Source organism: Bos indicus x Bos taurus, chromosome 1 (assembly GCF_003369695.1).
Source record: "Bos indicus x Bos taurus breed Angus x Brahman F1 hybrid chromosome 1, Bos_hybrid_MaternalHap_v2.0, whole genome shotgun sequence".
NCBI classification, from domain to species: Eukaryota; Metazoa; Chordata; class Mammalia; order Artiodactyla; family Bovidae; genus Bos; species Bos indicus x Bos taurus.
Window position 1 is genome coordinate 74,226,247 of NC_040076.1, and position 1,153,433 is coordinate 75,379,679.

At 39.1% G+C, this 1,153,433-nt stretch overlaps 2 protein-coding genes across 5 annotated transcripts; both read left to right on the forward strand.

Moving 5' to 3' along the window:
• The first annotated feature begins 3,101 nt into the window (after window positions 1–3,101).
• Window positions 3,102–126,792, forward strand: MB21D2 (Mab-21 domain containing 2). 2 transcript variants are annotated; one of them, XM_027538343.1, is made up of 3 exons: window positions 4,196–4,282; window positions 7,407–7,551; window positions 123,739–126,792. In XM_027538343.1, the coding sequence occupies exon 3, from the start codon at window positions 123,741–123,743 to the stop codon at window positions 125,001–125,003; it is 1,263 nt and encodes a 420-aa protein (XP_027394144.1). In that variant the 5' UTR covers window positions 4,196–4,282; window positions 7,407–7,551; window positions 123,739–123,740; the 3' UTR covers window positions 125,004–126,792. The 2 variants fall into 2 exon arrangements, with proteins under 2 accessions (XP_027394141.1, XP_027394144.1); XM_027538340.1 differs by lacking the exon at window positions 7,407–7,551 and having other exon boundaries at window positions 3,102–4,282.
• Window positions 126,793–190,703: 63,911 nt separating this feature from the next.
• Window positions 190,704–811,305, forward strand: FGF12 (fibroblast growth factor 12). 3 transcript variants are annotated; one of them, XM_027538353.1, is made up of 6 exons: window positions 190,704–190,930; window positions 191,084–191,226; window positions 567,177–567,287; window positions 603,487–603,590; window positions 783,637–783,835; window positions 806,626–811,305. In XM_027538353.1, the coding sequence occupies exons 2-6, from the start codon at window positions 191,214–191,216 to the stop codon at window positions 806,742–806,744; spliced, it is 546 nt and encodes a 181-aa protein (XP_027394154.1). In that variant the 5' UTR covers window positions 190,704–190,930; window positions 191,084–191,213; the 3' UTR covers window positions 806,745–811,305. The 3 variants fall into 3 exon arrangements, with proteins under 3 accessions (XP_027394154.1, XP_027394149.1, XP_027394145.1); XM_027538348.1 differs by lacking the exons at window positions 190,704–190,930; window positions 191,084–191,226 and adding an exon at window positions 391,558–392,226; XM_027538344.1 differs by lacking the exons at window positions 190,704–190,930; window positions 191,084–191,226 and adding an exon at window positions 519,367–520,229.
• The last annotated feature ends 342,128 nt before the right edge of the window (window positions 811,306–1,153,433 follow it).

Genomic DNA, 1,153,433 nt, shown 5'->3' on the forward strand with positions numbered 1-1,153,433 from the left:
TTCTTAACCACTGAGCCACCTGGGAAGCCCAAAGGAATGACCTGTCTTAGTGCTTATTTAGATGGTAGTCTCTATTGATCTTTCCTGAGTCATCTGAAACACTCTAGAAACCTGCGCTTTTATTACAAGTCTAAGATACTCTTTGTTGTTGTTGTTAGTGCTCAGTCCTGTCTGACTCTTTGCAAGTCCATTAACTGTTGCCTGCCAGGCCCCTCTGTCCATGGGGTTTCCCAGGTAAGAATACTGGAGTGGGCTGCCATTTCCCTTTCCAGGGGATCTTCCTGACCCAGGCATCAAATCCAAGTCTCCTTCATTGCAGGCAGATTCTTTAACGTCTAAGCCACCAGTGGATCTCCCAAGACACTCTTAAATATCTTCTATGATTATTCTGTTTCTCTTCACCTTCCTCTCCATTTCCATTCCTTCTCTTAGGCCATATAACACACAGGGAAAAATAAAAGGCTACACAAATAGAAGCAGAAATACCTACATTTATAATAACTCAAGTGATTGTTGGGAAACCATAGATAGCTTTTGTTGTTGTATGTGCGTGTCTGACTGACTGCGACACTGTAGACTGTGGCTCGCCGAGCTCCTCTGTCTGTGGAATTTTCCAGGCAAGCATACTGTAGTGGGTCGCCATTTCCTACTCCAGGGGATCTTCCTAACCCAGGGATTGAACCTGTGTCTCTTGCATCTCCTGCACTGGCAGATGGATTCTTTACCATTGCACCAGTGGGAAAGCCCATAGATAGTTTACACTGAGATATTTTATCTTAGCATGCAAATCATCTAAATGTTGACTTCCTGGTCTTTGAGAGATGATATTAATTTGTTCATTCATGCTACTGCTGCTGCTAAGTCGCTTCAGTCGTGTCCGACTCTGTGCGACCGCATAGACGGCAGCCCATGAGGCTCCCCTGTCCCTGGGATTCTCCAGGCAAGAACACTGGAGTGGGTTGTCATTTCCTTCTCCAATGCATGAAAGTGAAAAGTGAAAGTGAAGTTGCTCAGTCGTGTCCGACTCTTCGCGACCCCATGGACTGTGGCCCACCAGGCTCCTCCGTCCGTGAGATTTTCCAGGCAAGAGTGCTGGAGTGGGGTGCCATTGCCTTCTCCGGTTCATTCATTACACACATTAATTAAAGTCATAAGGTGAGCCAAGAAATGTATTAAATGTGGTGTTTAGGAAGGTAAAGAGACAGCACTTACCTTGAGGAGCTCAGTCTACAGGAACTCAGAGGTTTAAGTTTCCCAAAAGACCAGTTCAGGAAATTATGATCTGATCCTCTCCCTGTTTTGCCAGTTGGACAAAGGATGTTTGTATCATCATATTGTAGCTGTATAAGAGCATTTAAAAGGTATTTAGTTAACTGTTCAGGACATTATTCAAATACACAGACTCACTGAAGGTCAATAACTCATAGAATTCTGATCTGGCTGATGGAAAGTGAGCAGATAGTGTTGAAGAACAGAGAGACCATTTGTTGACTTCCTTATTCAAAACATCCAAGACTCATGGCTGAGTCACAAGGCATAATTCCTACTACCTGTTTTATCTCTATGACTGTAAGTATCACAAGGAGGAGCATTGGATCATTCACACTTTGGGAAATTAACAAAGAAAGAGTGTTTTAAATTTTTGCCTGAATTCTTTCAAACTCTATTAGGTTGGAGGTTGTTGCTTGAATGGGTGAACTAGTATCATTCTGATCCATGAAATGATTGTGCCTCAACCAGCTGTCTTACTGACGGCTATCATTGATCCTGAGAGAAGAACTGATAGATAGGAGTGGATCGATTTGTATCGTGGTTCCAACCGCTTACATAGTTTATTCCACTGCACAAATAATGGCAATACTCTCACAGGTGAGAAATCAGGGCAGCACAGCAGACCTGCAAAAGCCAGGGTTTTAAGTAACTCCCTCATCAGCGCACCAGCATTCAGCTGGACATGTATATTCCCTCTTTAATATTAGCTGGGTGAGAAAGTTTGTTTCAAAGAGAAGAAAACCCAAAAAGAAATTAACTGGTTATGCCAAAGTTCTTCATTCAACACCTGATGCAATAAACACTGAGGACCTTTGTGCAGGGACCAATCTGAAGATGAGTAAGATGCAGTCATCCTAGGGAAGTTCATAGTTTGAAACTTGCATTAACAATGATAAAAGTAGGTCAAAATTCATCAGCGGCATATGAAAGTTTCTGAAAGGGTGCAGTGGAGGTTCTAAGGAGAAAGATGTTGCCACCAGCTTGGGGGAGGGTCTTAGGGAAAGCTTACAGAAAAAAGCATAGAAGGAATTGACTCAGTCATTTAATTTGTAAAGAAAAAAAGAAATTACCAATTCACTTAACAAAAACTTTTTTACCCTTCTCCTCCATGGTTTGTTGTTGTCCTTGTTTTGGTTGCTAAAAGTTGTGTCTGACTCTTTTGCAATCCCATGGACTGTAGCCCTGGCCAGGCTCCTCTGTCCATGGGGTTTCCCAGACAAAAATACTGGAGTGGGTTGCCATTTCCTTCTCCAGGGGATCTTCCAGACCCAGGGATTGTAGTAGCTAACATTTAATTCAGCACTTATTGTGTCAGGTATTTCACTAAGTGCTTGGCCCACTTTATTTCATGTAATCTTCAAAACAACCTATGAGATAGGAATTATCACCTCTATTTTATAGGAAAAGACAGAGCCTGAATTAACAGAAGAGTTTGTATTCTTGGCTATGAGAACCCAGGTAAGAAAAAGCTCTTATATCCAGCCTATGGGATAGAGACAAGTTGGATTTTGGAGAACTAGCAAGGAAGATAACCCTTTTCTAAGATCGCAGAGTTGGACACCGCTTAGCAACTGAACAACAACGAGTAGGAGGCCTCCTAATTGTCGGAGTCAAAAAGCTCATAAACGGTAAAAACATCTGAAGGACCTTGGACTTAGGTAGAATCTGCCTTGTTGAGTATGACTCCATCTCAGGAACCTTGTCTTTTGTCTTATCACTGTCCACGGAGATTCTAGCACTCTGCCTGGCAAATAGTAGAAGCTCAAATTTTATCTGTTTGAGAATTTTCACCACGTCATTGAACATTCACTGGAACGTGGGGCAATTAATTATGTTCCCCTTCCTCACGCCTACACTTCGGTTTTCCTATCTTAATATTGGAACGGGCTGAACATCATTAAGACACTATATTAAGTTTAATAAGATGTTATCCAGGAAAATTTGATTACCTAGGGCAAAAGTAGGAATACTATAGTGGCTAATGGGAATGTCTGTACGGGACAGGGAGGACACTCTTTTTTATACGTTTAATCCTAATATTTTTGGCAGTCTGTGCAGAAGAGGGCAGAAGGTTGGTTTTTACATTCCTTAAGGCGGGCTCCTTCACCATCAAAAGGCGCTGGAATTCTTGAGACGGAAACCTTGCATAGGGATGCCCTCGCCCAGGACACCGCCCTTAAAATCAGACAGAGGAAGGCTTCTTTCTCCTTGAAGGCGCTTGGCAATCCCTGCCCCCTAAGGGAGTGGAGGCAAAGAAAGAATACATCTACATCTCTCACGTCTGCCCGACTACAGATTGGCAAGTGGTATGGAGCGCAGACCTCTGTCATTTATTTTCTTTCCACTGGGTGCGCTGTCCCTTTAAATGGGGGACGCTGGCGCTGGCTCCGTAACACCGGAGCCGGCAGCTTGTTGATTTCAGAGCTGGTGAATTTCACATTGTTTCCACTTCACTTTCCTCGCCCGGGGGAGGCTTAGGTTGGCTCCACAACCGCTGTAGTCGGGGCCAGCGAGGGCCAGGGGAGGGCAGGGACCTACTGCATCTGGGCCGGCTTGGGGCCGCAGGAAAGGGTGTCGGGGCCACACACGCACTCTCGCTGCAGTCCAGATCCTCCTGAAGCCCGTACGCCCGGAGCGCACCCAGCCGGGACCGCCCGCCTAGACGCCGGCCCGCCAGCCCGCCCACGGGCCGGGGTCACAGCCAAGGAGCCGACGAGGGGAGGAGGCCCAGGGGGGCTGGGTGGGGGGGCGGGGGTGGGTGCTGCCGCCGCCGCGGAGCTGCTACTCGGCGCGTTTTGTATGAAGATGGCGGCTCCCACCGCCAGCAAGGCAGCCTCCCTGGGCTGTAACAACAAGCCTGCGTTCCCGGAGCTGGATTTCAGGTCGGGAGCTCGGGTGGAGGAATTGAACAAACTCATCCAAGAATTTACGAAGCACGACCAGCGGGAATATGACGACCAGAGAGCACTGGAGATTCACACAGCTAAGGATTTCATCTTTTCCATGCTGGGTAAGGAGGAAAAAGAGAGGGGTGTGTGTGTGAGAGAGTGATGGGAAGCAGGGTAAAGAACCCATTCCCCCTTCTCGTGCGCTCTTTCCTTATTTTCTTCCCGGAGCCAGGTGCCTGGGGTATAACCCATCTCAGTTCTGCCTTTTCCATTCTTTCTCCGCCGCAACCTGAGCCGCCTTCCCTTCCCTCCTAACTATACTTTGCCCCGGGTCCCTTTTCCGCACCGCCCCCGACTACTGACTCTTTTGTTAATTTCTCGCCGACTGGGGGTGGTAGGCAGGTGAAGCGTTGGTGGTGAAACGGCTCACTGTTGAGGGGAAACCTCTGGAAGCCGTGCGGTCCAGATGAGAACCCGCGGCGCCTTCAATGAAGGGATTTGTCTCCGGAGGCACGGACGTGCTCCTTCCCTGCGCCGAGTCTCAGGTCCTGTCTGGAGCTCGGGGAGCGGAGACAGCTTGGGGCTCTGGCTCGGCTCCCGAGCGACAAGTTGCGAGCAGTCTTGCGGCGCGGCGCTGTCACGCCGAGCCCCCGGTGGCCAAACTTGTTGGGTGTTCCCTAGTAACCCGCTCGAGTAGGCTGGGCGCCCGGAGTTCCTGCAACTTTGATTTGCAAATAGATTTCCCATTGAAGCGGTTCAAAGCATTTCCGGTGCTTCTCCAGGGTTCTTGCTAAGCTTGGAATTCCTAATTCCCAGCTCGAAAATGACCGCGCTTAGACCTCTGACCCCGAGGATCGCCAGCCCCTTGCTCTTTGTTTTCTGTCTGTTCGCTGGCCGAGAGAGGTGTCCTGGGTTTCGAACCTCGGCGACGTTTGGATTAGAATAAAGCTCCTCTCCCATCCCCCAGCCTGGCACCTACAGGTCCTTAACAGATTGTTGAATGTTGTGTATAGGAAAATAATTGAGCCGGGCAGGGCGATCGAATAACCCCCTAGTATCCTGTAGTTCGGGGTATTGCTGTGAGAGCCCGCTGGTGGGAGCCTCCCACGTAGCTTGCGGCTCACCGAGGCAACTCTGGCTGCTATGCAGTACGTGGCCTGGGGGTTAACACTCCACCGAACTGGGACTCCAGTGTAGCGCTGCCTGCCTCGTGTCTCTGTGAGCTAGACAAACACATTCTTGGGCAGTTTACCAGGTAGTGGAAAATTTCATTGAAAAGGTCTTTGACTGCAGAGGAAGACTTGAGTTTTTCCCTTCGTCCTGCCATCTATTGGATTTCATCCGGCTGCCTCCTCTCGTTGCTAGTTCTATCAGAGTGTACCTTCCGTCTCGGTTTGCGTCCTCCCCACAGCCCAAGAAGTGGGTAATACAAGTTGAACGTGTGGCCGCGGAGGGTAGTAACGTTTTGGGAAGTTGTATGAAGCACATTAAAACTTGGGGCTGGATTTTACCTTTTGCTCCATTCTCCCCAAGTGTTCCTAGATTGTGTATGAGGTTGGAAAGCACTCTGTTGAGATATTCGACGATTCAGCTAGTATTTAGACAAATGTGGGGTGTGTATATGTGTGTGCGTGTGTTTAAATTACTCCCTAATCTTCTGGTGGGATGGGATTCCAGAGGGAAACTTTACAAGCTTACAAAGCTTTCAGATCTGAAAACCAGCACGGTGCTTGTCAGAAGGGTGAGGATACACAGAGAATGCTCAGGGCAGTTATTTAAGTTGTTTAATCATTGCCTCTCTCTTCAGCGTGTCTAATGGAAATTGCCCGTTGTGTTTTTACAGCCCCCAAATCAATTCCGATGTCTCCTGCTCTAGGTCATTCACTAGGAAAAGGTGCTTGGTCACCATCAGTCAGGGATACTCAAGGAGCAGAAAAGGGGAGGCTATGGGAAGGGGTTAAGTTTAAACGCCCAGCTCATTAGGAACTTCTGTGTTAACCCCACAGCTGATACACTGATTTCACAAATTTACCCAGATATGAATGGCAAATGAATTATTGCTTAATTCATTTTGTGTTGAATGTCATGAGTGTGTTGACAGGTAAACGAAATTCCCTTTTATTCCTTTTTACCCACTTGATCTTGCAAGAGCGGTCTTTTTCGCCCCCTGGGAATCTGATGTTTCCACCTGCAGGAGAGAAAAATTCAGGAGAATATCATTTAAGCCTCTTACCCCTCTGGACACTAGAAGGCAGATGGCGAAATGAGCCTGCCTGTGTGCGGTGCTGCATTCATTTGTGTGTTGCTTGCTTTCCTTTAATGAGGTGCTGGCTGCTCTAGACAAGTGAAGGTTTGGCGACAGCAAGGGTCCCCGTGTGGATTTACTTTTTCTAAAGCGGATTTTCGCTGGGCTTAAAAAAACAAAATCTCTTTTTGTGCACTTTGTTTCACTTGCCACAGCTCAGAGTCTTTAATGAATATGCGAATGAGGTGTCTTAATAACCCTCAGCTTGTTAAGGTGTTACAGGGGTGGGACCAGGCCCTTATTTCTGTGAGTTGGGGTGAGGGGAGATGTGGGGTTGCGTCCTCCTGGCTTTGTTCTGCCTCTGTTGGAGCAGCACCTGAGGATTGTCAGCAGCTTAAAAACATGATCCCCTCACACAGAATGAAATGACAGGGGAATTTGGTGCAAACCTCTTTAATGGAACTGTGGATAACACTACCTCTCTTTTAGGCTATTGGCAGGAGCCAGCCACTCTCTGTTTGAGACTTTTAGCCTGGAATAAGCACCCCCAGCTTCCAAGATCCTTTTTGTTTTATCTAGATTGGAGCTAACTTTATGCAGAAGAGCAAAGTGGTGATATAGACTGTTGTCATAAACAGTGACCTGTCAGTACCAGGAAACTCCACTGCCCTACCAAAGTGGAGGTCTGCATATGCTATGGAATAGGTCTGAGCCCACTACTGGGCACACAGTGGCTTTGTGGTCTGTCCTAACATTCTCTGTCCGGAGATTCTGATTCCTTTGGAAGTAGGTGTTTGTGGGAGTCATCTAGATTCGCTTTTTATTTCTCTACACCTTGGTCTTTTTGGAGAATGATTGCTGTTATTATCTAGTTAATATTTGAGAGCCCAGATTGTGGGAGAGGCAGTGCATAATAAACGCCATTTATCAAAATTCAGGGAAATTGCCAGAGTTCATTAATGTTTTAATAATATTTGGTGTTTGCATAATATCTCTGCCAGCTCTTTTGTTATCTTCATTCCCCTGCTGAAGTTGGATGAAGACTGGTTGTATCCCTATTGAACAGATGCAGAACAGGGGTTACGCAGAAGCTAGAAGAACCAGGAAGAAACAAGCAGTCCATATACTTCCCCTTCAGTACAAATGGTCAGTACCATGGTGTGGTCATTAGAGGAGTCATCACTTACTGACTGCCTTCTTGGTGCCTGGAATTTCACATAACTTTAGAAGTAGGTATTGCTTTCCTGTTATCCAGATAAAGATATTGAAATTTACTAGGATTAAGAATCATCCAGGGTTCCATGGCTAATAAGTGGAAGAGGTTGCTAAATCTCACATTGGCCTGATTCTAGGTCTTTTTTTTTTTTTTTAATAAAGAGTTGATGCATTAAATCCAAAGGAGGGACTTTGTTTAAAAACAAAGTATTCCCTCTTCTTTCAGAAATTTGTTTCTGATTTCAGCTGTAAGTATTAGGGTAATCCAGGCAGCATCTGAGGTGAGTCCTGGAGCAATCTGAATTTGAATATTTTATTCCATAAAAGGATCATTTGTTTTGAATTTCAGGTTGAGAAAATGATGGTCCTTATAATAAATGTTAAAACCTATAGTTCCTGTCTTAGTTTGCCTCCTGCTGGCTAAGTGGTCTTAGTTTTTTCGTCTATTAAACACAAATAATAATAATTTTGTTTATTAAACATGGATAGTAATATTTTCATCTATTAAACATGGATATAGTAATGCATGGTTTCAGAATTGTTATGGTTGCATATGTAGTTACTTTGTAAACCAAAAAGGAAGGTATACACGATTTTATTATTTATTTTTAAGAAATTGGCATTTTTAGAAAATCTAGTGAACTTAACACTAGGATTATCTCTGCAGCTTCCTATCAGAAAGACTACAGAGTATATTTAGAGGTGACTTAGGAGAAGAAAGGCTCTGGCTGTAGAGGGCATGATTAATTCCAACTCACATTACCATTTGTTAAGTTCATACTGTATGCTGGCCCTTGTGCTAGCTACTTTGCATAAATCTATTAATGTAATTTTTTTCCCAGAGACTTTATAAGGATAAATATCATCATGCCTCTTTTAGAGGTGAAGTAAATGGTATTATCCCCTTTTAAAGATGAAACACTGAGGCTCAAAGAGGTCAAGTACTTATGCCAAGACCGTACAGAGGTTGCGTTTGAACCTGTAAAAGGATGTCTGACCCGAAAGCTCATGTTCCTTCCACTGTGTGGGCAGTCTGTTTGTGTCATTTCTGGACCAGACAACCAAAGAGGCCCCACTCCCTGGGGAGTGCTGTACCACTCAGTGCCCTGCTTAGCCTGCAGGAGCAGAGATGGTCTCTTTTGTCCTGTCTCTCTTCTTTTCTCAAAGCTTTCTATTTTGTATTGGGGTATTAACAATGCCGATTAACAATGTTGTGGTGGTTTCAGGTGAACAGCAAAGGGACTCAGCCATACATATACAGGTCTTTCTTACATTCATGCATTCAACAAGTAATTACTGAATGTCATACTGTTTGCCAAACAGTATGTAGGGTCATAAGAGTAAAATAGTGAGCAAAAACTTGAATTCATGTGGGAGACCCCTCCCTCTTCCGCTTGCCCATCAACTCCAAAAAGAGAATGGTTTGCTCACTCTTGTCTCCTTTCAGACATGTGTTTGAGTGTTTCTGAGTGCTGTCAGATCTACCATATTTTTAGGCACTTTTTGTGTCTACGGAGTAGGCCATTTTGAAGCCTTGTCTTTCGGGTGTTTGAGTGTTACTTTTCCTTAATGAATTCATCCAGCCATCTTTACTGAGGGGATTTATTGTGAATCGTTGCTAAGTCTTGGTAACTTCCTTTGCGTTCTAGTCACTGATGTGTGGTGGTATCTGTATAACAGACAAAGTCATCTTTGAAGTCTGTTCCAGCTCTGAAAACATTATGCATCTGGGGCAGGGAAGTCCCTCTACATTTATTTTTGCTTCTAGTTTGAGTTGGTTTCCATTCTCCCTCCACTGTTCTAGGCAGTCACTGCCCTTCATGACAGAAGAGCCCTGGTCTTTCCATGAGGCCTTGTCGTGCCAGCCATTGGGTGATGCGTTGCTTGTGATTAGACTGGGCCCCTTTTGTATTCACAGAAATAGTGGACTCTTATGTCAAACCAGGAACTTGTCATTGAATGTTAGCTCTTTAGACTCTCCTGGAGCTTTTTAACAGTTGGGAATCTCTGATCCCCTTTCAGACCTATTGAATCTGAATCACTAGAGATCCCCAGACTGGCTGCTCAGCACTCCAACATCCTGTCCCATGTTCAGTTCAGCCTGATACTGTGCATTTCTGGTTCAGTAGAGCTGTACATACACACAGTGAGCTGATCCTAGTTGACTTTTGAGACTAGAACTGGGCTGCTGAGCCTAACGAGCAGTTACATCTGCTGCTTCTGGAAGATAATGCTGGAATCCTTCCTCCGGGACAGAGACAGGGAGGCATAGTGATTGAGATGAGAATGTTTCTTTTATGTCAGAGGTTGTCATAGGGTTTCACATTATTGGATAGTTTCCATCAACAGCATAACCCTTTGAAGTAAAGAAGTATGGGGAACTCTAGAATTGGAAAAATTCAGGAATTTGTCCAAGTTTACCAGCAACTAAGTGACATAGCTGGGACTTAACCAAGGTCAGGCTGTTGCAAAAGCCCTTGCTTTCAACAGTGATACTATTCTGCCTTCTCAAGGGACAGGAGAACTGGACTCTAGTCTCAGTTTCTCCAGTTACTTTCTCTGTGACTTTGGGCAAGTTTCTGAATCTCAGTTTCTAAATAGTTAAGTTGGGGCAAATAATTATGCCTACCTCCTGTGTTCAGGTGCATTCAGTGCTAAAGCTGAAGATACAAAAGAAGGATGTTTCTGAGTGCTAGTACCAGCTCTGTTTTATACTGTGTGGAATGTGAGCTACCCTAAATCACCTAATATTTTGGGGTATTTTCGGGCCCATTTTCCAATTACAGAAAATACAAAGATAAAAGTAAAATCACCTCTGAATTCTAATTATTATTAATATTTGATGCACAATTTTTTCTGGGCATCGATGTTTATAAAACATGCTTACAGTCACTCATACTTGCATACAGTTTTTCATACATAATCCTATTGCATATATATGTACATTTCTTAGTAAACTTACCAACATGCTGTCATCTACTCCACTTTTAGAAAGAAACTATATATAACCTGTGGAAAGATGTTTTCTAGCCTCTTTCACTCATTTTTTATTTAAAAAAGATACTGTTTTGGAAATTACAGGACATTTTGTAATATAACGATCGAGGGATGAAGAACCTTCTTGTTGGTGAGATTTGAGGGTTTGGCCTGCCTTACCTGAATAACTCTTTTGTTTGGGCCGTTTTCTCTATCTGAATTTGTTAACTTGGGTCCTTGGAAACAATAACTTTGAATCTCTGAACTTGAAAAGGGAAAAATTACATCTTTATTTTTATTGACTGCTAAAAGATGCTTGCTCCTTGGAAGAAAAGCTATACCAAACCTAGACAGCATATTAAAAAGAAGAGACATCATTTTTCTAACAGTGGTCCATATAGTCAAAGCTATGGTTTTTCCAGTAGTCGTGGCTAGATGTAAGAGTTGGACCATAAAGAAAGCTGAGTGCCGAAGAATTGATGCTTTTGAACTGTGGTGTTGGAGAAGACTCTTGCGAGTCCCTTGGAGTGCGATCAAACCAGTCAATCCTAAAGGAAATCAAACCTGAGTATTCATTGGAAGGACTGATGCTAAAGCTCCAATACTTTTGGCCACCTGATGGAAAGAACTGACTCATTAGAAGAGACCCTGATGCTGGGAAAGATTGAAGGCAGGAGGAGAAGGGGACAACAGAGGATGAGATGGTTGAATGGCATCACTGACTCAGTGGACATGAGTTTGAGCAAGTTCTGGGAGTTGGTGAAGAACAGGGAAGCCTGGCGTGCTACAGTCTATGGGGTGGCAAAGAGTTGGACATGACTGAGTGACTAAACAACAACTGCAGTATTTCATTTCCTTTCATTATAAAAGTAGGTAACAGACCATAGTAGTATTGGCAGTATCTCTGTATTTTGCTTTTGTTGCCAAAAGAAATCACAGACATTGTCATTTCATATTACAGACGTTACAGATGTCTCAAAAAACATTCATCGCTGCTTTGAAATTATGGTAGATGTTAGACTTGCTGCTAGATTTTATTGACCGCATTAATAAAGAATCACATATGGTACTCTATCACATATTTGTCTTTTTTAAAGTAAGTTTTGTATTTTAATACCAATTACTTGAAGTCCTGTGTGACTTTATCGTTCATTTAAATATACTCTTTTTTTTTGTAGGGCTTCCTAAAAGCCTATTCACAGATGCAGTTAAGAATCTCAGCTTCTAAAGAAATCTTATCTCTGTTTTGTTTTCTTCTCCCAGCTCAAATACCACTTGACTCATGAAGCTTTCCTGTATTTCTCCCAGGAGGAAAAAAATTTCCTTTTCCTCTGTGTTCTTCTAACACCTGGTCGCCTTTTATAGCCCTTGGTGCACTATTCCCCATGCTATAGGCTGAATATTACCTGCTCACTTATCTTTGCAGCACTGAGTGGAGTTATGTAAACAGTAGGTGCTAACAGAGTTTAATGACTTGATGCATTTTCAAAGAGCCCTTCTATGCAAAGCTTCTTATTTCAGGCAACCCTGGGAAAACCCAATTTTTCAGGATTCTTGCCTGGAAAATCTCATGGACAGAGGAGCCTGGCAGGCTGCAGTCCATGGGGTCGCAAAAGAGTCAGACACAACTTAACAACTAAACAGCAATTTAAGGCACGGGCGCTTTCTGACATTGTCTCTTTATAATTGCCACCTCTCATTAAGCCATATTATGACATCTTCTCTGGAGTCAAGGATGGAAATCTTGATCTGGTCTCTGTTTATGGTAGGGAAGTTTCTTTGTAGATTTTAATAATTTATCCTTGAGACTTAGGGCGCTTTAAGAGATGTCTCAAGTAATTGCTGTAGCTTGTTGTCTGAGAGCAGCAAATGATGACTTGTGGGAACGTGCCCTTTCTTGTAGATCCAGGTTTTTCTTCTTGGGCATCTGGGGTACTTGTGAACCTCCTGCATGCCCATGCCTGGGGCTTTAAAAGATGCACAGAAAGCATAAGTCATCTTTCCCATGAAGGTGTTCCTTGTGCTTATCAGTCAGCCTCCAGGTGTTTGGATGCCTATTCTGGAATCGTAATTGCAGCAATTATTTATGATTATAAACTACTATAATTTGCCATCAGTAATTTATCTTTGTGCAGTGCTTTGTAAATCACAGTACATTTTTGTGGATTACAACATGCATTAGCATCTGGTATGGTGTGGCTTTCTTCTTTGGACCAGCCTCTGAGAAAGATTGTGTAGGAACTAGTAACCTCCAATTACAGATGGGAATACTGAGATGCTGGAAGGTTAGTATGACTCAGTTGGAAGTTACAGAATAGGACTCCACCCAGATCTCCAGTGTTTTCTGCTCCAGCACACAGCCTGCCAAGAACCTGTGGCTTTTCTCCCCAGACATCTTTCATGGCTGCTGAGGTGAGTCTGTGTCCCCAGACCAGGCAAGGGTAGCAACTTTCATCCCTCTCCAGGTTTTCTGCTCTCTACTGGCCCAGGGGTACATAGTGGGCGAGGGTACCATGGCTCAGTACATACCCTGTAGATGTGCATTCTTCATGTCTGGTTGTTAGGCTTGCTCATCTGGTTCTGAGGGTCTGTGACAGCATTTACAGTGGACCTGGTTGACTACTTGCAGCTGAGTGATCTCTTTAAGGACAGTTCATAATTATGCCATTATGTCAGGCCCTGTCTCCAGGAAACAGCTATCTATGTTTCATGCACTTAAGTGCCTTTTCATGAATTCCCTTTGCATGAGATAAAGAGACAGATTACTAGGGACAGTGCTGCTATGAATAAAGCTGGCTTGGGGAGCCGTTATTCAATTTGTTTATTTTTTTATATATTTTTTTCTCAACATAAGAAGACATGATTACTACTTGTGAGTTGTCAGTAGTGAGAGTTGGTATAAATATTATTTAGGTTTCTGTTCTGAGTATTTAAATATCTACAATGTGCATAGAATTAAGCATTCATTCATTAATTCATAAATTCACTCAACATATGTTTGAGTGCCTGTCATGAACTAATGTGATTACTATGGTACAACTATTGTATCATAAGAGAGCAAAGTGGTGAATAAGAGAAGCAAGTCTCTCATAAGTGTTCGTGGGACTTATGTTCTCTGGGGAATTCAGCAAGATATAAACACACAAGTAGGGATGTGTGCAACAAAACAAAACAAAACAAAAACCACAGATTATCATGATGGATGGTAACTAGGTAGGATGGAGTGAAGAGTCGTAGAGAAGGTTTCTCTGGAGTAGACAGATTTGAACTGAAAGGATAAGAAGGACCTGGTCATCTGAGGACAGATGAAAGAGTACTCGGGTAGATGGAACAACATGTACAAAGGCCCTGGGGTGGGTACATTTGAGCACTTTCAAGGGTGCTTAAATTACAGCAAGTCTGATTTGGCCTCTACAAGGTAAAGTGGTCTGTGTTCAGATTAAGCCCATGGTAGATGGAATGAACTGCCTGCCTTGGAATGGAGCAAGTTTCCTGCAAGTGGAGGTTTCCCAAATGGGGCCGTCCTTTGTCTAGGCTCTTATTGGTAGCATTCCGGGACTGGAGGAGAGGGGAGACAGTGTAGAAAAGTTGCGTTCAGTTCAATTCAGTTCAGTTCAGTCACTCAGTCATGTCCGACTCTTTGCGACCCCATGAAGCGCAGCACGGTAGGCCTCCCTGTCCATCACCATCTCCCGGAGTTCACTCAAACTCACGTCCATCGAGTCGGTGATGCCATCCAGCCATCTCATCCTCTGTCCTCCCCTTCTCCTCTTGCCCCCAATCCCTCCCAGCATCAGACTCTTTTCCAATGAGTCAACTCTTCGCATGAGGTGGCCAAAGTACTGGAGTTTCAGCTTTAGCATCAGTCCTTCCAAAGAAATCCCAGGGCTGATCTCCTTCAGAATGGACTGGTTGGATCTCCTTGCAGTTCAAGGGACTCTCAAGAGTCTTCTCCAACACCACAGTTCAAAAGCATCAATTCTTTGGCGCTCAGCCTTCTTCACAGTCCAACTCTCGCATGCATACATGACCACAGGAAAAACCACAGCCTTGACTAGACGGACCTTTGTTGGCAAAGTAATGTCTCTGCTTTTGAATATGCTATCTAGGTTGGTCATAACTTTTCTTCCAAGGAGTAAGTGTTTTTAAATGTCATGGCTGCAATCACAATCTGCAGTGATTTTGGAGCCCCCCAAAATAAAGTCTGACACTGTTTCCACTGTTCCCCATCTATTTCCCATGAAGTGATGGGACCAGGTGCCATGATCTTTGTTTTCTGAATGTTGAGCTTGAAGCCAACTTTTTCACTCTCCTGTTTCACTTTCATCAAGAGGCTTTTTAGTTCCTCTTCACTATCTGCCATAAGGGTGGTGTCATCTGCATATCTAATGTTAATGATATTTCTCCTGGCAATCATGATTCCAGCTTGTGTTTCTTCCAGTCCAGCGTTTCTCATGATGTGCTCTGCATATAAGTTAAATAAGCAGGGTGACAATATACAGCCTTGATGTACTCCTTTTCCTGTTTGGAACCTGTCTGTTGTTCCATGTCCAGTTCTAACTGTTGCTTCCTGACCTGCATATAGGTTTCTCAAGAGGCAGATCAGGTGGTCTGGTATTCCTGTCTCTTCAAGAATTTTCCACAGTTTATTGTGATCCACACAGTCAAAGTTGCATTATAGGTCTTCAAAAGGCCCTTTATAGCCATGTGATTCTCTGATTTCACCTCTGATAGCCCTAAGTCAGCAACAGTGAATTCTGTATTAGATGATTTATGGGTCAAACTGCAGTTTTCATGGGAAGATAATAAGCTTTTATTTTTTCACCTGGACTTCCACAGTCTACAGAATACTTTCATAGGCATAATCTAGTTTTGACTCCTTACAACAACCCTCAAAAGTAGGTATTATTATTGTCTGTATTTTAGCATAGGAAGAGACCGATAATCAGGAGAAGTAACGCACTTAGGGTCACTGAATAGTTGAGGTGGAAATCAAAATGAAGTCCTTTGACGTTCACCTCAAATTCTGTGTATTAAGCTGATTCTAGAAACCTCCCTTATCCCACGCCATGCCAGGATATGGAAGAAGGAGGATTTCTGGTCCAGAGAGAGGCACTGAGGACCAGTAGGAAGAACCAAGCCAATAGACTGCAGGTCTGCACTTGCCCATTGCTGGTATGCAACTTGGAAGCACTTTTCTAGCCTGCTTCAAGATCAGCCTTTTAGCAGCTGCAGCTGTTCATAATAACAGCTGCTTATGCGAATGGTGATGTGATTAATAAAGAAAATCAACAGTTTGTTCTTTCAACTGTGCCCTTGGTGTGTGCAGCCTGCTTTCATGCAGGCTGTGTTTCTGATCTGGAACAACACAGTCCCACTGGCATATGGTCATCCAGGGGCTCCTAGCCCCTGGAGAAAGGGTTGTCTCTCTGTATCCTAGCTGGGGAGCCAAAGGCCCATCAGGGACTGGGCGGTAAGGAAAGTAGTGGGCAGTGTGGTGAGTGCCAGGTGGTTCTTGATTTCAGAGTCAGGGATGCTGGGGAGTAAGGGGCTGCACTGGTGAAGGAGATCACCTCTCACCTCCCTTGTAGGTCAGACAGAACACCATGGCTGCCAGTTTATCACCTCTGATTTGCAATCTGTGGCCTAGAGAAGGGTCAGTGTTCATCCATTACATACAGCTAGTCTGGGGGCAGAATCATGGTTAGAACCCAGGATTCTCGTCTACCTGCTCTCTGTGTGTGTTTGTGTTACTTCTAGGATACTGTTTCCAAGTAAATTTTCCCTTGGAATCAGAAAACTATAATTGAAAATAATAGCCACACTCCAATATGAATAGTTCGTAGTGCTTTATACTTTATGTCTATTACCTAAATTAATGCTAACAACACCCCATGAGGAAGGTGTTATTTCTTCTTTACTGATGAGCTATCCAAAACACAGAGAGGTTAAGTAATTTGCCCAAAGTCACAGAGCTAGTGGTAGACTGGGAATGTGAACCCAGGAAATCTAGCTTCAGACAGAAAATTAGCAGGTAACTTTGGATCTTCTTTTTTAACCTCATTAAGAAAAACTTCTCCTGTAAAGTGGAAATCGTTGATGGAATACAATTTCAGTGCTGTTAGGAAACTTGGAAATTAGGTGGCCTGAGTTCCTCCCCCCTCCATTTTACAGAAATGGAAACTGAGACGCAGAATGGAAAGGGACCTTGATCTTCTTGACTCTGGTTTTGCTTTTGGGCAGAGTGCAGGTGAGGTAAAACGTCCAGCAAGTGGCTGCTTCCTGAGAAAGGTGTTTGCACCTAAGACTCGCCTCAGCAGTGTCTGCTCCCTGGGGAGCACCTCTCAGGGATTAAAGTCACTTTGAGAAGCTGTACTTGTAGGTAGGGAATGTTTCCCTGCTACACAGCTGCCTTGTAGTTTGAAGGTTTTGAGTTGCTATCAGATGAAGAATGCTAAAGAAATAACCCGGTGGGTACAGTGCGTTTCTGGGGTGTCATGTTCTCTTTGTGTCTTTGTTCCTAGTCTGTTTCCCACCCCACCCCACCCCCGCCCCCTGCCACCAGGATGCGTGTCCTTTTCTCACATCTCTGCTGTCTGTACAGTTTGAGTATCACAGTGAATATTTTCATCTCTAAACAGTCTGTTATCTACAGTAAGGAAGGGTGCTGGCTGAGTAGTCTGTGAGATACAGGGTCCAGCTCTCTGGGCTGTTAAGACTCCTGGTGATCTTCTCTGCTGCTGGTCTGAGAGCTCAGAACCTTAGGAGGATTTAGAGAGTTGTAATAGGATTCAGAGAATTACAGAGGAGTTAAGCTAGTGGGGATCTTCCTGAGATTAGTTCATCCACCTCATCACGCTGCTGGTGGGGAAATTTAACCCTGTGGTGGACAGTGACTTGCTCGAGGTCACACTGGCCACGACAGTGATAATGATTATACTGGGAAACTCTTCCCTGCTGTTTATTGAGCATTGTTGCAAGTGCTTTGTAATCATTAACACATTTAATCCCAACAACCACTCTGTAATGGGGCTGCTGCTACCATCCTCACTTTCCTGATAAATTACAGTAGTTAAGTTACCTGCTCAAGCTGGTGAGAGGCTAGATTCAAACCTAAGCAGTTGGGCTTTTAACCCCTTATGCCTTCCGTAACATGAGTGTCATCACCGTGCTAGGTTCTGTGCTGGTTGCTGGTGTAAAACGTTGTGTTGTTGTGCTCAGTTCCTCAGTCATATCTGACCCTTTGCGACCCCATGGATTGTAGCCGGCCAGGCACCTCTGTCCGTGGGATTTTACAGGCAGGATTACTGGAGTGGGTTGCCATTCTCTTCAAGGGATTTTCCTGATCCAGGTATCAAACCTGATTGGCAGATGGATTATTTACCACTGCATCACCTAGGAAGCTCTGGCATAAAACATGAGGTGGTGTTAATTGTTGATGGAGATGATGGAAGACAGGGAGTGGTGGGCAGAGTAGAGAAGAGGTTGGTGTGATTTTCCAGTGCAAGCCAGTTGCTAATATGATTCTTCCGGCTTCTGGTCCAGAGCCTTTTTATTCTATCATTTGGCCTTTCTTGGCAGCCTCAGGGCAAACATTCTTATAGTGCTTGTGGTTTATGTTTATTGAAAGTGATTTGTGTGAAATATCATCTTATCCATGTGGTCTCCTCATTTTGAAAGAAAGAAGGTGTGTCTCAGCTAATTGATTGATTTAAGGCTGGGTAAAGGTCAACTGGGCCCTTGATGCTAAGTAAATTAGGGCAAGTCTTATGAGGGCACAGGCTCTGCAACCCCCCTTTCCCCCCATGTCATTCCAGATTTAGAACATTTAATTAGGACAGTTAAGGTTATCACTGGGAGGGGAGAATGGGGAGCTGATCTTTTTTTCAGTGAAAGACAGATGTCAAAAGTACTCTTAGGACATTTACTAAGAAATCAAAATTTATAAACTGAACTGGGTTTTAAGTGAGCTGAGGGACCTTTCTATTTAGTGGGGTAAGTGACTACTTTTCAAAAGTGAATGATTCTTTAATAAAAACCCTGTCCTGTTTCCCTGCTCTGTCAGGGCACATGTTTGTACACTGTCTCGACTTAAACCACTGAAGCACACTGGCATCATGCTATAAAAAAAACCAGTCACTGGGATGAGGTCACTTCTTGAAAATCTCATGCTCACGATGCATAGGATTAGAACTGGAAGTCTTATCCCCTAACTACTTACTCATGATTTTCCTGGAATAAAATCTCAGGGGAATGGCCGTGTAGAAAGTCATGGGAGAGAATTTTATAATCTCTGGTTCTCGGGGAAGAGGATGGGTAGGAAATGATCTTTCTGAGTGTCATTTAAGACCAGCCTACTTCTGTTTCTGTCTACTGGGTCCCATCCTCTCTGCCAGCCCAGCCCTCTTCCTGGGGGATGATTTCTGCTCGTTTCATCTGCAGTTTCTCCTTCGTTACCAATTCCTTCCTAAACATGCACCCAGGCATTCTCCATACATCCCTTCAAAAGAGATCTTAGAGAATTTCTGTGCAGCAAGTCCTCTGTGGGCAGCAGGAATTTAGTGAAGAACAAATCTTCATGTTATTGGGTTACAAGTCTTAGAAGGAGATGGACAGTGAAAAAATAAGGTAGATTAATGCCCTGAAGGAAATACCAACCAGCCCTGAAGGAAATGCCAACCAGCCCTGAAGGAAATACCAACCAAAAGGGAACAACATGGTGTTGTGGTTTGTCTTTCCTTCTCCAGCTTGACCTTGTCAATCAGTCTCTCCTAAACTCTCCTCCCTTGGCTTCCATGGCAACGTTTTCTTGCTGGTTTTCTCCTTTTTCCTCCATCTCCATGTGAGGGATGGACTTGTATTTCTTTGTCCAGCCCTTGATGATGCTTCTGCCCCTTCTCTGCTCATACTTTTTCTGATTCTCTTGTTGAGTCATTTCCCATCTCTCTTGCTGCCTCCTGAGCCTGTGCCCCAGCCTGGATTTGACTGACTTTTGGACAGTTCCACTCAGTTAACCCAAAGGTGCCATGAACTGATTGTCCAACGTGAATCTATGCTCCTCCTTAATCAACCACGGCATCTTTCACCAGAGTCATAAGACGAATTTGAAAGTCACCCTGAGCCCCTCTCTCATGTTCCTACCCCAAAGCTGAAAAGGAACTGAGGTCTGTCCATTCTGCCTCCTCCATTAGACTCTGTTTTCTTCTTTCCATTCCCACGGTCACCACCTTAGTTCAGGCCGTTACTGTCTGTTTCCTGGGTTACTGCAGGAATCTCCCTGGGTTTTCTGCTTTGACTCTCACATCCCTTAAATCCATTCTCCACACTAAGTCACCTTTTAAATAGGCCTAAGCCCTCGGGGACAACCCATGATTCTTCACGTGAAGTTCAGACTCCTTAGCATATTTTACGGCGGGTTGGGGACCCAGCTCCTGCTTACATCTCTGGTGTCCCCTCCTGCCACCCCTTCAGTTTCGCTGTATATTTCTTGTACACCTGCTTTGAGAGAGGGGTGCCATGTAAGGTACTGACATGCAGTCTCTCGTAAAGTAAAAACCTAAACATTGTGAACAGGAGTAGAAGGCCTCTGTGTCTGTCTCTTTCCGCCTTTTTAAGACCCACCTCAGACCTCAGATGCCCGCTCACTCTTGGTTTCAGCCCCTCTGGCCTTTCAGTTCTTTAGAAATACCACATCCCCACCACGAAGGCCCTCCCTGAAATGCCCCATCCCTCCTCCACTCGCCCATGCAGCCAACACTGTCGCTTCTACTTCCCTAGATGATCTCAGTTTAATCAAACATTACTTCTCCAGGAGGCCCTTCAGGCTAGCCCAGGACAGGTCATATTCTCCTGAACCTGCACCCTAGCTTCACAGGTGTCTTAATTGCACTGATCCATCATGAGTTTGTATTATTGGTGTCTGACATTTCCTGTTGTCACTAAAGCTCAATGATAGCTTGTCTTGGACCTTTGATTATTTTTCTTTTTCTACTTGCCTGAAATGTAATTGTTGAATAAACATTGTTAGTATGAATGGCTACTTCACTTTTGTTCTTGAACTTGAGCAGTTAGATAGAAAACAGGTAACAATAGCCATTGAGATGACCTTATGTATGCTAAGTTTTAAGGATATATACCTTGGTGTGTTCAAGGGACTTATCTTCTTAGATGCCCACCTCTTTGCAGCTTACAGCCATGGAATTAAAATGTGCACGCTTTAGATATTATCTAGTTCAATATTTTCCAACCTTTTCTAAACACGAGGGTCTTTAATTAAAAACTGATGAGGATTCAAATGGTAGTGGTTATGTTTTTACAGTCAGTTTATTGGAGAAAAATGAGTAGTTATAGAAAGCTCCTATGAATTTAGCTCACCATGTAAATTACTTTGAGTTTTTTCCATAATAGCATCTATGTATACTTGAAAAATAGTAGTACGTATGCTTGAGGGAGAGTGCTTGGTGAGCACATGGATTTATGGCACCAATAACCGCATGCCTTCCTGACTCTTTAGTCAGGAACCAACCACACGGTCTGGCCTTTTACTATGCAAATTTGCATCAGATTTAGAACTGGTTTCCCGTGGGCTTGGTTTCTTCTATATGTATTTGATTCGACCAACATGGTATTTTTAAATAGAACAAACATTTAAAAGTTGGCAGGTGTTTCACAAGACTAGATTTCCAATTTGAAAAATGAGGACTATACCTTATTTCCTGTTCATAGTCACCTGGTACTGAGCAGCGGCTGTGTCCTTTAGAAGTGCCCCCCCTTTTCTGGTTTGTCACAGTTCTCACTCTGTGTTGCTGTATAGCAAGTTCCTAGTAGAATGGAAACGAGAAACCCAGTGATTTTAACAATATGTGACTGAAGCCACCTCCAGCTCTAAAGCGGCTTGTGAGCTGAAAGAGCCCTGGGTCCAGAGTCAGGAAACCTGTATCCTTGGCTCCTCACTGTTAACTGACTAGCTTAGTGACCTTGAACAAACTGGATAACTTCTCTAAACGTCAGTTTTGTCATTTGTCATTTTTAGAGTAAATACCTCTGAAGCCTCACAGAGTTGTTGTTCCTTCCAGAAGGAAGATTGTTTAGTCTAGTGGAACATGTTTGTTATTAACTCCCCTGTCCTCTCTTTCCTTGTCTTGTTTCTCTTTCTCTGTTATGGAGGAATCTATCATTTATTGTTATACCTTGATGTTCAGTGTAGAAATATGAGAAGAGCTATTGATTTCCTGGACCCTTGCTTACCCAGTCACGTCTGGAGGCAGCTTTAATCCTTGCATCTCATGTCCTCTGCTCCTGTTGGAGGTCCCATGGCCGTAGGCAAGCTTCTGCAGTGATACCCAAGAAACCCCAAAGTTGAATTCCTAATATCAAACGATTGGAGCTGCCTGATTGCCTGTGGAGATGCTCAGTAACTAGCCAGCCATAGTATTGCTCACATTTATGAAATGCTAACAGGATACCAGGCTAGCATGGAGGATTTAGTTTTTAGCAGCAATATCTTTGTATCCAGATTTGTGGATCAAACAAATTTTATTGTTTGAGAAGAACCTTACCAGTTATTTTTGTCATTCTGGATCTGGAAGGCAGGGTAGGCATCAATGCCACAGAAGAGGGAATAAACAGGAGGTCAGTCTCTGAGATTACAAGCACCAAGGTGGACACCGGAGAACAAAAATGTAGACTTTGGACTCAGGCAGATCTGAATCAGTTACTGGGTCATGTGACCTTGACTGTGTCTTGTGTCACAACTGTCCTTTCTGATCGTTTGTTCATGAAGCATGGATAAAAGAATATTTCATCTTTTAATTTGATACTGTTTTAATTTTTAAAGATTTTGAAGAGAATGCCAACTTCATAGGGTTTTTTTTTTAAGGATCAAATTAGTGCATGTTTAATATGTTAAATGAGGAACTCAGTACATGGAACTGCCCTTTTCTTCTAGCTTTTGGCTGAAAAATCTTTTTTACTTCCTCTAAATGGGATTAATAGGTCAGCATGTGAACAGAGAATCATAACATAAGTTGTCTGAATGCAGGTCTAGTGTGATTCTTTCGACAAACATTTTGATTGAACATTTTCTTGAGTAGGTACAGTGGGGCTCCTATTGATTTTTTTTTTTTAACTTTTATAAATAAAAGGCTAGGTTTTCCAGGAAACTAAAAGAAATTTCTTCTGCCTTTGTTTCTCAGAAATTTCCAAAAGTGTAGGACCAATCAGCATGATTCTTAATTCATCAGTCTGTGAACCCAGCCCAAGTGGCCTTCAGAAGGGGAACAGAGCAACCTCCCCAATAATGATGGGCTACATGGATCAGAAACCTCTTGGCTCGGCTGGATTAAAGTAACTAAAATAAAGCTGAAGTTTTAAATCTGATGCTTATAACTAATAGTTTTCATTTAGGGAAATAGTTTTGGGGAGACCTGACTTGGAGATAGTTGTGGTATGTATTTAGGTATAGGAGAATATGGAACATTCTCTTAAGAGTCTGCATATGGAGTTTAAGGTTACACTAATCCTTTTGAGAATTCAGAGTGGTACTGGAGATTGGGCACCTGCTGGTGAAGTGAAGAAGGTGGGCGCTGAACCGGAAGTAAAAGTATTAGGAAAAGACTTTCACTCCTACACGTCCCTTGAGATGTAGGGGCCAGGAAGAGATTTCCTAGCAGGTCCTCCCACTCCTTCCACTTCTCTTCATTTCTTGCCTCTGTAGGAAATCCCTGTGACTGGCTCCACACAATCCTCTGTGCGGAGAGGATTGATGATCAACTTGGAGTTGATGATGAATTGGATGCCAAGATTCTTGAAGAGGCTAAAAAGGGCTTGAGAATATGCTCCAAGATGAGGAGCTTTTTTTTTTTGGCCAATCCTTATCTTTCTTCTCAATCTTACTGTTTTTGTGTCGTGATTAGATGAGAAGAAGCCTAAAGGAGCCTTCCCTTTGAGAGATGGCATGGGGCCTCTCTAGTCAGATGCTTATTCCTGCTGCTCAGGTGGGAGGTGGAGGGATGGAGTGTGGGAGGAAGGAGTGTGAATGCAGGGATGGAGCTTCATCTCCTGTTTGAGGAATTTTTCTCAGGAAAAAAATTAGTCTGTACATTATGGATCATGGGCAGCAAGTTTGTAAGATTCCTGTGTGTGCGTCTGTGCTCACTGGCTTAGCTTGTTTCCAACTCTCTGTGACCCCATGGACTGTAGCCCACTAGGCTCCTCTGTCCATGGAATTTCTCAGGCAAGAATACTGGAGTGGGTTGCCATTTTATACCCCAGGGGATCTTCCCGACCCAGGAGTCTAACCCACATCTCTTGCATCTCGCATCTCCTGCATTCTCAGGCGGATTCTTTACTGCTGTGCCTCTTGGGGAGCCTCTTAAAGGATTCCAGCAGCTTGTGATGAGAGGTTGAGATCTCCAAGACAGAAAAGGCTCTGTTATTTGTCTTCAGGGGAACCAGATAGAGGGCTGATCAGAAAGCTGGGTGACAGTATGCTGGACTCCAAAAGCAGTTGAGGAAAGTAGAGCCTGGGTGTGGGAGATCCTGGGCTGGCTCTGAGAGATGGCCAGCAGAGCCTGCCTCAACAAGGCTCAGATTGTTTAGGATATTCCTCAGGTGTTCCAGGAAAAGGAATATCGTTTTGTATCACGGACATTGGCTGCCTCATTCCGTTACTCACTATGTGTCTTCATCTTCAGCAAGTCACTTCCTCTCTCCAGCCCCAACTTTCTCCAGCTGTCAAATGAAGAAATTGGGATACCCTAGTATATGATGCTAGAATTCCTTAAGTGGAATCATCCCTCTCTTAATTGATACCAAAATTTCTGTCAAAAAGCTGTATGTTTAAAGTTTCTGGGATAGACATGGAGACCTGCTGCAGTGGCTGGTTTGGGGACAATTATTTAGTTTTCGAGGGAGTGTCTGGAGAGTGGTTTCTGTTCTCATTTGAGGGAGTCCTGGTATTATGTCACAAGACACACAGATAAGCTCAGATCTCCTGTGGCTCTCAGAAGAGTGACTCAGAGCTTCCAGGGGAGTTCGGTCCCTGTCAGGGTTCGGTCACCTGGCCCCTGCTTCTGGCAGTGGGTGCAGAAGCTCAGGGCTTTGTCCTGAGCAGACCCTGCCTTCACTGTGGAAGGCCCTTTGAAGGCTGTTTACACTGAAGGTGACGGCCACATATTTTCCTGCAAGTTAAGTAGCATACCAAATGGGAAATTCATCTTAATTGTCTTTTAAATGCTTTCTGCTCACTTGCCAAGGTTCTAAGTAATATAATTTCAAAGGTTTAGAGGTGTCTAATACAATTTTCTCCCCTCTGTACATAATTCTGCGTCCATTGTGTAGCTCTATTAGAAGCATTAGGGTAATTATAGTTACTTTTTGCTTTTCAATTTCTGTAATATTAGCCCCAAGTCTGCCTGTACTGGCTGTATTAATAAGCAATGACTGAAAATTAAAAGAATTCGGCAGACTCCTATATTAAGATTTTGTAGGCCTTTCTGCCTAGGATTAGATATGGGGATGTGTTTGGGTTAGGAATTCAGAGACCCAGTTTCTAAATCTTCATCTGTAAAATGGGGACAAAAGTATTTGAACTCCCACCCGCTGGGGGATGTGAGGACCAGGGAGCTTGTTGGGGGTGAAGGTACTTTGGAAGCTGATGATGATAAGCAGGGGGTTGTCTGAGCAACAGGGAACCACTTTCTCATGTGCTTCTGGGTGGTCTTATGCATGTATTTTGTGAAATAGAGATTTTGTATTTAATATTTGGGCTAATAATTGGAATATTTGACACACAGTAGTGTACAAAGTGCTTCTATCCCCAAATCTTGTGAGGTAAGTAGTTTTGTTTTTTCCCCTCCTGCCAAATAAGGAATTAAGGTGTAGATGGGTTAAATAACACTTCCTTGGTGGCTCAGCCGGTTAAGTAATATGCCTACAATCAGATTAAGCCACTGAAAAGTATTTGCTAAAATTTTTGCCTTGTGTTTGCAGCTTTTGGAGCTTTCCTTTTCTCATGTAGCACATTTTTACTTTGGGAAGGGCCTCCCATCACCTCTATAACAATAAGCATAGCTGACATTTTTTTGAGGCTTGGTCTTTGCTAGCACACTTTCTAGATGGGGAAAGTGAGACACAGGGATTAAGTAGCTTGGCAGAGGTTACACAGCTTGTGTGGAAGACGAGTTCAAACTTTTTCTGTACTATTACTAGTACTTCTACCAAAGACATTAACTTTTCTTGTTAACACCTGTCACTGCCGCTCTCTCACAGTTGATTTTTTTTTTTTTTTTCCAAAATCCCTCTTTTGCTTTTTCTCTTACTGATTTGGAAACAGGAAAAGTCAGTGCTTCTTGTGAAGCTTTTCCAACTCTCCTGTTACATTTGTTATTCTAATCCAGGCGGTATATGTCAGCTGTCTGCAGCCTGAATTTTGCTTGGAGACCTATTGTGTCTGGCTCTGATTATATTAGGGACAAACACACATTTGAATTAGATGACAACAACGAAAACCTAAGGTCACTGTTGTTGTTGTTCAGTTACTAAGTTGTGTCTGACTCTTTTGCGACCCCATGGACTATAGCCCTCGAGGCCCCTCTGTCCATGGGATTTTCCAGGCAAGAATACTGGAGTAGGTTGCCATTTCCTCCTCCCGGGGATCTTCCTGACCCAGGGATTGAACTCGCGTATCCTGAATTGGCAGGGGATTCTCTACCATTGAGCCCCAAGGGAAGCCCTAAGATGACTAAACAAAGTATAGATTTATTATTTCTCATGTAAAACTGTGGCAATATGGGGTCTGGTTATCCACACATCAGCATCAAGCTACTCTCTGTAACCTGGAAATGATCTTCGTTTTTTTCCTCCCTGTCGCCTTTTTCTGCTGCTGCTGCTGCTAAGTCGCTTGAGTCCTGTCCGACTCTGTGCGACCCCATGGACAGCAGCCCACCAGGCTCCTCTGTCCACGGGCTTCTCTATCCCCCATCTAATGACCAGACTGAGATCCCTAGGAGTATATACTTTATGTAGGATAAAAAAAAATAAGTAAATTCTGGCATAAAGATGAAATTGAGTATATGTATGTTGAATTGAATTAAAGTGGGTGGCTTAAGTAATGGCCCTAGTTTGGATAAAGGACATTTGCTGTTTGTGAGGTGACTGTGTTCCTGGTACTTTTTGTGCACCTGGGCAGATAGGGTAGGACTCCGTCCTTCTCCTTGAAGGTCTGTGGATCATCAAAAGTTTTAAAAGGTGATGTGGCTCAGTGGGTTAAGAATCCACCTACAGTGCTCGAGACACAGGAGATGTCAGTTCAAACCTTGGGTCGGAAAGATTCTCTGGAGGAGGAAATGACAACCCACTCCAGTATTCTTGTCTTAAAAATCACATGGACAGAGGAGACTGATGGACTACAGTCCAAAGGGTTGCAAAGAGTCAGACAGGGCTGAGTAACTAAGCACAGCACACTCTGAGCTACTCTTAATGAAATTTACTTGATTGTACTGCCCTGCATTTTGGAAATATAAGGACACTATTTTCTTTAAAAATAAATAGTAGACTTGGTGAATTAAATGAAATAATGTATGTGAAAGCACTTTTTGTATTGTTGGGTATGGAGCCAATAAGTTATTGGAGATGTTTTGAGAGCATTATCCCGTTATTACCATTTCAGGCTTAAGACAGACTTGAAAATCTTTGCTCTGTGCCACTTTGTGCTTGGCTTGACGTGTCCACACATGTATATAAATGTGGCTAATGTTATCTCACTGCCACCCTGTGCCTAGCAAAGAGAAGGCACTCAGTATTTCGCTGGACAAGTGAATGAATAAATAAACATGGTGACTTTTGAGACGTTACTGAATTAATGCATAATATTACTGAGGCATGAAGCATCAAGCAGAGTGTCAGCATGTATTATCTTAAGGTTTTTAGTGTAGGCTGCTTTTTAAACCTTTGTCCTGCATACTGGCTGGGAAGTGACCTGAGATCTTGGATGAAGGAAGCTGAGGGCTGGCACATATGCAGGCAGGCAGGTGACAGGAAGCACAGAGGCCCAGCTGCGTGGGAGACATCAGGTGGAGAGAAGCAAATTCAGTACTAGTGCCAGAGTTGCCCTGATCCTCAGATCCCTGTCTTCTCCTGTCCAGAGCATGCTGCAGACAAATAATTAGGCATGGGCAAGATGAGTTCAGATGATGAAATTCTGGACCTGGAGATGAAAGCTATTGGAAATCAGATGTCAGATCTGAAGGACCTTTAGCAATCAGCATGCCGACACTTTCTTTTTATGAAAGAGATATGGAAAGATCAAAGAGCAAGGACTTGGGAGTTGGGTAGCTCCTTGGTTTAAATCCCTGTTTTGCCTTTTCCTATCTAAAATATTGGCATGAGTCTTAACTTCCTTGACCCTCATGGCAATTCACTGGGCATTTGTGAGGTTGAATTAAGTATAAAACATTCTTAGCCCAGTGCCTTATGTGCAGTTGGTACCTAAGACAAATGGCCACCATCCTTATTATGGAAAAGAAATAGAAGCCTGGAGAGAGAGAATAGTTGGTCAAAGGTACCAGCCATTGAGGATGGGAGGGTGGAGCTGGTGCTGACATCTCCTGGTGTGGGAGTGTGGTGGGAGAGGACAGGGCGAAGGGGAGGGGGAAGAGATATGGACTTCTTATGTCCAAGATTGAGTTGCCTTTTTTCGGGAGGGGGCTAAGACAGAAAGTTTAGAAATATCAAAGGTAGGACCTTACTTACCTATTTGAAATAAAATGGCTCAGCCAATTAATTTGAGCAGGAAGCTTCTAGTGGAACTTTCTAGGAGTCTGAAGATGATGTGTGTTTTGTATTCTAAATAAATCTTTGGTTTCATCTTCCCCTGGATGGTGTTCTTTTCCTTCGAGATAAGCTGTTAAAAAATGATGAGAAAATGACCTGTAAAAGTATAACAACTTTGAATATGTCACCATCATTTTTTCTCCCCTGAAGACAGTCTTTGATTTTATATCATTAATATGTTAAAATCACCATTCTTTCTCCCTTTCCCCATTGGTCTGCCTGGATCTGATAGACACCTCTGTGAGAGGACTGTAGATTCTGTAACATAACCACCTGCCAGGGGAGATGTGAGAGCGGCCATTATGACTTCATGCCGTTTCTCATGTCATATATTGTTTTTGCTGAAATTCAGGTATTTCAGAGATTTTTACAAGATAGCACAATCACTTGGCTCCATGGCTTTCAGAATTTATGGAGTTTGTACCTGTGCAGTCAGGAAGAGGCATGGTTTGCCAACTGTTAACATTATAGGTAAGGTCTTTTCTTCAATCATTTCTTATAAAACAGACTTTTTCAATACCTAGAGAATTACCTTGTAGGAAGCTCAGGTTTACCTTTTGTCACAGTGCCCCATCAGGCATTTAAAAGCTAAGCCTGCCACCCTCTGAAACCCAGGCTTTCTTTAAAGGACAAATAGAAACTCTTTGTCTATCCGGTATCCTGAATTTTTAGGATTCACTCAAATTATAATTTTCCAGTAGAGTTGAAAACAGTAGGAAAAATTTTCGTAGTCCTTCCATTTCTGATGGGGATTTCCCCTGGCAACTGTGGTCTGTGAAAATAGACTAGCTAACACAATTATGAGGTTTTCTGTTTGTTTGCACATACTTTACCATTAACAGACAACTTTGATGTATTTGGTCTTCATACAGAAGAATTCTTGGTGGCTCAGTTGGTAAAGAATCTGCCTGCAGTATGGGAGACCTGGGTTCGATCCCTGGGTTGGGAAGATCCTCTGGAGAAGGAAATGGTCACCCACTCCACTGCCTGAAAAATTCCATGGACAGTGGAGCCTGGAGGGCTATAGACCATGGGGTCTCAGGAATCTGACCTAACTTAGCAACTAAACCACTCTCCTATAATTGAGGCAGGGACATTCTCAGTTACTTATTCCAAGGAGGTGTTTTTTCAGGACCACTAAAGAATGACAAGAAAAAGATTGCTCTGGTTTCCATGTATTCTGGGAATAAAAAAAAGTAAAAAGATTTGTTTTCATGACTATGTGATGTTTCAGAAATAACATTAGATAATTTATTTCTTGAAACCTATCCTTTACAGAGAATACATTTCTGAACTTTGAATTCTTTTGAGTATTTTGACTAAGCCACACTTTTTATTGTTTTGTTACACTGAGTGTCCACTCTGCATATAGGTGTTCAGGACCTGAAGCCTTTCTAAGAAAGGTTTTGGACTTGATTTACACATTGGTAGAATTATTTCTCATTGTGAATGGAAACTTTTACTTACCATCATGTTTTGCTGTAGCACATTTTGCAGACAACTCATAAAACACTTTTTAGTCTTTGTATTCTTGATTCACGGTGTTTTGCTTCTCTGTGACTTATTTTGGGTGTCAGTTTTGGCTTGGGCTCAAGCCACCCTGAAACAAGTGTCTAGAAACTGGTTTTGGACCTGTTTCTTTAACATCCTATGATGCATTCTTGGGGCAGAACAGGTGGTGCCTGGGCAGGTGTCTTGTCCTTTCGCTCCAGGCTATAGTCTCATGGAAATATTTCTGGGACTAGGCACAGTGAGACGTCTTACAAAGAATAACACATATTAAGTAAAAATTAAGGCTTAAGTACGGAAGTATAGATTCAGGGCCAAGGAATGTCTCGGAATAACCAGTTCATTAATTCTCTTCCCCAGGGAGCTCCATCTGTCTGGGTTTCTGCATGCCAGCCATTCCAAGCTACTCCCTGCTTCAGATTCTCACATGCCTCCGTTCATATTTTTCCTCTTTCATGTATTATATGTATACCTATTTTTCAAGATCCAGCCTGAAAACCATCTTAATGGAGACTGCCTTAATCCTTTTGTCAGAAGGATTCCCTCTGCCTTCTCTAAACAGAATTATAGGATGTGTGTGTCAGGGTGGTGGTGATGAATAAATATATTTTAATGTTTCTGCTGGTGACTTTCCACTGGTCTGTTTGTTGAGGCAGGGCCGGTGTGGTTTCTTTCATACCCCTCCCATGGCTGTCCCTGCCTGGCCTGTGTGAATAGTAAGGGAGGGGCGTGTTCTGAGTCATTCCTCTACACTTTGGATATAGCTTGAATCTGGACTTGAAAGGGCAGAGGGCTAGTGCCTTCTGTGCAACATCACTCACTGCTGAGAGAAGCAAGAATGAACCTTTTGGGAAGAATATTTGCCAAGAAGGGAGGGATTTAGAAGGTTGTAATTAGATTGCAAAAGACAATGAGTGAGGACAATAATTCATATAAACTGCTTAGTGCCTGCCTAGCATTTAGCAAGCTCTCAGGGAACTGTGAGCTCATACGGTAAGGGCTTAATCACATATCATACTGGCTAAAGGAGGGAATCCTTGATTATAAATTATAATCCCTGCCCTCTGGGCATGCCTAGTCTAACAGATAATAGAGTAGTCTCTGAGGACCAAAGACTTTGTCTACCTGATGACCATAAAACATTAGCTGAACTAATTGGATTTTGTGATAGGATTTTTTACAGGTAGAAATTGCCTTTTTTTTTTTTGGTTCCTCAGAGATTTGATGGTTGTTATGTAATTGCATACTTAAGTGGATTTTGTTTCTTTTATCAAATGGAATTACTAGTTTCCAAGATATTTTGCTCTTTTAACCTCACAGCTTGTTAATGATTTCCAAGTCTTGCCTTGGCCTCTGAGCTTTGACTTCTAGACACGTTTCTTGGTTTAGTCATTACTCAATAGATTTAAAAGCAGAAATCTATCAGGGTGAGATTTTTTCATTGTTAGTTAATGAGTTTGAGTATACAAGACTAGCCCTGAAAAAACAAACTTGAGTCCTGGGATTCTTCTGTTTTTGTCCTGTGGTCCGTTTTGGTGGTTACCCCTGAGTGCGTAGTGGTACCTGGTCCTGGGGTGCAAAGGGTGGGAGAGCTTTCTTCAGATCATGGCTGCAGTATTGGCGTTCTTCTAGTCCCCAGAGAAGCAATCTAAATAAAGCTTTGCTGACTTCTCTTGCAAAGGCTTGACCCTGGGACCAGTAGCATCACATGGGAACATGTTAGAAATGCAGAATTTCAGACCCTACCTTAGTCCTGCTGAACAGAGACCACATTTTAGCAAGGTCCCAAGGTGAAGCATATATACATGCATTCAACTTTGAGAAGCACTGTCCATTCTAGAACTACAACAGGTGAAATAGGTCTCAGAACTATTAGCACTTCAAAAAGTACACTGCTTTTTATTTCTACTTAAAAACAAAACAACTGGTTAAGAAAACTTGGGGGGGTAGGGTGGGGGTGGGCTAAACCCCTGTTACAATTCTTTTTTTTATATTTTGGAGGACTGCAAACTTATAAAAGCAGGGAGACTAGTAAAATGAATCCCTATTTACCTATCACCTCACTTTAATTGTTATCAACTCAGCTGATGTTTTTCATCAGTAACTCCCCACCCCACCTTGAATTATTTTAAAGCAAATCCCAGACATATAATTTTCCCCTACAGATTGCTTTTTCCTTTTTCAAAATTAATGGCAAAATATATAAAAAATAAAATGTGCCAACTTAACCATTCACAGTTCAATGGGGTCATGTCCCACGTTCATGTTTCTGTGCAGCCAATCTCGAGAACTTTTCATCTTGCAAAACAAACTTTGCAAATATTAAACAACGTGTTTTTCTTTTTTAACGTAACCACAGTACCATCACACCTCAAAAGATGTTAAAGTTAATTCTAGAATTCTAATGTTAATTAGAATTAATAGAATGTTAATTAACCTAATGTTAGAATTAATAGCATCAAATACCCCAATGCTGTTCAGGTTTCCCAGAGTGTAGTTTAACTTAAGGAAACCAAGGCATTCAGTTTGGCATCTTCTCTACTGAAGTTGGTGGCAGAGTTTGTTCAGGGAAGAATCTAGAGACAATAATGAGAATGGAGCTGTTTTCCTTTCCCAAACTGCAGCCTTTGGTGTGAAAACTTTGTAATTGCCAATCTCATTCTACTTTCAGATATCAAGAATTTTGCGGTAAAAAAATAAAAGCATGGAACTTTTGAGTAGGAAGAATTAAGTCAGAGTTAATCATTGCTTCATAGAATTGGGTAAAATATTTATCCTTTCACCATTTCAGGCACAAGATTTCTCTGAAAATTAAATTCAGTTTGAATGTGCTATGTATGCTTAGTCGCTCAGTTGTGTCTGATTCTTTGCGACCCCATGGACTGTAGCCCACCAGACTCCTCTGTCCGTGGGGATTCTCCAGGCAAGAGTGCAGGAGTGGGTTGCCATGCCCTCCTTCAAGGGATCTTCCCAACCCAGGGATCAAACCCATGTCTCCCACATTACAGGAGGATTCTTTACGATCTGAGCCACCAGGGAAGCCCAAATTTGAACGCTGTATAGCAGTTAGAATGAATGAACTAGTCATATTTTCAACATGTGTGACAGCATGCTCAGCCGTGTCCAACTCTTTGTAACCCCATGAACTGTAGCCTGCTAGGCTCCTCTGTCCATGGAATTTTCTAGCCAAGAATACTGGAACAGGTTGCTGTTTCCTACTCCAGGGGATCTTTCCGACCTAGGGATTGAACCCAAGTCTTGTGAGTCTCCTACATTTGCAGGTGGATTCTGTACCACTGTGCCAGCTGGGAAGCCCATTTTCAACATGAGTCAGTGTCAAAAGCATAAAGTTTAGAAAAGAACATTGCAGAATGGTTTGTATAACAACACTGTTTATTTAATGTTAAACACACAAAAAAACCCAATACTGTTCATTGTTTATGACTACACATGGAGTAAAAGTATGAACACGTGCTTGAGAGAGACACGTGCAACATTTCAGGGTAGGAATCAGCACTTTAAGTACAACGGAATCATTGTATCTATTTCTTATTTAAAAATCTAAAGGAAATGAGGCAACGTTTTAAGATTTGCTTGAGGGATACATGAGTGTTCATGGTATTATCTCTATTATGTATGTTTGGAAATATTGTACAAGAAAGACTTTTTAAAAAACTGGTCAATTTATGCACACATGTTTTGTAAACTTGAATACTCAAACAATGTTAGTGTGATTTATTGATGCTCCCAGCTTATCACAAAAATTTGAATGCTGTGTACAAAAATTATGCAAATAATTTAACTGAGGGGGTTCAAGACTTCAGGGAAAAAAATCAAAAGGAACCAATTGTGAAGTGTGTGGGATTGTCCCAAATTTCAGCTGGTCTTCTGTACCCTGCCAGCTTTATCTACATAGATTCTGGTGACTTTCCGAAGAGTTAAGAGTCAGCCAGAGCCATTTCTGATGTTATTGGAATTTATAGCTCTGCTGCTTCTGAGGAAGCTTTGAGGTGGCAGAGTCCCAGCTCTGTTGTGGCCTTGAAAGCATCTTATACTCCCAGAGCCTGCACATTGAGCTTAACTTTCATCTGTTGCTGTCCCAGCCCCAGACAGCGCTACTGCGGAGTCCTCCGAGACAGATGGTGCTTTTAAAGATCACTGAGTAAGGGGCTTCTCAGAGGACTGTTTCATGTTTAATCACCTTTCTCTTTGGAATGGCCTTCCTCACGTCCGGGTTTTCCTGTTGTATGAGTGGAGACCACTGATCTCTGGTCTCATTATAATAATCCTTGCCCAGAGGATGTGATAAAGGTCACAAACTTGATATTTATTCATGAGCAGAGTATAGCACTGAAACTGATGGCTGTGGATGTTCTTTCTGGCAACGAAGAGGACTTGGGCTTTTAAACCAAAATATGTTTGCTAGGGGTGGGAACAGACATGTTGTTAATTAAGCCACATTGACAAAAATGATAGACTATGTCTTGCCAAGAGTTTCAGAAATGTACTATTTCTGCAGGTTGTCTAGCGTCAAGATTCCTTCGTTGTGGATGTTTTATTGTTAGTAATTAAATGGAACTCACAACTGTAGGCACATTGGTACCTGATGACAGCCGGAAGGCCTCTCTCCGATCTAATGTAACCTCTGCTGCTATGATTTTATTTCCCTCACAGAAACGATTTTTATCCTCTTAATCGTATTTATTGCTCTTATCTCAACTCTCAAATATCTCTAATCTTCCAGAGACATATATAATTATCTTGTAAGGCTCTGAATCGTGCCAGTTGTAGCAGAAGAATTGCATTGCTTCCTGGCTCTCGAATGTCACTCAGTCTTCTGTATCAGATTTTACCTCTTTGGAGTCAGAATGATATGCTGTCCTTTTCCATCTCTAAGTGATTCATGGATTTGTCTTCTCATTTAGATATTCATCAGGTATTTTTTGAGTTCTTCTTCTTTCCAGGGTGCTCTGGTAGATGCTGTGGGAGAGATAGTTATGGGAAGGGGAGAAATGGACATATACACATATGTGCTGAGAAAAAGAGATTCTCAGTGCAACCTCAGAATGCTGCTTTTACATCAGTCAGGATGGAACAATGGCTGGTTTTGAAACAAATTCATGTACCTCTACTCTCTACTCACTTCAACCCCCAGCACTGCTATAGTTCACTTTTTCAATTGCAGATAGTTAAAGGGCGAGAGGGTTAGTGCAAAATCACGGAATGATTTACTTCTGTGTTTCAGTGGTGTTTGAAGTTAAGGAATAATTCATTTAGGATGTATACAATAGCAACTGAGGAACTGCAGTACCAGTTCATGTTAACATCATTGTGTAGACACAGTGGACCCTAACTTTGAAAGGTAAGGGAGTGTCTCATCTGGTGTGTCTGATGATATTCCTATGCTAAGAGCTTTGGACCTGGTTTCTCATGTGTATGAACCTGTGTCCTCATGCGTCTCCATGGTTTTGACTCATGTCAAGCTCCTTTGCTGTGATAAGGAGTCTCAGATGTCCAGAGACACCCATACAAATAGACCAAGCCTGAGAGGATCGTGAGATTTCATCCAGATTTGATTATTGATGAAAGCCCCTCCTGTCTGTGTCTCCCACATTGAGATGGTCCTAAAGGGGAATGAAGATAGCTGAAACAGAGGTGAATTAACTTTCAAGTCATGGAACTGTTTAATAATCATATAGCTTTGGAGCTAGAAACTGGCATTCAGAGAGAAGTGGCTTTCCTGATATTACAGTGATATCCCTGAGACTGAAATTTTAGTCTTCTGACCCTTCCCACTGTAACAAGGTGCACTGCTCTGTAGTGTTCCTAGGTGTCTTCTAATGGACTGTTTCCTTTGCCCCCTTCTTTTAGGAATGCCAAGGGTATATGTCTTTGACAATAACTACTAAACCTATCTGACCTAAGCTAGAAGCAATCTCTTTAATTCCATGTACTTGTCATCTCTTTTTACCTATCTCTGCTAGTACCCATTCTATCCTAAAACAGAAATGTTTATGTGAACACGTTTTACTTTCTTACTAGATTAGAAACTAGATCTTCTTTCTTGCATTTCTTTTGTCAGTGTCTATATTTTTTAAAGTTATAAGCAGGTATATCATACAGATATAAAATGAGCATGTCAAAGAAGTATTTAACTCATAAATGAGGGAACCAGTCTGAAGATAAAGCTGGAACAAAGAGCAACTACACTAGAACAGGGTAGTTCTAGGCACTGAAGAATATTAACTAGGCTAGATGCAAAACTCGTTTACATCCTATCGGGCAATAAAACGGTAACATTTGGGACTCTTTTCTACCAATCAGAAATCATATGCATCTATAATGATAAAAATCTACAAGTTAATGTGTAACTTCACAAAGCCTGAACCCAAATCAGACACAGCAAATCAAACGCAGTTATAGCTCAGTAGAGAAATCAAATAATCCTTGAGTGTGCCTGTTAGGTATATTCCAGTGTGGGATTGAAAGAATATGCTGCCCTCCTTTTGCATTACTTCTAAGCATGGCATACTGTATGCCAATATTCAGTGTTGTTACACTTAGCCTGGGAGTATATGCATTCATTCATTTGTTCATTTATTTAATAATTATTGAATGCCAGTTTTGTGCTGAGATGGTAGGGTAGGCCTTAGAGATGTATATTGATAACTTAGTGAGACAGATGATTCTTGCTCTCAGAAACCTCAGAGGCTACTCCAATAACATCCTTAAAGGGAGGCAGGGAGTTCTTTTCAGAAGTCAGTAGCAATGGGAATGATCGTTTTTGGCTTCTACTGCCTTTGGGTCTCAGTTCTTATAAGACTAAGATAAAGGGCAAATACCACAGAGAATGACAACCGGAGCCCAGTACTTTTGGGGACAAGAGCAGATAACATTCTTTCTGTTCATATTGCATTTATGCCTTTCAAGTGATAAAGTTTCACAAGATCAAGATTTTGTCATCTGACTGGGAGGACTCCCACTGGCCTGACCTGCCAGGTTTCTCCAGGAGCCTCCCTCTTTGCTTCCACAGGTACACATCTGCTTTTCCCCAGTTGAACCTACTGGAGAGCCTGCTTTTTCCCAGCAGGGTTTTGGTAACTGATAGCGCAGACTTCATGGCTGTCAGTACAGATTTCTTACAACAAAGAAAAACATTTATTTAGGGTATTGGGGGTGTGCATGAGAAGGGATGGCACTTTAATTTCTCATTTCCAAGAACAGTAGAGTGGAGGAGTGGCTGACATTTGTCTTCTCACCATAAAACACTGGCCTGCAAGGACCTCTACAGAGATCTTCCAGCTCCCTGCACCCTAGCTTTCAGGTGGGGAAACCAACGTACAGAGCAGCCAGAAATTAGCCCTTGTTCCCCTGGTGAGTCACTTCCAGATCTGAGACTTTTCTTTAGTCTTAGGTTCCTTCCTTGGTTATGGTGGTACTCACTTGGATTCATGGGTGGAATACAGAGGACCAGAAATGAGGCTTTTGTTTTGAGTTTGCATCTTTTTTTACAAAGACAGATGTTTGTCACAGAAAATTCATTTCATACTGAAAGATGTTAAGAAGAAAACAAAAAGCCTCTGAAATCCCAGCACCCAGAGAGAATTATAACATCCAGGCAATCCTTTATATAATTATATACATTTTTGTCTATCTTAGTATACAGATCCCTGGAGAAGGAAATGACAACACACTCTAGTATTCTTGCCTGGAGAATTCCATGGACAGAGGAGCCTGGCAGGCTACAGTCCATGGGGTCGCAAAGAGTTGAGCATGACTGAACAATTATCACTCACTCATTAGTATACAGATACAGATATATATATAACTCCATAATTTTTAGTAAATGGGAAGAGCACCTTTTTCTTGCAATTAATTTTTCTTTAATCTGAAAAATGATTATTATTTTAAATACAAATGGAAATATTCTCCTATTGGTTTGTATTTTATTCCTATTAATATATGCCCAGTAATATAAATTATATTTTTAATATTCTTAAATTTAATGATCAGTGTCAAGGCAGCTTGTCTTTGATGAGGTGGCAGTGCTAACTGCAGAGGTGAATCACTCAGGTCCACTTTGAGGGATGGGCTGGATGACAGCTGCACAGATCATGGTCTGCAGAGGGCCTCGTGCCAGCTGTCAGCTCTGTGACAGTCTCCTTGGGCTGGCCTGCACAGAGAGCTGTTCACCCTAGGACATGCCCTTCCTGGGCACCTGCACAGGGGTGATGAATCTGGTGATATCAGACAACATGGAGTATGAAGGCTCCCCGGACTCTAGAGTGTCCACTGAGAGGTTGCTTTGCCACCTCGTCTTCTGCCCAGTCCTGGCTCCTCTTCCTCCCCTTACAGGTTGTTGTGCTCAGTCGTATCCAGCCCTTTGCGACCCCATGGACTGTAGCCACCAGGCTCCTCTATCCATGGAACTTTCCAGGCAAGAATACTAGAGTGGGTTGCCGCTTCCTACTCCATCTTCACTATCTAGGGATGCATCTCCTGCATTGGCAGGCAGGTTCTTTATCACTCATACCACCTGAGAAGCCCCCACACTTTGTAAAGGTTGAGCCCTGATAAACATCTTGAACCTCAAACTCTGTCTCAGTTTCTGCTTATGGAGAACAGCTTGCAGCTGTTAATATGGTCATTGTAGTATCCAGTGATACAGCAGGAATGACCGCTGCAGCCCCTCCTGGAGCCGGTGGAATCCTCGGGAGCTCAGGATCTCCACATCCACGGCTCCTCTTAGAGTGAGCTCACCCTCTCCACCCCTCCCCTGAGGTTTGGTATTTGAAGACGTTGGCGTAGGGCAAGCTCCCTTCTCTGTGGGTTTGAGAGCTAACTTAGAGGCTTTCTTGCTCTGAGATAGTCTCTGCAATATTCTCTATTTTAATTGCTGATGACAGTATTCAGTTAAAGATTCATCTGCTTTGGGAGAAATTTCTCTAGAATGGTTGAAAGCTTCTGCCTAAGAGTTGATTAAGAAAGGTTGTTGTTATTCTTTTTGTTTCTCTCCAGCAGACACCCCTTTCTTTGGCTCGTCCCCTTCTTCCAACCTGCTGCACCACGATTGGTTTCCTGTCTTCAGGTTTCTTATTTGCATAATCTCTCTATTCATTCTTTAATTTCCAGCAGAAATTATAGTCTCACTTAATCAACTGGAAAGGAATACAGAGATGGGAGATGGAGGAAGCAGTGAATGCCTTTCTCAGGCCTTTGGGGGTTTGTTCCCGTCACTGCCTTTGCTCAGCTTTGTCGTCTTGGTTAGCTTTGAGAGCGTCCATGGGCCCCACCCCTCCATCTTCTCCAGGTCCTGTTGGAGACTTTCATTTCAGGGCTGTTAGTGCTGCCAGCCCTTGTGCTGGTGGTGTCTGGCTTAAAAAGAGCCACATGTCTCTGTGATCCTTTGGAGCCTCTCTCTCTTTTTTAAGTACTATCGAGGACAGAGAATCATTCTGAATCTCTCCCTTCCTGACCCCCAAGATGCAGTTTATTTTGGTGCTTTTAACCTTCAGCCTTAGCTAGCAACTGCTGTGTGCATTTTGGAATCTATGAATTTTGGGGAGATGAGGAATGCTTGCTGACAGTTTGGTCATTGCTTCTTTAATAACTATTCTGTCTCTCTCTCTTTTTTTTTTTCCCAGAGCAGGGTGGGGGTGAGGGTGTCCTTTAGAATTTTGCTGACAAAGTGATCCTGTTCTTTGTCACAAAATGCCCACCACATGATCAGCATGCATGTAGCTTGGGCTGAAGAGTGGAATTGGGATTCTCACAGTAAGGTCTGCAAGGCATAGTTCATATAAATGCAGACATTCAAAAACCTCACTAGCTTAATGGGTGCTTTTTAAGGCCATAAAAAAGTTAGTTTTTCATGAAAGGGCAGATTAGACCAGAAGATGCTGCTGAATAAGTCTTTATTCTAGAGAAGGTAATAAGCAAGGACCTGGTATCAAAGAAGTTGTTAAGCTTTTTATTTCTCATCCAATTTTCTCTGTAGGGGGAGAAAGGTCTATAAAGGCACTCATCTGTGTCCACCTTTTTAATAACTTAGTCCTGCCACTGAATTTGCCTGGGGGAAGAGAACTTATAAGTAGATAATGCAGCATAGAGTCAAAAGGGCTTTTAAAGTCTTTTAGTTCATGTTCTCCATTTTGGATGTTGAGAGATGGGAAAAAGGGGATGGTAAACATTTGGTTGGAGACAGTGCCCACCTAATTGCATGTTTTTTCTCCAGCATCATGCTACCTTTCAGTAGTTTTTTTTTTTCCTTTTCAATAGTAGGTTTGTGTGAAAGGAATGTTATGATTTATAGGGGAACCTTGAATTCTCAACAACTGGTATTTTTGGTCCTTCCAAGTTTTTATAACAAAAACGCTCATCAGAATTTAAATATGGAAACCTCTCGAGAGAGAGATTGTGAAATCTATGCATCAGTCTGTAATGTTTACTTGCATATGAGTAGCCTTGTGTCACTCAGCTGTCACTTATTCTTGTTAGTAAAGATGCATTGAGTAGGATTTTTAGCTAGATTGGATGACCAAACATTTGAATAACTACCAATAAATGTTGTAAAATATGTATGTACAATATGTAACTACAAATAGACAGTATATGTTTGAGTAATTACAGATGAACAGTGTGGACCATGAGAAGATCTCTGTATGAAGCATTATGGGATGCTGCTGCTGCTGCTGCTAAGTCGATTCAGTGGTGTCCAACTCTGTGCAGTCCCATAGACGGCAGCCTACCAGGCTCCCCCGTCCCTGGGATTCTCCAGGCAAGAACACTGGAGTGGGTTGCCATTTCCTTCTGCAATGCATGAAAGTGAAAACTGAGAGTGAAGTCGCTCAGTCGTGTCCGACTCCTAGTGACCCCATGGACTGTAGCCTACCAGGCTCCTCTGCCCATGGGACTTGCCAGGCAAGAGTACTGGAGTGGGGTGCCACTGCCTTCTCCGATTATGGAATAATGGTGGGGTAAACTCTACCTTTGTCACTGACACGGATGGCCAAGGAGGCCTTTGCAGATGAGTTTGTGTTTGAGATGGACAGAGCTCAGAGTCGAAAACTGGGAATGGCCTTGAAGAAAGGTTCACATACACATGATGTGTTTGGTGGAGGGTAAATAGTTCGAAATGGTTCTGAACACTCAGAATATTATCAGACTTCTTTACTTTGAAAACCTAATTTCAGATTAAAAAAAAAATTGTGACCTAGATAGTTATGGGTATTACTTTGAAGATGGGCTTGGAATCATCTAGAATGATTCCAAGCCCATCATTGGAAGCTGATGGGCTTCCAACACAAAATAAGAGATGTGGTAATCTCTAAGAATTCACTCCATCTCCTAAGTTAGAGCTCTAAGAAAATATGAATGTGCAGCCAAAGCCTTTATGGAATCTGTGGGTCCTGGCTAACATGAATCCTGTGTGGTACAGGGTCTTAGAGTTGCTGAAAAATCAGTTGCTTTTTACCCCCTCACTTCTTTCTTCTCCCTCTGTCTCTTTCATGCATTCATCCATAAACATGTATTAATTACTACGGGCAGACATAGTTCTTGATTCTGAAAAGAAGTGATGACCAAGCATCTCCCCTCAAGTTTCACTCAGAAAATGGACTATTCTAATTCTGAATAAAGCATCAGGTGCTACAAGAGCAACATAGGAAGAGCACCTATCCCAGATTTGGAGGCCTAAGGAAGTTTATGGAGAAAGCGGAGCCAGAGGGACCAAGAGTAGAAAGTAGCCAGACCAACAAGTAGGAAACTGGGGAAAGGAAGAGCATGCTAACCAGAGGGTGTATTAGGTTTAGAGGCCATGAGCCCAAGGAAAACATGGCCTCTGGGGGAGCCCAGAGAGCTTAGTATGATTGACAATGGAGGGAAAGGAGGAAATGGCCAGAAGCGCGGCTGAAAATCAACAGGAGTGGATAATCAACAGCCTGTGAATTGACCTCAAAATATAGGTCATTATCCTCTAGATATAGGGCAATAAAAGGGTTTTAAGCAGAGGCATGAATTATACTTTAGAAAAACCACTGTGATGACCACGTTGCTAACACTGTGAATAGACTAACTGAAGGAGACTGGCTAGCTGTGTGTTGCAGTGGGCCAGGAGAAATGGCAGGAACCTGAGCTGGAGCAGCAGCAATTATGGTGGAAACTGGAAAGGATCAAGAGACAGCTGGAAGTGAAAGTCATCAGTTGAGGGGGCTGGATGTGGGTGCTAAGGGAGAGCGCAGAAATCTAAGATGATGGTCACGTTGCTCTCTTGGGCACAGAACACAGTGGAGGCATTCACAGCGGAGGACAGGCAAGGTTGAGAGTGAGAGAGAGAGAGCTCAGCGTTGGTCCTGTTGAGTTTGGTAGTGCCTTGGGACCATTCTAGAAATTGTGTTGACATTCCACTTTGCCATCCAGTGTCCTAACATTGCAGGTAGTGAGTGTAGAAAGACTGCAGGTGGAGTGAGTGCAGAATGTCAGAACTGCAGGGTCTCCCAAGTTTGGCACGTATCTTTGATTTTCCTCACGAGGAAAGTGGAGTCTAGAGAGGTGGAACAGCTTGCTGAGGGTCATACAGCTAATTACTGACTGATCTGGGCCTAGTATCTAAGTCTCCAGCATCAGTCTAGAAGTGTTGCCACTCTAGCTGTAGAATCTGAAAAATGTATAGAAGTGAATAAATGTATGTAGCCTGTTGTCCTCTGTTTGGGATGAACTGCTGGCAGGAAAAATGTGGGTCATAAATCCATGTGGGGACTGTGCCCATTGCATCTCATTTGATTCCATCTGCCTTGTCTTAACATGATTATGGCAACTTTGTTAGGCAAGTGGTTGCTTAACACAGTGAAAAGTCTTAATTACTCTTTAATAGCTGTGTGCAGAGGGAAAGTCAACTTTAATGTTTAATCATTTGGTTGTCTCTTGAGAAAGTTTATTTTGGTCTTCTCTTTGTGTACCCATTAAATATATAAATGCATTTTTTTTACACTTCTGTTTTCATTCCAGATTTCAGTGACACAAAAATATTTTCTTTTTAAAGTATTATGCTGTATAAATATTGAGAATTTAATGAAAAATTAAAAATTAAAATCCACCCACAGCTTTTCCGTAATAACAACAAAAATCAAGCTTCGTGTTCTTTTACTTCTTTTCTCTCTGCATCCATACGGTAATCTTAATTTATATTCAGCTTTCTAAATTTTTTATTCCATCGAGTATTTTTCATTCCTTTATTCATTCATCCATCCATTCCTTTGGCATATGTCTGAGTACCTTGTAAATGCGGGGTCCTGTGCATGGTATTAGGGGATACAGCAGTGTCAGTCCTCATGAAGCTGGCACTCTGAGAATAGGGGAATGGTTGGTGGGTAACATATTAATAGGTAAGTAAACCTAATAGACAGAGAAGGCAATGGCACCCCACTCCAGTACTCTTGCCTGGAAAATCCCATGGGTGGAGGAGCCTGGTAGGCTGCAGTCCATGGGTCGAGAAAGAGTCGGACACGACTGAGCGACTTCACTTTCACTTTTCACTTTCACGCATTGGAGAAGGAAATGGCAACCCACTCCAGTGTTCCAGCCTGGAGAATCCCAGGGATGGGGGAGCCTGGTGGGCTGCTGTCTGTGGGGTCGCACAGAGTCGGACACGACTGAAGCAACGCAACAGCAGCTTAGCAAACCTAATAGAAGAAGAACCTTGCAATTGCATTATTAAAATGGTGCAGCCTGTTACCATGTTGTAGATGTTACGTAACTACTTTCTTATTGTTCAACATGTCCATCAGGGTCTCAGGAGGAAAGAGGTGGCACACACAAAGTAGGGAGAATGGAGGAGCATTTCCTAGAGAGAAGTTTACACAAATGTGGTCAGTAGGTAGGAAACCACAGGACGGAGGAGTTCTCTGGGGCTGGGGACCATTAAGCACATGTTTGCCTGGAGGGGCCATAGATGTTTTCAGAGTAAATGTTTTATAAGCATCTTCCAGTGTTGTGTTTAGTGCTTAAGAAGGGAGGGAATGTTCTAGGCGAGTGACCTGCCTCCGTTGAGTGAAGCTCACGGAGCAGGACAGCGGACCAGAGAGGGGTAAGGGAGGGATAACGGGGGAGAAACACCAAGAGGTTGCTTGGTTTCTGTAGCTGTGCAGTTGGCTGAGTGTTGGGAATGGGGTGATGGGAGGAGAAGGGAGGGAAGACTAGGCTGAACTCAGTGGTTCCTTCAGGCAGAGCTTTTCAGTTTGGGACAGTGAATGGGGAAGGGGGAATGGGCAGGGAGGCCTCCTGGGACTGGGACTTCTGTCCCTGGAAGCCTCTTCCCCTTCAGTCCAATGTCATACTCACTCTTCTATGTGCTATAACATGGTGAAGTGAGGAAGTGTCCGGGGCCCCTTCCAGTTATCAAGTACTGTCACTTTAGAAATTTTCCCTGAAGTCTCTGAAGCTATACCCTTGAGTGCTGGTAACCATTACTCAACTCTAAAGTAATCATATCAATAGTAACTTCTTGTACAGTGGCCTGTCTGTTGTCAAGGTGCCGGGAGGCAGATGGTGCCAGGGGAATGGGCTTCCTTTTGGGGAGATTGGGGAATGAAGCACATAAGCATTCACCCCTCTGACTGGTGTGTACGGCAGGAGTGGTGGGTGCTTCCTTGGGGTAGGTATCTTCTAAACTGGTAAATTTCATGTTTAGTACCTTGCTGAGCACTGCCACTTTGGGGATCTGTTGGGCTTGGGGAGCTAATCACTTAGGCTGAGCCGCATGAGGAAAAGGCAATAGAGATCAGAATCCAATGGCATGTTTAATAACTATGCACATGTGTGTTCACGAGTGCATCTTGAAGTTTCTGATAGTGTAAAACTTTGGCCATGGCCTCTGTTTTCAAAGACATAGTGTGAAGTCTTTAATGCTATCAAGTTACTGGTTTTTCGATTGTTTTATTCTGTTTGGCTCATCTGATGGAGGGACAGGGGCTTGTCCACACACGAGGCTGAAAAGAACCTGGAAACTGATTCTTTGCCTCAGTTTTCACCATCCTTTGACCCTTGGTTCTCTTCTCTGTGTTGAAATGTTCGGCCCTAAAGTTAGAGCTTTGTTCTTTTGATCCGGGGGCCTCCAGAGTGGTGCAGAAGGTCAGCAGTGAGCTTCTCTTTCCCTTGGGATCCATTTTGTTTTTTGTTTTTTTGTCTTTTTACCTTTATTATTGCTCAAATCCTTTTTGGAAACAGGTGATGGGTTGAGCAGTAAATGAATAAATGTTTCTTTATCTAAATCTAAACAGCCAAATAGCAAGGCAAGAATTGCTTCCACACTTCAGTAGTATGAGTCGCAAACTTGGATCATGATTATAAAAAAAGTAGATGAAATGTCTAGGCTATGTCACAAGATTAGTTCAGGTCTCTGTTTTTCTTTAGAACTCAGTACTGTATGTCTCTGTTTAGTACCCACAAGTATTTCTAGTTAATAAAATGCCTTTTGAACCATCCAGGAGAGTCTAACTGATTGCTCTTGCTTTCCCCATAAAGCTTTGCCCCCATCATGTCACTCCTCTACTTGAAACCTTCCATGCCTTCCACTGTCTCGAAATTCTAAGAGTCATCCCTTCAACGTGTAGGGACCTCCTGGCCTCTGCCCACTCCCCCAACATCATGTCATGCCTCCACTCTCTTCATGTTCTCTGCTCTGGGTTCTTTCAAGGTCCTTTAACTGGACTCACTTTCTCTTGACTTCAGACCTTGGAATGTGCTCTCTCTGCCCTCTCCCTCCCCTGTTCTTCAGGTCTTTCAGTGGGCCCATAGATGAGGCTACACTTTTTCTGTTCTCTTCCTACATCTCTACCTGTACCTTCTCCATAGAAGGTACTCCCCGTGAGGACAGGTTCTGTGTTGTTCTTGGCACCATTGTATCCCAAACTTCCTGCATGGTACCTGGCAAACAGCACATGCTCTGGAAAGATTTGTTGAGAAAAAAGAAGTATGTGTTTTATAGTAGTCTGGTTTTTCTGACATTATTAATCCATATTTAACAAGTTACATCAACTCCTCGATAACCATGATTTTTGACAAGTTACTATCCTTCTTTTTCCAGAGAACCTGGACACCTTCAGTCTACAAATAGTTGTGACTTTTCATGCCAGGGGACTGTCACGATGGGTGGGGTGGGCAGAAGGTGGATTGTGTGTGGAGGTGAATGACAGCCTTACCTTCATGAACATGCTCACCTTTCATATGAATTAAAGCATTATAATTGGAAATTCTTTTTTGTATAATCTCCATTGATGTCCTCATAATAACCTCTTCAAGTTATTTATCCACATCTCACAGCTAAGAGTTGTTCCTGGTAACTGAGTAGTGTCTGATTGAGAAGTTGTACTGGATATTTGCTCTGGGGATGAAGATGACCAATTATGCCGCATCGATTAGAAGACAGCTGTGTGGAGTTATGTAGAAAGAGACCATTCTCAATTTGGAAGTAATATATTTAACCTAAAAGGGCATGTGATGAGAAGCTATATTTGGACCTGCCTGTTTCGATGTTGTTTTGTGTAAATACAAGGGTAGCGTGGTCAGAACACCCCCTGATCCAGTGCCTTCTCTCATTGCCCTCACTGTGCTGTGATGTTCTGGTTTATTTACCCATTATACAGATAAGAAGTTGAGTCAGAGGATGTCATTTCCGAGAGCAACTCATCTGGGGAAAGGAGTTGAGGTTCAGATCCGGACTTCCTGACTCATGTTGGGGAAATCCTCTCTGGGCACTGAGAGTGATTGCGTGATTTGGGGATCATTGTATGCCTTAGCAGTTCTGGACCAAGATCATCAGTATTTGGTTGTATAACGTATTTCATGATGATTGTTATTGGCCTCTTTCAGCAAGTCATTCTGACAAATCTCAGGTCCTTGTTCCACTCAAGCATCATCCATAAAGTACTATTGCAGTGCAGTTTATTTTCTTCTGGGAATGGCTTTGCACGCCTCTAATTGAATGTGAGTGCTGCAGCCGCCCCATTTCCTACCGTTCAATCCCCTTTCCTTTCTCAGTTCGGCAGACTGTAGACCGTGCTGGTAGCTGCCCAGAGAGCAGCGGTGTTTTCCATTATTCATGATGTTAGCAGCAGGTCGCTGCTTTGGCCTGTGCAGGCTGGAATAGACTCATTCATGGTGGCGGGAGCAGCTACTCTTTCTTTCTGTGGAACTTGCCATCACCCCAAGTATAAGCTGAGGTCAAGGACTCTTAGGGTGGGGTTTGCAGAGTAAAGAGTCTTATCTGGATAATTGGCAGCCTTTTCTCTCCTTTGACACAGCCACTGTGATTAGAGGCTGGGTGGTGCCAGCCGTGTACGATGTTGTGCTTGAGGTTTATTTTAGTGGTATGGGAAACAGGATTCGAGCATCAGACCTCAGCTAGAGCCAGCTTTCAGAGGCTGGATCATTTCATTCACTGCATCTGTCTCTTTCACCACCCAGTCCTGCCACATTATTCTTCCTCCTCTTGTTTCATAACTAAATATGGTGCATTTATTTTAATAGCTAGTCTGGCCTGTTTAATCAGTATAGTGTTTTATTAGATGGATGCATTTTCAGTTATTAGCATAGTCTCCAAACTTTCTATTTCATTGTCTCTGTCATTTCCCACTATGTTCTCTATGGTAGTTTATCTGCTGGGATACCTTCAGTTTTTCATGATTATGTAGTAGAAGAACTCAGTCATTTCTGACTCTTTGCGACCCCAAGACCTGTAGCCTGCCAGGCTTCACTGTCCATGGGATTTTCCAGGCACAAATACTGGAGTGGGTTGCTGTTTCCTATTCCAGGGAATCTTCCCGAACCCGAGCCTCTTGCATCTCCTGCATTGGCAGATGGATTCTTTACCACTAGTGCCACCTGGGAAGCCCTTCCATGACTGTATGTGGTAGCAGATAGCATGGAAATGTTGCCTTCACAGACTCCTAGGAATGTTCCTCCTAGGATTATCCTTTTGGATTATCTTCTTCTAAGAAAGAAAGAATTCTTCCTTCCCTCGATGTAGCTCGGTCCAATCTTGTCATTTGAAAGACCAGAAAGTGAAACCCTCATGTGTTTTAAAGTGTTGCCTGTATGTCTCCCTGCACTTTGTCCACACTCAAGATGATTATCTTTTTTGCTGCTGATGCCTGACTGGCTAAGAAAGCAAGGGCCAGTGATAACTGTTTCTGTATTAACTGGCAGTTAGGAATTTCAGCAGCAGCAAAGTGTCAGAAAACTTAGCATCAACGTGTTTATCAAAATATGAATTTATTGACCTGCATCACTGACAAGTCCAAGGGAAGATTTGCTCTACCTGCCTCTTCTCTATTTCAGGTTCGTTGGGTAAAATCTTGGCCTCTTCTCCAGCATACCTGGCAAGAGTCTGTTTATGTCTCATTGGCTCTGAGTAAATAAGTTGCCTACCCCTGAAGCAACCACTGTGACCAGGAGAGGTGATCAGGCCAGTGGGCAAAGATAGGGGTGAATCTCTTCTTTTTATGTGGACTGAGAGCGGGGAGGAGGTGATTCCTCAAATGAAAACCTTATTTCTGGGCAATGGGGAGTATAGACAGAGACAGTGAACACAAAGATCCACTCAACCCTTTTGACTTCTGGGTTTGCCTGCCCTAGTGAGGATGGATTAAGGAAGTGGAGGACTGCCAAGATGCATGAAGTTCACAGAATCAGAGTTGTTTGAGCTAGCAGGGCTTTTATAGGTCCCCATTTCCGGTACTGATCACTGCATTAAAAACTACCCTAAAATCTAATAGTTTAAAATAACAATTTATTGTATTTCGTGACCCTGTGAGTCAGGAATTCAGTGTACAGAGAAAATGTGAAAGTCGCTCCGTCATGTCCAACTCTTTGCAACTACGCATAGTCCATGGAATTCTCTAGGCCCGAATACTGGAGTGGGTAGCCATTCCTTTCTCCAGGGGTTCTTCCCAACCTAGGAATCAAACCGGGGTCTCCTGCATTGCAGGTGGATTCTTTACCAGCTGAGCCACCAAGGAAGCCCAAGAATACTGGAGTGGGTAGCCTTTCCTTACCCAGGGGATCTTCCCAACCCAGGAATCGAACCGGGATTTCCTGCATTGCAGGCAGATTCTTTACCAGCTGAGCTACCAGGGAAGCCCAGCCATGCCCACTGGTTTCTGTATCTCAGTTGTGAGCTGGCCAGAAACTTCTTTCCCTCACTTCTCCAATCTTTCCTGACCACCTTTAGCCTTTCTCTTGACTAGCTTGGCCAGTGTCATAGCATGGTAGCCTCCGTGTAAGTCAGACTTCTTATGTGAAAGGTGAAGGCTTCTAAAGTGAATGTGCCAAGAGACTGGAAGTGGAAGCTGCCAGCTTCCTCAGGCCTGGGCCTGAAAACCCACAAAGCATCCTCCCATGGGTTGATCAGGTGGTCACAGAGTCCACCCAGATTCCAGAGGAGAGGGGTCTCTTCCATTCACAGATAAAACACCTGAGGCCCCTAAAGAAGCGACCTCATTTCTCAAGAGCCCTCCTTTCAGAAATAGCATGGAAACAACCAGGCTTAAGTCCACGCGCTCTCCAGCCAGAGTGCCTGCCCTCACAACCTTTTGCAGCCTCTTCTTGTGTTCTGTATCCATGAGCCAGGAGGCCCAGAGTAAGGGAAGCCAGGACAAGGGGTTTCCTCTCTGCAAATAAGATGCTGACAAAGTACTGCTCATCAGGCTTGGAGACCACTGTGTACCAGCCTTAGGCCACGTGGCGCTGCTGGGACTCTGTCCTCAGCCAAGAGCAGGAGCGTGAGCCCATAAGCCCATTTGAATTGTGCTGCCAAAGATTCCTCTGCTTGTTGCATTTTTCTTCCCCAGAAGGGTTGCATGGAAAGGACTGAGGGTTCCACAGCTTGGGTTATCCGAACTGCCTTTTCCTCGCTTTACCCCAGTGTTCTATTTAGCTGCTAAGTCATGATTGACTCTTTTTGCCACCCCATAGATTGTAGCCTGCCAGGCTCCTCTGTCCATGGGACTTCCCAGGCAAGAATACTGGAGTGGGTTGCCATTTCCTTCTCCAGGGGATGTTCCCAACCCAGGGATCAAAACTGCATGTCCTGCATTAGCAGGTGGATCCTTTACCACTGAGCCATCAGGGAAGTCCCATCCCAGTTTTCCTCCCACTAATTAGTGAGCCACTGACATATTCCTATTTTAAAGTCACTCATTTCATAACCTAATTTTCAGTATTTTCTGGGCTTATTATCTCCTTTTAACCCCTGGCTTCATGTCCTCTGGTGTGCATGTGCTCGGGAGAGGAGACGAGAGGGAAGGGAAAGACTTTCTCCAGTCCCTCCTACCTCCCCCCTTCTCTTCTGGGAGGAGGGAAAATTGACAGCCTTTCTGCACACAGGGTGAGACACCTATTTCTAGGCATGTGGGGCCAGAGAAGAGAGACAGAAAGCATGCTTAGTGTTTCAGTAATTTCCCAGGAAACCAGTGGACTCCTCTCAAGACAAGAACTTTCTTCTCTCCTGAGTCATCTTATACCTGTTATGAGGACAGATTGTTTTTTATATCTTTATATTTCATGTGATCACCCAAGTGCCTCAAAAGCAGGTGCTGCCTTCATGGAAATGCAAGACAATTAAGTTAGTTTAGAATTCATTGACAACCTGGGGCATCTGGAAAAGAATTGTAATTCAGAATCATGATCGTGTGTGTGTGTGTGTGTGTGTGTGTGTGTGTGTGCTTTTTGCATGTGTGCTGAGACGCACTGTGTCTTTTAATGTTATAGATGAGGCAAAAATCCCTGAAATACACATACTGGACTGGGGTAGGATGAGATGAGATTAATTAAATGTAAACTTCATTCGTTTCCTTGCATCAATTCCCTTTTTAATCAGAGAGACATCTTATAACCAGAAGATGCGATCTATTGATGTTCTTTTTGTTTTTTAATCCTCAGAGAGGGACAATGCCAGTAGTATTTTTAGTTCTTTCAGGAAAAATGTGATTCTGGCTTATACTTGTATGTTGCAGCTTTACTCCCTATTTAAAATTAGCAGTTGGTTTTCTTAACTTGAGCATGTGGGAGAAGTTCTGAGCCCTGAAGATGAACAATAGTTTAATATAACGATATTTAAGGACTAGTTCATGGGCACAAGGGTCAATGACTGTGTTCTCAGTTTCTGATGAGTTGATTCCATCATTACCACTGGCATCAGCAACTTCCTTGCTTTTTAAAGGAGGCAGATATTGTTATTTAGTGGACACAGAAATCATATATTGAACATAGAAGAATGGTGAGAGGTCAGGGAGGAGTTGGAGGGTTTGCTGGACCAGATCTGCTCCTTGAGCTGCACTGAAGCTACATATCCCACATCTTCATTGCTATTTGACCCTCAACTCATTTCTTAAGATGCTTGCATTCAGAATGTGGAGATGTGGTTATTTTGATAGCATGTATGAAATCTCTCTCACATACTTACGGGATGAAGGAAAGCAGAACTTAGTCTTTTTGCCCTTCCAATAGACTCTTCCTGTAAGTTGAGTGGTTTCCATTTACTTCCACAGAACCATTTTACCATCCTCCGCATCCTTTTACATGCTTCAAAAGACAGATACACAAAGCTATGGAGACAGGAGCACCCTGGGGTCAAGAGACTGAGGTCTAACGTTGGGGCAGCTTTAACTTGCAGTTCACCTAACCCCTGGGCCACCTCCTAACCTCATAGATGCTTCTGGGCTTCCATGATTTTTATCAGAATAAAAGAGAATGTTGTGGAAGGAGGAACGCTCTCTATCCCAGAGGTTATATAATTAGTTCTGAGAATGCTCACAGCTGTCATGTGTGACACACTGACATCCTCTTATGCTCTTCCACTGTTGGGAAGCAGCTGTTAGTTTCGTTTTGTTTCTGTCTCTCCCGTCTCCATATGCCAGAGTAGGGAAAAGTAAATGGATTAAAAATCTGTTGGGATGGGGGAAACCATCTGATGCATCTTCTGTCTGTCTTTTCACCCATGAGTATTTTAAATGTTGATATCCCCTAAAGAACTGAAAGATGATCTATAACCGGGGAGGTGGAAGGAATCCGGCATTCCAGTTACTCTAAAGTGAAACAATGAAAATGATGTAGTGCTCTGGGTATGGGGGAATAATGGAATAGGACTGTCAAAAATTGGAGTCACGGTTGTCCAAGCACTTGTGAGGTTTCCTGGACTATTTCCTATACAGATTAAGATGCTTCTTTATCACTCTTGAATTTTTTTTTTATCCCTTCTTAGGTTGCTCAGCCAGTAAAGAATCTGCCTACAATACAGGAGACCTGGCCTCAATCCCTGGTTTGGGATGATCCCTTGGAGAAGGGAGTGGCAACGTACTCCAGTATTCTTGCCTGGATAATTCCATAGACAGGAGCCTAGCAGCTACAGTTCATGGGGGTCACAAAGAGTCGGACAACACTAAGTGACTAACACACACGCACATGCCCTAATCTACCCATATCTGAAGGAGTTATTCCAAGGCCTGTGTATGGGGCTGTCATGTCTAGAAAGCTTCCTTATCTGGTTTACCTGGAAAACACCTACTTTTTAAAGATCTAGTGCAGATGTAACCTTTGCAAAAAAAAAAAAAGTCTTCCCTGCCACCCACAGCCATGGATGACCATTCTCCTCCTTTCCTTACCTCCATATTTGTACATGTCTTGTTAGCAGCCGTCACTGATGTAAAGGCATCTGTCAGGTTATGATAGAAGGTGGATAGCGACCTCTCCGAGGGTGGGAATCGTGTCTCCTTCATCCTCGTGTCCTCAGGATTTAGCAGAATTTTTGTCATGTATTAAGCACTCCGTGAATGAGTTGGGGGGAGGGGGGGAAGCTAAGCCAGTTTCTTGCCATTCAGTTTGATTCAAAAATTACTATTATGCCATCAAAACTTTCACTTGGAAGACAACTCTAAGTTCCTAAGACATGGATAGAATGTCCCCAGGTCGGGGATTGTTCGGTTTATCAGTTCCCTAGCACGGCAGTAACAGATGGTTGCAAATCGGGTGGCTTCACACAGATGTGTTCCCTCACAGCTCTGGGGGCTAGAATTCTGACATCACTGAGTTGGCAAGGCCGTGCTTCCCCTGAAGGCCCTACGGAAATATCTTGTCCTAGCCTCTTCCTAGCTGCTGGTGGCTGCTGGCCGTCCTTGGTGCCCCTTGTCACATAGCTGTATGACTTCAGTGTCTGCTTCCATGTTAATATGGCTCTCTTCTCTCTTTGTGTCTGTATCTAGGTGTCCAGCTTTCCATCATCTTTAAAGGATACGGGTACTTGGCTTTATGGCCCATTCTAATGTAGTAGGACCTCATCTTCACTTGATTTCATCTGCAGTTGATCTCAGAGAGGCAGCAGTGAGCAGTGGCGTGAAGCAAGATCTTAGTTCCCTGCCCAGGAACTGAACCTGTGTGGCCTGGATGAAAACCAGGAATCCTCACCACCAGGCCAGCAAGGGCTAAAGACTAGAAGCAAATTTTCCCTGTTTTTTAGTTCTCATTGAAAAATGCATTTCTCAAGGAGGCAAAAACTGTAAAAAGAGATACAAAGTTTATTATTAGAGACACAGCACAAGTGGGAGAGACAGTTTAAAGACAGAAGCAAGGTAGAGATGCACACCCTAAGAGAAAGGGTGTGGGCGTCCTTCCTAATGAGGACTAGCATAGTAAAGAGTGGTTAAATCATTTATATAGGGCAGTTTTCCCATGTATTTGTTTGTGTTGTATTAGTCGCTCAACCATGTCTGACTCTTTACAGACCCACGGCTTATAGCCTGCCAGGCTCCTCTGTCCATGGAATTCTCCATCAGGAATACTAGAGTGGGTAACCATTCCCTTCTCCATGGGAGCTTCCTGACCCAGGATTGGAACTTGAGTTTCCTACATTGCAGGCAGATTATTTATTGTCTGAGCCACCTAGGAAGCCCTAAAATGTTGTATATCCATGAATGTGTGAGTGCGTGCCAAGTTGCTTTAGTTGTGTCTGACTCTTTGTGACCCTATGGACTATAGCCCACCAGGCTCTTCTGTCCATGGGATTCTCTAGGCAAGAATACTGGAGTGGGTTGCCATGGCATCCTCCAGGGATCTTCCAGACCCGGGGATCGAACCTGAGTCTCTTATGTGCCCTGCATTGGCAGGCAAGTTCTTTACCACTAGCACCACCTGGGAAGCCCCATTTGAATTATCTGACTTCTTTTTCCACACCTGACCTACCCTAGGACTCTCCCCAATTTGAGTATGCACCTTTTTCTGAGATGGATTCCAGCCCAGAGGCCTAAGAGGGGCCTTGGCATTTCATATTATGGGATGTTGCCCCCCTCCTTTTGACCTCAAGGAGTCTTTCTGTTCCCTTGCCCCAAGGAAGGGAAATATATGACCTCTTGATCTTTTACTCAAACAGGGTTTATCCCCTCTCTGTTTCTGCCAAGACTATTATCTTAAAGGAGACAAAGCCTGGCTATTTATCTTGTTTCTGTTGTTATTTCTATTTTGAAGTGCAAACAGGAGGCTGGCTGTAAATATCTAACCTGGAACCCACCTATCTCTTATCTCAGTTCAGTTCAGTTCAGTCTCTCAGTTGTGTCCGACTCTTTACAACCCCATGAATCGCAGCACGCCAGGCCTCCCTATCCATCACCAACTCCCAGAGTTCACTCAAACTCATGTCTATCAAGTCGGTGATGCCATCCAGCCATCTCATTCTCTGTCGTCCCCTTCTCCTCCTGCCCCCAATTCCTCGCAGCATCAGAGTCTTTTCCAGTGAGTCAACTCTTCACATGAGGTGGCCAAAGTACTGGAGTTTCAGCTTTAGCATCAGTCCTTCCAAAGAACACCCAGGACTGGTCTCCTTTAGAATGGACTGGTTGGATCTCCTTGCAGTCCAAGGGACTCTCAAGAGTCTTCTCCAATACCACAATTCAAAAGCATCAATTCTTTGGCACTCAGCTTTCTTCACAGTCCAACTCTCACATCCATACATGACCACAGGAAAAACCATAGCCTTGACTAGACGGACCTTTGTTGACAAAGTAATGTCTTTGCTTTTGAATATGCTATCTAGGTTGGTCATAACTTTCCTTTCAAGGAGTAAGCGTCTTTTACTTTCATGGCTGCAGTCACCATCTGCAGTGATTTTGGAGCCAAAAAAATAAAGTCTGACACTATTTCCACTGTTTCCCCATCTATTTGCCATGAAGTGATGGGACCAGATGCCATGATCTTTGTTTTCTGAATGTTGAGCTTTAAGCCAACTTTTTCACTCTCCTCTTTCACTTTCATCAAGAGGCTTTTTAGTTCCTCTTCACTTTCTACCATAAGGGTGGTATCATCTGCATATCTGAGGTTATTGATATTTCTCCCGGCAATCTTGGTTCCAGCTTGTGCTTCTTCCAGCCCAGCATTTCTCATGATGTACTCTGCATATAAATTAAATAAGCAGGGTGACAATATGCAACCTTGACGTACTCCTTTTCCTATTTGGAACCAGTCTGTTGTTCCATGTCCAGTTCTAACTGTTGCTTACTGGCCTGCATATAGGTTTCTCAAGAGGCAGGTCAGGTGGTCTGTTTATCTGTTATCTCAGGAAATGCAAACAGGAGGCTAGTTGTCAAGTGTCAGCCTGAAACCCATTTTTTTTTGCCCTAAGAAATGTGAACATGAGGCCTGTTGTAAATGCCTAGGCTGGAGCCCATCTATATCCTGCCTCACAATGAGCCTATCCTAGTCCAAATAAGGGCACATTCACAGACAGGTAAGGGAGTTGGGGAGTTAGGACTTGATTTTTTTTTTTTTTTTTTTTGCAAGACACCGTTCAATGCAAATTACACTTTGATCCCTTTAATCATGGAATTTTTTTTCTTTGGCTGGGCTTGGTCTTCATTACTTTGTGCAGGCTTTTTTCTCTAGTTGTGATGAGCAGGGCCTGCTCCTCATTGTGGTTCATGGACTTCTCATTGCAGTGGCTTCTCTCCTTGTGGAGCAGGGGGCCAAGGGCACGCAGGCTTCAGTAATTGTGGCGCAGGGACTTATTTGCCCCTCAGCTTATTCATGGAAGGTTGACTCCTTAACTCCTCAGCCTCTCCTTCGGATGGTTTTTTAGTCCCTGCTTCAGTGCCTCTAGCACTGGGGAGTTCCTTGCTCACAGGCATATTTTCTGTCTTTGGGAGGCAGCTTTTGGGGAACTTTTTCTTTAATTGGGCCCCACTGTACTTCCTGCCATCTTTATTATTCAACAATCAGGGTGTATATGGAATAATATGCTTCCTCCTCTGGGGGGAGGAGGGAGAGCTTTCAGGCATTGAAGATGGTTTTCCCGGCCTCCACGACCCCCTCCCAGTTTCTTCAAGTCTTCTCCAGGTTTGTTTTCATTACCAAACTTCCTCCACACTAATGGAACTTCCTGTTTGGCGGTGCATTGGGCGAAATGAAATGAGACTTCCAGGGGTCGTATAGTCACAAATCAAAGCAGACACGTCTATTTCCAGGGAATCCACTTCTACAGATGCAACTTCACACATTTTAGTGGACAGCACACACCCTTGAAACCTTTAATTTATTCTTGGTTGCATATGGTGCTGCTAAACTCTGTTCTTCTCGTTTAGTATTTTGGCCCCTAGAGCAGGGTCTGGCCCTGGTGTGATTATACTCTTCTCTGTTGCACTTGGCCTGTGGCCCCAGCCTGTGGAAACAGCTGAATCACAGAGCTGTGATTGTACATTGGCTGATGATGGACTGTGATGGGGGAGGGTAGAAGGAGGGGCTGTCACTAGAAAAGGGTCTTTTGTTAGAGGTCATGCTACTGCTTATGTGTCCCCAGACAGCTGATCAGAACAGGACCCAGATATGATTTGGGGCTTTAAGGGTTTTCTACTGCTTCTTGGATTTGCTGCTGAGGTGGAGAGCACATTTTGTACCATTAGGTGGGAGGGTTCCTACCATACTTGGGTGCTATTTGGAGGTAAGTCAACTCTGGTGGCCCCAATGCTTTCTGTTTGAACAAATTTACACAGATAAATAAATGAGGGCTTAGATGGTCAGAACCAGAAAGGGCTTGGAGGTAATAACCTGAGTTTAGAGTTTGGATAAGAATGTGAGACTGGAAATGAGACAGATTTCACACTCTTGGTTCAGTTAGTAGACATCTGATCCTATCCAAAGTGTTCATAAGACATTTGGTCCATGCTGAAAGGTTTTTTGATATTTGGTCATATTTGGTACTATCCAAAATGTCCCTAGATGGAGACAGTTGCGCAACACCAAAGTGTTCTGATATTTGATCCTGTCCGAAACCATTTGGCGTGGAGCTAAGGTGCTTGTGGACGTTTCGCATAGGACCAGCTTTCAAGGATCTTTTGGCGTGGACCTGATGGCTTATGGATGTTTTGGACAGAACCAAATGTCTGACGAGGCCTCCTTTTTCGTCTTGTGAGTTTGGCAAAATTATTTTGTTAAGTGGGGTTAATAGCAGTATCAACTCAGAAAAAAAGTGAAAGTGTAGTCACTCAGTTGTGCCTGACTCTTTGTGATCCTTTCGACTGTATATAGCCACCAGGCTCCTTCGTCCATGGGATTTTCCAGGCAAGAATCCTGGAATGGTTGTTACAATTCAGTGAGCTAGTAGTATCCATTTAATTCATACTTGGATGCAGCCAGGAAGGGAAGCTGAGGCCCACGGAAGTCGGATGATTTGCCCAAGGTCACTTAGTGTGTGTTGCCCCCAAAACAGGAACAAAATTTATAGCCTTTCAGTTTTTAATTTAAGGAACGTTCCTCTAAACTACCCCAGCACTTCAGAACTCATCAGCTTCCATTATTTATTTACCAGTCTGCTTCTGTGTAGAGAATAAAGAAAGAGAAATAAAATTGGTGTTTAAAACCTTCCTCACCAGAACATTGATTGTACCCTCTCTGTCGTGTCTGTGAATTTATTCCAGATGGGGCTAGCTCTTTTGTGGAAATGGCCACCCTCTGAATCAGGGGTGTAAATGAAGACATTGCTGCGAACCTTGGTTGCGTCGCCTGTTTGTCCTGGGTGGTGCTGGCAGCACTGGCCCTGGGAGGACAGACAGACAGGGCAGGACAACAACCCACTCTGCAGCAGCCCGCACTCTGAAGCCATGTTCTCTCCATTTAATATGCAATGTGGATTGTATTTTCTCTCAGCTTCCTGTGAATTGGAGAGGTGCATTGTGCCAGCTTTCCTAAATTGCCACAATCAATATTCTACTGCCTTTATTTTATATGCATGCTAATGACTTTTCTCCCATTCAAATGTACTTGTTTTCCAAATCAGTCTTCACAACGTTAAAAAATAAATAACTAGGGAAAAAGAAGCCAAAAAAGAAAAAAAAAAGCCCTCAATATCACCATGAGTTTCTGCCTGGAGTCTGTGGCAAGGGTCTGAATGGGGGTGGAGAGCCCTCAGGAGAGCCCCTGGCGGGCCTTTCTGGGCTGGCCAAGGCAGAGTGAAGAGCCAGGCCGGGTTTGGGCTCAGGGAAGCACGTGGCCTTCTGAACAACAGCTTGAAGGCCTGTGCTGCGTTCACTGGCTTCAGGCATCATTCTCCCCTGCTGTCCTCCCCGTCTCCCCAGCTGAATTGCTTTCTAACAACGCCTGTGTGGCTTCCCTGGTAACTCAGATGGTAAAGAATCTGCCTGCAATGCAGGAGACCCAGGTTTGATCCCTGGGTTGGGACAATTCCCTGGAGAAGGAAATGGCAACCCACTCCAGTATTCTTGCCTGAAAAATCCCATGGGCAGAGGAGACTGGTGGGCTACAGTCTGTGGGGTCACAAAGAGTCGGACATGACTGAGCAACTAATGTCATGTCATGTGTGAGTTTGGGGCTACCAAAATGGCCTCCTGAAGTTTGGTGGTAGCCTTCCAGCTCTATTTATACAGAATTATGTGTTAACACTTTCCTAGACATTTGGGATTTATTCTCACATTATCTGCTTTAGTTTCCTTTATTTATCTTTCATTTAGGACAAGGAACTGGTAGGATTCTGCTTCCTGCACCCATGGTGTCTACTCTAGCCCCTACTCACATCAGCATCATTTTTTTTTTCCTGAGTACCATCCATCATTTCAGGATGAGGTCAAATGATATTTTCTTTATGAAGCCTCTGATTTCTGTTTTAATTCATTGTTTTCAATAAACATTTCTTGGAGTGTGTACCATGCGATTGGTGCTGTGGATGAAACACTGAGGAAAACAGACAAAGATCACTGCCCGTGGTCCTTCGTCCTACTCAGGAGAGAAAGAGAAAAAGTGTATGCATAAGGTGTCGGTGGAAGGAATGATGCAAATGCTGAAACTCCAGTACTTTGGCCACCTCATGTGAAGAGTTGACTCATTGGAAAAGACTCTGATGCTGGGAGGGATTGGGGGCAAGAGGAGAAGGGGATGACGGAGGATGAGATGGCTGGATGGCATCACTGACTCGATGGACATGAGTCTCAGTGAACTCTGGGAGTTGGTGATGGACAGGGAGGCCTGGCGTGCTACGATTCATGGGGTCGCAAAGAGTCGGACACGATTGAGCGACTGATCTGATCTGATCTGATAGGGTGTCAGATGGAGCAGGGAAGGGGTTATTGTTTAATCGAATGGTCCAGGAGGGAGGCCTCTCTGGGGGCGATACTTGAGTAGGGATCTGAAGTTGGAAACACTGCCTTCTTCTCTGACCTTCTTCAGCAACCCTCTTTGCTCCATTGCAGCAAGAACCATTGTGGCAGTGGGGGGAGGAGGGAGAAACAAAGATAAACGAGAGAGCATGTGTATGCACATGTCTGTGTATGCACACACTCACCACTCTGTCTAGCATCTTGTCTCATGTTGCTTAATAAGTGACTTTGGAGTGAAGATTGGGAACAGGCTTGTTTTACTGCTGTGCCCAGCGAGGTGAGGCAAGACCTATTCTCTATTGTGCATTGTTGTTCAGCAGGGAATCAGGGACCCCTCTGGGTCCATGGCCTTTGGTGGTGGTGCTGCCGTGTGAGCCCACTACCCAACAGCCCCTTCCAAAGACTTCGTTTACTCACCCTTAAAATAAGGGGGTTGAATAATTGACTCTTTAAGCTCTCCTGGCTCCAAAGTCCCTCTGTTTTGTGTTGTGAAATCCTGGGTCAAGTGTCCTCCTGTACAGAGTGCTCTGCTGCAGAGTCCAGCTCACAGATTGCTCCCCTGCCTGTACTGTGGTCTGTGTTCTGTAAGAGCACCAGCAGGCGTATCATCTTTGGCACTGTGTATCCTGGAAGCGTGTCTTCTCCAACTAGATTGTGAATACTTACAGACAGGTCCAGGGACCCATCTTGTGCCCTGTAGAACCTGCAGGTGAGTGAAAGTCACTCAGTCATGTCCAGCTCTTTACTGGAGTGGGTAGACTTTCCCTTCTCCAGGGGATCTTCGCAAGCCAGGGATCGAACCCAGGTCTTCCGCATTGTGGGCAGATTCTTCACCAGCCAAGCCACAAGGGAAGCCCAAGAATACTGGAGTGGGTAGCCTATCCATTCTCCAGCGGATCTTCCTGACCCAGGAATCGAACCAGGGTCTCCTTCATTGCAGGTGGATTCTTTCCCAACTGAGCTATCAGGGAAGCCCTGAAGGAGATGATGGTAAATTGAGGGTTAGCTGATTCATAGCCTCATCCATTGATCTCCATTATTTATTGAGTTCCTGGAAAGTCTGTTAAGACTCTGTGTTAGATCTTGGAAATACTTTTTCATGAATCCTCTAGAAGTTCGCAATATAGCAGATGAATAATGTAATTGTAAAGCACTTGGTTGTTTTTGCAGTGCTTTCACATCTACTTTACCCTCTTGATTTTTAGATATCCCTGTGATTGAGATGGGGCTTCCCAGATGGCTCAGGAGTAAAAGAATCCCCCTGCCAATGCAGGAGATGCAGGTTCGATCCCTGGGTCTGGAAGATTCCCTGGAGAAGCAAATGGAAATCCAGTCTAGTATTCTTGCCTGGAAAATCCCATAAACAGAGAAGCCTGGGGGGCTGCAGTCCATGGGGTTGCAAGAGTCAGACACGACTTAGCAACTAAACAAAACAACGATTGAGGTAGGACTTACATTATATTTTGTGCCCTTTAAATTATAGAAGTGTAATAATATGACTTGGGAAAAAGGAAAAGAGTGAGCAATTTAAATGGTGCTGGTAACTTGGAGTTTGGAGTCCTACCAGGAAATAGTGTCCTTAGGGGCAGGAGATGGCTGATGGAGACACAAGTCTGCTCTAGCCTTTGGTCTCAGATCCCATGTGTATCATGCTATATGCATTAAAACATGTGGACCCCACTGTTCAGGTGAGTGTAGGAATATCCAAAGCTGCTTTTTCTCAGTTTTAATTTTTTTTTTACTTGAAGTATAGTTGGTTTACAATGTTGTGTTAATTTCTGCTGTACAGCAAAATGATTCAGTTATACATATATCTATATATATACACACACTCACACACATTCTTTTTAAAATATTCTTTTCTTTGATAAGCCCTGATAGCTCGGTTGATAAAAGAGTCCGCCTGCAAAGCAGAAGAGCCCAGTTTGATTCCTGGGTCAGGAAGATCTGCTGGAGAAGGAATAGGCTACCCACTCCAGCTGGTAAAGAATCTGCCTGCAATGCAGGAGACCTGGGTTCAGTCCCTGAATTTGGAAGATCCCCTGGAGAAGGGAAAGGCTACCCGTCCCAGTATCCTGGCCTGAAGAATTCTATGGACTGTATAGTCCATGGGGTCACAGAGTTGGACATGACTGAGCAACTTTGACTTATCATAGGATATTGAATATAGTCCTCTGTGCTATACAGTAGGACTTTATTGTTTATCCATTCTAGATATAAAAGTGACATCTGTAAACCCCAGCCTCCCACTCTCTCTCTCCTCCAGCCCCCGCCCCCTGGTAGCCACCAATCTCTTCTCTATGTCTGTGACTCTGTTCCTGTTTCATAGGGAGGCTCATTTGTGTCACATTTTAGATTCCACACATAGTGATATCATATGGTATTTGTCTTTCTCTTTCTGACGTAAGTTACTGTGATCATCTCTGGTTGCATTCATGTTCCTGGAAATGGCGTTCCATTCTCTCTCTCTCTCTCTCTTCCACAGCTGAGTAGTAGTCCGCTATGTATATATATATGTACCGCATCTTTACCCATTCATCTGTTGATGGACATTTAGCCTGTGGCTATTGTGAATAGTGCTGCTATGAACATAGGGGTGCACGTATTTCTTTGGATTATAGGTTTGTCTGCATACACGCAGGGCTCTTTTGAGCAGATTTGATTTTTGCCCATTGACTTAGGAACTGACATCCTGATGTGATCCATTCCCACCTTTTTCCATGTCATTGGTGAGGAAACTGTCTCAGAGGGAGGAATTTCCGTCCTCACTGCATGAGGGGCAGAGTGAGAACTGATCTCATGCCCTCCTAACTGCAGCCAGGACTTTTTCCTCCTTAGCCTCCTTTCTGTGTTTTCTCAGAGATTATCACCATTTGGACTAGCAATGCCTATGGGAGGAAAGGAGCCCAGAAGCTGGGCAAGATGTGCAGGCTAGATGGGTTAATCAAAGAGTAGTTTTCCTTTGAGTCTTCAGCCAGTTCTGGGCTGCCTCAGGCTCCTTCTGGCCTGAGCTGGAGACGCCTGTTAAGAAATCTGTAGCTGCTTCTCCTCTGGCATCTAATGAATTCCAACTCACTTTGAATGCTCCCTTGGCTCGGCTGCAGTTCTTTAAAGCCCATCTTCCACATGGAATTGGCAGGTTCATTTCATTGTTTGCGAGCCAGATAAAAATGCTTTGTTCTTTGCTCCTACGTTATGCCATTTCAGAATATTTCTTCTCCCACAAATTGCTGAGACTGTTCAATTTGGGCTTTCAATTGCTTCTCTCTGAGCAGATCTTTCAATTTATAATATATTCCAAGGCCTGTTCTTTTTGATTACATATTTAGGATATCAGTTAGATTTCTTTATTTATTCATATTTCTTTTTGCCTTTCCCTTTTCTTCCTTTTTATCTCTTCTATTGTGAAGAGTGTGCAGTCATGGTAGCTGTAATGAAATGCAAATACTTCTTTTTCATGTCTGCCTGCTGTAGGATATTATTTTTTAATTTATATTTATTTAATGTTTTTTCCTTGTGTGTTAGGGTGGTGGTAATAATGATGATGATGCCATCATTATTTTTTCTTCTTTAATCAGTTCCCCCATTTAGATTCAAAATAGGGAGCAAGTTATTAGTGGACTAGAGAAAAATCTAGGAAACCATGATCTAGACTTTGTGCCAAGTGCAATGCTGGGGCAGGGGTAGAGCTGTGAAAAAGGTAAACTGAGTCTCTTCCTTCATGGTGCTTAGAGTCTGGATTCCACCGTGTTTCCTTATTTCTCCTGTGAGATAGGCATTGAGATTCTCGTTGAACCCGTGATGTAACTGAGATGTAGAGAGCTCAAGAGATCTGCTCTAGCTCACACAGTTAAACAGTATGGGTGCCCTGTCCTTTCAGACTCTTTGAGACCCTATGGACTGGGGCCCCCGGGCTTCTCCATCCATGGGATTTTCTCAGCAAGACTACTGGAGTGGGTTGCCATGCCTTCCTCAAGGGAATCTTTCCCACTCAGGGATCGAACCCATGTCTCCTGCATTGCAGGTGGATTCTTTACTACTGAGCCACTGGGGAGGTATGGGAGCTGAGTGTTAAAGCCAAGTGCGGAGACTCCAGGGCTGTGCTAAAGAAAGATATCCTCTGTCTGACCCTCTCGAACCTGCCCTCTGATAAGACCGTCTGGCAGCCCCTCCTGGGGGCAGCCCCTCCAGGGGCAATCAGAGGCTCTCCTCATTTCCTTTATTCTGAGTATAATCTCTGACGTCGTTGTCTTGCTTTACAACTTCTCCAAAGCTCCATTTTCTATCCATTAAATGGAAGAGAGTGGGGAAGGCGGGGAGGGCAGGATTCAGGGTGATAATGGGAAAAAAGAGCTGAAAGAAATCAGAGATGATGAGGTGGTTTAAAAGCACTTTTAAGAATCTGGATTTCTGAGTGCTCTTGAAAATAGAAACAGGCAAACCCAGAGTAATTTGGAAGTGGGCTAAGATTGCTGCAGACAGAGAAAATGGGTATCTTGATTAAAGTGACCTGGAAAGACTGTCCTGAGAGTCTGAGGTGGGGAGTTAATTCTGAAAGTTCTAAGGCACATTCTGAGGATTCAGTGTGACTGGGCTTCACCTGTTTCTTTATCCAGCTTCCAATTATGTCAGCCATACTAACACATTATCTTTGTTCTAATTGTTTTAAGTGACCTATATGAAGAGCTTTTGGATTCTGGGAGCTATAAGAAAGAACATTTTTTTTTTCTTCATCATAAAATGAAAACACTAATTCCTTTTCTTATTTGAGACTATAGTTCATTTTCCCTTCCTCTGAGTTTCCCCTCCTTAAAAAATTTCTGCAGGGAAAATGATCTCTAGAACATGTATTAATATGTGGAGCTGGTGGCAAGGATGGTTCAGCTGAGTGCTAGAACATATTCAAGAATTCTTTTCTGCCTGCCAGTTCCAGGAAAGAAACAGTTACTTTGAAATATGTGCCTGTTTGTTTCCTATGGCATTCTCTCTCCTTACAACTCTCCTTTCCAGTTCATTTATTTTTGTAGCCATTACATCGATGAAAAGGAGGCAGTATAAATAGGTCTGCATGTTGGAAATTGATGCTGGGCATACTGATTGAAGACTCTGATTATGAACCCAACTGAAAGAATGTGATAGACCCCCTTTTTTTTTTTATCCTGAACTGATGTGACCCAGTTCTGCTGTTTGATCATTTCCCCTGTTGGCAGAACCTCCCTTTGACCCTCAGCTACAGTGAGTGAGTGTATGCTGGCGTTGCTCCAGCTGCCTGGGGGACCAAACTTGGCCCAAGTTGGCCAGTCATTCCTTGCAGCTGCTTAGTTGTTCTAGTCTTTGTTGAGCTTTCCTAGAAAATTTTGGCTCCATGTTTGTCATTGGTTACTTAGTGTATTTGGTGTTTAGTTTGTCTTGCTTTTTATAGGGGACTTTGAGGGATACCATAATAAGACTTGGGCATAGTTCTGGAGGCTCATAGGGGAGGGAGGGGCGGGATGATACCTCCCTTTTTAAGTATGCAATTTAGTGGTTTTAGTCTGCTTAGAGAGTTGTGCAATGATCACCACTGTCTAATTCTAGAGCATTTTCATCACCTCAAAAAGAAAGTCCATAGCCAGGGGCAGTCATTTTCCTTCCCCTTCTTCCACAGCAACCCTTGGCAACCACTAATCTACTTTCTGAATATAGGTTCGCCTATTCTAGACATCACCTATAAGTAGAATCATATAATATGTGGCCTTTTGTTTCTGGATTCTTTGATTTAGCAGGTTTTCAAGATTCATCCATTTTGTAGCATGTATCAAAACTTCATTCCTCTTTATAGCCAAATAATACTCCATTGTGTAGATATATATTCCATTTTATTTATGGGAGTAATGTCTTGAGTATTTGCTTGGGGGTGTTTCTGTATTCATTGTTCATGAGCTTTACCTTCTTCAATCCATTTGTCTTCACTCTTAACTTAAACCTTGTAATTGGCACAGCTAGTCATTGGCAGAGAAGACTTGGTTTAACTACAGTCTGCGCTTTTAACCCTCACCTCTATTATTAGTCAAAGGACATAAAACATTTAAAAGAGATTATAAACACGGAAGAAGGTTACAAAGGTCTTAAATAAACTGCTGTGTGGGTCGGTAGCTCAGGGTTGGGATGGCTTGTGGTTTGGGGATGGCTGATGCTATGTGTGATACACTGTGAATCGTTCTTATGTGCCGTTTTGATTATGGTGCACAATGGATTTAGGTCAGAAAAGTGATCAAGGCTATGTGGAGATGGGTGGGACTCCTGGTTCATTGCCAGGTTTGGTCTTGGCTGACTCAGACAGTGGGCAGGGCTGAACCTGAGGGTTGCAGACAGTCTGTGCATGTTCGTGGGGCTGGGGCGGGCCCAGACTTGGTGGCAAGCAGCACTTTTCTGCTGACATGTAGAGGAGTACATGCAGGACGCAGGGTGGTGCGCGGCTCACCGCACACGTGATGAGTGATGCAGGGAATGAGACACCAAGGCTGGGTGCTAGATGGAAGAGCCTTGAATCTCACATTGAAGAGGCCATCCAGCAGGGTGTCTTGGAAAGTGTTGAACCCTGCAGTGGTGAGATGCATAGTTTTGGGGGGAGTATATATCTTGTCCAATATCTCTCCATATTTCTGTTACTGTTCTTGAGTTTTTGTCCAGCATCTGCCTGGGGTCCTTCCCAGGGGTCCCATTGACCTAAGGAACCTCTGACTTAGCAGAGCCCCAGGGAGTTGTTCTGTGATAAAGCACTTCGGTCTCTGGCAATTCAGTTATTCATTCAACACATATGTGATGGGCCCTACTAGGCATCAGGAAGTGTTGCAGGCGTGTGAGATGCACACTACTGAACAAAAGGGGGAAGGACCCCCACTCTCTTGGAATTTAAGCATTCCAACAGGGGAAAACGAAAAAAAAAACTGCACTAAATAACTGATATGATAATGAATTATCACTGTGTTTTTTACTTACTACAGTATATGTCATGAAAAAAAAGTAAAGCAGGGTGAAAGGCAATGGGTGTGCATGCTGAGTTGCTTCAGTCATCTTCAACTCTTTGTGACCCCATGGACTGTAGCCCACCAGGCTCCTCTGTCCATGGGGATTCTCCAGGCCACAGTATTGGAGTGGGTTGCCATGCCCTCCTCCAGGGGATCTTCCCAACAGGGATCCAACCTGCGTCTCTTATGTCTCCTGCTTTGTCAGGTGGGTTCTTCACCACTAGCGCCACTTAGCAATGGGAAGAGGTTGAAATTTTAAACAGAGTAAGATTGTGATGTTAAAGCACAAACTTGCAGATGCCCTGTGAGAACACTGTGGAAGAATTTTACAGTCAGGGCAGAATTCTCAGGGTGTTTAAGGAACAGCAAGGAGGCATGTGTAGCTGGTGTGAATACAGCAGAGGAAAGTGGTAGGAAAGCGAGGCTTGTCACCCCTCTGGTCATTGGGAGGATGGCCTTTTAGGACTGAACAAGGGAGATGTATTTGCACACGTGCTTTAAAATGATCTCTCTGGCTGGATCATTGAGAATCTTATGATGATATTGCATCTGTAATATGTGAAGTATACTTTTTCCTGTAGGCAGATTAACTACTCAAGAAATAAAAAGATCATGCCTTTGGTGGATCCAGAACTTGGGAAATTCTGGAGTTTTCTGTTAAGCTCCCAGGAGCCCTCTGAATACATTTGCTTTTCCTTGTCTGTGGCCAGTGAGAGCTTCAAGGGGAAATAACACTTTCTATAGCAGAAGCTTATCCAGTGCCATGGTCATGGGGATGGATTTTCTTACTGCTGGCTGTGCGCGGACAGGCTTTGGATTTTGTTCTAGGAGAATTTAGCAATTAGTATAGAGTTGTTTGTATACAGTAAGTGTATACTTTAAGAAATATGCATACATTATGAAGCTCCTGGATAGTAGTATATTAAACTGTTGCTGCTGCTAAGTCACTTCAGTCGTGTCCGACTCTGTGTGACCCCATAGACGTCAGCCCACTAGGCTCCCCCGCCCCTGGGATTCTCCAGGCAAGAACACTGGAGTGGGTTGCCATTTCCTTCTCCAATGCAAGAAAGTGAAAAGTGAAAGTGAAGTCGCTCAGTAGTGTCTCTTAGCGACCCCATGGACTGCAGCCTACCAGGCTTCTCCATCCATGGGATTCTCCAGGCAAGAGTACTGGAGTGGGATGCCATTGCCTTCTCCCATTAAACTGTTAGAAGTTGGTTAATCCCATTTCACGGGGCTTCCTGGGGGGCTCAGCAGTAAAGAATCTCCCTGCCAATGCAGGAGACACGAGTCTGATCCCTGGGTTAGGAAGACCCCCTGGAGTAGGAAATAGCAACCCATTCAGTGTTCTTGCCTGCAAAATCCTATGGACAGAGGAATCTGGTGGGCTACAATTCATGAGGTCACTAAGAGTCAGACACAATTTAGCGACTCAACAACAAATCCCATTTCACAGGATTTTCTTCAGATTAGAAATATGACCTCAGAAGTGTACCTTCAGTCTGCAGACTAGTAGGTCTGTCACACAGTCTCAACTTTAAGAGGGAAGTGGGTCAGACAAGTCACATTATCTCTTCTATAAATGGACAGCCTCCTGTGACATAAATGTACAATATTAAAGTAGTGATGTCACTTAAAAATCTGACTTGATGTTAGGACTTCTCTGGGGCAGAATTTTTTTGAAGACACCACCAGTGTTTGAAATTCATTATAATTGTTGTATTCCCTTCTCTTCTCCCTGTTAGGGATTTGTAGGATAACTCTGGCAAAATGTCAATGCAAATGTTTGTAGAGGTAGGTGAATGAATGAGGAAGCAGAACAGGCATTTAACTGGCAGGTGGGAAGGAAAATGTCGGTTTCTGTGGATTCAGCAGGTTCTTTGCAGTGTATTTTCCTTTGACTTATTCCAAATTTGCCTCCATGAACCAACCCATAGGAAATATTTGAATAACTTAAAAATATGTGTATAATGCCGGTTGTGTGACCAGATGGACAAGCATTTCTTGGCTGAGGCGTGTAAACAAGCTGCCACTAATGTTAATGTCACAGCTGTAGACATAAATATATTTTGGTTGCTTATATTTTATTTTTGAGAGTGTACAGTACTTTGAAGTTAAGCCCAAATGGAGTTTCTATTTGTATCTGGTTGATGGAATTTTCATTTGTTTGTCAATTTTGCCTGCTCTTATTCAGCTAGAATATTTTCGCCCCATGTAAAATGGATGCAACTGTTCACATTTTTCAGATACTTTCCAAATCATTTCCTTCTCTAGGTCCCCGGAGGAATGTGCTCCACAAACAGCTTTAGAATGTTGTAGTTCAGTGAAAAGTAAGTTGTCGACTAGGTTGATCTGGTTATTGAGTTTATAAACAGTCTGAGCAACTGATTTAGTGCTGTGTTGAAGTGGGAATTGTGTGTCCTGCAAGAACTCTGATTTGGGGTGTTATGGTGCTCCATTGTCATATAACCTGGGAGTGAAGGAAGATGAAGTACCTACTGTGTTTCAGGAAACATCTTGTCATGTGCTAGCTCGTTGAATTCTAGCTCTTCATGCAAGTTATTATTATTTCTGCTTCATAACAAGTAAAATAACCCTTTGAGAGGCACCATTCCCATGATGCCTAACTGCTCATGGCAGAGCCAGGATTTGGAACCAGTTCTTTCTCTTTCTTTGGCTGCTCTGGATCTCCATTGTTGCACACAGGCTTTCTCTAGTTGCAGTGAGCAGCGACTTCTCTTGTTGCGGAGTGTGGGCTCTAGGGCGCATGAGCTCAGTAGTTGTGGCACCTGAGCCCAGCTGCCCCATGTGTGTGCAGCCTTCCCTGACCGAGGATGGAACCCATGTCCCCTGCATTGGCAGGCAGATTCTCAACCACTGGACCAGGAGGGAAATCCTCCTGGAACCAATTCTAATCTACTCAGAAGCCCCTGTTCTTTTTACTGTCTTTGTTTGATTTTAGGGAGCGAGCAATTTGATGAATGTCGAGCATGTCCCAAAAGATTGAGTCTGACACATCTAGTGTTTCTTAATTTCTGGATAATTATTAAATGGAGAACCCATACCTTTACCTGATGATGAGTTTATTTTCAACCCTTAATCAGCAAAGTAATAATATTGGGTCTCCAACATTCAGTCATCTGCATCTTGTTTTAACAAGTGACTGTGCGTTGGGACTAATCAAGCCTTAGGTTCCTTCCAGCTCTGTGACCCCGAGACCGTGAAGACTCAGGAGTGGCTCCTCCCAGGGTATTCCCAGAGATCTGCCTTCATGTGGGCCGTTTTCCCCACAGCTGGGCTCTGGTTGCTACTTCCAAATAATGCAGTTCAGGAAACCCTGAAATCAGGTCACCTGGGAGAGCTTAAATTAATTGGCATTTAGCAAAACTGGTTGCAGAAATCAAGGTCCCATGCACACAGCTGCCTGTATCATACTCACTCTTGCATCTTGATACAGATACAGAGTGGGTAAGGCAGAGCAGAAACGGTAAGTGGTCCTCGCTTCGTTATTCTAAGCTCTTTCCTCCCCATGTTCTGAACACAGCTTAGCCAAACAGTAGCTGTTTGTCTGACTTTAAATGAAACCGCACAGCTTTCTTGTTCAGAATATTTTGGGTATGTTTCCAACAGAAGGAGGTTTGTCTGAGATCTCCAGTCTCCCTGTTCCATAAGAGGTGATGCTCCAAGTGGGGTGAGTAACATTAGCAGTAGCACCATGTTGTCATTGACCCCATGGTGTGGATTTGTGTCTGTGCACTTGAGCACATTGATCCAAGTGTGTGGTGTGTGGCATGGTGGGAGGAAAAAGGAGCAGGAGACCAGGTAATTAGATATAAAAATAAAACAAACAAGGTAGTGAAACAGCTAACATCACAGGATCGTTATGAAGATTTACTGAAGTAATATATATGAAATATTCTGAGCCTGGCATCTGTGTATGTATGTGCTTGGTCACTCAGTCGTGTCTGACTCTTTGCAACTCTTTGCACTGCAGCTCTCCAGGCTCCTCTGTCCATGGGGATTCTCTAGGTAGAAATACTGGAATGGGTTGCCATGTCCTCCTCCAGGGGATCCTCCCAACCCAGGGATCGAACACAGGTCTCCCACATTGCAGGTGAATTCTTTACTGTCTGAACCACCAGGGAAGCCCTAGCATCTAGTGCTCAGTAAATACTGTTTTCTGTATCATTCCTTTTGCTTGTATTACTCTTATGTGTATATCAAATGCAAAGGTAGAAAGGCTTATTATGTGTTACTAAGGTATGCTGTATGAGTTTTACAACAGTTATCACTCTTAGAATTAGGGTCTGACTGGAGTCTAAACCAGACAGGTGAGAAAGCTGCACATCCAGTCAGAATTTTATGACGGTTTGGCTAAAGGCATTCTTTTAGACAAGTGAGTGTGGACTCTGGTGTGTGCTGCTTGTTCCAAGACTCTGGTGGAGGGGAGAGGGAGTGGGCTGGAGTGGAATTTGACACGTGAGACTGTCCTGGCCTTCCCTTCGGAGTGCTTTGGTGGGGATGGAGCACAGGTTATCAGCCTGTCGGGGTGCAGAAATTAACTGCTGAGATGCAAAGTATGGCCTAAGGAGGCCAAAACATCCCTCACCTCTGCAACCCTTCTGTCAGGTGTGGGGATTTATGATTGGAGCATAGATCAGGATGCTCAGAAGTCAGGAGAGGGAGAGGAAACATCTCTGTTGGCAGTTGTGGTTAAGATATAACGTGGTCTCCATCACAAAGGTCACCATTGACTCTGTCCTGGGACATGAGAGCCAAGGCGTTAGGGATGCTGTAATGTTCTTCCCAAGACTAGTAACTGATGAAGTGGTTGGAGTTGCTGTTTCCCTGGCTTTTAATTACATGGTGGAAAAAAACTTACTCGGTAAATTGTGCCATTTGAAGAATACTTGCCCATCACCCTATAATCCTTCTCTTAAAGCTCTATAGGTTTCTCATCACTTAGTCTGTAACTTCTGAGCTTCCCAAGGAAGTGGGATGATGAATACATGTGTTTCTTTTAGTTTTGAATCTGATTTACTTAGCAGCAAATCTTCGGTGAGTAGAGGATCACCCTTATTTAAGAAGCAGTTAATCACCCATTGATAAAGTTCCAAATGGGAACAAAGGGCCAGAGCGTTATTCTTGTTGGCCTCTCCTCTGGAGGAAATGAGGAAGGAGGCTGCCAACTGCCTGGCTGAGGGATGGGAGGCCTGGAAGTGGACTTTCCCTGGCAGATCAAAGTGGGGCTCTTTGCTTATTCAGACTTCTCTTTTTTAGGCAAAACATGGCCATGTGTGAATGGGGTCCTTGTGAAGGAAGAGGCTGGAATGGGGCCCTGGGGGTTAATGCAGGGAAGTGGGGTTGAAGCATTCATTGCATCTCCCGCTGGATCCCCAGCTTGTCAGAACATGAGAACTTAGTGATAGAGGCACTTAAACCTCCACCCTGTCTCCCTTGGGGGTCTTGCTGGCTCCGCTTTCCAGAGGGGAGAGATGACAGGAAAGAGGTCTGCTGGGGAACAGAAGCAGGTTTGCCTCCCTTCCCTGTGTTTCCAGACTGTATTGACACTTGGCATTATGCTAGCAGGTGGTGTATCTGCTGATTTGCTGTCAGTCTTTGAAAGGGCAGGAAGGAGCAAGGCGAGTAGCACTGCGGTGCGGGGGGCAGGTGCAGGGTGGTTAGGGGGGAGAGTACATGGAGACTGCCAAAGGTTTTAGGAAAAGGATGCTCATGCGTCTGAAGTAACCACACAAATGAGGGATCCAACTCACGACATATAGGGAGAGTTCACATGAGCGCTAACTAGCCTTCAGGGGTGACAAAAATGGTCTACACTCATTCCCTCCATAGGTGAAATAAAAACAAACTTGAATGTTGATGGGCATCCAGGCCCCCTCATCGCAGAGGCCGGCATGAGGTAAGCGAGAGGGTCTGACCTTTGTAGCCACCCTGAGGAAGACCCCATCCAGGTGGTTTCAGAGTAGGTTTCTGCCCAAGGGAGGCAGAGTTGGAAGGAACAAAATAGCAGAAATCATAACCCGGATGACACAAGAACGTATTTCAGCAGCAGCAGAGGAAGTAAGCAAAAGTGTCAGAGGAGAGCGGTGACTTCAGAGCTGCGGGGGGTGGGACAGGAGCCCTGGCCCAGATCTGGACACTTGGGACCCTGTCTGCAGAGGGGGAGTCAGGTCCAGGAGGCCCCTGGTCTGACTGTACTTGGAGGGAGGCCCTGGCTGCCCACATCTAAGGCTAGTTGCTATAAGCCCTCCTCCACCCCACCCTCCAGGCTTCTTGACAAGTGGACAAAGTAGAGGGTATTTATTTCTGTGTAACGAATGAGGAAACCAAGGCTTAGAAAAGTGACATCACCTGCAGGCTGGGCAACAGGTCAGCGGCAGAGCCGCGATGGGAATACAGGCATTCCCTTCCAATGTCCAGAGCTCTTTCTTCCCTGACCGAGCTCAAGTTGTTTATATGTATGTACTGAACACATACTCTTTGACAAATTTCACTGTTTCCCAAACAGAGAGCTGTTTCTATTTCTGTGGCTCTATCAACTTCAGTTTTCGTGAGCAAGCATCCCTACCTCTGTTGGTTTTGAGACAAGGAGGACGCTTGGCATCTCTTTAGTCCCAGGCAGCACGGTGTTAGCAGGGCTGGCCCCTGAGCAGTGATGACAGTCCTGTGTCATCACAGCGGTCAGAGAAGCACAGCTCACTGAAGCTGGGTTTTTAGCACCTTGGCTCCCTGGAAGGCTAATGGGCATTCTGCTGGGACATGTTGAAGGCAGGAAGGAGCTTGCTTTCAGTCCTTGTCTTTTGAAGCTCCCCTGCGAGGGCAGCCGTAGTGACAGATGATTCTTTAGCAAGATACAGACAGCGCTGATGAAGCCTCTCCCTGTCTGGGGTTGAGTCGAGTTACTCCCTTAGTAAAAGCATCTGTGTCTTCCCATTGTCTATGAGATAAAGTTCACGTGTCTCTAGGAATTCCAAGGCTCTGCCATTTTGGCTCAGCCTGTCTGTGCACCTGGCTTTTCAGTAATTTCACTCGCAGGCCTCCCTAGAGCCAGCCTGCATCCTGGCCTCCCAGGCTTTCTGAGTGGCCTCTGCCTCCCCTGTCAGGACCCTGACCATCTTTGGAACATTTCCTTCTCTTGTAAGTCTGCTCCCACTCTCCCTTGATGGTCAGCCTTTGGTAAGTCAGCTCTGACCATTTTCTGTCTGCATTCAACTGCCCCAATCCCTGCTTCCATTCGCTCACGTGCTCCTCTCTACTCCACAGGACCTGGCAATGTGCCGGGTGTCACGGAGATGCTCCAGTGTGCAAAATTGAAGGGCTCAAGTTTTGTTTCTGGGTGGAAGTGAGTGTCAGAGCACAGCGCATTCCCTGGAGGCTCTTGGGAAGACTCTTCCTTCATCTTCTTACTCCTCTCCACCCTGGGGTGGAAGGATATGAGAAGACTGCTGGGCCAGGGGTTAGAGAAACCAAGATGTCTTGCCGATTGACATGTGATGGGCTAGTAGCTTTATGTCTCTGAGCCTGTTTCCCTGGCTGTCAAATGGGCGTGGGCCCGATGGCCTCCCACACGTCGTAAGCCAGATGGGCACTAGCCTCCTAGGTGTGGGGAGGGATAGCCGTGTGTGCTCCTCCCACTCTTAACAGTGTGTCCTCTCTCTCCCCCGGTCCCTGGAGAGTCTGAGTCAAAGACAGTCGGCCAGCGGGTGGGGCCCCTTTGTCAGCCATCTTGCTCTAGTTTCACCAGAATGGCCCTCATTGCTCCCAGTGTGTGCAGCGCCTTCAGCAGCCTCTGAGTAACGGAGCAGTGTCACCTCTCAGAGAACCCCAATGATCCCACAGCGTCAGGGTTGTTTGAATCTCCATTGGCATTTTGGTGATTTTTCTCCTGTAGCATAGATGACTGGGTGAGATTGATAATACTAATATTGTTTCTCAGGGCTTTCCTCCTCAGACCTGTCTCTGGCGTGAAGGATGGCTTTTGAATTTTCTTTGTGTCACCTCCACAGTGTCCTCTTTTATTAGTATTTGACTGTATTAGGGATAACAGTGCCATTTGGAGTCCGTTCTTGCATTTGAGGTGATTTAAGAGGAAACAAAGCTTACACATTTCACTCTAACTTTGTGTCTAAAGCACCTCCAATATTTATGGCCTCAATTTCGTAGTGCAGTGTATCGAATGCCAGAGCAGCACATGATATGCATGAAAGGTGAGGCTTTGATTGAAGTATGTGTCCCATGGGAGTTATGTCTGCAGGCATGTGACTGACTCTGCACACAGATTACAAGACCACGTGAAGCTCAGACACCTCAGGCTCTGGTAGGTGGCCACACTGCATGGTGGACCATGTTCACGACGTGTTTCTCATTCATCTCTTCCCCGCTCTTATTCAGCTGCACTCTGGGTCAGCTCCTTATTTCCTCCCCTGGGTCATTACAAAAGGCTCCTGCTTGACTTTCTTGCCTCTAGTTTTGTGTAGCTAATCCATCTTCTACATGCCCGCCAGTGGGAATTCTCAGTCCTAGCTACTGCCTGGGTATCTCAAGGATCCACTGTTGTGGTTCAGTTGCTCAGTCGTGTCCGACTCTTTGCAACCACATTAACTGCAGCACACCAGGCTTCCCTGTCCTTCACTGTCTCCCTGAGTCTGCTCAAATTCATGTCCATTGAGTTGGTGATGCCATCTAACCATCTCATCCTCTATTGCCCCCTTCTCCTCTTGCCCTCAGTCTTTCCCAGCATCAGGGTCTTTTTCCAATGAGTTGGCTGTTTGCATCAGGTGGCCGAAGTATTGGAGCTTTAGCTTCAGCAGTGTCCTTCCAGTGAATTTTCAGGGTTGATTTCCTTTGGGATTGACTGAACGGTTTGATCTCCTTGCAGTCCAAGGAACTTTCAAGAGTCTTCTCTAGCACCACAGTTTGAAAGCATCAGTTCTTCAGTGCTCAGCCTTCTTTATGGTCCAACTTACCCTTCATGTCCTGGATTGGAAGTTGCAGATGTGGTGGCTGGCATTCTGTCTCTCTCATCACTGCCCGTTGAACCTGTCTGGTGATTTCCTTCCCCTCTGCCTGGTTCACTTATGTCCATAACCAAGTACTACTCTCTCACCTGTCAAACTCATCCTTCCATCCAAATTTAATTCTTTGACAAACAGATTTCAACCTTCAAGGATTTTTTCCTCTTCTAAACCTTGAAGCTCTATGTGTAACCTAATGTAGTAGTTACTTATTGCAGTGTAACAGATTTCTCCACAATTTAAAACAACAGACATCTATTATCTCCCACAATTTCAGAAGGTTGAGCATCCGGGAGTGGCGTAGGCAGGTGGTTCTGACTCAGGGTGTCTCGACCAGGGCTGTAGTCATTTGAAGGCTTGGTCGAGGCTGGAGGATCTATTTCTAAGCTCACTTATGATGCTTTTGGCCAGACACCTGAGTTCTTCTCCACTTGGGCCTTTCCAGAGGGCTGGGTGATGATGCCAGTTGGCTTTCCCAGATTGAATGATCAGAGAGAGGGAGAGAAGGAGAGAGAAAAAGACAAATACCAATTTAGATGGCAACTGAAATGCATTTTGTTTCCTAATCTTGGAAGTGAAAACCGTCATTTTTGTTGGTCACGCTGGCCAAGCATGGTGCATTGTGAGAAATGACCACTAAGCGATGTGGCTGCCAGAAGGTGAGGTCATCAGGAGCCACCTGGAGTCTGGTTACTGTACTTCTGTTGTCTTTTTTCATTCAGTGGATCAGAAGCTGGTCTCACTCATTGTTGTGGCTCCATTACTTCATTCAAAGTGATTTTCATGGAGACATTTATTTTATCTTCACAACAACCTGTTGGGCTTAAAAAAAAAAAAGAATGCAAAAAACTAAGGCAGAGCGGGTTTAAGTACCTAAATCAATCAGCTGCCATAGAACAGAGCCTGTGAATTCAGCCCTAGGTCTTTCTGATCTAAAAAGTATGTTCTTTGGTGGAAATGAAGAAGAGCAACTTAGTAGTGCCAAATGACTGCAAAACATGTGTGTATCTAACAATCCAAATTGTATGTGAAAGTTTCTAAGAGGTTGAGCTAGTCAACTGAAGTCTCATCTTCTAGCCCTTCATTTATTCAACAATTGCTTCATCAAAGCCTCTGATATCTGGCTGTTCTACTGGACAAGGCTGCTTCAGAGGTCCCAAACCAGTGCCTTCTTTCTGCAGGGTGTTTCTTGGTTGGTCGTTTGGGGGATGCAGCCTCTCACCTCCCACAAGGAACTTCTGACCATGAAACCTCGCCCATCTGTTTCAAACAGGGAAGGCTCATCTCCAGGGAAGGCTCTTGAGAATAGACTCTGGATTTTCTAGGTTTGTTGAAATTGGGCTGTAATATATTAAATGGGAATAACTCCTGGTCAGTTGCCCCAGATATTCTGACTTAGCCTCACAGGAAGAGTCGGGTGGGGCGGGGCGAGGGGCGGGGGGCGGGTGGTGGTTGTGGGGAGGGGAGAAAAGAACAAAAAAGCAAAAGTCCTCACTGTACCCTCAAACATAAAGTTATAGTGGTTGAATTAAAAGAGCTTTGATTTTCTTTTTCATTTTGAACAAACTCTGTCCCCCTTAGTTGACTTTGAAAATGTGGGGTGAGTATAAGTGTTTCTAATTTCAGCCCTTCTCTCTCTATTCTCTGCAAAAAGGGAGCATGGCAGGTGGCTTTCTAAGACTTGAACACCTCCAGTTTTTGTGTTCCCTCTCATGAGAATCTTTTATGTCTGCAGGAGATCTTTTCACCTATTCTTGTAATTCTCCTTGAATTTTTGACTTATTAATGAAAGATACATTGAAAAAATACTTTTGATTTAGGTATGTCCTCCATGCCTCAATGCTTGGAAAAGTTTTGAGTATTGTTTTTCAGGCTCTTTTCTTGTCTCTGCATCTCTGCATGGGTATGCATTTCATTTTTTTTTTTTTTCCTGTCATGGCCACGGGATCGTTTAATATTACATGCCTCACCACAATGAGTTTCCCTCAAACTGTGGAATTTCTTGGATCTCTTTAAAGTGTCTGAAAACCCTGGGGAGGAGGAGAAAGGAATTTGAAAAGGAATTGGGAATGAGCTTTCTCAGATGCCTGCATACTCCTTAGTGGTCATAAGGTTGTTTGCTGTGTAGACTGACATTTTCTTTGGCAGCTGTACTCTGAATCAGATTCTTCAGAGCTCCAAGGAAGTTCCAATTCCAATCACAGCAGAATTCTGTCGCACTGTTTTGTTTTTATTTTTGCATATATCAGGTCTAGATAAATAATATTTAAATATATGTATATAGACATCCCCATGGGCACAAAATATCTCCAGGATGTCCATACTTATTTGCAGTTCTTCCTGTTCCTGCCTTCAGTATGAGTGGGCATTTACAAATTCAGGGGCACAACTGTTAAGTCCTCGAGATGAGTTACCTGATCAGGTAGCACTAAGCAGTTTAAATACATTTTGCAGGGCCTGTGTGGACACAGTTTCTATAAACAGTACAGGTACAACCAGAAAGAAAACAGAGTTCAGAGCAGTGACATGAGTGTCCTGGGGGTGGGATTTCCATACAGAGTACTAAGGGGCTAGTTTGTTTCTAGAAGGAAAGTATACAAATAGAGAGAGGACACATGCAAAAGGAGTCAAGGTGACCTGAATAGACTGGCCTCGTCACCTTCTACTCTGCGTGCCTTTGCTTATAAGAAACATGCTAGTAATCAACTACGATTATGTCTAGCACTTTGCTGTTTGTCCAGCTCTGTCTTGGAGTTTATCTTCTTTGTAAATTTGTAGAATTTTTGCCTCCAACTCCATCCCCTCACCACCAGTAGTAAACATTTATTTTCTTTCTTTCTTTTTTTTTTAAATTTTATTTTATTTTTAAACTTTACAATATTGTATTAGTTTTGCTAAATATCGAAATGAATCCACCACAGGTATACCCGCGTTCCCCATCCTGAACCCTCCTCCCTCCTCCCTCCCCTACCCTCCCTCTGGGTCGTCCAGTGCACCAGCCCCAAGCATCCAGTACCGTGCATCGAACCTGGACTGGCGACTCGTTTCATACACGGTATTATACATGTTTCAACGCTATTCTCCCAAATCTCCCCACCCTCTCCCTCTCCCACAGAGTCCATAAGACTGATCTATACATCGGTGTCTCTTTTGCAGTCTCGCACACAGGGTTATTGTTACCATCTTTCTAAATTCCATATATATGCGTTAGTATACAGAAGGTAGTAGCTCAGTCGCTAAGTGAGGTCCACAGCTAAAACTGAGGACGTTGGGTCTCACGGTGAAGCATTTTTGACTTCTGATTTAACATTTATGTGCCTCTGCCCCTCACCTAACTGGCTGTTCCCTAGCTTGACTTCATAAAAGAATAATAATTGGGCACTCTGGTCTTTTCTTCTGCCCCTGCTCTCAGAATTCCTTGAGGGCAGGCTCAAGACCAGAGATACTTTAGAGTTGTTAGTTTCTGTTCCATTCTCAGAGTATGACAGGTAATGGATATTGCAGTGGCTTAAAATTCTTCGACTCTCCCTTTAAAAGAAGAGGCCTGTTCTGTTCTCCTTGAATGTGGCTTCGACTTAGTGACTTATTTCTAATGAATAAAGAAAAGTGAAAGTGATAATGTGTAACTTCAGGAACTACATCATTAAAGGCACTATGGCTTCCTCCTTTACGTCTCTGTTGGGTTACTTGCTCCATGGGAAGAGATACCCGTAGGATGTCCTATGTAGAAGCCTAGGTGGGGAGGAACTAAGGTCTTTGCCAGCAGTCAGTGAGAAATGGAGGCCTCTGGTCAACTATCTGGAAGTGGCTTGTTCAGCCCCTGTCAAGCCTTCAGATGACTGCAGCCCCAGCCAGTGTCTTAACTGCAGCCTGGTAAAAAAAAAACCTTGAGCCAGAAATACTCAACCCCACCACACCTGAGTTCCCAACTTACAGAAATTGAGAGATAAGAAATGCCACTGAGTTTTGGGATGTTCTGTTATCTCACAGTGCATGCTCGTCGCTTCAGTCATGCCCAACTCTTCATGACTCTTAAGGACTGTAGCCCAACAGGCTCCCCTGTCCAGGGATTCTCCGGGCAAGAACACTGGAGTGAGCTGCCATGCCCTCCTCCAGGGGATCTTCCTGACCCAGGGATCAAACTCGTACATCTCCTGCACTGGCAGGTGTGTTCTTTACCGTGAGCACCAGCTGGGAATAAAGTGAATACAGAACTGGATGGCTGGTGCCTCAATGACAGGAATGATGATTTGTAGACACCAGCTGCTTCTCAGTAGTTTTCTTGAAACTCTAAAAAGAAGTACAGCAGTTTTGAGTGTTTCCAAATTACGTACTCACCTGTTGTTGTTTAGTTACTAAGCTGTGTCTGCCTCTTTTGTGACTCCATGGACTGTAGCCCACCAGGCTCCTCTGTCCATGGGATTTCCTAGGCAACAATACTGAAGTGCGTTGCCACGCCCTCCTCCATAGGATCTTCTGACCCAGGAATCAAACTTACTTCTGCGTCTCCTGCATTGGCAGGTGGATTCCCTACCACTGAGCCACCTGGGAAGCCCATACTCACTTGGGGATCACCTTAAAAGTCACAGTCCAAGGTCCCACCTGTGAAATAGAACATCCTAAGGATGAGGTTTTGAAGTTTGAATTAAAAAAAAAAAAAAAAAACCTTTTGAGATGATTCAGATGCAGACCGCCTAAGCATATCTATTTAGGAACCAGTGAATTATTAATAGAACCATTCTCTTTCCTTAAGCCGGTTTTGATCATTAAGGTGTGATATGGATACTTTCATTTGAGGTCTCTTTCAGGGCCTCACATCTGTGGTAGGGAGCATGCAGCTAGATCCCTCCCTGAGCCCCATCTCAGGCTTGGCAGGGAATCTAGGGGTCAGGGGACTGCCTGTTCACGACTTGTGTGTGACCAGGAGAGGAAAATGAAGATAGGCTCCAATGCAGATGTTGAGTCCCATGCCTAGTTTTAGCCTGAAAAACAGGCAGGCTTATGTTTGAGTGTGTCTCAGCAGGCCCCTTTAGGAAAGAACAGAGCAGAGGGGAGAGCCAGTAGCTGTGGTGAGCACTCCCTGGAGGAAAGTTCTTGGCTTTCTGGAGGGGAGGAAGCCCTAATATCTCTTCTGGATACAAACGGCATGTTTTAAACATGGGGTTTCATTCAGTGAAATATCGTAATCTTAATTTATAATTGGTTATTCAAGCTTATTATGAGGGTGCCCTGAGTATGAGTTCTTTGATGCCTGTGCCAAGTTTCAATGCTTTATTGTTAGGATACGTGCCGGGGACCAGCCCCGGCTGAACCAGGGTATTCGAAGGAGAGACGGCGTAGGCGAAGATCAGGAAACAATTGCTTAATTAAACGTTAATTAAGGATATAAAGAGTAATAGAATGAGGATAGCTCAGTAGGAAAATTCAGTGGAGAAAAGAGGCTGAGATAAGGATAGCTCAGTGAGGAAATTCAGTGTAGAAAAGAGGCTGAATAATTCAGCCAGAAGGTAAGAGAAAGAACGACATGGTGAGACCAAGTTTCGGTGAACAAGGCCCGCACTTTATTTTTCAAAGTAGTTTTTATACCTTAAGTTATGCACAGAGGATAATGCGGGAAGGGGTAGAGTCTTGCAGCAAACCAGGCTTTCTTCCTGCAAACTTATCATATGCAAAAGCTTAGGTGATTTGCATCATCTTCTGGCCCGGAGGCCTGTTAACATTTTAAGACCTTTTCTTCAGAAAACTTATTTTCTCTAAAGGTGATTGATTGGTCAGGAGCCACCCTCCAAAAGCATTAGATAAAGTTGCATTCCTACAGAGCAAAGGTGTGGTGGGCTACAACAAGAAAAAGAATTAACTCAAGGGTCCCAGGTTACAAACATTAAAGCTACTATTTACACCAATTATATTAATCAATACACTGCCAGGGACACAGCAGGTAAGGGATATGGAGACTTAGCAGCAAACATTGGCCCAACAAGTGAAAATCCCTTCACCAATACAATTTCTAATCAATCTTTTAACTACTCAAAAGAATCTGTGTTTAGACAGTTTAGAACATCTCCTGCCTCTCACAGTTGGGAGGCTCTGAACAATCACACGTTGCCGGAAAAACCTATTCAGGCAGGCTAGAGGATTTCCAAAGGAGTTTGTAGGTTAAACACTGTCACACCCAGGAATTATTAACTGGAGCTGTAAGCTAACTTTTTTCAGAGAGGTAGTGGGGGACAGCCCCCCGTAAAGTCAGAGGTGTAGGTGAAAGCACAAAGCAGAAAGTAGGCAGACTCTGGTTTTGGGGGTATATGCTCGAGAATTTCCAGGGGGACTCCTGAAGCTCGATCCCGCCTTTGCGTATGCCGAGCCTCCTTCCTCATGACCTTTGTCATGGGCGGAGTTCCTCACGCTGGCTACCGGCAGTGATAGAATTCCAGTTGAGCTATTCCAGATCCTGAAAAGTGCTGCACTCAATATGCAATATGCACTCAATATGCAATATGCCGGCTCCCGGCAGATACGTATTATTTTTAAGGAAAGAAGTCCAGGTTGTTGACCTTACCCATTTCCCTTCATAAGCTCTGCTCTAGTGTCCCTTCTGGCACTAAGTACTTGTGTGACCTTGGGATGTTAACTTTGCTGCTTTAGAACTCGTTTTTCATTGGAGAAAAAAATACAAGAAGATTCAGGTTCTCATCTAAAAGGTGGATCAGTTCAGCATTGTATTAGTTGACTGGAGCTACTGTAACAAAATACCACAGACTGGGTGGCTTCAACCACAGACATTTGTTTCCTCACAGTCCTGGAGGCTGGAAGTCCAAGATGTCAGCATATTTGGTTTCTCCTGAGACCTTCTCATGTGTCCTCACATGGGCTTTCTTCTGAGTCTCTGTGTGTCCAATTTCCTGTTCTCCTAAGGAACTGGTCGGATGGGATTAGAACCCACCCTAATCACTACTTTAAAGGCCCTGTTTTCAAATACAGTCACATTGGAGATACTGGGGGTTAGAGCTTCAAACTGTCAATTTGAGGGGCACACAGTTCAGCCCATAACACGTATCCACATTACCTTTGGGTGTTAGAAGCCCACTGTGAAGCAATGGCCTGAGGGCAGGGGGTGCAGGGCACCCATGGGCAGCTATAGCAGAAGCAGAACAGACAGTAAGCTCCCTCAAGATATCTGATCCTTTCTCTGCTTTCCCAGAAACAAGCTCTGAGATTTTCTATGTGTCTTAGTACAGTCAGAGTTAACGGATGCTAGTGATGAACGAGACCTTTGAGTAATGCCCCTTCTTTAATAATAGAGGAGGCTGAGGTCCAGGGAAGGATTGTGCTATGTTTATAATTGGTTCTCTTGATTTATAACCCAGTTCTATCTACTCAAAGCCAAATCACAGCATCTAAGCATCTCTGACATCACTGTTGCCTCACTCCAACACCTCTGAGATACCCCGACTTAGGCGTGGTAGGACATTTTTTCAAGCTCCAAGAAGGAGAAGATATAATGGTGCTTCACAGGCAGTGTGCTAAGAACATTCCCCAAATAGTGACATCCTGTAATCAAAAGCTTTTTGTCCAAGGGAGGGCTTTTCTTAGCACTTTGTTCTTGGTCTTCCAAAGAAGCGCGGGTTTCTCACCATGAGTTGTAGGATCAAGGCTAGTAAACCCTCAGACTGACAAAAGTTTTGTTATATTTAAACAGGTGGAAAAGAGAGAGAAACAGTAGTGAGCCATTTACTTTTTAGGTTTAATTTCAGAGTTAGAATTGGAAACGATCTTTGATACCAAATTGAACAGTTTTAGACCCAACAGATTGTTAAAATGTTCTAAACAATGACATCAAATTGTCATCATTTCTTTTTGAAATCTGTAAGTGAATTGTGGGTCAAAGAAGGGACCTGGCCCTTTCTCTGGATTAAGTGGAATAACATTTGCAAATATTGCTACATGCTTTTATGAAACTTTTTAAAGATAACAGAGGCAAATTGAGTAAGAATAATCCTCTCAAGTATCCCCTACCTGAAAACAGTTATCTGCATAACAGTTGCAGAAAACAGTTGCCTACATGATTCAGAAATTTCAGGCTATGCTGTGAAATTCTGTGAGCAGCACATAGTGGTCCCAGTTTGTCTTGCTGCTGCTGCTAAGTCGCTTCAGTCGTGTCCGACTCTGTGTGACCCTATAGGTGGCAGCCCACCAGGCTCCCCCGTCCCTGGGATTCTCCAGGCAAGAACACTGGAGTGGGTTGCCGTTTCCTTCTCCAATGCGTGAAAGTGAAGTCGCTTAGTCGTGTCCAACTCTTTGCGACCCCATGGACTGCAGCCTACCAGGCTCCTCTGTCCGTGGGGTTTTCCAGGCAAGAGTACTGGAGTGAGGTGCCATCGCCTTCTCTGCCCAGTTTGTCTTAGTCTCATGCTAAAATAATAAACATTTCCTTGTTGAACCCATTGAAAGAGGAAGTCTGCCCCAATTTTTCCCAGAGTCTGAAACAGGGCCATCTGAGTTTAAGCATTGATTATATGTTATTTATAGAGTGAATTATCCCAATGCAAAAATAGAGATATCTTTAAATATTATATAGGAGTGATTTGCTGCTTTTATTTTATCTCTGCTATTCATGAGACAGAATATTTGTACCACTGACCAACTCCTTATTTTTGGAGAGTTTTAAAATAATGTGTTCATTCAACAAATAATCAGTTGAGTGAGGCTTCCTGCACTAGGAGTATAGAAGTGAATGACAGCAACATGTATATGTTTCTACTCTCAGGGAGTTTAGTGAGAAAACTGGACCTTCATGAAATAGTTTCATTTTTGAAAATACAGTTGCAAGCTGGGATACATTCTCTATAAGGAATATGAATCAAGGAGATGTGGGAGCAGGTAATGAAGGAGCCTGCCCCAGGCTGGAAGGTTTCTCCCAGAGAACTCGATTCTGAGTTGAGAAACAAGGGAAATGATTAACTAAATTGAAAGGTCCAAGAAGTGTTAACGTAAGAGAAGGATCTGACAGAGAAGTCAGAGGTTGTATAAGAGGTCAAGTCAAGGAGAATCAGTGGGTGGGGAAAGAGAGAATTTGGATTTTTGTGTGTCTTGCTTCCCTTTTTAGTGTAACTTTGGGAAAGATCAGTTCTTTGGGCTTGATGTTCTTACTTGCATAATGACTGAATTTCAATCAGAGAATCTGAGGGCCCACAGAGTTCCTAAGCTAAATTCTTTCACTCATACAAACTGACCAAGCACTTGCTGTATACCGACTCCATGTTGATTATGAAAATCCTTGCCCTGAGTTGTCTTACTCTGTAAGCTTGGGGAAGAGGAGAAACAATTTCCGTGTTCTATGTTGGTATCCCATCTGTCAGAAAATGACCTTTACACAGCAGGGTTCTAGTGACTTAATTATTGTTTATGAGATATTTAGAAGTTCAGGTCAAGGATGAAATTCTGTTGCAGAAGTGAAAACACATGAGTAAGATGAAGTGGAAGGTGGTGTTTTTTGGTTCTTACAGGAAAAGATTTGAATGACCTGAGTCAGCTGCCATAGTTGGGTCAGATGGTCAGAAAATGATGTTATGCACCAGAGAGAGACAAGAAGAAGCTTTTGAGAAGCTGCTCTAAAATTATTTTCTGTTTATTCTCATAAGTATTTGGCTTGAACAGAAATCGACTTTCCTCGCCAAGATGTGTTTAGCGTTCCTATATTTTAAAAGCTGGCCAAGGGATTGGCATGAGAGGAGACAACCCACGTAAGTTGGCGAAGAGTTTTTGGAAGCTGGTTGGTGGTTGTTTAGTCTTAACATGATTAGAAACAGAACAAAACAAAAACAAATAGTATTGATTTTTAAAATCTGTTTCTTGCTTTCTTCCAAAAAGATTTGAAAATCTTAAGAAAATGCACTTGACTATAACATGACCATTAAAATACACAACAAAGCCAAAACCTCACAAGCTTTGTACAGCAGCAACTATCAAAAATATTAATTATTGTTAATATTGTTTTCATTCGGGGGCATGAATTTTAGGTGAAAGATTCCTGGTAGTCTAAGCAAAAAAGGAAAACATGGTTGCTTAGTAATTTTGCTGAGTAATTGAAAAAAAAAAAAGGAAAAAAAGGAAACAGGTCACAAACTACTATGTATAAACTAAGCTACAAGGATATATTGTACAGTGCAGGGAATGTAGATAATATTTTATAATAAGTACAAGTAGAATATAGGGCTTCCCCCGTGGCTCAGCAGTGAAGACTCCGCTTGCAGTGCAGGAGCCGCTGGTTCTCTCCCTGCATCAGGAAGATCCCTGGAGGAGGAAATGGCAACCCACTCCAGTATTCTTGCTGGGAGAATCCTATGGACCTAGGAGGATCGCAAAGAGTTGTAAACAACTGAAGCAACTTAGCACCGTATGCACATAAATGGAGTATAACCTATAAAAATTGTGAATCACTGTTATACATCTGAAACTTACATAATATTATACATCAACTATACCTCAGTTAAAAAAAAAAAAAAGAAACCAGTCAGCCTGTCAGGAGATACATTCTTTAATATATTTCCTCTAATATGCAAATTTTTACACTATAAGCATTGAATAGTATACATTTCCATGACTTCAGTAAGTTTTCCAACAATGGCAAACTCCTTGGTAAGATAGTTTTTCTTTTTTTTGATCTTCAATAAACCCTTATGCTAAGTCAAAGGCATTTTTTTTTTTTTTGCGAGGGGACGTAGCTAAGGCATTCCAGACTTGTACTTTACTAGTAAGTGGATGGATGGATATTATCTCGTTTTGATCAGTGTTTTAAATCTTGTGTGTTCATAAGAACTGCCTGGGGCCCTTGCTAAAATGTAGATTCCAATGCCCACCCCAGATTTATTGAATCAAAGTCTCTAGCAAAGGGCCTGGGTGTATATTTAACAAATGCAATAAGTCGTTTCTTATGCTCCAGCAAGTTTAGGGAGCACTGCCATAGATGGTTTTCCTTGACTGTTTTTCCCTCTCAGTTGGGCTTTGTAGAAGTCATTTTGAGCATAAATTGTGATAGGAGCCTGAGGCAAGAGCATTAAAAATGAACTGATGAAGCCCAGCAGAGCCCATTTAATTCGCTGGTCTGGAATCGTAGCGTCAGTTCCCTTTCTCAAGCAAGGGTGCTTCAGAATGCTGCCCGTCAGTTCCCTCTGCATCTGTTGTACTGTTGATTCTCCTACCATCTCCACGCGGTGAGCAGAACAAACATCATCCTGTATTCCATTGACTTTAAGATGCACATCTTCCCACAATTTTAGTCTTTAAAGTTTGTAGGCATCTGAGAACCAGTGATGTATGAATTTTATGATACCCTTTTCTTAGTGATTTATAATGGTAATGGTGCATCTGTATATTCAGAGGGGTTGGAGATTGGATGAACTGTTTGTTCCTTTCATAGATGAGGCCTCAGAGGCATGAAGAAGGTGAAGAGGTGATGGAAAGCCACTCCTAGTTGGGGGAGTCTAGTCTCAGACCCAGCCCTCTCCAGCCCTCTGTCCTCATTCTAGTTATTTGTTACTGAATAATCAATACCCGAAAACTCAGTGGGTTCATATCATATGCATGCTCAGTCGTGTCTGACTCTTTGTGACCCCATGGACTGTAGCCTGTCAGGCTCCTCTGGCCATGGGATTGTCCAGGCAAGAATACTGGATTGAGTTGCCATTTCCTTCTCCAGGGGATCTTCCCCACCCAGGGATTGAACCCTTGTTTCCCGCATTGGCAGGCAGATTCTTTACCATTGCACCACCTGGGAAGCCCTCAGTGGGTTAAAAGAGCATTAAACATTGATTTGCTCATAAAGTTTCTTGGAATCAGGTGTTTGGGAGTGGCTTAACTGGGTGGTTCTGGCTTGCGGTCTTTCATGAAGTAGCGTGTAAGGTGTTGACTGGATCGGTAGTCACCTGAAACCTTGGCTGGGCTTGGAGGTTACACCTGTGAGCTGACTTGTTCACATGACTGGCAGATGGTGCTGGGAGGCCCCAATGTATCTCCATGTCGGCCTCTCCGCAAGCTCTTGAAAGAGTCCCCAGTATAGTGGTGCCCCCCACCCCCATCACCAGCAAGTGTGGACCAAGCCAGGAAAGTGCTGTAGTGCCTATTATGACCTTGCCCTATAAGCCTCATGCTGTCACTTCTACACATTCGATTTGCTGTAGACGACCCTGATTCAGTGTGGGCAGGAACTACACAGGGTGTGAATATCAGAAGGGGAAGATCATCGGAGCTGGCTGTTTCATTCACACCACACTGCCATTCCAACATAATTTTGTCCCAATTCGCTTGACTATCCTATATACTATGGTCAGATTCTTAAAATGGAATGAAAACTCTGGGATTTATATCCCATTCTAGCACTTCTGAAATTTTAATGTGCCTGCACACTCCTGGGGTCCCCTGACTCAGTAGGCCTAGTGTCCAGCCAGAGAGTGCCTTCTAACGAGCTCCCATGATGCCTTAGGCTCCTGGTTCATGAAGGACTTTCTTAGTAGGAAAGTGAACTGAGCCCCCGCAGGCCTCCTACAGGGCTGCTCAGCAACCACAGCTCCTTTCTCTCAAAGGGACTTGCCTCTCCTCTAATTTTGGCTGAGAGACTAATGGTTTTGGGGAAGGGACTATGGAAACCCAGCTCTTTACTACGTTGGTTAAAGGAAAGAGAGGCATGAGGCTGTTAAGAGCCCAGGCGTCATTAGGCAGGCAGCTTGCTGGGCGCTCAAAACATCCAGACAATTAGTTTGCAGGGCATGGGGGGGTGGGATGGAACACAAACAGTGCTTAAAATGAAACGTGTCAATGCATTATTCAGAGCTCAGATGTCCATCAGTGGATTCCCCATCCGCCCTGCTTGCCTCTCTTCTCTCCCTCTTTAAAACACACACATTAGCATTCAGAAAAACTCTAGACCCTACAGTATATTTCCCTGAATAAAATGAAAATTAGAGTTGAAGCAGTCCCATCAGTGCTGCCACACTTTAAGCTGCTTGGCTGAGATCTAGAAAGCTCTGCCTCTTTGCCCACGGCAAGACTTTTGTCCTGTGTCTTCCTACACATCAGTTAAGAGGAATGTGTTAGACTGTAAGCTCAACAAGAGAGGACCTGTGTTTCCTTTGTTCGTTTCTCACTATGTGTGTATGTGGCTCTCTGTGTATATGTTTAACACACATGTATATACTGTATAAATAAGGAGAGGTATGAATGCAGCAACCTAATATGTGGAGAGGGAACTCTGTGACCCTTTTAAATCTTATCCGGAAAACATGGTGAGGTCTCTGCAGTGAAAAACAGAACACTCCTTTTTCACATTTCTAATTGTTGTTGGGAACCTTTGGAAGGAGGTCCAGTTTATCACCTCCCATTTCTTTATCAGCCATGCCAGTTTATAACTTTCGAAGGTAAACATTGCTATTTACTGGACACTTACTGTGTGTTGAGCACATATCATAACATCACTTAATCTTCCAACAACCTTCATGGAAGGTAATGATCACCAGAGGAAGTCAAGCCTGTGGGAGGTGAAAGCCTTTACCTTACACAGCCCGCAGGTGTGTTTTGCAGTTTTGCAAGCCTTTCTAGACTGATTTTTGCAGTTTTGTTTCCAGTTTTGCAGGCCTTTCTAGACTGATTTCAGCCTAAAGCAAGTGTTCAGTGTTCACTGTCACAGAACAAGATGTCTAGAGAAGGGAGAAGAGAATGACAGCACTGCCAAAGCTGGAAAGGGCTCCCAGCATCGAGTCCATGCACTTAACTTCGCATCTGTCCTTGGTGCTGTGAAGGCAACCGAGATTCATTTCATGGGACCTCTGCTCCAAAAGACTCAATGCATTCATGGGACATTGACAGGCATCACAGTCATTATCTGAGGCTACCCATTAAATAGCAACCAGTCCATATATGGCTGGTGCAAATGCAGAATGGCACAGCCACTGGGAAAACAGTGAGACACAGTATTAGAAAGTTAAACACACACGCCCCACACTTAACAAATGGCTCAGCTATCATACTCCCATTAAGCAGGTATTTATCTAAGAGAAATGGAATTTATTTTCACACAAAGGCCTACAGTTTTATTCACAGTAGCAAAAAAGTAGACACACCCAAACTGAGCATCAAACTGGTGAGTAGATGGACAAAGTGTATCACATCCATACAGGGAAATACTGCTCAACAATAAGAAGTCAGCTATTGATTTGATGAGTTCAACAGCATGAATGAATATTCCATGCTATTAATAAGTGAAAGAACCTAGCCATAGAAGGCTCCATACTTTTTCACCTGTGTGCTTTTCAGAAAATGATAAAACTATAGGGATAGAAAGCAGATCAGAGATTGCCTGGGGCTTGGGAAGGGGACTGACTGCAAAAGGACAAGAGGACATTTTGGGGGATGATGGAAATCTTTCTGTGTCTTAATTGTGGCTCTAGTTATAAAACTGTACTTCTGTCAGGCTCATCAAACTGTATCTTTCAAAGGGGTGGATTTGATTGTATATAAGTCTTACCTCAGTAGATAGGACTTTAAAAAATACATCAGCTGGTCCGAAGTCCCCATTTTCCAGATGGGGAAGCAGGCCCCAGATGAGGGAGTGAATTGCTATAGTGGTTGTGAGTTGGCAATACAGGTTTCTCAGCCCCAGTCCTCAGGCAAAAATATGCTGGAACCCTGGCCTCCTGTCTCAGTCCAGGGTGCATTCCAGGGAGAACTAAATGTTGATCCTCAACTCTGAAGACAACTCCATGGGTGGCTTTTTAAAACTCACACTCTATTGTGCTGCTCAGCAGACTGTTGACCTGCAGTTTGGCTGGAGGACTCCTCATTAGAGAGTGAATTAGCATTCGGCCAAAACCAAAGCACAGAAAGCTCCAATGACGAACTTCTATGTACATATTCCATTGACTGTTGGGAAGAAAAGCCTCAGTGTAGGACCATTAATTTATTTGGAAGGGTGCCTGGCAGGACTTTGTCGTCCAGTCTAGAAAGAACAAATCATCCCAGAGATTCACACCAACATCTTGTTGTAGAAAGCTGGTGAGATTTGGAGTGAGCCAGTCCTGGTTTGAGTACCCAAATCTCTTCCTAACTTCATGCCCTTGAGTTACTACTTCTCTGTCTACAAAACAGTGATCCTAGTACCTACCTCTCAGGGTTTCTGCACAGTGTAGGTAGGAGATTGGGAACTAAAGTACCTTGCCCAGCTGTGATAGGCTTCAGTGTGGCAGCCGTGGGTTTGTGTGTGACACACATTAACAGTCATGACACCCGTTGTGGAAATGATCAAACCCGGGGTATTGCTGTGTCAGCCATTGTACCGCCTGGCCAGAACCACTGGGCTATGTGTAGACTTCAGTAAACCTTGTGGACCTGAATCCAGCCCTATTTATAAAATAATTGATGGCAGCATTTGGAAGGGAGTGGAATTTTGCTTCTTAATTTGAGAGAAAGCCGCCTTACTTGAACTTTTTTGCTTTTTAAGAAGGGACGGGAAAGGACTGGAAACAATGGGCCCTGAATCAGCGCCAAACTCCCAGTTGGAGGGAAGATATTTTTTCCCAGTCTTATCATCACTTATCATCACTATTATCCAGGAAAAAAAGAAAATACACCAACAACAGAAAAGACCCTGAACTGTTTAGGGCCCAGTGAGACTCTCCTTCCTGGGCTTCCCAGGTAGCACAGTGGTAAAGAATCTGCCTGTCAATGCAGGAAATGCAAAAGACGTGGGTTCAACCCCTGAGTCAGAAAGATCCCCTGGAGTAGGAAATGGCACCCCACTCCAGGATTCTTGCCCGGGACATCCCATGGACACAGGGACCCGGCAGTCTACAGTCCATGGGGTCACAAAGAGTCGGACACGGCCGAGTGAGCAGACTCTCCCTTCTACCCCTCAGCAGGGCGGATCTTTGGGGATGTTCCCAAATCCTTTTGCCTTCTGAGATTTGAGATTCTGGTTTAACACTAACAGAAATAAGGTCAACGAGGCTTAGGGTTGATTTTATTAAACTTTACTTGTTTTTCCTCTTTTGCAGTTGTAATAATATACCAAGTGTTTCTCATCTTCACTTAAACATCTCATTCAGTCACACAGCCAGATTTACGAAACACCGACTGGTTTTAATAGCCCAAGACAGCTAGCAAAACACCAACTGGCAAGCTTACCAATAGTGCTGGTTTCTATACTAGTAGTCAAGTGGTAGTCAAAGTCACTCAGTCGTGTCCGACTCTTGCTACCCTAGGTATGTTTAAGTCCCTTCCATTATATACTTCATGTGTGTGGACTGAATTTTCCTTTCGTAACCATTGTCTTCCAGTATGAAGTGGTCGATTACAGATTCTAGTACATTCTGTCAAGCACCATAAGACAATGGTTTAGGTGCCAGAGATTTCTCTGCGGCTTAGGGCAGAATTATCCTCTTAGGTAGTTAGGAGCCTGAGGACTAGAAAAACTGACGTCAAGGCTAGTGGTCGAAGTGGAACAGTCTCCTAACACCAGCTGAGAGCTGTTTCCACTAGCCCACACCATGCTCCCTTTGTGTAGATTATTTAATAAATTCATTTCACAACCCGTAAAGCACAGTAGGAAACAATGCAATTACTGAACCATAGGAGCACAGCTGCCAGCATCTTGTTGATTCAGAATTGTCCAAACACTTCCATGTGGGGGCGGGAACCAGCAATTTGCTGGTTCAACAGTTGACATTGATAAATTGGAGTTTCATTTCCTCAGCCTTCTGTTGGAGGTGCTAATGAGCATTGAAAAGCTGGAGAAACACAGGCACTAGAGGAAGGGAGAATCTTGCCTGATCTACATACTAAGTAATTGAGCCTGAATGAGGGAGACTTGACACTGCCAGGTAATAAATGGACACTTTTGAATGCACTGATGAGAAGCCAAATAAAATTAGTGCTGTGAACATTTTGATTATTTAAATTCTGCTTGCAGATTGTGTGGGCTGGTATCTTGGTTTATTAGATTGTTTACTTCTCCTAATATTTTTTCACATGTTTTCTGAAATATTCACTTGTATTTCATGCAGTATTATGCCAGGATTACTTGGCTTCTGGAAAATGAGGGGGTTGGGCCAGATGATCTCTGAGGTCTCTTCTACGCTGTGTTTTTACTTGCCTGGCAAGAGAATTTGTCTAAAATGAATTGCATTCCCCCCACACACATTCATCCAAGCCTCTGTTCCCCCCATTCATTGTTTCCATTCATTCAATAGGCAGTTGGATGTTCGCTCTGGCCAGTTACTGTGCTGGGCACTAGAAATAAAGAAGGGAATGGGCCAGAACACCACCAGCCCCCTACCCTTAGGAGCTGACATTCTAATTGGGAGCTGGATAAGTAAGCAGAGTGTATTCAGGGATAAGCTTGGGGCAGCACATGGTAGTAACTAGAGGGAATCAAGGAAGGCTGCTCAGAGGATGTAATATTTTAAGTTGCTCCTTGAAACAAGGTGAAGATTGGGAGGAAGAATGTTTGGATGGACTTTCCTCTGTGTACCTCCCAGGGCTTTCTGCCCTGAAAGTTATTAGGCTATCTGCGAGATGTCCTTCTAGTAGAAATATCTTTGTTATGCTTTAACATAGGAGTCAGTGATTACTTCCGTGACTGTTACACTTTCTCAACCTTTTAAATTCTGGTTTCCCAGGTGATTTAGTGATTAAGAACCTACCAATGCAGGAGACCCAGGTTTGGTACCTGGGTCAGGAAGATCCCCTGGAGGAGGGCATGGCCACCCACTCCACTCTTCTTACTGGCATAATCCTATGGACAGAGGAGCCTGGCAGGCTATATAGTCCATGAGGTTGCAGAGAGTCAGATGCAACTGAGCATCTTTTAATGTTACTTTCCTTTAAAAGCAGAAATGGATTTTAATAAAATGGGTTGGCAAAAGTATTGAACTTTTGAAATTAACCTTTTATGTACAGATATGTGAATCTTGAAGTCCAAACCAGCCATGGGTAACCTTTTTCTGTCCCTTCAACTCTCAGCCAGAAGAGTACTCTTTATCTTGGAGAGATGCATTTTGTTAAGCTGTGATTATACCCACTTAGGAATCCTCCAGCTACAAGTCATTTTAGAGATTATCAGACATTTATTATCAGACTCAATGTTTTTAAAGCAGATTGGGATTCATTTTTGTATGGCATTAATTAAAATTAAACCTTTTCTAAACAATTTCTTTGCAGGTAATCTTGATTTTTTTTTTTTTAAATTGAATGTGTCTGGTTACATCTGCCTATAAGTAGAGAACTCAGGATATTCAGTGTGAAAGTAATGTTTTAAAAATGCCAGTTTAACTTTTGAATACTAGAGTGGCTTCTAAGTGTATCAAAAGTGACTTTTATCATATTGTAACCTTCTATCATATCTGTTTAGGAGAAACTAGAGAAACTGCATGCTAACTGATTATTGGTATTAGTGCAATGATTAGGCTGTCCTGTAAAGGATTTAGGCTTGTGCATTTATAGCCCTTCTCAGCACTTCTGTGTGGTCGAACTTGACTCTTATACCAGCATGTCAGTGCTGGTCTAAGAAATAGGAGACCTTGATCTGGTTGAAGCGCTGACACTCACTAGCTTTGTGGATTTTAACCATAGGCAGCATAGCTTTGGCTTTCTCATCTCTTAAGTGTTGTCATCTGGAAAATGAAGTGGTGAGACTAGACGCTCTAAGGACCCTGGAACTTTTGTGATGGATGAACGTGAGTAATGAATGCTTCCTTCTCGTTTGCACACAGAGAAGCAAAACCATGAAAGATAAAATGGTCTGCCAGTGGCTGCAGGGAGTATCACCAGCTCGATGAGAATAGGTCAGGCTCTCTCCTTTTCTGGTCCTCTTCATCCTTTTGGATCTCATGCTCCCTCCTGGTTACTTGATATTGGACTTTACACTTAACAAAACCAGTGATTTACATTTGCTCTTGTGTCTGTTGAATAACTTCTAGGTAGATGTTTAAAAAGCACAGAAGTAATAAAGTTAGTTGGCAAGATCTAGTTTTAATAATGAATTCTGTCTCATCATGCCTATAAAAATTGGGGCCTGAAATGAACTAATATTACTTTTTTTATTGCATCTTATTTTGAGGAGAAATGGATAATTAAAGTGAAACAGTAGGAGTCACTCTCCAGGGTTCACAGGCTCTCCTCTTCAACCACATTCAGAAACAACTTCTGTAGGAGTGAAGAATCTAAGCAGATTCCCTCACTCCCCATTTTCCTTTGCGTTGATTCTATTAAGTTTGCTTGTGCTCATGTAATTAGCTTCTATATAACTTACTGGGAATAATGTCTCTTGGTAGCCTCACATTTAGGAATATGATGAATCTGTTTGTTTGCAATCAGATCACATATTTCCTTCTGAAAAAAAAACAAAAAAAAACAATGCTTTGGTTGACCGGTGCCATTTTAACTCAGTCATCAGCTGAGCCCTAAAACTTGTCTTCCTTGCCTGAGCTGTGGGTAGGAGTTAGTGTAGGAGGAAGGAAGAGGAGCAGTTTTGAAACTGGTGCATCATTTCCTCGACCTGGCCTTGGGAGGTCTCAGGGCCTTTCAGCACAAACCACAGTATATACTCTGATTCAGATCTCCCGTTCCAGCCAGGCAGGTGGTCTCCACTGCCTGGGAATGTCTCACTTCTATTGAACACTTTTATATATTAAGGAAGAAATGGTAATTAGCACCTTAATGTCCAAGAAGCAATTTCCATGTTCTCTTTTTAATTGTGAAAATGAACTTAATGGGTAGAATTTCAGGAAAGAGGAGAGGGAAAAGAGAAAATCCAGGCCTGAATATCTGTCTCTAGTTTCAGTTCTCCCGGGCTGCCCCTAGACTCCCCAGCTTCTTTCATTTCTGTACCCCCTTGTGTTTGAAAACCTTAGTTCCCTTGTCATATCCCTGGAGTTGTGAGAAGGAGCTTAAGAAAAGGGGGAAATGGGATATGGTTAGTTGTTCCCACTGACATGTATGAGATGTTTGTAAGTCAGCTGTCTTCCTCTTTTTACAAAATATTTATTATATATATGAATTTGGTGGCACCACTTAGCATGCAGGGATCCCATGCCCCCTGACAAGGAATGAACCTATGCCCCGTGCCTCAGTGGAAGCACAGAGTTCTAACTGCTGGACTGCCAGAGAATTCCCAGGTCAACTCTCTTCTGAATCAGACACCTGGGTTCAAAGATCAGATCCACAGACCATGTGACCTTGGGCAATTATTTAACCTCACAAGTTTCCATTTCTTCATAACCACTCAGTGGCAGCATAAAAATGAATGATAATACATTAAGAATCCTTGGCTCAAAGTAGATGCTCACTAAATGAGCTCTGTTATTAAAAGGCCAGGAGTGGTTGGATGCAGGCATTAGCAGTATCTTGAAGACCGCAGCATCAAGGAGAGTTTTCACATCAGTGACGGGGACGTTGTTATTTGAAGGGGGCATCATGGCACACTCCTCAGTGTGTGTGTGTTTTAAGTAGATTTCTGGGAATGGAGAACAGGTGGCAAGGCTGCAGCATAGGTACCCCAGGGGTGTTACCTGCAGGCGTGCGCGGTTGAGGCCAGCTGAGCTGCCCCACAGAGGAAGAGGATGGGCCTTTGCAGGCAGGAGGGCAGGATGCTGGGGAAGCTTTCAGAGCCCGGTTGAGCAGCCACCAAGGCCTGCGTGCTTTCATCTGCAGTCACTTGCCATCTGTCTGAGGCGAGAATCAATATCAGGGGAAGGTGACAAATCAGTCATTGCCCTGAGACTGGCTGTAAATCCGGCACCCATTCTTTTCTTTCTAACCACTTGAAAGAAACTTCCCCGCACATCCTTTCCCTGAAACTTGGAGCTTCACCACTGGACTTGGAGTTGTGTTACTGCTTAGTCGCTAAGTCTCTCTGCAACCCCATGGACTGTAGCCCACCAGGCCCCTCTGTCTATGGGATTCTCCAGGCAAGAATACTGGAGGGGGATCTTCTCGACCTAGGGATCAAACCTGAGTCTCCTGCACTGGCAGGTGGACTGTTTACCACTGAGCCACCAGAAAAGCCCACTGGACTTGGAGAGGTCCTTGAAAAGATCTGAAACAAACTTCTATGTTTTAGGCATTGTTGTCTTGGGGGGGATTAAAGATAGATGTGTTCTGTTCCATTCTGCTTCAGTCACATCAGTTCTCATCATGTCTTCGCTTTCTTTTTTCCCATCTGCTCCTTAGTATTAATGAGTTTTCGAGAAACAGCCCATCCCAAAGGCTCTGTTTGCCTCTGTGTATGTCCTCAGGGCCTGCGCTGTATACCCAGTGGCACCCATTAGCCTTCCATCCATTGTGTCCATTTGCTACAAACTTACTCTTAAAACCTCTCCTCCTCCTTTCCCTCAGCTCAGACACAATCACTCCTTTTAGTCAGGAAGAACATTAAAGAACAGCCTGTCTGACTGCTCTCTTGGGGGCTGTGAGTCGGCCTCTCTTAGGGAGCACCAGGGCTGGGCCTGGGTGTCCTGCTTGGACTCCCTCAGAATGGGCCCCAGGGCTTCAGATCCCGGCTTCTCCCCAGGGTGCTGACGTGAGCACCCGTGTTCCAGGCTCCTGCCCTACTGCCAGCCCCCAGCCTGCCTGGAACACCTGGAAATGGGGAGCGAGAGTCAAATGAGCGAGCAAAGTTGGCATAAAGTGAAGTCTTTCTGGAGCTTTGCATTGATTCGAGCAGGGAATTTGAGGGACCCCCCCTGCCCCCACCCCGCAACAGCGTTCTGTGTAGACTAGATCTTTTGTAAGCAACTGATTTACTTGCCTGCTGAAGGCCAGCCTCAGGCAGAATTGAGAAATAGCCAGCTTGATAGGATGCAATGATTTTCAATGCTTTTTGTTTCTCCCTTTTAAAACTGTAGGACTCTTACTTCCCATAGAAGCATCAGAGGAAGCCCAGTATGTAAAGCACGTAAGTGGTTCAAGTGGGGCTGGGAAGCCCAGGGACTGCCCATCCCTCGCACAGGCAGTGTCTCCTTACGCGCCTGCCCACCCTCCACTCACTATGAGCAGCTGGAGGCGCGCCGTTTGCCACTCTTGCCGTGAAAAGCCCATACGTGGGGCTCAGGCAACTTTGTGTTAGTCACTACAGCACACCATTAAGCCCTGAACCTGACTTTCTGTTTGCGATTTGAGGGAAGAATGTCAGACTGAAAGATTTTGTGTAGAAGTACATGTGTCTGGTTTATAGCAGACCCTCCTAACATTGATCCCCACTTCTCTTTTTATCTCCTTGTCTCTTCACACTTTCTATGCCTTTGCCTTGAGGTGTCCTCTCCCTATTCAGAAATCTGGGGATCTCTGGCACCAGGCGTCTTCAGACATGCTCAGCTCTCCAGGAAAAGCGTGAGTCACTCGTGTTCTAGTGTCAGTGCAGGTCAGCTCTGTGGTCCTCAAGAGTATCTTCATGCCCAGGTTCCAGCAGAAGAGTGCCACCCCACCTCTCTGATTAGCAGGTCGTCCGCAGCTGGCCTGAACCATTGACACCCAAGGGACTTGTACTGAAGGACTTGGTAAAACATTCCTATCCTCCGACCAGCCGACTGAACTTCTGTCCCTGGTTGAGTAATACTCTAGGCATTTACGTAACCATACAGTGTACACAGTCCGTGAAATCCTCATGTTCTCTGAAGTTGCGTTCTGAAAACAGCAGGGTTTATAGGGAAAACAAGGTTAGGAGCAGATCACCCCAAACCTATTTTACCTTGTAACCAAGAAGTTAATGAAAGCTCTAGCAATACTAAGAAAGAAAAAACAAAAAAAACTCTAGTATACGAGTTTAACCTTTGGAAAAAAGTTGAAGGTGGCTTTATGAAAAGGGTTTTAGAAAAAAGGATAAATGTTGAATTTTGTAGACAAAGATAAAATGTACTAACATCATAGAAAACAATAAAAAGAAAAGTATTTCCATGACAGATCACATGTCAATTTGAGTCCAGAAGAATTTGAGCGCCATTAGCTCCGTGGATTGATGCCGTCTGCTGTGTTTGAGCATGTTTTGTTTGGCTGTTCCTTGGTTCTGCAAAATATTAAATGTTCTTGGAAAATTGCATGTGAACTAACACTACCTTTATTGTGCTGACACAATTTCACTATTTGCCAATTGTGTATGAGCTGTTTTATCTCACAGTGAGACATTCTGTATCAGGCTGGACTATTTCTAGATGTCAGTAGGCTAAACACAGGACTCAGGTGGACATGAGTGAGTCCTCAAAAAACTTATTGTCTTATGTGAAATTTGGGAATGATGACTGTGGTATGAGGCACCACATAAATCTCATAAAACAGAGTAATCAAAAGATTGTACAAAGAAAGAAAGGAAATCATATGTGTGACTGTGAAGGTTAGGAGGCAAAAACTTTTAGATGGAGTTGGTGACATTTCTGTAGGCAAGGATGTTGTCGTTGTTCAGTTGCTAAGTCGTGTTCGACTCTTTGCGACCCCATGGACTGCAGCACGCCAGGTTTACCTGTCCTTCACTGTCTCTTGGAGTTTGCTCAAACTCATGTCCATTGAGTTGGTGATGCCATCCAACTGTCTCATCCTCTGTTGCTCCTTTCTCCTCCTGCCCAGTATTAGGGTCTTTTCCAGTGAGTTGGCTCTTTGCATCAGGTGGCCAAAGTATTGGAGCTTCAGCATCAGTCCTTCCAATGAATATTCAGGGTTGATTTCCATTAAGATTGACTGGTTTGATCACCTTGCTATCCAAGGGACTCTAAAGAGTCTTCTCCAGCACACAGTTTGAAAGCATCAACTCTTTGGTGCTCAGCCTTCTTTATGGTCCAACTCTCACATGCCTACATGACTACTGGAAAAACCATAGCTTTGACTGTATGGATCCAAGGCAAGGATGGCAGGCCCTAAAGAGAGAATGAATAAAGGTTTGGGAGCTGGAAAACAAGGACATATGTAGCAGACCGGTAGAGGTTGAGGGGTCCACTTTAGGGCTGGAACCACTGAGCATAAGAGAGAAGTAGGATGGAGGTTGGCCTCAGAATGTGGGGGGCCTTGGCTGCAGGGATGGTTGTCACCCTCTAGGGTTTTGAGCATGTGAGTGGTCAGAGCTACCCTGGAAGGAGCTCCTTTTAGCTGCATATGCTGAGAGATGATGGAGAGGAGTGGAGTCCAATTAAGAGGTATTACCATTGTCCTTGTGAGAGACATGAGAGCCTGAGCTCATGGGATGTATGGGGAGAGCATGATACAGCATACATTTTAGAGCCAGAATCTTAAGCATTTGTCAACTGAATGGATGGCATAGGGCTCTGGTGGTCTAATGACAGAGGTACTGTTTGCAGTAATGATGGCCAGTGCGGAGCTTGGTTTTGGAATGTTTGAGAGCTCATGCTGAGAGCTAGCAGGGCTGTGGCACCCTTAGGTTCTGGGACTGATCTATACTGAATTGTGGGCGATGCTTATATGTGGCCCTCAGGTTACTGCTGGCTAGATCCGTGCAGACGGAATAAAAGAGCTTGCCCTCAGCTCTGGGAGGGGAGATGCTGTTCCCTAGATTGAGACCTACCTACCTGCTCCCAGCCTCAGTCCCTGCTCAAGTTCTCATCTAGGACCATAGCATTTTTACATTCAAAAAGACCTTAGAAATCATCTTATCTCTATACCTTTTGTTGGATGGTAAACTATGACCCAAAAGGTCAAGTGTGTGTCCAGGGTAAGTCAGAGGCAGAACCCAGACTAAAACCTAGGACTCTCACTTTCCAATCTTTTAAAGAAATCTTTAATGGCTGTGTATTAGAGTTCTCCAAGAAACAGAACCAGCAGGATATAAAACCAGATTTATTATTAGGAATTGGCTCCTGTAATTATGGAGGCTGAGAATTCTTTCTGTCTGCTGACTGCAAGCTGGACACCAGGAAAGCTGGAGCTGTAACTCAGTCTGAGTCTGAAGGCCTGGAACTAGGGGAGAGCCAATGGAGTAAATTTCAGCCTGAGGATGGGAGAAGGCAAGACAGTATATCCTGGCTCAAGAAGTGAGGCAGGTAAAAGGGCTGGCTTCTTCCTTCCTTCACCTTTTTGTTCTATTCAGGCCCTGAACAGATTGGATGCTGCCCACCCACATTGGGGAGGGCCATCTGCTTTACTGAGACTATCAGTTCAAATGCTGATCTCTTCCGGAAATACCTTCAGATCAGATCAGATCAGTCGCTCAGTCGTGTCTGACTCTTTGCGACCCCATGAATCACAGCACGCCAGGCCTCCCTGTCCATCACCAACTCCCGGAGTTCACTCAGACTCACGTCCATCGAGTCAGTGATGCCATCCAGCCATCTCATCCTCTGTCGTTCCCTTCTCCTCTTGCCCCCAATCCCTCCCAGCATCAGAGTCTTTTCCAATGAGTTAACTCTTCGCATGAGGTGGCCAAAGTACTGGAGTTTCAGCTTTAGCATCATTCCTTCCAAAGAAATCCCAGGGCTGATCTCCTTTAGAATGGACTGGCTGGATCTCCTTGCAGTCCAAGGGACTCTCAAGAGTCTTCTCCAACACCACAGTTCAAAAGCATCAATTCTTCGGCACTCAGTCTTCTTCACAGTCCAGCTCTCACATCCATACATGACCACAGGAAAAACCATAGCCCTGACTAGACGGACCTTTGTTAGCAAAGTAATGTCTCTGCTTTTGAATATGCTATCTAGGTTGGTCATAACTTTCCTTCCAAGGAGTAAGCGTCTTTTAATTTGATGGCTGCAGTCACCATCTGCAGTGATTTTTGGAGCCCCCAAAAATAAAGTCTGACAGTGTTTCCACTGTTTCCCCATCTATTTCCCATAAAGTGGTGGGACCGGATGCCATGATCTTCGTTTTCTGAATGTTGAGCTTTAAGCCAACTTTTTCACTCTCCTCTTTCACTTTCATCAAGAGGCTTTTTAGTTCCTCTTCACTTTCTGCCATAAGGGTGGTGTCATCTGCATATCTGAGGTTATTAATATTTCTCCTGGCAATCTTGATTCCAGCTTGTGTTTCTTCCAGCCCAGCGTTTCTCATGATGTACTCTGCATGTAAGTTAAATAAACAGGGTGACAATATACAGCCTTGTATATTGTACTCGTACTCCTTTTCCTATTTGGAACCAGTCTTTTGTTCCATGTCCAGTTCTAACTGTTGCTTCCTGACCCGCATACAAATTTCTCAAGAGGCAGATTAGGTGGTCTGGTATTCCCATCTCTTTCAGAATTTTCCACAGTTTATTGTGATCCACACAGTCAAAAGCTTTGGCATAGTCAATAAAGCAGAAATAGATGTTTTTCTGGAACTCTCTTGCTTTTTCCATGATCCAGTGGATGTTGGCAATTTGATCTCTGGTCCCTCTGCCTTTTCTAAAACCAGCTTGAACATCTGGAAGTTCACGGTTCACATATTGCTGAAGCCTGGCTTGGAGAATTTTGAGCATTACTTTGCTAGTGTGTGAGATGAGTGCAATTGTGTGGTAGTTTGAGCATTCTTTGGGATTGCCTTTCTTTGGGATTGGAATGAAAACTGACCTTTTCCAGTCCTGTGGCCACTGCTGAGTTTTCCAAATTTGCTGGCATATTAAGTGCAGCACTTTCACAGCATCATCTTTCAGGATTTGGAATAGCTCAACTGGAATTCCATCACCTCCACTAGCTTTGTTCATAGTGATGCTTTCTAAGGCCCACTTGACTTCACATTCCAGGATGTCTGGCTCTAGGTCAGTGATCACACCATCGTGATTATCTGGGTCGTGAAGATCTTTTTTTTACAGTTCTTCTGTGTATTCTTGCCATCTCTTCTTAATATCTACTGCTTCAGTTAGGTCCATACCATTTCTGTCCTTTATCGAGCCCGTGTTTGCATGAAATGTTCCTTTGGTATCTCTGATTTTCTTGAAGAGATCCCTAGTCTTTCCCATTCTATTGTTTTCCTCTATTTCTTTGCATTGATTGCTGAAGAAGGCTTTCTTATCTCTCCTTGCTATTCTTTGGAACTCTGCATTCAGATGTTTATATCTTTCCTTTTCTCCTTTGCTTTTCACTTCTCTTCTTTTCACAGCTATATGTAAGGCCTCCCCAGACAGCCATTTTGCTTTTTTGCTTTTCTTTTCCATGGGGATGGTCTTGATCCCTGTCTCCTGTACAATGTCACGAACCTCATTCCATAACTCATCAGGCATTCTATCTATCAGATCTAGGTCCTTAAATCTATTTCTCACTTCCACTGTATAATCATAAGGGATTTGATTTAGATCATACCTGAATGGTCTAGTGGTTTTCCCTTGCAGACCCCCTAATCTGGGCATTCCCTGATGCAGTCAGGTTGGAGTGCCTGCGTGCTAAGTCATGTCCCACTCTTTTGCAACCACAGGGACTGTAGCCTACCAGGTTCCTCTGCCCATGGGATTTTCCAGGCAAGAATACTGGAGTGAGTTGCTGTTTCCTCCTCCAGGGGATCTTCCCAGGGATTGAACCCATGCTTCTTATGTCTCCTGTGTTGGCAGGTGGGTTCTTTACCATTAGAGCCACCTGGGAAGTCAGGTTGTCATCTCAGATGAACTCATAGGCTGTTTGAATTGTTGATCCCTGATGTTGTTCTTCCAGAGTGGTTTCCAATTTTCAAAGTTTGAATTTACTCATTTCTTCTTTTGACCTTCATTTAATCTCATTGGTAGAGAGACATGGTTCCTCTTTCCAGGTAAGCAAACTGGACGTGACCAGTACTGAACCTTCCTCCCCACACAGTGAGTTAAGGGAAGATCAGGACTAGTGCCTCGGTTTCTTAAACTGATTCCATGTTCTTTCTCGCACTTGGATTGTAAATTTTGTGGTTCTGCTAAACCAGGTCTGAAAGTGTGATCCGGGACCAGCAGCATCAGCATCACCTGGGAATGGTTAGAAATGCACCTTCTGGGGTCCGCACCAGCACCACTGACTCAGAAACCATGGTGGCCGAGGCCCAACAGTCTGTTTTAGTGAATTTCTCCAGATAATTTTTCTGCGTGGTCATTAGAGCACCACTGTGGTTATAAGACAGAATCTGTTCAGGATCAAGGATTTCACTACATTTTGTTCATATACCAAATTCACAGAGAACAAAAAAGACAGTATTAAACGAAACGGACCATAAAAATCAGTGGGTGTGTGCTTGGTTGCTCAGTTGCGTCTGACTCTTTGCAACTCTTTGGACTGTAGCACACTAGGCTCCCTCTATCCATGGGATTTTTCGGCCAAGAATACTAGACTGGGTTGCCATTTTCTCCTCCAGGGTATCTTCCCGACCCAGAGATCAAACCCACATTTCCTGTGTCTCCCTCATTGCAGGTGGATTCTTTACCCACAGAGCCATCAGTACACCTGTCTTTCTCTGTTTCTCTCATTTCCCTCCACCTGTCACTCCTATCAACCAGGTACATTGCACTAACTTTTCATTAAAAATGCTTCTCTGTCCCTTAAAAGTTGGCAGAGTTGTTATGAGCTTTGATTCATTCAACCCACATTACATGACAAACATGGGGAAACAAAAATAAAAAGAAAAGAGAGAGAGAGATGGTTGAATAAATAGGCAAATACTGGAACATTTCCTAAAAAAAAAAAATCACATGCCCAAATGGCAAGTTAAAAGTCAGTAATGTTAATTGACCCAGAGAAGTGTGAACAGAATTTAAAAAGAAAATTACAATTTCTCAGCATCTGCAAAGTTCCAGAACCTGTATTGGGAGCTTTATGTAACTATTGCAGGCAAGTCTTATAATAACCTTGTGAAAGAGGGGATATTATCTTCATTTTTTTTTTTTTAGTGAGGAAACTAAAATCTCGAGAAGTTCCATACTTATCCAGACGTCACAAAACTAGGGTTCACATTCAAGTTTTTCTATATCCTAAACTCGTCATCTCTCCATCACATCATCCACCCTATCTCTTAAGGTATCTCTCTCTTCCGTATACCCTGTTGATCTTAAAGCTATGGAAATTTATCAGTGGTTGTATGACATTCCACCATTTCAAAAGAGTTGCCGCAAGCAGCACGTGGACACTGGGGAGTCATCAGTAAGGAACACTGTTTCTGAAACCCAGATCCATCTGGGACTCACTCTGGAAGCATATCAGTACAACCAGGAATTAATTTTTAAAATGTATATCCAACCTTCAGGCCTTTCTCCTATCTATCCTTCTTCGGCTTGTAGCCTGGCCAACAACCTTAAAGAAAAATTAGGAAGACGTGCCCTCTAGTGGAAACATGGAGAATGTCCTCTGGTTTTGCTGGGTGGTTTCTCCCCAAACCGCCTCTTCCCCCTTGTAAAATGGAATTATGGAGCTATTCATCTGAAAGGTGAACGTCTCGTGACAAGACTTGGATCAGTGCACACGTGTCCTTTTTGTAACGACCTTAAAATGAGATTTCTGCATCTCACAGTCACATCACACTTGTGTTTTAATGACCTCTTTAAGGACCTTTCTCAAGCTGGCATCATCTTTTAAAAGAATGCTTGTCATTTAGTCTTTTCCCCACTTCATTGAAACCTGATTTCACTGAATTTTTGGAAGGAACACAGTAGGACTATGGGTGTCTATATTAAATCTCATCGCACCTGAATTCACCTCCTGGTCAGTAAGTTGATAGCTTTGGAAACTGTACACTTCTGTCTAAATGGCGTGATTTTGATTTCATGGACTGAGCGGTCATTGTGCCCATCGCCACAGGTGTGTTGCTCGGCTGCCAGTCAGCCCCATAGTGGATGCTCACGGACCCACATACGGACTCCCGAGTGAGGGTGAGTGCGTACAGAGCACTTTCAGGATTTCCACTGATTATACAATTGGGTTCCTCAAGTTTAAGATTAAATAGAAGACAGAAATCAGCCACTGTCTGATGGGTAGAGAGTGATAGAAGGCATTGAAAATAATTGGCAGGAATCTAGCAAAAGTATCCTTTTCATTCAGAGCAAATTGAATAACTTGGAGGGTGGAGATGTAAATGAGTCCCCCAGTTGTGAGGCATGAGAGATGTCCTGACCTCAGTTACTGTCCTGTTTCTAAAAGTCCCACCAAAGTTAAATCTTTCCTGATTTGAAGGATGGTAGTCTTAAGCTCTTCAAGGTTTGAGTGAATCACAGGTCCAGTGAACCCCTTCCTCTAACCTGCCAGCTCTGCCTTTCTTGAGTCCATGTAATTAAACTTTCTGCTTTGAAATTGAGGGAGGGAGCAGACAGTCTCCATTTTTTAAAAGCATTTTTTTAAATTGCTGGTTTAAAACACACACATCTCCTTAGAGAGTATGTTTCAGTCCTTCTGGGGTGGGGCATGGAGACCAGGATTTTCCCATGCAGGGCTAGTGGCTCCGGAATGGTGTGGAGAGGGCCCTGGGCTGAGGGTCAGGACCGAGGGCTCAGCTGGCACCTCTGTCGGCTGCTGTGCTGCGTCACCCTTGCCCAGGGCTTCAGCAACATGCTGTGTCCCATGACAGTCGCGCTGCAGACCTTGGATAAGTTCTGAGCTCAGTAATCTGTGCTTCATTCTTACTCTTTGTGCGCGGCACACATACAATTTCAACTTCATCCCCTGGAGTCCACGAGTTACCAAGTTGGCGTCTGGTTCAAAGGACATCCTTCAACAGTGTAAAGTTTTTTTTTTTTAAAGAAAACACAAACCAAGCCCTTTTATATGTCTCTTAGTCACCACTATAGTTTACAATCTCTGAAGCTAGAATATTGAATTTCCCTTTTCATCCTCATACCACTGACTCTTGGTGCTTTTTGATGGTTGGAGGAAAAGTAGGAGAAAGAAGTCATCTTTCAAAGTATCACTTTGACTTGTCAGCATGAAGAGACTCTCTTTTTGACTGTTTTTAACTCTTTTTTTTTTTTATTTTGCCGCCCTGGACTTTAAAACACCACAACAATTTGACCGTCTTTTAAATGAACTACTCATGCTTTTAAACTGCAAATTTCCACCTCTGCACGGGGCTTTTTGGCTAGATGTTTTTCAAGTGTAACTTCTCTTGATGTGAACATTTTCAAGCTCAAACAATAAAGTATGTTTTTATCTAGACACTGGAAGTATTATCAGGGAGAAAATTGTGGCTCAGATTCTGCTCTTTATTAGGCTGTCAGGACTTTTTTCCACATCTGTTTTCCTTGGAAACATGTATTTAATTCCCTATGTGTGTGCATTAAATCACTTCAGCTGTGTCCGACTCTAAGTAATCCTGTGGACTGTAGCCCATCAGGCTCCTCTATCCATGGAATTCTCCAGGCAAGAATACTGAAGTGGGTTGGCATTTCCTACTCCATGGGGTCTTCCCAACCCAGGAATCAAACCTGCATCTCTTAAAAATCCTGCATTCGCAGGAGGGTTCTCTACCAATTCCCTAGTCCTTCCTTAAATTGTAGGTATGGATGTGCAAGTGTTAGTCACTCAGTCGTGTCTGACTTTTTGTGACCGCATGGACTGGGGATTGTAGCCTACCAGGCTCCTCTGTCCATGGAATTCTCCAGGCAAGAATACTGGAGTGTGTAGCCATGCCCTTCTCCAGGGGATCTTCCTAACACAGGGATTGAATGCAGGTCTTCGGCATTGCAGGCAGATTCTTTAGGGTCTGAGCCACGGGGAAGCCCCAGGTATGGGTGTAGTTGTACTAATCTGAACTTTTGTATGGAGTGTTCCAGCTTTGTACAGTGGAGAAAATTTAAGACTTGTTAATTGAGATGTTATTTTTTTGAAGTGGCAGATTTTTAGAATGTTAAGTACTTTGTTGTTTGGAAACTTTATTGAGGGTATTAGTTCAATGAAATAACTTTTTTTTTTCCAAGTTAAATGAAGATAAAGACAATATAGACAAGGGATCATCACTAATAATAGGCATTATAACAACATAGAAAAAAATTAAGTAGTAATTTTAGGTATCTCATTACTTGAAACATAAAGACAAGTTATTTTCTATAACGAATGTGTTTTTGTTTATACCTGGAAAGATGGACATTTTGTCAGTAACCCAGTCAGTCTAGGCGTAGCTTGGGCTTCTAGATTTACCATCTGTAGATTGCCTCTGGCAAAGCAAGCATTACATTTTCAGCCCTTTCTTTCTTTTTCTGCTCACTCAGTTCAGTTCAGTTCAGTCACTCAGTCGTGTCTGACTCTTTGCGACCCCATGAATCGCAACACGCCAGGCCTCCCTGTCCAACACCAACTCCCGGAGTTCACTCAAATTCACGTCCATCGAGTCAGTGATGCCATCCAGCCATCTCATCCTCTTCATCCCCTTCTCCTCCTGCCCCCAATCCCTCCCAGTATCAGAGTCTTTTCCAGTGAGTCAACTCTTCGCATGAGGTGGCCAAAGTATTGGAGTTTCAGCTTTAGCATCATTCCTTCCAATGAACACCCAGGACTGATCTTCTTTAGGATGGACTGGTTGGATCTCCTTGCAGTCCAAGGAACTCTCAAGAGTCTTCTCCAGCACCACAGTTCAAAAGCGTCAATTCTTCAGCGCTCAGCTTTCTTCACAGTCCAACTCTCACATCCATACATGACCTCTGCTCACTCTGCAACAAGCAAATTGATAACTTGGTAAAGAACCCGAATAACATACCCTTCTATCTTTCAAATAATTATATGTGGTCAGACTAATTTTTAATCTTGTTTTGGCCGAAGAACTCTGTGGATATTTTGCATACTTATTTTGACTGGTCATTTAGCCACCATGCACCTGCTTCCATACCTGTACAATGAGAACTTAAGTCTTCTTCACAGAACTACTGCTGAGAACAAATGAGAAAAGAATTGTGACCGTTCTCTAGGAACTGCAAAGCACTGTAAATGTAAGACAGCATTTATTTGGATTCGGTGGCTCAGTGGTAAAGAATCATTGCTTGCCAATGCAGGAGACACAGGTTTGATCCCTGGGTGTTAAAGATTTCTTGGAGAAGGCAGTGGCAGTCACTCTGGTATTCTTGCCTGGAAGATCCCATGAACAGAGGAGCCTGGCGGGCTACAGTCCATGGGATCGCAAAGAGTCAGACACGACTGAGCGACTGAGCACACAAATGGACTGAAGCCAGGTTTAGAAAAATCAGTTCCATATTGGGCTCCTGAAATTTTTGAGTGTGCTTGTTTGTTTGTAGTCAGAATGAAACAGTTTTACATGAAGAGCAGTGCCTTAAACTTCATAATGTCAAAAACTCCCCTCTGCCTTCTGTCTCCCTTATTCCTAGCCCCTGAAGCTTTATACATGGTTTCTTTCTTTATTTCATCTCAGCTGCAACCAGTGAGAGCTGAAACTGTACTTTGCAACAAGGTCTTCAGTGTACTCTTAAGAATCAGTTGACAGCCATATTGCCTGCCCAGACAAAGCATCTTTCAGTCGAGACTGTCAGCTCCTGAATAACCAGATTTCCTTTGGGAGGCCGAAAGACAGAAGTTTTGAGTGGCTGAGGGCAAATAGGTCTTAGGGTGGTGCATTATTATAGTCTTATCAAGTCTTGTTGTTTAGTCACTAAGTCGTGTCCGACTCTGTATCCCCATGGAATGTGGCCTGCCAAACTCCTTCTCTGTCCATGGGATTTCCCAGGCCAGAATACTGGAGTGGGTTGCTGTTTCCTTCTTCAGGGGATCTTCCTGACTCAGGGATTGAATCTGAGTCTCCTGCATTGGCAGGCAGATTCTTTTTCACTGAGCCACCAGGGAAACTCATATCAAGTCTTAGTCCCTTGCTTAACTCTGTCTCCCCAGAGCTTTCATTGAGGAGTTTATGACTGTGTGTGTGTGTGTGTTAGTAGCTCAGCTGTGTCTGACTCTTTGCAGCCCCATGGACTGTAGCCCGCCAGGCTCCTCTGTCCATGGGCTTCTCCAGGCAAGAATTCTGGAGTAGATTGCCATTCCCTTCTCCAGGGAATCTTCCTGACCCAGGAACTGAACCGGGGTCTCCCAATTTGGAGGCAGATTCTTTACTATCTGGGCCACCAGGGACTTTGGTTCCAGAAACTCTTAGCAAATGAACAGAGTATTGGTGCCATCTCCTGGCAGTTGTTGGAAATTGCTTTGTATGAGACCATTTATTTACCTGGTCTGTTCTTGGGCATCAAAGGAAAGATGCACTGTTACAATCTTTTTTAAAAAATCAGGTGTTAAATTATGGTCTTAAGTCACACTTTATTTCTTTTAGCTTTTCTTTTAGTCTTCAACTAAGATCATTAGCTGAAAATTGGTGCTTTGGAGAGTGTCCTAGGGTTAAATTATTCTCAGAGAACAAGAGGAGATGCCTTTAGGTTGCCATATAGCTTATGGTCAGCTTATTCACAAGCTCCTAGTTTCTTACTTTCTTCTCTTTAGAGTATGTAATAGGAGTCCCTTGGTTGCAGATATAGTAGCTCTGGAGTCTCTCTTCATGTCAGGAAAAGTGTCAGATTGACATTTCTATTCAAGTATATGTGCTAAATTGCTTCAGTCATGTCTGACTCTTTGCAACTCTATGTACTGTTGCCCACCAGGCTCCTCTGTCCATGGTTTTCCCAGGCAAGAATACTGGACTGGGTTGCCATCTCCTTCTCCAGGGGATCTTCTCAACCCAGGGATCAAACCCACGTCTCTTATGTCTCCTGCATTGTCAGGCGGGTTCTCCTTCACAACTGTCGCCACCTGGGAAGCCCCTCCAAGTATATCAATCTGAAAATTTTCACCCTGAAGGATTCCAGTAAACTCTCAATGTAGTGGCTTACTTGCGAGATGATAGTAAGAAGCATGAGAGAGCAAGGAGAGCCGTTGAGACAAAGGGATAAAAGCCAGTTAAGGGGCTGTTGGTGAGCAGATTCATCCCGTGGGACCCTCTGGGAAGCTGTGTAGCACTCATCTTAGAATTGTCCCACCACAGTCTGGGGAAGTTGGGGCATTTGTCTGCTGATTGCTGCCTGCCGCTGGTGTCTGCGGGAACTCCCCTGTGCCTCCCAGTGGTGCCGAGCAGAGATGACCCTCTGGCCGAGGAGCAGAACCACTGACCTTGAGGAGGGCAGCTGCCATCTTGTAGGAAATCGCCTACCATGGCTGCAGGATAGGGATGGCATCAACAAGCTGTCCTACACACACACACACACACACACGGATATGCACACATACTAGGAAAAAGGGTAAAATCGGTGAAGTTAATAATAATAATAATAATAATAATAATAAGTAGTAGTAGTAGTTATTTTAAATCTTCTTTAGATGTGAAAATGGTTACAGTTCTAAGAAGATTTTGTCAGACAAATATCTCGAAGTGTTGATGAATGAAATGAATATATCTCGGCTTTACTTTAAAGAATTACAGCCAAAAAATATAGGGATAAATGAAACAAAGAATGGCAAAAGTAATTGTTGAAACTGAGTAGTAGGTCCATGGCGATTCATTATACTATTATCTCTGTAATTCACTATGTTTGAAAATTTCCAAAGTAAATAAAATTTAAGCAGGAGTTATGCTAGCCAGTGACAGATTTTAAATCCTTTTGCTGGATCTTGTTTATATAAATTGCAGTCGTTTTTGAGCTAACATAGCAATTCTAAGTGTATAGTGTAGACCATAGCTAGTAGAAGGTGAAGGTGTTAGTTGCTTGGTCGTTTCCAACTCTTTGTGACCCCATGGATTGTAGCCCACTAGGCTCCTCCATGGGATTTCCCAAGCAAGAATACCAGAGTAGGTTGCCATTCCCTTCTCTAGGGGATCTTCCCAACCCAGGGATTGAACCCGGGTCTTCTGCATTGCAGACAGATTCTTTACTGTCTAAGCCACTAGTAGAGCCTCTTTTTAATCAACAGTGATGCATTGGCTGCTGGGTCACAAGGGGAATATCTCTTGCTGCACTCAAGGATAACACTTGGGTTGTTTTCATTTTTTTTTTTTCCCCCAATGAAAAGGCACAGAATTCTTCATGCTTATTTCCCCATGGTTCAGCATATCTGAGCTGAATTCTGCACGGAGGAAGAACGTAATGGTGGTAGATACTATTATCCACAAAGGGGGGAAAAAAAAAACTATCTTGTTTCAGAACTCAGTAAGAACTTCTGGCTTAGTGGTTAGTATGTCCTTTGGTAATAATGCTCTTGACCACTCTCTGTCTCTTTAATCTGGTAGCAAAAACTTGGGGGATATGACTTTAAAATTCAGGCTTTGCTATTTGATTAAAGTAAGCAAATTAAGCTATGCACTTGAATATATAGGAACATTTTCAGAGATTGTCTTGAGGGGTGAAAGAATCTCAAGGATGCCTTGGGAATTAAAACACTTGTGGCATGCTCGTTTAGAATTGTCAAAGCGTTAGGTCTGCAGCACACATGTGCATGCTCACATTGCTGTGTGTCACAGCACTAAATGTTCACTTAAAAAAGTCATTTGTAATCATGTCTTTCCTATAATCCTTGACCCATTTTGCTCATAATACTTCATTCCCCAGGGGTGGCTAAAATAAGCTTTTAATCTGCTTTAAAAATCATTTCCTCAAAAATAGAATTTATTTTTGGAGAGAGAAAGAAGCTTCCACTAACTGTTTCTTGTAATGTTTTAAAGGTCCATAGATATTAAATATTTACTCTCTCAAGAGAGCCCATTTAATTGGAAAGCATCATGGGATAGTGAAAAGAGTATGATAACAACCTGAATTTTCATCCCTGCTCAGTTTTTATGGCAATGGACAGTTCATTCAAGTGTTAGTTATCTTGATTTCCTCATCTGTAAAATGGGGACAAGATGACCTACTTGAAAGCGCCAAGAAGACAGAAGAAAATGACACGCGTGAGACGTTCAGTCTGTGCCTTAATGCGTAGCAGAGCCAACCAGTGTCTGTGCCCCTCTCAGAGAGCCCTCTACATGAGATGTGCATATTCTGAGAACGTGCTTTGTAAAGTCAGTCCTTCTTTTGCTGTGATGTGTTATTGCTAGTATGGAGATCTCTTTTTAAAATTGGCACGTTGGTTGGAGGGTGGGACAGCAGCTGGGCTGCAGATTAGAAATGACAGAGTAAAACAGGTGAGAGAGAAGAGCCTCCTGTGTTAGAACACAGGATTCGCCTGGATTTCTTCTCGTGCCTATTATGGAGCCCACATTGGATGGTCATATGTGGCTACACGAGTCTGTGTTACAGTTGTCTGCCTTCAGCAGTAGACTTTGGTGATGGGCAGCCACCTCGGCAGACATCTGTACTCAGGCTGTATCACGTGTTAGTATTTTTAGTCTTCACCCCTGCTGAAGATGCTGATTGGTTATTTCTTGGAACAGGAAGTTCACTCTCACTGTAGGCAGCCTTGTTAGGAAATTCTACCAGATAGATGAGTTTTCCATTTATAGATTAGACTGATTTTTTTCCCCATATATACTCCACTTAGTGGAATTATAAAGGTAAAGTTCATTTCTCCTTTACCAGGACAACTCATCACATATTTAAAGGTATATCTCATGGTCTTCTTGAATTTTCCGTTCTCCAGGATAAGCAATTTGCCCTTCTCCTCCTCCACTGTGTTTTGGCTAGGACCTTTATTCGCTTCTTTCAAAGTTATTATCTCAGCTTGTAATTATATGTTCATTAGAGTGTGTGATTATGTGATTAGTGTGGGAGTTGTTTGTGGTGCTTATCAGATATTTCTGTCTCTCTGCTTTCCTTGAATGAGGTAGAACTGCAGTTTCTTCCCTGGGGTTGGGTGGGACTAGTTTTGGCCAGCGATGTGTGAATGCAAGTGATAGATGTCATTCCCAGGCCAAAGCATGTAGCTGCCGAAAAGAGATCTCCCAGGGCTTCCTTTTCCTCCAGTAGAGAGTCTGTGAGGTTCTAGATGAGGGTTACTCTATCCGTCTGGATCCTGGATGAAGGAAAGAAGAGCCCCAGCCAGCAACCCCTGCTGGTCACGTGGCATGAATGAAAAATAAGACTTTGCGGTTTGACATCTGAGTTTTAGGTTCATCATAATCTCGTCTCTCCTGATCGAAGCAATTGTATCTGGCTTTCTCACTCCATGATAAGGATCATGCAATGGGGACTGTGGGTTTCTCTTGAGTTTTCAGTATCTGACAGAGTACTAGCCCAGAGGAGGCACCAATACCTATGGGTCACATGCATGATCTTCACATTCAAATCTGAGTTTTGAATGAATGGATCACATTCAAATCTGAGTTTTGAATCCTACTTCCATCCTTGCAATTTACTGGACTTGGCTTCCTTCATTATTCCTCCTCTAAAATAAGAGACTCTACCCCTGCCTATCAAACCCAGCTTTCCAGGTTCAGGGTCACAAAGTAGTTTGCATATACATCCCCAAATGAGGAAGGAATACAGGACAGACTCAGCTGCCACAGGCAGAGACAAAAGAGGATTTATTGTTGTCATTGCTCAGTCCCTGAGTTGTGTCCAACCCTTTGTGAGCCCATGGACTGCAGCATGCCAGGCTTCCCTGTCTTTCACCATCTCCTGGAGCTTGTTGAAACTCATGTCCATTGAGTCTGATGCCATCCAACCATCTCTGTTGTCCCCTTCTCCTCCTGCCTTCAATATATGAGGAAGGATACATTTAACTTAATCCTGAACATCTCCTCATGCCAAGAGTTGACTCATTGGAAAAGACTGATGCTGGGAGGGATTGCGGGCAGGAGGAGAAGGGGACGACAGAGGATGAGATGGCTGGATGGCATCACTGACTCGATGGATGTGAGTCTGAGTGAACTCCGGGAGTTAGTGATGGACAGGGAGGCCTGGTGTGCTGCAATTCATGGGGTCGCAAAGAGTCGGACACGACTGAGCAACTGAACTGAACTGAACATCTCCATTAGAAGTTTCTTGCTTCTTCTGAAGATCAGGAGAGAGGCAGTCTGGTCATTGCTGATATATTTCTGTATCCTTGTGTAGCTTTATGATACCATATTGGCATCACTCTTGCTTTTCACTTGCTTCTGTTTTTACCTTTCAAGAATGAGCCTCCTTAAATGATCACTCCTTTTGTAAATTAAAACCTAGCTTTCCTGCCCTGTTGTAGCTGTGGGAAGCTGCTAGGTGGCGCTAATGAGATGCTGTCCTTTGAGTCTTGCCAGTAAGCCTTGCTTGGTAGAAACTATGAGGTTTTTTACCTATCCCAAGAAGTTAAAAGGAGGAAAAGGGCAAGACTTATTAGATGGGAAAAATATATTGATAATGTGGGCACATCTCCAGAAGCCTCTGTTTATTGATTGCCACTTAAGAACCAGACCATACACTAAGTAATTTGGTGTGTATTTTCTTTTTGTATCCTCCTGGCCACCAAACAAGCTCTTGGTTGCTGTTCTCCCATTTCGCAGAAGGGAACTGAGGCCCAGAGTGTTTGATTAGGTTGGTCCTCGATGACTAGTACTTGAACCAGGTCTAACCCATGTTCATTCTGTTCAGAGTAGCTTAGTAAACTTTGCCAAAATCCATCAACTTTTAGAACTTGAATTTTAATTTTTAAGAAAGACTAGAGAGGCTTTTACTTTTTTCCCCAACCTAATCTTTGATTTTATAGAGATGTGCTGATAATATTTCCTAGTACATTATATGGCAAATACCATGATTCTTAAGTTGTGGTTGATGAAATAGTCAAGTTGACTGAACCAAACAGTACACCCAATACAGAGTTGCCCACCCATCCCAAAGTCTGTATTAGCCCCTGCAGTAATAAAACCCTGACAGCAGGAGCTCATAGACGAGTGAGTGGGAGAGCATCTTTCATTTACTGACCCTCTTTGCCAATTACTGTGCCAAATGCATTATGTTGTTGTCTTGTTAAGGAGGGACAGTAAGTCATGAATGCAGCCACTATGATGATAGGTATAGAAAGTGCTAAGGTAAGAATTCAAATCAAGGTCCTATAGGGGTGTGTAGATTGTTCATTTTACAGGACATTTGTTCTGACGAAACAACAAAAGGCTGGAATCCCGCTCACCCTCACATGCCAGTCTGTGTGCCATGCTGCCCCATGGCAGCCTCCAGAGGAGGCATCCCTGGACCAGCTTCAGTCTAGGTACAGGGAGGAAAGGATGCTCCACTCACGTCCCTTCATCTAACATGCTTTGTAGGCCTTCACGTGCTCAGAGCCTTGAGATAGATTATCAGCTCTGTGGGATAGGCGTTGTTTGGCTAATCCAGTTTTATAGGTAGTGGAGAAAGGGAAGAATTTATGGGGAGAATAAACTACATACTACGTGCTTGCATGTGTGCTAAGTTGCTTTGGTCATGCCTGACTCTTTACGACCCTAGGGACCGTAGCCCACCAGGCTCCTCTGTCCATGGGATTCTCCAGGCAAGAATAATGGAATAGGTTGCCATGACCTCCTCCAGGGGATCTTCCGGATCCAGGGATCGAACCTATGTCTCTTACGTCTCCCACATTGACAGGTGGGCTCTTTACCACTAGCGCCACCTGGGGAGCCCACTATGTGCTTAGATATTTCATATCAACCCTAGAAGTGCAGTTTTCTTTGTTTCATTTTGAATAGGTGAGGAATTGGAAACTCAGAGAATTTAAATAATTTGTCAGTCTTACTTAAGTAGTAAATGACAAACCCAGGATTCAAACTCAAGCCTATCTTGCTCTAATTCCAATGTTTTCACAGACATTAGCTTAAGATGGGAAAAGATCAAGGAAGACTTCTTTGAGGAGGCATCTTTCAAATCAGTCCTATTACTATATATATTTAGTCAATAGGTTATTACCATCCATGATTTAATCAGTTCTCTAAAAGGTTTAAAGAAAATCACATGCAGTTGGGGACTTTGCTGGCAGTCAGTGGTTAAGACTCTGTACTTCCAATATATCGGGTGTGAGTTCAATTCCTGGTCAGGGAACCAAGATCCCACCTTTTTAGCCACACAACATGGCTAAAAACAGATAAAAATAAAAATTGTATGCAGTTGTCCCAGAGTTATGCTAAATAAAACAGACTCTCTGACTTATATTAATAAAACATGTAGTTGTTACTATTAGTGGTCACTCAGCAGATTATTGACAACTGGGAAGCCCCGTTGGTGTCTCACTTCTGTATTTCCTGTGTTTCATAGGGTATTTATTTGGGAAAAATGAGTAGCTTCTTGTAAGACAAATCAGGTGCATTCTTCCTTCTGATAAATGCGGATTATCAGGCATGATCTGTTGCCTGTCAAGGTCACACTAAAGCTTTGAGCAGCAGAAGTGCAAAGCTGGCATTTTGCCTTGAGACCTGTGCTGCTTCCCTTCCCAGCCAGTTTGCATTCATGTCGAGTCGAGTATTGTCATAGGGAGAATGGTGTGCGTGTGCCACTCTGACCTTCACAACCACTGTGGGAATAAGACAGTCCTGTTATCCTGTCCCTTGGGCTTTGTGACCTTGAATGAATGATTTCTCCTCTCTGAACTAAAGTGTTTCACATATAAAGTGAGGGACACCATATAGATCATTTCTATCTGTGAATAAAGAAAATGCAAAAACTTTCCTCAAATTGAAGTCATTAAAAATCCCAAAGATTGGTGACTTTTTAAGAGGGTGGCCATGCCCACTTCTCAGAATGCAGCTCAGACAATCAAGCCTGACAAAAATATTTCAAGCATAAATTATTATGTTCTTACAAGAAGGTTTTATATTGTTTATTAACAGCTAAGGAGACTGCTCCCCTAGAGAATGTATCATAGTCATAAAAGGACTTTGTCAAATTTATCCCATTCTGTACCTTTCCTACTATTAAGGATCAGTGCCATAAAGACACTGTTATTGATATTTCACATAAGTTGAGGTGAAAAGGTAATAGTTTTTTTATGAAACAATGAATATTATTGAGATATTCAGGTCTTTTTTATCTACATAGAAATCTTTTTTATATACATAATCAAAGATATATAGAGAGGTAAAAGGTATTCTGTAGCTTTAATTGCAAGACATAAAAGTTTTACCTCTTTGATAGATCTTTATCCCCTCACCATAGTCAGGAATTCTTTTTTTTTAAAGGAATCTGTACAAGTACTGGGCTTCCCTGGTGGCTCAGACGGTAAAGCATCTGTCTGCAATGCAGGAGACCCGGGTTTGATCCCTGGGTCGGGAAGATCCCCTGGAGAAGGAAATGGCAGCCCACTCCAGTACTCTTGCCTAGAAAATCTCACGGACAGAGGAGCCTGATAAGCTACAGTCCATGGGGTCGCAAAGAGTCGGACACGACTGAGTGATGTCACTTTCATTTTCACATACAAGTACTAATTTCATGCATCTGCTTACTGGTTGGGTTCTCATATATGCACACCAGTGAAGCTGTGAAGGTGGAAGAAGACAAATGACACTTAGTTCTTGTGTTCTGGTGTCAGCCATCCAGTATTATATGTTTGTGATAGACGTTAATAATTTGAATTCAACAGAATGTGGAAAAGTTTTATTCGCTGGAATATAAGGGAGTCTAAGGCAGAGTTCCATTTTTCACTTGATGTTGTAAAGCAAAGAACTTGATGTTCTTTTTGTTTCACTTGATGTTGTAAAGCAAAGAACTTAGGAGGATAACAGGAACTCAGTCCTTAAACTTTGAGACCCAGTACGGTAATATTAAGGTCCTCTTAAGTAGAAACTATGAAAGAAGTTGAAATCAATTACGGAAAGGGAGGCTGGGAGGCAGTTTTACTTTGTTTTTAAGAGCAAACATATGCCAATGCTTCCCTGAAAGGAAGAGACCCACCCAGGGGAATAAGCTCTTTCTCCATCCCTCTTTTTCTCTGCTGCTAACGAGCTCAGTGGTATGTGTTCAATCTGTCTTTTGTTCTCACTCACGGTTTTGGATCATTTACTAATAGCTACACAGTCAGAGACACTTGATATCACAAAAATATCCTGTAATTATACAAAAATCCTTGGATCAGTTCAGAGATGGCATTTGTTGAAACTAATGCCTACAGCCAAAGTGTACAGTAGAATTTTTTTTTTCCCTCTCAGCCCCTGGCTGTGTTTTCGTTGCCTGGCAACCCATCTGGGATGATAGCTGATGTCAGCTGATTTTCACTTATACTTAGCCCAGGAAAGTTTTCAAGGAGGGCATTTGAGTTTGTATAGTGCTGGGGAAGGCTCCAATTTGTGCTACCAAATAATTTGTACAAGTGCGGACTAATGGGCTCAGGCAGGCTAAATGTAAATGTGGAGGTCTCGGGGGATCAGCTTCCAGAACAGTGTGGCCTTTGGGACTTTGTTTCTAACTCCTAAGAGCTTAGCAAATGAGCTTCAGCTATATTCTCGCTACTGCTCAAGTTCTCACTTCCCTTTTTAAAGAAATAAGAAATGTTCAACATTATTCTAACTCCTGAATATTCAAATTTAGGCAAATACATTATATGGCTATTCTGAAAGAAGGGTCAACATTTTAGGTACATAAGCAACAATTGGGAGGAAAAAGGAATATTCTAGTGTACACACTAACAAGCTGGCTTAAAACTCAACATTCAAAAAACGAAGATTATGGCATCTGGTCCCATCACTTCATGGCAAATAGATGGGGAAACAATGGAAACAGGGACAGACTTTATTGTCTTGGGCTCCAGAATCACTGGTGACTTGGTGGATGGTGACTGTAGCCATGAAATTAAAAGATGCTTGCTCCTTGGAAGAACAGAAATGACAAACCTGGACAGCGTATTAAAAAGCAGAGACAATACTTTGCCTACAAAGGTCTGTATTGTCAAAGCTATGGTTTCTCCAATAGTCATATATGGATGTGAGGGCTGAATAATAAAAAAGGCTGAGCACCAAAAAACTGATGCTTTTGAACTGTGGTGCTGGAGAAGACTCTTGAGAGTACCTTGGACAGCAAGGAGATCAAACCAGTCAATCCTAAAGGAAATCAACCCTGAATATTCATTGGAAGGACTGGTGCTGAAGCTGAAACTCCAATACTTTGGCCACCTGATGTGAAGAGCCAACTCATTGGTAAAGAGCCTGATGCTGGGAAAGATTGAAGGCAGATGATAGTGAATGAGAGGACTGGATGGCATCATAAACTCAATGGACATGAGTTTGAGCAAAGTCCAGGAGATGGTGAAGGGCAGGGAAGCCTGGTGTGCAGCAGTCCATGGGGTCGCCAAGAGTTGGAGACAACTGAGTGACTAAACACCACCACCACTAATAAGTGAAAATGTGTTAAAACTTCTTTAATCCAGCAGAGGGCAGAAGGGAATTTTAGCTTGTTTTCCTCACCTGTAACTATTGGAACAAAATTGTGGCAGTGCAAGTAAAGTTCAGTGACGGGTTTGTAAACAAATTATCCCCAGCGCATTACTGCACATGTTATTCTGGTTGTGTAGACAGATCCTCATCAGTGCGCTCAGAGCCAGCTGGATCCTGCCTAGGACAAAAGGATGTATAGAATTTTGTGCAGTGTCCATATAACAGTGCTACTAATCAATTCAGATCTTCTTACTAATTGCTGTAACCATGCGGGACCCCATGGGGCCTTCCCCCGTATCCTCACCTTTATCTCCTTTCTAAAGTACCTAGATAATAGTACTTGATATACATTTGCAAATGTATAAAACCTCTCCCCCTCCAACAAATGGAAAGTGTTAACCACTTAATCACCAGGAACACACAAGCCCCAAGGCCTTTTGGAACCGAAGGACTGATAAAGTCAACCCTTGTAACACCACCCTGTTCCCTCATCATCAGCCAATCAGAGAATTGTACACAAGCTGATCACATAACCTGCGACACCCCCCTCCAACCCCCCAACCCCTGTCCTTCACCTGCCTCATAAACATGCTTTGCTGAAAACTTTCAGGGAGCTTCTGGCTTCTTACGGCATAGGCCACCTTGTTTCTCTGCAGGACCCTGAAGTAAACCTCTCTCCTCCAGACTCCGACATTGCAGTTTCTTTGGCTTCATTGTGCTTCAGGCTCATGAGCTTGCATTAACATTACAACCCAGCATGTCAAGGTTTTCCACATGTATATTTGTGGCACTCCAAATGCTAGAGTGAAACAATATATGAAATAATGAGTAAATTATTTCAATATCAAATGTTTCTTTTTAATTTTTTTTAAATTGGAGGATAATTGCTTTACAGTGTTGAAATGTTTCTTTTTGAAAGTATCTGTACCTCCATGTGAGTCTGTAAAATAGTAAAAATGATTTTCAGCACCCTGCCTGGAATTCTGAAAGTTCAATCCTATCTTTTTAGAGCTACTGCTAAAACTTGGGGTGGTAGTAGTTATTACTTTGTCAAGGTGAGATTAATACTGAAATATGATAAGTGAGGTAACCATCTTTGTCTTGGTGTTTATGATAACTTTCAACTCTGGTGGCTGTCTGACTTTTAAAAACCACTTTTAAAAGGAAAAAAAATTGTTCAGTGCTGATTTGTAGTGAAGGCTGCTTGGGTTAGTATGTAGTGTTTTAGATTGGGTTCCTCATGAAGTAGCCCCTGAGATGGAGTTAGAATATTTATAAAGAAGCACCCTGGGGACCTGCACCTGTGGAAGGGAGGGGAAAGAAGCAGGATCAGGTGGAGGGTGAAGTCAGGTGTCCTTGCTGGTACAGTGACAGCCTCAATTGATCCCACTGGGAACTCTGGATTCCAGTAACTTGTCAGAGTATCCTGTACTGGGGCACTTCCATACTGACTGTTTACAGTATGTGTACCTGTCACCCTAACCCCAACCACAGGAGGTGATCTTGGTTGAGGTGGCTCTTTGCAGTAAGACTGCACTGACTTTAGGGACTGCACTGACAGCCCCAGCACCTGAGACAAGAAATCCTTTATTGAAGAGGGATCCTGTTGCCATATCACAGCACAGAGTGTGTGCACAGTCTAAAAAAGTCAGGTACACTGAAGTCTCTCTGATGAATTGTTGCCTCTTTAATGTTGGATAATTTATTGACTGCTTTAAAAAGAAAGTGATCCTTACTACTTGTTGTTTGGAAAATAGGATTTTAAAGATGAAAAGAGCACAGTTTTATAAACAAATGTCAAATTCTGAAATACAGTGATAACAGACACATATACATAGTTTATTTGCGTTGGGATTGCCTTATGAATAAAAAACTGCCAATTAAAAGTAACTGCAATGACTAATGGAATGATAGTGGGAAGTCATTCTTTTTGATCTTTCAGGAAAAGATATTAAATAAGTCATGGAGTGATGCTGATAGTTTGTCAGATAATGAAGCACGGCTAAATACATAATAAAAAGACAGGAGTCAGGGAAAGTACACTTCTGTTAATATGTTATTCGTGGAACAGTCATTTCTGTCTTGCCTTTGGATAAGTACTTCATATCTAAGCCTACTAATTTCCTCAGTTTTCTCCTTTGTCATTCAGTCACAGCTTCAGTTGTGTGCCCACTGAGTGCAGACCTCTATTCCTGCTTAATACATATTTGAGACATGGTTCTTACTCTCAAAGAACTCATAATATCATCCCCTAAAATCACATTTGTTGTTTCACTGCCTATCTCATTAGAAAAATATACAATTTGGGAAGATATTAAATTCATGGTGCAGGAGATAAGTTTTTAAATTAATTTTTTCTTAAAAGTCCCAGTGTTTTCATTGGCAATAAACATTTCAGTTGTTTTTGTGAAGACAGCCTCAGTTTGTTCAGTTTTTGAGAAAATGTCTATCGTATCAGTTCAGTTCAGTTGCCCAGTCATGTCCGACTCTTTGTGACCCCATGAATCGCAGCACACCAGGCCTCCCTATCCATCACCAGCTCCCGGAGTTCATTCAGACTCACGTCCATCGAGTCAGTGGTGCCATCCAGCCATCTCATCCTCTGTTGTCCCCTTCTCCTCCTGCCCCCAATCCCTCCCAGCATCAGAGTCTTTTCCAATGAGTCAACTCTTCGCATGAGGTGGCCAAAGTACTGGAGTTTCAGCTTTAGCATCATTCCTTCCAAAGAAATCCCAGGGCTGATCTCCTTCAGAATGGACTGGTTGGATCTCCTTGCAGTCCAAGGGACTCTCAAGAGTCTTCTCCAACACCACAGTTCAAAAGCATCAATTTTTTGGCGCTCAGCCTTCTTCACAGTCCAACTCTCACATTCATACATGACCACAGGAAAAACCATAGCCTTGACTAGACGGACCTTTGTTGGCAAAGTGCTGTCTGCTTTTCAGTATGCTATCTAGGTTGGTCATAACTTTTCTTCCGAGGAGTAAGCGTACTAAAGTCTAAATACCCATAGTTTATCTGTAGGTCTTTAAAAGTGATGTTCCATGAATAAAGCAGCTAATTTAACCTCCAACTCAAACATGAGGGCTTTTCTTGAAGCACTTTTGTATCGGTATTTAGTATGAGACAGGAGTGTTTGCAATTTCATCATACAGAAAGGTGATTTGAAATTTGGGACTGAAGAAAACGAATCCAATTTCCTTTTCTATTAAGGCTTTTAAGTGAAACTGGCTTATTAATTTTTTAATGCTAGTGCATGCCAACAATAAAGAATCCAGTGACTGTTGATACGGTTTGTGCCACTGTCTCGACTAATGCTAAGGCACCAGCAATTTTGCCCTCCTTTTCCTTTGTACCATCAAGTGTCAGCTCAAGTGTCCACACATTGAAAAAGGTCAATAACATACTGGTATTATTTTGAAGAGTCATGACCTCACTGCCCCCTGGAAGTATCCCACTTTCAGTGTCCACAGCTCCTCTTGCATAGAGGAATGTTTCAGCAGGAAGGTCTGGGGAAGGGTGACTGCTTTGGCAAGAAATGAAAGAGCCAGGCTTTATGTGATGACAGCAGAGATGGAGAACAGGGAGGGAATGAGAAATGTTGCAGAGGTTATACAGATAAGATTTGGCATTAGAAAGGCAAGTACGAGTTGAAATTTACTGAGGTTTTCAGCCTGAGTGACTGAATGGGATGGCAATGCCAGTAACCAAGGTGATGACTAGGGAAGAGGAGCCCCGGGTTATGATGGGAAATGATATTGCTTGCACTATGAGAGAAGAATCTGCATAATTCTCCCATCTTTTGGAAAAGGATGGGTTCTAGTACCGATAAAAATGAACAAAGCACTCTTGGCTGGGCCCGTGTAGCAGCCTAAGATGTGCTTTGTATTGATAACAAATGATGGCTCTTGGAACCCCAGCGTATTCTGTGTTGATGAATAAGACTCTTGTGTCTGTGCTTCCTATCAGCCTGTTTTCTCTTTCTGTTTCTAGGAATGGTGCAAAAGCTGGACCAAAAACTGCCAGTGGCCAATGAGTACCTGCTGCTTTCTGGAGGAGTCCGAGAAGGTGTGGTAGACCTGGACTTAGATGAGCTTAATGTCTATGCCCGAGGGACGGACTATGATATGGACTTCACTCTCCTGGTGCCAGCCCTTAAGCTGCATGACCGTAATCAGCCTGTGACACTGGATATGCGCCACTCAGCCTTATGTCACTCTTGGCTGAGCCTTCGGCTCTTCGACGAGGGGACGATCAGTAAATGGAAAGACTGCTGCACCATTGTAGATCACATCAACGGTGCCACCAACTACTTTTTCTCTCCAACCAAAGTGGCTGACTGGTTCTATGACTCCATCAGCATCGTCCTCTCAGAGATACAGAAGAAACCCCAGAGAGGGATGCCAAAGGTGGAAAAAGTGGAAAAGAATGGGACCATCATCTCCATCATTCTGGGTGTGGGGAGCAGTCGCATGTTGTATGATATTGTCCCAGTGGTCTCCTTCAAAGGTTGGCCGGCAGTGGCCCAGAGCTGGCTCATGGAGAACCACTTTTGGGATGGGAAGATCACTGAGGAAGAAGTCATCAGTGGGTTTTACCTGGTGCCAGCTTGCTCCTACAAGGGAAAGAAAGACAATGAGTGGCGGCTGTCCTTTGCCAGGAGTGAGGTGCAGTTGAAGAAGTGTATCTCCAGCAGCCTCATGCAGGCCTACCAGGCCTGCAAAGCCATCATCATTAAACTCCTGTCCCGGCCCAAGGCTATCAGCCCCTACCACCTGCGGAGCATGATGCTCTGGGCCTGCGACAGACTTCCGGCCAACTACTTGGCCCAAGAAGACTATGCAGCCCACTTTTTGCTGGGCCTCATTGATGACCTGCAGCACTGTCTGGTCAACAAGATGTGTCCCAATTACTTCATCCCTCAGTGCAACATGCTGGAGCACCTGTCTGAGGAGACAGTCATGCTCCACGCGCGGAAGCTCTCCTCGGTCCGCTCAGACCCAGCAGAGCACTTGCGCACAGCCATCGAGCACGTCAAGGCAGCCAACCGGCTGACGCTGGAGCTCCAGAGGCGAGGGAGCACCACCAGCATCCCCTCCCCGCAGTCCGATGGAGGGGACCCCAACCAGCCTGATGACCGTCTGGCCAAAAAACTGCAGCAGCTAGTGACTGAGAATCCGGGGAAGTCCATCTCTGTCTTCATTAACCCTGATGATGTCACAAGGCCCCATTTCAGAATTGATGACAAATTTTTCTGAGCATTTTTGCTGCCTTTTTTTGTTTTGCTCTGGTTCTAAAACTCTCATAATACGTAGTGTGGTTTGTGATGCTGTCTTTCAGGGGTTTTTTTTGTTTGTTTTTTGTTTTTTTTTACATATCCAGCCTGGATTGGATCTGTTAAGAACACATCTTAAGTTTCCTGGTTCTGCAGGATGGTGCAGACTCTGAAACAGTATATTACTATTTCATATTCTGCCTCTGATTTTGCTGTTTACTTTTTGTAGTTATTGTTTTGTTTTGGTGTTTGTTTTTTTTTTAAGGAGAACTTGAGCCATAGATGAAATGCCCATGAATTATCTCCCTTCTTTCTGTTTTATACTTTGTGCAGAATTGCTGATGGGAGTGGGGAATCTCTCTTCCTGAAACTTCAGGATTCTATGTTTTATTTTGCTTTTCTTTGTGTTTATTTTTTTTTAATGAGTGTTCATCACTACAGATATTTGAAAATCATCTGAATCTGGAAACTACCTGGTACGTTAGCTGGATTTGTCGATACTTTTTTCGACCAGTGGCCAGGGTAATTTCTCCCTCTCTGCCAAACAGTGTAGACTTTGAAAGTGATAATGCTACAAATTATGTTTGGAGCAACTTCATTGAATGTAATTGTCCTCAAATCAGAACTTTGGATGGTTTGGAAGGGTGTCTTTGACAACTTTCCAAGTAGAATTAAGGTTTCCAAATGGTAGTTTTAGTGTGTGTAATTATTTGAAGCCTTATTTAAATCCTGTTAATGAACATACCATTACAATTGTTATTTGCACTAATGAAATCTTTGCCATTGTCGGAGTTCCAATGCGTGTGTTTCAGTATAAATTGACATCTACTGTTGAAATGCTGTCATTTCTTCATTTAGCTCATTCTCTTAATCAATAGAATGATTCTTTGTGTTTGTTTAGTTCTCCTTTATGTGGGTTCCTATTTTGTCCTCTTTGAATTTCCTGGTTCCTGTCTTACTGAGAGAAGTTTTTCAAGTTTTATACCTGCTGAGTGACTTTATCTGAAGCTGGGGAAAATGTATGATTGATAAAGTAGTTGTCTTTGTATGTATAGTTGATCCTTGAACAACACAGGTTTAAACTGCGTGGATTCACTTATATGCAGATTTTTTTTCACTAAATGTGTTAGTTGAATGTATGGGTTTGGAACCATGAATAGAAGGTCCACTATAAAGTTATATATGGATATTCAACCTCACAAGGTCAGTGTTCCTAACCCCCACATTATTCAAGGGTCAACCATATTTCTTTTGACATTATAGGGTTAAGCTTTTTTGTAGAGTCTCTTTGGTTCTTCTGAGAGTTTTGAGAAAAACTAGAAGGAAAAATGAATATTAATCCCCAAATAGAAGATACCATGCCAATTCAAAAGCAGATTTTGCCATAGAGCAGGAACCAGGAAATAACTGAGTGGAAGCCTTGGTGTAGAGGTGTCCTGTCTTTAAGAATGAAAGTACTTGCCAGGTTTAGGTGCTGCAAGGCACCGGTTCCTTGTTTTGGTATGGACTCATTTCAAACTGTAGTGTTTGGGAGGCCAGGGGCCTGCCCATCTCTCAAAGGATTACTGTGCTGTCTACTGTTGGAAAGGTCAAGCAACACTTTGATCTTGAATGTCCAGTCTCACGGGGTAGATTTTGGCCAATTGAAATCAGGCATATGCAGTCTTGGTTTTTGCATGGGAATTATTGTAATGCTTATGAATGAAAATGAAATCATTCAACCATCTTAAATCAAACAAAAGTAATAATAAAAGAAACATACTGGCCTTGGAGTTTTGTTGTTATTTGTTAGTTTGTAATCTGGAAACTTTTCTTATTAGTAATACCAGTAGTAATTTTCAGTAGATATAGTCCTGGGCTTGCTGTTGTCTTTCAGGCCAGATGTCTCTATGTAGTGAAAATCCAATGTCCAGTCTTCCCTGTCTCCAATTTTCTTGCTGGTATCTACCTATCATCCACATAATCTATGTCCTTCTCAGGAAATAACTTCATCCCCAGCTCTGGACATGCACCCTGATTGATGTAGGCCAATCAAGATAGCCATTTCCCTGATCACAGTCATTAGTTACGGATTGGGCATACAGTGCCATCTGTTCCATTCAGGGACATGCTTGCGATTCTAGTTTTGGATGCTGGGACAGCAACATGCACCCTGGATGTGGAAGAGGAAGCACTTGGCTTTGCTATCAGTGAGTGCCATGAACCTAGGGCTCTTCAGTCAGACATTCTTAAAGGTGAGTAGAAACGAGAGGTAGTCTGGTACCTTTTCTTGTCTGAAACATAAGCAAATCACTGACTTCTGTCCTGAAGCCCTGAAGACTGGTTAAAATAATCTCTGTTTCAAGTACGGTATAAAATGCCTTAAGGCAGAGGTTATCAATGTAGTATTACTTACATCTGCTTCTTTAGGTTGTGGGAATTTATGAGCTATAACTCAACAGGATTTAAATTCTCTGATGGGACCTGTTTTCACATATCTGAAGAATAGATTATTTTGGACTCGATGGCTTTCTTAGCTGAAGTGGAAGTAAGATGCAAGTAACGATTGGTTTCAGAGTGGATGGAGCCAAACAGGACCAGTCATTTAAAAAATAAAAACATCCCTGAAATTCCTGTACAGAGTTATTTCCGGGAAAATGAGAGGCAGGTATATGTGGCTAATTTTACTTTCCAGTGCAGTTGCTTCTGGGGCCAGTTGAAGAGCCCCTATGACTGACCAACGCCTTGTCAACCACGCACACACTTGACAGCACAAAAGGAACTGGATGTTTCTTTAAGGTGTTTTGTAACACTTACTGGGAGGATTAAGCCCATTGTCTGGGCACAGGTGAGTATTGATTATTTGATATCAGATCATTACCTTGCTGAGAAAAATTTCCTGACTTGAAGTTCAGCCTTGGACAGGATGGCCTGGCTGGGAAAGTGAGGCTGTGCTTGGCAGCAGCTGCTGGGTCAGGGGGCTTCAGGGCCGCTGCTTCAGAGCTTGGCGGTTGTCCTCGGGAAGGCACTGAACTCCATCTGATAAGCTTAATCTCCAGAACCTCTTCCTTTGAGTCACCCAAGGGACTACTTGTGTGGCTATTCTACTTCCCATCTGGTCAGTATTTGGGGTTGAGGAAAGGCTCCCCATGTTCTAATCTGCAGGTAAACCTTTTTACCATTAAATGGAGCTCTTACTACTACTTGGACTAAAGGAAGGGGATGGACATCATTTCCTCTTCCTGTTATGTTATTAATATCATATAAATACATATGTATTAATAGTTTCAAACTGATTTAATCCAGTTAGTTATTGGTCCTCTCTGAGAAAAATAGCCAGTTTAGAAAATGTACCTCTTAGGCTGTAATTTCCTCAAATAGGTAAAAAATGTTGTTTAGATTAATATTCTCCAATGGAGAACTAGTTGCAACATGTCCTAAGTTCTACCTTCTGTTAATTAATTGCAAAAATCTTTTTTCACTTTTTACAGAAAACATACATTATACATGGAAGAAATCAAGCTATAAAAAATTTAACTAATTTTGTTTCTTTCTGTATGCCCATTTTATAATGATAGCCTATTAGCAGTGAGTTCAAAAGTAGCATGTTTGATAAACTACAACTTTGCCATATGGCACTTAATTTTTATAATGTTGTATGACCCTTGCTAAGTTTGAAAGTGAAAATGAAAGTGTTGGTCACTCAGTGGTGTCTGACTCTTTGCAATCCTATGAACTGTAGCCCACCAGACTCCTCTGGCCATAGAATTCTTCAGGCAAGAATACTAGAGTTGGTTGCCATTTCATTCTCTAGGGGATCTTCCTGACCCAAGGATAGAACCCGGGTCTCCTGCATTGCAGGTAGATTCTTTACCATCTAAGTCACTAGTTTTGAACCCACAGTCGGGTCCTGACATTCATCAAACTCTAGAGAGACTATATACCTTTTGGTGTCTGTGTGGTTTGGGATAATGAGGAAATTTCAGAAAACTCAAATGTTAGTATGTTCAGTTCAGTCACTCAGTCGTGTCTGACTCTTTGCAACCCCATGAATCGCAGCACGCCAGGCCTCCCTGTCCATCACCAACTCCCGGAGTTCACCCAAACTCATGTGCATCGAGTTGGTGATGCCATCCAGCTATCTCATCCTCTGTCGTCCCCTTCTCTTCCTGCCCCCAATCCCTCCCAGCATCAGGGTCTTTTCCAATAAGTCAACTCTTCACATGAGGTGGCCAAAGTATTGGAGTTTCAGCCTCAGCGTCAGTCCTTCCAATGAACACCCAGGACTAGTCTCCTTTAGGATGGACTGGTTGGATCTCCTTTCAGTCCAAGGGACTCTCAAGAGTCTTCTCCAACACCACAATTCGTCTCCCATATTAAACAATTATTGCTCAAAGACCTTTAAAGACACATTGAGCCTTAATTTGGCATAGCAGGTGGGATAAAAATATTTGCATTTTAGACCACATTCCGTCTCTTTTTTAGGATGAATGGATTTGTAATGTGACTTGGGAAAGGTGGGCACATTGATACATTTTTCTTCTGTCATCTTCTGTTCCAACAGTTTATCACAGAAGCTTAAGGTGGCTAAGTGTGAGTAGAAGCATAAACTTTACATCCTTATCCATAAAATGCAGAATTGAGGTTGTTCCCTTCTTTTCTGGCTTTCACAATCTAAGATTGGCTGTTTCCAAAATAATCTGAATTTCAGATTTATAAATCCACCTATTTACACACAGAGTATTCTTTTCTACAGAATATAATTTAAAAGATCTTATTAATTGCACCAACATCTATGGAGGCAGAGCAAACATTTATTGAATACTTAGTGCAGATCTTACTGGATGCTTTCACTCATGGACCTGTTTTCATCTCACAATAACTCTAAACATTTAGGGAAACCAAGATTCAGAAATTAGATAACTCATTCAAAGTTCCATAGACACTTAAGTAGTAGGGCAGAGCCAACATCTGAAACCGTTTGTTTTCAAAATTAAGAACTTGTCATTATGGTGCCACCCTACCTCTAATATTAGTATCTATTCTTATTATTTAGAATAGATTCTATTCTGTGCATTTACACAGGACCTAAATTTGGATAAAAGGTAAACATAAATTACAAAACCTTGGGCAAACTCTTCTTTGAAGCTTTTCATCAGCAGAGTAGATGGATCATTTAGAGAAAGTTAATTTTCTGTCACAGAAAAATCCTGGGAGAAGAGAGATGACCATGTGGGAAAAATTCTGGTTGGGGTGGGGAATGGACCACATATGAAGTAGCAGTATCACCTGTGACGTATTCCTACTAATAGTGAATTTGAAGATTTTCTTTACAACTTCATAGGGAATTCAGAAACTAAACGAACAACTTAAGGGCCAGACAAATCCAGGTTGCTAAGTGGCAGGTTTAACAGGCGAGAGAACTTACATCTGAGGCTAGATTTCTCTTGGTGGTTGCAGAAAGAGGAGATCTCATACCTACCCCCACAGATTCTCCGTTTCCATAGAGGCCGTCACAGGGTTTAGTCAATATTGAGTCCAGATGGTCTCAGCAACACTAGACTCTCAGGCTGCGTCCTTGAAATGGCTCCTAGTGTGGGAATGGTGGGTAGACCATACATGTCAAGGACAAGAGGAAGGATGAGGAGCCTCTGCCAGGGTCCGACTCTAGGGTCAGCTAGAGGTTACACCCTCTTGATAATTTCCTCCAATAAACACATCAGATCTTCTATGGTGATTGGCAGGTACTTTCCATAATGCTCATTGAAATTCACCAAGTGACTGTCCTCTTCCCTTTTCTGGGTCTTGTTTGCTCTTATCATAAATTGAGGAGTGAGATTTGTGACCTTGAGGACCTCTCAATGAAGAGCTATTGGTTGGAGAGGGAGAATAAACACAAAGATAGGAACTAGATGGGAGGGAAGATTAATTGATGACAATTTATGACTGGTAAGTAGGATTTGTAGACCCCAGCAAAGGCTGCAGATGAACTGAGGTGTATGGAAATTTGGGGCAGTACTCCAAGAGGCTAGATTAATGCAAAAACATTGCTTTTACTTATCTCATATTCTTCTTCCTCTCCCTGCTCTTCTCTTAAAAATTTCACTCCAGGGATGGTGAATTGTTCAGAAAGTTCCCCAAGACCAGTCCTGTGGTCAAAGGCACAAATCTGTGCCATCCACACAGCTGTGTTTGCTGCATTTTATAAAGCTATTGCTTACAGAAGATCTTACTGGAAAACTGAAACCTTTTTTGCTCTCAAGTTGTTAAACATAGCATTGACCTTAGCTAACTCACACTTTGGTTTTGTTCAGCTTTTTTATATAAGAATTCTAAGAGTAAGAAAGCCTTTTGGGGGTTTGTGTGACATGAAGGTAGATTGGGTATATAATCTGCTTAAATTTGATCTCTTGAGTATATGTGTTCACCTTCTGGTGGAAACTTTGGGGGGCAGTGTCTTCCATTATAATCCTGTGATTCTAACACAATCACAGTATAACTCCAGCTTCACACTGAACTTCCAGTCGTTTTGTGGTTTTCTAGGCGGATGATGTGGGAAAGAACCATAATAAAATGTTGCCCTAATGGTCTGGGAGCGAGTGACAAGAATGAAGACAGAACACAAAATCTGGTGCAATGGGGTCAGGGGGCCTGTAGCCTCTATTGGGCTGAGGTGCAGAGTCCACTCTTGAGTCCAGCTTTTATTCCTAATTGCAGACTATGAGGCTTTCTCAGATTATCTTTCTCAAGACAGAAGCTGTGTTAATCACATACCCCTAAATGTTATGGACTACACTGACATAATCCAGATCTCCTTGTGTTTACTCCAGACTGTTCCCTTCTGGGCTAGTCTCGGGAACAATTAGCAAGTGCCTAGGCAGCGTTCATGCCTGATGCTGACCTGGCATTCCAATTCCATGCTTTTATGATCGCAGTCATACTCCCTTCTGGGTCTGGCCTTGGGGTTTGTAACAAGATTATTCTTAAGAAAAACATGAAAGATAATCATTAACATAATTTCTTAACATATGCTGATTTTCTAGGGGCTATTTCTGTGAAATTTCTCAAGGCTGTAAAAGTACGTTACTAGGAATTCCCACTACAATAAAAGTCTGACAGAGAGCCCAGGAATGGTTTCCTTAGCCACACAGAAAAGGTCCTGGCCTGCATCTCTGACCTTTGACCTTGACTGCTTCATTTTCCCTATATTCTATGCCCAGACTCAGCTTTCTTTAGATTGTTTTTAATTTGTTTATTTTAAAATTTCATTTATTAATATCCATTTGTTTATTTTTGGCTGTGCTGGGTCTTCGTTGCTGTGCGTGGCCTTTCTCTAGTGGCGAGTGGGGGCAACTCCCGAGCTGCGGTGCACCTGGTTCTCTTGTGGAACATAGGCTCCGGCGTGCTCGGCCTTCAGGAGTTTTGGCACGCGGGTTTTGCTGCCCCAGGGCATGTAGGATCTTCCTGGACCAGGGATCAAAGCATGTCCCGTGCACTGGCCAGCAGCTTTCATACCACGGGATCACCAGAGAAGTCTTTAGATTGTTTTTAACACCAGCTACATAGGGTACCGAATGGTTCCCGGTCATTACATGAAATTGCCTGTGTTCTATCTCCCTCTTTTACGTATCCTGCAATCTTCTGATAAATACAAAACTTCATGCTTCAGCCTCTCCTTGTGAGATTCTCTTAGACATCCCTTTTCTACTTTCCCATTATTTGTTAGAGAATCACTAACTTCTAAGTATTCTCACCAGCTGACCAAAAATATTTTGACAATCTTTCTGAACTATGTATTATGAAAATTATAGGTATTAGGGAGGTTAAAAATAAATTTACAGACTATGCTTTTTCAGGCTACACATTGTCCTAATTTCAGAATTCCATTATGCAACAACATTCTCCCCATTAATAATTATTTATTTACACAGAAGTGCAAGTGAAGGACTTAACCAAATTGTTAATTTTGTTTATTTATTTTTGTCTGTGCTGAGTCTTCATTTTTATGCAGGCCTTTCTATAGTTGTGGAGAGCAGGGGCAACTCTTCCTTGTGGTTCACAGGCTTCTCTCTTTTTTTTAATAACAGTTTTATTGAGTTATAATTCACATACTGTACAATTTGCTCATTTAAAGTGTAAAATTCGGTGGCTTTTAGTATATTTACTGACTCTCACAGTCATCTCTACAATCAGTTTTAGAACAGTTTTATCACCATAAAAGAAAACCCACGCCTCTTAAGAGTTAATCCCTATTTCCTTCCAGCCCTCCCAGCCACAGGCAACCTCAAATCTTCTTTGTCTCTATATATTTGTTTTCTCTGGACAATTCATATAAATGGAGTCATATAATCAGGCTTCTCTTGTGGATCATGGTCCCTAGGGTACTCGAGCTTCAGAAGTTGCAACACATGGGCTCCATAGTTCGGGCACACAGGTTTAATTGCTCTGCAGCATGTGGGATCTTCACCTATCGGGGATTGAACCCATGTCTCCTAACTGGCAGACAAATTCTTTACCACTGAGCCACCAAGGAAGCCCTAAAAAATTTTTTTCCTGTCTAAATTGATCTCACAGAAGTACCTGTCTCACTAGAAAGAACGATTCATAAAGAAATGTCTCTATGGCTAGTTGATCCACAGATTTTGTCCAGGTTTTAAATTCCCATGTGAAGAGGGATCTCATGGTTGTTAGATGATGAATGTGGTGGTGGACGGGCATCAGCCCTAGATTCTCATATATAAAAACACACAAATATATTAGCATAGTAAAATATTAAGTAGCTGTTTAGTCACTAAGTCTTGTCTGACTCATGTGACCCCATGAACTGTAGCCCACCAAGCTCCTCTGTCTGTGGGATTTCTCAGGCAAGAATACTGGAGTGGGTTGCCATTTCGTACTCCAAGGGATCTTCCCAACCCAGGGATCGAACCTGTGTCTCCTGCATTGGCAGGCAGATTCTTTACCACTGAGCCATCAGGGAAGCCTGTGTCTTTTAGGGTGCTTAATGAATGCAGCTTCATTTAGTAATCTGCCTCTATCTAGCCTTCTGACTTTAGTTACTTTCTCTTTCAGCTTCAATTTTCTTTTTTGTTCAGTTCAGTTCAGTTCAGTCGCTCAGTCATATCCGATTCTTTGCAACCCCATGAATCGCAGCACACCAGGCCTACATGTCCATCACCAACTCCTGGAGTTCACTCAGACTCACGTCCATCAAGTCAGTGATGCCATCCAGCCATCTCATCCTCTGTGGTCCCCTTCTCCTCCTGCCCCCAATCCCTCCCAGCGTCAGAGTCTTTTCCAATGAGTCAACTCTTCGCATGAGGTGGCCAAAGTACTGGAGTTTCAGCTTTAGCATCATTCCTTCCAAAGAAATCCCAGGGCTGATCTCCTTCAGAATGGACTGGTTGGATCTCCTTGCAGTCCAAGAGACTCTCAAGAGTCTTCTCCAACACCACAGTTCAAAAGCATCAATACTTCGGCACTCAACTTTCTTCACAGTCCAACTCTCACATCCATACATGACCACTGGAAAAACCATAGCCTTGACTAGACGGACTTTTGTTGTCAAAGTAATGTCTCTGCTTTTTAATATGCTATCTAGGTTGGTCATAACTTTTCTTCCAAGGAGTAAGTGTCTTTTAATTTCATGGCTGCAGTCACCATCTGCAGTGATTTTGGAGCCCAGAAAAATAAAGTCTGACACTGTTTCCTCATATATTTCCCAAGAAGTGATGGGACCAGATGCCATGATCTTAGTTTTCTGAATGTTGATCTTTAAGCCAACTTTTTCACTCTCCTCTTTCACTTTCATCAAGAGGCTTTTTAATTCCTCTTCACTTTCTGCCATAAGGGTGGTGTCATTTGCATATCTGAGGTTATTGATATTTCTCCCAGCAATCTTGATTCCAGCTTGTGCTTTTTCCAGCCCAGCATTTCTCCTGATGTACTCTGCATATAAGTTAAATAAGCAGGGTGACAATATACAGCCTTGACGTACTCCTTTTCCTATTTGGAACCAGTCCATTGTTCCATGTCCAGTTCTAACTGTTGCTTCCTGACCTGCATATAGGTTTCTCAAGAGGCAGGTCAGGTGGTCTGGTATTCCCATCTCTTGAAGAATTTGCCACAGTTTATTGTGATCCACACAGTCAAAGGCTTTGGCATAGTCAATAAAGCAGAAATAGATGTTTTTCTGGAAATCTCTTGCTGTTTCCATGATCCAGCGGATGTTGGCAATTTGATCTCTGGTTCCCCTGCCTTTTCTAAAACCAGCTTGAACATCTGGAAGTCCACGGTTCACATATTGCTGAAGCCTGGCTTGGAGAATTTTGAGCACTACTTTACTAGCGTGTGAGATGAGTGCAATTGTGCAGTAGTTTGAGCATTCTTTGGCATTGCCTTTCTTTGGGATTGGAATGAAAACTGTGGCCACTGCTGAGTTTTCCAAATTTGCTGGCATATTGAGTGAAGCACTTTCACAGCATCATCTTTCAGGATTTGGAATAGCTCAACTGGAATTCCATCACCTCCACTAGCTTTGTTCATAGTGATGCTTTCTAAGGCCCACTTGACTTCACATTCCAGGATGTCTGGCTCTAGGTCAGTGATCACACCATCGTGATTATCTGGGTCATGAAGATCTTTTTGTACAGTTCTTCTGTGTATCCTGCCACCTCTTCTTAATATCTACTGCTTCAGTTAGGTCCATACCATTTCTGTCCTTTATCGAGCCCATCTTTGCATGAAATGTTCCCTTGGTATCTCTAATTTTCTTGAAGAGATCTCTAGTCTTTCCCATTCTGTTGTTTTCCTCTATTTCTTTGCATTGATGGCTGAGGAAGGCTTTCTTACCTCTTCTTTTCTTTGGAACTCTGCATTCATATGCTTATATCTTTCCTTTGCTCCTTTGCTTTCGCTTCTCTTCTTTTCACAGCTATTTGTAAGGCCTCCTCAGACAGCCATTTTGCTTTTTTGCATTTCTTTTCCATGGGGATGGTCTTGATCCCTGTCTCCTATACAATGTTACAACCCTCCATCCATAGTTCATCAGGCACTCTTATCTATCAGATCTAATCCTTAAATCTATTTCTCACTTCCACTGTATAATCATAAGGTATTTTATTTAGGTCATACCTGAATGGTCTAGTGGTTTTCCCTACTTTCTTCAATTTAAGTCTGAATTTGGCAATAAGGAGTTCATGATCTGAGCCATAGTCAGCTCCTGGTCTTGTTTTTGTTGACTGTATAGAGCTTTTCCATCATTGGCTGCAAAGAATATAATCAATCTGATTTTGGTGTTCACCATCTGGTGATGTCCATGTGTAGAGTCTTCTCTTGTGTTTTTGGAAGAGGGTGTTTGCTATGACCAGTGCAATTTCTTGGCAAAATTCTATTAGCCTTTGCCCTGCTTCATTCCATATTCCAAGGCCAAATTTGCCTGTTACTCCAGGTGTTTCTTGACTTCCTACTTTTGCATTCTAGTCCCCCATAATGAAAAGGACATCTTTTTTGGGTGTTAGTTCTAAAAGGTCTTGTAGGTCTTCATAGAACTGTTCAACTTCAGCTTCTTCAGCATTACTGGTTGGGGCATAGACTTGGAGTACTGTGATATTGAATGGTTTGCCTTGGAAACAAACAGATCATTCTGTCGTTTTTGAGATTGCATCCAAGTACTGCATTTCGGACACTTTTGTTGACCATGATGGCTACTCCATTTCTTCTACTGCAGATTCCTGCCCTCAGTAGTAGATATAATGGTCATCTGAGTTAAATTCACCCATTCCAGTCCATTTTAGTTCGCTGATTCCTAGAATGTCGACATTCACTCTTGCCATCTCCTGTTTGACCACTTCCAATTTGCCTTGATTCATGGACCTGACATTTCAGGTTCCTATGCAATATTGCTCTTTACAGCATCAGACCTTGCTTCTATCACCAGTCACATCCACAACTGGGTATTGTTTTTGCTTTGGCTCCATCCCTTCATTCTTTCTGGAGTTATTTCTCCACTGATCTCCAGTAGCATATTGGGCCTCTACTGACCTGGGGAGTTCCTCTTTCAGTATCCTACCATTTTGCCTTTTCATACTGTTCATGGGGTTCTCAAGGCAAGAATACTGAAGTGGTTTGCCATTCCCTTCTCCAGCGGACCACATTCTGTCATACCTCTCCACCATGACCCACCGATCTTGGGTGGCCCCACAGGCATGGCTTAGTTTCATTGAGTTAGACAAGGCTGTGGTCCTAGTGTGATTAGATTGACTGGTTTTCTGTGATTATGGTTTCAGTGTGTCTGCCCTCTGATGCCCTCTTGCAACACCTACTGTCGTACTTGTTTTTTGTTACTTGAGTGTAATTTGAGTGGGTTGGTTTTTTCAGTGTTAACCTTAGGGATGGACTGGCAGTCAGCCTCTGGATCCCTTGCATTGACTCAATGAAGCATCTCTTATTTTATTTGCCTTACGTATTAGAATTTCCTATAGAAATTACTTGAAGGAAAGTTGCCACTGTCTTGAATATTAAGAAGCATGTGATGTGACTGTCTCTAAAGTTTCATCAAGATTATTGAAAGGTCAGTTGTTACAGAAAGCAAGTGTTAAACCGGTAGTGTTGGGGGAGTGCAGGAAGAATGCACTTTCATTAATGAAATAAGTAATATTTCAGTACTTACTTATCCATTCAACAAACAATTATTGAGCACCTCAAAGAGAGAGGAGAACCAGTTTTTAGCTTCATGAACTTTTTAGTTTAATGAAATGGGAGTGAATGGAAGGGGAGAACATCAACCCTAGATTTGCAGATATAAAATATAAATCAGGTGAAAACTTAATAATTTAGAAGATGAAAAATATTGAAAACTCTTTTCATATATCTCAGCCCAACATTGGCACAGTAAATTACAGTTTCTCAGCCATGGTACTATTGACATTTCGAGTCAGATAATCCTTTGTTGTGGACAGCTGCCCTGTGCATTGTAGGGTGCCTGACAGCCTCCTTTTGCTCTGTTCACTATATGTCAGTAGCATCCTGCTCCTTCTAGTTCTCAGAAACAAAAACTTCAGATAGTACTGAGATCCCTGGGGAGCAAAACTGCCTCTAGTTGAAAACCATTGCAGGAAACAATTCTACCTTACATTTTATTTTCTGGGAATAGAGGAGATTTCAGGTTTCTCCCTATGACTAGCCAAAAGTAAGGAAATGCCTAGGAAATATTGGTTGAATTAAATTTGTAAGAGCAGAGTGTGGATGAGTCTTGCCATAGTCCTTCATTTATTATTTTTATGTTTGTAACTAAAAAATACCTACTCAAGTAGTTTGTCAGCTAACATTTTCCAATGTTTCAAGTATTGCGAACCATGGCTGCAGATTGCACTCTAAGATGTAACTTTTTACCTCAAGAAGTTTATGTCATACACAGGGAGACACTGGTTGTGTTAGAGGAAATAGAATAAGCAGGAAAAGATGTATACAGAAAGGGTCAAATAAAAGACCAGATAATAGTTATTACAGGAGTTGAGTTTAGGGAGAAATTTTGGGCTGAAATGTTTAGGGAAGGCTTTGAAGATTAAGAAGATTTATAAAATTATGAGGATGGTTGGGAAATTGTTGTAGAATGAGGGAGTTATGGAGGGGCCACGTATGGGAAGAAAAGATAATAAACGTAGTTCCAGTCTTTCATACACAGTTCAGTTCAGTCTCTCCGTTGTGTCCAACTGCGACCCCGTGAGCCGCAGCACGCCAGGCCTGCCTGTCCATCACCAACTCCCGGAGTTTACTCAAACTCATGTCCATCGAGTCAGTGATGCCATCCAGCCAGCTCATCCTCTGTCATCCCCTTCTCCTCCTGCCTTCAATCTTTCCCAGCATTGGGGTCTTCTCTAGTGAGTCAGTTCTTCACAAGAGGTTGCCAAAGTATTTGAGTTTCAGCTTTAGCATCAGTCCTTCTGATGAATATTCGGGACTGATTTCCTTTAGGATGGACTGGTTGGATCTCCTTGCTGTGGGACTCTCAAGAGTTTTCTCCAACACCACAGTTCAAAGGCATCAATTCTTTGGTGCTCAACTTTCTCTATAGTCCAACTCTCACATGCATACATGACAACTGGAAAAACCATAGTTTTGACTAGACGGACCTTTATTGGCAAAGTAATGTCTCTACTTTTTAATATGCTATCTAGGTTGATCATAGCTTTTCTTCCAAGGAGTAAGCGTCTTTTTTTTTTTTTTTTTCATGGCTGCAGTCACCATCTGCAGTGATTTTAGAACCCCCCAAAATAAAGTCTCTCACTGTTTCCACTGTTTCCCCATCTATTTGCCATGAAGTAATGGGACCAGATGCCATGATTTTAGTTTCCTGAATGTTGAGTTTTAAGCCAACTTTTTCACACTCCTCTTTTACTTTCATTAAGAGACTCTTTAGTTCTCTTCACTTTGTGCCATAAGGGTGGTGTCATCTGCATATCTGAGGTAATAGATATTTCTCCCAGCAATCTTGATTCCAGCTTGTGCTTCATACAGTCCAGCATTTTGCATGATGTACTCTGCATATAAGTTAAATAAGCAGGGTGACAATATGCAGCCTTGACATACTCCTTTCCCAATTTGGAACCAGTCTGTTGTTCCATTTCCAGTTCTAACTGTTGCTTCTTGACCTGCATACATATTTCTCAGTGGCCAGTCCTGTGGCCACTGCTGAGTTTTCCAAATTTGCTGGCATATTGAGTGCAGCACTTTCACAGCATCATCTTTTAGGATTTGAAATTGCTCAACTGGAATTCCATCACCTCCACTAGCTTTGTTCGTAGTGATGTCTCCTAAGGCCCACTTGACTTCACATTCCAGGATGTCTCCCTTTAGGTGAATGATCACATCATCGTGATTATCTGGGTCATGAAGATCTCTTCTGTATAGTTCTGTGTATTCTTGCCATCTCTTCTTAATATCTTCTGCTTCTGTTAGGTCCATACCATTTCTGTCCTTTATTGTGCCCATCTTTGCATGAAATGTTCCCTTGGTATCTCTAATTTTCTTGAAGAGATCTCTAGTCTTTCCCATTCTATTGTTTTCCTCTATTTCTTTGCACTGATTGATGAGGAAGGCTTTCTTATCTCTCCTTGCTGTTCCTTGGAACTCTACATTCTAATGGGTATACCTTTCCTTTTCTCCTTTGCCAGAAGTCTGGAAAATGCTTCTGGAACTGTAGTTTGAACTTAGGGAATATGTCTGCTACAGATTTGTGTGGAAGTAGAATATCATTTTATGTTTTATCTTTGGCCAACATGGGAAGTGAATAAAGTAGTTTGAAGGTACGTGAGACTCAAACATTAGTTGTCACTGAAATGACTTTAGTATTGAATAAGCTTCATGTATTAGTGCTGTTTTGCCCTGTTATTTTTGGTTCAATTCATGAAGAAACATTACCAAATTTGTAGTAACAGCATATTTCCAAAGTCAAACTTTAGACTCTGTTTTGCTGTCCCACTGCTTTCTGGGATCTGCTTCTTTAGAGACTTTGCTCTTTGAATTTTCATTGTCCTTGCTCTGCTCGATTTGGTGTGTTTATAATATTTTTCTCTCAAGATAGGGCTTTATCCTTCAGGAAAATAATTCTTGGTTGTTATTTCTGATGAAATTTTCAAGGGCCCAGACAGCCTTAGCACTTTTTCATCCACATGACTCTTGCTGCTGTTGTTGTGGTTACCAGAACTTTGACCTTGTGAAAGCCTATGCTTGTTGCTATTTCTCAGAACAGTCCATACTAGTTTTTCATCAGGATGGTATTTCTCTTCTTATGAATGAGCACTTGTTGATAATTTTTTAGTTTTGATATCTTTTAGGGTATAGTAGTTAACTTCCATGACACAGCAGTTATTTCATACAGGCTCTACTGCTATTGATGGCTTGGTCACAAATACTGTTGGAGGGATCTTGCTGAAAATATTGTCCATGTCTTTTCCCTTCCTATAATGGTGGGTGGGTGTGGTTTTTTTTCAGGAAGTTTTCATAAAAATTACATCATGAGGTCCCAACCCACAGCAAGTACCTTGGTTTTTGAATGAGGTAAATTCTTGGGCAAGTTGTTTGTAATAGGGAAGTGTGGAAAACCCAGGAATTCTCTGTGTCACAGAATGAAGCCTGCATGAAACAGGGTTTGTTGTTGTATGGGGTTGAGTCCTGTTCGTTTTGGCTGAGAAAGATTAGCAACTGCTGAGCTTCTTCCTCATCACAGATTCTTTCCAACCCTGTACATTGTAGCAAGTGTTGGCTATTGGAAGCTTCTTTTCTTCTATCTCTTTCCTCATTTGTCCTTACTTCCTTTGCTTCTCTGTGATATTAAAGGAGATTCAGTGAGGCTCTGAGGGCTACCCAGGGGGTGCTCATGGTAAAGAGTCCACCTGCCAATGCAGGAGACCAGATTTGATCCCAGGGGCAGCAAGGTCCCCGGAAGTAGGAAATGGCAACCCACTCAGGTATTCTTCCCTGGAAAATTCCATGGGCAGAGGAGTGTGGCGAGCTACAAAGAATTGGACAGGACTAAACACATAATCTTCCCTTTCCCAATGAGGCTCTCAGATTCTGCTTCCTCCTCTCCACACTCAAGCTCATTGATTTTGTCCCCTTTCGTGTCCCTCATAGTTTAGAATCAGCTGCTCCCACTTGAGCTCTGTAGTGAGTATGCTCCCTCTGCTTCCTCCCTTCCTTGGTCCAATCTCCACCATTCCTGGCAGGAATTCTTCAAAAATATGTGACTTGGGGCATCGGTGTTTCCTAGTTTTGTCTCAAAAAGGACTTTTTTTTTCCTCACTTCAGTTGTTGCTTTCAATTGTTTGCTTTAGACACTGATGTATAGAACAGTCTTATGGACTCTGTTGCAGAGGGAGAGGGTGGGAGGATTTTAGAGAATGGCATTGAAACATGTATAATATCATGTATGAAACGAGTCGCCAGTCCAGGTTCAATGCACGATACTGGATGCTTGGGGCTGGTGCACTGGGATGACCCAGAGGGATGGTATGGGGAGGGAGGAGGGAGGAGGGTTCAGGATGGGGAACACATGTATACCTGTGGTGGATTCATTTTGATATTTGGCAAAACTAATACAATTTGTAAAGTTTAAAAAAAAAAAAAACGTTTGTGAAGATATCTTTACCTCACCATTTTACAGCTCTTTAGCTATTATTGTTTCTTCATATAGAGAAGTATTGAATTTTTCTTTACCTGAAATCTACTTATCTTTTCACTTATGATTACTAATGTTAAAGTTATTCTTAGAAAGGCATTTTATTGTAAGAATGCTCACATATATTTTCTTTTTATGTTTTATTTTATACATTTTTTGAAGACTTACTTCTGTAATTCTACTGGAGTTTTTGTATATGGCTGTCTTGAATGTTTAATTTACTATATTCATGAAAAGTTAGTCTGTTTACCTCCTACCATTGTTTATATCTGTCTTTTTCTCATTGTTATATCACAAAAGGTATTAAAGTCTGAAGTAGACCTTTTGGAGCTCAGTGTACCATTCTATTCCACTTATCTGTCATTCTGTTTCAGATCCACAGTGTCTTAATTATTGGATCTTGAATATATGTTTTATTTTATGAAGTAGTAAGTTTATTTTTCTTTTTTTTTCCAAAATTTGTCCCAGCCTTTTCAGTTATTTTTGAGGCAGTCTGTTACATTGATTAGTATTTTACACCCTTTTAGAAATATGGAATTTATTTCCGTTATGTCAGTACATCAGTAAAGTTTTCTGATTTTCTTCAGAGATCCCCATTCCTGAAAATGTGATTTCCACTCTTATTCCATTATATAGTTTGTTGATAGTGACTACAGTGATAGAGAAAAATTTAATATCAAGTTAAGACTGGCCCTGTGAAATTGATTAGAAAGATTGCCATTAAAAATCCATTTAGAGTGTTTAAATATTAATAATGATCTATTCCTTGAATATTTAAAGAAAATCCATTAAAATCAACCAGGACTGATGCCATGTTGTGGGAGGGCTACATTTGCATTTTTAAAGTTTTTAATAGATTTAGTGGGCATAAGAGAGACAAAACCATCCACTTAATTCAGTCATTTAATAAACATCATATGCCAGACATTGTGCAGTGCTGGGGATATTAAAGTAAGACATATTCTTTGCTTCCTAGTTTCTCAAGAATTTATTTTAACTGAACAAACTGACAGATACTCAGATATTAATGGCTAAATTGGCAAAACAATCTGAGTTTTTCTTTTGACAAGTTTTCTCAATGTTATCACTTCTTAAACGAATTCTGGAAGGTTGACCGCTGTACTCTTCAGATGAGTCATTGATTAGCTATCTGACCCCCACTATAACTTTTAGAGCAGCATTTGTCAGTCTTATCTCTATCCAACGCAGTACACCCAAGGGATATTATGCAATACTACTGATGCCAGTGATTCATCGTTTTAGTTTGAATTGTTTGAAAAAACCCCATGTTGATTTCCACCACTCACTCCACATATGTAAAAATCACCTTAGAGCTTATAAAACTCACATGTGTTTATGCTTTTGTTACATATCAAATGAATTTGCAATTATTTTTTCATTTGCTTCTCAGAACATCCTGGGGGTGAGTTAGGGTGAAGATTATTTCCTTCATTTTACAATTGACAAAAATGAGGCTTAAAGTGAATGGTTTTTTCCTAGGCTACACAGCTAGTCAAAGGTGGCTAAAAGGCATAGTTGGAGGAGGTCCTCAAAAGGAAGTAACCTCTAGTTGGCCGGTGAGCTTGACCCAGGCATTTGGAGGCTCCTCAATTCCTCCCTTGCCCTTGAAATATACGTTTGGCTCACCATTCCCACAGTGGCAGTCATTTGCCAAGGATGCAGCCTTGAGAAAGCAAGGCTTGGGATTATGGTATTGGCATCGTCTGTGCTGAATACATCACAACTCCATTAAGGCCTCTGCATGGACTTTTAAGACTGTGGTGGGCAGGTGTGGAGATCGACTCATCTTGATAAGCCTCCTAAGTTAAAACTGCCACCCTGTCTGGAGTGGCCTGCCTCTTCTTCCTCTCTTTGCCGGCCTTCTGTGTGTGGGGACCACTCTGTGAACCAAAAGGCATGGATCCAATCTCATCACTGCAAATGTCTATGAAGAAAGTAGTTTTAAATTTGCATAGTTTTTACTATAGAGGGTGATGATCTGATTGTTTGGGTCTAAATTCTGTAGTGACTAAATTTTCTTTTGGGTTATCCTGTCACTGAGTAGTTCTTACTCTGTGCTCCTACCCTTCCTTTTTCAGTGAGGAGCTGGAAAGGGCCATTGTGTCACCTTCCAACTCAGTATGTGGGTCCTGACAAAATTATAGGAGATGCTTCTTCATGAAGACGTTTTGTTCTGTTTTGCTAACCTTCCAGCTTTGTCCACTTTTATCCCAATTTACTTGGAATTTTTTTTTCCCGGTGAAGAGAAAAACAGGCTGTGTAATGAGAATAATAAGGAGATATAATTTTCTATCACTGATATTATTGAGATAAAATTTTCTGTCCTATTTTGTATTTTATAGTGAAAGGGGAACTTTAAAAATATTTCCTGCCTTTGGGATTAGAGTTTTTAACTGAGTGAGATGATATTTCCAAGAGTAAGCATGTAATTATAGACAGATAGTGAAACTAGTTTTTTTCAGCCTTTTTATGAAATGTAATACCCATTAGAAACATGCATAAAATATACAACTTAACTTTAACAAAGTTTTTGAAATTGAACATCTATTTAAATGCCACCCAGATCAAGAAATGTGGCTTCCCAGGGGCTCCGTGGTAAAGAATTTGTCTGCCAATTCAGGAGACTATCCGTGGGTTGGGAAGATCGGTTGGAGGAAGAAATGGCCACCCACTCCAGTATTCTTGTCTGGAAAATTCCATGGACAGAGGAGACTGGTGGGCTACAGTCCATGGGATCGCAGAGTTGGACACAGTGAGTGATTGAGTACACAGATCAAGAAATAGAACATTGTCTGTACCCTGGAAACCTATCTGTGCTTCTTCCCAATTACAACCCCCTTTGCCCTAACAAATGTAACATTGCTGAATGTTATAATCTCTTCTTTACCTTTCTTTGTAGCATTTCTGTATGCTGCTTCACCTTTAGATAATATAGTTTAGTTTGACTGTGTTTTTGAATTTTGTATAAATGGAATCATTCTTTTGTACCAATTTCTTCTACTTCCCTTTGAGTTTGTGAGAATTGTCTGTTTCAGAAAGTTGTTTGTTAATTTCCAGTGCTATCTGATATTCCATTACACAAATACACCACTATTTACTCAACTATATATTATTGGAGAATACACATCCGTCTAGTCAAGGCTATGGTTTTTCTAGTGGTCATGTATGGATGTGAGAGTTGGACTGTGAAGATAGCTGAGCGCCGAAGAATTGATGCTTTTGAACTGTGGTGTTGGAGAAGACTCTTGAGAGTCCCTTCGACTGCAAGGAGATCCAACCAGTCCATTCTGAAGGAGATCAGCCCTGGGATTTCTTTGGAAGGAATGATGCTAAAGCTGAAACTCCAGTACTTTGGCCACCTCATGTGAAGAGTTGACTCATTGGAAAAGACTGTGATGCTGGGAGGGATTGGGGGCAGGAGGAGAAGGGGACGACAGAGGATGAGATGGCTGGATGGCATCACTGACTCAATGGATGTGAGTCTGAGTGAACTCTGAGAGATGGTGATGGACAGGGAGGCCTGGTGTGCTGCGATTCATGGGGTTACAAAGAGTCAGACATGAATGAGTGACTGAACTGAACTGAACTGAACTGATGCATGTATTCTTAGTAACTCAGTCATATCCAACTCTTTGAGACCCTATGGACTGTAGCCCACCAGGCTCCTCTGTCCATGGGATTTCCCTGGGCAAGAATACTGGAGTGTGTTGCCAGTTCCTTCTCCAGGGGATCATCCTGACCCAAGGATTGAACTGGAGTCTCCTGCAGCTCCTGCATTAGCAGGCACATTCTTCACCAGTAAGCCACCTGGGAAGCCCTGGTGAACATGAGACCATAGGTAATTATTAGCTAAATTGTTTCACCTGTAACATGGCGCCTTCACAGTCAAGGTTGTTTTTACAGTTGCTACAAAAAAACTTGCATGTACTCCAAGCTGCCCATACTCTAAACAATAAGATGCTTGCTGGAGAGATGTTTTCCAGGAACCTGGAGTCAGCTGAGGCTAGTTTGGAGCTGAACTGGTTAAAACTGGATAGGATCACTGACCCTCCAATTGGGTATGCGCGTAAGGGTCCTCGTGGCCTTGGAAGGCCTATAGCTTAGTTACACCTGCGCAAAATGACTATTATCACATCTTTCCCCAATCACCTGCCCTGAGTCACACCCTGCACGCTCCCCATGCCTCTGAACATCCTGCTTCTTTATCCCATAAATACCCCGAGTTCCTTACTGGTCCTTAAGGGATGCTGATCTGAGACTTGCCTCCTTGCTTGGTGTCTTAGTGTTTTGGCTTGCTGCATGTCAGGTAAGATGAACTTATTTTGATAACAAATATTTGACTTCTTTCTAGTTTTTCAGTTATTATAAATAATACTATTACAAACATTCTTCTCCATGCCTCCTCATACTCATATGCACACATATTTTTGCACATAAATCCTGGAGTAGAATTGTTTTAAGTATTTCAAATATCTTCTCCTTCTCTGTGACATGTGTTTTTATCCTCTTAATATCTTTTGATAAGTAGTTCTTAATTTTATTGTAACATAAAGCTTATCAAACTTTTCATCATGTACAAAAATCTCTTTGACCTGATGGTTAAAGCTATTTTCCTATATTATCTTCTAAATGGTTTATAGTCTTTTTACATTTATGTTTGTAATCCATCTGGTAACATTAGAGTTTCCAAATTTTGCCTGGTTTTAACAGCTTTTAAAGGTTAGGAGTAAAGCTCCTGTGTACATTTTATACATGTTCCACTTGCAGGTGTGTGTATACTACACACACGCACAGACACACACCCACACACATACACACCTGGAGGAGGAAATGGCAACCCACTCCATTATTCCTGCTTGAAAAACCCCATGGACAGAGGAGCCTGGTGGGTTACAGTACATAGGGTCACAAAGAGTCGAACTTGACTGAGCGGCTGAGGGTGTGTATGTGTATGCCTGAGTCTATTCTACACATAGTAGTAGAATTTCTGATTCAGATGGTTAGATAATTCCAAATAATTATCTAAAGGGTTGGCCAATTTATACTTCCATGGCAATGTGTGAAATTTCCAGTTTTTTCACATCTTTGCCAACATATGATATTGCTAATATATTTATTTGTGGTCATTTTAGTGTATATTGATTGGTATCTTATTGCCATTTAAGTTTGCATTTTCTATTAAAAATGTAGAATAATTTTTCTTATGCTGATTGTATATTTGTATATCTTCTTAGGTAAACTGCCTATATAACTTATTTGTCCCTTATTGAAACTGTTTTGTCTTTGGGTTTTTCCTTATTAATATATGAATTCCCTATATATTTCAGAAGTGAGTCCTTTACCATATAAATGTCAACATTTTTCTCAGTATATATCTTGTCTTTTCACTCTCCTAATAATGTCTTCGATATACAGATGCGTAATTGTAACAAAACTGGTTCCAAATAGGGAAAGGAGTACGTCAAGATTGTATATTGTTACCCTGCTTATTTAACTTATATGCAGAGTATATCATGCGAAATGCCAGGCTGGATGAAGCACAAGCTGGAATCAAGATTGCTGGGAGAAATATTAATAACCTCAGATATGCAGATGACACCACCCTTATGGCAGAAAACGAAGAAGAACTAAAGAGCCTCTTGATGAAAGTGAAAGAGGAGAGTGAAAAAGTTGGCTTAAAGCTCAACATTCAGAAAACTAATATCGTGGCATCCGGTCCCATCACTTCATGGCAAATGGATGGGCAAACAATGGAAACAGTGGATGACTATTTTTTGGGGCCCCTAAATCACTGCAGGTAGTGATTGCAGCCGTGAAATTAAAAGCCGCTTGCTCCTTGGAAGAAAAGCTATGACCAACCTGCACAGCATATTAAAAAGCAGACATTACTTTGCCGACAAAGGTCCATCTAGGCAAAGTTATGGTTTTTCCAGTAGTCATGTATGGATGTGAGAGTTAGACTATAAAGAAAGCTGAGTGCCGAAGAATTGATGCTTTTGAACTGTGGTGTTGGAGAAGACTCTTGAGAGTCCCTTGGACTGCAAGGAGATCCAACCAGTCCATCCTAAAGGAAATCAGTCCTGAATATTCATTGGAAAGACTGATGCTGAAGCTGAAACTCCAATACTTTGGCCACATCATGCGAAAATTGACTCACTAGAAAAGACCCTGATGCTGGGAAAGATTGAAGGCAGGAGGAGAAGGGGATGACAGAGGATGAGATGGTTGGATGACATCACTGACTTGATGGACATGAGTTTGAGCAAGCTCTGGGAGTTGATGGTGGACAGGGAAGCCTGGCGTGCTGCAGTCCATGGGGTCACAAAGAGTTGGACACGACTGAACAACTGAACCGAATTGTAACAAAGTCCAATTTCTCTAGTTCTTTTCTTTTATGATTATAAAGATATCTTTCCCTACCTCAAATGTCATAAAGATATTCTCATTTCTTTTAAAAGTTTTATTGTTTCATCTTTGCCATTCAGATTTATGCTATATTTCAAATTACAACTTGCATCTGAGGTAGTGGGTTAAGATATATTTTTTTTTCCATGTGACTATCCAGTTGACCCAGTACCATTTTTTTAAAAGCTCATTCAATCTCTGGTGAACTGCAAAGGTACCTTTGTTGAAAACCAAGTGATTTTACAGAAACACACACATATTTCTAGATACCTTTTTCTGTTTTATGGTTGATTTCTCCTTTCTATGTTGAATGCTGTTACCTTTATTGTTCTCATCAATAAGGTAAAATTAATTTTTGTAGCAGCCAACTGAAAACCTTATTCATTGGCCAAGAACTCGAGAAAGGGGAGCTCACTCTCTGAAGGCACTTTTCCCCAGATTACAAGTGGGGGCCAAGCTTTTTATAGGCAAGGGTTTAGGAGGTTATACGGAGTGAGGGTGTATTGTCATCCTGATTCATTGAAATGGGTGACAGTTTCCCAAAGTGCAGTTCACACTTGTCTTCTGCCCTTGTATGGTCCTTCAGCATCTGAGTTGGAAGTGGGTTTGACACCCATGGTGCAGGCAGTGGAGATCTTATTACAATGAGATGGTAATAAGCTGTAGAACAACTCTTGTTCCAGTTTTAAAGTTCAGCCAGTTTGTGCCAGTTTCTTGTGGTTAAGGCCTCTTGCTCCTGTTATATAAACACAGAAGATACAGTCAGTTTTGATTCTCCAGGTTTGCCCGGAGGGAGGTTTTTATTAGAATGAGGGGCTGGGGTGCGTGTGCTTCAGCAAGGGCACCTTGCTGAAGACAGGTGCTCCTGTACCATGCAGAGTTTAGGTACAGAGTAAGACAGTGCCACACTTTGTGAATTGCTGTGGCTTTAAAGTAAGTCCTGAAGCCTGGAAATGTAAGACTTTTAAATTTGTTGGTCTTCAAAGCCTATTCTAGGTTTTATGCATTTCCATGTAAAGTTGAAAATCTACAACTTGCTGGGATTGATTGCGATGGTGGTGAATCTGCAAATTAGTTTGTGGAGAAGAATATTTAGTAATTTAGGAAGAAGATGCAATTTAAAATATTGCATCTTTCAATCTTTAAATATGGTTTATCTCTGCATTATAAGGTTGTCTTTAATTTCTCTCAATCATATTTGACAGTTTTAATTACAGAGCTTGCACATATTTTAATTAGATTTATTCCTAGACAATAGACTTTTTGATGCTATTGTAAAAGATATTGTTTTAAAAGTATAATTGTTCAGTTGTTTTCTTATGCTTTTAGTTTAATTCTTTGGGCACCTTGTAATATAATGCTACTCTGAGAAGATTTTATCTTTTCTAATCTTTGCTAGCTTCAGTTCGCTTTTGTCTCACAGTCTCACTGTTTCTTTGTTTATTTTTACTCTGGATTTTTAAATTGTGGAGTTTAAATGCTCTTACATATCTTCAAAATTTTCTTTCATTGTTTTGAATTCATATTGGTGTATTTGGGTACAGTTTTCTTTACATTGATTGTTGTTTCATGGACTTTCATTAGCTAAATATTTTCATTCTTAAATCCTGTTTGATTCTTGCAGTCACTTTGATGTAGCCTGCCAAATTCTGTTCATTGTTAAATGTCTTAGATTGTCCTTGCTTAGCTTTGGTGTTGCTGTGAAGAAGGTGTATGAGGTGTTTTGGTTCTTTCTGTGTTATCTATGTACGTTTCAAGTGTACTCTTCTGTCAGTTCAGTGACATATAGTTTCATTAATGGATGATGTCCTTTGGGGAGGCAAGAGATGGGTTTGTCATGACTTATGATTTTGTGATATCCTCATTTTAGTAGAAAAAGGTCCATAATCTTGGATTTGACCAATGATCTCAGAATATGTTTTTCCTGTACGTGGATATGCTTCTTTACTGACTGCCACATACACTAATTGCAAAGTTAGATGTCAGGGAATGTTTAACAGGAGGATTCCTACATGCTGTTTCTCATAAATCCTCTGTTCCTTGTCAGTTTCTGGCAACAGAAACGAGTGGAACGGCATGCCACTCCCAGGACTGAGGTCATAGGATGAGACAGGCTTGAATCTCCTTCAGTGAGTATTCTCCTTACGACAAAACTGCTTAGTCTCGATCTTCTTTCTTGAGATATGGATTGTCTCCTGACTTTGTGACCACTATTAATCCCTTTCCCTTGGTAATGGTTGCTGTACATTTGGTTTTCTGATCTTTATCACCGTAAAAGAAATTTCTTGTACAACAACCTATATATACTCACAGAAAGATCATTAAAGCACCCTTCCTCCACCAGAGGCTTGGGTCCCTATGTCTTTCTTTGTCTCTCTCTCCCCCCCTCTCCAGCTAATTCTCTGGAGCATAAAAACCTGCTGAACTCATTCTCCTGCCCGGGCTTCCAAGACCCTCTCGAGAGGGCGCCCTGTGCCTTCGTGAGTGGTGCAAGCCCTGTTCAAGGGTTTTATTGGTTCTCTGCATAAACCAGGGAATATTAGCTTCTTTCTCTCTTTCACTTTTTATCGACTCCAGACTGCCAGGTTCTGGTCCATTAAAGGACTGCAACAGTTAGATAATGTTAAATTTAGGAATAACATTTTTCCCAGTTTAGAACTTAAAACATTACAAGAATCTATTCTAATTTCTCTTCAGGCTTTATTGTGAATCTCTGCTGCTGCTGCTGCTAAGTCACTTCACTCGTGTCCGACTCTGCACAACCCCATAGACGGCAGCCCACCAGGCTCCCCTGTCCCTGGGATTCTCCAGGCAAGAACACTGGAGTAGGTTGCCATTTCCTTCTCCAATGCATGAAAGTGAAAAGTGAAAGTGAAGTCACTCAGTCGTGTCCAACTTGTAGCGACACCATGGACTTCAGCCCACCAGGCTCCTCTGTCCATAGGATTTTCCAGGCAAGAGTACTGGAGTGGGTTGCCATTGCCTTCTCCATGTGAATCTCTAGTGATGTATAAATGTCTTCACCCTCCACTCCATCTATATTCAATTCTTTTGTTTCTGTTCTTTCTGTGATGATTATTGGAATGCATGTACTTAAAGTTCCTTGTCTTCTCTAAGATAGAAAATATTTTGCATTTCTGTACAAGAGGTTACTTTCACTAATGACTTTCAGAGCACTTTATAGGCATTGTATGGGAGATAGTTTAATTAGAAAGGATACCCAACAATTAAGATTCTTTCCACATAACTTTAATTTTGCTTTTCTATTGGCTAATAGGAATAGAAGGTGAAACTAAAGGGAAGGCCAAAAGAGTAAACCTAGTGTTTCATCATTTATGCTTCTTCTGGAATCAAACATTTTGGAGAAATTATTTGAAAGTGTTGAAGATTAACCAGAAAGAAAATGTCCAGATAGTGAGGAAGCCCAACTGACATTGATGTATCCCAATACCATTGCCAGTGTCTGAGAGGCTAAGAGATTAGCTCCGAATTATGGAAAACAGTTTCAACCCTGAGGCTCAGTTAGTATTGTATCTACTACTTGCAGTTGTTCACAGAGATAAACATTTTTTCTTGTAGGTCCATCAATAGCTTGGATAAAGTTCATCTTAATCAGGTTCATCTTCAGTAGACCAAAGCCTGTCTATGATGGCCGTGTTCCCCTAGGGGGCAGCAGAGTAGCAGTTGCCATCTACTTGGCAGTTACTGGCGGAGTCTGGAGGAGTCCTGGGATCCAGCCTGCAAGAAAGTCCAGAAGACAAGAGTAGAAAAGTGTCAGGATGTCAGGATCAAGAAAATATATACAAGTATGCTCTAGAGGCAGAAGTGTAACTGATCTAGAAATGGGAGGTTGGTTTCTAGCCGTTAAATAGAGAAGGTAATGTGTACATTCTCAGCCCATGTACAAGCCCTTGAGGGATGCAATGAGTTCTCCACTCAGTGTGGCACTAAGACACATAAAGCAAGTTATTAAAGTACAATGTGTTGAGTGCCTTGAAGAAATACCCAAAGTACTGTAGGATTTCAAGAACAATGAGTACAGGGAAAGAAGGGTGGTGAGGAGGGCTTTACTTCACATGTGGGTGACTTTGTTTCCAGGTCTTGGAGAATGAGTAGTAAAAAAAGAGCAGGGAGCTATTAAAGTATATATTGTATGTGTGGGCAGTGGTGAGCTATTAGGTTGAGCTGTAATCTAACATCCTATGGACTTAGGAAAGATGAGATGGTCAACTTTGCCATCTGTGCATCTGCCCTTGAGAGCATATCGTCTCTGTTAATGTACTCTGAAGATAAGATTCAAAAACCCTATTTCATAGATCTTTGGGGTTCTTAAGAGAATGAAGCCTAACTTGGTTTGTAGGAAATTGGGCAGGTTTTATTACTTGGTTGAAGCCCAAAAGCCCCAAGAGAAATAAGCCACATGAGCCCTCCCTTGGCTACAATATTTCAAGGCTAGGGCACAGGGGTGGGGAGGAGGGACTTCACCAGGGAAGATAGAGTAGGTCAACTTGATATTCAGTCTTCTGTCCATTGTTCCCCTTGCAGATTCTCTTTGAGAGGGCTAGACATCATGAAATTATAGGGCTGAAGTACTAAAGGATCCAGGTTTTGAAGATGTCTTGACACTTGGGTATTTCCCCTCACTTAGTATCAATATATAAGTCATGTCCAGAGAAATATAGGCCTTAGATATCAACTATTGGAGAGGTAACACACATCCTGGGAAAAGCAAGTGTGGGTTGTCACTGGTTAGCTGGTTTGATATTTGATATGATGTGGGGTAGGGGTGATGGCCTTCCCAGGCAGTGCTAGTAGTAAAGAACCCACCTGCTGATGCAGGAGACATAAGAGATGTGGGTTCGATCCCTGAGTTGGGAAGATCCCCTGGATGGGGGCATGGCAACCCACTCCAGTATTCTTGCCTAGAGAATCCCATGGACAGAGAAGCCTGGAGGGCTACAGTCCTTGAGTCTCAAAGAGTAGGACACAACTGAAGTGACTTGGCACACATGGGGTAGGGGGTGGTGCCATTGCTCTAGTGTAGAGTTAAGATTCCAGACTCCCAGTGCCTAAGTGAAGGCTCCTAGAACCTCTCCTCAACTCCACTTGCAACCTATTTAGATTATTTTAGTGTCTGGACAGAATGAGCACTTGGTCAGTAGTTGTCAAATGAACAGATAGATGAAGTCATCAGTCAGCTGGACTACATGAAAACAGACATTTTGTGAGAGTTCCTAGTCCAGAATTTGCTGCTCTCTAGCTCTTGCCTAAGAAAATTGGAGAACACTGAAACCTGTGAAAGAAAGTCATGGAGACATACTAGTTGGTCGCTAAAGCAGAACTTCCCAACTAGTGTACTGGGAAGAGCTTCATGGGTGAGCAGTGAGAAATGGATCAGCTTATAGTTGATGAGGCTCTGCCACATCTAAGGCCCTTTGGCCAGTTCCTCAGGACAAAACAGCCTCCTCAGAGACTCCTCAGAGGGTAGGGTGGTTGGACAAGAATTGAAGGGTGTGCCCCATGGCAACTCATAAACTCAAAGAATGAAAGTTGGCATTCCCTGTTCTGATAAGAGGCCCCAAGTGTCCAGGAGGTGCTCTCCCACTTAGATTTCCGTCTCAGCTGCCAAGTACCGAGTGTGGGGCTGACCATTTTGGAAGAGAGACATGCGATGAGACAGAAGTTCCTATTCCATTTGATCAGAAAACATTGCTGATGTAGCTCAAGGTGCAGCAGGTAAGGGTTTGTGGAGGACTGACTGTAAGCTCCTGGTGATAACACTTTTCAAATCTGTCTTTATTAATAGAGGAGGCTTTTGTCAATTTTGTGGCCAAAGTACCCTTCAAGTGGAGTCAGAACTAGCTCCAGGGGACTGTTCTAACAATATATGTACCATCTGCAAGTTAAAGCATCGTCACTGTTTTGAAATATTTGATATGAAAAAATTTCATTGCATTCAAACCCCACTTAAAAGTCACATGAAAAAACCACCATTACATCTGTTAATGGAAGTTAAGGAAGAGTTGTTTTTAAAATGTAATTTCCACAGTTTTAAATATTTAGATGATAGTAAAAAAGTGGCCCTAAATTTTTTATCATCTACTTTTGTGAATTGTTTCTCATCGATGATGTCTATAGACAATTTGAAGAGCTCATCATTAAGAAGTCTTGTCAGGAATCAGCCATTTCAAGAACAAGACCTGAAATAAAAATTTTATTGACAAATTTTGTCTTTAACAAATTTCAACTTTTCAAATTTTTGAATTATTTTATTCGTACATTTTATCAAATCTGATGATTAATATTTCCCCTAATGTGATTTTATTTATCTTATATATTTTAAAAATCTAACAGTTTTTTTAACCAAATCCTCTAAAGAATCTCTAAAATAACTCAGTTTTCTTTAGTGTGCCATACAAATATTATCACCTAGTCTGAGTACCAAGATGTGCACAACCACCCCTCCACACACACAAAAAAGGATGAAAACATGATCTAAGTCTCTGAGAATAATTGGGACAATTATCTTGAATTTTTTTTCATCCCCTTGAGAATTGCCTTTAGGTAGGTCTTATGATTTAATTCTTTATACTTGGTTTATATCAAAGATCAGAAAATTGCTGCATTTTAGTGTTTTAGATACTGCTTATTAAGTTACCCAGATGCATGTGATAGGAATCTTTTTGAATATCATTCTCCTCATGGACCAGCATGATCTGATATACACATGTTTTATCATTGCTTGAGACTGTGCAACCTACTGGATTTCCTTTCTACATGGCTTCCAGGATAGTAATTCTCGACTGCAGCAACAGTTACTGTTAAGACATAACAGAACTATTGCAGTGTGATATTAAAATAGAATAAATTATGCAAACAGGCAAGAGTTACAATCCCCTTTCATTGTAAAGAACTTGATGTTATCTGAAGATAAACAGCTTAATCACCCAGTTTTTTTGCAATTTTTTACTGTAGTATTAATCACTCAAATTGATCTAGATAACAGATTTTCTTTCCTGTTTTTTCCTCCCAACATTTTAAATAACATCTTTGCTGATGTGTACACATCATTCTTGCCTGATATAATTCTCAATAGAAATACACACCACTCCTCAATGTATGTAAAAGTCAGGCAACTTAGGATCTGTGCAACTCAACTGCTGCTGATGATCTATGAAGACTGAAATGATCTGAAATATTGTGATCTCCTTTAGCATCATTTCTTCTCTAAGAAGGAATACGATCAAGCCCTGGGAAGTAAAGACATCAAAAGTTGTGTCTCTGATGCACATAGGAAAGCATTTAAAAATGATTTTTATAAGTGTGAATCAAGTTACCTATCTGAGATGTACTAAAGGCATCACACTGTCACGTTGTCTCTTCCACAGTGTCCTTTATTATGGGAACATCACAATATTTTCCTGTATCTGTGAGCCAGCTTTGTCTTTTCTCTGTTGTTCACAGAACCACTGGTTCCTCATGTCTTTCCCCTTCTAAATTGTGTCCAGTATACCTGTCCTTTTTCTGTGTGTAATATTTATGAAGAGTTCTTAATTTTTGAGGAGGGATAGAAATCATCAGTTGTTCTTACATAGGTATATTTCTCCAGAAAAGGCAATGGCACCCCACTCCAGTACTCTTGCCTGGAAAATCCCATGGACAGAGGAGCCTGGTAGGCTGCAGTCCATGGGGTCATGAAGAGTCGGATACGACTGAGCGACTTCACTTTCACTTTTCACTTTCATGCATAGAAGGAAATGGCAACCCACTCCAGTGTTCTTGCCTGGAGAATCCCAGGGACGGGGGAGCCTGGTGGGCTGCTGTCCATTAGGTCGCACAGAGTCGGACACGACTGAAACGACTTAGCAGCAGCAGCAGCAGGTATATTTCTCAGGATTATATTTGTTTCCAATAAGTGCACTAGTGTTTCCTTCTACTAATCTAAATTAAATAAGCTATATTTTATTTTCCTGAGCTCTTCTGTCAGATTACATTCTCTTTGAGGGCAAAGCTTGTATCTCTTAAACATCTAGCAACAAATTAACCTGCTGCTGCTAAGTCACTTCAGTCGTGTCTGACTCTGTGCGACCCCGTAGACGGCAGCCCACCAGGCTCCCCCATCCCTGGGATTCTCCAGGCAAGAACACTGGAGTGGGTTGCCATTTCCTTCTCCAATGCAGGAAAGTGAAAAGTGAAAGTGAAGTCACTCAGTCGTATTCGACTCTTCGCAACCCACCAGGCTCCTCCGCCCATGGGATTTTCCAGGCAAGAGTACTGGAGTGGGGTGCCATTGCCTTCTCCAACAAATTAACCTAGTGTATTCTAATAAATACAATAGTTTCCTGCCCCTTTTAGCTCTGTTGTCCCTAAGGAAACATTATTTTAAAGGAGTTTGGGCAGGTCCGAGCTCACTGGTCTGGGAGTCAGAAGAACACTGAATTCTCAAGTCTGACATCCCAAATCTAACTTTGAGCCAATTTGTCCTGATTTTTAGCATTTTTTTTTTCATTTTCCAGTATTGTTTTTCTTTTGTCTGTAAAACTAAGGGATTTGGGCTAGGCATTCTCTAAAATTTATATTATTCTGTGATTCTAAATAAACTATATAGTGTTGTGGAAGTACATTATTATAGATCTTAAATATATTTCAGTTATCCTGGATTAAGATGAAAATTGAAGCCTAAGACTGTAAGTTGTTGTTGTTTTTTTTTAAAACATGAAACCTGAGGGCCTGATAAGCTGTTGACACTATTGCTTTTGAGAAGGGAAGATGGAGTAATTACTGACTCATGTTTAAATAGACAAAGGAAAAGGTTGGTAAATGTTTCTGTATCCTCATTTATCACAAAATTAGAGTAAATCTGTACTTACCTGTGTTTAGTTATTAAAAAAACAATGGAGTTTATGTCTCAGGTTACTAAAAGGGTGAGGGAAACTTTCTTACAACATTACAATTTTTAATCATTCCAAAGGCAGTTGGCTTATACGTTTGAGATTATATTTATTATAATTAAGTTCATTTGATAAAAATGTTATATAAAACTGTATTTATTTAAAATAATGAACTATCATGGGAGATTATACATGCTAAAAACTGTGATAATTAACCTGCTATGACCTCACCAATTTTCCTTAATTAACTAGTACCAAAAGTGTATTTTTAGAATGAGAACAAAACTTAGATGCTATTCCCAATAAATAGTTATAAGTAAAATAAATATCTTTAACAGATCAACTTTAAAACATTAGGTAGAATATTGTTACAGTTGTTACTAAGAAATCTAATAGTCATCTCAACCTATTGTTGAAAATGGAACAAACTAATACTCCTTTTTTTTTTTTTTACTAAAAGTCTCGGATTTGATCACATATGATGTGGAGCACCTTTTCACATGCTATTTGTCATTTGTATATCTTAGTTGGTGTCTATTAAGGTCTTTGGTCCATTTTTAATTGGTTGGTTTGTTTCCTTATTGTTGAGTTTTAAAGTTCTTTGTGTATTTTGGATAAGAGTCCTTTATCAGATATGACTTTTTGCAAATATGTTCTCCTAGTTTCTAGTTTTTCTCTTCATTCTCTTGACAGTGTCTTACACAGAGCAGAAAAATTTGATTTTAACGAAATGCAGCTCATCAATTCTTTCATTGATAGTACTTTTGGGGTCATACTTAAAAAGTCATCATAAATTCAAGGCTATCTAGATTTTCTCCTGTTACTATCATCTGGGATTTTTATGTTTTGCCTTTAGCATTTAGGTCTGTGATCCATTTTGAGTTATTTTTTATGAAGGGTGTAACGTCTGTGTCTAGATTCATTTTTTTTGCATGTGGTTGTTCAGTTGTTCCAACATCATTTTTTGAAAGGCTATCTTTATCCATTGTATTGCCTTTATTCTTGTCAAAGATCAGTTGACTCTCTCTTTTTGGGTCTATTCCTAAGCACTCTATTCTGTGCCGCTGAACTTTTTGTCTGATGCAAATTAAAGCAACAATAAGATACCGCTATACACCTATTAAAATGCCCCAGATCCAAAACACTGACAGCACCAAATACTGGCAAAGATGTGGAACGACAGGAATTCTCCTTCACTACTGGTGGGAAGGCAAAATGGTATGGCTATCTTGGAAAATGGTTAGGTGGCTTCTTGCAAAATAAAAATACCATATGGTATAGCAACAGTACTATTGTATTTACTCAAAGGAGCTGAAAACTAATATTCACACAAAACCCGTGCATGGATATTTGTGGTAGTTTTGTTCATAATGGCCAAAATTTGGAAGCTACCAAGATGTATTTCTATAGGTGATTGGATAAACAAGCTGTGGTACATCCAGATAATGGAATATTATTCAGTACTAAAAGAAAGGAACTGTCAAGCCATAAACAGACATAGAGGAAACTTAAACGCATTTACTAAGTGAAACAAGCCAAGCTGAAAGTGCTATATACTGTATAATTCTAACTAAGTCATGTTGGAAAAGGCAAAACCATGGAGACAGTAAAAACTGTGGAGACAGTGGTTGCCAGTGGTTGGTGGGGAGGGAGGAATAAATAAATAGAGCACAGGATTTTTATAGTAGTACAGATACTGTCATGGTAGATATGTGTTGTTATACGTTTATTCAGAGCTGTAGAATGTATACTACCAAGAGTGAACCCTATTGTTACCTATGGATTTTGGGTAGAAATGGTGCCTTTGTGTAGATTCAATGACTGTAACAGAGGTACCGCTGAAGTGGGGGAAGTTGATAATGGGAGAGGCTACGTATGTCTGTGTGGAGGGGACAGGGAATATATGGATATCTCTGTATCTTATTTTTAATTTCACTCTGAACCAAAACTACACTCAAAAAGTTTAGAAAAAACTCTAACACCCAGAATATCTTTAAAGAATTTATTACATTTCTAGAAAAGTCAAACAAATCAAAACAACTGTTTATACAAACCTCCTTCCTCTACGCTCAACTCCTAGGAAAACAATATCGATGTGACTCTTGGCACAAGAGAAACAGTGTTGGTCTCCTTGTCTCCTCTTCAGGCCACGTTGGGTGCTGGTTGGTAGCTACTCTAAGCCCCACAAATCAGGAAAATGGTTAAGTATTACTGGACAGCTTGGGTTGCTCTGGGTCTGGAAACAGAACATTCCCTCCTGTTGTCATGGGCTTGTATTTTAACTCCAGCTGGGTGGTGGATAACAAGCTGAAAAAGGAATAGAAATCTTAGGTAAACTGTGACTGAGTATATGAAATGTACAGCTAGTAATGATGTTTTTTGAGAATAAACATAATTATATGCCACTTCACTTGAACCAAAGGTATTAAAGATGAATTCATATACAAAATTATATTTTCTCACACTAATTTATAGTGTCAATCACTATCAACTAAAAATGTATTGCCATCTAAAGTAGGGCTTTTGATAGACTGACTTAATATTTTTTGTTCAAGAAGTTTAAATAGACTGCACTCTCCATCGCACATTGGCATGTACAATATGAGTAGAAATGTGCTTGGGGTTCCCAGGTGTTGCTAGTGGTAAATAACCCACCTGCCAATGGAAAAGACATAAGGGATGCTGGTTTGATCCCTGGGTTGGGAAAATCCCCTGGAGAAGGAAATGGCAACCAACCTCAGTATTCTTGCCTGGAGAATTCCATGGACAGAGGAGCCTGACGGGCTACAGTCCATAGGGCCACAAAGAGTTGGACACAACTTAGCATGCATGCACATGTTGCTTGGGTTGAACTTCCACTCAAGTCATTAATTTTCCCACTGCAGCAAATCTCAAGCTCCCTGTTATCTTTCAGGTATTCTAGACACATCAGAAAATAATTTTCCCCTCGATTTGAAATACCAGCATTGTACTCATGGAACCCAGAACTTTATTTTTGGAGTAGAAACCTTTCAGTGAGGTTCCAAAGGCTCTTTTCTGTAATCTCCCCTTTTCTCATCAACTTCCTTTTTAAGAGAATCACTACATTAATAACTCATGACCCTAACCATTGACCCCAGTTATTTGGCTGAGCATATATAACACAAGCCAAGTTCGAATCACCTCTCTGAGACTTTTGATCATCAGGCTAAGAGAAGGGTCAGTGACTCTCTATGGGCTAAAAGGTTAGGGTGTTGAACATCATTGATGTTGGAAGACATGTTTTCCAAATGTGGGGAAGGGTGAACTATCGCAAGAGAATAATGAAACCATTTTTAGAGAGAAGCAGTGAAGGGAGTGGGGAGGGCATTCTGAGGAGTCTCACGTACCTGATTCCAGGTGTGCCTGAAGCCAGTTGAGGCTTTGCTGTTGAGTTATTTTACAAGGTACTTATGTATTCCCCCAGTATATTCTCATTTTGCTTCAGACTGCTGGGATTTTGTCACTTATGCCAAAAAGGATCCAACACACACAGCTTCTTTTATTGTCCTGTGTTCTGATTATCAACAGTGCCTAATGAAGCTGCACTGAAATTCCATATTCTAGAAAATTATATAAGATCTGTGGTCTCTTCAGGATGGACTTGAGTTTGAAGCTGAAAATTATGGAAACTGGTCTACCAATAGCTTTCTATTTATCAGTTCAAAATCCGGATATTGAGTTAACTTGGAATAGTGGATATGAATATTCAAGGCATGAGAATAAGTATGGATGTGAGTCTGTGTGTCATATAGAGTTGCATATTGCTTTATGGGTGAGAAAAATTAGGGAAAAATACCCTAGAGGTGGAAGTTCTCTTAGAGATCATTTAATGCATGCTTATCTTTCTCAGATGCATAAACTGAGATAAGAATGGGGAATTGATTTATAGTACTTAGCAATGTGACTGTGTTTTTTAATTTCTAAATCAGTGTTCTCTATGGAATTATTCGCAGACCTGGGTTCAATCTCTGGGTTAGAAAGATCCCCTGAAGGAGGGCATGGAAATTCACTCCAGTATTCTTGCCTGGAGAATCCCCAAATACAGAGGAGCCTGGTGGGCTGCAGTCCATGGGGCTGCAAAGGGTGGGACACGACCGAGTAACTAAGCACACACACACAGAAGAAAACAGACTTGCTATTGAAGTTTTCTCTCTTGGTCTCAGTTTGTTGTTTTTTTTTAACTGGTTTATATCAGATAATTACTAAGATTCACTCTGACTCTAATATTCTATGGTTCAATGATTTTATGCTGTATAAAATCATTATAGTGTTTATATCATGTCAGAGGACTTTGATTTTGTTTGAAAATCTGCATTAAAATGCTACCTCTAAAAGAGAAAAGACTGAGAGAGAGGAGTAGAGGTAGGCCATGAGACCAAAAGTGTCACAAGTTAAGATAAAAATTGATATATTTGTTGCTAATTTACAAGTTGAATCTTTATTGGCTTTTAAGAATCATCTTGCATTTTATATCTGGCTTATAAACAGATTTTGCCATTTACTTTTTTACATTTAGTCTAAACAGTGTTTTCCAATTAAAAATATATCAGAATGAGGTTCAGAGAATAATTCAGTATAGAACACTTACAGCTTCAGTCTTGAGGATGAAATGTGCTATATTTTAGCTATAATGATACTATTGAATTAGTAGTCATATCTTAAAGTGACTTATAGGGAAACTATTAGCAGTAATGTGTTTCTGGGTAGAAATTTCCATGACATTTTAAGAAAGACAAATTTAAGCACACTGATTTTATTGAGAAATTGGTTTGAATCTAGGTTCTACCACTTATTATCTGGGTGTCCTTGGGCAAGTTATCCAAACCTTTCTAAGACTGAGATTCCTTTTGTGTAAACTGAAGATACTACTCACACTTAATTCAAAGGATCGTTGTCAGTATTAAATGAGATCCTGTGGGTCAAGTGGAGAAGGAAATGGCAACCCACTCCAGTATTCTTGCCTGGAAAATGCCATGGATGGAGGAGCCTGGTTGGCTACTGTCCATGGGGTCGCAAAAAGTTGGACACGACTAAGCGACTTCACTTCTTCTTTGTGGGTCAAGAGCTTAGCATGTATTGTTTAGCACGTCGTGGGTTTTCGGAGTTGCTCCTAGAAGTAGACTCTACCGAAGTATGATATTCAAACTGTAGATAACTTTGATAAAAGGGAAAATTTTCAAACAAGGTACACTCTGTGTTTCTGTTTGCATTCCCATAAATAAAGTGACCTCATTAAATCAGGGACATAAGTCTTTAATACTTAATCGGAAGGTATCAATCCAAACATATATTTTTAAAGATTGTTAAAACTTGTACTTCATATTTATAGAGTTTTTTGTTGCCTCTTCCCTGGTGGCTCAGAGGTTAAAGCATCTGCCTGCAAGGTGGGAGACCTGGGTTCGATCCCTGGGTTGGGAAGTTCCCCTAGAGAAGGAAATGGCAACCCACTCCAGTTTTCTTGCCTGGAGAATCCCATGGACAGAGGAGCCTGGTGGGCTACAGTCCACAGGTTGCAAAGAGTCAGGCACGACTGAGCGACCTTACTTACTTACTTACTTACTTACTTATGCTTATAAAGGAGTGTGTATAAATTTTTGAATTTTTTCTGTCCACCAAATAACCATACAGTTATTTGCACTGTTTAGATAAACCGATTTAGAGAGTTGATGTTTACACAGCTAGTCGGTATTGGTACTGTCACCAGGGATCAGATCTTCTGACTACTTCTGGCACAGTGCTCTGATTAATGAATGTTCATTAAGCATTTATTAGGAACAAAGCACCATGATGAGCACTGAGAGAGAGATATTGGAGGGTACACCCATTGCTCTGTTTACCCAGCACTGCTCCCTCCAACTGTCCTTTATAGGAACTTCCCAATTTTCTAAGAACTGTGGCCACCATCAGTCTTGAGCCATAGGGTGACTGAGAGCTTCCATGTCAACCTCATGCCAGCCATAGTAAGCAGGCAAAGAAACCACCTGATAGAAAAACACTTGATTCAGAAATCCTTTAATTAGGAGAGAGAGAAAGGGAGAGGGAGGGAGAGAGGGGAGGGGGAGAGGGAGAGAGAGTTATCTGGGTGTATGGTCTATTAAATGCAGCACTTTGGAAATGATGGCAGTTAACATTCTGTCGCTGAGAAGAGGAAGAAGGCTATCTGAGGTGAGACAGAAAAACCAAGTAGATGTTCAGATGCCAGTCATGATGTGAGACAGAGTTCTGACTTTCTAGTTGTTCTCGAGCCCAGCTGCATTTTTTTCTTGGTGTTTCATGATCCACTCCAGTGTCCTTACGATAAATCCTCCCTTTTTTTTGGTTAAACTGGTTAGAATTTTTGTTATATGCAACAAAGATTGAGAATTAACACTAATATCAGAATTAAAGACATGAGTTCTCTGCTCCTGTGACCAAGAAACCAACATTACTACTTCCACATGACTCATATTAGGCTAGTTACTTAGGAAGTACTGGGGAGCTTATTAAAATGCAGATTCTAAGGCACACTTTACAAATTCTGGTTCAGGATATCTGCAATTTGGCCTGGAAATCTGTATTTCAAACAAAATTTTCAAGTGATTCTGATTCACAACCAGAATGGGAAACCTCTGGCAGAAATACTTTTGTAAAAGTTTGAGGGACATGGCAATATAACTCAAAGATGGCGTGGCTCATGTCAGTGATAACACATCAGCTGTATTGCAGTTTGAATACTGATTAGAGGGTAAAATTAAGCTTTTCCTCTTATAGGATTGCTGTTGCTTTAATGTGTTAGGATAAGGAGAAGAGAAAAGGCAGTGCAGTCAGACTTGGGGATAAAGGGTTTGGTGGAAAAGAGGGAAGAACTGAATGCCAGAATGGAAGATCTTACTTAGGAAAGGAGGAAGAAATGATAGCTGGGCAGAGGAAGTGGCCACTTGCCTGCCTGACTCGTAAGGGCAATAGTCACAGCATTAGGCATCTCTGGCCAGAAACAAGACGGGGAAAGTAAAGCAGAACAAAAACTCTTCTGGTGGAAGAAGTCATGTCCATGTCTTTGTATCTCCTTTCTAGACCTGCCCTCTGACGGGAAGGTAGTTCATAGATGCAGAGGTTATTTCCCTTAGCTTTGCCTCCTTACCTCATAGGCTTTTGCCAGATGGGGGAATTTGGGAAGAACTACTTCCTGCCCCCAAATTGACCCTGCCATAATTTACATTTATCTCAGCATCTTTTCAGAAATGCAGGTCATCAGCAATTCTTGGGGCAGCTATAACCACAGTCAAGCTTACAAGGACACTCATGACGTGTTTTTTCCATTTGAGCAACACAAACAGCTCCATGGATCCTGCTAACATGCTAGAGGGAAGTGTGAGAACAAAACGGCCTTAGGGTTGGAGTGAGGAGAAGGGATGGCATAATGATTCTTGTGTTGTTTCCTGACTGCCAAAAAAGCAATTCTGGGAAATGCAAACTGAGTGTGGTTAAATTCTCAGTATCTTAGAGAATCATTGCAGGAGGAAATTTAGAGATTATCTAGTCTGTAACTCTCTGAGTCCCAGAGAAAGGAAGTGACCTGTCTAGAGTCATCTAGCTGGTGGGAAAGCCAGATCTAGAATTTAGATCTTCCAACACTGAGCTCAATGTTCAACAAACGCTCTACAAATAGTAAGGCCTTGTACGGTATACCCCAAACAAAATTACTAGGAGTTAAAACTCATGACTGTATATAGCGTAAGAAGATAGTATGAGAAGCAGAGTTATAGCAATGATTTTATTAGTCACTTCAGGCTACCATAACAAAAGACCACGGTCTGAGTAGCTTAAACAATAGAAATGTATTCCTCTCATTTCTGGAAGCTGGGAACTCTAAGATCTAGGTGCCAGTGAATCTGGTTCCTGGACATAACTCGGTCTGTAGAAGAGTCATTTTTGGAGTAGACCCCTGTCTCTGTCTTTCTTTCTGTCCTATGGTCACATTGATAATTTACCTGAAGGCAGGCACTTGGTCCCTCTGCTAACACCAAAGATGCCGCTCTTGAAAACAGGGGCAAAAGTTATTGACCAATAATGACACCTTACCTTACACCTATTTTGTTTTCTGTGGTATTTCCTTATGAAGAAAGCAAAGGTCCATAGGAAAAATCAGTCTAGTACAAGACCACTAACACTGATAATTCTCTTAGAGAGACAAATAGAAGCATCAGTGTTAGTTGACTTAAACTGAGAGGTTGTACAAACAGAGAAACTGCACAGATACACATTGCTTATCTGCAATTCCCAAGTCCAGAAAGTTTGGACATCTGACCGTGTTTCTGTAAGTGTGCAGCAAGTTCATTTAGTAGCAAAACCTGACTTATCTAAAAGCAAGGCTGTTTATACTCCTTCTTTTGCCCACTTATTAAGAACATTTCAATATTTTGTTGAAGAAATAGTAAAGCATTTGATTATGAGATCCTTCCCCAGATCCTGCAGAGATTTGTGTAGTATATAATAAAAAGGTCCTGAACTATCTTTCTAAACCCAAATAAGAACAAGTTCTTGAAACACATGTGGCCACCAAGGTTTTGGACTGGGAAATTAGAGTTTATACTAAAGAGAACCTTCTATTTCATGGACTGAAATGACATGTGATATCATAGATGGGGAGGCTGGGGGAGGAGTAAGATTAAGCAGAGGTGATTGTCTGCCCAGAGTTCCCAGGAAATGAACTTTTGCCAAAATCATCAGAATGGGTATGAATGAGAAGGTGACTGAGTTGAGCAAAATTGGCCATCCTGTGTCTGCCTGACTCAAATTACTGTGACTGGGGTCATGAGACTCTTCAAATGAAATGTTTAGTTCAAATATATGGATGTGTATTGTGCAGGTTCCTGAGGAGGAGAGCCCTTGTGATTTTGAAGCAGCAAAAAGAATGTTGCTGTTTCAGGAATTTGGCAATGCCGTCTGACCTGGAAGGTTGACCCACGGGGAGAAGCTGACTTTCTGCTATTTCCTTCTTATTCATCTCTTCTTGTTGGGACTTTGCCCAATCACTTGATCCGTGTGCTTCATTTTTTCATTTAAGTGTACATCGTGTGAATAGCTTCCCTTACTCTGTTCTGGATCAACACATAAAATATCACTGAAAAAATACTTTAAGTCCCATACAGGCCTTGTTTGGAAGGTTACTTGATAGCATAAGACTTTGGTTTTAGTACAGTGACCTCAGGGTTGGGAGTCATGCCTCTAGTTTCAGACTTGATATTAACTTCGAGTGTGACTTGAGCATGTCACTTCCCCTTTCTCTAGACTTGCTTCCTTATTTAGAAAACAAAAGGCTTGGAATTGATGGTCTTTGAGGTCTCTTTTATGGTTAATACTGAACCTATAAATGACAAGATGAATCATGATAATTATAACAGGACTCCAGTTTGCTTAGCAATGGATAGCTTATAGACAACTTTCGTATCTGTTAAACCATTAGATACTTAAGACAAACCTATACTGTATGCTGGTCAGCTAGATATTATTGTCCTCTCAAGGCTATGGTTTTTCCAGTGGTCACGTATGGATGTGAGAGTTGGACTGTGAAGAAAGCTGAGCGCCGAAAATTGATGCTTTTGAACTGTGGTGTTGGAGAAGACTCTTGAGAGTCCCTTGGACTGCAAGGAGATCCAACCAGTCCATTCTAAAGGAGATCAGCCCTGGGTGTTCTTTGGAAGGACTGATGCTAAAGCTGAAACTCCAATACTTTGGCCACCTCATGCAAAGAGTTGACTCATTGGAAAAGACTCTGATGCTGGGAGGGATTGGGGACAGGAGGAGAAGGGGATGACAGAGGATAAAATGGCTGGATGGCATCACCAACTCGATGCACATGAGTTTGAGTGAACTCTGGGAGTTGGTGATAGACAGGGAGGCCTGGCGTGCTGCGATTCATGGGGTCTCAAAGAGTCAGACACGACTGAGCGACTGACTGAACTAAAGAAGTTCAGAGAGGAGAGACGTTGGTTGACCAAGGTCACAGAACAAACTAGAGTCTATAAAGAAGGACCAGACCAGGTTTTCTGACTCCCTAACTGTCTCACCTGTACTCTTTCCACTCTGCCTCATTCCTTGACTGGTTTCAGGGTTGTCTTGCTTTCCACAGCATCATGAAAGTACATGTACACTTGTGTGCTCCAAGAAAAGAGCATTACTTATGGCCAGTTGTAGGTGGACAAATTACTTATGCCTTGGGTCAGACAGCAAAAGTTGCTGATGCCAGGTTCAGAGAGGGGACTAGGGTAGTTACAGGAAATGTGAAGCCACCTGTGTGTGTGACAGGGCCAATGAAATGCTCCAGCCAAGCACACTGGAAGAAGTAGGAGGAGGTGAGGAAGCTTAGCATGGGATGATGTGCCACAGTCAAGTGGAGACAGCTGAAGCATTCCCTGAGAAAACACACTTGTGACCTGTCTCACATCCAAACATTTTCCAAAGCCTAGTGTGTGGGCCTAGGTTGAGTAGCATTTTCTACCTTTTGACAGTGTGATGTTTGGGGAGAAAATACCCAGAAGTGTTTTAGCTTTTGTTAGTCAAGACATTGGTTTTCCTTGTTGTTAACAGCTGAGAAGATATTAGCAGATGCAGTTTCAGAAATGTATGAGAGAAAAGGACAAAAAGAGGAGAGCCAGATCTCTCTGGGCCTTGGTTTCCTCATCTGCAAATGAACCTGGCATTCAAGGCCCTCTGCCACCTGGCTCCAGCCTTCTGTAGCGCCACCCCTCTGCATACAGACATCCTTTGGTATGTATGCAGGGAATCAGTTCCAGGACCCCCTGTGATATCAAAATCTGCTTATGCTCAAGTCTCTTATATAAAAGCTACCGTATTTGAAGATAACCTATGAATATCCTCCCATGTATTTTAAATCACCTCTAGGTTACTTATAATAACTAATACAGTGTAAATGCTGTGTACATAATTGCCAGTGTGGCAAATTCAAGTTTTTCCATTTAGAACTTTAGGGACTTTTAAAATATTTTTGTTCTGTGGTTGGTTAGATGTGGAACCTGTGGGTATGGTGGCTGACTGTACTCTAAAAATCCCCACTTCTCTCTCCTGCCCACAAGGCAATCTGACTCTGCTTTTGCATCTCTAAGCCCCTCTCTCCTTGATCTGTTCTCAGTGGTGTAATTAATTCTCTGTATTTCTGATGCCATGAAGCTTTCCCTGAATGTCCTAACTGGAAGCAGTCACTTGTTTTGACTTGCAGATGCTGCTTATCAATTTCTACTTTGTTTGTTTCATATCCTGTGTTCTTGCCCAGCTGGGATCCTTGATGGCAAACACATCACTATGTACTATGCCCTCCCCAGAACTGTGTATTTACTTCACAGTCATGTAGGATCATAATAGATATATGAATGAAGGGATAAACGAGCTCTGAGATCTCTTATAACCCCAAATCACTATGATTTAAAAGCAACATAATACCTGTTAAGAAACCAGATTAATAAAAAATCCATTTTCAAAGCAGGATACTTTTTTACAAAGTTATCATTGAGACTTGTCCAGTCAAAAACTAAACTGTCTTGGCTGAATTATTCTTGTTTCTTTAAAAAGAAATAAATTCAAAGGTAGGTTCCATGTGGTACCAGAAGTACTGCCTGGGGAGGGTTAATGTTGAGATCCTGTTTTTTTTCTTACTAGCTGGTGTGATAAGTCACGTCCCTTTTCTGAGCCCAATTTCTTCAACCTAAAGATGATGAGATCAGTTCCACAGAGTTGTTTGGAGGGGTCAATGTGATAATGGATGTGAAAATGCTTTGTGAATTGAAAAGAACTCCAACTAAAAGGGGTTATCATTATCATTATTTCAGAAGTCATTTACATGGGATATAAATGCAATCTCTAGAGCTCCTTTGAGCCTCTAAGTGTACAGACTGTATTTATAAGTTTATATCATACCCAATATGGGGTTGAACAGCAGCCAACTCGTGTTAACAGCCCTGAGTCCTAATTTACAGAGTACCTTTCCTCTGAGCTCAAGAGCTGTTAAAAGCTGGACCCATCGATCCTCAATCAATTTCCAGTCAATCATTAATTCAACAAATGTTTACTGTATGCCTACTAAGTGTCAGGCAGTATTTTTGATGGTGGTTTGCTGATATTGTTAAGGTCCTGTTCCTTTAGGGGAAACTGCAGATCCATGGAAGAAAAGGGACTGTACATGCCACATGCACAGGCAGGGTGCAGCTCAGAAATTAGGGTAGGTAGTGGCCACACTGTGTTACGAATAATCATTTCAGGAACTGAAGCCAGGCACCTTTGGTTTGAGTCATGCGTCTTCATCTACTGCAAACTGTGCCTCTGCCTCATTTGTCGATAATAAGAGATGATGCCAGTGACTGAAAGGCACATTGTGTGACCCGAGTTACATGCCTTAGGTTTCTGAGTTGCTTTGGTCAGCTCAGTTTCAGACATTTTGGAAAGGAAAGTTTGAAAGTAGCCTATTGATTGAGAGACATGTGAGTCTGTCTCAGAGCTGACTCCTACAGAGCCCTGCACCTGGGTGAGATACATTTCACATCGTTGCAATTTCACTTTTATCCTTCAGAGAAAATAGGCTCTTTCTTCCAAGTGGAAGATTTTTGAGATGCTGGGATAAAAGCTCCCCTTTCATGTACAGGTGACTCAGAGAGCAGGGAGTCAGCAAAGATGTGGTCATCCAGCCCAAGATGTTACAAAGGAGCATGAGGCATGTTTCCCATTTGCAGCCTCGTAGGTGCTCAGAGACATTTCCTACCAACAGTTCTGAGCGAGCATCCACAGCTTTAGCCAGAATACAGAAATGACATAGATCATTTGTACCATTTCCAAAGGTATGATTGTTAGAGTGAATATGACACATTTGCTGAGGGGTTAAGGACCTAGAGAAAGACACAGAGATGACAAGACTCTCTCCTTCCAAAAACTTGCTATGGGCTGATCAGGAACATACAAAAATATTTAGAAGGGGCCACTCATTCAACACATAGCTCTTGACAGGATTTGTTTACCTGAATCATAACTCTTCAAAGAGAATAAAGAGAATTTGGTTGAACCAGGAAAGTTTTTCTCTTTTATTTCTAAGTTGTGGTATTTCCGATACCTTTGTAGGTTAACAGAAAAATTTGGGCAAAAAAAGATTTTTCAACTTGATATAAACTTTCTGTTCTGAAAGATGAATAAATTCTACAAATCTGCTGTACAACATAGTACATACATTATATATTATTTATAATAATATTATGTCATGGAGTTAAGCATTTGTTAACAGGGTAGAACTTACGTTAAGCATTCTCTTCATGAAAAAGTGAAAGTGAGTCAGTTGTGTCTGAGTCTTGGACATCTTCCCCAGCCAGGGATCGAACCCTGGTCTCTGCATTGCAGGTGAATTCTTTACCATCTGAGCCACCAGAGAAGTCCAGTATTTCTATATCCACACACAAAGATAAAACAACCTGCTACCATCAATGATAAAAATAAAGGGACACAAAGAAACTTTTGGAGATAATGGATATGTTTATTACCTTGATTGTGGTGATGGTTTAAAGGCTGTGTGCATACGTCCAAACAGATCAAATCATGAACATTAATTATGTAAAGTTTTTGTGTGTGTATCAATTATACTTCAATAAAGTATATCTTTTTTTGTTGTTTACCAAAAAGACTGAGTGGGAAGAGCACATTCCAGAGGTGAACGCTGTTCTAGGGACAGGAAAGCAGAAGCTGCTCCTGGGCACCTAGAGCAGTTCTGTTGGAGGACAGCAGAGTGGAGTGGAGTAGGCAAGTGCAGTTGGAAAAGGTTCTTTGGTATCACCTTGACAGCCAGCTTTATTTACTTCTGCCTAACTGGAGGCACAATATTGTGGAAGTGCTACTGGGAAGAATTTAATGATTGCTCATGTACAACCTAAATCCTTGATGTGTAGTTACTATTTCACAATTCATCCAGTCTGTTATATGCCATAGATAGCTTTGCACAACTGGAAATCTGACTTCTTCTCAATTAAAGAATGATATAGAAATTCTTGATGAATAAGGACTCAGATCTATCACGATGGTTTTTCCAACCACTGCTTTGATTGAGACGTGGTGTGAATACCACAAATACTTTGCTTGCTTTTGGCAAAATGGCCCTAGAAATTCAATAACCATAATAGATCTTTGGTTTTATTGATAAATGATACATTGGCTTGGATGAGACAAAAAAGAAAATTCTCATCTTTATTTTGACTATTCATTTGAGTTATAGAATCGCCTTTCTCCTTGGTTTGGTGATGGTGGTTTAGCTGCTAAATTGTGTCCAACTCTTGCAACCCCATGAACGATAGCCTGCCAGGCTCCTCTGTCCATGGGATTCTCCAGGCAAGAATACTGGAGTGGGTTGCCATTTCCTTCTCCAGGGGATCTTCCCAACCCAGGGATTGAAGCTGGGTCTCCAGCACTGCAGGCAGATTCTTTACTGGCTGAGCTATGAAGCACTTCTCCTTGGTTTAAACGTAGGTAAATATGTAGGTATATATTTTAGAAGTAGTTTCTTCTTGTTCTTCACTTACCTGGAAAGATTACAATAAGTGCAATATTGTCAGTGATTCAGCCGTCAGTATGCTTGCCTGGTTTTCTAGTTTTTGTCAAAGTAATATATTTAGTTTAAGTATTTCTGTTTCAAATTCTTTAAGTTTATCAAATAAATACCTATAAGAGAGTGTTTTTATGCCTCCACTCTTTCTGAAATACCCAGAGCCCCAAATTAGTGATAGAGGAGTGTAGAAAAGTGGATTGGACCTGACCCCAGGATGCAGGTGGAATAAATTCTACAGAGACTATGCCACTTACCAGTTTTGTGATATTGGACAAATCACATACCTGCTATGCGCCTTGATTTTCCTTCAGGAAATTTCCTTTCCTGCCTTCAACTAATATTTTTTGGTGTCTGTTAGATGTGATGATGCACTGCACTAGATATTGTATGTGTGATTCTGTGGTGCTTTCCCTCTGAAAAGCTTAAATTCTGAAAGGGGATACTTAAGGTCACCCTGCAGTGTTAGCCATGGAGGACACAGGTGTGGGGCTCTATGAGAGCTCAGTGACGAGCATCAAATAACGCTGGAGGATAAGAGGAAAGCTTCCTGGAGGAGCTGATGCCTGTGTTGGATTTTGAGTGAAAGTGAAGTGAAAGTGAAAGTTGCTCAGTCGTGTCCGACTCTTTTCAACCCCAGGGACTATATAGTCCATGGAATTCTCCAGGCCAGGATACTGGAGTGGGTAGCCTTTCCCTTCTCCAGGGGATCTTCCCAACCCAGGGATCGAACTCAGGTCTCCCACATTGCAGGCATATTCTTTACCAGCTGAGCCAGAAAGAAAAGGGAGTCTGGAGTCTTCACAGGCAGGAAGGGCAATACAGATGCATGCACAGAGGCAGGGAACAGTATGTGAACTTGGGGCAACAACGGGAGGCACACGGCTGGAGAGAAGGATAAGCATGGGGAGAGCTGGGGTGTGGGCTGGAAATGTAGTGGTGAAGGTTCTTTTAGGCTAAGCTGAGAATAAATCATAATAATAGTACTGTAATATTATATAATAATAATACATAAATAATATATCATAAAATAAACTGCTGTTAATAATAACTACCTTTTGTTGACAGAATTGAAAATAGAAGTTAAGCATATCTTTAGATTTTAAAGATTGCCAAAATTAGTATTGCAGAGTGCCTCACTTTTTACCAAACAGTTATTTCTAATACATGTCACACCATTTCATGAATGTAAACAAGGATTAAAAAGATCTGCTGGCTTAACTGAACCTATTAATGATATCAAGCGCTGCGGAAGTAGGGAAATGATGTGTTCTTCCACGATGTAAAATTTTACAACTATTCATTTAAATATCCACCAGAGTGGTTTGATAAACTAGTTCAAATATTAGCATATTCTTGAGAATAATAAGAGTTCAACCACTTGGTAGTATTTATCCTACTTTAGTTCTCCTGAGCACAGACATTCAGGGTTATTTTTCATTTCTTGGCACAATTTTATGAGCATTCAAATTAAAACAATTTCTCATGTTTATTGTAGCAGTAACATATTAAACACTAAAAGGAGCAAATGTTTAAGTGAGAAAGAGCAGTGGGAGAGAAATGTTGAAATCCAGTTCACCAGTGATTACCAAGTTCAACCACATGTGAGGTTTAACCGCTCTAGCTAGCTTTATTGACTTATAAACTTGTGAATCTTAGGAATAATCATTCACAAACTTGAAGAGTTGTAAGCACTGGAAATAATATATACAAAACACATAGTGCATGGAGTGAGTGGCTAATAAGTTGGACTATCGCTATTCAGGCTCTGTGCCGAGTGTTCCCTTCATTCCCCTGTGCAGAGGACAGATGGGAGAGTCAATGGGGTTTCTGTGGGAGCAGACGCCCTGGGAGACATCGAGATGGAAGGGCTGCTATCCCAAAGGTTGTTCCAGAGCTCAGAGTTAAGGAAGAGACAGAAAAGCACAGCTGGAAGGTCCAGAAGTTGGAATCTTGGCATCATACTGATTAGGGAGGTTAGGTAAAAGCAAGTCAGCTACAAAGGTGGTGGTCAAGGAGACGGAGAATCCCAGATCAAATTGCTGAGTGGATGAGGTCAAAGGGAAAAGATCCAAATTTGCATGTGGCCCATATTTCTTTTGTGCAGTCTCAATAACTTGGAAAGTCAAGGTGGGACCCTCAAAGGAGCCACAAAAGAAGGGGTAGGTCTGGAAGAAAACAAGGTACAAGATTCAGCCTTTGCAAACAGAGAGCTAGTTTGGTAGTACAAGTATGGGAACAGTCAGTGGAGAGATGTCCAGGATTTTAGTAGAGGTAAATAAGTTACACCACAAGGCACTTCCATGCAAGCAACTCCTCTTTTCCAACACTGTTACAACTACCTGAAATGGCAAAAGCCATTGGCACAGAAATTAAAACTGCCCCCTCGGAACTGGTAATGATTGTGTCCCTGGTGGGAATCTTGGAGGTGTTAAGGCCCCCTCATCGGTTTAGCACGGTTTTCGTCCTCATCCAGTCCCCACTCCAGGAACATCACACTATTTGCTACACCTCAAACCTACCCTACACTCTCTCTCCACTTAAGAGTTTAATGCTGAAACTTCTGTTAGAAATGGCTTTCTCTTTTTCACTGGAAAGGCTTTTTTATCTTTCAAGGTTTCTTGCCCCTTCTCTGACTGGTAAAGAAATGTGCTGTCTTCTTAAACTCCTATAGCCCTAGTTTATCCAAACACTATGGTGGAAGATGTCTACCCAGTATATGTCTGTGAGGCATGTGCAAAGGCCAAGATTTAAATTCCGGAAGTGACTGATTGGATTTCTAAGTCTAGAGCTAACTTGCTGTGTATTTTGAGCAAGTAATATAACTTCTTAGAGTCTCAATTTCTTAGTTTTCTTATGCAGATCTAATAAGATACTGTATACAAAGCACAGAAATCGTATGGACCTAACAGCAGCAGAAGATATTAAGAAGTGGCAAGAATACACAGAACTGTACAAAAAAGATCTTCATGGCCAAGATAATCACAATGGTGTGATCATTCACCTAGAGCCAGACAGACATCCTGGAATGTGAAGTCAAGTGGGCCTTAGAAAGCATCACTACGAACAAAGCTAGTGGAGGTGATGGAATTCCAGTTGAGCTATTCCAAATCCTGAAAGATGATGCTGTGAAAGTGCTGCACTCGATATGCCAGCAAATTTGGAAAACTCAGCAGTGGCCACAGGACTGGAAAAGGTCAGTTTTCATTCCAATCCCAAAGAAAGGCAATGCCAAAGAATGCTCAAACTACCACACAATCGCGCTCATCTCACACGCTAATAAAGTAATGCTCAAAATTCTCCAAGCCAGGCTTCAGCAATATGTGAACTGTGAACTTCCTGATGTTCACACTGGTTTTAGAAAAGGCAGAGGAACCAGAGATCAAATTGCCAGCATGCGCTGGATCATCAAAAAAGCAAGAGAGTTCCAGAAAAACATCTATTTCTGCTTTATTGACTATGCCAAAGCCTTTGACTGTGTGGATCACAATAAACTGTGGCAAATTCTGAAAGAGATGGGAATATCAGACTACCTGACCTGCCTCTTGAGAAACCTATATGCAGGTCAGGAAGCAACAGTTAGAACTGGACATGGAACAACAGACTGGTTCCAAATAGGAAAAGGAGTACATCAAGGCTGTATATTGTCACCCTGCTTATTTCACTTATATGCAGAGTACATCATGAGAAACACTGGGCTGGAAGAAGCATAAGCTGGAATCAAGATTGCCGGGAGAAATATCAATGACCTCAGATATGCAGATGACACCACCCTTATGGCAGAAAGTGAAGAGGAACTAAAAAGCCTCTTGATGAAGGTGAAAGAGGATAGTAAAAAAATTGGCTTAAAGCTCAACATTCAGAAAACTAAGATCATGGCATCTGGTCCCATCACTTCATGGGAAATTGATGGGGAAACAGTGTCAGACTTTATTTTTTGGGGCTCCAAAATCACTGCAGATGGCGACTGCAGCCATGAAATTAAAAGATGCTTACTCCTTGGAAGGAAAGTTATGACTAACCTAGATAGCATATTCAAAAGCAGAGACATTACTTTGCCAACAAAGATCCGTCTAGTCAAGGCTATGGTTTTTCCAGTGGTCATGTATGGATGTGAGAGTTGGACTGTTAAGAAAGCTGAGCACCAAAGAATTGATGCTTTTGAACTGTGGTGTTGGAGAAGACTCTTGAGAGTCCTTTGGACTACAAGGAGATCCAATCAGTCCATCCTAAAGGAGATGAGTCCTAGGTGTTCATTGGAAGGACTGATACTGAAGCTGAAACTCTAATACTTTGGCCACCTCATGCGAAGTGTCGACTCATTGGAAAAGACCTTGATGCTGGGAGGGATTGGGGGCAGGAGGAGAAAGGGACGACAGAGGATGAGATGGCTTGATGGTATCACCGACTTGATGGACATGGGTTTGGGTAAACTCCGGGAGTTGGTGATGGACAGGGAGGTCTGGCATGCTGCAATTCATGGGGTCGCAAAGAATCAGACACAACTGAGCAACTGAACTGAACTAAGAAAGCACTCAGCATGATGTTAATCTGATTAATATGTTAAATTCAATGTATGATATTCACAATATACATGAATATAAATATAAGCTAGTCAAGCACCTTATACTGGGTTTTTAGAGGTCTGAGAAAGTTGTTTTGTTTCCTACATTACCATACTATCTTTAAAAAAATTCTATGATGCTACATAGGAACAAATCTTTTATTTTTTTTTGCATTGATTTCTCTTCTGAATTCTGATTTGCAGTGTGTCAAAAAGATGGATGAACTATTGCTTTTTTTGGATCTTAGTTCCCCCAAACAGGGACTGAACCTGGGCCCTTGGCAGGGAAAGCATAAAGTCCTATCTACTGTTTCCTGTTCTTCATTTTCTTTCAGCTCGATAGCTTTCAGACTCCTGTTGTCCCTCATTTAAGGCCTTAGTGACACCTGTTACATGATCTCCACCCTTGAAAAAATTTATATATTTTTAAAAATCTCAAGTGTAACAGGGCACCATTCCATTAGTGATTCTCCCATCTCTATCTGTTCAGTTCAGCCACTTAGTTGTGTCCAAATCTTTGTGACCCCATGGACTACAGCATGCCAGGCTTCCCTGTCCATCACCAACTCCCAGAGCTTGCTCAAACTCATGTCCATCAAGTCGGTGATGCCATCCAGCCATCTCATGCTTTGTCATTCCCTTGTCATCCTGCCTTCAATCTTTCCCAGCATCAAGGTCTTTTTCAATGAGTCAGTTCTTTGCAACAGATTGCCAAAGTATTGGAGTTTCAGCTTCAGCATCAGTCCTTTCAATGAATATTCAGGACTAATTTCCTTTAGGATTGATTGGTTTAATCTCCTTGCAGTCCAAGGGACTCTCAAGAGTCTTCTCCAGCACCACAGTTCAAAAGCATCAATTCTTCAGTGTTCAGCTTTCTTTATTGTCCAACTCTCACCTCCATACATGACTACTGGAAAAGCATAGCTTTGACTAGATGGACCTTTGTTGGCAAAGTAATGTCTCTGCTTTTTAATATGCTGTCTAGGTTGGTCATAGCTTTCCTCCAAGGAGTTAGCATCTTTTAATTTCATGGCTGCAGTCACCACCTGCAGTGATTTTAGAGCCCCCAGAAATAAAGTCTGTCACTGTTTCCATTGTTTCCCCATCTATTTGCCATAAAGTGATGGGACCAGATGCCTTGATTTAGTTTCTGTCTGCTTTCTATACTTAAAAGACATTAATCTTTTGGCACTCTTATCCAGAACAAATAATGCTGAATGTAATAGTAGCAAATGATTTGGCATGTGCATCAACATGGAAATAGTGTTTATAAATGCACCGTAATGTATCTTGCAAGAATACATCATCTTTTTAAATGTACTTCTCAAACATATGTACATTCAGTTTAAATGCGCTTCTCAAACATATGTACATTCAGTCGAGAAAATGCCGCATCCATTATTATTAATAGAAAGGTGAAGTGGCTTTTTGTATTCTGGGTGGATTCTTGATACATGTTGCTAATTTAGCCTTGGAAGCTAATATCTCACTTAAGGGGGAAAAGAAAAACCCTCTCTTCTGGGAGAAAAACAAGAATCAAGGTACTTTCAGTTCCCTGCTTAAAAGAAGAAATAATACCTGAGACAAAACTAAAGGAAGAGGGTAACAAGATCAAAGAGTACCATTCAGTTACATTCAGGACTTGAAACAACAAAATCAAAATCTGTGGAATATTTGTCATTCAAGCGTTACTTTGCCCAAATCATGCTTCCTGCTCTTGACTGAGTTAGGATGTTGCTTCTGCTCATGGAGGTCTATGGAGCCAAGCCCAAAGATTTTTAATGAGGACTGCGTGTGCGTGGTAGCGGGAGGAAATGTGGGCAGTTAGGGAGGTGTGACACCCCAAGACCAGAGGGATACAAAATAAAGAGTAAGGAAAGTTCAAATCTCAGAAGACAAAAGTGAAGACCTTTGTTTCTGGAGATTCAGAGAGAACAAGAATAAAGCAGGTTGATGAGCAACACCGTGGCACCCAATAGAAGGCCCAATTAGCATAAACATTGATATTCAAAGCTCATTTTTATTTGTTACTGAGCGGTAATGAATGAACAAGTCAACTGAAAGGAAAGTTCCAGAAACAATCTGGATCATCATTCATTTAATTGCCCACTGCTGCTCCTGCTAAGTCACTTCAGTCATGTCCGACTCTGTGCGACCTCATAGACGGCAGCCCAACAGGCGCCCACATCCCTGGGATTTTCCAGGCAAGAACACTGGAGTGGGTTGCCATTTCCTTCTCCAATACATGAAAGTGAAAAGTGTAAGTGAAGTCGCTCAGTTGTGTCTCTAACTCTTAGCGACCCCATGGACTGCAGCCTACCAGGCTTCTCTATCCATGGGATTTTCCAGGCGAGAGTACTGGAGTGGGGTGCCATTGCCTTCTCTGTTAATTGCCCACTAATGGACTCATTAATGAGTCCAGGATATGATTACTCTATGCCTGCTATATGCTGGACACTGCTCTGTGATAGGAAGACTGAACCTTTCTGGAGACAGATATATAGGTAAATGATAGGTATGAATGAAAATATAGGAACTAATATGGCGATTCAGAGACATTTTTTCAGGAAAATTTTAATTGGATTTTGGAGTATAAGTACATTTCCCAGCCTGAGAAAGAATGAGAGCAAAGTCTCTAGGACCATAGGTCTATGAAACTTGAGTTTTGTTCTCTTTTAGTTATTACAGCCTTGAGTCATCTGCCAGCTTGGGTGGTTGTGATGTGGGCGGTGAAAAAGAAAGAAGAGGGGAGAAAGGGGCAGTAAGCCCAGTGTAAAAGGAAACAATTTTGATGGGATTTGTAACTCTTTGTTCAGTAGTTAAATGGCATTAGTAGGAAAGAGACCATTCTTTCATCTTTTTAATCTATTTTGGTACTCAAGTACTTTGTATTTCATTCACATGAAAAATGGGCCAGTGGTAAGGAGACAGTAAGTTAATGGTTAAAACGACTGACTTTGGATTCAAGGAACTTCAAGTTCAGACACAAAAGTCTTCCCCTCTGTGGGCCTCAGGCCTTTCATATTTAAATTAAATGACTTGGGCTAGAGGAGCACTAGCAGCCCTATGAGCTCTGACATTGACGCCAAGAGCAGTGACATCCTGTGTGATAGCCAAGGGCCAGCGTGCTCTCTGATAAGGAGTGCTACTGTGGTCCATATGCAGTGTTAGGGGTCACACAGACTGTTCTATCCAAGTCCTTTCTTTCACAGAGGAAGATACCAGAATTAAGTCTCAACCCTCCCCAATAGCCTCTTTATCAGTTCAGTTCAGTCGCTCAGTCGTGTCCGACTCTTTGCGACCCCAGGAATCACAGCAAGCCAGGCCTCCCTGTCCATCACGAACTCCCGGAGTTCACTCAGACTCAGCGTCCATCCAGTCAGTGATGCCATCCAGCCATCTCATCCTCTGTTGTCCCCTTCTCCTCTTGCCCCCAATCCCTCCCAGCATCAGAGTCTTTTCCAATGAGTCAACTCTTCGCATGAGGTGGCCAAAGTACTGGAGTTTCAGCTTTAGCATCAGTCCTTCCAATGAACACCCAGGACTGATCTCCTTCAGAATGGACTGGTTGGATCTCCTTGCAGTCCAAGGGACTCTCAAGAGTCTTCTCCAACACCACAGTTCAAAAGCATCAATTCTGCGGTGCTCAACTTTCTTCACAGTCCAACTCTCACATCCATACATGACCACCGGAAAAACCATAGCCTTGACTAGATAGACCTTTGTTGGCAAAGTAATGTCTCTGCTTTTCAATATGCTATCTAGGTTGGTCATAACTTTCCTTCCAAGGAGTAAGCGTCTTTTACTTTCATGGCTGCAGTCACCATCTGCAGTGATTTTGGAGCCCAAAAAAATAAAGTCTGACACTGTTTCCACTGATTCCCCATCTATTTCCCATGAAGTGATGGAACCAGATGCCATGATCTTCGTTTTCTGAATGTTGAGCTTTAAGCCAACTTTTTCACTCTCCTCTTTCACTTTCATCAAGAGGCTTTTTAGTTCCTCTTCACTTTCTGCCATAAGGGTGGTGTCATCTGCATATCTGAGGTTATTGATATTTCTCCTGGCAATCTTTATAACAGGTATTAATTATTAACAGCTTGCAATTCTCCAGAGAGAACGAAATAATGTTTATTGGGTGAATTTGGAAGGGTTTTGCTAGTCATAATATATAGGCATAAATGAAAAGCATGTGAAAAGCAATAGATATTTTAAATTGAGACAGACATTAAGTGACTGACAGAGGGCCGGTAAGCCTGTCATAGTCTTGCAACAGCAAGGCCTTGAAATTTCATGAGAACCCCCTGTGCAGAGTGACAGGCTTGGTTCTGTTTATGTCTACAACCCTTATCAGTGCTTCCTTAACATGTAGTCCAATAGAATCATCTCAGTGGGATAAAATGATTAAAGAGGAAAAAAAGGCAATGAAAAAAATCTGGAAAGTGCTTTTCTGAAAGATAGCAAATATAAAAATCCATTCATTTCTTTTGTTTGTGGTAAATTGTAGGGTGTCAGTATTATCAGCAATTGGTCATGAATCTCCAAGTCCCTGTTAATGATGCCCTTGGGTTAATACACCTGTGGAAACTATTATGCTATTATATTCTTTGGTTCTTATTTAATTTCAGTTGGCTGAAATTACTCATTAATCTTTTCTTCCCTTTCTCATAGTGGGTTTTTGGCAATAGTAATATGGCTAATTGCTTCATTTCTGCATTTTGCTTTGCCTGGGTAGCTGTAGCCGCTGAGTGAATTGGGATTTGAATATAAACATAAAGCAGAAAGATGTTCATCAAGTAAGAGAACTCATATTGAAAGAAATCTTTGTTGTTCTTGACTCAAATGATCCACTTGTGCTACATCCATTAAGCATTATGCAGAATACATTATGGAAGTTGTTTATTGCTGGTAACATGTTAGAGATAGTTACCGTTCTTCAGCCCTTCAATGAGAACTTCTTCAGTGAAATGAATAGAGTTCTGATAAAGTTTGCAGTACAATACAAAAGGGCAGTCCTCTAACACAAAGTATGCATATCATTTAGAGAAGACCGTGATGAAGTGAGGTATCAGCAGACTTCTAATCTTGTTTGTAATTCACCACTTGACTTGGGAAAAGTTGTTTTTTTCCCCTACTCTGTGCCTCAACTCACTTTTTCCTCCCTAAATGTTGAATCATCATTGTTTATTTTTATCAATAATTTTAATGGCTACTGGTATATTCAGGGTTCTAGCCATATTTGAATAACTTCAAATAATAGTTTTCTAGGATATTTATTCCAGGGAACGCAATGGCACCCCACTCCAGTACTTTTGCCTGGAGAATCCCATGGACGGAGGAGCCTGGTAGGCTCCAGTCCTTGGGGTCGCTGGAGTCGGACACGACTGAAGTGACTTAAAAGTAGCAGGATATTTATTCACTTAACTTTTAAAATGTCTTATCATTAATTATTCATAATACTTTCTTATTATATTTATAACTTTATAAATAAATCTTTAAAAATACTTCTAATACTTATTATTTGCATTCTTCAGTTTTTATTTTGAGCATTGAGACATAAAATTATCTATTTATTAGTTTTCCCACTGGTATTTTTTATTTCTTTTAAACTTTTGATTTTGTGTAATGGTATAGCTGATGGACAGACAGTGTTGTAGTTTCAGGTAAACAGCAGAGGGACTCAGCCATACATGTGCATGTATCTGTTCTCCCCAAACTCTCTTCCCATCCAGGCTGCCATGTAACACTGAGCAGAGCTGCTTGTGCTATGCAGTAGGTCCTTGTCTTCAACTCACTTGACTTTTATGTAATACATGTTTGAACTATAAGATTTATGAAGCTTTTATATTTGTGAAACTATGATGTGAACACTTAGAGTCCACGGAATACATACCCTGAAGCCTAGATGAGTACCTGGCATTTAGAAAGCTTTCCCTAAATATTTATTCAATGCATTAACTACAGGCTTTGGTTATATTCATTGGCTTTTTAGTAATGCTTATTCAAGTGCTCTTTTTAACCAGAAATATTATTGGCAATTCATGTATTTGGAATTTTGAGGAAAAGTATACAGGATGAGGAAATGGCTTTATTGAAAATGTCTACATTTCTTTGAGGCAGTATTTTTCTGGTACGTCTTTAAAACTTGACATACATTTGGTCTACTCTGGTCACCAGAACTCAAGCATTGTGCTGGTCTTCAATATGATCACAACCTGATTCAAGAAGTAACTTTTACATGTCATTTTGCCATGTTATTTCCTATCCCCAAAGTGAAAAGGAGCTATCAATTGAAAAGTGTTATTTCCAAGTATATTCTGTTTCAACAAATTTCAACCTGTGTCTACTTGAGACCTAAACATTAATGAGATTGATACATCCCATTTTAAGTGGGAATTATACCAGTATAATGGACTTCCCAGGTGGCTCAGTGGTAAAGAATCCATCGGCTAAGCAGGAGACTCATGTTCGATCTCTTGGGTCAGGAAGATCCCTTGGAGAAGGAAATGGCAACCTACTCCAGTATTCTTGCCTGGGAAATCCCATGGACAGAGGAGTCTTGCAGGCTGCAGTCCACGGGGTCTCTAAAGAATCTGACAAGACTTAGTAACCAAAACAACAATGCCACTATAACAAATGGGCCTTGAAATGGTCAGTTGATGGCTTGTATATAAACCTCTAATATTGTCAAGTGAACAAAGTCCTTAACAAGAAATGTCAAAATGTTTGTCATGTGTCAAATGTCAAAAATGTTTGTCATGTGTCAAAAATGTGAAGTCACTCAGCCGTGTCTGACTCTTAGTGACCCCATGGACTGCAGCCTACCAGGCTCCTCTGTCCATGGGATTTTCCAGGTGAGAGTACTGGAGTGGGTTGCCATTGCCTTCTCCGATTTTCTTCTTAGGGAGACTGTAATTTTTAAATTTTTTAAAATTATAGTATTGTTGTTGTGCCCATCTCTGATATACACCAAAGTGACTCAGGTATATATATTGTCACTCAGTTGCTAAGTCGTGTCCAACTCTTTGTGACCCCATGGACTATAGCATACCAGGCTTCCCTGTCCTCACTATCTCCTGGCATTTTCTCAAACTCATGTCCCTTGAGTCAGTTATACCATCTAACCATCTCATCCTCTGCCGTCGTCTTTCCTTTTGCCTTTAATCTTTGCCAGCCTCAGATATACTTTCTTTTTTTATATTCTTTTCTTTTACGGTTTATCACAGGATATTCAATATAGTTACCTGTGCTATACATTAGGACCTTGTTAATCAGTTCTAAGTGTAAGAGTTTGCATCTGCCAACTCCAGACCCCCAGTCCATCCTTCTCCCTCCCCTGCTCCCCCTTGGCAACCACAAGTCTGTTTCTGTTTTGTAGATAGGTTCGTTTGTATCATATTTTAGATTCCACATGTATGTGACATCATCTGGCATTTGTCTTTCTCTTTATGACTTATTCACTTAGTATGATAATGTCTAGCGGCATCCATGTTACTGCAAATGGGATTATTTCACTCTTTTTTATGGCTGAGTAGTATTTCATTGCATACATATACCACATCTTTATCCAGTCATCTTTTGATGGACATTTAAGTAGTTTCCATGTTTTGCCTGTTGTGAACAGTGCTGCTACGAACATAAGGATTGCTGTTGTTCAGTCACTCAGTCATGCCTGACTCTTTGCAACCCCACAGACTGCAGGATGCCAGGCTTTCCTGTCCTTCACCATCTCCTGGAACTTGCTCAAACTCATGTCCATTGAGTCAGTGATGGCATCCAACCATCTCATCCTCTGTTGTCCCCTTCTTCTCCTGCCTTTAATCTTTCCCAGCATCAGGGTCTTATCTAATGAGTCAGCTCTTTGCATCAGGTGGCCAAAGTATTGGAGCTTCAGCATCAGTACTTCTAATGATATTCAGGATTGACTTCCTTTAGGATTGACTGGTTTGATCTCCTTGCAGTCCAAGGGACTCTCAAGAGTCTTCTCCAACACCACAGCTCAAAAATATCAATTCTTTGGTGTCCAGCCTTCATTATGGTTCAACTCTCACATCCATACATGACTACTAGAAGGAAAAGAACATAAGGAATATATGTATTTTTTGAATTATAGTTTTATCTGGATATATTCCCAGGAGTGGGATTGCTGGCTCATGTGATAATTCTATTTTTAGTTTTCTGAGGAAACTCTATACTGTTTTCCATAGGGACTGTACCAACTTACATTCCAACCAGCAGTGTAGGGAGAGTAGGGAGACTGTAATTTTACCTTTATCCAAGAAAGAGAACGAAAAGTTTGCACAGTAGGCAAGCAAGTTATGTTTGCTCTTTGAGGGACAGTACCCCATCTCTATAGCATTGTCATTCTCATATGGCTTTGTCACACTGACGTATCACCTTTCTGCCCTTTGAAATTTTTCTCATTTACTTTATTATTCCTTCCTCTATAGCTAAATTCTTCCAGCCTCCTAGACTCTATGTGAAAGCATGGCTCTACTATTAGCCAGCTTAAGAGTTACTTGAATCTAGTCCTTATTAATTATGGTCTTTGTCCAAGAACAAACACTGAGCACATTTGTTAACTGCCTGTGATCATCCTTCTGGTCGTGCAGGTAACTTATGACCCTGTTTATGCCATTAGGATTGCTGACTGGTGTATCATGTTTGCCAAATGAACTGGCTTTGTGGCGAAGGAGAAAGCTTTATTTCATCAAACTCTGATTTTCTCAATCAGGTATTAAATAAAACCTTCTAAGTTCCACACACTGTGCTAGATGCTGAAGATATAGTGAACATGTGGACAAGGTTTTTGTCTACTGAGGGAGATATCCTCAGTAGAGACTGTGAGGTGTTCCATCTTACAGTGACGATTCACTTACAATCATGAGTTGATCTTAGTATCATCAGCAAAAAGAGTTTTAAATGGTCAATTGTAATTTTTAAAATTTTTGAGACAGAGCATCTTTTATAAAAGATGAATAGTAAGAAAATAATTAGATGAAAAGGTCACAGATTCCTCCTAGTTTATATTCACCACTTCTAGAAGACCACAGTAAATGTGCAGGAAAAAAAATCTTTGTAGACGGATAATTAATTTGACATATTAACAGAGCTCTTTAAATTGTTAATTATAATTCAATACACTGATGTCAATTAATCCCAATAGTGTATACTGTATATTCTCTACATTCTAGTAGAGAATAGAAAAGCTAAAGAAAGTGAATATGCCCAGATAACCAATCAATTACATAGGTTAACCAGAATTAAGCTGGAGCTTCAGTGTTGCTAGTGCTACTCTTATTCAATTTTGTAATATAAATTCTATGCTTGTATGATTTATCATTCAAACTAGGGAAGTTTTTGACAGTGAAATTGGGTACCCCAAATACAAGGGATTTAGTCCCATCTAATTCTTGGCATCTTGAAGTAGCAAATTAACAGACTACTAGTCTAATTTCCCTTTTCCAAATTCATCATCAAGCAAGTTCATCAAAACCAGTGAAATGATTTCTTATTAACACTTTCATGAAGAAATTCTGCCCTCAGATTCTCTCCCATTCAGGGTGGTGGTGGATAGACCCTTTTCTTTTTTTATATAAATGGGGATGACCTTGAAGGATTCCACCCTCTAAATGCCAAAGAATGCTCAAACTACCACACAATTGCACTCATCTCACACGCTAGTAAAGTAATGCTCAAAATTCTCCAAGCCAGGCTGCAGCAATATGTGAACCGTGAACTTCCTGATGTTCAAGCTGGTTTTAGAAAAGGCAGAGGAACCAGAGATCAAATTGCCAACATGCGCTGGATCATCAAAAAAGCAAGAGAGTTCCAGAAAAACATCTATTTCTGCTTTGTTGACTATGCCAAAGCCTTTGACTGTGTGGATCACAATAAACTGTGGAAAATTCTAAAAGAGATGGGAATACCAGACCACCTGACCTGCCTCTTGAGAAACTTGTATGCAGGTCAGGAAGCAACAGTTAGAACTGGACATGGAATGACAGACTGGTTCCAAATAGGAAAAGGAGTATGTCAAGGCTGTATATTGTCACCCTGCTTATTTAACTTCTATGCAGAATACATCATGAGAAAGGCTGGGCTGGAAGAAGCACAAGCTGGAATCAAGATTGCCGGGAGAAACATCAATAACTCAGATATGCAGATGACACCACCTTTATGGCAGAAAGTGAAGAAGAACTAAAAAGCTTCTTGATGAAAGTGAAAGTAGAGAGTGAAAAAGTTGGCTTAGAGCTCAACATTCAGAAAACTAAGATCATGGCATCCGGTCCCATCACTTCATGGCAAATAGATAGGGAAACAGTGTCAGACTTTATTTTTCTGGGCTCCAAAATCACTACAGATGGTGATTGCAGCCATGAAATTAAAAGATGCTTACTCCTTTGAAGGAAAGTTATGACCAACCTAGATAGCATATTCAAAAGCAGAGACATTACTTTGCCAACAAAGGTTCGTCTAGTCAAGGCTATGGTTTTTCCAGTGGTCATGTATGGATGTGAGAGTTGGACTGTGAAGAAGGCTGAGCACCGAAGAATTGATGCTTTTGAACTGTGGTGTTGGAGAAGACTCTTGAGAGTCCCTTGGACTGCAAGGAGATCCAACCAGTCTATTCTGAAGGAGATCAGCCCTGGGATTTCTTTGGAAGAAATGATGCTGAAGCTGAAACTCCAGTACTTTGGCCACCTCATGCGAAGAGTTGACTCATTGGAAAAGACTCTGATGCTGGGAGGGATTGGGGACAGGAGGAGAAGGGGACGACAGAGGATGAGATGGCTGGATGGCATCACTGACTCGATGGACGTGAGTCTGAGTGAACTCTGGGAGTTGGTGATGGACAGGGAGGCCTGGCGTGCTGTGATTCATGGGGTCGCAAAGAGTCGTATACGACTCAGTGACTGAACTGATCTGATCTGATATTCAAGATACTCTATACAAAGATGAATCAGGAGCCTCCTTTTTAAGTAAGGATGAGTAACAGGAATGAGATATACACATAATTATAATACAAGATAGAAAGTAACAAGTGACATATGAGAGGTAAATGTAGAACAACATTGCTTTACCTATTAGAGAATTTTTCAGATATAAAGGATCAGGGAAGACTGTAGGAGTGAGAGAATTTTAGCTGAATCTTGAAGAAAATATAAGATTTGAACATGTAGATATTTGTGTTAGTGGTGTAATGAGGTGAAGCTATTCCAAAAATGACTGTGTAAGTAAAGTTACGGAAAAGGAGAATCTTGAGGTTTACTTAGGATAATGGTAAGTTAACTTATATGGCAAATTAACATATGGCAAGTTAACTTATATGCAGAGTACATCATGAGAAATGCTGGGCTGGAAGAAGCATAAGCTGGAATCAAGATTGCTGGGAGAAATATCAATAACCTCAGATATGCAGATAACACCATCCTATGGCAGAAAGTGAAGAGGAACTAAAGAGCCTCTTGATGAAAGTGAAAGAGGAGAGTGAAAAAGTTGGCTTAAAGCTCAACATTCAGAAAACTAAGATCATGGCATCTGGTCCCATCACTTCATGGCAAATAGATGGGGAAACAGTGGAAACAGGGGCAGAGTTTATTTTTTGGGGCTCCAAAATCACTGCAGATGGTGACTGCAGTCATGAAATTAAAAGACGCTTACTCCTTGGAAGGAAAGTTATGACCAACCTAGACAGCATACTAAAAAGCAGAGTCATTACTTTGTCAATAAAGGTCTGTCTAGTCAAGACTATGGTTTCTTCAGTAGTCATGTATGGATGTGAGAGTTGGACTGTGAAGAAAGCTGAGCGCTGAAGAATTGATGCTTTTGAACTGTGGTGTTGGAGAAGACTCTTGAAAGTCCCTTAGACTGCAAGGAGATCCAACCAGTCCATCCTAAAGGAGATCAGACCTGGGTGTTCATTGGAAGGACTGATGTTGAAGCTGAAACGTCAATACTTTGGCCACCTGATGCAAAGAGCTGACTCATTTGAAGAGACCCTGATGCTGGGAGAGATTGAGGGCAGGAGGAGAAGGGGATGACAGAGGATGAGATGGCTGGATGGCATCACCAACTCAATGGACATGGGTTTGGGTGAACCCTGGGGGTTGGTGATGGACAGGGAAGCCTGGCATGCTGCGGTTCATGGGGTCGCCAAAGCCGGACATGACTGAGTGACTGAAGTGACCTGAACTGAATGGCAAGTGTTGTGTAGGAGTTAATCTTGGAGAAGACCTGAAAGGTAGTTTGGATCCAGATAACAGAAAGGTCTTGAATGTCACACCATGGATTTTGCATTTTGAAGCATTTGAGTTTTTGAAATTATGAGTAAAAATAATGAAAATTTATGAAATCAGAAGTTCTCCCCATTCCATTCACTGTAGATAGTGGGGACGTGGTTATGTAAGAAATCATCTTGGAGTTGCTACCAGGACTCTTAGGTTTTGAGTCTGGTTCTGCTCCACTACATGAGTCTTGTCAAGTTCCCTCCTTGCCTCTCCATTTGTAAAATAATAAATATTACAGGTATGCATAGATGGACTCTAAAGGTATCTCCTTTTCTAAAAGTTCTGAGAGGAAAAGAGCATGTAATGGGTGCAGTGTTAGGGGCAGGAATTATTTATCCCAAAGACACTATTATTCTTAAGGATCTACTTTTCTATTATTCTTAAGGATCTACTGTCACTATAGCCTACTTCAAAAATCTATCAAAATGTAAAGAAATACTGAGTTTTGTGATTCCCCATCCCCCAAATATTTTCTTGGGCATGCAATAGGAGAGCCTACAGCTTGGTAGATCCTAGGTTGTAACCTGTAATCCCATACTTAAGTGTTTTGATTCTCCAGTGCTGAATGGAGGCAGGCTTTGCTGAGCCATGGCAGTTATCAACAGGTCTCCTCCACAAGGATGTCCATGTCTGGCTGAGCCTTCATGATTAATATTTGTAATCATGGCCCTAAGGCACTGGAGAAATCTTAGGATGCCCTCTGAATCACCAGAGGAAGATAGAATTATAGTCTAACTCAGGTTTCTTGTTGGCAGTATATTTTATTGTATTTCAATGTTTTGAAAATTGGGATTAGAAGTTTACTGTGGAGGGATCTTTGTGTAACCTGGGGTATGGGATTAACCTGCATAGCTCCTCCCTTAGCCATTCTAGATACTAGTTTTCTAGGTTTATTTTCACGTCTGAGAATAAGACTATTATTCTCAAAGAGAGACTTATCTCTCAGCAGAATCTGGACTATTGAAAAAGAAAAAGGTAGTAAATATTTCCCTATTACACAGGTTGCAGATAAACTAAGCATAGTGTGGGCTTTTAACATATTCTATGAAAAGAGTGCTATAAAGTATTTTTGGCTTTGAAACCTTCTCTAGTACCTTATACAAGAAAAATATTTTTCTTCTTCATCTTTATAAAAATGATTATGTACACAGCTTTAAAGTACTTCTTATCAATAAAGGGCCTCTCTACCTTTGGGGACTCTGCATCTTGGTAGACTGTTGGAAAGAAGCTAAAAAACACGCCAGGATGTCCTCAGTGGCTTTGTTCGGAGAATTTAGAAGCCCTGTAGCCTGTTCATGGACAGTTTTCAGTTGGAGGCCAAAGGGATATCAGGGAGGCAAGAAAATTCAGTCTGAGTAGCAAAGCAGCAGGAGAATATTAATCTTTGGTAGGTCCAGGGCTACTCCCACTCTATCCCGGAAGAAAAAACAAAACAGATATGGAAATACAAACAGACCCGTAAAGTCAGTGGGGGAAGTGGTTCGGAGGCATACACCTGGAAAGTTACTGCAGCAACTAGGAAGAGAACCCCAAATTGTGACCATCACATGGGATTCGCAAATACACTCCTCTTTTCTCCTGTCTGCTTCTGAATAAAACCATACCCAGCTTGGAGACCCCAGTTTCCTCTAAGGCTTCCGTAATCCCATTTGGAAAATCGTATTGGATTGATACACAATCCCAATCCAATCCATTTGCTAGTTTGCAAAGGAAAATCCGGTCCGGCGTTTATTTTTAGCAGCGCTTCCAGTGACCGAACGCCAGAGCTCTTCAGCGGGGATAACTAAGGACCGTATTGGGGAGAGAAGCAAAGAAGGGCGGGGGAGCGGGAGGCGGCGAAAAGGAGGGGAGGTGGGGGGGACGCCCTGCGCATGCGTGCCAGCGCCCATGCAAATCTGCTGTACATCCAGAGAGCAAAGTGGGATGATCTGTCACTACACCTGCAGCACCACGTTCCGAGGACAGCTCCTGCTTGCTGCTTCCAGACCCAGGTAAAAAGGCAAACAAACAAACTGAGCGGGCACCGTGCATGCATATGAATACCAGGTCGCAACCTATCCCCTGTAGAGGCAATCTGCTGCTGCTGCTAAGTGTCCTTTGGTGGCTGATTGCAGTTTCAAGGTTTAAGAAATCCCATCTTTCAGGAAGCCTGAGGGGAAGAAAGGAAGTACGGGCGAAATCATCAGATTGGCTTCCCGGGTTTGGGAATCTGAAGCGGGCCCGCATCTTCCGGCCAACTTCCATTGAACTTCCCAGCACTCGAAAGGGACCGAAATGGAGAGCAAAGGTATGTGGCTGTCCCCATCGGGGGACTTCCCGCGGCATGTGCGTGTGGCCAGGGCAGTCCTCAGCGAGGGGACTGCAGTGCTTGGGGAGCGAGCATCATACTAGGTCGACAGGAGGAGATGCTATGTCCGTTGCAGCACCAGGGAAGTGTGGCAGGAAGGCGACTTCTTTTTAACTCCCACAGCTTGGAAGACAGTGTTTAATACTCCATCAGTTGCGTAGTGAAGTGTGATGAGTTTTTTTTTCTTTTCTTTTTAGGTAGGGGGGTGGGAAGAGTCTTTAGATGGTGGGGGAGGCGAGATGTGTTGATAAAGCAATTTCTTTTCTGTAGAATGGATGGGTTCACATAAATATATTTCATTTACCTTAGGATTGCTGACAGGCACGTTTGTATCTGATATCCAATAATGCATTGCTATAGAAAAAAAAATGTTTGGATTTCTCCACCCCCACCCCACGAAGATGGTATTTCTGGGTGTGTATGACCACATCCCACTGCATTTTGAATATATATCAGCAGAGAAATTGGGTCTATTTGAAACTGTGCGTTAGAACTGACCTCTAAGGAGAACAGTGTATCGGAGTACTGCTTGGCTCCAGGCATGATGCATATACTAGTTCTGGATATGTATATATTAATATTTTCCTCATAAGCAAATCTGCATAATGTATACACACTAATTGGTACATGAACTGTAAAAATCAACTTCTGATAGCATATTTAACTCACATAAGCAAAATGACTATTAAAATTGTAGGATTGGATAGCCTTTGGGTTTAACTCCATCTATGCAGGTCTCTTCCTCTTCCTCCTCCTCCTCCTCCTCTTTAAAACGCCCACTAGCTTGCAAGAGTCTTGAGTGATGTGGTCAGATATCCAGTAGGAACACTGGATGTATTTAATCGTGGTGAAATCAGAAAAAATGATGTCAACTTTTATGAAACTATATTCATTACCCAGAACTCGAGAAGCTATATTTGAAACAAGGTTTTATTTTTAAACCAAGAATGTCAGTCATTGTGGTAATGTGCTCAGGATCAGGGAGTGGTGGTGGGTTACCTATTTCTGGGCTGATTAGTAAAACTCAAGTGTCAAGTGATAGCAGGTACATGTTCAAAAAAGTATTTAATTATAAGAGTTAAGTATTTCAACTTAGGTAAGCATTTCCAGTGTGAAAATAACTGAATCAACATAGATTCAGACAAGCTGACAAATTTTAATTGGGATAATTTATTCCTATGATTTGCTGATGGGCATTTCCATGACTAACAATGATGTACATATAGAAGAGACCCCATATCAATAAATATACATGAGGCATATATGTATTAACTTTACTGTAGAATCCATTTTAAAACTAGAAGTCAAAAATTCATAGATGTCTGTAATATTCCAGTTGATTAAGTATTTCTAGAACATGAAATTAACAACAGAGTATCATTTTACTAAGAAGCTTTTTTTTTTTTTTTTTAAGAGAACACCTGCTATTTGAATATTAAACTTGGTTATCTGGCAAACGTTCTTTGTAACATTTTGCTTTCAATTTATACATGAATTCCTGGCCCATGATAAAAAGAAAATGTATCTCTTAGCAATAATTTTTTATTTCCCCTCTTTGCCCATAAAATTTGCTACATGTCACACAAAGTTCTAGGTGGTTTATATCTCATACTGATAACAGTAGCATTCTAGTTATTCTGCCAGGCTTGGGATTTCAGAAAGGAAAATCTCAGAAGTGTATCTGAGAAGAATCATGCTAGAAGTTCTAAAAAATCTGTAGCAGTGATACAGGCGTGAATCACAGCACTGACTCCAAGGCAATGAATAATCTTGTCCCAAGCCAATATTGTGGTCATTTTGCAGAGGTACCAGAATTGCTTCAGGCAAAAGACATGGTGAAAGTCCTCATACACATTGGTTCATGGACTTTTGCAAAACTGAATTAGCCAGATAGTGATCATATAAAGAGTGGTGAATTACACGTTGACCTCACTTTCTGAGTTGACGCCAATGGCACAGCTAAAAATGGTAGCTAACTTGATATTTTATTATAGAAGAAAATGTGTATTAAGAGAAGTATATCCATATCCCATTTGAACTGTACCTTAAGTATTGATACTTTATGCTGCCATGTACAAATTTCTTCCCCTAATAGATTCAAGTTTAGTTTCAGGAAGACATTTTCAAATGTAAACATATATACTTATTTTTTTCTACTAGATACTCTTTCAATGCTCAAAGTACTATTACATGATTCAGTTGAGCGTTCAAGAGTTCTTCATCCTAGAAAAAAAGCTAATGGCCCACTCAGTTTTTAATCTTGTTGCCAGCATTTGACAACCTTCACCTTACCTCCAGCATTTCAAAACCATTCTTAGAGCACTCGTCCAGAGTCTTCAGCAAGTTAAGCATCAGTTATTTACAAATAAGATCAATTTTTTTGCTTCCTTACTTATTGTTTTGCATCACTTCTTGTTATCAGGACGAGGAGGAGAGGTGAATGAATCAGTTGATCCAGCAGTCAATTTCTGGTGTAATTTCAGTGATCCTTATATACCATGGTAATTAATGGTGCTTCAGAGATTTGGATTGGTGCACAATCTGAACAACTTTGACAGAATTTGTGCCTTGGGGTGGTTCACAGACTTTGATGTACATTAGAATCATCTAGTATGCTTTTTAGACCTCCTCATGCCTGGTCAATTACTTCATCAATTGCATCAGAATTTTAAGGTAGGAGACAGGCATAGATTTTTTTTTTAAAGATCTCAGATGCAACAGTGTTCAAGAATCACTCATTTAGACTTTTGATAATCAAAATGTGGCTTGATTTAGAATCTTGATCTTTACTGTAGGCTCACTGAATCAAAGAAAATTCACAGATTATTTGTACGCCCATAAAAGTTTGAGAAACATTGATTTACTGTGAGGAAAGAGGTTCTCTTCCTCTCTTCCCCACTTCCTCCCCGCCCCCCAATCTTCTGTATTTTTTCCCATCCTGCCTGTATCACATAGTTTCTTTGTCCAGCTAGGTTTGCAAGCTTGGGCTTATCAGAAACACCTGTGAAGGTTTTGAAGGCTAAAGATGCTTAGGCCACACCTTTAGACATTCTGGTTTAATTGATTCTATTGTAGAACCTGGGCATAGGTATTTTTTAAAAGCTCCTCAAGTGTTGCAAATTGATAGTCAAAGTTAAACATTGGTCTAAGACCTTGCTAGTCAAAATGTAGTCCATAGACAATCAGTATTAACATCACCTGAAAATTTGCTAGAAATGCAGAATCTTGGGCCCTACTCCAGACTTACTGAGCCAAATGTTCATTTCAACCAAATGTGCTTGTCATTTGTACGCATATTAAAGTTTAAGAAGCACTGGTTTAGACCTTAGGGGACTGATAGTATGTATGAATGACACCACTCTGGGCATCTGAGTATAGAAGATGGGATATCATCTTATTAATCAATATGGAAGCATCCGATATGTGATGATGTTGTAAGTTTTTGGTTGCTTTGGGAAAGAATGGAAATGAAATACCAAAGAAATTGCTTGCCTCATAGTATTATCAGAAAATGGATTCATTTAAAATACCTTCTCTGTTCTTCCTCTAGGCATTTAATTTCAACCCCTTAATTATCTTTAAATGCTTTTTCTATAGGTTCATTTTTGAACTCCTTAAAATGTCCGGGTGTTAACCCGTGGTAGTGTGACATTGGACTGCTTAAATCAAAGCACATCTGCGAGTGAATATAGCTTACCTCCATCCATTCTTTTAAGATCCATTTGCTGTGCCTCTTGTTCCACAAGACCTTCCCTGACCTCCCTTGCATCTAATTAATATTTACTGGTGTATTTTTAAGTGATCTAAGTCCCTGTTTGTCCCTCTTATACTGCATTTCTTACAATCAACATTATAATTTTTATGTTCTTTATTTAAATAAGCATTTATTGAGCATCTGCTATGTTCCCAAAGTGCTTAGTTCTGAGAATGTAAAAGAAAACTTAGATGTAGTCTCTGATCTTAAAGATCTCACTCTCAAATCTTCACTCATAGATTAACTTTTTTTGTGGGCATAATATGAAGTTCTAAGAGTCCTCCAGCTGCATAGGTGCCTGGATCAGATAAAACATTTTCATTTACATAGTAGGGATTCAGATTATATATGTTAAATTGCATAGCCTTCATTAGTTTATCATGCCATGTTCACACATTCAGGAGATTATAAATTGGGAGAGGTGAAAGAAGTGGGCTTCCTAGGTGATGCTAGTGGTAAAAGAACCTGCCTGCCAATGCAGGAGATGCAAGAGACACAGGTTCAACCCTTGGGTCAGGAAGATTCCCTGGAGGAGGGCAACCCCCTCCAGTATTCTTGTCTGGAGAATTCCATGGACAGAGGAGCCCGGCGAGCTATGGTTGCACAGACTCAGACATGACTGAAATGACTTAGTATGCATGCATGCCTAGAATAATCATTTCTCTGAAATCAGAATGGTTAACTCTGCAAGAGGAAAGGGAAATGTCTATGCAGTAACTCGTTTATCAGAACCAGAAAGTGATTTTTTAAAAAGCTGCTTTGTGGTTAAAAAGCAAACAACTAAAGCTCCAAGACCATTGTAGGATGAGTACGATATAACACAGTAAAAACAGAACAGGCACTGAGCATTGGAGATCCCTGTTCTTATCCCAGCTTTAATGGTATAATCTTGGACAAGTTACTTTTCCTGTCTGAGTCTTCAGTTCAGTTCAGTCGCTCAGTCATGTCCGACTCTTTGTGACCCCATGAATCGCAGCACGCCAGGCCTCCCTGTCCATCACCAACTCCCAGAGTTCACTCAGACTCACGTCCATCGACTCAGTGATGCCATCCAGCCATCTCATCCTCTGTCATCCCCTTCTCCTCTTGCCCCCAATCCCTCCCAGCATCAGAGTCTTTTCCAATGAGTCAACTCTTCGCATGAGGTGGCCAAAGTACTGGAGTTTCAGCTTCAGCATCAGTCCTTCCAATGAACACCCAGGACTGATCTCCTTTAGGATGGACTGGTTGGCTCTCCTTGCAGTCCAAGGGACTCTCAAGAGTCTTCTCCAACACCACAGTTTAAAAGCATCAATTGTTCGGTGCTCAGCTTTCTTCACAGTCCAACTCTCACATCCATACATGACTACTGGAAAAACCATAGCCTTGACTAGACAGACCTTTGTTGGCAAAGTAATGTCTCTGCTTTTGAATATGCTATCTAGGTTGGTCATAACTTCTCTCCCAAGGAGTAAGTGTCTTTTAATTTCATGGCTACAGTCACCATCTGCAGTGATTTTGGAGCCCCCAAAATAAAGTCTGACACCGTTTTCATTGTTTCCCCATCTATTTGCCATGAAGTTATGGGACCAGATGCCATGATCTTCGTTTTCTAAATGTTGAGCTTTAAGCCAACTTTTTCACTCTCCACTTTCACCTTCATCAAGAGGCTTTTTAGTTCCTCTTCACTTTCTGCCATAAAAGTGGTGTCATCTGCGTATCTGAGGTCATTGATATTTCTCCCGGCAATCTTGATTCCAGCTTGTGCTTCTTCCAGCCCAGGGTTTCTCATGATGTACTCGGCATGTAAGTTAAACAAGCAGGGTGACAATATACAGCCTTGACGTACTCCTTTTCCTATTTGGAGCCAGTCTGTTCCATGTCCAGTTCTAACTGTTGCTTCCTGACCTGCATATAGGCCTGCAAAGACTTAAAGATTCTTAAATATCAGAGGGAGTTCATTTCGTTTAATTCAAAATATTTAATGAGTTTCCACATTACTTGAGGCTTATTGTTAAATGCAGGGGATGGAGATAATGAATAGTGCATTGGGGTTGCCCTCCAGAAGCTTTTAGTCTGAGGATAAATGAACAGGTCAAGAGCTATTGATTTCTAGCATTGTATGTGTCTTCTTCCTTCATCTCTCAGAGTTCTAGTCAGTTACCCAGGTGGCTAGAATATAAAGTCATAATGATTAATGACCTCTACAGAGGCACTTAATATTCCACAGCAATAATGTCTGCCTTTTGTTCCACTTTTGGTTTCTTTTTTTTTTTTTTTCACTTTTGGTTTCTTTAAACAGAATTTTTGTGTGGGAGAACATTTGAACTCTTGCTGAATACTACTCTAAAAGCTGTTCCAACTAACTAGCTACCTGGCTAGTAACCTATTGTCTGAGTTGGGTGTTAATGATGAGGCTTGTTAACATTAGAAATAAACCTGGGGGTGACCCGTTTGTTATCTCCAGTCATTCCCTTATGCTTGTCCTTTTATCCCATTAAGCTTCTGACCCTATTAGGTGTGGTGTTTTGTGCCTACTGAATGACTAATAGTTATGTTACTTTGAATTTGTTAATATTGGGCTCTTGATTTGTCATATTAACAGCCGTAAATAACACTCATGAGACATTCTGTGTTTTTTCCAAAGGGCTTGTTAATATATGTCATCTCCTTTAAAAACTTGTGACTAGATATATTAACTTCATTTTGTAGATAACAAAACTGAGGTTCAAGACTAAGTAACTTGGGCAATGCATCTTTATTTTCCTGTAAAACAAGACTTATTGTGCCTACGCCAAGCCCCATACCATAATATCATAATTATGAAATTAAATTCAAACCAATAAAGCATTTAGTGTTTAGAATCAGAGTTTTCATTATCGTTAGCTGTGTTGTCTTTCATTATTATTAGCTGTGTTTTCTTTTCATTAGGATCTCATCCTAAAGGGGAAAAATTAATCCTTTGTCATTTTTGTAGTTTTAGCAGCAAGCATACTTGCAGCTACAAATTATCTTCATTGACTTTTGAAAAGGCTTTAATTTACCAATAAGTATTTCTTTTGTTATTATTCCATATTTTTTTTTTTTTGCAGTAACTCCTCAAAAACGTGAATTTATATTTGTTGCTCAGACATAGTTTCAAGTCAGTTATATAACATCTTGTGGGTTTGGGAATGGAAGTGCATTGGGTCAAATATCATACCTTGTGTTAGTCACTCGGTCGTGTCTGACTCTTTGTGACCCCCATGGACTGCAGCCCACCAGGTTTCTCTGTCCACGGAATTCTCCAGGCAAGAATACTGGAGTGGGTTGCCATTTCCTTCTCCAGGGGATCTTCCCAACCTAGGAACTGAACCCGGGTTTCCCACATTGCAGGCAGACTCTACCGACTGAGCCACCCGAAGTACCTATTATACCTTGACTGGATTTAAAACATTGATTGTGTAAAATCTGGCTGGTAACAGGATTTTCAGTCAGGGGTGCACATCTGAATCATAGGGCACCCTGTGGTACCTGGGGCTCAGATATTTAAGAAGCACCTCATGTGATTAGGATGTGCACTCTCAATTAGGAATCAATAGATAAGCTACAGGTGAGTCGGAGAAGGCAATGGCGACCCACTCCAGTACTCCTGCCTGGAAAATCCCATGGACGGAGGAGCCTGGTAGGCTGCAGTCCATGGGGTCGCTAAGAGTCGGACACGACTGAGCAACTTCATTTTCACTTTTTACTTTCATGCATTGGAGAAGGAAATGGCAACCCACTCTAGTGTTCTTGCCTGGAGAATCCCAGGGACGGGGGAGCCTGGTGGGCTGCTGTCTATGGGGTCACGCAGAGTTGGACACGACTGAAGCGACTCAGCAGCAGCAGCAGCAGCAACAGGTGAGTAATGTAAAATTGTAACATGTACGTGTGTCCTTGTCAGAAATACTACAGGACTCCTACAGCCAGGACCTTCCTTTTTATTATCACCCTGTGTAGTGTTAAGAGAACATATGTGTATAAGAGAGAAACCAATTCTTGTCCTACAGGCTTGGGTTAGAAAACAGACATGTAAATAGATGGCATGTGTCTGAAACCAAGAAGACACATCACTTCTCCCAGTGTCTTTGTCCTCATCAGCATCCTTGCATGCAGAACATGATGGATTTTGTTCTAGTATGGATGTCTACAGTTCTAATTTTAGTTTGCTATTCTCTCCAGTTACTTTTTGAAACAGTGTCCATCTCCCTGTCTTTGGGAACGTGGGACTCCCACCCAGGGAGGCCATGGTATTTTGCTGCTGTGATGCAACTGATGGTACATTGGCAGAAGTCCCAAGGGACACCTGTTGCCTCTCAACAGAGCTTTTCTTTTTTTACTTTTTAAAAAGCATATACTCTGCCTGGCTTTTTATCTGAAACAAATCCCACCACCAGTGATTCAGAGAGTACAGATAATTGAAAGTGAGCTTTAAACATTGTTGGACAAAAAGGAAGGGGAAATTGCTATTCTGTGGTCAGTCTTGTTTCCCTACTATTTGTGGACTGGCCATTAGCCTGACATGCAGTTGAAAGGGACTAGACTACAGGAAAAAATCTAGAAGCTTTCAGAGGCCATTGAGAAGATAACACATCAAGATTTCCTTAACGAGCAGGAAGCAGCAATACCAATCTGCTAATAGCATGTCTTTTAGTCCCCATTCATTCCTACAACTATCACCCATGTGAAACAATCGGGTTTTTCTCAATTCCTCAAACACTGATACCAAATATGTCCAGCAAACCTCATTGCAATAAAAATTAGAAATTCCTTTTTAACTTTTTGAAGGCAAAAAATGTAGATGATTCTGATTTTTTTTAATTTATTAATTTTAATTAGAGGCTAATTACTTTACAATATTGTATTGGTTTTGCCATACATCAACATGAATCCGCTACGGGTGTACACATGTTCCCAATCCTGAACCCCCCCCCCACCTCCCTCCAACATGTATAATATCATATAAGAAACGAATCGCCAGTCCAGGTTTGATGCAGGATACAGGATGCTTGGGGCTGGTGCACTGGGATGATTCTGATTTAAAAAAAAAAAATGTTGAGGTGTTTTTGTCCTTAGTCTCATTCACGTGCTAGATTGGGTTTAGATGCTCTACAAATTAGAGAATTTCACAGGGCTTATTACATGATCATTCTAATTGTTAAAAATCTGGAAAGTTTAAAATTAGGTTATTTAAGCAGTTTTTGTTTTTTACAGAGGCACTTCTTTCATTTCCAGATATTTTTAACATTTCGAGCACTACTTAAAATTGCATTTGATTTACTCTTTTTTTTCTTTTCTGGGATTTAAAAGAGAAATATTTGCTATGTGTCAGGAAAAAAGGTTGTCATGTAAAACATGCTGTATTTGCAAGCCTACAAATAGTTCAGAATAAGAGGACATGGACTTTGCATCAGCATAAAAAGAAAACCAATAATACAAGTATAGCAATATCCACAATGATACTGAGGTAAGGGAGACAACCAAGGCAATTTTCAAGCAAAATGATTGATTGATTGATTTAATAAGCAGTATTTATTGAGTGCCTACTATGTATTAGATTATCTAAGGGTAAGCTTTTTAAACTGGTGGGATTATGAAACTGTATGCTAGGGTGATTCGTTGAGGCATAGAAAATATGATGCATGTTCTGATAAAATAAAACTAATATTCGACCAGATGCTAGAAAACCTGGGTTCTAGTTTTAGTCTCTCTAATTCAATGGAGGAACTTTAGGAAAAATCTTTCTCCTCTCTGGACCTCAGTATCCTAAACCTTTTTCTTTTTTTAAAGAATGTATATAACTTTATTTGCCTATTTATTTCTACTTTCTTATTATGAAGAAACTGCTTTTTCAGCTTGTTTGTATTCTTCCTTTACTTGATCCCTTTTAGACTTGGTGTCTATAGAAAATAAAACAGGGTGATCATAATTACCACATTAATTCTTAAGGAGCTCCTGATAGGTTTGAACTAGTGTTTTCAGGCTGTGAGTTGTATGGATGAATTTGTTGGGCACACAGCTTGGTTGAGCAACTGAATTAGGAAGAGTAATTAATTTGGTCCCACGTACACACAAGTGAAGTGAAGTGAAAGTCACTCAGTCGTGTCTGACTCTTTGAGACCCCATGGACTATATAGTCCATGAAATTCTCCAGGCCAGAATACTGGAGTGGGTGCCTTTCACTTCTCAGGGGACCTTCCCAACCCAGGAATCAAGCCCAGGTCTCCTGCATCGCAGGTGGATTCTTTCCCACCTGAGCTACCAGGGAAGCCCATGTGCACACAAAGGTGAGAGAAAACGGATACTTGGCTGGAGTTTGTAGATTGCATGATAGTAACCACATACAGGCCCAAGTATGTCTGAACCAATGCATGGTTGCAGTAGAGATCTTGGGTTGAGTCTGGAACCTTGGACTTGAATTTGGCTTCCTGACCCAACTCCTTGTGTGAGTTTGAACTGGTCATTTCCTTTCTCTATCATTCTTTCTTCTTCTGTGAAACAAGGATGGATCAGAGGCAAGGTTCTTTATCTATGGGATTGTAAGAACCAGCATTTTTGAGTGATGTAGGGACAACAGTGATTATGTTTTATTTAAGGATTTATGGTTGTTTTCCTTGGTCTTTACTATGTCTTTAGTTAACTTAGTGGCATTTTTGCTCGTCAGATTGCACATTATGTTTTTGTAATTTTTTTTCACCTATCTCATGTGTCTTTACAAATAAGAGTAGTTTATTTATATATTAGTCTTATGTGAGGTTGATTTGGTGGATATAGTTTTCTCTGCTCTCCCAGCTGTAACCAGCACTTCTCCCATAAAAAAACAAAGACAAACACAATAATGCCAAGGAGTCCAAATGTTGAGTGTTTTACTAACATTATAGAAAGGATATTTGATTTTTTTTAGTTTTCAATCATTTGTGACATTAAAAAATAATTACACTCAGTCCTTCATTGTCTTCAAACAATTTACATTCATTTTCTCTCTTCTGATGTTTGATTGGCAACTGATCATTTTAGATAGAAGAAGACATCTTTTACTTCCAGATAAAAGTTATCCAAAGTCTGAGTTTCATAATTAGTAAGCTGAATTTCTTGGTTGTGCAGAGAATAAAATTTAGTGATGGAATGAAATATTTAACAGCCATTAATATGTTTATGAACATGAATTGTCAGAAATCCTTGTGATATGATGGTAATTATAAAAAATAGTGATACAGGTATATGCACCAATTACAATAATGTGAAATTTGTATGTCCATGGACATAGATGGTAATATATAAAAAATGGTAACATTTGGGTAATGATGATTGGATTGTAAGGACTTTTTCCTTTTTCAAATCTTTCATCAGTATTTTTTTTTCAATAAAGCATAAAATAGTCTTCCCAGGTGGCTCAGTGGTAAAGAACTCCACCTGCCAATGCAGCAGGCACTAGAGATGCAGGTTCAATCCCTGGGTTGGGAAGATCCCTTGGAGAAGGAAATGGCAATCCACTCCAGTATTCTTGTGGGAAATTCCATGGACAGAGGAGCCTGGGGAGCTACAGACAATGGGGTTGCTAAGGGTCAGACATGACTTAGTGACTAAAAAACGACACACTAGATTTTGGGCTCAGTTATAAACTTTTTAAGCAGGTCTACCTAAGACTGAACTAAGCAAAAATCTTTATGCTTGATGGTTCATGTTTTATTCATGTGAGACATTGAAAGGACATTTGAGGAGATAACAGTCTTTTTAAATTGTGCTTATGTATCTTTTACTATGTATTGGGTACTGTGCTTTACATGTAATGACTCATTTAATCCTCATAACAATCCAATGAGGCAGGGGCTATTATTATCCCTATTTTAGGGAGTAAAAACCCCAGCATAGAGACATTGAGAAACTTGACTAAGTCACATAGCTAGTGCAGAGCAGACAGGCTTCAGAGTCTGTGAGCTTAACCACAATTCAAAATCTAAGATATATTTTGCTCTGGTAAGTCAACTAGCCTTCCTTTGTTCATGAAAACTAGTCCAGCTGTGTACATGCAATATCATGTGTGCAGCTTATAGCCTTCTGGAGGGTGATCTCTGAAGGCTCAGGCTCACCCAAGCCCCGGGCCAATGAGCGCAAACTTGGGGAAGCGTGAGGAGTTCTACCTGCTGTTAGGTGGCTGTGAGAGAGCACCAGTGCTCACATGCCAGAGTAAGTAAGCAGGGGGTGCCTTCCTTCTCTCCCCTTACCTGGAACAGCTGTCCTGCTCATCTGGGAAGCTCAGTGGTATGGTAGAAAGATGACAGGACTTAAAATCAGCCACACAACTAACAACTTGTTAGTCCCTATGACTTGGGCGAGATACATCTGTGTCTTTGCTTCCTTATTGTACAATTCATCTTTCAAGAGGAATGAGGCAAATAATATACATTAGGGTGTATTAATGTATTACATTAAAGTATATACATTAATATTAGTGTGTGGTGGTGGTTTAGTCACTAAGGTGTGTCTGACTCTGTGACCCCATGGACTGTAGCCCACCAGGCTTCTCTGTCCATGGGATTCTCCAGGCAAGAATACTGGAGTGGGTTGCCATTTCCTTCTCCAGGAGATCTTCCTGACCCAAAGCAGACTCTTTACCACAGAGTCACCAGGGAAGGCCCATATATTAATGTGTAGTAATATATAGTAAATACATTTTATGTTTACATAACAAACCAAGCATAACATCAGTACTTAGTATTAACATCCGTTGCTGTTGTGATTATTTTCTGACTCTTAGGCTTTCTACTTCCTCTTTTCCTGTTTGGAGCTGTATTCTTGTCTTAAACTCCTCACTGTCATGTTAGCCCTTTGCCTAGAACCAAGTGCTACTTTCAGTATCCTTCACTCTACCACATGTGAACATTCCCGATGCAGGACAAGATTCCCGTCTGATGCTGGCCGCTGCCACTTATTCTCACAAACAGATTCTTCCCTTCCCCATTATTGTCCATCCTCCCTACTTTGACACAGGTTGTGATTGGCCTAGAGTCCATTTCTTTCATATTTTCTTTAGACTGCTGACCCTTGCTTCCTCATTAGTATTCCCTTCATTCTGCCTAGTTCTAATTCCCTCAGGGATTCTCCTCTGGTTGGAACCAGCAGAATGCCACACAGATGTGGTATACGGTTTAAAAGGATAGTTTTTAAGACCTACTGGTTTAAGTCATGCTATAAAAATTAAAGGGTAATGGCAGAAATGAAAGCGATTCCCTGATCTTTTTGATCAAAATTTTACTTGCCAGTTATCCAGCCTAAAATGAAGTTGAGTTTCCTCAGAAGAGGAAGGATGTGATAGGAATTTTGACCTTGTTGGGTAGGTCCAGGGAACACTCCATTGTTCAGGGCAGAATAGCAAGAACAGCTTTCTTCCCAGTTGCATTCAGTCAGGGGTTTTCAAGCTTAAGTATGGATCATAATAACTTGTAGACTTGTTATAACACAACAGATTTCTGGATCTCCTATAGTTTCTGATTCAGTGGGCCTTGGATGGTCCTGAGACTTACATTCTCAAACAGGTTCCCAGGAAATGCTGATGTTGCTAATTAAGGGATCACACTTTGAGAACCCCTGGTGTAGACAATGTAGTCTAAGATTCTCTTTTACTTATATCTAGAAATAAATGTACGTTTTGCTGGTCATTGAGGAATACCAGAACAAGGAATCATGGGGTAGCATTCTCATGAAAGAACTCCATAGCTTAGAAGAATAAATAAGATCGTATCACCCCAGTGTTACCCATGACCACATTCCAGTTAGTTAATTAACACAAATATGTTATTAATAGTGTATACAAATAATGCATGTTTGGATTTATCTTGCCAGACACACTGCTTGTCATCAAGATTAGAAATGAGACAAAAAAAAAAACAACACAGTTTCTGACCTCACAAAGATCTCACTAAGACTAAGTTTTGAAGATAGACACCAACAGAAGCCTAGGAAGAGCTGACAGCTGGTAATGCATGTGAAAATTTAGATTAAATTTTAAATTTACTTTTAATATCATATCTTCTGTGCGTTTTACTCTGGCTAGGTGTTATAGACCAGGAACCAATGAATAATACAAGATTTATCCCTTCTGCCATTATACCAGCTACAGAAATATAATCCATGGGAATACAGAGAAAGGAATTGGCGTTTGAGCTTGGTCATGCAGAAGGGATGGAACTGAAACACTGGAACAGTATTCCAAGCTGATGGAATAGCATAAAGAAAGGAACAGCATTGTTAACATACAGGTAATAACTAGGAAGGATTACATGTTTAGATAATTCATTCATCTAACAAATATTTAATAAGCTGGGCACTGTTCTAGGTACTGAATATAGTAGTGAGAAGACAAAGTCCCTGCCCTCATGAAGCGGGTAGGGTTGGGAACAGGATACCATGAATGAAGAATATTGATAATAGAATGAAGAGTTAGAAGAAAATTATGGCAGCATATTACAAATTATATAATGTAGATAATGATAACTTACATTTCAAAATTATTAACTAGTATCAATTATCTTTCAAAAAGTAGGTTCCAGGGCTTTTGGAGTACAATCCCATTTGCAAAGCTTCAGTTATTCCCTAACTTTTCAGGAAAACATCCATTGAGCAAAGCAAGGTATACCTGTAAGCACACTGCCATGGCCAGAAGAAATGCTGTGATCCACTACTTCACTCTGTGACCTTTGCCAGCCTTTACTGCTGACACACTTTTCTTATTTAATGAAAGAGTGAATTTCATTTCTATTCAGTTTTTGGCTCTCAATTCCCTGAAATGTTTGCATTGAAACTTATAGATTGGGATTGTAGCAGGAAGGTCCAAAAATACTTTTGAAATGTGTCAGGCTCAAAAATTGCTCTCCAGTGATCTATAAATTATCAACTCTCAGAATTACAAATGATAAGACAAACTCTATAGAGGTACTAATATCCCTGCACTTTGCAACTATGCTATGTGAAGTTCTTCAAATTCTCCTTAAATCTATGAAGACTCATATACTTCAGCATAAGAAATATGCTTGTTTTCAACTTTACCATCCCTCTTTCAGTGGTATATTTTGATATTTTGGCTATTTCTCTTTAGAGAAGATAGAGGAATTAGAGCAGTTTTTGAGCCCAATTCTGGTTTTGATTTTTGTCTATTTCCTTGTGGAAGATATTGGGCAAGGTTCATAGTCATCCTAACTCTAGATTTTTTTTTTACATGATGGAGATAATAACAGTATTTATTCATAGAGTTGTTCTGAGGATTAAATAAGATAATATATGAAAGTGTTTACCACACTGCCTGACATATAGTAGCACTCAACAAAATGTATCTATCTTTAAATATCTCAAAACTGCCTCATTATAATCTCAGGTACAAACTCTTTAGCCATAGCTTTTGCTGAGTCTGATGGATTCAGGTTTACTTAAAGGTTTAAATGAATTCCAAGCATAATACTTTCAGTCTGAGCCTTTAGTGATAACTCAATATAGAACTATAAAATATGGTAGCCCCACAAAGATACTGCTTTTGGATCAAAGTCTTAAAACTGTTTCAGGAAGACACTTCCTGCCAAACTGAGCATAATCAGTTTGAACATAATCATAATCAGTGGTTGAAATCTAGAATACTGCCTTGTATAGAGAAGTCTCAGCCTGGCCGATGAAAGATTTATGACCAAGATTTTGAAAATGAAGGTCAGCAGATGATTTTCCTCTCATAGCCATAAGGAATGGTTAGACAGATGGCAAGGACAGCCTTGTCTTTTCTCTGAGCAACCTCTTTTGATCTCTACTGACCATCAAATCATGCATGTGTTAGTAAAGATGCAAGGGTGTAGGGGAACACGATGCCACTTCTTGTGCTACTCATTCCTTTAGAAATGCTTCTGCAGTAAGAGAGGTGCACCAAAGCTCCCTCATGAATAAAATTTGAGGTGATTTCTTCCTTTTCTTTTTACACTTGCCATTTTTGTCCTGGTAATAGGAAGTGTATTATCAAAGATGGCAAATTCTGATCCCCTCCCACAACATTTTTTCCCCTCTCCAGAGATAATCACTCTCAATTCTTTTTGCTATTTACCTCTGTATTCTAAATAACAGTCTTTTCTTACTGCCTTTCAATTTCTCAGCTCTAGTTTTGATGTTTCATTGTAGAAATGAACTTTCCCTTTCTCTCTCATCATCACATTCTCACCGCAACAGGCATTACTTCTATCCTGCCATCTTCCTAGGGCTGTCATTATTATTTTGGTTAGATCAGTATTTAGTAGTTACGTTGTTCTGACTGTGTAAATACTTTCCATGACTAAGTCAAGTGAAACTATGATTACTCTTCCTTTCTCTGAAGATTTTTCCCCCTCTGTGGTTGATAGTGGTCTTGTTTTTTGTTTGTTCAGCTTTCTATGTTCTCTTCATTATCAAATCTCTACTGGTGTTCTGAATCTCATCTCCAGGCATTCAGAGGCAGAGGTATTTATCAAGTTCCCCTTTTAGGGGGTAAGTTCATCTTGGAATAATCTCTCAGAACCTTCTGGCTTGGTTCTGTATGTCTGCTTTTCCTTTTATGCCCCATATACTGGTTCCATCCAGGGAATCTTCCTTTCAATCACTGCTGGTCTCTGCTTGTATCTCTTACTTTCTTGTATCCTCTGCATTCTTTTGTCTTAGTTAACTTATTTTGGTGGAATCAATTTTCCAGCAATTTCCTGGCAAAAAAAGATACCTAGTATTTAAATTATCTGGGTTTTTGCATGTCTGAAAACTCATTTGTTCTTTCCTCATATCTGGACAATAATTTGGCTAGGCATAGAATTTAGGTTGAAAATAATTTTCCTTCAGAATTTAAATGGCACCATTCTAATGTCATCTCCCTTCAAGTTTTGTTCTGGTCTTGTGATGTTCTGATTCCTTATTTTTTGCACATGCCTTACTCTTTCCAAGAGTTCTAAAAATTTCCTGAGATTTGCTTTCTTGTGGTCTCATTTTCTCCTATTTTACTAGGTACTTAGTGGCTTTCATGAGGAAACTTGTACTCCAGAAAAGTTTTCTAAAATGTTTCCCTTGATGAATTCTTTGTTTTGTTGTTGTTGCTGTTTGGTTCTGACTTTTTGGAATTCTTGTTACTTATTGATATCCTGTATTTTAATGTTTTTATTTTAATGCGTTTTCATTCCTGTTTTCATCTCTTCTGCATTTCCCCATTTTCTAGGTGATAGGTACTAGTTTGTCTTCTAATCTTCTTGTTTTTAAGTCTGATATCAGACTTGTAGTTTCTAAGGTTCTTGTTTTCCTTTGAATATTTGATTTTATATTATGCTGCCTCGTTTCACAGGGACAATATTTCTAATACCTTGTTAGAATATTAATAATATAATTAATATTATATTGATATTAATAAGTTTTCTATCTTCTTCCATAGCCTTTACTTCCAGTTGGCTTTTAAAAAATTATTATTGTTTTGATTTTGGTATTTCATGTTAGAGATTTTGTATAGATGTTTTTATGTTCATTGTTCATATTTATGAGCATGCTAGAAAGGTGACTGGAAGTTCTGTTCATGTGGGTGGGGCTTATTGATAATGATCTTAGTTATATGGTCATCTTTGTGGACTTTTCACTCTGGAACTCCTGATGTCAGTATCTTTAGGTCTTGTTTCTTATTATTTATAAATTCCTCAAAGAAGACTTTCTCCTGCCTGGATGGAAAGGACATGGCTGCCAGGCTTCCTTGGGTCTCAGCAATCAGCATGTAAATGTTCACTTAATCTCTCAGTTTTCAATGTGGTACCCACTCTGCCCACTGTACAGAAAGCCTCTCTTCTATCCTCTACAAAGAACAAATCTTGAGTCTTCTACTGCGATTGGGGACAGCAGTTGTCTAGATGGTCAAAGTTTAAGAGAGGGTTTGAGGTTGTAATATCTTCTTAAAAACAAACTGTCCACCAATTCTGTGTATTTTATCCTTTTTCTAGATAAGATTGGTGCTACCCACTGCCTAAACTTTTGAAGATTCTGCATTTCAAGTTAAGTCATTTATTATTTTCCACACCGCGGACTTAGAATTCAGTTTTCTCAGGTCTGCTAAATCCTTTATAGCTTCACCAGATGGTTTCTCATTTCTCAAATTTGATGGTTGACATACACCCCTTTATTGTACTTCTAGTTGGTAAAGAATCCACCTGCAATGAAAGAGACCCTGGTTCAATTCCTGGGTCAGGAAGATCCACTGGAGAAGGGATAGGCTAACAACTCCAGTATTCTTGGGCTTCTCTTGTGGCTCAGCTGGTAAAGCATCCACCTGCAATGTGGGAGACCTGGGTTTGATCCCTAGGTTGGAAAGATCCCCTGGAGAAGGAAAAGGCTACCCACTCTAGTATTCTGGCCTGGAGAATCCCATGGACTGTATAGTCCATGGGGTCACAAAGAGTGGGACACAACGGAGTTACTTTCACTTTCAGTGGTGTTTTAAGTAGAATGAAAGTAAAAGCCTATGTTCTACTTTATTATCTTTACTTAGAAGTCTTTACTTTCAAAAGATACTAAATAATCTTATGGAAAGATAATCTCAACTCAGAAGCCCTGGAGATAGCTTTTCGTGGGATTCTCAGCAGTGGCCTCACTGATTTCCTCTGTTTATCCAGCATAGTTAGGATTTCAGACATCAGGGTCATTAAAGTGGTCTTCCCTTGAGAAAACACTGTGTAAATACCTTAAGAGTTACAAAGTTAAGAGAACTACCAAGATCATTCCAGACATTTTTTTTTTACATTGCTCTGACAGATTAATTTATTCATTATTCCACTACCTAGGCATTCACTGGGCACTTAACCTGAGTCATGCATTGTTGGCATTGGCAAAACATTGAGTAAGACACAGTTCTGACCTTATGAACCTTCAACACTAGCATGGAAGACTGACAGTACTGCTTAAAATGCAATATGGTGAATGCCATAACGGAGATATTAACAAGTGCTAGAGGTTCTGCGGGTTGGGAGATTAAGTCTACCTTTAGATTCTTGCCGGGAAATGCATCTCTGCTCTCTCAGTGCAATAACATCCCAGAAAAAAATGGTCTTTCCAATTCATAACCAGGAAAGTTACTAACTTCCCAGCACTATGATAGCATCTTTATGGTCAGAAGAGATTTTAGATTTTAGACCTTCTTCATTTCAGCTGGAAAAACCAAGACCCAGGGAAAAAATAAATCGATCCTTGTACAGTAAGGGATGAAAAGCAGTTTATTGAATTCTATACTGTTTTCTATCTACTAAAGCATATTAAGCCCCCACCTTAAAGCCCAGTTATCCAGAAATATGATTACAGATTTTAATCAATGGCTCTGAGTCTCAGAGATCTGGAAGTACCCGTTTTGAAAAGCCCTGAGTATTTCTTTAAAAACAGTAATTCAAATGAATGATCTATTCTATGCTTTAAATATGGGAACAGAACTCCAAACTCTCATGTAATATCAGGAAAAGAGAATAATTTGAAGTTTTCATGATTTATTTTGAAAGCAGTGCCAGTTCTTAAACTGGAACAATAGGTCTCTTTTTATTTGCACAGGTTAATATTGACTGAATTTAAATTCATTCATCAAATTCAGGAGACAGCTTCCTAGATCCAGCTTTGATTCTACTATTTTACAAAATATTTTTCATATTTTCCCATGTTTGCATTGTCTTGAAAGCACACAACAGATGTACAAACAAAGAATTTAAACATTTTGGGAGAGGCAGGGAATGTCGTCTTCAATGAACATTTAAGAATATAATGTGTTCTGTTAAATTCTGTTAATTAACTATTAGCAAATGGTATATTATGGGGAAGCTAGGAACTATTAAAAAAAACATATTGTTCAATAGTTATTTATCAGTAATGTAACAGTAGTAATAATTATATTAGTCATTAAAAGCAAAACAAAACGACTTGAAAGAGATCTTATATATCTTCCCCAAGTACATTAACTTTTTACATACACAAATAATTAGATTGTAATTTTCTTAAGAAAAATTGTCTTGGTTCTCTGCTGAGAAGAGTCTTTCCCTCCTCTGGCCCTCTGACTCCTGGTAGTGTTTCTTTCTTCACTGCAGTATATATAGTTCCTTTGTTGCCCGTCAGGCTTGTCTTCTAGGGTATGAACATCATGAAGGCAAAGATTATGTTCTCTTTGTCATCCCAGGGACTTGGCCATATTAAGGTCATTTCTGTTAAGAATAGAAAGTTCATTAAGTGAATAAAATATAAGTTGCTTGATTTTATAATAATATTTTCTTGTTTGGTTTTCATAGCACTTTCCATTATATCCTTGGCTATAAAGTAGCTAAAGACTTGGGGTTGACACTCATGTAGTACACAGCCTCCACTTCCCTTCCCTTCCTGTTTGAACAGCACTCAGATCTCACCCCAGCTCAAATGTAGCTCTCTAAATGATGGAGCATATTCACTGTGGACTTAACTTCTTGTTGTCCATGGAAGAGAACTACTGATCTTCCTCCCTATGAAATCTGGTTAGGTGTAAAAACTTCCTCCTCCTCCTTGTTGGAAGCAATTTCTCTCCTGTTTTTGAAAATGAGCAACAAAGCAGCCTCTTTTCTGTTGTTCTCATCCTGTCCCATGGGGAACGGCATGTGCTTCATCATCAGCTGTACTTGTGCCTTGTCCCCAGTCTGCTGGTTTTCTCTTCCCTCCTATGAGAGCCTGGATGTGCCGCTCCTGTCTGCTCCTGGGAAGACTGCTCTGCATGCCTCACACTCTGATTCTTGTCTTTACTACAACCTGACCCCAGTGACTCTGAGGGACAGACTGTGCTGCTCAGGAGCTTCGGAGAGTGCCAGTACAACAGGGGTGGCATTTCCAGAGTCATGCCTATCATATCTTTTATTTTTCAAGAGACCCTGGGGTTTCTACATTTTGGGGTTGGTGGTAGAGGTGTTTTAGTTTCCTTTTAATTTCCTCCGCTCAAAAATAGAGGTTGAATAAAAAGGAAAAAGTAGTAACATTTGCAGAGATGTGGATTGACCTAGAGACTGTCATACAGAATGAAGTAAGTCAGAAAGAGAAAAACAAATGTTGTGTATTAATGCTTATACATGGAATCTAGAAAAGTGGTACAGATGAACTTATTTACAAGGCAGAAATAGAGACCAGATGCAGAGGACAAACACGTGAACATCAAGGGAGGAAATGAATTGGGAGATTGGGATTGACATATATACACTACTATGTATAAAATAGGTATCTAATGAGGACTTACCGTATGGCACAGGGAACTCTATTCAGTGCTCTGTGGTGACCTAAATGGGAAAGAAATCTAAAAAAGCGGGGATATATGTATACATATGACTGATTCATCTTGCTGTGCAGCAGAAACTAACACAACATTATAAAGCAACTATACTCCAATAAAAGTTAATTTAAAAAATAGTTTTTAAAAGTGAGGGCTGAAATAAGTACATAATGAAGACCTTTCTTGTCACTGATGTCTTAATCACTCTGCTGGTTGTGCATTTCAGGGCTGTCCTGTTCTTGTTCTCAATTTATCTATTACTTTTGCATAGTCTATTCATCTGGTTAGTGTTAAAGTTCTTTCAAAATTAGCCTTTCTATTTATGAACCTTTCACAAAGTTACTGGGGCAGTCCCCTTAGAATTTTGGATAATTTGGATAAAATTAATAGGATACAAATTAGGGCTATGGTAGAATAATTTTTTCTTTGTATTTCTGAAACAGAGGTTGCTGTGGATTTATGTACATGGACTTAAATTTCTCATAAGAAAGTCTGGGCTCAAATTTGGCTCATGACCTTGGGTGTATCAGTTTACCTGTCTAGGCCTGAGTTGATTATAAATGGAGGTCAGTTGTCTATTCTCTGGAGTTTTGAGAAGGAATCAAACAGATAAAGTGTATGCAAAGAGCTTTGTAAACTATATGGTACTGTTTAAAAGCAAATTGTTATTAATAGATGTCTGACTATTCCCAATTGTTTCTGCTTGGTCAGTTAGTTCTGGATGAACAAATCGGAGAGGACAGGAAGGAAGGAAACAACACTGGGCTAGGAGTCGGGTGATCTGGAGTCTGTCCTGGTGCTGCTCAGGACTCACTGACTTGACGTGACCTTGGCAAAGTCACTCTACCTCCTGCATTTCTGTTGCGTCAATGGTAATATGAGGTGGGTTAAAGAAATGATGATATAGAGACTGTCATCCACCCAAAAAAAAAAAAAAAAAAACTATGGTTCTTTTTATTTTGAGTATAGCTGATAAGAGATTATTATTTATTTAAGAGTGTCATTATGTTTAGCTTACTGAAATGGAAATTTTACCAATTATGAACCATATATATATATGTGTGTGTGTGTGTGTGTGTGTGTGTGTATATACACACACATTTGATTTTGTGTTTTTTTTTTTCGTGATGGAAATTTATGTTCTTCATATGAACGTTATAGGGAAAATTGCAGCATCCTCTTAAGGACAATCACTCCTAATATTGCTTCCAAATTCTTTCACGTCCATGTAGCTTTGATTTCTTATAACATGCATTTTTTTTCATTAACACTACTCCAATCATACTTTATATATTTGATTGAAATTTGTTTTTAGTTTTATGTAGTTTTAAAAGGTTACTTTCCTTTTACAGTTATTACAAAATATTGGCTATACTCCCTGTGTTGTACAGGACATCCTAGATAATCCTGAGCTGCACAGTATACCCAGTAGTTTGTGCTCACTCCCTCATCCCTTATATTGCCCCTTTCCCAAATAATATATCTTGAATGCATGATTTTAAGCAATTATTTTAAGGAACGCTCCAAGGCTTAATTCTTCAAGCACTGAAACTGACCTAAGGGAATCTCCTATCTTCTGAATTTTTCAGTTTTCCTTAGGAGGAATGTATATATTTAAAGAGGAGGCGAAGTACTAAAAACAGATGAGATTCTGTATGAGAAATTTTGTCAATGACACCTAAAGCACATTTTGTTATATATTCTCTAGTAATTTTAATTCTTTCTTTCTTCAAAAAATTATTGAGTAATTGTTACAAATCTTACACTATGCTAAGCCATGTAGATGCTCAAATTAGTTAGCTAATCCCTAATCAAAGGGATAGTTGGTATAGTGTAGAAAAGAGCATGGATGAAAATTTATAAGAGAGGTGAAACAAATTTCCAACAGTACAGGATGAGGAGAGATTAATTTTGCTGAGGAGGAGGGAAGTTAAAAAATATAGCATCTTTAAAGTGCTTTATAGATTATAAATGTTTTCCCATTTACTAACCTGTTTAAATACAGCACAGACTCTTGACAGGTTAAGAACAAAATATCGTCTTTGGGAAATCAGTATGAAATCCTTGAAACTCCTAAAGCCCAAGCAATGTAGAGAAAATACCAATAAGATATGTTGTTTGTTTGTTTGTTTGTTTTAAGGTAGTACCCTAGTGCTCAAATTTCTCACAATTTTGCCCTAAGTGACATGGACTAATTTTTATATTTGAGCATGAATATCCCTCTATTAACTATAAGAAATGCCCCAACTTGTATAATGTAGGCATTTAATTCCATGTATATTTTCAAGGTGAATTTAACTATTACTTATAGCTCATTGGTTTGTGATCACAAAGCTAGAAGAAAACCTCAATTCAATTACGTAACTTGATAGATAATGAATACAATATGCCTTATGTAAAAAAAAAAAAAAAGTTGTTTTCACAAAAGAAGTATCTTGCTCAAGTACAAAATCAGGACTATAACTGTGGTCTCCTGGATGAGATTTTTGCCACCACGTCACAGCCAAAATCTGTTTAAAGACTGCAGCAAGTAGACTGTCATTTGATACTGAAGATTCTCTCATCTCCCTTTTGCTGTTCACACAGTATTTTTCCATGAATGCCTTTTAATATAATCAATGCTGTGTCCAAAGTTGCTAGAAGTGTACATTGCATTGTGGCATTTTTAATAATGTATCTACTCCAGTATGGTAAGTGGCTTTCACTCATAAAATAAGGAAATACGTGCTGAGAAGTCACTGCTTTGTCACTGCCTCAATTTTTAGTGACAAATCGTTTAAAGAGGAAACACATCTTTTTATTATGATACTACAGGGTTTTATTTAAGTTTGTTTTATTGCAAAATAAAATTCTAATTTTATTTTATCTGAGCACATTAAATATAGCAAATCTTAAATTTCAGTAACTGTGGATACAATTTATTTAAAGATGCATAATTTTTCTGGGTATGTGAATGTGATCTTTGGTTATAGTCTATATTAGTTGGATGTTTTTAAAGCACTGTGTCCATTTTCGGACTCTGCAATTTAGAAGAACCTAGTAAAACTAGAGCATGCGTGTGAAATGAGCACTTTAATGACAGGTTAAGGAATTAAAGTTGCTTAACCTGAAAAACAGGGAGCTCAGGAAACGTGCTAATTACAACCCTCAGGCTTTGAAGAGCTTTTGTGAAGAGCACTGTAGTCTCCCCTTCCCGCACAGAAAGGAGAGCTCTTGTTAGTGTTGGTAGGGCAGGGATTCAGCAGGAGGAACTCTTGCTGAATTTTAATTTGTCTTTTAAGACAGGAATTGATGACCATCGGGTTTTTATGTTATCTCTACTTATGTCTGAATAAAATGATCTCACAAGTTATCTCTAAGTTCTGTTGTTACCTTTGGGGCAGAGAGATTCAAACAGATTTCTTTTGCAATGAAAATGGTTCAGTACAATGAAATGACTGACTTAGAAGACCTGGGAACTGTTTCACCAGCCCCTCATCCTACAGCTGAGGAACTGGAAGCTGAGTGGTAGAGAGAGAATTTGCAAGAAGGGCTATTGACTCTTCTGGAATAGCTTTTCCATCTTTCTGCCCTACTTCTGAGTGCTTGACTTCATGATCAAATGTGCAGTGGATTTCATTGGTCACTACACAAAATTAAATTAATGCTTGGGTGGAAGATCAAGCTCAGAATAAATTGGGAAATGTACCTCTTTCAAAGTATTGCAGATGATGACTTATTCTGTTAGATTACTGGTTTTCTGCCAGTATGGCCAAGGACAAATAGATTTGTTGATTATAGATGATTAGCAGTTAGAAATTATGAAATTTTTGTTATGTGTTAGATCATTGTGCTCTTCTCACATGAGCTAGAAATAAATATGTAGGAGTGGGTGTCTCATACCCCATCACAACTGAACATTATTACTTGGAATTTTTCATACCCAGCAGTTATGTTAGTGTCTCAGCAAGTATTGCTTTCTGAGAGCCATGATCACCACTAACTGCCTCCTTTTCTGTGATTTCAGATTGTGTAGAAAAGGAAAGGGCAGAGAGGTCCAGACAGATTTCCTTGTTGTGATTAACATGAAGTATAACAAGATGCTAGATTTGCAAATGGCCTGGTTGCTGTTTTGCCCAGCCTTTCATCAGATAGATGTAAAACCTCAATCCAAATGAAAAAGATACAGCTGGTATTTGGTGGTACGTATGGAAAGGGAGGCCTGGCATGCTGCGATTCATGGGGTTGCTGCGATTCATGGGGTTGTAAAGAGTCAGACACGACTGAGCGACTGAACTGAACTGAAGAATTAGGAACCAGAAATGAGAAGAGAGAAAACATTTGAAAGTTACAAATGCGTTATGGGTCCTCCTTGGGAAATAGTGATGGCAGTTTTTTTAAGGACTTAAAATTAGCATACACATCTTTAGACAGGATGAGAGAAGGCATCTCATCACACATAATTCTCTTAATAGCATTAGCGTAAAGAGTTTTTCTGAAAGAGACAAAGGAACTAGTGTTTAAAAAACAGAAGAACAATATGATGAGCGCTTGGAGAGGCTGAGGGGCTGTTGACAATTCAGGTTTCTCACCAGGGTTACGTGGTTTCTCTTTGAAAAAATAGACATGATCATCACCTTTTGGGAGACGATGATAAAAACAGTAAGCTCTCTGTTGCTATTTGATCATCTTTGACAGGTATCTAACCCTTTCAAATCTCCAGAGAAGCAAAGGTAAATTATGGAACTGGCAGGATTCTGGGAGTTCATCATTCCTGCTTAATGTAGGAATCTAATCAATCTTTTTGGATTAATATTTAAATTTTCATTACATTTTTGTCTTTTTTCTTCTTGCTCTTGGTAGTAAGTAAGTTATACTGGAGCCAGAATCTATGTTTAGCACCTTTATGGCCTTCAAGTCTCAAGAATACTGTCTTATACACAGTTAATACTCTGTAAATCTTTTTGTTGTCATTGCTGCGTATGAAGCCTTGCTATTTGTACTTTTAGTATTATATCATGTTGCTGTTTGGAAGAGACTTAAGAATCTTGTGTAATTCCTACATTTTATATTAGAGACTAAGGCTAGGAGAGAAGCCTATGTGAATTTATATACCTACATAGCTGCAGACCATAAACAGAATTTAGATTTACCCACTCTTTTTTTTTAACCTCCCAGTCCAGAACACTAAATTTTTAAATAAACAATTTTGTTAGAAACATTCACATAGCTGTGATGAGCAACATTGCCTGAAATTCAAGACTTTAATGGCTCTATTATTAATTAATTAGTTACTTGATTAAAAGGTTTATTTATTCAGCCTTTAATATTTCTGAGACCTCTTGTGTACTAAGCACTGGTCTACATAAGCAAATGCAGAAATGTTTCTTCTTCTACATGAAGAAAATCAACAAAATATTCTCAGTTCATGGAATTTGTCTTCTACTATAGGGGAGAAACAACCAAAGAAGTAAAACATTTTGTATATGTCAGATAGTATAAGGTGCCATGAAAAAAAAATGAGCTGGGAAGGTGAGAAGGGCATTTTAGGAGGCATTGAGAGATTCATTTAGAATTTTACTTAGGTGGGTCATGGAAGGCCTCACTGAAGAGGTGATATTTGGGCAAGGATCTGGACCAGGTAAGGGATTAAGCCATGAGTAAGCAAGGACCTGATCATTTGCAGGAACAGCATTTCAGGTGGAGGGAACAGCCAGTGCAGATGCTCTGAGGTAGGAGTATGCCCAGCAGGTATGCTGAGCAGCACGGAGGCTGTGAAGTCAGTCAGGAGAGAATGCTGGAGATGAGGGTTCATGAGGCCACTGTACCTCTCTATCCTCTGGCCCCGTTTTTCCTGCTGGCGGTTACCATCACAGACAGATCTCAGGGCTCAGATGTGCAAAAGGACAGCCCTGGGACTATTCAGCCCTACCTTCTGCCTAACCTAGAATGCTTCTTACCAAAGCCAGCTCCTTCAGACTACCAATACCTGAGTCTGCCAGGTTAACAATGAATACTCTGGAATTCTGAGCTGGGGCTGGGAGTTGACCTGCTCGTGAATGCCCTTGTATACCAGAAATTTGGGATGGTACAGATAATTTCCCAGGAGAAAATGTGAATACCTCTTCTGATGTTGCAAGAGCCTCGTATTACTGATAGGAAGACAGAAGCGCAACGGGTTTGCAAGAGGTGGCATTCTCTTGATCCTATTGGCGAGTCTGGTGGAGACCTCTGAAAAACTGCTGGGGAGCCAGATCAAGTTTTATTTTTAAAGGAGCTGTATGTTTTTCCACAAGATTCCTCAGAGCCCCTGCAAGTAACCTTTGGGGATTCACTGCATTGCTAAATCTGCATTAGCCCATTGCCTTCTGGAAAAAGCTAATCCTACTGCTTCTGTCAGCAGGAGAAATCAGCCCTTGGGCTGGAACCAGCTGTCCTGAGAACAAAGTGAGAGGTGGGGGAGAGTTTCAGATCTTCAGGGTAGGGTGAGGTATGCAAGTACCCCTAGGAAATGCTGTAACGAGAAATGTAGACCTAGAAAAAGCACTTGTTTCTATTATTGCTAATCCTAATAGCTTTCTTTAATATATTAGTTACATGTATAATGCATTTTCCTATCCCTTACCTCATTGTCTCCTCTGCAATCCTATATGGCCCTATCGTTGAAATGATGTGTGTAAACCAGCAGCTCTGCATCACCCAGAAGCTTATTAGAAATGCCTCATCTAGATCTAGTAGGCTAGAATTTGCATTTACGAAGCCTCAAGCCTTTAAAATTTAAGAAGCTTTGCAATTGGTCCATGGGGCAATCATTTCTCCCTGTTACAGTAAGGAAGTGGAGGAGCAGCATGGTTGGGTGACTGAGGCAGGGTCAGTCACGTTAGTAATAGTGAAGGGGGGTGGGTCGTTCCCAGGCTTTGTGTCTCCTGGATCAGCAGTCTCTTGGCTCCACTCACTTCCTTCCTTTCCATTGACCCTTTGTAGCTTATCTGCAATGTACTAGCTTCAAAGGAAAAGCAACCCCTCTTCTCTGAAGCTGGGCTGTCACCTTCTCTTATTCTGTCCACCAGCTGCCCTGGGCCCTCCCTCATCTGCTTGCTGGTTCTGGAAATGTAAACACCCTGAAAAGCTCTGCAGCATTGCTCGCAAGGAGCCAATAACGAGTGAATCTGATAAGAATTGCTGGCATCAGTCTCTCGCACTAGGTTTCTCTGCAAAATCTTTTTAGCTTCTTTGAAAGAGAGGGGTGCAGATTCAGATCAAGGCAAGCAAGGGAATACAGCTAGGACATGCTAATGGGTACGAATGGGTTCCCTCCCCACCTTGCTCATGATTATGGGATGGCAGATGACGTCTGGCTCAGTACCACCCAAAAAGGTGTATGAAGTTGTCATGTCTGCAGAGAGCTTCCCAGCCCACCATTCACCAATGCTTACTGCAACCTTGAAACTCAAATTTCCATTTTAAGGCTGTAAAACTGGGCCTAGATGTCACTGACATGACACACAGAACGTGAGTGCTTCATCTTTTGCTGACAAATCAACCCAACAGGTAGGCGAAACTGAGTCTATTGGTAAACAGCACTTCATCTGCAGGAATCATGCTTTGGGAGAGGAAAAGTTCTAACAGAATTTTAAAGAATGTGATTCATAGTTCCTGAGCTATAGTTCTTAAAGTAACGAAAGCTCACTAATCACACAGTGAATCTTCATATTTTATTAGTCAGTTCAGCGAAAAATTTTCTATTTAGTGTGAACCTACTATGGGCATGATGGTCACCCTAGCAGGTGGGAGGAGGGGCTCAGTGATGAATGAGATTCTCTGTAGGAGCCTGTGGGTTAATAGACTGTATGCATGTGGCAAGAATACACAGAAGAACTGTACAAAAAAGATCTTCACGACCCAGATAATCACGATGGTGTGATCACTGACCTAGAGCCAGACATCCTGGAATGTGAAGTCAAGTGGGCCTTAGAAAGCATCACTACGAACAAAGCTAGTGGAGGTGATGGAATTCCAGTTGAGCTATTTCAAGTCCTGAAAGATGATGCTGTGAAAGTGTTGCACTCAATATGCCAGCAAATTTGGAAAACTCAGCAGTGGCCACAGGACTGGAAAAGGTCAGTTTTCATTCCAATCCCAAAGAAAGGCAATGCCAAAGAATGCTCAAACTACCGCACAATTGCACTCATCTCACACGCTAGTAAAGTAATGCTCAAAATTCTCCAAGCCAGGCTTCAGCAATATGTGAACCGTGAACTTCCTGATGTTCAAGCTGGTTTTAGAAAAGGCAGAGGAACCAGAGATCAAATTGCCAACATGCGCTGGATCATCAAAAAAGCAAGAGAGTTCCAGAAAAACATCTATTTCTGCTTTATTGACTATGCCAAAGCCTTTGACTGTGTGGATCACAATAAACTGTGGAAAATTCTAAAAGAGATGGGAATACCAGACCACCTGATCTGCTTCTTCAGAAATTTGTATGCAGGTCAGGAAGCAACAGTTAGAACTGGACATGGAACAACAGACTGGTTCCAAATAGGAAAAGGAGTATGTCAAGGCTGCATATTGTCACCCTGCTTATTTAACTTTTATGCAGAGTACATCATGAGAAAGGCTGGGCTGGAAGAAACACAAGCTGGAATCAAGATTGCCAGGAGAAATATCAATAACCTCAGATATGCAGATGACACCACCCTTATGGCAGAAAGTGAAGAGGAACTAAAAAGCCTCTTGATGAAGGTGAAAGTGGAGAGTGAAAAATTTGGCTTAAAGCTCAACATTTAGAAAACGAAGATCATGGCATCTGGTCCCATCACTTCATGGGAAATAGATGGGGAAACAGTGGAAATAGTGTCAGACTTTATTTTTTTGGGCTCCAAAATCACTGCAGATGGTGACTGCAGCCATGAAATTAAAAGATGCTTACTCCTTGGAAGGAAAGTTATGACCAACCTAGATAGCATATTCAAAAGCAGAGACATTACTTTGCCAACAAAGGTTTGTCTAATCAAGGCTATGGTTTTTCCAGTGGTCATGTATGGATGTGAGAGTTGGACTGTGAAGAAAGCTGAGCACCAAAGAATTGATGTTTTTGAACTGTGGTGTTGGAGAAGACTCTTGAGAGTCCCTTGGACTGCAAGGAGATCCAACCAGTCCATTCTGAAGGAGATCAGCCCTGGGATTTCTTTGGAGGGAATGATGCTAAAGCTGAAACTCCAGTACTTTGTCCACCTCATGCGAAGAGTTGACTCATTGGAAAAGACTCTGATGCCAGGAGGGATTGGGGGCAGGAGGAGAAGGGGACGACAGAGGATGAGATGGCTGGATGGCATCACTGACTCAATGGACGTGAGTCTGGGTGAACTCCGGGAGTTGGTGATGGACATGTAGTCCTGGAGTGCTGTGATTCATGGGGTTGCAAAGAGTCGGACACGACTGAGCGACTGAACTGAACTGAACTGATGTGTTCAGGGCAAACTATGATGGGTGACAAAGGGACACGCCTCCTTCCACCCTAAGGATGAAGGCTCAACCTGGGAGGTGGCATTTGAGTCCTTTCATGACAGATGGGCAGCCTATGGACCTTCAGAGTCTCCAGAGGAGGGGCCTTAAGGGGGGGGGGCAGTCTATGCAAAGACACAGATGAAAGTGCTTGGTTTATACCTGGAGCAGTAAATGAACAATGCATTGACTGTGACTTGTAACCTATGAACTCAGAGCCAAAAGAAATATGTTTTCATTTTCTTTCAGTTGTGTCATTGTCATTGTTGTTGTTTGGCCACTAGTCATATCCGACCTCTTTACCATCCCATGGCTGGCCAGGCTGTTCTATCCATGGAATTGTCCAGGCAAGCATATTGGAGTGGGTTGCCATTTCCTTCTCCAGGGAATCTTCCCATTCCAGGGATCAAACCTGTGTCCCCTGCTTGGAGGAGGTATCTTTATCACTGAGCCACCAAGGAAGACCTTCCTTCAATGAAATCAACCTAAATCTGAGTTTCTTTCCCTCTCCCTGGTGATAAATTAATTACTGGGCCTTATTCCCTTCCTACCAGGTAGAGTCCAGGTCCTACCAGGGTCTTATGAATCTCAGAGCATTTATAGTTATTAGCCACTGCCCTGGAGTGTGTGCCATGCCTGAGATGTGAGCATCTTGACTGCTACCGAGAACTCTTCTTTGCCTGGGTTGCACTCCCCAGGCAGCCATGCCACCATCATTCACCTACTTTGCCTCTGCCCTCTCCTGGATAGGTTCTTAATCCAAAGGGAAATTTTACCCCCACCTAGATGTTCTTAAGTGGAGAAGGCAATGGCACCCCACTCCAGTACCCTTGCCTGGAAAATCCACGGACGGAGGAGCCTGGTAGTCTGCAGTCCATGGGGTCGCTAAGAGTCAGACACGACTGAGCGACTTCACTTTCACTTTTCACTTTCATGCCTTGGAGAAGGAAATGGCAACCCACTCCAGTGTTCTTGCCTGGAGAATCCCAGGGATGGGGGAGCCTGGTGGGCTGCTGTCTATGGGGTCGCACAGAGTCGGACACGACTGAAGCGACTTAGCAGCAGCAGCAGCAGCAGATGTTCTTAAGAGCCCCTTTCATAGTCTCCTCAGTGACTCCATTCTTTTCCAAGAGCTCTGGTCTTCAGATAGACCAGAGCTGTCTTCCTTACTGGAAAAATCCCTGAGTTGAGGAAACGCTACCTTAGGTGACCTACTTCAAGCAGCAAAGGCAAAGGAGAACAAATGGGAGTGAACATTTTAACAAACAGCGGCACCACCTGCCGAGTTTCTGGATACGAGGCATGAGGCGGGCAAAGGAGAGTGGTGGGTGCTCACCCTGGGTGCTTTGTTGGGGCGGTGGGAAGAGGGAGCAGTGGGGGCCTCTTCCACTGACTCCTCTGGTTTCCTGACTGAGGTCATAAGGGCCTGCGTTTTGGTCTGAATCTCAGCTTTCTAAACAGTTTTGTCACATGTGAACTTGCCTCTAGTGCGCATTCAGAACAAGAGTCGGCTCACCCTCCATTCTAAGCTGGGCAACTTTCACCCCAGATCCCGTCACCGTCTGTGTCTTTGCTGCATCAGCACCATGCTCCAAGGTCTCTGGTGTTTTCATCCCCATTCGCACCGGCTTAGCTTATCAACCTGCTCAAGTCTATCCTATTTAGAAGTGCAGCAGCGGCAGCAGCACATGAAAAGTCCTCTTTACCTGCCATCACTTTCCAATTCCTTTCTTAACTCTCTCCTTCACTAAATCCCTGATCATGCCTGAGAAACCGCTAGGGCAGCTCCAGTCTTGGAAAGACAGATGGGCTCTGCGACTTACTGTAAATTCTCGGAAAATACACCATAAGCCGTCTGAAGTCTCAAGTTCATAATTTCTAAAACGATAACAGTGAGGCCAACTTTGAAGTGCTCTTGTCGGGGTTCAATACAAAAGTAGGTAAATTACTTAACACAGCCCTTGTATATAGTAGACACTAAAGATATGGCACTATTATTATCATCCAGACATACTGTACCCTTGGCCTGAAAACCTATTCTCTCCTTCTCACATTCATCCAATTTACCTGGCAGATTTCTGCTTATTCTTTAATACTCTGTTCTGGTATCTGCTCCCATTTTATTCCCCCTTTCCCCTCAGCCCAATATAGTCCCAGTATCCTCTCATGGTAACTAAGACATTGTCTGAAGTTTGTTAAATATCTGCCTCCTCCTCAACACAACTCTGGGAGCTCCTTGAGAACAGCACCTCTTGTCTCCATGTCCTTGTTTGGGCCCTGACATGTTGTCAACACTCAAATACTTACTGAATTTAATTTCATTTCGCAGAGTTTTTCATAGTGCTTATTATGTGTTAGGCACTTTTCGTGTGTTAAGTTGCTTCAGTCATGTCTGACACTTTGCAACCCTGTGGACTCTTCTGTCTTTGTGACCGGCCAAGCTCTTCTGTCCAAGGGATTCTCCAGCCAAGAATACTGGAATGGATTGCCGTTCCCTTCTCCAGGAGATCTTCCCTACCCGGGGACTGAACCTACGTCTCTGATGTCTCCTGCATTGGCAGGCAGATTCTTTACCTTGCAAAATGTTGAATAAATAAAGGAAATGAGTTCTTTGATTCATGTTGAAAGTGGTATAAAAAGGTATGTTATGACACTGATGAAAAAGAGATCAATATGATCATAACACTGAATAAAAATTTGCTTATTGTCAAAATGTCAAAATACTTTTTTTCCCCTGATTTTGAATTACTGCAAGAAGAAACTACTATTCTTATTTTCTTTTCCATTAGAGGAAAGCAAAAAATGGAAAAGAGTTTAATTTCAGTCACCTCTGGAGTGTGGTCCCACAGTCTTTTTCCTACAAGCATCCGTTTTACTTTTGAGCAGCTGTTTAGAACAGATGAACTTCCTAAAATGGCCCTGGAGAGAAAAAAGCAAACGGGCAGCTGCTTGACCTTTTTCCAAACGAAAAAACAAACCCTGATCAGTTGGTCTTGATTGACACGTGCAGAGTCGAGGAGTCTTTGATCAGTTTTTGTACCAAATTACCCGTGTTGATTACTCACTGCTTGCTAATGTTATACCACAGATCTTCTGGTGGGTCTGATGTAGGTTTCCATTTTAGCTCCAGAAACGCAGTCAGCTGTGGACTGCAGCTGGGCCAGTGGTGACCTATAGGGAGACGAAGAGAAAGTGTTCCTTAGTTTTTCTATGGATCAGTTGTTTAGGGATTACCTGAAAGAGTTGAATTAGGCAGGTTTATAGGACCCACCCTGAACCTACTGGTTCAGGATCCGATCCCGGATGTTGTGTTGAGAGCCAATACCCCTAATGTAACTTGTAGAACAACACAATTTGAGTACTACTGTCTGAGCTTGGGCTGCCTTAACAATATTCCATAGATTGTTGTCGTTTTTCAGTCACTCAGTTGTGTCCAACTCTTTGCAAAACCATAGACTGCAGCATACCTGAAAGACAGGCTTCCCTGTCTTTCACCATCTCCCACAGTCCACTCAAACTCATGTCCATTGAATCAGTGATGGCATCCAACCATCTCATACCCCCTTCTCCTCCTGCCTTCAATCTTTCCCAGTGTCAGGGTCTTTTCTAATGAGTCGGGTCTTTGCATCAGGTGGCCAAAGTATTGGAGCTTCAGCATCAGTCCTTCCAATGAATATTCAGGACTGATTTCCTTTAGGATTGACTGGTTTGCTCTCTTTGCAGTCTAAAGGACTCTCAAGAGTTTTCTCCAACACCACAGTTCAAAAGCATCAGTTCTTTGCCACTCAGCCTTCTTTATGGTCCAACTCTCACATCCATACATAACTACTGGAAAAACCATAGCTTTGACTAGACGGACCTTTGTCAGCAAAGTAATGTCTCTGCTTTTTAATATGCTGTATAGGTTTGTCATAGCTTTTCTTCCCAGGAGCAAGTGTCTTTTAATTTCATGGCTGCATGTGAATTCTGGGAGGGGCACAAGCATTCAGACCATTCAACCACTGAGGTAGCAGTATGATATTTTACTATGTCATAGAAGGTGGAAATAGCTCTAGAACTTAATTTGACATTTCCAAAAGAAAGATTCTCCTTTTTCTTTCTTGCTGGATATGATCAATTCCTTGATGTTTAGACCTGCACAGGAGCTTAGAGACTGAGTTTACATTAGAACAAACTTATTCTTAAATATATTTTGGCTCAGTTGTGCTGGTGATTTCAATTCTGTTCTCTATGCCTGTAGGAAGGAAAAAAGAAATGAATTTTCTGGATGATCAGCATTTGAATTGCTTGAGAATGATAAAAATGAGCCCCACAGAGTAGTAAAGAGTTGATATATGAGGCAGGGCTGTAGTCACCACCTGAGTGATGGCAGCTGCCCCCCAGAAATTTTCTTTCAAACTTTGTAACAGCTGCTTAATATAGCAGGGAAGTGTTTCTTTTTAAAGCCCTGTTAGGAGGTGCCGGTGCAGATGAGCGTGTCCTCTCTGACATCTCAGAATGGTTTTTCATGTCATTCGTCACACCGGCATAAGAATCATGATTTTAAAGCGATGGCAGCTGCAGATCTCTTGAAATCACCTATCACTCCAGCTACTGCCAGAGCACACCAGCAACTATAAGCCAGAGAACTCTTACAGATGTTTAGAATCCAATCCTTTGCCTAAGGACATGTATGATCAATCTGTAACTATTGTCCAGTAGATATATCAGAGTGCAATTCTGACACTCTTACCACCTCAGTTTATCTTGCTTGAGGATATAATCTAATCCTTGTATTCAATTGCCTCCTGAACTCCAATGACTTGTATGTCTCCAGGTGGGAACAGTCTCATGAACTTCAGGCCCAAACACCTTCAGCTCTACAGGCCTGGATTGAACACTTAATCCTCTCCTGCCTTACTCCCCTTTCCCTGTTTTTTTTCAACTTGCCAAATGGCACCACAATCTCCCAGGTCCTGACAGCAGAAACTGAGAGTTCTCCTGCGGATCCCCTCTCCTCACTCAGTTAGACTCCATGTACCCATTTGTCATCTCTAGTGTAGATGATGATGTCCCTCTGGTTCTACTGTCTCAGTTCCGACACTCATCACTTCTTGTCTGCAGTGATGGATGGCCCTGCTCCTGCTGGCGGTACCTCTTCTCCCCTCTGCCATTTACAATAAAGCACGGATTATATGCTCTGTATTATATTGAGCCAGGTGGCTTGCGGTCAGGACCTGTACTGAATGAATGTGATGTTTACAGGCCATCCCTGAGCTGACTACAATACTGAACATCAGAACAACTTGAGGACTTGGTTAGCTGAGTCTAGCGTGTGTGCTAAGTCGCTTCAGTTGTGTCCAAATCTGTGCGGCCCTGTGGACAGTAGTCTGCCAGGCTCCTCTGTCCATGGGATTCTCCAGACAAGAATACTGGAGTGGGTTGCCATGCCTTCCTCCAGGAGATCTTCCCAACCCAGGGATGGAAGCCTTGTCTCTTACGTCTCCTGCATTGGCAGGCAGGTTGGTTCTTTACCACTAGTGCCACCTGGGAAGCCCTAGCGGAGTCCAGCACCAGGCCCTTATTAAATATCTTTATATTATTTAGCCTAATTTAGGGCAGATTCCAAATCTCCCCATTCTGTAATCCTGGCAGCTCATGAACTGAAACCTTAATTGTAAGGTCATTTTTACTTATTATTATGGGTCTAGCACTAAACTACTTGGCAAATAGAATGTGCTTTGTTTTAGTATGCTTAAATAAATAGTAATTTTTTTGTGAACTGAATCAATGCAAGAAGGTACTTCTTTGTATACTTGAGAGTGAGAGACCCTCAGATCAAATAGAAAAGAATCCATTCATTCATAAATATACATGCTACAGTTAAAGAGAAGAAGCAGGTCACCTGAGCTTTTCTGTCTGGGCTGTTCTAATGCCTCTCACGTCCCTTCCTGGGTATCCCACTGCGCATTTCCTGATCTCTGTTGCTGAGTTTTCTGTCTGCACCAGAGCTCATCTCACCATCTAACCTCTTTGGCTCTGACCATGTAATGACCCAAATAACCCCTGCAATAGCATCTTCATTTTAATGATTTCTTCATTCCCTTTCCTGCCATCACCTCCCAACCAGAGGTCACCACCTCCTACGTTACCACCCTAGCCTATTTGGGTGTATGGTCCCTCAAGCTCCTTTTACCTCATCAACCTGGGCCCTGGGCAGAGTCTCCTGTCTCCTTTGCACCATCTGCTTCTGGAGCAGGCATCACCCTCTTGGTCCTGTTTGGCACCTGGCTATGGCACGAGCCTTCTAAGTGCTCCACTTGGTCTCACTCTTTGTTAGAAAGGTTTTAAGCAGTGACCGTTACTTTCAGATTTTGCCAAGGGCCCTCCAAAGTCCCTCCCCTGCTTCTGCCTTTTGAAAACTGCTTTCTTAGCATTGAGGGAATAGGACTTATGAGACCAGCTATTTTTTTCTATTAATGGAAGAAGCCCACAGTCTGGAAATCTTTTGCCAACCCAGGAGCAAAAGAGGTTTGTTTTGTTATTTTCATCTTTTACTAGCACTCATTCCTCTGGTGGCAGAGAGGATGAGAGAGAGAATTTTATATTCTCCAGCTCAGGAAGAATTACACTCTCCTGTACTGCAGCTCAGAACAACCTCTCAGGCTCCAAGCTGAAGCCCCACTGCCTGTTCAGCTGGATCCCCGATATTGAACAAGTACGTGGAGAAATGGCACACAGCAGCTGTCATGGTTTAAAATCTGTAGAACAATAAGGTGTTTGGCCATTAGGCCTGATCCCTGGGTGTGCTGGTAGTATTGGGCTGAGAGCTGGGCTTCCTCATGTGAGAAGCTTTATGCAAATCTCCTTATGATCTGAAGATGGTGCTGAACTGTTTATCTTCTGCTGATCTTCCCAGCCCCACCATGCACATCTCACACTGCAGCCTTACCCAGCTGCTCACATTACCCCTGCAAGTCTGACCTTGCATGCTTCCTTTATTCCTCCCGACCCTTATTTCACTAGGATGTTGCTGCTTTTTCTACTTCTTTCTTTTGTGTTTAAAATACTTACTACTCTCCCAAACAGGAATCTAGAGTAGCATAGTAGCTGTAGCAAGTGTGCTCAGTAATGTCTGAGTCTTTGTGACCCCATGGACTGTAGCCCGCCAGGCTCCTCAGAGCAGTGCTTCTCAAAGGTGGTCCCCGGTCCTGCAACCTTAGCCTTACCTGGGACCTTATTAGGAGTACAGACCTCCGGCCCCAACCTAGACCTCCTGTATTGGAAACTCTGGGGTGGGGCCCAGCAGTCTGTGTTTGAGTGAGCCCTCAGTTCTGAAACATACTTGAGTTTGAGAACCATTGCTTTAAAATGAATTCCACATCCTCCTCTTCCCCTAGGGGGCACTGTCAAAGGTTCTGTTATAGTGGATATAAATCAAGCTGGCTTACAGGAAGGCCCTAGAATTCTGGATTTAGCCCAGCTGATAGAGCATTTGGTGTTAATCTGGCTATATGTAAAAACTCAAATGTGGGTGGTTTAATGAGTGATTTTGAAAGGACCAAGAATGTCATAAATCCCCCTTCGCATCCCTGTGGCCTGGTGTCCACACTCACTTTCGGGAGTTTGGGGGACATAGGCCATTGCTAGTTTTCAGCACTTTGAGTTTCCGGGAAATGTGAACACATGCAGAAATGTATGTATGATCCATTTCTCATCAATTTGGCTTTCTGCTGCTGAAGTCACTTTACCTATTAAGTAACTTGCCATCAGCAAATGAAAGCGGTAGCTTGTAAGTTTCCAAAAGATGAAACCTTGTACCATGATGGATAAGAGTATTATTTATTGGCAATGAGACGCTCTGATCTTTTGCAAACATGCCATCGTCTGCTTTGCACTCAGTATTATCTATTTTTATTTCCTGTATGGATGTCTAGAAATTCTTTATATGAGAAATAATTGCTGGTAAAATAGACCATTTTAACAAAGTAACTGTATTTCTTTTTACCAAAAAATGCTATTTTTATATGATGTAAACAATTGTTAGGTGGCAGATTTTTAAGGAAGTTTATTGTATTTAAGAGTCTGTATCCCTTTGTGTGAGAGGAACCCAGAGAGGGTTCGCATTTGCTTTAAAGCATAAACCCCTCACCCATTCACAGCTCTTGCTACTCTTATTTTGTCTTAGAAAGAGATGTCAATGTAGACATTTTTCAGGGTTAATAAAATTAACTTTTCACAAAGTTTTTTTTTTTTTTTTTTTACAAATGCAGCTATAAGGTTATATTTGAAAATAACCCTCTTAAAACCAGCCAACATCCTTACAACAAATTTTTGCTGCCATATTCACTAGAATTACCAAAAAAACCCCATAGTTTCATCTTTGTTCGTCTGCGGGGATGTGCCCTGAGACCAGATCCCCCATCCCCTCACCCCCACTGTCCCTTTAAAGAAATGTGTATTTTTATCTAGAATGATCTTTAATTAGCGTCTGCATATTTTCCAAAAGTGCTAGAGACATTATATGTACGCCGTTACGGAAGTATTATGAGGCCTATGTATTCTGCTGTTTACTATTGCATTAATCTGCACAAAGTTTATGCATTTTTTTAATGCGTTTGTCACTTCTTTCTAAGTCAGGCTTTCTCGTGAGCTAACATTTCCTCAGTGGTTTCTGTCTCCTCCCTCCCTCCCTCCTTTTCGTCTTTTTTTCCTTCTCTTTCCCTTTCTTTTTCAGAAACCACCTTATCAATTTCTAAGCATTTTGAATTCCTAAAATGTGAACTGTTGAGTGGTCTGCCATTTGGCCCTAAAACAACTCTGGGCTCTCATGGCCTGTTTTTATCTGTACCATATGATTTTATTTCATCAGAACTTCATGTATTTGGACAGTAATAAACAACACAGAATCTAAAATAAATAAACCATGGAACTGACCCTGTTTTCATTTGCTTCATAAATGGTTATGGAGGAATCCTTAGTAAATGGAAGGGAATATGGTAGGCTTTGAGGAAATTTCAGGTGTGACTCAGACATGAATTTTGCACATCTATGAACTGTGGGGAAAGGAGGGAGGTTTAAGAACAGCTACCAACTACAGGGCAAGAATTGGCAAATGGTCTAAGAGGAACTTTCTGGAGGGAGAGAATGTTTCTTGGTTAGAGCATAGGGACATGGATGGGTTTGAATCATTTAAGGATGATCATTAAATTCAGGGGATGAGAGAACAAGGCTTAGAGAGGAATAGTCCCTGACCTTGAAAAGTTCCCAATGGGAGGGAGGGGGCAGGAGGGAGAGGAGACAAATACAATAACCACAGTGGCTACCAGTGCAGAGTATGAGCTCTGCCGCCAGCCTGGCCTCGCATTCTGCACCTGCCCTTTACTCGCCATCTGAGCGACTTCCCTAACCCTTCTGTCTCTGCCTCAGTTCCCTCATCTGTAAAGGGGAACAATAAGAGCCTCTCCTACCCAAGTTTGGGAGGATTAAGCACACAGTAATAGATGAAAAGCATTTGGAACACTTAGCCTGGCACATAGTAAGGGCCTCTGTAGGGGTTATTTATTTTGTCTTTAAGTATTGTGATGGTAACTTGCATGACACACCCAGAAGTGGGTGTTCTATAATGTAAATGTTCTGATGATGTTTTGCTCGTGGTGGACTAGTTCTAGGAAGCATTTAGACAGTGAGCCACAGGCTCAGTGGAATGACTTTGTATTGGTCAAGAATACGGTGCCAGGACTTATTTGATCAGAAAATGATTCCAGTGTTTACTCTTTTGACTAATGGATTCTCAATCAGTCTGTTTCAAACTTATAAGCTAGTATTGCCTAATTTAGAACAACCAATGCCAGGCAGCCCACCCATGGTACTGCCTTTGTGTAAGATAAAAACATGCTAGAAGGTGTCTTCTGCATCACCCAAAGGCAGAGAGTAAAACAGAGTAAAAAACAGAGAGTAAGGGTCACATTTCATCCCCATTAGTACCAAGGCATTCTGCTCATGCATAGACCAAATGGCTTTTTTCTCCCCAATTTCCAAATTTAGAGTTTCCTATTCTTTGGAGTCATTTGTATCTTCCTGTTAGAAGAAAAAGAAAAGCAATATACTAAATTAACTAGCAAAATGACTAGAAATTATTATTCATTGGAGCAATTGGAAATACAGTTCAAAGGAAACTCTCTCTGTGTATAGGTATCAAATGCCCAGGCATCACTGCATGGGGTAGAGTTTGCCTGCTACAACCTCCAGGGTTTCTCTCTGGTCCAGCCTTGTGCAGAGGTGAGATAAGGGATGGAGAGGGGGACTGAAGTCCTCTTAGCCTTTCACTTCACAAAGTATTATAGATGCTGAGCTCAGGTTTGCCTCTGGAATTAGGTTTAGTCAACCCTCCAAATCAGGCAAATAGCCAATAGATAATCAGCCAAAAGAGTGCTGATTATCTGGAGGGTTATAGTTTGAAAGGTAAGAAGGAGTAGAGGCCATACTTGGAATGCCATTTTTGTGCGTATGTTGGTGGTAATGAGCTATTCATTCTACACCAAGTTATGCCATCTCTGTGATGTATGTTTGGGCTGGGGTCAGGAAGACAGCCTGTCACTGTGGAGTGAGCAAATCCAGATTGTGGACCATGAGCTTATCAGACACTGTGTGTCTACCCAAACATTGTATTAGCTTGTGAGGGCTACTGTAACAAAACATAATAACCTGAGTGGCTTAATCAACAGACATGTACTCTTTAGCAGTTCTGGAGATGAGAAGTCCAAGATCAAGGTGTCAGCAAGGTTGGTCCCTTCCGAGGGCTGTGGAAGAAAATCTGCTCTGTGACCCCCCCCAGCTCCTGATGGCCTGTTGGTGATCTCTGCTGTTCCTTGGAGGGTAGAGGCCCCACCCTGCCTTCACCTTCACATGGCGTTCTCCCTGCACATGTCTATCTCCAGATTTCCCCCAAATGTATTGGGTTACAGCTCATCCTCATGACCTCATTTAGCTCAGCTACCTTTGTAAAGACCCTATCTGTAAAATACGGTTATATTTTAAGATACTAGGGGTCAGGGCTGCAGCATATGAATTTGGGGGAATGCTCAGTGCAACCCACACACTCACATATAATCCCTGATAGCTCAGACAGTAATGGAGAAGGAAATGGCAACCCACTCCAATACTCTTGCCTGGAAAATCCCATGACAGAGGAGCCTGGTGGGCTGCTGTCTCTGGGGTTGTACAGAGTTGGACACGACTGAAGTGACTTAGCAGCAGCAACTCAGATGGTGAAGAATCTGCCTGCGATGCAGAAAATACAGGAGACCCAGGTTCAATCCCTGGGTTGAAAAGGTCCTCGGGAGAAGGAAATGGCAACCTACTCCAGTATTCTTGTCTGGTAAATTGCATGGACAGAGGAGCCTGTAGGGCTATAGTCCATGGGGTTGCAACAGTCAGACACGGCTTAGCAACTAACACTTTCACATATAATGAATCCACTGTAATTCAGTCCCATATACCATTGCTTGAAGAGAGCTGTGAACCATGAAATGGGAAACCTATGGGGTGATGCCAACTCTACCTGCAAGTTGCAATTTACTCAGACACATAGACTCTGAGGCCTCTTCTCCTATATAAATAGGGGATTTGGTGGTGTTCTCTTGTATTTCTTTTATCTAGGACTAGTTTGTACATCCTTCTCTGAAGTTCTCCCAATCGGTCAAGGAAGTCTTATGTTGGTTAATAGCATCATACTTAGCCTCTTGGCTTCTAGTGATGTGAGCTGGGCCAAGGACTCCCCCAACAGATGATTCCAAGCACTTATCCCAACAGGGGAGAAAGAACTGATTTATGCTTTTAACTGTCAAGAAGACTCATACAGCCTTCTGGTTATGTTTAACGGGTTCCTATCATTGCCCTCATCCTCTACATTCTCCATATGAACAGGCTTTGTCGAAAGTGTAACCCTCCAGTCAATTGCCTGAAGTGAGGTCTTAGATTTAGGACTCTCTTGGAGGATGGACAGCACCGGATGTCACCTGTCAGCACAACCGATGCAAATGATAAGCCACACCACACAGATCTGAGTTGTTTCCCCTGATCTGCTGAGCCTTTTGTGAGTACCTGTGAAGTACACTTGGGGAAGGTTGAATTTCAAGCATCTTAGTAACCTATTTTATAGACACACATGACATTTAGATTCTTAATTTGTTTTTGAATGTTTTGTATGTATGTGTATATTTTATCAGAGCATACATTTTCAAATATCATAAACTTACTGTCTATGTATATTGGGCAAGATGCTTCACCTCTCTGAGCTTCAGATTCCTCATCTATAAAGCAGGCACAAAAATCTCCATTCTGTCCCCTTCTTAGGATTATGAAAATGGATCTGCTGAAATGGTGGATAATGACCAAAGATGAAGACAGGGACCATCTGTCCATGTTTATATCTATTGTCTTGGGTGGCAATTAATAGCATCTCCTTGTACTCCCAAAAATGTTTGTTTACATAATGAATTATATGATCATCTTATAAAATAATAAATGTGAAGATTCTTCATCATTCATGTCACTATACAAATGATCTTAAATTCTGGTTCTTAAATAATCTCACTTAAAATATTTTTTAGGAATCTGTTGACTTCTGCCCAAATTCAATGCTGAATTTTCCTCTGCTCAAGCCCCTTCACGAAAATGCATGTATTCTTAGCTTAAAATTTCCCAATTTTGCTATTCAGGGGGACACTGCTTTGGGAAAGATCCCCAGTGTTCTCCTTATTTGTTGATAGCAATAAATCCTTCCCTCTAAAAAAATTTTTTTAAAGAATAATTTTCCTTTTACTTACTTCATAGATTCAGAACAATCTACTTGCTATGAGCTCAGTAGACCAGACCTATTCATGTAATTGATGTCAGGGGCCCTGGTGCACCTCAGGTGGACCCCACTGCTGCTTTGCCCCAGGACTGTCCCAGGCTCTGCCAGCACTCAGGCTGTCCATAGGCTTCAGTCACTCCACTGATTTTCCCCTACTGCTTACTCTACCCCTGGGATACAGGATAATACTAACTTTCCTGGTTTACCCATTTCTTTCTGCTCCTGAAGACATGTACTTAAGCCCTGTCCATTCTGAGGATAAAACCACTGAACACACTGGTAGACAGATGGCCATGTAAAGAATAAAAACATGGGGAGGCTGCAGAGTTTAAGAAAGGATACAGTGTTCTTACAAAGTCTTTGGTCTATGTTTCTCTACTCTCTTGTGTTGACAGTAACTGCAAACCCCAGTGGGCTACTATCCTCCACATTTATGCCTAAGGCTGGGACATACCACAGCTCTTTTTTCCTTAGATTCCATTTTTTCCTTTTGGAAAAAGCATGCCCACCTCAATATCCTGTCTCTCAACCAATGCTAAATAACAGGTTGTAGTCTTTTCTTTAAAGAGCATTTGCGTCTCAGAAGATTTATAGACTGGAGAACATTCATTTAATGAGGGCTTTTATTCCTCTAATTATATGGGGCTTCCTGGGTAGCTCAGATGGTAAAGGAGACCTGGGTTCAATCCCTGGGTCAGGAAGATCCCCTGGAGAAGGAAATGGCAACCCACTCCAGTATTCTTGTCTGGAGAATTCCATGGACCGAGGAGCCTAAAGAGTCGGACATGACTGAGTGACTTCACTTTCACTTTATTACTATTATTATTAAAATTTTTGGTAGTGGAAAGCAACTTAGGGATCACAAAATCTACTGCACCTCCTTCCCCTTCGTACAGTTGAAGCAAGTGGGAGCTTGGAGATGAGTAACTATCCTTTAATCACAGAGAAGCCTCATTCTGGGTCTTTAAGCTCAAGATTTCATTTCAATAAACCATCACATTTTGTATCATTTTGTTCTTGTAAGATGTGTTAGATGTGTTTGCCAATGAATAATGAAATTCTAGATGGATTATATAGTTTCTAAAAGTATATCACAAACGCTTAGTCTCTTGCTTCTGTGGGTTGTAGTGGCCAGATTTTGGCATCAACACTTTTGATCTTCATGAGGTTTTGATTATTTAGAAAGCAACTAACCAGAGTTTACAGCATGTAATAATTTATCATGTAATTGTCATGTAATAATTATGGCATGTAGTCATTTGTCATGAGGACAATAACTGCCACTTGGGTTGTTCTAGCGATTAAATGAGATAGGGCATGAAAAATCCTGAGCATGAGTGTGAATTACTTGGGCTGCAAAGCTGGTTGTAGGAGTGATTTCTTAGTGAGAGAGCCAAGTCTCAGAACCCCCAGCACTGACTTTTGAACTAGTTGGATTCAAGGACTGGGTGATTGTGAAAGGTCTCTGAATGCAGTCTTCATGATTGCAGAAGGCCTACTGTGCTTCTGTATACAAAATAGCATTCTTTGCCTTTTTCTTGCTAACACACTAGGCCTCTTTGTGGCTGTCCTCTTTGTGGGGCTCCTCCCCTAGGCAACCTGCTGGTGTGACCATGTTACCTGCAGAAAGTAAATCAGTGATGAGAATACCTCCCCATGCTTAGGAGATTCAGGGAGGCGAATCACCCATAGTTACTCATTTCATGGACAAAACCACCCTTCTAATTCTCAATTTCTACCAAGGCCTGGTTTCAGACATCCCCTTCTCCTAGCCAGAGCCCTCAACTTGAAGTGGTTATTCCCCTGAAGCCAAGCAACTGCATCTCTCATATGCATGCAGATCTCTTACTGCCTTTTACATTGTGCTATAGCCTATCTCCCCACTTTTTTTCCTCTCTATCTCCCAGTATGCCTGGAGCAGAATCTGACACATAGTAATAGCTCTTGAAATGGGCACTGAAATTGAGTCGAGCAGGGGAAAGAAGATTAGGGAATTCAATGGGTCAGGGCCAGATCTTTACTTCTTATGGAATACTTCCAACTCTTTTTAGTGCCAATGGTTCTAAACTTCATCATTGTACCTGGGCTGCATATTTCTATGGCACTGATAGATTCCTTGGCAGCAACTTGGCGGCAGGGAAGCTCAGAAACATTTATGGAAATATAAGTGAATTGATTAATAAAGGAGGCAAAAAGAAGCCCACACAGATTTCCCCTCCCATGCTCTGTTACTTTTAAACAGAAACAAATCCTAGTGTTTGTGTTATCACTTCAACAGTTTGGTAAATAACAGAGTCTTCTCACTAATCTGTCCTCTTGTGCTTGCGGTGGTCAAATGTGATGATTAGTCATGGATAAAAACTCTATGCATCTTTCCAAACTGCTTTGGCAATATGTATGCGGGAATTTGAGGTAAATAGAGGTGAATGGATGGGTATCCATGTAGAGTAATGATTTTAATATGTGTTCACTCACTGGGAATTTTCAAGTTCACTCACACAAAATTAAAAAAAAAATTCTGACACTGTAGTGATTTTAATTTTAATTTTATTTTTCAGCAGCAGGAGAACCTTATTTTTCAAAGCTTTTGTTAAAAGATCCAGAACAGTCCTCAAAATAGGTGGACAGGGAGGTATGTGCTGGAGAGGTTGGTTTCTTTTTGTTATCTCCCACCCCATCCTGGACCCTTCTTACAACTCTAGAGCTCTATGGAACACAGAGAACTTCCACATTATTTCCCATCTTTATCACTCAGGCAATTTACTGGAAGTCAAGAAAGAACAGTTCTAGTTCTGCCTTAACCATTAACTTGCTATAACCTTGAGTAAGCCAAACTCTTTCCCTGGGTCTCAAGTTTCTTCACTGATGAGATAAAGGAATTTGTCTATATGAGCTCCTTGGTAGGGTAAACTAAGGAGTGATAGTTTCATTTTAGTCAGTTTTATAATGAAAAGCTATTTAGTCCTTTAAAATTAACTTAAAATTACATGATTTTAGCACTGGGTATGGGCTTGGTCAGCTTCAGTTTTCTTATATGATCTCCAAATTTTCTTTTTTGTGGGCAGGATGCATTGTGGTATGCCTCCATTTCACAATAGGCTTCAGCTTCTCACCTCGCCAGAGGACTGTTTCCAGTCCATATGAGCTTTCCCATTCATTACCTCCTGTGATCTTTATGGAAAATGTGTGAGGTAGCAAGGAGGGCACTGCATGTCCATTTTACAGGAGGGAAAGTGTTAAAATCACCCACCTGGCCCAAAGTCACACAGCTGGTTAGTAATGATGGTTATTCCCACCTATTCATCTGATGCTTTTCTACTGTTTATTGGGTATTTTGACCTCTTAGGAAACTGGTAGTTAGAGAACATAACTAATCCATGGAATTTCCATCAAAAGTCTCATGAACTTTTTGTCTTTAAAAATTGGTTTCTATACATGTATCCAGCTGTTTACCTGAAACTGTCATGACATTGTTAGTCAGCTATCAGTTCAGTTCAGTCGCTTAGTCGTGTCCAACTCTTTGTGACCCCGTGAATCACAGCATGCCAGGCCTCCCTGTCCATCACCAACTCCTGGAGTTCACTCAGACTCACGTCCATCAAGTCAGTGATGCCATCCAGCCATCTCATCCTCTGTCATCCCCTTCTCCTCCTGCCCCCAATCCCTCCCAGCATAAGGGTCTTTCCCAATGAGTCAGCTCTTCGCATCAGGTGGCCAAAGTATTGGAATTTCAGCTTCAACATCAGTCCTTCCAATGAACACCCAGGACTGATCTCCTTTAGGATGGACTGGTTGGATCTCCTTGCAGTCCAAGGGACTCTCAAGAGTCTTCTCCAAATATTATGTATTTGACACTGCTCAGCCCAGGTTGTCCTCTCATTTTACTCATCCTCTCTCTACTTGGCAAACTTCTACACATCTTCAGAACTCAGTCACCTCTGTGATGCCTCATGGAGAACTGAACTAAACTATCATTTTGGCTCCTATTGTGCTTTGTATATTGGAGAAGGAAATGGCAACCCACTCCAGTGTTCTTGCCTGGAGAATCCCAAGGACAGGGGAGCCTGGTGGGCTGCAGTCTATGGGGTCGCACAGAGTCAGACACGACTGAAGCGACTTAGCAGCAGCAGCAGCAGCAGTGCTTTGTATGGACTTCCCTGTTGGCTCAGAGGTAAAGAATCTGCCCATAATACGGGAGACCTGGGTTCGATATATCCGCATGAGCACTTGTAAAAATAACCGTGCTCTAGACTGCAGACTCCTTGAAGGTAAGAAATTCAATATACATTAATGTCATGCTTTAGCAGTTGTGAGTCAGAGAACTGCACAATCAATAAAGCTCTGCCCAGGAATACAAGACCATTTACTGTACTTGTAGTATTTTTAGAAAGGGTGATCTGCCTGTAGATGTATCCCAATGTTTTATCCTTTCTGTTACATCATGTCCTAGATCATTCTTCATTTCAGCAGACTATGCTGAACCTCTTGACAGTTGCTGTTGGTTTAAGTTAACCTTCATAGAACTGCAGAAAGTGGCAGCTAGTAGATTAGATCGGTAAACCAGTCATGTGTGCTTGTCATTTACATTGTTCATTAAGCTTCCTTTAGCAGACATAAAATGAAGAAAGACCTAGGTATGGGCCATGCTTTTTGCTCAGTTTAGGTTATTTTGGATCATCTCAGTTCAGTTCAGTCACTCAGTCGTGTCTGACTCTTTGCGACCCTATGGACTGCAGCACGTCAGGTCTCCCTGTCCATCACCAACTCCCGGAGTTTACTCAAACTCAAGTCCATTGAGTCGGTGATGCCATCCAACCATCTCATCCTCTGTTGTCCCCTTCTCCTCCTGCCCTCAATCTTTCCCAGCATCAGGGTCTTTTCTAATGAGTCGGTTCTTTGCATCAGGTGGCCAAAGTATTGGAGTTTTAGCTCAGTTTGTTAAAAAAATAACAAACCAAAAAACAAGAGGAGAGGATGAAAATTGCCAGTATAAAAAACTGAAAATAATTCTATGACTTCTAAAGCATTGTTGTTAGTGAATATTATTCAATGAATCTATACAAACCTACCTACCTTCCATAGCAAATGAAGATATGATTGCTATTCAATGTTGAAACCCATACTGTGGATTTCTGCTTTTCCAATAGGTGTTTTACTCTGAATTCAGTCCCTCCATAAACCTTGTACATTTAGCTGAGATAACTTGTTCTGGTACTTTCCAGAAAAAAGGTCTCAAGTCACCTCCTTTAAATGCCCAACCCCATCCATCTCTAAGGGCATCCACATCTGTTTAGCATTTGGGACACTTGCTGGAATTCTGTTCATTTCTGCTGGTTTGCATGTTTGATGTGTTTGCCTTCTGTCTTGTTTTCATGCTTATTCAATCAGCTTTTTCACACTCAATCAGCATGAGAGCTATAATGTGTCTATCTGTCTTCTCTTATTCTCAAACTAAATTATGTCCTCTATCCTTTCTCTGCAGTTATTCTTTAACTAATCAAGATTTATAATCTGATATTAAGTACTGTATGTATTCGATTTGTTCTTAACTCCTTGCTTGACTGTGAGGTTCAGGTGAGGAGGGCCCATGTCTTTTCTAGTCACAGCTATTAGCCCAGTGCCAAGATAACATTTGTTAAATAATGTTTATTAAATACATGTATTACAGAAAATTCAAATGCACATAAAGAATAGAGGGGGAAATTACCTAATGTGTAGTAAGTTTCAAATAACCACTGAAGCATTTTTATCATGTATACAAATTATACATGTATATTTAAAAATGGGATCGATCATACACTATATACTACTTAACATTTTATGCATCATATCATGACCTTGCCATTATGTCAGCATGTTGTTCAGTCGCTAAGTCAGGTCTGACTCTTTGCAACCCCATGGACTGCAGCACACAGTCTCGAGTCGGACAGGATCCATATGCCACCATCTCTCAAAATTTTTAGACTCAGGAGAGCTACACATTTTAAAATTATGAGGATTCCAGTGAACTTTTGTTTGAGTTATCTATTGAAATTTACCTTATTAGAAATTAAAACAGAAATTTGAAAATAGTAAGTAATCCATTAAAATAAGGAGGCCTGGCACGCTGCGGTTCATGGGGTTGCAAAGAGTCGGACGCGACTGAGTGACTGAACTGAACTGAATATAAGTATATGATTCTAAGTTAGTTTAAGCAATTTATTTTTCTTAAAATAACTATGTTTTTCAAAAAATATTAGTGTGAAAAACAGCATTGTTTTATGTTCTTGCAAATCTCTTAATGTCTGGCTTAATGGATGACAGCTGGGTTCTCATATCTGCTTCTGCATTCAATCTGTGGCAAATACTTTTGGTCAAGATATATTTAGAAAATCCAGCCTCATACAGATGTATAGTTGGAAATGGAGGTATATTTCACTAGTTCTTTCAAGTAATTGTGGATATTCTTTTCTGATACTGTACCAGAACTCAAAATGTTATTTTTTTAAACTCTTGTACGTTGGTCTGTCTTCTTCTTTGAATGGATCTCTTGCCCCAGTGCATTATGTTTCAAGTTACTTAATGGTCACATTGATCATCTGGAAAATATTGGTTCACTGGGTTATGCAGATCTTCCGGATGTCGACGTAGTTCATTATGCAGTGTCATCACATGTCATGCGCCTCTAGAAAACATATTATCATAAGAGATTGATAATAAAAATGGCAAATAACACTTTAATGTTATTGCAGAAATAGTTTTGATTTTGTAGACACCCTGAAAAGATTCCACAGGCCTCTGGGATTCTCTAGACCATATTTTAAGAGTTACAGAAATCTGTCAATCAGACTTATGCCGGTGTTCAATCTGGAAAATTCTCAGTGATTGCAACATTGCTTCTATTCTATCAGTTTTGGCAATACCTATTGTACATGTGTATTAGTTGCTCAGTCGTGTCCACCTCTTTGTGACCCCACAGAGTTTAGCCTGCCAGGCTTCTCTGTCCATGGGATTCTCCAGGCAGGAATACTGGAGTGGATTGCCATTCCCTTCTTCAGGGGATCTTCCCAACCCATGGATTGAACCCGGGTCTCATGCATTGCAGGCGGATTCTTTAACATCTGACCCACTAGGGAAGCTTCCATCTATTATGCATAATAAAGGATGTTCATCTGTTTTGTATTTTCTATTATAGTAATTCTAATGTCCATTTCACCAATGCTAAATTTTACTGTAACTTGTATACTGTTTAAGCTTATCTACTGAAATTTTTATTTCATTTTAAAGATTTCATCTTTTTATCTTATTTGCCTATTCTTGTTTCCAAACTGCCTGTTCTTATTTTATGTCGGTTTTATATCATGATTTTCATCTCGAAGATCTTAATACTATGTTTAAAAACTCTTAATCAGATTCAACGATTTTTTCTATTTTATTGGTATGAAATATCCTGCTTGTTGGGTCAGATTATTTTATACCATAATTGCTGGGCTTCATCATGTGTCTTAAAATTCTTATTTGAAATATTTTCTTCTTTCTGGGAATTTCTCCCCAATTTGGGGAGTTTCTCTCTACTTCCATAGGGGAGTTTTGCATTTGGATCTGGGTTCTACAAAATGCACAGTTCCAAATCAGGTTTTATGATAGAAATTCAGTTTGAGTTTCCCCTTTGGGGATAGTAAATTCCAAGTTTTGCATCCTTATGTTACATAGACCCGTATCCCACTTTTGCAGGGTATTTCTGCCTCTTTGTGTAGAGTGGCCCTAGGAAAATGAGAAAACTTTTGCCATTATCTTTTTGTGAGTGGGCAGTACAGTTCCAGATTCTGGATTAATTTGAAGTGCCCATCTCTGCCCTCCTACCATGCAGTAGTCGTATTTATTCCCCATTGCATGTTCCCATTAAGAATCCTGATCCAGTGTATCTGTATCTGTTCTCAGTGGCCTTAAAATAGTGCTTTGTCCCTATTTACCACCGTGGGTTGCCTCTTTATTTCTGCCATGCAGGTTTTTCCCATTGTTCTTTAACAGTATTCTGTTTCAATTATACATAATTTATGTTCTCATTTCTTTTTGTTATTTTATCAGTTATTTCTAATTTCAGAGTGGAAGAGGGAATTTTTGGTATGTACTTAACTTGCTGTCTTGATACATTTATTAATTATATAGGAATCTACCAACACTTATTAAAGCAGTTATCCATTTTGGGACATTTAGGTTGTTTCTAGTTTCTTCTTATTACAGATATCACAATGATAAACATTTTTATAACTAAATATTTACATGTATCCATTATTATATCCCTAGATTACCTTTTTCAGAAATGAAACTGATGATTTTTATCTTTTCATTGTACATGTCTGATAAAGTCTTTCTTCCAGATTTCCATTGGCTTTTAGAGCCTTCAGGATAAAGCCCTAACAACATAATGTGGGGTGTCAGATATGTGTCAATATCTTACTCCTACTTCCCTTTTGTGGAGAAGGAAATGGCAACCCACTCCAGTATTCTTGTCTGGAGAATCCTATGGACAGAGGAGCCTGGCAGGCTACAGTCCATGGGGCTGCAAGAGTCAGGCACAACTTAGCAACTAAACCAACCACCACCACTTCCCTTTTGAGCTTCCTATTCTACCCCTCTCCTCCATTTGCCGCACTTGCAATTCCGCATATGCACTGTGCTCTTTTATTTACCTGTGTCTTTTTCTGTGCTATTTCTTCTATCAGGGACACTTTCTCCCCATCTCTTTGCACACTGAAGTGCTACTCATCCTTTAAAACACTGCTCGGGTGAGCCCTCTGCTGTGAAGTTCTCGGTGACCTTTACAGAAAACATTTCTTTCTTCTAGGCTGTTATACTTCCTTTGTTAAAGCATTTACTACAATTGTTTACATGCTTGTCTCCACCACGAGTTCGGGAAATCCTCGAATACTGTTTGAACTCCAGCACTTAGCACGGTGCATGACACATAGACGGTACTTGCTCAATGTATAATTGATGAATGAATATTATATAACGTGGTGAGTAATATCATTGAATCACATAATTTTTTTTTGCTTCCCCTAACCACATAATAAACTTGTTTTTGGTCAGAATATCATGATATTTTCTATCTAGTTTATCATAGTCTTTTCATCTCTCATCTACTAAAGCAATATCAATCATATTCTTAACATGCTCTAAATAATTATTGTTTGATTACTAGGCTATATTACAGAATCAGTGAGGCTGAAAAACAATTTATTGTGGGTTCTTCTGCAGGTTATTACACACCAGGCCATTAGGACGTTTGCACTCAACACGCAGCTTCAACAGGCTTTTTCCCTTTTTCAAAGTTTTCAGGTTAAACAAGCTTCAAGAGCTCCAAGAGAGCTTTCAGCTGTCTAATTTATCTTCTTACTCACAATTACAATCCTACTGTAAAAGTTAAACTATAGACCCTGTTCTATGAAAAATGAGTGAGTACCATGTTTCATAAAAGCACTTGCTTGTGGTATATTTTTGGAGTGCCAGAAGAGTAGTCATAACACTTGTATTTGTGTTTCAACTTGCATCTGGAGAAATGACTTATGCAATTTCTGGGAAGAAAGCTTGTAAATTCTTCTTGAAATATTCTGACTACAAATGAGCACACATCTATATTTCTGGTGAATTTGGAAATGATAGCAAAAATGATAAACTCTTTGTTGCTTTCTAGAGTAAGTTCAGAGGGTGAAAACAAATTCTTAGCAAATCTGAATGAAACTGAGTAGAAAAGATTTATAAAACTCAAGATAGCATCCTTGATTGATTACAGAATAGGAAGATATTATAAAATGACACAGCACCCCTTTTCCTTCATATTTATTTTATTGTCAAACTGACAGATATAGGTGTAGCCCATCAGGATCCTCTGTCCATGGAATTTTCCAGGCAAGAATACTGGAGTGAGTTGCCATTTCCCACTCCAGGCAATTGTCCGGACACAGGTATCTAACTCGCATCTCTTGTGTCTCCTGCTTGGCAGGAGGATTCTTTACCACTGCACCAGCTGGAAAGCCCTATTTCTAACAATCTCTTTATCTTTCATTTCATAACTAGCTTGTATTGGTTTTGTTGAAGATTATTTCTTAGTGGTATTAAATGATGTATGAACTCAGCTGAAAACAAAGAAACAGGTCCTTTGGTTTTCAATTCAATTTCACCATTACTGATTACATTTTCTTTGTGAAAGTCCTTCATCCATAATTAATTGAACTGAGTACATGAACCAGAAATGATGTTTAAGGTGCTGGTCCCACCTATTTGAGACTTTAGACAAACTGCACACATTTATTGATTTTAGATTTATCATCCTAGTGATAGCATAGCAACCTGTTCTCTTGGTTTTGGCTTATCTCTGGCTCAGTGTTCATTTCCTTACCTGTTCCCATGATTGTTCCAGGAACCATGACTTTAATCAATGACTTTTTTTCAAACTTAGTCACTTTCAAAATCCTATAAAAAGGCATTGTTTTTAATTCATTCTTTCACTCTTCCCTACCATCTTAGTTCTAACATACATTTAGGAAATATTTTGAAACTGGCTGGATTTCAGTGAAAAGCTCAAGCTTTTTAATGCAAAAATCATAATTATGATTACCTTTAAATCAACTATGGTCCTGATTTCCTCGATTTTCAGGACTAATGTATTAGAAATCTCACTGAATTCTGGGTGAATTTTCTGGATAATTTGGTTTGCTTCTTTATGCTTTTCTTTGTATTCTAGTTCTTTTATACTAGCAGGTATTACTCAGCTGTAGAAAAACCAAATGTTACTGAAAATTTAGAAAGCAGACATCACTTAGATTTGTACTGGATTCCATATTCCCTGCAGAAGAAATAATAATGGACAATCAAATTGATGTGGAGTTGGCTTTTTGGTAATTTTAAACATCTTTTGTATAAATTAAGGAACTAATGCTGGTGGTAATGTTAGTGCTGTGATCTAACTTAGAATCTATGTGGTCCTTCAATCTATGGGGAGTGGTTTTAAACACCTGGCAAGTACCTGGCTTACTTAAAACAGGAAGTGCTCACAATGCTGCTCAGTTGCTACTATTTGTCTAATTCAAACAGGGACAGTTTCATTGGGTTATAAGATCTCTTCATCTTATTATAAAGATGTCTTTTAAAATATCTCATGATGGGTTTATTTGGTTGGCAAAAATGAAATGTTTAAGTATGCTACAGTGAGGAGGAATTGGTTAACTTCAAATTCCATCCACTTCCTTTACCATACACCTTAAGAAAAGCTGAGGCAGGTAGTGTGTTGGAGAGCAGGTCAGTGTCCAGGTCAGTAGAGCCTGGATCTGCTCATTCACTCCTTAGAGCATGAATTAGAGCAATTCATTTGGCTTCTTTGACCCTCAGGAGCCTCCTGTATAACATGAGAGAATTATTGCCTACCAGTTTACCTAATAGGGTTATATAAAGCAAGCGAAAACACTAGGTTAATTGCAAAGCACAGAACAAATGGATATTGTTATGATTATTGTAGTATCTACATGTATAGGCAAAAGTGAAATCCTTGGAAACATGCTGGAAGATTTTATTTTCTTTAGCATCGCTTCTGCCAAAAATATTTATTGATTTCAGCTGGAAGAAAACCATTCTGAGAAGGAAAATGATGCTGAATAGGAGTCAGATCAGATCAGATCAGATCAGTCGCTCAGTCGTGTCCGACTCTTTGGGACCCCATGAATCGCAGCACACCAGGCCTCCCTGTCCATCACCAACTCCTGGAGTTCACTCAGACTCATGTCCATCGAGTCAGTGATGCCATCCAGCCATCTCATCCTCTGTCGTCCCCTTATCCTCAGAACTTGTTTAATATTCTGACAGTTTAAACATGTTTCTTTATGCTTCACAATAATAATTTAGTTTCTAAGTGACTTCTCTGACATGCTGCTGCTGCTAAGTCGCATCAGTCATGTCCCCCATAGACAGCAGCCCACCAGGCTCCCCCATCCCTGGGATTCTCCAGGCAAGAACACTGGAGTGGGTTGCCATTTCCTTCTCCAATGCATGAAAGGGAAAAGTGAAAGTGAAGTCGCTCTGTCATGTATGACTCTCAGCGACCCCATGGACTGCAGCCTACCAGGCTCCTCCATCCATGGGATTTTCCAGGCAAGAGTACTGGAGTGGGGTGCCATGAAAACCCATTAAATCAGGAAAGCTATAAATTGCTGAAAGGCTACCCACCCCCAAGGAAATGACCAGGAAGGGGCAAATGGGATTGGACCAGTGTATTTGGCTGAGGGGACTCGACCACCTAAGGCTTCATAGACCCCAAAGGAGGCTAGTTGTGTGGGGTGTGGAAAACCAGAGGACTAGCTACCAACCAGCCGTGGACCTCATCTATTGAGAGTCTACTGTATACTACACTCTGTGGTAGGTGCTTTGGCTGAAGTATTACATTTCATTTGACCTTCAGAACAACTCTTTTGCAAGAGTACTTTTATATCATTACTGCATTTAGGAAAACTGACATTCCCGGAACTTCAATTATGCTCAACTCTTCCAATTTTAAATCCAATTTTCTTTTCATTTTGCAGACCCTTCCCTCACTCCCACCACAAATAACTATGTGGTTAACTATGAATTTACAAAGAATAGCCACACAAATTACCTTACTTGATTGATACTTCCTCTGTACCCAGCTTTTCCAAGGCATGCTGGTGTGTTATTTCTTGCTGAGTTTGGTGGCATGACTGAAAAGAGCACAGCATGAAAACCAGAACTCTGCCCTGGTCTCCTTTATCAACCGACTTTGTTACCTTAAGACCTGAAAAAGAAAGGTGTGGCCACTAATTTAGTTAGGACTTCCCTGATGGCTCAGATGGTAATCTGCCTATAGTGCAGGAGACCCAGTTCAATACCTGGATCAGGAAGATCCCCTGGAGAAGGACATGACAACCCACTTCAGTATTCTTGCCTGGAGAATTTCATGGACAGAGGAGCCTGGCGGGCTATCCTGGATGGGGTCACACAGAGTTAGAAGAATCTGGAATTTAGAAGTTAGGTTTCCTAAGAAGCAGGTCTCCCAAGCATCTTTTTTTTTTTATTTTTAAACTTTACATAATTTTATTAGTTTTGCCAAACATCAAAATGAATCCACCACAGGTATACATGTGTTCCCCATCCTGAACCCTCCTTCCTCCTCCCTCCCCATACCATCCCTCTGGGTCGTCCCAGTGCACTAGCCCCAAGCATCCAGTATCGTGCATTGAACCTGGACTGGCAACTCATTTCTTACATGATATTTTACATGTTTCAATGTCATTCTCCCAAATCTTCCCACCCTCTCCCTCTCCCACAGAGTCCATAAGACTGTTCTATACATCAGTGTCTCTTTTGCTGTCTTGTACACCGGGTTATTGTTACCATCTTTCTAAATTCCATATATATGCGTTAGTATACTGTATTGGTGTTTTTCCTTCTGGCTTACTTCACTCTGTATAATAGGCTCCAGTTTCATCCACCTCATTAGAACTGATTCAAATGTATTCTTTTTAATGGCTGAGTAATACTCCATTGTGTATATGTACTACAGCTTTCTTATCCATTCATCTGTTGATGAGCATCTAGGTTGCTTCCATGTCCTGGCTATTATAAACAGTGCTGCGATGAACATTGGGGTACACGTGTCTCTTTCCCTTCTGGTTTCCTCAGTGTGTATGCCCAGCAGTGGGATTGCTGGATCATAAGGCAGTTCTATTTCCAGTTTTTTAAGGAATCTCCACACTGTTCTCCATAGTGGCTGTACTAGTTTGCATTCCCACCAACAGTGTAAGAGGGTTCCCTTTTCTCCACACCCTCTCCAGCATTTATTATTTGTAGACTTTTGGATCGCAGCCATTCTGACTGGTGTGAAATGGTACCTCATAGTGGTTTTGATTTGCATTTCTCTGATAATGAGTGATGTTGAGCATCTTTTCATGTGTTTGTTAGCCATCTGTATGTCTTCTTTGGAGAAATGTCTATTTAGTTCTTTGGCCCATTTTTTGATTGGGTCATTTATTTTTCTGGAGTTGAGCTGTAGGAGTTGCTTGTATATTTTTGAGATTAGTTGTTTGTCAGTTGCTTCATTTGCTATTATTTTCTCCCATTCTGAAGGCTGTCTTTTCACCTTGCTAATAGTTTCCTTTGATGTGCAGAAGCTTTTAAGGTTAATTAGGTCCCATTTGTTTATTTTTGCTTTTATTTCCAATATTCTGGGAGGTGGGTCATAGAGGATCCTGCTGTGATGTATGTCAGAGAGTGTTTTGCCTATGTTCTCCTCTAGGAGTTTTATAGTTTCTGGTCTTACATTTAGATCTTTAATCCATTTTGAGTTTATTTTTGTGTATGGTGTTAGAAAGTGGTCTAGTTTCATTCTTTTACAAGTGGTTGACCAGATTTCCCAGCACCACTTGTTAAAGAGATTGTCTTTAATCCATTGTATATTCTTGCCTCCTTTGTCAAAGATAAGGTGTCCATATGTGCGTGGATTTATCTCTGGGCTTTCTATTTTATTCCATTGATCTATATTTCTGTCTTTGTGCCAGTACCATACTGTCTTGCATCTTTGGAGATAAAACAGATAAGTACATTTGTTGAGGTCATTATTTAATTAAAAACTATAATTGTGGTTTAATTACAGGGAGAAGATAGGACTTTGAAATGGGGAAGGGGAAAATGTTGGTAGAGAAAGATTTACTGTAAAGGTTTGATTCTAGTCTATAATGAAAATGATACTCAGTAATCAGGGGGAATCAGCTGCTTCGAGTTTGCATTATTTGTAGAAGTCCCAGTTTTAGGCATTGGGACCTGCACAAATTCAAGAGAGACTGGGCTCTCTTTAAGAGAATCTGAGCACACCCAGTGCTCCTCTTTGTGGAGGATGCAGGTCAGCCTGCTCTAGAAGGTGAAAGCCTGTAGAATGTCAGCTTGTCTCATGGAAAAGGAATATGCTGGAGACTTACTCTAACCTAGGTTGCTTTCAGGTACACCTATGGGAAAGACCATCTTAGAGTGTTAATTAATGTGGTGGCTAATGTACTTATTAAAATTATTGGAAGCTATTCATTTGGATTTTGCAGTGATTCAGATTTATGAAAATGAATTTGTAATAAAAATGAATGACAGAAATAAGCTAACGAAGGGAATGCTTAGCCTGCTTAGGCAAACCTGCCTTTCTAGCAAGACTAGGATCTCGCCCTCCAGAGGATGAAGGTCACATGTCTTTGGGGATATTTTATTAAAAGTTAGTCATGGTTCTCTTTTGAAATCAGTTGCTGTTACTCCAGGGAGGATGAACTTAGGCTGCATCCCTCTTTCTCTGATCTTTCCTTTCCTTCCCTTCTGCCCTTCCTATTGTATTCACCCTGCTGAATAAAGGCTATGGGATACAGAGTGAGAAATGAGAAAGTCCACTCAGACTGAGGCAGATGCAGGAGGAGATCAGTGAAAGGAAATTTTCTCTAGGGAAGGGGATGTGTTGAGGGGAGAAAACTTCTTGAAGTAGCATTGTTATGGCAAGCTTGATGCTAAGTAACTCACCAGCATTTATATGGCCTGTAAGTGGTAAAGCTATGATTGAGCAGGATCCTTCTGGCCCGAAGGCAGAGAACCCAAGGAATCATCAGGGCTGGCTCTCGTTGATTTTGGGTAGCAGAAGGCTCACCTTCAAAATGCCATTATTTTCACTATTTTCTTTGGCATATTGATTATATTTTGTCTGGAACATGGTAATCTCAGACTCTGGTCTTCTACTCAGTAATTATTTCCTTTATTTCTTGCTTGTTACTTCTATTCCATTAGGTAAGACTTATTCCTTGGGGATAAAAATTCCTGATACAAATCAATCTATAGTTTTTGTTGTATACATGATCTTGCCTTTCAAAAATTTTCAGTTTCTGATTTGGGAGGGAAATTCTTTATATCAATGACAATTGTTTTTGCACTACCAAGTTTGTTCTTTTCTCAAAGTGGAATTAATTTGACTCTTGATACCTTGCTATTCTTGGCTAGGTTCCCTAATAATTTCAGACTGAATATAAATTCTTCTTTAGTATCATCATTCACCTCTTACCCTAACAAGTCTACTATTTCATTTATTTACTTGAAAGAACACAGATGTTTCCCAAGTTTTCTTGTATCTTTCAAATGTTAAATATTTTTTAAAATGGCTTTTAACACCTTCAGAGCAATTTTCGCTCATTCACATATTATAGCCTGGGTCCCACTTGTACTGTCCCTTCCAAATCTTCCTTGATCATGGATCTGAGCATGGAGTCTTCCAAAAGCTAGACTTCTGTGTTTTCCCTTATTCATCAATGATTTCCATGCGAATGTAATACATTCCATCTCTCAGGCATTAAGCTGGTGGCTTATTTGATGTGCAGAGACTTTCACTAATTTTTAGACGATCACTTGGTAGGGCTCTGCTCAAATAAGAAGGTATCTTCTGCTTCCAATGCCTGTATATTAGGATTCTCCAGAAAAATGAAACCAATAGGATATTTTTTGGCTCACGTGATTATGGAGGCCCATAGGTTCCCAAAGGAACCTGGATAATTGCTGCTGTTTCCAAGCTAGAGAACCAGGAATGCTGGTGGTTTGACTAGATCTGAGTCTAAGACGTGAGACCCAGAAATGCCAATACCCAACATCTGAAGGCAGAAGAAGATGGAGGGTCTCAGCTCAGAGAAATATCAAATGTGCTTTTCTTTCACCTTGTTGCTCAATTTAGGCCCTCTAGAGACTGGATGAGGCCCATCTGAATTGCTTAGTTGATGGGCGCAAATGCTAACCTCTTTCAGAAGTACCCTCACAGTCACATCCAGAAATAAGGTTTTACCAACCATCCGGGCATCCATTGGTCCCCCAAAGTTGACAAATAAAATTAACCATCATAGCCTGGTCCTTTGCTGTGAAAAGGTTTTTTTGTTTTATTTTCCCTGAGTGATCTGAAACACTTTTCAGTCTTTATTTTTGAGGAAGAGTATACAGCTGTCAAGATTTTCCAGTCTTCCCCCAGTACCTACTGACAACTTTCTGTTCTTTTCTTAGTTGGCCTTTCTGCACCACTGGGCATTACAGTCTTTAAACTTTCATTTTAGAGAAACTATCGATGCTGATGAATGTCAGAAGAGACCCAAAATCATTTTGGATAGTATAGCAAACTGTTTCCTTGCTATGTGAATGGGGAGGTGGGTGTCAGATTTCTCATTTCTACATCTCTGAGATAGAGATGAGTGTGCAGTGATGCACACTCTTTGTGATGCACAGAGAGGCACACAGTGAGAAGCAATGATGTCTTGTGCTGCTTTGTCTGACACTGTGGACACCTGACCTGGGGATGAGGTCACATGCTTGTCCTATACGGATGAGTATGGATTTCTCCCAGATGCTGAAAGATTGTTGCTAAGCTGTTAGTTTCAACTGCTATAGTGATGTGAAGTCACAGTTTTTGTTTTTTATGTATTTTAATGGAATGTGGAGAGAAAAAAAATGAGGTGCCATAAGATGTATCATGTGGAGAAGGCAATGGCACCCCACTCCAGTACTTTTGCCTGGAAAATTCCATGGACGGAGGAGCCTGGTAGGCTGCAGTCCATGGGATCACTGAGAGTTAGACACGACTGAGTGACTTCACTTTCACTTTTCACTTTCATGCATTGGAGAAGGAAATGGCAACCCACTCCAGTGTTCTTGCCTGGAGAATCCCAGGGACGGTGGAGCCTGGTGGGCTACCGCCTATGGGGTCGCACAGAGTTGGACACGACTGAAGCGACTTAGCAGCAGCAGCAGCAGCAAGATGTATCATGAGCTTCCCTGGTTGCTTAGATGGTAAAGAGTCTGCCTGCAATGCAGCAGACCTGAGTTTGATCCCTGGGTCAGGAAGATCCCCTGGAGTAGGAAATGGCAACCCACTCTAGTACTCTTGCCTGGAGAACTCCATGGACAGAAGAGCCTGGCGAGCCCCAGTCTCTGGGGTTGCAAAGAGTCAGAAACAACTGAGTGACTAACACTTCAATTCAAGATGTATCAACACTTCATTCTTTAAGATGTCACACTAATGGTATCACCACAGGCTTATCTTCAGTAGCTATTGTAAAAAATTAATAATCATAAATTTCAATTAAATAAGGTTGGGAGACGAAGAGAGTTGCTCTCATGCCCTGCTAAGATAGCAGAGCCCAAAAGGAAGAAGAAAGACTCCTCTTTTTTCCTGGCGGGGACTTAGTCAATAGAAAGCCATGGACCGTTTGTTTACTCTGGCCCTCCCACCTTCCTTTTCCTTCCTGTAAAAGCTTCTCCTTCACTTGCTGTGGCAGAGCTTGCACAGGAGTCACCACGGTTGCAGGTCCTAAATTGCAATTCTCTGCTGATCCCAAATAAACTCTGACTTTGCTAGGGAAATATCTGACAGTCTATTTGTTTAAGGTCAACACAGTAATTTCTTGGAGTTGTTTTAGAAGAGAAGGTATTTGTTCTTCAGCTCATGTGTGTCTATAAGTGGAAACCTAGCAACAGCAGCTGAACCTAAAAATCTTGTGGTGATTTTCAAACCTGATTTGTCCTGTTCTGTCTTCCACTCAGAGCACATGGAGAAGCAGCTCACAGCTCTACCACCAGTCTCTGGAAGACAGATCCAAATATGACTTATCTTTGCATCCCAAGTACTTTGCAAAGGACCTGGCACCTGACTTTCTAGAATGTACCATTATGGTTACTGTAGAGCAAATGCAAAGCCCTGTAAAGATTTCAAGGGAATATGCAGCCAGTTTTTCAATGACTATATCTTCAATCTCTAATTGTATATCTATTTTGATATGTAGCCAACAAGTTTTTATATCATCTTAACTGCCTTGGTAGTTTTATACAGACTCTTCCAACTGGAGGAATAAATTATCTTCTTTGGAAAGCTAAGTTATATAAAACTATGATTTAAGAGACAAGCAGAATGTTTATTGCTTCTCAGGATAACCCTTTATTTTCCAAATAAGTCAAATGTCCTGCTTTCTAGGGTAAAGCTAATGCACTCTGAAATTTCATTTTCTAGTTAACATGCTGCAACTCTGCCTTGCTGTGCTCTCCAAGATGGTCTTAGTGCAAAGGCTACAGCTTGCTCAGCCTCACAAAGTCAGGGCAGAATGTAATAAAACTGCTGGTAGCAGCATTCAGGTTCCCAAGGGAACATTGTCACGAAACAGTAGCTGATCTTGAGTTGAAAGCAGCAAGCAGAAGAAATACAGTGCTCTGACATGCCACATTCTGGATACCCAAACACCAGCAGTTTCATACCAGCTTACAGCTTGCCAAAGCACAAATCCAGTGTACCACTTACTGATGACGTAAAACTATACAGGAAATCTATTTAAATGTGATTTTTAAAAAATGATGCACTGATGGGTTATTTAGCAGATTTGTAATGTTCTTCTTTGTTAATAAGATTTTTATTTTATATTCATAGTTGATTAGCAGTGTTGTATATGGTGACAGCAGCCATGAAATGAAAAGACGCTTACTTCTTGAAAGGAAAGTTATGACCAACCCAGATAGCATATTCAAAAGCAGAGACATTACTTTGCCAACAAAGGTCTGTCTAGTCAAGGCTATGGTTTTTTCCTGTGGTCATGTATGGATGTGAGAGTTGGACTGTGAAGAAGGCTGAGTGCTGAAGAATTGATGCTTTTGAACTGTGGTGTTGGAGAAGACTCTTGAGAGTCCCTTGGACTGCAAGGAGATCCAACCAGTCCATTCTAAAGGAGATCAGCCCTGAGATGTCTTTGGAAGGAATGATGCTAAAGCTGAAACTCCAATACTTTGGCCACCTCATGCGAAGAGTTGACTCATTGGAAAAGACTCTGATGCTGGGAGGGATTGGGGGCAGGAGGAGAAGGGGATGACAGAGGATGAGATGGCTGGATGGCATCACTGACTCGATGGACATGAGTCTGAGTGAACTCTGAGAGTTGGTGATGGGTAGGGAGGCCTGGCGTGCTGCGATTCATGGGGTCTCAAAGAGTCGGACATGACTGAGCGACTGATCTGATCTGATCTGATAAGTTTTAAGTGTACAGCAAGATTTGTCATGGTTTCTTGAAATCTTCAAGAATCATTGATGTGTCTGATTGTATTTTGGCGTAGTTAAACCCCACAGAATCTCTGAGTTGCACCGTTTTGCACCTGCAATTGTAAAGTGCTGATAAGAGTCCTTTCCATTCTCCAAAGGAACAATGGTGGAACAAAAATAAAACAAAAACTGATGTTGTGGGCCTCATTGGAGAAATAGTTTCCTCCAGAGTACAGCAGACTTTGAAACTTCATAGTATATGGTTATATTTATTAGTTCTGAGAATTTTATTCGTATTTTTATCTCTTTTTAAATTTAAAAACGTGGAGGTTCATGTTTAAAAACTAAAGGCATTATTTGGATATGTATAGGAAATGTGTTTCTATTGATAAATTAAGGTTTGTGTTAAAAGATGTGCTTAGTGTGGTGTAAGCATGGCACAAATCCCATTATAATACAGCCAAATGTGGGATTTTCTAAATTATGATGATGAAAATGTCCAGAATTGTAACACCTCATGAGTCTAAAGCTTACAGATCCAGCAAACTCAGCTAGCTGGAACCCAGTTGCAAACTAGGAAATAAAGCCGAAAGGAATTTGGAAAACAGAATGTTTGTACCTTGAAGTTTACATTTTCTTCATCCCTCTTTGCTGCTCCCCATCTTCCTTCCCTGTTCCCCCAACACATTGTGGGGGATTCTTTTAGGAATCTAATTTTACATATAGTCTAATAGACCTGGTGATCCCCACAGTGGCTATAGTTAAAAGAGACCAAGAAAGTGATAAAAATCAGTCAGAAAAACTCTAAAAGCATCAGGGCCACCTAATGAAGAGAGAGGAAGCTCTGTACATGCCAGTTGATCCAGCAAACATTGCAATTCTGGGCAGTGTGGATATCCCTCATAATTGTCTTGACATATCAAGATTAAATTTTGTCCAAAATTGTGTGCCTAATCCAGAGTAGAAATGTACAGTGCATTTCAGAAAGCATTCTGTGCAAGAAGGCTATTGTTTTATGAGATTTAAAGGGGGAAAACCCCTCTTAACTCACTAGAGAATGTAGGTATCCGGAATAACAACCATCTCGTGAGTGTACATTAAGCTTCCTAGAGTTGTGATGCTAAGATCCTTTGATATTGATAAGTTCTATGACCCTCGGCATGGAATTTCATCTCTCATAGCTTTGCTTTCTCTTCCATAAAATGATTTTAATAGCATCTACTCCTCAAGAGTGTTCCATCAATTCAATGGAATTTCTTTATAAAGTTTTTTCATTGTGCCTGCCAAATAATGTATATTTAATCACTGTGGTTATTACTTATTTCCAGCCTTCTGTGAATAAGGAAATACATTGGAAGCTGAGTAATACCAAGAATTATAGACTGTGTATCGCATTTTTATGATCCTACACTGTTCAGTGTTTTCTTGTTGAATGCTTTGAAGAATATTACATGAACTAAGAGATTGTCAACTCTAGGGATATTATGCCATCCATAACCTTGAAGTAGCTGGCACTGTTACTGTATTTGGAGCAAGATAGCTTTTTTGGGGGTGGGGGCTGTCCCATACATCATAGGCTGGTTAGCTAGCAGCATCCCCAGCCTCTACCCAAAAGATACCAGTAGTGCCTCCCCCCACCTCACTTGTAACAACTGAAAACCACTCAAGATATTGCCAAATGTCCCTACAAGGCAAAATCGCCTTAGTTTAGAACCATTGTACTAGAGAAACAAATTTGTAAATATCAAGTGTAGAGTTTTAAATGGTAGTGAAAAATTAATACTGAGTCTTTAAATTCTCATTCCCTTTGTGTTATGAGACTTTGATGACACGTACCTGCTTTATCACAGTTACCACTATGTGTATCTTTTCCTTTTATAATTTAGATGTTATTCAGTGACAGTAAGTACTCTTGCCTGGAAAATCCCGTGGATGGAGGAGCCCAGTAGGCTGCAGTCCATGGAGTCTCTCAGAGTCAGACAGGACTGAGCTACTTCACTTTCACTTTTCACCTTCATGCATTGGAGAAGGAAATGGCAACCCACTCCAGTATTCTTGCCTGGAGAATCCCAGGGACAGGGGAGCCTGGTGGGCTGCCGTCTATGGGGTCGCACAGAGTCGGACATGACTGAAGCAATTTAGCAGCAGCAGCAGCAGTGATAGTTAAAGGAGAATGAAGATTTGGAGTGAAATGGTATATCCTATGCAGTCTTTTGAAAACGGGGCTTCTCAGGGGAATTTTCATCACTGATTTCCTGAAAAGTAAAAGTGTTAGTCACTCAGTCGCATCCTACTATTTGCAACCCCATGGACTGTAGCCCCCCCAGGCTCCTCTGTCCATGAAATTCTCCAGGCAAGAATACTGAACTGGGTTGCCATTCTCTTCTCCAGGGGATCTTTCCAACCCAGGGATTGAAGCTGGGTGTCCCACATTGTAGGAAGATTCCTTACTGTCTGAGCCACCAGAGAAGGCCTAATTTCCTGGATGGCTTTAAATAAATCAATATATATTTATTGAACATGTACCAGTTTTTAAGTCCTATGCCAGCTATTGGAGGGGAAGGAAAATATTTTTTTCTGAACCACCTGAGTAAATGAGTTTCTTTTCTAGTTCCGTGTGTCTGGGGGCTAGTGATGCCTGCCCCTCCAACTCCGAACAGCTTGCCTTTCCCTCTTGCTCCGTTAGCCTTTCACTCTAACTTTCTCCTGCTTCAACTCACCTCTTCACCTTCCACCCCCACCTTTGTTGCGTGATTATGCAGGGTTCCAGACAGCATCATCTTCTTTCTGGCATGACTCAGACTCCTGTTAAAGTTCCATTTCTGGTGCCTCATTTAGGAAAAAATCATCTGCTTCTTTTAGCCCACATTAGTAGGGAACACTGGCCCATCTATTAATCAATTGGGCTTTAGTTCTAAAATTCAATCATAATCAAATATTTCTGGCTCCTTAGCCTGTCCATATTTGGAGAGATTCATCAGTTATGATTAAATTGGACAGCTAGTAACAAAGAGCTGTAGTTATAATGACTTAAACAAAGTAGAATTAAATTTCTCTTAACACAAAAGTCAAGAGGTAATCAGCCCAAGGCTGGTATGAAGGGTTTATGATTTCATCATTGTCTCTGCCATTCCTGTTGTATAGCTTCTATCCTCAAGGTCACCCCATGGTCAAAAGTTGTCCATCTATTGCAGTTCCATCATCACATCTGAGTTTTCAATTAGAAATACGGAGAAAATATTTTCTTTTTCTGTAAGTCCCTTTCAAGTTAGGAGTTTGGGATTAACATATACAGACTGCTACATATAAAATGGATAACCAATAATGACTTAGTGTATAGCACAGGGAACCATCCTCAATATTTTATAATAACCTATCAGGAAAAAGAATCTGAAAAAGAATACATATATGTGTGTATGTATGTATACATGTGTATATATATTACTGAATCACTTTGCTGTACACCTGGAACTAGCACAACAGTTGTAAATCAATAAACAATTTTTAAAAAATTGTTTAGATACTGCCTACAAGGAGATGGCTGGGATACGCAGCTGGATGTATTACTGCTTCCAACAGTATAAAGATAGTGTTAAAAAGGAGGAAATGAGCATAGTTATTGGTCGGGGACAGACATCTCTGCCACACAGAGACTTTTGAGAGGAGTGTATATCTTTGATGTTATGTATACCATACTTGAAATAGGACTTCAACAAGATGTTTCATATTCTATACAGTGAAGATTGCTTATTCGATTGATAGTGAGTTGTTATTCCTAACATGTGTTCCTCTTGCTTAAGTACAGAGTTGGAAGGACTGTTTATCATTGTTCCAGGAAATGAAGTAGAAAACTGTAACATTCTACTGAAAAGTGAAAGATGTGGTCAGTCAATCTGGTTGATTATTTGCTGTCAGATTTTCAGAAATGACTAGTTTGCAATGAGTTTTGTTTTTGTCTCATAGATGTATTGAATGCCCACCTATGGAACGACTCTATCATAGGACAGAACTCTTATGAGCCTTAAATGAAAATATATATAAAAGCATATGAAAATTTGAAATGCTATTGGGTTGCTGGTATTGATTTTATTATGTAGATCCAGATCAAATTTTGGCCATTCTTGGCAACAAAAGACAACAAATACACTCTGTTTCTCTAAAAATATTCTATCAGTAATCATCTCAAAAAAAATTTTCTCTACTGTGTGATAGTGTAACAATGTATTATCCAGTAATACTAATTAAGGGGAACCTAGGAAGCACAGCTTTGGCACCCCACTCCAGTACTCTTGCCTGCAAAATCCCATGGACAGAGGAGCCTGGTAGGCTTGGAGAAGGAAATGGCAACCCACTCCAGTGTTCTTGCTTGGAGAATCCCAGGGATGGTGGAGCCTGATGGGCTGCCGTCTGGGGTCGCACAGAGTCGGACACGACTGAAGCAACTTAGCAGTAGCAGCAGTAGGAAACACAACTAGATTACCTATATCTTACTCCTAGTCTTCTTACTTGCCTTTCAGACTTCCATAAGACACTAGGTCCCTTCATACCTACTTCCAAATCTAAAATTCATAAGTCACATACTCTGTCCCTTTAGGCAATGGCAAAGCCCTGAGGTCATTCGTATGTTTATAAAGTTTAGGTGGCACTGTCACATTAAAAAAAGTCCAGAATGAGGAATTGATATTGAAAGAGTTTTATTTATTCTGGTTTTTAAAATTTTTGATGCATTGTCTTTTTCTTAATTAGAAATGATTTGCATCAGGGTTTTCTTACAGGGCATACAGGAACTAATTAGAATATTTTTAATAATACAGATCCACACTGTGTTCGCAGAAAGCCACAGAGCTCTGTAAGAGAGAAATAATTCTTGGAGATGTATTGTCTAGGAAGAGGTTATATCTGGTTGACTGATGCTAAAGCTGAAACTCCAATACTTTGGCTACCTCATGCGAAGAGTTGACTCATTAGAAAAGACTCTGATGCTGGGAAGGATTGGGGGCAGGAGGAGAAGGGGATGACAGAGGATGAGATGGCTGGATGGCATCACCGACTTGATGGACCTGAGTTTGGGTGAACTCTGGGAGTTGGTGATGGACAGGGGGGCCTGGCATGCTGCAATTCATGGGGTTGCAAAGAGTCGGACACGACTGAGCGACTAACTGAACTGAACTGAGTGAGAAATAGTGGTATTTGAGCCCAGATTTGACAGGTGTTGATGAGCAGAGAATGTGAGTCTGGGTGAGCATTCCAGGAAGGAACTCCTAAGGTAGGGACCAGGAGAACTCCTGGGGGAGATTAGGCAAAGTGAGAGCATTTTTTGAGCATTCCAAAGAAATAGACTAACTCCATGAAAATAAGAACTGTGACTACTACACATCACTACACGGTGTTGACATAAAGCTTTGTAATTAGTTATCAAACTAGACTGTGAACAATTCTAAGCCAAAGCAAAAGATTACAGGGGAAAAAATGGGTGGGCCCAGTTTCTCCTCTGGAATTGTCACACTTGAATGTGACATGAGTGTTCCATAGGGAATAGTTCACAATTCTTGTTTGTGAACCATTTGAAATATGTTATAGAATGGCTAAGAGTAGTTTCATAGGACATTTATTCCAGGGAGAGCAGGGCCGTAGATGACATCTACTTAAATTAGCAAGACATGTGTAAATCTCCCCTTGAACAGTGGTGAAGAGTAGTGACTCTGCACCTGAGCATAAATTTCTAGTTCATTCCCAAATAGTCCATTTTACCTTTGGTCAGCAGACTTATACACACACACACACACACACACACAATTAGTCTGCAGACTTGAGGGAGAGTCAGGTAACTTGGGGCTAGAATGGATGCCTAACGGTAAAATGGGCACATGCTAATAAGCAGGAAAAATATTTTAAGGAAGTGATTCTCAAACTTGAGCAAACACCAGAATCACCTATAGGATTTGTTAGAACACAGAGTTATGGACCCTACCCCAGAATTTTTGATTTGGTTGGTTTGTGAGCAGGGCCTGAGAATGTACATTTCTCAAAGTTGCCAGTATTACTATGGTGGACAACACAGAGTGAGAAGCATTCTTTAAAAATATTCTGAAGCCATGAGCAAGTGAGCATCCTCTTTGAAAAGCCTGGAGAATGAAAGCATAGGGAGGATGTTTTAGTTTGCAGCCTCAGGCTCCTCCGGCTTTCTCTGAACAAAACTGGTACCCATTCCCTCCTCTTCTTTCCCATACTGGCCAGAAGAACTGCCTCCAGTTGAGCCTTGAGTGCTCATCCATCTGAGCTATCACTCATACCATTCTTTTCACACTGGGATTCCTTCCCTTCCCATGTCCGCTTGTGGAAATATTTACTCTTCAAGGTCTAGCTAAATGCCAGAGACTCTCTCTGCTTCTCATAAACAGAATGGATTGTTCAGACACTGTGCTCCCATAGCTCATTGCTTATATCTTTTTGTGGCACATATAACTTCTTCCCAAGCCATATAGTTAGTTTTATCCATTTCAATCTCTCCTTCAGTGCAAGGGGCCCAGGAAGTCAGGGTCTCAGAGGAGTCTGGTTTTCCCTGACGTCTTGCAGAGGGTCTTGCACAGTGTAGGTACCTGGCAAATATTTCTTGAATGAATATATAAACCTTTTAATCAGCTTTCCCTCACTTAGCAGAGTCCTCTTTATGAATAGTGTGACTGGAGGGAGGGGGAACATCAACACAGAATGATACTGAATTTGAAACTAACAATAGAGTCTTGGCTCCACCTCTATTAGTTGCCTGACCTCAGTTCCATTTTCTGTCTGATGCCAAGAATCCTATCAGAGATTTCTTGAGGATAAAATTAGATTCAGTATTTGAGTGCTTTGGCAAACTGTAAATTCTGTTTGAATGTATCATGTTAATTGCTTAACGCTCTGTGTATGACAAAAGGATGTACATATTTCAGAATGGCCCAAAGTAACAGTGGTTTGAACACATTTTGTGCAATAATAATGCTTTAGACTCAATGTTTTATTGGTCCATATTAAATTATTTGCCTATAAGAAAAGTATTTTGGTTTGAGCTTGGGTGTTTTTTGTCTTCAAAGGCAGGGGAAAGGAGGGGGAAATTAAAAGATGGGTCTATTATTTGCCATGGAGAAGGCAATGGCACTCCACTCCAGTACTCTTGCCTGGAAAATCCCATGGATCTGGTAGGCTGCAGTCCATGGGGTCGGTAAGAGTCAGACACAACTGAGCGACTTCACTTTCACTTTTCACTTTCATGCATTGGAGAAGGAAATGGCAACCCACTCTAGTATTCTAGCCTGGAGAATCCCAGGGACGTGGGAGCCTGGTGGGCTGCAGTCCATGGGGCCGCACAGAGTCAGGTATGACTGAAGCGACTTAGCAGCAGCAGTTAACTATCACTCAACCTCCCGCATCATTTTATATAATGTGAAACAGTTCAATAACTGATAGGACGTGATAGCTAAAAGGCATTCAGAAATATCTCCTAAGTCCCTTATCTTACAAAGAAGAAATTGCAGTTCAGTAAGAAGAAACCTACACGAGTTCACCTGGCTGGTTTGGTACCCAGTTTACAACACCCAAAAATCCCACCCAAAGGCTGCAACAAATATCTATTAGTCTGAGAAGCTCAGTGTTCTATGTTCCTCAGCCATGGGACTAGGGTTTTTACCAATTTACAGACCTGATAATTTGGATATTTATTTGTGTGTCATGGAATTTTCCCTGAATTTACACTTTGAGCTCCTGGTAGATGTCTGTTTCTATGACCACAAAGGACAGAAATGTACAGATTTTAGCTGAAAAAATTTTTTTTTGATATTTAGATCACCAAAGTCTTCTTGGCAACTTGAGACATTAGGAATAAAATAAGTTTAACTTAACATTGTATTAATTGTTTTAGGATTAAATGTTGACCAATGAAACCTGTTATTTACATTTTGTTTCTATGTTGTTCATATTTTCTCAAAAATCAGGGTATTACCTAGCCAATCAATCTTTGTTGATAAGACAGGATATTTGAAGTCAGGATTATCCCATTAGATGTATAGTAATAGGTCACATATTACTTTATTTTAGATTTTTTTTAAAGTCATTATTCTTTAACCTATAACATTGCATTCTTTAGGTCATGAATACTTTAGCTTCATTTAGGAGCTTTTCTGGGACATTTTCTCTGTGGTAGTTGCTAATGATACAAAGTTGAATATTTAGATCTCCTTTGGAAGAAACTTACAGACTATTGAGAAAATGAACTTAAATTATTCCAATGAAATATAGTAAATGCAAGAATGGAATAAATAACAGGTTGGCACAAAGGAGAGGAGGTGAGTTGTTTAGACGGCTCACGGATGTGCTGCAGGTGGGAGCTCTCTTTAATCCGCTGTTGACGGGTGAAGGGTAAATGAGATCACTTGTTATAATAATGAATTTTTCACTGGGGACTATCAGGTAAATCAGATGGTAGCCACTTATCATTGTATTGATCTGAGAGCTGAGAAAACTACACCTGGGGAGAGCGACTTAAAGCCTTTAACTTGGACACCCTGGTGGTGCTGATTTTCAGTATGATGCAGTGAGTGCTCAAGACTGAAATTCCCCTTTCTCCATACTCAACATCTGTTCTGTCCCCCAAAGATAATAACTTGAAATAATTCCAAGAGTGAGTTCATTGATCTGCTTGAGAATCCATTTTGGAGATTAATCAACTGCACCTTTGAGGAAATCCCTAACGGCCTTCTAATCCTATACTGTAAGTTTAGTTCACATTGGAGTGTTACTCAATTGAAAGTCTTATCTCAGGATAAATTATTCTGCTTTCTGAAAGCATTATTTTTTCCCTAGTATGCTTTTTGCTCCTTTTGCTCCTTTCTGATGCCATTTCTCTCTTTGTTAAATATTTCTCCTAAATTTTGGAGCAGAAGGCAGAAACACCAGTAAATGACCTCAATCAAAGCAATTACCATTTATTCAGGAGGTGCTTATCTCGTGAGAGAAGAAAACAACAACAACAGTAAAACCTGGAAGTTTGGTAGGTTTTTAGAAATAGTTTGTTTCTAACAAAAGGGGAAACACCCACTGACGTGAGAATTTGAAATTGCAAGAGATTTAAAAAATTCTAGATATTCTTTGTCCTTATAAGGATGGATAGTTGAGATCTGACCATGTAGTGCTATGAGACACTCATTTCATGTATATGTAGGTGTTTTAGTGCATATGTTTTCTTTATAAAATAAATAAAATCAATTACAAAGTTAACAAAATCAAATATTTTTCAAAATACATTATTTTCTAGGCCACTAGTCAGTTTTTATACTGTAGACCATTTTCATTATACCATAAGCCATGGCATAATGGTTTCTATCTGATATAGGTATGTATCTTTTAATTCTGTGATAATAAAAATAGTACTCAACATAGTGATAGAATACTGTGTCACATTAGAAACACACTGACCTTGGGATCAGAAGACGTGAGGTGGCATACAACTGGACATTGCACTTTGTGCAGAAGTGTGGGTCTGCGCAAAGCGGCCTTGCCCTGATAAGCCTTATTTTCTCCTCCTGTGAAAAGGGGCTCTTTCTGTGCTGCTTATTTCACAAAGTAGATGTGAAGATCAAATTTGATAATAGATATGACAATACTCTGAGACCTATAAAATACTGTTTTTATTCGTAAATATTTTTAAGCCAACACTTCCTGAGCAGCTCTCTACTTGGTTTGCTAGCTCACCTAATCTATTTATTGATTCATTTATGTGTATCCTGTTTTCTGAGGAGCTTGCTAATTTGATGTAATCTCCACCAGTATTCATGTTTCTATTTTCCCCTAAATATCTAAAGTAAGAGTGTCAAGCCATGGTCCCCATGTTGATATGAATTGCAGGTAAACTGTCTTTCATTATTAGCTGTCAAGGGAAAACTGAAAAATTGATAAGACCACTTGTTTCTCAGTATTTCCTGAGTATTTCACATTAGGGGGACTCAGCAACTTGATAAGTCACTGCATTTCTTAAGTTGGAAATATGTTAAAATTTAAATCTTACCTTGGCTGCTTTCAAAATGTTGGATGGATTTAAATCCCTCTCAGTTTTCTTGACTGAAATAAACTAGTAGGTTAGTACCGGAAGGATAAATTGTGTGTGAAACACATCTTCGGGTTCATTGATAAATAGGCCATATGGGATAGAATCCAGATCCTCTCTAAAGCCCCACTGTGTTATATCTCTGCCTCATTTTTAATCTATCATCCTTATCATTCAGCACAAGGGAAGAGACTCCTTGATAGTACCTTTACAAGGACAGTAAGTAGCGATGTTTTATGAGACACGTGGACTCTATCTTTTTCACTTTATTTATGTGATGGGTTACTGAAAGCTTTCCCATCATCTTTCCAGGTAAAAATTAATCTTATGGAACTGAACTTCCAGTCATTCTTAAATATAGACATAACTTATTCAACCACAGCTCATCAAAGGTAATATCAGCTTTAAAAAATTAATTCTGGTGAAATCCTATATAAACTAGCTATCTGAATATGTATCTCTATGCTTTTGCCTATTACCTCTTGAGATTAATAGAAGGCAGGAAGGTGTCCCATATGATTTTTTTTAGTAACAGCTTTATTGGTATATAATTCACATACCATAAAGTTCACCCTCTTAAAGTATGCGATTCAGCGGGTTTTAGTATATTCATAGCATTATGCATCCATCACCACTCTTGGATCCCAGAACATTTTCATCACCGTGGAAGAAAACCTCACATCCATTATGCAGTCACTCTCTGTTTCTCTTGGCAACCATCATTCTACATTTATTCTCTAAGGATTTTTCTGTTATGGACATTTCATACTGATGGAATCACACACTATGTGGCCTTTTGTGTCTGGCTCGTTTCACTTACAATGTCTTTAAATTCATTTGCGTTGCAGTGCATATTGCCATTTCATTTCTTTTCATGTGTTCCTTTGTGTGGATATACCAAATTTTGTTTATTCATTCAGTGAGACCTTTAGTCTCACCAAAGTACCTCATGGATCCCTCTTCTGTCCTCCTAGACGAGAACACGGACGGTGGAAAAATTAGCTATGAATAACAGCTCCTTTATTTTAATTAAGTGGAAGGGGCTCATTATTAGATATCATACTGTGTTGGAAATTATATAAATCTGGTTTTTTTTGGTAAAGATTTCAGTCCCTTCTCCCTCTAATTAAATGGTGATTTTCTGTATCACATGCTTTGATTGACTGATTAATTGACTGACAGTATCTCAAACTACAGATACAGACCTTCTCTGATGAATAGGTAAGGTCTGCTTGAACTCACCTCTTCCTATTTCTCTATCCTGGGCTGATGCATTATGTTGTAACGTCTTCAGCCTTCTTTCTGTATTTTGAGTACAACTAACTCTGACCTCAGACTTCCCTGGTGGCTCAGTGATAATGAGTCCATCTACCAATGCAGGAGACTTGAGTTTGATACCTGGGTTGGGAAGATCCCTGGATAAGGAAATGGCAGCCCACTCCAGTATACTTGCTTGGGAAATCCCATGGATAGAGAAGCCTGGAGGGCTACAGTCCATGGAGTCACAAAGAGTCAGACATGCCTTAGAGACTGAACAACTCTGGTCTCAGGTCTTTACATATACAGTTCTCACTTGCAACGTTTTTCACTTACCTAACCCTGGATCAAGCTATAGGTCTTAGCTTAAATGCTCCATACCTCAGAAAATCCTTCCCTGACCATCCCCTTCCCCAACCCCAGTCAAGATTACATGTCCCCTGTTATTTTTTATGATACTCTATACTTTTCCTCTGTGGAATTTAACATAATTTGTAGGTATGGATTTATTTATGTGCTTTAAAACATAATTTCCATTAGAATGTTTACTCCAAGAAGGAGAGGCTCCTTTTTTGTCCAGTTTTGTAACTGCCATATGCTTGCCTTTTAAACTAGTTTCTGGAATAATAATAGATGCTCAATAAATATTTGTTGAACAAGCAATTGGCTTTAATGACCACTTGTGTCCTAATAATTCCCTATTTGGCACCTCTCTGCCAAAAATATCAGACACTCCATTCTAGTGTAGGCTGCCATCTTGACATCTCTATCTGAATGTTTCCCACATACACCAAAGTCAGCATTTCTTAAACGGGGCTCACGATCTTTCCTCTCCAACTTTGGATCCACCTTTCCAGTTTAATGGCTTCTTATTTTCTAAGCTGGAAACCTGAGCATAACCTTAGAGTCCTTTTTTTTTTTTTTTTTTTTAACCTTTTATATCTAATTGGACATAGGGTTCAGTTGATTCAGTCTCATAAATATCCCTTTGGTATGTATTTTATTTCTATCAACACTGTCTTAGTTCAAGTTCTCATTTTATGTCAGTTGAGCAGTTATGATATCTTCCTAACTTCTTCCTCTCTGGCCTTATTTAATCCATAGTCCACATCACTGCGATCTTTCTCAATCTACAATTTGGCCATGGCACTCTGCTTCAAAATCTTCACTGATGATCCAGTCCCTGCAGGTGAGGTCCCAACCACTGCTCAGCCTGTAAAGCAGCAGGAGCCATTTTCTCACTTATCCCAATTATGCCAGACATCTTGAGTCCCCTAAACATGCTTCTTTTTGTTAACACAGTGCACCATTTCCCATAGTGTTCCCTCTATCCACAAAGCCCTCTTTCTCTTGTATACTTTACGAATGTCTAGTCATTCTTGAAGATTCTGCCCAAACGCCCTATATTCCTCAGAGATTTGGCTAACTGCCCTCTGAAGAGTTAGAGTTCCTTCCTCCGTGCTCAATGACCCCCATCTACTTGCCTAAATGATAGCTTGCACCACATTGCTTCAGTAATTGTGCTAGAATCTCTCCCTGATACTAGATACACATCCTTTAAGAGCAAAATCTGCCCTCTTGAAGGCTTGGAATTCAGAAGATGATAGACTTGGGTTCAAATTCTGATCCCTACTTGTGGTCTTAGACCTTGGGTGAGGCATTTAACATTTTTAGTGAGACCATGTGTGTAACATGCTTCATACAGTTCCTGGAATACAGTAAGCATTTAGCATTAACAGTCATTGTTGATCATATGATTGTTAACAGTAGTAGAAGTAACTGTGCCATCCCAGGGGTTAGAATAGTGACTGACATATACTAACAACATTTGTTGAGCCACTGATTAAATAAAAATTTATTTTTGGTGACTCATGGTTAAACCACAATAAAACAGGAGTCAACATAAAATTACAAGGGAGTCCTAAAAGACAGCTCTACAAATACCAATGAAAAAGATATGATGAGAGTTTCATCAACTGTGGTTAGAGAGAGGGCTGGATGAAGTGGGCTGTGCTTCATCCCATTTCTACTGAAGGCCAGGTCTGAAAATCTTAGAGGACTCAGACAAGGCTCTATGATCTCTGAGGTATGTCCTGACTAAAATATATAGTGAAGTTGTGGTTTCCTGAGGAATCTTCTAAAACTCTCTGTTCGTGATATTTAAAGGAGCAAAGTGCCCAACCATGTAACATTCTGGCAGTAGACATCACCAACTGAAAAAGGTTGTTGGGGGAAGCAATACGGTCAGTGGGAAAAAGCAGGGGCATAAAATGCCAGGAAATCCAGGTCTTAGTTCTGGTTAAGTCACTTTACCTCTTTGGACCTCCATATTTAAGTGTAAGACCAGAAGTTTGGCCTGGTGGGTCCCTTAGGTTCTTTTAAACTCTGAAAGTTCTAGGGTTATTTGAGTTCCTCTTCAGATAACTCAAGTGTCCAAGGATCCCTAAAGAAGAAAACTCCTGAACCATCACAGCCCACTCTGAGAGCTAATCGATGCTGTTTATTACCGTGTAGGCACCAAAAGGCTTCTACTGTATAACAGTCTTTCCTGTTTTAAAAATATGGTCTGGCAACAATTTAAAATATCAATTATTCATAATCCTATCATTCATATAAAACAGTGAAAATCAGAAGTATGGATGAATAAAAGTAAGTGGCATTGGAAATGGCCACCAACAAAGTGCATTAGGAATTCAGAGGAGTAGAGTCTTGAAGAGTGGACAGGATATGAATATGAAAAGTAAGAGAGAAGAACTTTCTTATCATACAGAAAGAACAAGGGGGGAAAAGCATAACATGGTTGTTCGGGGCAGGCCAAAGGATAGTGGGTATATTTACATGAAGCAGATCTTATGGGTGATAAGATCAAAAACGTATGTTGAGGCCAGATGGCAGGCAACTTGGATGTATATATAACTTTTGCTTTTGAACTCACATTGAACAAAATCATCTTTGGTGGCAGTTTCCTTACTGATTAAGACAATTGGGCTAGATGATCTGCAGTAGTCCATTGAATCATAATGTTCATAATTTTATAATTCTCCAGCATTCCAGAATCAATAAATGTATTCCAGCTAGCTCAAGATTATCTATCTGTTCTTGAGAATTCCCAACATTTTCAGAAGATTCAAAGAGTAAAGAATTGTCCTAATAATTTTAACTCTATTCTTAACTTTTAAAAATGACCACAATTGCCAGCTATGTGCAGAAAACTCTCATGCAACGTTTTAAAAAAGAAACACATAATGATTGTGAATGTATTGCAAGGCAAATTGCTACTGGTAAGACAGTATAACTGATAGCTGGTTTTTCTGTAAATCACAGCATTTAGTGGTAAAAAAAACTAAAAGGAAAGAAAAAAGAGTAGCACTCCAGATGGATTAGGACATTTTTTCAAGCCCCTCATCAGTTGCCTGCCAGGACTGGCGTAGTGACAGACAGCAGTGATGTCCTGTCATTTTCTTTAAGCTACAAGTAAGTGGCCCATCAAAATGGGCTTCGTGGCAAGTGCTGCCCTGACCTTAGATTAACGTTTAATTGGAAATTCTCTTTTCCTTGGGGACAACTGGAACCATGTGAAATCTTTTCTCAAATAGAAAGAGGCATTTCTCACTGGCAGGACATGCTGCCACTTGGTTATCCTATATTAGTTTGGAAATACAAAAACCTTATTCTCTGATAAGTAATACATGTCCATGGTACAAATTTGAAACAAAAAATTATAAGTACCCCTGAACTCTCTCTCCAGCCAAACAGAGACAAAATCCTCCCACAGTAGCCTTTCAGAGACAAACCTGAATAGGGGAGAATGAAAATTTGTGTTTTTAACGTCTCACAGGTATTACGTCTTTGGTGTTTTCCCGTCTGAGCTGTGGCTGTGCTTGCGCCCTTAGGTGGAATGCTGCTTTCCCAGGAGTGCCTGGGTTCTGGGTCAGAGCAGGAATCTTTTGCTCAGGGCACAGCGCTCTTAGGATAGTCATTTGAAGGCTCTGAGCTTCAGTTTCCCTCTCTGGAAAGCAAAAATAGTTCTTTCCATCAACATCTCGTCAGATACTTGTGAGATTAATGGGATGATTGGAGAAGGAAATGGCAATGATGGATGTGAAAATGTTTTAAACAGTAAAGAACCATATAGAAAAAGTATGGTTTGAGAAGAGGGTGGTGACTGCTGAGAAATCAGGGAAAATTCTCAGATGTTTTATATTGTCAATGAAGCAGTTTGATAAACTCATGGATGTGTAAATAAAATTAAGATCTAAGTCAAAATCTGATTATCTCTTGTTTATAAAAAGTACATATAAATATATAACATATCTCTGAGGTACATCTTTTTTTTTTCTCTGAACAAATCTGGGACTGTTTAATCCATTAAGTTTTAAGATTTCATTAGGTTTAATTGTTGGTACTGGATGTTTCCACATCTCTCAGTAAACTTTTTCTGTAAAGCTCTAGAGAGTGACTATTTGAGGCTCAGTGAACTATCTGCTCTCTGTTGCTACTACTTAACTCTATCATCATAGCATGAAAGCTGGTGCAGACAATGAACGAACAGATGAGCACAGCTGTCCTCTAGTAAAACTTTATTTATGAGCTCAGAAATTTGAACTTCATATGATTTTCCTTATCACAATGTATTATTCTCTTTATTATTTTCAACTATTTTCAAACGTAAAAGCTATGCAAATATAGGCTTCAGGACAAAGTTAGCTTATTGGTCATAGTTTGCCAACTAGTAGTTCACCACGCCAGTATTCGTGCCTGGAAAATCCCATGGACAGGGAAGCCTGGTGTGCTGCCGTCCACGGGGTCGCAAAGAGTCAGACATGGCTGAGTGACTAAACAGCAACAACAATTTAGAGCAAATCTATGTCAAGAAAAATGAACTTTTACGGAGCAAAACTTTGATTTACTTACTCAAGGGTTTAACATAGTCTATGCCAAACTGGCCTAACTGCACCACCATTTGAGCCACATTCCTCATCCTATAAAACAAGGGAGAAACATTTGCAAATTCTTAGGAGCTTTCCTTTTCTAATACCTTGTGGTTTAATGGTTCTGGATAACCTCCCTCTCTTGGAGTCCATCTATACTTATATGTGATATGTAAAATATACCCATGAAAGCCCTTGCAGCAAGCTTTTGCCTTCTAATATTTTAAACACATTTGTAACTAGAGGTTGATTTCTGCATCTTGATGGGTTCAGATTTTCTTATCAAGTTTCCCTGTATTAATTGAGATGTTTTGGGTGTGCATTAAATTCTTCAGTGCCTCCTGGGTTTCACTTGGGGTACTTCCATGTTGTCACTGCATTGCCTAGTGAATCTGAAAATGTTTTATTTCAGTGGGATTTTTTCTGTGCTATACTCCCAGGAACATGGGCTCTAACTCATACTAAATGAGCACATCTATGAAACAGAACTAATACCTACCTTGTGGGCATGTGGTGAAATTTAATTAGTGAATGCTTCCAAAGAACTTCACATCCATGGATAAAATGTATTATTCAACTGCTAAGAGCTATTATTGTTTATTATTTCCTCTATGTATTTCTCAGTGGGTGTTTTGCTATTAGGATATAATGGCAGTAATTTTGAAACAAGTTGACATTTGAGTTTGTTTGCAGAGCACATGAAGCTACAGGTCGCACTTTAATGCAATTTTCCCTCCTCCTCCCCCTGAGTCATTAGGTGTACAGTCACTGCTACCCTCTCTTAGATGTTTATAGAATTTATTAGTATTTAATAGTAGCATTGGCCATCAGTGTAAAAAAACCAGTAGATAATTATTTTTTCAATTAGATAAGTGATTTAGTTACATATCTGTTTATAATTTTCTCAGTGCTAAGGCTGTGTTTAAAAGGAGAAAAATGTTATATCCAGAAATTTACTAATAGTTGTAATTGACCTTTTATATTGGTCAACATTGGAAATTGGGTAAGAGCCATTGGAGAGAGACCCTATGTCACTCTTCCACAAAACACAAATTAGCTGGGAAGGGATTGTAATTTTTAGATGTTATGCCATTTGATGTCCACTTACAAATATGAAAGCCAGTCAGCATATTATTATAGAAGCACTGAGCTGGAGGCAAGTTGTCCCTTTAGAAACTCAGCTCTTCCCCTCTTAGCTGGTTATTTCTCTTTTTGGGCCTCAGGCTTCTTATCAAATTAGAATGTACCCTTGGTTTTCAAAATATCCCCTTTGGAATTTAAGACTCAGACCAGATGCTTCAGGGTTTCTCTCAACAGTTAAGTATTTTCCAACAAACATTGAAGATTTATAAGCCTAAAGACCCCATGTATTGCTTTTTCTTCTTATGTATATTAAGATTCCTTTTAAATTTGCATCTGAAGGTTTTCTTTGCTTAAGAGAAAATTTCAAAGACACTCTGAAATCCAAAAGATTCCCCTCCAGCTCTGGTATTCTATGATCCTGCATATGAAATGAAGCTGAACAGCGTGCGTGGACACACACACACATACACACACACAGCTATTAAAAACAGGCTTTGAAGATTTCAATTGTAGGCTCTGAGACCAAAGACAACTGTAATTCTTGAGGCATATATACTATAGAAGCTCTGTTAAATAAGTAAAATATTCAATAAATAAATAAAGAGCATTTGAAAAGCATACACCCTGTGAAATAGCTACTGGAATGCTTGACAAATTACCTGCCTTAAATTTTCTCAATACCTGATTTGCTCCTGAGTAAAATGTGGTCAAATTTTCACTTCCAGGGTGTCTGGACTCATTTAAAGTCATATAGGTGTGGCTCAGGTGGGAAAGAGCTATAAAATGCCTGCCAATGCATGAGATGCAAGTTTGATCCCTGGGTCAGGAAGATCTCCTGGAGAAGGAAATGGCAACCCACTCCAGTATTCTTGCCTGGGAAACTTCAAGGACAAAGGAGCCTGGCGGCTAGAGTCTGGAGTCAGAAAAGAGTTGGATGTGACTGAGCGACTAACAGCGACATGCCTGCTGAAGTGCATATTGTCCTGTGAGTAAGTGAAGGCCCAGAGAAGAACGGAACTTAATCATTTGTGCTATACTAGCACTTCCCATTTTACAAGGTAGAGGTTTTTAAATGCTACTTCCAACACCTATTTCTTTTTCCTCTACAGAAACCTCATAGTTCTGACCCACAAATAATTTTAGGAACAACTATTAAGAATAGTTGTTAAGAATATGCTTTGCAATGCAGAGGATTCAGGTTCAATCCCTGGTCAGGGAACTAAGATCCCACCTGCCAAGAAGCAACTAAGCCCCCATGCTGCAACCAGAGCCAATGAGCCACAACTAGAGAGTCTGTGCACTGCAATGAAAGATCCTGCATGATGCAACAAAGACCCTGCCTGCCGCAACTAAGACCCTGTGCAACAAAATAAGTAAATATTAAAATAAATAAAATGTTCTTCTGGAAAAAAATAAATAAATAAAAGGTGAGCTTGCATCTCTTGATTGCTGCACAGAATAAAATTGTAGGCATATATACAGTGTGTGTATGTGTATGTGTTTATATGCACACACATACAAATGTACATAATAAAGTAGAAATACTAATTGTCAGTGCAAACATGTTATCATTTAGTAAACAAAAAATTTTTTGAGTAAGTGTTCAGAAATGCATATGGGATGGTGTTGATGTGATAGCACTCAATCCTGGGTCCTTGAAAAATGCATGTTAAGTCATTTCAGTCATCTCCTTCTCTTTGGGACCCCATGGACTGTAGCCCACCAGGCTCCTCTGTCCATGGAATTTTCCAAGCAAGAATACTGGAGTGAGTTGCCATTCCCTTCTCCAGGGGATCTTCCTGACCCAAGGATCGAACTCAGATCTCCTACATTGCAAGCAATTTCTTTCCCACCTGAGTCATTTGGGAAGCCCCTTGAAAAATGACTCCACCCTTAATATTGTGTGTGACACTTGAAGTTACCCATCTGAAAGTCAGGCTTCGTAAGGTATGTGTAGTCATTTTCTGTCGTTTGGCAAGATGTATTCACTGACTCTGTGATGGGCCATGACGCATCTGCTACTGTTTGTAGGCCTTACACGGTAAGTTTGTGTGATAAAGAGAATCCCTCACCTGACACTTTGCCCCATACAATGCCTATGGTGTATTCTGCACACCCATAGGATCTCAGAGAGGCAGCGGATGAGATGGAGAACCTGACACTGAGTCTTCTTGCTCTGCTACCGCTTGGCCTGTGAACTTGGGCAAACATGTGCTGTTCTCTGTGTACCTCTGTTTCCTTGTATGTAAAATATGGAGTTTGTGCAAGAAGATTTTAAGGTCTCTCTTAGCTTTAAAATATCTATTATTAGGCACAGGAAAAATTTAAGCAGCTGGGTTTACTCAATATTTATTTAATCCCCAATAATGATAATTATGAGTTTTTACTTTGTTTTGGACACTGTGTTAACAGCTTTACTTTCATTGTCTCTCTTAAACTTTACCATCACTTCCTAGAGATACAGTTATCCCCATTTAATAGAGAAGAAGCAGAGGCTTAGAGCAGGGAGGTCTCTCCATGAAAGAAAGGTATGGTTAGCAAGTAGCAGAGGTGAAATTTAGACCTAGGCCATCCAATTCCAGAGCCAGCCATGCAAAGGCAATGCCATTTTGGTTCCAGCTGTTTGGGAAACTATGCTAAGACCTGTCAGGGGCTAGCAAGACCAATGTGACACAGTTCCTGTCCTCCACAACCTATAGTTGTATTCAAGCTGAAAGGACATGTAAGTGAAAGGGTTAAGGGAAATACCAGGCAGCCCGGGCTTTGGTGTCCAAGGAGAGGTGCAGAACGTAGCTATTATGGGAGTCCTGAGAAGAGGGCAAGAGGAACTTGGCATTGCTGAAGGGTCATCACAACACCAGCCAAAAGCATTGTCAGCATTTAGCAAGATTTCCATTGCCTTATCCAAAGGAAAAGGAGCAAGAGAGAGATGTTATAAAAGGAAGAATAAACGAAACAACTCTTTATCAGCTGTTCTCTCAGTCATCCACGGTGGGGCTGAGCTGATAGCCTGTGATAATCAGACCAGAGGTGGTTTGCCAGGTAATTCTGTGCAGCATAGCTGGTCTTTGATTTCCTGCCACCTCCCTCTCCAGTGGCACTCTCTCATCACCACTGCCCTTCTTTCTCTGCCTTTCCAAACACCCTGTATCTCTCCTAGTCTCCATTTGTGCTTTCAATTGAAGATTCTACCACTGCAGGATTTTAGAACGGACCTGCTGATAACATCTTTGTTCTTCTCTTGGATGTCTGAGTCATTAGGGTGCAGTCCCCTCAAATCACCTCTGCTGATCAGCATGGCTTGGTCACCTGATAAAAGAGAAGGACTCAGCAGGCAGAGAAGCCAGTAGCTATGGCTCTTCTCCCCATCACCCCCACTCTGACACACTCATCTGTACCCATACTTGTTTGCAGGAGACCAGCTCCTTCTACGCTATCTTCCCGACTTGTGAAGGAGAGAAGGAATGTCACCTTGGAAGAGATTCATAAACCCATTCGTTAAGGGTTGACTTGTGTGCATTTCACCCTCATGAAATGCTAAAAAAAAAAAAAAAAAAAAAGAAATGCTAATGTTTTATACTGGTTGTTGACAATGGTGCAGTGCTGGCTAATAGAACACTCTTCAGTGATGGGAGCGTTCTGTATCTGCTCCATCCAACGCAGTAGCCATTAGCCACACGTGGTTATTTGAAGTCTTAGAATGTGGGACTTGAAGTGAGACTGACAAAATGAACTTCAAATTTTGTTTAACTAGTTTGAATTTAAGTAGCCATGAGTGTCTAGTGGCTACCATATAGGAAAAGGCAGTTATGTCAAAATATCCAAATATTCAGAGCTAACAACCTAGGAGTATCTAGTCTACTAGTGCTAATATCTGTATGGTATCATCCTAGTCATATAATATATTTTATAAAGTGATTTTCTATACATAATTGTATTTGAGAAGGAAGGTCCTAAGTATATCATGGACTTAGATTTTATAAATATTAATTGCAATATATATGTGCCATCTATCCTCCAGATCCAAGGATCAGAATCTTCACTGCATTGCAGGTAGTGACAATTGGCGGGCTTCCCAGGTGGCGCCAGTGGTAAAGAACCCGCCAGCTAATGCAGGAAACATAAGAGAAATAGGTTCGATCCCTGGGTCAGGAAGATCCCCTAGAGGAGGGCCTGGTAACCCACTCCAGTATTCTTGCCTGGAGAATCCCAGGGACAGAGGAACCTGGCAGGCTACAGTCCCTAGGGTCACACAGAGTCAGACACGACTGAAGTGCCTTAGTGCACACGCAGTGTCAGTTGGTAGAATTTGTCAGAAAGAAAAATCATGTCCTCTGAGGTAGGGACAGAATGTATGATATATTGTGATACAGACATCTTCAATTAAGAGTTAATAACCAGATGATCTTTATGGTCTTATCATGAGATTATATGATTCCACTAATTGAAAGAAAATCCATTCTACATCTTATACACACTTCTTCAAGAACGCTGAGGATAGCATCTCTGTAGCTCTAAGATGATGGCCACCTGATTACAATAAATCCCCTCCACATAAAAAAGAACAGAAAGAAAAAAATGTGTGGCTGAGATGTTAAAGAATGAATTTATCAACTTAAATGATATCAAATAACTGATTGTTCTCTTTTATTTCTGGCTTAGTGTATACACAACCTCAGGCCAAGTCACAAGCTTTATACAAATTCATTACGGTCTAGCACTCCTGGGTCCTGGTATACCTAGGGAATTCAATGCCACGTTGTTAATGTTTGCAAAGAAGCATTGCAAAATCCACAGCCCTCTGTTAGGTTGTACTTAAGTAAAGCAGTAATACTGCATGAAATATATACCATCAATTTTAACAACAAATTCCGTGGGGATTTTAATGATCTTGACAAGGAGATTCTTAAACACAGCTAGGCTTGGCCTACAGGAAAAAGATAGGAGTCCGGAGGTACTTGAAAAAACTCTAACATTCTAAATACTGAAGCAGAAGCTGAGTGATTTGGACAGCTCCTACAACCATGGTATAACTCTCGGTTGTTTTAAATTATAAGAATTTTCCATTTATTTTGGGATTGTAGTAATAGGTCATGATATTTTTTAAAAAAATTCTCATTACTTATTAAGTATGAGCTTATACTTACAATCAGTTTAATCTCTCACAATTATTTCATTCTTATATATATATATAAAGTCATTTATTCATTTATCAATGATTTATTGAACACCTTCCTAGTAGGATATACTGCTATATCCACTCAGAAATAGACGTGAGTCCTCCTATCTAAGAGTTTGACATCTACTTTTGGAGCTAGGTGTGTGTGTGTGTGCACATTCACACATATGCAAATATGTACATCATGTGTATGCATGTTTGTATATGTACACATGTATATGTGCAAGTACTATATATACAAAGAGAGGAAGGAAGGAAAATATTATTTCAATTATATTTTGGTTAATACCATCTTAAAGCAAAAAGGCAGTGCTTGGGAATTGAAAGCATAGAGAAATATATACCTGGCATGGGCTTTTAGGAATGAATTTGGAGTTAAATAGATTTTGAGCATGCAGATATGGACTGAGGGGAAGGACATTTCACTACAGGAGAATAAATAAGGATATAACCTATAAAAAGGCAGAAGAGGAGAGTATGGGGCAGTTAGATAACTCATCTTGTTTGAACATAAAGATACATGAAGAGACACTGAGATGTGAGAGTGATTATTGGGAGTGATAGTTAGGCGTGACTCTGGAGGCTTATGAGCACAAAACTCCGAGCTTTCTGTTGGTGGCTGAACGAAGCTGCTATTGGCTGCATAGGGGACTGTACAGGTATTTAATTCTGTGTTCAGTTCAGCTCAGTTCAGTTGCTCAGATGTGTCCAACTCTTTGCAACCCCATGAATCACAGCACACCAGGCCTCCCTGTCCATCACCAGCTCCCGGAGTTCACTCAAACCCATGTCCATCGAGTCGGTGATGCCATCCAGCCATCTCATCCTCTGTCATCCCCTTCTCCTCCTGCCCCCAATCCCTCCCAGCATCAGGGTCTTTTCCAATGAGTCAACTCTTCGCATGAGGTGGCCAGAGTATTGGAGTTTCAGTTTCAGCATCATTCCTTCCAATGAACACGTAGGACTGATCTCCTAGGTTAGATCTCCTTGCAGTCCAAGGGACTCTCAAGAGTCTTCTCCAGCACCACAGTTCAAAAGCATCAATTCTTCGGTGCTCAGCTTTCTTCACAGTCCAACTCTCACATCCATACATGCCACTGGAAAAACCATAGCCTTGACTAGACGAACCTTTGTTGGCAAAGTAATGTCTCTACTTTTTAATATGCTATCTAGATTGGTCATAACTTTCCTTCCAAGGAGTAAGCATCTTTTAATTTCATGGCTGCAGTCACCATCTGCAGTGATTTTGGAGCCCCAAAAAATGAAGTCTGACACTGCTTCCACTGTTTCCCCATCTATTTGCCATGAAGTGATGGGACCAGATGTCATGATCTTCGTCTTCTGAATGTTGAGCTTTAAGCTTTTCACTTTTTCACTCTCCTCTTTCACTTTCATCAAGAGGCTTTTTAGCTCCTCTTCACTTTCTGCCATAAGGGTGGTGTCATCTGCATATCTGAGGTTATTGATATTTCTCCCAGCAGTCTTGATTCCAGCTTGTGCTTCTTCCAGTCCAGCGTTTCTTATGATGTACTCTGCATAGAAGTTAAATAAGCAGGGTGACAATATACAGCCTTGACGAACTCCTTTTCCTATTTGGAACCAGTCTGTTGTTCCATGTCCAGTTCTAACTGTTGCTTCCTGACCTGCATATAGGTTTCTCAAGAGGCAGGTCAGGTGGTCTGGTATTCCCATCTCTTTCAGAATTTTCCACAGTTTATTGTGATCCACGCAAAGACTTTGGCATAGTCAATAAAGCTGTGTTAATTATTGTCATTTAGAACAAGTCAAATGAAGCAAGGTCTCTTTGTAAGGTGAAACAGGATGACTCCCACGCTTAGCTGCACATCCAGACTTGGTGACCTGGGCAACGTAACCTAATGGAAAAAGTATGTGATTTGAATGTGAGCCCTATAGACCTTTGTTTGGGTTTTAGCTCCACAACCTGTGAGCTGTGTGATTTGGGGTTGTATGGTGTCTCCCCCAAATTCACGTCTGTTCAGACACTCAGAAGGTGACCTTACTTGGAAATAGGGTCTTTATAAAGTTAATTAGGCAATTAAGATGAGGTCATTCTGGATTAGAATTGGCCTTAGATTCAACGACTGGTGTCCTCATTAGAGGAGGAGCGGACGCAAGGAAAACACCAAGTGAAGACAAAAGCAGAGACTGGAACGCTGCACCTGTGAACCAAGGAACACCAAGGACTGCTGGCAGTCACAGAAGGTAGGAGACAGGCCGTGAACTGATTCTCCCTCAGAACCTCCAGAAGGAACCGACCGTGGCCATACCCTGACTTCAGACTTAAGGCCTCCAGAACTGTAAGAGAGTACCTTTCTGTTGTTTAAAGCCATATAGTTTGTGGTACTTTGTTATGGATGTTCTAGGAAACAAATACACTTTCAAATCTTAACTTTCTTAGTTGTAAAATGGGGATGATGATATTTACCTCTGAGAGTTTTAGTGCGTAGTCAATGAACCAGAATCAAATTGAGAAGAGATCTGTCCTTTGTAAAGTGCTCTACAAGTGTTTGCAAATTTAAATACCGATTTTCTAGGACAGTGATATATCTCTAGCAGTTACCAAGCATTAATTATGTGCAAAGGAATGCTTGAGGCACCTTATGCTTGCTATCTCACAGGAGAACTGGCCATACATAGCTGACTAATCTCTTGCCGTCTTAGCATTTGAAACTTAATGGCAACAAAATTTTATAGGTATGTACTTACTGGGGGGAAAATAATGAGCGTTCTGACCAAAATGGAATGGTTAATGCATTTGTGCTCCCTGGCAGTGTTTTTCCTTTAGGCGGAATCATTTCTTTTTCCCCACAGATAAGCAAAATTGTTATGTTATGGTTTAATGGGTAAAATACATACATCAGTTAAAATAAAAATCTAAGTGGGTGTTTGAATTCCTGCTTGGCTCCTCAATTACTACTCACTTTTTCCTAGTAGAAGCACACCTTCTCATTCCTTTCCAATCTGGGCTAGACGGTGGTAAAGGAACACCATGTACCAGGTAGTGAGTGTCATCTACAGTTCCAGGAGAAAATGTACGTGTAAAACTATTTAGCTCAGTTCATTTTCAGATGATTGGGTAAATATTTGCTAATTTGTGTTCATGGCTCTCCTGAGAGAACTAAGAGTTGTGTTCTTTTGTAACACTGAAGCTGAAATGAGCAGTTCAGTGATTTACCAAGTGAATAAAAGGATTGCTGCTGGAGCCAGACTCCTTGAATTTTAAGATTCTACTTGCTGATGAGCCCCTGTCCCTCTCCCCAATCAAGTTGCAAATATTCAAAGAATTTTTATAGATTCACATTCCATCATTTATTGAAAAGTCTTTTGCTCTCTCTTGAGTCTCCTAGTTTTTTTCTGTTGCCTTACCTCTAGAAGTACGATGGTAAATATAATGGGTGTTGCCACCTGCCTTCATTGTGCTGTGTCTAATAGAGAACATAGGCACTTACCACATAGTGATAATTTGCCAGAGCTCAAGATCAGCTAGACTAGGTCACTTTCAGCAAGATGTAAGAAATGAGTAGACTGAAACATCCTGGTGCTAGACTTGTCAACTGGTGTGGTACAAGGGTTTGGGAAAATTATAAAGCTTTGGGTGCAAATAGGAGCTCAATCTGATGAACAGATGATGTTAACAAGATTTTCAGTTATTGTTAAGCAGTTGTAGCATTATATCACAATAGGCCAAATGTAATGATAGGTGCTTTGAGGTGGGCCAAGTTCAAACATCTGGACAGTTGTCATGAGAGTAATGGGTTCAGCCTCTCGCCTGTTGTTATTTAGTTGCTAAGTCATGTCTGACTCTTTGTAGTCCCCTGGACTGTAGCCCACCAGACTCCGCCTTCAGCCCATGAAAGGGGAACTGAAAAAAGTTAAGCTCAGCAAATGGACAGGTGACATTGGAATTATGAGGTAGATTAGCAGAAAAAGATCCCTGTTGTGAGAAAAAGAAAAGGCAAAAAAGTGACCACAGCTTGGGAATTGGGCTAGGGGCTGAAATAAGGGATGGGCCACTAACAAGAAGAACAGGGACTGGGGCCAATTGAGTATATTGTTTCAAAATATGGTGAGACAAAATTTTGAAAATGAGCCTGCAGGTGTGAAATATAGCCCTAGCCCCATCTGTAGGGTGGATGAAGTTTAGAAATAGGCTGGACCTTAGTTTCCTGAAAAAAAAAAAAAAGTGAATTTTGTTGTTGTTGTTGTTGTTAGAAACCACCTCTCACAAAGGATTAAGTGTACATGAAGGGTAACAAAAGTTACCTTTGCTAGTTATTGAATGTATGACCTTGACTTACTGGGGCGGGGGTGGGGAATTCTTTCTTGCCCTGACTTCTCTGTCTATAAAATAAAAGTATAGCTCTATAGATATATAGAAGCTATGAATATGGGAGCTCTACAGTTATCCATGAAGTATGAAGTATGGGAGCCAAGTGATGAAGGAGAGCTAGTTTTTAATTACCTTCTCAGCTGCAGCATGAACACAAACCATCACAGGTCTAACATCAAATCTGTTCTTATCTGACCCTCAGTTCATTTTTGCAGAAGCAGTATTTGGCTTTCTTGAAATCGTCAGTATCTCTTTTCTATGCCACGAGGCACTTCTGAAACCTATTTAGTAACATCTACCTAACATTTCAAATTCTTTAGAGTAAAGAGTCTTCATAGATAAGTATAGATGAAGTTGTCATGGAGATTGGGTGATTTCTACTGCCAGGAGGGACAATGGGGCAACTTCCTTGGAGTTCATCTTAGAGGAAGTAAATAAACTTACTTTATGCAGTGGGTTATTTAGGGACAGGGGGATAGTCCTAAGGTTCACATGTTACCTGGTTTTAAAGAAAGATTATTTCCTACTCATTAAGTAATTTTTTTTTTTTGTTAGAAGAATAATTTACAAATGCTTTCTAGGTACTAAGCCTTCATGATCATAGAAGTCTGTTTTTATCCTAGGTTCACAGAAAATTAAAATTGAAAGGACTGTTCAAAATTCTCTAGTTTATGTGTAGGGAAACTATATCCCAGAGAGGAAATGACTTGCTCACGATCACATAGAAAATTCATGGCAGACAATCCCAATATCTGATTCTTAGCTCTGTGTTCAAGAAAGTGAATGTTAAAGTGTTAGTTGCTCAGTCGTGTCCAACTCTTTGTGACCCCATGGACTATAGCCTGCCAGGCTCTTCTGTTCATGGAATTCTCCAGGCAAGAATACTGGAGTAGGTTGCCATGCCCTTCTCCAGGGGATCTTCCCGACCCAGAGATTGAACCCAGGTCTCCTTCATTGCAGGCAGATTGTTTACCATTTGAGCTACCCAGGAAGCCCCTGTGTTCAAAAGCCAGTAAAATATCCTCTATACCTACCAAAATGGCAAAAATAAAAAATAACAACAATGCCAAGTGGTAGCAAAGATGTGGAAAAATTGATTCATTCATTTATTGCTGGTGGTAATAAAAAGTTGTACAGTCACTCTGGAGGAGAGTTTGGCAGCTTTTTAAATAAGACTAAACATTGAACCATATACCTTGCAATTACATTCTTAAGTTTTATTCCAGAGAAAGGAAACCTATGTTCATTCAAAAATCTGTACATAATTGCTTTTAGCAGTTTTATCTGTAATCGCCAAAAACTGGAAATAGCTCAGGTGTCCTTTAACAGGTGAATGACTCAACCAAATGTGGTACATTCATACTATGAAATACTACTCAGATATAAAAAAGAGCAAACTATTGATACATGCAAAAATCTGGGTGGATTTCCATGGAATAAGGCTGAGTGAAAAAAATTCATTTATATAACATTTTAGAAGTGAACAGGTTGGTGATTTCTAGGGTTAAAGATGGAGTGGTATGGTGGGTGGAAGGAAGGTGGGTATGGTTATAAAAGGGCAATGTGAGAGATTCTTATAGTGATAACACTATTGAGTATTTTGATTGTTGTGGAGGACACATGAAACTATATATGTTATAAAATTATGTACAACTAAATACACACACAAGTACAACTCAGACTTAGGAGATCAGTGGGTTCTATAAATATCAATATTTTAGGTTTGATATTATAGTAGTTTTAAAAAATGTTACCATTGGAGAAAATTGGTTAAAATGTACATGGGAACTTTCTGTATTACTTCTTATAATTGCATGTGATTTTACAATTGTCGCACACAAATTTCAACTGAATAAATTAGAAATCAAGTTAAAATAAGCAAGTTAAAACTGTTAGTACTCTTTTAATCAAACTGAACAAAAGGGTTTTTTAATGTTACTCCAATGCTGGTGATGATAGAATAGATACTTTTCTATACTGTACTTCTGAGTATGAATTGATATACTTTTGAAAGTAACTTTACATATTAAAATATTTTGACCCTATAATTTTATATCTATGAAATTTTCCTAAGAAAATATTCAGAAATATGAATTTATTTTTGTTGTTCAGTCACCCAATCGTGTCTGACTCTTTGCAACCCCGTGGACTGCAGCATGCCAGGCCTCCCTGTCCTTCATCATTTCTCTAAGTTTGCCGAAGTTCAGGTCCATTGCCTTGGTGATGCCGTTTGGCCATCTCATCCTCTGACACCCTCTTCTCCTTCTGCCCTCAATCTTACCAAGCATCAGGGACTTTTCCAGTGAATCAGCTGTTGGCATCATGTGACCAAAATACTAGAGCTTCAGCTTTAGCATCAGTCCTTCCGATGAGTATTCAGGGTTGATTTCCTTTAAGATTGACTGGCTTGATTCCCTTGCTGTCCAGGAGTTGAAGGCATCAATTCTTTGCCTCTCTGCCTTCTTTAGGGTTCAGCTCTCACAATTGTACATGACCGCTGGGAAGACCATTGCCTTGACTATACAGTCCTTTGTTGGCAGAGTGATGTCTCTGCTTTTCAACACACTGTGTAGGTTTGCCACTATCCTCAGTGATTTTAGAGCCCAAGAAGAGGAAATCTGTCACTGTGTAACCTTTGCCCCTTCTACTGGCCACGAAGTAATGGGGATAGATGCCAAGGTTGTGGGTTTTTTAATATTTAGTTTTAAGTGATTTATTAACTCTCCTCCTTCACCCTCATCAAGAGGTTCTTTAGTTCCTCTTCACTTTCCACCACCAGAGTGGTATCATCTGCATATCTGAGTTTGTTGATGTGTCTCCCATCTATCTTTATTCCAGCTTGAGACTCATCCAGCCTGGCATTTCTCATGATGTGCTCAGCATATAAGTTAAATAAACAGGGTGAAAACAGATAGCCCTGTCGTACTCCTTTCTCAATTCTGAACCAGTCATTTATTCCATACAGGGTTCTAACTGTTGCTTCTTGACCCACATACAGGTTTCTCAGGAGACAGGTAAGATGGTCTGGTATTCCCATCTTTTTAAGAGCTTTCCACAGTTTGTTATGATCCACACAGTCAAAGGCTTTAGCAGAATTGATAAAACAGAGGTAGATGTTTTTATGGAACTCTCTTGCTTTCTTTATGATTCAGTAAATGTTAGCAATTTGATCTCTGGTTCCTCTGCCTTTGTATTTATATATACATATTTTTTCTATAGTGTATAGTATAGTATTGTGATAGAAATGAAGCTAAAAATAGCTCAAATAATAAGCCTTTTTCATCCTTCATTAAAATTGTATTCCCCCAAAATATGTAATAATTGGAAAAACTGTCACATAATATCAAATAAAAAAGATAATATGTTGATCTTTGTATCATAAACTCCATATCTACATAAATACCTGATCCTATACTTGGTAACTGTGTGATCTCTGGTAAATTGCTAATCTTCTTTGTGAAAGTCCTATCTCTGCAATGTGGATATAATAGTACCTATTCATTTTTTTTTTTTTTTAATGGCTAAAGCTCTTCTAAGAGTATACTAGCACATACATTTTAGCTGATATTAAATAGTTTTATCTGGATAATAGTAATACTACTCATCTTTATACTCTTCTGCATTTTAAAATTCTTCCACAATGATCATGGATATTTTCTATTTTAAATGTTTGTAACTTATATAAAATCTCTGAAGAGAAGTGAAAGTTGCTCAGTCGTTTCCAACTCTTTATGACGCCATGGACTGTAGCCTGCCATACTCTTCTGTCCATGAAATTCTTAAGGCAAGAATACTGGAGTGGGTAGCCTTTCCCTTCTCCAGGGGATCTTCCCAACCCAGGGACTGAACCCAGGTTTCCTGCGTTGTGGGCAGATTCTTTACCATCTGAGCCATCAGGGAAGTTAAAATGTCTGACTTGAACTTAACTCTAATCATGACTATTTTCTATTAATGCTCAATTCACAAGCAGAATGCACACAACTAGTCCATTTCTGGGACAGATGGACTTCACAAAGTTATATCCAATTGCAAATTTCCTTAGAGATTCTTTGAACTGAGTAATTAATTTTTAAATTTTAACTACGACCAATTTTAAGGGTTATAGTTAAGGAATATGATTTGATCTTGAACAGAAATAAAGAAATGAGAAATATTTACTATTCATTTTGGCAGTAGGTAATTAATTAACTTCTTGGGAAATTAATCATTGATGCAAGCATGAAATAACATATGCTAGTTACTCATAAAAGATTGATGTGATATACTGGTGGTTAGAATTGAGAACTCTAATCATTTATTCCTTCTCCCAGCAGCTGAGGTGGGGGAGGGTGCCCCTCAGCGTGGCAGGAGTGGAGGGTGTCTATGCGGCCAGGTGACCCAGCTGCGGTTCCTCCTTGTGTCTCACTGAGTGACTGCTGACAAGGCACTGCAGTTCCTGAGCTGCGGTGCCTTCCTGGGGAAGATGAATAAACCTCATTAGCTGATGGCAGGCCCCTCCCCTCTCAAAGATTGGAGGAGTCTCCGCCTCAGTTTCCCCATCTGGACAGCAGAGGGCTCTGCCTGTCCCCCATTGATATCATTGTGGAATCCCAGCTGGGGTCCCCTATTCAGTGCTGACCACCCCCCCACACACACAGCATCTGCTCCTCCAACCACACCCCTCCTCCTGCTCCCCCATGCACAGCCCTTGACCCTGGCCAGCCTCTCCCCACACAGGCCATCAGATGGGCTCCTGAGACCCTCCCCCCTGGCAAAAGTCTGCAGCTTATTCTGCTGGGGGTGGAGCACAGGAGTGTGTACGCTAGACCTTGGACTGGCAAATAAAAGTCTGGGGTGGGGGGTCAGTGTGCCTCAGTTTCCTCCCCAACAACAACTGAATTTTTATGTTGGAAAACTGAGAGGACTTCCCTTGTGGCTCAGACAGTAAAGAATCCGCCTGCAATGCAGGAAATGTGGGTTCAATCCCTGTGTCAGGAATATCCCCTGGAGAAGGAAATGGCAACCCACTCTAGTACTCTTGCCTGGAGAACCCCCTGGACAGAGGAGCCTGGTGGGCTACAGTCCATGGGGTCATAGAGTTGGACACAACTGAGCGACTGACACACACAATCATTTACTGGGTCATGTTCTGAAGATGTAAATAAGTAAATGAATGTAATCATTTACTTACTCTCAGAGAACTTTAATTTGCCTTAAAAATGTAGTGCTTGTGGCAACCATAGAAAATTTTATAAACCCGACTCATTGCAACCATGTCAGAGAAAACAGTGATCCTGGGAAAGACTATATGAGTGCACATAAAACAGTAGACTAGTTTATTGATCTAATCTAATCTATCTAATCTCATCCACCAAGCTATCCATCAACCTATCAATCTTTCTCCCTTTAAACATAATATCCTATGAAAAACTGCAGCTCATGACATTAGATTTTTAAAGCTTAGAAACATGTAATAGTTAATAAATGCCCATTATTTACTCTCATTTTTGTTCATTCTCCCTTTCTCTTTTAATGTTTTATTTTCAATATTTTATAACTTAAATACTTATTAGAATAATCTAGATGCCTACACATGTTAACAAAGTGCTTGAAAAAATGCAGCTTTTAAAAAGAATATGTTTTCAGAGAATAGAGATTGTTTACTTTCTATATTCATTCAAGCTCCAAGAAAGGCATAGAATCTGTATTCGTCTACGAAGATGATTCATGATAATCACTAATGCTTCTTATCACCTTTTAAGAAGATATTAAAAGAAACTGAATTCATTAGCATACCATTTTTATTTCTAATATACAGCATTTTTTTTAATTTCAAAGAAAATTCAAATGGTTTGTAAGCATTTGCAAATATGCTCAAACTCACAGTAAGAAAAAAGCAAGTTGAAAATTTAAAATTAAACACTTGTATACCACTTTTAAACTCTTAAATGTAAAAAGATAAGAAAATTGTATAACACTCTATTGACCGAACTGCAGGGGGAACAAAGATCATATAAAGCTGGTATGAGAATAAATTGATAAAAACTTTATTGGGGGCAATTTGGCAATATCAGTTAAAATTACAAATACACATATCTTAATCCAGCAATTCTATTTCTAGGACTTTATCACAGATATACTTAGATGTGTGAAAGATGAATATATAAAATAATTCATCACAGCATCATCTGTAAGGACAAAAAATTGGATAAACAGTTAAATGATTTTATATACTTAAAATGAAAAAACAGTCAATCGTAGAGGAAATCAACCCTGAATATTCACTGGAAGGACTGATGCTGAAGGTGAAGCTCTCATACCTTGGCCACCTGATGCAAAGAGCCGACTCATCGGAAGAGACCCTGATGCTGGTGAAGACTGAAGGCAAAAGGGGAAAAGGGCAGCAGAGGATGAGATGGTTATATAACATCACCGACTTAATGGACATGAATTTGAGCAAACCCCAGGAGGTACTGAAGGACAAGAAAGGCTGCCAGGCTGCAGTCCGTGGAGTCAAAAAGAGTTGGACACAACTTAGTAAGTGAATAACACACACTTAAAGTGGAATCCTATGTACCTGAAACACAGGAGAGCATTTTATCTGCGATGTGAACTAACCTCTAAGCTATCTTGTTAAGTAGACCAAGAAGAAGACTGTGAGAGTAGTCTGCCACCTATTATCTTTTTACTAATAGATTCACAAAACGTCTCTGGAGAAATAGATTAACACATGACAAAATGGTTTTCCCATAGGAGGGTAGTCTTGGCTGGAGAAAAGGGGGTGGATACTTTTAAAAAGGTCTCTTGTTCCTTTTGAATTTTAAACTGTGTGAATATATCAACCTAATCATAAAATAACTATATAATGATAATAAATTTATATATTTATTTATAATTGATGGAACTGCCTAAAACCAGTTTTTTCCTGTTATAGAGATTTTTTCCAATATCCTCTTTAAAAAAGAAAGTGGCGTATAATTATTTTGTAATGGAAACATGATTTTTGCTATCCAATGATTTTTTTTAAAGAGAAAAATTGAGATATACTATATTGGAATCACTTTATTGGTTCTATTCATAGGTGGAAAAAGTATGAACACTCAAATAAATGAAGCCCTCCCTTCTTCATCCCTTTCCCTCCTCCTCTTTAAAAATTCCTATTCTGTAATTGTTTAGTTTTTCTGTAACACTAGGGCAGAGGGACGATTTTCAACATATACTCACCAAAATATGGGTACACAGATGGTCCATGTGAATTAAATATTTATTTAAATTATAAATAAATTATAAATATATAAATATTCATTTAAATTAATTTGTTTCCATGCTCATCCTAATATAGACAAGTCTAAGCTCTCTTGGTGCATATATCAGCCACATTGTAGTAGGGATTTTATTAATTCTTGATTTAGTTTAATATGAGAACTTCTTTTTAAAATAGAGAGTATTCTACATTTGACAAGGGGGCACATGTCCTCCACTGAACAATGCATGTCCTATATATATGAACAATGCAAAGAAATAAAGGAAAACAATAGAATGGGAAAGACTAGCGATCTCTTCAAGAAAATTAGAGATACCAAGGGAATATTTTGTGCACAGATGTACACAATTAAGGACATAACTGGTATGGACCTATCAGAAGCAGAAGATATTAAGAAGAGGTGGCAAGAAAACACAGAAGAACTACACAAAAAAAGATCTTAATGTCCTATATGTATTTCTATAAAGATCATCAGTGCATTCCACTAATTTTTGCTATCAACTCAAGAGAAGATATGGAAAAAAGGAACTTAAACCACTTAGCCTGAAATACCATTCTGATCCAACTCAAAATATAGTGTGTTTTCATATTTAATAAAACCTCCTATCTAAGGCTATGATAACCCAATCTTAAAACCGATTATACACTGTTGAACATGTTTTCCAAAGTCCATAAAATAGTTACATTTTCAAACACTTGGCAACTAGTCATGATTTTTCTCAGCCTTTCGTAAGTGATCGTCAAGAGTCTGACGTGCCTTGAAAAACCACAGAGCTAATGACAGTTGGGCAGGAGACAGGGTTATCAGACATCACTTCCTTTCTCTAGTGTTCTTGCAGCTCCCTGTGTCAGGCTGGGTCTGCTCCAAGTGTGACCCATTTACGTTCCACATACCTAACGAAGCCAGCGTCTGCCCTGGGCAAACACAGGAAAGAACACCATGGAGGTCTGGCTTCCCACGTTCGTAAGGAATCAGGCTTTTCTCTTTGAAACACCAAGGCATCTGGATTCAAGGAAACAAACAGTACAAAACATACACCAGTCCCCTTTGCACAAAAGGCCAACAATAATTTTAGCTTATTATGTTTAAAGAAACTTTGAAGGGATTAATTTGACCTTGTAACATCATATCCAAATGAGGATTAATAGCACCTGACACTCTATTCAGCTACTAGGTATCAGAATGTAACTTGAGCAAACATTTTAATCCTCCCTGATCAGATCTTTGATCCAGAGCTATTAGCAAAAACTGCATTTGATTTGTTGAAATCGTTTCTTTTCTTTTGTCTTCACGGTAAAAAAAAGATAATACCTCCTTCTGTCCTCTCCTCAGTCAGGACTTCCTTGGTTCTTGCCTTGTTATCTGTACTTGTTCTCAAGTCTCTTCTGTCTGTTAGAATGTGAAGAAGCTAGGGGCAAGGACTACGTTATTTCTCTCTTTATATCCTAGAGCTCTAGCAGGGGACTTGGCACACAGCTGTTACGTAGTTCATGTTCATTTGGTGAATTGAATTATGAGTGATGCTTTGATTATGTAAATGAAAACTGCCAGAGAGGAAAGGTGGGAGGGGATAGATTGGTTGTATTTCTCATATATTAAATATATATTACAAGCATCACAATCTAGCCAGACACTTGGTCACCCCTTTGTGTCTGTAAGAGAGGATGATATTGACTTGATCACCTGCCAGTCTTTTAGGTTGACTGGGCAGGCTGCCCAAAGAAACGATGTGTGTCTGGGTCTTCACCTGGTAGAGAAGTGTGTTAACCTGTTTACTTCCGGGCATGAGGTATTTCACAGTTTACAAAGTGCATCTATGCTTGTTCATTATCATGTTTGATTTTCAAAACAATATGAGTATGATTTCCCTATTTTATACTTAAGTAAACTGTGCTTCAGAGCAATTAAATGACTTTCCCAGGTTCTCCTAGTTAGTAAAGGTTGGAACTAACAAGACAGGCTGCTGGATCTGTTATTCTAGAGAAAAGGAAAGAATGGCATTTCCGAAGTGCTCAGAGACCTTCAAATTCTACATATGTTCTCCCTTAGTGGTGATTTCTGCTCCCTCTTCTCTCTCATTACCGTTTCCCTGAGACTGTTTTGTATCCTTTGGGTGTCTTAGGGTAGAAGGAGAACTGAAAACCTCTGCCTCAAAGACTGTACTCCTACTTTAGTGCTTTCTGCTCAGGGCATCTTCTACCAAATGAATTACTTACCTGTTGTCTCATCTCCTGGGCAACATTTCTTAAGAATGGCTCCCGGTGATATTGAAACGAGCACTTGACTAGGTTACTCAGTTGCAATCCGTACCTTTGCTTCCCTATGCACTGCTCCGTAGCCTTCCCATCTCCTGGTGGCTGCATTTTGCTCAGTGCCCTTGGGCTGAAAGAGGGCGTGCTGTGCGAAATGATTATATTTACAAGCCAGTTGGCACAAGGAAGTCATGCTGTGCATATTTATTTGTGCCCATGCCACTTGACAACCGTAAGATTTCGAATCTGGCTTGCATTTGTAAAGGAATTGGGAGGAAGGCCTTTCTCTCAGCTGGCTACCACCACCAACTGTAAATATCTGACTTTTCAGTCCGAGTCAGCTACAGCTTTCTTCATGCAAGTCTGGCAGTATTTGACTTCTCAGCAGTGAATAAATATATGGAAAGGAAGACATGGACCCATTTTCCTTACTGGCCCAAAGTATATTATTTCCACTATTGGCAATGGAGTACAGTGCCTAGCATCTTGCCAATCTTTCCAGATTTTTGAGGTCCCTTCTGGCTCTGAGATCTATGAGATCTTAGGGCTGAAGGCAAAGTTTTGTGTGTTTCCTTTTTCTTTGTTTGAATTTGGTATTTGCCCAAGCTCTTCTATACTTATTTAACCTAATCTTGCTACTTCTGTAAATTAGAGACACCATTTTCCCACTAGTAAGAATATCTACATGGTGACGGGCACTATGCTCCATGTGTTATCTAGATTATGTCTAATCTTTAAAATAGTCCTGCAATGGGATGGCTATTATTCCCAGAACCAAGTGGGGAGGATAAGGGGCTCTATCCTATATTGTGTAAAACCACAGCCACAGAACTTGAATTACAGCCCTATTCTTTAGTCAGGCTTCAAAGCTTATACTCATTACATGTAATACTGCATAGCTAAACTAAATATAAACTTAATTTTAAAGAAGGCAACCATTTCCTTATAGCCTCTCTTACATAAACTACTATCTACTAGGAAGAAAACTCATCATTTTAAGGAAAAACCTTCTCTATGAAAATTAGCTAGCCAAATGTAGGCAGGATATGTGAGGGGAAAAAATGCACATATCACTTTGGGAGTGGGTAAAACCTGTGGAAAATTCTTAAAATATGGAAATACCAGGCCACATTACCTGCCTCCTGAGAAACCTGTATGCAGGACAAGAAGCAACAGTTACAACTGGACATGGGACAATGGACTGGTTCAAAATTGAGAAAGGAGTACATCTAGGCTGTATATTGTCATTCTGCTTATGTAATATATGCAGAGTGCATTATGTGAAATGCTGGGCTAGATGACTCACAAGCTGGAATCAAGATTTCTGGGAGAAATATCAACAACCTCAGATATGCAGATGATACCACTTTAATGGCAGAAAGTGAAGAGGAACCAAGGAGCCTCTTGATGAAGGTGAAAGAGGAGAATGGAAAAGCTGGCTTAAAACTCAACATTCAAAAAACTAAGATTGTGGCATCCAGTCCCATCACTTCATGGCAAATAGATGGGGAAAAAGTGGAAACAGTGTCAGATTTCATATTCTTGGTTTCCAAAATCAATGCAAACAATGACTGCAGCCATGAAATTAAAAGATGCTTGCTCCTTGGAAGAACAGCTATGACAAACCTAGGCAGTGTATTAAAAAGCAGAGACATCGTTTTGCCAACAAAGGTCCATATAGTCAAAGCTATGGTTTTTCCAGTAGTCATGTATGGATGTGAGAGTTAGACCATAAAGAAGACTGAACATTGAAGAACTGATGCTTTTGAATTGTGCTGCAAGAGAAGACTCTTGAGAGTCCCTTGGACTGCAAGGAGATCCAACCAGTCCATCCTAAAGGAGATCAGTCCTGGGTGTTCATTGGAAGGACTGATGCTGAAACTCCAATACTTTGGCCACCAGACGCAAAAAGCTGACTCATTTGAAAAGACCCTGATGCTGGGAAATATTGAGGGCCAGGGGAAAAGGGGGCGACAGAGGATGAGATTGTTGGATGACATCACTGATTCAATGGACATGAGTTTGAGCAAACTCCAGGAGATAGTGAAGGACAGGCAAGTCTGGCATGCACAGAGTCAGACATGACTGAGCGACTGAATAAGAACAGCCCAAACATAAACAGTGGTTGGATTAAAGTCAGAAATGGATTTAAAGAGAGTGGGGGGGTTTAAGACAGGGCACATTTGACACATTTGAAATTTTCGAGTCAAGTATGATCATGTTCCTTCAGTTTACCTGACCAGAAATATGAAATTAATATGTGACAGTCAGATGGGGGCCCCCAATACTATAGATGGGAGCTGAGACAGTGATGCCCCCAGAGCCCATAGATCTAGAACTTGGGCCTCCTGATCTTGAGCTCAGTTCTCAGTTTTGTGGGTTACTGAGATATGCTTTGGTCACCCATAAAATGTAGGGAAGCCAAATCCCAGCTTTTTTTTTTTTTTTTGGCTTTTCTCCACGGTAAATCCAGAGCCCACTACATTGATAGGAAGTTCAGAGCTGAATATGGGGGCAGTTTAGACATCTGAACCTCAGAATATAATCTGGGAAAAATTCTGGGACTGCATGGACCTTATAAATTAAATATAAGGGTGAGGGTCATGAACAAAAGCTCCTAGTGAATGATAGACCAGGGAGAACAACCCATTAGGTTTTGAGTGACTATATGGTCAGCCTCTCCTGTGGGCAGCTTGTCAGGTGAGAATTCTGGGAAACAAGTTGGAAGCATGCTGGCTGGCTTAGGCAGGGTGGCATTTTTTCCTACCGTATAGTTTTTATGCAGAGCAAACACCAGGCAAATGATTCTCAGCAGGGAAGAATGCAGACTATTTCTTGTGTGTTACATCCACTGGGGTAGATGAAATATGGATCCTGGAAGCATTTTTGGCAAACTCTCCAATTGCTGCAAGAGCACTTAATAGGAAGAACATTGGCTCTTTATCAGTCTACTGAAACCTGGACTTTTTTTTTTTTTTTTTGAGTGTGTGTGTGCGCATATGTGGGTGTGTTTGTATTGATTTAATCTTATACTGAATCATGATTTTTTCCCCTAAATTCACAGCCAGAATAGATTTTCATGTCTCCTTCAACTAGGGGCATGGAGATGGGATGGGTAGAAATGGAGTGGTGACAAGGAAGAGATACCAAAGAGAGTTGATGTGTGGATATGAGTTGTCAGAAGAGGCATTCCATTAAGCTCTTCTCACCCACCAACCCTAAGTGACCACAGACTATCCAGGCCTGAAACAATCAATAGATTGTTTCCATCCTCCTAACCCACCTCAACTACTTCTCCCAAGAGTCACAGAGAAGTCCTTGCCTTATTGGACTGGGCACTGATTATCCCAGGATACTAACTTCTGTTCCTCTGCTCTGGCTGAAAACTTGCCCAGCTGGAGATGGTTTTCTGATTTAGGATATGACAAAAGAAAGCAGAGAGCTAAGAGAGAGTCCCAATTTCTTCTTCAAAATGATAAGCTTATGGACAAATAAATTGGGGCTTCCCTTGATGGTTCAGTGGTAAAGAATCTGTCTGCAATGCAGGAGACCCAAGTTCAATCCCTGGGTTGGGAAGATCCCCTGGAGAAGAGAATGGCAACCCATTCCAGTATTCTTGTCTGGAAAGTTCCATGGACAGAGAAGCCTGGCAGGCTTCATGGGGTCACAAAGAGTCAGACATGATTGAGCAACTAACACTTTAAAAGCAATATATCTCAAACTTCTTACATTATAGAAAAATTAAACAATCAAAAGCCTTACCATAAACACTGTCAGATTGGGCTTAATATTTGGATTCCAAAATATCATGCCAGGGTGGGAGAAGGTAGTTGTCCTCAAATTAGGGGGTTGCCAGTTAAACCTCTGATAAATAATAAAGGCCATGATCTTGATAAGTCCTCAAAGGTGTCAGCAGGAAATGCTCAGAGGAAAGTGGGCTCAGAGGAAGTGCTCAGTGACTGGTGGGAGTGCCAGTTAAGGCCCTCACTTACTTCTCCAGCCTCAGCCTACATGCATGCTGGTCAGGTTCACCTTTCCCAGGTGATCCTGCCTGGTGCTTTCACTCCTCTCAGCTTTTGTATCTGCTCTTTTCTCTGCCTAGAAATGTCTGTTCCTTTTCTGAGGTCTGGATCAAATGTTCTTTATTCTCTAAAGTCTCTTCTAGATCCTCACCCCTGGTAAGAGAAGGGGGATTAGATTTCTCCCTTATCTGTGACCCAAGGAAAAAAAAGAAATATATATATATATATATATATATATATATTTATATCAGTTCAGTTCAGTTCAGTTGCTCAGTCATGTCCGACTCTTTGCGACCCCATAGATCGCAGCACGCCAGGCCTCTCTGTCTATCACCAACTCCCGGAATTTACTCAAACTCACGTCCATCGAGTCGGTGATGCCATCCAGCCATCTCATCCTCTGTCGTCCCCTTCTCCTCCTGCCCCCAATCCCTCCCAGTATCAGAGTCTTTTCTAATGAGTCAACTCTTCACATGAGGTGGCCAAAGTATTGGACTTTCAGCTTTAGCATCAGTCCTTCCAATGAACACCCAGGACTGATCTCCTTTAGGATGGACTGGTTGGATCTCCTTGCAGACCAAGGGACTCACAAGAGTCTTCTCCGACACCACAGTTCAAAAGCATCAATTCTTTGGCGCTCAGCCTTCTTTACAGTCCAACTCTCACATCCATACATGACCAATGGAAAAACCATAGCCTTGACTAGACGGACCTTTGTTGGCAAAGTAATATCTCTGCTTTTCAATATGCTATCTAGGTTGGTCATAACTTTCCTTCCAAGGAGTAAGTGTCTTTTAATTTCATGGCTGCAGTCACCATCTGCAGTGATTTTGGAGCCCCAAAAAATAAAGTCTGACACTGCTTCCATGGTTTCCCCATCTATTTCCCATGAAGTGATGGGACCAGATGCCATGATCTTAGTATTCTGAATGTTGAGCTTTAAGCCAACTTTTTCACTCTCCTCTTTCACTTTCATTAAGAGGCTTTTTAGCTCCTCTTCACTTTCTGCCATAAGGGTGGTGTCATCTGCATATCTGAGGTTATTGATATTTCTCCCGGCAATCTTGATTCCAGCCTGTGCTTCTTCCAGCCCAGCGTTTCTCATAATGTACTTTGCATAGAAGTTAAACAAGCAGGGTGACAATATACAGCCTTGACGTACTCCTTTTCCTATTTGTAGCCAGTCTGTTGTTCCATGTCCAGTTCTAACTGTTGCTTCCTGACCTGCATATAGGTTTCTCAAGAGGCAGATCAGGTGGTCTGATATTCCCATCTCTTTCAGAATTTTCCACAGTTTATTGTGATCCACACAGTCAAGGGCTTTGGCATAGTCAGTAAAGCAGAAGTAGATGATTTTCTGGAACTCTCTTGCTTTTTGACGATCCAGAGGATGTTAGCAATTTGATCTCTGATTCCTCTGCCTTTTCTAAAACCAGCTTGAACATCTGGAAGTTCACAGTTCATGTATTGTTGAAGTCTGGCTTGGAGAATTTTGAGCATTACTTTGCTAGCGTGTGAGATGAGTGCAATTGTGCAGTAGTTTGAGCATTCTTTGACATTGCCTTTCTTTGTGACTGGAATGAAAACTGACCTTTTCCAGTCCTGTGGCCACTGCTGAGTTTTCCAAATTTGCTGGCATATTGAGTGCAGCACTTTCACAGCATCATCTTTCAGGGTTTGAAATAGCTTAACTGGAATTCCATCACCTCTACTAGCTTTGTTCATAGTGATGCTTTCTAAGGCCCACTTGACTTCACATTCCAGGATGTCTGGCTCTATGTGAGTAATCACACCATCATGATTATCTGGGTCATGAAGATCTTTTTTGTACAGTTCTTCTGTGTATTCTTGCCACCTCTTCTTAATATCTCCTGCTTCTGTTAGGTCTATACCATTTATGTCCTTTATTATGGTCAACAAAAGAGTCTGAAATGTAGTACTTGGATGCAATCTCAAAAATGACAGAATGATCTCTGTCTGTTTCCAAGGCAAACCATTCAATATCACAGTAATCCAAGCCTATGCCACAAGCAGTAAGGCTGAAGAAGCTGAAGTTGAATGGTTCTATGAGGACATACAAGACCTTTTAAAGAACTAACACCCCAAAAAGATGTCCTTTTCATTATAGGGGACTGGAATGCAAAAGTAGGAAGTCAAGAAACACCTGGAGTAACAGGCAAATTTGGCCTTGGAGTATGGAATGAAGCAGGGCAAAGGCTAATAGAGTTTTGCCAAGAGAACGGACTGGTCATAGCAAACACCCTCTTCCAACAACACAAGAGAAGATTCTACACATGGACATCACCAGATGGTCAACACCAAAATCAGATTGATTATATTCTTTGCAGCCAAAGATGGAGAAGCTCTACATAGTCAGCAAAAACAAGACCAGGAGCTGACTGTGGCTCAGATCATGAACTCCTTATTGCCAAGTTCAGACTGAAATTGAAGAAAGTAGGGAAAACCACTAGACCATTCAGGTATGACCTAAATCAAATCCCTTACGATTATACAGTGGAAGTGAGAAATAGATTTAAGGGACTAGATCTGATAGATAGAGTGCCTGATGAACTATGGACGGAGGCTCATGACATTGCACAGGAGACAGGGATCAAGATCATCCCCATGGAAAAGAAATGCAAAAAAGCAAAATGGCTGTCTGAGGAGGCCTTACAAATAGCTGTGAAAAGAAGAGAAGCAAAATGCAAAGGAGAAAAGAAAGATATAAGCATCTGAATGCAGAGTTCCAAAGAATAGCAAGGAGAGATGAGAAAGCCTTCCTCAGCAATATATATATATATATATATATATATATATATATATATATATATATTTGATTTTCAGTAGTTAGCATGTTATACTATTTTTTGAATTGGGTATCTTTCTGTAACCTTGATCAGACTGTGAATCAGGTCTTCAAACCTAGTAGGGGCTTTGATTAATTTGATGTCAATTTTTTGAACTGTTCTCAGCCAAAGAGCGGATAATATTCCTTTTTTTTTTTTAGTGTTTGTGAAACAGTCAGACTGATCTATAAAGGCAGAAGCAGCATTTGTAATTGAACTGGGTTATTACTTTTCTCTTTTCCATCTGTGAATCTGATCTAAAAGCCTTAGCAGTTAGCAGCTTTGAATGAGACTGAAACCAAGTTTTAAAAGGCTTCACTTTCTGGGCCAGAAGGTTATAATGTTTTTTGGCTCCATTACTGTGGAGGAAAATATTCAAATTTATCATGAACATGCAGCCCTTCTTATGCACTGCCTAATTCTTCTCATCTTATTGAATATCACACTCTTTCTTTAATTTCTCTTTCTCTTTCCTTCCTCCCTTCCTTCTCTCTCTCCCTCCCTACCTTCATTTTTCCTTCCTTCCTTCTTAGCAATAGTAATTAATTTTGAAAATGTATTATTATCTTCCCTTATATCTAATGGTATTTATTGGCTAACTGTGGATGGAATCTAATATAAGGTCATAGAACACACAAGAAGCTTAGAAATGTTCTGTGGGTTTGGAATAAAATTTCGCTGGCAGCATGGTCTGTACTTCACTTTTAACATTTTTTCTTTGAATTCCTCAACATGAGCTGTGTTCAAAAAACAACAAACAAACAAATTACGAGTGTTCTTTTATAGCCTTGGTGATTCCACTGTAGAATCAAGAAAGTAGAATAAGAATCTTGGCAATCATCTCAGTGAGTCTTCTACAATTCCTGAGATAAAAACTTACTGAGGTTCAATTTGAACACCTCGAAAGAATGCAATTTATTATCTTCCAAGTTAGCACATCCCTTTGTTAGTTAGCTTTGATCTCCCCTGCTATACCTCTGGAGTCATATCTACATCAGCAGCCCAGATTTATTGTCCTTTTCCACATCCATGTTCCTGAGATTCCTGGACTGACTAGTGCTCACAGTGTTTCTAGGAGTGTCCAACTTGGCTCATGTGCAGAGGGCAGCTTCAGAGCCTCTGTAAGCTAGTGGTTGCTGGACCAACACCTTTAGCATCACATCACTCATGAGCTTATTTGAAATCTGGAATCTTGGGTCCCACTTCAGACTCATTGACCTGGACCAGCATTCTCATAAGATCCTCAGACGAGTCATACGTACCCTGAAGCCTGAGAAGCATCGCTCTGTCTAGGTGGTGCCTTATAATGGCTACGGCCTTGCCCATTGTGCAGACACTTATGTCAGAACTGGAAGAGGTGCTGCCGGCTAATTCCTAAATCAAAAGGACCAAGTGGAGGTAAGTTCTATATCACAAGTGGGAGATAACCTCTCAAATTTTGTGTCATTTGCTACCCGAGCGGGGCCTACGTGGCCGTGTCCTGAGTCTGTCCTCAGTGGAGCTTTTCAGAAAAACTGCTCCTTCACTACCCTCCCACTAAGTTCTCTTCTCTGGAGGCAGTCCAGAAAAGTAATCTACACTTTTGGGCAGATGCCATCATATCCTTTCTAGTGGTTTCTTTTCAGTCTCTCTCCAGACCTGTCATATACCCCTTGCTCCTTCTGCCCTTGCCTGAAATCAAAGCCTACCTAGAAATCAGTTTATCCCAACAGAACTTTATGGACTCACCAGTTCCCAACAATACATCACACACACACAAACAAGTCTGAATTCCTTTTACATTTAACTAGACTATCCCATATTCACTTATATTAAGCTGACACATAGTTTACAAAAACTTCTCTATTTTCTGATTGTTGCCTTCTGGAGCCATGAAAAATGTGCTGGACTGGTGGCACAGTTGAAAAGAATCTTCCTGCCACTGCGGGGGACATGGGTTTGATCCCTGGCCCAGGAAAATTCCACATGCTGCGGAACAGCTGAGCCTGTGTGCCGTAACTACTGAGCCCACATACCCTAAATCCCATGCTCTGCAACAAGAGGAGCCACTGCAATAAGAAGCCCCCATACTTCAATGAAGAATATCCCCCATTTGCTGCAGCCAGAGAAAGCCCACAGGCAGCAAGAAAGACCCAGTGCAATCAAAAATATTAATATAATTAATTAATTAATTTTTAAAAATATGCTTTCAATCCCTTTTCCATATGACTGTCCTTTAGTGTCTGAATAGCATTTTTATTCTTCTTATTTGTAGAATGGAACATTCCTCTTTTGCCTTTTCTCTCATGTTTGATTTTCATTTATTTACCCTGAATTTGAATGGATGATATAGACAAATCACAAAATAAACTGATCACCATAAGCAGGAGATGATGGACAGCAGAGAGTTACAACAGAGTAATTAAGTAACTAAGGTTTCACTTAACATAGCGGAAGACTTCTATTAGCAATTAAATTGGAAAATGATTATGTTACTTTATTGCCTTTCATGGGTCAAGCACATGAGCTACTAATATTCTCTTCTCTAAATATCAATGTCTATATCACCTTTTCCTCCTTTATTTATATTCTAGATAAAAGTTTCTCAGCACTTATTCTAGGTTCTCTTCAAGCAATAAAATTCTAAGAGTCTGTTCTTTAAAGTCTCTGTGTATCCAGGGCTATTCAAGTTTTTAAATATTAGAAACAATAAACTTAGGAGTCATAATAAATCTGATTTGAGAATTGTTATGATCACTGAAGCTTTTATAAGTTGAGGAACTGTGTATCTAGGTGAACATTAAAGTATCTTAGAATCATGGGCAAGAATCATTTGATATCTTTTGCTTCTTAGTGGTAGATATAATGTTTTAGAAATAATAAAAACAAACAAAAATAAACCAAATAAATCATCAGGAATTTTGAAACTTCTCTGAGGCTGAGACAATGTGGTAGACTTTCTTTTCTTCACCAATGATTCAAATAATCAAATACAACCCAAGTTTTTTATTTTGATAAAATTTGTACCATTGGAAGAGATTACATATGACAACTATATAATATAGTATACAATATGACAAATAAGCAATATAGTTGTTATCAACGTAGTACATATAAGGTTATACATGTTATATTTCAAATATAAAGTTCTTTCTAAATATACTTTTTGGTTGAAGTATAGTTCATTGACAATATTGTGTTACAAGTGGATAGCATAGTGATTCAGTATCTTTGCTGATTATATTCCATTATAAGTTATTACAACATAATGGGTCTAAATACAAAATCGATAACTATCTATTATAGAACTCTAAAGTTATAATTTATTATAATCACAAATAAATTAAAATGATTCATAATACTACTACTCAAACATTTAATATTTTGGCATACTGTTTTCTAATCTTCTTTAACCAATGAAATATATGATCATATGCATAAGTATGATTATTGATTATTAACAATTTTCTATTCTGCTTTTATCACCTGTCACATATTACTATGCTATTAAATGTCCTTTGCTTTTAATTATTGCATAATATTCCAGCCCATGAATATATCATAATTTATTTTACCATTCTCTTATTGTTGGACTTTTAAGTTATTTTTCACTTTTTTCCCACTGGGATGAGTATCTTTATATATAAATTTTAATCACTTCTATGATTATTTCCTCATAATGGATTCTGTGAATTACGATTGATATGTTAAAAATTATATATATATATATATAAAATGCACATTTTTAAGCATGTATGTTTAGTTTGCCAGTTAATCAAAATGGCATTTAACACATGCCACTTGGATTGAGTAGGTTTTGTGTGTGTGTGTGTGTGTGTGTATGTGTGTGCATATACATGTGTGAAGATGGGAGATAGAGAATTAGAGTTACATATTTTCAAAGAAAGAAAAAATAATGTGTTAGTAAATGATTCAAGACCCTACCAGTTAACTAAGTTGCACCATTCTAAAATGTCTTTGTATAATGGTAAATCTTAGTTTTATAATTATAGAAAAAGGAGAATTTCCAAACTTTTGTTTCCTTGTAGAAGACAAATGCACACACACATGTTTAGCTGTGTAAGTAATGGTTTATTTTTGCACAATACCAGAAGTATTTTGGAGAAGGAAATGGCAACCCACTCCAGTATTCTTGCCTGGAGAATCCCATGGACAGAGGCGCCTGGCGGGCTACAGTCCACGGGGTTGCAAAGAGTTGGACACGACTGAGTGACTTCACTTTCACTTTCAGAAGTATTTGTAGATTGAATAATCTCTTTTAAAATCTTGAGGGAAAGTTTATAATATTATGCTCATGTCATAAAATCAAAGGCACAGGAAAACTAGGCTAAATTCCATGAGGGCAGAGATGGCAGCTGTTTCAGTAAGTGTGTGCCTCCGCTTCCAATAGAACTTTTGGTTCATGGAAGGTGCAAAGTAGATATTTGAACAGTAGAGAGAATCTCCTTCCTGCGACTATTTAAGTGAAAACATAGATCTACTCAAGATAAGTTTATTCTCATAAAAATTTCTTAAGCGGAGAGCAATATAATGGAAGGGAAAAAAAGGATCCAAAGGCCAATCTAAAGTTGAGGTCTCTTAAAAGCAGGAACTACTCCTGTCTTCCTGAGTCTGGGGTAAATGGAATCCAAGAATGCTCAGGAACTCAAAGAAAACCTTTATCTCTTTCACTTTTCAAAGGCAAGTTACCTGAAATCCTGTTGACAGAAATCTCTCTATTCTTCCCTTGCCTTACTACAGCATAGAGAATATTCAGTAACACTTTTTAAAGTGTTTTCTTTTAAACTCTAGGACTACCCAAAAAAGTGAATTTTAGTTTAAAAAATCTAAACACCTATAGCAACAAGTGGAAACCATATTTGGCTCTGTCAGTGTATTTGAGGTAATGAGCACTTTTCAGGAATAGTGCAGAAAAAAGGCGGATTGTTTAGCTTCAATAAATAGTGTCTCTCTTTCCTGAGCAGCTCAAATCCTTTTCCAACCACCACTGAAGTTTTTTATAGGTTAAAAAATGCTTGGGGGCTCTAGGCTTTTTTGTTTTTATCACCTGTTAAAAGCATTCTGAATCTAAGACCCTTGTTCTATTGTCTCCATTTTAGTCTAGATTTAAAAGGATAAGGGCAGAGGAACAAAGGATTTATACCGTGGATTCATTTAAGAGGGAGAATTTCGAGGAAATAATTTTAACTTTAACCACAGTGAACACCGACCCTTAGAGGGAATAATTCTTAAAATGTGATAAAAGAAATAAAGGCATGCGGAAAATGATTATTTAGAAATAAAATTATCTGTAATAGGGTTACATGCAGGCTTCTCAGGTGGCTCAGTGGGAAAGAATCCCCCTGCCAATGCAGGAGACAGGGGTCCAATCCCTGGGTTGGGAAGATCCCCTGGAGAAGAAATGGCAACCCACTCCAGTATTCTTGCCTGGGAAATCCCATGGAGAGAAGAACCTGGCAGGCTATAGTCCATGGGGTCCCTAAGAGTTGGACATGACTTAGCAACTAAACAACAAAAACAACAGTGAAAGGCTATATAAATAGAACTTCTCATCCCCATATTCCTGGAAGCAAGCCTGTACATGTGGGAGTTATGAACTGTACTGTTTCTAGTGAGAAGCAGTGGGGAAGGAGAGGAATATTAGGATGCCAGGCACCACATGCCACCACGACTTTGATTCAATAAGTAACCCATCCATCATTCCAAGGTTGATCATTCTTGTTACTGAGAAATGAGTGAATTTATATTCCCTCATTTAATAGCCTTGTTAGTGATATTTTGAGATCTTACACATAATTACTGAGAAAAGTTTGAATTTTTAAGCCTGGGCACATGGAATTTCACCCATCAAAGATTCCATTTTGGATGTTCCCAATAATATAAATATTGGTAAGAATGTGTCTTTGAGTTTTGCTTATCCAGTGCACTTGGGATCAGTCATCTTCCACTTCCCTTAATTGGAGGGATGATTGAAGAAATTGTTCCATAGCTAATTTTACTTTGAACATGCTCTAACTCTAGGCAACTTTTTGTAAATCTTTGGGAAATTGTATATAACATCTATAGGTCAAAGAGCATTTATTCCATAGAAGGTCATTCATTGGACTGTTTATCTGTTGCATGTATTTGAATTCCAAACATAATCATTCAGTCAGATCAGGAGAAATGAAGTGGATCCCATATAGTTTAGTTCTTAGTTTTCACTGTTGTATTTGTACAGCAGACACCTTTTCATCACAATAATCTAGAAACATAAAACAGGGCAGGTTATCTCTGGTGCACCTGTGAGAAGGCTGTCTACATTATTTCCTCTACCATAAGAACCATTAATATAAAAATGCTCATAAACAAAATGGGAAAGAGCTTGGGGAAAATCAATAAGGCACAAATTGAACAATAAAGTCACTAATCTGTTTTCTGAGAAATTTTTCAGCAGAGAAATTGTGCAAAGAAAGTCTTCAAGGAATAATTGACTTCAAGAAGCTTTCTACTGGTCAGCAAACACTTTTTTGCTTTGAAGTTAAAAACAAAAAAAGAAAGAAAGCAAAACAAAAAATCAGCAAAAGAGCAGTAAAAGGAATAACGCATCTTCCCAGTAAGAAAACTGAGCAGAGCAAGGTCACCATCTTGTGTTTTCAGTATTATTCATCTAAGGCACAGACTGTGGTTCCAAAGTATTTTATCAGCATTAATTAGTTTTTTTTGCTTAAAAATGTCTGAGAACATTCAACTCTGAATAGTTGAGCTGATTTAAATCTCAAAATAAAATTTGGACATTAAGTAACACGTTTCTTAAAGAAGGGTTGTAAAGAAAACTAATTTGTTTGGTTTCCATTAAAAATATCACAAATTATTGGTTTTGGCTTTTCTTATTGTTTCTGTTTTGAAATTAATATATGTTCACCTTAGAAGATTTAAGGCATGTATAAGTTAAAGGAGAAAATAAATATCACTCAAAATCTTGTCCAATAGACACAACTTACATGTCTTATTTCATATCATATATAGATTTGCATCTTTCACTCAAAACATTTTTATCTTAATATGTGGTGAAGTTTTTTCCATGGTATTTCTAATTCTGCAAAGTATTTCATCATATGGAACCATCTTAATTTATTTAATCAATCTCCTTTATTAATCATTTATTTGTTTTTAATAAACATAAGAACATCCCAAGTTGACAAATAAATCAAACCTTCACTTCTGTTTCTTCCAAATGATGTAAAATGCTATCAACCTGATGCAGACTCAATAAATCAACAAATGCAAAAGTCTTGTCCAAAAATGTGAGGAACTTACAAAGAAGAAGGGGAGGTAGGGGTACCCCAAGGGAGAGCTCATGGAAGGGGAACCAGAACTTACTTCACCCAGTCACTTGAAGCATCTCTTTAAAAATAAAGCCATTAGTCTACTTCTCTGGCTGGTTTGTTTTCATGGTGAAGAACTAGCTTTAGTTGCAACTTTCCCTGGCTGAGATAAATGGGTATATGTAGAGCTCTGTGGTGGCCCAAAGGCCAAGCATGATTGTAATCCCAGAGGCATTGCATGGCTTCCTTCCTTCCATACCTGATTATTAAGTGCTTACTATATGATGGACTCTATTTTAGGCTTTGATAATATGCTAGTTTGCTAATTAATGAAACCGATGGATGTCCTTGTCCTCACCAAAGTCTCAATCTAGTTGTGCTGCTGCTAAGTCACTTCAGTCGTGTCCGACTCTGTGTGACCCCATGGACAGCAGCCCACCAGGCTCCCCCGTCCCTGGGATTCTCCAGGCAAGAACACTGGAGTGGGTTGCCATTTCCTTCTCCAATGCATGAAAGTGAAAAGTGAAAGTGAAGTTGCTCAGTCGTGTCCAACTCTTCGAGACCCCATGGACTGCAGCCTACCAGGCTCCTCCGTCCATAGTATTTTCCAGGCAAGAGTACTGGAGTGGGGTGCCATTGCCTTCTCCGAATCTAGTTGTGAAAACAATATATAAAGTGACAATAAGTGCCAAAGAGGAAAATAAAGCTGGAAATAATATAGGGAATAGAACGAGGCTGCAATTTTTAGATGGGTGGGTGAGCCAAGGCTCTGCTAAGAAGGTGATATTTGAGTAAACAATGAAAGGTGAGTGAAAATCAAGGGGACAGGCCAGGGGAACAGTGTTCAGGCCAGGGGAACAGTAACAGCAAAGGCTCTGAGACATTAAGCATACACCTACCTGGTGTATTTCAAGTACAGCCAGGAGGTTAGGAGAAGGAGATGAAGCCAAAGGAGAAAGGAGGAGGGCAGATCTCTCAGGACCTTATAGGGAGTAGCAAGAACATTGGCTTTAATTCATACAGAGATAGAAAGTCATTGAGGGTTTTGAGTCAAGGAGCAACCTGACCTGACGTTTTAACAGGGTCATTCTGGTTATCATGTTGCATAGACTGAAGAGAATAATGGGTGGAAGCAAAGAGACCAGATACTATGCAATCACAGTAATCCAGATGAGATCATGGTGATTTCAACCAGTATTAACAGTGCTCAGATTTTGTGAATCTTCTTTGATCTATGGACCAGTGTGACAAGATGGGAAAGAATACACATTTTCATCCCTGGACATGTGTTGTAACAGCTCTAATTTCTGGATCTTCTTGGAACCTTGTGTGAACTTCTGATTCCCTTTTTACAACTGCAAACAATGCAGAGTGAAAGAAGAAAATTGGAGTTTGTTTTTCACAAGCACAGCTTCCATTTCTTGAAGCTCTTACTTGAAGAAGCTGAAGAGAGGGTTTCTGTTACCTAGCAGAGAGTGTGAATAGATATTTGAACATCCTTTCCAATATTGAGACTCTATGATCTGTGATCCTTAGAAACTCTGGAAATGGTCTCCATGTGCAGGGACTGAAAACTTACATGATAGTGGCACAAATCATCACAATGAGTTTAAAATGAATAGTAGTGATCACGGGTTATAAGCAAAATATTTCATAGCTGGCCAAGCACAGACACTGACTAGTCATAATAGATGCTCACTGAAAACAACACATACAGTCATGCATCTGACTGAGTATCAATTCTTCTTACACTTGAGTATGAATTCAACCATACTTTAGTGGTCCTGGTTTGACCATGTTGATTTAAACCTGTTCAACTGAGCAAGTATAGTGAATACAAATTTTGTGCCTGGGTTTGTGTCTGACACTTTGAGAGGAATATAAAAGAAGTAGAAAATATGGCTCTGATTTCCTGAGTCAGTTTCATCCATTTCAGATAACTTCACCTTGAACTCAGGGACAGTATCACACAATATATGAAACAACTATTTTATGGATTCTATAGATTCGTGGCCTTCAGACATCTTGCCTCTACCTTGGAAGCTATGTCCTTGCTGAGGCTTCAGAGTAGTGGAGTCAAAGAAGAAATCTAGCTGTCTTATAAAGTTTTAGGAAGTGATGTTGACCTCATGATGCGTGCTCACCTCCTGGGTGTAGAAATGCAATGTCTTCAGCCACTGTTTATCACACACACTGAGACAACAGTCATGCAGAGTAGGATCTGTTCCCTATGTTCATGATCCTCTTCTGTTTAGATGCTTCCCAGCACTTTGAGTGCATGCTGTTGCTTCTGTTGTGTCCAACTGTTTGTGACGCTATGGACTGTAGCCTTCCAGGCTCCTCTGTCCATGGGATTCTCCAGGCAAGCATGCTGGAATGGATTGCTATGCCCTCATCTAGGGGATCTTCCTGACCCAGGGATCAAACCCGTGAATTTCTTATGTCTCCTACATTGACAGGCAGGTTCTTTACCATTAACACCATCTGGGAAGCACTATAAGAACCAATAACCATAAGTCAAAGTGTATTTGGAGCCTGGAAAGAGGCAGTCCCACAAATGCAGCCTCTTGTAATTTTGACATGCTTCACCCCCAATTCATAATTAGCTTTCGGAAAACCTTTGTTGTGTGAGATCTGATCACGTACGTTCAGAGCCTGGATGATCATCGTCCATCACTTGAAGCAGTTAGCTGGATTAAGTTTATGCCGTACTGTCCAGAATCAATATACCAGGCCTGTACAACAAATAGAATTTGCAGAATTTTAGTTTATTTGACCTATTGATACCCCAATCATTAAAAGTAGACAAGGGGCAGAAGGGAGTGATAAGCACTCTATCTAAAAGGAATACAGCTTTTCCAAAGTAACTATAGATTCTCCCCTCAAGCTGGATACCCATGTCTTTTTAGTATGTTCTTTAAGCCTGCCTCGCTAGGTATGTGGAATGCCAGAGTATGTGGAACCGACCATGCTGTAATGGACTTCTTCTGAATTAAATCTTTCAGAGCGGGTAAATTTAGATGACTTGAAGGGCTATGTTATGTCTGTACTGCTTATCAAATTAGCGTCAGAGTTAGAGACTTAAAACTGAAACCTGGATTTTTCCAGAGGGCTGCATTATTCAATCGTCAGCAATTTAGAGGTTCACAGTCAAGTAGAAATAATGGAATTATCTGCTGCTAGATGTGAAAGCATCTTTCCAGAAAGTCAGAAAGAGTTTGCAGCCTTTTTTGTTTGCTAGGGGAGTGGAAAGGGTCTAGGCCCTGCCCAGCATGAATTGTTTATCTGGCTAAAATGTGAGAAGGAATGTATAAAGATAGTACTAATGAACATATTTGCAGAACAGCAATGGAGACACAGAAATTGAGAACATATTTATGGACACTGATGGGGTTGAGGGGAGAAGGAGAGGGTGGGAGATATGGAGAGAGCAACATGGAAACATACATTACCATATGTAAAATAGATAGCCAGTGGGAATTTGCTGTATGACTCAGGGAGCTCAAACCAGGGCTTGGTAACAACTCAGCGGGGTGGGATGGGGAGGGAGGTGGGAGAGACGTTCAAGTAGGAAGGGACATGGATAAACCTATGGCTGATTCATGTTGATGTTTGGTAGAAACCAATTCAATACTGTAAAGCAATTATCCTTCAATTAAAAAATAAATTTAAAAAAAAGATTCTGTCACAGGAGAGGAGGCTCTGTATGAACCTATAGGCAGGCTCTACACCTTGCTGATGGCTTCTCATAAGGTGTTAAAGCATCAGATTTGGTACTTAATCCTCTCTTTGTGGTGAACATTCTTTCCCATAACTAAGGGAAGATGAAGTCATGTTCTGATACTGTTTCTACTACCTACTAGATGTGTGACTTGTGCAAACTACTTAATCCTCAGTGTTGCAGTTTCCTCATCTGTAAAATGGGGGTGATAATGCATCTCCTTAGCAAGGTTTTTGTGAAGGTGAATTCAGTCTCTTTGGGACGATGACTGGCTCAGAGTAAGAGCTTAGGGAGTGTGAACTATTCTTATTGCTGGCATTAAAATGGAAAGGGCTGACAAGAAAATTTCCATAGACAAAATGTTTATGCCTCTTTTTGCAGTTGTCAAAGTTCTATTCAAATAATTGGAGAATTTAAATAAGAGTAATGAAGTGTGCACTGAAGTAACAGGAGTAATAATCAACATATTTTTTAAAAACAGTGGGTTGAAAATGGAGAAAATCTTTTACTCCAATAAAGAAACTGGTATATGTGCGGAGCATGCAATGTGTCTGGCATAGGTAACAGCAATCACATCACACAGCCTTCTTCACCCTGGTGTTATTGTCGGCATTTTATAAAGAAACAAAAGCTCTAGCGAACAACAGGATGAGAACTCAAGTGTGACGTCTCAAACCCCTCCCCTTCCACTAACCCCAAATACCACCCCATTCCTCCTTCCTTGTCCGCTTGTTCCAGCCTCTGTATTCTTTCTGAGATGTTGAGGGACCCTACCTGTGCTCCCGTCTCAGCAGAGCTGCTCCTCACACTGAGGAGCCTCTAAGGGTCCTAATAGTCTCCCTGGACACATGTGAGTTTCTTCATGGGAATTGCTGTGAGATGTGGCAGCTTTGTATGCATTTTCCCCCAACCTTAGCCAAATAGCTTGTTTCTTGTCTCCTAGAACGGATGGCTGACTAATGATGCACTTTGTGGTCCCACAGTGAACACAGTTCAAAATTCAGGGAGAAGTATCAGAAATAAAAGGTAAAATTGTAGCCAGGTATGTGCTTGTGTATGTTGTCCTTGAAGCTGTGTCTCTGTTATTAGGTTCAAGTAATAAGCATTTGTATTCACACTGTTTGCTCAGCCTGCTACTGCGATTGCTCTGGGATATAGTGCATTGTTTTGGAGAAGATTTATGTTCCTGACTTGGAGGGAAGGTGGAAGTTTGCTGAAGGGAATTCCTGGTTAGAAGCCATTTGGCAACCTGAACTTGGAGTAGCATAGACCTGGGTTCAAATCTTGGCTCTCGTTTTTAGTAACTGTGTAACCTTGGACAGTTTATATAACTTCTTATGTCTCATTTCTCTCTGTGTAAAAGGAGAATAATCATTTTTGCTACAGGGTTTCCTGTGATGAAGAAAAAGTGAAAGTGTTAGTGACTCAGTCGTGTCTGACTCTGCTTCCCTGTAGCCCACCAAGCTCCTCTGTCCATGGGATTTTGCAGGCAAGAATATTGGAGTGTGTAGCCATTCCCTTCTCCAAAGGATCTGCCTGACACAGGGCTTGAACCTGGGTCTCCCACACTGTGGACAGATTCTTTATTTTGGAGCCATCAGAAGAGCCCCGGTCAATGAACTGGTGAGCGTCCAATACATGGCACATAGATCAAGTAGTGCCAAGTGAATGACAGTGGCTGTTAATGTGCACTGATTTCATTAGCAAAGGCAGATGCATAATCAGCAATGTTTGCCTGGGTCATGCAGAGAGTGGAATCCTAGGTCCTCTCCTCAGCAAGTTTGCTGTTTAGAAACTGAGTGGAACAATTACTATGGCGATAGCTTGTTCAGCTCTTAGAACAGACATTTCTCATCAGCCAACTCAGTTCCACGTCACACCTCTGAGAATATGTGCAACCTTCAACACATCCACAGACACAACATGGGCTTAAAACCTGGGGGAAAAGATAAGGGGTGGGTTTTATAGCTGGCTCCTCATCATCCAAGTTTTGTGCAAACACCACCTCCCTGACCACGGTATCTCAAGTACCCCTCATCCTATCCATCCCCTCTGTTAGCTGCTCTCTATCTTCTTGATTCCTCTTTCTTTCTATTTCTTTTCCTCCCTCCCTCCCTTCCTTCCTTTCTTCCCTTTCTTCTTTTTCCTTCCATTCATTTTAAATAGACTTTATTTTTTACAGCAGTTTTAAAATCACAGCAAAATTGAGCAGAAAGTACAGAGTGTTTCCTGTGCTCCCCCTGCCCCTACACAGGCATAACCTCCCCTGTTATCAGCATTCTGCATGAGAAAGGTACAGATTTTTATGACTGATGAACCTATACTGACACATCATAATCACTCAAAGTCCATAGTTTACATTAGGGCTAAATGTTGTACATTCTATGCTTTTGATGAATATATAATGACATGTTCCACCATTACAGTATCATGAAAAATAGTCCCACTGCCCTGAATCCTCTGTACTCCACCTGTTCATTCCTCCTTCCCTTAAACCCTGGCAAACCTGATCTTTTTCCTGCCATAGTTTTGATTTTTCTAGAAGATCATAGAGTTGGATGTTTCATTTTAAAAAAGCCTTTATCATCATATTTATTTACATGTTTAATAATTATTTATTGATTCCCCTCTTGCTGGAATGTCAGCTATGGTCATTTTATGACTTCTTAAATGAGGAGTTCTCAGTACTAGACTATGTCTGGCTCAGAAAAGCCCTTAATAAACATGTACTAATTTTGTTGTTGTTTAGTCACTAAGCATGTCCGACTCTTTGCAACCCCATGAACTGGAGCCCACCAGGCTCCTCTCTCCCATGGGATTTCCCAAGCAAGAATACTGGAACAGGTTGCCATGCCCTTCTCCAGGGATCTTCTCATCCCAGGGATCAAACTTGCATCTCCTGTGTCTCCTGCATTGTCAGATGGAGTCTTCACTGCTGAGCGACCAGGGAAACCTGCATGTATTATTAATAATTTAGTAGAAGAATAAATATTTCCCCCATAAAAATCACTCTAATCCTTCTGCTAAGGTTCAGTTCAGTTTAGTTCAGTCGCTCAGTCGTGTCCGACCCCATGAATCGCAGCACGCCAGGCCTCCCTGTCCATCACCAACTCCCGGAGTTCGCTCAGACTCATGTCTATCGAGTCAGTGATGCCATCCAGCCATCTCATCCTCTGTCGTCCCCTTCTCCTCCTGCCCCCAATCCCTCCCAGCATCAGAGTCTTTTCCAATGAGTCAACTCTTCGCATGAGGTGGCCAAAGTACTGGAGTTTCAGCTTTAGCATCTTTCCTTCCAAAGAAATCCCAGGGCTAATCTTCAGAATGGACTGGTTGGATCTCCTTGCAGTCCAAGGGACTCTCAAGAGTCCTCTCCAACACCACAGTTCAAAAGCATCAATTCTTCAGTGCTCAGCCTTCTTCACAGTCCAACTCTCACATCCATACATGACCACAGGAAAAACCATAGCCTTGACTAGATGAACCTTTGTTGGCAAAGTAATGTCTCTGCTTCTGAATATGCTATCTAGGTTGGTCATAACTTTTCTTCCAAGGAGTAAGCGTCTTTTAATTTCATGGCTGCAGTCACCATCTGTAGTGATTTTGGAGCCCAGAAAAATAAAGTCTGACACTGTTTCCACTGTTTCCCCATCTATTTCCCATGAAGTGGTGGGACCGGATGCCATGATCTTTGTTTTCTGAATGTTGAGCTTTAAGCCAACTTTTTCACTCTCCACTTTCACCTTCATCAAGAGGCTTTTGAGTTCCTCTTCACTTTCTGCCATAAGGGTGGTGTCATCTGCATATCTGAGGTTATTGATATTTCTCCTGGCAATCTTGATTCCACCTTGTGTTTCTTCCAGTCCAGTGTTTCTCATGAGGTACTCTGCATATAAGTTAAATAAACAGGGTGACAATATATAGCCTTGACGAACTCCTTTTGCTATTTGGAACCAGTCTGTTGTTCCATGTCCAGTTCTAAGTGTTGCTTCCTGACCTGCATACAGATTTCTCAAGAGGCAGATCAGGTGGTCTGGTATTCCCATCTCTTTCAGAATTTTCCACAGTTTATTGTGATTCACACAGTCAAAGGCTTTGGCATAGTCAATAAAGCAGAAATAGATGTTTTTCTGGAACTCTCTTGCTTTTTCGATGATCCAGCGGATGTTGGCAATTTGATCTCTAGTAATTAGAGATATTTGCACAAATGGCAATAGTAATATTGATTTTTGTCATTTTTATTATCTCCCAGATGCCAGGCCCTGTACTGTGTATTTTAAGTGTATTATCTAATTTAATCCTCATGACAACCTTCTCAGGTAGATACTGTTTTAACAGGTAGTATGGGTCGTCTATAGGTAGTCTAGCTGTTTTATGGCTATGAAAATGAGGTTCAGAGAAATTAACTTATCCAGGGTCTTAGAGTTAGTAAATGACAGAGTTAAGGCCCAAACTCAGGTCCATAGGATTTAAGTTGATATTCATAAAAAGTAAGTTGTAATTTAGAGCTGGATGAAATCTAGCTAGTTCTTGATGCTTCTTGAATTTGGAACATGGTTGGCCAATCTATGTCCCTTGACCTTGACTCTGGTCCATTTAACTTTATACAGCATCTGCTATTTGCTGTGTCCTGTGCTATAAGGTAGGTTCCCAGGTGGTGCTAATGGTAAAGAACCTGCCTGCCAATGCAGGAGACATAAATGATTCAGATTCAATCCCTGGGTCAGGAAGATCCCCTGGAGAAGGAGATGGTTACCCACTCCATATTTTTGCCTGGAGAATCCCATGGACAGAGGAACCTAGAGGGCTACAGTCTGTAGCATCACAAAAAGTCAGACACGACTGAAGCAACCTAGCACTCGAGCACATGTGATATAGGGCGGTATGTGTTTATTCCAGTACCAGGTTATTCTTAGAAACAGAGTCTCAGGTTCTACCCCAGAGCTGCTTACATAGAATCGGCATTTTAACAAAATTCCTATAGGTGTGAGATGCATATGCTTGAGAAACACTATTCTATAAGGATATTGAGACTCAAAACCTCCTGTGCTCCCAAGTAATGAGTCAACCAGGGTCTCAGCTTTCATTGCAGCTTGTACTGTAGAGGGGCAAAAGTTATCCATGTAAATTGCTTTTCCCATTCCCTAGCACTTGATAAATACTTGGAATTATTATGAATCACACAAGGAGTGAGATATCCACCAGGTAGAGGGCTCAATGTAGCTGAGTGTGAACAAATCAGCCTCTAGGGTCTCAAACAGTATAAATCATTCTCTTTCAACAATGCACAGGACATGCAGTTTGTTTTTCTCTCACTGTGATTCAGTGGTGGTGTGGGTATCTGGGGGACCGTGTAATGTCAGGCTTTTCTAAGGGTAGTGGGTTAGATTTCTGTAATACAATTTAGATTATAGCATATCTGCAATCATGTAGTAATGAGTGTGGCCAGGGAGGGCTGATGTTTTATTACAAATCACAGAAATCCTATTGCATCTCCACCAGAGAAGTACTGGGTAATCCATTTTAGCACAACTGGAGGCTTCTAGGTTCTTATAATAGGGAGCAAAGTGATGTCTGTTTTCTAGTATTTCTGATTCAGACAAACTCAGTTTTCATTGTCCATTTTACCATTTTTGAGCATGCACACCAGGGAAAATGCATGGAGCTACCGCAGATGTGTCATCTATCCTGGCATTGTTGGCATCAAAATGCCAGCTTGCTGTCCAGCTGCATCTCCCTGTTTCCTCATAAGGTGTATTTGAGTGAGGATGAATTCAGCACTTTCATCTGTGCATTTGTTTTCTGCTTTGTCATACACATAACTGGCAAGTCTAGTCAGGGCGCTGTGTGCAGAGGAAATCTCCCTGTGTCTGGAATGCAGAGCAGCCAGCTTTTCAGATTTCTCTTCTCTGTCTCCCTCGCCCCAGCCACCCTTTCCAATTTGCTTCCTGGTCCGTGCAGATGGCAATTATGTAGATTTCCTTTCAAGCCACTTGTAATTGTATAACATTTCTGCATCCAGGATGAATGCAATTCATCCAGTTTTCTCCCCTTTTCTCCTTTGTAATTCAAGCTGTTGCCTTATTCTTTCTCATTGATCCCTGCACCACAACACTGTCAAATGAATATACAGTATGTTACACCTGACTTATTCATTTAAATCACCTGTGGCAGTGCTAATAGGTGGTGACAGTTTCTTCCTGTAGCCATTTATGGGGAATTGTATCAGTATTGCAATAAGAAGCCTGGATTTGCTTTTTCTGGAATATGCTGTGGTTTGTTGCTTGAACAATTCAACAGAATGATGACGATTCAGTGGGAAGAGCAGCAGATACTCATCCGACATCTTTCTTAATTTTTAAATCCTAATAGTCCTAGTGTGTTCCCCTGCCCTTCTAAGGAATTGAAGTGGAGGTAGGAATTAGGCCCTGGACTAGGTACTTCATATGCTCATTCTTATTTTTAAATGTATTTTTGCTTAACCCTTTCCAGAAATATATGTCTTCATATCTAAATATGATTTATGGGCAAGGAAGGTAATCTTCATGGAGGTAAGACAATTTTTCAAGGTTTCATGGCTGGTCAATGACAGAGCAGAGATTTGTTGGACTCCAACATCCACCCCCTTCTCACATATTCCCTTTCTATCTTCTCTTTCTGCAAAATTTTAAATTCCAGAAAAGTCAGCACACTCCTTTGCTATCTGAAGCTGACCAATTGGATGCATGGATTTTTAATATCTTTTTCCAGGTGGTCACTGTCAAATGGCTATACAACATTTTTTTTTTTTTTTAGTAAAATAGATATTTTCTGCTATTGTGAGCGAAAGATTTTTATTGTGGGTCCAACTGTATTTTAAGAATCTTTTAGTTTACCATAACTTCTAATGGTATTATCAATCTGGCCAACAATGTGTGTCAGTAAATACGCAAGACAAAAAATCAAGCATTAGCCCTGGTGTTGCTATGTGTTGCTATGCTTCCCAGGGAAAGCCACAGGACCTTTCTGAGACCCAGCAGATTTTTCTGAAACATCGTGTAATACATCTGTCCTATTTACCTCCTTGGATCCTTGTGAGCCTTGAAGGAGGTAATGCCTGTGAAAGAGTTTGGAAAGCTTCAGAATACATAGATATACACTGTATGTCAAAGCTGCACAGGTTTGAGTGTCTTGTTCCTATTTTTAGGGTATGATTTTGCAGAACTTTAGGTTTGTTTTTTTTTTTCCCAGAGACACATACATTGCTTTATATCAGAACTCTATATTATGGTACTTAAGGAAATCCAGTCACCACATGCTTTATTTAGACACAGCCTAACTTCTCCAATATTTGCTGATATTGGGTAAAACTAATCCACATTGAGAGGTTAAATAAACTTTATTGCTGCTAGACATTTAAGAATTACATTGTCAAACCAAGTGGGCTTCCCTGGTAGCTCAGCTGGTCAAGAATCCGCCTGCAATGCACGAGACCCTGGTTTGATCCCTGGGTCAGGAAGATCCTCTGGAGAAGGGATAGGCTACCCACTTCAGTATTCTGGCCTGGAGAATTCCTTGGACAGAAGAGCCTGGCAGGTTACAGTCCATGGGGTTGCAAAGAGTTGGACATGACTCAGCAACTTCTACTTTCACTTTTAACTTTCACTTTTGTCAAACCAAAAAAGAGAAAGAAATACACTGTAAGTTATTACATATTTGCCAGGCTCATACTATGAGTTTCTGTTAGACACTGTTCTGGGGAGGATTCTAGGGCTTTCTTTCCATCAAAGAATTTAAAATGAAGATAAACAAAAATGGAGTCATTGATCTGAGCCTGACTTTATAATAAATTTACAATAGTTGCTCTTTTCCTTCTTTCAGTTACCATCAACAGTTGTATACATCTTGTTTTCAGTCACTCAGTCATGGCTGACTCTTTGCAACCCCATGAACTGCACCACGCCAGGGTTCCCTGTCCTTCACTACCTCCCAGAGTTTGCTCAAACTCATGTCCATTGAGTCAAGAATTGTTAACACTGTATAAATTTTAGACAGTGCTCTATTAAGACTGAAAGCATGTAGGAATATTTTTGAGTTATTCCCAATGTTGGATAACTTTTTCTTCACAAGTAAGACTAGCAGATCTTCAGTTTTTGAAAGGAGACTGAGAATCAGGGCTTAAATGTGAAATTTTTCCAGTAATAAATATAGACTAGATAAAATGAACTCGAGGACAAATGACTGTGGATTGCCACCCTGAAAACCAGGTATTAACCATTATTGAATTTGAAAATTCCAAAAATATTCTGTTCATCATTTGATGCCACTCATTTGATTCATTTCCCCCTTGTGTCCAGTTAAGCACTCTGTATTTCATTATTAAATCCTATTATTCAATTTTTGAAAGCAGAGCTAACAGGGCAGTCTCTTGTTCAAATGTCGTTACCAGATATTTGAGTCCTCAGCTTCCCCTGTATTCTTCAAGAAAATTTCAGCAGCTTTGCTTTGGTGTAGCCTGCTTTCTTTTATAATTTCAACCTAAGATACAAGCTGCTTACCGTATCAATATTTAAGGAATTCAAGATGAGACTGTGAAGGAAAGAGGTGCTTAGGCAAAGTAAAACCAAAATCATTTAAATCCTTATTACAACAATCTTAAGTAGAGGGATAAGGTGTGAGGATTTTCATAAAGGAGGATTTTACTTCCTGCTTTTCCCCTTGTTGTTCCAGAGTCTTCAACCCAATGAGCCAGTATCTTTCAAGCCTCAGAAGAAGGGCAGGTACAACCCAGAACAAAAATTAATGCTCAACTTTGAGTTTCATTTAGACTTTTTTAAAGGGCACAGCAAGCAGAAACAGACTTGAAGTTCAATGGAGGTTGCTTGAGGGATTTTTTTCCGTGTTCCGAAACACTGTTTTTGCATATAAAGAGCCAAAGTTGGGTGAATTTGAGTTAAGAAATCATTCATTCACTCATCCTGCAGTTACTTATTGACCATCTACAATGTAGCAGGCACAGACAGGTATGCAGTAGTGAACAAAACAAAATGTTCTCATGGAGTTTACATTCTGGTGGCTACCCAGTCGGACAAGCAGGACATCACAAGTAAACAATAAATCAGATAGTCATAACTGCCATGGGGAGAAAGGGGCAGAAAGACAAGGCGTGTCTTTCTGGGGTATGGTAGCCATTTTATATATGGTTGTGAGGGAAGGAAGGTTTCTCTGATGTGGGATAATTGACCAGTCCTGAAGGCAGGGAGGGAAAAGTCATGCAGGTATCTGGGGCCTGAGCAGAGAGAAAAGTCTATGCAAAGGCATGAGTCTGGAAGTGGCCCCAGTATTGGACAGAGGAGGAGGGAAGGGTAGGTCACATAGGGTTTCACGGGTCAATGTCAGAATGTTGGACTTTACTGAGTTAAGGGGAAGCCAGTAGAGAGTACCTGTAGAGCAGGGGAATGATGATGCAAGTTATGTAACATATTTTTAAAGGAATCACTGTGGCTGCTGTCATGAATACAGACTCTAGAGAACCAGTGGAGGAAACAGAGATCAGTATGGAGCAACTATAATGGGACAAGTGAAGCCTCATGGTATCTCAGACTATTATGGTAGTGGTTAGATTTGCTCAGAAGGTAAAGCGTCTGCCTGCAACGCGGGAGACCTGGGTTTGATACCTGGGTCGGGAAGATCCCCTGGAGAAGGAAATGGCAATCCACTCCAGCACTCTTGCCTGGAAAATCCCATGGACAGAGGAGCCTGATAGGCTATAGTCCATGGGGTCGCAAAGAGTCGGACACGACTGAGCGACTTCACTTTCACTTTAGAGGGGTGAGGAATTATTAGCACCTGGGTGTATTTTGAATAGTGACTCAGCACCATAAAACAGAGAAGGGGACAGGACTGTGACTAAAGGGCTGGAAGGAACAATCAGAGGAGCTATGAGTTGAGCTGACATCCAGTATCTCCCAAAAATGCTCAGCGCCCTTTCCCTTTTGCCTCAGGTCAAGATTTGGAGATCAAGGGAAGATGGGATCACTAGATAAGCTTGAGGGGATTCTGGAGCAGGTTTTGATCTGCAGAGGCAACTCCAAGCCACATGGAGAGCGGTGGAGCTCTCTGCATGATGCCAGGAAGGTGGAGGAGCTCCAGTGGGGTGAGGAGCCTGAGAAAATGGACAAGAGGGCCACTTCTCAGATTCTTGTGCACACAGCATGGTGAGCAGTCAGAGATTTCCTATAACCCTGACAAGGAAACAATGGTAGAGGAAAGAAAGTCAGCAGGGCAAAAGGATCGTGGCCAGGACCCAGAGAACCCAGTCTGTAAAATATCTGTTTATGAGGGGCCATGGCAGGAGGAGGCAATGGCACCCCACTCCAGTACTCTTGCCTGGAAAATCCCATGGATGGAGGAGCCTGGAAGGCTGCAGTCCACGGGGTCGCTGAGGGTCGGACACGACTGAGCGACTTCACTTTCACTTTTCACTTTCATTCATTGGAGAAGGAAATGGCAATCCACTCCAGTATTCTTGCCTGGAGAATCCCAGGGACGGGGGAGCCTGGTGGGCTGCCGTCTATGGGGTCGCATAGAGTCGGACACGACTGAAGTGACTTAGCAGTAGCAGCATGGCAGGGCTGGAGATGCAGGTAGCAGAAGATGAAAAGGATTGTATTCCAACAGTCAAGACCGGATAGTTCTAACGATGCCCCAGGGGATGCCAGAAGAGACAGGTGCAATTCACAAAAACAGAATTGCTTCTTCCAGTGAAGAGAACTTATCCTAAGAGTTTTGTTAAAAGTGTGCAATCTCCAACAACACTGATAAAAAGTCAACTCTGGGTGGAATTCCTATTGATTCTATCAGGGTTCAATTAAAGGGAGAGCAGGTATGATTCCAAAGTCTTGAATCAGGGGAAGGTATTCAAGTATCCAGGGTTATTTTCTGATTTAGAGTCTACCCCCTGCACACTCCCCCCATCTACTCTATTTTTATTGTTTACACAATCTTTGGCAAGATATAATGAGAAGAGTAGTCACATAATTGTTTTTGTAAATTTTTCTGGCTAACCAATTGTGATTCGAAACTGTGTCAAAAACGTGCTTATATCTTCCAATTTTATTTGTGGTAGAAACAGTCTAGGCTCAGCTTTCCTTCTACCGGCACCCAAATACCCATCCTTCTCCAAGGTCTTAAGTTCTCCATCTGTGAAATAAAGGGCTTGTGGAGACAATCTTTATAATTCCTTTAACTCTAAAGTTATTGGAGTTTCTGGCTATGGCAACTGAAACCTTTTTAAGCTGTTTTCTTGTCCATCCCTTGCCCCTGCATCTGGCACTCTGCCTTGCTCATATGGGTTTTAAATGACTTTTTACTGTCTGCGTGAATGATGAATGAGGAGGGTGATTATATACTGAACCCACTGCAGAGCATTGCTCGAGGTAAAAGGCCTGATTGACCCTGGACTGAACCCTACTGAGTGATGAGAATAAGGCAGATTACTAGGGCCATGCCAGTTTATTTCCCCCTCACTGCCACCACCTGGCTACTTTCTGGTTTGTGTGTGTACTGAATCGCTTTAGTTGTGTCTGACCCTGTGTGACCCTATGGACTGTATTCTGCCAGGCTCCTCTGTTGATGGGATTCTCCAGGCAAGAATGCTGGAGTAGGCTGCCATGCCCTTCTCCAGGGGATCTTCCCAACCCAGGTATGGAGCCTGCATCTCTTACATCTTGCACATTGGCAAGCAGGTTCTTTACCACTAGTGCCACCTGAGAAGCCCTACTTTCTGGTATAATCCCTTAGAAAATACAATAACACATTTGGATTTTACTCATCTCTTATGTTTTCCTTCACTCTTAGAAGCTAAGGCAGTAAAACTAGAAGCTGAACATGTCCTGATGCTTAAGACCCCTTGATGGTAGCAATTTTTTATTGGAGTATAGTTGCTTTAGAATGTTGTGTTAGTTTCTGCTACACAATGAAGTCAAATGGTTATATATATACATACATCCCCTCCCCTTTGGCTCTTGCTCCCACCGCACCCGCATCCTGCCTCTCTATGTCATCACAGAGCTCTGAGCTGAGCTCTGTTATACAGCAGGCTCCCATTCACTATCTGTTTCACACATGGCAGTGTATTTGTCAATCCTAATCTCCCAATTAATCCCATCCTCCCCTCCCCCTCACCACCTGGTGTCCACATGTCCACTCTCTATGCCTGCATCTCTATTCCTGGCCTACAAAGAGGTTCATCTGTATCAAATGTAATCTCTATTTTTTTTTAATGCTATGTGAAGGGACTTTGACTCATCATCCAAAGGGCTAACTACAAAGTCTCAATGCCCAGGATCACTCCACTGGGGGCAGGTAGTTCTCTTCTTAGGGAAAGGCACTGCATTGGTCTGATCTTGCCTGTGAAGGACCCAAGTTCTGCCTGATCTCTATAGATGCTACCTTCCTCACTGATTTTCTCTCTCCAAATGGAGCGGAATACTCAGGATTACATCGAGTGTTTTCTAATATGACGTGGAAAAGGATATGAATAGAAAATGTGGAAAGCAGGCCCCCCTGGACTAAGGAAGGCAAGTCATCTTGAAGAGATGTTTAGATGGACCAGTGTTAGAAGGTGATATGAAGAGGAGGGAGTTTGAGATGGAGAGAGCTGTCCATCAAGTACATTGAAGGAGAAGGAGGAAGAGCAGGGATGCATAGGGAACAGCGAGTAAGTCACCAATTTGTCTGGAATCTGCAGTTCTTTCAAGCTAGAACCATAAGTTGATGGGGCCATTTTTAGAATGGTTTGAAATCTGAGACCCAGAAATCTGTATTTCATAAAACCAATAATTCAAGAAAATGTGGCAAGGTATTATACATGTGCTAATCTCCTGATGTGTCGAACAGAAACTAATGGCACATGAGTAATCATGACCCAAACCTCTATCATTGGCCTTCAGGCTAAAGGAAGTGATTTGTTTTAAAGATGAATGTATAAATGATTTTTGACAAATTTCAAGCAGCACTTGACCTCTGTGGGCTTTTTGATTTGGAATAAATACATGTCTACATTATCCAGTTTTTCATATACTGCAGGAAAAAAAATGTTTTGCTGCAGAAAAGAAAACCTTCACATTTTTAGAAACATTTCTGAATTTTTTGCAGTTGTTACTGTAGTAGTAACACAAATTTTGGTTAAGCATAGATTGATTAGCATTGTAAGGATTTAATTTCCTGAAAAATATATGCATTTTTGGAATGAATTTACTCATCTATAAAGTACCAACAATATGCATGGAAATTTAGGCCTAACATTTTTAATAATTCAGACATTTCTCTTTAATATTCCTTCTGTCTACGTATTGTCTATATCAGTTCAGTTCAATTGCTAAGTCATGTCTGACTATTTGTGACCCCATGGACTGCAGCACGCCAGGCCTCCCCATCCATCACCAGCTCCTAGAGTTTTCTGAAACTCATGTCCTTTGAATTGGTGATGCCATCCAACCATCTCATCCTCTGTCGTCCCCTTCTGCTCCCGCCTTCAGTCTTTCCCAGCATCAGGGTCTTTTCAAATGAGTCAGTTCTTCTCATCAGGTGGCCTAAGTATTGGAGTTTCAGCTTTAACATCAGTCCTTCCAATGAATATTCAGGACTATTCTCTATATATTCTGATGCAATACACCTCCCTGATTCTATATACATACAAGCTCAGGACAAGTCACTAGGGTATCTAGACTTTAACACTCATTCTATAATTTTGCATGGACTGGATATCTGTGGCTTTAGTTTTAGGGTGAATACAGTGGTTATACAACAAAGTGCCAAGGCCTTTGAGATGGAAAAACCAGGGTCAGAATCCCCACTCTGGACCACTTAATAGTCTAGTGGCCTTGAGCAGTTTTTAAAAACATCCCTATGACTATTTTTCTCATCTGTATAGTGATACAAACAATGCCAACCTTCAGCTTGTAGAGAAGAGAAATGTGAATTTTGCCCAAGGGTATCTATATGGTAATAATAAACACTATCTTTCCTTGCTCACTTCCTAACACTCTCCTTTCCCATAAAATATAGAACTTGCTTGTTCAGTCCTTTTCCTAAAATCTTCTGTTTTTAACTGAAAACCACCACCCACCATGTGGCCTTGAGGAGGTAATTTCTGTCCTCTGGGCATCAGTCAGTCTAATTAAAGTGAGGGGACTAATGGTGATTGCTAACCTTCCTTCTGTCACTGTCGTTCAGCCAGTTTGGGAATCTCACCTAAGTTCTCTCTCAGCTCATCCTCTGCTGTCTATCCCTTCCCTCCAACCAGGAATCCTATTGCATTCCAGTGTAACTTGCATAATAGCAGTTTTGTATCAGACATACCAAGTCTGCCGATAAGATTTAAGCTTAGAAATAGGCTAATAGAATTTGCCTATTTGATTTGAGAGTAACCTACGGGGCACTGTTTCTCTTCTTGTTTATCATGATTTGCAAGTTTCAAAAAATTTTGTATCATCTGACAATTTAGCACAATCTGGTTATGTGAATGATTTGTTATCCACTCCTGTAGCAATTATATTAGTTTCTAGTGGTAAACCTCCAGGGCATTATAGCTGATCTGTATGTTTGTAACACAAAAACTATAAGACTAAGCTTTGAAAATAAGCTAATAAAATATGAAATTCTTGACCCTGGCAGGAGGTTGACATGGATTTCCAGGAACCTCTATTATACCCCTGTTAGTCTCAGATTAAAAGGATTTAAAAGATTCTCACTTAAGATTTCAAGATATGATCACAAATACATTCAACTGGTTAATAAGGTAAAATGATAATATGTTTTATTCTTTAAATCTCTAGAACATTATGATTTACTTGTTGACTTTCTGCATAAAAATTCCAGGATCATTTAACGCAATGAAAAGAGGCCTGCTGCTGCTGCTGCTAAGTCGCTTCAATCGTGTATGACTCTGTGCGACCCTGTAGATGGCCTACCCAAATCAAAAGACTTAGGAGTGAATACTACCTTCTACTTCCTATCTTTAGATCTTGAATGTATCAACTTTCTGAATCCCAATATTCTCATGTGTAAAGTGGGGATAATAAGCCCTGTATCCTGAGATGTTTCATAGATTAAAAGAGATGATATATGTAAAATAACACATAAAGTCTAAAACCCAAAAGTTAGTATTATTATAAAATTGTTTTTGTTCATAATACCATTATTATTCATATCATTTTCATTTTTATCATGTAATACCATACACTGGGTTCGTTAATATGTCACTGTTTTCAAAAGTGCTATAAAACTTCAGGGAAATCATAGATGCCCAAAGAAATTGATAGCAAGAATAATGCAATAAACAAATAGCCAAAAAGGAAAGTGAAAATAAGCTTACATATTGTCTTTTTCAGCCATATACTATGAAAGCGAAAGTGAAAGGCACTCAGTCGTGTGCGACTCTTGGCAACCCCATGGACTATTCAGTCCATGGAATTCTCCAGGCCAGAATACTGGAGTGGGTAGCCTTTCACTTCTCCAGGGGATCTTCCCAACCAAAGGATCGAACCCAGGTCTCCTGCATTGAAGGCGGATTCTTTACCAGCTGAGCCACAAAGAAAATGTCCAACTCCTTGTGACCCCGTGGACTGTAGCCTACCAGGCTCCTCCATCCATGGGATTTTCCAGGCAACAGTATTGGAGTAGGTTGCCATTTTCTTCTCCAGGGGATCTTCCCTAACCAGGGATCGAACCCAGGTCTCCTGCATTGTCTGACAGACGCTTTTACTGTCTGAGCCACAAGGGAAGCCCTTTTGAAGGGCTTCAAGTTCAGTTCAGTTTAGTTCAGTCACTCAGTTGTATCTGACTCTTTGCGACCCCATGGATTGCAGCATTCCAGGCTTCCCTGTTCATCACCAACTCCTGGAGTTTACTCAAACTCAGGTCCATTGAGTTGGTGATGCCATCCAACCCGCTCATCCTCTGTAGTTCCCTTCTCCTCCCGCCTTCAATCTTGCCCAGCATCAGGGGCTTTTCAAATGAGTCAGTTCTTTGCATCAGGTGGCAAAATATTGGAGTTTCAGCTTCAGCATCTGTCCTTCTAATGAATATTCAGGACTGATTTCCTTTAGGATGGACTGGTTGGATCTCCTTGCAGTCCAAGGGACTCTCAAGAGTCTTCTCCAACACCACAGTTCAAAAGCATCAATTCTTCGGTATTCAGCTTTCTTTATAGTCCAACTCTCGCATCCATACACGACTACTAGAAAAATTATAGCCTTGCCTAGATCGACCTTTGTTGGCAAAGTAATATCTCTGCTTTTTTATATGCTGTCTAGGTTGGTCATAACTTTTCTTCCAAGGAGTAACTATCTTTTAATTTCATGGCTGCAGTCACCATCTGCAGTGATTTTGGAGCCCCCAAAATAAAGTCTGTCACTGTTTCCATTGTTTCCCCATTTATTTGCCATGAAGTGATGGGACCAGATGTCATAATCTTAGCTTTCTGAATATTGAGTTTTAAGCCAACTTTTTCACTCTCCTCTTTCACTTTCATCAAGAGGCTCTTTAGTTGTTCTTCACTTTCTGCCATAAGGGTGGTGTCATCTGCATAGCTGTGGTTAAGATCGCCATTTCTCCTGGTGATCTTAATTTGAGCTTGAGCTTCATCCAGCCCAGCATTTCTCATAATGTATTCTGCATATAAGTTAAATAAACCGGGTGACAATATACAGTCTTGGCATACTCCTTTCCCAATTTGGAACCAATCTGTTGTTCCACGCCCAGTTCTAATTGTTATTTCATGACCTGCATACAGATTTCTCAAGAGGCAGGTCAGGTGGTCCTGTATGACCATCTTTTTAAGAATTTTCCACAGTTTGTTGTGATCCACACAGTCAAAGGCTTTGGCATAGTCAATAAAGCAGAAATAGATGTTTTTCTGGAACTCTCTTGCTTTTTCGATGATCCAACCCATGTTGGCAATTTGGTCTCTGGTTCCTCTGCCTTTTCTAAATCCAGCTTGAATATCTGGAAGTTAACACTTCACTTATTGCTGAAGCCTGGCTTGGAGAATTTTGAGCATTACTTTACTAGCGTGTGAGATGAGTGCAATTGTGCATTAGTTTGAGCACTTTTTGGCATTGCCTTTCTTTGGGATTGGAATGAAAACTGACCTTTTCCAGTCCTGTGGCCACTGCTGAGTTTTCCAAATTTGCTGGCATATTGAGTGAAGCACTTTCACAGCATCATCTTTTAGGATTTGAAATAGCTCAACTGGAATTCCATCACCTCCACTAGCTTTGTTCGTAGTGATGCTTCCCAAGGCCGACTTGACTTCGTATTCCAGGATGTCTGGTTCTAGGTGAGTGATCACACCATCGTGATTTTCTGGGTCTTGATGATCTTTTTTGTGTAGTTCTTCTGTGTATTCTTGCCACCTCTTCTTAATATCTTATGCTTCTGTTAGTTCCATACCATTTCTGTGCTTTATTGTGCCCATCTTTGCATGAAATGTTCCTTGATATCTCTAATTTTCTTGAAGAGATCTCTAGTCTTTCCCATTCTATTGTTTTCCTCTATTTCTTTGCACTGATCACTGAGGAAGGCTTTCTTATCTCGCCTTGCTTTCTTTGGGACTCTGTATTCAAATGGGTATATCTTTCCTTTTCCCCTTTGCTTTTTGCTTCTCTTCTTTTTGCAGCTATTTGTAAGGCCTCCTGAGACAGCCATTTTGCTTTTGCATTTCTTTTTCTTGGGGATGGTCTTGATCCCTGTCTCCTGTACAATGTCACAAACCCCCATCCATAGTTCTTCAGGCACTCTGTCTATCCAATCTAATCCCTTGAATCTATTTCTCACTTCCACTGTATAATTGTAAGGGATTTGATTTAGGTCATACTTGAATGGTCTAATGATTTCCCCTACTTTCTTCAGTTTAAGCCTGAATTTGGCAGTAAGGTGTTCATGATCTGAGCCACAGTCAGCTCCCGGTCTTGTTTTTGCTGACTGTATAGAGCTTCTCCATCTTTGGCTGCAAAGAATATAATCAATCTGATTTCGGTATTGGCCATCTGGTGATGTCCATGTGTAGAGTCTTCTCTTGTGTTGTTGGAAGAGGGTGTTTGCTATGACCAGTGTGTTCTCTTGGCAAAACTCTATTAGCCTTTGCCCTGCTTCATTCTGTACTCTAAGGCCAAATTTGCCTGTTACTCCAAGTGTTTCTTAACTTCCTACTTTTGCATTCCAGTCCCCCATAATGAAAAGGACATCTTTTGGGGGTGTTAGTTCTAGAAGTTCTTATAGTTCTGCATAGAACCGTTCAACTTCAGCTTCTTCAGTGTTACTGGTCGGGGCATAGACTTGGACTACTGTGATTTTGAATGGTTTGCCTTGGAAACGAACAGAAATCATTCTGTCATTTTTGATGTTGCATCCAAGTACGGCATTTCGGACTCTTTTGTTGACTATGATGGCTACTCCATTTCTTCTAAGGGATTCCTGCCCACAGTTGTAGATATAATGATCATCTGAGTTAAATTCACCCATTCCAGGCCATTTTAGTTAGCTGATTCCTAGAATGTCGACGTTCACTCTTGCCACACTTCCAATTTACCTTGATTCATGGGACCTAACATTCCAGGTTCCTATGTAATATTGCTCTTTACAGCATTGGACTTTACTTCCATCCACAACTGGGTGTTGTTTTTGCTTTGGCTCCATCTCTTCATTCTTTCTGGAGTTATTTCTCCACTGGTCTCCAGTAGCATATTGGGCACCTACCAACCTAGGGAGTTCATCTTTCAGTGCCGTATCTTTTTGCGTTTTCATAATGTTCATGGGGTTCTCAAGGCAAGAATGCTGAAATGGTTTGCCATTCCCTTCTCCAGTGGACCACATTTTGTCAGAACTCTTTACTACAACCCACCTGTCTTGGGTGGCCCTACATGGCATAGCTCATAGTTTCATTGAGTTAGACAAGGCTGTGGTCCTTGTGATCAGATTGGTTAGTTTTCTGTGACTGTGGTTTTAATTATGTTTGCTCTCTGATGGAGAAGGATAAGAGGGTTATAGAAGTTTCCTGATGGGAGAGACTGACTAAGGGCCATGCTCAGTAAATCTTTAATCCAATTTTCTGTTGGACTAAGGTGTGTTCCCACCCTGTTATTTAGCTGGAGCCAAACTATGGTGGAGGTAATGCAGATAATGGCGACCTCCGTCTAAAGGTCCCATGCGTTTACTGCTACACTCAGTGTCCCCAACCCTGCAGCAAGCCACCACTGACCCACGCCTCTGCTGGAGACTCCTAGACACTGCCGGGCAAGTCTGGGTCAGTCCCTTATGGGGTCATGTTCCTTTCTCCTGAGTCCTGGTGAGCACAAGATTCTGTTTGTGCCCTCCAAGAAACTATTTCCCAGTCTTGTGTAAATTACTTTGAAGGGCTTCAAAGGAAGCCACTATGAAGGTGGCACTCAAGATTTTAGGATTGAAAATTCTTTCTCTTTATCCATGTTTGCAAGGGTATTTCAAGTGAATTTTGAGCATGAAATTATTTTTTCATTATTATACCTAACCATAGAGCTGATGTTTAGGTGGTACCCACCAATTCTGCTGTCCTGAATGTTATAATATTGAAATACACCACATTCTATTGTCCCAGGACTCTCCTATCACCACCACATTAGGCATTAGCCTCTGCCAGGGCTGCCCTGCTCTAGGCCTCCGCAGTCCAGGTAAGTCCTAGAACAGCTGATATGATCACAGATACATACAACTGCTTATAAAGTAAAATGATTATGCTTATTCTTTTAATTTCTAGAATACTAACTTGAACTAAGGAGCTAACTGGAGCACTAAAGTCATCTATTCTGATTGGTTGGTGCCTCCACAGTACTGACTGGCAACCATTTTGAATACCACTTTTACCTAAGTTCTGTGTTGAAGGTTGATGGCTCCATTGCTACCAGAAGGTAATACCTTCTCACTGAGGGAAGTGCTGAATGGAGAGAACTTTCCCAATGAATGCCTTGCTGGCATTAGTTTTAAAGATTTAATGTGATTCTGAAACTGATTTAAAGCCTAGAGTTTTTAACTTAGGGTCTTTGATTCTCCAAAATTTAGACAAGATATTTTGTATGTATGTGTATAATATGTGTATGTATTATATTTCCATATAATATGCACTAATACCCACAATATTTTGAGGAGATCCCCAGAGGTCAGTGACTCCAAAAATTTTAGGACTCATTGTGTTATACTCTTTCTGAAATAATAAATTGGTAGATTTATAGAGAAGAGACATAGAGGAAATTGAAACTACAAATTGAACAAATAGAATTGTTTGAATTGAATTGAACAAATTGTACAAATTGAAACTACTAACAAGAAGTAACCTTCTCAATGTTTTAATAGAAAGACCTGAATGATTTAAAAAGAAAGGAAAATGAGTTTGGTCTAGTCTGCAGCTTGACATATATATATATATTTCCACTGGAAATAAATGGCTCTCAATGGGGTGATCCAGACATGTGCGTATTTTTTTACTGAAGTTTCTCTACTAAGGTGAGAGGATGAAAGGTACTCTCCTGCCTTCATCTGGAGGTAAACAGAGTCCTACTTACTGACTTCACGCTCCTTATCCAGTCCAGGTGAAGTTATATTGCAGCACAGAATGTGTTAGTGGCAGTCAACATCTTCCCAATAATGCTTGTCAGCTTTTCAAGCACCATTTCTGAGTGAATTTATAATAATAATGTCAATAATAGCTAATTGCACAACTACTATTTATTAAAGATCACTATGCTGGGCACTGTGCTGAACCTTTACATTATTTCATCTTTGCAGTAACCACTGAGACGGTTATTACTTTGTCCTACATATAGATGAGGAAATTGGGGTTCAGAAAAAAATTAACCTGTGTAAATGTATAAGGTTAGCAAATAGAGAGCCAGGAATGCAACATAGATAAGTCTGTCTGCCTCAATATTCCAATTTATGAATGTTGTATATTATTTGTTTGTTACCCATACCTCATTTGAGTTAAGCAACCACACTCTACTCAGAAAAAATCAGTAGGGCATAGTAAGCAATCACTGCCAGCCTCTTCATTTGATTTTGAATAGTGCCCTTTCACACATGTATTCAGCAAATTTTTATATACAGTAATCATCATGATGGCAATTAATTTTTCTTTTATAGGCTACTCCCCACTTTCTAATATCAAGCTCTTATCATTTGATAATTTAGGTCCAATACAATATCATATCTTCATATATTATTACATATAATATTATTATATGTATATTCATATATTATTACTACTTCATATATTATTACTACTGTTATATGGTCTCTTCACCAGCTCTTAGAGATACTGCTTCATTTTCAACTACATATATGTACTCAAGTAAATATAAGTGATGAGGGGGTTTCATCAGTGAAGCTGAACTCTTAGGCACAATATTCCACTTCTGCAAGTACAGCTAATTCCTTTCCCATCTTCATATAAGGAAATGAACCATTTCCTGAAGTATTCTTACAGCTATTATTTTGCTGGTTCTGTGTTGTTGGGGGCTCCTGCCTGTGCAGTGAGCATGGAGGTCAGAAAACAGCAGGCGACCTCTCCTCAGGAAAGGGGAGCTGAAGAACCTCAGAATTTTACAAGATCCATCTCCTTGGGTCAAGCTGGTAAGACAGGTACCAGAATCACTGCTGCTGTCAGGAAGTCCCACCCAGTCATGGGCCTGGACTTTCTTGTGTCACTTAACAGGAACGAGAAAATTGTTAACCAGATGGTGCCAAACCGTGGATAAGAGTTGGATTTCACCATACATCTGAAATGCACCACTCCTACCCCTACCCCCAGCTAGGAAGAGGCAAGTTTTCATTATATATTGTAGAAAATCCAGATATTTCAAGTTGGACAGGCCTGGGTTTTAATTCTTTTGCTTCTAGGGTTATTGTGAAGTTAAAATGGCACAGAAAAGCCAGTGTAACAGGCAGGAAGCCCAGTGCCCAGCACTTTAAGGCACTTTATAAATGTTATTTGGTTCTGACATAGAAGGAACTGACTTGGCTTGCAATTTGTTCCTTAAATATTGAATTAACTTTTGCTATTGCCACTTTTACTTCATTAAAAGTAGGGTGACCTTTTCTCACTTGTTGTTAAATCCAACAGAATAAACCTATTTCCAGAATTAGAATTCTCTCTAAAGTATTGAACCCCATTTTGTCTTTAACTGATTCACTGGCTTCAACAAGGCACCCAGTTAGTGCCTGGCATAAACTGTTGAAAAAATGGATGCTGTTTGGAGATGGGAATGCCATTCTCTGTGGAGGAGCAGAGTTTTGCTGGCAGCTTTACAGGTTCATCAATAGAGGAAAAGTAACACTGAGTAAGGAGAAGGCAATGGCACCCCACTCCAATACTCTTGCCTGGAAAATCCCATGGACGGAGGACCCTGGTAGGCTGCAGTCCATGGGGTCACTGGGAGTCGGACACGACTGAGTGACTTCACTTTCACTTTTCACTTTCATGCATTGGAGGAGGAAATGGCACCGCACTCCAGTGTTCTTGCCTGGAGAATCCCATGGACGGAGGAGCCTGGTAGGCTGCAGTCCATGGGGTCACTGGGAGTCGGACACGACTGAGCGACTTCACTTTCACTTTTCACTTTCATGCATTGGAGGAGGAAATGGCAACCCACTCCAGTGTTCTTGCCTGGAGAATCCCATGGACGGAGGAGCCTGGTAGGCTGCAGTCCATGGGGTCACTGGGAGTCGGACACGACTGAGCGACTTCACTTTCACTTTTCACTTTCATGCATTGGAGGAGGAAATGGCAACCCACTCCAGTGTTCTTGCCTGGAGAATCCCAGGGACGGGGGAGCCTGGTGAGCTGCTGTCTCTGGGGTCGCACAGAGTCGGACACGACTGAAGTGACTTAGCAGCAGCAGTAGCAGCAACACTAAGTAATAGCCCAAGAGAAACTTAGAACCTGAGGAGTCGGCTTAGCCAAGCACAGGGAGCAGAGAAAAGAATCTTAGAAGCTGATAGCAAGACAGTTAGGGAGCAGACATTAGTTCAGCAGAACAGGCTGGCACAACCAGGATGAGTAGGGGAGGAATATCAGATTTTGTCTACAAATTTGGGTGATAAGGTCAGGGATAGGAAAGACGGCTGAAGTGTTAGTGTGCTGCTAGATAAAGCCAAACCACTATGTAAGGGTAACAGTAGGGCAACCTTAGATAGAAAGAGCCCCGAGCTCTGAACCCACAGGTTGGAGTCTGCTTCTGGGCCCATGGGGACACCTGAGGCCTCAGGTGAACCTCTAGACCTCTCTGGGTCACTATTTCCCAAAGGGATTTCTAATATACCTTCCAGATACAAATTCTTACAATTACGTCTTCATGATTGGTCAAAGAAAATGAGTTCAAGTACTATATAAAGTGATTATGACAAGTTTCACATTAGATAAAAGAAAATTGGCATACAACAAAGGAATAGGGTACAGCTTTTCCATACATACAAGTGCCCTCCAGAAATGATCAGTGGTTGGGGGAGGGGGCAGTTAACAAAAGTTACAGAGAAACAGCAGTTAGGAATGAAGAGTGTAGAATGTAGAATGGCTAATCTTCTAGTAACTTTTCAATTCTTCTACTTTTTCTAAAAAAGAATATAGGAAATGTCAGTGGAGATATAGGCATGGGATAAAGCTGGTCTCGGATCCCTTAAATGGGAATCAGAAATACCTTAATCATCCAACTCCATTATCCATGGTAAATCAGTTTGGTGTTCCTATGTATTTCTAAAGAAGATTATGAGATCAGATTTTTTTTTTTTTTTTAAAACAGCATAACCTGATTCTTCAGAGCAGCTCAGCAGGCTTTCTTAAGTTAGCCTGAATTTTCCCCAGGATTTAAGTTACCAGAGAAAAAGATAAAACAATGATTTCAGAAACAGATTTTTATAAGGCCTATAATACAATCTAAACTTGAAATTCAGGATTAGGAGATAACATCTTTATAAAAATATCTAGAGAGACAGGAATCCTAGTATTGATGCCTTCTCTAGATTCCTGTCAGTGTGGTACCCCCAGGGAACTGTTCCAGTGGTCCAGGCTGTGACCAGGCAGGCTCTGCAGTTGTGAGATGAAGTCAGATGGTCCAAAATTTAAGAGTTTTATTTTTCCCGATTCATTTTAGAAAGAACCAGATTTGAAATTTGCAAACTCAAAGCTGCTTTGATCTGGTTCTGCTATTACCTGTGACTTAGTAACCAAGTCTTAAATTTTAAAACTTTTCTTGCTGCTTCCAAAGGGCTGAAAACTACCACAAGAACAAACCTAACTGACTTCAACGGGAGTCTCACTCTCTTTGCTCAAAGTTTCCATTTAGACCAACCACTACTTTCTCTACTGAGGAAACAGATCATACTGTGAAGACGATTAGAGAAGTATAAATATTTTAAGGAAGAATATCATTAAACTCAGCTGTGTCCCATTAGATCTTATGTACCTTCTACGTTTTGTACACTACACTAGGTTCTGTGGAGAATGTATTAGAAGATGAGAGGAATGTTCACCAGTGACTTGGAGAGAAATTAAAGAAGCACATTACGCACGGGGTGCTGAGGTGTGAACCCGTATGTGAAGGGAGGGGAGTATTGGCAAAGACTGAGGAACAGATAAAATCTCATTTAGGTCAGGCTCTATGTGATGAGTAGGGATGGAAGGAGCAACAAAATGAGAAAATTAGAGAGTCAAGGGTAGTGTGCAGAATGTGCGTGTGTGTGGTGTCTGAGGATGGGAGGAAGGAAGGAGACTGAGGAGTGGGCCTTGCGGGGTATGCTGGGGAGCTCAGACCGGGAACGTCAAATGAAGCTTAGAGGGCGGGCAGAGGCCTTTGTACTGACTTCATTGTCTTCACCTTGATTCTGGTCCACGCTCAAATCTCTGTAACCTATAGTCACACAGACAGCAAGGCAAGGGTTTTCTTCTTATGGCTGGGAAAGCATTATCTGCTCGGTCTTCTATTCACAAACATCAGGTCTGAGATTATACCTTGCTTTAAAGCTCTGAGCCATCTTGGCAATAGGCCTTTAGGACTGTCCTCACTTCTAACATGGCATTTGATGTCTTTTTTGTTTTTTTTTGTGCTAGACCCCATCAAACAGGGCTCAGTAGTTGGAAGGCTTCATCCTTGTCCAGGGTCAGCTCATTCATCCTCTTTCTAACTTGATAAGCTATGGTATGAAAAGTTGGGAAATAGTAATCCAGGAATAAGAATAAATAACCATGATATTGATAGCAATCTTAACCTTAAGTAGGTAAACCTTATTTGTTTTCCTCTCTTATAGGTCAATTTCTTTCATTGGTATTTATAGAATGTACTTTGAAAGGAGATAAAAAATAAAATATAAACATTGATTTTATATTAATAGTCTAAGATCTGCTAGAAGCCTAAAAATAACTTTATAAAAATTCTAAATACATAGCCATAATATTTTTAAAAGCTTGAAGCTATTTTAAAGCCATCATAATTTGAGTAATTCTGAAATAAAATGGCAAAGCTTATTGCAAAGGTGAATTATGTTGAACTCAGTTTAGCATTGCACAGTTGTTATACATTTAGCTTCTAATAGTCAAGGGTTCAGAAGGATTCTATTTTATTGGACCCAGCATTATTTTATCTTCCCATAAATCCTGAGCAAGTATTAATGTAGCAGAAATATTGTCAAGGAGTCAAACATTGAATCCAACAGAACACTTGAATATCCCAAAGAGAAAAAGGTGTTCACAGTTTCAGGCATTTTCCTATCTGCTTATAATCTTTTAGCTAATTCAACATGATGGTATTTTAGAGTAAATGTGCTCATCACATTGATAGATTAAAAATTCACCATGCCATTTAGATTCTGAAAGATGTAGGGAAATTTTGAATTATAGTTTCCTTAGATAGATTAAGAAGCCATCAGGCCTTTTGGAGTCTGAAGGATGGAAAATTTTGAATACTTCTAAAATGTTTTCATTTTAATGAAGATCTTCAATGGCAATAACAGCATATACAACATTTATCTTTTTTGTACTTGCAAAAGAAATAGATCTTTATTGAAGAAAATGTGTATAATTTAGAAAATGATATGAAGAAAATAAGATAATTTACTCTTTTTATAGATTTGCTTTTGACTATGAACTGTATAAGTTAGTACCACAGATTTAAGCATGAGAGACATAGTGTAAGTCTTTGAGAAGTTAATTATCTCTCAGATAAGTGAACTAACACTTGAAATAAAGCATGTAATAATAGTATAATACAGAGTGCGGGATGCCAAAGTAGGATACCACCAGGGAAGCTATGAGGTGGAGCCCAGTGGGATGGTAGTGATGTGAGTGGACACCTGAAGGGTGAGCGAGAGGAGGAACGAGAGTTGAGCATTTCAGGTAGGGTGGGCAGAACATCTGAAGACCTTCATGAGAAAGAGCATGACAAAATTGAGGAAGACTAGGGAGTCCAACTGATCAGTTAAGATTCTTGATACTTTTGCATATATTATTCCTATCTCTTTTGAAAGATGTGTTGAAATATATTTGAACACACTTTGGATCTTACACTTTTTTACCTACTTTATTCACTTTGTCATAAACTGTGTTTATTGGCCCACATCACTGAAATTCTCTTATGTTAAATGGTAGCACAATTATCTGTGCAACTACAATCCCATAATTAATCATTCTCCTATCATTGAACATACTGTGTCTAATTTTTTTCTGTTATAAAAGAGAATATTTTGATAGATGTTTTATGCACATTTCTGATTATTTCCATCATATCCTTTGTATTGTGGATTTCAAACAAACAACCCAATCCCCAATTAAACACTTCCTAACATGAATTAGTATCTTTAAGATCTTTATTGAGCAGCATTTATTGAAAAATCTCAAAGTGGGACACAGACAAATTGCCCTCAGCAGACATGAGCTGACTTGGAGCCACACTGTAAGGCCTACGTATTTGAATATTATGACACATTCCCTCACCAAAGCCTGCTCCATGGCTCAGTGGTCTCTAGCTATATCCTAAAAAAAATCCTGGAGTTGGACTTCAGGGCAAGTTTGAAGCAATTTTAGTCTTCGAATCACATTTTTAAAAATAAGCAATTCAGTAGCATTTGCAAAATGCAGAAATCTTGACTCCTTGCCAAATTCCAGTATTTTGCTGTAATACCATGCACTGGTGGTCATCTCTGCAGCCGGGCACTTGGCACTGTTTAGAACTTGAACTGGTTCACTGGGTAAGGTTTTGTGTAAAGGACCTTCATACACAAAAAAGGAGTAAGTTGAAGGAAATAAAAGAGTCGGCTACAGCATTACATATCTCAGATTTTAAAAAGGAAAAGAAGGAGCACTGAATTTGAAGTCAGAAGCCCAGTGCTGGTCTTCCTCCCTCCTCAGAATATAAGTTGCTTGAAGTCAGGGGGCAGGATCTGTCATCTCTGTGTCCCTATGTTGCTATGAGTGCCCAGCAGATGGCACTCAGTACAGTCGAACTGCGTGAATGAATGAATGGGTGAATGTGGTTTACAGCAGTGTGGATATAGTTCTTATAAGCCTACCAACCTAAGAGGGGATATTTCCATGGGGGTAGAAGGGGTACTCACCCCAACAATATCGCCACCCCTTTGTTCAGGGACAGGTATGTGCAACTTAGTTTTTAATCTCTTAAAATATCTTTAGGGAATGAGCTTTGAATAAATACAAGAGTTGTGTACACAATTTTGTCTTTTGTGTGTCTCTTTGAAGGGTGGTTTTTCATTAGTGCTATTGCAACTAAGTCTTGTAACTTGAGAAGAAATAGAGCATCCTAACTTGCCATCCTGGGCATGGGCTTAGTATCAGGCTGCAGAGAAGACTATTCCCAAATAGTAAACATTTTCCTCAAAATGAAGACACATTTCAGATGGAGGCAATACTGCAATCCTGCCCTTTTGAGATTTTTGTCTAAGAGAGAAAACTTGATTATAAACATCAGGTATTTGGAAGAGAAGTAGTGAAAACCATTAAAGGAAAAGTGAAAGGAAAATAAATCATAGACCTACAGGAGTCTTAGAATAAAGATTTGGTGATAGACATTTTACAAACCAAGGCAGCGTGGGAGGTCTTCAATTTATATTTTTAAATGTGAGCAGATGGGCTGAGCATTCTTATAGAAAATGGATGTGTGTGTCTATGTGATGAAAATGTAGTTCATGAAGGCTGTTCCTTTGCAGGTGGGAATAATATGAGCTTACTCACTTTGCAGTGATAGGAGCACTAAAATCAAATCCCCAAAATATTTCACATATGGTGACCCAATTCTTATTTTCTTATTAATTGCCTGGAAAGTTGTTCTTTCTTTACATTTGACAATTTGAGTGAAAAGGTAGTATTTTCAAAAGAAAGCTGAATGCCAAGCATGCCAAGCATGTTATAGCAGAACTCCATTGTGTGGTTCGAATGGTACTGATGTCATGGGAATTAAGAGGGGCAATAGGTGAAGGCATACGTCCTGCTGCAGATCAACTTTGGGAGACAAAATTTCCTGGGAATTAAGGAAGAAGAGCAATTAATAAGTATGTCTCTCATGTATGTGTAGATTGCACATCATTGGTAGGTTTCCTTGAAGGATGATAGAGGATTAAGAATACAGACTCTGGATACAAAAAGCTTGAGTTCAAACCCTGTCTCTGCTACTTCCTAGCTGTGACCTTAGGCAAATCACTTAATCTTCCTGTGCTTCAATTCCCTCCCTAAGAAAATGAAGAGATCAGGCAGGAGGAAAATTGGACTCATTGACAGGCACCTTTGCGAGAATTAGATGGTGACTGCAGCCATGAAATTAAAAGATGCTTACTCCTTGGAAGGAAAGTTATGACCAACCTAGATAGCATATTGAAAAGCAGAGACATTACTTTGCCAACAAAGGTCCATCTAGTCAAGGCTATGGTTTTTCCTGTGGTCATGTATGGATGCGAGAGTTGGACTGTGAAGAAGGCTGAGCACCGAAGAATTGATGCTTTTGAACTGTGGTGTTGGAGAGGACTCTTGAGAGTCCCTTGGACTGCAAGGAGATCCAACCAGTCCATTCTGAAGGAGATCAGCCCTGGGATTTCTTTGGAAGGAATGATGCTAAAGCTGAAACTCCAGTACTTTGGCCACCTCATGTGAAGAGTTGACTCATCGGAAAAGACTCTGATGCTGGGAGGGATTGGGGGCAGGAGGAGAAGGGGACGACAGAGGATGAGATGGCTGGATGGCATCACTGACTTGATGGACGTGAGTCTGAGTGAACTCCGGGAGTTGGTGATGGACAGGGAGGCCTGGCGTGCTGCGATTCATGGGGTCACAGAGAGTTGGACACGACTGAGTGACTGATCTGATATATATATATATATATATACACACACACACACTATATAATTAAATTAAATTAGTATATAATACGTATATACACACACACGCACACGCACGCACATATATAATCATGCATCCTCAGTCGCTTCAGTTGTGTCTGACTCTTTGTGACCCCGTGGACTGTAGCCAACCAGGCTCCTCTGTCCATGGGGATTCTCCAGGCAAGAATACTGGAGTGGGTTGCCATACCCTCCTCCAAGGGATCTTCCCGACCTGGGAGTCTTCCCGATCTTTATATATATAAAGAGTTTAGAGCAGTTCCTGGCACACTGTAATTGCTATGAATATATGGTGAGTGCCTTTATTATTACCTGTTATTAATCTGATACAACACAGGTAACCAGAGTCTTATTTTCTTTTTTAGGCAAATGTACTAAAAAGATATTTTGTTTTCGTAGACCATGACTGTTCTTCATGAGGTGAATGCACAGTGTTGCTATTTTCAAATATACTTTGTCTCCCCTCACCTCCGGTAACTCATTTTATCAGACCTTACTCTCTGCCTGCACCTTCTTTCAGAACCAAACATATTTACCTACATGTACCACTTGTCATGGAAAAAGAAACGTTTTTTTAAAAAATTAAAGCATATCTTTAGGGATTTACCTAACCACCCCACACTAGGATTTTAAGATTTTTTGAATACGGCATGTTATTCAACCTACAACTACAATTCAAGTACCTACTATTTGCCAGTACTGTGCATGTCACTGTGAGGTTAGAAAGATGAATAAATCAGTTATTATTAGAGAGATTAAAATTCAGTGGGGTTAGATCTATGTTAGATCATTTGATAAGCTTCAGTCGCTTCCTCCATATTCCTTTAGTCTTGGTCTGTCTCCATTTACAATTCCTAGTTTTTAAATGAGTCCCTCTATGCCATATGGCAACATTTCCTCTTCCTTTGTTCTCTGTCTCAGCTTTTTTTTTTTAATTTATTAAAGTCTGTTCCAGCTTCATCTCTTTGGCATTGCCAAAAGGCACGTAGTTCTCCAGGTAAATCTGTCAGGATCGTGTTCCACTTTGTGAACAATACCCTTTGTGAGGATTTTGCTGCTGGAGTTGAAATCAACAGGACAGTGGGCCAAATATTTAGGAAATCGTGCACAATGACTGTTAGAACTATTTTTTCCCTTAAAAACATAGTTCCTTTTCCTGCACTAAGAACAGCAGTGTATGTCCACAGTTCAAATAAAATATAAAATAGAATAAAGAAACAAACAAACAAAAAAAGACACTTATAGTCTTAACACCAGAAAGATCCTGGCTACCATTCATATTCGGGTAAATTCTTTCTCTTGCTGTGTCACCTAACAGATTTGGGACTAAACCGTTGTTCTTTTCTGCCTTTCAAGCCTGTTATTAAAATGTGAGCACTTTCCCCATGTCATTAACTGCTCTTAAAGGCTCCATCTGATGCATTTTATTATGATTTAATTAATCATTCTCTTTTTATAAGCAGAGGCCATAGTACTCAAATAATACATCGACCTGGTTTCCCCTCGGTACCTTATAAAATGTTACTCTTTGAGTCACAAAGTACTTCCTTATCACATATTCTTCTCCAATCAGTCTCTCTTCTTAAACATTTGAATATTACATAAAATGTACAAGACTTAGGGTCAGCTGTTCTAATGCTGAGTGTGTTGTGTGGTATTCAGCAAGTCGCCTCCTCTGATTTACCTTCAGGTCTCTCATCTGTGAGATGGAGTAACGTCCCCTTCCTTGGTTACAATGCAGTTGCTCTGCAGATGAAATGAGATGGTGAATATGAAATTGTTTTACAAATTAGAAAACTAGGGATTCTTCTTTCCCTGCACTCGACTTCTGTAACCCAAACCCAAAGGCAACAGTGATTCTTTTTCTTTTCTCCTTTTTAGCAGAGAAAGGCTGCATTAAGGTGCTGAGAAAGAGCATTATTCAACTACCTGAACTCCCAAAGGATTTATTAATGTTTAACCTCAACTCACCCCTTCCCACAGTGACCTGATTTATCTGACTATTTAAAACTAAGGTTACTCAGATGGTGAAAGTACAATCTCAAATGTCCATTAGGAAGAGCAAATCTATTGATGAAAGAAAACCTTAGTTATTTCTTTTCAGTGACCTTCCTTATCCTTATCATAAATATAACCTTATAGTATTAACAATATTATTAACATAATGATTATAATGTATTAAGTACCTACAAAGTGGCATCTAGGTGCTTCATAAAGCAGTTTAAATCTTAACAGTCCTGCAAATTATATGTTGGAGTGTAAAGTCTATCATTAGGCCAAATCAGTTAGAAAAGCAATCTAGACAAGATCTTAACTATGTGCTGTGCTAAGTCACTTCAGTCGTTTCCAACTCTTTGTGACCTTGTGGGCCGTAGCTCACCAGGCTCCTCTGTCCATGGGATTCTCCAGGTAAGGGTGCTAGAATGGGTTGCCATGCCATCCTCCAGGGGATCTTCCCTACCCAGGGATTGAAACCTGCATCTCTTATGTCTCCTGCATTGGCAGGCAGGTTCTTTATCCGGGAAGTCTCTATCTTAACTGTAAGTGTTAGTTCTCAGTTGTGTCTGACACTTTGTGACTCATGGACTGTAGCCCACCAGGCTCCTCTGTCCATGGGATTTTCCAGGCAAGAATACTGGAGTGGGTTACCATTTCCTCCTCCAGGGGATCTTCCCAACCCAGGGACCGAACCCACATCTCCTGTGTCTCCTGCATTGCAGGTGGATTCTCTTACCTATTGAGACATCGGGGAAGCCATGTATCTTAACTATATCAGTCTTAATTAGTAAGGAAGTAGGCTTAAGAGGAGATACCAAAGACATATCTAATGACCAAGAAACAAAAGAAAACGGAAAAACAAATTCTCCAACATAGGCGCCCTCTAGTGGGAAGCAGAGAGCAAGAGACTTCAGATCCCTCCATGTGTCTGCTCCAGCCCTTCTCCCATTGGGCTGCGAGTATTGGCTAAGGGAACATTGACACATAAGGGAACAAAGGTTCGTCTAGTCAAGGCTATGGTTTTTCCTGTGGTCATGAATGGAGGTGAGAGTTGAACTGTGAAGAAGGCTGAGCGCCGAAGAATTGATGCTTTTGAACTGAGGTGTTGGAGAAGACTCTTGAGAATCCCTTGGACTGCAAGGAGATCCAACCAGTCCATTCTGAAGGAGATCAGCCCTGGGTGTTCTTTGGAAGGAATGATGCTAAAGCTGAAACTCCAGTACTTTGGCCACCTCATGCGAAAAGTTGACTCGTTGGAAAAGACTCTGATGCTGGGAGGGATTGGGGACAAGAGGAGAAGGGGATGACAGAGGATGAGATGGCTGGATGGCATCACTGACTCGATGGACATGAGTCCTAGTGAACTCCGAGAGTTGGTGATGGACAGGGAGGCCTGGCATGCTGTGATTCATCGGGTCGCAAAGAGTTGGACACGACTGAGCGACTGATCTGAAGGGAACATCCTCCATCCCAAAATTGAGTGCAGCAGGCCAGAGCCAACATCTTGATCACTTTTTTACATTAAATTTTTAAAGCTCTGTAAAGGTATAATTGATATATTTTAAATGATGCAAGTTTTGACATGAACCCATCCCAGCAATAAAATAAATGAATGTAACAATCATACCCCCATTCCCATTTGAACTTCTTCACCTCTTTGCCTCCAGCCCACCCCTAGGTAATCACTGTCTGCTTTCTGTCATTATTGCTTAGCTCACTTTTCTAGAATTTCATGCAAATGATATAATACAGAAAGTACTTTCTGTGTGTGTTTGTGTGTAGCTTGTTTCACTCAAGATAATTATTTTCAAATTTTAAGTATGTCTTATGTATCAATTGTTGTTGTTTAGTTGCCAAGTTAGTGTCTGACTCTTGAAATCCCATGATTCTTCTGTGCATAGGATTTTCCAGGCAAGAATACTGGAGTGGGTTGCCATTTCCTCTTCCAGGGGATCTTCCCAACCCAGGGATTGAACCTGTGTCTCTTGTGTCTCCTGCATTGGCAGGTGGATTATTTACCACTAGAACCACCTGGCAAGTCCAAAATATGTATTATTTACATATAAAGACTTATTAGAAGGAAGTGGCTCATGTCATTATGGAGGCTGACAAGTCTAAAATCTATACAACTAATGTCTCAGTTCAAGTCCAAAGACTAGAAGTTCCTGTAGTACAAGAAGGGCCAGAGTTTCAGTTCAAAAGATGTCTGACAGAACTCTCTTACTGTCAGTGGGATGATGGGTGTTTTATTCTCCTCTGGCCTTCAACTGACTGGATGAGGCCCAGCCGCACTGGACAGGACAATCTGCTTTCCTCAGTCTACCAACTGAAACGTTAACCTCATTCAGAAACATCCTCACAGAATACCCAAATAATATTTGAACAAATATCTGGGAACCCTGTAACCCAGTCAAGTTGACACATAAAATTAACTATCACAGGTATATTGATTATGCTTTTTTTTTTTTTCTGTTAAACTGCACAAGTAACCACCATCACCCCTCTTCCCCAAATTCTGCTTAAGGCCAGTCCAAAGTATGTTCCATAAGCACTTGGGAATGAGAACCCTTTCCTAAAATAAATGAGCATCTTCCCCAAATCACCTTCTTACATGTGACCACTGAATGTAGAATGAAACTCTTTAGTATAGACCTTTGTTTATCACTCAGACCTGGGCTGATCCAAGTATCAAAAAAAATCTTTGAAAACGCTGTTTCTTTGTTCCTAGAGCTATACATCATCATCCTTCCCTCCCACACTCTTTTTCTTCTTCTAATATGTATTAAGTATCTGTTCTCTGTAAGGGCTTCCTAGGTGGTACTAGTAGTAAAAAGTCTGCCTGCTAACTTGGGACATGTAGTCGACGCAGGTTTGACCCGTGGGTCGGGAAGATCCCCTGGAGCAGGGCAGGGCAAACCACTCCAATATTGTTGCCTGGAAAATCCCCATGGAGAGAGGAGCCTGGTGGGCTATAGTCTATAGGGTTGCACAGAGTTGGACCCGACTGAAGCAACTTAGTACAGCATAGCACATTCTGTGTAAAGTAATACAACTATTAAATGATCCTTATTTTTTCTCTGTAGGCTTTTAAAGTGTTTTATAAAGTGTCATTTTGCTCTAAGTGATTCCCCCTGGATTTTTTATTATGTATAAAAAATTGAAATTATTGTTGTGAATCGCTGTGTTGAGCTATGGTGTTCTTTTACAGCTCTTACTAAGACTGTCTTGTAGAGAATTTCTAAAGTAATCAAGAGGTCAATTTGTAGCATTATGTTTCTACCTATTTAGACTGAAAGAATGGTGTTCATTGGTGTAAAATTTTAGCAAAGAATCCTTGAGTTTCAATACAGAGGTTGAAATACCATAAGCTTGTATAGAATGCAAGATGTGTACTTATTTGGATTTTGTTGAGCATTATAAAACTTGTCACTCTTACATGCTGCATTTTCCTGTATTATGTCCTTATGATGAGTTCTAGCACTGGTTTTCTCTCCTAAATCAACTGGAAACTCATCAGCACCATTAATAACAAAACGTATATAGAAATTGCATCTGTCTGTGATCATGGTGGATTTTCCAGCTAGAAGAGTTTCTCAAAAGGGCTTCCTGAAGATCACCTGGGCACTCAAGGCAGAGAATTTAATCAAGGGTTGAAGACCAAGAATTATTTAGAGAAGATTGTTAGATACATGATCTGGGAGGAAGGAAGACAGAAAAGAGCTCATATTCTGCAATGCAAACATCTCTTTCAAGAAGGAAGGAAAACTAAAGGAGAAGAAAAATAGGAGCCACATTTATTAATAACTTCCATTTGGGATCTAGATTACTATCAATATATGTGAGGGTTCTGAAGAGTCTCAGTTTCCTTACTCATCCTCATTATTTTTGTTACATACAAAAATACATTACATTTGTTCCATAAATTATCTATCATATTCTAGGCATTGTGGATAACTCAGTGTATAAGAAAGATTGTAAAGACCAGTAAGGACATTACAACAGAATGTAAAGAAAATAATAGTACTGAGGAACACGGGGGTCCAGAGAGAGTTCTGAGGAGGGAGATGACCCGTGGATGGAAGCGCTCCAGGAAGACCGCTGTGGGGCGTGGGCAGGGGACGCGATAGCTTGAACCAGGTTGAGGAGGGTGGAGCCCTGGGGCTGCTGTTAAGGAGGGTAGTGACCTGGCCTTGGGTGAGGGCGAAGAAGCGACTCGGGTTGGCTGATGTCGAAGAACTAATGCGGGATCGCGCAGGAACTGAGCTGCTGCCCTTGTGGAGCAACCCCGGAACAGGGAGCAGATTCGGAGCAGAATCAGGATGTGACAGATTTTTAATAAGGCCCCGAGAGCCCCACCGAGATGTCTACGCTCTAACACGGTGGCTACTGAAAGCTGTCGCCTTCTTGGCTGCGAAGCCGGAGTCCGGAGCGCGTCGCAGGGACCCGCGCAGTCCGGTCCCGCGGTGTCTCCGCCTGTTGATGCCGCGCGGCCCGCGGGCTCGGATGCTCGGCGCTCTGCCCTGGCAGCGATCCCAGAGCCGCATGAGTCAGTTTTGCGCTGAACCTCGGCGTAATGGAGGAAGGTGCTATTTTGGGATAACAGGCATATGATCAGCTCTTTTTTTGGGCAGATCTCACAGGCCGCGATGTTTGCAAAAAGAGTGACTTTCCCGAATGCCTCGCTTTCTGCTTCAGCGCAGAAAAGAGTTTCACGTAGTCATTGTTGCCGCTTCTGCAGAAAGGGTTTCGCATTGACATTGACAGCCCATTGTGTTAACAACAGCAATAGCTCAGAGCAGTTTAACGAAAGATATTTATGTGTGGCTAATAAGTTACATTCCTTTTTTTCCCCCTTCCCATGGTGAAAGGAAAGCGGAGCCTAATCTGGAAGGTGTGGACAGGCTCTGAAGCATGGAAGCTTAATGGAATCAGGGAACCCTAAATAAATAGAGCTCCCCGACTGCCCCCCTCCCCTTTCCATTACTAAGTCCTTTGCTTTTCTAGCTTTCCCCCATGCCAAAAAAGTGAGCCTAGGAAGGGATGTGTTAGTATTACAACTAGTTTACGTTCCTTTTCTTACACATATTCTTACTACAACTTACAGTAAATATATATTTCTTTGGTAATAAGCCAAAACGGATAAAAAATATTTCATAAAAAACAAAAATTGTGTGTGTGTATGTGTGGCTTGGTTTCTAGGACTGTGAAGTTTGGGTACCTTCATCCTGTTCGGTGTAGACAATATGCATTCATTGGATCTTATTTCCAGATGTTGCCCACTCTAGTGTGTTTTCTGTTTCATAAATTTAGCCAACTGTAGTCAGGAAAATCTTTTGGATTCTGCCTTGAATTAAGTGGAGAGATCAAAGGTGACTACAATGAACTTTCTACCCTCCGGACATTTTAAACCTCTGTATTCCAGACTGGTTGCTCCATCGTACATTATTTTTTTCTTGTTTCTTTTTCTTTTTTTCCCTCTCCTGGTAATTTCATCAGTCATATGATTTGGACTATCACTTTTGCATTTTTTTTTGCCCAAATATTTACCTATAACTAAAACCTTTTAAAATAAATTTAAGATGCATATGCTTAAGTGTCTGCTGGAGCTCTTCACTTGAATTTTCATAGGAATCTCAAATTCAGCATGTTCAGATCTGAATCACTTACATAAGTCCCTATCCCCACTGAAAACAGAAACAAGCACCACTGGCCTGATACTTGACTTAATCCCCGTCCTGTTAAATGGCACTTCTGTTCTCCTAGTTGTGCAAGCCAGGACCCAACTCATCATGTTTGTCCCTCCTTCCCTTTTCATTATTCTTTTTATTCTATTTACCCTTTATTTTCATCATCACATATTTATTAAAACCTCTCTACTCTGACTCTTAGTGGCCTTTGGATCTGCTGCCCCCTTACAGTTCCCAGAATAGGCACTGTCCGAAAGCTGTCATAACAATTGGAGTGGAACTCACATCCTCAGTTTTGTCCCTCATCTGTCACTGTTTCCAGATGTATTTCTAAAATACACATAGGATGTGTGTTCTCCCTGTTCAGTTCAGTTCAGTTCAGTCGCTCAGTCGTGTCCGACTCTTTGCAACCCCATGAATAGCAGCACGCCAGGCCTCCCTGTCCATTACCATCTCCCGGAGTTCATTCAAACTCATGTCCATCGAGTCAGTGATGCCATCCAGCCATATCATCCTCTGTCGTCCCCTTTTCCTCCTGCCCCCAATCCCTCCCAGCATCAGAGTCTTTTCCAATGAGTCAACTCTTCACATGAGGTGGCCAAAGTACTGGAGTTTCAGCTTTAGCATCATTCCTTCCAAAGAACACCCAGGACTGATCTCCTTTAGAATGGACTGGTTGGATCTCCTTGCAGTCCAAGGGACTCTCAAGAGTTCTCCAACACCACAGTTCAAAACCATCAATTCTTCGGCGCTCAGCTTTCTTCACAGTCCAACTCTCACATCCATACATGACCACTGGAAAAACCATAGCCTTGTTACAACCTTTCAATAACCTCCCATTACTATTGGGATGAAGTCCAAATCATTTGGACATGGCATATGTATTTCCCAGTAAAGAAAAGTGTGAAGTCTGAAGTCAGACCCATCTGAGTTCAAGTTCTGCTTCTGCCAGTTGCCAGCTGTGTGACCTTGAGTAACTTCTCTGTTTCTGTCTCCACATTTGTGAAATGAGAATAATAGTAGCTACCTGTAGTAAGCTGCTTGTGTTTCCCAGTACCTGCTTCTCTTATAATTCTGGATGTTACATTTCTTTCTTTTCTGAAGTTAGGTGTGCTGAAGTGACCTGCAGAACCTGGGGAAAAAAAAGCAGAAGTGGTGTGTGTTACCTCCGTGTAGAGGCATTCAGTTCCTGGGATCAGACTCTCCAGCCCACTTTTTCCTTTGGCAAATGTGAGGACATGTGTTGATATGAAGGTGCTATGAGAATTAAGGAGACTGAATGCTGAGCCAACACTTAGGAGGCAGCTGCCCTGGATAATGAACCAGATTCCAACAGATTATGTGTGGGTGATAAATAAACAGTCACTGGATGAAGCAACTGAAATTTAGGAGTTATCCCAGCGCAGCTAAACCTAAACAGACATAAGATCTGTAGCTTTAAGAATTGTATCATGTTTGAAGGCGTTCGGCATGGTGTTTGATGTGAAGCATGTGCTCACTGATGGTAGCAGTGATCACGGCTCTTTTCCCAGACAATATCCTTTCCCTTTTCCCTTTAGCATACTTTGTTTGCAAATGCACCTATCCACTTGCCCTTTCACATCTTAGCATCTTTAGACATTGTGATTACTCTGTATGTACTATTTTCTATGATCTTTCTTAACTGATGAAATGTATTCAACACTCAAGAATCAACTTAAGTGCCTCCCTCAACAGGGACTTTCCTCATCCCTGAGCCCACCCATAACCCAGAGTGGTCACTTGGATTTCTCTGCTCACATATACAGAGGACCTCTCCTTAACACTTTCATCCTTGACTGCAGGAATTCCATTGCATATCTGTCTCTCTTCCTGGACTGTGGGGTTCCTGAGAGAAGTATTCCTCCTTGCTCATCTCTATAGTCTGAGTACCTAGAGCCAGATCTGCCACAAAGTAGATATTTAGTAAAATGTAAAGACAAAAGACCTTCCAAAGCTAACACAGGAAGGAAGGTATTCCACCACAATGTGACAAGTGACTGGCATAAGGTACAAAGACTCTTGTTTTTCTGAAGCCCACTGTGTTCTTTTTCTCTCAAACTCAGCATCCTTTTGACTTTGTGACCACTGGCTGGTCTAACTTTCCTATTTTACAGACGAGGAGACTGAGCCCAAGGAGAGCACAAAGTGGCACAGACTCAGGAGTAGAAATCACATGATGTTGCTCTGTAACAGCTAAACATGAGGAAGTGAAACCGTCCTTTCAGGGGTTACGAAGAGGTCTGGTACCATAATCCTTTATGTCTCAGGGATGAAAAGAATTCAGCAAGAGGCAAAGTGATGGATAAGAAGTGATTTGTTATTTAATAGAATAAGATGCTTGTGAGGCTTACAAGTGGGTGAGAGATGTTGCAACCCAAGAACTTAACTGACTACAGTTTTATAATCAAAGTAAAAGTGAGAAGGGAGTGAAGAACTTTGTCTTTCCTGAGTAGACATCATGCTTCCATCATCAGCTCCCCCTCCAGGTTGAGCAGGGAAGTTTTCTTGTCCCTACATGGTCAAGCCAGGTCCACAAATGATCATTTTTTTAATGTGTGCAGAGAACATGTCCTAGGGATCATTAACTTACTGAGCTCACTGAGCAGGAGGTAGGTCTCACGCCACCATTGTTTTGTGTTTGGGGCATGTCTTATGCTTCTGTTGCATGGCTTTGTGTTAAGCAAGCCTGCTTGGTTTTGTGGTTATGCACAACCGCTGTCTTGAGTAATCACGATCCCCGAGTGGGATTATCTATCTAGCCACCTACTTTGTCCCTTTACTCTGTCCCAATCAGAAGGCTCAGGGGTCCTCTAACATGTAGGTTTGTGAACCCCACCATGGGCGGGGAGAGGTGAAGTCTTGACAGCATGGTAGTGGACTGAATGGTGAATGGTGACTCCGCTCCCCCTGCCAAAGCTATGCCTAAGTCCTAACCCCTGGTACCTGAGCATGGGGCTTTATTTGGATCAAAAGGATCTTTGCAAATATAATTAAAGATCTCAAGGTGAGACAGCCTGGATGATCCAGGTGAGTCCTCAGTCCAGTGACAAGTGTCCTGAGAAGCTCACAGAGAGGGAGGCACATAGAGGAGAAGACCTAGCAAGGACAGGGGCCGGGAGCTGGAGGGACGGAAGGTTCTCCCCCAGAACCTTTGGAGGAAGCGCAGCCCTGCAGACACCTTGATTCTGAACTTGTTGTTTTATGCCACCAAGTTAGTGGTGTTATAGCAGCCCTAGGAAAAATATGTGACTAGCATTTGAAGGATAACTCTGTCCCTTCCATCCTGGCATATTTCTTTGCAATTTTGCTTCCTCGTAATTGCCTTTGAGAAAAATTTTACTGCTGTTATAAAAAATAAAGAAATCCCTTTCACTTTTCTTCTTTTTTTCTTTCTTCCCTCCAAATTCCTTGCAGACCTCAGTGCCTTAAAATATTCTCAGTTCTACTGAAAATCTTAGATTTTTTTTTCCCTCTGAAGTTGTGGGTATAGGATGACCCTTCATGTTCTCTGTCCTCTGGAGCACATCTTAATAGAAACAGTGATAAAGTTCAGAGCTTTGACTCACCTCTGAGTCTCTGAAATGACTTAAGTATGTGGGATAAAACTTTTTCTCCAAGGACGTCATGAACATTGACCTATAAATTTCACAATGTGGCTCGGAGGATCAGATGAGAGACATTGTTGGTAGGAGTTTTGTAAATTATGAAGTGCTATATAGAGGCAATGAATATATAGCTGTCGTAGCTGTTGATAAATACGCACCAAATACGTACATGCAAAATATATGAAAGCTGAGAGTATTTAATACAAAGCGCCCTCTAGGATGACTTGGCAGGCTGCCTTTATGCTATACTTTGCTGCCATCTGGTGGCCTTCCTGGTAATTGTGTCATTGGTTTGTATGCCCAATTTTAGCAATGGACTTTCTAACTACAAACTTTCCAAGATTTTTGTTAAAAAATAAAGTGATGGAAACTATACCTCTGAAATTGTCTAATGTCTTTCTGTGCTCTTATTTGACAGAATCTATGAGGAGTAATTTTGGAAATATAATTTGAAAAATTATGGCAGTTAAATCTGGAGATTTAAAGACAGGCTAGTTAGAGACATCAGACATTATTGGGGCGTTCAGAGAGATGAAAGCACTGATCCCATCCTGTTGTTAGTATTCCAACATTTCCTGCATATAAAGTAATTGTTCAACTATCCCTGGGTTCCTCACAGGCTGGCAGTCATCATGTCTTGTTAGGTCCTTTTATACAGTATCACTTTCATTTACTCAGTAATCTTCAGCACCATGGCTAGTGTGTATTTCTGGCCCTTGTTACTTCCTGTCTGGACCATTTCAATAAGGATATGGTCTTCTTCAAGAATTAGAGATACCAAAGGAACATTTCATGCAAAGATGGGCACAATAAAAGACAGAAACAGTATGGAACTAACAGAAACAGAAGATATTAAGAAGAGGTGGCAAGAATACACAGAAGAACTGTACAAAAAAGATCTCAATGACCCAGATAACCATGATGGTGTGATCACTCACCTAGAGCCAGACATCCTGAAGTGTGAAGTTAAGTGGGCCTTCAAGTAGCACCATTACAAACAAAGCTAGTGGAGGTGGTGGAATTCCAGCTAAGCTCTTTCAAATCCTAAAAGATGATGCTGTGAAAGTGCTGCATTCTATTTGCCAGCAAATTTGGAAAACTCAGCAGTGGCCACAGGACTGGAAAAGATCAGTTTTCATTACAATCCCAAAGAAAGGCAATGCCAAAGAATGTTCAAACTACCACACAGTTGCACTCATCTCACACACTAGCAAAGTAATGCTCAAAATCCTCCAAGCCAGGTTTCAATAGTATGTGAACTGAGAAATTCCAGATGTTCAAGCTGGATTTAGAAAAGGCAGAGGAACCAGAGATCAAATAGCCAACATCTGTTGGATCATAGAAAAAGCAAGAAAATTCCAGAAAAACATCTACTCCTTCATTAACTATGCTAAAGCCTTTGTGTGGATCACAACAAACTGTAGAAAATTCTTCAAGAGATGGGAATATCAGATCACCTTACCTGCCTCCTGAGAAATCTGTACACAGGTCAAGAAGAAACAGTTAGAACCAGAGATGGAACAACAGACTGGTTCCAAATTGGGAAAGGAGTATGTCAAGGCTGTATATTGTCACCCTGCTTACTTAACTTATATGCAGAGTATGTCACGTGAAATTCCGGGCTTAATGAAGAACAAGCTGGATTCAAGATTGCCAGGAGAAATACCTATAACCTCAGATATGTGAATGACACCACCCGTATGGCAGAAAGCAAAGAGGAACTAAAGAGCCTCCTGATAAAAGTGAAAGAGTGAAAAAGCTGGCTTAAAACTCAACATTCAAAAAACTAAGATCATGGCATCCGGTCCCATCACTTCATGGAAAATAGATGGGGAAACAATGGAAACAGTGAGAGATTTTATTTTCTTGGGCTCCAAAATCACTGCAGATGGTGACTGCAGCCATGAAATTAAAAGACACGTACTCCTTGAAAGAAAAGCTATGACCAACCTAGACAACATATTAAAAAGCAGAGATATTACTTGGCTGACAAAGGTCCATCTAGTCAAAGCTATGGTTTTTCCAGTAGTCATGTATGGATGTGAGAGTCGGACAATAAAGAAAGTTGAGCACTGAAGGATTGATGGTTTTGAACTGTGGTGTTGGAGAAGACTCTTGAGAGTCCTTTGGACTGCAAGGAGAACAAACCAATTAATCCTATAGGAAATCAGTCCTGAATATTCATTAGAAGAACTGATGCTAAAGCTGAAGCTCCAATACTTTGTCCACCTGATGGAAAAAACTAACTCATTGGAGAAGACCCTGATGCTGGGTAAGACTGAAGGCAGGAGGAGAATAAGACCTCAGAGAATGAGATGGTTGGATAGCATCACCAACCTGATGGACATGAGTTTGAGCAATCTCCAGGAGTTGGTGATGGACAGGGAAGCCTGGCATGCTGTAGTCCATGGGGTCACAATGAGTTGGATGTGACAGAGCGACTGAACTAAACTGAATCGATGGCCTTCTTATCTCTATAACCTCTTCTTTTCCTTTCACGGTGCACACAGTGCTAGATGATGTTTTGTGAAGCACTATAGAAGCAATCTTGCCTGGAAAATCCCATGGACGGAGGAGCCTGGTAGGCTGCAGTCCATGGGGTCGCTAAGAGTTAGATACGACTGAGCGACTTCACTTTCACTTTTCACTTTCATGCATTGGAGAAGGAAATGGCAACCCACTCCAGTGTTCTTGCCTGGAGAATCCCAGGGACGGGGGAGCCTGGTGGGCTGCCGTCTGTGGGGTTGCACAGAGTCGGACACGACTGAAGTGACTTAGCAGCAGCAGCATAGAAGCAATACTGAATAGTGTTTAAGAATAAGATATGGAACCAAACAGCTAGAGTTTGAATCCTGGCTCCATTAGTTTGGCTCAAAAGAGATACCTGGGGCAAGTTACTTAATCCTCCATATTTCAATTTCCTTATCTGCATAATGACAATACCAGTGGCACCTACTTCACGTATTTGGGATAAAGATTAGATAAACTAATCCATATCACAGTGCCTAGTATTTAGTTGGTGTTCAGTTAATATTTGCTATTATTATTCTCTACTATAGTGTGAATTCCTCAAATGCAAGACCATCTTTGATTTGTTGTTGCATTTTTTTTAATTCATAATGCTTTTTCATTGTAGTCATTTGATAATATTTTTGTGTAAACAGGTGAAGAAGCACTAAACTGTTGATGGTGCATTCAGGTCATGTCTTGGAACTCTAATTACATCATCAAAATGTTCCTAAGGCTATACTATGATTTTTTAAAATACAAAAAATTTTCAAATTTGTATATTTACGGTTAATAAATAGTAATATTTATTGAGCATTTAATATGTGAAAAACTCTGTTCAAAATGATTCCTATGGAAACTTTAATATCTACAGCAGCTTGAGATCAGTGGTATCATTAGCATTTTCATTTTATACAGAAGAAACAAAGACATAGGAAAGTCCCACAGCAGGTAAGAAGATGAGACCTGTGTAGAATCAGTGCAGTTTGTCTCAAGTTGACATTTTTAAGTGTTGTGGTTGTTGTTCAGTCACTAAATTGTGTCGGACTCTTTGCAACCCCATGGACTGCAGTACACCAGGCTCCTCTGTCCTCCACTGTCTTCTGGAGTTTGCTCAGATTCATGACCATTGAGTCAGTGATGATATCTTAAGTGACCTCTGTGCTATAAATACATTCTTTACTGTCTGGTCTCAATTCTGAGATGTTGTTTCTGGGCATCAAAATACAGAAAACTTCAAAAGTTCCAAACCCAGTGAAATGCAGACTTCCAAGCTCACCTATGTATCACCGGCTGTTGATGATGGCAGCAGCCCTTCTGTCACCGGTGCTCTATGTGACAATGAACTGTGATCACCAGTTTCCGGTGCATTTGTGGTGTGAGTGTGGAGATGGTCTGGAGGCCACAGGGGCCAAGCATTTTTTTAAGCTTGTTGTAGTAAGTAAAACAAAGATTCTGTTCTGTTCCAGTAGTGTATCGTCTGACATACCACAAACCACCTGCTGCTCCAGGGGCTGGCTTGCGTTGAAAAGTCTTACTGAGAAGATAGGGTCTCTGAAGTGCAAAGTGGACCTGGAAATGTATTCCCTGAGGCAGGCAGAGAAGCCAGAGCTTTTGGATGTTCTAGAAAGACCATACATAGTCTAGTTTTCAGACTTGGTCCCATTGTCCTGTTTTTTTACCCATGGGTACATATTTTTATGGTACATTCATTCTTCCACCCTATAAATAATTATAATGAGTTCTCTAAATTCAAGTTACGTTAAAGTGACATAGAGATTGTGCCTTCTCCAAGTGTTCCTCAAGGGGAATATAATCTCTCTAATACATCTTACTGCACATATTTCTCTCTTTTATTCATTCATTCCAAGTTTACTCAAAACTACATGTGTTCACCTACTCTACAGAAAATGGTGCCAGGTGCCATCAGAGATGGTAAGTATGTTACAGATGTTTAAAAAGTAGATACAAATAAAACCTAGGAATCATTTTTTCTTTTGCGATGGAATAAAAATGGATCACGTTTTTATCCCTCATTGCTCATCTTCTTTCTGGTGATTTTCTAAGGGAGTTCTATTTCTCCCAGACTCCTCAAACTCTTAAGTCACTGCTTGTGCAGAATTAGTTCAATTTGTATATCATGAGTTTTCATCCATTTTTGCTAGTCATTGGTCACTCCCTCAGTCCTTCACTTTATTTGAGTATCATGACATGAGACTGATGTGACCTTGCACTTCCTAGCCTTCAAAACTCTAAGGAGTAAATTTCTGGTTTTTTTTTTTTTTTTTTTTTTGAGCTACCTTATTTTTTGTAGCAGCCCAGTCAACTAAGACAGACTCCATTCTCTTCTTATTTTTCACATCTTTTCTGTACTTTTGGACCATATCCTCACTTCTCTTTGGAGATACGATCTTAATCCAAAAAAATTATCTTCTTAAAAAAAACTTTTCTTCCTATAAAACTAACTGATATTATTCTCCGCTATATACAGAAAATTTGAACTTAAAAAAAAAAAAAACAGGTAAAATCACACGTTAATGACAAAACCACATATCTTGTTATAAACTATTCTTAAACTTGAGATGAATTCTTTTAATCCTTATACCAATTCTATGATGTGGGTACTCTTATGATCCCCATTTCGTCAGAAAAGAAAACTGAGGAATAGAGAAGTTATAATTTTAAACCAGGCAATCTGGCCCCAAAGTTTATCTGTGCTTTAACTATTAAAGTATACTACCTTTCACTATACCTGTCTATTGATAATAGCAGAGTTAAATATTGAATAATTATATAGTTTCTCTCTTTAAGACACCAATGGTATATACTTGTTAATAAACCACCACCTAAATCCTTTATTTGGATATAATTGTATTCACATATTTAAACGCTCCAAGTCCCAATCAAGATATCATCCTAAAACATACCATTCTTCCTCTTTGGATTTAGCTTGATTTTTCCTCTTTAATAAGTAATCAGAATTGAAATTAACCTGGCTTTCCTCCTGGGATTCCCAGGTGGCACCAGTGGTAAAGAACCCACCTGGCAATGCAGGAGACATAAGAGACCTACCAGTTTGATACCCAGGTCGGAAAGATCCCCTGGAGAAGGAATGGCAACCCACTCCAGTATTCTTGTCTAGATATTCCCATGGAAAGAGGAGCCTGGCAAGATACAGTCCATGGGGTTGCAAAGAGTTGGACGTGATTGAAGTGACTTTAGCATAGCAATGGCTCTCCTCGGTCTCCAATATCAAACTATTGCCAGCAGTAGGAAGCATGTCAGAAGAAAGATAGGATTGTGTATGCAAAACTGTAATTGTGTGGGCAAGTGATGAATGTGTGAGTTGTGAGTGTAGGGGGATAAAGAGTGGAAAAGTTGGCTTAAAACTCAACATTCAGAAAACTAAGATCATGGCATCTGGTCCCACCCCTTCACGGCTAATAGATGGTGAAACAGTGGAAACAGTGACATACTTTATTTTGGGGGGCTCCAAAATCACTGCAGATGGTGACTGCAGCCATGAAATTAAAAGACACTTGCTCCTTGGAAATTAAAAGACACTTGCTCCTCAAAAATTATGACCAACCTAGACAGCTTATTAAAAACAGAGACATTACTTTGCCAACAAAGGTCTGTCTAGTCAAAGCTATGGTTTTTCCAGTAGTCATGTATGGATGTGAGAGTTGGACTATAAAGAAAGCTGAGTGCCGAAGAATTGATGCATTTGAACTGTGGTGCTGGAGAAGACCCTTGAGAGTCCCTTGGATAGCAAGGAGATCCAACTAGTCCATCCTAAAAGAAATCAGTCCTGAATATTCATTAGAAGGATTGATGCTGAAGCTGAAACTCTAATACTTTGGCCACCTGATGTGAAGAACTGACTCATTTGAAAAACTGACTCATTTGATGCTGGAAAAGATTGAAGGAGGGAGGAGAAGGGGATGACAGAGGATGAGATGGTTGAATGGCATCACTGACTCAATGGACATGGGTTTGGGTATACTCTAGGAGTTGGTGATGGACAGAGAGGACTGGCGTGCTGCAGTCCATGGGGTCGCAAAAAGTCGGACAGGACTGAGGGACTGAACTGTACTGAAATGCCCAATCCTAGTCATACAACGTTAAGATGAGAGGGACCTTAAAGTTTGGGGTGTCTACCATTGTATTGTACACATATACCATAATTTATCCATTTTTATTAGACATTTGGATTATTTCCAGTTTTTTGTTATTTTGAATAAAGCTAATAGAAATACTCATGTACAAGTATTTTATCCTATGTTTTCACTTCTTTTGTGTAAAAACCCAGGAGTGAAAGTGTTGGGACACAGTGTAGGTGTATTTTTAACTTTATAATGAACTGCCAAACTTTCCAACCTGATGCTGTTGTAAGTGATTTTTAGAAATGTTATTTTCCAGTCATTGTTAACATAGTACACTCTCAAAATATGAGAGTTCCAGTTGGTCCACCTCCTCACCAGTTATAGTGTTCTCAGCTTTTAAAAAATGAAATAGTATGGCGTCATCATTTTGATTTGCATTTATCTGATGACTAATAATGTTGCAAACCTTTTAATTTGCTTGATGGTCCTTTGTATATCTTCTTTTTTGAAATGACTTCACATATTTTGTTTATTTTAAAATTTGTGTTGTCTTTCTCTTGTTTTATAGAATATAGGTATATATGTTGCATAAATATATATATATATATATGTTGCATAAATATATATATATATATATATATATATATATATATATATATATATAGATTTGGAGAGAGAGGGGGGATTGATTAGACATAGGATTATTATCACCCAAAGTTTCCTTTTGTCCCCAAATTTGTATATAGGTTAGTCATTGTATACTAGGTCATTCCCCATTCTCTCCTTTCCCCCATCCCTGGCAACCACAAATCCTTCTGTTTCTATAGATTTGCCTACTGGGTATATTATAGAATCATATAATATCTGTTTTTTTACAACTGGCTACTTTGACTTAGCATGTTTTCAGGGTTTATCAGTGATGTAGCATGAAGCAGCACTTCATTCCTTTTTGTGGCTAAATATTCCACTGAATGAATATACTACATTTAGTTTATCCGTTCATTTTTAAAATTGTTTGTTTTATACTGGATTATCAGGGCTTCCCTGGTGGCTCAGACAGTAAAGAATTTGCCTACAGTGTGGACCCATGTTCAATCCCTGGGTCAGGAAGATTCACTGGAGAAGGGAATGGCAACCCACTCCAGTACTCTTGCCTGAAGAATCCTATGGACAGAGGAGTCTAGCAGGCTACGGTCCATAGGATTGCAAAAGGTCAAACACGACTGAAGTGACTTAGTACACACATGTATGTTTGATTTGCTAGAATTTTATTAATGATTATTTGATACCAATGTCTATGAGGATATTTATTTGTATTTTCTTTCCATTAATAGCTTTGTCAGTTTGGGCTAAGTTTTCTTTCCTCCTTTAATTTATAAAAGTTTATTTAAGATTAGTATTTCCCCTTCCTTAATGTTTGAATAGTTCAGCAATAAAACCAGCTGGGCCTGCAGCTCTCTCTGTGAGAAGGATTTTGTTTACAAATTTAAAATTCATCAGACACAGAATTCTACACATTTTCTTTTTCTGTCAATTTAAAATTTATACTTTTCAAGAAATTCATGATTTTTTCCTCTTTTGAATATCCTGGCATGAGGATGTTCGTAACAGTCTCTTTTTGTGCATGCTATATGCATATGAAATTTGTGGTAGTGGTTTATCTGCTTCGTTGTGGTAGGCAGGTTTTAACAATTTTAGTAGTTACTCCAAAAAAGCTTTTGGCTTTGTTAATTTTCTACATTGTTTGTTTTATACTTCATTGGTTTCTGTTCTTTATTTTTCCTTTCTTTGATTTATTTGGGTTTAATTTGCTCTACTTTTATATCTTCCTGAGATTAAACCTGAGATTATTGAATTGAATATGTTCTTCTTTTCTAACATGAGAATTTAAAACTTATTTATTTCTAAGACCTGCTTAAGCTGCATCACACAGATATATTGGGCTTTATTTTCATTTATGTTTTCAAATATTTCCCTTGTGGTTTCTCTTTTGCTTGGGTTATTTATAGGTGTGCTACTAAATTTTTGGAAGATAATTTGTCAGTTTTACAAAACCAAACATACTCTTACCATGTGAATCATACTCCTTGATATTTACCCAAATAAACTGAAAACACATCAACACAAAAACTTGCACATGTTTATCATTTTTTGTAGTGCACTTCCAGCAAGTAACAAATTTTCTCAGCCTGTATTTATCAAAAAATTATTTAATTTATCCTCATTTTGTATTGTTTCTATAAGATATAGAATTCTGAGCTGAAAATTGTTTTAAAATTTCAACATTTTCAAGTTGCTTTTAGAAGATTTTCTAGCCTCTATTATTTTCTGATGAGAAGTCAGATCATTCTTATTATTTTCCTGTATGTAATATTTTTATTATTTTATGGCTGCTTTTCAGACTTCCTTATCATTGTTTTCAGCAGTTTGATTATAGAATACCTGGTTGAAATTCTGTTTCTCATTACATGGCTTAGGGTTGGATATGTAGATATGGATGTGCAGAATGACTTTTAAAACAAATTTGGAATTTTCACATTTTTTTTTTCTGTTCCCTTCTCTCTCTCTTTTCTCTCTGTGCCTCTCCCCCGCTCCTCCCCCGTCCCCCCCGCCACTCTCTCCCTCCCTCTGTTTCTCTCTCTCTTTCTCTTCTTCTCTCCACCTTCTAGGAACTTAGATTACATTTATTTGGATTACCTGAACTACCAAGACTCTGTTCTTTTTAAATTCTGTCTTCAGAATTGGTTAATTTTTATTTATATGTCTTCAGTGTATTGATTTTTCTTTTGCAGTGTCCAATCTACTACAGTCTACCCCATAAATGTACCTGAGTACAATACTTTTCAGTTCCAGAATTTAACTGAAAAATTTTTTAAAAATTATTTATGATCATACATATAGTAGTTGTTTCAAAGTGCTTGTCTTCTAACTTTTAACATCTTTGTCATCTTAGGATCTGTTTGTATTAACTTCTTTGACTTTTGATTGTGAGCTCCATTTTTCCCTGCTTCTTTCCAGGGCTCGAATATTTGTAAGTATTCTAGATTATGATGAATGGTATTTGTAGAGAACATACAGTATGCTGTTTTTCTTTGAAGAAGTCTCCTTTTATTCTGGCAAGTGGTTCAACTACTGGTAGTTTCTCTTGATTTTATTAAAATTGGTTTTATGCTTTGTTTCTGTTTTTGTCCTTAGTCTTTGGGGTGGCTCTTACTGGAGGATATGACCTTTACTGCTTGGCTTGATCTTTTTGGCCTCTCAATTCTATGTCCAAGTTGCTCTGCAAGGCTTTTCCACTTGGATGGATTAGAATTTGGACATCTCTGAGCACTGATTACTGTCTTGTTCCCTCCATGCAGATAGAACCCAGGACTTAGCACTGCAGCAGCTGCTCTCTGAGGGCTTCACAGAGTCTTCACCTGCATATGAGTAGTCCCTATTTTGGCCAAGGACTTGAAGACAGTCTCTTAGAGGTTTCCTTGATTCCCTTGTTCCAGGCAGCTACCTCTTTTTAATACTCAGTCCCACAAATTCAAGCTTCTTCATCCACCCCAAACTCTGAGTTGTGGCTCCTTATCTCAGTGAAATTGACATTCTTCTCCATTCAGGCTCTGGTTTCCATTCTAGCTCTAGAAAATTGCCTCAGATGAAAAGCTAGAATTAATGTGGAGTTCACTTCATATTTTCCCCTTCTATCAGGGATCAAATTTCTGTATTGTTACCCAGCACCAAGAAATAGTTTCCTAATAGATTTTGTTCAGATTTGTAGTTGCACATGTAATTAAAGTAAGTCTGATACTAGTTACTTTGCTGTGGCTAGTAACAGAAGTTCTGCAGCTTTATTTGTTCTGTTTTCATTTAATATGACATACACAATCCATTCTTGGTTGCTATGGTTCCAAACCTAAGTGAGTCTAAATCTCACAGTTACATGCATTTCACATGCTAGTAAAGTTATGCTCAAAATCCTTCAAGCTAGGCTTCAGATGTACATGAACCAAGAATTCCAGATGTACAAGCTGAGTTTAGAAAAAGCAGAGGAACCAGAGAGCAAATTGCTACCATTCACTGGATCATAGAGAAAGCAAGGGAATTCCAGAAAAACATCTACTTCTCTTTCATTGACTACTTGAAAGCCTTTGACTGTGTGGATCACAAAAAACTGGAAAATTCTTCAAGAGATGGGAATACCAGACCACATTACCTATCTCCTGAGAAATCTGCACGCGGGTCAAGAAGCAACAGTTAGAACCGAACATGGAACAACAGACTAGTTCAAAACTGGGAAAGGAATATGACAAGACTGTATATTGTCTTCCTGTTTCTTTAGCTTATGTATAGAGTACATCATGTGAAATGCCAGGCTGGATGACTCACAAGCTGGAATCAAGATTGCTGGGAGAAGTATCAGCAACCTCAGATATGCAGATGATACCACTCTAATGGCAGAAAGAGAAGGGTAACTGAAGAGCCTCTTGATGATGGTGAAAGAGGAGAGTGAAAAGCTGGCTTAAAACTCAACATTCAAGAAACTAAGATCATGGCATCTGGTCCCATTACTTCATGACAAATAAAAGGGGAAAAAGGGGAAGCAGTGACAGATTTTATTTTCTTAAGCTCCAAAATCACTGTGGATGCTGACTGCAGCCATGAAATTAAAAGACGCTTACTCCTTGCAAGGAGAGCTATGACAAACCTAGATAGCGTATTAAAAAGCAGAGACATTATTTGCTGACAAAGGTCCACCTAGTCAAAGCTATGGTTTTTCCAGTAGTCATGTATGGATGTGAGAGTTGGATCATAAAGAAAGCTGAGTGCCAAAGAATTGATGCTTTCGAATTGTGGTGCTGGAGAACACTTTGAGAATCCCTTGGACTGCAGAGAGAGCAAACCAGTCAATCCTAAAGGAAATCAACATTGAACATTCATTGGAAGGACTGATGCTGAAGCCGAAGCTCTGATACTTTGACCACGTGAAGCAAAAAGTGGACTCATTGGAAAAGACCCTGATGCTGGGAAAGGCAAAAGAAGACAGTGGCAGAGGATGAGATGGCTAGATAGCATCACCAACTCAATGGACATGAATGTGAGCAAACTCCAGGAGGGAAATAGTGAAGAACAGGGAAGCCTGGCATGCTGCAGTCCATGGGCTCGCAAAGAGGCAGACATGACTTAGCTACTTGAACAAAAACAACAAAGGGAGAAGAAGTTAAATTCAGTGGAGCAAAAATTTGCCTTTTTTTATAGAAAGAACAAAAGATATTTATGTTATTCAAAATATTTGAGATATGTTAATGTACCTTTAAAATTTCATTTTGTTAAATCCATTAAAAAACTTTCATTAACTGTTATTTTTTTTTTCTTAATTAACTCTGAACTTCTCAGTTACATATTAGAAATCTTTCATTATGTAGCTTCAACCTGCCTTTCTGCCCTTCCCTCCCACACTGTCTGATGTGATACTCTAGTTTTGTGACTATTTGTTCTTTCAGAAACCCTCTCCCTTTTTTTATGTCCTAGCAAACATGACATACTACATTCCTTGTGATTCATTTCCTTATCTCTTTTCCAATGTTAATTTATTTGCCATATGCGGTACTTCACACATTCTGCTGAGAATAGCCATTATTCTCTCCTGAATGAAAAATGTCTACATAAGTCTCCTTTTTGATTTTGAGCTCCTTGTCTACTTACCATAATGCTAGGAGCTTGTACATCATTGCCTCTTTCTCTCTTTCACGTCTCATATGTAATTAATAACTACATTCTATCAATTACATGTCCTAAGCATTCAAATTTGTTCTCTTATCTTTACCTCCACTGTATTTGCCACAGGTTAGAACTGGCCACTTCTCAGAACAACTTGGTCTTCTTCACCTCCATACTGGTACCAGAGTAATCCTTTTAAAACACATATTTGATTATAGCAAACTCTGAATTAAAATCTTTCAGTGACTTTGACGTGATAAAATGCTCAAGTTTCTTAGCCTGGTCAATCTAATGCATATTTTGTGAAATTAACTGATCCTTATACTTTGGCCACCTCATGTGAAGAGTTGACTCACTGGAAAAGACTCTGATGCTGGGAGGGATTGGGGGCAGGAGGAGAAGGGGACGACAGAGGATGAGATGGCTGGATGGCATCACCGACTCCATGGACTTGAGTCTGAGTGAACTCCAGGAGTTGGTGATGGACAGGGAGGCCTGGTGTGCTGCGATTCATGGGGTCGTGAAGAGTCAGACACGACTGAGCGACTGAACTGAACTACCCTAAGTATGGTAGATGATTCATGGTAGTACCAAGGGAAACACAGGTGATAGTCACTGAATTCGTAAAGCAGGAGGCAATGAAGAGAAATGCTTTGAATTAAAAATGAAAGTCTTGAAGTCTGCTCCAAATTAGGTCACTGTGTGTTGCTAGTTGTCAAATTTCTTGAGTGATTTATTTCCCTTCAACTGAGCCTCAATTTTTTCCACTCATACAGTGAAAGCATTGGACTTTGTAATATTTTAAATCTATCAATCCTAATATTCTTATGTGAATTTGAAGTTTAAAAAGTATTTTCATTTCATGCTTTGTGTTGTGAACATGTATCAGTGTTTTGAGAACTGGGCCTTTAAATTTGTTCATGTTATCCATTGTCACCAGTCCAGTTGACAAGAGCTGTAAGTTCTCTTTCAGTGCATGCATGATCTTTCATGCATGATCAACTTCTCCCAACTCTCCCTCAGCATATCCTAACACAAAATTGCAAATGTGTATGGTTTTGGATATCAGTCAAAATTACTTAGACATATAGCTATGGTGACTGCAGCCATGAAATTAAAAGACACTTACTCCTTGGAAGAAAAGTTATTACCAACCTAGATAGCATATTCAAAAGCAGAGACATTACTTTGCCAACAAAGGTCCGTCTAGTCAAGGCTATGGTTTTTCCTGTGGTCATGTATGGATGTGAGAGTTGGACTGTGAAGATGGCTGAGTGCCGAAGAATTGATACTTTTGAACTGTGGTGTTGGAGAAGACTCTTGAGAGTCCCTTGGACTGCAAGGAGATCCAACCAGTCCATTCTGAAGGAGATCAGCCCTGGGATTTCTTTGGAGGGAATGATGCTAAAGCTGAAACTCCAGTACTTTGGCCACCTCATGAGAAGAGTTGACCCATTGAAAAAGACTCTGATGTTGGGAGGGATTGGGGGCAGGAGGAGAAGGGGACGACAGAGGATGAGATGGCTGGATGGCATCACCAACTCGATGGACATGAGTTTGAGTGAACTCCAGGAGATGGTGATGGACAGGGAGGCCTGGTATGCTGCGATTCATGGGGTCACAAAGAGTCAGACACGACTGAGTGACTGATCTGAACTGATAGCTATGGAAGTCATGACCAAATCATATAATAATTTTAACGTTTCTTATTTCAGTTTATTTTTTAACTTCACTTCGGGTTCTAGCCATCTATCTTCTGCAACTACAAAAGCCTCCAGTAAATTTCCTAGCTGATGCATGGAAGATACTTTGATAGGAATATAGAGCATTCTTTCCTGGCATGTGTTGATGAAAAACGTAGCAGAGGTTATAGAGAAGAAAGTGATGTTTGGAACTGCAATGACTAAAAGATAATCCTGGCCAGCTCTCTGGTCAGAATACTGTGGATGAGTGCTGATCTTTTGAACCTAGATGAAATATTTTGAAGAACTATAAGTTGGGGAGTGTTTGTACTGGTTTTGGATTCAGTTTGTATTCAGCAAGTTGAAGAGAATTTAATATCATGTCTGTGTGACCAATTTACTGCAATGTAACCTGTACTTGGGCTTAGTTGCTCAGTCATGCCCAACTCTTTGCAACCCCATGGACTGTAGCCTGCCAAGCTCATCTGTCCATGGGGATTCTCCAGGCAAGAATACTGGAGTGGGTTGCTGTTGGGGGCCAGAGTGAGGTACTCCGCCCGTGGCAAAGGTCATGAGGAAGGAGGCTTGACATACACAAAGGCGGGATCGAACCTCAGGAGTCCCCCTGGAAATCCTCGAGCATCTACCCGCATAACCAGAGCCTGCCTACTTTACTACTTTGTGCTCATCTACACCTCTGACTTTATGGGGGGCTGTCCCCCACCACCTCTTTCGGAGAAGGAGTTAACTTAGAGCTCCAGTTAATAAAAACTCCTGGGCGTGACAAGAGTGTTTTAACCTACAAACTCCTCTGAAGTTTCTCTAGCCTGCCTGACAGGCTTGTCTGGCCACATGTGATTGCTCACAGCCTCCCAACCGTGAGAGGCACGAGATGCTTTAAACCTTCTAAAAACAGGTTCCTTAGAAAAGTTAGAAAACTATTAATATAAGTATAATGGGCTGATTAGAAATTGTATTGGTGAAGGGTTTTTCATTTGTTGAGCCAATGTTTGTTGCTAAGTCTCCATATCCCCTGCCCTTATGCACATTAATGAATATATAGAAGAAATAAGTATTAACCTTTGATATTAATCACGTTAGACCTTAGGCTAAGTCAATTCTTTCCTTAACTAAAACCCACTACACCCTCACCCTATAGGAATGTAACTTTATTTGGGTGGCGTCTGTTTTAAGAATAATCACCCCTGGAGAAATAAGTGTCCTGGTTGACCGTTGTCACAAGGAGAGGGTCATAAATTGTCAGCAGGCCCCCTGGCCAGAAGATGATGTAACACCCCTAAGACCTCTGTATACATTTGTATGAAGCACCTGACTTTGATAAAAGTCAGGACTGCTGACTCCACGTGACTTTTGCATAACATCTCAGTGTATAAAAGTAGACCATGGAAAATAAAGAATTGGGATCAGTTCCTTGAAAGACTGGTCTCCCCATGTCTCTCTCTCTCTCACTCTGGCTGAGTCTCCATCTGGAGTGTGGAACCCGCCATGCTTACTAATTATGCCCGGGCTTCTAAGATCCGACCGGGGAGGCCTCAGTGTCTCTTCTCCTTCGGGAGAACGGAAGGACGCCTGCGGCCTACGTAAGTGGTGCAAGCTTCTTGTCTTGAAGTTTTATTGGTCTCCCACGTAAACCAAGCTACTCAGCCTCTTTTCTCCACTGAATTTTCCTACTGAGCTATCCTTATTCTATTACTTTTTATATCTTTAATTAATATCTAATTGAAGCTATTGTATCCTGACCCTCGCCGACACCGTCCCCGCTTCAAATACCCTGGATCAGCCGGGGCTGGACCCCAGCAGGTTGCTGTGCCCTTCTCCAGGGAATCTTCCCAACCGAGGGATCAAACCAAGATCTCCTGCATTGCAGGCAGATTCTTTACTGTCTGAGCCACCAGGGGAGCCCTCAATGAAGCTATAGGTTGTATAAAAAAAACAAGATCCATCAGCTACAATTTGTTTTATTGTTCAGTTGCTAACTTGTGTCCAACTCTTTGTGACCCCATGACTGTAGCCCGCTAGGCTTCTCTATCCATGGGATTCCCCAGGCAAGAATATTGAAGTGGGTTGCCATTCCCTTCTGCAGGGGATCTTCCTGACCCAGGGACAGAACCCAGGTCTCCTGCACAGTAGGCGGATTCTTTACCATATCAGATGCCAGGGAAGCCCATACTCATCTATTAGTGAATATTTATTTATAGTATTTATGGGAACAGATATTTACTGAGTATCAATTATGTGACAGAGATGGTTCTGGTCTCTGGAAATACACTGACGAATAAGAGAAACAAAGTTCCTGCCCTCATAAAGCTTATATTCTAGGTGGAAGGAGATAAGAATTGAATGAAATAACTACTGTCAAATCCTTGCTCTCCATTGTGGTTTTCGTATATTTTTGATCTGTTACAATGGTTGTGTGTGTGTGTTCAGTCACTCAGTTGTTTCCCTATGGACTGTAGCCTGCCAGTCTCCTCTGTCCATGGGATTTTTCAGGCAAGAATCTGTCACAATATCCCCCCATTTTTTAAAGGCAGAAATTTCCGATGGCAATCATGTTACAGATTTTAAAAGTACAACTCATATTAAATATCTCCTTTATTTGTGAATGTATCTGAAATTGATCTTTCCACAGATGATCTTTAAAGGCTGAGTTTGCTGTAGTATGCACTTACACTGTTAATGATGATAACTTCAGTTTATTTAGTTTTTACTCTAAGCCTCACAATGTGCTAAACTCTGTATGTATAACATTTCATGGGCTCCTTAACAATACTCTGCAATAAGGAGTTCTTATCTATATTTAGATGAAGCAGCTGAGACTCAGAGAGGTTATATAAGTTGTCTAAGATCACACAATAGGATGAAAGAACCAGGACTTGAATTCAAGTTCAGTTCAGTTCAGTCGCTCAGTCGTGTCTGATTCTTTGCGACCCCATGAACCACAGCATGCCAGGCCTCCCTGTCCATCACCAACTCCCGGAGTTTACCCAAACTCATGTCCATTGAGTCAGTGATGCCATACAACCATCTCATCCTCTGTTATACCCTTCTCTTCCTGCCCTCAATCTTTCCCAGCATCACGGTCTTTTCAAATGAGTAAGCTCTTTGCATCAGGTGGCCAAAGTATTGGTGTTTCAGCTTCAGCATCAGTCCTTCCAGGACTGAACACCCAGGACTGACCTCCTTTAGGATGGACTGGTTGGATCTCCTTGCAGTCCAAGGGACTCTCAAGAGTCTTCTCCAACACCACAATTCAAAAGCATTAATTCCTCTGCCCTCAGCTTTCTTTATAGTCCAACTCTCACATCCATACATGACTACGGGAAAAACCATAGGCTTGACTAGACGGGCCTTTGTTGGCAAAGTAACGTCTCTGCTTTTTAATATGCTGTCTCTGTTGGTCATAACTTTCCTTCCAAGTTAGCCAGACTCAAAGTCAGGAGTTTTTCCACTGTACTACTCTTTTCATCATTTAGGAGACAATGGCTACAGTTAGCTAATTTTATCCAACCTCAAGTTAGAGAAATGTTAAGCTTTTCTCTGTTTTCTTTGGGTAGACTCTGTTCAGGACATATAGATCCCTATGCCTTGAGTAAGTCTGGTTGGACCACTTTTCTTGTCAAAATCTCTGAGACCTAATTTATCTCAGAGAATGTAGCCACGTGGTTCAAATTCCTTTGTCCAATGCTTAAATATTCTCTAATGGTGACAGGAAGCTCACTAAGGGCAGAAACCAGTAACTTCAATTGTGGGTGGAGTGGAAGGAAAGAAAGATTTTCTGATATCGAGTTGATAATTGTCTCCTTAAAATCTTGCCCTAAGCTGGCAGGGGGACTGCCACATTGAACAATTAAACAATATTTTGTCTATGAAAGAGCTCTCTGGATATATTATGGATGATTTTACTTTCTTCTGGGAGTTAATTTCTCTAGCTGTTGCATTTCCAATTTCTTTAATATGTGTCATTCACTCAGTTGTGTCCAACTCTTTGCAACCCCATGGACCTCAGCATGCCAGGCTTCCTTGTCCATCACAAACTCTTGGAGCTTGCTCAAACTCATGTCCATTGAGTTGGTGATGCCATCCAATCAACTCATCCTCTGTCATCCCCTTCTCCTCCTGCCTTCAATCTTTCCCAGGTCAGGGTCTTTTCCAATGAGTCAGTTCTTCCATCAGGTGGCCAAAGTATTGGAACTTCAGCTTCAGCATAAATCCTTCCAATGAATATTCAGCACTGATTTCCTTTAGGATTGACTGCTTTGATCTTGAAGTCTACTCTCAAGAGTCTTCTCCAATACCACAGTTCAAAAGCATCAATCCTTCAGTGCTCAACTTTCTTTATTGTCCAACTCTCACATCCATACATGACTACTGGAAAAACCATAGCTTTGACTAGACAGACCTTTGTCGGCAAAGTAATATCTCTGCTTTTAAATATGCTGTCTAGGTTGGTCATAGCTTTTCTTCCTAGGAGCAATTGTCTTTTAATTTCATGGCTGCAGTCACCATCTGCAGTGATTTTGGAGCCCAAGAAAATAAAATCTCTCACAGTTTCCATTGTTTCCCCATCTATTTTCCATGAAGTGATGGGACCGGATGCCATGATCTTAGTTTTTTGAATGTTGAATTTTAAGCCAGCTTTTTCATTCACCTTCATCAAGAGGGTCTTTAGTTCCTCTTTGCTTTCTGCCATAAGGGTGGTGTCATCTGCATATCTGAGGTTATGGATATTTCTCCTTGCAATCTTGAATCCAGCTTGTTCTTCATTAAGCCCGGCATTTCATGTGACATACTCTGCATATAAGTTAAGTAAGCAGGGTGACAATATACAGCCTTGACATACTCCTTTCCCAATTTGGAACCAGTCTGTTGTTCCATGTCCGGTTCTGTTTCTTCTTGACCTGTGTACAGATTTCTCAGGAGGCAGGTAAGATGGTCTGGTATTCCCATCTCTTGAAGAATTTCCAGTTTTTTTGTGATCCACACAGTCAAAAGCTTTAGCATAGTCAATGAAGTAGATGTCACCTGGTCATCCTCCTCTAGACAGGGGCCAGCACTAAGGATAGCAGTGGGACGGAATTCACAACTTAGCTAGAAGGTAAAGATTTCATGAAAGGCATGTACATAATTGTGAAGGGTTTTCTATGGAGAAAAGAAGAGCAATGGTCATGTAGGAAAGATTTTTCCTGGGTTATTGGAACAGTATTCCAAAATTGCTGTTGAAGACTTTAATTGCTTTTGAAGAGCTTTAAGACTTTCAGTGCCCTTTTACTGTGGATGCACGCGATAAATGTCTCCTGAAATTCAGTGCCAGGGAAAATGTGTTTGTCATGATGAACTGATATACTTGTCTCAATAATTAGAGCTTATACATATGTAGTTGTGGGGCTAGAGTGCATGTTAGGTTGTACGTACCCGAGGGGGCAACTGGTAGTATTTGTTTCCTCAGACAGCTATTGTTGGCACGGGAATGTCATGCAGTGCTCCACTGCAGGCTGCTGATCAGAACGCTGATCAGATGTTCTTGATCATCATGGGGTCTTTTCTGCTAGGTGGGGATGGAGGGTAGGATTTTCTTCAGACATGTTTTGGTGGATCCATTGTGAGTCCTGGTACCTGCTCACTGGGGATTCAAGTTGTCCTCAAGCTTCTTCATCTAACTTTCCCCAGGAGCAGGAAAAGTCAAAGCCCAGACAAGGTAGTTGTGGTGAAGGTTCCGGAAATAGATGTCTAGCTCTTAACCCAGACTTACAAACTCATCGACTGAAACAGATCATAGAGGTTGGCTGTTTTAATACCCCCAAAATGCTGCTTAGTTTTGTGCCTAATATCATACAACTATTCCATGTGAAAAATGATACCATATGTATTAAATCCATATTTATTAATCTTGTGACATAGAAATTATTTAGGGTTACTCTTCAACCCTCATAGCCAAAATACATACAATATGCTATTTCTATTGTTATTCATATTATGGGAAATATTTTATTCATTTCTTATTTGTCTCCTTTTTAAATATCCCAATAATTCTTTAATTACAAAAGGAGTCAAACTATCATTTCATATGACAGTCAGCTAAATTACCAAAATAAACTATCAGATTGTAAACGGTATAAGGTTAAAGTTAAGCTGGAACTCAAAGGATCTACACTGTATCCCCTCAAATTTAAATAATAGGATACAGTTTATGTTTGGAGATATGTTCTTTAATCTCCAATGTTAGAAAAATAGTTATTCCATTCACCTAAATATTTTACTATAAAAATTATTTATATTTATCCATAATAACTATTATTAGTCATATATTAATTTATGAGTTCAGTTCAGTTCAGTCTCTCAGTCGTGTCTGACTCTCCGAGAACCCATGAATCGCAGCACGCCAGTCCTCCCTGTCCATCACCAACTCCCGGAGTTCACCCAGACTCACGTCCATTGAGTCAGTGATGCCATCCAGCCATCTCATCCTCTGTAGTCCCCTCCTCCTCCTGCCCCCAATCCCTCCCAGCATCAGAATCTTTTCCAATGTCAACTCTTCGCATCAGATGGCCAAAGTACTGGAGTTTCAGCTTTAGCATCATTCCCTCCAAAGAAATCCCAGGGCTGATCTCCTTCAGAATGGACTGGTTGGATCTCCTTGCAGTCCAAGGGACTCTCAAGAGTCTTCTCCAACACCACACTTCAAAAGCATCAATTCTTCAGTGCTTAGCCTTCTTCATAGTCCAACTCTCACATCCATACATGACCACAGGAAAAACCTTAGCCTTGACTAGACGAACCTTTGTTGGCAAAGTAATGTCTCTGCTTTTGAATATGCTGTCTAGGTTGGTCATAACTTTCCTTCCAAGGAGTAAGTGTCTTTTAATTTCATGGCTGCAGTCACCATCTGCAGTGATTTTGGAGCCCCCAAAAATAAAGTCTGACATTGTTTCCACTGTTTCCCCATCTATTTGCCATGAAGTGATGGGACCAGATGCCATGATCTTCGTTTTCTGAATGTTGAGCTTTAAGCCAACTTTTTCACTCTCCACTTTCACTTTCATCAAGAGGCTTTTGGGTTCCTCTTCACTTTCTGCCATAAGGGTGGTGTCATCTGCATATCTGAGGTTATTGATATTTCTCCTGGCAATCTTGATTCCAGCTTGTGTTTCTTCCAGTCCAGCATTTCTCATGATGTACTCTGCATAGAAGTTAAATAAGCAGGGTGACAATATACAGCCTTGATGTACTCCTTTTCCTATTTGGAACCAGTCTGTTGTTCCATGTCCAGTTCTAACTTTTGCTTCCTGACCTGCATCCAAATTTCTCAAGAGGCAGATCAGGTGGTCTTAATTCATTAAGGGACCCTCAGTTGTCTGCAGTGTACTAAAAAGAATACAAACTAAGAAGATATATTTCTAACCCACTAAAGAGCATAAAACCTGCTTCTGGAAATAATTCAAATATTCTTAAATAATTATAGAAGAATAAAGAGTGTAATATATGAAAGAGCTAATTTTTTAACTTATATTTTCTTAGTACTACACTAATCTAAAATTGATATCTTTGAAGTCTACTCAGAGTTGAACTCAAATAAAAGCTAGTTACTATCCTGCTTATTATTTTTCCCAGTTGTGGCCTACTCTTTGCGGCCACATGGACTGTAGCCCACCAGGCTCCTCTGTCCATGGAATTTTCCAGACAAGGATACTGGAGTGGGTTGCCATTTCTCAGCCTTGCTAGAAAATATTTAACCAGAAAGATAGATTCTGAGTAAAACTAGTTTAATAAAAAACAGAAACTGGTCATTTTGTAAAAATCCAGGTTTATAGAGAGAAATAGAGATATGTCATAATGCTTGCTTTGTCAATAGTTTTGTTTTGGGTAGGCTTGCTTAATCAATTTATTTACCCTTTTGAGGAAAATACACTGCTAGGCATCACAGTATGCAAAGGCAAAGCAAACACAGGGTTGTTTCTTAAGGAATTTCTAGTGTGGAGGAAGAAATAAACAGCAAACAGAGGAAGGATGAATCTATGGAAGAGCTGATATTTGAACTGGCCCATGATGGAGTTGAATACATTAGAAGAGATGCAGAGGATCTACTTGGCTACAGATGGCAAATTAACAAAAGCTCAAAAGTTCAAAGATCTATGTTCAAGTAAAGCACATGCTGGCTCACAACCCATTCTCTACAGTTTCTGAGAAGCTCTGAAAATCGTTGTTTCCTTCCTAAGTTACAGCAGACTTACTTGGTGGCACAACTTGACCTGAACTGACACAAGGCTGTTTATAAACTTTACTTACTCCACTTATGAGAATCTTTGTAAATTTTGCTGCAGAAATATCAATGCTTTTTTATTATAAGTCCTGCTCCAACATGAAGGCAATGGCACCCCACTCCAGTACTCTTGCCTGGAAAATCCCGTGGACGGAAGAGCCTGGTAGGCTGCAGTCCGTGGGGTTGCTGAGGGTCGGACAAGACTGAGTGACTTCACTTTCACTTTTCACTTTCATGCATTGGAGAAGGAAATGGCAACCCACTCCAGTGTTCTTGCCTGGAGAATCCCAGGGACAGGAGAGCCTGGTGGGCTGCCGTCTATGGGGTTGTGAAGAGTCGGACACAACTGGAGTGACTTGGCAGCAGCAGCAGCTCCAACATACAGAGATTTTGCTAATACTTTAAACATTCACTGTACTACTTTTTAAAAATACCACCTTGTGTCCTCAAAATCCAAATTACAATACATACCCAGTGATGGGTATTTCAGATATGGAATTGTGAACTTGAAGTAATTATATGTGATGGGATACTGGAGAAACTGTGGTCAGAAAGCTAGGTAACAACTGTGCCAGTTTTTGAATGTCAAGATAAAGATGTTGGAAATTCTTTTTTAAGCTATAAAGAACCATAATAAGCTTTTGAAGAAGGGAGTGAAATATTCAACAATGTTTTATCAAAAGTTTTTTTGTATTCCTGAGCACACATTATTTTAAATTTATTTCCCCAAACAGTTTTGAAACTAGGGATATTTTCCTTTGAGTAAGATAATGATGTCAGATGAAATACCTTTTGAAAATAGATATATACATCCATCATTTATTTCCTTGTGAAGTTTTTGGGAGAAATAGGGTTAGAGAAAGCAATTTAAGATTGTGAATGAAGCTTGCTAATACAGCTTGTGCCACCTAAGTCTTGCCCAGGTTTGATGTCCCTAAATTTCTGTTTTGAAAATGCAAAAATTGCTTGGGAAACCAAAAAAGTCCATCAGAAGCAATAATTTATTTATTTGTGTTCTTATTCCCTTCAAAATAATGTATCCTAATTAGATTAGGAAAATGAAAAATTAAGGATGTGTATGTGTGTGGTGTATCTTTGTGTGTATGTGTGTGTGTGTGGCTGCAGAAGTTTGGGAATTAAAAAACTGAGTCTGGAAATTACCCATCTCAGTCTTTTTTTTCTTAGAATATCTGGATACTTGATTGATCTTGCACTTTTCCTAAGCTTGTAAAAATTGATCCTAGAACCTCAGGAATAAGAGTCTATTTTATTTTAATTTTTAAATATGTCATTTGAGGGTCTGGAAGCACTGGTAGGCATTGTAGGAAAACTGTGAACTGGTACACTTTTCAAAAAGAATACTTGGTAGTGCCTTGGAGATACTGCTTAATCCACTTCCTGGAAGTAGTAGTAGTATATCAATCCCTAGAAGTCTGTGCAGGGAATCAGGATATTCCATCCAATCCTTGATGCTTTTCTAGAAAATTTTTCCATTTGACTTCAGAAGAACTGTAAATAACAATAGCATGTTTACAAACATTTTATGGCTTTCACTAAGATCCGAGAATGAAGCACATACATTGGGTCATGAAAGAAGTATTTGTTGATGTTATGACCTTAAGAGTATTTGCCATTCTAATAAATTAAAAAAAATGACTTATATACAGCAGAAACCAATACATCATTGTAAAGCAATTATCTGCCAATGAAAAATAACTTAAAAAAATTACTCATAAACATAAAAAGATGCTGATTTTTTTAAACAAATAATATTTATTTCTGATTTTAAAAGTCTTCAACAATAGTTGTAGAAAATTTAACACAAAGATGTAGGAATAGAAATTAATGATAATGTCTATCGAGTGTTTCAGTGTTCCCCAGGCACTATGTCTCTAGCTTTACATATACTATTGCCCGCCAGTCTCCTCTGTCCATGGGATTCTCCAGGCAAGAATACTGTAGAGGGTCACCATGCCCTCCTCCAGGGGATCTTTCTGACCCACGTATTGAACCCTCATTTGATAGTAGGCTGTTCTTTACCGCTGAGCCACTGGGGAAGCCCTGTACTCTGTTGCTTCCCCTCCATTGCCAGTAACCACCATACTCACCAGTGGGAAGTAGCCACTGGCACATTTTTGTGTCTATGCTCACAGACTCTTTTACCCATGTGTGTGTGTGTGTGTGTGTGTGTGTGTGTGTGTGTGTGTATTTAACATATATGTAACAGTTGAAATCTTGGTGCTGGCTGTTTTTTCACCTTCGATGTTGGTCTTTTTGATAGTTGTACCTGTTGACTGATAAAATGGCTAAGGCATGGTTTTGGTGCTTGCTAATCCAGAATTTAGCCCTAATGCTGAGTGTCTAGGTGATACCTTGAATTAAAAATGACAAATAAATAAACAAAAAACACTCTCTGAATAAGCGGGCATCATGCTAACACCTCCTCCTAAGCAGAAGCTACTTATATTCCTCAGCATGAGGTGTCAGTGACGCATCAGGCATGTGGTGGAGAATGGAAGGGGGACTGATTTTCCAAATTTTCTCTTCATTTCTTTGCTTGTCAAGTATCAAATTCTGAAACATTGTTAATAACCTTAAAGCCTTAGAATCCATCTTTAAGAAAGATATTTACATTTACATATTATAAATTTTATATATAGGGATGACCAGTGGGCTTTTTATACCATCTCCTGATTTTAAAAATCCTCTTGTAGAAATGTTCCAATCCTTATGAATCAGATCGAAGATCTTGGGATAAAGGAAATAAGAAACTCTTATTTGTGAGACATCTGTAAGTGCTAAACTCTGCATAAAACACTCACTTTTCCTTTATTTCTTTCATATTCTGTTGCCACAACAACTCTTCAAGGCAGGTCATTAACCTCATTTCACAAATGAGAAAAATGAAGCTCAGAGAAGTTCATCTGTGCTTGAACACACTCAGCTGGTAACACTGGGATTTGAGCTGAGGAACTTACAGCTCTGAGATCTCAAATGTTTCCTGTGAGACCACTGTAAAGATTGACAGTTATAATCTGTAGGACTTGGAGTGGCCTTCCATCCAAATAAGAAAGGCAACTAAAATGGAAAGAGAAAAAGGAAAAGGAATCATCACTTAAATTAATTTTGTAGTTATATACCATCTTGCTGGACTTCCCTGGTGGCTCAATGGTAAAGAATCCGTCTGCAATGCAGGAGACTTGAGTTCATTCCCTGGATGGGGAAGATCCCCTGGAGGAGGGCATGGCAACCCACTCCAGTATTCTTGCCTGGAGAATCCCATGGACAGAGGAGCTTGGTGGGCTACAGTCGATAGTGTGGAAAAGACTCAGACACGACTGAAGTGACTGAGCACACGCGGACACACCATCTTGTGGAGGCCCAATTCTTTTCCTTATAGAACTTTTAAAAGCTGAGATGTGATTCAGATATTATAAAATTCACCCCCTGTCAAGTGTACAGTTGAGTGGTTTTGTATATTCCCAAGACTGTGCCACCATCATCACTGTCTATTCCAGAAAATTATATCAACCCCAAATGAAATTTTATGTCTATTAGCAATCATTTCTTAGAGTTTTGATGAAGCAAAAATCCTCAAAACCTTTCTTCTAAAAATCCAATTTTCTAAGTTTCTTTCCTTAAACAAAAATGGTTCCTAATTACCTATACAGCATGTAGCATAGACGTTATAAAAATAATCTCACATAACAGGTGATTGATGTTGCTGTTGCTGAATATATCTTTAAGTTGAAAAAGATTATTAATGGCAAAGTTTTCCCAAAGTGATCAATGTCAGAACAGCACCCCCCCCCACACGCACACACCACTATCATTACCACCGTTAATTGAGCACTCTTCGGCAGGCTCTGTGTAGAGATATTTATTTTATTTGATTATTAATAGCCCCTCCATTGTGAAAATGAGAAAAAATGGAATTTGGAGAAGTGACATCACCTATTAAATGTCTAGGTTGAGAAATAAAGCCAGGTCCATTCTGATTTGAAAGTGCAAGTCTTGTCCACTGTGCTTTCCACCAAGTGAGAGGAAATGGATCCAAAGAGAACATAGCTCTAAGATGAAAATAATCTTTGAATCTAAATGAAAAATTTACACAGGCCCAGATGCCAAAGAAGGTTATCTAGTGCTAGCTACTGGAAGCTTTATCCCAAAATTTACATATCCAAAGGATTGGGTACTTGCATAAAGCTATAGAAACCAGGTATTTCTGATCTTTCCATTTTTCATTATTTGATAATTAAACTGTCAAACCAGAAAGGGAAACAGTTGTGCAGTATCGAAGTATAAGACATTTCTGAAGGCTACTACAGAAACCTGTTCTCCTAGGTCTTGGTCTATTGGTCTTCCAGGATGATTGTGCTAGGTTAGTCAATGAAATTGTTCCAAATGCTGCTTTTCTCCTGGTCTGAGTTTCTTTTCACTCCTATCAAGACCTCCTTTATTTTTCTCATGCTTGAAATCATTAGGTCGGTGTGTAATTTATTTTCAGGAAGGATCAAATGCATGACGTATGTTGTTTTTGTTTATAATTTCCACATAAGTTTATAATAAATTTGATTAAGGCCTTATCTGCAGATGAACTATAGTATATAGTTAACTCAGTCTTGAAAGTAACCTACAACACTGGATGAAATATATATTCAATTCGGCAGCTAGTTATCGACCTTCCTTATGTATTGAGCAGAGACTGTGTATGAAGGAAGGTGATATTTCATGGTTAACAAACCTCCGAATTACCATTTCCTTTCCATTCTCTCTTGTACACTGGATTCTCAAATACTGACATCTTTGACATCTGAGTAATTAGAAAATAGTATCTTATTGTTGGTATATTTTGTAGTTCTATATTTTTAATTGAAGTGTAGTTGATATATAGTTATATCAGTTTCAGATAAACAACAAAGTGATTCAATAGTTTTATAGATTATGTTTATTCCATTTAGGGCTTCCCAGGTGGTGCTAATGGTAAAGAACCCACCTGTCAATGCAGGTTAGATGTTAACAGATGCGGGTTCGATCCCTGGGTCAGGAAGAACCCCTGGAGGAGGGCATGGCAACCCACTCCAGTATCCTTACCTGGAGAATCCCCTGGACAGAGGAGCCTGGCAGTTTGCAGTCCTTAGGGTCACACAGAATCGGACATGACTGAAGTGACTTAGTACATGTTTCATTAAAATTATAAAATATTGGCTCTATTTCTTGTGCTGTACTATATATTCTTGTTTATTTATTTTATACATAGTAGTTGTACCTCTTCATCCCCTACCTGTATCTTGCCCCTCCACCTTCCCTGTTCCTACTGGTAACCACTGGTTTGTTCTTTTTATGTAAGTCTATGTTTGCTTAGTAATCTTTATTCATTTGTTTCATTATTTTAAACATAAAAGTATAATGTACAGTATTTATCTTTAATTACATCCCATTTGTGTCATTTGCCTTAGGAGCCAGGTCAAAAAAGATTTTTGTCAGAGTGTTCTCTACCTATATTTTCTTCTAGGAATTTCATGGGTTTTGGTAGTCTTACATTTAGGTCTTTAATCCATTTTGATTTTCCTTTGTATACCAGTGTGAGAAAGTGTTATAATTTCATTCTTTTACATGCAGCTGCCCAGTTTTTGGGCTTCTCTGGTGGATCAGAGGGTAAAGCATCTGCCTACAATGCAGGAGACCCAGGTTCAATCCCTGGGTCGGGAAGATCCCCTGGAGAAGGGAATGGCAACCCCCAGTACTCTTGCCTGGAAAATCTCATGGACTGAGAAGCCTGGTGGGCTACAGTCCATGGGGTTGCTTCACGTGCGTGTGTGCAAAGTCACTTCAGTCATTCTGACTCTTTGCAACCTTACGGACTGTAGTCCCCCAGGTTCCTCTGTCCATGGGATTCTCCAGGCAAGAATACTGGAGTGGGTTGCCATTTCCTCCTCCAGAGGATCTTCCCAACCTAGGGACTGACCCCCAGTCTCTTATGTCTCCTCCATTGGCAGGCAGGTTCTTTACCACTAGTACCACCTGTTTTCTTCTAGACTGTCCAAGTTTTTAATATTGATGAACTCTTTTGTTTGAGCTTGTCTACGTCCTTTATCTCTCCTTCAATTCTGAAAGATAACCATGTTAAATAGAGTATTCTAGATTGTAGGTTTTTCCCTTTCAGCACTTAAATATATCATACCACTCGTTTCTGTCCTGCAAAGTTTCTATCAGGTGCAAAGGTTATCCCTTGTATGTGAGACATTGTTTTCCTGCCTTTAGAATTTTCTCTTTAAGTTTTGTCATTTTAATTATGATAGCTCCGCATATGAGTCTGTTTGAGCTCTGTGCATTCTGTACCTGGGATATCTGTTTCTTCAGGTTTGGGAATTTTTCAGCCATAATATCATCAAATACATTTTTAACACTTTCTTCCTCTCTTCTTCTGGGACTGCTATGATGCAAATGTTAATATCTTGATGTTATCCCAGAGGTCTCTTAAACTGTCCTCCCTTTTTTCTTTGATTTTTTTTTTTTTTGCTCTTCTGATTAGGTGATTTCCATCATCCTATCTTCCAAATCACTTATGCATTCCTCAGTATCACCTTGTCTGCAGTTATTCCCTTCTATCATGTTTTTATTTATTAGTTCTCACTGGTTCCTTTTTATATTTTTTGCTTTCTTGTTAAACTTCTCACTGTGTTCATTTGTTCTTTCCCCAAGTTCAATGAGTATATTTTTACTAAGGCTTTGTATTCTTTATTTCTGTTTTATTAGTTGTTTTTTTCCCCAGGGTTTTTATTTTTTTTTCTTGTTCTTTTGTTTGAAATAAACTCCTCTGCTTTATAAGTCTGTGTAACTTCCTCTGTCTCTATGAAGTACTTACCTATTCCTGTCTTGAAGGGGTGTTCTTGTGTGGGAGCATCCCTCTACAGGCTGTGTGTGCCCAGTGACTTTTGTGGCAGAGCTGGATGAGGAGTGAGCATGGATCACATCTTCCCCTGGGGTGTGATGCAGTTATCACTTTGCTGGGAGGTGGGACTGGAGATGGAGGGACGGAAGCCAGAACTGGTTGTGAGTTGGGTTCCTCCTGTTCTCAGTGGCTGCCACCATCCAGTAGGGGGTGAAGGAAGGTCCTGAGGTGCTGGAGCAGAAGCCTTGAGAGTTAGGTTTGAGCTGATTCTCTTTTCTCTGGGTGTGCACTTCCCCCTCTCCTGGCAACAACACCTTTACCCCAGAGGGGAGCTTTGCTGGAGCTGGAAGGGCCTGATTGGGTGCATGGTGTGGGCTAGGGCAGGTCCTGGCATGGTCCTGGCACAGCAGTCAGAGTTCCAGAGAGCTTCTAATCACTGCTGCCAAAAACACCAGCAAAGGCTGCCCTCACCCTGTTCAGATGAAATGCTGGGCCCAGCTGGCCCTGTCTCCCTCATATGTGCAGTCTCCTTGGCAAGGCAGCAAGCCGTTGCCCTACCCGGGAGCTGCTCCAGATCTAAAGGCACCAGGACACACACTGGGGCAATCGCGGGACACTGGCCAGAGCCCTGAGCAGTTTCAATCTGTTCCTCCCCCCTTTCCTAGGAATAAACAAGTATGTGCACGCTCTTCACAAATGAACTCTACCTCTTCTATTAGCCCCACTGGTTTTCAAACCAGCTAAGGAGACTTATCTTTCTGGAGTCAGGTCGTAGGGCTGGAGTGCCCAGAATGTGGTTAGAACCTCTCACCTCAGGGAGACCTCTGAGTCTGTGATATGCCTCTCCTCTACTGTGTCCCCTCCAAGGGGCATGGGTTCCAAGTTGCTGGTTTCTCTTCCCTTCCTACCCAACTCCCTGTATATCTCCCTTATAGTCTTGATTGTAGGAGTTTTTTTGCTAGTCTCCAGTGTGTTTTCAGTGAGAACTGCTCCTTGTGTAGGTGTATTTTTGATATGTTCACAGGAGGAGATGAGCTCAGTGTGCTCTCACTCCATTATTTTGATCTCTTCCCCTGTAGTTCTTTATTATGAGCGACTCTTATGACTTTTCACATGTTTAAAAAGTACATTATATCTCTTACATTGCTCATGTCTTTCAGTTCTTTATAAGTTATTGTTTTCTAATTTACTGTACAGCTGAAAATATTTTACCCAATGGAAAGCTCACAGTAACAGTCTCTATGTTATCTCATTTCATCAATATTAATAGACATTAATATTTGGTATTAATTTTATTTCATCAATATTTAATAAATAAATTACTTATTACATGTTCTAAGATATAAAATAATTAAAGAGAGATACACTTAAATGTCTAGGTAAAGGGGCCCATAATCTCTTAGGAAATATATACATTTGCAGGCAGAATAAGATAAATTCTGTGGTAGAGGGACTATAGTGTGTTAAGAGCTCAAAGGAAATTGTGATTGATTTGAGGGACAGGGGAGGATACATCAGAGAAAATTTTCCAGAGAGAGCACTGTGGCATTTGTCCTCGGTTGGAAAGAATCTGTGGGATTTTTAGAATCAGAGAAGTGTTCAGGTGTTAGGACTGAGGACACCTATTTGGAAATGTGACCCTATTTTGGTAATGAGTTTTGATAAATAAGCAAACTACTTCCTTGCAATTCATAAGTATTAATGTTTTCTTTCTCTATTTTGTCCTACTCTAGTGGGTGCATCTGTATTTGTAAATTATATGTCTTCTTACTATGTTGATCCCTTTATCATTATATAATACCCTTCTTTGACTTTTATTACAGTCTTTGTTGTAAAGTCTATTTTGTCTGATATGGACACAATTTGCATGGAATACCTTTTTCCACCCCTTTACTTTTTATTTGTGTGTGTCCTTATAGGTCTTGATTACCCATTCAGCCACTCATTGTCTTTTGATTGATGAATAAACCCATTTACAAAGTAATTATTGATAAATATTAACTACAGCCATGAAATTAAAAGACGCTTACTCCTTGGAAGGAAAGTTATGACCAACCTAGATAGCATATTCAAAAGCAGAGACATTACTTTGCCAACAAAGGTCCATCTAGTCAAGGTATGGTTTTCCCAGTGGTCATGTATGGATGTGAGAGTTGGACTGTGAAGAAAGCTGAGCACCGAAGAATTGATGCTTTTGAACTGTGGTGTTGGAGAAGACTCTTTTGAGTCCCATGGGCTGCAAGGAGATCCAACCAGTCCATTCTGAAGGAGATCAGTCCTAGGTGTTCTTTGGAAGGAATGATGCTAAAGCTGAAACTCCAGTACTTTGGCCGCCTCATGCGAAGAGTTGACTCATTGGAAAAGACTCTGATGATGGGAGGGATTGGGGGCAGAAGGAGAAGGGGACGACAGAGGATGAGATGGCTGGATGTCCGCCAACTCGAGGGACGTGAGTTTGAGTGAACTCCAGGAGTTGGTGATGGACAGGGAGGCCTGGCGTGCTGCAATTCATGGGGTCGAAAAGAGTCGGACATGACTGAGCAACTGAACTGAACTGATTGCCATTTTGTTAATTGTTTTCTAGCTGTTTTGTAGTTACTCTGTGCTCCTTTCTTCTTTATCTCTTTTCTTGTGTTTTGGTGATTTTCTTTAGTGTTATTTTGAGATTTCTTTCTCATATTCTTTTGTGTATTTACTGTAAGTTTTTTCCTTGTTGTTACTGTTAGGCTCACATGTAATATCCTTTTAAAATAACTGTTTTAATTTGGTAGCAACTGAAATTTGAATACATTTCAAAGCTTTATTGGAGAAGGAAATGACAACCCACTCCAGTATTCTCGCCTGGAGAATCCCAGGGACAGAGGAGCCTGGTGGCTCTCAAAGTGTTGGAGTTCTGTGCAGCAAAGCTTTGTATATTAATTCTCTGCCCTCACTCCCAATTTATACTATTGATGACACATTTTTACATCTTGTTATTTTATGTAAACCTTAACTAATGATTATATTTCACATTTTACTACTTTTGCCTTTTAACCTTCATGCTTTTTATACATCATTGATCCACTACCGTTATTTACTTTTTCCTGTGAGGTTTTTACTTTCATGTTTTCTTATTAATAATTACTGTAATTTCCTTTTAGATTAAAGAAGTCTTTTTATCATTTCTTGTAAGGCTAGTTCAGTGGTAATGAACTCCTTTATCTTTTGCCTATCTGGGAAACTCTAAATTGTTCTTTCAATTCTGAATATTACCCTTTTGGGTAGAGCATTCTTGATTTGAAGTTTTTTCCTTTCAGCACTTTTCCTTTTCAGTAACACCACTTCCCTCTGCCTATAAAGTTTCTGCAGAAAAATCTTCCGATAGCCTTATGGGGCTTCCCATGTGCATAACAAATTTTTCTCTTTCTGCTTTTAGGATTCTCTTTATTCTTAACTTTTACTATTTTAATTATAACATGTCTTTGGTACATGTCTCTTTGGCTTCATCTTAATGGAACTCTCTGGGTTTCCTGGACCTAGATTTCTGTTTCCTTCCCCAGATTTAAGAAACTTTTCAGTCACTACAGCTTCAGATTTTTTCTAGGCCTTTTATCTCTCTTCTCCTTCTGGGACCCTATAATGTGAACATTATCCTGCTTGATGATGTCACAAACATCCCTGAAGATATCTTTACATTTTTAAATTCTTTTTTATTCTGCTGTCTAGATGGGTTCTACTGCTATCTTCTAGCATGCTTATTTGTCCCTCTACCTCATCCAATCAGCTGTTGTGTATTTTTCTGTTCAATTGTCACTTCACTTTGGTACTTTCTTATGTTTTGTTGATGTTCTCATGGAGTTTATCCAGTTTCTTTTGAGTTTGGTGGGCATTTTGTGACCATTACTTTGAACTCTATCAGGTAGCCTGCTTATCTTCATGTAGTTCTTTTGGTAAAGTTTTGTCTTCTTTCAATACAACAGGAACATATTCCACTTTCTCTGCATTTTTCCTACTTCTCTCTGCTTGTTTCCATATATCAGGTAAATCAGCTACCTCTTACATTCTTGAAGGTATGGCCTTATAGGAGATGTCTTGTGGGGCTCAGAAGCACAATCCTTCCTGGTCACCAGAGCCAGATTCTCAAAGGGGTGTCTCCTAAGTGAGAAGCATCAGCCTTCCTGTTTGGCAGGGCCATAGCTGGGGCTGCAGTGTGCTGGTGGGAGGGACTGGCCCCCCTCACACAAGCTTCTGAAGGGAAATTTGGTAGTAGCTAACAAAACTACCTGCATACTTGGTGTTTGACTCAGCATTCTCATTTCTAGAATCTATTTTGAAGATATACCTCTAGTAATATGAAAATGCTACACGTTATTTATTGTAGTACTGTTTGTAATTGAAAAATATTGAAAATAACCTAAGTGCCACAAAATAGCACAGTGGATGCCCTTTTGTGCAAAAGAAACCTATGGAACATATATCAGAAATTAAAGAGATCAGTTACCTATAAGGGGTTGTTGGAAAAGGAGTGGAAAGAAGGGGAAATGGGAAATGGGGATAGGACAGGAGGGATGAGAGTGTAAAACTTATTGGAGTATGCTTTTTTGTAGCTTTGACTCTTAGAACCATAGCAAAACATAGCAGGTTTTACATACTCAAATAAGAAACTAATTAAATATAATTAATTTTATTAATAATTAAAATCAACCAATGTAGAAGATAAGAGAAAACAAATGAATCTAACTGGATTCCAAATTAATAACTAAACTACACCGAAGAGAATGGAGAATGGAGAAGAAAAATCTATCAAAAGCCAAATCAAAAATAATATTTTGACCATATAAGATTAAAGACAAACAAATGTGCATACATACTGTACTGTAGTAGTAAATCTGTTACTCTGGTTAGGAATTATGTAACTACTTTAAGTGTATATGAGGGTTGAATCAATAAGTGAATATACTGTAAATAATACAATTTTTTCACTGTTGGGAAAAGAAGTTACAAGTAAGGAAAGGGCAAAGACTAAAATGAAACTCGTGATGATGGATTGCAATCATACATATTAGTCATCTATATCTACACTTATTATTTATGGATATCTATCTATTATACATTTCCATATAGATACATCTACACATAGATATTTCTACATATAGATGTCTCTAAAGGGGGACGTATATACAGAAATAAATATGCTGTATGTGTATGTATGGGTTTGTTTATATGCATATATTTCCTAGCTTTCTCCATTGAGAGAATCTAGGATCAATGACACCCCTGTAAAAATGGGCACACTTAGCACCCAGAGTTTGGTTCATAAATACTATTTTCCAATAAAAAGAATTAGACTAATTGAAGTCTAATTCCAATAAAAGAAGATAAAAGATAAACTTGGAATATCTTGTGATGCAAGAAAATTAAGGAACTTCTAGTAAAAAGACACCAGAGCCAACCAGAAGTATCTCCTAAAGGCTAAAGCTGAAACAATTTGTCACAAAATAAATAATGGTAATATTGGATTATAAAATGAGTATTAGCCTCTCAGTTGTGTCCAACTGTTTGTGATCTCATAGACTGTGGCAAGCTAGGCTCCTCTGTCCATGGAATTCTCCAGGGAAGAATACTGGAGTGGGTTGCAATTCCCTTCTCCAGGGGATCTTTCCAACCCAGGGATCAAACCCTGGTCTTTTACATTGCAGGTAGATTCTTTACTGTCTGAGCCACCAGGGAAGCCCATTAGATTATAACCTATAGATAAATATTCCTCAGATCACACTGTAATAAATAAATAATTGAATAAATAAGTAAGAGGGAAAGAATGGACAGCTCTTGCAGAAGAATTTCCATTACAATGAAAAGAATCTTGAAAATATAAAGCCACTATTAGGAAAACAGCTCAGTAATAATTACTACAGCTAAGACCCACCGATGGATGCTAACATCAGTGGATGAAAGTTTAAGGAGAAACAAGGTATTAGCACACCTTAAGAGTTTCTTCCTTAAGATATTTATCAACTGTAAATGAAGATAAAATACAACTTGACAGAATAGAAACCTAGCAGTCACTATCTTAACCTAGTGATTAATGTTAATATCACTAGTTGACATCATGTAGCCCTTAATAGGGAGAAGGCAATGGCACCCTACTCCAGTACTCTTGCCTGGAAAATCCCATGGATGGAGGAGTCTGGTAGGCTGTGGTCTATGGGGTCCAAAGAGTCAGACACGACGGAAGTGACTTAGCAGCAGCAGCAGCCCTTAATAGGGCTTCTCTGGTGGCTCTGTTGGTAAAAAATCCACCAGCAATGCAAGAGACACGGGTTTGATCCCTTGGTTGGGAAGATCCAATGGAGAAGGAAATGATAACCCACTCTAGTATTCTTGTCTGGAGAAATTCATAGACAAAACAGCCTGGCAGGTTACAGTCCATGGGGTCTCAAAGAGTCGGACATGACTTAGCGACTAAACTACCAATCACTACCACAGCTCTTGATAATGATGTACTGAAAAGGATACAACATCACTTCTGTAGCATTCTTGCTGAAAATCAGCACGCCAGGCCTCACTGTCCATCACCATCTCCCAGAGTTCACTCAAACTCAGGTCCATCGAGTTGGTGATGCCATCCAGCCATCTCATCCTCTGTCGTCCCCTTCTCCTCCTGCCCCCAACCCCTCCCAGCATCAGAGTCTTTTCCAATGAGTCAACTCTTCGCATGAGGTGGCCAAAGTACTGGAGTTTCAGCTTCAGCATCATTCCTTCCAATGAACACCTAGGACTGATCTCCTTTAGAATGGACTGGTTGGATCTCCTTGCAGTCCAAGGGACTCACAAGAGTCTTCTCCAACACCACAGTTCAAAAGCATCAATTCTTCGGCACTCAGCTTTCTTCACAGTCCAACTTTCACATCCATACATGACCACAGGAAAAACCATAGCCTTGACTAGACAGACCTTTGTTGGCAAAGTAATGTCTCTGCTTTTCAATATGCTATCTAGGTTGGTCATAACTTTCCTTCCAAGGAGTAAGCGTCTTTTAATTTCATGGCTGCAGTCACCATCTGCAGTGATTCTGGAGCCCCAAAAGATAAAGTTTGACACTGTTTCCACTGTTTCCCCATCTATTTGCCATGAAGTGATGGGACCAGATGCCATGATCTTCGTTTTCTGAATGTTGAGCTTTAAGCCAACTTTTTCACTCTCCTCTTTCACTTTCATCAAGAGGCTTTTCAGTTCCTCTTCACTTTCTGCCATAAGGGTGGTGTCATCTGCATATCTGAGGTTATTGATATTTCTCCCGGCAATCTTGATTCCAGCCTGTGCTTCTTCCAGCCCAGTGTTTCTCATGATGTACTCTGCATATAAGTTAAGTAAGCAGGGTGTCAATATAGAGCCTTTTCCTATTTGGAACCACATGAACTCAAATTGAAAGACATTCCACAAAACATTTGATCAATATTTATCAGAAGTTTCAAAGTACTGAAAACAAGGAGAGACTGAGGGACTCCCGAAGATTGAAGGAGACTAAGGATACACAATGAAGTACAAGGTGAAATCTAACTGGATCCTGAAACATTAGGGTAAAAAAATGGTGAAAGTTCAATAACGCTAGTAGTAAATTTGATAGCATGGTACTAGTATACATTTTCTGGTTTTGGTAATTGTACACTGATTATGTGAGTTGTTAATACTAAGAGAAGCTGGGTAAAGAGTATGCATGAACTCTATTATTTTGCAACTTTTCTGTAAGTCTCTATTTCAAAATAGAAAATTTAGAGGGAAAGAATAAATAGAAGAACAACAAATAAAAAAGAAAAGGAAGAAGATAACAAAAAACTCATGCATTTGCTTTTTTGAAAACAGAAGTTATTTTAACTTAATTGGACCACATATGTCATTAAAAAATAAGTGTGGTGCCAATGACTGTTTTTGTCACATCTAATAAGATTGATTTTGTTGCTATCTTTGTTTAGGCTGGTGTAACAAAAGTACCATAGATTAGGTGGCTTAAACAACAAATATTTATTTCTCACAGTTCTAGAGGCTAAGAAGTCTAAGATCAAGGCACTGGCAGATCCAGTGGCAGTGAGGGCTTGCTTCCTGGCTAACAGATAGCCATCTTCTGTTAGTGAAAGGGGAGAGAAAGTTCTCTGGGATCTCTTTCAAAAGGGCACTAACTCCATTCACGAGGGTTAAGCTTCCCAAAGACCCCACTTCCCAATACCTTAGGGGTGAGAATCTAACATATGAATTTTAGGGAGATACAAAGATCCAGTCTCTGATAGTTGCCTTGCCTATCAAAACTATATTTGAGAGTATTTCTAAAGACATGAGATGCAGACCAAGTTTTTACCCTGGCAGTCAGTGGTCTAGACATATATCATAGAACAAAGATACTACATTAGCTATCAGACTGGTTTTCATACCTCAGTTTACAGTTTGGTTTGGTTTCTTTGTTAAATACAGTTGCTTTCCTTTTAATAGACATTTTGCCACTAAATATACTCATTAAAAGTTTTTCAGGCCTGGCAATATTCTTAGTATGCTATTACTGATTCAATGAAGACTTCAAAACAGATAAAAACACTGATTAATTAAACAGCTGATGCCAAGAGTCAACAGATTCCAATGTTTAATAGGAACAGAAATATTTTAGATAAATTACCACTTAAAAATCTCAGAACTTCCTCACACAATTATTAACTTTTACAAACTGTGAGTAAATAACTCTATAAAATGAAAAATTTAGATACTAAGAATTTAAATAAGTTCACTTATAATTATATACCAGATTTCCCAATCCCTCTCAGAAAATGATTAATGATTTCATTTTGAAATCACACGAGTGAGTCAATTACTAGAGTTGGTCCAAGGTCAATAAGAAAACAGAATATCTAACTTAAAAAATTTTAATTAGAGACAGATACTATAATTTAAAATTTGGTTATTACATGTCTTTAATTTAAAATTAAAAGTATAATTGCTAGTAAAAAATTTGACTTTTGCTTATGGAATACTGGGTTTCCCTGGTGGCTCAGAGGTTAAAGCGTCTGCCTCCAATACGGGAGACCCGGGTTTGATCCCTGGGTTGGGAAGATCCCCTGGAGAAGGAAATTGTGACCCACTCCAGTATTCTTGCCTGGAGAATCCCATCGAAGGAGAAGCCTGGTAGGCTACAGTCCACGGGGTCGCAAAGAGTCAGACACGATTGAGCGACTTCACGTCACTTCACTTTATGGAATAATAACACAAAGTAGAAAATTTCCAAGTTTTGGTTAGACTAAAATGTGCCTCTTTCCTGGCTACTGCTATTTGCAAGCTATTTGCTTTTGGATGTTATGGTATATGTAAAAATGCAGTCTTCTTAAGATCTGCCCAATAGACTTTAGGAAGACTGCATGGACATGCCTAACTGTAGACTGTGAAACTGGATGTCACCTTAGCAGCTGTTTTAACAAGCATGTACATGAAAATCTGATAAGGGCAAAAGTCTTTATTTATTTATTTTTTTTTGTAAAGCTAAGTCTAAGTAATACAATTCCATTGATCAATTCTCTTTTATACCTACTTGGGTCAAATATCCATGTTATATAGTAAGAAAATATTTTGCATTGAAATGTTATATGCTTTCTTTGGTTTAATCTGAACTCTTTTGAGAGTTCAATAACACACACACACAAATCTATAAGTGTGATTCCCCAGTTCTTTTTTTTTTTCTTAACTACTATGATGATCTGCTCTCTGTGATAAATATACCTGGCCATAAGAATCACTGTGACAGTCACTGAAACAAGACAGCCGACCATCTGAATGTTAACTGTGACAGATTTGGCTTTCCTGCCCTGTTTTCTAAGAGTTTATAGTTCTGTTGAGGGGACAAAAGATTCACACATAAAGCTTTTCTATAATCAAGTAAAAGAGCCACTATGTTAGACGATCAAGAAGCACCTAGAACCCAGGGGAACTGACAAGAGCACTCCATCTTTCAATGATAATTAGAATCATCAAAGCTCTTTCATGTTTCATCTCACTGAATCCTTGCAACAACCTTGCCAGGTAGGAAGAGAGGTTTATTGTGAACACTAAAATTGATGCTCCAGAGGTTATGGGTGTTTTAAATCAGACAGTGATTTGCTTGCTTTCCTCAAGTTCCCATTCTTTTGCTACGTTTCAAGGAATAGCTTTTCTCTCCTAAAGTATAAAATAGCTCTGGGCACTGGGTTCCAGACCAGAAGAGCTCTACCGGAAAGCTCTCTGCCTCTGCTGCAGCAGGAAGGACTATTTTTAGATGTTTTCCTTTTGCTAATTATCTCTCCCTCCATGGGGAATTTCTATGGGTAAAATCCCCAGATGAGCCAAGTTTCTCACTAATCTCCGCAGAGACTGGAACGACAAGGGCCATGGCCCAGATTGCCCTGAGGCTCATTACCTCTCTAGCTTTAGCAAGTTCTTTCAGGACTGTGGAGCCCACAGAACTGGGGTGATTGCACTCAACAAGGGGACTAAGGAGTGACTGGAAGGTGTGTGTGTGCTCAGTCACTCAGTCATGTCCAACTCTTTGTGACCACATGAACCATAGCCTGCCAGGCTTCTTTGTCCATGGGGATTCTCCATGCAAGAATACTGGAGTGGGTTGCCATGTCCTCCTCCAGGGGATCTTCCCAACCCAGGGACAGAACCCAGGTCTCCCGTATTGCAGGTGGATTCTTTACCTCTGAGCCACCAGAAGCCCATGAATACTAGAGTGGGTAGCCTATGCCTTCTCCAAGGATCTTCCTGACCCAGGAATCAAACCAGGGTCTCCTGCATGTGAAAAAAAGTGAAAAGTGAAAGTTGCTCAGTCGTGTCCAACTCTTTGAGACCCCATTGACTATAGAGTCCATGGAATTCTCCAGGCCAGAATACTGGAGTGGATAGCCGTTCCCTTCTCCAGGGGATCTTTCCAATGCAAGGATAGAACTCAGGTCTCCCACATTGCAGGCGGATTCTTTACCAGCTGAGCCACTAGGGAAGCCCAAGAATACTGGAGTGGATAGCCTATCCCTTCTCCAGGGGATCTTCCTGACACAGGAATCGAACCGGGGTCTTCTGCATTGCAGGTGGATTCTTTACCAGCTGAGTTACCAGGGAAGCCCCATGGGAAGGTAGGCCTGGACATATCTGTTTGAGTCTTGGAACCACCCCAAATGACCTTGCCTGGAGCTCAATTCTGAAAGAGAATGTGGAGCCAGTGGTGGCTGAGGGCTCAAAAGACCCTCCTGATGTTCTGGCTTTCTTCCATCACCTTTGAGAGGAAAGAGGAAGAGACTTAACTTTTCCAGGCAACTATAACCTTAAGCTTCAATCTCCAGGGAACCCCACAGGAACTGTGAAGGATCAGCCTAGAGAAGAGAAAGAGGAAAGGGGTGATGAAAACACTTTTCACGCTCTTGCTGGGAAGAGCTAACCAGCTAGTGCGAGGTAGCCCGGAGGCAATGGGTAGAAAGAAAGTCAAATAAGTTTTTGGCTCAATGTCAGGGTAAATCTTAGAATAGGTTTTGTGCAATGAACTACCTGGGAGCTGGTGAGTCTATTACCTGAACTGTGCAAGCAGAGATGTAGACACTGGAGTGGATGCTGGCATTTACGGGAAAGTGAGAGTGATGGAAAACCCTACAGGTTGGAAGCTATGTAATAATACTTGCTAACACTATTACAGTAGTTATTTTGTATTGAGTTTTTTTTTAATATTCAATAAAGGTACAAGATGTAGATGCTATTGTATTATTAACTCTTTTAGAGATATGGAAACTGAGGCACAAAGAAGTTAAGAGATTTGTTCAAGGTCACACAGTTAATAGGAATTTTCACTTCAGCTGCTTGTTGCCAGTGTCTGTGCTTTTAACCACTTGCTGTATTGCTGTATCTTCTAAGGTCCCTTCTTACTTTGACATTCCAGATAGGATGGACTCTGATAGCAACACCAGCATTCCTGGTGCCTCACTAATCGGACTTCCAAAAGGGCACTGACAGCCTCTGAGAAGGGAGGGAGGCCCGGAGGGAGAGAGGAAGGAAGGAAGAAAGGAAAAGGAAGGAGGGGAGGGAGAAGAAACAGAAAGAAAAGAAAACAAAAGGGAAAGTTAAAGGAGTTGCTGCTGGGGGAAAAAGAAATCGAGACCTTTAGAACCAAGGAAGCTCGCTGGTTATATTTGGGGCCAATTGGCAGAGACAGAGCCTGACAGAATATTGCGACAAAGTAAAACATTGCTATTGTTTTCAGATTTCCCGCCTCACCTGCCTTTCCTTACAGCATTCAGGAAGGCCTCTGTACGCTGGCCTTCCCTTCTAGCCCCCCTTACTCCATCTGCACCCGCCTTCCCATGGCACTTGTGCTCAGCTTTTCCGGGAGATTGGGAAGCCCAGGGACCAACAAGCAGCTGCCAGTTCTCTATTCTGCACCGTCTTCCCCGCCCTGTTTTACGGAGGGGAAAAGTGACGCCCAGGGTGGTATGGGACTTACCCAAGGTCACAGAACATCGGTCAGACGCCCACGCCTAGGCACCCCTTCTCTCCGCGCGCCCGAACCCTAGAGCTTTCTTCATTCCACATCCCCGCCTCCCCACCCCCAACCCCACCCCCCTGTTCCCTGGAGTCGCTTCTGACGCTCGGCAGCCTCCTGGGTCCAGCCCTTCCTGCGGGCGCTTCCCTTCCGCCGGATTCCCACGCCGGAGTCGCCCTCAGCCCGCGCGCAGCCCGCGGGAGCGCTGCCTTCCGGCCCTGGGAGCCCCTCTCCGCTCCGCGCCGCGCCGCCCCGCACGGCGGGGGCACCCAGGGAGGCGGAAGCCCAGGACTCACCGCCCGACGCGAATAGGAGCTGACAGGGTGCCAGGGCCCTTGGGGATCCCGCCCTCGTCCCTCCCGGCGCTCGCACCTGGAAGGGGGCACCAACCCACGGTGACGTCCTCCGCTCGGCCGGTGCGCTCCTGCCCGCAGCCCCGCCGCCTCCTTGGGGGAAGTCCCAAAGTGTCACGGCCGAGACCGCTGGGGTGTGGCCGCACCTCCCGCTCCCCCGGAGGCTGCCCCCAGCCGGGAGGCGCTTCCTCCTCCCAGCCTTGCCCCGGCCCCGCACCCGCCGCGTTCCAGCCCCAACCCCGGCTCCGGCCGGGCCGACGTGCGAACCGCTGTGCGCCCGGGACGCGCGCACCATGGATTTGGGACCCGGCTTCCCCAGGCAGGCCGCCTTTTGGTTGGACAATTAGCGGAGGTGGGCGGGGAGTTGACCAACCCCACACACGCGCTTCTCCATGAAGATTCTTGAGCTTTCTTTGAAGAAAGGAGTGCATATGCTGCAGTGTCTCTGTGGAAGGAGCCTGAGGTCCAGCAGCAGCCTAAGTGGTGAGAAATGTTCTTTCCTTAGCCCCAGTCCTGCAGATGCCCAGCCCTCTTCCTTCTTTCTGGTCCCCTCTCTGCTACCTACTCTGCTCCTTTAATCAGCGCTGTAAATGATGGAAGGAAGGCGTTTCCTTACTGGGGTGAGATCATGGCCCCGTCGCCAGTTCTGTCTTTGAAAAAAAAATTTTTTTTTCCCCTCCTCTTAAATCCCTGAAGTCATCCTTGTTGTATAGAACGCTTTGGCTATCGCCCAGCGCCTGAGCTGGATCCCGCGGGTCTCTTTCCGAGGGGTGCTTCCAGTGACCTGCTTTCGCACTTCCTCGCGGCTCTCTCCTTGTGACTTGCGAGGGCGGCGTGCGACTTGGAGTTGCTCAAAGTCTCCTCTTGAGAAGTTGCCGATGCTTTCGACAGGAGAGGGGACTTTTAAACAGGTGGCTGGCGAGGCAGGTTATCTTTTATTGTTCTTGTTTTGTCTGGAAAGTAGACAAACTGCCATCGTCAGAGAGAGTACGTTTTGCCCTGGAGGTCAAGCAATCTTTGAACTGATGGTGAAACAAAAGAGCCCCAATTAGATCTGGGTTTAGCCAACTAGGTCCCTCAGGAAAAGCTCAGGAAGAGAAAGGAAGAAAATCAGACCCTTTTAATGACCTGCGATATTGAAAAAACGATTAAAATTTTTAATGAAAGAAATAAAAAACCTACAACCAAGTGTGATTCTTTTCTGCCGAAGCCTTGCAGATGAAGTGAGCTGTTTACCACACTTTGAATTGTCCATCTCTTTTTTATGATGTAAGTTCTTTTTAAAGTGGGTTGTCTAGTAGTCTTGCAAATGTTAACCCAAGTTTTGTGTCTTTTGGTTTTCTGTTTACAAAATGGGGGCGGGATGTGAGGAGAGAGAAAAGGTGCTCCTAATTATGTCTAAACACGTGCCTCTGTAAAATAATTTTTGGTCCATTAATTCCAAGTAACTTTAATGTTCAAAAATTTAACGCTTTTATAATAGGTTTCAGGTTTAAAACTTCATATGTTATTCTGGGGGATCTGATTCATTTGGTTAAGTACCTATTTTCAGTCTGTACTGGAGCTATGAAGATTATACTTGGAAAGATTAGAATATATATAGGTTTCATTTATCCTTTCTAAAACTTTGACTTGCTGCTTCCTCACCACTGTAAATGAAAAATAAAACTTCTAAAAGAATTAATTAAATACTTTAACTATATGTGAAGTATGAGAACATACACTTTTGAAATGAAATCAGCAGTGAGATCTCAGTATCTTGACTTTTATTCAGTTCAGAAGATGATTTAGACATCTTTTGCCACCATATTTATAAGTGCTGAAAAATATCAAATCGCTATATTCTAAATGAATATGCTTGAAGTTTTATGTTTTGAATACATATTTCAGGAAGCCAACAGAGATGTATGTTAATATTATTTCAGTTTTCCTTATCTACATGAAGTAAAACATGAACAGACTATAACTTGGGTATTTATTTCCTAGATATGAAAATTTTTAAGGTATGTATGGTGTATGATAAAGACTTCTTATAAAAATAGATAACATGTTCATTTACATACAGAATCGGTCTTTCAAATGGTAACAGATCCAAACAGAGGTGATAATATGTGTGATGGAGAAGCATAGGTTGTTGCAAAATCATGAGACTTAGAGTCAGAAGACTCAGTTATAAAGCAGTTTCAATAAAGTTACTGAGGATTTTTCAAAGTCAGTATTTTCATCTGAAAAAAGTAGGAATAATGATAGCTCTAGCCTGCTTCCTATTTCTTACCGAATCCTAGATTTAACATGTGAACGTATGAAAACTGTTGCACTTTATATATGCATTGTGATTTAGTGGGGTGTTTGGTTATTTAGGGAACTGTCACTCTAGAGGAATTTTTGTAAAAGGGTATAGTCACAAGTAAAGACGAAGGTCCCTTTTATACCCTTTCCCCAGACGGAGGTAATGTACAGAATTGCTAAGTGATTGTTTCTGGACACTATATTGCTTTTGTTTGAATTGTGGCTTTTATTAATTTATAATCTTGGATAACTTACATGACCTTGCAGAAATGTAAATTACTTTGATAATAGTACTTACCTCATAGGTTGTGGTAAAGATTAAATGAATTAATAACAGGTAAAGATTTATTGGGAGAAGGCAATGGCACCCCACTCCAGTACTCTTGCCTGGAAAATCCCACGGACGGAGGAGCCTGGTAGGCTGCAGTCCATGGGGTTGCTAAGAGCCGGAGACGACTAAGCAACTTCACTTTCACTTTTCACTTTCATGCATTGGAGGAGGAAATGCCCTGGTGGCTCAAAGAATCTGCCTGCAATGCAGGAGACCAGGGTTTGATCCCTGGGTTGGGAAGATCCCCTGGAGAAGGGAACAGCTACCCACTCCAGTGTTCTGACCTGGAGAATCCCATGGACAGAGAAGCCTGGCAGCCTGCAGTTCATGGGGTCACAAAGAGTGGGACATGACTGAGTGACTAACAATTTCACATTTTCAAAGATTTATTGAGTTCTTACTAGATGCCAGGCATTGTGCTAAGAACTTTGAGTCTACCATGTATAACATGTTCAGTGTATTTTAGATATTATTATTGTGTTCCATTTTAAAGTGATTTCTTTCATGTGACTTTTACTGTTAGTATGAGCAATTCTGCATGATATGTTATGCCCAGTTTGTGAATGCAAATTGAAGTCAAGACATCAGATACATTTTCATGGAGCAAATTTATATAAATAGAGCTGGAGTACACAATTTTAATTTTTTAAACTTACCGAAAGAGAAATACAGTAATATTTTGAGCCATGTTAACATGGAGTAAAAGGTTTTATGCAAGCTACTTCTGCCCCATCATTTTACAGTTGAGGGATTAAGGGCCACAGGAAAAAAGTAACATAATTTGTTATAAGAGGTTAAAAGATTCTCCTGATAGATTGTTGAACTTTTGAAATTATAAATATTTTAATATTCTATTTACGTTTTATTTGATAAGTAGGATTAAGAAAATACAAAATAATTATTACTAATTCTTGAGCTTCTTAGTATAATAAAAACATTTTATTACTTGTCTTTCTTCTGCAATATCAAATATTATTACATTGTCTAATTTATCCATTATATTAGTTTATAAATCCTTTGTACTTCTGTAGAATGGAGATAGCATAAAATGTCAAATAGAAGACAATCTTGGACAAGATTAAATAGATGGTTTAAGGCTATTTCCAGTCAGTTATGATTCTTTTTTTCCATTTCTCAAAATAAAAATTATTTGTTTTTGTTTTCATGGGAGTCTATATGTTAAACGACAGGTAGTACATTTAAAATTTTAAACAAATCTGCTCAGAGTATATGGCATTTTTATTAACCTGGTAAAATACTATATTTTCAGCTTAAAGGGTGAGTAAAGCAGATTCACTTTTCTCTAGAGATGGGACTTTTACAAAGAAATGGAAGCTCAGAGATTAAAACAAGAACTTTAATGCCTACTCTATTTCTCTCAAGATCTACTTGAGAGGAAAGCAGAAGAATTCTATCAAAGAGGGGTGTTAAGGTTACAGCTTTATCATCACTTCACCAGGAAAGACCATTCTGATGCCTCAAAAGGAGACCCTGAGAAAGCTCCAGTGGGCATCAGCCTGACAGGGGATAGCAGCACTTTGGCTTGGTCCCTGTGGTAGTAGTAACGTGTGTGCGTGTGGGTGTGCATGCACGCACACCTAGCCAGGGGTAGCGATGTGCTTGTCTTATTACCCCAGGCAATTCTGGAAAGTCAAATCTTAGTCTTTTCTCCTTCTGTGTATAGTCATCACTCCTCTGCAAGAATCGGTCAATTAGCGCTGCCTCAGCCTGATAGCATGCTGCTGCTGCTGCTAAGTCCTGTCAGTCGTGTCCGACTCTGTGCGACCCCATAGACGGCAGCTCACCAGGCTCCCCGGTCCGTGGGATTCTCCAGGCAAGAACACTGGAGTGGGTTGCCATTTCCTTCTCCAATGCATGAAAGTGAAAAGTGAAAGTGAAGTCGCTCAGTCGTGTCCGACTCTTAGCAACCCCATGGACTGCAGCCCACCAGGCTCCTCCGTCCATGGGATTTTCCAGGCAAGAGTACTGGAGTGGGGTGCCATTGCCTTCTCCGGCCTGATAGCATAGAGGATTATCAAATGTGTAGAGATTGAACTGTCCACCCACATCAAGTGGCCTTGATGGAGGATTGAAATACTAGGCAAAAATACTTATCCATCCTAATAAAAACACACAACCAAAACCCAGGCAGACCCTTCCTTTCAAGTATAGTGCTGACATCTAAATTGAGACTGCTCTTTTAGAGTCAGGTTGTATCAGGGAGTATGTATCTAAGGGGTGCAGGCTTTAGCTCCTATACAGGACAGTCAGCTGATCCAAGAAAGAATGTTCCATGGCAAAGTGGCTGTTGCTTTTGGTTCACTTCCCAGGAAGGGATCCTCTACAAAGATGGCATTATGCAGCTGTTTTCAGCTCCACTATACCTTTACTTTCTGTTGTTGTTCAGTCACTCAGTCATGTCTGACTCTTTGCTACCCCATGGCCTTCAGCATGCCAGCCTTCCCTGTCTTTCACCATCTCCCGAAGTCTGCTCAAACTCATGTCTATTGAGTTGGTGATGTCATCCAACCATCTCATCCTCTGTTGCCCACTTCTCCTGCCCTCAATCTTTCCCAGCATCAAGGTCTTTTCCAGTGAGTCGACTCTTCCCATCAGATAGCCAAAGTATTAGAGCTTCAGCTTCAGTATCAGTCCTTCCAATGAATATTCAGGGTTGATTTCCTTTAGGATTGACTAGTTTGATCTCTTGTTGTCCATTGGGGCTCTCAAGAGTCTTCTCCATCACCACAGTTTGAATGCATCAGTTCTTTGGCACTCAGCCTTCTTTATGGTCCATCTCTCACATTGACTCTCACATGACTATTGGAAAAACCATAGCTTTGACTACATGGACCTTTGTCATAGAATCTTTATTTGAGCAGGTTTTTATGTTGTAAGTCTAAAATTCTTCACTGTTTCAATACTGCTCCAATGGGTAAAATGAATGTGAAACATAAAATATACAAAATGATCATTGTTTTTTTATGGCTTTCATTTTCAAAGGGATTTTTGTTTTTACATGATGTTTTCAGTGTTAAATTAAAAAAGTTAGTGCTTATTCTTAGTTCATTTGTCTTGCATTACTTTAAAAAAGCAATTTGCTAAGTGCCTATGTAGTCGGCATTATCACTGTTTACCCGGTATTTTGGGTTCTTCTCTTGGGCACATTGCAGGATGCATGGCATTATCACCTTCCCCTGAACTTAGGTGTGGCCATATGACTTGCATTAGCTAGGGAAACGTGCGCAGAAGTGACACACCTCCCTTCCAAGTGGAAACTTTAATAACCAGAGCACAATTCTCTCTACTTCTGACCTGATGATGTTCAAGGTAGTGGTTGTTCCATCAGTCTGTGTCCCTGAGTGTCTGTAGTAATAGGACTGTATGACCCTTGGTGGGCATTTAGCACATTAGAGAAGTTAAAAACTTCTCTTTGTAAATAACTTAGATTTTTAAGGTCATTTGTTATCTGGTATATCCTGATGGGTAGTAAGGCAGTAGAGTTTAACATAATAAAATTTAATGGAGGATTATTGGGCTCAGTTTAAGATTCTTTCTAGTCAATCACTTTAACTTCTCTATGATACCGTCTGTAGTATATAATGAATTGATGTATTGGTTTCCTTTCATAATCTTTGAATAATTAGTTTAGCGTACCAAAGTATGGGGTTTTGGCATCATCTAGTAAATTAGTGTGGAGAAATGGCAACCCACTCCAGTACTCTTGCCTGGAGAATCCCAGGGACGGCAGAGCCTGGTGGGCTGCCGTCTGTGGGGTCACACAGAGTCGGACACTACCAAAGTGACTTAGCAGCAGCAGCAGCAGCAGTAAGTTAGTGGTTGTTCTGAGACTAGTGAGTACATTGCTTCTTAAATGATACTCATCTTCCCTTCCCAAAATGCAGTGAAGCTCCATTGATATTTGAGATTATTCTTTCAAAGTGGTACTTTATTTGCAAGGTGCTTAAGGACTCAGGTGCTCCTTTGTACTTACTCTGCTGTATGGAAACTGTAATACCTATTAATGCCCCAGAGTTCCTGGAAACGAACTAGCTGCATTACTTGAAAAACAGTGCTAACATGGCAGCTCTCATCTCTGCTGCAGTTTTTCCAGACAAAGGAAAATGCAAATAAAATTGTTTTTCTCTCAGCTTATAAATTAAGAGCTGTGTGCATGTGAAGAAAACCAGGGCAGTACTTTATGGTGAAGGGATTGGGCTGAATGCTCCATCTGGGTCATGGAGCAGCAGTCCATTTGCCTGCCTCTTGGGCTAAGTAAAGCAAAAGAGTGAAGTCAGACTTTTGGAAGCCTAGGATGTATGTGTCATGCCAAATAGCCCTCCACAGCTGGCACCCCTCCCTTCTTCCTGTCTTTATCCATCTTAGGATAGAAAGTTAAAGAAACATGTCTCTGACTTCAGGGCTTTCCATTTTTTTTTTTTATTTAGCAAACATTCTTTAAGGACTAATTGCTGCTAGGCTCTGTGGTTGGCACAGGAAATCCAGCAGAGAGAGAGAGAGAAGGACAAGCAAGAGCTGCCATATTAGGCAGTATATGATACATGCCCAAAGTGGAGTACCTGGGAGCATCAGTTTATTATAGTTTAATAGTCTCTTACCTGATCCCAAGGAAGTAATAATTAATTTTTCCTGGGTTTTGTGTTTATCTCCCAGAGCTTGTTAAAGCATTTAAGAGTTCAAAAGGTATTGCTGGGTGGGACAGATGGGGGCTCTAATGGAGAGGAATAGTATCTCTGTATATTTTATTGGAAGAGTGTGTTTGAATAAAAATAAGAAGCAGATATGAAAAAGCATTTTTTTTTTACAAAGAATTAGCCTACAACTCAATTCAAGCTTACTCATCACTGCTCATATTCAGATGTCCTGCCTAGTTATCTGTGTTATGCCTCTTCTTTGTCCCTCCCTCAACCCAAGTCCATTTGTTCACACCCAGATGTAACACATCAGTTTCTAAGAAAGGTGCAAGTTTTATTCTCTGGTATCAGGGTTAGAAAGAGACATTCTGGGAATACTTATAGGTCTGCTGTCTTAATTTCCCTGGAATATCTTGAAACAATGAAGCTTTCCTTTGTACAGTTCAGTCTATGAAATTGCTACCTTTACACTATGTTATTTTCATTGTACAATGTTATGAATGCCATGTCCGAATATTATTTCTAATTCCATTAAGTGTTGCAGGATATTTATATTTCCTAGGGTGAATATCAGAAAGATACTGTGAATCTGCGAAGATAAGTCTCTCTTGCTGAAATGATCTTTCTTGTTTATACATAAGCTTCTAGTACCATCCTACCCCCTCTCATTACTGTTTATAGAAACGATAGCATTGCAGTTGGTGTCACTGATTGCCCACGTTGCTGCTTCAATGAAGCCAGCTGGGATTCGATTGCATGGTCTTTAAATAAAGCTTAGTGGCGCAAAATGAATCTCTTTTTTGAGGGGAGAGGGGTAGTTGCTAGCTGGATCATTCTCTAAAGCACTAATTATTTGCTTAACTTGGAGGAACTTGAGAATCAGTGAGTCGCTGTGTTGGCTCAGTATCTGACCTTGGCACTGAGGAACATGTGGGTAGACAACATTGATAAAGTCTTTATGAAGCCATTCTCAAAACGAGAGTGATGAAGCACTTATCCCCTGCCCATCTTAGCACTCCGTAAGTAACTCAGACTGGAGGTGGTGAATGTGTCTTTGATTCCAACTATCCAGTCTGGAGCCAGGTTAATAACTGGGAATTCCAGGCAGTAATGTTTTGTGCCAACCTGGTGCAAGGGGATGGCCTGGAAATTGTGAAAAACAATGCGAAAGGTTGGTGGTATAGTTTCTTAAACTGTTGTGGTATGAAAAATGAATATCAATCACTAGTTTTGGCCTTTGGCTTCCAGACACCAATACAGTTTAGGCAGAATGGCATTTTTCTTCATAGTTATATAATACAGATTAGAGAACCAAGCTTTATCCAGGTGAAGATTTATATGTCTATGTAAATTTATTTTCTCCTGAAAAAATTTGAATTTATAAATGTATCTCTATTTAAAATATCTGTGCACTTATGCAAGTGTGTGTGTGTGTGTGTGTGCATGTGTGTGTGTGTGTCTGCATTCAAAATTGTTAATGGCAGTTACCTTTAGGGAGTTTGATGGCAGAGACTTGCTTTTTGCTTTACATATTTCTATATTAATTTGAATTTTAATGGAAATATGTTCCTTTTATAATAAAAACTATATAGTGATACATGTTTAGATTATGCAGTTTTTTTCTATAACAGGAAACTGAAAATGTAAAGTCTCTGTAGAATAAGAAAGTCACTTACACAACCATAACCTTGATATAACCCCTTCCCTTCTTGGTGTGTGGGTTTTAAAAACACAAGTTATCACACACAAGTTATATGCCTTGTTTGTTTCTTTTCACATGAACTTAAATGGTTATTCTAAATATGGAAAGAAATACTCATATCTAAATATTTGGAAAATATTGTTTTCTAAGAGGAATTATAAGCAGCTGTTAATAGAAAGTAGTGAAGCAGTTAATAGTAGGAGAGAGATACTTTTGGGACGGTGGGAAAGGAGAATTCTTTTGAACTTTGTGCATTTCTGCATTGTTTCTAATTATTTGTGTGTGTTGTTCGCTCAGTCGAGTCTGACTCTTTGTGACCCCATGGACTGTACCTTGCCTGGATCCTCTGTCCATGGGATTCTCCAGGCAAGAAAACTGGAATGGGTTGCCATTTCCTTCCCCACATCTCCTGTGTCTCCTGCATTGGCAGGCAGATTCTTTACTACTGCACCACCTGGTTCCCAACATTTACCTGTAAAGTCAGGTCTGCGTCCTGAGCTACTTGTGCCTACCTGGCAGCTCAGCATGTGTCCAGCCTGTGAGCAGGTAGATCCCACAACAGGCTAAGCTTCACTGGCCCCATTTTTTTCTCCCCAGTCTCAGCAATCAGGTAAGTTTTCCTCTTCCTTGGAATGGAGTGAGAAGGGTAGATGGAAGGGCATAGACTCTCTTCCCATTTGTTGGAGAATTCCAAAAAACCTTTTGTGGACCAAAAGTGAATGTGAAAAGTTGGAGCAAAAATTTACTCTCATAGCATGTAACTTTCAAAGACAGAACTATTTTGAAGGGTGTTGATATGTCCCTATATCCTTAAGTAACTTACACTTTTAACAGCCATATAGTATTTTCCTGGCCCTGTGTGATAGTTCCTGGTGTCTCATATGTCTCAAGATGGTGCCTAATGATAGTTCTGCTTTTATAGGGTTGGTCTAAAGATTAAATGCATTAGTATCTGTAGGGTTCTTAGCCTGTGAAATCCTGGATACTCGGCATTTAGTATTTCCTGTTCTTCTTTGTCTTGCCTTTTGTCCCTCCTGGTATTATAAAATACCAAATGCATGCTGTTAGTCTGTGATTTATCCTGTCTTAGTCTTTCTCTTAATTTAAGGTAAAAAAAAAATGTGTGCCATACTCAATCTTAGAATATATCTAAAATTTTGATCTATATTTATAATTTTCTTTATTGTTCAAGATAGGCCTTTATTCTGGTAAAAAGCAATAGGAATCTGTATCTAGCCAATTTCACTTGCAAAGATTCCAATTTGTTTTCTTAAAACTAATAATTATCGTAATTTGAACAACATTAAGGAAAATTCTGGGTTTTATTTCATCCATAGAAACAAATATAAAGTGATATTGCAGAGTAATTTGGCTCTGACAGGTAATTTGGATGATATTCTTTAAGTGACTTTTGATAACTGAATTTTTGGAATTAAACATAGTAACACTTATTCTTAATAGTTTAAGTTGCTCAAGTTTTAACTCTATTGTGTTGGTAGATTATTTAGAAGATCAAACAGGAAGCAACTGAATGTCACATTGTTTTAATACTATAGAATCAGTGTAACTGAAAAAAATTCCTGACCTCCTCAGCATTAAGTAAATTCATTTTAATTTATTTTCAAGTCCTGGAAGCTAGGTTCATTCAGTGGATTGCTGTTTTTTTTTTTTTTAATTATTATTATTCCTTTGTTATGTTTCTCTCACCAGGTAGTTTCTCAGAAATATTGAGGAATATTTCCATGTTCCACAAACATATCCTGGTATTCATTTGATATCTCTGTCAATATTCTTTACTCTGAACCACTGAGATGCAAGAGCTTTGTTACTCTTCTCTTCAAAGTTTAAAGAAAACCAGACTGTGGGGCTTCAGAATAATTTACTAAATTCTTGAGGAAATCAGAGGTGTATAGCACTGCAAGAATGGAAATCTATAGACTTACATTAACTATCACCGCTCAGAAAGTCCATAGGCTGTGTCCTTCTTTGCGAAAGCTGTCTGGTCATCTCTGTTTAGCTCCTATCCTATCTCTCAGTTCAGTTCAGTCGCTCAGTCGTGTCTGACTCTTTGCAACCCCATGGGCTGCAGCACTCCAGGCTTCCCTGTCCATGACCAGCTCCTGGAGCTTGCTGAAACTCATGTCCATCGAGTCGGTGATGCCATCTAATCCTCTGCATTATGGATATTCTTTGTTTTCCTCAGGACTAGGAACTACTCCTTCAGGTTCCAGAGAGAGAATAAGGGTATTCAATTCAGTCCTCTTCCAAGGCTTATTGGTTTTATTGCAGGATGGCTGAGAGTGAAGCATGAATGTTCTTTAGGAGAAACACTCCTAGCGTAAGACATGCTCTGGCCACTCCTGGTCTAGAGGAAGCAATCATGGCACTTATCAGCACATTTCCAAATGTTTGGGTTATTCTATTTTAAATAATGCCAGATGAGGAGTAACAGATATCAGTCTGCTGCTGCTGCTGCTAAGTCGCTTCAGTCGTGTCCGACCCTGTGTGACCCCATAGACAGCAGCCCACGAGGCTCCCCCGTCCCTGGGATATCAGTCTAGGTAGCGTTATACCTTTCCACCATGTATCTTTCAAAGTAGATTGCAGAGCACATCAGTCTTGCAGGATATTGCCTCACAAACGCTTTATACAAATAAGACAGATCTAAGAATGAACAATGATTTTCAAATTGCACAGTAAATTTGTGCAGTAAATGTAGGGGAGAATTCTTTAACTCTGCATGAACTTGGTTCTGTTCAAAATATATCCTATTTAAATTACTGATGAAATATAGCTCAGATAGAAGCATCTACTTCAATGGTTGAAGCAATTTTATAGTGACAGAGACTAGGAAGTTGACATATCTGTACGGTTGGAAAGGCTTGACAAGGTAGTCTGTTTGAAAACAAAGGAATTTCTATGACAAGGGGAAATTCTAATTTTTATCTAAGGGAATACAAATCACTAACATCCCCCTAAAGTGCTGTCTATCCAGTTACAAGAATTTTAAGCTTCAGCCTCATTTACCACCCTATTGCTCAAACAGTTGAATATTTTTTAGTGTTTAAATCAAAGATATTATGGAACATGTCTTCATTTCATGTTTATTCATCCAGGATTTACTGAGACCCAACCATGTGCCAGTCAATGGCTACATGAACCCTGTTCTAAAATAACTCATTCTTACTAAGGGAGATAATAACTGTGCAAAAATTACCCTAATTAAGGTACCAGTGATGTCTAGTGCCTAGCTATAGTGTGTCATTCTTAGTTAGCCTTGTCGTTATTCTAGAAGAGACTGCCAAGTATGTTGTAGAGACAAACTCTCCTCCATATTTTTTTAGGTTATGTTCTCTGATAATTACTGTTTGATTCTGTGCTTGTTTACATGTGCTCAGTTGAAGTTCTAATAGATTGTTAATTTATTTTCATTAAATTGGAAATATACTGACTGTAGATTACATTAGGCTAACTAGCCCTGCATGGATCATCATTATGATTTTGTTTTCCAAGATGCAATACTCTGGATTCTATTATCTCAACCAAAATTGGAATTGGGAGGGCACAAGAAGAAAGAGGAGGTAAAATATATGTAGTTTGTTTTTAAGGTTAAAATACAGAAATGGCCAGAGATTAATATAATAAACACTAATATACTTGAGACTCAGCATGAGCAAATTATTAGCATTATGCCTTATGCATTTCAGATTCTCTTGAAGAAGTCAAACACTACCGATAAAATCACTTAGAACTACCCCCAGCACTATTCCAGCATCCTTCTTCCTCAGGGGTAACAACTATAATGATTTTGATGTGTGTCCCAGGCGCACGCATGCCTGCATGTGTGCATGAAGTTGGTTCAGTTGTGTCCAACTCTTGGAACGCCATGGGCTGTAGTCCACCAGACTCCCCTGTCCATGGGATTCTTTAGGCCAAAATACTAGAATGGGTTGCCATGCCGTGGGCTCCAGGGGATTTTCCCAACCCAGGAATTGAACCTACATCTCTCCCATGTCCTGCATTGGCAGGCAGGTTCTTTACCACTAGCGCCACCTGGGAAGCCCAATTTAAAAGGTGTCATGTATGATTTGTTTTGAGTATTTCTGAAATTTATAGATGTGGACTTGAACTGTACTTGTCTCTCTATATCTTATTTTTTCACTCAATTATGTGTTTTTGAAATTCATCCCTGTTAATGCAAATGTATCAAGTTCAGAAACTTGAAGCCACGTGTGAGGGAATCTGTGTTTGTGGCTGAAAGCATTGACTATGGAGCCAGTTTGCCTGAGTTTGACGTGACTCTGAGACTTACTAGTTACGGACCTTAGACAAGTTTCTTAACCCCTCAGGGCCTCAATTTTCTCATTTACAAAATGGTAATAACAGAAGTAGCACCTACCTTATAGGGATGTGGTGTGGAGCAATATGAGTTAATATATATGAATCTCTTAGAATACTTTCTGACACTTATTAAGCACAACATAACGTTTATTGACTCATAGTGGGAGGAGCAATCTTGCTTAACTAATATTCCCTGATTTGTTTTACATATAGCACCAAGCTAACTAGGAAAAAAAAAAAACAACCCTCTTTGTCCAGCCTTGGATTCCTGTCAGAGGTGATTGGGTATTGAGAATGAGCAGTCCCTCAGCTGAAGAGGTCAGTGATTCACTGAGACACACATCTTGGGGAGTGTGAGACTGACATGTACACAATGCTGTATTTAAAATGGGTAAACAACAAGGACCACCTGTATAGCACAGGGAACTCTGCTCACTATAATGTAAAAACCTAAATGGGAAACTGATCTGAAAAAGAAGAGATATATGTACAGATATAACTGATTCACTTTGCTGAACACCTGAAACTAACACAACATTGTTAATCAACTATACTCCAACATAGAATAAAAAGTTTAAAAAAAGGAATCCTCTTTTGACTGAGGCTGTTGCACAGTGGACAAAGAAATTTTGCAGGGTCAAAGAAATTTGCAGGATCTGCCTTAGTATTTCAGAGAAGGCAATGGCACCCCACTCCAGTACTCTTGCCTGGAAAATCCCATGGATGGAGGAGCCTGGAAGGCTGCAGTCCATGGGGTCGCTGAGGGTCGGGCACGACTGAGCAACTTCACTTTCACTTTTCACTTTCATGCACTGGAGAAGGAAATGGCAACCCACTCCAGTGTTCTTGCCTGGAGAATCCCAGGGACGGCGGAGCCTGGTGGGCTGCCGTCTATGGGGTCGCACAGAGTCCGACACGACTGAAGCCACTTAGCAGCAGCAGCAGCCTTAGTATTTAGGGGTTTGGTTTGATTGTATCAGTGGGGCTACAGAAACACCTGAGAATGGTCTAATGTCTACCTGTTTCCCTTTGTATGTGACACCATCCCTGACCCTCTCTTGGGAATTGTGAGTAAGAGTTCTTTGTCATCTTACCTCTTGAATTGAGAGGAAGTAGTTCTTGGTTGAGCTGGAACTGCACTGAGTGCTTGAGGCTGAAGCAAATCCCTCTGGATATTCAAGAGGAAAAACAAATGAAAAACAGGTGGGGCTGAGACTGTCCCATGATTTCAGATCTCTGTCAGCTCTACTTTGCAAGCCACCTGGGCCTCCTTAGCAGGTTCCATAGAGCTGAAAATAGCCAGATTCCTCAAAAGACAGAAGTATGTTTCTAATGCAGATATTAAGGCTGAGTAAGGCTTTGTACTGATTGATCTCTTGACCTCCTAAGGTTTTTTGACATGACCACGTTTCAGTGATTCTGGTGAACCTTGCTGTCATCCTCACAACACAGATGGTAGGAGCCAAACGTAATGCCTGTGTTGTCATCTTCTCATGAGGAGGGACCAATTATCTTATTATGCATAGAGCCTAAGTGACTCAAAGTGTAGAATCATAATATTTAGGTCCTAACAATAATTTTAGGAATTGAAAGATACACTTTCATTTGACAATTGAAGAAACAATCCCAGCAAACTCGACACAAGTATCCAAAGCCCGATATCTGCGTGAATTGGCTGGATCTTTGAATCAGGGGATTTTTGAATTGGGGCTCAGAGGTAAAGAATCCTCCTGCAATCCTCCTGGAATGCAGGAGACTTGGGTTTGATCCTTGGGTTGCAAAGATCCCCTGGAGAAGGGAATGGCAACACATTCTAGTATTCTTGCCTGGAGAATTCCATGGACAGAGGAGCTGGTGGGCTAGTCCATGGGATCACAGAGAGTCGGATACAATTAAGTGACTATAATTTTGAACCCAAGACTTTTAACTCTTAGTATGTGGAATTTGGACACTAATTTGGAATCTGTTTCATTCATTCACTTATTATATGAACTTAATTTCTTAACCTCTGTGTTGAGTTTCTAACCTCAAAATCCTCATCAATATAAAGTGCATAAAATCATCCTTGTCTCTATCAAAACATTGTTTGAAATCTAACTGAAATAGTGTGCATGCTAAGTGGCAAAAGCTAAAAAGCTAATAGAGATACAGCATTTCTGGTTCATTGCATTCAATGCGTTTGTGACCCAAGACTATATTGGAAATAAGATAAATCTCTGTTTTGCATTGTATTGGAGAAAGGCAGTTAATGGCAGAAGCCAGTTTTATCAACATGAAATTTATAGCTTTTTTGGCATTAGAATTGTATCTTCCAATAGCTATCACATCTGTTGTGCATTTTTTCTGGTCTACCCTTTTCTAATACTGCTTGAAAAGGATGCTATTCCCATCAACAATATAGTACCTTTTCAGTCTGCATTGTAAAGTGGGGCAATATGATGGAAGTTAAGGCATTTTATTGATTTAACCTTACTTTAAACTCTTTCGCCCATGGCTAGTAACTAGGATGAGGTGATATACTCCAGTATCTAGGCTAACTTCTATTTTGAGGGCTTGCGTCACTTAGTTCTCAGTCAATAGCAAATATACACTATATTAGAATTTAATTCCTGAAATCTACAGGCACTTCTGTCTGTGAGGCAGAGAGAATAAATGAGCTACTTTTAGGTGAAGTAATCACATTATTAACAGCAGCTTCTAATAAAAATAACTTAGCACAGACAGGAGGAAATAGTAATAGTTATGTGAGCACTAGCAATCAGACATAGTCTTGGCATAACTGGGTTCTCAGTATGGCTTGGCATTGGATATTTAGAGATAAGTCAACTTCTGCCTTAAGTAATTTGTAGTATGGCAGGGGAGAGAGGATATAAGGATATAAAAAACACATCTTCATGGGTAGGTGCTAGACTAAAGGTAGAAACAATTTATCCTGAAAACAGAAAGAGATGAGAGCAGATCCTTCTGCTTGGTGATGTGTGTATATGTGTGTGTGTGTGTGTGTGTGTGTAGTTAGGGAGGCTTATCTGGGAAGGCTTCAGGGAAATATGCTACCAGAGATGCATTTTAAAGAATAAATAGGCATACACCTTGCATGGAAAATGATGAGGAAGGGCATTTTGGGTAAAGGGGAAAATATGCACTAAGGCAGAGGGCCAAGAGAGAGCATGTGTTTCAGGCTAAATTTGCTCATTCTTTCCTTCATTCCTTCACTCATTTATCAACGACCTACTCTTTGTCAGGTACTATTCTAATTGCTAGGGATACGGTGGTGCGCAAAACAATCTCTATTTTAAGAGCTGAGTTTCTGGTGCAGAAGTAAAACAATAAATAAATAAACAACTAACATGCGTACAATATAGTGTCAGGTGGTGGTAAGTGCCATAAAGAGAAATACACGCATTAAGGGGCTAGAGAGAGAAAGGAAGATCTCTTTAGATACAGCAGTCTTCTCTAAGGAAACGGCTCTTAGGTAGAGACCAAAGGAAGTGAGAGATCAAGCTTGCAATTACTCATGGAGAACTGGCACCAGCTGGGAAGAGCAGCAAGTGCAAAGATCCTGAGCTAGGAATGCATGCAAGCATGCCGAGTGCTCAGTGCTAAGTTGTGTCCAACTCTTTGCGACCCCATGGACTGTAGCCCGAATGCCTCCTATGTTTATGGGATTATCCTGGCAAGAATACTGGAGTGGGTTGCCATTTCCTTCTCCAGGGGATCTTCCTGACCCAGTGATTGAACCTGCGTCTCCTGCATTGGCAGGTGGGTTGTTTACTACTGAGCCACCTGGGAAGCCCTGAAGTAGAAAAAGCCTTGACTTATTCTAAGATGAGTTAGAAGGGCAATGTGTCAAGAGCAAGATGAGGGAAAACGGTAGGAAAGGATATTGCTTTTATATTGTAGGCTGTGGCAAGTATTTTGGAATTTATTTTGAGGGTTATGCAAAGTCATAGAAGGGTTTTGAACAGGAGTGTGAAAAGCCATTTATATTGAAATGGATCACTCTGGCTGCAGTATGATAGTAGACTGCATCACAGAGACTGTTTAGGAGGCTATTACAGTATTTCTGGTGAGAGGCTTGGAATAGAGTCAAAATGTGTTAGGCAGTGAGACATGGTCTAATTTGGGATATATTTGGAGGTAGAGCTGATAGCATTGCTAATTTAGAGGAAAAAAAAAAGAAATCAAAAGTGACTCAAGGAATTATGCCCGAGCATGTAGATGAAGAGGGATGTTCTTTATTGAGTTGGGAAACAAAGAAGGGTAGAGTTGCTTTGGGGAGATAAACTCAAGTGTTCTGTTTTTGAATGTGTTCAGTTTGACACAGAATAAAGAATAGGGCTTCCCAGGTGGTGCTAGTGGTAAAGAACACGCCTGCCAATGCAGGTTAGACATAAGAGATACCAGTTCCATCCTTGGGTCAGGAAGGTCCCCTGAAGGAGGAGGGCATGGCAATCCATTCCAGTATTCTTGCCTGGAGAATCCCATGGACAGAGTAGCCTGGCAGGCTCCATGTGGTTGCACAGAGTCAGACACGAAAAGACTTAGCGGGCACAAAGATAGACACTAAATAGAGAGATAAAAGTCAGGAATTTAGGGGAGTCCAGGGCTGAAGACATGAATGTATGAATAGTCAGCATGCAGATGGTATTTAGAATCCTAGAACTGTATTCAGTAACACAAAGAGTTAGTGTTGATACAGAAAAGGTCTTAGGACTAAGCTTGCAGTACTCCAGTACTTAGCCATTAGGAGCTAAATGCTACCAAAGAGACTCAGAAGGCCTAGCCTGAGGAGTAGAGGAAATTCAGGAGAGTGTAGGAATAAAAGTTAAGTGAAGAAGGTGGTAAGAAAGAATGACCAACTGGGTCAGATAAGTGTGGTGCAGACTGAGAATGGATTTTTAGATTGGGAAATGTGGAGGTTATCACGTGGATCGTGGGCAGCTGTTTCAATGGAGAGGCAGGTGTGAAAGTTTGAGTAGCATGGCTTTGAGAGACTAGAAGGTGAGAGAGTAGATAGAAGGAGCATAGAAAAATCTAAGAGTTTTACAGTCAAGTTGTGTAGAGAAGTGAGGGAATGTGGGGTCAAAGGGAACATTGTTTTTATGAAAATATTATGACATATTTATATGCCAATGAGAATGATTGACTAGGAAAAGGCAAGTTGTCACAGGAGAGAGATTGGGAACATTGCAAGAGTAATTGACTTCCTCGATTAACACATTCTAGGCTTGGATCAGATACATCATAGTCACGTCAGACTCTTGTTAAAGAAAAAACTAAACAAAAACAGATTACCTTCTCCTACAGTCTACCTCCTATGTATTAGGAAGATCCCATGTGCTTATATTTTTTAAAAGCTCCCCCAGTGACTCTAGTGTGAGCTAGATTTGGAAGCTTTTGTTTTTTAATTTATTTACTCTTCAGTTGGAGGATAATTGCTTTACAATACTGTGTTGCTTTCTGCCATATATCAACGTGAATCAGCCATAGATATACATGTATCTGCTCCCTCATGAACCTCCCTCCCACCTCCCACCCCATCCCCCCCCTCTCTGATGTCACAGTGCACCAGATGGGACTTTTTGTCTTAGGCAACACAGTGTACTGGGGTGGTGGCAAGAGTCCACTGACTTGGGGTGGGGAAGATGGGGCTGTAAGTTTTGAGTTTTTATAAATCTTTAATCTCTTAGCTTTGACTTTTCTTGTTTGTGGATTTCCCCCCTAAGAGTGCTCTTAGCACGGAGCAGTAGAGGCAGCTAATGGTTTTTGGAGTCCTTGTGGTTTCTCCACGGGGATATTAATGGAAGAATCTGGCTCTCACAGCCTGTGATTAGCAACACTCTGATTAAGATTTTAAGCAAATAGTTAGCCATTGAAAGAGTGACAGTCATGTGCTTTTCTCTTCTGTGGGACACACAGAAATATCCACAAGACTGCCAAATCTAGTGCAAGCACGGGCAAGAAATTGGGTCAAAGGGGACCATTAAGGTTTACACCTGATATTCTGAGTCTTAGAAGCAAACTAGATGCTCAGACACTTGATTCTTGAATCGGGAATCCAAAGGTCTGGGCTGTATTTTTGGCTCTGTAGTTTACAAACCACATGAATTTGGGAAAGTTTTGTGTGTTCATATGAAAATGAGTGTACTAGGCCTTCCCTGCTTTCATCCTAGACTTACAAAGTTCAAATGAGTGGGAAGCATTTCAAGACTGATAAAGGTTTGTGACAGCATATATGTGTATCTATAGTATATTTGTATAGAGTAGTATATATTTTTTTTGGCTCCAAAATCACTGGAGATGCAGTGACTGCAGCCATGAAATTAAAAGACCCCTTACTCCTTGGAAGAAAAGTTATGACCAACCTTGACAGCATATTAAAAAAGCAGAGACATTACTTTGCCAACAAAGGTCCATCTAGTCAAAGCTGTGGTTTTTCCACTAGTCATGTATGGATGTGAGAGTTGGACCAATAAGAAACCTGAGCACCAAAGAATTGATGCTTTTGAGGTATAGTGTTGGAGAAGACGCTTGAGAGTCCCTTGGACTGTAAGGAGATTCAACCAGTCCATCCTAAGGGAAATCAGTTCTGAATATTTATTGAAAGGACTGATGCTGAAGCTGAAACTCCAATACTTTGGCCACCTCATACGAAGAACTGACTCACTAGAAAAGACCCTGATGCTGGGAAAGATTGAAGGCAGGAGGAGAAGGGGACCTCAGAGGGTGAAATGGTTGGATGGCATCACTGACTCAATGGATGAGAGTTTGAGTAGGCTCTGGGAGTTGGTGATAGACAGGGAAGCCTCGTGTGCTGCAGTCCATGGGGTCACAAATTATCAGACATGACTGAGTGACTGAACTAACTAATATATAGTTATTGATGTGAATTCTGAAAAACAGCTTTTTTAAACAGTCTTATACTGTATGATGCAAATATCTAGGAAAAGTGATCATTCACACTCCCTGTCATTTGTGATGCAACTGATGATTAAAATATAAGGCTTATTAAAATATATTTGTTTACATATATATACACATATATAAATGCATATATAGGTATCTAGCTTTGTTCAGTATTACTTTGTTAATTTTCCTCAGAGATTAGAATGAATTTTGAAATATATTTATTGAACTGAATTATACTTTTGTATTACATTCAAATTATAATTAGATATTATATGTTAGCCTGAATTTTTCCTACAGCAGTTTTAAATGTGGAGATAAATCCTAGAGCTTCACTGGTGCTTCTCTCTGCACTACAACTGTGTTTCAATCTGTGTCCCATAAATTTGGGAAAGAAATCACAAATGAGAGATGGAATAAAATGATACAGCAGGTTGTACCTTGATACACCATGCTGGTTACAAGGCACTTGCAGGTGGGAAGGAGGAGATTATAATTGGTTTTGGATAGCAAGTTTCCCAGGATAAATTATGACACTAGAGCAGGGGTCCCTAGCCTCCAGGATCTAATGCCTGATGGTCTGAGGTGGAACTAATGTGATAATAATAGAAATAAAGTGCATAATAAATTCAGTGTACTTGAATCATCCCAGAACCATCCCCCAGCCCCTCATCCAGGGAAAAATTGTCTTCCATGAAACCAGTCCCTTGTGTCAAAAAGGTTGGGGATTGCTGCACTAGAGTACATCTAGGAGATAATGACCAGGGTATTAAAAAGGTTTGAAATAGTGACTTAAAAGGAGCAGGTAAAGGCCGTAATGGACAGAGAGGCCTGGCATACTGCAGTCCAAAGGCCATAATGGACAGGGAGGCCTGGTGTGCTACAGTCCATGGGGTCACAAAGAGTCGGACATGACTGAGTGACTGAACTGAACTGAACTGAAATGCCATAATGATATTTAGTTTAGAGAAGAGGAGACCAAAGTAGAATCATTTGATATTCTGATATTCCACATAGCAGATCTGATATTTTGGTGATTTCAAGGAAGAAGAGGATTGAATTTGAAAGGAAGAACAATGAATGCAGGTGTAGAGAATGCACAATGAAAGCTTTGGCTGCTTATGACTTTCTAATCACTCCCACAGTATTAGCAGATGCTATATGACTATTGAGATATTGCAGAGGGATTTGAACATCAAATGTGAAGCAGAAATAGATGACCTAGCAAGTCTTTTCCAGCTCTAGTGCTCTGTGTCCAGTTGCACACTTTATGTGAGGAAGAGTTAGTGTGTTTTCAGAGCTCTAATGGAGGTTGAGGGAAGGTTACAGAGATGTGGATAGTTGTTGGTTATGCTAAGCAGTAGAAAACGTTTTGAATTTAGTTCCAGAGGTGACTGGGAACACAAAACGTGCTCCTTTGATTCCCAAACCTTTAGGTAGATCCCTGAGTGCCTGTTGTTCTGTCCTTCTGTTCTGATCCAGGAGGTCGGATCCGTGTCACTGGTGTGTAGCTTGGTCTCTACTAAATGACAGGAAAAAAATGTTGCCGTCTAAGGACTCTTCCTATCTTCCTTTGATGGGGTAAAATTTACTGTAAAAGAACAAAGCTCTTTAACATAGAGCTCTGAATAAGTGCATAAATTGAGTGGAAGAAGCCATAATTTAATTTAGGGGCCGCTTAGTTAACCATAAGTCCATTTGTCATACTTAACAGCTAACTGTGCTCCTAATGCAGAGTTAATGTTTTAAACTGTGACTCCTAGATTGATGTTGTTGGAAGGAGACAGTTTAATTCATATATAGATGAGCAAGCTGAGGTTCTCGGAGGGAGTGTGCTAAAAGGTACCCAGTCTCATAACCGAGACGGGGGCCTTGGATTCCTGCCACCCATTGTCTGGGGCAGCCTCTAACTCTCCACACTTCCATTTGTCTTCCAGATTTGTAGTTCCCAACATCACATGTTGAGATCATTAGTTTTCAATTATACTGGAAGTAATTTTACCTTACAGCATAACTTTGTATCTCTACCATCCTAGATATGAATTACAGTAGTCTTTTAGAATTGACCCAGAAGACAGCATCCTGAAAGTGACTTTGCCCACATCTAGTGATACTGGTGGCTCAGTGGTAAAGAGTCTTCCTGCCAATGCAGAAGACACAGAAGATACAGGTTCCATCACTGGGTCAGGAAGATCCCCTGGAAAAGGGAATGGCAACCCACTCCACTATTCTTGCCTGGGAAATCATGGACAGAGGAGCCTGGTGGGCTATAGTCCATGGGGTTGCAAAGAATCAGACATGACTGAGCGACTGAGCATGAGTGAAATGTCAGGAGCAAATGTCAGCTACCCCAGTAGCCACAACTCTCTATATCCATACATCTCCTGTGTAATTCCGCTGTATCTGTGTCATTATTTTAAATCAACACACTTAAAACATCAATTTAGCCTCATCTCAGCCAACTATATCTGTAAAATCAGAAGTTTAATATGCTTTTTTTTCTAACATAAAATTAGTTATTTTAATATTATATGTGATTTGTATAATGTATTCCCCAAGCTTTGGGAAATATTGAAAAAGTGAGACTCTTTCAACAGACTCTCTGCTAATGTAATGATGGATGATAGTTATTTTTCCTCTCCACCCTCCCCATCCCACTACTGATGTCTCAGTAATTTAAGAGAGAGAACACCAGATCATACCCTTGCTCATACACACACACACACACATACACACAGAGACATACACACACACATATATATTTATTAAAAAAGTTTTCTCTTGTGGAGAAGTAGGGAGGAAAGAATTAAATAATTTGTTAGAAAATAAATGAATCATGTTATGTTCATACATTAATGGTTTTAAGGATCTCCAGACTAGAAGAGGTGATTAGGAAAGTGTGTGAAAAAGTGTTTCTTTCCTGCTGAGCTATTGATCAGTTGTTTACAACATCTCATTAGAGATGTGAGATGTAAATAAAAGCTGCTTAGAGTTTTTCTTCCTGTAGTGCCACCCAAAGGCCCACATAAACATAAATAAACACAGTATTATAAATTCACTTTTGGGAATTTGAGTTTGTGGTGTGGTTATTTTAATAGGACGGATCATACTCCTGTTTGGCTTTAGATGGTGCTTGGGTTAAACTGTCTCACAGACCTACTTTTTGTGATTGAGCTCAGTTTACCAGTAGAGACACCCTTATTACATGAGAGACTAAAAATCTTGATCCCATTTGAGCCATAATTTTTAATTCAAATAAATTAATGCTAAGGAATTAATGGTTTTCTGGAATACAGCTTTACAGCCGGCGTCCATAGTTTCTGTCCTCCAGCCCTAAGAAGCTTTGTCATTTTACGCCAGCGTAGGTGTGTTGTACTCATGCCATGAATAAGGCTAGGAAGTACTAGACAATGAAGACCAATGCCTCTGGTTTGCATAGTTTAGAAAACACTCATATGCATCAACTCTCTTGAGACAGCGTTTCTGTGAGGCAAACGTTATTTTCCTCATATTTCAGGTGAGAAAACTGCAGATTTGAAAGGTGAAGTTACTTATGTAAATCTCCACATCTTAAATGAGTGGCAGGTGAAGATTTACAAATGAAGTGACTCATTTTTAATGCAATGAATCTTCCATTATACTGCAGCTGCCTTCAGAGTTTCACATTTTCATATTATTAGATTGTGTAAACTCAAAAACACAAATGATCTTTGCTGCATGTATTTCCTCAGAAGCTGTTTTGAATTAAAATACCATTCAAAGATGTTTGCTGACCTAATTTGTGCGGTGCAGGATGAGACGACACAGATGTGATCCTTGCCTTTAGGGAGATCACAGTCTTCTGGGGCTGAAGGGAGTTACATATACAAACACTTTAATATAAAGTAGCCGGGTTATGTTTTATAAAGTAGGTAGAGACAAGGACAGGAATAAAGATGCTGATACAGAGAACAGACCCTTGGACATGGGGAGCTGGGGGAAGAGAGGGTGGGACGAATTGGGAAATGAGCATTGACATACATGCACTGTCACATGTGAAATAGAGAGCTAGTGGCAGGCTGCTCAGTAGCACAGGGAGTTCCGTTCAGTGCTGTCTAATGACCTAGAGAGGTGGGATGAAGGGTAGGTGGGAGGGAGGCTTAAGTGGGGGGGATATATGTATACGTATAGCTGTATACGTATAGCTGATTCATATTGTTGAACATCAGAAACTAACACAACAGTGTAAAGCAATTACATTCCAATTAATAAATTTAAAAATCAGGAAAAAATAAAGCTGCTATAAAAAAGTAGGTAGAGACAAAATTCTATGGAGGAATAAGAGAGAAAAAAGTTGAATTGAAACAAAGAGGAAACCAGAGAAAGGATTATGTGAGAAATTGTTGTTGTTGTTCATTCACTCAGTTATGTCCAACTCTTTGCAACCCCATGGACTGCAGCATGCCAGGCTTCCCTGTCCTTCACTATCTTCACCATTGCTCAAACTCATGTCCATTGAGTCCGTGATACCATCCAACCATCTCATACTCTGTCTACTCCTTCTTCTCCTGCCCTCAATTTTTCCTGGCATTAGGGTCTTTTCCAGTGAGTCGGCTCTTTGCGTCATATGGCCAAAGTATTGGAGCTTCAGCACCAGCTTCAGTCCTGCTAATGAATATTCAGGGTTGATTTCCTTTAGGATTGACTGGTTGGATCTCTTTGTTGTCCAGTGGGAGAAATGCAGCTATGTTAATGATTACTTTTGCCATGGGTAAACCTTTTTGTTTGTTTGTGAAAACTTCTTATTTAAGTATTACATAGAGAGAAAGGCAAATGTATAGCTTGGTATACTTTCACAAAGTGAACACATCCATGTAACCATCATGGAGACTAGAACCCAAACATTATCAGCATCCCTGTAACTTTGTCCTGTGCCTCTGTCCAGTCACTGCCTTCCCCAAGGGCAGCAATTATCTTGTTCTAACACTATAGATTAGTCTGCTTGTTTTAAAACATTAAATAAAGTAATACATTATACTTTGTTTACTGTTATGTTTGTGAGACAAATTTTTTTTCTTGAATGTGCAGCTTATGGGATCTTAGTTCCTGGACCAGGGATCAAACCTGGGCCCTTGGCATTGAACTCACGCAGTCTTAACCACTAGTTCAGTTCAGTCGCTCAGTCGTGTCTGACTCTTTGTGACCCCATGAACTGCAGCACGCCGGGCTTCCCTGTCCATCACCAACTCCCGGAGTTCACTCAAACTCATGTCCATCGAGTTGGTGATGCCATCCAGCCATCTCATCCTCTGTTGTCCCCTTCTCCTCCTGCCACCAATCCCTCCCAGCATCAGGGTCTTTTCCAATGAGTCAACTCTTCCCATTAGGTGGCCAAAGTATTGGAGTTTCAGCTTTAGCATCAGTCCTTCCAATGAACACCCAGGACTGATCTCCTTTAGGATGGATTGGCTGGACCTCCTTGCAGTCCCAACCACTAGACCAACAGGGAATTCCCAGAGACATAAATTGTTGCTTGTAGCTTCAGTTCTAGTTTGTTCTTTCTTTCTTTCTTTTCTGTAAATATACCACACATTTATTATCCATTCTGCTGTTGGTGATCATTGGGTTGTTTACAGCTTGTAGTCTTTGTGAGCATTGCTGCTATCAACAATCTTGTATCTCTTTTTGTGAACATATATATGCATTTCTGTTGGGAATAGTCCCAGGAGTGGATTTTCTGAGTCATGGAATACGCCTATACTAATATAGCTTTTGAAGAGGAAAAATAAGGATGACTAATGTCTTCATTGATAGAAGAGGAACCATTTACATTTACAGGACCCATGCCTGCTGGGCTGCAGAGAGAATTCAGAAACTGATGAGCAATTTAGATGGCAGGAATATACTGTGTTTGAGAGCTATAGTGGAATGTATATTTGGAAAGAGAGAGAGACAAGGAGAAAGAGGCTATTGTTGAGAATCCCTGAGCTATTTTCCAGAGAGATAATTGTATCAGTTAGAAAAGCAAGTCACTGATACTTCAGAAAGTATCTTAATCAGATGGATTGGTTTTTCTTAAATACTGAGAAGTCTGGAAGTAGGCATATTGCTGGCTTTCACTCAAAACTCAACAAAGCCTCTTAGGATCTAGGAGCTGTCTTTGCATTGTGGCATCCTTAGCATGTTGCCATTTATATTCATACGTGCTGTTTATAAACTTAAGATAGTTCCTGTAGCTCCAGATATCAAGTCTAAATTCAAAGCAAGGATGACAGAGCCACATCAGTTCTCTTTCATCAAGAGAGGAAAAGTTTCCTAAACATCCCAACAAAGACTTCTACCCATTGGTATTAATATAGGTGGATTACCCCTAGCTGAAAGTGAGGCTGGGAAATTGGGGTATAGTATTAAGATTATTTTATATTGACTACCATCCATTGCTGGAGACTATATTGTTGCCTTGAGAACACTGGAACTCTCTTAGCAAAGATGAAATGGATATTAAATAGGCCATTAAATGAGTCTTCCATAATAATATTGGCCCCAGAGGGAAGAAAGGGATAGGGGATAAGGTTTTATGTAAGAGCAATTTTTGTATTCCCATAGGAAAATCAGACATTTTATAGAGAAAATTAGTATATCTTTCCATTGATGATTTGAAATTCACTAAGGCTTTTTATTTTTTACTGTTGTAATAGCAATAATATCTCTTAAAGTGATCTTGCCTTTGTAACTTTTCAGTTACAAAACCATGAATTTTTACCAGCTTTTCTAGAATAAAGTGAAACTAAAGAGCAAGCAAGCATTGTGAGCTGCTGCAATTACAGGCAGAGTGGTGTAAAGAGACTTCTATGATGCATAAATTAAAACATCCCATCATAAGGCTAACAGGTCCAAAATAGCCACAATTTGGTCTTTCATGTGACTTTATTTCTATCTCTAACCTGCAGTTGTTGATTTCTGACAAATTAATTTGTCATGAAATCAGTGGAGTTAATTCATAAAAGGACAGAACACTGGTTCAGATGTTGTTTTGAAAACTCGTATGTAGTGCCCTAAAAAGAGAAAAAAATATTTGTATGAGGTTCTTTTTGTTTTAAGCAAGTCTTAGAAATCAGGCCAGTCTATAAGATGTTTCCTGACAATTTATGATAACAAAATAAAGGACTTATTTGGTTAAAGTTCACAAAACATACTTCTGTCTTTAGTGGTTGGTTGTTCATCATTGTATTTGGTGATATGGCAGCATTATTAACTTACTGAGGGCTGAAGTTTTCTGTACTGGGGTACAACCGAAGAGAAAGGACAGAATATGACTGTGTCATCTCCAGTGTGAGACTGATGCAACTAGAGCTTTCGGACTGAGAGAATTTAATTTCACATTGAGTGTGATGAAAATCTGCTTTGTCCAAGCAGTTTTGCTCAGGGAGAAGAAGAGAGATTATGAGTGTGGTTGGAAGGCACAATTCAGATCAGAGTTGAGCAATATTTGGGTAATTCTATTTTCTTTTTAAAATTTTTCATTGGAATAGCTTTAAAATGTTGTGTTATTTTTTGCTGCTCAAAAGTGAATCAGTTATTGTTATTGTTGTTTAGTCAGTAAATCGTGTCCCACTGTTTGCAACCCCATGATTTGTGGCCCGCCAGGCTCCTCTGTCCATGGGATTTCCCAGGCAGGAATACTGGGCCAAGTTGCCATTTCCTTCTCCAGGGGATCTTTCTAAACCAGGGATCTAACCTCCATCTCCTGCATTGGCAGGCAGATTCTTCACCACCGAGCCAACAGGGAAGCCCATACGTGTACATGTATTCCCTGTTTTTTTTGATTTCCTTCCCATTTAGGTCACCACAGAGCATTGAGTACAGTTTCCTGAGCAACTCTATTTTCATATGTAATTATTATTTCATATGTAATTATTAGCGATGAGTTAAATGTTTCCATATTAGGAAATGTTCCCCAGGATGTTTTATAATTACGCTATCCATCCGTTTGTTTCAAGATTATGTGTAGAACCAACTCAAGGCTTACTTTTATCAATAGATATCAATGGACAAATTTCATTAAACAGATCCAGAATATAAATAGGCTTAGGAAAACAGCATGTGAACTAAAAGCTATAGCTCACAGTAAGGTAATGGGAATATTTGGAGATGTGTTATAGACGATACTCCTATTAATTTGGAGATTTTTATCAGAGAGTACAACCATATTTTTCCATTTTGTAGCTTCTTATGTCCAAAGAACAATAGTAGGCTTAGTGTCCAATAGCTAACATTCATTCACTAAATTAACAGAATATTTGCTGAGAAGCTTACCATATGTCACTGTTATGGGTACTGGAGGTAGAGCAATGAACAAATTAAAATGTCTGACCACATTTTTATAGAAGCATGTTTTATTCATGGAGTTTTTTCATGACAACTGAATGCCTGTGCTTTCTAAGCAGATGATATAAAAGGAGAATGAACTAGAAACAGGCTTCAATTAATCTCAAACTAAGAGATTGCACATGATATATAATACATTAAAAATTGTACTTTACTTTTAAATTTACAGTTAAATTCTAAATAAAGCACTCCTACTGCAGGTGCAAACACTTGATTGTACATGCAGTACAACAACCTTCCAAGAGCCCAGCAATGACTTGAACAGTAGATGTAAAAACAGTGCAGAGTACATGTGTGAGTGTTTTAAGAGAGAACCATGGTCAAACCGTTGAGCCTGAGTCTTAGGATAATGGCTTGCAGAGCTGAAACTAAGGACTAGGCTGTGAATGAGCAAAAAGACAGGATAAATTAGTTTTTCATGTTTAGGTATGATCTTGAAAACACAAGTGAACAAAGAATCAGGGGTTGGTAAATGAACAAAACTCAGGTCTTAGAATATTAGGTTAGATACGAACAAAAAAGATCTTCGCTACTCAGATAATCACGATGGTGTGATCACTGACCTAGAGCCAGACTTCCTGGAATGTGAAGTCAAGTGGGCCTTAGAAAGCATCACTACAAACAAAGCTAGTGGAGGTGATGGAATTCCAGTTGAGCTATTTCAAATCCTGAAAGATGATGCTGTGAAAGTGTTGCACTCAATATGCCAGCAAATTTGGAAAACTCAGCAGTGGCCACAGGACTGGAAAAGGTCAGTTTTCATTCCAATCCCAAAGAAAGGCAATGCCAAAGAATGCTCAAACTACCACACAATTGCACTCATCTCACACGCTAGTAAAGTAATGCTCAAAATTCTCCAAGCCAGGCTTCAGCAATATGTGAACCGTGAACTTCCTGATGTTCAAGCTGGTTTTAGAAAAGGCAGAGGAACCAGAGATCAAATTGCCAACATCCACTGGATCATGGAAAAAGCAAGAGAGTTCCAGAAAAACATCTATTTCTGCTTTGTTGACTGTGCCAAAACCTTTGACTGTGTGGATCACAATAAACTGTGGAAAATTCTGAAAGAGATGGGAATACCAGACCACCTGACCTGCCTCTTGAGAAACCTATATGCAGGTCAGGAAGCAACAGTTAGAACTGGACATGGAACAACAGACTGGTTCCAAATAGGAAAAGGAGTACGTCAAGGCTGTATATTGTCACCCTCTTTATTTAACTTCTATGCAGAGTACATCATGAGAAATGCTGGGCTGGAAGAAGCACAGGCTGGAATCAAGATTGCCAGGAGAAATATCAATAACCTCAGATATGCAGATGACACCACCCTTATGGCAGAAAGTCAAGAGGAACTACAGAGCCTCTTGATGAAAGTGAAAGAGGAGAGTGAAAAAGTTGGCTTAAAGCTCAACATTCAGAAAATGAAGATCATGGCATCTGGTCCCATCACTTCATGGCAAATAGATGGGGAAACAGTGGAAACAGTGTCAGACTTTATTTTGCTGGGCTCCAAAATCACTGCAGATGGTGACTGCAGCCATGAAATTAAAAGATGCTTACTCCTTGGAAGGAAAGTTATGACCAACCTAGATAGCATATTCAAAAGCAGAGACATTACTTTGCCAACAAAGGTCCGTCTAGTCAAGGCTATGGTTTTTCCTGTGGTCATGTATGGATGTGAGAGTTGGACTGTGAAGATGGCTGAGTGCCGAAGAATTGATGCTTTTGAAGTGTGGTGTTGGAGAAGACTCTTGAGAGTCCCTTGGACTGCAAGGAGATCCAACCAGTCCATTCTGAAGGAGATCAGTCCTGGGATTTCTTTGGAAGGAATGATGCTGAAGCTGAAACTCCAGTACTTTGGCCACCTCATGTGAAGAGTTGACTCATTGGAAAAGACTCTGATGCTGGGAGGGATTGGGGGCAGGAGGAGAAGGGGACGACAGAGGATGAGATGGCTGGATGGCATCACTGACTCTATGGGCGTGAGTCTGGGTGAACTCCGGGAGTTGGTGTTGGACAGGGAGGCCTGGCATGCTGCGATTCATGGGGTCGCGGAGAGTCGGACACGACTGAGCGACTGAACTGAACTGAACTGAGGGTTTCCCAGGTCGCGCTAGTGGTAAAGAAACCACCTGCCAATGCAGAACACATAAGTGAGGTGGGTTCCGTCCCTGGGTTGGGAATAGACTCGAGAAGAGCATGGCAACCCACTCCAGTATTCTTGCCTGGAGAATCCCATGGACAGAGGAGCCTGGCGGGCTACAGTCTATGGACTGTATGGGTTGCAGAGTTGGACATGACTGAAGCGACTTAGCACGCATGCACGTGGATATTGAACTATACCAAAGTTTGAGTCAGCACTAGGGACAGCTCCCAAGAATGATGCCTGTTGCCATTGTATCTAAGAGGAGGTGACAAAATAAAATGCATCTAGATACATCTAACAGGTGGGAAAAGTGAATGAATAAGCTAGTATTTAGGCAGTGAGGGAGAACTGTGACCAACAGGAAATTACAGAACTTTTCAAATGAAGAAATGGAGCAGCTCCTAATCAACTCCAGCCAATTGGTTCTGCAGGAATGCAGGCTTCATGTTACTGGAGTTTCCAGAAATTAAAAATCAACTCCAGAGTTGCGGAAATTTCATATATTTAAGATGACATCTTATAATTTTAATGATTTTGGCAACTCAAAATTAAAACAAAAAACACACCTCTAAACACGTCTTTGACTCTCATTTCTTTTAAGGCAGTTTTGGTTTCAACTGAAAAAGGCTTCAATCCTTGTCAACCAATGAGTCTTTGGTGTTTTGTTAATGGCATATCTAGTTATTTTACCCACTTCAGCCTGATATTTTAAAAATTGGATCATGTTTTCCACTACTTGTACTCCTCAGTGGCTTCCAATTACATTCATAATAAAGTAAGAGCTCCTAATATGGTTTTCAAGACTCTGAATGATGCTCTTTGCCTGCCTCTGCAACCTCGTCTTATCCCTTTCTTCACCAGCTCACCATTTCTCAGATATAGTCTTCTTCTTTTACTTCCTTGGACGTGCCAAATTTTTCCTATAGTAGAGTTTTACACATTTTAATTTCCTCCTCTTATATAATTCCCTTTTCTTCCTGTGTCCGCTAACTGGCTTGTTCTTTCATTCAGTAATCATCTTAAACATTATGTTCTCTAAGAGGCTCCCACTGATCATCTAATCTCAAGTGGTCCTCCAGGTTACTCTATCATAGGCTCCTCTTTATTCATACCATAAGCTGAATGTAATTTGAGCTTTTAAAAATTACTTGTTCCCATGTTAATTATCTGTCTGAACTCATTTGATTTTAAGCCAGCGTGAGGATAGGAAACATGTCTATCTTGATCACTGATAAGACTTAGATGTCTAATACACAGTAGGCATTAATAAATATGAATGAATAGATCATTGCATAAGAGGACTTGAAAGATTTGTGTCTTTCATATGTTGATATGGCGCTGAATTCTTTGGGCCTATATCATCTAGAGCAGTGTTTCTCAAATTTAAGTGAGGTGTTTGCCTCATTAATGAAAAATTATATTGATGGCCATTCAGTGCAATTTAAGTTATTTTTATTACATTAAATATATATATATATATATATATAATATAGAAAAATATATAATAAAATATATATTGGTATAAATGTCTCTTGTTTATAGCTTTTATAAAATTATACAATTTGCTTAAAAATTAAGTTATCAGTTATCAGTTCAGTCACTCAGTCGTGTCCGACTCTTTGCGACCCCATGAATCGCAGCATGCCAGGCCTCCCTGTCCAACACCATCTCCTGGAGTTCACTCAGACTCACGTCCATCGAGTCAGTGATGCCATCCAGCCATCTCATCCTCTGTCTTCCCCTTCTCCTCTTGCCTCCAATCCCTCCCAGCATCAGAGTCTTTTCCAATGAGTCAACTCTTCGCATGAGGTGGCCAAAGTACTGGAGTTTCAGCTTTAGCATCATTCCTTCCAAAGAAATCCCAGGACTGATCTCCTTCAGAATGGACTGGTTGGATCTCCTTGCAGTCCAAGGGACTCTCAAGAGTCTTCTCCAACACCACAGTTCAAAAGCATCAATTCTTTGGCGCTCAGCTTTCTTCACAGTCCAACTCTCACATCCATACATGACCACTGGAAAAACCATAGCCTTGACTAGACGGACCTTTGTTGGCAAAGTAATGTCTCTGCTTTTGAATATGCTATCTAGGTTGGTCATAACTTTCCTTCCACGAGTAAGCGTCTTTTAATTTCATGGCTGCAGTCACCATCTGTAGTGATTTTGGAGCCCAGAAAAATAAAGTCTGACACTGTTTCCACTGTTTCCCCATCTATTTGCCATGCAGTGATGGGACCAGATGCCATGATCTTCGTTTTTTGAATGTTGAGCTTTAAGCCAACTTTTTCACTCTCCTCTTTCACTTTCATCAAGAGGCTTTTGAGTTCCTCTTGACTTTCTGCCATAAGGGTGGTGTCATCTGCATATCTGAGGTTATTGATATTTCTCCTGGCAGTCTTGATTCTAGCCTGTGCTTCTTCCAGCCCAGCATTTCTCATGATGTACTCTGCATAGAAGTTAAATAAAGAGGGTGACAATATACAGCCTTGACGTACTCCTTTTCCTATTTGGAACCAGTCTGTTGTTCCATGTCCAGTTCTAACTGTTGCTTCCTGACCTGCGTACAGGTTTCTCAAGAGGCAGGTCAGGTGGTCTGGTATTCCCATCTCTTTCAGAATTTTCCACAGTTTATTGTGATCCACACAGTCAAAGGCTTTGGCATAGTCAATGAATCAGAAATAGATCTTTTTCTGGAACTCTCTTGCTTTTTCAATAAACCTATATTAAAGCAGTTCAGTTCAAATGAATAATATTTATTTAATGTTATAGGTAATATTTTGTGACCTAAAATTGCCTCAGATGAAATATGAAATGTTTCTGTGCTTTTTTTTATAATACATATGCAGATAATACCTGTTCACATAAGTATATTAAATAGAATTAATAATTTCTTGGTTTTGTTTGTTAATAGAAGTATTTGACCTTATACTTAACCAAATATCTGCCTGCTAGAAACTCTAAAATGTTAAATTTAATTATGTATCATTCCAAAATTTTTTCACTTGAAAATAAAGGCAGTGTTACTGAAAACTACTTTATTTTATGTGAACTAGTTGGAATTGGGAAGAGAGAAATTTCTCATTGCACATTTGCTATTTATTCTTGCTGTGAATGAGTTGTTGCAATAATGGTATGCTCAGAGCTGGGATTTCTGTAATACATCTGCCAGCAAAATAAAATGTCTTCTTACTGCTGAGACACGACTACTTCTGAGTTTTCAAAAGTCAGATGATTACTCCATTTTTCTCTGTTTGAACTAGCACAAACAATTTTTATTTGCTGCTTGGTGATTTCATTTGACCTTTACTTTGAGTAAAGCAGATCATAATCAAAGCCAGAAATATTTGGTCCAAAATTTTGTGTCAATAAATCAGTTATAAAGTCATCAGCCAGTTGCCCTAGAATTTGTGTACCTTCAAATATATAGACACATATACATATATATGCAAACCATATATTTTTATGTATAATATATATATATGGATATGGGCTTCCCAGGTGGCTCAGTGGTAAAGAATTCACCTGCCAATGCAGGAGATGCCAGAGACATGGGTGTGATCCCTGGGTTGAGCAGATCCGCTGGAGGAGAAAACAGCAACCCACTCCAGTATTGCCTGAAAAATCCCATGGACAGAGGAGTCTGGTGAGCTACAGTCCATGGGGTCACAAAGGATCAGACTGCGTGAGCACTCATAAATGGATATATATATCTGTGTGTATGAATAAAACATTTAAAATTTAAATTCTCATGGGCACCCATTACTCTACCTCTTACTTAATTTAAGAAAGAATATACTAGAAGATTCAACTATGTTTCAACTCTCAGAATCCTGGGCACTGACTATGGTAGATGACATTCTAGACCTGTCTTGAAACACAAAGGCTTAAAATAGAAATACAAAGAAGAAACTCTCTCTAGTAAATAAGTTGTCTTTGAACTGACCTTTGGCCTGGGGACGGGCCAATAGTTCTGGGAGCAACGTTCATGGGATTTTCTGGAATTGTGCTTCAGGAGATTCCATTTGCATAAATATCAATACAATATGAGTAGCACACCCTAGAGCTGTTTAAGGCGGGCCTGGTTCATTCAGCCGTGAGAAAGTGCTCAACGCTTTATCCACCTCTGGGACTACTCCAAAGAAAGAAATGTACTTTTCCCATTCTAGCTCTCACAGCCAACCATTTGCTTTGGTATTAGTTTAAAAGAGATATTCACGTTCTAAAAATTAGTTTTGTGTATAATGAATATTTTACCTCAGAGAGTAATGAAGGTGAACAGCAGGCTGTAGTTTGCTTTCTGTGGAGAGATGTGATGGGTGGTCAGCATCTCTTGTACTTCTATCGTGTGCTAACCTGGATTGAAGGGTCTGTGTGGTGTTGCAGATTCTATATTTATAGCAGGTTCTAGAGCAAGTTCTAAATCAAAAACAGACGTGTCTTTTTTTAGGGGAATGGAATGATCCTCTTGTATCTGATAGTTGGGTGTTCTTTTGCATGGAAATGAGAACCTTTGCACCATAGTCACATACGCTACATGTAATTAAGAAAATAATGGCTTCCTTATATCCAAAGTGAAAAAGCCAAAGCCTTAAGCTTTGGATTTATTCATAGTTTGGCTTTACAACAATTCTTACTTCCTATTGCTATTTATCATAGCCCATGTGATGGTTGCATGAGTACTTTCTTGTCTTTGCCACCAAAGAAACTCATAGAGTAGCCTGTGTGTGTGTGTGTATTTTTTTCTATCTGGAATGTCTTTCAGCTTCCTTTCAATTAACCCAGATACTATATTTCTGTCAAGCTCTACCTTAACCGCACTTCTACTTGTTGGCAATTGACACTGCAATGATCACTCCATGGTGTGAATTATTTTCATTGTTTACATATGCAGCTTATAACATTAATTCACCCCTGTATTTTAGGAGTCATTTCTCCTCCTATTATGTGTATGTCAATTGAATTGATGTTTACTAAATATCTATTTGTGAATGGTTTCATTTTAGCATCTCAAGGAAATATAACCACATGAAATATATTCTGCCCATAAGGGGTTCATAGTCTACTAAGAGAAATAAGATATTTTCACATGTAACCATTATGTAAATTTTTGTTTGTTTATTTGACTTTGTTTGCTTTAAGAACAAGTAAGTTACCTATAAAGGGCAATAGGAATTTAAAGAATGAGGGATTACAATTAGTGATGGTATGTGAATCCCGGTGAAGGTTAGGGTTTCCCAAGTGGCACAGGTGGTAAAGAATCTGCCTGCCAAGGCAGGAGCTGCAGGAGACACAGGCTCCGTGAGTTGGGAAGATCCCCTGGAGGAGGAAATGGCAACCCACTCCAGTATTCTTGCCTGGAAAATTCTATGGACAGAAGAGCCTGGTGGGCTACAGTCCATGGGGTCGCTAAGAGTCGAACGTGACTGAGCACATAGAGGTCTGATGAAGGAGGTAGCATTTGAACTAGGCTTTGAGACATGGGCAGATTTTTGCAGGCAAAAATGGAGAATGCTTGGAGGAAGAATAACAAGAACAAAAGGATCTAAGAGGCTATCTGCGAGGAAAGCAGAGAGTAATGGGGTGCTTAAAAATGAAGGACTGCAGGTTCCTTGGCTATTAGAGCTTATAAAAATGAGTAGTAGATGAGACAGGAAGCATAAATTGCAGCCAGGCTGTACAAGACAATAAATCCTAAAGTCTTTATTCTTTAGACAATGGAAAGTTGAAAACTTTGAACATGGAAATGAGTCAATCAGTGCTTTACCCTGCACATTTTCTCTTTCCAACCAGGTTAGATGCTATTCATTTTGAGGAAATCATATTTTGTAAATAATGAAGAATTTATGAAGCTCTTTCACATTATCTCATGTCATTCTATTGATAGATTATTTTTTTATTATTGAAGTATAGTTGATTTATATTGCTGTGTTAGTTTCTGGTATATGGCACAGTGACTCAGTTATATATCTGTGCGTGCTGAGTCACTTCACTTGTGTCCAGCTCTTTGTGACACTATGGACTGTAAGCTGCCAGGCTCCTCTATCCATGGATTCTCCAGGAAGAATACTGGAGTGAGTTGCCATGTCCTCTTCCAGGGGATTTTCCTGACTCAGGGATTGAACCTGTGTCTCTTATGTCTCCTGCATTGGTAGGTGGGTTCTTTACCACTGGCACCATATGTATATATTCTTCTTCATTTTCCTTTCCATCCTGTTTATTACAAGATATTGAATATAGTTCCGTGTACAATTCAGTAGGACCTTGTTTACTTTATATATAGTAATTTATATCTGCTAGTCCCCAAATCGTAATTTATCCCTCCCCCACTCACTTTCCCTTTTGGTAACCAAGTTTATTTTCTTTGTGAGTCTGTTTCTGTTTTGTTAAAAAATTCATTTGTATCATATTTTAAATTCTACACGCAAGTGATAGCCTGTGACATTTGTCTTCTCTGACTTACCTCACTTGCTATGATAATCTCTGGGCCTAGCCATGTTGCTGCAAATGACATTATTTTCATTCTTTTTTATGGCTGAGTAGTGTTTCTTTGTGTGTGTGTGTACATCTTCTTTATCAACTGTTAATAACTTTGGGAAATTATCCTTTTCTTTTACTGCTGAGGGGAAGAGCCTCAGAAAGTTGTAGTAATCTGCACATAGTCACAGAGTCAGGAATTTAACCATATCTTAAGATTCATATGCCACACTTTGCTTCTTTGCAGTGGTACCTGTCCTCTTCTCTGTGTACTTTTTCATCTTCCATTAAATGAGGATCCATAGATGCTCAAAAATTATGTAGTATATAAATATATTTATGTTATTTTTTCTCACATGCATTTTGCTTAGTTCTGGTTCCTAAAACACTAAGGATGCATTATCTTCTGTGACTGAAGTTCAAGACCCAAATTTGGAAATCCATAATGATCCCCTATAATGAGGCACAGTGTTCTTACCATTCTCAGCAGTGGTGAGGTTAGTATGTGATAATGATATGGCATTCAACTCTTGGACCCAAGAGACCCCATTAGTTGTAGCTTCTTAAATCATCCTACCATCTTCAGATTAATTAAACAAGTAAAAATATGCTTAACAGACTCTAAGGTTTATTTTCTTGGTCTCTGATGAGTATAGACTCTGAGAACAATTGAGCATCACACAAAATGAAGTGGTAGATGTGCTTTTGACTAGAATTTACAGAAAATATGACTCAGTGTAGCTTAAGTACCAAGAAGGTTATCTGGCTTGTTTTACTGAAAAATCCAGAAGTAGACTAGATTTCAGTGTTGATTGGCCTAGTGATATATAACTCTTTCATCAGGAGCTTGACTTCTCATTTCTTGCTCAGATGGGCAAGACATCTGCAGTCTTCATTTTTAGTCTGGTCCCACCTGTGGTTGTAGATGGGGTGTAGATAGGATGCTGCCTGAAGCAAATTAGAACTTTATCCAGTGGGACAGTTTGTGTATAACTGAACAAAAATTTTAAAAAATCTCTGTGACTGGAGAATTGTTATTCATTAATTGCTATAGACTTAGTTTATCTTAAACAAACTTAAATGGGTAGGATTACCTTGGCTGATACAGATTATTAGGATTTATCCCTAAGCTGGGGGATAATGGTAAATCCTGTCAAAACAAAATTTTTGCTGTCCAGTTAATACTGAAAGGAAAAACGAGTGTCTACTACACATCAGGATAAAAGATATTTTGTAAGCCATCGAAGCCATTTATGCTTTTTTCTTAAAGAGGTTTTTTTTTTGTTTTTTAAACTCAGGTCAACGTACCTTTATATGAAATTTGTTTTGGAGACTGCTGATGAAGTCATTACTCAGCAAACCCTAGAAGCCTTTGAAGTGAAATTTCTTTTATATACGATATTCTGAATAAGACAGGCAGTGAATGAAAAATTTCATCTGTCAGCATTATAGTTATTTCATTTTGGCGGGGAGGTTAAATTCAGCATGTTGTTTTAGAAAAATAAATTAAGCATACAGAGCCTTAAACAGTGCTGTTCTTCCCTGCTTCCCTGATTAGATCTGACCAATTAGAATGCCATCTCTTTTGATTTAATTTTTAGTGGATATTGAAGTAATTAATCTGTGTTAGCTCAACAAGTAGACGAAGAAAATACGTTGATCAATCAATAGCAGTTGGCAAATGTCAAAAGAGCAACTTATTTGGAGTCCCTTCTAAGTTTTAAAATGAATGACTTAAAAAAGCAAACAAACGTAAAGTACATTACATATGCCATGACTCTAGATGACTTTTGCTGTGACACTCATATTGCTAGTGTCAGGACTTTGGGTAGAAACTTTTTATGTTGGTTTTGTTTAGGGAGATTTGGAAGAGCTTGTAGTGTTTCCCCATTGTGACATGTTTGCTTTCTGTATTTAGTAATTATTCCACTCAATTGGCAACATCACTTTAAAAATACCTTATTCTTTTGTTGTTTCTATACATGGAAGCCCTATTTGCCTCAGATTCCTCTTGGAAGAGAGGACTACCTTCTCTATTAACCAGCATATACTTTTTTCCATTGGTGAGCACAGATATCATGTCATTTCTACACTGAGTGACTTACTAGGATCAGTTGTGGACTCTCAAACTGACATTCAATATGTTAATTGTTTCTGGAGAAGGAAGGAATTTCATGTTGAGATTTACAGTATGATCATACCAAATGGAATGTTAGGATCCCATGACACTGGTTTTATCAAATAAAGAATGAATGTTACAGGCAAGGGTGAGAAGAATGTTGAGATTCTTTTGCAAAGTCTCATTATTATTTATTTCCTCTATTCTGTTTCTCTCATTATCAGCATTTAGCACTAAAATTGTTTCAGTTGGATCATCACTAGATTTTCTGATCTCTTTTCTTTATACTCAGCAATTCTACTTGCTTGTGCCAACTGATTGTTCCCAGAGTACTGATGTGCTCTCTGCTTTTATCGTTTCACTTTCTGTATGACAACCCAGAAAATCTTTATCCCTTTTCCCAATCCAGATTCTTTCTTTTAAACCCAGGCTGGCTCATAATTGTGCTGCAAACCCTTCCCCAATACTCAAGGCTATTTTCTAAATGTATATGCTATCCTCTTTAGAGTCTTCATCACTCATAATTTTTATTTTTTAGCTCATCCATCTTGCTCTTTTTATAAACATTATACACCTTAATATTCTAGGGGGTGGGGAGGTAATTTAGATTTTTCAGTCCCTGAACTGAACACACACACAGGAGGCAGTCAATTAAAATGGATTGAATGAAGCAGGCAGGATTATTATGAAAACATAAAACATGATTTTGTTTAATCAGACTAGGTTAATAGATTTATTCTATTTTCTTCTCCATCTTACACAAACCCACCATTCAGGAGCAAGGAATATGCCTTTATTTGTTTTGGTTTATTAGTGGGAGATGGGCGAACTTGTAGACTTTTCTTCATGTATCATTTTGTTTGGTGAACAAGAAACTAGATAATGCTTACTGTCTAGGTTTTTTTGAGTTGGACAACTGAAATAAAGAAGTTGACTAAATCAGTGTTCCTAAGAGTTCATTGACCTTACTGGCTACATATTGCAATAACATCTGACCCAGATAGAGGCTGGGACTTTTGGCAGGTAGGCATCTCTTGGGGACTCATCCTACTGCTCTTTCTGTCAAAGCTACTGATGTCTGCTGGAAGGATGAGGGTGCTGGACTCTAAATGTAGGCTGAACTGTGTGGTTTCCTGTGGCCTCCTTTATTATGAGGAGAGGAAAGGAGACACAGGCATATCGCCTGTGCAAAAGGGAATTCATTTCCTGTATCCAGCAAAAGAGGAACTGGAAAGGGAGCAGGGTTGAGCTGTAGAGGAGAACACATGTGCATGACATTTTGGTTTTTGTTTTTCAGGCTTCTGCATGGATTTAAAAATTTTTTTAGAGTGTAGTTGCTTTACCATAGTGTGTTCGTGTCTCCTGTCAGCAGAGTAAATTAGTTATGTGCATGTTGTTTGACAGTGCTTTTCAAATAGCATGCCTCCTTTAGGCTTCCCTATTTGATCAATGCATGCTCTGAGAGATTTATTCTGTTTTATGATGTCTGTTCTGTGGAAATGTGGGCTGAGCAGGTTCTGAGCAGAGCAAATTTGTAGTAAGAATTCAGAAACATAGCAGAACATCAAGATAATGCCACTGGAGTGTTGCATACTTACTGGAGTAGGGACACATGTTTTCTTTGGAGTTTATGCATGTCAGCGGTTATACTGATACAGTGACTAACATCTGAAGAGCAACTAATGATATTAATGTAAAAAGTGTACTTTTCAGCTTTGTAAACTTCCTTTTTCTTTCAGAGTGTTCACCTTTTAATGACTTCAAGTATGCTGTCATGCAATCTAGTGTTTGAAAATTTTATCTCAATCACGGGAAGACTGAAAACCATTAATATACAGTAAAGATACATATGTGCAGAATGATGAGAAAAGTTCTGGAAAGTTACATATGTACAGAGTGATGAGGAAACTTTCTGAAAAGTTATACTCAGGGAATAGTGATGGATGTTGGCATTTATTAGATGAAAATCTGTACATTTTTAAATACTTTACACAGTACTTTAATGTATCATATGTTCTTTCATTTGAACCCCAGAAGATTATTATGGGTTAGGGACATAGTTGGACTGTGAAGAAGGCTGAGTGCCGAAGAGCTGATGCTTTTGAAGTGTGGTGTTGGAGAAGACTCTTGAGAGTCCCTTGGACTGCAAGGAGATCCAACCAGTCCATTCTGAAGGAGATCAGCCTTGGGATTTCTTTGGAAGGAATGATGCTAAAGCTGAAACTCCAGTACTTTGGCCACCTCATGTGAAGAGTTGACTCATTGGAAAAGACTCTGATGCTGGGAGGGATTGGGGGCAGGAGGAGAAGGGGACAACAGAGGATGAGATGGCTGGATGGCATCACTGACTCGATGGACGTGAGTCTGAGTGAACTCCGGGAGTTGGTGATGGACAGGGAGGCCTGGCGTACTGCGATTCATGGAGTCGCAAAGAGTCGGACACGACTGAGCGACTGAACTGAACTGAATGTAGTGTATGGTTTGGAGTCAGACTAGGGTTGGGGTTTAAATTCTGACTTTATCTCTTACTAGCTGCAAGATTATAGGTAAGTTACTTAACCTAAGGTAACAAGAGTCAGTTTTCTTATCAGTAAAATGGAGACAACAGGAGTACCAGCTTCTTAGGTTATTGTGATAAGTAAGGAAGATAAAAATGGTACTTGGAAAGTTGTAAGTTTTCAATATGTATTTCCTATGAGAGGTTGGATAGGGAAAAGACATTATTATATATCTTTTAAATAAAAGATATTATTTGACCTTGAAAAGGTCAAAAGACTCACCCAAGGTCAGAGAGTTGAAATCGAACTAGGTCTCAGGCCTACTTCCTGCTTGTGCTTGTGTTCAGTCGCTCAGTCGTGTCCAACTCTTTGTGACCCCATGGACTGTGGCCTGCCATGCTCATCTGTCCATGGGATTCTCCAGGCAAGAATACTGGGGTGGGTTGCCAGTTCCTTCTCCATGGGATCTTTCCAACCCAGGGATTGATTCCACCTCTCCTGTGTCTTCTGCATTGTAGGCAGATTCTTTACCACTGAACCACCATAGAACCCCCCTACTACATACCAAAGGTATTTTAACCTTATCAGTTCTTGGCAAAGCTGAATATAGAACTTTGGTCTATACTTTTCACAAGCCAGAGTGCTTACCAGTGGCATAAACCTGTAACCCATTGATCAGATCAGATCATATCAGTCGGTCAGTCGTGTCTGACTCTTTGCGATCCCATGAATCGCAGCACGCCAGGCCTCCCTGTCCATCACCAACTCCCGGAGTTCACTCAGACTCATGTCCATCGAGTCAGTGATGCCATCCATCCATCTCGTCCTCTGTCTTCCCCTTCTCCTCTTGCCCCCAATCCCTCCCAGCACCAGAGTCTTTTCCAGTGAGTCAACTCTTCGCATGAGGTGGCCAAAGTACTGGAGTTTCAGCTTCAGCATCATTCCTTCCAAAGAAATCCCAAGGCTGATCTCCTTCAGAATGGACTGGTTGGATCTCCTTGCAGTCTAAGGGACTCTCAAGAGTCTTCTCCAACACCACAGTTCAAAAGCATCAATTCTTTGGCACTCAGCCTCTTCACAGTCCAACTCTCACATCCATACATGACCACAGGAAAAACCATAGCCTTGACTATACGAAGCTTTGTTGGCAAAGTAATGTCTCTGCTTTTCAATATGCTATCTAGGTTGGTCATAACTTTCCTTCCAAGGAGTAAGGGTCTTTTAATTTCATGGCTGCAGTCACCATCTGTAGTGATTTTGGAGCCCCCCAAAATAAAGTCTGACACTGTTTCCACTGTTTCCCCATCTATTTCCCATGCAGTGATAGGATCGGATGCCATGATCTTCATTTTCTGAATGTTGAGCTTTAAGCCAACTTTTTCACTCTCCTCTTTCACTTTCATCAAGAAGCTTTTTAGTTCCTCTTCACTTTCTGCCATAAGGGTGGTGTCATCTGCATATCTGAGGTTATTGATATTTCTCCTGGCGATCTTGATTCCAGCTTGTGTTTCTTCCAGTCCAGCGTTCTCATGATGTACTCTGCATATAAGTTAAATAAACAGGTGACAATATACAGCCTTGACGAACTCTTTTTCCTATGTGGAACCAGTCTGTTGTTCCATGTCCAGTTCTAACTGTTGCTTCCTGACCTGCATACAAATTTCTCAAGAGGCAGATCAGGTGGTGGGGTATTCTCATCTCTTTCAGAATTTTCGACAGTTTATTGTGATCCACACAGTCAAAGGCTTTGGCATAGTCAACAAAGCAGAAATAGATGATTTTCTGGAACTCTCTTGCTTTTTCCATGATCCAGCAGATGTTGGCAATTAGATCTCTGGTTCCTCTGCATTTGGGTTTTCTTTTCTTTTTCTCTTCTTTTTAGAAAATCCATTGATACCCACGTGCAAAATCAATTTCTCAGGAATTGAATCAAGTATCTAATTAAATGATGTAAAATAAAGTACAGTCACTTAGTTCCTGATTACAAAGCACTGAATTTTCTGTTTATAGGAACTTTCTTTTCTGTTATGAACTTGAAAGATGGATTTGATCAAACAGTTATTAAAGTATTAATATCAATATGTTCCGTTCAGTTCAGTTGCTCAGTCATGTCTCACTCTTTGTGACCCCATGGACTGCAGCACACCAGGCTTCCCTGTCCATTACCAACTTCTAGAGCTTGCTCAAACTCATGTCCATTAAGTCAGTGATGCCATCTAATCATCTCATCCTCTGTCCTCCCTTTCTCTTCATGCCTTCAATCTTGCCCAGCATCAGGGTCTTTTCTAATAAGTCAATTCTTTGCATCAGGTGCCCAAAGTATTGGAGCTTCAGCTTTAGCTTCAGTCCTTCCAATGATTATTCAGGATTTCCTTTAGTATTGACTGGTTGGATCTCATTGCAGTCCATGGGACAGTTAATTCTTAACTATCCATGCTCAGTTGTCTAGTATGAATAATTTTTTAGCTCATTTTTCACACTAGGTCAAATCATACTGTGTATATTTTTGAGCCAGTCTTGATTCGTCCCCCATCCCTTCCTTTACCTCCCACCTGAAGAACTGATATACTTGTAGAGACTTGAAATACAATATAAATGAACCTAATGTTTAAAAATATAATTATGTTACATAATCACTGGGAATAAAGTATCTTGTACACTAGTAATAAATTTGGCTGTTTTGCTCACTCATTGTTTCTGCTCACTCTTTATTGTCTGTTAATACAATTAAAATTGTACACCTTACTGCAATAGAATGTTCTCTGTTATTTGGAAGACTTTGAGCTGTATAATCTTCTGGTTGTGCCTTCAGGTCCCCTGTCTATTCTCATATCTCTGTTTTCTACCTAAGAGGCTAACCTCTGTGAATTCTCCAAGGGGTTCTGCTGTCTACTGGGTTTATCTCCACCTTGGTAGGAGATAGAAGGGCGAGAGAATGATATCAGAGTATTTGTTCTTGTGAAGCCACCTAGAGCTGCCTGGGACAGAAGGTCATAACTCTTTTCTGGGTAATATTGGTTGCACGGCTTTTGCTCTCTCAGGTTTTTAGTAACTCCTCTTTTTCCCTTCAAGCTAGTAGAGCTCTGCTGGTACTAGCCATGAGTTTCTCCACTCTCCTTCTACTTTCCTTGCACTTTGCTCCCCATTCTGTAGTCAGTCCTTTGTAAATAAACCCACCTCAAATTATTGTAACTTAGGAGTGCCATATGGGATCTAGTCTCGGAGAAGGTAATGGCATCCCACTCCAGTACTCTTGCCTGGCAAATCCTATGGACGGAGGAGCCTGGTAGGCTGCAGTCCATGGGGTCGCTAGGAGTCGGACATAACTGAGCGACGTCACTTTGACTTTTCACTTTCATGCATTGGAGAAGGAAATGGCAACCCATTCCAGCGTTCTTGCCTGGAGAATCCCAGGGACCGGGGAGCCTGGTGGGCTGCCGTCTATGGGGTCGCACAGAGTTGGACACGACTGAAGTGACTTAGCAGCAGCAGCAGCAGCAGCATGGGATCTAGTCTGATACCAATCTCAATCATTAGAAAGCCTTTATAGGATATTTGCTCATATATGGTCCCAGTTGTATTACTCCTTCACCCTGGACCCATTCAACATCTCACTATTGCTTTCAGGATAAAGATCATCCAAGTTCATTTATAATTTGGCTATAATCAGTCTTTTCTTCTCTATCCTAACTCTTCTGGATACCCTGTCTTCTAACAAACTTAGACAGCCCAGTACCTCTCTAATCCTTAGTGAGTCACTTTGGGAAAGTCCGCTTTCCCCTTCTGTTCTCAGATCCTAAATTTTAAGCTTCTTTTCTGGCACCTTCTTGTGATGGTGGTGCTTTGAGTGGTAATTCCATACGAAGGCACTGTGGAAATTAATACCATCAAAATAGAGAGCATATTGCTGATGGCTTTGAGGACTTTAGACTTAATGCTATTGATTTATTGGATATTTCTTAAGTACTTCCTGTGTGTTGTTATAAAATGATGAAGAACTCATTAGGGGTCATGGAGAGGAGTGGTAAGAGTCAAGCTTTGGAGTCAAAGAGTTAGGGTTCATCTCTGGATTCTACCACTTATTAGTCAGGACGTCGGAGCTCATTCTGTCATCTTTAAACAAAGAGAATATTTTCCTCACAGGTTGCTATGGGGAGCAAATGAGTTAGGCTTTGTGCCAAGCCCTTTATATAAATGGGTATAGAAAAAAGGTATCAAAAATTATAGCTATCATTATTATTTTTCTGTTTTCCTACTCTTTAAAATATAAAACCTCCCATGTGAGCCTTGAAGCCAGTATTTATGTGATGCATGGAAAGTCTTTGTCCAGGTGAGTTTCTGGGATCTGTCTCTGGTCAATATTAGATGTTACCTCACATTGAGCTTTAGGCTTGCATGGGGATAAAATCATTTTATTTCTTGGCTGTTTGATGATAGTTTTGGGAGTTCACAAGTTGTAACATTATTTCCTGGATTCCTTAGGCTGTTTTTCAGCAGGATTTTATCTATAGCTATCTAGCTCTTTGACTGTAATGATTTTAGGCTTGCAAGTAGTGAACTTCTGAAAGGATATTTTATGGCTATTCGATCAGGATCATTTTTTAGATACATAGAGGCTATGACCTGTCACTTCAGACTTCTCTGTCACAAGAACAACTTCTGCAATGATTTTTAATATTTCCATTTCCTTTTCTTTTAAAAAACCATGATATGAGACTACTGTGTCTGGAAGAACTGGGCTTGTCCTAATGATACTGTAATCCATAATCACTTTATGGATTTTGGCTTTTCCACTTATTTTAGCTTCACTACCTCCTGTGTGCTCAATTGCTTAAGTCATGTCTGACTCTCTGTGAAACTATGGACTGTAGTCCGCCAGTTTCCTCCATCCTTGGAGTTTCTCCAGGCAAGAATACTGGAATCGGTTGCCATGCCTTCCTCCAGGGGATCTTCCTAACCCAGGGATCAAACCCGTGTCTCTTATGTCTCCTGCATTGGCAGGTGGGTTCTTTACCACTAGCACCACCTGGGAATCCCCTTACTACCTCCTATCAATATGTGAAAACATTTTTTGCTTTTGTGTCTTATTCATAATTGCTGCATTTATTTCAGTGTTTCTAGAAGCAAAATCTGAAATTCTAGGTCCTTTGAGGTCTGCAACCATGTCCTTTGCACTCCCAAATGAACTTTATTGGCATCCACACAAGTTGCCTGTTTCTCAGTGCGTCATTTAGCTGATCAGCCTTTACAGGTTAAGGGGAGAGGATCCTCTGGGTGTGGGTGGAAGCTCTAGAAAGGCCTGGGAACAGCCCTCACTCAGTCCTCACTAACTTTGAGCCAGGACAGACCATTGATTTAGAGTTCTTATATGGGCTTACAAGAGACTCATATTTTAAAACCGAAGTTCTTAGACTGGATGGGTCAATTTAATATTTTGTTTTTCTTTATAAAACCAGTGGTTTAAAGCTACTTTTACTTGAGCTGTGTTTAGTAGCATTTCTTTAGTTATAGATGCAGAACCTCAATTTGAATTGACTTAAGTAAACGGAATTTTTAGGATACCAGGGTTGCTCACAGAAAAAAAGAGCTTCATGAATGAGGTTAGATGTGTGATTTTAGGGACTGGACATAGGACTTAAAAGCCTTCAGAGCATTCTGTTACTCCTACTATTCTCTCTCTTTTTCTCTGTTGTTTCTCTTTCTCTTTCTTCATGCTATTTGGGCATGGCTGAAGACCACTGTAGCTGTGAACCCAGAACGTGAAAAGAGTTTTATCCAAACACTTCACTGTATGAAGATGCAGAAAGGCTATCATTCTAGCTAATATTTCTGCCTATGTACCCTTTGCTATGACAGAGAAAATACGATGCTATGATTGACTACCTCTGGGTTATATACTTACTTCTGTGGCCTGTGAGGCCAGTGTTCTGTGATTGGAAACTTTATAAAAATCACTTGTCCCTGAAAAGGGGCGGATGTTGCTGCTGGAAGTAGGAAAAAGATTCTGAACTGACAAAAACAACAGATGTCTGAGGCACAAAGGGAAACTAATTTTTAAAGTTTTAACTTCTACATCATTAAACAAAACCTGTTTTACCTTATTGCAGAGTTATATTCATACAAAAATATTTATTTAGTACTTAATGTGCCAAATCATAAAAAAGACATATGATACGTTCCCTACTCTTAAATTAAAAATAACTATGTATCAAAAATCTTCATGACCCAGATAACCATGATGGTGTGATCACTCACGTAGAGTCAGACATCCTGGAATGGGAAGTCAAGTGGGCCTTAGGAAGCATTTCTACGAACAAAGCTAGTGAAGGTGATGGAATTCCAGTTGAGCTATTTAAAATGCTAAAAGATGATGCTGTTAAAGTGCCGCACTCAGTATGCCAGCAAGTTTGGAAAACTCAACAGTGGCCACAGGACTGGAAAGGTCGGTTTTCATTCCAATCCCAAAGAAAGGGAATGCCAAAGAATGTTCTACTGCACAATTGCACTCATCTCACACACTAGCAAAGTAATACTCAAAATTCTCCAAGCTAGGCTTCAATAGTCCATGAACTGTTAACTTCCAGATGTTCAAGCTGGATTTAGAAAAGGCAGAGAAACCAGAGATCAAATTTCCAACATCCACTGGATCATAGAAAAAGCAAGAGGGTTCCAGAAAAACATCTACTTTTGCTTTATTGACTACCCCAAAGCCTTTGATTATGTGGATCACAGCAAACTGTGGAAAATTCTGAAAGAGATGGGAATACCAGACCACCTTACCTGCCTCCTGAGAAATCTGTATACAGGTCAAGAAGCAATAGTTAGAACCGAACATGGAACAATGGACTGGTTCCAAACTGGGAAAGGAGTACCTTAAGGCTGTATATTGTCACCCTTTCTTACTTATATTCATAGTACATCATGTGAAATGTCGGGCTGGATGAAGCACAAGCTGGAATCAAGATTGCTGGGAGAAATATCAATAACCTCAGATATGCAGATGACACCATCCTTATGGCAGAAAGTGAAGAACTAAAGAGCCTATTGATGAAGGTGAAAGAGGAGAGTGAAAAAGCTGGCTTAAAACTCAACATTCAGAAAACTAAGATCATGGCATCTGTTCCCATCCCTTCATGGCTAATAGATGGGCAAACAATGGAAACAGTGACAGACTTTATTTTCTTGGGCTCCAAAATCACTGCAGATGGTGACCACATCCATGAAATTAAAAGTTGCTTGCTCCTTGGAAGAAAAGCTATGACCAACCTAGACCATGTGTTACAGAGACATTACTTTGCTGACAAAGGTCTGTCTAGTCAAAGCTATGGTTTTTCTTTTTTTTTTCTTTTTTCATTATAATGTATTTATTTATTTTTTAAATTTTATTTAATTTTTAAATTTTACATAATTGTATTAGTTTTGCCAAATATCAAAATGAATCCATCACAGGTATACATGTGCTCCCCATCCTGAACCCTCCTCCCTCCTCCCTCCCCATACCATCCCTCTGGGTCGTCCCAGTGCACTAGCCCCAAGCATCCAGTATCGTGCATTGAACCTGGACTGGCATCTCGTTTCATACATGATATTTTACATGTTTCAATGCCATTCTCCCAAATCTTCCCACCCTCTCCCTCTCCCACAGAGTCCATAAGACTGTTCCATACATCAGTGTCTCTTTTGCTGTCTCGTACACAGGGTTATTGTTATCATCTTTCTAAATTCCATATATATGCGTTAGTATACTGTATTGGTGTTTTTCCTTCTGGCTTACTTCACTCTGTATAATAGGCATATATGTATAATAGGTATAATGTATAATGTATAATATGTCCGTCTAGTCAAAGCTATGGTTTTTCCAGTAGTAATGTATGGGTATGAGAGTTGGACTATAAAGAAAGCTGAGCGCTGAAGAATTGATGCTCTTGAACTGTGGTGTTGGAAAAGACTCTTGAGATCCCTTGGACTGCAAGGAGATCCATTCAGTCGGTCCTAAAGGAAATGAGTCCTGAATATTCATTGGAAGGACTGATGCTAAAGCTGCAACTCCAGTACTTTGACCACCTGATGGAAAGAACTGACTCATTTGAAAAGACCCTGATGCTGGGAAGTTTGAAGGTGGGAGAAGAAGGGGACAACAGAGGATGAGATGGTTGGATGGCATCACTGACTCAATGGACCTGAGTTTGAGCAAGCTTCAGGAGTTGGTGATGGACAGGGAAGCCTGGCATGCTACAGTCCATAGGGTCGCAAAGAGTCAGACATGACTGAGTGACTGAACTGAACTGATGTATTTGGCTGGTTTTCTTCCCTGTGTTTTGTAACACACAACCACAGACCTCAGTGGGTTATAACAGTAAATATTTAATTATATTTGCATTCCATGAGTGCTGTAGGTCATGAATCCTGGAGTCTGGATAGCTCTGTTTCATATACCTTTTTCATTCTGGAATTCATGCTGAAAGGGTAACCCCTGTTGAGAAATGATGTTCTTATGATGGAGGACAAGAACAAGAAAGCTTGAGCCAAACCATGCTTCATGTTGAGAACTTCTGTTTAATGAGAGCAAACATTTGTTCACACAGTTCTTTTAGCCAACACATGTCACATGGCCAAGCCCAACATGATGAGGTGGGAATGTGGTCCTTTCCCAAATAATATATGACAAGTCACAAAACAATGAGTAGAGGGGGAACAAGTTGTTGAGGACGATACTGTTACAGTTAACAAAGCAATGTTGGGTTTTCACTCTTACTCATTTACTATGTGTTTGAAAAAACAAAATAGTGGTAATTAATTAACAATTATCATTATTTTTCTTTTGACTAGATGGTTTTAGGTAGGGTCAGCCTAAGTCATTCTTTACTTATTATCCTGGATTCCCCAACCATGTACGCAGGCTCTGATAACTGCTGTGTCTTTGGTTGCTGTGTCTATAGTAATCATCTACTCATGATAAAGAGTTTCAAGTAATGTCAGCTGGTCTAAAAATCTTGTTGGAAGTAAGTAGGGGACTAAATCAGTATAAACATCCACAAACTAGTCTCAGCCAAGGTTAAATCAAACCTCAGTGGTTTGAAGGATGAGGTGCAGTTCAGAATTTCTCTCTGATGTTGTTTCATTTGGTCCCAAAACATACCCTGTGTCCTCTGTCCTCCACTTCCTCTGTTCAAACATGTATTCATTTATTGAACACACAGTAAGAGTGAGAGTTGCAGAGATGAGTAAAATCAAAGTTTCTACACTCAAAGGAATCACAGTAAGTAGAGTGAAATGCATGTCAATTATAGAAAAATTTTCAAGTACAGAAATAGCATTAAAAATAAAGTAACCAAATGGCTCTTGATCCTGCAGGAGATGGCAGACATGGAGATAGGGAGAGACTTCCCAGAACAAATGATACTTGAACAGAATAGGAAATATTTAGGAAGAAATTGAATTTATGCTTAGGAAGACCATCTAGGAGGAATAGCAGGCACAAACTTGAAGTCATACAGACACAGACTTTTTATTTATTCTTAATACCTGTGAGAGCAAGAGAGTTAGAGACAATGAGGTTAGTCCCCTTGCTGGAGCAAAGAGAGTGTGAATTATGTCCCCTTCCCTTTTCTTCTTTGTGATAGCTGGAAGTTCTTTAGATGTTTACACCTTTGGGGAGTTTCTGGGAGATTATAATTCTTCAAGTTTTTATTTTGGAGGTCCTTGAGCTGTGGGCCTTCGGGGGTCTTTGGACTCTAAGAGATGGCAGGAATCAGAGGGAGAAAAAGCCAGGTAACAACATGGAATGGCATCCGGGTTTCTTACGAAAGTGTTATCAAAGGAAACATGACATTTCATTTCCACTGCACATAGTACAGCAAGAGGGGGTGACGGGGAGTCCATCCTGACGCAGGCAACAAGGGGGCGCACTGTCCATATGAGACTTAAAGGCATTGATAAATCCAAATAAAATCCACATGTATTGATTATCAGTGTGTGCAGGCAAGGCTCAATACCATCTTCTCCCCTGAAAAAAATCTACTGCAGTTGCTTATAGTTGAGTTTTAAGATTGTGTGCATAAACCTGGAATTAGCACACTTAAAATTACTTATTCCTTACATGTATATGTATGACTGAGTCACTCTGCTGTTCACCTATCACAACATTGTTAATTGGCTATATTCCAATAAAGAGTTAAAAATTACTTATCTTTTAAAACACTGTATTCAACATGGATGTTAATTTGGAAACCTCCCAGGAATACAGTCAGTCCTCAGATACGTGTGAACTCAGCTATGTGTGTTCATTTTGAGAATAAGTTAATAATGGTTCAGAGTATTTCAGGCTTTCCTGGTGGCTCAGACGGTAAAAAATCCCCCTGCAATGCGGGAGACCTGGGTTGGATCCCCGGGTTGGGAAGATCCCCTGGAGGAGGGCATGGCAACCCACTCCAGCGTTCTTGCCTGGAGAATCTCCATGGATGGAAGAGCCTGGTGGGCTACAGTCCATGGGGTTGCAGAGAGTCGGACACGACTGAGTGTCTGAGCACTCAGTATTTCAGCTGATTTGGGTGCTGTATGTGCCTGTGTCTGTGTCTTCCTGGATCTAAAGAGTGGATTTGAAAGAAACAGTAGTAATGTGGGGCTTGATGAGCAAAAACTGAAGTTACTTCAATTCTGTACGTTTTAGAAAGCTTTTGGGTGTAAAATTTAGAACAGTGAATTACTGTGGCATATATTGGGTTGGCCAAAAGGTTTTTCTTCCATAAGAAGAACTTTGCTCAGTTGCTCAGTCATGTCTGACTCTTTGAGACCCCAGGGACCGCAGCCCCAAAGGTTCCTCTGTCTATGGGATTTTCCAGGTGAGGATACTGAAGTGGGTTTCCATTTCTTACTCCAGGGAATCTTCCTGACCCAGGAATCGAACCCACATCTCTTACTTGGCAGGCAGATTCTTTACCACTCAGCCACCTGTACGTGCCATGAGATGGTACAGAAAAACTTGAACAAAATTTTTGGCCAACCCATTATATGTCCCTTTTATTTAAAAAAAAGCATTAATGCAGTTATTTTATTTTTATTATCATATCTTTTTTTATTGTTACTGGCTTGGTTATGCATAGAGGCCAATAAAATACATTTTTTGACACTTGAAATTTTTTCTCTCGTTACTGTTAATACTAAAAATAATTTTATGGCCTATCAGAGGGAAGTTTTAAAAAATAATCTTCCCCGAGTGTCAAGTGCAGTAGTCCACTCACTATGTGGCTTCAGAAGCTAGGAGTAGAGGCCCGCACCCCAGGCAGGCCTTGTCTCAGGGAGGGAAACTGCATCTGAGTGAACCCTTCCTGGTGGAGTGTGTCTCTGCCACTTGAGCAAAGCACTTATGAGACACTCAGTTCTTGCAGACGCTGCTCCTAGAACTGACAATGTGACAGTGAGAACATGTCAGGGCTACCCAGTCCAACTAGCGGAGAGAGTGAAAACTGACTATATAAAATCTAAGGCTTTAAATGGGAACACAAACACAACAGCACGGGGCACAATCCTAAGTGATGGGGGAGCAGTCGTTCAGATAGGGGTCAGGCAGGCTTTTGGGAGAAGTGCCATCTGCTGGGAAGCCTGCCACATAAGCCTGTGGAGGAAGAGTGGTCCAGAGGGCAGGGTCGGCTGCAGCAGAGGTGCAGAGGTAACAGACTTCCTCTGTCTGGAAGACTGAGGGATGCCACAGAGGCTGTAGTAACATGGGAAAAGGAGATTGATTTTCTCTTGTGGAAGGAAATTGACCTTTCTGAGCCTAGCAGGCTATTAGGTGCACGCTGATCCTGGTGAACATTCATGAGAGTTATCAAACTCCTCCATGCTCATGATATATTTAATAGACCTCATGTTGTATATTCAAAGCTTTGTAATGCATTTATACATTTCTCACGTGTCATGTTGAGTTAGTGTCTCCTCAGTGCTGAATTAAAAAAAAGAAATCGTTCCTACCCTTAAGCTTCTTGAGGCTTGGGATGACAATAAATTTAATATGATTGAAAGTTTTATTTTCAAATAAAATAATTTGACTTCATATACATTGCCTTTTTTTTATATTTACCTCAAGTGAGGAAATTGGAATTAATTGCACCCTTCAGTTCATCACACATTATCCTCTCAGTTCAATGAAAATATATCTCTCATTTTATTTTATCCTAAAATACGTTTCCCTTTTTATCCAGTTTCCCCTCCCATTCCCCTTCCCACCGTAGTGTGCAGGATCCAGTGCATGCCAAATACATACAGATTTTTAACATATACAGTGCTTAACATGGGCATGTATCTTTAATCTATATAAAGGGTATTCTTATTTATTTCCTTCTAATTTTTCATTCAGCACCGGGGTGAGGGCTCTACCCATGTTGCCGTGTGCCTAGTTTCTTGCACCATAGCCCACATTTTGTATCTGTTACATTTTTCTTTTCCAACACAGTGATGACACCTAGGTTGCCTTCAGTTCTGGCAACTACAGGCAATACTACAGTGGCCGTTAATTCACGTTCTTTTATAGACCTGGGTATGTAGCAGAGAGTGGGTTCTCTGAGCCACTTGGCACATCCTTACTTAGTTTCACTTAGTTTCCATCTTACACTATCCTACACAGTTTGTGAGCACACACTCCTTTGTCGTGGTGGAGCAGGTGATTGGTGGAGGCCAGACTCCGAAGCTGATTATCCTCTGGCTGCCAGGTCATCATCATTGGAGGAAAAAAGTTAAAGAAGGCAGACTTATTCACCTATGGTGTGCGATCGGATTTAGAGGGGTTGATAGGAACTCACAGTGCTTACTGTACATACCGTAGATGAAGTAGTACAGATGTGTAAGCATGCTTGTGTTGGTATATGTACACATATTTCCTAGATCTGTTAACTAAGTGCTTCTGGAAACAGAGGCACCCCAGCTGCAATGAGCACGCTTAGCACCCAGAGCTTAGTTCCTATACAGCGTTCACCAGTGAAAGGAGCCAGGCCATCTTGGAGAAATGTTTGATTCCAGTCTGGGGTTTATAAGACGAGTTGGGAAATGCAGTGATAACAGAAAAACGTGGAAGTGTTTGAAAAGGGATGAAGGCTTATCTAAAGAACACAGGGGCCAGCCTGACGGGGCTCTTTTAATGGTCAACACACTGGGACAGTTTAAGCAAGAAAATAAAGAATGATAGCATTAGGTTTTAATCCATAAGATAAAATAAATATTCATGAAGCCATACAGATATAAATAAATGATCAAAAATAAATAGATGAGGGAGAAGGGATTGCTCTTTCTTAGAGAGAAATTCCAGTTAATAAGTGTAGAGGGAAAGAAGGGAATGGAAAAATCACTATTAGAGAAACTTCACAGTAATTTTGACTGCAGGTAAGGGGCCTGATGGATGCTGAAATCAGTGGGTGAATGTTCTGTGAGAAATAGACATTTGTATAATTTCAAAGTATCTTCCCCAGGACATCGACTACAGATGGAAAGATTATAATTTTATGGTCAAAACCCCAGATGTCACTTTAACCAAGTAATCAAAGTTAGCATCACTGGTTATAAGATATATTAATGTCACTAATGTCTTGATATAATCAGATGGGCACACATTATATCTGCAGTTTTCTTTCGAAAAATGTCCATAACCCCAATTTAATCATGTGAAAACAGCAGGTAAGCCTGCATTGTGGGAGAGTCTACAAAATTACTGATCAGTATTCTACAGTACTGAGATCATGAAAGACAGGGAAATATTGAGGAACTGTTAACAGAATGGAGGCGATGCAACTAAATTGCATTTAAATGTAATTTGATAATAAATGCTGGAGAGGGTGTGGAGCAAAGGGAGCCCTCTTACACTGTTGGTGGGAATATAAATGGGTACAACCACTATGGAGAACAGTATGGAGATTCCTATAAAACTAAAAATAGAACTGCCATATGACCCAGCAGTTTCACTCCTGGGCATGTATGTGAAAAAACAAAAACACTAATTTGAAAAGATTCATGCACCCCCGTGTTCACTGCAGCACTGTTTACAGTAGCCAAGACATGGAAGCAGCCTGAGTGTCCATCAGCAGATGAACGGAGAAGATGTGATCCACACACACATACACGCATTCATGCATACTGGTTCATTTGTACCATGCGTGTGTAAATCATTAACATTAGGAGAAGCTGGATTAAGTGTGTATAGGTACTCTCTACCTAAATTTTCCAATTTTTTAATAAATCTAAAATTAGCTCAAAGTAAAAAGTATATATATATATATATAACATATATGTGATATATGATGTGATATATATATGATAATATATAAGTGATAATATGTGATATATATAATATATATATTATATATTATATATACACACACAATATAGCCCTTGAACCACAGAGAGACAGGAAAATTTCACCTCTGCAGTCACAGACTCCATGTCATGTACTCATATAAAAGTGGTATTTGAGTCTGTGTCAAGGTTTGCCCACTCTCCAGAATGAGCCACTTGTACTTGGTGGCCTCACTGAACCCCAAATCCAGTAGCCTGAAGGCATAGAATTTCTTTGTGAATCTCTTGAATTTTCAGTTCAAATGCATTTTCTGGGAAAGTTTTGCTATGTGTTAAGTACAGGATATTGGCCTGGGAGTCAGAAGATCTGTTTTCTAGTTCTCACTCTGCTATTACCCAGCAATAAAGCACTGGGCATGAGCACAGGATGCCCATCTTTTAGAAAAGTACATAATCATTAAAGGTCTTTAGCTTTTGTTTCTCTGAACTTAACTTCTATGAATTTACAGTCATGTGGTCTTTTAAATTAAAACTTTATGTAGCTGTTTACTGACACTTGTGGGTGATAGTTTGCCAGTGAATGCTTCTTACTTAAGGAAGGTACATAGTTGCCGCATAACCTGTGCTTTTTCCTTTCTTTACGGAGCTCTGGGTGTCCTACTCACCCAGGAGGCGCTCAATCTGACTCAATTAATACTCTGCTGCCATCGTGTGGCTACTTCTAGGTACTGCACAACTAGAAACAAAACAAATCCAGGCATTACAGGGTCATAGCCTTAGAGGTGAAAGATCCCTCAGAATTCATATGCTTATTTGGTTGTAATCATGGATTGAACTGAGATGAGACAGAAATTGATCGATGATACAGAAGCCCTCAGGGGCCGCGCGGTTCCTCTTTCAGAAGGGGGGCTCTGGTAATGGAAGTCTGTTTGGTCTCACACTGGATGGATGCACATGGCGTGTTGTGCCCTGGTGCTGGGCTCTTGTGCCTGAGTGAAGTAATCGGTGCTTGATTTTGTCTCCGAGTGCACATATGTGGGTTCAGATACCTGTTTCAGGGATCCTCAGAACTACCCACACATTCTGTGATTTACTAGAAAGACACAGGGTATGTGTTACGTGTTGCATATGGTTACGTGTCGTGTATGCATGCTCAGTTGTGTCTGACTCTTTGCAGTCCCGTGGACTGTAGCCCCTGAGGCTCCTCTGTCCATGGGATTCTCCAGGCAAGACTGCTGGAGTGAGTTGCCATTTCCTTCTCCAGGGGATCCTCCCAACCCAGGGATCGAACCCACATCTCCTGCAGCTCTTGCATGGCAAGTGGCTTCTTTACCACTGAGCCACGTGGGAAGCCTTCCTGTGGTTGTACTCACCACCAAAGTTTATTGCAGGCAAAGGGTGCAGGGTAGGATCTAAGCCGGCAAAGACAGGTGGAGTCTGTAGAAATCTGTGCATCGGCTCTGGTACCCTCTTTGTCCTCTGAGGAAACACAGTGTGCTTCTTTCTAAGCAGAGAAAAGCGCAGTGCCATGTTGCTATGTTTCTGCCCAGACAGGTCCACTCCAGACGCAGGGATTTTATTGTGGAGCTGGTCACATAGGCCCCCTCTGCGGAGCAGCTACCGAGACTCTAGACTTTCTGGAAGGGATTGGGTATTCAACGTAAATCACACTGTGTCTGTGCACAGTGAACCACCGTTATCAGTTAGAGAACAGAAGGAATCCTCCAAAAGCCAAGTTCCTGGATGCCAGCCGAGGGCCAGCCTTTCCAGAGACAGCAGCCTTGGGCATGTTTTATTAACACTTTCTCTACAGTGCCCCAAACTGAAACAGCCTAGCCAAGATTGCTGCAACAGATGCTGAGTGCAGAGTCTCGGGTTTATTTTATTGATTTTTCATAGAACCTTGGGGCTTCCCTGGTGGCTCAGTGTAAAGAATCCACCTACCAAGGCAGGAGGCACAAGTTCAGTCCCTGAGTTGGGAAGATCCTCTGCAGAAGGAGATGCAACCCACTCCATATTCTTGCCTGGGAAATCCTATGGACAGCGGAGCTGGCGGGTTACAATCCATGTGGTCTCAAAAAAGTTGGACACAACTTAGTGACTGCACAACAACAACAACAAACCTACAATGAGTCGATAGGATGATATAATCATTGACTGTAGGCAATACAGAAGAGAGAGAGAATACAGAGGTGTGGTTAGAAGCTTGATTCCACAATAACTGTGGTATAGTTCAGATGCTATTTAACAGTTATTTCTCTAGCTTTCAAAAGGTTTGTTCTCTGACTTCCATCAGATTTGTGAGACTATGAATGTCTTAAGGGCAGGAACCATATTTCACATTCTGTAGTTCCTAAATGCTTGGCTTTGTGCCAGCGTCATCACTCATAGAATCTCATGTATTCACAGGATTTATATATGTTAATTCTCAGCTTCTGCTTGCATTGTTTGTATATTTGTATGATATTTTTAAAAACTGGGGATTCTTAGAAGGTATTTAAGTCTATCTCTGTTGCCAGGCTGAGTATTTCTTTGAGAAATTCAGATTTTCAGCAGACTCAAATCAGAGAACTCGGGAATGCCCACTTAAGGCATTACCAGCTAGCTAACCAGCTAATTGCATTTATCTTAACAGAAAGTTCCACGAGGGAAAAGTTCCCCTATAGCCTTTAGTGAATAACTGGGACTTTTTGCCTGGCTTTATTGAGATATAATTGACATACCATTGTGTAAGTTTAAGATGTACAGTGTGCTGATTTTATATACTTTATGTTGCAAATACTTAGCATCCTAGAGTTAGCTGACACCTCCTGCTGTCACATAATTACCATTGCTTTTTTGCAGTGAGAACATTTACAATCTTCTCTCAACAACTTTGAAGTATATAATATTAGTATTATTATCTATAACCACCATGTTCTACAGTAGAGCCCCAGAACTTTTTCATTTTCTAACTGGAAGTTGGTATTCTTTAAATGGGACTTAATCTGTTTGAATTTAGAGACTCAAAGGGAGCTTGCATTAAGTAAATGAAATATTAATATACCCAGAAATGATATTGTATTATGTTAAGTCAAAGTTGTAGTATGCCATATTAATTCTTATATATGCGATGTCTAATAAGGAAACCCATAACAAAAATCGCTGGAGATGTCTTTTTTCTCACTAACCTCAGAACTATGAAAATGAGCTAGAAACTGTGTCTTTTTTGTTTTGCACTTATGCTTTACTCTTTCAGCCACAGGACATTTCTCTTCTTCACATCTAGGCCTCTGAGAGGTGTTTTCAGCAGCCCCTGTCTCCCCTTCCACACCTCTCCCTCTTTCTTTAACACATTCAGACAGACTTGTACCCTCTGTTCCCAGTCCACTGGAGAGAGCTGTGATCGAGTCATGGACAGCAGAGATTCTCTCTAAAAGGAAACAACAGATAGATGCATAGTAGCTGCTCTGGTTAAAGCGAGTCAGGGATCTAAAGCTCTACTTCCAGGCTCTTTTCCCTCTTCCGTAATGCTTTCCAGGGATTCATTATCAGGCCTACAGCTTCTAGCAGGAGAGTCCAGAAGCCCCATCCAGGTTAGAGTCAGCCACCATGTTGGCCTGAGAAGATGGCTCCTGTTTGCTGGAAGCTGGTGATGTTAGCTTACCTGGATGAGTAGGTAAACCTGAAGAGTTCATTCCCCAAAGGTAAGACATAGCCAGCCTTCTCAGTCAATAGAAACAAGGTTTGCTTTTCCACTATGGAGAGCATTGATAATTCCAAGAGGAAGACAACAGCGACCACACAGAGCCTGCCACTCAGAGTGACATCTTGAAACAGTTTGGTCTCTCTAGTCTTTGTGATGTTGTGTCCCCTGTATTCCTGGGGCTTTATTAGTTACAGTTTTGTGGCCGGCCTCTTTTCATTTAAGATGATAGCATGGACATGATATCATGTTTTCACGAACTCACCGTATGCCTTACTTTTCGTGCCCCTGCAGGCTTTTTGTAAGCCATTATAACTGTGGATTTTGTAAAATGTTTCTGTTATATGGCTGGCTATCTAAATTGTTTACATTTAAAAGGCAATTAAGTGGGTAATTAATACATATCAGTATCATGTGCAACGTTGTACATAAAGTTCTTTCTTTATTTTTTTTTTGCTTAAGGCTATCTCCCCCATAGAGAGCTTCCCTGGTGGATCAGATGGTAAAGAATCTGCCTGCCATGTAGGAGACCCAGGTTTGATCCCTGGGTCAGGAAGATCCCTTGGAGAAGGAAATGGCAACCCACTCCAGTATTCTTGCCTGGAGATTTCCATGGACAGAGGAGCCTGGTGGGCTATAGTCCAGGGGGTCACAAAGAGTTAGACATGACTGAGTGACTAACACTTTCATCTTCACTTTCATCTCCCACATGGATGCCTAGATCAAAAGTTAGGGACCATTGTGTTTAATGCCCTTACAGTGAACTCTGCCATCAGAGAAACTTGGTAATACCTTCTCCACTAGACAGATCCCTGTCACAACCTCTCTTAAGAGCAATCTATACTCCCATAGTTTTGTTAATATTAGGAATTCTTATTAATTACAATATTTGTTAGTTATATCTTTTTTTATGTACATTCTGTTGGTGACTAGTGAATTTTAAAAATAGATCTTTTCTATTATAAAGCAAAACAAAGCCATGTTTTTTATTTAATGTTTTCCCTTATTGTTCAATAGTCTTTAAAGTTGTTTATTTTAAATATTTCACACACTTAGATATTTGAGTCAGATATTTGGAAACTGAATTCAGTTATAATCTCTGTTTTATGCATTATAGGAATGAAAATATAATTCTTTAAGAAATGAGAAACCATATGGTATAAAAATATTGGCTAGAATTTGGTAGATACAGCTTGTAATTTCCTTTAAGAATAAAATATAATTTAATCACTATTACTCCTTCACAGGAATTGTTTTTCTTTTATTTTAGGATATTTAATAGAATCTGTATATGTTCTTTAGGGGCTTCCCAGGGGGTGCAGTGGTGAAGAATCCACCTCCGAATGCAGGAGACACAAGACACTTGGGTTTGATGCTGGGCGGGGAAGATCCCCTGGAGAAGGAAATGGCAGTCTACTTCATTATTCTTGCCTGGAAAATTCCATGGACAGAGGAGCCTGGCAGGCTACAGTCCATGGGGTTGCAAAGAGTCACGCATGACTGAGCGCTCACTCACTCACTCACTTGTTCTGTAATACTGATTATTTTTGATATCATGATGCCAGTATTTTCAGTTGTCACTATAATTCAGCAGATGTGTTCCAGGAAAATTCTGTTTATGTTTTCTTTGAGGTCAGGCCTATGATTTGTGAATTGGAAAGATGCATGTGGGTCATGCTTTTGGCATGTCTTCAATTCTTAAAAGGTATCCCTGCCAATGGAATTCATACTGTATTTGTTACTTATAAATATTATATGATTTACAGTGCATATCCAAAGAAATATCCTTTTGTTTATATGATTGCATTTTCCAGGTAAGCTTCAACCCATGAAAAAAGTATGTCCTTCATGGTGTGTGTTTTATCATACTGATGTCATTAAGCTTCTTGGGGCAGAGATCATAGCTGATTGATTTTTTGACTGCTCTGTCTCTGACCTGTGAAAGTGAAAGTTGCTTAGTCATGCCTGACTCTTTGCAACCCTATGGTCAGTATAGTCTCTGGAGTTCTCCAGGCCAGAATACTGGAGTGGGTAGCCGTTCCCTTCTCCAGGGGATCTTCCCAGCCCAGGGATTGAACCAGGGTCTCCTGCATTGCAGGCGGATTGTTTACCAACTGAGCTATCAGCGAAGCTTTTACCTATGTCACTTAAACTCTGAAACATACTGAGTGTTTAATAAACATATGTACTTTGGTTGAAAAGGAAAGGTTAGTAGCAGCACTAATTGGTTGGAGGTACCCAGGAATTTCGGAGAAGGCAATGGCACCCTACTCTTGCCTGGAAAATCCCATGGACGGAGGAGCCTGGTAGGCTGCAGTCCATGGGGTCGCACAGAGTTGGACATGACTGAAGCGACTTAGCAGCAGCAGCAGCACGCAGAAATTTATTTTATTTTATTTATTTTTTTTTTGCCCCTTGTGTGATAACTCTAGGGCTACGTGCTTTGCGGTTGTGTTTGAGGGGTGACCTCTACCCGACTCTATGAGACCTTGAGGACAGAACCAGCGTCATATTCAGACCGAAGTCCTTACCAGTTGGGGGGCGGGCAGTAAATCCCCGGACCAACTGGGCCTCAGTTTCCTCTGCGAGCAAGGGAAACAATCAACCCGCCGGCGGGAGATCCCGGTGGAGGGAACAGACTAACAAACGTTAAGATCTGCATGACTTCTCCTCATTACGGCCCCCACCCCCCAGCGTGGGGCACACAGTAGGCGCTCCGGAAACGCTCTCCGAAAGGAGGAACGGGCCACTTCCTGCCCCCCAAGCGGACCGTCCCGACCGGGGTCCCAGCGCTCCTCTCCGGAGGCCATGCGGCATTCCGCAGCAGCACGCAGAAATTTAAAAATTTGTCTTCTTAGCCAGTTTGATTCAGGGAAATTCATTTCATCTCTCTGAGCCTTATAAACCTTGCCTTGACCACATGAAAGTGCTCTAACAAGAAGGAAGTTAAATAATTGATGGGAAAGAAATTGCCAACTATAAAATATTTTCTAAATGCAAGGTGGGCATTTTTTAAGTAAGAAAAAAATGCTTGTGCTCATGCTAAGTTGCTTCAGCCTGCCAGGCTCCTCTCTCCATAGGATTCTCCAGGCAAGAATACTGCCGTTTCCTCCTCTGGGGCATTTTCCCCATCAAGGGATTGAACCTGCATCTCTTCTATCTCCTATGTAGGCAGGCGGGTTCTTTACCCCTAGCGTCACCAATAGTACTTTTCAAATGTTGAGGAAGGATGGAAAGAAGTTCCTTTCCAGTTCCCTCTGCCTTTTATATTAGATTCAACAAACCTTTTTGAGCACTGCACTGGTCACAGAGGGTGACAGAAAGATTCCACAGACCTTGAAAGGCATAGGCTCTGAATTAGAGAGGCCCGAATCCAGTGGGAATGGACTGTGCTATTGCTATGAATACAGGATTGGGGATCGAGGAAAAGTGATGACTGTGGAGATTCAGAGGGAAGATCCAGCACCTCTGGATCTTCCTGAGGAGCTTGCTGGATGCAGGGCATGCACCCCCCTTTGGGGTCTAGGATTGGTAGATTTATGCACTTATTTGTTTGAGGGCGGGTTCTCAAAAGCCTAGTATATGAGTCTTTTATTCCCCGATATTTTTCACATTGAGTTTTAGTGATCATATTGGCCATGTTGCATATTTGTGTGTCATTTGTTATTATAATATATAACATATATAAAAATTTATATAGCACATATATAAAATTTATAACACATATAAAATAATGAAACAGTTTTAATCCAGAAAACTTCTATTTCATCCAGTTGATAATCATATCATCTGCTTACAAACGCTTGTCCCCTCAAAGCAGCTTTTTGTTGTTGTTCAGTTGCTCAGTCATGTCCGACTCTTTGTGACCCCATGGACTGCAGCACACCAGGCTTCCCTGTCCATCACCAACTCCTGGAACTTGCCCAAATGCACATCCATCAAGTCGGTGATGCCATCCAACCATCTCATCCTCTGTCATCCCCTTTGCCTCCTGCCTTCAATCTTTCCCAGCATCAGGGTCTTTTCAAATGAGTCAGTTCTTCGCATCAGGTGGCCAAAGTATTGGAGCTTCAGCTTCAGCATCAGTCCTTCCAATGAATATTCAAGACTGATTTCCTTTAGGATGGACTGATTGGATCTCCTTGCAGGCCAAGGGACTCTCAAGAGTCTTCTCCAGCACCACAGTTCAAAAGCATCAATTCTTCAGTGCTCAGTTTTCTTTATGGTCCAACTCTCACATCTATACATGACTACTAGAAAAACCATAGCTTTGACTCTATGGACCTTTGTTGGCAAAGTAATGTCTCTGCTTTTTAATACACTGTCTAGGTTTGTCATAGACAAACTTTTCTTCCAAGGAGCAAGTGTCTTTTAATTCTATAGCTGTAGTCACCATCCGCAGTGATTTTTGGAGCCCAAGAAAATAAAGTCTTTCACTGTTTCCATTCTTTCCCCACTTATATGCCATGAAGTGATGGGACTGGATGCCATGCTCTTAGTTTTCTGAATGTTGAGTTTTAAGCCAGCTTTTTCACTCTCCTCTTTCACTTTCATCAAGAGGCTGTTTAGTTCCTCTTCACTTTCTGCTGAAAGGGTGGTGTAATCTGCATATCTGAGGTTATTGATATTTCTCCCTGCAATCTTGATTCTAGCTTGTGCTTCATCCAGCCCAGCATTTTGCATGATGTACTCTGCACATAAGTTGAATAAGCAGGGTGACAATATACGCACTTGACACACTCCTTTCCCAATTTGGAACCAGTTCGTTGTTCCATATCTGCTTCTCACTGTTGCTTCTTGACTTGCATACAGGTTTCTTAGGAGGCAGGTAAGGTGGTCTGGTATTCCCATCTCTAAGAATTTTCCACAATGTGTTGTGATCCACACAGTCAAGGCTTTAGCATAGTCAATAAAACAGATGTTTACCTGGAACTCTCTTGCTTTTTCGATCATCCAATGGATGTTGGCCATTTGGTCTTTGGTTTCTCTGCCTTTTCTAAATCTAGCTTGTACATTTGGAAGTTCTCTGTTCATGTACTGTTGAAGTCTAGCTTGGAGGATTTTGAGCATGACCTTGCTATCATGTGAAATGACTGCAATTGTGCAGTAGTTTATACATTCTTTGGCATTGCCCTTCTTTGGGATTTGAATGAAAACTGACCTTTTCCAGTTCTTGGGCATTGCTGAGTTTTCCAAATTTGCTGGCATATTGAGTGCAGCACTTTCACAGTGTCATCTAAGATTTGAAATAGCTCAACTGGAACTCCATCACTTCCACTAGCTTTGTTCGTAGTGATGCTTCCTGAGGCCCATTTGACTTCACACTGCTGGCTGTCTGGCTCTACATGAGTGATCACACCATCATCGTTATCTGGGTCATTAAGATCTATTTTGTATAGCTCTTCTGTGTATTCTTGCCACCTCTTCTTAATATCTTCTCCTTCTGTTAGGTCCATACCATTTCCGTCCTTTATCATGCCTGTCTTTGCACAGAAGCAGCTTTTACAGCTGCTATTTTGATGGCTCTAGGTTTTTGTATCATTGGCTATTTCCTATGGGTTTAAAATCCTTCTCTCCTACTTTCATTGTTTGCTCCAAAGCAAAACTGTCAAAAAAAAAATTGTTCCCTGGTGGCTCAGTGGTAAAGAAACTGCTTGTCAATGCAGAAGATGTGGGTTCAATCCGTGGGTCAAGAAGATCCCCTGGAGGAGGGCATGAAAACCCACTCCAGTATACTTGCCTGGAGAATTCCAAGAACAGAGGGAATTGTTGAGCTACAGTCCATGGGGTTGCAAAAGAGTCAGATAGGACTTAGGAACTAAACAACAAGGATCTATTGTAAGTTTATGGGAGGAATCTGCAATTTCCTGTTAAAATTCTAATCAGCTTCGCTGAAAATCTCCTATCCCAGAGTGAGGGAGAGAAAACGCTGTCAACAGCCTACAGGGGTTGAAAGGAGAGAATGTGTTTTGTCTCCTGAGAGTGGTTTCCTTTGGTGAGGGTTCATGGCAACCATGTAGAGCTTGCCTCTTGGGAGAGGGAGTATTGACAGTGATGCAGGAACAGCAGGGCAGAGGGACCTATTGAACCTGGGAGATATGGGATGGCTATCAGGGCGGGAAATGCAGTTTATTACAATCGAGCCTCCATTTTTATTCTTAAACTGGTTTTCCTCCCAGCATTCTGCATTTTCAGAACTGCCTATCACAGAATTATGCTTTCTCAAGGAATTGAATGCACTAATTGTTAACCTAAGAAATGTAAGGTAACTGTGTGCTGTCCCTCTAATTACATGGGTTAATTAAGAGTTTAAGAGTTGCTCAGAGCAATGATTCAGTTCTCCTAGGAACTTCAAAGAGGAGAAGGCAATAGCACCCCACTCCAGTATTCTTGCCTGGAAAATCCCATGGACGGAGGAGCCTGGTAGGCTGCAGTCCATGGGGTCGCTGAGGGTCGGACACGACTGAGCGACTTCACTTTCACTTTTCCCTTTCATGCATTGGAGAAGGAAATGGCAACCCACTCCAGTGTTCTTGCCTGGAGAATCCCAGGGATGGGGGAGCCTGGTGGGCTGCCATCTATGGGGTTGCACAGAGTCGGACACGACTGAAGCGTCTTGGCAGCAGCAGGAACTTAAAGAAACCCCATTCCTTAAAAGGTCTTCTGTAGTCAAGCATGACTTAGATCTGACCAGTAGATTGACATTTTAATTTGTTATATAAGTAAGCATTACCTGGATGACCCCACGTATGACTCAAATCAACTCTTGTAATCTGTAGGCCTCCTTTTCACATGCAGTTTATTTTACTCCTATGTTAGGAGGTAGAATTCTCTGCAGAGAAGGCACTGGATTTTTTTGCCAGCCACGTAGCCCAGCAAGCCTGCATGTCTTTCAGTGGACATTCTGAGCTTTACTGTCATTCACCTAGCTCGGTCCAGGCAGGTTTCTGAATTTGAGAAGAATTCTCTATTTTTGCCCAATTTGGAGATGAATGGGAGTAGATTTGTATTTTCCAAGTGGTTAGTGCAGTTATTTCTTTATGGAAAAGAAGACAGTAAAACAACAAAGAAAGGATTGGAGCATTTTTTTTCCTATATGACCAATGATTTAATGTTTTCTTTTTTCATTAAGTCCATAATTGTCATCAAAGTATCTCTAGCATTCTCCAACATCCTAGGTAGAGTTGATTTCACCCTCTATCCCACCCACCCAGCTGTTCCTTTTATTTCTGTTATCACCATGTCGTAAGGTCATAAAGGCTTTTGTGTCTCCTTATTCTACAGGACTTGAGGGTGAGATCTGACCTAGTTCATCTTTGTAGCTTTAATGTCTAACACAGGCTTCTTTGCACAGAAAGTGTTAAAGATTTTTTAAATGTTAAAACACATACACACACAGATTATCTTTTCACGACTAGTAAGACTTTTTGAAAATATACAAATATAAGCATCATGATATTTTAACCAATTTAGATGAAGGCACACACATTTTCAAAATTTATTTTTTTTCTTTTGGGAACCATGCAATCATTCTAAAATTGGCTCTATTATTAATCTACTTTAACATTTGAATCACTGCACATGGCATGCCTAAGTGCAAGCCTCATACAAAATGGTGCCTTTTTTCTAAAACAAACAGGTTAAAAATGTGTCTGGTTTCCATGGGAACCAGGCCACAGACACAGAATAGATGAAGTAAGATTCATAGTTTTGTGATTGTTGCTACTGTGTAGCATTTTCCAAATCCTTCTATTTTGAACATGGCATTCATATTTAGTAGGCATGAAACAACTTTATCTGACCAGCTTTTGTCTCCTAAGTGCTCGGCAGTTCCTTTGAAATGGATGAGAATCGGAAACAGAAAATGCCAAATTTCATGGCCTTGCCATTTAGCATTTGCAGCACAAATTGAGGCTTAATTTTTAGATCTGATGGGAAGTTCATTAGCTTAATGGAGTTAGTGAAACCAAGCAGTCACAAAATTTGAGAATTTAATTCTAAGTGCCTACAAAATACAAGGAATTGTGCTACAAAAATAAATAACATGGAGATTTTATGTCTATAATCTAGAGCAGAGGGACAGGACCTCATGTGTACCATGTCTTCCCACAGTGATATTTCTGTCACTGCAGTGGTCCAACTGAGACCCCAGGATGCTTACTAAGCATCCACAGTGGCCAAAACTTAGAGTGGAACCCTGCAGGATGCGGGGCTTGCCTTCAGTCCTTGCCAGAGAAGAGATCAGAGACTGGTATGGAGATGGGAACCTGAAATGACTTCTGATACAAACCAGACTCAGTAAGTGCTGACTGGGCATGAGGAAGATGCACAACGAGATTAGAAAGAGACTCTGACTGGGGTGACCAGTCTGGCTCCTGGCATGGAGTAAGTGCTCAGGAAATAATTGTTCTCTAAATGAATTGTTAAAGAATAGTTTTTAATGTTTTATTAACCAAAAGTGGAAATAAAATAGATATCACTTTTAGTGTGTATAATTAGCCAGTATTTTGGAAAGAAAATGGTTCGTGCTGATGAAAACACTTAGTGCTGAGAGAGGTAGAGATAACGAGGGCAGAGAGAAAGTGAGTGAGAGAGGTGAAGGGGGCAGAGGGGAGAGGGGCTCAAGTGCGCAAACTGTAAGGATTCATACAAAATGTTCAGTGTTGGCCCTAGTTACCTCTAGATGGTGCGATTTAAGGGATTTCATTTAGTTGTTAAATGTATCCACTAAATTTTGTATAATAAGCAAGTATCACACTTATAATAAGAACTGTCTTTTGAAAATATTTTCATGTATCTTTTAGAACTATCTAATTGTAAAGAGACTCTATCTCTGCTTGGAACCATGCTTCTGGTTGAGACATCCCTAAGTCTCGGCCAACCTTCTGTCTCCTAAATCCAAGTGTGCCCTGATCCATAGTTGAATGAATTTGGTTTTCCAGATTATTTTATACATAGCCCTGGAAAGCAGAGATGAAGAACTAGATTGATCTGTAGCATGATCATAATGTATCTGTAATTTTAGAGCACAATTAAATGTCAAATATTCTGTCTTATTAGAGATAGAATTTGGTTGTGAACCTGTAGTGTCTCTTTTATAATTGAATTTACAGTGGATTGTCTGGTTATATGCTAGACATCTTCTGAGTTTCAACTGGCTGTTTCCCTATAGTGACATCGTCCGTCCCCTTAGATCTGCAGTAGTGAACCACCAGTGCCATTTTTTAAAAAAAATTTATTTATTTTTTTATCTTTTGGCTGCATTACAGCATGTGGGATCTTAGTTCCCCAACTAGGGATTGAAACTGCATCGCCTGGCACTGGAAGCACAGCGTCTTAACCACCGGACAGCAGGGGAAACCCCTAGAGAAGGAAATGGCAACCCACTCCAGTATTCTTGCCTGGGAAATCCCACGGACAGAGGAACTTGGTGGCTGTGGTCCATGGGGTCGCAGAGTCGGACATGACTGAGCACATGAGCACCCAAGTGCCATAGACTGGGTTGCTTGTGAACAACAGAAGTTTATTTTTTGTAGTTCAGGAGGTTGGGATGTTCGAGATCAAGGTACTGGCAGATTTAGTGTCTGATGGATGCTTACTTCCAGGTTCATAGATGTCCATCTTCTGGTGTGTTCTCGCATAATGAAATGGTCAGGGAGGCTCCCCGTGGTTACTTTTATAAAGGCATGCGTGTGTGCTCAGTCTGTTCAGTCGTGTCTGACTCTTTGCGACCCTATGGACTGTAGCCCGCTAGGCTCCTCAACCATGGGATTCTCCAGGTAAGAATACTGGAGTGGGTTGCCATGCCCTCCTCCAGGGGATCTTCCTGACCCAGGGATTGAACCTGCATCTCTTATGTCTCTTGCATTGCAGGTGGGGTCTTTACCACTGGTGCCACCTGATTGGTGTCTAGTTAATACTTTGTATCCTGTTCAGTTTTATTTGTGTTGAGTATTGAGCGTAGCTTCCAGAATTTGCTTTATGATTAAATCTGGATTTGTTTCCAGTCTTCACTTTTTTCTCCTTCATAGGGTCCTTTAAGCTTGTCTTTGTGCAGTACATAGTCCCAGTATGGCACATACTGTGTTGTGCTGCTTTTGTCTTTGAGTGTCTAAGAGAATGAGTTGAAAGGGGAGTGCTGTAAAGTTGACACTGATGTTAATCATTTTAGAGAATATCTTTCTTTCTTAATTGATATGTTTTTATTCATGAAAAGACTGTTTTAGTGTAGTAGAAAAATCAAGCGATTTTGGAATTAGGAGTTCTGTGTTTGGATGTTGGCTCTGTCTGGGCTGCAGATGAATTTCTTCATCTTATAAGATAGGATATCAAGTTAGGATCCAATCAAGAGACAGAAACCACACAGTAATTGAAAAAGGAAAGTTTTATATAGGAGCTATTAACTATGACATGGATTGAAGGGAATTGGCAAGATGTAGAGTTCTATGGAAGTAGAAATAGCAAATATAAGGAGTGCTGCTCTGCATAAAGCTAAGGAAGAGTGCTAAAGAAGAGCCTCTGCCGCATCCTCGGCAGAGATCCAGACCATTTTGGAGAAGGCATGGCCATGGCTCACTGGATGATGGAAAAGTCATGGAAGTACCTCACCTTTGGGACTTGTTAGAAAGTCTTGTGGGGCTAGAGGAGCCCCCTCTGTAGGAATGGGGCATTGGAGTAACTGCACTCTATGGAAGTCTGATGCTGGAAAAAGTGCAGGTTCTGCAGGAGCAGAGCACTGGCAGGTCCACAGAGAGAGTGATCGTCAGGAACCTGTTCACCAGCAGGGGAATGTAAGGCCTGAGGTGCGTGGTATCTGATTGGCAGACCCACGCCAAGGTGGTCACTGGGCTCAGGCCAGTGCCACAAGCTCACCTAGGGGAATGCATGTTCAGAGCACACGGTTGGGCAGAGAACCACTAGATTTTCCTCACATAATAGCTGCTGACTTCTGTGCAGTAAGAATAAGAATGTCAATCCAGCAATACACTGGAAGCCAGAAGGAAGATGCCCTTCTCCAGCGCCCTCTACTGACAAAGCTTAATATTGTGGTTGCTGTAAAAGGGAGAAAAAGTTCAAGTCCAGTTCAGTTCAGTTGCTCAGTCGTGTCTGACTCTTTGTGACCCCATGGACTGCAGTACGCCAGGCTTTCCTGTCCATCACCATCTCCTGGAGTTCACTCAAACTCATGTCCATTGAGTTGGTGATGCCATCCGACTGTCTCATCCTCTGTTGTCCCTTCTCCTCCCGCCTTCATTCATTCCCAGCATCAGGGTCTTTTCAAATGAGTCAGTTCTTCGCATCAGGTGGCCAAAGTACTGGAGTTTCAGCTTTAGCATCAGTCCTTCCAATGAACGCCCGGGGCTGATCTCCTTTAGGATGGACTAGTTGGATCTCCTTGCAGTCCAAGGGACTCTCAAGAGTCTTCTCCAACAGCACAGTTCAAAAGCATCAATTCTTCAGCGTTCAGCCTTCTTTATAGTCCAACCCTCACATCCATACATGACCACTGGAACAACCATAGCCTTGATTAGATGGACCTTTTTTGGCAAAGTAGTTTTCATTATTCTGTCTAGGTTGGTCATAACTTTTCTTCCAAGGAGCAAGTTCATTACAGAGCAAATAATGAAGAATGGATTTAAACCAAGATACAGTCAGTTGTTAACTGGAACAGAGGAGGACCTATCCCCAAAGGTATAAATGTGATTAAATTAATTTTGAATTTAAAAGCACTTTGTAATATCTCAAACAGAATACAAAAATTCACTGTTACTTTTATTATGATTTGATGTGGTTAAACCTGATACTGATATAGTTTGCAGTGTCAAAGTAGATTTGGATAGATTACAACCTGGAAATCTGCAGCATTCTGCTTTTTTAAGGAATTTATTTCAGGATTCTGTTTGATTAATATTGCACCTGAAATTAAATTTATTTGGGCTTCCTAGGCTAAAATGCACTGCATGTTGGTGGCTATTAGTATAAAAATAATATTTATTGAAATCTAATTATATGGCAGGCATGATAAATGCATTTAGTATTGCTAATATTAGTATAACTCCATTTTAAAAATGAGGACATGAGATAAGGTAATTTACCACTACCATACAAATAGGAGGAGTTGAACCGGAATTCACATCTTGGTTTTTCTTATTCCAAAATCTATGCATCTGACTTAGAACACAGTCTCTCTTCAGGCCAGGATAGTTATCACAGTGCTGTAACTTGGATAAAATGTGTATTTACTTTGGACTTTTAACGTCTGTATGCCAGTTACTATGCTGGTTTGGTGCTTCATCTCTGTTTTTTGGGTGAATGCATCCTGTATATTTGGTTGCCCCTCGGTAGTCATGCATTTGGTGCTAGAAGTACAGAGCAGGTAAGCAGAAAGTGATTTGGAGTTGGTCGTCTAGTTTTCACATCAGAAAGTGATTTGTGTTATGTGCCAGCCTGGATGGGAGGGGGTTTAGGGGAGAACGGATACATTATATGTATGGCTGAGTCCTTTGGTGTTAACCTGAAACTAGCACATTTTTTTTTTAAATCACAACATTTTTAATGAGCTATACCCCAATATAAAATGTTTTCGGTGTTAAAAAAAGTAAAAATTAAATTAAAAAAAATAAAGTGATTTATTCATAGAGTACAGAATAATTGCATGAGGCATGTTCAGGAAAGAACAGCCCATCTTCCTCAGTGTTAGTAGGTTGCTGCAACCATTTGAGGTGTGTTTTATGCCAAATATTTTGTTGTTCAGTCACTAAGTCGTGTCCAAGTCTTTGCGATCCACAGACTGTAGCATCACAGACTCAGCTGTCGTTCACTATCTCCAAGGGTTTGTTCAAATTCATGTCCATTGAGTTGGTGATGCTATCTAACCATCTCATCCTCTGCCACCCCCTTCTCCTCCTGCCTTCAATCTTTCCCAGCATCAGGGTCTTTTCCAGTGAGTTGACACTTCACATCAGGTGTCCAAAGGACTGGAGCTTCAACTTCAGCATCAGTCCTTCCAATGAATATTCAGAGTTGATTTCCTTTAGGACTGACTGATTTGATCTCCTTGCCATAGATTTTAATCTATGACTTGATTATGTCATAGATTTTAATCTATGACTAGATTAAAATATAGTTAATAATATGAATCTATTTGTAATATTTAATAGCTTCTACTTGGGAAAAAATCATGTGTCCATTAACAGTGGAATGGATGAGTTCAGTTCAGATCAGTCGCTCAGTCGTGTCCGACTCTTTGTGACCCCATGAATCGCAGCACTCCAGGCCTCCCTGTCCATCACCAACTCCTGGAGTTCACTCAGACTCAACGTCCATCGAGTCAGTGATGCCATCCAGCCATCTTATCCTCTGTCGTCCTCTTCTCCTCCTGCCCCCAATCCCTCTCAGCATCAGAGTCTTTTCCAATGAGTCAACTCTTGCATAAGGTGGCCAAAGTACTGGAGTTTCAGCTTTAGCATCATTCCTTCCAAAGAAATCCCAGGGCTGATCTCCTTTAGAATGGACTGGTTGGATCTCTTTGCAGTCCAAGGGACTCTCAAGAGTCTTCTCCAGCACCACAGTTCAAAAGCATCAATTCTTCGGCGCTCAGCTTTCTTCACAGTCCAACTCTCATATCCATACATGACCACTGGAAAAACCATAGCCTTGACTAGATGGACCTTTGTTGGCAAAGTAATGTCTCTGATTTTGAATATGCTATCTAGGTTGGTCATAACTTTTCTTCCAAGGAGTAAGCGTCTTTTAATTTCATGGCTGCAGTCACCATATGCAGTGATTTTGGAGCCCCCCAAAATAAAGTCTAACACTGTTTCCACTGTTTCCCCATCTATTTGCCATGAAGTGATGGGACCAGATGCTATGATCTTCGTTTGCTGAATGTTGAGCTTTAAGCCAACTTTTTCACTCTCCATTTTCACTTTCATCAAGAGGTTTTTAGTTCCTCTTCACTTTCTGCCATAAGGGTGGAACGGATACATAAAGTGAAATATGTTAAAGAAGTGAAAATGAATAAAGCCCTGCTACACACAGTAGCATGGATGACTCTTTCAGACATAATATTGAGCAAAAGCAATACCATATCAAACATTATAAATGCCAAAACAAAGTTCACAAATGGGTAAAATTAATTTATGGTGCTATAAGTCAGAGTTACTTTTGGGAAAGGCTGTGTGAGGTTTTTGGGTACTGTTAATATTTAAGAGCTTGATCTGAATTGTAGTTATGTGGGGATGGTGCTGGTGATTCAGTCAGCTCAGTCCTCTGCGACTCTTTGTGACCCCATGGACTGTAGCCCACCAGGCCCCTCTGTCCACAGGGTTCTCCAGACAGAAATACTGGAATGGGTTGTCATTTCCTTCTCCAGGGGATCTTCTCGGGTCAGTGATCAAAACCATGTCTTCTGCCTGACTGGCAGATTCTTTACCACTGAGCCACCTGGGAAGCCCTCTAGGTGGGAGTAGATATTTGTAAATTTTACTGAACTGAACCATTAATATTTATGTACTTGTCCACATGATATTTCAATAAAACATTAAAATGGTTAAAAACCTAAGTTTTAAAAATAGGAAAATAATAAGGAAAAGTAATATAGTGATATGATTGAATGTTGGATAGCTATTTAATGAAGCTTACTAAAAGTTTTTAAATGATAAGAAAAAATGCTTAGTTTACAATGCCAAGTGGAAACAAATTAGAGTCCAAGCTTGGCTGCACTATATTATCCCCAGTGTGTAAAACAAATGTCTGAAAAATTGGTAGGGAAAAAAACTCATTAAATAGTAGAACTGTAGAAATGGTTTGTTTTTCTTCTCTCTACCTCACTACATTGAAACAATTTCCTGCAATAAAATGCTTTTTATAATCAGCTGTATTAGTTATGGAGAAAAATGAATATCCGGAGGGCTTCGTCATCTGTAAATACCCGATTATGTTTCCATTACTTAGACAATAAACAACCCAATTATCTGAGTGCCCAAGAACTCGGGAAAATTGCTCCAACCTGTCCTTTTAGCCTGAGATTTCCTGACAACCCCAGGCTTCTCAATGCCTCGCCACTTTGGGCTTTACAATTTTATTTTTCGGTTCAACAGGTGGTTTGTGAGCATCAGTTATTTGCCAAGTGCTCTAGGTATATAGCAACATATAAGAAGGGCAATGATCTCTGTCTTAGATTTCCTTACTTTTAGCAGGGAAGACAAAACATAAGTAGTCGTTCTAAAGATTAAGTTGGAGGAAGAAATCCAAGGTACTATAAAGGTATATGTAATAAGAAAACCACATCTAGTCTCAGGAGACAAGATTGTTGCTAGAAAAGCTGTTTTGTTTAAATGAAGACCACCAAGATGAGTATACGTTTGCCGGCTGTGAAGGGGTAGGGCATTTGACGGTGGATGGTGGTGAGAACAATGGATTATGGATCTCAGTGAGACTGAGGGATTGTTCAAGAGTGATGTGGGAAAGGATAGGAGACTGAGAGTCAGAGCTAGAGTCTGAGGTGAAGGTTGCAGAAGCCATATGTGATGTGGAACTGAGTTGCTAGGTGGGGCTGGGAAAGGTCATTCAAGGTGAGGAAGCCAGTGATCTGAGCTGGTGTCCAATGGGTTCTACAGGCGGATGGATGCCTCATGGAGAAAAGACGGCTGAGGCATTAAAGAAGGAACATCTCTGCTGTTGGTTGCTATGTGTGCGATATCCTCCGCCTCAACTTCTTAGGCTGTGCATCCTTTTAAGGCCCACATAAAACATGACTTAGTCTATCACACCATCCCTATTTACCCAATTGGTTACATGCCTTCCTTCCTTTGATTTTATAGCATCAAATGTCTCATTGCATGAGTTGGTACTCAATGAACATTTGCTAAATTCCATACTTTCTCTGAGGTATCACTATTAGAAATGGACATGTTGAGCTCAATGAACTCCAGGTGTTTAACCTGGAACTCTGGTTATGTTCCAATAGTCAAGGCACATTGATTTAACTATTCTGAAAGCAGTTTTGTCTAGAGAATAATAATTTGTGTTTTTCATTTTGCATGCAGTCACATAGTTTCCAATCATTTCTGTTAAGACAAAACTATGACTTTTTGAGTAGTCACTTAATGTTTGTACTTCTATTCAGTGTCTGGCGTAGACTCAGTTTTCTGTTGATAAACCTGCAGCATCAAATGAGATGCACGTATTCCAGACAGATGCTGCCAGTGTCTGGAATCAAAACAAATCATATCACTTGCCTGTCACAAAAGAATGCCTCTTCTGTCATTGCGGACCAATCTGTTTAATGACACAATTGCTGGGCTGTGGAGCAGATGACTGTTCCTTTGTCACTCAGAATTCCTGGGACGCTGCAAAGAGAAAAACACTTGCAGCTTGATTGGTGTGTCTTGGTCCCTCCCTGAGTGGAGGTGAGGGGAATGACTATATTTTCCAGGGGGCAGTGGTCTACTTCTTTTAAGATGGATGGAAGGCTGTTTTCTGTGTTGCAGGTCTTCTTGATGGCTAATTATTTGAAGCCAGAAGATCCCAAATGCAATTTCAAACAGAGTTTGGGATTAACTCTTAAAACTTTGCCATGTGCAATATGCTGCTGCATGTTGTGTCTTGGGGTTCCATTAAGAGATGAATAAGAGCCCCCACCTTCCAGGATATCTCAGCAAAGAGACAGCTCACTGATGAGCTGAAGTAGAAAGATGGAATAAAATGACTCTTTTTGACTAAGCTGAAGGACTCACAAGCGAGAGGCATCTGTTTGAATCTTCTGGAATAAATTGAGAAAGCTTCCTGGACAAGGTGTTCTAAGAAACTGGAATCCGTCTATTATGCAAGAACCAGGGAAGTTCTCTTCCTAAATTGCTTAATTTCTGGACCTGACACAGAGAGCACTGGGGTTTCTAGTTGTGGTACACAGAATGGGTCCTACCCTAAAATGCCCATTCTTTTGTTACAGCCCCAGAAATTCTGATTTAATTGATGTCAGGTAGGGCCCAAGAAGGAAATGGCAATCCACTCCAGTATTCTTACCTGGAGAATCCCAGGGACGGGGGAGCCTGGTGGGCTGCCGTCCGTGGGGTCGCACAGAGTCGGACACGACTGAAGCAACTTAGCAGCAGCAGCAGGGCCCAAGAAACTGCAATTTAAGAAAACATGATAGTTAATTTCAACAAAAGTGGTCCAGAAATCATACCTTTGATGATCACTGGTATTAAATACAGAAAAGTAACTGGATTTTGTAGGATGGATGGTTAGTTCCAAGGAAGAAGAGATGTCCTGGGGGAAGATATAGTGGAAGAGCAGTAATTAGTGCTCTACTCTAAAGCAGGGGTGGAATTTCCTGCTCAGATACTGTGTACATTTTATTTGCATGTAATCTGCATAATTAGTGCTCCTTTTTCTTTGAATTTCTGACTGCTCCAAATCTTTTCATTAAAGAAGGGAAGCCAGGGTTGTCCTTCACCTTGAATTTTACCTAAGAACAGATTCATGGTATAGATATTTCTCCTGCTACTCAGAGAATACCTAGGACAGAGAATTCATAACTTCCAGCTTCGCTTCAGTAACTGGAAAGTTTTCAAGGCGTTTTAAAATACAGTTCACTTATACGTGTTTTGAGAGACAAAGGGAAACTCCGTTTCGTTCTTAGAGTTAGGCGTCTTCCATTGCGCCCACGAGGTGGCGCCCTCTCACCATTTCTGGCCTCCGTGCGGGTGAGCTGGCCTGGGGAGGGTGTATCTAAAAGCAGAGAACCTGGGAGATCCTGTCAGCGTTACTAACAGGCCTGTGGGAATTATTCTTAGAACATTAGGAATGACAATATGCTGTGCTCTTTGTTCACTTGTTCCAGTCTCGTCTAAATGCTGGAGGTCGCAATATCCTCCAGCCATTGTTAGCATCAATTGGCTAAATAGAAAACAGAAGAGCAACCTCACACAAAGGCAAGGGGGGGGAAAAAGACGAAAGAAAAAGACAGAAAAAAAAAAGGGAAAGAAATGAAATGAAGTCTGAGAGAATAAACACACTGTATGGGAAATATTGGGAGGTGAGAGGAGAGAAAAGTGGGCAGGTGGTGATTCCAGGCTCAAAGAAAAGTCTTTCTTGCCCCTTTCCCAAGGTCAGCTGTCAAGGTCAGCTTGGACAGCCCTGGAGAGAACACGGGCTGTGGCATGCTGGTCCAAGATATGGGACTTGGCTCAAGAGCCCATGGTAGCCAGGTCGATGGTCATTTTCCTATTTCCTTCTCACAATCAGCTTGTTGAAAGTCATCCAAATGTCTATGATCCGGTAAAACCGTACTACCTTATGAAGCACTGTAGAGACTTCTGGACCTCTGTGATCTGTGGCTCCTGAATCTGAGGGCAGAGGTCTGAGGACCTGGGTGAGCCTGGGGGCCTGGCACTGTGCCAGTGCTGCACCTTGGTCCGCATGCTTCTCAGCTATTCTGTATGAACCCTCTCATTGCCACCTGCTCCACGTGTCACTCTGAATTCCCCTGGGCCGTGGGACCTTGCACACACGTCGCAGAGCCATACTTGACCATGAGAAGGAATTTCCTTCAAATTTAGCTTGTATGAAGCAAATGAATGCCTTAAATATGAGAATAAAGGATAAAGCAAAATATTTGCTAAAATATAGATTTTGCTGACCTGAAATGTTCGTCTCATTTTTTTAAAAAATAGAAAACAATTTTTAAAAACAATTTTTTCCCCTAAGTTTGTAAAGAATATGGATCTAACTTGTGAACTCAGGTCCTAAACAAATGTTATTTGAAATAGTAAGCCAGATTATTCAGCTGCACTTTGTAAAGCAGAAGGCTGATTATGCCACATCTGTTTTTCAAAATCAACAGCCTGAAAGATAAAGTTAACTACTAAGCTAAGTATTCAAAGTTCTCCATCAGCCTTTCCAGCCCTTTGTCTTATTACTCTCCTAGATTTCATGTATGTTTTTGTAAAATGTATATCTTATACAGGGTTATCTATATTTTTTGAAGATTTTTATGTAAGACAGAGAACATTCCATTCTATCATATCCCAGTGTTGATTCAAATCTGGATTCAGGAGCTAATTTTGAGAACGGCACAGAGTGATGAAAACCTCACTTGAGGTTCTCCTGAGTAACTATAATGTTTGCACAAGTTACAAAGAGGATGAATATCATTGCACATGTCTGAATTTCTCTGTAGTAAATCTTAGGTAAAATCCAGTTTCTCCAAGTAAAACTCATCCTTTTAGCTATTAAGCAATTATTGGATAGGCCCCATTAGTAACAAGCGCATGGCTCTGTGTTTCTCTTTGATAATAATAATAATGGATTCTTTCCTTAGGGCTCATCTCAATTGCCTTGAAGTATGACTTTGGTACCATTGTTTTGGCACCATTCAGTGATACTGGAACTTTGATTTGTGTGATGTATGATAGGCAGAAATGAAGCTTCTAAAATACATGTACAATTGACGCAATTAAGGTGAGTAGGCTGCAAAAGTAGTTTTTAAATTGTCTTTCTCTAGGAAAAGTAAATGGTATATTGAGTTAATTAGACCAAGGAGTACAATTCTGGTACAAGTGTGCACCTTTGAACTATAAACAGAGGAATTCTGTAGAGGTTGGAGTTGCTGGGCTAGAAGCCCAGGCCAGCCTTTGGGAGGCCAGCCTTTGGTTCTGGTGTTAGAATTGCTGAGGACTCACTTCACAGTCTTGTCTCCTAAAGTAGAATTTCTCTCGCTGTCCCTTGCACAGGAAGCAGACAATACAGACTGGATCTAAGGGGTAAATCTAAGTGCTGCCATTTCCCACTTGAAGAGGGCTTTTTACACCAGGAATGAACAATACTCTTATATTGTTCTTCTCTTCATTCTTGAAGGGTTATCACTGAGTACAGAGCTTCTCTCTGTGACTCCCTGCCTCTGGGGCTGTGACAATAGGGATTCAGAAAAAATGTGCAGCATCACTGGGTTCATAAGGTGGGTTTCATCACTGGTTCATAGATGAGGAAGCCAAGGCACAGAGAAGAGACCAACAAAGTGAGTCGGTGGCTGAAGTGGGATTGGTGCTGGTCGTGGTGGTTTAGTCGCTAAGTCCTGTCCAGCTCTTGGGATTCCGTGGATTGTAGCTGTCAGGCTTCTCTGTCCATGGGATTCTCCAGGCAAGAATACTGGAGTGGGCTGCCATTTCCTTGTCCAGGGGATCTTCGTGACCCAAGAATTAAACCCAGGTCTCCTGCATTGCAGGCAGATGATTTACCAACTGAGCTATGAGGGAAGCCCAACTGGGATTAGGATCTAGATTACCTAACTGGTTTCCTGAATGCCTAATTAATATCCTTTCTGCTCACTACATCCTCCATTAGGTTCACTCATTCAGATATACATTCATTCACACCTTTATTGTGCCAACATTTAATCAAGCAGGATATGGAAAGCTGTTTTGTTTCGACTTCTGTGATAAATGCTTATGCTTTAATGTATAGGATCCCATTGAACTGAGTCTTCAGAGATTAGTAATTGAGGCAACTGAAGCCCAGGGAAGTGAAAATAATTTGCCCACTTTTCTAGTTAAAGGGTAATACTGGTATTAGAATTTAAGTCCAGGTGGCATTAGGGGTAAAGAACCCGCCTAGCAATGCAAGAGACAAAAAAGATGCAGGTTCCAGGGCATGGCAACCCACTCCAGAATTCCTGCCTGGGAAATCCGATGGATAGAGGAGCCTGGTGGGTTATAGTCCATAGAGTTGCAAAGAGTTGGGTATGACTCAAGTGACTTAGCACGCACACCCTAAATACAATTTTTTTCTGCCACATATCATTTTACTCTTCAGTTCAGTTCAGTTCCTCAATCGTGTCCGACTCTTTGTGACCCCATGGACTACAGCATGCCAGGCCTCCCTGTCCATCACCAACTCCTGGAGTTTACTCAAACTCATGTCCATTGAATCAGTGACGCCATCCAGCCATCTCATTTTCTGTCATCTCCCTCTCCTCCTGCCTTCAGTCTTTCCCAGCATCAGGGTCTTTTCCAATGAGTCAGCTTTTTGCATCAGGTGGGTAAAGTATTGGAGTTCCAGCTTCAGCATCAGGATTCTCAATGAATATTCAGGACTGATTTCCTTTAGGATGGACTGGTCGGATCTCCTTGCTGTCCAAGGGACTCTCAAGAGTCTTCTCCAACACCAGTTCAAAAGCATCAATTCTTCAGCACTCAGCTTTCTTTATAGTCCAACTCTCACATCCATACATGACTATTGGAAAAACCATAGCTTTGACCAGATGGACCTTTGTTGGCAAAGTAATATCTCTGCTTTTTAATATGCTGTCTAGGTTGGTCATAACTTTTCTTCCAAGGAGCAAGCATCTTTAAATTTCATGGCTGCAGTCACCATCTGCAGTGATTTTGGAGCCCAAAAGAATAAAGTCTGACACTGTTTCCACTGTTTCCCCATCTATTTCCCATGAAGTGATGGGACCAGATGCCATGATCTTCATTTTCTGAATGTTGAGCTTTAAGCCAAGTTTTTCACTCCTCTTTCACTTTCATCAAGAGGCTCTTTAGTTCCTCTTCACTTTCTGCCATAAGGCTGGTGTCATCTGCATATCTGAGGTTATTGATATTTCTTCCTGCAATCTTGATTCCAGCTTGTGCTTCATCCAGCCCAGGGTTTCTCATGATGTACTCTGCATATAGGTTAAATAAGCAGGGTGACCTATACAGCCTTGACGTACTCCTTTCCTATTTGGAACCATTTTTTTACTCTTACCGGTGCTCAAAACAGTATCAAGGATTGGGAAATGTATAGTATTTATTGTATATGGATTGAGCTATTTTATACTAGAGCATTTTCTACAATGACTTAGAAATGTGAGCTGTGGCTCCTATCATCAGTGAGCTCACATTTAATTTGAGAGAGACGTTGCATACATTAAAATTTAAGTAAAACTGTTAAGTCAAATGTCATTATCAAATTAGTGTATAATATTTAATGGACTGAAGAAATGTTTTCAGCCTCACAATGGATGCTCGTAGTGACTGATGAGTTAGATTGTGTGTCTGGTGAGTAAGGCATCATTTGTTTCATTTTCAATTTGTTGAGTGATTAACATATATTAGAAGAGTAAATAGACTTGGATTTTCAAATGTAGCAGATGTTTGAAATCCTTTTACCATCTGCAAAACAAGATTTAGAGAGATGCCGCCTATATATTTTTGCCTTCTAATTTATGAGAAATTCCCTTTTTCTTTTTAATTTAAGAGATATTTAAAAACTAGGATAAAGAAGAGTGTCAGTGAAGGAAAATTTTGAAGCGCAGCACATCAGAATTCAGTCTCATGATCTTGCTCCTTGCAGTGTGCCTGCTGGCAGTGTCATGCTCAGTGAATGGGACTCAGACTCTCCTGTTATTCCAGCAACCTAGAGATCACTCTTGACTCATTCCTGTTGTTCCTACCCCATACTCCATCTGACTAATCATGAATTCCTCCACTGCCACCACATTCATCTTGTTTCTTTCACATAGACTAACGCAAAATCCTCCCAACCAGTGTGCCATGGGACTCAGTGCCCCCTCTAGTTGATATTTTCCCAGACTGCAGTCAGAGTGACCTTTCAAAATGCATTTCACCTCACCAACTCCTTAAAATCTTTCAAAAGATTTCTTATTTAACAAAGGTATTTTTCTCCCAAAGGTCTATAAAGACAACTTTTTCCAGTCCTTTTAAAAAATTATCTAATTCTTCATGCTCTCACACCATAGAATCTTTCTATATACTCCACCCCCCGCTTCCACCGACCTGAAAAAGTGTTCCGTTCTGAGCCCTTGGACTTGAGCTAAACTTTTCCTTCTCCAGTAAAGACCACCCTGGCTCCCCTTTCCTTGTAGTATACTCTCACACAACCATGCAGCTCTCTTTATTTACAGATGCAATTTTACCTTTATTTTGTGTCTGTCTCTCCCATTGCTGGATTCTCAGCTCAATTGATACTTGAATCAGGTCTGGTTTTGCTCACCGTTGTATTCTCAAGCACAACACAATGCCCAGCACATGGAAGGAAATTTCTAAATATTTATTGATTGAACAATCTAAGAAAAGTGGGAGTACTATGATTCCAGGAAGGGGAGATTAAAGTGTGCCTTAAAAGCAATCTTCTTTGGAAGCTGCATTCTACAGAAAAAAGTCTGAAGTTCTTTTTAGCTTTGCTGAGAATGGGTGAAAGAGCTCTGCCTTGTGTAGGACATAAAGAAATACTGGTCTGGATCAACAGTGGAGGCTCTAAAATCTAGACAGAGAATATTGATAGTGGCAGAATCTGTGTTAACAGGAAAGAATAAAGGTTAGATCAGAAGGGGCTGTTGTAGTAAAATTATTTCAGTAAAAAAGTTTCAGGCAATTTTTACATTCTCACTTGTGTTCTAGGCCTAAAGTCTGAATCTAATTGCCATTTATAAATATCCATAAGAATGTGATAAAGTCAGACAATCCCATGTTGGTTGTGCTGTGTCTTGGATGATTCTCAAGGATCCACCGCAAAGGACAATCCAATTGTGACTGGACCCACATACCTAGTGTTGCAGGGCTGAGGGTTGCCCATGCTTTGTGACTCTCTTGTTTTAGATTCAGCCCTAGGGAGGTGCTTCTCCCAGGTCAACCTCCATTTCTCTGAAACTACAAAGATTTATAAAGCCAGAGAGGGCTGCTGGCCCAAGGAGCTCTGAAATAAATGTTACAGCCCTGCAGACTGATTTTCTTAGTAACACTGCAAATGTCACTGTGATGATGTATTGGTCAAGCGTAAGCTTCTTTTGCTGAAATTCTGGTAAATTGTCTGTTTTTAACGTGAATGTTTCCCTTCTTAGTGATATCTGCCTGATTACAGCAGCAAATCTGTCTCTTCTCTGGGTACTTTACTCTGGTTTTTAGCCTTCTGAGGCTGGAGCTGAGGGAGACTTGTTAACTAGTGATCTAATTTGATTGGCATCAGGAAATAAAAGCCTAGGAGTCCTCTGGTTCTGTCTCTTGACTGATAAAAAGAACCAAATCTGTTCTCCTGTTTTTCCTGGCTTCTTCTAAATTGGCTGTAAGTTTTCAGGAAGCCTTAAAAGAGACCCTTTGTAGCAGTTTTATGCTCCCAAATCAATTTAACAAATGATAAGTGCAAGCCTTAGGTTGTACATATGCAGATGAATAAGGCATATTTTTTTTGTCCTCACTGAATTTAACATCTGGAAGAGAGGTGAAATTAGAAGGTCTTGGACCATCATTCATTATACTGTTAGATGAATGAGGAAAGTATGAGGTTGAGAATCACATCCAGCAAGAATCAGAGATGCTTTCATAGTACATGTGAGATTTTTTTTTTTTAAAGAATGGTATGGTCTCATCAATGGGTAAACATGAATAAAATAGAGTCCTCCAGTTTGAGTTGCCTAAGGAATAGGCCAGAAGACCATTGGAAATGAGAGGCTTAATCTCAGGATAGTTGTAGGAGAGAAAAAGGCTAGATTTTTCCCTATAGAAAAGTCTTTTTTTCCCCTATAGAAGTGATATGGGAGCCAAAGAAAAATAGAATTTAGAGAATACACTTATTCAAGGACAGGAGAAAGAAAGACAGGAAATGAATAAGGGAGAGGCAAAGAGTAAGAAGCAGTGCCTGAAGCTGAAGGAGCTGGAGATTTTAAGTAGAGTGGTTGTGCAGTGGTGTTTCCAAATTATGGGAGAGGGAAGAAATAAGTAAATTTGGAATTGGGGTTACTAGCAAATATTCTCTTGACTCATAAATTCCACTGGCTTTTCCTTAAAACTTCTGGCTAAAGGGTAATGCTGCTACCCAACTAGGTCTTTATACAAGTAGCATCTTTCTCTTTTAATTAAAATAGTATTTCTATTTTCCTAATGATCTTGAAATTGGAATTGTCAGTGTTTACTAAAATCTTTGTAGCTGTAAGCCTCTTTCTCAAGTCACTAGCCTCCTTAATGACTCCTGTTTCCGCCTCCTTTTTTTCCAGAGTTCATCCTCCTCCCCTCCCTTCTGCTATTTAATTATGATCATTTCTCCCAGCATCTCTTTATCCAAGGACCTTCTAATGAATTTAAGATGCACACAACAAAGATGCAATTCAGAGTACCTCACTTTTATACTTAAAAACCTCTATAGCTTCTCATCTTTAAAGAGAAAAGTCTGAGCTCCTTAGACAGCAAAAAGGAACACTCAAAGCATATTTTTTTTTTCAATGAATAGGTTATTAAATAATCTTTTTGTCCTTTAGCACCGATCAGTTTGGGATGAGTCCCCATCTTTGTGTTCTCCGGCACCCAGTACAGTGTTGGGAGACACAACGCCTAGTATGTATGCAACAATCAAAAAACATGGGCTGCATTCTGGTCTTTGGAAAATGTCATCCTAAGCATAGCTTTGTCTACAAGTTTGAACTGACAGGGAAACAAAGCGTTAATCAGGCACGATGCTCAGAAATAGACGTAAGCTTAAAAGTATTTCTTACTATGTGCAGTTATTTTGGACAAGTAACACCATCTAATCCAATCCAGTGGCTCCGCTCTCCTGCTGCACATTAGTACGCCCGGGGAGCTTTTTAAACGTTGGAGCTTCATCCCTTTCTAATCAGCTCATTTCATAATCATCCCTTCCAACAGCGGCTCTCCAGGTGTGGGCCCCACACCAGCAACTTTAGCATCACCTGGGAATTTGTTAGAACTCCAGAATCTTGGCCCAACCGCACACCTTTTGATCAGAAATCTGAGAGTGAGGGCCCTCGTTCTGTTTTCACAAGCCCTCCAGGTGATTCTGACGGGTGTGAAGGTTGGAGAACCACTGATTTTTAGCACTGAACTCTGACTCTTTGCTGTTGTGTCCCAACAAAAGAAGGTATTTCCCCCTGGTACATCACTACCGCAGAATGTATCATTTTGGGCCCAGGGGGCTTTTGCTCCTTATCAGTTTTCGTGGGGTCACCAGCTAGAATGAGACTGAGCCTCCTGCAGATGGGGACTATGATGATACTCCATCCTGGGCTCGTGTTCCTCTCTTGCCCTTAGAACCCCATCACTTGGCACAGGGCCTGGCAGGAAGTAGGTGTTCAGTAAGGGCAAGAATAAAACTATGAGGGTTGCTCAGGCCAACTGAAAGAAGCAGATGCATTAATCATGGTGTGTTTTCCTTAAACTGTATTGTTTCAACAGTATTCACTAAAATAAATACTTTTTAGAAATTTATTTATAATTGGAGGATAACTGTTCTAGTGATGGGGATTTTGAGTAGTATGCTGTGTTTTGGGGAGAAGGCCTTAAGATGGGCTTTTCAAACACTGCTGAGTCCAACTAGTTTTTCAGTAGCAGTGACTGCTGTTTTAGTCCCTAGCATCAACTCCAAGACCCATTCTCTGTTGCTGTAAGCTGTCACTGTAAGCAAATAAGAACTCAAAAAAGAGTCAACTTACATTACATTAATAATGAATCACAGAATACTTGTTTTCTTTCCTTGCTGCCAAACTCACATGTATGTGTGTGTACACACACACACACAGACACACACACGCACACACAGACACACACACACACATTGTTGTAAGCTTGTTTCAATGGCAGGAGGGCTAGCATACTGGTAAAGAAGGTGAAAGCTGGGTTTGGGCTGCTTGGGTTCAATTCCACCTCCACCCTTTACTAGTTGTGAGACTTTGGGTAGTTTATGTAATCTTTCCATACCTTATTTTCCTCATTCCAGGAACAACTTGACTTGTCTCACAGTTTTCAGGTTAAAACTGGTGTCCTTTATGTCCACTGATGAGAGGCTGCTCAAGCGTTAGCTTCATGGCTTTCTTACTTGTATAAACCCTTTCATGGCCCTGGGAGGGGTCCTGGTATTGTAGTCACAGGTTCCTATATTTTTTGTAAATTCGCAAAAGTAGGATGTTTGACCGCATTTGTATAAAGTTGCTAGTTTTTTTCTCTCAGCCATCCCCTTTATCATTCTTCCCTGTTAAAGGGCAGCAGTGAAATTGTCACTGCCATCTTTGGAATCTAGCTAAGAGGAAGTTGGGGGGCTTCCCTGGTGGCTCAGACGGACTACAGTCCATAGCATTGCAGAGTCAGACACGACTGAAGTGATTTTCTTACACACATGCAGCAGTGTACTTGTAATTTTTTATTTTATTTAAAGAAATTAGCCCACCAGGCTCCTCTGTCCATGGAAATTCCCAGGCAAGAATACTGGAGCAGGTTGCATTTCCTACTCTAGGGGATCTCCTGACCCAGGGATTGGGCTCCCATGTCTTGTGTCTCCTGTGTTGGCAGGCTGATTCTTTACCACTGAGCCACCTGGGGAGCCTGGAACGTGTTCTATACAATAGGTTTTATAAAAAATATTGTGGTAGAGGGGCCTGAGCACGAGATCTGGTCTGCAGACCTGGGCTCCAGTGCTTCTGTTTACCAGTCACTGCAGCTTTCTAACCCTCAGTTTCTCCCATCTGTAGAACTTGTCTTGTAAGGACATTTGTAAGCATCAAATGAAGTGATTTCTGAAACAACATATTGTAAACTGTAAATTATTATAACTCAAGCTTTTTTTAAAAAAAGACACAGATATGTGTACTGCAAATATCTTCTCCCACTCAGGAGCCTGCCTTTTTTATTCACTTAATAATGTCTTTTGATGGATGTAAGTTATTGTGTGATAAACATAATTTTGATAAACATTAAATCATAAAATTTAAAAAGTATGTTTGGCAATTTTTTTGTAATATCAGTGTTTTTTGTGTCCTGTTTACAAAGTCTTTACCTAACCAAAGGTCATGAGGACATCTGCCTAAAAATTATTATGTACTAGAGTTTTACTGTTTTGCCATTCAAATTAAAATTTCTTTGGGATTGATTTTTGGATGTGATGTAAGGTAAGGATTAAGATACATTTGTTTCCAACATGGATATTCAAATGACCTAGATCCATTTATTAAAAATACCTTTCCTTCCTCCTCTGTATTTTCAATGGCACCATTGTCATAAATCAGATCAGGTAGCCTCATATATTTGAGGATGTATTTGGACTGTATTCTGTCCACCTTGTCTAGTTGTCTGTCTTTGTACCAATCCTTCATTGTTTTAATCACTGTCCCTTTAAAATAGATGTTTTTATTTTGTAGTATAAAGTCACTCAACTTTCCATCTTCTTTAAGATTTTCTTATCAATTCTTGGTCCTTTTCACTTATATATCCCCTTAGTAAGTTACTCTTGCCACACATTTCTTCTAGGATTTTGATTTTTTTTTTTTTGTCTATACATCAACATATTTTCAGTGTTGATATTTCCAAATCATGAACATGCTTTGTCCATTTATTTAGACCTATAATTACTCTCAGTAATACTTTGTAGTTTTCTATGCAGGGGTCTTTTTTTCTTAAATTTTTTTTTCATGAGTATGTGATGATTTTGGAAAAGACCTTGATATTGGGCAAGATTGAGGGCAGGAGGAGAAGGGGGTGACAGAGGATGAGATGGTTGGATGGCATCCCCATTTCAATAGACATGAGTTTGAGCAAACTCCGGGAGATAGTGAGGGGAAGCCTGGCATGCTGCAGTCCACGGGCTCACAAAGGGTCGGACTGAATGACAAAAACATAAACGGTATTGTTTCCGATTGTTTGTTGCCAGTAAAATGCAATTGCATTTTATTTTAATCACCTTGTAATCAGCAACCTTGCTAAACTGATTTTTTAATTCTAGTATTTATCAATAGATTAAAATTAAAACCTTTTCTATGTATACAATGTTACTTCAGTTCAAGTTTTATAGGCTACCATATATTGGCTATTCACAGTACCACAGAAGCACAAGAAAATAAGGATTATCCTTGACTTGGGGATTTGGGAGGTTACCTGGGTGGGGTTGAATTTAAGCTGAGCCTTTTTTTTTTTTTTTAGAGCTCGAGACCCTTTAAAGAGAGTGGAGGTTATGACAGGGGGGAGTGCTTGCTATTTAGTTTGACAACATTATGGAGGTATCTCTAGATGTTGAGTCATTTTCACTGCACTGCAAGCTTGTTTCATATGCAGCCCTGATCCATTTAATTACTTGAAATTCAGAGGGTGCCTTACAGTAATTACAGTGATGATCAGTTAAACAGCTTTCACTTTGGGAGCCCCTCCCTCACAACATTTCCACACACAGTTTCTTAAATTTCCAAACTCAAATTATTTCTTAAAGAAGTAAAACGTAAAATCACTTCTTTCCTTCTCAGTGTCTTTCCCAGTAAAATGAACAAACAAGTAAAACTCCATTTCCTTTGAAGAACACAAATGATGGTAGCATTGATATTACTGTAAATTAGAGACTGTATTAACATATGAGGAAAATAAAAGAAGCAGGCAAACAAAAACCCAGAATTGGCTGTGTTTTATTTTGTTTTGTTTTGACAGGAGATACATTACAGCATACCACTGGTTTTATATATATATATATATATATATATATACACATACATATATATTTCATTTGTGGAGGTATTGGGAAATGTTTCATGTGGATGGGTTTTGGAAGAAGTGGGCAGTGTGATCTGAATGGACAGAAAAGTAGGAGAGGCCATCCAGGTGAAGGGGACTAAAGAAGGGAGGTTGTACATGGAAGGAGGATGCTGTCTGACAAGGAGAGGATTATGGGGCTTACCTGAACAGAGTATGGTGGGCAGAAGATAACTTAGTGGTTTATAGGTTAAAACCATTCATCCATTATTTCATACCAGCCCTAAGTGGAAAGCAGGGAACACTAAATGTTCAGTAAACACTGCATGTTGATTGTTGAGATAAGCCCCTTAAAGAATGGGAACTGAGGGTGAAAGGCCATTAGCACTGACCTGGCAGACCTGGTCTGTAGAAACTGCCCATGTGAGTATTGACGGAAGCCTGGATGAGGATGTAGCCATGGGAACAGAAAGGCAGCAACAAGGGACATCGGGGGGATAATATCAAGCAAAGTGTGTAGGTGTGTGTGTGTGTGCGTGTGGGTGGGTGCATGCAGTATGGTTGGGGGTGTGTGATGGAGAGGTTATAGTCAAAGAGAAGGCCCAACGTTCCTGTTTAATTGCCAGGTGGAGGTTAATGCTGCAACATGCTAGTTGAGGGGACAAATTGACATGATGAGTTTAATGTTTTGTCAGCATTTCTAAATAATATAAAAGATTGTTACATTTTCTAGTAATAAATGTTGAAATGCACAAATAAGTGATTTACAACCTTTATGAAGTAAAAAAATTTAAAGTCATTTTTTTAATGGGTAGAGTTAAAATTGACCCAAACTCTGTGCTGTCTTATTTAGAGATGACAGAGGTGTTAAATTCAGAAAGCTATTGAAAACCAGGTGCATTCAGGTGGGAGAGGACATACTGATTTTATGAGGACTGACGGAGGGAACTAAGGGTATTTTGTTAACAGAGAAAGAAACAAAAAGACGACAACATTGCTCTCTGCAAAAATCTGAAAGGCTGCCCCAAGGAAGAGGTGCTAGACTAATTCCCAGTGCACCCAAATGGTGGAACTGAGGCCAGGGGAAATGTGTTTTCTTTTAATATTAGAAGGACATTTTTATAGTCATAACTGACCTAAGATGCAGGAGAGGTCTCAGGAGGCTGTGACAGTCCGTCAGTGGAGATTTTCAAGAAAGGTTTGTCATTTGATGAGGAGTTGGATGACATGCCCTTCCAACCTCAGGATTCTATGATTTTATCAGAATTGTTTTCCTTTCAGCAGCTTTTGTATTTTGAACCAATTTGTCACTTTTTCCTGTCACTTTTGATTACAGGAAGTGGAATAAGGGTGGTAAAAACAGCCTCTTGGTTTTATTTGTTTTCTAGACACATTTGCAATAGAAATACAAGAATAAAGTGATCTATACTTTTAAAATTCTCTTTCATGCTTTTTTCCTTTTAATACAGCTTTACTTTCAGGGAACCAAGATATTTTGCTTCACTCCATTAGCTAAGATCTATCTAATCAGCTCCTTTCTATTTTGACTTCTGAGAAAATGAAACTGATACAAACTTTAAATCGAAAGGTTTCATTTACTACTTACTGCTTGCAGGTACCACCAAGGTTTCTCTATTTAGACCCCAGCTCCTGTGTACGTAGAGAGTTTACCTCTGCGATTCATCATGGGTGGTAAAAGCAGTGTTTGCCTTTGTTAGAGTGATCCAAATTATTTCTCCATTGGAACCCATTTGGGTTGGAGTTCTCAAGATAACTCATGCCATCACTTTAGTCCTTTGCTTACACGATTTCTTTTCTTTAAAATGAAATGTATGGTGTTTGGGGGAAGTGGTTTAACTCCATCGTAGCTTGGGGCTGACAGGCAACTTCAGATATCTCTTGAAAAAGCAAATGTTCAGTGGAATTTAGAAATGGTTAATATTGAGCACAGACTCAACTGTTGAAAAACTCTGGTTTTCAGATATTCAGGTAACAAGTATGCATCCAATATACTGGTTATAGTATCAAAGGAGTTTCTGGGTTCTGTATCAATATGAATCTTATTTTTCCTTACTTGTGCTAGGACTTATCTAGGACTGCCCTCCTGATAATGTTTTCTATTAAAAAATAGTAATTACTGAAATGCTTTCCTTATTTCCTCCTTTTATTCAGTGCCAAATACATTACATTACACATCACAGGAGCTAAATTAATGAATTGAGCACTTTCTAGCCTACTTCTCTATTATTTGGAGAAATATTTGTACATTGTACAGTAGCTGTTTAAAGAGTAGCAGTCAAAAACTAAATGCTGTGTGTTGGGGGGAGGTGGTTAAAACTGATTCAGGCATTTTGTTTCAAAGAAGGTCCAATTATGTTTGTTTAAATTGTTAATTGTGATTAAAAAATGCATAATGTAACATTTACCTGCTTTACCATTTAATTGTTCAATTCAGTAGTGGTAACTACTTTCACATTGTTGAGCAATGGAACTCCAGAATTTTTTCAACTTGCAAAATGGAAACTACACCCACTTAGCAACAATTCTTTTCCCGCTTTCTCCCAGCTTCTACAAACCACCGTCCTACTTTCTGTGAATTTAACACCTCTAGGTACCTCATATCAGAGGAGTCATGTCATTTTAATCTTTTTTGTGACCTACTTATTTCTCTTGCTATAATGTCTTCAGAGTTCATTCATGTTGTGCCATGTGTCAGGATTTCTTTTGCTTTTAATGCTGAATAAAATTCCACTGTATGTATGTACCACATATTGTTTATCCACTCATCCACAAACATTTGGGCTGCTTCCATCTTTTGTCTATAGTGAATAGCACTGCTATGAACATGGGTGGGCAAAGGAAGGCCTGATTTTTAAAGTAATTATAATACCTCCCCCAAAGAGCTTATCTTAAAATTGTTAAGGTTTAACAAAAATGGTGGCATCTGAGACAGTGTTGGAGAAGACTCTTGAGAGTCCCTTGGACTGCAAGGACATCCAACCAGTCCATCCTAAAGATCAGTCCTGGGTGTTCATTGGAAGGACTGATGTTGAAGCTGAAACTCCAATACTTTGGCCACCTGATGCGAAGAGCTGACTCATTGGAAAAGACCCTGATGCTGGGAAAGATTGAGGGCAGGAGGAGAAGGGGAAGACAGAGGATGAGACGGCTGGATGGCATCACCGACTCAATGGACATGGGTTTGGGTGGAGTTTGGGAGTTGGTGATGGACAGGGAGGCCTGGCGTGCTGCGATTCATGGGGTCGCAAAGAGTTGGACACCACTGAGCGACTGAACTGAACTGAACTGAATAAAAATGGTGGCATCTGAGGTGATAATTTCATCACCATAGAAAACCCATTGTGTATGACTGTGAAGGCAGCATCTGGAATATCCTAGATACATTGATTTGTTTGTTTACTTGTTGCAAAGAATATCTTAAATACCTTTTATCTAATATTTTCCTTTAAAAAAAATTGAAGTATGCTGCTGGTGCTGCTGCTGCTAAGTCGCTTCAGTCATGTCCAACTCTGTGACGCCATAGACGGCAGCCCACCAGGCTCCCCCGTCCCTGGGATTCTCTAGGCAAGAGCACTGGAGTGGGTTGCCATTTCCTTCTCCAATGCATGAAAGGGAAAAGTGAAAGTGAAGTCCCTCAGTCATGTCTGACTCTTTGGGACCCCATTGACTGCAGCCTCCAGGCTCCTCCGTCCATGGGATTTCCCAGGCAAGAGTACTAGAGTGGGTTGCCATTGCCTTCTCCAGATTGAAGTATCAGTTTAGTTCAGTTCAGTCGCTCAGTCGTGTCTGACTCTTTGTGACCCCGTGAATTGCAGCACGCCAGGCCTCCCTGTCCATCACCAACTCCCGGAGTTGACTCAGACTCACGTCCATTGAGTCAGTGATGCCATCCAGCCATCTCATCCTCTATCGTCCCCTTCTCCTCCTGCCCCCAATCCCTCCCAGCATCAGAGTCTTTTCCAATGAGTCAACTCTTCGCATGAGGTGGCCAAAGTACTGGAGTTTCAGCTTTAGCATCATTCCTTCCAAAGAACACCAGTATAGTTGATTTAAAATATTGTGTTAGTTACAGGTGTAAGCAAAACACCGGATTCAGTTGGTGTTGTACATGTATTTTTTTATGATTCTTTTCCATTATAGATTATTATAAGATGTGGAATATAGTTCTCTGTGCTATAAGTAGATCCTTGTCATTTATCCATTTTGTATATAGCAGTTTGTATCTGCTAATTCCAAACTCCCTTTTTACCCTTCCCCTGCCCTTTCCTCTTCAGTAATCATGTTTATTTTTTATATCTATATCTAATTTTTATCCTTGATAGTATTTTACGGCAACAGTTTTGTTTTTCTTTTTCAGAATGGCATGAACAGATATCCTCTCAAATCTATAAATACTCTTATTTACCTTAACTCATGTGTTAAGATCAACAAACACCAAAGCATAGGCCAACTCACATCAAAAGTAATAAAGATTGTAATTTAAACCAGCAAGAATCAACATGTGACCACCTTTCTTCCCCTTTATTTTCATGATATCTCTCTTTGAAGTACATCTTGCCTTTGAGGTAAAGTGCAAGCACACAGTTTTGGAGAAGGAGTCATCAATATAGAAGTTGAGGGGATTAAGTAACTTTCTAAGATATAGCTATTAGTACCTCATTTTTATCCAAAAGAAACAGAAGAGGAGCACATGAAGGAAGAGGAGGAGGAAAGAAAGGATGCATTGTTTCTTTCAATCCATTTCTCTTTCTAAGATGCTGTACCGTAGAAAACCAGCTTCTTTCCTGCTCTCCTGACAATATAATCAGTATTCAGTTATCCTTCACAAGCTTCTCTTTAAGCAGGTTCCACTGTGTTTTATGATTTAAAATGATTAGTCTGTGAGGGTTTTATTGGTAAGAGTCAGGTGTTGTGGGTTCCAGGAAGTTATGAGCCTGATGCCAACCTCTTCCCCAATCTCTTTTTGTAAACTTGGATATTTCACTTCAGTATCAATTGTGAAGTATTTTTAAAGGCATTGTGTTAGGAGTTTGGTGGTGGGTAAGATAAATATAGTTCCTGCCAAAAAGGAACTTATGATCTAGTTGGGAAAGCCAGCATATACCAGTGCATTCATGATAGTATATAAAAGTGATCCAGGAGGCTTAAAGGAGGATTAATAAACTGAGAGAATCAGGGAAGGTGTCGAGCGGGGAGGTGACATCTGAGCTGGGGCAAACAGAGGAGAGGTAATTCCAGGCAGAAGAGCTACTGTCTGCAGAGTCATGGAGGTTTCAAGGTTTATGAAACATTTAAGGGCACAGTCTCAGATTTTCCATCTGAAGTTAAGGTGCCACAGTAATTGATTTCCTGAAATCCTCTCTTATTCTGCTTATGAGTCTGTAAAATCCACAGGTATTGGATAATAGGGTTTTTTTCACTCTTGTTCTACTGTTTGGAAACTCTGACATCATTACCAGGTTGGGGAAGTATGGGGTAAATCCAGATTTGAAATTTCCTCCACCGTCTCCTGAGGCATTGCTAAATTATGAGAACAAAAGACAAGATTCATTGACAGGTGTTGATAACATCTCAAGTAGTGTTTTTTTTTTCTTTTTTATTCCTCACATTCTGAATATTTTACAGTTTTAAAGGAGAGCTCTCTGTGGATTATTTGTTTGGCAACTTAGAAGTGTAAAAATCAACATCATTATGAGAGTCGTAGAAATTCATTTTATTTGCCTACATGTAAAGTTTTTTTTCCTTTCTGTCATCTGTCCTTCCTCCGCTGCTTCCTTTCTTCCAACATGTATTTGGAAGGAAGTTAAAACACCTGCTTCTAAGTGAGAAAGTTAGATTCCCTGCCTTCTAAGAAATAGCCTAGCAGGGGAGCTAAGACATGAATAAGACAAATATACATGAAATGCAAGGCAAGAAGCTGCCTTTGCTATAAGAAAACCAGAAGTACCCATGACCTTCATAAAAAGGCAGAGGGGTAAGTCCTGTTAAGAGTTTTCAAGATAAGTTGCCATTATGAAGGATCTCAAGGGGCTTGAATAAGGAAAGCATTTTCCACCTGATCCAACTTATTACATTATTAACATCCTTTTGTTCTCTGTTGGAAAATCACAGTTGAGGCTCTAAGACGTTGTCGGTTGCTGGTTATCTGAGTGCCTTGGCTCTGCATTCTGGTCAAAACAAACAGGAATTAGCAGGGATATTTGTTCAGATGGTATCAGGCATAAAAGGAAGCTGCGTTTCCCATACCTGCTACTCTGCAGGTGGCTGCAGTGAGTCTCTCTGCTTCTTGGAAATAACACAGAAGGGTTCTACTCCCTGCTGCTGAGTCTTAGTCACAATCATAGTCTGTCGAGACTGTTCCAGTGAGTGCGTTTAAGTGCTGCTCAGTATCTCTTCTTGAAAAAAAATTTTGTTTCTCAATGGTGGTGCTTACATCTCCTCTCATAACACATACTATTGGGACACTAAATGAAGTGATATGGAAATCACTATAGCTTATTCATGTGTCTTTCCCAAAGGAAGGAAATGTTCACTGTATTGAACAGAATTAACTTCAGATTGCCCTACATTTTGTTTCTTTTATTCATTCAGATAATGCAAATTATAGATTGAAAATCCTATGCTGATTTAAAATACTGTCTTTATGTTTATTGAGTATGTAGAATATGTTAGATACTAGCACATATATCGTGCCAAAATGTTATACTTACTCTCATCGCTCTCTGTAAATGTTACTGAAAAGTCTCAGGTAATTGCATCATTATAAAAATAGCTACCATTTATTCAGCACCTACTATATGACATGAACCATGCTGAGTAACTGCTTTATTTTCTCACTTATTCCTCAAAACAATCATATTAGCAAGTATTTTTATTCCCATTTCCAAGATGGGTACCAAGCTAAGGACAATGTCAGTTAATTAACCTAAGATTCCATAGTTATTTAGTTAAAGAGTTAAAGTTTAAAATCAGGATTCTGATAAGTCAAAAACTCTTCTCTTGAGACATCTGGTTCTTTCAGATTCTGATATTTTTTACATAAGTGTCTCTCTCTCAAGCACAGCTAAAAAGAAAGTAAATGTGTGCACTGTTTCCCCATCTCTTAATATAGTTTCTAGGATATTGCCATCTTACTTTTGTATTACGCTTTGTATCGCCTATAATTCTGAAATAATTTGGGAAGTTAACAAAGAATATTAGTAAATATACTGAATTGCCTGAATTGCCATCCTCTGAAATAGGGTCATCATCTCTAGGGCATAATGTAATGGGCATCCCAGGTGGCGCTGGTGGTGAAGAACCTACCTGCCAGTGCAGGAGACATAAGAGATGTGGGTTCAGTCCCTGAGCTGGGAAGATCCCCTGGAGAAGGAAATGTCAACCTGCTCCAGTCTTCTTGCCTAGAGAATCACATGGACAGAGGAGCTTGGTGGGCTACAGTCCATGGGCTTGCGAAGAGTCGGACATGACTGAAGCTACTTAGCACGTAGCAGAGCAACTAGAGTGTAATGAAACCATCTGTTTGAGTAGCTACTCAAATTTCTAAATTTGAAGCCTAATATATTTTCAATTGTGTTAGTCCATTTGAGTTGCTGTAACAAAAACATTGTCACTTATAACTGGGGAGGTTATAAAGCAATTTATCCCGCACAGTTTTGGAGGCCAAGAAGGCCAAGTTAAAGACGCCAGCACTTTGTGGTTGGTGCCATAGATGGTGTCTTCTGGCTCTAACCTCACATGGCAGGAGGAAAGGGCGAGGAATCTCCCTGAGGTGTCTGTATGATCACCTCCCAAAGGCCCCATCTCCAAATACCATCACATTGGGCATTAGGTTTCAATATATGAATTTTAGGGGTACACAGACTCTCAGACTATAGCCTCTATATACAGTAGCTTCCTGCCTCATCTTTTATATTGTACCTTCATCTGTTTATTTTTAGATGAACAAAAAAGAGGATATATTATTTTTTCCTAAGAAGATGCTGTGGGGTTCATTACTAGAGTATACCCCTGCCTCCTGCTGCACTGTGTGGACACTTGGAGGCCATCTCTGCAGTCCTCATCCCAGCTACCTTGTTAAAATCATAGACCATCAGAGCTAAAGCAGGCCATGGGGGATAGTCTGCCCCTTCCTTTTACAGATGACATGTCTGGGGCTTAGAAAGGGGAAGAAAGGTCCCAGGTCTTGGGGTAAATTAATGGTAGAAGTTAATTAATGGTAGAAGCAGAACTAAATTCAGGTCTTTCACTGTGAGTCCTATGCTATTTTCCATATATGACCTTGGGAAAGCTTGCAGATTTTCTATACCTATTTTTTCTCCTTATGAAAACAGGCAAATGTGTCCACCTGGGATTTTTCAATAATATTTGTAGAGAACTGTTGAGTTGGTATAAGAGTAACACCTTGAAACTTAGTCTCTTGATGTCTTATGCTATTTATATCCATTTAATAAATTTGTGGTAAACACTTCCATCCTCATATAATTTTAATGTATTGAGTTTTAGTTTATGTAATTAAATTTTAATGTAATGAATTGAATCTGATTACTATTAACACTGTTGTACCACACTTACCTAATCGCTTTTATTAAGAGGTGCAGTTTTAGAGAACTTAAATTGTATCACAGTCATTTAAAGAAATTTTCAGTAGCTCTCTGATGCTTTCAAGTGGAGACACAAATTCCATAGCAATACATTCTATTCACCACATTTTTTTTTTTTTTTTGGAAACTGATTTCTACAGTGTGTCTCTATACATCTTATTTTCTGAACCCACTGAACTATCAGCATTCTTCCAATACGGTTCTTTCATTTCTTGTTTTGTTTGATCAGTTTCGTTTTATGAATTGTGCACACAAGATGTAATAATGCGAAGACACACAGGGGTCCTGTCCCGGAGGACTTCACAGCCTGCCAGAACCCAGCTTTCTGTGTTTTTCTTCTCCTCTTGTTTCCATTTTGGGGGCCTTTCAGGCTCTTTTCTGGGAGGCCATGTCCTGCATATTGTAGAGTGGGCAGTTCTCAAGTCACTTCCTGATGAAACCTTGCAAGGTCTCTTCCAACTAAGAGTTTTCTCCAGTACATCTCAGCACAGAGTCCACCTTTCATTAGAGGCATTTTATTCTCATGGTTCTCAGATCAAATATTGGGTTCATGCACTAGATAGTAAATTTTTTGAGGGAATAAACAATGGTTTATTTTCTTTATATCCCCTACACACTAAGCAATTTGGCATGTAGTAAGTGCCCAGTGACTGAGAGATGGATGAATTGTATGGATAGATAAAAATAGAGTTCAGATAAGTGTAGAAGGAAAGGAAAATAGTTGCTTTGGTAGAGAACTAGGCAGTAACTCTCATTTCATCCCTTAGCAATTAAAGTTTTTACACACACACACACACACACACATGCAGAAACACACTCTGGAGGTAAGTTGTTATAGAAACATGGCCACACTCTTTCCCTAGCATGTGATTCAAGTCAGAAGCAAATCTATTTCTTCAACAAATTTTCCCTAAGCTGTGGTTGTTTTAAAAGATGACCTGCAGGCTAATGACTACTCCAGCAATGAGTTGCAACTTTTGGGTTTAATTTAATCTTTGAAGTCAAAGAAGCAGAAGGGGCAATCTAATTAAAGAAATTACTCATGTGACTATCATCTAATACATATATTAAAGGCAGTGTCTGCCGTGAAATTACCTGGCAGAGAAGATCCCAAGGCAAAATTAGTGTCCCGCCTTTCAGCTCACATGTATTCTCGGCATGCTGCGCCAGATGTTTTGCAAGCTGAACTAACCTGGTGAAGAAAATTCTCATTAGCATGACAAAGAATTCTGTATTTTGATAATACTTGCATGGTTACAAAGAAAATTATGAGTCTTGTCCTATGCGATAAACTAGTAAGACAATTCTATGGTTCTACAGAATCCTGTTTTATTAGAAAATAGAGGCTGGGTGAAGAAGATGAGGGGAACTGGAAGCAAGGCCAGATAGAAAAAGTACTACCACCCGTGCTCACCAGGAGGCATTTTGGGGGAAAGCATTAATATTTTAAATTTATTTTATTGAAGTATAATTGACTTACAATATTGTGTTTTTGTTGTACAGCAAAGTGATTCGGTTATACACATATGTATTCTGTTATGTATTCTTTTCCATTATGGTTTATCATAGCATGTCAGATGTAGGTTCCTGTGCTACACAGTAGGACCTTGTTGTTTATCCATTCTCTATATAATAGTTTGCATCTGCTAATCCCAAATTCCCAGTCCATCCATCCCCACCCCCTCCTTCTGAAAGCATTAATATTCATTAATGAAGATTTTATAATTAATTTGGTCTTACCATGACCAGGTAAGTTTAAAATTCAAGGGTGAGGAAAATGTCCAATAAAATAAATATAGAATTTCAAATTTAGAAAATCAAAGCTAATGCCATCATTTGCCAGGAATGTCATCTTAACCCACTCCCTCAGCAGTCTGAGCTTCTGTGTATGCATATATAAATCAGGTATATAATAATACTAATGATAGTTATTAGCTGATGGCCGTGAGGATTGAATGGGAGTCATGCTCTTCATAATAGTTTTCATTTTTTAAAAATAAAGCCTGTCATGATCTTTAATTAAAAAATTAAATCTTATACCAGAGAAACCACTGGCCTTAGAAGAAGGAAGACTGAACTGTATTTTGTTTTTAGTCACCAATAACTATGTGATTAAAGGTATGTCTTTCCCAGTCTTCAGTTTCATAATCTTTAGAATGAGGGCAGTGGCCTGGAGGATTCTTAGGATTCCTTTCATTCCAGTTCTTAGGTTCTGTGGTTCTGTATCTAAATTTCTGTAATAAAAGTCCACCATTTGTATTTTTCCTAATGATCATAAGGAACAAAAAGATTAAGCAGTTTGCCAAGGCTCTTTCAATAAGTTGGGCTTCCCTGGTAGCTCAGACGGTAAAGCGTCTGTCTATAATGCGGGAGACCTGGGTTCAATCCCTGGGTTGGGAAGATCCCCTGGAGAAGGAAATGGCAACCCACTCCAGTATTCATGCCTGGAAAGTCCCATGGACTGAGGAGCCTGGTGAGCTACAGTCCATGGGGTCACAAAGAGTCAGACACGACTGGGTGACTTCACTATTCACTTTCAATAAGTTAACAGCAGTCATATATTAAAATGCACAACTCTAGAACTTAGTGACTTAATGCTGCATTAAGTTGCTCTTCTAGATACATACTTACTACAGTGGCTCCCTAAGAATGAATATTCCAAAAAGAAAATTAAAGGTTGGCATTTTATGGATATTGCCACTACACTTCTTTCTAAATCTTACACACATTTTACTGGCTTTAGGAGAATTGATTAGCAAACCATGCACACTTTAATTTACACAGATTGTGCTACAGGGGGCTCTCTATCAAAGAAGAAAATTAGTGAGACACATTTAGGCCTGATTCTGCTTCAGAAGCAAAATAGATCTTGCAGTTTTCAAGGAAGTTGTCTTGAGATGCTGTGCTGTGACAGGGCTCCGTTAGGATTATAAATCATGGGGATGTCAGTACTGAGGATTACTTTCTGGTGATTGCAGGACAACAGTGTGACATTGGATGGTTAGTGTTTGTTGGGCAAAGACAGCTATACTTCAAATTCTGGTAAGGCATCCTGTGCAAGCTCAGAGCTGCTAGCATCTTCCCCTTGGTGAATTTCTGGTTGAGCAATAAGGAAAGAGAGAGAGAAGACAGTTCAATGGATCAGGGGAAACTGTCAGACCTGGAAAGGGGCGTTAGAACCGAAGTGACAAAGTGGAGAGGACATCCTCCCTTTGCAAATCAACAGTTTTAAGTTCTAGTTTTGTTACTTCTTAGCTATTATCCTGACTAATTGAATTTACACCTCTGTCAATATTTTATTTTGTAGAAGTATAATAATAATCTCCATCGTGCTTGTTCTACAGGATTTTTGTGAGAATTAAATGCTTGGAAACACTTAAATCATAAGTTGTGATAAGACTTTTTTTCCTCAAGCCAGTCTCCCAGTTCATGCATAAGATAAAGAAAGTGCATGGGCCTGCTCCCAACCGCTCTTATTTGAGAGCATCCTTCATATCAGGTTTTCCCACTCTGCCGGGCTATATCTTTTCTGTTTTTCATGTAGGACAAAAAGGAAGAGCTCCAACAACTGTCACCACCACACCACCATTTCTTCTTCCCCCACGGCCACCAGCACCCACATCTCGGGGAGGTGACTGATCTGTTAGTAAAAGGCTGGGTCCAGACTTCCTGTGTTCAAATCCTGATCATTTCCTTTATAACCTTATTACCTTAGCCAAGTTGCTTAACTTTTTTGCTCATCTCTTCCTTGTTGATAATAATGATACCTAACTTCATAGGGTTGTTGTGAGAATTAAATCAGTTGTTACATATAAAGTGCTTTGACTAATTCCTGGTAAATAACACTTAAAAATATTTGGTTTAAAAAAAGAGAAAAAAATATTTGGTTTAATTATTGTTGCCTCTATCCAGAGTTATAGAGAAGTGCTGTGTTGTAAAAGATAACCAGTAAGGTTTAGTTCTGGGGACTGAGGGCACCTAGCTATAAGCCATGAAGTAAAGGATAACTGATTATTCTTTTTACTTTACTTAACTACCCTGAAGTTAAAAGGAAGATAAAAAAGAATAGCTTTGTTTGTTTCACATAATTTGTATGATGTGCGTGAGTGTATAAAGTCATAGGACTTAGAGAGGGAGGAAACCTTGGCATTCATCTGGTTAATCTCATTTTAAATATGAGAAAAGGAGACCTAGGCAGAAGGAATAATCTGTTCAAGGTTCCATACTGATTGTGTAGCATTAACGTGAGATTTCAGCTTAAGCTAGGAACAGACTGCTTCTGTTGACTCTTCTCACTTTAGAATTCTTTCTTTTATCTGTATTTTTGCAAAACTGCTTCTTAACAGTCATCTAAGATTGCACACAGGTTTTAAAAAAAAACAAAACCCAAACCAACCACAACCTCTAATGTCCGTCTATGATGGGAACAGCTTTATTTTGTTTTGGGCCGTCTTTGAAGTTAGCTGCTTTGTTTCTTATTCCTCCTCCACCAGCACTCACTCAGAGATACAGGAACCGATTTTGAACCAAAGTTGGGAGCATTTAGCAGCTTCAGAGAGTATCATTGGCATCAGAGTCATTTCTCTCCATGACAGTCTTTGCTATAGCTACTAATGTCCTTTCTTTTTCAAGTAAGTGGCCATATAGAAAATTGGGTTGGCCAAAAAGTTTGTTCCAGTTTTCCTGTTACATCTTACAGGAAAATCCAGGTGAACTTTTTGGTCAGCACAATATTTGAGTACCTTATAATCTATGCTCTTTTCTTGTTTAGAATATCAAAAACTAAATGTGATTCCTGGTTCCAGGATACTTTCAAAAGGGTCCTTTAGAGAACTTAAAACATATAGGTCATCAGTTATTCTTTTAAAACGTTCTAATTTTATAATGAGTAAGTGGAGACACAAAGGTTAAATAACCATTCTGTAGTTACACAACTTTCTTCTTAAAAATGCCTCCTGGTAGGACACATGCCTACTCTCCAGTTTTTTGTTGTTGTTGTTGTTTATTTTTAGTTTATTTATTTTTTATTGAAGGATAATTGCTTGACATTGTTTTCTGTCAAAGCTCAACATGAATCAGCCATAGGTATACTTATATCCCCTCCCTTTTGAACCTCCCTCCCATCTCCTTCCCCATCCCACCCCTCTAGGTTGATACAGAGCCCCTGATTGAGTTTCCTGTGCCATACTTCAAATTCCCATTGGTTATCTATTTTACACATGGTAATGTAAGTTTCCATGTTACTCTTTCCATACATCTCGCCCTCTCCTCCCCTATCCCCATGTCCATAAGTCTATTCTCTATGTCTGTTTCTCCATTGTTGCCCTGTAAATAAATTCTTCAGTACCATTTTTCTAGATATATGTGTTAGAATACAATATTTATCTTTCTCTTTCTGACTTACTTCACTCTGTATAAAAGGTTCTAGGTTCATCCACCTCATTAGAACTGACAAATGTGTTCCTTTTTATGGCTGAGTAATATTCCATTGTGTATATGTACCATAATTTCTTTATACATTCATTTATCGATGGACATCTAGGTTGCTTCCATGATCTAGCTATTGTAAATAGGGCTGCAATGAACAATGGGATACATTTGTCTTTTTCAATTTTGGTTTCCTCAGGGTATATGCCTAGGAATGGGATTGCTGGGTCATATAGTGGTTTTATTCCTAGTTTTTTAAGGAATTGCCATACTGTCTTCCATAGTGGCTGTATCAATTTACATTCCCACAAAAAAAAAAAAAAATTTACATTCCCACCAACAGTGCAAGAGCGTTCCCTTTTCTCCACACCCTCTCCAGCATTTATTGTTTGCAGACTTTTTGATGATGGCCATTCTGACTGATGTGAGGTGATATCTCATGGTAGTTTTGATTTGCATTTCTCTAATAATGAGCGATGTTGAGCATCTTTTCGTGTGTTTGTTAGCCATCTGTATGTCTTCTTTGGAGAAATGTCTGTTTAGGTCTTTTCCCCACTTTTTGATTGGGTTGTTTGTTTTTCTGGCAGTGAGTTATATGAGCTGCTTTTATATTTTGGAAATTAATCCTTTGTCAGCTATTTCACTTGCTATTATATTTTCCCATTCTGAGGGTTGCCTTTTCACCTTGCTTGTAGTTTCCTTTGCTGTGGAAAAGCCTTTAAGTTTAATCAGGTCCCACTTGTTTACTTTTGTTTTTATTTCTGTTACTCTAAGAGGTGGGTCATAGAGGACCTTGCTTTGCTTTATGTCATCTAGTGTTCTGCCTATGTTTTCCTCTAAGAGTTTTAGTTTCTGGTCTTATATTTAGGTCTTTATCCATTTTGAGTTTATCTTTGTGTATGGTGTTAGGAAGTGTTCTAATTTCATTCTTTTACATGTAGCTGTCCAGTTTTCCCAGCACCATTTATTGAAGAGGCTGTCTTTGCCCCGTTGTATATTCTTGCCTCCTCTGTCAAAAATAAGGTATCCATAGGTGCATGGGTTTGTTTCTGGGCTTTCTATCTTGTTCCATTGGTCTATATTTCTGTTTTTGTGCCAGTACCATACTGTCTTGATGACTGTGGCTTTATAATATAACCTGAAGTCAGGAAGGTTGATTCCTCCAGCTCCATTCTTTCTCAAGACTGCTTTGGCTGTTCAGGGTCTTTTGTGTTTCCATATGAATTGTGAAATGTTTTGTTCTAGTTCTGTGAAAAATGCCATTGGTATTTTGATAGGGATTGCAATGAATCTGTAGATTGCGTTTGGTAGTATAGTCATTTTCATAATATTGATTCTTCCTACCCAGGAACATGGAATATCTCTATCTGTTTATGTTGTCTTTGATTTCTTTCATTAGTGTCTAATCATTTTCTGTGTATAGTTCTTTTGTCTCCTTAGGTAAGTTTATTCCTAGATATTTAATTCTATTTGTTGCAATGGGGAATGGAATTGATTCCTTAGTTTCTATTTCTGATTTTTTATTGTTAGTATAGGGAAATGCAAGTGATTTCTGTGTATTGATTTTTATTCTGAAGCTTTGCTAAATTCACTGATTAGCTCTAGCAATTTTCTGATACTATCTTTAAGCTTTTCTATGTACAGTATCATGTCATCTGCAAACAGTGAGAGCTTTACTTCTTCTTTTCCGATCTGGATTCCTTTTCTTTCTTTTTCTTCTCTGATTGCTGTATTTAGGACTTCCAGAACTATGTTGAATAATAGTGGTGAAAGTGGATACTCTTGTCTTGTTCCTGATCTTAGGGGGAATGCTTTCAGTTTTTCACCATTGAGAATAATGTTTGCTGCAGGCTTATCATATATGGTCTTCTTTACTATGTTGAGGTAGGTTCCTTCTGTGCCCTTTGTTTTTAAGCGTTTTAAATATAAATGGGTGCTGAATTTTGTCAAAGGCTTTTTTGCATCTTTTGAGATTATCATATGATTTTTATCTTTCAATTTGTTAATATGGTGTATCACATTGGTTGATTTGCATAAATTGAAGAATCCTTGCATCCCTGGAATAAACCTAACTTGATCATGGTATTTAAACTTTTTGATGTGTTGCTAAATTCTGTTTGCTAAAATTTTGTTGAGGATTTTTGCATCTGTGTTCATCAGTGATTTGGCCTGTAGTTTTCTTTTATTATGTTGTCTTTGTCTGGTTTTGGTATCAGGGTGATGGTGGCCTCACAGAATGAGTTTGGAAGTGATCCTTCCTCTGCAATTTTTTGAAAGAGTTTTAGAAGGATAGGCATTAGCTCTTCTCTAGATGTTTGATAGAATTCTCCTGTGAAGCCCTCTGGTCCTGGGCTTTTGTCTTTTGGGAGATTTTGGTCACAGCTTCAATTTCAGTGCTTGTAATTGGGTTGTTCATAATTTCTATTTCTTCCTGGTTCAGTCTTGGAAGATTGAACTTTTCTAAGAATCTGTCCATTTCTTCCAGGTTATCTATTTTATTGCCATATAGTTGTTCAGAATAGTCTCTTTTTTATTTTTTATTTTATTTTATTTTAAAACTTTACAATATTGTATTGGTTCTGCCATATATCGAAATGAATCCACCACAGGCATACATGTGTTCCCCATCCTGAACCCTCCTCCCTCCTCCCTCCGCATGCTCTTAAATCCTTTGTATTCATGAATTGTCTGTTGTAACCTCTCCTTTTTCATTTCTAATTTTCTTGATTTGATTCTTCTCTTTTTTTTCTTGATGAGTCTGGCTAAAGGTTTGTAAATTTTGTTTATCTTCTAAAACAACCAGCTTTTAGGTTTTTAAAATCTTTACTATTGTTTCTTTCATTTCTTTTTCATTTATTTCTGCTCAGATCTTTATGATTTCTTTCCTTCTATTAATTTTTTTTTGTTCTTCTTTTTCCAGTTGTTTTAGGTGTACATTTAAGTTGTCTATTCATTGTTTTTCTAGTTTCTTGAGGTAGTATTGTATTGCTATAAACTTCCCTCTTAGAACTGCCTTTGCTGCATCCCATAGGTTTTGAGTTGTCATGTTTTCATTGTCATTTGTTTCTAGAAGTTTTTTGATTTCCCTTTTGATTTCTCCAGTAACCTGTTGGTTATTTAGAAACATGTTGTTTAATCTTCATGTGTTTGTGTTTCTTATAGTTTTTTTTTCTTGTAATTGATATCTAGTCTCATAGCATTGTAGTCAGAAAAGATGCCTGATATGATTTCAATTTTCTTAAATTTACTGAGGTTTGATTCGTGACCCAAGATGTGGTCTATCCTGGAGAATGTTCCATGTGCACTTGAGAAGAAGGTGTATTCTTCTGCATTTGGATGGAATGTCCTGAAGATATCAATGAGATCCATCTCATCTAATGTATCATTTAAGACTTGTGTTTCCTTATTAATTTTCTGTTTTGATGATCTGTCCATTGGTGTGAGTGGGTTGTTAAAGTCTCCTACTAATATTGTGTTACTGTCAATTTCTGCTTTTATGTCTGTTAGTGTTTGTCTATGTATCAAGGCACTCCTGTGTTGGGTGCGTGCTGCTGCCAAGTCACTTCAGTCGTGTCCGACTCTGTGTGACCCCATAGACGGCAGCCTACCAGGCTCCCCCATCCCTGGGATACTCCAGGCAAGAACACTGGAGTGGGTTGCCATTTCCTTCTCCAATGCATGAAAGTGAAAAGTGAAAGTGAAGTCCCTCAGTCATGTCTGACTCTTAGCGACCCCATGGACTGCAGCCTAGCAGGCTCCTCTGTCCATGGGATTTTCCAGGCAAGAGTACTGGAGTGGGTTGCCATTGCATAGATATTTACAATTGTTATGTATTAATCTTGGATTAATCCCTTGACCATCATTCCTTATCTCTTGTAATTTTCTTCATTTTAAGGTCTATTTTGTCTGATATGAGGATTGCTACTCCAGCTTTATTTTGCTTCCCATTTGTGTGGAATATATTTTTCCATCCTTCACTTTCAGTCTATATGTGTCTTGAGGTCTGAAGTGGATTTCTTGTAGACAGCATATATATGGGTCTTGTTTTTGTATCCATTCAGCCACTCTGGGTCTTTTGGTTAGAGCATTTAATCTATTTACATTTAAAGTAATTATTGATATATATATTCCCATTGCCATTTTCTTAATTGCTTGGGATTGATTTTGTATATTTTTTTCTTTTCTTGTATTTCTTGACTATTAAAGCTGGTTTGGTCATACTGAATTCTATTAACTTTTGCTTGTCTGAAAAAGCTTTTTATTTCTCCATCAATTTTGAATGAGATCCTTGCTGGGTACAGTAATCTTGGTTGTAGATTTTTCTCCTTCAGTCCTTTAAATATATCCTGCTGTTCCCTTCTGGCCTGTAGAATTTTTGCTGAAAGATCAGCTGTTAAGCATGTGGGGTTTCCCTTGTATGTTACTTGTTGCTTCTCCCTTGCTGCTTTTAATATTCTTTCTTTGTGTTTAGTGTTTGTTAGTTTGATTAGTATGTGTCTTGGCTTGTTTTTTCTTGGGTTTATCCTGTATGGAACTCTTTGTGCCTCTTGAACTTGACTGACTATTTCCTTTTCTATGTTGGGGAAATTTTCAACTATAATCTCTTCAAAAATGTTCTCACACCCTTTCTTTTTCTCTTCTTCTTTTGGGAGCCCTTAATTCAAATGTTGGTGTGTTTGATATTGTCTCAGAGGTCTCTGAGACTATCCTCAGTTCTTTTCATTCTTTTTACTTTATCCTGCTCTTCAGAAGTTATTTCCAACATTTTATCTTCCAGCTCACTGAGACATTCTTCTGTTTCAGATTTTCTGCTTTTGATTCCTTTTAGAGTGTTTTTGGGGCTTCCCTGTTCACTCAGAAGGTAGAGCATCTGCATGCACTACGGGAGACCCAGGTTTGATCCCTGGGTTGGAAAGATCCCCTGGTGAAGGAAATGACAATCCACTCCAGTACTCTTGCCTGGAAAATCCCATGGTTGAGGAGCCTGGTAGGCTACAGTCCATGGGGGATCGCAACGAGTCGAACACAACTGAGCGACTTCACTTTCTTTCATTTAGAGTATTTTTAATTTCAGTAGTTGTGTTTTTTGTCTCTGTTATGTTTATTCTTTATTTCTTCTAGGTCTTTGTTAATTGATTCTTGTATTTTCTCCATTTTGCTTTCAAGGTTTTTGATCATCTTTACTGTCATTATTCGGAATTCTTTTTCAGGTTGTGTGCCTATTTCCTCTTCATTTATTTGAATTTCTGTGTTTCTAGTTTGTTCCTTGATTTGTGTAGTATTTCTCTGCCTTTTCGTTATTTTTTTTTTAACTTATTGTGTTTGAGGTCTCCTTTTCCCAGGCTTCAAGGAAAGTTGAATTCTTTCCTTGAAGAAGGTTGCATTCTTTCTTTCTTTTGGTCTGCCCTCCTAAGGTTGGTCCAGTGGTTTGTGTAAGCTTCATATAGGGTGAGATTTGTGCTGAGTTTTTGTTTGTTTGTTTGTTTTTCCTTTGGTTGGCAAGGCTGAAGGAGGTGGTAATCCTGTCTACTTATGATTGGGTCTGTATTTTTGTTTGTTGCATAGATGAGGCATCCTGCACAGGGTGGTTGGATGATGCTGTGTTTTGTACTCAAGTGGTTTCGGTTGTGTGAGTTCTCACTATTTCATACTCCCTAGGGTTAGTTCTCTGGTAGTCTAGGGTCTTGGAGTCAGTGCTCTCACTCCAAAGGCTCAGGGCTTGATCTCTGGTCAGGAATAAAGATTGCACAAGTGGTTTGTTATGCATTAAGTGAGATTAAAATAGATATACAAAAATAAAAAACCAAAATGAACCCCTAACAAATGGTAGTTACAAAATCAGGCAAATTATAATTAAAATAATGAAATATTCATGTATACATATATACCCACGGGCAAAGTCAAAACAGTCCAACGAAAATAAAGTACAGTAGATTGACCCAGTGAACAAAGGAAATAAAAAATTGTATTTACCAGTCAAGAACAAAACTAAGGCACAAACCAGAAAACAAGACTAAAGCAAGGTGCCAAGTGGGGAATAAAGCATTGAAAACAAAACTAACAAATATGTTGAGAGGAAAGGAGAGATAGATATGCAAAGTTAAATAGAGGTAGATGAAAAAGATTTATATACATTAAAGATTAACTGCGAAGGTTAAAGAACAGTAGGAAAGGCATACAAAGGAATAAATGTAGGAAAAATTAATATGTTTAAAAGTATTAAAAGTTAAAATTATAAGAAAGAGAAAAGGAAAAAAATGGAAGCAGAAAAAAGGAAAAAGAAAAAAAAATCTGAAAGAATCTACAGAACAAGTCAAAACATAAGAATAATAAATGTTTTTCTTGAATCACTGGTGTCAGAGTCCTTTGCCTTTTGGAGTCACAGTCCACTTTACCTCCCTAGGATTCCCTCCAACACTGTGCTGATCTCTGGACCTGCTGTGGGGGCAGCTCAGATTCTAACCTGGTCCTACTCCTGTGTGTTCTTGCCTCCAATGTCCACAGCTATCAGAAATAGTGCATTTTCTTTTGTGGGAGCTCTCAATGGCCTTTTATATATTCCATAGACATGGAGTTTGCCTAGTTGATTGTGTGAATTTAATTTGCAGCTTGTGCAGCTGGTGGGAAGGTTTTGGGTCTTCTTCCTTAGCCACACTGCCCCTTGATTTCAATTGTGTTTTTTTTTTTTTTTTTCCCACCTCTACATGTGAGTCGTCCACTGGGTTTGCTCCTGAGGCTGCCCTGGAGGGCTTGGGTTTGCCCCTGTGAGGGCCAGGTGTGGAGGCAGTGTAGCTTCTTGGGTCGCAGGGGTTCTGGCAGCACCAGGTACTCAGGGAGGTTGGCAGCTAGGGCAGCAGGGAATATAGTGCTCTAGAAGGGTATGGAAACCAGTATTGGCCAATATGCTCCAGTATTGGCCAATACACTCTAGTATTCTTGCCTGGAGAAACCCCCTCCCTGACAGAGAAGCCTGGCAGGCCACAGTCAACAGGGTCGCAAAGAGTTGGACAAGACTGAAGCAACCCTGGATGCGTAGACACAAGACTTCTTTGCTTGTGGCAGCTCTGCCCTAGTGAGAGTTCAGTGTGAAGGTGTTGTAGCTGCTTGGCTTTCAGGGACCCTGGTGGCACCAAGTGTGCAGGGACACGTACTGCCTCTGCCACAGGAGTTATGGTCCTATCAGTGTCTTTTTTCGAGCCTCTTGTAGCTGGTGATCAGAAGGCCTCTTTGGCCTGTCTTTCTCTGTAGCTCTGCCCTGTTCAGGCACTTAGGGGGCTCCCTTGCCTGGGGTCCTTCTCAGTTGTTCAGCACGTCAGGCACATAGAGGGGCCCCCCTGGCTGGGGTCCTAATCTGTAGATTGGCGTGTGAGGCACTTCAAGGGGCACCCTGGGTGGGGTCCTACTCTGTAGTTCAGTGCATCAGGCGTTTGATGGGCCAGCCTCTCTATTGTTGAGCTGCCGATGCTGGCTGTGTGGGGAGAGAGTGGCTATGGTGATGGCTCCACCGCCTGCGTGTGACTCAGCAGTATTTCCTTGCTTCCATGGCTGCCGGGCTTTCCTCCACTGGCATTTCCCACCATGATCTCCTCCCTCACATCCCCTCAATCAGTGTGTCTGCAGTCAACAGCAGCCCTTGCTCTGGGACTGCTCCACAATCCCTAAACTCCAGCTCCCAGCCTCTGCGCCTTCAGGGGCACCAGTGTTCCTGTATGGGATATGTATGGCTGCAGCAAGGACTGTCTGATTCTCATTCTGTATAGGCTGCCACAGATCAGCTGTTCCACTCTCAGCCCTAAATGTTTCTCCTCTGACTCAGAGGATTGCCCGGATGTGGGAATCGGACCCCTGCTTCAGTTCCCTCACCCGCTGAGGGCAGGTGCAGTCCTACTAACACCCCTGTTTTTCCCCCTAGTTCTTTGCTTCTACCAAGTTTCACGTGGTTCTATATATTCTTTTCCACTGGTCAGGTACTCCTGTCCGCTCTCAGCTGGTGTTCTGCACGCCCTTCTGTGTCTGAAGGTGTATTCCTGATGTATCCGTGGAGAGAGATGTACTCCATGTCCACCTACTCCTCTGCCATCTTGTTCTTCCCTATTCTCCATTTTGAAAATAATACTTTGTATACAGTAAAGTAAAAATTGTTGAAAAAGTGCAATGGTTATCTTCTCAAATTCATCAATGTGACAACTTGCAATCTACCTTCTGATGTCTCTTCATCTTCCCCACTGTGGTTTGGGATATTTAGTTCTAAATTATTTTGTAAGACTTTTTCTCTCAGTATATAAGTTTTTTCATATTGGTTTTAAGTTTTCCAGAGTTGTGATTTTCCTTTTTCATTCTAAAAAAGTAATATCAAAGATACAATATTCAAAGCTGTGAATATGTACATAGATTTAAATATTTCCTGCTTTGTACTGTAAATTGAGTCTCCAGATTTCTCTACGATTACTCATAGTAGTAATTGTCCATCTTGTAGGAGACAACTGCATCTTCAGGACAAATAAATATTTTCACACTGTCCATGATGAACCTCAGTATACCTACAGAAACCCTTCTGTGCAGGGAACTCATTGAGTTGCTAACACTATTCTTTGCCTTCCTAATACTTTTCCTTTGTTAAGCTCATTAACTTTTGGTTAGTTTAAAGTATCCTCCCTCAATGTGGGATCTTTCTTGCAGAGAGCAGCATCCAGAAGGATCAGTGACCATCCTTTGTACAGTACACTATGGTTTTGACTCACATCTTAGGGGCTTTTATTTATTTACTTATTAAATATTTATTTAATATTTCCCTGGTGGCTCAGACAGTAAAGCATCTGTCTATAATGTGAGAGACCTGGGTTCGATCCCTGGGTTGGGAAGATTCGCTGGAGAAGGAAATGGCAACCCACTCCAGTACTCTTGCCTTGAAAATTCCATGGACGGAGGAGCTTGGTGCAGGCTACTATCCATGGGGTTACAAAGAGTTGGACACGACTGAGCGACTTCACTTTTCTTTCTTAAATATTTATTTGGCTGCCTTGGGTCTTAGTTACACCGCACAGGATCTTTGTTGCATCATGAAGGATCTTTTGTTGCAGCACATGAACTCTTTAGTTGTGGTGCATGGGGTCAATAGTTGCAGCACACGGGCTTCAATAGTTGTGGCACATGGGCTTCAATAGTTGTGGCTGACCAGGGATCGAACCCACATCTCCTGCTTTGCAAGGTGGATTCTTAACCACTGGACCAGAAGGGAAGTCCCCTTAGGGGCTTTTTACACTGGCCTTTCCTGAGGAGCTTTCCTTACTCACATTTTCATAGGTTTATATGTTTTCTTTCCCTTAATCTAGAATGCTACAGCTATGGTAACAATAGCATTTCACCTTTGATCAGTTATATAGACTTTGTGACACATGTTCATGCTATATAAAATAAATCTTAGCTCTGTGCCTCCTTCACAGGGTTGTCCTGATATGCTTCCTTTGACAGCCTCCTTGAATCTTGCTCCATTTTACTGTTAATTTTCCCCACTAGTAATGCGTTTCACCATTCATTAAGCTTATCCTTTTAATTTCTTATTTAAAAAAAAAAAGTTTTGCCAAGTTTTGCCTTGGATACATCCTATAGTGGTTTTGATTCTACCCCAGCAATGCTGACTGTAACCATTTTATAGAATACTCATTTCCACTCTGAAAACCTTCCTCTTGTGGTTTTTGCCTCCTGATCCTGACTTGAATGTCTCAGACGATGGGAAACTCACGTTTGATGTTTAGTCTGTACTTCCTTGTATATAACTGCTTATGGAATCCAAGTTTGCCTCTGGACACATAAGATACCTATTTTTTCAATAAGAACATTTCAGATACTTGATGACAGACATAAGCTTTCCTCAATTCTCTATCCCTGGCTCTAGTTATTAAGCTAGTACTTCAAATGAGATCATGATCACCAGAGAACAACATGAATGCCTATGACTTGAATTCTGAGTGGACTTAACTCATTGGTTATCTTAACCTTTCTAACACATTAAGGGTATAAATGATCATCTTTTAAATTCATATTGTGGATTCATCATCTAAAAAGTTATGAAGAGAGCTTTGGATTTGGTGTCAGTTAAACTATATTTGAATTCTTGACCAGACTCATACTTCAGTTTTTCTGACTTATAGTTTTTTCATTGTACATGTGGATAGCAATGTTGGCCTTGTTTGGTTACCCTGAGGATTAACTAAATGAACCTGTACAGAGCTGGTGCCTAGTAAGTCTTATTTTCCCTTCTCTTTCCTACTCTATCCTTTCTTTCCTTCTAATACTTAAAAAAAAATAGGTATACTTGATTTACAATATTATATTAGTTTCAGGTGTATAGCAGTGATTCATTATTTTTATAGTTTATACCCCATTAAAATTATTACAAGATAATGGATATAATTCCTTGTGCAATACAGTATATCCTTGTTGCTTATCTGTTGCGTATAGTAGTTTGTGTCTCTTAATATCATACCCCCACTGTGTTCCTCCTACTTCCCTCTCCCTACTGGTAACCACTAGTTTGTTTTCTAAATCTGTGAGTTTGTTTCTGTTTTAATATTTACACTAATTTGTATTATATTTTAGATATAAATGATTTCACATGGTATTTGTCTTTCTCTGATTTATTTCATGAGCATAATATTCTCTAGGTCTATCTATCTTGCTACAAATGACAGAATTTCATTCTTTTTTAATGACTGACTAATATTCTATTATGGTGCTTCCCAGGTTTCTCAGTGGTAAAGAATTGCCTGCCAATGCAGGAGATACAGGTTTGATCCCTGGGCCAGGAATATCTGCTGGAGGAGGAAACAGCAACCCACTCCAGTATTTTTGCTTGGGAAAATCCCATAGACAGAGGAGCCTGGTGGGATGTAGTCCATGGAGTCACAAAGAATCGGACATGACTGAGTGACTAAGGACACACAGATACAATATTCTATTATATATATAATCACATCATTTTTATCGAGTCATCTATTGATGGACACTTGGGTTGCTTCCATGTCTTGGCTATTATAAGTAGAGCTGCTATGAACATTGGGATCAATGTGTCTTTTTGAATTAGTGTTTCCATGTTTTGTGGAGATATACCTGGGAGTAGAATTGCTGGGTTGTATGGTGGTTCTATTTTAGCTTTTTGAGAAGTCCTAATACTGTTGTCTATAGTGGTTGTGCCAGTTTGCATTTCCACCAAAAGTATACATCTTTGGCAACATTTGTTATTTATAGACTTTTTGATGATAGCCATTCTGAGATGTGTGAAGTGATAGTTTTTAATTTTCATTTCTCTAATAATTAGTGATTTGAGCATATTTTTATGTGTTTATTAGTCATCTATATGTCTTCTTTGGAAAACTGTACCTTTAGGTCTACTACACATTTATTATATTGAATTATTTGTTTTTTTTATATTGAGTTATATGAGCTACTTATATATTTTAGCTATTAACCTTTTGTCAGTTATATAATTTCCAAATATTCTCTCCCATTCTATTGCTTATCTTTTCATTTTGTCAATGATACCCTTTGCTGTGCAAAAGCTTTTAAGTTTAGTTAGGTCCCATTTGTTTATTTTTGCTTTTATTTCTTTTGCCTTTGGAGACAGATCCAAAAATATATAAATATTGCTGAAATGTATGTCAAAATGTTCTTCCTATGTTCTTCTCTAGGGGTTTTATGGTTTCTGATCATATATTTAGGTCTTTAATCCATTTTGAGTTTATTTTTATATATGGTATGAGAAAAAGGTCTAATCTCATTGTTTTACTGTAGATGTCCAGTTTTCCTAGCATCATTTATTGAAGAGACTGTCTTTTCTCCATGATATATTCTTGCCCCCTTTGTTGTAGATTAATTGACCATAGGTATGTAGGTTTATTTCTGGGCTCTTTATTCTGTTCCATTGATATGTTTCTTTTTATGCCAGTACTTTACAGTTTTATTTACTGTAGCTTTGTAGTTTAGTCTAAAGTCTGAGAGAATGACACCTCCAGCTCTGTTTTTTCTTTTTTCTCTCTCAAGATTGCTTTGGCAATTTGGGTTTTTTTGTGGTTCCATATGAATATTAAGATTATTTTTTACAGTTCTGTGAAAAATGTAGTAAGATTTCTATCAGGATTGCATTAGACCTGTAGATTGATTTGGGTAGTATGGTCATTTTATTAATTTTAATTTTTCCACTCCTACAGCATAGGGTATTGTTGCATTTCTTTGTATCATCTTCAGTTTCCTTTATCTGTGTTCTCAGAGTACAGGTCATTCACCTCCTTGGTTAAGTTTATTCCTAGATATTTTTAAATTTTTATGTGATTTTAAACAGTTGCTTTTTTTTTATCTTTCTCTTTTCTAATAGTTCACTATTGTGGATAGAAAAGCAACAAATTTCTGTGTATTAATTTTGTATCCTGAAACTTTGCTGCATTTATTTATTAATTCTAATAGTTTTGAGGTGAAGTCTTTAGGGTTTTCTATATAAATACCATGCTATCTGCAAATAGTTACAGTTCACTCTTCCTTTTCAATTTGCATATCTTTTCTTTTTTCTTGTCAAAATCACTATAGATGATGACTGCAGCCATGAAATTAAAAGACACTTACTCCTTGGAAGGAAAGTTATGACCAACCTAGATAGCATATTCAAAAGCAGAGACATCACTTTGCCAACAAAGGTTCGTCTAGTAAAGGCTATGGTTTTTCCTGTGGTCATGTATGGATGTGAGAGTTGGACTGTGAAGAAGGCTGAGTGCTGAAGAATCGATGCTTTTGAAGTGTGGTGTTGGAGAAGACTCTTGAGAGTCCCTTGGACTGCAAGGAGATCCAACCAGTCCATTCTGAAGGAGATTAGCCCTGGGATTTCTTTGGAAGGAATGATGCTAAAGCTGAAACTCCAGTACTTTGGCCACCTCGTGTGAAGAGTTGACTTATTGGAAAAGACTCTGATGCTGGGAGGGATTGGGGGCAGGAGGAGGGGATGAAAGAGGACGAGATGGCTGGATGGCATCACTGACTCGATGGACGTGAGTCTCAGTGAACTCTGGGACTTGGTGATGGACAGGGAGGCCTGGTGTGCTGTGATTCATGGGGTGGCAAAGAGTCGGACACGACTGAGCGACTGATCTGATCTGATCTCTTTTCTTGTCTGGTTGCTGCAGCCAAAATTTCATATATTATGTTAAATAGAAGCTGCAAGAGTGAGTTTCCTTGTCTTATTCATGAATTTAGTAGGAAGGCTTTCAGCTTTTGAGTATGATGTTCAGTTCAGTTCAGTTCAGTTGCTCAGTCATGTCCAACTCTTTGTGACTCCATGGACTGCAGCACGCCAGGCCTCCCTGTCCATCGCCAACTCCCGGAGTTTACTCAAACTCATGTGCATTAAGTTGGTGATGCCATCCAACCATCTCATCCATCTCATCCCCTTCTTCTCCTGCCTTCAGTCTTTCCCAGCATCAGAGTCTTTTTAAATGAGTCAGCTCTTCACATCAGGTGGCCAAAGTATTGGAGTTTCAGCTTCAGCATCAGTCCTTCCAATGAATATTCAGGACTGATTTCCTTTAGGATGGACATGTTGGATCTCCTTGCAATCCAAGGGACTCTCAAGAGTCTTCTCCAACACCACAGTTCAAAAGCATCAATTCTTCAGCACTCAGCTTTCTCACATCCATACATGACTACTGGAAAAACCATAGCCTTGACTAGATGGACCTTTGCTGGCAAAGTAATGTCTCTGCTTTTTAATATGCTGTGTAGATTGGTCATAACTTTCCTTCCAAGGAGTAAGTGTCTTTTAATTTCATGGCTGCAATCACCACCTGCAGTGATTTTGGAGGCCCCCAAAATAAACTCTGCCACTATTTCCATTGTTTCCCCATCTATTATTTGCCATGAAGTGATGGGACCAGATGCCATGATCTTAGTTTTCTGAATGTTGAGCTTTAAGTCAAGTTTTTCACTCTCCTCTTTCACTTTCATCAAGAGGCTCTTTAGTTCTTCACTCTCTGCCATAAAGATGGTGTCATCTGCATATCTGAGGTTTTTGATATTTCTTCCTGCAATCTTGATTCCAGCTTGTGCTTCATCCAGCCCAGCATTTCTCATGATGTCCTCTGCATATAAGTAGATTTGTCTTAAATGGCCTTTCTAATATTGAGATATGTTCCCTCTAAACCCACTTTGATGAGAGTTTTTAATCAAATACTTCTAACACATACTTTGAATGTAGAGTTTTAAGTTGATGTTTTTATGTGATTTGAACTAAAAAAGCCTGAAATTATATAACCCAATGGTTCCTGGACTGATATAAAAATTTGGGTTAATATAAAGCTATACTGAAGGCCAGTGTGTAATGAAAGAGATTACATCACTGAGATAATTTACAACTAACATCTAGATAACTTGATATGGTTCATTCTCTGGAGTTTATAGCTGCAGACTACTATATTAGAAGTCTCTATGAGAGTGTTTTCCTATATAGTTTCTAGCCTCATCCTCTTTGGTAGAGAACATTTTCTTCAGTTGACAGAAAAACTTTTAAGTGCAGATGGATTACTCAAAATGTAGATAAAAAGAAAGGTATACCTCTTCTTTGAGTTCCCAATCCCACATCTCTTTCTTATGTGATGCCTGAAACTATGACTTTGCAACTCACTTAAGGGAATAACCTTTCTCCTTTCAAGAATGTTGTGGGTTTACACTAGGATTTTGTCATTGTAGCACCATCAGAAAATGTAGCCTGACATCTGTGCTAGGTTCATAAAGAGAATAAGAGGAAACACACTACTAGATTAAGGCCAAATGTTTTCCTTTATATTTATCAGATATTTGTGTCTTTTTTTTTTTTCATAGCCACTACTTACCTGATGCTATCAGAGATTAAAGATGATACCACTATTATTTTTATTAATAAAAATATGCCTAAGGTAAAAGTCAAGACTGTTCTCACTCATTCTGAACATTTAATACTTTCAAGTCAAATTAAATCAACATACATTTACAGAGTGTCTACTATTGTCAAAGTAATTTACTAGATCCTCACGGGTACAAAAAAATGTAAATCATGATTCTCCTCAATTCTGTTTCTACTTTTAACATAAAGTCAACATTCTTTCCCTAGCTTTTTCCCTCAGAAAATAATAAATGCTTCTGGTTACTTATCTTTTAAAAGCTAGCTATGGCTATTTCCTTAAATGAAGAGAATAGAATGGATCTTTTCTCCGTTGCTGTATTCTTAGCATATTCAACTAACTGGAGACAATTTTCTAGCTTACTTTTTAAATAAATTTCTTTTCGGTGGTCTCTAGTGATTACAATATGTATATATTGTCTAGAATGGATTGATGACCTCATCAAATCCCTTCTAGCTAATACTGTATATTTAAAAAGTATATTCTATCCAAAACATTACAAAAATATCATTGTTCTTTCTTGCTTCAAATGCCATTTAAATAAATATGCTTATACAGTCATCTTATTCTTTTCTGGATATCTGACCACTAAAATGCATGTTTACAACTATATCTATCTATCTATTCATCTATGCATCTTGGCTTTGATTGCGTAAACAAACAGCCATCTACACCAATATCCTCTTGATTTCATGTTGCATATGGTGAATTAGTGGGCAAAATTAATCACAGGAGAATATAATTTTATGTGAAAATAATTGGTAAGTGAATGACTTAGAAGTTTATTAAGTGCTTTTATTTACTACTGTGGAATTCTCTAACATTTTCTTGTCTCCACAGTATTCCACAAGGAAGCTTGCCAGATATTTTTATTTTGAGCTATTTTGTTTAGCCTAACAATGTGAATTTAGAGGTTTGTAGATGAATGATGCTGCTTTTCATCTATCCATCCATCTACACATCTACCCATTCATTCATTCATACAGTTCCTTGTTTCAGAAACCAATGCTATCTTTTCAACATATTACTTTAATTAATCTAAGTCATTTTACTGGCAAACAAAGTTAGGCTCAGACAAAGTAACTTTATGCAAGGAAATATTATTGTAAATCACCTATTCTTTCTAATTTACATTTCTTTAAGCATTTTTGATTATTTACTTTTTGGCCGTGCTGGATCTTCATTGCTGTGTGGACTCTTGTCTAGTTGCAGTGTGTTGGGGCTGCTCTCCAGTGACAGTGTGCGTGCTTCTTATTGTGCTGGCTTCTCTTGTTGTGGAGCACAGGCTCTAGGGCGCAGGGTTTTCAGTAGTTGCTGTACGAAGGCTTAGTAGTTTCATTTCCTGGGCTCTAAGAGCACAGGCTCAGTAGTTGTGACATACAGGTTTAGCTGCTCTGCGGCATATGGGATACTCCCAGACCAGGGATTGAAACTGTGTCTTTTGCATTGATGGGTTCTTTATCACTGAGCCACGAGGGAAGCCCTCTAATTTACATTTTAATTTTGGAGAATTCTAAACAGTTTGGACTACAAATGACCTTACTGGTCACCTTGTCGAAACTTCCATTTGATCCCCTGAAAATTTTCTCTAGCCAGTTTGGATATTTCAGTTATTTCCAATTCAGTCTTATTAAATATCAAATATATATCCAATAAAATCTTATTAAATATCAAATAGGACCAATGGAGTCTTTCGCTAATGGTTATTTTCACAGAGCCCAGTGCTACATGCACATGGGACAAAATATGAATTTATGACAATATTAATAATATAATTTGACTGTCAGTCATGTGCTGGATGCTGGAAGAGACTGCTATTTCAACAAGATCCATTCCCTGAAAATTTGGAATCTAAATTTAGAAATGGAGCAACTAGGTCCATGGAGAAAGCAGCTAAGTACAGATGGGTGACAGCATGAATTTTAGGATTATCAAACCATTTTAAGGTCATTTTGATCATATTCTGAGCCTTTAAAATTTGACATTTTATCGATTCTGTGCTCTCTTTTCATTATTGTTATATCCCTTTTCTTCTCTGAATGTGTGTGTATGAGAGGGGGTGGTGGGATTGAGAGAAAAGAGAGAGAGAAAGATAAGAGCTGAAACTATACACCTAAATATAGGGGGTGGAAGTTGGTCAGTGCAGAAATCTGGATACCATGTGGCCTCTAAGGATATCCAATTTTAATAAATGGATGGGATTTAGACAGATTTTAAAGAGTATTTATAAAGCAAAACGATCAAGTTGGAAATGTGGAAGCTACCCTTGAGTTAGCTGAGTTTGTTTCTTTGTATAAGAATAAATATTTCATTTTGACTTAAAAAGATTGGTGGATGGGTGGATAAATTCATTAGTTAATTCATTAAAGTATTTATTGAGTGTGTGCTATATACTATTTTAGGAACTGGAGATAGAAAATAAATACAAAAGACAAACCTTGTCATTATGGGTTTTACATTCTTATGAGGATCTTGAAGCCACATTCCTCATCTAGAAGGAAGGGGTATCACTGAAGCAGCGGCACTGGAAATCAGGAAAGGGCAAAAATGATGGAGAATCAATTGGGGGCAGTTTTTAAAGATCCTCAATCCAGCTAGGAAGGAAAATAGCCAAGGGCCAGATATGTGTTTCAAGCCAAACCAATGTACATTTTTTTTTTTTTAGGAATGAGAAGGGAAGAAGTGTAACTTTATAAATTTATAACTTATAAATTTCTCTAATTTCTGTTTTGATTTAGTTTTTCTGTAGTTTTCTCATGAAGCTCAACTTAAATTACTGAACTAAGGAGGTGAGTGTTTGGAGGCCACAGTCTCAGAACCAAAGATACCCTCCTATGCCAGGAGTGAGAAGACAACCACCTTAGCTCCCACGCACAGAGAGAGGTAAAAGCTGTGGAGGGAGAAGATTTGGGACACTTAAGGCCCGCACTCCTTTCCCACACAGAATGATCTCTTCAAGGTCATTCACATGGTGTGAAATCCTGCTCAGGGAGGACTGAAGTCAGAGAAGGAAAGGACATATCACATTCTCATCTTTTCTTCTTTGTGCAGGTTCAGTCACTTAGGGCTGTCTGACTCTTTTGTGACCCCATGGACTGAGGCACCCCAGGTTCCTCTGTCCATGGGATTTCCCAGGCAAGAATACTGGAGTGGGTTGCCATTGCCTTCAGGGGATCTTACCGACCCAAGGATCGAACCAGGGTCTCCTGCACTGCAAGCAGTCTCCTACATTGCAGGTGGATTTTTTACCGACTGAGTCACCAGTGCAATTTTTTTATGTGAGCTCAGTTGGGCCATGAGAAACACTGAAGTCAGAAGGCCTAGATTAAACTCATGTATCTTCACTCATCTGTTGTGGGGCCTGGGGAGATTACATCACTTTAAATTAGAGTCTCATTTGTAAATTGGGTTCTTAGTATCTCCTTAATTTTCCTTCCAAGATTGTTGAAAGCCTTAATAAGATAATACATGGGAAGATGATTTCTAAACAGTAAAAAGACTATCAGTGCAAATGATGATTATATTCTTATTTTATTAATTGAATTACATGGTTATTTATGGCATCATGCTTCTGTTGACATACAGTGTAACACAGAGGGTAAAAAAGGAGCTCTGGAAATAATTAAATTAGTTAAATTTGAATTCTGCCAGTTCTTAACTGGGTGGCTGACTAAGCAACTTAACCTCTCTGTGTGTCAGTTTCTTCATTTATAAAATGAGAATAATGACAGAACATACCTTATAGGGAGGATTCAATGTATCAATAATTGCAAGCCACTTAGAACTCTGCAGGGAGTTTAGCCCTGGCTCACCATAGTTATAGCTTATGCTGCTGCTAAGTCACTTCAGTCGTGTCCAACTCTGTGCAACCCCATGGACGGCAGCCCACCAGGCTTCCCCATCCCTGGGATTCTCCAGGCAAGAACACTGGAGTGGGTTGCCATGTCCTTCTCCAACGCATGAAAGTGAAAAGTGAAAGTGAAGTTGCTCAGTTGTATCCAACCCTCAGCGACCCCATGGACTGCAGCCTTCCAGGCTCCTCCTTCCACGGGATTTTCCAGGCAAGAGTACTAGAGTGGGGTGCCATTGCTTTCTCCAAGTTATAGCTTATATTTCTTATTAAAACAGACATTCTTTAAAACATTGATAATTTCTTTACTTGGGCAATAAGGATACTAACTTTAATCTGTGTCATGAAGAAGAATTAAGTCTTTCTTATTTTGAGAGATGACTAAAATCAGACAAACATATCACATGTAGTAATTGTTAAACTGTTGAATAAGGCACCATAAAGGAAATCACAAATTATTAGAAAGAAATCATTTGTGCTGCTGTAACCAGCCTATTTTAACTGACAATCTGGCATCAAAAAGGAAGTCGAAGTACAGCCATTGTGTGGGATAGCATTCATGGAGAAAAGATCTTCTACCTGTCAAGCGTGCAGTGTCAGAGGCTGGTGAGCTCATATTCACCAAGCTTTGAGTCAGGGGCCTGATCTCAGATCAGGATGATATATGAGCAGAGCTAGACTCCTTTGTGTTTCCAATAGACAAGGACATTGACAATATTCCACTAATGAAAATTTTATTTGCCATTATAATGTCAAAGTTAATCATTCATTTCAAGTGGATTTCCAGCCTTTGTTAAATACATTATGTCCACGAGCGAATGATGATATGTTTGAATCACAAGGTATGTTTTCCTGTTTTGGCAAGTCTGGATTTTTATAGCAGGGCTTTGCTTTAAATGGATATTTTAATGATGGCATGCTCATTCTAAGACTTTACATTATTATCTCATCTTCTTTGAGCCTGCAGCAGCCCAGTTAGATAAGGAACTACTTGTGTCATTATCATTGATATATTTTGCAGATGTGGTTTGGAGATTGAATAGCTTGTGCAGTAGCATACAGCAAGTAGGTGATTAAGACAGGAGCCAAATAAGATCATGATGGCATGGACTATAAGCTTGTGAGGGCAGGGAGAATAGAGAGATGTATAGAGAGAATAGAGAGTTCCTCTTGGTAACGAAACAGGCCTTGGATGCAACGTGTGCCCAGTTCAAGCTTTCAAGTGAATGAATGCTGTGGTCCTAATAGTTTGATTTAGGAGTTGAAAGACTTGGCCTTTGGGAAAGACTATTCAACATTCTGTTTTGTTGTTGTCGTTGTTGTTGTTTTCCTTTAAAATACGGAGATGATTTTAAAATATAGAGATGATTAAGACTATGTTTTATTTGTTTGAAGGTAGGTCAGAAATATAATTATCCTTTCAATGTGTATCTGGCAACTTTCTCCAAGTAATTCAGCTGCTTCCACCTATGATGTTTTCAGAGCTGTAAATGGAAATTCTCAAGTTGTTTTAAAAAAGCATAAAAATCAAAGTATTGTTATCCCTGAGATATTGCCCTTCAAAATGACCTGATTGATTTAATTAAATCATCAGTGGGTTGATTTAATTTCCTCCTGACCGCCGCCCCCCTCCGACCCAAATGCAAAGATAGCAGAAATGTCTTATTAACCATGAAGGAAAACTTATGAGACTTAGTGGCCCAGGTAGGAAATTAATAAATTTCGGAATATAAAAAAGATTAACTAGGGTATTGCTTCTGATCTTAAGAGCCTTGTACATAGGTCCTATGTAACTTCTCAGATTTTCCTATATTAATTTCTTCTCATTGGAGAAATGAAGAAAATGATGCTGATGATAACTTAAAGTGCTCAACGGCTAAAATGTACCCTGACAATAGCTGCAGTAGTACAAGGGAAAAAGTAAAGTCTCTGTTGTTTAATTGAATCAAAAACACCACATTCTTTTAGTAAAGATCTAAAGACATAGAGTGTCACTTTCAGGAAGCTAGCATTTATTGTTTTCATTTTGTTCTATAAATGCCTAACGATGCTGCCAAGACAGGGAAAACTTCAAACAGCGAGTGTTATCTGTTTTTTCTTCTCTTCTCTCATCACCCTCTTCTACCGTGTGCTGCTACACTGGTTACCTTCTGCATCGAAACATCTTTGTATGTCATAAACCCACAGGAAAAAAAAAATCAAAACACTCAAAGATTAGAGAACACACATTCCCTTTCCAGGCCTTTTTTGGTGGGCATAGGACTGCAGTTCTGGTGAAGTGTATTAATTTTTGAGAGTCTGAGTTTATTTCTCTCTTCTAGGATTTTGTATTATTGAACAATGTATCTCTGTATATCTATATATCTCTCAAACTCTGACACCTGAAGAACTTGTTAAAAACTTAAAATTCCTGGGCTCTACTCATAGATATTCACATTCTGAGAAACCATCAGGAATCTACATTTAAAAAAAGCATCTCAGAAAAATATCATGCTTTCTCTTAAAAAAATAAACACTGTCATCATCTCTTTTACTCATTTGGCATTTTCCACTTTTCAGAATGCTTGCACATACATATTCAGTTCTGGGAGGTAGATGGGACTGATTGTCCCCATTTTGAGGATAAGAAAAAGACTCAGAGTTTAGCAGTGATTTCTTCAAGGCCTCACTCTATACTCCTCTCTTGCCCATTTCTCTGGATTGCTCACCTTAGCTGACCTTTTTCTTTTTGAGTGTTGAACTGCAAGAGGAAAGGAGCCCCCAGAGCCAGCACTGCGTGTGCCTGCCTTCCTCAAGAATGAGACAAGTCTTGTGGCAGCCAAGGAAGGAAAATACATAATTTTATCTGTGAGATGTGAACATTTCCCTAATTGACAGTGTTACCAACTGATTTTCAGTAATTTCCCTTACCACATTCCGATGTACTTTTGAAAATGTATTTGGCTGGCTTCACTTTTGGAGAAGAGGGTTGAGTGTGTGTGTGTGTATCTCCCCTGTCTGTTATATATTGTCAGAATCCCAAGTTCACTCCCTTTATGCAGGCACCCTGAACTGCTGCAGGGGATGTGTGCTCCCCATTGACAGTTGGGATTCCCCGCTCTCATGGCGCCTTGCCTATTTAATCCTCCTCCAGATGTCTGCCCGGTAAACCCATCTGCCTTTGCTGTACCCAGCGGCAGCATGAAATGTCCTGGCCCCCAGATGCAATGGGGCTGTTTAACAGTGCTTGTGCTAAACAACCTCATAGGCCTCAGTTCCCATTCTGCTAGGAACCTGGAGGATTCCTGGGCCCTCTACAGGACCCACATCCATTCTCAGTAGTTTCCTTGACATTCATGTCCCTTGCCTACTATTAGGGTATTTCCAGCATACACCTGTTTCTGCTTGGAAATCACCCATTAAATCTTTTGGCACGACCCTGGTGGCTTATGGGAATGTCTGTAAAGGGGAGGGACTAAGGATATTTGAAGACTGGTTGAAGAAGGATACTTAGTATCACAACAGCCGCTTCCACACCTTAGCATGGCTACTCCTTTATGTTTCCAAAATTTTTCATGCTGCATTTTAGCTTAGGTGACATTTTCTCCTCTGCTGAGTTTTCAGTAGTGTCCAGCGGTCACCACAAGCACTCCTGGAGATCTGATTGCCCTCCAGAGCTGGCTACTGACTGCCCTTGCCCACAGTCATCCTCTCCACCTGCATCCTCCCCTCTCTGCAGAGTGCTCACCTGGTCCCTCATTTTAGGGATTGAGTCTGTTTTGCAGCTTTCCGGAGGATCGAACCCAGATCTGGGTTCCTGGAATGTGGAAACACTTTTTCCTTTTCCAAAATGAGCTGAAGGTGGGCCCAAGGGGCCATCGTTACTTTCTCTAGTGTCCCTAGACACTAGAGAAAACAGAATTCTTTGTGCTCCAGCTTATTGGAGAGACTACAGACCGCTTTTTCTCAATTCCCCCAACCCTAACCTCTCTTTGTGCACCGGGGTCCTCTAACCGGTCGGTGGTGTTTTCTCTCCGGGGAGGGATGGGACTGAGCCGATCCGAGCTGCAGTTGTTTCGCTCTGCCTCTGAGAATTTCTCATCCAAACCTCAATCACGTAGGATTGCGTAGAGAGGAGAAAAGGGGAGAGACAGAAGACGGAGAAGGGGGAGAGGGGTGACGGGAGGGAGGGGGAAGAGTCTGGGAGCCGAGGGCGCGAGGGAGGGGAGGAGGCTCCGAGCGCGCTGCGCTTCCCTGCGCTCCGGGAGCCTGGCCCCACCTGGGCGCTCCCGAGCTCGCGGCGGGTGGGCGAGCAGTGCCAAAGGTGCTTTGGCAGCCGCCCGCCCTTCGTCCCACCCTCCGTCTCGGTGGCGGTCGTCCCTGCCTGGAGTTTCCTGCGGAGCTAGCGCTCCAGCCGAGCGAACCGGCTAGGCGGCGGCGGCGCCCAGGAGCCGGTGCGGCTCGGCGTGCCCCGAGCCTCAGCTCCCGAATGGGACTCCGCCCGGAGCGCCCCCTCTGGGGCCCAGGGAGGCGGCGGCGGGGGCACCCCGCTAGCCCGCGGCTCTGAGCGGCCACCCGCGCAGCGAGTTGGGCGAGTAGACGGCAAACCGCACCTGCTTCCTGGCCCCGGCCCCAGAGTCTGCGTCCGGCCCCCAGGGCCCCGGTGGTGCGCTCGGCCGCCTCCCGACGCCCCCAAGCCCGGCGGCCCAGGGGCCCCGCTTTCGCCTCGGGCGCCAGACCATGGTGGGCAGCTCCGAAGCGGAGCCGCAGCCTCCTGGAGCCGAAGTCGCCCGCAGCCAGCCCCCGCCCCACCCGAGCTGCCGCGCGGGTGTTCGCAGCGCGCTGGTCACTTCCTTCCTCGGCCGGGATGGGCCGCGCGGGACGGAGTGATCGGCCTCGCGTCCAGCGGATAATCCCCATCTGATCTGCTGCCTGTGAGCTGTCGGCTGCCGAGCCGCGCGAGCCTGGGGGGCCGGGGCAGCGCGGCGATGACCTGATCCCGAGCCCGCCAGGGCGCCCCCTCCTTCCCTCGCTGTCTCTGAGCCTGTGCGGAGAGCAGCTCGGTGCGGCGGCCCCGGGCGGACCATGGCGGGGAGCTCCAGTTAAAGGCGTGTGGGCGCCGAGCTGGAGAGGACACCTTCGGCATCGCTGCCTTTTGAGGGGGCTTATTTAAACTACTGAGTCATTCCAGATTTAGGATTCCCTAAATAATCACCAACTGTGCCCATCTTGTGCCAGAAAAAAAGCGGAAAGAGAAAGAGCGCCCGCTCTTTGGGACCCCGCGTCTCCGCGGCGCTCGCCTCTCGCGGGTTTCTCCCGGAGGGTGCCTGGCCCTGGAGGATCTCCCTCCCTCCCTCCTCCTTTCCTTCCCTCCCCTTCCCTCTTGCCCTCCTCCTCCCTCGCCTCCCGCTCTCTTTGCAGCGCTGCTGGCGGGGAGTCGCGCTCGCCGCAGCTGGAAACATCTGCCCCGCCAGGCGCCCCTACCCCGACTCCAGCTAACCGCTCCCACTTCGCGCCTCTCGGAATTCCAGAACTCGGGCGGCGGGCCCCCGGAGAACCGCAGCCGGGGCGATGCATTCGGTAGACCTCACCCAGCCGGGACGGACCTCCTAATCTCCAGAACTGCGGGCCGCAGGGAGTTAAATTGCTGCCTTCCTCTCCTCTCTTGCGGTTGGTGGCTTGTTTTCTAAAGGAACGTTTTATTCACTTTTTAGCATTTTCTACCGGGGGCACGCTACCCGCCACGGTCCAGACTCTTGCTTTGTAAACGGGTTTTCTATGTATGTGTGTGTAGATATACTTTGGACACCTTGCAACGCTTGCGCCTCTCCGACAGGGGCACGGCTTGTTGTTTTGGACATCCTTCTTCCTTTTCCACTTGGTACTCCGAACGCAGTGTGACCAAAGTCCCCACTGCCCCCCTGGACGCGGATCGCCTGGGGGTGCAAGTTTGGGATGCAAGAGTCTAGTTAACAGGAAGGCCTGGGACCGCCCCGCCCCCGCCGCCAGAGGTTTGGGAAGTTTACATCTGGATTTTCACACATTTTGTCGCCACTGCCCAGACTCTTGACTAACCTTGTGGGCGCCGGGTTTTTGGTACTGCAGCCTTCTCAAATATTAGCACTGCCTCCTCGCGCCTGCCCTGTCCCTCCAGGCCGCCGAGGTCCTGCCCTCGCCCCGGCGGAGCGTGATCCCGAGGGCGCAGTGGAGCCCGGGGCCTGGGGCCCGCGCTGAGCAGCTATGGCTGCAGCGATAGCCAGCTCCTTGATCCGGCAGAAGCGACAGGCGAGGGAGTCCAACAGCGACCGGGTGTCGGCCTCCAAGCGCCGTTCCAGCCCCAGCAAAGACGGGCGCTCCCTGTGCGAGAGGCACGTCCTCGGGGTATTCAGCAAAGTGCGCTTCTGCAGCGGCCGCAAGAGGCCAGTGAGGAGGAGACCAGGTCAGTAGAAGCCCTGACGGTGGGCTCCCTAGTGGCTAACACCCCCCTCCCCTTCGGCAAAGCATCTAGGGGCATTCATGGAAGAGAACCAGGATCCTCCTCTTCCATTCTGGCCCCTCGTTCTCCCACAATTTTCAGTTAGATTTCAGTCACCTTCTGTTAGCTAATAGCTTCTTGTCCCATATTCAGGAAAACACTTAATACCTCGATGAAACCACGGTTTGATTGGGATGAGAGTTACATGTTTACATGCTCTTTGTCCCATAGATCCTGTAGAGTCCTTGAGGGCAGTGGCCACCTCATTCTCCATCTCTGTTTCTCATACATCCCTTCATCTGTCCATCCATCCATCCAGTGTTTAATCTACCTCCTGAGAACCTAAATGTAAATAAACCTTCCTTCCTATATCTCTCATAACACAGTGCAATCTTAACACATAATAGACAGTAGGCACAAGATGAACTTAAATTTATTGTCTTTTTCTAACTCTTTCTTTGGCAACACATGATGTGGAATCTTCCTTACGTTTCTGATCGATTTCTCACTTCCCCGTTTTCACCCATGCCCTTTCACTTCTTTTCACCCAGACCTCCTTTTCTTATTCTCTTCCAACTGCTTCTCTCCTTGTTCCAAATGGCTCTTCTCATTAACTTTTCTGTCTTGTTACTCCCATCTTTGCACACTCACACTTTTGGGACATTCACGGAACAACATAGTATCTGCAGTTTGGTCTCAGTAAGTGTAAAGGAAACTTTAGACTTATCAGAGATCTTAGCCTGGCCTTTCTGAAGCTGATTCTTTTCTTTGGCTTTAAACTCAAATGGTTAGCCTTTGCTGTATATCTGTTTACAAAGGGAAATTGGATACCTCAAAATTTCAGAGTGATTATCCCCAATTTAAGCCAGGCTATCTTGAGAGAAAGAAAGCAGAATTGCCAAGGTCTGTGCTTCCTTGGGTGTGGCCCACAGGGTCATTTGCAATCTGCAGATGATTAACCCTTGCTGTGGACAATTGAAAACAAATACAGTCTAGAAGGAAAGCTTGCTTGGTGACCAGTTGACTAGTTTAGGTTCTCATCTTTGCAATTCTGATTGTGATCTCCTGGGTTTCAGGAATGAAGCATATGGGCTGGGGTCATTGGGTAAAGAAAACACTTGAAAAGTCTGGACAAGTGGGGCTCAGAATTAGTTTAGAAATTTGTGATTAAGACTTGTAAAGAAGCTGTTCCATCTCATTTTTCCGTTGAGTTTTCATGACATTATTCATTCCATAGTGGGCTCTTTTTCTTATCCCTTGACGTTGATGAAATAGTAAATTTCAGGAGTAAACAAAAATAATTACGATCTTAAGGCAGAAGCTACTAAAATCTGTTATTTTATATCCAGTTAGTATGGCCTGTTATTGTATAAAGGGAAGATATGTGCAAAATACTAGAGTTATCTCTGCACAGTAAATAACTCATATTAGGGGAAAATGAAATTCTTCATATTGTTGTGCAAGGATCATTTGGGGGCCATCTTCTATCGGGGCTTATGTGGTCTACAAAGAACTTCAAGGCTCTTAATTCCATGTGACTTTGATATCTTAGTCTCTGAACTATGTTCTTGCACTCTAGTTTTTGTGGATAGACTCTAGTCAGCCTTCTTACTAACGAACAAGGGTAATCTAAATGTTAGGTGGATTGTTTTTGTGAATGGGTAATATAAACTCACCTGATCTTTGGTGAAGTTGACTTGGAGACCAGTGATTTGCATGGCTTAATTTTACATAAGGAAACTGCTTCCTGTGGCCTTTTCCTTGGCATCTCATTAGAAAATAGAGACTTTGAGGAAATTGCTGAGTTTATTGTTTTTTCATTGTTCATTTAATCTTTTCCTCTTTTTCATCTACTTAGTGTACATTTTGGCAAAGAGGATCATGACTGGTGGATTCTTTTAGCTTAAGTGTCACAGTAATAATCTGACAAAGAGATGACAGGACCTGTTAAGAGATGCTGAGTGCAAGGGCAACATGCATGTATTTGTCCACTGTGGAGTTGAGTTTGTTATGAAGCTTGGCTTAGAAGAATGGGAGCATAGGGTGCAACAAAACTTTTGGGGAAGATGATAGTATCTGTTACCATTACTAACAAAGCCAAATAACTAATCTGTTGATTTGCTGTCAGTGACCATGATTCACATAGCTTGAGATGAGCCTATTAATAGAGAGACAGCACCTTCCACATCTCACTTCTCCAGAGAGAATTCTTTAGCTGGATTGGGAGGAAGTTGCTAAACACCAAAAGAAAAAACTATTTGAGCAAATCTGTTTTATAAGCTCTTTGATGTTATGTTCACTTAATATTTGATTTATCCTTTAAACTCACTAAATGGCCTTCTCAGCCATTTCCTGTGAAATACAAACTGAGTCACAAATGGTAAAGTGGTGAAATGGAATAACTCATCATGATAATTTCCACTCTGAATTTCTGTCACTGAGACACAAGTTTCATGGGCCAGGCTTGCCAGGGGAGAGAGCCTGAGACAGTGAACTAAATCAGGTATTGGATGGGAAAGGCCACAGTTGTATTTCTGATTTCAGGGCTAACACACCGAGAGAATCCTTGTATTAGCTCACCAAGTTCCAGTACATATGATGTTGAAACCTCATAAATGCAGAGGGAATACTGAAATTACACGGTAAAAGTCTCAGATTTTAAAATCATGATATTGCATTACGAAAACATGAGAATTGGCAGGGCCATCTCTCCCATCACAGAGTTCCAGGACCATAGGGTGCCTCAGATGCATTGTGAATGCCATCCCTGGAGCACAGTGGTGGCTTACCCTGGGACTGTGTAGCAAAATGCTGCCTTAGGTAAGAAACCCTTGAGCCAGAACAAGTTGGTGGTTTATACAAGATTGCACAGCTTTGATTGTGGTAAGATTGGGGCTAGAACTCGATGCAGTTGATTTTTCTTGCCTGTGTATTTTACAACACAACACAAAAAAAGTAGTGTGATGTACTGCGTGTCCTCTGTCAAAGAATGTGAATAATTTTATACATTATTTATTTTTACCATTAAGGATTGTTATTATTATTTTGTGATTAGAACAATAATGTGGTCTTATAGAGGAGATAACTGGCAGAAGGAGACATAAGCTAAGTCAAGCAATTGGGGTTCTAAAATGACCATCCTACAGCACTGTGCATATAGAGGTAAATCCCACAGTGAAGACATACAGATAGGGCAGGAATAGTTAGTCCCATAGCACTGTGTGGACTGTGGGTCTTTGGAAGTGAAATATTGGAGACCTTGAACACTGGCACATTGGCTTAGGTCAGTGAACCATAGAAAAGCCTTTAGAACATAAGAAAAGAACATTCTTACAGTCCTTATTACTTGAGGTATTATTTGTATGTGAAATACCTGTATGAGCTGCTCGAATATTTGCTTAAATGTTGATACCACTTAATTTGCCATGTGAATTACATGGCTTACTCAATCCTGGCATTTGTTTTACTCTTGAATAGAAACACCTGAACAAATGATTAACTCTAGAATTATTTATGTTTTTCACTCAGGACTTGCTGCCTGTAATAGATAGCATTCCCCGTCAGGAAGGGATAAGTGTTTATAGAATCTTTAAATGTCGGAGTGGCCAGGAACCTTGGAGGTCATTAGTATCACTCTTTGAGTTTTCAAAGGAAAGTCTGTAAAGCACAGAGTAATTAGATAAGCTTAAATCTGTATTTTAATCAGTGTTTTTATTATATTTATCAGTGTTTTTCTATAATTTAATTCTTTCATTTAAACTGGGGCATTAAAAAAAAATCAGTAATCAATAAAATTCCTCACCTGAAAAACATTAGATAGCTTTCATAGCTTAAGTTTTGGATTTTATATTACTTTTGTTTTAAAGAATGATGTAGTATGTTTATAGAGACTGGATAAAATAAATCAAAGAAGTGATTATAATTTTACTAAATTTTGTTGATTTTTTGTTGATTTTTTTGTCTTATTTTTCTTAGTTCTTGTTTCTACTTGTTTCTGAGTCCTTTTTTCTGATATAAAAATTATGGTTACTCAAAATATTTTAGTATTTTTCCAACTTGTTTTGGTGGATGTATACTATTTAATAGCATACTCATTCAGTATTTTACTATCAAACATATCCTTTGACACTGACGAAGGAAATATCACAAAATAAAAACTTTAAGAAGAAAACTGACAAAAAAGGGGGAAATGCTTAATCATGTGACTTAAAGAATATAAATTACATTTTTATAAATTGAAATCATTCTGGCAATGTATAGATCAAGAATACATTCACATGACCAGTGATACTTTACATTTATAGCAAGTAGTTTTATTGTATTTTCTCCTTTAAAAGTATGACTCATGTCTGAACTACAAAATCAGTCTAATTAAATGATATTTGGCTTGATGCTTGTTTGAAAACAAACAAGCTTTCCTTATTAGAAACCCACCCTAGGGTTTAAAATGATATTTTGTGTATGTGTGTGTTTTAATCTTCTTTTCTCTACAGCAGTGCATTCTCATCAACATTATGTTTCCATTGTAAGAACATTTAAAAATAGTAGCTACTGTGATCTCTTGATTTCTTTCATCCCACAGAGATCTCATCAAGCCATAACTCAGGATTAAGTCTTTAAAGTTTTAATGAAGTTGATATTGAACAGAGTTAGAAAAACAACTTGCAGGAAATGAGGCAGTCTGTATTTGAGGAAGCAATAGGAATATTTTGGAAGACGTTTAGAAACTAAAGCTTTGTCTCTTACAAGTATAGTTTAAGGAAAGTACTGGACTTACTAGTAAAAAATGACATAGCTTTTATTCTTGTTGAGAGCATATTTTTGCATAGATATTACTGTGTTGATTTAGTTTGGGAAATTTGTTAATAGTGATTACTTTTTTCTCATCTCTTTTTTTGAGTACTTTGTCATAATGTGTATTCACTATGACTTCCATCTGAATTATTATAGATTTTGTGAGAACTCTCATAAATAGCCTGACTAGACATAGGAAACCAAGTTAACATATGACATTTTGAATTCTATCTCATGGCCTACTATCAAGCTACATGACTTTACTTGTTATCCAAAGAGAAATGAAGCTCCTCTAAAGGGCTCTGATTCCAAGGTCACTTTCTAAGCATCCGTGAGAGGGAGGAGCCTTAGAATGCAAAATATCTATAAGTTAACCATATATAGTAATACTTTCCTTGACGATATAACTTCAGGATTTACAGAATTTCTTCACAACTTCTGCCCCTTTAATTCTTCATAGCAGTCTACTGGCATGATACCGTCTTTGAAATAAAATTAAGCTTCAAAGTAGTAGACAGACTTGTTCAGGTTCATGGAGTTAGGGAGTGGCTAAACTGCTCCAGGACCACCAGCGCCCACCCTGCACATCCTCTGTCTTTATCTCTCACCACCTTGAGCTAAGGAGGCAGAATCTGAAGAATTCAGTGAGATTCAAAGCTGGGACACTCCAGTTGGGGGGAATCAGATAAAGAGTTCAAGGAAATATGGAGTGTCATTTTGCTTTGCTCTGGGTATATCTAGAGCCCCCGGGAACATCTCTTGTGAGGAGGAGGAGTAAAGCGGGGAGGCTGGTGAAGGTCTCCAGGTACTGAAGAAGCAGTTCTGTGGCTATGTTGTCATGTGAAGTTCTCAGGCTCCTGGCTGGGTTGTTCCTCTCTGCTTGTGGGAGCCTTGGAGATGTCAAAGGCTGCCCCCTGGGGCACCTAAGGACTCACTGGGAGACTCAGGTCCAGAGGGGAAGACTCTTCACTGTAAACATAAACCATTGCTTCAGATGTTTTCAAATGCAAAGAGGTTAATAACAAACGCAGGAGAGCCCTGTAGGATTTAGTGTTTAATTTTTTTTTAATAATTTTTTTTTTTACAGTGAGTGTTGACTATGTAGCAGAGTGATTAAGTACATGGATGTTGGTGTGGGATCGGAATCCAAATTCTGGAAATACTATCTGTGAGAACATTAGGCAAATTTCTTAGAGTCTTTGAGCCTCAGTGTGCTGATTTGTAAAATGAAAGTACTATCTCTAGCATTTGGCTAGGAAAGATCTCTCTGAGGAAGAATCATTTAAGCTGAGTTCTGAAGGATGAGGCAGGCAGAGAAGGGTGGAAGATGTTGAAGGCAGAAGAGAACAGCTTGCATGAGACTGAGGTGAGGAGGTATTCGGTGCTTTAGAAGAAGTGTCGCTGGAGTGATGGGAGCAAGTGGTCCAGGCAACATCGAAAAGCTTGGCAGGGCAGCGTTGTGCCAGGCCTTGGAAGCTCGCAGAGAGATTTTAATCTAGAATCCAAAGAGAGTCAGAAGTAGGGGGTAATATAATGTGGCCTGTATATTTAAATGGACACTCTGGCTTTGGAGAGAAGAGTGGATTGTAGGGGAGCCAGAGGGGAAGTTAAGGAATCATAAGGAGGCTGGGGAAGCAGTTGGGGACAGCAGTTCTCAAAGTGTGGCACACAGGCCCTGGAAGCTCCTTGGGGACCTTTTAGTGGGTCCACAAGGTTAAAACTGGGTTCATAATGATATTTCCTAATACTAATTATTCATCTTTTTTCACTCATTGTCTTAAGTGTCCACTGTGATTTTCCAGAGGTTATATGATATATCCACTATCATCTGAAAAGGCTATTAAAATTTCTTTTCTTTTAAACTACGTATCTGTGTAAGGCCAGGTTTTCTTTATATGCATAAGCCACAACATTTGCAAGAGATTAAATGAGCAAGCAGATTTGAGAATCCAGCTGATTTCTGTTAAGGCAGACATAACAGACATTTGAAAGCATATAAACTACTTTTCACTCATTTTTGTTTTGGTAAACAGTTATGTTTCATTAAAACACCTGTTTGTTTAATATATGATGGGCTTGTTTTTAATGAATATTTGAAACATTTTGTCATAATTTCTAAACACAGTACATATTGAAAGATATAGGCCACATAAACACAAGCTCTTTGAGATACTCAATAATTTTTAGGAGTGTAAAAGGATCCTGAAACCAGAAAGTTGGAGAACCACTGGTCTAAGGTATAGATAATGTTGACACGAAACATTATGGCAGTGGTCATGGATACGAAAAGAATAGATGGAGGTAGAATGAGCTGAGCCTGATAATAGATAGATATGAGTCAAAAGCATGTAAGATGTCTGGATGATTGATTTCTGGCTACACAATTCAGCAGGGAGTGGTGCTAAGATGCAGGGAAACTAGGGGAGAAGCAGGGTTGGTATGTGTCAGATGCATATCCTTCCCAAATTACAAAGCACTGTGGATTGCTAAGGTGGAAAATTGGGTGATGGTATTATTTATTGTTTAGTAGTTTTACAATACAGTGAAGATCCTGAATAACCCCTCTGTGTAAGGCTATCTACTTTATTCTTGAACTCTTTAGGGAACTTACTTTCCTCCATTGATCTATAGCTACTACCTTGTAAGAGTAATCCTATAAGCAAATATGTTTTAGGCAGAGAAAAACACTGTGTGTGTGTGCTCACTTGTGTCTGACTCTTTGTGACCCAATGAACTGTAGCCCCCCAGGCTCCTCTGTTCATGGAATTTTCCAGGCAAGAAATACTGGAGTGGGTTGCCATTTCCTACTCCAGGGAATCTTCCTGACCAAGGGAGTGAACCAGAGAAGAATATTAAGAAAAGTCAGAAACCTAAATAGATTTTTTCCTAGTCCTTTAAAATTGAAACAAAGTATTGCGTGTTAAAGACACTTGACATAGTTCAGTCCTGAATGTATTCTGAATATGACTTTTATACACATGGAACCTAGGTGAACTTTATACATGAGCCTGGTCTAGAATCAGTGGTCTTTGCATGATCAAGTGACTGTGACAAGATAAACTTTGTAAAGTTCTTATTTGTCCAACTGTTGTTAGTCATTTGATTAGTGCTTATTGTGGTGCTTAGACACCCCCAGGCTCCCTGCTTCTAATCATACTCTGTTAATGCCTGTCCACTGGAGTGTGTGTACAGTCTTTTCTTAATGACTTTTCAGAGGTCATTAGAGAAACTCTAAGGTCTAAGACCAAATCTAGTTTCCTGGAAGAGAATGACATGGGACGAATAGAATCTGTAGTCAGATCACAAAATGCTAGAGCTTAGAGATTATACAGGCCAGCGATTCTCAGCTCAGCTGCAGAATCAAGTCACCTGTGAGCTTTTAAAATGTGCTAATGCCACACAACCAGAAAATCTGATTTCTTGTATCTGCTCTGGGGTCCAGACATTAGTCATCAGTTTTGCTTGTTTGTTTCTAACCTCCTAGAAGATTCTAACGTGCAGCCAAGGCTGAGAACCACCAACCTGTTCAAGTCCCATCACTTCATACCTTGTGACCCTGAAACAAAAATTAATTATTTTATTCATTAGTGTTTCCCTGGTGGCTCACTGGTAAAGAATTTGCCTGCCAATGCAGGAGACACAGGAAAGGCTAGTTTGATCCCTGGATCAGGAAGATCCCTTGGAGAAGGAAAACCCACTCTAGTATTCTCCCCTGGGAAATCTGATAGAGGAGCCTGGAAGGCTACAGTCCATGGGGTCACAAGGGAAAGACTCGACTTAGCGACTACACAACAATAAAAAACCTTTAGAATACATTTATGCTGTTTAGAAACTGCACACAAATTTTAATTACAGTGATGTTGTGTTTAATGGCTTCCAAAACCTAGCCGCATTATGTGCACGTGTGCCTCATCTTCCTCCCCGGCATGTGAGCTCCCGAGGACAGGACCTGGGCCCTGTTCATCACTAAATTCTCAGCACTAGCATCTTGCCTGCACTATTGCAATTCTTTGATCACTGTTAAATAAATGAGGACTCATGAAACCTTACCTTTATGGCAAGCCTCAGAGCAAGAGGGATACTGAAGTTGGTATCTCTAGTTCTCACACAAGGACGCTGAGATATAGCAAGCCTGGGGCTTCTCAAATCCCCAAGACTAGTAAGAAGTAGAGTCTGCGTTTGAAGTCAGGTTTGTTTTTCCTAGTTGACTTTCCTTTCTACTGTGCTAGCACTGGAAATGAGCCTCAGTGTCTTTCTTTGAAAAACGATGGTACCATATTAAAGGATATTTAAGGGCTTTTTTAGTTTGACAAGTCATTAAATAGCTCCTCTCCTCCCAGGAGGAACACTCATGACCGGGACATGAAATACTCATCTTCTCCCTGCTTCCTACATACATAGGAAATATAAAAACCATTTTCCTAGTGTGCTGTTTAGAACATTCCTAACTATATCCCATGGTTTAATTACCTAAAATGTGCTATTAAACATCTCTTTACCTAAAATATCAGTCTTAATTTCTTTTGACTCCAGTTTAGGCCTTACAAAATTAGGAATTAAATCCAGTATACCGCAGTGTTTCAGACATTTTTAAAACCTAAGGTAAAAAGGGGGATTAAAACAAAGTGTGAATGAGATTCAGGAAATAAAATCTGTGAGCTTCTATAAATTATTATAGAAAGAAAAAAACAAAAATTTCTAGAAGATGTATTTTTTTATTGTTACTGGTGACTTGAATGTTTTATTTTAATTTTGGGAATTCAAAAGATGACCCAGATCACCTTTACAGTGCCCCAGAATCAGATAATACTCCTCAATAATTAAGAATGGGGCCAAAATTTAAATAAGTACTTGAAGTAGGGATCCATAATCAAATTGTCTGGGTAGAAGAAATGTCAGATTTTTTAAAAATATATTTATTTTTAAGTTTTTATTTTATTTATTTTCGGCTGCATTGGATCTTTGTTGCTGCATGTGGGCTTTCTCCAGTGGCAGTGAGTGAGGGCTGGGCTCTAGTTGGGGTGTGTGGGGCTTCTCATTGCCATGGCTTCTCTGTGGAGCACAGGCTCTGGGGGTGCATGCTCAGTAGTCGTGGTGCATGGGCTTAGTTGCCCTGGGGCATGCGGGATCTTCCCAGACCAGGAATCGCACTTGTGTCCCCAGCATTGTGAGGTGGATTCTTAATTACTGGACTACCAGGGAAGCGCCAGATTCTGTTTTTAGATGAATGGCTCTAGCTGAGCTGTCCATACGTTATCCATACCATATGTAATCTTATGTTGGGGAGAAGACTTTAAGATAGGAGAGCCACCCAAAATCACCTAAAGAGGATAGAAAAGAAAAGAATGGTCAGTGTTTGTAATTAATTTTAAAAATGATGAAAACAATAATTAAAAAGTGATGAAAAGACTGATGTGTCAAATTCCAAGGAAACCCAAGTTTCTCTTGATGGAGAGAGTTGAAGTTGTGCTATTGTTGTGCTTTATTAATTCAAGGAGGACTGCAGTGGATTTTTGCAACCAGAATGTAACCATGAAGTGAAGCATAAGTGGCAAATGAGTTGATGGTTCAGAAGCTCAGAATTCTAAAAAGGAAGTCATGTTGGTAGAAGCCTTGGTTTCCTCTGTAGTCCTCTTGTGGGATATTGCTATGAAAGATTGGAAATTTACTTTCTTTTCAGAATGGTGGAGAGGGTTCCTCTTTGCCTCCTTACTGACCCTGTTTTCCCCTGATAGGCACCAGGGCTCTTCTCTGTAACTTTTGCTCAGGAAAGTAGCTGGTAGCATCTTGAAGCTCTGGTATCCTGAGAGGTCTGCTTACTCCTCCCTTTCCACCTACAGGTTGTGAGAAAAGGCACTAAGGGGGAAAAGCACTCTGAATTCATGCGTTTCTGAGTGCTTCCACGTAATCCCTTTGTTGAGATTTTACTGGGCTACGTTTCCAGCTTACTACATGGCTTCTTCAGTTTGAATTCCACTCATGGTTCTACTGGGCTTCTCAGATGGCGCTAGTGGTAAAGATCCCACCTGCCAATGCAGGAGATATCAAAGACTTGGGTTTGATCCCTGGGTGGGGAAGATCCCCTGGAGGAGGGAATGGCAACCTAATCCAGTATTCTTGCCTAGAGAATCCCATGGACAGAGGAGCCTGGTGGGTTTCAAAGAGTCAGACATGACTGAAGTGACTTCACGCGTGCATGGTTCTGCTAATGGGACCACCATCTTGGTTGGGAACCTGAAGATGGGAGATCCTTGGCTCCTGTTACTTTTACCTAAAGCACAGCACAATTCTGCCTGTTCTTTATCATGCTAAGCAAACACATTCAGTCTGAAGCTTTTGTCTCATGCTATTACATGTCTGCACTTGAGGATGGGTAACTGTGACATCAGCCTTGGGAGATCCACGTACTGGGGTATATGACTCAAAGTGTTACTGAGTTTGCATTAGAAAATGTCAGCACTCATTACAATCACACACCTTATGGGGGAGGGACGTGAGCCTCTGAAGAGGTAAATTAGGTCATATAACTACAAAAGGCAGAGCAAGCATAGACGCTAAAGTCTATAAACATAAGCCTATGTCTTACTGCTACACCATAGCTATAGCAATGGGACATTGCCCACTGCTGGTAGTAAGATTATCCACCTGTTCTTTGTTTTGAGCAATTTAAATGTTGGTAGTTGTTTTTAAATGTCTATAGTCAAGTTGTATTAGCAGACACCTATTGAGTGGCTGTGCTTGGGAATGGAATACGGCAATAATGAGGAAGTACCTGTTCTTTGTCTGTAGGGCAGTCTATAATTAAGATTTGTTAACTCTGGCCAGATTTGTATTACTGTGTTCCAAGTTGTAGGTTTGCTGTGTTCTTCTGGACAGTTTCTCCTGTAATGTCTAAATTTCAAGAAAAATAACAATAATTATATAATTTAAAAAAATTAGGTAGAATCTTTTAAAAATGCACATGTGCTCAAGACCTGGCTCAGAGCATGTTGTTTGATTATATATTTTATCAACATGAATATGCTGCATAATCAAGGTTCTTTCTCTACCTGTCTTCTCACAGTTCTCTAGCCAACTCCAGCCTTGTTGGCATACAGGAATGTTTACAGCATCTGTCCATTTCAGTTCCATAGTTTGTAGTTGTTTTTCCCATGAGGAATGCTGTTAACTTCTACACTAACCTTTGCCTTACTTAGACACAGCCCCTCGTTTCCCAGCGCTGCTGCAGTTCTGCCTATTATTCCAGGCCCAGCCCAACTCCCATCTTTTCTGCCAGATCTTCTCAAACCCTTCCAAGTAGAATGATTCACTGCCTGCCCCAGGCTTCACTTGGTGTATAGTCATCTGCAGTTCAGTTGGTCTTGTCTTTTACTGTGGGAAGTACCTGTCCCTGTGATCGGAATGTGAGTTCCTATAGAAAAAAGAATAAGATCATGTCAATGCTATCTCCATAGTAAGTAGTCAGAAATAATTCATCCAAATGAAATGAATTCTGTGGGTGACTGGTGGGCTCATGCCACTAGGACTAGTCAGATTTCAAGGGCCTTTCTGCACAAACAAGAAAATACTGAGCGGGAAAAGAAATTTGTATTTTTGGCTAATATTAATTTCATTTTGTTTGATATTGCAGTACAATAATATCATTAATCTATGGTCAATTGGTGTTAAACTATTAAATAAATACTTAGCACTTATGCTTTTCCTTCCTCCCCAACCCAACTCCCAGTTGCCACCCTTGTTTCACTCAGTATATACTTTTCCTCTTTCCTCTTTCTCAGCAGAGTAGCTACTTATAAAGGGGGAGTTTCTATGGAAATGGTAAAGGAGAGAGGAGCTTTGTATTAATTCATCCCTTTGCTCCAGAAATGGAGGGGAAGTGGGTGGCATTGCCAATTTGGAAAAAGGCCCATTCTATTTTAACTGGCTTTGGTTTCTTAACATTGGGTTAATGAGAAATTTGCCATTGATTTCAAATTCAGTCATGCCTGGTCCTTACATTTACAGTTGAGACCAACAAGTCATTTTAGTGTTAAATACTCTGGAGGGAACATAGTCACTCAGGTTTCACTTTTCCTGGTGAAGCTGTAAGTAATGGAGGAATACAGTATTGATTTGGTCTAATGAAAAAGCTTCTTTCTGTCAACTCTTTATTACCTCATTGGCTTTTCTTCTTTCCTCTTCTCTTACCCTTAAAGCTATTGATAGCAGCATTAAGTAAGTCTTCTGTGTATGCTGCAGTCCTCTGTATTTATTCTTTTGTTTGAAACCCTGCCTTTTTCTTAAGAAGATATAAATAAAAGAGGCCTTTGAGTCAGTCTAAGGTAACAGTATCATAAAAATGGCATTGGACTTTTTGACCTTGGGGAAGTTTTTTTCCCTTCTCTTCAGCTTAGTTTCCTCATTTTCAGAATAAAGGGATTGTATCAGATGGTTTCTGAGATCCCTTTCAGCTTTATCATTCTTGATGTGTATTTCTGGTATTAAGGCTTACAGGGGATGGGTTGTTGGATTCCAAGATATTTGGATGTCAGATATAAGTAAATAGTTTAATGATATGTTGGACATGAAACTCTAGAAGATTTATTAAGGGAATAGCAAAAAATACATATACTTTTGTTTAATTTCTCTCCTCTGTAGTGTTTATTTGTACTTATATCCACTAGTTTAATTGAACACATATTGACTGTATTTCTAAATTTTCTTTGTATTATTTTAGTTTTTAGCATTTTATTGCACATTCAAAATAGACTATTGCATTGGTTTGGACTTTAGCACTGAAGAGATTTTAATAAGATGGTAGAACTAGATTTTTCCTAATGTAGATGACATTTAGTTATTTACTAGCCTCAAAGAGAGGATAACAATGAAAAAAAAATGGACAGGAAAAGGAACTATGACATGGAATGAAGTTGAAGACTGATCTTTGAATAAGCTAATGTGAAACATCATATTCCATGACGGTTTTAGATTAAACAATGGAAAAGTGCCATTGGAATGGGAATGGTAGTAGAGAGAAAAGTCATGCCTTAATTATCAAGTTTTTAGATTTCTCAGACTTTAAGACATACCTTTTTGATATGTTTCTACCAAGACTTCATCAATTAAGGAAGAAATCAATGTTTATGGAATATAAAATATGACATACTCTTAGCAGTCATCATTTATATTATGGACAGTTGATGAAATTTAGTTGTGCTCATTAGTGGTAAAAATGTAAGATTTAGAAGAGTATAATTAAAATATTGCCTAAAATGAGATTTTATCATTTCTGTGAGTTTCATTTATGTCACCCATCTCATCTGTTCTCATAGGTATTGTTGGCATTTGACTTTTTTCTTCTTTAGTTTTTCCAATTCTTTATCTATGCAGTATGGTTACAATATACATAGGGGAAATTCAGTTTTACCTTTTGATCCATTAATCATTTTATTTGACCAAAAATAAGCTTGGCCTGTTCCTTGAATTTGAAGTGTATAACACAAGGTCACTTTTAAGAATTTATAGTATATAAAATTGCATGACCTATAGTAGATGTGTTGGTAAACCTGATTACCTGCCTCTGGATAAGCTCCTTTTGAGTGTTGCTTGGAGTCAAACATCACTCTCCAGGTTTGGTCTGATAAACCCAAAGTAAAATACACTCAGTCTAGATTAGAATTTCTGTGAGGTCTGTAAGAGATCACTTTATCTCTCTGCACAGTAATATTTAGTTAACTGTTCTTGCAACTGCTGTTTTTCAGCTGCTTTGAGAAAAGGGCTTTATAATTTCATAGTAAAGATTTTATTATTTTTTAATGTTAACAAAATTCTTTGGATTTTCATAAGTGGATTTTGTCTGCATTCCGAATTAAGTCTCAAGTTGGTTTAGACCTCATGTGAATTGATTCAGGCACTTTCATGGATAGCTATCCCAGCAAGGAAGCTATATGCTCAAAGGTCTTGTGTCTAGTTTTAAGAATTCTGAGCATATGAGCATTGTTCACAATTTCAATGTTTCAGTCCATACACCAATGCAATGAAGGGATATACATTTCACCAGTCCCAATACAATGCTTCTTTTCTGTCTTCTTGCTGGTGCTGCTGCTAAGTCGCTTCAGTCGTGTCCCATAGACGGCAGCCCACCAGGCTCCTCCATCCCTGGGATTCTCCAGGCAAGAGCGCTGGAGTGGGTTGCCAATTCCTTCTCCAATGCATGAAAGTGAAAAGTGAAAGTGAAGTTGCTCAGTCGTGTCCGACTCTCAGCGACCCCAGGGACTACAGCCTACCAGGCTCCTCTGTCCATGGGATTCTCCAGGCAAGAGTACTGGAGTGGGGTGCCATTGCCTTCTCCGTTTTTGTCTCCTTGTGCTCATGCAAGCCCCATTCATCATTCACACCTATTTCCCAGGTAAATTCCTCCATCTTCTCCTTCTATGCACCCATTTCCACTGTAGATACATTAGTCATAAAACGCAGTTTCTTAAAATTGATTTTTATAGTTTTTTTCTTCTGCTGAACTTTGAACCTGTGGACAGTGAGTCCATAAAACCAGGATTATCTTAGTGAGTATTACTGTTTGGTGAATGATGTCCTTAATAGAGGTATTTCTATTTTGCTGTTGTTGTCTGTTTGCTTGTTTTCTCCTTTCTCTGCTGTATTTTCTTCTTGGATGAACTCATCTCTATTGACTTCGCCTGTCTCCTCTATATTTCTGACTTATAGGTTAATACCTGAGCTCCTCATCCAAATTTTCAACTACATGCTATTGACTTTCATGTGGTTCCACTGCTAACACAAATGTAACCTTCTTTATTTTGAATTTGATTATTGTGGTCCTCCAAATCTCAGTCTGCTTTGTATCATGAATTTCCCATCTCAGTGAATGACACTGTTTATGATAACTAGTATGCACTTAGCAAATATTGGTAGTTTCCTGACATCAACCTTCTTGTCTGCCAAGTTGGAAACCACTCTTATCTTTGACTCATCTCTCTTTACTGTCATATCCAATTACCAACCTCATTGATTTGATCTCTACAAAGCTTTTAAAAAAAAAAAAAACAACTTAATTTATTATCAGGCACTAACTTAGGACTTTCTAGGAAATATTACATAAGGGATAGTAAGATGGATCAGGTACAGTTACTAACATCAGGTAAGCTGATAATCTTTGTTCAATATTATCATTTATCCATCTCTTTTGTCACTGCTAGAATTTAGGGGCTTTTTGTTATAACCTGAAGTTCCAATGCGTTTTGAAAGCTGGATCTTGTACTTAATACACTTTTAAGAGAATACCTATCTATTAACCTGGATGTTGTAAAGTCTGAGTTTCCCTTTTCTTGCATCCTTAATTAGTCTTTGCATAAGATTTTTAAAAGACATAGTTAATATCATGTTACTTCCCCATAAAAACCTTTTCATAGTTTCCCAATTGTTTATAAAAGCACCTTTAAATGATCTAAATATTACCATGATTTCTTGAGACCTTATTCATCAGTCTCTTCATCTCCCTCTTAGTACATTTATCCACATCCCTACTTTGAGTGTGACATCTAAGCCAGTCCAAGGAAGACTAGAAAGATTTCAATAGGAGTACATGTGGGTGATAAGAACAAAGAATAGAAATGGGAAACTGCTTGGCTGCATGTCCCAGCAGTTATTGATACTCAGAAGTACATAGCACTAAAGACTCTTTCCCGTCCTTCCATTTTGATATATTCCACTCAGTCTGCAATCTCAGCAGTCAATTTGAATGTGTTCTATGGAAGGAATATGCACAGGTATTTGTGAAGTGAATGAAGGCGCTCAGTCGTGTCCGACTCTTTGTGACTCCATGGACTCCAGGCGACAGTCCATGGAGTTTTTCAGGCAAGAGTACTGGAGTGGGTCGCCATTTCCTTCTCCAGGGGATCTTCCCGACCCAGGGATTGAACCTGGGTCTCCCACATTGCAGGCAGATGCTTTACCGTCTGAGCCACAGGGAAGCTGTTTTTCATAAACTAAGGGAACCAAGTCAATGATTATGAATCAGCCTATGAGAGCTCTTTCTTTATATATCTATGTTACCATAGCACCCATCTTTGTTTATATTAAATAGTTGAAATTCAAACAAAAACCTTTGTATATGATATTTAAGTATAGGTAGTTCTTTTTATTGCCCAGATATTCTGGATGATGATTTCAATCAGACATAAAATATTTATTTCATCATTTATTCCTTAGGTTGAATTTCTGCCATCATGTAGCTAATTGTAAGTTGTATCTGACCCCTGGGTTTTAACCTGTCATAGAAATAATGTATTTTGAAAGGTGGAGTTTATACTTAATACACTTTTAAGGGAATACATGTTTATTAATATTTTGTATCAAGTGAAGATTTAACATTGATTTTATTTAGAATTGAAATAAAATAGAACTGATCTAACCTTTTGCTTATTGCTTCTTTTCACTTTATGAAATCAGTTAATACTAGGCACTAGGAATGCTCAGTTGTCTTTTAAAATCTAGAATTAAAAGAGAGGAAGTGCTCAGGCTGAAGGGATAACATTAAAATTAATGTTAGTGGTTCTTAACTTTCCCTTTTAGAAAATGGTTAGTCCAGATAGTCCTAGATTTCAGGGAAATACTGTGGACTAGACATTATTAAATTAAGTTTTTTCATATTTGTTAGCTTTTCAATCCTGTTTCATTATAAGATTACCTTGTTTTATTTTTTTCTTGATTGGCTTTCTTTCATTGTTATTTTTTTGACTTCTTTTTTCAATAATTGGGTACCACAGACATCAGTATCAGGAGATAAATGAAAAAAAATTGACACTGCTTTATATTTCCTAAGATATGGGTAAAAGTTTTTCTTCTCTTTCATATGTTTAATTTTTTTAAGCAATGAATTTTAAAAACATTTTCCAAACCAGACTACTTATTTGTAGTGTTTCACAGTCTGGCAACATACAGCAAGTTGCTTTCAAAAAGATAAAATATAGGAAAAATGTAAATAAGGTTATGATGGTTTTGTTTAAAAAACAAATGCTATTAATTAAAAAATTTTTGCTTTTACTTCTATACTCCCTTTATTTCAAAGTCATTCCATTTATCACTGTATTGAAATTATGTATTTATAAGTCATATATTTCCCTTAATAGACTGATTCTTTTTAGTACATGATTTCTAATAGTAGCCACACAAAATCTAGCGCAATATCTGGCATAACATTATATTTCACTAGACAAACACCAAACAAACAAAACATCTAACATGTCAGTTTCTATCTTCATATATTGTAAGTGAAATGCAATATAAATCCTGATGCCCTCCAAAATTTCTTTTCTATAGTTGAAATTCCATGACACTGATTTAGATCGCTTTTGTCTATGCTTATTTTCATAAACACTTGTATTTTATGTACTTTCAATTACTTAAAATAATTGAGTAGCTACAATCAAACTTTAAAGTCATTACATTTTTGTTTTGTTACTGAAAATAAGGATCCTAATTTATTTGAAAGCATGAAGTAAGACATAAAAAGGAGACACAGATGTCTAGAACAATCTTTTGGACTCTGTGGGAGAGGGCGAGGCAGGGGTGATTTGGGAGAATGGCACTGAAACATGTATAATGTCATATGTGAAACGAATCGCCAGTCCAGGTTCGATGCATGATACAGGATGCTTGGAGCTGGTGCACTGGGATGATCCAGAGGGATGGTATGGGGAGGGAGGTGGGAGGGGGTTTCAGGATGGGGAATGCATGTACACCCGTGGCAGATTCATGTTGATGTATGGCAAAACCAATATAATATTGTAAAGTAATTAGCCTCCAATTAAAATAAATGAATTTATATTAAAAAAGAAAATAAATTTGGATTTACCAAATTAAAAAAAGTTATCAAAGGTTATTCAAGCAGCACTAGGCTTTCTGAATTAGTTTTATTAATAGGTCATTTCCTTTTCCAAACCTAAGAGAAGACATATTTGGATGTCTAATCATCTAACAAAATGGTTAGATATACTTACAGTGCCTTAAAACTCTAAGCTCCTGAGTAACTCTTAACTGGTCTTACACTTGTCACATCTCTTCTGTGAAATCAAATAAAGGCCAACTATGAGGTGTCATTTGTGTTCTTCCTCTGAGATATCATCATAAAATATTCACCAGCTTCTTTATAGGGCTTTCCCACAGGCAGGCACACCAGAACACGTTCCGATTCACTGATAATGATGGGATCTGATTTCCGTCCTTGAATTTGCAGCACAGGCACCTACGTCTGAGACAGGAACACTCTGGATGTTTTCCTACATTCTTTCTCAAACACAGTGCAGATCCCTACTAACATTTGCCCTTTTTCGTATTCATATCATTGTTATTCATGTTATTGTTGCAGAATTCCATGATGTCGTGTAAGTAGCTACTACAACCACATGTAGTGTTTAGAGATAAGGGAGTACCAGGCGGCTTGGTGTCAACCTTATGAGGAGAGTCAAATATAGGAAGGTACTAATCCTTTGCCTGAAACATGATAAATGTTCAGTAGCTTTTAGTTTCTTTTTGCCCCCCAGCTTTTGACTTAAATTCCACTGTTCTATTACGTAAGATTATCTCCCCCAGTAGCCTCTTTATTGAGTAGATCAGAAATAGTTTTATTTTTGCACCTACCAGTTGGTCATTTTCAGTTTGTGTTCTTTCCATGTTTCTTTGTTTCTGTTCATGCATTGCCATGGATGTGGAAGGAAAAGTAGAAAAAATCAAAATTACATAATCATTTGACTAATAATTATATCTGAGTCTTCTTTTAGCTTTCATGTTCACTTTTCGTCTGCATTTCAGTGGATGATAGCACTTTATTTCTACAGTAAATTTAAGAAAATGAGAAAAGTATTTTTGATAAGATTTAAATGTTGTTTTGGAGGGCGAGACGTATAAGCATGGCATTCCTGTGTCATAAATCAGTCAGAACTTATGACAAAGAAATCTATGTAGGGAAAAAATCAAATAATGAAATTGGATTCAGACAGTAATTGCCACAAATCATATTTGAGATACAGTCCCAAGGAAGACTGCAGCCAGCAGTAGTGGGTGGGTGGATGTGTGTGTGTGTGTGTGTGTATGCTCACACATGCATGCACAGGCTTGGTATATAATTAGACACTAATAAACACAGTGTGTGAACACACAAACTATCAAAAAAGAGTATCCAGGATCATGAGAAGCTCACAGAGCAATATGTATTTAAGTCAACTTGGAACCAAAGAATTAGGTCTGGAGAGAGGGACACTGTGTTTGTGTTTAGCCAATGCTACTAATTAGGTTTATGTCATTTATTCTTTATTTAATTCAAGCTATATAATATAATAAGAGTACTAATGAATCTTCTAATTCTTAGAGGGCCTTTGTCCTGAACTCCATTCTAGCCTTCTTTCAGGAGTCTAGACGGTTAATGCTTCCTTATTCTGTACCACATTCTGGGGATGTGGAACCTTAGAAGGCTGAGCTATGAGCTGAGCTACAGGTTCTCTTAGAAGTACAAGGAATTTAAACTTGACCATGGGCTGTTTCATGGTCATATGTTTCAGTTGCTCAATTGTGTCTGACTGTTTGCAAACCCAAGGACTTCAGCACACCAGGCTTCCTTCAGTATCTCCCGGAGTTTGCTCAAACTCATGTCCATTGAGTCGGTGATGCCATGCAGCCATCTCATCCTCTGTCACCCTCTTCTCATTCTGCTTTCAATCTTTGCCAGCATCAGGGTCTTTTCCAATGAGTTGGCTGTTTGCATCAGGCCAAAGTATTGGAACTTCAGCTTTCAGCATCAGTCCTTCCAATGAGTATTCAGGGTTGATTTCCTTTAAGAGTGACTGGTTTTGTCTCCTTGCTGTCCAAGGAACTTTCAAGAGCTGCTCTAGTACCACAGTTCAAAAGCATCAATTCTTTGATGTTCAACCTACATTATGGTCCAGCTGTCACATCTGTACATGACTACTGGAAAAACCATAGCCTTGACTATATGGACCTTTGTCAGCAAAATGACGTCTTTGCTTTTTAATACACTGTTTAGGTTTGTCGTAGATTTCCTGCCAAGAAGCGATCGTCTATTAATTTCATGGCTGCAGTCACCATCTGCAGTGATTTCAGAGCTCAAGAAGAGGAAATCTGTCACTATTTCCATTGTTTCCCCTTCCATTTGCCATGAAATGATGGAACCAGATGCCATGATCTTAGTTTTTTTAATATTGAGTTTTAAACTGGCTTTTTCATGCTCCTCTTTCATCCTCACAAAGAGGCTCTTTAGTTCCTTTTCACTTTCTGCCATTAAAGTGGTGTTTTATATATATATATAAAATCTTATATATATAATTTAGATTAGAAAAATCTACAGAAATATAGAATATATTATTAGTATGCCATAATATAAAAGTTAATAGTAACAGAAGGAGCTCAATGGTAATGAGATACTTGACACTCTACATATCCCAGTATATAATGCTCAGGACATTGTAGGAACTCACTGCTACATCCACAATGAAATTCATTAAATGTGACAGGCCCATTCATAATTATGTCTTTGCACATGCTTCCTGAAAAGCCATTTTTTCTTCCTTCTTCTTTGAATCTGTCTACCTACTTATCTCTCCATCCATTATCTATCATCTGTTGATACTCTGTACAGATGAGGACATTATAAAACAGAGATGGTAAGTGACTTACCCAAATGAGAATGTCACAGTTAGGAATAGAGTCAAGTTCTCCTGACACGCAAATTAGTCCCTTTTCTGGAATTTTTTTTGCCATTATTATTATTGTTATTATTTTTTAAAATTTGACCATGCCGGGTCTTAGATGCGGCATTCAGGCTCCTAGTTGTGGCATATGGGATCTAGTTTCCTGACCAGCGATCGAACCCAGGCCCCCTGCATTGTTAGAGTGGAGTCTTAACTGCTGGACCACCAGGGAAGTCTCTGAATAAGTCCCATTTTACTCTGGCCTGCCATAGGAATACATAGGTAATTTGTCTTCCAGATTTATCTGTGCAGATGGTGCTCTGAATGATACCCCTGCAACTTGACAGTGGGAAACATGTCATAACTCAGTAGATGCTCAGTGTAGTTGAGAGTATATATGTGTGTGTGTATATGTATATGTATGTGTATACATACATTCCCCCCACCCTCCACCAGAGTGCTCATGTATGTACTGGAAACCGAGTGAGAATCACCTGCTGTAAAGAGGAATTGTCATATTTGGGAGCTTTCATTTCTGAATAAGCAAATTGACATCTGTTCTCTCCTTTCCTTCTGCTACAGTAAGTTGTTTTTTCCTTCTAGCTGAGACCAGTCTCCTGTGTTCTGAATTTTATGCCCTTCTACCTTCACTGGAAGGATACTTTACCTTTAATTCCCCTCTCTCTTGAATTCTTGTTATTTTAGATTAGAAATCTTTCTTAAATTAAATCTTAAATCCTTCTAAAACAGACAAATAACCTTACCACAACCCCCAATCCTTTGTCAAGTCCTTGCTTTCTTCTTATTCATGGTCAAACTTAACAATATGTTGATTGTCAACTTTTCCTCATTTCCTTCCTCACACCTCATATCTTTCTAATCTGGCTTCTACCCTCAATACTAAAAAAAAAAAAAAACAAAAAAAAAAACAACCAAACTCCTCTTGCAGTGGTTACTAATAACCTCCAGTTTACTAAATCTAGGGGGTAATTTCCAATCCTCCTTTATACGACTTCTTGGTAGCACCCAATCCTTCCTTTTGAAATATTGTTTACTCCAATCTCTCTGGTTTCTCCTTAGTCTCCTTAATTAGCTTATCCTTATTTATTCTTTCTTTGAAATGGAATAAATAAAGCTCAACTCTAGGTACTAAACACTTAAAATGTGCTCTCAGTGTTTCTCAAAAGTCAACTACTGCCACATTTATATCCTCAGTAAAGAACTTTCTTCTGAGCTTTAAATCTGTTTATCCAACTTCTACTTGGTGCCTCAAACTGAAAATACCCCAAACTGAATTTGAAACTTTAATTCCAAATCTATTCCTCTGTTAGTGTTCCTCTTCTCAAAAAATGGCACCACTATCCATCTTGTTTAAATCAGAAACTTTCGATTCATCCTTGACGTGTTAAAGCTTGGTCTGACCACCAAGATATATATGGTTCAAAGACGGGTAAGAATGCCCACTTTGAGGACTGCCTTTTCATCCCTTGGTTAATTTTCACAGCAGCATATGCACTATGCAAAGACATACACAGAATAATGATACAAATTACTATGCACAGCTCTCTATCACCTCCTTGATATCTCACAGAGGCACTCCAAGCTCAGTGGTCAATGTAGCCATAAGGAGAGAGGAATCTTCATCTGGTCAGAGAAGTATAAACTTTGGATTTTGTTTCTCATGACATGCTGGGAAGTATGTTGCTAATTTGGGAGGAATATTTCAGTTAAAGGTCTGCTTTATTTCTTATAAGAAAATTCTGGTGGTGCCATGGTTCCATACCTACACTTTCTGTTTGTACTGCCCTCTCATGCATCTCCTTCTCTGCTTCCATGCAATTAATAACTATGTCAAGACATTTTTACATCTTAAACTACCTTCTGTTTCCAAACACTTATCAAAGTCTGTCATCCCTTGACTGGTCTACTGTTGTTACTTTCTAATTTATCTCCCTGCCTAGCCTTCAATCTGTTATTTCTCTTGCAGTCTCTACTGCGACTTTGAAATATGGGTTAGATTATGTCATCTTTATTCTCCAAAGTTTTCAGTGTCTTTCCATTACTCTTTGTGAAAGTTAAAGTTTAAAATACAGGCTTTCCTTCTACAGGGCATTTTTACAATCTAAATTTTATAATTATAGGTTTTGGAATACTGTATTTGGAAAATAATCCATATAAATTATATAATGATAAATGTTACATAATTTATTTGAGTTGGTTACTTGTTCTAGGTTAGTGTTAGCAAAGGAGGAAAAAAAGAATTCTGTTGCTTGGGCAAGCTAGTTGCTTTCTTTGAATGATTTGTGATTTCTTTTTTATAGTATTGTATTTTATTATTGCTATAGACAGTATTGAAGAACACACTAATAATTGCTAAGAAAATTAAGGCTGTTATTCTTGGACAAAAGGTACATAAAATCAAAGCTATATTTGTGTAGTGGTGTTTAGGTTTTTGTAGCTATGTCTTTGAAGTTCTGCACCATTGGCATAGGTGGGAAAGAGGTGGCCAGTCTGGGTATAGGTAGACCTCCTGTATCAGTGGATTATTGATGAGTAAGTACAAAAAGAGGTATACCCTAAAGTGCTTTTTCTATGTGTCCCGTGTATCTTCTGCTTCTTTAGTCCAGAGCTCCTCAAATGACTCCATGCTTCTTTCAGCATGGTTTATAACATTCTGAGTGATTGAAACTCATCTCGAGCTATGTTTCATACTCTTAGTCTCTAAATTCCAACTGTTTAAATTGTTTAAATTCATCAGAGTCATTTCTGTCTTTGAACTATTCTCTCATATTGCTGCCCTCGTGTAGAATGTTATTAATTTCCATTTCCCACATTTTTCCTTATCCACGTGCTCCATCAAGCTAATTCCTCCTTGTTCTTGAGGACTCCTTCGGCATCAATATTATGTCCTGATGGAAGCTATGTTTTAGTCCTGTCTTGGTTTGTTCAGGGTGCTAAAACAGAAATTCCATAAAGCCATAAAATGGTTGACTTCTGACAGTTCTGGAGGCCAGAAAGTCTAAAATCACAAGATCCATAGAGTTAGTGTCAGATGAGGGCCTGCCTCCTCATTAATGGCTATCTTTTTCCTGTAACCTCACAGGGTTGAAGGGGAAGGGGATCTCTCTAGAACCTCTTATAACAACATTAGTCCCCTTAATGGCAGAACCCTATGACTGGTTCACTTCCTAAGGGCCTTTCCTCCTAATTTTGTTACCTTAGAGGTTAAGGTTTCAACATGGAAATTTTGGGAGAGGCAAACATTCAGTCCACAGCAACTCCCTTGAGGCTAGGTAGGGTTCATCCACCATACCGCCAGGAGTCCTCTGGAGCACTTCTCGTATTTGTAATTAATTTACTGTAGACTTATTTAGTTAGGTTTCCTCTTTCCTGTTACATGGTCATCTTCATGAGGGCTCTGACCTTAACTGTTTTGCTCACATTTGTGTTTCTTGGCATGATACCAAGGCCAGAGTGTTGGTGGAAGGAGGACCAGTGTAAGAATGGAAGGAAAGAAGGCAGGCAGGTAGGCAGGAGCCCTGGGATACGATTTTTGTCTTGTATCTTCCTTTGATAATGTATTTTTCAGAACTTATGTGATCTTTGGTTATTGTTATTGGTTTTAATTGTTCTGAGGAATCATGATATGGTCTCAGATAATTATTGTTTTATGTATCAGGCACTTCGTTGCTTTTTGGAGAAATGTATCTGTTAAGATGAGCACCTATCTAGAACTCTGCTGTCCAATATGGGAGTCATTAACTCATGTGGCTTTTGAGCCCTTGGAAGTGGCTAGTTCAAGTTGAGATATGTTGTGATTGTAAAAATACACAGTAGATTTTGAAGACATAGCATGAAGAAAAAAATGCAAAATATCTCAGTAATACTTCTTATGTTGATTACATATTTTGGATATATTAAGTTAAATAAAAATATCATTAAAATAACTTCGCAATGTTTCCCTTTCTTAAATATAACTGCTAGAAAATTAAAATTACCTATGTGGCTTGCATTATATCATCTTTGGCTAGCACTGACTTACAGAACACAGTATTCTTTCCCTTGCTACTATACACTGAGGAAGAGGGAAGCCATTTTATAATGAGGTAACTGCCTTGAACAATGTTGTGTAAAGGCTTGTAAGGACTTCTATTTAATCCTTACTAGAAAAATTAGGGGCTGATTCCCCCGGGTTATTTTGCTGTCTTACTAATTCCTAGACAAGACACCATTTTTGAAATAGCATCACTGTTACCCTCCCATAGTGTTTATAGTTTAGTTTGTTTGTTTTGTCTTGCCAGTTTCTACCCTGATAACCACCTTCCCTGTATCCTCTAGATTCTAGGATTCTAGAATGTCATTTGGAATGTTTTCACTTAAGCAAATGAAATAAAGTTTCAGACTGTGAAATAGACTGAGAGTTTTCCCAATGTGAGAGAGAGGATGTTGAAGTCAACCATAATTTATCTCACAACCAATATTAAGTTCCAGTACTCTGAATTCCAAGAAGATGCCAGTCCATTAAGCAAACAGATGAAATATGCTTTGCTTAAAGGTTTATCTGCAGCACAGTTGGTTGTAATTCTTAATAATGAGACAAGAAAGGGAAGCTTGGGCACCTGGAACTGAAACTACACATCACCCACTTAATTATTAGTGGATATTAATTATTATTGCTTAAAGTTGGAAATGATTTAGTGTTCTTACAGATTTTTGGCACAGCCTTTAATTTAAATCTTGTTATTAATTTCTGACTGTTTTTTCCCCCAAGCACCATGCTATAAAAATCTCTGTTATACATCACTGTGGTATATTAATCTATTTAAATCTGGGTATTTTGCAGTACCCAATAACTAAAACATAATAAAATCATAAGCCTAAAGCCGTATAATTATCACCATTATTGTTTTAAAACCATAAAACAAATATCTAGAAATCACTGTGACAATCCAACTCTTTTAATCTTACCTGAGAAAACTGAAGAATGAAGTGAATTGCCTAAGTGGCAGAGCAAGGATTAGAACCTAAACCTTCTGACTTCTAACCCAGTGTTCTTTCTATTGACTTCTTTTGATAGTGTACTTGTGCCAATGTGTAGTAACTAGAAACTAATATCGTTAAACTAGGTAAATAAGGCAGTATCCTTGGGTATGTAAAATTTAAGGAAAATCCACAATTATTTGTGTGTGTGTGATGGCTGTGTTATGGGTGTAAAACATACTATTCTAGGAAGTAGTCACTTGTAAATATCCTTGTTTTGTTGAATATTTCTAAAAGAGTTAAAGTTTTTAGTGTTCTTTTTGTCCTTACTGCAGATATCAGGGTACAAAGAGACATTTTTGACATTCTGCCTAGGTTATCTCCAGAATGTATGTTATAATTTGTATTTATTAACATATTACATGGATAGTCATATACATATGTATTTATTACCTAGTTGGGCTTCCCTGGTGGCTCAGTGGTAAAGAATCCACCTGCCGATGCAGAAGACATGGGTTCGATCCCTGGGTCAGGGAAGATCCTCTAAAGAAGAAAATGACAACCCATGCTAGTATTCTTGCCTGGGAAATCCCACGGACAGAGGAGCCTGACGGGCTACAAATCATGGGGTTGCAAAAGAGTCAACATGAATTAGTGACTAAAGCAAACAATGCATGAGAAAAAGTAGGCATGAATTATTGAAGCTAGATAAGAAGTGTTTCTTGTTCTGCAGAGTTGGAAGGAAGATTAAGAATGCAAGATAGAACAAATAAATATTATTTTTTTAAATTAGAATATACGCTTACACCAGTTATGGAATGTTCTTAGCCATTTTCTTAAAAGATAAAAAATGAATGCTGGCTCTATTGCATTTAGAAATCTTGATTATTCAAGATAAAATTGTGTTTACTTAATCAAGAGTCAGGGATTTATTTGTTCAGCTTCTAAGTGCAAAGTAGTCATGTCCATACCTTTGAATTTTTAGAAAAGCTATTTTAATATTTAGGAGAAAGCTTGGGTCTAATTTTGATGAATGTATAATATAAGAAAAGTTATTTTTGCACTGGGGCTCTACCCCCTCACTTGTAAAATAAAGAAAGGGAATAAGATTGTTTTCTCAACTAGGGGTTTGCAGTCCTTTAGGAAAAATGATATCTGTTTATATGTATTATTTTCCTTAAAGCAATCAAATATACAATTTAAAAAGTTACTTATCCTTTCAGGTTTAAAATTTAGAAACATATGATTAATGAGCTCCCTACTGTACTCCAATCTTCTTGATTATTAGTTCCTGGGTCTGTTAGGCTCTCGATTACTGAATGAATGGCTCTCTGACACATAGATGAGATCAGATAAGTGTGCTTGTGACTTTAGTCCTTAAAGGTGTTTCTTGGTTTTTTCTTAATTTGATGGCACAGTCTAACTCCAATGAAGGTTTTGAAGATTACAGAGTTTCAATGTTATCCTTGTTATGTGCCATTTGTTAAAGAGAGAAAGCATAGGAAACATGGATGTTTAAATGATAAGACTTTGAGTATTATAATCTGAGCTGTTACAAAAGGACTCTGCTTCCCATTTAAAAATAGATGGTTCTGCTGGAGAGAGTATAACAACAACAGCAAAAATTGAAATGCATAGTTGAGCTGAAAACCAAAGAGGGGAACTCCTCGGCTGCCAGAAATGAAGAGATATTTATATTCATGGAGATGAGCAGAAACTGATTTCATGTGCCTCATGGGGGATTATAGAACCAGGCATGGGAATCAATAGTTGGACACTGGGGTTAGCCTGCATGCATGCCCAAGGGATAGGTCCTCAGATCTGTGTTAGGCAGACTGGAATGTGTAAGAGACACTGCTCTGTCTGAAAAATGGTGAGTTAGGAACATTCTCCACCTGTCAAGGAAAACTGAAAGGAACTTGACATTTACATAAGGTTGTTAGTGTTACCTTATAGTGTTACCTGTAAGGAATTAGAAACCTTGAACAGGACCACTTCCTGGGGCGAGGTCTGAAATCACATTTTAAAATATTAACAACCCTTCCTGTTAAGTAAGATTTGCAGTCTGAGAAGTTCATGTAAAAACTTCTCTGCAGTTGAAGACATCCACAAAGTATCATGACAAGCCAATGTAAATCCCTCCTCATGGTTTCACAGTTCAAGGCAGTACAAAACAACTTTGATTTAAGAAAATCTTAAATAGAAACCATGCAAAGACAGAGCACTACTAATTGTAGAATTTATATCCCTGAATTCTGGATACTAGATCAATCTAAACTAAATTTTAAATTAAGAAAGTTTTAAATATTTAATAATTAAAAGAAGCAGACATTGTAAGCAGAAATAGAGCAGTATGGAAAAAAGTAGACTCCAAATATAAAAATAGCAATATAGTAATTTCAGTGGCAAGAAAAAAATATGCATGTGTTCAAAAGCAAACTATACCCAAGTGAAGAGAAAATATTTGAATTGGAGTTGAAATCAGAGAAATCACTCAGGATCAGAGAGGTAGAAATCATTGAATGAGAATTTAAGATATATTGGATATATAAGGAGAAGTTCCAATATGCATGACATAGGAGTTCTGGAAAATGAGAAATATAATGTTAGATCATCTACAATGGAAAGACGTAAAACAATTTTCAGAACTGAAAAATTCATGTAACCTTATCCCATCAAGTTCTTAATAATTTCTCATTTGAATTGTAGTAAAACCATAATACAGTGAAGATGAAAATATTTTAAAAGTGACCAGAGAAAAAAGATTAACCACTAGTGAATGATAGGTTGACCTACTGCAGACTTGTCATCAGCAATAATGGTTGCTAGAAGACAATGGGATAGTATTTTCAGAATGCTGGGAGAAAGTAACCATCATTTGATACAGCACATCCATTTAACTACAATTCAAAAGAGAGAGAGAGAAAAGAAATTGCCATGGCATAGACTGAGAAGCTTTACCATTTACAAGTTATTCTTGTGCCAAGTCATGCCAAGTTACTCAGTCGTGTCTGACTCTTTGCGACCCCTTGGACTGTAGCCCACTAGGCTTCTCTGTCCATGAGATTCTCCAGGCAAGAATACTGGAGTGGGTTGCCATTTCCTTCTCCAAATTCTTCTTATTGCTTCACAAAGGCAAAGTTGAATCTAGAGGGAAGGGGTTAAAAGTACAATGGTGAGCAAAAAGTATGGAAAACATGTTATATTTACTATGTAATCAGTAATAAAGATCCTAAGGCAAAGTTTTCATGGGCTTAAAAAGAAACTATATGTCTATTCAGTGATAGAAATGAAATGAGAGGATTTTATATTTGGAAGATGCATTATTTGGTAGAAGCTCAGGGGTAACACTTATAGTTGGAGTTTGCTAAATAACAAATTTATGTTAAAAATATTTAAAGTAACCACTAAGTTAATGGGAATAGACTGTACTTTCCGAATTAAGACAAGGGGGAAAATTAGGAAGTGAATAAAGAAAACTAAATCAACCCAATTGAAAGAACATAAGGATAAGTAAGGGCTTCCCAGGTGGTGCTAGTGGTAAAGAACCTGCCTGCCAAAGCAGGAAATGCAAGAGGCAGGTTCACTGCCTGGGTCATGTCCCCTGGAGGGGGACATGGCAACCCACTCTAGTATTTTTGCCTGGAAAATCCCATGGACAGAGGAGCCTGGCAGGCTACAGTCCGTGGAATAGAACAGAATTGGACATGACTGAAGTGAATTAGCATGCACTCATACAAGGATGAGTAAAAAAGGAAAGAAATGTAATGTAAATAGGAAACACAAACTATGATGATGGAAATAAAAACAACTAAATCAGAAATTACAATGAATGTGAAGTGATTATAGTCATCTCTTAAGGAACTTTTGGATCAGATGAAAATTGAAAATCGAAGCATGCAATGTTTATAAAATGTTGGTAAGATAATCAGATTGATGAATGGTACACACAGCAACATCTTGTTTATGTAAAAATGTACAATGCACAAAATGGCACTAAGTATTTTGGGGGGATACATAAAGAGGGAGTAAAGGAGCAAACAAGAAACTACACATACCGAATTCAGAAATGTGCTGGAGGGTGGTTCGGAAGGTAATGTAATGGAATTAAGGAGATGCTTAGGATATTTTAATTATGTAAAAAGATGAGGCAATTATGGAAAATGTTAGTCTTCATTAAATGTGGATGGTGAGTTCATAGATATTTGAGAGATAGCGGAGAATGGAAGGCTGTACTGTGGGTTTTGGAGCCAGACTACCTGAGCTCAAATCATAAAAGCCCTTTTACTTATGAAATGTGGGAAATTGGGCAATTACTTTATTTCTTTGTGCCTTAATCTCATCACTGTAAAATGAAGAGAAAAACAAACAAACAAAACAAAACCAAACAAAAACAAAAACAAAAAAATCCTTGTAGGACTGTTGTAAAGTTTGAATTAATAAAAGGTTTTAATCAAAATCATTTGGTAGTCCCTGGTTCATGTTAACTCATTTATTGAGGTTATTATTATCTATTTTTCACATATTTGAAATATTTATTTCCTGTTGAAAAGAGAATTCAAAGGAATTTGTTAATGCGTACGTAAACTTACAATTAATTTGCAAATTGTAATCAAGGTAAACTTCACTGAAACTTAAATTAAAATCACTGATCAGAATTCTTATACAGTACATCAGAAAGTTTATAGAGCCTGAATGGAAACTTAAAAGAGAAAGTCTCATGAACATTCTATCTAATTTGGTTTCCCTTTTATGACAATAAAGATGATCCACATGCAGGGTTTTGTGTGAATACTTGGAAAGAGCTTCACATTTATTCTAACTCGTCATTTAGAAACAAAACACAGAGATTCTAAAATTAAGCTGTTTTTTTATAGAACAAAGTGAAAGATTTTGAAGTATCAAATAAAAATGATTTTTTTCCTGCAAAAGAAAATGAAATTTTAATTCTGTAGCACACAGATAAAATTTAATGTATTTTTAATGTTTACTTGTTTTTTCCAAACAAACATATGGCCATTTAAAATTTTACTTGTTGACAGATTGTGTCTTTTGTTACTAGAATGTGTCATATACCAACGGGAAACCATTGGCAATTTTTTAAGTAGGTAATGGTATTAAAGTCAAGCTGGCCTCCTCTACAAAATTTGGGAGAATCACTGGCTATGAATAATCCCCATAGCACTGAACCCTGAGGTATGTGCTTCTTGGCTTTGGCCAGGAGAGAATCAGGCTTTTTTTGCTTTTGTTTTTCCATGGGTGTTCCATGATAACTCTTCCAAGTACTGTCTTGACACTCTTGTCTGATACCATGGGCTCATTCTTTGTCCATGGAATTTTTCATCTATGCATCTATAATGGCCCCTCAGAATCATTCACAGTGACAATTCCTTTACGTCTCTTTCAGTTACTTCCAAGTTGAAAGCAACTGAGAGCCTCCCAAGGTGAATTTGAGGTATAGCATATACCTTAGATATGAATTTGATCCATATTTACATCACAAGTGTACCATCCACATTTGATAACTATTTCTATTTTTTAATGTATTTATTGTTATATCATGTAATTATTGAACTGCATTATTAAAGTTTGTATGATTACATTTTAAATAGAATTTTAACAATCTTTATTAATATATGGTGATATAATATCTAAAAAATTCTTATTAAATATAATTTTTTCATTTTTACTTTAGTTCATTGCAAAGAGCTTGTTGTCTCTATTTGTACTTATAAGTCCCTTAGGTTTCTGGGATTATAAATTTCCAGCCACTGATTTATTCCCAAATTGTCATTTTATAGTTGAAATCTGAATCCTAGAGAGAGGAAACCAGTACCTTGAACAAATATGTGTTTGCTCCTTATGTTGTGTTAATGGCACTGAGTCCTGGGTATAATGTGAAGGGTAAGACTAACACAATCTCACCCGCATGGGTGCTATAGAGGAGGAAATAGATATTAAACAAGTAAAGAAAAATAGATATCTAATTACACATTAGGATGTATGCTATGTAGGGGGAAAATTAATGTATTGGCAGAGAATCTGAATATGAAGGCAGATTTAGGTTGGGGGCTCAGGCAAGACCTCTGTGGAGTGACATATAAGCTAAAACCTGAGTTTGTCTTAGGAAGAAATCAATCCAAGCAAAGGGAAATGCATGTGCAAAGATCTTTAGGTCTGAAGGGAACGAAGCCACGTGTGCCTAGAGCTTAGCGAGCCAAGGAGAAAGTAAATTGTGATGATGATGGAATGGTAGACAGGAGCCAGATGGTGCAAAGCTCTCCAGGCCATGCTTAGGGTTTGATGTTTTATTATAAATGAAATGGGAAGCTATGAAAGGGTTTAAGCAGGAGAGTGATGTGATCCAATTTATCCTGTAAAATATTAACTCTGCAGTAATGGTGTGGTTTGGAAGGGAAATAGAGTAGGAGTGTAGGTGAATGTTGGAGGAATCTAGCTGGGAGCTGTGATGGCCTGGATCAGGGTGTTGACGGTGGGGATGGAGAGGAGCCAACAGTTGGAAAGAAACCCCAGGTGTCTGGATCTCCTGACCTGTATTACATTGCACCATCCTGCCTGGCCTGAACTTGCTGCTGAGTTGAAGCTGATGAATGTGCTCTAAATGGCTCTTCTGCAGAAAATATTATTACCTCTTCAACTCTCTCTGGTTGACTTTGCAGATTTTTCTTGGTGGATACTATAAAAAAGATGACAGACAAAGATCACATTTTACAACAATGGCATTTTACCTGCAGGTAATTTAGATTTGTGGTATATGAGGGAATTCCCCAAGCTTGCCAATTTGGATGAAAAGATTTCCTCTGAGATACACGACAGTTTTAGGATAGGTCTGACAGTGCTGCTCCTCTGATGTCAGGGAACTGTCATGCCTGTGCTCCTCTGTTCATTTATTTCTGGTGCCAAAAGATGTGTCTATGAAAAAGAGGCCTTAAGCCTAACTGAGCAGATTTTTCTATGCCAAGCGAGGATGCTATTATTACAGAAGACTATTTGGATGTATGGAAGTGTCTATACTCCCCGTTCCCTCTTTTTTCCTTTTTGTACTGGGATGCCAAAAGTTTTAACTCCAGCTTAGCATTTGCTGTTAATTCTAGGTCCATCACTTCATAGGTTTCTACCATTTCTGTGGGCTGATCACCAAAAAGAAAGAAGAGAGGAGTATCAGCATGTTAGATTTCATCAAGAGACAACTGATTAGCAGGGAGAAGGTGTACAGAGCAGAGGGTTCTGGCTTCGACCCCTGGTTCTGATATTTATTACCTCTGTGATTTAGAACAAGTGATTTAACCTCTGTAAGCCTCAGTTTCCTAATCTAAAAAAAGGCCCAATATCTGCCTTCAATTATTTCTTTGAGAATTCAAAGAGATAGTCCAGGCAAATACCACTTGGTATGTGGTATGCGTGAGTGTGTGTGTGCTAAGTCCCGTCAGTTGTGCCTAACTCTTTGCAACCCCAAGGACTGTAGCCTACCAGGCTCCTCTGTCCATGGAATTCTCCAGGCAAGAAACTGGAGTGGGTGGCTATGCCCTCCTCCAGGGGATTTTCCTGACCCAGGGATCAAACCTGCGTCTCTTCTGTCTCCTGCATTTACAGGCGGGTTATTTATCACTAGCACTGCCTGGAAAGCCCCTGGTATGCGGTAAATGCTTGGCAATTGTTATCAGTGAATGAAACTCAGGAGAATTTGCCTTTTGCTACTGCTCCTAATATGGGGCTTCCAAACCACATTAATTCCATCTTGAGAGTTAAATCTACTACACAATCAAGGCTACTTGCAGGTTGTTGAACAAATTACGATGTGTATTCTTTTTTAAAACATTAAAAAAATTATTACAGTTTTTAAAGATTACTTTCCATTTAAAGTTATTACAAAATATTGGTTATATTCCTTGTGTGGTACAATACATCCTTGAGCCTGTCTTACACCAAATTGTCTGTGCCTCCCATTCCCACACCCCTGTATTGTCCCTGCATTCCACTGGTGCAATGTATATTCTTTATTAACAAATTTATTTATTTTTAATTGAAGGATAATTGCTTTGCAATACTGTGTTGGTTTCTGCTATGCATCAGCATGAATCAGCCGTAGGTATACATATGTCCCCTCCCTCTTGAACTTCCCTCCCACTTCCCACTGGTACAGTATATATTCATAATTCCTCAGAACAGTCTTCAGAAATAGGTCCTAGTCATTCAAACGATTTCGCCAGAAGCAAAGTATGCCTGTGTACAAAGAAATGAAATAGCTTTCTGGATACCACACAGCTCATTTGGGACAAGGCCAGGACACCTGTGAGAGGTATGAAAAAATGATTTTATTTAAAGGGACACAGCACAGAAGGATCATGGTCTGTTAAAAAGCCCCAATTCCAGGTATTAGCTGTAATGGAGTTTCTACTCTCTTCTGTGTTCTGCTTCTTCATCCTTAGAATTAGATCATTTTGAAGGACTGTTCTGGTTCTAAAATCTTCAGATTGTAGGATTACCTTCCTGTTTGAAATATCTCATGATTTTCATTCTCTGGAGCTCATTCTTGAGTTGCCTGGAAGACGAGGCTCATTTCAGGTCCCCTTCCTTGGATGATAGTGTAAGGAAGACCAAGGGCTGTGACTCAGTGAGGGTGACCAGAGTCAAACCCTCCTTCATGAATGCAAATCATTAGAAAGGCAAAGAAGTCATTTGGGTTCCTAGGAATGCTCACATTAAGCTTTTTCCACCCTCATATTTCATGATATTCCATGGTATTCTACACTGACACAGGGCTCCCTTAGAAGCCTAATGATAGATTCTTATTTGGAGAAGGAGAGGTCATACAGTTTTCCAGAGCCAAAGCCCACCAAGCACCAACAGTCCTCAGGCTGACTTCTTTCCACCTTCACTGCCGCTCCCTTCCTAAGACTTCACTATATGTCAGTGGCTTCCTGTGTGGCTTCTAGGATCACAGCATCATGCACTCTAAGTCATCCTTTTCTGTTGTTCTCCAGCATGGCTTTCTAAAATACTGCCCTCATAATTTATCCCCAGGCTTAAAATCCTTCAGTTTCCTTATTGACTGATTCCATACTACTGATGTTTGTCTTTCTCTAAAGTGGGTGGAAAAAGACAAATGTTTATTATGTGGATATTTTATTTTTGTGTGTTTTTAGTATTGGTATTTTTTAAACATTTGAGCTTTAATTTATAATATATGTATAATGTATGTAGTAGTACCTGCATGTACTTTACAAATAATAAATATATATACATGTGTTACCAAAACTCAGGTCTAGCAACTTGTCACTTGAAAGCCAATATGCAGGAGGCCAGATTTATGGAAAAGAAAGTTTGCTTTTTTTTTTTAATCTTATTTGTATCTTTGGATTTTTTAAAATTTTATTTGAGTATAGTTGATTTACAGTGTTAGTTACAGGTATACAGCAAATTGACTCACTTATACATATATCCATTTTTTTTTCAGGTTCTTTTTCCGTATAAGTTAATACAGAACACTGAGTTGAGTTCTCTGTGCTACATACATTAGGCCCTGGATGGTTATCTACCTTATATATAGTAATGTGTGTATATTAATAGTAAGCTCCTGATTTATCCCTCCCCCCTCCTGTTTCCATTTTGGTAACCATAAGTTTGTTTTGAAAGTTTGCTTTATTTTGGAGGCTGGCATCTGGCAGGGAGAGTAGACTCATGTCCAAAGGCCAACTCCCCCTGACAATCACTGGACAAGAGCTTTTTAAAGGGGAATTTCAGGGGTGCGTGGACAGAGGGAGGGGCTATATGCAGAAACAGCACGGGCAGCTCTGACAGCCACAGTCATCTTGAAATTAGTCGTGTGGTGGTCTATCAGCCTCCTCTTGACTGTTCAAAGTACAGTTAGTCTTCGGTTTCAGGGTTGGTTTGTTCCCATTGCTCTGGGGCCATTTCTCAGAACTGTGGCAGCTTGTATCATGGCTATAGCCTGGTCATCAGGTAGTTAACTTCTTCTACCTGGATTTCAGTGTCTACAAAACAGCTCAAAGGATATATGGCTCCGAAAATTATCTATCGTCCTTGATGAGGAACTAAAAGTCCTTGACTTTATTTAATGACTAAGCTATGATTATTTGGTCTTGTTTGACTGCTTTTTTTGTTTCTGTATTTTCTCATTTTTCTGATTAAATTTCTCCTTTGACTAAAGTTTTTCTGCAGACAAAAGTTAAGCAAAGGTCCATTGCGGGGGATGGTTTCTGTCCTGAGAAGCCCTCACAGGGCCCTGCTTCTTTTCATATGGAGGCTGTAGATTTAACATTTCACAGATAGAGATATATGCTCAAAAGAGTTTGGAGCTCATTGTTTTAAAGGATAAAATACATGTTATTAGCACCTTAAAGAACCTCAAGTGTCTTGGATCCATATTTCCCTTCTGTCACCTCCAGCCACTGTGCGCACCCTTATATTTTCTCATACCCTGGGCTCTCTCATGCACTTGCCCACTCTCTGAATGTGCTCAGCTTGTGCGTCACGTGGGGCTGGCCCTCCTGCTAATAACTGCTCAAAGCACAACTTCCCTGCCTATTCAAGGCCAAGTCTGAAATGTTGCTTCAACTTCTGAAGCCTTTCTTTACTGCTTCTTGTCCTAGATCCCACCACCCCAGGTCAGCTTAGCAGCCCTGCTCTGTGATTTCATGGCGTTTTGTTTGTTTCTCTAGGACAGCACTTTCCTTGTTCACTGGTTATGGTTTATGGTGTGTGTGCCTCAGCGACGAGGCTGTGGGTGCTGTCAAGGCAGGAATTGCATCTTACTCATCTTTGTACCCAGCACCTAGTGCGTGTTGGAAGGCAGTATTTGAGTTATTTTAAATTTTCACGAGCATCTTCCTCTAGAGAGGAAACTGGGAGGGACAGGGTTAATGGTACAAGGAATAAAATTGGCTCAGCACAGAAACCCCATCTGATGGGCATTTCCCTGCCCTGCTTCTCCGATCTTCCCCATCTTCCCAGCTCAGACTGCTTTAGTGAAGAGGATACTTTGGAAAGCTGTGTCCTTTCTTTCCATTTAGCTTTGAGGCAGCATGAAGGTTGAGAGTTGCTTGTCTCAAGGTCACTTGATTGCCGCTGAAGTGGGAGGCAACTCAGGGCTTTGGAGTCTGTTCAGTTTATGGAGGCTGCTGCTGTGCTTGTCAGACTGTGTTCAGGGTGGAGGGGCTGAGACTGAAAAGGGGAGGAAAGGCACTGAAAGTATTCAAAGGCTTTACACAGCTCTCTTACAAATGAGGAGCTCCTCTAAAAGTCACCCTCACAGTGGAAAATCCCAGGTATCACTTACCTCCTTTCTGTCCACATGCAAACACCCTGTACCTACTCTGTGCCTGGCTCTGTGCTGGGTGTTGGGACAGGGTCGTGAATCATTCAAGGTCCTTGCCATCGAGGAGCTAAACCTAGTTCAGCAGCGGAGACAGAGCATAAGCAAACAGCTGTGACAGTGTGGGGAGTCCTCGCCTGTGCCTGAGGGAGTGATTAATTTAGCCTCAGGGTGTCAGGGAAGGCCCAGTGGAAGATAGCCTGAAGGGGTGGGGAGCAGTTCTGGGCCTAAGCAGCAGATGAGGTGTGCATTTCAGGCAGCAGAAACTACATCATCAGGGTCTAAAGCAGGGGTTGGCCAACTTTTTCTGGAAGGAGCCTGTTAGTAAATATTTTAGGCTTTTCAGGCTGTAGGACCTCTGTTGCAAGTACTCATCTCTGTTGTTGTAGCACAGAAGTAGCCAGGGGCAAATGTGTGAATGAAGGAGCATGGGCTGTGTTCCAATAAAACTTTATTTACAGAATTGGCAGCAGCAGGGCTGTAGTTTGCCAGCTCCTGGTCGAGAGGACGATCTTCAGAGAGCCTCTCATCTGCTGGTTCCCAGTCTTTTCAAGCATTAGGATTACTTTGCATTTCCCGTCCCTGTTTCTGGATGCTCTTAGCTCCTCTCTTCATCAGCTATTGGTCAAGTCCGCTGCTAGCTGTGCTGTCCACAGTAACACTCTCATCTCCTGGACCCTCCATCCTTTTCCATCGCCTTCATTTTGTCACGGTACCTTTACAACAGAAAACTGTTGTATATGAATTGTTTGTTTCCATCTTGTCTTCCCTGTTGGAATGTAAGCTTCATGGCTTTTGCTCTGTTGTACTCAGCGCTATGCTGGAACCTGGAATGTGCATCTTGTCTGCTTCAGCTCTGCATCCAGTGAGGTCAAATGATAGTTGTAAATCAGCCATGGTGGGAAGATTGACCCCTTAGAAATAAGTCCCATGAAAATCAGGTTTGGGGCATTTTTTTTTTTCAAGAGCTGTTTTATGAGCATATCACTAGTTATCCCCTCTACCTAGAATAACCACTGGAAAGTCTGGTGCTCAGTACATACTTGTTTTTTGGATAAAATGTGCTGTTAGTATCTGCTGGTTGAGAAAATAGATTTGCATTTATAAATAGAGTCCTTTTTCAGTTATTATTGTTACAGGGGATTTCTGTGGTCTTAGAGAGGGTAACTGCTGAAGGCATCTGTCACCTTCACTTGACCTGCTAGAGGACTGAGGACTCAGGACAAGACATGGCAGTCTTCACCCCACTGAGCAGACAGATTCTGCTGGTTCTGTGACTTCCCATGATATGGCATCTCTGCCTCATTCACTGCAGTCTCCTGAGTGAATGTGGGGGTCTCAGGCCTGTGTCTTTTTTTCCTAAACAAATATTTTGAATAAATTCCCCCAGCTTAGTGTGACTGTCATTTTTGCAGTGTTTTCAAAAGTCTAGATAAATTCTGTCCTCTGTCCAGTGTCTTCCTGTATCAGTCTCTGATTTGTCTGGGGCTTTGATGTATGGTATGCAAATGTGCCCTAGTCTATACCCTTTAGCTGTGATTGTCAGAAGTATATCTGTTTATGAACAATTTCCAACCCTGATAATCTAATTTTGAAATCTGCAGCAGTATGAGGCCCAGAAGCACTCGACAAGAATCACAATTTAACAACCTCTTCAATCTCAGTTCCTTTAAATGGGCAACATTAAACCTTGATACTGAGAGTCTGTTTGTAAGCCCACAGAGACTGATTAAAAAAAAAAAAAAAAAAAAGCCATCAAATTACCACACAAAGCACGCTTAACATTTACAAAGACCTCTCCATTTGCAGGATGCTTGTTCAACAGTCTTTTCAATTCCCTCTTCTAAGCACACACTAAGAAGTAGAAATGTGAGCTTGTGTTAACCGCCATCTGGCTTATCTCAAGCTTTCCAGGACCTCAGGCCTGGAAAGGACCTCTCACTGCCACGCAGAATGCCTTAGCTTTCGGAGATCTCTGTGCCCTTCGTTGCTGTCCTGACCTGTAGCTTTTTTTCTGCTTGTCTCTGTTTGCTTCTGTCCAGGGCCAACAAACTCACTATTTTCCTTAGACAGCTTGTTCTCTTTGTGAATACAGTTTACAGAAAGGTCCTTTTTTACCTGCCTCCCCATAATGTTCACCCACTGGCCCTAGTTCTGTCTGTCCCTGTGGAGCTACTCAGAACAAATTGGCCTTTTCTTACTTCTGTCTTCCTACTTCTACTGTCAAGAAAGTGGGGACAGCTCTCACGTCCCCTGAGCCCTCCCTTGTTCAGGCTGCATATCCACTGTTCATTCAGCCATTCTTCATGTGACAGTCCTTTGTACCCTCTTTATTTGGCTCCTATTCCTCTGGACATGTTTCAATTTCACCAGTGTCTTTCTTAAAGGGACCCAACAGAGCTGGAGAATGGCTCTCTCTTCCTTAACTGGGCTTCCCTCGTGGCTCAGAGGTTAAAGCGTCTGCCTCCAATGCGGGAGACCCGGGTTCGATCCCTGGGTCAGGAAGATCCCCTGGAGAAGGAAATGGTAACCCACTCCAGTATTCTTGCCTGGAGAATCTAGTTGTATAACCTTGGGTAAGTGAATCGTGATCATCTCACCTGACCAAGGAGAAAAAGTACCTTACACGTTCAGTAGTGAGTATCAGATACAACTGTAGTAAAATCATGAGGAAATGCCTGGTGGGAAGTAGATGGGTTCAGCCAATAATATTATATTATTATTATTATAAGTACTGTTACTTGTCTGGATATGACTTCCATAAAAAAATTGGGATCACTCTTATATTTTTTATCTTACATTGGAGTTTACATGGGGACACTTTCTCTAAGTTTAGGTGCAAATGTTGAACAGGCTGGCCCTAGATAAACACATCCAATTTTAGTATTATATGTATGTATATATGGGGCTTCCTCGGTGGCTCAATGGTGAAAAATCTGCCTGCCATTGCAGGAGATACGGGTTTGATCCCTGGGTTGGGAAGATCCCCTGGAGAAGGAAATGGAAAATCCCATGGACAGAGGAGCCTGGTGGGCTACAGTCCATGGGATCACAAAGAGTTGGACACGACTTAGCGACTAAACAACAATATGTAATATATATTTTATATTGACATGTTTTGTATGTGTACAGATATGTTAATATCAAATATATGCATACACACACACACACACACACACACACACATATATTTCTTGCAGCTTCCCATAACCCCTTTCCTTTGTCACTCCCACACTTCAATAACTGATGTGACTGATGCACACCTAGGTGCTCCCCTTCCTCCTCGTTTCTTCTCTGTTTTCCTCTCCTCACCCACCCAACCCCGGCTAGTCCCAGTTCTGAAACCCACACAAGCTACAGATTATGTCATGAATGTTCTTTGGAAAGGAAATGTTGATGTTCATTCAGTATATTGGAAAGGAGTCTTATCCTAACTCATCCATGTGTTGGCTGGATGACCTTGGACAAGACATTTTCCCTCTGAGGCTCAGTTTTTATTTTCTGTCTTTGATGTTAATGAAAGAAGGTATTTTGAAGAATGAAGGTTGGCTTCCAAGTTCCTTTTCAAGTCAAAAAAAATTCATTCTAATTCCTGCAATCTAGTATTCATTTGAGATCTGTGATCAGGTTCCCTCGGCTCTGACTGTGTTCTGATTTCAAGTATATACTTAGCTAACAACCTTATAGCACCACACATTAAGGCAGCAGGAATGTCTAGATAACTCCTTCAGGTATTAGCTTTTCTGAGTAGCTTTGAAGTCAAACATTCTGTGGAAATTGCCACGTCATCCTGAAGGGAATCAGTGCTAAACTTGAGGTCCTATGCTTTACCTAATTTTTTACCAACCTCTTTGAAGGTAACATTTTTTACTTGCTTTTGTGGCTATAATGATCATTTTTAATAAAGTTTTTATTTTAAAATGCTTTTGCATTTATAGAAAGATTAAAATAGTACAAAGAGTTCCCATGTATCCTACACCTAGTTCCCATATGAACATCTTACATTCATTTGGTATACTTGTGACAATTAGTTGGTATTGATACATTATGATTAACTTAAGTCCATACTTTATTCACATGTCCTCAACTTTTGCCTAATGTTCTTTTTCAGTTCCAGGGTCACATCAAGGACACCACATTGCATTTGTTGTCGTATCTCCTTAGGCTCCTCTTTGCTGTGACATTTTCTCAGAATTTCTTTTTTTTTTAAATCTTTTAATTTTTTGGCAGTTTCAAGGGGTACTTGTCAGTTGTTTTGTAGAATATCCTTCAGTTGAGATTTGTTTGATGTTTTCCTCATGATTAGACTGGGGTCATGGGTTTTGGGGAGAAAGATCCCAGAGGCAAAGTGCCATTCACGTCATATCAAGGATAGGTGCTATCGGCATGTTTCATGACTGTTGACCTTAACCCTGACCCCCTGGCTGAGATAGCGTTTTATTTGTCAGATTTCTGCACTGTGATGTAACCTCCCATCCTCCATCCCCTTTTCATATTCTCTTAGGAAGGAAGTCACTATGTACAACCACTGCTAGTTCTTATTCACCTAACTGTCCAGGGTGGATATTACTGATGGCTGTAGTCTTTTTTTCCATCAGAATTCTCCTATTTTATTGACATCTTCTAGGGCTTTGTCATTTAAATCCAGCCAGCAATAAGGAAGGGAAAATGTGGAGGAGAATGTTTGCTTTGAAAAGCCTTGGCCTGAAAATGGCACACATCACTTCCACTTAACATTCCATATGACACTCATTCATCTGCCAAACCGAACTGCAAGCGAGGCTAGGACATATGGTCTAGCTGGGTGCCCAGGAAAAAGAGGAAATGGATTTTGGAGAAAATCTAGCAGTGTTTGCTACACTACTTCAGAGTACAAAAGGGAATAAACCAAACCCATCTACTAATAAAATGGTCTACTCACCGTCTAATAATATAGCCATCATTTCATTAAAAAATGAAAATATAATGGAAAACAGAATCTTAGAATCAAGGAGAAGCATATAAATTGAATATAAAATTAGCTTAATAAAACTTATTCCATTGACCTTATTTTTCTTATTTCACTGTTGACCTATGAACATTTGTTGAGAATAGGCAGTTACTTACATGTCAGCGTTTGGAAACTTCTGCCATATGTTATACCTGGGCCAGATTCTGTGTCATTCCCAAAGTCTGCCATGCTAGTTTTCCCTTTACCCATTGTCTGTCTGCAGTGCTCTTCCTCTGGGTTCTTTGCCTGTGAAAGTGCATTCACTCTTCAAGTGACAGATGAGGTGCCTTCACCAAACCTCAAGACAGAATTAGTCCCTTGCTCCTTATGGTATCATGTCACTCTGCTTCCATTCATAGTTTAACAGTTATCCGCACTAGTATTATATATATGTATGTTTCATGCATTACACTAGGTGCTCCCTGAGGACAGCATGGGTCTTACTGATTTGCTAGATCCCTAAGCATAGTCTGAAAAATATAAAGCATGTTTATTGAATGCACCCAGAATGTTAGATGTCCCAAAAAATGGTCTCATTTTTAAACCTCTTTCTTTAAAATACAACAAAACACTTTCTTTTATTCCCCCAATTATAAAAGTGATCCTCCCTTATGACAGCCATATCTTCCTGGTAGAGGTGATTTTGAACTGAGCCTGGAAAGGTTGATAGGGTTTGATGATAATAAAGGTATAGCCCTGTCAGGCAGGCCATACTGCTTTCTATGACACGTCCTAGGTTCAGAGCATTTGTTTAATAGACGATCAGATCTCCTTTGAAACAGCTATAGTGTAAAACATTCACTTTCATAAATCATCATATAATTAAAACCCAGACTCTGACCTTGTTCTGGCACTGCTTCTGGGCAGTCAAGGTTGATGTACAAGTTCAATGCTCATTATCTTGAACAGGAGTTACTAACCTGAATTCACAGGGTCCCAAAAAAGAGATAGCTTCACCAAAGCAAAAGAAGTGCTTAATTACCACTTCAGAAAGAGGAGCATGGAAAAAAACAAAAACAAAACCAATTATTTTCAGACATTAATGATTCAGCTGCCATGCGTCTCATTACCAGCCAAAACATGACTTCTCAACGTGATCTGATCAAGTTTATTAGAAATAAAATATGAATTATAAGACAGTTGTCCCTTTCCTTCCTTCTGTCCTTTTCTATCATCTGCTGTTAGTCTTTTGGTTACTTTAGTGACATTAAGAACTCAATTAATATTTTACTAAAATGCAAATCAGGAGACTATTAGTAAGTCTATTAGTAAAATGCTCCCTTTATCTCACTTAAACTGTTTCCTCAATTTTCAGGGTTGAAAAATTAGACCTTAATTAGAGTTTATATTATTATGAGGCTTTTCATTTCACACTATTACATTTATTTATTCATCTGAAATTCTAAATGTTGATAGATAGCATAAGAATTATTTTTTCCTGTTATACAGGTAGGAGAATAGCCTCAGATACTAAGTGACTTGCTCAAGACCCCACAGCAGTTGTGGTTCAAAGCTGAGTCTCCTGAGTGCAAATCTAGAGTTGAATGTACCTCAGTAGCATTTACCTGTCAACCAGTTAGCCTTATGGAAGAAGCTCAGACATTCTTATTTCCTCTGATTATAAAAGTGACTCACACTTAATAATAGCCAAGTCTTCCTGGGGGAAGTGATTTGGAACTGAGCCTGAGAAGGTTGGTAGTGTTTGATAGGTGGTAGGGGTCAAATATATATTTTTGCATTGAGGTTAGCTAGCTATTAATATGTGCTCTCCTACATATCCCTTGTTGGGGGTGGTGGGGGGGCACGCATGGAGACAACACATTCAGAATGAATCTGTGGTTTGATTTCTGGCACTCTTTAGAGAAGAAGATTCTCAAGTCAAAGAGACTTTAAGTCATAGTTGCTCAACATCAATAGAGAATCATAGAAGGGACCTAAAAATCACTTTACCTTCCAGATTTTATTGGTGAGGAAATTAAGGCATACAAATGATTATTTTTTAATTAAATTTATTTATTTTTCATTGAAGGATGATTGCTTTACAGTATTGTGTTTGTTTCTGCCAAACATCCACATGAATCAGCCATTGGTATACCTATGTCCCCCACCCTCTTGAATATCCCTGCCATCTTCTTCCCCACCCCACCCCTCTAGGTTGTTACAGAGCCCCAGTTTATGTAATGCCTACACATTTTAAATATATTGAATTTATTTAACCCACAGTGTTAATACACAGTTATCAATCAGAATGCCTACTTTCCAGTTTAGTTCTCTTTAATACCCTGCTTCATAATTACCAGTTTTTTTTTTTTTTCTGGGAGGGGCATCTTTTCTACTTTTAGGACTGCTTTGGAGAAGATATGTTTATACAGGCATTGCCTCGCATTCCCAAGTATGTGCGATCTAGTTGTAGGTGTAAAAGACATGATGGTTGTAGGGTGCAGGTCCGTTCCCAAAGAGTTTGTTGCACTGAATCCTTAACTGGAACTCTTATTTAGATTCAACCATCAATATGTGTGTTTAGTTTAACACACAGTATTTAGCATATTGCCCGCCCCCCCACCCAAAAGAGATCTGAATTATTATTGATTTAATAAGTTGGTGAAGGAACTGACTCTCAGTTGAAATTCTTTGATTGCTCTTTTGAAGATAATGCATAACTACATCACCAATCATACGAGTCCCATCCTTACCTCATTTTTTTTGTCAACAGAAGCAGCATTTTTCTTTTACTACTAATTTTAATGGAATAATTAGGACAGTAAATATGGTGCATGTTTGTGTGTGTATGTGCTCAATCGCTCATTCCTGTCCGATTCTTTGCTACCCCATGGACTGTAGCCTGCCAGGCTCCTCTGTCCATGGGATTTTCCAGGCAAGAATACTGAAGCAGGTTGCCATTTCCTTTGCAGGGCATCTTCCTGACCCAGGGATCAAACCCGCATCTCCCGCATTGGCAGATGGCTTCTTTACCACTGAGCCACCTGGGAAGCCCCCTATGAGTGTGCTGCAGTAGTCTAATTTTTACCAAACACTAAAGTAGAGATAAAGATGGTAGTGATATTGTAGAAAATAGATTGTTGCTGCAGCTAGTACCACAGTGAGAAAGCTTTAAATATTTATGGTTAGTGGGTATACAAAAATTCAAATGTGTTATACAAAGATCAGTTTGATGGTATTAGGGTGTAGGGAATTTTAAAAGCCAAAGACCACATCTAGTTTGAAATATTTACAGAAATATATATGGCTTGATTTTTATTTATTTATTTTTTGTACTGGAAAAATGACTTACATCGTATTGGGTCTTACTCTGGTGATGTATTTACTGAAGGTGAAATCTGTTTCCACATACTTTCCAGTGACATCTCATGGCCATGGAGGGTTTAACTTTATTCTATGGATCTCATCCAAGACTGAATTTGATTAGAAAACCAGGGGTTTTCTGATAGATAGTTATCATTCAGCAGAAATAGAAGTCTTCCAGGAGCCGATTATGACTGCTGAAAGCTTAGGAATTACACTGGCAGTTTGGTCTGAACAGCATTCTGGAATGGGACCACAAGCTTGGTGGTATATTGAAGCCAGACACTAGACACACAAGGGAGAAGAATAACTCACTTTTTAGCACACCTCTGTATTTTCCTAATCATAATTAGCTTTTATTCATTTAGGCTTCCTTTGTGGCTCAGCTGGTAAAAGAATCAGCCTGCAGTGTGGGAGACCTGGGTTCGATCCCTGGGTTGTTAAGATCCCCCGGAGAAGGGAAAAGCTACTCACTCCAGTATTCTGGCCTAGAGAATTCCATGGACTGTATAGACCATGGGGTCACAAAGAGTCAGACACGACGAGTGACTTTCACTTTCACTTTTATTCATTTACATTTGGTTTACTGTTGCAGAATATTATGGATCTGCCTTTAGAAAGAAGAAAAAGTAAAGCTATGTTACCAAAATTCCTCCTTTCCAAATAGTTACTTCAGTATTTAAACCATTGGCATTTATGCATTGACTTAGGGGATGTTTTTGATAATTTGCAAGTGTGCATTTTTGCAAACCAAATAAAAACTTGAATAATCATTTCATTTTGTTTTGCAGAACCCCAGCTGAAAGGAATTGTGACAAGGTTATTCAGCCAGCAGGGATATTTCCTGCAGATGCACCCAGATGGTACCATCGATGGGACCAAGGACGAAAACAGCGACTACAGTAAGGAACATTAGCTTCATGCAATCCAATTACAATCAGATGTATGGCTTAGTGTCTCTTAGACCTAAAGCATGGCCAGGCTGCCTTTGGAACTGTTCAACTACTAGTAAGCTAGTTGTCTTTTCCTTTGTCCTTTTTGGTATGATTCTTATAGCAAAGAGACAGTAATGTATAGAGCTTATGTATTCAATAAGAAGGTAGGAGGCTTGAAGGAGTTCCGACTGCTCAGTGGACAAGAATTTCCTCTCATTCCATTGTTTGTAGTCAGAACGATGTTAAGTATTCACAGAAACAAGGCTACCTTCCAGCTCAAGGTAGTGTTTTAATCCTAGAACCAAATAGTAAAAATACCATAATAAGTCTTAGAACATCATTTCTGGAAGACAAAAATTACTTCTCAAAGTAAATATTGAATATATACATTTGTATATTACATGTTATTTTATCTTGACTGAGGCCAAATTTATTGATTTAAAAAGAAAACTATATTAAAATATTATATGTTGCAGTTTATATGATAATAAGATGATAAATATCAGTACTGAACTGCAATTTTGTTTACAATTTTTTGAAATGAAATCCAAGTATTAAAAGATTATTGATGACATCTCTGGAAATAATGTTTAACTAATTTAACTGTAGGGCTGACAAGCTTGATAATTACCAAATCATCAAAGTCTGACAGAGTGTAATTGCATTTAAGAAGCATTTTTAATATAAGCCTCAGAGTCAGGAATGACCACTCTCATGGTACCTTTCGGTTTCTGCATAATCATATATAGGTACCTGGGGAGGAAATTCCTATTATTCTAAAAATATGTAGGACATTATATTGTTTCCCAAAGTTTGTCTGTATTCACTGCTAGATCTTTATTACTGGTCACTGGTCACATAGTAAATGCTCATTAAATCTATACCCAATTGAGTTGTCTTCTGATAGATGTGGTTTTTTTTGGTCAGACTTTCTTTCACTTTCTTTCTTTCTTTCACTTGTGGTCAGATTGACATTCTGTCCAACTGAATAAGGTAATCTAAAAGCTTGATATTTTATGGTGAAAGTGTTAGTTGCTCAGTCATGTCCGACTCTTTGCGACCCCACGGACTGTAGCCCACCAGGCTCCTCTGTTCATAGAATTCTCCAGGAAAGAATACTGGAGTGGGGTAGCCATTCCCTTCTCTAAGGCATCTTTCTAATCCAGGGATTGAAACCAGATCTCTTGCACTTTGGGTAGATTCTTTACCATCTGAGCCACCAGGGAAAAATACAGATCTGAGGAAAGTTCTATGATCCCTAGAGTGTGAAAATGCTCCTATCCACCCCTTCTAAATTATTCTTTGTTTACTTAATGTTACATGTTACAAAATATGAATTACAATAAAGGAAAGATCTCATTATAGAGAATTTCAGCCCATTTTCTGCTGAGGAGTTGATTTACTTATTGTGTTTTGCATTGTTGGTTTGTGTTTGTGGAAATGCATTCTTTAAATAATTTAAGATTTTCCCTGAGTCCAGATGAATAAGGATGCTCTCCTCTCCATGTATAATTTCCATTTATTGCATCTCAACTTGAATGCAAATTTAGTGAAGCTACAAGTATACATGGAAAGAATCAAGGATGTTACTTAGCTGTGTCACCCCCTGCTGTCTCTGAGGTATCCCTTGATCTGGTTTCTTTTTCTATAAGATGAGGTGGCTGGAGATGAAAGCATTAATATCCTCTGTCAGCACCAGCTACCCAACTTAAAAAAAGATTGAAAAATTATAAATTTATGAAGATAGATTCAAGTGAGCCAAATAGCCATACTCAGTTTAATAGGATGCAACTGTAACCCAGACAGCTGTCCTGTGAATGCATGACATTTATCATAGAGCAATGGCCGAGAGGTGAAAGTGTGGAGTCCACTAACAGAAACACTTACTATTTTTCTAGAAAAATAGTTGAAAGTGCTTTCTCTCCAAATGCTGTGTCAATGGCTAATGTAGATCTATAACCACATGTAAATATATACATTTATACACAAACAGTGGAGAAGGCAATGGCACCCCACTCCAGTATTCTTGCCTGGAAAATCCCATGGATGGAGGAGCCTAGTAAGCTGCAGTCCATGGGGTCGCTAAGAGTCAGACACAACTAAGCGACTTCATTTTCACTTTTCAGTTTCATGCATTGGAGAAGGAAATGGCAACCCACTCCAGTGTTCTTGCCTGGAGAATCCCAGGGACAGGGGAGCCTGGTGGGCTGCCGTCTATGGGGTCGCACAGAGTTGGACACGACTGAAGTGACTTAGCAGCAGCAGCAGCAGACACAGACAGATGTGTGTGTATTATATATGTGTGTATTTATGGGCATAATGGCATTATGCATGACACACACACTGAAGGTACTGCGTTTGGTCACGTACTTTTAGAAACTAAGTTCACAAATTTAAAATATCTTATATTTTATTCAAATAAACTACTGCATACATTAATTGACAGGTTGGTATTAAAAGGAGCTTAAATATACAAAATAATAAGACTTAATAAATTCATTTGGATACCCAACCCTTGGCTTAACATTTAGTTAAAAACATCATTACATCTGAAGCCCCAGTATGCTCTTTGAAATAGTGGAGTCTACTTTTCCCCTTCAGTACCAGGTATAACAACTATCCTGAATTTGACTTTTTTTTGTTTATTTCCATGTAGGTTTACAAGTACATTTTTCATATATACATGATGCATATATTGTATACATCATTCGTGACATTGTTTTGCATGGTTTTAAACTTTTTTAAGAGTAACATTATCATATATAATTTTATGTATTTTCCTCCCAATATCATGGTCATCCAATGCATATATGGTGATATATTTGCTTTATATCATTCATTTTCATTTTTGTAAAGTATCCCATTGCATGAACATACCAAAATACATTTATCCATTCTCTTTTTGATGGATAATAGGCATTTATATTTTAAGGCAATTACAAACAGTGCTGCTAAAATATATCTTGTAGATGTTGAAGAAGCCTCCCTGGCCATCCTTAATAAAATTAAACATTTCACCTTTACCTTTCTGTTCTGCTACCCCAGTTTTTTTTCTATTTATAGCTCCTATGATGACCTAAAATGTATATTGTTGCTGTTTATTTTTTATCTTCTTCCCAGGAGAATGTAATTTTCCTGAGTGAAGAGATTTTGTTTTGATCTAGAATCTAGAATGATCATTAATACATAGTAAGCCCTCAACAAAAGATGAAACAAATGAATTAATGTGTCCTTATGCATATGTGTAAAAGTTTCTGTAGATCATTGTCTATCTACCTAAGTATCTTTTAATATTTCCTTTTGAAATAATGTTAGACTTTAGAGAAATTACAGAATAACATAGGAAATTCCAGTGTACACTTCACCCAGCTTCCCCTAATGGGCACCACTTTATGTAACAACACTACAATTATCAAATCCAGGAAATTAACATTGGTAAGTACTATTAATTGAGCTATAGACTTTATTCCAATTTTGCCAGTTTTTTTGACTAATATACTTTTTTCTGATACCTCCCCCCTATATTTTAATTAAAATTTTCCAGTGAAAACAAGTTACTTTTATTTTTACCTTTTCTGAGTGTGGATTGAGGTAAAAATATCAGAGAAGGCTTTAAATTGTAGTCATGCTTTTTAATAGAAAATTATAAATCTCTAAGCTGTTAAAATGCATTTTCTTTCTCTACTTTGTGTGGGCAGGAGTAAAAGCATTTGATTGTTTGAAAAAAAATCTTGTTACTATGAGCATCTGTCAGAAGTCTGATGTTTGGTTCAATAGACATCATTGGGTCCAGCCAACCTTACCGTAGCATCTTGGATTGAATTAATAGGACACCTGATCTTTTGTTCATGAAGAAAAGACTAATTACATGTAATTGAGTACAAAGCCAAATGGGTTTGTCAGCAGCAACAGATAAAAATCTCTGCAAATGTAATGATAATAAAAGATGCAGAACAGTGTTGAAACACTGGCACAAAAAAAAGACAATTGCAGTTCGGAGAGTATTAATAGGAATATTTTACATAAAATTAGAAAGGTAATTATTCTGCTCCACTGGTTACCATAGGAGAAGGTACATTTGAAGAGGTCAAACATGCTGGGGTGAAAACAATTAAAATATTATAACCAAATGCATTGTTCCCTTTGTTCTCTGAACAAAAATATTCAGGGCCACTTGACTATGGCATGAGCTGCCTGATAAATGAGTACAATGGTGAAACTGGAGATAGTCAAGCAGATGCTGTACTAGTACTTGTAGAGGATTTATGAAAAAAAAAAAAAAAAAAAACCAAACTCCTTTGGTATGGGAGGGGAAGAACATGATGATGGTTGTGACAGTTTCAGAACTCACTGACTTTTAAGGTTTCCTTCAGTCTTGAGATTCGTTTAAAAACTATTTTGAATAGATAAATATATGATAAAAAATTATAAAGGCACATAAAAGGGTATACAGTTGAAAAAGAGTAAAACAGTGCTTAACAACCATGAGCTGGATTGGCACTACCAGCAGGCCTTGGTGTGCTTCTGTTGAACATAAACAGTTTCATAGAACACCAGATCAGAAAAGGCCACTGTGACCATGATGGATCAGGATGCAAATGAGACCACTCTGTATCACATCTGAATGTAGACAAAAACAAGAAAGTTGTCCAAACTACAAAATGATCAAATATTGCTCTACGCTGGCTTATATGGGTGGCTACAGCTTTAAAGCTGTAGTAACTATGTTCTTCTTGCCATCCAGATAAAAATTATTAAGATATCCAATTATAGAACTATACCTGCATCCATAGAGCGTTCAACCCAGAATAAATCTGCTTTCTTTTTTTTTTTTTCTCCTTAAAAATCACTTGAGACCAAATCTGGAAGTCCTTGCTTACACTGTACTAACTAAAACAGCTCAGTTCTGCCATGGTGTGTATTTTTCTTCCTTACTGAGGGTCAATAAACCCAACTTTGTTCAACCACAGATATGTGGATGTATTTCTTTGGCTAGAACGCATTAACACAGTCAAAAGAGATTTTCTGTGCTTCTCCTCTCTGCCACTTGGCCACATTTTTTGGTATTCTTTCAGATGCAGTCTGTGCATTAAAAACATACACAATATTATACATATATATGTATTAATATATCTATATCTGTCTATTATCTACCAGAGCTTCCCTGGTAGCTCATCAGTAAAGAATCTTCCTGCAGAGCCAGAGACCCATGTTCGATACCTGGGTGGGGAACATCCTGTGGAGAAGGAAATGGCAACCACGTCTAGTATTCTTGCCTGGAAAATCCTAGGGACAGAGGAGCCTTGTGGGCTACAGTACATGGGATCGCAAGAGTTGGACACGACTGAGTGTCTAAACCACTACCATCATCTTGTTGAGTACTTTTTCTTAAATTAAAATGTTGTAGCTATAAGACTTTTTCCATATTAGGACATATTTAAATAGGATACTTTATTTAACCTAGTTTCCTCTTGAAATATATTTTAGTTCTTTCTAATTTTGCTAATATAAACTGTGCTATAAACAATATCCATGTACAGAAGTCATTCTGCATGTGTGCAAGCATATTTGGATAGATACTTAAAAGACATATTGCTTGGTCAAGGTTTTGTGATTTTTATATCTTTGAAAGATACCTATTCATTCTCCATCATGCAAATTTACACTGAGGGTGGCTGTTTCCTTATTAGTCAACACAGTGTGTTATCAACTTTTGGTTCTTTGTTATCTAAAATCATAAACTTTGTTTTCTGATTATATGTTAGTTTGAACACTTGTTCATATATTCTATGAGCCATCTGCAGTTCTTTTTCTATGAAATGTTTGTTTATATTTATTTATATTAAATGTCTATTTTATCATTTGCAGGAAATCTATATTTTAAAAATCGGCTCATTGTTATGTGGGTTGCAAATGCCTTCACTCATTTTGTTGTCTCTAAATTTTTTTGCCATGCTTTACTTTACTTTATTTTAAATATGCATTTATGCCCTCAACTTTTCTTTTCTATTTAGAAAGCTTTCATTCATTCCAAGATTATTTAAAAAAAAGAAAAAAACCCTCCCATGTTTTAGTAAGGAATTGTTTGATTTTTATTCTTTATGTTTAATTAATCTAGAATTTTATGTCTTAACTTTTGATTCTAGGCCTCTAATATTTTGTGTTCCTAGCTACTAGTTACAAGTACAATTTCTTTAGATTTGATGAATGTGTTAAGTTCTCTATGATTTCAGCATAAAAAGTATATTTCAAAAAGATCTGTATCTGAGTTTTATGAATCCAATTGGAAATTTAAAAATTTACTCATCCAGCTATGTTTTCTATACAATACTAAACATATGATGTTTTGATACCACCAATCATAAGTGTATAGACACAGCCAAAGCCAACAGAAGATCTGTATTGCTAAACGATGAACAAAAACATGATCCAAATGGTTAGTTGAGGAAAATCATTAAGGACATAAGGGATTCTGCAAAGAATTGTAAAGATGTTCTGTCTTCTTAACAAGGGACCTTTCTGGATATCGACATCACTTTCACCTACTCAAACATGTACATTATAGTAGTCATGGGAGATCAAAAGCTGTGCCATATCTAATTATAGGGATATTATTTTCTTCTAGTGTTGTCTATACTTTAAGAATATATCACAATTTGTATGTGTGAAATCACACCTACAAGTCAGATGAAAAGAAAAAGAAATGCGTGTGTTATCCTGCTGATTTTCTTTAAGCAAGGTTATTTATATAATTCTGAGCAACACTTTGGTACATGTAATGTTGTTACTCTTATAGTGGCATGCCTTTTCAAGAGCAAAATTAATATTCAGTCTTAGCTTATGAATGCAGTTACCTCACTTGATTTTTTTTTTTAAATAAAGAAAAAATATTGCCTTTCGGCTTTTATAGCTAGAAGAAAAGTAATGGATGTTTGTTACAAATTTGTGTTTGTTGAATGTGTTTCAATTTTAAAGACTGCTCCTTCAAATAATATTTGCGGCAAGCTTGAACAAGAACCAATTATTTCCTTAAGTTTACCCATTCACATGTGTTCATGAGGAAATAACTCCTCAGCCTTTTTTTTTTAACCTTGGCATTGTACCATTTTATGTATTTCCTTTTGACCCTAAGACTTTTACCCTCTGGTTAGTAAAGTAAAACATGAGCCATTCGAGATTATCCTTTTCCTAGCTGCTCTATGACTATTTGTGGCATATTTATATAGACAGTATATATAGCGGTTAAAGAATCTTAAGGGAGCTACGTCACCAAGTGTATTCCTAGAAGAACTAAGGACGGATATTATCTTTAGTCTTCTCCTAGCACTGTGAGGTGAATGGTGCGTTGGTCTTCAGCAAGTCACATAAACTTTCTCGGATTTATGCAATCTCTGATTTTACAAAATGAGAGGAAGAGAGAATCTGTAAGCTTTTTATAGTCTTTCCTTTAATTCTCATATAGAAGTAAATGTGCTCAGAAAAACTGATCGACAGATTCCACTTCCATAAATACCATTTGTTCTGAAAGGTATGTTACTGGCAGGAAATCTTCAGTTTGCAAATTCCTATGTGATATTCTCAAGGTGTATATAAAGATCTGGGGAGTTATACATGATACAGCCAGAACTGAATCCAGGCTGACTTGAGATTCTATGCCTTGGAGTTAGTTATTTAACCTAAATCTTAATTCCCTCATTTATTTGGGCTTCCCTGGTGGCTCAGAAGGTAAAGAATCCATCTGCAATGTGGGAGACCTGGGTTCGATCCCTGGGTTGGGAAGATCCCTTGGAAAAGGGGATGCCTACCCACTACACACTACCCAGAATACTCCAGTATTCTGGCCTGGCGAATTCCATGGACTAAGGAGCCTGGAAGGCTATAGTGCATGTTGTTGCAAGTGGGAATAATAATAGTACATAGATCATAGAATTGTTGTGTAGATTAAATGGGTGATTCATGAAAAGTGCCTAAAGTAACACCAAAAGCCTGGCTAAATGTTGTCTATTGTTGTTGTTATTATTCTCCCCAGTAGGGGTCAGAGTCCTTGTTTGCCAGGAGCTTGCAGACAGGGACCATTTTAACAGAAGTTGAGTTCTTAATGGAGAAGGCAATGGCAACCCACTCTAGTACTCTTGCCTGGAAAATCTCATGGATGAAGGAGCCTGGTGGGCTGCCGTCTATGGGGTCGCACAGAGTCGGACACGGCTGAAGTGACTTAGCAGCAGTAGCAGCAGAGTTCCTAATGATGGTAGCTGTTGTGATGTGAAAGAACTCAGCGCTTAAGCTGAAGGGTCTGGAAAGTGCTCTAAATTAGTGGTTCCTAAAGTGTGCACTCCCCAGACCTCCAGCACCGGCATCATCTGGAAACCTGTTTGTTTTCGGTTGTTCAGTTGTGTCCAGCTCTGCGACCCCATGGACTGCAGCACTTCAGGCTTCCCTGTCCTTCACCATCTCCCGGAGCTTGCTCAAATTCATGTCCATTGAGACGGTGATGCCATCCAACCATCTCGTACTCTGTCATCCCCTTCTCCTCCTGCCTTCAATCTTTCCCAGCACCAGGGTCTTTTCTAAATGAGTTGGCTCTTTGCATCAGGTGGCCAAAGTATTGGAGCTTCAACTTCAGTGTTAGTCCTTCCAATGAATATTCAGGATTGATTTTCTTAAGACTCAGGGTGCGAAGTTGCTTCAGTCATGTCTGGCAGTTTGTGACTCACGGTACATGTTGTGAATCAGAACCTCAGTGCTGGGGCTCAGCAGTGTGTGTTTTAACAAACCTTCCAGATGATTCCGATGCACTGCAGGAGGTATGAAGGGGCACTCTCCTCTGCATCCTGGATGTGAAGTGTTCACTTTTGCTAATGAAGTAGTCTCTGTCTTGGAACTGTCATACCTAGTTCTTTGGGAATCTAATTCCTAATGTAATAGGGAAAGCACGGCTCTGCAGGTAGATTGAAAAGCATACTGACATTCAGACTTTCTAGTATCTCAAATGTGTGGAATCTGTTTCATTTTTATTTCATTTCCTGAGTCAGGGCTCAGTTCTAGACAGGTTATGTGATCAAACTTAGGTTGGGGAATAATTTTAAAAATTCACGTATAGTAATATTTGGTTGCTCAGTTGTGTCCAACTCTTCTGTGACCCCGATGAGTGTAGTCTGCCAGCCTCCTGTGTCCATGGGATTTCCCAGGCAAGAATATTAGAATGGGTTGCCATTTCCTTCTCCAGGGAATCTTCCTGGCCCAGGGATCGAACCTGAGTCTCTTGAGTCTCCCTCATTAGCAGCTGGATTCTTTACCACTAGTGCCACATGGGAAGCCAATATAATGATACAAGTAAACATATATTACATAGTTTTATGTCTCAGAGCTTTTGCACATGCTAATCCCTTTTGCTTGGAATGACTTCACAAATCTTACCCATCTGGTGAATCACTCTTACCCTTTAGAACTCTTGAAAACTCTTATCTCTTTTGTCACTATGAAGCTTTCTCCAGCCATCCCCTCAATTGCCAACCTCACACAAAACCCCACAGTAATTCCTGTCTTCACTCTATTGTGTTTGAACCTTCTGTGTGCATTTTCAGTTGCAGAAACTTTATATGACAGTACATCATACATTATATTGCAGTTCCTTATCTGCATTTGTGTAGATAAAGAATAACATCCTTATTTGCCCTTCTGTTTAGAATAGCGATGATATTTTCCAAGATCCCTTATGGGAGGGCTATGCAGATGTGTTTCATTTAGCTGGCACACTTCAAGAAAAAAATGAGTGTATCTGAGCAATGGATGCATCTAGTTTCCCCTACATTTCCTCCTACCTGCCTGGTCCTAAAGACTTTTCCTTTTTATTGGAGCATAGTTGCTTTACAATGTTTTTAGTTTCCACTGTACAGCAAAGTGAATCAGCTGTATATATATATATATATATCTATATATATCCTTTCTCTTTTTTTTAAAATTTATTTCCCATTTATGTCACAACAGAGCACCGAGTTCTCTGTGTTTTACAGTAGGTTCTCATTAGTTATCTATGTTATATTCATAGCATCAATAGTATATATATGTCAACACTAATCTCCCAATTCATCCCACCCCTTTTCTGCATGGATATCCATGTTTGTTCTCTAGGTCTGTCTGTCTGTTTCTGCTTTGCAAATGCAAGCATGCTAAGTTGCTTCAGTCGTGTCTCTTTGCGACCCCATGGTCTGCAGCCTGCCAGGCTCCACTGTCATTGGGATTCTCCAGGCAAGAATACTGGAGTGAGTTGCCATGTTCTTTTCCAGGGGATCTTCCTGACCCAGGGATCGAACCCTTGTCTCCTATGGCTCCTGAATTGCAGGTGGATTCTTTACCCCTGAGCCACTGGGGAAGCCCAAGATTGTCTAACTCTTATATAGATAGTTTTTTCACATTCCACCTATATATGTTAATAGATTTATTTTTCTCTTTCTGACTCCTGAAGACTTTTGAATTTGGGATACCTGTGGTTCTCTCTCAATGTTTGTGAAATCAAAACCAAACCAAACAAAAACAAGGAAAAACTCAAAGGAAGAGTTTATACCACTTAAATATCACCAATTGTAAGGCAGAGTAGCTTGGGCTTTTTCATTCAGATAACCTGTTTCTAGTCCAAGTCCTACCCTTAATTGTCTGTATGATCTTGTTTCAGTCATGTAAGCTCTCTGTTCTCTGGATTTCTAGTCTGTAAAATGAGGTTTGGGGAAAGGTTATCTCCAGTCTGAAACTTAGAAAGCCTGTAAATTAGCAATGATTTCTGTTTTTATTTTTCAAAAACTTGAAACTTTCCTTTTTAAACACATTACAAAAAGGGGCAAAATTGTAAGAGCAGATAGTGCAATGATTTTTGCATTGAATTTAAAAACAGTAGTAAATTTACCTTCAAAATGTATGCAGAATTTGACCACCTCTCTGTACAGTCAAAGCTATGATTCTTCCAGTAGTCATGTACAGATGTGAGTTGGACCATAAAGAAGCTTGAATGCCGAAGAATTGATGCTTTCGAATGGTGGTGCTGGATAAGACTCTTGAGAGTCCCTTGGACTGCAAGGAAATCAAACCAGTCAATCGTAAAGTCAACCTGGAATATTCATTGGAAGGACTGAGGCTGAAGCTGAAGCTCCAGTATTTTGGCCACCTGATGCTAAGAGCCAACTCATTGGAAAAGCCCCTAATGCTGAGAAAGATTGAGGGCAGGAGAAGAAGGTGGTAACAGAGGATGAGATGTCTGGATGGCATCACCAGCTCAACGAACATGAGTTTGAGTAAATTACAGGAGATAGCGAAGGACAGGGAAGCCTGATGTGCTGCTGTCCACGGGGTCACAATGAGTCAGACACGACTGAGTGACTGAACAACAGCATCGCTATTGTCACTACCGAGTCCACACTACTCTCATATTTGGTCTATTGCAATATCTTCCTAAGTAATCTTGTACTTAAGGCTTCCCCCGCTTAGTATCCACATAGCAGTGAGAGGGGCCTAGTTAAAAATGGGTCAGGTAAACTGACTTTTCTGCTCAATCTCTTTCATTACACATCATTAAGGATAAAAGACAAATTCATCCCATGATCAGTAAGGTTTTACATAATCCTACCCATTACCTCCTGACTATTCTCTTTCCTCTTTCTTTTGGCTAGTCTTCCAGCTGTTCTTTTAACACACCGATCATGCTCCTTCCTTTCCCCAACATCTAATTCTTTTCCCAAATAGATTGTCATATAACACTGAGGACAGTTCCCTGTGTTATACTTTATCTCCCTTGGCAACTTGATTTATTTATTTTTTTCCCACTATTTACCACTATGTAATATACTTATTTTATTATGTCCCTACTCCACTAAAATGTTCCCCATATATATCACACATTTCCCTCATTCATAATTTTGCTTATGTTATTTTCTCCAGTAATTATATTATCCTCTAAAAATAATACCAACTGCCTTTTGTCTTTGAGAACTTTTTCTGATGTTTTTAACTGGAAGTCTTGCTTTTTCTTCTGCATACACTATACATCTCAAGATATTTATGTAGTTTAATCTGTATTGATGCATCTACTTTCTTTAAGTTATAAGTTCCTTGAGGGTACTGACTGTCTGACTTATTTATGTGTTGGCATTTAACAGGGCCTTGACAACAGATAAGAAGAGTAACAAATTCATAGTAATTAATTCATAGTAACAGATGTATCATCAGACTCCCATATAAATTTAAAGGCATAGTTAGAATATAAGCTCCATATTCTATATGGGGCAAGGAGTGTGGTTTGCATTTTGTATTGTATCCCCAGTACCTAGAATAGTGGTTGGCTCATAGTAGGTTTTCAGTATTAGTTGATTAGATGAATAAAAGGGAGTTTTCAGAATGGCCTCATCAAAAATGAATAGGATTTTGTCAGACAACACCTAGCCTGAAGGTTTAATGCAAATTAAGTCACATTTGCCTCTTTTTATCTTTTCAAGAATGAGAGACAGTTTAAGAGATTTCAAAAGATGGATAAGGAAGTCATTTTCCATTATGAAACTAGAAGGAAAATTGAGTATGTATGCTTAGTCTGGAAAAGTGAACTCTCTAGCAGTAATAGTAAAAGAGGACACGGTTGTGCAGTTTTAAATATATCTTCAAGTGTTATGTGAATATATATTCATGGTGATAATTACACAGGCATCATTTTCTGAAACTTTGTAAATGGTACATTTACCCAGAAGAGAGGGAGCCATTGCTTTTATTATTCAAAGGACCAGCAGCTAAATTTAAGCTTATGTTGCAGGAAAAAGAAAATATACACTCAGGTGCTTTAAGGGTAAGAAAAAAAGGCAGCCGAGGAGTTCTTGAAGTAGTGGAAAGGGGTATTAGAGTTCTGATGAATTAGAAATTATTAAAATTTCTCCAAAATTGCCTGATTCTGAGGCTCTAAGGAGTGAGTTGATTTGCTCAAGATAGTGTGAGGACAATTCAGTTCTGTAATATCCATAACCTGTGTTCCTTTCTCTATATAAATTATTGCTTGAGAGATTTTGCAAATTTAGCTATATTCTCAAACTGAATAGATTATAACAAATGGAATTGGGATTTGTTAAAATGTGGCTGGTTCAATTATGCATTCAGTCTGTGGCCACCAACTGAATAAGGGATAAATCAAAACTTAATTCTCATGTGAGTCAATATTTTCCAGGGCATACTACCTTGAAGTACAAAAGAAGAACTAGATATTTTAAGTGAGGGATTTGAAAAATAAAATGGTCATTAGTGTGCCAAGCATTATTTCTTAATGTATGAGTTTGGGCCACATTAGATAGTAATAAGTAATGTTTACCCAGTACTTTCTAAAGTTTCTAGTACAGGTATACAAATTTTATAATTTTTACTCATTTAAGTATTATATCAATCCTATAAAACAGGGGCTTTAATTATTCCTACTTTGAAAATGAGTAAACTGAGGCAAGGGAAGTTGGAATAATTAATCCATGGTCATACAAATTAATAAATTAATCATATGAATATTAAATGGTAGACCTAGGATTTGAGCTCAGTGAATTTAGTTCAATGAAACATAGCTCAATGAAACTATGAGCCATGCTGTGTAGGGCCACCCAAGACAGACAGGTCGTGGTGGAGAGTTATGACAAAACATGGTCCACTGGAGAAGGGAATGGCAAAACACTTCAGTATTCTTGCCTTGAGAACCCCATGAACAGCGTGAAAAGGCAAAAAGATATGACACTGAGAGATGAACTCCCCAGGTCGGTAGGTGCCCAATATGCTACTGGAGAAGAGTGGAGAAATAACTCCAGAAAGAGTGAAGAGACGGAGCCAAAGCAACAACACCACCCAGTTGTGGATGTGATGGTTGATGGAAGTAAAATCTGATGCTGTAAAGAGCAATATTGCATAGGAACCTGGAATGTCAGGTCCATGAATCAAAGCAAATTCAGTTCAGTTCAGTTCAGTCTCTCAGTTGTGTCCAACTCTTTGCGACTCCATGGACTACAGCACACCAGGCTTCCCTGTCCATTGCCAACTCCCGGAGTTTATTCAGACACATGTCCTTTGAGTCGGTGATGCCATTCAACCATCTAATCCTCTGTGGTCCCCTTTTCCTCCTGCCTTCAATCTTTCAGAACATCAGGGTATTTTCCAATGAGTCAGTTCTTCGCATCAGGTGGCCAAAGTATTGGAGTTTCAGCTTCAACATCAGAATTCCAATTAATATTGAGGACTGATCTCCTTTAGGATGGATTGATTGGATCTCCTTGCAGTCCAAGGGACTCTCAAGAGTCTTCTCCAACACCACAGTTCAAAAGCATCATTTCTTCAGTGCTCAGCTTTTTTTACAGTCCAACCCTCACATCCATACATGACTACTGGAAAAACCAAAACCTTGACTAGACGGAGCTTTGTTGATAAAGTAATGTCTCTGGTTTTTAATATGCTGTCTAGGTTACCTGAAGTAACAGGCAAATTTTGCCTTGGAGTACAGAATGAAGCAGGGCACAGACTAATAGAGTTTTGCCAAGAGAATGCACTGGTCGTGACAAACACCCTCCTCCAACAACACAAGAGAAGACTCTACACATGGACATAACCAGATGGTCAATACCAAAATCAGATTGATTATATTCTTTGCAGCCAAAGATGGAGAAGCTCTATACAGTCAGCAAAAACAAGACTGGGAGCTGACTGTGGTTCAGATCATGTACTCCTTCCTTATTGCCAAATTCAAACATAAATTGAAGAAAGTAGGGGGAACCACTAGACCATTCTGGTATGACCTAAATCAAATCCCTTTCGATTACACAGTGGAAGTCAGAAATAGATTTAAGGGACTAGATCTGATAGAGTGCCTGAAGAACTAAGGACCGAGGTTCGTGATATTGTACAGGAGGCAATGATCAAGACCATCCCCAAGAAAAAGAAATGCAAAAAGGCAAAATGGCTGTCTGAGGAGACCTTACAAATAGCTGAGAAAAGAAGAGAACCTAAAGGCAAAGGAGAAAAGGAAAGATATACCCATTTGAATGCAGAATTCCAAAGAATAGCAAGGAGGGATAAGAAAGCTTTCTTCAGCAATCAATGCAAAGAAATAGAGGAGAATGATAAAATGGGAAAGACTAGAGATCTCTTGAAGAAAATTAGAGATACAAGGGAACATTTCACGCAAAGATGGGTACAATAGAGGACAGAAATGGTATGGACCTAACAGAAGCAGAAGATATTAAGAAGAGGTGGCAAGAATACACAGAAGAACTATAAAAAAAAGATCTTCATGACCCAAATAACCACAATGGTGTGATCACTCATTAGAACCAGACAACGTAGAGAGTGAAGTCAAGTGGGGCCTTATGAACAAAGCTAGTGGAGGTGATGGAATTCCAGTTGAGCTATTTCAAATCTAAAAGATGATGTTGTGAAAGTGCTGCACTCAAAGTGCTGCACTCACTATGCCAGCAAATCTGGAAAGCTCCTCAGTGGCCACAGGACTGGAAAAGGTCAGTTTTCATTCCAATCCCCCAAAAGACAATGCCAAAGACAATGCTCAAACTACCGCATAATTGCACTCATCTCACACACTAGCAAAGTATGCTCAAAATTCTCTAAGCCAGGCTTCAACAGTATGTGAACTGTGAACTTCCTGATGTTCAAGCTGGATTTAGAAAAGGCAGAGCAAATTCCCAACATCCACTGGATCATCATAAAAGCAAGAGAGTTCCAGAAAACATCTTCTGCTTTATTGATTATCCCAAAGCCTTTGACCGTGTGGATCACAACAAACTGTGGAAAATTCTTAAAGAGATGGGAATACCAGATTACTTGACCTGACTCCTGAGAAACTGTATGCAGGTCAGGAAGCAACAGTTAGAATACAACATGGAACAACAGCCTGGTTCCAAATTGGGAAAGGAGTACATCGGGGCTGTATATTGTCACCCTGCTTATTTAACTTAAATGCAGAGTACATCATGTGAAATTCCAGGGTGGATGATGCACAAGCTGGAATGAAGATTGCTGGGAGAAATATCAATACACTGAGATATGCAGGTGACACCACCCTTATGGCCAAAAGCAAAGAAGAACTAAAGAGCCTCTTGATGAACATGAAAGAGGAGAATGAAAAAGTTGGCTTAAAGCTCAACATTCAGAAAACTAAGAGCATGTCATCCAGTCCCATCACTTCATGGCAAATAAATGGGGAAACAATGGAAAGAGTGAGAGTCTTTATTCTTTTTTTGGCTCCAAAATCACTGTAGAAGGTGACTATAGCCATGAAATTAAAACACACTTGCTCCTTGGAAGAAAAGCTATGACCACCCTAGGCAACATATTAAAAAGCGGAGACATTACTTTACCAACAAAGGTCCGTCTAGTCAAGGCTTTGGTTTTTCCAATAGTCATGTATGGATGTGAGAGTTGGACTATAAAGAAAGCTGAGCACTGAAGAATTGATGCTTTTGAACTGTGGTGTTGGAGAAGACTCTTGAGAGTCCCGTGGACTGCAAGGAGATCCAACCAGTCAATCGTAAAGGAAATCAGTCCTGAATATTCATTGGACTGATGCTGAGGCTGAAACTCCAATACTTTGGCCACCTGATGTGAAGAACCGACTCTTTGGAAAAGACCCTGATGCTGAGAAAGATAGAAGGCAGGAGGAGAAGGGGACCACAGAGGATGAGATGGTTGGATGGCATCACCGACGCAAGGACATGAGTTTGAGTAAGCTCTGGGAGTTGGTGATGGACAGGGAAGCCTGGCCTGCTGCAGTTCATGGGGTTGCAAAGAGTTGGACATGACTGAGCGACTGAACTGAGCTAAATTTAGTTCTAGAGTTAATGCTTTTACCGTTCTATGTTGAATACCTATTTTCTCTTTCCTCTTAATATTGGGGCTTCCCTGGTGGCTCACAGGTTAAAGCATCTGCCTGTATCTGCCTGCAGTGCGGGAGACCTGGCTTCAATCCCTGGGTTGGGAAGATCCCCTGAAGGAAATGGCAACCCACTCCAGTATTCTTGCCTGGAGAATCCCATGGAAGGAGGAGCCTGGTGGGCTACATTCCACGGTGTTGCAAAGAGTCGGACACGACTGAAGCGACTTAGCAGCAGCAGCAGTGCATAAAAAATCATACCACTGCATTCTTCTCACAACACTTAACAATAGTATTATGTAGGGAATATTGCTTACTTATAAAATAGTACAGTGTTTTGCAGGCTAAACTTTGAACTGGAGAGGATTTTCCTTCAATATGTTCAATGTATTTATACTATAAACTAAGACCTTTTTAGAAATAGTAAACCATTATACAATAATTTTAAAGATCTTAGATAATCTGGTTGCCTTTTAAATATATCTGCCTTGGGAAGTTTGAGGTGTGTAGGCTGTGTGTGTTTGTGTATGTATATATATTTCCATGTATTATTCAGTAGCCTAGATAGAGTGGTATTGAGTAGGCATCCAGCCAGGATGGGGTGAGGTTGTGCTCAGTACATCTGCTTTCCCTGACACTGAGGCAGAATGCAGAGCACACACCCATGTCAAAATATGTCTGTCTAGTATAAGCCCACTCCATAGTATTATAATTGAATTCTTAAAAATATCCCAAAGAAAGCCTCTGTTTCCTGTTGCTTAGATATTGACAGAGTCATCGTTTTTATTGTTGTTTTTGTATGTTCCAGTGATCAGTCTTGATACATGGGGAAGCAGTGTGGTGTTGTGAATAGTCCATAGAGTTTCAGAGACATGCAGTTAAGGATATTAATATGCATTTCTTCATTTTTCAGCTGCATAAACTTGGGCAGTTTGCTTAGCACTTTGATGCCATAGCTTCTCACCTACAGAATGGGAATTATATGTGAAGACTTCACGTATGTAGAAGGTGAAGATTTACCTTCTTAGAAGGAAGAGCTTTGGAAAATCTAAAGAGTAGAAGTTTGTATTACTTGAAGCTTGATGCAGAGTGATTTTAGGGAAAATACAGGATTTGAACAGAGCTTTGAGGAACTATGTGACAGTCTTTTTGGAACCTCATCTATAATTCAGTCTCATCTAGGTCCTGGACCTAGCCTTCCCATCTTTGGGGGAATTTGTTCAAAGTCTAATTTAGATAGGATGTTGGCTCAGTAGTAAAAAAACGTGCCTGCCAGTGCAGGAGACGCAGGTTTGATCCCTGAGTTGGGAAGATCCCCTGGAGAAGGAAATGGCAACCCACTCCAGTATTCTCATCTGGGAAGTCCCATGGACAGAGGAGCCTGGTGGGCCACAGTCAATGGGGTCACAAAAGAGTGGGACACGACTTAGCAACTGAACAACAAACCCCAGTGTACTTGAAATTTCCCTAGGGGATGTGGAGGTAGAATGAGTCTAATTACATATTTGTTCTCAGTTTTTGGATTCTTCTGATAATCTGATCAGGGAAAGTCCTATTAAGATGCAAAGGAAGAAAATTTACTGACAATTCACTAGCCTCTCCACCCTCCCACCCCCCACCGCCCCCTTATCTCCAAGTCTTCTAGAACAATGGCTCCAAATTTTTTGCACATTTGAATCATCTGGACACATTTTACAAGCCCAGATCACTAAAATCAGGATCTTCTAGGATGGACCCAGGCATCAGTATTCCTTTAAAATCACACACAATGTGCAGTCAAGTGTAGAAACTGATTTGTTTCAGAAAATTACGTTTTATACTTTAGTCCACATTAGAATCACCTAGAGGGCTTGTTAAACTACTGATATGGAGGCCTTCATCCCAGAATGTATGATTCAGTAAGTCTGGAGGAAGGGCCAGAGTGTTTGCATTTCTAACATGTTCACAAAACCAACTCTGAGAACCACCCTGTAGAACAGTACTTCTCAAACTGCAAGTGCAGAATGATCATCTGATGATCTTGTTAAACTGCAGATTTTGATTAAGCAGGTCTTAGATGGAGCCTGAGATTCTGCCTTTCCAATAAGCTATAGGAGATGCCCACATCTGCCCACTACTGCCCACACCTACTTTGATCTATGGGCTGGTAAGATTTGGTACACAGGAGCATCACCGGATTTCAGTGTTGACCATCTGGTGATGTCCATGTGTAGAGTAGTCTCTTGTGTTGTTGGAAGAGGGTGTTTGCTATGACCAGTGCTTTCTCTTGGCAAAACTCTGTTAGCCTTTGCCCTGCTTCATTTTGTTCTCCAAGGCCAAACTTTCTTGTTAATCCAGTATCTCTTGACTTCCTACTTTTGCATTCCAGTCCCCTGTGATGAAAAGGACATCTTTCTTTGGTGTTAGTTCTAGAAGGTCTTGTAGGTCTTCATAGAACCATTCAACTTCAGCTTCTTTGGCATTACTTTGGCATTTGGTTGGGGCCTAGACTTGGATTATTGTGATATTGAATTGTTTGCCTTGCAAATGAACAGAGATAATTCTGTCATTTTTGATATTGCACCCAAATACTGCATTTCAGACTCTTGTTGACTGTAAGGGCTACTCCATTTCTTCTAAGGGATTCTTGCCCACAGTAGATATAATGGTCATCTGAATTAATTTTGCCCATTCCAGTCCATTTTAGTTCACTGACTCCTAAACTGTTGATGTTCACTCTTGGCCATCTCCTGTTTGACCACTTCCAATTTGCCTTGATTCATGAACCTAACTTTCCAGGTTCCTATGCAACATTGTTCTTTCCAGCAATGCACTTTACTTCCATCACCAGTCACATCCACAGCTGGGCATGTTTTTACTTTGGCTCAGCCTTTTCATTCTTTTTGGAGCTATTTCTCCACTTTCCTCCAGTAGCATAATGGGCACCTACCAACCTGGGGAGTTCATTTTTCAATGTCATATCTTTTTGCCTTTTGATACTATTCGTGGTGTTCTCAGGGCAAGAATACTGAAGAGTGTTGCCATTCCCTTTTCCAGTGGACTACATTTTGTCAGATTACTGCAGATGGTGACTGCAGCCATGAAATTAAAAGACAGTTGCTCCTTGGAAGAAAAGCTATGACCAACCTAGGCAGCATATTAAAAAACAGAGCCATTAGTTTGCTGACAAAGGTCCATCTTGTCAAAGCTATGGTTTTTTCAGTAGTAATGTATGGATGTGAGAGTTGGACAATAAAGAAACCTGAGTGCCAAAAGACTTACGCTTTTGAACTGTGGTGTTGGAGAAGACTCCTGAGAGTCCCTTGGACAGCAAGGAGAGCAAACCAGTCAATCCTAAAGGAAATCAGTCCTGAATATTCATTGGAATGGCTAATGCTGAAGCTCCAATACTTTGGCCACCTGATGTGAACTGAGTCATTGGAAAAGATCCTGATGCTGGGAAAGATTGAAGGCAAGAGGAGAACAGAATAATAGAGGATGAGATGGTTGGATGGCATCACCGAGTCGATGGACATGAGTTTGGCAAACTCTGGGAGTTGGTGATGAATAGGAAAGCCTGATGGACTGCAGTCCATGGAGTCGCAAAGAGTCGGACACAAATGAGTGACTGAACTGAACTGAGCATCACCGGTGAGCTTGTTAGAACCACTTCAGACCTATTGAATATGAAATTGCTTTTTAACAGTGCTGCACATTGGAATCATCTGGAGAGTTTAAAAAATATTGATACCTAGTTTTAATCTTGAAAATTCCAACTGAAGATTTTAATTTAGTTGCCATGGGTGTGGCCAGGGCATCAGAATGAAAACAACAACAACTCCTCAGATAGTTGTAATAATGCAGCAAAAATCATTGAGACAGTTATAAAATGAGATATTTTTTAAAGTACAGTACAAATCATCGCTGTCCTTTTATGGAATCTTCCATGATATTTTATTATAAAAGGAGGCCCTCAAGATGGATATTGACCAAAGCTCAAAAGTATACTAACGCATATATATGGAATTTAGAAATATGGTAACAATAACCCTGTGTACGAGACAGCAAAAGAGACACTGATGTATAGAACAGTCTTATGGACTCTGTGGGAGAGGGAGAGGATGGGAAGATTTGGGAGAATGGCATTGAAACATGTAAAATATCATGTATGAAACGAGATGCCAGTCCAGGTTCGATGCACGATACTGGATGCTTGGGGCTAGTGCACTGGGACGACCCAGAGGGATGGTATGGGGAGGGAGGAGGGAGGAAGGTTCAGGATGGGGAACACATGTATACCTGTGGCGGATTCATTTTGATATTTGGCAAAACTAATACAATTATGTAAAGTTTAAAAAAAAAAAGATGGATATTGACCAATAAATAGGTCCTCCTGTGTCTGCTGCAACAGATATCAATAAGTTCTCAAAACGTTTATTGTGACCAAGACTCAAACAACTTCTTAAGATGCAGCTTCAGGCAACTACAGCAAAATGACTAGAGTGTCATGTATGCCTGCCAGGTACTTGCTTCATTTTCATTCATTAACTCCAACAAATTGAGGGCCAGCTGGTTTCTAGTTGTTGGATTATGAAGGTGACTGCAGTGTAATATCTGCTCCAAGGATATTAGAGGAAGTTGAACTTGTATGTAAAACAAAATTTAATATTGCAAGGTAGCACCAGTGCTGCCAAGTGATTTAGAACAGTCACCAGATTCCAGAGATGGGTGATGTGAAGTCGTTCAGTCATGTCAGACTCTTTGTGACCCCATGGACTGTATCCTTCTAAGCTCCTCCATCCATGGGATTTTCCAGGCAAGAATACTGGAGTTGGTTGCCATTTCCTTCGCTGGGCGATCTTCCTGACCCAAGGATTGAACCCGGGTCTTCCTCACTGCAGGCAGACTCTTTACTGTCCAAGCCACCAGAGAAGCCTAAAGATGATAGTCATTCCCCAAAGCCATTGTGCTCAGTGAAAACAGATTTCAAACTGAATCTTGAAGAATGGGACCAAAATATTCAAGCTAAAATTAGGAGAACTGCATGTCAGATAAGGAAGCACAGAATCACCTAGTGGAGAAAGTTCCTGCCACATTGGAGAGAAATGAACTGACTAATTTGGATGAATTAGAGCTAACTCATTGAAAAAGACCCTGACGCTGGGAAAGATTGAAGGGAAAAGGAGAAGGGGGTGGCAGAGGATGAGATGGTTAGACAACATCACTAACTCATTGGGCATGAATTTGAGCAAACACAGGGAGTTAGTGGAGGACAGAGGAGTGTGGCATGCTGCAGTTCATGGTGTTGCAAAGTCGGACACGAGTTAGCGACCGAACAACAACTAATTTGGATGAAGCAAAGAGATTGTGAGGAAGTGTCAAAGGCACCATATTTTACAGTGCCTTAACTGACACATAAGGGAGTTTAGGGCTTATATTTTATGACGTGGGGGACCAGTGAAAGTTCCTGAGCATTGCAGTAGAGTGAAATGCAGTGGGATTATAGTGATGATGGACTGAAAGAGAGATTTTAAGTTAATGACAGAATCTTCTTATTTTTTACATTTTTCTCCTACATTTCTAAAAATCTCTTACTGCATTTATTTCTCTAGATCCACTTAATATTTTTAGGACAACTGTACATGTATTACATATATATTCATTGAGATCAGTACATATAACATTTGAGTGTAAATGTCAACAAAAATTAAGTGGAGTTGTGAATGTTTCCTTTGTGGCTTTTTAGCTGAGTTTTCACTCTTTAATTACTCATCAATATTATGTACATAAATTTTCAAAGTGCTTTCTTGTTTTGGTAATTAATGATAATTAATGATAATGAAATGCAAAGCTTTGGTTGAACATGTCTAAACCATCTTAAGCAAGTTAACTTGTATTGTCTGTGTGTAATTTTAACTAAAAACTCCAGGTTTTGTATTTTCTGGGTGGGGCATTTCTGTTTGGCTGATTCATTTATTATAATTTCATTTTTCCATTCACTTTCTTTATAGCTATTTAGGTTGTGGTTATATTGTTATTCAGTCGCTCAGTCGTGTCCTACTCTTTGAGACCACGTGCAGTGCAGCACAGAGAAGGCAATGGCAACCTACTCCAGTACTCTTGCCTAGAAAATCCTATGGATGGAGGAGCCTGGTAGGCTGCAGTCCATGGGGTCGCGAAGAGTCGGAGACAACTGAGTGATGTCACTTTCACTTTTCACTTTCATTCATTGGAGAAGGAAATGGCAACCCACTCCAGTGTTCTTGCCTGGAGAATCCCAGGGACGGGGGAGCCTGGTGGGCTGCCATCTATGGGGTCACACAGAGTCGGACACAACTGAAGAGACTTAGCAGCAGCAGCAGCAGTGCAGCACGCCAGGCTTCCCTGTTCTTCACTATTTCCTGGAGTTTTTCAAACTCATGTCCATTGAGTCATTGATGCCACCCAACAATCTATGAGAATTTCTTTTCTATTTCTTAAGAGAAACAGTACTATGTAGCCTTACAGCCGATAGCAGCTAAGTGCACACTGTAGCTCTTATTTGGCTGACTTGATGACCTTGGCAAAACCATATTTTTGAGCTAAATTCAGTGCCCTCATATGTAAAGATGGAGGAAGACTACACGTTTAGAATTACTTTTTTTTCTGTTTTAGACTTTCATTATCATCATGACATGTATCCTGCTTATCTATTATACTACTGCAGTGCCTAGAATACAGGTGATGAATTCATGAATAAACCTAATAGACCGTGGTGTCAATTTTGGCAACATAGTGTTTGATGGCAGATTTGTGGAAGATACAAATCTAAAGCCTTCAAAATATGCAGAGATTTCTTTGAGGGTGTTTTTGCCCATTGATCTTATGGACAGACACCTGTTCTGTTCACTGAATTTTTCAAATGGAATGTGAGATACATGTTCTGTACAAGACAAATAGGCTACAGCAGATGAGTGATGACAGACATTTGCTTTCATTATCAGTAGTGATATGCTTCATTTTTCACCTTAAGGGAAAAAAAAATCAGATTGAATTGACTTGTTAATTATGCAGTTTCTGAACATCTTTGAAGTAACACAGGAAAGGTTATATGATAATATCAGGATTAAAAGCCAGTGGCAGGATTTCTACCTGAGCTATGGCAGATATTTCCACCAGCTGTTGTCAAAGAAGGGGGTCATCATGTTGTTCATTTTCACTAAGTTGAAAATCCATTGTGTTTGCTATTAGCCAATGCTTGGGCTTCCCAGGTGGTGCTAGTGGTAAAGAACCTACCTACCAATGCAGGAGATGTAAGAGATGTGGGTTTGATCCCTGGGTTGGGAAGATACCCTGGAGGAGGGCATGGCAACCCACTCCAGTATTCTGGCCTGGAGAGTCCCCATGGACAGAGGAGCCTGGCTGGCTATAGTCCATGGGGTTGCAAAGAGTCAGACAGGACGGAAATGACAGCATAGCATGCAATGCTTGGAAGAAAAAATTTAAGCCTCTAAGTCCCACACAACTAATCAGTTCCAAAAGTCAGTAAATTTAGTGAGGAAAATAAATCAGGCTATTGAATTAATTGATCAATTGTTTATAAAGTAAGGCATTATATTGAAAGCACTGAATCAACATAGGTGAAAGTACGTTGATTTTTACATTATTTTAATGTTTTATTTTAAATATAGTTATTTTTGCTTGCTGGATCTTAAACATATAAAATGAAATATATTTTTTCCTCCCATGATATTTTAAGAAGTTTAAATTATGAGGCAGTGATGACCCAGGCGTCCACCACCCCACTCCCATTTTGAAAGCTCTAGATTTGGAGGTTAAATAACAGCCCCCCCCCCCCCCGACCCCGCAACTGATACCAATAATTTTGTATTTTGCTTTTATAGTTTAACAAGTTTTTATGAAAATTGTTATCCTAATTCATCTCCATGGTAAATCAGTAAAATATTCAGAGCAGATATGAAATTTCAGGGAGGTCCTATTCCTTTGAATCAATGTCAGAACTGTCAAATGTTAGAACTAGGGCTCGTGACCTAGAGCTGTATCTCTGGACTGAAGTTTAGTCCTCATTTCAGTCTTGTTTTCTTGACTTAATGCTAAAGAAGTCAGGACAATTTCCCTTAATTTCTGTAAGAAATGTTGTTTTTGAGGTTAAATTCAATGAAATGAACAATCATTTCAGCTTCTTCTATGCAATGTACTCTGGATGAAAAAAGCCCCATAATTCCATACTTTTGAAGAATCCCTAGTTTGCTGTGAGGGTCAGGCAAAGACATAAATATGATTAAGCAATGTGATAAGTGCTGTGTATGGACTGCCATGAAATTAGGATAAGAGAATAATTCATTTGTCTGAGTGAATACTCCATTGTACTTTATAGAACTGCTTTTGTGTTGGAGGATTTAAGAGCTCATACTATCTCCTAGCTTGCCAACTCTTCAATAATAGCATTTTTCTACTGAAAAGGGGAAGGGGCAAAATTGACCTTTGTTGTTCAGTTGCTAAGTCTTGTCTGACTCTGCAACTCCATGGACTGTAGCACACCAGGATCCTCTGTCCTCCATTATCTCTCAGAGTTTGCTGAAATTCATGTTCATTTACTCGGTGTTACTATCTAGTTAAATGATAAATACCAGAAATGTATATTAATATCATGACTAACAAAACCAATCAAGTGATCTACAAAAATTATCACAAATATTATAATTACAAGTGTTGTTGTAACAGACTGTGAAATTAGAGGGAAAAATAACCTGATACCAACTTAATTTTAGGTTAAGATTTTGTCAGATATGATATTACTTATATTCTAACAAAACATATTTATTGAGAACATTTTGAAGTGTGGGAAATGGTATTGAATTTTTAAGACAATTTGATATTGAGAGTGCACAGATTATTTTTGTGCACCCATATAATCTTTGTTCTGTCTCAGTATCTTCTACTATAAATTTTCTTGGGCTTTTTGTGAGTCAGAAAATGCATCTTTTTCTCTCCATCTTTGCAAATTCAACCCAGTATTTCAAAATACAAATACACTCTTTTAAATCTGTTCATTTTTCCAAGCAATAAGAGCCTGTCCTTAGAAGTTACTTGGAAGGACACTAGATTTATCTGTTGCAAAGAATTTGTAATGAACTTTGCTTTCCTTCTCTGCTTCCCTATTTCTCTTCCTCTTCTCTGTCTTCTTTGTGCATTCTTTGTCACGTGAAGTGCTTTCCAGTATGTTTTAGCTTGTCACTGTTCTGTCACTGAGATAACTTGTGTAGATAATAGGTGGAAGTTAAATTGAATAAGGACATAACACTTTTATTTCACATAGTAGACAGACAAATACTGTATGATATCGCTTATATATAAACTCTAAAAAACGAAGAAAGTGAATATAACAACAAAAACAAATAGACTCACAGATATAGAGAACAAACTAGTGGTTACCAGTGGGGAGCTAGAAGAGGGGAGGGGCAAGATAGTAGTAGGGGATTAAGAAGTACAAACTGTTAAGTATAAAATAAACCAGCTATAAAGGACTTATTGCACAACTCAAGGAGCATAGCCAGTATTCTGTAGTAACTATAAATGGAATATAACCTTTAAAAATTATGAATCATTCTGTTGTTTGCCTATAACTTACATAATACTGTATGTGAACTATACTTCAATAAATTTTTTAAAGTAAAAAAAAGAAAGGACCTAGCCAAAAGAGTTGTTCTAAAATCTTAAAAAATAATAATAATATAGCACTTCTTAAAAAGTACTTTTTTCCCAGTCCAGTATAATCTTACATGGTGTCCAGTACCTTGTTTGTAATAGATTCCCCAAAATCTCCTGTTCCTCTTCATTTTCTACAAAACCTGCATCACCCTACACAGACACATATCAGCCCTGTGCATCCTATGCTCCTACCCTCTCAAACTCTGTTACCATGCAGGTTTTCTGGCTTTCCCTTTAGATTCCATATTTGAATACACTCCATGTGTGGTAAGTATTATATTTGATTTTTTCTTACATGCTTAATTATGGAAATATGACCTAGAGAAGCTGTGAATAAGCAAGCTTAAAGAGAAACCACTGCTGATTCATTCATTTATTTGGCAAATATTGAATAGTGGCTTCTAAGACCAAGATGTTTCTAAGATGTCGTTGCTAGGCAATGAGGATAATAATAATAGTTTCCTGTGCCTTCAGCTTGCCCATTAGAATAGTGGGAGTGTCAGAGAGATTTACAGATGAAGGTGTATTCCTCAGGGACCACATCTGTTGGATATGTATGTCACTGTTTTCCTAGCCTAAGCATGCCACGTCACCTATCCTAAGTGCTCAATAAACATTAATGAAAAGAATAAGTAACTTTTGATTAGAGATATTTACACGAAGTTGTATGAGAGTTTTGGTAACTAAAGCCATAGAATCTTACTCCAAATTTTGGGTGGCACTTTACATTCCCTTCATTTTTTTATTGATACTTTGTTCCCGCATCCCACTCAAATGAGGACTTTTTAAATCTTGAAATAAAGCCAAGTAGTCAGTTTAATTTATTTTTGAAATGACATTTTGCATATCAAAATACTAGCATGATGCCTGAGAAAAAGTAGGTATTCAAGGAATAAAATCTTTTCAGTTTTTCCTTTCTCACTGAGACTGACTTAAGTTTTATAGGTCCTAAAGTAATGCTCAAAATTCTCCAAGCCAGGCTTCACCTATATGTGAACCACGAACTTCCAGTTGTTCCAGCTGGTTTTAGAAAAGGCAGAGGAACCAGAGACTAAATTGCCAACATCCACTGGATCATGGAAAAAGCAAGAGAGTTCCAGAAAAAACATCTATTTCTGCTTTATTGACTATGCCAAAGCCTTTGACTGTGTGGATCACAATAAACTGTGGAAAATTCTGAAACAGTTGGGAATACCAGACCACCTGACCTGCCTCTTGAGAAATCTGTATGCAGGTCAGGAAGCAACAGTTAGAGCTGGACATGGAACAACAGACTGGTTCCAAATAGGAAAAGGAGTACGTCAAGGCTGTATATTAACACCCTGCTTGTTTAACTTATGTGCAGAGTACATCATGAGAAATGCTGGACTGGAAGAAGCACAAGCTGGAATCAAGATTGCCAGGAGAAATATCAATAACCTCAGATACGCAGATGACACCACCCTTATGGCAGAAAGTGAAGAGGAACTAAAAACCCTCTTGATCAAGGTGAAAGAGGAGAGTGAAAAAGTTGGCTTAAAACTCAACATTCAGAAAACGAAGATCGTGGCATCCAGCCCCATCACTTCATGGGAAATAGATGGGGAAACAGTGGAAACAGTGTCAGACTTTGTTTTTTTGGGCTCCAAAATCACTGTAGGTGGTGACTGCAGCCATGAAATTAAATGGGAAACAGTGGAAACAGTGTCAGACTTTGTTTTTCTGGGCTCCAGAATCACTGCAGATGGTGACTGCAGCCATGAAATTAAAAGACGCTTGCTCCTTGGAAGGAAAGTTATGACCAACCTAGATAGCATATTCAAAAGCAGAGGTATTACTTTGCCAACAAAGGTCTGTCTAGTCAAGGCTATGGTTTTTCCTGTGGTCATGTATGGATGTGAGAGTTGGACTGTGAAGAAGGCTGAGCGCCGAAGAATTGATGCTTTTGAAGTGTGGTGTTGGAGAAGACTCTTGAGAGTCCCTTGGACTGCAAGGAGATCCAACCAGTCCATTCTGAAGGAGATCAGCCCTGAGATTTCTTTGGAAGCAATGATGCTGAAGCTGAAACTCCAGTACTTTGGCCACCTCATGCGAAGAGTTGACTCATTGGAAAAGACTCTGATACTGGGAGGGATTGGGGGCAGGAGGAAAAGGGGACGACAGAGGATGAGATGGCTGGATGGCATCACTGACTTGATGGACGTGAGTCTGAGTGAACTCCGGGAGTTGGTGATGGACAGGGAGGCCTGGTGTGCTGCAATTCACAGGGTCGCAAAGAGTCGGACACGACTGAGCGACTGAACTGAACTGAAAGCTTATATAATTTGGGGTATAACCTTTGAAAAAATATATATATAACTGAAAACTTATATAATTTGGGATATAACCTTTGAAAAAAAAAATATATATATAACATCAGTTCAGTTCATTCGCTCAGTTGTGTCCGACTCTTTGCGACCCCATGAATTGTAATCCCTCCCAGCATCAGAGTCTTTTCCAATGAGTCAACTCTTTGCATGAGGTGGCCAAAGTACTGGAGTTTCAGCTTCAGCATCATTTCTCCCAAAGGAATCCCAGGGCTGATCTCCTTCCCAATGGACTGGTTGGATCTCCTTGGAGTCCAAGGGACTCTCAAGAGTCTTCTCCAACACCACACTTCAAAAGCATCAATTCTTCAGCGCTCAGCCTTCTTCACAGTCCAACTCTCACATCCATACATGACCACAGGAACAACCATAGCCTTGACTAGATGGACCTTTGTTGGCAAAGTAATGTCTCTGCTTTTGAATATGCTATCTAGGTTGGTCATAACTTTCCTTCCAAGGAGTAAGCGTCTTTTAATTTCATGGCTGCAGTCACCATCTGCAGTGATTTTGGAGCCCCCAAAAATAAAGTCTGACACTGTTTCCACTGTTTCCCCATCTGTTTTCCATGAAGTGATGGGACCAGATGCCATGATCTTCGTTTTCTGAATGTTGAGCTTTAAGCCTACTTTTTCACTCTCCACTTTCACTTTCATCAAGAGGCTTTTTAGTTCCTCTTCACTTTCTGCCATAAGGGTGATGTCATCTATTATTGAAGTATAATTGACATACCAAAATACCTAAATGTCTAATGTATCCAATTTGATGAGTTTGGACATATGTATACTTCCCTGGTGACTCAAACAGTGAAGAATCTGCCTGCAATCCAGGAGTCACAGGTTCAATCCCTGTGTTGGGAAGATCCGCTGGAGGAGGAAATGACAACCTACTACAGTATTCTTGCATGGGAAATCCATGGACAGAGGAGCCTGGTGGGCTACAGTCTATGGGGTCACAAAGAGTTGAATATGACTGAGCAACTAACACTTTACATTCCTAACAACAGTGCCAGAAGTTTCTAGTATATCTGCATCCTTGGTAACATCTGTTATCTTTTTTTCTTTTTAAATAGTGGTCATTCTAATAGGTATGAGGTGATATCTCATTGTAGTTTTGATTTGCATTTCCCTGATAATTAGTGCTGTTGAGTGTTTATCATGTACTCATCATTTGTATTTCATCTTTGGAGAAATGTCTGTTTAAGTCTTTTGGCCCTTTTTAATTGGATTATTTGTGTTTTTTTTTTTTTTTTTTTTTCTTTTGCTATTGGTTTGTACTTATATATTTAGAATATTAACTCCTTATCAGATTATGGTTTACAGATATTTTCTTCCGTTCTTTAGATTGCCTTTGATTCTATTGATTGTTTCCTTTATTGTGCAGAAGGTTTACCTTTGATGTAATCTTGTTTATTTTTGTTTATGTTGCCTGTGCTTCTGGTGTCATATCCAAGAAATCACTTACAAGGTCAATGTCAAGAAGCTTTTCCTCTTTGAATTTTGTAGTTTCAGGTTTATTTTTTAGATCTACAATCCATTTTGAGTTGATTTTTGAGTATGATATGAAATAAGAGTCCAATTTCATTCTTTCGGATGTGGATATCTAATTTTCCTAACACCAGTTGTTGAATAAACGATTATTTCCCTTTATTACCTCTTTTCCTTACCTTTTTCCATGTAGTTGAGTGGTTGAGTTTGTTATGGATCTCATGATCACCAACTCTGTGACTTCTTTTTTCAAAATACGGGTCAGATTTATGTAAGATTTAGAATGAAATACTCATTTTGGAAAGAACAAGGTTGAGAAGATGCTTGAATGTCATATTAGATGCTTGGACTCTTATTTGGCTTATAATTGTAGTCTTTATTCACTGAATGTTTACTGATATTCTGAATATAAGCAGAATGTGTACCATTCTGCTTATTCTCTCTCTTAACCTCTGTCTCTCTCTCTGTTTCTATGTCTGTCTCTCTTTCCTCTTCATCTCTCTCTTTCTCCATATTCTACAAGTGTGATCTAGATATGATGCTTATTTTGGAGAGCTTATAAACTAGTTGTGGTTGGGGAAAAGATATTTTTAAGGAAAATAAACATTGTGATAAATATAGTCTAGATCTAGGATTAGGGGAGCTGAGAAGTGAGAGAAAGCACTTGGTATTTTGTGTGTCATTTCAAGCCTGGCGGGGGTTTCCATATGAAGATATTGGGTGAATGACATTGCAAGCACAGGCAGTGAAGTAAGGAAAAACATGAAGTTAAAAGAAAGGAGGAAGAAGATCAAATTACTAGAAGCAGTAAATAAATACATTAGAATGAGTAGTGTGGTAGAGCAGAAATATAGGTTATATATAAATAACCTTGAATATTGAGCTGAGATGTTTTAAGTTTTTAATTTCCTTTTCATTTTAAGAAGCAACTTTTCTTTATACATTCCTAGAAATAATGTCTTTTCATGACTCTTAAAATTAATATTTACTGAAAATAAGTTAAGTACATAGAACTGGGGTAGACGTTGCATAGATTTACCCTCAAGAGTCCTTAAGGAAGGAGACAGATGTGTAAGCAAATAACTCTATTACTGTGTTCCAAAAACCATTGCAGAGATATGCCCATGAAATAAATAATTATGGAAAAGGAAACTTATCTCTCAAGGGTTTGGGTAAGACTTATGGTCCAGTTAAATAGGGAAGATAGGGTTTCCAAAAACCTATCTTCCAAAAAGAGAGGGCAAAAGAACCATGAATCCAGTCTAGTTTAATTAAGATCAAGGGGAAACTTAGGATGTGGCAAAAAGCTCTGTGAAACTGCTCATGATGAATGGAACAGTTGCAGGTGATAAACTGGAAGAGTGGTTTACAGTCAGGTGGTAAAGGGCATTGAGGGTCAGACTTAAAGGCTTTGGATCTGTCCTGTACGTGATGAATAGTCACTTGAGGAATCAAGCAGGGAACTGACAGCAGGGAAGTGGCATGAGTAGAGGGAAGGGACTTGGAAGAGTGGTATGGCCCAGTTGCTCTTTGAGAATGGAAAGGAAGACTGGAGATATAGGAGGGATTGTCACTAAGTAACAAAGGGCTGGAGCCAGAGTGCTGTGTGGAAGACAAATAATAGATCAGAAGAAGTCATTTGCCATTCTTCAAGATTTTAAGAGGCAGATGCAGACCCTCCCAAAGAGAATAGCTTTTAGCTTTTACCACTAAAAACTCTCATTCCAGATTGTTTACTGATTTTGTTTTTAATAAACTTGCTAAATCTCCCAAAGCGTACCATCTAAAAGCCATTATCACCTTATGCTTCGTATAAAACTTTCACACAAGTTTCTTGTTTTTGTCTGTGTCTTGCTTTAGCAGTTTTCTCCCTCTCCTCAGATAGGAAAAGCTTTATAGTTGCTTTTTTAATCCTGTTTTAGCTAAATGAACCAATGTTGTTTGCATTTGTCCTGGGAAATCTTTACTTTAGAAAGACATTATGCACAATTTTGGGTTTCTTTACTCTTTTTCATAAGTATCATCATTGGACTTGTTATTTTCCAGTGGTTGCATTTATTTACAGTGTGTAAATGTAGTTCATACCTCATGTGTTGACTCTACTTTTGTTCCCAATGTCTATCAGTTAGAGGTAGGTTTGGCTCAGACCAAAGTAACTAAAGTAGGTTGCACAGACTAAAGTAACAAGGACTTATTTTTCTCACATAAAAGCCAGACCTAGGTAATTGAAAGCTGGACTGGTGCCATTGCTCCACAAAGTCCTCAGTGGCCCAACTCTTTACAGTTCACTTGTCATCACCCTCTCAAGGGGCAGCCCTTGTTTTCATGGCCTGAGATAATCCAGCAACCCTAACCTCATCCCCATCCAAACAGCAATAGGGGAAATGGTAGAAGAGGGCAAAGGGCAGTTGTCTTGAAGAAAAGGATATTCATGAGTACAAAGACATTTATGCCTACATCTCATTGGCCAGTACTGATCTATTGCCACAGTTAGACACAGGCTATATATGGAAATTTAGCGAAATTATCTATTATTTTTGAGAAGGTGAGAATGGGTATTAGGTGATCAGATCAGATCAGATCAGTCACTCAGTTGTGTCCGACTCTTTGCAACCCCATGAATCACAGCACACCAGGCCTCCCTGTCCATCACCAACTCCTGGAGTTCACTCAGACTCACGTCCATCGAGTCAGTGATGCCATCCAGCCATCTCATCCTCTGCCGTCCCCTTCTCCTCCTGCCCCCAATCCCTCCCAGCATCAGAGTCTTTTCCAATGAGTCAACTCTTTGCATGAGGTGGCCGAAGTACTGGAGTTTCAGCTTCAGCATCATTCCTTCCAAAGAAATCCCAGGGCTGATCTCCTTCAGAATGGACTGGTTGGATCTCCTTGCAGTCCAAGGGACTCTCAAGAGTCTACTCCAACACCACAGTTCAAAAGCATCAATTCTTCGGCACTCAGCCTTCTTCACAGTCCAACTCTCACAGCCATACATGACCACAGGAACAACCATAGCCTTGACTAGACGAACCTTTGTTGGCAAAGTAATGTCTCTGCTTTTGAATATGCTATCTAGATTGGTCATAACTTTCCTTCCAAGGAGTAAGCGTCTTTTAATTTCATGGCTGCAGTCACCATCTGCAGTGATTTTAGAGCCTAGAAAAATTGAGTATTAGGTGAAATTAAACTTAAAAGAGAAAGAGGAGGAAATAGGATATTTGGGGCAGATAACCACATTAGAGAGCCAGAAAACCTTTGTTCAGTTGCATTTCCACCAGGATTACCTCTCTGAACCTGTTTGCTCTTCTAAAAATTAGGCTAATCATTCTGTCCTAAATTCTTCATCATGTTGATGGTTGAGGGTCAAATACAATGATGAATTCATCAACACTTTGAAAATTGTGTTGCACAAAAATAAAGTATTATTTTAAAAGTGGTAAGCGATCTTCTGAATATAAGCTGAGTAGATATAGGTCAGGTGATATGTCAATTTATATCAGACCTTATGGTTACCTTATTTGACAAGCAGAAGAATCATATGTCAATGAAAAATAGCTCTTTAATAGAACACTTCTCTGTTTATGTCAAGGACGTGATAGTGCATTTGATTCTTCTGTCAATTCTATGCAGTAAGGATTATTATGCCCATTTTATAGACAGGAAAACTAGAGCAGAGAGAGTAAACAAATGGCTGCAAGGCACACAGCTTCTGAGTGATGAGTTTAGAAACTACTCTGTCTATGAATCTCTCCCACTTTTTTGTAATCTGTGTTGCTGCTTTAATGTTTATACACCCCACTTCTTGTTGCCCATTTGATGAAATCTAGATCTCTAAGACAGGAGTGACAGACTCTCAGGTATTTCTCCTTACTTTATCTCCATGGTGTTCGTGCCCATTCCTCCCCAGTATGAATCAAATCCTTCAATCTGCTAGTCCCTTCGTATACACATACACTACCCTACGGAAACTCTTACTTCCTGCCCTACTATAATGTTTCTGATCTTCGCCTACTCAACTTCTGTCCCTTCTTTAAGTGTCAGCTTGGGTCTCCTCTTCTGTGTGAGACATTTCTTGAACACTTCAGATCACAGATCTTCCATTTCCCTGAACTTCTGTACATAGAGAATATATATATATATATAGAATGCATATATTACATTTAATTATAGAACTACATTATACACTGTATCAGATTATTCCATATGCCTTAGCTGTCTCTCCCCAAGTAGACTTTAAGGTCTTATACTACTTCTCATTTCAGTAACACAGGGACAAGTGTAAGAACATGGGAGGGACAAAAACAAGTACAGATTCAAATTGCAGTAACAATTAATTCTTAAGCATCTGCTAAGATTTAGTCTCAGCTTTCATGACAGATGAGGAAAAAGATTCAAAAAGGCAAAGAGACTGGTCTGAAGTCAAATATCTAGGAGTTGAATACTGCTGTATCAAACGTGTGGTCTTAGGCTTGATCCTTAGAACTATCAGTTGAACATTTGACTAAAAGCCAAATACTGTGTAGGTGTCTGTGTCTTGTGTGTGTGTGTGTGTGTCTGTGTCTTGTGTGTGTGTGTGTGTATGTTTGGCTTACTATTCCATGTTGAGAGAACCCCAGAAAATACACATATATATTTTTCTTATATTCAAAACTGAGACCAGAATTTTATCAGTAGAAAAGATAGATAAGAACTTCTAACTAAGGCAGGTTGTTAAAGTGAACTACAGGGCTATTCTCTTATGTTATAAATATTTAGTTGTTATAAATATTTCATTCATATTCATGTTGCCATCTATACAGCCTAGCTGTATGATTGCTTTCCAGCTTCAAGTAATATGAATTCTCTCAGGTTAGAGATAATGTTTTATGCTTATGCTCATTTTGTAATTATCAATGTTATTAAAAATAGTGCTATATAGGGATATCTAATTTATAGAAGTACACTTTTGAAAGAATTAGATTATCTTATTTATTTTCTTTCTGATATTTATGTACCTTCTCCAAGTAGACAAGTAGACTGTTCAATATTTTCAGTAGTGGACAACACAAATATTCAAAGACTACAAACATATTCTCATTTTATCATAGGATATTGAATTAAATTTATGAAGTTGATTTTTAATGGTTTTGTGTATAAATATGGACGTATATATATATTTGATATACAATATGTCCATCAGAGCTTAAGCTATCTAGCAATCATTGATCCATCTATCTACATTTATATATAAAAACTGAAAAATAAAGAGAACTGTTCTCCTATTTCTAGCATAGTGAAGTATAAGCCAGTGGTTTTTGCTTTCATCTTGTGTATTTAAGAAGACAGTGTTCAGGACCACAAGGAAAATAAGCTCTGGCATATGTTATGAAGATCACATTTCATTTTTAATTATGATTCGAAATGTATTTTCTTCCATTAAGAATTTTTTGGTTCAAATTATTTGTTTGTTAGGAAAAATCATCTTATACAATTTGAGTGTATGTTCGTTTTGTAGAGTGGAGATCCTGGACTCTCAGATCCATGAGGGGCGTTTGGAGTCCTTCTAATCTAATCCCTTTATTACAGATGAGTTTATGTGATTTACCTGAAGTCACAGTGTTAATAATTAGTCATGCTGCAGAAACAAGAAGTCAGTTCTCCTCACTCTTAGAACTGCCCCCGCCAACTAATATCAGTTCATAGGTTTTAATCCTCAAAAGAGTCATTTTAAGAAGCAAGATGATATATTCAAAAGGTCATTGATCCTTTCCTCTCTTTTTGCCCTCTAGCCCTCTTCAATCTAATCCCTGTGGGCCTGCGTGTGGTGGCCATCCAAGGGGTGAAGGCCAGCCTCTATGTGGCCATGAATGGTGAAGGCTATCTCTACAGCTCAGTAAGTACCTTGGTTTTCATGCATGTGTGTGTCTGTGTGTGTGTTCACACACACACAGAAACTGGCATTGAGAGACAATGAAGTAACCATATTTTAGGGAGAAAAATTACAAATTGAAGTCATTTTACATTTTCTGATCCAGTGTGTCAGTGTTACTATACAAATTTTATAATTTATAATGTTAAAGATCATGCTTTGTTGAGAAAGAACTAGCAATTCTTCCTGTGATATAAAGTCTCTTTTTCTAGTTTCTACTTGTAGACAATAATCTTGTGAATTTTATCTTTAATTCAAGAGGTAAGACATTTTTCCTTTATGCTGTTACTTCTCTTTCAAGCACAGTGGATGGTTTAGGAAGCTGAATTCTTGAATTTGTCTGGGAATCTTCTCTGACTTATTGTGGAGAAAAAAACCTTTCAGAATAGACTGTGTTTTTGTTTGTATTTAAGAAAACTGTGTAGTACCTAATGTGTCAGATTCCTCAGATAACTGCAGAATTGATTAAATGAGCTTCGGGTTCGGGGCTGAGATATTTGAGTTTAATTTGCATTTCGGCTACAGTATTCCTTTGAGAAAGTCATCTCTTCTCTTTGACTTAATTTCCAAACCTTCCAAATGAGGGTGTTGGGCCTCAGGCTGTCAAACATCCCTCTTAAATCTAAAATTGTTAAAATTAGGCAGCCTTAGTAGCTACATTATGAGCCCTGGCATATTTGAAAGCAGTTAATAACCTCACTCTCAAGATAGTAATTTATGCACTGAGACAGTGCACAGCACTGAATCTTGTGTATGTATATAATTCCTGTTATATCCTAAGGAAATTACATATTTCAGAAGAACTATCCTTGAAAACCACAGATTTCCACCTTTCTGTCTGTGATCTCAGTAAATAGACTAAGTTATTCAGGAAGTTCACTTATGCCTACTAGATTCTCAGTTAATTATTAAACAGCTTTTATTAAACATTTTCCATAGTCAGATGAATCTCTGGTACCCTATGCTTGCTTCCACCTGTCATTCTTATTAACATTCTTAAAGTTGCTATTTTACTCCTGAACAGGTTCACATCTGAATATGCATTTATATACCAGATGTGTACATCTGCATTTTGTCAATGGTTCTACTCAAAATAATTCATAAAGGTAGATACATTTTTTAGTTAAAACAATGCGCTTTCATTCTTAATGTGTCATAATTCTAACATTTCTTAATGTCCAATTATTGTGAGTCTGTATTTTAAATGTGAGAATTAAAATAAGAAAAAAAGTTAGCCGGTTTTATTTTGAATGACTCCAGTTAGTGACACTTAAAAAAAATTTTTTTTAATGTATTACAAGCTAAAACATTTAGGTGATCTTAGGATACTATTAATTTAAGAATTTAATCAGTCATCAAGTAAATACCTGAAAGTAGACCATATTTATGTCTCTATTTAGAAGGTTGTTATTCATTTTTATATTTATTTAAAAGATCATAATTCAGGTTGTAATTCCACACAAACTTTAAAGTTCAAATTTCTGAACCAGAAGTCATTTCCAAAGGTCTGGGAAGGAGGAAAATAAAAAGTACTGTCTGAAAATGGTATTGTAGCACGTGGCAGCTGTGTAGGAGCCTCTGTGTGTGTGTGTGTGTGTGTGTGTGTGTGTGTGTGTATAAAGAGGGTGGAGACTGGGAGGGGTTACTGTTGTTGGGTGCAATGCCAAAGTTCCTGGGAGAGGCACCTGAGCTGAGTATTCAGCATGACATACCTGAACTTCATGTGAGGCAACCCTTTAAGAGAAACATTTTTTCTATCTCTGTTGCTAAGAGCTAGGCTTAAAATACTGGGATCCCATAGGAGAGATTTTAAGAAATTTTTGACTAGAGAATGTTACAGTAGGTGCTTTTTTCTAATCAATTGAACACCTTAGTAAAACCAGTAATCACCTGTTGAGTTACCTGATTTGGGTACCTAGAGTTTCAGTTTTTCTCTGCGCTTAAATTTACCTCATACCAAGCATTTGCAACTTTTTTTCCTGTGTGGTACTGCTAGGCTACTGGAACAATTTTCTTAATTATAAGCATGGCATCGCTGACATAGGGCATCAGGGTCCCTACTTTCAAAATCACTCTCTTTCTATATAGCACTAATAGTAGGAAATGCTGGTTTTTAATTTTATACCAGCTTTTCCTACTGTCTGTCCCTTTGTTACGGGACGAAGTGGTGATAGTCACACAGTCGTGTCCGACTCTTTGTGACCCTATGGACTGAAGCCCGTCAGGCTCCTCTGTCCATGGGGTTCTCCAGGCCAGAATACTGGAGTGGGTTGCTAGTCCCTTCTCCAGGGACAGGACAAAAGGGGGCCAGTATTGGGAGAAGCGCACCTGAAAGAGAATTGGGTATCAAGGCTTCATCATACTTGTTCTCCTTCCTGTGTGTGCAGCATGTCTCAGCAAGAGAGCACTAGCATGGCCAGGAGCCTTGCAGTGAGTTAAAAACAGGCTGTTGCAGGCTTTCTTGAGGTGCTTTTGGTATATATTAAGGCTTGAAGTTATTTGAAAAGCAGTTTCCTACTTTATGGTAAACAGTATAGCTGAGCATACCAATAAGGTCCATTCCTGGAATTTGAGGTGGGGGTGCAGGGGGACTGATGATATGTTTCTGAGGGCAAACCCTAGAGATCCTAAAGAAGCTCAGTTAGAATCCAAGAGGAATTCTCAAATGGTATCATGCATGTAGTGTCACTTACCTTGTCTGTATTCATAGTTAAGCTTGGAATTAATTCCCTTGCTACGTCTGATTTCCCTGCTCCTTTATCACAAGACAAAAGAGAGAGTAGTAAAGACTACTACTTTACTATCAAGGACTATTACTTTACTACAAGGGACTATCCGGTAGCATAGAGCTAGGAAGTTTTGGAATCCATTCTGAAAGTCTTTATTTTAATAGGTGATTTTAATACATACACTTTTAATGAGATTGTTGATACATCTGGATTTGTTTTTACCCTTGTAGTTTGCACTTTTTGCTTCTATTTTATTTTCTCACATTATTGAAACATTTTCTTATTCTATCTGTATTCTTCTGCTAGTTTGTAAATGTAGGTTATAATCCTAGTCTTTTAAGTATTTATATTTTTTAACATACATGAATAGTTTGCTGAATAATAAAATATATTTATTTCTGTCCTTCTAAATAGCTGATAGACCTTGGTATGTTTTCTTCCCTAGTAAATACTACCATCCTTGTCAGGAATTAGACTATTTACACTTTAAATGAAAATATGCACGGTTATTATTCTATAGTAAAAGTTAAATTTGTGAATCTTAAAGTAATTTCTGTGCACATAGGTTTAGTTTTCCTGTGTATCAAATTTGATCCTTCTGAGTTCACTTTTCTTCTAAACAAAATCCTTTTCTGTTTGTTGGTCTATAGACTGTGAATTCCCTTCATTTCTAGTACCTGTGAAAATACTTTACTTTCACTTTCAGTCTTGAATTATAGTTCAGATAGTTACATAGTTTTTAGTAGACCTATATTTTCCCCAACACTTTGAAAATTATATTCCACTGATTTCCCGCCATCTGTTGTTGACTGTAAGAAGATTGCTATCAGTTTAATATTCTCTTCTTTATAGATAATCTATGTGGAAAATTAAAGAAACTTTTGCTCTTTATACTTCATGTTCTGCAAATTCACTATAATGTCTAGTTGTAAATCTATATTAAGTTGTTAGAAATTCAGAATCACCTTCAATCCAAAGAATCAGACTTCTTTAATTTTGGAAAGTTTTAACTCTTCCCATATACATTTTATTTCTCTGTTACAATTTCCAGTCTTTTGTGCTGATAGTATTTAAATGACTTTCACTAGAAACCTGAAAATTTATCTACTCTAGAAATGATGCCAACTATTTTGTGATTTCAGTCACTGTGCTTTAAATTTTTGGATGTCTAATGGTTTCCATTCCATATCTACCTGATCTTGACTGATTTCTGTTTTTACTATCTAGCTCTTTTTACAGAAAGTTATTAACTCATTTATGTCTCTGAGCATTCTTATAATACTTATTTGGATACTTATAATTCTTATTATACTTACTAGACTTTTCCACAAAGTTAATTGCTTTTGTAATGAATTCATGTTTCAATCGATGATTTTGTTAGCTGTCAATTTTAGAATAAGATTCAGATTATATTAGGATTTAGAGTTCTGCCTATGTTTGAATTTTGTTCTGCAGGCCCATTTCTCTTTTTCTTTTCTTCCTAATCATCTTCCTTTTAAGCCTGCCCTCAATTTCCACCATATATTTGGTTGCTTCTATGTAGCCTCTGGGGCTTCCCAGGTGGCTAAGTGGTGAAGAATTTGCTTGCCAATGCTGGAGATGTAGGAGACGTGGGTTCAATTCCTGGGTCGGGAAGATCTCCTGGGGAAGGAAATGTCAACCCACTCCAGTATTCTTGCCTGGAGAATTTCATGGACAAAGGATCCTGGCCAGCTGTAGTCTATGGAGTTGCAAAGAGTCCGATACAACTTAGCAACTAAATAGCAACAACAACAACAGATGGAACCTCCAGTGGCCTTAGTTTAGAATAAGATTTCAAGAGTCATTTCAAGACTCCAATCCTAGCATAGCATTGGGTTAGGAAAGGGGGCCTGGATAAGAGTATTGCTTGGTCTTATCTCTCTCATTAGGAGGCGATGTCTGTCATTGCATCTTGTTTAAAATAGTAGCAGCATTTTAAAAAATACAGTTTATGTACAATAGTACATTAGTTTCAGATGATCTACATAGTGATTAGAAATTCATATACCTTAGAAATAATCACCGTGGTAAGTCTAGTAACCACCTGTCTCCATACAGTTATTACAATATTATTGATCATATTCCTTATACTATATATTACAACTCTGGGTCTTATTTATTCTGTAATTAAAATCTTATACTTCTTCATCTATTCACTTATTTTGTCCAATCCTACAACCCCTTCCCATCTGACAACTACTAGTTTGTTCTCTGTATCCAATCTGTTTTCATTTTGTTTTTGTTGTTTGTTTTATTTAAGATTCCACAAATACGTGAGATCATATAATATATGTCTATATCTGGCTTATTTCACTTAGTGTAATACTCTCCAGACCCAACAATGTTGTTGCAAATTGAATACTTTCTTTTAAATGTTCCATTATATATATGTGTGTGTCTGTGTGTTTGGGTATGTTGTGTGTGCATGTGCGTACACACACTTAGTTGCTCAGTCATATCCTACTCTCTGTGACCCCACGGGCTGTAGCCTGCCAGGCTACTTTGTATATGGGGTTTCCCATGCCTGGGAAATGGGAATGGGAATAGCTAAATCTGATGCTTCAGCAAAAATACTGGACTGGGTTGCCATTTCCTTCTTTGGGAAATCTTCCCAAACCAGGGATCCAACCTGTATCTCTTATGTCTTCTGCATTGGCAGGCGATTCTTTCCCACTAGCCACCTGGGAAGCTCCCATATGTATGTATGTATTATGTGTATATATACATATATATATATGTATATATATACATACACACATATGTATATATACATCTTTTTTATACATTCATCTGTTGATCGACACAGGTTGTTTCTGTATCATGGCTATTGTAAATAATGCTTCAGTTAATATCTTCTTATTACAAGATATTGAATATAGTTCCCTGCGGTAAACAGTAGGCCCTTGTTGTTTATATATTTTAAAGTTTATTTTTAAAATCAACATTGCTTATCCTATTTTCTGTTGCAATTAAACATGTGTGACTCCATACTGTTACAGCAGAATGTCTTGGCACTGCCTTTAGAATTCTATACCTAAGTCTGATGCTTCAGCAAGAGTAGTGTTGAGATTGCAATATGATACTGACTTTACATTGAAAAACTGAGTCAAAATTTATTGAGAAATATAGAAGGGGTCTCTGAGGAAGAAGAAAAGAGAAAGCCAATTTCAAAAGTTATTGGAAGAAGACTGCTTTATGCCCACAAAATGGCATTAGGATTTTTTTATTTTACACCTCTAATTTCTTTTCTTCCCCACTATCATAAATGGCCAAAATTTTCCATCACTGAGGATAAATAAAAATTTTCTCATTTTCTGTAGCCAAAAATAACTCCCACAGTTTATACTTTAGTAGGACATTTATCTGTATATTTCCTTTCTTTCTTTGGTTGGAATTATTTTCATGCCCTATCTATTAACTTTGATGCAAGTTCCTTGAAGTCAGTGATCATATTTAATATATATTAATATATACCATAGGACTTCCCAGGCGGTGCAGTGGTAAGAAATCTGCCTGCCAATGCAGGAAACGAAGGAGATGCAGGTTCCATCCCTGAGTTTGGAAGATCTCCTGGAGAAGGAAATGGCAACTCACTTCAGTCTTCATTCTTGCCTGGGAAATCCCATGGGCAGAGGAGCCTGGCACGCAGTAGTCCTTGGGGTCGCAAGAGCAGCTGAGCCCACACACCCATGCTTGCGTCTATAATATAGATACAAAAGAGTTACCCACTCTGGAATCTGAGTTTCTCCATCAACTGACTTCCTCATGGAATGCTTTGAAATTTGAGGCATATGCAGAATTATTTCTTGGGTAATGATGTCTCTGAAAAGTCTAATATTGAAGGAGAGCTACGGAGACAGAGGGGGAACACCTTAGCCATTAATGCCAAATGAATCATAGAGTTTTGAAGTTAATGGTGCCTGAATAGAGAGAAATCAAAAGCCAAACCACAGAGGCTTGTCCAGCAATTAGATTGTTAAATATTCAGATTAGATTATTTGCATAAATCCCATATACTTGAAGTTTTCTTGAATTTTGTAATATTTCTTTTTCATCCTACGTTGATTTTGGGCTATAGTACCTAGAAAATTGCTTATTTTACCTACTTTTTAAAAATCCTCATATATATATATATATATTAACTTAACTGGGTTATTTTGATCAACACAGCTCAAGAATCTGGCTGTGTTGCTTGCGAACATATGACAAGAAATTGTGTTGCTTTGCTTAGAATTAGGTTGTTTTTCTTCAGAAAGAATCAGCAGGTTATTAGTTATATTTTCTGTAAGGAGTGAATGATGATAAGCATCTATTTTTACCTTATGATGTTTTCAGTAATAAGTGGTATTGGATTTATTCCAAGAGTTTATAATTTCTGGAAAATGTTAATACTTTAGCTCCTGAGCTAGTCTTAATTGTAAAAATTAGCATATGCATTTCCTGTAGCATTTTTTATTGAAAAGTAAAAATAGGATTAAGCTTCTAAGAGTAGCACTAACGAGAACCTTTGGTTGAATCATTTGAAAATGATACTACAAGTTAGATTTTTGTCTTTCTACTTTGCCATTGGGCACATTAGGCCAACATGTAGTCATATATCCCAAATTTCTCCGTTGTGTTTCTTAGTTCGTAAGTAGTATGTAAGAATGAAATCTTTATAAATAAAACTGGGTTTGAATCACAACTCTGTAACTTACTTCCTTTGTGTCACTGAGGAGATTTCTTAACCTTCTAGACTCAGTTTCCTTATATATAAAATGGAGATAATAATGCAAATACCATCTTTATAGTGTTGTGGCAAGGATTAAATGAGACAATGCATGTAAAACCCTAGGACTGTGCCCAGTACACAGTCAGTGCTCAGTGTCAGCTGCAAGTAGTAGTAATAGATATATTAAATAAGATGCTCACTGTGGATTAATCAGTTTCTTACCCTTAGTTCATGAAGTTCACGTAGGGTAATTCTACCCTTATTTTCAGTGGTAATTCCTGGTTTGGCTAATCTAATATCTTTAGCCACCCTGGCCATGGGAGGTTGGTTGCAGAGTATTTCTCATTAAGTTAGAGCCAATTAACTTCAGGCCAAAGACTTGACTTTATCTGTTGAAGGAGAGTTTCCTTTTTCTCTTTTAAACAGAATTTAGAACTGAGAGGATCAAGGGCTATAGCCATCTTAAAACTACTAGGAGAGGGACTTCCCTGATGGTCCTATGGTTAAGACTTCACCCTGCAGTGCAGGGGGTGCAGGTCCAATTCCTGGTCGGGGAGCTAAGATCCCACATGCCTCGAGGCCAAAAAATCAAAACAAAATAGATGCAGTTTTATACCAAATCCAATAAAGATTTTAAGGTTAATAATAATTATATTAGAAAAAATAAAACTCAAGAAGAATTCATGTCTTAGAATGATTCCAACATTCAGAAGACAAAATGTTTCTAGGTGGAAAGATGGAGGAACCAGGTCTTGTTTACATCCTTTCACATTGCACATGAAGTCATACCTGGACCCAGCCCTACCACTGAAGTTTTCAGTTTTAGGAGCCAATTATTACCCTTCTGTATGAACCAGTTTAGGCTGCATTTTTTTTTTAACCTGATAAACTGGCAATGGAACAAATCAATTTTAAGAGTTTTAATACTTTCCAAGAAAGCTAAAGCTCCATGTTCTCCATGTCATGTCTGCAGAAGGATTTCCCAGTGGCCTTGTTCTGTGGAGTTAGGACTTTACTGTGGCTTTCTGGGCCAGCTTGATTCCCAAAACAGATCCTCTGCTCTTACTACTTCTGCCTTCCCTTGCTTGTTCCCCTCCAAAACCAATGTAAGACTTTGTCATTTTCATATATACGTATTTCTTGGGTTTGTAATAAATAAATCATCAAAAGATAGGACTCAACAACTTTTCTTCCCCTCTGCCCCCCATCATGGGCCAGTTTTTCAACTTCTGGGGACATTTTTCAAAATATCTCCTTATGTAACTCACTTGGAGGGAAATATATAAAATAAGTCTATAAGCCATGCCTTTGATAAACTTCAGGGATGGGAAAAGAGAAGCAATTATGAATGCTAAATGCAGAGGGAAAATCAGTAATTAATCAGTTGAGATTTGAGTGGAATAGAGAGGTAGTAAAGCAGAGAAACAGAAGCAGTTCATTTTTATGACTAAGTCTGAAGATAAGTCCAATATTTAAATAGATAGCACTGAGGAAAAGAACAGGAAAAAGCAAAATAAAAAAAGCATAGTGATAGCTGGTCAAATTAGAACAATTGTCAGACAAAGACAGGTCACAGAGTGGTACATTTTGAGGAGATTTCAAGTCTACAGCTTACTGTACTTATGGTGCATTTAAAGTTTGTTTATGCAACATAGATTTTTAAAATCTAGTAGTTAAATTGAGGAAATTGTTTAGCTGCATAGAAATGTAATGTCAAAACTGACATATATTTCAGGCATCTCTAAATGGAAACAAATTTTGAGGCCACTGAAAACATCAGTATCATATGGGTACCTGTCATAAAAGCGTTCCAATTTATGTCTGATGTCTTAGTGTAAGTAACTGTTTGACCCTTAGAGGAGTCTGCTTTAGGGTTTGGGTAATAATTATATAGTCAGATTATACATGATCCTATATATGATTCAGTGGGTGATCACATGTCAATATAAGCATGAAATCTCACTGAACAACTTGAAATTTTCCTTTTCTGATTTCCTTTACAAAACCAACTTTTAATGGTAAATTTCTTAAGTTTATTTTCCCGTATCACTCAATGATTGAGTGTGGTTGTGAGTAAGAAAAGATACCCATAGCAATGGTTTAAAAGGATGAAAGCTTTAAGGTTTCTCACGTCACCAGAAGTCTGGAGAGAGATAGAGGTGCCAATGTCTTTACGTTTATTTGATCTTCTCATGGTGCAAGATGGCTCCCAACTCCTTAGCTAACATGTATACGTTCTGGGGAGTAAGAAGGGGCACAGAGAAAGAGATGAAGCCTTTATCAGAAAAGCACACTTTCCCAGAGGTTCCAGGAATGTCCATAGTGACGTCCAGTGATGACCATAGAACTATGCCACATAGTCACCCCTAAGTGAAAAGAGTGTAGGGAAATGTTTCCATTAAAAAAGGTTTGGGGAGGCTGTCAATAAGACACTGCCATATTCAACAAAATCATTGTTCTGTTAATATGGAGGAGAAAATGGATATTGGGTAGACACCCAACAATTGCCATACTTCTCCAGACCAAAAATATAAATGTAGATAATGTAAGACATTGGGACAAGAGAGTCAGAGAGACAGAGGGCAAGTAAACATATTGAATAATAGATCTGCATGTGTAGTTTCTTCACATAAGATCTTCTGAATCACTGCAAGTGTTGGTTGAAAAAATTATGACTCTCTACTCTGAGATATTGAACTCTAGTGAGTAAATACTGAACTCTTACAATGAATTTCTTTCTGTTATTTGTATTATCCTTGTTTTTTGACTCCTTTTACATTGAATCCAGGAAAAAGTTGCATGTTTTAAAAATTTTTATGATGTTCAAGGAATTCTTTCTTTATTATTAATATTCCTAAGGAATTTCCAGGAACTTTCTCAAGCTTTTTCAATGAAAAGACTTCTTTGGCATTATTTTAAAACCTTGAAACCCAATTAGTAGCACATTGCCAAAAATATATGTATTTTAAAAGCTCCACACTACATATAAGAACTTAAGATGAATCATAAACTTAAATGCGGGAGCTAAAACTATACATCTCTTAGAAGAAAGCCTAATCTTTATGATCTTACGTTAAACAGTAGCTGCACAGACATGACATCAAAAGCATAAGAACGAAAGAAAAAATTTCATCACAATTAAAACATTTGTGCCTCCAAAGACACAATTAAGAAAGTGAAAAAGACAGCTCGGAGAAGGGGAGAAAAGTTAGCAGTTCATTCATCTAATAAGGAATGTGTATCTAGGATATATAAATAACTCTTACAATTAAAAATAAAAATATTAAAAATGTGCAAAGGATTTGAATAGACATTTCCAAAAAAGATATGCAAATAGTTAATAGCCACATGAAAAGATGTTCAACATCATTAGACATCAAGGAAATGCAAATCAACAACCACAAGGACTCACCACCACTTCACACCCACTAGGATGGCTTTATTAAAAAAGATAATAGCAAGTATAGGTGAAGATATGGAAAAATTGGAACTCTTATTATACTGATAGTAGGCTTATAAAATGCTATTGTCGCTTTGGAAGAGTCTAGCAGTTCCCCAAAAGGTTAGAGATAGAGTTACCATATGAACCAGCAATTTCACTACTAGGTATATACTCAAGAAATAAAAACGTATGTCCATTAAAAAAAACAAAAAAACACTTTTGTATGTTAATACTTATAGCAGCATTATTCATAGTAGTCCGAAGGGGAAATAACCTATCAACTAATGAATGGATGAAGTGTGGCATATTTATTTAATATAATATTATTTAGCATTTAAAAGAGTACTGATGCATGCTTCAACATGGATGAACCATGAAAACAATATGTTAAGTGAAAGAAACGTGTCACAAAGGGCAACATATTGTATAATTCCATTTATATGAAATATCCGGACTCCATAGGGACAGGAAGTTAATTAATGATTGTGTTATGCTGAATGGGAATGTGTCACTACTAAAGGTTATGAGTTTGCTTTTTGAGGTAATGAAAATATTCTAAAACTGATTGTGGTGATGGCTGTACAACTCTGTGACTATACTAAAAACCCTTGAATTATACACTTTGGGTAAACTACTGCATGTGAATTATAGCTCAGTAGTGCTGTTACTGGAGAAGGCAATGCCACCCCACTCCAGTACTCTTGCCTGGAAAATCCCATGGGCGGAGGAGCCTGGTGGGCTGCAGTCCATGGGGTCTCGAAGAGTCGAACACGACTGAGCGACTTCACTTTCACTTTTCACTTTCATGTATTGGAGAAGGAAATGACAACCCACTCCAGTGTTCTTGCCTGGAGAATCCCAGGGACGGGGAAGCCTGGTGGGCTGCCATCTGTGGGGTCACACAGAGTTGGATACGATTGAAGCGACTTAGCAGCAGCAGCAGCAGTGCTGTTACTGGCCTTCCCTGGTGGCTCAGGTGGTAAACAATCTGCCTGCAGTGTGGGACACCTGGGTTCAATCCCTGTGTTGGGAAGGTCCCCTGGAGTGGGCATGGCAACCCACTTCGGTATTCTTGCCTGGAGAATTCCATGGACAGAGGAGCCTGGCGGGCTACAGTCCACGGGGTCACCAAGAGTCAGACCCAGCTGAGCAACTAAGCACAGCAGGGCACAGTGCTGTTATTTAAAAAGCTAATTCTATTTGAAGTATCAATTTAATCATGATTTAATAGAGATTAAAAAGTAAATAAGATTATTTTCCCCTAATGGATTCCATACACATTAATTGAATTGTATTTTTTGTTTGTTTAAAGTAACACAAAGGTGTGAATTTCATCACAACTGGTGGGGTGTGGTAAAACTTTCACACTCTGGTGTTGGAGCAAAAAGTGGAAAAGAAATGAGAGCAGAGTAGAATTTATGTTTTCTTTGTGAAGATGTGTCCTACAACTGTAAACACCATTGATTTTGACCACAAAGTACTAGCTATGAGAGAAGAGCTTTTATAATAAGATTAGTATTTGTTGGAACTGGTGAATTTTAATTTATCTACTGGGCTTGGATTTTTAAATTATTATTGTCAAGGCTTTAAAAATTTATACCTATCTGTTAATGATGTGGTATTTTTGGATAGGTATATATTTAAATCACAGAATGTATTTTTCTTTCTCTCTTTGGCTCAATTTAAAAATGTTTTGTGAAGGATTCTTGAATATTTTGTACCTTAAAATTACATCTTGGCACTATTTAATGGAAAAAGGTATAGAAATATATGTATCTTTTTAGCAATGCACATTTTAGTGCCTTGCAGCAGAACATGTTACTTGCTAATACACATGGAAATTTCAAATTATGGTGCTGTTTTAAATATGAATATTTTAAAAAAGCTTTAATTGAAGTTTGAAACCCATAGGGATATTTAGAAAAAGAAATATATCAAGATGTACTTCTAAATTAAATATTTATTTTTAATTTATGCATTTTATGATAGAATCACTTAAAGATCGTCTTTAAGAAACCAAAATAGCATGCAGTTGAGGAGCAACACGTATCTTCCGTTCTGAGTTTAGCTTGTTTCACCTTCTACATCATTAGACATAATAAACACCTCTCAAGTCATAATAGAATCCTATTTTGTGAAGCATGGCTATTAATCTATCTTTTATCTCATGGCACTGTCACGGTTATTTCCCCATCACTCTTGTGTTCTTTCCAGCTTTCATTATGCTTGTTTTCAAGGCCGGTGGCTCGGTCAATCAATACTGCTTTCACTCAGTGAATTGGATGAGGTTTCGTTTTCAGAAGACTTCCCATTTTAAATATCCCGTATCTAGTTAGCCTTGGATAGTTTAATTAATGGCAGAAGAAAGAAGAAATAGAAATGCTATGAAACAAATATGGAGATACATAAAGTTTCAAAAGAGTTGAAAACTCTCAATATAATTTAGTCTAAAATAACGTTTGGTTATTGTTTTTGTATAGCCATTCAGTCTCTGATGGAACATCGCATTTTCTGTAGGGGTGTACCGCCCTCAAAGACTTCTCATGCTTTGGTCCAGCTGTCTGGCACGGTGTGAGCAGTGTGTGGGATCAGTCATCCTTGGGTGGTAATTTTGTTCTTGCTGCTGGTTGAGTTTAAGTGGTTTACTACCTATGTCTGTGTTCCTCTTTTTTTAATTTTTAAAATCTAGTGCATTATATCTGCTTTGTAAGTTTGTTAGAGGAACTTTAAAAGATAAAATAATAGATAGTACACTCAGATCAATAATGAACACACATTAGAATCAGTATTTTCTTTCTATCCCCCGTAAGTGTCAAAACATTTGGCAAGACACCAGGTGTATCTGAGTAGGATGTATATTTTGTATCTGAAAATTTATTGTTTATTTTGATTATAGTGGAAATATACTGGTGCTTTTACTTACATTCATTCTCCTTTTAGACTTCCTTCAATACCTTTGTTCTCTCTTCCCCCCAAATCTCCAGTCCTTCAGACTTTGAAAGGATTCTTTATGTTGCTCCCACTATTTTGTATTTCATCCCCTTAATGCTAAACTAGCCACTTGCCACCTCCACAACCTTCGATGAATTATAGTGACCCATATTATAAAATCTAAAATTCTTTGCCTGGCATTCAAAACACTTTAGCAGTTTGGCCCCAATATAACTCTAGTTTCACCTACATTTTCATTTCTCTTTATGACATGCTTTCCTTTCCTTTCTTCCTTTTTCTTTTCTTTTTGAGTCATTTCATATATCTTACCTTCCATGCACTCAGTCCTAAAGCCTTTTTCTGCTATTTTTGCTTGTCAGTACGTATCTCATTCATTCTTTAAGATCCAGAATTCTTCCACCGAAAGAGGAGAGTGAAAAAGTTGGCTTAAAGCTCAACATTCAGAAAACGAAGATCATGGCATCTGGTCCCCTCACTCCATGGGAAATAGATGGGGAAACAGTGGAAACAGTCAGACTTTATTTTTGGGGGCTCCAAAATCACTCCAGATGGTGACTGCAGCCATGAAATTAAAAGATGCTTACTCCTTGGAAGGAAAGTTATGACCAACCTAGATAGCATATTCAAAAGCAGAGACATTACTTTGCCAACAAAGGTCCATCTAGTCAAGGCTATGGTTTTTCCAGTAGTCATGTATGGATGTGAGAGTTGGACTATGAAGAAAGCTGAGCGCCAAAGAATTGATGCTTTTGAACTGTGGTGTTGGAGAAGACTCTTGAGAGTCCCTTGGACTGCAAGGAGATCCAACCAGTCCATTCTAAAGGAGATTGGTCCTGTGTGTTCTTTGGAAGGACTGATGCTGAGGCTGAAACTCCAATACTTTGGCTACCTCATGCGAAGAGTTGACTCATTGGAAAAGACTCTGATGCTGGGAGGGATTGGGGGCGGGAGGAGAAGGGGACGACAGAGGATGAGATGGCTGGATGGCATCACCGACTCGATGGACGTGAGTTTGAGTGAACTCTGGGAGTTGGTGATGGACAGGGAGGCCTGGCGTGCTGCAATTCATGGGGTCGCAAAGAGTCGGACACGACTGAGCGACTGAACTGAGCTGAAATGACCCTTCCACTGTGAAATCACCCCTATTGAAACTAAAAACATCAAGCCTACCTTTCCTTTCCTTTCCATAGCTTTTTGCTTGTGCCTGTCTCATATCTCTTGTTCTACCTCAGGTTCAGTTTGTAGTTATAGCTCCAGAACTAAACTATCAGCCTCATGAAGGCAAATCCTGTATCAGATTCATCCTTGAAGTTCCATCTATCAGTTTTCTGTATACTTTCCCAAGCCATCATCTGTCAGCAAAGGTGATGGAGTTGTCTGTTAACAATTGCATCGGCTCCCATTGCTCTTCAGAGATGTGGAAAACTTTGTGACCTGACCCTTGCCACTCAAATTCATACCAGATTGAATATTTGGGATTTACTCTTAACGAGAGTGACATGAGCTATGTTTGATTTTCCCCCTTGTGGTCTAAATCCCAGAGGCAGACTTTCTTTCCAATAGTAGCTTATTGTGATTTTTTACTTTCTCTCCTTACCTTTGCATGTTGTTTTTATAGTCTATTAGATAGATTTATGGTTTACACCTTTGCTTTAAAATGTGATCATCAAAAATAGAGTTATTTTTATTCTGTATGATAAATTGAGGGTTATTCTTCAACTTACTCATATAAAAGAAGCAATATTTCTATAAATGAAATGTAATATTTACACTGAATTTTATGGTTTGCAAAGCATGTTTATACCCATTATTTTATTTGATATCTACCTCCAAAATAGGCAAAGGCAAAGGATATTGTGCTTATCTTATGGATTAGGAAGTACTTGCTGTGGAGGCTTTTAGGGATTTACCTGATGTCACAAGGTAACCTTGAGTTAATTTTCCAATGCTCATTCTAAGACACTTTCCATTATGTAATGCTGGGATATTTAAAATTCAGATAATTTGATTTCTTAAAATGGTTTACCTGCAGTTTACCTGGTGCTCCACCACTAGGCTTGCTGCAGATTATATCTTTTAAAAATTTATGTAATTAAAATATAGTTGACTTACACTGCTGTGTTAATTTCTGATGTACAGCTAAGTAATTCAGTTGTACATACACACACATTCTTTCTCATATTCTTTCCCATTATGGTTTATCACAGAAAGGTTTAGTAATTTTTAAAAACTTTATTTAGTTTGAACTATATTTCAGGTTGTCTCTTTTGCCACTAGATATGCCAGTGTGACTTACCCTCCAACATGGGTTAACATCATATTAATTTTGATGTTATAAGTGAGGTATTGATACTTTGTGATTGGGATGGTCAGAAATTAGTTTCTCGGGTTTTTTTCTCAGGGTTTATTTGTTTGCTTTTCTAATGCATGATTATAGTGTGGGTTTTATTCTTAAAAAATGTTAATATATCTGCTAATTCTTTATTCCAATAGAAATTTGGCATTATTACAATATGGATTATAGAGTAGTAGATTGTTATAATAAGGATACCGTTCTTAAGAATTTTAAACTGTGTTTCTTGGTCCTTATTCTCAAAGCTATATATATAAACAGGCTATGGTTTTGGTGCCTTAATATTTACAAAATGAAAGGACACAGGCAGAATCCTCACTAAGATGCCTTATGTGAAAATGGAAAGGGGAGTTGTAGAGCCCTAAAGTCTCAACTGAAAAATGCAGAGGAAAGTAATTGGCCACATTCCAAACTCTTTTGAGAGAATGATCCAGTAGTCCAAAATGGAAAATGAAGTTTCCAAAAAAACATTCCCCAAAGAGGCATGATTCATCTTGTGTGGCAGTAAATATAACTCTTTGAACAGTTATCTATTTGGCTAGTTCACTGCAGTCCAAGTGTACCTAAATCTGCAAATCAATTTTGCAAAAACTCTTTAATGCTCTTCTCAAATGCTTCCCCAGACAGTCAACTGTTTGTTATTGTTGTTGTTATTTTAATTATCTTTGTAGTATTGAAAGATCTTCCGGGTCTGCTAGTTTTATCTTTGCTGTCTAGTACTGTGCCTGGAGAAGGCAATGGCACCCCACTCCAGTACTCTTGCCTGGCAAATCCCATGGACGGAGGAGCCTGGTAGGCTGCAGTCCATGGGGTCCCTAGGAGTCGGCCCCATTTAGCGACTTCACTTTCACTTTTCACTTTCATGCACTGAAGAAGGAAATGGCAACCCACTCTAGTGTTCTTGCCTGGAGAATCCCAGGGACGGGGGAGCCTGGTGGGCTGCTGTCTATGGGGTTGCACAGAGTCGGACACGACTGAAGCGACTTAGCAGTAGTAGCAGCAGCAGCACTGTGCTTATTCTGGCTTTATGTTTATAGACTCTCAGTTAATAAGTGATCATAGAGGTCAGATAGACTAAGTCAGGTTGACTTCACTGGTGGCTCAGACGGTAAAATGTCTGCCTACACTGTGGGAGACCTGGGTTCAATCCTTGGGTCAGGAAGATCTCCTGGAGAAGGAAATGGCAACCCACTCCAGTATTCTTGCCTGGAAAATCCCATGGACGGAGAAGCCTGGTAGGCTGCAGTCCATGGGGTCAGAAAGAGTCGGACACGACTGAGTGACTTCACTTTCAGACTAAGTCAGTGGCTCCTTTCCTAATGTTCACAAAAGTTAGAACCTGATTATTGCTGAAACATCTCTAAGAATGAGGGCTCTAACCTGAATTGTACACTGGAGGTGACTTTTAGGGTTATCTTCTCTTTATTGTGCCATTTTTTGGCCCTAGCTCTGCAATCTGGAGTCACAGAGAATTATGTTAATTACATACACTAGAGTTTTTCTACCTCTATGTTCATTTTATCTCTATCTCAATCATTATCCATGTATCTATTTATTTATCTTTTGTTACTTAGAAGGTTGACTGATGCCCAGTAAGGGCTTTAAAACTGTTTGCAAAAATTATTATTTCTTTTTGATATTTGTTGAAAACAATTAAATACTATAGGAATGATCATAGTTTTCATGAGAATGTTAACCAATTCCAGTTCTTTCACAAGAAAGTAAATAAATATGATTTAATAATAAATTAACAAAGCATTGCTGCCAAGTTGCTTCAGTCGTGTCCGACTCTGTAGGACCCCATGGACTGCAGCCTACCAGGTTTCTCCGTCCATAGGATTCTCCAGGCAAGAACACTGGAGTGGGTTTCCATTTCCTTCTCCAATGCATGAAAGTGGAAAGTGAAAGTGAAGTCACTCAGTCGTGTCTGACTCTTAGTGACCCCATGGACTGCAGCCTACCAGGCTCCTCCGTCCATGGGATTTTCCGGGCAACAGTACTGGAGTGGGGTGTCATTGCCTTCTCCCAACAAAGAAATAGGGTTGTTAAATTTTGTAAATTGAAGGAAACCTGTAAATCATTTGGTTAATTTCTTCCTTTTTTTCAGATTAGAAAATAGAAATTTAGACCTGTAATTTTTAAAAAAATCCCTTTATCATTCATAGTTCACTCTTGTTTATATATATATCTATCCTAAAGTGTGATATTATAATCTGTGCAAATGATATTTTATTAGTTTCTGCCCTGGTTTACTCTTGCTAATCACTAGTTGATTCTCTGGGGCCAGCAAGAAACTATTCGCTGTAAGGATGTATTGATCAACAATACGGGGCGGGGGGGGGAATTAATTCACTTACCTCTTCAGTTCAGGTCAGTTTAGTCGCTCAGTTGTGTCTGATTCTTTTCGACCCCATGAACCTTAGCACGCCAGGCCTCTCTGTCCATCACCAACTCCCAGACTCCACCCAAACCCACGTCCATCAAGTCGGTGATGCCATCCAACCATCTCATCCTCTGTTGTCCCCTTCTCCTCCTGCCCTCAATCTTTCCCAGCATCAGGGTCTTTTCAAATGAGTCAACTCTTCACATGAGGTGGCCAAAGTAATGGAGTTTCAGCTTCAACATCAGTCCTTCCAATGAACACCCAGGACTGATCTCCTTTAGTATGGACTGGTTGGATCTCCTTGCAGTCCCAGGGACTCTCAAGAGTCTTCTCCAACACCACAGTTCCAAAGGATCAATTCTTTGGTGCTCAGCTTTCTTTATGGTCCAACCCTTACATCCACACATGACCACTGGAAAAACCATAACCTTGACTAGATGGACCTTTGTTGGCAAAGTAATCTCTCTGCTTTTCAATATGCTATCTAGGTTGGTCATAACTTTCTTTCCAAGCAGTAAGCGTCTTTTAATTTTATGGCTGCAGTCACCATCTGCAATGATTTTGGAGCCCAAAAAAATAAAGTCAGCCCCTGTTTCCATTGTTTCCCCATCTATTTGCCATGAAGTGATGGGACTGGATACCATGATCTGAGTTTTCTGAATGTTGAACTTTAAGCCAACTTTTTCACTCTCCTCTTTCACTTTCATCAAGAGGCTCTTTAGTTCTTCTTCACTTTCTCCCATAAGGGTTGTGTCATCTGCATATCTGAGGTTGTTGATATTTCTCCTGGCAATCTTGATTCCAGCTTGTGCTTCTTCCAGCCCAGCGTTTCTCATAATGTACTCTGCATATAAGTTAAATATGCAGGGTGACAATATACAGCCTTGACGTACTCCTTTTCCTATTTGGAACCAGTCTGTTGTTCCATGTCCAGTTCTAACTGTTGCTTCCTGACCTGCATACAGGTTTCTCAAGAGGCAGATTGGGTGGTCTGGTATTCCCATCTCTTTCAGAATTTTCCACAGTTTATTGTGATCCACACAATCAAAGGCTTTGGCATAGTCAATAAAGCAGAAATAGATGTTTTTAGAAATACATGTTTAAGAAATTCTCTGATACTGATTTAGTTTTAAGCATTGATTATTTTTAATCCCTGCAGGTAACAGTTTTATGATCATTCTGATTGATCTCTAACACTGGGTTACCTGATTTTCTGATACATAAAAAGCCTACAGAAATGTATTTTTTCATTGACTTTATATTTGCCCAATAACAGTCTTGGTCTTATGTTTCAATGGATGGCTTGAATTAGATCCATAATAAGCTGAATCCGTGCTAAGTACAGCTGTAATATACAGGAACCAAGATGGTGTTACTGGCAGTGTTCTCATTATATGTTCTCTGCTTCCATTTGGTAGTCATTTCTATAAGTCCCAAGGAAATTTTCTGCTATGAAAGGTTCTCCCTTACTGGCATTTCCTCTTTAGACCCTTATTAGATGTTCATTTTGCTTTTGCTAGTTATTTTCCCTTGAGTCAGCCTCAACTTTTTTACAGTAGAGTTTGCTTAGCTTTTCATTATTGTACATTCTAAGCAAATCCCTACTTTGTATTCTCACTTGATCCACTTATCACCAAACCCTTCGGATGGCTCAATCTATATCTAGTTTTTCCTCAATTTATCTACCAAAGACCCTTTTCTAAAATATCTCATTTTCTGTTTACACAGAGCATATTTTATTGGCCAAATTTTTGGTGATTAACATGATACCTCTCAGAAAAATATTCTCTTTCTCCATCATTGAAATATCAGAACCTCCAACTCTTCTCAGTTGGAGGGTTGAGGTTGTGGGAATCAGTAGGTTATTAAGGCTTCTAGAATGGATCAATTTGTGCAGAAGTTTCCAAATTATTTTTCTTCTTCCCAATGATAGAACTTACATAAACAAAAACATCATCAGGCAAAAACAAATCATCACAGGCAAAAACAGAAAACATCATCATCACAGTTTCTGTTTTTGCCTGTGCATTTTTGTGTGCATTATTTTTATTTATACTCAAGTAATTTTCATGTTTGTAGTGTGATTAGATCCATATGAAAATCCCAGAGAGGTTTATCTGACCAGTATAATTATCAATATATTAGAAATATGGAAAATTACTCAAAGATGATAGGGATCATTAATACCAGTGTCCCATCTAAGATTTTCCTATTTCATAACTAAGTCTCCTTTCCTTTCCTTACTTGAAACATGAATATTCCTTTGCTTGCAGTCCTTTGTTTGCAGTGGGGCTTCCCTGGTGGCTCAAACAGTAAAAAATCCACCTGCAACACAGGAGATCCAGGTTTGATCCCTGGGTTGGGAAGATCCCCTGGAGAAGGAAATGGCAACCCATCCCAGTATTCTTGCCTGGAAAATCCCATGAACAGAGAAGCCTGGTGGGCTACAGTCCATGGAGTCTCAAAGAGTCCGACATGACTGAGCGGCTAACACTTGCAGTAGTTAAGGAATTCCATTTAAGGAATTTAACTTCTTTGTTTATTTTCCATATGAGACCAGATTATTGGTTAAGACTGCTTTGAAAATGTAAGAACTGAGAGTAGAGAGTTTGGGAAGTGGAGTGGGAGGCAGTCAGAGAAAGGGCATCTCAACCTGTATTCCTGGGAAGGAAAAGAAAAAAGCAAAAGAACAATATCTCTGCTTAAAATTTCTTTTATATTTAGCCTTTTTAGTTTATGTAAGAATTAAGTGGGTTAAATTTACTCTTTTTTTTGGTATCTTATAGTAGTGGTGCCTGCCATCCTCAGCATGAAGAGATGGTGTACGAGAATGCCGTAGCACCCAGTGTTGTGCTCCTGTGCAAATTGACCCAAGGATTTTATTTATGACCATTTTGGGGACTTCTGTGTCTCAAAACTATTCTTGTTTGATTTCTTCCATTTCCAGCTTGTTTTCTCCTTCCCACTCTCCCTCCATCCTTCCTTGTTCTTTTCTGTTTCTCTCCATCCCTCCAACCCTTCCTTCTTACCTTTCTTTTTTGTATAATCTTTATTTTACAGACGTTCATTCAACACATATTATATTCAAAGTGAGCTAAATGCTTTAAATGTCTGTAATACAAAGAAGTATATAGAACTTCAGTGTTCAAAGGAGCTTATAGGCTGGCAGTGAGTGTGTGTTAATCGCTTACTTGTGTCCAACTCTGCAACCCCATGGACTAGCCCACCAGGCTCCTCTGTCCATGGAATTTCCAAGGTAGGAATACTGGAATGGGTTGCTATTTCCTTCTCCAGGGAATCTTCCGAACCTGGGATTAAAACCCATGTCTCCTGCCCTGGCAGACAGATTCTTTACCACTGAGCCACCGGGGGACAACCATAGGCTGGCAGAGTAGGTGGTAATATAAAAATCAAGGCATTCAGGGTGGAATCTGCCAAAGTTCTGAGTATACAGTTAGCAGTATTTAAAGTGTAATACTGAAATTATGAAATGGAGAGGATATTTGAAGTCTGAAAATGTTGTTTATATCAGTAAGTCCTAGTGATTTGCAACCAGGAAAATACTAGTCATTGTAACCTGTTCTAAACTGTATTAAAGATCCTTTTGTCATATCACATAAGATATGGTATATGTGATAATGTTTCATACCTTTTAATATAAAAAATTACAACATATAAATAAATGGGGTTGAATGTGAAATGAGAAACTGACTACTTTAGGTCCCTTAGTTAAAATCTCCTAACCCCTCCTTCCTATGCAGGTGATCAAATTGTAAGTGTAAGATAAATAAGATATTTAGGTGTAAGATAAATAACAGATATCTGTTTATGAAGAACTCGTACTTGCCACAACTGCTTACTCCAACTTACAAAGACTATCCAGTATTTGTATTTACGTGCAGAGAAGGAAAATAGTAATTTCAGGGAATAATGGAGAAGTTACATGAGGAGGGGACAAGTGGAAGCAAAGTCAGTTCTTGATGCCCAACAGAAATGTAAAAAGCTTGGGGATAAACTTCCTGTGTCAAAAAGCTGTGGACGGTTTATATTGTTCAAGATCCCTTAGATATGTGTGTTTTGGTTCTATAGCTCATTGCTTTGGGGCCATTGAGTAGGAATAATAGCTCTATCCAATTTAACAAACCCTCAGGTCCTCACAGTACCAAATGATGGAATGAATATGATGACAGTGATTATGTTAGTTATCATTTTTGAATGCCTACTACATGTTTGAACTCTATAAATTTATTCATTCAATCTTCACAGCAACTCCCTACATTATATCCTAGCATTATCTTTCTTGGACAGGTGAGGAAATAAAGATGAAGTGATTTACCCAAGATTACCCATATGGAAAATGAAGCTATTGACTATATTAAATACTGAGTCACTAATAATAAGAAAATGTCATAATATTTATTTACATGTGGTGCTTAGTAGTTTTAAAGAGCTTTGACATCCACTGTTATTCACACAACCCATGAAGTGTATTAGGTCAGGTTATTTATCCCTTTTTAAGAGATAAGGCTTTTAACTTCAGGTCTATTTACTTCAAAACCTAAGCAGAGTTCACTGCACTCTGATGTCTTGTCATAATTTAAGCCTACATAGATGTGTCTCATTTTAGGCAATTTTCCAATTGGATTGGCTGAAATCTCATGGTTTCTTATGCGTGGGAATGTACATTTTAGTCTCTTAGTAATTATCTTATGCATTATACAGTCTTCACTGGAGTTGCCAGATAAATGAGATGTCACTGCACTTAACAGCAAAGATCACTGCTGCTGGCTTTCGATTGGTTTCATCTGTTGCTAGGAGGAGTTGCCATCTCTCAGCAGCTGCCAGCCAGGCGGCATTTCTGATGGAGCTGAGCCCAGGTTGACAGTAGCCAGAAAAGGAACGTGTCCTAACCTGGCAAGGACATCCTTCAAGTCAATGTTTTTGTCAACCAGGCTGACAGGATCCCTGATTTTGATGCATTTCATCGCTTTTCATGAAGCCCATTTTTATCCTTTCTCTTTTCTTTGCTTAAATTTATTTAGTTGCTGACAGACCATATTCATGCACTTTACAAAAGAATAAGTAAATTCCAATTAACATCTGAAATGCAGAAGAACTTGGCTCCAGCTCTAGTGGGATAGTGATATATTGTTTGATTAAAAGAAGTAAGAGCCATTTCTCCTACATAAGGATACACATCATTTTCCTGGCGATTACAAAAGGAGCTTTAAATAGTCTCTTCAGGATTTTGATGAAAGAATGAGAATTGTTCGATTTGGATGGCTTCCCCTGTTTATCTGCAAGGTGACTGAAATAGATGCTGGGGAAGGAAAAGCATTATGTTCATTCTTCCCCTTCTTGCTTTTGCATATCATGAGCTGTCTCCCTGGAATGTTTTACATGCTGGTTAGTTAACTCTTCTTCACCCCCTAAGATCTGGCTCCAATGTAAGTCTTGTGGCAAAATTTTCCACATGCACCTCTATTCACTCCCTTCTTTGTGTCCTCAAAATGTTTCATTTATATTCTGTTTTGGGACTTCCAATGGCAAACTGTCTTTTTTTAACATGAAATATAGTTTTCATTTCTTTATTTACATATGGTATTTTCATTTTGCCAACTATTTTTTTCTTGGCCATTTCTATTACTAAGCTAATTGTATGTCTAAAGGTTTAAGGACCACATTTTATGAACTTTAAAAGCTTAGCACCTAGTGCTGTGTCTGGACCTAGTAGACACGCATTCCTGTGTGCGTGTGCACAGGAATGGTGCAGTATTCTCCTCAATCTTCAAACAGCTAAATTCAGGTATCTCAAAGCCAGGCTTACAAAGACAAAAGCATGTTTATATCTTTGACCCCTGAAATGTATTAACTGCCTCCAGTCGTATCCCATGGAGGGATTTGAGCATTCTCTCATTACAAGAGTCTGGGAAATGAAGCGCAGTCTGTCTAAACTGGAAGAAACATCAGAGAGTCACTTGGCTCACATGCTTTTGGACAGATGTGGAAAAGAAAGCGTGCAGAGGACACACCATCTGGCCAAGGCCACCCAGAAGGCTGGTGGCTGGGCTGTGCTTCAAACCCTAGTGAGAATTCTATTAGGTTGTTACATGCATTGGCACATAACATTGAAGACAGCTTTGTAATTCTGATATTGAAATTAGGTCCTTCCAATAAAGATATATCCAATAGGATCAATATAATGTCATGGCACATAAGAAAGCACCTTAGTCTTGGATCTGGAAGAGTTGAATTAAAATGCTGATTCAGTGCTTTGTGCCATAAACATTGATGTAATATTCTAGTCATTCACATTGTCTAGAGTCTCACCTACACTACTCAGATTATAAACTCATCAAGGACTGTTTAATAAGGATTTATTGAGCAATTACAGTGTGACAACATTGTTAGACCTCATTTTAAGACTATACCATATCTTATATAATACCAAAAGCAAAATTAAACATACAATGTGTTTGAAAAATTTCCATATATTTCTTCAGTTCAGTTCAGTCACTCAGTTGTGTCCGACTCTTTGTGACCCCGTGGACTGCAGGATGCCAGGCTTCCCTGTCCATCACCAACTCCTGGAGCTTGCTCAAAGTCATGTTCATTGAGTCAGTGATGCCATCCAACCACTTCATTCTCTATCATCCCCTTCTTCTCCTTCCTTCAGTCTTTCCCAGCATCAGGGTCTTTTCCAGTGAGTCATTTCTTTGCATCAGGTGGCCAAAGTATTGGAGCTTCAGATTCAGCATCATGCTTCCAATGAATATTCAGGATTGATTTCCTATAGATGGACTGGTTTGATTTCCTTGCAGTCCAAGGGACTCTCAAGAGTCTTCTCCAACACCACAATTCAAAAACATCAGTTCCTCAGCACTCAGCTTTCTTTATGATCAACTCTCACATCCATACATGACTACTGGAAAAAACCATAGCTTTGACTAGATGAACCTTTGTCAGCAATATCTCTGCTTTTTAATATGCTGTCTAGGTTGGTCATAGCTTCTCTTCCAAGAAGCAAGTGTCTTTTAATTACATGGCTGCAGTCATCATCTGCAGTGATTTTGGAGCCTAAGAAAACATGTATACTTATTACATATTTTCATGAAAGGTACTGGATACCTTTCAGCTTTATGTTCAAAATAAGAGTGAATTCTCTCATTGTTTAATGCAATGTACGTTAGGAGGGGAAATGTCAGGAATATTTAAAATATATGAAAGAATAAGCTCTGTCCTCAGGAACTATAGAAACATACATTTACATCCAGCCAATTTTTATGGTAGTCACAAGTCATTCTCAACCAGAATTTCTCAGAGACATGGATCCTGTTTGAATTTACAGGATGTAGGCAAAAGTGATAGTATCTTAACTAAGTTTCCTCCTATTCATGGGAGCAGGAAAGCTATTCCTTCATCTTGGGTTTTCCTTAGTCTGCACTCAGTTGCTCAGTTGTGTCCAACTCTTTGTGACCCCATGGGGACTGTAGCCCACCAGGCTCCTCTGTCCATGGGATTTTCCAGGCAAGAATACTGAGTTGACATTTCTTTCTCCAGGGGATCTTACCACCCCAGGGATCGAACCTGGGTCTCCCACATTGCAGGCAGATTCTTTTTCATCTGAGCCACCAGGAAAGCTCATTAGTCTGCAGTAATCCTCTTCCATTTCTTCTGTCTGTCCAAAACCCAAATAAAAACTACCTCATTTGTGAAGCACTGTTTTGAATCCTCACCAGATAAAAATATTTATTCTTCCTTTCATGCTCCCATCCCTCTATTGTGTCCTTAATCACCTTCACTTTTGACTTATCTGTCTCTTTAAGGGACAGGTTTTTCCTTCATTTTGCTAAACCATCTAATTCAGTATCTTGCAAATAATAGTGCTAACTAATTGAGAAATGAATTAATGAGTGAATAAAGTTGAAAGAGTATTCAATAATGATTTCTGGAATGACTACTAAGCTGCAATGTGCCATGTGCTCTCTTCAGACTTGGGTGTACATATGTGGTGAACTTTTATCTGCTGCCTGGCATGGATGGGCTAAGTTATAATAACACATATAAATATCCTTTCTGTGTTAAAGAATATATATCTGGGAAGCCGGAATGCTACCATTTTGAGAATGTATAGAAAAAAAATCTGCAACTGTTAAAAATTTAACAGTCTTTGAAGTATAGAAGTGAACTTTTGAGAAACACAATGAGCATAAAGAAAACAGTGTGACTCTGCTATCAGAGCCTAAAAAATATTAGACATATGAATTATATCAAAACAGGACTGCTGATCTGGGGGATGGTAGAGATTCTATTTTGATCTCAGAATAGCTCCTTTTTGGGCTTATCCAGACCATTTCTTGCTTGAAATCTTCTGTTTTATAATCTATTTCTCCTTCCCTTACCCCCCTCAATTGAATATTCTGAGGATTAATTATTGTAAAGTAATTTGCAAATGAAAGGCTTATATAAATTCTAAGTGGTGTTGTTATACTTTGGGTGATGTGCCAGTGAAATGTTGACAAAAGCCCCTGTTTGCTAAAGCCTGCATTGATGTATTAAATTCCTGCTGTAGAACAGTACCTCTGGGGAGCCTCATACTTCCTTTGCTTTAGATATGTGAATTGGCAATTAAAAATAATTACATTGCAGCACTACTTGTGATGCCAGTCAAGAAATCTGCATTGAACAAGATGGAATGTGGTCTTGGAGTTTCAATTACCAGAGAATACACTTCTTCTCTTCCCTCTTCAAACAGGGAAGCAATTCAGAATACTGTTTTTTCTTTCTTAAAAAACTTTTTGTTTTAGCATATTTTCAGAAAACTGAATGAAGCTTTCCCATTTGTGGACTATGACTCAGATTGCTGGAGAATTCGAACCAAATAGGTTTTCTTCTTTCTTCTTTATTTATTTATTCTTGGAAGCAGGCACACCTATACTTTGAGTTTAGTAGTATACTTATTCTTGATAATGGGTGCTGGTAGAAGGGACAGTGAAAGATGAGCAATATCTTTGTTGTGCCAAAGGAAGCCTAGATAATTGAACTTGCACAAAGCAGTTTGAAAGAAGTTAGGCTGTCTCATTTTGGAGCATTTTGCTGACTATCTGGATGTTATTCTCTTTGTAAACCTGTGTGTAAGCCTGGGCTTGGGCTGAAGGTATTTAGGAATAATGGTATCAGTGCAGATAAGATAAGAAAATTAGATTGTACCACTCCAGTACTCCATCATGTTCTCTTCGGAAATGTAAGGCTGGTACTTTAAAGATTTTTTCTTTCGATTTCAAATTTGAAAGTGTCAAATTTGCATAAAATTTCTTAAGGGATTGTAAAAGTTTCCTACAAAAATATAGATTACTTGTATGTGCTTGATTTGTAAAAAGCAATTATTTCATCCATTATGAAGGCATAATAATGTTCTTTATAAAGGGCTAAATAATCTATGAAACTGAAAAATAAATATTAAGCTATTTTGAGATTTTTCTCATTAAATCATGACAATTTTGGAAGATCCGGCTTAAAGGTAATATGAAATATTTGTATTGCAGTATTTTTATAACCAGACTTGTATTGGAATAGCTGTCAAGTATGGGAATGTTTGTGATAAAAATAGTGTCTGTATAAACTCTTGATTCTGACAATATTTCAGGGATGAAATGATTTGATATGAGATAAACTATTATTTAAAGAACAAGTCTAAATTTACCTTGAAAAGCATTTCATCAAAGCAGACATTCTGGATTGTTGTATTTTGCTGTAGTTCTCTATTTAAACATTTTATTGGTGTCTAATCAATAATGTTCCTACTGTGATTACAATTGGTTCCTCTAGTTGAACAGAATATCAGGAGAGAAATACAGACCTTAATCTGATCCATGCATATTTGGATGTCCTGTCTTTGAATTCTTCTTAAGTTTAACATATTTTCCTTTTTTGAGGTCTAATCTGTTCTACAGGAGATGGCATCCAAAATCTGTACAGTCATAAGGCAGTGATTATAGCTGAGTGAGGCCTGGAGATGTCTGGTATACAGTTGAGGCCAAAAGGTTTTCAAAGGTCATGATGATCTACTAACATAAATGTTAATAAAACATTCACCTTGTTTTGTAGTGGATAGATATGTGAACCAGGAGTGAGGAAATCTGATTTCTGGTTCCAACTCTGCCACTGATCCAGGCCAAAGAATGTCATGCGTGGCCAGAAGGCTCTAGGCAGGGTTCTCTTGGATAGATTTGCCTTGTAAGCCAGAGAGAGAAAGTGAGAGCTGGCAAGACAGTACAAGAGCATGGTAGGGTTTATGGCACCCTTCTCTGGGTAACTCTGTACTGCAAATCCCCATCATTTTGTGTTCCTTGACACCGTGTACTGACATCTGCATAGACCCCTAGTTTTTGTTGGGTTCTGCTGGATTCCTATGGTATTATTTGAAGACAGAGTCTTATGGGCTATGTTTTGAGGATCTATGTCCCAGGAAACCAAAGACTTTTCACAACTTCTTTATTCTATATGCCCAAAAGAACTCTCAAAGGAATCCAATTAAGGTTCCTTTGACCTGATTCACTTGGAATATTACTGTTTCTTATCTTATTCTTTTATTTAATATTTACATATGTTTACTCCTCCAGCTAATACTCTCTCCAAACAAATATATTGAAAAACCAGGAAGAAAGCAAAAAATAAAAAAAGGGAAAAAGAAAAGAAAAAGCAAACAACAAAAAATAGCCTAACTATTCAAAAGAGAAATTACTGTGTCTTAGTGTGAAATGTTTTGTACTTTACTTAACAAGTGAACGGTTTTTTTCTGTTTTCATATGACCTGATATCTATACCTCTTTCAACCCAGATTGTTCTGTTTCTTGGTCTAGGGAGACAGGAAGCTACACATAAAGAGGAAAGAGTGTCAGCAGTAAGTAACAGGGTGTGAGAGCTAGACAAAGCAATCTGGAATGGATGAAAAGGCAGGGGGATACTAATTACGTATTAGAAAAATGCCCACAAAAGAAGAAGTAGACTTTGAAAGGTATTAAAAAAAAACCCTCCAAATCTTTAATTAAATTGTAAATAGCAATCCAGCATATGGCACTCTGAGAATTCCAGTTTAGTGGCGTTTTACTCAACTGAATTTGGCACTTCTTTTAGATTCAGGAGATCTCAAACTGGTTGCAAATCAAAATAGTACCATAACCCCTAAATCAGATTGGCATTGAGGATGTGGGAATGCAGAGATGGAAAGATGTGTTACTTTTTATTTTAGAAAGCCCTTTTAAATTAGGTTAGAATTTAGCAGTGGAGAGAGGACTGGAAATCCCTAGACACTTACATTTCATTTTCTTTTCTGTTCAAAAATTGTAGCAAGTAATGTTTCATATAATTTTATTTTATTTCCCAAGGGAAAAAGTTTTTTTTCTTCCCCATACTGCCTTTATTTTTCCTTCAGAAAACATCACAAGGGCATAGAATTAGATTAACCAGAGAAAACTTTGATTGACTTAAATAAAATGTTTTCCCCTCCACTTTTATCTCTTTTTTTCATCTGTCAGTGGAGGAAATCTAAATGAAATTTTGAGAGACTTCTGATCAAAATCACCTCTTAAGAAGTGATTTGTTCAGCTAGTGTGTGTGTCTATATGCATGTATATATGTACATACATATACATACACATGAACATATATATATATATTTAGATAGGCAAAGAGAAGTTGATTGAAACTGTATAGATCTTTAAAATATTTTCCCATATTTATTTCAGTACTTTAGATATTTAAGGCAATTGTATAAATATTTTAAAAAATGATTTTTTTCCTTTAATATTCCTATGTTATTAATTTCTTTTGGATGCTGACTTGGTGAAACATATTGTCTTATGTCTGTGACTATATGATGCCAGACGGGTCTGTGAACACTGAGAAAAATATCTGCTCCTATTCTTGATACTGTGCCCAACACAAAGCTACTACACATTTGAAAAGAAAATAACTGGCTTAGTGATGACTACTTGGGTCAATATGTGAATAAAATAGGCCCTTAGAAAGTGATTTCTGTCATGCTGAACAAATTTCTGATTCTGAGCAAAGATAGTGAGTGGTTTTAAACTTAGTGTGGGTATAACCAAAATTTGGCGTGAATTTAGCCATTTTCATATTTTGATTGGCTGCCACTGCACATATTTTGAGCTTTGACTGTGAAATCGTTATCCATTGCTTTTCTATTTCCACTTAAATGGTATTTTGAATTGGGTTAAGACACATGGTTCCAATGCTAATTTGATACAAATATTGTCAACTATAGCACACTTTGCTTTTATGAGGACTTTGGGAAAATACTTTTTTTCCTTTTAATTAAGATTCACAATCTGTTCCTCTAGGAGTTTATTGTTGGAGGTTAGATCATTTAGTATTTTGTCTTGAAACTTGGAAAGAATGTATCAATATTTCTATGGCTAATTTGTTTTTATATCATTATTTTCCCTACTTATTTCCATAGGTTTCTCACAATTATACCTATTTATATACACCTTTTGGAGAAGGCAATGGCAACCCACTCCAGTACTCTTGCCTGGAAAATCCCATGGACTGAGAAGCCTGGGGGCTGCAGTCCATGGGGTCGCTAAGAGTCGGACACGACTGAGCAACTTCACTTTCACTGTTCACTTTCATGCATTGGAGAAGGAAATGGCAACCCACTCCAGTGTTCTTGCCTGGAGAATCCCAGGGACGGCAGAGCCTGGTGGGCTGCCGTCTCTGGGGTCGCACAGAGTCGGACATGACTGAAGTGACTTAGCAGCAGCAGCAGCAACATATACACCTTTTGAGCTATATCAGTAAACCAAAGTATTCATTTGAAAAAAAAAGTCAGATTTGTGGGAAAATATCCTAGAACACTTCTCTGGCTATAATGCTAATTAAAAAATAGTAATGCCCACAAGAATCCCAAACTCTTATGTCCATAGAGTAATTAATAAATTGATATTTAAATTATTTAAATTAAAAATTTTATATATTTTTAATACCCCCAAATTCTACTTGTCAATGAGTATTAAATCACCAGATGACCGTAGAAAAAGTCGTTTATTCATATATCAGTAATGTATAGTCCATGAACTGGGGAGATGGTAATTTAGTGCTATTTCATAAGCACGGGATAAAGACAGGGTGGGCTTCCCAGGTTGCTCAGTGGTAAACAATTCACCTGCCAGTGCAGGATCCGCAGGACATGCAAATTCGATCCCTGGATTGGGAAGATCCTCTGGAGAATTAAATGGCAACCCACTCTGGTATTGCCTGGGAAATCTCATGGACAGAGGAGCCTGGAGGGCTACAGTCCATGGGGTCACAAAGAGCCAGACATGACTGAGCGCACAGACACACAATGTAGTAGACACGCAGTATATGTAGGCTAGATGATAGATAAATGGATACACGTGTATATGCATGTATGTATAGATATGTATAGATCTATGTCATGTGTGTGTGTGGGGGGGGTAAATCAAAACTATAGCTTACAAGAGCAGAGCTGATTCTAAGCCTCTCAGATTTTAAACCATGATCTGTATATAACTAGGGGAGGGCATTTTTATTTTTGAACAAAGAGTCACTTTACTAAAATACAGCATAAGAACCTGTCCTTTATAGAAAATGGAATTTTCCAGCTTATCACATGAAAAGATACATATCTTGTATCTTGATGTTATGATGTGGTGGGGATCTCAGAGGCCAAGTCTTGATCCTGCTGCTTACTAGCAGTGGAGCTTGGGCAAATCAGTTCTCTGTGAGCCTCTGCTTCCTAGTCTATAAAATAGGAATTCTAATCTTCAGTGTGCCACCTCATTGGGTTGTCATGAGGTTCAAATGAGGTGATGGCTCTGAGGCCTCTAGAAGCCCTAAGATATGCTACCTGTAGATAATGGTGATATGGTTTGAGTGCTCTAATGATCAGTAAATTAGGGTATGTTACAAAATAAAGGCTTCTAATAATTTTTGCAGGCTATTCAGAATTGAGGTCCAAATCCTCCGTCACAAAATGCCCATTCTGCCCCAAAGTCTTATACATAATCAAGAAATCCCTTTTGTAAGATTAGTAACTCTTCTAAGGGACTCCTCAATTCATGTAGTATGAACCCCAGAGTATCACAGTTAACCTTTTGATGCTGGATGTTGGGCAGCAGCAGCAGAAGCAGTGGTGAGTTTCACAGGTCCAGGCTTCTATATAGTTCCACAAATCTGTATAGTCTCTGACTCCTTCTGTGTGTTGATAGTGTACATGTGTAGTCGTGTCGACTGTTTGTGACCCCACAGACTGTAGCACACCAGGTTCCTCTGTCCATGGGATTTTCCAGGCAATACTACTGGAGTGGGTTGCCATTTCCTTCTTCAGGGGATCTCCAACTCGGATCGAACCCATGTCTCTTGCATCTCCTTCATTAGCAGGCGAATTCTTTACCACTAGTTCCACAGACTAGAAATCTTAATGCAAAAAATAAAAAAAAAAGCATATTATTTAGCTTGAATATGTGTACTTTTTTCATGAAGATAGTATTACCATGCAAAAATGAGAAATCATTTGTGATATTTGGTTATATTATGAAATGACAGTCTTTTTTAAATTGCCAGTTATAGATTGGTGAAATCTTTTAGTAAATGAGAAGTGCCTTTCTATTGACTATGGCTACTAATTATTGAATGCTTGCCATTTGCCACATAGTATGTTAGGTGTTTTGCATGCAGTATTTCGTCAAATTATTAACACATTATGATGCTGTAAATATTGTTGTTAATTCCAGATTACTATTAATAGATGAGAACCTAGATTTCTGAAAAGAAAAGAAATTTATTTAGGTTGCATGGCTAATAAATGGTATGCTGCAGAGCTGGGCTTATCTAGCTTAAAATGACTTGCTCTTGATCGCATTGCTCCTAAGAGTTGTCCTCTGTAGACACATATAACTCCCACAACTTCCCTTTCTTTCACTATTTTATTAAAAGCCCTTAACTTTTTATCTGAAGCCATTTTGATGGGCTAATCAAATGTATAGATATTGTTAGTAAGAAGTGCAGTGCAACCACAGGTCCTGTAAGAGACCTGGGTCCAAATCTAAGCTCAAAACATCCAGAGTTAATTTGCAAATATCAGTCAAACTGTTTGAGTTTCAGTTTTCTCATTCATAACAGGAAGATAAAACCTATTCTGTGGGATTATTGGAAGGTTGAATGAGGCGTGGTCAGCTGCGTTATAAAATAAGTGTTATTATAATTGTATCTGATGTCTCTTTTTAATCCCCACTGGGTAAATCTGTTTACTTCCCTGGCGAAGAGGGCACTGACATTTATTGAACATCTAATATGTGCCAAGTGCCTTATTTACACTAATTAATATTAACCAGAGGTTTAGGAATTAGGTGTGATTGCCCCAGCATGCACACATGCCCCAATTTTATAGTTATTAAACAGAGGTTTTAAAGTGGCTAATTCACATAATGCAAAAAATAAGCAAAGGAATCCACAGTCCTACTCTTGGCTCACCCATCTCTTTCTGCAGACTGGAGCCGGCTAGCTCTCTGTATAGCCAGCAAGATCTCAGTTTGTTCCTCACATGTGTTGACTTTAATGTTCTTTGTCTATTTGTATCCTCTTGGTCTTTTTGTTTATTTCCCTCCATATTTCACAATGACTGCTCCCTTCTTGTTATTCTTCTTATCTTTCTTTTTGGCACAAAAGCTGGAAGATGCTTTCTTGTCTTTCCCAATCATCCGTCACATTGCCTATTTTGTTTTTCTTTTATATCACTTGTCACTGTCTGAAGTCATTTATGCGTTTATCTAGGTACTGATTGACTCCTCTAGTAGAATATAAACTCTAGGATATCAAGAACTTGTCTGTCTTATTTGTTCCTGTGTCCTAAAACTTAGAGTGGACCTGGCACAATAGGTGTACCTTAAATAATTGTTAAATGAACGAACAACGTTTGCTGCTGCTGCTGCTAAGTCGCTTCAGTCGTGTCCGACTCTGTGCAAATGTTTAGCTGCTCTTAAAATCAATTTGCAATGTAGACTGAGGCTGAGCAAATCATTAAAAATGTAACCTTCAGTTTATTGAATGATTATCAGTATTTTTCCTGACAGTCACCCAGTTTCTTGAAAAAAAGTACTGGTGCTAATAGGCATGAGTATTGGTGAATAACTTCAATTTTAGCTGAGAAAGCACAGGCACTGTGACATAAAGTCTTTTTTGACATCAAAATTGGTAGTTCTTGATTGATACAAAGCTTAGCATACAAGACATAGTACACATGAAAGCTATGAGGTTGAAGACATTTAAAATGCAAAGAGAGTGATTATATTTTGAGTGTATATGGTTTGCATTCAGTCTTTAAAATGCAATCCCAAACAGAAAAGTGAATTTTAAAAAATAGTCCATGTGCCTTGGTAACCAACCCAAGCTAGTTCTGAGATAGACTCATTACCTGAAGATTCTGTCTAGTTATTGACAGCTGTTAATAACTGTAACAGTTAACTGTCTGTTAGTTATTGACAGCTCATGACTAAAAGGGGTGTTTGAGCTCTACTTGCTGAAGTATGTCTATCATAGCCAGAATTCTAATTATGAAAACTCTACAATTGATGATTCAAGAAACAAGATGGCTGAAAAGAGATTTCAGGCTTTTTGTTGAAAATGCAGAAGCATAAATTAAAGTAAGTATCATTTGGGTTTTGAACATAAATTTAATCTAGATATTATCTATAACAAAGTTTATACTATAATTTAGTGGAGTGTTTTTAATCATAGGCATAAATCTCATTCTTAAAGGAAGATTCATGTATCCCTTGGGGGAATAGATTCTCTGCTTTGTCTTTCTCTTAAATGACACCCAAATGGCTTATATTATTGTGCTTTGGCTTTGATAATATTTCTTGATAACCAAGCATAATCTGCATTAATTGCCATAAATTGCTCTGATTCCTTGCTGTGAATATTTTTACGTAATTGTATGTATTTTGTGAATGATGGATCATTTTCTCACAGAGTAGTATTGCCATTCACAAATTTATTTTTCAAGACCTGCATTTTGCTTGATAAGTTGTCACGTCTACCTAAAGTTATTTCTGTAATTAACACCCCCCAATCCTGAAGCAGTTTTGGCAAAATCTTCATCTAAAAGGTCTTTCTTTAACTTTTTAGGGGGGTGATAATGCCTTTTTAAACAGCTAAGGAAGTATCTTTGATATGCATCCTTTAAGATGCTTACATCTATCACAGCACTCACTGGTTTGTTTTGAAAATAGTATCATGTCTCTTTCCACTAATATCAAAAGATAGTGTCTCAAAAGCAAATGATCCAAGCATCATGTCAACCTTTGTAAACTCAGGTTCTAGTGTAGTTTTTGGCACGTTGTAAATATTAAATGCAAAGCTGTTGAAATCTAGCTGTATATATTGCTTTTTTCGGGTACATTCTTAAGGACTTTTCCGGCCTTGCATTTATTTGCCCTTCCACTTAGTGACACCAGTCTCTTTGGGCTGAGTGGTTTTACTACCTTGGGTAGCTTTCCCCATGTCATCTCTTCTCACTTGTGTTAGCTTTCAGAGCCTTTCTCATAGTTGCTGCTTCTAATCTTCTTTGATGCAACAGACCAGATAACTAAGCACATTAAAACAATAAGTTGAATTTTACAGATTATTAACTTCTGTCTCTAAACAAAGCTCTGTACTTAGTTAGTATTGTGTTAGGGATCATCCCGCTGCTGCTGCTGCTAATTGCTTCAGTCATGTCTGACTCTATGCGACCCCATAGACGGCAGCCGACCCAGGCTCCCCGTCCCTGGGATTCTCCAGGCAAGAATGGTGGTACCAAAAAAAAAAAAAATTCAGGACACCATTCCTCCTTGATTTATTTGGGAAGAAAATATGTAAAAGGAGAATGCAACTGGAAAAGGAGATAATATATATTTAGTACTTAGTTGTTCAGTATAGATGAAAGTAAAGGAAATAAGACTAAGGGAATCAGGGAATCAAGGAATGTTTAAAGTATAATGGCAAGGTATATGATTAGGTCTAAACTTTGAAAGTTAAGCAAAGAGATACAGATGGGGTGATTGGCAGTATTGAAATTACTTGGAGGAAAAAGTCTAGGATAGCCAAATAATAGATTTTATTTTTACATTCCTGAGTCTCTAATTTTTCTGAGTAATTCACAGAATTCCATTTATGTTTGACCATTAATTTTCTACATTAGTGTCTTTTTTTTTTTGTAGATGGTCTCATCATTTAGAATCAGATGGCAAGTAAATTCTAAAGAAAATATTTTGAAAGTTTAGTATAGATGATAGTGTTTTGCACAACAGAACTGACTTACATATCATAATGCTTAGTAGTGTTAGTCGCTCAGTTGTTTCTGACTCTTTGCGACGCTTTGGACTATAGCCCACCAGGCTCTTCTGTCCATGGGATTGTTCAGGCAAAAATACTGGAGTGGATTGCCATTCCCTTCTCTAGTGGATCTTCCTAACCCAGGGATCGAACCTGGGTTTCCTACATTGCAGGCAGATTCTTTACTGTCTGAGCTATAGGGAAGTCATTGTTTCAATAAGCAGTAATATTTCTATACATTACAGGTGGGCAATACGGCTCAGAAGCAAATGTATATGCCTTGAAATTCTAATAAGAAGTAACCAATGCCCTCCTCTACTCTTGTAGAATGATTGTAATTTTTGATCATTTAGTGATGAAATAAAGACAATTTGGCCAAAAAAATAATCAATATCAGGAGCACATTCAAAACAAAACTAAAATTATCTTAAGTTTTTAAAATACAAATTATTGCAATTAATGAAATGAACTCTTTTTTCACTTGACTTTATGCATACGTCCATCCCATCCTCTCATATGTGCATTTTTGAGGACTCTAAAAATTCCTTGGGATTTCCCTGGCAGTCCAGTGGTTAGGAATTCACCTTCTAATGCAGGGAGTATGGGTTCAATCCCTGTTTGGGGAGCTAAAAAAAATCAAAACATAAAACAGAAACAATATTGTAACAAATTCAATAAAGACTTTAAAAATGGTCCACTTAAAAAAAAAAAAAATTCCTTGATGGAAACCTCTGTATTAATATCCCCACCTAACTACAACAACCAAAACTCTGGTCATGATTCCAGAAATCAATCAATTCAGCCAGACTGTAGATCACTCTGAGTAACTGCAAAAAGAAGAAAAGATTTCTGGGTGTTTTAAATCCTCTGTAATTCAATAACACCACAGCGCTCAGCACTAGTAACTGTGAATGGAAACTCTTCCAAACCCTTCCAGTCTACCATTGATGCATATTTGACTTGGAGGGTTTCATGATTTGGCAAAAACCTGAAGGAAGCTACATATTAAAGAAAAAAAGAATTCTAATAATTGCATTACAAAATTCACTTCTCTCTGATGGATGCCAGCAACACATAAGATGGAAGATACAGCCAGACATCTGATAACATAGCATTTAGAGCATTGGGATTAATCCTTTTTCTCCTCAGCTTCTTTAAGTTTATAATGTACCAAAAGCATCTCTTACTTCAAGACTTGGTTAAATTACCACTCTTTTTTGAAATCTTCACTTGCTTTAGCAGAATTAATGGCTGTCTCTGTCAGACATTCTGTGCTTATATCAGGGACTAGGATACACTTTGGTTTAATTGAATATATATTCTCCTTTCCTAAGCTGCTCTCTTCAGGGACAGGCCCCAGGTTATATTCATTTCTCTGTCTCTAGCAGATAGGTCTGTATAGTGAAAGCGATGGTCTTTTCAGTAGTCATGTATGGCTGTGAGAGTTGGCTGAGTGCCAAATAATTGATGCTTTCGAATTGTGGTGCTGGAGAAGACTCATGAGAGTCCCTTGGACAGCAAGGAGATCAATCCAGTCAATCCTAAAGGAAATCAACCCTGATTATTCATTGGAAGGACTGATGCTGAGGCTGAAGCTCCAAGACATTGGTCACCTGATGTGGAGAGCTGACTCATTGGAAATTACCCTGATACTGGGAAATGTTAAGAACAGGAGGAGAAAGGAGCAACAGAGGATGAGATAATTGGATGGCATCATTGACTCAATGGACATGAATTTGGGCAAATTCCGGGAGATAGTGAGGACAGAGGAGCCTGGTATGCTGCAGTCCATGGGGTTGCAAAGAGTTGGATACAACTTAGTGATTGAACAACAACAGCAAGCACATACTAGATACTCAAACATTTATTGTCAGAGTGAATAAGTGCACTTATTTGGCTTGATTGTCTCTGGTTATTTCCACTTAAAACAATATAACCTTGAAATCATCTAGAATCTTACTTAAATAATCTCACAACAGGATGTATTTACAAAGAGGTAGCATTTCATTTGCTTCATGCGAGAATTTTAAATTACTAAGGGTATCCATAAAAATAATTATGCTGGTCTGAACTAAAAGGTGGTTCACAGCATGAACATCAAAACTAAAATTATAATCAGGTTTTGGTACATTTCAGCTTTTATTATAGGGGGTAGGAAATGAAGCCAGATCTGCAGAATTTAAAAGAATTTCAGTTTATAATGAAAGAAAAAAAAAAAAAAACCCAGTAACAAAACTACACTCATATGATTTGATTCTTAGAGAAATATTTATTTTATTTATTTACATAAGCCGTTTGAACAGAAACAGTAATGCATTACATCTAATGATACTTCATTTACTTATATTGCTTGTTGTCTATGATGAGTTGATATACTTCACAATTCATTGATCTAGAAAGTAATTCTTGACAGTAAGAGATTTGTGATTGTAGTGAAAAGAGCCCTAGATTTGGAGCCAGGAAGCTTGAATTTTCATACTGACTTGTCTCATTATGAATTATATGATTATGGGCAATTCCTCTATTTCTTTGTCTCAGATAGCTGATCTGTAAAATGAAGATAATTCCAGCCTCATAGGAATTAATTCCTGACCTACTCCCCTGGAGGAGGAGATGGCAACCCATTCCAGTATTCTTGCTGGGAAAATCCCATGGACAGAGGGGCCTGGTGAGCTACTGTCCGGGGGTCACAAAGAGTGGACATGGCTGAACAACTGAGCACGCGCATACACCAAGGGCAGTGAGAACTAATGGAAGTAGGACTTTTTTTTTTCCAAATCATAATTCAAGGCTTAAACAACTCCTTTGTTTTCCAGGTCATCTTAAAACGCACGTTGTGGGGGCAGGTTATTGTATGTTTATACTGTAATCTGTCTTTGAATATAGATACTCACTCATCATGTAAATCACTTCAGTCGTGTCTGCCAGTGTACGACCCTATGGACTGCAGTCCACCAGGCTCCTCTGTCTATGGAATTCTCCAGGCAAGAATACTGGAGCGGGTTGCTGTGCCCTCCTCCAGGGGATCTTCCTGACCTAGGGATTGAACTTGGGTCTCTTACGTCCCCTGAATTGGCAGCCGGGTTCTTTACCACTAGCACCACCTGGGAAGCCTAACTGAGGTAGCCCTTAGGCAGTCCATCCAGCTTGTTGAGTCCCAGTAGCATATACAGCCCAGAGTCATCACCAATCTGGTGGGAATCCAGAGCTCTCTGCATAACCAGGACCAATGAGTCAAAGGTCTAGCTTCTCCAGTTGTTTTCTAAGCGGTTTCAAGAACTCAATTTAAGACTTCTAGCCCAATGATTCTATAACTCTTTGAAAACCAATATATTACAATAGTCTGTCCAGAGTTGAATGTTTTCTGAGTTACTGAGAACATGAGATTTGGAGTTTTGTTCTTTTTACTCTCAACTTATATTGATCTGCCATGAGAGTCATGACAAACATTACTCTCTCCCTGTGGAATATTAGACAAAAGGCAGTTCTACAGTATGGCCTGATTCTCAAAAATCAAACAGATTTATACATTTTGTTCTTCTTTCTAATCTTCCTCCCTGCAGCTACCTAGAGACTCATATTATTGGGGAGCCAAATTATAAAGCTAATACTATTCTTTAAATGATTGTTTTGGGAATTTCTGGTGTAAAGATTATTTGAAGGACAGGGTAGGGGATAACTCAACTGTAATCGAAGAATGTTTCAGCAAAGATTTCAAAGTGTTTGAATAACCAGATGTCCATTTAGCAATACTAACTAATCATCCATGATGTGTAAGGTACCACATGGTCATCAAGATAGCATCAAATGTAAAAGGCAAGTACTTCATAACTTCTTGCCATCAAGAACTTTCTAATTTAGAAAGGATGTTGAAGTTTGGGTCTTGATTACTGATGCTTCTTTTCCAGATTCTGACCAGTAGAAAATGAAAGACCACAGCACAGAGGAAGACCAAATTATCATTTTCATTATTAGTGATGGCCAGTGCCTAGTGGTTGGAAAAGCTGCAAAGCAGAAATCAGTGTTGGCTTCAGACAAAGGTGTGGAGTTATTTCTGGGTCTCTGAATATAGACCTTAGAACTAGAGCCTACCTGTGAACAGAGATGCGTCAGTAAAGTACTTCCAAGTGCTCTTTATCACTCAGCTACATAGAGGTTCTCTGGCAGAGCAGGGATGAAAGAAAGAATGGCTGGCCCCTGTCTGTGCGTCAGATAGAGATGCCAGACTCTGTTTCAGAGGTGTTGGTCACATGGGATGGGAAGAGAAGGAGGAGGCTTAGTCTGCATGAAGCAGGCAGTGAATAGAATCGTGCTTCTTCCTTCTTACCGCGTGCGCAGAAGTTAAGCTGTACGTGTCTCTGTGCTTTCCCTCCACAATCCAATCTCGTTTAGAGCCCTATGATGCACTGTGGTTATCTGAATGGGAAGGAAGTCCAAAAGAGAGAAGGTATATGTATACGTATGGCTGATTCATTTTGCTGTAAAGCAACTATACTCCAACAAAAATTAATTTTAAAAGCATGAATAGGACTTCCCTGGTGGTTCCGTGGTTAAGAATCCACCTACCAATGTAGAGGACATGAGTTCAATCCCTGATCCAGGAAGAATCCACATGCTGTGGGGCAACTAAGCCCATGCACCACAACTGCTGAAGCCTGCACGCTCAAGGGCCTGTGTTCCGCAAGAGAAGACCCAACCACACATAAATAAATTTGAGTTATTTATAAATAAGTGCAGTGATAAATAAATACATAATTACTTACAAAAAACACATGAGTATACCAAATTTTAAGGGTAACTGAGCTGGAATATTCTAGATGATGATTTTTTTATAGTGTTGTAAATTGCTATAAAATGAAATTTGACTTTAAACAGAGATAAATCTTTAATAGTTATTAGCTTTTGTCTAATACCTTCCGTGAGTTAGAAATTAGGAGGGTTTTACACTTACAGTTTGAATTTTTGTTTAAATGTGTTATTATTCATATAAATAGTCTAATTATATGAAGGGAAACATATATATCCTTCTCATGTGCAGCAAAATAACTTATTTCTGACAATAATTTAGCATTTTAGAACCATACTAGATATTGTACAGTTTATGATAAACTTTTATATATAGCTTAATCCTAAATTGGGAAGCATTATTTCTTATTTTGGTGCTTTGGTTCTCTAGTATATCCATCTTCCAACATATGTAGAATAACCATAAAGAGGTAGAATTTGCTGGGAAAAAGCATCATGTGATTGAAATGTCACCTGTTTGGCATCAAGGACCTTGCTCTGTTCCCAATTTAGCTTCTAATTTATACTGGAACTTTGAGAAGTCCTTTCACTTTTATTCAGCTAATACTTATGGAATACTTATTTTATATCAGTCACTGCTCTAGACTCTGGAGATTTTGTAGAAATACTGTACCAATATTTCTGCTTCTATGGGCCATAAATTCTAGTTTCCCTTTTTAGGCTTTGGTATATTTCCCAATAAAAGCAATAAACTCCCTACTTGATAAAATGAGAGAATAGGATCGGAAAATGTCTCAGGATTCTTCCATATTTAACATGCCAGAATATGATTCTGATATGTAATCCTTGTGGTAATTAAGGATTAGAAGTTACGGTTGCAAAGTTGGAAATATTTTGCTTTTCCAAGGTAACAGTTTAGTTGCATGTGTACCTTGGTAACTATTTAGGTAAGTATCTTCCTGTCACCATCAGCAAGGAAACCAATCTTCAGACAGAGACTTTTGTTTCATGTCCAAGCTAGATAAGCATTGGTTCAGAGCTGTCTGGTTTATATATAGATTTATTATAAGAGAAAATTAGTCCAAACCTTCTAAGGGAGGAACCACTGAAAATGCCAAGGTTAGTGATGTTAACCTGCATTAATGTGGTAGCAAAGTTTGTGTCATCTGCAAACTCTTTTTAACCTTAATAGGGAATTTAATAAACACTGGGTAGCAGTAATCAATGTTCAGGCTCTCATGAGTATATGTTACTAATTTGCATTATTCTCTGGAACCATCTTACTAACTTTCTGTAGCCTTTATGTGAGAAGTAAGACTGAATCACAGGGTTTCAGGCTTAAAAAATAATATCTTAGTGGCAGTCTAACCTAGCTCATGATGAACGCAAGTATCAAGTGAATCAAAGCCAGACCTGAGAGACTGGGAATCCATAAAGAAGTAAATTATTTATTCATATTTAATTCTAAGCGTACTATAGATTGTAGTCACTGCTCACAGTGTGTGCCTATATCATAGATAATGTTGTAAATAATGTAAACATAATATAGTGTGGCAAGTGATGCAGTCATCCTATGTACCTAGTTGTATGAGAACACAGTTTGTTTTGTTGTGCATAAATCTCCTTAGTGAAGATGTCAGAGTGGAATAATACATGAATGATTAATGAGAAGTGCTGGGGCTCTTATTTTTCTATGAAAAGGAGGAAGGGCATTCCGGCAAAAGGAGCAATACATATAAATGGGAAAAAAAATACAAAAATTGTATGGGATGACCAGTGAAAAATGAACTGCTGACTTCTGGTTTCTGGTTCTGCATGTAGAGAGCTTGAAGTCATCACTTCCATCCTCTCAACAAGAAAAAAAAGTTAAACAAATAGAAAATCATTAGCTCTCCTTAGATCTATCAGAGAATTGAGATCAGAGGGCAAACCACCAGCTAAAAACTGGGAAGACAGAAAAATACAATCAGATCTTACTAGGAGTAGAAGCTACAGCTGGTAAGGATGCTTGAAGGGTAATTGATGAATTGCTGGAGACTGAGCATATCTAACTCTCAGCCAAATAATATAAAACTACACACTAAAGACCTGCTCCTTTTACCTGCTATATCATGCCTGGCTTTTGACAAAAATTACAAGGCGTGCTTAAGGCTAAAAAATCATAAAGGAGACAAACCAAGCATCAGAAACTGACTCAGATATGGCAGAGGTTTGGGAATTATCAAGCTTGAATCTTAACATAAGTATTATTAGTATGTAGGATTCTAGTGTAAAAAGTGGACAGCATGGAAGAACAGATGAGTAACATAACCAAAAATATTGGAAAAAGATCAAGAGGAAATGCTAGGGAAAAAATAAACCTCTAACAGAAATGAAGAGTGCCTTGATGAACTCAGTAGAGACTGGACATGTCTAGGGAAAGAATGAAGGAGATTGGCTACATGTTAATAAAGATTCCTCAAACTGAAAAATCAGATCAGTTCAGACACTCAGTCTTGTCCAACTCTTTGCGACCCCATGGACTGCAGCACGCCAGGCCTCCCTGTCCATCACCAACTCCCGGAGTTTACCCAAACTCATGTCTGTTGAGTCAGTGACGCTATCCAACCATCTCATCCTCCGTCGTCCCCTTCTTCTGCCTTCAGTCTTTCCTAGCATCAGTTCAGTTCAGTTCAGTTCAGTCGCTCAGTTGTGTCCGACTCTTTGCGACCCCATGAATCGCAGCACACCAGGCCTCCCTGTCCATCACCAACTCCCGGAGTTCACCCAGACTCACATCCATCGAGTCAGTGATGCCATCCAGCCATCTCATCCTCTGTCGTCCCCTTCTCCTCCTGCCCCCAATCCCTCCCAGCATCAGAGTCTTTTCCTAGCATCAGGGTCTTCTCAAATGCGTCAGCTCTTCGCATCAAGGAGAAATAAACCCTGAATAGAGTATCCAAGAACTGTGGGACAATTACAAAAGATATAACTTATATGTAAAGGGAATGCCAGAATGAGAAGATAGAACAAATGGAACAGAAGAAATATTTGAAGCAATAATGTCTGAGAATTTCCCAAAATTAATGACAGGCACCAAACCACAGATCTAGAAGTTCAGAAAACACTAAGCAGAAAAATGCTAGAAAGTCTACATCAAGACATGTCTATTCAAACTGCAGAAAATCAAAGAAAAAGAGGCTTTCTTGAAAGAATCTAGAGAAAGTTGGAAGAACACCTTATCTATGGCATAAAAAGTAAAATAATCACATCAGAGTTATCTTCAGAAAATATGTAAGCAAGAAGAGAATGGAGTAAGATATTTAAAGTGGTTAAAGAAAAAAAAAGTTACGAACTTGGAACTCTATATCCAGCAAAATTATATTTCAAATTTGAAGGACAAATAGAGATTTTCTCAAACAAAAATTGAGGAAATTTATTGTCAGACCTGACTTAATTTATTGGTAGACCTGACTTAAAAGAAGACTTTCAGAGTGACGGAAAATAATGGTCAAAAATTTGGATCTACATAAAGGAATAAATAGAGAAAAAATAAAATCTTTATCTTATTCTTCATTTATCTGTTCAAATTAATAACAACAACAATGTATTTCATGATTATAGTTTATGGATAAGTGAAATAAATGACAGCAATGTTATAAAGGGATGGAAGGAGGAATTGGTAATACTCTGTGCTAAGGTACATGCACTACCTGAGCCAGTACATATTTGAGAGTGGACTTGGATAGTAGAGAATGTAGATTGTAAGTTGTAGGACAACTGTTAAAAAGTTTTAAAAAGACATATATTTGATATTCTATGTCAGGTTATTACAAGCTATTTATTATAGTTCCCTTACTATACAATAGGTCTTTGTTGTTTATTTTATATATTAGAAGTGTGCATTTATTAATCCCAAATTCCCAATTTATCTCTCCGCCTTATTTTTCACCCCTTTGATAATCATGTTTGTTTTCTATGTCTGTGAGTCTATTTCCTTATCATAAATACGTTCATTGGTGTCATTCTTTTAGATTTCACATTTAAGTAATATCATAATACTATTTGTGGCAAAATGGATGGATGTAGAAATTATCATACTAATTGAAGTCAGATAGAAAAAGACAAATATCATACATATTTATTGTTTAATTTGGGGATAGCAAATGCAGCTCTTTTTAAAGGAATTTTTCAAACAGCATCTCATAGGGTGAATATTGAGTGATGACACACAACAGAAAAGGATCCACAACGAAAAATAGCTCTATTAGTTTAAATTTTTTATCCATTATAATAATGAATGGGATGGAGAAGGCACCCCACTCAGTACTCTTGCCTGGAGAATCCCAGGGATGGGGGAGCCTGGTGGGCTGCCGTCTATGGGGTTGCACAGAGTTGGACACGACTGAAGTGACTTAGCATAGCATAGCATAGTTTATATTTAAGAGCTTAATAATTTTGCACTTTCCACTTTGTCCTTTAGGTATAGTTTATTTATTCATTCTTTCTGTTAAAGTGTGTTGAACACCTACTACATCCCAGGTATTTATCTAAATATTAGGGATTAATCTGAGAATAAATGGAGCTTACAGTCTACTGATTTAGTTGGATAATTATTCTTTAATATTTAGCAGTGATAGGTCAAAGAATAAATGTTGAAAATATAATTCCATGATAGTTTAAAATAAACGTTTTACTCATTAACCCCTTGTGAAAAGTATCATATATCACTTATTGGTGTTCGTAAAGCAGAGACAGTAAATGAATAAATAGAAGTTTGCTCTTGTCTGTCATGCTATTGAGATGAGCTTAGGTTGTTTTTGTTTCTAATGGCCTATTATTGGGGATTTATGGGAACAGCACTGTATAAAATCTCCAAATAGACAGTCATTACCATACCAGCCTCTGCAGTGTTGTCAGGAGGCTATTACAGAAAGTATGGGGACTGGAAACATTGAAGCCTTTCCACCGCAGGATTGTCTGAGGACCATGGAGAGTAGATTTGGAAGGGCTGAAGCCACATACTTGTTATGCTTTCAGCGAGTCTTTGGTGTATTTCACCCAGAGGGCTACCTCTAATCCCTCTATTCCAGTCGTGGATCTCTGACACCTGTTTTCCCCATATATTGCTAATTACTCAGGCTGAGGTCACAGTGCTTCCTATGGCAGACATGGGGATCTCTGTGAAGTCGTTACATGGATACTGTGTTTGATCAAGAGAATCTCAGAGACATTACAAAATGACAGTTTATTGCCAGGACCACAGTATCTCCTCACTCCTGTAGTGAGTTGAATAGTGTCCCCCAAATTCATGTGGGTCTTGAGGCTCAGAATGTGACCTTATTTGGAAAACAGGGTCTTGGCAGAGCTAATTAGTTGAGAATCTCAAGATACTCTCAGGGACTTCCCTGGTGGTACAGTGGACAGGAATCTGCCTCTCAGTGCAGGATACACGGGTTCAATCCCTGGTCTGGGAGGATCCCATATGCCGCAGATCAACAAAGCCCATGGGCCACAACTACTGAGCCTGTGCTCCAGAGCTTGTGAGCAGCAGCTGGCCTGCACTCTGCAATGAAGAGTACCCCACGCACTGCAACTAGAGAAAGCCCACGTGCAGCAAGGAAGACCAGCATAACAGCAATGTCAACAAAGAAGGTGCTGTCGTACGTGACTTAGATTGGACCCTAAATCCACTATCTGTTGTCCTTCGAAGAAAAAGAGAGCAGAGACACAGGGAATTGGGCCACAGGAAGATGGACAGAGAATAGAGTGTGAGGCTGTGAGCCCAGGAACACCAAGGATTTTGGGGAATCCCCCAGTTAGCAAAAGGCAAGAGACAATTCTTCCCTAAAACCTTCAGAAGGAACATGGCCCTTCAGATATACTGATTTCAGATTTCTAGTCTCCAGCACTGTTAAACAATGAGTTTCTGTTGTTTTAAGTCGCCCAGTTTGTGGTAGTTTGTTACAGCAGCCTTAGGAAGCTAATACGCCCACATGTACTGAATGTGAGAAACTAGAAAATACAAGGAAAACACGCAACTGAATACTGAGACCTCATGAATCAGTGCGTTAAATTAAAAGTTGAAAAAAAATTTAAAACTCTTGAAAGCAGGATCTTCCCAAATCCTTTTTGGAATGAAACTGAATCTAAGAAATAAATAAAACTTCACAAAAGTCATGTATTTTTATACTTTTAAGACAAGCCGACAAGCCTTAAGTGAGACTCATCTGATGTTTCACTTCTAAGCATAAAACATTTTGACTAAAATTTAGAATATTCTAGCTCTTTTGTTGTTGGTTTTATTTTGTACCGATTAATGTATGCGTGTGCTCAATCATGTCTGACTCTTTGTGACCCCCATAAACTATAGCCCACCAGGTTCATCTGCTGATGGAATTTTCCGGGCAAGATACTGGAATGGGTTGCCATTTTCTATTTCAGGAAATCTTCCTGACCTAGGGGTCGAACCCACATCTCTTTCATCTCCTGCATTGGCCGGTGGGTTCTTTACCACTAACACCACCTGGAAAGCCCTATCAATAGTCTGGGTCATGTGCTAGTTCATCTACTCACCAACTGATTAACCTTGAGTGAGTTACTCCTTCTACTTCAGTTTCCTCATTTGTCAGATGGGTTCATAATAGTTCCTCATTATAGGGTTGTAGTGAGGATTAAATAAATCAGTAAGCAAAAAGCATTCAGAGCAGTGTATATGGCATATAGTAACTTCCTAAAGCATGCTGGATATGATAAGTTTTTGCTCAGCTACTTAAGATTTGTTTTGGAGAGGCAGTAACATAACTATTGACTTTAAAGTAAGGAAGGGTTTACATGCCAGGAAATGAAATTCTGAACAGTAATATTCTCTAATCACGGATACTATCATTAAAATATGTGGAAAGAAATTAAAATATTGAGTTATTTTTTAATCTTATAACTAGCAAATAAAAAAGCTAAATACCATGTTTCAAATTTTAAATTCTAAAGTCTTGTTGCATTTCTTGTTTAATGCTAAGCTATGTCAAGGAAATAAATGTGTTATCTGCTCCATTAACTAAAATTTGTTTTTTGGGGGAAAAAAAAACTCATTATATTTGCAAAGTAGAATTCACAAAACAAGCTGCCAAAACAGCTGTGCAGTTCTAAAAATAATAATAATGAACTAAGTATATAACCCCATAACACTCTCTTAAACACTTACATTTAGCATTCTTTGATCTTTGAGATTATTTTACATTTTCATCTAGTTGACATGTTATAAAAAATATTTTTTGATTGCATATTAAGATCATGGTTTTTCAAAAGAAGATCTTTTCAGGGAATGTAAATTTCAGAAGTGTCTCTTCAGCCATACCAGACATTGAGCTAAATTGTTTATGTAATTTAATATACATTTACCTGCCCACCACACATATATTCTTTCAGAGCTGGAAATAAAATCCACAACTAGAAGGGACCCCAGGAGACTCCTCAGTGCACTCTCCTAATTTAATAGATGTGGAAGCACAAGCCCAGAGAAGGGAAATTATTTACCACACACCATACAGCTTCCCTGGTAGCTCAGTCAGTAACGAATATGCCTGCAGTGTAGGGGACTCGGGTTAGATGCCTGGGCCAGGAAGATCCCCTTGGAGAAGGAAATGGCAACCCACTTCAGTGTTCTTGCCTGGGAAATCCCATGGATGGAGGAGCCTAGAGGGCTACAGTCCACGGTGTCACAAGAATCGGACACGACTTAGAGACTAAACCACCATACAGTGAGGTAGTGACAGACCTGCTGCTCTCCCATCTTTTCTTTTCATCTTTTGCTTTATTCTTTATGATGCAGTTGGGTCCTTACTAATTGATAAAGGGGAAAGCCCATTCAGGATCGCTGGTTCAGATCAGGCCTTGCCGTATCTGAACGTATCTAAGTTACATGCCCAGTGCTGAGGACTGTGGGCTCTGGAGCCAGGCTGGTTGGGTTTAATTATCAGCCCATCAGTTGCTGGCTGTGGATTTTATAATTCTGGATCTCAGTTTTTCTGATCTATAAAATGAGGAATATAATAATGGCTAGCTCATAGTGTTGATATGGGAACTAAATGAGGTAATTATATAAAACACTTAGATGACTGTCTAGCATGTGGTCATTCAATTAAAGTTGGCTATTAATGGTCTTACAGGATCTCCCTTAGACTCAGTTTTCTCAACTACAAAATGAGAGGCACATTTACCTCACAGGGTCCCTGCCAGGATTAATTTAAATTCTTGACAGGAATGTATATGATGCATAACAGAAATATATGGGAACTCGTACATTAACAAGCATGATTTAGAAGACGAAATCAAAATAGAATTTGATTTTTTTTTCACTGTCCTTTAAAAATGTATACACTGGGAAGATTTTTCTTTATATGTCTGGATCAGCTCTTTCACCTTTCTTTAAGGTGTAGAACTGTTAACTGCTAGCTCACTTCAGTCATGTCCAACTCTGTGAGACCCCATAGACGGCAGCCCACCAGGCTCCCCCATCCCTGGGATTCTCCAGGGAATAACACTGGAGTGGGTTGCCATTTCCTTCTCCAGTGCATGAAAGTGAAACATGAAAGTGAAGTTGCTCAGTCATGTCTGACTCTTAGTGACCCCATGGACTGCAGCCTACCAGGCTCCTCCATCCACGGGATTTTCCAGGCAAGGGTACTGGAGTGGGGTGCCACAAAACACTTATTAATAAATTTATACTGCCAAGCCCAGTATAATATAAGTACTTCTTTATTCAAAGGTTATTTCTTCCCAACCTGAGTCAGGACCTAACTGGGCAATAAGTGCAGGAGGCTACTTAACTTTGCTCTCACCTCTGTTGCCCACACTGTAAACACCAACTGATCCCTGCAGGGCTCCTTGGAGAGTAGAAAAGGAGGTGCAGGATGGAAGGTAGAGAGTGCTTACTTAATTGGTGCTGCCACAAGAAAGTATTAGAAGGTAACTCCTACTCTACTGTGATTATTAATGGATTTTTAAAGAGACTTCCCCTACTGGACTCTGCAATTGCAGTACCCACAGGTCAGTGATAGCTTCTAATCTTTAAACCATCTCCCTCCAGTCAGCTCTTGATTTTCCAGTTTCTATTCTAGATAGACATTTTTGTGTTGGAGCAGCACCCTCCCATCCTATCATCTTGAATGAGAATGACTTCAGGCTGGCTCTTTCTGCTATGTGGTCTACACCTGGTGTCTGAGGCACAGTTTTCTTTGCCTTGCCAACTTTGGAAGTGCAGGTCAGCCAAAATATAACCCCTCAGCCAGCTCCTCTCCCTAGTTCTCTAGCTTTCCCAGGGCGGGATGTATTTTAATATTGGTTTGCTATATGATGGAAAGATCAAGGTCTCTGGATGGTCCAGTTGAAGGTCTTTTTCCAGGTCTAGGATGAAGAAATCTTTAAACTCTATCCCACCCTTAAGCTTTCTGTATCTTCCTTAGGAATTTAGAGCAGTATAACCAGTTTTCACATTACGTAGTTTTAAATTTCCATATTTTTTACCATCGTACTTTGGAATTCATATGTATCATATTCTGATTTCCTTAATTAAAATTTGTAGTTTTAAAAAATTCTATTGTCTAACGATGCCTGTTCCATCAATTTGTTAACAAATTGATAATTTTTAGTTTTCCAAGAACTGCATTGAATATAGTTCATAGAAAAGCTGAAGTGTTTATTACAGCATCAGACTGAAAACTGGTGTTATGGAGTGGGTTGGGGGAGAATTACAACAGCCAGATCCCCATTAAAAAGGTGGGCTCAGGCAGGCTTCACTGCTCTGAACACATGGGAGGAAGGAAGATGTGTAAAAACTCATGGAAACAGTACAAAGTACTGCAGCACAGTCAAAGCTTCTACCAGCAACATTCTTGGTGACTCAGTAAAAAGTTTTCCTCTCTTGAGTGGAAAGAAGATTTTAGTTGCTGTCATCACAGGCACACACAAATGGTAACTATGTGAGGAGATGATACATTAATTAGCTTGAATGTGTTTGGGCCATTTTGGCCACTTGATGCAAAGAGCCGACTCACTGGAAAAGACCCTGATGCTGGGAAAGAGTGAAGGCAGGAGGAAAAGATGATGACAGAGGATGAGATGGTTGGATGGCATCACTGATTCAATGGACATGAGTTTGAACAAACGCCGGTAGATGACGAAGGGCAGAGAAACCTGGTGTGCTGCAGTACATGGAGTTGCAAAGAGTTGGACACAACTTAGCGACTGAACAAGAAATAATCGTTTGGGCTTCCCAGGTGGCTCAGTGGTAAAGAATCCTCTGGGCAAGCATGAGACATGAGTTCCATCCCTGTTCAAGAAGATCCCCTGGAGAAGGAAATAGCTACCCACTCTAGTATTCTTGCCTGAGAAATCCCATGGACAGAGGAGTGTAGTGAGTCCATGGAGTTGCAAGAGTTGGACATGACTTAGCAACTATACAACAACAGTGATCATTTTACAATGTATACGTATATCAGTTGTATTCTTTAACTATACATAATTCTTATTTTCAAAAGAGTATGAAATGAAGACCCTAAAGGACATTGGCCAAATAGGTGCCCCCACTACAGTCCAAACATTCCTTGCTTTGGGAAACCATCTTTATCTTCTGTTCGTTTTGTAGTCACAGTTACTCCTGTGGATGGAGGTTTCTGCAGAATGCTTTCTCATGCAGCCAATTAAAAGTTGTAGGTGGTTTATGACTATCCCTCAGATTTGATTTGCTCTATCAGTTTGCACGGGCACAGGAGGGCTGAGAGGAGCTACTCCACGTTCAAGGTCAGGAGGGGTGGCTGTGAGGAGATACCCCTCATCCAAGGTAAGGAGCAGCGGCTGCACTTTGCTGGAGTAGCCGTGAAGAAATACCCCACATTCAGGGTAAGAGAAACCCAAGTAAGATGGTAAGTGTTGTAAGAGGGCATCAGAAGGCAGACACACTGAAACCATAATCACAGAAAACTAGCCAATCTGATCACACGGACCACAGCCTTGTCTAACTCAGTGAAACTAAGCCATGCCGTGTGGGGACACCCAGGATGGGCGGGTCATGGTGGAGAGGTCTGACAGAATGTGGTCCACTGGAGAAGGGAATGGCAAACCACTTCAGTATTCTTGCCTTGAGAACCCCGTGAACAGTATGAAAAGGCAAAATGATAGGATACTGAAAGAGGAACTCCTCGAGTCTGTAGGTGCCCAATATGCTACTGGAGATCAGTGGAGAAATAACTCCAGAAAGAATGAAGGGATGAAGCCAAAGCAAAAACAATACCCAGCTGTGGATGTGACTGGTGATAGAAGCAAGGTCCGATGCTGTAAAGAGCAATATTGCATAGGAACCTGGAATGTCAGGTCCGTGAATCAAGGCAAATTGGAAATGGTCAAACAGGTCGACATTCTAGGAATCAGCGAACTAAAATGGACTGGAATGGGTGAATTTAACTCAGATGACCATTATATCTACTACTGTGGGCAGGAATCCCTTAGAAGAAATGGAGTAGCCATCATGGTCAACAAAAGAGTCTGAAATGCAGTACTTGGATGCAATCTCAAAAACGACAGAATGATCTCTGTTCGTTTCCAAGGCAAACCATTTAATATCACAGTAATCCAAGCCTATGCCCCAATCAGTAACGCTGAAGAAGCTGAAGTTGAACGGTTCTATGAAGACCTACAGGACCTTTTAGAACTAACACCCAAAAAAGATGTCCTTTTCATTATAGGGGACTGGAATGCAAAAGTAGGAAGTCAAGAAACACCTGGAGTAACAGGCAAATTTGGCCTTGGAGTACAGAATGAAGCAGGGCAAAGGCTAATAGAGTTTTGTCAAGAGAACACACTGGTCATAGCAAACACCCTCTTCCAACAATACAAGAGAAGACTCTACACATGGACGTCACCAGATGGCCAACACCAAAATCAGATTGATTATATTCTTTGCAGCCAAAGATGGAGAAGCTCTATACAGTCAGCAAAAACAAGACTGGGATCTGACTGTGGCTCAGATCATGAACTCCTTATTGCCACATTCAGACTTAAATTGAAGAAAGTAGGGAAAACCACTAGACCATTCAAGTATGACCTAAATCAAATCCCTTATGATTATACAGTGGAAGTGAGAAATAGATTCAAGGGACTAGATCTGATACAGAGTGCCTGAAGAACTATGGATGGAGGTTCATGAGATTGTACAGGATACAGGGATCAAGACCATCCCCATGGAAAAGAAATGCGAAAAACCAAAATGGCTGTCTGAGGAGGCCTTACAAACAGCTGTGAAAAGAAGAGAAGCGAAAAGCAAAGGAGAAAAGGAAAGATATAAGCATATGAATGCAGAGTCCCAAAGAATAACAAGGAGAGATAAGAAAGCCTTCCTCAGTGATCAATGCAAAGAAATAGAGGAAAACAACAGAATGGGAAAGACTAGAGATCTCTTTAAGAAAATTAGAGATACCAAGGGAACATTCCATGCAAAGATGGGCTCGATAAAGGAAAGAAATGGTATGGACCTAACAGAAGCAGAAGATATTAAGAAAAGGTGGCAAGAATACACAGAAGAACTGTACAAAAAAGAGCTTCACGACCCAGATAATCATGATGGTGTGATCATTCACCTAGAGCCAGACATCCTAGAATGTGAAGTCAAGTGGGCCTTAAAAGCATCACTGTGAACAAAGCTAATGGAGGTGATGGAATTCCAGTTGAGCTATTTCAAATCCTGAAAGATGATGCTGTGAAAGCGCTGCACTCAATATGCCAGCGAATTTGGAAAACTCAGCAGTGGCCACAGGACTGAAAAAGGTCAGTTTTCATTCCAGTCCCAAAGAAAGGCAATGCCAAAGAATGCTCAAACTACCGCACAATTGCACTCATCTCGCACGCTAGTAAAGTAATGCTCAAAATTCTCTAAGCCAGGCTTCAGCAATACGTGAACCGTGAACTTCCAGATGTTCAAGTTGGTTTTAGAAAAGGCAGAGGAACCAGAGATCAAATTGCCAATATCCTCTGGATCATGAAAAAAGCAAGAGAGTTCCAGAAAAACATCTATTTCTGCTTTATTGACTATGCCAAAGCCTTTGATTGTGTGGATCACAATAAACTGTGGAAAATTCTGAAACAGATGGGAATACCAGACCACCTGACCTGCCTCTTGAGAAACCTGTATGCAGGTCAAGAAGCATCAGTAGAACTGGACATGGAACAACAGACTGGTTCCAAATAGGAAAAAGGGTATGTCAAGGCTGTATATTGTCACCCTGCTTATTTAACTCATAGGCAGAGTACATCATGAGAAACGCTGGGCTGGAAGAAGCACAAGCTGGAATCAAGATTGCCGGGAGAAATATCAATAACCTCAGATATGCAGATGACACCACCCTTATGCAGACCGTGAGGAGGAACTGAAAAGCCTCTTTATGAAAGTGAAACAGGAGAGTGAAAAAGTTGAGTTAAAGCTCAACATTCAGAAAACTAAGCATCATGGCCTCTGGTCCCATCACTTCATGGCAAATAGATGGGGAAACAGTGGAAACAGTGTCAGACTTTTTTTGGGGGGCTCCAAAATCACTCTAGATGGTGTCTGCAGCCATGAAATTAAAAGACGCTTACTCCTTGGAAGGAAAGTTATGACCAACCTAGACAGCATATTCAAAAGCAGAGACATTACTTTGGCAACAAAGGTCCGTGTAATCAAGGCTATGGTTTTTCCAGTAGTCACATATGGTTGTGAGAGTTGGACTGTGAAGAAAGCTGGGTGCCGAAGAATTGATACTTTTGAACTGTGGTGTTGGTGAAGACTCTTGAGAGTCCCTTGGACTGCAAGGAGGTCCAACTAGTCCATCCTAAAGGAGATCAGTCCTGGGTGTTCATTGGAAGGACTGATGCTAAAGCTGAAACTCCAATATTTTGGCCACCTCATGGGAAGAGTTGACTCATTGGGAAAAGAACCTGATTTTGGGAGGGATTAGTGGCAGGAGAAGAAGGGGACAATAGAGGATGAGATGGCTGGATGGTAACACCGACTCGATGGACATGAGTTTGAGTGAACTCTGGGAGTTGGTGATGGACAGGGAGGCCTGGCCTTGCGTGCTGCGATTCATGGGGTCACAAAGAGTCAGACAGGACTGAACAGGTGAACTGAACTGATCAGTTTTTGGCTTTTCTCCTCAGGGCCAGGTTTATCTGTTAATCTGTTACATCTGAATTGACCTGAGGGAATACTTTCACATAAAAACAATATCTTGTTTGTTTGGAAAGTATGAACTATTGTATTAATGCATCTAGAGCATTAAAGTAAGAACCGGTTTTCCATAGGGCACTTTGGTTTTCTGTGAGTTTATGAGAAAAATATAAAAATAAGTTAAACCAGAACAAAATTTAATGGATCCACATCCTAAAATCTTGTCAGACTCCATTCAGAATATTGTGATTTCCTCTGGATGAAGTTTAAACCATCTTGTTACTTGGCACTAGATTTCTAGACTTTATCTGCATTGTTTTGTGCAGTTCATTTATTTTCCCCACATCTTTCCTCTGAGAGGTGTGCTATTGTCAAGGGAGGGAGACTTCCAGTGCTTATGTAAGGGCCCCAGTTTCTAGTTACAACTGAGAATCAATTCTCCTGTCATTGGGCACTTGGGTAGTTTTGAGGTTTTTGATTTTGAATACTACATATATGAGTGTCTTTGAAATCCATTATTAATAAATTGCCTTTAGAATTTATAAAATTAAGTAGCTGTTGTTGCACCTAAGTAGGTGCTGGGTTTATATAGATTGGTTTGTGGTATACAAGTTCTTGGTAATAGAATTTCTATTAGTTCCACATTCCAGAGAAACAGGGATTCCAATCCAGCCCAAAGGGTCACAGTAGGGGGACATCATCAGCTAGGAAGTTGAGATGTGGACTTAGCTGGAAAATATGACCAAGCCGGTTTCATGATCTATAACTTTTAGTGATTTCCCAGAGAACAAGAAATAGCCTGGTATTCCTATCTCTCCATAAATTCGTCCCCAAAGTACTTACAGCTGTTCTTCTCACCCTAAGCTTTACTTATTTTTTTCTAAAGGGTATCTGACCTTACCTGACCATTGACTCACCTCTCCATTGTTTTTCTATTGTATTTTCCTGTATTGTTTCTATCATTCTTTCAAGATCCCATTCAGAAAACATAGCCTATAGAAATCCTTTCGAGTTCCTACAGGTAGATATAGTCCAACTTTCTCTTCTCTTCTACATCTCTATCTCTATACAATAATGCTTGCACCCTATAAAAGCTCTAGTGTCAGTTACTAAACAAATAAGTAAGATACTAATTGTCTTTACTCTAAAAAGTAATACTCAGCTTCATTGCCATGTTATTCAACAGATCAATTTTCACCTTTTAAGGATGTGTATTCCTATTAAGAATAGTCAAAGGAGTGTTCTCTGGGCCATTCAGGCTTCTTAAAAAAAAATCATCTATAGATGGCCCCACTGGAAAAAAGAATGTGAAGCTTTCCATGGTGACTAATGTGAAGGGTTTTGTTGCTGTTTCGTTACTAAGTCACATCCGACTCTTTTGAAACCCCATTGGTTTGTAGCCCACCAGGCTCCTCTATCCATGGGGTTTCCCAGGCAGGAACACTGGAGTGGGTTGCCATTGCCTTCTCCAGGGGGTCTCCCTGAGCAGGATTAGAACCTGAGCGTCCTGCACTGGCAGGTGCGTTCTTTACCACCGAGCCTCCAGGGAAGCCCAGTGTGCAGGGAACAGAGTTTATTTAGAAATTTTCTGTTTTAACAACTATATTTCTTTAGGGTCACACTGTGTCCCTGATATATCCCTAATTGGAAGTTGGTCGTGCCAATTTTTTATTGGCCTCAACTTCAGAAAAGCCAGGCAATTAGATTACCAGCTGTTAGTGGAAGCCATATATTTGTTGTTTTTTTCTTTTCCACCCTAAATGTCTCTCTCTCTCTCTCTCCCTCTCTCTCACTCATCACAGCCAGTTGTTAAACCCTGACTGTCTTCGCTGACACAAATTTTTTTTTTTTTATGGCTTGCTACCAGGTTAAGCACTTTCCAGTTTTTATTACTAAATAACTTCTCTGAAGTTAATTAACAACTACACGTTGAAAATTTGTGAAATATATAAACAGCAAATATGAAGTATTTTTTGAGTTTTGCCAGGTAATCTATTTTTGGTATAGTTTACTGTACACATTTTGTTTACATATATAATTGTCACTGAATTCCTCACTCTGATATTTTGGTAAGGGTGCTTACTGGAATCATATGTTATTTCATGGAGGTTGTTGTATTGGGGAATTTGCACTCTGTTCTGCGTAGACAGGTAAAAATTTAAGGAGAAGATTTATCTGATAATTTCATTATCTCTGTGGATATAGGAAATTATTGCTTTTATTTTCTACTATTTTTCTAGACTTACCTTCAAAAATAGAGAAGCATTTATATGATGTCACAAAAGGTAATTAGGATATGTTAACCTTGAGGCATCTATTTTAGGTTTCCTATTTGTAACGATCTTCCTCAGCCTGTATAATTATCTGGCTAATGGTGATCAATCATGATGCTGATGACAGACATTTTTCAATGTTTCCAGTTTTACTTTTTTAAATCACTTATTTGACATCCTGAAGATTCAAATCCTTGAATCAAACTGCCAAGCAAGAAGGGCATAGGCAGCAAGCAGACAAACCAATCTCACAACTTGCTGTCTCAAGGTTGTACTCAGAGATTGAATCCCTTCATCTATTATTTTTGCCAGCTTTTTTAAAGCAAAAGTTTTATAGAAGTGGAAGTGAATTTTTTAAAGTCTGACACCCTTACTGTCAGAAATACATTCATTCATTTAACATTTCCCGAGGACCGGCCGTGTGCCAAGTCTTGAGAAAGAATACTCACTGCCTTGGGAATGTTTGCCGTCTGGTCACAAACATGGACCAAAAGCAACCAGTAATGAGAGGAGATGGGGCTTGACTGCAGGAGCTTAAATCTGAGCACAACATGAGCCATTGATGTAAGTAGAGTCCAGCATGCCAGACTCTCTGAGAGCCTCCAAATTCATGTGATACAAACCACTGCTAGTCCACAGGAGGCCTCCGGGGTTTTGTTTCTTTGTTTTTAGTTAGTAAGTATTTTGTGAAGTTTAAAATATCAGTTGCTCAGTCATGTCTGATTCTTTGCAACCACATGGATGGTAGTCTGCTATTCTCCACTGTCCATGGAATTCTCCAGGCAAGAATACTGGAGTGGGAAGCCATTTCCTTCTTGAGGGGATCTTCCAAACACAGAATCAGACCCAGGTTTCCTGTTTTGCAGGAGAATTCTTTACCAATTGAGCCACCATGGAAGCCTTTCTCACTTTTTTTCCAAGTATTTTTTGAAGTTTTCTTTTTACTCTTTACATCATTGTGTTCTGTTCATACCTGCCCGGTTCCAAAGGAGCTCTTTAACATCAGGAGTGGCAGTGTCTCTCAACCGTGTCCACGACTATAAACTTAGAGTGCCTAGTGCAAATGTTTGCATGGGTTTTTCCCGTTAACTCATTTATATAACAGTGTGAGTGGTTCAGTACCTTTGTTAAAAGAGGAGATTGATATTCATATGAAAATAAGAAAATCCCTTCCAAGAGATTCAGACAGAAATCCTCTGTGCTATGCACAAAAGTGATAAAACTAGCTTGCTTTTCAATCTGTGGAGAATATGGCCTTGTGAACTTTACCCACTTTTTTCCTGCCCTGAATCCAATCTAAAGAAACTGATTCTTAAAATTTATTCACCAGTGTTTTCTGCTCATCTAAGAGTGTTTTGCTAAAGCTGAAACTCCAATACTTTGGCCACCTCATGCGAAGAGTTGACTCATTGGAAAAGACTCTGATACTGGGAGGGACTGGGGGCAGGAGGAGAAGGGGACAACAGAGGATGAGATGGCTGGATGGCATCACTGACTCAATGGATGTGAGTCTGAGTGAACTCCGGGAGTTGATGATGGACAGGGATGCCTGGTGTGCTACGATTCATGGGGTCGCAAAGAGTTGGACACGACTGAGCGACTGAACTGAACTGAACTGAACTGAAGAGTGTTTTGAGAAAGAGATGATAATTTAGATAGATGCTATTTTTCTCCTAAAAAAAACTGGGCAGGAGTTGGTCTGTAAGGTAGGGTATGAAAGTGATGTCTTGTCAAGTTTAGCAAATCACAAGTCATAGGACATCAAATGAGGCAGGGACCATGCAGTTTTATCTTTGAATATTTTTTGCAGTGGCTGTGGTCAGTTGGGTTCTTTGAGGCACTTCCAGTGATAAAGAACTCTCTTTCAGTGTGCAGATCCTCTGACACACAGGGAAGCATGAAGCAACTTGGGGCTTTGTGACAAATACATATAAATATTGAGCCTCATCTGTATGTAATTTCTTCTTTATCTTGCTCAAGTAGGGAAAGATCACTTAAGCCAGTGGCAAGTGTATCATATACACACACATATAGTCCCTTTTTCCATTGTTGAGGATTTATATCCAGTTGGTGGAGTGTTTTGTAATTTTCTTATAATTAAGTTTGACATTCTATGTCTGTAATCATGCAGCAATATTTCATAGATTACACTGTGACATAGCAATTGCACAGACTCAGATTATGGATATATATATAACCTCCCTGCTACCTTTTTCTGTCTGAAGGGATACAAAGGTGGGCTTGAGAAAAATGGGCCCTTTGTGATGCTTAGCTGCCACAAAAAAAGCAATAACAGTTATTGAAAATTCCTGGGGTAAATTGTGTTTGTATGATTTTTTTTTTTAATTTTGGATTTGTCCCTTAGTGATTATTTCATTTTCAGATAGCTCCAAGGAGTTTGGGCCATTAACTTTTTAATGCAGCACTCTGATTTTCCCTGGACTTGCCAGCATTTTTATTACTCATTCCTAATAACATCACTGAAAGGAAAGTCAGTATTCTCTCTCCTGTCCATCCGGAAAACCCTAGACCAGAAGAAGAGGAACGAGTAAAGCCAGGTCAGATTCCAGACCAGAGTCTGAATCTCAGAGGAGCAATTTTTAAAAGCCAATTTAAGAGGTCTGAGTAAAGCAGGTAGTGGTTTATACCCTAGAAAACTGACTCCTTGGAGAATTCTTTCCACAGTCCCTTAGAACTGATGTCCCTGGCTTCTGTGTCTCTTCCCTGGGACATACTGAAAGTCTTTCTGACTCCTGCATTAAATCACTTTCATGTTTGTTTCTATAACATTCAAAACCTATTAAACGAGGGTGGATTGATGTAATTTAGGAATGGGGATTGGGAAAGACTTCCCCAGAATAGCAATCTTTGTGTAGAGGGCAAAGTTAGGAGGGGATGAGATAGATATCATAGGTGCCATTAGCAGAGAGAGGGAAGACAGAGGATGATGAAAGCGAAAGCCAAGTCAGGGAGGTAGATTGGGAATGGCAAGCTAGATTTTTATATGTTTAATTTTTAATATGAGTGGGATACTCCATTGGAAATTTTAATTCAGCACCCCAGAAGCAGCAATGTTGTCATAACTTTCAAAAAATGAATTGAGAATTAATCAACAATATATCTGGTTAACAAAGTGATCATAGCATTGAACGGGACTTTCCAGGTAGCCAGGTGCTAAAGAATCCACCTGCGAAGCATGAGACATGAGTTTGATCCTGGGATGATTCCCTGGAGAAGAAAATGACAACCCACTCCAGTATTCTTGCCTGGAAAATCCCATGGAAAGAGGAGCCTGGCAGGCTACAGTCCATAGGGTCACAAAGAGTCAGACATGACTTAGTGACTGAACAGCAGCATAGCATTGAAAACTGCAGGTATTGACATAGACTCGAGAAGTGTTTAATGAGTGAAGGATACAGAACACAAGATAAAAGAATTGGAAGAGAATTTGAATCTCTAAATTCAGTAGCAAATATCAGCAAATACATTGAAATGAAGAAAACTGTAGTTTCAAGCAAGGGGCTCATACTTCTTCGGTATTCCAAAAGAATGCACAGATCTCCTACACATAAAATGATCGTCATGTTTTGTGCCCAGAGTTAATGACTTTTAGATGATACTTGGAGAGAAATTTGTGGCAATGTCTAATTGATTGATCATGGTCCAGTATTCTAAAGAACCATCTCTATGGCATGGAATGAGTCAGACTGCCAGTAATCCAGCTGAGAAACTCAGAATGGAAAGAAAAAACCTATTCATTAATTCAATTTGAATTGAATTTGAGGTGTTTTAGTGGAATTTTACTGTCTTATCAATACCAATTGTATCTCCCTGTTATTCTTTCCATTAAATTAGTGGGTATTTTTTTCTTGTTTTTTTTTTTTTTTTTTAAATTTCATCATAGCATCATCCTATCTATAATATGGAAAAACATGCATGTTAGACAAGTATTTGTTTATTTGTCGAATGTAACATATTTCTCATTTTATCTTTGCTGAAATTATGAAAGATACATGAAGTATAATACATGTGGATTCTCATGAGCATTTTGGAAATGACTCATCCAGAATTAATTCATCAGCTCCTGTAATGCACTCACTTCATTTCTTTCCCAGTACCCTTCATGAGTACTGCTGTGGTTCATAATAATTTAGATTTAGGGATTTTTTTTCCCCTTTTTTTCCCTTTTGCTCACTTTGTCAAATGATAGAAAGGGAAAACAGGAATTTTATTAAATGTTGACATAATTAGATAATGAGCAGAAATTTTCATGAAAAGTCTAGTTTTTTGCTCAAGAATTTATTTAACAGTTGCCAACTTAGATGCAGGAAATTACGCGCCACATTACATGCAGCCCGAGGCTCCTTGGAGGGAAGAAAAATGCTTCCCCCTTTCAGGAGCTGTGGAAATTGTTCCAAGACCAACAGGAAAAGCTTTATTTCTGTACAAAAGAGCTCTGTGGTCATCAGAGCAGAAGGGGCTTGAATTTTATATTGTGAAAGTTTTCTACGTAACATTGGGTTTTGACTCTGTTGACCTTTGGAAAAGGGAGGATGTGGAGCACGGAGCTGGAATTGTAACCCCATGAAAGTTATTCTCTTTTAGTAATACTTCAGTGGTACCAATATTTAATGTTCTCCTAAATGAGTGAAACACCTGGACACTGACCTGAGCAAATGCTGTTTCTCTTTGTCATATAGGACTCAGTAACAATGTTCAAACTCTTTGATTCATCCATTCAACTTATAGAAATTTATCTTAATAAAATAATTCCAAGCAAGAAAAATAAAGCTATGTACCTGAAGATATTCTTTGCAGTATTAGCTGTACCAGCAAAAGATGAAAGCAACCTGACTATCCAGTGGTGGTGGTGGTGGTGTTCAGTTGCTCTGTCCTGTCCGACTCTTTGTGAGCCCGAGGATTATAGCACCCCAGGCTTCCCTGTCATTTACCATCTGCTCAAACCCATGTCCATCTATTCGGTGATGCCATCCAACCATCTCATCCTCTGTCATCCTCTTCTCCTCCTGCCTTCAATCTTTCCTAGCATCAGGGTCTTTTTTTTTTTTCCCCAATGAGTCAGCTCTTCCCATCAGGTACCCAAAGTATTGGAGTTTCAGCATCAGTCCTTCCAATGAATATTCAGGACTGATTTCCTTTACTATTGACTAGTTGGATTTCCTTGCAGTACAAGGGACTCTCAACAGTCAATTCCAGCACCACAGTTCAAAAGCATCAGTTCTTCAGTGCTCAGCTTTCTTTACAGTCCAACTCTCACATACATACATGACTACTAGAAAAACCATAGCTTTGACAATATGGACCTTTGTCAGCAAAGTAATGTCTCTTCTTTTTGATATGCTATCTAGATTTCTCATAGCTTTTCTTCCAAAGAACAGGCATCTTTTAATCTCATGGCTACAGTCACTATCTGCAGTGATTTTGGAGCCCAAGAAAATAAAGTCTCTTTCTGTTTGCATTGCTTCCCCGTCTATTTGCCATGACATGATGGGACTGGATGTCATGATCTTCATTTTTTAAATGTTGAGTTTTAAGCCAGCTTTTTCACTCTCCTCTTACCTTCATCAAGAGATCTTTAGTTCCTCTTCACTTTCTGCCATAAGGGTGGTATCATCTGCATATCTGACATTATTGATATTTCTCCCGGCCATCTTGATACCAGCTTGTGCTTCCTCCAGCCCAGCATTTCTCATGATGTACTCTGCATAGAAGTTAAATAAGCAGGGTGACAATATACAGCCTTGACATACTCCTTTCCCAATTTGGAACCAGTCTGTTGTTCCATGTTGGGTTCTAACTGTTGCTTCTTGACCTGCTTACAGGTTTCCCAGGAGGTAGGTAAGGTGGTCTGGTATTCCCATAACTTTAAGAATTTATCACAGTTTGTTGTGTTCCACAAAGTCAAAGCCTTAGATGTAGTCAATGAAGCAGCAGTAGACATTTTTCTGTAATTCTCTTGCTTTTTATGATCCAGCAGATGTTGGCAGTTTGATTTCTGGTTCCTCTGCCTTTTCTAAATCCACCTTGTACACATCTGGAAGTTCTCAGTTCATTACTGTTGAAGCCTAGCTTGGAGGATTTTTAGCATTACCTGGCTTGCAAGTGAAATTTCTGCAATTTTGAACATTCTTTGGCATTGCCCTTCTTTGGGATTAGAATGAAAACTGACCTTTTCCAGTGCTATTGCCACTGCTGAGTTTTCCAAATTTGCTGGCATATTGAGTGCAGCACTTTCACAGCATCATCTTTTTAGGATTTGAAATAACTCAACTGGAATTCCATCACCTCCACTAGCTTTGTTCGTAGTGATGCTTCCTAAGGCCCACTTGACTTCACACTCCAAGATGCTGGCTCTAAGTGAGTGATCATACCATCCTGGTTTTCTGGGTCATTAAGATCTTTTTAGTTTCTCTGTGTATTCTTGCCACCTCTTCTTAATCTCTTCCCCTTCTGTTAGTTCCATACAGTATCTGTCCTTTTTTGTGCCCATCTTTGTGTGAAGTGTTTCCTTGGTAGCTCTAATTATCTTGACGAGATCTCTAATCTTTCCCATTCTATTGTTTTCCCCTATTTCTTTGCATTTTTCACTTAGGAAGGCTTTCTTATCTCTCCTTCCTATTCTTTGGAACTCTGCATTCAGATGGGTATATCTTTCTATTTCTCCTTTGCCTTTTGTTTCTCTTCTTTTCTCGGCTATTCATAAGACCTCCTCAGTCAATCATTTTGCATTTTTCTTTTGTGGGGGATGGTTTTGATCACTGCCTCCTATACAATGTTATGAACCTCTGTCTATAGTTCTTCAGACCTCTGTCTGTCAGATCTAATCCTTTGAATCTATTTGTCATTTCCACTGTTTAATCATAAGGGATTTTATTTAGGTCATACCTGAATGGCCTAGTGGATTTCTCTACTTTTTTCAATTTAAGTCTGAATTTTGCAATAAGGAGTTCATGATCTGAGCCACAGTCAGTTCCTGGTCTTGTTTTTGCTGACTGTACAGAAATTATTAAATAAATTCAGGCATACATAGGTATAGAAATATTCTGGAGCCATTAAATGTTATCAGGTACACTATGTAACTAAGAAAAGTATTTCCATTCTAATGTTATATAAGGGAATGAATAACTAGTCATAATATGTATTTAGCTAACATTTATTAGGCCCTTTCCATTTGCCAAGCACTATTTAAGCATTGTACATTTATACATCTTCACAGTAATTCTAAGAGATAGGTACTATTATTACCCATATATTATACACAGGAAGGGGCTTTCCAGGTGGCGCTATTGGTAAAGAACTAGCCTGCCAGTGTAGGAGGTGTAAGAGACACGGGTTCCATCCTCAGGTCAGGAAGATCCCCTGGAGGATGGCATGGCAACCCACTCCAATATTCTTGTTGGGGGCATCCCATGGACAGATGAGCCTGGAGGTGCAATCCATAGGGTCACAAACAGACACGAGTGAGGCAACTTAGCATGGAAATACACATGAAGAAACTGAGCAAGGTTGCAGAGCTAGTGACTGCTGGGTCAGGGATTGAAAGCTAGGTATGTGTCTCTCGAGGTCACACTTAACCATTACTCTATATAAGATCAGCAAACAAATGGGTATATTCACATCAATTACACCTAGTTGGAGAAGGAAATGGCAACCCACTCCAGTATTCTGGCCTGGAAAATCCCATGGGTAGAGGAGCTTGACAGGCTACAGTCCATGGGGTCGCAAAGAGTCGGACATGACTGAGCCACTTCACTTTCTTTCTTTCACACCTAGTAACACTGCATGTAAAAAGCTGGAAGAGAATATACAAAAAAGTAAAATTACTCAACACTGTTGAAATTCATGAGACACATTTAAAAAATTTCCTCTAATGTTCTAACATATGGTTTTTACTATATAAAAATATGACTTAGTAATGTGTAACATTTGAGTACAAAGTTCAAACTTTATTAAAAAAGATGTTTCATATATTATGAAAGAGAAATGATCTCCGTCCAGTATAGCCATTTACCCCGTTTGAAAATCCACTCCCAGAAGTCTGATGTTAAGTTTATGTTTGGTAAAAGCTACCAGAGAGGCCCAGAGAGTGGGGAGAATAGATGCTTAAAGAATAAGGCTTTCATGGAAAATTGTAAGTAGGAGGATTTGCTAATATGTAGGTCAGAGGATTGCAGACTGAGTAATCTGTTCATAATGTAAATGTAGCAGGGATAACTGGTGTAACCATCATAGGAAAAATCAAATTAAACATTAGGGAGAACTTCTGAGCTTTAATAGTATTGTTTTGGGCTGTGTATATATATTTTAAAATAAAAGGTTTTATCTCAAAACCTGCAGCTACCCATCCCTTGGAGGAGCAGAAATGTTCCTAGAAGGAAAGAATATAGCTGAAGGCAGGAAGTGAAGCACCACATGGAATATAGAGTATATGATAGAGAAGGAGAAACTTGTGATTTATGTTAAACTTATTAAAGATGCACTGTGAGAAATTTGTATTTTTTTGGGTGCAAAATTATCAATAATGGTATTTTAATGAGTATGAATTGTGTAAAATTATATTCTATGATTAAAGAAGTTTTGTAAACCTTTTTAATTTGGAGTCCAAGAATGGTTTTAGACTGATGCATAACTTCCTGAAATTTTATATCAAGTTTAAATATGTGCAAGTGAGCAGTTTGATGGGGAGGGTTCCTGTAGTTTCTATCAAATAGTCTTAAATCTCTACAAGCTATTGACTACTATAATATCTACATTAATCTGTTTCAGGAAAAGATAAGGCTATACAGTTATTATAGATAGGTAGATAGATAAACTTCCCCTTCGGCTCAGTGGGTAAAGAATCTGTACAATGCAGGAAACACAGGAGATGCGGGTTAGCCTGGGTCAGGAAGATCCCGTGGAGGAGGAAATGGCAACCCACTCCAGTATTCTCGCCTGGAAAATCCCACGGACAGAGGACCCTGGCAGGCTACAGTTTGTGGGTCGCAAAGGGTCAGACACAACTGAGCAACTAACACACACACAGATAGATAAACAGATGATAAATAGATGACAAATGATACATAGACAGGTGATAATAGGTAGATAGTCTATTGCATATAGTTTCAGAATCTTGTTGAAATTTTCTGTGTATCTTCTAAATATACTGTTGGAAATTCTTATAATAAAGTCTTCAAATACATTGTTGAAATGAAAATAGGTAACACAAACATTTAAAAACCTCTAATTTATGGTCATTGAGGAGTATAATGAAAAGGAATTTTGCTCTGGGGCTTCAGCTCTATCTTGCACATTATGTTTGTCATAAACCTGACAGATCTTTGGGATATTTGGGGGTTCTTCCTTTGGCTGCCATGCAGCAAACTGGTCAGCCTTTGCTATCTGAGGTGCAGTAATCAGCAGAATAACCTGCCTTCTCAGACAAAGTCACCTGTTCCAGGACCAGATCTCAAATAAATTTCCTTTGCGTTTTAGTGACATCTGTTCTTTTCGTTGTGAAATCTGTTGTCATTGTTTAGAAAGCCATCTTTTAGGTTTCCCATAATCCAAACCTAAGGTAGAGCTTCACTGGTGGATCAGCGGTAAAGAGTCCACCTGCCAATGCAGAAGACACAAATTTGATCCCTAATCCAGGAAGATCCCACATGCCCTGGAGCAACTAAGCCCATGCGCCACAACTATTTAGTCTGTGCTCTAGACTGGAGCTGCAACTACTGAAGCCCATGTGCCCTAGAGCCCATGCTCCACAGCAAGAGAAACAACCACAGTAAAAAGCCCATGCACTGCAACTGAGAGTGGCCCCCTGCTTGCCACAACTAGAGAAAAGCCCCCACAGCAGCAAAGACCTTGCATGAAAATGAAAGTAGCTCAGTCATGTCCGACTCTGTGACCGCATGGACTATACAGTCCATGGAATTCTCCAGGCCAGAATACTAGAATGGGTAGCCTTTCCTTTCCCCAGGGATCTTCCCAACCCAGGGATCAAACCCAGGTCTCCCGCATTACAGTCAGATTCTTTACCAGCTGAGTCACAAGGGAAGCCCAAGAGCCATCACAACCAAAAATAAATAAATAAAATTATGTATTTAAAAAACCTACAGGTAGCTTTTGAACTGTGGTATTGGAGAAGACTCTTGAGAGTCCCTTGGACTGCAGGGAGATCCAACTAGTCCATTCTGAAGGAGATCAGCCCTGGGATTTCTTTGGAAGGAATGATGCTAAAGCTGAAACTCCAGTACTTTGGCCACCTCATGCGAAGAGTTGACTCTTTGGAAAAGACTCTGATGCTGGGAGGGATTGGGGGCAGGAGGAGAAGGGGACGACAGAGGATGAGATGGCTGGATGGCATCACTGACTCGATGGACGTGAGTCTGGGTGAACTCTGGGAGTTGGTGATAGACAGGGAGGCCTGGAGTGCTGTGATTCATGGGGTCGCAAAGAGTCGGACACGACTGAGCGACTGAACTGAACTGAACAGGTAGCAAGAATTTAAATAAGCATGGTACATAGGTTCCTGATTCTTCAAGGCATTGTTCTCTTGAAGCAAATAACCAATGAGAAGAGATTTGGTCCACTTTTAAAATCAGTTTTTATTGCCTTTAACTTTATTAAAAGCTTTATTGAGATGTAATTCACATTTGTTGCTTTCCCCATGAGTTTCTCTTCCCTTTTATTAGCTGTAAAAATGTATGTGTGTGTGTGTGGGCGTATGTGTATGTTTGTGTGTGGGGTTTAAAAATAGAGCAAATTGACTTTTGAGAAGCACAGTTAATAAAACACTTAGATTTGTAATATAGGATGGAGTAAGACTGTGTGCAGCACAGAAAAGTGGAATACTTTCAAAGTTTCTAATTGAAATAATAATTTTACTAGTTACCTTTTCCTTCCTAATGCCGGCGCAAACTCTGACAATTGCTCCAACATTTTATAATTTAGACAAGAAAGCTTAGAATGGAATTTGTGACTTTGTAAGGAACATATAGCAAGATTGTATACTTGACAGAGTCTATTACTATGATTTTTTTTTACTTTACAATATTGTATTGGTTTTGCCATACATCAACATGCATCCACCAGGGGTGTACACGTGTTCCCCATCCTGAACCCCCCTCCCACCTCCCTCCCCATACCATTCCTCGAGTCTAATATTTTATGTTGGTTGGTATTAGCCTTTCCATGAGTTTCTGTGAGACCCCCAGTTTGTCTATTAAGTTGTCTATTATTGGGGAGGGATTTTGTGTGTGTGTGTGTGTGTGCACACGTGCGCGTGCATGCTCAGTTGCTCATTCATGTCTGAGTCTTTGTGACCCCATGGACTGTAACCCACCAGGCTCCTCTGTCTACAGGAATTCTCAGGCAAGAATACTGGAGTGGGTTGCCATTTCCTCCTCCAGGGTATCTTCCTGGCCCAGGGATTGAACATGCGTGTCCTTCGTTGGCAGGCAGGTTCTTTACCACTGCACCAATTTGGACATCTCCACATGGTTGTCTACTTGTGCATTGTTTCATTTTTTTATTTGTTCAGCAAATATTAATTGACTGTCTCCTCTATGCAATGCCTTATCTATGCTCAATGTTATAGGGCTTACAAAATTAATAAGAAAATGATCCCTGCTTCTAAGGAGGGACTTATAAATAACCAAAGTACAAGGAAGATTGTGGATCTTACTATAACACACTGGTAAACAGGATGCTCTGGGAACAGAGGGAGTAACTTAAATTTGAGAGGTGATAGAAGAGTGCATGCAAAGGAAGCACTTTATCATGACTTAGAAGGAAAAATAGGATTTTTGTAGGCAGAGAAGGGTAAAGTGCTAGGACTTCCAACTGGACAAAAAAACATTGATTTATTGAATGCTTTCTGTGTGCAAGACACCAGGCTAAATGGTCTTTTTCCTATGAGCCAAGTTCTTTTCTTGTCCCCACAAACAGAGAAAGAAATGGAAGCCTGTAGAGATTCATTTTGTTTTCAGGCCAAAAGGGAGTGCAGGCAGCAGAATCACTGCCATATTTGCTAAGTTGAAAGATTGTATTTCTCTTCTTCATTACTGTGTCTAGCACAGTGGTTGGCACACTTTTTCTTAAGGTGCCAGACAATAAATATTTGATACTTTTCACATTTACACAATCTCTGTCACACTTATTCACTTCTGCCATTGTAACTCGAAAGCAACCATAGACCATACAGAAATGAATGAAGCTGGTTATATTCCAATAATACTGTTTATTGATACTGAAAAGGAAATTTTGTGCAATTTTCACATTTCATGAAATATTCTTTTTTGATTTTTTATAACATTTTAAAATGTTATGTTTTAACATTTTAACATTTAAAATGTTTAAAAGGGTTAATACTATTTTTGACTCATGGCTCTGCAGCAATAAGTTGTGGCTTGGATTTGTCCTGCAGGATGTAGTTTGCTGACCCCTGAGGGCTTATAACAGGAGATTAATAAATATTTATCATGAAAAGTAACTAGTGGGAGAAACACCTTGATCCTGGGTGTATCACACAGCTTCTTGGTCTTCCACTTGACTCCTAGTCTCCATAAGTGGCCCTGTTGGGAATTCTGGACTCTGTAATTTGAGTGGCCAGTGGCCCTGTACTCCCAGTACTGAAGCATATCACTTTGGACATAACTACACTTTATACAGATGCATTTGTTGAAAAATAAGAGGTTAAGAAATCAGCTGAGATAAGGCTTTGATTCTGTTATTGAACCAAGAAGTATGTTCAGGCCTGTTCTTGAAGTGAGCAAAGATATGATATACCATAAGTCACCTGGTTTGTTCATCTTTAAAGAGCAAAAGCTTCTTTGTGTCATCTATTTAAAAACTATTGAGTTATCTTTGATGACCTCCTTTTGATTAAAAAGTATGAAAAAGTCCCTGAAGTTGAACTTATTTATATAGTGAACGTGAAGTAAGTCTGATGATATTCCTAGATAGCATTGATGAAATCCAACATACCTGAATATACTTAGCAAGATCCAGTACACCTGAATATCTCTGAGGCAGACTAGTACTCTTATAGAGACAAACACAAAGCTGTTGGCTTCAGAAAGTGGATCCCAGGGACATTTTAAGTTTTATTAGACATGTTCCTACCTGTTCCTCAGACTGGACTTGTGGAATTTTATCCTTGTTGGTCTAAAAGTAGAGTCTTGATAACCACTTTTATGTTAGAACTTTTCATATAGGTCTGTCTGATTTCAAAGGTACCAAGAGTCTAATGATTATGAAGATTCCACTTAATATAGTATAAAGAGTGGCCTTGAAAACTTATCTATCCTCCCTTTTCTTCATATTCTTCCTCTGGAAAGTGGAGTAATAATAGTCATTTCGTTGGGCTGATACACAGATAAAATGAGATAATGAATCATTTGAATTAATTTACCCTCTTTTTAGAATTTTTTTTTTTTTGCTTTTTATCTGTGACAGAATTAAAAATAGAACTCCATGTATTACAGTTCCCTACTATGTTTATTGTGAACCCAAGTTTTTCCTTTTAGTCTCTTTTTGATCTCACACTGAATGTGAACCAGTCATTTCCTAACTTTGTTCTGACAACACTTGTCAAAAAATATGATGTACCCAATTGGTTGTATTCTATAGCTTTTGAGAAAAGGCATCCTTGAAATACACTTTGTTGATGGCATTAATTAACACAAAATATTAGATTGATTTAGTTACTATGAGTTAGAAGAGCATTTATTTATTCCTTATTTATGATGTGCTATGTAGTTATGATGGTTTATGAAAACAAGCCTGAATATCTTATGCCAAATTATTAGCAAAAGCTGAACTCTAAATGAGATTTTAGTTCACATGATGGAAGGATTGATTTCTTTGATTTTCCCCAAGAGAAATGAGTGTTTCAGTCTTTAAAGATTAAATATAACACAGGCTAGCTCCTCTTTAGTCTCAGTAAGGAGAGTTTGCTATAGTTCTACAGATCTGTGCTCTAAAGCTCATTTTCACTGTTCCTATTGATGCTTATCAATTAAGACGATTTTGTGTCAGAGAAGGACAGGAATAGGATGCTTTGTTAGAAGGCAGCAGAGTTTCAGAACATCTTTAGACTCACATGTTTCTACATTTGACCCTAAAATCAATAGACTATTGACCAAGGTCTTAACTTGAATTTTTATATGTTAGAAATTTATTTGCTCTGATTTGAACTTTAAAACTCAGTTTCTTTTACTTCAATAAGAGAATTCCATTGCAGAGCCAATATATTGTTTAAATCAATGCTTCTTAACTTGTCTGTACCTGAAAATTCCATGGAGAGCTAAAAATAAAAAGATCAGTCTTGAACTCATACTCATGTTTAATAGATTTGGAGTGTGGTCAGACATAGGTTTTCTTTTTTCTCTTTTTCTTCTGTTTCTCCTGATTTTTAAAAACAAAACCAGTAGACTTTAACATGTAGTTTTGGTTAAAAAAGTGGTATAAATTAGCACTTCTCAAATTTTAATGTTCATCTCAGTTACTTGGGGATTTTGTAAAGCTGCAGACTCTGATTCTTCAGTAGGTTTGGGGTGGGACATTGATGGGGCCAACATTGATGTTCTAAGCATCACATTTTCAATACAAAAATTTAAATTAAGGGCTGATTTTGTTAGGAAACTTTTTATCTATGAATGACTTGACTAAACTACAGTCTATGATATAATTATTTTTGGCTTCATTAGATACTCAAAATGATCTCATACTTTACTTGTAAAAAAATTACCTTTCTTAGTATCACTTTGCTTACTTCAGTTCTACATTTACTGAACACCTAACAGGCTCACTCTTTTGCTAGGCTTGCAGGGAATCTACAGAATAGAAAAATACAAATCCTGTACTTAAGTAGCTCAGAAGAATTAAGTTCTGATGCTAATGACAATGATTTAAAGTACAGGCATTATAAAAGAAGTAAAATGTTTGAGTTTTTGGTTAATTTTGAGATGTTATGCCATTTGGTTTGAGACACTTGCCAGGTTTTGGAAATTCAGTCCTTTTATGTTTTTATTTTCTGTAAAGACTGTATGTATGCCTAGGGTGTGGGCAGTGTAGGTCTTAGGGATTTTTATCTATTTTCGTATGGGTATATCTAAAGTACCTAGAACAGTGCTTGACTAAAAAATCTTGAAAATGTGAGTGGAATGCATGGTTGGTAACAGGTATCTGCCACCTAGTATTTCAGAACAGTGGCTTTTGAAGCAAACAGCATGGCGGATGCCCATTGTAAAGGTAAATAAGCCTAACATATCATATCATACACAGGACAGTTTCTTTATGGGAAACTAGAGGAGGTATGGCAGAGAAGGCAATGGCACCCGACTCCAGTACTCTTGCCTGGAAAATCCCATGGATGGAGGAGCCTGGTGGGCTGCAGTCCATGGGGTCGCTGAGGGTCGGACACGACTGAGCGACTTCACTTTCAGTTTTCACTTTCCTGCATTGGAGAAGGAAATGGCAACCCACTCCAGTGTTCTTGCCTGGAGAATCCCAGGGATGGGGGAGCCTGGTTGGCTGCCGTCCATGGGGTCACACAGAGTTGGACACGACTGAAGTGACTTGGCATAGCATAGCATAGAGGAGGTATGGAAGGATATGGACAGAACGACTGTTATGGATCAGGCATTTCAAGACCATACAGAATCATAGGTAACACTTGTCCATGTTTATATATCAGGTTCTTATTATCAGGTCCTTGAAGTTTTAGTGGAAATCGTGGTTAAGAGGATTGTTTAAGCAGGCTGAGTGTTTGGAACACTCAGTCTTTTGTTGGAAACCTCGAACCTACAGATGAGTAGAAAATCATGGGATTTTTGTGGAGGATTTATGAATTTTACTTGATCATTGATGAGAAAGTTCTCTAAATACAAGATCTTTTCTTCCCATGCTATGCTAAGTCACTTCAGTCGTGTCCGACTCTGTGCGACCCCAGAGATGGCAGCCCACCAGGCTCCCCCGTCCCTGGGATTCTCCAGGCAAGAACACTGGAGTGGGTTGCCATTTCCTTCTCCAATGCATGAAAGTGAAAAGTGAAAGTGAAGTTGCTCAGTCGTGTCCGACTCTCAGTGACCCTATGGACTGCAGCCTTCCAGGCTCCCCTGTCCATGGGATTTTCCAGGCAAGAGTACTGGAGTGGGTTGCCATTGCCTTCTCTCATTTCTTCCCATGTATTACCTCATTTAAAAATAACCAGCTATTTCTCTTTTAGATTTTTTAAATGATCAAAAGCAAGTGATAGAATTCTCTAATATACTTTTAGGATTTAATAAGGTTAAAAATTATAATAAACATGATTTTGATTATTCCTGGGAAAATAAATATCATTTTATGTTATTTTATAATATATTATTGTAGACTCTAATTATATAAAAGTATCTAAGTATCTCCAGTCAGATCTAAATACTATTGTGAAAACTTTTTGTAATATTATAACTTTTAATTCATAAGACACGTGCAGTTGAAGTCATTGTGTTAAACACTTTTTTTTGTCCTCAAAAAGTAGTTTTTGAATGTCTTTCCAGAAAATTAACAAACTGATCAGCAGCTCACTTGCCAAGGGAATTAAGAGCAAAGTTTATGCCTCCCACTGCTGGCTTACTTGTACAAAACAAATGTCAGAGGCAGCATGTGGGGAACTTGTAATGGTTTAATTTACATGTATGGAGTCAGCACAAAATTAATAGCAGTCTGGCACCAAGGTTTGTTAGCTAATTGCTGGGTTTTAATGTTAAGCAAATGAATGTGAATTTTAACAACACTGTTTTAAGAGCCTCTTTGGGAATCTATTCTTTCTATTCCTCTTGACATACCAAGCTTCTTTCTAAATATATTTTCTAATTCTTCAAGTATTAAGATGGCAACTCCGGTTGTCTTTGGCATTCGACCCCCTCCTAGTAAAATCAGCTGATCAACCTCTCAGAAAAACCCATAAGGAAAAATTTCCAGGACCACTGCTTTTACTTTCTTTTTTACATATCCCTTTCCTTGTAAAGGACAAATAGTTCAAATTTTCCTGGAGGCTGCAAGAAGAATGACTTACTGACTTTTTATAATCTGACTCTACATAAAATTAAGTAGGAAATCATTCACTTCAGTTCAGTTCAGTCTCTCAGTTGTGTCTGAGTCTTTGCGACCCCATGGACTGCAGCATGCTAGGCCTCCCTATTCATCACCAACTCCTGGAGTTTACCCAAACTCATGTCCATTGAGTCGGTGATGCCATCCAACCATCTCATCCTCTGTCGTTCCCTTCTCCTCATGCCTTCAATCTTTCCCAGCTCAGGGTCTTTTCAAATGAGTAAGCTCTTTGCATCAGGTGGCCAAGTATTGGAGTTTCAGCTTCAGCATCAGTCCTTCCAATGAACACTCAGGACTGATTTCCTTTAGGATGGACAGGTTGGATCTCCTTGCAGTCCAAGGGACTCTAAAGAGTCTTCTCCAACACCACAGTTCAAAAGCATCAATTCTTTGGCACTCAGGTTTCCTTATAGTCCAACTCTCACATCCATACATGACCACTGGAAAAACCGTAGCCTTGACTAGATGGAACTTTGTTGACAAAGTTATGTCTCTGCTTTTTAATATGCTGTCTAGGTTGGTCATAACTTTCCTTGCAAGGAATTAAGCGTCTTTTAATTTCATGGCTGCAATCACCATCTGCAGTGATTTTGGAGCCCCAAAAAGTAAAGTCTTCCACTGTTTCCACCGTTTCCCCATCTATTTGCCAGAAAGTGAAAGAGGAGAGTGAAAAAGTTGGCTTAAAACTCAACATTCAGAAAACGAAGATCATGGCATCTGGTCCCATCACTTCGTGGGAAATAGATGGGAAAACAGTGGAAACAGTGTCAGACTTTATTTTTGGGGGCTCCAAAATCACTGCAGATGGTGACTGCAGCCATGAAATTAAAAGATGCTTACTTCTTGGAAGGAAAGTTATGACCAACCTAGATAGCATATTCAAAAGCAGAGACATTACTTTGCCAACAAAGGTCCATCTAGTCAAGGCTATGGTTTTTCCTGTGGTCATGTATGGATGTGAGAGTTGGACTGTGAAGAAAGCTGAGCACCAAAGAATTGATGCTTTTGAACCGTGGTGTTGGAGAAGACTCTTGAGAGTCCCTTGGACTGCAGGGAGATCCAACCAGTCCATTCTAAAGGAGATCAGCCCTGGGATTTCTTTGGAAGGAATGATGCTGAAGCTGAAACTCCAGTACTTTGGCCACCTCATGCAAAGAATTGACTCATTGGAAAAGACTCTGATGCTGGGAGGGATTGGGGGCAGAAGGAGAAGGGGACACCAGAGGATGAGATGGCTGGATGGCATTACTGACTCAATGGACGTGAGTCTGAGTGAACTCCGGGAGTTAGTGATGGACAGGGAGGCCTGGCATGCTGCGATTCATGGGGTCTCAAAGAGTCGGATACGACTGAGCGACTGAACTGAACTGAACTAATGGGACCGGATGCCATGATCTTAGTTTTCTGAATGTTGAACTTTAAGCCAACTTTTTCACTCTGACTTTCATCAAGAGGCTCTTTATTCTTCTTCACTTTCTGCCATAAGGGTGGTGTCATCTGTATATCTAAGGTTATTGATATTTCTCCTGGAAATCTTTATTCCAGCTTGTGCTTCATCCAGCCCAGCATTTCTCATGATGTACTCTGCATATAAGTTAAATAAGCAGGGTGACAATATACGCCTTGATGTACTCCTTTTCCTATTTGGAAACAGTCTGTTGTTCCATGTCCAGTTCTAACTGTTGCTTCCTGACCTGCATACAGATTTCTCAAGAGGCAGGTCAGGTGGTCTGGTAGTCCCATGTCTTTCAGAATTATCCACAGTTTATTGTGATCCACACAGTCAAAGGCTTTGGCATAGTCAATAAAGCAGAAGTGGATGTTTTTCTGGAACTCCCTTGCTTTTTCCATGATCCGGTGGATATTGGCAATTTGATCTTTGGTTCCTTTGCCTTTTCTAAAACCAGCTTGAACATCTGGTAGTTCACGGTTCACATTAAAGCCTAATGTATTTCTAAGGTGTATGTTAAAAATGTTTCTAATGATGTAAACAAAAGATAGTGTTTTTCTCCCACTGCTCCTCTTTGTATTTTATTCAATGAGGAATAATTTTAATCTATTCCTAGAGATAATCTCCAGCAGACCTATAGCATCTCAGCTACCCTACTGACATGCTGAGTCACCAACAATGTAGGTTCAGTAATTAGCATATAGACTAAGGGATTAACCCACACTTTGAACTTGATTTATTAACAGTTAAACCTGTCTTTCTTAGAATCTCTTACTATCGCTTTCTATCTAGCAGTTATATGAGCTCTACCAGAGTCGAGGTGTTTTGTGGAGGGGAGAGAATTAGTAAGCAGAGTACAGGTCTCATTGGCCTCAATTTCGTCAATACCCAACCTTGGCAGATGTGTTTAAAGTTGTGGTCTGTGAGTAGACCAGTTTCACAGAAAAGCTTTTCTCTCATGACTGCTCTCTTGAGATCTTTAAGGATTCCCTGCCAGATGCTGTCCCCTGCAGTTCCCTTAACTGGCATCTCTGTTGCAGGTGTTTCCTTTGTAGATCTATCCCCAGCAATGCGTACCCTGTGATGCAAGTCCAATCTCTTTGAGATGAAAAGCCTTTCTCCTTTCACTCCAGTTTAGCCTATCCAAGGTGACTCCTCCCCTCCTTTTCCCTCCTTTACTCTTCTTATCTGTCCGTCTCTTTGGCACAGCTTAGACCTTAGTAAAATTTTACCTTTCTTAGATATGAGTCAGATGTGTCTTTCTGCTGCTGAGCGGTTGCAGTCCTCAACCTTTCCTCTGCATGGGTGGGGCGAAGATAACAGCACAGCAATAGCTTTTTTTCTGGAAAAACTTTATAAGCAGTTTTCTCTAAAATCCTGCTTCTGAACCTTCGACCTCTGTTTAAATCTTTTTGTATCTCAGGGGGCCAAGAGTAATAGAGCATGCTCCCTTTTATCATCTATATAAATACTGTATATGGAAATTTGTGAACCCACAGAATGCATTGTGATAGCTACTGATTCGGTTTCTCAGTTAAATCTGAGGCAGGAAAAATCCCAATTAAATGTATTACATATTTAAACAAGTTGAAGATAAAGACAGTTCCTCTCATTGTGATTTCTTAACCATTGATTTGGCATTAGTAATTAGACACAATAAGATGTTTGTGGTAGATCAAAGATGTATCAAATATAGTTGTCTATATAGGCACACAATCTTATTGGGAAATCCAGGTATATTCAGTATAGATAAATTTGCCTCTGATATTATTGATCAAACTACCCTGATGTAGTTTGGCAATCCATTTGGTTTGGTATTTGCCAAAGGGCAAGACTAGCTTGGTATGCAGGGGGACATTTTGACATGGTGATTTGGATTGGCAATTGGTTATTGATCATTAGGATGGGGATGCTTCATGAAATGGAAGGTTGAGGTGGAGAAGGGGGAAAAAAAAAGAGTAAATTAACCTAGAATGGGTTATCGGTTGTATAATAAGCTTATACTTAGTCTATATATTTTACTGCAATGTCTGCCTACAAAAAAAAAAAAAAAAAAACCACAATGAAGGCAAGTTCAGTCAAGTTCAGTCTCTCAGTCGTGTCCGACTCTTCGCAACCCCATGAATCGCAGCATGCCAGAGACAAATCTAAGGGAGTATCACACACAGTCTCTCCTATAAAATGGGCTAATGATAAAGAATTCTGGCATTGTCCTTAAGACCTACATTTGAGTCCATGGCTTGATCGTGAAATCCAGCACCTGGGTTATTTTCATTCCTTTTTCATATGCTTAGATTTAAACCTTTTCCTTAACCATTATCTAAAGTTAAAGTGTTTTCATTACTTTGTGGCAAAGAAAGATTCATATTTTTTTTATGTCTTACACAAAAAGAAAACTACTTGTGTTTTTGCCTTGAGGAAATATTTATAAACTACTCTCACAGATTTCCTTAGAGAAGAAAGTATAAACAATCTCCCTACACACTCCATTTATAAACATTTCCATTAAATCTGTTTTACCTTTCATTCATGGAAAGTGCATATTCATATGTGGCTTGTCAGGGACTTACTGCATTTTACCCGTGCACTTGGAATTTCTTTGTTCCAATCCAATGTGTTTGGGCTTTTGTTTGAACATAATTGTGCTCACCTTACTTAATTCTTTTTCTTTTTCCTTTGCATATCATGGACATGTTGGTAACTGCATTTAATATATAAAGAGTTGCTTTAAAGCCATTCAGCCATACTGCAGCGAGTTGCCATTTCCTGCTCCAGGAGATCTTCCTGACCCAGTGATTGAACCCACATCTCCTGCACTGGCAGGCAGATTCTTTACCACTGAGCCATCTGGGAAGTCCCAAAATAAACTTAAGAAGTTTTAAAAATGTTTTTGCTTTAAATGCATTAAATGTATAGTATATACTATGCTAAATAGCATGTAAATTAGTACACATCATTTTTTAAGAAACAGATATTTATGAATATCCTAGTTTCATTACAAAATAATGTACATTAAATATGTATAAATAAATTTATATTTGTAGATATATATAAATATATAACTCTCTACGTATATCAAGTCTGTTAGCTATAGGTTTGTGTGTGTATGTCTGTCTCTGCGTATGAGTAAATGTAATCTCTGTATATGAGTAAATGTAACATGAAATTTGAATAGAATGTAGAAATCAATGAGGATAAATTATTGCAAAATTACCAAAAGCTTTCTCCTTACTTCCTTAAAGATAGTCTCTCTTTAAAAGAACAAAGAACAATGTATATTTGGTTAGATCGTTGAGAGTTTCAGTTATTTAAAATACCATAACATTATCTTAATGTTTAAAGCAAGAGTTGGAAACCAAAGGAAAGACTCATTCACAAAGACTCTGTCTTATTGTAGCTAGTTGGATACCATTATGATACCAACTAGCTGGGTTCACTGTTCTCTGGCCTGAACTTGAATATGTATGACAATGAATTCATCATCTGGTATAGCACAACCAGACAAGCCATAGCAGTGATGTGCAGTTTCTCTCCCGACCAGAATTCATGTCATAAAGCTCTATCAGTTCAGTTCAGTTCAGTTCAGTTGCTCAGTCGTGTCTGACTCTTTGCGACATGAATTGCAGCATGCCAGGCCTCCCTGTCCATCACCAACTCCCGGAGTTCACTCAAACTCATGTCCATCAAGTCAGTGATGCCATCCGGCCATCTCATCCTCTGTCGTCCCCTTCTCCTCCTGCCCCCAATCCCTCCCAGCATCAGAGTCTTTTCCAATGAGTCAACCCTTCGCATGAGGTGGCCAAAGTACTGGAGTTTCAGCTTTAGCATCATTCCTTCCAAAGAACACCCAGGACCGATCTCCTTTAGAATGGACTGGTTGGATCTCCTTGCAGTCCAACGGACTCTCAAGATGAATCTGTTAAATGAGCTGTTTTTACCTCACTGTAGAAAAACAAACAGAATCCTCCAGGTGGTATACTCATTAGATGCTGTATTACTCCAGGAAGGACTTTAATGGCTAATGGAGAGGTTCCATGGGCTTAATACACACCTCTTTAGGAAACAAGGTATGTGCTTGGCTGTGTTTAGATTAAATGTAACAGATTTCTCTTTTTATTTTAAAAACTGTCTGGGAGTCAGAAATGAGAAAAGTATAACTTTAGTCCTTGGAAAATATGATTGTTAATGATTGCTTTTAAACAACTAAATTAAGTTTGCCTTTGATGATTCATCGAGGTGGGAAATCAAGTTGTATCTATCTTTGATATGTAAGACAGAATCTAATTTGAATCAGGGTGGGTTTTTATTTTATCACATTAAATGTGAATTTAATTCATTGTAAAAACTTATGCTGTGATATACACATAAACATTATTACCTTAGTGCATTGATAATTCCAACTTTCCTGAGTACAATAATCATTTTTGCCCCTATCAATCAACTTAGAAAGCCTCTAGTAGTAAAACTCAGAAGTGCTTTCTCTCCTCTGATCTAATTTTAATATGTATGCCTCACTCCTAGACCTATTTATTGACTTTTCCTAAAAAAATAGTAATTGGGAAAAGTTCACAGTATACATAATATTAATCATTTTAATTTTTTATTACTTTAACAAAAGTAACCCTCTAGTGAAGTCACATACAGTGTATCCAGCAAGTTGATAAATGCTCTGTTTGTATTATTTCCTTTAATCCTTACTATAACCTGTTATGGAAGTTTATTAACTTCTGTTTTGGAGATGCAGAAATCAAGGCATCTACAGATAAAGAAATTTCCCAAGTTCTTACAGTGGTGTGTGATGGAATCACAATTCATACCCTATTCCTGTGACTCCTGAGTTCAGGTTCTGACACTTCACAGTAATACTTCTCTTCTGTCCTAGCCGGTGACCTGATACAATTTCAGTAGAACTTTAGCAAAATTGTATTGTGGAATGTTACCTAGTATTCCAAATATTAGGTATATTATTGAAACCAAATCATAAGAGTATTCACTTGTTTACTTGTTTTAACTTCTTTTGATTGAATTGTTAAACTTTCATAGTGCAAACTCTTAGATAAGTTTAAGTCTATATTTAAATGTAAACATTTAATATCTTCCAACTTGATCTTTTCATGTTTCTGTCTTAGTTCGAGAATCTTGGCTTTTGCCTATTTGTGGAATAAGATATTTTGACTTCAAAGGTAAATTACAGATTATTGCTAGTCTGGTATCATAACTTACGCAGTTATTCTCTGTATATGTTTCCTAAATAGCTTCTGTGATTATCCTGAGTGATAAACTTATCAAATATCACTATCACTGTATTGAAAATAGCAGTAACACACATGTAATTTGAACACCTATTTTTTTTTTTTTTTACAAAAATGCATCATAATACTAAGGTGATATTATATATAGCTGTTTTTAAACAGGTGTAAATGAATAACAAATATTATACATGATTCATTCCCTTTATAAAGTGAGTAATTTTCATAGCCATCATTCTTTGAGAAAAATTTCCTGCATTTTTTTTATGCTGCTAATTTCAAGAAAACTTTAAGCTTCATCTGGTTAATATGCAGTGGTAGGGGCCCATACTCTGTCTGTGGAGTGTGTTTCTGTCTAAATAAATGCATGTCTTACCTATCAAAAAATAAATGAAATGGTAGGGCTCAGTATAAAATTTAAACGACACCATCTTCTCTTTTGGGTTTCCCTGGTGGCTCAGTGGTAAAGAATCTGCCTGCCGATATAGGAGACGCAGGTTCAATTCCTGGGTTGGGAGATTCCCTGGAGAAGGAAATGGCAACCCATTCCAGTATTCTTGCCTGGAACATCCCATCGACAGGGGATCCTGGCAGGCTACAGACCACGGGGTTGCAAAGAGTCGAACACAACTGCGTATGACCACCACATCTTCTCTTTCAAACTCAGCCTTTAGCCACACCTAACCTTTTTTTTTACAATTCTTTTTATTAATTTCTATATTGCTATATTGGTTCTAGTTCATATTAATATTTCTGGGCACATCAATAGAACATCCTGTTTCCCTCAAAGTCTTGGTTTGTTTCTATTGGCTAAGGCTAAATTAGGACTTCCCTGGTGGCTCAGTGATAAAGAATCCACCTGCCAATGTGGGAGACGCAGATTCAATCCTGGGTCGGGAAGATCCCCTGAGGAAGGAAATGGCAACCCATTCCAGGATTCTTGCCTGAGAAATCCCATGGACAGAGGAGCCTAGCAGGCTACAGTCCTTGGAGTTACAAAAGAGTCAGACATGGCTTAGTGACTAAACAACAACAAAGCTAAGTTGAGTAATTCCCTTTTTCCTTCCTTCTTTCTTCCTTTTTTTCCTCCTGCATTGTCACGTTTTTATTAATAATATGTAATTTATATTACTCTTTCCAGGATTCATGATTTGTCAATATTTCTTATTTCCTCTTTCCCTTTTCTTCCATAAGATTTGTTCCTTGTCTGGAAGCAAAGTCCAGGATCAATAAAATGATCTATCTGCTCTAAAAAATATTAACCTCTTTTAGAGGTTAAGAGTATTAAAAGGATAGTTTTAGGTTCCAGGAGCTCTGGGAATTCAAATTGTATCTTTTTATCCAGAGTCAGGTTATATTTTACCTTCAAAGCAAAAGTTAGGAGATCAGATGGTTTTTTGATATATTTTATATGTCATTGGTCAGAAATTATCTCTGAGTTTATTGATCAATTCATAAATACATTTTCAAGTGATTGGATTTATGCCACTAAAATATTTACTAAATAACTAACTTGTCAATAGGATTTAGTTCCTTTTTGTTGCTTTCCTTGGCATTAAGAACAAATCAATTCCTTGAGGGTATGATGTGAGCAACGTTAGGAATGCAATAACATGAGACTCACACTTGAGGTAATGCTTTTTATTATCATTAATCTTTCTTGTATTCTTTTTCTTTTCAGTTTCATTGAGATATGTGTCTTATATGAATTAAGTAGTAGTTTTCAGAATATTTTTCCTAATTATCCATTCACAATTTTTGCCATGGCTGACATCAAATTAAGATAATCATTGTGTTACTTAGAGACAAGTAATTATTTCTGAAATTGTTGGCAATAAAAGATACCTTGACAGAGCCATTGATTCTAGTTAAAAGCAGCTAACCTAGATATACATATATTTTATTCCCCCTGTCTTTTCATACTGTGAAAAGTTGGGTGGACTCCGGGAGTTGGTGATGGACAGGAAGGCCTGGCGTGTTCCGGTTCATAGGGTCACAAAGAGTCGGACACGATTGAGTGACTGAACTGAACTGAACTGATTCCCTCTATCACTCTAGAGTTGGAAATATCATATCCTTTCTTAAGAGCCTGTGTGTTTCATCATCCTGTCAATAAAGAATGTCTTCCTTGCTGCTGCTGCTAAGTCACTTCAGTCGTGTCTAACTCTGTGCGACCCCATAGATGGCAGCCCACCAGGCTCCCCCGTCCCTGGGATTCTCCAGGCAAGAACACTGGAGTGGGTTGCCACTTCCTTCTCCAATGCATGAAAGTGAAAAGTGAAAGTGAAGTCGCTCAGTCGTGTCTGACTCTTAGCGACCCCATGGACTGCAGCCTACCAGGCTCCTCTGTCCATGGGATTTTCCAGGCAAGAGTACTGGAGTGGGTTGCCATTGCCTTCTCTGAATGTCTTCCTTGGCTCCGTGCAAAATATCTCTGATTTGCTTATTTTGGATCTAGGGAATATTTGATCAAAATTCCCATTATAAAGTATGTAATTTCATGATTTTCAACGTAGACTTCTCTTTTTAACTGTTTTCTCTATAGGTTAAACTTGATCTCTCTTGAGTATAACTTCATAGGGACAGTGTGGTATTATTAAATCCTCTTACTTTTTCCATTTAGAAGACATCATACATGTCATAGGCTGTTATTTGTGGTAGTGAACAAAGCCTGGTAATTGTATTTAAGAAACTCTATGAAGGGGAGATAAATCTAAGTTGTACTTACTGACTGTAGTGGTAAATAGTTCTTTTTTTTTTAATAAACTCATGAGGGCATTATTCTAAAACATTTAGTGATGACATACTGTGTTCCTGCTGTTGTGCCAGGTATAGAGAAGAGAAACTGTGGTGACCTAAATGGTGAATAAATCCAAAAAGGATGGGATATGTGTATGTATAGATGATTAACTTTGCTGTACAGCAGAAACTAACAACATTGTAAAACAACTGTGTTGTTGTTTCAGTTCAGTTCAGTTTATTTCAGTTGCTAAGTCGTGTCCGACTCTTTGCGACCCCATGAATTTAGTCGCTGTCATATCTGACTCTTTTTCGACCCCACACACTGTAGCCTGCCAGGCTCTTCTGTCCATGGGATTCTCCAGGCAAGAATACTGGAGTGGGTTGCCATGTCCTTCTCCAGGGGATCTTCCCAGCACAGGGATCAAATCTACATCTCCTGCTTGGCAGGTGGACTCTTTACTGCTGAGCCACCCGGGAAGCTCAAAGCACTATATTCCACTTCCGCTGCGCCGCCCCCCCTTCCCCAAAAAAAATCCATTATATAACTCCTGGTATATCTTTAAAAAATCAAGAAAAATAGATGTGCTATTGTTATCTTGTTTACCAGGGTATTACCGGTTCTTTTATGAATACCTAATACAGAAAGAAAGAAAGTTTAGTTACTCAGTTGTGTCCAACTCTTTGTGACCCCATGGACTGTAGCCTACCATGGGATTTTCCAGGCAAGAGTATTGGAGTGGGTTGCCATTCCCTTTGCCAGAGGATCTTCCTGACCCAGGGATCGAACCCAGGTCTCCACGTTGTAGGCAGATGCTTTACCATCTGAGCCACCAGGGAAGTCCTGGTGCAGAGTGTCCTAAATAGTTACATGCTCTTATATTTGAGTGCTCAAACCTTAAGTGTAAAAACTCCTGTGTAACAACCATGCAGTTAACAGGAAACCTATCCATCACTCCAGAAGTTTTTCTAGCGTCCTTTCACACACTCCCTACCAAAAACTAATAACAACCAGTCTGATTTTTTTAGCATACAAATTATTCTTGTTTTTTCATGAACTTCATATAAATAGGTTTATACTATAGGTGTTCATTTGTATCTCTCTTTTTTAGTTCAAATTAATGTTTCTGAGATTCATTATGTTTTCTCTTTGTTTTTGTTTCCTTTTTCAATTTAAGACTTTATTTTTAAACCAACTTTAGATTCACAGTAAAAATGAAAATATGGAGATTTCCCATGTAAATTAGTTTATCTGTAGTTAATTCATTTTATGCACAGGCTGGAATCAGGATTGTCAGGAGAAATATCAATAACCTCAGATATGCAGATGACATCATCCTTATGGCAGAAAGTGAAGAGGAACTAAAAAGCCTCTTGATGAAAGTGAAAGAGGAAAGTGAAAAAGTTGACTTAAAGCTCAGCATTCAGAAAACAAAGATCATGGCATCCGGTCCCATCACTTCATGGGAAATAGATGGGGAAACGGTGGAAACAGTGTCAGACTTTATTTTTTTGGGCTCCAAAATCACTGCAGATGGTGCCTGCAGCCATGAAATTAAAAGACACTTACTCTTTGGAAGGAAAGTTATGACCAACCTAGATAGCATATTCAAAAGCAGAGACATTACTTTGCCAACAAAGGTCCGTCTAGTCGAGGCTATGGTTTTTCCTGTGGTCATGTATGGATGTGAGAGTTGGACTGTGAAGAAGGCTGAGCACCGAAAAATTGATGCTTTTGAAGTGTGGCGTTGGAGAAGACTCTTGAGAGTCTGTTGGACTGCAAGGAGATCCAACCAGTCCATTCTGAAGGAGATCAGCCCTGGGATTTCTTTGGAAGGAATGATGCTAAAGCTGAAACTCCAGTACTTTGGCCACCTTATGCGAAGAGTTCACTCATTGGAAAAGACTCTGATGCTGAGAGGGATTGGGGGCAGGAGGAGAAGGGGACGACAGAGGATGAGATGGCTGGATGGCATTACTGACTCAATGGATGTGTCTGAGTGAACTCCAGGAGTTGGTGATGGACAGGGAGGCCTGGTGTGCTGCGATTCATGGGGTCGCAAAGAGTCGGACACGACTGAGCGACTAGACTGAACTGAACTGAATATTCCTTTATTTATTTATTTATTTTTATTTTATTTTATTTTAAAACTTTGCATAATTGTATTAGTTTTGCCAAAGATCAAAATGAATCTGCCACAGGTATACATGTGTTCCCCATCCTGAACCCTCCTCCCTCCTCCCTCCCCATACCATCCATCTGGTTCGTCCCAGTGCACTAGCCCCAAGCATCCAGTATCGTGCATCGAACCTGGACTGGCAACTCATTTCTTACATGATATTTTACATGTTTAAATGTCATTCTCCCAAATCTTCCCACCCTCTCCCTCTCCCACAGAGTCCATAAGACTGTTCTATACATCAGTGTCTCTTTTGCTGTCTCGTACACAGGGTTATTGTTACCGTCTTTCTAAATTCCATATATATGCGTTAGTATACTGTATTGGTGTTTTTCCTTCTGCCTTACTTCACTCTGTATAATAGGCTCCAGTTTCATCCACCTCATTAGAACTGATTCAAATGTATTCTTTTTTAATGGCTGAGTAATACTCCATTGTGTATATGTACCACTGCTTTCTTATCCATTCATCTGCTGATGGACATCTAGGTTGCTTCCATGTCCTGGCTATTATAAACAGTGCTGCGATGAACATTGGGGTACACGTGTCTCTTTCCCTTCTGGTTTCCTCAGTGTGTATGCCCAGCAGTGGGATTGCTGGATCATAAGGCAGTTCTATTTCCAGTTTTTTAAGGAATCGCCACACTGTTCTCCATAGTGGCTGTTTTAATATATTACAATTGGTTTATCTGTTAGGATGATAGACATTTGAGTTAGTTTCAGTTTGGGGATATTGTGGTTAAGCTGCTACATGTGTATTCTAGTCATGGTTTTTGGTGGGCATGTATAGTCACTTATCCTTAGAATTTACATAGGAATATAATTTCTGGGTAAATAGTTGATATATGTTTAGTTTTAGTAGAAAGTGTCATATATATTTTCAAAGTTGTTGAATCAACTGATACTCCTATGTAACAGTCAAATTTAAGGATGTAATAGTACAGTAGATTTAAAGGCAATATACAGCATGATATTGGCTAAGAAACACAACTTACTCTCCAGCAGAATCAGAGTATTCAGTACCAGACAGTACAATCAATGGCAGTATTTTCACAGAGCACGTACTGCTCTAAGAGAGAGGCAAGGTGAGAGTGTAGATTTCAGGTGCTCTCAGCACACAAAAATTATGCAAGATTTGTTAATTAGTTTGACTGTATTTATCATTTAAATATATATATTTATGTCAAATCATCATGGTTTATACTTTAAATATATAACTTTCTAGATGGCTCAGTGGTAAAGAATTAGTCTGTCAAGTAGGAGACCTAGGTTAGATCCCTAGGTTAGGCAGATCACCTAGAGGAGGAAATGGCAATCCACTCCAGTATTCCTGCCTGGGAAATCCCATTGAATTAATGTTAGCAATGTATGAACATTATTCTCATTAAGTGTATAAAGGATGAACAGAATTTTGAGGCACAAAATAGACTTTATAATTTAACTTCAGTTCAGTTCAGTTCAGTTCAGTCGCTCAGTCATGTCCAACGCTTTGCAACTCCATGGACTGCAGCACGCCAGGCTTCCCTTTCCATCACCAACTCCCGGAGCTTACTCAAACTCATGTCAATTGAGCCAGTGATGTCATCCAACCATCTCATCCTCTGTAATCCCCTTCTCCTCCTACCTTCACTCTTTCCTAGAATCAGGGTATTTTCCAGTAAGTCAGTTCTATGCATCAGGTGGCCAAAGTATTGGAGCTTCAGCTTCAGCATCAGTCCTTCCAATGAATATTCAGGACTGATTTGCTTTGATTGGTTCTCCTTGCAGTCTCAAGGGACTCTCAAGAGTCTTCTCTAATACCACAGTTATATAATTTAACTTATTCAGTTCAGTTCAGTCACTTGGTCATGTTCGACTCTTTGAGACCCCATGAACCGCAGCATGCCAGGTCTCCCAACCATTACCAACTACCAGAATTTACCCACTCATGTCCATCGCATGGGTGATGCCGTCTAACCTTCTCATTGTCTGTTGTCCCCTTCTCCTCCTGCCCTCAATCTTTCCCAGCATCAGCGTCTTTTCCAATGAGTCAGCTCTTTGCATCAGGTGGCCAAAGTATTGGAGTTTCAGCTTCAACATTAGTCCTTCCAATGAACACTCGGGACTGATCTCCTTTAGGATGGACTGGTTGGATCTCCTTGCAGTCCAAGGGACTCTCAAGAGTCTTCTCCAACATCACAGTTCAAAAGCATCACTTCTTCAGTGCTCAGCTTTCTTTATGGTCCAACTCTCACATCTATACATGACTACTGGATAAACCATAGCCTTGACTAGACAGACCTTTGGTGGCAAAGTAACATCTCTGCTTTTTAATATGCTGTCTAGGTCGGTCATAACTTTCCTTCCAAGGAGTAAGCGTTTTTTAATTTCATGGCTGCAGTCACCATTTGCAGTGATTTTGGAGCTCCCAAAATAAAGTCAGCCACTGTTTCCACTGTTTCCCCATCTATTTGCCAAGAAGTGATGGGACCGGATGCCATCACCAGAGAAAAAAATGTCGTCCACTGGAGAAGGGAATGGCAAACCAATCAGTATTCTTGCCTTGAGAACTCCATGAACAGTATGAAAAGGCAAAAAGACACTGAAAGATGAACTCCCCAGGTCAGGAGGTGCCTAATATGCTACTGGAAATCAGTAGAGAAATAACTCCAGAAAGAATGAAGAGACAGAGCCAAAGCAAAAACAACACACAATTGTGGATGTGACTTTGATGGAAGTAAAGTCCTACACTGTAAAGAACAATATTGTATAGGAACATGGAATGTTAAATCCATGAATCAAGGCAAATTGGAAGTGGTCAAACAGGAGATGACAAGAGTGAACGTTGACATTTTAGGAATCAGCAAACTAAAATGGATTGGAATGGGTGAATTTAACTCAGATGACCATTATACCTACTACGTGGGCAAGAATCCCTTTAAGAAATGGAGTAGCCATCATAGTCAACAAAAGAGTCCAAAATGCAGTACTTGGATGCAATCTCAAAAACGACAGAATGATCTCTGTTCGTTTCCAAGAAAACCATTCAATATCATGGTAATCCAAGTTTTTACCCGGCCAGTAATGCTGAAGAAGCTGAAGTTGAACGGTTCTATGAAGACCTACAAGACCTTTTAGAACTAACACCCAAAAAAGATGGAATGGAAGAAGACTGGAATGCAAAAGTAGGAAGTCAAGAAACATCTGGAGTAACAGGCAAATTTGGCCTTGGAGTACAGAATGAAACAGGGCAAAGGCTAACAGAGTTTTGCCAAGAGAATGCACTGGTCATAGTAAACTCCATCTTCCAACAATTCAAGAGAAGACTCTACCCATGGACATCATCAGATGGCCAACACCTAAATCAGATTGATTATATTCTTTGCAGCCAAAGATAGAGATGCTCTATACAGTCAGCAAAAACAAGACTGGGGGCTGACTGTGGCTTCGATCATGAACTCCTTATTGCCAAATTGAGACTTAAATTGAAGAAAGTAGGGAAAACCACTAGACTCTTCAGGTATGACCTAAATCAAACTCCTTACAATTATACAGTGGAAGTGAGAAATAGATTCAAGGGACTAGATCTGATAGACAGAGTGCCTGATGAACTATGGACAGAGGTTCGTGACATCGTACAGGAGACAGGGATCAAGACCATCCCCAAGAAAAAGAAATGCAAAAAAGCAAAATGGCTCTCTGAGGAGGCCTTACAAATAGCTGTGAAAAGAAGAGAAGCGAAAAGCAAAGGAGAATAGAAAAGACATACCCATTTGAAAGCAGAGTTCCAAAGAATAGCTTGGAGAGATAAGAAAGCCTTCCTCAGTGATCAATGCAAAGAAATAGAGGAAAACAATAGAATGGGAAAGACTAGAGTTCTCTTCAAGAAAATTAGAGATACCAAGGGAACATTTCATGCAAAGTTGGGCTCGATAAAGGACATAAATGGTATGGCCCTAACAGAAGCAGACAATATTAAGAAGAGGTGGCAAGAATACACAGAAGAACTGTACAAAAAAAGATCTTCATGACCCAGATAACCATGATGGTATGATCACTCACCTAGAGCCAGACATCCTGGAATGTGAAGTCAAGTGGGCCTTAGGAAGCATCACTGTGAACAAAGCTATTGGAGGTGATGGAATTCCAGTTGAGCTATTCCAAATCCTAAAAGATGTTGCTGTGAAAGTGCTACACTCAGTATGCCAGCACATTTGGAAAACTCGGCAGTGGCCACCGGACTGGAAAAGGTCAGTTTTCATTCCTATCCCAAAGAAAGGCAATGCCAAAGAATGCTCAAACTACCACACAATTGAACTCATCTCACATGCTGGTAAAGTAATGCTCAAAATTTTGCAAACCAGGCTTCAGCAATATGTGAACCATGAACTTCCAGATGTTCAAGCTGGTTTTAGAAAAGGCTGAGGAACCTGAGAACAAATTGCCAGCATCAATTGGATTATCAAAAAAGCAAGAGAGTTCCAGAAAAACATCTATTTCTTCTTTATTGACAATACCAAAGCCTTTGACTGTTGGATCACAATGAACTGTGGAAAATTCTGAAAGAGATGGGAATACCAGACCACCTGACCTGCCTCTTGAGAAACCTGTATGAAGGTCAGGAAGCAACAGTTAGAACTGTACATGAAACAACAGAGTGGTTCCAAGTAGGAAAAGGAGTATGTCAATGGTCTATATTGTCACCCTGTTTATTTAACTTACATGCAGAGTACATCATGAGAAACGCTGGGCTGGAAGAAGCACAAGCTGGAATCAAGATTGCCAGGAGAAATATCAACAACCTCAGATATGCAGATGACACCACCCTTATGGCAGAAGGTGAAGAGGAACTACAGAGTCTCTTGATGAAGGTGAAAGAGGAGAGTGACAAAATTGGCTTAAAGCTCAATTACCCTGGTGGCTCAGACTGTAAAGCATCTGCCAACAATATGGGAGATCCGGGTTTAATCCCTGGGTTGGGAAGATCCCCTTGAGAAGGAAATGGCAACCCACTCCAGTATTCTTGCCTGGAAAATCCCATGGACGGAGGAGTCTGGTCGGAAGCAGACCTTTGGGTCGCAAAGAGTCGGACACGACTGAGTGGCTTCACTTTCACTTTCTTTCAACATTCAGAAAACTAAGATCATGCATCCGGTCCCATCACTTCATGGCAATTTAACTTATATAATACTTAATAATATTTATTTATGGAAATCATTTATGCATGATTTTCTCTTGAGGATGTTCTTTGGTGACCACATATGAATGTGCTCTGTTGCTTTTTTTTTCTGTCAAATCCATCAAAATCTTGACTCATTTTTTTCTGTGTCATTATTTAACAATATGTATTTAATGCTATAGTATAGTCCACAATCAGAAGCATATTTCCAGGACATTTTTCCCATTCCCAAATGTACATATTCATGGCCACAGAATCAGATTTTAAAGGTTATCAGAATAAAACAAAAATAGATGGGCACATTTTGGCATCCCCTGAAAAATTATATTATGTGTCAGATTTAAATCTAGATTTAATATAAATGTTATTGGAATTCTCAGTGTTTTAGATTATCCACATGGGTACACACGTTAAGTACTAAGAACAGTGGAAAATTGAGTATAAATATATGAATCAATAATAATGCTGCTTTTAAAATACATTTTTAAAAGATTAGAGCAATGCCATCCATGTATAAAATATCCTCCTCTTCTGGTTGAACTCCAGCTGTTCACTGGTTGGGTCCTTTTTGTATTACAGCAAAGGCGATCATGCCATGAATGGTTTCTGATGCAAACTGCTTGAAAGGAGCTCCAAATTGCCTTTGGTCAGTGTCATGTATGAATGGATAGAATATGGGTTAAAATGTTTGCTTCAGTTCTCAGATAGCACTGAGAGTCACCTCATATACCTGTCCTGTTTTTGTAATAATAGTATAATCAGAAAAGGAAGTTTGTTCTTTCCATCCTGAAGATACTGTGTGGAAGTAGTCTCAACGCATCAAAAGAATCAGTAAATAATGTCTTTTCAAGCACTGCCCAAAATAATCTTTGTTCCCTAGCAATGAAAGCTGGAGTTTTCAGAAAGTCATTAATGAGAACCAGATTCTTTCCATGTGTTGGGGGAAAAAAAATCCTCTGTTACTAACGTGTCTGTATTGCATATCTAAAGATAATATTCCTGACCCTTCCCACTGTTCATTAAGTGTAGAGAAACCCACTTAGTGCATGACTATATTTTAAATACTATAGAAGGGCTGAGTCAGGAAATTATACTATAATACAAATTGGGCTCGCAGCAATTATTTAAACAATCTTTTCTCACATATGTTTATTGAGTATCTGATGCATACAGTGTTGTATGTAAGTAAAATTACAGGAAGGTTTTAAAAACAGAATCCTTGATTCACAGTGGAGTTTTCTATGATAGTGTTTTATTAGTTCAGCTGGCAATTAATGAACATCCACTTTGTGAAGACTCTGTTAAGGACCGTGAAGGTTATTTCACATACCCTCTTTCAAGAGCTCATGATTATAATTACACTTATACAGTGTGCAGCATCCATATAGACTGTACAATAAAAAATGCCACCACATTCATAATTTAATAATTAGAACAATTCCATTTTAGCCGTGGTGGACTGATGTATCATGCATTTGATAACCAAGTCTCATGTTAACTGCAGAATGGCTGCTAAAACTGAAGTATTGAAAATTCTTGGCCAATAAATAATCACCGATTGTAATGGTAGTTAAAAAGTGGCAATAGTAAACATGATTCATCAACTAGCTGGGACTTGATGATAGACTAGTTTATTTACATTAGGAAAAATACTATGCCCTCTAAAAAATTACTCTGTGAAGATTTTAAAATTACTGTTAGCCCAGAAGGCTATTAAAGAAAACTAAAGGGAAACTATTGGATAACATTAAAGCCTAACTATCTGAAATACTTAGGATATCTTAAAGCCACATGCCAGAGAATGTGATAAGTATATTTAGTGTTAATACTTGTACAACATGAACAGTGATACTTCCTAAATTCAGGTAACTTGAAGATGTTGCTGCTGCTGCTGCTAAGTCGCTTCAGTCGTGCTTGGTGAAAACAGTTGCATGGAGAACATGAAAACTTCCGTATTGAGCCATGTCTATACATCTTAAAATAGCTTCCAAGGACATATTTGAGCATTATCCAGGTTGTTCTGTAAGACAGCGTTTCAAGTTTAGTGTACATGTTAAACATGTCTAGGTTTCTAATGGATCTTTATTAATTTCCCATTTGTGATTTTTATATCAACCCCTTTTGAATCTGTATATCATACCTAACGGTTGGGTAGAATCTTTCCTCTAAGAAATTGATGTTGATAATTTGGCTGCAATGATACCAGGTAGTATGAAACCTAAAAAAAAAAAGCTCAGCCATTTATCCCTTCTGGAGAATTTTCATGACCGACCATAGAATATAAAGAGACAATCTAGAAGAATCACATAATTAAATACCTTAACTAAGTATGAGTCCTAATAAATAACATCTTTAAGTATTAATCTATTATCTACTTTGCCCATATAGCAGAAATTCTACTTTCAGAAGCTGAACATTTTCCATTATTCAACACCCCTCATTATTGGTAAGGTCTTATTTAGAACAAAAATCCACCTCTCTCATTTGGTCTTAATTTCTCCACTAAGCCACACAGAGTTGTTGACTCTCTCTTCCCTGAGCCCTTTCCAGATTTAACATCTTCAGCTTTTCATACATTCCTCGTAAATATTTTAGACTACATAAACATATAATGGAAGCATTAATTAAATTCTTGACCTTGAGCTGTTTTGCTCATGCTTCTGATCTCTAAGTGTGGATTTCAGAAAGCTGTCAGCAAAATCTGCCATAATACAGATCCACATTGCTGGTATTCTCTCCTTATGCTGTTTTGACAGAGTGAAAGTTGGCTAACCTTTAAATACTATAGTATGCATGCTTGTGAGGTGAGCAGAATCCATTGAGCTAAATCTGATTGCATGCATGGACAACTACTAACTACAATAACCTTTAAACTAATAGCCTCTGAATGAATGTTTTTGTAGCCAGACTGAAAGACAAAATTACCTACAAATTTAATACTTTACAAGGAAGAAACAATTATTCAGTGCTGAAGTCTTTTGGGGGATGCCAAATTAGTAAATCTGCTTGTTGAGCATTTGGGATTAGACTGGAAACATGCCTACAGGATTGAGCAAGCAGCTCTTGTCAGCAATCCTCCTCATACCCACACCCCACCAAGTTTTATCCTCAACATGTTTTGTTTCTTTACAGTTGCTTTAGGTTTCCTTATCACTTTAACATTTGCATCAAATAGAATCAAGACCTACATAGAAAAGGCTGTCATAATATCTGAGAAATGAGTTCTTAAAATTTTTAGTCAAGGAAAGTATGTCTCCATCTACAATATATTCAGACTTTCAGAACTCCGTGGGCAGCACTGCACGATTCAGCATAATTTGTATTTACAATGATTATGCTTGGTGGTGAGTCCCTGAAGATCCAGTATAAAAAAGAATTTGCTTCTTTTATGTATTTGCCCCATATTATGCAATTGTATTCGCTCTATTTATGTTGTTTAGTTGCTAAGTCCTCTCTGACTCTTTTGCAACCCTATGGACTGTCGCCTGCCAGGCTCCTTTGTCCATGAGATTTCCCAGGCGGGAATATTGAAGTGGGTTGCCTTTTCCTTCTCCGGGGGATTTTCCCAACCCAAGGATCGAACCCACATATCCTGCACTGGGCTACCAGGGAATCCCCCATTTATGTTAAAGGTGAATTATTTCCCTTGTACTGTTTTTAAAAATGGCTATTGATGTCAGTTATAGTCACAGTGATTCTTTTGCTGATGATTTTTGTAAACTCATGCTGCTAATTATTATTCTATGAAGATAAATGATGATATTCATGTTTTTAATTCATGAGTATTTACCTTGTGTTGGAACATTGGAGCAATGCTTTTTGGAGCATGCTTTTGAAAACTAAAGCTATAATCTCTGCTAGATGTTTTGAAATTGTGTTTATGTTCTGAAGGTATTAAATAATATGGACTTTTCTAAGGAGATGAGATTCATTAGAAAATTCTAGACTGTGAATTCTGGAGTCTTGGACATAAATTCTCCCAGATACCTAATATTTTGGCTTTGATGACTGTTGCCACAGTCACTAAATCAGCTTATTGAAAGTTGATGAATAAAGTGGATATGAAATGGAAATCTCAAACCATGAAGTCCAAACTTCATTGGTCACACTAATCACATTTTTTGCTATTATATATTTATTAAATATTTTCACATTTCAGCACCTCAAAGCAAGAGCTTGGCTGTCATTCTCACTTTAGGTCTGGCAGAGGTAGAATTAACTCCAGTTTGTGGAGCCCTTTCTATGTCTTCAGGAACTGTTGATGACTCTCTCCTCCAGCGTCCTACTGCACTTGCTCATGACTACTGCTATTGCTTGTTGTTGTTTAGTCACTAAGTCATGTCTGAGTCTTTTGCGACCCCATGGACTGGAGCCTGCCAGGCTCCTCTGTCCATGGGGTTTTCCAGGCAGGAATACTGGAGTGGGTTGCCATTTCCTTCTCAGGGGATCTTCCCAACTCAGGGATCAAACCCCCCTCTCCTTCACTGGCAGGCAGGTTCTTCAGCACTGAGCCACCAGGGAAACCTGTTACCAATGTAACACAGATCAAATTCGTTAAATACTGCCATTTCCTTCTTTTATGAATTCCTTCCACGGTCTCTTAAGGGACCATGTCTTTTCATCTTTTCTCTTTCAGGGTCTTGCATCCTATGTGACATATAATTCATAGCCAATAAATGTTTGCTAAATAAATAGTAAGGTGTGCTTGATCAAGTATGTAGTTACTACCTGTTTCAATATTTGGGGTGATTTTCACTTAGCAGAAAAGGGCATCACATAGGAGTCTCAGAATTAGAGTCTTCAAAAAAGGAAAGTGTTGATTTGTTTGGGAGATAGTGTTCTGTTTATGTGGAGAAAATAACTATTTGGTTCAGGAAAACTCAGACATGTAGTGCTCTGGATCAATACAGTAAAACTATACTGATAACTCTGTCTTTTGAATTTATCTGGAACATGCATTTTAATTAAAAAAAAATGAATCATCTAGTCTTGGATTCTGGATTTTAAAATCAGGACTTGTTTTGACTTCATTTGATCTTATTGTACATTCTTCTCTCACATTTATCAAATCAGACTTTTGTCAATACTTTCCCAAATGATTTATTCCCTTTTGAAGAGACAGTGTATTCATTTAACCAAAAACCATAAGCTATGAAACAGTATTTACTTAACAGTATTTACTGTTTTTACTTATTTATAAGTAAACAGTATTTACTTATTTATAAGGCATGAAATTAAAAGACGCTTACTCCTTGGAAGGAAAGTTATGACCAACCTAGATAGCATATTCAAAATCAGAGACATTACTTTGCCAACAAAGGTCCGTCTAGTCGAGGCTATGGTTTTTCCTGTGGTCATGTATGGATGTGAGAGTTGGACTGTGAAGAAGGCTGAGCGCCAAAGAATTGATGCTTTTGAACTGTGGTGTTGGAGAAGACTCTTGAGAGTTCATTGAACTGCAAGGAGATCCAGCCAGTCCATTCTGAAGGAGATCAGCCCTGGGATTTCTTTGGAAGGAATGATGCTAAAGCTGAAACTCCAGTACTTTGGCCATCTCATGCGAAGAGTTGACTCATTGGAAAAGACTCTGATGCTGGCAGGGATTGGGGGCAGAAGGAGAAAGGGACGACAGAGGATGAGATGGCTGGATGGCATCACTGACTCGATGGACGTGAGTCTCAGTGAACTCCAGGAGTTGATGATGGACAGGAAGGCCTGGTGTGCTACGATTCATGGGGTTGCAAAGAGTCGGACACGACTGAGCGACTGAACTGAACTGATTTACTGTTAAGTAACTACAAGCTATGAAACTGTATATACTTTCTGTATTTACTTAAAATCTTCATTGCACCTGTCTCCCGCCACTCTTTCTTACGGGCTTCCACTGTTACAATCTTCTTATATGTAGTCCAGAGGTGGTGGTTGTTTTTTCCCATGTATAAGCAGATTTGTCTATTTATTTCAGTTTGTTACAAAAGAAAGACACGCTTCACATTATGACTCCACTTTGCTCTTCCTACTTAACTGTATTTCTTGGAGATTATTCTGCATCAGTACACCAGAAGTTTCTGCACTTTTAAAGTTTTGTGGTATCGCATCATAAACTTTGCCATATGTGGTTTTATTAGTCTGATATTGGTGAAGGTTTGCTTCATTTTCTGTGATGTAACCAATATTGATATATTTTAATACAAATATCTGTCCTCATTTTAAAGTTTATCTATAGAGTAAACTCCTAGAAGTGAAATGGAAAATAAACATGTGTGTGTTTGCTAGGTATTGCCAAATTGACCTCCATGGATAGAGTAGAGATTTATACTCCTAAAGCAACATATGACACTGTCAGTTTTTCCACAGCTTAACTAACACCTCTCTTTGCCCTTGGTATTTGTGTTCAGCCTTTTACTTATTCTAAATGAACTCTTTATATATTAGGAAAATTAGTCCTTGAAAATGCCTTTTACCTTTTGGCTTAGTTTTATGGTGTGTTTTGTAACCAAGAAATATTTGTATTTTCATAAATACTAAATATTTGACAGATTCAACAACATAAAGTTAACATTTTATTAATCTTTCTTTTATAACTTCCAAGATTTGTAAAAATCATACTGAGAACAACTGCATCACTCCAATGTCATTTAAGTTCATTAAAAATGTCATTTAAGTTCATTAAAAATGCCTAATGTAAATTTTCGGAGAAGGCAATGGCACCCCATTCCAGTACTCTTGCCTGGAAAATCCCATGAACGGAGGAGCCTGGTAGGCTGCAGTCCATGGGGTCGCTAAGAGTCGGACACGACTGAGCAACTTCACTTTCACTTTTCACTTTCATGCATTGGAGAAGGAAATGGCAACCCACTCCAGTGTTCTTGCCTGGAGAATCCCAGGGACGGGGGAGCCTGGTGGGCTGCCGTCTATGGGGTCGCACAGAGTTGGACACGACTGAAGTGACTTAGCATAGCAATGTAAATTTTATGGTTTAAAATTTTATACTTAAATCTAATGTACTTGGAATTTAACCCAAGAAAATTTTTTTTACCATCAGCTCAGTTCTGTTCAGTCGCTCAGTTGTGTCTGACTCTTTGAGACCCCATGAACCACAGCATGCCAGGCCTCCCTGTCCATCACCAATCCCGGAGTTCACTCAAACTCATGTGCATCTAGTCGGTGATGCCATCCAGCCGTCTCATCCTCTGTCGTCCCCTTCTCCTCCTGCTCTCAATCCCTCCCAGCATCAGGGTCTTTTCCAATGAATCAACTCTTCGCATGAGGTGGCCAAAGTATTGGAGTTTCAGCCTCAGCATCAGTCCTTCCAATGAACACCCAGGACTGAGCTCCTTTAGGATGGACTGGTTGGATTTCCTTGCAGTCCAAGGGACTCTTAAGAGTCTTCTCCAAAATCAGCCCAAATGTTTCAACACAGTTTTTTAAGTAAAATCTGTCTTTTCTCCACTAATATTAGATGTCATATTAGAAACACATTTTTACTTGTTTGGATTTCTGTACTTCTACCAGTGTCTCATTGTTCTGACTGTTATTTGAGTCCCAGTACCACACTGATGTCCCAGTACCACACTGATGGGCTTCCCTGGTATCTCAGTTGGTAAAGAATCTGTCTGCAAAGCAGGAGACCCTGGTTCGATTCCTAAGAGGATCCTCTGGAGAGGGGATAGGCTAACTCCACCCCGAACCCTGCCCCTGCAAATGCTTGGGCTTCCCTTGTGGCTCAGCTGGTAAAGAATCCACCCGCAGTGCAGTAGACCTGGGTTTGGTTCCTGGGTTGGGAAGATCCCCTGAAGAAGGGAAAGGCTACCCACTCCAGTATTCTGGCCTAGAGAATTTCATGGACTGTATAGTTCATGGGGTTACAAAGAGTCATACACAACTGAGTGACTTTCACTTTCACCACACTGATTTAAATGTTGTAGCTTTCTATTGTTTTTTAGTATCATAAGTTTGTTTTTTCCTTCTCTGCTGCCAAATTAATCTTCTTTTTCATGATTGTTCTATTCCTGACTTATTTTTCTATAGAATTACAGAATCAGTTTTTCAATTTTCTCAAATTTTCTATTGTTTTATTCTTTTTATTTTATGAAAATTTATTATCAGTATTATTCCTAAATATTTTGTGTCTTTTACCAATTGATCTCTTATATTGGAGGTGATTGGTATTCATAAAGGATAATGATTTCTGTATGTTAATTTTATACTGAGCCAGTTTATAAAGTCTCATTGTTTTCAATAGTTGCTCAGTAAACCCTGCCTTTCTTTCAGTTGTACAATTGTATCACTTGCAAAGTATCATCTAAGTAAAAAAAACCCTTGATGGTTTTCTAAGTTTTTTTTCTCTTATCCAATTATATGGCCAAATGTATGCAAAAGAATGGAACAGTGCTTAAATAAGAGGGATCAAATAATTCTTTAGATGGTTAGATTTTTGACAACTTTCTGTCTTCTTTGGCAAACCTTGTCTTAGATTTTCTATTTTTGTTAATTTGATATTTCTATAATATTATCAATTTTATCCATGCTTCATATTAATTTGCAGTGTTTAATAAAATGGTATGTTTTTATTCTTTTATTTTCTCTAACCAATCATTTCTTCATTATCATTTGTTTTATTAGGCATTTGAACTTTTTCTCTTTATTTTTGATTGTGTTAGTTCAATGGTTTCAATTGGGGCAATTTTGACAATGCCCAGCCCAGGGGGACAATTGGCAATGTCCACAGACAATTTTGGTTGTTACAAAGGGCTGAGGGCAGTGGCTGCTGGCATCTAGTAAGTAGAGGCTAGGGATGCTGCTCAATACAATGAACAGGGTAGCACCTACAACAAAGAATTGTTTTTCCCGAGTGCCAAGGTGCCAAGAAATCCTAGCAGCTAAAAGTGTATTCATGTATTTATGTTATTTTATTTTCCAAAATTCTGCTCTTGTATGTATTTATTATTCCTGTAATTTCCTTTATAATTAATTAGTTTTTGTTTTGATTATTCAAATGGTTTTCTTTCTGCTTTTGTTAACCTTTTAGCTAAAATCTAAATATAGATGCTTAATTCATTTATCTTCCTTACTTTTTTCCTTACGTGAATATTTAACATGATGACATTTCTTTAAGCAATGTCTCAGCTATGTCCCATAGTCTGTAAAGCAGTGTATTTTCACTGTGGTTTTGAGATATAGTGTAATTTGGATATTGATCTCTTTTTTGACTGAAGATATATGTAAGAGTAAAGGGGCTTCCCAGGTGGCTCAGTGGTAAAGAATCCACCTACAGTGCAGGAGTTGCAGGTTAGATCGTTTGGTCCTGAAGATCCCCTGGATAAGGAAATGGTAACCTGCTCTAGTATTCTTGCCTGGAAATTCCCATGGACTTGGCAGAGCTACAGTCCATGAAGTCTCAAGGGTCAGACACCACTTAGCAACTAAACAACAACAGTATGTAAGAGTACTTTAAAATATTAGATGTCGTTTTCCAGTTTCATTATTAATTTCTAGTTTTTTCATTATGTGATCAGAGACTGTTGCCTTGGCTCTTTCTCCTGTTTTGATTTTACCTATGTTTTGTGTGTAACCAAAAGTAAGTAAATTTTTGTGAATGTTCTATGCTGCTGCTGCTGCTAAATCGCTTCAGTCGTGTCCGACTGTCTGCGACCCTATCATAGACGGCAGCCCACCAGGCTCCCTGTCCCTGGGATTCTCCAGGCAAGAGCACTGGAGTGGGTTGCCATTTCCTTCTCCAGTGCATGAAAGTGAAAAGTGAAAGTGAAGTCGCTCAGTCGTGTACGACCCTCAGTGACCCCATGGACCGCAGCCTACCAGGCTCCTCCATCCATGGGATATTCCAGTCAAGAGTACTGGAGTGGGGTGCCATTGCCTTAGCCACTAGCAAAAAGAAAAGTTCCATGTTAGGTTTTTACTTTGGTCTGTCTCAATTACTGTGTGCTTAAATTTATGAATGCTGCTACTCTGTTATTTAGTGCCTATTTAGTCTTAGCTCTTTAATCTATTAATACATGCATCTGTGCAACAGCGCTTCAGTCATGCCAGATTTTTGTGACCCTATGGACTGTAACCACCCAGGCTCCTCTGTCCATGGGATTCTCCAGGCAAGAATACTGGAGTGGGTTGCCATGCCTTCCTCCAGGGGATCTTCCCAATCTGGGGATTGAACCAGCATTTCTTATGTCTCCTGCAGTGGCAGTCAGGTTCTTTACCACTAGCACCACTGGGGAAGCCCATTAATACATAGTTTTGTTAAAAATCTATTTCATCACTTGTAGCAACGGTTCTTTTCTAAGATCATTTGTTTGCCTTGAATTCAGTGTTGACTATTATTACAATAATGACATTTGTTCTCCTTTTGTTTGCATTTGCTTGGTCTTCCATCTCAAATTTTCTGAAGAATTTATTTTAGGTATTATTCATCTATATAGTACAAAGTGAGTTTTGTGGCTTGCTGCCACTTGAAAGTATTTTTCTTTAATATATGAGATTAGCCTATATGCATTTTATTCTTTTAAGATTTTTTTCGTGCGAATCAATAGCCAGACAATGTGCCAGGTGCTAGGGACATAGCAGTGAGCAAAACAGACCATGCTGCCCACTTGTTGCTGTTATTAGGGAATATATATTTAATATTAATTGTATATTATTTCATATTACGCTTTTCTGTCTTTAAAGCTATTGTACTTTATTTTTGCTTACTGTGGGATATGTGTGTGTGTGTGTGTATGTGTTGCTTCTGATAATTGGAAAGTTGGTATTCTTGACATAGTATAATGTTTTAAAACATAGTATATGTTTTAGAACATATTTTTATGTTCTAAATTTTTATGTTCTAGAAGATTAGAACAAATCCTCTGTTTGTTTAAACAGTATTTGATTCTCCTCTATAATCAATGATGGGATTAGTATTTTTACTCTTCTTTATTCTCCCCATCCTCCTTTCCCCCAGCTAATTTCAGCTAATGACATCATCTTTCTTAGTGTTTTACTTCGAGCTATTAAATACTTATCTCCCATTACTTACTTTAAAGAATTTAAACTGTCTTTTAACCCTGGTTTTGAGGTGAGAAGATTACCATACTAATTCACTCTCTCACCCATGGTCAGGATATATAACATTTACATTCTCTCCTATCATTTTAATCCTTGCATATGTTTAAATTTGTTCCATAAGTAAGTAGATTCAACTTTCCTTATCTTTTTACATAGTCTTTCCAAAAATATATCTTTGCTGGATGGAACTGTTCCTCAAGAAGTACTCATGGAGACAATATCCCCTGAATTCTTGAATGTTAGAAACTGTTTTCTGTTAGTTGTTTTACTTGAGCAATACCGTGGCTGGATATTAAATACTCGGGTTATTTTTTTTTTCCTATGAAGATTTTTGTGGGTCTTGCTTCACTGCTTTCTAGAATTGAATGTTGCTCTAAGGTCAACTTTATTTTTCCCTCCTTGTAATTGACTTGTTCCTATTTCCTGACAGCTCCAAAGGATCCTTTCTTTGTCCTTCAGATTAGTTGCTTTAACGGAGAAGGCAAGGACAACCCACTTCAGTATTCTTGCCTGGAAAATCCCAGGGACAGAGGAGCCTGGTGAGCTGCCGTCTATGGGGTCGCACAGCCTGGAAAATCCCAGGGACAGAGGAGCCTGGTGGGCTGCCATCTATGGGGTCGCACAGAGTCGGATAGGACTGACTCGACTTAGCAGCAGCAGCAGTTGCTTTAAAGGGACATACCTTAACAAATAAAAGATACGTCATGTCCTTTTTTGTGACCAAGAGTATAGTGATAATATAAAATGAGAAATTTTAAGTAATATTTAAAAATAGAAATAGGGAGCTCTGAGAAATTGGAGGTAGAATTTTTATTTCGGACAAAATATCAGGCTCAGTTTTTCATAGTATTTAAGCTGAACCTTGAGGTATTAGGACATGGGAAACTGGGAGGAAACAGGATTTTGGTGGATGGAAATGGAAAATTGTGTGGTACAATCACTGTGCACTAGGTCATATATTTCAGTAGATTTCAAGAACCTTGAAGTCAGCAAATACTTCTGATATGTCTTTTTATCCCTTACCATTCCTAGCAAAATCTTTGCATAAAATAGAAGTTAAGCTCATTTATCGTTGCATATAATCATCCTTAGTTTTAGCAGGTAAACATATTTAAGTTGATTTTCAGAGAAGAAATAATTTTATCATCATAAGATCATCTTAATTCAGTGAAAAGTTGGGATTCTTTAGTAGATGTAGGATATTAGGGAATTTCAGACAAGTCATCACAGCCTTATACTAATGTTGATTTTACTTATTTTTTTCTTTTGAATGGCAATATTTTCATTGCTGGGTTAGAAAAATAGAAAAAGCTCTCCTGTATATGGTCATTAGGTATAGGATTCATCACTCATTGTCCTTTTATTGAATAACAAACATATGGAAAAATCAAGCATGAATGCACCTGTTTTCCCCTCTTTCCTCTGAGCTTTCTGGACTCTAATGGACTTCCATAAGGGTAGGGGTATAACTTGCACAGGGTATATGAAAAATTTATAAGACAAATTTCCTCATTGCGTTCTGTTCTATCCGCAATGCCAGATCTTAAACTTCCATGAAAAGATTTTATTATTTCTGAGATCTCCACCCTTGCTCCCTTACTGTCAAATACACGCCCTCCCTTCTATTTTCCCCACTCCCACTAAGCCCTCAGAAATTCACTGGGTTTCCCAGCCATAAACTTGTTTGCGATTTGAGTTCCATGGTCAGCAGAATTAACAGTCTGTCACACACTAGGAGAGCGCTTGCTAGAATAAGTTTCACATAATGAATAGTTTTGTCACAATCTGGCATTAAAAGAGCAGGCTGAATTGCAGTAGCTTCTCCCTTCATCAGTTTCTTCAGCGCAGGAGTTCAGGGATTACTCCTTTGTTCCTTAGTTGGAAGAATAAACTTATTGAAATCAGCAGTTCTGAGATAGTCAGTGTAAACAAAACAAGCCCATTAGCTTTTTTTTTTAACCATTAATCTTGAATAGTGTTATAATGAGTGAGTGCTATCATTTGTATACAAATCAAATAGAGAATGGAAAAGAACCAATATTTTATTCATTGTACACATATTTATTGGGCTCAATTAATACTTTGAGTTGTGCACAATTTTGTATGCTTTACATGTGAAAGGCAAGTGTATTTTGCAAGTGCAAAAGACTGGGAAAGGTTCTGCACTGAGCAGGCTCTTCAGGATTCGAAGCTTGATCCACATGGTTCAAAAGCCTCTGCTCTTTCCAGGACACTGGGCTACCTTCCCAATTGAGTACTGTTCATAGGCAATGTGCTTCCCATCAGAACTGGGAGAATTAGGCTAGCATAGGCTTGACTTGGGATGAGTCACAATACAACACTGTCCAAAGACTGCCTTTGATAGTGTTTTTCAGAAGGATTACATGTGGGGTGGCCAGAGGAGTTCACTAGTTAGAAACTTTGGAACTGTCAAGAACCTTTGGAGCTCCTATAGGATAATAGAAAGCAAGATACTTGTAACAGAAAGACTTAGGATTAATTCCCAGCTCCACTGCCTTTAATAAGGTAACTCACTTCTTCCCCTGAGCCTCCAGCACTCTTTACAGTGCTAATGGCAGGATTTTATGCACAGGAAATGAGACAGTTGAAGAATTTCCATTTAATGAAACTTCTATTTCTTTTTTTAGTCTTGCCATATTATTCTCCAGGTAACAAAACTGAAGACTGGAGAAAAAAAATCAACTCACCCTTGGAGATAGAGATCATTAGAGAAACAACCAGGCCTGATAGGTTAATGGACAAACTCATGACCCATCGATTACCTTCATTGTTAGTAGCAAGGAAAGCCATGCATCTTAAAGTCTGAGTTTCAAAGATCTGCTCTGTGAATGGAAAGAAACAACAAAGATATATTTGATTTACTATTGAATTCTAGAGGTATATTTTATGACTATTTGGTGAGAATTATGTTTGTGACATTGAGCAATGAATGAATCAGGTTCATCAGAGGAATTAGCTCTGTATATCATAAGTAGTAGGCAGTACTGAGTTTAGTCTCTGTTTTCTTCTGGTCGATCATTCTTATTGTATGAACTGATTAATGTACACTTGCTATATGATTGTTTCCTAGTTTTATATAACCTCCTTTCACTGTAACAGCCCTAGTTTCAATACATGAAAATATACATTTAAAGTGTTTATTTGGAGTTCTGCACAGTGCCTTATCTTCTCTCAATGCTATTGATGCTCTGTGACTCTTAATGTTTAAATATTAGCTTAGTAAAAAGGGGACCTGTCACTCTCCAAATAGTCATTTTCAGATTTTCTGTACAATGCAAGGTTTGTTCAGCATGACTGAAAGCTGCATCCATAATATATCAACAGCATTTAAATAAAGAGAATTCAGAACTCTGTCAGAGATCATTGCCAAGGTCTGAGAGAATGGTATAGATGTTTTTTCATAGATAAAATTAATCAAAGGTTTTATTCCAGGTGAACTTTCATTTTTTTTCACATTTAATCAAATTTAGAAATGTCTAGAGACTATAAATCTAAACTACTTAATTCAGGTACTTAAAGATTAGAAAGGGAAATTATTTTCTTAAGTAGGTCATCCTTAGTTTAATGTGTTTAATTTTATGAACGCTTTCATTCCTCATTTTGAAATTTTGAGACCACATCTACTGTGTTTATTTTTCAACTCTATTTCCACAGCCTGAGAGGTCATCTTTCCTGATATGCTGAATTAATCTTGTCATGCCTCACGTTTCATGACTTCCTTTGGTCCATTTTAAGATTAGATGTTGAGGCTTTTACCCTTATGCATGTAAAAAACAATAAATACAAGGGAAGAATGCTTTTGTTTATTCCATCACAAATTTTAGGTCAATCTGACATCAGATCTCATCAAAATTAACTATGGGAGTTCAAGAATATTAAATAATAACCTTTTATTTTTCTATTCTGAGGGTCTCCAGGTACACCAGAATTATTGTTACTGAGAGTTTCTTACTATTAGCTCTACATCAAGGACATTTTGTCTCTCTAATTGCCAGATTATAGAATTATTATTTTTTAAAGGTATATTTTACATATTTGTTTGTTAGGCAATGAACTACATATTTGAAGGCAATCCCTGCCCTCCAACGATATGAAGTGAAAATATATCAGAATGGTACAGAAAATGTTAATCAAAAAACCCCTATAGACCAACATACTCTTGATTTGTAGAGGATACTTAACTAGAATATAAGAGAGTAACAGCAAATACATGTCTGTGTAAGGGGCCATGGATTCACCTATGTTTTACATCACGTATGTGGGATAAGCACACATTCCTATAGTCAACAATGAGCTTGTTAAAATGTAAATTCTGATTAAATAAGTCTGGAATTGGGTCTGGGATTCCTTAGTTTAGTTCTTAGGGATGTTGATCCTGCTGCATTGTTTATGTAGCAAGATATTAGATAATAAGCTCCACCATGTACACAGCACTTTGAGATTTACAACATAGTTTCTTACATAATATATCATCTAATTTTTACAGTTACTGAAAGTATGTAAAAGGAGATGTATTTATTTTACAGATGAGAGAACTAACGTGAATGTGACTTTTTTTCCAACTTTTCAAGTGTGTGAACTGCTAGTTGGTAAATATAGGATAAGAACTCTATTCTTCAGACATTATGAACAGATCTTTTCACTTACAGAATGTTCAAAATGCTGTATGATAATAATATGTCTTAGTTTATATCCTTTGATCATTCAAATTCTTTATAATAGCATTTTTTTCATTTTTCATAGGAATTTATATTAACCTCACTTTATGCCATTAAAAATTGCTCTTCTAAGTCTGAAAGATTGATTGTTAATTTTCAGACTATTGCATTGTATTATTTAGTAGTAAGTAATATTTGGCTTCTGACATGGTAATGCTATTCTAAAAACAGTTTTAAAATGTCTAAGAAATAAAAATCTGTAATTATCATGACTTACAGGATTATCTGATGAGCAGTTAAAAGGTGGCAGAAAACTATTGGAGCCAGAATATCTGCATACAAATTTAAACTCTTTCATGTCCTGTCTGAATGAGGTCAGTCAGTTATAAAAATAAATGTAAGGATTCCTTATCCTCAATTGAAAGAAGATATCATTTTTCTTTTTTCCCACCAATTTTTATTCTTTATGTAGAGTCAATAAAGATTATACCAATATAGTTTGTTAAGGTAGAAAGACATTTTATTAGAGTTCAAATTTCAATCTTCCATCAATTAATTATGTGTGTTTAACCCTCCAGTGCTCGGTTATTGGCAATTTCATTCATTTAGATTCATAAAATTTATTGTGTTTCAACCCTGTGCCCAACGCTAGACCACTTATGCTTGGTGTAGGAAAGTCCATACTCTTGGAGAGCTCCTAGTTATGGAATGGGAAATCTCACAGTATCTTAAGCCCTGTATAGCCTGAAAATGTTTGATACACTGAAAAATAAGGATTATACTGCCCAGGTAACTCCAAAAATTATTCTGAGAATTGAATGGGTTAACTGATTGAAATCTGTTACAGAAAACTCAGGCTTTCGTAATGTCTGGCTTCCCATCTTTCCTTTCTCATAAGCATAGAATTAGACAGTTGTACTAGATAATTACTTAAAAAAATGCAGCCAACACTAGAGTGTAAGTCAGTGGAGCAGGTGATCTTCTTTAATATAAATATTGATTATTCTAGTGCCTTAAGTAAATATGGATTGTACATTTCCTTGGAGTATGACTTTCAATTCTTAGTATATTTTTTTCCTAAAATAGTGACACTGATTTAGTTTGTATCTTTAATACTACATGAATGTATCATTTCCTGTTCTGAAGAAAAAAATACCTGAGGGCATTGTGATTGTGATAAAATTCCCAGTATTTTTAATGATTTTGACTGTGTTTGCTGTGTCAAGGTGATGAGCCTTGACAAATTGACTTGGCATCCCTGCTAAGCAGATGGAATACAGCTGTGGTGAGAGCAGAGTGGGTTACATTTAATATATTTTCAATTTCTACTGACTGTTAATGTATGACCAAGTGTATATATGCTTAGCAGAATGATGATTGTCAGGACTTAGGTTTTCTGCCATGGTAGTGAGTGATATATGGTTAATGTCATCTCTAATTTTTTTTTTTAATTTTCTAGGTTAAATAAAAACACACTTTAAAGTAATATGTGCTTTTTTAAGAAAACACAGAAAAGCAGAAAATAAAAACTAAAAGTTTGTTCATTAAAAAAGAGAGAGACAGACATAGAAAACAAATGTATGGACACCAAAGTGGGAAAAGGAGGGTGGGATAAATTGGAAGACACTATTTAGATATAAAACGGGCTTCCCAGATGGCTCTAGTGGTAAAGAACCCACCTGTCAATGCAGGAGATGTAAGACATGTGGGTTTGCTCCCTGAGTGGGAAAGATCCCCTGGAGGAGGCCATGGCAACCCACTCCAGTATTCTTGCCTGGAGAACCCCATGGACAGAGGAGCCTGGAGGGCCATAGTCCATAGGATCACAAAGAGTTGAACACAACTGAAGCAACTTCACACGCAGGTATAAAGTCGATAACTAATGAGAACCTACTGTATAGCAAAGGGGAAAAAAAAGGAACTATAGTTTGTTTGTAAGACATGTATTAATATAACCTTAAAAATGCAGTCCAATATACATTAGGTGCAGACAAATACTGTTTGATTCCACTTTTATGAGGTACCTAGAATAGTCAAATTCATAAAGTCACAAAGTACATCAGTAGATGCCAGGGGCCAGGGGTGGAGGGTTGGGGAGCGGGAATGGAGAGTTATTGTTTAATGGGCCAGAGTTTCAGTTTAGGAAGGTGAAAAATTTGGGAGAGGAAAGATGGTGAGAGTTGTACATCAGTGTGAATGTACTTCATGCCACTGGACTGTACAGATAAATATGGTTAAAATAATATACTTTATATTATGTGACTTTTACCACAATAAAAAAGTTAAAACCATTTTTACTTGCTCCAGCTATTTATAATTCTCTTAAAATGTTTCTCAATTTAATTTTTGCTGAAGTTGAATCCATTTTAAGTACCAATTGAAAGTAATGACTATGTATCATGGACTACAAGAAGTAATTGACCTGTATTTATCAATAATGGGTAGTTGGGGATAAGTCTTCATTCCTAGGCTTTGCTTTGATTTCCAGTCAATTCTTCCTCCAGTTTCATATGTTTGTTACTTACCTCCTGTTCACTTACTGTGATGTGGTGGATTTTTTTTTTAACATAAACTCAGAGGAATTGTAGCTTTTCCAGGTAGAAGAAAACATTTTCTCTTTGGTAAACATAGCTTTTAATATTATAATAATCAGATAAAGGGTAATAGAGGAAGCAATCAATATACATTTCAGATATTGACTCTGCTTACTTACTAGTCTACTTCTAGAGAGAGAAAATTGAACTGGCATCCTCATAAGAACAGAGCAAAGCATATTGCATAAGCAAAGGACAGAGGCACAGGATATGGGATTAAGTTTCTAAATGTGAATAAGTACAAGAGTTATGCTTCCTGGGTTTTATTTCTCTTTCTAAAATTGCTGCTAAGATAGTGATTTTATTGATTGCAGCAGGGGAAAACAGGGTGGTTGTAAGACTGGATAACATCTGCTTATCCATTCCTGTATTATACATGTCTGTGTCTGTGCATGTGGTTTTTGTGTGCAGTATGCATGCTGCTGCTGCTAAGTCGCTTCAGTCGTGTCCGACTCTGTGTGACCCCATAGACAGCAGCCCACCAGGCTCCCCCGTCCCTGGGATTCTCCAGGCAAGAATACTAGGGTGGGTTGCTATTTCCTTCTCCAATGCATGAAAGTGAAAAGTGAAAGTGAAGTCGCTCAGTCGTGTCTGACTCTTAGCGACCCCATGGACTGCAGCCTACCAGGCTCCTCTGTCCATGGGATTTTCCAGGCAAGAGTACTGGAGTGGGTTGCTCTTGCCTTCTCTGCTCTCAGCCACTAGCAACTGCTATTTTACTTTCTGTTCCTCCTTGCCTGTTCTGGACATTTCATATAAATGAAACATACAATATTAGGCCTTTCATGTTTGGCTTCTTTCATTTAGCGTAGTGTTTTCAAGGTTTGTCCTTGCTGTTGCATGTATCAGTATTTCATTCATTTTCATGGCTGGATAATATTTCACTGGTCACATGATTGCATTAACAACATTTTATTTATCCATTAACCAGTTGATAGACGTCGTATCTGTTTCCAGTTTGCGGCTGTTATCAATAATGCTATTATGAACATTTACGCACAAGTTTTTGTGTGAGCATATGTTTTCAGTTCTCTCAGGTATAGATGTAGGACTGGAATTGCTACTCACATGGTTATAGCGTTTTTAACTATAGAAATTGCCGAACTGGTTTCCAAAGCAGCTACACTATTTTATGTTTCCACCAGCAGTATAGCAGGGTTTTAATTTTTTCATATTCACATTGGAGGATGAGTACGTTTTGCTTTCGAGGTAGAGAAGCTATAAACTTTTGAATCTATAAAATTTTCAAGGTTTGAGGTAAATTCAGTTTGGGATGAACTGACTTGCTGACAGGATATCGAGAAGGAGCTGTTAAGTGATTCACTATATTTTTCAATGTGAAACTTCAGCCTTGAGATTGTGTCTAAGCTTCATTTCTTCATTTTCTCTAACTTGTATTTATGCATCGGTGGTAATAGGTGGGCAGGTTCTAGTAAGAAATAAAAAGTCCTTGGACATCTTCTAGACGCAGGAAATCAGAATTTTCTATGTGGCATTAGGAATTTGTATTTTAACAAGTACTTCAACTGACTCATTTACATGCATGCCTGCTCAGTCATTCATCATGTCAGACTATTTTCGACCCTAACTGTAGCCCACCAAGCTCCTCAATCCTTGGGATTCTCCAGGCAAGAATACTGAGTGGGTTGCCATGTCTTCCTCCAGAGGATCTTCTCAACCCAGGGATCGAACCCGCGTCTTCTGAGTCTCCTGCACTGCAGGTGAATTCTTTACCCTGAGCCACTAAGGAAGCCCATTCATTTACATACTAGAGGTTAAAAACTTCTCTAACCTACTAGCATTAGAAGGGGTCATTGCAAGAACCTCACTGGCAGGTGTAACCATGATTACTCTGGTCATTATGTACATTTGAAAACTGACATTCAGATTTGATTTTTACCAACATTATGCCAGACACTTCACATTTTTTCTTTCATTTTGTTCTAGTTTTTTTTTTTTATTGTAAAAATGAGATATTTAAGCATTGGATGGTCAAGCACACAGAACTAAAAGGTGACAGAATTGAGATTTGAACCCTGAAATGTCTTTTCATTTTACAGTCATATTAGTACAGTTTTTATTTACTGTATATAACAAGGGTTACTGAGAAAAGGTAAGAAAAATACCTTCTTTCAGTTGTGAGCTGGGCAGGGGTCAAGGTGGGGCGCTTCATGTTTGTTTTTAACTGACTAGAGTAAGAATGTAAGTTTAAAAGAAATGGAATTCTACATCATTACTACCAGGATCACTACCAGCATCATCCAGAGGCACTTTTCAAGCTCCTTTTGCTAAGCTGTGTTGTGCACTGCATCTTGAAAATACAGAAATGCTATATTAGTTTGTCTGGTAGTAATAATGGATTTGGTAATTGGATTTCAGAAAACACTGCAACAATGCTCAGGATATTTTACAAAATCCTAACCCTGAGGCAGGCTCTCCCTGGTGGATTTAGGATTGGGCAGGAGCCAAGGTGACCTTGATTTTGTTGCTAACCAAGCTGCTGTGGGTTTGCAGAATCATAACAAACTATGCTGTAGATATTTTATCTTTTTTCATCTTATGGGCTATGGGAAAGTGTCTTCTTGACACAATTTATTGCAGTAGACAGAAACATTTGGAAAAAAAATATTTTTTTCACTTCATAATAGTGAATAATGTAATAACATTATATTATTTTAGTAGAAAATATAAAACAGTATTGGAGGAGGGCATGGCAACCCACTCCAGTACTCTTGCCTGGAGAATCCCATGGACAGAGGAGCCTGGCAGGCTGTAGCCCATGAAGTCGCCGAGAGTTGGACATGACTGAAGCCACTAAGCACACACGCATAAAATAATGTAGTACACTATTTTTCGCATTTTTTTCTGTTGGAGTATACATTTGTAACTCTTTGGGGCTACTAATTATCCTGGTTCAGTTTTATGTTCCTCAATCCATTATGTACATAATAGACAATTAAGGCAACCACATAATTTATCATTCAAACTTGAATAATTTTCAAGTAGCGCTATTAAGCATTTTGCCAAGATTTCAGGCAAAAATCAGGATTATACTCAGGAAACTATATGTGTAGTCACCCTAAATTAATAAGTGCTTAAAGACATACAATTTATTTATCACCCAATATAAGGGACCTCAGGGTCAGATCTCATGAACTGCAGCACAGCTGATACTAAAAACCATTGCCTATGGTCCATTATTATATTCTTTACTTGTATATTTTAACTGCAACTCCGTGACAGAAATAGCAGACAACTAAAGGTTAATGTGAAGAAGAAAATCTGGGTAGAAGAGACTCTATGTGCCACTATTTACTTGTTAACTATTTCTTTTACCATTCCAAAAATAGAATGTTTTAAAATGGCATTCTGCTTCATTAAAAGGGCTTTGTGTTGTTTTTAAGTGTAGTCACTGTAAGTTTCCTAGGTAACCTGTAATATTTGGCGTTCAGGCGCCTTTGATAAGTAAAATGTGTTGAAAGTACAAAACTGCAAGAAGCTGGTTTTATCTTAGATAATTCCAAGATTCCTTTAATGTGATTTTATTATAGCTGAAAAATTAATGTTCTTAAGTCACTGTATTAAGCTATCCACCCTTAGTCTAGGGGAAAGTATGGCCAGAGGTGTAGTGAAGAATATATAGGGAGGAAATAAAGATGGGCTATCCAATGGAAAAGGAAATAAAATGTCTGGAGGACATCTTCCACTGTCCCATAACACAGATATAGATTTTTAATTCAACATTTATTTTTCTGATGCTTCTAATGCCTTGTTCATTTTGCGGAAATGATAAATGAAAGTGTGCTGAATTTCAGCCTGTTTTTGAAAAGAGCCAGTGTGAGCAGTCCTTTTGTGACAGTAGTAGTCAAACTGGTGGATTGACTACATCCTTCATTTTCCAATCTGTTGTATCAGGGTGAATTGAAAGGTAACAGACAACAGAGTCATAAAAACATGTTTGAACTTCTGCTTGTGTCATATACTATGGAAGTATTATGTATTGATAATAACTGCGTATCTTTTATCATTGAGAAAAGAAAAGAACATATTTTTACCATTCAGTTCCTATCTGCCAATTCTAACCCCCAGGGAACACCACACTAGAACAATGTAAAATCTGATATGTAAGAACAAATACCAATTATCATTCTTTCTCATTAAGTTCCAGATGCTGACTTTTTAGTACTGACATAATCCAAGAATAATCATGTCCAAGGATAAGAAAGCTGATTCTTCTCTGGACATTCTCATGAGCTCAGTTCTCAGCCAAAAAAACGTTATCTGAGTCTCTCCAGTAGGGTTGATTATCATGAATATTGTTTCAGGGGGCATTTTTGATCATAAGCAAAGAAGAAACCTGCCTTTCATTGGTTTTCCTTCACCTACCAGTTATAATTTATTCCCATATTCACATCCTATTCAATATGGCCCCACCAAGTTTCCAGTCCCATCTTTCACTTTGGTTCTCAATTTACTTTTCTCCTCTCCTAGTTTATGAGTAGGGCCTGAATATGCATCACAGTTGGCATTTTTCTTTCTCTCTTTTTGTTCTGTGGTTTCCTCTTCTTACTACTAATTTTGTAATCAAAATTGAATTGAAATTATAAGGCATTTCAAATGCCTATTTTTTCTTTTATTAAGAGATTTTTCTTTTGTTTTGTATGTGTGTGTGTTGCTTTGTTGTTTTATTTCTCCAAATAAATTTACACCATTTAATTTTATCATGTTCAAATAACAATTGTTCTTTTATAATTGTTTATCCTATCTTTATACTGCTAGTTATCACTGGAAATAAAGAATGCATCTCAAGTATCTTAGTAATGTTTTTCCTCTATTTTATGGATCAGTAAATACTTGTTGACCTGAATTACATTTTACTTTTAGATTTCTAAGACTTGAATTTTATTTCTTTCTATATATTATCCATGCACATTGTTCTGCTAGTTTGCTCCATCATTAGATTTTCCTGAATCATGTCATCTAAACTTGAGTTATTTGAAGGACTATTTATGATGTCCTGAAGTGGTAATCACACAGTCGTGTCCAACTCTTTGTTACCCCATGGACTGAAGCCTGCCATGCTCCTCTGTCCATGGATCTCCAGGCAAGAATACTGGAGTGGGTTGCCATTCCCTCCTCCAGGGATGATATTCTGAAGTGAAGTCTCTTAGTTATGTGCGACTCTTTGCGATCCTATCGACTATAGCCTACCAGGCTCCTCTGTCCATGGAATTCTCCAGGCAAGAATACTGGAGTGGTGGAGTGGGTTGCCATTTCCTTCTTCAGGGGATCTTCCCGACCCAGGGATTGAACCCAGGTCTCCTGCATTGCAGGCAGACACTTTACTGTCTGAGCTACCAGGGAAGCTACCAGGATGTTCTGAGGACCTAGACAGTTGGTTTCTTTGCTCTTGGTATCTCTTTCACTCTCTCATACCTCTGAGATGTTTGAGATGTGTCACAGTCTAAAGATACCAAATTCCTCCTTGTACTGTCATGATGCCCACAAGGCACACTAGAATCTTTCATTTGAATAAAGCCTAAAGCACATGAAACAAGCTCTATTAAACTTTAATTGCTATTAGGAAAGCATGACATTTAAATCTAGTTACCATTTTCCCATTGATTGATCTCTGGAACTTGGAAAGTATTTAGAAGAAATAAAAATCACTAATTAGGTAAGAATAGCAGAGTTTGTGTTGGAAGTGGAGCTTTATCAGAGAAAAAATGTTATCCTATCCAAATAAAGAGGGAGTCCAGAGAACTGCATGTTTGTGATAGAATCCAAGTAGCACCAAACGTATACATCAGCTGGCAGGTTTGACTGAGACCCAGTCGACCCAATCTTATTCCATTACCAACACTTATTCATTCAAGTCATCTTCTCATAGAATCACATAAGTGTGTTGATTTGCTCCTTTGTCTTTCATGCTTGGGGTACTATATTTTCAGGTGCTTGCAGTTGGGCACATGTTCAGAGGACTTCACTGTGTCTCATTTCCCCCAATAGAGAGAATAGTGATAGAGGAGCCACCTGGAAAATGGAAAGGAGAGGTTTCCCAAATTTTCTTTTTTAGTAAGCTACTGAAATATTGAATATAATGTTTCCAATTGTCTTAATCTTTTAAAGGAATTTTTGGAAACATGTTGGTCAGTAGTTTTTTAGGCTATTGTTTATTCAATGAATGAATATATCATTCATCTAGAATTTAGTACAGCTAAATTACAGCATAGTTCATAGAAGGCAATTACCAATTTTTTGTTAACCCAGTAGATGAATGCTAGTTCCTGATTAATTATGAGACAGTTATAATGTGAAAGAATTTGGGGTAGGTGATAACAGAAGATGAAATTTGAACAATCCATGTGGAAAGAAAGTGTTAGGTAAAACATAAGGTTAAAAATAAATATAGAGTGGGAAAGTTTGGGGAAGAGTAAGTCATTTAGAATTTAAGGTTCACAGAGAAGTGGAATGGTGCGAGAAAGGTGAAAGAAGATAGGCAGAAACCAGGTCATCGAGGGTCTTTCTTGCTGGACAGAGTAGATGGAATTTATTCATTGGTGAGTCACTGAAGATTTCTGAGCTGAGGGAGTTTATGACCTGGCTTGCACTTTAGGAAGATTAAACTGTCAGCAGTATATGTGATGGATTGGAGTGAGTAGGTACTAGAGGCAGGGAAGGTAGTTGGGAAACAATTTCAATAGTGAAGATAAGAAGTAATGAGAACTTGAACTGGAAAGCAGCTGTGGAATCTGTAAAGAATGAATGATTGTGAGTAATATGGAGAAGGTAGCGTCAGCACCAGAAAGGACAAGGATGCCTGAAGGTTGGTTGGTACTCGTTTGTCATAATCAGAAAGAAGACAGTTATCTGTCATAAACAGAAACATTGAGATTAGGTATAGGTAAAGTGGAAGTGAGCTCAATTAGGGGTCTTCAAATGCAAACTAAGGCACTAGGTAGGTCACTTAATTGAGTGAGCATAGGCTCCAATAACCACTAGAGATATGTAGGGTCTATGGTACAGTGCAGTGGTTCTAAAACTTGAGGGTGCACCAGAATCACCTGGAAGGCTTGTGAAAAAAACAAAGTTTAAGGTTGGAAGGAGGTAGAATAATGAGAGAAAGGGGTAGAAAGAAGATAGGAACCAGGTCAGGAGGGTCTTTGATGCTGGACAGAGTAATCTTCCCACTCCCAGAGTTTCTTGTGAAAAGATTGTGTAAGTCTGTGTGTGGCCTGATACTTTACATTTCTAATATATTCCAAGGTGATGTTGGTGTTGCTAGTCAACCACTTTGAGAGCCTCTATTACTCTGTGCCCCAGCTAAGTGTACCATAAAACACATGAGAAGCACCTGAGGAGCCTTAAGAGCATCCTAGTATCTGGGCTCATACCACATCTATTAAACAATTCAGAATGGCTTCTTTTAATTTTAAAAGTTCATTCCTCATGTGATCCCAGTGGGTAGCCAGACTGAAAACCATACGTCATATCTTCTGATTATTTAAGAAATCAAAAATTTGAATATTATGTAAAGTTCTTTTCTACCTTTGCCCATTTTTAGTCAAAGTACCTTTTTGTGCAGCAGTGAATTCTATCATCCTGATTAACTGGCCCAAAAGATGCCATTGTCTCTTCTTGTATTCCCCACAATCACATACACCCTCCCACAAGATGAACTCACATTTAGTGATTTCCATTTATCTGTAATAATTTTTATTCTTTATATCTATTAATACTATATGGTTTTCTGACATAGAATATTTGTTAGAACTCATGAAGATGTCACTAGTTTTATATTACTGGTGTAATCAGACCTTGATCTTTTTAAAATAAAATTGGAGCAAGAACTAGTCACATTGTGTATGTTTATAAAACTTTCTAGCAAAGCCTTTTAGAAAAATATCTTCCATTTTGACTTTCAATGTTTTGCTTAAAAAACATTACTACCAAGGCTTAATTATATGTTATTCATAACAGCATTTTTAAATGATGTTGAGAAGATTCAATAATCACTGAGACATGTCCCCAAATGCTCTATGGATCCATGTGTTTTCTTTGATTTCTCAGTTCATAACAAGTAGAGAGCATTTACCCATAGGAACAAAGTCCTGTGCCCACTTCTCCTAGGTTAGGCTCCTTTGCTTTGGTTTGATATTGTTGCCAGCTATTTCCAACTGAAAAGAGTGACTGAAAACAAACTTGAATTGAGCGTTAAAAAAGTTCATTCTTGAGCTTAGAAATAATAGTAGCAATGACAAAAACATCAGCAGACACTCATGTAGTGCTTACTACATCAGGTACTGTTTTATGTGAATTACCCATATTAACTCCTTTTTATCTTCAAAGTAAGCCTGTAAGGGATGAGGAAACCAAGGCCAGGAGTAGTGATTTGCTCAGGGCCAGGAAGCTGGGTGGGGATCTGAATCCAAGTCTATCTGATTTAAAGCAAATTTTCCTAATCATTGTCCTGCTATATTCTTAATGTATAGCAAGTTCCATTTGTAAATATGTTTTCCTTGACACACAGATTATAAAATAAACACAACTAGACACATCAAACTATCTGCTTCAATGGGTTCATCTTGTCACACCCATGACATTCGATTATTAAAACGTTTCTCATCCAATGCAGTCAAGGAAAAAACATTATTGTGAAGTGAAGTGATAGAGTTCATTTATCTATGCCAGAGTTTATGTCCTTATTGGGCTATACACTTTCTGTAGTAGATTTAATAAATACTGCATTTCTGTGGGCCTCAGTTTTCTCATCTCAAAATGATGGTCTTGAAGATTCTTTAAAGTGCTCAAATCTTATGCGTTAAACTTTATTTCAAATGTAAAATTTAAAAAAGATAGGTGCATCTGGGAATTCTTTTCAACCCTATTTCTTTTTGCTATTTCCTAGAAAAAGTTCTTGATGATTTACTTTAAAATGAAGATTTCCACAGGAGTTTCTAATTATCTGGCATTTAAAAACTATTCTTTATTATAGGGTTTGAAGACATGAATATATTAAGGAAAAACAAGGTTATATGTGTATTTTAGAGAACAATGTGTAAATTCATTTACTTCCCATCAAGAGAAATCTTCTTCTGCATATTCAATCTAAGAGCTCAGAAAATAATATCTCTCTTATTGTTAAAGAGAATTAGCAGTAAAATAGGGCAGGCCAGGATTAACAAGGAATAAACTCCATTACATGAGGGTGTAGATAACAAATAGCTTGATGTGACACTGTCCAATTTATAAGATGTTAAGGTTAACAGTAATTTAGAGATGGTTCTTTGTGCCTGGAAAGAAAAGAAATAATCACCTAGAGGAAAGTTAATGGGAGGAGATGAATTACAGATTTTTTTTTGCAGGAAAAGATTATGTTTTTGTGGGTGGGGGGGTCACAAGATATAAAAATACACTGAACTGTCTTTGTGACCATCCATGGCCTGGAAATTAGTTTCAGGAAGGAAAGTAAATTTTCTTAAATTTATTCTGGACTCTGAGCTTCACTCTGTTCATAGGGTCTAGTATGGTACCTTGTGGGCTTCCTAGGTGGCTTATTGGTAAAGAATCTGCCTACCCATGCAGGAGACTTGGGTTTGATCCTTGGGTCAGGAAGATTCCCTCGAGGAAGATATGGCAACCCACTCCAGTATTCTTGCCTGGGAGGAAGGAGTCAATTTAAGTCCTGTGAGCAAAGGTTAAACATTCTAAAAGTGTTAGATAAAAGTTTTCAGCGAAACTGGAAAGCTGTTTTTATGTAGCTGAAGAATTCTATCAAAGAGTTGGATTTGTTTTCATATATGACTTTAAAGAATAAAACAAGAAAAAAATGGCAGAAGTTTCTCTGTAGGGGAAAGAGCTTTTGAAGAAAATAAGAGAGGGCAATCTAAGCTATCCAAAGATGACCCTCAGCCATGTGGAGAGCCTTGGAATTGAAGGCCTGCTAAGAGAAAACAGGTTCAAATCAAATGGAGTGTTGTGAAGTGGGTCCCTTCATTAAATAGTCTTTGATTTATTGTGTTTTTTTTTGACCTTTGAGGTCCATGGGACAATGACTCAGGCTCTTAAATTTAGGGTGGAACGCTATGGGTAATGAATAGTAAATACAATCTTGATTGAGGAAACAACTCTTCTGATGAAATATTGCCATGTGAAGTCCATCAGTTGTAACATTAAGGGTTATCACCTTGAATTGGAGGAATGAGGATGAGGCAGGCTTTTGACATTCCTGGAAGATGAGTATTATTCATTCCTCTCCTTTCTCTTCATCATTGGCTCAGGAAACCAGACTCCAAAATGGAGATTAGTAAGCTGTGATCTTGGGTAAGACAACCCTCTTCAGTGGATTTTGGAGGAACTAAGAACATGAGGAATTTCTGCCAACAGTGCTGTCAGCTGCTGAAGAATAACTTCTTCATTCCTAACAGAGATCTGGGTTGCTGGTGAAGGTATACAAAGAAATTGAACTCATATAACTCAGTTCTAACTGGCAAATATTATTCTTTATAGAATGAAAGATCCTAAAATCATTCCTTTCCAACCATTCTTACATGATCACAACTATCCACATTATTTAGCTTTGTCCTAACATTGATATTTAAGACAACTATTTGGCCCTTTGACCCAACATCAAGCTGGAAAATCTAACGATTATGATTTGACATTTTAAATAAGTTTTAACAAATCAGTCACCAACTCCCTTCCTCTGTGTTGGTTTTTACTCTCTTGTAAGTTACTTAGTCAACAACCAGGAAAATGTGAATGAACTGGAAGTCAGTCTGTAGTTAGAGCATCCCTTCCTACTGTAATTACAAGTATGTAGACTGCATGATTATGGAGTCTCTGTGCAGTCACTTCCCCTCATTCTAGATCTTCCTTTAGCAAGAATATTTGACAGCACCATCACCAGTCCCAAAAAGAACATTTGCAAATAAAAGAAGTCTAACACACCAAGATTTGTGGAACAAAGCTATTGTGCTTGTTCAAAGATTCACTGTTACCTTTCATTATTAATCAGAGCTGTGATTCTGGGTCCTCTCACTTATTAAATATGAAATACTGGGTAAATGTTTTCCCCTTTCTGATCCTTAATATTCTTATCAATAAAATGAATATGAAATTGATCTCACATGGTTATTGTGAAGAATAAACAAAAAAGAATTAGTAAATGCTTGTGAAGCAGGATGTGCAGTCATGTAGGTGCTTAATTACTGTTGCAGCTCTGGTCTTCATTGAAGAAAGTACATCCTGTGGACTGATAAATGGCCTAAGTAAGAGTTTAACAGTCTTGTAGCATGAATTATAATATTTGTGAATTACACTGATGGACAGGGAGGAAGGTAGCTGTTTGAAGAAATACGCTATTCTCTTTCTTTGACTTGGGTTTGTTTTGCCCTGTCTCCCCAGGAAGTCCTTCAATCCTGGGTTCAGTTCTTGGAGACTAGGCTGAGCTTAGCTTACTCATAATCACATGACCACAGCCTCCACGTGAGAATGGAAGCTTCATTAAAATAAATGGGCCATGAACATCCAATTTATTGAGAGGCACCATAGTCACATTCAATAGGAGAGAGTGCAGTTGCATCATATGGTCTCCAGGTAGATTTGAGCTGTGTTCTGTCCATTGGGCCACAGAGGGACACTGTTCTTGTCATACTTGATAAATCAATTCTTGGTAGCATAAGATCCCTAACTGCTGCTACTGCTAAGTAGCTTCAGTTGTGTCCGACTCTATGCGACCCCATAGGCGGCAGCCCACCAGGCTCCGCTGTCCCTGGGATTGATTCTCCAGGCAAGAACACTGGAGTAGGTTGCTATTTCCTTCTCCAAAGATCCCTAACAGGTACTGTAAATTCCTGAGACGTGGAGGTTAAAATGTAGTAAAATGAAAACTAGACTGGACTTAAGACCTGGGTTTGCCCCTTTCCAAGCAATATGATCTGGGTAAATCACTACATATTGAAAGCTGTTTTATCATCATGAAAGTGGAATCATAATACTTACCTTAAAATGGCTTTGCAAATGAAATAAGAGGGATATTTATACACAAAGAAGTAAAATGAAATGAGCATTTGTAAAACACAAGAGCTTAATAATTCCTGCCAGAGGATATTCATATTGGTTGTAGAGTTCCAAACACATAGAAGCTGTTCTCTTTCCAAAGGGTGGTTCCTCTTGATTTATGCAGAGCTTTTTACTGACTACAAACGCAGTTTCCAAAAAGCGTGGGAGGCATACTTACTGCTCTGGCTCCCTGGGAAAGTTGTGCTTTAGAGGAAGAAGGGAGAGTGACAGCATTTGGCATTTCGTTGCTAGAAGGGTAAGAATGTTCTGTGTGGAACCCTCTTCTACAGAATTTTAACATTGATTAAGAATTGGCATGGAGAAGGAAATGGCAACCCACTCCACTGTTCTTGCCTGGGAAATCCCATGGACAAAGTCTGAGCCTGGTGGGCAACAGTCCATGGAGTCGCAAAGAGTCAGACACGACTTAGCAACTGAGTACACACAAGAATTGGCATATCATATGCTGGCAAGCTATGCTGTAGGAAGAGCATGGGATAAAAACAGTTGGTATCATAGCATTTCTAGGACTGGCAGGGAGCACACAGCTCTGACAAGCACATTTGCCATAGCAGACACATCAGTATCTATATTTCTCTTTATATTATACATCATTGATGCTAACCATCTTATCCCCACAAAAGCCCAAGGACAAGCTTTTGAAATCATTAATAGAGACCGCCAAGTTACCTTTTTTCTTTTACTTTCTTCCCTTTTCTTTCCATTAAACTCTCCATTTCTGTAAATTTTTGTGTTGAAGTAAATGTGAGAGATGAAGTCTCCAGGATACCACAAAAGGAGGCACAGTATTTATGACTCTTAAATGACAAATTCTGAAATGCTTTGAGTCCAGGCAGGATAAAAGGTTGGTATTAAATGTGACCTTTGATTTTAATGGTCTCGAACAGAAACCTCCGTTTTATGCTGTGCAAATTGCACTGTAAATTAGTGGCCCAGTTCACTGCATTTTCAAGCAGGGAGGAAAAGGGGCTGAGCAGACAGCAGCAAAAATTATTTCTTGTCACCTGCAGTCTTTGAAATAACAAGTTGTTTGAACTTAACCATTTTCTCTCCAACCATTTTTACATAACACAGTGAAATACATTTTTGTCTGAAAGCAACTAACTGAGCTAATTAGACTTTGACACTGATGGCACATTTCTTCCCAACTCCAGTCCTCAGTTTGCACATCTACAAAAGGACAATCTACCTGATTAGCATCTTTGTTTCCAACTCCAAATCCTAGGACTCTATAACCTTCCTGTTCTTATTGGCCAGGAAAGAAGAACTGTTAATCATGAGAGCAACCCAGCAGCTTGCAACCCAATAAGTGGTGCCAAGAGCATCCATTTGCCTGAGATCTCAGTGTTTAAAGGTAGGCACTGCTGTGCAAGTCTACATCAACTGACAGTCTTGCAACATGAAGAGGATGCATTTACAAAATAAAGTTAGGCAAAACAGAAGTTAAATTGCAAATACATATTGCTCAAGTTACACAATGGGCTATTTGGGGGAACACCGTAGGCTGTTTAATGTTCCTGTATCTAACGTGGGAGACTTCACTTTGCAGCAAGAGTCTAAACTTTTGTGTTTTCTCATTTCTTTTGAAATCTGCAATTATGTAGGATTTATTGTATTCTTTGGAAAGAAAAAAAAAATTTGTGTTGTCATTTTTTTTTAAAGCACTTAGAAATTGCCATGCAGTGGATCTTATGCTGTTTTTAGCATTTCTTTTTGAAGTAGGTTTTGTGGCATCACCAACTCAGCTGTCACTGATTTCTTACATCTAGAATTGATCTTTTGTCCCAGAGACACTCAATCCACTGTCTTCTCCTTTTCAGTTAATAGTTACTCTGCATTTCTAGTTGGTTAAAAAACCAACCAACCGCAATTTGAGTCTTAAAACCATCCTTAACTCCTCTTTTTTCTTTTATGCCCCACATATAATCTGTTAGAAAACTCTCACAGTTTTAGTTTTTCACCTCTAAACATAATCTGATTAATTATCAGTTTGTCTGCAGTTTCCAATCTAATCCAAACCATTAGCACTTTTCCTCTGGAGTGCTGTAGTAGCCTACTCACTGATCTTCCCACTTCTACCACTGCCTCCTTGATGAAAGTGAAATTTCCTCAGTCTTGTCCGACTCTTTGTGACCCCATGGACTATACAGTCTATGGAATTTTCTAGGCCAGAATACTGGAATGAGTAGCCTTTCCCATCTCCAAGAGATTTTCCCAACCCAGGAATTGAACCCAGGTCTTCGCATTGTGGGCAGATCCTTTACCAGCTGAGCCACAAGGGAAGCCCAAGAATACTGGAGTGGGTAGCCTATACCTTCTCCAGGGCATCTTCCCAACCCAGGAATTGAACCAAGGTCTCCTGTGTTACAGGCAGATTCTTCACCAACTGAGCTATCAGGGTCTAATCCAAACAGCAGCCTACGTATCCTTTCAAAATACATGAAACATCAATGTGTGTCTCTGCATTAAACCCTGCAGTGGCTCCCCTTTCCACTGAAAGGCATAGGTCTTTGCAATGCCTTAGAGAATCTGATGCCTTGCAGTATTTATGCCCTCATCTCTTTGTTGCTCTCTTCTTTGCTGATTTCTCTTCAGCTATGCTGGGCATCATTTCTGGGCTTTGGTCTCATCCACCTTAATGGATCTATCAATCTATTAAAATTGTAGCACCCCCTCAATATATCTGACACTTTACTCCCATTTATATTTTCTGATACTTGAATAGCACTTCTTTCCTCAAATGTAGTGTGTGTGTGTGTGTGTTTCAATTGTCTCTGACTCTTTGTGACCCATGGACTGTGGAACTCCAGGCTCCTCTGTCCATGGAATTTTCCAGGAAAGAATACAGGAATAGATTGCCATTTCCTACTACAGGGGATCTTCCCAAACCAGAAGAGATTGAACCCTAGTGTCTTGCTTCTTCTGCATTAGCAGGCAGATTCTTTACCACTAGCGCCACCTAGGAAGACCTCAAGTATAATACTTACTACATTTATGGGCTTCCTTCCACTTTCTACCAAAATATAAACTCCATGAGGAGAATTTTTTATCTCTTCTTTGCTATATCCCAATGTGTGGAACAGTGCTTCATTCAGAAATAATAACCTTTAATTATTTGGTTAATTCTTTGATAGATACCAAGGTTAAGCAGTTCATCTGTGTTCAACTTCATAAAGTCCTGGACAGTTATACAACTGTTCATTCATTTTTTTTATCTCTTCTTTGCTATATACAAATATGTGGAACAGTGCTTGGTTCAGAAATAATAACCTTTAATTATTTGGTTAATTCTTTGATAGATACCAAGGTTAAGCAATTTATCTGTGTTCAACTTCATAAAGTCCTGTACGGTTATTCAATTGTTCATTCTTCCACCTGTTTTCTGAGCCTATAATGTTGAATTTTCCAAAATTTTATTAACATAAAAATACTCAAAGTGATTCTCTTTTTAGAACTTTTCCCAAAGCCTCTTTTACTGCCAGGTCTTTCCATTCTGATTTGTGGGGACTTGAACTACTCCCAGCTCTATGTGAGTTGCAAGGATGATTTCTAGTGGTTCTTTCCCTTGACATGGATAGCTTCCTCTTACACATGTGCAGGTCTATTGCAGGTCTATGGATGGATATTGTCCATCCAAATATTTAAGGGGCTGTGCAGTAATTGAGTTTTCTTCCTCCCCTGCAGTACTTTGCCCTGGAGTTATAGCCAATTAGTTCCCCGAACTCCAGTTTGTTTTCTCAACTCAGTTTTGTGGGCTGTCCAAGTACTTTTCCATGCTGCTGCCTAGAAATTCCTTCCTGGAGCAGTGGTAATGTTCACCACATTTGTTTCCCTCTTTCAAGGATGGAAGCTGCTCACTGCATGTTTTCCAGTGTCTGAAAACCATTGCCTGGTTTTGGTTGTTTAAAGTCAGTAAGTTAAGTCTAGTCATTAATATTCCAACATGACCAAAACAGAAGCTCAGTGGAAAACTCCTGAAGCCAAATCTTTTTTTATTTCCTCCAAGCAGAAGAGTATATAAGTCAATCAGGTAATTAATGGCATAGAACAGTATCACTAGTTTTCATGTTTCATGTAGGACCTACAAGCTATCAGCAGAAAAGCAATAAATTATAAGTCAAAGGGTTTGATTTTTAACTTCATCAGTTACAATTGTTTGACCTTGGGCAATTCACTTGGAGTTTTAATTCCATCATCTGTTTACATGGGGAAAAGAAATGCTGATGCTTTGTCACAAATTACATCAAGGATTAAATGTGGTCACGGATAAAATTCCTATCTCTAAAATCCTGTCCTTGTATGAGGGGATATTCTTAGTCTCATCATTACCTGTCAAACTGGAAAACTTAGAATGATAGAACATTTCTCCTTAATTCATTTTGTGCTTTCTTATCCTGATAACTCATGTAGACAAAAATATGTTCTATTTTGATATGATGTGTGTCAGGTAGGATTAATTTTCACACTAATATAACAACAGAAATTCATAATACTATTGGTTTAAACCAAGAGAATTTATTCTATTACATAAAAATGGTCTGTAGGGATACAGTCATAGCTGACGTAGGATTTTCAGAGGACATTGGAGACCCAGGTTTCTATTCTGCTTTTCCATCCTCAGTGACAGCATTCGTTACCTTTTGTTTCAAGATGGCTGCTGAAATTCTAGCCATTACATCTATATTCCACAATGGCAGAAGGAAGATGCAAAGAATGACCAAATGTTTTCCTTCAAGCCTAAGCAGCTAATTTTAAATCAACTTTTCTGAGAGTCCAATAACATAGTTTTGTTAATATTCTTTTAACCCTAATTTAGAGAGATGGGCACATATGAATACAAGGAAGGCTTATCATAGGTGTCTTCTTATTTCTATAGTATCAGTCAGTTCAGTTCATTCTCTCAGTCATGTCCAAGTCCTTGTGACCCTATGGACTGTAGCACACCAGGTTTCCCTGTCTATCACCAACTCCCAGAGCTTGCTCAAACTCATATCCATTGAGTCAGTGATGCCATCCAACCATCTCATCCTCAATCGTACCCTTCTCCTCCTGCCTTCAATCTTTTCCAGCATCAGGGTCTGTTGCAATGAGTCAGTTCTTAGCATCAGGTGGCCAAAGTATTGGAATTTCAGCTTCAACATCAGTCCTTCCAATGAATATTCAGGACTGATTTCCTTTAGGATTGACTGGTTGGATTTCCTTGCAGTCCAAGGGACTCTCAAGAGTCTTCTCCAACACCTCAGCTCAAAAGCATCAATTCTGTGGTGCTCAGCTTTCTTTATAGTCCAACCCTCATATCCATACATGACTACTGGAAAAACCATAGCTTTGACTATATGCACCTTTGTCAGCAAAGTAATGTCTCAGCTTTTTAATATGCTATCTAGTTTTATCATAGCTTTTCTTCTAAGGAGCAAGTGTCTTTTAATTTTATGGCTGCAGTCACCATCTGCAGTGATTCTGGAACCCCCAAAATAAATTCTGTCACTGTTTCCATTGTTTCCCCATCTGTTTGCCATGAAGTGATGGGACCAGATGTCATGATCTTAGTTTTTTTAATGTTGAGTTTTAAGCCAGCTTTTTCACTCTCCTCTTTCACTTTGATCAAGAGGATCTTTAGCTCCTTGTCTCTTTTTGTCATTAGGATGGTATCATCTGCAAATCTGAGGTTACTGACATTTCTCCCGGCAATCTTGATTCCCGCTTGAGCTTCATCACAGCTGGCTTTTCGCATGATGTTTTCTGCATATAAGTTAAATTAACAGGGTGACAATATACAGCCTTGAGGTACTCCTTTCCCAATTTGGAGCCAGTCCATTTTTCCGTGCCCAGTTTCTATAGTATATCTATTTAAAAATACATATTTTGTTACCAGAGAGAAAAATAAGAATTGGTGTTGAGAAAAAACTATCAGTTTGCCATAGAATTTTTCTTTAGCAAGAAGTGATTCTCTGAATTGGTTCAGGGTAAGGTACTACAGAAGACATACCGTATAATTATATGTCCACAGTGAGACACTCATAGACAAATAGCTAAGTTAAGATGGCTCAAAGAATGTTCTGAATTCACTGAAGAGATTTCTCTCAAAATTTTGACCTGTTGTGTTGAAGGTTTGTGGGGTACTTTCTATGGAATATCTTGATGCACATTGACCTCATCTTAGGAAGAATGGCTATTCTATAAATTTTAATACATCTGAACGTTTTAATAAATCAGATTCCTTTTCCCACTGATACATGATAACTTCAAAAATTTTGTTTTCATTCCATGATGATTTTTAGTAAGAACTCTGGAAAATATATCTTTAAGATTTTCTTGACTTTCTCCGTCTTTATGAGTAGCTAATGAACTGTAAAGGAATGCCTAAATGCACTCACATTTTTTTCTATTTAAAGGAACTCTGAGATCGTGAAGTAAACCCTTTTGTGAAGCAGGAATGTTTTGCAGTAATTACTCTGTAACTTACCTGGCTGTAAGTGGGATGTTCCTGTGTTTAGCTTTGTGGATGTAGTTTGCATCAGGTATCCTGCAGGCACCTCAACTTCAGCATGTCTAAAATGGTGGCAGGGAGCCCAGTTAGGAGCCTGTTGCTGTAAGTCTTGACACCAGTTTCTCTCCACTCCCAATTCATCAACTACTATGATGCCAGAGAAATAATTCCTAAAAAACAAATCCACTCATTTCACTGCTCTGTTGAAAACCTCTGCTGGATCCCTGTTGCCTGCTGAATAAATGCGAAGCCCGTTAGCAGAGCATTGATGGTCCTTGACATTTTGGCCTCAGCTGCTTTTCCTGCTGTTCCCTCCACGTGGCGTATGCTCCAGGAATACTTCACTTCCCCCACTGTCCAAAGACATCGAACATTTCATCCTTCTGAATGTATGCTTTTGGCCACGCCTGGATTGCTCTGTGTCTGATACCATTTCTACCTAAAGAATTTCTCCTTTTGCAAGACTCGGCTCAAATATCTCCATTCCAGCTCCACAAAGAAAGACAGTCACCTGTCTCTTTATTTTCCTAACAGTCTGGCTCATATCTGAGAGCATTCATTACCTTTTATTGTAATTATTGTTATATCTCTGTCTCCATAACTAGACTTTAAGTTTAGAAGCTGTGACGTAATAAATCTTTCTTTGCTGGGTATGGGTCGCATTTGAATGTACACTCAATTCCAGATACTGTATACTTTTCAAATAATATATCGTTAAATCTTCTCAATACAATTATAAGGTATAATTTCCATTTCACTGATGAATAAATGAATGTTCACAGATGCTAAGGAGCTTTTTCTTCCCATACTGCCAATAATGTTTATAGCCTGGATTTAAACCTATGTCTGTTGCTGGAGGCTAGGTATTTTTTCTTAATATAACATTCTCCATCTTCAGAGTTTAGCACTGTGATTGATATCTAAAACATGTGAAATGTACAAAATTGGGTGTAGGTTGTCTCCAAAACCTATATCTGCACTCAGAGGATAAGATTTTCCACCACTGAGGTTAATTTGAAGGAAACACCAGAGGCAGTTTCCAAAGGGACCTCCCAGGAGTGTTTAGAGCCAGGGTGGTGCTTTAGAGTTATAAGTGACTGAGTGTGTGTATTAGTCTCTCAGTTGTGTCCGGCTCTTTGTGACCTCATGAACTGTAACCCGTTAGGTTCCTCCATTCATGGGATTCTCTAGGCAAGAACACTGGAGTGGGTTGCCATTTCCTTCTCTAGAGGATCTTCCTGACCCAGGGATCAAACCTGGGTCTCCTGCATTGAAGGCAGATTTTTTTTACCATCTGAGCCACCAGGGAAGCCCTACCCTCTCAATGAAGGGCTTCCCAGGTGGCACTAGTGGTGGGTAAAGAACCCACATGTCAATGCAGGAGACGTAAGAGATGCGGGTTTGATCCCTGAGTCAAGAAGATCCCTTGGAGATGGGCATGGCAACCTACTCCAGTATTCTTACCGGAGAATCTCACGTACAGAGGAGCCTGACAGGCTACAGTCCATAGGGTCGTCAATTGTTGGACACAACTGAAGCAGCTTAGCACACAAGCACTCACCCATTCAGGTAAACATTAATCTGTTACTTCATCCCCCCTCCAAGTGTTTATTTTAGCAGCAGTGAGGCAGGTTTTCAAAATGAAGAAAGAAAATTTATGGACTGGCTCTTCATCACCTATCCTACCTTGTTGAAAAAACTTTTTTGTAAAGCATACAGTAAAAGGTTAATGATACGTGATAAAGATTTGTGATATGATTTGGAAACATTTAATGTATAGGGTGTTATTAAAAATGGACCAAAAGACATAAACAAAGAAGTGCATCCATATTTCTTGTAGATCTCCTAAGAGTGATCTCAACCTGATGGATATAAACATGAAAGATACTTACGTTTTGTTTTGCTTTGTTCTTCCTGGCTTTACTTTCAGCTTTATCGAATCTCCCTTTCCTGCTTCTTAATGACAAGCTGGATATATTCTGATTCTCTCACCTCTTGATCCACTTTAGCATAAAACTCTAATCTCATGTCTTACTTCAGCCTGCTACTATTCTTCTTTAGGAAACTAACACTAAGGTCCTTAGCTTTATGGAGTGAAGAAAAAGAGGGTTCTCTGTGGCAACTTCTCCTATTATTCTGGCCCTAAACCCTTTGGCTTTTCAGGGAAGGAAAAGAGGATAGAGAAAACAGAGATCTCTTTATGACCAGATGCATGAAGATAATGGAGTGATATCTGTGGCATTGCTCTAGTTCTGTTTGCTTCTAGGGCTTCAGTTGAGGCAGTGTTCTCCATATGAGCCGTGTACATGGTTTTCCTAGAGTAGAGTTCAGTTTCCTGGAATCCTCTCAGAGGGGCAACCATGTCAGTTGAAGACCCCACCAGTGGTACACAGTCATAACAACTTGAGTGGGTAGAGCATCCCATTTTTCACCAATAGCCAAGTGGGTCTTCAGCATGTAGAGACAAGGAGAATCCAGGAGTCTTTTTCTTCATCTACCAAGGGATGTGGAAATGGATGGAGTGGGCGTATCACCATTTTTTTTTTACCCCTTTACACACTACTGCAAGGTCTGCTCCACGATCTTTTCTAGCAGACACTCTGATTTCAAAGTCTCCACATCAGAAGTGAGCACATTTTCTATTTTCTCACAGCCTTCAAACTTCAGATGACTCAAGTCATATTCCTCTAAGAACACTTCCTACTTCAGCTACACTGTCAAGACAGAGATACTTACTTGCTCAATTTAGCAAGAATCCAGTCAGAGAATAGCATGCCAGTCTTTCCTTGGCAGGAACTCAAGTTTGATGAAAGAGAAAGGGGATGTATTCTCCTTTTCCTAATCCACAAGGAGGGGAGGGAATTGATTGTCTTCATGAATCCTGTGTTTCTCAAAAGGCCTAACTCCAAGAAAACCCTTTCCTATTGATATGGAAGGAAAGGGTAAGATGGTGGTTGGTGGTCATTCTTCTATCTCTTAGTATGTGCTGTAAGATAGGGTATGTGACTCTAATTCTGGAATGCTTATTTAGAATGTGGGGTACTTAGTGCTGCATATTTTAATCTTGGATTTAACTATAATTTTGGGACCACACAAAAATATACTCAACAACTTGTTACACTTTTATTTTCTAAATTCCCTTAAATTAGCTATTTTTCTTATGACTGTCATAATAAGTCCTTCAGAAAGATAATGCGGTATACTCCTGCCACTATCCACTCTTAAGGGCTTCTGTGGTGACTCAATGGTAAAGAGCCTGCCAGTGTAGGAGATACAAGTTCGATCCCTGGGTCAGGAAGATCCCCTGGAGAAGGAAATGGCAACCTACTCCAGTATTCTTACTTGTGAAATTTCATGGATGGAGGAGCCCGGCAAGCTATAGTCCATGGGACTGCAAAGGAGTCGGACACGACTGAGTGACAACAACAACAGTCCACTCTTAGGCTGCATCTGCTTTAGGAACTAGGAGCAGGCCAAGCTTAGGAGAGCAGAAGAAAATAGTAGTCATTGCTAACCAAGAAAATGCAGGGGCTAGTGAAGCAAAGTTGTATGCACTTCTGAGGAGTGATGGGCAGTCCCAGTGCAAATCTGAAGAAGGAGGTCTTCCTGATACTTTGCTGCTTGGGCAAATGGCTACAGTCTATCTATAGCTTATTAAAAGGTACTGTGTTTACCTGGTTGGGCATTTCTCTTCATAATTCTGATTCCAGGAAAGTGTGATTAATTTTTAATACTTTAAATCTGAAATGCCCAATAAATACTAAGCATATATGGCCATTTACAAATTTAAATATTAATTAAATCATATTAAAACTGAAAATTTAGTTGCTCAGTAATAATAACCACGTTTCAAGTACTTAGTAATCACAAGTGGCTTGTGGATTCAGTATTGGACAGTGTAGAAATTGAGCCTTTCCATCATTAAAGAAAGTTCTGTTGGAGAACATTGCATGTTGAGATTCTCACTTGATATATGATAAGGAAAATGGAATTTTCTTCCTTCTGTGTGCTCACATATGCTAGTGTTAGGCCAAAAGACAAACAAGGGTTGACATGGACTACAAGGATACCTTTTCAAGAATTTTTTCCAGCTCAGTGTTTGGCTTTTGTTTGGCACCTCAACATTGAGAAGTGAAAATTCCCATCTATCAGCAGTTGATAATTTGGATCAAGCAATTATAAACAATAAATTCATCAAATTTCCTTTATTTAACCTTCCGTGAATTGCTTAAATCAATCAATTGACGTGATTCTTTTCAGCCACGTGAAGTCCTGACCTTTACTTACTAAAAGTACAATCAGGTATTCAGGGAGGGCTCAGAAACTCCCAAGACTGATACCATAGTTAAGAATATAAGCAGACTCCTTTATCAGACATGCTTAAGCTGTTTTAAATGCACCATGTACTCATGTTCTTAGGCGAATAGACATTCAGTATTTACAGAACATGTTCAACTTGGTCTTCCAAATCTTAATTTTGTTGACCCTTTCCAGTAAAGCTGTATATAAATGAAAATGAAGTTGTACCTCATTAGTTAGTTTCACATAATTCTAATTACTTTTCACAAGAGACGATCTTATTTAGAAAGATAATCAATCTCGGTCAAGGTAAAAACAGGTTATAAGGACAAATGCATATAAAGTAATTTGTTAGGAAAAAAAATTCCCAATTAGTCCTACTAATCACCTAGACTGGAAAGATACTTTTTTTTAATCTAGGGTACATGTACACACACACATACATATGCAGAGGTAAACTTTTGAAAACATTTTTTGAAAATGTAGCATTTTAAAATTGAAATTAATTTACAATATTGTATTAGTTTCAAATGAATAGTAAAGTGATATTCTGTTTCAGATTCTTTTCCATAAATAGATTATTACAAGGTATTGAGTCTAGTTCCCTCTTCTATACAGTAGGTTCTTGTTGCTTTCCTGTTTTGGATGTAGTAGTGTGTATATGTTAATCCCAATCTTCTAATTTATCTATCCCCAAAAAACATTTTTTAAAAAGATCCAAATTGTCCTGACTAAATCTTTTTTCCCTAATACATGGACCAGTTTAAAAAATAAACATGTCTAAATCAATGAAAATATTTTAGCATTGTGTTGTCACCATTGAGCACCATTTCATTGTTGAAGGAAACACTGAAAATATAGAAGGTAAAGATAAAACCACTGTAAAGTTTTAATAGCATTTTTGTATTTGTTTATCAGCTCTGCACAGATAACTGTTCACCGTACTATAGCATTATGTATGTCATGTGGTTTTTTTAGAATTTATTTTGCTGGAGTATAAAATAATGGAGAATTGAATGTTCAAGCCAATTTTCATATCATTTGTTGAGTAAGGATTTAAAGAGAATCATGTTTCACTTTGCTTTATACCTGAAACTAGCACAACACTGTAAAATAACTGTATATCAGTAAAAATTTTAATTAAAAAATAGAGAATTGTGTTATATTACTTTATGATGTAGACATTTCAGACTTTCAAAATTCATGTGAGTTTGTTAATGATAAAACCCCTACTGGGAATAGTTTTGTGAGGTTGTATAATTAAAATTCCTCTAATTTTACTACCATGTATTAAAAACTCAAGTACCAACTCTAGAGGAACCTCAGTGACAGAGCTCTTTATGTGTAGAAAGTAACTTTGATATATCTACTTTCATCATCTAAATGAAATGAATGCAACATTTTGACAGCATAAATGATTCAAAAACAATTAAGTTATTGACTTTAGGAGTGTTCATATGTAAGAGATTATTAGGAATAGAACTTATAAAAGAATATATCTTAATAACTATTTATTCTTGGTAAATAGAAGAGAAGAATGTTGCTTCCTACAGATTCTAAGTGTGTATTCCATATCTTAAAATCAATATGTATGAACATGAGGCTGTTATTAACAAAGTCATTAATTACAGTTCTGCTTATTCTGTTGTGAAGGATATTCACTCATTTACTCTCTCTGACTGACAGGAAATAATGACTCCAATAAGCTAATGAGGCATCAAGTTAAATAAATACAACTTTAAGTTATTAAAAGTGTAAACATGATTTTAATTAGTTTTTATGCTAATATTTCTTTAATTATTGATCAGTGTTGGTGATATACAAAGAGGGATGACTATGAGACTGGCTTCCATGTCTAGCTCTATGTTTTAACAAGATTTGTGGTTGGAGTTGAGCTGTATCATCTTTCTCAGTCTTAGTTTTTGAGCTTACCCCTTGGAGTTATGGTGAGGTACAAGTGAAATAACAGACACTGACATTTTATTTTGGAAAAAGGCAAGTGTTCTTTAAAGGCATGAAAATGAAATTAAACTAAATTCATGGCCTGTAAAAAATCTAGATATATTCTGTTATCCTCATTCCCTATTCCATTTTAATGGCTAAGAGAGAGGGATTGTTTTGTTCAGGATCACACAGCATATTAGTGGGAGAGTTAGTGAGCATATTAGTGCTCACCAAGCACTTGTTCATGCTGTAGTGTACATTTGTAAGCCTTTGATGATTGCTGGTATGTGAATATGCTACAAGAGTTAGCATATACATACGGTGAAAATAATTTGAAAATTTATCTGGCTTTCTATATTGAAATTTCATTCTTAGTATCTAACATACTAATGTGTATTTCCTGGGTCTAGTATTTTTTCCAGATTAAACTGGAGAGGAAAAAAAATAGTTCATAGTGCTGTTTTTCATTCCTGCTTGATTATATTCTTGTTTTCATTATGAATTTGATATCTTTATATTTTAAAACCTGAGTAATTTCCATTGCTTTCTTGATTGGTCTCTTTACCACTGCTGGTTTTTAGAGTCAGCAAAACAAACCTTTTATCTCTAGGAAAATGACTGGGTAGCACTTCAGTCAGTATATGTATACAGTTGGCCTTTGACATATGAATCATTGTGGTCATCAACGGAGAAAATACCCTTCATTCCACCAGGATTGTGATGCTTTTATTCCTGAGTTTTCCTGGCCTAAGATACAACTGCTTTATTTTCACTGTTTTGAGACAGGGAGGGAAAGGGAGCAGGTAGATCTCACAGATAGGTTATCTTTTTTCTTCACCTTTCTAGTTTGACAAAGAATCTTGTTTATGGTGTCTTTCAATAGCCACTTACAGCATTTAGCTTTCCCCAAATGGTCAAATATTTCTCCTTTATTTCCTAAACTTTATGCACTGACTCTAAAAGCAATCACTGCTTAGGTGGGCTTTCTGTCTTCTGTGGCATGCTTCTGAAGAATGGCAGCATCTATATCTGACCTTCATCTGTCTATCTGTCTGCTGACTTCAGAAAGCTACTGGGTATTTTTAGAGAGTATGATTTTTTTTTTTTAACCTTAACCCCCTACTCTCCCAAACCATGGAAAAAAAAAAAAGAATAAGACATGTCAAATATAGAAGACACCTGATCTAGTCTGATCTGTGTCTTGTATGAAATGCTAGCCTTGGGTGAAATGTTTAGGTGTATGAATAGATCAAGGTTGACTGCACTCACTACTCAGTTTTCTTTTCCAGGCTTATTAGCATTTCGTTTTAGAATCTTAGGTCCTGTACCTGGAAAAGATCTTAAAGGTTATCTTGTTCCTTTTAGTCTACTTCCCCAATTTACAGATCAAGCAATTGAGACCAAGAGAGGTGGAGTAGCATCTCAATTTCAGGTAGCATTGTCATTGACTTCATCTGTTTCCCATTTGTTCACGTATCTTGCACGTATTTCCCTTGATACTGTGCTAGGACAAGCTTCATTAGTTTAAAACTTAAGTGGACTCTAATTTATCTAAAAAGCATGTATGTAAGATTTTCCAGTTTACGTAAGGTGGAAACAGTCTGTTAATGAACTGTTGCCTGGTAAAGAAGAAATTACCCTAAAAGGTAAGATTTGTGCCTTGTGCTACTGGAAGTGTCAAAAGAGGGGTTAAGTAAAACAATATGAAATTTCTCTTTGGAAATGTGCACTAGCATCTGAATCATATTTAACTGTTTATTATAAATGGTTAGGGTTTTTCCAAAACATTTCAGTTGCTTACATATGTTTGGGCAGTTGAGTGATTTGGGCAACATCAGATTTAAAGAGCTGATTTTCTTTGAACTTTTATTATATCACTGATATTTGTTTCAACTCAAGTTTTTCTTTTCAGTGTCCTTAGCATTAGTGAGTTCATAGGCTATTATACCTAGAATAGCTGTTAGAGATGATCTTGTCTCCTCCCTTTTCTCATCCCATTTTGCAGATGATGTAAGCAAAGTTACAAGATATAACCTGAACATTTACAAATTGAGTAAGCATTATTTACTGATTTTGCTTTTTTATCCATTTTCTCAGTGGTTTCCACCCTCAATCTAATATGCAGCTTCATGTATACTCAGGTTATAGACTAAAGAATAAATATTAAGTAAATAAAGTAATAGAAAAACTGTATTGTCAGTTTTAAAGGCCATTAATTCCCTGGTGACCATCAGTGAACATTTTACTCCTCATTAGGTGCGTGAAAGCATTGTGGTGTTAAAAAAGTTGAACGTTCTCTATTTGTGTGAATAATTTGCTTAGCATATCTTTTTTATCGTAATGCAAGATGCTCGCCTCTTTGTCTTTGAAATTGCTGCATGTTTCAGAATTACCTCTAGGTTCTTCTTGCTTTTCAAATTTTGCAACAAAGCCTTGGAATGAAGAAATCTGTTGACAGCAAATATGTAGATATTATAAGAGTTAAAATTAAAAAGAAAAAAAAATGTAGCTTTGTAGGTTGGCATTCATAAGACCCTGAAGGAATCTGTAAAGAGAATAATCTCCTTTCCTCATGCTGTTCTGATTGGACAGTAATGAAAACTGTAGCTTTCCATCCACTGTTTTCTAATTCAAGGGCTACTAACCCTTATAATCTCTATGGTGCTTACCTGAAAGTAGTCTATAAAAACTTGGAAAGAAAGGAAATTGAACAAAGAAGTAGTGCTCCCAAATTATGCTACATCCAAAGTTAAATTTCATATAATTCAGATTTCATTACATCCTTAATATGAAAAATTACAACATATTAAACATTTTTAAAGATCGGTAAAGGAAAACACGTTACAAATATTTAAAACTGGTTGCCTGATCCTGAAGTTTTATCTAGGTGCTGAGAATTGTTGCTGTTGTTGTTGTCCAGTCACCCAGTTGTGTCTGACTCTTTGCCACTGAATAGATTGCAGCAGGCCAGGCTTCCCTGTCCTTTGCCATCTCCCAAAGTTTTCCCAAGTTCATGTCCATCTCATTGGTGATACCATCCAGCCATCTCATCCTCTGACACCCTTTTCTCCTCTGCCCTCAATCTTTCCCAGGATCAGGGACTTTTCCAATGAGAAGAATACAGAATTATAAAGTAAATATATCACTAAAAATATTTTTTTCTTTCATACTAGGACTTTCTGGAAAGATGTATAGAAAATTGCACATGGACTTTCAAAGTGAAGACTGTACTTGGCCAATTCACAGCAAGCAATGAGTAGGCATTCATTATTGTCATTTTTAATGATTAGTTACAGGAGATACATTTTTAGAAAGTTAACTTTCCTTAGATTTCTCCTAATTGTATATTTTATCATACAAAACCAGAAACTCTAAGGAACCTAAATCTGATCTCTAGTCTTAAGCAGGGAGAAGGCAATGGCACCCCACTCCAGTACTCTTGCCTGGAGAATCCCATGGAGGGAGGAGCCTGGTAGGCTGCAGTCCATGGGGTCGCTAAGAGTCGGACACGACTGAGCGACTTCACTTTCACTTTTCACTTTCATGCATTGGAGCAGGACATGGCAACCCACTCCAGTATTCTTGCCTGGAGAATCCCAGGGACAGGGGAGCTTGGTGGGCTGCTGTCTATGGGGTCACACAGAGTCAGACACGACTGAAGTGACTTAGCAGCAGCAGCAGTAGTGATAACTTTATTGTGAAAACAGACGCTTGTCTTTGCAAATATGGCCTCTAAAAAATTAATCTATAATTTATTCTATATCCTAGTTTGTGTTTGAGAAAGAGTGCTTAAGACTATCATGTTGTCACAGAAAATTAAATGGACTGAAAAGGGAGTAAAGAATGCTATAAAATGCTGTCAAGTCTACTTTGATGGTTTACATTTAGAATATTATTTTTGAAGGAAAGGAAGAAATGTGAAGCTTAGAATATTTTTGTCATTAATTCCATCTGTATTTGACATTCTTCAGAAAACTTGAAGCTAAATACTTTCATGTGTGGATGGGATTATTTTTTCTTCTGGCCAATGTGAAAATTCTACTGTCCCATTGAGTATTCTTATCTAATAAACTCCAAATACTGGCTAAAAAAAAAAGGTGACATTTTACCTCAATTGTTTATGAAGATTTCTCATTCCCGAGGTTCTATATATTGTTCTAACATGCTCATTCAAAATCTGTGCCTAAAGGCATTATAAAACATGGTGTTCATCCAAGCCTTTAAACAAGAAATCTCAAATTTTTTCTTTTAGGTACAGTCTTTGAAATAACCTTTTAAAATTGATTGACTCTGATTTTTTTTCTCTTTGATCATTGAAATGCTATCTACTTTAGTTGAAATAAAGTCTTTATGAAAAGTTAATCTTAAGGCCAATCATATAGTGTGAGAGAATAATTTGTTTTCTTTCTGCTTCAAAATGAGAATTCAATATGCCTTTTTTGGAATAGATAAGATATTGACGGACCCTGGGGCTGGGTGTGGGAGAGCCAATATCCATACTAACTCTGTTGTTGGAGAAGGAAATGACAACCCACTCCAGTATTCTTGCCTAGAGAATCCTGTGGACAGAGGAGTCTGGTGGACTGCTGTCCATCGGGTCGCATAGAGTCGGACACGACTGAAGCGACTTAGCATCATGCATGCATTGGAGAAGGAAGTGGCAACCCACTCCAGTGTTCTTGCCTGGAAATCCCAGGGACAGAGGGGCCTGGTGGGCTCCTGTCTATGGGATCGCACAGAGTCGGACACGACTGAAGTGACTTAGCAGCAGCAGCAGCTCTATTGTTTAGTTGCTCATTCTTGTCCGACTCTTTGTGACCCCGTGGACTGCAGCACACCAGGCTTCCTTGTACTTCACTATCTCCCAGAGTTGGCTCAAACGCATATCCATTGAGTCGGTGATGCCACCCAACCATCTCATCCTCTATCATTCCCTTCTCCTGACCTCAATCTTTCCCAGCATCAGGGTCTGTTCCAGTGAATAGGCTCTTTGCATCAGGTGGCCAAAGTATTGGAGCTTCAGCTTCAGCATCAGTCCTTCCAAAGAATATCCAGGATTGATTTCCTTTAGGATGACTGCTTTGATCTCCTTGCAGTCCAAGGAACTCTCAAGAGTCTTCTCCAACACCAGAGTTCAAAAGCATCAATTCTTCAGCACTCAGCCTTCTTTATGGTCCAACTCTCACATCTGTACGTGACTACTGGAAAAACTATAACTTCGAATATACAAACATTTGTCAGCAAAGTGATGTCTCTTCTTTGTGATGCGCTGTCTAGGTTTGTCATAACTTTTCATCCAAGGAGCAAATGTCTTTTAATTCCATCATTGCAGTCACCATCCGCAGTGATTTTGGAGCCCAAGAAAATAAACTCTCTTACTATTTCCATTGTTTCCCCATCTACTTGTCATGAAGTGATGGGACCAGATGCCATGATCTTTGTTTTTTAAATGTTGTTTTTTTTTTAACTTTACAATATTGTACTGTTTTTGCCATATATCAAAATGAATCCACCACAGGTATACATGTGTTCCCCATCCTGAACCCTCCTCCCTCCTCCCTCCCCATACCATCCCTCTGGGTCGTCCCAGAGCACCAGCCCCTAGCATCCAGTATTGTGCATTGAACCTGGACTGGCGACTCATTTCATATATGATATTATACATGTTTCAAGCCAGTTTTTTCACTCTCCTCTTTGACCCGCATTATGAGGCTCTAATTTCTTTTCACTTTCTGCCATAAGGGAGGTGTCGTCTGCATATCTGAGGTTATTGATATTTCTTCCGGCAATCTTGATTCCAGCTTGTGCTTCATCCACCCTGGCATTTTGCATGATGTACTCTGTATATAAGTTAAACAAGCAGGGTGACAATATGTAGCCTTTATATACTCCTTTCCCAATTTTGAACCAGTCTGTTGTTCCATGTTGAGTTCTAACTGTTGCTTCTTGACCTGCATACAGGTTTTATAAGAAGTAGGTAAGGTTTTCTGGTATTCCCATCTCTTTAAAAAATTTCCACAGTTTGTTGTGATCCACACAAAGGCGTTAGCATAGTCAATAAAACAAAAGTAGATTTTTTTCCCTACAATTCGCTTGCTTTTTCTATGATTCCCATGGATGTTGGCAATTTGATCTCTTGTTCCTCTGCCTTTTCTAAATCCGTCTTGTATATCTGCAAGTTCTCAGTTCACATATTGTTGAAGCCTCACTTGGAGAATTTAAAGTATTACTTTGCTAGTGTATGAAATGAGTGCAGTTGTGTGGTAGTTTGAACATTCTTTGGCTTAACCCTTCTTTGGGTTTGAAATGAAAACTGACCTTTTCCAGTCCTGTGGCCACTGCTGAGTTTTCCAAACTTGCTGGCATATTGAGTGCAGCACTTTCACAGCATCATCTTTTAGAATTTGGAATAGCTCAACTGGAATTTCATCACCTCTACTAGCTTTGTTCATAGTAATCCTTCCTAAGGCCCATGTGACTTCACACTCCAGGATGTCTGGCTTTAGGTGAGTGATCACACCATCATGGTTATCCCAAGTCATTAACACCTTCTTAGTATAGTCCTTCTGTGTATTCTTGGCACCTCTTCTTAATATCTTCTGCTTCTGTTGGGTCCATACCTTTTCTGACCTTTATTGTGCCCATCTTTGCATGAAATGTTCCCTTGGTATCTCTAATTTCCTTGAACATATCTCTAGTGTCTTAGCCACTGGACCACCAGTGAAGTCCCAGTGCGGTATTTACACAATGATATATTAGGTATTCATGGATATATTTTGTGGACAAAGAATAGCTGCAGATATTCTGTAAAGACCTACTGAATCTTCACGTAGTACCACAGTGTACAATTAGATATGCTGTTTTCATTTTCAAAATGAAACTCCAGGAAATAAATTTCCCATTCAGGACCTTATTCCTTTCTAAAATCAAATGGTCCCCCCTTTAAATTTTAAAATGCTGTGATTCTGATATTCCATGAAAATAAAAATGCACAATATAAATGTGAAAGGATAGATCATTGCTGCAGCTACTAAGTCACTTCAGTTGTGTCCGACTCCTAGAGACCCCATGGACTGCAGCCTACCAGGCTCCTCCATCCATGGGATTTTCCAGGCAAGAGTACTGGAGTGGGTTGCCATTTCCTTCTCCAAGATCATTGCTAGTAACATTAAAAATGTCTTTTGAGTGAGAAGAACTTTGTTTCCCTTATTTTTTAATATATATTTAATTTTGTTCAGGGAAAGTTATGTGTGTGTGTAAGTATGAGAGGCAATGAGAGAGAGAAAGAAGAGAATTTCTCTTTCTACCTAAAAGCCCATAATCAATAGTTCCATTTTGGTCAGTTTGTAAGAAAATCACAAAACCAGTAATCAAATGATTCTCTCCACTAAGTGAAAGTCTGAGGATCAACACTTAAGCTCTAACCAGACTAGCCCTTCATTTAGCATGTAAGATTTTGTATTAAATGAGATTAAATGTAACCTCCAGAGTTTGTCCTTAAAATTTATACTAGAACTGAGACAACTATTACTGTCTACTCTGTGTGCTTAGAGGCATACAGTATTATCTCATGTCTGTGTGAAAAAACAGAGTGTGAAGAGTGCAGAAAGTTTTTCCAAAACAGTTTTATTATTTTCTGCAGAAGCTTTCACCTATCTTGTGTGTTTTTCTTTATCCCTGTCATTTGTTTACAGCTTCATTATTTTACACATGCAAATACTAGTATACTTCTCTATATTATGTCAGAAGAGTCACAAATGCTGGAAAAACTGATGAAGAAAAGATAGACCTCCAGAAAAAATGACTGGGATGTCACTTCAAGAATCTTGTCTAATTTCACAAAATCTACTGATCCATGTGAAATTCCACAAGATCTGTGCTTCGTCTTGTGCTCATTCTTACGATAGCCCAAAGAAATGGATAGAAATAATGAATGTTTCTTTGAAGAGGTCATCATTCTTCAGGGTAACAGGCATAAATGATAATCCTTTGCACAGACATGCTGCATTTTAATTCACAAGACCTTTTCACTAATATCATCATATTTGTATTCTGATGTATTTCATGGGTTGGGGGAGCCAGTAGTGACCCAACTGAAATTTTGGAATAGTATTTCAAAAAGGGAGTCAGAATTAAAATTGGTAAGAATCTAATCATCAGTATAAATTTGGTCATGTGAAAAACATGTTATAGCTCTGTTAAAATGCTTAAATTTTTCTTCTAAAGTGTTATTGCTTAAAAAAATATTTTCAGTGAGCAAATCACTTGCCCTTTAAAATAGTTTTTTACATATATGGGAATTTTTGGAACATAAAACCTCATGGCAGATGCAAGTTGTAAATGGCATTTTGTTTGTTTGCTTGTTACTGAGGAGATATTATTATAGCAAATAATATGTGATCTATCATATAGTACGTATTATATGATAGCAAACCCAAGTGCCAAGAGGCCCAGATAGAAAGAGGCACATCTAGGTAATTTAACTCCAATAATTCTTAGAGTGGGCAATGAAAACCCAGTGTAGCCTGAACTTTAGGCTTTTCATAAGAAGTTAAAAATATTTCTACGTGAAATTTTATGAATTTGAAAATAATTTAAAATTAAATCAAACATATTCATGGGTCATGATTGAATGGTTACCCACATTCTCCCCAAAGCCATATATGGTTCTATTTATCTTCTAACAAAAGTGTAAAGTAAGAATAATCATTCAGTTTTACATATGAGAAGGCTGAGGCTAATAAAAGTTAAGAAGCTGACTTTTACCCAAGTAATAAACAGCAGAGACAGCAGGGGAACCTTGTGTTTGATACCAAAGCCCTGGGTTTTCCTGTGTTTCATTTTACCTCTCAGAAAATGTGTCTTAATCCAAATATCATATCTTAGAATTAATTCTTTCTAAAAGCTTATTTTTAAAGTGTATTTCTTAACTGCCCAAAGCAGTTTTTGAAATAAAAATGAAAAAAAAACCTAGAAATAGGAATCATGGGACCTGTAATATTCTCTTTCTCAGTGTACCAACCAAAGCCTGTTCCAACCAACTCACCATCACTGGTGGATCAGTGGTAAAGAATCCATCTGCCAATATAGGAGACCTGGGTTGGAAAGATTCCATGGAGAAAGAAATGGCTATCCACTCCACTGTTCTTGCCTGGCAAATTCCATGGGCAGAGAAGCCTGGTAGCCTACAGTCCATAGGATTGCAAGAGTGGGACATGACTTAGAGACTAAAACAAAGTCAACAACAAACCATCACTCTAGCTAGTGGTGAATCGTGAATAGAACAGTGAAGTCGCTCAGTCCTGTCCAACTCTCTGCGACCCCGTGGACTGTAGCCTACTACGCTTCTCTGTCCATGGGATTCTCCAGGCAAGAACACTGGAGTGGGTTACCATTTCCTTCTCCAGGGGATTTTCCCGACCCAGGGATCGAACCTGGGTCTCCCACATTGGAAGCAGACGCTTTAACCTCTAAGCCACCACATTCTCTAATTGGAGGTCATTAGAATGTCTAGCGGAGAAGGCAATGGCAACCCACTCTTGCCTGGAAAATACCATGGGTGGAGGAGCCTGGTAGGCTGCAGTCCATGGGGTCGCTAGGAGTCGGACACGATTGAGCGACTTCACTTTATTTTTTTCACTTTCATGCATTGGAGAAGGAAATGGCAACCCACTCCAGTGTTCTTGCCTGGAGAATCCCAGGGATGGGGGAGCCTGGTGGGCTGCCGTCTATGGGGTCACTCAGAGTCAGACACGACTGAAGCGACTTAGCAGCAGCAGCAGCAGCATGTCTAGACTTCACTTTCACTTTTCACTTTAATGCATTGGAGAAGGAAATGGCAACCCACTCCAGAATTCTTGCCTGGAGAATCCCAGGGACGGGGGAGCCTGGTGGCTGCCATCTCTGGGGCCACACAGAGTCGGACACGACTGAAGCGACTTAGCAGTAGCAGTAGGATGTCTAGAAAACAACTTAAAATTGAAAGAAAAGCAGGAGTATACTTTCAGTCTCTAATCACATACTAACATTTGGAAAGGCCAGAAGAGTCTTCTCCTTAATGTGTTAGGTTGAGTGGAGCATGGAAGTTCTATGCTTATAATTCATGACATTTGACTATATTTTAGGGCAAGCTATCTCACTAGTGATTCTCCGGACTCTAGATTTCATTTTAGAATTGTGTGATTCCTGGGATATTATAATACTGTAAGTTGAATATTGTACGTACAAAATATTTTCTTCCCATTCTATTCCCCTTCGTCTACTAAGTAACCATGCATTCTTCAGGGGTCAAATATAGCCTCTTTCACGAAACTCTTCTTGACTTAGATCCTTATGCAAGAGGGGATTTTAATACTCAATTCTCTGCCTCATAATGTTGTGAACTCTGACTACCAGGGCTGTCTGTTAATCTATATATCATTATTTGATTAGAACACGGACATAATTTAAATGTTAGCTGAAAGAGTACGTGAATTATGTAATTGTTTCAGTGGCTACCCAGACATTAAATATCAAATACACTATTTTACCAACCTCACATTAACCTTCCTTTTCTCTACCTACCCTGACTGATTTACATATAAAATATACGTTGAACATGAGAATACAGGCAAACATATTATTGTAGTTTTATTTTCCTGTTTATGAGAAAGAATAAAAATGATGCACAATATGAATTTTTGCTCATAGAGTGTGTATAAACGTCAGAAACTAAAACTTACCAAGTCTAGCAAAATATCTCCTTCATGTATTGTTCTTCTCTCCCACACAGTAGTTTTAAATACAGCTTTTCAAAAGATGAATGCTAGAAATTTGCATGCTGAGTCTATTAAAAAAAATGGTCAGATTCTATTCAGACTGAATACAAGCTAAATTGGTGAAATGCTGTGACACTTTGCCACTTGGCTTCAGTTAGAACAGCATCAGTGTTGAGGTTGGCTTTCAGTGCTGGGTCTTTTTCCTTTTATAAAATGGTTTAGAAAAATTCCAAGTTTCCTTTCAACCCCATCTCTAATAATCCATACTTCTATTAAGGATAAAAAATATTTAAAATGCCAACCTGCAAAATATATGAAAAAAGAAGTCTGTTTGAGCATTGGGCACATTTCTGGGGAAAGTAAAGGCAAATATTAACAGCTCATCAATAATTAAACCCCAAACTTTGAGAGTAAAGTTATAGGTAGATAAAAATAATTTGATCTTTAATGGAAAAGGAGACATGACTCAAATTAGACAATGGATTTTCAATTGTCTTTTAATCTGTCAACCCATTTTTTTCCATGGGGCATGCAAATAAAAAAATAAAACAGACCAAATTATTTCCCTTTCAGATAAAGTAGCATTCAAAAAAGTAAAATTCAAGAGAAATTGAGCTGAAGGTTTTTGTAGTCAGTGACCTGAACATAAAATTTTTTATTTGTTTGATAGTTTCTAAAAATGGCTTGATTAGAAAAAATAAATGTAAAAAAATAAGTATAGCTTTGTTGCTATTGAGCTTAATGGGTGCAGAAACATATATATATAGGAAAATTATTTATAATATACACTAAATAGCATTTTATGACTGAATAATATTCCATTCATTGTATAAATACCTCACATCATTATCCATTCATCCTTTGATGGACATTTAAGGTGCTTCCATGTCTTGGCTAATATAAATAGTGCTGTGGTGAACATTGGGGGGCATGTATCTTTTCTACTTAAGGTTTTAAGGTTTTCTCTGGATATATGTCCAAGAGTGAGATTGCAGGATTATATCGTAGCTCTATTTTTAGTTTTTGGAAACCTCCATCCTTTTCTCCATAGTGGCTGTATCACTTTACATTCCCACCAACAGTGTAGGAGGGTTACTTTTTATCCACACCCTCTCCAGCATTTATTACTTGTTGACTTTGATGATGGCCATTCTGATTGCTGTGAGGTGAAACTTCATTGTTGTTTGCAATTCTCTATTAGTGATTTTGAATATTTTTTTTTTCATTTGCCTGTTGGCCATCTGTATGTCTTCTTTGGAGAAATGTCTATTTAAGATCTGCCCACTTTTCGGTTCATTCATTTGTTCGTTTTTGCTCTTGAACTGTATGAGCTCTTTGTATATTTTGCAGATTAATCTCTTGCCTGTCATATCATCTGAAAATATTTTCTCCCATTCTGTAGGTTTGTGTTTTCATTTTGTTTATTGGTTTCCTTTCCTGTGCAAAAGCTTGTAAGTTTAATTAGGTCCCATTTGCTTATTTTTGTTTTTATTTCCATTACTCTAGGAGACAAATCCAAATACACATTGCTGTGATTTATGTCAAAGAGTGTTCTGCCTTTGTTTTCCTCTAGGAGTTTTATAGTATCTGGTCTTAGTGAAAGTTGCTCAGTTGTGTCCGACTCTTTGCAACATCATGGACTATACAGTTCATGGAATTCTCCAGGCCAGAATATTGGAGTGGGTAGCCGTTCCCTTCTCCAGGGGATCTTCCCAACCCAGGGATTGAACCCAGGTCTCCTGCATTGCAGGCGGATTCTTTACCAGCTGAGCCAACAGGGAAGCCCAAGAATGCTGGAGTGGGTAGTGTATCCCTTCTCCAGTGGATCTTTCCTACCCTGGAATCAAACCCTTCCCTACCCAAGAATGCAGGGGTCTCCTGCATTGCAGGAGGATTCTTTACCAACTGAGCTACCAGGGAAGGCCCTCTGGTCTTATATTTAGGCCTTTAATCTATTTTGAGTTTATTTTTGTGTGTGGTGTTAGAAAAGTTTGAACATTTTACATGTAGCTGTCCAGTTTTCCCAATATCTCTTATTGAAGAGACTTTTTTCTATTATATATTCTTGTATCCTTTGTCATAGATTAATTGACCATCAGCTGTGTTAATACTATAGGTTTGTAGTATAGTCTGAAGTCAGGCAGCCTGATTCCCCTAGCTCCATTTTTCTTTCTCAAGATTGCTTTGGCTATCTGGGATCTATTGTGTTCCATACAGATGATATTAGCACAAAAAGAATGAAACAACACCATTTGCAGCAACACTGATGGATCTAGAAATTATCATACTACATGGAATATGCCAGAGAGTGTAAGACAAATATCATATGATATTACTTATATGTGAAAGCTAAAAAAAAGATGATACAGATGAACTTATATACAAAAACAGAAATAGACTCACTGACATAGAAAACAAATTTCTGGTTGCCAAAGGAGAGAGGGAGGGATAAATTAGGAGTTTGGGATTAACATGTACATACTCAGATCAGATCAGATCAGTCACTCAGTCGTGTCCGACTCTTTGCAACCCCATGAATCGCAGCACGCCAGGCCTCCCTGTCCATCACCAACTCCCGGAGTTCACTGAGACTCACGTCCATCGAGTCAGTGATGCCATCCAGCCATCTCATCCTCTGTCGTCCCCTTCTCCTCCTGCCCCCAATCCCTCCCAGCATCAGAGTCTTTTCCAATGAGTCAATTCTTCGCATGAGGTGGCCAAAGTACTGGAGTTTCAGCTTCAGCATCATTCCTTCCAAAGAAATCCCAGGGCTGATCTCCTTCAGAATGGACTGGTTGGATCTCCTTGCAGTCCAAGGGACTCTCAAGAGTTGCATATAAAATAGATAACCAACAAGAACTGTACTCAATATATTGTAATAACTTGTAAGGGAAATAATCTGAAAAAATTGATATATATGCACATAAAATTGATTCACTTTGTTGTATACCTGAAACTAACACAGCATTGTAAATCAACCATATTTCAATTTTTTAAAAAACAAATTTTTAAAAAAGTAACAAAATTATTTTATATGACATAGTGGATGTATGTAGACGTGAACTGTATAGGAATTGTGACATTTGAAGGTATACCAAAAGAATGGGCTGTTTAACATCAAAAATGAAACATTAGGACTGTACTTATATTCCTCAAGGCCCAGATACCATTTGTTTGCTTTGCTTAGTATATATTAATGGCTTTTATCAAGTTAAAATATATTTGAATTTTTACATAATTGGTTCCTAATTCAAGAAAGAGTTGGTATCTCTTAGAGACACCCTACATGAAATCTTCCTTTTGTAGGCTAATATAGACTGTGAAAAGAAGGCCGTTTCACACTCATGTTTATTCTGTCATATTATAGGCTCCCTGAGAATGTATACTCCTGTTTACTTTTTTAAAGTACATTTCCCTCTTTTCCAGATACTTATAAAAGGAAAAATTGTATTTCCTTTTAGGCAATTAGTCTATTGATTGCTAGCTGTAACTTTTGGCATAAAATGAAGTCCAACTACACCTAATATGGCTTCATTTGACTAGGCCTTTCCTACGTAAAAGAGCCTTGATAGCAAGTTTACAATATGGTTTGTGAATAGGTTGATTAAATAAAATTTGTACTTTAGCAATAAAAAATAAAAATAAAAAAATAAAAATCTAAGTGTTTGTCTTTTTGTATGCTGGTTCAAAGGAAGTTTAGCTCTTTAAGATATCTGTACTAGGGTTGATGAACCATTGCAAAGACTGTTTCATTAAACTTTTTCAGACATTGGGAAAAGGCTATATTCATTCATTCATCCTGTCATTCATTCACAAACATTTATAGAGAAGCTCCCAGGTGCAGGTGCTGCTAAGATTCAAGGAAATATATGAGAAATACCTTGATCACAGATAATTTGCACTTAGTAAGATTATATTTGCAGACATATATTGATATACAAAATATGCAATAAAAGTGAACATTATGTTGAAAGCCACAGATACGTTTCTATTGTTGGAATCAGAAGAGGATGAGCTGATTTTCAGATGACAAGATGAGATGATTTTATGAAGGGAGTTGAATTTAAATTATGTCTTTAAGAATAATTGAGATTTGGATTTGCAAATATAGGTGGGAGGACTTGCCACATATAAAAGTGCAGCAGAAACAACACATGAAATATTATGATGGGATTTGTGGGTGATGAAAAGTATATAACAAATGACCTATGAAGATAGATGCGTACAGATGACATGATTTAGCAGTCTGATGGTAAAGACATAGAACATGAATTATCCGCACACATATGAGTCTTTTCTTTTTCTGGATTTATAGCCAAAAACTATACAAATGGGAAGATAGGTAAATAAACATTCATGCTTGCAAAATCGTTTCCTTGGTCTACCATTTTTGTTGGGTTTGAGAAGATGCTTTAAGAGACTTGTCACCTTTTAGTGTGCAAAAGAAAATTTCTCTAGGATTAGATCATGAGTCCTGAATTATAAATTAATCAAATTAAAAATGTGCATTGATAGGACCATTAGGTAGTAGGATGGCTGTAAACTTAGAGCCAACTTACTTAAATGCTGGATGGGCCAGTTCCTCTTTCACACAGTGTTCCCTTTTTACACAAATGCCAGTCCACTTGGAAAAATATAATCTGATTTCCATTCACGATCCCTATTCAATCTGTTAGTCAAGTTTACTGTTTTTATCCTGTTTGTATTTAAATGATCACCTCTTTCTGCCTTCTGCCTCCTATTTTGCCAATGCTCATCTGGCAATCATAGGAGCAATCAACTGGTGAAATCGTAGGAGCAAAATCTCACTACCTACAACCAAAATGGCTAAAAACAGTGTGCTCACCGTAACAGGTAAGCACAGTGATATTAACTATGCTACAGATAGTAACTGAAGCACACTGGTCAAAGTCATTTGATTAATGAAAAATATGCACAATTATAAGTGAAAGCCTGTTTCACCTCATCATTCTTAATGATAAAAGCGCAGAAATCATAACCAGAGCCTCATGGTATAATGACGGAAGATCCCCAGACAGAAGACTGTATTCCATTCCTGACTCTGCTGTTACCTATAAGCATGATCTTGACTGTGTGATTTTCCTCCCATTGGTGGTTTTTGTTATGATTTAGTCGCTAAGTCATGTCTGACTCTTGCAACCCATGGACTGTAGCCCGCCAGGCTCCCCTGTCCATGGGATTTCCCAGGCAAGAATATTGTTGTGGGTTACCATTTTCTTCTCCTGGGCATCTTTCTGACACAGGGATCAAACCCGTGTCTCCTGCATTGCAGGTAGATTCTTTACCACTGAACCACAAGGGAAGCCCTGAACCTTTATTTCTTTATCTGTAAAATGGAGAATCAGACTACATATTACAAGCCCTAAATTTCAAGTGTTCTGTTAATCATAAGAACAGAACTTACAAACTTTCTTTGTTTTATGAAGCCAAAAAATATGCTTATCATCTCTTTGTCTGAGTGATAATATATTTGAAGCATGATAGAGGTAAATTATATTATTCAATAACCTAGGACTTTAGAAAAGAAAAGCGGAAGATGGCGGAGGAGTAGGACGGGGAGAACACTTTCTCCCCCACAAATTCATCAAAAGAGCATTTAAACGTCGAGTAAATTCCACAAAACAACTTCTGAATGCTGGCAGAGGACATCAGGCACCCAGAAAAGCAACCCAACTCTTCGAAAGGAGGTAGGAAAAAATATTAAAAACAAAAAAAAAAGAGACAAAAGAGGGAGGGACGGAGTTCCGTCCCGGGAAGGGAATCTTAAAAAGAGAGAAGTTTCCAAACATCAGGAAACCTTCTCACTGCCGAATCTGTGCCGAGCTTTGGAAGCACAGAGGGCAACATAACAGGGAGAAAAAATAAATAAACAATTTAAAACTCGCAGATTGCGAGCCCTACGGTAACTCCCCCAGCAGAGAAGCAGCGCAGACGCCTGCATCCGCCATTAGCAAACCGGGGCTGGGCAGGGAGGCGCGGCGTGGGCTGCATCGCTGAGAGTAAGAATCTGGCCTGAATACCCTGAGCGCTATCTGAGCGAAATAATTTGGGCTAGCAAACCAGACTGTGGGATACCTACCGCGCGAAAAGCCAGCCCTAACCTAAGACCGCCAGGCCCGCGCACGGAACAAAGGACTGAACAGAGATAGCCGGCTGCAGACCTTCCCCCTCCGGTGACAGGCAGCCAGACCCGGAAGGGGGCAATCGCAGCCCCAGAGAGACATTATATATAAAATTGTAAGCAGGCTTCTTTGCTAACTAAAACTTCTTGGGGGTCTGGACGGTCAACATCTGCCTGAGAAGGTGCGCCGGTTTTACATCCAGATAACCGAGTGGCGGGGAGGCGATAAGTCGCAGCATTGGCGCTCGCCTGGGAAGAGCAAATTGGCGCTCGGACCTGGGAAGAGCACAAAACGCAGGCCCAACTGAGTCTGCGCCTCTGAGGACTACCCGAGTGCCTGAACCTGAGCGGCTTGGACCTGGGAGGTGCATGCAGTCCAGGGCCAGCCTCGGATTGTTCCCGGCGGAACAACCTAGAGTCCGAGCAGGGTGGACAGGGAGGCTACACGCGCTGTGAGCAGGGGCAGACCCAGGGTGGCTGAGGCACTGCGAGCCCACGCCAGTGTTATTTGTTTGCAGCATCCCTCCCTCCCTCCCCACAGCCCGACTGAACAAGTAAGCCTAAAAAAAAAAAAAAAAAAGTGTCCTCCACCGTGCCCTTTGAGTCAGGGCGGAAACCAGATACTGAAGAGACTAGCAAACAGAAGAAGATATAACAGAGGGAAACGCCTTGGAAGCTACAGGCAATAGATCAAAACCCTGTGGTTATTACGGACTACATAGGAAGGGGCCTATAGATCTTGAGAAATATAAATCTGACCAAGGAACTAGCCAAAAATGAACTGAACCCACAACACCCACAAAAAAAAAACACAAAAAAGTCCTAGATATATTTTTATTATTTTTACGATCATTCTTTCTTTTTTTTTTTTTTAATTAAAAAAAAAAAAATTTTAAGTCCTCTATTGTTCCTTTAATTTTCACTTTTATAACCTATTACTTTGCAAAAAAAAAAAAAAGACCCTATTTTTTTCTTCTTCAGCAAACTTCATATATATATATATTTTATAATTTTTTGACCTTGTTTTTTTTGTTTGTTTGTTTTTGTTTTTTTTCTTCTTTTCTTTAACATTGTATTTTTGAAATTCCAAACTCTACTCTAGATTTTTAATTTTCGCTTTTTGGTATATCTTATCAATTTTGTACCTATAGTTTTTTTTTATAATTTCTGTGACTTTTTTTTTTTTTTCTTTCTTCTTCTCTGTTTCTTTCTCTTCTTCTTTTATATAACATTGTATATCTGAAATTCCAAACTTTACTCTAGATTTTTAATTTATGCTTTTTGGTATTTGATATCAATTTTGTACCTGTATTTTCTGTATAATTTTTGTGACATTGTTCGTATTTGCTTGTTTGTTTTCTCTCTTTATTTTTCTTCTTCTTCTTTTTTTTTTTTTTTTTTTTTAACATTGTATTTTTGAAATTCCAAACTCTACTCTAGATTTTTAATTTTTGCTTTCTGGTATTAGTTATCAATTTTGTACCTGTACTTTCTTTATAATTTTCGCGACCTTGTTTGTTTTTGTTTGTTCGTTTTTTCTCTCTTTCTTTTCCTTCTTCTTTTCTTTAACATCGTATTTTTGAAATTCCAAACTCTACTCTAGATTTTTAATTTTCACTTTCTGGTATTAGTTATTAATTTTGTACCTGTACTTTCTTTATAATTTTCGCGACCTTGTTTGTTTTTGTTTGTTCGTTCTTTCTCTCTTTCTTTTCCTTCTTCTTTTCTTTAACATCGTATTTTTGAAATTCCAAACTCTACTCTAGATTTTTAATTTTTGCTTTTATGTATTTGTTACCAATTTTGTACCTTTAAGGACCCAATCTTCAGGACCCATTTTTCACTAGGGAGTGAGATTACTGGCTTGACTGCTCTCTCTCCCTTTGGACCCTCCTTTTTCTCCACCAGGTCGCCTGTGTCTCCTCCCTAACCCCTCTTTACTCTACCCAACTCTGTGAATTTCTGTGTGTTCCAGACGGTGGAGAACACTTAGGGAACTGATTACTGGCTGGATCTGTCTCCCTCCTTTTCATTCCCCCCTTTTATCCTTCTGGCCACCTCTGTTACCTTCCTCCTCCTTCTCTTCTCTGTATAACCCCGTGAACATCTCTGAGTGGTCCAGTTGTGGAGTGCACATAAGGAAGTGACTACTGGCTAGCCCACTCTCTCCACTATTGATTCACCTCATCTCATTTGGGTCACCTCTAACTCCCTCTTCCCTCTTCTCTTCTCCATGTAACCCTGTGAACCTCTCTGAGTGACCCTCACTGTAGAGAAACTTATCATCTTTAATGTAGATGTTTTATCAATGGTGCTGTATAGAAGGAGAAGTTTTGAAACTACTGTAAAAATAAGACCGATAATCGGAAGCAGGAGACTTAAGTCCAAACCCTGACTCCAGGGAACTCCTGACTCCAAGGAACATTCATTCACAGGAGCTCATCAAATGCCTCCATACCGACACTGAAACCAAGCACCACACAAGGGCCAATAAGTTCCAGGGCAAGACATACCAAGCAAATTCTCCAGCAACAAAGGAACACAGCCCTGAGCTTCAAGATACAGGCTGCCCAAAGTCACCCCAAAACTATAGACATCTCATAACTCATTAGTGGACATTTCATTGCACTCCAGAGAGAAGAAATACAGCTCCACCCACCAGAATATCGACACAAGCTTCCCTAACCAGGAAACCTTGACAAGCCACCTGTACAAACCCACACACAGCGAGGAAACACCACAATAAAGAGAACTCCACAAACTGCCAGAATACAGAAAGGACACCCCAAACTCAGCAATTTAAACAAGATGAAGAGACAGAGGAATACTCAGCAGATAAAGGAACAGGATAAATGCCCACCAAACCAAACAAAAGAGGAAGAGATAGGGAATCTACCTGATAAAGAATTCCGAATAATGATAGTGAAATTGATCCAAAATCTTGAAACTAAAATGGAATCACAGATAAATAGCCTGGAGACAAGGATTGAGAAGATGCAAGAAAGGTTTAACAAGGACCTAGAAGAAATAAAAAAGAGTCAATATATAATGAATAATGCAATAAGTGAAATTAAAAACACTCTGGAGGCAACAAATAGTAGAATAACAGAGGCAGAAGACAGGATTAGTGAATTAGAAGATAGAATGGTAGAAATAAATGACTCAGAGAGGATAAAAGAAAAACGAATTAAAAGAAATGAGGACAATCTCAGAGACCTCCAGGACAATATTAAACGCTACAACATTCGAATCATAGGGGTTCCAGAAGAAGAAGACAAAAAGAAAGACCATGAGAAAATACTTGAGGAGATAATAGTGGAAAACTTCCCTAAAATGGGGAAGGAAATAATCACCCAAGTCCAAGAAACCCAGAGAGTACCAAACAGGATAAACCCAAGGAGAAACACCCCAAGACACATATTAATCAAATTAACAAAGATCAAACACAAAGAACAAATATTAAAAGCAGCAAGGGAAAAACAACAAATAACACACAAGGGAATTCCCATAAGGATAACAGCTGATCTTTCAATAGAAACTCTTCAAGCCAGGAGGGAATGGCAAGACATACTTAAAATGATGAAAGAAAATAACCTACAGCCCAGATTATTGTACCCAGCAAGGATCTCATTCAAGTATGAAGGAGAAATCAAAAGCTTTTCAGACAAGCAAAAGCTGAGAGAATTCTGCACCACCAAACCAGCTCTCCAACAAATACTAAAGGATATTCTCTAGACAGGAAACACAAAAACGGTGTATAAACTCGAACCCAAAACAATAAAGTAAATGGCAACGGGAACATACTTATCAGTAATTACCTTAAACGTAAATGGGTTGAATGCCCCAACCAAAAGACAAAGACTGGCTGAATGGATACAAAAACAAGACCCCTACATATGTTGTCTACAAGAGACCCACCTCAAAACAGGGGACACATACAGACTGAAAGTGAAGGGCTGGAAAAAGATTTTTCATGCAAATAGGGACCAAAAGAAAGCAGGAGTAGCAATACTCATATCAGATAAAATAGACTTTAAAACAAAGGCTGTGAAAAGAGACAAAGAAGGTCACTACATAATGATCAAAGGATCAATCCAAGAAGAAGATATAACAATTATAAATATATATGCACCCAACACGGGAGCACCACAGTACGTAAGACAAATGCTAACAAGTATGAAAGGAGAAATTAACAATAACACAATAATAGTGGGAGACTTTAATACCCCACTTACACCTATGGATAGATCAACTAAACAGAAAATTAACAAGGAAACACAAACTTTAAACGATACAATAGACCAGTTAGACCTAATTGATATCTATAGGTCATTTCATCCCAAAACAATGAATTTCACCTTTTTCTCAAGCGCACATGGAACCTTCTCCAGGATAGATCACATCCTGGGCCATAAAGCTAGCCTTAGTAAATTCAAAAAGATAGAAATCATTCCAAGCATTTTTTCTGACCACAATGCAGTAAGATTAGATCTCAATTACAGGAGAAAAACTATTAAAAATTCCAACATATGGAGGCTGAACAACACGCTGCTGAATAACCAACAAATCACAGAAGAAATCAAAAAAGAAATCAAAATTTGCATAGAAACGAATGAAAATGAAAACACAACAACCCAAAACCTGTGGGACACGGTAAAAGCAGTCCTAAGGGGAAAGTTCATAGCAATACAGGCACACCTCAAGAAACAAGAAAAAAGTCAAATAAATAACCTAACTCTACACCTAAAGCAACTAGAAAAGGAAGAAATGAAGAACCCCAGGGTTAGTAGAAGGAAAGAAATCTTAAAAATTAGAGCAGAAATAAATGCAAAAGAAACAAAAGAGACCATAGCAAAAATCAACAAAACCAAAAGCTGGTTCTTTGAAAGGATAAATAAAATTGACAAACCATTAGCCAGACTCATCAAGAAACAAAGGGAGAAAAATCAAATCAACAAAATTAGAAACGAAAATGGAGAGATCACAACAGACAACACAGAAATACAAAGGATCATAAGAGACTACTATCAACAATTATATGCCAATAAAATGGACAACGTGGAAGAAATGGACAAATTCTTAGAAAAGTACAACTTTCCAAAACTGGACCAGGAAGAAATAGAAAATCTTAACAGACCCATCACAAGCATGGAAATTGAAACTGTAATCAAAAATCTTCCAGCAAACAAAAGCCCCGGTCCAGACGGCTTCACAGCTGAATTCTACCAAAAATTTAGAGAAGAGCTAACACCTATCCTGCTCAAACTCTTCCAGAAAATTGCAGAGGAAGGTAAACTTCCAAACTCATTCTATGAGGCCACCATCACCCTAATACCAAAACCTGACAAAGATCCCACAAAAAAAGAAAACTACAGGCCAATATCACTGATGAACATAGATGCAAAAATCCTTAACAAAATTCTAGCAATCAGAATCCAACAACACATTAAAAAGATCATACACCATGATCAAGTGGGCTTTATCCCAGGGATGCAAGGATTCTTCAATATCCGCAAATCAATCAATGTAATACACCACATTAACAAATTGAAAAATAAAAACCATATGATTATCTCAATAGATGCAGAGAAAGCCTTTGACAAAATTCAACATCCATTTATGATAAAAACTCTCCAGAAAGCAGGAATAGAAGGAACATACCTCAACATAATAAAAGCTATATATGACAAACCCACTGCAAACATTATCCTCAATGGTGAAAAATTGAAAGCATTTCCTCTAAAGTCAGGAACAAGACAAGGGTGCCCACTTTCACCATTACTATTCAACATAGTTTTGGAAGTTTTGGCCACAGCAATCAGAGCAGAAAAAGAAATAAAAGGAATCCAAATTGGAAAAGAAGAAGTAAAACTCTCACTATTTGCAGATGACATGATCCTCTACATAGAAAACCCTAAAGAGTCCACCAGAAAATTACTAGAAATAATCAATGACTACAGTAAAGTTGCAGGATATAAAATCAACACACAGAAATCCCTTGCATTCCTATACACTAATAATGAGAAAACAGAAAGAGAAATTAAGGAAACAATTCCATTCACCATTGCAACAGAAAGAATAAAATACTTAGGAATATATCTACCTAAAGAAACTAAAGACCTATATATAGAAAACTATAAAACACTGGTGAAAGAAATCAAAGAGGACACTAATAGATGGAGAAATATACCATGTTCATGGATTGGAAGAATCAATATAGTGAAAATGAGTATACTACCCAAAGCAATTTATAGATTCAACGCAATCCCTATCAAGCTACCAACAGTATTCTTCACAGAGCTAGAACAAATAATTTCACAATTTGTATGGAAATACAAAAAACCTCGAATAGCCAAAGCGATCTTGAGAAAGAAGAATGGAACTGGAGGAATCAACCTACCTGACTTCAGGCTCTACTACAAAGCCACAGTTATCAAGACAGTATGGTACTGGCACAAAGACAGAAATATTGATCAATGGAATAAAATAGAAAGCCCAGAGATAAATCCACGCACATATGGACACCTTATCTTCGACAAAGGAGGCAAGAATATACAATGGATTAAAGACAATCTCTTTAACAAGTGGTGCTGGGAAATCTGGTCAACCACTTGTAAAAGAATGAAACTGGACCACTTTCTAACACCATACACAAAAATAAACTCAAAATGGATTAAAGATCTAAACGTAAGACCAGAAACTATAAAACTCCTAGAGGAGAACATAGGCAAAACACTCTCCGACATACATCACAGCAGGATCCTCTATGACCCACCTCCCAGAATATTGGAAATAAAAGCAAAAATAAACAAATGGGACCTAATTAACCTTAAAAGCTTCTGCACATCAAAGGAAACTATTAGCAAGGTGAAAAGACAGCCTTCAGAATGGGAGAAAATAATAGCAAATGAAGCAACCGACAAACAACTAATCTCAAAAATATACAAGCAACTCCTACAGCTCAACTCCAGAAAAATAAACGACCCAATCAAAAAATGGGCCAAAGAACTAAATAGACATTTCTCCAAAGAAGACATACAGATGGCTAACAAACACATGAAAAGATGCTCAACATCACTCATTATCAGAGAAATGCAAATCAAAACCACTATGAGGTACCATTTCACACCAGTCAGAATGGCTGCGATCCAAAAGTCTACAAATAATAAATGCTGGAGAGGGTGTGGAGAAAAGGGAACCCTCTTACACTGTTGGTGGGAATGCAAACTAGTACAGCCACTATGGAGAACAGTGTGGAGATTCCTTAAAAAACTGGAAATAGAACTGCCTTATGATCCAGCAACCCCACTGCTGGGCATACACACTGAGGAAACCAGAAGGGAAAGAGACACGTGTACCCCAATGTTCATCGCAGCACTGTTTATAATAGCCAAGACATGGAAGCAACCTAGATGTCCATCAGCAGATGAATGGATAAGAAAGCTGTGGTACATATACACAATGGAGTATTACTCAGCCATTAAAAAGAATACATTTGAATCAGTTCTAATGAGGTGGATGAAACTGGAGCCTATTATACAGAGTGAAGTAAGCCAGAAGGAAAAACATAAATACAGTATTCTAACGCATATATATGGAATTTAGAAAGATGGTAACAATAACCCGGTGTACGAGACAGCAAAAGAGACACTGATGTATAGAACAGTCTTATGGACTCTGTGGGAGAGGGAGAGGGTGGGAAGATTTGGGAGAATGACATTGTAACATGTAAAATATCATGTAAGAAACGAGTTGCCAGTCCAGCTTCGATGCACGATACTGGATGCTTGGGGCTGGTGCACTGGGACGACCCAGAGGGATGGTATGGGGAGGGAGGAGGGAGGAGGGTTCAGGATGGGGAACACATGTATACCTGTGGTGGATTCACTTTGATGTTTGGCAAAACTAATACAATTATGTAAAGTTTAAAAATAAAATAAAATTAAAAAAAAAAAAAAAAAAAAAAAAAAAAAGAAAAGAAAAGCAAAAAGCAATCCAAGCCCTCTCTCTTCATTCCTATTTAGTGGTGAATATGTTTACTTTGAATTATCCTTCTGAGGAGTCATTATCACAGCAAGAAGCATTGCAGCAAAGATGTTTTTAAAAAAAAAAAACCACAGCTCTAGCTTTTTAGATCTATCAGAACTGTTTATCTAGCAGATTACTCTTTAGGCTGTTGAAATGAAAGTGGCTGGTGTTATGGTGCATGGAGGCTTGATTGAGACTGAGCAGAACACATCTGTGAGAGGTGGTTTTAGAGCACTGCTAAGGGATATAATATCAAGTCTCAATCTACCCACACCTGCTGGGTACCTGAATTATACCAGGATTCTTTGGCTTTGCCTTCTTTTCTTACACTTTTTCAGATTAAGAAAAGGATTTGTGTGTCTGCTATGCCTCACAGCAATATAATAGCAATCCTACATCGCAGGTGCTCTGTAGTCATGATGCATTCCAGCCTGTATTTTTCTTTCATTGACCATTACAGTAGTTCCTCACTGAGAATTGTTTCAGTCACTGAGCACTGTAATCACTGCCAAGAAGATGTTTAAACAAAAATGTAATTTAAACTCAATGAACAAGTAACACAAGCAAATTCTGGGGTTGTTTCTCCTTAATGATAGTGGGGATAGTTATAGAGCATCCCTTTGGTGACACATGGGCTTCCCTGGTGGCTCAGATGGTAAAGAATCCACCTGAAATGCAAGAGACCTGAGTTTGATCCCTAATCGGGAAGATCCCCTGGAGAAGGGAATGGCTACCCACTCCAGTAGTCTTGCCTAGAGAATTCCATGGACAGAAGAGTATGGCAGGCCATGGGTTGGCAAAGACTCGGACTAGACTGAGTGGCTAAGAACACATTTCTTGGTGACACGTTACCCCCTAGAAATACCCTTTATTGCATGTGTGTGCCCGCTAAGTCGCTTCAGTTGTGTCCAACTCTTTGTGACCCTATGGACTACAATCCTGCCAAGCTTTTCTGTCCATGGAATTTTCCAGGAAAGAACACTGGAGAAGACTGCCATCCCTTCTCCAGGGATCTTCTGACACAGAGATTGAACTCAGGTCTCCCACTCTGCAGGCAAATTCTTTACAATTTGAGCCACCAGGGAAACTGTATTTTACTGGCTATATTCTTTTTTTTTTAGTTTTTAAATTTTATACAGTTTTAAAGGTTGCTTTCCCTTTACAGTTATTGTAAAGTATTGGCTACATTTGTTGTGTTAAACAATACATCTTTGAGCCTGTCTTACATCTAATAATCTGTACCTCCCCCTCCTTCACCCCTACGATTCCCCTACCCACCCTTCACTGGTAATCACTAGTTTGTTCTCTATATCTATGAATCTGCTTCTTTTTTTGTTTTAGTCACTAATTTTTGTATTTTTTTTAGATTCCACATATAAGAAATATACAGTACTGTCGTTCTCTCTCTGATTTATTTCACTTAGCATCAATTCAGTTCAGTTGCTCAGTCATGTCCAACTCTTTGCATCCCCATGGACTGTAGCACACCAGGCTTCCCTGTCCATCACCAACTCCTGGAGCTTGCTCAAACTCATGTTGATGGAGTCAATGATGCCATCCAACCATCTCATCCTGTGTCATCCCCTTCTCCTCCTGCCTTCAGTCCTTTCCAGCATCAGGGTCTGTTCCAGTGAGTTAGTTCTTCCCATCAGGTGGCCAAAGTATTGAAGGTTCAGCTTTAACATCAGTCTTTCAAATGAATATTCAGGACTGATTTCCTTTAGGATGGACTGGTTTGATCTCCTTGCTTGGGCTTCCCAGATGGCACAATTGTAAAGAATCTGACAGAAGAGACATGAGTTCAATTCCTGGGTCAGGAAGATTTCCTGGAGTAGGAAATGGCAACCTACTTCAGTATTCTTGACTGGAAAATTCCATGGATAGAGGAACCTGGTGGTCTACAGTCCATGCGGTCACAAAAAGTTGGACACAACTGAGTGACTGAGCATGCATGCATCTGTGCTTACTGTTGATTTGGGTATATGTTCTTTACACTTTTACTTTCGACCTCTATGAGACTTATGGTTGTCACTTCTAGATAATATATTGTTGAGTTTTGCATTTTTGATCAGACAGCCTTGATCAGGCTCTGCCTTCTACTTGGAGTGGATGCTCTTTTTGCAATGAATGTGGTGATCACTATGATTGGGTTTAAACTACCACCTTGCTGTTTATTTTCTATTTATCTCAACTCACTTTTATTTTTCCATTTTTCTTATTTATTTTTGTTTAATTAATGTGTTTTATGACTCATTTTAATTCCTGTGTTGCCTTCTTAGTATTTTGTATTTGTAGTTCTTTCTGTAGAAAGTACAGCAGTGATTCTTACTTTATGATAGTTGACTTAGAATTAATGTTAAACACCTTACATATACTATAAGAACCTTAAAACAATATATTTAAATGAAACCTCTCTTCTTCCTACATTTTTGGTGTGTATGTTTTTATGTTATAGCCCTCTCAGTGCAATGTTATTTATGCTTTAAAATATTAAAAGAAGAAAAAGTATGTTCTTTTATATTTATCAACATGTTTATGATTGCCAGTGGTATTTATCCTTTCCTATGTAACCTGGTTTCCACCAGTATAATTTCCTTTCAGTCTAAATAGTATCTTTTAGCATTGATAATTACTGGAAGTGAGTGAAAGTTGCTCAGTCATGTCTGACTCTGTGATCTCATGGACAGCAGCCTGCCAGGCTCCTCTGTCAATGGAATTCTCCAGGCCAGAATACTGGAGTGGGTTCCCTTCTCCAGGGAATCTTCCCAAACCAGGGATCTTACCCAAGTCTCCTATATTGCAGGTGGATTCTTTATAGCTGAGCCACCAAGGAAGCCCAAGAATACTGGAATGGGTAGCCTACCCCTTCTCCAGAGGTTCTTCCCAACCCAGGAATCAAACCAGGGTCTCCTGCATTGCAGGCAGATTCTTTACCAGCTGAGCTACCAGGGAAGTCCAAAAGTACAGTGAATGTTGCTCAGTCGTGTCCAGCTCTTTGCAACTCCATGGACTATACAGACCATGGAATTGTCCAGGCCAGAATACTGGAGTGGATAACCATTCCCTTCTCTGGGGGATCTCCCCACCTTCAAAACCCGTTATAATGCAAGTCTTCTAAAAATGAATTCACTCATTTTGTTTGTTTGAAAATATTTTTACTTTATCTTACCAGCTTTGAAAGATATTTGTACTGGATATAGAATTATAGGTTAAATTTGGTTTTTATTTCAACATTTTAATGACTTCCCTCCATTGTCCTCTAGCTGCCATTGTTTGCCTGTGTTTCATGTGTCTTTGTACCTTCTTTGTTTCATTTTAACTTTTTCTTTATCTTTCAGAAGTTTGGTTGTAATGTGCTTGGAGCATAGTTTTGGTTTATTTCTCCTGCTCAGAGTGTGCTAAACTTCTTTGATGTGGATCAGAAGAAATTTTTATTTTTTACCATATTTGATAAATTTTAACCATTTTTTTCTACTTAATTCTATTTCTTTTTCTTCAACATAGCTAGACAGTTTGGTACTGTCAGTGGTTACTGGTTCGGTTTTATGTTTTGGGGGATTTAAATATTTATCTGTCTGTTTTAGCCTGGATAATTTCACTTACTCTGTCTTCAGGTTTATTGATACTTTTATTTGCCAGTTTGTAATCTGTCAATAAATACATCCAGGGTTTTTCTCTTAAATATTGTTCTTTTAAATTCTAGAAAGATTGTTTCTTATTTTAATCATCACTTCCAATTTTCACTGATACTTTTTATTTGTTTACTCATTATGTCCTTTTTCTTTAAGTCATGTAGCAGATTAATAGGAGCTATTTTAAAATCCTGTCTATTAATTCTAACATCAGGGTCATCTTGTGGTCTTTTCTGTCGATTGCTTAATTATGGACTGCATTGCCTTGCTTGTATCCACGTTTTATAATTTTTGTGTGTTTGATATTTGTATAATATGAGTGGGCTTTTTTCCTGACATTTAGATTAAAAAATAATAGATTTTCTTGATTCTCTCAGGGTGTGTGTGTGTGTGTGTGTGTGTGTGTGTGTTTAGGTCTTGATTATTTTGCTTCTGTCTTTAGTCTGGGGTTGGAGGAAAACCTTATTTAGAGTAATATGGTCTTTTGAGGTCTTCTGCTGCTGCTAAGTCGCTTCAGTCATGTCCAACTCTGTGCGACCCCATAGACGGCAGCCCACCAGGCTCCCCCATCCCTGGGATTCTCCAGGCAAGAGCACTGGAGTGGGTTGCCATTGCCTTCTCCAATGCATGAAAGTGAAAAGTGAAAGTGAAGTCGCTCAGTCACATCCAACTCTCTGCAACCCCATGGACTGCAGCCTACCAGGCTCCTCCATCCATGGGACTTCCCAGGCAAGAGTACTGGAGTGGGTCGCCATTGCCTTCTCCGTTGAGGTCTTCAACAAATGTCAAATGTGTTTATTGAAGTCTCTCCTTTTCTGGCTTGTCTAGAAGTTCATCGTATTCCAGCCCTGCCCAACTGTGGTATGTTTATTCAGTTCTCAAACTTGCAGTAGCTATTCTATGCTAGCTTGAGGAATCTCATTCTGAGCATATGCAGTCTATCCATAAACAGAGGGCCCTCAGGAAATCCCCATACCGCCTCCTACCCTTAATGCCACCAGTCTCCTTTGGCACCTTTCTGCAGAAACTCAAGTCCCCTTAGTAGTTCCAAACTCCAGTTTCTAATACCATAGCTCAAAAAACCAACTGGCTATAACTTCACCTTTCCATATCAAGGTTGAAAAGTGCCCCTTGAAGAAAGCCATGGTTGTAAATCAGCTATACTTCAATAAAATAAATTTTAAAAAGAAAAAAAAAAATAAAGCTAGAGTTAGTATGGTGCATACCTTAATGCATTTTCCTTCTCTCGAAGAAAACCCTGCAATTCTAGTTGACAAGTGCTTGGAAACTGCTGTCCCATCTACTTTGTCCAGTTTTATAATTATTTATAAAAGGAAATTAAGTTTGATATTGATTATTGTGACTTCATTGACGTTGACAGATTAAATTTTTTTAATTGGGAAATTTCATGTTTTAAAAAACATATTTCTATGCTTAGTTGATATTTCTGGGGTCCTTTAGAGTATTCAAAATGACTTTCTAAAAGATGTAACACTGTTTAACTTGAAATAGGGGAATTTGAAAACAATCCTACCTTCATCCTTATCCCCAGACAGGAAGACAGAGATTGAGGCACCAGAGGCACACAACCTCTTACATAAATGTGTTGAGGGTATTCAATATAACCTCTGACTTGATTTTCAGAAGACTCAATCATAAAGGGGTATTTGGTTACATACTGTGTACATGATCACTTCATAAGAATTAATGATTTTTTTAATTGGAGAATTGCATTGTTCCCCTAATGTATGCTTTCTGTCTCTAGAACATTCAGACTTCTGGAAATAATTCTGGTGAGAACAGTAAATTGCAACATGATATATTCCGTTATGGCTTCCCTGATATCTCAGTTGGTAAATAATCCACCTGCAATGCAGGAGACCCCAGTTCAATTCCTAGCTCAGGAAGATCCGCTGGAGAAGGGAAAGGCTACCCACTCTGGTATCCTGGCCTGGAGAATTCCATGGGCCGTATAGTCCATGGGGTTGCAAAGAGTCAGACACAACTGAGTGACTGTCACTTTCACTTTCATATCCCGTTATCCACTGGTCTTCTCCTAATTCTCACTACTCACTCCACTGCTAGACTTGCAGGCTTCCTGCTAAAGGGTAAGTCAAATGATGGCTATGTTGTATCACACCTCATTAGAAAGTAATATCATCACATCACTTATCTCAGATTAATGTCAAAGACATCCTCCACTAGAAAAAGAGAAATGGTCACATTTATCTGTGTGCTCTGTAAGTAGATGACCAAATTGAACCTTAAGCAGTATAACCTTGATTAGCTTCTTATAAGGAAGAGAAACTCAGGACACATAAGATTCCACACTAGTAATGTAATGCTCAAAATTCTCCAAGCCAGGCTTCAGCAATATGTGAACCTTGAACTTCCAGATGTTCAAGCTAGATTTAGAAAAGGCAGAGGAACCAGAGATCAAATTGCCAACATCCGCTGGAACATCAAAAAAGCAAGAGAGTTCCAGAAAAACATCTATTTCTGCTTTACTGACTATACCAAAGCCTTTGACTGTGTGGATCACAATAAACTGTCGAAAATTCTGAAAGAGATGGGCATATCAGACCACCTGATCTGCCTCTTGAGAAACCTATATGCAGATCAGGAAGCAACAATTAGAACTGGACATGGAACAACAGACTGGTTCCAAATAGGAAAAGGAGTACATCAAGGCTGTATATTGTCACCCTGCTTATTTTATATGCAGAGTACATCATGAGAAACACTGGGCTGGAAGAAGCACAAGCTGGAATCAAGATTTCTGGGAGAAGTATCAATAACCTCAGATATGCAGATAACACCACCCTTATGGCAGAAAGTGAAGCAGAACTAAAAAGCCTCTTGATGAAAGTGAAAGAGGAGGGTGAAAAAGTTGGCTTAAAGCTCAACATTCAGAAAACAAAGATCATGGCATCTGGTCCCATCACTTCATGGGAAATAGATTGGGAAACAGTGGAAACAGTGTCAGACTTTATTTTGGGGGGCTCCGAAATCAATGCCGATGGTGATTGCGGCCATGAAATTGAAAGACGCTTACTCCTTTGAAGGAAAGTTATGACCAACGTAGATAGCATATTGAAAAGCAGAGACATTACTTTGCCAACAAAGGTCCATCTAGTCAAGGCTATGGTTTTTCCAGTAGTCATGTATGGATGTGAGAGTTGGACTGTGAAGAAAGCTGAGCACCAAAGAATTGATGCTTTTGAACTGTGATGTTGAAGATGACTCTTGAGAGTCTGTTGGACTGCAAGGAGATCCAACCAGTCCATTCTGTAGAAGATCAGTCCTGGGTGTTCTTTGGAAGGAATGATGCTAAAGCTGAAATTCTAATACTTTGGCCACCTCATGCGAAGAGTTAACTCATTGGAAAAGACTATGATGCTGGGAGGGATTGGAGCAGGAGGAGAAGGGGACAACAGAGGATGAGATGGCTGCATGGCATCACTGACTCGATGGATGTGAGTTTGAGTGAACTCCAGGAGTTGGTGATATACAGGGAGGCCTGGTGTGCTGCGGTCCATGGGGTCACCAAGAGTTAGACACGACTGAGCGACTGAACTGAACTGAACTGAAGGAAAGTGATTTTTCTCAACCTACTGCTCAGGGGAACCCATTCTCATTTGTGATGCCAAATATCACCTGAAAATTGTAATAAGAAAACAAAGAAAGTAATATACCAGGTACTGTGTTTAGCATAACCTTGTCTTTTTTTTTTTCCTTTTTGATTTTTTGTTGTTGATGTGGACCATGTTTTTAAGCCTTCATTGAATTTGTTACAATATTGCATCTGTTTTACGTTTTGGTTTTTTGGCCGGGATGCCAGGTGGTATCTTAGCCCCAGGACCAGGGATCGAACCTCTACCTGCTGCATTGGAAGGTAAAGTCTCAACCACTGGCCAGCAGGGAAGTCCCAAGCATTCCTACATTTTCTTGTTTAATAATAATAACCTTACATTGAAGGTATGATTAGTGTTAACTTACAGATGATAAAACTCAACTTTAAGGAAATTAAGTAACTTGTCCAAATTTAAAAATCAGGGAGATGAATATTTGTGTCTATATGCCTCCAAAATTAGGTTTCCAGTACACTACAGTTTTCATTATTTTATGGTGATATAAATTTATCCTGTTTCCTTGTACGATTTTGCAAAGAAAGTGTTAACAAAGAACTTTTAGAGAAATTAACTCAGGAGTTTTCCAGTAAAAAATATATATCTCAAAAGTATATAAAAATTCCCTTATTGGCAGTTTTTTGGGTTATAAAATTAGACTTGTTCTAGTCAAAGCAATTCAGTTTTTTTAAAATGCTTCATTTAAGATAATGTATTTCAGCATTTTCTTTGCTTCTTGTCAGGATGGGAAACAATAGCTCTCTTGCTTGATTTAATATCATTTTGTCTTGAGAACACAGTTAACAAAGTAACTGTTAATATTCCTAAGATTTTCAAGCTCCGTGCATCTAAAAGTCACTAATGAAATTAGCGAACCAGAAACTTCACAGCCAAATTTCCAAAGCTTAAGACTAAAGGAACCGTGGGTCTCTGGAATTGTTGGAGGTAAACTGTGTAGCAAGAATCATCAAGTACTTGATTCCTTCTTTATAAACAACCTAATAAGCAAAGTTTACAGTGAACAGGAAAGATGTGTTTGAACATTAAGAAGAGTTTAGATTTTGGTTTACAATTGGAAAGGAAAAAATCGAAACAAGAGAGTTCCTCGTATCTAGCATATGTTTGAAAAATCAGTAATTTTTACATTTCATAAGGAGACTAAATAGTCATAATTACCTATATAATAGCAAAGTTTCTCATATTACCTTTTCTTTTTAATTTTGTTTTCTTAATAAAAATATATCACTACCATTTCTCTCTGGTAAGTAAACACTGTTTTTGAAATAACAAAATTTTATCTTGATTGCTTAATTTCAAGAAATTATGTGACTATTTAATATGAATGATAAAGCTATAGAAGGTTTAAGTCAAAAAAACATTTTAGGTTGCCTTTTCAACAAACAACACTTTTTCATTTAGGGGAACAAGGAGCCTAAGAAGGAAAATGATCATCCCAATGTGAACACAAATTACAGATATACAGGAATAAAAATCCAGGTCTCAGGATGTCTTTTCATCATATTATTTTGTTGGAGTAGATTTTTTTTTTTTAATTCCAGTGACTGTTGAGAATTTGAGGGAAATATAACATAGTAATTAGCTTCATAAAACTTATCCTGGTAATGTTCGGTTGTGAAGGAGAAAAGAGGTGAAGAATTAGGAGACAGGAGGATGTGCTGAATTATGAAAGGTAATCAGGAGAGATCTCTGAGAGAGTCAGACTTGAGCAGTGACTTGAAGGAAATGAGGGAGTGCTGGGGTCCAGCCCCAGCTGATCCAGGGTATTCGAAGGAGAGATGGCATCGGCGACCTATTTATTTAAATATTCATCAAAGATATAAAGAGTAATAGAATGAGGATAGCTCAGTAGGAAAATTCAGTGGAGAAAAGAGGCTGAGTAGCTTGGTTTACGCGGAAAATCAATATAACCTGTGACACCAGGTTAGCTCTGACCACGGAGGTCGCAGGCGCCCTCTTGAATAGCGGAAGGTGCCCCACCTTAGACACCTTCTCGAGTGGGTCTTAGAAGCCCAGGCAAATAAATGGTCTCAGAGGACCTCCGCGATCCAGATGGAGACTCAGCTGGAAGTTAAGGATAAAAATGACATGGGGAGACCAAGCTTTGGTGAGCAAGGCCCGTAGCTTTATTATCAACAGGAGTTTTTATACCCTAAGTTACACATAGAGGATAATAGGGGATGCAAAGTCAGCAGTCTTTGATCCTTATCAAAAACCAGGGTTTCTTTCCTGCAAATTTATCGTATACAAATGGTTTAGGTGATTTACATCATCTTCTGGCCAGAAGGCCTATTAACATTTTATGACTCTTGTGTAAGATGTGTAATGGGTTTACAACAAAGGAAAGAATTTATTACCTTAAGGGTCTAAAGTTGCTAACACCAAGGCCACTACTTATTTTTTCTACATACCAACTATATTAATTAATACACATTCAAGGATACAATACAGGGGATGTGGAAACTTGGCAGCAAATATTGGCTCATCAATGAAATCTTTTACTAGTTTTATTCTGACAGTTTCTAACTCTCTGAGAGGCTCTAAGCTGTTTGAATATCTTAAGCTTCCTGTGCCTCTCGAGGCTGGGAGACTGTAAACAATCGTATGCATAGCTGTAGGAGTCCGGGTAAACTTGTCAGGCGAGTTAGAGAGCTATCTGAGGGGTTTGGATTTAAACACTCCTAATTGCCCAGGAACTTTATTAATTGGAGCTGTAAGTTAACTCTTTGACAGAGAGAGCGAGATGGTGGTGGGGGACAGCCCCCAGTAAAGTCAGAGGTGAGAGCACAAAGCAATAAAGTAGGCAGACTCTGGTTTTTTGGTTTTTTTTTTTTTTGGGGGGGGGGCGCGGGGGGTAGATGCTCGAGAATATCCAGGGGGACTCCTGAGGCTCGATACCGCCTTTGCGTATGCCGAGCCTCCTTCTTCATGACCTTTGTCACGAGTGGAATGCCTCACCAGCTCCCGGCAAGGGAGCAAGCCAGTTAATATGTTATTGAAGAGGTTTCTAAGAAAAAAGAATATTAATTGTGTAGGACTTCCCTGGTGGCTCAGACAGTAAAGCGTCTGTCTACAATGCAGGAGACCTGGGTTCAATCCCTGGGTTGGGAAGATCCCCTGGAGAAGGAAATGGCAACTCACTCCAGTACTCTTGCCTAGAAAATCCCATGGACAGAGGAGCCTGGTGTCCGTGGGGTCGTAAAGAGTCAGACATGACTTCACTTTCACTTTGAGATGGTTTGTGCTTGTTATTTTTGAGAAACAACAAGGATACCAGTGGCTGAAGTGCAATGAGCATTAATTCAGTGTACTTTCATCCCATGGATTATTGGAGCTAGAGCACTGAGAGAGAAACGGGGGTCTACAAAGAACCAGATGAAGATGAGTCATAATTGTGGTACCATTTAATTATATTAATCATACAGAATTATACAAGCTGTGGATTGCTATTGAATTGGAAAGCATGCATTTTAACATGCATTTAGTAAAGCTAGAAGGAGCAAAAAGTGGTTGTGGTTAAATCACATAACATTCTTTTCTTCTCAAAAAATGTATTCTAAGCAATTGTCACCTCGAAATGTAGAAACTTTTATGTTTTAAGTTATGAAGTCAGAGTCTTCTATATAAAAGAAATGATTTAAAGTAATTGTATGGGTCTTCAAATAGCTTGTACATAGGTTATATAATTTGATCTTTATAGCACCATGAGTCTGTAGTAAACATATCTTCAGTTTTTTGGTAAAGGAGTTGACGTTCAAAGAGGTGAACTGATTTGCCAAAAAACACATCATGGCCAGCACCCCAAAGTCCTCCCCTTGCTTCATCTCACTAATTACTCTCCGTGAACAAAGTTATGGCTGTCCTGAATTCAACAAGAGATTGATTTTGCCTGCTTCTGAGCTTTATATAATTGAAATAAATAGTATGTAGCTGGTTTATTTTTCTCCACATTATGTTGGTGAGAATCATCCATATTATTATAGTTGTAGCTTGCTTATTCTCATTGTTCTGTAGTATCTTATTGTCAGAATATATTACATACCCAGGCATTTGGGTTGTCTCCACCTGGGGGTTGTTATGAATAGTGCTACTATGACCATTCTTGTACATGTCTTTGGGGGCATAGTTAAAAATAGTAATAGACTGATTGATTGGTTAATAAATACATAGCTAGACAGGTTTCATTGGGGTATAAATCCAGAAATAGAATTGTCAATCATGGGATATATTTACATATATCAATACTGCCAAGTAGCTTATCAGTGGTTTTACCAGTTTACTCAACCATCAGTTACATATGAGAGACCTAGTTGCACCACATCCTTTTCAACACTTGGCATTATCTGTTATTTCATTTTAGCTGTACTTGAATGTAACCCATGGTGGATTTTTCCAACTTAATTGAGATAGAGTTGGCAATTAAAAGTTTTACAGCTTGATGATTTGATATGCATATACATTGTGAAATACTCGTCACATCAAACTAATTAGCATATCCATAGCTACCATCCCCCTTGGGAACGTATCCAAAGAGAATGAAATCAGGATCTTAAACATCTGCACTCTAAAATTTATTTCATTATTATAATAACCAAGATGAGAAAACAACTTAAGTACTGGTCAACAGATAATAGATAAAGAAAATGTGATGGATGGATGATAAACAGATAATAGATAGATAACAGATAGGGTATATAGCATATATATGAAATTCAACTTTAAAAAGAAAGAAATCTGCCATTTGCTACAACTCGTCAGATATTGGGAAAAATGAAATAAATCAGATGCAGAAAGACAAATATGTGGAATTTAGATATTTGGAATCTAAAATAGTCAAAGTCATAGAAGCAGGGAGTAGAATGTTGGTAACCAGGGGGAGGGAAAAATGGGGAGATGTTGGTAAAAGGGTACAAAATTTTAGTTTATGCAAGGTGAATTAGTTCTGGAGACTAATGTACAAGAATGTGACTATAGTTAACTACATTATATTGTATATTTGGAATTTGCTAAAAGGGCAGGTATTAAGTATCTTCACCAAGTTTTTAAATATGAGAATTATTGCCCCTACTTTATAGATGATAAAACAAAGATATCAAAATTAAATAGCACAATCAAAATCATGCAACTAAAGAAAGAGTTAATACTGTTACTCAGTTCATCTTATCACATAATCTTTGTGGTTTCCTTAACATATTTTTATTATTTACTTCAACAAGAATAAATTGAGTGTTACATATGCTGGACTTCTGATAAGGACTGGGTCTTTGTGAGCAAAAGCTCTCAGTGTTTAGGATAGGAACAAGAAAAACCATTATGATGCAAGACAAAGTGCATTAAATATTACACTAAAAAAGGTAAAACAATGAGAAGCTAAGGAAAGGAAGAGCATTTCTCTTTATTTTACCAAATAGAGAATTAGAAAGGACAACTTGAACTGAGCACAGTTTGAGGGTTAGAAAGTGTGGACATGTTGAGGAATTAGTGTGTGATGAAAACACTGTTGGCAGTGGTAGTCAACCATGAAAGAAATACATTTTAGCCTTACAGCCATCAAATTCCCTAAATTTCTGTCTCCTTGTTCCTCATGATACATTTAAAGGAGAATACCATTCAAATGGAGGGGCAACAGGCACAGTTAGAGGCTGGCTAAGAGGGAAGGGTCTCATCTTATGCAGTGGCAGAGCCTGAGACTCATAGAAAAAGCCAGATCCTGAGTAGGATATTAGTGATCTAAGTACAGAGAGAAGAACAGGAAGAAACACAGGAGAGGGATCAAGCTAGAGTATGAAACTATGAAGATGGGGATCAGAGAGAAGAATTCTGGAGAGAGTAGTTTAGAACTGGATGGATAGGCAGAGACTGAAAAGGATCCTGAGTGGTGGCCTTGATCTTAACTAGTGTTTCATTCTTCACTCATCGTCTGGAATAAAATGGGTGGGTGTTCCAAGACAACGCTAGGGTGAATAGGCATTTGGAATGTGAAAAGAATTGGACATATAATGATTTATACAATGCTAGAATAAAAAAAGTTGTGCAAATGCTGCTAAAAAGGTGAGTGCTCAAAATTAATTTCAAAGCACTATTAAAGGTCATATTCATATTCTACTGAAATCAAGGTCAGTTTAAGCTAAACAACTTAAAGTTTTAGAAAGATTTTGAAGTAATAAATGTGACAAATAAACCTAGCATTTCACAGATTTACACAGATGATGTGCATATGGAGATGTTTTTGTTTCATCAACAACCCTTTATTCTATGAGCCTTGCTATGTACCTAGGTGGAACTGAACAATCAGGACTGTAGAAGTAAACAAATATTATTCATGAGATAAGCACAAGTAGTAGTTAGTTTTACAAAAGGAAAAAGAACCCTCTTTATACTAATTATTTACTCTGCTTCAATTATATTCAATTACATATTATCTATTGAGAAAGTCTAGGATTTTATCACCTTGGCTCAAAACCTGCCTGTCTCCATTACACATTAGATTTATTGTCATTCTGAACATAATTTTTATAACCTCAGAGCTTCTTCTGAATGTACATGACTGCCCAAGTCTTTGTTAAAAGCTTTCAGCTCAGTCGTGTCCAACTCTTTGTGATCCCATGGACTGCAGCACACCAGGCTTCCTTGTCCATCACCAATTCCCGGTGCTTGCTGAAACTCATGTCCATCGAGTCGGTGATGCCATCCAACCATTTCATCCTCTGTCACCCCTTTCTCCTCCTGCCTTCAATCTTTTCCAGCATCAGGGTCTGTTCCAAACAGTCAGTTCTTCGCATCAGGTGGCCAAAGTAATGAAGGTTCAGCTTCAGCATTTGTCCTTCCAATGAATAGTCAGGACTGATTTCCTTTAGGATAGACTGGTTGGATCTCCTTGCAGTCCAAGGGACTCTCAAGAGTCGTCTCCAACACCACAGTTCAAAACCATCAGTTCTTTGGTGCTCAGCTTTCTTTATAGTCCAACTCTCACATCCATACATGACTACTGGAAAAACCATAGCCTTGACTAGATGGACCTTTGTTGGCAAAGTAATGTCTCTGCTTTTTATATTTTTAATTTATTTATTTTAATTGGAGGTTAATTACTTTACAATATTGTATTGGTTTTGCCATACATCAACATGAATCCGCCACAGGTATACACTTGCTCCCCATCCTGAACCCCCCTCCCACCTCCCTCCCTGTACCATCCCTCTGGATCATCTCAGAAGTAAGCCAGAAAGACAAACACCAATACAGTATACTATCTGCATATATATGGAATTTAGAAAGATGGTAACTATAGCCCTGTATGCGAGACAGCAAAAGAGACACAGATGTATAGAACAGTCTTTTGGACTCTGTGGGAAAGGGAGAGGGTGGGATGATTTGGGAGAATGGCATTGAAACATGTATAATATCATATAAGAAAAGAATCGCCAGTCCAGGTTTGATGCAGGATACAGGATGTCTCTGCTTTTTAATATGCTGTCTAGGTTGGTCATAACTTTTCTTCCAAGGAGTAAGCGTCTTTTAATTTCATGGCTGCAGTCACCATCTGCAGTGATTTTGGAGCCCAAGAAAAGAAAGTCTGTCACTGTTTCATTGTTTCCCCGTCTATTTGCCATGAAGTGATGGGGCCGGATGCCATGATCTTAGTTTTCTGAATGTTGAGCTTTAAACCAACTTTTTCAGTCTCCTCTTTCACTTTAATCAAGAGGCTCTTTAGTTCTTCTTTACATTCTGCCATAAGTGTGGTGTCATCTGCATATCTGAGGCTATTGATATTTCCCCTGGCAATCTTGATTCCAGCTTGTGATCATCCAGCCCAGTGTTTCTCATGATGTACTCTGCATATAAGTCAAATAAGCAGGGTGACAATATACAGCCTTGATGTACTCCTTTTCCTATTTGGAATCAGTCTGTTGTTCCATGTCCGGTTCTAACTGTTGCTTCCTGACCTGCATACAGATTTCTCAAGAGGTGGGTCAGGTGGTCTGGTATTCACATCTCTTGAAGAATTTTCCACAGTTTATTGTGATCCACATAGTCAAAGGCTTTGGTATTGTCAATAAAGCAGAAATATATGTTTTCCTGCAACTCTCTTGCTTTTTCGATGATCCAGTGGATGTTGGCAATTTGATCTCTGGTTCCTCTGCCTTTTCTAAATCCAGCTTGAACACCTAGAAGTTCATGATTCATGTACTGTTGAAGCCTAGCTGGAGAATTTTGAGTATTACTTTGCTAGCATGTGAGATGGGTGCAGTTGTGCAGTAGTTTGAGCATTCTTTGGCATTGTCTTTCTTTGGGATTGGAATGAAAACTGAAGCTAAAGTTAAAAGCTTTCAATGATTTTAAAAAATATATGTACGTGTTATTTGTTTTAGTTATAGTGGGAACAATCTGTGTAGGATAAAGCTTAATTTATGCTATAAGGTCCTGGATGCTGGAACAAATATAATCATCTATGAAAAAAACAGGGCTTCCCAGGTGACTCAGATGGTAAAGAACATGCCTGCAATGCAGGAGACCCCTGTTCGATTCCTGGGTTGGGAAGATGCATGGGAGAAGGGATATACTTACCCACGTCAGTATTTTGGGGGCTTCTCTGTTGGCTCAGATGTTAAAGAATCCACCTGCAATACGGGAGACCTGCGTTTGATCTCTGAGTCAGGAAGATGCCCTGGAGAAGAGAATGGCTACCATCTCCAGCATTCTTGCCTGGAGAATTCCATGGACAGAGGAGGCTGGCAGGCTGCAGTGCATGGGGTTTTCAAGAGTCTGACATGACTGAGCGACTAAGTGCATACACACACGTGACAAAACATAGAACTAAATGTTTAGTTATATGATTGATTCTATTTTTCTTGCCATAAGAAAAAATTTTAAGAATAATAGTGCATTGTAGTTTTTTTTTTTAATTCTGTAAGTGCATTACATCATGCTTTCAGAGCCATCATCTTATTTTCCTTAAAATAACTTACAATTGAAAATATGAAATTCAAAGAAGTTTAACCACCTAAAGTCCCACATCTAATATGTATGTGTCTGGAAGCAAAACCCCAATTTTCCTATTTCAAGTCTAAGACTCTTGATTTCTCATTACCCTAATAGTGTGGTAATCACAAGGATGTAAATTCTTTGATGCCCAACTTTATATTGAAATGAAAATTGTGAGCATATTGTAAAGGTTGCACTTAGAATGACTGCCCAAGTTGGCTCAGTGTTCTTAAGGCTTTCCTCCCCGTTTCTAGGAGATTGGCTCTGCCCCCACAGAAGTGCCTGCATGAAGCTTTTGCCGTTTTTTTCCCTCCTGAAATGTTCCCCGGCCCTGCCACCAGCCAGATATTATCACTGCCTCAGTTTTGAATTTTGACTCTGAATCGCCTCTTTAAAATTTTAAATGGGATACTCTACTTGACTTTTTACATCTGATTATGACCTGGAGTGCTCTATCTGGGATCTCCATTTGCCAACTCAGAATTTTAAGGCTCAGTCTGTGCCACAGGCCTAATTACTGGCTCATGCCCCAGTATTTTAGTCCCTGCCCAATTGGACTTCTGCTTTTCTAGGAGCTGACTTTAAATAGTTGTGAAACTAAACGGAAACCTTGAAGTTCACTATTTATTAAATAAGAGTATGTATGAAAGACAACATTGTAACTATACCAGGTGGGCATGGGTTTAATGATGGCTTGCCTCCAATCAACAGCTTGGTACCTAACTCAGGCTTGGCAAAATAGGAAGGAAGCATTGTGTGGCACTGGAAAAAAGTACTGAACTGGTAGCGAGTCCAGGTTCTATCCCAGGGTCTAGATCTGTTGCTAATATCCTACAACTCATAAAACAATTTTTTCACCATCATGGGCTTCCATTACTTTGTTAAATAAAGGCAGAAAATTGAACTATCCCTAAGCAGCTTTCTATCTATCTCCAAATTTTCATATTTCTGTGAATTAAATAGGTATTACATGTATGCTAAGATGTATTTACACACAATTCCTTGCCCCCTATATTTCTCCTAATTCCTGTTATAAGGTCTGAGATCTTATATGTAGAACTTATTTATTGAGTTTTGAAGAGTTCCTTAGCATCTAGGGTTCATTAGTATTGAACAAAAGCTTTGGGGTTATTTGGATTTGTTTTTAAAAAATAGAGCTAGTAAAATCTGTAGTGAATATTTAGCTTTTTCTAACTCTTTATAACCTAGTACTAGAAGGAAGCCAGGGCTTTTAATTTATCTTATAAATTTAATTTGAATCACTTTGACTCCCATATTTGACAATTGTTAAACTGTGTCCTAATAATACTGAGACAGAGTCATAAGAGAGCCCATTGGCCAGAGCACAGGACTATAATTTAGGATATTTTGTGTTGCCAGACAAGGAATATACTATAGTTTCATTTTCCCCCCTCACTTTCTCTAGTCACTTCATTGCTCTGATTCTTTCTTTTTTATTTATGATTCTTTCATTTTTATTTTTTCTTTTTTAATTATTTATAATTCACCTACCCTAAAATGCATGTTTCTACACTATATTCTTCAATTCTTTTCCACAAAATTGTGCAGTCTAATCCCAGTATACTTTGTGTCTCTCCAAGAAAGCTGTCATTTCCCATTTACCCATCTCCTCAGCTTTTGGCAGCCGTAATCCATGTTTTGTCTCTGTGTTTGCCTGTTCTGCATGTTTCATACACATTGGATCATACAACATGTGACCTATTGAGTCTGGCTTAATGTTTTTGAGATTCATCTGTATTGTCACATGAGTCAGTACCCCATCCTTTTTAAAGGCCAAATAATATTTCATTGTATGGATATATCACATTTGTTTATCTGTTTATCCATTAATAGATGTTTGAATTGTTTCCACATTATGAATCATGCTCCTATGGATATTTGTATACAAGTTCACATATGGACATATATTCATTTCTCACAGGTACATACCTAGAAGTAGAATTACTAGATCACGTGGTAACTGGATGTTTAACCTTGTGTGGAACTACCAAACTATTTCCCAGAGCTGCTGCATTATTTACATTTTTACCAGCAAGGGAGGGATAAGGAATGTAGTTCTAAATCCGCACCAGTACTTTTCATTATGCATCTCTTTTGATATAGCCATCTTAGCAGATATGAAATGGCACCACATAGTCAATTGTTTTTCTGATTCATAAGCCACCAAGTTTACTTACAATACAGTATTCTGTGACATCATATTTTTATTATCAATATAATAATTTTTATTGAAATATTATTGTTATTTTAATGCATAAAACCACCTTTCCATTTCCTTTCTCATATTTTTTAGTCTCATTTTTTGGGCCTATAATTTTTCAACCATTTAAAATGAACGGAGTCCATTCAATGGTTTCTTTATCACTAAAGACCTTCATCTGTCCACGTAGATGCATCACTGTAGCTCTTTGCAAATGAATCTACAGGATTAGTCTGGAAGAATCACCTCCAAGGACATGGTTTTAACAGCTTTAGTCCTACATATTCCTCAGTAACTTAACCCCATATGGAACTGCATTAAATCACTGCCGTCTTTGATTGAAAGAGTTACAAGGAAGAGATTCCTCTAGCACTTAGTGAAGAAAAACAGTGACTGTGGTGAATATGTCATGTAGAGTTCTTGTTTACTTGAAGGACTGTTTACTTGTTTACTACTGAAAAAGATGCAGTCACATTTGCTTTTCTTCTGTTTCTCTTTGAAGGGGAGAAATGTCTTCTTTCCATGAAATGCATGTTGTTCAGCTGGCTGGTTAGAATTTGATTTTATTGTATTGATTGTAAAATCTCATTGTAAGCCCCTAAACAAGACTCAGGTAGAAAAGGTGAACTTGAGAGTCAGAAAAGGTGAACTTGATATTATGAAGCAATAAATACAAGTTCTGGCATGGATGCAGTTATTTTGTTGTTGTTGAACTTTATATTAATCATATAACCTTTTGATGGTCACTAATCAAGTGATAGAGATGAGGTAGAGGACTACTAAGGTTCCTTGTTGAACTAAGTTGCTCATTCTATGTTTCATTAGATATCAAACAATATAATAGTAATATTTTCCTGGATATATTTACCTGAAATCTTGATTAGTAAGTAAAAAAATGTTTCAAAGAAGTTAATCGGAAAGTTACTGACATTAAGAAAACAGCTAGTATACTAGTGACTATGTTACAAGCTTTGGCTGTTTAACAGATTTATGAATATATAGGGTTCTCCCTTTAAAATCATCTGCTCAAGCCTGCATGTGCTGTGGTTGTGTTATATTTTGATTTCCAGTGTTACATTTTATATGCTAATGGCCACAAAAATGCATAATAACCATTCTCTTAAATTTATAAACATTGTACTGAGGTCTAATTTTGGACTTGAGCACAATCTTGAATGATATTAGTTTAGCCCAAGGAATGATTCAGGCTTGGGCAATTGTGTTCTGTGGAGTAAAAAGGTTTTTTAGAAAGGAAATCTTGTTTCTTGATTTTGTATGATAAATCTTTATAACCAAATGCTAACAGAAATTACATGCAATTATTTCTCATTTTTTTTCTGAACAGAGGGCCTATATTTCAGGCTTATTGTTGATATATTATTAAAAACTTTCTCTCTTTTGTATCTTCTTTTTTATCTTTCTGCAGGATGTTTTCACTCCAGAATGCAAATTTAAGGAATCTGTGTTTGAAAACTACTATGTGATCTATTCTTCCACACTGTACCGTCAGCAAGAATCAGGCCGAGCTTGGTTTTTGGGACTCAATAAGGAAGGTCAGATTATGAAGGGGAACAGAGTGAAGAAAACCAAGCCCTCATCACATTTTGTACCAAAACCTATTGAAGGTATGAGCCGAGCTTCTCTTCTTTAGATCCAGATCTGTGTGTTGATGCCAGTTCTGCTCTTTGTCCTTTCACTCAGGGGAGATTGTTTTTAATGCAGCAGATCAGAACAAAGATTCAGGAAATACAATAGTACTACTTCCTATCAAAAAAAAATCTATTACAAATACTTGGCACTTAGAGAAAAACTACTTGAATACAGAGGCTAGAATTTCTTGAAAGTAGAAAAATAGTAGCAGTGACCATTTGGAATATAATTTCTTTCTTTAATGAACTCAGTGATTTAATTTCTCAGGCTACACTCTTGAAAAACCAATAATACTATTATAGTGCTTTAAAGTTTTATCAAGGCTTTTAGAAATATATTTGTATCCTAATTGCTACATTATTATGAACAAACTTCACGATCTGATGTATTCAATTTTCTTTGTATTTTTTCAAGAAAGAAAATATCTGTTTACTGTGATAATAAATATTATAGTTTTTAAATTTTATCTTTCCCCACTGAGCCTATGCCTTCCTCTCCCTTGATCATATAATATGGTGCCCATTTATTTCAGTTGATGAGTGAACTAAGTAATTTAATGCTGAGGAAACCCGTTTTTGGCAACTCATTCCCTAAGAAGGACAAACACATACCATTGGGGTAACAGCACATGTACTATATTCAGTCAAGCTTTTTAATACAGACTGAAAAAGCAGCAGTAGTCTAGATATTTACCAACACACACTCTTCTCTAGAAGTCACATTATAATCACTTAAAACATCAGTTCATTTTCCTTGTCTGAAGAAATGAGAAAATTGCTATTTTGTGATTTATTTGCAAAGAGCAAATAGTGCATTGCTATTCTGTGATTTAGCCGGGCTTGCTGTCCCATATCTAGAAGGGACAGTGTAGGGACACAGTGCCTTCTGTAGATCCCAAAGGACTGTAACTGTCAGCAAACACTTGGTAAATCAATACTATGTTCAAAGCACTGGGGGGAAATGTGACATTCAAAGCTTCTAGACCCTCTCAAACCTCCCATCACACACTGTGCTTTTAACCACACAAAACAGAACTTTCTTCTGTTCTACATTTTTTTTCTGTTTGTAATATGTTTTTACTATTTTGGGCTTTATGTAGTTATTTTGCCTCTCTCTCTCACAAAATTCTATTCATGTGCCTGGGAAATGCCTGTCAGACCTTGTAAAAAATTAATTCAAGGAGTCAGTACTTCTATGGAGGGCCTCCCTGACTTCCTTCAAGTAGAATTGAACACTCTGTTACCTTATTATTGTATCTTGTTCTCTCTGCTAGAAATTATCACATTGTATTAAATCTGTCTCTGTCTCTTCTTATCCATGATTAGATTACTTTGTTTACATTTTATTTCTTTTTCTTTATTAGAGTATAATTGCCTTACAATGTTGTGTTCCTTTCTGCTGTACAAGGAAGTGAATCAGTTCCCTCTTGCAACTCCCTTCTATACCCACCCACCATCTCACCCTTCCAGATCATCACAGAACATGGAGTTGAGCTCCCTTTGCTATATAGCAGCTTCCTGCTAGCTCTCTATTTTACACATGGTAGTGTATATATATATGTCAATCCTAATTTCCCAGTTTGTCCCTTCCCCTTTTCTTCCTGTGTCCACACATCCGTTCTCTACATCTGCATCTCTATTCCTGAAAATGGGTTCATCTGAACCATTGTTCTAGATTCCACGTATATGCATTAATATACAATATTTGTTTTTCTCTTTCTGACTTCACTCTGTATGACAAACTCTAGGTCCATCTACATCTCTACAAATGACCCAATTTTGTTCCTTTTATATGGATGAGTAATATTCCATTGCATATATGTACCACATCTTTATCCATTCATCTGTTGTTGGGCCTTTAGATTGTTTCCATGTTTTGACTATTGTAAATAGTGACATAGTGAACAATGGGGTACATGCATCATTTTGAATTGTGGTTTTCCTAGGGTATATGCCCCGTAGTGGGATTGCTGGATCATATGGCTTACTCCTGGGAAGGAAAGCTATGACAAATCTAGACAGCATATTAAAAAACAGAGACATCACTTTGCTGACAAAGGTCCATATAGTCAAAGTTACGGTTTTTCCAGTAGTCATGTATGGATGTGAGAGTTGGATCATAAACAAGGCTAAGCAGAGAAGAACTGATGCTTTCAAGCTGTGGTGTTGGAGAAGACTCTTGAGAGTTTCTTGGAGATCAAACCAGCCAATCCTAAAGGAATCAACCCTGAATATTCATTGGAAGGACTGATGCTAAAGCTGAAGCTCCTGTCCTTTGGCCCCCTGATGGGAAGAGCTGGTTCACTGGATAAGACCCTGACGCTGGGAAAGACTGAAGGCAAAAGCAGAAGAGGGCAGCAGAGCATGAGATGGTTAAGTAGTATCACTGACTCAATGGAAATGAATCTGAGCAAACTCCAGGAGATAGTAAGGATAGGGAAGCCTGGTGTGCTGCAGTCTATGGGGTTGCAGAGTCAGACATGACTTAGTGACTGAACAACAATAATAATGGCAGTTCTATTTTTAGCTTTTTAAGGAACCTCTATACTGTTTTCCACAATTGCTATACAGATGTTTTATTTTTCTCATATATCCTTGTATCTTGTACAATATCTGATGTATTGTAGAGAGATATTCAATAATTACTGTCAATTGGATAAGTGAACAAGTAAATGAACAGATGAATGCATAGATAAATATAAAGACAAGGAAGAACTATATGCTCCAGAAAACTTTTTCATATTTTTGGAGGTACTAAGTATTGTTACTAATGACAGTAATTTAATATAAAAATGATATATTACATGTTGCCAGAAATGATATTGAGATTTATAGAAAGAGCCAGCACTTCCAGCAAAGGGAAGACATTGGAAAGTTGTTATTTTAACACATCTTCAAGGCTAAGACAGGTTCAGAACATTTGAGACAGGAGGTAGGGATTAGGCAGACAAAACCACTCCAGGTGCAGGATGAGTAAACTATTAAAACTATTGAACCGTTTTTATTTGTACATTTAAGTTGATTTTTTGTTGTAATAAAAGTAGTGCATGCTCATTAACAATTTTGGAAAATTCATGAAAGCATAAAAGTAAAAAAGTCCATGTGTTTTATTTATTCCTTTTATAAATAATGCATTTCATACCCCGCCCTCCCCCCAAATTAAATACCTGTAACCAACCCTCCTAATCATGACTTCTGTCTGCACTGTAGCTAGAGAAGCCTTTTCTTGGGTATGAATGACCATGTACAAATTTATAACAGGAATGTATACTATTACCATGTTCTGAGTTTGAGAGCTGCCTTAATTCTTCACATTTGCTGCATTTCAGTACAAATGTGGAAAAGACAACCAAGCATTCCTTCTTGTAAATGTTAGAATTAGATTCAGTTGTGTACAACACAAAACCCATGTTCAGAGCAGCTTAATTAAACAAAGTGTTATTGTCTCACAAGCCAAATATACAAACCTGCTGTCCAGGACTGGTTCTATGGCTCTGCAATTGTTAGGGACCAGCCCCTTTCCCTTCACAGCTTCACCTTCCATCCTGTGTTTAGAAGATAGGCAGTGTTAATAAGGGGTTGCAAGAGCATCTATTCAGACAGATGGATGGACTTGATATTTAAACCCATTACCATGTACATTGCACATCAACCTGTACTTACCCTCCCCTGGAATTTTAGACAACAGCACAGGCTTCACCATTCCTAGTTTTGCCCTTTCAAAGCATTGTTCACACCACAGATAAGTAGCTTCCCTAGATTTAAATTGTCTGATGGTGACCTCCCCCTTTAGCTTCAAATATAGAAGCCAAATACTTTCTGACAAAGAATTAGAGACAATCTCCTCCTTTTCTCCTCCCTCCTCCTTCAAAGAGCTCATTGCTCAGCTCCTGCAGGTGGTTGGATATTCAGAATCGAATTTCTTCCTCCTGAAAAGAATGTGAGTGCTTTCCAAGAGTTAAGGTTCAAGAACTTAATCCTTGACTGAGAAATATATTTCTTTTTTTTTTTTTTTGAGAAATATATTTCTAAAGTGAAATTAGTAAATATCAGTTGAAAGCCACTGCTACAGAAATAATAAATTTGAACTAAAAGAATATTTACCATTTTCTACCAATTTATTTTCCAGTGGGGAGATAAGACTAACACAGCTTGTACATACCTTTACTCACACACCTTTAGAACAGTTACAGTTATCCATTCTGCCTGTTAGAACTGTTGCTTTAAACTAATAGAATCTGGATAAAGTTCCAGCAGTATAATGTAGATCATATTTTCCCAAGCATTAGTATCAGAACCACCTGGAGTGGTTTTAAAAGCTACCAATTCTTAGGCCAAATCTCCCAGGTATTCAGATTTTATACTCTAAGTAATTTTGATAGCAACTAGGTTTGAGATTTGGTGTTCTAAACTGACCTTGGTGTTTCTATGCTCATTTTGATCCTATCTGGCCATAGGAAATATTTAAATATATTCAAAGTATTATGATCTATATATTTTAAAAGTCTAATCTAATATGGTATCTGGTCCCATCACTTCATGGCAAATGGGAGAGAAAGTGGAAGCAGTGACAGATTTTATTTTCTTAGGCACCAAAATAACTGCAGATAGTGACTGCAGCCATGAAGTTAAAAGATGTTTGCTCCTTGAAAGGAAGGCTATGACAAAACTAGACAGCTTATTAAAAAGCAGAGACATCACTTTGCCAACAAAGGTCTGTATAGTCAAAGCTATGGTTTTTCCAGTAGTCATGTATGGATGTAAGAGTTTGACTGTAAAGAAGACTGAGCGCCAAAGAATTGATGTTTTCAAATTGTAGTGCTAGAGAAGACTCTTGAGAGTCCTTTAGACTGCAAGGAGATCAAACCAGTAAATCTTAAGGGAAATCAACCCTAAATATTCATTGGAATGACTGATACTGAAGCTGAAGCTCCAATACTTTGGGCACCTGATGCAAAGAGCCAACTCATTGGAAGAGACCCTGATGCTGGGAAAGACTGAAGGAAAAAGGAGAAAGGGGTGGCAGAAGATGAGATGGTTGGATGGCATCACCAACCCAATTTGAGTAAATTATTTGAGATAGTGGAATCTCAAAGAGTTGGACACAACTTAGAAACTAAACAACAACAACAAATCTAATATAGAGTAAATTCTCATTCTGACACCTTGGAATTAAATGTATTAAACATTTTACATGTTTAGCTTTCCTACTGCTATTAGGATGGTTGTACATTAGTGCTAGGTTAAATTACTAAATGGACTTAATAGAGGTAATACCAAATATTATACCAAATTGATCACTAAGAAATTAACTTGATAGTAATCAATTAGACTTCAGGCTATACTACAAAGCTACAGTCATCAAGACAGTATGGTACTGGCACAAAGACAGAAATATAGATCAATGGAACAAAATAAACCACAGAGATAAATCCACACATCTATGGACACCTTATCTTTTACAAAGGAGGCAAGAATATACAATGGAGAAAAGACAATCTCTTTAACAAGTGGTCAACCATGTGTAAAAGAATTAAACTGGAACACTTTCTAACGCCATACATAAAAATAAACTCAAAATGGTTTAAAGATCTAAACGTAAGACCAGAAACCATAAAACTCCTAGAGGAAAACATAGGCAAAACACCCTCCGACATAAACCACAGCAGGATCCCCTATGACCCACCTCCCAGAGTAATGGAAATAAATGCAAAAATAAACAAATGGGACCTAATTAAACTTAAAAGCTTTTGCACAACGAAGGAAACTATAAGCAAGGTAAAAAGACAGCCTTCAGAATGGGAGAAAATAATAGCAAAAGAAGCAACTGACAAAGAATTAATCTCAAAAATGTACAAGCAACTCCTGCAGCTCAATTCCAGAAAAGTAAATGACCTAATCAAAAAATGGGCCAGAGAACTAAACAGACAGTTCTCCAAAGAAGACATACAGAGGGCTAACAAACACATGAAAAGATGCTCAGCATCACTCATTATCAGAGAAATGCAAATCAAAACCACAGTGAGGTACCATCTCACACCGATCAGAATGGCTGCTATCCAAAAGTCTACAAACAATAAATGCTGGAGAGGGTGTGGAGAAAAGGGAACCCTCTTATACTGTTGGTGGGAATGCAAACTGGTACGGCCACTATGAGTACTGTGTGGAGATTCCTTTAAAAATTTGGAAATAGAACTGCTATATGACCCAGCAATCCCACTCCTGGGCATGTACACTGAGGGAACCAGAATTGAAAGATACACATGTACCCCAATGTTCATCGCAGCACTGTTTATAATAGCCAGGACATGGAAGCAACCTAGATGTCTGTCAGCAGATGAATGGATAAGAAAGCTGTAGTACATATACATAATGGAATATTACTCAGCCATTAAAAAGAATACATTTGAATCAGTTCTAATGAGGTGGATGAAACTGGAGCCTATTATATAGAGTGAAGTAAGCCAGAAAGAAAAACACCAATACAATATACTAATGCATACATAAGGAATTTAGAAAGATGGTAACAATAACCCTGTATGTGAGACAGCAAAAGAGACACAGATGTATAGAACAGTCTTTTGGACTCTGTGGGAGAAGGCGAGGGTGGGATGATTTGAGAGAATAGCATTGAAACATGTATTTATCATATGTGCAACAGATTGCCAGTCCAGGTTTGATGCATGAGACAGAGTGCTCAGGGCCAGAGCACTGGAATGACCCAGAGGGATGGGATGGGGAGGGAGGTGGGAGGGGGATGGGGGACACATGTACACTCATGGCTGATTCATGTCAATGTATGGAAAAACCACTACAATATTGTAAAGTAATTAGCCTTCAATAAAATAAATAAATTTAAAAGAAAAGATTGAAATATTAGAAGAAAATAGACTCTGCCACTAATAAATCCAGATAAATGTCTTAAAAAAGCTCTTACCACTGATTTACTAAGTAATTTTGAGAAAACAATTTATTACTTCAAAGTAAGTTATCTCTGGAAATGTGGTTGATTATAAATTCCATCTATTTCACCGAAATAGTATGACGATTAGACACTGTAAGAAGGTTAGATTTCTCAAATCTGTCAGATCAATGCAAAGTGCCTTTTCCATTTTCCCTTGGAAATTGGACATTGTGTTACTGTGTTAGGTACTGGAGAAAGGTTGTCAGGCATGGTATTGAATAAAGTATTAGAGACAATGAAAATTGAATTTGGAGGGAAAATAATCTAATCAAAAACTATGTACTAAGACACCAAAGAAGTGAATAAATCAGGAGTCATGACTTTGTAAAGCTACTATCGAGAAGATAACTAATGGCAAATTATTTGATGTTTTTATTTCAGTTAACTTGAAAGAAAACTAGATGGCTTGTTTTTTCCAAAATCATCTTTTGGACCCAACAATACTAAAAGACAAAAAACAGATGTAGTAAAAATGTACCTTTTATGCTCCTGATTGTTTCCATTACAGAAAATAAAATAGCAGCCTTTCTCTCTCTCTCTCTCTCCATCTTTTGAGTGTGGGATCTCTGCCAGCCTGTGACAACTTATTCCCCCTAACCAGTGTAACTCATTCAAAGCAGCTTTTTTTCTGGTTTTGAATTTGATCTTCAATAAAGCCCTCCTACTCTCTGTGACACATTCTTCTTCCATCTCTCTCTCTCTCTCTCATGCACACAAATACTGCTTCTGATGTCTTTCTAAATGAAGGTACAGATCTTTTTGTTCATGATGTCTCCTAACTCTTTATAATAAATATTTACAGCACACTGGGTGCATCCCTTTGGCAATGCATTGCTTCTGAACCAGCACTTAAAGTTCTTCTACAGTTCCAAAGGGATTCTATGTGACATTAATTAAGGTGTGAAATTGCTTCCTGTTAATTGCCTACACTCTTCCATGATCTGCTATTAAGACAATTAAGTTTCTTTAATGGTACATTAACTAACAGAGCAATCTAACCTTTCCACTTCTTGGAAATTACAGAGCGCCAAGGAAAATTTGATTAAATTGGTAGTAATAAAAAGATTAGCCATATTTCATTCCTCTTTGATGGAAACTGATATAACATGGGGGTTCTTTATCAAGTGTCATTTATGAGTTTTATTAGAAACTGGAATTATCTTGCCTCCATTTGGAAAACAGAATCCATCAACAACAATTACAGTTGCCTTCCTCTCAAGTTTCTCAACTCTTCAGTCCAAAGAAATACTATCGAGGATTTACACCTAGTTCTTCCATAATTATCAAAACTTTCAACTTTTTAATGATTTATAAGAATCCAGTAGTAATATAAAAGTAATAATCAGTAGCAGTTGTACTATATACTGTGTACAAATTTACTATTTGCTAAGTACAAATTTTAAAACATTTGAAAGATTTTTTGTTATTTTCAACATTCCTCCTAACAGAAGTATCATTTGCTACTCAGTGACACTTTGGGAGGAAACATTAAGATTAAGAATATTATCCCAATTTTAAACACAAGGAAACTGAGTTTAAGAGCGATTACATAGCTCACCCAGGTCCATATAGCTGTTGCTGCTGCTGCTAAGTCACTTCAGTCGTGTCCAACTCTGTGCAAACCCATAGATGGCAGCCCACCAGGCTCCCCCGTCCTTGGGATTCTCCAGGCAAGAACACTGGAGTGGGTTGCCATTTCCTTCTCCAGTGCATAAAAGTGAAAAGTGAAAGTGAAGTCACTCAGTTGTGAAAGACCCTTAGCGACCCTATGGACTGCAGCCTACCTGGTTCTTCCGTCCATGGGAGTTTCCAGGCAAGAGTACTGGAGTGGGGTGCCGTTTCCTTCTCCGGGTCCATATAACTAGAAAGAGGCAAAACTGAGCCACCAGGGAAGTCAAGATTAGAGTTGTTATCTCTACCAAATACTGGTAGAGCAGCCAGCAAGCTGTTGAATGAGGACTGACCATACATTCAATAGTGACTTGACAGGATTGATTTCAGAGGAGCTGTGGGAATGTCTAATTGGAGTTGATAGAAGTTATAACAAGAGTTAAAGGAAAGAAGAAAGTAATATTAAATGACTCTTCTGAGGAGTCTTGTTATAAAAGGAAAATAGAGAAATGGAGTACAAGGTGGAGAGAAACATGGTGGCTATGTGTTGGGGTTTGTTTGTTTAAAGCTGTTTAGCATATTTATAGACTGATGGGGGAGAAGGGGAAATTGGTCTTATAGGAGAGAGAGTCACTGAGTAACACTGACCAGAGGGGATGGGATCAAGTACACAAGTGGCAAAGTTAGGACTGGATTTAAATAGAAACAGGAAGAGTTCAAGCACTTTTAACAAGCAGGAAGCCAGGATATGCACAAGCAGATGTGTGCAGGTTGTTATAACTTTTGTGGTGGAAATATGAACGCTTTCTCTTCTGTATTTATTTTCCAAGTGAATTCAGAGTGTGGTTACTGACAAAAGGGAAGGAAAGAGGGAGAGATAAATGGAGAAGGAGAAAAAGAGAAAAGAAGAGGAAAGAAAGCAAGCCTATTTCCTCAGTCTAAGGAGGGTATGAGGCAGTTTTCAGAGTTTGAGGAGGAAGGAGAGATATGGAATAGTCACTTAGGAAGACGGGGAGAGGGAATTGGCTAGAGAAATGGAGGAGGATTCCACGAAGTACTCAGCACCCCCATGAGGTTTGGGGTCAAGATTTTTTTTAAAATATTTATTTATTTGGCTACACTGGATCTTATTGTGGCATGTGGGATCTTTAGTTGTGGCATGTGGGACTTTTAAGTAACATGCAGGATCTAGTTCCCTGACCAGGGATCGAACCCCAGCCCCCTACACTGGAAGCCCAGATTCTTAGCCATTGGACCACCAGAGAAGTCCCTAGGATCAAGATTTTGACTGAGACCAAGCAACTAAGTTTTTTCTCCAAACTCATTAAGCTGTTTGACTATAAGCTTAGAGCAGGAACTCTGGGGCTAATCACACATGATTCTGTTTATGTCCTTGAATGACCTTAAACAAACTACCCTTTCTGCTCTTCAGTTTCCTTAACTGAGAAAGGGATCGATTAAACTGTCTGTTAAGGTCATTTAAAATAATCTTACTGAATATAAAGTGCAGATACCAAGTAAGTGCTCAATTAATATTAGCTTAGACTCAGCAGTAAAGAATCCCCCTGCCAATACAGAAGACACAGGAGATGCAGGTTCTACCCCTGGGTCAGGAAGATCCCTTCTTGCCTGGGAAATCCCATGGGCAAGAAGAGCCTGGTGGGCTATAGTCCCTATGGTCACAAAGAGTCAGACATGACTTACTGACTAAAACAGCAAATGGTTAAGAGGACAGCAGTTTCTTAGAGGAATACCCCTTGGATTGTACCTGGAACCTGGCTTATTATAGTTTGATTTATAAATAATAGCAACCCCTGGGATTTAACTTTTAAGAAAGACATTATTTTGGTTTGTTTTTCAAGAGAAATGTATGATAACTAAAATAAAACCAACTATTGAATGTTAAATGTTGCAAACAGGGAATCTGAGCTATTATAATGGCAAGAGGCACCTGCTGGTTCTGATAACTGCATTTACAGCAGAGGTACAAGTGAAAGAATATAACAGAAAAATACTAAGTGGAAAGTCGATCCTGGAAAGACCCGTACCTAAACCTACAAAGAGAAGATGAAGTGATACATGTTTCGTCTTTTTCTTTTCTAATGGCACGATCTTGCATTTAAAAATAAAGCAAAATTTAAATAGAACAAATACCATATGTTACCATAAGGTTGGTAGCTTGTGGTCTTGTTATGACCAAGTGTAGAATTTTAATTGATAACAGGACTGCAGGACTTTCTATAGAAGTACGGGCACGATCTCTCAGGAAGCTGTGAGAATGATAGCCTTCCCTACACCAAGTCACTTAGTTATGAGTGTCAATCATGCACATGTGTCCTCTTTACAATGAAGGGGTGAACTAAGGGTTCCTAATGGATGCCATGTCTTAAAACAATATGTAACGTGAGTTATGTTATTAGAAACCCTCACTTGTCCCTGTGTCTGCAAATAAGGAAGAGTATTCGCTCATGAAATCTCTGCCTCATTTTTATTCTGAAACCTGGGATAAACCCCTCTGCTTCGATGTGCTGTAAATCAAGAAAAGTCAAAACATGAGTAAAACGAAACATTCAGAAGAAGAGAAGGAGGAAGAACAAGGGTTGGGGAGGGAGAAGGGAAAGAAGAAGAAGAAATTTAAACATATATGAGAAAAGAGGAAAAACAGAAAACTGATTTGAAGAAAGAGTTCTAAAGAGCCATACAGAAATACTTCCCTTTTCAAAGCATTATCTCCTTTTACCATTTATCCAGAACTAGGGCTTCCCTGGTGGCTCAGCAGTAAATCTGCCTGCCAATGCAGGAAATGTAGGTTCAATCCCTGGGTCAGGAAGATCCCCTGGAGAAGGAAATAGCAACCCACTCTAGTATTCTTGCCTGGGAAATTCCATGGACAGAAGAGTCTGGTAGGCTACAGTGCATGGGGTCACAAAGAATTGAATATGGCTTAGCAACTAAAACAAAAGCAACGACATTATGATATCACATGTGTTAGAGGAACCATAATACTTATCTCAAAAACATTATGTGGGGTGAAAAAAGAGCAAGTGTATTTTATCACACTAGAAAAAGAGCAAGAAATATGATCAAGACAACCTAGAAGAGCCATGTGACGGAGAAGTAACGTTGTTAATCAGCCAGGTATTATATTAGGATACTAAGCATTCTTGAAATTTGGATATTGAAACTTGTAAAAATAGTATGAAGTTAAATTGGGAAGTAACACCAAAGAAATCAGTTCTGTAACAACAGGTGGCCATTAAATCATGCCCACTAAAAATAAAGCCTGTATCACAAATGAAGCCCATAGGATTCTGAATGATACATGATTAGACAGTAACATCCCAAGTTTCCCGTAGAGAATTTGTTTCCAGTTGTTAAATCTTAAGGTAGCACTGAGTCTGAGTTTCTGTGAAACAGATTTGGGGAGCTGGGAAAACAAGAAAGATCGTAAGTTAGATTTTTTGTTTTATTCACTTTATTCTCAATTTAGAAATTACTCCTTATCAAAATAACTAGAATATCAAGCTTTGCTGTTATAGCTGTAGTGGATAGAATATATAAAGCAGAGAGCACTGTGGAAGAAAATATTCAAGGCCAGATAGATTTTTTAAAATTCTAAGCCCTACACTAATAAATATGTTTTCTAATGAAATAATATCTTGTTGTAATAGAAAGTGATGGAAAATCCTTTGAACTACTGCAAATTAAAATCAGGAATCAATTATTGGGATGAAAAAACTTGACTTACATGGGACAGGAGAATTTGAGAAGCACAGTTTAGGAGCTGTAGAATTTATGTAACTCTTGAAGATCAGCTTCTAGATGGTTCCCTAGAAATGTTTCTTAAAGATTTTTCACAATTGCTTAGTAATAGATAATTGAAAAATTAATACCAGAACTTAAAATTCTAGTACCAATAGCTATAAAAAATTGTGATTAATTTTTAGTGTACAGTCAAATATATAGGATTCTCATATGTAGAACTAGTAATTCTTGATTTATCACTTACTGTTTATTCTTCTTAAGCTTCCCACAAAACAAAAGGATAGCCCTTGTCAGTATGTTAGTTAGCTTAACCAATTGAATATGGCTTAGCAACTAAATTACAGTTAAAATTTGTAATTTTAACTTTGAATTACAGTTAAAATTATGGAACTTAAAATATGTTAGATGTCAAGTATAGTTATCACTCAGTATTTGCAGCTCATTCCAGGAATCCTTCTGATACTGAAATCTGTAGATCTTCAAGTCCCTTCTATGAAATAGCATAGTATTTGCATATATATACTACACACATTGGAGGAGGCAATGGCACCCCACTCCAGTACTCTTGCCTGGAAAATCCCATGGACAGAGGAGCCTGGTAGGCTGCAGTCCATGGCATCGCTAAGAGTCAGGCACGACTGAGCGACTTCACTTTGACTTTTCACCTTCATGCATTGGAGAAGGAAATGGCAACCCACTCCAGTGTTCTTGCTTGGAGAATCCCAGGGATGGGGGAGCCTGGTAGGAGGCCGTCTATGGGGTTGCACAGAGTTGGACACGACTGAAGTGACTTAGCAGCAGCAACTACATATGTACTCCTGGATACTTTAAATCATCTCTAAATCATTTATAGTACCTAATACAATGTAAACACTGTGTAAATGGTTGCTAGATCAGGACAAATTCAAGTTTTGTTTTTTGGAACTTTCTGGAATTTCTAATTGAGTATTTTCCAATCCTTCTGAGGATGTAGAATCCATGGATACAGAGAGCCAACTATATACATTAGATACACAGCTGGTCTCGTACATAATAGTGCCTCAGCTAGGTTTGTTCCTAAGAAATTAAGATGGTGTTTGCAAGGCATCAGAACAACTCATAAAAGTTTGAAATGTTGCCAGCCATTTCTTATGGAATCTATGTAGTAAGATTCAATTTGACTGATTCTTCTTAACTATCCTGCCTGGCTGTATTCATGTCATATAAGCATAGTTGGACATTTTTATAGATAAGGAGATTGAATAGATTTTTCCCTATACACTCAACTTGATGGGCATATTATTAGCTGTTTGTTCACTATCAAATTAAGGCTGATATATACCATAATCCAGGTTTAAATCCTCTCTCCTGGACTTCAGAAGGTCTGACTCAAGTTGGCTTGGTCACTCTCATCCCTCACCACCTCAGTTTTACCTGATGCTTCAACAGTCACTGTTCCTCTTAGACAACCTGCACTTCATCCCTTCATTCTTTTTTTTTATCTTTGGATGCACTGGGCCTTCGTGGCTGTGCGCAGGCTTTCTCTAGTGCGGTGAGTGGGGGCTACTCTCCAGCTGCGGCGAGCAGGCTTCTCACTGTGGTGCTTTGTCTTGTGGAGCACGGGCTCTAAGGCACCGGGTCCATAGTTGTCGTGCACTGGCTTAGTTGCCCTGTGGCATGTGGAATCTTTCCAGACCAGGGATCGAACTCGTGTACCCTGAATTGGCAGGCAGATTCTTAACCACTGGCAGTCCCATCCCTTCATTCTTATTTATTAGCCCATCTACTTCGCTAAACCCTTTGCCTCCTTCAAGACTAAATCAACATTAAAGAGCTATTTTATATACTCATTCCCATTCAGCTCTGCTATGGCCCTTTCCTCTCTGTGATCTGTGTGCATGTCTATGCTCTCTTTCTTAGCCTTGAACTCCTTGAAGACAGGAATTAGATCAGTTCTTGCAGTTGCCACAGAGCACCTGGTACGAAGCAGTTTGTTTCTGCTCATAGAATAAATGAACAAATTAATACTGAAACAAATTCCTCTTTGGATATCAGTCAGCAAAAGAGTAATTGGAATTTGAGGAGAGGAAAAAAGAAAATAATGTAATAGAATCCAAATGATGCAATATTAGTTAAGCCAAATTAAAAGGGTCAGTAAATGCTTTGTGAACCAGGTCATTCCACCAAAGAAATCCAATATACGCTGTCTCTTCTAAGTGTGCATATGGAGGTCAGGTCAATCAGGTCAGGAAGTTTTCTCAGTTCCCCTCCCCATCATATAGTAATTGGTAGCTTTGAGATTAATCCTGCATGTGTACTAAGTCATGCCCAACTCTTTGCAAGCATATGGACTGTAGTCTGCCAGGCTCCTCTGTCCATGGGATTTCCCAGGCAAGAATACTGGAGTGGGTTGCCATTTCCTACTCCAGGGGATCTTCCCAACCCAGGAATCAAACCCCACATCCCCTACATTGGCAGGTGGATTATTTACCTCTGAGCCACCTGGGAAGCTCTTGACATTAATTAAGACACTTCTTTTTCAGAGAAGAGCAAACTCTTCTAAGAGAGCATTGTGTAATAGAAATATAATATGAGCTAAATATGTAATTTAAAATTTTCTGGTAGTCATATTTTAAAAATAAAAAATAAACATGAAATGGATTTTAATAATATACTCAATATAGTATATTCAAATATTATCACTACAATATGTAAGTAATATAAAGCATTACCACTGAGATTTAATTTTTACTGTGGTCTTTAAAATTCACTGTTTATTTTATCCCTCTTGCACTTCTGAATTAGGACGAGCCACATTTTTAGTGATCAGTGACCACATAGGCAAAATGGATACTGTATTAGATAGCGAAGGCCTAGGATGTTTTCATCAGATTTCCCTATCCTCTCACCAGCCCTGTATCCTTCAGTTCAGTTCAGTTCAGTTCAGTCACTCAGTCACGTCCGACTCTTTGAAACCCCATGAATCGCAGCACGCCAGGCCTCCCTGTCCATCACCATCTCCCAGAGTTCACCCAAACTCATGTGCATTGAGTTGGTGATGCCATCCAGCCATCTTATCCTCTGTTGTCCCCTTCTCCTCCTGCCCCCAATCCCTCTCAGCATCAGGGTCTTTTCCAATGAGTTAACTCTTCGCATGAAGTGGCCAAAGTATTGAAGTTTCAGCCTCAGCATCAGTCCTTCCAATGAACAGCCAGGACTGGTCTCCTTTAGGATGGACTGGTTGGATCTCCTTGCAGTCCAAGGGACTCTCAAGAGTCTTCTCCAGCACCACAGTTCAAAAGCATCAATTCTTCAGTGCTCAGCTTTCTTCACAGTCCTATATCCTTCAGTTCAGTTCAGTTCAGTTGCTCAGTCATGTCTGACTCTTTGCAACCCCATGAATCGCAGCATGCCAGGCCTCCCTGTCCATCACCAACTCCCAGAGTTCACCCAGAATCACGTCCATTGAGTCAGTGATGCCATCCAGCCATCTCATCCTCTGTCGTCCCCTTCTTCCCCTGCCCCCAATCCCTCCCAGCATCAGAGTCTTTTCCAATGAGTCAACTCTTTGCATGAGGTGGCCAAAGTACTGGAGTTTCAGCTTTAGCATCATTCCTTCCAAAGAAATCCCAGGGCTGATCTCCTTCAGAATGAACTGGTTGGATCCTTGCAGTCCAAGGGACTCTCAAGAGTCTTCCAACACCACACTTCAAAAGCATCAATCCTTAGTGTATCTCAATTCTCTTTTTCTTAGCACAGTTCTAAGACTGATACTGTTGACTATTGGGGAATTGTTGGTTCTTCCCATGCAAATAGGACATCTCTGGTTTTAATAGTCACTTCTTTGTTTACAGCTTACATGTAAGGTGTTTGTTTCTGTGTGTGAGTTTTGGAAATTATGTGTAATTCTTAAGTATGTTGTGTAAATACGCACAACATGAAATTTGCCATTTTAACCAATTTAAGAGTACATTTCAGTGCCATTGAGTACATTTCTGTGTTTTGCAGCCATCACTACCATCCATCCCTAAAATTTTTTCTTCTTCCCTAACTGAAACACTGTACCCATTAAGTATTTCTCGCATACTTCATTCCCTTAGCCCCTGGAAACCACCATTCTATGTTCTGGCTTTATTAATCTGACTACTCTAGATATCCCACATAAGTAAAATCGTAAAATATGTTTCCTTTCATGCCTAGCTTAGGCTTCCCCGGTGGCTTATTATTTCATTTTGTCTTTAGGTCCTCAAGGTTCATCCACGCTTGTGTTAGGATTTGCTTCCTTTTTAAGTTGGACGATATTTTATTGTATGCAGATACCACATTTTGTGTATCTGTTCATTGGTTCAACCAACCAAAGGTGCTCGTACCTTTTCACTATTGCAAGTAATGCTTTTATGAACATGGCTGTGTAAATACTATTCACAGCCTTGCTTTTATTTCTCTTGGGTGTATATCCAGAAGTGACATATCTGGATCATACGGTAATTCTATGCTTGATTTTTTGAGCAAATCATTGTATAGTTTTTCACAGTGGCTGTCCATTTTAAATTCCTTCCATCAGTGTACAGTGTTTCCAGTTCCTCCACCTACTTGGCAACACTCATTACCTATTTTTTTTTAAATAGGCATCCTGAATTTGTTTTCATTTCCATTTTTTGATGACATTAGGGATATTTAGTAGAAATGAGGCCAGCTTGGATCTAGATTAATGTATGGAAATAACTTTAAAATTGTCTGGTATAAGACAATTACTTGCATCACTTATTTGATTAATTGTTTTTGTGCTTTTATTAAGAAATTTTGATTAGGACTTTGAAATCCTACACTTTCATTTGGCTCTGCTACTATTCACCATCTGATTTTAGGGAAGTCACTTAGTTTCTTTCATATTTAAAAAATGAGGATAGGAATTTCTCACCTACTTTATTCACCTGGTTATTATATTTAGTTGGTCAATTTAAAATGGCTTTGAATTTCCACCTGGGCAGGTTTTGGTACTTTCCAGCAAGATCCAGGAAAATCTTCACAATCAAATGCCAGCTTGGGTTCTATACGAGAATCTCATCCCTCTGTGATCATTCAGACTGAGAAGTCAGTTAATCCCAGTTAGGGTTAAATGTAAAATTCTGTCTGTTGTTACAATTCATTTAAAGACACTTTGACTATGAAAATAAATAAATGGCTTTGAAGACTCTGAAATAATAGGTTTATTGAAGGGATTAATTCCGTGAACAGAGGAGCCCGGTGGGCTACAGTCTATGTGGTTGCAAAGAGTAAGACTGACTTCTTATTGTTCAGTCCCCAAGTTGTGTCTGACTCTGCATCATGGACTGCAGCACACCAGGCTTCCTTGTCCCTCACCATCTCCCAGAGTTTGCCCAAATTCACATCCATTGAATTGGTGATGCCATCCAACTATCTCATCATTGTCGCCCTCGCCTCCTTCTGCCTTCAATCTTTCCCACATCAGGGTCTTTCCCACTGAATCAGCTCTTCACATCAGGCGGCCAAAAGTATTGGAGCTTTAACTTCAGCATCAGTCAGGGTTGATATCCTTTAAGACTGACTGGTTTGATCTCCCTGCTTTCCGAGGGACTTTCAAGAGTCTTCTCCAGTACCAAAGTTTGAAAGCATTAGTTCTTCAGCACTCTGCTTTCTTTACTGTCCAGCTCGCACATTTGCACATGACTACTGGAAAGACTATAGCCTTGACTATGTGGACATTTGTCAGCAAAGTGATGTCTTTGCTTTTTAACACACTGTCTAGGTTTGTCATAGCTTTCCTGCCAAGAAGCAATTATGTTCTAATACCATGGCTACAGTCACCATCTGCAGTGATTTTAGATCCCAGGAAGAGGAAATCTGTCACTGCTTCCACCTTTTTTCCTTCTATTTGCCATAAAGTGATGGGATTGGATGCCGAGATCTTAGTTTTTTCTTAATATTGAGTTTTAAACTGGCTTTTTCACTGTCTTCCTTCACCCTCATTAAGAGGCTCTTTAGTTTCTCTTTGCTTTCTGCCTTTAGAGTGGTATCATCTGTATATCTGAGGTGTTGATATTTCTCCCAGCAATCTAGGTTCCAGCTTTTAACTCACCCAGCCAGCATTTGGCATGATGTGCTCTGCGTATAAGTTAAATAAACAGGGTGACAATAAACAGCCTATTGTACTCCTTTCTCAATCCTGAACCAGTCAGTTGTTCCGTACAGGGTTCTAACTGTTGCTTCTTGACCCACATACAGGTTTCTCAGGAGACAAGTAAGATGGTCTGGTATTCCCATCTCTTATAAGAGTTTTCCACAGTTTGTTATGATCCACACAGTCAAAGGCTTTTGTGTAGTCAATGAAACAGAAGTAGATGTTTTTCTGGAATTCCCTTGCTTTCTCTGTGATCCAACAAATGTTGGCAGTTTGATCCCTGGTTCCTCTGCCTTTTCTAAACCCAGCGTGAACATCTGGAAGTTCTCTTCATGTAATCCTGAAGCCTAGCTTGGAGGATTTTGAGCATAACCATACTAGCATGGAAGATGAATGTAATTGTCTGGTGGTTTGAACATTCTTTAGTATTGCCCTTCTTGGGAATTGGGATGAGGATTGACCTTTTCCAGTCTTGTGGCCACTGCTGGCCTCTCCAAATTTGCATATTTGATAGCATCATCTTTTAGGATTTTAAATAGCCCTGCTGGAATTTCATCACCTGAATATGGACTGGTAAATCAGTCTGAAAGTATTAAAAAAAATCTAAAAAAATATATACAATGTATTTTTGGCATGAAAATTTTAGAGATTATCATTGTGATTATTGTATACATTACAGTAATTTTGGTTTATATTTTGGACACATAATGCACTTTATAGTACAGTTATGCTTTGTTTTCTTCTTGTATTCTGTGTCATCATTTTATTATGTACCTTTCAGACAGAATAGCACAGTTATGGAGTGTTGATACAACTATCAAAGAAAGTTATATTGGGAGGAGAAGTGTTTTGTTTCTTTCTTGGCTTTCTAATTAGATCATATTCATTTAATTACCTTTTAATTCTAAAATTTGATTGAGATTTATACCCCTTGATTGGAATCTGAGAGCCTGAAAGTAACAATGAAAATTGAAGCCCAAGAAATTAACTGAAATCTATTTGTTTTATTACTCTTAATTTTCCAGCTAGTTTGAACAGTTTTTTTCAAACCTGGAATTTTACTACTTCATTTAATGGAAAAAAAGGAAAATTTGTGATTGAACTGTCCTTAAAAAAGAGAAAGTTGCACACTTTGCTATGACACTGGTGACTTTTACTGTTTTAGAAATTGAAAAAGTTTAGATGCCAACTTGGAAAACTCTGGGGACTTGTTACTTGGATGGCCAGCAGGATTACATTATTAGTAAAGTTATTTGCAATGATAATTATAATGGCAACCTTTTGTGTTGTCACAACTTAGGTATTTTATATGTAAGTGGGAAATAGCAAAAAAAGATAAAAGTTAAAAACAAATGTCTTGGGTAGAGTCTATGCCAGAAGGAAACTTTAAAAAGAAATTACAACACTAAGAAATTCAAGCACAAAAATTATAAAATATATTATTTAATGGAAATTAAGAGTAATATTCTTTGTGTCTCTAAACTGAAGTTTAGAAATTTGCATGCCAAAAATCTATTGTTTATAATTTATTAGATGTTTTCATTCTTTGAGACTGATTTAGCAGTCCATAGTCTTTGTGACCACATGGACTGTAGGGCGCCAGGCTCCTCTGTCCATGGAATTTTCTGGGCAGGAAATACTGGAGTGGATTCCCATTTCCTTCTCCAGGATCTTTCTGACCCAGGGATCAATTGCGTCTCCTGCATTAGCTGTGCTGTGTGCTTAGTCACTCCGTTGTATTCCACTCTTTGTGACCCTATGGACCGTACCCACTGGGCTCCTCTGTCCATGGGAATTCTCTAGGCAAGAATACTGGAGTGGGTGGTCATGCCCTCCTCCAGGGGATCTTCCCAACCCAGGGATCAAACCCATGTCTCGTGCATTACAGGAGGATTCTTTACCATCTGAGCCACCAGGGAAGCATTAGTAGGTGGATACTTTACCACTTCCACCACCTGGGAAGCCCCAGGTCAGGTTTGGGGATTTTCACAGCTGATTAGGTGACAGAGTAAGGAAAAACTGCTTTATGGCATCATATAAATTGCTTTCCAGTCCAATCACTTCATTACATCTTCTGGATTCCCATGTGCACTAACCAGTTATAAACACATGGTTATATATTTTGCACACATAAACATATTATTTAGTTTGGGGGATTTTGACACTTTCCCTATAACAGAAATATATGTAAGAGACATTAGGCTTGAAGAATTTCAAGATTTCAATAGAATCTTACACAAGGATCTTCTGCCTTTTGTAAAAGAAACAGACTCTTGAATTACCTACTGGTACTATCTGAAAATTACAGGATCTATTCTTTCTAAACTAATTTCCTCTGTACACTTTGCTAGTGAGGCCAAAGGTAGTTAGTCCTTTGAGGATATTGGAGGGGTCATTCAGTACAGTAACTAAAATATTTTAAAATCTCATTTTAAAATCTATATAATACTTGTGTATGATATACTGAATCAACATGCTTTTATATATATTTTATACTAACCTCAGTGTGGTTCAGATTTTGCTAGCATCAGCATCACCTGGGCACTTACTAAAAATGCAGAATCTAAGCCCATTATAGATCTTCTGAATCAGAATTTGCATTTTAATAATACCCCTATGTGATTCAAATGCACATGAACATTTAAGAAGCCCTCCTACTGAGATGTTGCAAGAAACCTATCTCCTCATCATTGAACTAGTCTGAGGAGAAACTTACTTGTCTCTTAACTCTCTTAATTTAGTTTTGTATTTAGAATGTATCTTCAGTAGAAACAGTTTATCACTGTGTTCTCTGAAATCTTTTATTCAGAATTTTCATGAAGAGATCAGCTTCTTCATTTTTCTTATACATCTTTAGATGCTTACTAGGTGTCCGATTGGACAGAGCTAGAAAGTGGCTAAGTGTGGAAGTGGACCAGACAGTGTGTCTCCCAAATGGGTGCTCTTAACCACCATACAACATCTATTTATTCATGGCCATGCTCAGGTTTCTAGTCCCAGGGCAAAGCCTATAGGAAGAAGCAATTTGATTGGAAATAACATTCAGATGGCCAAGGTATTGTAGTGATTATTCAACAGATGCTATGCTAAGTCACTTCAGTCGTGTCCGACTCTGTGTGACCCCATAGACAGCAGCCCACCAGGCTCCCCCGTCCCTGGGATTCTCCAGGCAAGAACACTGGAGTGGGTTGCCATCTCCTTCTCCAATACATGAAAGTGAAAAGTGAAAGTGAAGTTGCTCAGTCGTGTCCGACTCTCAGCAACCCCATGGACTGCAGCCTACCAGGTTCCTCTGTCCATGGGATTTTCCAGGCAAGAGTACTGGAGTGGGGTGCCATTGCCTTCTCCGATTCAACAGATAGGGGTATGCAATTGTTGTTCAAGTCAAGGATGAAACTATCTCTTGATATTTAAGTAAATATTTCATATGCTCATATACAGTCACATTTGTCTCACAACAGTAAAATGAATCTGTTTTAATGTACTCAATATGCTGATAGATACTATCTTACAAGAGTAACTGTGAATTGAAAAACATTGTTCTTTCTATGCAGTAATCTAGCAAGATCTGCGATAATTCAAAGATGACTGAGCTTTAGAGCCAGACAAAACAATAGACGATAAAAAGAACTGTTTATATAGATGCAAACTGAAATCTCAAGGTTGCATAATCATATTTCCTATTGATGAATAACTAAGAAGCCACAGACTGTTCATTACCTTAGGTGAGGGAAATATGAAGAAATTGGAAAAACTGTGTTGTTTTTTTCTTCTCTGCTCTGTCTCCTATTATCATTTCTTATATAGGATACCCTGAAACTTGGCACTAAAATTTCAATTGATACAACAGTATCATATTTCTTGTAGTAAGGTAAAGATTAAAAGATCATGTAAATAAGAGGTTTTTTTTTTTCCCTACCAGAACTAGATTACAGACTAAAGTCTGAAAAACAAGGTATCTCTTTCCTCCCTTTAAATGTTATACTCCTGATGTCTCCTCTAACTCTAGATAAAAATCCTGTTACATAGGTTAGTAGACAGCAAAAACTTATTAAGCCTTATCTATAAGGAAACAGAAACCACTTATATGTCTGCAGCTCTGGGAGACTTAAAAGGGTGTGACTGATAGAACTAGAAGAAAATTGTGTATCCATTAAATATTTTAAGTTAAGACTCGTTTTCATGGAAGAAAAAGAGCTAGTGATGAGAGTGAACACTAAATAAAATCAAATCTGAGATGTTTATTGAGGCTGAATTTGGTGTCCACTATTGTTGTGAATAATTAATGTGATTTTTGCCTTCCAGTGTGTATGTACAGAGAGCCATCACTACATGAAATTGGAGAAAAACAAGGGCGTTCAAGGAAAAGTTCTGGAACACCGACCATGAATGGAGGCAAAGTTGTGAATCAAGATTCAACATAGCTGAGAACTCTTCCCTTCGTCCCTCTCTCATCCCTTCCCTTTCTCCCCCTGCCCTTTACCCATTTCCTTCCAATAAATCCACCCAAGGAGAGGAAAATAAAATGGCAACCCAGGACCTAGTGGCTAAGATTCTGCACTCAAAATCTTCCTTTGTGTAGGACAAGAAAATTGAACCAAAGCTTGCCTGTTGCAATGTGGTAGAAAATGCACATGCACAAAGATTAGCACACCTAAAAGCAGAGGAAAAAATAATCAAGACTCCACAAGCATTAAAATAAACTGTGTTGTTATTAATAGAGGACTAATTGTAATGAAGACATAAATATAATAAACATGAAATAAAGTCATTACCTTAAAGAAAAGGGTTTTGGAGAATTGAACTTACAAATTGATGTAATATCCTAAATGGCTTAAACTCTGGATAATGCTGTGATGTGTGTTTTGAATTTGTATTTTCTTTGGGCATTTGGAATTGACACAAAATTGCAGTCTGTTTCCAGGATTTTTTTTTACCATAACATTGAACATGTATGAAGTACAGATTCTTCTAGTGCCTATAAGGTATATAGCCAGGAATCATTTAACATCAAGAAAAATTTTATTTTAAAATTTTATTCCTGAAATCAATATTTAAGATTGTTTTATGCAAAGGATTGTCATATGTTGAATTTAGTGCTATTACCTGATTTCATTCCTTCCTAACAAGAGTTTCAGATTCTCCTAGAAGATTATCATATTTTTTTCAAAAGTATTAATTCAGGAGCTCATTTTTTTTTATTTAGTCACTTAGAAAAAAATTTATTGTTTTAAGATTGAAGTAACTTTTAGGAAATTCTTTGTTGTTTCCATGCCTTGGCAGTGATATGTAACTTATGTGGTTTTACCATTTGATCTGATTTTTTTGTTTTTTTACTTTGTGGACACCTTTAAGAGTGTAGGTAAATGTCTAGCTGTGTTAGAAGAGAGTTTTATACCATTTCTTGCAGCAGAAAAGAAAGAAAAGGTGTTTTACATAAGGAAATAAATCCTAAGAAGTTGGTGCAAGCAAGCTGTATCAATATTTGCCTTTGTACCTTACTAAGTTTTCTTGTATGTAGCATTTTCCAAACTTCACCAAGGAATTGGGAGGCATGGCTGTGAAATTCTTAACTTACTATCTTATGAAGCCAGTAAACTGTTTGTTGCTAGATAGCCTCATTTATAAATCTAATTGAAAATAAGTCTGTCTCCTAGAACACAGAAGGAAAATGTTATACCCTGGATTTTCAAGGGCCATTGAGAAATAATACTGAATTAACAGCCATGGTTCCGACTTGTGTGAGTGACTTAAAGTAATAAAAAAAAAATAACTGTAAGACTAGGCAAATGCATATTTAGGAATACTGAAATGTTAGAGAAGAAATGAATACAATTGCCTTGGGGAAAAAATAGATCTTCTTGGTCCTACAAATCAGGAATGGTGTAGAGACATCCAAATCAAAACAAAACAAAACAGAATGTTAAAAAATATATGCAGATTTATGGATGTTATCAATGAGAAGACTTAGCATGTTACTTCTCCTATAGCTCTTCCGTCCAGCATGTATTGTTCCAAATACTCCCTAAAATATACACTTTGCAGAATCTCTAGGCCCTCACTTTAATGACCTTGTCATTGGTTGCTGTATTCTTTCAAAGTCACTGTAATTTCCCTCACTCCACACAATCATTAGTGGTCGGTGTCCTTCACCAAGTATTCTATTTCTCTTATCAGGAGGTGAGCAGAAAATGAAATGAAGGAATTCGTGTAATCAGTTGCAAAGAATAAAAGTTATGCATCTCGGCAAGGATTTTGAACACACGTCTGCAAGGGATATTTGTTTAATCAAAATATTTGAAAAGTAAGAAATAAAGACATTTAAATTAAATAAAAGAATGTTATTCTTCTAGGAAAAGAATGCCCTTGTAAAAAGAAATACAGCTCTAGTTCTTTTTCTCCTTGTCACTCTTGATTCAACTTGATTATAAACACACCTGTCACTTCCAGGACCAATCAAATTATAAGCACAAAGTCTTATTATTTTTTTTGAAAAAATAAAAAGGAAGCTTCTACAAAATGGCTCCCAGGCTCATTTAGCATAAAATGACTTGAGCTTTTTGGTCATCCACACATCCACACATATACACACATCACAAGCTTACAAGTGACACAGTTGACAGTTTCACAAAGTGTTCTCAATTACACTGACGATTTCATGATAGAATATATCTTATCTAGTTCGATATTATGGAGAATATGATAGAGAGATGAATCTCCAACAAAATTCTTCCCTTTATTTACAATGGCTGTTTATCATTTCACGTCTGGATGCACAGCTTCCCCCTTTCTGAAAGCACTGGAGACAGTTCTAACTACCCAATTTGTATTTTGTGTTTCTCCATATCATTTAAGCAAATGCTCACCATGGTGAAACATTTGGAGATTGGCTTTGTTAAGTTATACTTAGTTTCAGAAAATAAATTGTTGAAAATCTCAAGTTCTTTAACAGATTAACCTGACAAAAGCTATGGTTTAGAGCACAGGGTGAACTTTTGCCTACCTGCTGCTTATTTTTTTAAGTATGTAAAGCCTTTAATAGAAGAATTCAGTATTCATTATCTAGGTTTTTTAAATATTACCAAATATATACATATTATTATTCTATTCCCTCCAAAAATATGAGCCATTTTAAATAGTTTGCTTTTCAGGTTTATGCAAAATAATTATCTTGATTTTCATCGTCCAATTTCTGGGTCTCAATTCACCCATTACTTATTCTCCTATAATTAAACTTGTTTTTTTTTTTTTTTCTTAAATGCATTGGGATAGTCTCAAGAAAATTATGACTTTCAAAAGCTTTGTAATTGACTATGTAAGTATAAGGTAAAATGTGCTTATTCTGAGTCCTTATTGTATTGATAACATGTTTCAAAATCAGTGGGCTTAAGAATGAAAACAAAACTTTTGAGAATCTCACAAAGTAGTTTTCTGGCCAATATACCTTACTAATGATTAAGCTAGAAGTCTGAGCTATAGAAACAAAATGGTGCTGAAGTTCCCTCGGCTAACTCAGAGATTTTGTGCTTCAGGAAACTGGAGGACAGCAAGTCAACTTATCCTTGATCATGGTAATAGTTTGAGTTTTGAATTTTGCATATGAATTTCATAGCACATTTTCAGTTATTATGGATTAGCACAATAAAAAGACATTAATTTGACACAAATAATGATGCTTTATGGGCCTCATTCTAATCTAGATAGCTGTTAGAAAAATTGTTCTACTAAAGAAAATGACAATGCTCTTGATAGGTATTCCATGCAGATGAGTGGTTCTGCGGTACCACTACAAGAGATGAGAGTATTAAGACAAAAGTTAAGGATGAAGAATCTTACTGTGAGTTGAAAAGTTTGACAGTCCTAATTTGGGACCAATAATTCCCTGGTGGAGAAGCATGACTACATCAACAGTTAATTTTTTTCAACGTGAACCCAGAAATAGAAAATCTATTATTTCACCTTCAAGGCTTCATCTCTAAGGTCACGCTCCAAGAAGGTTTTCCATGATGTTGCTCAATTTCATCTGCACCAGGTGAAACCCACTCCAGCATAAAAACCCCCTGCTTATTTTAGTATCAAAGAAGGCTGAGGTTACTTCTCTGTCATAAACCTGTAAATAGCATTTTATAAATCAAAATCACCTTCAAAACAGTGGATTGTTCTACAAATATATATGTGTATATATACACATTCTTCTGAAATAAGGATATATTCTATAGAGTTTTTATTTGATTTGTGTTCTTTCGTCATAGGTAATTACAGATAAAGAGGTTTGAATGCAAAACTTTATATATATACATATACATATATATAAGTGTATATTTCTAATGGTAGTATAAGTTGCCACTTTATAATAAAAAAGAAACAGGTGGGAACAATAATCAAAGCACACACTCCTTCAGAATGTCAGTAATTCTGAATCCCTTCTTTGATGCAGAAATAGCTATTTTTTATTTCTAAAAAGGGATTTTAAAGAATTGTACTTCCTGACAGATATCCTGGGAAATCATATCAGATTGAAAATTTATACTTGAGGGCAAGAAAAAATGTGCTAAATGCAGATATTCATTTTTCTGGAATTTTCCTGGAACCCAAGTTAAAAATCAACATTTAAAATCTAAATTAATATTCACAGATGATATATTGAGCTTCAGTAACAGAAGCAAAAATATATTTAACACAATGATAATAAATTTAAAATAATGTCATAGTAGAAACTGCATCATTAGACATTTTATTAGTTGGAAAGAATGAGTGGATGTTTTTTGTCTTTGCTCTAAGCACAACCTAAGGACTGTGGCATTAATTTTTTCTTAAAGTTGTTCAAAAGTCCAAAATATACTCCCATGAATAGAGCGGGTTTTAGGCTCCATTAAATGTTAACATCTTAAGAAATTATTGAGACTGAAATGTTTAATAAACGCATTATATGAGAAACCAAACAAATTAATGTTTTGTTTTTACATTAAACACAGATTACTCAAATCATTGGTTTTTTGAGATCGAATTTGTAAAATGTTTATACATCACAACCTTCCTGAAGTAAAAAGCAATTAAAATCTTGAGATGCGTATGCATGCAGAGAAAATACTTGCACATTTTTTTCTAACATTAAATTTATTTGGGAAGTCTCTTTCCTTTTAAAATGCATCTTATAATATGTCACTGAAAAAGTGCTATGTCTTATAAAAAAATCAAAACTGGATTTATGGATGGAAAATGAGTCAAAATTTTTATTGAACACTGGTTATAAGTAGAAATTACCTTCTAAGTTAGAAGCTACTTGTGGTAAACCTAATATTTTCTTTTTGAGAATTAAGAACTAGAGCACATCCATTTAGAGCATATTCATTTATTCATAATTTACTAACTAGACCCTTAGTTGAGTTTAGGGATCATAAACTAAATTATGATCTCAAAAAATCCAAGAAAGGCAGACATATAAATAACGTAATACCCAAATGTAAGTACTACAATAGTTATTAAGATTTTATGTACAACTGATGTTGCAACAATCTAGCATAGATGAAAGACAGGGGTTGGAAAGGGGATAGATACTGAGTAATCAAAGATACCAAGGGGCCCCACCAGTAGAGGAAATAATTTGAAGAAAAGTTATAGAGAAACAAAAAACACAATTCGGAAATCCTTGTGAATGAAACAAAGAATGAATGTTCAGAGGAGATGTGGGGGGACTGAGTTGAAAGAAATAAAAATTAAAAGTTTTTCAATGTTTCATCACTGTACTCTTTGGATCTGTTAGGACAATTCTGCTTGCTCACAGCAGAAGGCCCAAACCACACTAGTCCTTTGTCTAGAGATCACAACATCATCACCACAAATGCTGAATTTGTCTGTAGTTCTAACTGCCCACTCCATGTTTATAACTTCCTTCTTCTAGTTCAGAGATAAAGAATTTGGTAAAGAACCTGCCTGCAATACAGGACACCCAGGTTTGACCCCTGGATCAAGAAGATCCCCTGGAGAAGGGAATGGCTATCCACTCCAGTACTCTTGCCTGGAGAATTCCATGGGCAGAGGAGCCTGGTAGGCTATAGTCCATGGGATCAGAAAGAGTTGCATATGACTGAGCAACTAACGCACACACAGAGTTCAGAATTCTTTTTACAAGTTGCAAGATATGAAATATTTATATCACCTATTCTCTCTTACAGTTCCCCAGGAAACATCTCCTTGAATCTGACTGGCCCAGTTTAAGCCATGGGTCCCCATACAATAAACCACTGTGGCCTGGAATTTGAGACATGTCGACTAGTTCAAATCAACCAGAGCCTTCTTCTAGACTTTTAGGTTGGACGTACTTGTCCAAAGATACAGGTCTGCATAGACGAGGGGTGACTGTTTGAATGAAATCCAGAGTCCATTTAGCAAGAAGATGTGGAAATGCATGCTATGTAGCAAACTTTCCATTATCTGTTAATGAATGTGTATCCTATCACAGCTCATTGGCTATTCTAAAAACTGGCAGAGAAATGCAAGTACTAATGAATTAAAGCTGCAGCCATAAACCATAGGGAAGACAAAGGCAACTGAAGCTTCAGTTCCCAAAACATTATTAAATGTCTGCTATGCAAAAGGCACTGTGTGGGTCACTGGGGAAGATATAAAAGAGCTGCAATTTTAGATTATGAGAATGACTTGCTGTCTATTGCCCTAAGAAGGCAGACAAGATTTGCAATTTTAAAGAAAAGTGGCCCATTTGACAACTCAATATACCTGTTACTGGCTTCCCTGGTGGTTCTGCTGGTAAAGAATCTTCCTGCCAATGCAGGAAACACAAGAGCCTCAGGTTCGATCCTTGGGTTGGGAAGATCCCCTGCAGGAGGGCATGGCAACCGACTCCAGTATTCTTGCCTGGAGAATCCCATGGACAGAAGAGCCTCATGGGATACAGTCCATGGGGTCGCAAAGAGTCAGACATGACTAAATGCACGTGCACACACATACATACACACACACACACACACAGTGCCTGGTATGTCCAGTGCTTTTAGATGACTGTCAGAGGACTAGAAAAGCAGTTTGGCTATTGTAAACCAGAGGTCTATATCATATCTACTTTTCTGTTTCTGTAAAAACACTGTTTGGATGAGGCCATTAAAAAATTCATCTTAAAATATCTGTCAATACTCAGTCTAGGTCATAAATTCAGGACTATTTGCTATTTCAGAATCACCTGGGGTAGCCATGCATAACATTCTTGAATCCTCTGTGCAGATTATAGCCTATGTTTGAACACTCTGAATGATAATTAAATATATTAATCTCTCAAGCATCATATTCCTTTTGGGGACAGTACTGGTTTTATAAAGTTCTTTCTCATATGAAGTAACTTGTTCTGTAGTGTCTACCATTCTTTTAAATTTCACTCTCTAGGGCTATTCCAGTGACTCAGTGGGTAAAGAATCCACTGCAAATGTAAGGAGACACAGGAGATGCAGGTTCAACCCCTGGGTCGGAAAGATCCCCTGGAGAAGGAAAGGGAACCCACTCCAGTATTCTTGCCTGAAAAATCCCTTGAACAGAGCAACCTGGCGAGCAACAATCCCTGGGGTCCCTAAAGAGTCAGCCACAACTGCGCAGCTAAGCACTCAGGCACTCAGGGCTACTCAATGTTAATTTAATCCTCCACCTACAAGAAAGGCTACAGACATTTGAAGGTTATTGGCATTTCTTTGGGCTTTCCTGGTGGCTCAGACGGTAAAGAATCTGCCTGCAAAGTGGGAGACATGAATTTGATCCCTGGGTTGAGAAGATCCCCTGGAGAAGGGAATGGCAACCCACTCCAGTAATCTTGCCCAGAGAATTTCATGGACAAAGGAGCCTGGTGGGCTCTAGTCCATGGGGTCGTAAAGAGTTGGACACGACTGAGTGACATTCTTCAACTATTCTCTACTTGTGAAAGATTTTCAGAGATTTAAATGTTTTGCTTCTATAGTATTCTGTTTTACTCAGAACAAATTTTATTAATATGGAATGCTTAATACAACATGGTGTTCCTTATATAACTAGTGAAGAGACATTCCCTTATTCTTGATAGTCTAACAATCACAGTAAGACTGCATGTATTTTTTGATGACCTCATCAAATATTTTTTCATATTCCAGTTCATTTCTGTCAGAACACCTAAATATTTTTTCACCTTTTCATCTGTATGACTTAAATTGAGATGGAGCCTTGCCAATAGACTAATTCTAACTTGATTAAATCATTGAGAAGCATTAACTCCTAAGATACAAGCTCAGAATTGTCCACAGATACACTACAAAGTTTCCATTCAATGATTAGCTGTCAATCCTCTACTTCCTGTGATTACACCTATCTTTGTGTGATCAGATCAGACTGTTTTCAGGAATAAAACACAATTCACTTTATCTCATCTCACCTGGGGTGAGATATCAGAACTGATCATTCTGATGAAAAGTCTTTATCTTAGGAAATATATGCTATTACAGAAGGTACATGGTTTTGCTCTATTTTAAATTCTCTATCTTCTTTAATTTTATCATCATTCTCTCCAATAATTACATTAATTACACTTATCAGAATCAATAGCTTCTCACTAGTTTCATGATTTTATTCTGAAAATTTAAATATTTACTTGTTTCAATAATAATTTCCAGATCTCTTCAAATTTCTATCCAGTGTTTTCTTCTCTAAGTCAACTTGTAGTGAGTGTTCTGGTAACACTCTAAAAGGTTTTTAATAAACTGATAAATCTGATAAATCTCTGAGGTTTTAAGAACCGGAGAGTGTTTTTTGGTTGCCTTTGCCTAGTATTAGCAATTGGGTGTGCATCAAATATTTGGTGTATCTTCTTTCATAAAATTCTACTGATTTTCCCTAGCTTCCAGCTTTTCTTTTTTTTGCAGAGGAGCAGATATACTTTGTTTGAAGTTACATGAACTCTCTGAGTGTCAGCTTTCACAATTGTATTTCTTGGGAATTTAAAATAGTATTGATATTGTTGTTATTTTTCTAATCATTTTTGACAAGCTTATCTGGAAGATAATATATCTTAATCACTGTACTCTGTCTCTTACAGTTACACTCATGTATTAGCCTTGCCATTCCATCCTAATTTGTTTTCCTCAAAAATATGTCCATGACCCAGAGAAGCACAGAGAGACACCCACAAAAACACAGTAAGAAGAGGTCCTTAATATATGAATTATACGTCAATGCTTTGGCTTGTCTCTATCACCCACATTTTTACACACTTGCATAATCATTTTCCTCCTTCTGTCCATTTTCAAATTATCTTACCACTTGGATGACTGCCTTAGCTCTGAACTAGGTTACTTTTTAAAAAGTTAAGTAATTAATATAACCCCTTAGGATAGTATTTGGCACATAGTAAGCCTATAATCGATTTACTGTTGTTACTATTATTAGCCATGCTGCACAGCATACAGGATTTTAGTTCCCCTATCAGGGACTGAACTCATGGAAATGCAGAGTGGAAATGTATTTCCTTGCGGTGGAAATGCAGAGTCCTAACCACTGGACTACCAGGGAAGTCCCATAGTTTACATTTTTTCCCCTATGTTTTTGAGTGTTTATTTTCCTTTATCAGGTAACCCTGGAATGCACTACCACAGATTCTACTGGCCCAGCATATCTGGTTAAATAAGAAAACAGCCATCACAATACCCTTCCTTAAAAGTCTTACTGAGGTACAACCCCATTCAGCCTGTACTGGCACATCTCAGCACATGTGCAAACCTAGCATGAAATCAGGGACTAGAATGATCTTGACCTATTTACTATCCTGTTCTCCAACATAAAACGTTAGAACTATTTCTCACCTGGCTGGAAAAAAAAAAAAAAATGACTGCTGTCTGTTAGAATACAGACAGTGTACATGTCCTTGGACTTGCAGGTGGTTATCCACCTATCTGATGCACACTATACAGTTATCTGGAACTTGGTTCCAAAAGCAGGAACTGGAGTGTTTATATCCCCACCTCTTCCTGCCTCTCCCAACCACTGTCTCTACAACTAGATCTAAGTTCTGGTCAAATGTATGTACCTGGATTCCAGGTGAAGGATTCCAACAATTAAATCATCAATCAGAATACATAAAGTGATTTCATTTTCAGGCCTTTCCTGTTTATTTAAGGAAATGGGGGGACCTATTCAGTTTATATTGAAGGACCTATTCAGTGGTTCTTTAATCTTGATTGCATATTAGAATAATTTAAGCTCCCCAGTCTTAGAGGGACAACTGCCAGTAGATATAATGTTGTTGTTTAGTCCCTAAGTCTTGTCTGAATCTTTTATGACACCACAGACTGTAGAGCGCCAGACTCCCCTGTCCATGGGATTTCCCAGGCAAGAATACTGGAGTAGGCTGCCTTTTCCTTCCCTGTGTATCTTTCCAACCCAGGGATCAAACCTGCATCTCCTGCATTGGCAGAAAGACTCTTTACCACTGAGCCACTTGGAAAACTCAATCTAGGCTCACATCCCCTCAAAATCTAGGCTCACCAACCCTCAAAATCTTGATGTCATTGGTTTGGAGTACAGACAAGTGATTTTCATCTGTATAGGTTGATGAGATAAACTCCTAAATAAACTCCTAAAAAATAGCTAATATTTATTAAGCACCTATTCAAGGCTGAATGAATCTGGATTTCTAGACAACTTGTAAGTTGTAAATATCCATAAGTGTTATGAGCAGAAGACACTTTTTGATGAAGTTTAGACAATCTGAAATGCAGGTGCTGTTAGATGCCAAGCTACTGCTGTATCCCTGCCATTTTCTGAAACAGCCTAATCTCACAGAGTTGGTGTTGTGATATATTTAGAGATTTCTTGGTAAGGCACTTGGCCTTATATTTCATACTATTGTTGTTTAGCCACTAAGTCATGTCCAACTCTGTTGTGACTCCATGGACTGTGGCCCTCCAGGCTCCACTGTCTATGGGATTTTCCAGGCAAGAATAATGGAGTGATTTGCCATTTCCTTCTCCAGAGGATCTTCCCAACCCAGGGATCGAACCTGAGCCTCCTGCATTGGCAGACAAATAATTTGCCGCTGAGCCACCAGGGAATCCATTTATATTAATTACTTTACTGTGTATCTGGGGTTTCCCAGGTGTCATGTTAAGAATCCGCCTGCCAATGCAGGAGACACAGAAGATGTCAATTTGATCCCTGGGTTGGGAAGGTACCCTGGAGTAAGAAATAGCAACCCACTCCAGTATTCTTGGTTGGAGAATTCATGGACAGAGGAGGCTGGTGGGGTTGCAAAGAGTCAGACATGACTGAATGACTAAGCACACTATATATCTGGAGTTGATTCAAGGACAGTTAGCTCTGTCTGAGTCCAGAGAGACGCTTATTTAATGGATGCTTATTTCTACACAAGATACTCGAATCTGAGTGAGGTCAGGAAGTATGGCTGCTGTCTTGAAATAGTAGCCCCCAAGGATGTCAAGGACATCAGTAAAATACCTAGACTTGTATGGAAAACTGGCTTTACTTGCCTGTCCAGTACCATTTTATTTACAGTGAACAGCCCAAGACAGGCTTCACTGTTACTTGGAAAGAAGTTCACTTTTCTCTGACAGTGCAGTCCTGGCTATAAGATATCTCTTAGTGTCGTACTCTGTCTTTTCTGGATCAGATCATCAATTCCCAGGACGGAATTAAGTTATAATAGCTTTATCCCTGCTTTCACTCAGAGCACTCTGTCCTCTTAAAAAAAAAAAAAAGGTCACCCCTGATATTTTCTTCTCTTCCCAGCACTACATTTCAGAAACCGAGTAAGTAACACATGCATTTTCCTCTACTACATGTACAAGGATTGACTCTGTCACAAGCAGGAGTTCCCTGTATCCATTCCAGGAAGCTAAGTATTTCAGTGGTGTTTGTTTCTGTGTGTTACTATGTAGCTGGTCTTCTCTGTATTTCATCCATCCTTACCTTTATCATCTCCATCAGAAACATGACTCGTCAAGGCTCATAAGCCCCCTTGACTTTTCCCCGGTGATCAGAAAAGGAGAGTCATAAATTCATATCAGGTTGTCCTGAGTTCCAGTACTTAGAGCCTGCTGAACACTAGAAGTGCAAATCGAAGGAATACACCTGGGAATCAGCTCACTTTCTCTGCCTCTGTTGGAGTGCCAGCCAACTCTTTTCAGGAAAAGCCTGAGGAAACTAGGTCCTCTATTTTCCAACAGTAGGAGTCTGGAAACTGGGTCAGACCTGGTATGATCACTATACAGCTTAATGCCAGTTCATCCATCTTGGACTCTCTCCTAGTATGATTACTGGTTAATTCCAGTGGATCTCTGAGTGACAACCTCCCCTGGCTCAGGCTCAGGAACCCCATTCCAGTGAGCTCTGAATTCAGTGCTGCCAGAATACAGCCTAGCTGTCTCCACTCTGTCTGTCTCCCTCCCTTCCTCTCCCCCTCCTCTTTCTTCCTCAAAATTCTCTCTCTCTCCCTCTCTCTCTCTCTGTCTCTCTCTCTTTCTTTTCTAATCTCAGCAGTATCCTAGAGTGCTGAATACTATGCTATGCTATGCTAAGTCACTTCAGTCGTGTCTGATTCTGTATGACCCCATAGACGGCAGCCCACCAGGCTCCCCCGTCCCTGGATTCTCCGGGCAAGAACACTGGAGTGGGTTGCCATTTCTTTCTCCAATGCATGAAAGTGAAAAGTGAAAGTGAAGTCGCTCAGTCGTGTCCGAGTCTTAGCGACCCCATAGACTGCAGCCTACCAGGATGCCTCCCAGGATGGAGGCATCCATGGGATTTTCCAGGCAAGAGTACTGGAGTGGGGTGCCATTGCCTTCTCTTAGAGTGCTGAATACAGTATTTGGTAAACTAGTAGGTGATAATACCTAGAAAGCTAGAAAAATTCTCACCTCAATCTGATTGCTATAGGATCTTCTACAAGCTAACTCCCCTCGATACCTGTTTCCCCATTGTAAAATGGAGATAGTTTGCAGAGCAGGGATTAATTTCATTGTCTAATAATAGTACCTCGTAGCTCAGACGGTAAAGCGTTTGCCTAAAATGTGGGAGACCTGGGTTCGATCCCTGGGTCGGGAAGTTCCCCTGGAGAAGGAAATGGCAACCCACTCCAGTATTCTTGCCTGGAGAATCCCATGGACAGAGGAGCCTGGCAGGCTACAGTCCATGGGGTCGCAAAGAGTCGGACACGACTGAGCGACTTCACTTTACTTCAATAGTCCTTATCTATATTGAAAATCTGTGTTTCTCTTTATGCTGTGGTTCTAGACACACATCAAAATCCCTATAAGACAACATTAGAATTTCTGTTTACAGTGCACAAATGTATTTTAAAGAACTAAATAGAATAATCAAGAATGTGTGTGTGTTTCAAAATGTGTTAGTCTGTCAGTCATGCCTGACTCTTTGCAACCCCATGGGCTATAGTCTACCAAGCTCCATGTTCATGGAGTTATCCAGGCAAGAATACTGGAGTGGGTAGCCATTACCTTCTCCAGGGGATCTTTCTGATCCGAGGATCTAACCCTAGACTCCTGTATTTCAGGCAGATTCTTTTCCAGCTGAGCCACCAGGGAAGCTCTAATCAAGTTTGTGTGCTTTGTGCTTAGTCACTCAGCCGTGTCCAACTCTTTGTGACCCAGTGGACTGTAGCATGCCAGGCTCCTCTGTCCATGGGGATTCTCTAGGCAAGAATACTGGAGTGGGTTGCCATGCCCTCCTCCAGGGGACCTTCCTGACCCAGGGATCGAACCTGGGTCTCCTGCATTGCAGGCGGAATATTTACCATCTGAGCCGCCAGGGAAGCAACCAGGTATACTCACACCCAAAGTTTGCCACTGTACTGTCCCTTCTTCACTTCTACTATTCTGGGCTTCCTTCTGATATTATTTCTCTTCAATCTAAGGAACTTTCTCACAGTATGTTTAGAGCAGGTCTACTGGCAATGGATTACCTAATCAGGAAAACTAACCAGGAATTATCTGAAAGTTTTTTATTTCACCTGTATTGCTGAAGCTCGTGTTCATCGGATACGGCATTCTGAGTTGACAGCTTTTTCTCTTTCAACCATTGAAATTTGTAATATCACTTCTTTCTGGCCCTTATGGCTATTCTCCTATTGAGAAGGCATCATTTTTCTCTGGCTGTTTTTAGGCTTTTTTTCCTTTCTCTTGAATTTTCAGCAGTTTGATTATGATATGTCAGGAAGTGGAATTGTTTGCGTTTATTCTGTTTGAAATTCACTGAACTTCTTGAATTTGTAGGTATAGTTCCTTTGTCAAATTTGGGATATTTCCAACCATTATTTCTTCAAATATGTTTCTTGCACTACATTTTTTCTCTTCTCTTTCTGAGGCTCCAATGATAAATGCTAGATTTTTTTGGTTATTATCCCACAGATCTCTAAGGCTCTTTTCACTTTTCCGATTTTTTTGTTTTCCTCTCTGATGTTCAGATTGAACCACTTTTATTGGTTAGCCCTCCAGCTCATTGATTATTTCCTCTGTCGCCGCTATTCTGGTACTGAGCTTGTCAATGGAGGCTTTGCTTTTGGTTTCAATTATTATGTTTCCCAGGTGGTACTAGTGATAAAGAACCTGCTTGCCTATGCAGAAGACGTAAGAGATACAGGTTTGAGCCCTGGGTCAGGAAGATCCCGTGCAGAAGGAAATGGCAACCCACTCCAGTATTCTCGCCTGGAGAATCCCATGGACAGAGAAGCCTGGCAGGCTACACAGTCGTGTCTCAAGAGTGGGACATGACTGAAGCAACTTAGCACATTGTGTTTATAGGTTTAAAGTTTCCATTTGCTTCTTGTTTATATCTTCTACTTATTTGGCATGCTTTCTAGTTTTCCTTTTGTTTCAAGAGTCATTTGATTCCAACAACTTTGTCATCCCACCATTGGTATCTTGATTGTCATTTTCCCATGTAAGCTGAGATTTCCCTGGTAGTTCATATGCCAAGTAATTTTTAAATTATACCTTGGGTATTTTGAATATTATATCATATATGAGACCCTGGCTCTACTTCCAATCATATGGAGAATATTGAAATTTTAATTTTTGTATGTAGTCAAACTGGTTAGATTTAGACCTTAGGTTTGAACCAGCCTCCTGAATTCCTGGTTCCAATACCAGTAAACTTTTCAAAACATTCATATGCCATTTGGATCTTCCTGGTGTATATGCCACCTAGTGGTCAGTCTTGGAAATGGACGGTGGTGAATATGCTCAGTTCTCAAAGTCTTTTGCATGCTAAATAGTATCAGACCTACGTGTGCGCACTGTTTGGGAATGAGTTGGATGCTTATAAACAATGATTTGGGATTGATTTCCTGCGTTGCTTCCTCTCCATAATCTCTGTCCATACTTTCTGGTTCTTTGGAATTTTTCTATTTCATCCTTCATGTAGAAAGCTGCTATTTTAGTGATTCTGCTCTTCAGTGCACTTCTGAAGGGTATCCATCTCTCCAGTTAAACAGTGGAAGGACACATAAAAAAAGCAACAATGGTTGGCCCCACCTTTTTGGAACTACTGCTCCTCTGCTGAAAGTAGAGGAAGGCTCTCTTACTCAGAGCTTTGGCTTCGGTGGGCTCCCATTATGACACAGCTGTTTAGGGGTCAGGCCCTGGGAGAACAGAAAAAAGAGACAGGACTGCAGTAGGGCATTTCCACACTTTCTCTAAAAAATGTTTCCTTTCTGTTTCTTGAGTGAGTACTGTAGGGCTTCTCCTGAGCTCTCTGTCTAATCCTTTGTGCTTGCTGCTGTGTTGGTTGAGGAATATTGGAGAAAAAAATGATAAAGTCACCATCAATTCATCAGTAAATCAGAGATCTCTTCCCAGATTTACCAGCTATTTTTAAGACTCCTCAGTGAGCTGTTTGATGCATTTTGTCCAGGTTTTATTTGATGCACAACACAAATTGACTGGTACTTACTCTATCATATCCAGACTGGACCACTGAGACTCTTTAAAACTCCACAAATTTAACGATGCCTACTTGTATGTTAATTATCCTACTTCATCAGTTTACCAAAAGTCCTCCCCTTTTCCTCAAAGTCCATGCACCAATTAAAAATGTAAAATCCAGGAGTAATGAAAAACAAATATTAAATATCCCAATACTCTACCAATCCCGGATAATGTGAAGAAGAATAAATGTCCCCATCCAACCTAGTTGCTACCTGAATATAAAATGTAGCATTGTATGGCTTTCAAAATATGATTTTCAAATAGTGTTTTTTAAAGAAAGAAGATAGCTGAGCTTTCCTGGTTGTCCAGTGGTTAAGAATCTGTCTTGCAATGCAAGGGACACCAGTTCAATCCCTGGTATAGGAAGATGCCACAAGCCATGGAGCAACTAAGCCCATGAGCCACTACTGAGACCATGTTTTAGAGCCCATGAGCCACAACTAGTGAATTCATGTGTCACAGCTACTGAAGCCTGCCCACCCTAGAGCTTGTGACCCACAGCAACCTGCAATGAGAAGCCCATGCAGCGCAACCAAGAATAGTCCTTGCTGTCGGCAACTAGACAAAGCCCTTGCACAGGATCAAACACTCAGCACAGCCAAAAATAATAAATAAATAAAATTATTTTTAAAAGCTGGTAGTGAGTTACAGCTTTTCTGTTTAGTCCACTGATTCAGGTTTAGAAATTTTGGAGAAAATGGTCCTTAATTCAACATTATTCTACAAGCCATAGACATAGCTTAGTGATTTGAAAGAAATATAAAAGCTGACCATCAGTATAAAAGAGGTTCATAAAGTCAAACCTCTGGCCTCCTTTTCTCCAGCAAAATATACAGTGAGGCTTAGAGTAGGTGGGCCCTGAGGGGGTACATTTGCAGTGTCTGCCACTCATGGTGCATTTCTTCTATAAATCAATACATTCATTATACTTGATTATGTCATAGTGACTAGAAAAGTCTCCAAAATATTCTTTTACAGAAGACTCAAAAATATTGGAAAAATTCTACTTCCTTGTAGTAATTATGAAGAATAAAGTGCCAGTAAAAACACATGCATTATACCATTCTTGACAGACCCTCCAAAGAAAATATTAACTTATTAATTAAGGCTCAGTTCCTTAAGATAACTGAGAGTTTTTAAAAGTAGCTATAAGATTTTCTGAACTATAACCAGTCATCTGATTCTTAAGAAAAACATAGACAATGTAGGTAAATAATACGATTTTTCTCAGAATCTGGTATCATATGTACCTTTAGATGTAATTTGATTATTCAACCTTTTACACTATTCTATTTCTTTGTGTAGAAATCTCTTCTGTTGGGCTATGAGATCTTTGAAGGCCAGAATGAGGTATGTTCAGCTATTTGGCACAAAGCTAAATTTAATAAGTGTTCTTCAAACTGTTTCAAATATGCAAAAGATCAATCATAAAATTTCAATAGGATGTAATGGATTTTTTAAGCTGGCCATATCAAAGAAAAAAAAATCCTGGCAAGATATTTTTTAAAGAATACTCATGAAAAATTCATTTTCTCTAAAACAATCCTTGCCATTTAGCTACAGTATGTGGCAGTCACTGTACTATTGCTAGTTTTTTTCCCCCTTGTTTATTTAAAGTGATTTTATTGGTGGAAAAATTTAAACCAGTATTCTAAGTGGTGTGTAGGAGTCTTCTCTGAGCACATATCTTGTTGATACACAATAGGCTATGTGCATATATTTTAACGCCCACATACTTTTCTAAACTGCTCTCCTGAAGTCTGTACAGCATATAACCTAGTAGATGGTTTCTGTCTGGGATACTGGTGGGTATCATCTCAGGGATAAATGTAACCTGTAGTGTTCTGATTTAATAGAAAGAAAATTTCCCCTTTTGGTCAGCAAAAACTCTAGAAGAATCATCAGCATTCTGTGGTTACCCAGGGAGCAAATGATTTAGAGCAGCATTGACAATAGATAAATGATGAGACTTGCATATGTAATTTTAAATTTGCTAGTAAGTACATTAAAAATATATAAAGAAAAAGTGAAAAATAATTTTTGCAATATAATATATGCAACCCAATATATCGAAAACATTGTAATCTCAACAAAGAATCAATATAAGATTTATTAATAATATATTTACATTTTTTATGCTAAGGCTACACAATCTGGTGTATATTTTATACTTACAGCGCATCTCAGCTCAGACCAGCTACATTGCAAGTGCTCAGTAGCCACATCTCACTTATTAGAAGCAATATTTAGAAGAACAGAATGAAAGGGTTAGAAGAGATTATTGAAATTCTCACCCTGCATCTTATCTTTTATTTGAATATTTTCACACTATCTATAGAAAATTTTCTCTAATGCAAAACACTGTTGAAGTCCTGCAGCTTCCTACATGGTCAGGCACCACTTTTCTGTTTCTCTGAGACTATTGCTGATGCCATTGTCTCCTTTTTTCTTCTATGACATTTCTTTCCATCACTGGATCTCAGCTTGGGGAAGACGAAATGTTTCCCAATGTCTGCTGAGCTCATTGATTACTCTATGCAAAACACATTTTTATTTTTACCATTCTCAACTCAGCAATTATCTCTTTTCCCCACTTTTAGTCTCTACTTTTTTGACTAAGCAATTACTTTCAGGTCTCTAATTAATTTTATCTTTCTCAGGGGAGACTTCCCCAAATCTTCAAGAACTCTCTGAGATCTAGGATGGCAAAACATACTGGCCGTCTTCATAGCACCAACTGTGGAGGACACCTTCTAGTGAAGAAACATATGTACTGGGTAATACAGTAAAAAATCAACTAGATAGCTGGTTGTTGTTATGCAGTCACAAAGTTGTGTCCAACTCTTTCCGACCCCATGGACTGTAGCAGGCCATGCTTCTTGAGTGAATGCATAAATGATTAAATGAACAAAGAATAGAAAGATCAGAAAGAGAAAGATCAGGAAGAGACTTGCTAAAGCTCTGATAGTTGATAAAGGGTAGACTCTGGTTCAACTGAGCTCACACAATCCATATATTTAAAGAAGTGAAGTGAACTGAAAGTCGCTCAGTCATAAATCCAGATAAATTGACATTGCCACTCACTGCTCTTGGATAGGTTTGATCTTGGAACTCTGGTTATTTTAGGGGCCATTTGTTTCCAGTTTCCATGGTGAAAATTCAGAAAGCTGCTCTGTGGTGAAAACTGATTCTTGGTTATGGATAAACTGAACTATAGTATTAGTCCAAATGTGACAAACTGAGAAAGTCAACATATCATAGGATTCAAACAATTGCTTTTCTATAACCATGTGTGTTTGTCGCTCAGTCATGTCTGACTCCTTGCAACCCCATGGACTGTAGCCTGCCAGGCTCCTCTGTCCATGGGATTTTCCAGGCAAGAATATTGGAGTGGATTGCCATTTCCTTCTCCAGGGGCTCTTCCTGACCCAGGGATCAAACCCACATTGCAGGCACACTCTTTGCCATCTGAGCCACCAGACCATGGCGTCTTACTTAATATGGATTCTCCTTATACCAATATATTATGCAAGATCTTTGAGGAAATCTTCCTCTCTGATTATTATTGACAATTCTATCCAATGCTTACTTAAAATTTCCCTTTACTTTAGAAAGTATATTCCATCCAAAACACTTTAGAATCAGAATCTCTCTAGAACATACATTCTATTCACTTGATAGCTTTAATACACTAATGCTTAAAGAAATTTGAACTCAAAAAGCTGATGATTTTTTTTTTTTCCTGAGTAAATTGGAAAAGCTAAAACTACAGTTTCTAGGACTCATTTCCTGACAGAGTTAACCAAAACTAAAATTTTGCAAGATGTGGCGGAAGGCAGAAGTGAAGCAGGAGTTACTTGGCTCTGAAGGTTTTTGTGGTTAATGGACCTGGAGGGTGTCAGTGTGTCTTCACTAACTCAGGCTTCATGCCCAGTTCTTTCTGACTGCTGGCACTGATGACCAACTGCAACCCTAGACTCACTATAAGATCCAGAGGCAGAACCATTTCATAGATTTTCCCATCAGCTCCCTGTCATAGTCACACATCAGCAGACAGGTTTGACTGGCTTCCCAGATTCCCATGCAAGCCCTAATATTTCCATCATTGCCAGTGCTTCAGGAAGGCTGCTTACTAACTTTATTCTGATCTTCCAGCTTCTTCATTCTAAACTTAATTTCTAGCTTATCCCACAGTTGGGTAATATCCAACTGCTATAATAAAACCACAGTACTCCTAGTGGTTCTACTTCTTGGATTGAACTCTGTCTGATATATTACTTGAGTCATTTCATTCTAGCTTTTAGTAAAGAAAAGGCAATAATTTCCTTTTTTTTTTCTGAGAAGTTTCCTCTTTCTTTCTTTGATTTACGATTTTTTTGACAATTTTGGCTTAGAAGAAACTTATTCACTTCCATGAGAACTTACTTCATCTATGCAGTGTAGGAAAAAAGAAAGTGTTGCACATATATCCTATGAAATATCCTGGAAATTTTCTTCAGTAATTAGGTTTTGGGGAAAAAAAAGTAGACTTTCATATATCAAGTGCTTAGAATTAGTCTTTAGTCCTCCAAACAATTTTCTAGATCATATCCAAATCTGTTTATTAAACGGAATATGCATATATAATGTGTGTATAATTTAAATGCATATCTAAAGCATTTAATTAAAAAATTACTTTAACATAATTTTAAAAGTTAATTTCCTCTAGTGAATTACATGTTTGGCCAAATGGAAGGGCTGATGGGACAGCTTTATAAGTAGAATATGTTACCCATGTGTACAACTGGTCTTCATCTTGATATAAAATTTGATCTAAAATAGTTATGATTTATGAATTAAGAAAATAACATAAAAGTGAACATCTACAAAATAAAGAAGGCAGAGAGGCAAGGATGCAGGTTGGTACTTTATTTTCACTTATATTTGTGTCATTTTAGTGGATTATGAGGATTACAATAATAATACCACCACTATGGGGTTTTCCTGGTGGCTCAGTGGTAAAGAATCTGCCTGCCAACGCAGGATATACAGGCACCATGCTGGGTTGGGAAGATCCCTGGGAGAAGGAAATATCACAACCCACTCCAGTATTCTTTCTGGGAAAATCTCATGGAGAGAGGAACCTGGTGGGCTACATTCCATGGGGTCACAAAGCAGTCAACGACAACAAAAACAAATAACACCATTAATAATAATAATACCTATCATGTGATAGAAATCAGAGGTGAAGAAAGTGTAAGGAAATGGTAAAATTCTATACAAATGACCATCAAGATTATGATGATTTTATCTTTCCTCTTTTCTCTCTTTTTCTTTCCCATGCTCATAGAGGTTTTTTGCTGATATGAGCTAACCTGATAAGATAATCCATAAAACTGTTGGGAGGACTTGCTCTGTTCCCAGGCAACGGATGCTTATTTTAACTATGGTCTTTCAGAAGCCATGATTCATCACTGCTGTCTAAGTCTGAAGTGACATTTAACAACAGATACTTGAGGGAGCTCAATTTTTCAGTGGCCTAATCAAGTCAATTCAGCAAATAGTAACTAAACACCGACACTGTACTTTCTCATTCATTCACCCATTGAGAAGCGTGAGCCAGGCCTTCTGCTCAGAACAGACAACCAGGAATACATCCCGTATAAGTCTTCCTTTCATGGAGTTCCCAGCACAGCAGAGATGATAACTATACCAAAAATTATTTTAATAGATACTGGAGTATATATCAGAGAAGGCAATGGCAACCCACTCCAGTACTCTTGCCTGGAAAATCCCATGGACAGAGGAGCCTGGTGGGCTGCAGTCCATGGGGTTGCTAAGGGTTGGACACAACTGAGCGACATCACTTTCACTTTTTGCTTTCATGCACTGGAGAAGGAAATGACAACCCACTCCAGTGTTCTTGCCTGGAGAATCCCAGGGACAAGGGAGCCTGGAGAATCCCGGGGACGGGGGAGCCTGGTGGGCTGCCGTCTATGGGGTCGCATAGAGTCGGACACAACTGAAGCAACTTAGCAGTAGCAGCAGAGTATATATTAAATTCTATAGCAAAAGATACAAACTAGGTGTTAGAAAAGGAGGTGGTAATTGAATAAAGGCTCAATGGACATGAATTTGAGCAAACTCCGGGAGAGAGTGGAGGACAGAGGAGCTTGGTGCGCTGCAGTCCATGGGGTTGCAAAGAGTCCGACACAGCTTAGTGACTGAACAAAAACAAAAAACTAAATAAAAGAAGCCAGCATTCAAGACAAGAAGTGGCCTGAGGAAAGACACAAGGCTATACAAATGCAAGATATGGTCAAGGTTTCTTGAAGTGTTATCAGGTGCTGTTTGGTAGTGAATATTGTAAGGCCATCTACTACAATGGAATTTTCCAAACTTCAGTGATTGATTGATATTTGCATCTTTGCTCTATCCAAGCTTTTGGCCAAATATACCAAAATATAATTATTTGTTTTTTATTTAAATAACTGTACATTGATTTTTAAAGTTGTTCTAAGCTTTGGAGCTTATAGATATACTAGTGATATTTTTTTCCTAATGGACCTTAACTATTTTCAAAACCATTACTATTAAAAATGTCTGTTTCTCTAAAATAATCTTGAGCAATAGAGGTATATTACTGTACAATGAGAAGTTCCATGGTAAAAATGAAGCAGGAACAGGAAAGCAGCATCATGCCAATGGCTTTGGGTTGCATAATATGGACTGGACCTCTTGCTTAGATACTGAGGGGAAGATATTTTCACAGTAATGACAACTGCATTTTAAGAACTTAATTCAAGGAGCACTGATGTTAAGAGATGAAAAAAAAAATCTGGATAAAGACTGAATTTCATTCCAGCTTCCTTTTTTAAGAGCCAAATCAAATGTTACCGTTTTTATGAAACTTGCCCTCACTCCTCCAGGAGTTTAGTGAATTAATTATAAGACTTCCTTATTAAGCATTTTATGAGTAGTTAGCTATGCAGCATTAAATCTATGTTTTAAACATATCTCCTGCTTCTCTGTGAATATCCTGAAGAATTTTCTTCTTCATAACTGAGTCTTCAAACTCCCCAGTGTGTGAAAGCTACTGAGAGCTAAAATTTTGTAAACTGAAAGAAATAGAAATGATAGATAAAAGCTAGATAACTCAAAAGTTAACTAGTAATGGTGTAAAATGTGAAGGAATGAGTTTCAGAGGTTCTTATGATTAGGTGATTGGAGATATGATGGAATTAAAGATGGTTATGAAATTGCAATCTGGTTGAAGATCATGACAGGAGGAAATGAGTTTGAAGGCCAAATTCATCCACTGAGAAATTTTGGTCTCTGAGCCAGAAACATTGTGTAGCTTCACTCTTCTAAGATAAAACTAACATTTCTGCACTTTTGTGAGATCAATTATGTGCACAGAGCTTAATGCACATGGTGGCTGCTTGGATGAGCATATTTATAGCTGCCTACTGAAATGAAGCAGTAGTATCAGAAGAACTAATAAACTGTACTCTTGTTTTGCCTCTGTCACTAGTCAGTATTTATTCATAAACGGAATGTGCTATGTCAGTGAATTTCAATAACAGAATGAGCCCTACAATACCTCCTTGTCTCCTTTGCATGTTCCAATGAAGGAATGATTGTGGAAATGGTTTGGAATTGCTTTCACTCTTGTGTCCACAATAGTACATTATGGATAAAATAAAGTGTGAGTTTTAGAAAACATAAATCAAATTATATTACTTTCTGCTGAAAAGTTTCCATGATTTCCTCTCTCAGTTTAAAACCCAAACAGCTTATTAGGACTATTGGCAGAGCCCTTGCACATAGTGTGGCCTCTATTTGTTTATCACTGAATTGCTAGTACCTAGAGCATTGCCTAGCACATACTATATGCTAAGAATTATGTAATAAGTATAGGGATGCATGATAGAATGAAAAAGAAAATGAATGCATTAATTCTGACTTCCTAGCTAATTCGTAGTGAAGTCGGGGATAGAAGATAGGTGTCTTGATTCAAAGACCCTTTATTTCCAACGGCCCCAAATTGTTCTCATTCATGAAATTCTCTACTGTGACCATCACTGGACCTATAAAAAAGGTATTACTTTTTGAGGTGTTTGCCAAGAGTTAAATGTGTGGTCCCTGGCTAAGGACCAAGTTACAAGTTTTGGCTATGCACGAGGGTGTGCAATTGCAGCCTTTTGACCTTGTGTGTTTACCAGCTGATGTCCATAGTTCACAGAAGCTGTTCTCATATTTTCATTTCACAAAGTAGCAATGTATATTTATCTGCTTCTTATTCATACATTTTGTGAGACACTACGATTTCAAATTTATTTATTTTAACAAAGTACAATACCATTCGAGCATTTTTAAGTGATAAAAGGCAAAGTGGGAGAGGCTCTGACTTCATCATGTAAAGGTTAAATAATTCTGATTTTTAGCAATGAGTATCGATTGCTCTTTCAAGACGTGTTTGAAGATTTCTTGTCATTGAGGAAAACATTGATCAAGGGTCTCTTGAAATCCATTCAAGTGCAAAGACAAAGGTGAAGAAGCTGTGGTAAACATATGACTATTTTGCTTGTTAAGTCTCTTGGAAATACTCTACTCTTCCACAGGGATAATGGATATCTCTGAGAAATGCTATAATCAAGCTATTGCAAAATTGTAACAAATTTGTGTTAGCCTGTAATATGCAGAAAAACAACTGTTAAAACCGGGAAAAAAGTCAACCCCTTGTCCAATGAACTTTTGCCATGCCAACTCTTGAGCTCAGCTATCTCCCAATTCATAATTAAAAGCAAATGAAGAAATTCATGAAACTGTTAATTGAGTTCACTGCAAACCCATACTGTTATAGCTATTTCCCCAATGTTTCTTTTCTCCTCCAGTTGACTCTCTAGTTGTAAAAAAAAGTTTCTTTTTCCCACTTTTAAAAGAGTCTTACAGCTGTCCTTACCTTTTTGTACAAATGATTGTATTAGGGAAAGTGAAGACAATTGAAACTTCTTAGTTACCTCTTCCTTTTATTATGTTTTATACATATTTTTATAAATCTATTAATCTTTTTTCCCCCTGTCTTGATAAGAAAAACTTGTCTCTACTTTTGGATTTTTTTTCCTTCTATTATTTTTAAAATTTTCTTTGTATTTCTGTTCTCTCTTGATCACTTAGCCTATTGAAATGTTTGTCTTTAACAATCTTAAACAAATGAGCAACCAATCCTCATCTCTTACAGATATTCACATTATTACGACAACTCTTTATTTTCACTAAAAAACAACTAGAAATGATGCTGAAGACTTCCTGTTTCCAAGACCTCCAGCAGCTTGGCTTCATCACTTGTTCCTTTTAGATACCTTTATGTCAAGTAAAAAGATCTTCACAACCCAGATAATCACAATGGTGTGATGGTTCGCCTAGAGCCAGACATCCTGGAATGTGAAGTCAAGTGGGCCTTAGGAAGCATCACTACACCGCAAAGCTAGTGGAGGTGATGGAATTCCAGTTGAGCTATTTCAAATCCTGGAAGATGATGCTGTGAAAGTGCTGCACTCAATATGCCAGCAAATTTGGAAACCTCAGAAGTGGCCACAGGACTGGAAAAGGTCAGTTTTCATTCCAATCCCAAAGAAAGGCAGTGCCAAAGAATGCTCAAACTACTGCACAATTGCACTCATCTCACACGCTAGTAAAGTAATGCTCAAAATTCTCCAAGCCAGGCTTCAGCAATACGTGAAACGTGAACTTCCAGATGTGCAAGCTGGTTTTAGAAAAGGCAGAGGAAATAGAGATTAAATTGCCAACATCTGCTGGATCATGGAAAAAGCAAGAGAGTTCCAGAAAAACATCTATTTCTGCTTTATTGACTATGCCAAAGCCTTTGACTGTGTGGATCACAATAAACTGGAAAATTCTGAAAGAGATGGGCATACCAGACCACCTGATCTGCCTCTTGAGAAACCTGTATGCAGGTCAGGAAGCAACAGTTAGAACTGGACATGGAACAACAGACTAGTTCCAAATAGGAAAAGGAGTACGTCAAGGCCATATATTGTCACCCTGCTTATTTAACTTCTATGCAGAGTACATCATGAGAAATGCTGGGTTGGAGGAAGCACAAGCTGGAATCAAGATTGCTGGGAGAAATATCAATAACCTCAGATATGCAGATGACACCATCCTTTAGGCAGAAAGTGAAGAAGAACTAAAAAGCCTCTTGATGAAAATGAAAGAGGAGAGTGAAAAGGTTGGCTTAGAGCTCAACATTCAGAAAACTAAGATCATGGCATCCGGTCCCATCACTACATGGCAAATAGATGAGGAAACAGTGGAAACAGTGGCTGACTTTTTTTTTTCTGGGCTCCAAAATCACTGCAGATCGTGACTGCAGCCATGAAATTTAAAGACGCTTACTCTTTGGAAGGAAAGTTATGGCCAACCTAGACAAGACATTAAAAAGCAGAGACATTACTTTGACAACAAAGGTCCATCTAGTCAAGGCTATGGTTTTTCCGGTAGTCACGTATGGATGTGAGAGTTGGACTATAAGGAAAGCTGAATGCTGAATAATTGATGCTTTTGACTTTGGTGTTGGAGAAGACTCTTGAGAGTCCCTTGGACTGCAAGGAGATCCAACCAGTCCATCCTAAAGGAGGTCAGTCCTGGGTGTTCATTGGTAGGACTGATGTTGAAGCTAAAACTCCAATACTTTGGCTACCTGATGGGAAGAGCTGACTCTTGAAAAGACCCTGATTTTGGGAAAGATTGAGGGCAGGAGGAGAAGGGGACGACAGAGGATGAGATGGTTGGATGGCATCACTGACTCAATGGACATGGGTTTGGGTGGACTCTGGGAGTTGGTGATGGACAGGGAGGCCTGCCGTGCTGCGGTTCATGGGGTCACAAAGAGTCGGACATGACTGAGCGACTGAACTGAACTGAACTGAATATATTTGTTTCAGTCTGTCTACATTTCTCCAAGACACTCTTGCCAGGTCATTGGTGATTGATTACTACTAAACTTGCTCTTGCTAAGCATACAAATGTACGGCTAATTCAATTTTTTAGTTTGTTTTCCAAACTCCATTTAACAAATTCCTTGTAATTTTTTTCAGGTGACTACTGTGCAATTGTCAATTTTCAAATATTTCATTTTTTTGGTCATATACACTCCTAGTGTTGTTTCTTTTCCTACTGATACAAAATTTTCTTGGTTCTTCTTCATTCACTCCTCTTATCCCTCCTGTGCATGGAAATATGGACATTTATCAAGAATATGCCTATGATACCCATCTTACATGTTCTTCATTGTCCTAGTGATCTTACCTACTTCTATCTTTATTGCTACTGTGGCTGTTTAGTCTCTCAGTCATGTCCAACTCTTTGAAACCCCATGGACCATAGCTCGCCAGTCTCCTCTGTCCATAGAATTCCCAGGCAAGAATACTAGAGTGGACTGCCATTTCTTTCTCTGGCAATCTTCCCTACCAGGGATTGAACCCTCATCTCCTGTTTGGCAGGTGATTCTTTACCACTGAGCCACCTGGGAAGCCCCTTTCAATGCTATAATCACTGTATTAATCAGGTATTTGGTTGACTGGTTCTCAGTCCATTTTCTGAAATTTACAATAGCATTTTCCAAATCGGAAAAGCCCAATTTGGCTCTGAGGTGCTGAATTACCAACAGAGTATCCCACCCACATTTAAAATTCAGCCTATACAATCTAACTTGCCATTCTGCATCTACCTCCCTGACCTGACTTTCCCTTTCATCATCCTCTCTTCCCTCTCTCTGCTAATGGCACCTCCAACATCTATTTCATTTTTTCCCTAATATTTCCTTCATGTACCTTCTCAAAGATTTTTACTCAGGGGAAGTCTTTCCCAATCCGCATTCCTAAATTACATCAATCCACCCTCGTTTATCACATTTTGAATGTCTAGAAACAAACATGAAAGTAATTTAATGCAGGAGTCAAAACGACTCTCAGTGTGTCCCAAGAAAAAGACACAGAAGCCAGGGACATCAGTTCTGAGGGACTGTGGAAAGAACTCCCCGAAGAGTCAGTTTTCCAGGTTATGAACCATTATCTGCTTTACTCAGACTCCTTAAACTGGCTTTTAAAAATTGCTTCTCTGAGGATGACTCTGGTCTGGAATCTGACCTGGCCCTACTCATTTCTCTTCTCCTGGTCTAGAGTTTTCTGGATGGACAGGAGAGAGAATACTGTCTTTCCTTTCAGTGATAGTATTAGTAATGAGTAATCAAAATGCTGGCATATTCTGGGAAAATCAGAGTGGTGCATAAAAATGTTAATGGCCCAAGTTCCTTGGAGTCATCTGAAAATGAAATAATCACTGACAGACAAATCCAAAATTAAAAAAAAAATGTATATAAACACAGTTTACTTCAGGAACGTTCAATAATTGTTATTGCTTTATTTTGTGGCAGCTAAAGAACCTCTTTCGGAGAAGGCAATGGCACCCCACTCCAGTACGCTTGCCTGGAAAATCCCATGGACAGAGGAGCCTGGTAGGCTGCAGTCCGTGGGGTCGCTAAGAGTTGGACACGACTGAGCGATTTCACTTTAACTTTTCACTTTCATGCATTGGAGAAGGAAATGGCAACCCACTCCAGTGTTCTTGCCTGGAGAATCCCAGGGACAGAGGAACCTGGTAGGAGGCCATCTATGGGGTTGCACAGAGTCGGACACGACTGAAGCAACTTAGCAGCAGCAAAGAACCTCTTGATGAGGATGAAAGAAGAGAGTGAAAAAGCTGGCTTAAAACTCAACAGTCAAATAACTAAGATCATAATATCTTGTCCCATCACTTTATGGCAAACAAAAGGGGAAAAAGTAGAAGCAGTGATGGATTTTATTTTATTGGGCTCCAAAATCACTGTGGAGAATGACTCAAGCCATGAAATTAAAAGACATTTACTTCTTGAAAGGAAAGCTATTATGAACCTAGGTAGTGAATTAAAAAGCAGAGACATCACTTTGGTGACAAAGGTCCAAATCTATGGTTTTTCTAGAAGTCATGTATTGATGTGAGAGTTGGACCAAAAGAAAGTTGAATGCCAAAGAACTGATGCTTTCAAACTGTGGTGTTGGAGAAGACTAAGTGCCTCTTGGACTGCAAGGACATCAAACCAATCAATCCTAAAGGAAATCAACCCTGAATATTCATTGGAAGGACTGATGCTGAAGCTGAAGCTCCAATACTTTGGCCACCTGATGCGAAGAGCCAACATATTGGAAAAGACCCCAATGCTGGGAAAGACTGGAGCAGGAGGAGAAAGGGGTGAGAAAGGATGAGATGGTTAGATAGCATCACCAACTCAATGGACATGAATCTGAGAAAAACTAGGAAATATTGAAGGACAGTGGAGCCTGCTCTGCTACAGTCGATGGAGTGGCAGAGAGTTGGACATGACTTAGCAACTGAACAACAGCAACAAGCTTCACAAAGGACCCATTATTTTAAGCCTACATTTGTACCCTTCCAGACAAGGAAAAGGTGGGGGGAGGTCATGTATATCCATAATCTGAGTCTGTCTTATTAATCACCACCATACACGTGAGTAATTCCATCTGATGATGAAAACTTTCCATTCAACTTCTTGGGTATTTTCACATGACTTTCTGAAAATGATCATCCAAAATGATAGCCACTAGTCACATGTGGCTGCTGAACATTTGAAAGGAGGCTAATTTAAATTTAGATGTTCAAAAATTATAAGATACACATCATTTTTAAAGGAATAGGGCAATTTCTAGGGTAAAATATCTAATAAATATTGGTACTGATTCAGTTCATTTCAGTTCAGTCACTCAGTCGTGCCCAACTCTTTGTGAGCCCATGGACTGCAGCATGCCAGGCTTCCCTGCTGCTGCTACTGCTAAGTCACTTCAGTCGTGTCTGACTCTGTTCGACCCCATAGATGGCAGCCCACCAGGCTCCCCCATCCCTGGGATTCTCCAGGCAAGAACACTGGAGTGGGTTGCCATTTCCTTCTCCAATGCATGAAAGTGAAAAGTGAAAGTGAAGTCACTCAGTCATTTCCGACTGTAGCGACTCCATGGACTGCAGCCTTACCAGTCCCTCTGTCCATGGGATTTTCTAGGCAAAAGTACTGGAGTGGGGTGCCATTGCCTTCTCTGTCCCTCACCAACTCTCAGAGCTTACTCAAACTCATGTCCATTGAGTCGGTGATGCCATACATATTGAAATAACAATACTTTGGATACACTGGGATACACAAAAGCCATTGTGAAAATTAATGTTACCTGCTTCTTTTTACTTTTGAAAATGTGGCTACTGCAATATTTAAAATCAATATGGGCTCATGTTATATTTTGATTGGACAATGCTGTTTGAAATAATGCAAATTATTTTCTACATCACCTCTTAAATCAGTGCCTTTACCTGATTTTTTATTTTGGATAGAAAAGCAGTTCTTTTCCTGGTCCCTGGGATTTAGTCCTGGCCTTTTTCGACATTTCTGTTTCACAGCTTTTCTCCACCATCTATGTGTGTGCTAAGTTGCTTCAATCACGTCTGACTCTTTGCCACCCCATGGACTATAGCCTGCCAGGCTCCTCTGTCCATAGGGTTCTCCAGACAAGAATACAGGAGTGCGTTGCCATGCTCTTCTCCAGGGCATCTTCCTGACCCAGGGATCGAACCTGTGTCTCTTATGTCTCTTGCACTGCAATTCCTTAAGGGCAAATATTTCCTGATTTAATCAATCATTAAGCCTTATACTTATTTTTTCTTTAAACTTATTCTGACTCCACCTTTATTTTTGTTTTTATTCTCACTCATCTGTTCTAGACAATTTCAGTAAATAAAACCTCTCATCAGGCTCTTGTGAAAGGAAAATAGAAATGGAATTGGTATGGCTAAGACTGGAATGAAAACTGACCTTTTCCAGTCCTGTGGCCACTGTTGAGTTTTCCAAATTTGCTGGTATATTGAGTGCAGCACTTTCATAGCATCATCTTTCAGGATTTGGAATAGCTCAACTGGAATTCCATCACCTCCACTAGCTTTGTTTGTAGTGATGCTTTCTAAGGCCCACTTGACTTCACATTCCAGGATGTCTGGCTGTAGGTCAGTGATCACACCATCGTGATTATCTGGGTTGTGAAGATCTTTTTTGTACAGTTCTTCTGTGTATTCTTGCCATCTCTTCTTAATATCTTCTGCTTCTGTTAGGTCCATACCATTTCTGTCCTTTATCGAGCTCATCTTTGCATGAAATGTTCCTTTGGTATCTCTGATTTTCTTGAAGAGATCCCTAGTCTTTCCCATTCTGTTGTTTTCCTCTATTTCTTTGCATTGATCGCTGAAGAAGGCTTTCTTATCTCTTCTTGCTATTCTTTGGAACTCTGCATTCAGATGTTTATATCTTTCCTTTTCTCCTTTGCTTTTCGCTTCTCTTCTTTTCACAGCTATTTGTAAGTCCTCCCCAGACAGCCACTTTGCTTTTTTGCCTTTCTTTTCTATGGGAAAGGTCTTGATCCCTGTCTCCTGTACAATGTCACGAACCTCATTCCATAGTTCATCAGGCACTCTATCTATGAGATGTAGGCCCTTAAATCTATTTCTCACTTCCACTGTATAATCTTAAGGGATTTGATTTAGGTCATACCTGAATGGTCTAGTGGTTTTCCCTACTTTCTTCAATCTAAGTCTGAATTTGGCAATAAGGAGTTCATGATCTGAGCCACAGTCAGCTCCTAGTCTTGTTTTTGCTGACTGTAAAGAGCTTCTCCGTCTTTGGCTGCAAAGAATATAATCAATCTGATTTCGGTGTTGACCATCTGGTAATGTCCATGTATAGAGTCTTCTCTTGTGTTGTTGGAAGAGGGTGTTTGTTATGACCAGTGCATTTTCTTGGCAAAACTCTATTAGTCTTTGCCCTGCTTCATTTCGTGTGCCAAGGCCAAATTTGCCTGTTACTCCAGGTGTTTCTTGACTTCCTACTTTTGCATTCCAGTCCGCTATAATGAAAAGGACATTTTTTTTGGGGGTGTTAGTTCTAAAATGTCTTGTAGGTCTTCATAGAACCTTTCAACTTCAGCTTCTTCAGCGTTACTGGTTGGGGCATAGACTTAGATTACTGTGATATTGAATGGTTTGCCTTGGAAATGAACAGAGATCATTCTGTCATTTTTGAGATTGCATCCAAGTACTGCATTTCGGACTCTTTTGTTGACCATGATGGCCACTCCATTTCTTCTGAGGGATTCCTGCCCACAGTAGTAGATATAATGGTCATCTGAGTTAAATTCACCCATTCCAGTCCATTTCAGTTCGCTGATTCCTAGAATGTCAACGTTCACTCTTGCCATCTCTTGTTTGACCACTTCCAATTTGCCTTGATTCATGGACCTGACATTCCAGGTTACTATGCAATATTGCTCTTTACAGCATCAGACCTTGCTTCTATCACCAGTCATATCCACAGCTGGGTATTCTTTTTGCTTTGGCTCCATCCCTTCATTCTTTCTGGAGTTATTGCTCCACTGATCTCCAGTAGCATATTGCGCACCTACTGACTTGGGGAGTTTCTCTTTCAGTATCCTATCATTTTGCCTTTTCATACTGTTCATGGGGTTCTCAAGGCAAGAATACTGAAGTGGTTTGCCATTCCCTTCTCCAGTGGACCACATTCTGTCAAATCTCTCCACCATGACCCGCCCGTCTAGGGTTGCCCCACAGGCATGGCTTAGTTTCATTGAGTTAGACAAGGCTGTGGTCCTAGTGTGATTAGATTGACTAGTTTTCTGTGAGTATTGTTTCAGTGTGTTTGCCCTCTGATGCCCCCTTGCAACACCTACCATCTTACTTGGGTTTCTCTTACCTTGGGCGTGGGGTATCACTCATCTCACATGCTAGTAAAGTAATGCTCAAAATTCTCCAAGCCAGGCTTCAGCAATATGTGAACCGTGAACTTCCTGATGTTCAAGCTGGTTTTAGAAAAGGCAGAGGAACCAGAGATCAAATTGCCAACATCTGCTGGATCATAGAAAAAGCAAGAGAATTCCAGAAAAACATCTATTTATGCTTTATTGACTATGCCAAAACCTTTGACTGTGTGGATCACAATAAACTGTGGAAAATTCTGAAAGAGATGGGAATACCAGACCACCTGATCTGCCTCTTGAGAAACCTGTATGCAGGTCAGGAAGCAACAGTTAGAACTGGACATGGAACAACAGACTGGTTCCAAATAGGAAAAGGAGTTCGTCAAGGCTGTATATTGTCACCCTGCTTATTTAACTTATATGCAGAGTACATCATGAGAAATGCTGGGCTGGAAGAAACACAAACTGGAATCAAGATTGCCAGGAGAAATGTCAATAACCTCAGATATGCATATGACACCACTCTTATGGCAGAAAGTGAAGAGGAACTCAAAAGCCTCTTGATAAAAGTAAAAGTAGAGAGTGAAAAAGTTGGCTTAAAGCTCAACATTCAGAAAACGAAGATCATGGCATCCGGTCCCACCACTTCATGGGAAATAGATGGGGAAACAGTGGAAACACTGTCAGACTTTATTTTTCTGGGCTCCAAAATCACTGCAGATAGTGACTGCAGCCATGAAATTAAAAGACGCTTACTCCTTGGAAGGAAAGTTATGACCAACCTAGATAGCATGTTTAAAAGCAGAGACATTACTTTGCCAACAAAGGTTCATCTAGTTAAGGCTATGGTTTTTCCTGTGGTCATGTATGGATGTGAGAGTTGGACTGTGAAGAAGGCTGAGCACCTAAGAATTGATGCTTTTGAAGTGTGGTGTTGGAGAAGACTCTTGAGAGTCCCTTGGACTGCAAGATCCAGCAAGTCTATTCTGAAGGAGATCAGCCCTGGGATTTCTTTGGAAGGAATGATGCTAAAGCTGAAACTCCAGTACTTTGGCCACCTCATTCAAAGAGTTGACTCATTTGAAAAGACTCTGATGCTGGGAGGGATTGGGGGCAGGAGGAGAAGGGGACGACAGAGGATGAGGTGGCTGGATGGCATCACTGACTCGATGGACGTGAGTCTCAGTGAACTCTGGGAGTTGGTGATGGACGGGGAGGCCTGGCGTGCTGCGATTCATGGGGTCGCAAAGAGTCGGACACGACTGAGCGACTGATCTGATCTGTTCTGATGGCTAAGATAATGCTCTAAAATGGTGCTGGGAGACTTATGGATGTTCATTTGAACCTGGATGGAATTTGACCTTTTGACACTTAAGTGTCCTACTGAAATAATCCAGAACATCTGCCAAAACTCAAGATACTTATTGAACCCTTACCCTAAAATTATTGGTAATTCCTTAAGGGCAAATATTTCCTGATTTGCATCTTAATTAATCACAGTTCTCATCAGGAAACTTTTAATAACCTTCTTTTGTCTTTATTATTCTTTACCTCTTTCTCTTTCCCAGAACATATTCTTGGGTTTTATCTGAAGCTGTGTATCTCCAGTTGTAATTCCTAAGACCTCAAATGCTCTTCTTTTTTGCAGCCTCCTGCATTGCTTTTTGCTTGACACTTCTTGCTCCTTTAAGAGCTATACGTATATCAACTATCCTATACACTATCCCAAATAAACCTCACCAAACCTAACCTTCTTCTACTGAAAAAATTTTTAATGGTTTCTTATTATTTAGTGAGTAAAGTTCAATACCTTTAATCAAAGTTCAAAACTAGCAACCTTTCCAATTTTATCTTTGCTTCAGATAGTTGTATTTCCTTCCATTTGCTTTGCTAATTCTAGTCTAGGTTTCCAAGAAATGCCACGTCTATCTCTGTTTGTTAAAATCAACCTTGTATTCAAATTCTATTTTAAATGTTATTTTTCTCATAAAGTTCCCACAAATAATCTCTCCAAAGTCTGAATTTTATTGACACTTGGCTTTTATGACATTGCCCACATTTTAACTAGTTTGGAATTTTCTCATTCATTATTTTTTCTACTTAAAATGTCCTTGAAGAGCAGGAATTACAGCTTAATTATGTTTATACCCATCCCCAAGTGACTATCATGATGCCTACCAGGACAGGTTCTCAAAAATTATGTATTATATAAAATAAATATGTAAATTAATTAGTGAGTAATGAAATTATGCTTTCTAAAATTAAGGATTTCTTTTGGAAAATTTCCTCCCTACAACAATAATGACTGAAGTTTTAAGTTATTGGCTTATGTGTTTTTCTTCAACTTAATATGCAAATCATTGACTTTAGCAAAACAAGTATTTCATTTGCTGGTGAAAATGCTTAAGATGACAAAAATGGGGCATATTAAGAGTCGATGGAAGCTGCTACATCTGTATCTTTTTCACACCATCTGTCTCCCAAGTTGTTAGATGAATCCAAAACCCATCCAAGTTTTGCTGGTCTGCAGCAATAAAATGCTTCAGTGGCGATTTCAGACAGATTGAGCATATTTCAATTAGACAATTTAGTTGTAAGAGCATTGTCTTGGCAGATAACCCTCCATGGATTATAAAGAAAATAGCTTAATTGGTTTATTAAATAAAATTTACAAAATCCAGGAGCTTTAGTTTCAAAACTTTTAGCCATCAGTTAAGTACAATTTTGCATATGATAAATGTGTTGAGCCCTTCTATTGCAGAAGGGTTGACAAGTAATTGTACAAATTAGATGACTGTTCTATCTGAGAAGCAGCATCTATAACCACAAATACATTTTAAAATAACTAAGAAATAATAATATTCCCCCAGCACTGAAGCTGAAAATTAAGCCTCAGTGTTGTACCATGTCAATAAATCCTGGTCTAAGAGTCAGAATTCCCAGATACTAGACCTTAAATTATAAAATATAGATTTCTTATTTATTCAGCAAGTCTATAACCACAAATACAAGCATTACCCAATTCTGAAAAATAAACTTCCATATTTTCATGTATCGTTAGGTATAGAAAATAAGATCTAAACTTTAATCTTAACATAACAGTGCCTGTATTCATATAATTTAAGTTTAAGACTACCTGGAGTTAGCTGTAAATATATACGTTCTTACTGTGTACTTGGTAAGATTACATATGTAATGCTGTGTGATGGCATGGATGCATCATAAAAGGCAATCACTTTTGTTGGAAAGTAGTGATTATATCATATATTTCTAAATTTTTTATTTAACAACTGGGCAAAGAGAGGGCCTGTAAGGACAAGGAAATCCACTACAGAGATCTCCAAAGTCAGACATCTAGATATAAGGTCACACTGGCTTCACAACTCATGTAATCAACTTCTCAGATGGCTACTTAGGTGACTTTTATAAGTAACTAGCAAATTCGTGTTTCCAAAGCTGTGACACAGTGAAGAAAATCAATAGAACCTCTAAAGGTGAAATAGTGATTTGGGAAACTGAAGAAAAACACACAGAGAAATACAGCCTAGAATTTCCTGACTCCAAAAATTTACACTCAATTGAACAGGAAATTAACCATGATTTCCAGAAAAATCCTTTTCATCCCACTGGATAACAATAGTCATCATGAGAACCTGATATGTTTTTAAACTTAAAACTTTATTCCATAGTGTTATCAAGGAAATACAATGTAGCTAATGTCACCATGGGAGTAAAATGTGAATTAAATTCAAATCAATATGTATTCTAATATCTTATTATATTTAAAGCATTATTCTAAGGAGTTTGGGGGAAGTAAATATGAAAATAATATCTTATATCTGTATCAATATTCTACTTTGTAAAATTTCTGGTTATGGGTTGAATTCTGTCCCCACAAAGGAAGTGCTGAATTCTTAACCCCTAGCACTTGTGAATGTATCCTTATTTGGAAATAAGATATTTGCAAATGTAATCAAGTTAAAATGAAGTCATTAGGATAGGTCCTAATTCAGTATGTTGGGTATCCTTATAAGAAGAGGCAAATGCCACATGAAGACATATACACATAAGGATAATTCCAGTGAACACAGGCAGAGACTGAATTGATGCAGTTGCAAGCCAAGAAGTGCCAACAAACTGAGGCCACCACTAGAAGATAGGAAAAAGCAAGGAAGTGATCTACACAGAGGCTTGGATGGCCCTGATGACATCTTGATTTTGGACATCTAGCCCCAGAATTCTGAATGAATAAACTTCTGTTGTTTCAAGCTACTCAAATTTTGGTATTTTTTTCAACAGCCATCTGGAATACTGATACTTTCTTTTTCAAATTTTACATTTGTGCATAGAAACGAATGAAAAGAGATGATTTGGGAGAATGGCATTGAAACATGTATCATATCATATATGAAACAAGTTTCCAGTCCAGGTTTGATGCACGATGCTGGATGCTTGGGGCTGGTGCACTGGGACGACCCAGAGGGATGGTACGGGGAGGAAGGAGGGAGGAGGGTTCAGGATGGGGAACATGTTCATGTTGATATTCATGTTGATATATGGCAAAACCAATACAATATTGTAAAGTTAAAAAATAAAAAAAAATAAAAAATAAAGTTAACAGCATTTAAACACACACACACACACATACAACAACCCAAAACCTGTGGGACACTGTAAAAGCAGTGCTAAGGGGAAAGTTCACAGCACTACAGGCATACCTCAAGAAACAAGAAATAAGTCAAATAAATAACCTAACTCTACACCTAAAGCAACTAGAAAAGGAAGAAATGAAGAACCCCAGGGTTAGTAGAAGGAAAGAAATCTTAAAAATTAGGGCAGAAATAAATGCAAAAGAAACAAAAGAGACCATAGCAAAAATCAACAAAGCCAAAAGCTGGTTCTTTGAAAGGATAAATAAAATTGACAAACCATTAGCCAGACTCATCAAGAAACAAAGGGAGAAAAATCAAATCAATAAAATTAGAAATGAAAATGGAGAGATCACGACAGACAACACAGAAATACAAAGGATCATAAGAGACTACTATCTCTACTATCATATGCCAATAAAATGGACAACGTGGAAGAAATGGACAAATTCTTAGAAAAGTAGAACTTTCCAAAACTGAACCAGGAAGAAATAGAAAATCTTAACAGACCCATCACAAGCACGGAAATTGAAACTGTTATCAGAAATCTTCCAGCAAACAAAAGCTCAGGTCCAGACGGCTTCACAGCTGAATTCTACCAAAAATTTAGAGAAGAGCTAACACCTATCCCACTCAAACTCTTCCAGAAAATTGCAGAGGAAGGTAAACTTCCAAACTCATTCTATGAGGCCACCGTCACCCTAATACCAAAACCTGACAAAGATGCCATTAAAAAAGAAAACTATAGGTCAAATTTTACATTTGAATTAGTTACAAAATAGACAATCAAACATCAAATTTGAAGTCATTCAGTTAGTGTGGGCTTCCCTGGTGGCTCAGATAGTGAAGAATCTGCAATGTGGGAGACCTGGATTCAGTCCCTGGGTTGGAAAGATCTTCTGGAGAAGAGATTAAGCCTACCCTGATTTGAGCTTAGATTTCCAAAGGTGGCTGTAAGGCATTCCATAAAAAGGAACAGACATGAGGAGTCTTGCAGGGACAAGGATGAAAGGTTCATGTGGACATACTTTGGAGTCCGGTTGTTTTTGGCACCATTCCCAGTGGGAATGGTGGAAAGTGAACGGAGTACTGACAAAACTAAGTACAGCTCTTTCAAAATAATGAAAACTAAAGCTGAAAACAAATGGGCTGCTTACTTCAATTATTTTATTTATCTCCACAGTCCTACGAAGAGAGGTAGGATATGCCCCTGTTTTATTACCACTATTTCTAAAGAGGAAAAAAAAAAAAATCATACAATCCAGGTCACTTACAGCAATGAAAATCTGATTTTCCCCACCTCATTAAGAACACTGGACAGTAAGTGAGAGAAACAGGAAAACCAATAATTATATTGATAGCATACAGCTCTATAATCACACGAATCTCTGTATTTATAAAGAATTGTGGGCAACTCCTAACAGTAGAAATGTAGGTCATAAAGCTTTGTGTACCTGAAACTTACCTCCTACTCTTTCCTCTTGGTAACTCAACTGAAAGGTAATTAGAGAATAATCATCGTAATTTCTTAGGAGAAATCAGTCAGAGTAATGACAAAGGAAGTGGTTTGTGTATTACCAAAACTTTAATGATAAGACTTAATTTTTAGAATTATTTTCTGGGAAGTATTTTTTAGGCTTTATTATTATTTGTTTTAGTTGAAGGAAAACTGCTTCCCAATATTGTGTTGGCCTCTGCTGTACATCAACATGAGTCAGCAATAGGTATACATGTATCCTCGCTCTCTTTTAACTCCCTCCTACCTCGCTCTTCTTTCAACCCTCTAGGTTGTTACAGAACCCCAGTTTGGGTTCCCTGAGTCATACACAAATTTCCATTCAGTTCAGCTCAGTTCAGTTCAGTCGCTCAGTCATGTCCGACTCTTTGCGAACCAATGAATCACAGCACAACAGGCTTCAGTGTCCATCACCAACTCCCGGAGTTCACCCAAACTCGTGTCCATTAAGCCGGTGATGCCATCCAGCCATCTCATTCACTGTTGTCCCCTTCTCCTCCTGCCCTCAATCTTTCCCAGCATCAGGGTCTTTTCAAATGAGTCAGCTCTTCGCATCAGGTGGCCAAAGTATTGGAGTTTCAGCTTCAACATCAGTCCTTCCAATGAACACTCAGGACTAATCCCCTTTAGGATGGACTGGTTTGATCCCCTTGCAGTCCAAGGGACTCTCAAGAGTCTTCTCCAACACCAAAGTTCAAAACCATCGATTATTCGGCACTCAGCTTTATTTATAGTTCAACTCTCACATGCATACATGACTACTGGAAAAACCATAGCCTTGACTAGATGGACCTTGGTTGACAAAATAATGTCTCTGCTTTTTAATATGCTGTCTAGGTTGGTTATAACTTTCCTTCCAAGGAGTAAGCATCTTTTAATTTCACGGCTGCAATCACCATCTGCAGTGATTTTGGAGCCCAGAAAAATAAAATATCCCACTGTTTCCACTGTTTCCCCATCTATTTGCCATGAAGTGATGGAAACGGATTCCATGATCTTCGTTTTCTGAATGCTGAGCTTTAAGCCAGCTTTTTCACTCTCCTCTTTCACTTTCAAGAGGCTTTTGAGTTCCTCTTCACTTTCTGCCATAAGGGTGGTGTCATCTGCATATCTGAGGTTATTGATATTTCTCCTGGCAATCTTGATTCCAGCTTGTGCTTCTTCCAGCCCAGCATTTCTCATGATGTACTCTGCATAGAAGTTAAATAAGCAGGGTGACAATATACAGCCTTGATGTACTCCTTTTCCCATTTGGAACCAGTCTGTTGTTCCATGTCGAGTTCTAACTGTTGCTTCCTGACCTGCATACAGGTTTCTCAAGAGGCAGATCAGGTGGTCTGGTATTCCCATCTCTTTCAGGATTTTCCACAGTTTCTTGTGATCCACACAGTCAAAGGCTTTGGCATAGTCAATAAAGCAGAAATAGGTGTTTTTCTGGAACTCTCTTGCTTTTTTGATGATCCAGTGGATGTTGGCAATTTAATCTCTGGTTCCTCTGCCTTTTCTAAAACCAGCCTGAACATCTGGAAGTTCACAGTTCACATATTGCTAAAGCCTGGCTTGGAGAATTTTGAGCATTACTTTACTAGCGTGTGAGATGAGTGCAATTGTGTGGTAGTTTAAGCATTGTTTGGCGTTGCCTTTCTTTGGGATAGGAATGAAAACTGACCTTTTCCAGTCCTGAGTTTTCCAAATTTGTTGGCATATTGAGTGCGGCATTTTCACAGCATCATCTTTCAGGATTTGAAATAGCTCTACTGGAGTTCCATCACCTCCACTAGCTTTGTTCATAGTGATGCTACCTAAGGCCCACTTGACTTCACATTCCAGGATGACTTGCTCTAGGTGAGTGATCACACCATTGTATTTAACTGGGACGAGAAGATCTTTTTTGTACAGTTCTTCTGTGTATTCTTGCCACCTCTTCTTAATGTCTTCTGCTTCTCTCAGTTCCACACCATTTCTGTCCTTATTGAACCCATCTTTGCATGAAAATTCCCTTGGTATCTCTAATTTTCTTGAAAAGATCTCTAGTCTTTCCAATTTTATTGTTTTCCTCTATTTCTTTGCACTGATCACTGAGAAAGTCTTTCTTATCTCTCCTTGCTATTTTACACGTGGTAGTGTATATGCCTCCATGTTACTCTCTTCATTCACCTCACCCTCTCCTTCCTCCCCACCCACCGTGTCCATAAATCTGTTTTTTATGCCTGCATCTCCATTGTTGCCCTGTAAATATGTTCATCAGTACCGTCTTCCTAGATTCCATATATATATGTTAATATACAATATTTATTTTTTTTCCGGGAAGTATTTTAATGTTATCATCTTGATCCTTTTTAAATAATAAGAACTCACATTCATGTGTGTTTTTCACAGGCTAGGAACTAAAAGCTTTATGTGAATAGCAATCATCCTCTGAACCTTTGCAGATGCTGAAGCAAACTTAGGATGGTAAACTAACAGGCCCAGACTCACACACCCTAGCAGAGACCAACCATGTTTCCTTAGCAATTGTGCTCTAAAGTGCATGTCCTGATCCACTACTCTCGTCTGCCTCTGAAAGCAGGATGCTGTATATGCTAAATACCAAAATCTTATGTAGTTACATTGTCTGACATCTACTTTTTTCCAAGCCAAATATCCATTTCATGTATAGACAGTGTTATCTGCATAAAGCACAGGGTAATGAGAGTGCAAATGCTTCTCAGGTGACTCACGGGTAAAGAATCCGACTGCAAAGCAGGAGACGGGGATTCAATCCATGGGTCAGGAAGATCCCCTGAAGTAAAAATCCATGGACAGAGGAGTCTGGTGGGCTGCAGTCCATCGGGTTGCAAAGAGTCAAAAATGACTGAGTGACTCAGAATACACACAATGAGATTTTAACCCATTTCTGCTTAATGTTTATTCTTTTCTCTATAAACTATTGATGACATCTCCCAGCCTGCTCTATGAGTCTTCCTTCATATTTGATTCATTAAGTGCACATAGCTGTAGCTCTTACCATCTAAATATGACATATCATCCTTCACCACAATGAAAATTCTTTCATATCATGTCTGGCAGGAACATGCCAGGTTCACTGCCAATGCACCTAGAGTGCCAGATAGAATGATTTGTTTTTAGTATGTATACCCTTAAATTATGTTGTATAAGCTAAAGAAGCAAAAATAAGAATCAGTCATTAGTGCAAGAAGAGTTACTCAGATCACCACAAGTAGAATATTTCTGATTGGGAAAGAATACTTCTCTCTATCTTTATGCCTTGTAAATTCCATTATGAGTAAGTAAAACCTTAAATTATCTGTCTTGACAATGTTACACAGATGTAAGTAGATAAAACTCTAAAGTTGACATATAAATAAATATGAGATGGCATCACAAATGTTTTGCCACGATCTTCTGCTATTTAGTTAGTACTGGTATATATTCTTTATTTTCCAAATTCACTCTTTCTTTTAAGCCAAACGTTAAACAGATTTCACAAAGTAACACTTTCCCCTGCATTATTTACTTTCTTATTATGATTCAAATGTGAATATGTTAATAAGAGTCATTTTCTAAGTAATAGATTTTTTTATTATCCCTGAAGAAGTGATCAGTTGAAAGTTTATGTATATCTCCAAATCTTTTTCCTCTGTTTCATCCTTGGAATTAAAATATACGTTCTCTTGAACTGCAGGAGGTGGTAGCATGGAGGGAATAAATTGTCCCAGCAGAGGAAAAGGTGCTTTAGCACAGCTGGCTTGCATGAGTGTCAGTAATCATCTAGGACATCATTGAACTAAGGCTTTTCCCACTATTTCTTCAAAATAGTACCTTAAAGCTGTAGGCAACGAACATCTACATCTGTTGATTCACTCACCAACTAAAATAAGAATATGTCTACCTCGTTAAAATGCAATTTTCCCCAATATTTTTAATATCACGTTCATGAAGGCGAGGCCTTTATAAGTAAAAATGAGACAAATTTTTCTCCAACTCACCTAACTCAGCCTGGATGTTGATTCCTTTTCCATCTTTTCCTTAAGTTTTAGTTCTCTAGGCAGGAAAGAAGTGCCAGGAAGTCCACTAATGATGATTCTCATGGTATGCTTATGAAAAGCATCTGAGAAAATGAGGTTTATCCTAAAGGTCTTGAAAATAATAGTCGAGCTTTCTTTCTCTTATTCTGAGCACATGTGGTATTCTGCTGGTGAGATAAAATTGCATTTTCTCCCTACTGTAAAGGAGTTTACTGTGGGATTTATGAACTCTAGAGTTCCTAGAACCCGCACATTAGAAAGGTACCTCAAGGTCCACAGGTTCTTTGCTCCTGAGGATTTTAATTGAGGTGGAGCAACAAGAAGTTTTTGCAAGAGATGCATAGAAGAATTTTTCATCGGGGGAGGACTCAGAACACAGCTGGTATAATTAGCTCTCACTGTGTTATTCTCTTGGTGCTGTGTGCCTAGTCACTCAGTCGTGTCCAACTCTTTGCGACCCTCTAGGCTGTAGCCTGTCAGGCTCCTCTGTCCATGGAATTTTCCTAGCAAGAATAGTAAAGTGGGTTGCTATTTCCTTCTCCAGGGGATCTTTGTGACCCAGGGATCGAACCTATATCTCCTGTTTCTCCTGCATTAAATGCAGATTTTTACCCTGAACCGTTGGGGAAATACTTCTCTTGATAATATTGCTCAGAAGTTTGGGTTGCTTATGTCATTTGAGGACTGAAGAAAAGCATCAAATATCTTTTGTAATCACTGTAGGTAAAGTGCTAGACCTACTAAATACTTCATGTACCATGGAGGCTCTGCTGCTGTGAGGATTTCAGTATAAGGAAGGCAATCTGTTGAAGGTGTTTGAAGGAATTCAACAAAGTGGACAATCATTTTTATATGAAGTCAACATGGGCTTTTATTCTTTAACAACCAAATGCCTGTAGTATTAGACTTTTCCAACACTGAAGCAACTCGTATTTAGATGAAAAGTTCCTGTCGGTAAAGGTTTGACACTGTAAACTCAGCACTTACTGGTCATTTAGTTTGTATGAGGTTTCACGCTAAGCAATTTGGGGAAACAAAGAGATAAATAAGGCAAGAGTCATGGCCTCAAGAAATTATTATCCGTTTGAATCTGCCAAAGCATCCTGTCTTCTGAAGTATTCCATGTTGTCACTTTCCAAGTTTAATGTTATTTGTTTTTATTTTTGTTTAGGCTTTCCCAGTGATCTCTGAAATAATTTGGGATTTCCAGTTATTATAACTAGATACCAAAAAGCATGAGTTTAATGTGCTATAAACAACTTTATATGTATAAATACATTTCTCTATATTAATTTTCACATTTACAGGACAATCACCATTGCTTTGGATGTTGACCCCATGACACTGGGAGATCTTATAGTTGCTTCTAATGCAAAAGGCTATGCAATATAAGTTCAAAATCAGAAGCACAAGTATTTATATCAGAAAAATAGATCACCTAGATCTGACATATACAGTTACTTTCAAGTAATCAGAATAGTTTATTAGGCTAAATATTCAATTCTTAAGATAACACCGAGGTCAGCTTAATATTTTTGTGTACCTATATATGTGTATATGAGGAGGGCATGGCAACCCACTCCAGTATTCTTGCCTGGAGAATTCCACGGACAGAGGAGCCTGGCGGGCTACCGTCCGTGGGGTTGTAAGACTCAGACATGAGTGAGAGACTGAGCACAGCACAGCATATGTGTAAACATTTGTATTTTCCTTAATAGTTAATTTTGGGTAATTTCCTCTGCATGGATTCTGTTCAAATGACTGAAATGAAGATTTTGGTTTTCTTTTCCATTTTTCTGATGTTTAAAATTCCAGCACTCGGGCCAGGGAGAAAGACGTGACAGTTGCCTCACTTAATTATAGATGCCGATCATGTAGCCTGTTTTTTTCTGTCTGTCTCCTAGTTCTCTTCATAAACTGGCAGATAATCTCATAATTATTCAAACCATTCTGGTACTGCTTATGCAGCCTGATAAAGACTCGCATACCACGCTTCAGCAGTCCACAGTCATTTATTATCAAGATTAGAGATTCCCAGGAAAATCATGTTTTAACTAATTTTACTTTGAGGATTCAGTAGGGAGGGGAGGAAGAGATAGAAAAAGGCAAATTACATTTTTAAAAAACTCTTATGCTTTCCATTATTCAAATAATAGTGAAGAAGGCATTGCATGAGGAAGAAAATAGTGTTTAAACATTTTTAGTGAAAGCACACATAATTAAATCTTAAGTCTACTTATGGCTGAATAAATGGCAAATGGCTTTTTCCAGCTAACGTCTGTCTCCATGAGTCTACAAGATGGTGTGTACAATGTAATATAACGGAATACATGTACTAATAGCAATATAACAAAATAAGTATGATCTCATTAGTAGTCATGGCTGTAAAGCTTTGTTTTAACATTGTTATGGGAAAAATACAATGTCTTCTACTTGTGTAGTCAGCCATGATATTAGATCACCAAATGAGTGTGCTCTCAGAAGATTTTAAAATAGATTCCTCTCATCCCCACTCAGGAAGGACTGATAACTACTAAACATAGTTAAATATCTGAATATTTTTGAAGAACATAACATTGCTGAGATGTTAGAGAAAAACTGCTGGTGAGATGCAGGTGGAAGAGACCTTGACGTGGACATAAGTGCTCTGGGTTCAAGTTTTGGTTCAATTATTAACTCTTACTTAATAATTGCAACATTAGCCAAGAATTAATTTCTATGGATATTAAGTTCATTTTCTTAAACACAGGGATATTAATTCAGTCTTACAGTGCTACAATAATACATTAGATCAAAATCACTTTGCAAGCTGAAATTCATTGTGTGGTTGCACATTATTATAGCACATAACTAGTTTGTGTTGATAAAGAAAAATTGCATTAGATTACTTGTTGGCAAGGAAACTTCATCAAGACTATTGCAGTAGGGGTCAAGGTTATAGCAGTGGGGGAGAGAGTGAATTTAATTTCACTGAAACTAAAGAGAATTTTGAAATGCAAGGGTGTATCAATGCTTCCCAGGTGGTGTGGTGGTAAATACTCTGTCTCCCAGTACAGGAGACAAGAAGATGCAGATTTGATTCCTGGGTCAAGAAGATTCCCTGGAGCAGGAAATGGCAAACCACTCCAGAATTCTTGCCTGGAAAATTCCATGGAAAAGGAGGCTGGCAGGCTGTATAGTCCATGGGATAGCAGGGTTGGACACAACTGAGCACACATGCACTTTAATGGAAAAGTACTGGAGGACTTGCTGGAAAGATTGGTCACTGTGCTTAGACCATCTGCTTTTGCTAATTGATGCTTACTGAAGTTAGGTTTCTATCTTCCCTAGGGAGACTGGGAGACTAAAATCCTATCTTTCTTGAATCTAAAAGAGAAGAGACCAGAGGAAGAAGATTTACACCTCAGAATCAGAGGATGAAATTACAATGGTAAGTTTTCTTAAGTAAACGGTCTAAGAAAAGGTAGGTTAGGGGCGCCTTTGGTCAGAAAGAATCCTGCCTAAAATTTAGTCCATCTTAGGAGATCTTTAAGTATGCCTTGGTCAATGGATGTCAAAATCTTCTAATCCCATTGGGAAAAACGAACACTAAATCAGCAGTCACAGATATGTGTTTTATTCTTTGTATCTATTCACTGCTGAACAACAGTCAGCCATCATCAGTTATATTCTGAAATTTAGTTTTTTAAGTGTTGGAGTTGTAAATGCATGATCAATGACATGGAAAAGTTGAATAAAATAACAATGACAAGAATTTTTGTCATGAGTTGTTTTTCTGAGATACATTGATGTTTGTATGCAGATAAACTTATGTGGTGATAAATATATGCAGGCTCTCATTTGATACAGCTAAATAAGATAAAAGAACTTTACAGTGTTCACAAATTCTCTCAGACATTGCTGCGAGGAATGGACTTTTATCCATGTAGAGTCACATGCCTCTGACAGTGTTTGGTCACAATTTAGTCACAGCCTAAATTTTCCTGGATCCTTGTTCTTTGGTTCTTGGAAATAAGCATTTAACCTTCTTTACCCTTTTTTCAAAGGACTTGCATTTTGAGCACATGGTTAAACTCAGTGTTGCTAAATAACACTTGTTTAACAAGGACAAGGGGTGGGGGAAATGTTCTCTGAAGGTGTTAAAATGTTGACTCTTGACAATATTTTCTGAGATAGTCAACTTGTGAATTTCTAAAAAAAAAGAAATCCTGAGAATTTGATTGAATTTACAATTAATCTATAGAGAAATTTGGGGAGAATTACCATCTTAACAATATGAAGTGTTCCGATCTATGTATATGATACAGTCTCTATTTATTTAGATCCTTAATGCAGTAGGGTGAGTATGGGTGAGCATATCTGTTATGGACTGCATATTTTGGTCACCCCCTAAAATTTGTATGTTGAAACCCTAACACCCAATAACACGATTTTAGCAGGTGGGGCCTATCAGAGGTAAGAGGGTTTAGAGAAGTTCATGAAGGTGGAGCCCCTAGGATAGGATTCAGTTCAGTTCAGTTCAGTCGCTTAGTTGTGTCCGACTCTTTGTGACCCCATGAATCACAGCACGCCAGGCCTCTCTGTCCATCATCAACTCCCAGAGTTCACTCAGACTCGCATCCATCGAGTTGGTGATGCCATCCAGCCATCTCATCCTTTGTCGTCCCCTTTTCCTCCTGCCCCCAATCCCTCCCAGCATCAGAGTCTTTTCCAATGAGTCAGTTCTTTGCATCAGGTGGCCAAAGTATTGGAGTTACAGCTTCAACATCAGAATTCCAATTAATATTGAGGACTGGTCTCCTTTAGGATGGATTGATTGGATCTCCTTGCAGTCCAAGGGACTCTCAAGAGTCTTCTCCAACACCACAGTTCAAAAGCATCAATTCTTCAGTGCTCAGCTTTCTTCACAGTCCAACACTCACATCCATACATGACTACTGGAAAAACCATAGCCTTGACTAGATGGATCTTTGTTGGCAAAGTAATGTCTCTGCTTTTCAATATGCTGTCTAGGTTGGTCATAACTTTCCTTCCAAGGAGTAAGCATCTTTTAATTTCATGGCTGCAATCACCATCTGCAGTGATTTTTGGAGCCCCCCCAAAATAGTCTGACACTGTTTCCACTGTTTCCCCGTTTATTTGCCAAGAAGTGATGGGACCAGATGCCATCATCAAGAGGCTTTTTAGTTCCTCTTCACTTTCTGCCATAAGGGTGGTGTCATCTTTATATCTGAGGTTATTGATATTTCTCCTGGCAATCTTGATTCCAGTTTGTGTTTCTTCCAGTCCAGCATTTCTCATGATGTACTCTGCATAGAAGTTAAATAAGCGGGGTGACAATATACAGCCTTGGCGTACTCCTTTTCCTATTTGGAACCAGTCTGTTGTTCCATGTCCAGTTCTAACTGTTGCTTCCTGACCTGCATACAGGTTTCTCAAGAGGCAGGTCAGGTGGTCTGGTATTCCCATCTCTTTCAGAATTTTCCACATTTTATTGTGATCCACACAGTCAAAGGCTTTGACATAGTCAATAAAGCAGAAGTAGATGTTTCTCTGGAACTCTCTTGCTTTTTTGATAATCCAGCAGATGTTGGCAATTTGATCTCTGGTTCCTCTGCCTTTTCTAAAATCAGCTTGAACATCTGGAAGTTCACGGTTCACGTATTGCTGAAGCCTGGCTTGGAGAATTTTGGGCATTACTTTACTAGCATGTGAGATGAGTGCAATTGTGTGGTAGTTTAAGCATTCTTTGGCATTGCCTTTCTTTGGGACTGGAATGAAAACTGACCTTTTCCAGTCCTGTGGCCACTTCTGAGGTTTCCAAATTTGCTGGCATATTGAGTGCAGCACTTTCACAGCATCATCTTCCAAGATTTGAAATAGCTAAACTGGAATTCCATCACCTCCACTAGCTTTGTTTGTAGTGATGCTTTCTAAGGCCCACTTGACTTCACATTCCAGGATGTCTGGCTGTAGGTCAGTAATCACACCATCGTGATTACCTTGGTCATGAAAATCTTTCTTGGTCATGAAGATCTTCTGTGTATTCTTGCCACTTCTTCTTATTATCTTCTGCTTCTGTTAGGTACATACCATTTCTGTCTTTTATTGAGCCCATCTTTGCATGAAATGTTCCCTTGGTATCTCTAATTTTCTTGAAGACATCTCTAGTCTTTCCCATTCTGTTGTTTTCCTCTATTTCTTTGCACCGATCACTGAGGAAGGCTTTCTTATCTCTCCTTGCTATTCTTTGGAACTCTGCATTCAGATGCTTATATCTTTCCTTTTCTCCTTTGCTTTTCACTTCTCTTCTTTTCACAGCTATTTGTAAGGCCTCCCCAGACAGCCATTTTGCTTTTTTGCATTTCTTTTCCATGGGGATGGTCTTGATCCCTGTCTCCTGCACAATGTCATGAACCTCCATCCATAGTTCATCAGGCACTCTATCTATCATATCTAGTCCCTTAAATCTATTTCTCACTTCCACTGTATAATCATAAGGGATTTCATTTAGGTCATATCTGAATGGTCTAGTGGTTTTCCCTATTTTCTTCAATTTAAGTCTGAATTTGGCAATAAGGAGTTCATGGTCTGAGCTACAGTCAGCTCCCTGTCTTGTTTTTGCTGACTGTATAAAGCTTCTCCATCTTGGGCTGCAAAGAATATAATCAATCTGATTTTGGTGTTGACCATCTGGTGATGTCCATGTGTAGAATCTTCTCTTGTGTTGTTGGAAGAGGGTGTTTGCTATGATCAGTGCTCTCTCTTAGCAAAACTCTCTTAGCCTTTGCCCTGATTCATTCTGTATTCCAAGGCCAATTAGTGTCCTTAAACGAAGAAAAAAGAACAGTGCTCCCTCACTCTGTCATGTGAGGAAACAATAAGAAAGCAGGAAGAGGACCTTCACCAGGAACCTGGTCATTCTGACATCCTGATCTTGAACTTCTAGCCCTGGGAACTGAAACAGAAATATTTGTTGTTTAAGCCTCCCAGTCCATATTTTTGTATAGCAGCCTGAACTAAGACAATATCTCACAATGATTAAGGAGAGATAGTGGTATTAAAACACAGAATGAACTGATGGAAGTTAGTCATTTGAAAAAGCTTATAAAATTAAAATGGAACCTTGGTAGCCAGATCAAGTAGAGTGTGTGTGTGTGTGTGTGTGTGTGTGTGTGTATACACACATACACCCCTATTTTATCCTTAAAAGAGGTCATTCTTTACAGATTTTAAGGTGGAGATTGAGCAGTCAGTGAAGGAGAAGAATGGGGACAGTTGTTTGAGAAACTACATTGAGGGTATCTATCTGAAAGGAGTTTGACATAATGCAGTGTGTATATATAGTAGCACAAGTTAATTTATCTGAAGGTGGAGGACAACTGATGCTTCTAGGAAGCCATTAATGTCAACTCTACTTCTTAGGAGCATCTCATATATCTATTGATCAGGCCAACATTTATTACGGTCTCATGCTGGTGGGTCCTTTTCTAAGGCATTAGAAATTGAGGTAGGTAAGCAAAAGGGCTCACTGCTGTGATTTATTTGATGTAAATTCATAAACTTACTGCTCATGACCAACCACACTAACCTCATGCATAGTTAAAACAGAATAAGTAGAGTGACTTAATCCTTTAAAACACTGACAATGTTTTCTCCTCCAATATACATATGGAAGATCATATCATCTACTGTTGTTTCAAGGACTCCATAATTCCAGGGAGGAGTTGAAAAAATTCAAAATACAAAGAAAAGAACTTTTTTTTTTCTAAGAAAAAGTTCATTTAGATATACTTCAGGAGCCTCACTTTTAATATTAATACATTAAAATTGAATTTATTGACTTTCAGTTTCAGCTCTGACTTGTAAAGAAATTAGAAGTCAACATCTCCATCATTACAATAAGAAAACGCTGAAAACAATCTTGAAAACCAATGATTTTTCTAATGCCCAATAGAAAATTGAGACCATAGGGCCAACTTTTATCCTTAAATCTGGAGAAGACGGACAACCCAGAGGGTAATAGCTAAGATTTACTTACATGAAGTACAAGCTACTGGAACCATTAGTTGGTAAGAACACCTAAACACTAATTTTGACAAATTGCTGGAGGTTGAGTCTGGACTAATATGAGAATGATAATTTCCTAGGGACTGTCTTAGTGAGGGACACATATTTATGGGCTCTGTATCCAGGAACCCCATAAGATTCTTAAGGTGAATTTCTCTAGCAAGCAAAAGATGAGAATAATCATTGTGGAATAAGTCAGAGCATTGTTCATAAAAAGTTCTTAGCCTCCAGGAGCAAAGATTTTACCAGAACCTTAACCCACCTGGGGTAAGGACATTCTTTCTAGTCCAGGCCGCTCTGATCTTCTTGTCTCATCTAAAGGAAGAAAACCTGTTCTGTTGGATTTACACCTGTGATTATAATAGCCCTAAGAACAGGTCCACTGTATGGAAACCTAAAATTATACAACAAGTCCCCCTTTTCGCACCTAACCACAACCAAGGAGGGCTCCAGTATAACATCACTGGATTACAACTGAAAGAGATTCAAGATACAGATTCCTTCTGAGGAGTAAAAAGGGAGGCCCAGTAAAGAGAGACACAAAAACAAGGACAATAGATGAATTTGAAATCTCTGACACTTAACAGTTTCACCAAATATTAAATACAGCCCAACTCTTAAACAGATTAACATAAACTCTAACCCTATATGGTCAAACATCACATGACTCAATTTCTGAAACATACTGCAAGATATGCTGAGTGAAGTGAAAGTCGCTCAGTCGTGTCCAACTCTTTGCGACCCCATGGACTGTATAGTTCATAGAATTCCCAAGGCCAGAATACTGGAGTGGGTAGCCTTTCCCTTCTCCAGGGGATCTTCCCAACCCAGGGATTGAACCCAGGTTTCCCGCATTGCAGGCAGATTCTTTACCAGCTGAGCCACAAGGGAAGCCCAAGATGCTGAAAGACAGAAAAAGCAGTCTGAAGCCACAAAGCAATCCTTAAAAATAGATTCAGATATGAGAGAGAGGTTGGGATTATCAGACAGGGAATGTAAGTTCACTATGATTAATATAAGGCTCTAATGAAAATAGTAGATGACATACAGGAAAGGATGGGCAATGTAAGCAGAGATTTGGAAACCTTAACAAAGAGCCAAAAGGAAATGCTAGGAATAAAAAATACTAACAAAAATGAAGAATGCCTTTAATGTGCTCATCAATAGATTTGAAATAGCTGAGGAAAAATATCAATGAGCTTGAGGATATGTCAGTACAAATTCCCAAAATGAAATACAAAGAAAAAAGGAATGAAAAACAAGCAAAACCCAGAGCATTCATGAACCATAACATGGTTTCAAAAGGTATAATGTGTATAATTTGAATAACAGAAAAAAAAGAATGGAACAAAAAATATTTGCAATAATAATGGATGAGAACTTTCCAAACAGATACCAAACTAATGTTCCAGGATGCTCAGAGAGTAGTAAGCAACATAGATGTGAAAAAAAAGCAACATCTAAATATTATCATATGTATTCAAATCAAAGAAAACAAAAGAGAAAATCTTAAAAGGATCTAGGATAAACGGGAAACAACTTGCCTAGAGAGAAACAAGGGAAAAATTGCAATGAATTTCTCATTAACAATGAAAAGAAATGAGTTAAAAAGCCAGAAAAAACACAAAAGAATGGAAATGCATATAACTAAGGGTAGACTTCGGCAGATGGTGATGGACAGGGAGGTCTGGCATGCTGCGGTTCATGGGGTCGCAAAGAGTTGGACACGACTGAGTGACTGAACTGAACTGAAGTGTAAGAAAACAGTGTAAAAAGACTACAAACTGCATAATTGAAATTATATTTCATTTAGAAAAAGCAAAACTATAGAGATTGTAGAAAGTTCAGTGATTGCCTGGGGGTTGGGAGGAGTGAGGAGGATTGAGCAGGGAAGTCTTAAGGAAGAGATTTAGGGAAGTTTCTTCTAATGATACTGTAATGGTTGACACATTACACTATGCATTTATCCCAAACCATAGAAATTTATGCACCATGTTCCTTAAAATACACAAATATAAAAATTATTTAGGAGGTTAGGTGAACCCATGATATAATGCAGCATGTGACAAAACAAACTGTATTAAAAATGTATGAAAAGTATGAAGGGTGGAGGAAGTGATGACCTAAGTAACTTTGAAAATGAGACGAGTCTGTAAGGCTAAAGGCAAAAGAAACTGAACATAAGCCAAATTCTAGTTGATAAAGTTGTTTCTAATGGGGCATGGGTTACCAATCCAGACACTGAAAATGAACAATTATGTGAATGCATGGTAGTTACTGAGAGTCAGATTTTTCACTACTGGAGTAGAGGATATAAACAGTGAGAAGAAGCTAGAATGACCCATGTCATAATTAGCCAGAGTCAAAACATCAGTGTAAACTCATGTTTAATTTAACATAGGTGCATATGTGTAAACATAGAAATCTATGCAGATATACATATATAAGGTTAGAGTACATACATACAACTCTGCTATGTCAATACCTAAAAGATATTACCCCTTCCAGTAGCAATGAGCACACTTAGTGCCCTGTGACTTCTAATACCATGATCCAATGAAAGGGCTCCTTGGAGCAATGATGGATTCTAGTGTTGAGGAAGGAAATATGCCAGATGAATCTGGAGTATCTTACACTCACTGCCAGATAATAAGGAAGTGCTTAAAAACAAAATGAAACATAACAATGATACTGATATGCCTGCAGGACATAGGAACCAACTGAAAGCACTTCCAATGGCCAAATCTGGAGCAGTCTGAGCCGCAAAATCAATAAAAGTAATATAAGATTATAAGCCAAAGTGAAATATTAATATTTGTGAGTTTATATTGATATAAAGAAATATTTGAATAAAAACACATAAATGGCAGAGAAGAGACAAATCTGTCATGCAGGAGTAATCCAAATAATTTATGTGGAAACTGCCTTTAATGGAATGGAGCTTAACTTCCCACATTGTAAGTCTTGGCTGCACAAAAATTACAGTGTGCAGTTGGGGGATGTTGTTTAGTGGCTCAGTTGTATCCGACACTTTGTGACCCCATGGACTGTAGCTCGCCAAGTTCCTCTGTCCATGGAGATTCTTCAGGCAAGAATACTGGAGGGGGTTGTCGTTTCCCTCTCCAGGGGATCCTCCAGACCCAGGGATCGAATCTGGGTCTCCTGTACTGGCAGGCAGATTCTTTACTACAGAGCAGTTGGGGGAGGGTAACATTATTATGGAGAAAACTGACAAACTATCTCATCCATGTGGATTACTTGATGGCAGTAATAAACATGCTGTTAATATGTACTCTGGAGAATATGATGTAACTGGTACTTGTCTTTAGTGGTCATCCTTTACAAATTCTAACTAACTCCAGTCTAATCAGGAGAAAATCATCCCACAAATCCCAATTGAGAGTCATTCTACAAAAACCCTAATCACAGTGCAGGTATGCTCCACTTTTTGACACTTTGCTTGATACCCCTTTGCTTTCAAGAAAGACCTACGTTAGTATCTGTTTTTGCTAAAGGAAAGAGCATTTTCATTTTTACAGTGAAAGGCAAAAAAGCAAAAACAGTGTGCAGTGTTTGCTCTGCAGCCAGCAGCAAGAATGGCACCACCAAGATCCTTCCTCAGGAACTACACTCAGCATCTCAATCTCAGGCAGGCCCACTTTGAACTGTGTCTGTTCTCTACTTTATCTTGATTTATTTTGTGCACATGTTAGTAAGATGTAAGGGAATTGCCCTTGGGTAATTGCCTCTCCAGTTTACACCACTTCAACTTACAAAATGTTTCATAGAATGTCTGCTTTTGAATGGCTGGGGAAACCTGTACACCTCTAAACTGCCAGATCATCAGAAACAAGGACAGACTGCCACAGATGAGAAGAGCCTAAGGAGACTTGACAACTAATTATAGCCTTGTATTTTACATGGCATTCTGGAACAGAAAACAGACATTAGGATAAAAACTAAGTAAGTCTAAATAAAGTTGGGACTTTAGTTACTCATAAATTATTGATGTTTGTTCAATCATTCTAACAAATAAATATTCCATACTAACGTAGAGCTTCCCTGGTGGCTCAGATGGTAAAGCATCTGGCCATAATGTGGGATACCCAGGTTCGATCCCTGGGTTGGGAAGATCCCGTGGAGAAGGAAATGGCAACTCACTCCAATATTCTTGCCTGGAAAATTCCATGGACTGAGGAGGCTGATAGGCTACAGTCCATGGGGTCACAAAGAGTCGGACACGACTGAGCGACTTCACATTCACACTCACAATGTAGGATATTAACAACAAAGGAAATTAAGTGTAGGTACATTTTTTGGGGCTCCAAAATCACTGCAGATGGTGACTGCAGCCATGAAATTAAAAGACGCTTACTTCTTAGAAGGAAAGTTATGACCAACCTAGATAACATATTCAACAGCAGAGACATTACTTTGCCAACAAAGGTCCGTCTAGTCAAGGCTATGGTTTTTCCAGTGGTCATGTATGGATGTGAGAGTTGGGCTGTGAAGAAAGCTGAGCACCGAAGAATTGATGGTTTTGAACTATGGTGTTGGAGAAGACTCTTGAGAGTCCCTTGGACTGCAAGGAGATCCAACCAGTCCATTCTGGAGGAGATCAGCCCTGGGATTTTTTGGAAGGAATGATGCTAAAGCTGAAACTCCAGTACTTTGGCCACCTCATGCGAAGAGTTGACTCATTGCAAAAGACTCTGATGCTGGAAGGGATTGGGGGCAGGAGGAGAAGGGGACGACAGAGGATGAGATGGCTGGATGGCATCACTGACTCGATGGACATGAGTCTCAGTGAACTCCGAGAGTTGGTGATGGACCGGGAGGCCTGGTGTGCTGCGATTCATGGGGTCGCAAAGAGTGGGACACGACTGAGTGACTGAGCTGAACTGACATGGGAATTCTGTACCTCCTTTACAGTTTTTCTGTAAGTCTAGAACTTGTAAGATTAAAGGTTCAATGAGAAAATAAACTTATCAACTGTTGCAAAAAATCATCCATCTAAGCATTCAACCAGACATAAAGAGTCATTCTCCGAGGTCTTGTCTTCCTCAAGGACACTTGCATCAAGTTCTAATTCTACTTCAATTTCTTTTAGTGTTTTTTTTTTTTTCATTCTGTCATGTTTTTTTTGAACTCTCATCATTTCATAATCATATCAGATCTTCCTAAAATATTTAAAAAGTCCCCTAGCCAGCACCATTTTCATCTATCTTAAATTAAGAAATCAAAGCATTTTAAAAATAACAATTCCTTCAAAGTTAGGGCTATTGACAATAAATTTGGTGGTCCTGAGATCATTTGAGGGGTGGGGGGAAAGTGTGATGATTTAGAAGAGAAGATTAACTAAACTGCTTACTTTCTGCTTTGATTTTGCTGCTATACTTAAGCTGCTTATCTTCCTCATGATTTACTAGAAATAATATTTCTCAAAATTCTTTGCCAAAATGTAATTTATCTGATTGTCTTAGAATGTTTTATGAAAATTTGTTTTGTTGTTAGGGCCTTTTAGGTGATTGGCTTTACTTAGTTATGGCCTTGGAGTTCTAGGCACTGATGAATAAGCAAAGTAGAATATTTAATTGTATATTTGACAGTCTGTTGAACTTCTAGGAGTTATTATTTAAGTTATTTAAGTAGTCTTTGTTTCTTTGAGCTAGAATGAATTCTTGGAGCTAAGATGAAGTAGGGAGTCTCAGAATGATTTATTTTACTATGTATATTTTCATGAATGCCCAGAGATAATCTGCATGGTCTATGATTGCTTTTTCATGGGCTTTGACATGATGGAAATATATATCATTGTAAATTATCCAAGGCAGCCTTTTTTAAACTGCATACTATGGTATTTAAATTTGGCCTCTAATCTTCTTTAACATTTGTATTAGACTTCCATAGTTACAGTGTCATACTATGACAAAATATGATTCACCCCATAAATATTCATGTTCATTAATCTTTTGGGGAACCCAGTTAATGCATAAAATAAAGTCAAGCTACACTGACTATGTTAGCTGCTCATTTGCATAAAACCACACCCATTCTCCAGGGAAAGTTCCTTGATCCTCCTATGGTTAAAAGATTTTGCTTCACAATGTGCTTGGTGCTTTCAGTCAGTCAGGGGGTTTGACAAGGGAACCTGCGGGAATAGCGAGGAAATATTTGATTTTGAGGCTCAGACTTTTTTATCTGGAAGGGAGTTAAAATGGCATCTACCAGGAACCACACTGGCCGACTTCAAAACTATAGGGCTCAGAAAGCAGCCTTTGATTTCTCTTATCTCCCTGTAAGGCATGTTTATCAGAAAAGATTAGGAGGAGAGTTCCAGCAGGACCTCTGTCCCAGAAGCTTCCATTAACCAGCTTCCACGGTCTGTTCTTTCACTGTTGTGAAAACAATTGGTAACTTGTTTTATTTGTATCAGACTGCCTGGCATTTGTGAACAGACTTTGGAGACAAAAACAAAAACTGGAGCCTTAAAGAGCAAACATACTCTTAAAGAAAAAAAAAATCCTTTTAAATAACTTCCAAGGAAAAAGAAGTGAAGAACGAAGATGTCCATAAATCACAAGATGGAAGCGGGAGGATTGGGTAAAGGAAGGTATACTTTCCTGGAGAAGAAATAGTAAATTATCTTGGCAAACTAAAAGGGAAAAAAAAGGAGTGAAAAGTAGGACTCAAAAAATAGAAGAAAGGAGGCAAATTAAGAAAATGTTTGGAGAAAAGTTAGTGTGAAAGAAAAGCAAGAGGAAATATCACTCATATGAGTAACAGTGAAAAGTGGAAAGAAAAGAACCAATTATCTGGTAGTTGATGGCACTCTCAAAAGGAAAGGAACACAAAGGCAGTGATCACCCCCTCACAAAGTCTGAAAGGCCAGAACAGGCTGTGTTTTTCCTTATCCACCCCACCCTACCCCCAACCCTGCTTCAAGCACTTAACTCTGGGAGTAATCTGTCCCAAGTGCCATGTCTTTCTGGAAAGAGGTATGTATACTAGTTGTGCTAAAATAACTTCCTAGACCTCATTTGGAGCCATTCCTGCCCAGTCAGCAAACCAGAACTTTAATAACTTTGCCTTCCCTATAAATGGTCCACCCGAACAGAAATGCAGTATTTCCCCATCAGCCAATCTCCAAATGCCAAGCTAACTCTGGGCCTTTCACCCCCTAAAAGGCTGACTATGTTACCCCAGCCAAGCAGATATTTCATTTGTCTCTTCCTTGTTCCTCATCCTATAAGAGCTTCTTATTTTGTACCCCATTTTGCAGTTCTTGGAAAGGAGACCATATATCTCATGAAGGGTTAATGTTTGTTTGTATCATCTAAATTGTTTTCAATTATTTTTTAAACAGTTCAGCCATTATGCACTTGCCTTAATATCCATGCCAACAAGTGTGTTCATATAAACAGTTTTAAGAAAATAGTGATTTTTAAATTGTGGGGAACCAAACTGGTGGAGAAGGGAAAGAGATTGGGACAGGTAGGAAGGAGAGAAGTCATGCCACCATTGGGCAAGCTCCAATCAGGGGTGCAGACCAGGCCATGGGCAGGGGCAGGTTGCTGGGTACCCAATCCTAGCATCCCCTTCATTTTTTTCCTTAAGAAGTTCAGAACGTAAGCAACATGCTTTCATTTTTATTGTATTTTATTTAATTTTTGTTGTTGTTGTTGCTGTGTACTATTTTTGTTTGAGCTGCTGATTCTCAAGGAGGGCCTCACAGAACCCTCATGAAGGAAAATTCCCTGCAAAGCTGCAGTCAAAGCAGTTATCAATGGATGAACCTGCAGAATTCTACAGAGGAGAGAGCTAAGAGACAGGAGGCAAAGGACATTATTTGGAACCAACAGTAGCAGATGCAGCATCTTCAAAAGAATTAGGAAAACGTGCCCTTTTCCCAAGATATGTTTATAAATCTATTCCCTCTGAACAATGAACTCTGAACTTCAGGATGGGATGCCTCCTTAGAATTGTGCAACATACAAACAAACGTGGAAGTCCTTAGAGATGGAAAGAGATGCAGTGTTAGCACCAGAGGATGACAGGGGAGAAGTGGGTCCTTGCTGTGCAACCTTGGAAAATCTCGTCACCTCTCTGAGCTCGATCTTTTCATTTCTCTAATTGAAATAATAATAGGTGCCAAGCTTGGCTTGTGATGATGATCAAAAGAGAGAAATACAGCACTACCTTTAGGAAGCTATGAGGTGTTATCTGAGCCTGTGTTCCCTGCTGGATTTTCAGATGCAAAACTCTGGGGCAATTAAAGTCACTGCCAAGTACAGTCTTTGACTGAACCTGATTTTTCAAATCAAACTTTGAATACCATAGAAAAGGTGACTGAACACCAGAGGTAGGGTTGTTAAATCCCAAAGGTTTAAAAAATGCCTTACTTCTGAAGTGTCATGTTTTATATTTTATTGTAGTGAACAGCAGCCAGGCCTACCTTTACCCTTCTCTTTACTTTTCCAGAGTAGCAAGGTCAGAGTAGCACAGTTCTTTTCCAAATTCAAGGGTTAGTTTAATAGGCCTGAAGAAGGTCACCTACCTGCTTCTACACTCAGTCTGCTAATGCCTACTAAACACAGGAAAATAGTCAAAAACAGCATTGTACACTTGGGCAGGAATTTATGTCAGAGGTCAGAATGGCCTTTCCTTTCTTTTCACTTGGACTTTTTGAAGGGAAGGTACAACGATAGAGCCCTGATTCAGCGGGGGCGGTCATTAGTGGCAGACAGAACAGCCAGGCGCCGCAATTGGCCACCAACTTCCAGCCTTCAGTTCCAGCTGCCAGGAGGTAGAGGGGGTGGTGGAGAGGCTGACTCACTGGAGTGGAGCCAGGGGGAGTGAGAGGCTGACAGGCCCTTCTCTGCTGGGAAGAACCAGGCTGCCACTGGGCCCATCAAACAGCTCCTCATAGTGCCTGCAGTGCAAGCAGAAGATAAGGGTAAGATTGGTCAGGCCAGGTTTTTCAGAAACTTAGATGCAGTTTTAAAGGTGGCAGGAACTGTGGGGCCTCTGAAAGAAGTAGCTGGTATATCACAGGTTCTGCTCACTTTGTTTTATTATTGGCTATAGAAAAGGGAAGTACCACGCATATGAACTGAAAATTCAAAATATAATAGTCAGAGATGATGAAATAATAGTTTTGCTGAGCACACTGCCAAGTGATGCAAACAGTGCATAGCTAGACGCAGAGCTTTTCACATTAAAAAATAATAATAATAAGATAATAATAAGGTGAGTGTTCCTTTTCTCAAACTTTCCATATTAAACTGCACTATCTTATATCTCACCACAGCCCTGGAAGGTTGGCAGAGCAGGGGTTATTACTGTTTTCCTTGTCTTTTACACTGAGTCAGGGTCTCAGTTGTGGCCTGAGCTCTTTCATTTTCCACTCTGATCACTGAATTTCTGTATGATCTGAGACTTTTTAGATCCCCTCTTCAGATAATACAAGGTTTATTTGGGACTTTTTTTTTCAGTGCTCCCTTCTCCTTCATGGTTCTGAGGGGCACACCAGAAGCCTCCTTCATAGGAGCTACTGAGGAAGGGACAGGAACGCTAGTGATTTAGACTCCACTCCACAACAGCGAGGGAAGCCCTATAGTTATCTGTTAAATATGTGGGTCTTCTGGGTAAAACTTTGTTTGAGGTGTTCCTATTCCAAAAGTAAAAGTTTTGGAAATGACTGGACCAGATGTTTTCTAAATTCTTTCTGGCTTTGCTATCCTATGATTACCTAGCCCCTAGATTATAGGGTGCTAACTCTTTAAGGATGCAAGAGTCTTGTTTAGTACTCAGATAAAATTTGATACAGTAGAGAACAAAACACCCCAAAATCTTGTAGCAGGGAGAAATCCCAGAATATGGGAGTTGAAAGACATTCTGTCTGAGTCCACATTTTCTTTCCATTGGCCAAGTCTGTGGCTGATAACATAAAGAATGAGGAGTTGCCATCTTAACTTGGAGAGAAAGTACTCTTGGAGAGAAAGTACTCTCTCCCTCTAAAACTCATCTACAAAGTGTAACTAATAATACCCATGTATAATATAATTACAAATAGCAAATGGAATAAAATAGTTCGTAAGCCTAATGTAATCCCTAGCACATTTTGTAGCTCAAAGATTCTGAGGTCTCACTTCAATCATTCCATTGACTTAATAATCTATCCTAGGATCTTTACCAGCGTGTTATTACCCTAGTCCTTTTAGTTTGTTTCTGTAGATAATACACCGTTTTCATCAGCAAGGAATACACACTCCTAAAGATATAATCAAATGTTATAAACTCATATGGCCTATAACAACTGGGCAATAAAATGTCCTTAATGCAAGTGTCCCTAATGCTTCCCTTGTGGCTCAGACAGTAAAGCGTTTGCCTTCAATGCGGGAGACCTGGGTTCAATCCGTAGGTCAGGAAGTTCCCTGGAGAAGGAAATGGCAATCCACTCCAGTATTCTTGCCTGGGAATCCCATGGACGGAGGAGCCGGGTAATCTATAGTCCATGGGGTCGCAAAGAGTCGGACACGACCGAGCCACTGCACTTCACTTCACTTCAATGCAAGTGAAAGAGGAAAGTAAAAAAGCTGGCTTAACATTTAACATTCAAAAAATGAAGACCTTGACATCTGGTCCCATCACTTTATGGCAAATAGATGGGGAAACAATGGAAACAGTGACAGACTTTCTTTTCCTGGGCTCCAAAATCACTGAAGATGGTGACTGCAGCCATGAAATTAAAAGAAGTTTGCTCCTTGGAAGAAAAGCTATGACCAGCCTAGACAGCATATTAAGAAGCAGAGATATTACTTTGCCAACAAAGGTCCGTCTAGTCAAAGCTATGGTTTTTCCAGTAGTCATGCCTGGATGTGAGAGTTGGACTATAAAGAAAGGTGAGCACCGAAGAATTGATGCTTTTGAACTGTGGTGTTGGAGAAGACTCTTGAGAGTCCCTTGGACTGCAAGGAGATCCAACCAGTCCATCCTAAAGGAAATTAGTCCTGAATATTCATTGGAAGGACTGATACTGAAGCTGAAACTCCAATACTTTGGCCACCTGATGCAAAGAACTGACTCCTTGGAAAAGAACCTGATGCTGGGAAAGATTGAAGACAGGAGGAGAAGGGGATGATGACAGAGGATGAGATGGTTGGATGGCATCACCGACTCGATGGACATGAGTTTGAGTACACTTTGGGAGTTGGTGATGGACAGGGAAGCCAGGCGTGCTGCAGTCCATGGGGTCACAAAGAGTCAGGCACAACTAAGTTATTGAATTGAACTGAACTGATTGAAAGGTAATATGGAACGAGTTCGACTGTGCCTAACTACTTGTTTTACCTGGCTAAGTTTTACCATTAGAACCAGTGGGTTCAGTGAGTATGAATTTCTGCATTCTCACTGGAAATAACCCATTTTAAAATGTTGGCTCATTTCCTTTAAACCAAAACATCTCTACAGGATAAACTTGGCAAGTTTACAAAATGATATTATACTGATTTGGGACTTGGGGAGGTAGGTGGAAAGATTCTGAATTTATTTTATAGAAGTTTCTAATTTATACTCCTATACAGTTGTGCTTGAGGTCCTTGGGTGACTGAATCAATATAAGAGCCAAAGACTGACCCTGAACTTTTGTCCTCCATTCCCCAAATGACAGCTTATTTAAATGAACATGTTTCAGTGGATTCAAGGGTCAAACAAATAGGAATAGAATGGAATCATGGTATCAACTTTGAATGGGCAGTTTTCTAGTAACTTAGGCGGTCCAAAGTGAAGCCAGTTGTCCAATGCTGTCCACTTCTAGGAACGGTTGAAAGAGCTCCTAGTTGTGCCTATGCCAACTTTGGAGTCTTGGTAGTTCCAAACTCAGACAAAAGTTAAGGTTATTTCACTCTTTGATTCGCATCTCTGTGTGCTGTTTAGTAATGTATCCCTGCCACCTGGATCACCTGTAAAGGAACTGCTCCAGGGCAGAAGTAAGTTCCTCGTGCTTAAATGTGTAAGAATTACTTAGAAGGCACATTGTTCTCTTTGTGTATTTTAAATTTATTTTTCCTGATTATAAACTAGCAATTATAAACCTACTTTGGAGAGAGGCAAAAAATATAAAGAAGCAGAGAAGCACTTTGTGCAATTATCCAGACATAGCTATTATTTTGTCACATTCTCTTTCAACAGTATCATCCATAATCTTGCTGAAACCCACACAAATGGGTTTTATTAAATGTATTTTGTATGTATGAAATTTCTGGCAAATATAAATAAATGACTGTTTATTCTGCTTATTAATTTTTGACCTTTTATGTCATTTTCACTTTCTTTTTATTCTTTTACCCTTTCAGAATAGTGTTGTTAACCCTGACTGAAATTAGAATCAACTGGACAGATTTACTGACAATACTGGTGCTCAAGCCTGAGGCCTAGGTCAGATACAACATGATATGGAAAAACTAGGGCCATTTAAAAAAAAAAAAAGGTCTTGGGAGTGAGAAATTTACATGCATGTCTGGGCTCAGCAGGGCACCAATTCACTGCATCTGAACATCGATCCGTTCCTTTGGTCTTCCAGTGAGAAGGGGCTCCACCATCCCAGCAGCTGCCACTGAGGAGACCACAACCAGAAGAGGAGCTGAGTGACTAACCCTCGCAGTCCTTGGGCAGGGTACAGTGACCACCCCCATACAGATGTGAGCCAGGGCCCGGGGGCTGTGTCTGGGTTGCAGAGTCAGGGGTGTCAAGGGCAGTGATAGCCTTAGTCGCAGGGTAACGGTGGGGCTGGGGCCCCAGGCCTCCTGCAGCTCCTCCTGCCCAGACACAATGACTTCACTTGGAGGCACATCAACCCAGTTAGAAACTCCACTGTTTTCTGTATGACTTCTGTAAGAAGATGTCTGCTATCATTCTAATCTTGGTTCCTCTTTGTGTGCATGATGTACCTTTTTTTTTCTTTTTCTGGCTACCTTCCTGATTTCTCCATCTTTTTGTGTTCAGTCTTACACACAGTATGCTAGGGGTTGTGTGTGTGTGTGTGTGTTGTGTGTGTTTGGTGTTCCATTCCCAGCTGGCTGCACGTCACAGGGGATCCATTTCTAGCAAGTTATTTGCTACTTGATATGTACAAGCCTGCAGGGGGTGGAGGGCATTCTCTGTCATGATTAAGTCTCATCCTTAACTGGGCACTGTGTCCCTGCTATTTGGATGTGTGACCTTCTCAGTGTTCCTGCCCCTTTCCCTGTGTCGTTCTGAGCCCAGTATGCTTTTAATCCTCATTACAACTCTATGTGTTTATTATAATAGCTGTGAATAATTTCTTCTTGGCAGAAATCCCCTTGTATGTAGTATTAATGAGATACAGTATTCTGCAATTATATCTGTAAAGTGTCAGAAACATATTAGGTATTCAGCAAATGATGGTACTTTCCCTGTTGTCTCAGCTTAAGGTGTTGGGAGCTGAGGGATATTTTCAAGAGGGAATTGGTATGTGGGCAAGGAACAGATTTTCTTTTATGCTACTATTATTTTCAGACTAGGCAATCTGTGGCACTCTTTGCTTTATAATCCAATAATTACTTATTTACAGACTCAGCAATTGGTAAGGTCATTGTGACCTTTCTTGAGACAAACTGTCCTGTTAGAAAGCCTACTGAGCTCTAGCTGTTTGGGCTGTGTGGTTTCTGGGGTTTGTGGGAATCTTGCCACATTTGTAAGATTATTCACATTCCCTTTGCATTTAGGTACACAGCTAGCATAATTCACAGGCACATTCCATAAACATTTACTCCAAAGAGTAAGACAAGTTTTGCTTTTCCAAATAAATGGCTTTTGTTTTGCCTTTCTTTCCTTTCTTGTTTCTTTTCCTTCTTTCCTTCCTCCTCGCCTTCCTTTTATCTGTAGAAGTATGTTTCACAGACAGAAATTTTTTAATGAACATTTCAAATAATGATATCTTCAATGTCCATCTTTATATTCTCTAGCATTCTCTTAATGCTAGGACATACATAAAAGTTTTAGTATATATTTGAGAATTTTCCTCTGTATTTATCGAGTTGATTTCCCCAGTCTGATAAACAATGAAGATTAATAGAAATGAATGTAATTACCCAACTAAGAAACAAAGGATTATCATGTTAAAGGTCCTTATCAAATAATTTTATTCCTGTTATTTGAAGAGTGGATACTGTTGATTGAGACATAGAGTTGAAGAGCATTAAAAAATTAGAAAGATGGATGAAAGATGAATCATACACATTCTTGTATTAATTTTTGAGGAAATGTTACATGAGAAACTATTGTTTTGAAAATGATTATGTAAAATAGAGACGTGCAACGTGGTATGGGCCCAGTGATGAGAGCACTCAGACTGCATGCCTCCACCCCCCTTGACATGCTCCTGTATCCTTCAGCATGACTGCTGCAAGGCCTTCCTAGAGCAAGAAGACGAACCCGAGATGTCAAATCGAAAGTCTTCTCTGCTAGTCCTTGTTGCCCTTATTTTTTCAGCAATATTTGACACTGCTAACCCTCCTGCTCACATATTTTCTCTTCTCCCACCCTCCTTCTCTTCCTCTCTCACTCCTGCTCACCTTTTCTTCATTTGCTACTACTTTTGCTACCATCACTTTTTAAAAAAAGAATCAATGTTATGCCAGATTTTCAGTTAGGCATTGCTGTTTCCCTTCAGAGGATGCGGGAAACTGAAACCCAAAAGTTCGAGAGTAGGAGAGTGCTTTATATTACACTGCCTTTATTGATAATATGTGAAGCATTCCTCCCACTCAGGGAGGAAATGATAGGTTGTAAATAACCTCATGTGACTTGGGTCTAAAGCAGAGAGGAAATCAGTCTGCATGAATACTTCCTTCTAAGGGGGCCTGGCTGTCCAGTATTTCAGGGTTTCTAATTCTATGCAGAACATCTGGTTAATAACGTGTGGGCTTTGGTTCTGCTAGGCTAAACACTGAACAGGAAAATCCAGTGAGGATGTGGAGAAAGGCTCTTTTCCATGACATCAGAGAAAAGTGTTCAGTTTGAGGGAGGAGATGGCCTTCTGTTTTTGTCACAAATCTTAAACTGAAGGACAAATAGGGCAACAGTCATTGAGTGAGTAGCCATCACTATTGTCACATGTGGTGCTATTAAAGAGAGACTTTTTTTGGCAAATAAAAATCACAATTAAAAAAAAACTGCATGTTACCTTTTTTAGGGGAAATAAAGAGTATTTCTTTAGGTTCACTTTAAAAGAAAAAAATTAGCTATAGAAGCAAAGGGTATTTCTCAAAGAAGATTAGAGCAAATAAAAGAAGAATTGTTGGTGCATTAAAAGAAAAGGGTGAATGGCATTGAAACATGTATAATATCATATATGAAACAAATCTCCGGTCCAAGTTCGATGCATGATACGGGTTGCTTGGGGCTGGTGCACTGGGACGACCCAGAGGGATGGTACGGGGAGGGAGGTGGGAGGGGGGTTCAGAATGAGGAACACATGTATACCTGTGGTGGATTCATGTTGATGTATGGTAAAACCAATACAATATTGTAAAGTAATTAACCTCCAATTAAAATAAATCAATTTATATTTAAAATAAAAAAAAGGAAACCCTTTATATGAAAAAAATTAAACAGTAGCAGCCATTTAAATTATCCCTGGTGGCTCAGATGGTAAAAAATCTGCCTGTGAAGAGGGAGACCTGGGTTCAATCCCTGGTCAGGAAGATCCCATGGAGAAGGGAATGACAACCCACTCCGCTATTCTTGCCTGGAAAATTCCATGGGCAGAGGAGCCTGGAGGGTTATAGTCCATGGGGTCACAAAGAGTCGGAGATGACTGAGTGACTAACACACGTATCATTGCAGCAAGTATTCATCATCTTCTGTGTGGTGACTGATCTGGTTCATCTTCACAAACTGTTATTCCTTTCTTGGTCTTCCCTGCCCTGATTTGGACAATCCCTACATAAAACTCTTGACCTCTCCAGAAGAAGTAAACGAATAGGTGACATAATGTGTTTAATAGTTTGGGAAAACGTTGCTTGCTAAGAGAAGACAAGTCTTTGCTTCTCTCTTGAATATTCCAAAACTAAATTTGAATACAGGTGATCTTCATTATTAACCTCTTCTGTATTTCTAGATTTGCCTACTCACTAAAATTTATTTGTAATCCCAAATCCAACCTCACGGCTCTTATATAGGCATCATTCTCACTCAGACCCCAAAGTTTGAGCTGCCCAACAGATTACCACCCGGAGGTTAAAATAAAGCTAAGCTCTACATTCTTGTTTCATCTATCATGCAGTAAAGAAGTATCCTTTCCTCCGTCAGTATAATGCCACATCTTTCCCATTTTGTGCTTTTTTGTTGATGATTTCACTGTAAGATAGTCCCCCCAGAGTAGAGCTGAAGCATTGTCTAGTGTTCGAAAATGCAAGACAGCTGCAAATGTGCCTGAGGTGTTTAGATAAGCTTCATTAAAGATAAGCTTAATTCAGATACAAGCTATAGTTGTAGATCTATAGTTCTATAGTTATTGAAGCAACAATTTATGTTAAACAAGTTGTCTTTAAAACCACATGCAAAATAAGGTTATGTATTGATTGGCTGACAAAACTGTGACCTGGCCTTGCAAGAACTTAACTTTCTATTTCCCCTCAGAGCAAGGCTTCAGTATTTGCTAAATCAGTGTTTGCTCCAACTTTATAGAGCATAACTACTGTGAATAATGAGAACTGACATAAAGAGAGCGAGATCTGGAAAGTATTTTGAAGCCCATTATATCTGTACTACATCAAGTACTTTTTCCTGTAATGTATGTGTTTACATTTTATTCTAAAATCTCTGAGTTCCCTCTAGGGGTTAACTTAATATTCATTTCTCATGTCTTACCATAAATGAGAGTGCTTTACCTCAACTGGAAGGTTTCCTCTTTTCTTTGTAATTCTCCAAATTTGATAGAATTGCTCCTTCTTGGACTAGGAAACACATTTTCTAATTTTTCAGGCAGCTGTAGTCATGGAAGACATTTTCAAACGCTGAATGGCAAAGGAAAAAAAAAAAAAATAGAGAATGTTCCTTAAAAGACGTGATAGTTTAATCTAAGGATGATGAGGTGGTATTTTAAATTAAGTAAGTGAAAAATGAAAGAAGGGAGATTCCTAGCAAAGGAGAGACATACTGCAGTGGGAAGGACACATTTGGGAGGAAGGTAGCTGGCGTGACTCCAGGCCAGGTGCACAAGAGGACGAGGCAGCAGACTGTGTGGGGAGCAGGGAAAGTTCCCCGTATAAAATGGTTTGACATTTGGGCAAGGAATTTATCTTCATAGAAAGCTTACAAAATAGAAATAACATGAAACCTTCTTATTGATATCTTTGTTCTTGTTTATTTATTTTAGAATGATCTTTTTGGTTATGTGCAGAATGAATTACATAAATGACTCAGTTCAGTTCAGTTGCTCAGTCATGTCTGACTCTTTGCAACCCCATGAATCGCAGCACACCAGGCCTCCCTATCCATCACCAACTACCGAAGTTCACTCAGACTCACGTCCATCGAGTCAATGATGCCATCCAGCCATCTCATCCTCTGTCGTCCCCTTTTCCTCCTGCCCCCAATCCCTCCCAGCATCAGAGTCTTTTCCAATGAGTCAACTCTTTGCATGAGTTGGCCAAAGTACTGGAGTTTCAGCTTCAGCATCATTCCTTCCAAAGAACACCCAGGACTGATCTCCTTTAGAATGGACTGGTTGGATCTCCTTGCAGTCTAAGGGACTCTCAAGAGTCTTCTCCAACACCACAGTTCAAAAGCATCAATTCTTCGGCACGCAGCTTTCTTCACAGTCCAACGCTCACATCCATACATGACCACAGGAAAAACCATAGCCTTGACTAGACGGACCTTTGTTGGCAAAGTAATGTCTCTGCTTTTCAATATGCTATCTAGGTTGGTCATAACTTTCCTTCCAAGGAGTAAGCGTCTTTTAATTTCATAACTGCAGTCACCATCTGAAGTTATTTTGGAGCCCCCCAAAAAAAGCCTGCCACTGTTTCCACTGTTTCCCCATCTATTTGCCATGAAGTGATGGGACCAGTGCCATGATCTTAGTTTTCTGAATGTTGAGTTTTAAGCCAACCTTTTCACTCTCCTCTTTCACTTTCATCAAGAGGCTTTATAGTTCCTCTTCACTTTCTGCCATAAGGGTGGTGTCATCTTCAGTCAGTTCAGTCGCTCAGTCGTGTCTGACTCTTTGCGTCCCCATGAATCGCAGCACACCAGGCCTCCCTGTCCATCACCAACTACCGGAGTTCACTCAGACTCACATCCATCGAGTCAGTGATGCCATCCAGCCATCTCATCCTCTGTCGTCCCCTTCTCCTCCTGCCCCCAATCCCTCGCAGCATCATAGTCTTTTCCAATGAGTCAACTCTTCGCATGAGTTGGCCAAAGTATTGGAGTTTCAGCTTTAGCATCATTCCTTCCAAAGAAATCCCATGGCTGATCTCCTTTAGAATGGACTGGTTGGATCTCCTTGCAGTCTCCACTGTTTCCCCATCTATTTCCCATGAAGTGATGGGACCAGATGCCATGATCTTCGTTTTCTGAATGTTGAGCTTTAAGCTAACTTTTTCACTCTCCACTTTCACTTTCATCAAGAGGCTTTTGAGTTCCTCTTCACTTTCTGCCATAAGGGTGGTGTCATATGTATATCTGAGGTTATTGATATTTCTCCCAGCAATCTTGATTCCACCTTGTGTTTCTTCCAGCCCAGCGTTTCTCATGATGTACTCTGCATATAAGTCAAATAAGCAGGGTGACAATATACAGCCTTGACGTACTCCTTTTCCTATTTGGAACCAGTCTGTTGTTCCATGTCCAGTTCTAACTGTTGCTTCCTGACCTGCATACAGATTTCTCAAGAGGCAGATCAGGTGGTCTGGTATTCCCATCTCTTTCAGGATTTTCCACAGTTTCTTGTGATCCACACAGTCAAAGTCTTTGGCATAGTCAATAAAGCAAAAATAGATGTTTTTTTCTGGAACTCTCTTGCTTTTTCGATGATCCAGTGGATGTTGGCAATTTGATCTCTGGTTCCTCTGCCTTTTCTAAAACCAGCTTGAACATCAAGAAGTTCATGGTGGAAGCTATAAAATGATGAGGGCCTTTACTTAAGCAATAACAAAGTAAAGGAAAAGGAAAATATAAATCATAAGGACATGCAGGCCTTAGAATTTAGAATGTTAATGACTAACTTGATAGTGGAAGTAACTTTAAAGGAGGAATCCGGAATGGCTCTCAATTTTTTTTTTTTTTTTTGCCTTTTCTCTCCCCAGCTTTTCTAAGTTCTATAAATGCTTTCCAAGCAATATCATATTCAAGGCACTGAACAGAAGCTGAGAACATGACAATGACATAGACATGACCTTGCTCTCTCAGGAGAGAGTGAGTGTCATCACACAGATGAGCTAAACTTCTTCATCTGTCAACTGGGAAATTTAGATGGTTGCCATGCTAAGTTGTTGGACCAGTGCTAAGAATTCTACAAAAACTTGCAATATGATGTCTGGCGGTTACTGCCAGACACTAATTTCTTGGTGAGCTGTGGCCTTGAAAATCTGTTAAGCCATGGAACAGTGTGAGATCCTTAAAGGAAAGTATTACTACATTGTTACCTGTGAAGCTCACCCATTTTCAGAACTACGTAATCTTTGAGAGAAATTCTACTTTCCAAAATGAGTTGGTCAGATCAGGAGAGCCACTCATATGGGAGTGAGAGAAGTATTATTTGGTCAAAGGAAGAATTTAAGCTGTGATGTAATAAAAATGGAGATCCCAGCCCACTCATGGAATGAAGTGGTGGTCTCTAGAACTGTGATGGCTTTAAATGTCACCCCAAATTTTAGGCAAAGAATCTGGCTTTTATGCTGAGCCCACTAGTTATTCAAAGTGGACAGCCCCTAGGGAGAGCTTATAAATTTGATATCAGCAGCGTGAGGACAGTCTGGACACAGATACATTTGGGAGCCATTAACAGTTACTCTTAGGTATAGTATTGTGTGCCTGGACCCTGAAAGGGAGGTTTGGTCTGAAAAAATGTCATTACCTTTGTCGTTACAAATGTAGTTAGGTGTAAATAAAGTCTCCACTAGCACCCCTATTTCCAATCACCCCTCTTTGGAAGTATACTAACCCTGTGTGTGTTACATCTTATACAGCGATAGTAATTATCCCTTCTCAAATTTACCTTTTTATTGAGATATGTTTTTTCACTTGTCATTTTATCCTCAAGCAAATGCCTCTTCTTTTCCAGCCTCTCATGCCTCTTTTCTAGGACTCTTTTATTTCTCTCCATTTTTTCCGCAAGACTGACTTCTCCCTTTATTCACAGGAATGTGTCCTTTATCCATCTTTTTTTTTCAAAGTTAGCAGTGATCTTACATGAGAGCTAATGTTTCATACAATTTTGAATAGAATCTAGAAGTGGCGCCCCTAAAATCCAGTCATTCTGTAATACTAGGGGTTATATCTTGCTCAGTTTTTGTCTATTATACCTTTAGTGTTCAGTAGAGTAATGGGCGCAAAGGTGATGGTGGTAAAGATTAATACCTATTACCTCTTCTAATAATGGAACACTAAAGTTTTAGGTGAGGACGTGAGTACCCTATTTCTGGTTTGTTGTTGTTGTCTCAATTAGGTATCCCGATGTGACTAAGTTTGTACTTGTGATTCACAAATGGAATTAATATATACAACTTCCTGGATATCTCCTTTAAGAAGTTTGTTTTAAGCTCTGCTTTCTACCACTATCCAGTGGTAGCTGGATAATGGTAATGACTTAGAGCATATTTGGAACCTTCCCTACCAGTCTTGGCTTGCTCACTTCTAAACCTTTATATTAGAGACAAAACATTTTTCTTGTAAAAAGCCAATGTGCTTTGGGATATCTTTCTAGAGCTCTAATTGTTCAGAAATCCTTAAAAAAAAAAAAGCCCTGGAAGTGGGCTCTTATTATGAAAACTCTGATTACATGTGAAATGCACTAAGTGGCAGATGGAAAATTCACAAATATTGTGAGTTGGGAACTGGAGAATGCCATTACGCTGTAGTGAAATGGCTGGTAAAACTGTTGTTGCCATAACTTGGAAGGCAGATCCTGTGTCCTGAGGCGACAGCTCTGAGGAAATTAATGGCAAAATTCAGAATGAGTCTGTGTGTTGGCTGCTACTTATGCCTTTTTGTTGTTGTTTTGTTGAACTCAGGACAAGCATTGTCTATATTGCTACATAACCTTCAAAATTATCATTTTAATATTTTATATTCCATAGAGTAATTGTACTTAACTTAGCAGCATCCTCACTGAGTGATTTCAATTATTTGCAAATAATGATGCAATAAACATCTTTGCATATGTAGCTTTTCCCCATATTTCAGTTTAAGTAACATTCTCAGTAGTGCAATTGCTCTATTGACCCTTTTACAGTTCTTGAGTCATGTTTCCACAATCCAGTCCTAAATCATACCAAGTTGCACTGTCAACAATAATGCATAAGTATTACAATTTTCACTTTAATTTAGACCAGCAATCAGTACTAGAATATTTTTTTTGAAATTCTACATATAAATGGAATCATACAATCTTTGTCTTTCTCTGTCTGACTTATTTCACTAAGTATAACACCCTCTAGAGTCATCCATGTTGTTGCAAATTCAAGCTTTAGTTCATTTTATGGCTGAGTAATATATCTATGTGTCTATATATATTCCACATCTTCCTATCCATTCACCTATTGATGGGGACTTAGTTTGCTAATTTAATTGGTATAACATGATATGTTGGTGTTGAATTAATTTGTATTTCCTTTTTCAGTTTTACTGAGATATAATTAACTTACAGCACTTTGTAAGTATACAATATAATGATTTGCTTTACAAACATCATGAATTCATTAGCACAATGAGTTTAGTGAACAACCGTCATCTCATATAAGATTTAAAGAATTGAAAAAATTTTTTTTCTTGTGATGAAAATTGAAGATTTACTCTCTTAACAACTTTCAGTGATAACAACAGAGCAGTGTTAGTTATATTCATCGTGCTATAAATTACATCCCTAATGCTTATTTATCTTATAACTGGAAGTTTGTACATTTTGACTGCCTTCATTCAATTCTCCCTTCCCCACTCCCCACTTTCAACAACCACAAACCTTCTCTCTCTCTCTCTCTCTTTTAACGAGTTTGTATGTTTAGTCCTTTGCATGTTTTTGAAGTATAACTGATCTGCAACATGGTGATTCAATGGTTCTATACAATTCAAGATGATCATCACTGTTACGTCTAGTTAAGACCTGTCACCATACTAAGATATTGTATTGGTATTGACTGTTCTCCCCAAACTATGCATTTCATACCTGAGACTCATTTATTTTGCAGCTGGAAGTTTGTATCTCTTAATCTCCCTTATGTATTTTTATTCTCCTCCATCTCCTCCCCTTCTGGCGACCACTTGTTTGTTCTCTGTATCTATAACTCTGTTTATGTTTTGCATGGTTGTCTATTTGCTCTTTAGATTCACATACAAATGAAATCATACAGTCTTCATCTTTCTCTGTCTGACGTATTTCACTGAGTAAAGTAGATCCATCCATGTTGTTGCAAATGGCACGCTTTAATTCTTTTTTATGGTTAAGTAATATAGCTATGTAATATATATACCTACCTATATACCACCTCTTCTTTATCTGTTCACCTAATGATGGGCACTTAGTCAGCTTCCATATCTTGGCCATTATAAATAATGCTGCAATTAATATTGAGATACATACATCTTTTCTTGCTAATGTTTTCTATTTTCTTCCGAAGGGAAAATAGAAGTATCCAGGAGGGAAATTGCTGTATCATATGGGTCCTGATACAGCAGCGTGAGGGCCTGTTGTGTTCCTGGGGCTCAGTCTCCTCCTGTGGGTGGGCAGGCATGGGACTCAGCGGACTCCAGGGCTAGTGCCAGTGTACTGGTGTAGTGGCTGGGTCCTGAGCCCTCTGGGGGACGGGCTGGGTCCTGGGTGGCTGTGGGTTCAGTGGGCCCCCAGGCTGCTGGTGGGTGGGGCTGCTTGGCCTGAGGCATTCTAGTAGTGGCACTCACAGGCGGTGTGCAGTTCTGCATCTTGGCCCTAAAAAGCTAGAAGGAGGATTCCAAAATGTCCCTTGCCAGCACCAGTGTCTTAGTGGTAGAATGTGCTCCCCCAGATGGCTGCTGCCAGTGCTTATGGCCCCAGGGTGAGCCCCAGTTGCCTCCTGCTTCTCTGGGAGGCTCTCTAAGATCAGTTGGTATGTCTGACTCCAGCTCTTTTCAGATTATTGCCACTGCCTTGGGTCCTGGAACGTGTGAGTTTGTGTGCATCTTTTAAGAGTGAGTCTCTATTTCCCACAGCCCTCTGACTCTTCTGAAAGTAAGCTCCGCTGGCCTTGAAAACTAAATGTTCTGGAGGCTTGTCTTTCCAGTGCAGGGATGGGGAACTGATTCAGGGATCAGACCCCTTGCTTCTTGGAGAAAACCTCTGTAATTATAATTATTCTTCCATTGTGGGGTCACACACCCGGGGTATGAATCTTATTTCCTCACTTCCCTGATCCTTTTTTTTTTTTTTTACTCCTTCTTTATATCTTTAGTTATAGGTGACCTTTTCTGCTAGTCTTCAATCTTTCTCATCAATATTTGCTCTGTTAATAGCTGTGGTCTTGGTGTATTCATGGGAGGAAGTGAGCTCAGAGTCTTACTACTCTGCCATCTTGGCCACAGACTTGGTACTTACCCGTGCTGGAGGTAACTATAAGAAGTTAATGGACACCAACCAGAATTGGCCTTGTTTCATGAAGAGATGGTTCTCATAGGAGCATATAGAGGGAGACGCTCTTTTCAGCTAAAAAGTTAAAGCGATGGAAAGTCCAGAGATTCAGGATCTTTCGAAGTTAAAAAATACAACTATCTGTGCCTCAAACAGCAAAAGGTAACACGATACCTAGAGTTGTCCGATATAAAGATCAGGTCAAAGACATCTATTGTTTCCGTTATTTCAGTTTCCTTCATGAGGCCGTTTAAAATTTTTGACTTAAAAGATATAGGCCTAACTTATAAGCCAGTAAATAAAGGAAGGATATTAAAGAATCTGCCTGCAATGCAGGAGACTTGGGTTCAATGCGTGGATTGGGAAGATCCTCTGGAGAAGGGAATGGCAACCCACTCCGGTATTCTTGCCTGGAGTATTACATGGACAGAGGAGCCTAGAGGGCTACACTCCATGAGGTCACAAAGAGTCAGACATGACTGAGCGACTAACACTTCCACTTCATTATAATAATGGTTTATTGAGATATTTGGGTGTGCTAACTTTCACATGTACTAAACCCTTGAATTGGAGAGGGCAATGGCAACCCACTCCAGTACTCTTACCTGGAAAATCCCATGGACGGAGGAGCCTGGTGGGTTGCCGTCTATGGGGTCGCTAAGAGTCGGACACGACTGAGTGACTTCACTTTCACTTTTCACTTTCATGCATTGGAGAAGGAAATGGCAACCCACTCAGTGTTCTTGCCTGGAGAACCCCAAGGGGCGGGGGAGCCTGGTGGGCTGCCGTGTATGGGATCATACAGAGTTGGACATGACTGAAGCAACTTAGCAGCAGCAGCAGCATCAAACCCTTGAAAATGTGTACTGTCAATGAAACCATTTACCCTTCTTATAACAGACCTTATGTTTGATCCCTAGAGCAGCACTAGAGCCCACAAACTTTCACTGGCAGAAAGTGGGTTGTGGAAGCTGCCTAGTCCCCAAAGAGGGAACACTCTCCACTCATCCTACCTCAGAGTTACTCACATAAGATAAAGAAAAAAGATATTTTGAAGCAGGGACTGTGGTAAGCAGTGGATAAAGGAGGTAGTCCCCAAAGGCAGAAACTAGGGGGAGCCAGACAGATGAACCAAGTTATCTACCCCACAGCCTGGGGAGGAAATTTTGTGTGATTTCTGTCCATTGAGCTTTGATAACTGCTATGAAACACTGACTACTCTGTTTCCCATTCTTTCCTTTTTCGATATGCTCATTTTATTATGGTTATAGCTGTTCCTATGTTATCAGTATATATTAGAAGAGAGAGAACTAGCTTGTCAGTTAGTCAACAGATTGATTTTGAAGAGCCAAATCTGGATATGATGAAGAGAAATGCCCGTTACAAAATCCAGGATTTTGGTCTGGATGCAGTGAATTCAAAGATATTTAGGTAAACAGAATAGTTAACTGAGGGAAATTCTGAAAGCCCCTAATATATATTTTCCCATGATTTCTTTAGTAACAGATACTCTGACTTTGCTAGACTCATTATCATTCAACAGAAGACTATGGTTCCTAGTCTCTTTTACTGCTAAATGTGATCCTGTGGCCAAATTTGTCCAAGAGCCCATAAGAGACATTGATGTATGAAGCTTTCAGGTTTTCTCCTTAAAGGTGCTTTTGCTGGACTTGGTCTCCTCATAATTGGCTGCTGCTGCTGCTGCTAAGTTACTTCAGTCGTGTCCGACTCTGTGCGACCCCATAGACGGCAGCCCACCAGGCTCCTCTGTTCCTGGGATTCTCCAGGCAAGAATACTGGAGTGGGTTGCCATTTATGAAATAGCAAAACCCCGAACTGCTATGAAGGTGTTATGTAAAAGATGGCAGAACTTCGCTCCTGGCCTAAGAGCACTGAATCCTGACATGAGTCACTCTAGATGCTGGTTAAGAACAGGCTGCAATTGGCAAGGCTGGCAACAGGGCAGTTAGGGAGACAGGGAAGGAATTTGAGCAAGAACTTAAGATAATGACTTGGACAAAAGAGTGGCAGTGGAGGTGATGAGAAGTACTCAGATTCTGAATATATTTTGATTTTAGAGTCAGCAGGATTTCCTGACATATTTATACGAAATGAGAGAAGAAATGGTGTAAAGAATGTTTTTAAAAAAAAAAGATTTTTAGCATAAAGCAACTAAAAAGGTAAATTTCTATCATCTGAGACGAGGAAGACCACAGATAGAAATGTTTCGCACTGAAAGATCACAAACTCGTGTTTGGTAATGGAAAATTGGAGATGCCTCTTTGATATCTAGAGCTTCCTAGGTGGCAAAGAACCTGTATGCCAGTGCAAAAGACATTAAGATACACGCATTTGATCCCTGAGTCAGGAAGATCCCCTGGAGGAGGGAATGGCACTCCAGTAGTCTTGCCTGGACAATCCCATGGACAGAGGAGCCTGGCAGGCTGTAGTCCATGGGGTTTCAAAGAGTCAGAACTTGACTGAAGTGACTTAGCATGCATGCTTTGAAATCTAAATCAAGATTTTGAAAAGTTGACAATATTCATCTAATACTCAGCAAACAATCTGGAACTTAAAACATACATTTAGGAATTGTCAGAAACTATTTTAAATTCATTTCCTCAACTTTTTAATTATAAAAAAATTTCAATATAAAGAAAAATTGTTACATACATTGATAATTCATCCCTAAGTACTTCAATATAAATTTTTCTTATTAGAATGGCATTCCACTAAAAAATCACAATATCAATGTCATACCTAAGAAACTGGATATTTCCTCAAATAATTGGTAACTATTTATTATCAAGACTATATGCAAATTTTCCTGTTTACCTCAAATATAACACTTTTTACAAATTAGAATATACTTAAGGTTCAAACACTATACTTGATTATTACATCTTTTAACCAAGAAGAAATCATATTTTTGCCATGGCATTGACTCTTCTACATCACCAGACCAGTTTTCTGTAACATCTTACCTGCTGTTTCATATTTGTCTAATTTTTTTTTTCACTGTGCTGTACAGCGTGCAGGATCTTAGTGCCCCAACTAGGGATAAACTCACTGCACCTGCAGTGGAATCAGAGTCTTTTCACTGGACTGCCAATGAAGTCTCTCATGGTTTTTTCCTTATGTCATTAACTTGTTTTTATATCTCCTGCATTTTCGGTAAACTGAAAGTTAGGTCTAATGTCTTAATTCTGTTTTGGCAAGATAATTTCATTAATGAAGTTGTATACTTTACATTGTGTTATAATTAGAAAGCACATAATTTCAGTTCTTTCCATTACTGGGGACTTTAATAAAGAAGAAAGTGAATTTTCTTGTCATTCAAGAGGACCAAATTTTATAATAATTTCAATTAAGACAGACATTTTAAATATGCTGCAATCATCTTCGCTGGACTTACTTTGTGAACAAAAGATCTTTAGATTTTAATTTGATTTTACAAATGAAAATAGAACTTGAAAGCTGATTTTTAAGTTATCCTTTAAGAACAATTGTCCTTTAAATGCATTTGGAATAAATGCAGAGGAGACAGACGTGGTACTTAGAATGAATCTTTGTACATTACATGAATAATGATAATTGTGGTGCCAGACTTTCACAGATGAGATAAATTTAATCGACAAATGGGCTGCCAGGGAAGTGACTTTCAAATCCACCTTTCATTTATTGAAGGTTATACCTATGATTTGTTTGCAATCATAATTTCTATGCCACCTTTAATATTATTCATTTCTTCTTTATGATACATACTCAACAACTATATAGTTATACAACATTGTCACCAAAATATAGCGTTTTGTTTGTTTGTTTTTTCAAGGAGGGAGCATTTATATCTTACCTAATTAAGTAAAAAACAGAATTTACTAAGAAGCAAGAATAAGGTAGGCTGATTATAGTAAGTTTTTAAGTAATTATGAAATACATTTTAAAAAACATTTCAACTGGAGGAGGTTTCAAAGCTTGGAAATGTAAGGGACTTGTTAAAATTCATATCTATTAATATATTTACTATTCAGTGAACAGATTTATTTTATTGATTTTCATTAGTGTCCAATTTATTTTCTTGCCATATATGCAACAGAGAGCAGTATTAAAGTGTTTGCCAAGATGAGCAAAATCATTCTTCATCCTTTCAGATATATTATTCTAATCCAAGGAAAGTTTGTTTAGCTTGGGAAAGAGGTAAATAATGCCATATCCAGAGATGCAAAACAAAAGATGAGATTGAAAAACCATGGTTCATAACAAAATTTCAAAGAACATTAGACTTAAAAATTGTCAGAGAAAACACTTAAACTTCACTTTGGTGGTTTGAATAAATGTGAAAAACACTCATGTTCACCCTGCAGTAGCACATATTCATATATTATACACGAACTCATTTGTTTAACAACATTTGTGAAGTCTGTGTGTGCGTGCTCACTCAGTCATGTCTGCCTCTTTGCGATCCCAGGAACTGTAGCCCAGCAGGTTCCTCTGTCCATGGGATTCTCCAGGCAAGAACATCAGAGGAGGTTACCATTCCCTTCTCCAGGGGATATTCCAGATCCAAACCTATGCCTCCTGCATTGCAGGCAGATTCTTTAACATCTGAGCCATCAGAGAAGCCCATTTAAATGTTATAGAGGTCACATTAAAAAAAGTAAAAAGAAACTGCTGAAATCCATTTATCAACATATTTTATTTCACTTGATCTATTCAAAATATTATCATTTAAGCATATAATCAATACAAAATTAATAATGAGATACTCTACATCATGTTTTCAGAGTAAAGTTTTAAAAATCCATTGTGTATTTTACACTTTTAGCCCATCTTGATCAGGACTAGTAACATTTTAAATGTTCAGTAGCCACATTCCTCTAGTGATTACTGTATAAGATAGAACAGTTCTATTGTTGAATTGTAGAAATTGTGGATTGCATGTGTCTTTATCAATATTATTTATTAAAAATTTTCTGGGATGGTCATGTACCCTCTGCTATATTTAAAATGGATAAAGAACAAGGACCTACTATTTTCCACAGGCAAATCTGCTCAATGTTATATGGCAGCCTGGATGAGAGGGGAATTTGGGGGAGAATGGATACATGTATGTGTATGGCTGAGTCCTTTTTCTGTTCAACTGAAACTCTCACAACATTGTTAATTGGCTATAACCCAATACAAAATAAAAAGTTAAAAATAAGTGACTAAAAAGGAATGAAGTACATATAAAAAAATCTTTGCAATTACTTTACCCTTATCCCCTCATTCACATTGTGTAGGTACCTACATTAGTTTCCAATGGCTGTTGGGACAAATTTTCACAAATTCAGTGCCTTAAAACAATACAAATGGATTGTCTTATAGTTCCTGAGGTCAGCAGTCTCAGGTGGGTCAGCAGGACTGCATTCTTTCTGGAACTTCTAAGGGAGACTCAGCTCTTCAATTTTTGCAGCTCCTAGAGTCTGTTTGCATTATGTTTGTGATAGCATCACTCCAGTCTCTACTTCCTTGGTCACATCTCCCTCTGAGACACTGACCCTCATGCCTCCTTCTTACATACATTTGTGGTCACATTGGATCCACCTGGATCATCTAGAATAATATTCCCATGTCAAGATACTTAATTACATCTGCAAAATTTCATCTGCTTTGTAAATTAACATTCACAGGCTTGGGGGATTAAGAAATGGACATATTTAGGGGAGGCAATCTACTTACCACAGTACCCAGTCGGTTCAAGGCATCATTAAGTCTAGAAGATTCCCCAGGAACTATCAATAGTGTTAGTCCTGGCTCTAAAATTTGGTGTTTGAGTTCAAGTAATGTCACTGATATAAATGTAGTCCTTTGCCATAGCTGTGTCTAAAATATTAGTGAGACAGTTTTTCACTCGGCAAATTACAGTAACTCATTAATTTTAAGCATTTAGCAATAGACAAATGTGTCAGTTCTCAAGTTTTGTTCAATCTGGTAATTTGTAGCTGTTTGCATGCATGATCTCACACTCTGTCTACCTCCAGTTTCTTCAGTTCTCGTCTCTCTCTTGGTTCCTCACCTGTCTCCACTGGACCTCATTTGATTCCCCTAAAATGCCCAGCTGCTGCCAGTGACAGAGGCTTTGCATACAAATTCTTTTGCTCAAGAAGGTCCTTACCTGCCTCTTTAACTAACACAAGTTTTATGACATTAAAAAAAAAGCAGATCCCGCTAAACTTCTGTCCTTCTTGTCTTTCCCTTTCTGTGTGTGAGTGTGTACATGTGTTTATATAAGCATGAGGCACAGGCCTCAGCTTACAGTATCTTAAAAGATATTTTCCTTATTCTAAGCCCTGTTAGAGATAGGCAACTTCTCCTAGATTCCTATTCTCCAAAATGGCCAGACAGAAATGAATCCAGACATAATTCAGGAACCTCATTTCCAATTCTTCATTTCATGTGGGGCCCAAGGCCTCCTCTGCTCCCCACATGTGGCTGTCAGAGCAAAGTGCTATTAGACCACAGCCTCCCTCAGGCAGTGCAGCTTCAGCTCATTAGTCCACTGTTTTAGTATTAGATGGCCCTGCATTTCTCATTGTGTGGGATTTTTTTTTCTTTCTTACAAATTCAGTACGCATATAAAAGAATGTTGCCCATATTTTATCGCAGGGTCATCACTTTGCTGACAAAGGTCTGTATGGTCAAAGCTATGGTTTTTCCAGTATGTATGGTTTTTTCAGTATCATAAATGGATGTGAGAGTTGGATCATAAAGAAGGCTGAACACCAAAGAATTGATGCTTTCAAATTGTGATACTGGAGAAGACTTTTTTTTTTAATATAAATTTATTTATTTTAATTGGAAGCTAATTACTTTACAATATTGTATTGGTTTTGCCATAATCAACATGAATCCGCCACGGGTGTACACATCTTCCCCATCCTGAACCTCCCCCACCTCCCTCCCCATACTATCCCTCTGGGTCATCCCAGTGCACCAGCCCCAAGCATTCTGTATCCTGCATCGAACCTGGACTAGCAATTCATTTCACATATGATATTATACATGTTTCAATGCCATTCTCCCAAATCATCCCACCCTCTCCCTCTCCCACAGAGTCCAAAAGACTGTACTATACATCTGTGTCTCTTTTGCTGTCTCACATACAGGGTTATCGTTACCATCTTTCTAAATTCAATATGTATGCATTAGTATACTGTGTTGGTGTTTTTCTTTCTGGCTTACTTCACTCTGTATAATAGGCTCCAGTTTCATCCACCTCATTAGAATTGATTCAAATGTATTCTTTTTAATGGATGAGTAATACTCCATTGTGTATATGTCCCACAGTTTTCTTATCCATTCATCTGCTGACAGACATCTAGGTTGCTTCCATGTCCTGGCTATTATAAACAGTGCTGCGATGAACAGTGGGGTACACATGTCTCTTTCAATTCTGGTTTCATTGGTGTGTATGCCCAGTAGTGGGATTTCTGAGACATAAGGCAGTTCTATTTCAAGTTTTTTAAGGAATCTCCACACTGTTCTCCATAGTGGCTGTACTAGTTTGCATTCCCACCAACAGTGTAAGAAAGTTCCCTTTTCTCCACAACCTCTCCAGCATTTATTGCTTGTAGACTTTTGGATAGCAGCCATTCTGAGTCCCTTGGACAGCAAGGAGATCAAGCAAGTCAATCCTAAAGAAAATTAATCCTGAATATTCACTGGAAAGACTGATGCTGAAGCTTCAATACTTTGCCACATGATGTGAAGAGTCGACTTACTGGAAAAGATCCTGATGGTGGGAAAGATTGAGGGCAGGAGGAGAAAGGGGTGGCAGAGGATGAGTTGGTTAGCTAGCCTCACTGACTCAAAGGACATGAATCTGAGCACACTCTGTGAGATAGGGAAGGATGGGGAAGCCTGTCATGTTGTAGTCCATGGGGTCACAGAATCGGACATGACTTAGTGACTGAACAGCACTATTTTATTGCACATGTATGGATTGTTTTGTGGGACATTTCTGACTTTTCCTTTCACATTCTTAGAACCAGAAGTTCTTCATACTCATATATTTTTATTTAGATTATGAAGCTTAATTCTTAAAACTACATTGTAATCCAAATTCTGGAGAAAAGAATGAACCGTGTTCATTCTGGAGAATAAGAGTTCAGTTCAGTTCAGTCGCTCAGTCGTGTCCGACTCTTTGCGACCATATATGTAAATGAATAACTGAATTGTATTGCTGTACACTTGAAACTAATACTAACAGAATGTAAGTCAAATACATTCCAATATAAAATAAAAATTAAATTAAAGATTAAAAAAAGAAGCTAAGGACCTACTGTGTAGCACAGGGAACTCTACTCAGTATTCTGTAATAACCTATATGGGAAGAGATTCTGAAGAATGTGGTGGTTTATTCACTAAGTCGTATCTGACCCCATGGACTGTAGCCCACCAGTCTCCTCTGTCCATAGTATTTTCCAGGGAAGAATACTGGAGTGGGATGCCATTTCCCTCTCCAAGAAGAATAGATACACATATATGTATAACTGAATCAACTATATTCCAATATCAAATAAAAATGTAAATAAATAATATGTACACATGACAAACATGCACACTCAAAAGGACTATTTTTGTCAATTTTTCATTAAAACACACATACATTAAGACATGTCAGTCTTTATATGATAATTGGTAACCTCACACTGACATAAAAGCATTGAAACTTTCTAATAAACCAGAACCAGTGTAAAACAAACAAGCAAAAAGGGTCCATGAATAAATAAAAACAAAACAGCAAATAAATAAGAAAAGTAATGAATAACATCCTTGAGAAGGCTTTATATTTTCTTCTAGTAAATCTGGGACAGATTCTATATCACTGACATTACCAGGCATTTGGTGCTTAAGCTGTAGTCATTGGATAGGCAGGTGCCACTCTCAGGCTGGTTGCCTTCCAGGGCCAGAAAGTGGGGAAGAGAAAAAGAGATGCTATCTTAACTGAAGTAAGATAGAAAGGGAATTCACACCGAGGAACCCAAGGACACAGTAGGAGAGTGGCATGCTTGGCCCAGGGCTTACCAGGTGGTGCTTGTACTAAAGAATCCATCTGCCAATGCAGGAAATGGAAGAGATGTGAGCTTGATCCCTGGGTTGGAAAGATCCCCATGGCAACCTACTCTATTCTACTCTTGCCTGGAGAATCCCACGGACAGAGGAGCCTGGCAGGCTACAGTTCATAGGGTCATAAAGGGTTGGACAGGACTGAAGTGATTTAGCATGTATGTATGCTTGGGCCCCCTATATTTCCATCTGAAAATAGTTTGTGGTGTGTTGTATGCATGTTGCATACAAGAATTTTTACTACTGGTTATTTGAAGTCGATACATTTACTATTACACAGTACTGTGCCCATTACATAATTTTGTAATTGTACATGAGTTTTTTTTCTGGGCATTCACTGCAGTGCCAGCAAAGAGTAATGTAATATTCAGAAATCATTTAAAAATGCACAGAGGGTGATACATCAGTTGAACAAATTCAATCTTAGAAGGACACCAGGAAAAGAAATATATAATTTAGCTGTCTATGTGCATATTTCTTTACATTGAAAAATTAGGTTAAATATTCTGGCTTTTATTCCTATTTTACCTCTGCTTTCCTTCTCTTCCTCCCCTTCTCCTCCTGCCCACATATCTCATGTTATCTTATCCTTTCTCTTTGTCATCCTTTTTCTCATCCCAGGGTTAGGAGACATGACAGCTGGCCTGAAATGGTAAAAGGCAGATGATGACTATCTTTTTGGTGAGAATGAGGACATGGAGTTTGAAAGAAAGTGGGATATCAAGGACAACCTTAAGTGCTTTTGGCCTAAGAAAACTGGTAGGCAGAGAATGGCTTGACTGAGAATGGGAGCACGTCTGGAGATGCAGATAAGGGAGATGAGGAGACTATCAGAAGCCCATTTACAACATATTACATTTGAGACATCAGTTAACCAAGTGAAGATGTAGCATGCAGCATTGAAACATGGAGTTCAGGAATGAAGTCCAAGTTGGATGCAAACTGGAGCATTTTCACCCTGAGGATACTAGCGAAAGCCCTGGGACTGGAATGAGATCATCAAAGAAGGAAGGGTGGGTAAAAGGAGAAGTGTGATCCCTGAGCCTGGGGGTCAGTCTGACCATTTTCAACTCAGAAAAGTCTCCTTTCCTCTCCTTCCCCTTCTCCTTTCCTCTCCCCTGTTTCCTCTGCCTCCTTCCTGATTCTAAAACCCCCAGTACTTTAATCTCTCAGGAGGTAAGGTAGTTACATTGACCAGTGATAAAACTTCAGAATAGAAGAGGCATAACTGATTGAGATAATAATTTGCTGCTGCTGCTAAGTTGCTTCAGTCATATCCGACTCTGTGCGACCCCATAAATGGCAGCCCACCAGGCTCCCCCATCCCTGGGATTCTCCAGGCAAGAACACTGGAGTGGATTGCCATTTCCTTCTCCAGTGCATGAAAGTGAAAGTGAAAGTGAAGTCGCTCAGTCCTGTCTGACTCTTCTCAACCCCATGGACTGCTGCCCACCAGGCTCCTCCGCCCATGGGATTCTCTGGGCAATAGTACTGGAGTGGGTTGCCATTGCCTTCTCCAATAATTTGCTACTTAACCATTATTGTTGCTCTCTAACTCTTACTTAAAGTATAATTTAGACGCCAAAGAGAATTTAACATTATACAACTTAAGAGCTGCATCTTGTTCATGTTATAAATATTAAAAAAAAATTCCCTTAAGTTCTCCAATAGTTATTCCTCTATGACTCACTTCGTTGCAAAATTTTTGCTGCATGTACAGCTTGATCAATGTTTTGTGAAGATTAGCATTTACTGTGTGTTATATATGAGTTTAAAATGCTCAGCAGCACAATAACCCAATGATTTGTTAGGGTTGGAGAGTCCTCCCTTGGTTGAGTGCAGCTTTATGGGAGATCGCTGTGGTCAGGGATCTGCTGTTATTCAGATTTTGCCTCTGACTCAGCAAGATGAAACTTGTAGTTGACATATATATCTCCATTCTTTTTCAGATTCTTTTCCCATACAGGTCATTACAGAGAATGGAGTCGAGTTCCCTCTGATATACAATAGGTCCTTATTGGTTATCTATTTTATATATAGTAGTTCAGTTCAGTTCAGTCACTCAATTGTGTCCAACTCTTTGTGACCCCATGGACTGCAGCACGCCAGGCCTCCCTGTCTATCACCAACTCCCAGAGCTTACCCATACTCATGTCCTTTGAGTTGGTAATGCCATCCAACCATCTCATCCTCTGTCATCCCCTTCTCCTCCTGCCTTCAATCTTTCCCAGAATCAGGGTCTTTTAAAATGAAACAGTTCTTCGCATCAGGTGGCCAAAGTATTGGAGTTTCAGCTTCAGTATCAGTCCTTCTAAAGAACACTCAGGACTGATCTCCTTTAGGATGGACTGGTTGGATCTCCTTGCAGTCCAAGGGACTCTCAAGAGTCTTCTCCAACACCATAGTTCAAAACAATCAATTCTTCAGGGCTCAGCTTTCTTTACAGTCCAACTCTCACATCCATACATGACTACTGGAAAAACCATAGCCTTGAACAGATGATCCTCTGTTGGCAAAAAATGTCTCTGCTTTTTAATATGCTGTCTAGGTTGGTCATAGCTTTTCTTTCAAGGAGCAAGCTTCTTTTAATTTCATGGCTGCAGTCACCATCTGCAGTGATTTTGGAGCCCCCCAAAATAAAGACTGCCACTGTTTCCCCATCTGTTTGCCATGAAGTGATGGGACTGGATGCCATGATCTAGTTTTCTGAATGTTGTACTTTAAGCCAACTTTTTCACTCTCCTCTTTCACTTTCATCAAGAGGCTCTTTAGTTCTTCTTCAGTTTCTGCCATAAGTGTGGTGTCATCTGCATATCTCAGGTTATTGATATTTCTCCCAACAATCTTGATTCCAGCTTGTGCTTCCTCCAGCTCAGCACTTCTCATGATGTAATCTGCATATAAGTTAAATAAGCAGGGTGACAATATACAGCCTTGAGTACTCCTTTTACTATTTGGAACCAGTCTGTTGTTCTATGTCCAGTTCTAACTGTGGCTTTTGAACTGTATACAAATTTCTCAGGAGGCAGGTCAGGTGGTATGGTATTCCCATCTCTGTTAATCCCACACTCTTAATTTACCCCTCTCCTCACACTTCCCCTTTGGTAAGCATTAGTTTGTTTTCTAAATCTTTGTCTGTGTCTGTTTTGTAAATAAGTTTATTTGTATCGTTGTTTTAGATCCCACATGTAAGTGATATCATATGGCATTTCTCTTCCTCTATCTGACTTATTTTACTTAGTATGATAATCTCTAGGTCCATCCATGTTGCTGTAAATGGCATTATTTCATTCTTTTTTATGGCTAAGTAATATTCCATTTTGAAGAGATTTCTAGTCTTTCCCTTTCTATTGTTTTCCTCTATTTCTTTGCACTGATCGCTGAGGAAGGCTTTCTTAACTCTCCTTGCTATTCTTTCGAACTCTGCATTCAAATGGGTATATCTTTCCTTTTCTTCTTTGTTTTTAGCTTCTCTTCTTTTCACAGCTATTTGTAAGGCCTCCTCAAACAGCCATTTTGCTTTTTTGCATTTCTTTTTCTTGAGGATGATCTTGATTCCTGTTTCCTGTACAATGTCATGAACTTCAATCCATAGTTCATCAGGCACTCTGTCTATCAGATCTAGTGCCTTAAATCTATAACCTAACTGAAGCAGAAGATATAAGAAAAGGTGGCAAGAATACACAGAAGAACTGTACAAAAAAGATCTTCACGACCCAGATAATCACAATGGTGTGATCACTCTCCTAGAGCCACATCCTGGAAAGCAAAGTAAAGTGGGCCTTAGGAAACATCACTATGAACAAAGCTAGTGGAGGTGATGGAATTCCAGTTGAGCTATTTCAAATCCTGAAAGATGATGCTGTGAAAGTGCTGCACTCAATATGTCAGCAAATTTGGAAATCTCAGCAGTGGCCACAGGACTGAAAAAGGTCAGTTTTCATTCCAATCCCAAAGAAAGGCAATACCAAAGGATGCTCAAACGACTACACAATTGCTTCATCTCACAGGCTAGTAAATTGATGTTTAAATTCTCCAAGCCAGGCTTCAACAATCCATGAACCATGAACTTCCAGATGTTCAAGCTGGTTTTAGAAAAGGCAGATCAGATCAGATCAAATCAGTCGCTCAGTCGTGTCTGACTCTTTGTGACCCTATGAATCACAGCACGCCAGGCCTCCCTGTCCATCACCAACTCCTGGAGTTCACCCAGACTCACATCCATCGAGTCAGTGATGCCATCCAGCCATCTCATCCTCTGTCCTCCCCTTCTCCTCTTGCCCCCAATCCCTCTCAGCATCAGAGTCTTTTCCAATGAGTCAACTCTTCGCATGAGGTGGCCAAAGTACTGCAGTTTCAGCTTTAGCATTGTTCCTTCCAAAGAAATCCCAGGGCTGATCTCCTTCAGAATGGACTGGTTGGATCTTCTTGCAGTCCAAGGGACTCTCAAGAGTCTTCTCCAACATCACACTTCAAAAGCATCAATTCTTCGGCGCTCAGCCTTCTTCACAGTCCAACTCTCACATCCATACATGACCGCAAGAAAAACCATAGCCTAGACTAGACAAACCTTTGTTGGCAAAGTAATGTCTCTGCTTTTGAATATGCTATCTAGGTTGGTCATAACTTTCCTTCCAAGGAGTAAGCGTTTTTTAATTTCATGGCTGCAGTCACCATCTGTAGTGATTTTGGAGCCCAGAAAAATAAAGTCTGACAGTGTTTCTACTGTCTCCCCATCTATTTCCCATGAAGTGATGGGACTAGATGCCATGGTCTTCATTTTCTGAATGTTGAGCTTTAAGCCATCTTTTTCACTCTCCACTTTCACTTTCATCAAGAGGCTTTTGAGTTTCTCTTCACTTTCTGCCATAAGGGTGGTGTCATCTGCATATCTGAGGTTATTGATATTTCTCCCAGCAATCTTGATTCCAGTTTGTGTTTCTTCCAGCCCAGTGTTTCTCATGATGTATTCTGCATATAAGTTAAATAAACAGGGTGACAATATACAGCCTTGACGTACTCTTTTTCCTATTTGGAATAAGTCTGTTGTTCCATGTCCAGTTCTAACTGTTGCTTCCTGACCTGCATACAAATTTCTCAAGAGGCAGATCAGGTGGTCTGGTATTCCCATCTCTTTCAGAATTTCCACAGTTTATTGTGATCCACACAGTCAAAGGCTTTGGTATAGTCAATAAAGCAGAAATATAAGCTTTTCTGGAACTCTCTTGCTTTTTCCATGATCCACTGGATGTTGGCAATTTGATCTCTGGTTCCTCTGCCTTTTCTAAAACCAGCTTGAACATCTGGAAGTTCACAGTTCACGTATTGTTGAAGCCTGGCTTGGAGAATTTTGAGCATTGCTTTACTAGCGTGTGAGATGAGTGCAATTGTGTGGTAGTTTGAGCATTCTTTGGCATTGCCTTTCTTTGGGATTGGAATGAAAACTGACCTTTTCCAGTCCTGTGGCCACTGCTGAATTTTCCAAATTTGCTGACATATTGAGTGCAGCATCTTCACAGCATCATCTTTCAGGATTTGGAATAGCTCCACTGGAATTCCATCACCCTCACTAGCTTTGTTCTTAGTGATGCTTCCTATGGCCCACTTGACTTCACATTCCAGGATGTCTGGCTCTAGGTGAGTGATCACACCATCCTGATTATCTGGGTCATGAAGATCTTTTTTGTCCAGTTCTTCTGTGTATTCTTGCTACCTCTTCTTAATATCTGCTGCTTCTGTTCGGTCCATACCATTTCTGTCCTTTATTGAGCCCATCTTTGCATGAAATGTTCCCTTGGCATCTCTAGTTTTCTTGAAGAGATCTCTAGTCTTCCCCATTCTATTGCTTTCCTCTATTTCTTTGCATTGATCGCTGAGGAAGTCTTTCTTATCTCTCCTTGCTATTCTTTGGAATTCTGCATTCAAATGGGTATATCTTTCCTTTTCTCCTTTACTTTTCACTTCTCTTCTTTTCACAGCTATTTGTAAGGCCTTCTCAGAAAACCATTTTGGCTTTTTGCATTTCTTTTTCTTGGGGATGTTCTTGATCCCTGCCTCCTGTACAATGTCATGAACCTCTGTCCATAGTTCTTCAGGCACTCTGTCTATCAGACCTAGTCCCTTGAATCTATTTGTCACTTCCACTGTATAATCGGAAGGGTTTTGATTCAGGTCATACCTGAATGGTCTAGTGGTTTTCCCCACTTTCTCAGTTAAAGTCTGAATTTGGCAATAAGGAGTTCATGATCTGAGCCACAGTCAGCTCCTGATCTTGTTTTTGCTGACTGTATAGAGCATCTCCATCTTTGGCTGCAAAGAATATAATCAACCTGATTTCGATATTCACCATCTGGTTATGTCCATGTGTAGAGACTTCTCTTGTGTTGTTGGAAGAGGGTGTTTGCAATGACCAGAACGTTCTCTTGGCAAAACACTGTTAGCCTTTGCCCTGCTTCATTCTGTACTCCAATGCCAAATATGCCTGTTACTCCAGGTATTTCTTGACTTCCTACTTTTGTTTTTGTTTTTTTTTTTTGACTTCCTACTTTTGCATTCCTGTCCCCTATAATGAAAAGGATGTCTCTTTTGGGTGTTAGTTCTAGGTCTTGTAGGTCTTCATAGAACTGTTCGACTTCAGCTCCTTTAGTAATACTGGTCAGGGCATAGACTCTGGTTATTGTGATATTGAATGGTTTGCCTTGGACATGAACAGAGATCATTCTGTCATTTTTGAGATTGCATCCAAGTACTGCATTTTGGACTCTTTTGTTGAATATAATGGCTACTCCATTGCTTCTAAGGGATTCTTGCCCACAGTAGTAGATATAATGGTCATCTGAGTTAAATTCACCCATTCCAGTCCATTTTAGTTCATTGATTCCTAAAATGTCGATGTTCACTCTTGCCATCTCCTGTTTTACCACTTCCAATTTGCCGTGATTCAAGGGCCTGTTATTTCACGTTCCTATGAGATATTGTTCTTATAGCATCGGACTTCCATCACCAGTCACATCCACAACTGGGTGTTGTTTTTGCTTTGGCTCCATCTCTTCATTCTTTCTGGAGTTGGTTCTCCACTGATCTCCAGGAGCATATTGGGCACCTACTGACCTGGGGAGTTCATCTTTAAGTGTCCTATCTGTTGCTTATCCTTGTCATTTCATCCTTTGAGTCTTTAGTTTCTTATCTTTTTTTAATTTTATTTTATTTTTAAACTTTACATAATTGTATTAGTTTTGCCAAATATCAAAATGAATCCATCACAGGTATACATGAGTCTTTAGTTTCTTAACCAATGAAAAAGAAGGGTTGAATAAGATGGTTTCAAAGACTCCTATAGCTATAAAGTCATCTTGTGTTGTGGCATTATACCTTGTTCATTTGTCTAGGGTCCTTCAGTTTAGTTCAGTCGCTCAGTCGTGTCCGACTCTTTGCGATCCCATGAATTGCAGCACGCTGGGCCTCCCTGTCCATTACCAACTCCCGGAGTTCACTCAGACTCACATCCATCGAGTTGGTGATGCCATCCAGCCATCTCATCCTCTGTCATCCCCTTCTCTTCCTGCCCCCAATCCCTCCCAGCATCAGAGTCTTTTCCAGTGAATCAACTCTTCGCATGAGGTGGCCAACATATTGGAGTTTCAGCTTTAGCATCATTCCTTCCAAAGAACACCCAAGGCTGATCTCCTTCATAATGGACTGGTTGGATCTCCTTGCAGTCCAAGGGACTCTCAAGAGTCTTCTCCAACACCACAGTTCAAAAGCATCAATTCTTCGGCGCTCAGCCTTCTTCACAGTCCAACTCTCACATCCATACATGACCACTGAAAAATCCATAACCTTGACTAGACGGACCTTTGTTGGCGAAGTAATGTCTCTGCTTTTCAATATGCTATCTAGGTTGGTCATAACTTTCCTTCCAAGGAGTAATTTCATGGCTGCAATCACCATCTGCAGTGATTTTGGAGCCCCCAAAAATAAAGTCTGACACTGTTTTCACTGTTTCCCCGTCTGGGGTCCTTAGCCAAACCCAATCTTACTTTTAAAATAGTTTTTCAAACCAGTTATAAAGAGGCAGTTTATATTATGGTCTAAATCAGTATTTTTAAAACAGTAATGTCCATCTGAATCATCTGGGGATTTTATTAAAATGAAGACTCTGATTCTATAAGACTGGGATGGGGCCTGAGGTTCTGCATTTCTAACAAGCTCCCAAGGGATGCTGATTCTGCATGTTTAAGCACCACACTCTGATCAGCAAAGATCTCAATAATCATGAGGGTTCCCATTTTACAGACACATTCACACATGTAGTCTCTCTCAAACACACAGTTATGATGATCCAATTTTTTGTTTTAAAGATTAAATTTAAATGTTTGTTTCCCCCTAAGCTAAAACATCAAATCAAATCTATTTAGAAACCAAATGAAACCAAATAAATTAGAATAATTTCAGTTAATCATCAGAATATTTTATTTGCATTCAGGAGTAAATACATTTACTTGTAATGGCTTTTTATATAATCTAGTGATTTTTTTAAACTGATTTGACTAGTCTCCTGTCAATCCAATAAAAATATGATGTGCTGTCTCAACTTGCAAAAGAACACCAGGTGCCACATTCATTCTTTAGAAAGTCATCCTAACAATGCTATTGGGAATAGTTACTGCACGAAAAAACCCAGTACAGATGTTATGGGGTTTATTTTTAATTTCTGTTAAACTTTGTCCTCTCTCTCAATTTAATTTATGTCAGGTACTAAACCTATGAAATTCATATTTGGACAGCTTGTCTCTACCTTGAAGCTAAAGAACTGGAAGATATTTTATTAACCACTGCACACCACACTCCCCTCTAGAAAAACCATACACACACACCACATACCACACAACTGACTTTCCTCAGAAATAATCAGCAAAATGCAAAGACAATATTATCACTAAACTCAATTAATGATTGCTTCTGAGAGGAAGTTTTACATTTTTAACCTGATAACTGTGCTCTATTCTTGAAGATGAAACTTTTTTTCTGAACACCTGCAAGTAACATGACCAAATGTTTCTTGTAATTACACCAGTGATTCCAACTATGTAAGTACTTCCTAGACTCAAACGCCAGTTAATAGGATCTACTAAGTCTTTGAATTCACAAGTTAGATTCTCCTCCTAATTAAAAATTAAGGACTTATGTCAGTTCAGGTTCTAGAATTATTTTATTGTTATTATTTCTATTATTATTGGGTCCCTCGTGGCTCAGATGGTAAAGAATCTGCCTGCAATGCGGGAGAACTGGGTTCGATCCCTGAGTTGGGAAGATCCCTTGGTGAAGGAAATGGCAACCCATGCCAATATTCTTGCCTAGAGAATCCCATGGAGAGAGGAGCCTGGCACACTACAGTGCTTGGGATTGCAAAGAGTCGGATCAACTGAGCAACTAACACACAACTTGCTGTTATTATTCTTATTGTTCTTATGGTGGGAGAGATCCCAGAGATTCTGACAGACCTAGTGAGGAGAGCTGAATGCTTTTACTAGTTGGAGGGTGTGAAGCAAAAGAATCAGTTCTTCGGCGCTCAGCCTTCTTCACAGTCCAACTCTCACATCCATACATGACCACTAGAAAATCCATAGCCTTGACTAGATGGGCCTTTGCTGGCAAAGTAATGTCTCTGCTTTTCAATATGCTATCTAGGTTGGTCATAACTTTCTTTCCAAGGAGTAAGCGTCTTTTAATTTCATGGCTGCAATCACCATCTGCAGTGATTTTGGAGCCCCCAAAAATAAAGTCTGACACTGTTTCCACTGTTTCCCCATCTGGGGAAGCTTTATCTCAAAAGCAGTCTTGTTATTTCCTTCCATCTGAAGCCTTTCACCTCTGGAATTCAGATTCATTAGGTCTGAGCAGGATCTCCACAACTGAAATTTTAACAAGCATCCTATGTGAGTCTGATGCAAATATGCATGAGATCATACTGTGATAGTGATTTCATTACTCCAATGTATCTTTGCTCTTGAGTCATTTAATTTAAAAGCTGCCATCTGAAAATGTGTCTGTTTAGAGTAGCAGAGACTCAGTGATGTAGACAGTCACTGTTCACGTCAAACTCTGTACTGAAGAGAGTCTCTTCTGAGCATGAACCGTTATTTGGAATCATACATCTTGATCATTAAACTTGTTAAAAGATTCCTTCACACTTTCTAGAGCTGATGTAGCTTTCATTTCAGCATTTGCTATTTCTTAAATTTCTCAGGAGGCTTTGCTATTATTTTTCAATTGAATAAGGGCTTCCCTTGTGACTCAGCTGGTAAAGAATTGGCCTGCAATGTAGGAGACCCTGGTTCGATTCTTGTGTCAGGAAGATCTGCTGGAGAAGAGACAGGCTACCTACTCCAGTTTCTCCTAATGAAAAATTGGGGACTTACGTCAGTTCAAGTTCTAGAATTATTTTATTGTTATTATTGCTATTATTATTGGGCTTTCCTGGTGGCTCAGATGGTAAAGAATCTGCCTGCAATGTGGGAGACCTGGGTTTTATCCCTTAGTTGGGAAGATCCCTTGGAGAAGGGAAAGGCTACCCACTCCAGTATTCTGGCCTGGAGAAGTCCATGGACTATCCATGGGGTCGCAAGGAGTTGGATGTGACTTTCATTTTCATTTGCAAGGGCAATAAACCAAATCCATTTCAACAGGAGTACATACATTTTGCTTACTTAAAATTCCTGAATGAGAGAAATGGCTTCCGACACACTATGTATACTTTTAGGCTATATAACACTTAAAGATCAACATGCTATATTAATACAAGTTCAAATCTCTTTGATGAAATATAACAGTGTAGGAATAAAAATAGGCAATAGTCTAACTGATTTCCTAGAACTAATTATAAAAATGTGTGTAACTAGACATATTTTCATATAGCCTTTTATAGGGCAATTTAAAAATAATTATAAGTAAAATGTTATTAAAAATTGTTCTCCTCTAGAGATTTCAATGTGAGTGAAAGGTTGGAATAGAGGAAGCACTAGAAAAGCATACATTGAATTTTAGAGCTTAATGGGGCATTTGAGAGCAGGAATGAGGAGACCTCGATTCTACCACTAGGTTTGCCTATGACTCAGTATCAGAAGACAAGTTATATCTCCTTTCTAGATCTATTTTCTTCTCCAATTTGACTTCTTATGAGTGAGATTATTCAATTCAGTGGTTTCCAGCTTGGAAACCACTTTCTGGAACCAGAGACAGCTTAGGTATTTGAAAAATACTTATCAAAAAACAAAACAAAATAACATATCACACACCTACATACACACATACAGAGAAATATGTACTCAGAGTAAAATGAATAAGAATACTGAATGTCAGTTTTTTTTTTTTTTTTTTTTTTCATCTTGATTAGAATTAAATTACTTAGTGGCACAATACTGAGTATCTTATACAGGTCAGAAAAATTGCTGATGACTTCATGAGAATTTATAGATCAGGAAAGTAGGCCAGTTACTTTTACTAATGTCACCGATCAGAGAAGTCAAACTGAAAAACAACAGCAAAACAGTTTATTCTAGTGAAAACCAGGCAACCACCTATTTACCTAGAAATCTTGTATTTTATTTATGTTTACTTCCATAAAAATAAACATAGTCTTAAGACTCCACACAAAAACTATTAGAACTGATAAATTAATTCAGTAAGGCAGCAGAATACAAGATTAACAAACAGAAATTTGTTACATTTCTCCTCACTAAAAAATATCAGGAAGAGAAGCAGACAAACAAAAAATCCCTTCAAAAATCACACAAGAAACATTTAGGAATAAACCTGACCAAAGAGGTGAAAGACATATATTGAGAACTATAAAATATTGATAAAGTAAGCTGAGGATGACTGAAAGAAATGAAAAGATATACTATGCTCTTGGATTGGAAACATTAATATTGCTAAAATGGTCATACTACCTAAACCAATCTACAGATTTAATGTGACCCTTATCAAAGTATCCATGACATTTCCACAGAATTGGAACAGATCCTAAAATTTACATGGAACCAAAAGATCAAGAATTACCAAAGCAATCATGAGAAAAAATAAACTTGAAGGCATAACTCTTCCAGATGTGTGTGAGCTTTGTGCGTGCTCAGTCATGTCCAACTCTTTTTGACCCCAGCAGCCTCTCCTGTCCATGGGATTCTCCAGGTAAGAATACTGGAGTGGGTTGCTATTTCCTTCCTGACCCATGGATCTAACTAGTGACTTCTGCATCTCCTGTATTGGCAGGCAGATTCTTTTACCACTGAGCCACCTGGGAACTTCAAAACCCTCCAGACTTCAGATGATATTGCAAAGATACAGTAATCAAAACAATGTAGTATTGATACAAAAACAGACATATGGATCAATGGAACAGAAGGAAAAGCCCAGAAATAAATCCACAAACCTATGGTCAATTAATCTTTGATAAAGGAGGCAAGAATATACAATGGAGAAAAGGCAGTCTCTTCAGCAAGTGGTAGTCAGATACTTGCTGGACAGCTGCATGTAAATTAATGAAGCTAGAACACTTTCTGACACCATACACAAAAATAAATTCAAAATTACTTTAAGCATTTAAATATAAGACATGACACTATAAAAGTCCTAGAAAAGAATATAGTCAAAACATTTTCTGAAAAAATCATAGCAAGGTTTTCTTAGGTCAGTCTCTCAAGGCAGTGAAAATAAAACCCAAATAAACAATTGGAACATAATCAAACTTTAAGCTTTTGCACAGCAAAGGAAACTATAAACAAAATTAAAAGACAACCTATGGACTGGAAGAAAATATTTGCAAATCATACAACTGACAAGGACTTAATTTCTAAAACATACCAACAACTCATGCAGCTCAGTAACAGCAACAACAAAATAAACAAATGAGCAGAAGGCCAGCAGACATTCTTCCAAAGAAGACACAGACATGGTCAACAGACATATGAAAAGATGTTCAACATAGCTAATTATTAGAGCAATGCAAATCAAAACTACAGTGAGGTATCACTTCACACCAATCAGAATGGCCATAATCAGAAATTCCATACAAAATTCTGGAGCGGGTATGGAGAAAAGGGAATGTAAATTGGTGCAGCCACTATGGAAAATAGTATGTAGGTTTCTTAAAAAAAATAAAGTTACTTTATGATCCAGCAATCCCACTTCTGGGCTTGTATCAGGAAAAAACCATAATCAGGAAAGATGCATGCACCCCAATGTTCATTGCAGCACTATTTACAGTAGCCAAGACATGGAAGCAACCTAAATGCCCATCAACAGACGACTGGATAAAGATAATGTGGTAGATACACACAATGGAATGCTACTCAGCCTAAAAAAAGAATTAAAAAGTGCCATTTGCAGCAATATAGATGTACCTAGAGATTACCATACTAAGAGAAGTAAGTCAGAGAAAGACAAATATCATATGGTATCACTTATATGTGGAATCTAAAATATGATACAAATGAACTTATTTACAAAACAATGATAGACTCACAGATGTAGAAAACAAACTAATGGTTACCAAAGGTAAATGGTGGGGCAGGAGAGGGATAAATTGGGAGTTTGATATTAGCAGATACAAACTACTATGTAAAAATCAGATATGCAAGATCCAACTGTATAGCACAGATAACTATAGTCAATATCTTATAATAAAATCATGATGGAAAAGAATATGAGAAAGAATATATATGTATGTATATGTATATATTGGTGTATATATTGGGTTTCCTAGGTGGTACAGTGGTAAAGAATTTGCCTGCCAATGCAGAAGATGTGGGTTTGATCCCTGGATCAGGAAGATCTTTTGGAGAAGGAAGTGGTAACCCGCTCTGTTATTCTTGCCTGGGAAATCTCATGAACAGAGGAACCCGGTGGGCTACAGTCAGATCGTGGGGGTCAAAAAGAGTTGGACACAGCTGAGCAACTGAGCACAAATATATGTGTTTATAACTGAATCACTTTCCTGTACACCAGAAACTGACTTTGCAAATTAACTATACTGCAGGAAAAAATTTTAAAAAGAACTAAACTAAAAAAAGACTGTGCCTGACACACATTGCCAGTAAATAAGCTTTTGTTTAATACATTTAAACAAACACAGAGAGATTTTGTGCACTCTAAATATTGAAATACTCAGCTTCAGGTTTAAAAGACTTCCAGATTACGGGAAGAATCTTCATCAGGAGTCATGGGTTAACTGTATATTTGACAATTGTACTTAAGCATTTTTTTCCCCGTTCTTGATTAGTAGAAGTATTAAACCATGCTTTAGACTAGTTTGCAAAAGAAAAGTCTTAAGATTTTGATACCAAGTAAAATCAAATTTGTGAGAAAGTGCTATTCACATCTGCTACTGCTACTTCAGTTGTGTCCGACTCTGTGCGACCCCATAGATGGCAGCCCACAAGGCTCCCCTGTCCCTGGGATTCTCCAGGCAAGAACACTGGAGTGGGTTGCCATTTCCTTCTCCAAGGCATGAAAGTGAAAAGTGACAGGGAAGTCGCTCAGTCGTGTCTGACTCTTCGAGACCCCAGGGACTGCAGCCTACCAGGCTCCTCCGTCCATGGGATTTTCCAGGCAAGAGTACTGGAGTGGGTTGCCATATTCACATCTGGGGAGTGTTAAATGCTCCAAGATGAGAAGTAAGGCCTTTTAGCTAAGCGATAATCAAGTTATCTGTGCTAATCCCAAGCTAGGAATCTAGAGAGCCACAGGATCTAGTGGTTGGCAGATTGCTGCTCCTGTTCCTGCTGAGATAGGAGGAACTCTAAGCTGCTCTTGAGGTAGAATCTGTAGAACAGAGAAGTCACAGAGTCAGGGGAAGCAAAGCTGGAGCGGGGAAAGATGTAGACTAATGATACAAACAGAACAACATAACTAGCTCTCACTAAGCCAGATCTGCCTGGGGGTAACAGATGACAATCTAATTTATACCTAGAGTTTGTGTAACACATGGGCTCTAACCTTTGGCCTTGGGTTTCTGAGTGGAAAATGATGAGACAGTGTACATCTGTTGAGAGTTTATCATGGAGTAGGCCCTGAGCTATTTTACTTCTCACAAGAACTCTATGTCAGTCATCTTATTATTCTTATTTAATAGATGAGAAAATTGCAGTTTAAAACATATGAGAAACTTAAGATCCCAAGTTTATATTATTCAAAGCCCCTAAGCTTAGCTATTAGGCTTCATGTGCTGGTTAAGGAAATATAAAATAAAGGAAAATTGTTTCCTCCTTCCCAGGCCGGTGAAGGGTTCAATTTATTCAACCCATCTTTGCTACTAACAAGGAGGTAAATTACAGATCATAAGTATACGACAGTATATCCCAGACTTCCTTTCATAGCCCAGATTTTAAGTGTTGTTCCTCATGGTTGTAATGATATTTGACATTGTCCTGAGTAGTTGATATTGGACTACATATTTTACTGCCTAGATTTGCTCTTGCTGTTAGAAATGGCACAAAATTGAGAAACCTCCTCATATACCTTCAGGAAGAATGCATTTTATGAAGATGCTGAAAACTTATTGGGAATGACTAGTTCATCCTAAGTTTCAGTGTTCTGTGTAATTGTCAATCCAAAGTGGGTCAGTACAGTCACGAGTCACTGGGCCACAAAGCTTCTGCACATTTGAGGACAAATGACTTACCAGCAACTAATGGTACTAACGAAAGTAAGATCTGATTCTTAATTTGAAAGAAACTAGAGTTGAATGGTTCTATGAAGACCTACAAGACCTTTTAGAACTAACACCCGAAAAAGATGTGCTTTTCATTATAGGGGTCTGGAATGCAAAAGTGGGAAGTCAAGAAACACCTGGGGTAGCAGACAAATTTGGCCTTGGAATACGGAATGAAGCAGGGCAAAGGCTAATAGAGGTCTGCCGAGAGAATGCACTGGTCATAGCAAACACCCTCTTCCAACAACACAAGAGAAGACTCTATACATGGACATCACCAGATGGTCAACACTGAAATCAGATTGATTATATTATTTGCAGCCCAAGACAGAGAAGTTCTATACAGTCAGCAAAAACAAGACCAGGAGCTGACTGTGGCTCAGACCATGAGCTCCTTATTGCCAAATTCAGACTTAAATTGAAGAAAGTAGGGAAAACCCTAGACCATTCAGGTGTGATCTAAATAAAAGTCCTTATGATTATACAGTGGAAGTGAGAAATAGATTTAAGGGCCTAGATCTGATAGATAGAGTACCTGATGAACTATGGAATGAGGTTCATGACATTGTACAGGAGACAGGGATCAAGACCATTCCCATAGAAAAGAAAGGCAAAAAAGCAAAGTGGCTGTCTGGGGAGGCCTTACAAATAGCTGTGAAAAGAAGAGAAGCGAAAAGCAAAGGAGAAAAGGAAAGATATAGACATCGGAATGCAGAGTTCCAAAGAATAGCAAGAAGAGATAAGAAAGCCTTCTTCAGCGATCAATGCAAAGAAATAGAGGAAAACAACAGAATGGGAAAGACTAGGGATCTCTTCAAGAAAATCAGAGATACCAAAGGAACATTTCATGCAAAGATGAGCTCGATAAAGGACAGACATGGTGTGGACCTAACAGAAGCAGAAGAGATTAAGAAGAGATGGCAAGAATACACAGAAGAATTGTACAAAAAAGATCTTCAAGACCCCGATAATCACAATTATCACAGATCATTGACCTAGAGCCAGACATCCTGGAATGTGAAGTCAAGTGGGCCTTAGAAAGCATCACTACGAACAAAGCTAATGGAGGTGATGGAATTCCAGTTGAGCTATTCCAAATCCTGAAAGATGATGCTGTGAAAGTGCTGCACTCAATATGCCAGCAAATTTGGAAACCTCAGCAGTGGCCACAGGACTGGAAGAGGTCAGTTTTCATTCCTATCCCAAAGACAGGCAATGCCAAAGAATGCTCAAACTACCGCACAATTACACTCATCTCACACGCTAGTAAAGTAATGCTCAAAATTCTCCAAGCCAGGCTTCAGCAATATGTGAACCATGAACTTCCTGATGTTCAAGCTGGTTTTAGAAAAGGCAGAGGAACCAGAGACCAAATTGCCAACATGTGCTGGATCATCAAAAAAGCAAGAGAGTTCCAGAAAAACATCTATTTCTGCTTTATTGACTATGCCAAAGCCTTTGACTGTGTGGATCACAATAAACTGTGGAAAATTCTTCAAGAGATGGGAATACCAGACCACCTGACCTGCCTCTTGAGAAACCTGTATGCAGGTCAGGAAGCAACAGTTAGAACTGGACATGGAACAACAGACTGGTTCCAAATAGGAAAAGGAGTACATCAAGGCTGTATATTTTCACCCTGCTTATTTAACTTATATGCAGAGTATGTCATGAGAAACGCTGGACTGGAAGAAGCACAAGGTGGAATCAAGATTGCCGGGAGAAATATCAATAACCTCAGATATGCAGACGACACCACCCTTATGGCAGAAAGTGAAGAGGAACTCAAAAGCCTCTTGATGAAAGTGGAAGTGGAGAGTGAAAAAGTTGGCTTCAAGCTCAACATTCAGAAAACGAAGATCATGGCATCCGATCCCACCACTTCATTGGAAATAGATGGGGAAACAGTGTCAGACTTTATTTTTCTGGGCTCCAAAATCACTACAGATGGTGACTGCAGCCATGAAATTAAAAGACACTTACTCCTTGAAAGGAAAGTTATGACCAACCTAGATAGCATATTGAAAAGCAGAGACATTACTTTGCCAACAAAGGTTCGTCTAGTCAAGGCTATGGTTTTTCCAGTGGTCATGTATGGATGTGAAAGTTGGACTGTGAAGAGGGCTGAGCGCCAAAGAATTGATGCTTTTGAACTGTGGTGTTGGAGAAGACTCTTGAGAGTCCCTTGGACTGCAAGGAAATCCAATCAGTCCATTCTGAAGGAGATCAGCCCTGGGATTTTTTGGAAGGAATGATGTTAAAGCTGAAACTCCAGTACTTTGGCCACCTCACGTGAAGAGTTGACTCATTGGAAAAGACTCTGATGCTGAGAGGGATTGGGGGCAAGAGGAGAAGGGGAGGACAGAGGATGAGATGGCTGGATGGTATCACTGACTCGATGGACGTGAGTCTGAGTGAACTCTGGGAGTTGGTGATGGACAGGGAGGCCTGGCGTGCTGCGATTCATGGGGTCGCAAAGAGTTGGACATGACTGAGCGACTGATCTGATCTGATTCCAGATATGTATAGAAAGGATTGTGTTTGGGGATGATTTACGCAAACAGGATTGAAATGAGGTCAGAGAAGCTTGAAAAGTAAGAAAAATGTGTCTTAGAGAACAAAATTAGTTTTCCACATTGAGAAATTAAAAAAAAATGTAAATTTTGGTATCATCATACAACTGGTACCGGCTGGTTTGAAATTTTATAATTGAAAGAAAAGGAGGGTGATTGGAAGTAAGTCTGGAAATATAGGGAAGTAATAACAAAGAGCTTTATGGATATGGATATATGGATAAAACTCCATCACACAAAGCATCATCAAATATTTAAAATAAGAGTCGAGGAAAAAATCGTGGATATAGTTTAACATATTTCTTTAGATTGGCTTTCTTTATGGGATTTATTTTTTTCTTCTAACCCCAGTGGTCTGTTGCCTTATTTAATTTTTAAGAAGCTCTTTTTTTAAAACAAAGGTATAAGTTAACAATAAGAAAAAAATTTCTATCTTTGAAATGTCTTTTAATAGAAGGGACTACGAAAGAGGTTATGGACTGTCTTTCCCTTGAGAAATTTGAGACTAAGAGAATCTTCTCTGTCAGAAATGCTTTAAGGAAAAGCGACTAGAGATAGGTTAATGAACTCTGTTAGTCAATGACCTTACGGGGTCCTCCAACCAAACATTTCAGCGATTCTGTGATTTTTAGAGAGCTGCAAACAAGCTTTGCAAGTTCATGATAAAATTTGCAAAGCAGCTTATGGTTGGCAAGGATTAGTGGGGCCCTGTGAGCCCACAGATTAGCCTTTATGTTTTAATGTGCCTGCCCTCACAGACAGAAATGACATTGCTCTTTTAGCTTCAATGGGCTATGCTCTGTCAATTATTTTTCCAGACCTGGGCATATTCAATCCTATATTATGTAGCCAGGCCTGTTGTGGTCAAGGTCATACATGATGTTGCTAGCTGGCATATATAGAAAAAGGTGAAGTTAATTGACCTTATAAGAGATGATTAAGAATGAGCTCATAAAGACATCAAATCTCTGAATAGGAAATTACCTTAAGTTAACTTAGTTAAATATCTGGGTGGATTCAGGAATCAGCTCAGGGTCTCATCTGATCTTATCTTTAGAAATATCAGCTACAAAGGAGAGTCTCTGTAGGGAATTCTTTAGGACAATCTTTATGCTAGCTCAAATACACAGCAAGGTTATATCAGGTCACCCTCAGAACCAAGAGCTTAGATCCTCCCCCCAAAAGGAAAATAACAGACAAAAGGAAGAAATTCTAAGAAGAAAGATAGTTATTAAAAAATGATGATGCATATCCAATTACTAACCCTAAAGGACACTAATATCAAAGAGTGTTCTGATTTAACAGAGGTACAGGTATTTAAGAGACTAACATTGATTCCAGAGTCACTGAGATTTGTCCATGGATGCCCTTGTGGAGGTTTAATATAGGAAGAGCATTGATCCCTAGTTTGAGTCTCTCACCCCATCAAAGACCTGAGAGGGAGGAGGAATCCTGCCACCCACACCTTTAAGAGATTAACATGTCTGTAAATATAAAGTTTTAGTCAATGTGTACCCTAGAGTCACAAACTCCTTCTTCACATCTTATTACTAAAATGTGACTGACCCCATGAAACTGGGTCAGAATAGCAACCACTTATAAAATACTTTCAAGTTAGTGTGAGTTAGTGCTAATTCCCAGGAAAGTTATGTTTGGAATTAGCCAGAATAGAAATGTACTTGGTGATAGCAGTCTCTCTCCATTTTTGTGAAAAATGGTTCATGAACTTCCCATGAGACTTTGTAATGATTTATGTAACTCATTGATAGTGATTTCATACAGATTCAGTCCTTTCCTTGTTCGTTTTTTCCTTTTATCTGAAGAAGTTATGGAAGCCTAGGATCCAAGAACAATTTATTTGTACTTCTTTTGATTTTAGCAAAATAAAAATTACATAAATTCTCATTGGATGCTATTGTGACATACACTTTTATTTCCCACTACTGAATGATTACAAATAGTATTACTAGGTTTATATAGCATCAAAATTTAAACACATTGTAATTATTCTTGAAGGCTCCCTCACCCTCCAGCATTTGTCATCCAGACTGGATCTTGTATTTAGTCCATTCATAAGCAGATGGGACACTAGTGGTAAAGAATCTTCCTGCCAGTGCAGGAGATGTAAGAGATGTGGGTCCAATCCCTGGGTCAGGAAGATCCTCTGGAGGAGGGCATGGCAACCCACTCCAGTATACTTGCCTGAAGAATCCCATGGACAGAGGAGCCTGGAGGGCTACAGTTCATAGGGTCGCAAAGAGTTGGACATGACTGTAGTGACTTAGCACACATGCACATACAGATATTTCATATCCTGGATTTGGAAGATCTTGGTTTTCTTACAGATCTCAAAGGTTCAAAGTAGGTCTTCAGGCTTACTAGAATCCAATTTTTAAAAATTGTCAATTTTCTTTTATTTTTTAGAATCAGGACAATATTCATCTATTATAGCCATACTTTGCTTTTACTTGTGCTGTTTGGATGGTTGAAATGCCAGACTTGTCCTGTATTCTGTCACAAAATAATCAGAATATCATCAGCTGAATTTTCATAGAAAAACAATTTAAATAATGTTTCAATTACAGAACAAATTTTGGTCACATAATAGTGGTATTCTTGGACCTCTCTGTGTTATATGTAGGATTCTTCTAACGCTGATAAGGGGAGTTGTAAAGTTTTCCTATACTGCTAATTGTTGATAAATCAAGAAAAAAAGAAGAAAACTGGGCTAGTCATAGCCCACTAGAAAGATTAGAAATGAGGATGAGGTTCAAATGTCTCTAGATTCCAAGCTTTCTTTCCAGCTGATTCATCTTAGATGTGAATTTTTCTAGTACACAATTTCCAATCTTATACTGCCAGGTCTTGAATTCAAGAAATTCTAGAAAAATTGAGAAAAAAATGAGAATTGGATAATTATGGAATCCAACTTTGAATATCTTTGAGACAGTTATATACTTTTTTATCAAACAATTCATCTCTATCTTTGCAGTGAAAAATTTGAACCAATAGTTTGGAGACAGCTTTACAGTGGAATTTTACTGAGAAGATTACTTTAAAAAGATAACCTTTTCTATGACATTATTTGGATATAAATTATTTTGTCCTCTACATAACACGCCTCATCCTGCACACTATTGTTTGGGGGATCTCTGTGGAAGGATGTGTCAAGGTAATTACAGAGGGAGGAAGTGCCATTGCCAGAAGCTGATTCATTAATTTCCAGACAGATTCATGGCTTGCAAATCAACAGCTGAGAACTCAGAATATCTTGGGTAGGAGTAGGAGTGGTTGCAGTAGGTTCAGTGACAGGCACCTCTTATGTCTGTCTGGGAATGGGTCCATTTTGCAGAATGGGTCAGTGTTCAGTGCTTTCATTCTTCATGTATTTCTAGAATTAAAGGAAGATTCTATTTAAATTGAGTTGAATTAGAGGTTTTTTAACAGTAATTGTGACCTTATCATTTCCTATCAATATTACTGATATAAAAACTGTCAGCCCACCAGACTGGTATTAATATTCTAGTAGTTAAATTTGTGTTATACCTATAAAACTATCTTTTAAACTAAATCAGTTGTAGATTAGTTAGAATTGGTAATATATCAGCTGGATTGTTTGTAAGAAACAGAAAGCTACTGTAGTTAGCTTAGACTAAAAGATAATTTATTAGCAATATGGTAGGCAGCCTTTATAGTGTCAAAAGAAAAATTGAAAAATCAATACTCAGAGTAAATAAATAAATAAAGAGTAGTCCCTTAGAATAACTAAGTGAAACATCTCTGTCAGGTGACAACTCCTCATTGTGGAAGAGTACATATGTTGACCTTCCCTCTAAGATCAACAGTACAGGATCTAAAATTCAACAGTACATGAACTGATAGCATCTAGATGTACAAGCTAGATTTAGAAAAGGCAGAGGAACCAGACATCAAATCGCCAACATCCAATGGATCATAAAAAAGCAAGGGAATTTCAGAAAAACATCTACTTTTACTTCATTGACTAAAATAAATAAAGCCTTTGCTGTATGGATCACAACAAACTGTGGAAAATTCTTAAAGAGATAAGAATACCAGACCACCTTACCTGCCTCCTGTGAAACCTGTAACTCAGGTCAAGAAACAAGAGTTAGAATCAAACATGGAACAACAGACTGGTTCCAAATTGGGAAAGAAGTATGTCAAGGCTGTATATTGTCACTTTGCTTATTTAACTTTTATGCAGAGTACATTATGAGAAACACCAGGCTAGATGAAGCTCAAGCTGGAATCAAGATTGCCAAGAGAAATATCAATAACCTCAGATGTGCAGATGATGCCACCCTAATGGCAGAAAACAAAGAGGAACTAAAGAGCCTCTTGAGGAAAGTTAAAGAGAAGAATGAAAAAGCTGGTTTAAAACTCAACATTCAGAAAACTAAGATCATGGCATTTGGCCCCATCACTTCATGGCAAATAGATGGGGGAAACGATGGAAACAGTAACAGACTTTGTTTTCTTGGGCTCCAAATTCACTGTGGATGGTGACAGAAGTCATGAAATTAAAAGATGCTTGATCTTTGGAAGAAAAGATCTTTGCCATATGTATAGTCAAAGCTATGGATTTTCCAGTAGTCATACACAGACGTGGGAGCTGAACCATAAATAACACTGAGTACCTTTTGTGCATGGTGTTAGAAAGTGCTCTAGTTTCATTCTTTTACAAGTGGATAACCAGTTTTCCCAGCACCACTTGTTAAAGAGACTGTCTTTTCTCCATTGTATATTCTTGCCTCCTTTGTCAAAGATAAGGTGTTCATAGATGCGTGGATTTATCTCTGGGCTTTCTATTTTGTTCCACTGATCTATGTTTCTGTCTTTGTGCCAGTACCATACTGTCTTGATGACTGTGGCTTTGTAGTAGAGCCTGAAGTCAGGCAGGTTGTTTCCTCCAGTTCCATTCTTCTTTCTCAAGATTGCTTTGGCTATTCGAGGTTTTTTGTATTTCCATACAAATTGTGAAATTATTTGTTCTAGCTGTGTGAAAAATACTGTTGGTAGCTTGATAGGGATTGCATTGAATCTATAGATTGCTTTGGGTAGTATATTCTTTTTCACTATAATGATTCTTCTGGTCCATGAACACAGTATATTTCTCCATCTATTAGTGTCCTCTTTGATTTCTTTCACCAGTGTTTTATAGTTTTCTATATATAGGTGTTTTGTTTCTTTAGGTAGATATATTCCTAAGTATTTTATTCTTTTCGTTGCAATGGTGAATGGAATTGTTTCCTTAATTTCTCTTTCTATTTTCTCATTATTAGTGTATAGGAATGCAAGGGATTTCTGTGTGTTGATTTTATATACTGCAACTTTACTATACTCATTGATTAGCTCTAGTAATTTTCTGGTGGAGTCTTTAGGGTTTTCTATGTAGAGGATCATGTCATCTGCAAACAGTGAGAGTTTTACTTCTTCTTTTCCAATTTGGATTCCTTTTATTTCTTTTTCTGCTCTGATTGCTGTGGCCAAAACTTCCAAAACTATGTTGAATAGTAATGGTGAGAGTGGGCACCCTTGTCTTGTTCCTGACTTTAGGGGAAATGCTTTCAAATTTTCACCATTGAGGATAATGTTTGCTGTGGGGTTGTCATATATAGCTTTTATTATGTTGAGGTATGTTCCTTCTATTCCTGCTTTATGGAGGGTTTTTACCATAAATGGATGTCGAATTTTGTCAAAGGTTTTCTCTGCATCTATTGAGATAATCATATTACTTTTATTTTTCAATTTGTTAATGTGGTGTATTACATTGATTAATTTGCAGATATTGAAGAATCCTTGCATCCCTGGGATAAAGCCCACTTGGTCATGATGTATGATCTTTTTAATGTGTTGTTGGATTCTGATTGCTGAATTTTGTTAAGGATTTTTGCATCTATGTTCATCAGTGATATTGGCCTATAGTTTTGTGTGTGTGTGTGTGTGTGTGGCATCTTTGTCAGGTTTTGGTATTAGGGTGATGGTGGCCTCATAGAATGAGTTTGGAAGTTTACCTTCCCCAAAATAAACTCAAAATGGATTAAAGATATAAATGTAAGACCAGAAACTATTAAACTCCTAGAGGAGAACATAGGTAAAACACTCTCTGACATACATCAAAGCAGGATCCTCTATGACCCACCTCCCAGAATATTGGAAATAAAAGCAAAAACAAACAAATGGGGCCTAATTAAAATTAAAATCTTCTGCACAACAAAGGAAACTATAAGCAATGTAAAAAGACAGCCTTCAGAATGGGAGAAAATAATAGCAAATGAAGCCACTGACAAAGAACTAATGTCAAAAATATACAAGCAACTCTTGCAGCTCAATTGCAGAAAAATAAACGATCCAATCAAAAAATGGGACAAAGAACTAAACAGACATTTCTCCAAAGAAGACATACAGAGGGCTAACAAACACATGGAAAGATGCTCAACATCACTCATTATCAGAGAAATGCAAATCAAAACCACAATGAGGTACCATCTCATGCCAGTCAGAATGGCTTTTATCCAAAAGTCTACAAGCAATAAATGCTGGAGAGGGTACGGAGAAAAGGGAACATTTTTACACTGTTGGTGGGAATGCAAACTAGTACAGCCACTATGGAGAACAGTGTGGAGATTTCTTAAAAAACTGGAAATAGAACTGCTGTCATATATGACCCAGCAATCCCACTGCTGGGCATACACACTGAGGAAACCAGAATTGAAAGAGACACGTGTACCCCAATGTTCATCACAGCACTGTTTATAATAGCCAGGACATGGAAGCAACCTAGATGTCCATCAGAAGATGAATGGATAAGAAAGCTGTGGTACATATACACAATGGAGTATTACTCAGCCATTAAAAAGAATACATTTGAATCAGTTCTAATGAGGTGGATGAAACTGGAGCCTATTATACAGAGTGAAGTAAGCCAGAAAGAAAAACACCAATACCAATAACGCATATATATGGAATTTAGAAAGATGGTAACGATAACCCTGTATGCGAGACAGCAAAAGAGACACAGATGTATAGAACAGTCTTTTGGACTCTGTGGGAGAGGGTGAGGGTGGGATGATTTAGGAGGATGGCTTTGGAACATGTATATTAACATATGTGAAGTGAATCGCCAGTTCAGGTTCGATGCATGATACAGGATGCTTAGGGCTGGTGCATTGGGATGGTACAGGGAGGGAGGTGGGAGGGGGGTTCAGAATGGGGAACACGTGTACACCCGTGGTGGATTCATGTTGATGTATGGCAAAACCAATACAATACTGTAAAGTAATTAACCTCCAATTAAAACAAATAAATTTATAATAGAAAAAACAAACACTGAGTACCAAGGAATTGATGTTTTTGAACTGTGGTGTTGGAGAAGACTCTTGATACTCCCTTGGATGATTAGGATATCAAACTAGTCAATCTTACAGGAAATCAACCCTGAATATTCATTAGAAGGGCTGATGCTGAAGCTGAAGCTCTAATGCTTTGGGCATCTGATTCAAAGAGCTGACTCATTGGAAAAGACACTGATGCTGGGAAAGATTGACTGGAAGAGGAGAGGGGTATGACAGAGGATGAGATGGTTGGATGGCATCACTGATTCAATGGACTTGAGTTTGAGCAAACTCAGGGAGATAGTGAAGGGCAGGGAAGACTGGTGTGTTGCAGTCCATGGGGTCCATGAGACATATTTGCTTTAAGTTGCTTTTCTAATGAGCGTAGGAGCTAGAATCAATACAGATTGACCTATCAGCTCTCTGCTTCTTTAACTATATAACTATTAATAAGTGGATAGGATTTAAAGAATATATTATGCTAAAAGTAGAGTTGTTGGTAAACTTCAGATTTTTGACTGGACTAACTATAGAAGAGCATATATAGGTGTTTGTCTCAATTAAAGCTGATCTTAATAGTAAATAAATTTATTCTAGAAACTTTGCAATACAAATATTAGCATGCATTTCATCAATCAATTTTTAAAAATAGATTTATATGAGTTAACTATTTTTTACCAGTGGATTACAATCACCTATGATAGAGAATCACAGAAAAAAGCTCAGATCTTCTGTCACATCTAGTGACTCTAGAAAAATGTGTGCCTATGAAATTTGAATTTTATTTCTTAACAAACCTTGTCTTTTTTGTTTTCATGTATAAAAGATGGGATTCTCTGTACTTGTTCTTTTTGCATTTAAAATGCCTCATTTGAAAAAGCTTGATTAATCTGTTTTCCTTATTTGTAAGGTTATTGTAAAGCTTATCACCTTTACTATTTCCATTTCCCATTTCCCTGCAAGTCACACTCATTTTTAAATGTGGCAGGCAAAGATCTATTAAACTACATTTCTACCTTTATAAAAACAAAAACACTTGTGGTTCCCTGAATGAAGTTGATCTTTTATTTGTAACCAATTGCCTACTGTGGCATACAGGAAAGAAAAATAGAATGAGTGTATGGAAAGTATTTATAAAACAGTGTTTTTATATATCCATAAATGAATATTATAAATAAAATGATTCCTTATGGGCTCATAATGCTGCACTGTGAAGGGAATATTCTAGCTATATTGCTTTCCTAGATTCTCCTCAAAACAGAGAATAAGAAATTACAGACTGCATACAAAACTTATAGAACAAACCCCAAACTCCTCAACCTTGATTTATATCCTCCGTTGTTCTAAAAAATATAAATACCATTTTTTGCATAATTTTTTTTCTCAACAGAGATATAATAAAACTAGTCAATTAATTTTTCCCATTTCATTTCAAAGTGAAAAAAAAAAAAATCCCCAAACTAGTCTTGAGTTTTTCTTTTTCAGTATTTGTTGATTGAAAAGTGAGGATTTATCTTATGGAGAGGCCATGTGCAAAATAAAAATCCGTTATCTTTGAGTAAACATGAGAAAAGACTTTACGGAGAAGAGGTGCTTGATAGGCTGAAGGTACAAAAATGGTGGAGCTGTGGGATAAAAGGATGAAACGATCTTATCTGTTGCTTATTTGCTTTATGATATTAGGTTCAATTGTTGTGTCTTAAAAGTTATACCAGACTTAGCTTGGAATGTATTTGTAAATAACCATAATATTAATGACACATGCCATTGTTTCATCAAAAATCGCACACTGAAATCTCAGAAAACAATTCTGGGTCCTAGAAACCAAACACTGGTGAAGACTTAAAATGTTTCTGTAAATTAATGGAGTCTAAATCAAGATCTCTAACCACTATATTGTCAGAAACTCAGTCCTTATAAGTATGCTTCTTATCTAAATGGAAAGAAATGCATGGAACTAAAATTTAAGGATCTGGACTATGTAAAACAAGCCAAAAGTGGAGGATAAATAGCCCAGGAAAAACATCTGAGTCCTCCAAGTCACGTTTTCTTTCCTGGCAATTGAGACTTTTTATTTTCCATTTTCAGGCTACTTACCAAGCTAAAAACACAATTTTTAAAGTTTGCAAACAAGCCATTCTTTTTATACATCCTTGCCTGTTTCTGTTTTATTCCTTGGTAAGTCAGGATGCTGACAAAATACAGCATGTCCAGAGAAGATAATCAATATTGTGAACAGTCAGAAAATTGCCATGAATAGAGAAGAAACAAAGGAACAGAGGACAATTAGTTTGTAGAAGACAGGAATGTATTACAAGATATCCATGATAACTAGGCTGGCCTTGGAAAGATGGGGAATGTTTATACCAGACAGTTTCAGAAGATAAAAATAGTCTCATTATGTGCAAGTTAAACAGTAATTTCTGTTCAATATAAAGTCACTATCTAAAAGTTATTATGCCCCCCATTCACTTATTAAACAATATTTACTCAGTGCTGGATATGAAAACTAATAAAACATGGACTCTGCTCTCATGAAGTTTAAATTCCATCTAGAAGAAAGGTACAATATCACATGTGTAGTAGAGTATGATTAGTGCTGTATTAGAGATGAACCATAGTCAAAGCTACGGTTTTTCCAGTAGTTCATGTACGGATGTGAGAGTTGGACCATAAAAATGCTGAGCACCAAAGAATTGATGGTGCTTTTGAACTGTAGTGTTGGAGAAGACTCTTGAGAATCCCTTGGACTGCAAGATCAAAGCAGTTAATCCTAAAGGAAATCATCCCTAAATATTCATTGGAAAGACTGATGCTGAAGCTGAAACTCCAATACTTTGGCCACCTGATGTGAAGAACTGACTCACTGGAAAAGACCCTGATGCTTGGCTATAGAAGCCAAGAGGAAAAGGGGACAATCCTGACTCAAGGGACATGAGTTTGAGCAAGCTCTGGGATAGTTAAGGACAGGGAAGCCTGGCATACTGCAGTCCATGGTGTCACAAAGAGTTGGCCATGACTGAGCAACTGAACAACAACAAACAGATGAATACCAACTCATTTTTTGGCACTTTGTGAGCAGCAAGCATCTTGACTCATCTCATCTATCCCCATTCAGTTTTGTATTAGAGGATGCTCAACACTTGAATGAGGGAAATAGATGAATCCATCCAAGAACATAAACTTCCTTGATGTACATGTGTACTCTATCTCAAGTCAAGAAATATTCAAGAGATGACCTAGTCTGATTGCAGATGAGAGCATTCATAATTGGGAAGAAGTTTGAAACAAATAACCTCTATGAATTCTTATAGCTTTTCAGTTTTGTTGGCCTGTTCCTAAAAGGGGGAAATGAAGATGCATTCACTTTCTTACCATCTCAGCCTTAAAAAATATATTTCTCTATGGAGGGGTTGGGCTTCCCTGGTGGTTTAGTGGAGGAGACGCGAGTTTGATCCCTGGATTGGGAAGATCCCCTGGAGAAGGAAATGGCAACCCACTCCCATATTCTTGTCTGGGAAATCCCTTGGACAGAGGAGCATGGCAGGTTACAGTCCATGGATTGCAAAGGAGTCGGACATGACGGTGACTAAACAACAACAATGGGAAGCTCAGGCAATCTATGCATAAGACACCTCCATAGCATTAAAATCATGGTAACTATTCTTTGCAGCCAGAGATGGAGAAGCTCTATACAGCCCAAGACCGGGAGCTGACTGTGGCTCAGATCATGAACTCCTTATTGCCAAATTCAGACTGAAATTGAAGAAAGTGGGGAAAACCACTACACCATTCAGGTATGACCTAAATCAAATCGCTTATGATTATACAGTGGAAGTGAGAAATAGATTTAAGGGACTAGATCTGATGGACAGAGTGCTTGATGAACTATAGATGGAGGTTCGTGACATTGTACAGGAGACAGGGATCAAGACCATCCCCAAGAAAAAGAAATGCAAAAAAAGCAAAATGGCTGTCTGAGGAGGCCTTACAAATAGCTGTGAAAAGAATAGAAGGGAAAAGCAAAGGAGAAAAGGAAAGATATACCCATTTCAATGCAGAGTTCCAAAGAATAGCAAGGAGAGATGAGAAAGCCTTCCTCAATGATCAATGCAAAGAAATAGAGGAAAACAATAGAATGGGAAAGACTAGAGATCTCATCAAGAAAGTTGGAGATACCAAGAGAACATTTCATACAAAGATGGGCTCAATAAAGGATGGAAATGGTATGGACCTAACAGAAGCAGAAGATATTAAGAAGAGATGGCAAGAATCACAGAAGAACTGTACAAAAAAAGATCTTTAGGACCCAGATAATCACGATGGTGTGATCACTCAGCTAGAGCCAGATGTCAAGTGGGCCTTAGGAAGCATCACTACGAACAAAGCTGGTGGAGGTGATGAAATTCCAGTTGAGCTATTTCAAATCCTGAAAGATGATGCTGTGAAAGTGCTACACTCAATATGTCAACAAATATGGAAAACTCAGCAGTGGCCACAAGACTGGAAAAGATCAGTTTTCATTCCAATCCCAAAGAAAGGCAATGCCAAAGAATGCTCAAACTACTGCACAATTGCACTCATCTCACATGCTAGTAAAGTAATGCTCAAAATTCTCCAAGCCAGGCTTCAGCAATATGTGAACTGTGAACTTCCAGCTGCTCAATCTGGTTTTAGAAAAGGCAGAGGAACCAGAGATCAAATTGCCAACATCTGCTGTATCAGCAAGAAAGCAAGAGAGTTCCAGAAAAACATCTATTTCTGCTTTATTGACTATGCCAAAGCCTTTGACTGTATGGATCACAATAAACTGTGGAAAATTCTTCAAGAGATGGGCATACCAGACCACTTGATCTGCCTCTTGAGAAACCTGTATGCAGATCAGGAGGCAACAGCTAGTACTGGACATGGAACAACAGACTGGTTCCAAATAGGAAAAGGAGTACGTCAAGGTTGTATATTGTCACCCTGCTTGTTTAACTTATATGCAGAGTACATCATGAGAAATGCTGAGTTGGAAGACACACAGGCTGGAATCAAGGTTTCCGGGAGAAATATCAATAACCTCAGATATGCAGATAACACCACTCTTATGGCAGAAAGTGAAGAAGAAGTAAAGAGCCTCTTGCTGAAAGTGAAACAGGAGAGTGGAAAAGTTGGCTTAAAGCTCAACATTCAGAAAACTAAGATCATAATATCCGGTCCCATCACTTCATGGAAAATAGATGATGAAATAGTGGAAATAATGGCTGACTGTATTTTTGGGGGTTCCAAAATCACTCCAGATGATGACTGCTGCCAAAACGGCAGTCCACTCCAGTACTCTTGCTTGGAAAATCCCATGAACGGAGACATCTGGTAAGCTACTCTCATGGCATCGCAAAGAGTCGGACATGACTGAGCGACATCACTTTTGCTTTCACTTGCTCCTTGGAAGGAAAGTTATGATAAATCTAGACGGCATATTAAAAAGCAGAGACATTACTTTGTCAACAAAGGTCCATATAGTCAAGGCTATGGTTTTTCCAGTAGTCATGTATGGATGTGAGAGTTGGACTATAAAGAAAGCTGAGCACCAAAGAATTATGCTTTTGAACTGTGGTGCTGGAGAAGACTCTTGAGAGTCCCTTGGACTGCAAGGAGATCCAACCAGTCCATCCCAAAGGAGATTAGTCCTGGGTGTTCATTGGAAGGACTGATGCTGAAGCTGAAATTCCAATACTTTGTCCACCTGATGTGAAGAGCTGACTCATTTGAAAAGACCCTGATGCTGGGAAAGATTGAGGGCAGGAAGAGAAGGGGATGACAGAGGATGAAATGGTTGGATGGCATCACCGACTAAATGGACATGGGTTTGGGTTAACTCTGGGAGTTGGTGATGGACAGGGAGGCCTGGTGTGCTGCGATTCATGGGGTCTCAAAGAGTCAGACACGACTGAGCGACTGAACTGAACCGACCTGAACTGAACTGAACTATTTGAAGGCCAAGTAGGTAATATGAAAATAATTAAATATTTATTAAGTCCAATCATCATATATTCTTATTATTTTCAGTATTATTAATATGAAAACATTTATTCAAATAATGAAAGGCCTGTATGAAAATAGGATTGGCATCAGAAGCAGAAGCATTTTCCTAACATTGATTATATTTGTGATAACTGCTCTGTGAAATATGTTCTTCTTAAAACTCAGAATCCCAAACAGGGGAAGGTGGGAATAATGAGTTCATTCAAATGACTTATGGTGACTATGATCAAGTAAGATATATTATAGCAATAGAGACCTTCCAGGAACCTGCTTCATTGGGAAGTCTCTTGTAGGACACAGGTCTTCATCTTAAACAAATGTTTTGTCTGTGTTTATGTATGTCATCTTACAGGTTTATGTGATATACCTAAATTCGACAGCAAGGAACAGGAGAGAGAGGAGACGAAATTTCCAAAAGGTACTGCTCCTGGCAGGGAAATTCCAATTATTTGTAATCTAGTTGTACTCAAAATGTAGTGTTATGAGGGATGTTTACAAAAAGGAGCTTTTGGAACAACATTTATAGGCTTTGGGAATGACTTGGTTTTAAGAATTTTGAGTAAAGTACTCTGAAAAGGAAAATAATTCGAAGAAAAGATACTGTATGTGATTTTTTCAGTTTATATAGAATTTTAGCAGCATATTTAATCTCTTTCATTAATCTTCAAAATAATCCTGCTAGGTCTCAAAAAAGATATCTTTCTAGAGTCGTAAATAAGTTTAAGAAAAGTGAACTGATCTTCCTAAAGATACACTGTTTGAAAATATTAAAACCAGAAATAAGTCCAAGCCTTCTGGCTCTAATTTTTATGTTCTTCATTACCCTGCATTGATGAGGATATCATCTTGAAAACTGTATGTAAAGTTGGCAAATTATAGTTAGAAAAATGACTCCAACTGATTGACATCTGCATTCTGAGGACTACATAAGATCCTTGGAATACATTTGGAGTAATGTAGACAAAATTTCCTTTTCTAAGGACCATGTGAGGTTATTGAAGAAAGTGGAAAATGGTAATGGACTATGAAGAAAATTAAAAGGTAATCAAATATACTACACTCAATTTCCTTTTGTATTTAATAAGATTTTGCTCCTCTCTTTTTCTGATTATAATAGTATCTAGAAGTCAAAAAGAAATTATGCATGATCTAACTATCTAGAGGTAATTCCTATTGACGTTTTGGCTTTTATTTTTTACGGTTTTTCTTCAGCGAATTTTATATAGTAGGGGTCATGTTATAGTTACACACGATTTGTTCATATACATTGTCACAATCATTTTTTCCATGTTACTAGAAATCTCTGTACTTAATATTGTACTTCAGTTCAGTAGAGTCACTCAGTTGTGTCCAACTCTTTGCAACCCCATGGACTGCTGCATGCCAGGCTTCCCTGTCCATCATCAGCTCCTGAAGCTTGCTCAAAGTCATGTCTATCGAGTTGGTGATACCATCAAATCATCTCATCCTCTGTCATCCCTTTCTCCTCCTGCCTTCAATCTTTCCCAGCATTAGGGTCTTTTCCAATGAGTCAGTTCTTTGCATCAGGGGCCAAAGCATTGGAGCCTCAGTTTTAGTATCAGAACTTAAATGAATATCTAGGACTGATTTCCTTTACTGTTGACTGGTTTGACCTCCTTGCTGTCCAAGGGACTCTGATTACCTGTATAATATTCCACTCAACAATTAAACAATAAACAATTTTGCTTCAGCACTTTCCTAGTGTTGGGCTTCCCTGGTGGCTCAGTGGTAAAGCATCCTTCTGCCAAGCAGGAGATGTACATTTGATCCCTGTGTTGGGAAGATCCCCTGGAGAGGGAAATGGCAATCCACTCGAGTATTTTTGACTGGGAAATCCCATGCATGGGCAGAAGAGCCTGGTGGGCCATAGTCCATGGGGTTGCAAAGGGTCAGACATGACTTAGCAACTAAACAATAACCACAGATGATAAATTTTTTGTTATTCTTTTGAGAGTAGAATACCATTCTCTGTATTATTATGCTATATAAACATATTATAATTTATATAATATATGATGTGTAATTATATTTTATCAATATATATATTATTTATATGACTTCTATAAATAAAAATCATTCCAGTGGGTGGAAATTATGTATCTAGCCAGGGAATGCTTTGATTACATGGTAATTCAAGATAGAGAAAGAAAGAAAAAATATTGATAGATAACGATGATTTAAGCAAGGAAGTATAGAGAGGGCATTTTAAAACCATATGCATAGAAAGGAAGCCCTCTCTATGCTTCCTTGCCTAAATCACAGTAAAAGCATATATATGTGTGTGTGTATGTATGTATATATATATAAACCAGGAGGAATTTATTTTTCCTGGACGTTGAGAAGCACATTTTTTGTCAAGCCAGTATTAGAACTGTTAGGGATGTTAGGGATAGTTACAGTTCAGGGCACATATTTAATATTTAGTGATGTTAGGAAGAGGCAAGTGAAGTCCTCCTTTATATATTTGGTTAATAGGGGGGTTTTGGGAAACCAGATGGATTATAGTCCAAACAAGAAACAGAAATCACACTGATCATCAGATACAGAAGATGTAATGAAAATTATTTTAATTAGGTATAACATTGCCAACTGTTAAAAGAATAAAAGAAACATTCAAAGGTGTAAGAGAAGTGGCAGCTGCCAGAAGCTACTGCCTTGCCACCCCTACAGCTGAGGAAACAAAGAACAGGGGCAAAAGGGTCCTGTAGATCTGAAAATGAGACTTACAAGAAGAGGGCTCTGCTCCTCCTTGCCTGGTGAGTCAGAGCTCAGAAGAGGTGCCTCAGACCTCTGAGAAGGGGATTCTGCTGCTCTAGAGACAACTTCTACCATAATGGGGACAAAGGTATTTCTCACAGAAAACACAAACTGACAGAGATCCCCCAAGTAAACAACAATCATTGGGGCAAATCCTGCCTTCCAGCCTTGCAGCCTCCCTCTAGCGCCCTCTTTTGACAGAGTCTGTCAGGGGAATAGCTACCAGTGCAGAAATCTGCGGTTTCAGGTGCAGCATGCCGGAATTCTGAAGGGCGGAATTGCCTCTGAAAAATATCCTCAGTTCAGTTCAGTTCAGTTCCATTCAGTTCAGTTGCTCAGTCTTGTCCAACTCTTTGCAACCCCATGGACTGCAGCATGTCAGGCCTCCCTGTCCGTCACCAACTCCAGGAGCTTACTCAAACTCATGTCCATTTAGGCCATGATAGTATCTAAACCATCTCATTCTCTGTCATCCCCTTCTCCTCCCACCTTCTATCTTTCCCAGCATTAGGATCTTTCCAAATGAGTCAATTCTTTGCATCAGGTGGCCAAAGTACTGGAGTTTCAGCTTCAGCATCAGTCCTTCCAATAAATATTCAGGACTGATTTCCTTTAGTTCATATGTTCTGACACGGATTAAATAAATGGATAATTTCAGGCAATAGTTCTATTTAGGGTGAGCCACTTAGAGCCAAGATCCTTTTCTTCCTTCTTGGATTGTGAAAAATGGAAAAACTCAATTCTGACTAAATTCCAATTATCTTCTTCCTATACTTTTAAATAAAGAAAACTACACTGACAACAAGCGAGCATGGGTCAGTTTCTACTCTGCCTCTAGAGTATCTGTGATGACCCTAAGCAAATTATTTATATCGCTTAGGCTCAGTTTGCATTCTCATAACATGAAACTGTATCTTTTTTATTTTAAAAAGTTTGTTTGAGCATCAAGATGAGATAATATCATGAAAGCACTTTTTATGTCACCAAATCATTGTCTTCCTTTCCAAATCCAGAGAGTTTCTAAATATAACATGGTGAATTTCTACATCTCATATCTATTGTCTGCTTGTTCTTATAATTACCTAGGTTTATGTACATATCAAATAAATATTTTCCTTTGGACTTTAATCTCTGACTTTAATTTCTTTTTGTGTATTGCAAACATGATGGATTTTATGAATTAATCTTGTATGCTGCTGCTGCTAAGTCACTTCAGTCATGTCCCACTCTGTGCGACCCCATAGACGGCAGCCCACCAGGCTCTGCCGTCCCTGGGATTCTCCAGGCAAGAACACTGGAGTGGGTTGCCATTTCCTTCTCCAATGCATGAAAGTGAAAAGTGAAAGTGAAGTCGCTCAGTCGTGTCCGACTCTTACCGACCCCATGGACTGCAGCCCACCAGGCTCCTCCATCCATGGTATTTTCCAGGCAAGAGTACCGGAGTGGGGTGCCATATAGTATTGCTTAAAGTGCAGCACTTTCTTGTCTTCCCATTGTTCATTGACATCAGTCTATACTGCTCACGTACATTATGGTCACATGTTATTTAAGCAACACCTCATGACATCTTCATTTCCACCTGTATTTTAAAAGTCTTTCTCCATAATATATTTTTGTATAATTTAAAATAGGCATAGCCTCTTTTGAGCTTCTACAAGAGAATGGTGTACCCTGTGTGAATATACTGCACATTCGTGTTTGTTAGAGAATTTTTTTATTCCGTAGCATATTAGGCATTTGTTTGTTTCTCATGTTCTTATGACATTGCAAGCTTTTTGATATTAGAGGTCATTTTTTTCTATCAGTCCATCGTATGGTGTCTTGGACATTGTAAATGCTTATTAAATACTTGTTGCATAATATATTTGAAGAAGATTTGGCAGAACTTTATGTTCAATTTGATATAAGGTGTGAAGGAGACAAAACAAGCAAAGATGACCCAGGTTTATGAGCCTGGGGGTGATGAGGACTTTCATGTGATACTGAAATTCAGAAAGAATGATGGATTAGAGGAAGGCTATGAACCCCATTTGTCAACATGTTCCAGTTTGGCCCTTGGGATAATAGTTTAAGTGTTTTATTCAATTATGTGAGTATTTTGAGAAATTTGGAAAAGAGGATAAGCAATATCATAGAGTTATACCTTAGTGGTTTAAACTGAAACAAGGGCTTTATTTCCTGTGGAGGAGGAATAGAAAGACCTAGGAGAGTGTTGCTGTTGCTGCTGCTGCTAAGTCGCTTCAGTTGTGTCCGACTCTGTGCGACCCCATGGACAGCAGCCTACCAGGTTCCCCTGTCCCTGGGATTCTCCAGGCAAGAACACTGGAGTGGGTTGCCACTTCCTTCTCCAAAGCATGAAAGTGAAATGTGAACGTGAAGTCGCTCAGTCGCGTCTGACTCTTTGCGACCCCATGGACTGCAGCCTACCAGGCTCCTCTGCCCATGGGATTTTCCAGGCAAGAGTACTGGTGTGGGGTGCCATTGCCTTCTCTGAGGAGAGTGTTATTCACCTAATAAAACTAATTGAACACATGCCAATATTAAGTACAGAGATCCATTGGTATGTTCAACAGATAAGGTCCCCAAGTGTTGTGAAGCTTATAGATTTATCATTACAAATTGGTAAAGGCAAAACTTAAAGCAGAAATTATCAAGTGGTTAAAAAATATTAAACCCATAGGTTGGTGTCTTTTCATATTCATCCTTTCAACAAATGTTTGTTGAGTGCCATTCAAAAACTAGTTATTGGGCTGTTATCTTTTGGGATATAGCAACAAATAAATCAGAAACCTTCAGAGACACTGCCATTTGGATCTAAAACTCTCAGAGTTAGACTGCTAATGACTGAGGCAATTTTCAGCCTTCAACTGTGTCTCAGCGTAGGAAGTTTATTCTATTTGTGTTTCTTATGAATAATAATCCAGGTTCTTAGACTTTTGAGAGTTCCTTGGACTACAAGGAGATCAAACCAATCAATCCTAAAGGAAATCAGTCCTGAATATTCATTGAAAGGACTGATGCTGAAGCTGAAACTCCAATACTTTGGCCACTTGATGTGAAGAACTGACTCATGTGAAAAGACCCTGATGCTGTAAAAGATTGAAGGCAGGAGGAGAAGGGGACAATAGAGGATGAAATGGTTGGATGGCATCACTGACTCAATGGACAGGACTTTAAGTAAGTTCTGGGAGTTGGTGATGGACAGGGAAGCCTGGAATGCTGCAGTGCATGGGGTTGCAACAAGTTGGTCACAACTGAGGGACTGAACCGACTGAAAACGATGCTGGAAATATAATATATATTTAATAAATACTTGATAAATAACTATGTTTAATGAAAGGCTGGAGGCTTAAGTTATCTATCAAAACATTATTTTCATTATTTCCTTATGAAAATTTGATGCTGAGAAATTTCCTCCACAGGTATATCTAGGTCTGTCATAAAGGAAGCAGTCCCAGTACTTGGCATGAACTTACAGCCAGAAATAGGGATCAAACACCTAATTTGGTGTTTGGAAATGTGACAGTTTATCTTAGGGACCCAGATACAGGAAAATGAATTGAGTCTAGTTATTTAAGGTGATGGTCTTTAACTAAGAAGGGACTCTTTTCTTAGAGTTGGGATATATGAACAGAAGTCAAGTTGGTTTCAGTGTGAGTCTCTTTAGTACTGATCCAAAGCCCTTTACAATGCTTTTCACTAAGGTCTGGATTGTTTATCAAGTTTTCATGAAACTAATCCTGAAATTAGGAAAGAATACACAGAAGAACTGTACAAAAAAGATCTTCACGACCCAGATAATCACGATGGTGTGATCACTGACCTAGAGCCAGACATGTTGGAATGTGAAGTCAAGTGGGCCTTAGAAAGCATCACACGAACAAAGCTAGTGGAGGTGATGGAATTCCAGTTGAGCTATTCCAAATCCTGAAAGATGATGCTGTGAAAGTGCTGCACTCAATATGCCAGCAAATTTGGAAAACTCAGCAGTGGCCACAGGACTGGAAAAGGTCAGTTTTTATTCCAATCCCAAAGAAAGGCAATGCCAAAGAATGCTCAAACTGCCACACAATTGCACTCATCTCACACGCTAGTAAAGTAATGTTCAAAATTCTCCAAGCCAGGCTTCAGCAATATGTGAACCGTGAACTTCCAGATGTTCAAGCTGGTTTTAGAAAAGGCAGAGGACCCAGAGACCAAATTTCCAACATCCACTGGATCATTGAAAAAGCAAGAGAGTTCCAGAAAAGCATCTATTTCTGCTTTATTGACTATGCCAAAGCCTTTGACTGTGTGGATCACAAGAAACTGTGGAAAATCCTGAAAGAGATGGGAATACCAGACCACCTGACCTGCCTCTTGAGAAATTTGTATGCAGGTCGGGAAGCAACAGTTAGAACTGGACATGGAACAACAGACTGGTTTCAAATAGGAAAAGGAGTACGTCAAGGCTGTATATTGTCACCCTGCTTATTTAACTTATATGCAGAGTACCTCATGAGAAATGCTGGGGTGGAAGAAGCACAAGATGGAATCAAGATTGCTGGGAGAAATATCAATAACCTCAGATATGCAGATGACACCACCCTTATGGCAGAAAGTGAAGAGGAACTAAAAAGCCTCTTGATGAAGGTGAAAGAGGAGAGTGAAAAAGTTGGCTTAAAACAACATTCAGAAAATGAAGATCATGGCATCTGGTCCCATCACTTCATGGCAAATAGATGGGGAAACAGTGGAAACAGTGTCAGACTTTATTTCTTTGGGCTCCAAAATCACTGCAGATGGTGACTGCAGCCATGAAATTAAAAGATGCTTACTCTTTGAAAGAAAAGTTATGACCAACCTAGATAGCATATTGAAAATCAGAGACATTACTTTGCCAACAAAGGTCCATCTAGTCAAGGCTATGGTTTTTCCTGTGGTCATGTATGGATGTGAGAGTTGGACTGTGAAGAAGGCTGAGTGGCGAAGAATTGATGCTTTTGAAGTGTGGTGTTGGAGAAGACTCTTGAGAGTCCCTTGGACTGCAAGGAGATCCAACCAGTCCATTCTGAAGAAGGTCAGCCCTGGGATTTCTTTGGAAGGAATGATGCTAAAGCTGAAACTCCAGTACTTTGGCCACCTCATGTGGAGAGTTGATTCATTGGAAAAGACCCTGATGCTGGGAGAGATTGAGGGCAGGAGGAGAAGGGGACGACAGAGGATGAGATGGCTGGATGGTATCACTGACTCGATGGACGTGAGTCTGAGTGAAATCTGGGAGTTGGTGATGGACAGGGAGGCCTGGCGTGCTGCGATTCATGGGGTCACAAAGAGTCAGACATGACTGAGCGACTGATCTGATCTGATCTGAAGATGAACCAACTTCTAAATTCTTTCTACAATAAGTCTTCTATGAGCTATGGTATCTCCTCTGGCTGCAGGAATAACTGTCATGATTCAATTAAATGTATCAGGTAAAAATGAAAAATTATATATTAACTAAAGTGAGAAATAGGCAGTGTTGTATCACTTCTTAATTTTCATCTACTTTTTCACTTACCTAGACCTTTGTATCTTCCCAGTGCATTTACTTTTATGTGACACAAGGAAACAAACAATTTCTCTCCAACAAAGAAGACAATATCAAACAGCTTATATTTCATAAATGCTTCTAATTTTAATGAGATGGAAGCTATCTTTTTGTAAGGAGATTTGAAAGGTGACTCATCACCAGGCAGTAGGTTCAATGACCTCCTTTACTCAAAAGCTATTAGAATGTGATATTCCATATAATTAAAATTTTAGAAACTTCAAATTATATTCTAAAATTTTCTTTTTATAGAAGTCTTTTGAAAATGGATAACATCCTGTGTTGATTTCTATAGCATAGGGCATTGGCATTTTTTGTTGATCTTGCAGGTTTATCTTTATGAATATTCATTATGTTATTATAGAGTAATATAGTTTATTGTGGCTTTAGTAACTTCTCTAGTTTGAGAAGGTCAGCTAACATTTCTTTCATAATAAACTTACTTTCAGTTAAGAATATATCTCTTGCTCTTGCTTCCTTTTTGCTTCTTGTCTTTATCTTTTGTGAACTGAAAAGCAAGTGTCCAAGTAAATCAAGAATTATATACTATGTAAAAGGGAAGGATACATTTATATGACAGTTCACAATTTATAAAACACCTGATGATTTACTGGGGCTCCCTGGGTATCTCTAATGGTAAAGAACCTGCCTGCAGTGCAGGAGACCTAGGTTTGATCCCTGAGTTGGGAAGATCCTCTGGAGAAGGAAATGGCAACTCACTTCAGTAGTCTTGCCTGGAGAATCCCATGGACAGAGGAGCCTGGCGGGGAGCTTCATGGGGTTGCAAAGAGTCAGACATGACTGAGTGACTAACGCTTTCACTTTCTTTCCGATGAAACATTATTTTGTTTAATCACCAAAGTAAATCTGAGTGGTCAATTTTATCTACACTTTACAAATAAGTAAATCGGAGGCCAGATAAGTAGATCATGTTTCATAAGTACAAATACATAGTAAGTTTATCTGTAGAATGTGAACACAAACATGTTGACTCCACCTATGATATATTTTACATTGTGGTTTTGTTTCCAGTAAGGGCTTTGATTTAGGTCATAACTGAATGGTCTAGTGGTTTTCCCTACTTTCTTCAATTTAAGTCTGAATTTGGCAATAAGGAGTTCATGATCTGAGCCACAGTCAGCTTCCGGTCTTGTTTTTGATGACTGTATAGTGCTTCTCCACTTTTGGCTGCAAAGAATATAATCAATCTGATTTTGGTACTGACCACCTGGTGATGTCCACGTGTAGAGTCTTCTCTTGTGTTGTTGGAAGAGGGTGTTTGCTATGACCAGTGCGTTCTCTTGCTAAAACTCTGTTAACCATTGGCCTGCTTCATTTTGTACTCATATTTGATTAGATTATACTCAAATCCCTTACAATTATACAGTGGAAGTGACAAATAGATTCAAGGGGTTAGATCTGACAGAGTGCCTGAAGAACTATGGATGGAGGTTTGTGACTTTGTACAGGAGGCAGTGATCAAGATCATCCCCAAGAAAAAGAAATGTAAAAAGGCAAAATGGTTGTCTGAGAAGGCCTTACAAATAGCTGAGAAAAGAAAAGACACAAAAGGCAAAGGAGAAAATGAAAGATATACCCATCTGAATTCAGAGTTCCAAAGAATAGCAAGGATAGATAAGAAAGGCTTCCTCAGTGATCAATGCAAAGAGATAGAGGAAAACAATAGAATGGGAAAGACGAGAGATCTCATCAAGAAAATTGGAGATACCAAGGGAACATTTCATGCAAAGATGAGAACAATAAAAGGTATAAATTGTATGGACTTAACAGAAGCAGAAGATATTAAGAAGAGGTGGCAACAATACACAGAACTATACAAAAAAGATATTCATGACCCAGATAACCACGATGGTGTGATCACTCACCTACAGCCAGACATCCTGGAATGTGAAGTCAAGTGGGCCATAGGAAGCTTCACTATGAAAAAAGTTAGTGGAGGTGATGGAATTTCAGTTGAGCTATTTCAAATCCTAAAAGATCATGCTGTGAAAGTGCTGCACCTCAGTATGCCAGCCAATTTGGAAAACTCAGCAGTGGCCACAGGACTGAAAAAGGTCAGTTTTCATTCAGATCCCAAAGAAAGGCAATGCCAAATAACGTTCAAACTTCACACAATTGCATTCATCTCACATACTAGCAAAGTAATGCTCAAAATTCTCCAAGCCAGGTTTCAACAGTACATGAACTGTGAACTTCCAGATGTTCAAGGTGGATTTAGAAAAGGCAAAGGAACCAGAGATAAATTGCCAACATCTGTTGGATCATTGAAAAAGCAAGAGAGTTCCAGAAAAACATCTATTTCTGCTTTATTGATTATGCCAAAGCCTTTAACTGTGTGGATCACAACAAACTGTGGAAAATTCTTCAACAGATGGAAATATGAGACCACCTGACCTACCTCTTGAGAAATCTGTATGCAGGTCAAGAAGCAACAGTTAGAACTGGACATGGAACAACAGACTGGTTCTGAATCAGGAAAGGAGTATGTTAAGGCTGTATATTGTCACCCTGCTTATTTAACTTGTATGCAGAGTACATCATGAGAAATGCTGGGCTGGATGAAGCATAAGCTGGAATCAAGATTGCCGGGAGAAATATCAATAACCTCAGATATGCAGATGACACTACCCTATGGCAGAAAGCAAAGAACTAAAGAGCCTCTTGATGAAAGTGAAAGAGGAGAGTAAAAAAGTTGGCTTATAACTCAGCATTCAGAAAACAGATCATGGCATCTGGTTCCATCACTTCATGACAAATAGATGGAGAAACAATGGAAACAGTGACAGACTTTCTTTTCTTGGGCTCCAAAATCACTGCAGATGGTGACTGCAGCCATGAAATTAAAAAACACTTGCTCCTTGGAAGAAAAGTTATCAACTTAGACAGCATATGAAAAAGTAGAGACATTACTTTTCCAGCAAAGGTCCATCTAATCAAACCTATGGTTTTTCCAGTAGTCATTTAAGGGTGTGAGAATTGGACTATAAAGAAAGTTGAGTGCTGAAGAATTGATGCTTTTGAGCTATGGTTTTGGAGAAGACTCTTGTTAGTTCCTTGGACTGCAGGAAGATCAAACCAGTCCATCCTAAAGGAAATCAGTCCTGAATATTCATTGGAAGGACTGATGCTGAAGCTGAAATTCCAATACTTTGGCCACCTGATGTGAAGAAGTGAGTCATTTGGAAAGACTCTAATGTTGGAAAAGATTGAAGATGGGGAAGAAGTGGACAACAGAGGATGAGATGGTTGTATGGCATCACTTACTAGATAGACATGAGTTTGAGTAAGCTCCGGGAGTTGGTGATGGATAGGGAAGCTTGGTGTCCTGCAGTCCATGGGGTCGCAAATAGTAGGACATGACTGAGAAACTGAACTGAACTGATAGTTTCCAGTAATTTGGTAAGGTTCTGAGTGAGAGCTCATGAAGTCATAGGCAAGACTATAACAAAGCAATTTCTTAACCTCCAATAGGTTCATTTTTTAAACTTTGGTCCAAAGCAGTTTTTCAGAGGGTTAATGTCTCCAGAAGTAAGATTGCTGGCTAGACAGGTAATTAATGTCCTGTTTTTATCTAACAAAAGTAACAATTTACTAGTATCAGGCATAAAATGTAATTCTGGACATTTTGACTATGAGACATAGTCCTACCATATTTTTATTTAATAGAATTGCAGCTTTCAATAAGCACACTCAAAAATTGGGGCTATGTGACTAGGACAGTAATCCCATGGACAGAGGAGCCTGGCAGGCTAGAGTCCATGGGGTCATAAAGAGTCAGAGGTGACCGAAGCAATTTAGCACATGAGGTTGCTGTACCCTTCTCCATGGGATCTTCCCAACCCAGAGATGGAACCCATGTCTCCTGCATTGCAGGTGGATTCTTTACCACTGACCCACCAGGGCAGCCCTGCGATGAGTATAGGACTTCATTAATAGCTACAGACTGAAGAGGCCTGGAAGTATTGCTCAACACTTAAAATACAGGTTTTTATTAGGCATAAATGGGTCATCAGGATATTGTTGATTTTTTTCTACTACATTAGAATGAAGAGAATGTTTGAACTGCTAGAGGTTAACAAATGAACTAAAAATCTTAAATCTCCTATTGGAGGATATTCCAAACATAGGAAGAGACCACTCTGTTCATTTACTGAATGTCTATCTGCTTACTTCTTTGGGTAGAAGATTGCTCTTTAGGCTGGAGCAAATCGATCAAGCCAAAAGAATAATTTTTCCCAAGGTAGGTAAAACAATAATACCCAACTATTTTAAAAATAAACAGGTGCCCAAATATATAAAATTATCAAATAACTTATGAAGAATGTGTCAAAAATCAGGTGGATGTTTGAAAACCAGGTTTATTGGAGTAGTTTATGGCTAAATGCACTAAAGAGCCATCTCCTAGAAATCTCAGAAAACTCAAGTAGAGAGGAGTCCTAAACGTCAAGTTTGAGCTCCTTTTAGATATGTGGAGAGACATGTGACTCCTAAACAGGTTTATCAGGCTCTTTTGATTCTGCTTAATTCCTTTTTCCTTCTTTATTATATTCTTATTCTTAGGAAAATAATCCCAAGGAGGTTATTAAAAGATAAAATATAAAAATTCATAAAATCTAAGCAAATCATATTGATGCTACAGTGCAGCAACTGATCATTATGTAAAGAATTTAATTTGATATATTTATAAATGACCATCTCATTGACACTTCTAATTTTGACTTAAACAGCAAATAATCTATATCTGTCTCTAAACAGGGTATCACCTATATAATTTCTAAATCAGAAAATAAGGATAGCTCTTCACCACATTAAAGAAAAGTGGAGACAGATCAGGTTTATTTACAAACTATAAAACAAAATCATAAATGGCAAATTAGGGTGGTAGATGTTTTTAGAGTTAAATCCTACAAAGGGACAAAACAAACGGAGGAATCAGTTTGCTACAGAAGAGCTATTAGTGGTTAAAGGGCATTTGATACTAGGAGCAAAAAGAATGCAATTAGTATAGGATTTCCCTTTACTTGAGTAATACATTTTCTTACTGCTTTAATAATAATGTTGAAGTAATTGTATTTCCTCAGGAATGTTTTCAGAGAAGGCGATGGCACCCCACGCCAGTACTCTTACCTGGAGAGTCCCATGGATGGAGGAGCCTGGTGGGCTGCAGTTCACGGGGTCATGAAGAGTTCGACATGACTGAGCGACTTCACTTTCACTTTCCACTTTCATGCTTTGGAGAAGGAAATGGCAACCCACTCCAGTGTTCTTACCTGGAGAATCCCAGGGACGGGGGAGCCTGGTGGGCTGCCGTCTATGGGGTCGCACAGAGTCGGACACGACTGTAGCAACTTAGCAGCAGCAGTAGCAGCAGCAAGAACATTTTATGCAAAAGATGTTGCTCAATATGAATGCCTTTTAATAGGCAATAGCTCATAAAGCAATGACTTATCTCGGTACATCAACAGAAAGAGTATAAAATTGTATAGTAAAGCCTTCTGGTGGACTCGCTATCAAAGAACATACTTTATGGCTCTGAAAATGAAAAATAAATTTATAGTTTGAAGTGCCAAAAAAGATAAACTTGTACCTGATTTTTTTGTCCTCCATTAACTGGTAGCATGTTTTCTATTTTGGGTAAAATTCTAGAATAAAGGTTAATATGTGTTTTAAAAGACTGTCTTACATGTACATAAAAATCAAATTATTGCTGAGGCCTGATTTATGCTTTGATAAATTTATTAAAAATATTCTTCAGTTTAAATGCTATTAGCTAAATGTATACATTGTGTGCCAAACATGGTCATAGGGAATATTGAGAATCCAGCTATGGTGACTACCCCTGAAGATTTTATCACCTATAGGAAAAACACATGCTATCTGTGATGTAAGGTTGACAATGATATGTTGAAATAGTTGCACATGTTACAGTTCAAAGGACAAAGGCAAGTTAACCTCAACCTGGGTCATTTGGAAAGGCTTTAAAGAATGGTTTGAAAAGTCAGCTCCGAGGAGGACGTGAACAGAGCATTCTAGAAAGGGGGACAAATTGTGTCCAGAAAACAGGAAAGTTAAGTGTAGACTTGAAGACAGAGAAAGGAATTAGATGAGGCTACAGAACTGATAGGAATAGAGAAATAGAGAAGGAGGGAGGCTCGTGTGTGATGCTTCATAGATGGTCACTGTCAACCCAGTGAATTCATCACGGGTCAGTTGTAGGAGATCACATGTGCGAAAGCTCCAGAGACATTCTGCAGACCAGAACACAGCATTCCTGCCCTTGAGTTCAGTAGCTAATCAGCAGCAGAGGCTTCTTTCTGTGACTGGCATCTTCCTTTCCATTGTTCTATCTATCCCTAGGCAGCAGTTACCTAAACTTAGTTTCTCCTAGTTCCTGGTAATGTCCAATTTATTTTCATTCCCTACATTCACTTAATAGTGAATGTCTAGTTCTCGACTCCTTGTGGTGACAATGCATCCAAATTATCTTTCCCTGAAACAGCCTTCATCCCTTGCTTTATCTCACTTGCTTCCTTAGGAATGTCATTTGAAATGACACTATTTTGTGAAGGATTTTCTGCAGCACATAGGTAGAATATGTTTCTCAGTATCACCCCGCCACTCCACCCCAAACTCTTTGATATTCTGTATCACGTACAAATACATACGTATGACATGTATTTTTGCCAACTCAAAGAAGATATACCTAAGTGGGATCCTTAAGGTTAGATGCCTCATAAGACATGTTAGCATCATCAAATTGATTTAAGTAAATTGTGGAACGTGTCTACTTTGTCAACACCTGTTCAATACCAGAAGAGCAAGACCTTTTGTATATCTCTGTTGCTAGGATGTAGCCTAGTTTAGTCAGGCTAACTATTAGCTAAATAAATGAATGAAAAAGGGAACTGAAGATGTATTCTTATTAGGTTTCACATTATACCTTAGGAATATTTTCTCCTTACGTAACATTTATTAAACTCAAACTGGTATTTTAAAAGCTTCTCAGCATATAATATCCAAAAATCATTCCATCACAAGAAAAAGCACAGAGAACATTTCTTTAACCTCCTATACCTCTGAACAAGCTAACACATATGTGAAAGTATGCCCTTTTAATTCTTTCAATGCAAGATGTCCATTTCCATTACACATTAATAATTTCTTATCACAAAGAATGTAACCCTGACACACGTATACATATGTGCACATGCATAAAGCAGGCTGATATTCTATCTACCTGCTTGGGAGAAAAAGCAGAGAAGAAGACATTTTGTGTTAGTAAAGAGTAACAAGGCTGTGATGATTTATTATATGACTGTATGAGTAAGAAGCAAGTTACTAGGATATATTTAAAATATTTACTTTCTTCCAATGAGTTTCTCATTCCTTCAAAAATGGCTTAGAAAAAAAGGAGTATGTTTAAGTTTTATGTGCTATGTTGACACTATTTTTTTTATCTCATACATCTAATACATGGAACAGCCCATTAATGTTCAACACGTTTTACATGGGAAAGAGGATGGATCATAAGATTTAAAAATGAAAGCTTGGAGGTAGGAACTGAGTCACAATCTATTATAATTCTAAAGGCTTTAGTACATAATTAGAGGGTCCTCAGGATATAAGACTATGAATACAACTGATTCATGAGTTAATGAAATGTAACTGAAGCTTTAGATAATGGACCAGTAAGCTATTGGCCACGTTAATTCATTGTCACTTTTTTCCCAGTCGGAGTATGTTTTTGATGCCAGAATCATCTTTTCCCTCTGTGCCTACTTTGTGAAAGGCAGTCATGGAAAAGAGCTTTTCTTTCACCCACATTCCCTTTGCTTTTATCTTTTTCTGAGTATTCCATTTAAAAATTACTAAACCTTTTAAATAAAGAGTAAGAAGTAGAATTGAAGTGCTTCTAGAGAGCATATTTTGTATTACCTTCCCTGCAATAAAAATTGTGGCTGGACTTTGTCTCCACTTCCTGGGAGATAACCTCAAAATCTTTGGAATTTCTCAGAATGTTTTGCTATTCATCCTGAGCACTTTAGGGCACATCTGATAGTTTATACCAACAAGATGACTCATCGTGGGCCCCTAGATAGTTTATGCTAAGGAGATGACTCAGGATGGGAGCTGGCCATGGCAGAAAGACCAACCATTAAAGAGTTGGGGCTTTAAGCCATGCCATATCAGCCCTTTTTAGATGGAAGGAAAACTGGAGACTGAGTTAAATGGTGTGGTTAATTACTAAATCAATAATACTTATATAACAAAATCCCAATAAAACTTTTGGACACCAAAGTTCAGATGGGTATCCCTGGTGAGTAATACTCCAAATATTTTCACAGACCAATGTGCTGGGAAGGTAATACAACCCTGGGAACAATGGAAACCTTACATGCAAACCTTCACAGATTTACCCAATGCTTCTCTCCCTTTCGGAGAAGGCAATGGCACCCCACTCCAGTGCTCTTGCCTAGAAAATCCCATGGACGGAGGAGCCTGGAAGGCTGAAGTCCATGGGGTCTCTTTCTTTGGCTGGTGCTGATCGATTTGCTTTCTGCTATAATACAACTGTAATCTTAAGCATAATGCTTTCCTTGAGTTCTGTGCATCATTCTATCATATTATTGAAACTGAGAAGATAGTAGGAGCCCCTAACTCTGTAGCCAGCTGGTTAGAAGTGAGGATGACACAAATTTGTGGCTGCTCTTTGAAGCAAGGGCAGTCTTAAGGAGGACCTTGCCTGTGAAGATGGGCCCGATGCCAGGTGGTTGAGGTCAGAAATCATTGTTACCACCTTATTTTTCTGTAAGGGTAAATTTGAACTCAGGGAAGGTTAATAATATTCTCAGTATCATACTGTGTTAGCAGAAAACTTCAGATGAGAGTCGGGTCTCAAATTCCTCATCCCAGTGTATTTTGCTATGCCATGCTAGATATCAACTCAGACTCCATCTTCATCTCCAAAATAGAATTGTGATACAGAAGAAGCCAAAGCAAGAAAAAAAAAAAAAAAAAGGATGCTATGCCAATGTGGGCAAATCCAGTATAATAATGCCATCTGATAGATAGCAGCTGGTATTTACTACTGACAAAAGGCTGAGAAGGTGCTGGGCACTTGTCTAAGCATTTTCCAGCTATGATCTTCTGTAATCCTTACAACCCTTTAAACATCTCCATTTAACAGATGAAAAAAAACAGGCTCATGGACTCTCCCAAGGAAGCAAAGATAATAAATCAGAGAGTGAGAGTTTTGGGGAGGTAACATGGAGTCTTGACAAAACAGATTCTGAAGGCAGCCAACTTTGATTCCTTAAATGGTTTTGACCTGAACTGTGAGAAGTTTTAGGATTTATTTCAATCTTTCATACAGAAAAATATCAGATTTGAAATAAAAAGTATTTCTTTAAAACTAGCTAGGACATGAATGCAATTCAGTCTCTCCCTCTCCTATCTTTTCCTGCTTAATTTTTTAATACTTGTATTTAAGGACTCTCCAAGTTGCATTAGTGGTGAAGAACCCATCTCCCAATGCAGAAGACCAAAGAGATGTAGGTTCGATCCCTGGGTATGGAAGATGCCTTGGAAGAGGGTATGGCAACCCACTCCGGTATTCTTGGCTGGAGAATATCATGGACAGAGAAGCCTGGCAAGCTACCGTCCACAGGGTTGAAAAGAGTAGGACATGACCGAAGTGACTTAGCACACACATACTTGTATTTAAGAAATAAAATTTATATGAGACTTTATCTTGTCAATTGTCATTTTTTTTTCAATAATCAAAGAAATAACACTCCATTCAAAATAAAAATTTAGATTGGGAATTACGTGGCATTGAGCAAGTATTTTAACAATTTGATGAGTCAGCTTCTTTTTGTTAAACAGAGGTAATAGTGATACGTGCCTCACAAAACTGCTGTGAAATATGAATTCCTTAGCACAGTGCCTGGCACACTGACAATAATTATTATTTGAGTTTACATTGTAAGTAATCATTATTATTAATAACTCTCAAGTGACTTTACTGTTATTGCTTAGTAAAACACATACTCTTGTTTTATATTCTTGTTTGGTAGAAGGAAGACTATTAAGAAATGAATCAGGGACTTCTCTCATGGTCCAACTGTTAAGACTGTGTGCTTCCACTGCAGGGGATGTGGGTTCGATTCCTGGTCAGGGAACTAAGATCCTGTGTGCCACTCTGTGTGGCCAAAATACTAAAAAAAGAAAAACATGAATCAAATGATAGAGTACTTAGCATGATACTAAACTAGCTGACTCCAAACTAGCTATGTGTTTGAAAACAGGCAATTCCCTGAGTCAATGTGAATGTCAGCTTGAACAAGAAGCTGTGTCTTCATGAAACTGGTAAAGTCAAATGCCTCAAGGAACATGTTAACACTAGTAAATCAGTTTAAATAAATTGGAGAGGGAAAAATCTTTCTATTAACTTCACCATCATATGTAATACATTGGTGAGATTTGGCTAGTAAGAAAAATAATTTTAGATTGGAGCAGAATGCAAATTGATAATCATAGGCAGTAAGCACATGAAGGAAATAGTAAGGTACTGAAAAGGAAGGCATGCAAAGGAAGTTAAACGGGAAAACAAAGGAGCCAGGATTCCTCCTTGCTGAGGCCAGATCCTTCCTGCACTGCTGCTTTGCTCAATTCCTTCTGGCATCTACATTATCATGATTAAGTAGGATAAATGTTTCACACTGAGCTTCGGAGTGTGCAATAGAAAAACAAGGTTGAATTACCAGGAATACCAAAGAGCCACTCTAAATTACTTTGTGTCTCAAGGACACAAGTCTGTGTGCAGAGGTGAAAAACAGAGAAAATAAAAAGACTACTCACACAGCAAACACAAGTTGTGAAATTTAGCTTTTCTCAGTTGATAGAGCTAAAAAGAAGATCGCATCAGGTTTTTAAATAGCCTGATGTCTTTCTTCTTTTCAGGATATGTGTGAGTGCTAGGTCCTCATTTATTTATAAAAGCTACAGAGCTATTAGCAGAGTAATGTGGGAAATAAATATATATTTTTTTAATTAGAAGGCATCCTATTAATTAGAAGATTTATTAGACAGCCAGGTGGTTCAGTGAATCGGCTATGGTTAATTCAAGAGAGATAATACTGTCACCTAAAATATGGATACATTTGAGGGTAAACTTTAAAAATAAACAGAATGATCTGGATAATGGGATTCATTAATCACTGGAACTGTATGTGTCTGTGTTTATAGGTGGGTATGGCAAGAGAGTCAAATTTGTTAGCCTGAAAAACACATTATTAACATTGAAATTAGTGTTCCAGAACTTAGTGTGTCATAATAAAATAGACCTGTAAAGAGTAGCATGACTACTCCTGCTCTAAGATGACACCAAGCACCTTCTAACAACTTTTCACTAAAATATCCATAAAGGCAAAAAAACTGTAAAAATTAATAATGATAAAAGAATGACTAGTATAATTGAGTCAGATGCAAATGAATAACAATAAACTATTTAAATTTTTAGTTTTTTATGTCATATCTTTTATTCTTTTTAAAATACATTGTTCTTCCAAAGATTACTTGATTCATATATATTTATCTAGATAGAAACTATGTGGCCCAGAATTCAACAGGGCAATTAGTGTGAAAATGAATGAAGATCATTTACATGAGAGCAAGAAAAGCCCATTTATTCAGGGCTTGCACAGCAAGGGAGTCAGTCATCACCATTTGTGTGTGACAGAGACTTAAGGCAGGCAGAGGAGTGGGAAAGCTTCATAGCAGACACTGGGCTGCACCCCGCAGGCCTACGATGCCTGGACTTGTCCAGGATCAAGACTGAAGAAACAGCCCTGAGGGAGCAACAGAGACATCAGTGGTTTAATGGAGAGGGGAGTTTACACGACTGGAGCAAATTTCTGGAGCAACAACCCACGTGAAGAGTGGACGAGCAGGACAAGGTAGCAGTCTTTGCTGGGTGGGGGCATTCAGGGGGCCAAGGGAGGAGAGATTGCCAGTTACAGGGGAAATTGAAGTCAGGTTAGTTCGTTAGTTACCAGGGAATCGAAGAAGGGCACATCTCTTACCATACCTTTGATAAGCTATCATTAACTGGGGCCTGGAGCAAGCACACAGGAAGGTCAGTCATGTGAGTAGGGTGTAGGTGAAGCAGATCCTGGTTGGGCAGAGAATGTATAGAGAGCCAGAGAACATCCATCTTGAGTGGCCCGACAATACAATGGAAAAGCAGGAAGGTTTCAGGTATGTCCTGATTGAGATGTTACTGGTATAAGCAAATGAGATGGGCTAACTAGGAGCTAGGCATCTGATGTGATTCGTTAGGTAACCTATTTGGCTTCCTCTGGTTGATCCTAAATTAGAAGTAGGAGCAAATATTAAGGAAACTAACAGTTATTCATCAGGTCCTGGCCATTTTGTCTAATACAGGGGTTATTGTTCACCTTCCTGGATTGGTTGCTATAGTTAGTAGTTGGCCCTCCTTGATTGATTACTCTGGTTAATAGGTTGGCTTCTTCAGATGGTTGCACCAGGCTGTAGGTCAGAGTGCTACTTTTACACATGGACTGGCTGTGATACTTGTATATATTCAGTCTCTTGTAAGTACTGGATTCCTGTAGGGGCTCGTGGCAGTTGGGAGGCATGGTCCTCACAAGAAAAACACCACAGGGGTCAACAGAAATGGGCAGGCCACAGTACCAAGGCTTGCTAGAAACTATGCGTTCCCTATGTTAACATCAGTTTAGACTGAAGAACCAGTCCAAAGGAGGTGGAGAAAGAGGCTACCTCAGTAGAGTAGAGTGCTTTGGGTGAAAGCCAGCTTGAGATACAGAAGCTATATCCACCAATCTTTTCTCAGTATTCAATCTTTCCTCTCTAAGTATTCAAGGAAGGTTTATCACTGCCTAAGTGGACTAAGAGAAATACCAAGGATTGTCCAGTGATAAAGGCCTGGTCATTTTTGAAAATGAGTCAGGAAAAAAAAAAAAAAGAAAACCCTTTAACAATCACCATGTTCCTTATAGAAAATTCTAAAGAATAAGAGAGCAAACACAACATCCAGGAGACTCAAAAGAATAACATAACTACTGAACATATGCTACTGCTGGATCCAAAGGAAGCTTCCAGACCTATTTTAAGATCTTCATTAAAATTAAGAAAGATGTGGCTTCTGTGAAAATGGATCTGAAAAAAGAAACAAAGTAAAATAGCAGAATATTTATCTTCATTGAAAGTATCAAATCAATGATATAGGTCATAAACTTGAAACTATTATAGAGTGAGGAGAAAAACAGCAACTTTCTATGAAAAACGAAAGCTGTTACTGTTATGGCCAGTGAATAACCAACAGCCTATAGATAGCTGACAGTCTTCAGGGAGAGACAGAAGCAAGGGAAGAAGAAAGTTATCAAATAACAATGATAATAATAACAATATGAAATAATTGCAGCCAACATTTATTGACTATGCCTTGAAATACATGTTCTGCACTTTATTGGGATTATTAAATTTAATACACACAAAGGACCTATAACTAGGCTTATATTAACCCTATTTTACAGATGAAAAAACTGAACTTAAAGGGATATATGAATACTCCCCTATGTTATTAAATATAGCTTTCCTTACAGAATGTTATCTTTTAAAAAGTCAATACAAACATGGATATATATATATCCATGAGAAGGTAATGGCACCCCACTCCAGTACTCTTGCCTGGAGAATCCCGTGGACGGAGGAGCCTGGTAGGCTGCAGTCCATGGGGTCGCAAAGGGTCGGACACAACTGAGCAACTTCACTTTTACTTTTCACTTGCATGCATTGGAGAAGGAAATGGCAACCCACTCCAGTGTTTTTGCCTGGAGAATCCCAGGGATGGCGAAGCCTGGTGGGCTGCCGTCTCTGGGGTCGCACAGAGTCGGACACGACTGAAGCGACTTAGCAGCAGCAACATATATATATATTAGTATATATACTCTCTCAAAATAAACATATATACCCTGCCAAAATTTTTGTATTATTGATTAAAGAAAAATAAGATACAAGTATTCTACCTTCATGGGTTTCCTGGGTGGCTCTGCAGTAAAGAATCTGCCTGAAATGCAGAAGACTCAGGAGACACCGTGGGTTTGATCCCTGGGTCGGGAAGATCCCCTGGAGGAGGGCATGGCAACCCACTCTGGTATTCTTGCCTGGGGACTCCCATGGACAGAGAAGCCTGGCAGGCTACAGTCCATGGGGTGGCAAAGAGTCGGATACAACTGAGGAGACTTAGGAGTCAGACATGACTGAAGAGAATGAGCACAAGCAGAGCACACACACACACACACACACACACACACACATTTATTTAAGGAATTTTTAAGTTTAAAAGCTATCTAGGTGATTCTAATTTATCCTCTACTAACCCTGTAGTAAAGGAAGGAAAGGGAGCAAGGGGTTATAAATGACTTTTGATTCAAAGTGTAGTGTGTACAAGAATAATGAAGAAAGAAAAATGAAACAAAAATGCTATATTACTATATCACTCGCTACTGTATTACTATACCCAAAGGATAGGATATAGATGCAAGTAGCTGCTGCTGCTGCTGCTAAGTCACTTCAGTCATGTCTGCCTCTGGGCAACCCCAGAGACGGCAGCCCACCAGGCTCCCCCATCCCTGGGATTCTCCAGGCAAGAACACCAGAGTGGGTTGCCATTTCCTTCTCCAGTGCATGAAATTGAAAAGTGAAAGTGAAGTCGCTCAGTCGTGTCTGACTCCTAGCGACCCCATGGACTGCAGCCTACCAGGCTCCTCTGCCCATGGGATTTTCCAGGCAAGAGTACGGGAGTGGGGTGCCATTGCCTTCTCTGGCAAGTAGCTGCTAGATGTGCTGTATAACCTTGTTCAAATACCGTCATCATAAACTTTTCTTCAATGAACCTTCCATTTGTAACTAAATTTATTTCAGAAAATAATACATTATCCAGCATATATGAAGGTAAAATATGCACAAACCATCAGATGTATAATTTTAAAATAATTAAATTTTAACAGTCAATATGCAAAATGTTTGTTCTGCAATGCCAGTATTCATGCCACCGAGTAACTTAAGAAAGCCTTCGATTGAATGTGGTCTTTCAGTTCAGTTCAGTTCAGTCGCTCAGTCATGTCCGACTCTGTGACCTCATGAATCACAGCACGCCGGGCCTCCCTGTCCCTCATCATCTCCTGGAGTTCACTCAAACTTACGTTCATCAAGTTGGTGATGCCATCCAGCCATCTCATCTTCTGTGGTCCCCTTTTCCTTCTGCCCCCAATTCCTCCCAGCATCAGTCTTTTCCAATGAGTCAACTCTTTGCATGAGGTGGCCAAAGTACTGCAGTTTCAGCTTCAGCATCATTCCTTCCAAAGAAATCCCAGGGCTGATCTCCTTCAGAATGGACTGGTTGGATCTCCTTGCAGTCCAAGGGACTCTCAAGAGTCTTCTCCAACACCACAGTTCAAAGGCATCAATTCTTCGGCACTCAGTTTTCCACACAGTCCAACTCTCACATCCATACATGACCAGAGGAAATATTTGCTAAAATATTTCAAGACTTGAGACCAAAATAAACTACCATGGAATATTGAATCCACTTTCATTCTTTTTACTTTTTTAATTCTGTGAAAATAACAACAAAAAATCATGCTTTGGGAAGTGAAAGTGAAAGTCACTCAGTTGCGTCCGAGTCTTTGTGACGCCTGGACTATACAGTCTATGGAATTCTTTGGGCCAGAATACTGGAGGGGGTAGCCTTTCCCTTCTCCAGGGTATCTTCCCAACCCAGGGATCAAACCCAGGTCTCCCACAGTGCAGGCGGATTCTTTACCAGCTGAGCCACAAGAAAAGCCCAAGATTTCTGAAGGGGATAGCTTATCCCTTCTCCAGCTGATCTTCCCAACCCAGGAATCAAACCTGGGTCTCCAGCATTGCAGATGGGTTCTTTACCAACTAAGTTATCAGGGAAACCCTGGGAAGTTAAACACATAGGGAAATATTGTCTTTAAAAGTTACCTCAATGAAAGTTGGAGAAAATGAGGAATAGCTATGAACTGACAATGACCACTGCAGCTTGAATATTCTTTTCCTTCCTGACAAATCACTTCAGGGGTGTGAAAAGAAAAGTGGGCATGAAGACAGAGTAATAAGACAGTCCCCTCCCCACATCAGCCTCACTTTATCCATCTGAAAAATGGAGAAGTTCTACATAGCACACAGGCATTGCACATAAAAGGACATAGCAAGAATGTGTTTCTATATAAGATTGTTTTATTCATTTAGTCACTTACAAATTGATATAAAAAGTGATTATTATGTACAAATTCTTTGAGAAGCATCATACATACACATGGCATAAGATAAGTATAATGTGTTCAAAGAACTTGAGCCTTGTTGAGGAAGACAGACAAGAAAACAAATGAACTCAAATGATAATTGTTATAAAAGAGAAATGAAGAAGATGTTTCTAAGTCACTTAATCTCTTCCCTTAACTTTTCCAGATCTCCTATTAATATCTCAGGTCTGGTCCTTACCACTTTTTAAATGAATTAGCAGAGCTGCCCAGGTTCTAGTATATCTCAACTCCATTGAATCCTCCACTTGATTGATAGATGATTGTTCAGTTCAATTCAGTCACTCAGTCGTGTCTGGCTCTCTGAGACACATTGGCCAGGCTTCCTTGTCCATTATAAACTCCTGGAGCTTACTCAAACTCATGTCCATTGAGTCAATGATGCCATCCAACCATGTCATCCTCTGTTGTCCCCTTCTCCTCCCACCTTCAATCTTTCCCAGCATCAGGGTCTTTTCAAATGAGTCACTTCTTCGCATTAGATGGCTGAAGTATTGGAGTCTCAGCTTCAGCATCAGTCCTTCCAATGAATATTCAGGACTGATTTCCTCTAGGATGACACTGGTTGGATCTCCCTGCAGTCCAAGGGACTCTTAAGAGTCTTTTCCAGCACCACAGTTCAAAAGCATCAATTATTTGGCACTCAGCTTTCTTTATAATCCAACTCTAACATCCATACATGACCACTGGAAAAACCGTAGCCTTGACTATATGGACCTTTGTTGGCAAAGTAATGTCTCTGCTTTTCCATATGCTATCTAGGTTGGTCATAACTTTCCTTCCAAGGAGTAAGCGTCTTTTAATTTTATGGCTGCAGTCACCATCTGCAGTGATTTTGGAGCCCAGAAAAATAAAGTCCGACACTGTTTCCCCATCTATTTCCCATGAAGTGATAGGACCAGATGCCATGATCTTCGTTTTCTGAATGTTGAGCTTTAAGCCAACTTTTCACTCTCCTCTTTCACTTTCATCAAGAGGCTTTTAAGTTCCTCTTCACTTTCTGCCAAAAGGGTGGTGTCATCTGCATATCTGAGGTTACTGATATTTCTCCCAGAAACCTTGATTCCAGCTTGTGCTTCTTCCAGCCCAGCGTTTCTCATGATGTACTCTGCATACAAGTTAAATAAGCAGGGTGACAATATACAGCCTTGACGTATTCCTTTTCCTATTTGGAACCAGTCTGTCCTAGTGAAAAGCAAATCTGAACATGTATTCCTTTGCCTGAAAATCCTTCACAGCTTCCCAGAGTGAGCAAATAAGTGCCAGGCTCCTTAACTTAGCTTACTCTCTCCAGATCTGGCCTCTGTCTAGTCATTAGTATCCATAGTTTCAGCTTTGCTGAACTGGCTGAGGTTTTTAAAAACTAGCAGATTATTTGCCACATGTGGATCTTCATTTGCCCTCTTTCTTTCTATGGGTTAACACATAATTGCACATCATTTTAGCTAAACATTACCTCTTCTGAAAGACCTTCTGGACAGCTCTACCTACTCCCACTTACATCCTGGTTCTTCATTATCACATCTCCTGTCATTGCTTTCCTGCTTGTTTTCTTGTCTCTCCCAGCAGAATATTGTTCCTTGAGGCAAGGAAATTGTTTATGTTGTTCACTCCCTTATCCCCAGAATTTAGTGCAGTTTCTGTTACATAATAACTATTCCATAAATACAAGTTGAATGAATGAATAACATGTGCCCAGTACAGCAAACAGATTCAAGGGCTCATTCTACTTCTGCAAGACTCACCTGCATTAGGGAGAGGAAAACTCAGGACATTTGACCTTGATCCTAAACCCAGTTTTTCCAGTAAAACAATCATGTCCTAGCAGGGTGTGATGATACTTTAAATTGAGACGAGGAATCCCCTCAAACGGCAAAGCACACTCCCCCCATCTTCTGATGTTTGACCTATACTTATGCATACATTCTCTATGTTTCTTAGGGGAAGGCTCTTAATTTCCTGATTTTCTACTCTCAGGTTAATCTTTAAAATTTTATTCCTGCCTATTTTATTTTTCTATCAATAAACTCTTCTATATCTTCAAACTAATGTTGTGACTTTGCAGTGATAAACATGGTAAGGATGTTAAAATAATTTTGGCTTGTTTAATAAGTCTTAATAATTTATGTTGGCACTGTTTATTTGGCGTGTGATTCACACGCTTATTTAATCATTCAATATTTATTTACTTAAAAGGTGCCCTGATCAAAGCACTAGTAGGAAATATAGTCTCTTTCTTCTCTAAAAATGGTCAACATAAGGTAAGGGATATAAACATAGTTAAACACAAATACAGTGGATAACAGCAACTAACACTGAAAGAACTCCAGTTGAAACTGGAGAAGAGAGACCAGGGTTCTCCTTTCTGGACTGGGAATTAAATGACTGTGTGGTATCTGACAAGTAATTCCACCTTTCTGGGCCTTACTTTCTTATATGTGATAGGAGTTCAAATCATATAAACATTAAGTTAGCTTTCCAAAACATGCAAGTTATTGAAATTACAAAATTAAAATTTAAGCAACAAAATGTCTATCCCTTAATTTGGAAAATATTAAAAAAATTATTCTCAGTTGGCAATTTTTATGAAATGGATATTATTTTAAACAGCTAGCAGATATGTGAATGAATAAAGCTATTTATGAGATTTAAAATGTGGTTTGAACATGAAGTTCTAATTTATAAGAATTTTTAGTACAATAGAATTTTTAAAATAGTATAACAATGCATAAATCTCAAGAATTAGGGGAGTACTTAATATCTCATGGTCCAAATCGAACCATTAATTCTATTTTGGAAACTGTTCAAGTCACTTACAAAGTGTTAGACCCTGTTCTGAGTGATGCACATGTATAACCTATTTTAACTCTTACTACAAATGTATGAGGAGACATAATAGTATAATCACACTGCAGATGAGATTGTAATTAAATGACTAACTTTCTGACTAAACCATAGTAGGCAGGATTTGAATAGAGACAGTTTAACTCCACAGTCCAAGCTCTTAAGAGCTGTGTTAAGCTCATTATGCCATGGCCTGTATTAGTATGGCCTGAAGCAAAATGCAGAGTATGAATCCCAGGTCAAGTCAGTTGGAAATTTCAGAAATAATAGATGAAAATTAATGAGCACATGATGACAGTAAAAACGATAGAGGAGAACAGATAGTCTGAGATATATGTGGCAAGCACTGTAGAGAATCGGTAGAGTGTGGAGAGAAACAAAATAAGTTAAGGGGGTTAATTACTAATGAATTAATAGTTAAAATAATGACACGACTACTATTTATTAGGCCCTATTATGTTTTAAGCATTCTGCTCATCATTTAATGTTCCATCTTATAAATGAACAGGATTTGATTAGTAGAGATAATTAAGTTGAATTCAATTTTAAACTCACATGATTGGGAGCGACTAGGGGACATCATGACTATTCAGATGTCTGTAGGGAAAACGGATGTGTGTGAATGATACAGAGGAATCAGAGAGGAACCTAGGAGGACATTCTTCCTCAAAAGGAGCAGGGGTCTCAGAAAGCATAGGTATATATCCTCGAAGGGAAAAAGAATAGAGAGTCTCAGATCTATATGCTATATAATCTGTATTCCTTTAACTGTAGATATTTTTCATCAGTGGCCTTACTGTTTGGTCTGCTGGTGCTGGCAGCTCAAGGTTATCAGTGTACAACTTCTGATCTATTCTCTTTTGTCTTATATAGGGCCTGTCTCATGTAGCTACATATAAGTACAACATAACTTTTATACATCTGCCACAATCCTGTCTTGCTCAGGCCTGAACTGTTCATACAAAGGTGTTGCCATGAGGTTTGCTTACTGTATTACCCTGGTCCACTCCATGGAAGGACAGATGCTATTAAATCAGCCATAATCTGCACAGCAAGTCCCCGTGGGAACGCAGGAATCTTGAGTCCTTTCTACATAAAGGAAATAAGTGTGGCTTTGGAAATAAGTTGGAAAATTGTTTGGTTTAGCCAAAGCTGAATGATATCCCAGTAAGTGGGAATTTCAATGCTAAAATAGGAATAATTCTGTGAAAACTAGGACAATTGTTCACCCTATTGGAAAAGTCAAAAAGAAGCCTGCTCCCTGTCTTGCAGTGTTGTGCTGCAAGGGACATTTGGCTGGGGACGGTCCAGGTGGCCTGAGACTGACGTGTGCAGTGGTCACCTTTCTAGTCTCCTCTGCCGTCAGTGTCTCCCTCAGTATCTCCAACACATGTTTCTCCTCTGGTCCTTTGACCCACGGATGAAAGACAGGCAGACCCACCTTACCCTCTGCTTTGCTGGAAAAATGAAATCCTTTATTCTCTCACAAACTCTTAGGCAGAGATGTACATTTTTCTTTTTGTATACTCAAGATATTTCCTAGACCACTGATGAGATAGGCTATGTATTTCCTCCTTCCAGGTCACTTCTTTTCTGACTCCAGTCTGACAGCTAAAGCCTTAGTAGAGACAAGGGTACAAGAGATAAAGGTAGCCTTCATGATAAGGGAACCTGAATTGTGTGGTGTTTCAAAATCATTTTTATCTCAAATAGCCTTTCTTCCCCATAGAAACTAGTATCTCATACATGCTTTAAAATCTAGTGTTAAATGTATTATGGCTTTGAAAATCATGTTGCTTTAAAGGAGAAAAAGCTCCTGAAAAGATGGTACTAGAAAATTCTTTTCTTGACATTTTCACTACATGATTTGCATTGATGATTGATTGAATAGAATTTGAAAGCATCTAGAGATGAAGAATTGACTCATTGGAAAAGACTCTGATGTTGGGAGGGATTGGGGGCAGGAAGAGAAGGGGACAACAGAGGATGAGATGGGTGGATGGCATCACCAACTCGATGCACATGAGTTTGGGTGGACTCCGGGAGTTGGTGATGGACAGGGAGTCCTGGAGTGCTGCGATTCATGGGGTCGCAAAGAGTCAGACACGACTGAGCGACTGAACTGAACAGAACTGAGAGAATATTCTACTACTGATACTTGTAAAATCTTTGAGAACATCTTTCTTATTCAAGCTAATACCAGCACCTTGCCTGACACCCACTTATATTGTAGATGCTACATGGCTAATAAAATTCCCTAATCTTTTTAAAGCCATATGGCATAGATATATGTTAATTTACCTCAAGTGCCATGCCTACTGGGGTTTAGGTACCAGAAGAAAGCCGCATTAGAGGTAGAATGACTTATTCTATACAGCTGATAGAAATGACACAGAAACTCAGTTTTTCTGAGTTTCTGTTTAACATTACTTTCTATTATAACAAACTGTTGATTATCTCCCTATTAGAATGAAAATTTCTGGAAGATCTCCTGGAAGAGAAAACACTTGGAATGAAAGTTTGTTGTCATCTCCTTCTCTAAAGAACATGGTGGATGAAGAGGGCTGGAAGTAGGGTTACAAAATGTAAGGGTGGGAGGTGCCCCCAAATGTTGGTATCCAAGATAAAGATTTTAATGCAATATTTTAAAAAATCAAAATTAATGCAAAATGCATGATGTACCAAATATTGACATTTAAAATAAAGACGGGGTAAATATTATGAAGTTTTTCTTTTGCCTCATGCATGGCACTATACAGAGAACCCTTTAAAGAAGGACTCACTAACTAGCTGCAGGAGGTCAGCTGTCAACTCCTGCAGTGTCTGCCTATCCCTTCTCCAGGGGATCTTCTGAACCCAGGAATTGAACCAGGGCCTCCTGCATTGCAGGCGGATTCTTTACCAGCTGAGCTACCAGATTGGTCCAAATGTTGCAAATTCAGGAGATAGTACCCCCTCAAATGTAAATATGCTCAGCTAGCCAAGGAACTCCAGAATCACTCTTTTTTGAAAATTTGCTTTGGGTTCATAATTATGTTATCTTTTTATTGGAGTATAATTGCTTTACAATGTTTTATTAGTTTCTGCTGAGCAAAGAAATGAATCAGCTATGTGCATGTGCTCAGTTGTCTCCAACTCTTTGGGAACCCATGGATGTTGGGAAACCATAGATGGTAGCACACCAGGCTCCTCTGTCCATTAGATTCTCCAGTAAAGAATACTGGAGTGGGTTGTGATTTTCTACTGCAGGGGATCCCAACCCAGGGATCAAACCTGTGTCTCTTGGGTCTCTTGAATTGGCAGGCAGATTCTTTACCACTGCACCACCTTGAAATCAGCTGCTGCTGCTGCTAAGTCACTTCAGTCCTGTCCAGCTCTGTGCGACCCCAGAGACAGCAGCCCACCAGGCTCCCCCGTCCCTGGGATCCTCCAGGCAAGAACACTGGAGTGGGTTGCCATTTCCTTCTCCAATGCATGAAAGTAAAAAGTGAAAGTGAAGTCGCTCAGTCGTGTCCAACTCTTCACGACCCCATGGACTGCAGCCCACCAAGCTCCCCCGTCCCTGGGATTCTCCAGGCGAGTACTGGAGTGGGGTGCCATATGTAAACAAATATCCCTTTCCTCTTGAACCTTCCTCCCATACCCCCACCCCACTCCTCTAGGTCATCACAGAGCACCTTCAACAACAAATCTACAAATAATAATGTTGGGGAAGGTGTGGAGTAAAAGGAACCCTCTAGCACTGCTGGTGGGAATGTAAATTGACATAACCACTATGGGGAACAGTATGGAGATTCCTTAAAAACTAAAAATAAATCTACTATATGACCTAATAATCCCACTCCTGGGCATATATGCTAAGAAAACTAGAATTCAAAAAGATATATATTCATTGCAGCATCATTCTTATTATGAATTACATACAGAGGGGTTAAACAGGCTTACAAGGATATAATTTTTTTTTTCTGAATTTGAGGCAGGAAACAATGAGATTTGGGTTGAGTATTACCAGAAAAATTGTCTTTTATTAGCTGAAATCCTTTTAGTATATGATATTTTGTCCCTCCTTCCTTCCTTATCCCCTTCCTTCCTTAACTTTCTTCCTTCTTTCCTGCAGGGTCATACCTTACTCAATATTCTGACCTGCCCATTTGCCCACATTTAGGAAATTCTGCGTTTTACTTTATACCTTCCAGCTATAGTAGAATTTAACTATTACTTACTTTGTGCTCACTACATGCAAGTTATGTTTGTATCTAGGTAGAAATTATTTTTTTATTAGAAAACCAAACACATTACTGGTTTGGAACTCAGAATATTTTGATTCTGGTACTAGCGTTACTGAAAACTTGATACTTGACAGGGAATAATCACTTCTCCCTTTTGGATTTAAACTCTTCCCTCTGTTACATGGGGGATTCCCTTGTGGCTCAGCTGGTAAAGAATTCGCCTGCAACGTGGGAGACCTGGGTTCGATCCCTGGGTAGGGAAGATCCTCTGGAGAAGGGAAAGGCAGTATTCTGGCCTGGAGAATTGGTTGTAAAGAGTCAGATACGACTGAGTGACTTTCACTTTCACTTTCTGGTATATGGAGGTATTTGCTGAGATATAGTTAACATTTTCATTATAGATGTTACAAAGCTGAATGGGTACATTCTAGGGAAAGTTTTGGAAACGTCCATGTGCAATTGTACAGATTTAGCAAGACTATGAATGTGTGTGAGAAATGTGGAATTGTTATGTGGAAACTTAGGGACATGAATTCTAGAGTTACTACTTAGTGCCTGGAAAACCTTGTGCATAACCTCTCAGATTCTTAATTCATTCATTTGTGATGGGAGATAATAATTTGCATGGGTATTGAGAAGATTTGAGGGCCCCATCCCCCCAAAAGTAATTTCAGCGCTTATGGCAGTTACTTTATGATTGTTAGCTATTGTTATCACTGAAAAATCTACAATATTTTTGTCAGACCCATTTTCTTCTTTAAATTAACATTTTTGCTTGATTGTATTTAGTTCTGAGTTTATACATGGGTATTAATTTGCACAATTTTGTAATATGTAAAGTGCTTCGAGCACTCAGAGAAAAAGTATTATGCAAATATAGGACATTATTATTCACTGCATTGATGTGTGAATGCTCAAGGCTGCAGACATATTCATCTTAAAGGAAGTATTAACTTCTAAATCTACATGAACCTTACAAATGCACACTTAATAAACACTGACAATTTAAAATGTTTCACTTTTCTGTTAAAATTGAAAAGACAAATGTTAATGTACCACAGAATTTATGACAAGATTAGAAAATGCCAGAATTCAAACTTTTAGTATTAATTTCTTGCAAATTAAATACAGACAATTATAATAAGAGATCCTGCCTATCATGGCCAATTATAAAATGTTGCCTGTATATATTTGAGCTATGTACATTCACTATTATATTATTATATTATCATCTTATAGTTGCATTAATTTGACACAGCATTCATGTATATTTTTTAATTCTCATAATTCTCTTGTGAGAAAGTCAAGGATAAAAATTTTTCATTATAAATGAGAAAACAGAGGCAGAGAGAGCTTAAATCACTGGTCTATGGTCACATTAGAGTCTAAGTTCATACCATATTCACTTTATTGGTGGGCAACTCAGTTTAGTTCAGTCGTTCAGTTGTGTCCGACTTTTTTCGACCCCATGAATCACAGCAGGCCAAGCCTCCCTGTCCATCACCAACTCCCGGAGTTCACTCAGACTCACATCCATCGAGTCAGTGATGCCATCCAGCCATCTCATCCTCAGTACTTTGGCCACCTCATGTGAAGAGTTGACTCATTGGAAAAGACTCTGATGCTGGGAGGGATTGGGGGCAGGAGGAGAAGGGGACAATGGAGGATGAGATGACTGGTGGGCATGGATAGAGTATATAAGGGGAATTATGACTATTTCAATCTGACTGGAGTGCAGTTTGAGGTGAAGTTAGAACAGGCTGAAAGGATGCCTGATACTAATGCTAAGACTTTTGAGTATCCTCATGGATAGAATTAGAGGAAAAACTGAAGTCTCGTAAAAGACTCTTCCCATCAGAATTATGCTATGGATAATATGGTGGAGCATGAAGGTAGAAAGGAAATGGACAGGAATACAAGCAGAGATTAAATGGATAACTGGAATAGCTCAGAAAATAAAAGAAAGATAAACAAAACCATTATGGAGGTAGAATGAATATAAAGAAGGCAGAGTGGTAGAAAGTCTTGGAAAAATAGGGCTTGTAAGAGTAGATAGGATACAATGATTAAACTCTTCTTCTTTACTTGAGTTCTGAACCAATTATGAAATAGGATCCAGGAGTCTAAAAGATGTAGATTAACAAACCTGTTTAATGGCTGGGGTTTGTGGTTTAGCCAAACTGCAGCCAGTCAGCTTTCTTTATTTGAATTAAACAATCTTCCACATTGAGTTACCGGTATGAATGGATTACTTTAGGCCTTCCTGATGTGTGCTACCTTGGTAACTAGACAAGGAGAAACAGAAAATTTCTAGATTGCATACATCTATACGCAATCTCTTACTGAGAAAGGAAGGATGGTAGAGCTGAAATAAGCATGTTCAATTCCTTCTTCCAACTTGCTAATCAGAAAATCACATCTCTTCCTATGAGGAACGGAGAATAAAAAGTAATGAAAGAGATCAAAATTTGGCTGACAGATTTTAGGAAAGTTCCTTCACTGGGAGACATAACTACTTGATGATAAGTAAAATAAAACACTGCTGCTGCTGCTGCTAAGTCGCTTCAGTCATGTACGACTCTGTGTGACCTCAGAGATGGCAGCCCAATAGGCTCCCCCGTCCCTGGGATTCTCCAGGCAAGAACACTGGAGTGGGTTGCCATTTCCTTCTCCAATGCATGAAAGTGAAAAGTGAAAATGAAGTCGCTCAGTCGTGTCTGACCCTCAGCGACCCCAAGGACTGCAGCCTACCAGGCTCCTCCGTCAATGGGATTTTCCAGGCAAGAGTACTGGAATGGGGTGCCATTGCCTTCTCCGAAACACAACCATCACTAAATTTTTTAAAATTAAATTTAGCCTGTAGAAAATCAGTAATAATCTCAGCCTAAAGTAGAGTTTCTCTGCCTCAGCACCTAATGACATATCTGAACATAGAGTTATTTGTTGTAGGATATTATATTAAGCACAGAGGATGCTGAACAACATCCTTTCCAGTATTGTACTGACAAATATCTCCACAAATGGTCATGTGTTCTCTGGAGGGCAAAATCTCCCACTCCCTTCCATTGAGAATCATTAGCCTAAGTAGAGAGAAATTTGAACCATGGCATTTTTTCATGTCAAGAATCTAAGTTTTAATCTTTCTAAATTAATCATGCATAGAGTCTTTGGATTATTTTACCACTATTTTTTTAGGATCAAAAGACCATGTCAGTCATTATGAGGAAAATATAGTTTACACTAGACCTGAAATTTTAGAAATGACATTGATAGCTCAATAGCAGAGAGATGCTACTGGGAATTCATTACATATTATCTTTTCCTTAGTTTGGAAGGATATTCTTTGGTTTGTAAAATGTTTAAAACATTCTGCTTGTCAGAAGACTATAATTATTATACAAGGAGGTAGGTAGGAATAAAGCATCCAGGGACACTGTGATTAACACCCTTGTCATTATTGCCATTCTTTCACAGAAATCTACTTATGTGGTCTCTGAATATATTATTTCAACCTTGGGCTATACTTATATCCATCTGGAACAGGGAATGCTGTGCAGGAGATATGAATTTTTAAAAAAAGATGTTATATAATCTATAATCTGCTTTTGAACTGTGGTGTTGGAGAAGACTCTTGAGAGTCCCTTAGACTGCAAGGAGATCCAACCAGTCTATCCTAAAGGAGACAAGTCCTGAGTGTTCATTGGAAGGACTGACGCTGAGGCTGAAACTCCAATACTTTGGCCACCTCATGTGAAGAGTTGACTCATTGGAAAAGACTCTGATGGTGGGAGGGATTGGGGGCAGGAGGAAAAGGGAACGATAGAGGATGAGATGGCTGGATGGCATCACCAACTCAATGGACATGAGTTTGGGTGAACTCCAGGAGTTGGTGATGGACAGGGAGGCCTGGCGTGCTGCGATTCATGGGGTCGCAAAGAGTTGGACATGACTGAGCAACGGAACTGAACTGGATCATCTACAGTTTGGTTAATGCAAACAGCATTAAAATTAAAAAGCAAGACTTGGGTTCAAGAACCATTTTTGCTCCTGATTTGCTTCTTTATATTGAAAAAGTCATATCATTTTTCTAGGACTAAGGTGATACATGGGCATCAAAGTAAACCTCCACAGTGCTGTATAGTTGGGTTAGACAGGTTGGATTTTTTTTTCCTGATTCATATTTGTCCTGAAGGCATCATTTTGTCACTTAGGGAACTGGCTATTAGATACCCCAATTTTGGTAGGTCTTGAGATTTGGTCTTTTTCCTTCAAACTGCAAAAGTCAGTGTCTGGTCAAGTTAGGTAAATGTCCTCATAGTGAAAGCAGCTTCCAGCCTCAACCTTCCACTTTAGCCTCTCTCTTTCTCTTGGGTTCCAGCTTAATCACATTTTCCCTGTATTTTCAGCTCTCTATTCTTTTCCAGAACTTTTTACTGTTTTCAATGACAGGCTAGCTGCCATTATCAGAAACTGGAAATCTGATACTTTCAACACGTATTGGGAAAATAAGCTGAGTCACAGAACAATAAGAAGCACTATAATGTAACTATCAAGAGCAATAACCTGGTTTTAACAGGGATGTAAAACTATTCATGTCTTATCATACTCAATGTATCCCTTTATATTGCATTTTGTCTTTAAACTATTTTATAAAACATTTAATAAATATAAATAAAATGTTTATAGCATGCTGCCAAGTCGCTTCAGTCGTGTCCGACTCTGTGCGACCCCAGAGACGGCAGCCCACCAGGTTCCTCTGTCCCTGGGATTCTCCAGGCAAGAACACTGGAGTGGGTTGCCATTTCCTTCTCCAATGCATAAAAGTGAAAAGTGAAAGTGATGTCGCTCAGTCATGTCCAACTTGTAGCGACCCCATGGACTGCAGCCTACCAGGCTCCTCCTTCCGTGGGATTCTCCAGGCAAGAGTACTGGAGTGGATTGCCATTGCCTTCTCCAGTGATTGACTAAGTGAAATCTTTAATTAGACCACATGAATTAAAACCTCAATTTACCTCTAGCTAATTGTGTGCTTAGATAAGTTCTTAATTGCTCTGTGCCTCTGTATTTATTTTTTTTTGTAAGTAATGTTCATAAATACCTACTTTCTAAGTTTGCTGTGAATACTTAAGAGTAATATAATCTATACAAATTTGCTTTATGAAAAAGATTGAATATAATAAACTACTTGTTATTTTACTAAATAAAATAATAAATATTTTATAAAATCATTTATATAATAAAATAATAAACTACTAAATATCAGTGATAAATATGAGTATTTTATACTAAAGGCTTCCCAGGTTGTGCTGGTGGTAAAGAGCCTGCCTGTCAATGCAAGAGACTCAGGAGATGTAGGTTCAGTCCTTTGGTGGGGAAGATGCCCTGAAGGAGGCCATGGTAACCTACTCCTGGCAGGCTATGTATGGTCCTTAGGGTCGCGAAGAGTTGGACACAACTGAAGGGACTTAGCATGCATGCACACATGCTTTACTAATATTAATAGCATACACTGTGAATAATAATTTATATATTTCAGAAAATATTTGCTAGTACCTTAAGCAAATATATTATTTCATCTTTAATTGCTTGGATTACTATTTATTTTCATATATGTATTAGTAATACTTTTTTAATAAACCATAAATCTATGTCTTCCCCATTGATATGAAGGGATATTTTTGATTCTTGCAGGTTTTTCAATTGTTTTATTTTATAATTTGTATGTTCTTTTTTGTTTTAGGATACATAATTTTTTAATCTTTTAATATAAAAAATGTTTGAATCTTATCCTTGTTAACTTCGATTGATTTTATGTTTAGAATGTATTTTCCCTATATTGGGAAAAATTGGTCTACATTTTCTTTTAGTTAATCAGTTTTATTTTCAAAATTCAATGCACCAGGGATTTACTTTGGTCTAATTAGCATATTATTTATGTTTCTCATTAATTCCAAGGGCTTTTCAAAAGAAACTTTAGAGTTTTGAAGTAAAAGTTACTATTAAGGGAAAATGAGGAAAGAGTTCTCTTTCTAATAGCTAGAGGTTTTATTTATTTGTTTTCTTGCTGTTTATTTCTGACTTAAGGATGTGCTGCCAGTGTTTCTTCATTATGTGTAATATTGGCACTGGATTTCAGAATCACAGACATTCCTTATTACATGAATGAAATATCTATTTCTAATATACTCAGGGTTTTAATGAGAAATAGTTAAATCATATTAAATATCTTTATAGCATTGTTAGCTATATCTTCTTGAAGATACAACTGAAGCTCTGTACTATTATGACAGGTTTCTGAGGAAGATGTATAAAACACAGTCCAGGTAATTGCACATTTATATTATTAACCAGGACTTTGAACCTAATATCCTAAGTTTTAGGTTTATCATGTTTTTTTCTCTCACTAAGATGATTTTTTGCTATTAAACTTTTACTATACAACAATATAAAGGGAATGATGATGGGGATGATGATGGAGTAATAAGGGAATGAGGATGATGATTGTGATGACATGACAATAACCATAATTAAGTTACTGAATGTTTACTATCCTTTGCTTAACTTTTCACATGCTTTATTTCATTTTATCTTCTTTTTAAATGAAGAAAGTGACTTACAGAAGATGAACTACAAACAAAATGTAGCTTGTAAATGGAATGGAGTTTAAGGGCAGATATTTGGAACTTGGACTCAAGATCCTCAACTTTATTTCTCAGTGTGCCTTGTTTCTATAATTCCTTCTGTCAATGATCCCAGTTTGTAATTTTTTTTTTTTGAGTTCTGTGTTCTGAGACCCCATGTGCCACCTTTCATATATTTCTATGATCATCATTTACTTACTTATTTATTTATTTTTTGGAGAGCTGCAATCTCTACTGGGGTTTTGAAAGAGAAGGATGATGACTGTAAGGGGACTAGATTGGAAATGAGCTCATTAGAGAGCTCCCGTGCTCATTAGAGAGTTGCTATGCAATTAGAGAGCTGCAGTTTATTTCTCAGGTTAGTTAAGCCTTCCCATATCAGAATTATGGGAACAATAGAGTTTAATGAATGTCTTTTTCTAACTTCTTTGATGCTGTTCATACAATTTCCTATCAGAAAATGGAGCATACGGTTCCTATTTTATGATGGTGTTTTTAAACTTTTCCTCATAATTAATGTAATTAGGATAAAGTCCCTCTGGATTTTGGCATATGTTTTCTTCCATATTTAGTTTATAGTTCTGTGGCTCTTTTCTTTGTTTGTTTCTCTTAATATGCATTTTTACAGGAACAGGGGCAGAGCTCTATCAAATTCCCTCGTCACATAACCTAGAAATCTCCTTAAATCTAGTTTACTATTTAACTAAAAAGTAATACTGGATATGTTGGATTATTTAGACAGATATGATAATTTTTTAATATGTTAAAAATCAGTTAAGGCAAATAATTTTCCAGTAAAATGTCCAAAAATAAAGGATAATTAAAGATTAACTTTTTCCCCTGCTGGTATTAGGTGAGTCCGTAAGACATCTCAATAGCATTATAATTTTTAATTTCAAATTGAAATGAGAGATTAACTAATTAAGTTATGGTCATGGAAATGTTAATGACTGAACTTAGGGTAACCTAAAAACAGGACTCCTTGCAAATATGGACACAGTAGTTCCCCCAAGTTGTAAAAAGAGGTATAATTAAAGAGCCAGATTTTCTCTTTTTAATGAAGAGGAATGATAGCAGCAATTTAAAAACTGAGCCAGAACATCTTCTACTTCCAGCCATGATGAAGTGGCAGGAAGTTTACTTACCTTCCCACCAGTAACAATATGAAAAACAGATAAATATGTAAAAACAGAAATTTTTTTATATCCCCCAACTGACACATTGAGGAAGTTTCTAGGATTTGGCACAGGGAGGGAGAACCAAGGCAGACTCTGCAGAATATCTGAGTTAAGCAAACAGAGCTGAGACTACTGGGCATGAGACTGTTCAGGGTATAGTAATGAAGAAGAGCAATTTGTACAGATACAGAGCTTTGAGATGTGTAGGGTGTTCTGTTTAATAATTAAGTAGAGTAATGATCACTACATATGGATGAAAAAACTACAGGAGGCTGGGGAAAGAAATTACCAAAAGAATTAGGGGTCAATAGAACCCTAGGTCAAACAGGCCAGGGACTAGTGACTTTTTACCGGCCAGATCAGAAAATCTCATCATGGAGGGTAACATTGGGTAAAGTACTCAGAAACGTTGTGCCTCAGTAATGGGATCAAATAGCTCAGATTGAATACTGTTTAGGCTCCAACTAGCAAATCATAAAAGCACAAACCTAAAGGATGAAAATGTTCCTGAGTACCTTAACCGTATGTCAGAACAAAGCTCAAGAATATCTGTAGGGATACAAAAATACCTACCTAGCAAAGTAAAGTTCACAGTGACTGACATCCATTGCAAATTGTCAGGCATACAAAGAAGTTGGAAAAAAAAAAAAGATCCATAATAAGGAAAAAGATCAATTAACAGAAACTGACTCAGACTTGCCACAGATATTAGAATTAGCAGTAAAGGAGATTAACAGACTCTACCAAAGAATATATGCTATGCTAAGTCACTTCAGTCATGTCTGACTCTGTGCAACCCCATAGACGGCAGCCCACTAGGCTCCCCCATCCCTGGGATTCTCCAGGCAAGAACACTGGAGTGGGCTGCCATTTCCTTCTCCAATGCATGAAAGTGAAAAGTGAAAAGTGAAAGTGAAGTCGCTAAGTCATGTCCGACTCTTAGCGACCCCATGGATTGCAGCCTAACAGGCTCCTCCGTCCACGGGATTTTCCATGTAAGAGTACTGGAGTGGGGTGCCATTGCCTTCTACAGATGGCAAATAATCACGTGAAAAAAATGCTCAACATAATCAGCCATTAGGTAAATATAAATGAAAACCATAATGAGACCCTACTACTTAGCAGCAGCAGTAGCACACAACAATTAGAATGACAAAAATTAAAATTACTGACCATATGAGTTATCAGGGCTTCCCTGATAGCTCAGTTGGTAAAGAATCCGCCTGCAATGCAGGAGATTCCTGTTCAACTCCTGGGCTGGGAAGATCCCCTGGAGAAGGGATAGGCTACCCACTCCAGTATTCTGGCCTAAAGAATTCCATGGACTGTATAGTCCATGGGGTCACAAAGAGTTGGACACAACTGAGCAACTTTCACTTCGTATGAATTATTAGTCAGGATGTATTAGAAATGATATTCTCATATATTGTTGGCAGAAATGTAAAATGGTACAATGAGATTAGGAAACAGTTTGGGAGTTTCTTAAACCCTGTCATATGATTCAGCCATTCTACTTATTGGTAAAAAAAAAAAAAGAAAAGAAAAAAACGTTGAGTAGAGCTTAAAACCAGTAAAGCTTTCATGAACATTTGTACTTAAGTCTTTGCATGGACATATGCTTTATTTCTCCTGGGTATAACTATAAACTCCACAAGGACAGGGAGCTTGTCTCTTGTTCACTATCCCAATTCAGTAACTAGCTCTGTGTCTGACATGGTAGGAGTTCAAACTGTGCTTGACTAAAGCAATTTGGGCTTCCCAGGTGGCTCAGATGGTAAATAATCTGCCTGCAATGCAGGAGACCCCAGTTCAATCCCTGGGTGGGGGAGAAGGAAATGCCTACTCACTCCAGTATTTTTGCCTGGAGAATTCCATAGACAGAGGAGCATGGCAGGCTACAGTCCATGGGGTCGCAAAGAGTCAGACATGACTGAGCGATTAACACCTTGACTTTCTTTCAAAGTAGTATGATTTACTATGGACTTTGTCCTATCAACAAGTAAATGTATAAACAAATTGTCATGTATGGACTAGTACTTCACGCTAAAAATGAATGAATTATTTATCCATGCAATAGTATGGATAAATCTCAAGACAATTATGCTGAAAAAAGAAGCCAGACTGTAAAGAGTACATACTATATGATTCTGTTTATGTAAAACTCTAGAAAATACCAGTTAATCTATAATGACAGAAAACAGATCAGTAATTAGCTAAGGAGTCAGAAGGTCAGGAGAAGTGGGAGGGAGAAGTTAGAATAGGGAACAAAGAATCTTTGGGAAGATAAACTGTTCACAATCCTGATGGTGATTTCAAAGGTTTGTACATATGTCAAAGTACATACATACAAACTATTGCATATATACTGTCAAATAATAGAGCAATTAAAATGTTACATTTAATGTATATCAATTATACTTCAATAAAACTGTTTTTAGCCACCTCCTCTCCCTCAGAACAATCCAATCTCATGATATTATTCTAGGAACAAGAATGTACTGGAGATATACTGCTATCTGTTTCCATGCTCTCCTATTTTTTTGCTGTCTCATCTTCTGCCTTTCTATTAAAGAATGGCTTCTCCTAGGCTTCTTGTCTTCTTGGTGCTCTTATCTTTTTGCTCTATATGCTCTCCTTGCATGATTTTGTTGTATCTTGATGTCTTAAATATATTATTTTTTTCGAATTCACATAAATTTCCATAGTTCCTGATCTAAATGTTTAACTATATATCAGATCCACTCATCTAAACGCCCACAGCACCTTAAACTCAGTTATGGCTAGAGATAAACATGTCTAAAGACAAAAAAAAAAAAAATCACACAATAAAACAAATTCTTCTCAGGTGTGTTTTCAGTTGATACAACATAAATTATATACCATCACCAATGACATGTTCTCACCAACATTTTAAAATTGAATATATGTAACTCAAAACTTTAGAGCTAGTCTTTATTTTATTGGAAATCTAGGTAACAGAGGAACGAGTTAAGTGAATAAGCAATCAAATATTTGACACTTGGCTCAAGTCCATATCATTAAAAAAGATGAGAAGTTTGGAAGTGATTTTTAGATTTAAAAGAACTAATAAGATACAACAATTGAATGTAATGTGTGACTGTTGGATCCCAATTTGAACAAGTCAACTATAAATAATCTTTGGGAATAACTAGGCAATTTTCAATATGGGTATTTGAATATTTGTAAATATCCAAATGGATATTTTGATATTTGGAAATATCCTAATGAATGTTTGGAAATTTTGTTGATCTTTTTTGATGTGAATGTGGCATTGATATTATGAAACAAATATTTGTTTTTTTAGGAGATATATAAAGAATGTATATTTAGGATTCCTTCTATTTTTTTATACCTAGCTTTGCCCAGGTGTGCCATTTACTATTCTGGGAACTGCTTTCTACAGAAGAGATTTCAGTCATTTGGTCTTTGCTATGATTATGAGAAAATCAAGCAGATAGAAAAATATTCTTGCATCCTTTATCTTCACAACCAGATATTAAATTTATAACCCTGAAAATCTGATTCCAGTATTTTTTCCCAATGAACTCAAGTGAAAACTTCATCCAGGAAAAGATATGTCTTTGGAATTTGAAGTGGAATCATCTGGGGGCCATTACATGATGTTACAGGGATTCATTTGTGTGGTGAAGAATTGTTTTAATTATCATGGTCATTAGAAACTGGTAAAATATTTAAGCTCACTCTTTTTCTTCTTCCTTCCTCCCTTCTCCTTCTCTTCACCTCATCTTGCTCTTTTTTTCCCTCCTTCTCATGGATATAATAGCTTTGGGAACTGAGTATAACAACATATACTTAGAATGGTATTTATAACAATAAGCTTCCTAGCCTATTATCACATTTCACTCTTCTGGAAACCCTGTTATCTGAAGGTGCTAGTATTTTTTTTTTAATTGCTCATATTTTAGAGAAATGAGATTTAGAAATCTCTGAATCTAACAACTTTTGGAACCAAGATTGGATTCTAAATATCTGGATTCTAAGTTCAATTTACTTCCAAAGTTCTTATAAATAGTTGCTCTATTTTTTTCAATTTCACATTGAAGGGTTTTAAAATAATTCTAATTGTTTCCATGTCTTAGCAGAAATATGTATTTTTGCATGTTTCTTAAGTGACTTTGAATCATATTAAATTTCATATTGCATTTTGAGGGCTTCTGCCATGCTTGGCTATGATATGAAAATAAAGTGATGTTATTTCTGCAATTACAAAAGGAAATTTACACTTTATCAGAAGAGAAAGGCTATAAAAAGACATATTTTCCCCTTGAATAAAAAATTGTGTTGATTTGTGTAGCTAATAAAACTACTATTTCTGTTTCCAAAATGAGTTAGAATCCATTGGAAGGTTTAAGATGCTACTTTAAGGGAAAAAACTCTTTTTCATTTTTTCCCAAATACTTAAGCCTGTCTTAGAATGTTTAAGTGAATGAATGCAAGATCACACATGCCTACAGGACATAGATGATATGAATAAATGAAATGATAGTGAATATACTTAATGCCTCATGATTGACTATGACATAAAAGTAAATATTGAATGTGAGTTTTAATTATTAAAAACAAATCAGGAAAACATCTGGTTGCAGCCCTGACATGTAAGGAGTTTGGAAGTAGTCACTTTCATTTTCACATTTTCAGAAAGCTGAACAAATTAGAAACCAACAACTCTTTTTAGATCTAGCTGAGAATTGGTGTCACTGGGAAAATTGCTAGGGAACTGTAAATAAAAATAAAAATAAAAATAAATTTTTTAATAAATAAAAATACAACTACACACAAATTAGAATGACTAAAATTTTTTTAAAAATTTAAAAAAAAAGAAAAAAAGAAACAACAACCTGATGATACCAAATACTGACAAGGATACGAAGCAACAAGAACTCTGATTCATTGCTGGTGGGAATGCAAAGCAGTACAGCTATTTTGGAAGAAAGTTTGGCAGTCTGCCACAATGAAACACATAGCATAACCTGATGATCCAGCAACAGCACTCAGATATTTACTCCATTGAGTTGAAAGTTTATGTCTACACAAAAATCTGCACACTAATATTTATAGCAACTTTATTTATAATCACCCAAATTTGGCAGCAATAACCAAAATGTCCTTCAAAGGTTAAAGGAAAAACAAATAGTGTTACATGCAGTGGGGTATTATTCAATGATTAAAAGAAATATGTTATCAAGCTACAAAAAGACCTGAAGGAACATTTAATGCATATTGCTTTGTGAAGGAAATCCATCTGAACAGGCTACATACTATATCATTCAACTATTTGCTGTTTTGAAAAATGGCAAAACTATACAGACAATAAAAATAGCAGTGCTTGCCAAAGCTTTGAGAGGAAGAGGTGAGATTTTTAGGATGGTGAAACTGTTATGTATGATACAATAAAGGTAGACTTATGATGACATGTATCTGTCAAACCCAATTGAATTGTATAACAAAGAGTGAACATAATGTAAACTACTGATTCAGCTAATAATATATTTGTTCTTTAGTTATGTTAGTTAATCAATCCACCATACTAATGAAAAATGTTAATAGAGGAAACTGTGTGTGTGTGGTGGTAGAGGATGGAATAAATACAAGAAATCTATACTACCTGCTCACTATTTCTGTAAATGAAAAACCATTAAAAGTTAGTCTATTAAGTAATATAATTAATAAAATATGTTATTTAAAAAACTGTACCAACTAAGAAAAATGAATCAGAAATTTTCTCCAATAGAATCACTGCAAAGATCATTTCATTTCTATGTAAGAATAAACAGTTATAAAATAAAATTTAAATTAAAGTATAGCATTTAAAATAGCATAAAAAATAAACTACTTGGGGTGATTAAAAAAAGAGATGTGTAAGATTTCATACAGAAAATTATGAAATTTTGCTGAACTCTATTTACTAATACATCAATAACTAGAAGGATAGATCTTGTTCATATATTGAAATATTCAACATGATAAAGATATTAACTCTAGAACAATCATTGTGGTTTAGCAGCTAAATCATGTCATACTCTTGCAGCCCCACGGACTGTAGCCTGCCAGGCTCCTCTGTCCATGGGATTTCCCAGGCCAAAAGACTGGAGTGGGTTGCCATTTCCTTTTCCAGGGGACCTTCCCAACCCAGGGATCCAACCTGAGTCTCCTGCATTGCAGGTGGATTCTTTACCCATTGAGGGAAGCATTCAATGCAATCTAACAAAAGTTTTAAAATTTATAAGAAATGTAAATAATCAAAATTACCATGAGTGACAAGTTTCCTCACAAATTTTCACAACTTTCTATAAAACTGTAGTAATTAACAGTGTGTTATTAACCTAAGTTTAGATCCTTAGACCAAAAGATCAGAATTAATAGCACAGAAACAGAATTACATATATGTGGGTGCTTGATATGATAGAGGTAGTTTAACAGGTCACTGGTGAAAGGTTGAACTTGACCATTTAAATGAGAATGTAATAGAGAAGAACAAAACTGACTTCATACTAGATCCTTTAGCCCTAAGCTTTGTGCTCTGTCACTAGTGCCTTAGTCATGCTGGTTCTACACCTTTGTAAAGGAATGTTGACGATATAGCCTGAAATGCATCTGATAGCCCATTCTCACAGTTCTGCCCCTCAGGCTTGACCTTTAAAGGTATAACTCGTTTCGTTGATATAAAATGAAAAATTGCAGAACAGAGGAAAAAAAAGTGCAAAACAAATGCTGAACATTTGTCTTGTTGGAGGCTTACAGGAGTATTGTGACCAGACCTATATTGACAGATGTAAGAACAAAGGATTCAGGCACCAAGAAATTTATAACAACCAGCCATAGTTCGTCCCCTTTAAATATAAAAGAAACTTGAATTCTAAGAGTAAGATGGTTTTTGTGTGACAATAGTCCACCATCTTCTTGGCTTACTGGCTTTCCAAATAAATTCATTGTTCCTTGCCCCAGCATCTTGACTCTTGATTTATTAACCTGTCATGTGGTAAGCAGTATGAGATTCGACACGGTAACAAGACCATTTGCTATTTAAATTAAAAAATGAAATTGAACCCATATTGCAGATTTTATATAAAAATCAACTTTACTTACATTAAATACATAAATGTAAAAGATATAACTATAAATAGATTAAAAAATCATATGGAGAATATTTTATCACCTTGGTGTAGAAAGTATTTTCTACATGAAGCACACAGCCACAACACACACACACACAAAATAAAGGAAAATATTTATAACTTAAATTTGGTAATTAAAATTATGAACATTTTAAAATCCAAAAAATGCCTTAAAAATATTGAGTCATAACATAGGAGTAGATATTTTCAACATATAAATCTAGCAAAGAATTAAAATTTTGAATATCTGAAGTTAATTTATTAATAAGGACAAAAATAAAATGAAAAATGGACAAGATAAAGTGTAGAGAATAAAACTACTCCAATTAATGAATAAACATGAAAATATGTTATTAGTACTAATAGAAAAATGTAATTGGGAGCTAGTTGATGACACATGTTCACAAACAATTCTCTGATTGGTCTAAAAAAGTGATTTTTACTTTGTTCAGTTTTTTTCTTGTAAGAATGAGAGTGACAATTCTGGACTTTACATGTCAAAGTTGAAACTGGAAGGCTTATGCTTCCGGTTCTTTAAATCACATTTTTAAGAGAAGAAAAAATGAGGAAGTTCGGAGAGAACACAATGGTGAAGGAGTAGGTGGACTTGGAGTACATCTCTCTCCACGGATACCTCAGGAATACACCTTCAGACACAGAAGTGCATGCAGAACACTAGCTGAGAGCGGACAGGAGTATCTGACCAGTGGAAAAGAATATATAGAACCACGCAAAACTTGATAGGATGAAGGAACTAGGGGGGAAAACAGGAGTGTTAGTAGGACTGGACCTGCCCTCAGCGGGTTGGGGAACTGAAGCAGGGGTCCAATCCCCACATCCGGGCAGTCGTCTGAGTCGGAGGAGAAACATTTAAGGCTAAGAGTGAAAGAACTGATCTGTGGCAGCCTAAACAGAATAGGCTCAGAGGTGAAAGCACCTGCCTGCAATGCAGGAGACCTGGGTTTGACCCCTGGGTCAGGAAGATCCCCTGGAGAAGGAAATGGCAACCCACTCCAGTATTCTTGCCTGGAGAATCCTATGGACGGAGGAGCCTGGCGGGCTACAGTCCACGGGGTCGCAAAGAGTCAGACATGACTGAGCGACTTCACTTTCACTTTCAAACAGAATGAGAATCAGACAGTCCTTGCCACAGCCATTCATACCCCGAGCAGGAATGCTGGTTCCCTGGAAGGTGCAGTGGCTGGGAGCTGGAGTTTAGGGATTGTGAAGCAATCCCAGGGTGAGGGCTGCTGTTGATTGCAGAGAGAGGGATCGAGGGGATGTGAGGGAGGAGACTGTAGGGGGAAAGGCCTGTGGAGGAAAGCTGGGCAGCCATGGAAGCCAGGCGATACTGCTGAGCCATGCTTAATGGGTGGAGCCATCACCATAGCCTCTCTCTCCCCACATGCCAGATGAACAATAGAGAGGCTGGCCCATCAAATGCCTGACACACTGAACTAAAGGGTAGGACCCCACCCAGGGTGCTCCTTTAAGTGACTAATGTGCTGATCTACAGAGTAGGACCCCAGCCAGGGGGCCCTTCTATGTGCCTGATGCGCCAAAAAACAGAGAATGCCCCTAGGCAAAAGAGCCTTCTAAGTGCCTGAATGGGCGAAGCTATGGAGAAACACTGGCCATGGAGGCCTTCTGATTGCCAGCTACAAGAGATTCAAAAAAAAAAAAAAAAAAAGACTCTGATAGGGCCATAACTCCTGCAGCAGAGCATGTCTCTGCACACTTGGTGCGTCCAGAGTCCCCGTAAGCCAAGCAGCTGTGCCACCTTCATGCTCAACTCTCACTGGGGCAGGGCTGCCACAGACAAAAAAAATTCTTGCTTCTTTCTATGTGTGCAGGGTTGCTCGGTCATGTCCAACTCTTTGTGATCCTTTAGACTGTGGCCTGCCAGGCTTCTCTGTCAGGGAGAGGGGTTCTCCAGGCAAGAATACTGGAGTGTATTGGCCAATACTGGTTGCCATACTCTGCAAGACCACTGTATTTCCTGCTTCCCTAGCTGCCACCTCCCCTGATGACCTGGTGCTTCCAGAACCCCTGCAACCCAAGCAGCTGCACCACCTCCACACCCGGCCCTCACAGGGGCAAACCCAAGTCCTCCAGGGCAGCCTCAGGAGCAAACCCCAGTGGACAACCCACAAGTAGAGGTGGAAATAAAACCACAGTTGAAACCCAGGGGCAGTGTGGCTAAGGAAGAAGACCCAAAATCTTCCCAGCAGCTGTACAAGCTGAAGATTAAATCCACATGATCAACTAGGCAGGCTCTGTGTCTATGGAATATATAAAAGGTCATTGAGAGCTCCCACAAAAGAAAACATACTAGTTCTTATAGCTGTGGACATTGGAGGAAAGAACATACAAGAGTAGGACCAGATTAGAGTCTGAGCTTCCCCCACAGCAGGTCCAGAGACCAGCACAGTGTTGGAGGGCATCTTAAGGAGGTGTGGTGGACTGTGGCTCCCAGCAAGAGAAAGGACTCTAACAACAGTGACTCAAGAAAAACATTTATTATTCTTATTTTTTGACTTGTTTTGTAGAATCTTCTGGAATTCTTTTCTTTTTCCTCTCCCCCCTCCCCCCACCGTTGTAGTTGTCATTTTTATTGGCACTAGGAAATCCAATTAAGCTTTTGGGCTTTTTTTTTTTCCCTCAGTCACATTTTTTATCATTATTTTATCATTATAAACATCTGCCTCTATACTGGGCTTCTGCAGTTCTGTGGAGTTTTCCTTTTTTTCTCTCTCTCTTTTTGTAATTTTAATTTTTAAGTTTTAAAACCTATTATTTTTTCTGCATTTATTCCTTTTGCTTTTCCTACTGTTCTTTTCCACTTGCAGTTAATTTTTAACATATATAAATCTTCTTTATATATCTCTATTTAGCTTTGCTTATCTATTCTTTTTTTCTTTTCTTTCTCTTCTTTCCTCTCAACATATTTGTGAGTCTTATTTTCATTGCTTTATTTCCTACTTGGCACCTTGCTTTAGTTTTGTTTTCCAGTTTGTGCTTTAGTTAGTTTTGTTTTTAACTGGTTAATATAATTTTTTATTTCCTTTGTTCACTGGGTCAATCTACTTACTTTATTTTTGTTGGACTGTTTTGACTTTGCTCATGGGTATATATACATATGTGTGTGTGTGTTCTATTATTTTAATTATTATTTGGCTGATTTTGTAACTGCCATTTGTCTGTGGTTCATCTTTTTTTTTTATTATATTTTTTTCTAATTTTGATTTCTCACTTTTGGATATTTGTTTTAATCTTGCTTAATGCCTTAACAGACCACTTGTGGAATCTCAGTTCCTGACCAGAGATCAAGCCTTGAACCTTGGGAGTAGGAGCACTGACTCCAAGACCCTAGACTAACAGAGAGCTAACCCTAGGGAGTATCAAATAGTGAGAACTCACACAAATGAAACCATTTGAATACAAGACCCAGCATTACCCAACCACCAGTAGCACCCTATGCAAGACACCTCATCTAAACAAGAAACCAAACAAAAATACAAACCCAGTCATCAGCAGAGAGGATTATGACCTCACTCAGCCTTGCCCATCATAGGAAAAACAAACAAACAAAACTCAACACAAATCTCACTTTGTATGGAGCTTACACAAACCACTGGACCAGTATTAGGAGGGCAGAACCCAAAAGGAAGAAAGAATTCACCCTTCTTCAAGGAAAGAATTCAACTTGCCTTGAAGCCTGGGAAAAGGAGACCTCAAACACAATAAGTTTAAAAAAATAATGAAAAGGCAGAGAAATACTACACAAATGAAGGAACAAACTAGAAACACAGAAGTCCAAATAAATGAAGAGGAAATAGGCAAACTACCTGAAAAAGAATTCAGAAAAATGATGGTAAAAATGATCAAAAACCTTGAAAAAATGGGGAAAATGCAAGAATCAATTAAAAAAGACCTAGAAGAATTAAAGAATAAACATACAGAAACAAACAACAAAATTAGTGAACTTAAAAATACTCTAGAAGGAAACAATAGCAGAATATCTGAACCAGAAGAATGAATCAGTGAGCTGGAAGATAAAATGGTAGAAATAACTTCTGAAGAGCAGAATAAAGAAAAAGAATGAAAAGAACTGAGGATAGTCTCAGAGACTTCTGGGACAATATCAGACACACCAACATTCGAATTATAGGGCTCCCAGAAGAAGAAGAGAAGAAGAAAGGATTTGAGAAAATTTTTGAAGAGATTATAGTTGAAAATTTCTCCAACATAGAAAAGGAAATAGTCAATCAAGTCCATGAGGCACAAAGATTCCCATACAGGATAAACCCAAGGAGAAACATGCCAAGACACATTCTAATCAAACTAACAAAAACTCAGCACAAAGAAAGAATATTAAAAGCAGCAAGGGAGAAGCAACACATAACATACAAGGGAAACCCCATATGCGTAACAGATGATCTTTCAGCAGAAATTCTACAGGCCAGAAGGGAATGGCAGGATATATTTTAAGTACTGAAAGGGAAAATCTACAATCAAGATTACTGTACCCAGCAAGGATCTCATTCAAAATTGATGGAGAAATAAAATGCTTTTCAGACAAGCAAAAGTTAAGAGAATTCAGACTGACCAAGCCAGCTTTACAACAAATGTTAAAGCGACTTATATAGTCAAGAAATACAAGAGAAAAAAAGAAAGATCTACAAAATCAATCCCAAACAATTAAGAAAATGGCAATAGTAACATATATATCAATAATTACTTTAAATGTAAATGGATTAAATGCACCAACCAAAAAACACAGACTGGCTGAATGGACACAAAAACAAGATCCATATATATGCTGTCTACAAGAAACACACTTCAGATCTAAAGACACATATAGATTGAAAATGAGAGGATGGAAAAATACATTCCATGCAAATGGGAAGCAAAAGAAAGCTGGAGTAGCAATCCTTGTATCAGACAAAATAGACCTTAAAATAAAGATTACATGAGATAAGGAAGGACACCACATAATGATCAAGGGATCAATCCAAGAGAAAGACATAACAATTGTAAATATCTATGCACCCAACATAGAAGCACCTCAATACATAAGACAAACACTAACAGACATAAAAGGAGAAATTGACAGTAACACAATAATAGCAGGAGACTTTAACACCCCACTCAAGCCAATGGAAGATCATCAAAACAGAAAATTAATAAGGAAGCACAAATCTTAAAGGATACATTAGATGAGATTGGTCTCATTGATATCTTCAGGACATTCCATCCAAATGCAGAAGAATACAGCTCCTCAAGTGCACATGGAACATTCTCCAGGGTAGACCACATCTTGGGTCACAAATCAAACCTCAGTAAATTTAAGAAAATTTAAATTGTATCAAGCATCTTCTCCAACCACAATGCTATGAGAGTTGATATCAATTACAAGAAGAAAAAAAAACTGTAAGAAGCACAAACATATGGAGAATAAGCACATTTCTAAATAACCAACAGGTTACTGAAGAAATCAAAAGGGAAATTAAAAAATTTCTAGAAACAAATGACAATGAAAACACAACAACTCAAAACCTGTGGAATGCAGCAAAAGCATTTCTAAGAGGGAAGTTTATAGCAATACAATCCTACCCCAATTAACTAGAAAAACAATGAATAGCCTAACTGTACACCTAAAACAACTGGAAAAATAATAATAATAATAAGATTTAATAGAAGGAAAGAAATCATAAAGATCTGAGCAGAAATAAATGAAAAAAATTAAAAAAACAATAATAAAGATTAATAAAAATAAAAGCTAGTTCTTTGAGAAGATAAACAAAATTGACAAACCTTTAGCCAAAGTCATCAAGAAAAAAGAGAGAAGAATCAAATTAACAAAATAAGAAATGAAAAAGGATAGGTTACAAAAGACAATGCAGAAATATAGATTATAAGAGACTATTATGAACAACTATATGGCAATAAAATAGATAACCTGGAAGAAATGGACCGATTCTTAGAAAAATTCAATCTTCCAAGACTGAACCAGGAAGAAATAGAAATTATGAACAACCCAATTACAAGCACAGAAATTGAAGTTGAGATGAAAAATCTCCTAAAAGACAAAAGCCCAGGACCAGAGGGCTTTACAGGAGAATTCTATCAAACATTTAGAGAGGAGCTAATGCCTATTCTTCTAAAACTTTTTCAAAAAATTGCAGACGAAGGAACACTTCAAAACTCATTCTACGAGGCCACCATCACCCTGATACCAAAACCAGACAAAGACAACATAAAAAAGAATTACAGGCCAGTATCACTGATGAACATAGATGCAAAAATCCTCAACAGAATTTTAGTAAACAGAATTCAGCAACACATTAAAAAACTCATACACCATGATCAAGTTGGATTATTCCAGGGATGCAAGGACTCTTCAATATACGCAAACCAATCAATGTGATACACCATATTAACAAATTGAAAGATAAAAACCATATGATAATCTCAATAGATACATAAAAAGCATTTGATGAAATTCAGCACCCATTTATTGCTAAAACTCTTCAAAAAAAAAATGGGCATAGAAGGACCCTACCTCAACATAGTAAAGTAAAAAAATATATGATAAGCCTACAGCAAACATTATTCTCAATGGTGAAAAACTGAAAGCATTCCCCCTAAGATCAGGAACAAGACAAGGGTGTCCACTTTCACCACTATTTTTCAACATAGTCCTGGAAGTCCTAGCGACAAGCAATCAGAGAAGAAAAAGAAACAAAAGGAATCCAGATCAGAAAACAGGTTAAGCTCTCACTGTTTGCAGATGGCATATACTGCACATAGAAAATCCTAAAGATAGTATCAGAAAATTACTAGAGCTAATCAGTGAATTTAGCAAAGTTGCAGGATACAAAATCAACACACAGAAATTACTTGCATTTGTATATACTAACAAGGAAAAATCAGTAAGAGAAATTAAGGAATCAATCCCATTCACCATTGCAACAAAAAGAATTAAATATCTAGGAACACACCTACCTAAGGAGACAAAAGAACTGTACACAGAAAATTTTGACACTTATGAAAAAAATCAAAGATGACATAAACAGAGGGAGAGATATTCCATGTTCCTGCGTAGGAAGAATCAATATTGTGAAAAAGACTATACTACCAAACACAATCTACAGATTCAATGCAATCCCTATCAAATTACCTATGGCATTTTCCAAAGAACTAGAACAAAAAATTTCACAGTTCATATGAAAACACAAAAGACCCCAAATATCCAAAGCAGTCTTGAGAAAGAAGAATGGACCTGGAAGAATCCACCTTTCTGACTTCAGATTATACTACAAAGCTACAGTCATCAAGAGAGTATGGTATTAGCACAAAAACAGAAATATAGACCAATGGAACAAGATAGAAAGCCCCAAAATAAACCCATGTACCTAGTTCAGTTCAGCTCAGTTCAGTTCAGTCGCTCAGTCATGTCCAACTCTTTGTGACCCCATGAACTGCATCACACCAGGCCTCTCTGTCCATCACCAACTCCCGGAGTTCACTCAAACTCACGTCCATTGAGTCGGTGATGCCATCCAGCCACCTCATCCTCTGTCGTCCCCTTCTCCTCCTGCCCCCAATCCCTCCCAGCATCAGAGTCTTTTCCAATGAGTCAACTCTTCACATGAGGTGGCCAAAGTGTTGGAGTTTCAGCTTTAGCATCAGTCCTTCCAAAGAAATCCCAGGGCTGATCTCCTTTAGAATGGACTGGTTGGATCTCCTTGCAGTCCAAGGGACTCTCAAGAGTCTTCTCCAACACCACAGTTCAAAAGCATCAATTCTTCAGTGCTCAGCTTTCTTCACAGTCCAACTCTCACATCCATACATGACCACTGGAAAAACTATAGCCTTGACTAGATGGAGTTTGTTGGCAAAGTAATATCTCTGCTTTTCAATATGCTATCTAGGTTGGTCATAACTTTTCTTCCAAGGAGTAAGCATCTTTTAATTTCATGGCTGCAATCACCATCTGCAGTGATTTTGGAGCCCCCAAAAATAAAGTCTGACACTGTTTCCACTGTTTCCCCATCTATTTCCCATGAATTGATGGGACCAGATGCCATAATCTTCGTTTTCTGAATGTTGAGCTTTAAGCCAACTTTCTCACTCTCCTCTTTCACCTTCAGCAAGAGGCTTTTTAGTTCTTCACTTTCTGCCATAAGGGTGATGTCATCTGCATATCTGAGGTTATTGATATTTCTCCCAGCAATCTTGATTTCAGCTTGTGCTTCTTCCGGTCCAGTGTTTCTCATGATGTACTCTGCATATAAGTGAAATAAGCAGGGTGACAATATACAGCCTTGACGTACTCCTTTTCCTATTTGGAACCAGTCTGTTGGTCCATGTCCAGTTCTAACTCTTGCTTCCTGACCTGCATATAGGTTTGTCAAGAGGCAGATCAGGTGGTCTGGTATTCCCATCTCTTGAAGAATTTTCCACAGTTTATTGTGATCCACACAGTCAAAGGTTTTGGCATAGTCAATAAAGCAGAAATAGATGTTTTTCTGGAACTCTCTTGCTTTTTCGATGATCCAGCGGATATTGGCAATTTGATCTCTGGGTCCTCTTCCTTTTCTAAAGCCAGCTTGAACATCAGGAAGTTCAAGTTCATGTATTGCTGAAGCCTGGCTTGGAGAATTTTGAGCATTACTTTACTAGCGTGTGAGATGAGTGCAATTGAGCGGTAGTTTGAGCATTCTACGGCATTGCCTTTCTTTGGGATTGGAATGAAAACTGATCTTTTCCAGTCCTGTGGCCACTGCTGAGTTTTCCAAATTTTCTGGCATATTGAGTGCAGCACTTTCACAGCATCATCTTTCAGGATTTGAAATAGCTCAACTGGAATTCCATCACCTCCACTAGCTTTGTTCATAGTGATGCTTTCTGAGGCCCACTTGACTTCACATTCCAGGATGTCTGGCTCTAGGTCAGTGATCACACCATTGTGATTATCTGGGTCATGAAGATCTTTTTTGAACAGTTCTTCTGTGTATTCTTGCCACCTCTTCTTAATATCTTCTGCTTCTGTTAGGTCCATACCACTTCTGTCCTTTATTGAGCCCATCTTTGCATGAAATGTTCCCTTGGTATCTCTAATTTTCTTGAAGACATCTCTAGTCTTTCCCATTTTGTTGTTTTCCTCTATTTCTTTGCATTGATCACTGACGAAGGCTTTCTTATCTTTCCTTGCTATTCTTTGGAACTCTGCATTCAGATGCTTATATCTTTCCTTTTCCCCTTTGCTTTTCGCTTCTCTTCTTTTCACAGCTATTTGTAAGGCCTCCCCAGACAGCCATTTTGCTTTTTTGCATTTCTTTTTTTATGGGGATAGTCTTGATCCTTGTCTCCTGTACAATGTCAAGAACCTAAGTCCATAGTTCATCAGGCATTCTTTCAGATCTAGTCCCTTAAATCTATTTCTCATTTCCACTGTATAATCATAAGGGATTTGATTTAGGTCATACCTGAATGGTCTAGTGGTTTTCCCTACTTTCTTCAATTTAAGTCTGAATTTGCCAATAAGGAGCTCATGATCTGAGCCACAGTCAGCTCCTGGTCTTGTTTTTGCTGACTGTATAGAGCTTCTCCATCTTTGGCTGCAAAGAATATAATCAATCTGATTTCGGTGTTGACCATCTGGTGATGTCCATGTGTAGAATCTTCTCTTGTGTTGTTGGAAGAGGGTGTTTGCTATGACCAGTGCGTTCTCTTGGCAAAACTCTATTAGCCTTTGCCCTGCTTCATTCTATATTCCAAATCCAAATTTGCCTGTTACTCCAGGTGTTTCTTGACTTCCTACTTTTGCATTCCAGTCGCAGGCAGCTGCAATGGCACACAATGCAAGCCTAGAGGAGTTACCCCACATCCTAGTCAGAGGCAGAAGCTGGGAGGAGCTACCCCACACCCAAGGAGCGGTGGCTGCGTGGGAGCAGGAGGGCCTAGAGGAGCTACTCCATGTTCAAGGTCAGGAGGGGTGGCAGTGAGGAGATACTCCTCATCCAAGGTAAGGAGCAGTGGCTGCACTTTGCTGGAGCAACTGTGAAGAGATACCCCACGTCCAAGGTAAGAGAAACCCAATTAAATGGTAGGTGTTGCAAGAGGGCATCAGAGGGCAGATGCACTGAAACCATACTCACAGAAAACTAGTCAATCTAATCACTCTAGGACCACAGCTTTGTCTAACTCAGTGTAAATAAGCCGTGCTCTGTGGGGCCACCCAAGATTGGCAGGTCATGGTGGAGAGGTCTGAGAGAATGTGGTCCACTGGAGAAGGGAATGGCAAACCACTTCAGTATTCTTGCCTTGAGAACCCCATGAACAGTATGAAAAGGCAAAATGATAGGATACTGAAAGAGAAACTCCACAGGTGAGTAGGTGCCCAATACGCTACTGGAGATCAGTGGAGCAATAACTCCAGAAAGAATGAAGGGATGGAGCCAATGCAAAAACAATACCCAGTTGTGGATGTGACTGGTGATAGAAGCAAGGTCTGTTGCTGTAAAGAGTAATATTGTATAGGAATCTGGAATGTTAGGTCCATCAATCAAGGCAAATTCAGTTCAGTTCAGTCGCTCAGTCGTGTCCAACTCTTTGCGACCCCATGAATTGCAGCACGCCAGGCCTCCCTGTCCATCACCAACCCCCGAAGTTCACTTAAACTCACGTCCATAGAGTCAATGATGCCATCCAGCTGTCTCATCCTCTGTCGTCCCCTTCTCCTCCTGCCCCCAATCCCTCCCACCATCAGAGTCTTTTCCAATGAGTCAACTCTTCGCATGAGGTGGCCAAAGTACTGGAGTTTCAGCTTCAGCATCATTCCTTCCAAAGAAATCCCAGGGCTGATCTCCTTCAGGATGGACTGGTTGGATCTCCTTGCAGTCCAAGGGACTCTCAAGAGCGTTCTCCAACACCACAGTTCAAAAGCTTCAATTCTTTGGCACTCAGCCTTCTTCACAGTCCATTTCTCACGTCCATACATGACCACTAGAAAAACCATAGCCTCGACTAGATGGACTTTTGTTGGCAAAGTAATGTCTCTGCTTTTCAATATGCTATCTAGGTTGGTTATAACTTTTCTTCCAAGGAGTAAGCGCCTTTTAATTTCATGGCTGCAGTCACCATCTGCAGTGATTTTGGAGCCCAGAAAAATAAAGTCTGACACTGTTTCCACTGTTTCCCCATCTATTTGCCATGAAGTGATGGGACCGGATGCCATGATCTTCGTTTTCAGAATGTTGAGCTTTAAGCCAACTTTTTCACTCTCCTCTTTCACTTTCATCAAGAGGCTTTTGAGTTCCTCTTCACTTTCTGCCATAAGGGTGGTGTCATCTGCATATCTGAGGTTATTGATATTTCTCCCAGCAATCTTGATTCCAGCTTGTGTTTCTTCCAGTCCAGCGTTTCTCATGATGTACTCTGCATAGAAGTTAAATAAGCAAGGTGACAATATACAGCCTTGACGTATTCCTTTTCCTATTTGAAACCAGTCTGTTGGTCCATGTCCAGTTCTAACTCTTGCTTCCTGACCTGCATACAGATTTCTCAAGAGGCAGATCAGGTGGTCTGGTATTCCCATCTCTTGAAGAATTTTCCACAGTTTATTGTGATCCACACATTCAAAGGTTTTGGCATAGTCAATAAAGCAGAAATAGATGTTTTTCTGGAACTCTCTTGCTTTTTCCATGATCCAGCAGATGTTGAAAATTGATCTCTGGGTCCTCTTCCTTTTCTAAAACCAGATTGAACATCAGGAAGTTCAAGTTCACTTATTGCTGAAGCCTGGCTTGGAGAATTTTGAGCATTACTTTACTAGCATGTGAGATGTGCTTCCAATTTTCCAAGGCAAATTGAAAGTGGTCAAACAGGAGATGGCAAGAGTGAACGCTGACATTCTAGGAATAAGCTCACTAAAATGGACTGGAATTGGTGAATTTAACTCAGATGACCATTATATCTACTACAGCGGGCAGGATTCCCTTAGAAGAAATGGAGTAGACGTCATGGTCAACAAAAGAGTCCGAAATGCAGTACTTGGATGCAATCTCAAAAAAGATAGAATGATCTCTGTTCATTTCCAAGGCAAACCATTCAATATCACAGTAATCCAAGTCTATGCCCCAACCAGTAACGCTGAAGAAGCTGAAGTTGAATGGTTCTATGAAGACCTACAAGACCTTTTAGAACTAACACCCCAAAAAGATGTGCTTTTCATGCACCTATGGGTACCTTAATTTTGACAAAGAAGGCAGGAATATACCATGGGGCAAAGACAGTCTCTTCAATAAATGGTTCTGGGAAAACTGGACAGCTACATGCAAAAGAATGAAATTAGAATACTTCCTAATACCATACACAAAGATAAACTCATAGTGATTAAAGACCTAAATGTAAGACCAGAAACTATAAAACTCTTGGAGGAAAACATAGGCAGAACACTCGACGACAGAAATCAAAGCACGATCTTCTATGACCCACCTCCTAGAGTAATGGAAATAAAAACAAAAGTAAACAAGTGAGACCTGAATAAGCTTAAAATCTTTTGCACAGCAAAGGAAACTATAAGCAAGGTGAAAAGACAACCCTCAGAATAGAAGAAAATAATAGCAAATTAAACAACTAACCAAGATTAATTTCCAAAATATACAAGTAGCTCATACAACTCATTGCCAGAAAAACAAACAACCCAATTAAAAATGGTAAAAAGGCCTAAACAGACATTTCTCCAAAGAAGACATACAGATGGCTAACAAATACATGAAATGATGCTCAACATTGCTCCCTATTAGAGAAATGCAAATCAAAACTACAGTGAGATTATCACCTCACACCGGTCAGAATGGCCATCATCAAAAACTCTACAAACAATAAATGCTGGAAAGGGTGTGGAGAAAAGGGAACACTCTTGCACTGTTCAGAGAAGGCAATGGCAAGCCACTCCAGTACTCTTGCCTGGTAAATCCCATGGACAGAAGAGCCTGGTAGGCTGCAGTCAGTCCATGGGGTCGCGAAGAGTTGGACACAACTGCGCAACTTTGCTTTCATTTTCACTTTCATGCATGGGAGAAGGAAATGGCAACCCACTCCAGTGTTCTTGCCTAGAGAATCCCAGGGATGGAGGAGCCTGGTAGGCTGCCATCTATGGGGTCGCACAGAGTTGGACACGACTAAAGTGACTTAGCAGCAGCAGCAGCTTGCACTGTTAGTGGGAATGTAAATTGATACAGCCAGTATGGAAGATGGTATGGAGATTCCTTAAAAAACTAGAAATAAAACCACTATATGACCCAGCAATCCCACTCCTAGGCATATACCCTGAGGAAACCAAAATTGGAAAAGACACATGTATTCCAATGTTCATTGTAGCATATTTACAATAGCTAGAACATGGAAGCAATCTAGATGTCAATCAACAGATGAATGGATAAAGAAGTTGTGTTACATACACACAAAATGGAATATTACTCAGCCATAAAAGGAACACATTTGAGTCAGTTCTAATAAGGTGGATGATCTAGAACCTATTACACAGAGTAAAGTAAGTCAGAAAGAGAAAGATAAATAGCATATTCTAATGCTATATACAGAAATTAGAAAAATGGTACTCAAGAATTTATTTACAGGGCAGCAATGGAGAAACAGACATAAAGAATAGACTTACGGACATGCGGAGAGGGGAGGAGAGGGTGAGATGTATGAAAACAGTACCATGGAAACTTACATTACCATATGTAAAATAGATAGCCAACGGGAATTTTCTGTGTGGCTCAGGAAACTCAAACAGGGGCTCTGTATCAACCTAGAAGGATGGGATGGGGAGGAAAATGGGAGGGAGGCTCAAAACAGAGGGAATATATGTATACCTATGGCTAGTTAACGGAGAAGGTAATGGCACCCCACTCCAGCACTCTTGCCTGGAAAATCCCATGGACGGAGGAGCCTGGTGGGCTGCAGTCCATGGGGTTGCTAAGAGTCGGACACGACTGAGTGACGTCACTTTCACTTTTCACTTTCATGCATTGGAGAAGGAAATGGCAACCCACTCCAGTGTTCTTGCCTGGAGAATCCCAGGGATGGGGGAGCCTGGTAGGCTGCCGTCTATGGGGTCTCACAGAGTCGGACACGACTGAAGTGACTTAACAGCAGCAGCATGGCTGATTAATGTTAAGGTTTGACAGAAAACAACAAAATCTGTAAAGCAATTATCCTTCAATAAAAAATAAATAAAATTTTAAAAAAGCAGGAAGTTCAAACAGTAAATAAAAACATCACAGGAAAAGAAAAAAGGAGCCAAACTTTGAGAAAATATTTATATCCCGTATATCTGATGAAAGACTTTTGCTCATAATATAGACAGAATTCTCAAAACCCACTATTGAGAAATTAAGCAATTCAATTAAAAACTGGGGAAAAGATTTTAGCAATTTTTTTAAAGAATATACATGAATGATGATTAAGCCCTAACATTAGTCATAGGGAAATACAAATTAAATCACAATGAAATACCATTTCATTTATATTACAATGACCAATATTAGAAAGCCTACTCTTACCAAGTTTTGAAAAGTATATGGAAAAGATGAAATTTTCATGCTGTACTGATAAAGAATGTTAAATACTATGTTTTCAAAAACAGCTTGGAAGTTTCTTAAAGGGTTAAACATATGCTACTTATACAATCCTACCTTTCCACTTCTATTAATTACCTGAGAGAAATGAAAATTTATGTTCATACAAAGATGTGTAAAATCAATTTTGTTTATCATAATTCTAAACTGGAAACAATCCAAACGTCCATAATTGTTGACTGGGTTAACAAATTACAATACATTCAGGATTATCAACACAGGCAACAATATGGATGAAACCCAAGATAATTGTGCCGAGGTTAAGGAGCCTGACGAATAATACATTAATATGTCAAAATTATCAAATGTTATACTTTAGCAATATGAAATTTATTGTAAGCCAATTTTGCTTTAAAAATCTATTTTTTAATGTGAAAAATAATCTTTTATAAGGAATGTGAAAATATCAGTGAAATGGAAAAACTCTTAGAAGTTAATTTATGAAACTGGCTTAAAAATAAGATGAGCAATATGTCCATTTCTTTTTTAAATGAAGGAATTATTTAAAATCTTTGTGCAAAAATCACATACAGTGTTCACATTGCTTCACTCAAAGTTCACAGAACTGATCACTTGATCTCATATAAATTTTTTTAGGGAATATCCTAAGAGTCAGTATGTGTATTATCAGGCTTCTGCATTCAGCGTAATTATTCTAATCTGTTATTTAACTTTTTTAAATTTGTAATTTAACTTTCTTATTTATCTTTAGATTAAAAAATGCATTAATGCTATGTTTATATGTTTATGATTATTTCTCATCACCATTTTTTTCAGAAATTTCTCATCAATTCTTAAGAATTTCTCTCATCACTATCTTTCCTCAGTTTATCAATATTCAGTATTCCCAACTTTCAGATAAGTAGAAGCTTTTTCTTCTTGTAAAACCTATTAATATATGCCAGTTTTTTGTTTTTTTTTTTTTACGTGATTTAGTTTGTATTTGTCTTGAGCTGACTGTCACTAATAACAGCTAAGTTAGTTGAACCCACAGCTTTCTCTCTTTCCTAGCACAGTTAAATCTAATATCTGGAAAGACTGCTTGTCTGAGCAGGTTAGCTGTAGCTCCTTGTCTATGCCGATCATTAATGCAGAATATGCCCTTGGGATTTTCACACTTGGGTGTGCCTCTAAGACTCTGCTGTTTCAATAAAGACATTATTACCTCGACTTACAGAACTACACTTACAAAATACACTTTTGAAAGCATTCTGTGCAATCTGAAGAATATGCCTGTTCTTCCTCTTCCTTGTAATTATTCCGATTCACTATAATTGGAAATTATCCACCACAATTTATAAGGAGTAAATATTTGGTAATTTTATCAAATCTGGTAACTTTTACTATGTTTTTTTTTTTTTGTCTATTAGTTGCCCTTATCTCTTTGTACCTTCACATGGCAGAGAGAGAGAGAATGCTCTCATACTTATTCTTATAAGCAAAGTAATTCCATTCATGTGTGCCCAACTCTAATGGCCTAATTACTTCTAAAGGCCCTATTCAAAGGAGAGACGGCATAGGCGACCTATTTATTTAAATATTTATCAAAGATATAAAGAGTAATAGAATGAGGATAGCTCAGTGAGGAAATTCAGTGGAGAAAAGAGGCTGAGTAGCTTGGTTTACGCGGGAGACCAATAAAACTTCAAGACAAGAAGTTTGCATCACTTACGTAGGCCGCAGGCGTCCTTCCGTTCTCCCAAAGGAGAGGAGCCTCCCCGGTCGGATCTTAGAAGCCCAGGCATAATTAGTAAGCATGGTGGCTTCCGTGCTCCAGATGGAGACTCAGCCAGAGTGAGAGAGAGAGCGACATGGGGAAACCAAGTTTCAGTGAACAAGGCCCGCACTTTATTTTCCAAAGTAGTTTTTATACCTTAAGTTATGCATAGAGGATAATGGGGGAAGGGGTGGAGTCATGCAAGGACAGCAGTTCCTGGTCCTAATCGAAGCCAGGCTTTCAAACTTATCATATGCAAAAGTTCAGGTGATTTGCATCATCTTCTGGCCCAGAGGCCTGTTAACATTTTAAGAAACTTATTTTTCTCTAAAGGTGATTATTCCAAAGTCAGGCGCCAGCCTCCAAAAAAGCATTGGACAAAGCTGCATTCCTATAGGGCAAAGGTGAGGTGGGCTCAATCAAGAAAAGAATTAACTCAAGGGTCCAAGGTTACAAACATTGAGGCTACTACTTACATTTCTATACACCCATTATATCAATCAATACACTGCCAAGGACACAGTAGGTAAGGAGTATGGAGACTTAGCAGCAAACATTGGCCCAGTAAGTGAAAAACCCTTCACCAATACAATTTCTAATCAATCTTTTAACTACTCAAAAGAATCTGTGTTTAGACAGTTTAGAACATCTCCTGCCTCTCACAGTTGGGAGGCTCTGAACAATCACATGTGGCCGGAAAAACCTATTCAGGCAGGCTAGAGGATTTCCAAAGGAGTTTGTAGGTTGAAACACTGTCACACCCGGGAATTATTAACTGGAGCTGTAAGCTAACTCTTTTTTCAGAGAGAGATAGTGGGGGACAGCCCCCGGTAAAGTCAGAGTTGTAGGTGAAAGCACAAAGCAGAAAGTAGGCAGACTCTGGTTTTGGGGGTAGATGCTCGAGAATTTCCAGGGGGACTCCTGAGGCTCGATCCTGCCTTTGTGTATGCCGAGCCTCCTTCCTCATGACCTTTGCCATGGGCGGAGTGCCTCACACTGGCTCCCAGCAGAGATAGAATTCTAGTTGAGCTATTCCAGATCCTGAAAGATGATGCTGTGGAAAGTGCTGCACTCAATATGCAATATGCACTCAATATGCAATATGCTGGCTCCCGGCACTATCATACTGGGAATTAGGATTTCAACTTTAATTTGGGAAGACTGTTTTCAGTCCACAACAGAGAACAATTGTGCATTATCTGTTAAATCCAATAATTTTAACTCAACTTTCTACTATAATAATACTGACATATAAATTTAATGGTGGATGGATATATGCATACTTATAAATTCATATTGCAGCAATTAAGTAAAGAGAAAATTTAGAAATATCCTAAACTATCCACGGGTATCCTAAAAGATGATGCTGTTACAGTGCTGCACTCAATATGCCAACAAATTTGGAAAACTCAGCAATGGCCTCAAGACTGGAAAAGGTCAGCTTTCATTCCAATCCCAAAGAAGGGCAATGCCAATGAATGTTCAAACTACTGTACAATTGCTCTTATCTCACATGCTAACAAGGTAATGCTCAAAATCCTTCAAGTTAGGCTTCAATAGTACATGAACAAAAAACTTCCAGATGCACCAGCTGGATTTAGAAAATGCAGAGGAACCAGAGACCAAATTGCTAACATCCTCTGGATTACAGAAAAAGCAAGGGAATTCAAGAAAAAACATCTACCTCTGCTTCATTAAGTACACTAAAGCTTTTGACTATATGGATCACAACAAACTGTGGAAAATTCTTAAAGAGATAGGAACACCAGAGCACCTTCCCTGCCTCCTGAGAAACATGTATGTAGGCTAAAAAGCAACAGTCAAAACTGGACATTGAACAATGGACTGGTTCAAAATTGGGAAAGGAGTATGTCAAGGCTGTATATTGTCACTCTGCTTAACTTCATGCAGAGTACACCTTGCAAAATGCCAGGCTGGATGAATCCCAGGCTGGAATCAAGATTACTGGGAGAAATAGGAGCATCCTCAGATATGCAGATGATACCACTCTAATAGGAGACAGCAGAGAGGGAAAAAAGAGCCTGTTGATGATGGTCAAAGAGGAGAGTGAAAAAGCTGGCTTAAATCTCAGCTTAGTTCAGAAAACTAAGACCATGACATCTTGTTCCATTATTTCATGGCAAATAGACTTGGAGAAAGTGGAAACATTGACAGATTTTATTTTCTTGTGCTCCAGAATTACTGTGGATGGTGACTGCAGTCATGAAATTAAAAGACAATTGCTCCTTCGAAGAAAAGCTACAGATGTAACTCTGTAAATGTTTCTCTGATCCAGGTCAGAATTTTAGAAATTCCATTTATCTTATTCTGAAACTGTGTTGGATAGACATCTATTATGATAGCTAACACTTATTTCCTAACCTTTTAATTTGGCTTTACTTCCCCTTTATAAGTCTTAAGGAGACTGAAAAAAGAAAGGAAGAAAATGGGCAAATCATAGGTACCAGAAATTTTAAACTGAATATTTCAATAAATTCTAGCAATATAAAATTATTATTGTTCCCAAACCCCATCACAATACTCAAAGTGTGTCCCCTAATACAAATAGTCTGTAATAGGATTTGAGACCTTGACTGTCTGATTTCAGAGACTTAGAATTCTTATCTCATAGCTAACTGCCCTTATTCTGTGTTGTAAATCTTTATAGTCTCATGGTTTACCACAGCAAATGACTCGAGAGGTTCTCAACATATCTTTAACAGAAGAACAAATAAATGAACGTTATGTTTCATGACATTGTGTTTTATACAAAGACAACTAAGGCAGATTACTGTCCTTCAGAGTTTTGGAGTCTATAACACAGGTAACATCACACAAAACCTTGCACATAGCATCTTAGATACAATTATGCAGTGCAAGATGAAAAATCTATATAACATATGTGGTAAGCAGTGGAGGAGCACCTAAGAAGAGGTCATAAAAGTGGGACTTGATAATTAGGTAGGATTTTACCACATAAAAATGGAGAAATTGAATGATAAGATAGGCAGCCAGCAAGAAATTCTATCCAAAGAGAGACACAAAGGCATTTAAGTAAAGAGATGTTTACAAAACTGTGAATAGTTCAGTCTATTTGCAACCAAACAGTAACTTTAAAATCAGGTCAGGGAAGTAGAATCTGGATCTATTGGCAAATGGTGGCGTTTAAAGTCATTTGTACCAGGGGGAATATGAGCAAAGACTATGTTTTAGAATCATTATCCTAGTAGGTGTATGTTGTGTGGGCAGAAGGGGAGGAGAATGTAGAGACTGAGAACCTACTGAGGAAGTCGTCTCCATCATTCCCATGAGAAACAGTGAAGCTTAAACCAGAATATGAGTAGAAAAAGCAGTGGAAAGGAGACCCAGAATAATTAGAAAGGGGTTATGAAAATTTTTACTTTAACATCTTCATTTCAAACTTTTTATTAAATTTTAGAATGGTGTTCGGCACTAGTTACTATATAAACAGTGGTTTCTAAACAAGAATACAAGAATCTGGAAATACTGAACGTGTCTATATTTCCCAGCTAATCATACGAAATTTGAGTTTATTTTCTGAAACATTCTGTCTCAGGAATACAGGTTTTCTAATATCTGACAAAAAATCCTATAAAACAAAGAACAAATCAATATGTTGCTTGTACCTACAAATTATAGAGTCATTTTTAATTGGTTATAAAGACAATTGAAGTAATTAATTTCCATATTATGTGGTATTTACATCAAATGTGTCTCTTTCAGATAATTGGACTTGTAATCTTGTAATACTTTTGATAAAAAATTATATTTGGTAACAACTGAGTAAAAAACAGATGGGCTGAACGCTTTCCAAAGGCCTTGCACAAAATATTTGTTGTAAAAGTGTGAAGAAAATTTGCCCAGAACACTGATTTAAAATTTACTGCTTGGTTGAGACTTAAAAATGGCAGATTTTAGAATTTACATTTCATTGCATTTTCTCTTATTTTCCACATATTTGCCAGATTTAATGAAAAACATTCTCATTGGCAATTAGCCAGCAGTGCTAAAGTATTGATTTTCCCACATGTACTTCTGTTATAAAGGGTAGGGTAAAGAAGAAGAGGAGCAAATGAGAAAGTTCTTTCAGTGCTAAAACATTAGAAGACACGCATTTCATCCTAGTTTTCAGCTACTGGATCCACTAGACACATGCACTAAGCAATTACACACATGGGAAATAAGAAGTAATTGTAACATAGTCTTACTGAGAAATGTGACTGGTTTTGAGAACACTGTCCTATACCCAGCAGTTAGATTAGGTGATGTAATGGGAATTTAATGAAACCCTGAATGGACTATTTTCTCTGAACTGTCCAGAAAGGTGGCTTTTCTTGCATTTTAGTATGGATAAGAGCAGCATTATCTGCTGCTGCTGTTCAGTCGCTTCAGTCGTGTCCAACCCTGTGTGACCCCATAGACAGCAGCCCACCAGGCTCCTCTGTCCCTGGGATTCTCCAGGCAAGAATACTGGAGTGGGTTGCCATTTCCTTCTCTGTAGCATTACCTAGCAGCCCAGAAAAGCTTATTTCAGGGAGATTTTGCTTCTGTGAATACTGGTTGTTATGTCTAGGAGAAATTTGTGTGAACCTTATCAAATAAAAAGTTAATTAAATCACTTTGGTTATTAAAGACCCATTGGATGCCTCTATCACCTGGAGTTAAAACATGTTCCTAGCCATTGCTTTCAGTGGGGTCATCTCCATAAGATGAAAAAAAAAGAGAAAGAAAACCACAAAAGCCCAGAAAAGTAATAAATGACAGGAAAAAATGAAAAAACAAAACAAAACAAAACAGGAGCATTCTAAAGGTAAAGAGGAAAAATCAAGACGAAGTACAGAGGGGAAATAGGTGACTCCTCTCCTCCCTCTTGTCTTAACCTATAACCATCTCTGTTATATCTGAAGACTTTTCTCTTCTACATCCTGTTGGAAACACCCTGAGATGGATTGCTTATTGATTGATGTGCATTTATGTATGTACTTATATGTGTATGTATATTTACTTAAACAGATACTTAAATGGAACTTATGTGTCTGGTACTCTTCTAAGCACTGTACAATGTGTGTATATATATATTAGAAATTATATATTTCTAGTATAATTATATATATATATTTCTATATATAAATAAAAAATATATTAGAAATTATATATTTATATTATATATATATTATATATTATATATATTATATTATATTATATATAAATTATATATCATATAAATATATATATTATTAATTATATATATATATAATTATATATAGAAATATATAAATTTATATATATAAAAGTCGCTCAGTCGTGTCCGACTCTTTGCGACCCCATGAATTGCAGCACGCCTGGCCTCCCTGTCCATCACCAACTCCCGGAGTTCACTCAGACTTGTCCACTGAGTCGGTGATGCCATCCAGCCATCTCATCCTCTGTCGTCCCCTTCTCCTCCTGCCCCCAATCCCTCCCAGCATCAGAGTCTTTTCCAATGAGTCAACTCTTCACATGAGGTGGCCAAAGTACTGGAGTTTCAGCCTCAGCATCATTCCTTCCAAAGAAATCCCAGGGCTGATCTCCTTCAGAATGGACTGGTTGGATCTCCTTGCAGTCCAAGGGACTCTCAAAAGTCTTCTCAAACACCACAGTTCAAAAGCATCAATTCTTCAGCACTCAGCCTTCTTCACAGTCCAACTCTCACATCCATACATGACCACAGGAAAAACCATAGCCTTAACTAGACGAACTTTTGTTGGCAAAGTAATGTCTCTGCTTTTGAATACGCTATCTAGGTTGGTCATAACTTTCCTTCCAAGGAGTAAGCGTCTTTTAATTTCATGGCTGCAATCACCATCTGCAGTGATTTTGGAGCCCCAAAAAATAAAGTCTGACACTGTTTCCACTGTTTCCCCATCTATTTCCCATGAAGTGGTGGGACCAGATGCCATGATCTTCGTTTTCTGAATGTTGAACTTTAAGCCAACTTTTTCACTCTCCTCTTTCACTTTCATCAAGAGGCTTTTGAGTTCCTCTTCACTTTCTGCCATAAGGGTGTTGTCATCTGCATATCTGAGGTTATTGATATTTCTCCCGGCAATCCTGATTCCAGCTTGTGTTTCTTCCAGTCCAGCGTTTCTCATGATGTACTCTGCATATAAGTTAAATAAACAGGGTGACAATATACAGCCTTGACGAACTCCTTTTCCTATTTGGAACCGGTCTGTTGGTCCATGTCCAGTTCTAACTGTTGCTTCCTGACCTGCATACAAATTTCTCAAGAGGCAGATCAGGTGGTCTGGTATTCCCATCTCTTGAAGAATTTTCCACAGTTTATTGTGATCCACACAGTCAAAGGCTTTGGCATAGTCAATAAAGCAGAAATAGATGTTTTTCTGGAACTCTCTTGCTTTTTCTATGATCCAGCGGATGTTGGCAATTTGATCTCTGGTTCCTCTGCCTTTTCTAAAACCAGCTTGAACATCAGGAAGTTCACGGTTCACGTATTGCTGAAGCCTGGCTTGGAGAATTTTGAGCATTACTTTGAGCATTACTTGAGTGCAATTGTGTGGTAGTTTGAGCATTCTTTGGCATTGCCTTTCTTTGGGATTGGAATGAAAACTGACCTTTTCCAGTCCTGTGGCCACTGCTGAGTTTTCCAAATTTGCTGGCATTTTGAGTGCAGCACTTTCACAGCATCATCTTTCAGGATTTGGAATAGCTCAACTGGAATTCCATCACCTCCACTAGCTTTGTAACCCTAGAGGTAGATAATGTTATTATTCCCATTTTACAATTGAGGAAACTGGAGCACAATAATTTAAGAAATTTGCCCACATCACCATCACACAAGTCAGGTATTCTTTAATAGAAGCTTTCAAAATTACATAGAGGATTCTCAAATAACTTCAGCTTATTCTAGCAGCTGAAATTTTTCAAAACACTCTGTATTCCATCTAGTAATCTCTTTGATCCTTTGAGATAGGCCAGGAATTATTATCTCTATTTGAAAGATGAGGAAACTGAAGCCCAGAGGATTCACAGGTTTGGTCAAAGTCACAGCTAGTGATAGATTTGTCATTCCAACTAAAGCTGAGTTGTCATTCAAATCCTTTTTTTCATCCAAAGTCCAAAGTTCTTTCCACTATACTCATTCCACTATACTCAAAATAACACCATGAAGCTTGTTGATGACAATTACCTACCTGTGGGTATCCCAGTGTCACCTCTTGTTTTGCATGCCAGACACACTCCATATAACGATGGAGGATAAACAGTCACTGATTCCTCAGACTGTCTCCCATTGTCTGTCGCAAGCCAAGAGCAAGCCAGCTTTATTATCATGTCCCACGCATAGGATTTGCCTAAACAGTCAGCTGTATACAAGTTCAGTTTCAAATATTTCCCTCTTTGATGTCAAGGCCTGATCTTAAACCTACAGCTGACTTTCATGGGCTCCACTTCCCAATGGTTTTGAGTTCCACAATATCAATAATTCATATCTAACGTTTTGATTGATACTAAAATAATCGGCCTACTTTCACTGCAGAAAATCTTTAAACTTAGACATGAAAAATACTAAATTGTATACTTTATCAAGGCTATCTCCAGGGGCAAAGAAAGAGAAAACCTATTATGATTGCTTTCTGAAATTTTAATGAGCCAAAGTCCACAGGCTTGCTTTCTTTTCTTTTTTTCCCTTTCTTGAGTTATTAATATAATTGATATATAACTTTTTATTAGTTTCAGGTATACTACATACTACTTTTCATTTTCATGCATTGGAGAAGGAAATGGCAACCCACTCCAGTGTTCTTGCCTGGAGAATCCCAGGGACAGGGGAGCCTGATGGACTGCCGCCTATGGGGTTGCACAGAGTCAGACACGACTGAAGTGACGTAGCAGCATACTACATAAAGGGCTTCCTAGGTGGCACTAGTGGTAAAGAACGCACCTGCCAATACGAGAGACATGAGATGCAGATTCTGTCCCTGGGTTGGGAAGATCCCCTGGAGGAGGGCATGGCAATCCCTCCAGTATTCTTGCCTGGAAAATTCCATGGACAGAGAAGCCTATAGTCCATGGGATTGTGAAGAGTGGGACATGACTGAAGAGACTTACAGACACACACACACACACACACACACACACACACTGTAAACTATACTTACTATGTTGTGTATTATATCCCCATGACTTAAACTTGAAGTTTGTGACTTTTGACCCACTTAGCACATTTTGCCCATACCCAGCCCTGCACTCTGGCAACCACCACAGGCTTTACTTCTTTAAACATTGAAAACAAGAGTTTTAATTACAGATAAAAGTAATAGTCATCAACTTTTCAAAGTAACGGAAGTATTTTTCTTTCTGGTCCAATTTTCCTAAGCACCACTCTCCACTCAAAACCCAAAGACGTGTGTTACCTTGACAAATTGCATTTTTCTGGTTCTGTGGGGCTTTTATGTTACTTAGTTTATCTATGAAACACTCTGTAGCTATTTCTTCTCCTGTAAACCAAGATGATTCTTCCTCCGGCTGCTGTGCAGCCCAAGGATCACCAATATTCATGGTGGATTAACAAGCAAGGCTAATGAAGATTTGAAGCTTATCCTGAGAATTCAGATTAGTGCAATCATTAGGGAGTTGGGCATTATTTTATCTTTTCACATTTAGAAATATGTTACCAGTGGGGAGAAAAGAAACTCTAATGAAGTTTTGTATTGATTTCTACTGAACTCTATGGAGCATCCCTCTAAACACACCATTAGGATAAGCCCTTCAAAGGTCAGACTTTCCTTCCAGCTTCTGAAAGTCAATACATTTCAAGCTAGTAATTTCCACAGATGTTCTCTACTGTAAGACTCTTCTTCTCAAGTGGGCCATGGATCTGGTGGAAATTTTTATCATCCTTTATTTGACTAGGAGGCAAAAAATCATAAAGTGGCAAAAATAGGGCATATCATTTATTTTATATTAAGTATTCACTTCAAATGATTTGTTTATTTTAGCATTTATATAATACTTTGCAAACATAAATTACTACTTAATTTTTATTCATTATTCCTAAAACACCCCACAATATTCCAATACCCTGATTATGGAGGCAGATTAGTCATTTATCTTAGAGGACAGACATAAATAACTGGCATTAAAATTTTAAGTCTCTAAACTCCAGTCTGCTTATCTATGCTGTCTCTCATTACATTTTAACTTTCAGGAAATTTCTTATTTTCTCTGAAATTAAAAAACAACCAAGATAGGATTTTTTTTTCTCTTGATTCTAAGCAAAACAGTCTTTTTTGTGTTTGTGTGTGTATATGTTTTGGGCTATATTGTAGCATGCTAGATAGATATATAAAGAAGGGACACATAAATAAAGTATAGCTGTATACTCACAAGATTAGAAGTTTAGAAATATTTGGACAAGTCCAAATGTTAGAGAAAAATATAGAACCAACTTTAAAAGTGCTCATTTTCTCCGATTAAAGAAAATGTCAAATTGCATTTGCATCTTTGATAATTAAAGCAAATGTCTTAATAGCTCAGTTTTACATATTTAGGCCTTTGGAATCTGCTCTCATGTTTTCACCTTCTTAGGGAGTGGGAATATATCTTTAGGAAATTCAGACCACCAAATTAAAATAAATCCAAATATGTACATGTGAGGCACCAACAACCCTACTGATGAGAACAGAAATGAAAGAGAAAACCCCTCTACCTTTGAGGTGCTTAATGACATTTCTGGGAAATGAAAACATACATGCCTAAAAAATTAAATAAACATAAATATAAAAGCATTATTCTACTAAAAGAACTGTAAGGATTGCTGCTAACTCTTAAGAGTCTAAGTTTCCATACCTTTGAAAGGCAGAGGTTCACAGGAGGGTACATGGTTAATTATGGAATTACAGACTTTTCAAATTGAAGTTGTTTTCAGTGATTATAGGAATTATTAGGGACAAATGTAAATGAAGGTGTAGAGCTCACAGTAGAAAGAGTACTCAATAAACTTTTGAACTCAGAACTTTTAGTGAAGAGTGTAAATGCAATCCTTTCAAGTCTAGCCCATGATTCTTTGGGGTGGAAATCCTAAGTACACTGTTATATGAACCTGGGAATCCAAAGGCTACAACATCAATCAACCATAATCCTTCCTCAGCTCAATCATAACAGAATCCAAGGAAAAACTTCCTTGGTACCCACTGAAGAAAGAGGGAAAGAACAAAACCACCATATCTATCCCAGTGGTGTTACACATATAAAATACAAGTCAGCCACCAAGCTGAAATACAACTCAAATTCATATGACCTGGATGGTCAAAAACAAATAAACAAAACAGAAAATAACAATAAAAACAAACAAACAAAAAAGAAAACCAATCTGTTTAAAGTGATTTCTGCTGGTTCTAGATCACCTTAAGAAGAAAAGTCAGCTTACCAGGGCTTCAAGTAGCCCCATAAATATATTCAACCAACATAAGCAGCTCAGTGTAAAATATAACTAAACCCATGGAAAAAAACATATACCATAAATAAAACCAGCAGAAACAGATCTAAAATACTTCACATAGTTAGGCCCAGATAATTATATAACTGTGTTTACTAAGTTTATGTATTTAGAAGCAATGAAAAGCATACAGAGAACTATGAAAACTCACAAAACCACTGGAATTTCCAGAAATACAAACCTTCAAGAACCCCAAATAAAACATCACTAATCTTTCAGTTCAGTTCAGTTCAGTTCAGTTCACTCAGTCGTGTCTGACTCTTTGTGACCCCATGAATCGCAGCACACCAGGCCTCCCTGTCCATTACCAACTCCCGGATTTCACCCAAACTCATGTCCATTGAGTCAGTGATGCCATCCAGCCATCTCATCCTCTGTTGTCCCCTTCTCCTCCTGCCCCCAATCCCTCCCAGCATCAGGGTCTTTTCCAATGAGTCAGCTCTTCACATGAGGTGGCCAAAGTACTGGAGTTTCAGCCTCAGCATCAGTCCTTCCAATGAACACCCAGGACTGGTCTCCTTTAGGATGGACTGGTTGGATCTCCTTGCAGTCTAAGGGACTCTCAAGAGTCTTCTCCACAGTTCAAAAGCATTAATTCTTTGGCACTCAACTTTCTTCACAGTCCAACTCTCACATCCATACATGACCACTGGAAGAACCATAGCCTTGACTAGACGGACCTTCGTTGGCAAAGTAATATGTCTGCTTTATAATATGCTGTCTAGGTTGGTCATACCTTTCCTTCCAAGGAGTAAGCATCAGGGAAATGAAAATCAAAGCTACAATGAGTTATCACTTCACACCTGGCAAAATGGCTATTATCAAAAAGACAGTAAATAACAAGTGTTATGCAGATGTGGAGAAAAGAAATCCCTCATGTATTTTTGGTGGGAATGTAAATTGGTACAGGCACTATAGAAAACAGTATGGAGTTTCTTTAAAAAAAATTAAAATAGAACTACCATACAACCCAGCAATTCCACTTCTAGGTATTTTTTTGAAGAAACCAAAAACATAATTCAGAAAGATATATGCCTTCTCCCACTGAGTCCAAAGTTCTGCTCTTTACATCTGTGTCTCCTTTGCTGCCCTGCATGTAGGATCATCAGTACCATCTTTCTAAATTCCATATATATGCGTTAATATACAGCATTTGTCTTTCTCTTTCTGACTTACTTCACTGTGTGCAATAGTAAAACAGATGGCCAATGAAAATTTGATGCATGAAGCAGGGTACCCAAAGCCAGTCCTCTGGGACAACACAGAGGTATAGGGTGGGGAGGGAGGTGGGAAGGGAGTTCAGGATGGGGTACACATGTATACCTCTGGCTTATTCATGTTTATGTATGACAAAAACCATCACAATATTATAAAGTAATCATCCTCCAATAAAAACAAATAATTAAAAAAAAAGATACATGTGATTTTATATTCACTGCAGCATTATTTACAATAGGCAAGGTATGAAAGCAACCTAAGTGCAATGGGCAGATTAATGGATAAAAATGTGACACACACACATACCCACCCACCTACACACAATGGCACATTATTCAGCTATAGAAAAGAATGAAATCTTGCCATTTGCAACAACATGGAAGAACCTAGAGGGTGCTATGCTAAATGAAGTAAGTCAGACATAGACAAATACCATATGATTTAACTACTATGCAGAATCTAAAAAAAAATTAAAACAAAATAAGCTCATATACAGGAACAAAGAAATGATTTTTAGATGGAAGGGTGTTAGGGAATAAGTGAAATAGGGGAAAGTGACTAAGAGGAAAGTTCCAGTTATAAAATAAATGTGATAAGGATGTAATGTTTAACAAAGGGATTACAGTCAATAATATTTTAATAACTTCATATATTAACAGCTGGTAACTTATTGTGGTGATCATTTTGTAATATATGAAATATTGAATCACTGTGTGGTACGCCTAAGCTAATATCTTGTAAGTCAATTATGTGCTGTGCAAAGACGCTTCAGTCATGTCCAACTCTTTGCAACCCCATGGACTATAGCCCACTGGTTCCTCTGTGCATGGGTTTCTCCAGGTAAGAATACTGGAGTGGGTGGCATTGCAGGCACATTCTTTACTACTAGCACCACATGGGAAGCCCAAGTCAATTACACTTTAATTTAAAAAATTAATAGGAAGAATTAAATAGGAGTTTAGATATAGCTAAAGAAAGCGTGTGTGAATTAGTTGAGCATAGAAAGCAATATGTGAGAGTTGGACTATAAATAAAGCTGAGCCGAAGAATTGATGCTTTGGAACTGTGGTGTTGGAGAAGACTCTTGAGAGTCCCTTGGACTGCAAGGAGATCCAACCAGTCCATCCTAAAGGAAATCAGTCCTGAATATTCATTGGAAGGACTGATGCTGAAACTCCAATACTTTGGCCACCTGATGTGAAGAACTGACTCATTAGAAAAGACCCTGATGCTGGAAAAGATTGAAGGCAGGAAGAGAAGAGGATGACAGAGGATGAGATGATTGGATGGCATCACCAACTTTGTGTTCCTTGAGTAAGCCCTGGGAGTTGGTGATGGACAGGGAAGCCTGGCATGCTGCAGTCCATGAGGTCACAAAGAGTCAGACATGACTGAGCTACTGAACTGAACTGAGAAATCAATAAAAGCTGATTAAGACTGAGATATCCTAAAATATTTGGAAGGAAATAAGGTGGAGATTATTACTAAGTCAAGGGAGAGTAGCTAAGAATTTTCATGAACTGATGAAATAATCAATCCACAGATTCAAGAATTTTAGCCAATTCTGTACATGATATATAAAACAATATCCATATTTAGGAATATTATTTGAGATGTAAGAAGAAATGAATCTCAAACAAATGGTAAATACATAGATTAAACTTTAGTTTTAGTGGAACGTTGACTACAAAAACAATGGTTTTTTAGGTGTTAAATATTACAGAATGAAAATGCACAGTTTTAGGTCAGGAGTGAGTAAGAAATGAAAGCGTTCAAGTTCTTATATTGTTGAGAAAATTAATTTTATGTATTGGTAAATTAATTATGTATCTTATAATTTCCAGAGTACCTCTGAATGATTAGTAAATGCATAAGTTCCAGAATACTGGAATGGGTAAAAAGTAGCATGCAAAAGAAACACAGACTAAGATAATACCTATAAACTCAATATGTGTCATTATAATAAATGGAAGTAAAAGTATTTTATTTAAAATTAAGAAATTGTTATATTGGACTGAAAACAAATTCAAAATGTAAGTAAATGCTATTTTTTAAAAGATGATGTATAATATAAAGTCATTGAAGGACTGAAAGCAAAACATGAAGAAAATCTTCCCATGTAAATAATAATTTTGAGAAAGTTGACAGACTATGTTGAAATTGAAGGAAATGACTTCAAGGAAAAAAGTATTCTTTAACTATAAAAAAGATAATTTTATAACAATAAAGATTTCTTTTACCAGAAAGATATAACAAGTTTAAATTTGTAAGATCTTAATAATGTAACTCAAAGTAAATAAGCCAAAATTGACAAGATTATGAGAGGAAGTAGACAAATCACAGTGGAGAGCTTTAGCATACCTTTTCAGTAACTGATAAAATGAACAAATATTTCAGTAAGGATATCAAAATTGTAAACAGTATGATCGACATCAACAGAATAAACTTGAAGGATGTGTATTTGACACAGAACACAATAACAAAAGTTAACTGTATCCTTGACCATGTATTTGTGATCCATGGATTCCAAAGAATTAGTTGAGTCTAAGCTCCTGGGCTAGAAGATTTTTGCCTCAGATTACTTCAGAATGAGTATCAGGTCTAATCCGTACAGCATTACATTGCTTGAAGAAAATACTAGTTTTATTTAAAAGCAAATAATAAACGAAAATCTCCAGTATCTTCAGTGCACCCTCTTTCATTAAACATGCTTGCATGAATAATAATGGCCAGTGTTTAAATTTGCCAATTCTGTCTTTTAGGAATTTAGCTAAAAATGGGCAAGAGATCATACATGCTGCAGGGAGCTTGCAAAGACAAGGTGGTAACTTGGGGATTGATTTTATAAGTAATGAAGAGCACATGAAGTTCTCATAGCAGTATATTAATATGTACAAAAAATGTTCTAGAAAATCTTGGATGTATTAGCTAGAGGAGAACCTGGAGGAAAGCAAATAAAAAGCAGGCTATTACAATATCTGCCTGTATTTAGCTAGTCTGCACTTTTTGATGGTAATGGGACATAGTCTAGCTTGAATAAATAAAATGTATCCCTATGTAATCCTGAGGAAAATATTTAATGTACCATTCTATTGGAGAGAAAGAGAAAAGTCATAGTAATTGGTACTAAAGAGAAACATTTGGTTTCTAAGAAGAGAGAAACCACCAAATCAGATACCCTTCAATCAGCTAAGAATATATTTGTCAACTTTAATGGAACAGAGATAACACATCATTCTAGTGAATCAATTATTTTTTTCTTGAACAGAGTCAAAAATGGTCTAACTCTTTGGAACACTCCAAATATGGACAGGTCCACAGATTAATAAATCTCTTTTTTGGGTCTAGGCAAATTTATAAAAATAATTGACACTCGTATTTGTTCACACAAATCTTGCAAGTAAAAATCAAGTGAAAATGTATGTCTCAAATGGTTTGGGGGAAGAAGGATGTCATTGGATCAAAAGGTTCTTGTCATACAATTCAAGAAGGACAATAAGAGAGGGGATCTAGCTTTCAAGGTGCAAACATCAAAAGAAGGCAGGGAAACTAAAAAAAAAAAAAATAACATATCTTTGTTGCCTTCATATTTGTTCTCAAGTTCAGAATAATTAAGGCTTCCCTGATAGCTCAGTTGGTAAAGAATCTGCCTGCAATGCAGGAGACCCCAGTTCAATTTCTGGGGCAGGAGGATCCCCTGGAGAAGGGATAGGCTACCCACTCCAGTATTCTTGGGCTTCCCTTGTGGCTCAGCAGGTAAAGAACATGCCTGCAGTGCAGGAGACCTGAGTTTGATTGCTGGATTGGGAAGATCCTCTGGAGAAGGGAAAAGCTACCCACTTCAGTATTCTGACCTGGAGAATTCTATGGACTGTATAGTCCATGGGTTCCCAAAGAGTGGGACATGACTGAGTGACTTACACTTTCACTTTCAGAATAATTACTCTGATTTTCCCCAGTATAGTACTAATGTCTATGTTTGAGCCAAAGCCAGTGCATTGCCTCAAACAAATATTTCTCAACCAAGGAGTTAATTAAAGCTACTTATTCCTCTCAATGGCAGAAACCAAAGAACTGAAGAGCCTCTTGAAAAAAGTGAAAGAGGAGAGTAAAAATGTTGGCTTAAAATTCAACATTCAGAAAACTAAAGTCATGGCATCCAGTCCCATCACATCATGGCAAATAGATGGGGACACAATTGAAACAGTGACAGACTTTAATTTTTTGGGCTCCAAAATCACTGCAGATGGTGACTGCAGCCATGAAATTAAAAGATGCTTGCTCCTTGGAAGAAAAGCTAAGACCAACCTAGACAGCATTTTAAAAAGCAGAGACATCCCTTTGCCAACAAAGGTTCATCTAGTCAAGGCTATGGTTTTTAAAGTAGTCATGTGAGAGTTGAACTATAAAGAAAGCTGAGCGCTGAAGAATTGATGTTTTTGAACTGTAGTGTTAGAGAAGTCTCTTGAAAGTCCCTTGGACTGCAAGGAGATCCAACCAGTCCATCCTAAAGGAAATCAGTCCTGAATATTCATTGGAAGGACTGATGCTGAAGCTGAACTCCAGTACTTTGGCCACCTGATGTGAAGAACTGACTCATTGGAAATGACCCTGATGCTGGGAAAGACTGAAGGCAGGAGGAGAAGGGGACAACAGAGGATGAGATTGCTGGATGGCATCATCGACTTGGTGTTCCTTGAGTAAGCCCTGGGAGTTGGTGATGGACAGAGAAGCCTGGCATGCTGCAGTTTACGGGATCACAAAGAATTGGACACCACTGAGAGACTGAACTTATACTGATACTGTGTCCTCTCAATGAAATGACCCTCAGAAGTATAATGAATGGAATAATGCTTTTTTGTATATTATATTGAGTCCAAGATAATGGGATATTTTAGGATCAAGGCCAACATTTATGTGTACTTTAAATAAAAGGTTATACTCTTTACTCAGAAAATAATTTGTGGGACATCTCTCTAATGTTCTTATTAAATTTTATCTCCTACTTAAAAAAAAAAAATGTGTTCCATACAGTTTTAAATTATAGCTCCAAATTAAAAGTCTTAAATAGTTCATGAGAAATTAAAGTTCAGTTTATAAGAAATATGGTGTTTTGTTTTATCTGTGTCCACATTTAGAAAACATTTGTTAGAAATGATATTTAACTCTGGTCTCTGCAATATGTGTTTCATGATCTGAAGGATAACAATAAACTTCTAGAAGAACAGCACTGGATTTAAAATTTAATAAACTACTTTATAATCTTAACTAATAGGTAGGTCTTCAATAAACCACTTTTAACTCCCTTTTCTCATGCATAGAAGAGACCTATAATATGAAATCCATGCATATAATGTATACTATTTTACATATTTGTATTACCTTTTTACTAATTATATTTATTTCAGTGTATGCAAGGGTTACAAACTGAGAACTATGGCTTTTTTTTTTTTTTTTGCTAGATCTCCTGTTCTTCCATAGTTGAAAAGATTGAACACTTTCAAATTAAATTAGTTGGTTCTCTTTGAAAAGGAATGCCTGACTTTTCTGGTAAGAAACTAGGCAGAAAAGTTGGGGTACTGCTTAGGTTAGGTATGTTATGTAGGGCTCAAATGAGTGTCTGAAACAGGTCAAATGAAGTTCATTTTTTTTAATTTTCCCCAAAGGGAAGATCAGCCGTAGCATTTTGGCAGGTTTCTCTCTAACTAGCCACATTTCCCCAGGGAGTGTCCGCATGTGATCCTTTCTCTTCAGTAGTGTTTCAGTAATGTATGCTGGTGCTAGATCTGTGGCTGGACTGTTTGTACCTTTTTAATCTGAGGGATTTTTTTGTTGCTGTTGCTATTACTTAATTTTCTGTTTTAAAAAGAATTATTTTTGCTTTTTTGCCTTTAGGAAAGTTAGATACAGTTTTTAACATGTCATATTTCAAATCATCTTATTATACCTTATCTTGCATTTAGTCAGGGTACATGGAGAGAATGCCCATTATTTGCAAGGCAATGTGTTTTGTTTGTGAAGATGAATAAGACACAGTTTTTGTCCTTATGTAACTTACAATGTAATGAAAACACACTAGAAACAACAGCGCTACAGCCAAGCAATAACAGTATACTCTGGAAATAATCATGAAAGAATGACTAACTCTGGGGGACATGGAGAAGGCATCATTGGGTGGTGACATTTGTGCTCACTTTTGAAGAGTCTGAGAAAAAAGAAGAAAGAGAAGGGAAAGAGTATTTGGACAAAGGGAATATCCTGTTTAAAGACATCAATCTGTAGAAAGTTCCCGGTACACTGGGAGAGCAGTAAAAGAGATTTTTTTTTTTAAACCAGAGAAAGATTGAGATAATGCTGGCAGCATCAGTGTGCAGAATGTATCGAATAAGAGAGAGGTGATAGGTCAAGAGAACAGACATAAACACAGGCGAGACACAATGGGGGCTTGGAAAGCAGTAGTGTCAATAAATTAACAGAAGAGCATAAAGCTTAAAAAAATTATGTATAATTAACAAGACTTTATAATGGTCTTTAAATGATTCTGTTATAGATAGTCGGTGCTTTTGGCTTGAGGTTCTATTTTATTTGTGCTTGAAGCTGGCTCTAATGCTGGCAGTGGGGCTAATATAGAAGAAGCAAATTCTCCTTTCAATCACATTCTCCAAAAGTGATATTTTTCAAACATTTAAAAGATATTATGTTGATTACCAAGGCTGAAGCTTGATAAAAGCAAAGTAAAGGGAGAATATGAAAGTGAATCTGTTTTTTTTTCTTTTTCCTGATTGAAACCTGCATGGTTGGACTACAAAATATATGGAACACATGAGAATAGTCAGAGCATAATACAGGATTTCTTCATCGCCAGCCCAATAGCAGAATCAATTTTTAAAACCTGGGCTCTGCTCTCTGACTTCCTTTATCTGATATCAGAACTTCAAAAAAAAAAAAAAAATTCTTACTGACCAGTGCTTAATAAGTGCCTGTTAAATAAAAGAGCTTAAAAATGAATGAAAGTGAAGTTGCTCAGTAATGTCTGACTCTTTGCGACCCCATCCACTGCAGCCTACCAGGCTCCTCTGTCCATGGGATTTTCCAGTCAAGAGTACTGGAATGGGTTGCCATTTCCTTCTCCAGGGCATCTTCCTGACCCAGGGATTGAACCCAGGTCTCCCGCATTGTAGGCAGATGCTTTACCACCTGAGCCACCAGGGAAGCCCCCAAGGCCAATCAACTATGTAGAAAGTTGTGTAGAAATCTAAAAGAAGTAGTTAAATTATAAGATGAGGAATCCTAAAAGGTGAAGACAAAAACAATCCTGCCATTTGTGCATAACACGGTGCTGATCATTATGATAAATTGAGCATTGATTGCATAGTCATATGGAAAAACAAGAAGCATTCTATGAATTATCATTCCTGGAAGAGAGGAATTGATGTGTGCTCTATGTAGAGTGGTTGGGAGAGGGCAAAAAGCTATAGGATGAGGCTAAAAATGTAGACGGTCATACCATATAGCACCCTTCAGACAACGTTAAAGTTTGCCCTTTATCTTGAACACAATAGAAAGATGTTCAATTCTTTTAAGAATATGTAAGAGATAATATGATTTGTGATTCAAAATTAGCACTGTCTGTAATAAAAATTCGATAGATGAGGACCAGAATGGATGATGGAGAAACCAGTCTAAAGTTTTTGTCAAGATATGGGTAGTTTACTTAGGCTAGAATGGTAGCCTTAAAGCTAGAAAATAGAGGGTTGATTTAAGATATTTATAAGGTAGAATAGACAGGAGTTAATAATGAGTTGGAAACAAGATGTAACGGTTGAGGTAAAAGGGATTGTCAAGATATCCAACTTACGTGACTTGAATGAATGGTGGAATCTTGCTATGAGATAGGGGCAATAGGATATGACCAGGTAGGTTATAATGGAGAGAAGACTATAGTTTTGGTTTTGGACATACTCAAGTGGAGATGACAAGTATATGAAAAGTTCTAGGATGGGAATATCAATTTGAAATATCATATCTTCTGCATATGTGTGGTAGCTGAACAAAATTCTCTAGGAAAAATGTTTATTGTGAAAGAAAAAATATGAGTAAGCCTTAAAGAAGTACAAATATTTAATGGACAGATTGAGCACATAACCAAAACAGGGAGGGACTAACTCAGGAGTATGCTGGATCATAGAAGAAAATGGAAATAATGTTTTGTAGAATAAACGAGTGGTAAACTATATCAAGTGCTGCCAAAATTCATATGACACAGAGGGTGAAGAGAGTTCATTATGTTTAGTGACTTGACACTCCTTGGTGACCTTAGGGAACACTGGTTTCAAGGGCGTAATAGAAACCAGGCTGGAGTGATTTGAAGAATAATTAGGAGACAGTGAGAAATTACTGCTGCTGCTGCTGCTAAGTCACTTCAATCGTGTCTGACTCTGTGCGACCCCAGAGACAGCAGCCCACCAGACTTCCCCGCCCCTGGGATTCTCCAGGCAAGAACACTGGAGTAGATGCAGTATAAACTAAAGTTTTTCAAAATGGCTTTAAATAGGTAGAGAAGAAACAGAGAAAATATTGATTCAAAGGAAGATATTTTGGGTATTGTTGCTGGGACTTATATTTTTCTTTTAAAAGGAGAGCCCAGAGCATGTTTCAGTTCTGCTAACAAGATCTAATTGAGAGATTGCAGCATGCCAGACTTCCCTGTCTGTCACCTACTCCCAGAGCTTATTCAAACTCATGTCCATCATGTCGGTGATGCCATCCAACCATCTCATCCTCTGTCATCCCTTTCCCCTCCCGCCTTCAATCTTTCCCAGCATCAGGGTCTTTACCAATGAGTCAGTTCTTCGCATCAAGTGGCCAAAGAATTGGAGCTTCAGCTTCAGCATCAGTCCTTCCAATGAATATCCAGGATTGATTTCCTTTAGGATGGACTGGTTGGATCTCTTTGTAGTACAAGGGACTCTCAAGAGTCTTCTCCAACACCACAGTTCAAAAGCATCAATTCCTCAGCGCTCAGCTTTCTTTATAGTCCGACTCTCACATTCATACATGACTACTGGAAAAAACATAGCCTTGACTAGATGAACATTTGTTGGCAAAGGAATGTCTCTGCTTTTTAATATGCTGTCTAAGTAGGGGTCACACAGAGTTGGACATGACTGGAGTGACTTAGCAGCAGCAGCAGCTAGGTTGGTCATAACTTTTCTTCCAAGGAGCAGACATCTTTTAATTTCATGGCTACAGTCACCATCTGCAGTGATTTTGGAGCCCCCCAAATAAAAGTCTGTCACAGTTTCCATTGTTTACCCATCCATTTGCCATGAAGTGACGGGACTGGATGCCATGATCTTAGTTTTCTGAATGTTGAGCTTTAAGCCAATTTTTTCACTCTCCTCTTTCACTTTCATCAAGATGCTGTTAATTCTTTGCTTTCTGCCTTTAGGGGGTATCATTTGCATATCTGAATTTATTGATATTTCTCCCAGCAAATATGACTCCATCTTGTGCTTCATCCAGCCTGGGATTTTGTATGATGTACTCTGCATATAAGTTAAATAAGCAGGGTGACAACATACAATTCAGTTCCATTCAATCTCTCAGTCATATCTGACTCTTTGCAACCCCATGGACCACAGCACGCCAGGCCTCCCTGTCCATCCCCAACTCCTGGGAGAGCCTTGACATAATCCTTTCCCGATTTGGAACTAATCTGTTGTTCCATGTCCAGTTCTAACTTTTGCTTCTTGACTTGCATACAGACTTCTTTGGAGGCAGGTCAAGTGGTCTGGTATTCCCATCTCTTTCAGAATTTTCCACAGTTTGTTGTGGTCTGCACAAAGGCTTTGGCGTATTCAATAAAGCAGAAGTAGATGCTTTTCTGGAACTCTCTTGCTTTTTCAATGATCCAACAGATGTTGGCAATTTGATGTCTGGTTCCTTTGTCTTTTCTAAATCCAGCTTGAACATCTAGAAGTTCATGGTTCATGTACTGTTTAAGCCTGCCTTGGAGAATTTTGAGCATTACTTTGCTAGTGTGTGAGATGAGTACAATTGTTCAGTAGTTTGAACATTCTTTGGCATTGCCTTTCTTTGGGATTGGAATGAAAACTGACCTTTTCCAGTCCTCTGGCCACTGCTGAATTTTCCAAATTTGCTGGCATATTGAGTGCAGCACTTTCACAGCATCATCTTTTAGGACTTGAAATAGCTAAACTGGAATTCCATTACTTCCACTAGCTTTGTTTACAGTCATGCTTCCTAAGGTCCACTTGACTTTGCATTCCAGGATATCTGGCTCTAGGTGAGTGATACACAGTTATGGTTATCTGGGTCATGAAGATCTTTTTGTATAGTGCTTCTGTGTATTCTTGCTACCTCTTATTAATATCTTCTGCTTCTGTTAGATCCATACCATTTCTGTTAAAAGTTAAAGGCAAAGAAGAAATGGAAAGACAGACCCATTTGAATGCAGAGTTCCAAGAAAGCATAAGGAAGTGATAATCTGAATCAAAGTAGGCAAAGAGAAAATATGACAATTGGCACACATAGGGAAGCACATTCCATGAGTATACCCTGAGTCTGACGAAACAAATACGGGATTTTAAAAGAAAATAAAGTACAAATATAGTACATGAATAACAGTTGCTCACTGTTGACTGTAACATAGATTGTAGAATGTACTCTATTCCAACCAATACCACAGGTTGTGTTAAGTTATTCATACTTCTCTCTTCTTTGTCTCTCATTCAAGTAAAGCAGAATGGAATACAAGTAGAATAAAATTGTTATTGGGATAATTTGAAACTTTCAAATTATTTTTAATATAAACTTTGCCATTAATAACATTATTTTCAATGCATTTCAAAACCTGTAAGACAAACTGATATCAAAATATTGAAGTTAAGAATCACCCATTTAGAAGATAGTCACTCTCATACACTAGAATGTTTTACACCATAGAATCTTATTATAGAAGAGGAAGATGATAAGACTAGAACAAACAGATATCCAACACATTCATCCTAAAAAAGTCCTGCTTTACAGCTTATAATAAATGTGTCAATCAGCCTGATAAGACAAATCAGTTTAAGTCCTTTATTGTTCCTGGGTAGAAATATGTCATTTGGGGGACTTTTTATATTTCTTTGAGCAGATGTGAACACTTCAATCTATTGCTATTAGAATTATGTGCACTCATCTGTGAGAGATTTGGAAGACTTTCTCAAAAGTACTGAGGATGAGTAGAATTCCATCCACAGAAGCAGTGTTTGATTTGGTCCAGAAACTCACCATCTCAATCAGAACATAAATAATTTGCTCTTGAGCTAAAAGGAAGCTCTGTAATAGCAAGGTCTCCATGCCTGAATGAGTTATATTTTGTGAGAGGCTTTTAAGTGTGATCAAAATAAATGGGAAGCTGAAATTACCTTTCTCTATTTGTTTTCACAATATCAAAACAACTATTTTAGCTCAGACAGGAAAAGAGGTAGATTTTATAGATAGAGCTCTAAGTAACTCTTGGTAATTATTGGTCAACATAGAAACAGGATTAGATTTAGGACTATGGATCTAAGTATTCCATGTTTGAAAGAGAAATAGAAAGTATCTCTCCTGTTATTTTACACATGAATTTTTAGACATCCTAAGGAGAAGTGTTATGTGTTTCCCAGATCATGCTAGTGATAAAGAACTTGCCTGTCAATGCGGGAGACATAAGAGACAGGGGTTTGATCGCTGGGCTGGGAAAATCCCTTGGAGGAGGGTATGGCAACCCACTCCAGTACTCTTGCTTATGAAATCCCATGGACAGAAGAGCCTGGCAGGCTACAGTCCATGGGGTCGCAAAGAGTCAGATGTGCTGAGCATGCACGCACACACACACACACACACACACACACAATGACAACATTAGAAAGAACTGGATATTTGTGTGAGTCTTGGATATTAAAGTGGAAAGAGATCTCAAAAGTTGTTTCCAAAACCAAAGTATACTTGAAGGCTTACTAGAAGTGATGTAGACTGATGTAACTAAATAGAGTTACAAGCATCCCCATAGGATAAGGGGAGAATACTATGCCATTATTTTGAAGAATTTAAGGATACTAGAAAAATGCTAGATTCTAGATTCAATTATCTTCTATCCTATAGAAGCAAATGAAAAGTTATACAAATTCTATAGACACAAAGGTAACATGATAAACTGAATCACTTTTTATTCAAACACACAGCTAGGGAGCTGCAGTTCCCGACTTGGTTAAGTGATTGTGTGTGAGGGTCTTAAAACCCAGAAGAAATTGACCAAAGATGATAGATGAAAATGTGAAATGGAATTGTCAGTCTGTAGCTGAAACATTGATCAAATGGCTGAATAGTTAACAAACTGCGCTCAAGGAGACCTTGCGGCGGGGGTGGGGGGGGTGGGGGGTGGGAAGAACCTAGCTTTGAGTTTTTCTATAAATTATTTTAATTCATAAATTAACACTTTAAATTTATTGTCCAATTTAGATGAGTCTGGTCTTTTTAACAGAGGAGAACCACTTTGACAATTTTCCAGTGGTACCAAAGGGGGTTATATATACCACTTTGAATTCATGCCAGACATTCCTTGAGAGAATTGCCAAAATTTCACTTGATAGCTGAAGGAGGTCGTGAGAATACCTAGAGGTTTAAAGTATGTATATTTGCCTATGTAGGGTATTTCAAGTCTGTACTTTTCAAATAAATATATTTCAGCATTATTGGTTTGTAATTTCAGAGTCTGAATGCATTTTTCATCATAAATAAATGTTCGTACGTTACAGATTTATGTCAAATAAAAAGTACAAATGTTGCAAACCTTCAGACAGATACTTAGAAGAGCTTTATTTATAATTGCTGAAAATTGAAAGCAATCAAGATATCCTTGAGTAGGAGAATGGGTAAACTGGGACACCCAGATAAGGGAATATTTTCAGCATTAAAAAGAAATGTGCTATCAAGCCATGAAAGACATTTAGGGAGAAGTCTTAAATGCATATTACTAAGTAAAAGAATACAATCTAAAAAGATAACAGACTGTATGATTTAAACAATGTGATGTTATGAAAAAGACAAAATCAAGACAATAAAAAGATCAGTGATTGCTAAGATTTAGGGGTGGGTGGAGGGATGAACAGGTGAAGCATGGATTATTTTCAGGACAGTGAAATACTCTGCATGATACTATAATGGATGTATGTCATTAGATATTTATCCAAATCCATAAAATATACAACATCAAGAGTGAACCATAACGTAAATTTTGGGCAACTGTGTTGTGACAACATAGGTCTATTGACTGTAACATATGTACCACTCTTGGGGGAATACTGATCATGCGGGAGGCTGTGCCCATGTAGGGGGAGAGGGATATGGTTACTCTTTGTCTCTTTTGATCATTTATCCAGTCAGCTTAAAACTTTTCTGAAAAACAAAGTCTATTTTAAATGGGGACAAATTGCAAACCGTTAGGACTCACGTGACTTCCTCTGATAGACTGTAGAGAAAGTAGAGAAAGAAGAGTAGGGGAAAGTAGAGTATGCCTTCTCACTGAAAACCATTGGAAAACTGTAAACATTTCTTGGTATCTTTATTTTTTTATAGCAATACTATCTGAATCAGTCCTGACATTGCTTGCATTAGTCATTTCAGGAAGTTTCAACTATAGAATAAGCAAAAAGTGGGGAAGCTTTAAATGAAAAGAGCAAGAATCTGGAAAGATGTCTTCAATTCATCCCAAATTTAGTACTTCTCCTGACTCATGATAGTGAAATGTGGTATGCATAACATTCCTTTTGCTTTAAAATAAAAGAAAGATAAGAAAATCAATGGCAGAAAGAAAGAAATAATAAACCAAAGATTTCAAGTAGACATATTAGTAGACAGAATAAAGATGGAAGGAATGTTGATTGATACATAGCAGAGAAAGGTAAAAGATGGACTATGCCTAGGGTGAACTGAAGGCTGAGAGAGTCAGTTTGGTTTACTGAACATTAGTGAGGCTCTGGACTCAGAGAAGACAATGAGCCAGATAATGATGGTAACATGTGATAATAAAACAAGTGGTGTAATTGAAAGTCTTCAAAAAGTAAGCTATTTTTTTTTCTCTCTTCATAGTCATTTGGAATATACTAGCGCTAGCTTGGGGGAATACAAATTAATTCAGGGCTGCTAGCATAAATCAGAAGAATCCTTTGAAATTTGGCAGTAAGAACAGAGAAGTATAGGAATTATGATGTTGGATTCAAGAAAAGAAGGATAATTCTAGCACAAATTTTCACTTTTTAGTAGGAAAAAATGATATTACCATAAAATGTAAATGATGTGATTTTGGTTGCCAATTTTTAGAATCAATCTATAGTCAAATCTTGAAAGATGGGTATGGTTATACATGTTAATCACTCTAAAAAAGTAATAGGGATGTATAAGAGACAGACCTTGGGAAGGGTTTCTGGGGTTGCTTGCTAAATGGAGAGCTATTTGGGTATCTATGGATAGGGTGGCACATGGAGTCTCAGTTCAGTTCAGTTCAGTCGCTCAGTCATGTCTGACTCTTTGTGACCTCATGAATCGAAGCACACCAGGCCTCCTTGTCCATCACCAACTCCCGGAGTTCACTCAAACTCACGTCCATCAAGTCAGTGATGCCATCCAGACATCTCATCCTCTGTCGTCCCCTTCTCCTCTTGCCCCCAATCCCTCCCACCATCAGAGTCTTTTCCAATGAGTCAACTCTTCGCATGAGGTGGTCAAAGTACTGGAGTTTCAGCTTCAACATCATTCCTTCCAAAGAAATCCCGGGGCTGATCTCCTTTAGAATGGACTGGTTGGATCTCCTTGCAGTCCAAGGGACTCTCAAGAGTCTTCTCCAACACCACAGTTCAAAAGCATCAATTCTTTGGCGCTCAGCCTTCTTCACAGTCCAACTCTCACATCCATACATGACCACAGGAAAAACCATAGCCTCGACTAGACGAACCTTTGATGGCAAAGTAATGTCTCTGCTTTTGAATATGCTATCTAGATTGGTCATAACTTTCCTTCCAAGGAGTAAGCGTCTTTTAATTTCATGGCTGCATTCACCATCTGCAGTGATATTAAGAAATACTATTTGCTAAATGCTTAGCATTGTATGTAACATATAGAAAGTATTGAGAATATATTATAAATATTTTTGGAGTGTTCCATCTACAAAACTTTCTGTACCCCACACTACAGTCACATTATTTTATTCATATTATTATAACACTTTTTTTGTAGCATTCTGTATTCATATCACCCCCGATTTAACACTTTACTTTTATTTGTTTGTTGCTGCTGCTGCCGTCGTGTCCGACTCTGTGTGACCCCATAGACGGCAGCCCACTAGGCTCCGCTGTCCCTGGGATTCCCCAGGCAGGAACACTGGAGTGGGTTGCCATTTCCTTCTCCAATGCACGAAAGTGAAAAGTGAAAGTGAAGTCACTCAGTCGTGTCGGACCCCATGGACTGCAGCCTACCAGGCTCCTCCCCATGGGATTTTCCAGGCAAGAGTACTAGAGCGGGTTGACATTTATTTGTTTAAATGTCTCTTATTTAGACATATAGATGAAACCTCTTTTGAGAGTAGAATCATATTATATTCAATTTTGGATCCTGTAACTCATTAGTATTTTGCCTGACATATAAAATAAGTACCAAAACAAAAGAAAATAATAGAAAAAATAATGAATTATGTGGAATTATTATTTCAATCTTCAGAATATTGGCTTTAAGAATGAAGATATATTTACAATTTTTTAAAATTTGTCTTCAAAAATTTGGTTAAAGAAAGTGGTATCATTACTCCTAATTTAAAAATAATATCAACAAGGGATGATGTTGGTTCCACACATTTATTTATTGATCAAAAATTAATATAAATAATAATAATTATAGTATGATAATAACAATAATAATAATAGAATTTTCCCAAGTCATTGTTTCTTAGAGTGTTCTATCATGTACCACTCTTTAGAATCCCATGGACTGTAGTCTGCCATGTTCCTCCATCCATGGAATTCTTTAGGCAAGAATTCTGGAGTGGGTTGCCATTCCCTTCTCCAGGGGATCTTCCTGACTGAGGGACTGAGCCCAGGTCTCGTACATTGCAGGCAGATTTCTTTACCATCTGAACCACCAGGGAAGCCCCATAGTATCTATCACTAAATCTCTTTGTTCTTTCCCAAATAAGAGAGAGATAAAGAAAACATTGATTCATTTGTTCATGATGCCAAAAATCCAATAATTGCCAGCTTTTTGACATTCTGGAATGACACTGAGTAGAGAAGGCTGAAATGTTTAAAAAAACTACCAAGGACATAGGATTAAGTGCATAATTTAGGAAAGCTGCATAACACTGAGGAAATCAAAAGGCTTGAGGATGTTTGGGTACCTTTGTTAGTCACATAATAGCAGTTTTATTGTTGTTTAAAATCCAGAAGTTATTTTGATCACAGGCATATATGTCATTTGGAGAAGGAAATGGCAACCTACTCCAGTATTCTTGCCTAGAGAATCCCAGGGATGGAGGAGCCTGGTGGGCTGCAGTTTATGGATTCACATGGAGTTGGACGTGACTGAAGGGACTTAGCAGCAGCACATATATCATTTAATCATAGAAAGTAGCAAAACCCAGAAGAAAATCAGGCACTTCTACTACTTCTCTGACTGCTTTTGGCTAAATCATTCAAGTCTCTATGCTTTGATTTCCTTATCAGCAGCATGATGCTCTTAATATTCCTTTCCAGTTCAATATGCTCTAATTCCATGAAAGTCACTTTGAAATAAAATAAACAACTAAATAGCAAGAAATAGGAGAAATAGGAGACTAGGAACCATATTGAGGAAAAGTTGTGTCCCTATATGATATAGTATGTTTTCTAAAATTCCAAGATGATTTGCTGCTTTTCATAATTTTACTAAAACTCGTCAAATGGATAAAAAAGGGTATTGGTAATGTTGCAAAACTGTAGCCATAAATAAAGATTTTTCTTGAAAAGTGAAAGTGTTAGTCACTCAGTTGTGTCTGACTCATCATAACCCCATGGGTTGTTGCCCACCAGACTCTTTTGTACATGGAATTTCCCAGGCAGGAATACTGGAGTGGCTTGCCGTTCCCTTCTCCAGAGATCTTCCTGACCCAGGGATCAAACCCAGGTCTTCCACACTGCAGGCAGATTCTTTACCATCTGAACACTTGTCAAGTGAATAAAAAAGGATATTGGTAATGTTGTGAAACTGTAGCCATAAAAAATAAAGATATTTCTTAGAGCTTAAATAAAGATTTCACACTTTTACTATGATTTCCATTTGAAATGACCTTTTAGAAAATGGCTTGCCTTCCTTTGCCCTAAATTACAGTACATTCTTCCACTGCACTAAAAGGATATATTTTTAAAGTTGAAACTCCCTTTGGGTGATTGAATTACAATGCCTCTGTAACACTCAGAGACTGCCAGAAGGAATGCTGTCACCGAGAAAGGAATATTAATAACAGTAATAGCAGTTTAGATTTGACCCTCTGATAATCTGAGATCTCAATGGAATAGCTGTCTCAAAATTACTGTCCCTAAGATGCATTTACAGAGAGGAACCAGGGCAGTAAGTAGAAGTTTCAAACTCCAGCAAAGAAGTCTGGAATTTAAATTTTGTTAAAATTGAGGGATGCAAGTATATGTTATATCATAAACCTTTTCATTTGGATCACATGTCTAGATGTAGTAGACAGATTATAGTATTATAGAAGCTTCTAGACAGTGTAGTATTTTATTAGGTTTTTATTTTGAGATTTTATAAGAATAGTCTTATCACAGCAGTATTTAGTAACATGAATAGTGAGAAAAAGCCAAAGAACATCTCTGTCAAAAAAATTTAGATTTTTTAGGCCTTTTGGATGTACCATATGTCACTGCTGAATTTGTAGCTTTCAAAATGTTCATGAGCAAGGAATAAATAAATACAGATTATTCATTCCAGTAACAGGGAATTTTATTTGTAGTAAAACATTTTGTGTGGATCCTTAATCTCTAGATTTGATCCTCGGTTATAGGCATTCATTATGGACTAGAAAACCTTCCTCCAAATATTAAACAAGTTCCTATAAAATTTTTAGTCAGTACATTTTGGGGAAGCAAATGGATGCTCTGCAACCTGCTTTCAAAACTGTCTTGCTTTTCAGAGCATTGTCACTGCAGCAGTGAAACATATGTGAAAATTCTTACTATAGTACCTAAGTCTCCTCCCTGTTCATTTGTTACTTCTGTTTCTCAAACTGCCTTAGGAGAGTTCACAGCTGAGGGACCAGGCACACAGAAATCTTAACAGCTTGACTTCAAGGTAACAGACAAAACACTTGCTTTCTCCTCTGATGTTCGATAGGATACAGAAGTAAGAGAAGGGCGTGGAGAAGAGGAAAGTTTAGTCTATCAAGTGTTTTGGATCACATTTGGAAGTGGCAAACAAATGGTGACTCTTTTTAAGGCATTTTCACAATCAGATTAAGACTAAACAGGATTTCATTACCCTTGATTATATATTTATAAGCATCTGTTGATTAGAACACATGAATAAGTTGTCTTTAAATCCTATAAATTAGATGGCTTAGAATATGCTTTGAATACTTTATAAAACTGGTGAATAACCCTGCAGAAGATAATACTGCCATTTCCTAGGTGTTGGTACCATAAATATTTTTAAAAATCTGTTTGAGGGGAATAAGTAAAATAAGCTTTCAGTTCAGTTCAGTTCAGTCGCTCAGTCATGTCCGACTCTTTGCAACCCCATGAATTGCAGCACGCCAGGCCTCCCTGTCCATCACCAACTCCCAGAGTCCACCCAGACTCACGTCCATTGACTCAGTGATGCCATCCAGCCATCTCATCCTCTGTCGTCCCCTTCTCCTCCTGCCCCCAATCCCTCCCACCATCAGAGTCTTTTCCAATGAGTCAACTCTTCCCATGAGGTGGCCAAAGTACTCAAGTTTCAGCTTTAGCATCAGTCCTTCCAAAGAACACCCAGGGCTGATCTCCTTCAGAATGGACTGGTTGGATCTCCTTGCAGTCCAAGGGACTCTCAACAGTCTTCTCCAACACCACAGTTCAAAAGCATCAATTCTTCAGCGCTCAGCTTTATTCGCAGTCCAACTTTCACATCCATACATGACCACTGGAAAAACCATAGCCTTGACTAGACAGACCTTTGTTGGCAAAGTAATGTCTCTGCTTTTGAATATGCTATCTAGGTTGGTCATAACTTTTCTTCCAAGGAGTAAGCGTCTTTTAATTTCATGGCTGCAATCACCATCTGCAGTAATTTTGGAGCCTGAAAAAATAAAGTCTGACACTGTTTCCACTGTTTCCCCATCTATTTCTCATGAAGTGACGGGACCAGATGCCATGATCTTTGTTTTCTGAATGTTGAGCTTTAAGCCAACTTTTTCACTCTCCTCTTTCACTTTCATCAAGAGGCTTTTTAATTCCTCTTCACTTTCTGCCATAACGGTGGTGTCATTTGCATATCTGAGGTTATTGATATTTCTCCTGGCAATCTTGATTCCAGCTTGTGCTTCTTCCAGCCCAGCATTTCTCATGATGTACTCTGCATATAAGTTAAATAAGCAGGGTGACAATATACAGCCTTGACATACTCCTTTTCCTATTTGGAACCAGTATGTTGTTCCATGTCCAGTTCTAAATATTGCTTCCCGATCTGCATATAGGTTTCTCAAGAAGCAGGTCAGGTGGTCTGGTATTCCCATCTTTTCAAAATTTTCCACAGTTTCTTGTGATCCACACAGTCAAAGGCTTTGGCATAGTCAATAAAGCAGAAATAGATGTTTTTTATGGAACTTTCTTGCTTTTTCGATGATCCAGCAGATGTTGGCAATTTGATCTCTGGTTCCTCTGCCTTTTCTAAATCCAGCTTAAACTTCTGGAAATTCACGGTTCATGTATTGCTGAAGCCTGGCTTGGAGAATTTTGAGCATTAATTTACTAGCATGTGAGATGAGTGCAATTGTGCAGTAGTTTGAGCATTCTTTGGCATTGCCTTTCTTTGGGATTGGATTGAAAACTGACCTTTTCCAGTCCTGTGGCCACTGCTGGGTTTTCCAAATTTGCTGGCATATTGAGCGCAGCACTTTCACAGCATCATCTTCCAGGATTTGAAATAGCTTAACTGGAATTCTGTCACCTCCACTGACTTTGTTCGTAGTTATGCTTTCTAAGGCCCACTTGACTTCACATGCCAGGATGTCTGCCTCTAGGTGAAATAAGCTTTACAAATACATAAAATAATGCATACTAAATTATTTGTATGAGGACAAACATTTTAGAATGTAGATGGTGGAAGGATTTGCATAGTACATAGAGCATTGATTTTATTAGAGCTGGAACTGAAAGTGAGCGACATTCAGCCTTTGACATTTGGGGTCTTACTTTATCTGTTTTGACTATTTTAATAGTAAAAATTTTAACCAGTAAAACTTTAACCAATTACTTGGAATGCTTATAAAAGTAAGGATAATATTATAATTCATCTTATTATTGAGTTTTATTCCCAGAAATAGTCTTAAAATGTAAATCTTAAAATGTCAGATTCAACCATTTTATTTAAGGTATCCTCTAAATAGTAGCTTCTTAGATATGAACTGCAGAATAATCTGACAAAACAATACATTTGAGTCTTCTCCCTCCAGTTCCCATGTATTAAAACTTTTATGGAGCATCTGCTGTGTATTAATAGCACTCATCTCTAAAAAGTGCTTCGGCAGGATACCCTACTCAATATTCTGTAATAACCCATATGGGAAAAAAATCTGGAAAAGGATGGATATGTGTATGTGTATAACTGAATCTTCTTGCTGTACATTTAAAACTAACACAACATTATAAATCAACTATACTCCAGTATAAAATAAATATTAAATTAAATGGAAAAAGTAAAATAAAAAAATATTTGACACACTCAAAGCAGTTAATCAACAATCCCTAATCATCAAGATACCCCATGGAGAAAAAGAGAAGTAAAACCAATTATTCTAAATGCACTAGAGCTTTGTCCCAACCTGGACAAATGCAGATCCTTGAAAAGGAGGATCACAAACTATAAGTAAAATGGTTATTTCTTAGAGGAGAAATGCTTCTAAAGATAATAGCAAGCAAAGGGAATAAATAAACAGTTGAATTAAGTATTTTCAAGCAACATGAAGAAATTTGTTTCTCCATCAGTCCACTCATTTTATTTCTGTTGTTTTGCCTTCCTTACAATGTTTACAGGCAAGAACTTGAGGAGACAGAAGTTGCTACTTGCTTCTAAAAGTCTGTCTTGTATAAGCCTTTGGAATTTCCCGATGTGTTTTCCTCTTGGGAGTATCTGGAAATTCTATACACATCATTCTTTAACAACTTGAGTATAGTGTCGACATTCTAATTATTTAGGGTTGCAAGGAGATCAAACCAGTCAATCCTAAAGGAAATCAGTCCTGAATATTCATTGGAAGGACTGATGTTGAAGCTCCAATACTTTGGCCAGCTGATGCGAAGAACTGACTCATTGGAAAAGACCCTGATGCTAGGAAATATTCAAGGCAGGAGGAGAAGGGGATGACAAGAATGAGATGGTTGGATGGCATCACTGACTCTACGGAGATGAGTTTGAGTAGGCTCCGGGAGTTGGTGATGGACAGGGAAGCCTGGCGTGCTGCAGTTCATGGGGTCACAAAGAATCGGACATGACTGAGCAACTGAACGTTCATGTTTTGAAAAACTAAAAAAAAAAGAAAGAAAGAAAGAAATTCTTTATTGGGTGGATGATTAGAATGTATAATCCACAAAATATATTGATCATTTTCCCTTATCTGGTAGAGTATGCTTCCCAGGTGGCTCAGTGGTAAAGAATCTGCCTGCCAAGGTTCTCTGGGTTGGCAAGATCTCCTGGAGACGGAAATGGCAATGCACTCCACTATTCTTGTCTGGGAAATTTCATGGACAGAGGAGCCCGGCAGGCTACAGTTCACTGGATCACAAAAGGCTCAGACACGATTTAGCAACTGCTAAACTTTTATGAACCATTTGGTTTTACCTAATATTTTACTTCAAAGATTAACATTATGTCCACTCTTCCGTAATAATGCATTCTATCACCTGTCCAATTTCTGATGGATTGAAATGGATTAATTTATTCAACATGGAATTATGAATACATCCTATATATATAAAATATTGATTTAAAGTGAACAAAATATATCCCATGCCCTTGAGTTTACAGATCTTTTCAGAGAAACCAATGCAAAGTAATTATTTTAACAATTATTATTAAAATGTGTAAACAGAGAGGAGAAACAAACTGATCTTTTATCTGTGGATTAAAGAGATTTTTCAAAGAGATTATGATTAATATCCTATAGGATATGGAGAATAGACATTTTTTTCTATTAAAAAAACAAGAATGTAAAAGAGCACAAAGGCAAGAAATAACAAGCCTATTGAGAGAATTTCAAATATTTCTGTATGGTTGTATTATACGATGATGGTTAGAGTAAAAGATGTAGAAGAATTAGTTGAGCATAAATTAGGAAATGTCTAATAAAAATTAAAATGAGAAATATAATATTTAGATATAATTATCTAAGAGTCTTCTCTTTCTACACATTCTAAATTTTAATTTGATTCATATTATATGATGTATGTTTACATATTTGAAATGCATTAGTCTCTTCCTCTCAGTTCATATTTCTCGTAGAAGCCTCCACTGAGTTATTTTAAATGTATACTTCACTTTCACAGAAATCATTAAATATTTAAATAAATAAGATTTCATATTTGTTATAAATTTGTGGGGTTGAGAACTTCTACTCTCAAAAATAGATATTACATGCAAAATAAAATATATTTTAAATTTTTCTTAAAGCCACAACTAGTACCTTTTTTGTGATAAAAATCTAGTTTATTATATTCTTATTCTGATTTTTGCACAGAATACCAGTATATTCAATTGATACTTTATAAATTAGAATACCAATTTTTTTCTTTTAGCACTGGCTCTTATTTTCTATGTCCCTTTTCATATTTTTATGGTTTATGTCCTATGTCCTTGACTAAAACATTCTCTGAATTATTTATGCCACTATACATGGTGTAAAAAAAAAAATCAACAACTTAGCCTGTAGTGAGTAATATGCTTCTACTGTTAGTATAACTCTGGCTTCCCAATCTTAATTCTTCAAATTAAAATGCTCTACCTAACATTATCATATTATTTGAATATTTATAGAATATAGTGAATATACTGGAGAAGGCAATGGCACCCCACTCCAGTACTCTTGCCTGGAAAATCCCATGGATGGAGGAGCCTAGTAGGCTGCAGTCCATGGGGTTGCTAAGAGTCAGACACGACTGAACGACTTCACTTTCACTTTTCAATTTCATGCATTGGAGAAGGAAATAGCAACCCACTCCAGTGTTCTTGCCTGGAGAATCCCAGGGAAGGGGGAGCCTGGTGGGCTGCCGTCTATGGGGTCGCACAGGGTCGGACACGACTGAAGTGACTTAGCAGTAGCAGTAGCAGCAGTGAATATACATATTTAAATGTTTAATATCTGTGCCCATTTGAGTAAAGTTTTGTTTCATCAATATTGAGTTGAGTTGAGTTCAGTTCAGTTGCTCAGTCGTGTCTGACTCTTTGCTACCCCATGAATCGCAGCACGCCAGGCCTCCCTGTCCATCACCAACTCCCGGAGTTCACTCAGACTCATGTCCATTGACTCAGTGATGCCATCCAGCCATCTCATCCTCTGTCGTCCCCTTCTCCCCCTGTCCCCAATCCCTCCAAGCATCAGAGTCTTTTCCAGTGAGTCAACTCTTCGCATGAGGTGGCCAAAGTACTGGAGCTTCAGCTTTAGCATCATTCCCTCCAAAGAAATCCCAGGGCTGATCTCCTTCAGAATGGACTGGTTGGATCTTGTTGCAGTCCAAGGGACTCTCAAGAGTCTTCTCCAACACCACAGTTCAAAAGCATCAACTCTTCGGTGCTCAGCCTCCTTCACAGTCCAACTCTCACATCCATACATGACCACAGGAAAAACCATAGCCTTGACTAGATGGACCTTTGTTGGCAAAGTAATGTCTCTGTTTTTGAATATGCTATGTAGGTTGGTCATAACTTTTCTTCCAAGGAGTAAGCATCTTTTAATTTCATGGCTGCAGTCACCATCTGTAATGATATTGAGTTAGCATGTCCTAACTCAATTTTCAGAGTTATTTTCTGCTCTTTTTAATCTTTTTTTGAAAATGAAATTTCTAAGTATGCTAATACACATTTAAGGTAAGAAATGAATAGCAATAATTAGGCTTTCCTTTAACAACTATGGGAGACTAAGTGTTCTTTCTATGATCCAAAGTTTTAATTAATGAACGTTTCATTTTTTTGTCCCTATTTCCCTTTGCAGCCTTTGAGAGCCAACAGGAAATCTTAATAGGGTTATAATTTGGTATGGAAAGCATACAGTATTTATTTACAAATGAACAATACAAATTACTTATATATAAAGAACCACTTACACAAGTTTTGGTGCAGAAAAATAGAGTCTAGTCGCAGGGATAAAATACAGATCACAGCAGAAGTCACTTCAAGGATGTCAGTAGAGCAGTGTTAACAGTTTGGTCTCTAGAGACATATAATTTAGGCTTGGATCCCACCTCTGCCAATTTCAAGTTAGGTGCCACTGGGCAAGTTTTTTGACCTTTCTGGTCCTCACATTTTTTTAGTATAAATAAATAGAATATTGTATGCTCAGTCACTCAGTCATGTCCGACTCTTTGCTAGCCTGTGGACTGTAGCCTGCCAGGAAAATAGAATATTATTATTTTCTTTTTAAGGTCAATGTAAGTATTAAATAAGAATCTTTTTTAATGTGCTTATCCCTTTTCTATTAATAATATGTGAGAGACAGAATAAGGGTGATTTAAAGTGTTACAGGCAGAGGACCAAAATTATTATTAAATGTTGAGGGATTCAAGAGGCAGAATTAACCTGGACCATAGAATTCTTATTTTTTGACAGTCCTGATGGGAAGTGTAGTCAAAGGCTTGAAAGCAGGAGAACTGGCAGTCAAGACAATAGTTTACATGCTCTATGTGTTCATCTGAGGAAATACTGAGAAATGGGGCTGAAAACGTAAAGATCAGTGTGTGGCAGATACTATCTGTCTGTCTCAAATGCTACTTAATAGTGGCTATCTTTTGGATGATTTTCTCTATAGATTTTTAAGCAGGTTGCTGTTTGATTTCCAGGCACAGAAACCTTACAATGTTAAGTAGATGTAAAGTTCTACTAAATATTAAGGGTCTTATATGCAAACCCTTGAGGCTCAGGGAAGAATCCACCTGCAATGTGGGAGACCTGGGTTTGATCCTTGAGTTGGGAAGATCCTCTGGAGAAAGGAAAGGCTACCACTCCAGTATTCTGGCCTAGAGAATTCCACAGTCTGTATAGTCCACGGGGTTGCAAAGAGTCAGACGCGACTAAGTGACTTTCACTTTCTTTCACTTTATATGCAAACACTCAGAAATTATCATGATACTTACATTTAACAAAAAGAGAAATTATCACATTTATACCTTCCAGGCACGTATGAGCTCGCGCGTATGCGTGCGCGTGCACATACACACACACACAATAATTAGTAGCACTGTTCAGCAAATATTGTAAATAAAATGATATTATGAAGACAATAGACTGCATAACCACATTTTGTAAAGGGCAGGATGAGTCTGTGGAATATTCAGAATAATGACTGAGTGAGTAGGTCATGACAAGCTTAGACATTATTTTGTCTAAAAGGCCTTACTGTTGATTTGCCCTTTTCTGTCTACATAGACTGTAAAAAGCAATAAAGATACATAACAACATAATGTAGACAAGGTTCCTCTGTACTATTTAAGTGCACAAAATAAGAGAGACGGTAGGGTAAAGAGCTGTCATCCAACAATTGATTCTGTCAGCTACAGTCTCTGCAGGGGATAAGAACATCCTAATTTGCATGTTTCTGCATAGAATATCAAACTTCCAATAGTTTAAATCTAAACAACTCACTTCAATAAACCTCTGAATCAGTGATAGTTACTCAGTCACGTCCAGCTCTTCACAACCCCATGAACTGGGGATCCCCTGTCCATGGAATTCTCCAGGCATGAATACTGGAGTCGGTAGCCATTCCTTCCTCCAGGGTGCTTTCCAGGAATTAGACCTGGGTCTCCTGCATTGCAGGCATATTCTTTACAGTCTGAGCCACCAGGGAAGCCCCAATACTTCTATGGAGTAACTATTCTAAACAAATTACTATGTAAGGCTCTGGTGGGGAGAACAAGGATGACAGTGTTACAGAATCTATGGTCTTGGCCCTTCATACGCCCATCCATTTCATACAAGGCAGACTACGGTAAGTGCTAAGAATACCTGTGGATTCAGAAGGCAGGCTTATTCCTCAGGGAAGAGATGGGTCATGGAGTCACATAGGGAGTGAAATATAAGTTGGAACTTGAAGGATGGTTTGAATTTTGATAGCTTAAAATATTTTTCACATAAAGAATATTTTGAGAAATGACTTAATTTGAAAGATCTTCCAGGCAGAAGAAAAAGGGTGAGAAAAACTTAAACTGGAGAAGTACAAGTATATTCAAGAAACAGAGGTAAAGTGATCCTTTTCATTATAATTCAATTTTTATATATCATTTAAGTCTCACAACAACATAAAATGGTTATCTCCATTACTTGTAAAATGGTAAAATGGCAAGCTGTGGGTAAGACAACAAGGCATTTGGACCCAGTTGTATCTGTCTTTGAAGTCTATGCTCTTAGCAGTATTGCAGTTCAGTTCAGTTCAGTCGCTCGGTTGTGTCCCACTCTTTGTGACCCCATAGACTGCAGCACCCAGGCCTCCCTGTCCATCACCAAATCCCGGAGTTTAATCAAACTCATGTCCATTGAGTCAGTGATACCATCCAACTATGCATCCTCTGCCGTCCCCTTCCCCTCCTGCCTTCAGTTTTTCCCAGCATCAGAGTCTTATTCAATGAATCAATTGTTTGCATCAGGTGACCAAAGTATTGGAGTTTCAGCTTCAGCATCAGTCCTTCCAATGACTATTCAGGACTGATTTCCTTTAGGATGGACTGGTTGGATCTCCTTGCTGTCCAAGGGACTCTTAAGAGTCTTCTCCAACACCATAGTTCAAAAGTATCAATTTTTCAGCGCTCCGCTTTCCTTATAGTCCAATTCTCACATCCACACATGACTACTGGAAAAACCATAGCTTTGACTAGACGAACCTTTGTTGCCAAAGTAATGTTTCTGCTTTTTAATATGCTGTCTAGGTTGGTCATAACTTTTCTTCTAAGGAGCAAGCTTCTTTTAATTTCATGACTGGAGTCACCATCTGCAGTGATTTTGGAGCCCAAGAAAATAAAGTCTGTCACTGTTTCCCCATCTATTTCCAATGAAGAGATGAGACCAAATGCCGTGATCTTTGTTTTCTGAATGTTGAGCTTTAAGCCAACTTTTTCACTCTCCTCTTTCACTTTCATCAAGAGGCTCTTTAGTTTTTCTTCGCTTTCTGCCATAAGGGTGGTGTCATCTGCATATCTGAGGTTATTGATATTTCTCCTGGCAATCTTGATTCCAGCTTGTGCTTCATCCAGTCCACCATTTCTCATGATGTACCCTGCATATAAGTTAAATAGGCAGGGTGACAATATACAGCCTTGGAATACTCCTTTTCCTATTTGGAACCAGTCTGTTTTTCCATGTCCAGTTCTAACTGTTGTTTCCTGACCTGCATACAAATTTCTCAAGAGGCAGGTCAGGTTTTCTGGTATTCCCGTCTCTTTAAGAATTTTCCACAGTTTGTTGTGATCCACACAGTCAAAGGTTTTGGCATAGTCAATAAAGCAAAAGTAGATATATTTCTGGAACTCTCTTGCTTTTTCCATGATCCAGCAGATGTTGGCAACTTGATTTCTGGTTCCTCTGCCTTTTCTAAAACCAGCTTGAACATCTGGAAGTTCATGGTTCATGTATTGTTGAAGCATGGCTTGGAGAATTTTGAGCATTACTTTACTAGTATGTGAGATGAAGGCAATTGAGTGGTAGTTTGAGCATTCTTTGGCATTGCCTTTCGTTGGGATTCGAATGAAAACTGACCTTTTCCAGTCCTGTGGCCACTGCTGAGTTTTCCAAATTTGTTGGTATATTGAGTGCAGCACTTTCACAGTATCATTTTCCAGGATTTGAAATAGCTCAACTGAAATTCCATCACCTCCACTAGCTTTGTTTGTAGTGATGCTTCCTAAGGCCTACTTGACTTCACATTCCAGGATGTCTGGCTCTAGGTGAGTGATCATACCATCATGATTATCTGGGTCATGAAGATCTTTTTTTACAGGCAAGTATTACAGGGGATAATCAATTCTGAGTCCATGTTGGAAATGTTTCTTTTACTTGTTTTTATTTGTTTTTGTTATTATGATCATATATGATGATCTGCCTCTGAGAATCCTGCCCCTCTGCCTTACTGTTTAACAAAAGTGCCTTTTGTTCAGATCACAGAGAGATAATCTGACCCTGCCCACCTGTGAATGTCTGCAGGAAAGACAAGTTTAACACATCCATTCCGCAAGCTGGCCATTTATTTCCTTACCTCCACTCATATCTGCTCTATAAAAGAACTCAGCATTCAGCTCCTAACAAGATGGTTGTTTTGAGACTTTAGTTTGTTATTTTCTCAGTCTGTAAGCTTTCCAAATAAAGTCATATTCCTTGCCTCAACACTTTCTCAGATTTATTGGTCTGTTGTGCAGTAAGCAGAGTGAGCTTGGACTCAGTAACACTAGCACTCTAGGCTGCCTGGATAGGGTAAAGGGTGCAGTGGGGTAACGTCTGAAATGCAGAAAGGTATCCAGCCTAAGTGTGAAAGTCCTCCCCTCTAATACATAACAGACAGGATGGTCTTGGGAAGAATGAGGATTCTTGAAGATGACTATTGAGGTGTATTCTTTTCAACCTGCTGATCTTGTGTGATTTTTGGCAAGTGATTTAATTTCCTAACCCTCATTTTATCTTTATTAAGTTGAGGTGATAATATTCATAGCTATCTCAAAGGGCCATTGTGAGATTTAAATAAGAAATATAAAATGCTTTTTCATATGCTGTCTAGGTTGGTCATAACTTTTATTCCAAGGAGCAAGCGTCTTTTAATTTCATGACTGCAGTCACCATCTGCAGTGATTTTGGAGCCCAAGAAAATAAAGTCTGTCAATGTTTCCATTGTTTCTCTATCTATGCTATGAAGTGATGGGACTGGATACAATGATCCTCATTTTCTGAATGTTGAGATTTAAGGCAGCTTTTTCAGTCTCCTCTTTCACTTTCATCAAGAGGCTCTTTAGTTCCTCTTTACTTTCTGCCATAAGGGTGGTGTCATCTGCACATCTGAGGTTATTGATATTTCTCCCGGAAATCTTGATTCTAACTTAAGCTTCACCCAGCCCAGGATTTCGCATGATATACTCTGCATGAAGTTAAATAAGCAGGGTGACAATATACAGCCTTGGAATACTCCTTTTCCAATTTTGAACCAGTTCATTGTTCTATGTCCAATTCTGATTGTTGCTTCTTGAGCTGCATACAGGTTTCTCAGGAGGCAGGTAGATGGTGTGGTACTCCTATCCCTTTAAGAATTTTCCACAGTTTGTTGTGATCCACACAGACTAAGGCTTTAGGATAGTTAATAAAGCAGAAATAGATGTTTTCCTGGAATTCTCTTGCTTTTTCTATGATCCAACGGATGTTGGCAATTTGATCACTGGTTCCTCTGTCTTTTCTAAATCCAGCCTGTACACCTGCAAGTTCTCGGTTCATGCACTGTTGAAGCCTAGTTTGAAGGATTTTGAGTATTACCTTGCTCCTTGGAAGAAAAGCTATGATAAACCTAGATAAAGTATTAGTAAGCAGAGACTTCACTTTGCCCACAATGGTCTGTATTGTCAAGGCTATGGTTTTTCCAATAGTCATGTATGGATGTGAGAGTTTGGTCATAAAGAAGGCTGAGTACCGAAGAAGTGATGCTTTTGAACTGTGGTGCTGGGGAAGACTCCTGAGAGTCCCTTGGGCAGCAAGGAGATCAAACCAGTCCATCCTAAAGGAAATCAGTCCTGAATATTCATTGGAAGGACTGATGCTGAAGCTGAAGCTCTAATACTTTGGCCACCTGATGTAAAGAACTGAGTCACTGGAAAATATGTGCTGCTGGGAAAGGCTGAAGGCAGGAGGAGATGGGGACGACAAAGGATGAGATGATTGGATGGCATCACTGATTCAATGGACATGAATTTCAGCAAACTCCAGGTGATAGTGAAGGACAGGAAAGCCTGGCATGCTATAGTTCATGCGGTTGCAGAGAGTCGGACAAGACTGAGCAACTGAACAACAACAAAATTCTTAGTGTAGTGCCTGTAAGTTTCTTAGAGATAAATCAATATCAGCCAGTGCTACTCTTTTTAAAATTGTATTATGATTTTTATTACAATGAATTTTTTATTGTGCACTAAGTAGTCGCTTAGTATACTAAGTTCGGTGTTAGCTTAGAAACCTCAAAGGTGGAATGGTCTTAAATGAGGAATTCCAAGACCATCTCTAATTCCAGCGGCCTGATGCTTAGACATTTATGAGCCAAGTTAGCTAACATGCTATTTGTAACTCAAGGAATCAGAAGAGTTTTCTCATTGATAGCAGAGCATGATTCCTATAACCAGTTATATCATATATTTAATTCTTCCTTGTAGTTCAGTTCCTATAAGGTTATGGCTATAGTTAATTATATAAATATACTTTGCTTCACCCCACACCCACTAAATGAAAACTCACTAGTGGTAGGGTTTAGTATGAATTTATCTTTGCATGCATCTTAGTGTTTGGTATATAGTAGTCTTTTAATAGATGTTTGCATAGTAAGTATCTACTTAGGTAAATGGAGAAATTACAAAATTTTAGAAAATTTCCGAAGGATCTTATCATATTTTCACTTATATATATTTCTTTATTCTCCATAAATAATTAAAATATTTTTATAAAATAGTAATGCATATTTCCTGAGCTTTTGAAGGGAGTTTTTATTTTTAAGGATGGAGTATTAGTAAAGACCCTCTCATTTCAGCCTATAAAAATAATGAAGTTGAGATCATAGTTCAAAAATAATAGCTTTTAGGTGGGTAACTTTTCAAGTGATGGGAACTTAAGTGTGTCCCTCATGTCTCAGCCAAATTACAGAAAATTTCTAGCTTCAGTGATCCTATTATCTAACACAAAAAAATGTCAGAATAAGTCATTTTCTGTATAGAAAGTCAACAGCACAAAACAAGCGAGAATAGAGCATTGTGAGTGGAATGAAACATTCAGAATATGAATTTATTATTCTTGCTGTTCATGAGAGAAGACTGAACTCTTATTACAGATAAGTTTTGGAGCAGTTATAAGTTCACAGCAAATTGAGGAAATGGTACAGAGATTTCCCATCTCTTCCACCTCGTAGCCTCCCTATCAACATTCACATCTGAGTGGTGTATTTGTTACAATTGATGAGCCTACTTTGACATATCATAATTATCCAAAGTTCATTGTGTAAATTTATAGCTCATTCTTGTTGTTGTATATGGATAATGATATTTATCCATCATTATGTTATCATACAGAATTTCATTGGCCCCCAAATCCTCAGTATTCTGCCTATTCATCCTTCCACTCACCCATCAATCCTTGGCAACCACTGATCTTTTTATTGCCCCAATAGTTTTGCTTTTCCCAGACTGCCAAATAATACAGTGAAGAACCTTCTCAGATTGGCTTCTTTAATCTAGTAATATGCATTTAAGACTCTGCCATGTCTTTTCATGGCTTAATAGTTCATTTCCTTTTAGCAATGAATAACATTCTCTTGTCTGGATAAACCACAGTTTATTTACCCATCCACCTACTAAAGGACATCTTCATTACTTTCAAGTTTTAGCAATTGTGAACAAAGCTAATAAAAACATTCATGTTCAGGGTTTTTTGCAGACATAAGTTTTCAACTCCTTCAGGTAAATACCAAGGAACATAACTGCTGAATTACGATAAAAGTATGTTTTTGTTTTACAAGAAACTACCAAATTGTCTTTCAAAGTGGCTGTACCCTTTTACATTCCCAATGGCAATGACTGAGAGCTCCTGTTAGCACACATCCTTGCCAGCATTTGGCGTTTCTGTGTTCCAAATTCTGGCCGTTCTATTTAGTATGTAATGGTATCTCGTTTTAATTTGCATTTCCCAGATGACATATGATGTGGCACATTTTTTGTTTGTTTGTTTACGTATGCTTATTTTCCATCTGCATATCTTTTTGGTGAGGTATCTATTAAGGCCTTTAACTCATTTTTAAATCCAGTTTTCTTCTTGTTGAGTTTTAAGAATTATTTTTATATTTTGAATAGCAGTTCTTTATCAGAAGTGTCTTTTGAAAATATTCTCTCCTAGTCTATGGCCTGTTTTCCCATTTTGTTGACATTTGTCTTTCACAGAACAGAGAATTTTAAGTTTAATAAAGCTTTTTTTTTTTCTTTCATATATTTTGCCTTTGGCATTGTGTCTAAAAATTTATCACTACAAGATCATGTAGACTTTCTCCTGTGTTATCTTCTAGGAGTTTTACAGTTTTATGACTTACGTGTGGGCCTGGGATCCATTTGTGTTAATCTTTGTGAAGGATATAAAGTCTTTGTCTAGATTTATTGTTTTTGCATGCGATCGTCCAGTTGTTCCAACACCACTTATCGAAGAGTTTATCTTTGCTCCAATGTACTGCCTTTGGTACTTTGTCAAAGATCAGTTGACCATATTTATATAGTTTATTTCTGGGTTTTCTGTTCTGTTCCATGGGTATATTTGTTGATTCTTTCATAATCCTATACTCTCTTGATTACTGTAGCTTTATAGTAGGTCTTGAAGTTGAGTAGCCTCAGTCTTCCAACTTTGTTTTTCTCCTTCAATACTATGTTAGCTACTCTGGGTTTTTTGCCTCTTAATATGAAATACATAATTAGTGTTTTTATATCCACAAAATACCTTGTTGTGATTTTGACTGGGATTACACTGAATATATAGATCAAGTTGGATAGAACTGACATAAGGAAAATATTGGGTCTTCCTATCCATGAACTTGGAATATCTCTTCATTTATCTTGTTTTTCTTTGATTTTATTCATCAGATTTTTGTAGTTCGCCTCATTTAGATCTTGTCCCTTCTGCAAGGGGATGCTACATACTGGTCTCCAAAATCTAAAGCCAACTTCACTAAAAAAGCCAGAACCAACTTGAAGCCATATTGGAAGAGCAGCATAATTATTGTGCCTAAATGACTATTCCATCCACTTTTTTGTGTTTTTTTCTTCATACTTGAACATGAAGGCAAATAAAAATAGCACGGAGAGAAATAAATCTGTGGCCATGGCCACTAACAAGTAGTACTTGGTTAACATACTGCTGCTCCGTAGTGGCAGAGAACTTTGCTATGTTTGAGCTTTAAAGCTGCAACTTTTGGGTGTGCCTAATAATCACAGTTCCATCCAAATTATGCCAGTCGGCAGTGTTGTAATGTTTGTATGTATCATACCTATTTTGAGGTAAGCCTTATGAAAAATAATTTTAGTGAACTTAAGCTAAGTCTGCTGAAGTAAAAGCTAATCCAGTTTGGATCAATGAAGAGAGGAAGTTCACACACAAGTCAGCAGTAAATTCACATTGTGTCTTCATGTGACATTCAACAGTGCAAAGGCAACCATTAAATTGTAAAGGGCATTGGCGAGTTATAGACACTACCAATCACATAATTTGTCAAACATAAGTAAATGGATAATCTTACTAATGCTTAAGGGTCAACATGTACACACTGAGGTCACACTAGGATTCTTAAACACTACTGCTTGGTTCACAAGAACTGGTCTTATTTCCCATTTTCTTAATAACTGCTCAGATTTTTGGTTTAGTTTGGGTTTTAGGGAGCTATTAAATGGTATTTCTCTTTCCCTCTGAGTTCAGAATCAACTGAGCAAGGAGGCACAGCAATTAAGCAGATATAAATGAAATGACTAGATTTACTACTAGTTAAAAAAAAAAAAGACTGGAAAATGTGACATTAAATCTGTGACAAACACTTTCCAGAACTGTACAAACTTATAAGTCTCTAATCTTTCCCATTGGACAACCTGCATTGTCTCTAACATTGCTAAACTTAGAACATGGAGGAGCAGAGAGTGCATTTGTTTAGTAAACATGCTGGTTCCTCAAAAAGAATATCCGGAACAAAACCAAACATACTTCTCTTGGAATATGACCTTGAGGAACAAACAGGAACAGAAGGAGAGAGGCGTTGATTGATTTTTGCTGCAGTCTTCCAAAGAGATCATTCAAGAGTTCTTGACTGAGATATTTGCACTCTGTAGGTTTCAACTCTACCCAAGATCTTGGTAATCTATTTTCCCCTAAATTTGGCTGTATCCGAAAAATGCTTTTATGTTACCTAGAATTGATTGAATTACTTGCAACAAAATAAGTCCAGCCACATGTTTTGTTTGTTTGTGTAGGTATATTTTGTTTCTGTTTATCTTTTTAATTCATTTGGAATAGAAGTTAATGCTGTGAATTGAGGCTCTGTTTCATATTTTTCAAGTAGCTAAACATTCTTTCTCAACACTGTTTATTAAATACTTCTTTATGCCACAATAATTTTTCTTATGTTTTAAATGTTTTACAGTAACAGACTACTGATAGCTATCCTTAGAATTTGGTGTTATGATGTTATACTCCTACAGACTTGAAGATGTAGAAATAAACACAGTCTCTAAGAATCAAACAGAAACTGTACTATCTAATGAATCTGACTGTAGGTCCATTAAAATGTAAAGCCATCTGCAAGAGACAAGATTTTTCTCAGATCAATAGACTGTATACAGTCTTCTTTTGACTGTGTGGATCACAATAAACTGTGGAAAATTCTGAAAGAGATGGGAATACCAGACCACCTGACCTGCCTCTTAAGAAATTTGTATGCATATCAGGAAGCAACAGTTAGAACTGGACATGGAACAACAGACTCCTTTTCCAAACAGGAAAAGGAGTACGTCAAGGCTGTATATTGTCACCCTGCTTATTTAACTTATATGCAGAGTACATCATGAGAAATGCTGGACTGGAAGAAACACAAGCTGGAATCAAGATTGCCGGGAGAAATATCAATAACCTCAGATATGCAGATGACACCACCCTTATGGCAGAAAGTGAAGAGGAACTAAAAAGCCTCTTGATGAAGGTGAAAGAGGAGAGTGAAAAAGTTGGCTTAAAACTCAACATTCAGAAAACGAAGATCATGGCATCTGGTCCCATCACTTCATGGCAAATAGATGGGGAAACAGTGGAAACAGTGTCAAACTTTTTTTTGGGGGGGCTCCAAAATCACTGCAGATGGTGATTTCAGCCATGAAATTAAAAGACGCTTACTCCTTGGAAGGAAAGTTATGACCAACCTAGATAGCATATGGAAAAGCAGAGACATTACTTTGCCAACAAAGGTCCGTCTAGTCAAGGCTGTTTTTTCCAGTAGTCATGTATGGATGTGAGAGTTGGACTGTGAAGAAAGCTGAGCGCCAAAGAATTGATGCTTTTGAACTGTGGTGTTGGAGAAGACTCTTGAGAGTCCCTTGGACTGCAAGAGATCCAACCAGTCCATTCTGAAGGAGATCAGCCCTGGGTGTTCTTTGGAAGGACTGATGCTAAAGCTGAAACTCCAGTACTTTGGCCACCTCATGTGAAGAGGTGACTCACTGGAAAAGACTCTGATGGTGGGAGGGATTGGGGGCAGGAGGAGAAGGGGACGACAGAGGATGAGATGGCTGGATGGCATCACTGACTAGATGGATGTGAGTCTGTGTGAACTCTGGGAGTTGTTGATGGACAGGGAGGCCTGGTGTGCTGTGATTCATGGGGTCGCAAAGAGTTGGACACAACTGAGCAACTGAACTGAATGTATTAAGTATATACAAATAAAAATTGTGATTCAGAAGGAGGCTTTCTTAACCACAGAACTTAGAAAAACCAGTCTTTGAAGCAAACATAAGCAATTTTTATCCAAGTACTGTTCATAGACTAAGAAACTTTGGTCACTGGACTAAACACATTTCTGCTCCTGAGGGTGAGGCTGTATTTTCGCTTGTGCTCATGCTCAATTGCTTCAGTTGTGTCTGACTCTTTGTGATTCCATGGACTATAGCCCTCCAGGCTCCTCAGTCCATGGGATTCTCCATGCAAGAATACTGGAGTGGGTTGCCATACCTTCCTTCAGGGGATCTTCCGGACACAGAGATTGAACCTGCATCTCTTGTGTTTCCTACATTGCAGGCAGATTATTTACTGCTGAGCCACCGGTTAAGCATGTATAGCTGTGGCTAACAGAGTTGATGCAAAAACTTTTAAATATTTATAATCCCTTGCAAGAACATATCAACAATGAAATATTCCAGATTCAGTGTACCAAACTCACACTTTTCTGATTTCCTGTTCATCAACATAACTCTGAAAAGAATGTGCCCCTCGTATGTCTGCCCTCAATAATTCCATTGATCAGAAGGATTCTGATTATATCTGAAAGATCATTGTTATTTCTGATACAGTGAGTTTGTCTCATAAATAAAATGATTTCTTATTCTGATTTGTCATTCTATAGAGATTGACTATATAAGATTGAAAAATAATATTTTTTCTGTCAAAGAATATCAACCAATCAACAAATCAACCAGCCAGCATATAAACTCAACTGACTGGGAATAAAAAAAAAAAATCAATGATCTGAGTCAAATAGGGGATACTATGGTAGCTCTGCATAGCATCGCAAACTAATGATTCAACTGCAAAGCTGATAAATGGGTAAAATTACATCCAGAAATTATTTCTGAAAATTATTTTTTTCAAATAATAATGTTGTTTTATTCACAGAAAATCTATTGAAAGTAAAAATATGCTAGTACGTCTTTTTTCTATATTAAATACATTATTGAGACTAAGTTATATTAAAATAAAAAAAACTAAAAAATTTCAGTGTTTTAATGCAATCTGATATGACTCAGAAATTTCAAAAAAAGAGAAATGCTAGTAAATAATGCTTAGAGATCTAAATATTAAATTTCTCAATAAAATACTGCAAATTTGAATTCAGTAAATAATTAAAAACTGCAACACATTGTGACCATATGTAATTTATGCCAGGAATGTAAAATTGATGTAACATCAGATAATCAAACAATGCAATATGCACAGTAACTGAGCAAAGAAGAATAATTGTATAAGAACCTCAATAAATGAAGACAAAAATAAGGAAGAGAAGCAAAGTAGTCAGATTCCAGAAAATTATAGGCCTTACCTTATTTTTAAAATATTTTCATGATCAACTAAAAGCTCTAGAGCCACAAAGCTAGAAAAACTATTCTTACTCATCCTTCTACATGAAAGAACAAGAAATTTATTTGATTTAAATACAAGCAGCAAATAACAGTTGTCATGTTCAGGGAAACTAACAAGTGCTGAACTAGAGAACTTGCTAGCATAACAATGTTTTCCCTGATACAGTAATCTACTCATTGTGTTGAGCATATACCATGAAATTCTAAATCTGCACTCAATGATTATAGAGGTCAATGCTAACATTTTCTATTACTGTCACTAGTGTATATATATTTTTCATCTTAAAAGATCCCAGTATACACTTTTAGATATTCTGATTCACCTGAATTAGAAAGAAGAGCCCATATTAATAAGTATTTTTTTACTCTTGGAAACATAGACAATTTTAAAACATGTTTTGACAGTAACTATGGGGTTTGATGTATCATTATATACTTTTCTTACAGGATGGTTATTTTATTTACCTTCTACTAGAATATCTAAATTCACCATTTAAAGAGTATTTCACAAATTATTAAAAGCTAGAGCTCAGAGGCATTTGGAAAACCATTATCCCTCTAATTTCTCTACTGGGCTTATTGGATAGCATTTTCTGCATAATAATTATGAAATCCCAGTAGGATATAACACTCAGATCTCTGGGTTGGTTGAAGCTTGGCTGACCCAGTTCTGCTTCACACTGGGCAGGTATCCTGGCTATGCTTATTCACTGTCAGGAGGTCAGCAGAGCAACCAGCTTCCTGTGTCTAATTTGACCAACAGGCTAACTGAACATGGTCTCACAAGACGGGCATAAGCAGGAAAGGTCAAGAAAAGCCATACATGTCTCCTAAGGCCTATGCTCACAAATAGTATGCTTTTGCATTTATCTTAGCAAAAGAGCGGAGAAGGCAATGGCACCCCACTCCAGTACTCTTGCCTGGAAAATCCAATGGGTGGAGGAGCCAGCTCCGTAGGCTGCAGTCCATGGGGTCGCTAAGCGTCGGACACGACTGAGCGACTTCACTTTCACTTTTCACTTTCATGCACTGGAGAAAGAAATGGCAACCCACTCCAGTGTTCTTGCCTGAAGAATCCCAGGGATGGGGCAGTCTGGTGGGCTGCCATCTCTGAGGTCGCACAGAGTCCAACACGACTGAAGTGACTTAACAGTAGCAGTAGCAGTAGCAAAAGAAAGTAAGTCATGTGGCAAAGGCAACAGTCAACGGACAGAGAAGTACTCTCTGTTCATAGTGAGTCCATAGCATGGGCTTGGATGTAGCGAGCCATGAGAAATGGGGTCAATAATTTATTCTGGGAAATGACTAGTATCCCAATGACACAGGGTGTATAGTGAATAGAGGGTTTCTAAGGTGGTTCAGAGGTAAAGAATCCTCCTGCAATGCAGAAGCTGCAGGAGATGTGGGTGCGATCCCTGAGTCAGGAACATTCCCTGGAGGAGTACATGGCAACCTATTTCAGTATTCCTGCCTGGAGAATCCCAGGGAGAGAGAAGCCTGAGGGGCTATAGTCCATGGAGTCGCAGAGAGTAGGACATGATTGAAGAGACTTAGCATGCACACATGCATAGTGACTAGAGTATTACATTTTTCTAAATGGCCTTTCTAAAATGAAGAGCTTCAGGAATGACTCAAGGAGGGGGTACTACTTAAAAAACACAAGATTTGTTGGCTTGTAACATTTTATAGTATATTTTTGCTCTATTTATTTAAATTTTTTGACCTTGGATGTCTAGGTTCAAGTCTTAACTCTCTTAACTTGTTACCTGTATGATTTAGGACAAGGATTCTTAAATTTCAATTACATCAGAGCTATCTGATGGGCTTCAGACACAAATTTCTGGATTTTCCTCTCAGTGGCTGATTAAATCGCACTGGGGAGAGGGGCTTATGCTGATGTTACAGGTTCTGCACTTTGAAAAATACTGATTTAAGAAATCCAAAAATGGATCACTATAAATATGATAGTTGATTTCTGTTTTAGGAAACGCCAATAGGCCAGCAAATTTGGAAAATTCAGCAGTGGCCACAGGACTGGAAAAGGTCAGTTTTCATTCCAATTCCAATGAAAGGCAATGCCAAAGAGTGCACAAACTACGGCACAATTGCCCTCATCTCACACGCTAGTAAAGTAATGCTCAAAATTCTCCAAGGCAGGCTTCAACAGTATGTAAAATATGAACTTCCAGATGTTCAAGCTAGATTTAAAAAAGGCAGAGGAACCAGACATCAAATTGCCAACATCTGTTGGATCATCAAAAAAGCAAGAGAGACCCAGAAAAACATCTACTTCTGCTTTGTTGACTATGCCAGAGCCTTTGACTATGTGACGTGAAGAAGTAAAGTCGCTCAGTTGTATTTGACTCTTTACGACCCCGTGGACTGTAGCTTACCAGGCTCCTCCCATGGGATTTTCTAGGCAAGAATGAATACTGGAGTGGGTTGCCAATTCCTTCTCCAGAGGATCTTCCCCACCCAGGGATTGAACCTGGGTCTCCCACATTGTAGGCAGATGCTTTACTGTCTGAGCCACCAGGGAAGTCTTTGACTATGTGGACCACAACAAACTGTGGAAAATTCTTAAAGAGATGGGAATATCAGAAAACCTGACCTGCCACTTGAGAAATCTGTATGCAGGTCAGGAAGCAACAATTGGAACAACAGACTGGTTCCAAATAGGGAGATGAGTACATCAAGGCTATATATTGGCATCCTGCTTATTTAACTTATATGCAGGGTACATCATGAGAAACACTGGGCTGGATGAAGCACAAGCTGGCATCAAGATTTCCGAGAGAAATATAAATAACCTCAAATATGCAGGTGACACCACCCTTACGGCAGAAAGCAAAGAACTAAAGAGCCTCTTGATGAAAGTGAAAGAGGAGAGTGAAAAAGTTGGCTTAAAACTCAACATTCAGAAAACTAAGATCATGGCATCTGGGCCCATCATTTCATGGCAAATAGATGGGTAAACAGTGGAAACAGTGGCAGACTTTATTTTCTTGGGCTCCAGAATCACTGCAGATGCTGACTACAGCCATGAAATTAAAAGATGCTTCCTCCTTAGAAGAAAAGTTATGACCAACCTAGACAGCATATTAAAAAGCAGAGACATTGCCAACAAAGGTCCATCAGTCAAAGCTATGGTTTTTCCAGTAGTCATGTACGGATGTGAGAGTTGGATTATAAAGAAAGCGGAGAGCTGAAGAATTGATGCTTTTTAACTGTGGTGTTGGAGATGATTCTTGAGAGTCCCTTGGACTGCAAGGAGATCCAACCAGTCCAGCCTAAAGGAAATCAGTCCTGAATATTCATTGGAAGGACTGAGGCTGAAGCTGAAACTCCAATACTTTGGCCACCTGATGTGAAGAAGTGACTCATTTGAAAAGACCCTGATGCTGGAAAAGATAGAAGGTGGGAGGAGAAGGGGATGACAGAGGCTGAACTGGTTGGATGGCATCACCGACTCAATGGACATGAATTTGAGTAAACTCCAGGAGTTGGTGATGGACAGGGAGGCCTGTCATGCTGCAGTCCATGGGGTCGCAAAGAGTTAGATACGACTGAGCAACTGAACTGAACTGAAGATTCCTTTCTCTTTATTTTCATGGCTTTCAATTTTGAGGGTAGATGGCTCTCCTTACCCTTTCCTACATGTTCCATCTTCTATTCACAGACATCAATAAATCTGAGAGGATTTTGTGTTTGCGATGACTTGGGTGATTTACAATCAGCAGAATGAAGTGTTTGTGAATATCAAATAAACTTGTTTGCTTCACCAGCTAACTGAGGAGATTTAAGAGAAAGAATCTGTCTCCATATTAATTTGAAGTTCCAGTATTTAAGTCCATTAATCTAAATGCAATTCAATTCATCAAATAAGTATTGAGTTCTCAGACTACAATTCCCAGATAAATGTTCTTGGAAAAACAGTGAAGGTTAAGCAAAGGACTCCACTAATATTTATATTTATCAGTGAATTCCCTAACATAGCAGACACTATCATAAACTATTGAAGATACAATGCCAAGAGAAAACTGTTCATTTCTTGAGGTGCATATGGGGGATGGCATAAGATGAGCTGTTGAGCACAGTCATTTTCAAAAGGGAGTGAAGAAATGCAGAATGAATAATATGGAAAGGCAGTGATAGGAATCAATTCACATCTTGTTATTAATGTTGCTCAGAAAAAGAACAGAACCCAAGTTTACATAGGACCGAACTTTCCTTTGAACTGAATGTCTTAAAAAAATACTTTCCATAAAGATGTTTTAAAATTTTTGTACAACAAAATCTAAAATTCAGTGACTGTAAAAGAAACGATTATCTGTTTTATAAGTAGATAAATCAGGTCATTGAAAAAAATGTTTGAAGGTCACAGACCAACTCAGCAAGAGAGATGGGACTAAAATAATTGATTAATGACTTTCTATCATTCTTAGACTCATTGCTGAGAAGAATTTGTCATCTTTGTCCTTTGGTGAAAATGAAGATTGTTTGAAATATTAAAGCAAAAGATTTATTAATCAATCATGTTAATAAATAGAAACTGAATTAGAAAAGTTGTACTTTTTCTTTTTTGCTATAGGAGTATTGCTACTCATAAAAGTAATCTAATTTTGCTTGCTTTAGTTTTGCTTCTATGCTTTGATTTTTTCCTAATGCACAAATTTTCATAACACTCATAATAAATGCTAAAAGTAATAACTTACATTAACAAGATGAAACTATTTGTAGAAAAAAATGGTTATTTCAGATAATATGGAGATGGTAAACCTTCTGTGGGGCTTCTCTGATGGCTCAGCAGTAAAGAATTTGCCTGCAGTGCAGGAGACCCAGGAGACAATGTTCAATCTTGGGTCAGGAAGATCCCCTGGAGAAGGGCATGGCAACCCATTCCAGTATTCTTGCCTGGAGAATCCCACGGGCAGAGGAACCTGGTAAGCTACAGTTCATAGGTCACAAAGAGTCAGACATGACTGAAGCAACTAAGCGCACAAGCATGCAGGGCTCTTAGTGCAGCTACACAAGAGGTAAGAACTGAAACCAATACAGCTGGTAATCACCTCTGCATTTGATCTGTTCTACATTTATTCTGCAATGATCAGATTTGTACTCCAGAAAAAATGTTCAGGTGACAATGTGGAGGTTGCATAGTAAAAGTATTGGTAAGTAACAGCTCTTTCTGTAAGGAATATTTCAAGTTTTCCACAATGTCAGAGTCTGGACACTTTGTCAAGGGTGGGGAGGATGTCTACGTCTTGTACCAAGCCAAAGCACTACAGACTGGTGTCTCTGGGTATCATTAGCCTCTTACAACCCCATGAGTGTAGGAGAAAATCCTGCATAAAAATTGGTATGGAACCATCATACCACAGCCAATTTACTGTATTACAAAATTAAATTGCTGCAAAATCCATCAACATTTACTATAAATTCATATATATGTAAAAATCTGTAGAAAGCCTTAAATTACTCTGGCTTTTCTTTGCTTACCCCAGCTTTACTGATATATACTTGATCAATAAGATCGTGCAATTTTTAAAGTGTACAGTGTGGTGGTATGAAATATGTATGTATATATACATAAGTATATAAGGCCTTGGTAAGACTAGCGAGTAGGGCACTCTTCATTCCCCTTCTGATGTCTATGTCAGAAGTCTTCTCTGTCCTTTTTCCCTGTAATAAAACTTCTGCTACAAACACACAGAAAAGAATGTATTCTGAAAGTATTTTCCCTATCAAGTTAATTAACACGTACATCACCTCACACATTTCTTTTGTGCATGTGTATAAGAACATTTAGCTTCTACTCTGTTAGCAAATTTCAATTATGAATAATGCTGTTATTAAACTAGTAACCATGATATATATTAAACCCTCAGACCTTATCTATCTTATGACTGAAAGTTTGTACCCTTTGACAAATGCCAACTATGGAATGTCACTCACCACCTGGTTCTACCAGAAGTGAGTTATTAACCATTGCAGTCCCTGACCTACTGTACACCTTGGAGAGATTCAGGGAAACGATGAGGAAGGAAGTGCTCTGTGCTCTGGGAAAACTGACAGAACAGTCTCTCAGATAGTTAGATATTTTCAGGAGAAATTTTTATGATTTCCTGCATCTTCCCATACTTAGAAAAGCACAAAATAATTGACTAAAACATCAGTTCCCCATGATTAGCAACAACTTTCTAGTGAGATGTGTGTTTGATTGCATGTACTCAGTTCATGAGCATGGGACATCTTTTCACACATTTGTGTTCTTTTCATTTTCTTTAATCCATTTTTTTATAGTAATGTATAGATTTTTCATCTCCTTGATTAAATTTATTCCTAAGTATTTTATTCTTTTTGATACAACTGCAAATAGTAGGTGGATTTTTTTTTTAGAATTTCTACTCTGATAGTTCATCATTTATGCATAGACATGCAAATGACTTTTGTATGTAGATTTTGTATCCTGCAATTTTGTTTCCTGAATTTGTGTATTCTAACAGTTTTTGGTGGCGCTTTTAGGATTTTCTATATATACGGAATTAAGTGAAAGTGTTCGTTGCTCAGTCATCTCAGACTCTTTGAGACCATGTGGACTGTAGCTTGCCAGGTGCCTCTCTTCACAGGATTCTCCAGGCAAGAACACTGGAGTGGGTATCCATTCCTTTCTCCAGTGGACCCTCCTAACCTAGGGATCGAACCCAGGTCTCTTAAACTTCAAGCACATTCTTTAAGGTCTGAGCCACCAGGGAAGCCCATATATAGTATTATGTCATCTGCAAACATAGACAATTCTATCAATACTTCTTTCTTTCTGATTTAAATGTATTTTATTTCTTTTCCTTGCCTAAATTCTCTGGCTAAGATGTGTAGTACTATGTGAAGTAAAACTGGTAAGAGTGAGCATCTTTGTCTTCTGATCTTGGAGGAAAAGTGTCTAGCTTTTTACCATGTTATTATGTTAAGTATTGGCTTGTCATATATGGCCTTTATTTTGTGGGGTACATTTTCTCTACACCCAGTTTAAGAAGTTTAAAAAAAATTTTAATCAAGACTGGGTGCTGAATTTTGTCAAATACTTTTTTTTTTGCACTATTGAGATGATCATATGAAGCTTATTATTATTATTATTTGCTAACGTGGTGTGTAACATTAATTGATTTGTGGATGTTGAACCATCATTACATCATTGGCATAAATCCCACTGAATCATGATGCCTGATCCTTTTAATGTATTGTTAAATTCAGTTTGCTAATATTTTCTTAAAGAATTTTGCCTCTATGTTCATTAGGAATATTTATCTGTAATTTTCTTTTCTTATAGTGTCCTTAATGGCATTGGTATCAAGGTAATGCTTGCCTCATAAAATGAGTTTGAAATATTACCTTCTCTTCTGCTTTTTGGAAGAGTTTAAGAAGGTGTCATACTAATTCTTCTACGAATATTTGGCAAAATTCACCAGGCAGTAAAGCATCTGCCTGCAAAGCAGGAGCCCAGGGTTCGATCCCTGGGTGGGGAAGATCCCCTGGAGAAGGAAATGGCAACCCACTCAAGTATTCTTGCCTGGAGAATTCCATGGACAGAGGAGCCTGGTGGCTATAGTCCATGAGTTTGCAGAGTCTGACACAACTGAGTGACTAACACTTCCACACCAGTGAAACCATCTGGTCCTGGACCCGTGTTTATTGGGAGACTTTTGATTACTGATTCAATCTTGATTTTCAATCTCTTCATGATTCGATCTTGCCTACATGTTTAATGTGGTTACTTTCTCTTTCTTGCTATGTGTAGGATTTTCTCAGCTAATCTCTTGATTTATTTCAGAGGAAATTGTTCCATGTGTAGCTATGCAATCAGTGTATCCTTGTAGGAGAAAAATTCAGGACACTCCTTTGTTGTCATCTTGGTTGACTCCATCTGACAGCCCTTTAAATCAAATTGACCACAATCGGATTGGCTCTTGGTACTTAGCTGAATGTTTTCAGTTTGAATGAGTTTGAAAATTAGAATAAACGTTTACTTCTTAGTTGGCATCAGTGAAAAACTAAATGTACTTCATTTTGGGCCAACTCTAACAAATCAACAGGGTCTATTTTTAGGGACAATTTTATTTTTGTTAATTGGGAATTCCTGCCATGCTAAAGGAGAATAACAGATTTACTTCCTATTAAAAAGAAACACATAATGGGAATTCTGAATTGTACCATTTATATACTTTAGCAGCAGCACTTCTTGGGTTAGATTTATTGTTTGCATGAGAATTCTATTGAGATATTTGCATACATTTTATAACACATAAACTGGTTAAGCTCTTATTTTGAGTATTTGGGTTGTTAACCAATTCACCTTATCATCTACTTTTAATTATTTTTATTGACATTTAATTCTTATACATATAATATTCACTTTTTTTAAAGCAGGGGTAGACGGAGGAAACTCATACAAATAATCTTGTTGTGTGAGACTTGTTCTGAAATGTTTCTATAGTATGTAATCAGTGTTATGTAAGGCAAGCTCCTGTCTCATAATGTTGGAACTACTTCAGTAGGAAAATGTGTTTTCAGTTTTCAACTAACTTGCCCTCCTTAAATTGGAAGAATAGCAGAAAGGTTCCCATTGAAATGTTTCACTGTAATATGCAATAAAATATTCAAATACTTATTAATTTCTGATCAGCTGATTATCTTATATCCCATCAAGTCTCATTCTTCTCCACAAAACACTTCACTTTGATCCTGAATAATTAAGATTTTAAGGATCTTATTTTTTCTTTCAATTGAGATAGTATGTCTTTGAAATCTACATAAGTAAAATGTTGGCTGTTATAGAGTGAATATTCATTCTTCTGTTAGCACAGACACATAAGTATCTTGCAAAAGCCAATTAAGAGAAGACTATGAGCTAGGAAGATAAAATTATAATTATGTCATTGAGTTAGAATAGAAATGAGGATTAGATGTTTAGATACTAAAATTTATTTCAATATATTTAACATCCATCATTTCTCTCCACATTTCCTTCTTCCCTTTGGCCCTATCTGCCACATGATTTTAATTGAATATGTGTATGTTTATAAGTAACTGGATGCATTGCTTAAGTAGAAGCAATAGCTACAGTTCATGTCCTGAGTTTGGGATTATAATAAACATTCACATTGTTTTATATCTTGAAATATCAGGATTCTCAGATTTGCAAAAAAAAAAAAATCTCAGTGCTGTTACTTCAATAAATTAAATGAAGGTTACAAGTTTTGTGACCTTGCAGAGGTCAGTTGGTCTCTCTGCTACCTTCTAATTTCTATAAAATTAGAAAACATAGAAGAATCCAAACAAGATAAAGATCTAGCTTTTTCTTCATCAAAAATCTATCAACAAATGATTCTTTTTACTCTTAGTGTTGCTGAGCAGGAAAGTCTGCCACTTAATAAGCACTTTTAGGATGGCATGAGGCCAAGGTAATTTTGAAAATCACCAGGGTAAGGTCACAGCAAATTGGAATTTCATTGAAATTCAAGTAATTTGCTTTGAATTATGTATTATAAAGCAGGCAAAAAGGAACCAGCATAGTAAGCTTATATGCTGATGAATTCTCGGTTTTGAATTACTTTAGAGCAAAATCTTAAATCTCATGGCAACAATTAATTCAGTTTACATCTGTGATACAAAAATTGTCTGCTTATGTAAATCAACTTAAATAAAAGTCTATAATGCAAAAGTTTGTTTCCATGACTCCAAAAATCTGACTTTATGTCTTACATGAATTGATCTTCTATCTTCTTTAAATAGCTTTACTATACTTACAGGGGAAAAAAAAAAAATCTTCCCAGGTGGTGCTAGTGGTTAAGAATCTGCCTACCAATGTAGAAGACACTAGAGACTCAAGTCTGATACCTGAATTGGGAAGATCCCCTAAAGAAGGGCATGCAACTCACTTCAGTATTCTTGCCTGGGAAGCCCCAAAGACAGAAGAGCTGGATGGGCTCGCAGAGTTAGACTGAGCACACACAAACATAGAAAATAAATTTTGCCAGTTTACTCTATAGAAAACATAGTCAATGAGGACCCTCATTTCAATGCTGATAAAAATGAACACACTGAGGGAAAAAAAATACCTAAACTCTTTCAGTAATAAAAAATAGAAAAAAATTAGAAAAATAACACTTTGGCAAAATCACTTTAAATTATCTCCATAGGAATATATAAGAACATTAATTTGCTAGACTACTGCCTAGCAATCTTACCTTTCAGTCAATTCAGTCACTCAGTCGTATCTGACTCTTTGCAACCCTATGGACTGCAGCATGTCAGACTTCCCTGTTTCTCACCAACTCCTGGAGCTTGCTCAAACTCATGTCTATTGAGTTGGTGATGCCATCCAACCATCTCATCCTTTGTCGTCCCCTTCTCCTCCCACCTTCAATCTTTTCCAGCATCAGGGTCTTTTCAAATGAGTCAGCTCTTCACATCAGGTGGCCAAAGTATTGGAGTTTCAGCTTCAGCATCAGTCCTTCCAGTGAATATTCAGGACTGATTTCCTTTAGGATGGACTGGGTGGATCTCCTTGCAGTCCAAGGGACTCTCAAGAGTTGTCTCCAACATCACTCTTCAAAAGTATCAATTCTCCAGTGCACAGCTTTCTTTATAGTCCAACTCTCACATCCACACATGACTACTGGAAAAACCATAGCCATGACTAGGCAGATCTTTGATGGCAAAATAATGTCTCTGCTTTTGAATATACTATCTAGGTTGGTCATAACTTTCCTTCCAAGGAGTAAGCGTCTTTTAATTTCATGACTGCAGTCACCATCTGCAATGATTTTGGAGCCCCCAAAAATAAAGTCAGCCACTGCTTCCACTGTTTCCCCATCTATTTGCCATGAAGTGATGGGACTGGATGCCATCTTACCTTTATAATGTCATAAATTCATACATTTTGTTCCATTTAGTTTTTTCTTTTATTTTTTACACACCTAGAAGCCTCTCAAAGGAGAAGTTCCATGACACATTGCATTCTCTAAACTTCTATATGTAGTAAAGTTGAATTCAACTTTATGTAATCATGATAAATATTTTTTAACAAATTAAAAACAAAACAGTTACTTTGATCTGGTAAAGAGAATATTAAAAATATATAGCAGGTATCATATCAGTGATGGATTATTAAAAGCTTCCCATAGGCAATAATGTCAGCTATAAACACTGCTGTTTAACAGTTTACTATAGATCCTTAGTGATTACAATTGGAAAAGGAAATAAAAGACATACAAAAGGAAAAGGAGAAAAAAAAACCTGTTGTCATTTAAGGATAACAAGATACCATCTTGTATATAAGAAATATAAACATTCTACAAACTAAAACTTGAAAGCAAATTGTAGTAAGATTGTTGGACACAAAGTCTATTAAAGTTAATTATGTTGAAATACAGTGGCAATATTAAAATTTTTAAATGAATATTATTTTCAATAGCATAAAAATACTCAGGGGTACATTTAACAAAGGATATGCAAAACTTTTACCAGAAATCTACAAACTTTTGTAAGCATAAATAAAAAGAAAACCTAAAGAAATGTAATGAAATACTATGTTCATGGATTGAAAGGCACAATGTATAAAATTGTCAATTTAAAACAAATTGCTATATAGATTAAAAATTTAAAGTCAATCAGAAACTAAAACTCCCAAAAGTTATTTTTAGTGCAGGATGACTAAAAGTTAATTCTGAGTTTATGTGGAAACACAAAAAGCAATATTAAAGGCAATTTTAAAGACAAAAATTTTGGGGATATTTATATTAATGAATATTAATAATTACTACAAGGCTATATTAGTAATGTTTTCCTGGTACAAGAACTGATAAATAGGCAAAAAATAGAAAGTCCAGAATATATATGGTCACCTAAGTTATGACAAAGTAACATTACAGTAGAGTGAGGAAAGGTGATTTTCAATCACTAAATAGTTCTGGAACAATTGGCTTTTCCAAGTCATATACAAATACTAACTTATTATAGATCAATTACAGATATAAATATAATATAAAAAGAATTTTAGAAGAAAGTAGGTGAATTTTTTAATGAATTGAGATATGCTTTCATAAATAGGACACACAGAAATTGGTAAACCAAAATACATGAATTAGACAAATTAAAATTAAGGACATATGATGCCATAGACATGGATCAATCCCAGGGTCAGGAAGATTCCCTGGAAGAGGAAATGGATAACCTATTTCCTTCAGTATTTTTTCATGGAAAATCTCATGGACAGAGAAGACTGGCTGGCTACAGCCCATGGGGTTGCAAAGAGTTGGAGACAACTTATCAACAAAGCATGCATTCACTAAAAGACAACTTGAAGATAATGAGAAAAGGGAAAATAGAGTGAGAAATATTTGCAAAACATTTAAGACTGATAAAGGCCTTATATAAGGTTTAGAATATATAAAAAAAACAATGGTAAAATAATAGACGAGTCAATAGGAAAATGATGAGTGAAGACTTGAAAGACATTTTACAAAAGAAGATAGCCAAATGAAATATGTTCAATATTTAGTCATAAAATAAATGCAATTTGAAGCCAAAATGTAGTACCACTACACAACTGACAAAATGAATTCATCTTAAAAAGTAAATAATACTAATCTTATTCTCAGGTTACAAATAACTGGAAATCTATGTGTGTTGTAGGTCAAGATAGCTGTTAATCTTGTGCAATGAGGGGAGCTTCTCAGGGACTTGTAAGGTTGTGTGTCTTGTGTGTCTTACTATAGGTGTTGATTATATGTGTGTGCTCAGTTTATAAGACATTAAGTGCATTTTCCACAGTTTATTATGATCCACACAAAGGACTTGGCATAGTCAATAAAGCAGAAATAGATGTTTTTCTGGAACTCTCTTCCTTTATCCATGATCCAGCGGATGTTGGCAATTTGATCTCTGGTTCCTCTGCCTTTTCTAAAACCAGCTTAAACATCTGAAAGTACACAGTTCACGTATTGCTGAAGCCTGGCTTGGAGAATTTTGAGCATTACTTTCCTAGTGTGTGAGATGAGTGCAATTGTGCAGTAGTTTGAGCATTCTTTGGCATTGCCTTTCTTTGGGATTGGAATGAAAACTGACCTTTTCCAGTCCTATGGCCACTGCTGAGTTTTCCAAATTTGCTGGCATATTGAGTGCAGCACTTTCACAGCATCATCTTCCAGGAGTTGAAATAGCTCAACTGGAATTCCATCACCTCCACTAGCTTTGTTCGTGTGATGCTTTCTAAGGTCCACTCGACTTCACATTCCAGGATGTCTGGTTCTAGGTCAGTGATCACACCATCGTGATTATCTGGGTCGTGAAGATCTTTTTTGTATAGTTCTTCTGTGTTTCTTGCCACCTCTTCTTAATATCTTCTGCTTCTGTTAGGTCCATACCATTTCTGTCCTTTATCGAGCCCATCTTTGCATGAAATATTCCCTTGGTATCTCTAATTTTCTTGAAGAGATCTCTAGTCTTTCCCATTCTGTTGTTTTCTTCTATTTCATTGCCTTGATCGCTGAGGAAGTCTTTCTTATCTCTCCTTGCTATTCTTTGGAACTCTGCATTCAGATGCTTATATCTTTCCTTTTCTCCTTTGCTTTTCACTTCTCTTTAAAGAGATGGGAATACCAGACCACCTGGTCTGCCTCTTGAGAAACTTTTATGCAGTTCAGGAAGCAACAGTTAGAACTTGACATGGAACAACAGACTGGTTCTAAATAGGAAAAGGAGTATGTCAAGGCTGTATATTGTCAGCCTGCTTATTTAACTTATATGCAGAGTACATCATGAGAAATGCTGGGCTGGAAGAAGCACAAGGTGGAATCAAGATTGCCAGGAGAAATATCAATAACCTCAGATATGCAGATGACACCACCCTTATGGCAGAAATTGAAGAGGAACTAAAAAGCCTCTTGATGAAAGTGAAAGAGGAAAGTGAAAAAGTTGGCTTAAAGCTCAATATTCAGAAAACTAAGATCATGGCATTTGGTCCCATCAATTCTTGGGAAATAGATGGGGAAACAGTGGAAACAGCATCAGACTTTATTTATTGGGGTTCCAAAATCATTGCAGGTGGTGATTGCAGCCATGAAATTAAAAGACGCTTTACTCTTTGGAAGGAAAGTTATAACCAACCTAGATAGCATATTGAAAAGCAGAGACATTACTTTGCCAACAAAGGTCCGTTTAGTCAAGGCTATGGTTTTTCGAGGATGAGTTGCCTGGATGGCATCACTGACTCCATGGATGTGAGTCTCAGTGAACTCCGGGAGTTGGTGATGGACAGGGAGGCCTGGCGTGCTGCGATTCATGGGGTCGCAAAGAGTCGGACACGATTGAGCGACTGATCTAATCTGATCTGATCTGATGGTTTTTCCAGTGGTCATGTATGGATGCAAGAGTTGGACTGTGAAGAAAGCTGAGCACTGAAGAATTGATGCTTTTGCATTGTGATGTTGGAGAAGATTCTTGGGAGTCCCTTGGACTGCAAGGAGATCCAACCAGTCCGTTCTAAGATCAGTCCTGGGTGTTCTTTGGAAGGACTGATGCTGAGGCTGAAACTCCAATACTTTGGCCACCTCATGCGAAGAGCTGACTCATTGGAAAAGACTCTGATGCTGGGAGGGATTGGGGACAGGAGGAGAAGGGGACGACAGAGGATGAGATGGCTGAATGGCATCACTGACTCGATTGACGTGAGTTTGAGTGAACTCTGGGAGTTGGTGATGGACTGGGATGCCTGGCGTTCTGCAATTCATGGGGTCTCAAAGAGTTAGACACAACTGAGCGACTGAACTGAACTGAAGTGCATTTTATATTCTTTATATTTTCATTTCTCTCTGCTGCTGCTTCTGCTGCTAAGTCGCTTCAGTCATGTCCGACTCTGTGAGACCCCATAGACAACAGCCACCAGGCTCCCCCGTCCCTGGGATTCTCCAGGCAAGAACACTGGAGTGGGTTGCCATTTCCTTCTCCAGTGCATGAAAGTGAAAAGTGAAGGTGAAGTCGCTTAGTCGTGTCCGACTGTGTGACCCTATGGACTGTAGCCCACCAGGCTTCTCCATCCATGGGATTTTCCAGGCAAGAGTACTAGAGTTGGGTGCCATTGCCTTCTCTGCCATTTCTCTCTATTGCACTTCAAAAAAAAAAAAAAACTATAGAATAAAAACTGATCTGGGTGCATTAAGAAGATATGGTCAAAATGTCAATATAATGCATACATTTATCCATTTATTAGAAAAAATTTTTGAAATATTTATTAAGGATAATTTACTGATAGTGAATTTCTAGATGAAAGATGTTAAATACTTGGCAGTTTTTAATGCAATATTGTCAGAACTTTTCTCATAAAGAAAGCCAAATTTCTATCAAACTTACGTAGGAAAAAAATATGGTGGTATTCCTATAGCCTTAACTATATTAATATTATTTTATCAGATTTTACCATAATTAAAAGACATCTATTATATTTTTAAAAGTTTTGTCTCATCTTTAAATATTAACTTACCTTGTGCTTTTCCTTTGGAAGTGTTATCTAGTCATATCCTCTGACTACAAATAGACTACGAATTTAACTCCATGTTTGAATTTCAATCTGCAAAATTATTCCTGCCCTCATTTTCAAACAGAAGGTATACACTGTGTCACACCGTTACCAGATAGTCACAAACTGAGCAAGCAATCTAATACAGATTCTGTGCTGTGTAATTATTAGCCCCTACCTGCTGAGCCCAAGTTCATTACAGAAAACGTTAGGGGGTTGCGTGTCTCTCACTGATCGTATGTGTAGCGTCTATGAACTTTAATGGGATTTACATGCACACAGTCAGTAAAGTTTCAATAGGCAAATTTTAAAATAACCATTTTCTAACTGCAGTGATACACTGTAGGTTTTCCAGTTATATGGAACTCTTGGGGACTAGATTCATTTAGCATTTGACTTCATTTAGCACAGTGTACCCACAGGAAACTTTTATGGAATTTTAAATGTGTTTGCTATCCTGTGTTACTGCTCACATAGAGCTATGCTTGCATGCTCATTTTTTTAGGCCATAATAGTTTTTGGTTTTCATCATTAGACTTTGGCTTTATGTGGTTGTTTGGATAAAGGAAAAAATTGATTTTATAATTGAAGTAAGCCTCAGGTTTTCTGGAGACTATTTTTTTCTTTTTTTTTTTCTAATCAGAAAGTTTTAAGAAACTTTTCACTGGAAGATTTTCATTAAAATATTATAAAACCCCTTTTATTAATCATATTTTGCTTTGCACGTCTAAGTGCTGGAACTCTGGAATTGGCTGAGGAGCCCACTCATAAAATCTGGGCCTCAAATGCCATTAGGTTTATTAATGGCAAATTGTCCTTGTGTTGAGTGAGACAATTGTACCAGAAAATCATGATTGCTATGTTCCTCCTCTTGTTCTCCAGGGGGTCATTTCATCAAAGAAAAGAATAGTGAACTTCAGTTACAGATGCAAAAAGAGGCTGCTATCTACATGGGTTTATCCAGAGTTTTAAGAAGCACAAGTGAATTCTTCAGAGAATAAAACTAATATTGTTATATGTTTAAATTTGGGGTATGACTTCAAAAACACTTTTTACAGGTATGTCAATGTACATGTACATTATGCGGTGACTACAGACTTATAAATCAATGGTTCTCAAACATTTTATTGTATCTGGATCACCAGGAGGGTTTATTACTGCATGGATTGATGATCCCCACTCCTAAATTTTCTGATTCATAATATCTGCCTGAGAATTTGCATTTTTAACAAGTTCCCAGGTGATGTTAAAGCAGGCTAGGACCTACTGCCCTACTTGTTCCTGGACAAACATCTCCTCAAGAACAGAATATAAAGAAACTATAAGGGACTAAAAATAACTGCAAGTATGAGCAGTTGGGGTGAATTATGAACAACGAGATACAAAAAGACCAAAATGTAACTGCCGCTTCTGAGGTTCTGAGGGCAAAAGTAGGGTACAGTGCATGATCCCTGCACAAAGTATGTCGAGGGGGGTGGCCAGACCACCTAAGCCACCCATCCTGCCTGGCCCACCAATCCACCCCTACACTCTCACCACATTTAAGGGACCAGGTCACCTCACCTCTTGGTGAGAGCAAAGGCACCTGTTTCTCCTTCATGCTGCAGCATTGCAGCAAGAGTCATAGTAAAGCTTTGCCTGAATTCTTTGTCTGGCCTCTTATCAATTTCTATTGATTAAGGAGTCCAAGGACCTTGGTGGGTAACGATGGGAGGTGCTCCACCCATTCAGTGAGGTCTGAATACCTCATGCTAAGAACCACTGATACAGTTAAAAGCAGTATTCCAGGGATAATTTGGCAACATTTCCTCTATCCTGGACCTTGTGCTGTGCTTAGTCTTGTCCAACTCTTTGTGACCCCATGGACTGTAGCCCACCAGGCTCCTCTGTCCATGGTGATTCTCCAGGCAAGAATACCAGAGTGGATTGCCATGCTCTCATCCAGGGGATCTTCCCAATCCAGGGACTGAACCCTGGTCTCGCGCATTGCAGGCAGAGTCTATACCACCTGAGCCACCAGGAAAGCCGAAGAATACTGGAGTGGGTAGCCTATTCTTTCTCCAATAGATTTTCCCAGCCAAGGAATCGAACTGGGGTCTCCTGCATTACAGGTGGATTTTTTACCAGCTGAGCTGCCAGGGAAGATCACTAAGACACTCAGAGCAGATCAGCCGCTCAGTCGTGTCCAACTCTTTGCAACCCCATCAATCGCAGCACGCCAGGCCTCCCTGTCCATCACCAACTCCCGGAGTTCACTGAGACTCACATCTGTCGAGTCAATGATGCCATCCAGCCATCTCATCCTCTGTCGTCCCCTTCTCCTCCTGCCCCCAATCCCTCTCAGCATCAGAGTCTTTGCCAATGAGTCAACTCTACCCATGAGGTGGCCAAAGTACTGGAGTTTCAGCTTTAGCATCATTCCTTCCAAAGAAATCCCAGGGCTGATCTCCTTCAGAATGGACTGGTTGGATCTCCTTGCAGTCCAAGGGACTCTCAACAGTCTTCTCCAACACCACAGTTCAAAAGCATCAATTCTTCGGGGCTCAGCCTTTTTCTCAGTCCAACTCTCACCTCCATACATGACCACAGGAAAAACTATAGCCTTGACTAGACGAACCTTTGTTGGCAAAGTAATGTCTCTGCTTTTGAATATGCTATCTAGGTTGGTCATAACTTTCCTTCCAAGGAGTAAGTGTCTTTAATTTCATGGCTGCAGTCACCATCTGCAGTGATCTTGGAGCCCAGAAAAATAAAGTCTGACACTGTTTCCACTGCTTCCCCATCTATTTCCCATGAAGTGATGGGACCAGATGCCATGATCTTCGTTTTCTGAATGTTGAGCTTTAAGCCAACTTTTTCATTCTCCTCTTTCACTTTCATCAAGAGGCATTTTAGTTCCTCTTCACTTTCTGCCATAAGGGTGGTGTCATCTGCATATCTGAGGTTATTGATGTTTCTCCCAGCGATCTTAATTCCAGCTTGTGTTTCTGCCAGTCCACCGTTTCTCATGATGTACTCTGCGTATAAGTTAAATAAGCAGGGTGACAATGTACAGCCTTGATGTACTCCGTTACCTATTTGGAACTAGTCTGTTGTTCCATGTCCAGTTTTAACTGTTGCTTCCTGAACTGCATACAAATTTCTCAAGAGGCAGATCAGGTGGTCTGGTATTCCCATCTCTTGAAGAATTTTCCACAATTTCTTGTGATCCACACAGTCAAAGGCTTTGGCATAGTCAATAAGCAGAAATAGATGTTTTTCTGGAACTCTCTTGCTTTTCCCATGATCCAGCGGATGTTGGTAATCTGACCTCTGGTTCCTCTGCCTTTTCTAAAACCAGCTTGAACATCTGGAAGTTCACAGTTCACGTATTGCTGAAGCCTGGCTTGGAGAATTTTGAGCATTACTTTACTAGCGTGTGAGATGAGTGCAATTGTGCGGTAGTTTGAGCATTCTTTGGCATTGCCTTTCTTTGGGATTGGAATGAAAACTGACCTTTTCCAGTCCTGTGGCCACTGCTGAGTTTTCCAAATTTGCTGACATATTGAGTGCAGCATCTTCACAGCATCATCTTCCAGGAGTTGAAATAGCTCAACTGGAATTCCATCACCTCCACTAGCTTTGTTCGTAGTGATGCTTTCTAAGACCCACTTGACTTCACATTCCAGGATGTCTGGCTCTAGGTCAGTGATCACACCATCGTGATTATCTGGGTCGTGAAGATCTTTTTTGTACAGTTCTTCTGTGTATTCTTGCCATCTCTTCTTAATATCTTCTGCTTCTGTTAGGTCCATACCATTTCTGTCCTTTATCGAGCCCATCTTTGCATGAAATGTTCCTTCAGTATCTCTGGTTTTCTTGAAGAGATCTCTAGTCTTTCCCATTCTGTTGTTTTCCTCTATTTCTTTGCATTGATCACTGAAGAAGGCTTTCTTATCTCTTCTTGCTATTTTTTGGAACTCTGCATTCGGATGTTTATATATTTCCTTTTCTCCTTTGCTTTTTGCTTCTCTTCTTTTCACAGCTATTTGTAAGGCCTCCCCAGACAGCCATTTTGCTTTTTTGCATTTCTTTTCCATGGGGATGGTCTTGATCCCTGTCTCCTGTACAATGTCACGAACCTCACTAAGACACTACTAGAAGGCAAATCTTTGAGTGTGATGTTATTTTAAGCATAAACACAGACACACATATATACTTTATTTACAAAATAAATAACTTAATAAGTTTGATACTTTACTGGTAACAATTTTTGGCATACCCCAAGTGTACCCAGACATAGCTGTTGAGACTGCCTTCTGGAAAAGCTCCCCAATAGAACAGTTTCTAGTTGCTCCTCCTCCACTTGCTCAGTTGCTGTTTTTATCCAATGTCTCAATCTTTTCTAGATCCACCAGTCTATGAAGTCACTCTCTGACTCCTGCTTTTCTACCTCATTGTATTCTCCATATGCAGAATTTTTTAAGTTCTACTGTGACTTTCTGTATGTTCTGGGTCCTTCTCTGCAGTTTCTCTACTAGGTCACTGATATACAATATGCTGATCATTTTTTGATACTTCCACGTGTCAGTAACCCATATCTTCTGATGCCTCCTGGCCACAGCAAGAACTTATACTTCTCCAGAAGATCAGAGAGTTAGTCATTGTACCATTCTGAAGTTCAAAGGAGGGGGAAGATTTCATCCTGCCCTTCACTGAGGTTCCTACTCTCAGTTCAGTTCAGTCACTCAGTCTTGTCTAACTCTTTGCGACCCCATGAATCGCAGCACACCAGGCCTGCCTGTCCATCACCAACCTCCAGAGTTCACTCAGACTCATGTCCATCGAGTCAGTGATGCCATCCAGCCATTTCATCCTCTGTCATCCCCTTCTCCTCCTGCCCCCAGTCCCTCTCAGCATCAGAGTCTTTGCCAATGAGTCAACTCTACCCATGAGGTGGCCAAAGTACTGGAGTTTCAGCTTTAGCATCATTCCTTCCAAAGAAATCCCAAGACTGATCTCCTTCAGAATGGACTGGTTGGATCTCCTTGCACTCCAAAGGACTCTCAAGAGTCTTTTCCAACACCACAGTTCAAAAGCATCAATTCTTCGGCACTCAGCTTTCTTCATAGTCCAACTCTCACATCCATACATGACCACAGGAAAAACCATAGCCTTGACTAGACGGACCTTTATTGGCAAATTAAAGTCTCTGCTGTTGAATATTCTATCTAGGTTGGTCATAACTTTTCTTCCAAGGAGTAAGCATCTTTTAATTTAGTGCTTAAAACATGAGGTCAAGTGTGAATCATAATTCCACTGCAGACATTCAATTTAAGCTCTAATCATAAATCCAAATTATGGGTACAATTAATAATACAAATTCATGCTACAGGGTGACTGTATGCCCAGTTACTTGCTGTTTTAAATGAGAGAGGCTAAAACATGCCAGCCAAATGCTATTCTCTTTTCCTTGACATGCATTTCAATTTTTGTACATTAAGTTAATTTCAAACAACACTAAGCACATTTGGGCTCTCAGAGGGTAGTCTCTAATTTTAATCTACTTTAATCCTTTATGCATTGTTTCTTTTAAGGCATGCAGCTTTATTTACATTTAATAGAGTTTATCTTTAATTCACTTTAGTAAAGTTTCCTGTGGTAACCTGCTGCTTGCTCATTCTGGAATGGCCTTGTCTCTGCTACTCCTCTCCTCACTCCCTCTCTGTCCATGGAAATTGTCATGTTTTAAGGCACACATCAGGTTCTGATTATTCTTTCCATGTTCATCTGCCTTGTCCCCCTAATGAAAGTTTTCCCAGAATTTGGCTTTGTTTGAGTCATTTTTATTTTCTATTCGTACTTGGTAAGATGCTTTGTGCATAAAGATTATAAATAATTTCTGTTATTAAAACTAACCAATTTATTATTAATGAGTAGTTACTGAGTATTAACTTTGTGTTAGGTCCAATGGAAGAGCCTGGCATTATAGATAGAAAGAATATAAGTCCCAGAGGAACTCATAGTCTAGGGAGGACACAGGTATGCATGCAAAACCAAAAGTATAAAAGAATCTTATAACAGACACACCTCCAGAGTGCTCTGACAGCATGAAGAGTAGTATAACTCCTTAATTCTTAGGAATAAAGGAAGATTTTGCACAGGAGATAATATCTGAGCTGTTTTGAAATAGAAAAATCACTGAAAGGAGAGGAAAAAACTGCTTCATTCAAAAGTTAATGGCATGTACAAATTACAGAGTTGCAGGTTGATATGGTAAATGGCAAAAACAATAAGTAGTATATTTACTGTAGGGTACTATATACCATGGAGAGTTGCAGAATATGAATTTGTGTCTCCAGAACTAGTCAAATGCGTGTGCCTCTTATTCTTTTTTAAACAATTTTTTAAATTGAAGTACAGTTGATTTACAATGTTAGTTTCAGCTGTACAGCAAAATGATTAAGTTATATGTAAAAGAATATTGTTCAGATTCTTTTCCACTATAGGTTAGTACACGATACTACATAGTTCCCTGTGTTATACAGTAGGTCCTTGTTTTTTTAAAATCTATTTTATATATAGCAGTGTGTACCTGTTAACCTCAAAGTCCTAACTTATCCCTCCTCCCACTTCCTGTTTGCCAGCCGTAAATTTGCTTTCTAAGTCTGTGAGTCTATTTCTGTTTTGTAAATAAGTTCATTAGTATCCTTTTGCCTCTTATTCTTGCCTTTCTAAAGGCTCTCTCTAATGGATGTGCACACACTAAGAACTGAGTGGAAAACAATAGAACCTCAAGAAAGGACTGAGAAATCCTTCATAAATCTCATCAATAAAAACAGAGATATAAATCAGGCTAGTTGAGATTCAAGTAATAGTCACATATTTTAGAAGTATGACACCATTTTTCATTTAACGCACACAACAGACACTTATGGAGGATCAACAACATGCATTGCCGGGGTCCAGCCCCAGTGGATCCAGGGAAATTCCAAGGAGAGACGGCATCGGTGAATACACTGGCTTTAATTAAATATTAATTAGAGATATAAAGAGTAATAGAATGAGGATAGCTCAGTAGGCAAATTCAGGGAGAAAAGAGGCTGAATAACTTGATTTACGTGGAAAGCTAGTAAAATTCCAAAATAAGGAATTTACATCACCTACGTAGGCCGCAGGCGTCCTCCCATTCTCCCGAAGGAGAAATACTAAGGCCTCCCTGGTCAGATCTTAGAAGCCCAGGCATAATTAGTAGGCTTGACGAGCCTCCACATTCCAGATGGTGATTCAGCCAGAAGGTGAAAAAAAGAACGACATGGGGAGACCAGTCTTTCGAGGAACTGATCCCATTTTTTATTTTTCCGGGGTCTGTTTTTATACACTGAGATGTTATACAAAAGTCACGTGGGGTCAGCAGTCCTGACTTATCAAAATCAGGTGCTTCATACAAAGGTCTTAGGGGTGTTACATCATCTTCTGGCCAGGGGGCCTGCTGACAATTTATGACCCTCTCCTTGTGACAGCGGTCAGTCAACCGGAACACTTATTTCTCCAGGGATGATTGTTTTTAAAACAGACGCCACCTTCCGAAGGTACCAGATAAAGTTACATTCTTATAGGGTGAGGATGTAGTGGGTTTTAATTAAGGAAAGAATTTGCTTAGCCTAAGGTCTAACGTGATTAATATCAAAGGCAAATACTTATTTCTTCTATATATTTATTAATGTGTATAAGGGCAGGGGATGTGGAAACTTAGCAGCAAACATTGGCTCAACAAATGAAAAACCCTTCACCAATACAATTTTTAATCAGCCCACTATACTATACTAATAGTCTTCTAACTTCTCTAAAGAACCTGTTTTTAGAAGGTTTAAAGCATCTCGTGCCTCTCATGGTTGGGAGGCTGTGAACAATCACATGTGGCCGGACAGGCCTGTCAGGCAGGCTAGAGAACCTTCAGAGGAGTTTGTAAGTTGGAACACTCCTGTCACGCCCAGGAATTATTATTAACTGGAGCTGTAAGTTAACTCCTTCTCCGAAAGAGGTGGTGGGGGACAGCCCCCCGTAAAGTCAGAGGTGTAGGTGAGAGCACAAAGCAGTAAAGTAGGCAGACTCTGGTTTTGGGGTTAGATGCTTGAGAATTTCCAGGGGGACTCCTGAGGCTCGATGCCACCTTTGCATATGCCGAGCCTCCTTCCTCATGACCTTTGCCATGGGCAGAGTTCCTCACGCTGGCTCCCGGCAGTGCATGATACTGGACTGATTACCACAGAAGGTATTGAAGATATAAAGGTACAGACATAATTCAGTCAATCAATGTAGTAGAGAAAATGCAGACACAAGTAATAATGAACATATTCTCTTATACAGAAAATCTGCATGGTATGTGTGGGTTAAGGGGTAGAACAGGGAATGATGACTCATTGCAGGGACAATATGGGACCACTTCGCAAGGAAGGCAGCAGTGTCAGCGATTTTCACCTGCATGGTAACATTTGAAATAGGAGAAGAGACTCTTAGAGAAACTGGAGAAAACTAACCAGTAGGATATAACTATTTAGTATAATAAATTCAACAATCCAGGAGGCCCCTCTTGATTTTAGAGTTTCTCCCCTTGCCCTTCAGGGCCACATACCCTGGTAAAAACAGAGTAACATTTGCCACTGACTAATTTTGCAGCATTTTATTTCTGGTAAAATAATGAGCACTTGAAACAAGGATCAAATTCAGTGTGGTTCATCCATAATGTCATCCAACTAAAAATTAAACACACTAAACAAGCAGCGTATATAAAAAAGAAAGAAAAAGAAATAGCTGCTGTGAATTTTTTTTAGATCAGCATGTAATCTCTTCACTACTAGTGCCATGAGGCATCACTTATGTAGCTTTATCTTAGTAATAATAAAGAAGAACATCATTTCATTGGAGCAGGAGTCTCTTCCATAATTGGCTGCATCAGCATCGTTAGAGTTCTAGAGAAGCCATTCTTGGGTAAGCCTTGTTTGGGATGTTATTTATTTATGGTCAAGCTTCCTCAGATTTGGAAGCACTCAGGTAATATGCTGACAGGTCAGATCAACAGAACACACTGAATCAGCTGACCTTTGCTATTCCTTGGAGTGAGAAATATTTATGAGGCTAAATTTTCTCTTAGAGTACAAAGCCTTGAAGGTAACTGTTAGTCAGGCTCTGTCACTTAATAGAAAGAAAAGGGGCATGGAATTGGGGGTCAGAAGGGCTGAAATCAAGTTGTAGTTCTATCACTTATAAGCTACTAGACTTTGACCAAAATATTCAATCTCTCTGAGGCTGTCTTTCTCCCTTCAAATCCTTATAATCCAGGTAACTAATATCTGCCTTATCTATTATCTATCTATTTACCTTAATCTCCAGGTTTGCTATGAGGATGATGAGAAAAGGTAAAGGTGATTTATATAACATATATCAGAGAAGGCAATGGCACCCCACTCTAGTACTCTTGCCTGGAAAATCCCATGGACGGAGGAGCCTGGTAGGCTGCAGTCCATGGGGTCGCTAGGAGTCGGACACAACTGAGCGACTTCACTTTCACTTTTCACTTTCATGCATTGGAGAAGGAAATGGCAACCCACTCCAGTGTTCTTGCCTGGAGAATCCCAGGGACGGGGGAGCCTGGTGGGCTGCCGTCTATGGGGTCGCACAGAGTCGGACATGACTGAAGCGACTTAGCAGCAGCAGCATGACATATATAATTGTCAATTCATATTATTGTTACTTTTATGGTTGAAACTTCAGTAAAATGAGGAGTGCTATTACTAGGTTAGAATAAAGCAGGAGTCTTCTCATGTTTCTATTTTTACTATATATTAAGATTTTCTATCCAAAGATCTCATAAGATTTTCTTTTCTTATATTCATGTTTCCTTTTTTTGTTGTTATTAAGATTTCTTTTAAAGAAAGACCACTTTAAGTGACCATTTATAACTCTTAAGACTTCTGCCATTTTATTAAACTTTACCTTTGAGATAACACAGGTAATGAAAAGATAAACTTTACTTTACCTTTCTCAAACTTTTCTCAAGCATTTCTCAAATGCAAGGCTTCTCACGTTACCCCATCAGGCATTTGATGTACAATATACGCCCCGCCCCCCATGCTCCGTGATGTGCTAATTGTCTCTAGAATGTGGCCTCACAACTGTAATTAGTTCTTTCTAGTTTCTTCCTGCCATGGATAGTATTTTTCTGAATAAATGATAATATGGGATTGTCTGTGTCAGAGCAACAGCCCATTGTTCCCAAGAATATACATCTCAGAAACCAGCAGAATATTCGTCTTCTGCAATGGGTGGCAGTTCTCCTGTCACTCTATTGCTACACCCTTTGTGGAAGCAATGTCAATATGTACCCAGAAACATGATCAGGGAGACCTATTTCTTAGGTAGAAAGCAATTAAAATTCCAAACCATTCTTTAATTATACCTAAAAAAGCTGAATAGAAATAAATTTCCCAAATATTAATGCAGTGGTAATTAGAATTGTGAATTTAGCAGGTCTGAATATAAGATTTTTTAAAATCTTGCAATTTCATGTGTATTTATATCTTATAGGTCTTTGAGGGGCTTCCCAGGTAGTATTAGTGGTTATGAATCTGCCTGCCAATGCATGAGGCACAAGAGGTTCGGGTTCGATCTCCGAGTCAGAAAAATACTCTGGAATAGGAAATGGCAATCCACTCCAGTATTCTTGTCTGGAAAATTCCATGGGCAGAGAAGCCTGGTGGGCTTACAGCCCATGGGGCCACAAAGAGTCGGGCAAAACCAGGCACAACACAGCTCAAGGCAAAAGGCTGAGCAATTTAGCATAGGTCTTTATGTAACATGTAACTTAACATGTATTTTAAATTATGATTTGTTATTACATCATAAAAAGGAGAAGATTCTGTCAATAAGTACAAGACTTTAGCAATATTTGTTATGGAAAACATAGAGGAAGTTCTCCAGGGACTAGAGAAATAAGTCTTTGATGATAGCTCAAAAGGAAGGTAAAGTGATAAAGGCACTTAAACACAAAATTGTGATATGTTATACCAAGCAGCACTGGAGATACAGACAAATCCTAGAGCAATGGTGACAACGAAGTGGCAGTGAAAATGGCAAAAACAAATATATTTTAAAAAATTGGGGACACAAAATTGATCAGAATGAATAAATGTTTTAGTATGGAGGGAAGAGGTTAAAAGAGTAAATAATAATTTCCAGGCTTGAGTTTGGATTGCTAGGTGGTGTCGATCATTCATATGAGAATTATAATGAAAAATTAATTTTAAGATAAGGAAGGGAAGTATATTGATAACTTGAACATTCTGAAATGAGTATGTCTTTGGACTATTGAGAATATCCTGTGGACAAAGTACATGTGTATAGAACTTGGAGGAATATCAGGGCTAAATTTACAGATTTTAAAGTCATTTATACATAGATCCTCAGAGAAGGTGATGGCACCCCACTCCAGTACTCTTGCCTAGAAAATCCCATGGACGGAGGAGCCTTGTAGGCTGCAGTCCATGGGGTCGCGAAGAGTCAGACATGGCTGAGCAACTTCACTTTCACTTTTCACTTTTCACTTTCATGCATTGGAGAAGGAAATGGCAATCCACTCCAGTGTTCTTGCCTGGAGAATCCCAGGGACGGGGAGCCTGGTGGGCTGCCGTCTATGGGATCGCACAGAGACGGACATGACTGAAGCGACTTAGCTGCAGCATACGTAGATCCTAATTAAAACTATGAAGTGGAACAGAAGTGAGAAAGGCATAGTGATGGAAAATAGCTCAGAAGGATACCAAGGGTAGGCAGAGTAAGAAAATTTAATGACAGAGGCTTAGAGTGAATAATTAAAATGGAAATTGGAAAAGAAAGGATGCTATTGAACTCAACAGAATAGTAAGTTTAAGGAGAGAAAAACTGGTCACTGGAGTCCAGTACTGTCAATGTGGACAAGGATTATAGAGAATTCATTGAATTTAGTACATGGGATGCCTTAGTACACGGGACTCCTGAGAGTCCATTGGACAGCAAGGAGATCAAATCAGTCAATTTTAAGAGAGCTCAACCCTGAATATTCAATGGAAGGACTGATGCTGAAGCTCCAGTATTTTGGTCATCTGACGTACACAGATGACTCATTGGAAAATTCCCTCATGCTGGGAAAGATCGAGGGCAGAGGGAGAAGAGGTCATCAGAGGATGAGATGGCTGGACAGCATCACCAGTACAATGAACATGAACTTGAGCAAACTCTTGGAAATGGTGAGGGACAGAGAGGCCTGGCTTGCTGCAGTCCATGGGGTTGCAAAGAGTCGGGCAAGACTGGGCAACTGAAAACAACAAAATGCCTTTGTTGACATAATGAAAACGATTTGGTTCAATAGAGTAGCTCGTATAAAGCACCAAGTGGGCTGTGGAATGTTGGGGCAGGGGTGGGGATTACTAGAAATTTAAAGTGTAGGCATGACTGGCAAGAGAAAGAGAACAAAGGTGATGACGACAGAGGGAGAAGGGTACAGATTCAAAACAGATCATTTTTATATTTTTGGCTGAGGAAGGCAAAACTTGAGGATTGGTATGAACAGAGGAAAACACCCAAAGTAGAGAGAACACTTGGAGGTAAAGGAGAGGAAGGAGATAATAAAGTGAAACAGAAACCTTGCAGTATCAAGAGAGCTTGTCATGAGGGAAATTAATGTTTAACATTCATCTTAAATATAAAGATTGTATATTTATATAAATATAAATATACTGCCTTGGAGAATGGAGTGAAAGAGAGAAACCTGAAATCCAATATCGGTAAGTTTAAGGAAGTTAGATGGGAAACCAAGGCAATCCAAATATTTCTATTCACGTCCAGATAAAGTTACTTGTGAGAGAATCTTTTGCTTATGCTTGCTTGTGCATACAAAATTAGCTTTGAGGGGAAAATATGTGCAAACTATGGTTGATAACTGGCTTCCCTGGTGGCTCGGTGGTTTAGAATCTGCCTGCAATGCAGGAGATGTGGGTTCAATCCCTGGGTTGGGAAAATCCCCTGGTGAAGGAAATGGCAACCCACTCCAGTATTCCTTTAGGGAAATCCCATGGACAGAGGAGCCTGGAAGTCTATAGTCCATGGGGTCACAAAGAGTTGGACACGACTTAGTGACTAAACAACAACAATGGTTGATCACATGAAAAAAGGATGGTCTTATCCATCACATCTGTTAATACCTGTGAACAATGTGAAGTACTTTCCTGCCACTGCATTTATGATTTTATGATTTTGGACCTGAAATAAGCAACTCATAAAACTGTAACTTCTTTTTTTTCCCTCTGAAATTTTTGTGGAATTGCTTTGCTTAACAAGTAAAATATTTGGAATGAAAAATCCAATAGTTTCTGATTTAAAAGATCTCTCTAGCACATTAAAATAACTTTCTAGAGATAAATCTTAACATTTTCAAGAGGAATGGAGATGCATTTGTTTTCATACCAAGAAGAATGGCCCTTCAGAAAGGTCTATTGATTTCGTAAAGATTTCAAAAAGAATAATGGCTAACTGAAAATAGCAGTGGGGGTGAGAAATGACACTGCTGTAACTCCTTAGTAAACATAAGAAGTTAGATTAGGCAATTAAAACCAAATGAGCCTGATTCTTGCATTCCTGCAGAGTGACACCCTGTGCAGCACATTCAGGGCTGAGACTACAACTTGGATATTTCTAAAGTTCCAGGACCTCACAGAGAGTTTGGCACAGGAACAAAGGAAGGAAACCGTGGAAAAACAGCGAAATAAGTCGATCAAAGAAAGACAAATACTGTATAATTTCACTTATATGTGGAATCTAAAAATGTCAAACTAGTAAAAATAGAGAGAATAACAGTAGTTGGCAGGGGTTGAGGTTTAGGGCAATGGGAGATTTTGGTCTATCAATACATTCAGTTATAAAATGAATACATTTCAGGCATGTAAGTTACAGCATAGTGACTAGCATTAATAATACTATATTGTATAATTAAAATTGCTATGAGAATAAAGTTTTAATATTCTCATCATGGCAACAGTGAAAATGTACTTATGTGAGATGAAAGATGTGCTAACCTTATCGTGCTAAACATTTAAAAGAAAACATGTGTAGTGAATCATTACAGACCTGAAGATTACACAATGCTATTGTCAATCACATATTAGTAAGGCTGGGGAAAAAGAATAGGGAGTATTTAGCTCTATCTTTAATACCTTATTAAGAAGAGAAGCCTCTGAAGCGAGTAGGGCAAAATGTTAATAACTGTTAAATCTAGGGAGAAACCAATCACATGTCTATTTTATGTTATTTTTTATGCATCTTTATATGTTTAAAATATTTCCAAATTAAAAAAAAATAATTCAACAAGAAAAACAGATTGTAAACCATCTGGAATTTGTTGAAACACTGTGTTTTAGATATTAAGAATTATTGAAATGCAAATGCAAGTGTTTAGTAGACCCAGCTGTCTTACTGGTTTTGACTGCTTGACTTACTTTTAAATAAGTCTGTTCAGACATCATGAAAGTTACAGCAAAGCCCTGGGATGTATAAAAGATTTCTGCCATCTTAAATAATTTTTATTCAGTCATTCAAGAAGGATAGGTGCATTAATTAGAGCATATTAATTTAAAAACACATAATTAATAGAAATTCTTACTGGAAAATATACAGAATGACCCAACCCATAAGATCCCTTTAAGAAACATCCTAAACTTCACATTTGGAAAAATCAGACATATAATCAACTGTTACAGAACCAAATGAGTTCTCCAAAATAACGGGTAAAAAAAAAAAATCTAAATCTTTGTCAGTTCTATAAACCTACAGATTAGGAACCCTAGAAAGATGTTTTACCTCCTATGATTCCACAGGTCCCTAATTCCTGTCAAACATTCAAATCCTTCTTTATTTAAATCTTTTGAAGTATCAGTGCCATAATACTACCCTCAAGATTATTTAGGCATTGACTTCATTGATTCAGTTATTCAGAGATATTTTTCTCCCTTCTGAACATTTCCACTATTATATTGAGTTTATGACCTATAATCATCAATAGCCCCTATTTTCTTAAACATTATCCTAATGTTACTATTTTCCATGCAGTTCTTTACAGGGATGATCATTTCTTTCCTTAAACTCCCTGTGCCTCAGGGTCTGGATGAGAGAGTCAATGCTCTCTTGCCTTCCTTCTCCGACTTCAAATTTGTTTCCAAACTCTTTTCTCTTAGCTTTTTTAAAGCCAATGCTGTGAGATTTAACCATCTGCTTTGCCTCATGGTCACTTTTAACTTCTTACCCTCTGGCTACTTCTCTTCACTGACTGATGGTTTACCCAATAGCGTGACTACTAGAAAAGTCTCAAATTTATACCTTCAACACTGTGACCTATATTTCCTAGTTTTATAGCTCACTGGTATAGCATTTTTTTCAACTTTTTAAAAATTCCATTGAGATGGCCAATCAATTAATCCTATCCTTTCCTTTTGCCATATATTAAACGTTTGTATCCTTTCAAAAACTCATGTGTTGAACTCTAAATGCCCAAATTAACAGTATGAGGAAATGGAGCCTTTGGAAGGTGATTAGCTCATGAAGTCAGAGCAGTCATGAGTGGGATTATTGCCATTATGAAAGAAGCCCAAGAAAGCTCTCTTGCCCTCTTCCACCATGTGAGGCTATGATGGGAAGATGGCAGCCAGTGAGGAACATGGTTTTTTCACCCAACACTGAATCTGCCAGCTCCATGATCTTGGACTTCTCAGACAGCAGAACTCTGAAAAACTAACATTTTCTGTTTGTAAGCCATCCAGTTTATGGTATTTTTATTATAGTAACCTGAATGGATAAAAGCACCTCACTGTTATTCACCTCCCTTAATCCCTTCCTCTGTAAATATTTCTAACCCTCTCACCTTTCCTTCCTCTTTTATATACAAGCCTGGGATTATCAGTTTCAGGAAAACTAAACTTTGATGATGAAAGACACAAAACCACATTGATTTATTTCATGGCAGATCCTTGGTGACAAACCTCAGATGAGTCTTGAACACTGCCTGGCAGTTCTGGTACACTTCCCTGAAATTGTTTTTCTTTCTCCCCAAAGTAACTATGTTAAGTTTCTCTTTCTTAGGATTTCTAGTTTGAAGAAATTCTCTGACTGACATTCAGTTGTTGGCTTTGTCACATAATTTAGAAAGTACAAGCAGTTGGTAAGAGAAGGTCCCCATGTTGTCACAACCAATATATGTAACACCCTTCTCTCAGTGAAGAAGATGAACTGTTCTTGTCAAGGGTTCACACTTCCTCACATACTCTAGGTCCACTGCCACCACCTCAGTATAAGCCACGATTACCTCTTGCTCAGCTGGTAAAGAATCCGCCTGCAATGCAGGAGACCTGGGTTCGATCCCTGGGTTGGGAAGATCCCCTGGAGAAGGGAAAGGCTACCCACTCCAGTATTCTGGCCTGGAGAATTCCATGGACTGTATAGTCCGTGGGGTCACAAAGAGTCAGACACGACTGGGCGACTTTCACTTCACTTTCACCTCTTGCCTGGACAATTGCAACAGCTTACTAACTGCTTCCTCCTGCCTCTACATGTTTGCCTTTCTCTTGCCTCATCATAATGCATTTACTACCTAGCAGCCAGTATTCCTGTAACATATAGAACATATTCTTTAAACATACATCACATTCATCACACCGGCTTAAAACTATCCAATGCCTTTCTATCACAATTAGTATAACACACAAAATCCTTATTCTGATTTTAAGAGGGAGAGAGAGAGAGGGAGGGAGGGAGAGGATGACCCTTAATAACCTGTTCTACTTCATCTCTCACTCTTCTCATTCTGTTCCTCTCCAGTGATGCAGTCCAGGCTGGTTTCTGTCTTAGAACTCTTATATTTGTTATCATTATTATCTCTGCCTGAAATGTTTTTTTCATCCATATTCATAAAGATGGCTCATCCTTGTTCCTCAGATATTGGCTTTACAAGTCACCCATTCAGAAAGGACTCTACTGACTATTTCTTTTCTAAAGTTAAACTAACTCTAATTTTCCATTAATGGACATTTTCTAATCTCTTTATGGGGAAAAAAAAAAAAAAAAACAACCTCCCTGAAATCTAAAGGAAGAAAACAAGGAGGGTAGGTCTGTAACAGACTGCTGCCTGATGCAGAGTTGCAGACAATTCACAACCCTCACAAAATATGAGCAAGAACGAAAACTGGTTTTCTTTTTTTTATTTATTTATTTATTTTTTTTCTTCTAATTTTATTTTATTTTTAAACTTTACATAATTGTATTAGTTTTGCCAAATATCAAAATGAATCCGCCACAGGTATACATGTGTTCCCCATCCCGAACCCTCCTCCCTCCTCCCTCCCCATACCATCCCTCTGGGCCGTCCAGTGCACCAGCCCCAAGCATCCAGCATCGTGCATCGAACCTGGACTGGCAACTCGTTTCCTACATGATATTTTACATGTTTCAATGCCATTCTCCCAAATCTTCCCACCCTCTCCCTCTCCCACAGAGTCCATAAGACTGTTCTATACATCAGTGTCTCTTTTGCTGTCTCGTATACAGAGTTATTGTTACCATCTTTCTAAATTCCATATATATGCGTTAGTATACTGTATTTATGTTTTTCCTTCTGGCTTACTTCACTCTGTATAATAGGCTCCAGTTTCATCCACCTCATTAGAACTGATTCAAATGTATTCTTTTTAATGGCTGAGTAATACTCCATTGTGTATATGTACCACTGCTTTCTTATCCATTCATCTGCTGATGGGCATCTAGGTTGCTTCCATGTCCTGGCTATTATAAACAGTGCTGCGATGAACATTGGGGTACACGTGTCTCTTTCCCTTCTGGTTTCCTCAGTGTGTATGCCTAGCAGTGGGATTGCTGGATCATAAGGCAGTTCTATTTCCAGTTTTTTAAGGAATCTCCACACTGTTCTCCATAGTGGCTGTACTAGGTTGCATTCCCACCAACAGTGTAAGAGGGTTCCCTTTTCTCCACACCCTCTCCAGCATTTATTATTTGTAGACTTTTGGATCGCAGCCATTCTGACTGGTGTGAAATGGTACCTCATAGTGGTTTTGATTTGCATTTCTCTGATAATGAGTGATGTTGAGCATCTTTTCATGTGTTTGTTAGCCATCTGTATGTCTTCTTTGGAGAAATGTCTATTTAGTTCTTTGGCCCATTTTTTGATTGGGTCGTTTATTTTTCTGGAGTTGAGCTGTAGGAGTTGCTTGTATATTTTTGAGATTAGTTGTTTGTCGGTTGCTTCATTTGCTATTATTTTCTCCCATTCTGAAGGCTGTCTTTTCACCTTGCTAATAGTTTCCTTTGATGTGCAGAAGCTTTTAAGGTTAATTAGGTCCCATTTGTTTATTTTTGCTTTTATTTCCAATATTCTGGGAGGTGGGTCATAGAGGATCCTGCTGTGATGTATGTTGGAGAGTGTTTTGCCTATGTTCTCCTCTAGGAGTTTTATAGTTTCTGGTCTTATGTTTAGATCTTTAATCCATTTTGAGTTTATTTTTGTGTATGGTGTTAGAAAGTGGTCCAGTTTCATTCTTTTACAAGTGGTTGACCAGATTTCCCAGCACCACTTGTTAAAGAGATTGTCTTTAATCCATTGTATATTCTTGCCTCCTTTGTCAAAGATAAGGTGTCCATATGTGCGTGGATTTATCTCTGGGCTTTCTATTTTATTCCATTGATCAATATTTCTGTCTTTGTGCCAGTACCATACTGTCTTGATAACTGTGGCTTTGTAGTAGAGCCTGAAGTCAGGTAGGTTGATTCCTCCAGTTCCATTCTTCTTTCTCAAGATCGCTTTGGCTATTCAAGGTTTTTTGTATTTCCATACAAATTGTGAAATTATTTGTTCTAGCTCTGTGAAGAATACTGTTGGTAGCTTGATAGGGATTGCATTGAATCTATAAATTGCTTTGGGTAGTATACTCATTTTCACTATATTGATTCTTCCAATCCATGAACATGGTATATTTCTCCATCTATTAGTGTCCTCTTTGATTTCTTTCACCAGTGTTTTATAGTTTTCTATATATAGGTCTTTAGTTTCTTTAGGTAGATATATTCCTAAGTATTTTATTCTTTTCGTTGCAATGGTGAATGGAATTGTTTCCTTAATTTCTCTTTCTGTTTTCTCATTTTAGTGTATAGGAATGCAAGGGATTTCTGTGTGTTGATTTTATATCCTGCAACTTTACTATAGTCATTGATTATTTCTAGTAATTTTCTGGTGGAATCTTTAGGGTTTTCTATGTAGAGGATCATGTCATCTGCAAATAGTGAGAGTTTTACTTCTTCTTTTCCAATTTGGATTCCTTTTATTTCTTTTTCTGCTCTGATTGCTGTGGCCAAAACTTCCAAAACTATGTTGAATAGTAGTGGTGAAAGTGGGCACCCTTGTCTTGTTCCTGACTTTAGAGGAAATGCTTTCAATTTTTCACCATTGAGGATAATGTTTGCTGTGGGTTTGTCATATACAGCTTTTATTATGTTGAGGTATGTTCCTTCTATTCCTGCTTTCTGGAGAGTTTTTATCATAAATGGATGTTGAATTTTGTCAAAGGCTTTCTCTGCATCTATTGAGATAATCATATGGTTTTTATTTTTCAATTTGTTAATGTGGTGTATTACATTGATTGATTTGCGGATATTGAAGAATCCTTGCATCCCTGGGATAAAGCCCACTTGATCATGGTGTATGATCTTTTTAATGTGTTGCTGGATTCTGATTGCTAGAATTTTGTTAAGGATTTTTGCATCTATGTTCATCAGTGATATTGGCCTGTAGTTTTCTTTTTTTGTGGCATCTTTGTCAGGTTTTGGTATTAGGGTGATGGTGGCCTCATAGAATGAGTTTGGAAGTTTACCTTCCTCTGCAATTTTCTGGAAGAGTTTGAGCAGGATAGGTGTGAGCTCTTCTCTAAATTTTTGGTAGAATTCAGCTGTGAAGCCGTCTGGACCGGGGCTTTTGTTTGCTGGAAGATTTTTGATTACAGTTTCAATTTCCATGCTTGTGATGGGTCTGTTAAGATTTTCTATTTCTTCCTGGTCCAATTTTGGAAAGTTGTACTTTTCTAAGAATTTGTCCATTTCTTCCACGTTGTCCATTTTATTGGCATATAATTGTTGATAGTAGTCTCTTATGATCCTTTGTATTTCTGTGTTGTCTGTTGTGATCTCTCCATTTTCGTTTCTAATTTTGTTGATTTGATTTTTCTCCCTTTGTTTCTTGATGAGTCTGTCTAATGGTTTGTCAATTTTATTTATCCTTTCAAAGAACCAGCTTTTGGCTTTGTTGATTTTTGCTATGGTCTCTTTTGTTTCTTTTGCATTTATTTCTGCTCTAATTTTTAAGATTTCTTTCCTTCTACTAACCCTGGGGTTCTTCATTTCTTCCTTTTCTAGTTGCTTTAGGTGTAGAGTTAGGTTATTTATTTGACTTTTTTCTTGTTTCTTGAGGTGTGCCTGTATTGCTATGAACTTTCCCCTTAGGACTGCTTTTACCGTGTCCCACAGGTTTTGGGTTGTTGTGTTTTCATTTTCATTCGTTTCTATGCAAATTTTGATTTCTTTTTTGATTTCTTCTGTGATCTGTTGGTTATTCAGCAGTGTGTTGTTCAGCCTCCATATGTTGGAATTTTTAATAGTTTTTCTCCTGTAATTGAGATCTAATCTTACTGCATTGTGGTGAGAAAAGATGCTTGGAATGATTTCAATTTTTTTGAGTTTACCAAGGCTAGATTTATGGTCCTGGAGAAGGCGATGGCACCCCACTCCAGTACTCCTGCCTGGAAAATCCCATGGACGGATGAGCCTGGTGGGCTGCAGTCCATGGGGTCGCTAAGAGTTGAACACGACTGAGCGACTTCACTTTCACTTTTCACTTTCATGCACTGGAGGAGGAAATGGCAACCCACTCCAGTATTCTTGCCTAGAGAATCCCAGAGAGGGCGGAGCCTGGTGGGCTGCTGTCTATGGGGTCGCACAGAGTCGGACACGACTGAAGCGACTTAGCAGCAGCAGCAGCAGATTTATGGCCCAGGATGTGATCTATCCTGGAGAAGGTTCCGTGTACATTTGAAAAAAAGATGAAATTCATTGTTTTGGGGTGAAATGTCCTATAGATATCAATTAGGTCTAACTGGTCTACTGTATCATTTAAAGTTTGTGTTTCCTTGGTAATTTTCTGTTTAGTTGATCTATCCATAGGTGTGAGAGGGTTATTCAAGACTCCCACTATTATTGTGTTATTGTTAATTTCCCCTTTCCTTCTTGTTAGCATTTGTCTTACATATTGTCATCTCTTGCATTCCTATACACTAATAATGAGAAAATAGAAAGAGAAATTAAGGAAACAATTCCATTCACCATTGCAATGAAAAGAATAAAATACTTAGGAATATATCTACCTAAAGAAACAAAACACCTATATATAGAAAACTATAAAACACTGGTGAAAGAAATCAAAGAGGACACTAATAGATGGAGAAATATACCATGTTCACAGACCAGAAAATTAATATAGTGAAAATGAGTATACTACCCAAAGCAATCTATAGATTCAATGCAATCTCCATCAAGCTACCAACACTATTCTTCACAGAGCTAGAAGAAATAATTTCACAATTTGTATGGAAATACAAAAAACCTCAAATAGCCAAAGCAATCTTGAGAAAAAAGAATGAAACTGGAGGAATCAACATGCCAGACTTCAGGCTCTACTACAAAGCCACTGTCATCAAGACAGTATGGTACTGGCACAAAGATAGAAATACAGATCATGGAACAAAATAGAAAGCCCAGAGATAAATCCACACACCTATGGACACCTTATCTTTGACAAAGGAGGCAAGAATATGCAATGGAGAAAAGACAATCTCTTTAACAAGTGGTGCTGGGAAAACTGGTCAACCACTTGTAAAAGAATGAAACTAGAACACTTTCTAACACCATACACAAAAATAAACTCAAAATGGATTAAAGATCTAAACATAAGACCAGAAACTATAGAACTACTAGAGGAGGACATAGGCAAAACACTCCGACATAAACCACAGCAGGATCCTCTATGACCCATCTCCCAGAATATTGGAAATAAAAGCAAAAATAAACAAATGAGACCTGATTAAAATTAAAAGCTTCTGCATAACAAAGGAAACTATAAGCAAGGTGAAAAGAGCCTTCAGAATGGGAGAAAATAATAGCAAATGAAGCAACTGACAAAGATTTAATCTCAAAAATATACAAGCATCTCCTGCAGCTCAATTCCAGAAAAATAAACAACCCAATCAAAAAATGGGCCAAAGAACTAAACAGACATTTCTCCAAAGAAGACATACAGATGGCTAACAAACACATGAAAAGATGCTCAACATCACTCATTATCAGAGAAATGCAAATCAAAACCACAATGAGGTACCATTTCATGCCAGTCAGAATGGCTGCAATCCAAAAGTCTACAAGCAATAAATGCTGGAGAGAGTGTGGAGAAAAGGGAACCCTCTTACACTGTTGGTAGGAATGCAAACTAGTACAACCACTATGGAGAACAGTGTGGAGATTCCTTTAAAAACTGGAAATAGAACTGCCATACGACCCAGCAATCCCACTGCTGGGCATTTACACACCGAGGAAACCAGAATTGAAAGAAACATGTGTACCCCAATGTTCATTGCAGCACTGTTTGTAATAGCCAGGACATGGAAGCAACCTAGATGCCCATCAGCAGATGAATGGATAAGAAAGCTGTGATACATATGCACAATGGAGTATTACTCAGCCATTAAAAAGAATACATTTGAATCAGTTCTAATGAGGTGGATGAAACTGGAGCCTATTATACAGAGTGAAGTAAGCCAGAAAGAAAAACACCAATACAGTATACTAACGCATATATATGGAATTTAGAAAGATGGTAATCATAACCCTGTATGCGAGACAGCAAAAGAGACACAGATGTATAGAACAGTCTTTTGGACTCTGTGGGAGAGGGCGACGGTGGGATGATTTGGGAGAATGGCTTTGAAACATGTATATTATCATATGTGAAATAAATCACCAGTCCAGGTTCGATGCATGATACAAGATGCTCAGGGCTGGTGCACTGGGATAACCCAGAGGGATGGTATGGGGAGGGAGGTGGGAGGGGGGTTCAGGATGGGGAACGCATGTACACCCGTGGCAGATTCATGTCAATGTGGCAAAACCAATACAGTATTGTAAAGTAATTAGCCTCCAATTAAAATAAATAAATTTAAAAAAATGGATAGATTGGAAAAAAAATACTTCTATTTTTTGTTTTAATTTCAGTGATTCAAAGGCTTGAACTTTCCTATACCCTAGGTAGTTAAAAACATTAAAAACAGGAGGAAAAACATACTAACAAAATAGTAAAAGAAAAATGTTGTCGCATTTATCTTATTTACAGTTTGATTCTCTTCCAGTTCTCTCTTTTTCTCAGACCATATCATCTCATTTTGGGACGTAGCATTATTTCAGAATGGTAAAATATATCACAGCAAATCAAAAGTAATTTTGGTACAATTCTCTGTTTATTCTGTTTCTCTGAAGTGAACGGAAGTCACTCAGTCGTGTCTGACTCTTTGCGACCCCGTGGACTGTAGCCCTCCAGGCTCCTCCATCTATGGGATTCTCCAGGCAAGAATACTGGAGTGGGTTGCCATTTCCTTCTCCAGGGTATCTTCCCAACCCAGGCATCGAACCCAGGTCTCCTGCATTGCAGGCAGACGCCTTAACCTCCGAGCCACCAACCTGCAATTCTCTTTCTCTATGGAGAAGGCAATGGCACCCAACTCCAGTAGTCTTGCCTGGAAAATCTCATGGACGGAGGAGCCTGGTGGGCTACAGTCCATGGGGTCTCGAAGAGTCAGACATGACTGAGTGACTTCACTTTCCCTTTTCATTTTCATGAATTGGAGAAGGAGATGGCAACATACTCCAGTGTTCTTGCCTGGAGAATCCCAGGGAAGGGGGAGCCTGGTGGGCTGCCATCTATGGGGTCGCACAGAGTCGGACACGACTGAAGCGACTTAGCAGCAGTAGCAGCAGCAGCATTTATTTACTGTTCAGATCAGATCAGATCAGATCAGTCGCTCAGTCATGTCCGACTCTTTGCGACCCCATGAATCGCAGCATGCCTGGCCTCCCTGTCCATCACCAACTCCCGGAGTTCACCCAGACTCACGTCCATCGAGTCAGTGATGCCATCCAGCCATCTCATCCTCTGTCGTTCCCTTCTCCTCCTGCTCCCAATCCCTCCCAGCATCAGAGTCTTTTCCAATGAGTCAACTCTTCGCATGAGGTAGCCAAAGTACTGGAGTTTCAGCTTTAGCATCATTCCCTCCAAAGAAATCCCAGGGCTGATCTCCTTCAGAATGGACTGGTTGGATTTCCTTGCAGTCCAAGGGACTCTCAAGAGTCTTCTCCAACACCACAGTTCAAAAGCATCAATTCTTCGGCGCTCAGCCTTCTTCACAGTCCAACTCTCACATGACCACTGGAAAAACCATAGCCTTGACTAGACGAACCTTTGTTGGCAAAGTAATGTCTCTGCTTTTGAATATGCTATCTAGGTTGGTCATAGCCTCTTTTAATCTTGCGAAACAAGCTCATCAGCCAGCCTGTTAGTACTCACTCATTCATCCCGTAATCTTCTCACTTAATATTTCCCATGATATGAGCTTTTCATTCACTATTGCAAGTGTATATCTCTGATTCACATCTGTTTTTTTCCCCTTTAGATACACACTCACAACAGTCCTTGTATGTTTCCAAATACAGTTGTGCTACAAGAAAAAATCTGTTACAGAATATATAGTGATTACTTGTTAATCAATTTTTGTGAGACTGTGATCTAGAAGAAAGTACTGAAGATACTCTAGTATTCACAGATAAGGAAATGTACAACATTGGATTATCTAGTAAAACTTGGCAACTCTTTATACTATCTTATTTATTCTTCATAATTTACAAAATATATCAACATTCAATATGAGCCTCATAATTCTAGCTAAGAATAGGTACACACAGTTGTAAATATGATTTTATAAATAAATACCATATCTTTTTAGCATGGTCAGCTTCATGGGCATATGATGTTGCAGCTGCACAGATCCTGTTCTTAAATGGATCCTCAGTTTGGCTTGACTGTTGTTGTCATTTTAAAATTGCTAATGATTTTGAACATGGAGTCCTACATTTTCATTTCACACTGAGCCTATAAAATATATAGGTGGTCTTGGGTTCAAAAAATGAGATATATACAAGGATTCACAAGGCAAAATAGGCAGATTCAACAAAAGAACATCAAAGCACCTTAATCACATCCCGATTCCCTTGTCGTTAACTCACAGCTGACTAGAATCACAGAGTGGACCTGTCTTTCCTGTGTTAACTTGTCCAAGTTTTGTAGCTCATGAAGGCCCATCAACTGTAAGCCATTCAACACTATACCAAACATTATATAAAAGAGTGACAGGCTCAACCTTTATTTTTCTCTCCATTGAAAACAATATCCTCTCTAACTTGTGCCAAGTGTTTTTGCCTTGGAACAAACCACCAGCCAGAAAAACTAATCCTAAAGCATACCCATTTGTATGGAAGATGGCTTTGTGTTATTAAGACAGACGGAATTTTTGAGCCTGACTGGTCTGCTCTGAAATAACAGGGCCATTACCCAAAAGCAGAGAGCACATGGACATAGAGAACAGTGACCCGATTACTTTCTTATGGGGGGGCGGGGAACAACTATAAAGACCAATAAGAGCCCATGTCCTGATATTTTCCTTGTCTAAACTCTATTAGAGATTAACTGAAAATTTACACACTGGGAAGACAGGAAGTAAATGATGTTAGTTTGTCTTTATCTCTTTAAAACATTTATTTCAACAGATCACATGTCTTAATTCTCCAGAGATGCATCATTTTATTATATTAAGAGAAATAATCTTCAGCCAATGTGTAAGAAACTATGTTTAAGAAGATCTCTGTACAACCCAGGGGGTTAAGGTCTCTGTACAATCCATGGGGTTGCAAAGAACTGACATAACTGAGTGATGAACACACTTTTTTACAGTGTAGGCACAAATTAACCAAAATAGGGCAATATTAAAGTCACAAAGTATTTTCTAATTTTTCACTTTAACTCTACAGCTTCATCAGAAACTCTTAAGCATAACACTAGTGACTTTGAAGATCTTTTCATGTTGAAGAAATGTTTCAAGTGAAAAAAAGTTACTTTAATTATATAGCATATATAGACCTGTATTTTAATGATCAAGCTCACATGTAAATACTATTAAAGACAGGACTTGTCTCCTTGTTTATAAAGTATCCTTGTCATGTAAACCCACATAGAATTTATTCAATAAACATCGACAGGATGAGTGAATAGGATCAGGCTGAAGATATGAGGGTCTAGGAAGTTAAATTAGTTATAATATGACAAAAAATTGTGATTAAAACTAAAAACTCATTCAGAATTATAATGTTTTGGGCCTTAAAAATTTTAATCAATTATAAATGCACATATAGTAGAACAAATTTTCAACTGTACTGGATCTGCTTGTTCTGATTAAGTCTAATTTAATACAGATAATTGGAGAAGCCAATGGCACCCCACTCCAGTACTCTTGCCTGGAAAATCCCATGGATGGAGGACCCTGGTAGGCTGCAGTCCATGGGGTCACTAAGAGTCGGACACGACTGAGCGATTTCACTTTCACTTTTCACTTTCATGCATTGGAGGAGGAAATGGCAACCCACTCCAGTGTTCTTGCCTGGAGAATCCCAGGGACGGGGGAGCCTGGTGGGCTGCCATCTATGGGGTTGCACAGAGTCGGACACGACTGAAGCGACTTAGCAGCAGTAGCAATACAGATAATTGTTTTAAAACAGAAGCTAGTACTCAATGAGTTGTATGTGTTTATGTGTGTGTGTGTTAATTGAGCCATTTCTTTAAAAATAATCAGGAGATATCACACAAAAATATGTCTTCTTTAGAAAAATCTGAGGGTCTTTAATATTTGATCTGCATTTCTAGACAGATACAATATACTGAAACTCTAATGATGCTGTGCCCAATAAAAGAGATTACAGATGCAATAGTTTTCCATGGTCCCCAACAATCAATGCTATCTTTCTGACATTTTATTTGGCCTTGTCATTAATTTAGGTTCTCTATCTAGACCCTGTATGGACTTTACCTGGTGATTTTGCTTCAAATGATCTGAATATTAATTTTCATGCATGTTAACCAAACTTTATTACTAAGTTCCAATTCTATCTGCCAAAACCTTTTGTAGGCAAAGACAAAATCATATCCCTTGATAATATGGCATAATCCAAGTGTACTAAAGTTAAATATTTTTTTCTGCCACTACAATGACTTCAAATGCTGAAAAACAGTCATTGTCAAGTACTGATTACTTACCATTTAAAGGACTCTCTAATGAAGAGAATCATCCTTTTATATAGAATAATTCAAATAAAAACACTGAACATCCAATACAAACTCTTATCTAAACAGGATAGTATGCTATAACACAGCAGAGCAGATAGACTTCAGGGAGCTCAATAACTTGACTCTAAGAGCTTTAATAAATTTTACTTTGAGAGAAGAGTCATATAAATACATTTAATCTAAGAAAGCAACTAACCCATGAAGTGAAGTGAAGTGAAAGTTGCTCAGTCGTGTCCGATTCTTTGTGACTATATAGTCCTTAGATTTCTCCAGGCCAGTATATTGGAGTCGGTAGCCTATCCCTTCTCCAGCAGATCTTTCCAACCCAGGAATCGATCTAAGGTCTCCTGTATTGCAGGTGGATTCTTTACCACCTGAGCTATGAGGGAAGTGCAACTAACCCATAGCCAGAAATAAAGTTGATAAGATCTGAAATAAATAAACAAATAAACTGTAAAATTTTAGTGCATTAAAGGAGCTGACAAATGAATGGTCTCTGAATTGGAAAAGATATTAATGAAAAAAATCAAATTATTAGATACATATTGTTCAAGAATACACTATATGCAATCTACATAAAAATGTCCCAGATGTGGCCAAAAATGTGCTAGGGAAGGAGTCCCACTGATAATCTCTTGTAAACATAAAAGTATCCTCATAGGCATTTGCAGTGCTAATCTACTTGCGGATAGGACCTGCTTTCAGGAGATATCAGGATCACCTAAATCAGCACTGTGTTCCTTGGGAGTTGTTACCTAAGTGTCACATAAAGCTTACTTTAAAAAATGCTTTCAAAGGCTCCAGATTTACAAGTAGGCAAAGTTCAGCCCTGAAAGAAAGGCACACCTTTAGAGAGGACATAGCAGGGAGAACTGCCCTCTGCCTAAGATGTCATAGGTCATGGCAGACCAAGACCAACAGTCTCACTGTGAAACCGGAAACTGATGAACAATCACACAGATTATAGTTTTAGGGGATTGGAAAGTTTTAGGAGCAAGAGCTCCTAAATTTTCACACAAAAAAAGGGCCCTTCTTAGATGAGTAAACCTCAGGTATTTTCTTCTCTGGGTGTGTATATATATATATATATATATATATATATATATATATATGTTTAAGCCCAGTTAAAGTATAAGGGATTAGGCTTGTCCTTGGCAGAAGAACCTGACTGTGAGAAGGAGAAACCAGCCAAGCTTTTAGGGGTCATGTTGGGTTGCTGTGATGCAATGGAAACAGGAGGGGCTTTGAATGTGTGGTAGGTTCTGACAATGAGACATTTACTGTGTTTCAGAGTTCACATAAAAGACTGGGAAGAGAAGAATTTTTAAGTAGTCCTTCTTAAAGTTCTAAGTTTTTGTCACTTAGACACAAAGATCATTAGAGGAAGGATAAATCCTTGACTGAACTTTCCTTTAAGAGATTTGACAAAACTTAAGTTACACGTGGTAAGAGACCAGAGAAAAAACCTCTGAGTAGAATGACTGTAAAACTCCTTCACTCTCTCAGAAATTAGGAGAAGAAAACTTCCATATTCTGGGTCAGAAGTTCAGCAGGATTTATCTGTTAGGAATTAGTTTGAATGATAGCTGTACTGAGTCTTAAAATTACCATCTATTCCATACCCAGAACAATCCTAATTGGATGAACATGATCAGATACAAATTCTCACAGCCTAATGAAGCTAAGGCTTCTGAGACTCCTTCTATCTTCTAGACTTTTAACTAAAGAATTGGGTAGAGATGAGAATTTCAGTGACTCTAAGAGAAAGACCTTGAGCAAAGCAAAGTCATACCTATCCTTCAAGAACCAGCTCAGAACTCTTGGTAAGAATGACTGTCAGTCTCATTTGTGTATCCTTTATCAGATTTCATCCATGGTCATCAGTGGTAAAGAATCTGCCTGCCAATGCAGGAGACACAGGGGCATGGGTTCAGTTCCTGGGGTCAGAAAATGCCCTGGAGTGGGAAATGGCCAACCACTCCAGTATTCTTGCCTGGAAAATTCCATGGACAGAACAGCCTGGTGGACTACAGTCTAGGAGGTCACAAATAGTCAGACATGACTGAGCACACCCACAAATTCAAGCAAAATCACATTTCATCAGGGTCATCTTTTTCTTTTCTAAGCTGCTGAAGTTTAAACTTAATATTTCTTGATCCTTAGCAATGAAACAGGTATTCTTAGCAAGAGATCCATGAATAAAGTTCAGAGGGCCAAAAAACTTGGGTGTGATAAAAAAAAAAAACACACTTTATTTTCATTAACTTCTAATTGAAATATAGAATTTTTCTCAGTGAGGAATATAATTAACTCATCATAGTAAAATTAGCATATCTGTAACATGACCAGTAGAAATAGTGTATTTCACACTGTACTACAAGTGCTTTGGATATTGAGAACATGATTTGTACTCATATAAATGACTATGAATAATTGGATATACATACATAAATATATTAATATGTATACTATATATTTGTATACTATATACATTTATATATGTATGTATCACTTTATCACAAATGTGTCTTTCAAAATATTTGGTAGCTGGTTTTTCATATTTTGGTTTCCTTTTTATATCTGTTTATTTTATGTTACATATTTAAAGTATTATAAGAAGTTTCATGTTACATGTTTTAAAGTATTATAAGAAGTTAGATGTACAAAGTATTATGTTATATATTTTACAGCTTTACCATACTTACTAAGAAAAGTCTCTATTATTTTGCTATTGATACTCTAAGAAATTGTCACAAATTTTGGGACTGAAAAAACAACACAAATTTATTATATTACAGTTCTATAGGTCAGAATACTGGGCCACAACCAAAGTGCTGGCAGAGCTGTGCACTTTTCTGGTGATTCTATTTCAGACTCCCTTCCCTGGACCCCTCTAGCTTCTGGAAGATACCCATATATTTTGGTACATGGTTCCATTAATCCATCTTCAAGGACAGCAGTGTTGTACCTTTCTGTCCATTCATTCATAGTCACATTTCCCTCTAATTCTGATCTCAGCCAGAAAAGATGCTTGCTTTTAAGGATCTATGTGATTAGACTGGTTTCAATCGGATAAGCCAGGATAATCTCACTGTTTTAAAGTTCTTAATGTAATCACATTTGCCAAGTCTCCTTTGCCACCTAAATTAACATATTCACAGGTTCAGGATTTTAGGATATGAACATCTTTTCAGTAGGGTGGGGTCATTCATGATTCTGTCTACCAGAAAGTCCTTGGCACACAAAGGATAAGAACATCTGAATACTTTGCAGACTAAAATGAAGACATGGAAAACCTAATGAATAATCATTGATGAAAAATTTTCTTAAGAAATACCAGATGCTGATGGTGAGTCAAGTCATCTACTTTTTAAATATGACACCAAACATTAGAAGGTCTAGATGAGAGAGAAACATGAATGTGTATGGATAAACATGTCTGGCAGGGTAAAAGTAAAGTTGATCCTCATGATAACTACATATAATTTTCCTGATATGGTCCTATTAAAATGAAGAAATTAAATATATTGATAAAAGGATTTCCTAATATTCATCAGAATTTAGCAGTAAATAGAAAGATGAAATTTTAGATATATTGTCTCCTGCTCTACTTAGAGCTTGGAGAAGGAAATGGCAACCCACTCCAGTGTTCTTGCCTGGAGAATCCCAGGGACGGCGGAGCCTGGTGGGCTGCCGTCTATGGGGTCGCACAGAGTCGGACACGACTGAAGTGACTTAGCAGCAGCAGCAGCTCTACTTAGACGTCGGTAAGAGAAGGTGAGGTTTATCCCACCCTCTATCACCGGGGTAATCTTAATATCAAAGCAATTAAAGCAAGCAAAACAAAATCCCCCAAACTATTGCTACCATAAGTTTTAAGCAGCCAAGAATTCAATTAGTTGGAAAATTGTAAATGTCTATTTCAGGAATGAATAAAAAAGTTTTATGCTTACGTTTAATTTTAAAGATAATCTTATTAACATAGATTAGAGAAATAGAGGAAGCAACAGTTAGAACTGGACATGCAACAACAGCCTGGTTCCAAATAGGAAAAGGAGTACGTCAAGGCTGTATATTGTCACCCTGCTTATTTAACTTATATACAGAGTACATCATGAGAAACGCTGGGCTGGAAGAAGCACAAGCTGGAATCAAGATTGCCAGGAGAAATATCAATAACCTCAGATACGCAGATGACACCACCTTTATGGCAGAAAGTGAAGAACTAAAGAGCCTCTTGATGAAAGTGAAAGAGGAGAGTGAAAAAGTTGGCTTAAAGCACAACATTCAGAAAACTAAGATCATGGTATCCAGTCCCATCACTTCATGGCAAATAGATGGGGAAACAGTGGAAACAGTATCAGACTTTATTTTTGGGGGCTCCAAAATCACTGCAGATGGTGATTGCAGCCATGAAATTAAAAGATGCTTACTCCTTGGAAGGAAAGTTATGACCAACCTAGACAGTATATTAAAAAGCAGAGACATTACTTTCTCAACAAAGGTCCATCTAGTCAAGACTATGGTTTTTCCAGTAGTCATGTATGGATGTGAGAGTCGGACTTTGAAGAAAGCTGAGGGCCGAAGAATTGATGCTTTTGAAGTGTGGTGTTGGAGAAGACTCTTGAGAGTCCCTTGGACTGCAAGGAGATCCGACCAGTCCATCCTAAAGGAGATCAGTCCTGAATATTCATTGGAAGGACTGATGCTGAAGCTGAAACTCCAGTATTTTGGCCACCTGATGCAAAGAGCTGACTCATTTGAAAAGACCCTGATGTTGGGAAAGATTGAAGGCAGGAGGAGAAGGGGACGACAGAGGATGAGATGGTTGGATGGCATCACAGACTCAGTGGACATGAGTTTGGCTAAACTCCGGGAGTTGGTGATGGATAGGGAGGCCTGGCATGCTGCGGTTCATGGGGTCACAAAGAGTTGGACATGACTGAGTGACTGAACTGAACTGAACTGGAGGAATAGTCGGATTTTTTTTTACAAAGATCTAAAAAATGATTTTTGAAACATTCCTTGGATTTAAATGTTATGCAGCATGTATTCATACTACTACAACATTAACTTCCATCTGAGATCAACATGAAATTAGTTTTGTTTTACTGATGATGAGCAGAGAAAGAAAATGACTTGTTCAGAGTCATCAAGCAAACGGCAAGTACTTGAACTCAAGATTGGAAAAGTTTTATGAGCATTTGAAAGCTAACATAGGACTCAGAACTTCTATGTTCTATGATTAAGATTTGGCATAGAGGCCAATATTTAAGCTTCAGTGTCAAAAGATATGACTTTAGTTCTGGTTCTGGTTGCTGATGTGTAAAATTACTCTATAATTCAGAAATATTTCAGCTTTTTTCCTCCCAAATGTAAACGTTCAGCTTACTCCCATCCATGTAGCATCTGCCTAGCTTCAACCTTAAAAAAAAAAAAAAAAAAAAAGACAGAAATATAATTTGTTAAACTCACATTTTTATTGAGGGGATTTTTTAGGTAATGTTTGGGAAAAGACTAAAATATAAAGAACTTCTCATATATAAAACATTATAATTGAGTTTTGTTAGCAAGATATTATACATTTGTCATTGCCTTTTCTCTAATATATATTTGCTATGTTATTCTATATAACATATCCAGTGAAAATGCAAACACATTAAATTCAATAAATTATTTATGTGCCAATTATAATAAAATAACCAACAACCCTGATATGTCCCTCATGCTTAATTCCAGTTGATATCCAAAGATAATCACTATGGTGACCTCCATTATCATAGGTTATTTTTGCCTGCTTTTAAACTTTGTAAAAATGAACTTATGTATACTATTATCTTAATATTTTGGGTCTGGTTTCTTTTGCTCAAGGTTTTGTCTAGGAGATTTATTCATGTTATTGCATATAAGATTAGTTCATCATTTTCCACTGCTCCATAGAATGAATATACCATGGTGTATTTATCTATTCTACCACTGATGCATGTTGGGTTTATCTAATTTGGGGCAACGGTGAATAATACTTTGCTATGCATGTATTTGTCTTTTGATGGATATAAGCACTTATTCCTCTTTAGTTTGATGTGTTCTAAGGAATACATTCAGAAAAATAAGATCATGGCATCTGGTCCCATCACTTCATGGGAAATAGATGGGGAAACAGTGGAAACAGTGTCAGATTTTTTGGGGGGGGGCTCCAAAATCACTGCAGATGGTGATTGCAGCCATGAAATTAAAAGACACTTACTCCTTGGAAGGAAAGTTATGACCAACCTAGACAGCATATTAAAAAGCAGAGATATTACTTTGCCAACAAAGGTTTGTCTAGTCAAGGCTATGGTTTTTCCAGTAGTCATGTATGGATATGAGAGTTGGACTGTGAAGAAAGCTGAGCGCCGAAGAGTTGATGCTTTTGAACTGTGGTGCTGGAGAAGACACTTGGAAGTCCCTTGGACTGCAAGGAGATCCAACCAGTCCATCTTAAAGACAACCAGTCCTGGGTGTTCATTGGAAGGACTGATGCTGAGGCTGAAACTCCAATACTTTGGCCACCTTATGCGAAGAGTTGACTCGTTGGAAAAGACTCTGATGCTGGGAGGGATTGGGGGCAGGAGGAGAAGGGGACGACAGAGGATGAGACGGCTGGATGGCATCACCAACTCGATGGACGTGAGTCTGAGTGAACTCCGGGAGTTGGTGATGGACAGGGAGGCTTGGCGTGCTGCGATTCATGGGGTCACAGAGAGTTGCACATGACTGAGCGACTGAACTGAACTGAACTGAAGGCATACATGTTTTTAGTTTCAGTAAATATTGCCCACAATCTTTTTCTGAGTAGTTTTACAAATTTATACTCAAATCAGCAATCTAACACAGTCCTGTTTGTGCTAGCACTTTTTGTATTTTCTGTCTTTTTCATCAGAACCATTCTCAGAGTACCTTCCTGTAGTTTTAATTTTTATTTCCCAGAAGACTTCAGAGTTGACCTATTTAGGTATCCTATTTTGTAAAGTGCCTTATTAAAGAATTTTTGCCCCATTTCTTTTCTTTTTTCGCTTTTGCCCTTTTTTTATTTGGTTGTTTATCCTTTCTTTACTGATTGTTTGGAATTCTTTGTACATTCAGAAGAGTCATTTGTTGAATATGTGTATTAAAAATACAATCTTTCCACCTCTGTGTTGCATTTTACTCACTTAATGTAAATTTAATAAAATTCAATTTATTGATCTTTTCTTTTTGTATCTTGTTTATAAAAAAATTTTGTTCATCCCAAGATCATGAAGATACCCTTTTATTTTCCTTTAGACTAAGTCTCAGGTCCAGAATATGTTTGTTTTGACAAATGGCTTTTATATATATTTGCAAACAGTTGTATTCAGTACTTAGTGGATGAATTTTACTATACACATCAAATAGCTCAAATCGGTCAATTTGTATTTCTGTATCATCATTAAATTTTGCAATTTGACATGTAAACTATGTGGTTTCGTTTAAATCTTCATCTGTTCTGGGATATATGTGAAAAATCCCTTACTAGGATTGTTGATTTGTCCATCTCTTTTTTTACTTCTATCAAAATTTCCTTCAGTTCTGTTACAAATATGTTGACAATGTTATTCGATACATTAAAATTTAGAATTATTATATCTTCCTTTTGAATTGACTATGTCTTCACAAAGTGTCCCTTTTTATATTTTATTTCCTCATTTATTATTTAAATTTTCTCTGATTTTAATATAGGTATACCAGCTTTCTTACAGTTGGTACGTCTTTCTCTACTTTTTATATCAGCTTTTCTCTGTTCTTACATTTGAAGTATGTCTCTAAGAAACAGCATATAGTTCTCTCTTAACCATTTGTAGAATTTTATATTCTTTATTTTCTGTTTGAAGTATATAAATAAATTCCAATTAGTGTAATTATCAGTGTGATTAGACTTAAGCTCATCATTGGGCTATCTGTTTTTTATTTTAGCATTCTTCCTTTTTCATTTTTGAATTTATAAATCACTTTACTTTTGCATTTTTCATTCTTGATTTGCTTTTAAATTATACTGCTTTTTATTCTTCCTTTAGGGGTTATTCTAGAAATTACTATATGCATCTTTCATTATTACTATCTGCTTTAAATCTGTACTATCATTTTCTCACCATAACAAGATTACCTTATTTTCACTGCTTCATCACTTTTGTGAACTTAGTGTTCTTGTTTTTTCATAATATTTTGCTTATATTGTGTGTTCAAAAACCACATATCACTATTATTAGTATACTAGTGTTTTAAATAAGCAATATTTATTTTCATATTCCCCTATGTTTAACATTTCTAACCTTCAATCCTTCCTCAGCCCCATGCTTCAATATGAGATTGTTTTTCTTCAGGATCCTTTTACTATTTCTCAGAGTGCATATCTCTTGGTGCCTGAGTCATGTGCATGTGTGGATGTGTGTGTGTGTGATGGCACTTTTATTTTGATTTTAATCTTGCTAATAAATAAGATCTTGCTAAATATAAAATTCTAGATTGGCATATTTTTGTTACCCTTAAGAAGTTAATTTTCTTTCGGCTTCTGTTGAATAATTAGTCATAACTTATGATCCTTTTTCTTTCCCCTGTTTTTCTTGGTATATTAACATTTTACCCCATTTCTAATTTTCTGATGTACCTAGATGTGATTTATTTGAATTTATGCTGCCTGAGGTTTCTGAATTCTTGAATCTATAGGCTAAGGAATTTCATCAGATTTTGAAAATTCCTGAGTATTATTTCAACAAGTACTCCTGTCCTATCCTTACTCTTTTTCTTTTCCTTCTGGGAATTCAACTATATATATGTGCATATTTTTAAGTGTCATATACTTAAGTTTTGTATTCTGTTATTTTCATCTTTCCTTTGAGAAATACGTAAATAGAATCATAAATACTCGTGTCTGCCTTTCTCTGCTCAATACAATGACTATGACCTTAATCAGTGTTGTTGCTTGTAACAAAAATTCATTTTTTTTCATTCCTTTATGGTCTTCTAATATTTAAGAATATTTTATTTGTTTTCATTTCAGTCTATTACAAACAATGCTATTATAAACAAAATTTAGCAATTTTAGTTTATATAAGAATTTTCCTACTCTAATAATTTTTAAAATTATTCAAGTGATTCTAAATTATAAATTTAAGCGCATATGCAGCTGAAAGATGGAAACCTGATTTTTAAAGATCTAAAGAGCTTTTGGGGGGCAGTACTATGATTGAAACTCAAATTAAAATGGAATCGTCTGTTGTTTTTTAATGTATTTGGCTCATGTCTTAAGACTAAAGTGATTCACAAAGCTTTGTGAATTCTTAGATGTGACTCCAATTGTTTTCACTTCCACTTATCACTAATTGGCATCCAAGTTTGTTAGTTAAATCAGTGAAATTAATGCCATTCTTTCCTTAAGACATTCTTCTTGTAATAAATAAAAAGGAAAGGAAACACCTCACGTTAGAGTAACTCTCTGACCCTCTAGGAACTATCTTTTCTCCCACTTTCTCTACCAATTCATCTCCTTTTATGAGAAACTATAATCTTGTGAATTTGAAAGTAATGTCTTTGTATTACTCTAAATATGGACAACATCTTTATGATGATAAAAATTCAAACAATAAATGAAGATTGCATCAGTGTCATTAGTCAGTTAAATTTTAATTACCTTTACTCTAATGCTAAAGCTAATTCCCTTAAGCGAGCTTTCCACTTGCCCGTATTCAAAAGGCAGTGTTGCAGACAAACGTATCACTTAGTAGCTGGCATGTACAATTTACTTTTAATTATATAAAGGAGAAGTCAAATTCCACTTCTTCACAAACTATGTGACCATATTCTGCAATCATCCAGAATGTCTGCTATCTCAGGAGTTACTGAAGGAGACATGTTCAGAGGTCTACTTGTAAAGTTTGAAAAGAGGGTTAGTCACATCAACAGAAAGTGATACATTGATTCACTAAACAGGAGGGGGAGTGAAACTCATTTATCAACCATTACCTGATGATACATGATTATGACTACATTTTATGAATCAAACATGGCAAAGTGCATGGGAATTAAAAATGGAATAAAGGATCAGTTTCGGGTGGATCTGAGCAAAGTATAGGGAACGGAGACATATACAAGCTCATTAAACACCACCATGCTAAATGCAACAGAATTACTGGAGACAAAGGAATAAGTGAGATATGGTGTCTAAAGAGTAGAGAAAAGCTAAACAAAATGTGTGTATAAGTTTTCCAGAGAGTGGAAGAAAACATCTTAGGAGTAAAAAAAAGTGAAGGGTAGATGCTTAAATCATCATGACATCAAGTGTCATCTGCTGGCAATCCAGTATTCCAAGGTAATACCTCTTTGAGGAGGAAGACACAAACATGCTTGGTAAGATCCATGCAATCAGAGACTTTATATGTCTCAAACAGGAAGCCTGGACTATATTCCCTCAGTAATTAGGGGCTATTGAAGGCTTTGAGGAAGGCAGAAGTCATGTACACATTTCAAAGATTCTCTGTTAGCTTGCTTTTCCACCAGACCAGAGATTGAGAAAAGGACTTGTGATGAATTGTTGAGATGGTTCCAGAGAACCATAGTGGAATTCCTGGGAGAGTGAGGCAGCAAATGAAGAAAAAAAGAACATAAAGTTTTAGTATTAAGGTCACCATTCTGGGTAACAGGGTTTTGTTTCTCCACCGATCTTTTGAGAAATCTACAAACATATATGGTACAGAATTATCTGCCTGATGATAGGAGGTTCAGTTCAGTTCAGTCTCTCAGTCGTGTCCGACTCTTTGCGACCCCATGAGTTGCACCACACCAGGCATCCCTGTCCATCACCAACTCCCAGAGTTCACTCAAACTCATGTCCATCGAGTCAGTGATGCCATCCAGCCATCTCATCCTCTGTCGTCCCCTTCTCCTCCTGCCCCCAATCCCTCCCAGCATCAGAGTCTTTTCCAATGAGTCAACTCTTCGCATGAGGTAGCCAAAGTGCTGGAGTTTCAGCTTTAACATCATTCCTTCCAAAGAACACCCAGGGCTGATGTCCTTTAGAATGGACTCATTGAATCCCCTTGCAGTCCAAGGACTCTCACGAGTCTTCTCTAAAACCACAGTTCAAAAGCATCAGTTCTTCGGCACTTAGCTTTCTTTACAGTCCAACTCTCACATCCATACATGACTACTGGAAAAATCATAGCCTTGACTAGATGGAACTTTGTTGGCAAAGTAATGTCTCTGCTTTTGAATATGCTATCTAGGTTGGTCATAACTTTCTTTCCAAGAAGTAGGCGTCTTTTAATTTCATGGCTGCAGTCACCATCCGCAGTGTTTTTGGAGCCCTAAAATATAAAGTCTGACACTGTTTCCACTGTTTCCCCAACTATTTCCCATGAAGTGATGGGACCAGATGCCATGATCTTCGTTTTCTGAATGTTGAGCTTTAAGCCAACTTTTTCACTCTCCTCTTTCACTTTCATCAAGAGGCTTTTTAATTCCTCTTCACTTTCTGCCATAAGGGTGGTGTCATCGGCATATCTGAGGTTACTGATATTTCTCCCAGCAACCTTGATTCCAGCTTGTGCTTCTTCCAGCCCCACGTTTCTCATGATGTACTCTGCGTAGAAGTTAAATAAGCAGAGTGACAATATATAGCCTTGACGTACTCCTTTTCCTATTTGGAATCAGTCTGTTGTTCCATGTCCACTTCTAACTGTGGCTTCCTGACCTGCATATAGATTTCTCAAGAGGCAGGTCAGGTGGACTGGTATTCTCATCTCTTTCAGGATTTTCCACAGTTTATTGTGATCCACACAGTCAAAGGCCTTGGTATAGACAATAAAGCAGAAATAGATGTTTTTCTGGAACTCTCTTTCTTTATCCATGATCCAGCGGATATTGGCAATTTGATCTCTGGTTCCTCTGCCTTTTCTAAAACCAGCTTGAACATCTGGAAGTTCACGGTTCATGTATTGCTGAATCCTGGCTTGGAGAATGTTGAGCATTACTTTACTAGTGTGTGAGATGAGTGAAATTGTGCGGTAGTTTGAGCATTCTTTGGCATTGCCTTTCTTTGGGATTGGAATGAAAACTGACCTTTTCCAGTCCTGTGGCCACTGCTGAGTTTTCCAAATTTGCTGGCATATTGAGTGCAGCACTTTCACAGCATCATCTTTCAGGATTTGAAATAGATCAACTGGAAATCCATCACCTCCACTAGCTTTGTTTGTAGTGATGCTTTCTAAGGCCCACTTGACTTCATTCCAGGATGTCTGGCTCTAGATGAGTGATCACACCATCGTGATTATCTTGGTCGTGAAGGTCTTTTTTGTACAGTTCTTCTGTGTATTCTTGCCACCTGTTCTTAATATCTTATGCTTGTTAGGTCCATACCATTTCTGTCCTTTATTGAGCCCATCTTTGCATGAAATGTTCCCTTGGTATCTCTAATTTTCTTGAAGAGATCTCTAGTCCTTCCCATTCTGTTGTTTTCCTTGATCTTTGCATTGATTGCTGAGGAAGGCTTTCTTATCTCTCCTTACTTTTCTTTGGAACTCTGCATTCAAATAGGTATATCTTTCCTTTTCTCCTTTACTTTTCGCTTCTCTTCTTTTCACAGCTATTTGTAAGGCCTCCTCAGACAGCCATTTTGCTTTTTTGCATTTCTTTTCCGTGGAAATGATCTTTATGCCTGTCTCCTGTACAATGTCACGAACCTCCATCCATAGTTCATCAGGCACTCCATCTATCAGATCTAGTCTCTTACATCTATTTCTCACTTCCACTGTATAATCATAAGGAATTAGATTTAGGTGATACCTGAATGGTCGAGTGTTTTCCCTACTTTCTTCAATTTAAGTCTGAATTTGGCAATAAGGAGTTCATGATCTGAGCCACAGTCAGCTCCTGGTCTTGTTTTTGCTGACTGTACATAGCTTCTCCCTCTTTGGCTGCAAAGAATACAATCAATCCGATTTCAGTGTTGACCATATGGTGATGTCCATGTGTAGTCTTCTCTTGTGTTGTTGGAAGAGGGTATTTACTATGACCAGAGTGTTCTCTTGGCAAAACTCTATTAGCCTTTGCCCTGCTTCATTTTGTATTCCAAGGCCAAATTTGCCTGTTACTCCAGGTGTTTCTTGGCTTCCTACTTTTGCATTCCAGTCCCCTATAATGAAAAGGACATCTTTTTTAAGTGTTAGTTCTAAAAGGTCTTGTAGGTCTTCATAGAACCTTTCAACTTCAGCTTCTTCAGTGTTACTGGTCGGGGCATAGGCTTGGATTACTGTGATATTGAATGGTTTGCCTTGGAAATGAACAGAGATCATTCTGTTGTTTTTGAGATTGCATCCAAATACTGCATTTCGGACCCTTTTGTTGGCCATGATGGCTACTCCATTTCTTCTAAGGGATTCCTGCTTGCAGTAGTAGATATAATGGTCATCTGCATTAAATTCACCCATTCCAGTCCATTTTAGTTCGCTAATTCCTATAAAGTCAATGTTCATTCTTGCCATCTCCTGTTTGACCACTTCCAATTTGCCTTGATTCATGGACCTAACATTCTAGGTTCCTATGCAATATTGCTCTTTACAGCATCAAACCTTGTTTCTATCACCAGTCACATCCACAACTGAGTATTGTTTTTGCTTCGGCTTCATCCCTTCATTCTTTCTGGAGTTATTTCTCTACTGATCTCCAGTAGCATATTGGGCACCTACGGACCTGGGGAGTTCCTCTTTCAGTATCTTATCATTTTGCCTTTTCATACTGTTCATGGGGTTCTCAAGGAAAAAATACTGAAGTGGTTTGCCATTCTCTTCTCCAGTGGACCACATTCTGTCAGACCTTTCCACCATGACCCACCCTTCTTTGGTGGCCCCACAGGGCATGGCTTAGTTTCATTGAGTTAGACATGGCTGTGGTCCGAGTGTGATTAGATTGACTAGTTTTCTGTGATTATGATAGGAGGCAGGATCTCTTATTCCTCAGCTTATGTCTGTAATGGGCCAAGGGTTTCACTCAGCAGTTTTAAATCTCCCTGCTTCAGCGCCCCACTTGCCGTCCCTAAATGAGCTTGGAGGGACAGCTCTAGGGGAGAAAGTAAAGGTGTGCTTATTGTGAAACACTATCAGGAGATAACTGCTTTCCAGATGAGAACAGGGACATCGAAGGCATCTAATATACAGGTCTTGAGAGACAGATCATTTGATGGATGAGTAGCAACAAGCCTAGTACTTGGGATAGAAATGTCAGAGAAAACCAGTAGGAGCCAGGAAGAACAGCCTTCTTGACTGTGTAATGTGCTCATAAGCAAGCTTGACTATTTGTTAGAATAACTTACCAAATGGTGGTTTTGGCTGTGCACTTTTTTTGGTACTGTACATCGCAAACTTCAGGTAATATCATTGTCTTTGAGTAATATTTTAAATATTTTTAATGGAATACAGGCACAGACATTGGCTATTGTCTAATGAACATTTTACATTTGCATTATAGCACAGGATATAATTCTAAATGTGCTGAACTTTTAGCAGCTTTAGTTCTTTGTTTGGTGCCCTTGTTCATTCGTCATTAGTGCTGACCAAAGTAACTGTGGTTTCTTATGGTTGAATGTTTACACTGGCATTTCTCACCATTCTGGGCAAGGCTATTATTTATTTTTCTGGTTCATTTCTTTCATTTCATAATATCAATATGGATAATCCTTCAAAACTTGCCAGAATGACATTCAAACACATGAAGGATAGTTTGTCTTTTGATGGTGGATATTTATTTATGTGAAATAGTTTTGATAAGAATCTTCATTGTGCAGATATGAAAAATGAAACATAGCCAAGGTAATTGGGAAATCTCAAAAACAAATGCTTCCATAAAGACAGTGAATCACATCTCTGTTTTGGATATTGGTAGTGCTAGATTCTCTTTCCTTGAAAGTAAATCATCAAAACATAAAAAACTTGTCAAAACATAAAAAACTTGTCAAAACAATGAACTGGTATTTCAACACTCAGTGTGGTTCCCTTCCCTCTTTCCTCTTATTTCTTCACCACTCTTTTTAAATTTAGAATCAGTTTCTGTGCACCTTATACATGAAAGAATTTTATGAAAATAAGAATATTGTGCTGCCTCAGAATAGGACACAATTCTTCAAGCCTTCTTTTTAGACAACGGATACTGTTGAGTAATTCTTACCATAGCCTATACTGAATCAAAAAATCAAACTGGCTCTTTCATATGTACAACTTAAATATTTCTTTAGTAAAATCTCAAAAGTCTCTGTGATGCATCTTTATTAATTTCTTTCCACTATTTTTTGAGTTCCGTATCACATATTTTGTCTACTTGCTATTCCTTGTAGATCACGTGCTTTATCACTACTTTCATGCTAGCATACACTATCATGAGAAATTTAATTGCCCTTCTTTAAGTCTCAATATTATTTATCCTTGAGAAAGTAATGCAGGACTCAATCTACCCTTCTCCATCACTCTCAACATATAACACTATGTCAAGAAATTGGAAATTGAGTCTCTTTCTTCTAATACCTTCTTTCCTTTCTGACATATATAGTATCTTCTGACATATGCATGTCTTCTTCTTTGTGTTAAGAAAAATATGTGAATAACTTTATCAGTTGCATCTGATTATTTCTACACTCTGAATTGCAGCATTGGCTATACCACCTATAAATATGCTTGATAGATGCTCATTGAATAAATGAATGAGTGGTGGTGTGCACTATAATCTACTACATGCATTTCAAATTTTCAAAAAAAAAGAAAAATCACTATTGCAGTTTTCTGGACAAATGCAACTATTAGATCCAATGCAATATTTTTCCATTCCTGTTCATCATCATGACCCAAACTCCATATATTTATTGAACTTATAGTATATGTCAACTCTTATACAAATGTGAGGAATTTAAAAGAAATAAACAAGGATCTGTCCTCAATTTACTCACAGTCTAGCAGAATAAACAGGGTATGTGTAGAAGAATATATGACAGAACAATCAAGACCAACTTGATGTTGAATTAATAAAACAGACAATAATCACTATTGTTCATCTTCAGAATTGGATGTGAGCTCTAGCAGAGACTATAGATAGATGGTGCTTCTCAAATTAACCCCAAAGAACACACCCAATATCAAATTTCTGATGCAACAATGCATAACAATGGTTTAATTTCATTTTTGATTACTAAGCATTAAGCCAGGCAGTTGTTACCAAACACTTAAAATGAATAAATTAAAACTCACAGTGTTTTCTTGATTTGCCAAAGCCCATGTGACATGAGAGGTGTTAGAGATTAGGTCTGTTGACTCCAAGTATCAATAACATCAGTACAACATCTTGCAGCAGAATTTCCTGATATACTTTTAAGTGGCCTGTTTCTTTTTATTTTGCTGGATGCTTTATTTTTTTTTTTTCAATTTTAATTTAAAAAAATTATACATGTGTTCCCCATCCTGAACCCTCCTCCCTCCTCCCTCCCCATACCATCCCTCTGGGTCGTCCCAGTGCACCAGCCCCAAGCATCCAGCATCGTGCATTGAACCTGGACTGGCATCTCGTTTCATACATGACATTTCACATGTTTCAATGCTGGATGCTTTAAAATTTTATCTAAAATCTATCCTTAATTTTTCACACAATGTAAGTAATAAGTGATTGGTTAATATCATTTGAGGCAAGTATAATCATTTCCTGAATATAATTAATTAATATCTAAAATATGTGGAAATACTTAGCAAAAGACTTGCATTTACTGCACACAACAATATGTAGCTGATCCAGTACTCCAAGATGTATAGTTGCCTGTAAGTCCAGTATTCCTTCCACTGCATCACAAGTGCAGGGAGTTTCATCAGCCTGTACATGGACAGTTCTTCTGTATATCTGTGAATAAAAGAAGTCGACTTCAATTTGTTGTTGAAATGACGTATGTTAATTAAAAAGCTGTAAGCACTTGGGGAAAATGAAGTTAGTACCAAGTCACACTTACTAATCCTAACAAAGATATTTTCCAATAATGCCTTTCTTGTTCTTAGCTATTAAATGATAATACACCCTGAATTCTATTATGTTTATGTCTACAAATATTCTTTCTCTTTTTTTGATTGTTACAAAGATGATTAACTCCAGAGTGTGTGTTGTTAACAATGGTCTTGGTTTACTAGGTCTAATTCTGAGTTGAAGTTTCATCTTCTTAACTATAAAAAGTAAGGACTTCCCTGGTGGTCCAGTGGTTAAGACTTCACCTTTCAATGAAGAGGGTGTAAGTTTGATTCATGGTTGGGGAACTAAGATCCCACATGCCTCAAAGTCAAAAAGTCAAAACATAAAACAGAAGCAATATTGTAACAAATTAAATAAAAAGTTCAAAAATGGTTCACATCAAAGATTAAAAAAAAAACACAGAAAGTAGATTGGATGAACTTTGAGATATATTTTTAGCTCTTATTTCCTCAATTTACACTATTTCTTACTCTCTTCGCCCTACTCAATCTCACTCCATTTATCCTTGAGAGAGCAAGGCAAGACTCAATCTACCCTTCCCCAGCCCTCTCAGCATATCTTACCTTTATCCTGACAATTTCTTGTCTCCTTCTAATGAGATCTAGAATGTTAAAGAAATAGTCGGTGAAATTTATTAAAGATGGTAAGACAGACTTCATTCAGGACCCTCATGATAGGTATAGGGACATTACTAAGATGGAGAGAGACTGGACTCAACTCCAAATACATCATGGACAAGGGACAATTTGTAATGGAAGAGCAAGCTGGGAGCCAGAGGTTAGAAATTTACCAAGAGGAAGTATCAGGGGAAGCAACATTCTATCTAAACTGACCTAATAGAATTCTTTGCTGAAGGCGGTCTAGGGTGATCAGACATCACTGAAAGATGGTAGAGGATAAGAAATCCCATTAGATACAATGGGTGATCACATGTTGAAGATGGAGGGTTCTGGTTAAACTTTCCTACCAGTTCAGTTCAGTTCAGTTCAGTCGCTCAGTCATGTCTGACTTTTTGCGACCCCATGAATTGCAGCACACCAGGGTTCTTGCTAAAACTGTATTTTTAAAATAATTGCACAGGTGGCAAGTTTGTTCATGCAAAGAATCTTTGTCAGGAGGAAATGGTATCTTTCATTGTTTTTATTCTATATCCCACATCTTGCTTCTTAAATATCCAAGCACTGCCATTTCCTCTTCTTTTGAATCTTCAACAACTTCCAACTTTCTAGTCCTTTCTTTTTAAACTCATATTGAATATGTAATCTTATAATTGTCACATTTGGAAATAAGATTTATTTAATAGTTTAGACCTCTTACTGTCCTACCCCTATACTTCATCAGCCCTCATCCCTCTCCCCACTGGTAACTGCTAGTTTGTTCTCTATATGTGAGTCTGTTTCTTCTTTGTTATATTCACTAGCTTATTGTATTTTCCAGATTCCACATATAAGTAACATCATACAGTATTTGTCTTACTTTGTTTGACATTTCAATTAGTATAATATCCTTCAATTCAATTATCCATATTGTTGTAAATGGCAAAATTTCATTTTTTATGTCTGAGTAGTATTCCATTGCATATATATACACACCAGAGCTGCTTCATCCACTCATCTGTTGATGGACATGGATTGTTTCGCTGTCTTGGCAACTGTAAATAATGCTGCTATGAACATTGGGATGCATCTAAGTTCTTTTTAGTTCAGCAAGTACAGTCACATTTCTACTGTGCTTTAAAAAAAAACAAACAACTCTAGGAAAACTCTTTCCTATTACTTACCACTGCTAGATGGACTTAGATTTTGTGAGCTTTGAAACTTATTATAGTTTGTGCTTCTTTAAGAAAAAAAAAAAACACAGAAAAGTATAAACATAAGATTAGGTGCAAATAAATGTTTGTTATGAAAAATATAAATTTCTAAAAGTGAACAAGGACTAGAATATTCAGGTCTTTTATTCTGAGATCTTTTGGGGAATTTATCAGAAGTGTTTACATGGAAATGTTCCATTTTGCAACTGGCACAGAATATTCTATACCTCTCAGCAATGCCCTGCACTCAGGGGATCCAAGCAAATGATAGCCCCCAAAGCTTAAGCTGATTACTTTCATGGAAAACCAGCATTTGCTATTGCCTTGTTTTCCTCTCTCTGTTCAGAGCCAGGCCTCTAAAAGGAAAATCTTATGCTCTATTTTCACTTCCTCCTAGTTCATTCATTCTTCCACTCACTGCAAAATGGACTCTACCTCTGCTGCTCCATTGTAATTTTGCCTAAAAGTAATTAGCAACTTCCTTCTTGGCACAATAGAGTTTATATTTTTCAATAATGGCTTTCTGGCATTTACATTTGTATTTAATCATCAGTTCTTTTCCTTGATTTCCAACACATTCTCCTAGTTAGCCTTTGGTCTTGTAGATATCTTTCCCTAATTTTATTAATTGATGTCTTTGATTTTGTTCTTGGGATACTGAAGCATAGTTTTACCATTGCTCTATTTTAATACTATATAATATATTCTTATTTCTCTACATAACATCTTACTTATTATATATTTTCTCCTTCTACAAATCTCCATCACCAGCCCATACTTCTTTCCTGACTTTCAAGTGTTTATGTACAAATGCTTATGCAAAGTCCCTGAGGTGAGAGTATGTTTGATTTGTCTAAGGACTGCTTTGAGGTGAGTATGTGAGAAGTAATGTATTAGAAAAAAGGAGTAGGAGATGAATTAGGAGAATTAGTATAGTGATTCTTAATGAAGTCCTTGCAGCAGAGTAGTTAACACATTGCTTTCAACTATTTACTGTTTAATGACTTCACTCCTAAACTGAACTGCTTCAAAAAGGAAACTATACTCTCCTTGCCTCTGCTGACCCAGGACCTTTTAACTTGTACAAATTTTACTGAATGAATACATGAATGAGCATGTGATTGAATAGAAGGATTTCTATGAAACTTGTTCAAAGCAGCATGATTCAAAAAAAAAAAAAAAAAGGCTTCTGGTGAAATAATCTGTAATGTTCATCTTGTAAGAACACAATAGAGAGCTCTTATGCAATTTCAAATGAAACTGCATATCTTTTTTTAAAAATGTCAGTGACAGAGCTAAGTTAAATATTGACATTTGGCAACTAACATCTTTCTATATGCTTTCTGAATTTCATTAACATGCACTTGTTTCATAAAATGGTATTAGATACATATAAGCTTTCTCAAAGTGTCTATACTGTAAAATTGGTAAACTGAAAACTTCGGCAATAAATTTCACTCTTATCTAGAGTGCTAAATGAAGAATTTTCATGTGATAGTCACTTATATTTGATCACTTAAGTGGTTAGGAAGAAATACTAGGTACTGTCTCCATGTTATATATTTTCAATAGAAAAATAGAGACACTAAATTTCCATAATAATTCATAGGAGACACAAACATTTCTAAAATTATTCTAGCCTTATAAAACCATCACTTGTACTACAATCGCCTTTAATATAACCATAAACCAATTGAGCCCAATCATTTCCATCTCCTTTCTTTTCTTTATGGATTCTGACAAAATAAAAAGAAAATAGCAATATGATTAAACTATCAGAGCAATTTTACATTTGCTAAATTTCTCTTGAAAGTCGAAAAGTACAGATATTATAGTAAAGTAAAAGAATCTGTGAAATCATTGAGTCTAGGAGTCAGAATATCCCATGGAAACCTTGAATGAAAATAGTTATGACCAAACCATAAATAGCAGCAGGACTTAGAGAAAATCAGTAGCCATGTGGTAGGAGCAGCTGAAAAAGGAGGAAAGCACTTGAAATCAATTTCCAGATGGTTTAGCTCAAGACTTGGGTGCAAGCCAAAAATGGATGGTGGTTCCCAAGCAGAAGAGCTGCAAGTGGTGTACCTTCTACTTTGTGTAGAAGTAAAAGCAGCTTGAAATGAGACTGTGCATAGGTTCATGACAGTGATCAATGGCCTGGTCATCTGTTAAAGAGTGGGAAGGTAAAGAACTAGATAATTAGTGACAAGGAATTCAGAGGTAAAGCCATGTGGTTGGACTCAAAAGAATAAGCATAAAGTTTTCACACCACCTCTTAACACCCATCATAAAAGAATCACTTAACAATCAAGTGGATAAAATGACTTGCCTGGTTGATGTTATCCAATATGTATCATTAGCCACCTCAGAACTAGGGGCTTCCCAGGTGGCTCAGTGGTAAAGCATTTGCCTGTCAGTGCAGGAGACACTGGAGATGTGGGTTTGATCCCTGGGTTGGGAAGATACCCTGGAGGAGAAAATGTCAACCAGCACCAGTATTCTTGGTGGGAAAATCCCATGGATAAAGAAGCCTGATTGGCTACAGTCCATGGGGTCACAAAGAGTCAGACACAACTGATTAACTGAACACACACACATACATGTACACCCTAGAACTACCATGATTGATAGTCACATGAATGGAGTGGTCAAAGAGGCAGAACAGAAGCCACACATAGGTCCAACAGCATGAACTCCTACTAATAAAGTATATCTAGCTACATCTGCTTCTAAATAGTCAACTTGTTAATGATAGAAAACAATATTGAGCCTCTATCTGATATAATTCCTCTAAGAGATCAATTGACTATTTGGAGCCATGAAATCCAATAAAAATTTAGAAAACTTCTATGCTGATGAAATTTTTAGGAAATTAGTGATCTGAGACATGTTGAAATCCTCCATTCAATCCAAGAAATGAAGTTCTTGCATCTGGCAGCTAAGAAAAAAAGGTACAATATCTAATGACCTTCTTTGGATTTTAGAGTCAAAATATACCTCATTTGGGATGCTACTACTGCTACTACTAAGTCGCCTCAGTCGTGTCCAACTCTGTGCGACCTCATAGACGGCAGCCCACCAGGCTCCCCGGTCCCTGGGATTCTCCAGGCAAGAACACTGGAGTGGGTTGCCATTTCCTTCTCCATGGGATGCTACTTAGGCTTTGATAAAATAATCAATCCAAAAATCTGCCAGTCTTGAGTAGGGTTCAGAATCAGAAAAATATATGCACTAGGTCCAGGCTGCCATGCAAGTTATTCTAACACTTGGTCCACATAACAGTTTAAATTTGATCGTCTTGGACTGTCTGTGGCAAATATGAATGAGGCATGGATAATTTCACAGGAATTTATAGGTGCATCATGGTACAGACCTCAGAATTTTGGAGAAAAGCTATATAGTCCTCTACATTTAACCATTTTTTGGAAACACAGTTTTTTGGCTCACTATAGTGTTTACTAGGGACACAATACTTGACCATAGGCCCACATGCTACCATGTGACCTGGGATGCTCATTATAAATTGAGTATTTTCTGACCTCCCAAGTCATAAATTTGAGTGTACACAGTAGCATTCCATCATCAAATGGAGATAGACTTGAGAAAGTTCTAAAAGCATAAGTTTAATGGAAAAAAAAAAAAGGCAGAAATGCCAATGGCCTGAGCTCATGCCCCATATCCCCTCTGTATTAATTTGCATCTATGGTCTCAGGGGATATTCCTTATGACCAATGACTCAGGAACAAGAAACCTAGGTCTGGCAGTCTATCTAGTACTATAGTCTCACCAGGGTTTCCCTACATGACAGCTCTAAGGGAAAATTAGAAAAGTAGTCATAATTTTTTTAATTAATAAAGAATTTTAGGGCAGTTTTAGGTTTAATAGGAAATTGAGGAAATAGTAAGGAGAATTCCCATATAACTATTCTTCTCCTACCCATCAACACCCTCTCACAGTTTACCCTGTTATGAACACTGTGCATTTGCATGGTACATTTGTTTCAATTGATGAACCAATAATGATACACTATTATTAAATAAAGTTCATAGTTTACATTAAGTGTCATTCTGTGTTATTCTCTTCTGTGGTTTTGCCAAATACATAGTGTTATGTATCCATCATTACAGTATTATATATTGGGTTGGCCAAACAGTTCCTTCAAGTTTTTTCATTACACCTTATGGAAAAACCCAAATGAACTGTTTGGCCAACCCAATAGAACAGTTTTTCTGCCCTAAAAATCCCCTGAGTTCCCCCTATCCATGCTATCACATTACAAGTCTGAAAACCACTGATATATTACTACCTTTATAGTTTTGCCTTTTCCAGAATGCCATATAGTTGGAGTTGTACAGAATGTACATAGCCTTTTTAGGACAGTATGGTGTGTATGTATTATTTTACTAGGCAATGCGTGTCAAGAACTGAGCTGAGGTGAACTGGACAAAGCTGAGCTGCCAGGTGTTACGGTGCTCAGTTAAGGCAAAGAGCCAAAATGAAAGGAACAGTCATGCCTTTAATCATTTAGTACAATTGAAAGCAAGAGGCTAAACAGGATAAAACACCAATTCCCTCAAAGTTAAATTTTTCCCATGGAATTGTGCTAGAGGAAGGTCAGATGTTTTAGTGCAGATGGGAGAATCCACCAAGGGAGCCCTGAACAAGTTCCTGCTGTTTTATGGGCCTGCTGGGGCAGAGAGGGGGAGAAGAGGCTAGGAATGGAAAAGTACTGAATATGGAGTCAGAGTGGAGAAAAATGTTTCAAGGCACTTCAAAAAGGTGGTCTTGGCAGAAGTATCTGAGAAAGACCTTGGCAGAGGGCTCCCTATAAGTAGGTCTCTAACTTGAGGCATTTAGAGTAGGAATGAAGGAATGCCTCTAAGAGCACACCAGCCAGGGTGGAGATGGGCAGGCCCTGAGTACTTGAATACAGCTCCCTTAAACTATATTAAGACTGATATGAGGAGGGCAGCTTTCTCTAATGAGGACAACAAGATAAAGACTTTGTAATTGCTTATAATCGACTTAAATATCACATAGGATTTTTGATTGGACATGGACTCTTCAATATGCATTCAGAGTTCCTCCATCTCTTTCCTTGGCTTTATAACACTTAAAAAAAAAAAAAAACTGTGAAATAATGTTCTATTATATGGATGCAGCAGTTTGTTTATCCATTCACCTTTAAAAGAACATTTTAGTTGCTTCCAGTTTTTGAAAATTATGAGTCAAGCCTCATTGCAGGTTTTTATATGGACATAAGTTGTCAACTCATTTGAGTAAATACCTGGGGGGTGGTTGCTGGATCATAGGCTGAGACTATGCTTGGCTTTAAAAACTGTCATATAGTATTCTGAGTGGCTGTGCCTTTCTGTGTTTCCACCATCAATGATGTCCTATAATAACAGAATGATCTTAATTTTGATATAGTAGTCCCTTCTTTTGTGTCTTACAGTTTGTATTTTGGGGATTCTTAAGATGATTTTCTCTGTCATATTAAGGTGATGGGGATATTTGCCTATATTTTCTTTTATTAGTCTTATGCTTTTATCTCTAAATTTATTTTGTGAAAAATTCCTCCTCCTCCCACCATTTAGTGGTGAGAAAGTGAGAGAGACTAACATCATAATATTAGAGAATTAGTTCTATTTCTCAGGAGAACTTTAATTAAAACATTTATCAATTTCTATTTCCATCTCTGTATTGTCTCCAAAAAAACAAGTATCCTAGTTCGCTTTGCTTTTGTTTGATGCGTCCTGCATGACAGCTTTCTAACCACCTCAGGCTTCTACCAAGCGTCATTCCAGCACTGACTGAGAACAAATTTTCTTTCAATCCAAGGGTATTGGTACTTATTTAAAGAATTTGTTTATTAGATTAATTTATATTCAACTGCTTTTAAATTGTTAGTATGTCCTAAGTTGGAATTTGAGAAGGGAGCCTGTATATTTCATTAACCACCATCTTGTCAAAAATCCTTATTTCTTTTCTTATGCAGATATCCTTTGTGATGTTTAAAATTTAATATCATTCAAATTTTAAAACTTTTGTTGATCACTTCATTCAGTTAAGTGTTAGAATAATTCTCCTTATTATCAAAAATCAAGTCAATGAGATTAGGGTGAAAAAATTGGTAAAATAATGTTATATAAATGCAAAGTACAAGTCAAGCTCTATTAAAATCACACAGACTTGCCAAATTTGTTGTCATGTGCTTGAAGTTTGGGAAAAAGTATGCAGATAATGTTGAGTACAAAAATAAAACAAAACATAAAGTTGCCATTTAAAAAGAAACTTTTCAAAAATTTGCATATAATTTTAGAGTAATGCATGTCAGAGATTGTTTAATACATGAATAGAAGAATTAATAGCATGGTTCAAAGAACACCTGAGGAACCAAGATTTGTATAATCTGTTGGGAAATTCATACTGGAATAATTTTGCTAAGTTAGAGGGTCCACTGGGGTAATAAAATATACGGAGTTAACTTTTCTACAGGGCAGACTCATTTGAATCTTTACTCAATTAAAAGATAAATAAAAAATGATAGGCAACTTCTCGGAATATGGACACTAATCAAAGGTAAAGCCTGCTAGATAATTAAAAAATTACCATGAAGGACTGTTAGACAATGCTTTAGTATTACAACGAAAAGACATGCAATCATATTTTGTCTTATTTCTAAATTTTGGATATTTTTTCAACTATTTAAAATTAAATAGTTTTTCATTTCATATAAATCATATAAATCAACTATATTCTACTTCCCTTTATATATTCCCAATCCCTAACATTTTAAAGTATTTAATTCAATCTTAGAAAATAACAATCTCTAAATAGTAATGGTTGATAGTTTTATCCCTCACAAATCTTGACAACTAGAGATTGAGCTTTTCCCAAACTTTTTTTATCTGATCTCATCAAGAGATATCAGTGCAGTAAAAATTATTTCTCTACTCTCTAGTTCTCTGCCTTATTTTTCCTACAACTCAGGCCTTGACTCGTATAATTTTTGCACTCCTAAGGTAAGTTTTTATTTTTCCCACACTGAGTTAATTTATTTTTTCAAGACACTAATCTCACTGATGATTCTTTTTCTTACTTTCTCCTAATATGGACTCTCTAAAATAAACTGCTTAAAAAATTTAGTTGCATATTTAATATTTGTTTATCATAAGAAAAATATGCAATGATTTTTAACTTCCACCTTAATTTAATGTGAAATTACTGTCTCTTATGTAGCTTCAAAGAAATGATGATGATGATGCTGATGTTTAACTTCTGCATGTGTTCAGAGTTTATCAGTGCTTTAACTTACCATGTCTTATTTAATTCCAGTCAATTCCCCCTATAAAGCTGATAGATGGAAGAGACAGATGGATGATCCTCTTTATAAAGGCAATAACACTGAAGCTTATGAGAAAGTGATTTTGCAACTTTACTAGTAAACTCTAGTGCTAGTGCTAATGTGTGTATGCTCAGTCATGTCTGACTCTTTGTGACCCCATGGAGTGTAGCCCACCAGGTTCCTCTGTCCATGGGATTTCTCCCAAGAATACTGGAGTGGGTTGCCATTTCCTTCTCCAGAGGATCTTCCCAGTTTAGGGATTGAACCTGAGTCTCTTGAATCTTCTGCATTGGCAGCCAGGTTCTTTACCACTGGCACCACCTGGGAAGCTAAATCCACTAACAAAATACAGATTTCTCTGAATCCAAATTCTATCCACTTTGCAGTATGTCACATTCTGCAAAAGTACTTTGTAAACTACAAACTGCTACAAAAGTGTATAGGGTTTTCAATACCAAATGTATCATTTCTTCCCTTTTGACTATCCCTTTACTACAGTATATCTTCATTCACTCAGCAGAAAGAAGTTAAGATAAGACATGTTTCTATGAGTGGAACTGCTGCTGCTGCTAAGTTGCTTCAGTCGTGTTCGACTCTGTGCGACCCCATAGACAGCAGCTCACCAGGCTCCCCCGTCCCTGGGATTCTCCAGGCAAAGAATACTGGAGTGGGTTGCCATTTCCTTCTCCAATGCATGAAAGTGAAAAGTGAAAGTGAAGTCGCTCAGCCGCGTCCAACTCTAGCGACCCCATGGACTGCAGCCTACCAGGCTCCTCTGTCCATGGGATTTTCCAGGAAAAAGGACCTGAGTGGAGTGCCATTACCTTCTCCATGAGTGGAACTATCTGAGGCTAAATATGAAACAACTCAACTTGCTAACCAAGTAAACTGGACTTTCCAATTTATGAAACTACTACTGAAAATGCAAGAAATACTGCCGATAAACCTATCCCAAGTGTATATTAATAATAAGGAATATAATGGGTCTATCAGATGACTCAGCAGACTATTCCTTGGAGAGACCTTTATATGAATGAGGCTGTTCCCATTAGACATCATGTCCTCTTTATAAGATTTGTGGTAGAATATGTAATTTCTGAGTGATTTAATGGATTGTATAAAGGAGAAATCTAAATGGTGTTTGACTACAAGGAAAACAAAACAAATATAAAGGAAAGCCATTCTAAATTGCAATTAGCATAGTAATCACTGCCCTCCTCAACAGCAGGAACAATTTTGACTCTGTCAAAATGAGGATCTAACTTTCCTCCAAACATGGTGTTCTATAGCTCATCTTTAGCTCAGCATTTACTGTTGGGATTACCATAGGCAACCAGCTGTTCTCTAATATAGGGAAGGAGGCCAGGACTCAGTTGGAAACAATCAGAGACTAAAATCCTGCTGTTTAAAAATAAGTGAGAATCAGAGAATCAAGAAAACTTCAAGAGTTGCTGTGAATCAATAAATGGACAATTTTGAATGAATGGGTTTTTATCTGCCTTCCCTCTGGACTATACTTACACTGTCTTTAATAACAGATCAGGCAGTGGCATTTATAAAGTTAGTTTGTACTGAGTTTGGAAGCATAAGAAAATTTCTATTACATATTTTTCAGAAGAAAACTTAAATTCCAAAGTCTTTAGATGTTAAAGTTTAGAGTGAGCAAACTGATTATAATAAACAAATTTTTACTCCCTAATTTTGTTCTGGTTGTCCCACAACTTGTGTTTGCTCATCTTATTCCCTCAACCTTAGTCATTCTTAACTTTTTATTGTGACACTGACACCTTTGAGAGTATGAAGAAAACTATGGTCCCTAACCTTGGAAACAAATGCATAAACACATAAAATTAAATAATTAGTTTATGAGTCCCTAGAAGCCTATCCTTTAAAACCAGCTGAAGAAACTTTACTGCACCAGTTATGTTCTTTTATCCTCTGCTTGTCAAAAGCCAGTTTAGCTTTCAATATTCAATTCAAATATGCCACCCTTGAGAAGTCTTCTCTATTTCTATTTCTCCATGCAAGTTGACATTTATTATTCCCTCCCTCATGCTTATACCTTTATTATAATCATTTACTCATTTTTCTTACATTTTCTTCCTTACTTCAACATTTATTTATTAAAGACTCATCATAAAACTGAAATGAATAAAACAATCTCTGTGCTTGCAGAACTCTCACTTCACTGATGAGACTTATACAAATGTGTGATCATGTGAGATAGCTGCTAATAAACACACAGGAAATACACACAGTGGGAGTACCATGAAAAGGATGCTCAATGTTTCTTGTAAATATACTGAACGTTATTCATGAGAGTTTTGCAGTTTACTAAAAACTCTCCAAGGACTCATCTTCATTTAATACTCCCAACTTTTCCAAATGCAGTATTATTAACAACTAAATTATTACAGTTGATAAAATAAATTTAGAGAAGTAAAAATATATTACTCAGAATGACCCAAGAAATAATTAATGAAACTGGGATTCAAAGTAATGTCTTATGCCTTCAAAGCCAATATATTCTCCCATACTATGCTATTTTTTTAGGCTTGTTGAAGTTAGTGTAAATTGTGTGTCCATTTCTCTACTACATTATAAGGTTCTTGGATTAAGATACCATACCTTTTCCACTTTATATTCTCTTTTTCTGTCTCCATCTCTCTCTTTTCGCACCAAAATATTCACCATATATAATACATGGTTGACACTTAGTAATATGCTTTTGTACTGTTTTCAGGTTGTATCTGTCCCCATGTACCTGCTCAATCCCTAGTTGGTAGAGCTGTGAATTAGTTTTGTAAAACTCTTATAGTGTGGCAGGCACTGAGCTATGTGCTTTACATATATTATCTCATTTAACTCCATACTGGACCTTAAAGGTGAGGCTCTTGATTTTCATTGTATTGATAGATGGTGAACTTAAAACTTCAAAAGCTAAGTACTATTTATAAAAGCATGACATTTATAAATGTTTGTGCTAGGCAATATATTTCTGCTTAAAGTCGCCTAATGGGCCTTTTGTATGCCTTCAATGATTATTTAGATTTATTTCTGTTTTTGAGGAATAATGTAAATGTTAGCTAAGGAGTGATCCAGAACTGGGGTTAAATTAATCAATGTAGTCATTCAACATAAATATATTGAGTGCTACTAGGTTTCAGGTACTTTTCAAGGTAATGTGGATACAAAAATGAATAAAAGGACATATTCTCTTTCCTCATGAGAATTTCCATTCTAACAAAGAGAGACAAATAATAATCAAATATAAAAGTAAATATGTATGCCCTGTGGTGACAATCAATGCAATGGAGATAACAAAAATAGAATTTCCTATAGGGTTTAGGAATTGTGGAGAGGAGAGGTTACCATTTTATATAGGTAAAGCTGAGTAGAAACCAGAAGTCAAGAAACTAATCCATGTGAGTATCCAGAGAAAAGTGTCATAGATTATTTTACAGTTTCTACCATTTCATTAAACATTGAACACTTCATTTCTGTTAATTTTGGGATTTAAGACTGAGATCTTATTGATTATTGATGAAGATACATGTGCATCTAATTTTTTTAAAGGAAGAAACTTGCATCAAAAAATAAATTCAAATTTTCTCATGATAAAACTATAAAATATAGGTGAAATAAGCCATTATATAAAAGTGAAACATTTTAGAAACAATGAACATATTGAATATAATGTTTGGAGAATTTAAATAAAATTGGCTGTGTTTCATTAAAAACAATTTGAATTTTTTCAGTGCATCTAAATTATCCAAATCATTTTTAGAAATTGGTTTAGGCTTATTAATTTTTTCCTTGAAACTTTAGAATATGTCTAAAATGCAATTTGAAAATTCTTCCAAACACACATTTTGACACATTTATAATTGTCTAGGGATTCAATTGCTTCATCATCCATATATTGAGCACATTTATATAGAACTTCTTTGGACCATATAAGAAGAATGAAATGTGATTTCTGATCCTGTGTATATTACTATCCAGTAAGAATGATAATCCAGCACATGAAAATACTGTAAGTGCTGCTGTAAGAACTATACAACAAAGAAATCTGTGGGCAAAAATAATAATTTCTAACAAAGGAAGAAATAACAAAACAAAAAAGAAGGCATTTCTACTGATAATGGAAAATCAACAGAATTGTATAAAACAGTGCAGGTGAAGGCATTATAAGCAGATCTCAGCAGATGCCAAGGCACGGAGGTGAAAAGAGACGGCCTAAAGAGAAGAGTGAATAGTTTGAAGTGGTTTGGGCATGGGTATTAAAGTGGTGGAAAGAGATACATGATGAGATGTGGCCGAGTGTAGAGTGATATAATATTGAAGATCTTTGAGGACCTTAATTTTAGTATCAATCCATCAAAGTCAGACAAACTGCCTGAAGAGGTCAAATACATTTCCAGGATGTGAGACATTTGGAGTGATTCTTGAGCTTGCTGAAATCACATGCAACATTACTAATGGGGTCGGTGAGACACAGTGCCTGGCTGAGCTGGTTGCAAGCTGAAAGTAACTATTTCATTCCTGGGTGAGAGTGTGGCAGACCATAAGTTTATACAAATGACATTGAAATTAGGTGAAATCATTTTTAACAAAATAATTACAACTTTCTAGCCATTCTACTGGTCTCTTCTGAGCAACATACATGCACATACACAAAGCATACCCAAATTACATACATGTAATTGTCAAAATTTGTTATATTGGTAATATGCAGAGTCTACTTCAAATTGCTACAAACAAAGTGCTAAAAGGATTATTCAACAGAGTGGCAATTTTTTTTTCATTTTTAATTAAAAAATTACCCAAAGAATGTTACCCAACAGTTCAATTTGTTCTTAGCAGGTATGCCGTGGTATTTTACTGTAGGGCAAGCCCTTCACAAATGTTCTGTAAAATTTAGATCAATGTGCAAAATTTATTTTTTTCAACTTAATATAACTGACAAGATGCTTCCCTCATAGCTCAGTTGGTAAAGAATCCACCTGCAATGCAGGAGACCCCAGTTCGAACCTTGGGTCGGGAAGATCCACTGGAGAAGGAACAGGCTACCCACTCCAGTATTCTAGCCTGGAGAATTCCATGGACAGTCCACAGGGTCGCAAAGAGTCGGACACGACTGAGCGATTTTCACTTTCAGCATAACTGACAATATCTGTCATACAGAATATCGATCTTTGAAGTCCCTGTCACACAAGATATCTTACAACCAGTGAGGAAGGAACACAACACAAGTGGAAGCTGGCACCCTAGTCATAAAGATAGACTACTTTACTGAAAGATGTGAGTATTTGTAAGGGGAGCTTGAGAGTAATAGGGAAATTTATTCAAACAGAGACACAACATGGAAGAACAGATAAGTAAGTTATGTGATGCTTGGCAAAGCTTTTGTAGACACTGAGAGGTATTGTTATTTTTTACAGTGGTTGTATCATAGTAACCTGATTTGTTTGCTGCTGACTTGGGTCTTTAACACCTTCAAGTGGGTGCTGTCACAAATTCTAGAATTACAAAATATGTCATGACACCCAAAATGTCGATGACATCAGCCTTTTAACATTTAGGATTAAGGCATAATTTACTCTTATCTCTTGAGATCTTCAACAAGGAAAGGTGAAGAAAAAAGGTCTGTCAACTAGTGCACCACTTGAAGTGCTGTAATTACTCCCTGGTTGATGTATTAACATATGTGTTCTGTACTGAGACCATCTGAGTTCAAATTTCACAAGAATATCCAAACTCTCAGTGGCTTAACATAATAAAAGTGTATTCCTCACTCTTTAATAGCCTGATGAAGGCAGGCAGTGAGATGGGAGTCTCTTCTGTATAACTTTATTCAAAGATTTAGAGTCATTCTTTTTTATACCTTTGCCATCCCAATGGACTCTGAGGACTCTGCAGGATGCTTTCTCTTAAACCAAAAAACGAAGAAGGGAATGGCTACCCACTTCAGTATTCTTGGCCAGAGAATTCCATGGACAGAGGAGCCTGGCAGGCTACACTCTATGCGGTTGCAAAGAGTCAGACACAACTGAGTGACTAACACACAGACAAGAAACAAGGGACAGAAGAGAGAGCACACAAGAATCCTGTGAGAACAGGTCATACCTAGAATATATGACCTCTATACTTATTCCTTTGGTCAGATCTTAGTCATATGTGTCTACCTAACTGCAGAAGAGTTTGAGAAATGCAGCTAGCTATGTGGCAAGGAGAGAAAAAGTAAAAGGATTGTTTGCACCCATGGGGGTTTCCCTGGTGGCTCAGCTGGTAAAGAATCTGCCTGCAATGTGGGAAACCTGGGTTCAGTCCCTGGGTTGGGAAGATCCCCTGGAGAAGGGAACGGCTATCCACTCCAGTATTCTGACCTGGAGAATTCCATGGCCTATATAGTCCCTGGGGTTGCAAAGAGTTGGACACGACTGAGCGACTTTGACTTTCATGTATGGTCTCTGTTTCAAGTGGAGTATGACCACATCCATAGAATTCTGAGATATAGAATATTGGGATTAAAACATACTCTACCCTGAACTGGTCAGAGTTTTTGTGAAGTTGTGGCCAGCCTTCCATTCAGATGGATGCTAACAACCCAGAAAGGGCCATGAGGAAACCTACCAGGGTGAGGACAGGCAAACACAAGTACAACAATCCTGAACAGACTGAAGATTCTTAGCAATGGGAGAAGAAAACAAGAAAGGCTGAAATATAGAGGAGGTATTAGATTTCATACATGGGGCTTTTATTCTGATGTTATAAACAATAGATAAAAATTCCTGAAAGATAGGTTTGACTCAGTTCAGTTCAGTTCAGTCACTCAGTCGTGTCCAACTCTTTGCAACCCCATGAACCACAGCACGCCAGGCCTCCCTGTCCATCACCAAATTCCAGAGTCCACCCAAATCCATGTCCATTGTGTCAGTGATGCCATCCAACCATCTCATCCTCTGTCATCCCCTTCTCCTCCCACCTTCAATCTTTTCCAGCATCAGAGTCTTTTCAAATGAGTCAGCTCTCCGCATCAGGTGGCCAAAGTACTGGAGTTTCAGGTTCAACATCAATTCCTCCCATGAACACACAAGACTGATTTACTTTAGGATGGACTTGTTTGATCTTCTTGTAGTCTAAGGGACTCTCAAGAGTCTTCTACAACACCACAGTTCAAAGCATCAATTCTTCTACACTCGGCTTTCTTTATAGTCCAACTCTTACATCCATACATGACTACTGGAAAAACCATAGCCTTGACTAGATGGACCTTTGCTGAGAAAGTAATGTCTCTGCTTTTTAATATGCTGTCTAGGTTGGTCATAACTTTCCTTCCAAGGAGTAAGCGTCTTTTAATTTCATGGCTGCAATCACCATCTGTAGTGATTTTGGAGCCGCAGAAAATAAAGTCAGCCACTGTTTCCACTGTTTCCCCATCTATTTCCCATGAAGTGATGGGACCAGATGCCATGATCTTAGTTTTCTGAATGTTGAGCTTTAAGCCAACTTTCTCACTCTCCTCTTTCACTTTCATCAAGAGGCTCTTTAGTTCTTCCTCACTTTCTGCCATAAGGGTGATGTCATCTGCATATCTGAGGTTATTGATATTTCTCCTCACAATCTTGATTCCAGCCTTTGCTTCCTCCAGCATAGTGTTTCTTATGATGTACTCTGCATACAAGTTAAATAAGCAGGGTGACAATATACAGCCTTGACATACTCCGTTTCCTATTTGGAACCAGTCTGTTGTTCCATGTCCAGTTCTAACTGTGGCTTCCTGAACTGAAACCTGTATACAGGTTTCTCAAGAGGCAGATCAGGTGGTCTGGTACTCCCATCTCTTGAAGAATTTTCCAGTTTATTGTGATCCACACAGTCAAAGGTTTTGGCATAGTTAATAAAGCAGAAATAGATGTTTTTCTGGAACTCTCTTGTTTTTTCAATGATCCAGTGGATGTTGGCAATTTGATCTCTGGTTCCTCTGCCTTTTTTAAAACCAGCTTGAACATCTGGAAGTTCACGGTTCATGTATTGGTGAAACCTGGCTTGGAGAATTTTGGGCATTACTTTACTAGTGTGTGAGATGAGTGTAATTGTGTGGTAGTTTGAGCATTCTTTGGCATGACCTTTCTTTGGGATTGGAATGAAAATTGACCTTTTCCAGTCCTGTGGCCACTGCTGAGTTTTCCAAATTTGCTGGCATATTGAGTGCAGCACTTTCACAGCATCATCTTTTAGGGTTTGAAATAGCTCAACTGGAATTCCATCACCTCCACTAGCTTTGTTCATAGTGATGCTTCCTAAGGCCCAACTGACTTCACATTCCAAGATGTGCGGCTCTAGGTGAGTGTGAGTGATCACACCTTTGTGATTATCTGGGGGATGAAGATCTTTTTGGTATAGTTGTTCTGTGTATTCTTGCCGCCTCTTCTTAATATCTTCTGCTTCTGTTAGGTCCATACCATTTCTGTCCATTATTGAGCCCATCTTTGCATGAAATGTTCCCTTGGTATCTCTAATTTTCTTGAAAAGATCTCTAGTCTTTCCCATTCTATTGTTTCCCTCTATTTCTTTGCATTGATCACTGAGGAAGGCTTTCTTATCTCTCCTTGCTATTCTTTGGAACTCTGCATTCAAATGGGTATATCGCTCCTTTTTTCCTTTGCTTTTCACTTCTCTTCTTTTTATAGCTATTTGTAAGGCCTCCTCAGACAGGCATTTTGCTTTTTTGCATTTCTTTTTCTTGGGGATGGTCTTGATCCCTGTTTCCTGTACAGTGTCACAAACCTCCATCCATAGTTCATTAGGCACTCTGTCTATTAGATCTAGTCCCTTAAATCTGTTTCTCACTTCCACTGAATAGTCATAAGGGATTTGATTTAGGTCATACCTGAATGGTCTAGTGGTTTTCCCCACTTTCTTCAATTTCAGTCTGAATTTGGCAATAAGAATTTCATGATCTGAGCCACAGTCAGCTCCCGGTCTTGTTTTTGCTGACTGTATAGAGCTTCTCCACCTTTGGTTGCAAAGAATATAATCAATCTGATTTTGGTGTTGACCATCTGGTGATGTCCATGTGTAGAGTCTTCTCTTGTGTTGTTGGAAGAGGGTGTTTGCTATGACCAGTGAAAACATTAGTGACCAGTGACTCTTGGCAGAACTCTGTTAGCCTTTGCCCTGCTTATTCTCTACTTGAAGGCCAAATTTTCCTGTTACTCCAGGTGTTTCTTGACTTCCTACTTTTGCATTCCAGTCCCCTATAATGAAAAAGACATTTTTGGGGGGTGTTAGTTCTAGAAGGTCTTGTAGGTCTTCATAGAACTGTAGGTTTGATTAAAGCTGTATAAAAATAAAAGATTTATAAAGGCTGAACTACTGTTTGGAGGCTTATAAAGTTCTACATTATTGCCTGTAGGAATTAATCATCAAATTGTACAGTGAAGGTGGTACTAGATAGAACATTTGACCAATCAATCTCATGCATTTTCTAAGCCTGAAATTCTAAATTCTGTGGTTGATTTTTAAACTGTAGTTTCTTACTGTAAATCTTGACCAAGGTAGATTGCTACTCATATCTTCCCAACCCCTTAAATATGAAAATTATTTAAAAACATTATCCCTTACCTTGTACCATTTATTTAACATTACCATAAAGATGTCCCGTTTTATTTGAAATGTTTTAAAGTTAATTTAAAATGTCAGCCAAATCATTGTCCTTTCTTTAATTTTATATTTGGAATAACAGAAGGAACGACTTGGCTTCCTATAATAAAGAATCGCCCTATGTCATTTCAGGAGGCAATTCATTTGTGGGCTGGCTGTCATTATTCTGCAACTGTATATTTAGTGCTTTCTGTATTATGGGAGAGACTAGAGAACCCAAAATGACCTGGCAACATTCAGGGTGATCGTTCCCTCAATGAAGTTGTCTTTAATCCAGCAGCTGTCTCCTAAAATCTTTCTAGCTGCTTAACTTCTCAAGGTTTGAGTCCATATCCCCAAATCTTATACTTTGGAAAGTTTCTGATAAACCTTTTTTTTTCCCCCAAGGTATTGCATTATCTTTGTGAAATTGAATATTGATCCCTTTCACTCAGACAATTTTGAAGTCAAGGGCAATTCTGAGCCTTGGGTTTGGTTTAAAGACACAGTATATAATTTTACATGTTGTCTTCACGGACATTCTCCAGTGGATTTAGATTCTGTAATCAGTGCATCTAGTTTGCAGTAAGCTGTGGAGACTGGTCATTTGTTGTATATCATGCTGCTGCTAAGTCACTTCAGTCGTGTCTGACTCTGTTCAGCCCCATAGATGGCAACCCACCAGGCCCTGCCGTCCCTGGGATTCGCCAGGCAAGAACACTGGAGTGGGTTGCCATTTCCTTCTCCAATGCATGAAAGTGAAAACTGAAAGTGAAGTCGCTGTATATCATATGTAAATATAATTTCTCATGTACCAAAGAGTTTCTGAGAAGGCAAATCAGAATGGGTTGAATCTTTAACTTTATTTAGTCATTAGAAATTCTTAGACTATGACCAACCTTCCACTTAATATCAAATATCTTTGGTTCCTTTTCAGGACTTAAATCTCCAAAATCAGAAAAAAAATGGGTTGTACTGGTTAAAGCTAAAGCTTAAAGGGTCTAGTGCTACATTTTGCATTAATGCAGAATGCAGTGTTTTAAACTGGTAAGGTGAGGTGGGGGCAGAGAGTACTAAATTTTACACTGTAATTGTGGTTGAGTTGTGGTTTTTTTTTTAATGTTATAGAACCCTGAAATTACTGGTAAGACCTAAGGGGGAAGGTACCTCTTGTACATATTGTAGAAAGCCTACAGCATAGCCTACAAAGCAATTTTTCAGTCTGTATAAATAACTCTAATGGCAGCCATATCACAGCTTCCAAGTAGCTCATTACTGTGTCAAACAACTGAAGTTCCAGCAGGCTATTCTTATATTAAACCAAACTCTACTGTAGCTAGTTCTGTCCCCTAAGGCCACATAAGACAATCTATAATTTTCTATCTGAGTAATAGAGTTGCAGGAATTGAAAGATTGTAGATAAGTGCAATTTATTTAAAATAGTTACTGCATTATAAATTAATTATGATAACCTATTAAAGAGTGTTTTAAAAGCTGAACAGAAAAATAGCTTGAAAACATCTTTGCAGCATGGTGGAGTTGCATCTTCTGTAAGCTCTAAAGGCAGTTCCACATATTAAATTCATAGATAATATGAATGTTATATTTCTTTTGAGGAGTTAAATAACAAAATCTGGGTATAACTGCCTATGTTAAATAACGGTAATTTTTCTTTTATTTTTAATATACTTTCTTTACTACACTAAAAATTCATTGTTTTTTAAATCTTTCTCTTTCCCACTCTCCCTCCCTGCCTTCCCCTCTTATTTATCATTATTTTCTGAGTTAAAGCTCCACTCTTGTTCCATTGATCTATATTTCTGTCTTTGTGCCAGTACCATACTGTCTTGATGACTGTGGCTTTGTAGTAGGGTCTGAAGTCAGGCAGGTTGATTCCTCCAGTTCCATTCTTCTTTCTCAAGATTGCTTTGGCTATTTGAGGTTTTGTGTATTTCCATACAAATTGTGAAATTATTTGTTCTAGCTCTGTAAAAAATACCATTGGTAGCTTGATAGGGATTGCATTGAATCTATAGATTGCTTTGGGTAGTATACTCATAAATCACAGCAGGATCCTCTATGACTCACCTCCCAGAATATTGGAAATAAAAGCAAAAATAAACAAATGGGACCTAATTAAAATTAAAAGCTTTTGCACAACAAAGTGAACTATAAGCAAGGTGAAAAGACAGCCTTCAGAATGGGAGAATATAATAGCAAATGAAGCAACTGACAAAGAACTAATCCCCAAAATATACAAGGAACTCCTGCAGCTCAATTCCAGAAAAATAAACGACCCAATCAAAAAATGGACCAAAGTACTAAACAGACGTTTCTCCAAAGAAGACATACAGTAACAAACACATGAAAAGATGCTCAACATCACTCATTGTCAGAGAAATGCAAATCAAAACCACAATGAGGTATCATTTCACGCAGTCATAATGGCTGCGATCCAAAAGTCTACAAGCAATAAATGCTGGAGAGGGTGTGGAGAAAAGGGAACCCTCTTACACTGTTGGTGGGAATGCAAACTAGTACAGCCGCTATGGATAACAGTGTGGAGATTCCTTAAAAAACTGGAAATAGAACTGCCTTATGATCCAGCAATCCCACTGCTGGGCATACACACTGAGGAAACCAGAATCGAAAGAGACACGTGTACCCCAGTGTTCATCACAGCACTGTTTGTAATAGCCGGGACATGGAAGCAACCTAGATGTCCATCGGTAGATGAATGGATAAGAAAGCAGTGGTACATATACACAATGGAGTATTACTCAGCCATTAAAAAGAATTCATTTGAATCAGTTCTAATGAGGTGGATGAAACTGGAGCCTATTATATAGAGTAAAGTAAGCCAGAAAGAAGAACACCAATACAGTATACTAACACATATATATGGAATTTAGAAAGATGGTAACAATAACCCTGTATGCGAGACAGCAAAAGAGACACAGATGTATAGAACAGTCTTTTGGACTCTGTAGGAGAGGGAGAGGGTGGGACGATTTGGGGGAATGGCACTGAAACATGTATAATATCATATAAGAAATGAATCGCCAGTTCAGGTTCGATACAGGATGCTTGGGGCTGGTGCACTGGGATGACCCAGAGGGATGGTACGGGGAGGGAGGTGGGAGGGGGGTTCAGGATGGGGAACACGTGTACGCCTGTGGCGGATTCATGTTGATGTGTGGCAGAACCAATACAATATTGTAAAGTAATTAGCCTCCAATTAAAGTAAATAAATTTAAATTTAAAAAACAAAACAAAACAAAAAAAGCTCTGCTCTTTTCCTTCTCTGTTTGACCTGCAATCCAAATCAGAAATTTTGCCCTCCCTTTAGTTTACATTCTGAATTGATAAGTGAATGAATGAATCAATAAATGAGTCCCATGAAGGTCCAGAAGTTTGGCTTCATAGCAAGAGTTCCTTTACTTTTCCTTTTTTTATTTTTGTCTCAGGATAGTTTGTCTTTTTACCCCAAATATGGTAACTTGGCAACTCATGTATATGTCTTCCTTTTTAAGATCACTGACCTATTCTGAATCTCCAGTAATGAGTCCCCAGTTGCCAGAGTCCCTGTAGTGGAAAACTGCTTGCGGTGAAGCCTTTTGAGATGAACACTCTCAGAATTTTGACTACAACTTATACTCATTGGACTCTAGGCACACCTGCCTGCAGTTGGAGAATCAGCTTGTATAGGTGGTTTAAGTCACTGCTTCACCATCTGCTTCTAGTAGGTACAGGTTCTTCAATGTGTTAAATGTGTTTGGTCTTTGTGGTGCAAGTCGTGAATTTATAATGCATAAAAACCATTTGAACTTTGTGGTGACTCAGCCTCAAGACGTCTGAATGATTTTTGTTATCAAACTTGAAAAATTAACATACAACAGACCATCATCTGTCTGCTACAGTAGTCTATGATTATTAGGCTTTTTGTGTGAAAAGGAGAATAAAATGTGAGATTTCTCACATAAAATGAAATCTCTTATAAACTTTAAGACTTTTTCACATGTTTTCTTCATGAATAAAAGTTCAGGCCAAAGAGTTGATATTAATACCAATTGAAAAATGTTTAATCTGTGTCTCTGTGTGGTAGCCAGTATTTTACTGATATGGTTATACAAAATATCTTGCTGTAACCTTGTATGGTACATTACATGATAATCAAGCAGATTTCCTTCTGGGGTCACTGTCTCCCAAGAGATTTTATGTACCCTATCAAGACTTTTAAGCACTGACATTTCATATTTATCTGGAAGAGTGATACTTCCAATTCTGCTTACTGTTATATTTGAGAATTTATTGCAGCTCATGCAGAGCAGTTGATTGTCATCAAACATCTTGCAAAAGAATTGATGTGAAAGTTAGAGGGCAGGACACAGAGAAAGATGGATCAATGTGCCTCTGAAAGAGAGACTATGAAAATAACTCCTGTCAAAATTTTCGGCATCTTCTTTAATAAAGAAATCGCAACTGGTTAAATATGTATATATATTTTAGAGCTCTTTTATCACCCATGCAAAAAGAAATTCACTCTTAAAATAAAGAAAGAAGTTAATAAATTCTAAGTCCAGAAACCAACCCCAAGCCATCTTTATCCCTTAGTAGGTTAAGTTATGATACTCTTTAAGCTTCAAAGTCTCAAAGTAATACAAAATAACCCTCATGAAAGTGGACTGTGGAAGAGTAAAATTATATTCACATCTAGATACCAGGACAAAGATAGGTCATAAACCAAGATGGTTTCTGAGCTCAAAGATCTAATTTCAGGATTAGTTGCTAACCTTTAAGTTTTTAATTGTATAGAAGATTTTTGCCATTTATTAACTCTATCAAAAATTAAGTGGCTCTTTCATCTGGATGCAATTTAAAACTGATAAAAGTATTTCCATGTTGATAAACTGGCACAAGCATTCTTAAGATCAAGTATTTATACTCTCCAATTATATCAATGTTGATTTGTGGGTACATCAAGGCTGAATGTTGAAACCTTGCTTATTTAAGTGTATGCAGAGTACATCATGAGAAATTCCAGGCTGGATGAAGCACAAGCTGGAATCAAGGTTGCTGGGATAAATATCAATAACCTCAGATATGCAGATGACACCACCCTTATGGCAGAAAGTGAAGAGGAACTAAAGAGCCTCTTGATGAAAATGAAAGAGGAGAGTGAAAAAACTGTCTTAAAACTCAATATTCAAAAAATGAAGATCATGGCATCTGGTCCCATCACTTCATGGTTAATAGATGAAGAAACAATGAAAACAGTGACAGACTTTATTTTCTTGGGCTCCAAAATCTCTGCAGATGGTGACTGCAATCATGAAATTGAAAGAATGCTTGCTCCTTAAAAGAAAAGCTATGACAAATCTAGACAGCATATTAAAAAGCAGAGACATTACTTTGCCTACAAATGTCCATCTAGTCAAAGATATGGCTTTTCACATATGGATATGAGGCCTGGGCCATAAAGAAAGCTGAACACTGAAGAACTGATTCTTTTGAACTGTGGTATTGGAGAAGATTCTTGAGTCCCTTGGATTGCAAGGAGATCAGTCCAGTCAATCCTAAAGGAAATTAGTCCTGAATATTCATTGGAAGGACTGATGCTGAAGCTCCAATACTTTGGCCACCTGATGTGATGAGCTGACTCATTAAAATAGACCCTGATGCTGGGAAAGAGTGAAGGCAGGAGGAGAAGGGGATGACAGAAGATGAGGTGGTTGGATAGCATCACCAACTCTATAGACATGAGTTTGAGCAAGCCCCGGGAATTGGTGATGGTCAAAGAAGCATGCTATGTTACAGTCCATGGGCTCATAAAGTCAGATACAACTGAATAACTGAACTGAACTTTAATTTTATTATAAAATAGATTTCCTTGGCATCCATTATGGAAAATTTAAAATGTATAAAAGAACCCAGAAAACCCAGCTTCATCAATTATTAGTTCCTTGAGCAATCTTGTTTCACCTACAAGTCATTTTCTTTTTGTCCTATTCTCTTTGGCCTCTCACTTGGCCAGTTGAATTATTTTTAAGGAAATTCTTTTAAGCAGTTTTTGCTTGTCTATTTGTTTGTAAAGAGTAAATTGTGTTTTAAGTAAGACTATTATGAGCTTCACAAGTGGTGCAGTGGTAAAGAACTCGCCTATCAATGAAGGAGACTCAAGAGACTCATGTAAAATCCCTGGGTCAGGAATATCTCCTGGAGAAGGAAATGGCAACTCACTTGCCTGGAAAATTCCATGGACAGAGGAGCTGGGTGGGCTACAGTCCATGGAGTTGCAAAGAGTCGGACATGAGAAAGAATGCAAGCACACATTATATAAGTTTGATCGTTATAGATTAAAAAACAACAACAACAACATGTGCTTCTTAAAATAGTTTTACAGTGATCAGCTCTGGTTTAACACCAGTCCCAGACTAAGGCAATAGTTGTCAAAAATTTCCTTTTTCAATCAGTGAATAAGCAAATAAAAATTTAGCAGATGTAAGAAATTCTCCTCAGAGCAAACACTGAGAAAACTTCATCAACAGACTAATCAGGAGTCATAAATACTGGTGAGAATTAACATATGAAGATGTGATCAATATGAGGGCATTTAAAAAATTAAGATATTCTTGAAATAGTGAATAAATAAACCTCTCCATTTAATTTTGAGAAACGCAAAGAAATTACAGTTATGATGCACATCATGTTCTGTTGGCAGTAATCTTGTAGAGAAACAGTCTGGCCCCAGAAACAAGAGGGAATTCATGAGTCTAACGGGAATCAGGACCTGTTGAAGTCTCACCTTCAGTCTTTGGCTAATCTGCTGCTTAGAACCTACCTGTTCTTTAATTTTCTCTGGAAAACGAGTGATGCTGCTGCTACTTAATATATCCATGCACACTTAAAAGAGAATGGGGTCTTACTCTATAAAAGTACTCTTGGTACTTTATAACTCACAAAGTACATTCATTTCATTCTCCAAATAAGCCTGAACAAGTATGTTTCCCTCTGTGACTAAAGTAGCTGAGGCTGAGAAAGTATATAATTTACCAAAGGTCAATAAGGAGCAGGACTGCAGGGCCACTGCTTGAATTCCCCACCTTCTTACTCTGGTTCAAGGCTTAGGATAGCACACTGCTGCTGTTGCTACTATGGAAAAGTGGTAGATAGGCTCTATTTGCCATAGAAAGACAGCAAAGCCATGGTTTTTACATCTATCAGCCCCTCTACTGTTTCTGTTCAGTCCCAGAAGACCAACTTGTTACATTTTGAAAGGTCCAGTGTCAGCCACACATAGGGGCAGAATCACTCTACCAAAATGAGAAATTCTTCTCTAGAATGTACAGATAGGATCTTGGCAGGACAGCAACTAAAAAGGGAAAGGAGAAAAAGCCTTCAGACCACAGGCATGTTGCAAAATGAAGATGGCGTCTAAGAAACACTTTGGAATTTGTTGGGACTTGAGCATGACTCCTCACTGAAGCATTTTATAGAAGAGAGTACCAGATTGCTCAGCCCTGACTATAGATAAATCAAGATTATAAAAGGCCATTAAAGAAGCCTATATCTTCTTCCTTTACAGAAAAATAAAGTTTCCCTAAAATTTAATAAAAATATCCATGTCCTTAGATAATGGCCAGTTCTTGAGTAGGGGGTGAGGGTTGAGTGCAACATAGCCATGTTTTCTTTTCTGTTACTCCTTATCTATGTTCTGGGTTTAGCATTTATGTATGCAGACAAAACACAGTGTTTATGCAGATAGGCTTGAAATAAATGAGCAAGGCACACCGAAGTTTGAGAGACAGCTTATTATTAAAGAGAAAATACTGTATTCAAAGTCCTCTTCTAGCTCTGATTCTAGCCCCATTTCTGCTTTTACTGTGTGACTTGGATTATTCAATTCAACTCATTCAATTTTCATAGTATCCAAACTATATTAGATACTAAAGGGGTAAAACTATGACTAACCACCATCAGATGGATCTTACAATTGCATAAGAAAATGAAGGCAATTACAGAAATGACTTTAATAGAAGTGGATTAAAGTAAGTGCACTACAAGAGGCACTAAGAGAGAGAGATGCAGTTCTAATGCAGATAATCTCACTTTGAATGGTTTTTCAGGAAAAGTTTTGTGGTAGGCAAAATTTTGGCTACATGACCTTCTTTCCCCCTGCCCCACCCCTAAGTCATGCCATGTGAATGTGTTATATTATATGAACATAAGGGACTTCATAGATGTAATTAAGACTGCTAGTCAGTTGGCATTAATTTGGAGAGATTATTTTGGGTTATTCTGATATGCCTGCTGTAAACACATGTGCTCTTAAAAGTAGAGCTCTCTGCGCCATGAGGGCAGGAGAGGAAATCAGAAAAATGTAGCAGAAGGGAAGGCAAATAGATTTAAAGTGTGACCCACCTTTGCTGGGGGTGGGTACATGAAAATCATGAAGCTGAGTGCCTTCTGGAAGCAAATATCAACACCTCAAGGAAATAAATCCTACCAACAACCTGAACAAACTTGGAAGTGAATTCTTCCTCAAGGACTGCAGTGAAAACCCAACACTGCTAACTCCTTGATGTTGGCCTAATGAAACCTGGAACAGAGGATCCAGTTGATCTATCCAAGGCTTTGGACCCATAGAACTGTGAAGTTAAAATTTTGTATGGTTTTAAGCCTCTAAATATGTTGTAACTTTTTGTGGCAGAACAGAAAACTAATACTGGCTTCATGGATATGGACTTTGATATATGGTTAGGATAACAAAAAGAAAAAAAAGAGAGAGAGAGAGATTAACAGGCAGCATCCCAGGCAGAGGGTAGAGGATAGGTAATAGCACAAAGGCAGAATAATTCAAGTGTGATACAAAATCAATTCAGTTTGTCTCATAAAACTGAATCTCACAGCTTCAGTTATCTCACCCATAAGTGAGTTATAAACAGTATTCTTTGCAGGCCTGGAAGGTCCAAGAAAGGCCTCAGATGAAACTGGGAGATGGAGACAACTATTCAAGGAAAGAATCTTGTTGATTTATTTGAGACCAATACACTTCTCACTCTTCTAATATCTTAACCATTAATGTTTCACCTTTATCTGTTCTCTATACAGGGCTCAACAAACTGTCATTCGAAGAGAGGATGTGGCAGCTTAAAACTTTTAGAAACCACTAAACTTGATAATTCCTTCCAGGTCAACAATCTACAACTATTTCTTGGACATGTTATGAGCATCAAATTAGATAACAGTGAAGTGTTCTAGTTTCACATTACTGTAAGTTTTCCTACGGTGATGCACATTGAAATAACCCTGGCCCAGAGAATTACCATCAGGACTGGCATTGTTGTTAGAAATAAACGTGCTCTAGTAAAAGTATAAGGATTTCAATACAATAGAACTCTCTCCCCTTTCTTTTTTAATAGTTCATAACATCTGTTCTATTACAGACTCTATTAGTCTTTGCCCTGCTTCATTCCGTATTCCAAGGCCAAATTTGCCTGTTACTCCAGGTGTTTATTGACGTCCTACTTTTGCATTCCAGTCCCCTATAATGAAAAGGACATCTTTTTTGGGTGTTAGTTCTAAAAGGTCTTGTAGGTCTTCATAGAACCGTTCAACTTCAGCTTCTTCAGCATTACTGGTTGGGGCATAGACTTGGATTATCAATAACCTCAGATATGCAGATGACACCACCCTTATGGCAGAAAGTGAAGAGGAACTAAAAAGCCTCTTAATGAAAGTGAAAGAGGAGAGTGAAAAAGTTGGCTTAAAGCTCAACATTCAGAAAACGAAGATCATGGCATCTGGTCCCATCACTTCATGGGAAATAGATGGGGAAACAGTGGAAACAGTGTCAGAATTTATTTTTTTGGGCTCCAAAATCACTGCAGATGGTGACTGCAGCCATGAAATTAAAAGACGCTTACTCCTTGGAAGAAAAGTTATGACCAACCTAGATAGCATATTCAAAAGCAGAGACATTACTTTGCCAACAAAGGTCCATCTAGTCAAGGCTATGGTTTTTCCTGTGGTCATGTATGGATGTGAGAGTTGGACTGTGAAGAAAGCTGAGGTCCGAAGAATTGATGCTTTTGAACTGTGGTGTTGGAGAAGACTCTTGAGAGTCCCTTGGACTTCAAGGAGATCCAACGAGTCCATTCTAAAGGAGATCAGCCCTGGGATTTCTTTGGAGGGAATGATGCTGAAGCTGAAACTCCAGTACTTTGGCCACCTCATGGGAAGAGTTGACTCATTGGAAAAGACTCTGATGCTGGGAGGGATTGGGGGCAGGAGGAGAAGAGGACGACAGAGGATGAGATAGCTGAATGGCATCACTGACTCGATGGACGTGAGTCTGAGTGAACTCCGGGAGTTGGTGATGGACAGGGAGGCCTGGCGTGCTGCGATTCATGGGGTCGCAAAGAGTCAGACACAACTGAGTGACTGAACTGAACTGAACTGAACTGAATGTCTGTTCAATGTCAAGGAGAAAAAAAAATACTGTTCTATATAGTCATTCAGGACCAATATTGCCTGAAGCTTTGCTGTCTTCAATGTGTGTGTGCACATTCACTTAGTCATGTCCAGTTTTTTGCAACACCAGGTACTGTATCCCACAAGGCTCCTCTTTCTATGGAATTTTCCAGGCAAGAATACTTAAGTGGGTTGCCATTTCCTACTCCAGAGGATCTTCTGACACAGTAATGGAACCCATGTCTTCATTGGCAGGCTGGCTTTTTACCACTACACCACCTGGGAAGCCCACTGTTTTCGATATGTGACAATTAAGTCTTCTCAGGTTATCATTATTGTCAATCTAGCTAAAGGGAGAGGAAAAGAGCAGGGAGAAAAATTTGAGGTAACTTTTATGATTCAGGATAGGACGTAGTACCTATAATGCCTATTTTCATTTCATTAGGGAGCATATGACTTGATTACATGCCAGGTTGGGACATGTAGTAGTACCAGTTGGAAAATGACAGGTGCTATGGAAGGTGTGCAGTTAAATATTTAGACCAATGACTGTCTCTGCCTCAGGGTCATGTTCAAACATATGCCTCCGGGATAGGCCAAAAGTACTTTTTTTTACAATAGCAAAAATCTATGAGGTTGTTGAGTAGAGGGTGTGTATAGGTGAAAGGACAAGAGTGAGTTCAATGGTGGTAGCAGACAGAAGAAAAGATAGAAGTAAGAGAAAGGTACTAGGATTTTCTCACATATTTTAGGAAACCTAAATTTTTCTGCTTGTGCTAAAATTTTGTGATATTTCACAATAACAGAGGAATAGTCAAGAATCCTAAATAAATTCCAGGGCCACAGGTGGGCACAGACTTTAAAAGAGCTAGAAGCAGTACACCTACATGAGGCTTCGTGAAACTGGAAAGAGCATCTGTATGGGAGCTTCAAGATGTACACAAGCTGCAAAGGCAATGGGATCTAAAAAGGGAGATCTTAAATTTTCACCATTACAAAAGAAGTGAAGGACAGTAAGAGTTTGGAACTTGATGGCAAAGACAAAGAATTTTATCAAGGTCATATTTGGGTAAGAGAATTGCTATTTACTGTATTCTTTACTATACAATAAACTTGTTAGTATGACTCTGTGCCAAGGGTGCTTTTAAGATATGTTTGACATGAAAATAAAGGATATGACTCTTTTTTATGATGCCTATATCTTACAACTAATAGTAAGAGATTCATGGAAAACATCACACATCCTTCTCATGAAAGAGATAGTTACCACCAGGTAAGAAACAAAACCAGGTGTATAGTGAGTTACTGATGAGTGAAATGGAAGGGAACATGCAAATTGTGTTTTTAAAGACTTGAAAGCTCTTGTGTAGAAGAGGAACTACATTTGCTCTTTGGAACACAAAAGGTAGAGCCACCAAGAAACAGTGGAAATTTAGAGGAATTGAGTATGTTGTTTTCAAACAAACTTCTCTTTGTGCTTCAAAGATAGAGGGAAGCCTTGGGAGAAAACTTACACTCTTGTTAAGCAGAAGATTGCAGGCAAATTCCAGTTGACCATTTGGAAGGAATGCAGCAGAGAAGGGAGATGGATATTAGGGTACAGATAATTATAAATGCTTTAAGCTTCCTTCAAATCTTAAAATTATCACTTCATGACAAAAATACAACAAAAACAAAATTCATGCAGGCCTTAAAAATAATGCAGATGTGCTGGGTCATATTTCTCTTTTGTGGAACAAGTGTTTTGTTTTGTTTTGTTTGATTTTTCTTTTTACTTTTTTAAAAGTTTGTGCAAAGATGATCCAATATAAATCAACCTACTTTAATGACATTAGACACTATAAATCTGTTACTTAATCCTTACTTCAGAGAGAAAAAAATATATTTTCTGTAGAGAGTAGAGATATTCCTACAGGCATTTACTTAGTTCTAAAACTCCTAAGAAATTGAGGTGAGGGAAGTTATTAATATACCTACTTTATAGACAGGATATAAAGCATAAAACTATTTGCTTAAGGCAAGACACCAAGTCAGTGGAGGAAAGAGAAAATACCTCACCTTTGACTCTGTTTTGGTGTTCTGAGTCCTCATAGCAGCTGAATCCTAAAAATGTGACTTTTATGTTGATTAGTGTTATTTTAAACTATGATTTCAGAATTATTGGCCTGAAGCTTCAAACTAAAGAAAACAAAAATAAAGACAACTTTCACTGTCCAGGGAAAGAAAATTTTTAAAGAAAACAGAAATTGGAACTTCCCAACACCAAAAATGTCTTTGTCATATATAGAATATTGATTAAAGACATCATCTTTGCTTTGTTATTCTATAATACTAAACAGCTTTTTCAAAAAGTTTTTAACTCACGTTTATTTCAGAAGTTCGGGGAGCTTGTGTAGCATTTTTATTTTTACGCAACTAGCTCTGCTTCTGCTGAGTTTTCAACTTCTGCTGCTGCTAACCTAGTTTAAAGCATCATCTATCCCCTGAACTATTGCAATACTTTCTTAAAGAAACAAGTCCAACCCTTCAATATTCAATCCAAGAGTGGTTGCCTGGAGAAACATTCTAAATTATAGACTTGGATATGTGACTTTGTCCAAGAAGTTTGAATGCCCTTCTGCTAAATACAAAGCTCCTACTAAATACAAGGTAAGTCCAAATTCCTCAGCTTACCATTAAGCTCAACAAGTTGGTAACAAAATACCTTTAAAAAGTCTTTTCTTCCAGTAATTTCTTATACCTTCTTATGCCTTCATAGTCCAGTTATATGAGGGCTTTTAATACCCATTTTAAATAGTTATTTTAAATATATTTTTTTCTGAAAGCCCTCTATTTTCACACTACAAGCTTCATATATGCTTCACCAATTTCTTCTCTAGGCATCAAATTTGATTCAAATCTAAAGTCTTCTTGTAAGCCGTCCATGAACCATTAAATAGCCATGAAATTGTCTTCCTTTTATTTCCATTATATGCTATAATCAGTATCATAAAACATCCACTACTGATTATTTCATTTTAGAATCATTTATACGAATGTCACTGACTCAATGAACATGAGTTTGAGCAAACTCCAAGAGATAGTGAAGGACAGGAAAGCCTGGCATGCTGCAGTTCATGGGGTCACAGAGTTGGACATGACTGAGCGACTGAACAGCAACAGTGTAAGTATCTGTGGCTCTCTATCAGTTAGTGTCCAGTCAAGAAAATGTAAAACTCACCAATTTTTTAACAGAAAAAATGTAAATAATTATTTGGTTATTGAGTATTAGAAGATTAAAAAGACAAGACAAAAAGATTGGGATAATAAAGAGCTGTTTCTTTCTGGAAGAAGCAACCATTCTTGGAAATCAGGTTAAAGAAAGGGAAGAGGTAGGTATTTTTAAAACTCTACAACTTGGAGGCGGCTCTTCAGAGGTGGGACCTAGCCCTCTTTTGAGAAGTTGCTGCTCAGCTGTGCTGGGACCTCAATATCTCAGAGGAGAGAATGTGAAGCTGGCACTCAAACTACTGGTGCTGTTTCTCAGGGAGACAATGAGAGCAGTTCTGGAGTGAAGAGAGAAAACTAGAAAGTGGCTATCAACTGCCACGCCTGTGGGACTCAGCTCCTCATTTTTCTCTAGCACTCCTCATTAGCAGATCTATCAGGGAGGCATTTAGGCAAAGCAGAAACGACTTGCACAGCCCAGTGAAAGCATCACAAAGAAAGCATATAAGGCTGGGGTTGACACAGAAAAGCAGAGTATCATAATCCAACACATTTCCACAAGACTTTGCATTCCCACAGGACCAGATCATGTCTGGCTATCCATATGTCTCCTCTTGAGCATATCATAGTACTTACTATGTAGTAGAAAATCAATAAATATTTTATTTGAAATCTACATAAGTTCTTGATTATCTGAGAGTCACAGATATCTCAAATGTAAAATTTTTAAAATGCAGTACCTTCTAGAACTAAAAGGTAGAATGATATAAAATAAATTATGTAAAGAATTGAGAATTTTTAATAAAATTTTACACTTCCATTTTTTGTTATGCTATAGTCAGGAGACCATTGCAGATAAATACAATAGATCTTTCCTAGTGTTAAGGATACACTGGTTTTCCAGGGGAAAAAGATTAGAAGAGCATTCCACTGTGCTACTAAGCCTTTTTCTTGATACTGTCTGCAATCTTATATAAGTATGAAATAATTTCAGCTGTTCTGGGTATGGAAAAATAAAAGAGATGTCTTTAAAATGAAATAAAGATAATAATTCTGAGCAAATAAGAATGAGATATTTAGAAGGTGGGATGAAGTAGATAAAATATCTTAAGTATACATTTCTGGGCTTCCCCAGTAGCTCAGTGGTAAAGAATCTGCCTGCAAGGCAGGAGTTGCAGTAGATACGGATTGTATTCCTGGGTCAGGAAGATCCCCTGGAGGAGGGCATGGCATCCCACTCACCCACTCCAGTATTCTTACTTGGAGAATCTGATGGACAGAGGATCCTGGCAGGCTACCATCCACAGGGTCAGAAAGAGTCAGACACGATTGAAGCGACTTAGCATACATGCACATACATCTCTAGACATGACATTAATCTTGTATCTCAGGAGCTAATCTGGGCTAATAAGACCTTGTAGATAACATGGAATTGAGATGGGGAGTATCATCTAAAGAACAAGAGATCTAAGTAAATTAAACCTCCATAATTGTATCTTTTGATAAAAAATACTTCTCCATATTTAAGCAGAGCACAAGAGATATTTCCTATAAAGTACCATTTATTATGGCAAAGCATATAATATATTTGCCATCTTAGGCATTCAGAAAAAAAGAAAGAGAAAGAAACAAGTGAGAAAAAGCTTGTGTATGTGCACATATATATGGTAAATATTTGGTATTGAAGTATTGCGATTTCATACATTAATATTCCTAAATTCTTCAATAAGATAAATACAGAAAACATCTTTATTTCTCTTTACTGAACTTCCATGTACTTTACAAATAAATAATCAAATAAATCCCTACATACAAAATTGGCTAGCAATAAAATAACTGAACATTTATGAAGCCTTTAAGGCTAGTCATTTGAGGCAAGTCCTATATAAAATTATTTATTTTTCACAACATTCCCATGATGAAAGTACTATTATGTTATAAGGAAAATATCTTGTGCATAAAGATACTGTGTTAATAATTAATAAATAGACAAATCACTAAATTCCAATTTTACAGATGATATTCTAAGCTATGAAGGAAAAGTTGCTCCCTGTTCTATTATTTAACATGTCCTCAGGATTTAGGTTCTGTATAAAGAAAAACAATTATCAGTTTCTGAGATGATGGTTTGGTATGATTTAAATAGTTAATGTTTAAAATCACACGTTCACTGTAGAAAGAAAGTTTTCCCTCTTTGAGATAATGTGTTGTAGAATAGTAGTAGCACTGGTCTTCACATTAAGAATGGCAATATTATAAAGTATTCAGTATATTCAGTATAGAAAGACAACCAGTATAGTAAAAAAACCACTGCATCTTATTCCTCACTTGATTAAGGCAAGCCATGTCTATTTCCAAGAGTGATTTTAGCTTATCTACGGAAAAAAGGAGGATGACAATAAAAAGCTTATATTTCTCTATGTGTTTTAATACATTAATCTCCTAAGTATGTTTTTAAAGTCACTTTTTCTGACCATTTATCTCTTTTCCCCTTGCTCAATCTATGGTTCTAAGCTATGTATGTCAAACTCCTAACCATTCATACAGATCTTATTCAGAGCCCAGCTTTTTCACAAAAAGGTTTGTTCTTGATTTTTTAGCCCCAATAGGTATATATTTCCTGTGAATGCTTATTACCTTTCAACTCTGACTTTTGGGGGGTGCATTTTGCCATCTTCTTCTATAATGAATAACTGGAACTGAAGCTCAATTAGTAGCTAATTCAGTTCCCGAATGGCTTAAACTGTCTTCCAGAAAGAAAAGTAAATTATACATGGAGGAAGACAACATCATTCAGAGCTTTATTAATTTTTAAAATTTTATCCACATTTTCTAGCACTCTATCAAAAATAATCAGCCACACAGAACTGACTGAAAATCAAGAGAAAATAACAATAAGAAATGCATGAGAAATTTAGATTTTAAAATCAGAACTATACTTTAAAATTACTTATATGTTAATTAATGTTTACAAATTGTTTCATAAATTAAAGAGCTTGTCATGAGAGTTGAGTAAAAAGTATAAAAAAATGAATTATTCAGAAATTCTTTTGTACGCATTACTTAAAATATAATGATTTGATGCTCCATGCATGGACATACTAATGTATTAGGCCCAGTTGATAAAAAGAATTTGGGATGTGGAAGATAGGATCGTAGAAATATCTGGACTAAAGCATGGAGAGACAAAGGAAATTATGCAAAATACAAAACAAATCCAAAGATAAATGAGATATGGGGAAGAGGTTCATATAAGATTGAAGACTAAGAGAGGAAAAAAAGAGAGACTAGGCCAGAGCCATGAATTTTTCAAAATTAATAAAAATTATATTAAGCTTAAGATGTAAGCAGTAGAACCTTAGCAGAATAAATACAAAGAAAATCACACTTAAGTATATCATAGTAAAACTTCTGAAAACTAAATACAAAAATAAAACCTTAAAGCAGCCAGAGACAAGGAAGTTGGAATCAAAAGAACTGCAGAATTTTACAAATGATTTTAAACAATAACAATGAAAATCAGAAATCAGTGGAATGACATATTTAATGGCTAAAAGAAAATACCTGCCAAACTACAATTATTTACCTGATGGAAAATCCTTTAAAAAATGAAGGTGATATCAAAGATATTTTTCAAACAAGAAAGAATTCATCACCAAGAGACTACACTAAAGGAAATGGCAATAAGATTCATAAATCATTATGAAAAGAATGGATTAGTCAATAAATGGTGTAGTTTGTTATTCATATAAAATTTATGGGACTCTCTACTTCATACAGATAAATAAATTTCAGATGATTAAAGACCTAATGTGAAAAAAAATCTTTAATTTTTTAGAAGAAATATATGGCAGCATTTCTCTGCAACTGCATGACAGGGAAAGATGTGTCAAGTACAGATCCTCAAAATAAGATAAATATGTTTATAATAATAGTAAACCTTTCTCTGAATAAAAATTCTCCATAAACAAATAAGGCTACAATAAATCATATATTGGAAGAAAATATATATATTGCACACAACTGATAAAATTATTATTCAATGCATATCAATAATTTCTATAAAGCTATAGGAAAAAAAGAAAAACTTCTCAGTAGAAAAATCAAAAGAATATACAGAAAAGCAATTCAAAAACAAAGAAATCTGAGTTAGCTAAAGCAAATAGACAAAAGAAAAAGAGAACTAAAAAATGCCCAAGTTAATGAGAAATCAAGAAAATTTAGTTTAAAACAGTAAGATATGAAAGACTTCTGCTTCTACTCAAGATGGAATAATAAAGGTTGGGTTTACTTTCTCATGCAACAAGTGAAAAAAACAGACAAAGCACAAGATACTTCAGTGTAAAGACTGAATATAAGCCAATGAAGGACATGAAATCTTTAGAGATGGGTGCCACAGGAGCTACTTCTCGAGTGTATTGACTTGAGAAAGTTTCCAGGTCTTCTTGTAGTGATGAAAAACCTAGGTGTAGTAGTAGAATGAAAGTGAAAGTGAAGTCGCTCAGTCGTGTCCGACTCTCTGCCACCCCGTGGACTGTAGCCCACCAGGCTCCTCTGTCCATGGGATTCTCCAGGCAAGAATACTGGAGTGGGTTGCCATTTCCTTCTCCAGGGGAATCTTCCTGACCCAGGGATTGAACCCAGGTCTCCCTCATTGCAGACAGACGCTTTAACCTCTGAGTAGTTGTCCTCAAAGATGTCCATTTCCTAATCCACTGAATCTGTGTGAATATATTAATTTACAAGCAAAGGATCTTTGTAGATGTTGATTAAATAAAGAACTTTAATATGGGGAGATAATCCTGGATTATCTGGGTGAGCCAAATCTAATCACACGAGTCTTTTAAAATCAGAGAAATTTTCCCAGTTCAGTTCTGAGACAGAAAGAGATGTAACTATGGAAAAGTCGCTAAAGAAATAGAGATGTAATATTGTTGGCTTTACAGATGGAAGAACGGGACATATCCAAGGAATTTGGGCATCCTCTACAAACTGGAAGTCAAGGAGAGGGTTCTCCCTGGAGCAACCTGAAAGGAACCCAGCCTTGCTGACTCCTTGGTTTTAGGACAGTAACACTCATGTTGGACTTCTAACCTATAGAACTGTAAGATCATAAATTTGTGTTGCTTTAAGTTACCAAGTTTGTGGATATTTGCTTTAGTAGCTTTTTTTTTTTTTTTAAGCTAAGTTGCTTCAGTTGTGTCCGACTTTTTGCTACCTTGTGGACTGTAGCCTGCCAGGCTCCTCTGTCCATGGGATACTCCAGGCAGGAATACTGGAGTAGACTGCTGCACCCTCTTCCAGGGGATCTTCCTGACCCAGGATTGAACTGGCTCTCATGTCACCTGCATTGGCAGGCAGGTTCTTTACCACTAGTGCCTGGGAAGCCCATAGTAGCAATAGGAAATTAATAAGCCAGAAGGAGCCTCTCAGACTTCCTGAGAGTCTAGGAAGACCAAGGTAGCTAAACTTCCTAAATAGGAGAAAGCTGCACACACAAAGATTTACAGATCTCTGCAGAGAGTCCCCTTATGCATTCAGCTGAGAATTGATCTGTGCATGTATTTAAGAAAAATATCTGAGGTTGATGAAATAGCCACAGGTTTTAAAGGAAACAATATCCAGCATTCAACACAGCTGTGAATACTGCTATCTCTCACCAGCTAGAATGGAAAATCTACAGGACTTTAGGTAGAATATACAGATGGATCTTACTTTAATGATGGGTAATTAATAGCTAAAATGAGTGCTGCTCAGAGTGGTATAATATCACTTGAAGTTAGACAGTGATAAGTTAAAGATGTAAACTAAATCCATAGCTGCTTCTGCTGCTGCTAAGTTGCTTCATTCGTGTCTGACTCTGTGCGACCCCATAGACGGCAGCCCACCAGGCTCCGCCGTCCCTGGGATTCTCCAGGCAAGAACACTGGAGTGGGTTGCCATTTCCTTCTCCAATGCATGAAAGTGAAAAGTGAAAGTGAAGTCGCTCAGTCGTGTCCGACTCTCAGTGACCCCATGGACTGCAGCCTACCAGGCTCCTCCGTCCATGGGATTTTCCAGGCGAGAGTACTGGAGTGGGGTGCCATTGCCTTCTCCGATAAATCCATAAGCAATACCTAATTTAAGAGATGCAGAATATATAAGAAAGTGGAGAGAAAATTGAATTATAAAGAAATAATTAGTTGAAATGAGCAAATGGTAAAAAAAAAATAAAATAAAAAACAACCCAAAGAGATGGGACAAGGAGAAAACAAGAATCAGTTTATTGATTTAAGTGTAATTATATAAATGAACACATTAAATGAAAATGGACTAAAAGCCTCAACTAAAAGGCAAAAACTGTCAGATTGGAAGAAAAAGCAGAACCCAACCATAAACTGCCTACAAGAAATACACTTCACATTTAAAGACACAAGCAAAAAGTTAGAAAAAGATATGCTGGCACTAATCAAGAGAAAGCTGGGATGGCTATATTAATATAAAATTGGATTATATATAAAAGTATAACACCAGGAATAGAAAATTATTCAATAATAACAAGTAAGCAAATTTATCAAGATAATAAATCTGAATATCATTAATAGAGCCTCCAGATAAAGGAAGCATCTGACAGAATTACAAGGAAAAACATACAAATCCACAGTTATAAAGATTTCAGTATCCCTCTAAATAACTCACAAATACACAAGGACCAAATAATCACATAGAGGATCAAAAAAAGTTCCTGAAACAACTTGACTAAAAATTTGGAACAAAATTTTAGCAAATCAAATCCAAAAACAAATATAAGTTAAAACACATAACAACCAAATGGTTTTGTGCCAAAATGCAGTTTGTTTAATATTTGAAAATGAATCTATGTTTTAAACCAATTTGTAGCCAAAATTATAAAACACTCTTGATAATCTCAAAAAATGCAGAAAAAATATCTAACAAATTCAAATATCATTCCTGACAAAGGCATTCTACAATTTTGGAATAAAAGTATATAGCAAAGAGCTAACTCAACAGGTCTTATGCTCAGTTCAGTTCAGTTCAGTCGCTCAGTCATGTCTGACTCTTTGCAACCCCATGAACTGCAGCACGCCAAGCCTCCCTGTCCATCAACAACTCCCGGAGACTACCAAAACTCATGTCCATTGAGTCTGTGATGCCATCCAACCATCTCATCCATTTCTGTCTCCTTCTCCTCATGCCCTCAATCTTTCCCAGCATCAGGGTCTTTTCAAATGAGTCAGCTCTTTGCATGAGGTGGCCAAAGTATTGGAGTTTCAGCTTCAGCATCAGTCCTTCCTATGAATATACAGGACTGACTTCCTTTAGGATGGACTGGTTTGATCTCCTTGCAGTCCAGGGGACTCTCAAGAGTCTTCTCCAACACCACAGTTGAAAAGCATCAATTCTTCGGTGCTCAGCTTTCTTGATAGTTCAATTCTCACATCTATACATGACTACTGGAAAAATCATAGCCTTGACTAGATGAGCTTTGTTGAGAAAGTAATGTCTCTGCTTTTTAATATGCTGTCTAGGTTGTTCATAACTTTCTTTCCAAGGAGTAAGCGTCTTTTAATGTCATGGCTGCAATCACCATCTGCAGTGATTTTGGAGCCCCCAAAACTAAAGTCTGACACCATTTCCACTGTTTCCCCACCTATTTGCCATGAAGTGATGAGACCAGATGCCATGATCTTAGTTTTCTGAATGTTGAGCTTTAAACCAACTTTTTCACTCTCCCCTTTCACTTTCATCAAGAGGCTCTTTAGTTCTTCTTTGCTTTCTGCCATAAGGGTGGTGTCATCTGCATATCTGAGGTTATTGGGCAATTTTGATTACAGCTTGTGCTTCTTCCAGCCCAGCGTTTCTCATGATGTACTCTGCATATAAGTTAAATAAGCAGGGTGACAATATACAACCTTGACGTACTCCTTTTCCTATTTGGAACCAGTCTGTTGTTCCATGTCCAGTTCTAACTGTTGCTTCCTGACCTGCATTAGGTTTCTCAAGGGGTAGGTCAGGTTTTCTGGAATTCCCGTCTCTTCCAGAATTTTCCAGTTTATTGTGATCCACACAGTCAAAGGCTTTGGCATAGTCAATAAAGCAGATGTAGATGTTTTTCTGGATCTTTCCTCCTTTTTCAATGATCCAGCAGATGTTGGCAATTTGATCTCTGGTTCCTCTGCCTTTTCTAAAACCAGCTTGAACTTTTGGAAGTTTATGGTTCAAGTATTGCTGAAGCCTGGCTTGGAGAATTTTGAGCGTTACTTTACTAGCATGTGAGATGAGTGCAATTATGTGGTCATTTGAGCATTCTTTGGCATTGCCTTTCTTTGGGGTTGGAATGAAAACTGACCTTTTCCAGTCCTGTGGCCACTGCTGAGTTTTCCAAATTTCCTGGCATATTGAGCAAAGCACTTTCCCAGGATCATCTTTCAGGATTTGAAATAGCTCAACTGGAATTCCATCACCTCAACTAGCTTTGCTCGAAGTGATGCTTCCTAAGCCCCACTTGACTTCACATTCCAGAATGTCTGGCTCTAGGTAAGTGATCATACCATCATGATTATCTGGGTCATGAAGATATTTTTAGTATAGTTCTGTGTATTCTTGCCACCTCTTCTTAATATCTTCTGCTTCTGTTGGTTCCCTATTATTTCTGTCCTTTATTGAGCCCATCTTTGCATAAATGTTCCCTTGGTATCTCTAATTTCCTGAAGAGATCTCTAGTCTTTCCCATTCTATTGTTTTCCTCTATTTCTTCTCATTGATCTCTGAGGAAGGCTTTCTTATCTCTCCTTGCTATTCTTTGGAACTGTGCATTCAAATGGGTATATCGTTCCTTTTCTCCTTTGCTTTTCACTTCTCTTCTTTTCACAGCTATTTGTAAGGCCTCCTCAGACAACCATTTTGCATTTTTGCATTTCTTTTTTCTTGGGGATGGTCTTGATCCCTGTCTCCTGTGCACTGTCATGAACCTCTATCCATAGTTCATCAGGCACTCTATCAGATCTAGTCCCTTAAATCTATTTCTCACTTCTGCTGTATAGTCATAAGGGATTTGATTCAGGTCATACGTGAATGGTCTATTGGTTTCCCACGTTTTCCAATGTAAGTCTGAATTTGGCCATAAGGAGTTCATGATCTGAGCCACAGTCAGCTCCTGGTCTTGTTTTTGCTGACTGTATAGAGCTTCTCAGTCTATGGCTGCAAAGAATATAATCAATCTGATTTCAGTGTTGACCATCTGGTGATGTCCATGTGTAGAGTCTTCTCTTGTGTTGTTGGAAGAGAGTGTTTGCTATGACCAGTGCGTTCACTTGGCAAAACTCTATTAGCCTTTGCCCTGCTTCATTCTGTACTTCAAGGCCAAATTTGCCTGTTACTCTAGGTGTTTCTGGCAACCAACTCCAATGTTCTTGCCTGGAGAATCCCAGGGACGGTGGAGCCAATGGGCTGTTGTCTATGGGGTCGCACACGACTGAAGCAACTTAGCAGCTGCAGCAGCAGGTCTTCATAGAACCATTCAACTTCAGCTTCTTTAGCATTACTGGTCAGGACATAGACTTGCATTACCATGATATTGAGTGGTTTGCCTTGGAAATGAACAGAGATCCTTCTGTCATTTTTGTGATTGCATCCAAGTACTGCATTTTTGATTCTTTTGTTGACTATGGTGGCTACTCCATTTTTTCTAAGGTGTTCCTGTCCACAGAAGTAGATATAACGGTCATCTGAGGTAAATTCACCCATTCCAGTCCATCTTAGTTCGCTGATTCCTAGAATGTCAACGTTCACACTTGCCATCTCCTGTTTGACCACTTCCAATTTGCCTTGATTCATGGACCTAACATTCCAGGTTCCTATGCAATATTGCTCTTTACAGCATCAGACCTTGCTTCTATCACCAGCGCATCCACAACTGGGTGTTGTTTTTGCTTTGGTTCCATCCCTTCATTCTTTCTGGAGTTATTTCTCCACTGATCTCCAGTAGCATATTGGGCACCTACTGACCTGGGGAGTTCATCTTTCAGTGTCCTATCTTTTTGCTTTTTCATACTGTTCATGGGGTTCTCAAGCCAAGAATACTGAAGTGGTTTGCCATTCCCTTCTCCAGTGGACCACATTCTGTCAGATCCCTCCATTATAACCCATCTGTCTTGGGTGGCCCCACAGTGCATGGCTCATAGTTTCATTGAGTTAGACAAGCTGTGGTCCATGTGATCAGATTGGCTAGTTGTCTGTGATCATGGTTTCAGTCTGTCTGCCCTCTGATGCCCTCTCTCAGCATCTTACTTTGGTTTCTCTTAGCTTGGACATGGGGTATTTCTTCATGGCTGCTCCAGCAAATCGTAGCCACTGCTCCTTACCTCAGACGTAGGGTAGCTCCTCTCAGCCGCTCCTGCACTGCGCAGCCGCCACTCCTTAAGTCTTGCATTTTACAGTTTTTATGACCGGCACTTTACCAATTCTTGGAAATCGAACCCTTGGAATGATCTAACTGATAAGAGTGTTTTGAATGTTTACAGCCTAGAAACATAATATACTAGCTAGTCTAAAAACTTTGTGCAAACAATATGACTTATGTGAACACCTGCTTTTGTTCTAGGGGTCTGGAGTTCATTGACTGCATTCAGTCATGTGGTTATGTGCCTACACCACAGATCCCCAATAAAAACTTCAGACACCTGGGCTCAGGCAGCTTCCCTATTCAATGGCACTTTGTGTGTGTTATCACAACTCCTTGCTGGAGGAACCAAATGTGTCCTATGAAAGTTTACTGGTAGTTTACTCAGAAACTCTATCTGGTTTCATTCAGACTTTTCTCTGATGATTTTTCTGTGTAACCCCTAGAAGAAAAGCATGTGTTCACATAAATCACAGTGTTTTCACAAAGTATCTAGACTAGCTAGTATACTGTGATAGTTTGTAATAGTGAGTATAATGACTATCCAGTCAGTCACTGATCCTAGGAGTTGTCTTGAGGACTCCTGACACAGAGGAGGGTAAATAAGTAATACAACCTGATAAAAACCTTATAGCTAACACTGGACCAAATGATGAAAAACTGAGCAATCTATCCTTAAGATCAGATACAAGACTCTTCGAGTCAAAAGTGTAAAGGAAATTCTGGCTAGTGTAATAAGGCAGGAAAAACTAATTTAAAACAATTAGGTTGTAAAGGGCTTCCCTGGTGGCTCAGCAGATAAAGAATCCCCCTGCAATGCAGGAGACCTGGGTTCGATCCCTAGGTTGGGAAGATGCCCTGGAGAAGAGAACGGTTACCCACTCCAGTATTCTGGCCTGGAGAATTCCATGGACTGTATAGGCCATGGGGTCTCAAAGAATCAGACATGATTGAGTGACTTTCACTTTCTTTGTTTCTAGGTTGTAGAAGAAGTAAAAACTTTCTTAATTCACAGGCGTGATTGTCTGTTTAGAACTCAATATAATCTATCCAAAAATGCTATTAAAACTAGTAAGTGAGTTTTCAAAATTAGATATATATATGAATATATATTCAAATATGAATGAATGAATATATATTCCTATATATATGAATCAATTGTTTTTCAAAGTACTAGCAACAATTGAAAATTAAAATTTAAAAATTTCAATATAAATATAATATAAATATTATAAAACTCTAAACAATGAAATCTGATAAAATAGGCAAAACCTATACGTGGAAAACTACAAACTAGTGCTGAGAAAAATTAAAGACCTAAATAAATGAAGAAATAAACTGCAGTCATAAGCTGAAATATTTATTACTGTTAAATATCAATTCCCCTAAAATTTACTTATAGATTAAATACATTCTCTATTAAGATGCCAATAGTCTTTTTAAAAAGTTACATATGAATTTACAAACTCTTTTTAAATGTATGAAGAAATGCAAAAGATCTAGTGTACTCTCCTAAAAAAAACCCTGAAAAAGCATGAAATTGTACTATTACTTCCTCATTTTAATGCTTATTATTAAGTTATAATAATAAATACAATTTTATATTGGTATAAAAATAGACTAATAGGACTACTAAACTAAAAAGAAAGCCCATAAATAGACTCATATATATATATATATATATACACCTTAATTTTCATAAAGGTGCAAAAGTAATTCAATGGGGAAAAAGAATCTGCCCAACAGTAGTGTTACAACTGCTAGGTGTCTATATTTAAGAAAAAAGAAACCTTGATCTACTTTTCAGATCATACAAAAGCTAATCTAAAATGAATCACAGATCTAAATGTCAATTCTAAAAATGTAAAATAACTGGACGAAAATATTTGAGAAAACTTGGCAATTTTCTGCTAGAAAAGATAATTTTTAACCTGAGAAATGGGAAGCAAGATCCATAAAGGTGCAAACTAAAGAATTTGATTTCATCAAAATTAAAAACTCTTCCTTTCTGAAAGTCACTATTAAGTAAATGATAAAGCAAGTGAAAGGCTGGGACAAAGTAATCTTCAAATCATGTAATTAATAAAGAACTTGTATTCAGAATATATAAGGAAACTTCAAACTCTCACTCACTCCTGATTAGGTTGTAAAATGTAAAACGGCTTTGGAAAATGAAGGTAAATAGACATCAACCATATTATTCAGCCATTTAACTTCTGAGAAATGAAATAGAGAACTAAAGCAAACTGCAAGTATGTACCCGTACAAAGATGTGTAAACAAAAGTTTATCACAAATTTAATATAATGATTCCAAACTCGAAACAACCCAAATATCCATCAAAAGTTGAAGGCATAAACAAATTGTGGTCCCCCCTTGCAATGGGCTATCTTTCAACAATAAAAATAAGTGAATTATTCAGATTACAACATGGGCGAATCTTCAAATAATCAAACAGTGAAAAAAGCTTGCCAACTCCCGCCTCAACTGCCACCAACCATGTGCAGTGTTATTCCAGTTATTTATAATTTTAGATATTTCTAACTAATTTTTTCGAATTTAGAATCTGTTTGTGGCATAAAATACATCAGAAGGTGCCTGGGGACAAAGGTGAGGGGCAGGGAAATAAGGAGGAAGGGCTTACAAAGAGGCATAAGGAAATCTTAAAGAGTGAGGAATATATGTGTATATATATATATATATATATATATATATATATATATATTTGTCAAAACTTATCAAATTGTATCCTTTAAATATACGCAGTATACTACAAGTCAACAGTACTCAGTAAGTATGTTAAAAATGTAAAGCACAATATTGAGGGATGATTTTAAACCCCAAACAAGTATTGGTGGTATGTGGAGCAGTGGGAGTTCTCATATGTTACAGGGGGAGTTTAAATTGTTGCAACAGATGTGGAGCGCAGTCTGGCAAATTTCACTGAAGTTGCAAGTCATGCATACCATCATTTCCACTTCTAATGATATTCCCTGTCAAAATTTTTGTACATGTTCACAGAGAGATAAGATGTACAAAAACATTTAATGCCACATTGTAATAACAAATTTAAGATAAAATGCAACATTCAGAATAAACAATATATATCAACATAAGTCGTAAAACTCAAAAACATACATATGGGAATGATCTTCATAAAAAGAAGTTTTAAAGATTATCCTTAGGGAAAAATGAGTGAGAATGTGATTAGGGAAGATGGTATAGAATCTTCAATATTTGTAAGTTCTTAATTCTTAAGTAAGTAAATTGGTACCTATTATATTATTCTCAAAGTGAATAAGAACTAAACAGCCTTTGATGAAAGTGAAAGAGGAGAAGGGAAAAAAGCTTCTTTATTTTTGACATATCTCTAATGTATGTAGGAGATAGTCTATTAATTTAAAGATATGAAAAATTTAGAATCAGAAAGGCTTTGGAGTTTTCCCAATGTCACAAAACTAGTGAATAGAAAATTCAATTAGGATCTAAACCTTCTTTCTTCTGGTCCTTCTTCTGGTTTGTTTACACCACTGTTTTCATTTGAATTTTAAAAACAGAAAGTAAGAAATTACTTGTATATGAGATCACAGAAAGATGTTAATCTTTTGTTACCATAAGGCATTAAAGTGCCTACTTAGCAAAATATATGTAAAAGAGATAAAAGAGCATTCATAAGCATACTCTGGTGCCTGGATATTGTAAGGAGAATGAAACAGCTAAATCTATGAAAATCTGAACTGTCAGGAGCTTGTGGGAGCAGAAAGAAGTAATAAGGGACACATAGGTAAAAAAGATATTTGGTAAATAAAAATAAAATAAAAATGAGAAAAGACATATTTAAGCAAAGGACTTTCATGTCATTACATGGAGAGATTTTTAATGACTAGGTAACAGAAAGATTCATGTAAAAAAACACTGTTTTTATGCTGATGCAAACAAAAATGATGCAATTTCTTAAATCCATACCTTAAAAGTTTTAGCATTATTTGCTAAAATGGACTTATATGTGGCCCTAACAAAACTAAACATATCAAGACATACATTTATTCATTCATACATGTGCAGAGATATTTGCTTGTCCATAGCATGAATTAATATAAGATAAAAAGCTGTAACGTATAACACATATATCATATAGCTAAGCCCTATCTTTGGTTGAACAAATTAAGATTTTCACACAAATGTTATCATGGGAGAGACTGTCCTACTTGATAATTTATGATAAACTTTAGTTAAATCTCAATCGAATATACTAGGACCATAATCAGAGGAAAGTGTTCTGTAATGCTGACTAAACCATTACTAGTCTATTTATTCCTTCTCTATGCAATAATGATTTATTCAACACGCATTCCGTATCAGTAAATGTATACCAGCATAGGTAGGTGGCAGATACTACCCAAATATTGGTGATATAGAGATATCTGTGCACTTAACGACAAATTTTGGGCTTCCCTGGAGGCTCAGATGGTAAACAGTCATCCTGCAATGCAGGAGACATGAGATGCAGATATGATCCCTGAGTTGGGGAGATCCCTAGAGGAGGGTATGGCAACTCACTCTAGTATTCTTGCCTGGAGAATCCCCATGGACAGAGGAGCCTGGAGGGCTACAATCCATGGTGTCCCAAGGTCAGACACAACTGAGTGACTAAGCACAATGACAAATATTAAAAGATTTATCAAAATACACTCTATGAAGACTATGACCAGAGTATTTTTAAATTGCTTCTGAGAAAGGAGAGAAACACAGGCCAGACAAGTCAGCAAAAGTTTCAAAGATGTCATTATAAATAAATGGAATGATATCTGGAAAAGTATCTTCTTAACATTAAAGACTTATACTATTTAAGAAATTATTATTATAAATTCTGCCATCTCAGTTCTCAATAAAGAGGACATTTCACAGCATGATAGAACTTTGGAGGTATAAGCATTCAAATATTTCATGGACTGCCAAGGCTTACTATCTTTAAAAACATTTCTTTTTCCAGAAAGAAAAAAAAATCTACTTATAAGTAAACATCTCACACATAATTGAGAATAAGTGCAGTTAACAATTTACCAAGGGCAATTTTTGCACAATTCATTGTCAGACCAGCATATCATTTTTTTGAAATGTTATCAGTAGGTAAAATAATGGCCTCCTAAATATGTCTACATTCTAATCCCAGTAACCTATGAATATGACAGGTTACATAATTAAATTAGCAGATGGAATTTTTTAATGTGTTGCTTGATACGTATGCAGGGTATATCATGAGAAATGCTGGGCTGGATGAAGCACAAGCTGGAATCAAGATTGCCAGGATAAATATCAATAACCTCAGATATGCAGATAACACCACCTTTATGGCAGAAAGTGAAGAAGATCTAAAGAGCCTCTTGATGAAAGTCAAAGAGGAGAGTGAAAAAAGTTGGTTTAAAGCTCAGCATGCAGAAAACTAAGATCATGGCATCCAGTCCCATCACTTCATGGGAAATAGATGGGGAAACAGTGGAAACGGTGACAGACTTTATTCTTGGGGGCTCCAAAATCACTGCAGATGGTGACTGTAGCCATGAAATTAAAAGATGCTTACTCCTTGGAAGAAAAGTTATGTCCAACCTAGACAGCATATTAAAAATTAAGGGTTGGTCAGCCTGGGTCCTTATCTGGAAATTCTGAGAAATAATCTGTGGTGCAGTGGTTTAGTCACTAAGTCATGTCCAACTCTCTGCGATCCCATGAACTGTAGCCTGCCAGGCTCCTCTTTCCATGGAATTTTCCAGGCAATAGTATGGAGTGGGTTGCTATTTCCTTCTCCAGGGTATCTTCCAGATCCAACCCAGAGATTGAACTCAGGTCTTATGCATTTCAGGTGGTCTCCTGTGGTGCAGGAAGATTCTTCTCCAAGTGAGCTACATTTCAGCTTCTCAGCAGACATACTTCTTCCTTGCAGCAACAGGCTGGGTATCCATTTCCTTGTTGGCTATCTATCACCTTGGGGCCTCTCTCAGCAACTAAGACTACCTACACTTCTCATACGGTCCACTTCAGTCTAGTAATGGCACTTCAAATCCTTTTCATGTTTCAAATCTCTCTCACTTCCCCTTCTGTCATCAGCTGGAGAAAGTAATGTCTCCTGTGATTAAGTCAGATTCATTTGGATAACCTCCCTGTTTTACAGTCACATAGTATAATCATGGGAGTGATATCACACCATATTCACAGGTTTTGGGAGATCATAGTGGGGCATAAGGGCTTTCCTATAGCTCAGATAAAGTAAAGAGTCAGGTAAAGAGTCTCCTTGCAATGCAGGAGATACAGGTTTGATTCCTGGGTCGGGGAGATCTCCTGGAGAAGGAAATGGCAACCCACTCCAGTATTCTTGCCTAGAGAATCCCAGGGACAGAGAAGTCTGGCATGGTCCAGTCCTTGGGGTCACAAGAGTCAGACACAAACTTAATGACTAAACCTCCACAGTGGGACATATTTGGGGGCTCATTTTAGGCTCATTCTGCCTACTACAACTATTCAATTGCTTCTTTAATTTTCCATATATTTAAAAGATTGATGGATTTACGTTATGTGGCTTGCTTATACACTGCCCTGTATTCTGATGTATTTTTTAAAGGAGACATGTTTCCAATAAAACAGGAAACTCCTAAGCACAAGAATAACATGCTATATTCTTTCATTAACTGGCATTATGTTAGAGCTAAGGATACAGAAATAAATAAGTTGTCAAGAAAGAGTATAATGGAATAATATTTGGAAGAATTGGAAGAAGTTCAGACAAATTTGAAGAATATAAAAAACCTATTGATACAGATATAGTGCTTATATGATCTAAAGGCAAAGTGATTATGGAGTAAGAATCATTACTCTTTAATCATTTAGTTATCTCTGAATGCATCAAAAGTATATTCAATGAACACCAACTATGGGCTAAAATGGAAAAAAAATACTATTAGCCTATTATCAAGAGTTTTTTGAGAGTCAAATGAAATTACTTAAGCCAAAATATTTATAATAAACTATGAAATTCTATTCAAACATGAATTATTAAAATTATTTGTGTTCAGTCGCTCAGTCGTTTCCGACTCTGTGACCCCATGAACTGCAGCATGCCAGGCCTCCCTGTCCATCACCAACTCCCGGAGTCACCCAAATCCATGTCCATCGAGTTGGTGATGCCATCTAACAATCTCATCCTCTGTTGTCTCCTTCCCTTCCTGCCCTCAATCTTTCCCAGCATCAGGGCCTTTTCAAATGAATCAGCTCTTCACATCAAGTGGCCAAAGTATTGGAGTTTCAGCTTCGGCGTCAGTCCTTCCAATGAACACCCAGGACTGATCTCCTTTAGATGGACTGATTGGATACCCTTGCAGTCCAAGGGACTCTCAAGAGTCTTATCCAACACCACAGTTCAAAAGCATCAATTCTCCAGCGCTCAGCTTTCTTGCTAGTCCAACTCTCACATCCATACATGACTACTGGAAAAACTATAGCCTTGACTAGACAGACCTTTGTTGGCAAAGTAATGTCTCTGCTTTTTAATATGCTGTCTAGGTTGGTCATAACTTTTCTTCCAAGGAGTAACCATATTTTAATTTCATGGCTGCAATCACCATCTGCAGTGATTTTGGAGCCCAGAAAAATAAAGTCAGCCACTGTTTCCCCATCTATTTGCCATGAAGTGATGGGACCAGATGCCATGATCTTCGTTTTCTGAATGTTGAGCTTTAAGCCAACTTTTTCATTCTCCTCTTTCACTTTCATCAAGAGGCTCTTTAGTTCTTCTTCACTTTCTGCCATAAGGGTGGTTCATCTGCATATCTGAGGTTATTGATATTTCTCCTGGCAATCTTGATTCCAGCTTGTGCTTCCTCCAATCCAGCATTTCTTATGATGTACTCTGCATATAAGTTAAATAAGCAGGGTGAATATATATACCCTTGCCATACTCCTTTTCCTATTTTGAACCAATTCAAATGTGAATTATTAAAATTATTTGTGTAGGTTCCTATATACTGTTTCTACACCTACATTATCCAGGAGAGAGCAAATCATGTAACAGATGCTCAAAAGATTGACCACTACCATCAATAAGTAAATACATGCATTATATTTCATTTCTTTTTAACGGTAAAATTTTTCTCTAGAAAATGAAAGTAATTCCTGTTTATCACTTCTTCCTTCATCCATATTCTTCCTTGTTTGCCCTTTGGCTATGTAGGACTTTAGTTTTACATTTGCCTAGAAGTGTCCTGCTGCAGAAAGCCTTCCTAATTGGTGAGATGATTCAAGGCCAGACAAGGGTAACAGATGCTACAACACTGGTGTGATGTGGCTGAGCTTGCAACAATCTGCTGGAGAAGTTCCCTGTACTAGCTATTTTCCCATCTCCTGCATTGCCAGGCTGATTCTTTACCACTGTGCCACCTTGGAAGATTACAGAGAACCTCAGAAGCCACCCCAAACCTGCTGTCCAACAAGCTTATTAATGAAGTGCTGGAGAGTTAGCTAGAGCCAGTGGGGCTCACCAACTTTCTATGCATAAAAATTATCTAGGAGTACCTGTTAAAAATACATACTTCAAGTACACCCTGAGAAATTCTGGTTTAGAAGGTCTAGGGGAAGGGGAAGTATGAAACCTAGAAATCTGTATCTTTTAATAAATTATCCTTGAAATTCTGAAATATAATAGCTAATCAAAACATTTATATTATTTTTCTTAGCTCATATGAGGAACAACATTTGCACTCCCCCCCCCCGCCCCGAGAAAAATAACCTTAAGGTCATGTCTTTTTACATCAGTCTGTATGTGAATTTTAACAATTCCAACATCTTATTTACTGTATGATCTTGAATAAGTTATTAAAACTTACTGTCTCAGAAATTTCATCTGTAAAATGATCATCATTGTAACGAATGCAAGTGTGGTAGGGATTAACGTTTTAGCTATTCTAGTTGTTTTTGTCATTGTAATCATTATTATTATCCTCCCTGAAGTGCTTACAATGGTGTCTCTAAATTACCAGGGCCCAAGGGCACAACTTACTAGTTTTGAACATCTCTAAACCAAATGATTAGAAAACTCTTGCTGGATCCCTATGGTATACTCATACTAACAAAGCCTCTTTTCATATTTTAATAATAAGCAGCATTAAAACATAAAGGACAATGCAATTGTTCAAGAAGAAATTAAACTGAAGTACTATGTGATGGGATAATAACATTTGCTGAGCAATATTAATCACTGCCGACAGCACCAAAATGATCCTGGGGCCATGCTGTGGGGGTGGCTTCATGGGCTAAGAAATTTCAACAAAACTGGAATAATAGGATTCTATATCATTGTTTTTCACATCCCTTATTCAGAAGTAGGGTCAGGAAAAGAAAGAGAATGCCCAAGTCTCTCTTATCTACAACATTTGCTAGGTTTTTTTTTCCCCAAAAAATGTAGTTATTGGTAAGACGCAGTGGTAAAGAATCTGCCTATCTGTGCAGGAGACACAAGAGATGCAGGTTCAATCCCTAGGTTTGGAAGATTCCCTGGAGAAGGTAATGGCAATCCACTCCAGTATTTTTGCCTGGGAAATATCATGGACCACAGGAGCCTGACAGGCCATAGCCCATGGGGTTGCAGAGTTGGACGTGACTGATTACACACAAGATGCTCTGTATGCTAGATTCTTCACATATATCAGGCTGTTTTGAGGAAGAAAATGAAAATCATGCACAAATAAATTCTTAAAATGGGATAGATATTTAGACAGACAGTCAGAAGAGATGATACAAAGTTTGAATTACTAGCTCTCAGAAGTGGGATCTTCACAAAGCGCCTGCCCCTTTCCTAGCAGGAGGGGGATTTCCAATGATACAGGTCCAGGATGGTAGCTTGCCTCTCCCTTGGAAGAAGACAGTTAATTTCTGATCTTTCTCTACAGCTATACTGGGTCTTCTTCTGGGCCTACGAGAAAGAGACCTTGCTCCCTTTCCTCAGTGGTTTATAAGCTTTTGTCCCATAGGTAAGAAAGGGCAAAGGATCCTGGCACTATCCTGCCTTGTGCATAGCACTGTGGCTTCTCTGCCTCAAGTCTGGGCACAGGAGGTTTTCTGTGGTTTCCTGCTGTGCCCTCAATCCTTCCCATGTACATCTGTTGAGATTCGTGGGGGAGAGCCTGCTAATTGGTGATAATTTCCACTCTATCTGTGGCTTCCGGCAGTATTATCTTCATTGTAGACCATACGCTACTTGACTTCCATCAACTTACAGAAAACCTGATCCGAATTCTTCCTAGTTTTTGTGACACTCTATCTGCCCTAGGTAAACAAGTGCTTATATCCCATCTGACCAGCATGACCAAACTTAGGCAGGTTTTCTGGTGACTCTAGGTCCCTGACCTTGCATTTCTTACAGTGTTTACTTTAGAAAACTTTTAACTATAAACTATTTCATCTCTTTGAGATGCAAATCTTTTAAAAAGCCTCTTGCCAGTTTTACAACCCAGGAATGTCTTTCTCAAGGAAATTAGAGTGCTCCTTCTGAAATGTATTCATCTTGAAAGATAGTGTCCCTGTTCCCCAATCTCTGTGGAAGAGTAGGAGTTAGCCTATCTTCAGTGGATGTTTTGCCCCAAGTCGCAAAATTACTTCCTGTCATAAAACTACGTGAAGTTTATTTTTCCTTTGTGAAAGTGAAAGTGTTATTCACTCAGTAGTGTCTAACTCTGCAACCCCATGGATTAGCATCCATGAAATTCTTCTCTGTCCATGGGATTCTCCAGGCAAAAATACTGGAGCGGGTAGCCACCCTCTTCTCTAGGGAAATTTCCTGAACGAGGGATCTCCCATATTGCAGTAAGATTCTTTACCTTCTGAACCACCAGATAATGTCAGTTAGCAAATACAGATAGCCCATGACTGCTCTCATCACTCTCACTAATTTTCTACTAGCTCACCCCAGGACTTAAAAACTTTCTTGCCCTTTGCTTCTATGGAATTGAGCTCTGGACTCTCTCTCCTATTGGAATAGCCTTGATTAAAATCTTTATTGCTTGTTTAACTTTGACTAGTGCATGCTTTCTTTGGCATATCTCTCCTTTGAGAATCCTTTTTTTCATTAGATTTTAGGCTAGTTTAATTACCCTAAGATTTTTGATACATGTAAGAAAAATTGTTATCTGAATTTTTTATGGCTTTAATGATAAAAGTTACACTCTTCCCAGCTTGCTACTGCTTAAATAAAAACCAGAGGACTTTATGCTTTTATTATATTCTTTGGTGAATTCAATTGAATGTGAAGGCACGTTGCCACAATGGAGGCAGTACATTTGAATGTTAGAACACATAGCATTTATAAATAATAAATAGACTGAGGATGCACCCCCAATTATCAATAAGGAAGTGAAATCAAAAGTATTAGAATTACTGAAAAATATATTAGAGAAGATTTAATAAGCCACACCTTGGGAAATCATCAACAAAGGTCTTTTTTAAATTGCATTATAAAAACATTATCATTGCACTACCATGATAAAAAAAATTGAAAAACTAGACCAAAAAAAAAAAAATTATTTCAGACATCATACAAGAGGAAGTACAAAACCATGCAACCACAAAAAAGAAGAAAAATAAACAATTTAGCCTCACAAATGCTCTGGTTTCTGAGCATTTAAGAGAACCCAGTGCAGCAAAGAGGAATTCAGTGCTAGCAATTGGATCTGAGACAAGGAAAGAAACTAAAGTTCAGGAAAAATTAAAGTAGGCGCAAATGAAAATGCAATTTAAAAAAAAGAAAATGAAAATAACATAAAGAAAAAATGAAAATGATTGGGAAAATAGTGGAAATGGAAGACAGAGAGAAGGAATAATTTTCATATTATTGAAATTTTTGATGAAGGAAACTTAAACAGGGGACCAATTTAAAAATGTTTAAAGTTCTAAATCTTTAAAACTCTTATGCCAACCAGAAATAGAAAAAGATGTGAATCTGCATATTGAAAAACCTCTCAAATTACCTGGAAAAATTAACCCAGAATAATTAGCTCTGAAACATATTTTAATAAAACATTTTTTTCAAGGCTTCCAGGAAAGTAAATTAAAAAGTCAAAAGAAGATTGGCAGAATTTTCAAAACCAACATATAAAGTAAGGCAACAAGGGAGCAGTATTTTTAAAAGTATTTTAAACAGCTTTATTGCAGTCTAATTGATTGAAAATGTGTGTAATTTAAGGTGTACAATTTGACCATTTTGATATATGTATACACTTATGAAACCATTACCACAACCAAGATAACGAACATAGTAATTTCCCTTGCCTCTGTAACATCAGTAAGCAACCACTGACCTGCTCTGTTACTATATTTACAGTTTGTATAAACAGAATCAGTGTGCTTATTGACAGATTGAGCCCCCTTCCCCCACTCAAAGTCTGCTCTCTCTAAGCAAGGACAATTAAAATGAAACTCTCACAAGGGTCATTTATTATAAGAGTTGAACCACATGCCTACATAATCGTGATACTGATATGAAACAACCTAAAAAAGAGTCTCTAATCTCTTACAACAAATATTTTTAAGGGTCATTCCATAGCTATTTTATGCTTCACTGAGATATATTGATAGAAGGTGGAATACAGAAAGCATTTTTGAATTCTTAGTTTTATTTTAAACATTACTCAGCTACAAAGATGAATCAGACAAAAATCCGATAGGTCACTAACTACAAACCACCAAACGGTTCCATTTCCACTTAAACCAAGGTCATACACTTTATGTCTAAACTTTTTTTATTTTTTGTCTTCATTCATATCTTGGTAGTTTTCCCTGCTTTCCAATAAAGTTTTTCTATGAGGGAAAAAAAAAAAAAAAATATATATATATATATATATATATATATATATATAAAGGGGAAAACAGCCATACATGGAAGTAACTCTAAAACAAATGCTTTCCTAAAAACATGCGGTAACAAAGAAATATTCCAGCTAGTAGCCCATTTATGATGCAGACAAAACTTTAACAGCCATCCTGAAAATCTACACTTGGCAGACAAAATAAGTTAAAAAGACATCATCAATCTAAGTTTTTTAAATACCATAAAATAAAGAGCATTCTCTGTGTTCACATTTGCAAATTCATCCTTCCAGCAAAGCTCAAACAGCACACAGAATTAGCTGAAGCATTCAGTTCAAAACTAATACTGAAATAGAGTTCTGAAAGCTCAAATAACCGCCCTCATGAGTGCCATGAGAGGAATTTAGCTCCTCCTAAGGGGCAGTATGTTTCATAAAACCCCTATCTTTTTTCCTTTGATATAATGCAACTAGTCTAATGGGTTTTGCCTTTTAAAAATCTTCTAAAATCTGCAGCAAAATAACCCAGAATTACCATATCTTCAATTAAACATACTATGCTGCTCTGGGGATTGGAATTGAATACAGTGTTTACCAAGACTGCAAAGTCTGAGTGGCCACTACTCTATTAACTGGCTAATCTGAGCCCTAAATGAGAACATTAAAAGGGGAATATAGATCTCTTTGAATGTAAATAATACTTAACCTGATAAGTTTTGTTTCTTCCTGGATTGCAGGTGCTACACACCCTAACCATTTCTCATATCTCAAATGTAGCCCATTTTTTAAGCTGCAGTTCAAACATCAACTTCTGAATGCCATCCTTGATTTTCTCAGAATAATGGGAAATCTTTCTTTGAACTTCTTTAACACTTTCTATTCCACAGTTTTTAAATATATCACTACTGTTAACACACTATAGTTATATTCATAGTCTCATTCTATAAGATTTCAAGTTCTTTGAACCCAAAATATGTTTTATATACATTGCTAAATTGATATCTTAAAGGCATCTGATATGTGTTTACTGCAGAGCAAATTGAGTTCTTAAAGTAACATAGAAATGACAAAACATCTGTTCATGAGAATAGATAGTTCTATTTTAAAATTCTGTTAGTATAAGTTCATTTGAAAATAAAACTTGGTCCTACTATGGATTCAACATTATTTTTTGGAATTTCTAAAATGTTCTAATTTCATGATTTTGCTTGTCATTTTACCTTAAACACAGAAACAGATTTGAAGAAAAATGTGGAGGAAGAAAGTAGCATGGAAAGGAGAAGGTAAGAACTTAACAGAACTCTGTAGGAATGAGGTGATAGAACCTGTTTTAATTGATGTGAAATGAATTGAATGGTGTACAATATTATCACAAGTTTATCAATATGAGTGTGAGTCGATGCTTCTTTGCAAATGGTATAGTCATCCAAAGTCTGAACTGATAAAGCCAATTTGGAAAATTTCCATTTGGAATATGCAGGTGATTTTCCTTGAACAGAACATTCATTTTATTCTTTTGCTGGAGAGAAGCAGCATGTTTCTCAGCAGATTATAGGCAAAAGAAAAAAAACCCTAATTTAGGTATGTTGGGCTACACATATCTAAGGAGAATGTGACAGAACTTAATTTAAAATGTGGCCATGAAGATGTGTCTCTCAGATACTCTTAAGATGGATTGCTCTAAAGATCAGAGCTGACTGACCATACCATTGCTTTATCACTGAATTCACCTAGACAGGAACATGGAAGCCACACTCAGGTTATTCCCAGATAATAACATGGTGGCCTTTGCTGCTGGGCCTCTCCTGCATGAATAAGAAACTTTTGCTTGAGTATTATCATAGATTAAGGAACCCTTAGTATCGGGCTGAGGCCTGAGAAGATAGGATGAGCACCACATTTCCTTTCCTTTACCTGAGTTCACTCCTTTTTCTTTTTTTTTTTTTTGCGGGCTTAGAAATATTTATTCTCCTTGGTTTTTTCTGCCTCTTCATCTTTTTTTTTTTAATTTTATTTTATTTTTAAACTTTACAATATTGTATTAGTTTTGCCAAACATCAAAATGAATCCGCCACAGGTATATCCGTGCTCCTCATCCTGAACCCTCCTCCCTCCTCCCTCCCCACACCCTCCCTCTGGGTCGTCCCAGTGCACCAGCCCCAAGCATCCAGTATCGTGCATTGAACCTGGACTGGCGACTTGTTTCATACATGATATTATACATGTTTCAATGCCATTCTCCCAAATTTCCCCACCCTCTCCCTCTCCTTCTCCCACAGAGTCCATAAGACTGAGCTATACATCAGTGTCTCTTTTGCTGTCTCGTACACAGGGTTATTGTTACCATCTTTCTAAATTCCATATATATGTGTTAGTATACTGTATTGGTGTTTTTCTTTCTGGCTTACTTCACTCTGTATAATAGGCTCCAGTTTCATCCACCTCATTAGAACTGATTCAAATGTATTCTTTTTAATGGCTGAGTAATACTCCATTGTGTATATGTACCACAGCTTTCTTATCCATTCATCTGCTGATGGGCATCCAGGTTGCTTCCATGTCCTGGCTATTATAAACAGTGCTGCGATAAACCTTGGGGTACACGTGTCTCTTTCCCTTCTGGTTTCCTCAGTGTGTATGCCCAGCAGTGGGGTTAAATGTTAAGATTCTGCATCACTGTCTAAAGCCTCTCACTGACAACTCCAGCTTCTTTTATGATTTGCAAGCATTTCCTTCAATAAATTTCTCAGACTTCCAGTCTTGTCTTGTCTTCTACTTCTTTCAGTTTATTTAGTTCAGAATGAAAAGGGTTATCCCTTTAGATGTATTTGCCCCACAGATAGAGGCTCAGATTTAAGCCATTCACATGAATACACTTCAGATTTTTCCTACACCCCACATTCTAACATTCTAACTTGTGCTTTACTAAAATATATTTTCTTTATTGTAGTGTCTAGAGCACTCATTTTCAAATAC

Coding starts and splice junctions, on each gene's coding strand:
- FGF12 (XM_027538344.1), top strand. CDS start 520,031: ATGGCTGCAGCGATAGCCAGCTCCTTGATCCGGCAGAAGCGACAGGCG. Junction 520,230..567,176: donor GCCAGTGAGGAGGAGACCAG/GTCAGTAGAAGC, acceptor TTTGTTTTGCAG/AACCCCAGCTGAAAGGAATT. Junction 567,288..603,486: donor GGACGAAAACAGCGACTACA/GTAAGGAACATT, acceptor TTTGCCCTCTAG/CCCTCTTCAATCTAATCCCT.
- MB21D2 (XM_027538340.1), top strand. CDS start 4,072: ATGAAGATGGCGGCTCCCACCGCCAGCAAGGCAGCCTCCCTGGGCTGT. Junction 4,283..123,738: donor TTTCATCTTTTCCATGCTGG/GTAAGGAGGAAA, acceptor TTCTGTTTCTAG/GAATGGTGCAAAAGCTGGAC.